Raw genomic sequence first — 1,153,433 nt, forward strand, 5'->3', positions numbered from 1 at the left:
TATCAGGTGACCATGCAGAAGGAAGTGAGTAATGGTATCCCAGTGTTCTCTAGAAAGGTATACGGACGACTGTTGTCACGTGTGGGTGTATTATTCACTCAGGCACATGCAATCTGAAATCTTTATGCATTGCAAGTTTCAAGGGCAGTCTGTTTGATCCAATGAAGATGGACTTTGTCATGTTGCTGCAGATGCCAAATGTCTCTCCTGTGTCATCCATAGGTTGTGGCCTCTTGGCAGGGAGACAAGTTGGACAAGGTCGCTAATGATTTACAATGCCATGTGAAGACAGAAAACTGCTCATTTCGGCATTGTGGCATTGTATGGCTGCTGCCAGAGCACTGCAAGACAATCTCAGAAAGGCCACTACAGCTGTTGTATGTGACCAGACTGTAAGGAGCAGAGGAGCAGATAAAGAGAAATGACTGTATGACCCAGACAATCTGCTCCACTTGGTATGAAAACATCTCACAACTCACCTTCAGTTCTTCTGTTCCCCTGTCAACTGGCAACTTCATCACAGGTGAAACGTGTTATTCACAGACGAGTCTAGATTTGCTCTGACACAAGGTGACGGCCATATTTATGTTTGGAGGTGCCAAATGTTGTCCAGGAAATCAACAGATTTGTCCAGGGTTCTGTGATGATGCGGGGAGGCACTATGTTACAGCCACATGTATCTTATCATTTTCCACCATCACCTTACTGCCATGCAGTACATCCTGTTGGACCAAGTGGTGAATGCTGCATACACTGGTAGCCCTGAATTCCTTATCATGCATAGTAATGCCAGGGCCCATGTGGCAGGTATCATTAGGGATTTCATGTGAAACCTGGACAAGGAAATAATGGAATGGCCAGCAGTGATTCCTGACCTAAAACCTATAGAGCATGTGTGGAACATGCTTGACAGACATGTTAGTGGTCATCCTATTCTACCACTGACTCTTCAAGAACTCTCAAGGGCTCTCATTGAAGAATTGGAATGGATAGAATAAGGTGACCTCCGGAGACTTACATGGAGCACGCCACATAGATGACAAGGTGGTGATGTATACTCATGGATGGCATACACATTATTGAATTTCTCCAAGTCCAGTGAAAGGCTCCCAAGATGATGGGATGAGTGATTGTTTCCAGTTTGATTTCAACATCTGTTGGTCACTTTATTTCTTGTTATGTACTTCTTGTGTACTTAATTTCTGAAAGGTAAAAGTATACTTCAGTAACATGCCCTATCCTCAATAATTGCTCAATGGAGTTTGGCAGATGCCCAAACTCGTGTTACCCTAATTTTTTGAGCAATGTAGGTGTACATATATTAAAAGTAGGGTACATATATTAAAAGTAATTTTCTTGTGAGAACAATAAGTCCAATCTTAAACTGTGACCTACACCAGGATAATAGAAGATAAAAATTTAGATACCATGGAAATAGGCACAGAATAGCATTATATGAAAAAAAATGCAGTTCATGCTGGGCTGAAGCTAGTCAGTGCCCCACCAAAAAATCTCTCAGCCCTTTCTACTAGCAAATTAAAAGACCAACTGAAAATAATTTTAATTGAAAATCCATTTTATTTCCTAAATGAGTTCTTTATCTTTATGAAAAATGGGAAGTAAGTATATCAGGCTTATAGTTTTAAGTAATTCACAAGTGATCTAATAATGATAATTTTTTGTAACACTGTTATTTGCATATTAACAAATGTAAAATGCATTAAAATTTAAAATTCATTGTTAAACAATTGAAACTCCTGGATGGAATATCAACAGCATAGGGAAAAGATAGACTGCTATTCACCAGAAAGATGGCATTTGAGTTGCAGACAGGTGCGACAAACAGTGTGCCTTTCTGCAGCTCAACATGTCATCTTCAAGGTGAGTAGCAATCTATCTTTTCCTTGTACTGTTAAAATTCATCATTAAACACAACTTGTGAGTTTATAATTTGTAATGTAACATGTTCAGAAGAGTATTCTTTAAAGTGTCCTGAATCTGCATTATTTCTAGAGGTTGTATATTATTATTATTATTATTATTATTATTATTTTATTGTTATGTTACTGAAAGGTCTATGCATACTGTGTTTATGCTGTACATTGCAAAGCATGTGCATTTTTCCTTTGTTATCTGATCACAAAAGATTATCCCACTATCCCATTCATTTCATGGCAGTCAGGAGGCACATACATATAAAGTTTGGTGCATTCTTTGGTATTCAGACTATGAATAACCTACAACACTCCTCTTGAATTAGGCATTACCCAGGAATATGGTGGGCTGTCATTTCACTGACAGTACAAAAGGTCAAAATGGGTTCCTCTCAAACAAAGGGATATTTGAGTGAAATGTTGATGAATTTTAACACTCTATAGAGTGAGCACATTCATATTTTTGTGCAAATTCAAATGAACTTAAGTGTGCATACATAGTTTTACTAGATATGTTTCTCATTATCAAGAGTTCACAGACATTGGACTTGTATTCAAGATGAGTAGGATTTAAATCCCCAGTGATGAACAAGATATTGAACTTTCATTCCTTTGTTCTTAATTTTTCATAAAATAATAGAAGAAATGGTTAGAACTCTAAAACAATTGGTAATACTGCTTGATAGTACCTTCCTGGACAAAACAGTGCAGTGCCTCTGGGCCACTATTTTGGAACTGGAAATGCAATATCTTACCAAGATTGGTTGGTTGTAACACCAAAAGCAACTACATTCAATTAATTTATCTGTAAGAGCACTGTACAGTTACACATCAAATGGGAAAGGGAAACTTAGAAAAAAAAGTGTTGATACAGAATTAGATAGGGTAGCATTATTTAAGTAAAGTAGCACATGTGTGCCAAGTCCTTCAAGATGCTTGTAGTATGAGAATCTGGGTAATGTACCTCCATATTTCAAGGAGCAGACAACATGAAAAATATGAAAAAGAAGTACTTACCCTTTCAAGTTTGTGTAAACTGCTTTGGTGTATGCAATATCTGGGGCAGAGACTCTTTCTTATTTGCTAATAATGAGACAATTCAAACAGCATCCCATATGAGCGAACCAGTTTTGTCTTTACGTGGGATTTACTTGGGCTACACATGGCTCTGTTTAAAAATAATGTCTTAATGTAGTCACAGGGTTGAGCGGCACATTTCTGCTTTCACACCACACAGCTAATTCACTGCAAATAATAACCTGTGGCTGTGATCCTGGAGTCAACTAGTTTAGGCATTGGCCAGAATTGCAAATTAATAAAATATACACAAATACAAAATAAAAGGTAAATGAATAATTTAATAGCAAAGGTTCTATTCAAACATCTGTAATTGATGTAGGTAACAGAGAATTATGCTGAATAATGTTTATTCAAGAAAGGATGTCTTAAATAAACAGTAAGTGGTGCTACAACATTCAGTTAAAATACAGGTAGAAAATATCCTTATCAAATGCAGTGAAGTTACATGGAGAGCATTACAAGAATGGCATCAAAACCCTCAAACTAAATCATTATCAGAGACACACAAAAACTAAGTCAGTTTCTTGATCACAATACATGAAATATTCATTAGCTCAAAACAGTTCAGATTTCAAAATGGTGATCTACAAATTAACACATGCCATACAAAGAATAGTAACTCATACTCTGTCTATTCTCAGTTCTGTAAATCAAGTGGAAATAATTAGAGTCCTACTCTGGAGCACATTCAAACCTCTTGTGAGTTATAGTCCTGCCAAAAGTTAGAGTATTGCAGCAGGCGTTCACTGCCTAGAGTCTGACACCTATATGACTGAATCATGCATTTTACCATAGGCGCATCTGCTTTCTTCCAGCACTCAATACAAAGTGGCCAGAATCACTCCCTTGAGCTCTTCGTTTCTAAAGTCCCAGTCTCTAATTTACTTCTGTAGTGTTCTGCTGCTGTCTGGTTTTCCATTGGCTTAAGGCCATCCCTACCAAAAACACATCGTTTTTCATTCTGTACATGTCATTTGATTCTACTTAAGCATCTCTTGGACTTAACTATTACAACAATATTTAAATAAAGAAATATCATAAACATTTGGCTACATGCAGATCATTTACAATAAATATAAGTAATAGTTGGTTCATAAATAAATAAGCCAGCATTCTTGCACAACTGTGCTCATGATACATGACGGCTTATTGTCATCAAATTTTGTTGAAGCAATATGTGTGTGCCTTCTTGACAGAAGCATCTTGGTTCTCTTTTCAATAGTGGTGTCCCCTAACACGTGTGATTGACTACTTTTAAATTAGCACAGCTTTTTAATAGCGCTTCCGATCAACATTTAAATAAAGTTATTAGCAAAACAGTAATTTGTTAACTAAATAAAAACCCAAGTATGACAGTGATACAATGTTATTTGCAGTGTAATTGTGGAGCATGTGGTGGTTTGACAAACATTTGCTTAATAAAAAGAGATAAAAGATATCACAAGTCAGTGTATAATATCAATATAGATGTGGCTTTCTGGGATGATAGCTATTGTGCAATGCTATCATTTGAGATATCTTTTGTTGAAATCATGTAAAGTGTTTAAAAGTTGTTAATTCAGAGGTTCGTCGTGAGCTTGTTTATTTGCTGTGAAATATTAACTTCAGTAGTTTTAAAATTATTGAAATATTATTGTGTCATTGGTTGTGCCTCACTTACCTGAGATCGCTGATGTATTCAGATTTGCATTAATATATAATTGTAAGTTGTTATAGACACTCAAAGAACTGTAAGACACCATCTAGCAGCTTGTCTCAAAGCCCGCCATTGCTGGGAGCATAGCTGGTCCTCTTAAGCAATCAGTGCATTGTCCAAATTCTCCATACTGGTATTTTCCTCACATCTGGCCCTTTTCTCCTTTCTGCACTTGTCTCCTCGGGAGCAGCCATGGTTTTTGTTGCGGTTCAAGACAGCAGTGGTGGAGCCTTCGTCTGCAGGTAATATCATAAGGTTGAAGCCTTCCTAAAAACCCAGAATCCTAAACCCCTCACCTGGTTCAGATTCATTGATGACATCTTTGCTATCTGGATCGAAGGTGAGGAGACCCTATTCACATTCCTCCAGAACTTCAGCAACTTCTCCCCCATTTGCTTCACCTGGTCCTACTCAACCCAACAAGCTACCTTCATAGATGTTGACCTCCACCTCGAAGATGGCTACACCACAAGGACTCCCTTCTGTACAGCCTAGCCACCCATGGTCATCACATCTGCAGTGACAAGCAGTCCCTCTTGAAATATACTGAGGGTCTCACTGAAGCCTTCACTGACGGTAATTATCCTCCCAACTTTGTGTTGTTGTTGTTGTTGTTGTTCTTGTGGTATTCAGTCCTGAGACAGGTTTGATGCAGCTCTCCATGCTACCCTATCCTGTGCAAGCTTCATCATCTCCCAGTACTTACTGCAACCTACATCCTTCTGAATCTGCGTAGTGTATTCATCTCTTGGTCTCTCTCTACGATTTTTATCCTCCACACTGCCCTCCAATGCTAAATTTGTGATCCCTTGATGCCTCAGAACATGTCCTATCAACCGGTCCCTTCTTCTTGTCAAGTTGTGCCACAAACTCCTCTTCTCCCCAATTCTATTCAATACCTCCTCATTAGTTATGTAATCTACCCATCTAATCTTCAGCATTCTTCTGTAGCACCACATTTTGAAAGCTTCTATTCTCTTCTTGTCCAAACTATTTATCGTCCATGTTTCACTTCCATACATGGCTACACTCCATACAAATACTTTCAGAATCGACTTCGTGACACTTAAATCTATAATCGACGTTAACAAATTTTTCTTCTTCAGAAATGCTTTCCTTGCCATTGCCAGTCTACATTTTATATCTTCTCTACTTCGACCATCATCAGTTATTTTGCTCCCCAAATAGCAAAACTCCTTTACTACTTAAAGTGTCTCATTTCCTAATCTAATTCCCTCAGCATCACCCGACTTATTTCGACTACATTACATTATCCTCGTTTGGCTTTTGTTGATGTTCATCTTAAATCCTCCTTTCAAGGCACTGTCAATTCCGTTCAACTGCTCTTCCAAGTCCTTTGCTCTCTCTGACAGAATTACAATGTCATCAGCAAACCTCAAAGTCTTTATTTCTTCTCCATGGATTTTAATTCCTATTCCGAATTTTTCTTTTGTTTCCTTTACTTTTTGCTCAATATACAGAGTGAATAACATCGGGGATAGGCTGCAACCCTGCCTCACTCCCTTCCCAACCACTGCTTCCCTCTCATACCCCTTGACTCTAATAACTGCCATCTGATTTCTGTACAAATTGTAAGTAGCCTTTCACACCCTGTATTTTACCCCTGCCACTTTTAGAATTTGAAAGAGAGTATTCCTGTCAACATTGCCAAAAGCTTTCTCCAAGTCTACAAATGCTAGAAACGTAGGTCTGCCTTTCCTTAATCTTTCTTCTAAGATAAGTCGTAAGATCAGTATTGCCTCACGTGTTCCAATATTTCTACGGAATCCAAACTGATCTTCCCCTGAGGTTGGCTTCTACCATTTTTTCCATTCATCTGTAAAGAATTCGTGTTAGTACAGGGTGATTCAAAAAGAATACCACAACTTTAGGAATTTAAAACTCTGCAACGACAAAAGACAGAGCTAAGCACTATCTGTCGGCGAATTAAGGGAGCTATAAAGTTTCATTTAGTTGTACATTTGTTCGCTTGAGGCGCTGTTGACTGGGCGCCAGCGTCAGTTGATGCTAAGATGGCGACCGCTCAACAGAAAGCTTTTTGTGTTATTGAGTACGGCAGAAGTGAATCGACGACAGTTATTCAGCGTGCATTTCGAGCGAAGTATGGTGTTAAACCTCCTGATAGGTGGTGTATTAAACATTGGTATAAACAGTTTACAGAGAATGGGTGTTTGTGCAAAGGGAAAAGTTCTGGACGGCCGAGAATGAGTGATGAAAATGTAGCACGCATCCAGCAAGCATTTGTTCGCAGCCCAGGAAAATCGACTCGCAGAGCTAGCAGAGAGCTACAAATTCCACAATCAACTGTATGGAGAGTCCTACCTGAACGTCAACTACCCGAGGCGATGGATCGGCCGCCAGGCAGCCCGTGACAGAGCACTTCATCACTGGCCTCCAAGAAGCCCTGATCTTACCCCCTGCGATTTTTTCTTATGGGGGTATGTTAAGGATATGGTGTTTCGGCCACCTCTCCCAGCCACCATTGATGATTTGAAACGAGAAATAACAGCAGCTATCCAAACTGTTACGCCTGATATGCTACAGAGAGTGTGGAACGAGTTGTAGTATCGGGTTGATATTGCTCGTGTGTCTGGAGGGGGCCATATTGAACATCTCTGAACTTGTTTTTGAGTGAAAAAAAACCTTTTTAAATACTCTTTGTAATGATGTATAACAGAAGGTTATATTATGTTTCTTTCATTAAGTACACATTTTTAAAGTTGTGGTATTCTTTTTGAATCACCCTGTATTTTGCAGCTGTGACTTATTAAACTAATAGTTCAGTAATTTTCACACCTGTCAACACCTGCTTTCTTTGGGATTGGAATTATTATATTCTTCTTGAAGTCTGAGGGTATTTCGCCTGTCTCGTATATCTTGCTCACCAGATGGTAGAGTTTTGTCAGGACTGGCTCTCCCAAGGCCGTCAGGAGTTCTAATGGAATGTTGTCTACTCCCGGGGCCTTGTTTCGACTTAGGTTTTTCAGTGCTCTGTCAAACTCTTCACGCAGTATCGTATCTCCCATTTCATCTTCATCTACATCCTCTTCCATTTCCACAATATTGTCCTCAAGTACATCGCCCTTGTATAGACCCTCTTTACACTTCTTCAACCTTTCTGCTTTCCCTTCTTTGCTTAGATCTGGGTTTCCATCTGAGCTCTTAAAATTCATACAGGTGGTTCTCTTTTCTCCAAAGGGCTCTTTAATTTTCCTGTAAGCAGTATCTATCTTACCCCTAGTGAGATATGCCTCTACATCCTTACATTTGTCCTCTAGCCATCCCTCCTTAGCCATTTTGCACTTCCTGTCGATCTCATTTTTTAGACGTTTGTATTCCTTTTTGTCTGCTTCATTTACTGCATTTTTATATTTTCTCCTTTCATCAATTAAATTCAATATTTCTTCTGTTATCCAAGGATTTCTACTAGCCCTCGTCTTTTTACCTACTTGATCCTCTGCTGCCTTCACTACTTCATCTCTCAGAGCTACCCATTCTTCTTCTGCTGTACTTCTTTCCCCCATTCCTGTCAGTTGTTCCCTTATGCTCTCCCTGAAACTCTGTACAACCTCTGGTTTAGTCAGTTTATCCAGGTCCCATCTCCTTAAATTCCCACATTTTTGCAGTTTCTTCAGTTTTAATCTACAGTTCATAACCAATAGATTGTGGTCAGAGTCCACATCTGCCCCTGGAAATGTCTTACAATTTTAAACCTGGTTCCTAAATCTCTGTCTTACCATTATATAATCTATCTGATACCTTCTAGTATCTCCAGGATTCTTCCATGTATACAACCTTCTTTAATGATTCTTGAACCAAGTGTTAGCTATGATTAAGTTATGCTCTGTGCAAAATTCTACCAGACGGCTTCCCCTTTCATTTCTTACCCCCAATCCATATTCACCTACTATGTTTCCTTCTCTCCCTTTCCCTACTCTCGAATTCCAGTCACCCATTCTCTACCTGAATGATTTCTTTATCTCATCATACATTTCATCAATTTCTCCATCATCTGCAGAGCTAGTTGGCATATAAACTTGTACAACTGTAGTAGGCATGGACTTTTTTGTCTATCTTGGCCACGATAATGCGTTCACTATGCTGTTTGTAGTAGCTTACCTGCACTCCTATTTTTTTACTCATTATTAAACCTACTCCTGCATTACCCCTGTTTGATTTTGTATTTATAACCCTGTATTCACCTGACCAAAAGTATTGTTCCTCCTGCCACCGAACTTCACTAACTCCCACTATATATAACTTTAACCTATCTGTCTCCCTTTTTAAATTTTCTAACCTACCTGCCTGATTATGGGATCTGACAGTCCACACTCCGATCCATAGAACACCAGCTTTCCTTCTCCTGATAACGACGTCCTCTTGAGTAGTCCCCCCCCCCCCACCCCCCCCGGAGATCTGAATGGGGGACTATTTTACCTCCAGAATATTTTACCCAAGAGGACGTCATCATCATTTAACCATACAGTAAAGCTGCATGCCCTCGGGAAAAATTATGGCTGTAGTTTCCCCTTGCTTTCAGCTGTTCGCAGTACCAGCACACCAAGGCTGTTTTGGTTTGTGTTACAAGGCCAGATCAGTCAATCATCCAGGCTGTTGCCCCAGCAACTACTGAAAAGGCTGTTGCCCCTCTTCAGGAACCACATGTTTGTCTGGCCTCTCAACAGATACCCCTCCGTTGTGGTTGCACCTACGGTACAGCCATCTGTATCGCTGAGGCATGCAAGCCTCCCCACCAACGGCAAGGTCCATGGTTCATGGGGGGAGCCCAACTTTGTACAAAAACAAATCTCCCGTGGCTTATCTTTCCAGTCTCCCACCACCTCCCAAAGTTCCACCTTCCGGCCACAGAGGAGCATTCCCCTCATAACTCAGCACCACCCAGGACTGGAGCAAATGAATTAAATTCTCTGCCAGGGTTTTGATTACCTCTCGTAGTGCCCTGAAATGAGAAATGTCCTGCCCACTATCCTTCCCACCCCTCCCACAATGGTATTCTGCCATCCACTGGACCTACGCAATGTACTCGTCCATCCCTACACAACCCCTGCTCCGAATCCTGTACTTCATGGCTCATACCTCCGTAATAGACCTAGATGCAAGACCTGTCCCATCCTCCCGCCACCACCTACTTGAGACCAGTCACCAACATCACCTATCCTATCAAAGGCAGGGCTACCTATGAAACCAGTCATGTGATCTACAATCTGAGCTGCAACCACTGTGCTGCATTCTCTGTAGGCATGACAACCAATAAGTTGTCTGTCCACAAGAAAGGCCACTGATAAACTGTGGCCAAGAAACAAGTGGACCACCCTGTTGCTGAACATGCTACCAAACATGATATCCTTCGTTTGAATGACTGCTTCACAGCCTGTGCCATATGGATCCTTCCAACCAACACCAGCTTTTCTGAACTGCGCAGATGGGAACTTTCCCTGCAGTACAGCCTACATTCCTGTAATCCTCCTGGCCTCAGCCTTCGTTAGTCACTGTCCTCACCCATCCAACCCGTTCCCTGTTCCCATTTCAGCACTACACAGCTGTCATTCCACCACCAAACCCAGTCTTTTTATCTCTCTCCTTTTCTACTACTTCCCCCCCCCCCCCCCCCCTCCTTTCCCACCTCTCCCCTGCCCTCTGTCTAACCTGCAGCACTTCACTGTCCACCACCCTCACCATACTAACTCTCCCCCTCCCCACTCCAGCCTCTTCCTTATCCCCACCCAGTCACCACTCCCGTCATGCACTGGTGCTGCTGCTCACAGTGTGGTTTCAGTTGCCCGAGACTGCAGTCATGTGTGTGAGTTGCGCTTGCGTGAGTGTGTGTGTGTGTGTGTGTGTGTGTGTGTGTGTGTGTGTGTGTGTGTGTGTGTGTGTGTGTGTTCGTATGTGTGTCCATTGTTGACGAAGTCCTTAATGGCCGAAAGCTTCAATTGTGAGAGTCTTTTTGTTGTGCCTATTTGCGACTCAGCATCTCTGCTATATGCTGTGTAGCAACTTTCCTTCTCATAATATTGTTGAAAATGTGGTAAAGAAGTACAGGATCTACAAAAATGTCTGCCTAGGTAGTGAATGCTTGATGGGAATATGCCTATTTTCTATGTAGTAGGGATGATACCTTCAGCTGTACTTGTAGGTAAGATAGACTATATTTTCTAGAGCAAATTCTGGACACTCGTTCTTTTTGGGAAGTAAGATTATTGATGAAGAAAAGCAACTTCTTCTCCTTTTTTCTTGTGTCTTTGTCCCACACTGGTGAAGGGTAAACACAGTTATTAAAGGATTTGGCATGGTTAATTTAAGGGTGACTAGTCGCCCTTCCTGTTGCCACCCTGTTATGGCCAGGGGTTGAATGTTTGTACCCCAACTGTCTGTCTGTGCTGTTAGTTACGTCAAAGTGAGTGAAAATTTTCTGAATGTTTGCAAGTTATGTAAGAGAGGCACGACTTGGGGTACCAGGCCAGTATTCACTTAGGGGGAAGTGTGAAATCACCTAACAACAGCATCCAGGCTGGCCTGCAGACCGATCCTCAAAATTAAGAAAAATAATGAAACGTAACTAATGCAATCTAGTGTGACACTATGTAGCAAACAAATACAGTCTGATATAATTTTGCATGCAAAGATGACATGTGGTGGTAGAAACCAGCTTTGTGCCTTATGCTGAACTCATTGATAAACGTAGAACCCCTTTGTCAAACATTTCACCAGCTTAACTAAAACTAATAACAAAATCTACAAATACAAATGTAATATATTTCTAATTCTGGATAAATCATTTAATAATTGCTAAATCTGAATCAAATAGGAGTCAAATATTATCTTGAAAAAAATTGAGGACCGAGCTACAAAAATTGTGATAGAAGTTTGCTTTTTGTAGTGTTTATAATACACTCCTGGAAATGGAAAAAAGAACACATTGACACCGGTGTGTCAGACCCACCATACTTGCTCCGGACACTGCGAGAGGGCTGTACAAGCAATGATCACACGCACGGCACAGCGGACACACCAGGAACCGCGGTGTTGGCCGTCGAATGGCGCTAGCTGCGCAGCATTTGTGCACCGCCGCCGTCAGTGTCAGCCAGTTTGCCGTGGCATACGGAGCTCCATCGCAGTCTTTAACACTGGTAGCATGCCGCGACAGCGTGGACGTGAACCGTATGTGCAGTTGACGGACTTTGAGCGAGGGCGTATAGTGGGCATGCGGGAGGCCGGGTGGACGTACCGACGAATTGCTCAACACGTGGGGCGTGAGGTCTCCACAGTACATCGATGTTGTCGCCAGTGGTCGGCGGAAGGTGCACGTGCCCGTCGACCTGGGACCGGACCGCAGCGACGCACGGATGCACGCCAAGACCGTAGGATCCTACGCAGTGCCGTAGGGGACCGCACCGCCACTTCCCAGCAAATTAGGGACACTGTTGCTCCTGGGGTATCGGCGAGGCCCATTCGCAACCGTCTCCATGAAGCTGGGCTACGGTCCCGCACACCGTTAGGCCGTCTTCCGCTCACGCCCCAACATCGTGCAGCCCGCCTTCAGTGGTGTCGCGACAGGCGTGAACGGAGGGACGAATGGAGACGTGTCGTCTTCAGCGATGAGAGTCGCTTCTGCCTTGGTGCCAATGATGGTCGTATGCGTGTTTGGCGCCGTGCAGGTGAGCGCCACAATCAGGACTGCATACGACCGAGGCACACAGGGCCAACACCCGGCATCATGGTGTGGGGAGCGATCTCCTACACTGGCCGTACACCACTGGTGATCGTCGAGGGGACACTGAATAGTGCACGGTACATCCAAACCGTCATCGAACCCATTGTTCTACCATTCCTAGACCGGCAAGGGAACTTGCTGTTCCAACAGGACAATGCACGTCCGCATGTATCCCGTGCCACCCAACATGCTCTAGAAGGTGTAAGTCAACTACCCTGGCCAGCAAGATCTCCGGATCTGTCCCCCACTGAGCATGTTTGGGACTGGATGAAGCGTCGTCTCACGCGGTCTGCATGTCCAGCACGAACGCTGGTCCAACTGAGGCGCCAGGTGGAAATGGCATGGCAAGCCGTTCCACAGGACTACATCCAGCATCTCTACGATCGTCTCCATGGGAGAATAACAGTCTGCATTGCTGCGAAAGGTGGATATACACTGTACTAGTGCCGACATTGTGCATGCTCTGTTGCCTGTGTCTATGTGCCTGTGGTTCTGTCAGTGTGATCATGTGATGTATCTGACCCCAGGAATGTGTCAATAAAGTTTCCCCTTCCTGGGACAATGAATTCACGGTGTTCTTATTTCAATTTCCAGGAGTGTAGATATCAGATAGAAGAGTTTAATATTCTGTGTGCCAGTGAAGAGTAGGACAACACAAGAAAGAAGGTATTTCATTTATTTCTTTTCTGTTGTAATTAGATTGGCATCCATTGTCTACATTTGCTTGTCTAACCACAATAACTTAACGCATTTTTATTTGCTAAATAGGTTCATTGATGGTGTAGAGGCTATTGTAAATGCTGTGTTTTTAACACAGTTTTTATGCAGTGCCACACTCTTCTGTCTCACGGGTTTCCAACTCACAGTGATTTTGGTGAGTCAGGTGTTATAATTTTTTAAATAAAGATTTAATTTACTTAAAAGTGGCATATTCCCTTGCACATGATCAAGTATGTTACTTCACACACACACACACACACACACACACACACACACACACACACACACAGAGAGAGAGAGAGAGAGAGAGAGAGAGAGAGAGAGAGAGAGAGAGAGAGAGAGAGAGAGTGAGAGTGAGAGTGAGAGTGGGGGAGGGGGCAATTGTTGGATAACTTTGCTACAGATTCACATTCTTTAGGCACCTGTCTTTCATTCAGTACCTTGACTACAAAGTTAGCAGTTACCTGTACCCCTTCCAATGTTTTATTCCTCCCAGGACATTTTATTACAAGACAAGCTACAAGTTGTATATACTCTCAGTTGGTCCAAGCACTTACTGGGAAATAAATTGTGGGTATTCTTGGATATCCTATATATTATGGCCTGACATTTATGCTGTCATTCCTTATGACATCCCGACCATTTTTATGCTTGTGTTTAATCCTGGGCTTCTCATCTCCAATTTTTTGTGGACCAATTTTGATATTAAGTTAATGCACTATAGGAGCAATGAGAAGCTTAACATTGATGGGAGTAGCTAACAGAAATTGCTCATTGCTCTGGAAGTTGTTGGATGAGAGCTAATATTTTGCACTTTTTTAAAAAAAAAAAATAGATGGGCAGTGTTTTACTGTGTGCTAGCCCTTTTTCTCTGGCAAGTACTTTCTACCTTCTTACAGGGGTGCACATGCCTCTCAGTATACAGCCCCCCCCCCCCTCCCCCATTCATACTCTACATTTACATTCATGTTATTTATTTTATAAGCTATATTTGCCATAAATACATGCAATACAATTTGTCAATGCACTTAACCTACAGTGTCAACATTTCTTAATGGGTAATTCTACATAAATATGTTCCTACAAACCCATACTTGTGTTGACAAAGCAGAAATTATTCTAATGAGTAAAATGGATTTGCTCTTCCTTGTACAGTCTGTACATTGGGTGTTCCTTGACAATTAGTTATATACTTTGATTGCTGTCTAAACATGATTATTGTTCACATTTTCTAATGTGTTTTAGACTGTGAGTAGAGATGTACAGGTTCTGGTATACTTGTCTCTTTTACACATTACAATTATATTTGATAGTTCAGCAAGTATGTGTTAATACCTTCAGAAATATATAAATTAATTACTCTTAAGACATATTTAAGTAACAAAAGTGTTCACTGTGTTATGTTGTCTACCCATTACTATTACTCTGATTGCCTTCTTCTGAATTACATTTATATTTTTTGTTTCTCTAAGTTTTTGGTAGGCTGAAAATATACAGCGCTATTACAAATGATTGAAGCGATTTCATAAATTCACTGTAGCTCCATTTATTGACATATGGTCACGACACACTACAGACACGTAGAAAAACTCATAAAGTTTTGTTCGGCTGAAGCCGCACTTCAGGTTTCTGCCGCCAGAGCGCTCGAGAGCGCAATGAGACAAAATGGCGACAGGAGACGAGAAAGCGTATGTCGTGCTTGAAATGCACTCGCATCAGTCAGTCATAACAGTGCAACGACACTTCAGGATGAAGTTCAACAAAGATCCACCAACTGCTAACTCCATTCGGCGATGGTATGCGCAGTTTAAAGCTTCTGGATGCCTCTGTAAGGGGAAATCAACGGGTCGGCCTGCAGTGAGCGAAGAAACGGTTGAACGCGTGCGGGCAAGTTTCATGCGTAGCCCGCGGAAGTCGACGAATAAAGCAAGCAGGGAGCTAAACGTACCACAGCCGACGGTTTGGAAAATCTTACGGAAAAGGCTAAAGCAGAAGCCTTACCGTTTCGAACTCATTGATGGGGACATGCTGCGCCGAATGTGGGAGGAACTTGATTATCGGCTTGATATCTGCCGAATCACTAAAGGGGCACATATCGAACATTTGTGAATGCCTAAAAAAACTTTTTGAGTTTTTGTATGTGTGTGCAAAGCATTGTGAAAATATCTCAAATAATAAAGTTATTGTAGAGCTGTGAAATCGCTTCAATCATTTGTAATAACCCTGTATATACTGGGCCTCTCTTTCATTTAATGGCAGCTCACTTACATTACACCAAGATGCTGAACTTAACTCATATTTTTTCTAAGTTCCCGTTCCTACAATACAGAGTTTACAGAAACAAAAATGGCATCATCTGTAAACATACATGTCTTTTTGCATCAATATTTTGTGGTAAGTCATTTACCTGAACAAAGAACAGAAGAGATTCTACTTTTTATCCCTGTGATCCAAAGAACAGAAAAGGTCCTAATGTTTATCCCTTTGACACTCCACATTAAACTTCAGGTTGGTTAGATGGGTAACCTCCAGAACTTGCAAACTTCTCAACCTGCTTGCTTTTCATTAAGATATGATTCCTCTAGCTTTAAACTTTTGCCATAAATTCCATAGTTTTTCAATTTAGAGAGAAAAACAAAATGGTCAATACAGTCAAAGGCCTTACTTAAATCACAGAAAGTGAGTTGGGTAAGCATGGTCTTCAAATTCTGATCAAATATATAGGAATATAGGGATTTTTTCTTACAAAGAGATATGGCACACAAGTTTATAAAATTAAATGTATTCGCTTGTCATCTGATTACTTACTGTGCCTGTAAACACCAATAAAATTTATGCTTTGCTCCAAAGTATATATAGTGTCAGGGTAAGCAACTGTCTTGACACACATAGCATTTGAAGCTATGTGGACATTACCAGCAGGACCTCAGCAGTTAAGTCCCATAGTGCTCAGAGCCATTTGAACCAGGTTTGAGTTTCAGACTGGTGCATAGTTTCAATCTGTGAGGAAGTTTTATCACAGTATATTCTTCAATGCTGGCCAAATGATTCATTCTGTACACATCCCCTAGACCTTGACTTTGATATTTCTCTGGCGTAACCTTTTTCCAGAAGTACCACTCCAGCGAGATATGCAGAAGAGCTTTTAAGCAGTTTGGAAAGTAGGACATAGGTAGGTGCAGATTGAAACTATGAAATGTGCCAGTTGATTTGCTCTTTACTCTATCTGGTCAGATCCTGTGGTGTATTGTATGTGACATTCCCCTATTAGATATTTTCATGGTGGCTGTCTCATCTATTTATTCAGTAAGCAATCGACCAGCCACATTGCTGTGACCTATTATTTTAGCTTTGGTTTTATTTTTTTGTATATACATTTTAACAACACATTTTAAAGCAAAGATTGTACCAACAATTGTAAGGTTTTTTATTGTTGAAATTGAATGTGTCTTGTGATTGTACGTAAATGAGGTTGGGAATGATAAATGATGTATTAATTAACATTTTATGTTATAAAAATTTGATTTTTAAATATTTATCCATCTTTGTATAAGAGAATTATTTAAAGTTTTGTAGACAAAGCCCAAGCATAGCTTGGGGCACAACTTTGTGTTAAAAAGACTGCACTCGAATAAATGTTGGGCTGCGGGTTCCTCGGCACATGAATGATCTGTCGCTCCAAAACTGGACTCATTTCATGTGCAAACATCTCACTATCTGTCTCTTGACTGGAGCTGCCTTCTGTTGTCAATTTCTATAATTATTTTGAAAGAAATATTAATGAACGTAAGAGCTGCTATCGTGAATGGCTGAGCCACTACAATCACATTTATGTTCCCGTGCATATACTCGTTATATTTCACAGTTTGCTGTAATTCTGCTACAAACATGTCAGATTTGTTGAGTGAGCAAGAAATCTGGGAAGTTCAGGAGAAAGAAATTGCTCAATAACTCATCTTGCATTTTTTTCGTGGGAGGATAATCATATTTTCTGTCATCATTATTTAAAATTTGTAACATATCAAAGAACAAAAGTAAGCATGAAAAATAAACCTTGGAATTTGTTCCTTTTTATTATGTATTACTCTTGATGATACATCAGTTACATAATGTGCCAGCAATGCTTTAAATAAGGCATAAATTGCCGGTTTCCTAGGCCCCATTTATTCTAAGCAGCTGGTCTCCAAAGTGTCACCAGTTATTGCCGAGGCTCCTATAGTCATAATTAACATCGTCATGAGTTCAATAATTCAAGAACAGTCTTAATTGCATTTATTATTGTTATAATACCGCCAACTGGTTTCAACCCGACGTAGGGGTCATCTTCGTGGCGTTTACACCACTAGTTTCCTGCCATTATGTAGACAGGAGTGACACCACCAGCAGTTGACCAATGGTATAAACGCCCAGAAGATGACGCCTACGTCGGGTTGAAACTGGCTGGCGGTATTATAACAATAATAAATGCGATTAAGACTGTTCTTGAATTATTGATTAATCATACTAATCGCTGCTTCTCTTTCCAACCATGTTGTCCAAAAATCATGAGTTCACTCCTAGAAAAACTGTATGTAACTGCAAAATGTGTTCTGCACTCATAATTGACTGTTGCCAACAAAGTAGATCAATAGTCAAATGTGTCAGCTTAATGCACTCCTTTGTTCCAGTTGTGTACTGTAAACTACAACTTCAGCATTTTTGCTGCCTGATTAATGTCAGGTTCACTGAGCTGCAATTTTTAGTGTCTTTAACTTAGATACTAGCCTTTTTCCTGCGGCTTTGCCCACATACGCATTTGAAATTTGCATTGCATGCATATGCTCCCCCCTCCTCTTCCCCGTCTTTCTGTCCATCTCCTCCTCCCCCTCCCACTTGTCTCTGCCCAACTACTCAAACCACTTATGCTCCCCCTTTCTTGCTGTCAATTTCCTCCTCCGCCCCTCTGCTCAACCATGCCCATCGACACGTCTAGCCCTTGCAGGGTTGCTCTGCAAAGGAGGTTGATAAAGCTGTCTGATGCCATCCCCACAGAACATGCCTGTTGTGCAGGGCTGTCTACATGATAGGGTTTTGGAGGGGGGAGGGGAGAACACATTTTTGCCCATATCTCTGCTCCTATGGAAGCTATGGGGTTCTAAGGCCCCCACAATGCTTATTTTTTTTAAGTAAGCTGTATGTGTACCAAATTTGGCTGAAATCCACCCAGGAGGTTGAGAGGAGATGCTGGGACATACGTACACACTGCTGCTATATTATTCATTCACCTTTCTTCATGATTTTAACATGACGTTTGCCCTGGAGAATCATATTACTTTTACCTCCATCTTAGTAAATCTGGTACAGAAAAAAGATGACTGGGAGGATTAAAGGAACCAACTAGGGAAGATACCAACAACCAGTTCAGACTTTCATGTCATGCAGTGGTTAGTCCACCATTGTGGATTTTTTTATGGCTACGAAATGTGGATGAACTCCACTGCAGACAGTGTGGTGAGCTATTGTCTACAATCATCTAGACTTGGAAGACTGACTGACTGCATGTGACTATCTTAACTTGATGTATCTCCTGGCACACCATCAGCATAAGGACTCATGGCATCACAACTTATCATATTAAAAAGTACTCACATCTGGATTAAGATGGCTGTGAGCCAAGATATGTCAAGGTTTAGCACCATTTGCTAGCAGTGGCTGCTCATTACAATCTCAGCCCAGATCTGGGTGTTTCTGTTCTTTTAATCCGCAGCTGGTGGTCTAGTGGCTAGCATTGCTACTTCTGGATCACGGGGTCCTGGGTTCGATTCTCGACCGGGTTGGGGATTTTCTCTGCCTGGGGTTTGGTTTTTTGTGTTGCCATCTTCATTCCATCACCATTCATGAGAGTGGTTAGAGTGGACTGTGTACAGATTGGGAATGTGTACAGGTGCTGATGACTGTGCAGTTGAGCACCCCACAAACCAATCATCATCATCATAATCTATTCTTTTATTATTCCAATATAAAAAAGTAGTAAAAAGAACTTGGTTTCTAAAGTCCATATTGATTTCTTCTTAGCTAAATTTTGTGTATGAAGGCAGGGCCACGAATTAGCTGAGCATATTCTTCATGGCCCAACTGCCTGAGTTTCATTAGTCAGTGCTCATTAGTCATTAGTCAGTGCCAAACCAGAATACCAATGTCTGAGGAACTTGCTTGTGGTAGCCTGCCAATGATACATGAGCCTGCTAGGGCCTGAAGAACTGGTTGAGGCACATAAAAAGTGCTAAACTTCAGCAGAGCTATGGTCACAGTATTTTCATTCCAGACCTGAATCTTTGAGCCTAAGATCATAATGAACAGTTCATGTTCCAATTGTGTGTTGACGCAGCCCTCGTACTTTCAGTCAATACTGTAATTTGGCAGTCAGTCAATTCATGTGTCACTCTAATGCATTTAGTTCAGAGTGTAGAAGACTTCGCCTCACCAAACATTCAGGTTGGTAAAAAGTCCATCCACATTTGTTCTCTATAAGATGATCCATAAAGATTGGTTATCTTTTGGATATTAACATTGTCTGAACATTTGTATTGGATCCTGTTGAGTCCCTTGATTGTAACTAAGATATGGTGTCATATTTTGCAACTTGAAATATAGATTATGAGATTTTATTTAAAAATTGATGTCTCTCCTAAGAGTCGGGCGCATTTTGTATGGTTTCAGTGGATATGTGGAATTTCATTTTTGCTACGTGTAGATGGTGTCAGCCCAAATGAATACTGCTCATCACATTTTTCATTTGACATCCAGTGTGGATGGAAAGCGTTGGTTTGTTTCCCATTGCAAACAAAATTTTTTTGAAGCAAAATTTTACGTTCCCATTCGGTAGATTGGTCCCCAGTTAGTCTAGTGCAACATTTGTTTTATCAGTATGTATTAAAAGGGATAGTAAAAGAAGAAGAATGACCAGTACTCCAGTAGTAATGCCACTGCCCTGGCCTGTGCTGTCTGCTATCGCTGCTCAGTTGCTGCCTGAGTGCTGGTTATTATTTGTGTCTTACTGTCCCTGTTAATACATATTTATAACAATGATACCACACTAGATTAATTTGGGACCGCTCTGTCAAATAACCACATAAAATTCCGCTGTAGCAAACAATCACAGAGGCAGAGAGTGAATGTGGACATTGTGCCTTCCCCCCCCCCCCTCCCCCTACACACACACACACACACACACACACACCAAAACTGAAATATTTCTAGTGTTGCTTTTCATTGTGGCTGTCTGTGACTATATGCCTCCTCTGTATGGTGAGTAAAATCTAGACCTCCCATGTCATTGATAATTTATACTAAAATTGATTTAACCTGTGTGAATGTACTTAAGAATGTTATAATCACTGTTATAGCTTCTATTACACTTTAGAAGTGTAGTGTGAAGTTCAGAGTTGAAAGAGAATTCAGACATGGAGTTACTATATGATCAAAAGTACTCCCTGCAGCCTTAGAGAAAGTATCCAGATCACTAAACTGTGGCAAAGAGGAGGAGGAAACTATTTGAATTTCCTTCATTTTGCTATTTGTCTTTAGTTCTGGAAAATCTTACAAATGTAAGATGCTTTGAAAGTTTGTTTGAAAGCCAACTACAATAATACTTACATAATAATGTACATTCAAAGCATCAAATAGAAAACAGTGCAAACTGACAATGAAGTCATGAAAGCAGTCAAGAAATTTCTGTACTTTGAGCAGTTCAAGGCAGTGAATGGAAAAGTGAATGAAACAACTAGCATACTGTGTTAAATGTCCAGTTTTACTTCTGTTTTGCACACGAACAACTGTAAAGACTAGTTAGAAGAGGGTTGTTCTGCTCCTGTATTCCTTGTGTGTCTTTCAGCTTTGTTTCTACACTCCCTCTTATGTTGTTACTATGAACAGTCCATATTTGCAATTAATGTGCTCATAATCTTTAGAACTCACTGGTATTGCACTACAAAATTTTGTTTTCCAGAAAGAACAACAACTTGCAAGATTTCTTAATATGATGGAATTGTTAGGTGCAGCCATATTTGAAATGGGAATGTTTTGTTACTTTGCAAATAGAGTGATGGATGAAGTAAGTAACCAAAAATATAAAATTACTAATTTTTAAATAAACAATTAGTCTGTGTCACAAAAATTATTGACTCTTTTATTCATTACTTCTGACAGAGGGTGAAAGCATGTGTAGAATGATCACAAACTCCACTGACAAAATTATAGAATTTGTTCAGGCGTATTTCTGAATATTTTGGTATATTGGACATCCCATCTCCAGTGGCTTATTGTACAGTAACGGAGTTTCGTTTGATTTATTACCAACATTTATCTTTGTACACATATTGTACTGAAACATATGCACAGTAGGGCAAATATTCATGGTATGTGCTGTGTGTCTTGTTTGCAAACAAAATTGCTCCATTTTCTCACAGCACTTGTTGTTGACAATAGTAGTGCCCACTTTACTCTTTGCTCTCAAGTTTGCATTCAGTATTATCTGGTTCTGTTTTGCATTTGTTTTTGTAGTAGCACTAGTTATATGTTTAACAGAGATACACAGCAATGTGGATTAAAAATAAATAAAGATAAGAGTGAAGTAATGGTATTTGGAAGAGACAAAGGGATCAACGGAGATATTACTTTGAATAGAGAACTCCTCAAAGTTGTAGACAGTTTCACTTATTTAGGGAGTGAAATATCTAGTGATGGAAGAATAACCAATGAAATTAATAGGAGGTTACAGAAGGGAGGCAATTTCTACCAAACAATAAAACACCTGATTTGGAATGTAGAAGTTTCAGAAAAAGCAAAACTCCTTATGTATAAGAGTTATTACTTCCCTATTGTCACCTGTGGAGGAGAAACATGGACAATGACAGAAAGGGACTGGAACAGCCTGCAAGCAGGGGAAATGAAATTTCTCAGAGGAATTAAGGGAAAAACAAGAATGGACAGAGTAAGGAATGTAGATATTAGAAAGGACCTTAAACAAGAAAGTATGAGTGAAGAAATTGAAAAAAAAAGAGATCAACATGGTACGGGCAGGTTAAGAGGAAGTGTGGGCAGAGACTTCCCAAAATTATGGAAGAACTAAAGATGGATGAAAAATGACCTAGAGGGCACCCAAGAACATGGTGGAAAACAGGAGTGAGAATATCTTTGGAAAGGAGAAGTGTGACCTGGCAGCAAGTGGAGGAAGAAATGTGGTGGGAGAACTGAGCCAAATGGTGAGGACTCGTCAGCACCCAGACCTGGCAGTAGCTGGAGCGGGATCCAGATACAACAACAACAACAACACTGCAATATGGATAGGTTTACTGATAAAGCTTTGGCCGATATGCACCTCGTATATGGGTTCATTGAATGTGATGGAAGATTGACATGATGGCACTTAAGCGAGCTGTTGCCACAGTGATGGCAACCACATTACAACACTTTTGCATCTGCAGCTTTTGCAGCTCTTTACCAATAAATCTACACCAAATCTGTGTACCATTGGGGAGTAGAAAGAGCACTGCTGGAGAAAGAAATCCGAGACAGAACCAAGCATTATTTAATGCAGGCTTGAGGATGAATAGTGAATTTTGCGTTGCTGTTGTCAACAATTATTATCTTGAGTGGCCTAAACAAGTTTGGAAACAAACAGGACTCACAGTGCATGCTGTCAACATTTGCACTGTTGATCTGATATTTTCAGTGCAATACAGATATCTATGAAAAATTGACCTTGCTGAGGTGGGGTGACTTGCAGGTCTCTACAATAAAGATAGCCACATCATAGGTGCAACCACATCAGATGGTTATCGGTGGAGAGATTAGACAAATGTATGTTTCATACCATTAGTCAATGCGACTTTGCTGTGCTGGTACTGTGAACAATGAAAACCAAGGGACACTACAACTGCTATTTTCCTTGAGGACAGGCAGCTACACTGTATGGTTTAATGATGATGGTGTTTCTCTGTGTAAAATATTCCAGTGGGAAAATAGTCCTCCATTTGGATCTTGGGACAGGCACTGCTGCTATGTAGGTGGAAGAAATCTGCAGGCAGCAGGAGGATTCAAATAGATTACATAATCATAAGACTGAGAGTTCAAAACCAGATTTTAGACCTCAAAGATCTACATTGGAAGATGTCAATGGTCATTAGAGTTCTGATTTATGTGCACTATACAGTATGAATATATGCATGTATCAAAGCACTAAAAAATCTCATACATATGCTTACCAATGTTAAAATATGCATAAAAAATAAAATATATTATTTCAACTTTCTCACATTTATTAATCTGAATGAAGTAATCAAACTGTAAATTTATTCTTAAACTCAGTCATTAACAAAATTAATTATTCTCTCTCTCAGTCTATTTTAGCATAGCTGTTTTTATTACAATAAACAAATATTTTTCACAGTTTTGTGGAAGAAATAATTTTTTTCTGCCACTTAAAATGTTTTTATATGAAGAGAAAGATCTCTCTACTTCACACAAAGTCACAGGGCAGAACCAAAAGAGCTTATGCCGCTTAGAGAATAAGCATGAAGTCGACATGTGGAATAATCGGGTCTACTGCCGGATGTTTGTGTCACTCTGGCACTATATTTTGGCCATGTAACTCGTTGCCTTCTTCAGGTGCTACCTGAGACTGCCGTATTGGAGGATATTGTCCAGTATTTATGCCCAGAGGGCTCTTTGCTGTCCGCGCCTGCCTGGCGCTGCTTGTAAGTTGTTTTTCAGATTCTCCTTGTAGCACTTTATTCACATCCCAAAGAAACGTTAAACCTGTATTCTGTGCTTCAGTTCTCTCAATTTTGTTACAAAGGCAATTTCCTAAGTCTCCTCATACATATCCAGTAACAGCTGTTTTGTATACCTGGAGGGCAGAAGATAGAGACATCCCATTTTCTTCCAAACGTGTGATTGCAGCTGGAAGTTTACTACAACAGGTCCTAATAAGCACTGACTGACTCTGGAGACTTTTCTCATTGTAAGCATTAACTGCAGCAGGGATACTTGCTGCTTCATTTTTGTTCATCGTGTTGAGCGCTTTTTCACTTCTTCTAAATGATCACTATAATACAGAGCTGCTTCAGTGCATGTTCTCCAGCTTGTGATGATTGGCTCTGGGGGTAAATGAGTATCTTGCACCATATCAGTAAATAATTTCACTCTTGCTGTCATCTTCACAAAAACTTTTTTCACAAAAAAATTAAGGCATTTTCTTCTAGAAAATATTCTCAAATTTCCTATGCCAGCCAATGAAGACATTGTGTGAAACAAGTACTATGAAGTACTTTAGGATAAAATACCTGCAAAGCTTTGACAGCTTTCTCATGTGTGGTGCTGTAAATACCACCAAGAATTTTTCCTCACTTTCTGTAGCAGGACACAAAATGCATCACAAACAACCCTAGCTAAAATTGAACTGTTTCTTCTTCCAGTTCTCTGGAGGCAATGGGATAGGTTAATTCTGGCTCATATTCCATCATTTTTCACAAGACGATGCTGGCAGTACATCGCCCACATGAGTTGGTTGTTTCATCTACAAATCACCAAAAGTTTGAGTCACTGTTGATTTCTTTTATTACCTGAAAAGAATTATTTTATTGAAAATTAGTAAAGATCAGGGGTGTAATTTAGGGGTCTCACTTTTGGGAAAATAAGTTTAAAAAATTTATAAAAATTATGGTTCTTGATCATAAACTAAACCAATCCAAACTCTATGGCACTACAGGCCACATATAATTTTATGTTTCCATTTCAGAATATTTTTGTATATTACATTTAAAAGTTTTAAATACTTTGCAAGTTTTTATCCTGCTCAAAATATTGGAGAGGTGGAACATAAACTAATTTCATTGAATAAACATTTGAACTTACCTCTTCATAAGCTTTGCCATGGTAGTTTTTCCTCATTGTTTAACATCATGAACTTTTTGCTTGGTGCAGATATCTTTCGAAAAATTATCATTGCTTTGATTTCCACCCCTGTTAAAATAAAATACTGCTGGTAAGGTAGTTTGAATTTTGGAGCCATTTTTATTAACAGCATTTCAGTGACTGTTGTTTGTAAATGTCGTGTAAGCTGGAATTTTTTGTCATAGGTCACCTATAACAATGGTAAAAAAAGATGTAAGTTTATTTTAGTGAAATAAAAACAATACTCACTGACTTATTCTGAAAATACAAAAACAAAATTTACATGTTTTTCAAACACTTGGCACAGTACTACATTTTCGTCTGTTGTTAGAGTAGAATAAATCCACTGTCGAAGAAAATAAGTTTTACTGCTCTTCTTCTTCTTTGACATTGAATCATTCTGTCTTCTCATGCTCACACTTCAGAAACAGCACATTAGTTACAAATTTAAAAGTTAACTGAAAATGACCCTTTTTAATTCTTGGAAATGTTGTTATTGCAGCAGGTTGTTTTCTGTGTAACATAAAACAAACCATAACAAGTTTTGTGATATGATGGCTGCATTGATCTTTAAAGATTTGTCTCACAATTACTGAATGCCATTTAGTTTATATGAGGCTATAGAGTGTCATATTTTTTTCATAATACAGGGTGCCCATAAATTCCCTTTACAACTTCAAAATTTTATTACAACGGCAATTGTTGAAATATTTTAACAATATTTCTTTTATTGTAATCAGTGTTTATAAAAGTTTTTTGTCAGTGTTTAATAGACCTCTGTATGGCACCTTTAGTTGCATGAAGCACATCAAGACGGTACTCGATTTCTTCCCATTTTCGTTGTAGCATAGTGTCAGCAATGGTGGCAATGGCATTACGAATCCTTTGCTTCAAGTCAGCAATGTCCCGTATCTGTGTTTGATACATGATATCCTTTACATACCCCCATAAAAAAGTCCGAGGGAGTGATATATGGTGAACATGGTGGCTAAGGAATTGACCCATACCTCCCAGTCCATCTGCCTGGAAACGTTTCATTGAGGAACTGACGAACGTGCAGCACCAAATGTGGTGGTGCACCATCTTGCCGGAAAATGATAGTTGGTTGTAAGTCAATCAATTGTGATGCTACATATTAGGTCAGAATGTCGAGGTAAACATCTGGAGTAATTGTTGACTCATACAAGAAAAATGGACCAATTATTCAGTTGCAAATGATTCCACACCACACGTTCAATTTTGGACTCTTCCGGTGAAGCTCCATAGTCACATGGGGGTGTTCAGATCCTCATATTCTCACATTGTGTCTGTTTAATGTCCCAGAAACATGAAAAGTTGATTTGTCACTGAAATAAACTTGCTTCATCCTTCAAAAGGCATTCCGGCATGTTGAGTGCAAACTCTGTCCATTTTGAATAAAAATCTTTCGGTGTACATGCCGCGTCAATTCAGGATAAAACTCCAAGCTTTTGACCACTACCTCCATGGTCGTCGTCAGGGCTAAAACTGACTGTCGTGAACTAGCGAGGTTCCCACTTTTATAAGCAAAGGACGGCTTCTGATTGGCTGGAATATGTCATAGCAACAGCGATATGGCGCGCAGTGAAGTGGTGCCCTCTACTTCCATAGATGTAGTTTCTAATCCGCGTTGCTTGCAGCGCCATCCCTTGAATCAGGAGGTAAAGTGTGGGAAGTTTTTCTCTGCGATTTTTCTTTCTCCAGTGCACTCTTCCAAGTGTTGCTAAGTGCATAGCCGTTGTCTCTGTTAAAGTTATTATCGCTAAGTCTAATTTCGACTGCTTCCCAGATCACAGAGTCCCAGTAATTCGATGCGTGGGCTGTTACTCTGGTTTCTTCAAATAAAATCTTATGCTTGTTAAGCAGGCTATGTTCAGCCACCGCTGATTTGTCCAAATACCTGTATTTCAGGTGGCGCTGGTGCTCGACGTAGCGGTCGGCAACGGTTCTTACAGACTGGCCCACGTAATTCTTGCCCCATTCGCAAGGAATAGTATAAATTCCCGGCACTCTTAAGCCGAGACTACCTTTGACTGATCTCAACATTTCCTTAATTTTCCTAGGTGGTCGGAAAACTGGTTTTATTCCTTGCCTCTTCAGAACTCTGGCTATCTTGCTCGTTGTAGCAACGCAAAAAGGAAGCCACGCTATGTGTTGGTCCTCTTCTTGTATACAACGAGCAAGATAGCCAGAGTCCTGAAGAGGCAAGGAATAAAACCAGTTTTCCGACCACCTAGGAAAATTAAGGAAATGTTGAGATCAGTCAAAGGTAGTCTCGGCTTAAGAGCGCCGGGAATTTATACTATTCCTTGCGAATGGGGCAAGAATTACGTCGGCCAGTCTGTAAGAATCGTTGCCGACCGCTACGTCGAGCACCAGCGCCACCTGAAATACAGGTATTTGGACAAATCAGCGGTGGCTGAACATAGCCTGCTTAACAAGCATAAGATTTTATTTGAAGAAACCAGAGTAACAGCCCACGCATCGAATTACTGGGACTCTGTGATCTGGGAAGCAGTCGAAATTAGACTTAGCGATAATAACTTTAACAGAGACAACGGCTACGCACTTAGCAACACTTGGAAGAGTGCACTGGAGAAAGAAAAATCGCAGAGAAAAACTTCCCGCACTTTACCTCCTGATTCAAGGGATGGCGCTGCAAGCAACGCGGATTAGAAACTACATCTAAGGAAGTAGAGGGCACCACTTCACTACGCGCCATATCGCTGTTGCTATGACGTATTGCAGCCAATCAGAAGCCGTCCTTTGCATATAAAAGTGGGAACCTCGCTAATTCACGACAGTCAGTTGTAGCCCTGACGACGACCATGGAGGTAGTGGTCGAAAGCTTGGAGTTTTATCCTGAATTGACGCGGCATGTACACCGACAGATTTTTATTCAAGACATACGTCGTGAAAGACTTCGTAGCCATATCTGTCCATTTTGGCTCGTCATTTGGCTCAAGTGTCTGTAACAGTTGCACTTTGTAAGTGTACAACCGTAAGTTCTTGTGGAGTACCTTATGCACAGTTGAACATGGTAGTTGCAACTGTTTGGCAGCAGTGTGGATGGACTTCGTAGTCGAACGAGTGAAGACATTTAAAAAACGATTGATGTTTTCCTGGGATGTTCTTGGTTGCCCGCTCCTCCCTTTATCCAACACTGTCCCTGTCTCCATAAATTTTTTGTGCCATGCCTGGAATGAAGCATGCGATGGAGGATCTCTTCCATACTTTGTTCTGAAGTTTCATTGAGTCTGAACATCCGATCTTGTCTCAGTAAACCAAGACACACATTGTGCCTTCTCTTGAGGAGCTGCCATTTTATAGAGGTTCAGTTCCTTCCATCAAGAGAGTATCTGAAGCATAGTAAACAGTGATCACAATAAAAGAAATTTTGTTAAAATATTTCAACAACTGCCGTTGTAATAAAATTTTGAACTTGTAAAGGGACTTTTTCGACACCCTGTATATCAGGAACCACTCATTGTTGATAGCTATGTTCTCATTTTTTGGCATCCTTCATGGATTTATAAACGTGATTGATAACAATCCTTTTGTACAAAGAGAGCAATAAAAGAGGAATTTGCTCAGGTCTCTCTCTTCAATCTTTGCTTAAAATGTAAAATACATGCATAAACATCCACAAATTAGTTAAATGTAATAATAATTGTACGTGCATTAATATTCACTAACATGCAAATATGCAAAAATCCACTCTCTACTGCAGATTAAAATGGAAGAAATTGCAGAAAGGTTGTAAATAAAGGATATGAATAAAATGAAAGAACCAGAGATTGTGGAGTGTTTCAAAAATAGTATTAGGCAACAAATGACTGTAACAGGTAGGGAATAGAAGACAACTGGATAACATTGAGAGGTGAAGTAGTTAAGACAGTAGAGTATCAAATAAGCAGAAAGACGAGATCCAGTAAAAATCTGTGGTTAATACAAGTGATACTGAATTTAATTGAAAAAAATAGAAAATATAAAATTTCAGCAAATGAAGCAGGCAATTGGGAATACAGACATCTAAAAAATTAGGAATGGCTGAACAATAAACACAAAGTTGTAGAAACATATGGGAAGTAGATGCCATCTGTAGGAAAATTAAAGAGGCAGTGAAGAGTGTGTATGAATATGAAGAGCTCAGATCACTTTAGATTAGTACCTTTTCCATAGATCATGAAGTGGCACTTGGTAATGATGTGGAACGTGTCAGGTTAATAAAAGGTGTCTATACAAGATATTACATTACACAAAATATTACATGACACTTAATATTTTTAATTTTTTTTGTGGGGGTTGGGGAAATTACCCACTTACTATATCCAAAAATTCATCTAATGAGTAGAAGGAGTTGCCATTAAGAAATTCTTTTAATTTCCTTTTAAATGCTATATGGCTATCTGTCAGACTTTTGATGCTATTAGGTAAGTGACCAAAGACTTTTGTGGCAGCATAATGTTCCCCCTTCTGAGCCAAAGTTAGATGTAACCTTGAGTAGTGAAGATCATCCTTTCTTCTAGTGTTGTAGCCATGTACATTGCTGTTACTTTTGAATTCGTTCAGATTGTTAATAACAAATTTGATAAGTGAATATATATATTGTGAGGCTACAGTGAAGATCTCTAGCTCTTTAAATAAGTGTCTTCAGGATGATCTTGGATGAGCTCCAGCAATTATTCTGATTACACGCTTTTGTGCAATGAACACTCTTTTACTCAATGATGAGTTACCCCAGAATATGAGGACAGAATATGATGCCATATGAAAGCCAATTTACTGAGATGTATATCGCCAAAATTTGCAATGACCCTAATAGCATAAGTAGCTAAACTCAAACGTTTCAGCAGATCCTCAGTGTGTTTTTTCCAGTTCAACCCCTCATCAATGCATACACCTAGAAATTTTGAATATTCTACCTTAGGTACCGATTTCTGATCGAAGTCTATATTTATTAAGGGTATCATTCCATTTACTGTGTGAAACTGTATATACTGTGTTTTGTCAAAGTTTAATGAGAGCCCATTTGCAAAGAACCCCTTAATGATTTTCTGAACAACATCGTTTACAATTTCACCAGTTAATTCTTGTCTGTTGGGTGTGATAGCTATACTTGTATCATCGGCAAAATGTACCAGCTTTGCATCTTCATGAATATAGAATGGCAAGTCATTAATATATATTAAGAACAGCAGAGGACCCAAGACCGAACCTTGCGGCACCCCATTCCTGATTGTTCCCCAGTTTGAGAAATCACCAGTTTTTTTTTTTTTTTTTCATATTATGTGAACTGCATATTTCAACTCAGGTGGTAAGACCATACCAAGCACAGTATGGAAGGCTAAAAGGTGGAAGTACAGTCTATACAAAGGAAACAGTGTTATAGTAAGAAAAAGAGGAAGCAAATAAAGATGAAACTGTAATGTTTTCTGATGGCACAAGTGTACTAATTAAGGATTGAAACTCAACTTTAGCAGAGAGAGCTTAAATGAAAGCTGAAGTCGCCTATAAATGGTTCACAGCTAACAGGTGAAGTCTTAATCTCACAAGGATTAAAACATACAGTATTATGCAATTTCAGACCAGTAGTAATGACCTATTAGCACCAGAAGTAGACATCAATGGCCATATGTTGAATGATCCATAATGTAAAAAATTCCTTGGTGCCAACTGGATAACAAGTTAAAATAGAGTCAACACATAGATTGACTACCAAGATGCTGAGTTTACTGTGTCATGCTGTTCGAAGAATCTCTCACTATGTTGGCATAAAGATAAAAGTGTTGGCTTATTTAGCATATTTTCAGTCTTCGTCCTTTTGAATTACATTCAATGGCAGTGCACCTAAACTAAATAGTGTTTATTCAGAAGAAGTGAGCAGTTAAAGTATTGTGTGAAGCAGGTAATTATATATCTTGCAGAAACTTTTTTAAGCATATTTAAGGATACTACACTCGCTTCCCAATAGATTTATTCCTTAATGCTTTTTGTTGCTGGTAATAAAAATCACTTTCAACTGGACTGTGATTTGCACATTAAAAGACACAAAAATAATATTCATGTAGGCTTTGCCTACTTATCTAGGATTCAGAATGAACTTATGTATACTGGTGGGAAGACATTCAACAAGCTCTCGTATAATAAAAAGTAATAAGTGAAGAATTCCTACCAGTTAAAAAGAAAATTCAAAACATATCTCTTAACCAATCTTTCTACAATTTTTCAGGACACCTAGACTCAGAGATTGAAATGTTCTGTTAATTACATGGCAGTAGTGTTTATTGTAAATCTGAATAACAAGTAGCAATGTGCTGTTAATAGGATTCATTTTATTTGACAAATACCACTGTAATCAAGTAATAGCTAACAGTATCAGGTAAATAGCAACTGTATAGTAGAACTGAGGAGGCGGCAGTTTTTTCAAAGTAGCAGTTTTCTCTAACTTACTTGATGAAATGTAGCTGTCATAATCATAAGTAGTGTTACTCAGTATAGCAATAGTTTTCTATTATGGCAATATATGTCATTATTTTGTCTTATGTCAATACAAAGTGTGAAGAGAAGGTGACATACTTGGCGATCCGCATATGATTCCTCATCCCAAATCAAGACAAAAATGTATCTGGAAAAACCAGGTTACAGGTATAAACGACCACTCTGTTATGCCCGTGACACAAATAGAGCCAACAGACAATAACACTGGATACAGTAACATCATCTGTATTCAATGAGGTTCAAAAACACATTAGGTACACAACTCTAGATTGCACATTATGCTGCACACAATAATTCCATTCTGTATATTTGATGTCCATGCTTATTTTCACAGAGCCAATACATACATGCACAAGCAGCATTCACTTTAGAGAAGATGTTCAAAATTTCCAGCCCACAGGTTTATGCCAAAGTATGCCTGGAAGGGTGACATGTGGGTTGTGTTTCGACTAATATTGGCTGTCATGGAGGTTGGAAACACATTCATGAATGAAGCTAAGTGTATCAGTCCATATCATGTTATTTATAAAGTTCGTTCTTTTCCATTTGGTCCAAAAGTATTCACAAAACTTTATTCATTGAATGAGGTCTTCTGGCCACTTGTGTTGGGTTAATGTGTAATGATATGGATGTAGTTCCTCGCCGTGAAATTCTTCAACAACCAGTCTTTGAGATATCTGGAACTGCCTTGCAATATCACAGGTACTTCACAGAGGTGACTGGTGAATACTTTCAGGAATCATGTCCTCTGTTTGTGGAGTACGTTTAGTTTGTGGATGACCCCTGTCCTTTACTTGTGCTGAAGATTACCAGGCAGTGAAATATATTCTCTTCAGGATGGCACCTTTTTGAGGACACTGTCCAGCATATACACAAGCAACAGCAGCAGCTTGGTTATTGTATGATCCCAGCACCAAAAGCTAACAACATATTCATCATTTTTGTACTCCATTGAGAAGCCACCCTCCAAGAACTTGACTTGACCAGTTATAATTGTTCACTGGGTGGTTAATGGACATGTTCATACAGTGTAATGAATCCTGCTGTTATGTGATGGGCTATTGTCATGTGACAAAATGATATCTTGCTTGCAATTGACAATAAGTAGGGAATATATGTCCAAAAAATAAAAAAGGAATCTGACAAGGATTTCAACCAAAGCTCCATGGTGGATGTAAGTTTGATGTTCCAGCAGTCTACTCAGTGAGCTACGATGGCTGGTATGGTAGTGTCATGTGATACACATTCTGATGTGCTGCATGATGTGACGGTGTTGCCGGGTCCTCATTTTCAAACGTGTTTTCAAAATGCATCCAATCTGATTTCACTAGATAAACTTTTGTGTTGAATCTCAATAAAAAATCGCGTGCTGACCTTCAAGTGTGGCATTTTTTCTTTGCCCTGAATACATTGATTAGTACCACCTCCCTGGAGATTCTCCTTCTTGATGTGATACACAGAACTTGATTAATTGATTGAGTGATTAATTAATGAAATGGGTGATATGATGCTGCAAGAAGAATTTGACAGAGCACTCAAAGACTGAAATTAAAACAAGGCCCCTGAAATAGATGACGTTCGTACAGAGTAACTGAGGTTCATGGGAGAGCCAGTCATTACAAAACTATTCCACCTGACATTCAAGATTTGTGAGACAGACAAAATACCCACAGACTTCAGGAAGATCTGATCTTGAGGAAGATTGATTGGGGTTTCAAAGAAATGTAGAATACATGAGGTCATACTGTCCCTGCTACCACTATTTAAGGTGGAAATTAAAATATAACTTCTCACAGTCAATCTGCTTATTGGACAGTAGTACATTCATTGGCACCCCTGATACACTCACCAATTAGTAAATGATAGCAATTTCATTTTTCTTACAGAAATTCACTTCAGTACTCAATGAGATAATTAATATTTTCAGATGTCTGGATGTAAATCCAATACGTCATGCTACTCCATCTGTGATGTGTCTTTGTAATGGCAATCCTTTAATTTATGCACTGTGTATTACTGAACAGATTCATTTAACTTTATCATATTTGCTCACTGCTGCCTGATGGATACATTACAGTAGCCTTGTACAGAGCCAAAATGTTGCTGTAAATGGTTCAGACTAGAAGAGCTTATAAGCTTTTGAAATGGTGGTGCTACAGAAAAATACACAAGGGTAAAAGGCTAGATCAGATAACTAATGAATGGATACTGAATTGAACTTGGGAAAACCGTAATTTGTGGTACAACTTGACTAACAGAAGGAATGGATTGACAGGACTCATCTCAAGCCATCAAGCAATTGTCAGTATGATGATAAAAGGAAGTGTGGGAGAGTAAAAATCATAAAGGGAGACCATGTCTTGAGGTACAGTAAGCTGGTTCAAATGTATACAGGTTGCAATAGCTATGCAGAGATGAGGAGCCTTTCCTAAAGTAGACTAGCTTGGAGAGCTGCATCAAACCAGCTGTGGGACTGTGAACCACCACCACCACCACCACCAACAACAACAACAACAACAGCAGCAGCAGCAGCGGCAGCAGCAGCAGCAGTAGCAGCAGTAGTAGTAGTAGTAGTAGCAGCAACACATACAAAGATAAATGTAGGTAATAAAATAAGAATAATGCAGTTATTGAGTGACCCATCAGAGACCAATGGTCCCTGGTACCAAAATACTCTGTTAACATCTCTGAACAACCTTTGAAATTTTGTTTTTGGAGATTGTGTTCCCCCTGTACATGCCTAGCTCTAAGCTGATTTATTATTAACTCTATATTCTAAATAGCCATTGCTGTTAAACTGTCTCTTTCATTTTCTTTTAATTAGCTTAGTTTTTTTTTTTTTTTTTTTTGTATCATAAATCTGATACTTGGTACCAAATTTCATTTCCAAAATTCACGTGTAAAAACTGACCAACAGGGTATCAATGTTGGAAAGGCAGCTTATGAGTCTCAGTGGTATTATGTTTCCAAAGATTATGGAATATCAGTAAGCATAATTATGGCTCGATGTACCCGCCCACCAAAAATAACATTTGGAAAATTTGCAGATCTTACTATGGAAAACTTCGCCTCAGTAAGTGTAATCAACTTTTTAACTCTATATATAAAGTCAGTTAATATCTGTACAGTATGGATAGTGAATTTCCATGTTACTAATCTCATTGTCAGATGTTATTTGTTGTGACGCTAAGCTAAATGTTTGGCGTTGTGTCTCTTGGATTTGTTAGTAATGATAGTAGAAGGGGAGTTATAAACCACATTACATGAATTAATGCTGAAAATGTATTTTGCCTGAAGCATAGAACTCTGATTTGTGTATAGCATAATTCTGATGTTTATGACAAATCACAGAAAATTCTATTCATCTGTTGACTGTTTTTGAGTTCACTAAAAATTTTTGAGAGGACATAATGTTAGAAAATAGTGTCGCAGATTGTGCACTATATAGAGTCTCTCCTAAGAGTCATCAGAGTTTTCCCTGGTGCTTTGGCAGATATTTGCAGTTTCATTTTTGTAACATGTAGCTGGAGTCATCCCCAAACAAATATTTTTCACTGCATCACCCATGTGACGCCTGTTGTCATAGGTTTCATCCCTTTGTTTCCGTTAAAAGAATTTTTTTAAAACAAATGTAATTTTATGTGCTCATTCATTATAGTGATTCAAAATTAGAATAGTTTGATATTTCTTTCATTGAAATGTGTTAACGGGGACAATAAAACACAAAGAATAACCAGGGCATGGTGACTGCTACTGCCTGGCAGCAGTGCTGCTGCTCAGTCGCTCCTGGAGTACTGGTTATTCTTCATGGTTTACTGCCCCTGTTAAATTAATTTAATTCAATGAAATAAATATCACACTGGATCAATCTGGGACCTCTGTATCAAATGAGATGTAAAATTTCTGCTTTCAAAATCATTATGTTTGTAATGGGAAACAGTCACTTTCTGTCGACACTGACCACTCTATAAAGGACATGATGAGCTGAATTCATTTGGGCTGACTCCAGCTACACGTTACGGAAACGAAATTGCAAATATCTCCAGAAATGACAGAGCAATTGCACCTGATGGCACTTAGGAGAGAGATGCTGCATATGTTCCATATAATTGTGTGTGCCACAGTATTTCAGCACAGAGTGTTCTAGCTATCTTCAGGTATATACTGACTACAGTACATTGAGCTCCCCTATTTAAAACCCTTCTGCCACATGCATGGTGTCCCCAGATGCTGCTGTGCATATGTTGCATGAGTACATGCGTTTCTGCTGGAAGTCTGTGCCCTGTGGAGGGTGCTCTTATGAGTGCACAGACTTGCAGCAGAAGTGCACGTGCTCAAGTAACGTATGCACAGTGGTGATTGGGTACACCATGCGTGTGTCGCCATGGTTTTTAAGGGGGCAGCTCAGTGTACTGTAGCCAGTATTCAGGGTGTTACAAAAAGGTACGGCCAAACTTTCAGGAAACATTCCTCACACACAAATAAAGAAAAGATGTTATGTGGACATGTGTCCGGAAACACTTAATTTCCATGTTAGAACTCATTTTAGTTTCGTCAGTATGTACTGTACTTCCTCGATTCACCGCCAGTTGGCCCAATTGAAGGTAGGTAATGTTGACTTCGGCGCTTGTGTTGACATGCAACTCATTGCTCTACAGTACTAGCATGAAGCACATCAGTACGTAGCTTCAACAGGTTAGTGTTTATCACGAACGTGGTTTTGCAGTCAGTGCAATGTTTACAAATGCCGAGTTGGCAGATGCCCATTTGATGTATGGACTAGCATGGGGCAATAGCTGTGGCGCGGTACGTTTGTATCGAGACAGATTTCCAGAACGAAGGTGTCCTGACAGAAAGACATTCGAAGCAATTGATCGGCGTCTTAGGGAGCACGGAACATTCCAGCCTATGACTCGCGACTGGGGAAGACCTAGAACGACGAGGACACCTGCAATGGACGAGGCAATTCTTCATGCAGTTGACGATAACCCTAATGTCAGTGTCAGAGAAGTTTCTGCTGTACAAGGTAACGTTGACCACGTCACTGTATGGAGAGTGCTACGGGAGAACCAGTTATTTCCGTACCATGTACAGCGTGTGCAGGCACTATCAGCAGCTGATTGGCCTCCACGGGTACACTTCTGCGAATGGTTCATCCAACCATGTGTCAATCCTCATTTCAGTGCAGATGTTCTCTTTACAGTTGAGGCTTCATTCCAATGTGATCAAATTGTAAATTTTCACAATCAACATGTGTGGGCTGCGAGAATCCGCACACAATTGTGCAATCACGTCATCAACACAGACTTTCTATGAATGTTTGGGCAGGCGTTGTTGGTGATGTCTTGATTGGGCCCCATGTTCTTCCACCTACGCTCAATGGAGCACATTATCATGATTTCATACTGGATATTCTACCTGTGCTGCTAGAACATGTACAAGTACGACACAACATGTGGTTCATGCACAATGGAGCTTCTGCACATTTCAATCGAAGTGTTCGTACGCTTCTCAGCAACAGATTCGGTGACCGATGGATTGGTAGAGGCGGACCAATTCCATGGCCTCCACACTGTCCTGACCTCAACCCTCTTGACTTTCATTTATGGGGGCATTTGAAAGTTCTTGTCTACGCAACCCCGGTACCAAATGTAGAGACTCTTCATGCTCGTATTGTGGACGGCTGTGATACAATACGTCATTCTCCAGGGCTGCATCAGCGATTCCATGCGACGGAGGGTGGATGCATGTATCCTCACTAACAGAGGACATTTTGAACATTTCCTGTAACAAAGTGTTTGAAGTCACACTGGTACGTTCTGTTGCTGTGTGTTTCCATTCCATGATTAATGTGATTTGAAGAGAAGTAATAAAATAAGCTCTAACATGGAAAGTAAGCGTTTCCGGACACATGTCCACATAACATATTTTCTTTCTTTGTTGTGAGGAATGTTTCCTGAAAGTTTGGCCGTATCTTTTTGTAACACCCTGTATAACTGTAGGTGGCCAGAAGACTGTGTTGAAACATTGTGTCACTAAGTTACTGACATCCTGTTGTTTGCCTGAAAATTTTAGGAACAGTCTGTACACCAGGAAAGTTTTAAATTTCATTTGTACTGGATGAGTTCAAAGAAGAACGTAATGCAGCTATTTTTGTTTTATTGTTATTGTTGTTTTATTTATTTATTCATGCAAAGTGAATTATTGAACACAAGTAAAAGCAAGTACATGTTACACTGCCGTCAGAAGTTGCTAACAGTTGAATATATACCGTATTTACAAGAATCTAAGCCGCACTTGAATCTAAGCCACACCTGAAATTTGAGACTCGAAATTCAAGGGGAGAGAAAAGTTTTAGAATGCACCTCCAAATCGAAACAAAGTTGGTACATTGTAACATGAGACACAATTTAGGTCGAATGGATGAAGATACAGCTACAGTAGTTTGGTTCGAGTCGTAAGCTTAGCAGTTAAGCTTTACCAGGTAGCCATTGCTATGCATCAGTCGCTCTGTCTGTATTTATACGGGTACCCTTCCTTTTTCACGTGCTTCGTCTGGTTTGAATCGATTGCTTATTTTGCTTTGATCTGATAAGTGCCGTTCTCTTTGTTATAGGTGTTTACGTCACTCTAAGACGTAAATACATTATTGTACTGTGTCATGCATTGTTTGTCGCATTCTGATAATTAGTGTTGACAACCTGTCGCCGTTCGCGGCATGGCTTGCTTTTGTGCGCGCTACCACCGCTTACAATTAAAAAAAAAAAAAAAAAAGAGAGAGAGAGAGAGAGAGAGAGAGAGAGAGAGAGAGAGAGAGAGGAATTGCCTCATTAGCGAAACAATGGCAAGAGGCTGCTATTTGTTGTTACTGACACTGCTGCTTTCGTTGATAATGATCAGCAAGAACCAAATAATAGACTGCGTATGATAGATGTTCTAAATGAGAGCTTAGCGCAAGTTTTTCACCGTTTGAAAATCTTTGCAGACGCTTCTTTAGTACATTACGTTCTGCACAGAAATTAGAGTCGTCTTAGATTTAAAAATCTAGTCAGTTGCCGTGCTTCATTTCTGACGGTATCACTAATCAGCATAAGAAGAATACGAATATAAACATGACGTGTATATTCCTCCGCTTTTGCTGTTGTCTCACTCTAGTTTCGTAGTTTATTAGGCGCCAGCCGGGGTGGCCGAGCGGTTCTAGGCGCTACATTCTGAAACCGCACGGTCGCAGGTTCGAATCCTGCCTGGGGCATGGGTGTGTGTGATGTCCTTAGGTTAGTTAGGTTTAAGTAGTTCAAGTTCTAGGGGACTGATGACGTCAGAAGTAAAGTCCCATAGTGCTCAGAGCCATTTGAACCATTTTTAATTTATTAGGCAGACAGGATTTAAATGAGATAGCAGCAAACACAAAAGAATACATGGCATAATGTTTATATTCGTATTATTCTTATGGTGAAGAGAATACTGCATGTGATTCACGACTCATAAAAGTTCATATTAGCAAAAATCTCTTGTCACAAGTAGGAAAAAATTCAGAACGTAGAGTTGGCCATATTGACATATATCCCAAACAGTCTTGCCAGTAGTGGATTTTTAGTGATGACTTCAAATGCAGTGTGTGTTGTTGTTGTCCTCAGTCCGTAGGCTGGTTTAATGCAGCTCTCCACGCTTCTCTAACCTGTGCAATGCAGAGTAGCAACACTTATAAAATAAGAATGAAAATAACTTAGAAATTAAACACTGAAATTTAAAACAAAATTTTATTAGGTTTGTAATACATCTTATAAGAAATGTTTAAAAGATCAGTCATGATTCTGAATCACTATCACTCGAGTCTTTGTTGCTCATTTCTTCATGCAGAGCATCGTCTAGTCTTTGTTACTCATTTCTTCATGCAGAGCATCGTCCTCCGCACCATCTAGTGCATTGGATATCGAATATTTTTTAAATGCTTGTTGCACAGCCTGATTTGGAACACACTTCCATGCATCATAAATCCATAGGCACACTTGTGACAAACATGCGCGTTTTACACGTCCTGTTGGTGTCCGTTGTCTGTCACTTTTCGAAAGCCAGTCTATGTACATTCGTTTAAGCTTGTTCTTAAATGGTTTATGCAAACAGACGTCAGGTTGTTGCAGAATTGACGTCATCCCGCCTGGAATTATGGCAAGTCCGGTTTGCTTTCCTCTAATTCTCGTTTTACTGCAGGTGTTGTATGACTGCGTACACATCAATCACCAACAGACTGCGCAAACGAGAGATCACTTGCATAAACCAAGCATTGCGCCAGGACGACAATTCCACACATGCCTAATCCATTCCAGCACCATGTCCTTCGAAAACCACCCAGTTTCGTTTGTTAGTACAATTACAGTTTTTGGAAACACTTCCGATTTCGGTAAAGTCTTTCGCTTGAAAACTATGAATGGGGGTAATTTATGTCCATCTGCTGCGCAAGCAAGCAAGCAAGCAAGACGGACATCCACTGCTTTTCACCCCCTGATGTAAGAACATTTATGTCTTTCTTTTCTTTGGCGTAAACCGTATAATTTGACGGCATGTCAAAATATACAGGAGTTTGAGCAGCATTTCCTATCTGACCTAGAAGGTATTGCTTTTCTGTGCGCCGCCTAATTATGAAGCGTTGAAATTCCACAAGTTTTTCTTAATAATTTTTCGACAGCTTCTGTGCAACTGAAGTTCGTGTCCGAAGTGAAAAACTTCAGCGCTTCATAAACAGATCAATCCAGCTGCGACTAGCCTTAAAATTTTTGATTTTTTGCTCTCTAGCAATTTAATGTGCCTTAATTTTTAAAATTTCTGCGTTCACAGGCAGGAATTGCTGACGCTGTTCCTTAACAAATTCATTTAAAATCACATCTAGTGCATGATATCGGCCACACTTTGCTGCTACTTGAACATCCAAATAATTTCTCCCTCTGCAGTCGCCATCGACACATTGCTCTCAATCCCGTATCGCAGACCTGCAGCATGATTAGAACTTTGTTCCGCAGAAGAAATAACTCCCCTCTTGAATTTGGCACTATAATGAAAGCGATTCATTATGGTTCACTAACACCAACAAGCACTTTACAAAATTCCACGAAGCTATAGGTGCCACTAAGTGAAATCTTAATGAGCTCCAGCGTATCAACTCGTGCAACAATCCTAAAGCCTTGTGCATTGTTGGTATTTTAGTGTAAAGAAATTTATTTTTGTTGCTACGAATATTTGAAAGGCTGCTATATTCGAAGATGAATACGGAATTTCTGTTTACTTTGTTGCATAATGTATGAAAATGAAAATGCAGTGGTCGAAACTCGTGGCGGAGAAAAAAGCTCGTCTTCTACCTTTTTTTTAAATTTATTTATTGACGCTGAGGTTTTGGTGCCAGTATTTATCTTTGTGCCTGCAAACCATGCCTGTGTAGCGCTGCATATATTCGACGGCAGAAGTCAGTTGTGGCGGCACCTACCAACAGTTTTCAGAACTTCCGCTTACTTTGCTATCGATTCTAAGCCGCAGGCGGTTTTTTGGATTACAAAAACTGGAAAAAAGTGCGGCTCAGATTTGAGTAAATACGGTATGTAAGGAAATTTGATAATGGAGTGGTTAGTTGTAAAACAAGGCCGGCCGGTGTGGCCGAGCAGTTCTAGGCGCTTCAGCCTGGAACCGCGCGATCGCTATGGTCGCAGGTTCGAATCCTGCCTCCGGCATGGATGTGTCTGATGTCCTTAGGTTAGTTAGGTTTAAGTAGTTCTAAGTTCTAGGGGACTGATGACCTCGGCTGTTAAGTCCCATAGTGCTCAGAACCATTTGAACCATTTTTTGTAAAACAAGTGGACCACCGTTAGCTATGTGAAACATTCGTCATTAATTGTGCCTTTTACCAAAAAGTGAACTCTTAATACACTTAACTTTTATTTAACAATAGCGTAAAGAATGTAAAGTTTCGTAGCGCATGTATGGATAACAAGCAAAATAAATCAGCACATTCAAAAGTCTTAACAAAAACATGAGTTTGAGGTTTATTTACTCAGAAATACCTCTCTCTTGCTGACCTGCAAACAATGACTATCTTGGATAATACAGCAGAAAAAAAAGTATTTCTTCTGTGAAAGTGAGCAATAAGCTTATTATGCATATATGTTTTGAAGACCTTGGTATTTATGCAATCAGTTCCTAGTGTATTTACATTTTAGTTGTATTTTTTGGCCAATAATGCAAATCAGTTCCCGATAAGAAGCAACTTACACAGCAATATTACAAGAGACAAAAATAATTTCGGTGGAGGTGGTTATCCATTGTCTGGAACTCAGAGGGAAGTCTTTATAATTATGGTCTCAGTACCCTTAAATGAAACTGAGAGGGTGGGGGGGGGGGGCGGGGGGGGCGCACTAATACTTGCTGTGTCCAGAAGATTCAATAAGTTACAACTGTCTCATGGGTCATGCCAAATCGTGACACCTTGAACAGCTCACTTAGAATTAGCCAGGTTTTGGTTTCTTGAACCCATGATTCCTGATCTCTTAGTCCAGACAGGGTGGGTGACTATTGAGGCAAAACAGTCATAGTAGACAACCTCTGGTGGACAGAACTCACCTTTTTTTATTAGGGTTGCTGAGATATTTGAGGTTCTGCCTCAGGTGACTTTCATTACTCCACCCCAATTTCTGTTACTGTAAATTCTGAGCAACCACTATTGGGTGCATCTGTGAAGCTATATGCGTCGCAGAGGACAAACATCTAGGATTCACTATCTGTATCATGGAATGATAGAATATTAAATCCCATAAAACCTAATGTGCAGTCTTCTTCAGTAGGGTGGATGACAGTTGAGGCAAAACTGTCAGCAGCATACCAGCTATGGTGCTGCTGCCACAAATCAGTTGAATTAGACTTACTTAGGCATTTGAAGCTCACTCTGAGCTGACTTGCATTTCCCTAGTTCTTGTGAGAATACAGTAGTCTTTACTTCACAGACTTCTGATACTCCAAACAGGTTGAGTGTACCTTTGAGGAAAAATAACATCCACTAATGTAGAGGGATTTAGGTAGCCCACAAAGAATCTCTTCTTTCTTTAAGCTAAATGGATTGAAAATGCTAAACTGCCTTGCAGTTTCCCCTCAATAACATAACTGCCCAACACTATCAATTCTGGAAAGGATATTGATTTAAACTTCCTGATATTACGACAGTGTGCTGGTCCTGGATTCAAATCTGGATCCTTGCCTTTTGCAGGCTTAACAGCCTGTATCATCAAGTGAGGTGTTGGCTTAGTGTAACAGTAGGTGTGCCTTCTTGAACTGAAAATCCAGCCAAACGATATTGTACAAAGATGGAAGAAATGTTGTAGAAACTGAAGCACTGATGTATGTTACATGGCTGATTTTGCCTAAAAGTGAATCTCACCTGGAGAATATTATCCTAACAGAGACTGTCACAGTAAATGAAAGAGAATCTTTATTAGCCATTCAGTATTTTCTTATACAATGGGCTTTGTCAATAAGTTCAATGGTGGCCTGGCCAATACTGATATAGAGGTTACTGAAAAGCGAGAGCTCATGCCATCTGCGGTTTGAAAAAAAGAGAATTCTTACAACTTTGTCAATACATTATGTCGCTGAGTTGCTGCTACAAAGATTTAGTTGTAAGTTCTATCCAGGAAAAATGCAAAAAAATACTTGCCTTGGTCATAATGCACCACTTAACATATGGAGGGTTCTCAGTATTTGCCACTTGACTATCAAGCATGTTGTATGCTGCTGACAGTTTTGCCTCAACTGTCATCCACCCTACTGAAGAAGACTGCACATTAGGTTTTATGCGGTTTCACATCCATTAGTAGTGAATTCAACAATTGCTGTGTTCTGTTCTCACCACTTCTGTAGGTAGAAGACAGGGGTGGTGACAGTGTAGTGGAGGAACAGGGCACAGGTGACTTCCTACAGTGACCAACTTACAGATGCTGGGGTGTGAGTGTGTGCTTATATAGCTTGCTTGGTCCTTTGTTGTATTTGTTGTGACATGGCAAGACAGCCAAGCCGCTAGGAGGTGAAGCCGAAAGGCATGCGTTTAAGCTCACGCAGGCTGGCGTGAGGTCTGGAACAGTTAAAGGATTTGAGTCTAGCAAATAAAGTACGTAGCTGTTGGAATACTTAACTTTAATCCATAATTGGTGAACATCGGTCTGACGGTACATGCATCACAAGATAAATAGCAATTGATAATGGCGCCTTGCTAGGTCGTAGCAAATGACGTAGCTGAAGGCTACGCTAACTATCGTCTCGGCAAATGAGAGCCTAATTTGTCAGTGAACCATTGCTAACTAAGTCGGCTGTACAACTGGGGCGAGTGCTAGGAAGTCTCTCTAGACCTGCCGTGTGGCAGCGCTTGGTCTGCAATCACTGACAGTGGCGACACGCGGGTCTGACGTATACTACCGGACCGCGGCCGATTTAAAGGCTACCACCTAGCAAGTGTGGTGTCTGGCGGTGACACCACAGTATTCATGTTACTTTCTATTCTGCATCTTTAATCATTTAATAATGTGTCCAAACATGATGCTCACCTATAGTAAAAAGAACTAAGTAGCAGTATTTTTCAACACAGGGTGGCCTCATTCCTACCAAGTGAGATCCTAGTTTAGGTTATACCATCTTTGGCCGGACATAGTGATGAAACTTAAATTCAAAAACAAGTAACAAAAATAATTTTTCTCAACCTGGTCTTGCATATCTTTCATCCATTTCAAATAAATATCTGCACTCTTTAATTCTTGAAGTATGCATTAAGCATGTAAACTAATGACATAAGAATTTAGATTCCTTTAGGTGGTGCCAGGCATCCAGGTTTACCTTGTTTCTTGCATTCATTATTTATTTGTGAACATTTCATTAAAACTATATTTTCTGTCTAGTCCTAAAGTTTCTTAAATTTGTAAGACTGATTCTATTAAAAATGGAAATCTCAAATTAAATTATTGTTTGCATGCGTAACCTGCTTTGAATGACTTTAGTGACCCCACAAATGCTACAGTTGCTTCCACCATGCTGTTCAGTGTTACATACAGCAGATCTCCATTTCCTATGTCTTCTACAGAGATCTGGTTCTGCATATTCTGCCTCCCCCCCCCCCTCCTTAAAATAAAAGATAAATACATTTTTACTTTTTCCTGCTGTGTTCAACCTACCACTGCCTTCACTTCACTGTTCGGCAGTCATATACATGACACCATAATTTAGATTGTACTAACACACACACATTACACGAACAGTACACGGGTATACTGCTGGTTCGTAGCGTCCAACGGGCACAACATTTCGGCGATCAGACATGTTGCCATCGTCAGGTGTGCTGACGATGGTGACATGTCTGATCGCCGAAATATTGTGCCCGTTGGACACTATGAACCGGCAGTATACCCGTGGACTGTTCGAGCAACAAATCCGCCAGGAGAAACTGAAGAATCACAACACACACATTTATTCCTTGCAATATTTGATTGTTAATAATGGTGACCAGTTTGTCAACTAAAAAAAATTAATTAGCTCACAGAACAAGATCAATACCTACAATAACTGTGTTGTAGTTAATTGTTCTATTGCAGTTCATTAAAAACAGTAAAATCCAACCTAGCCATTTTTCAAAACAGTATGTAGGAAACTACATAGCAGGTCACATCTGCTTGAAAAAGTCATTCACACCTGCAAAATCCTGTAAAAATTTATTACAGTGGATTACACTTCAGTAGTTCATTTAATTCAGTCCATAATGAAGATCACTACGTCCAACAATCACTCTTTTTGATGACAATGACATTCCACACTTCCTATCAGTCTTGAAAGAGCTCAGTTAAAATATTCCTTAATTTATTTTACAGTAATCATACAAAAGTTATTACAGTTCTTGAATTTTGGGGATGTTGGTGCTTACATTTTCACGTACAGAACATGTAGAGTATTGGCATTAGTCAACACTGTGGTACACCTGATACTTGTCTTACTAGTGAGCTTTCTGACAGGAAACTGGAAATTTTGGGATTGAGATAGTCTTATAAAGACTGATATTGGAAAAAACTAATTTTGAAAATTATGTAATGTTTTGAAAAATGGCTAGGTTGGATTTCACTATTTTTACTAATTTGATTATGGCAAATTTAGAAAAATTCATGGACATGATTATTCTTATGTGATGCAGATCACCTTGCATCGTAATGCAAATTAGGATACATTATGTGAAATTATTAATTGGTGCATTAATTAATTAATGTATGTCATTCTGCACAGAAAAAGTAACAACAGTAAGTAGCCAAAACTCAGACTCTTAACAGTAGTTAGGGTAAAGTTTGCAATGAATATTAGTAGTGACTCAGAACTTCAAGTTCAATTATATCATAAAATAATTAGTTTTAGGTCATTTAAAATACGTTACTGGAAAATCGGAATGCTTAGTTTTTGAATGGTGTAGATCATTACATCGGATTTTACCGATTAGCCCATAGGTTTCTGCATGTTGCAAATTGTAGGACTGACATCAATTAATTATATTTTCAAATTACGAATAACACAATGAAAACTAATTACATCACTGTAAACAGATCAATAATAAAATCGTGTGAAATTAAATAAGATCTTGAGATTTTTGGGTAAGTAAATCATGCCAATAGGTAAATGTGTTGAAAATAAAGTACAAAAACTGGTCATTTTCGGGAGTAGGAAAACAATAACAGATGGAAAGAATCCACTATGCTATGTCACACAGTGTCATGGGCTAAATTCCAAACCTCTCCACATTATTTTATGGGAGAAGTCACATAATGTTGTTGGTTCTAATCTCTCCATTGGATGAGGAGCTTAAAAACGATGACATGACTCTGTGCGTGTGTGTGTGTGTGTGTGTGTGTGTGTGTGGGGGCACCCTCCCTCGTTTCTGTAGTGCGATACCTTTTTTCCCATTGGACTTTGCTACGTACATAATCCTGTGTATTTTCATTTGCATATAATTTGAAACAAAAAGTAGCAAGCATAAAACTGTTTATTTATTGTATTTCTTGGTCAGAATGATTACTATGATTTGGTGTGCATGTGCGATCATCCTTATAAACTGAAAATGTTTTATGGGATCTTGATAAGACAATAACAGCCTTTGTTCTCTTTTCAGGTTTTGCAGATTTCATATTCATATTTTACTCTTCTCACCAGACTCAATGAATGAAGTAAATGTTGACTGTAGAAAAGTAATCACTATCCTGTGCCTGCACTAGCAGACTGAGTGGTTTCTCTAATGTTTAGAGATACACACTTCTTAACACAATATTCATTTCACTGTTTCATTTTACCAAGAGGACTCAGTACAGGTAGTTGTTTTCCTTATAGATGAAGAAAGGAAGAGAGAGAAAACAGTCACCTTAAAATTTTCTTTTCTTCTGATTCCTTTAACCTTATAATAACTTCACTGATATAACACTACAGCTGACGACAGACAATCTTTTTTTTTTTTAATTATTACTCACCCAATAATGAATGAACTCTGCTATACTCAAACTATCAGCTCAGATGTCAATGAGTAAGTAACATTTCCGTAGTGCAATACCTTTTTTCCCATTGGACTTTGCTACGTATATAACCCTGTGTATTTTCATTTGCATATAATTTGAAACAAAAAGTAGCAAGCATAAAACTGTTTATTTATTGTATTTCTTGGTCAGAATGATTACTGTGATTTGGTGTATATAATATGACAATGTCATAAATCTTCAGGCAGGTTACTGTTAACAGGTGTAAGATTGTAAGTAGTGGGTGACATCATTCCCTTGAGTGTCCAGAGCACATTTCCATTTTTTTTTTTTTTTTTTTTCTGTAGTTTCGGTACGTGGATTGGATTTCTCTTAACTGATTGAAAATAACGAAGGTATGCTATTATATACATGTCCTTGCCAGTAGTACTGCTTGATACTTGCATTGCAAATATAAGCTACACAATTTATTTACTAAATATTTAATATGTTTGTCCAGTCCAAACAACACAAAAAAAAAAATAAGCACGCCAAGCCCACAAAAGATGACACGAGGAAAAGCTGTACAGAAACTAAAGGCCAGGATATTAGCTGGTGGTGATGGAACATCGAGTTTCATAATATTAGTAAGTGAAGAAATAAACACACCTTTGCTGGCAATAGTAAACATCTCTATTAAAGATGGATTTTTTCCAGGAACTAGGAACTAGTTTCACAAATATCAGGTTTCAGAAAAATTCTTAAAATGCTAATGTATAATGGATTAGTTGTTGATCGCCAAGCCCACAAAAGATGACACGAGGTATTTTAATGTATTAAAGAATACCTATTAAATTTAATTTTTATACATTGGTCTTTGTAATCAGTGGTGTTAGCATAATCAAAATGGTTTCTCCTTAGGAAATGAGTGATGAATTTTTTCCATTTTTGATGCGCCCTATATTACATACACTCTTGCTATATACATTGTAACATTACAAGATCAAATTAAACTCAGTTCTATCTGAAGCATTATATAACCAAAAGCAGAAATACTGAGGTGTATGGGTAAATTATGTACTTACAGGAAATGAAAACTTATTACTGATTGTTATTTTATTGAGAGAGCTCAATGGCTGTTGAGAAACTGAATTGATTTTTCTGATTACATATAGCAATGTGTCAGACACAAGGAGACATTTTACAATTTGCTGTATTTTGAAATCCTGGCTGTGATGCTGTTCTGAACTGTTAAGGCAGAGTTCACAAATTGTCCCAAAGTCTCAAAAAGCCTTTGCAAAATACTTACTGTTAACACTGTTCAATCAGTTCAAATATTGGTTAGAGGAAGTAACAATAGGTATTACAAATAAAATACTTGCATTGTAAAATATTACTTATTTTGATAACTAATTGAAATTACATTTAACATGTTCTTTGAATATGTATTATGTTAGCCAGAGATTCTCATAAAGATATCACTGTATAAAAGTGAATCATGAATCATCTTAATAAATATAAAATCCTTGATAAAAATCGGTTTGGATTCCAGAAGGGTATTTCAACTGAACACACCATTTTCTCATTTGTCAACCATGTCCTCGAATCTGTAAACAATAAAATGTCACCAGTTGGAATGTTTTGTGATCTGTCTTAAGCATTCAACTGCGTATATGACAAAATTCTGCTTATGAAGGCTGAGTGCTATGACTTACATAGTAAAGTACGGATGTAGCTTGAATCATATCTAGAGGACAGAAGGCAGAAGTTAGTACTGAATAATTCTGCAGCGGTACCCTCCTGCCTCGATTGTGGCACAGGGAATTGTGGAGTACCACAGGGCACGATGCTTGGTCCCTTACTTTTCCTAATATTTATCAGTGATCTACCACAGTGTATGGCACATAAAGCGGACTACACCCTATTTGCAGATGGCACAACCATTATGATAGAGGAAGTACCAAACTGCAGTCTACAGAACTCTGCGACCACTATATTCAAAGAAAGTCTAGATTGGTTCACTTATACTGGTCTGTCTCCCAATGTTAGCAGTACCCAGTTCCTTCAGTTTCAAATAGGTAACAAAAAAACTGGAGAATATTGAACTAAAACATGGTAAATGAGAAATATTGAGAGCTGAGTCTTCCAAATTCATGGGATTACACAGTAACAACACTAATTTAGTCAGTTCACATCATCAACCCATCAACTGAATTCAGCAGCATTTTCAATTCACTAAGTTTCGTCTGTTTGTGGCTTGGCAACAATCAAAGCTACATAGTTTGGATATTTCCATTCACTTGTGATGTATGGCACCAATTTCTTGGGAAACCCGCCACAACCAAATAAAGCCTTTATTGGACAGAAGAGTGTCATCAAATTATGGGTAGAGTGCACGCTAGATGCTCTTGTAGACACTTATTCAAATGAATGGGGACCCTCACTGCGCAATTGCAATACAGTTTTCACTAATGTGCTTTGTGAACAATAATCAGACAATCTACAGGACAAATGGCGAATATCATGATCATGATACAAGAAGTAAACATAATCTTCACAAAGATATAAAAATCTCAGCATGGTACAGAAAGTAGTACATTATTCAAGCATGAAACTATACAATAAACTTCGAGTTTATGTTTAATCAATCATTGGGGATAAGACTAAATTCACAAAACAGCTAAAACTTGATCTTTTGAGTAGTTCTTTCTATTCTTTAAAGGAATTTTTTGACAGTGTGTAATAATTGGTGAAATGTGTTCAATATTAAGCATTCCTATAAGAAATGACTATGTAGCACTGTACATCAATTGTTGACAATGCATTTTACATGAGAGATAATGTAAGCCTCATAATTTGTTTGTGTACCCATCATTACTTCTATAATCTACGTTCTTATTTGAACACTTGTCATGTATCTGCTTACATATGACACAGATTGTGTTTCTTGACCATTTACATATGTTTATTATTGTAATAATCTGACACATTCCATATTGTAGCAATACACTTGCATCAAGGATCCATGGAACTTGGAAATAAATAAAATAAATGCTACTGTACCTTTATCTGTAGCACATAGAAAGCTAAACAATTGTATTTTTTTAAGCACACTAAAGTTCTCTTCCATGTTAAAAAGATCATCTCTCCGTATGTTCAGTATCAGGAAATGTAAATTTTTTTTGTAGACTGTGTGTTGAGGTATGGTGTTGCTCTAATGTGACACCTGTGCTTGCCCCATTTATTTATTCACCCACTTAATAAGTATTTACATTTAAGTGTCAATAACATACTCAAACAGAAACATGAGATGTGATCAATAAAAACCCTGAGAGAGGGGAAAATCTTTTCTTTGCTCTTCACAGGTTTTATTTGCAAAAACCACAATAAACCACAATGATATGTACAGTAATACCTAAAATTATTGTACAAATAAATGAAACTGGTTATAAGTCGTCCATGTATTTTTATTCTTCCACTTTCCTTTCTTTGCAGATATGAAATTAATTTGAAACCATTTAAACAGAAGTGATTTTCTTCCACTTGTTGCTTCAATTTTTAATAAAAGACCAAAATTAAAATCTCTGTTAACAGGTACTTTACTATTTCATGTTAATTGTGTATTTTTTTACTTTTATTTTTTTTTTTTTTTTTTTTTTGCCTTTCTCACGAAAGGCAAAAATATTGGTTTGTTGTAGAATTTCATTCAGTTAATTACCCATAAATGAGGAATGAAACTGTATTGCAGATAAGATAATCATTGGCTCATGTAAACTAATGAATAGTGAAATTACGAAATGAACAAATACCAGTAATGATAGTAGTCTCAGTGGTTCAGCTACCTAAGGTACCACTTTTGACCGAACAGTCTGTTATATCTTGTCTTTTTCCTGTTACATTTTTTGCTATTTAACATCCCATTTTCTCATTACTAAGAATATCTGAACCATTAACCCTTTCATTCCTGGCGGTCACAATTGTGTACATAAAGTTTGTTCACTAGTATTTCGCTGACAAGAAATGTCTGGTGCATCCAAACTCACAGTGCACATTCGTATGTGTTTCTTTTAGCCATGCTCCAGCAGCTGGTGCTCTCTTGTGTGCAGTCTGTGAACCACATAGTAAAATATACCCTCTGGTGTTGTCTCTCCGTGGGAAGCCATTACTCATTGACTTTATTGTTATAACAGTCACGTTCTGGGTTTTGTTTATGAATGTTTCGTGTGGTTTCCTTCTTTTGGAAACATTAGACATTCTTTCAGTGGAATTTTCACCAGGTTCATTCAGTTCATATTTGTGTTATGTATCAGGTAATTTTAATGTACACATTTGTGTACAACAGGTCCTTAATGGTGTAAAATAGGAACAATAGCCTAAAATGTGTCTCAGCTGTATTTGCATGGCTATGGTAGCTATGTGTAGTAATTTTTCTATTAATTTCAGTATCAGCAGCAAGGAAGAGAATAACTAACCTGTACATATAATTTTATTTTATATTGCTGGCTTTTGACTTACAAATATAGATAAGGCATATCTTTCTGTGGAGAAAGATTGGTACTAGATTATGGATATAATTGAAAATGGTGACATTTCTGACATTAGTTTGAATGGAGATGAGGATGACAGTGTACCAACTATTGAGAGGCAAGCTCCACAAATAGTGAAACGTGTTGGAGCAGATAAAGTGGGCGTGAATGATCTGTGGAGAGACAGACACCATATCTGAAGATGAGGATGATGGAGAGGTGGTGGATGCTGAAATGAACTTTTTATCCAATGAAAACAACCCATAATTGAATAACCTGTGTGACAACATAATGGTGGCACCTAAAGAATCCATAAAATGGAAACACAAGCCTCTAAGTACCATTGCAAAAACATACAAAGCTCCAAATTTTGAAAAATATGTCTCGTGTTTTCCAATACAATACTTTAAAATATACATACCAGATGATTTGTCCACTAGCATCGCAGCACATACTAATATTTATGCATTAGAAGAAGGCAAATCCTCATTCAAGCAGACAACTCCTCAAGAACTAGCGGTGCTATATGGTTTGCTTATGCTGACTGGAACCTTGAAATTTCCCAGATTACGGATGTATTGGGATACAAGTCTGAAGGTAAATGTGTTTTGGGAAAACATGTCACGAATCAGATTTTTAGAATTATGAACAAATTTACACTTGGTGAACAATCTGGAGAAGCCACCTGAAAATAAAGATAAATTTTACAAAGTTAGGCCAATTTACTCAGCCATTCGAAAACGCTGCAGTGAACTTCCTATTGAAGAAAATGTTTGTGTCAATGAAGGAAATATTCCTTTCACTGGAAAGTTTTCTGCAAAGCAGTATGTCAAGGGGAAACCAAGTCCATGGAGAATCAAAGTCTTAATGTTGTGTGGAAAGAGTGGAACGGTGCATGATTTCTTTTTATATCTAGGTGCTGCAACTGAACTAAATACTGCATACTGTAAAAAATCTGGATTAGGTACTGCTGTTGTTTTAGGATTTTCTGTTCCACTTTCAAAAGGTAAAGGTTATAAATTATACTTTGACAGCTTCTTTTCATCTTATCTTTTCAAGTTTTGAAATCTCAAGGCATCAATGCAGCAGGTACTGTCAATCAGAACAGATTTGGAAAGAACTTGCCTTTTTCAGATGATAAAAAAATAATGAAACAAACCAGAGGTTTTTGTGAATAAATCATTAGTGCTGAGTACATTACCATGTGTTAGTGGTTAGACAATAGGCCAGTTGTATTGTGTTCAAACTTCATTGGTGAAGGCTCTGTGGATGAAGTTGAATATTGGGACAAAAAACACCATAAATATGTGAAAGTAGAAAGTCCTGAAATAGTGAAAAGATATAATCTTGCAATGGGTGGTGTTGATCGATCAATTGATAAGCTACTACAGAGTTTTCATCAGATCTCAAAAATGGCCTTTGCGTATGATTTTACATGCTGTAGACTTTGCCATTGTGCAAAGTTGGTTGGAATACAGACGAGATGCAGACAACCTGTCTATCCCAAAGAAGAAGCAAATGGACCTTCTTTCCTTTCGTATCAGGGTAGCAGATGGATTGATACTGTGCCAGAAGAAAGTGACTGTAAAGAAGAGGGGGCATCCGTCTGATGAAGGACTAGCTTCAGACATGAGTCATACCAAGAAAAAGAGGAGAATTACGGCCAGCTACAGAGATACAGTTTGATTCCATTGACCATTTGCCTTTGCATGAGGTAGGAGCTCCAAGTCGCTGCAAATTTCCAAAATGTACAGGGCGTTCTAGAATTCAGTGCAGAAAATGTAAAGTACATTTGTGTCTTCAAAAGGACAGACATTGTTATTGCAGTTTCATACGAAACCTTAAAATCAGTGTGTTGACCATTGTTGTTTAAATAAGAACTGTAATTTGGAATTATTTTTATTGTTTCTTCTGTTTTAAAGTGAAATAAAGAGTGGCATGCTTGATCCATAGTGTTAACCTCCTTAATGTATGACATGAAGCTCAAGACCTGATGAACACAATTGTGTACATTAAGCACCTAGAAAACTAGAGATCATATGAAATTTTTTCTTACAAAAATGTTGTCAGGAGATTAACCTGAATGTACAAATGATGTCAGATATTTTTTTTTAATAAGTAAATAAAAAATCAGGTCTGAAAGGGTAAAGGTGTGTTCTTTGACTTACTAGTTGTTATCCTCTGAACAGAATGTCACAAACTTCCCACAAATTCTCTCACTACTCTTTGCTGATATGATTCCATATTCTGTTAAATTTTCTTCCTTTTTGCTCTGCATGAGAGTGACTTAACTGACTCTTTGCAGACCAAGCCCTCTGTTCCCCAGCTGTTTAAGAATAATCAAGCTGGGGATGGTATTTAAACCAGCCACTGACCCATACTACTTTCAATGTGATTTGGAAAAACTCTACAACATCCTTCACCAGGGAATTAAGACTGCCTCACACTGTGCCTCAAGATGAGAGATATCTTATCCAAAATTTTACAGTCTTTATTGAAATAACTGTATCACTGCCAAACCTATTCATTATCCTACTTTACTCTTCTCCTGGCTCTGCAGGCAATCCTGCTGCACACTGGTTATTCCCTTATGGAAGACACAGGTGCAACACTTGTTATATACATCCAACAATCACCTTATCTCAGAGCCCAGTCATTAACTTCCCATTATATAAATAGTGGAACCATAAGTGACAGCATCCACATATATACCAGCTGTCCTTCAATTACTGTGCAGAATTCTATGTGAAGATGACAAGTAAACACCCACCTACATCTATACAACTGCTCAAATTCACTCTTAAGTGCCTGGCAGAGGATTTATCGAACCAGTATTTTTCTACCATTTCGTTCTTGAACAGTGTGCAGGAAAGACAAACACTTTAATATTTGCAGGGCACTCAGATTTCTCTTATGGTGGTCATTTCTCCCAATGTACATGGGTGACTACAGGATATTTTTGCATTTGGAGGAGATAACTGGTGATTGAAATTTTGTGAAAAAACCTACTACCATGAATAGCCACCACTGAGCTGTTGCTGAAGATACTGCCCACCACAATAGACCAATTACTTCAATAGCTGCTTAAGTACTCATGCCCTTTGGATCCCTAGCCTGAACTTTGTACATAATTATCTTCTGTATCTCCTCTCGCAACTCTGCTTTTTGAATGCCACCTTCTTCAGTCCTCATTTTGCTACTGTCATTGAGAATTGTGGGTTTCCTCCTCTGTCACACATCCCAAAACATTTTCACCCCCATATGTGCTGTACATCTCATCCTTGTCCTGTTGCCATGTGCCTTTGCTGCCCCCTTTTTTCCTGACAGCCCCGGTGAGTACTCAAGTGCCTGTGCTGTTACATTTTATCCAGGAGTAGGCCTAATAATGAGGTAATTACTTAAATAAAACTCAAATTTTAATACAACATGTTTTCATATCAGACTAAAAAGTCTATTTCTCCTAGTCTCATATAGATTCTTAATCCATTACAGATAGTCCTGAAAAGTTGTGACTGAAGTATTTTCATAGCTGCTAAAAATTCACGAAGATTTATAATGAAAAATGTGATGTGCATGCAATAAATAACAGTAGGGAGATGAATTAGTCATGCATCAGGTTAGGAATCTGTATGGGGCTAGGAGAAATTAATTTATATTTTATACTCAAAATGAAAACATGTTATATTAGAAATTTATTTTTTGTAGTATTTGGTGTTTGAAATTTTTCACTTTATTTCAAAAAACATTTTAATGTGATTACAATAGAGACATCAGGTATAATTCAGTTTCTTGTCCTCCGAGTCAACCAATGAATTGCTTCTCCTATGTATGTCTTGTGAAAAGATGACAAAGGAGATATTTGAGCTTACATTAAAGTTAGTAATGTGCCTCAAAAGTTGCAGAATCAAAATACAAATTATTTTTGGACTTTATTTGATGCCTTTAATTGTGATTTTTTTTTTGGGGGGGGGGGGGGGGGGGGAGGCGGGGGGGCCGGGGGAGAGACTCTGCTTTGGTAGTCTGAAAAGGAAGAGAATGAAAAATAGCAGATGAACATGAGTTGTGGGTAGGGGGGCTTAATGAAACATGAAGCCACCTAATAGAATTTGACATGGAGCACAATTTTATCACTACAAGCACTTAGTGAAGGAGCAAAGGCTGAAAGATGGAAGGTATATCCAAAAGCACTATACAAAGAAAAGAAATGTGAAGACAGCATTATGAGTTGGGAGGCACAATACTTCAATAGTTCTGAAATATATAAGTTGAAACAAGGCATCTTGAGCAGGTGACAGTTTCTCAGATTTATTAAGATTTTTGGCAGAACCAACCATGACACCTAATGAAACAGGCTAAATGTTTTCAGGTTTCATGAATCATTTAACAATTCCAATTCAAAAGACAGTGGTGCAGACAAGTATGAATATTACCAGACCATCAGTTTAAAAATTATGGTTGCAAAATACTAGCATGAATTATCTACCAAGGATGGAATCACTAGTAGAAGCCCATGTGGGGGAATATCAGTTTGGGTTCTGGAAAAATATAGGAAACTGTTAAGACAATACTCACTGACTTGTCTTCTAAAGCAGACTGAGGAATGCAAACCTAATTTTAAAGCATTTTAGATCTAGAGAAAGCTTTTGGCTATATTGAGTGGATGGTTTTTATACTAATAAATACTAGTATGAAAATAGATACTAACACTAAAATGATATTCATGGGATGTGTAACATGTTGTACCCAGCTCAAATTTCCACTTGTCCTGCATGAATTCATCCACTGAGTAATAATATTTCAGTATCACATTGATTTCTTTTAACTGGATTTAAATTCATCTGTATTATATGACACTGTTCTTTATGATTTGCAGTGCACATATTATTTTTTTTCTGTATTTTTGGTATCCACACTATGTCGAGTTACCAAAAACACAATACCATATCTAACAGCGGATTCAAAGTAGCTTGTATACGCTACTTTTTGTGCGTCCGTGTTAAATGTAGTAGATAATATTTGCATTGCAAATGCAAAGCTGCTCAATTTTGTTTACTAGGTCTTCAATGTGTGCCTGATAGCTCAAATTTTTATCCAGAACTAACCATAAGAATTTGACTGAGATAACTTCTTCTATAGCTTGGTGATTGTGAATAGTCGTAATCTGCTCATATTTCACAGTTTGGTTTTGAACTGCATCTGGTGAATCAGGATTCAGTCCATTTAGCTGAAGCCAAGTTTGTAAGGTACTGATCAAAGATTTGGGAATTTTTTCTGTATCCTGATTTCCAGCTGACACAGAAGTATCATTTGTGAACAGAACTGATTTGGAGCTGATATTCAATGGTAAGTTATTAACAAAGAAGAGAAACAGGACTGGGCCTAATAGGGAACACCTTGTGGAACACCTTGACGGTTTTTATTTTTATTTTATTTTTTTGCTAGTCAGAATAATAATTTGCCTCATTTAAAGAAATGCTAACTCATTGCTTTCTATTTGATAAGAAAGTTTTAAGCCATTGCAGCACACTACTCCAATACCATACTTTTTAAGTTGTAAATAAACAATGCACGGTTTACAGAAGCAAACGCCATTCTGAGGTTGCAGAAAATTCCTGCGACCTTATTGCTCTTGTCTAATGACTTACTTATTTTCTCACTAAATTGTTCACTGCATCCATGATGTGTTTCCCTTACTGAAAACCAAGTTGGTTGTTTAGAATAACGGAATATTTTGCAACTAACGATTGGATTTGGGCAACAGCAACTTTCTCACATATTTTATACATGAATTAGAGAATTGAGATAGGATGATTCCCCATATGACCTCTCTCGATCCCTTTTTCAAAAGCGGTAGGCATATTTCAGTACCCCTGGAAAACAGCCCCTCAAAACATTGATTTATTATTTGAGCTAGTGGGTTTGCAATTCTGTTGTGTATGATTTAATAACTTTAGTGGCTATTCCATCCCAACATGCAGTGCTTTTGTTTTTTAATGCTAGGATTGCATTTGCTACATCTTTCACAGCAATTTAAAAAAAAAAAATCGTTAGTTTTTCAGTTTTCATTGAGACCAAAATGATTTACTTCGTTGTGATAATCTGCGACGTTTATTGAAAATAAAATACAGTGTGTGAAAGGTTATGTACAGCTCGTACAGAAACCAAACTGTAGTTGAAAAAAGGGAGGGGGGGGGATGATGTAACATATCTATGAAGTTATTCATTGTATGCATAGTGCAGAAAATAATGGAAACAATGGGGAAATTTGGAAATTATAATTCAGGGAGAAGCGATAATAGTTAAGGTCTGTTGATAACACTGTAATTCTGTGAGTGATGATAATGGACTTGGAAGATTGCTTGAAGCGAATGGCTGGTGTCCTGCAAATAGGTTAACAAGGTGAACACCAGTTAAAGAGAAATGAAAGTAATGTAATGTAGCTGAGTAAGTCAATTTATACTGGATGAAATAGCGAGTTTTTATATTAGCGGAGCATAATTACTGATGATGAACGAAGTGCACTGAGGTGAAAAAAGGTCATGGGATACTTCCTGATATCGTGTAGGACCTCCTTTTGTCCCACGTAGTGCAGCAACTTGATATGACATGGTCTCTACCAGTTGTTGAAAGTTCCCTGCAGAAATATGGAGCTACACTGCCCCTATAGCCATCCTTAATTGCAAAAATTTGGCCAGTGCAGGATTTTGTGCACAACTGACCTCTCGATTACATCCCATAAATGTTCAATGGAATTCATGTTGGGTGATCTAGCCGGCCATATCATTCCATTGAATTATCCAGAATGTTTTTCAAACCAATCGCAAACACTGTCATCCACAAAAATTCCATTGTTGTTTGGAAAATGAAGTCCATGAATGGCTGCAAATGGTCTCCAAATAGCTGAATAGTACCATTTCCAGCTACTGATTGGTGCAGTTGGACCAGAGGACCCAGCCTATCCCATGTGAACACAGCCCATACCATTGTGGAACCACCACCAGCTTGCACAGTGCCTTATTGGCAACTCGGGTCCATGGCTTCATGGGGTCTGCACCACATCTGAACCCTGCCATGAATGAAATCTTGACTCACCTGATCAGGCTGTGGTTTTCCACTCATCTAAGGTCCAAACAATAGAATCATGACCCCAGGAGAGGTGCTGCAGGCAGTGACATGCTGTTAGTAAAGGCATTTGCATCAGTTGTCTGATGCCATAGCCCATTAACACGAAAAATTCTCCACACTGTCCTAACGGATATGTTCATCCTATGTCACACATTGGCTTCTGCAGTTATTTCCAAAATAGAATGTCCCAGGCGTCTAGCTCCAACTGTCCTTTCATGTTCAAAATCTATCAATTCATGTGGTAGGCCATAATCTCACGGTAAACCTTTTCACATGAATCACCCAATTACAAATGACAGCTCCACCAATGCACTGCACTTTTATATTTTGTGTACACAGTACTACCACCATCTGTATATGCCCATATCGCTCTCAAACGACTTTTTTCGCCTCATTGTAAAGAGGACATAAAATGCCAACTTAAATTCAGGTATTAGGGAATCTTCTCTTTTTTGAAAATATTTATCTGGAAGTCAGATGTTGACAATTAACAGTACAGACAACAAGAGAAGATAAACTTTTGCCATGTTGTGCTATAGAGTAATGCTAAAGATTAGATTTATAAATAACTGATGAGCTATTAAATCTAGGTGAATAAATTTATTACATAACTTTGCTAAAAAAGGGCATAAAAAATAGAAGATGGCAGCGGTGAATGGGTGGTCAATAGTAGACTGTGTGGCAAATTAACATCTCAACCAAACTAAATCATGTTGCATGTGTTGGTTTTCCAAGTAAACCAGTGATCTGATTCCACTGAATACTTATCCTGCAATTTAAGATGTGATTCCTTTTGTTGGAGAATGCTGTTTCAGTAATAATTCCATTAATAGAGTTTGAAAGATAAGACCTTTTCGAACCATTTCACAAACATACATAGCACCTAGAAGCTAAGACAACACAACTAATGATTCTGATCCAGATGCAAACTTACAAGTACCAGCAATATTTCCTTATTAGTTGAATATGAACCAATAATTTTCTGCATTAGGTTAGATGGCAGTTCTGAGAGAGCTCTTAATAAATGAGATGACATGGTCTCTCTCTCTCTCTCTCTCTCTCTCTCTCTCTCTCTCTCTCTCAAATTTTTAATTGTATATACCAATTATTGTTTAGATGTGTGAAGTAATTTCAATACTCTTGTCAACTGCACATATACAGTTAACATCAGTCGACTGCACACAACAAGCCGAATGTAACACAAAAAGAAAAATATTCAATTATGATCTACAAGATATATGCATGTGTTCACACAAATGTGAAGTATGTCACTTGTAGGAAAGAATGCCTTCAGTGCCCCATCACCTAAGGGGGGACAATCATTTTCTGACCTGTGGTGGGGCTCATGGTTAGTGCACTCTTATCATTGCCCCATTTTGTTATGGATTTCATGCTTAAAGAGTTAAAACATGTACAATAGTCACCTCGAAATTTTTGAGAATTACTGGGTTCTGTTTCTTTTTTTATTCAAAGAGTTAAGTTTGACATCAGCAGTGATTCTAATTAATTTTTAAAAGTTCAGTGATAAGTTTTGTGGAATCTCCACTTATAAGCTACATCTGGTATTCAGTCACTGTAACCCATAAACATAAAAAAGGGAGCATTTTTGTATGATGATTTTCTTAAATTTCAAAGTAGTCATGAGAACAGGTCAACATTTTGGTAAATTGGATTTGACAATTTGAAATTTTTTTTCTTGTGCGATGAAATGGTCAATAATTTACAATTGTGGTGCTTTTTTTTTGTTACTGGCTTCAAGGAGTGTGCATGAATGAATGAATGAATGAATCACCAGACTTTTTCCATCAGTAAAGCAAATGTAGGGGCATAAATTCATCATTACCAGAATGTAAGCAGAAGTCTAAATTTTATACCAGGCCTTTTTGCAGTTTGTGAGAATGAGAGATTGTGGCACTATTGGTGGTGATCAGACTGTGGGACAGAACCATTAAAAGCTTATTGGTCTCATTAAAGCTATGTAAGAGAGTTCACCTTTGTGTTGGCACTGAGACTCAGTCTTCCTTATGCCCCAAAATCAATAATCCTACAACAACACTGCACTCTACATGTATTCTCAACATGAAACGGCTATGCTTGAGACACTACAGTCACCTGAATGAAAGCTAGATACTCATGGGTGCAAGGGAGACAAATCTTTGAACTAGGCAGGTGAACTTCCCCCCCGTCTGGCCAACATTGTTTGCTTGCTCCGAGTCATGTTAACTTTTTTGTTTATAGTATTATTATTAATAGTTCTAGCGTACCAAAAATAGTGTGTACGGTGTTCCAAGAAACAGATTTAATACTCCATCATAGCACAATATTTCAAACCTGAAACCGATTGTGCAAACACATTAGGAATATTAAGTGTAATGGTGCTTATGTTTTAATTAATACCATGATGAATTCGAACGTTCATTCTGGAGCAAAATACTGCAAAATTTCAGTTTTCATCTGGGACCCCCATCTATTCACTCACATTCTCAGCATAAAACTGATACAGTAGTTCAGACTGTTAAGTATCTAAGATAGTATATACTGTTCTGCTACATCTTAGTGTACTTAGAGAAAACAAAATACTACACGAAATGCATTGCCTCTGTCATGAGAAATATATTTTAAGAATAATTTTAAAAAGTTATTTAATAATACTGGTTAGTTGCACAATTTGGGGACAGCAACCAAACAGTGAGGTCATCACTTCCATTGGATTAGGGAAGGATGGGGAAGGAAGCTGGCCATGCCCTTTCAAAGGAAGCATCCCGGCATTTGCCAGAAGCAATGTAGGGAAATCACGGAATATGTAAGTGAAGATGAAGATGGTCGGATGCAGGACCTTTCAACATCGAATATTGTTATTTGATCATGCATTGTCTTACAGCTTGAGTAATTGTTCTGTGTACTACGTGCTTTCACTCAAGCTGTTATTTTGTAATTGTTCCTCACAGAAATGTTTCAAGAGGAATATCTCCACTTTCATATCTGATACTACACTATTTCAGTACAAATACTTGCCATTCTAGCCTAGGCTATATTTTGCTGTTTACGTGCAGCTTATTCTAAATCCGGAAATATTTAAATATTTTTTTAAAGGAAGAAATTACATGAAAAACTGAAATCATGATATCATCTACAGTATAAGGTACATAAAATCTGATTCAGCTTGACACAATAATAAACAAGGATGTTATTCCAGAATGAGATTTTCACTCTGCAGCAGAGTGTGTGTGCTGATATGAAACTTCCTGGCAGATTAAAATTGCATGCCGGACCGAGACTCAAACTCGGGACCTTTGCGAGCTACCCAAGCACGACTCATGACCCATCCTCACAGCTTCAATTCTGCCAGTACCTCGTCTCCTCCCTTGAAGCTTTGAGGACGGGTCATGAGTTGTGCTTGGGTAGCTCAGATGATAAGAGTGCTTGTCCACAAAAGGCAAAGGTCTCAAGTTCGAGTCTCTGTCTAGCACACACTTTTAATCTGCCAGGAAGTTTCAAGGCTGTTATTGTCTACATAACAATGCAGGGAAAAGATGGGGGTAGTGGCAAGGAGGGTGTTGTAAGACAGTAGCAAGAAATATTAGACTGGTGTGATTCAAGAGTACAATACAGTTTAAATTTTGATTAGGATTTAAAATTTGGCCAACTGTGAAGTCATTAAAGATGCAGTTAGAGGTAAGTGTGCATGAAGACTGAAGGCATTACCTGTAACTTTACAAAAGTAATGATACTATGATTCATCCAGAATAATTTAGATACACCGTGACCAAACAGTTTTAGTTTGTAAGAAAATGAAACGCCTACAGCCATCCTTATTATCCTACTTATTGTGTAGTTAAGTTTTGGCACTTCAATGCTGAAGGGGTTATCATCATCCATATAGATATGTTACCGGCCAAACCCGATTTTAGGATGAACTAGTTTCGCCTAGGTCAAACTCATTCATCCTGTTACTGATAGGATAAAACAGTTTAGCCGAGGTTGAATCGGTTTATCCTAGTTAGAATTTACATGCTTTAGGATAAACTGGTATGTCCTAGTCTGAACTAATTTTGCCTAGTTGGAACGCATGTCACTGCCCGTACGAATGGGGAATTACTGAATCATCTCTGGCTCGCTCCTCGTGCCTCTCATCACTCTTCACTTGCACAGTTCTTTCTTTTGAATGGTATTTTGCATTGATGAAGGTGTGGGTTAAGTTGCTGGTTGCATTTAAAAGATTTTATTATAATACTGGCATAATTATTGTGAGGCGTTTCATCATGGATGAGCCTTCGTGTAGTAGACAAGCCAGTCAAGAGCTGTGGAGAGAATAGTTTCTGGAGGAAATTTTACAGAGTGAAAACAAAAAGTCTTCTCATTATAATGTTTTATCAGTAGATGAATATGCGGATTTGGTTAAACAAGTAGAAGACGTGGGAAAGTTCGAAAAAGGATCATCATTATAAAAAAGAAGACAAACAATCTGCTGTTTTGAAAATTGGTCATCTGAAAAAAGTCATTGCAAGGTGTGAAAGGAATACAAAATACTTTGTTCCAGCTGATGAACTTTATGATGTGATTGGCGCAGCTCGTGTAGCTGTGGGTCACGTTGGTCGCGATAGGATGTTAGCCAAGACATCCAAAAAATATGCCATTATCACAAAGGAAATGATACGCCTCTATTTATCAATGTGCGATGTTTGTCAACAAAAGAAGACAAAAAAGAAAAGAGGGCTAGTTTCAAAGCCAATTCTCCATTTAGAAATGAATAGCAGATAAGTTGATTTGATTGATTTCCAAACACAGCTTGACGGGAATTTAAAATTCATTCTAGTTTACCAAGACTATCTCTCAAAATTTGTTCTCCTTCATGTGTTAGCATCAAAGAGGGCTGAAGAAGTGGCTTATCATTTTGAGTGACATATTCCCAACTGTAGGGGCGTCGTACATTCTTCAATCTGATAATGGCAGAGAATTTGTCAATAATGTTATAAGTGAACTTGCAAAGCTTTGGTCAGAACTGAAAATTGTGCTTGGAAAACCATGGCACATCCAAAGTCAGGGTCCTGTTGAAAGTGCCAACCAAGACATTGAAAATATGATAGGTTCTTGGTCTAAGGACAACAATTCGACAACGTGGTCGGAATGATTAAGGTATGTCCAATTCATGAAAAATCGAGCTTACCACTCTGGCATAAAACAATCACCTTACGAAGCATTATTCGGAATTGAACTTAGAGTAAGACTTTCCACTTCCTCGTTGCCTCAAGAAATCATAAATGATATTCAGGATGAAGATGACCTAAAGAAGGCAATCGAAGATGACAGCAATACTGAACAGTATGAAAACGGACACAAATGACGTTCAAAGTGCTAGGGGGGGGGGGGGGAAAAAAAAGCGAGAAGAATGAAAGCTTCCTCAGACAAACCCCATTCACCAGCTGACATTGAAGACAACATAACCATACCTATTCCAGATGTAGATAAAGGCAGGTGTCACCTTCTAAACATAATAGGAGTAATACTTCAAAAGACTGATTAGGGCCTCTACAAAGTTGGCACCAAACATGGCGTACTTCAAAAACATTATTGCAGGTATAAGGTTATTAAAATTTTCCATAATTTTTGTAGTAAAATATTAAAAAATATTTGTTTTAACTTCTTTTTTATTTTTTAGAACTGATTTTGACATTTGCATTCAGAAGTTTTTAGATGTTGAAGATATTATTAACCAGGATATTGAAATATCTTAAAGGACTGCAGCCACAAAACAATCTGTTGGATTAGGGCAAGGCTTCGTGAAATACAGTTGCATAAAAAAAAACTGCACAACAAACATATGCAATTCTAAGAAAAACGAAGTACTCTGCCACCAATTTTTGTAAACCTTGCAAAAATAAGCAAATTGCAAATGAGGTGATTTCTGTGGATGGATAGATGTAAGTTAATCTAGTAATAGATGTGAAATTACTGATTAGTTAATAAATAACTTTAGTGAATCATATTGACTATTTTGTTTCGATTCCTTTATTCAGTTTACTTTGAAAAGCTTATAGAAGATACAAATGAGGTGAAATTAGTTCAGACTAGGATGTACCAGATTATCCTAAAGCATGTAAATTCTAACTGGGATAAACCAATTCGACCTAGGCTAAACGGTTTTATCCTATCGGTAACAGGATGAACGAGTTTGACCTAAGCAAAACTAGTTCATCCTAAAATCGGGTTTGGCCGGTAACATATACACTGCATCAGTGGCCTGCCACAACTGGTTTACACAGACGGTAATTGTGATGTCAGTTCTCCAACCATCAACTGCAGTCTGCATACACCAGTTATGTTGGCCACTGACGCATTGTATGTATGGATTGTGATAACCCCTTCATTGTCAACTATGGCCTGAAGATGGTGCACTGAAGTGCCAAAACTGGTAGCTACACATTAAATACAATCATAAGGACAGCTGTAGGTGTTTCATTTTCTTACAATGGCGAATGGCTGTTGTCCCCAGGACCTCCAGTCAAAATGGACATACAAAAGCAATTTTAAATTTGCTGCAATCAATATCAAGCCAGCTGGGTAAGGTTTCGAACCCAGTTAGTTCCATATAAACATTCCATATTACCAACTTGTCCACTTCATTAGCCTACAGATTTAAAACTGTTGCAGGGGTTGACATCACATATTCTGAAAGTGTCTAGTTTTTGTACCACCAAGAAAATAAAGTTACAGTTTTCAAATTGCTTGACAATACTGAGTCGTATGTTCCCTGCAAACAATGTTACTTAAAGTTGCTTTCCATCTGTAATTGCCTGTTCTATTATCTCAATTCCATGATTCTTTCAACAGTTCTGTAGTGAAATTGTGTGGGCACCAATAAACTTAGCATCAACTAACAAGAAAGTATAGTACAAATAAGCAAGATGCTTAGAATTTATCACAGCACTTATCAGTACCTAGGTCAACAGATTTTTAAATTACTGATTAGGTTTATCTGTTAGTAGTTCCATTTTAAATTAATTTGCTTGCAATGCCATTGCCATCATTTATAATGCACATAGATGACTTCAGAAAAATTCTGTACGACACTGTTTATAGCTATTCACTCGTGAAGAATGATTAACATCTGTTATCGAGATGGTTTATGACGTGTTACTGACAATACGTATCTCATATTCAGCAGAATAAGGTGCAATTTTTGATCACATTCCTGTCAAAAACAAACAGGAACATTGTTTCATCACTGTGTAGCCTTTGCACTTTCCAGTTTTGGGTGAAATATTGAATTTAACACTTGTTGAACATATAGTGGCTGAGACTTACACTGACAACCAAGTTTCCTGAAGCTCCCACTGTTATATTTTTGTTTGTAAGGAGTCCTCACAGACTAACACACGAGAGAGGATGGTTGCTCATGTTATGTATACTGACACCATCATAAGGAAATAAATTTATTCAAAATAAGCTTTGCTCAACTGCATTGTATCACTTTTCTCTAAGGGTGCTGTTCATGTACTAATGCATCTCAACTCCATAATGACTGCAACACTATTTTCAATACTGAACTGCGAAAAAAAAGCCATCTCTCCTTTGCATCACTATCTTTGTATTGTGTTAGTATCTTCTATATGGAGTTAACCAATTTTTTTTTTTTTCAATGACCAGTTGCTTTCAGGAAGGAAACAATATTCAGAGTATAATGACCTGCCTACAATGAAGTCATTAGAGTCAGAACAGTCCTTAATGGTCAAGGGCAAGGTACAACTTTTTATTTTTTATCTTAATTCACCTGTGGAAAGTCAACAGTTATGGCCATCTAGAAACGTGAACCACCTGCAAAATCTGTAGATGGGTTTGAATAATGCAAGCGTCCTACTGGAGCTGGTGAGCCTGTACCTTCCTTGGGCCACCGAAGTGACTTATAATGCCATTTATTTGGGGACCTTTTGGATTTATAATATTCCAGACTCTCACTTAGCTACATCCTAAATATTTACCGAAATTAAAGATTCCTTTTTTTTTAGTTTCCATATTCAAAATAGAATCAAATGAGTAAAAAGTACTCAGACCTAACACCAGTGAGTGAGTATGCAACATGTATCAGTGGCTTCAGTTTTGAGATCACTATTTAGTGGTCTAGTCCTTCTGGTGGGTTCAGTTCTGTAACTCATGATCCCGTACCAGATTTTTTTTTAAAGATGTTCAGTTGTAATAATTATGTATTTTAGACTTCTGTACACGAACCTTTGGTAGTTACAGTGGCAACACTGATGCAGCTACATAAAATTAAAACTCCACTGTATACTCCCTCCCCCTGCTTAGCCGTAGTGCACAGGAATTAGTAATCTCTCACCTTATGGTGCACATGGAGCCTGACTGTGGTGGATTTTTGGGTGGATGAACACACATTCTGTATTTTTGCGAAACCAGTGTAAGTCTACTAACATTTTAAGTTAGAACTGATCGATAAAGGGAATGTTTCTTCATTGATATTTTGTTCAGTTCAAATGTTTGCGTACACACAGTGAATACTGCCTCCTGGGGTAACAGCTACAAGTGAGGCTCATTTACTTTAACGTGTAATGTCGTCACTTTTAAGTCTTCTGCACTAAACATTCAATGTTGTGATCCCATTAGCTGCAGGAAGGGCGGTTAGGCAGCGCCCTATCTAAGCGACAGAAACGACCGTCAGAGCGCGACACCTTGAGACGACGAGACACACAACGGCAAGTATAGTAATGGAAGTGTCCTATGTGAGCGACGTTCGTGGCGCTGCTTGTCCTCTGCTACAACTTACAACCCGAGAGAGTGGACGCGCTAGCTGCTATATCGTCCGATTTAAAAAAACTATTCGGTGAAAAATTTTTATTCTTCAGCATCTTACAACTTACTGTCTTCGCTCGATAAAGAACTAAATTTATTTTCGTCATTACTGTGCTGTACGAAACGACGTAAATGCACTTAATTTTTTAAGAGTTTGCAGAGGTAAAATCGCATTGTGTAGTCTTTGCGTATGGTTTATTTTAGGCCATACATTATTGCATATGAAATGTAGCCAATAAATCGAAATTGTATTTAAAGTTGAGAGCGTAAAGATGTCTCTTCACTCTTGAGATATTGGGGGGTTATATTCGCGGACGGGTAGTTTGCGGAGCGTTCGAATCCCTTCCTACGCATCGTGAATCTAGTGGTCGTAAAAGTAGTGACGCGTAAACGGTTCAAGATATCGACACAAAATTTTTTGGACATGACAGCTCGCAAAAAGGACGTGTTTTACAGTATCATTAACACTTTTGTTATCAAACGTTTGAGCGGAGCGAAAACAAGACCCCTTATAAATTACACAATGAATTTCCGTCCAAATTTCCATAGTCAAATAAAGAGAGAGAGAGAGAGAGAGAGAGAGAGAGAGAGAGAGAGAGAGAGAGAGAAGTGGGCAAATGTGGTATCAAAGTGGCCAGCACGAGGTCTAGTTTTTCATGACAATATTTGATTGCTTGAAAAAAGGATGATTATGGAAAAGTTAATTACGGATTCGAAGAAAAATTGAAATATTTCACGCACAGCTGCCACTAGCCAACAGTGTCAAAAAGTTCATCTGTTCAAGGCCTAGCTAGCTATCTCGCGCATAAAAAGATTTATTCGTGTGATATTTGTCAAAAAGATTTCCTTCGAATCAAGTACTAAATTTAGGAATTTCGAGAACAGAAGAGGTTAGACTGGCGAATGAGGTGTCAATCAGTTATGCGTTCTGAATAAAACTTGAAAACATGAAAATGAAAAATCTGTAAAATATTTTGTGAAATGATTAGTCTAAAAGAAATAAAATAGATCAGAGAAACGTTTGACGTGCCTTTGAATGAAGCTCGAAATCACGTACAGAAAATGAGTTGCATCAAATGTTTCTCTAATATGTTGTATTTCTTACTTTAAGACAAATCATTTCGCAAAACGTTTTATTTCCTTTTCAAAAAATTTTGTACGCTTTACTTATACAGACTGTTTGGATTAACTGACATGCTTGGCCTTAACACTGACTGCTGATGAACTACGCTCTCAACAATCAAATAAAAGTAGAATTTCGTGGTTGTTAATTCTGTTTTATTGGGAATTTGATGTGTGTGATACACTGGGATGCTGTGTATGCATTTAAAGACCAAGTGCTTAGGCAAGACCTTAAAAATGCACTTCGAAATACAATGTAAACAGCATAGATAAAACTTAAAAGAGTTCGTAAAAATATACGTAGTAGCGAGAACCGAACCCTGGACCAAACGATGTCTAGATACTTGCCTGCAACACTACCATTACATCACACATTCCAATTACAATGTGGACCTTATCCTATATTTACTGTAGCCAGTCATCCTTCCGCACTTATCGCTTACTGAAAGTTATTGATCATATAGGAAACATTCGTGTTTAATTTAATAATGAGATGGTCTAATGTCTTACTGCTCATCCGCGTGCAAATTTGTTGGGTGGTCTTCGTAGATGATGTAAATTATGAAATTCTCCATGAAAATCTTCCCTTGGTAATTTCGTGCACAGCGCTCCTTTACCGCCTTATTTTCCTAACAGAGCTAATTTTACTGCCTTACACTCTAACTACAGTGTTCTACCGTTTAGGGGCGCTGTTTTATAGAAACAGCTGGTCAGCTCTAGTTGTCGTCTTGTAGTGGGAGTTCGTCGCTCGCACGTAGGACACCCAAGAGTATCAATGGATGCTGCTGCTTATTGCGGGAATGTCGCGTACCCAGATGTCGCTCGCATTCTCTGTAGTACTCTAAGCAAATTAGTAAGAAAAAAATCAGCAAATGGGGGAAAAATTTATAAAGTTTTGAAACTTCGGGAAAATACTCATATGGGGCGTTGTAATAAGAAACAGAAAAGGTCCTGTGTGTGTGTGTGTGTGTGTGTGTGTGTGTGTGTGTGTGTGTGTGTGTGTGCGCACCATATTTTAAATTTATACGCAAAATGCTCATTTTTTTTCGAACATCGCTCTTATTAGTAAATATGTTCCTCGCCAAGTTGTACACGAAAAATATCTTGTGCATCTTTTCACTTATACGAATGGTATGTGTGAGGTATAAGAATTGGAATAAAATTCTGTTAACGTAATAGTTTGCAATTTTTGTTACTTATAAAAGCATTTAAATGAAAAGCGTGATTAAGTGTATGGAAATATTTCGTAGCCTACATATTCTACTTGATATTTCTTTTGCGATCAGTACTGTTGAAATCAGGAGTACGTGCCAACAATGAAAACGTCTAGTTCCCGTTCCGATTCACTCCATTCACTCAGCACTCTTCTACCACTACTGTCGCTGCCGTTTCTTCCTACCCAGTGTCCAGGACAGCTGAGTAGTTGTTCTTGTTGTGAACTATCAAAGTAGCGCCAGAGAGCAAGTCAGGCTCACTCTGCAGTCTTATGTGCTCTTTCCATCATAATGCTGGACGAACTGGCAGTCGTGGAGGAAGCAACATATTGAAGACTGTATTCTTGATTTGAGTGGAAACTGTGCATTTGGAAAAAAGACCAAGTGATTGAAAAGCTGAAAAATAAATTTGTCAACACAATGGATGACATTAAGCAAAGAGGGAAAACTTCCCAGTTATGGATACAATACATTCAGCTTGTCATCTCGGCATTGTATTTCATCCAGGCACAGCTTATGGAGAATTGGGAGCTCCATATAGAATGTGTGTGAGATACGCTCCCAATATTCCATGCAACTGGACACTTTTTATGCTAAGACGTGTCATTTGTACCTCCAGGACATGGAAGAATTGAACGAAACCATGAAACACGTGGAGTTCGATAAGTTCACCAAGGTCAGCTTCTTCACGGTTCGATGCTCTGGTAAGTACTGGTGTGGAGTATGGACTGATATGACGATAGAACAAACGCTTATGAGGAACCTGAAAAGTGTTGGAGGTGTTTCACACGGAAGAGTGTTGAACCGATGAATTTGCGGAATATCAATAGTCCATCACATATGTGAAGCTAAGGAACAGTTCTGCAATTTACACTGGATTTCAAGTGGAGTGGGAGGATAGAAATTTACGAGAAAATTCACAGAACATTTCAGCTATGGTTGCAACAACACACTCCATTTGTTTGTAAGGAGCAATTGTGTTCATTAGGATTTGGATTTGTATTTGTAACTTCTCAGGAAGTAAACAGCTACAAATCTGTGTCTGTTGGTCAAGAAGCTCTTTGAGCAATAGTTACTGTCTCGCCAAAATTTGGTTCTCTGAAGCTTAAGCGATCATGGTTAGGACAATGTGCATGTCAACTGTCAGGCTTGAAAAAAATATGACTCAAGTAGATATAACGCATTTCTTTCAGAGAATACCGCCACCTTTCTTTCACCGGATGATTTGAAGGATTGCTTCATGTACGAATTATCGCGTGTACCAATGTCTCTTACAGCAGTGTATTGATGAGGAAAACAAAAAAGTCGTCTCTGTACAATCTTTTCCATCATGTACCTGAAAGGAATAGACAATAATGAATCGACGTTCTTAGTTATAGATGGAGAGTTTCTTATGCACCATATCGTGTGCCCCGAGAATGGATCTTTTGGTGGCATTTATAATACCTTAATAGCGTGTATTCAAAGACATTATAAAGATGATGTTTCTGTTGTATTTAATGGACATTTAAAAAGTTCTCTGAAAATAGGAACTATTGAACGCCAAGGCGAACGATGAAGCGGACCTCACGAGAAATTTTCTTTAATGACAACATGTTGTGTGTTGAATTACAGTCTGCCTTTCTTAGTAAGCTCAGCAATAAGGACATGTTTATTACACAGCTTGTGCAAAAACTAGACAGTTTTGGTATTGAAACCAGGATTGCGGATGACGATGCAAATGTTTAAATTGTTGCAAAAGCAGTAAATGCCTCAAAATTTTACCAGCAAGTGATTATAGTGCGTTAGGATGTAGATCATCTTGTGCTACTTATCACTTTTCCTCCAGACGACACAGAACAAGGGTTACAGTTCTAAATATAGGCGACTTCCTCACTCACTCATGAATGCAAGATTTCAATACTGTTTCTTCATGCAGTAAGTGGTTGTGACAAGACTTCAGCCTTGTTTAGAAAAGGAAAGCTGCAAGCTTTCCAATTGTTCTACTGGTGTCCCCAAACTGCATAATATTCCACGGATATTCAACAAGCCTGCTTCCTCTCCTACTACCATTGCAAAAGCGATGATGACAACCTAAATGCCATTCGATTGAAATGTTTTAATGTACTTGTGGGTCAGGCAGACAATGCTGTCATACTCTCTCATTTGTCACTCACTACTGATGCAGGACGCCTCAACTTTTACCGCGTTTTCCTGCAAGTCCAGCTCTGGCTGATGAACAACTTGATTCCCAGAAACTGGGGGGTGGAGGGAATCAAGCTCAACCCTCTCCCCAATTCCCATGAAACGAACACTTGCTCCAGAGGAAATATTGTTACTGATTTCATGCGAGTGCATTCATGGCTGCGGAGAAAGTGAGAATGTGTGAAGGCTGACCTGCATTGCGCAAAAGCTGTTGCATACGAAGTTACACTAATGCCCCTCACAGTGATGTGAGAGAGGATTTGGATGGCCGTTTTATGAAAAAAAACATTTACGAGAATGTACTTGTTTGGTAGATATTGTGCATTTTCATTGTCTACATGCCGTTCATATGACTGTAAATACATTATAACAAAACTAATTGTTGATTAGTTTTACAGTAATTCTTATTTTCATGAAAAATGATTTTCATTTCAACTATTTAAGTTGCATACATCTAAAGTAAAAGACTACAAAGCAAAATTGTTCTGTATAAATAGAAGTCTGTTTTAAGAGAAATTTCACCTTTTTTTACCCTCAACTTTTAGCACTCGTAAACTAATTACCTTGCTTAAATATGCATTTAACCTTCTCTGAGCAGAATTTCACCAGAAATATTTTCTCTCATATAGACAACTTCGTTAAATGAACCATTTTTTGTAAAGTTTGAAAGAGGAAAATAAATTACATTACTTCATAAATTTTTCCCATATTTTTCCTAATTTGCCTGGACTATAGCTTCTGACCCTTATGGCTTACTGCCTAATTCAATCATACTCTTTTTGGAGTGCACAACACACAACAAATAACACGTGAATACTGTTTAGTTTATAACCGAATACATTGATTGGTGAGCATGTAGTCAGAAGCCCATGAATAAGAGAAGGATAAACATTTAAATGCCTTATCTCTCTCCGAGTTCGAACCATCTTTGTATTTCATTTGGTACATAATGCCTCAGTGTCAAGGCAGCAGTCTTCTCTTTATCACAGCTTTTCTACAGTTTTGTCCGATTTGTGTGTGACAAGTGGATTATAATGTCACTGTTTTATATGTGGTAGTGTTCAGCCATATTACTGTAACAATTACAGTGTAACTTTTTGTGTCACTTGGCCTATCGTTCATTTAGTAGCAGTTTTTATCAATTTACCACCGTGTTTTGAGAAAGTGCATGAAGTTGAAAGTATTAATTAACTTTGTTGGTCTGTGACAAATTTACGCAGTGCCTGCAAACAAAGCACTAGAATGCATAATGATGAAACGTTGATAGTATGAGCAGACTCTGTGGTGAGCATGAATAAAAGTTATGAAGGAATGATATTCAGTTATTTAACACAACAAATCTACTCCAGGAGGTTGTTCTACTTCAGTTATCATCATCTCAAAAACGATTTTAAAAATAATGATGGATGAAAACAAGTGCATCCTTATTCCTGAATTTTTATGGAAGACACACTCTCACTCTCTCTCTCTCTCTCTCTCTCTCTCTCTCTCTCTCTCTCTTGTGCGCACGCGTTTTCAATACCTGCATTCTTAACTGATCCTGGTGTCTGAGGTCATCCTCTTTTTTTGTACAACTGCAAACACATTTACTACCTGTTTCTTTACTGCCATCAAGAGGCTGCTTGTTATGAAAAAATCTATACTTTTATTGTGTCATTAATCTGTAAGTGGTGTTTTATATACAATATATTTTTTAATTTAAGCATAAAGAAAAATTAAATTACAAATGTTAGTGACAGTAATAATAATGAATAAATTACAGCTATCACTGTTTCTATATTATTGAACAGTAATAAGGAAAATAAATCAGTTAAAAATGGCGACTTAGAACTTAAATGTTGGACTCAAATTTTTAATTTTGTTACTTTATTTGGATGCCCAACCCTTCAACTTTCCAACATAGTTAATCACATCTCTTCTAAATACAGAGTTAAAATATATACTGCAGATTTTCTAAAGCTCTGATTAATAATATATAATGAGTTTATTAATATTATAATAATTTTATTTTAGAAATTCACAAACTCTGGTGACGGTCACATCCATCTCTGTACACTAAGGAACCTTTAGTCCCTGCAGCTAGGGTGCACAGTCCCACCGGCAGGACAAAATGTCTGCAACAGTCTTTTCTTATACCTTACCAACTGTGTTACCCCCAGACAGAAGCAGAAGGCTAACCTGAACTCCACTCTTCACAATTAAGCATCAGTTTCTTCCTCCTTTCAGAAGTCTGTATGTTATGCAAGTGTCTATGTCAGAAGCACAAGCAGAAATAATGCACCACACGAACTTTAACTGTACAATAGTCCATAACTCTTGTACAAAGTTTTTTTTTTTTTTTCATTATACACATTTATATTAGCACTATCGGTGATTGCAGGCAACTTGTCAGTTTTTCCACACTGGAGAATAATTTTTCATACGAATTGGCCTTTCTATTTTATTAACAAAATGCATTTTGCTGAATTGACAGGAGGGGCGCTGAAAGGTAAATGAGGAGAGATGAAACAGCAGATAATGGTCCTCAGTGTGGCAGTGAACATTTGCGTGTTATTTTTTTTTATTTTTTTTTTAAGTTTTCTCTATTCTGATAGTGTAGTGGGAAGTGCAGTTATGTTTCTACTGGTCAGTTTCTTATTATACAATTCATCGAGAACTGATGGTCAAACTTTATTTTAAAAAAAAATTTCTCTGCAGCAAATTGTGTTTGACAATGTGATGCACTTATTTGTAAAAACCCTTTAATGAAACTGAAGTGGGTAATAGCTCTTGTAATCTTGTGTCGTTTGGAGAAGAATTCAAAATGGAAATATTGTTAGTCGTACGCTTAAAAATTTGCTCTCTGACGGAACAGTCTGCAACGAAATTTTAAATTCTCGCATACGTAAGCTCTCCGAATTGCTACGTCCGTCAAATACTCGTTTCCGAAGCGCGGATGGTTTTGTCCGTTTAGCGAGATTCGTGAAAAGTTTAGTGGACCGGGGAGAAGTGACGAGAAAGCCATCGCAAATGTTCACTCCGTGCAGTGCGATTCGAGTGGATGGTGGAGGCGGTCGGCCGTCTACTGTATGACGCAGCACTTGCACTTGGGCTTCTTCTTGATGACGACGTGCTCCACCTGGGAGGCGTCGCTGGGTTGGACGACAGTGCCGCGCTGCACCTCGACCGCCGCCGGCTTGCTGTCGGGGGCGGCGTTGGCGGCGGCCCCGGGGGCATTGCCGTTGGCGCCGGCGCCCGCGGCGGGCTTGCTGTTGGCCACCTGCTGCTGCAGCGGCGACGCCTGCTTGGCGGCCAGCTGGGGGCTGGCGGCCTGCAGCTGCTGTTGCTGCTGCTGCAGCTGCGGCGACTGCGCGCCGTCGGCGTTCGCTGCTGCCGCCGCCTTGCCGTCGCCGGCGATGGCGCTGGCGGCAGCGGCGGGCTCCGGCAGCTGCGGCGCCGTGCTGCCCGGCGTCGGCGTGATGGGCTTGCCGCCCTTGATCAGCTCCACTATCTCATCTGCCTCGCGGCTCAGGTCGCCATCCGGGCGGAACGGGTTGTCCCAGCCGCTGTCCGTGCTGCAAAACAAACACACACCGGCACATAAGCAATCGCAGTAAAGCAGCACACCTATGCCGACGACATGAAATATACTGACGGTAAAAACCTTAACACCAAGGATGGCATGAGCGTCATAACCGAAAGGTGACAGGCACGTTTCCACATCTTAAAGATGTGGATTCAAATTTCGAACCAGTCGCTTAAGAGTGGCGCTAGTGTAATGGTACTTGAATTACGTAACCATTACGCCACCTCACCTCAACCTCTCGATACCAGCAACATTCTACTGTGTTTTTGTGAAGTAGTAAACATATTTTTGAGACAACATTCAGATTTGATTTCATTAATATAGAGGTACTTTGATACATCGATATGTTTATATTGCAATGATATTATTCTTATGTGAATTCTTTATTTTGTCACTATGATCTTGACGTACTTGTAACTCTGATTTTTGAGCGCGTAAGCGGTTATTAGAGAGTCAAGTCTCAGTCGTCATGTTAAAAAGACGCAAATTGTAGTCAGTTTATGAAATGCGAACTTTAACAGTGAGGATCATAGCTTCAAGTATGTTTTATATTGTGAAGTGTTGGTGCAACAAAAATAATAAAAAATAAATGTAACAAATTCGGAGTGCTGATTCTGATTACTTTTTTACATCACCACTGTGCTAACTTGCAAAAGTTTAATCTTCAAGAATGGTTTATGAAACACATCTATAAAACTTTTGAATATCGCAGAATAACACCTAGGCCTCTTTGTATCCGAGCTTGGAATCATCACTACCTAGATTTTCGACGATTGAGCCATGAGTTCACAACGAGACCAGCGTGGGAAACACGAAAAAGATGAGTGCCTAGTTTATCCATTATTTCATGAATTTTATTAACTGGGCTCTAATGACACCTGTCACATAATATAACGTCGTCGTTGCCCGAAAATGCAGTATTTAGCAGCGTGAGCAACACTACAAATCATAATTAATTTTTGACCTTTGTTGTGGTAGGGTTGTTAGACTAGTAGCGCTACTATGTGGATGCAAATGAGGTTTGCTTTAAATACACGCTGTAACGGTTGTAAGCGTTAGTTAACTTCAAGATTGGACGTGGTAAGTTGATGTTAGTCAAGAATGGCTTTAAGATGACAAAGACGCCATTATCGACAACTCTCTGAGTTTGAACGAGGTCAGACTACGAAAAGCTGGATGTTTTTTCCGTGACACTGCAGAAAGGCTTGGTAGGAATGTAGCCACTGTACATGACAGCCGGCAGCGGTGATCGCGGGAATGTACGGTCGCAATAAGATCGGGTTCTAGACGGCCAAGTGGCAATACGTAGGAGGAGCAGCATCACGTTCGGTGTATGGTTCTGGTGCACCATACTGCATCTGGCATCAGTTGGCACCACACTGACACAATGAAGCCAGTCGCCCTCTGTGGCGTGCTGTCCACTGACTCCATGACACCGCCATTTGCGACTTCAGTGGTGTCAAGTGAGCTCTCATGAAGGGGGGGGGGGGGGGAGGCGATGGAAGCTGTTTCTGCCTCGGTGTCATTGGTGGCCGTTTGTTGGTTGGAAGGAGACAAGTTGAGGGTCTGCGACCAACCTGTCTGCGTGCTAGACACACTGGGCCTACACCTGTAGTTAATATCTGAGGTGCGACTCCGTTTGCCAGGACGAGCACTCTCGTGGTTATCCCATGCACCTTCACTGAAAATTTGTACACCAATCTGGTGATTCAACCTGTTGTGTTGCCAATCATAAACAGCATTTAAGAGCATGTTTTCCCACAGGATAACACTTGCCTGCAAGCCGCTGTTTTAACCCAACATGATCTAGAGAACGACGACGTGTTGCCTTGGCCTGTACGATCACTAGATCTGTCTCTAATCGAGCGCACATGGGTCATCATCGGACGTCAATTCCAATGTCACCCACAAACAGCATTAACCGTCCCTGTATTGACGGACCAAGTGCAGCAGGCGTGAAACTTCACCCCACATACCGATATCCGGCACCTGTACTGCACAATACATCCATGTTTGCGTTCAACATTCTGGCGGCGACACCAATTATTAATGTACCATACGCGACTGGAACAGGAGAGGGAGGTAATGACAGTGGCACGTAAAGTGCCCTCCGCCACGCACTGTTGGGTGGCTTGCGGAGTATAAATGTAGATGAAGACATTTCACGCTTGGTTATCTCGCACTTACGCTAACCTGTTACCTAGCAACGTTAGTCACATAAATATTCCATGGAGAAAAGTAATCCCAGAATTTTATTACTCTGCATTAATCATTTTTTGGTGCTGCGATTTTTTTCCGTCAGTGTATTATCACTTGTACGGAAGGTGAATACTGATTACGGTTCAGTGAGAGGAAAGTAGTGGAAAACGATAGCGCCTCTGCACTTGGGGTAGCCATAGGAAGTACCGATATTTTCTTTGTTCGCGCAGGAATGTCTGCTGCAGTACTGCGGCGCAGGATATACAGACATGCCCTTGCAAACAGACAAAACCGTCCAGAATGACTTTTCACTCAGCAGCGAAGTCAAGTTTGGAAGGTAGGAGAAGGGGTACTGGCGGAAGTAAAGGCTGTGAGAGGGGTGGAGGGTCGTAAGTTTAGATTTAATCTACTGATATGCCGATAGCATTATCGGGGATCGCCCATCCCTACTTCAGCGAAGACCAATTTCTGGCTATTGCTAGACGTACTTGAGCTCAGTAGTTGTTTTGTTAATCAGTTCAGTTTGTTGCAGTTGAATTTAAGGGACGTGCTGTTTATTTTTTTGTGCTGTGTGCTGTTATGATAGTTTCTAATTAAGGGTACGTTTATAACAAGAAGAGGAAAACCGATTTTGATGCGCTCACTAGCGTTATGATAAGTTTAAAAAATATGTACGCACTACTACAAAAGTATAATTACCTAAATTGTGTCATTAGTAGCGCAAATCGCAAAATATCGCGCCATCGGTTCATCTAGGCAATAATCAATTATAAAAACTAGTTCCATTACGGAACGACTGGGGGCGGGGGGTGAAGAGCTCATATAGTATGTGATGATAATATGATAACACATTCTACAGTTCCTTCGTTTCTAAAAGACTTTTTCAGCGGACGGCTTTATTTCGTCCGAGGCGACTGCGTCTTGCGAGGTTCGCAGAAGAAACTATCAAACTAAAATAAATAACAAGGAACTACATTTGCAAGTTAAAGACGTTGTTTAAACACTCATGTTCTAAAAATTACTACTATCCATGCAAATGAGGCAACAATAATAATCTAAATGACTTACCTAACATCAGACGACTCAAAATCAAAGTTTCTACCAAAAAATAAGGGGACAAGCTTTGTCTGTCGATCTCCCTGACAACAATGGCCTTAACCGCTTTTCAGCAGGCAGCAGCGCTGGTCAAGGCAAGAAATATGCAATGGCCTCTTTTCCCGTCCTGGCTCTATTAGCACACCTTCCCCTACCGATCTTACGACTAGTTGGTAACTAGTATAACCTGTGTAATACTGATTAACAAGATAATTTTAAAACTGGAGCAACCGAAGTTAAAACAATCCTACATCATTGCTAGACACTTCATATAGTCAACAGTTTTTTAAAATACAAGAAACAGAATGGCATCTCCAACAGTTCGCTGTAGGTGTATTTGTTCACATCACTTACAAACTCACACACCGGTTTCGCAAATTTGAGTTTCATCTCCAGGTGCAAATATCTATACGAAGCAGTTTTTAAAATTAATGCAGTTACGTGGCTAGACAAAGATTTCAGCACTCCTCAAATGATAAAAAAAACGAAGTGAAATGATAAAAAGACCATCTTCAATTACAAAAGTTGCTTGACGTAGGTGGACAAGAGCATATTTTAATCGGAATGTGTACAGTCCGCGACTTAACACAGGTCAGTCTCGTTTTTGGCAATTGATCCACGTCACACGGGGATGATTTCCATCTATTTTTCATTTGAGTTACTGTTTCACTGTTTTCTAATTAAGGATCAGTTCTGATTCCTAATTCTACTCTTTCGTTTTAGATATGAGTCATCACTGACGATGGCCATTTTATCATTTGACGATGGTTTATCATCAAATTAGGAGTGCTGAAATCTTGCCCTAGCCACAGCAGCTGTTACATTGCGGCTTTCTGTAACTTATGAAGTAGCATTTATGGGTACTTTCTTTTGGTATGAACTTAAAAGTTGCATTTATTAAATATATATATATATATAAGCCCGTTCTTGTGGGGCATATTTGATTCACGCCAGCTTCCTAGCTTGATGGGTAATATTTTCTTCCATGTTATGTCTAGTCATTCAGTATTTTAGCATATCTCAGATAACTGCATTAATTTTAAAAACTATTTCGTATGGGTGTTTGCACCTGAACAAATACACCTACAGCATTTCATTCAGTTTCATTGTAATAGTTTTAACACCGCCTGGTTTCGATTACAGGCTGGGTCGGAGATTTTCTCTGCTCAGGGACTGGGTGTTGTTTTGTCGTAATCATCATTTCATCCCCATCGACACGCAAGTTGCCGAAATGGCGTCAAATCTAAAGACTTGCACCCGGCGAACGGTTGTATTACAACAGCTTCAATTTAATTCCATTTACTTGTTACAAACGTTTATCACATTTGGAGATGACCGTCCCTATAATGTGCTATTATGAATCTATGTTATTTCCGTTCAACATTTGTGCCACAGTTGCATATCGGTGCTAGTTGCGCACGCTAGTGAGTTGTCGCCATTGGAAGACAGAGAAATAAAATATTCCCCTAACCACGCGGTGGCCAGGCTGCGTACCACTCTGTCCTTGACGTATGCGGCCGATTTCACCAACGTCAATCAAAATTTAGCACACATTAAAATATTATCTCTGGAACTATTGTTTGTTGCTGAGCAAGAAAAACACACTCCTAAAAAGATCTAAACGTTAGCTGACGTTTCCGGATTTTTGCTGTTGGCTGTGTTGTATAATATGCTTCCAGCAGCTGAGGAACGCAGGCCGCACGAACATTTGATTCGGTCCGTGGGCTGCTGTTTGATGACCACTGCGTTAAAAGTCTCGGCCCAAAACACATTTTTAATCTGCCAGGGAGCTTCGAAAAGATTAAGTAATTTTATTTTTTCGAGGAGATGATTATAAGTTCAACTATCCCTCGAGAAGGAAACCGCGCCGATTCTTCAATACTGTGTTTTTGAAAGGTGGTTCGTCGTAGTATACACAAAATACCGACTTAGTAATTTTTGTGAAAATTTTATTAATGTTTCCAACAATCACATGCTTTACAACTTAAGCAGGCGACGTACCTGCTTTAGTGACTTGCACTACAAGCGTAATTCGATGCTACAGAAATTCGCGCTTTAAGTTTATTTTTGTAGTTTCACACAATGTGTTACGCAATATTATTACAAATATCAAAGCCAACATTTGACCAGGAACTCAGTCCTCGACTATATTCAAAGCTATTGCAGCCCGTTGGAACAAAGGATCTAATTCTCTAGTCTGACTGACGAAATGCTATGAAGTTGTACATGATTTTTAAAAATTCTATAGGACAACTGTGACAGTACCATAAGACCGTGGATCGCGTTAATAATAACGAGAACACCAAAGAAAAGGATGGAAGAAACAAAAAAAAAAAAAAAAAAAAAAAAAAATCTGGCTAAACGCACTGTCAAGAACAAGGTTGTTTCTAGGCTGAGCAAAAGGTCATACTGGACAAGGATGGGGAAAGAGTGTCCGTTTCGTCCTTTATGGGACTAACGACAAATAATTGAAAATTTAAATAAGGATGGAGATTTTAATCCCGTTCGTGTCGACTGCAGTCCAATGCCTAAAACACTGTGTCAGCTTCGCTTGTTACTATACCGAAATTTGGTAGTAATAGTAAGTTATTAATTTCAAATAATAAAGGGCAGCCGTGGGCTACGGTTAGGAATCAATCGGGCAACCACCTGGGATGACAGTGTAACCTAGCTAACCCAGACGAGAATGTCCGGCCCGTAAAACGAATCTGAGTTACTATTACATTACACAAACAATATTTCTTAATTTTTTGTAAGTTAGGACAGTGCAGTTCAATGAATCTTTGATATTCCGGAGAGAATAAAAGGAATTTGTGAAATTACAGGCTTCCAACTTGAGTCTAAAAACATTTCTGTCACTGGCCGCCGACTGCTTTTGCACATGTCCGTTGAAAACGTATGCTGCTGAATAACAAACATTTTGTCAATGACGGGAAAATGTGTGTCTCCACATGTACATAATTTCTCTGTATTTTATTTTCTAAAAGATTGTGTTTCTGTTTTTCATGCAACAAATATGGCGAAAGATACGATGAACTGCGACGGCACTGCAAGAATTCCATCTTTTCAAATGCATTCCACACGAGTCTAGTGAATATATTACCCAGATGATACGCTCTCCCATCAAAAATATTATTTCTGCTTCAAGATGACGTAAAATGGCTAGCTAAAACAAAATACTAACTTAACCTAAATGTGCTTCAGGGAACTCTACATTTGCATAAAATATTTACCTTTAGGCAATTATTTATCATATTTCTCTCTAGATCACTGAAGATGCCTAACACGATAGATGAAACATTTTTGGTAAAAATAATAACAAGAAATCGATTGTAAACGACGCATAACATTTATTCTTACCCGCATGACACACGTTAATTGAAGTACCACTGGGTAAGAACGGCTGCAAAATTACCAATGTTAAGTCTCTAGGGAACATCCGTCGCCCTCTGATACGAACTTGTGAAGGTTTTGTGTTTGTGCAAAAAGCCGTCTATTTCGCATGTTACCCATGACGCTTCGCTATTACCACTGAGCCGCGGGGCGTGGTTAACTGCCAGACTACGGATTTTCGTCTGTCACTTTTCACTTTTTCACCAGAGGCAATGATCTATTGAAGGTGAACAGTGGTCCCCCTACGTAACTGACTGGGTAAGTCGGCTCAAGCAACGGCATGCCACTTCTATAGAGCCACGTCTAGTAAATCACTGGTGTTCAAGGTACGCTCGTCACATCTTCGCCACAACTTGCGCTGTTAGAAACCTGAGCAACTTTGGCTTCATCACCCGTCGGTTCGCGACCTGCTGAACTCCAGCACCGAGCTGCGGCAGATGCTGAGGCGGTGCGCACCAGCTGGGCTGCTTGCGTAACGCCAGCGAGCACGCAGGAGGCTGCCCCGTTTATTAGTCGGGCTTCCCTGGATGCCTGGAGCCGGCGCCAGCTCCCCTCGTTAATGCCACCAGACCGCCGGCTTACGCAACACCTTCGCCTTCTGTGTAGGTCGTCATGGAAGAATTGAGCGATAAGCGAAAACAAAAATGTGAGAGACAGCTGGCCACTTTCAGATACATAAACAGCTCTTGTGCGCAATTCGCTCTTTCAGCTGATTAAGGTTTGTACATAGCAGCCTGAGGATCAGTTTTTTTCTGTCTATTATTGGATCACCATCATCGGAAAATTGTGGTAAGTTCCTATGGGACCAAACTGCTGAGGTCATCGGTTCCTAATCTTACAAACTACTTAAACTAACTTACGCTAAGGACAAAACACATACCCATGACCGTGGGAGCCGACCGGGTGGGGGGTGGGGGGGGGGGTGGGGGGGAGCCGCGCGAACCGTGGCAAGGCGCTTCAAACCGCGCGGCGTAAGCATCATCATCTTTAGTTCTCCATGCATTCCTGTCATTTGCTGCCCCTCATCTTTTTTGACAATTGCTTCTTATCCTCATATTATCCACCATTTGGTATCTTCTTCTTCTTCTTCTTCCATTCACCGTTCCCTCCATAGCATCCACCATTAAACTACCTCTTCTCATCCAATGTACATGTCAATTGTGGTTTCTCTTTCTGATTATCTTTAAAATTTCTCTCTCTCTTCCCCACTCTTCGCGGAACCACCTCATTTCTCACTTTCTTTACCCATTTTATCCCTTCCATCCTCCTCCAAATCCACATCTCAAACACTTTTACTTATATTCTTCTTTCTTCCTCTTTCCTCGGTATCCAAATCTCAGCTCCTTATAATTCCACACTCCTGATGAATCACTTAGCCAATCGCTTCTTCAGGACCCCGTCCATGCATCAACATAAAAGCTTCCTCTTCTTATTAAATGCCTTCTTGGCAATTGCTATACTTGTTTCCACCTCCTTATTACATCTCATGTCGTCCGTAATTACGCTTCCTAGATATCCGTTGTCCCAACTTTATAGTTGTTCGTAATTTTCTTGCACTTACCACCATACGTTTTGTCTTTTTTTATTAACTCTCATTCCGAATTCCTCCTAGGTATTATTTAACTCTTTTTTAACATTCAAGTCATAGTTTTTTCGCTCTCTGCCAATAAGACATCATCCGCAGATCGAATATATTCTGTCCTCCTACCACCAACCCGCACTCCTCTTTTTCGTTTCAAACATTCCTGAATAATATTCTCCAATATATGTTAAACGGCAATGGGGAGATACCGCGCTTTTTCTTACTACCCTTCCAATTTTTCTTCTATCGATCCAGTCGGCACCATTCTTCCTAAGAATGTCCATTATTTACTCCACTGTACGGTATCAAAGGCTTTCTCCAAGTTAATGAAAACAGTAGAAACTTCTCTACCTTTTTCAGTTTATCTCTCACCTATAATCGTCAGGAATCCATTTGCATCTCTTGTACATTTCCCGCTTGTAAATCCATGCCGTTCCTCTGCAACACATTGGAACATTTAGCTCTATAAACATTTTATGGACTGCCAAGTTCATGGACAGTATTTTGGATCAGGCGTCCCAAACAACGGACGTGCTAAGCTGATTCAGAGACTTTAGGAAGCCAGGGTCATGCACTGTCTTAACAATCAGCGAAGGAAAATTGAAAAAAAAAACACAAAAATAAACACAAAAGATAAGACGTTTAAACCATGCGCTTTGCTGCAATCATTACTGCACCCTGATTCGTTATGTGAAAGGGTAACCTAAGTAACAACAACAACATGGTTTTTGTTAAGAGCGGGATGGGATTTGCGTCCTGAAGACCCAACTTTGAAGGCTTTAATATACATGGGGCGATTAAAAAGTTGCAATTCGAAGGCCGTACAGTCCAGAATCGGTACGTCGATCAGGAAAAATCGCCGTGAGCATTGAAGGCAGTCATCCCACAGACGCTCCTGGTTGAAGATAGGCCTACCCATTTGGTTAAAACACCGAGTCCTGCAGCGTGAAGAAGTCCGTAACCACCTGCTGCACATCCTCGTCCAACAAGAATCTTCGACCACTCAAGGCCTTTTTTAAGGGGCCGAAAGTGTGATAGTCACCTGGGGAGAGATCAGGATTGTAGGACGGGTGCTCGAGTGTCCACCACTTGAGTTGGCGCAACTTCTGTCTTACGATGAAACTTCCTGGCAGATTAAAACTGTGTGCCCGACCGATACTCGAACTCGGGACCTTTGCCTTTCGCGGGCAAGTGCTCTACCAACTGAGCTACCGAAGCACGACTCACGCCCGGTCTCACAGCTTTACTTCTGCCAGTATCTCGTCTCCTACCTTCCAAACTTAACAGAAGCTCTCCTGCGAACCTTGCAGAACTACCACTCCTGAAAGAATGGATATTGCGGAGACATGGCTTAGCCACAGCCTGGGGGATGTTTCGCAGGAGAGCTTCTGTTAAGTTTGGAAGGTAGGAGACGAGATACTGGCAGAAGTAAAGCTGTGAGACCGGGCGTGAGTCGTGCTTCGGTAGCTCAGTTGGTAGAGCACTTGCCCGCGAAAGGCAAAGGTCCCGAGTTCGAGTCTCGGTCGGGCACACAGTTTTAATCTGCCAGGAAGTTTCATATCAGCGCACACTCCGCTGCAGAGTGAAAATCTCATTCTGTCTTACGATATTTGCAATATGGGGACGTGCGTTATCATGAAGCAGCAGTACCCAGCACGGAAACTGACGCGCCATTCCAAAACGGTGATTCTCGACAGACGTGCTGCCCCGTACCAAGCCTTCTTTCTTCGATGGATGTCTACCGATGTTTGTTTTTCGGTAGCCAAGAAAACAACGACAGAAGGTTGGTTCTGTTTGGACGCATTTGGCAATAACGCCGCCATAGTTCACGTTTCCGCATTTACAGCACGCACGTCGGAAAGACACGAATGCCACACTAATCCCTTGCCCATATGTCGGTGATTCTATACCAGCATCGGAGTCGCGCTACGTTGCATATATGCTGCAGCATCACCCTCAAACGGAAACTTTTTGATTGTCCCTTATATTGTTTCTTTTATTTATCCAAGACGTTTACTCTTGGTTCTATTAAATAGGGTGTAGTCCGATACCGAAACAAATGACTACAATTCTTTTGCTCATGTCTGTTTCGGCCTCAGACATATTTCCAGCAGTCACAAGAATTAAGTTAACTTTAAGAGTGGCGATTATCTACATCCATACTCAGCAAGCCACGTTATAGTGTGTGGTGGAGGATACTTTCTGTATTATTGCAACTCCCCCTTTATGTTCCAGTCGCGAATGGTTCGCAGCAAGAATGATTGTTCGTGAGGTTTCGCGTGAGCTCAAATCTCTGTAACTTTACGTTCATGGAATTTTCACTCGGCTTTCCGAACCTATTACGCAGATGAAGGGCAGATGACCAGTTCTACTTCAAGAAAGTCAAATTAACACTACAAGAGAACAGGATTAAGAGACACACTTCCACGAAGACAGTAAGTTCCTTACCCCGAACTCCGCCTGCTGTTATGAAGAAATCTCGAAAAACACTCCCCAATAATGCAGATATTATCCAGATTTGCCGCAAGGTGAATACGAACCATGTTCGTACCATCTGACTTGAAAGTATAGAAAGGGCAATTACATTAAGATTTGACAAAGAAAGCAAAAAATGGGGAGATTAAGTGTAAGTTAACGTAGACAGTTAATGAAGATAGCTCCCGATAGCCTGGCTGTCCTGTCCACTATACATGTCAGTGTAGTTCCCGGTGCAGTTCCCCACTTACACATTGAAATAATGTCAGTCTTCATATACTGTCCTGGTGACCGATCGTAGTCTAAATATCTTCCAGGGAAGGCAGTGTGTTGGCAAGCAAAAGAAGTTCTAGTTAACGATCAATCGCTCATGTTTTTAAACAAGGCGAACCTTCAAATCTGGCAAATACCTGGGGACATCTTGGCAACCTCCACTGAGGTAACATTTCCTAAATTTTGGGAATAATCTGCTGTTCCTATTACACGCCGTTCCCTGTAAAGGAGATTCCGCTGCTTCTTCAAGCCAAACCCAGTCTTGTCTTGTTCCACAATACCACCTCTACGTTTGTCGGTGGACTTACGGTTCACCCTATTTGTCCTATGGGAAATGACGTTTGAATCACCCTGAATACTTTTTAAATTAAGTCATTTCCGCCGTTTGAGTGGCAGTCTCTATCATTTATTTCACTTTCACTGTTTCGACCATTTTCAAGTGGAAACGTGAAACCCCACTGCTCGCTTCACTGCTTCTTCACACAAATTTGCTAATGCTATGATTCCTAAGCATATCTGCATAAAGATCGAGGCGACGTCAGAAGCAGCGATACGAGCAATGCGGTTTTCACCTTTGCACTTGAGAATGGCTCTACAGCTGAAATCGTGATAGTGGATTAAATAATAAAAATGGCGACTGGGTTTCCTCTCGAGTAACCTCGGTTGGCATGTATACTGGCGATAATGTTTCTATTCTGCACATCTGAGTCCTTACTCCACCGATAATACTACTCTATGATGAAAAACGAGATATTATGTGAGTTGAAATCGTATGTTTTCATAGATGGAAGATCCTGAAGCAAAAACCACTTGGTGGTGACGGTGTCGAGACGGAATTACAGAACCAAAGTAACCGCTTGAACCCTTGGTTACTAAGCCGTCGTAAAATTTACGACTGCAACAGGTTCCAAGTAGCCAGTCTAGTATTGTCAGTATTGGATGTAAAACAGTACTTTTGTACTTACTATGTATGCGACCACTGGAGACCTTGCAGTTGTAATTAACTAGTACACAAACCATAAATATGACTTCCTTTAAATGAAATATGGAATAGTAAAATTCACGATGGTTTAGTAACAATGAAACATTTCCTCCCTTTAGTGTTCTAGTGTTAAGAAAGACAGCTCACTACGAAATGCACACGCGATAAAATGGAAAAAAGTGGGCTAAAACTGTGCGATACGGGGACTTGAACCTGAGACCTTAACGTTTTACGGGAAAACGCTCCACTGATTGAGCCATCAAAGCGTAACTCACGTCCCGCCCCCGCCCCCCCCCCCCCCCCCCCCCCCAGCTTTAATTGCCCAGTACTGCTGCTCCACTTTCCACCCTGCTAGCAAGGGATGTTGCGGAGAAATCGCTTAGCCACACCCTATGGAATTGTCCCAGAATGAATTCTCACTCTGCAGCGGAGTGTGGGCTGATTTGGAACTCGCTGGAACACTCAGTCGGTAGAGCGAAAAGCGAAAGTCCCAATTTCGAGTCCTAGTCCTGTCAAGAAGTATCACTTCAATGCACACACTGCTGCAGAGCGCAATTTTATTCTGAAGGGAAAAAAAAGTAAATTCATGCCTCGCCGGAATGGGAGTTATACCGAATGCGACATATGAGTAACTCACGAGCGCTGCTGTAACAACAGCAGTGCGCACCCAACACAGAGCCATGGAACGAAGCCACTTTTTCGGGATCAATAACAACTCAAATATTTCCCGCTCCCCCTGGGGCAACGCGGAGTATTAATTGGCAGTAGAGCGCTAACAGTGCGACTGCCGCCAGCGAAGATAGTGGAGAGGGACAACGGCAACAAAAGAATGAACGAGCGGCGACGCGCTGCAACCACCCCCAGTGATACGTGGGGGACAGCCGTCTCCAGGCAACCGATACCACAGCCAGCCGGAACCCCGCGCCTGTCGCTGCCGCGCCACGGGCATAGCGTGACGTGACGTGACACAAGCGGTACGCGGCGACTGTCACAGCGGCACCCTTATCAGTAAACATGAGCAGAGTGTTAACTCCACTGCGAGTGCTTCACAGTAATTTCTGAAGACATTACAAGGGTAAGAAGTGGTTTTGGGCGCTGTGTGAATGGTCTCCGGGGCCCACTGTTGCACATCCGTAATCCGTGCCCCGCGGAAAATCTTTAACAAACAATAGACATCCTGCTGACTGTTTCGTTCTTCAATACGAATACTGGTTTCGTGCCTCTGTCCACGGTAGTGTATCCTGTGCGAGCCTCAATTTTTGCATGCCAGCTGCAAAGTACATCCATCTGAACCTGCTTACTGCAGTTAAGTATTGGTCTCTCTCTTCTCTCGGCCAGTACTGTACTACTAAAGTACCTTTCTGAGTGCCTAAACGATTTTATTGACAGGTACCGACGATCGCTAGATGAGAAAGTCTCTCCTTGTCCGACCATCCGAAACCAAACTCGTGATTTTCTCACATTACATCCTGAGAGCTATGGATCAAGGTAATCAGGTGGATATACACTTACGAAAAACAATCGCAATACCAGAAAATAAATAATGCAGAGTAATGAAATTTCGCGAATCATTATCTAGGTAACATTTAAGGGCTCACCGTTGCAAGATCAAAGGTTAAAATAAGCGCGAAATAAGCCTTGCAAATGTGAAATACTGGTACAGTAATAACTGGTGTAACCGCCTACTGTTGAATACGAGCATGCAAACGTCACTCACTGTGTTGTAAAGGTGACGGCTGTCAGTTTGTGGGATGGAGTTCGGTCAATACAGGGACGGTTAATGCCTCTAGTGCATGACGCTGGAGTTGTCTTCCGGTGATGTCCCATATGTGCTCCATTGGAGACAGATCTGGTGATCGAGCAGACCAACGTAATATGTCAACACGCTGTAGAGTATGTTTGGTTACAACAGCGGTGTGTGGGCGATCGTTACCGTGTTAGAAAACACCCCCCTGGAATGCTGTTCATGAATGGCAGCACAACAGGCCGAATCACCAGACCGGCGTACAGATTTGGAGTCGGGGTGCGTGGGATAACCACGACAGTGCTGCTGCTGTCATACGAAATCGCACCCCAGACCATACCTCCAAGTGTAGGATCTGTGTGGTCCCGGCGGAGGTTCGAGTCCTCTGTGTGTGTGTGTGTGTGTGTGTGTGTGTGTGTGTGTGTGTGTGTGTGTGTGTGTGTGTGTCCTTAGGATAATTTAGGTTAAGTAGTGTGTAAGCTTAGGGACTGATGACCTTAGCAGTTAAGTCCCATAAGATTTCATACATATCTTTTTAGGATCAGTGTGTTTAGGACGCTCGCTGGTTGGGCCTCCTAATCAACACACGTCTGTCACAGGCACCGAGGCAGAAGCATCTTTCAACAGGAAACACTACAGACCTTCACCCTGCCCTTCAATGAGCTCTCGCTTGACACCACTAAAGCCGCAAATGGCGGCGGTTCGACGTCAGTGGAATGACCTCTACAGGGCTTCTGGTCGGAGCTGTCCTTTAAGTAACCTGTTTTTAGCACTTCGTCAATGTAGTGACAACTGTTGCTCAAATTGCTGCTGCAGATGCAGCACGATGTGACAAAGCCGTACGTCGAACACTATGGTCTTCGCTCTCAGTTGTGCCATGTGACCGTCCGGAGTCCGGTTCTCTTGTGACCGCTGCTAGCAGTCCTATTCAATGGCTACATTCCTGTCTTTCTGCATTATCGCAGAAGAAACATCCAACTTCTCGTAGCCCTATTACAGACCTCGTTCTGACTCCATGAAGTGGGTATAATTGCGCCTTTAACGCCTTAAAGCCAGTCTTGATCAACATCAACTCACCACGTCCAATCTCAATGGCAACTAACGCTCACGACCATTGCAGCGTGGATTTAAAGCAAATTTGATTGGGATCCTTAGCGCCACTCTTATGCGACTGGCGCGAAATTTTAACAATCATGTTCTTTCAAACGTACAAACACCCTACCAACTTTCGTTTATGTCTCACAACCGTTCCTTGCTGTTCCGATTTTTTTTCGTCAGTATAGAGTTTTCTGACTTCCAGGAAAGTATCTACTCGGTAGCACACACAGTTTATTAACGAAAGTGCATGTTATCTTGGATGGAGAGCCATCGATGTTAGATAGAAGTAAATTGAAGCCTGCTCCAGGGAAGTTTATTGGGACTCTCGCGGTTCATGTTTTATACTGATAACGTGGCAGACAATATTAATGGAAACCACAGACTTTGTGCAGGTAATTCACTTATCTATAATGCAGTATCGTCTTTCATAAGAGCTGCACTAACATGCCGCATCTTGTGGTCTGAAAGTACTACAAAAAATTGCAAATTGCTCTAAATACTTACAATTATAAAATTATAAACTTCACAAAAAGAAGAAAGATCTTATTATGTAACTACAATATCAGCGAGTTCAACTGGAATACCTGAGTGTAAAGTTTTGTGGGGATATGAAATGCAATGATCACATATTCTCAGTCATAGGTTAAGAAGGGGTAGACTTCCGTTAACTAGCAGAAAACTGGATCAATCTACAAAGGAGACTGCTTATAAAACCCTCGTGCGATCCATCCTAAAATACTGCTCAAGTGTGTAGGACCCATAACGAAAACTACTACCGTACACAAAGCAGGGCAGCACGAATAGTCTCAAGTGTGTGTCACACTCGTAAGAGTATCACATAAATGGTGACAACCTTGAAATGGCAGACGTCGAAGATAGGGACTAACCGTCCCACGAAAGGCCGCTTACGAACTTTCAAGAACGATGTTTAAGTGATGAATGTAGGAACGTACTACACTATATTGCAGTTCCCGTAGCGATCGCAAAGACAAGATTAGACTGATTACAACGCACACCGCAGTTAGATGTGCACGCATGCCGCACTACCTCCTCCCGCCGAGCATACCAAGCTCAGCCAATCAGAATTTTAGTACAACTGCGCTAGCGACTATTTAGATCCTCGCCGCAGCTCACAGGGGCTGTCACATCCCAGACTAACCGTGAAATCACCACCGTTATCACACTAGAACATCGTTGCTTCGACCTGCAGCTCGCCGGACTGGACTTCGGCGCACAGGTCAACTCCCACCAAGGACATTGGTTTATTTCGTTACTGTGCCAATTTCCGTCAAAACTGTGTCTAACTTAGTGTCTGGTGGCGTGGTGGACTTTGATTGTTTCCGGTTGTTTACCTAGTTATACAGTAACATATCACTGCCGACTTCTGATATCTTCTTACGATGATTGTTTTGATTCCGCGTAGCAGAGTGTTACTGCGTAATGGAACTTTATTTCATTTAGTCAGGGTATTAATTCATTTCGGCCGATCAAGAAGTGACTGTTCCTTTTACCTTGTCATTACCAAGAACTTCATGTTTTGTTCTATAATTTTTCTTGATTTACTTAATTAACTACGAACTGTGAACAGTTCACTACGATATCAACTATTCAGTGTATACTATTTAGTGAACCTTGCTCATTATCGTGCTTTATTAATCAATGTATTCTGCTGCCTGTCTTAAGCTCTGGTTGCATCCGAGCCTGGATGTAACACGCACAGAAACATTTAAGCTGTCGTTCTACTTTCGCTACATACGTCAAAGGAAAGGGAAAACAACCTGATACGAGGTAGAAATGAGAAGAATCCTCTGCCATGGAATTCGCAGAGGCTTGCACAAGAGGATCTTTTAAGCGTCACAGGGCGCGTTTTCTCTAGCGTTTCGGCAGATATATGTAATTTCGTTAATGCTGGAGTCACCTTCAAACTAATGTTACTCATCACGTCTTTCGGCCGACGCACTGTATCGACGGAAAGTGTCGGTTTGTTTTCCGTTACAGGACAAAACTGTTTTTAAAGCGGAATTTTACTTGCCCATTCGATAAAAGAGTCCCAAGTTTGTCTAATGCTATATTCATTTTCTTGGTATGTATTAACGGGAGCAGCAACAGTACCTGACTGCAACCCCCGCTCAGCAGCGCTGCTGGAGTACAAGTTAAGGGGCTCCGGAAAGGCTCAAAATCATGAACAGTTCAATTTTTACTTTTTTGCGTTTTCTGAATCTGCAGACTTACCTTTTAATAGATATCTAATTTATTCAATTCCGAAGACTACAACTATTTTTAAATTTTTTTTGAAATGTGTTCTACATGGGCGTGACCCACTGTGGCGCTGTTAAACTGCTGTCAAATGGTGTTATTATTAACGTCCGTGTTCATCAGGTACATTTTAGTCTGCCTCATGCAATAATGGAGGTGATAAAACCTATTTTCAGAGAATTAGCAGCACCTGAACTGTTGAAAAAGTGTATTCGCGGAAAAACTCAAAACCCCAATGAAAGTGTAAATAGTGTTATATGGTCGAGAATCCCCAAGACTTTATTTGTTGGAATAGAAACACTTCACTCTGGTGTGTATGATGCTGTTGCGACTTTCAATGATGGCAACATTGTAAGGTGCAAGGTATTTAGAAATATGGGAATGAAGATAGGTTCTAACATGGTACGAGCGATGCTTGCTTTAGACAAGGAACGCCTTCGGGCTGCAGACAGGGCTGTAAAGAGTCTAGAAATACAAGCAAGAGTAAACAGGAGGAGGAACAAGAGGAAGCTGGAGGAGTAGTTTTCAGAGGATGAAGATAATCCATCCTATGGACCTGGAATGCACTAAAAAGTTAATCCAATCTTTGTCGCTCGATTCCCAAAACTTTTATTTTCTCATACTAATTACATGTTTTCTAAGGATCTTCCAAACATATTTGTTTCAAACTTCCAGTAAATGTTACACAGTACCTTCTGCATAATTTAACACAGCCTTTTTCCAAAAAACTGTATATTTTTGAATATATAAATAAAAAATTGCAAAAAAATGTTGTGAATTTTCATTACAATTGAAAAAAAATCATCTTTAATAACTGAACTAAAATTTTGTAAAATCCCTGTGTTAAGTTGTAGCCCATATTCCAATAAATAATCTGTAAAAAGTTCAACTTCCTACCTCAAATACTTTGTGAGGAAAGATGTAATTCACAAGCGTTATTTTAACATTGCAAGGATAGGGCGTTCCGGAGCCCCTTAAACTTTGTCTTTTGCTGCCCCCGTTAATACATACCGATAAAACAAATATCGCGTCAGACTACTTTGGGCTGGGCTGGCTCCAGCTACACATAGAAAAAACAAAATTTTATTTATCTGCCGAAACTCCAGAGAAAATGCGCCCGATGACTCTCAGGAGGGGTCCCGGTAGATGTAGACATCTCTCTCTCTCTCTCTCTCTCTCTCTCTCTCTCTCTCTCTCTCTCTCTCTCTCTCTCTCTCAAAAATCTGACCCGCTTAATTTCCAACGGGCTCGGTACTGGTGTCGTGTTGCAGAGGATTTTCCAGTGCTGCGACACACTCCCAGCTGCGGCCTCGTGCTGTGACCTTTATTCGCCGAGTAACTGGCTGGAACAGCCATTCGACCGAGAGAGGCGTGGGCGGCCACACTGACAGATTGCGGCAGGTCACTGCTGGCACTGCCCTGTCACGGACCACTTATTTTCACGTCCCTACGTTGTGCGCAGCAAACGGGGCCTAGTATGTTCTTGCGGTGACTCCAAACGATCTGATGGCAGGGAGAAAACCTATTTTTCACATTTTACTACTTGTGAAACCGCTGTAGGTTTTGTGCTTTATCGATATGAAAGTAATTGGCTTTTAATAAACCAGCCCATACCAATGAATTAAAGTGTGTGATGTTTTCGAATGAAAGTTTTTCTCAGTGTGCTGCGTCAGTATTAATACTGATTAGTATATACGGTCGACTCTAGATAATTTGACACACTCAATAATTCGAAATTTTTTTCCTGGCCCTTAAAAATACCTGAAAATTGAAAAAAAAGCTGTGTGTTTTGGTCCTCTCAGTAATTTGAAGTTTTAGAGCTGTGGACATGTCGCCAACACACTATAATTTGAAGTCAGCACACCTGCACACACTATAACTTTAAGTCCCCTATTCCTGTAGTTCCCAGTACGGGATCGGACCACCTTTCGTTTGTTTCTCCGGGCCGTATCCCGTTCAGTTTGCAGTCTCGTTTCATAGAGTATTGTACTCAATCCGGATTTCTTGTAATTGTCAAACGTCATGAGGGCTACAAACAGGAAGTGTCTTTCAGTTATTGAAACTGAAAATTTGAATTTCGAAATACTATAATATGTCACAAACCAGTTCGCTGTTTTATCATCCACATTTTCAAGGATTTAAAAAAAATAAAGATCGTGTCACCGGAAGTGTCTCAGGCGCAGGAAGAAAAAGGTCACGTGACGGCGAATTTCCCCCTTTTAAGGAGTGCTTGCTCAAGAGGATAAACTAGTGTGGAGGATAAAATTTTTCCGTGGGTCGTCCATGCTGAATGAAAGAGCCTTGTTTTGCTCAAGCTCTCGGGATCGAAGCATTTGCGGTAAGTAAAGGGTGGACAACTCCGTTATTACTGAATGGACTGATGGACTAAAAGAACTTCTGAATGGTTACGACCCACGCAAAATATTCAACACAGAAGAAACTTTTTGTTTATATATAAATCTGGTTGCATCCTAGCATTCAAAGAGGGAAACTGCCATGGAGGAAAACTGAGCGAGGATAGAATAACTGTCCTCCTAGCCCGCAACACGGACAGATCTCTGAAGCTGAGGCCGCTTATAATAGGGAAATCTGCGAAGCCACAATGTTTCAAGGGAATAAAATCGCTTCCCAAAACCTGTCGCTCAAACAAAATACCATAGATAACGATAGAATTGTTTAATGAGTGCCTGATTCGGGTAATTGTGATATGAAAAGGAGAAACAAAATTTCACTGTTTTTGGACAACTGCGCTGTACATAGCACCACCACCAATAGATCACGTAAAACTGATTTTACTCTCTCATTCAACACATTAAGACTGCAACCATTGATTCAGCGTACAATACGAAATTTTAAAACTGTCTATCGCAGATAATTTTTTTACTTGTGCTGGATACCGTCGAAAAAGATGAGGCGGCGAACATAACTGATTTCACAGCTATAACCGTGACTGATAAGGCGTAATATGTATAACGGCAATTTACTTCCAATTAGACTCTGGTTTATTTGTATTTTATCCTCTGGCCCTCTAGATATTTGGACTCTCGGTAATTTGAATTTTTTCCCCTTGTTCCTTGAGTTGCAAATTACCAAGAGTCGACTGTAAATAATTCGGTTACCCCCTAAAGTTAAAATGTTTCGCTAGATACAGAGTTCAGAATAGTTGAAAAATAAAGAGCAGAAGATTCAATGTGTTTTCAACGCCCAGTGAAAAATTTGATACTCTGCGCAAAAGTTACATCACAGTCTTCTGTCTTTATAGGGAAGGAAGATTGGGGTTTGACTTCTGGTCATCAGAGACAGAGCACAAGTTCGGACTGGGGAAGGATGTAGAAAGAAATCTGCCACACCTGTCTCTTCCTCTGCTGTTCTTCAAAGGAATCCTACCGGTATTTGCCTTAGACGATTTACGGGAAACCATGGAACCTGAAACCCCTTAGCGGGCTGGAATTTAAGCGTCGTTCGTCGTCTTACCAGTGCTTCATTTCGGTCGGTGGTTACAAGTAACAAGTTGATCAACGGCAGGGTATTTTCGTGAAATTATTAGAAACTAACATTTACGTTTTTACAGAAGTTTTCATGTTTCCATTGCAGGTATCGGTGAGGAATCGAAACCTCCGTTTCGGTAAAACGGTCGAACCAGTCACGGCTTTGTTGGAAGAGCCCGGACTAAAATTCATCAAGTACAAAACTAGGGCATTGGTTATGCCACTACAGAAATAGTGCGATAATCATTCGGAACGTGGTTTACTGACCAATCTTACGTCTATAATTATAAAAGTACTTCTGTTTAGAATCGTCTATATTATAATTTTCCTCTCAGATACGAGGACAATACAGGAAGTAACTACCGGTCAAAATTCACTCTGTATAGTTCGATATCAGGTTTCTGTGCAATGCAGATATTTTTCCTCTACACAGTCTCACTCTTCGCTTGAGTGTCAGTCTAAACAAGCTGCTCTTGTACATAACTTGATGGTTCAAAAGAAATTGTGAGACACGAAGTCCTGCCGACTGTGAGTTCAGAGGTTTCATCCCACTCCTTTTTTTCCTTTTTTTCTTTTTTTTAATGTTCGAAAGTGGAAACTTGTGAAATTTCCCCCAACTGAAGTGTGTGTTTATACAGTAACACACACAATAAATGTGAGGAGACAGTGTGAAATTTACCTCAGTCAATTTAAGAACTGAGCAAAGAGCGAAATTTTGCAGGACACCTGTTCTTGGCGGCAAATGTATGGAAACTGACGCCGCGATGATGAATTCAGGGAATCAAGAGTCAGTCGAATAGGACTAGGGAATTATAAAGTTCGTAGAGTGAGGTGAGAAATGCTCCAATAACGGTGATCATACTAAAAAAAAAAAAAAAAAAAAAAAAAAAAAAAAAAAAAAAAAAAAAAAAAAAAGCTTTAGTTTTCTTGCTGTGTTTCTTACTAGAATATATGTCCTTGATTATCCTCTTAGTTCCTACGATCACTGTGTAAGAGCGTACTCATATCGCTGGCACTGGATACCAATCGTCCTTAGAACATGGCAACAACTAAAGTTATATTACGATGAAACTATGGACCGTGCAGCCCAGATTTACTTTCTGATATCGGCAGAAGTATTTCTCCAGAACTTTGTGTTAGTCTCGCCTTTTCCCAATCAATATCCATTAGTAATTTAGAGGCACGCATGCTCTTGGTTGTTAGGGAGCACCTGGATGACCGATTTGCGTCAGAACTAGGTATCACGGACATTACACGGGCCACTCAACAGTATTGATCACTGCGTTTATACCTGTGCGCGTAGCAGAGTATTTACTACCGGACCGCTTAAATTCTGTTTATGCGAGATAGAAGCAGTACCCAACTCGATCATTTGCCAATGTAATTATCGAGCTAAATACACAACATCTAAACAGACTCCTGCCGAAGATCCATAGACGACAGCCAACAGGCAAGCAATGCGTCGTAAGTGGTCACTGAAGATAATTTTGCATCGTACAAACAAGCGTGCCCACCACGCCGTAATCGCCAAAGAGTCGGCGGCTACGGTCCCCTTACAGACAGCTTTCAGCCGAATGGTGGGTTCAGGGAGTGGCCGTCGCCTGCACAGCGTGCTAGCTGTCCAGCGCTCGAGCAATTAGCGGCGAGGCGAGGCGTGTGTTCGCGGCCGCGCTGCAACGCGCTCAACAGCCGTGGGAACACAACACTCCGCGCTGACGCCTGCCTGGCCCCCTCTCCACTACTGTCCACTTCACGCCCAGTTACAGAGTTACTCACCGGAGCCGCCAAAGCCAGCGCCTCTTTCCGCGTCGCTTCAGATACGAGGCTGCTTATGTTGCGACACTTCACAGGCAAATTACAGTGAGACAGATCAACGTCAAGATAACCGATACCAGTCTCCGTTCTTTCAGAATGAAGTACTGCGTCAGTTGCCGAACAGAGCCACTAAACGTATGTATGTACCCTCTAACGCCTCCTATCTCCCCCCCCCCCCCTCCCGTTCCTTTTTTATACAAGCTCACCATGTAAGTGACCGCAGTGAAGTGGTATCGCGCAAATAAAGAATCTAAGGATTCATAGGGCCATAACGGTATGCAAAACCTAGTAGACAGGCATATTGTTCGCTCGGCCGTGCGTGATCGAACAGCCACGTCACGTACCTAGAGTCAGAAAACGGACTTGTTTGCCCTAAGACGAGTGAGTGCCAGCAGGGACAGAGCGACGACTTTTTCTTTCAACATCCGTTCAAGTTGATCGTTGATTCCGTTACTCAGTTCTTTTTATTACAGAGGACGATCGGCCCTCTCACCGAACAAGCGGCGCTTCCGGAGTACCGTGGTCTGCCACCACGACGGCCGTTGTTGTGGCTATTCTTGATGCGGCAGTAAAGTAGTGATGGCAGTTATCACTGAGAAACTGGTTTTCGGTTAGATCGGTTTTTCAAATGCCAGTTTACTTGCACTTAAAACCGCTCAAATTAACCGGTTCCTGAAAGAACCGATTTTTAGCTTTTATTCCAGTTGCTTCCTGTAATAGATGAAAAACTCGAACAGGGATTAATAAATTACGGGTCCCTCAGTTTCAAGATATTTAGAACCAATAAAAATACGCAAGTAAAAGAAAATTCAGCCCATCCACTGTTCTCTGCTTTTCTCAAAAAGTGATAAGAAGTTGACTACCACAAAAAATCATCAGTATTCTTCTAATGATTCTAATGTTCTGAAACTGTTAAAAAGCCATGTTGTAACAGGGTATAATACCATTGTTTGGACATTGGGAACAGTCAGTGCTAAAGGGTGAAAGCTGAGGCTGAAGAACTCTATTTTTCGTGTTAATTTGTCAGTTTTCAAGAGCCACAAGCAGATGAAGGTATATTACGTAGACACAGCCAGTGGATCAGCTGTTTTCTATTTTTATTCTAAACGAATAAAGAAATGTTAAGTTTTCTCATTATATTATATCGCATATTTGTTGTGGCTCCTTCAGTTTTTCCTGTTTAAAGCAAATAGAGCACTGTACTTCACTGATACTGAACTTCGTTAATACTTCCAGATGGTGCAATTCTGTAATAGAACTGATTGTCTACATCTATATCTACATCTACATTGATACTCCGCAAGCCACCCAACGGTGTGTGGCGGAGGGCACTTTACGTGCCACTGTCATTACCTCCCTTTCCTGTTCCAGTCGCGTATGGTTCGCGGGAAGAACGACTGTCTGAAAGCCTCCGTGCGCGCTCTAATCTCTCTAATTTTACATTCGTGATCTCCTCGGGAGGTACAAGTAGAGGGAAGCAATATATTCGATACCTCATCCAGAAACGCACCCTCTCGAAACCTGGCGAGCAAGTTACACCGCGATGCAGAGAGCCTCTCTTGCAGAGTCTGCCACTTGAGTTTATTAAACATCTCCGTAACGCTATCACGGTTACCAAATAACCCGGTAACGAAACGCGCCGCTCTTCTTTGGATCTTCTCTATCTCTTCCGTCAACCCGACCTGGTACGGATCCCACACTGATGAGCAATACTCAAGTATAGGTCGAACGAGTGTTTTGTAAGCCACCTCCTTTGTTGATGGACTACATTTTCTAAGCACTCTCCCAATGAATCTCAACCTGGTACCCGCCTTACCAACAATTAATTTTATATGATCATTCCACTTCAAATCGTTCCGCACGCATACTCCCAGATATTTTACAGACGTAACTGCTACCAGTGTTTGTTCCGCTATCATATAATCATACAATAAATGATCCTTCTTTCTATGTATTCGCAATACATTACATTTGTCTATGTTAAGGGTCAGTTGCCACTCCCTGCACCAAGTGCCTATCCGCTGCAGATCTTCCTGCATTTCGCTACAATTTTCTAATGCTGCAACTTCTCTGTATACTACAGCATCATCCGCGAAAAGCCGCATGGAACTTCCGACACTATCTACTAAGTCATTTATATATATTGTGAAAAGCAATGGTCCCATAACACTCCCCTGTGGCACGCCAGAGGTTACTTTAACGTCTGTAGACGTCTCTCCATTGATAACAACATGCTGTGTTCTGTTTGCTAAAAACTCTTCAATCCAGCCACACAGCTGGTCTGATATTCCGTAGGCTCTTACTTTGTTTATCAGGCGACAGTGCGGAACTGTATCGAACGCCTTCCGGAAGTCAAGAAAAATAGCATCTACCTGGGAGCCTGTATCTAATATTTTCTGGGTCTCATGAACAAATAAGGCGAGTTGGGTCTCACACGATCGCTGTTTCCGGAATCCATGTTGATTCCTACATAGTAGATTCTGGGTTTCCAGAAATGACATAATACGCGAGCAAAAAACATGTTCTAAAATTCTACAAGAGATCGACGTAAGAGATATAGATCTATAGTTTTGCGCATCTGCTCGACGACCCTTCTTGAAGACTGGGACTATCTGTGCTCTTTTCCAATCATTTGGAACCCTCCGTTCCTCTAGAGACTTGCGGTACACGGCTGTTAGAAGGGGGCAAGTTCTTTCGCGTACTCTGTGTAGAATCGAATTGGTATCCCGTCAGGTCCAGTGGACTTTCCTCTATTGAGTGATTCCAGTTGCTTTTCTATTCCTTGGACACTTATTTCGATGTCAGCCATTTCTTCGTTTGTGCGAGGATTTAGAGAAGGAACTGCAGTGCGGTCTTCCTCTGTGAAACAGCTTTGGAAAAAGGTGTTTAGTATTTCAGCTTTACGCGTGTCATCCTCTGTTTCAATGCCATCATCATCCCGTAGTGTCTGCATATGCTGTTTCGAGCCACTTACTGATTTAACGTAAGACCAGAACTTCCTAGGATTTTCTGTCAAGTCGGTACATAGAATTTTACTTTCGAATTCAATGAACGCTTCACGCATAGCCCTCCTTACGCTAACTTTGACATCGTTTAGCTTCTGTTTGTCTGAGAGGTTTTGGCTGCGTTTAAACTTGGAGTGGAGCTCTCTTTGCTTTCGCAGTAGTTTCCTAACTTTGTTGTTGTACCACGGTGGGTTTTTCCCGTCCCTCACAGTTTTACTCGGCACGTACCTGTCTAAAACGCATTTTACGATTGCCTTGAACTTTTTCCATAAACACTCAACATTGTCAGTGTCGGAACAGAAATTTTCGTTTTGATCTGTTAGGTAGTCTGAAATCTGCCTTCTATTACCCTTGCTAAACAGATAAACCTTCCTCCCTTTTTTTATATTCCTATTAACTTCCATATTCAGGGATGCTGCAACGGCCTTATGATCACTGATTCCCTGTTCTGTACATACAGAGTCGAAAAGTTCGGGTCTGTTTGTTATCAGTAGGTCCAAGATGTTATCTCCACGAGTCGGTTCTCTGTTTAATTGCTCGACAACGACAGTGAGTAACTGCCATGCAAACCAGTCTGGGCAAGTCTTGCTCACTAGAGGTACATACCATGTAACAGGACACGTCATGTGGCAAGAGGTTCGCTAGTGTTTTAGCAATGCTGTACCAAAGCTTATGCTCGTTTCTGTTGGAATTGTTATAAAATAGCATTGATCGATCTTCCCATTCGCAATATTTCCCATACGCAATATTTCGAAGAAGTGTAAACTTTACGAATTAAAATTACTCATCCTTTAAAAATCTTTATTTAAAAACTTGTAATTTTAGCACTGGTGCTATGGTTAATTATTAGTGAAGAATAAAAAGACCTATTTTGATCAAGCGCCGAAAAATACCGGTTATTCAGAAGTGAGATCTCGGTATCGATATTACCAGGTCGGCTTTTCCCAGTGCTACAGCTCACGCTCAACACTGGATGGAGGATAGGGACTGCTTCGTCTTTCCAGATCAGTCGCGATTGTGCGTACTATGTGCGAACTGTAACTCGGCACACGGACTCCCTATTTCTGATCGGTAGCCGTCGGGAGACTTGGTGACATAGTCAGTCGCAGATGTCCACTGCCAGCTGTGCAGCCTACCATTAGCCCGTGTTCACTGATTTGTCTTCATGTTGCAGAGCTGCGCTGTCGCTGCCAGTGTTTTGTTGCGCTATTGTCACTGCGCTTCTTCGAAAACGAGTGGTGACGCGAGTGCTGGCCATCGCAGAGGTTATCTTCTACTATGTTCCGAAAAAGGAAACCGATTATCAGGACCTCGTGGAAGCTCAAAATACATGTTTCTGTTGCCTGCAGTGCGTACTTGCAGGCAACCCCCCGGTTGCCTTACGCCAAGTTATAGTTCGCGAGTGGTATACCGCTACGATGCACGTACCGGGCAGTGGAGTCTCTGAGAAGAACGATCGTTGCCACATTGCATGATGGTATGGGGTGCCATTGGATATACGATCACCTAACTTTGACAGCAGGCGTCACGTTTATGATGCTTTACGGTTGGTGGCTGTAGCCTAGCTTCGAGGTTTCTGCAAGGTTATCTTTCAACAAAATAAATGCAATACCGCGTGTTGCCATCTTTTCCTGGCCTACTTCGACAAAGAGGCTGCTCGACTGTTGCTCTGGCCAGCAGTTCCTCCAGATCTCTCGCACTCTGAAAACATCTGATCAGTGTTGTGTGTGTGTGTGTGTGTGTGTGTGTGTGTGTGTGTGTGTGTGTGAAGCAAGTCACCAATAGGCAGCCACTTTGCTTGATGAACTTTGGCATAGCGTCGAAGCGGAAATGAATGACGTATCCATGTATGTCATCAAAGTTCAATTCATTAAATTCTCATACTGTATACCCCTATACCCCTCGTAGATAGTGTCGGAAGTTCCATGCGGCTTTTCGCGGATGATGCTGTAGTATACAGAGAAAATGCAGCATTAGAAAATTGCAGCGAAATGCAGGAAGATCTGCAGCGGATAGGCACTTGGTGCAGGGAGTGGCAACTGACCCTTAACGTAGACAAATGCAATGTATTGCGAATACATGAGAAGAAGGATCCTTTATTGTATGATTATATGATAGAGGAACAAACACTGGTAGCAGTTACTTCTGTAAAATATCTGGGAGAATGCGTGCGGAACGATTTGAAGTGGAATGACCATATAAAATTGTTGGTAAGGCGGTTGCCAGGTTGAGATTCATTGGGAGAGTCCTCAGAAAATGTAGTCCATCAACAAAGGAAGTGGCTTACAAAACACTTGTTCGACCTATACTTGAGTATTGCTCATCAGTGTGGGAACCGTACCAGGTCGGGTTGACAGGGGAGATAGAGAAGATCCAAAGAAGAGCGGCACGTTTCGTCACGGCGCTGTTTGGTAAGCGTGATAGCATTACAGAGATGTTTAGCAAACTGAAGTGGCAGACTGTTCAAGAGAGGCGCTCTGCATCTCGGTGTAGCTTGCTGTCCAGGTTTCGAGCGGGTGCGTTTCTGGATGAGGTATCGAATATATTGCTTCCCCCTACTTATACCTCCCGAGGAGATCACGAATGTAAAATCAGAGAGATTCGAGCGCGCACGGAGGCTTTCCGGCAGTCGTTCTTCCCGCGAACCATACACGACTGGAACAGGAAAGGGAGGTAATGACAGTGACACGTAAAGTGTCCTCCGCCACACTCCGTTGGCGGAGTATAGATGCAAATAGTCTATATATCCAATCACGTGTGCTTCCTTTTATACTGTACACGCAGTAAGCAAACTTTCTTGTATTCATATTTTTTCGGTCTGTTGGCGCAGACTTTTTTATATTTAGTCCGTTCATTTTAGGAAATATTTAAATCTATTGTAGTTGCAGAGCAATCTGACTGTTATACGCTCTAGTCACACCATGTCAGCTTTCTTTCGTTAACTGTTTTCCTTCCTAGCGTCGCAATTTTTATAGTCGGCAGTGATTTGTGTCGGCGCTTTAATGAGAATGCTGCTGCATTCAAGCAGCAACTGCACTCAGAAAGCGTGCGGGCGGAGCGATCTCCCGCTGGCGCGACACTGCAGGCGGACGGGCGAGGTCACGCGCTGGGCCGCTCCCAATTGCGTGGTCGGGCCGGGCCAGCCGTGGGGTGGGGCGTGGCACGGCAACGCACCGTACCGTACCGCTCTGCACTAAAAACATACAAAATACGCAGACTGCCTGTGCCTCGTTATTCAGCGCTCCCAGCGGCGCCACGCCGTACTATTGCCCGCCGTGTTTTATGTAGGCATTCAGCGATTGTTTTAAAAACGAAAGAATTAATGCATGATTATTGTAACTGCACAACTGCTTAATTTCTTTTCGCAGTTGATCATGCGGCGTAAAAAAATTTTGATGATTGGTGTATATCTTTTTACATGTATTTTGCAATCATGCTATGTTTTTATGTATGACGATGTATTTCTTCTCCTTGGCATCTGATATTCCGAGAACTCGGTGACAGAGGTTTTTACAAGTCGCAATGTACTTTGTAATATTTACGAACCGTCAGTAGCGTAAGATCGAAAACTGAGCGTGACTGAAAACATCTTTGCTGGCTGGAAGGTATGCTGAATTGCGGCTCTTTTGTTCAGTATTATAAAATAATTGATTCAGTTTGAAACAATTGCAATAGCCATCACGCCAATAACTGTTTTTGTTGCTTTATGGAAATTTTAAATGAAGCATGTTTTCAGATTCGAAAATATGAATTGTAGAGAGAAAGACCATTAGTTTCCTGCGAGCAAATAGTTAGTTCTTGTAAATTATTACTTCAAATTATAATAGGAACCCTTTACACGCCAAGTAAAATGTGTCAGTTACTCTACGAAACAATCCTGGTATCCCTTTGCACATGGATAGTCACTTTGCAAAATTTGGATCTTTGTAGCGAGCAGATGATAAACTAATTCAGTGGAAAGCTAATTTAGCTAAGCAGTGTCTTAAGTATTAATTTTTGGGTGGGTTAGGTTCTAATGCACCTGATCCGTGAGTCGGAGTTTTCGTATTTGATCCTCGTAAAACAATTCATTTCACTTATTTCAAATTTAATTGTATGCTACATACAATTTAAATACAATCAAGATTTTTTTTTAGAACATGTGTCTTAACTCCATTCTCCGAATCTTGTGGGTTATACATATCTTCAACTACTGATTTTGGAATTTGTTCGTACTGGATGGATCTCATGCATCGTGAATGGCGCATTAAATCAAAGGAAGACTGATCCTAGGCTTACTTTTACAGACCATGTCGTCTTATTCTGAATGTCACAGGGACAGGACTACTTGTGTGCATGTTTTTCAGCCCTTCCTGAAAGACGATGTAGTCCATCAAATGTTCGTCCGTCATAAAAAGGAGTAATTTCGCTTCTGGCTGTAATTGCCGAAATTATCAGTTGGTTCTTATACCTCGTCCATTTGGTTTGATAGTATAAAAAGCATAAAACATGGAGGAGGGTCGTTCAGTTTGCTCCACTGTCGTCGCGGCGTTGCCCCTCTAAGGTATTCTGTCTCCTTGTTTCTCACAAAACTGCTGCCCCGCCAGCTTGCACTGTTGCTTCGGGTCATCCAGCATAGTATCAAGCGAAGTTCTCCGAACAGTTTATAGTAGGTGCATGGAACAACGCAGGTACCAAGTGACTGGAAAAAAAACCACATGTTATTCAAGTTTTCAAGAAAGCTCGTTGAATTGATGTGCGAGATTATAGGCCTTGATTTGATTAATACCTGCTCCACGGATCATGAATACGACACACTCGCTGAAGTCAATCTATAATAGAGCTATGGGACATTACCTACGCTCACGCATTACGACGTTCTTGGAAAGTCTATAAAAACGATCATGGGTCCGCTAAAGAAGGATCTTGCGAAACGAACTCGCTCTGTTGCACTTTATGTGGGATGTCGGTAGTGTGGTCTCGCGTTGGTGTTTATGAACAGTAACACGATAAACCACGACGGATAATCAGCGTTCTGCAATACCTGATGAGTACGGCTGCTACGAGGCGGTATACTGCGAGTGCAGTGCGTCGCACAATATTACGAGCTGTTTTTGGAAATGCCGATGGTTCTTCCTCTTTGGCTATTCTCTTTCCTAGCGTTTATTCCACCGGGCCGGGCCGCTGTTGTTATGATTTTGAAAACTTATTAGCCGCCACAGTCGTCAGTTAACGTGAAGGTGAGAAGATTTGTGCACCATTTGCCCATAAACAGTATAAACTCAATTAAAATATACGAATAATTCCGCACAAATCAGTTGGAGTTCTCAATATTTCGCACACATTCGCTTAGCGACCACCATGTGCTGCAATACGAGCAACTATTTATCAAGTGCTCGGAGTATTCCGGGACACAATAGGTCGTGCTCTAGACTGAAATCCGTGTCACGTGGCACACAAAATTTTGTGATTTTAAAGGTTACCAAATGCTGTCTAAACTACTTGCAGAACATAAAAGATTTTTAACAGCGTTTTAGTGCTTGTACATAATAATGTTATTTACAGAACCTGTGGAGCACAGCTCGAGACTTCTATTCCAGGCGTTTCTGTTTTGCTGAAGCCATTTAGTGTGTGCCTTTGGCCCGCGAGACCTTGCAAAATGTATTGCTTGATAGCAAGTATAAATAACATTTAGTGATACACGATATACTGGACCCGGAGCTGCGGTGTATCGGAAAGAAATTCACAGTGGCAACTCGCTGTGCAGGGGGAGCCAACAGCTGCGAGGCAGTGCAGCCGTGTATATTGATCAAACGGCCCATGGGCCCACTTCCTCGCCACAGTACGTTATTCACGTCATGCTGGGCGCCGCAGAGTACAAACCTCACTAGCTCACTGTGCTACATTCCCCGCGCACAGCTTCATCACACAAATGGGCTGCGGTGGCTAGCCACAAAGGCACTTCCTGCATGTGCCCAGTGACGAAACATAACGTTTTTCAGACCACAACATCAGTTGTTTACAGACGATACGACACTAAAATCTATAGATACGGTAAAATGCAATACCACAACGAGACCTATATTGTATGCATAACGATTATTAATTCGAAGCTCCGCTAACATATGTTGTAAAATACATCAAACGCAGACAACTACGGCGCTTCGAAAGAAAAAACACTTTTTTTAAATTAACAGCCATGCGCGAAAGGGCCAGTATGAAGAATACAGCGGGAATATAGGAGCCACCGACGTCAATCGACTTTTTTTTTAAATTCAACCCTTCTTGCAGTATAATTTGTGCCTGGTTGAGAAATCCTTACAAAAACTGTACGGGTGGGAAAGTCACAAGATAATGGAGTCCAGGAAAGTAATTTTACACGGCATATAGTATGTTACGTGCACCACGCTCATATATTGCCTTCATTTACATGACTTCTATACAAAAAATTGCCGTTTTCTATTGGATCTTTAAGTAATGCACGTAAAAATTTTAACATTTTCAACTAGTGTAGATTATATTTAAAAACTAAAATACTTCCCATGTGAGTTCGTAAGTTATGCATATATAATTTTATTCGGAAAATTGCACATTTTATTATGAGATAAAAGACCGAAAATGTAAAAAAAATTCCGTTCCAACTCCCCTTAATCTCCAGCTGCACAACTGACGGCCACTGCGGTCCTTTCGTGTGGGAGCGTATGGCAAGATTCGCTGTGACTACCTGAGAAAACCATATGAATTCTGAATCAGATAGAGAGTAGTGGTTTTCAGTCTCCTCCGTTGACATTAAAAAAACATGTTATAAACGAAAATAAAGGTTTAACGCACCGTCGGTGAGTTCACTCCAGATAAGCCCGGGATGTAGAATGAAACCCAAAGTGTCCATTTCGAAGACGCCATCGCGGCATTTGCCGTAAGCGACTTCGCAAAACCATTGTAAAAGTAAACCTGGATGGCCGTACGAAAAATAGTATCCTGGTGCTTTTCAGCATTAGTTCAGTGTGTTATCACTGTGTCGCTATGTTCCGTACTGCATCAGACGCATTTTACCTAGTGTTACGGCATATTTTTGCAATTCCCCATCACATCTTTCATGTGACGCCCAGTGTCGCCAGAAAGCGACGGTTTCTTTCCAGTTGCGAATGAAAAGTTTTTAAAGGCGGAATCTTACGTACCCATTCGACAGACTGGTCGCAAATTGTCTAGTGCGCTGCTGTCACTGCTAGAGTGCTGGTTATTTTGAGTGTTTAAATTTCCCTGTTAAAATGAATATCGCACTAGACTAATTTGGGACCGCTCTACCACATGTGGACGCAAAATTCCGCTTTTAAAAACTTTTTTGTTCGTGACGGGAAGCAACCGACGCTTTCAGTCAACTCTAGGCGTCGAATGAAAGACAGGATGAACGCTCAGTTTATGGTGTTTCCGCTCAAATAAGCAAAACGAAATACCAAATATTTGCCGAAACACCAGAGAAAATATGCCTGACAAATTGTGAGGTGCACACTGTATTTGATCAAAAATATCCGGACACTCATGTAATGTGGAATTGACCACTGGATGTCACGAGAGGCGGTCCAGCCACTATAAAAAGAGGCGGGGAGTATAGTGTTGTTAGTAGAGAAGCAGTAACAGGAGGATAAGTGTCACGAGAGCTCAGTGATTTCGAACTTTGATTAGTCACTGTATATAACATGAGTATCAAATCCATCACGGGCAGCTCACTCTTCTAAAGCTACCCGAGTCGGTTGCTGGAGACGTAACTTAAGTGGACACGAACTACAACCACAGCGAAAGCAAGATTATGCAGACCTCATCTACTGACGGTCAGTTACCGTCGAGTCTAGCGGAGGGCGGGGATTATAGAAGGAGTGCAAGAACTCGATGGAAGGAGTCATTCACGAGTTATGGAGTGGCACCAATAGTCCAGCTGCAATACCGATCAGCTGGCACATTGACTTTACGAATGGAGTTACCATAGTTGATAAGCTCCTCATAAGCTAGACATTTCTATAGTCTATGCTAAGCGACGCTAGAGGTGCCGTAAAGACTGACGCGACTGGACGAAGGGTGAGTGGAAACGAGTTACTTAGAGTTATGGACCACGCTATACCCTGTGGCAATCCAATAGAATGGTTTAGATTCGCGAATGCTTGGAGAATGTGACCTGCGATGGTGTATAGTGCCAACAGAAGTACGGAGGAGGTGGTGGTGTTAAGGTGTGGAGATGTTTTTGAGGTAAAGATGTGCTCTCCTTATTCCACATTTTACAGCGTCATGTGTTGTGGAGGAACAGTTTGAACGCCATGACTGATTGTGTCAGCATCATAGCATCATGTATTCATCCTGTCAGAAGGCAACATCTGTGAGCCAGTGGTTTATGGACAGTGATATTCCTGAAATGGACAGGTCTGCCTCGAGTGCCCACCTGAACCCAATGAAACATCCTTGGGATGAGGCAGAATATAGACTTCCATCCATATCCTAGCGTTACCCATTACTCCCTTCTCTGGCTTAGGCTCTTCAAGAATAATGGGCTGCCATTCCTTCACAGATATTCAAATACCTCACTAAAAGTGTTCCCAGCTGAGTTCAAGCCATCAAATGGTTCAAATGGCTCTAAGTACTATGGGACTTAACATCGGAGGTCATCAGTCCCCAAGAACTCAGAAATACTTAAACCTAAGTAACCTAAGGACATCACACTCATCCATGCCCGAGGCAGGATTCGAACCTGCGACCGTAGCGGTCGCGCTGTTCCAGACTGTAGCGCCTAGAAACGCTCGGCCACCCAGGCCGGCAGTTCAATCCATCATTGCGAAGAGTAGAGACGTAGCATATTAATATCCACTAATGGGTGTCCGGATACCTTTGATCAGACACTGTGCATGACCAGGAGACGATTATGTTGTGGATGAGGAGACCATATGCCGTTTTGATTGCGGGTTGGAGATGGGAAAGTGGATACGTCAAAGTGTAAAAGAACCGGGGCAATTCCAACCAAAGTTGCTACGCATACGATTGCGACAAATAAGCTACCGGGTAACACTGGTTGACCTGGTTGTTACCTCCTTTTTCCTTTTAGTGTTCAACCCTGAGGTTGGTTTGCAGCAGAGCGCCATTCCTCTCTTCTGCCTGCCTTCCTCTTCATTTCCACGTATGTGTACATCCAACGTCATTCATGATCTGTTGCATGTATGATATCCCTGGTCGCCCCCGCCGATTCCTTCCCTCAACAGCTCCTTATGCTATTGTTCCAATGATGTTATGTCGTAGGATGTACCCTACAAGTTTATCTCTTCTTGTTTGGATGTGCCTCCACAGGGATCTGGTTTCTTGTACTCTTCTAAGCACCTCTTCATTTGTTACTTCCTGGCCTCCAGCTGATCTTCTTCAATCTTCTGTAGCACCACATCTTCAGGGCCTCTAGCCGTCTTCTCTCTTCTCTTCCAATGGCCGTATAGGGCCACACTTCAAACGAAACCTTTCATGATACGTTTCCTTATTTTCAGACTGATGTTGTTGCTGGTGAGTAAGTTCCTTCTCCGATTAAATGCAATTTTGTCCTTTTGTATTCTGGTCGCAATTTCTTTCCGGCTTCTACCATCTCTTGTGATTTTGTTTCCCAGGTAAGTAAATTCCTCTATCACTTCCAGCTCCTCTCTTCCAATCCTCATTCCCAGAGGTTCATATTCTGCTCCTGTACTGCATACCATACTTTAGTCTTTTTCTTGTTTATTCTCATTCCATACTGACTGCATAGAATTTTTTCCATTGTTCTGAGGACTTCCTCTAGATCTTCTTTTGTCTCCGTGACTATAGCAATATTATCTGCTTAACGTAGCATGTCTGTCTTCTGCCCTTTAATTTTGATCCCCACCTCAGTAGTTTCTCGAACTTGTTACCTATAAATTCTTTATCCTCTTCTGTTGGGTAAAACCCACGGTCCGCGTACACGACCCCAATTTACCCAACTGCAGTTGGGTCAGAATCTGAAGAATTTTGTCACCTCATGTAATATAACCGGCAGAACGGTAATGAGGTGGAAACACGACACCGCGATGCTGCACTGCAGACGTGGAAAGGGCAGAGGTCTCGGCAAGTGGGCAGCGGGCGTCACGGCGTCAGAGAAATTACGTCAGCAGGAGCGGGCCGGCTGCTAACCGCGGCGGCCTCGGCGCTGATCCAAAGCGGCCGCTGTTTGTTTTCGCGTCCATTAGCGCCGGCTACGCCCCGCGGGCTCCCAGCACCGGTCTGGCCTGCCTCAGGTCAGTGGCAGCTTTGGTGACAATATTCGGGGCTTACTGTGCCTTCCACTGCGAAGGAAGTGCAAGTGGCTACCGTCCAAGTTGTTTTAATTATTTGAAGAAATTTATGGTACCGCCATAAGCTTTTTTTTCAGTGAATAACCAGTAACCTCCGATACTTAAAAAGTCAAACTCCCATGTACAAAACTTTTGATTACAAATAAGTTGGGGGGTTGGTTTGGGAAGGAGATCAGACAGCGAGGTCATCGGTCTCATCGGATTAGGGAAGGACGGGGAAGGAAGTCGGCCGTGCCCTTTCAAAGGAACCATCCCGGCATTTGCCTGGAGCGATTTAGGGAAATCACGGAAAACCTAAATCAGGATGGCCGGACGCGGGATTGAACCGTCGTCCTCCTGAATACGAGTCCAGTGTCTATACAAATAAGTGAATGTGTTAAATCAGGAGTAGTCAACCTTCTTTTAACTACTGCCCAATTTTTTTTATCTGTTAACACTACGATTTTCTAACCGCCCAAAGGTTCCACAGCGATGGTGCATGAAGTAAGGAAGTAACTTGATAAAAGTTAAAAGTTACAGCAAGTTAGAGCATATCATAATAATGGCTTACCATATACTGTGTGTCAAAATTTTATGAAAGCCCACTAGTGGATGATAGGGGCCAAGTTGACTACTAGTGTGCTAAATATGTGACATTAAGCATCTAAGCGATAAAAAGTTTAGGAAAGGTTGAAATTATGCTTCAAGTTTGCTGGAAGTAACTAAGTGCTGTCATTATGAAACACATTCCCAGTAATTTGGGCTCCGTTTTAAGCAAAAGCTGCTTTTTCACGCATCAGAATGTTTATGACGCCGTATCTCCCGAACGATGTATGGTTTTGCAGGTAGCTCTACATTCAGGGGTATATGTGGATACTGTCTGCAACCTGTGTTACGAATAGAGTCGGTTGTAATGAAGTAGTAAATTAAAACGTTACGTCTGATGCTGAGGTTTTCCTACATGAAAAGCGAAAATTTTGTAAGCGATAAACCTTTTCCCTTTTTGGGGGGGGGGGGGGGGGGGGAAGGGAGGGAGGGAGGGAGGTCAGGGAGAAAAAGTATAGTAAGGGTTTGAAATTATTTGTACTGCTTGTTGTAAGTCGCTAAATGCTCTCATCCTCAAGTAGTGGATGAATAAAATCCGGGTATTTGGTGCCGTCAGTTACATTGGCTCAAGACCACAAAGTTTCCAACTGTAATACTTGTGTTACTGTATTAAAGTTTTAGCCTAACATTAAACCTCTTAGTGAGTGACTGTCAGGATTTTAAATTTTTAAATGCAGTCAATAATTACGCAAAATATTGACAGTCACATTTTTTTTGTGCTCCAGAAACGGTCAGATGAGCGAACTGCAACTGTTACAGGGTTCTGGGATGGTCGATTAAGTAATAATGATGCTTTGTTAACGACTTTCTTCGGTAGGAAGTGTCATTTCAAGTCCACCTACTATGAATAGAAAGAATACTGCAAGAAAATATGGAAGTGTACGTTTATTTTTATATAAATGACAACCATAAATTAATGTGCAGAAAACTGTGTATTGATACCCAGGTAAAAGTACACTATAATAAAAATATCTTGATAGAGCAGGTTGACACCTAAACAGTCATGTCCAAGTTAACAATCTTCCTTGTCAAAAAAATTTATATCAAAATCTGGGAAATAAGACTTATCGTTCCAAGGTCGGCTTGTGAGTGCACTGCACCAAATATATAGCCTATGAGAGACGAACCCACATTGAATCATTCGGCTAGCGCCAATCCATAATAGCAATTAAATGGAACGTAAAAAAATTCTGATCTGTTCAGAACAGAGTACATGTATATAAAATAATGTAATACCTTCTAAAGGAGGTATTCTTCTGAAAAATAGATTATATAGTTATTGTTGTTGATGCTGAGTTTGATATGACGGTTCACTTGTTTATATATTACCAACATGTTTTTATTTCAATATAATTTTACTTGAGTGCCTCTACGTATTTTCTGCATTTTACTTTCATGAATATTATTTATATAAAGATAATTATACACTTCGATCTTCTTGTAGTATTCTTTCTGGTCATGAATAGAACTTCTGAATAGTACTCACTACTGAAATAAGTCATCACCACCATAAACAGCTTATGGTGGTGACATGAATTCTTTCAAATGTATGAGAACTGTGGGGCACGTTTAAAAAGCAAGTTTTGTTTTGGTTATAACTTCAATATTCACCTTGTTAAAGCAGCTATCCGTTACTGATCTACAGTTGGCTAATCGAAGGGTATTTGGATCTAATTATTACAAAAATCCAATCCCGCTGTAGGACGACTCCATCTGACAACTTACCCAAAATCAGCTTCCTAGTATAGTCGCCAAACTAACAAAGATATGGTGTAGCTATTGATGCCGTATGTTCAGATCTCAGAGTCTGATTATCTGCTGTTTTCGCCAATCATTTTAGGTGAACGCTGGGATTCTTCCGTACTATTGAGTTTCCCGTCACTAGTTACTGACGTTTTCAGTTCGCGAAGAGACTAATACTACACTCCACGTAAGCACTCTAAGTTGACCCTAACGTCGCATGAATAGGCGAAGGGATCCACTGCTTTTCGGTTACAGTATTGACGATAAACCAACAGAAACAGCAACTACTGACAACAAGTAGGAGTAATCGCCCAGAGTGCCCGTAAGAGGATAAGCGCATAAAACCTAATGTAAGGAAAACCAGGCTTAGATTCATTAGGAGAATCTGAAGGATTTGTAATTCATCCGCGAAAGAAGTGTCACACGAAACAGCCGTGCGGCGTATTCTTGAGCGCTGATCATTAGTTCATGAGACAGACAAGGTTGGGTTATAGATGTGGTAGAGAAGGTCAACGAAGAGCGGCGCGGTACGTCACGGAGGCCTTACTGAGATACTCAACGAACACCATTGGCGGACGCTGCAAGAGGGGCGTTGTACTTAATTTATATTCGGAGAGCGTGCGTTCGAAGAAGAGTCTAGCACCGTATTGTTATCTAGTACATGTGTTCGCGAAATAATCACGGCGAGAAAATGACAAATTAGACCTCATACGGAGACTGACCTACAATCATTCTTCCCGCGTGCATCATTCGCGAATGGAGCAAGAGGAAGCGATGTTAGTACCAGGAGTACTCTTCCCCGGCACACAACGGAGGAGAGATGTACAGAAGCTGCTTCCAAGCAGCACCACTAACACAGTCCGTGGCTGGACACTTTCCAAAGTTCTCTACAGGCATTTGAAAGTCACAGAATGAAGAATAAAATCTATTATATTGATGATCGCATTGTTTGTAACGAGCCCTTCGTAGAGAGACGACTAGTGGAGTACTTAATGATTAAGGAGGCGGTAGTTTCCACCTTATCTGAGGACACTCTCAGCATTAACTGAGAATGGTTTTGCGAGCGACATCATACAGAAGTTAGAATTCTGATCTGACCTTAGCAGTTAAGTCCCATAAGATTTCACACACATTTTTTTATAGTAGCCGCCATTGGCGAATAATATGACTTCTTATGGGACCTGCGCCTATGCCTACGCATAATGAGCGAACGACCGTCTAGACTGCATCAGATTTAGTATATCGTTCGCTTACATAGAACTGTTGGGATCTACACGTGTACTGATCATTTCGGTGGCACATATACAATCCAAATGCCATCTGGATGGCTGGGTGATGGTGTTTTAAGGGATCAAGATACTGTCATTGATCCTTCCATAGTTAGTATATCAGGAAACCTATTTTGAATCACGAACTAAAACTGTGATAAAAGGGAACTGGCACATGACAGCCGGAAGAGGTGTTAAGATTAAGCTATTGAAAGAGTCAGGGGATAGAAGGTAATGGGGTGGGGTAGGATTAGCCGGGAGCGGTTGGACGCCGATCACAACTGGCGACCTAGAGCATTATTCACTCGTTCATTCGCTGTATAATTAGTGTTGAGGATGTCCTGGCAGTAATTTCCTCTTACGTGCTAATTTAAAGGAAACAAAGCTAGCAATTTAGAATTAGAGATGTGAGGGCAATTGCAGAAGGGCGGCTGAATGAGCGCGCCGGCAATTCGCCGTCAATGGCTCATTGGGAGGTCAACCGGGCGGCGCACCTCGCCTCGGCCCTGGCATCATCGCGCCGTGACGCAACCCGTCGTGTCAACACGGTCTGCAGCACAGCGGCGTCCAAGGCCTCGCTTGAAGCGCTCTCTGTACGTGTGCAGCCCGCAACTGGCCTCACCCATCACTCATCTCCCTGACTGGAATGATGCATGATGCTGCAGCGCGGTATGACACTTAACGGAAGACGATGGCACGGGGGGGGGGGGGGGGGTACGATAATGGCGCTATGGTTGGCTCGCTAGCTGGCGCTGCCATAGGTCAAACCAATATCAACTGCGTTTTTTAAAATAGGAACCCCCATTTTTATTACATTTTCGTGTAGTACGTAAAGAAATATGAATGTTTTGGTTGGACCACTTTTTCCGCTTTGTGATAGATGGCGCTGTAATAGTCACAAACGTGGTATCACGTAACATTCCGCCAGTCTGGACGGTATTTGCTTTGTGATACATTACCCGTGCTAAAATGTACCGTTTACCAATTGCGGAAAAAGGCGATATCATGTTGATGTATGGCTATTGTGACCCAAACGCCCAACGGGCGTGTGCTATGTATGTTGCTCGGTAGCCTGGACGATGACATCCCAGTGTCCGGACCGTTCGCCGGATAGTTACGTTATTTAAGGAAACAGGAAGTGTTCAGCAACATGTGAAACGTCAACCACGACCTGCAACAAATGACGATGCCCAAGCAGGTGTATTAGCTGTTGTCGCGACTAATTCGCACATCAGTAGCAGACAAACTGCGCAAGAATCGGGAATCTCAAAAACGTCGGTGTTGAGAATGCTACACCAACATCGATTGCACCCGTACCGTATTTCTATGCACCAGGAATTGCATGGCGACGACTTTCAACGTCGTGTACAGTTCTGCCACTGGGCACAAGATAAATTACGGGACGATGACAGATTTTTTGCACGCGTTCTATTTAGCGACGAAGCGTCATTCACCAACAGAGGTAACGTAAACCGGCATAATATGCACTATTGGGCAACGGAAAAACCACTAAGGTTGCGACAAGTGGAACATCAGCGACCTTGGCGGGTTAATGTATGGTGCGGAATTATGGGAGGAAGGATAATTGGCCCCCATTTTATCGATGGCAATCTAAATGGTGCAATGTATGCTGGTTTCCTACGTAATGTTCTACCGATGGGATGTTACTACAAGGTGTTTCACTGCATGACAGAATGGCGATGTACTTCCAAGATGATGGATGTTCGGCACATAGCTCGCGTGCGGTTGAAGCGGTATTGAATAGTATATTTCATGACATGGCCCGCATGTTCACCGGTTCTGAAGTCTCCAGATTTCTTTCTGTGGGGAAAGTTGAAGGATATTTGCTACCGCGATCCACCGACAACGTCTGACAACATGCGTAAGCGCATTGTCAATGCATGTGCGAACATTACGAAACGCGAACTACTCGCTGTTGAGAGGAATGTCGTTACACGCATTGCCAAATACATTGAAGTTGACGGACATCATTTTGAACATTTATTGCATTAATGTGGTATTTACAGGTAATCACGCTGTAACAGCATGCGTTCTCAGAAATGGTAAGTTCACAAAGGTACATGTATCACATTGGAACAACCGAAATAAAATGTTCAAACGTACCTACGTTCTGTATTTTAATTTAAAAAACCTACCTGTTACCAACTTTCGTCTAAAATTGTGAGCCGTATGTTTGTGACTATTACAGCGGCGTCTATCACAAAGCGAAAAAAGTGGTCCAACTAAAACATTCATATTTCTTTACGTACTACACGAATATTTAATAAAAATGGGGGTTCCTATTTAAAAAAACGCAGTTGATATCCGTTTGACCTATGGCAGCGCCATCTAGCGGGCCAACCATAGCGCCATCTGGTTTCCCCCTTCAAGCTAGACAAGCTTCGTTCTTTGCAGTTTTTTCGTTAGGCGCTTATTTCGTGAGATATTTGGCCCGGTCACGATCAATGGATCACCCTGTATATAATTTCGGAGGTTGCTCAGAGATGTTTTCTATTTTAGCAGACGGTACCAGTGGAAACCAGCAGCTCGTTATAGGGTAATAGCATTTCGTTTGATACTTCTTATCTGTAAGGTATCTGTAGAACAGCGCAAGTGTCAAAAGTATGTGCTGTGTTTATTCCATGCCGAAAAAAAAAATCTCTCTCTATTCGCCCAATGTACTTGCTTTTGACAACAGTAATTCCCACTTCATCCTTCGTTCTCCAGCTTGCATTCAGTGCTGCTCGGTTCTGTCTACGGTCTGTGTTTCCGTCACTGTTAGTAGTGCGTTAACAATTACATCAATATGAATAGGTTCACTGATGAGTTGCAAAAGCTGTAGTTTCATAAGTCTTGTGATGTGGTTGCCGTCGATGTGCTGCTCATCCATTACTTTCAGTAAAACCATACGCGCGGTTAATATCGGTCAGCTTCTGAATAGTGAACCATACTGCTGTGTATCACGGTTCACGTACGACTAACATTACCTGGAATACAAACACAGTGCAGACCGTGGTTGCCGAGCGGTTCTAGGCACTACAGTCTGGAACCGCAAAACCGCTACGGTCGCAGGTTCGAATCCTGCCTCGGGCATGGATGTGTGTGATGTCCTTGGGTTAGTTAAGTTTAAGTAGTTCTAAGGTCTAGGGAACTGATGACCTCCGAAGTTAAGTCCCATAGTGCTGAGAGCCATTTGAACCATTTAGACCCTAGCAGTACTGAATGCAAACTGAGAACGCAGTGGGCGTTGCTGTTGTCAACAGCCAAATGCCATGTATAATTGGAACAAATTAGTTTCCATACAAGACACGCAGAGCATAGCGTCAACATGTGAAAAGACAAAGAACAGACCACGGGGTCCCCTACAATAATAAAAATAACAATAACCCATAAAATATGCCTGTACAACCTCCGCTTCAGTTCGGGTACGGCATCTCAAGGTTTTTGCTGCTGCTGACTTGTTTACTTTTGTATTAAGAGATTAAGTTATTCACTTTCACTGTTTTAACATTTACATGCCAGTTGTATGAAGAAATAAAAACACTGTTCTGCCGTGAGCACACGTGTTGGTGTGGGTAAGTGATGTAGCACAAACCACGAATACCTCCATAAAATATGGTGAACGTTACACCACCAGCACAAAGTATATGAGCGTTATGCGAGACAGATTAATAGAAAATGCAATGAAGATAGCACTTACGGTGCTGAAAAATCTATGAGTAAATGAAAAATAAACTGAGCCTTGCATTTTGCTGAAACACTCCAATTTTTCTTTGGAAGTGCGGAAAATAACAAAAGCTGTAAGATCCTAGAGATGATTGAGCTACAGTTTACTGAGCAGTTTAAGGTGTAATTGGCGCAAGTGATCTTAACGACAGCAAAAAGCAGATTCGTAATCGGTCGATACAACGTGAATTTGAGTGCCGAATAGCAGTAACTACGAATACATATTAGATTACGCCGCGACACAAGCAGTGTTCAGTAGTTCAGTCATATACTTTGCCCTTTATGTTTTCTTCCTCGTAACTGGAAATGTTAAGTCGATCGTTTCGTTGTCGGCGAGGTCATTAGACACTGAGGACGATTATGGCAAAGGATTTAGGACGTGGCCCTTTCAAAATAGACGACGCATGCTACAGTGGCTAAGCCAATGCAAGCCGCCCTGAGCAGACATTTTCCTGCAAAGCAAGTAGCGTAAGATGTAACGTGCACTAACAGCTAATAGATCAAGTAATCAGGATTGTGACACTTTCTGGCAGTTTAAATTTGCATACCGCAACGGGACTCGAACCTGTGATGTTTGCCTTGCGCAGACTAGTGCTTTACCGACAGAGTTTTCCGAGCGTGGATCACGACCCGTCGTGAACTGTGTTTAGGTAGCTCACAAGGGGCCGTCACGCCAGCCCAGCGTCTTGAGACAGGGAGCAGGCCAACTTCTGTGTAAAAAAACTGAACGAAGTTCTCATCGATGGAATCTGAAAGGTGTCATGCGACATCCGAACAGAACCACTCACGAAAGAGCTACGAAGAAAGAGATAAATAGGGTGGAGGGGTGTGGGCGTCGATAGAGCACTTCCCCACCAAGGGCAAAGGGCCCACTTCGATTCCAGGTCCGGTACACAGTTTTAATCTGCCAGGAAGTTTCAAACCAATCCACACTCCCCGCTGCGGAGTTAAAATTCACCCTGGCTAATTACGTTTGTGTGTGAATCATCGAATGGTGCTTCACATTCTACTCCCAACACTTTTTCGGCGGTCAGATGGAGGCAAAGACGTACTGCCTTTAAAAGGATCGCACGTAGTTAATCATAGTGCAATTTAAATATTTCTTGCTGTTACAGACTTACTCAGTAATTGAAATAAGTTACAGGCTTCGGTTTATTATCAAAATATTGTCGGAATCACTTAAACAAAACTCGTGATGGTGCGTAACGCGATGCTTTAAAAGCGGGGAAACTCCCATCCAATATGAGTTGGTTTCCTTCAATTCCTTGGTGATAAGAACAATGACTGTCCATGGCCACTTTCGTCTCACGTATATTGTTCATAGCCCAAGCCAGACACGTTACCGAGGCTATACAATTCATTGACACGTGTGTGTGTGTGTGTGTGTGTGTGTGTGTGTGTGTGTGTGTGTGTGTGTAAAACTCTCAAATTTTGCCAAAGAGCTGTCCGCTGACCGCTTCTCTGCCTCAGAGGATGAGCAACTTATCGAACTGGTTTCCGAAAAGCAAATTTTGTGGAGTATCGCCGACGCCGAGTGGAAAAATCAAACGCAAAAAGGACTTAATTTGATCAGAAATCAGAAGAAAAATGAATAAAACTATTCGCGAATGGAACAGGGCTGGAGGGATCAGATAGTGGTACAGAAAGTCCTCTCCGCCACACACCATTAGGTGGCTTGTGGAGTATGATGATGTCTTTTATTATGTCCAATGTAACACATTTTGCCACTCGGTCACAGGAATAACTTGTCAGTTTGTCTTCAATTTACGAAAGAAAATAATGAAACTGGTTGAATGTGAATCTGAAAAATGTCAAACTTCTCCGCATCGTTGAGCAAATGTTTTGTAACTAAAAATTTATATGCTCCATCTTCACGATGCAAGAACATTCGTCTCACTGCATTGCGCTCCCTGAGTACTCATTCCAATAACATACAGTCCTCCTCCTCCTCCTCCCTAATTTCCATGTACTTTCGGAGTGCGAAAATTAACAGTTCTCAGTTCGAGCACCGCGCTGCACGTTTGGCCTCCACTGTTTCCGCTGCTACTGGCGCGCTGCACTGCCCCGGGCCTAGCAGAAAGCTTCTCGGAGTGTGCAGGAAACAGCGTCGCGCCAACGAACCGCACGAAATTACTCACGTCTAGGAGAAACTATAGCACCCATCGACTTCCAACAAACTGTACAAATTATTTCAAACCTTTCCGAAACTTTTTCTCGCTTACGCACACGCGCACGCGCACGCACACACAAAATGTAACGGGGAAAAGTTAGTCGCTTACTACATTCTGGACGTTGGTTTGGTAAAAGTTCCGCATCAGGCGTTACATTTTAATTTATTACTTCAATATTACCGACTCTATTGGCGAGAACTTTTACAGACATTATCGACATATACTACTGAGGGCAACTATAAAGTTATGCTGTTGTACGACACTTAGTTCAGGCGATATGGCGTGATAAGTATCGAGTAGCGCGAAAAATCAACTTTTCTTAAAATATTAAATATTTATCAACTAACTGACCCGGCGAACTCTGTTCCGCTTTAAAGGCAATAAATAATCAGATTTTGGATGTTAAGTTCGACTTTTTATTAGGAAATACAAATAAATTAAGTATTTTAATGATTCTTTATATTTTTTGCCGTATAGCTTCCACTCTTCAATTAAGTACCTTGTGATACGCGACATTTTTTGTTTTATCATCAGGCGCAAGAACAAACAACGCAGATTATCTTCCGACCCGTGAACATGCCACATATAATTGACCATGTGAAAAACATGGATATTCCAGATTTAAACCACAAACTTTCAAGGATTGGCCTTGTGATTTGTTAATGGTCATGGCGAATGCAAAACGGTTCGGAAATTGAAGTGTTTTAAACTCAAACGGCTTATCGGCTGGGATCATCGGGATCCTCGGAATTAGAACTTCCTCACCTTCGAATTTTCCTTTCAGTATCGTCGCGTAAATAACACTTTTCATCAATTTACTTACCACCAAACGCGTACCGTTGCACAGTTTTGATTGGTTAATGTTTCGAAGCATGATTACTACGGAGCCAACTTTTAGGCATAAATTGTGCGGTGGTAAGTCAGGCACATCCAAGGAGTTTAAAAATTCAATTGGGTAGTTGGTGGCTTCATCTTCATTTGTTACACAGTCAATAGATTTGAATGAATGCATTTTACCAATGGTCTCATTCTGAATTATGTAGTTTAGGTCATCTACATCTTTATTCTTAGCTGCTAAAATTGCTCGCTCACTCAACCATTCATTACTTTTGTAGTTAGTAATGATGTTTGAGAATACTTTGTTGATAAGTTAGTCTTTCGATGAGACGAAGTTACAGAAATTATCAGGAACTGAAATCAATCCGCTCGATTCTTCGACGGGTACTCGAACATTACCGATAGTCAGCAATTGCTCAGAGAAATCTTCAGCAGATGTATCATTAAGCAACGCAACTCTCATGTTTGTTGTCAGCTGAATTAATGATGTATACTGATACTGAACCATAGACGTTCAGCTGTCATTTGCGTTTTGTTATTCCATGTGAGATGCGTTTTTGTTATACAACATTTTATAGTGACGTTTAGTTGATATTTGCGTTTTGTTATTCCATGCCAGAGGAGTTCTTGTTATACCACGTTTTATAGCGATCGAACGGGATAAAAAGTATCCTATGTCCGTCTCCTGGTTCTAAGCTACCTCTCCACCAATTTTCAGCCGTTCTTCAGTTATAAATAGTGTAACTAACACGACTTTATATATATAAAAAATGAAACTTTTCTAGAATTTGGCAACTGCAGCTGATAGTGATACGAGAATTACCTCCTGATACCTTTTTTTAACTCAATGAAAATTTTGTGATTACATATATATAGGTATCAGGAGGTAATTCTCGTATCACTATCAGCTGCAGTTGCCAAATTCTAGAAAAGTTTCATTTTTTAGGTTCTGACGAGCACCGCGCCGCTCCTAGGAAAACGTTTCACGCAGCACCCTGTGACCCGCATCGCACAGCGGAAGACGCAAGCGTATTCCGCAGCACGCTGCGACGATGTACCGCAGCTAGGAAAGCGTAGCTTTACCGAGAGTCTAGCGCTCACATATCTTGCGCCGACGGCCAGTACAGGGTCTGACGACACGCCGCACTGTTCCATTCCACGTGGCCACGGGCGCGCTCTCTCCAACAAAGCAACCATCTGTGATTCAGTTGTGCAGGAACGTAGTATCAACCACTACACGACTGACAGTACCCTGCATAGACGCAAGAAACAACTACTGAACGCCTGTGATGTGCTATACTTTAACACTCTTGTCTTTCATAAAGGCGCAGCTTGAATCCCAGGATGGATTTTTAGAAAGTCGGAACGGGAACGTCGCTGGCACACAGCCAGCAGCAACGGAGCTTTATTCTCTGAGTGCACAACGTGTGAGGATGAAGCCGGCTACACAGAAGTTCCGCCAGAATGGGAGTAGTTTCAGCAGAGCCATAACCTGAACGACAATACTGGAAATGGGGCCCGATGCCTTCGGAAACCAGCCATTTCTGTGCCCGCTCTGCCGAGAGACCGGACGCAGGCGCCACAAACGACGGCATGGCTAGAGCAGCGTCTTGGCACGCGCCGCGCACTCGGCTAAAATTATAACCAGCGCGCCGGCAACGCGGCTCCTTGTCCCTCCCTTACTCTCTGCCACAACTCATTGCAATTTCTCTGTATTTTCTCCCCGCGTGCAAGGCCCCTTAAATCGTTCACTTTTCCCTTTGTTCACTGCAGTTCTAACCAGGGTCTCGCTCTTCGTTGAGCATTTATAGTAAATGCTGCAGAACTAAGGAAGGACATCCGCATTCTGAGAAGAGAGTTGAACTGTGGATCTCATGTTTGCACTTACAATGTTGCTAGAAAAGCAGTGTGAGAAGGGCAGGGACTATATACCAGTGCTTTTAAATCTGAAAAAGGCGTTTGATGGTGTCCCTGGGAAGACAATTTGGGAGAAAAATGTACCCACAATGCCAATTCAGAAAGCAAAAATGCTTTATGAACACTGCTGCAGTTGCGTAAAGATAGTAAATAGAATTTCTGATGATGGGAAGTTCTTGTGTAAAATGTGGTGCCACACCATCGTGCTGAAACCACAGCTGTCGACGAGCACCAAGTTAAAAGTTTTCTACTGCGTCAGGCAAAGTATTGCAAAGAAACGATGAGAAAGGGGTGCATTCAACTTGTTCGGCAATTGGTAAGGCCCCAAAAGCATACCTCGCGCGATTCCAGCCCGCGGGTTTATGCCGAAGCGTGCCCGAAAGCCACGTTCACGGGTGACATATGGATTGTGTTCCGACCAATAATGGCTGTTGGTGGGCCGGGAATGAGGTGGGAGGGGTCGAAACTACCATCACGAGGGAAGCTAGATTGTCAGTCCTTATCACGTTATTTATAAAATGTTCGTTATCTTCCACTTGGTGCAACAAAACTCACAAAACTCAACTCGTCGAATGTGGTATTCTGGCTGCTCGTGTTAAGATGTAATAATAATGATGCAGTTCTTCATCTTGAAACACTTCAATAACTAGTCTTTGAGATGTCTTGAACTGCCTTGCAGAATCATAGGTACTTTCGAAGAGGTGACTGGTGAGCGGTTTGAAGAATCGCGTCCTCTGTTAGTGGAGTACGTCTAGTTCCTGGACGACCTCTGTCCATTACTTATAGACAAAGATTAACGGTTTCCCGAAGGCGTTGCTTCAGCCGACGAAAAACATTATTATCGGGATGGCGCCTTTGGGGGTAGCGTACAGCATACGCACGAGCATCAATAGCAGCTTGCTTATTGTATCCACCGGCATCAAAAGCGTATCGAAGTATACATCGTTTACGTACTTCACAAGACTAGTTATGGTTGTGCACTGTACGGTTAGTAGACACATGCATGCAGTTTAATGGATCCCATTGCCATGCGATAGGCTGCTGTCACGTGACAAAAAAATTGTTCAAATAGCTCTGAGCACTATGGGACTTAACAGCTGAGGTCATCAGTCCCCTAGAACTTAGAACTACTTAAACCTAACTAACCTAAGGACATCACACGCACCCATGCCCGAGGCAGGATTCGAACCTGCGACCGTAGCGGTAGCGCGGTTCCCGACTGAAGCGCCTAGAACCGCTCGGCTACTCCGGCCGGCTACACGTGACAAAATCATATCCTGCTTATGAACGACGATAACTAGGGAACGGGACGCAAAAAAAAAAAAAACAAAAAAAAAAAATAATAATAATAATAATAAAATACAATAAAAAATAAACAGGAACCTGACGAGGATTCGAACGATAATTGCATGGTTTGACATCCAACTATCTTCTCAGTGAGCTACGAACGGCCGACGGTAGTGCGGCTGATACACGTTCATCCGTACATTCCGATGCGCGGCAACATATGACAGTGTTGTCACATCCTCGTTTTCATGCCTATTTCAAAATACACCCGATCTGATTTTGCTAAGTAAACATTGATCTTGACTCTGGATGAGTAATCGCATGCCGACTTCCAAGTACGGATTTTCTTTTTCTTCAACGTATATGGCGTACTGCGAATACTGTAGGGCATTTGACGCTCTGTTGCTGACAAAGTAGTAAATACTGCATGGCTATGTCAGCATTCGGGCCAAAGTCAGCTAGTGATGGGTAAAAATTATTAAAGTAATTACAGATGTATCATTTTCTCAGAAAAGAGATTAAGTATGAAATAATGCTCCTGCGTGAAGTGGAACTAGGGAACATGTTCCGCGCATGTGCAGATCCTGCATGTTCTGTCTTCAGTGATTCGCTGTATCATTACGTCTGATTGAATAAGATGAACAGACGTGTTTAGTGGTAAGTTGAGTGCAACACAAAACGCTACTCACGACCAAACAGCGAGTGTCCGTTGTTGAGTGTTATGCAAAGAGTCGATGGGAGTGTTACAAAAAACCTTCGGCAAAGACTGACATACTGGACTTGGTGGCAAAACGGCGCGAAACGGACTCTGTAGCAAATAAAAACCGTAACTCTCTGAAGGGATTTCGAAACATTGCTTGAGTATTATTGTAAATATTTTCTAGTCCAACTTTATTTTGCCCATCATATATACGGTGTGAACATTAATAAAGCCGACAAACTGCACGGACGGATTCCTGGCTGGAAAAGGAGGAAAAAGGGTTCTATGGAACATGTTTCCGCAAATGCAGCGTTGCCACGATAGGGGGCGCTGATCACGTGCCCTGTGTTCCTTGTCTGTTGGAGGTTGTCTGATCGACGCTGCGTACTTTAAGCAGCAGGATAGTCCGCTATTCACGTCGGGAACGAGCCGGTGTGATGTTTGTTTACGGCCAAGCAATTGGAAACTGTCGAGAGGCAGCCTGGCTCTACCAAAACAATTACCGTCAAAGACACCAACCACATCATGCAAAATTTCAAGCCCTATTTTGGCCGTTTGTGTGATCATGGGTCCTTTCAGACAGACGAACGTGCAGGTAGGCGGCGGACTGTGCGTACGCCAGATTTGGAGGACCTGGTTCTACAGGATACATTGATACAAGCTCCATGCAAATGGTCCGACAACATAGCTGAAGCCTAAGCACGATTATGTGCATCCTGCACGACATGTATATGTGAACGCGTGCATTGCATTCCATGGAGGCCTCTTTGAACATATGTTGTGATGTGAATGCGATGCAGCTCAGTACTGTAATCCGAGACGATTTTTTTGTCGTTGCACGCACACCGTCCGTTTCCGGACAGACATTCATTGGACGGTTTTTCCTTAATTTTCCGTCAGGAATCTGTCCCTGCAGTTCGTCGGTTTTATTGATGTTCACCCTGTATATGAACTGCACCAACCGTAATGCTTATGCTGAACAGTGGGAAGTAAGAACCCGCTTGCGACGCAGAACCATTTAGGTAAAAGACACAGTAAGGCATGGACGTTAGTTTCTCACAGGAACGCCGGGGCACAGGTGTGACGTTGTGCAGCAAAGCTGGCGTTGCAAACCGGTGCCAGAGGCTCGACTACTCGCGTTACACATGCGCGAAAGAGCGTCGCAGATTCTGCACAATGGTCGCTGCTGCTCAGAGCAACGAAAAACAGTCTCATTCAAAGGCCACGAGAAAATGGTGTAAACTAATAAATCTAATTTTCCTGTAAGTGGACATGAGTGCTTTTCTCGTTGGCTAACTACAAAGATATTTCTTTGCAGCATAATTGCATTTTCTTCTCCAATTCGAGCTGTAATAGGGCTAAACAATAGCAGAAAACGAACTTAGGCTCCATTAAGCAGTTACTTTTGTCAATAACGTTGTACGGGTTTCACCAGCGTATTCAAACATTTTCAAATATACATCAATACACAAATCGTCTCCGACATTTAACATATCAAGTACTTTGCCATTTTTCAGTATCGCTTTGTAGTTGCTAAAGTGATGACAAATGCAATACAGATGACATTACTTTGTGACTCAGTCTGATGAAATTTCTCTGAACTCCATCTCCACACAAGTATGAATTTGCAACAATGTCAGTGCATGGCGAAGGATGGCGTGCACGAGTACACACCAACAAAAGGTTCCTGACGGGTTAATCTATTTCTCGACTTACTAGTGACTGGCGCCACCTCAAATCGGTATTTATACCATGCACAATAATCAGTGCTACTATTAACGCTAGTACACTCTTATTCAAGCGGGCTAGTTCCTAAGAATCTCTCCCTTGCCGTGGAGTTAGTTTGAAGACTAAAGTCCTCACGTTATTGATCAGATTCAGTAGTTGTTATCCCTGTAGTCGAGCTATATATCCTTTTCCTTAATGGTGCTGCAATGTGATGACCTATCTCTTCATTTGAACTCGTGCCTTAGTGTATGAAACTCCTTTGTCATGTCGTTTACGCAGCTTTTCTTACCGTGGTAAGTCGGTGCCAAGCTACTGTCCATACAGTGGGCTAAAATATGTCTATTACAGTGTCTAAGAGTCGCTATGTTGTAGCAAAAAACAGCCAATGTTTAAATGACAGTGTACAATGTATTTTTCCTGTGCATTTTTTGCTACTTCTGCCTTCAGTAACACTGGCACTATTCGATATACCTTATTTAGTGCCGAGGTAATTTCACAAACAGGCATATTTGGGAGAACGAAATTATTGCATCTGTTCAGCTTTGTGTAGAAGATAAAGTGCAGCACCCTCATTCATAAAAAGTCTAAATCTAAACATAAATCTTTAGCATTTGTCGAAGCAGATATATTCATCGCTTTGTGTGTCAGTTTGTTCGGTGGGCTTACACGTTGACACAAACAACGAGGTGAGTTGGAGGTAGTAAGTAGGGGCCAGTTCTTTAAGTGTGTTGTTTATGGTAACAGAATGATGAAAACTGTCAAAAATTCAAACTGTTAATACAATTATTTGCTGAGGAACATTCCATAATACTGCAACAGTGATTATCCCAGCACTAATAACAGTTTGCCTTAAGGTTTGCGACTCATGTATCACTGAAAATATAGGAAGACTCAGTTATTTTCGATTGCACATTGATTATGCGTTTTAGGTTTTCCCTTCTGTTTTATATTCTTTGCTAAACTATCTTAGCAGGAATTTAACATCAAAGATGACAAAGCATGTTAGAAGTACGGATAGTGCAGTGATATGTAAAGTTAATGGTTTTTCTTCGCTCGCGGCTTTCGAGAGACTAAGTATTCTCCGAGATGCAGAGATGAATTTATTGCGACTACATATCTTTACAATGTGATAGAAGGCTTTTATGGTTCGACACGCGCGATGTCGTTATCGTGACACAAATTGCGAACATGTCAAAGAATAAAACAGTGGAAAATTATACATGACTCAAAGGGAACTGTGCGTTGGACGAGAAGGCCGCACCTCGTACGAGTAAACGGTCGCTGCAAAAATTGCCGCCTGACTCAGTCGCAATCCAAACAACGAGGCGGAGTGGCCCTGAATAGCGTCCGGTCCGCGCGGAAGGCTATTTTAGCCCCGAGTGCAAACACTGAAAACACTGAAGGGCCTCCAGACTCTAGTCTAAAGGTTTGCGCTTCAGCGAACGTGGGTGAAAGGAGTGGAAGAGGCAGAGAGAGAGAGAGAGAGAGAGAGAGAGAGAGCGAGAGGGGGGGGGGGGAGGGGGGTACTGTCACTGTTTTACACATTACAGAAAAGCATGAAGAATTGATACGATACACGCTGACTCACGAAATAACGTGCTTGTCCACACGCAGACCTCAAATTACACAGAGTTATCATTCAAATGCAGAAGTACTGCCTGGCAGGAAACGATAAAGGAACTTTCTATTTGCATGCAAAAGCGTTGAAAACAAAATCACTGAACGTCCATCAGCAATAGATCACCCAGCCTTTCAGTTCCTTGTGACAATATCTATTTTTCGGAGTGTATTAAAAGGAGGGATGGGGGGGTCGCACGTTGTATAACCATAGGCTGTAACTCTGAATGGAGCACAATGCTACCTCAGATTCAAGGCCAGGTTGGCGTAATGTACATATAGCTTCCATCCATTCATAATCAGACTAAAATTAATCTGACAGCATAGACATAACTTCCCGTCTTAAAATTTATAAAGGATGAAGAGGAGACAGTTCTGATTATGCACTAGTTTTTGAAGGATGTTCCGTGAAGACCTCGTGTGTGTGTGTGTGTGTGTGTGTGTGTGTGTGTGTGTGTGTGTGTGTGTGTTTTATGAATAAAAAAAATTGAATTGACACTGTGTCGCAGCTGCTAAGAAGCTCAGAAGTACTTCCTAAAAGCACTTTTACCGCTATTGTGAACAGCCGTAAGGAGTTATTTTATGTTCTGGAAACCAATTACGGTTTAATGTTGAATACTGGTCGAACTGTTCTAAAATTGCAACATACTTTGCTACGGTACTAAATGGTTCTATTATTTCTTTTCCAAAACATATTTTTGTATTAACTGGGAGATTCTCATTCATGAAACTCATGGAGAGGAAAAAGGTTGGGAAATATTTAAAAAGTACAATCAATACGCAAGTAGAAGTAGTTACGGAACCTCTGTATATACCCTACGTATCACGTACGGAGAACAGGCACCTACTCGTGCTACCTCAAATTCGTCTCGTTCTTTGTGTCAATGAGTAGATTCATTGGTCAGAACATCCGATATAACTGACACGCAAACAAATGAATATTCTGCGCCGGTAACTGCTAGATATTTTGGCTTATGTTTAGCCTTGATAAAGAATATGACTGTTACGGTGTCTTTAACGGCTAATAGTTCAAGTTATTTTCTTTCACCCAGATATGCCTATTCCCGAAATTTATCTCCGCACTAAATCAGATACCGAAAGGCAGAAACAGCGAAAAAATGATTGAAGTGCGTATTAAACTATTTTTTCTACAATTTCACTACTGTGGCACTAACAACGTTAATCATATCAGAAGTTGTTGCAAAGAGTTTTATAGGTACAAGACCACCGCTGGTTGCGGCTTAAACAGAATGAAGAGCGGTTCTAGGCGCTACATTCTGCGACCGCTACGGTCGCAGGTTCGAATCCTGCCTCGGGCATGGATGTGTGTGATGTCCTTAGGTTAGTTAGGTTTAAGCAGTTCTAATTTCTAGGGGACTGATGACCTCAGAAGTTAAGTCCCACAGTGCTCAAAGCCATTTGAACCAAACAGAATGAAAAAGAGCGGTTTCACTACATTATAACTTCAGCCAAGTCAATGATTAATTTGGCTTTACAGTTCAAGGACGACTTGAAAAGCAGTCAAGTTGTCCGTGTAGGATCTGTGTTTGAAACAGGAAACACTGTTTCCGAATCGATGTAGCAGGGTACTTGACGGCACTGAATACATGAGTCCAAACTTACGATAGTAATTAAAGTGGAACTCTTGGCTCCCGACAGTGTAGAAGTACAACGCGATTTCAAACATACAGGCACGGTACTAGCTTTATTAGACGTCATAAAAGAACATGAGCGCCGAAAAATATACCGGCGACGCATGCACGGTCATTAAACACTAGCCGACTTGTAACACAATGGTATACAGGATAACCCACCAGAAAAATGTCTGCATAAAACGGATAAATGAATTCCGCAATCCCATTGCATAGCAGCTCCACTAATCTTTAACTGCCGACCTTTCGAAATGCAATGCAGGGGTGACCAGAAGGCGCTTTAGCGTGATAACGGTGCCCTAGCCTCGACCTGCGGCACTGCGAATTGTACTGCGCAGAAGGCAGCCCCGCAACAGGGGGGCCCTAGCCGCCTCCTGGCACATCGTCCTCAGTCGCCATCTGGCCCGAGACGTGTTTGTTCTCCGCCTCTGAAAAGATCACTCATTTGGAGTTGTGCTCTCGTATCGACGACGGGCCGGTCCCGTGACACTGATGCAGTGCATCATATAGGTCACTGCAACACTCAGAAAGGGAACTCGAGTAATCATGCGGAGATTCACATTGCCGCTTTCATTCTTAGCACATTTTTATTGTACCAACCGCTCGTTGCCATGTGCCGCTAATAGTTTCTGTATATGATAAATAAATACAAATAACGAATGGGGGGGGGGGGGGGGGGGGGGGAGAGTTGCAGGCAAATTCCCTGAGTGCTTTATAAATCGCAAGCATAGGCAGACAACTTTGATACTGTCCACTGCCCTTAACCACATCAGGTCCTCTACTTAGCTTCCCACGATGATTCACTCTGTTTTTGCACGTGCAAGTGCTGTTTACTCGCACGGAGACAATTATTAATCACTTGTTTTGGTAAGGATGAGAGGAAATAGCGGAAAGGAGGACTTCAACGACGTCGAGTTGTAAAATGGAAAATGCTGAATAAAGTGACACTTGTCACGTACACACCTCGATGCCCAGGAGTCCTACAGTTTCGAGCGTAACACAGTAGAAAAATCAAAGTAAAGCGGCAGAGTCCGTCTTGTTCATTCCTCTATACGATAATGGCAATTTGTACTGTACTTGGATAGGTCTTTGTCCTACAACATTACAAAGTTTAGGATTAAACACCGTATAAACAAAGCTAAAAAAAAAAATTAATGCTAAATTTGCTATCGCCTACCGATTCACAATAGCTCAAATTCGCAACTACAATGCCTTCCAGTTGTAGCTCACTGTCATTTCAGAACTTGCACTGATATGACATATAAATCTTCGCTGTAAAGGCAACGTAGAACAGAAGACATACAGTGCAGTCGAGTGGGAACACCCAACGGAACTTTGGACTGAGAGCTCTGCGCTTGCAATGGCTGTGAAGTCGGGGGCGTGATATTGGCAGCAGAGGCGGAGTACCGGTGGACACGACTGGAGGCGCACCTGATGTCCTCGCGCGGCACAGGCACGACGTAGTAGAGGATGCCGCCGTGGGAAGCCGCCATGGCTGGGAGAGGCGCTAGGAGGCTGGCCGCGACCCCATGCCGGAGCCGGCCACAGCTGACACTGCCCGGCGGCCGCTACTGGGACAGCCGCGCTATCGACCGCGCACCATGGCGGTCCGCGCCGGCGCCACTGTGCTCCCACAGCACACTGCGGAAACAGGTGCACCCCGTCCGCCGACTGCACACGCACTGGTGGCCGGAGGAGAGCTCACTGTCACAGCACACGGCGACGACCCGAATACGTGCGAACACCGGCGGCGGCGCACGAACGGCCTCACCTGCTGCCCCTTTCTCAACGGAAAAGCTACGCGGCTCTCGCGCACCGGCGGACTACGCGCGAATGTGGGCGAAGCTGCGCCCGTCGTGCGGGGGCGGCGTAACAGCCGAACTGTGCCGAGGCCGCTCGACGACCGCCGAGCGGCGACTCTCCTGTGACGACACAGATGCGCAAAAGTGCATCAGTCAGGGCAGGCGAGCGCGACACAGGTGTCCCGGCGGTACAGCTTCTCTAGTAGACGCACAGAGGCCTACGATACTACAACACCTTCCCACTAGCGACGAAAACTGATGAAGACGTTTGATGATCCCGAGCGCTGATACAGGATTCGATTCTGGGGGAGAAGGGGCCCCTTCTCCACTAACGTCTTGACTTCCATCCACACATGCCACAATACCATACATCATTCGAAAAACATTCGTCCGAAAATTTCAAAAACCCGCATGTCACTATTTCTTTAAGATCTACAGTTCAACTTTGACAACGGCGTACTGGACACGATGTAAAACCCAAGAGTGTACTCACCATTACCGGTATTTCACTTACAAGGGAACCTCCCCATCGCACCCTCCTCAGATTTAGTTATAAGTTGGCACAGTGGATAGGCCTTGAAAAACTGAACACAGATCAATCGAGAAAACAGGAAGAAGTTGTGTGGAACTGTGAAAAAATAAGCAAAATATGCAAACTGAGTAGTCCATGCGGAAGATAAGCAACATCAAGGGGAGTGTGAGCTCAGGAGCGCCGTGGTCCCGTGGTTAGCATGAGCAGCTGCGCAACAAGAGGTCCTAGGTTCAAGTCTGCCCTCGAGTGAAAAGTTTACTTTCTTTATTTTCGCAAAGTTATGATCTGTCCGTTCGTTCACTGACGTCTCTGTTCACCGTAATAAGTTTAGTGTCTGCGTTTTGCGACCGCACCGCAAAATCATGCGATTAATAGACGAAAGGACGTGCCTCTCCAATGGGAATCGAAAACATTTGATCGCAAGGTCGTAGGTCAACCGATTCCTCCACAGGAAAACACCTCTGATATATTCTGTACGACACTGATGACGGCATGTGCGTCACATGACAGGAATATGTTGTCGACCCACCTAACTTGTACACTTGGCGAATGGGTAAAAAGATTCTAACTGGCCCGATTTAGGTTTTCTTGTGGATGTGATAATTACTCCCAAAAAAGTAGCGAACAGTCAACTCCCAGCCAGGGAGCCTCGCTAACAGGAATACTCTCTCTTCCGTGCGCTTTAGTCGACTGACGTCGTGTGTTTCGATGTTTGTTTAAGTGTAGCGTCCCCATACTACGGCGCAGTTACCTCGCATCGGACGGACGGAGAGATAATAATTGTCTGAATATAAAAAATTACACTTTTCACTCGAGGGAAGACTTGAACCAAGGACTTCTCGTTCCGCAGCTGCTCACACTAACCACGGGACCACAGCGCTCCTGAACTCACACTGACCTCGATGTTCCCTATCTTGCACATGGACTACTCAGTTTGTATATTTTGTGTATTTTTTCATATTTCCACACAATTTCCTCCTGTTTTCTCGATTGATCTGTGTTCAGTTTTTCAAGGCCTATCCACTGTGCCAACTTATAACTAAATCTGAGGGGGGTGCGATGGGGAAGTTTCCTTGATAGTACTACGGCGTAAATCGTTGAGGGGGGTGGGAGGTGGAGGATGCTGTTTCCATCTGCATACTTCCGGGAAAGTCAGCAATTCTGATATTTCGTCGTTGTTTCTTAGTGAAAGTTCTCTCTCTCTCTCTCTCTCTCTCTCTCTCTCTCTCTCTCTCTCTCTCTCTCTCTCTCTCTCTGTGTGTGTGTGTGTGTGTGTGTGTGTGTGTGTGTGTGTTTGTTTTTGTCCCACTCAATTTCCTGTGGTTTTCTGCATCCGCATGTGTGATTACGAACCGTTTCAGGTATGAGGTATGTTTTCGGCAGCAGAAACAGTCCACATTATGAATGGTGGTCTCTCCCTGGGTGCCACGTTTTTCACAGTCAATCATACCGCAGTCCTATCCACGGAATCAAGTGAAAGTACCACTCGCTAAAACTTTCCGTCTTTTAATTTTCTAGAATTCGTCATTTTCGAGGCAGCTTTAATGCTGTTATTTGAGAAATCTGGCAATTCATGTACGTAAAAATGCAAACACTGTTCGTTAAGTGTCATTGGCGATGGAAGACAACATAACACCCCAACCTCTGGATGAGGCTTGCGCAGACAGCTGAAGATATGACAAGGCTGCGTGTAGAAAAAAAGGACAGCCCCCAGTATGGCATGGTTGCCGTCTCTGCTGAATGCCGAATTGTCTTTGTAACAATGTATCGGCAGAAGGAAAGGCAATTTAACTTGCGCGGCTGGTGTTCGCAAGTGAAGTTTTAGTCATATCTGTCAAATGAACTACACTTAAATTAGATACACGGTGACAATTATTGAACTAAATGAAATAAAATCGTCATAGCCTCGGAACGGTTTGCATTAGCACATTCAAACTGCACGGTTGGCCGCGGGGCATGGGGGGAATTAGTATGGTTTGGTTCACCGACGAAGCCCACTTTCATTTGGATGGGTTCTCTAATAAGCAAAACTGGGGCATTTGGGGGACTGAGAATCCGCATTTCGCGATCGAGAAGTCTCTTCACCCTCAACGGGTGACTGTGTGGTGTGCAATGTGCAGTCACGGAATAATCGATGCGATATTCTTTGGTGCCATGGTGACTACCGAACGGTACGTGAAGGTTTTGGAGGATTATTTCATCCTCATTATCCAAAATGAACTTCATGTCGACAAGACGTGCTTCATGCAAGAAGGAGCTCGACCTCATTAAAGCAGGAGTGTGTTTGCTGTCTTGGGGGAGCACTTTGGGGACCGTATTCTGGCTCTGGGTCCCCAGAGGCAACTTGCATAGGCCTCGATTGGCCGCTATATTCTCCGGATACGAAGACGCGGGACTCCTTTTTGTGGGGCTATACTGAAGACAAGGTGTACAGCTATAACCTCAAAACTGTGGCTAAGCTGCAAACAGCCATTCAGGAGCTCATCGACAGTATCGATATTCAGACACTTCAACGGGTCATGCAGAATTTCGGTATTCCTCTGCACCACATCATCGCCAATGATGGCAGGCATATCGAACATGTCATAACCTAAATCCGAATGTCTGTAGTGACGCTTACACGTTGAATAAAGTGTGTGCCGTGGTTTGTATCTAATTTACGCTTTTTTTTGCATATAGTTCAGTAATTGTCACCCTGTTGATTGCTTCCAAAATCACCTACATACGGAACCAATCCCCCATTTTCAGTGCTGTTATTTTTCTTTTTTACGATAAGTATCAATGAGAAACTAAGTACTACCCTACGATTCTTAGTTGCAAGAAGGCGTTATCGTACTCTCAAATACTCATAACAAGCCTCAAGAATCTTTTCTTATGCAACCAAATCCCTACTTTGGCTGCTGCTTCTGCGGCAGTCTTCATTCCCGCTTTTCGTACAGGTCATCGTTTGAAAATAATGGAAACACATGGAACTCCTACTTAAGAAAGAACCAAAATGTAGTTATGTCGGTAGGAAAAGAAAACAGCATTTCCAAATAATTCGTGAGCTAGCCAATAACGTTTCTCTCTGTCGCAACTAATACTCAAATTTCGTTGTTTTCATCGAACGCCTTAATCCACGCCGATACATCAATAATATCTAGTTACAGTTGGGAAGATGACACACATATAACCATATACTGGAGGGTATACACATTATCATTGATCGTTTACGTTGGAATCTCACTTGCCCAACCCAACGAAATCTTTCAATTAACCACGTGATTAATTTGCTCCTGACGTTGCATAAAAACATCTCAAAACACAAGATTTTCGATAGCAATCTTAGGCACAATATTTTCGTCGAAATCACTTTTTTTTAGGGGTTTACTGGGTAAGTTTCACAGGATAAAACCGTGAGTTTGCCAACATATACCATAAATTTTAACAGCGGATATGTACGTATTTATAGCACATGTTATAGGACAATCTGTTCATGTTCATTCTCTTCATCTATGTTAATCTGTGATAGTCAATCCGTTACGGAACTACCCATTTCCTAACTATACCTATTCATCTCGCAAGTTTTACACATTTTCTTTTTTACCCGTCTAGTACATGACATCAGTTAACTGTCTTACGAATGCAATCATGTGTTAACAGATAAATGAGCTCCGAAATAAAATTTATTCGCTTCCGCCCCCATAGAAGAAAGTCTTTAGCACAAAACGTCTGCATTTCAATGCAGAGAGAGCGCAAAGTTGAATGTTAGCATACAACTATTTTAACGAGATTGTAATTTATAATATGTAGATTAGCTTACCAGAATACTTTGTGATCAGGAAGTAAAAGAAAAATGGAAAATCAACAACTCTTCTACGGTAGCGCGATGCTATCTTCCAGTACTTGCGCAGAATATTATGAAATTTATTTTTAACAGCTGGAAAATATATTGGCAAAACGGTTAATTTTTTCAAACAGAAATGGCGCTGTAACAACGCTAATATCTGTAACTACTGAAACGAATTTGTGGTCTGATACAAATGTAAAATAATATTGGCTGGGGGTTAGGGATCCTGAGGACACACGAGGCCCACGGTTAATTTGAAATGAAGTGTAATTGCACACGACCGTGAACTGTACTGATAGAGGCAGTGGTGATTCAATTCAAGCACCAGCTATCGTCTGTAGCTATTTCGCCAGTACTTCATATTATGTTAAAAATATGAACACATCTCTGCGTATTCTTCTCAAAAACGCACTGGGCTATCGGCAACATTTTCGTATTATTGATTTTTTCCTTTGTTTGGATTGACTGGTAACTGTACCCGCTTGAAATGGTACTGAACTGAGACACTCTTTTCGACTTAAGACTCAACACCCAACCTTATAGCTTCAATTCTGTTGATATCTCTCTCTTCCTTTCCAAAATTCACACAATGCGTATCTTGCTGCACTGTAACTCGTGGAAAAATTGAATTAGACACAACGAGTAGGACGTGGAGAGGTAGTTCCCATAATAATGTTGCTAAACAGCTTAAACACCGTTGCAGAGTGAAACATTCATTTTGTTTTCACTTTGTTTGCTACTAAAACTCCTTAAGCCGTCGGCACACGGACCGTGCTGTCGAACGTTAACATTGAGAGTGCCAAGTTCAACGTGCTGCTCAACGCTCAGGAATGATGCGACTTGTGCACACGGTACGTGGGCCCCAACGTGATATACGCGATCGCAACGCACTCCAGCGGCAGTTTGAGGGATGTTTCTAGTTCGTGAATGACACTGTTTACTCAACGGTCGAGCGTAAAATTACCACGTTAGCTCTATTAAAACACACATTTCCTCCATCGTCCACGATAAGGAAAGTACCATGTCCAATCAATAAGGACACAGGCTTATAAAAGTTCCATTACAAACAGTGCGGTACAAATTTGGAACACTTCTCCACATAAGATAAACATTATTTCATCATTCCCACATTTCAGTAAAACCCCAAAGTCAGTCTTACTTGATCACTGTTCCTACCCAATAGCAGAATCTTCGCAAAATGTGAATTGCGAAGCATAAAAGAAAAAGGAGCAAAACATCTTTATACACGTAGCGCAAGCTGTCCTGTAGATTAAGCCAATCGCAAAGTCATCCCTCAAAAAAAAGGTGAACTTATATTTACATAACATCAAATATTATAGCATATACTTATATTAAACTAATAAAGTACCAGAACCTAATAAAAACACGAATGTTAGGAAAAAATAAAAACTCATTACGCTAGACCAACAACATGCTACTTATACTTAATCATATGATCTTACCCCTTACTGAAAACGTTAAACGTAGATAATTATGTTACTAATTCAAATTTAATTATAACAGATTGTACCAAGAACAATGCGTTTTGGGTGGATCTTCAGTGTGTCACTGCCTTCAAATAGCCTACTCTCATAATACGCAAGTTACAGTAATTCTTTAGCCACGAATATGATGTTTCTCATTTTATTGGAACGAATCACACAGTTAACAACGGGTTTTCCAGTTATTCTCAATTTGCTAGTGCTCAGAAACGGCATATATACACATAGGCTTGAAATGAATGCCACTATGACGCCTCACAACTCTGTACTGAAGGGGGACGGCGTGCGTGTGACGTAGGTGGCGTTGTGCCATCTCATTGGTCAACGCTGAGATGCACGCTCAGAACATCTGAGATGCCAGATATCGCTCTGCACGCTCGGAATGATTTCCACGCTATGACGTCAGAAACTCGCCACGCTCATCGCTCATCGTTCGGATGCACGGTCCGTGTGCCGACGGCTTTGGGGTGTTTCATGAACCATTTCACACTTCAGGTGAATTTCTACTGAAAACTTGGGGGAGAAACTGTTATCCCCGGCCATAAGAACCAAGTTCCTTCACGCAAGGAAGCGCAGACATTTGGTCCGCTTCGATGGTTTGCTGCGCGCAGACAGGAGAGCAACCCAGGAAAAACAGTGGCCGGTCGGGTCGAGTCCCTCCGGTGGGCGCCACTTCCGTGCCGGCACAAAAACAAGGGGCCAGGAAACTAGCGGCCAGCGGCCAGTCACGCGAGAAGCGACCGGGGGACACTGGCTCCCACAACGCCGACAGCGGGGGTGCGCTGCGACTCTACTGAGGTCCACCCCGCAAGCTGGTCACCACAATCCACCAACTACAGGCCCTAAAAATCGGTCATTTTTTATTATATCCAGTGCTTGCTGCACGTAATAATAATTTCTACGTGACGCTTGAAGACATGTTGAGCATCTCTACAACTGTTACTGGATTTCTGTCTTTCACCTCCACTGATGGGGCCCGGCAATAGCCAATTGCAGCAGCTTCTTGGACTTCACGTGCTCGCTGTGTTGCTTCTTCTGCACGAAGCACGAACAAGCACGCTCCAGGGTTTGGAGGCAAACAGACAAAGCAGACCGCACGAGATACTTGTCACCCCCCCCCCCCCCCCCACCTTGAGCGTGACACTGCTGGAGGAATGGGCTGGATACGCGCACAGTCAGCTACGGGATAGGCATGCTGAAGCGATCGGGCTTAAAAGTAAGGTCACAAGAGAAACCCACACGACTTATGGCACTGTTGAGCTCCAGAAATACCGTAGCTCCAATTACCAAAGTGAAAAGTCACTTCAGACTGAATAGATATTCGGTGAAACAACAAAAATTAACTACATAGTTTCTTCTCTCGCTTCCTTGTATTTTTCGTTAATAGATAAAGCACCTCTAGATAGCATGAAGAAGGGAACAGTGCCGGGTGGTGATGAACTCAGTGTTGACATCCTCAAACTGGCAGGAGAGTTAACAATAAATCATTTCAAAATATCCACGGGTGTACTGCCGGTCTACAGTGTCCAACGGGCACAATATTTCGGCGATCATACATGTCGCCATCATCAGACCGGCAGTACACCCGTGGATATTTTGATTATCAAATACGCCGGGAGAAACTCAAGAATCACAATAAATCACTTGGCAAAAGTATTTACTTCCTGCCCGCACTATGCTTCTATCCCACTATCATGGAACAAGGCTAAGATCATTTTGATACACAAGAAAGGAAGTATTCACAATATTAAAAACTACCGTCCTATCAGCTTGCTCTCAATTTTGTACAAAATTTTCACAAAGATCTTGTTAAACCGAATTAGTCCCACCCTTGACTCAGCCCAACCTATAGAACAAGCAGGATTCCGAAGCAATTTTAGCACTACTGACCACATTCTGACCGTTAGGGAGGGGTAAGCAGAGCGAATGAATACCAACTGCCTCTCTGCATTGCCTTTGTTGACTTTGAAAGGGCGTTTGACTCCGTTAGCCATGTAGCTGTCCTCCAAGCTTTGAATGAGCAAGGAGTGGGAGCAGCATACATTGAAGTGCTCAGGAAAATCTACGAGAATTCTTCAGCTTATGTTAACATCGGCGAATCAACTCAAGAATTCCGCATCACGAGGGGTGTCTCAAGCAAGGCGATCCCATCTCCCCAAAACTGTTCTCTGCTGTATTGGAAATGGCTATGTCAAAGCTGAGCTGGGAAGGTAAGGGAATTAGAATTAATGGAAGAAGGCTTATCAACTTGAGATTTGCTGATGATATTGCCTTACTGGTCAAAGACTTCTTAGAGCTCCAAACCTTAGTTACAGATCTTGCATCGGAATGTCAGGTGGTTGGCTTGAACATGAACCTTTCCAAAACAAAAGTAAAGTCCAACAAATGGGTCCCAGATGAAGACGTGTAAGTCAAGGACAGTGTATTAGAAGACGTCAGTGAATATGTCTACCTTGGCCAGATTATAAATATGAAGGGAAACACAAAGCCAGAAATCTATCGACGCATCAAGCTTGGCAGGCAAGCATTTGGGAAGAATTAAACAGTATTCAGATCAAAAATGCCAGTAAATCTGAAGAAAGCAGTATTTGATCAATGCATTCTTCCTGTGATGACGTATGGTTGCGAGACATGGACACTGAACTCATTTATAAAAGAGAAACTTGGGACAGCACAGGGGGCCATCTAGAGATCAATGCTGGGCTATACAAGAAAGGATAGGAAAATGGCAGATGACATCCGGTCTGTGACGAAGGTTAATGACATCTTAGAGACAGTAGGTTCCTTGAAATGGCAGTGGGCTGGCCACGTCGCAAGAAGAAAAGACAACAGATGGACGAACATCGAACATACGCGGATAAACGTCGCAGAGTTGGTGCTGACACTTCCCAACCAAGTAGCTGGTCGACCTGCCTATGGCGCGATTAGGAGTCGCTTAGTTCGCCAACCCTGCAGGCGTTCAAGTCGTATCGATACTATGGAGGTCACTGCTATGCAACACGGCGCGATACATTTCGCTTTAAGAATAGGAAGTGAATTAGTGGAATGGTAAGTTTTTATTCGGTTCGTGAAGCTGCATTGGATATCCAAGTCGATAGAGCAATAAATACAGAAGACAGGGAACAAAGATTCCAATACCAATCGGTACACCCTTCAGCGCTTCAGAAATACGGAACGGTCCTTTACAGATAACAGGAAGTGAATAGTTGGTAGAACTGAAAAAGTTGAGGCAGTTTTGACGACTGGGATTCAAACATGGATCCGTGCGTTTCGTGGGCAAAGCCCATAAGAGAGGACGTTTAGAATCAGTCCGTGAGGCGTGCTCAGGAGGACTTAACTGACTACCGGCTAAAGGCAGGTATCTCGGTTCGAATCCCGGTGTAGCACATAGTTTCAACTTGTCACATACAATCATTGCACTAGCTACCGTAAAAAATTCTGATTCTTGAGTTACCTAGGAGTGCACGTAGGCGCTGCGTTGATGGTAGGCAGTTCATTCACATACGGAAAGCTAGCGTCAGAGTAGCGCTCAACGTACGAAAGCGAAACAGGGCCCACGGGTGATCGATAGGCGCAAACGAGCGCAACCGCGGGCCTTTGAGGCGCGGCGCGCTCAGCTGGTCCGGGAAGCGAATTAGCCGCGCCGCGACATGAAAGAACACTGCCGCCCCACGTCGCCCATGCACCAGATGCAGAGCGCCTGGAGAACCGTCCTGCCAACACGCACACAGCTGTACTCCGTAAGCCACCTTATGGTGTGCGGTGGAAGGTACTACTGACAGCAATGTAGTTCCTTCGGGATGTACTCTTGAATCGAGTGCGAGAAGAACCCTCTTTCTTGTGATGATCGCTTCAAGACACATGACACCGATCAAACAGCATCGAGACTGGGTTAATATAAAATACAGAAACGTTAAGACAGTGGTTCAAGTGTTCTACACACTCCCTCCCTACTCCTCCACTGCCCCCGCCCCCTCCCTACTCCTCCCCCTCACTCCTCCTCCAGCGCAACGCACACAATGTTCATACATACAACCACGTGAAAATGGCACGTAAGTCTTTGTTTGGGATGATGATTAACTTACGCATCGCATTGGGTTGAATGTCTTATGTAACCAATGTGTTGACCCTTCAGGAGAATTTCTGTACTGTGCCGTTTTGTCATAGGTTTATATTGCTATGTAAATTGAAGGGGGGGTGGGGGAGGGAAGGATGTATCCATGGCAGCTGCATCGTGACTTTATGCGGAACCAGTGGCGACGAATGAAACTGTGCTAGACCGGGACTGGAATCGGGGGGTCTCCTGCTTACTAGGCAGTAGCGTTAACCACTGCGCCATCCGGACACAGTGTTCATCGCAAATGCACGGACTGTCTATTGTTAATGAGGATAGGTGACGCTAGGTGGGGCTGAGTCGGTTGGGGAGCGGTTGGTGCAAGGTTTACAGCAACTTCGTAGTAAGCAGGAAATGCCGGATTCGAATCCAGTTCCAGCACACATTTTCACTCGTCGCCGCTGACTCGGCATAATGTTCCGATGCCGCTGACAACAATAGTTCCTTCCCTTGCCACAGTATGCATCACAGCTGCTGATTCCGTACAGGTCCGAAAGACACAAACATTCATGTAAGATAGTACTGATAACAGAAGTCTTGTCAACCGTGATGATTTTCCAAGAAGAAAACTGCCGCATTTTGCATTGCCATCAAGTCGCGGCAGGCGGCCATATTTCCTCCTTTTTGTTCGTGATTGAAAATACGCTGCACAAACTCTGCACACACTTTTCTTCATGCATCCTAGAGAATGTCGTCAACACATTTAGAGATAGCGATTTGACACATAACAACGGTGGCACACTATGTCTACATGTTCACTATGTAACACTGCCTGTTCACAATTTACTGCTGGAATGCAAATATGTTGTTTACAATTGTCAGTTCAAGCTGCCATCGTAGTTACGGCGCTGACGTTGCTTATGCGCCAAGAACAAAATCTTGTCTGTCAGCTTTTTGGCCGGACGGTGTATGTGGCAAGAAGCAGCGTGTTGCTTTACGCTTCTTGGGACATACCTAACGTCTCATAATATTGACAGTAAACTTCTCCGTAATGCACAACGCCTCTCTTGTAACCTCCGCCACTGGAGTTTCATAAGAATCTCTGTAACCCTTCCGCGTTTTATTGTTTTCAGCTAACTGGAAGCAATACCTGAGATCGTACTGACCAGGGAAATTGCTACAAGTTTTGCGGAGCAAGTTGAGTTGCACGGGCAGTGTGTGGGCCCTCATTACACTGTTGGAACAACACATCACCTCCCTGTCGCAAGAACGGCAAAAGACCGGGTCTAACAACATTCTGCACTTACCAAGCATTGGTTTTCATCCCTTCCAGAAGCACCAAAGGTGAACGACAGTTGTTGTTTATCGCACCCCAGACCATAAGGCCTGGGGTGGAGCCTGTGTGCCTTGGACGAATGCAGTTTAGCCGACCGGTGTGGCCGAGCGGTTCTAGGCACTTTAGTCTGGAGCCGCGCGATCGCTAAGGTGGCTGGTTCTAATCCTGCCTCGGGCATGGATGGGTGTGATGTCCTTAGGTTGTTAGGTTTAAGTAGTTCTAAGTTCTAGGGGACTGATGACCTCAGATGTTAAGTCCCATAGTACTCAGAGTCATTTGAGAGACCTTGCTCACCAGGTCTACGTCGTACACGTGAACAACCGTCACTTGCGTGCACGTAGAATCTCCTTTCATCGCTGAAGATCACGGCGCACCATTCCATCTTCCAAGGGAACCTTTAACGGCGACAGTCGAGCCGTGCACATCGATGCTGTAGCGTGAGTGGAAGATGGGATAGAGGTGTCCGTGGCCATAGTCTCACTGCTAATAACCGGTTCGCACCATTTCGCGTCGACACGTCTGGGCTCACAAGCTCTCTTTATCTGTGCTGTGGTAGGTACACGATCCGCCACTGCTGCCCTTAAATATGAGGATCCCGGTGGGCGTACGTGCTGCGTGGACGTCCAGAACCTCGTCTACGGGTGTGAGAATATTCACGTGACCGGTGATACCAGCATCGTTGCATAACTGACGCAGCACGTCCGACTTGTGCAGTACTTCTCCGAAAGGACTGTCCCGCCACTGAGAAGGCCACAATTTGATCCCTTTCAAACTCGCTCAGTTGGCTGTACCAAGCACGAGTGCGTCTACGTGGCATGGTTGCACCACACTGAGCCTCGTGGCTGTAAGCGTTCCTTATTAGAAGGTAGACGCACATAGCTCTCTGGTAGCTATGCTAGTACACTATCTGTCGGCGGAAGATGCTGAAACCTTCATCGGTACATCCGTTATTCCCCACACGATATACGAGTATGCCGTCATCGGATCAAAGTTGATGTCTTCCCAGGTACACTTATTTTTTCCGGCAGTGTGTTTATTAAAAACAGTTGGAATAATTATGTTAAAATTCAAAACGTAATTCGTGAGTACTGAAGACAAACATTTAAATGGATGTCTTACATATCTTTGGCGAACACTTGTTTAGTACAGTAGTAGTCCTAATGGGGAGTTCATAACGAAGAGTTATATGTTGGATTTCTTAACGAGAAACTAGATAAAATGTATTGAGATGAACTAATAAAATTTACAGTTAATGAAAAGATCACCAGCGAAGCTGGCTTCAGTTTATTCTAAAATATCCGCCTTAGTTACAGAATTTGAATGTACTGCAAAATTTGTGGACCTGAAGTCACTCCATGACAATTGCGTACGACAATGGATATTGAACTTCATTGAGAAAAAAGTCGAAATTATTTGAATAGAATGCACACAGGAATTTTGGCTTTCCTGAACGAAAGGATAAGGTACATCCCATTCACGACCAAGTACTGTGTGAACGTTCTACTGGTTACACACGGAACGATGAAGATTGGACTAGCTGCTCCGTATCCAAATTTAGGTCTCGCATGGTTTCTGCCGAATTCTTCCCACGTAAAGCAGGAGGAATTCGATCAACTAGGCTTCGGTGCGTTCCCTCATTAGTCCGCATCGGAGCTACCGTTCGGATGAGCATATTCCTGACGAAGCATTAAACAAAAATTTCCCTTCCAACAGCAGAATTTCGTCCTAGATTGGACAGGAATACGGACTCTGGAGAACAGGCAGCCGACCAGTTCGTAGCTTTGACAGGGCAGGCCGGTGTCGACCCGGCTTGCGCGGTGAACTGCCCTGGCAGCGAACGCATCAATCACTGGCGGCGCGGTCCATTTGTCAGCGGGGGTGCCGGCCCTCACTAGCTCCCTTCTCACTCCCATTACTGACTGACACAGTGGGGATGCTTCCGGCCGCCCTCGCTGCGAAACAGCCTCGCCGAGAAGTCCTACCCGTGACCTCGAAGCGAGGGACTCTTACGTTTGCCAAAATTAAGAATAGAATGTTATCAAGATTTGACGACATAGCGCGTGCACGGAAAATGGGACACCCAAGTCTCTGAAGAAGCCAAAAATTCTTCTACAGCCACCCTTCTAAAGACGCAGCATCACGGGAGAGCCTCTGTGGAGTTTACAAGGTGTATATACTACCCCACAAGAAGTAGAGTTTTTAAATTTCAGAGACGTTACGGTGGAGCAATTAGTAACATAGTGCTCCAGGGCAGGAAGGGTATTTGAATCGTCGTCCTCCAGAATGCTAGGCTAGTATCCTACGACCACGCTCGCTTCATAAACGTGCAGTATTCTAGCTTGTGGCTATACATGATCTGCTACCTAGTACCGGTATGGTGGGTATTCGAAAATTTGTGCACACACGCGACATATAACTTGAACATTCCACAGTAGTATCAATATCTCGTTCCCGATTGCACGATGGTGCTCGATCCTGAAAGTAAACAATCAGAATGGTGATAGTGAAATTAAAATTAGGGAAATTTCATCAGCTGACATGGACCGGAAGTGATGACATATTTTTTCTTGTCACCAAAATCTGCGCCGGCCTCTTGGATTGAAGTGTAATGGAAGGATACCTCATGAGCATCCATACTTTTTCAGTTCTCTCTAACAAATGCGTCGTCGTTCTTCAAGACTGAAAGATTTCGAACTACTGCAGGAAGTTCAGTGTCGCAGACTGCGTAATTTTGGGCTGTGTGTGGTTTCACTGCATTGAAGCGACCGAGTGACCTTTGTTTATTTTATTTCTACTACATCATGCTAAGTATTCGGTTCGTGAGCTGGGATAGAAACGTAACACAGCACGTTCAGTTATTTCAGAATTTAACTATCTGTGGCTAATGTATCGCAGCTATGTTTGCTGCCTTAATATGTTGATACCTAGCGAACATGTTGATCATGTAAAGGAGCACTGTATTTAGTCTCTCATTAGCATTACATAGCTCACAAAGGTCACGATAGCCTCTCCACTAACTGGACTAGAAGGTAATGGAAGGATCCAGTCATGTCTTTGCTATGGGATCACACCTAGGTTTTGCTTTAATTTATTTAGGAAAAACGTGAATAACATAAATCACGACAATCAGAGTAGAATTTCGACCTTGTTTTTAATTAAAGTCTCACCGAACATGAAGCGGGTGAACCTATCAGTCTCTCGCACCTGATCATCCCAGTCCAATTCAAAGTATTCACGTTCGCGTGGCTCCAGGCTTAAGTGCGCGACTTTAGCCCTAGGGGCTCAGGGTTCCAGTCGTGCGTCTAGCAGGCAGTACTTTTTTTCCATTGCCTAGGACTGTGTGTTTACATTCACGTATTGATTTCGTAATTTATTCACTGATCTCGCGTTCTCCGCTGGTTTACTGCAAAATACAGTACGACAACAACGTACCGTTTGTGTCCCAAATAAATGAGTAAAAGCTCCCGAACTGCATCGTTACCAGTAAGTGACTTACGCTTCCTCAGTAACATTATGACTGTAGACAAAAAAGGGAGAAAAGGAAGGGAAAATGAACAGCTTGGCTTGCTTACAGGGAGGACAATAATTTTGCAATTTATACATTTACAACGGATCACATTTACAAACTGTGTTCGAAATTTGCACCGGTTGCTTGAATGCAAGTATTGCACTGCTCAATCATCTCTTCACACGCGAGCTCTAAAATACCGCCCATATTTTGGATGTGGTATCACATGTTCATTAGCTGTCATCCATTTTTGGTGTCTCCCGACATTGGTGACCCCGTGTGTCTTTCGTGCACATGCTTCAGCGTCATCTACATCGCTATGAGGGTTTTTAAACGTTGACAAGACTCTCTCTTTATGTAAATTTGGAATCAACTGTTAAATGGTTCAAATGGCTCTGAGCACTATGCGACTTAACTTCTGAGGTCATCAGTCGCCTAGAACTTAGAACTAATTAAGCCCAACTAACCTAAGGACATCACACACATCCATTCCCGAGGCAGGATTCGAACCTGCGACCGACTGAAGCGCCTAGAACCGCACGGCCACACCGGCCGGCGAATCTACTGTGGAACTTCAAAGAGCGCTTGCAGATATGTTAATTATGACAACTTGCTAGTTGTTACTGGGTACTGATTTATTTGTGACAGTTGGTGTGAAATGAAATAAGCACCGCTGGTCTTGCCTGCCCGAAGCGCCCCTCGCGTGCCAGCAGCCACCTGAGCAGCCCCGGCCAAGGGTCGCCCTCTCGTGTGATGTCGACGCCGCATTACGGCTGGCCAGAGCCATCTGGCCGAGATTTTACGGGGCGTTGGCAGCGAAGCCACAGCCGCAGACATCGACCGACAGCGAGCCGGCCTCTAACGGTCCGTGTCATTCGTTTACAACGGACTGGCGGAAAGAGCACGCCGTTTGCTTCCAACACGCTACTCCGCGATAAACAAGTACGAACAAAATTTGAAAAAGAAAGGAAGTTACGAGTTTAATGTTCCATGTACGATCACGTCATTAGAGACGGAGCACAAACTCGAACTGGAGAAGGAAATCGACCGCGCCATTTTTTTAGGAATCACCCCAGCATTCGCTTTACAAAATTTAAGGAAATCGCGGAAAACTTTAATCTGGATGGTCTTAGGGGGATTTGAATTGCCCTATTCCTGACTATTAATCCACAGTGCTTTAATCACTGCACCACCTCGCCCAGTCATTTGCACTCCGGACCAAACACGGACTTTCTGATGTGGGCCAGTGTCTTACGATTGCATTACCTTGCGCGGGCGACAGATTTTGACACGGTAGAAGAAATAAATTTATAATGATACTGTTATGATTTTCGTCCTTAGTATCCTAGTACGATACATTTTGCATTGGAGTGGTAATTTATTTCCACCAACATGTTGCTTCCATTACGCATGAAATAATGAAATATGATCTTTCACTTCGATTTTTTACCGAGCGGTGACACGGTCCTGTGAATCGTGTACGCTGAAGAAACAATCGTTCGTCACTGGTCTATTGCAAATGTGTCCATGGCACGTGATCCCAAGACGTGTAAGGGGTAACGAAGGCAGCTCGGGTAGCGTTCCCACAGCCCGCGCGATGAAACAGAACGCGGATATTCCATTTTCGGATACCTTAAATCACTCCTATACAGTAGCAAACAATGGAATGTTACCCGCATGAAAACAGTTCAGGCTACACGGAAATCAATGCTGCAAGCGGCGCTGTGTACTTTGCACTGATGTACCGCTAAATTAATTGGGGGCACATTTAAGGGCTATACTGTTGTGATATGAGAATTAATTTATATTATCCTTCAATGTTGCTGAATGTTACAGGCTGGGTCTGTTCACTCTATCTGCTGCCGGTGAACTCTAAATAATACAGCTCCTTCCTCCAAGAACTTACGATTTACTGCATGGAAGCACACCAGTACTGTTAATAAAAATTCAGTAATAATTCTAGGAATGTTGTCCATTGACCTGGCAATCTATATGGATTTATAGTTGTTAATAACTAAATACGGCCGGCCGAGGTGGCCGAGCGGTTCTAGGCGCTACAGTCTGGAACCGAGCGACCGCTACGGTCGCAGGTTCGAATCCTCCCTCGGGCATGGATGTGTGTGATGTTCTTAGGTTAGTTAGGTTGAAGTAGTTCTAAGTTCTAGGGGACTGATGACCTTAGAAGTTGAGTCCCATAGTGCTCAGAGCTATTTGAAGCATTTGAACTAAATACGAACAATGTTCAAATGGGAAAGAGAAACAGCGCAAAAGTGGGCTACAGTTATAACTTTTATGCAATAAGGAACGCTCAATTAAGAATAAGGAATTTAAAATTATACTTTTCAGACTCTCACAGACTGTGTAGTGTACGCAACAGACATGGAACAAGCACCGGTAATAAATGCTTAAAAATGTTACCTTCCTCGCAGTGTAGCAATTAACTTTTCCATTTACGGTGTACCTACTGAAAGCAAACGCCTATCTTAAGTATCTCATAAAACACTAATTAAGCAGCTTCTAACTTCATCTAAGATTTTTTACCACACACTGATCTTCATTTTTGTTGATTCGTTAACAGGTCTGTCGTTCTTTTTAGGCTGCATATACTGAAATTCTTCTGTAATATGGTCTCACAGCTCTTGTTGAAACATAGTGCTCATTAAATAAATACTACAGGTCTTTAACGTTACGAAATTTGACAGCAATTAGTCTGCTGTACATTATCAAAACTATCTTTTAATTTATCCAGCACACTGCAGTGAGAAATAGCTAGGAGTGTTTTGCGAATGTATAGTTAAATTAAATCAGGGGTTACAGAAATTCCGTCACTTAGGCAGTTTTTTCCCGTGTCTAGTACTGAATGTCCAAATGAAACAATGCGGCAGGAACTAGATGTGGAGGCATACAAAAGAAAATACTCGTAAAGAAAGTCCTGGAACAACTAGTACTAACAAACAATGGGCAGTAAAAAACACGTCTCCAACTAACTTTACACTATAAGCGATATGGGCGAAATTAGCGAGCACTACACAGACTTGAAAGCCTAATCCATTAAATGGAGAGGAAGGATAATAAAAATTATTGTATTTACATTGAACGCTTTACCGTCAAAGGCTCAGAGCACATCAGTTATTCTCCGCATTAAATGTGTGTTAAATTATGTGACGAAGCTGAGCAGATAGATTTTGATACTAATTGTGTGTTATTGGAAGACAGAGCAAATTTTGAATAGTATTTTATTCCAAAAAAGAGTAGCAGACAGTTACAACAAAAAGTAACGTACTTAAGAGTTCATATGTTCCAACTCATTTAGTACGGTATTCCAAGACATCAGCAATGATTTAATAGGTTGAGATAGCTACTCTTGTTCCGAAAACAACAACCACCACCACCACTACTGCACTTCAAGTGCCTTGACGGCTGTATGTGGGCGGATACGGAAGCGCGTAGTCAGTAACGTTCACGGAATCTCTAATCTCTCAAAATTTTTCAGTCCAGATAGCGAGCTACGACAGGAGCTATTTATCTCGCAACGGACGACGGCAAAATATTTTCGTCGTGGTTGCATACGAAGAATACAGTGAGATACCGGGTCGAAGCGCACAACTCGCCCGTAAGCAGCTATGCAAGAGTCCACACCAGCATAGCGTGAATGCCGCGATAAGGCTGCGACTGTTTCGAAACGGACAAGTATTTACTGGCCATAACTATGGTTATCTGAACCACATATATCCAGTAATACCACTTATCAACAAATTGCTTTCTAAACTTTAGCTTCCACGTGCCTCCAGCTCCTCCCTGACACACACACACACACACACACACACACACACACACACAAATTAAGGTAATTTGAAAATTTCAGGAGAGAGGAAAGCAACCAGTCTGTGTAATCTTTATGGGTGGTTTTGTGGTTTTAGGAAACTGTAAAAACGTTGCCAACTCCCTGACGTTCACTAGGTCCACGCAATTTTGCACGGAGTTACGTGTCAGGGCATAGCTCGGCCACATTCCAGCTAAAAATAAAGCGACTAATTTTAAAGCTGAACGTAGCCCGACGAGAGTCAGGAATTAAAATTAAAATTAGACGGCCAGCGGAACGTGCAGAGCATCACCAACCACCTTGTCGGCGAAACTGTTACGGGTGTTCTACCGATAACTTCTTGCGAATTCTCGATATGAGTGGTGCACGCTGACTGTCACTGTCATTTTCACGCTTTCTAACCGTTACAAGAAAGAAACCTACAGTCAGAGTGTGTGTAGAGGGGTACACAAATTATTAATGTTAATTTAAAAGCAGTAGTAGTTATTACAGGATGTGCTCAGATACTGTTTCCATCTGGAAATACTTAACTGGCAAATAGTTTCTCAGAAACTGATATAGATCGGAATCAGTAGTGGCCATTGAAATCTTTACTGGAAACGTCGTTAGGTGATTGGTTATAGTATACGTAAAGCAGGGTCATGTTTCTACTTTTGCATGAGAAAACCTAACACTTCGAGAGCGCACTTCTACGACTTATGTCCACAGTAAGGACTACACGGGACAAACATTACCGACGAGAGAGAGAGAGAGAGAGAGAGAGAGAGAGAGAGAGAGAGAGAGAGAGAGAGAGAGAGAGCGAGAGAGAGAGAGAGAGAGCGAGAGAGCAGGCGGGGCACGTTCAATCGATTTAAATGATTGACGATGCGGTAAGGAACCCGGAGTTTCACCGGAAGATATCGGCATATTTTCGGTATTAGTTACCAAAGACATTCATTCTTTTTATTTGCCGGCCGGATTGGCCGAGCGGTTCTAGGTGCTACAGTCTGGAACCGCGCGACCGCTACGGTCGTAGGTTCGAATCCTGCCTCGGGCATGAATGTGTGTGATGTCCTTAGGTTAGTTAAGTTTAAGTAGTTCTAAGTTCTAGGGGACTGATGACCTTAGACGTCAAGTCCCATAGTACTCAGAGCCATTTCTTTTTATGTCAGTAAACAATCATACGATGAACTTAAATGAAGGTTCCTACGGAAGCACAGCAATGTTCTCCTTTAACACTGATAAGCTAATACCAGCTCTTTAATGATGATAGGGTAATTCGGGAAAGGCCACCGTACGTTACAATCTATTCCGAACTATGTATTTCTCTTGAGTCCCCGTTCACACCACCGAAGTGAAATACCCTTGGGATTGACCACAACTAATATGGGACTTACGTATGAACTATAGGAGGTCCGAACGTACCGCGCCTTTGCGTATGCAACCAATCCTACAAGATAGCTACGCGGGTTGCTTGTGATCAGGGGCTACATATTACACGATACCAGTAGAACCGGGCCCCAGTGCGCTGAGTACCACAGATCTGGAGACACTTAAATGTTGACGTAGTACGACAGACTTCTGAACAGAAAAAAAACTTCAGCAATACGACACTGTGTTTATATGCACTGACATATTTTGATACAATACACAGCGTCTTCACATGCAGACGTTGCAGCCTACATACAAAATATGTCGCCAGTCTCTTGATACTAAGACCAAAACGGTCACAGCAAGCACAACACGTGGACCAGTACTAATCGGCCTCCACCATCACTTGCAACAGCTCCTCCGTGCTCATCTCACACACGCAATGTCCGGAGTGCGAGGCCATAGATCCGCGTTGCCAGTCCTGTTTTCCACGTGTTGCAGGAAACTCGCACGAGGTGGTTGTAACTCTGAACTATTTCAAAGCCACGGCCGTCAAGCTCTGAAATCGTCATTAAATACTATTTCAGAAGTTAGAAATGTTATGACTTTTCACAGACAGCAAGGTGCCTATCAATGTACAGTTTAGAGCAATTAAGTATCTATATTCACGAAATTATGATGAATTTGAGAAGCTTTACCACACACTTGCAAAAATTAGGGAACACTTAATCGATAACGGACTCAACTTTAACAGATTCCCGACGCTGTATTTAAAAGGAATATTTCTTTCTGCGTTTAGGAAGCTGTTGAATAATTCCAAGTATCGTTTGCTCCTGGTTTATTGCAAATGGCGAGTTTGCACTGAAGTGACAGTAATAAGGAACAGAAAACATCCTTTCACCCGTCACAAGCCAGATTTCGTTCGACAAAAAAGGAAAAAGCTTATTAGAGCTACTTACAGAAAATTGTTGTAAAATGGTCATCTGTCGGGGGACACTGTGTAAAAGACGAATGGTCTGTCACAGCAACGTCCTCTAACAAATTTCGGACATCCCTTAAGAAGCTCAAATGCAGCCTGCCGTTTCTTACAGCAAGAGCTGATCGTAATGTTGTGCGACAGTCCGACAGATCAATTAACTGACTTCTCAGTTTCCCTTTCTTTCATTCACGTAGTTTGGTGGAGAGTCCTTCACTATACCCATCGCCATTAAATGTACATACAAGTACTACACCGAAATGTACACTACTGGCCATTAAAATTTCTACACCACGAAGATGACGTGCTACAGACGCGAAATTTAACCGACAGGGAGAAGATGCTGTGATATGCAAATGATTAGCTTTTCAGAGCATTCACGCAAGGTTGGCGCCGGTGGCGACACCTACAACGGATGCCTCGTGTAAGAAGGAGAAATGCCTAACATCACGTTTCCGACTTTGGTAAAGGTCGGATTGGAGCCTATGGCGATTGCGGTTTATCGTATCGCGACATTGCTGCTCGCGTTGGTCGAGATCCAATGACTGTTAGCAAAATATGGAATCGGTGGGTTCAGGAGGGTAATACGGAACGCCGTGCTGGATCCCAACGGCCTCGTATCACTAGCAGTCGAGATGTCAGGTCTCTCATCCACATGGCTGTAACGGATCGTGCAGTCACGTCTCGATCCCTGAGTCAAGAGATGGGGACGTTTGCAAGACGACAACCATCTGCACGAACAGTTCGACGACGTTTGCAGCAGCATGGACTATCAGCTCGGAGACCATGGCTGCGGTTACCCTTGACGCTGCATCGCAGACAGGAGCGCCTGCGATGGTGTACTCAACGACGAACCTGGGTGCACGAATGGCACGTCATTTTTTCGGATGAATCCAGGTTCTGTTTAAAGCATCATGATGGTCGCATCCGTGTTTGGCGACATCGCGGTGAACGCACGTTGGAAGCGTGTATTCGTCATCACCATACTGACGTATCACCCGGCGTGATAGTATGGGGTGCCATTGGTTACACGTCTCTGTCACCTCTTGTTCGCATTGACGGCACTTTGAACAGTGGACGTTACATTATAGATGTGTTACGACCCGTGGCTCTACCCTTCATTCTATCCCTGCGAAACTCTACATTTCAGCAGGATAATGCACGACCGCATGTTGCAGGTCCTGTATGGGCCTTTCTGGATACAGAAAATGTTCGACTGCTGCCCTGGCCAGCACATTCTCCAGATCTCTCGCCAATTGAAAACGTCAATGGTGGCCGAGCAACTGGCTCGTCACAATACGCCAGTCACTACTCTTGATGAACTGTGGTATCGTGTTGAAGCTGCATGGGCAGCTGTACCTGTACTCGCCATCCTAGCTCTGACTCAATGGCCAGGCGTATCAAGGCCGTTATTACGGCCAGAGGTAGTTGTTCTGGGTACTGATTTCTCAGGATCTATCCACCCAAATTGCGTGAAAATGTAATCACATGTCAGTTCTAGTATAATATATCTGTCCAATGAATACCCGTTTATCATCTGCATTTCTTCTTGGTGTAGCAATTTTAATGACCTGTAGTGTACATTTAATGAAAAACTAATTCTGATCCAATTTGTATAATTACACAAGTCTTCTATGGAGTGGATTGAATTGTCAAGGCAATATATTGTCAACTGCGAACATGTATGTGCTATGCTAGTTTCTTTCATCATCAGCGCGAATTTTTCAGTCCATTGGCCGCCAGCGATCGCCGGAATTCACCTTTTTACAAGTGGTGAATTTTTTTCCCGGCCCAGATATCAACAAAAGTTGAGCACTACTTCCAGCCTCGTGTTTGCAAGCCACCACTCAGGGTAAGACAGGTGTACAGCTGTCAACGCGGAGACTGCTGCACTGCCGGCTGACGTTCTACAGAATGAGCGCACAGCCACAGGTGCTTGCTTCAGACGTCTTTGGATGGTTATTACAGTTTTCAGAACGAATTTTCATTCTGCAGCGGGGTCTGAGCTGATCTGAATGTTCGAGAGATTTAAACCATGTGATGCACTGGGACTCGAACCTATGAGCTTCCCCTATCGCGGGGAAGTGCTCTGCCATTGAGCTATCTAAGCGTCACTCTCGACCCGCCCTCACAGCTTCCCCCAATACTTCTATTACCTTCCAGACTTTATAGTGTTCGTGCTTACCTTGCCGGACTTGCACTCCTGGAAGGACGGATATTGACGAGAAATGGTTTAACAATAGCGTAGCGTATTATTTCCAAATTGAATTTTCACTCTGCAGTAGACTACACGCTGGTGGAACTAACGCTGTGAGTTAGACTGTTTGGTAAATATTAGCAGTTCTCACAGCTTTCACACAACGTTTCGTAGTTTAAGATTTGGCGTTGAAGACAATGTTTTTTTTTCTAACTTGCTATCAGAAATACCTGCACTGATTACAGGGCTGTGGTTCTCATCAGTGCCACTTGCCGGATTGCTTCAGAAGTTGGATGTGGGCTAATTGGATCCTGAACAATGATGCGTTCCTTCACCGAAAAACTGCGAGGGTAGAAGAACAATACAGTGGCTTCTGCCGCTATACTGTGTTGTAAAAGCATGAGCATTACCCCTTTGAATTTTACAGCGCGTATGAAACGTCCGTAGAAGCCATAAATGCGAGGCAGGTAAAGACTTTCGTTTGTATTTTTTCTAACGACTAAAGAGGATAGGCCAGCGCCCATGAAATGCTGCGGCCACGTAAAGTATCGTGGAATTCTGTTGCGAGAGGAGCTATCCCGTCAGCCGAAAGTACCAATGGACTGTAGAGGATCCACAAGCAACTCGTTCCAAAATGCGCAACAGTGAGCTCTGAGAATTGGCCAAACAAGTCACGCGCAGTCGTCTCCTTTACGGGGCAGTATCCATACAGATCGTGTCGGCACCGAGGGGGACCGAGGCAGTCTGGCGAGAATATGCCGCACACGTAATACTATCACGACACGTATTACTCGACAAAGCCAACCGCAGACCCTGCAGTAGTGAGAACTAAGGTGGTCACCGGACTAGTAGCTACACTCAAGTTGCTGCTGAAAGCAGGGCGCGTTGCTGCCTCGCAGTGCAGACACAAAAAGCGATCGCAGAAAATGCCTTTGAAGGCAGCTACGGAGGCATGCTGTTAACGTTACTGGATTAATTGATGATGAGAACGCAAGAGGAGTGGCAGTGCTGACCGAAAAGGTGACGGAACAGGAAAACAAAATGTTGAAGTTGAACAAGTCAAGGGTTTGCTAATTATGACAGGAGGGACATGATTCTGAGCGGCGTGCAGATCCAAATAAATATCGCAAAGAAGAAACGAAGTGCGCACAATAAATATCCCATTGACGATACGGATAATTGTAGCAGCAATTTCTGTGAAGTTATAAATCATTCAAAGAAATATCAACTTTGCACACACTTCGCAGCCTGGATTTCAGGACTTTTAAGGAAAGTGAGAAAATGTGTGATATCTACGGGGATTTATTTTAAACAAGGCAGATTAAACATGTCATGTGCCCGCGAAACAAGTTACAAAAAAAGGCAATTTGTATTAGATTTTTATGGAAAAACGAAGCATCGTAATTAATACGTCCATTGATCTATCAAACGAAACGCGGATTCGTACGCATTAAACTGTGAATAAGTATATTTACATAAATAGTATACGAACTGCCGCATCAAACAAAAATTTTTGGTCGATTGTGTTTTGGAGGTCATTGGTGAATAGATGTGTAGCGTGCGACAACGCTCCACTTTTAAGAGTACGGTGCTGGTACCTCTGTTAGGTGCTGCGACCCTGGCAGATCTTCTCTCAGTCCATTCGTCCTGCAGTTTCACACAGATACGCAACTGTTTTGCCAGGAATACGATTTTGTTCGTTAGGCCCAGAAGTTGTCTCCACGGGAAGTTCTGAGCTCTTAGGTATTGTGAGTGTTATTCCATCCATGCACCAAACATGCTGGAAATTTTCCCCTATGAGCAAAACAATTCTGTAACCGGAAAATTTAGCGTTAAAAAGCAACTTAAAATGCCAGAATATGTGAAATTTCTCTATTGTGTAACTTTGAAGGGAACTGCTTCCTGTATTGTGACCATGGCGCAAGCATGTGCGGGTTTGAAGACAACCAGGCGGATGCTGTTCGTGGTCTCCCTGCTGGTTGCAGTTCTGGGGTACTGTCATTTTTGCAATGAAGTATTTATTTTAATAGTGATTTTTTCCTTGCATATTTAGCTACGTAGACTTAAAAGAAGCATGAAGTAATGCGGTAACTGGCACGGAACATTTTGAACCCAGTGAACTGTGACAATTTTGCCTTTTGCGGGTACATTTCATTTCATATACAGCAAGTGCCAGTTAGTGTTATAGAGTGATGTGCTCTCTGAATTCCAATGCAGTTCTTTTATTCTAAAAGACAAAGATATTCCACAACTGGCTCTAACCTTTTTATTTTTGTTACTAAAGTTTCAACAATTTGGCCATTATCAAAGACTTGAAGTGAATCATGTTTCTTCAATACATGGGTCGAAACTAGCAAGTTCCCTCAACCCATCGATTTGTGTTAATTACAAAGTATCAAAACACAAAAAATAGCCCTTTTGAGAAACCATGACTACTCAGAAGAGAATTCAAATAAAGTTCTGCCTGAAATAGTAGTGGTAATGAAAAAAATACAATGTTCATGCATTGATCCTCCCTATTACACAGTTGCAATTGCACTGTGTTTCACTACCGTAGGTCATTCACTTCTTAACTGCTATACAGCAGTGCACATCAGTGTAATTTCATCTGTATGACAATAAGACCCGAAGCATGAACATTGTGTTACGTCGTTACCACTACAAGGTCTTGATAGTTATTTTGGTTATTTGGTTATTTCTCCGAGTTGTCATGGTTTCTCAAATAGTTTTTTTTCCGCTGTGTAATTTGCACAAACCGATGTGTTGACGGAACTTGCGACAGTACATGTGTTTGATCATGTCTTAACAGCCGAAATTACAGCAAGACAAAGATTATAACGTCAGTCTGTTGCTGTTGTCTTTTTTGATACAGCTTCCCCCTACTCTGTCCTGTGCGCAAGCTTCTTAATTTCTGAACTGCAACTGCAGCCTACATCCATTTCAAAAGGTTTACTGTATTCGAGTCTACGTCTCCCTCTACAGTTTTCACCCGCACACTTCACTTCATTACCGAACTGACTATTCCTTGACGCCACAAGATACGTCTTATAAGGCAGTCCCTTCTTTTAATCAAGTTTTATTATAAATTTCTTTTTTTCCCAGTTAGGTTCAGCAATACATCAGCAATAGACTTCCTACGCCAGATTTATACTGCATGTCCACAAATTCATCTTCAAAATACTTTTTGTACGATTGTCATACTGCATCTTGTGCCCCCTCTACTTCGGCCATCATCAGTTACTTTACTGCTCAAATAACAAAACTCATCTACTTGTTGCGTCATTCAAAAATTTCATAGTGGGCCAGGACACAGAAGCAACAAAATTAATTTTTGCTGTTGATTCTTCGCCAACAAGCAGAACACGGCAAGTCTCATGACTGTTTCCCAGGACCTTCGCCCAGTGGAAGAGGGGTTAAAATAAGCAAACACGTGTATCGGATTATCCATAGATACTCGACCTCCTCAGAGAAAATGGCGGTCAAAATTTGCGAAGCAATTTAGGTGCCTCGTATCTCCCGATAAGTTCATCTAAAGCATTGGCACAGCGGGTAGCGCCGAGGCGTCACATATTTGAGCCCCGTGTTTCAAACCCGATTACTCTTTATTTTCTTTTTTATTTATATACCCATGTCCGCAGAACGTTACTACGCGAATGTTTCTTGTCAAGTAAGGAGATAAAAGGGCATTACATTAATAGTAAAATTACAGCTGGTGCTTCACAGTGTCATTTTTATTATGTAATAAATACTTGTATGGTCCGTTTCTGTCTGCTCACTTTGAGGAATAATTCGAGGATGATGATTTTCCCTTATTGATTTCCTCAAAAGCCAAAACCAGCTGGACAGGTCAGAATTGACTGAATACAAGACACAAGTTGCAAGAATAAACGGGTATACTTGCTGGGCGACCGAAAACCAACTCCTCGAAAACAAGGACGCAACATGACCAATTTTTTTTTTTTTTTTACGACACACAACAGGAATTTCACTGAAAACAAAATCTGTCTCATTTATTTATTGTTTTGCACATTCGTGTAGTAATAGTCTACAGACTTGAGTAGATAAACGAAAAACTAAAATGGAAACAATAATCGAGTTCCAAATACGGGACGCAAAAGCCAGCCGCTGTGCAACCACTTCGGCTGAACTAGCTACGAACTAAAAGGCATATACAGTACCCCAAAATTTTGACTGTCGTTTTCTCAGAAACGGTTCGAGTATCTGCGCATAAGCCGAGCCAAATGTTCGCTAATTTTGACTCCCTCTTCCACTGAGTGGAGTTTCTCTGAAATCAGTTTGCGGCACTTGCTGTGTTCTTCTCGTAAGAAACAACAAATCTCGACTAATCACTCAGTTACCTTTTAGACAAGCTGATCACGCTTGTCTTTTTTGTGTTAAATGGCACATGAGACTGGCACAAAGGACAGCGAGCTGAGTTCTTTAGCGCGCATAGTCTATTTCCGACGAAGAGGAAATCGAAAATTTGTGGTAAGTTCCTATGGAACCAAAGGGCTGAGGTCATCGGTCCCTAGGCTTACACACTACTTAATCTAATACACACACCCACCCACACACCCACACACGCCCGAGGGAGGACTCGAACCTCCGACGGGGAGGGGGGGGGGAAGAGTGGGGGGGGAAGAGTGGGTGGGGGAGCAAGAGTGGGGGGGGGGGGGGGGGGAGCCTCGCGAACCGTGGCAAGGCGCCCTCAGACCACGCGGCTCGAATAAAACGCGCGCGAAATGCGACCTTCCGGTACGTTGTTTAAAGCGCCAAGCGCAGTGCGGAGTTAAATCGAGGCAGCAACGTATGGCGCAGTGTGAGAAGCTGTCTGTTTAACAAGAAGCAGGGGGTGGCAGCATGGAGGTCGGACGCGCCTCGGGCGGCGGGTAATGGCAGAACACGCAGATAAGCGAGGCCAGGGCAGGGCGGCTTACTTCAGAGGCGATGGCACCGGCCGCGCGATACATGTATATTTTAGAAGGCACGCACAGGGGGAGCGGGCCCCTGGCGCTCCTGTAGCCCAGGCGCAGGCACGAAGCAGCAGGTACCACTGTGAGCGTTCTCAACAGACAACATTGATGCAGTTCACGGGTTCGAGATGGTCTTACTTATCGCCTTTCTTGGTGCAGCTGTTACAGTCTAGTAAAGGAACCAAAGAAAAATATGGAGCAGAAATTAAAAGGACTTGGGAGAGCAGTTGAACGGAACAGACAGTGGCTTGAAAGGAGGACATAAGATGAATATCAACTAAAGCAAAACAAAGACAATAGAATGTACTAGAATTAAATCAGGTAATACGGTGCGAATTAGATTAGGAAACGAGACGAAGTACTACGCGAGTTTTGCAATTTGGGGAGCAAAATAACTGATGATGGCCACGTAGAGAAGATATAAAATTTAGACTGGCCATGGCAAGAAAAGCGTTTCTGAAAACAGCGTAGACCGGAAGATAGCAGAAGCTTTTTAAACATGGTGTTACAGAAGAAAGCTGAAGGTTAGATGGGTAGATCGCGTAACTAACAAGAAGGTACTGAACAGACTTGGGGAGAAAAATTTGTGGCACAACCTGACTAAAAGAAGGAATTCAAAAACATCAATAGATCACCAATGTAGTAATGTGCTTGTGAGGGGCTGACGGGTGAGGGAGGGTGGGGGGGGGGGGGGGGGGGGGGAGGACACACAGGGACTAACCAAAGAGACACACCAAGATATGATTCTAGTAAGCAGATTCAGAAGAATGTAGTCTAGGTTGTAGTAATTATTCGGAGATGAAGAGCTTTGAACAGGATAGAGTAGCATGGATAGCTGCACAATACCTTCCTTCTTAGAAAACAAGAACAACATGTAGCTAGTTGCCCAAGAATGAAAAGTTTACATCGGCTCAGCCCAACACCTTAAACAATTTTAGGGAGGCAACACGATATTTAATGGAAGCTTCTGCAGTTCATGATAAATAATAATTAAGTTTTAAATGTTTTTGGTATTGTGTGTGCTACACTGTTAGATTTAAATCCATCTCACTGGGAACGAACATTGAGAGGTTTGTTACCGAGGAACCTTATCTGATGTTCCCGACAGTTAATGTGTGTTAATGATTCAGACAAGGGGTAGGCAAGTATCTGCTGGACTACAAGAATGGCTTCAGTGTTTGGCATAAGAAAAAAATGACGAATTATCATTCCCTTGCACACAGCGTCACGGTTGCGCAGATGTGGTGTCTCGTCAATATACAGAGCTATTCTGCAAAAGCGGTTGCTCGAGTGTGCTGGTACTTTCTTGACCTCTGTATACTGCTAGACTGCTGGAACAGACTAAATGCGTCTTTCGAACTTTGTCCCAAGTTATTCTTGTCTGCCAGAGCTATCATCTTGTGGACGTGCATACGAGTATAAGCTCTTAGAGATACGTCCGTTAAGTCGATACAAATAGGAACAAAACGTTTTACAGGTTGTTGTTATAGGAGGTTTGCTGAGTGAATCCTTCTAACTCATTCATTAATTATGGAATTACTGAAGTACAATGTAACTGTGAATGACACTGACCTTTTATATATGCAAAACTAATTAGCTTCAAGAGAAAATTTAGCATCCCTCGAGTGTGCTTTTTGTTGTAGCACTGTTCTAGATGTATTGTGCTAGTGTAGTTCAAATCATCTCTGTAGCTTATAGTTATGCGTGTGAGAGATAAATGACTGAGATCACCACCTGAAATTTCAGTCTTCATAATTTTGAGTGTATTCCGTGAAATACATCTTTCACCTTTGTTGAGCATTCCTGCGATGCACTCACAGTGATTATGGCATGACGAATAGCGTAGCTCTTCTCTGTCCGCTCTCTCAATGGAACTTTGTGGGGATCCCAAATACTGAACATTAGTAAAGATTCGTTTGGAGGACGATTTTGTAATAACCTCCTTCGATGATGACTTGTACTGAACTATTCTATTGTTTCTATCACTTCCCATAACTCGATTTTTGCCGTCGTTTTATGTTAAATCATTTGTGTGGCCACGCCGAGGTATTTGACTTTTGTAACGAAAGCACTGCAGTCTTGTAAACGAGACTGTACAGATAAACCTCAAAATAGTAAATCGAACATCTGTGTGAACGGCACTGCTCTTAATACAGGTTCATCCTTACAGCACTGCAGGTGCGTGAACAATCCGAGTGGTCTTCAATTGACCGCGGTGCACGAGAAAGGGGGTGGGTGAACGTCGTACATCTTGCTCGAAGATGGCCTACAGTACGGCGACCAGTCTCCAGTCTCGTGAGTGGTATCTCGATGTATGGCCACACGTATCTTACTCGATTGTGCCAGCTTGCGCATAGAATGCAGACTTCCAGTACACGCAGCCTCGATGCTCCTTCACTCTCAGATTCATCTCCCTCTGCATTGCGACGTAGCGAACCGCCACATTTCTTTAGTCACGCGACAAGATCACGCGACTGTTGGATCGCAATCGGTGAACCATCATGTGAAGGCAGGTGATAAAACTACAAGCCGAGTGTAGTACAGCCATGTGGAAAGATGCTGAGGCGGAACGAGTTCCACTGACGCGGGTCCGCTACATATATGAAGGGCACTAATCACCGTGACAAACCATCCGCCGATCCACCGTGACAAACCATCCGTCGATCCAGAAATTGCACGACAAGATCTCCCGCTCGAGGCAAATAATGTCACGGAGATTTACCAGTGGCAAAACTTTCGAAAAGGTGTGGTAGGAGGTATTAAAGTATAAGTCTCTCACGGAATTGAATCATTGGGAAAGATGCCACCTGGGATCATGAGTTCATGTATCTGATCATTCAACTGTCTCAGAAGTTCCCACGGAAGGCTGCCTGTCCATTCTATATGTGTCGCAGTAGAAGTGGAGAGAGAACTGTCGCGCGGAGTTAGATACGGGCGTGCACCGAGGAGTGGATTACGGTGATGAGAGTGGCCGCGGGCTAACAGAGCTGGGCGTGAGCGTCGCTGGCGAGCGCAGCCTCTGCTCTGGCGCTGCTGGCGGCACAAAAGCCGGCCGCCGCAAACACTGGCGCCATTCTGCGGCCCGCGGCCGCAATTCCGGTCATTAATAGTAATGAGCCGGGCTGCGAGCAGCCGGGGCTCGAGGGGTGGCCTCCGTTTCTCCCCGCCACTGCCCGCCTTGGGCTCATTCACCGCTCCCTCACGGCGTTTTCCTGGTTCCCCGGTCCGAGAGGCTCACAGGCCAGCCTTCATCCGCGGGTCGCACAGCCTGCTTACGTTCGCAGTGTTGAGAGCCCCTCCACCCGCCACACCGGAGCCAATTTAACTGTATGTGTCTCTCCGTTACTCTTTGAGAGCTCACTGACCGCGGTCATTGCGGCGCATCTGCGCTTGCAACGCATTCAATTATGAGAATGTGTTCTAAGAAAGATGGAGTGTCGCGGTAATCGTGGTATATAGCGAGAAATTAGGAGTATCGGCTCAACACAACATACGGAAATACACCCCCCGTCACGTCGAAGTGCAACAACAACTCAGAGACAGCAGGTGGCAGCAATAGCAGTGGATATATAACGCGTGTCGGAGGGACGCGGATAACAGTGCACTCGTTGTCGTAATACGGAAACGGAGCTATTTATCTGACGTGCAAAAGGGCGTCATCATTGGCTTTCGGGCAAAGGATGGAAGCATTTCCGAAATAACAAAATGAGCAAACTGTTCATGTGCCGTATGGTTAAACCCCACAGTGGTTGAAGTATACCGTGCAAAAATGGCGCTGTGCAAAGCCGGTGCCAAGGCAACTGCGGTGCGACATGGGCCGTAGATGATTGGGGTGAACGACAGGTGCGGAGCTGTGTACGGGCGACTACGAGGGGCGTTTGAAAAGACCGTGCGAACAAAAAATGGTTCAAATGGCTCTGAGCACTATGGGACTTAACTGCTGTGGTCATCAGTCCCCTAGAACTTAGAACTACTTAAACCTAACTAACCTAAGGACATCACACACATCCATGCCCGAGGCAGGATTCGAACCTGCGACCGTAGCGGTCGCGCGGTTCCAGACTGAAGCGCCTAGAACCGCTCGACCATACCGGCCGGCTCTCATTTGTTGATTCCTTCCGAATAATAGGAATTCTCCAAGTCTGCAAAATAGCAATTAGTTGCTGCAATCACCTCCTCGTTTCAATAAAATCTTTGTCCAGCCAGCCATTTCTTTCAAATTGTGGAACAAACAGTAGTCCACGAGAGCCAAGTCTGGAGAATAGTGGGTATGTGAAACGTGTTAGAATTATATTTCAATTACTTTCCGACCACAACTGCTGAGGTGTGTGCTGCTGTATTGTCGTGATGGAAAAGGACTTTTTTGCGGTCCAATCGCCGGCGTTTTTCTTGCAGCTCGGTTTTCAAACGGTCCAATAACGATGAATAATATACACCTGTAATAGTTTTACCCTTTTCCGGATAGTCGATGATGATTATCCCTTGCGAATCCCAAGAGACAGTCGCCATAACCTTTCCGGCCGAAGGAATGGTCTTCGCATTTTTTTGGTGCAGATTCTCCCTTCGTAACCCATTGTTTAGATTGTTGCTTGGTCTCACGAGTATAGTATTGTATACATGTTTCATCCAAAGTGACGAAACGACGCTTAAAGTCCTGCGGATTATTCCTGACCAGCTGCGAACAATCCTTGCAACACTTCACACGATTTCGTTTTTGGTCAGCCGTGAGCAATCGCGCAACCCATCTCGCGGACAGCTTTCTCATGTCCAAATGTTTATGCAAAATATTCATTTGAGATGCCCACAGCACTAGCAATCTCACGCACCGTAACTCTGTCATCCATCACCATATCATGGAATCAATGATTATGGAGTCTTAACATCCACAGGGCGTCCAGCATGTTCAGCATCACTTGTGCCCATATGGCCACTCCGAAAATTTTGAAACCACTTATAAACTGTTCTAATTGAAGGTGCAGAGTCACCATAATGTTTATCAAGTTTCTCTTTAGTCTCCCAAGGCGTTTTGCCTTTCATAAAGTAATGTTTAATCACCACACTAAATTCTTTTTCGTCCATTTTTTGACAGTCACTCGATTTCCTTGATTCACACGAATGCCAAACACAAAGAACTAGACCAGTATGGCTGAAACTGTGTGCGCTCTTTCCAAAGATGCTACTAACTAAACATGAGCTCGATAAGCGCAGGTGGTGCCATCTCTCTGACTTTGCACGGACTTTTCAAACGTCCCTCGTAGATGTGTAACTGTTGAGCATCTGACCGCGCAGATGAACAAATGGGCTACCAACAGTGTCTCCTCAGCAACCGTCCATCGAACGTTGCTGCGAATGGGCCTCCGTCCTAGGGGCCTGCTGACAGCTGTTCATCGGCGACGAAGGTTGGAATTTGCACGCCAGTACCGCAACTGGGTGTCCGTGTGGCTACAGTTGGCCTTTCAGATTAATCACATTTTATGCCCCTTCGGACTAGTGGCCGTAGGCGCGAACGTTGTGAAACGTCTGAAAGCAAACAAGGAGAGCGTTATGGTATGGGGAATGTTTTCGTGGTATTCCCTGGGTGATCTCGTCATTCTGGAAGGCATAATGGATCAACGGAAGTATGCATCTGTCCTTCTGGACCATGTCCACCCTCACATGCAGTTTGTTTTCTTCGGCACAATGCATCTACCAAGAGGACAGCGCAACGTGTCACACAGCTCGCAGTGTACGTGCTAGGTTCGAAGAGCACCAGAATGAGTTTACCGGACTTCCCCAGCCCACCAATCCCCAATTCCTCTTGCCCAGATTTAAACACAAGCTAGAATCTGTGGGAGCACCTCGACCGGGCTGTTCGTGCCATCTACCGAGAAACCTAGCGCAGCTGGCTTATGCTCTATATTAGTAATACCTAGTAGATAGTGTCGGACGTTCCATGCGGCTTTTCGCGGATGATGCTCCAGTATACAGAGAAGTTGCAGCATTAGAAAATTGCAGCGAAATGCAGGAAGATCTGCAGCGGATAGGCACTTGGTGCAGGGGGGTGGCAACTGGCCCTTAACATAGACAAGTGTAATGTATTGCGAATACATAGAATGAAGGATCCTTTATTGGATGGATTATATGATAGCGGAACAAACACTGGTAGCAGTTACTTCTGTAAAATATCTGGGAGTATGCGTACGGAACGATCTGAAGTGGAATGATCATATAAAATTAATTGTTGGTAAGGCGGGTGCCAGGTTGAGATTCATTGGGAGAGTCCTTAGAAAATGTAGTCCATCAACAAAGAAGGTGGCTTAAAAAACACTTGTTCGACCTATACTTGAGTATTGCTCATCAGTGTGGGATCCGTACCAGGTCGGGTTGATAGAGGAGATAGAGAAGATCCAAAGAAGAGCGGCGCGTTTCGTCACAGGGTTATTTGGTAAGCGTGATAGCGTTACGGAGATGTTTAGCAAACTCAAGTGGCAGACTGTTCAAGAGAGGCGCTCTGCATCGCGGTGTAGCTTGCTGTCCAGGTTTCGAGAGGGTGCGTTTCTGGATGAGGTATCGAATATATTGCTTCTCCCTACTTATACCTCCCGAGGAGATCACGAATGTAAAATTAGAGAGTGATTCGAGCGCGCTCGGATGCTTTCGGGCAGTCGTTCTTTCCGCGAACCATACGCTACTGGAACAGGAAAGGGAGGTAATTACAGTGGCACGTAAAGTGCCCTCCGCCACACACCGTTGGGTGGCTTGCGGAGTTTAAATGTAGATGTAGATATTTACAGTATATCTTTCCAAAAGACGTTCGTTGTAAGTGGTAATATAACAATGTTTGCGATGTTTTGTTAAAAGGTTCTTAATTCGTGAACAAAATAAAATCATTTAAGCACATTTGCCGGAGACAGTGACCCGGACTTAAATTCTGCGAAATATTTTAATGTTGACTTCAGTTTAATACGAAACCAATGTTTGGAATTACTACTGTTTAAACGTGTTGATAGAAGCCATGACTTTTCTTCCAAGGAGCTGGAAGTGCTTATAGCCGATGTCTACCATTTTAACAACAGGTGGTTTGCGAAACACGCGCGTCTAAGTAACTTTTCCACTGCGTCTAATCCCAGTAATCGGTGGTTCCCAACGCGACTAATTGAGCGGGATAACGAGCAGGAGAGAGAAGTAGATGATGTGCGTGATATCGACTCTTAACCATGCGTCCCGTTTCCGGTCTTGGGGATATGGTATCAGAGCATACAATGGTGGAATGTACCGTCAAATCTAGAACCTATTCCGAAGGGGAAGGAAATGCTGAAGAACTGTTCCTATCTTAGTTATCATACACTAACACGTGTACGTATAAAATGTACTAGCTGTGTTTAATTTATAGTTTGCATTTTGAACTTTTAATTGTGCAGTATGCTACGTAGGCTGTGTCCGTTATCTATACCAAGGTGAAATATTCTTCTACGTAGGGAAAGGTGACGTACAACTTGTCAAAATTAATTTTACATCTGATAGCGTAATGTCCTACGGTAAATATTAGTTTACTAGTTACGATCTAGCACACACTATTTCTTTTCGAGGCTACTGCGTCAGAAATGTACTTAATTAGATAGCTCGTCTTATCTTGAAACATTAGGCTCTGAGATGGTTGGGGTGAATTAACCATGTAAGGAACATGTGGGTGTAGGGCCATGTATCACATATATGGAAAAGGGAGTCTGGAGGTCATATAGAAATGTGGCAAGATATCTTCACATCCTGCCCCCCTGAAACAGACGAAGGTAACAACTCAGTATCAGTGAGAACACCACCAGAACTAGTGAAGGACATTGACTAATAGCAAACAGAGCTATTTTTTGTGAAATTGTCTATTATTTAATCATTCGCCATGAAGCTAACTTGAGTTGCACCTTCCCTCCATCCCCCCCTCTCCCCTCCCCTTTCACAATACTTTCTTGGCTGAAGTCTTGGGTGCACTCTTGGCACCGTGAACTTTGACGTCTGATATCGGGCATTTTTGCATACTTATTTCGGTAGCAGTCACGGTAGCATATTACTCGAGGAATGACCCGCAACCTACTTGACGCACTGGTCACTTGTCAAGGTCGCGTTAATACGTTTTCGGACCTCGAACTAGGCTTGAGCGTATCGGTAGGCGGTCGCTTGGGATCGATAGCGGTCGCTGCTGCCACCTAGTGACGACCCGCCGAACATTCTGCTACAGAGAGCTCCCATCCAAAGGTCCAAGCACACTCGCCAAAGTAAACTTTCTCATTCCTTTCAAGTCACAACTTTTGATTTACCGGCAGTTTTGGAATGCTCACGAACGCTCAACATGATGCGATTGAAACCCTAAATAAACATTAACTGAGCAAACACGACATGTCATCTAGATTTTGCGAAGGTGGCGAAAAGATAGCAATCTTACGTTTCACTGTCGCATTCAGGGAGGTGAGATACGTGTGTCGGAACTTAATATCGTTGGCCGTGAGGTCACGTGACACTTGTTATTCGACTGCATCAATGTACTGAAGATATACCCTAGCTTCTGTATTCTCAGTAACACACACATACTCTTCTCAGCATTTGTACTGGCAACTTTTACACTACTTATTTTGACAGCAGGTAGTAACAGAGATGATACAATGAATCCTTGCGAATGCCCATTCGGATACCAGAACAAACGGTAGTCATACTTTTACATCACGTCATGTATTATTAAATCTGGAGACACGAAAATGTTAACTTAAATCTCTTATTCGATTGAGCCGTGCGTGGCTGGCACTCGTGCCATCTCTTACTCTACATCCTGTTTTTTTTCTTTTTTTTTCTTCGTGTTGCCACCTCGTTATGTCAGTTTCAATTTCTGTTGTCACTGAGTTGCTGCTTTGTCTGCCCGTCAGCGGCAGCAGCAGCAGCAGCGCCTATCGATATAGCCCTCACGTGTTATCTTTGCTGCACTGCTATTACTTCCCGGTTGTCGTCTGTCGTGGTGTCAGTTGGAACGTGCCAGGAGGGAGTTCGGACCTGCCAGTCGTGGAGTTGGAACGCGGCACTAGTTCAGTCGGGTCGGAGCAGCAGTGAGGCCTGGATGTCCATGGCTCGCCCGACCGATTTGTCTTCGTGATTGCACAGCCACTGCTGAGTGTCGTTCAAGTCTTCGTGCAAGTGTTTGTCAAACTGAGTGTGTAGTTGGCGTCATTTCCACTGACGACTTGTTTTAAATGTTGTCGGCGTACTAGCAGTGAATCGGTCGGTTGGAGCGGATCAGCAAGCAAGTCTCCGCGCCGCGCAGTAGTCCGGGCCCGTTGTCGATCTCTATGCAGTGTCGGAGCGTGTGGGGGCTGTTCCGACTGCTACGAGGTCCGTGGCTCACCGACCCAGGACATGAAAGTTGAGTGGTGATTTAATTACCGAAGCCATGTCTGTTCACGTTGTCCCCTTGGTTGGTGGTTCGCTGTTGGCGGTGTTCCTGGGAGCAACAGCGAGTTTTCGAGTTGGTGAAGATTTAGCCGCAGTGTGGTGGAATTAACTACATTTGTCGGTTTGAAATTAAAGTGCACCAGCCGAATTTTCTGCCTTGTGGCCGTTAGTGTTCCGGTTACCTGCCCTGGTCGCTAATGTAAATTCAGGCAGTGTCCTTCCCTCACCTGTTGTCGCTGTCCATCATGGTGTGTAGCTTTCGACAGCTTAATGTATTTTTGGTTGTGGGCGGCTGTGTCTAACGTTTCGGCTTGGAATTCTCGTATACTGGTCAGTGGTTAGCAAGTCGTCTTGTCGGTGGGTCCCTGACTGTCTCTTGGTTGTGCTGCCGGCGGATCGAGTATAGTTGGCCCGACTTCTGGTCTCACCTAAGCGAACGTTAAGATTTCAAGGGCAGACCGAGCCCCATGGAAACTTCTGAGCGTCGTTGCCTATACTGCCTTTCTTGTTGGCGTTTAATTGTGTATTTTTTATGGCTCATAGCCGATGGTTAGAATTTGTACGCTTGTAATTGTATTTTTAAAATCAAAGGCCTTCAACCGTTTTGAAAGGAAGATTTTCTAAATCGGGCAAGTCTTACATTGTCTGAAGATAAAGCTTGGGCCTTCTGCCTATTGAAAGGTTATTGTAGTTATGTTGTTTTAAATTTATCGGCCGGTCGGGGTGGCAGAGCGGTTCTAGGCGCTACAGTCTGGAACCGTGAGACTGCTATGGCCGCAGGTTCGAATCCTGCCTCGGGCATGGATGTGTGGTGTCCTTAGGTTAGTTAGGTTTAAGTAGTTCTACGTTCTAGGGGACTGATGACCTCAGAAGTTGAGTCCCATAGTGCTCAGAACCATTTGAACCTTCTGCCGCTTTAGAATTAAAGACTTTTTTGTCGATAGTCAAGCTCAGAAGTTGCGCTGTAATGTTTGGACAACTGAATAAAGTGTTACGTTTGGAGTGTGCGTTTTAATAGAGCTAACGTGGGAATTTTGCGCGCCCCCGTTTAGTGAACAGTGTTATTTACGAACTAGAAACATCCCGCAACTGCCGCTGGAGTGCGTTGCGATCGCGTATACAACGTTGGGTCTCACGTACAGTGTGCACAAATCGCATTGTTTCTGAGCGTTCAGCAGCACGTTGAACTCAGCTCGCTCAGCGTTGACGTTAGACAGCTCTGCCCGTGTGCCGACGGCATAAGGTGCAGCACGCTAGCTTGCTACAGTGGAAGATGGGCCATACCAGGACTGAATCCGCACTGTGGATTAATGACCGTGCCTGGAGCACCGATCAGACTGAACGTGGTTTTTAGGCAAATGGTGGTCTGATGCCCATTTTCCGCCTCAGAAAATAAGATACATGAAGAGCTTTAGTACCATCACACTCAAAAATTTTACACAATTCATGGACATGTGACGCCCACGACTTTCTTTCCTAGAATAGTGGACACCGTACTAGACGGGATTAATGCTAGGGGAAGAAGGGAGCTGATGTTTTACATCTAAAGCACTTTAACAGGGAGTTTTCTTGGCCCATAACAGTGCTGCTTTCCTGACTTCTTGCTTCTGTTGTGTTGAGTGGTATTTAACACAGGTTGCTTGCCCTCCGCGGAAATCTCTCTCTCCGCTACGGACATCGAATTATACGACAATTCATTTACTGTCCTTTCAAGAAATTAGAGGGACAGGAGCGAACATAATGAACTAGACTTGAAGTTTTCATTTCCCCAGAAGTATCTAACACACCTTCAAGAGTCATTTGCAATAATGGCGGAAACCTCGGTACGCCGTTTTACTTGTGATTGTCTACAACCTGTACGATTTTTTGCGTCGAACTTATGTCAGACTTGACTACCACGTTGTGTAAGAGACTAATGACAGCGGCGGATCAGGGAGGAGAACGGATGCAGGGTGGTGCAGCGACTGGTCGGGCAGGAAGGCCCCGCGGCCATTACGGCATTAACGACCGGCTTCCTGCGGGAAGGGCTGCCCCCTGCCGCACCTGCTGAAATATCGCCCCACCTGGCCCCGACATCAATACGCGTCCAGCACGCGCGCATCTCCTCACTGCGATCCCGCTACGCTCTCCCCAGAGCCGTAAAGCAGACCGCCGACTTTCTCTCCCCGTGCACACGTTCGACGTCCAACCCCACTGGCCTGCATTTGGCTCCACCCGCAACCGACAGTCCACGTTCTGCTGCGGGACGCACGCTGCTGAAGAACGCCCTCGCAGCTCTGCTCCACGCCGTGGATCGACCCGGCCCCGTGCCTCGCACTGACAGCATCTTACCGACTGAGCTATCCGGGCAAGACTCAATGGGCGCAGCGTAATGGTGAGATCTTTGAATCTCATGCGGAAGGATCGTGGTTCAGATTCCCAGTCAGGATCCAAGTTTTTCGTAGTTTCCGTATTACTAGGAGGGTAACTTTGAAAACGTCACAGCCGACTTCCTTTCGCATCCTACTACAGTCCGAGCTAAGCTCCGTCTCTAATGACAACGGAACGTTGGGCCGTCCTTGTGTATCCTTGCTTTCAAGTCACGGCTCACAGCCTTCTCGCTCAAAGCAAGAAATCGGCAACCAAATAAAGAGGCAGGCAATAAAGTGTCACTGAATGATGCACTCTAAATTTGATCTCTTGCCAGTACCAGTTACCATATTTCTACTGAATTTAACGCGTGCATTGAGTGTTTGATTGCGATCATTCTTATTATCTAGATCAGGGATTCCCAACAAAATTTTCTCGAGGACCTCCCCTCATCGAGCATGATTGGTACCTTGTCATATCACAGTATCAAGTACCTAAAAAAGCCAAATTAAGAGTCTTTTTATAAGTTTTCAATTTTTGGTACTTAGAAAAAACACTGACATTCATTATTGAAAAAAGATTGAGCTTAAAACTTTTTCAATTTAGCCATCATTGTTATTGTTAAATTTTTGATTAGTGCTCAAAATCTTTGTCTTCAAATCTGGGTGTTCAGTATGACAAACACCTTTAAAAAAAATAATGGCCGATTGTCGTCTGAAGTGCGAGTTTCTGTGTAAAGTGACTGTCAGTTGTCAACTGCAAAGAGGCAGCGCGCAGTCTAAGGCATACAGCAGAACTATTTGCCTCTACCTAATTCTAGTTTTGCGCTAGAGTGTGCTAGTGTCAGATGGCTCTAGGAAGACGCTAGACGCAGAAGATAGCGTTTGCTAAAGCTCTGCTCATGCAGGAAGCTGCCAAAACAAAAAATCTGTTATACGAAATATATTTAATATTTTTTTTATTCTAATAGCGTCTTGCGGACCCCTCTGGCATAGCTCGTGGACCCCTGGGGGTCCGCGGACCACCTGTTGGGAACCACTGATCTAGATAATGTGTGTGCCCCCGTAGGAGGCCCGTATTCGACGTCGATATTACGGACCTCGTCTCTATTCTCGTTTTTCCCAGGACTTATGCTTAACGAAAACAGAGGATTCAAAAGCCGACATTAAGAACTTGCTCCTTAAATACCGCCGTTCAATGCCGTCTTAGCTAGAGGATACAGGCGTGATCGGTCGGTATCGCGAAGTCTCTGTGCGCTGAAGTTGAACAAGTTATTTCGAAGTAAAAAACAAAAATACATTAGGTATCACGCGCAGTGTAGTGATTTTTCCCTTTTTTCAGCGTCATCTTTACCCACCAAATTCTCGCAGTTGTGTATGCCTCCCTCAGTTCTTGCAACTTGCTTTAGTCTTCGCGACAGAATTCCAAATAGCTTAAATATTTTCGCTTCCAACTGTGCAGTGCGTACTCGACCTACAAATTTGTGCACAAAATTTTCAGTTTTCAGCCACAGCATGTGTTTCCAACTTCCAGCATCTCTTCTCTACGACTTTCTTTTCGTAAAGGTAGCCGACACAGACACCTCCACTTAGCGCCTGCGTTCGAGTAAATCTGAGATCAGCCAGGACCAGATTCCTCATTCAGTGCACGTAATCGATACCTGAGTAATTTCACGCGCGTTTCAGCTGCTTTCGTACCTATGGGCAGATACCTTTACCCAAACATCACTGTGAAGGTTAGTTTAGTTTAGAGAGTGGAACATGAGGAACACGTCTGAATGAAGGAAGTGTTTCTGAAGGACGAATCTCTCTATCGGTGTAAGTTAATAATAAGAATGTCATATGCGTAAGCTGCACAGAAAAATATATTAATTTCCAAGTTTCCTAACCTGATACCAAATTTTATGCCACAAGAGAAAAAAATGTGCGTTAAAGGAAGGAACTTTTTGGATGTAAAATAATAAAAACAAGAAATATTTCATCTGATTTTCCTGTGAAATGTGCAAGAGGAGACGACAAGAACACAGGCGTTTAACGTTCCATCGACATGTAAACCGCTAGGAAACAAATAGTAACTAATATTTTGGAAGACGAGGGAATGAATATTCCGCGGTCTTGTTTCGAAACCATCACAGAATTGGTCTGCAGTGCCTTGGGGAAGCTACGGGAAACCTAATTCTGAATAACCTATAGGGGATTATACCGTCCTTCCCCCTTTTCCAGCGTCTAGACCAGTGCGCCAGCATTAAGTGCGGAAGCCATGCGCGTGTTAAGTGGCCTGTTTCGTAACACGGCTTGCTGGCACAGCCAACCCTACCTAAGTAAGCGACGCCTCGGCTCCCGTTTCCCGGTCATTTGGCGTCGTCTGCGTCTGCCGTAAGTTGCGGCGTATTACATATGAGAAAATTAGCTGGGGAATACAGTCTATTTCTTATCGACATGAAGACACATCTACCTGTTATTTAAAACTTTTAATAAATTTCACAAAATGCTGGATACCTTTGACTGATGCCTTTCAAAATTTCTTTCGACTGACGAGAACAAAAATTTGTCGATGGAGAAGGAAATACCGTGTGGCTACGACCTCACGTCGGGTAGACCTTTAGCCTGGTGCAAGTCTTTAGAGCTGACGAGGTACTGGCGGAATTAAAGCTGTGAGGACGGGTCGTGAGTCGTGCTTGGGTAACTCAGTTGGTAGAGCACTTGCCCACGAAAGGCAAAGGTCCCGATTTCGAGTCTCGGTCCGGCACACAGTTTTAATCTGCCAGGAAGTTTCATATAAGCGCACACTCCGCTGCAGAGTGAAAATCTCATTCTGGACACTACCAACTAGCTGTCACTATACACCTAGGACGATGCTGGCACACACACCGAGAACACGCTTACTTGAAAGAGACCCTGCTGTCAACGCCTACACTCATTAAGATATTACGATAGCGAGAAAATTTTTTCGCAATAGTATTTTCTTGTCGAAAGATATGATACAGAGTTGTTCCTAGGTAACGAAAAAAAAGACAACTTATGAACGCACGCAGACGAAACCCAGTTACTTGTGTTAAGAGTAAATTTATTTTAACACAGCTGATAACATACAGATTGTAGCACAAACCTTTCCTCTGGTACCCTACTTCAAACGGTGCAAATGGGTTAATAGAATGCAACAGCAGCAAGGGTTAGAATTTCGCGACGCAGCAGGCGTTAGAGCTCTTGAGGCGGCGTATTTTTGCGTGCAACAGTTTACTCTTCTGCCGTGTGTGTTATCGCAGCGGGGCTCGTGTTTATGTGAACTATTAATGGTGGCCTACCATGCATGCGGCTGACGTCAAGGGTGCGCTGCAAAATCGTCGTTCCCGCATCGTATCACCAGAGCAGGGCCATCTGCTTCACCAGACTAAGGTCACGGCGTTGTTTATAGAACCACAGTCACGGCTTGTTCTAAAGAGAACGTCGCTTCAATAGCGTTGTCTTATAAAACCTTGTTTCGTTGCATTAGAATATTCAGACATCTGTGGGATCAGAACTTCAAACTTCCTCTCTCCAACGCCCTCCCCCCCCCCCCCCCCCCCCAAGCTCCTCCCAAACTAAGTATATTGACAAAAATGGACGTTTCTTTAAGACCCTCAAAATAATTAATATCCTGTTACCAGCAGAGTACTGAACACACAACCTCTGCATTACTTACACCTCTTCGCTTACGTCATCAAAGAAGTCTATATAATTGAATCATATACTCGTATTTAATCTATTTTTCAGTCTCTAAAGAACCATACTTCATTATGTTAGCGTAGACTCTTAGGATCATTTAGAAATTTGTACCTTTGGCTATCCGTTTTCATAACATCACTCCACCTACAGTATCCGGGTATTTGATACTACAATGCAAATAATTTTTTGTTCTCGCAGTCTCACAGAAGCATAGAAATTATAAATAATTATCAAAAGACTTCTGCTACATGATTCGTTTTATATATAAATGTCAGGTATTGATTGTTGAGTTTCATAGTTTCCCGTGAATCAAATTATCGAACGGATTGGCAGTTTAATACTATGGCTCCAGAAATGATGTTACGTACTGAATACGTCCATACATTTCGTATTACTGTGCAGTACTGGGTTTGATTTGCAACATCTTGATACGAGGGCTGTCCAGAAAGTAAGTTACGATTGATCGCGAATTGAAAATCACAGTGAAAAATCAAAAATGTTTCATTTGTAACAGTTAGTTACACCTTTCAGCTTCTTCTCTACGTAGTCGCCGTTCTGACTCAGACATTCGTCGTAGCGTTATACCAACTTTCCAATACCCTCATCATAGAAGGCAGCCGCCAGTGCTTTCCGCCAATTCTCTACGCTGGCCTAAAGCTCGTTGTCTGTGCCAAAATGTTGTCTTCATAGCCAGCGGTTTGTTTGAGCAGAGATGAAACTCAGTGGGAGACAATTACGGGCTGTATTGTGGGTAACCAAACATTTCCAATTGAAACGATGCAGGAACATTTTCATTGCCCCTGCAGAATGAGGCTGAGAGTTGTCTTGAAGAAGAAACAGCACGACAGTTATGTAATGTTGGTTGCATAGCTTCAGGGGAAAATTCTCACCAGGCCCTCGTACTTGGCGGGAGACACTATTTTCTGTAACATCTTTACGCGCTCACGAAGAGCTCAGGAATGAAAAGAGCGACATAATTCTACCTAGAGTCATACTAGAGACACTGCCCAACACATCTTTGCAAAGCTTTATCGGATTTTCATAGTCGTTTCCATTTCGCGACCGATCGTAACTTACTTTCTGGACAGCCCTCACAGTTTATCGCTTCCCTAAGCTATTTCACAATTAGCTTCGCACGTTCAGGTGAAAGAGACATATCGCACCCAAACACGAAGGATACAAGTACAATTCACTATAATAATATTGCAGACCGCTATTGTCAGCAACTGACTAGTAACAGGCAACTACCGTATAACCTCTTTTTCAGGACACTATCCATTTCGCTGAGCTGAGCTTTTAAATCCTTTGCCGCCTTTCACAGAACTACAGTGTAAATGATATGTATCGAAGCTTTTCTTTCTTATTCCCGAGCTTGAAGTTCGTCGCCGAATTTGCCCTTTGTTACTTACATTGCGGACAGGCTAAAACCCTGCATCGCTACCTTCTGAACTACTGTTTTCCTTTCATTTCCGTCGGCTATTATAACTACAGTCCGGTTTTCGTAAAAGTCGTAGATAACCTTTTGCACTCGGTTTTATCCTTTCCACTTTCATAATTTTGAAGAGTGTATTCTAGGTAAGATTTGTAATATTGGTTGTGAAACTGAGGGAAGAGCAAAGGAATGTTCATGTTTTGCGCAGTTCGTATGAAAAAGGTACACAAGTACAATGTCAAATGACGTATGGGTATCATGAAGGCAAAAATTGGCTTAACTGTCTACTTTTTTCAGAGAAGTATGTCAAACTCTGTAGCTCCTCTAGACTTGCAATTTGTACCTGGACGTATCTGATAGCACTGAGAACAGGGATGAAGCTCTGTGACAACGGTATTAGGTAATTGTGTTGTAGTGCAGATGTAATGCAAAAACCCTACATCATTAAGAGATAAATGGCTACGCTGCACCTACAGATGCAGGATGTTACTGCCCCGTGACGCACTGATGTAGCGAGTGACGTCACACATGCGGCATGCCGAAATAGAACAACATTGACAGTATTTACTTTGCTTCTACATCACATTTTGAATGTGGGTTGTGGTGACTACTCTGAGGTGTTGTGTAGCCCAAAATCTACATAGGGTTGAAAAAGGACAAGTTTGGTCGTGGGTTGGTAATGCCTACGAGTGTGATGACATGAGACTGTCATTCACGTTATTGCGCGTATTTTGAGAGATGAGTGATTTATAACTGTCGTTCTGATGTCATGGGTCAAAGTAGAAAGGTGGTATAGGTGAGTTCAGTATTTACAGACATATTGCAATCTTTGGTTCAGGTCGCAAAAAGAAGAAAATTCATTCCACCTTGCAACTTTAAGAAAAATTCAGGAACGCGCTGCACGCAAAGCACCCTTTATTGCATATCGCAGGACGTACGGAAGACACTTATTTTCAGAGGCGATGCGATTTGCCTTGCAGCTTGTGTATGATGGTACACTTGTAGCTTTAAGTATCACATATCGTGCAGTAATAAATGACACTATGCCATTGGTAACTGATACGCAGGATGTTGGAATAAGAATGTACGTATTTCGAACGCATATGTTTATTAAACACACATCAATGAAACTTTGGACAGGTATTTACGAATCTCCTGTTTGGACATGTCCTCCTCCTTTAAAATATCACATCGATACTCTAATTCTTCCATATTCGGGTACGTATGTCTATCGCCATTGCAGTTATGGCAGTACAGATCCGGTTCTTCAACTTCAAATGGCTCTAAGCACCATGGTACTTAACATCTGAGGTCATTTGTCCCCTAGACTTAGACCTACTTAAACCTAATTATCCTAAGGACATTACACACATTGATGCCCGAGGCAGGATTGGAACGTGCGACTGTAGCAACAGCACGGTTCCGGACTGAAGCGCCTAGAACCGGTCGGCCAAAGCGGCCGGCGGTTCTTCAACTCTTCCACGTTCTGTGTATAAACGTTGTCATTAATGAAATCCCACAGGAATGGTCACAGGGCGTCAAATCCGGTGACCGTGGAAGGCAGCTGAGAAGTATTAAGTCGCCGGCTGTTTTAAGACCAACCCAATGGCACGGTAGAGTTTCATACAGACGTTCTCGCACTTTAGAGACTGCAGTGAGGGGGTTGTTGAAAGATAAAGGTGTCGTTCAGCCTCGCAAACAACCAGTGTTTTAACACAGCAGATAAGTGGGATATGGCGCAAAACACATCGACTTTGGATGAATCTCGTACATGTTCAGTGAGTGGACTTGGATTTTGTAAGCCTCAAATTCGAACAGTGTGTTTGTTTACTCTCCCACTAAGTTGGAAAGTCGCTTTATCATTGACCACGATGTGTTGTGCGAAAGTGTTGTCACTGTCAATAGCATTCTGAAGCCCGTCAGAAAATGCCATACGTTTGCGTCTGTCGTCATGACGTACAGTCTGTAACAGCCGTAACTTGTACGGCTTCGTAGTCATCCGCCGTTTCAAAACACGTGACAATATTGTTGTAGGCGGTGTTAACTTCCGACTGCCACGGCGAGTTGATGTTGTAGAACTACGTCTGAAAGCGACTTTTATTCGTGCTACATTTTTGTCGGAAACACGAGGGCGGCCAGGACTCTCTCCTTTACTTTCACATCCTGTGTCTTCATACTGTAGATTCTGTCTGTGAATGTTCTAGCCATTCGGAGGATCAGTTTGGTATCTCTGCCTGAAGCGCCTTTGCACTGTAATTATGGATTTCAGCTTCGCAAACTCGAGAACACGAAATAATTTCTGCAGTGGAGTAGCCATTTTGCAGTATGTGACGGTATGCAGGTAACCAAGCAAACATAGAAGACAACCGACGTCTAGCGGCGATAAATATGAGCTAAACAGTGTATTTGTTCTTCCAAGAACCGATCCGTGGCGTAGCAGTCTATGGTATTTGCAATACTTTTTTTTAAAAAAAAAAAAAAAAAAAAAACACGCTGTATTCACAGAAAGGTGTCTTTAACTTCAGAATGAGTCTCGATAAGGGACAGAGCACTGGGTAACATACGGGGCGAGCGGGGTTCAAATCTCTGTCCAGCAGTCCACACTTTTTTAGTGTGGTTTCTTTATATTCAGGAAGGCCAATGCCTGAATTGTTCATTTGAAAAGAACACGGTCGAATTCCTCCACCACTGTTGCTTAATTCCAGCTTCTTTAACGGCCACGTCGTCTACTGTGCCCCTAAATCCTATCGTCGACTGGATACCTAAACCCTAATATTACACCCCTCTAATTCAATGAGAACATTTTATTATAACACTGTCAGCAGCTTGAAAAACAAAACGGGTATATCAAACGAAGATACCTCCAAGGATACCACAAACAGGTGCTGGTGTTTAGTTTAAAAAAAAATGGCTCTGAGCACTATGGGACTTAACATCTGAGGTCATCAGCCCCCCTAGAACTTAGAACTACTTAAACCTAACTAATTTAAGGACATCACACACATCCATGCCCCAGGCAGGATTCGAACCTGCGACCGTAGCGGTCGCGCGTTTCCAGACTGAAGCACCTAGAACCGCTCAGCCACACCGGCCGGCGTTTAGTTTCACTTTGTAGCCATAGGCTGCTAACACCATTGTTAATAGTTGGTCCAATTCATTTCATTTCCTGTATGTCAGTCTAGGAACACGAAGCACGACTTCTGCTATTATCCTCAAAAAGCTCTTTGCAATTGGAGCTTCTCGAGTTACGACACTTAAGCGGCTCTTAACGAGTGGTACGTGTCGTGACTAAGTAGAGCTGCCTGCTCCTTACTGACCCGCAGTGCTCGTACCTAGCATACCTAGAAAGCTGTTTACGGCACTGGCTCAGTGTCAGGTTTGTCTGCTGGGCTCACTCGTACGAGCTTTCGCCACCCACTGTGAAACACTATCGACACTAACAGAAACGGCGTGTACATCCCTGCCTCTGTGTGGGCGCTGGATTTCTCAGCTCAGGTTGTTGTCTGTCACTACTTGTTTTTACTGTCAGCCACAAAACCTTCAGTATTGTCACCACCTTAAGATCAGCCACAGACATCATGTAGCGCCGGCGAAGTCTGAAAACTTTCAACGCACAACACTAGAACATACCTTCAGGAAGGTCTGTGTCTGTCTTATGTTATATAGTGATTTTCTGTGTCGTTTTGGCTGTATTCAAACCCCATCGGATAATAGCATTTCCAAATGACGTCGGTATCTTCACAACTAGGGGCAATGTCTCTACTTTGCTGCCACCTATAAATACTTTCATGCTCTCTTGGCTAACCATCTTGCAGGTAGCAGAAATAAGAAATCATCCTGCAGAACAACTTCCCCACCAATTTCTCTTCTGCAGTCAGTTGGGACAGTGGTATGGTAACATGGGATGAGAAGTTCCGCCTTATGCAAGACACCTTTTTTCTTTTGTTTCACCCATACATGTTTCAGCACTTTTGTGCTATCATCAGTGGGTTCTATTTTTATTTTTAACGCCACAATAACACGTAATGGCAGCGAAAACTCCGCCTATGTTTTGAGTAATCGAAAAACTGCATTACCACACGAACACGGGCAAAGAAGTAAGCCCATTTACTTCGCCAACAAAACAGGAAAACGTACCACAACTTCAAAACTGGAAATTACAGAAAGAAAACGTGATACAGTCTTATTTCCGTTCGTAAATACATAACAAATAGAAAATAAATTACGTTTTGCTGTTTGCAGATGACATGTTGTATATTGTGTAGCATAACAGCTACCAAAACAAGAGGACAATAATATAATGTAAGGTATGTTACTTTTCGCCAATTAAGCTATACATGCAACTTTTACATAATGTTGTAAACGACGAAAATGTCAATATGTTAACAACGAATTTACAGTTAAAAATAAAAATAGAACCGACTGATGATAGTACAAAAGTGCTGAAACATGTATGGGTGAAACAAAAGAAAAAAAGGTGTCTTGCATAAGGCGGAACTTCTCATCCCATTTTCTTAGCAAACACAGAGACAACAAGAAGAACTGCACCACAAGATGATGGTATGGTAACAGTTTCCCTACGAGATTACCTTGCTGTAGTGTAAGAGTGTGGACACTGAAGTAAAAATGAGAAATAGTATGGTGTTTCTTGTTCCGCGAGGCGGAAACCCCAAGGCGGAAACCCCAAGGCGGAAACCCCAAGGCGGAAACCACAAGGCGGAAACCACAAGGCGGAAACCACAAGGCGGAAACCACAAGGCGGAAACCACAAGGCGGAAACCACAAGGCGGAAACCACAAGGCGGAAACCACAAGGCGGAAACCACAAGGCGGAAACCACAAGGCGGAAACCACAAGGCGGAAACCACAAGGCGGAAACCACAAGGCGGAAACCACAAGGCGGAAACCACAAGACGGAAACCACAAGACGGAAACCACAAGACGGAAACCACAAGACGGAAACCACAAGACGGAAACCACAAGACGGAAACCACAAGACGGAAACCACAAGACGGAAACCACAAGACGGAAACCACAAGACGGAAACCACAAGACGGAAACCACAAGACGGAAACCACAAGACGGAAACCACAAGACGGAAACCACAAGACGGAAACCACAAGACGGAAACCACAAGACGGAAACCACAAGACGGAAACCACAAGACGGAAACCACAAGACGGAAACCACAAGACGGAAACCACAAGACGGAAACCACAAGACGGAAACCACAAGACGGAAACCACAAGACGGAAACCACAAGACGGAAACCACAAGACGGAAACCACAAGACGGAAACCACAAGACGGAAACCACAAGACGGAAACCACAAGACGGAAACCACAAGACGGAAACCACAAGACGGAAACCACAAGACGGAAACCACAAGACGGAAACCACAAGACGGAAACCACAAGACGGAAACCACAAGACGGAAACCACAAGACGGAAACCACAAGACGGAAACCACAAGACGGAAACCACAAGACGGAAACCACAAGACGGAAACCACAAGACGGAAACCACAAGACGGAAACCACAAGACGGAAACCACAAGACGGAAACCACAAGACGGAAACCACAAGACGGAAACCACAAGACGGAAACCACAAGACGGAAACCACAAGACGGAAACCACAAGACGGAAACAACTTGGGATCTGAATCCAGAGTGGAAGAAGAACTTAATCCACATTGTAGCAAAACAGGGCTCAGTAATGTCCAGTGCAGCACTTCCACAATTCGATTCGCGAACACGTATAGCACCATGAGAAATAACTTGCACGTTCTGTTCAAGTACGTGACAGTCAGTGACACCTAACTAACAACATAATCGTACACTTATTTGATCACTATGCTTTTGACAGACTATATCGACGCTGTCATAATGAACATTACATGCTGTACTTTCATTCGTCGCACAGATTAGGCCGATAGTAGTTACGCACCACCTGGAAGCCCTTTTTAACGTACACCACTTATTGCATGCCGTAACAACAGTTACACGCTATGTTCTCCACCATATACGATATGGAACAAAGTTTCTGATGCCATTTATAATAGTTATGAACAATGTCGCTTTCATTAATCTAACTCAGAATTCCTGTCACTACTTCACTGTCATTCCAAACTTCATTACGTTCGCAGTGGACCACTTCGCTTCGTGTACACAGCGGCAGATGTGTAGCGTGCTCGTTTACTCTGTGTTAACACGCTGATTGAGTTATAATAAACTACTTTATTATATCTTGTTGCTTCTTGAAGTCTGAATTATCTCGCACTGAAAGCATGAAGCAATGTTCTAAGTAGAGCCAGTGGTGGGGGCAACAGGGAAGTATCATGTAGTAAACGAAAGTCTGTAAACAGGGACTATTTCAAGTAAGTCTTCCGATTTCCGCTTCTGCACACAGAAATATACGTACTCACTATACGCCTGCATATTTTTTACCTGTTAATGTAGGACGAATGCTGGAATTGTAAGACATTTCCATTGCATTCTTGTCTCAATAACCAGATCACTGGAGAATAACAGAAAAACCGAAGTTTATCAAAGGCATTCCCTGCTGGCTTTGACAGGGAATAAAATGGAGCCCTTCAATAGGTAAATTATATTAGGACAAACGTAGCAGACAGTGCCCTATTATTTTTATGACACCATTGAGCACATCTACATCGATACATACAAATGAACACCGTCTTATTGATACAAATGGATATGTTGCACTTTCCGATATCTCCTGTGGAACACACCGAGCGTCCTAAACCCTATAGCGACAGGCAGCCATGACGTCACAGTTCCGTGCAGAGCAACAACAGAGCTAACGAGGCCCCAGAAGAAACAGAACCGCTTTTGAACGTTCCTGTAAGTGCACTGCTTAAGCCAGGAGATACCATTTACTTCAGATCATTAGGAATCTCATGTCTGTAACCGTGATTCGTCTTAAGTTTCACGACCAGTCTAAGGTATTATGACTATTCCAAACTTCAAGCCAGGTAAAAACTTTCAGTATTAAGTGCGATTTGTGAGCGGTTCCTCTCTCATGGTAAACAATTTCTCGTCTTCTGCAACCAAGATTCTATCTGTAACAAGTCTGACACAGCGTTGTTGAGGGTGGAGAAGGAAGGACGGAAGGCAGGATTTAACTTACCGTCAACGGCGATGTAACGAGTGATGCATGGCGACGGAATATTGGCAATTTGTAGCAGCTATGTTTTCAACTTACGACAATTATGAACTAAAGGTGAAGACGTTTACCTATGCACTTCTTACAATTTCCCTATGGGCACTTATTATTTACTCGGTTTTTTGCCTTTAGTGTGCGTTACCGACGGTAGTACATAATTTTGCATTCGGAAGTAGTAGTATTTATACCTGTTTATGGTATAAATGCCTACTACAAAGTTTCCTAAGTACAGGTAGGACTCCCACTTTGAGGGTTCCGTACACAATTATGTATATAGACATTTCACGCCGGAAATCTACAATGATATTTGCTTCTTATCGACATTAATACTGCAAAATATCGGTCCTGGAAATTCCAAGACTATCGAGAATGTTATAATTCGAATGACAAATGAGAAATTTTTTCATGTGGTGTAGTTACAATTTAACGATTTCCATTTTTTTCACTTTTCTCGTACTGTGAAAATTTGCTTCTCGCCAAATATCGTTTGTGTAGGTCAAAGGGAAGTTGGACGAGTGACATCGCAAGAATCAAAATTGTAACATGAATGGCCTTATCTTTTGACTGCACTGACTAACAAAAAATGGTTCAAATGGCTCTGAGCACTATGGGACTTAACATCTGAGGTCATCAGTCCCCTAGAACTACTTAAACCTGACTAACCTAAGGACAGTACACACATCCATTCCTGAGGCAGGATTCGAACCTGCGACCGTAGCAGTCGCGCGGTTCCGGACTGAAGCGCCTAGAACCGCTCGGCCACCACGTCTAGCACTGACTAACAAGCTTCACCTTTTTACACCATCACGTTCATGAGAAAAAGGGTTTTTAACAATCTGACAGACAGACAACAATATGATCTTATAAGGGTTCCGTTTTTATCGATTTAGGTACGGAACCTTAAAAACCAGCTGCTCTGGATATTGGAAGAGATTGTTTCGCTGTGTTCGAACTGCTAGTCAGACGTAGGCCGCCTCTGGACATAATGCTGCGCTGAATATTGGGTTTCCATACTCTGAGAAGAAAAGGCAATCACAGATTTAAGAGAACACTGGGTGCTTCTGATCTTAGAAATGAATAACGATGATTGGAATATAACTGTGGCTCATTTTAGGGTGTGAGTATTACACGATGGTTTAATTCGATAATATACCGCCCTCTCCGCTTAGCACTGCACCGCTTTCAGTCGGCCTTCTCGTATGCCTGCCCTACAGAAACAGTAGTCCAACCCCTGTAGCTGAGTGATCAGCGTGACAGAATGTCAATCCTAGGGCCCGGGTTCGATTCCAGGCTGGGTCGGAGATTTTCTCCGCTCAGGGACTGGGTGTTGTGTTGTCCTAATCATCATTTCATCCCCATCGACGCGCAAGTCGCCGAAGTGGCGTCAAATCGAAAGACTTGCACCAGGCAAAGGGTCTGCCCGACGGAAGGCCCTAGTCACACGACTGAAACAATAGATCCATAGGATCGGTCTGCACTCTTACATTTATGTGTATATTCAAGTACAGGGGAGACATTTTCAATTGGAAGTATCTTGCACGCTGTCGGCAGATAAATACGGTACTGCAGTATCTGTGTTATTCAGAAATACGATGCGATGTTCCTTCGGACGTTCATGCATCTCCATATTCACAACTGGCGAATATATTTAATGTATTCAAGAGAGAGACACGTAGCGCACGGTACGTACGAGGCGCGCAGTTGCGCCGGCGGCCGCTAGGAGAGCTGGCTGGTCGGCCGCCCCGCCCACCGCGGTTGCGTCACCGCTATTTGCTGGGACACGGCTGGCTTGCCAAGGGCGCCGCCAGCATTCGGCGCGGCCGGCCGGCGTCCCGATAACAACGGACGGCGCTCACCTCGCCCGGGCGCCAGAGCGCATGACCACGCCAAAGGTGACCTTCGGCGTCCAGAGGCGAAAAATACGCCGTTAATCTTCTTGCTGGCGTCAAAAACTTGGTGGCGGTACACCTCAGACCTCTGTCGGTTTAACGCTTAGCCGCAGAACAGCATTGTGTCCAGGCCTTTAAAAGTAGTAACTGCAAATTTACCTTTGCCTTCTAGTGTTCCTGCGTAAAGCTTAAGAGTTCATCCTATTGCGTTTGACGTCGTTCCTCGTAAAGACCCCGGAAGTGACATTTTGCACTGTGGTAGTGTTTTGTAGTGATTCTGAGTGTTAAAAAGACACTTCAGTTCGAAGGCATTTTTCACGAAGGAAGGAAGCAGGGAAGGAAGGAAGGAAGGAAGGAAATCAGTAGCTTAGAGCTTAAGTCTCAGCGAGCTTGGTGGAGACGATCATAGGCAAGGGGTAGACAAAGATCGGAGTAAAATATCCGGTTGGCCTTTTAAAGTAACTATTCCAGTATTTACCACAAGCAATTTCCTTAAATCACAAAAATGCCAAAATATGAAAAGTTGGATGAGTTTCCACTACGTCACGTCACTTTAGTATTTAAAGTGACCTGGTAAATCAGTTCAGATAGAGTATTTACTGGAAATCAGACAAATAAATATCTGCACTTTAGATATACTTTAGACTATATCTCGCGGAAATAATTGTGTCCAGGAAAAAAGAATTGCATAAAACGTGTTTTACTTCAGGACCGTAAACGATCAATAAAGAAATGAACTGACAGCAATGCAACCTCAATGTAGAGCAGTGCACAAATTGTTCTTCCTCCCTAGAAAAACTGAAAATTCGATATTAAAGTAGTTTTTCTCGATTTCCTGGCAGCTGTTTCCCAAGCACCCTACCTTTATTAGTTCAAGCAACTATGTACGTAAACAGCAGCGCTAGGGATCGATAAAATTTTCATCTACATCTACCGCTGACCTGTGATTAACAGGCTTTGTAAATGAAGAGGCAATTTCATCAGGACTGATATCATTACATACTGTGAAACACTAGTGACAATCTTCGAAATGTCGCTAGTTATGTTCGAGCCACGGTAGAAATCAGAGGAACTCAGTAGAGAAATTCCGATCTGAAAGTTCAGAGCTTTCCGGTAGGTAACATGACTAACTCTTGGCCATGCTGTGCGTACACCACAAACGACGGGTAGATCATGATTCGTGGTACACGGCAAATTGTATTTTGTGTGGCTCAGACAGTATATATGGTTGTTAAAATGCTCCATGGGGAAATCGATGCAAGACCACTACAGTAAGAGAACGTGAGTCAAGACTTACACCAGAACTATTTGAAGTTTAGTTCCAGAAAATAGTATTATTAAAATCAACAATGAGACTGGCAAGTGTTGCCGAGGTTTAAAGTTTAAGCGGATTGACAATGTGGTTTCTACTTGCAGCTTTTATGGGTACGTTTGTCCAACAATTTTGGGCGTACAGTTTTTGGCATTCAATTCTAGTTGTTTTTTCTTGCCCATTGTTACTAGTGAAGATACATATACGAAAAAAATGATTACAGTTCTGTAAAAGTCAGTATTTTTACAGAATTTAAGTCAGTAACTTAAGGTACAATAAATTTCATTTAACTTCTACGGCTGATTCGTTCTGCCGGAAAACTGCTAAAAGCTATGCAGCAGGCCAATGACGCTTGCTATGAGTTAAATCGGTTTTAGTTTCAATATCATAATGTTTCTATTTTTCAAACAAGGGAAGGGCCTGTGAACTGCAGAACCGCATTTCTTTTATTCAGTTTGTGTTTTTTTGGACATTTAAATATTATATGGACACAAAGTTTACCGTTTCAGATAAAAGCATCACAATGTGACAATTAAGCACAGTTTCATCAGTAAAAGACAATGAGTAACTGTATTCCAGAGGAATACTTCATTGTATTATCTCCTTAGAAAAACTCGAAAAATGCTATTTCGGATCTGATAAATGCTAATAGATGCAGATATCCTCTGAACTCCAAGTAAGGGACTTTTTATAAGAATGCCGCAGCAGACAATTAAAGGAGCAAAGCGTTTTTCAAATTGCAAAATGCAATCTGACAACCATTATTTTTACACACATGTAATGTATATTGCCGGATAGTCGCATCCGTGGTCTACCAGCTACTAATACGTAGGACTCCGAGTGCCCACCTTAGATTTGCTATGGCGGAAAGGATACAGCCCATTCAGCTTCTTGGGCAGCCACATGATAAACTAAGCAGCGAAAGTGACACGTAAAGGGCCGAAGAAGCGCCAGATAGAAGGGCTAGTCACCGCGGCGTAAGAACAGTCCTAACAAGTGTGAAACGTCGACAGCCTGCAGCAACAACGCCTCCTCCCGCCTCTTGGGCGCAGAGCCAGGCCGTGCTTTATGGCGGCTGCAGAGGGCGCCATAAACCGCCAGGTCACAGAATGTGTGTCAATTGCCGAGGCTGGCCAGTCCCGGCCTCTGACCCGGCTCTTAATCAGGTTGGAGGTCACACGCCTCTGCGACCCCCGACGGTCGTATACCGGAAGACTGGTCACTGCATCTCGACCCACGCTGCCTTCTCCGTAAGGACCGTGTGTCGTCATCAACGCCGATGCTGGCTTTAACTGTACAGTGATTGCCCCCCTCACCAGAAGCGGTCGTAACGGACGGCTACGCCCTTTGCTTTCTTCTGAACTGAAAATCACTTCAGCTAACTATTTATTCACGTACGATGTATCTGTCACGAACTGCAAACCACGTTGTGATTAACATACAATTAATATCAAGTTGAAAGAAGCATGAATATATGTTTAAAAATCCGTTTCAAGCAATGAATCTAGTTCATCATTTACTTTGCGCCGAAGCTTCTAGTAGACACACAAATGTAAATAGTATGTAAACATTTTTCGAAATGACCCAAAAGCTACTGTAGCGCACCATCGTTCAGTGTGATCTACTTGTGAGCATATGGTCGAAGAGAATACACCATACCAGAAATGCCTGTAATCGACACGAAAAGAATACATAAATCTAAGCTCTCGGAAAAGGTCTTTTTTGCTGTACACCATCATACTGCTGTTACGGAATGGAAGTTGCATTACCAATGGAATTTCGAAGCTCAGTGGTGGAGGCACTAGGGAAAATTTAAACGTCTTATCGACATCATGACTAGGCTATCTGGATGGAAATTCGATGTGGGCTTGGAGAAGAGAGCATTCTACTGCTCTGTTGTAATGGTTTAGCTGCTGGATGGGAATTCGGACCTGTTCCCAGAGACCGTCAATGACCCAACTGATGCAATGCTTGTCGCAATAGAGCCGTATTCAGGACTGGCGATTATGGCCCAATGGATCCTTTGGTAAGGTCACGGCCTTTTTCCTTCTTATCACTGTCGATCTGAGCTCCTGATCCGACTCAACAGATCTCGTCGTTAAGCTCTATTCTTCCTATCTCCGTCCCTTGCACTTATCAGCTGGACTACCTCTCCCTTTAGTATTATCTGAGAAAAGCTTTAAGAATCTAAGACTGTAGTATGCCGTCGTAACTCCCGTGTAAAATACTGGTACTGTCACGAGAATTTACTTGCGTATTATATGAGCCTCCAACACCAGCTCTGTACGGAAAATTAAACTCTACTCGTCACTGTTGGGAGCAAACAGTCGTACAAATGATGTGAACATGGAACCCGGAATATTCTGCAGTTTCGAGAGCTCACAAGGTCAAGTAAGACGCGGGCTGGGAGAACATGGGTGGCGACCCAGGGTAACTAACAGCCAACGACTGTCGCACTGCCAGCAGCATTCATACCACTTGGTATTGGAAGTGCTTCTCAAAAATCAGCGGCAGCTCCCGTGTTCTACAAGTCCCCGCCAACTGAAGTAAAACGCAGGAAGAACTGGAATACTCAGACTGTGGAAACCTCAGGGAAACTGCTGCAAACAGTGATCCCAAAACAGTGATCCCAAAACAGTGACTCCAAAACAGTGACTCCAAAACAGTGACTCCAAAACAGTGACTCCAAAACAGTGACTCCAAAACAGTGACTCCAAAACAGTGACTCCAAAACAGTGACTCCAAAACAGTGACTCCAAAACAGTGACTCCAAAACAGTGATCCCAAAACAGTGATCCCAAAACAGTGATCCCAAAACAGTGATCCCAAAACAGTGATCCCAAAACAGTGATCCCAAAACAGTGATCAGCTTGGCACAATCTGCTCTCCTGCTCCGAACAAGAACAACAAAAATTACTCTGTCGGATAAGTGGGCCCATGCGCAAGTTTGAAGGGAAGGGGAGGGGAGGAGGGGAGGCTAGATCCGGGTGTATGGAGTATTTTTTTATTTTGGAAAGTGAACGGTGAACTGTACGTAGCTGTAAAAAGTTCCAGTTACGACAACGTTAAAAATCAGGCGTAATATCGACTTTTAAATCATTTTCTTGAAAGAAAACACCTGAATATACAATACTTTTTTCTCCCCTCATAAGGGGGGGGGGGGGGCGGAGCCCCTAGTCCCCGGGTATGGGTGCACTTGCTGTCGGACTCGCAGCGCGGAACGTTTGGTGGCTCTCCGCAACGCCACCTAAGATAGTGTTACTCTCCAAATGGCTCTAAGCACTATGGGAGTTAACATTTGAGGTCATCAGTCCCTAGAACTACTTAAACCTAACTAACCTAAGGACATCACACACATCCATGCCCGAGGCAGGATTCGAACCTGCGACCGTAGCAGCAGCGCGGTTCCGGACTGAAGCGCCTAGAGCCGCTCGCGCACAGCGGCCGGCTGTTGCCCTCAGGGGCTGCGCGAAAGGCAACGAGTTCTGCCAGTCGCCGCTACGCACCGCCCCTAGTTCATAGCGCCCACCTCCGCGAAACTTCGCCCAAATTCTTGTTAGGTTACTTGTGTGTCATGTTGTATAGGTACATCAGTCTTATCAAATTCACGACGTACAAGTACATAATTTTATTAAATCCACTACATGAACTCATAAGAGAATTTACATTTGTGTGGTGTCTGGTCTTTCGCACATGTCTTCATCTCACAGCCGTACAAACACGTAGTGGAATGAAAAATTCTGACATGGGCCGCAAGAGTGCACTGAAATGAATTCAGGAGGCGCTACGTAATTCGTGTGCGAGAAGATCGGAATTTTGGTCGGACAGAAAGCGTGCTCAGGTAGCCGGAGCGTTCAAGGTGAGTGCTGCCGTGAAGAGGGAAATTCGCATTCGAGTTCCGGTCCGACACACGTTTTCACTTGACGTTGGTGAATTAATTGCAGTGGCCGATGTCAGAATTTATTTCATTTCATCAAAAGACATTGTTAAATTTACTGTTTAATTTGCTTTCGGAAACTGTTCCATACATGGGTTTTATGTACGAAAAATTACATCGAGTGAATCACGCCAAACCTAAACGGGTCAGCTAAACGAACGCGTTGTACCATTACATCGCGAATTTTTTTCCCTCGCTTTATCAGCGAACGTCGGAATCTACTACTACACATGTGAATATAGGAAATATTTCCATGTATCTGAACGTCGTCTTTAGGACAGAAAATGATTAAGTGCAAATCTCGTACCTACTCTCTTGGATAAGTAGATTGTCGGGAGCTGGTACCTATAATAAAGCTGTTGTAACATCAATAGTGACTCCTGAACACACATTTTCATTATATTTAAATTTCTTTTGTTGCAAATAGTGCTTTCTTTCCTCTTCCCTTTTCTAGTAGCCATGAAACTAATGAGATGCCGCCGCCGCCGCTACTAGTGCCATATCCGAACATCACGGGTTTATTTTTTCTACTCATTCGGATTACATTTTTCTACATTTAGAACTAGGTGCCATTCATCACATGAACTAGAAATTTGGTCTGACGTCTTGCATCCTCCTACAGTCACTCTGCTTCGACATTTTCCGTACTCTACAGCATCGTCAGCAAACAACTGCAGATTGCTGCCTATCCTGTCTGCCAGATCATTTACGTGTATAAAAAAATAAAAGTGGTCCCATCACACTTTCCTGGGCCACCCCTGATGACACCCTTATCTCTGATGAACACTCGCCTCTTCGAAACAGGGCCGAGGTCGAGGTCACGCAGCGGTTTGGGGTTTCGGAGTCAGAGGAAAGGAGCGATGCCATTACTCAGAGAGTGTTTGTCCGTTTGGATAGCTGGCAGTTTTCGAGCGAAAGTGGAGCGCGCCGAGGTTTGCTCAGCCGCCGATGCAAACAGATGTCGCCTAAAAATAGACACCGAGGACGGCGCGGCGAGTGGAGCGTCGCGACGCCTTTGTCTGGGGGCGTCTGCCCGCAACCAGGCCTACCGCCCCACTGACCTCAACCGCCGGCTGACGGATGGGAAACAAACCCAACCACTACACTATCGAGGCCCAAGGTCGATATATTTCCGTGGAGGTTCCAAAGGCTCAGACCACGAAGACATGGCTAGAGATGGACGGAAGCATTTAATGTATATTGTCAGTATTTGGAGAATCGGCAGAGTACTTAATTCTAGTCTCAGTGGACCCGGTCAGGTGAGACTGCAGCGCACAGATTATGAAGAATGCTACTTTCGACCGTTCTCGGAGATCCCGCGGAGTCGCTCAAAATCCCACTAGACTCAGCTGCCAGAATCCACGCTCTCATAGAAATTCGACGTGCGAGTCAAATTACGAGACGTTTCGGTCCGAATATCTACTGGGAATATTTCATTGGCAGACTGCACTGCTGCAACATTAAAACCAATCTAAATAACCTAGAATGAACTTCCACACTGCACCAGAGTGTACGTTGATTTCAAACTTCCTGGTCGATGAAAACTATACACCAGACCTGGACTCGAACCAGGGGCCTTTGCCCTTATGCCGCAAGTGCTCTATCGACTGAAATACCAGCGCATGATCCGCGCTTACAACAGGTAGTGGCGGAAGTTGAGCTATGATGAGCCTGGATTTGTCAGTCGGTAGAGCACTTGCACTACAAAGGCAAAGATCCCGGAAGGGAGTCCCGGTCCGACACCAAGTTTTTAATCTGCCAGGAAGTTTCTCTCTAAATAACAGCCGCCATTTTCGCTTTCATCCGCAACACGCGTCTAATTGCATGACTACTCCAAAACAATACTAAATGATTGATGACCTGTAGTTCTACTACATTTAGAAAGGGTCCCAGATCGGAGCACTGAACTGCAACATATACATCGCTAACAGTTCACACATCGCCCTCAACTATTTCTCTAGCAACTTTAATATCCACCAATACAACAAGGGAAGTGAGTAGACCGAAAAGTCACAAAGGAAACCAACGCTTCCTGTTCCCACGAAAACTAATGTCCGTATTACCTTCAGTTGTACCTAAATAAGTCCATTTCTTTGTTAGTCACTACCTTCAGCTGGTAATCGCTTCATTACTGGGTAAAAATAACTGGCCTAACTTATCACGTACGCTGGTACAAAGCCGAAATACTCTCCTATGAAATGAAAGTTACTAATAGCAATTCCACTCACGCGAAGGCGAATTCGCTCCTTGAAATTATTTTGACTTTAAGGCCGTCATCCAATCAGCCTCAGGATTGGCCTGCTAATAGAGTTCCTCTGCATAAGCGCTGTTTACTTCCCATACGTTTCAGAAGTGTATTTGTATAGGTGCTGGCAAACACTTGCTTTCGTGGGAAAGTCACTACGGTTACCCCAGAAGACAGCGTAGTAGGCTTCGATCATAAACAACTTTCGAGAGTGAATTTAATCCTTCCGTATAAGTTACGTCAACGCAGTAAATAAGGTTCCAGCATGAACTAACAACTGTAAACAACAGCTGTGGATTCAACCAGCTGTGAACAGACAAGTGTTGAAGAGCAGTGGGCTCGCCGCCATAAAGCGGCAACACTATTATGTCACAAATGGCAATGGAGCAAGTCTCTTTATAAAGTGTTGACGACATTCTCCAAAACGTTTTAAAGAAGAGAAAAGTGTGTGCAAAGTTTGTCCCGTTCACTTTCACTGCCGAAGAAAAACGACGACACGTTGACGTCTGCTGCAACCTGATGGAAATCCAAATGCGGTCAGTTATATCCGCGAATTAATCATTGCAGATGACAACACTTGGTGTTATCGATGCACACCTAACGCAAAACGACGAAGTGCAGAAATTCAGATGAAGGGAGAACGCCTTAAACACACTAAACTTTTTTGGATTGACGAGGCATGTTACAAGTGCACAGACTACAACAGGTGGATCTAACCACATGTAGATTAAAAGACGGTAAGTATAACTAGAGAAAAAGAAGCACAAACTAATTCCAAGTGCCATATTTTAGAGAAGTTCTCCGCATGTATACAGTATTTCTAAATTGATACGGTGTACAAGTAGTAGCATTGCTATTGTACCCTCTTACGAGTGTGGAAGACTCCGTTTGGACAGTGTTGCTAACGAAGAGTGTGTGTCCACAGTTGAAATCGCATTGCAACTTAGGGAACACAAGTTTTAGAATACTCCCGCACTTTAGGGTTACAGTCAACAGAAACTCGATCAACACTGAGTACCAGTGCCTTTTGCATGAAACCACTGATGCTACTGCAAGACGGAGACGTGTACCTGTACACTGAGGTACTTCTACGAACATATTGCATTATAGCAGTCACAATGTTCGAAGGAACACTGTGTGGATATTGTGCCACCTGATTGCAGGCGACTGTGACACGTAGATTTTCTATAGTGATCAAATTGAGGAGATCAGTGACAGTATCGTAAATTTGTACTTTTAAGGGATCCAAGGTCTCCTACTCAAACACAAGCATATTTTACTCGACCTTTCGCAAACTTTTCGTGGCTCTTATCAATGCAAAACCTCTGTCCTTGGAAACAGTATAACCGAGCAGCCAAATCCGATTGAAACAACTCCCATAGCAGTCAGTCCGATCATCACTGATACTCTGCAGTACGGTCATTAAAATAAAAATTAGGCTGCTATATTATTAGACAGCTATCAAATCCGTAATTTAATAGGGGGTTTTCCATAGTACTGCTGTTACGAGTAGTTTCGAAATGAAACAATGGGGTAGTTTGTAGTTTTACTACAAAATTTTTGCATGTTATTTAATACTAAAATTTGTTTAAGCATTATGAGTTCATGGACGTTTCGAGATGTGGGCTTGTGTGTGAGAAAAATGCGAAATTCCTTTCAAATGTTTTTCATGAAATGAAGGTTGGTTGAGAACTGTGTGTCTCAGTGGTTCCAACGTGAAACCACAACTTTAAAACAATGGATTGTTTACTTTTTGTCAATTTCTTCTTGTACTCATTCGTTACTATGATAAGGATCAATTTTGGGATAAATTTTGGCACAAATTTTGAAATTAAAATTTTTATATCTTTGAGACTCAAAGAGTTATGAAGATCATACAACTAACTCATCTGTATGAATGTAGAGAAGGAAATTTCCAAGAAATCAGTGAAGAAATGAGCCTGGCGTTTTGCATGCGTCGGAGAAACTCCCGCATACACATCTTGCGTCTAGCCTCGCAATGTTTCTTTGACTACTAGTTTGACTAAAAATCCAATACGTCTTACAGGATAGACCAGTGTTCGGTAACAGAATCCGCACACACTGACTGAAGTTTTCATTTCGAATCATTGCTAGACACAATCTGAAGTTTCAAGACAATTATTTTGCTGCTATTAGCACACCTAGATGGGGATAGGAACCGGGCTTCATACGTTTTCTGAATGCCATACGGAGCAGTGAATTTATAGAATGACTATCTTCACAAACAACACGTAGGTGAATCAGTATCTACCTTAGTACCTGGACAGGATGAGAGAGAAACGCATTACCGGCAATGGGACGTGAAAATGTGAGAGAGTGGGCAGAAAGAAAGGAGGTTACGGTCGATTGTCCTCTGTCGTTGCACGTACATGTGATCCCTCTTCAGCTGCATTATTATGTCCATTGACTTCCGTTCTACAACATCGGAAACCACAGTGGAACACGCAATTTCCTATGCTGTTGGTGCGGAAGACAGCTATACTACGTCGGTTTTTTTAAGTCAGTGAGAGTAATGACTTCTCAATAAAATTGCCTATGTAAGTAAAACACACACACACACACACACACACACACACACACACACGCGCGCGCGCGCGCGCGCGTGCGCGTACATTTACACCGCATTTTGATTCCTCAATAAACGTCCCGAAGTTTAGATGAGAAAATTATTTTCGGAACTTGCAGCGCATGGAACAGGGAAAGTGCCCGAAAGTCCACTCCCCTTCTAAGAGTACCACTCCCTTAGTTCTTGCACTGTGAACAGAGGCGCCGAGGAGAGGCTTTCAACGAGCGCGCTGCCCGTGCATAGCGCGGGTGGCGCCCGGGTGGAGCGGTTATCGTGTCGGTAGGCGCGGAAACCGCGATAATCACTTCCCCAGCAGCGGCAGTGCCGGCAGCCGGCGAGCTAGCCCCGGCTTGCATTCGCCTCCTAATGACGGCGCAATTAAAGGCCACCTCTCTCTCTCTCTCTCTCTCTCTCTGGGTATCGCGGCCGAGCCCACAGCTACTCCAGGCTGCATTGTAATATCGGATCTGTTTCTCCTAAGGTAAAAGCTTTGCTGCGTTAATACAGACGCCACGAATCTTAACCACTCGAATCACAGTCTACGTGCGGTTACATTACAGCAGTTAACCTATGCTTCATCCACAGTAACACCTGGCAAAACTAACATTTCTGAACCTTCCACTTATGATTACTTTGTCATCCGAAGCATCTTACTTGCTGAAGCAGGCAGGTGACGTCACAAAGTATTGATTGCTATCTGATTGTGAAACAAAGGAAATCTTCCACCTGTCGGTTTGCACGTGGCCCTGAAAGTTGATCAGGAGCTGCTTTTTAGCTACGTGGCATCAACGCGGCATGCCATGCCCCAATTGCCTAAAGGGGTACGGTTTGCTTCTCAAAACCTATAATTTTTAATGCAGTCTGTTAACTGCACAAGACGTCAAATAAGAATTTGCCACAGCAGCCCAAAACTTGTGTGTGTTGTCGGCTTGGTATGTACAATGCCTCAGAAAGTGATCCGCGTTGGCATTAAGTCGTGGGGTGCGTCCCTTGCCGACAACACCGTGTTGGCAGGTGTCTGTCTAAACCTAAATATCCGACTCACGTACACTTACAGTCCATTTCAGGAAACAATACCTCATCAAGAACCGCCACTTCCCCTATCATTGCGCTGCGACAAACTGTTCGGAGTGACGACGACAGGTCAGTACAATTTACGTTTTTCGACGCGTTAAGATGTGACCCCCCCACACGGACTGCACTCTCGGAGCAAATGAGGTCCGTACTGTGGCGGCGCTGCTAACCTTTATATGCTAAGAATTTCCAAAAAATGAATTAAAGCGTCGTACGATCAGTCACCTTTCCAATGTTTAAAAGAGTGAGTGTGATTGTCTTAATGGTTTCTCTTTTTCATATGAGGTCCCGAGAAGGGGCTCTTGTGGGTAACAACTCCACGAACGCTTATTCTTCAAACTCTTCCGGTAGAGTTACCATTACACGGGCCCATCTATTCAGAAATATTGTAAGAGCATAAACAGAATACAACGCTGTCATGTTACAACTGATAGTGAAATCAATTTAATCACTGTATGCACCACTCTTCGTGAAAAGCAACTCATAACGGCAACCACCACGTCAATGCTACTGCTTGTTATTCGCAGAGGACACATTCGGTGGACAAGGCTGAAGAATGAAGCCACTACAGTTTGGGCTATGTTGCACACAGCTGTCGCACATGATAAAATTAGCAGAGGGGACTTCAGGAAGTCAGCAGCGGAGTAGTGTCACTCGGAATAGAAGTCTACAAACCCTACGTACAATGTCATTCGTTTTGAACCTGTTTCTTTTTCTTGTCTAACTGGTTTTCTCCTCCTTGGAAACACTGAGCTACAAGCTATTTGTGGCAACCTTTCTTCGATTACCTCATCGTGATGTCTTCCGAGTCAATTGCATGTGGGAGTTCTGGACTGACAGCAAAGTTTATCACGTGGACAAAATGGCTCTGAGCACTATGGGACTTAACATCTGAGGTCATCAGTCCCCTAGACTTAGAACTACTTAAACCTAAGGACATCACACACATCCATGCCCGAGCCAGGATTCGAACCTGCGACCGTAGCGGTCGCGCGGCTCCAGACTGAAGCGCCTAGAACCGCTCGGCCACACCGGCCGGCGACTGTTGGAATGCATTACATTCGTAGAAGTACCTCTGTGTAGAAGTAGATGACTTTCTTGCAATAGCATCGGTGTTTTTATGCTAAAGGCACTGGCACTTCAAATAATAAATTAATAATATGGTATTTTGTGGCAGATAAGGGTAGAATCGACCTCAGTGCAAGGTACTGAATTGCAGGGTCTACAGTCTCACAAAAAAATGACTTAGTGATCACAGAATAATGACTGACTTTGTAAGCTTGCTAGTTAAGCCATACCGTGAAGTGTATCATCTTTTATCAATCAGCGACAGGGAGGGTCAAGCTGAAAATTTGACGTAAATGTATACGGAATGTCAGTGCAGCGGCACTACCCAGCTGATGGACACGTCGTCTGCGGCACAGTCCCATGTACTGCTCTCAGGCTGGTATTTGCAGGTACTTGATGGTGAGGAAGCATCGAAGGTTCAGACAGGATGTATGAAGCTATTTCTAGAAGTCACAGCTGGAAGTACTCTTAGTACTCTAAGAGATTTTCTTTTGGAGGAATTTGAGAACAAGTATGTGTATGCAGTGACCCACCGGGAAGCCTAGTGGTAGTGTACTGACCTCTCCTGGCGCGTGTAGACGGTCGTGTGCTCGGCGACGGCGGTGGCCATGGTTACGGCGAGGGGCGTGGCCGCATGCAGCGGCGCCGGCTCCACCAGGTCTGCGTTCGGCTCCGGCGACGGCGAGCTCACCACCAGCGGCCGCAGCGACTCGAAGAACGTCACCCGCACTCGCTTGCTCGGCTCCGATCTGCAACCGGCACAAAGCTCAGCCTCACTCTCCGCTCTTTACGTTCCAAGGAAACGACACAGGCAGTAAGCAAAAAACGTTAAACGTTACAGGGCTGCATTTAGAAAAAGTCCCGCTGGCATATCACCAGACACGTTTCCCTTGCTGCAAATTTCATTTCATGTAATCAATAAAACTTCCATGCACTGTTGTGCTTTTTCTGAAACGATCTCTCTTAAATATGTGCAAGGTGTGACAAAAAGGTACTGACTGTAAAGATCCACACGCTCTTGTGCTATATCAAAAACAATTTCTCTTACATATGTGCAAGGTATGATAAAAAGGTTCTTATGGTAGAGATCAGAAACGGAGCGAGTACGTATGGAACGTTAAAGGTTGCATACGCTGCAAATCAAGGGGGCCACTGTTGCGTCAGCGCTATGTCGGCTTCCTTCCTTCCCGCTGTAGTCGCTTCCTATTCGTTGACACTTCCTCTTTTACCGAGGCGTGCAGGAGGTCAGCCTTGACTTACTTCAGAAAATGAGTGCAATATCTTGTTACTCTAGCGTCGCACTGACAATGATAAGATGACAATTGCTGGGATCAGATGGTTCCTAACGAAGCTAGAATCTGAGAGACTGTGGAGGGCGTAAGATGAAAATTAAGCGATGCAACGTATAGAATTCAGAATTGTGCTCCATGCTCTGTGCTATAGGGCATACTTCAGAGTGGGGGAAAAAAAAGAGCCTAGCGGAAAAAGTGGTTGTATTTTTATTATTTATTCGATCTCCACCAATAGAAAACGTATGCGCCACGTTAAACGAAAACTGATCTCAGAGCAACGTCACGGTCATCCTGCGATGAACAACCGAGCTATTTGTGTATACTTTTGATCATACCAACCTGTGTTTATGGGCTAATAGCGAGTTGTGTGACTTTTTCGAAGACTGCTGTAAATTCATGTTAGTAATTTGTCATTTGAAGCATACACTTCATCTCCTGCTCCTTTTTCTTGTAGTGCCGAAAGTGTGAGCATATTCACATAATTGTTAGACATTCTCTTAAGGCAGAATAAATTTTAAAATAAATTTATAGCAGTCTTCGAAAAAGTTACAGAAATTTACATATACAGAAACACATTAATACACATACAAACACATTCATTCATATTCAAGCATGTATACATCTACACTGGTGTGCAAAATGTAAGGACGGAAGTAACTTTGGGATGACGCGTCACTGCCAAGTAACAGAGCTCGATGCTATTCGGACCATACATACAACGAACTGCTACAGCATAATACGGAAGGTAACAGAGAAATATGCAAAGAGATGGACAGAAATGATACTTTTATTCAAAGGCACTAATTACACGGAAGTCGCCGCGGTTCATGAACATCCCCTAGATATTAGAAGAGGCGATTGGTGACTTAATAGGGTGAGTGATCACCACCGACGGCACTGCATGCTCTGCGCTAAGAGTTCCCACGCTGGCCACAAGGGTAGTGAGGAGTTAACAGCAGTGCGGTCGACAACTCCTAGTTGGTCATCGGCGCGTGTGGAGCTGCTGCAGTACGACTCCCCAACGCATCAGAATCGTGCGCGATGGAGTTTAAGTCGGGGGGAATTGGCAGGCCATTCCAGGAGCTCTTCTCTCTGTGCTGTTCCATGCATTGCATCCATAAAAACAAAATCAGTTCCGAATGCACCCCTGAAAATACGCACGTGGGGAAGAAGTACAATGACACAATGGCTTTTATCTGCTAGTGTACAGTGTTCAACGATTTGCAGGTCAGTACGCCCATGCAACATTATGCCTCCCCACACGATAACACTTTAACCACCGAAACGATCACGTTCGACAATGCTGGCAACCCCCATATGGCGAGAGAAGGGAAACACGTAGAGCACTCAGAACCATTTTGGTGACAGTGTAGTTGTAGTCTGTTATTCAAAGTATCATTTCTGCTCACATCATTGCGTACTTCAGTCACCCTTTGTACTGTACTGTACTGTAGCAGTTTTTCTATGTATGGTCCACGATTCTTCGAGCTGTGTTTCTTGGCAGTGACTCATCATGGGAAAGTTAGTTTCGTCCTTAAATTGTGTACAGCAGTGTATGTATAACAACAATATTCAATGCTAAACGATCAATATTGATCTAGTTACTTTACTGATTGTGGACTTTACTGGGAACAACTGAAAAGTCCAGTTATGTTCAGTTTTTATTCCGCACTAAAATATTAATCAAATGTAAGGAGGAAAATGAATTTTGAACTGTTGCTGAGTGATGAGAGAAGGGCGACAAATGGGACAAAATACAATTTTGAGAAAAAAGAACATTGTTGGATAAACACTGCAAAGAATGTCCGATACTGACCCAGCTTCGCGTTCCGGGAAATACAGTAACCGCGAAGGCACGGCATACCACAATCAGCCTTTTTTTTTAAAAAAAAGAGCGACACAAATACATTGTAATTGTCAGTCTTTGTATTGCATTCAGTCTAGACTGGCCGAGTTGTTATTGCGACAGAGCAATAATTGTTTTCACTGATATTTTTCTAAGGGCTATTAGTAATTTATTTATACGAGACGCACTGCCCCTAGAGTTGCTAAAGAAAAGATTAAACACACAATCACTGCTCGACAGTTTTCAAGTTAAAGGATGTAGATGACATAGAAGCGGATAGTTATTTTCAGTAGCTTTGCACAGCGTGTAATTTTTAAATCGCTGCTTCAAGCTATGACAAACATTTATTCTTAGTGTTAAATTGGTTGTCAGCGGTGTCCGCGGCGGTGAATCTTTTTTTTTAAATGCAGTCTTATGCTAAAATCGAAAGCCGCTGTTATGGTTTTTGTACTGGTACCTTAGTTTTTCGTGGAGATTTTTATTTAGGCCCCTTACTGCTGTGATTCACCCGGAAAAACTGTAACAATTACAATGCTGCTGAACTTAAGCTCTCGGAACTACAGGCGATGTTAAATAAATTCAGGCGTCATTATATGAAAGCGTGTCGCCACGCTATGTTAACCACTTACAAGATGGAAGAGTAGGACGGAAAACAGGAAGAACGGGAGGCAATATTATTAATGTCTATCTTCAACGACAGCAAAGGACCTGGAAGAGCAGCTGAACGGAATGGGCGGTGTCTTGAAAGGGGGTATAAGGTGAACATTAACAAAAGCAAAACTAGGATAATGAAATGTAATTGAATTAAATCGAGTGATGCTGAAGGAATTAGATTACGAAATGAGACGCTTGAAGTAGTAAACGAGTTTTGCTATTTGGGGAGCAAAATAACTGATGATGGTCGAAGTAGAGAGGATATAAAATGTAGACTGGCAATGGCAAGGAAAGCGTTTATGAAGAGAAATTTGTTAACATCGAGTATAGTTTTGTGTGTCAGAAAGTCGTTTCTGAAAGTATTTGTACGGAGTGTAACCATCTATGGAAGTGAAACGTGGACGATAAATAGTTTAGACAAGAACAGAATAAAAGATTTCGAAATGTGGTGCTACAGAAGAATGCTGAAGATTAAATGGGTGGGTCATGTAACTAATGAGGAGATATTGAATAGAATTGGGGAGAAATTTGTGGCACAACCTGACTAGAAGAAGGGATCACTTGGTAGGACATATTCTGAGGCATCAGGGGATCACCAATTTAGTATTGGAGGGCAGCGTGGAGGGTAAAAATCGTAGAGGGAGACACTAAACAGATTCAGAAGGATGTAGGTTGCAGTAGGTACTGGGAGATGATGTAGCTTGCACAGGAGAGAATAGCATGGAGAGTTGCATCAAACCAGTCTCTGGACTGAAGACCACAACATCATCTTCAACGATAACTTTGTTTACGAAATAATTATTCTGGCAATATCCTCTTTGGTAAGTTTATTAATACTATATAATCATGGCTTGACGGCTAATTATGTGTGGACCAAGGAATAATTTATCGAACGAAGAAATGGGGAAAACCTGAAGCACTGGTAGACACTGTCATGAAGATTAAAGTCAATTGGAGGCATTCTTGACACAGTGAATCTTTTGACTTGCAGTGGGTTACGCGCTACCGGACCGTGACCAAATCTCGGAAACTTGCCTTTCGCGGGCGATGTTCTGACTGGCTGAGCTAACCACGCACGACGAACGACCCACCTCCACAGCTTCATATCTCAGAAACTTTCCCGCATAACTTGCTGAACTGGCGAGACGTTCAGTTTTAATCTGGCAGGATGTATGAGAGAGTTTTCGCTGCCGCGGGTGTATCTGCGGAAGTGGCGCAGAGCGCAGATTGGAGTGGGAGCCGAGCGCCCAGTGGCGAGGTCAGTGGCCGCGGCAGGCGGGTTCTGCTCGCTCGCCAGTGGCGCCCCGTCGCTAACCGAGCAGCGCCCCACTTGCTTGGGAACCGCAGCGGGCAGCCGCCCGCCAAGGGCCACGGCGAGGCACCAACCTCCCTACACCGTGGCGTTTCCGCCGAGCGAAAAATCCCTCTGTAGAAATCAACGTGGCTTTCCAAAGACAACGCTCTGTTTGTCTACGAGAGCAGAAAGCAGTATATACATGCTGTCTCGTTGATACCGTGTCCCTTGTCTTCCAGAAGGCGCTCGATACACTTTGAGAGTTGGCAATACTCTCTTAGGATTTAAAGGTTGGTTACAGCGCGCATACACAAGCTCTGGAATCTAAGTTATTGTTGTCACGCTTCGCAGCGCACGGATTAATGGGGCAGTTTGGAAGCCAGTGTAGGAGCCCGCCTGCTGTGGTGCGCACGTGTGTCGGGAGAGGGGTCGTCGCCGAGCTGCCGTACTGCTGTGTCCACCAGCAGCGACACAGGATTTGGTATTCAGATGATTTTTTTTATAATTTGCAGCGCGCTTATTAATTTAACGAAAAGGGTTTGTGTATATGCGTAGCAGCAGACGGTAATTTTGATAATGATAGGAATTGAATTCTTAAGGGAAACCATTGTTAGATTAAGTATTGATTTTTGTCATTTATTTCTTTTGCAATTGTCAGGGAACTGTGTCACTATGTATTTAATTGAGAAGTATTTCAGTCTGTCTCAAGAGTTTGATTAATTTGTAATATTGCTTTAATGCCACTAGAGGCAGATTTACATACGAAGCGATTGTTCAAAGAGCTTCTAGCGTTTTGGTAATTGAATGAGAAAGAATCGTTTTCAGAATATAGTTTTTGAAAAAAGGACTTGCTTGTTTGGGTAATCATTTATCGAGTTTATATTTGACCAAATACTTTCTCCTGAATTATATGTAGTTGTAGTAAGCAGCCGAAGCAACAGCAGGAGCAGACATACAGAACATGCATTGCACTCAGCATGAATAATAGGTTTTTTTATGTTTTTGTTAAATAATGGAATGCACCAGATCAAGCAGTGCCAGCAGAAAGACCAAGCAAGTTATTTGTTGCCTAGAGGACCAATTTAAAAAAAGTTTAGGCGGTCTCTGTAATAGTAAATATAACAAGAGTACAAGCACGAGATTTTCATTAGAAAACACGAGATAAGAAGAAAGAGCTCGCGACTTTCAACTTACTTACTGCTACCTAACAAACAAATTACGAGCGTATGGGGTAACATACCAGCTGTGTGTTTGGACTGAAGTGTTTATAGCAAATAGAATACAACCCATTTTTCCCAATGGAGAGAAATGAAAAGACGTAAAAGCAATTTCGTGTGTGCCTCAAGCAAATGCCATAGGATCATTAACGTTCACTAATACACATGGCAGTAGTATCGCGTAGACAAGGTACAAAACGGCAGTGCATTGCCGAAGCTGTCTTTTATATTCAAGTGATTCATGCGAAAAGGTGTTACACATGATTTTGACCGCGTGACAGGAATTAAACTTTTGATTGTTAGAGCTGGACACACGGGGTCATTCGATTTTGAAAATCGTTAGGAAATTCAATATTCAGAAATCCACAGTGTCAAACGTGTACCGAGAACACCATAATCAGGCATTACCGCGCACCACCGAGAACGAATAGACAGACGGCCTCCACGTAACGACCGAGAGCAGCGACATTTGCGTAGCGTTGTCAGTGCTAACAGAAAGGCAACACTGCGTAAAATAACCGCGGAAGTCGATGTAGTACGTACGACGGACGTATCCGCTGGGACAGTGCGGCGAAAGTTGACATTAATGGGCTACAGCAGTAAACGACCGACGCGAGTGCCTTTGCTAACAGCAAGACATTGTTGCAGCGCGTCTCCTCGGCTCGTGATCATACCAGTTGGACACTAGACGACTGGAAAACCGTGGGCTGGTCAGCTGAGTTCCAATTTCAGCTGTTAAGAGCTGATCGTAGGGTTCGAGTGTGGCGCAGACGGCACGAGTTGTCAGTACTGTGCGAGCTTGTGATGGCTCCATAATAGTGTGGACTGTTTACTCGGAATGGAGCTGGGTCCTCTGGTGCAACTGAAACGATCATTGTCTGGAAATGGTTAAATTCGGCTACTGTGAGACCATTTGCGGCCATCCATGGAGTTAATGTTCCCAAAATTTTTATGGATGACAACACAATATGTCATCGAGCCACAATTGTTCGCGACTGGTTTGAAGAACGTTCTGGATAATTCAAGGAAGTGATTTTGCCACCCAGGTCGCCAGATATGAGTCCCATCGAACATCTATGGGACATAACCGAGAGGTCAGTTCGTGCACAAAATCCTGCATCGGCTACACTTTCGCAATTATGAACGGCTGTGCTGGCAGCATAGCTCAATATTTCTGCAGGAGACTTCTGACGACTTGTTGAGTCCCTGTCACGCCGAGTTGCTGCACTACGCCAGGTAAAGGTGGTCTGACACGATGTTAGGAAGTATCCCATGACTGTCACCTCGGTTTATGTGAACTAGTCAATAACGTCGGAAGTTCGGTGAAACTTTTCATGGAGGATTCTGTTGTTTACACTTTAGTCACAACGCTAGAAAACTGTAGCGAAATTCAGGAAGGTCTGCAGAGAATCGACGCTTGGTACAGCGACTGACAACTGACCCCCAACGCAAGTTAAACATACTGTGCATAAATAGAGAAACCATCACTGGAAGCAGTCACATCCATAAAGTATCTATGATTATGCGTATGGAGTGATTTGAAGCGGGACGAGAACATAAAACTAATCGCAGTAAGGCAGATGCAACACAGATTCGTTGGAAGAATCCTCATGAAGGGTGATCCACACAAATAGGAGGCAAATTACAAAACATCTGTTCGACGAATACATATAGATCAGTCGTCATTTTTGGCTCCGTATCAGATACGATTGATAGAAGTAATAGAGGGGTAATCCAAAGAAGAACAGCGCGTTTCGTGAAGTTTCATTCAGTAAGCGCTATATCGTCACGCAGACGGTCAGCTACCTCCATTGCCAGACGCTGGAAGACAGGCGTTTTGCATCACGATGTGGTTAGAATTCAGACAGCTTACGTTCCTATAAGAGAGAACCGATGCACTGATTCCTCCTACGCATATCTCGCAGAAAGAATTTGAAGATAAAAGTAGAGAGAGATCTGAGCCCACGCAGAAGCTTATCAGCAATGTTTCTTCCCGTGACCCATTCGCAACTAAAAAAAAAAAAAAAAAAAAACACAAATGGATTTGATTTTCTATTTTCCTAGAGAGAAGCTGGAACCCCCGAATGCTCCTTTTCCGGAGCGCTTATGTTTCAGAGGCTTACGAGGAAGTTCAACAGCTATTTGCATTCTGTAACACCAGCATTCCTTTGAAGAGTAGGTTATTCGTTATGGTCAGACGCTTACTACATCGACGCCTTCCTTCCATCTCTGTGTAAAGCAGAATGGAATTTGTTTTGTTCAACTCTTACTGGTCTTCTGCTTGTATAATCAACAACAGCGACAATATCTAAGAACACTGCGCAAGGCAACTTACGGTAACTTCATTTTCAGGTTATTGTTATTGGTACGAACGATGATTTAGGAAATGCAAACTTTGTGAATGTACACAGATTATTGTAGGTATTAATAATAAATAAAAGCTGTATTTCTGTAGTAAAACTTCGTTATTACGTAAGATATGTCTTAAGGTATGTCGAATAAATTGAGTGCAATGGTTAGTGACACTTTTATCGCCGACTCTTACAGCATGTGCAGAGGGGTATTAATCAGCGAAGAGAATGTAACTGTAACCAAGTGCTGACTTTGGCGCACATCTCTACTAATTAGCGATGCTGTTACCTGCAGCAAGACTGGCAGCACTACCCGACGGCTGCCGCTACACGGCTGGGGCCGCAACCAGGTCGTACGTCGTACGGCAATGGGTTTCACTTCGCTGCCAAACGAAGACGTGTGTTGCAACGAAGTTCGTTTGCACGGCTCCGTCTTACTACGGTTTTTATACCTTCTGATCCAAACAGCATTATTTCTCTTTTTCAGTTCGACAGTTATGGTACTCCCAATACTGCCTCTTTAAAATTTCGTTATTCTTCTGATAAAACTAAGTGACGTTCTCACTGTTACTGTTGACGCAAACCGGCCAAGTATTTTCCGATCGTCAAATTGGATTTCCTCACAGTGATATATTTGGTAATCAGTTTGCACTTAATTTCACTATACGTGAAAAAGAGAAGTAACGTTCTTCTTATTATGAAATAGTATATGATAATGCTTAACATCTCTCGATACAATTACAACAAGGTTGCGTTTCCTGGCAGCGATTCCGCAAAAACGTAGTAGATAGTGTCGGAAGTTCCATGCGGCTTTTCGCGGATGATGCTGTAGTATACAGAGAAGTTGCAGCATTAGAAAATTGTAGCGAAATGCAGGAAGATCTGCAGCGGATAGGCGCTCGGAGCAGGGAGTGGCAACTGACCCTTAACATAGACAAATGTAATGTATTGCGAATACATAGAAAGAAGGATCCTTTATTGTATGATTATATGATAGCGGAACAAACACTGGTAGCAGTTACTTCTGTAAAATATCTGGGAGTATGCGTACGGAACGATCTGGAGTGGAATGATCATATAAAATTTATTGTTGGTAAGGCTGGTGCTAGGTTGAGATTCATTGGGAGAGTCCTTAGAAAATGTAGTTCATCAACAAAGGAGGTGGCTTACAAAACACTCGTTCGACCTATATTTGAGTATTGCTCATCAGTGTGGGATCTGTACCAGGTCGTGTTGACAGAGGAGATAGAGAAGATCCAAAGAGCAGCGGCGCGTTTCGTCACAGGGTTATTTGGTAAGCGTGATAGCGTTATGGAGATGTTTAGCAAACTCAAGTGGCAGACTCTGCAAGAGAAGCGGTCTGCATCGCGGTGTAGCTTGCTGTCCAGGTTTCGAGAGGGTGCGTTTCTGGATGAGGTATCGAATATATTGCTTCCCCCTACTTATATCTCCCGAGGAGATCACGAATGTAAAATTAGAGAGATTCGAGCGCGCACGGAGGCTATCCGGCAGTCTTTCTTCCCGCGAACAGTACGCGATTGGAATGGGAAAGGGAGGTGATGACAGTGGCACGGAAAGTGCCCTCCGCCACACGCCGTTGGGTGGCTTGCGGAGTATAAATGTAGATGTACACACTACTATAAATCGTGAAGTTTTAGTCCTCTTCTGTTGATGCAGAAGGCGGGTTAGCAAATCTCACTTCAAAATATATAGGTATCAATGAATTTATATTCAAATTTGGTGATAGGGTGGATATCTCGTTAGGCATAGCGGTTATCGTTGACACAACTGGTTTTCGGATATATCGTTTTTTTCTTTTTACACGCTAGTTTATCCTCGCTGTTAAAACCGCTCAAAATAACCGATTTTCTGTTTTTACTTCTATTATTTCTGGTAATAAACGTAGAAACCGAACGAAGATTGAAAAATTTTGTCTTCGTGTCAAGGTACATAGAATCAAACTATTAAGCAGGTTAAAGAGGCAAACGGAACAAAACTTAGTCCGTCCACTGTTCGCTGCTTTTTTCGAAAAGTGGTAAGTGGCTGAGCACTAGAAAGAAAAAAAAAGAGGACCACTAGTGTTTTCCTACCGATTCCAACTTTTTTAAACTGTGGTTCAAGCTCATGTTGTAAATAGGGTTGATGCTACTATTTGGGCGTTACGAATACTCAATGCTAAAGCGTGAGAACTGAAGTTGACGAACCCTGTTCTTCGTGTTAATTTTGTCAGTTTTTAAGATCTACCAGCAGTAAATGCGTTATGTGGACACAGGCAGCACATCAGCTACTTTCTATTTTTGTGTTCTATGAATTGTGGTTGTTAAATTTTTAATTTATTAACTTAATTTCTTTACTCTTTCATTATTTCATAGAAATGACAGACAAAAATTTAATCTTTTAAAGCAAATGACGCATTATACTTCACTGCTACGTCACTTCGTAAAAACATTTCCAGACTGGAATTGGTGCCTTTCGGCAATACAACGGACGTCCGGCAACGACAGCGAGAAGCTACCATACAGCCGAGGTGGGGGACAAGTACTGCACACTGCACGTACTCGCGCATCGTAAGCCACGACACACGGCGTGAAAGGGACATTATTGTCTCACCAACGTTGTACCATTTCTTACGCCATGTGTCGGTTGCTCGTTTTTGTCGGCATTGTTATTAAAATAGCACTGATCGCTTTTCCCATTTTCTATAACACAATATATTAAAACAATGTAAATTTTACCGTAAAAGTTACTCGTTTTTAAAAAATATTATTAAAATAAACAAATTTTAGCACTACTGCTATGGATAATTGATGTTTTTTCTCTGTTATTAGTAAAAAAATAAACACCTATTATAACAGAGACCATACAAATACCGAAAAATACCGGCTATTCGAAACTAAAATGCCGGTATCAGTTTGAAATGGCCGGTTTTTTCCACCCCTGTTACCTCCTTCTGAAAGCCATTGTACTTGAAAAGTAACAAGAACAATGGGTGTATTCGTATAGGAGATTTCCCCGCAACGGCATCCGGAAGCCTTGGCGAACACGTGCTGTTTCTTGTAGAGTGGACGACCGCATGCGGGGAACACGACCTTAATAGACGGCAGCACTTTCGCGAGTCTGAGTTCGGCGGAACGCACGCACAGCAGCTACGGTCAAAGACAGCAGCTTTCTGCTCCCCCCTGCTCGGACAACTTAATTAGTAAATAGTGCCTGCAAGGAGGCGGTGAAGGGACGCGGATTCAGAGGGGGAAAGGGAGCTGAGGTGAGGCGAGTGCTCTCTGGTGCGTGGGCAGCGGCGGCGGCAGCCGCCACTAGATGCTCCCCTGAACGTCTTTCTGTGCGCAGCCTGTCTTAACAACATACAGGGGTTCTTGCGCGCACGACGCGAGCACTTTCTCCAGCGCTGCGTTGAAACCAATGCCGAAAAGGCATGCTGCGATCGCCACATTTGCTACAGCTTCCCCCCCCCCCCCCCCCCCCCCCCCCCCCCTCCGGTCTTGGGTGGTGGCGTATCGGTTTAGCCGGAAGGCTGAGCGGTCGTGGAAAGAAACCAGAGAAAATCGTCGCGCTATTTAGTACTTCAAATTGGTTATCAGTAGCATCTGGTCTCACAGCTGCGCATAATGTTATACTTCAAAAGATACGCACGCACGCACGCACGCACGCACGCACGCACGCACGATGGCGTTAACTTCCAGGACTGAAACGTCGACAGCGGTGTTTTATAGAGAGATGGCTTTTTGGCGGGGCTGTTCCCGTTTGCTCAACCGGATACAAGTGTCTGATGGGTCAATAACAACAGACTTCATTAGTGTTACAAAACCATCGTAAGCTGCTTGTGCCTATTACTTTATTTGTATAACGGTTTTCCTGTTAGACGTCATTTGCATAGAAGTAGGTCGATATGAGATTTTTAAATACGCTACGGGACAAGAGAGTATCCGTCTACGGTCTACGTAAAATCTTAGTTGGAGTTTAAAAGTTGTAATAACTGCAGACTGTTTGTCATACTTAGGCAGAAAATGGTGGAGGCATCCACGAAGCGTTTACTGGGCTTCGGCTTGTGACGACGACGCATTACCTCATTTTACGAATAAAGCTCTTCTGTTAATAAAAACGACGTGTTGGATCTCTAGGGTGACCGTGAATGAAGCGGTTTGTGTTCGTCACTTGCACTGCCTCCAACCTGGATCATGCATTTTGAAAAAACCTACCATTAGTTTTGACAGTCATATAAGATTCCATATTTTCTTCAGTACTGATGAATCAGCTGTGCTGAAATTGGCATGTGATCTCAAGAGAAAGTTATCAACAGGCGCTGCTTAGAAATGTGAAGGGCATACTTACTCAGATATCTTAATAGCAGCTTACTAATACGACATACTAAGAAAGCCATCAGTCTGTTACACACACACACACACACACACACACACACACACACACACACACAAATGGCCTCTGAACAGCGCCACTGACATCGTAAGCTAATTAAAATTCCGAGATGTCATTTAGTGAGGCGGCCTGAGTCTTCTGCCAACCCTCTTTCACACCATAGTTGGAAATCAGAGCTCGTCCTTCCAAAAAGTTTCGGCGTTTCTCAAGAGCGCGAGGGCCTGGTAAAGTGCGTTCGCAATGCGCACGAACTTTGTTGCATCAGACGTGCGGTGAAAGTTCAGCGCCGAAATCTTTGTTGGAGTTATGGAAACTACCCTTCCGTACGGAGAAGAGGGGCTGCACGGGAGGCGGAAAGCGGTCGAGAGGGGGGAGGGGAAATGATGGAAGGAAGGAGGGAGGGGGGGAGGGGTAAGAGGGAGTAGATAGCGAAATTGGTGGTAATCTCTTATGGGACCAAACTGCTAAGGTCACTGGTCCCTAGGCTTAGATACTACTTAGTCCCTAAGCTTACACACTACTTAATCTAACTAAAGTTGCGCTAAGGACGACGACGACGCGCGCACACACACACACACACACACACACACACACACACACACACACACACACACACACACACACACACACACACACACCCGAGTGAGGATCCGAACCTCCGACGGGGGTAGCCGCGCGGACCGTGAAAAGGGACAAGGCAGTATATATATAATGAATGAACACACTTGTTATGGCTTGCTAGGTTATAGCCAACATTCCACAGCTACTAATGAAGTGGGAAAAGGAAACCTGGAAAATGAGTTGCTACTATCTGCGGCACAAAAGCATTTTTACCGGTGTATCATCCGCATTAAAAAATCTTGTCTTCCTACATGAACTCGCAGCTGCATGAGCTAAAACCAGTAAAACACGCTCCAGTAGTGGTCATACCTTGGGTAAAGGTGTCCTTTCGCCCCTTTCATCACTTAACTAACAGCATACTATTTTTAAATATCAGTAGGATTCTACAAAACCATTGCTCCACGAGTTATTTATAACCGAACCACCAACAACACTGACGTGTCACACTAAAACAGTTAAGGATGTCGTTACTCCCACCATCTGTAGCTCTTGCGTCAGTATAACGTAATGTTGTATCTACTTTCGTCGTTCGAACGTGGAAGACTTGTACTCCAGCAAGTACTACATGACAGCAATGGGAATTCCATCACCTCAAATCCTGCAACAGGTTTAGCTCAGAGCAGATGAGAAGTTGACTGGAATGATAAACAGCAAGCCAGTTAGAATATTTAGAAAGTAAATGACTAAAATGTATCTGGCAAAAATATAAAGAAAATCTTACTGAGCATAGATGGACGTCGTACAAGATTTTATACAGAAAATTAACAGTTTAATTGATCCTTACATTTCAAGACATACTCACTCACTGGCGAAACAAACCGCATACGAAAGCGTCACAAAGCTATAACTAAACTTTAAAATGCCGGTTTACTGATTCATACAAAAGTATTTCTTTTTATCATTAAAAACGGTAAAAGAAGAGTTAACGATTACAAGATACAGACCATGGTGTTAAATCGAACGATGAAGTTTTAAAACTTTTATGTTATATGTGACTTTGTATACTTTGACTGTTACTTAAGCGGTCGTTTACTAACTACACCCACTAAAATGTCACTCACTCGCCACTCTGTCACACTATGAGATGCAATATTTTAAGCTTGGGTTTATTTCCACTCTGACAAGGCATGTGAATACGTTTTAATCTTCTGCCCTTAACATGAAATAAGCAAAAATTCCTTAGTTGTTGAGCTAACCATCTTGGTCGTAGCTGATTAAAATATTTAATGAAAAACTGGAAAATGTTTCTACCGATTTTCGTCACAGTTGCAGATTTAGTGGCCAGTACGAAATGACGTCGATTCTGCCCTTCCTCGTTTCTGAGCAGTGGCGTCAGAATCTTCAGTTTGACTAATTGTAAGTCGTTCAATGTATGGACCCAAAAGGTAGTTCACGTAGACAGTTTTCCTTATGCCATGGGTCTAAAGACCGTGAAAGCCCCCCCCCCCCCCCCACACACACACACACAAAATAAGCCAAAACATCATGACGTTGCCCGCTGTCCACCTCGACGTTGGATACCTCCTTGTGTCGTTAGGGCACGTGACATGGTAACCGAAGTATGTAAGCGGAGCAGACACGTAAGGGCGATCACACGAGCGAAGATAAGGGCTGCAAATAGGGAAACACACAGACAAGCGACTTAGAGGGTAGATTATTATTATTATTATTATTATTATTATTATTCAGAGCCTCTGAACGAGTTTCTCGAAAACTGCGAAGCTGTTCGAATGTTTACAAGCTATGTCGTGAGTATCTACGGAAAGAGGTACGATACTGAAACTACCACTAGGTGCTAAATGGTTGGACGTCCAGGACTCTTCACAGAACGTGGGGTTCGGAGGCTTGTCTGCTCTGTAAAGTAGGATAGATGGTGATCTGCGGCATCTTTTCAGAAAGGGCACAATGTTGGTGGGCGCAGAAGTGTATCGGAGCACACTGTTCATCGTACACGTAGGACATGGAGCTCTGCAGCAGACCACCCCTATGTGTTCACATATTGACTCGACGACATCGTCAGTTACGACCGCAGTGGGCACGGAACCATTGAAATTCGACCTCTGTCATTGTTTTGTCGGGTCTTTGGATGAATCACATTTTTGCTGAATGGTCATCTCCACAAACCCCGTCATCGAGGTGAAAAGTGCAGCGCGATTCGGACACAGGCTGGTGAGAGCTTCATTATGCTACGGGAGGTATTCTCCTGCACTTGCATGGCACCTGGGTAGTGGTCTAAGATACACTGACAGCTGCGAACCACCTGCATCCCTTGATTGATTGACGCTTTCCCTGATGGCGATGTCATCATTCAGTGATATAACTGTCCTTGTCTCGGAACCAGAAACGTGCTACAGTGTCTTGAGGAGCGTTAAAGTGAACTCACGTCGATGCCTCGGCGACCAAATTCGTCTGAAGTAAATCCTATGGACCCACCTGAGTCGCTGTCAGGCTCCATCACGATATCTGTACTCCGCCACCCACAATGGATATCATGTAATTACCGGCATTGCTTTGTTGTGGGTCGAGGCATCTCGGGAGACAGCAACGTCAGTCGACAGACGCTGAGTCTACAGCTGTTGTTACTGATGCTATTTGACGTTTTGATGCTTGAACCGCCACAGTTGCTAAAATCTCGCTTTCAGAATTAGCGGGGACTGGTGTACAGTTTGAATGGGAAGTTCCGACCGCTCGGAGTAGAAAGCGAAGCTATGTTACATTCCTGGTAAACATAAGCCTCGAACGGTAAGGAGAATAAACTATATAGAGTAGTGTTACGGAATTCATCAGTTTGACTGCTACACGTACTAACAGGAAGTTGAGTGCTGTGGAGTCGCCTGCCCGTCTCCAGTGGCGGAGTTCCCCGCAGTGCCCAGCAGGGTCGCGGTCCGTGGCGCGAACTGCCAGATGCGTCCGGCCGTCTCCAGTATTCTTAGCACAGCACCAGCTGGGCCGCCGCGATGCTGTACCTCGCATCCGCGAAGCGCGGTTACGTCAGCGAGCGTGCTGCCAACTGACAACCAACTCTACGGCGGAAAAACAAGCTCACGGTTCCTGCGACGGAGGGAAATGGCGCGACCCGAGTAACAAGCTTCCTAGGGCACGGGAAGATGGTCGATTCCTGAAAGGCCACCAGGACTGGATTTAAAGCTGCGCGTAACAGCGACGCTGCATTCAATTGCTTTTCGTCGCTCTCCTCCGTATTTTTCTAAAGTACCGAAAGAGAAATGTAGAATTACTTTTTACGACTAATTGCAGATTCCATGTCTTAGTAGAAGGTAACCGCCCGTTAATCTGTACATGGTGAATTACGACGACCTGTAAGATAGGTTACAATTAACGCCATGGCTGGTAGGTGGTCATCTTAATGAGATTAGAGAGCCACTAACTGCGACCGAGCCTGGTATCACTCAAACCTTATTTTACCCTTTCACATAATTTGTCTCTTTCAATGAAGAGAGGCGATAGGGGCGAATACCCAGATTCTTTGCCCTTTAAGTCAGTGTGAAACGCATGCCAGATGACCACTTATGTAGTTTGTTGTTGTGTTACCCACACAGAAAAAGTATATGGGAAGTGATGAACCATTTTTGACTTGCAATGTAGTTTATTTTACGTCAGTTTGCTTGACATGTACACATGATATCAAAACTACCTGAGTCCTATTATTCTACATACCGGACGAAGTAGTAAGACAGAATTCAGGTAATGTTTTATATTTTAAGCAATCGTCCTGACTAACGGGCATGTATCTCAAAGCGTATGTATGTACCTAAAGTTTGTTCGACGATTTTTGTTTCATACTGTTTCTTACATTTTTAAAAAATTTCCAACTTCTGTGTATTTAGTACAATTAATCTAAATTCCACAGACGCTGCCTCTTATGCTATTTGTATTACAAAACGGCTAACTGGGACACGGTTTCAGCCGCAGGTTGCCTATCTAGCGGCTTCCAGGTGCAACCAGAATTTGTTACATTATTTCATTTAAAATGCTGTCGTAATGTGTTTATTAAGAGCTATAATTTGATCTTAAATCTTTGTCAGAACAAGTACTAAAAGTTTAAAACTGTGTGTATTTCATGAGGCAGTGTAACTCACTGCGCGCAAAGTACCAAGACTATTTTCATCCAGTGTTTGACAATGAGAGCATTCAGCTATTCTTCAGCAAATCTTACACCTAATTTCAAACCTTTTCTAAAATTTTCTTTCTGACTCCCTCTCAAAATAATTAAAGGAAAAAAGTTTCTACTTTTTTCCTGTTCATGCAGTAAAGCTTTATCATCGGGCATGATCTTTTAATTTATCTCTGTTTTACTACTAACTGTATTCCCAACACATTTTGCATACAGTATCCACATTTGCTCTAAAAGTAACTGCAAATTGTTTCATTTTACCACATACTTCGGGAAATATGACATTTTGTACATGGAAGTTCCAGCCTTATAAAATCAGGGAGGAGGGTGTTTACTGGTTGGTTAATAAAGAACGAAATTGAGCAAAAGACTTACTAAATTATAGAAATCGAATTTATTTACTATATGAACTGAGCACGGTTTATGATCGGAAGTACTGTATAGACATCGAGATCAAATACGAAAGTAATGTGTGGTAAATGGTCTGTAGTACTTTTTGTGTACTACGTAACAGTATTATACAGTTATTTCTGCTTAAATAGTAAATCTATTTATTGCTGCTCCCAATGAACAACGGTTGATTTCTGACGATTCACATAAGCGTTCACTGTCGTACCCTTTTATCACGTTCACCAAAATTTTTCAGGGTGTGACAGCGTCATTATGTACACTGAAACATACTTTGCAAGCTGTCTATAGCTGTGTCAACATGACGAAAGCTACTTCAGCAGTAGCACCCATGAAATTTGAGATTGTCTGAAAGCAAGGTTTCGGGTTTGGAGCAGAATTGGTGATACTATATTATAGCTGCCAATTTCGGCGATTTGCCTGTTTGCTCCAGATGCTGCGAGCAGTGACATCAACTTTTCTCGTTTTCTGAACTGCAGTTAGGAAATTGCATTCGCAAAAACGTAATAATCTCGGCCAGATACCCGAAATGATACATTTAATGACCGACACAGAAAACTTCAGGGTTTGCATCAGACAAAAGGGAGGATATGTTCTGCGACACAAGGAAGACGGCCTAAGTTCGAACAAAAGAAAGGTCGACTTGTTACTCTAACCTTCATAAGAGGATATACCTTCTCTAAGGAAAGTACCGATCAACAGGATTATGTGCCATCCAAGTCTCTGACGAACAGTAGGTGTTGTTTCAACAGCGCTGCTTCCTCTCCGGCTTTATTACAGCAAACGCGCAGGCTTTTACTGTGCACACGTGGTCACAGAGCCGTAGCATTTTGCATTTATATGTTTACAGGTAGAAAAATATCTAAAGAAATTATAAAGCTCGTCATTTCAGTAATGAAGAGGTCTATAATCAGCCATGAACCTTTTGATGGGGATGTCAGCTTATAAATCCCCATTAGGAGCGATAATGTTTGTAAATATACACAACATAATAAAACAAGAACCCACTTCAGTTATACGTACATCACGGCGGGCGGCAGAGTTGTCGCAGACGCGTCCGCCATGTTTACTGAGTATCCTGTACGCGAGCCAGCTCGGTCCGATTCGTCTTGGCAACGCCCTCCCGCTTCTGGGTGACGACAGGCACCGAATCCACTCTTCACACACTTAAACACAAATTCCCGCCACAACACAGAGCGAAGAGTCGTCTAGAGGTGACTGTACAACGCAAGGTTGTTGCTGTAACTGTCGAACCAGTCCGTATCTCTACAGACGTACACCGTTCCTTTCCAGTTGGCGCCTGAAGCTTCGCAGGAAGAATGCTGAGCGATGTCGTGGCGGCGCAAAAAGTAGAGCGTTGGGCGACAGCGGGCCAACCGGCGTGCAACTGGACGGCCTGCTGGAACGTGACGTGTCGACTCGCGCCGGCCGCCGAGGTCACTCGTCCGCAGGGCAAGTAGGCGTCGCCGTCGCTCATGCGCCACCAGTAGCGCAAAGCGGGGCCTCTTCGTAACAGCCTGCAGTGCCGATATCGTGTGACACGTCCGCACTTTGTCTCCAGCTGTACATTCCGACAGCGCCAACACAACAAATCGAACGTCACAGAACTTGCGTCCACGCGCTGACGAAGTCGGGTGGTTTATCCTCCTCTGTCACTTTGTAAGGGAAGTGATGCTCTTACACGTAAACCGCAGTCTCTCTTAGCTAATCACAAAATGTACACAGAGGTGAAACACGCTTTTCTGCGGTAGACACTGTGTTTTCGATTGTTTCGCTCGAGTTACACACTGGAGGAAGACAGACATTCCAGGAAGACCAGAAGGCGACATATGACAAGTGGTCTACGATGGGTGCTTACAGTGGGGGCAGCGAAGACTTGTTACGCCAGCTCTGGTATCCGAAAGAATGCGTTTAAGAGTGCGGCGAGAGAAACTGGGTCGCGAGGGACAGGAACGGTAGGTTGCGAGACGGCGCGGCAATTATCGCCACTTGTCGAGCAGCAAGCGGTGAGAAGCGGCTACGCGTGCACTCTCACTTGGCAGGAAGAGCAGAACGGAGCGGAGCTACTGCAACTCGCACGCGCCGCCAGCCGGCAGCAGACTGCGCCGCCTGGGCCGGCTATTGTTCTGCCCGTCCGCGGAGAAAGTAGCCGACCGGCCGCGCCGCGCACAACTTTCTGCCAGAGTCCGACTCGTCTACCGCAACCGCCTATCTGCCTGCAGGGTAATGTCGGCTGAAATTCGTCTGATGTCCATTTCGTATCAACCGCCTTGGATCCTACTCAGGGAAATAGGCTTCAACTGAAAGAACGTGGAAATGAGATACGAAGTTCTGTTGTAAGAGCAGAACTGTTCTTTCAAGGAAATAGGAATTCTAGCTCTCGAGTAAGCACAATACGCGGTGAAAAATTGCTGAAAAACTATCTAAGCTTGTATTCACTTCAATACTCTTAAGTACACCCATCAGTAAAATGAAACTGGCATACTACGGTATATTGATAAGTTTCAGTTATGGACCGTCTGACAGCAACTGAATAAAACACAATTTTAGTGCCATACGCGTTTCGCCTTTATTTTCTGCAAGGCATCATCAGTGGCAGGTTGCGTAGACAGTTTCTTACATATTACGCTCCTGTTGCATTTTTGGTGTTGTTCTTCTTCCTATGAGCGCCAGTTTGCTGTTTTTTCCACATTCCACAGTACTATGCACTGAACGCTTGTTTTAATGCATTAGAACAAGCGTTCAGTGCATAGTGCTGTGGAATGTGGAAAAAACAGCAAACTGGCGCTCATAGGAAGAAGAACAACACCAAAAATGCAACAGGAGCGTAATATGTAAGAAACTGTCTACGCAACCTGCCACTGATGATGCCTTGCAGAAAATAAAGGCGAAACGCGTATGGCACTAAAATTGTGTTTTATTCAGTTGCTGTCAGACGGTCCATAAGTGAAACTTATCAATATACCGTAGTATTAAGCGCAACTGAGGAGGACAGGACCACAAAAGTTGAAGATGTTAAACTGGTGTAATATATATGGAATAGAACGGAGTGTGCGCTGATATGAAACTGATATAAAACAAGTTTCATATCAGCGCACACTCCGCTGCAGAGTGAAAATTTCATTATGGAAACATCTCCCCGGCTGTGGCTAAGCCATGTCTCCGCTATATTCTTTCTTCCAGGAGTGCTAGTTCTGCAAGATCTGCAGGGGAGCTTCTGTTAAGTTCGGAAGATAGGAAACACTTTACTGGCGGAATTGGGGCTGTGAGGACGGTTTGTGAGTGGTGCATGGGTAGCTCAGATGGTAGAGCACTTGTCCGCGAAAGGCAAAGGTCCCGAGTTCGAGTCTTTGTCTGGCACAGTGTTTTAATCTGCCACAAAGTTTCATGAATGTAATAGTTTGGCCATGATGTGACATGTCAAGCATCGTATTGGCAGAATGATTCTTACGCTCTTTTGTGGAGTGAGAACAAACTTCAGAACTATCTCTCTCTAAAACCCCCTATATCGGTATTTTAGGTATTCCTCCTCAGCACTTCCAGAAGTGCTAGTACAGCAAGGTATGCAAGACGACTTTGTGGAGAAGATGGACGTACGATAACAAATGGTTCAAATGGCTCTGAGCACTATGAGACTCAAGATCTGAGGTCATCAGTCTCCTAGACTTAAAACTACTTAAACCTAAGGACATTACACACATCCATGCCCGAGGTAGGATTCTAACCTACGACCGTAGCAGCAGCCCGGTTCCGGACTGAAGCGCCTAGAACCACTCGGCTTGCCGGCCGGCTCGTATGGTAATAACTCCCAGTTAGGCACCATAATGTCAGTAAAGTGAAATATGGTACACTATTGCAGTCAGATATGGATGCCGGGCGGACTTCGTACGACGGAATTCGTACAGACACTATCAACTCTGTTCAGGAAAAGCTTCTGCTGCTAAAGTCAACCCATCTAATTTCATCTCACTCTTCCTGGTCTAACTATTGAGTAGTGTTTTATGTTTAAATATGAGAAATTCAAACCTCTAATGAAAGGAATGCGTTGTGGCAAATGACAATTTGTCCCATCCTCGACTTTAACAAGGAATTTCTACTTTCTGCGACTACTCGCTTTCACTATTATCTAACCACGGCGCAAGGCCTCTTGTGTTTATTTTCCAATAATTTCATGTTACTGCATCTTTATTTATTTCATCCATATTAACCCCCATTCACAGCGTATCAGAAATAAATTCAGTTGATGTGATATGCAGTTTGCGACAAAAACGTATAACAACAAAAATCGAGTGGCTGTAGATGATGTTTGAGGAACAAATTGATGTGAATCTATATTTGGAAACGTCATCCATTGATGCTGCAGAGCGTAGAAGCTTCGAGGAAATTCCTGGCGCTGAGCGACCACTTCGGCAGCAAATATGAACTGCAACGCTAATGGTCCGCAGGCCAAATGGACGCCAAGATGTTCAGAGAGAGATAAGGTTTGTCAGCGCCTGCGCCGACAAGCGAAGGACTGACAGTGCAGGGGCGTCAGTCAACGTTAACATCTCACTTTTTCTGCTGAAGGGGTAGCCTAGCGGCAGGCGTTGCCCCTGTCACTTGAACTTTTCATAGCGTCGTTTGATGATAATATCTAACAAGGGAACCTAATGCCGATTTTTTTAATTGACATTTCAGCGAACCGAAGTACCCGACCTCGTAAATGTTTATAAAGTAATTTAACACAGCCAAGATCACTTGAAAATTACAGTGTTTACATTCCCAGTTTCAGCACTTTATTGCATCTTCGGTTGTGATTAATCGGGAAGCAGCTTCGTCCGTATATAACAATTCCGGCAAAAAATTCTGTACATCATAAATTTAATAAATGTCAATGAATACTTCATATCGTCACATATTTTAAAAGACAAAACTGTTAGCGAATTAATCACATCTAAAGGTGGCAATTAAGTTCTGGAACTGTTAATGAGAACATTGCAATTTTTGAAGCGATTCTGGACGGAATAAATTATTATGTAAACCTCTATTTATTCCTGAGGTACCAGATAAACGCTAGAGAAATTTGTGTTTTTTTTTAAATACACTGTGCATCCCTTATGGAATGACCCTTCACCGTCATAACCATTCACCTGATGGATCACGATTCTGGTAAAGAACCGTCTGTGTCTGTGCGGAAGTAGTAGGAGTAAAACCAGTGACGACGTTCGAAATGCTTCAGTGTGCTGAGATGCCTAATGGCTAAGGCGATCGCTCGCGGATAGCAGCAAACCTGGTTTCCGTCTCACTGTGGCTTCAATTTTCATTAGTGGACACGTACTTGTACCTCTCTTGGTCATAAATCGTGATTTTGGCCATCTAGTCTGCTCTCTCAAACATTTTTTTTGTAGAGAGGACAACGTTCCGAAATAAGTGCTTCAAGCGATGGAGGACTCTTTTCTTACAGTGTTGTCAAACTAATACTATTTGCTCGCCCTGCTACAGATTTTCTTCGTCTCAAACTTTGTTTTATTTCATTTTTCAATGTTTGTATTGTGGTGTCACTTGAAATAATATCCATCGTCTGTCATTCGTGCAAATAATAAACATTATACAGTCAATAACAAAAAGTAGCGACGCAGTTAATCTTTATATCGATCGATTTCTTCTGGGTGAGTTCCATAGCTTCAATAAATTTGAAAAAGGAAAATTTTCCAACAGGCTGTACTTTAAAACATTTTCTTTTCACTACTAGTTTCGGACACTGTCCATTCTGAAATATATCTACAGTAACATTGTGGATAAAGCATTATCAATTCGTTAAAATGCGCGCGTCATGCATATTTGGTCCTTAACAGTTACCTTTCTGCAATGTTTATACAAATCACGCTATGTACACTTCTTCATGTAACTGTCACGGTGCATGAGTGCGTGGAAAAAGATAATTATCTTTGTATACTGTCGTCAGTCAGGTTTCACCTACTCGTGTGGAGCCATTTTACACACTCCGCGTCTTTAGCAATGAGGCAGCAACTGTAAGAAACAATGGAAATGATGCTAATCGGAGTACATGTTTGAGCGCTGTAATGTCAACGACCGGTGACACTAGCGGAAGTTCTGCCGGCGACCGCTTCTTGCCCACGACCAGACACCCGCCCCCTTGCCTCCCTTTTTTGGTCTCTTGTCTGCCGGCTACGGTTCGCCGGTCGTCAATCGCGACCAGACCGCGGGGAGCATAACCCGACACTGGCCAAAGCACCTGTCCCAGCAGCCGCATCTGTAAGCTCACATCTGCAACGTTTGTTACTGGCGGTAGTAGCAGTAGCTATTTTCTTTTCTTTAGCTGGAATTACCAGTACGCATTTGTACTGCGACGTGTATAATTAAGAGAATAAGTAAAGCACTGCATTTTTCCTGATAAATTTACAAGCATAGGAAGTATAATAAATTAATGACAAAGCATTGCATCTGGGTGTCACGTTCGACAGTCATCGCCGAAGTCCCATGTGTGTAACTACGAACTCTGGGATGACAGGAGAAATGAAACTGAACCAAGACAATGTGTTACCCGGCTACATACGTTCTACTAACTGTATGTCACAAACTGTGTCAGCTTTGGTTGTTCTGTTCCCGAACAATAACTTACTGGCTCTTCTTGGTCCCATTTTGTACACGGCAGCCCGTGCTGTTCTCTGCTGCTACAAGATATGATCAAAGAAAGTCAACAAATGCAACAGAGAATAGCACTGTGTTGTCAAACGCTTCATCAAGTTTGCTGAAGTACCTTACTAACCTCGGGAGTGGCTTTTCGGGATACAAATGCAGACGGAGGGCACATTTAGGTCTCTCAGAGCGAAAACTGTGTTTTGACAAAGGCGCAGAACTGCTTTTGAACAACCCCAGAACTCAACGAAAGAAAAGACCCGTCAACGTCGTTAGTGACTGAGCATGAGCTGGGATTAGGGAAGGGATAGTTACGGAACTGCATAGGGTCCTTTCCACAGGAACGAGTTCGTCTTCTGCCTCATTCGGTTTATGAATATCACTAGGAACGTAAATTTGGACTATAAGCGGATCTCTTGAATGCGAGTCCAGTGTCTCACCTCCGAGCCACCTCGCCCGGTAGGATGCGCTGGGTTGGGCGTGCAAAGTTGGTGGTGGACGGAGACACCAGGCGTATTATGCAGTATATACTGTGGAACACATAGCAAAGGTTACGGAGACGTTGGTCGCAGTCATGAAAATATTTCATGAAGACCCTTTAACGGGTTACAGTTTCGCTTGTATCAACAAGTACCGACTGCTGCCTCCGTTTATCGTACGTGGGGTTGTCTCCTACACCGTAATGTATATAAAAACTGATAGCGGGCCATGTTTACACGTGACAAGCACTAACTGCACTCCGTCGTTCCCAGTTGTTGCGAGTCTTGTGCCGCTGTAAATGTCGGCGTGACATTAGATTCATCCGAAAGGGTACGCTCCCTAAGATTTAGGCGGTGTTTCTTACTCCTCAGTGCTATAGCACTGAATTATGGTCACAATGTGTTACAGGATCAAAAATTAAAGCATTTGATACTCTGACTTTATATTTGTGTGCTTTATACGAATCATGATGAAGAGGTGAAGAGATTCACTGGGGGAGTGGATGCGTTGTTCAGCTGATGTACCCTCGCCTACGTTTGTCCTGCCTGTTTCCTGTGTAGCGGCGAGAACGAGGGTGTGACGTAATCTAGACGCCGTAAGCGTATTTAAGAGCCACAACTCTGCATTAACTGATTCAGTCTCTTCGGAGCGTAGGGACGAGACTGGGATTGATGACGTCACAGCATGATTTTGCTTTGCGAGCTGCCTACGTACTCGGCGCTCTCACCATTGCTTTATAACATAACTCAGACGTGTTTAATGAAACATAAATGGTGGTGTCTACTTTAGAACGTCACACTCAGTTTTTTAAATATTTCGTCCGGTTTTCTTTATTTTAAAGCAAGGAAGAGTGTCTTTACGACTAGTTTAATGCTGACCATCGTACTCCGCGCTAATATTTTTAGGAAGAAGCGCGCCCCAGTGAATCTCCTCACCTCTGTCGTCATTCGTGTAAAGCACATTAATATACCCATCTTTTCCTGATGCAAAGTCTGACTATTAAATGCTTTAGTTTTTGATTCAGTAACACATTGTGGCCATAATTCAGTGCTATAGCACTGAGGCGTAAAAAACACTATCTGAATCTTAGGGAGCGTACGCTCTCTAAAGAATCTAATATCACACCGACATTTACAGCGAGCCAAGTTTGGTAGCAACTACGAACGACGGAGCGCAGTTAGTGCTTGTCACGTGTAAACAAGGCACGCTATCAGTTTCTATCCACATTACAGTGTAGGAGACAATTCCACGGTCGTTACTTGTTAGTACAAAAGAAACTGCAACCCGTTAAAAAGTCAGTATGAGATAATATTTTATCACTTTGCTTTCAATATCCATTGTTTCGCAGCATGTGAAAATTGTTTGCATAGTGAATAATCAAATTTCTACATACGTATGGCAGGCGCACGTGAAAGGAAAGGGGGGAGGGGGGGGCGGAGACAAAGAAGCGGATGTAGGTGTGGGAGAGGAAGAGGAATGGCTGGAGAACGTACGAGGAAAGTAGATTATACGAAAAGAGCTCTGCACAGTTTAATTACTAATCAGCTGCTGCACTTCTGTTTCCAACAGCTGTTCCTGCGATTTAGTTGTCAGTAATCGTATTCGCCGTTGTACACACTGTACAATTAATGACATTTAAATTGGAGACCAATACAAGACGGGCTGATTTCGATTCACAACATTTCAACCGGACAAAGAGGAAAGACGTCCGAACAATGTGACAAAGTTTTGCAGATCATTTTGTAAATGATACTGAAAAATAGCTAAGAAAACCTTGTAACATTAGACTTGAACGACTAGAATGTCAGCATTTCTTCAATAGTAAATGATGAATTTCAGTACCACATTTTTCTTCTTTCCTCTGAAACTCTACATTGAGAAAACTTTAAAGAAAACCTTCTGTATCTGTGGGTATATTTTTTCCTTAACTGTCAGTAGCTACTCACAGACGATACACTGTTGCAGGTGAAGCACACGAACAGGACAGTCGACAAGAGACGACTTCCGACAGCGATGACGTTGCGTCCCCTCAGGTACTGTCGTCTGCCGCTCTGAGTGTTGGCGCTCGCATGAAGGGATCTTCTCACAATGCGCACCACTCTACGTCCTCCTGAGGAATGTGTTCCGTACTCCACTGAGTCATAGGGAACCAACAAGCTGTCGTTTGTTTCGAAATAAGTACACACGTGGCGGCAGTGAGTCATACAACTGTTTGGTACTGCAGTCACTAGAAACTTTCCCACTTAGTCGAAGACTGTGCGACGAAGGTGTTATGAATATGTGAGCACAGGTTTTGCTACTGCGTATCGTCTTCTAAATACTACAGTTCGGCAAGTCGATGAAACCGTACCGAGACAAGCCGAGGGCTGTAACCGTTATTCGATAACAGCAGCTGGACTCCGAGCACTGTGTGTTTGAATATGCAAGCTGCGGAACGTAGGGCTTTCGGTTTTAATGACTTAAGCTGGTTAACGTATTTTGTACTTCCACATTGGGTGGCAAGAGCAAATATACTGAAACTTCAATTTATCAGCCATACTCCCTCATAATTAGTGTCGTAGAAAGGAAGAATTCTTCCTATCGTCAGCATCCAGTTCACTTTTGCATTATTCTCGAAACTACCACCAGACTATTTTCCTCTTTCTTTTTCCTTTATTGATCTTGTTTACACGAATTTAGTTTTGCCCAAATCTTAATTACATTTAGCACAATCTGGTTTCAGGAACTGATTATATAGTAAATTTTTATACGAAAAACGAAATTATTCACGTTTGCAGATAAGCGTTGTGTAATCGGTGGTGGGATTCCAGAAGTTTGAAAGTCAGTCCTCTTCTGGCAAATATTTGTAAATACGGAAAAATTTTAACTTTGTTGAGTCCACCTTGAACTGTAGGGCCCCTAGATGGCCGGGTACATTAGTCCAAAGGTCGGAGTAAGTGAAGGCCATACAGACCAACTCCAATCTATCACGTCTAATAAACAAACGTTCAGGTTGAACACAGTTTCACCTAAAACTACTACAGATTTATTTAATGTTACTACTCGTAATAATTGTGATACAGCACATGGCTTGCAATAGGCGACACAAACAGCCGATAATACCGAAACTGGAAAGTTTGATAACCTTCCCGGGACGCATTTACTAAGATGCCGTTGCTCCAGCTCACATTTATCTAGAACAGGGAAATAAAGGTGCAACCCTCGCTATGAGAATGCGACTCTCGGCGAAGAACGCCTCATCACCTAACAATCTAATGTCATAAATATCCCGATGAGGAAAGCTGTTTCGAGCCTGATATATATTTTTGGAACAGACGTATGTCAACTACAAAAGGTATGGTGGCAAAATTTTATGCTGGTCAACAGAAATACACAAGTGATATCGTAGGGGCAGCTCCGACCGGCACTATTGCAGCCGGTGCTACGCAGCGATACAGTGTTTTTACGCTTTGGTAGTATTAAGAGTTAAGTTTCGTAACACATTTTAAATTTTATCAGTTTATAAGGTTCAATAATGCAGTTAGGATGTTTAAACTCTTACCCCGCGGTAGGGCGGAAAATGCGCCTCCTGCGGGACGATATGGCGACAGACGTCGACATCGATACTATAATTCCTTCGGGTACCACCGTGATTTCCTTCCTTCCTTCCTTTTTCATTCCACCTCCCTCCTCCTCCCCCCCCCCCCCCCCCCCCGCCTCCCTCGAGGTGCCTTTTGCTGTGACGAATGATGCTCAGGAAGAAAGCCCACGAGAGCTCAAATTTATGTAATGTGACTTTAGAGGACACCTTCCGCGAGGTATGAGCAGGAGCAAGCAATACACTGGCTGACTCATCTATGAACACACTCCGAATTTGAATCATGAACTACATCGTGATGTATGATTCCTCTTCTGTAACGTCGGCCGCTGTAGATGCGTTAACCTCTCCGTGACACTTTTGCGCTTACTGAACGCACTTGTGGTGAAACACTTCGCTCCTCCTTGGATCACCTTTGTTTCACCCATCAGTCCTGTCCCAAACTGACGAACAACATTCTAGTAACGTCTAACAAAGATTTTGTAAACCACCGCCCTTCTGCGTTATTACACTCCCTAAGAATTCTTCCAATGAATCCGTCTTTCCTGTGATTAGTTTCACGTTGTCGTCCGTAAGCCTAGAACTCATGTATTTAATGGATGTGGCTGCTTCCAGTCGACGTCCTGCTACCTTCTAATCATGTAATAATGCGTCCTCTTGCTTATTTACGCGCGATGCGTTTCTTGCATCACCTACGCCTAAATGAAATCTGGACTCATCTAACCAGGCCACGGTTTTCCAGTCGTCTGGGATCCAGCCGATATGGTCACGAGCCCAATAGAAGTGTTGCAGACGATATGGTGCTGTTAGCAAAGGCACTCGCGTCGGTCGTCGTCTGCCGTAGCCCATTAACGCCAACTTTGGCCGCACTGTCCTGACGGGTACGTTTGTCGAATTTCCCATTTTGGTTCCCGAGATTATTTCGCGCGGTATTGCTTTTCTGTTAGCACTGACAACTCTACGCAAACGTCCTTGCTATCGGTCGTTAAGTAAAGGCGTTGTCGGTTGTGAGAGGTAACGTCTGAAATTTGGTATTCTCGGCACACTCTTGACTGTGGATCTCCGAATATTGAATTCCCTAAGGATTTCAGAACTGGAATATCCCGTGCGTCAGCTCCAGTTATCATTCCGTGTTCAAAGTCTTAATTCACGTCGTGTGACCACAACCACGTTGGAAGCCTTTTCACATGAATCGCTTGAGTACAAACGAGAGCTCCGCCAATGCACAGCCCTTTTATACGTGATAATACCGCCATCTTTTGTACGTATCGCTGTCCCATGACTTGTAACGCGAGCATCTAGCGCTAGGAGTGGGATAAGCTATATAACATTTACGTCACTTGTGTATGTGCATAAGCCTGGCCTTTTATGCAGCATAAAAATGCATTTGTTGTACGTTACGTGTTCCACATGCTGATCCATGGGCATATACCATATTTTACTTTACATTATTTTACACTTCGCCAAGCAGAAGAGATACGATTCTTAAATTTTTGTCTGTAATTTGGTTTTTGTATTTTCCATTTTTTCTGAAGATAGACAAAAAATATATTATATTTACTTCCGATTGTAAAAAATTTGCTATTAAAGTTCTCCATCGCACATCTCCAGCCTTTGTTATAAGCACACCACGTAAGAGCCCTCGGCTCTCCCGCATGCCGGGAGTTCGGACGGGGTGACTAGTGGACCTTTCCTTGACATTGTATGGGCGAAAATTTCACTGTGCGCAGTTTAGAGGACACCTCCTTTACGGCTGAGTTTGCTACTCTCTTCGTCGGGTAATACACGACTCGCTTATAGGAAACAACATACTGGTAGGCTCAGTGGTATCGTAGGTGTTAGGTTCCTCGTAAGGGCGTGTCTATTGTTGCCTTTAGATATGTATTTGCATGTCGTTACGGTGTCCTCTCGGGAGTCACGCCATAGGCTTGTTTTAGAGCACAGTGGCTGATTACCGCAAACAGGCGACCTCCGATGTCAGTTCGCGCTAGTTGCGTGACTAAGTTCTCTATTGACAGAACTATGTTCTCGGAACAGTCAAGTGTTTTTCTGTCTAGTTAACATGACCTCGGACGCCTAGCGCACTGCTCGGGAATTGCGTTGCACGGTGCGCCGTGTCGTGTCGTGTCCTACTGGCCGGTGAGCGAGGCGTGCTGCGGAAGCAAATTGCTGTGAGCAGCAGCAGAACGGCTCTCTTTTCGCCTCTCTATGGCGCTGCGTGCTGGTGAGCGGAAGCGGCGACTGTTCGCAGCCGGCCGGGGCGGCCCGACACGTGAAACGCGCCACCACGGCCTGCAGCGGCGGCGCCAGGGGTGACCCAGTTCCTGCCTCCAGGCGGTGCCCGACGCCGGGGCAGGCTAATGTCTTCGGGTCGCAAAGATCATATAGCGCCGTCTAAATGAACAGAGTGGATGCGGCGCGCAAAGGTCAGGGGCCAGCGGGGGTAATCAGATGCCGCCCTCAGCAGTTTCGCAAGCACCACCACAGCAAGGACTGCAGCACAGAGCAGCTGCTGCGACTACGTCTACAAATATTCCTCAGCTTGTCACTGCAAAGCAGAACTCGTACAACCTTCTCCGAATGTCTACAGAGTTGGACCGTTGTAGAGAACGTGCTACAGAATGAAAATATCCATGCTTTCGAAGGTACCGCATACCACGGTATGAGATTGTAACTTGTCAGTTCTTAGCCACGCCCGACGCACCGTCATGGTCGCTTCTGCAGCCCGTTTTCGGTATCCGCGAGACGGGGCCTTTTGTTGAGCCTGTAGATTATGGGCCGTCTTCCCCCAGTAACTCTCCTTCCAGCCTGCCTGCCCCTACTCCGCTGCAACCCTTAGTTCCTTGCAACCATAAAAGCAGCTCCACGTGCCGTAACAGACACACTGAAGCACAGTGGTTAAAGCAGGCCAGCTTAGATTTCCGAAAGCCTGGCAAGCTTCACGGGACCCTCCAACCTGCTGCACCTGACAACAGTAACGTGACGACAGAATAACCAGGTATATATCTGTGCAGGTAGTTTCGCTACAGCTCATTTATCGTAACGGTGGGAACAGCAGTATGAACAAACCAAACTTATAGCAGACTGAGGAGAAGTTAAGATTTGTGGAATATATACAAGCCACGAACTGAGCCCAAGATCAGCAAGGGAAAAGTTTTCATGTGTTTGTGAGACACCTTAGAATAAATCGGCAAGTGTCGCGCAATGAAAACTGTATAATTACCCAACGCTCATTCTGGAACCCCTAATATGTTAAGACATGCTAGTAAATTTGACCAGCAGTTTCAACACTCCTTAAGTATTTCGAAAGAGGACAATGAATTAGCTGCTGACGTGTGTGTGTGTGTGTGTGTGTGTGTGTGTGTGTGTGTGTGTGTGTGTGTGTGTGTGTGCGCGCGCGCGCGCTAAAGACTTAGGCCATTTAGCAGTATATAGGCTTTATAAATTTAGGACAAACATTGATTGAAATAGGAAAAACATATGGTTCAATGGATACTAGAAACCACATTCTGTGGTATGTAACGTAGTTCGAAGAAAGAATAAGATTTTCTTTCATACTAAGCTTACAGACGTTTGCTTTTTAAATTAACATACTGTGAAAAACGAACTTTGTTACATTGCGTTTGGGGAATTTAGAACGAATTATGTTGGCTAACAGAATGAATTCAGCGCACCCGCAATGCACAGACGGGAAGTTGGTATAACTAGGGCCATATTTAGCTAAAGCACACTAAGATTACAGAAATTATAGTTCCAAAACCGTACTATAGCTGCCGTTACGGCATAATATAAATGTTCAGACTCTTAGATGCAAAGAAGCTAGACTTTCAGAGACGGTTCTCCTTACTATACAAAACATGTGACAGAGGTGACATCATGATGGTTCGAACTGAGAATAGCCAGTACTAGTCGTAAGGGGGTTGCAGAGAAAACCGTTGTACCATTTAAATAAGACCGAAATACGCCGAAGGGGAAAAGAGGGTAAATAAAATCCATTTTCTGGCCTACAGTGACCCAAAATGATACTCGGGTAAAAAGAAGACTTTTCATCCACTTCCAAACCCTACGCTAACACTACACTGAAAGCGCACAGAATCAACTGCCAAGTAATGTAGCTCCGCGAGAACACAGGCAGGCAAGCAAGCAAGGCTCTAGTCTCCTTGGTTTGGGCATGGCTTGGTTTCAACAGCAGTAAATCAGCCTGTCCGTTAAGCTGCTAACCTGATGCAGCTTGCTTGTCTGGCAGGTTAAAAGCGGAAAGTGTACACCTCTGCCCCAGTCGCCCTAAACGGGTTGTGATGTGGGCGAGGAATTTTCCCACGACGGTCGTTGCTTCCAGCACCTACTGCGGTTAAACTTCCGAGGCGAGGAAGCAGCGGCTTCTAGAGATATTCCATTAGTGGCAGCAGGAATCTGCTAATTAAAATACATGATTTCCGCTCCTGATTCTGATTGGCTGGAGGGCCAGCAGTTTACGACTTTCGTGCAGCACTTTGGAAAAGGCGAAATATGTGGTCAGCCAGGATCTATCATGGGAGTAGTGGAAGTCTTGCGTAATCCGAGCGGCGGTTATTATTTAAAAGTTTTTTTACATTTGTGAAATTGGAAGCTGAGTGACCCTTTGTGGCTCACAAAGTATTTTTTTTCCATATACGCGTAGAAAGAGTTCGTGTATTCTGACCACGGCAGTCGGTGGTAACTGGTGCCCACGGGCTCGCGTGTATGCGGCACTCTTCTGGTTGTACTGTGTAGTCAGTCTTACGAGGATTTCAAAGCGCAGTTTGGCCCAGCAGATGAGCAGAATAAAGCTGTAGTAACAGTGGTTCGGACGTGGTGTGTACAAGGATTCCTGGGGAGAATGCAGAAGATATTTTGAGCGGCATCTTTGTCAGGCCAGATACGTGAAGCGCATTCAAGTACCAATTAGTTAATTACCAAGCATAGCCAGGAAGAAGCTTGTGGTGTCAGAAAAAAATTATTGGAATTTTTAGGTTAGTGAGGCTACCTTAATATGTCCTGTGAGTTATTCCAGCCAAAGTAGCTTTATCAACGGAAGTAGGAGGTCACCTACACACAACGAAAAACGGGCTCAGGTGAGTACATAGTTCTAATTTTCATCCACCAGAGTACAGTAACGGACAGAGACATTCCAGAAGCAGGTCAAGAGAAGGTTTTTGTGAATTGTTCTGTTTATTTCTTGAAGGCTTTTTTGTTTGATTATGTTTGTACAGTTTTGTATATGTTTTTAGGAGTGAGAATGATTAGTGAATGTGGTCTAAAGCAAATACGTAATCATCGTTATACTGACAAACGCTATTCGAACTAACATGAGAAATTTTTAAGACGGTGTGAATTTAGACGACGGGGAGTTTTGTATTTGTACAAACATGTTAAAGTAAGTTTACGGTAAAAGGAAAGCTAATTCGAGTGCAAACGGTTCAAATGGCTCTGTGCACTATGGGACTTAGCTTCTGAGGTCATCAGTTCCCTAGAACTTAGAACAACTTAAACCTAACTAGCCTAAGAACATCACACACACACACACCATAGCGGTCGCGCGGTTCCAGACTGTAGCGCTTAGAACCGCACGGCCACTCCGGCCGGCCACACTGATAAACTTAATAGTATAGCGAGTTTTTTATTTAAGAATAATCTGTGTTTAGTAGCTGTTCAGATTTCGAGAAATACGTTACCATAAACTTATTAACGTGAATGAAAGGGTTTGTACATAACTTTGTTAGAATTAGCACGAGCTTGGCAGTGAACTTTTAATTATAAACTTCAGAATATACCAAAGTTTTGCCAGTATTTCCACCCTTCATTCAAAATTAAGACCTTTTCCAGATGTTGTATGCAGCCTGGTGCGAATCGCAGTACGGTAGATTTCTGTCCGGCTTTCCTATCGGCAATCTGCTTCGTCGAGTTCACAGGTAGGTTAGGTGCTGGTTTAAACCCAGTAAGGAACCGCGCCGCCGCGCCGAGACCAATCTTAATGACTCGAGATGACTAAAAAAAAATACACGTCCAGAAATGGAAATTGTAGACGGCTTCGTGAGATCCTCAGTAATCGTGTTAGTATCGTTTACTGCACGTGAACGCAGAAATATACTTTAGTGATTCAAAATTAAGATCAAAGAACGTGTTTATATACAGCACCATAAAGCTGTTTAACAATTATGCTGGAGCATCGAACGCAATTACAGAATACAGTTTGCGTAATAATAATAATAACAATAATAATAATAATAATAATAATAGCTGACGCTATTCTTCTACAAAACTATAATCTACGATACAATTCACTCTTGACGTCATTGCAGCACGTATTTGCGGAAGTCTAACCCTTGGTGGCCATGCTGCTGTTATAAAATATGACGATGGTGATAATGGTAAGCAAATGCAAAATGACTGACACAATGTCCATTTGAAATACTGCATAATTACACACTACATGATGCCTATAAAAAGAGAGACATAAGACGACACTAACCGTCTTCAAGTTGAGTGGCGCAGCTCTATTCCATGCCACCTCGTTTGATCATCAGGCGGTTAATGCGTACTTCTAAGCGATATGAAAAGGGATCAACAAGCCAAACCAGTTACTGGGAGGGAAGGAGAATGTAATCTTTGTTTGAAGAGTTGTGAGAAAGAGTGGTGCATCTATGAAGGAAATGGCTTAAGGATGTTAGTCGTATGAATCCTAGAGTACTGTTCCAGCGTTTGGAATCCTTTTGAAGCAAGCATGGCAGCAGAGTGTGAAAGGGGTATCGCGAAGTGCTGTTACAATCTTAACACCTCATTACAACTCACAGAAAAAAATCTTAAGCGAAGGTAAACGGGAATCTGTAAGGAAGAGATGTTACGTATAGCGAAAGTGTTTCCTTCGTCGTGCATCTAGGGCAGGGCCGAATATGAGGTTAGGCGTTAGGGTGTCATGTACCGAATCATGTAGACATTTTTCCCTCGCTCCGCTCTAAAATGGATTAGAACAAAAAGCAGCTAACATAAGTAGGAAATGCACTCCGCGACATGCGTTGTACAGTAGGTTTCGAGTCGTACGTGTAGATGGAATCTGTCACGCGCTTACTCTAAATGAGCTATTCGAAGTGCCGTATCATAGGCTTTACACACGAGGACCTCTAGCGACCTAGGCTCGCCTGCACGCGACTAACCAGCACGCGAAGCACTGGCTCACTGTGCACCACTGTCTGCAGGCTGTACATGCTCGCCATATTCAGTTTCGGCTGTGCAAGAGGGAAAAAGACTACGGAACCACAATCTCCATATACAAAATGTTGGACAAAACTTCCTGGCAGATGTGCCTCGCTAGGAAGTGAGAGCTTCCGGCAGTTTCAAATGTCACTGGCTAGTTTCACGATCAACGACAGATATTTTTTGTCGTCGTCGTGAGACCGAAGACTTGTTTGATACAACTCTCCATGCTGTGCAAGCCTCTTTATCTCTGCATAACTATTGGAACCTACTTCCATTTGAACCAGATTACTATATTCATACTTTGGTCTCCCTCTACAACTTTTACCTCTCTCACTTCCATTGAAGACTCCTTGATGGCTCAAGATGTGCCCCGTCAACCTATACCTTCTTTTAGTGAAGTTGCACCATAATTTTTTTTCTCAATTCGTCTCGGTACCTCTATTAGTTATTTAACTTACCCATGCGATCTTCAGTATTCTTCTGTAGAACCATATACAAAAGATTCTACTCTCTTCTTGTCTGACCGGCTTATTGTTCATGTTTCATTTTCGTACGAGTCTGCATTCGATACAAGTATCTCCAAAGGAGCTTCCTGAGGCTTAGATTTATATTAGATGTGAATAAATTCCTGTTTTTCGGAAATGCTATTCATGCTATAACCATCCTGCATTTTATATCCTCTACTTTTCCACATTGCAAGACTTTTCATTTTATCTCTCTTAAATACACTAGCCAATCAGCTCAAGTCCTCTTCCTAGTCATTTGCTGTCTGGCAGAACTACATTGTCATCAGCTGACCTCAAAGGTCTTCTTTCTTAACATTAATACCATTTCCAAATTTCCTTTACTGCATGTTCAGTCTACAGATTGTGTAACATCTGAGTAGGATACAATCTTCTCTCACTCCCTTTTCAACTACTGCTTCCCTTTATACCCTCAGACTCTTAAAACTGCCATGTGGTTTCTGTACAAGCTGTAAATAATCTTTCGCTCCCTGTATCTTACTCTTGTCACATTCAGTCCCATCTCCATCTTTATTTACTTCCCTTTCTATAACATGAAGTCAATTTTTGTTTCTATAAGCCTCCACACATTCTTTCAACCTTTCAGCTTTCCCTTCTTTGCTTAGCACTGGCAAGTCATCTGAGCTCTTTATATTCATTCATGTGCTTCTCTGAAGGTCTCTCTAACTTTCCTGTATTTGACATATCTATTTCCTGTGGTTTAGGGGTATCGTCTTTGATTCATAATCAAAACGTCTTCGGTCCCGGGTCCGAATCCCGCCGCTGCTTAACTTCTAATTAATAATCAGCATTGGCCGCCGAAGACTTCCGGCATAAGATGTCACCCCTCGCTCTGCCAACGGCCTTGTCAAACAGGGTGGAGGGGCGGATAGAGGTTCAGGGCACTCTCTTGTCCTAGGGGTGGGAAACTGCCCCTAAAGGCGGAAGAATCAGCAATGATCAACGGCATGAGGATGCAGAAGGCAATGGAAACCACTGCATTAAAGACACGTAACGTGTATCCACAGGAAATGTGCCCTGTAATTGAAGAAGTGTCATGATGATCTCTCCATTGGCAAAAGATTCCGGAATAGTCCCCATTCGGATCTCCGGGAGGGGCTGCCAAGGGGGAGGTTACCATGAGAAAAACACACTTCGTTTCTGTCCACGTCTCTTCCATAAGTGCAAACTTCTTACATGATTCTTGAACCATGTGTTAGCGATGATTAAATTATGACACGTGCAAAATTCTACCAGGCAGCTTTCTCCGTTATTCCTTTCTCGCACGTTATGCTCTCCTGCTATTTTACCTTTTCCTACTATAGAACTGTAGACCACCATCACAAATTTTCGTCTCCCGTAAGTATTTGAATATTTTTTTTATTTCATCTTACTTCCTTTCCGTACCTTAATTTGTGAAGCTAGTTCTTTTATGAACTTTAGCTATTTCAGCGTGTACTATCTTTGCTACGATAATGCGTTCACTATGCTGTTCACAGTAGCTTACCCACATTTTCTTATTATGAGATTTATATTTTCTGGTATTATTTTTAAATACAGCATTCACATCTCATTCGAACAGAATTTACGTTTTGTAATAATTAGCATTGATCTATGTTACTCAGTTTAATGACGCTTTCGTTTTATTTGTTAAGGAAACTGCGAATAGCTACGTTGCCAGCACAGTCACCCGTCCAACATTTGTTTTTCCTATTTTTCGTGCCACTCATTTGTTCGTGAAGAGACGACAATTGGCCTCTTGTGTCAGCCATCACTGTCACTCAGGTTTGTAATAAGTAGTGAATTCACTATTAATTTGGAAAGAAAAATATGTACGTAATATGTCTTATAAACATATATAATTGTGGGTCTTTCCAAGCGAGAAAGTTTTATGGGACCATCTGCAGCGAGTCTTTAGAAATTTTTGGGGCGCACTGAATTTACAACATATGGCTTGCAATAAAGAATACTCCCGAGTACGCACAATAGCGCGTCCCAGCAATCGAATCTTACGAATACACATGTGCTCACAGCAGAAGCTGGTGCGAAGCAATGCTGGTTCCGACTTTGAATACAGTGAAGAGAACTACTAAGATGCAGAAAACTTTGCAGTGAACGATGCAACATTCAGTGTCAGAAGGCGAAATATTATACAGTGTTGGTACAGACATTGCCAAGAAGTACCTCTATGTAATTATATTCGAATGAAACTTTTTATTGTTTACTTTAGAATGACATTTTTTTCAGTTTGAGCAGTATGTTTGAGCGATCTTCACTATAGGTTATTTTATATTCCTTTGTTAAAAGAGGCAGGCGATTAACCTAATTACGTAATACTCCATTGTAGTTAGCTTTCCACTACTAGCCGAGAAGCTGGAACCGTTTCTCTGCGAAGCAGAACACGGCACAGTTCAGCTGCCGTCACAACACACATGCTGCTCTTGCTGGAACTGTACACTATCGTAAATGCCAGCGCATACTGGCAGGCGCTTGCTATTTCTGTATGTTGCGTTACGTCAAGCAGCTGGCATGCCGTCCTTGAAGAATGCTTAGCATCTAGGGAACAGCGCCTCCTGACAGGGAGAGCCAGCCGGCGGCTGACTGGGAACCCCAGTGCTTTCGGTGAGACCGCCAGGTGAGCGTGGGCAGAGCACAACTCTGGAGGCTCGGGCTGGCCGCTGAGAGGCGACTTTGCGGCGACCTTGGCGTCCGGTTTGCAGACGTGCAAGCTCGTTTCATGCCCGCCCCACTCCGGTCACGATCGCCGCATTCTATCTGCACGAGCGCGGCTCGCGCTTGCCACCATCAGCGATGCAGCGCGCGATTCGCACCGATGTGCCGTGAACCAGCGCTCGTCGCGTGGACAGTTTACTGATAAGGGCAACCAATTCAGCACGGTTATTTTGTTAAAAGGATGCTCCGTAGCAGATACCTGCTGACGTCAGAACACTGCTCATCGTTCTGCTTAAATACCTATTCAGACTTTGTTTACTGTGAACCAATACTTAGGAAAGCTTCTGACACACAACATCTTTAGTAAGAGCAATAACCTGTATTCTGGGAGGGATTAACATTGGAAGTCTAGTGCGACGACTTTGATCGACTTTCTCAGTTAAGGGATCATGTTCACATCTTCTAGTTAATCCCTCAGACTACTCATGCAACAACAGCTCAAAATCTGCAAATAAAAGCGGGTAATATCTTTGCTCCAGTAATTTTTGCAGCGTAGGTGATTTACACATAATATGTGTCATCACAGTGTTTAGCCCTTTTGTGATAATCAACGAGTCAACAGAAGACTTTTGCACATAAAATGAGCAGTCGAGTCGAGACTTGGGACGCTGTCACAAGAGCAGACATACAGAGAACAATGGACCGATAGAATCGATTAAATGTGATACAGAGAAAGCGCTGGTGACGATAAAACGGCGGGAGGAAATGTGCAGCCAAAGGTTCTCCTAGAATAAGAGTATGTGTCGATGGATGATGGTTCAAATTCATATCCAGCCATCCTGATTTAGGTTTTCCGTGGTTTCCCTAAATCGTTTCAGACAAATGCCGGGATGGTTCTTTTCAAAGGGCACAGCCAATTTCCTTCCTCATCCTTCCCTAATCCGAGCTTGTGCTCCGCCTCTAATGATCTCGCTGGCGACGGGACGTTAAACACTAATCCAATCCTCTTCCTCCTCGAGACAAGGAGAGGTCGTCATAAAAAGCAAACGTCATTCAGTGTGTATGGGTGAAAAGGACAGAAAACCTATTTGAAATATAGCTAGGTAAAATGTGGAGTTTACATCTGGGCAGGTTCCCGCCCTGGGGTAAAACAAGCAAAAAAGTGTCCTCTCCCCAACTCACCACATCGAGTCGGTCTGCTGAAAAGAGTCAAGGTTAAAAAGCGAGTCGCCTTCATTGTAAGGTCACAGTACGCTCTGTCATACTGATCGTCAAGACATAACCTACACTATAACTCAAGTAAGCCGGGCAATGCTTCAAGGATGTACCACACTTTTTTCCTTTCTTCCTTAGTTCGTGTTTTGTCTCTAATGGACACCTCACTGGAGCCTTATTTCTCTGCTTGTTCCATACTTCTCTCATTTCTTTAGAGTGATGGGACATATATCCTGGTATTCAGCTTTCCTAGAGAAGGAAAATCTCTTTAAAAGACAACATGGATTCCGCAAACCGAGATCCTGTGAAATTCACCTCGCTCTGTTCCTCCATGAAATGCACAGTGCCGTGGACACGGCGCTCCGGTTGATGCCCTGTTCCTTGACTTCAGGGAGGCGCTTGACACCGACCCGCACTGCCGTTTAAGTATGATAGGTCCATTACTGTTTACAGTACATATAATATCTAGTAGAAAGCGTCGGATGCTCTCTAAGGCTGTTTGCGAATGATGCGGTTGTCTATAACAAAGTAGCAATGCCATAATATAGTAACGATTTGCAGAATTACCTCCAGAGAATTCATGGATGGTGCAAGCTCTGGCAGTTAGCCTGAATGTAAATAAATGTAACATATTACGCATACATAGGAAAAGAAATACAGTACTGTATAGCTACACTATTGATGACAAACGGCTGGAAACAGTACCTACCGTAAAATATCTAGGAGTAACTATACGGAGCGATCTTAGGCGTAATGACCATATAAAATGAATAATGGGAAACGTAGATGGCAGACTGAGATCCACAGGAAGAATCATAAGGAAATGTAACTCATCTACGCAGAATTGATTAATAAGGCTCTTGTTCAACCCATTGTTGAGTGGTGTTCATCTATCTGGGATCCCTACCAGGTAGGACTGATAGATAGAGAGAAGATCCAACGAAGAGTGGCGCGTTTCGTCACGGGATCGTTTAGTCGTCACGAGAGCGTTACGGAGATGTTTAACGAACTCCACCGGCAGATGTTACAAGAGAGGCGTTGTGCATCACGGAGAGATTTAGTACTCAAATTTCGAGAGAGAACTTTCCGGGAAGAATCGGATAACATATTAGTTCCCCCTACATACGTTTTGCTTAATGACTGAGGAGAAAATTCGAGAAATGAGAGCCAATAATCATTCTTACCAAGCGCTGTTCACGAGTGGAACAGGGTTGTAGGGCTCTTTGCAGCAAAAAGTACCTTCCGCCACAAACCATTAGGTAGGTGTAGATGTAGACAGATAGATAGACAGATAGATACGGGTAGGGGAAACGACCACAAATCTCAACCAGAACCTGAGCATTTCCGTTTCGTAGGCTCTGTTGTATTTATAGTCTTTGTTACTTTATGGAGTCTTACTGATTAATTTTTGCATCCTTTTTCGTAATTAACTCATTAAGGCCTAAGAACAGTTGAAACGTTGCTCGTAGCCGTTTTGTTCTTGGCCTAGGACTGCACACGTAATATTGTTTAGATTAAGATGTCATTTTATAGCTATCTAAATATCATATATATCGTAAGTATATAAATATCATCTAAATATCAATTTGATTAACCAAATCAAAAGATAAGGATGACTGACTAGCAGGTAAGGATAGACTTTACTAGTGACTGGTAGATTTCTAGGATCGCCTGTCGATCGTATGTCCGTTTGTGCTGTGGTGTTAATCCAAGCTATTGAGCCATGAGCCATACTCCACAACAAGTCTGACAAACCAACTGCAGGTGTGACTGTCGTCTGGGGTGATGCACCGTGGAACTTGGGTTTATTAGGTTGACTAAGTTCTACTACGCGCTATGAAAGTCATTGTGGTGTGAGGACAGGTAGATTGGGGGGGGGGGGGGGAGGAGGGAGGGAAAGAGAGAGAGAGAGAGAGAGAGAGAGAGAGAGAGAGAGAGAGAGAGAGAGAGAAAACAGTTTATTGATTTCATGTCCCTGTACATAACTTTGTCTCAAGTATTACATTCAACTTGGAAGGAAAAAGTCGTTTCATCTTATTTTGTTGCTATTACTGTATCTCGTAGCAGTGAATTAGTATCTATTGATTCGACGTAGCAATAGAGTCATGTCTTCTATTTGGTGAGTGACTGCTTAGTTTAGATGCATAAACGCAGAGTCCAATGAATTTATCGTCGTATGGACTACGTGTGTGTATTTATGGTACAGAATATTACTCTAAGCCAACAACGTGCTATCAGTGCGAGTCTTACATGCACCTTAGATACAGCACTGTAATCGTAAAGTTATGATCCTCTAATGCTTTTCAGTTACAATTTTGCACCACACCAGAAAGTCAGAGCAATTTCTACAGCATGGAAGTTCTGCCGTTAGCGTCAGTGTAAACGGCCTGGCTTGTTCAGAGGCGATTAATGCCGCTATGTTGGGAGACCATCGGACGAGTCTGTTGCCATGCCTCGGAAGCTGGCGCAAGATGTGGCAGTCTGTTGCACGAGCGAGAGGGATGGAGAGGAGAGAGAGAGAGAGAGAGAGAGAGAGAGAGAATATGTTGGGTGTGAGCCGAACGTGCCTACCAAGCTGTAATGCCTACCAAGCTGTAATCAGAAGCGAATCCTGAATACGAGCAACCTAGCAGATGCACTGATAGGCTGGCCGTTGTGCAAGCGCTCACTAACCAGCAAAGAGCTACCTGCCAATTAACTGATTGGCCCTAACGAACTCAGTCCCTCAAATTCTGTTGTGAATACGAATTCGCATTTGAGCTCTGCGATTATGTGAATGCCACCAAATACGATCTAAAGAACTTATCCGAGCTGCTCTCTTCTGACGTCAAGCGCATGCGAAGAACCAAGCCACGCCGCCTGCTCCGCTTGACTGAAATAAGTGCGTAATAGATAAAGACTAATTTAGAATTGATACTGGGAGTGCATGAAATTTGAACGGTGTGAACCTCAAAACTGCTTCACAGCGAGTCAGCCACTAACTCTTACTGACCTCACAGCTTAGGGCGAGAGTCTCGGGAACGTTAGATATAAACTCAATGTATTTAAATTTGGTGTCCCTTTTCTATCACCCTAGTAAAATGGCTCTCAGCACTAAGTGACTTAACATTGGAGGTCATCAGTCTTGCCCTAGTAACTTTTTGTCCAGAAACGAAATAAAAAATGTATCAAGCAAATGGTGTTTGGCTGCCAGGCGGACATCAGCCGAAATTATTACCTTGCTTGCATTTTCGTTCGTTACGAAGTTATGAACTTCTACACGTCTTTTTTAAATAGCACTCTACTAACAACCCTCATCCCTATTCTTTCAAGAACCGTTTTAATACTTTTTATAACGTAATATCTCCTGAATTTTGTTTCTTAATACAATTTTGATTAATCGATACTTGTGTAGATACTGTGTGAAAATATGTTGCAAACAGAGTTAACAGGAACGATAAAATGAATTAAAACTTCATTCCTGATGCTGAAGTTGTACCGTATGAATAGCGAAAATGATGTAGGTAAGAAATCTTTTTCCTTTCACTATTTTGTGGAAGTGTTACCGAGAAAGAGTTACGAAAAGGTCTGAAATTAAGCGTGAAGTTTGCTGAAAGTAGTGGTTAAGTATAGACTACATAATCAGCTCACCATGAGTCAACTTTGCCCTGAGACATATACAGAGTTTCTAACTTTAACGCAACTTCGAACGCAGGGCTATAACTCATAATAAGCAGATAGAAGCATTCTAAATATGGTCAATAATCGTATGAAATAATTAAAATCTTGTTTGCTGCCCTTGGGAGCCGCCAGAGTGGCAGCAGGCAGCAATTGTGACCGGTTACAGTGGCCGCTTGTCGTCCTGGACACTACTCGTGAATGCAGCAGGAAACAAGGAGAAGCAGGGAAGAGCGACAAGGAGAAGCGGGGGAGAAAGCGGGGGAGAGCGACAAGGAGAAGCGGGGGAGAAAGCGGGGGAGAGCGACAAGGAGAAGCGGGGGAGAGCGACAAGGAGAAGCGGGGGAGAGCGACAAGGAGAAGCGGGGGAGAGCGACAAGGAGAAGCGGGGGAGAGCGACAAGGAGAAGCGGGGGAGAGCGACAAGGAGAAGCGGGGGAGAGCGACAAGGAGAAGCGGGGGAGAGCGACAAGGAGAAGCGGGGGAGAGCGACAAGGAGAAGGGCAATGTGATGATAGTGCTAGCAAAAGTGCTCTCCACCACACACTGAAAGGAGGCTTATACAGGGTGATTCAAAAAGAATACCACAACTTTAGGAATTTAAAACTCTGCAACGACAAAAGGCAGAGCTAAGCACTATCTGTCGGCGAATTAAGGGAGCTATAAAGTTTCATTTAGTTGTACATTTGTTCGCTTGAGGCGCTGCTGACTAGGAGTCAGCGTCAGTTGATGCTAAGATGGCGACCGCTCAACAGAAAGCTTTTTGTGTTATTGAGTACGGCAGAAGTGAATCGACGACAGTTGTTCAGCGTGCATTTCGAACGAAGTATGGTGTTAAACCTCCTGATAGGTGGTGTATTAAACGTTGGTATAAACAGTTTACAGAGAATGGGTGTTTGTGCCATTTCAGCCAATAAAGTTTTTGGTCCCTTTTTCTTCGAAGGTGCTACTGTAACTGGACTACAGTATCTGGAGATGTTAGAGAATTGCCTGTACCCTCAGCTCGAACAAGAAGCACAACAATTCATATTTCAGCAGGATGGAGCGTCACCACATTGGCACTTATCTGTCCGTAACTACCTGAACATCAACTACCCGAGGCGATGGATCGGCCGCCAGGCAGCCCATGACAGAGCACTTCATCACTGGCCTCCAAGAAGCCCTGATCTTACCCCCTGCGATTTTTTCTTATGGGGGTATATTAAGGATATGGTGTTTCGGCCACCTCTCCCAGCCACCATTGATGATTTGAAACGAGAAATAACAGCAGCTATCCAAACTGTTACGCCTGATATGCTACAGAGAGTGTGGAACGAGTTGGAGTATCGGGTTGATATTGCTCGTGTGTCTGGAGGGGGCCATATTGAACATCTCTGAACTTGTTTTTGAGTGAAAAAAAAAAACCTTTTTAAATACTCTTTGTAATGATGTATAACAGAAGGTTATATTATGTTTCTTTCATTAAATACACATTTTTAAAGTTGTGGTATTCTTTTTGAATCACCCTGTAGAATGCAAGTAGATTAGCTCTGCTGTTTCTGGCTGAGATAACGATTTTATCTCAAGGTCACTGATAAAGACTTCTGGTGTCAGGCTGCACACTTGGCAGACTTGTTACTCCACACTCCCTCTCCCCTGGAGAACCACCAGGAATTGATCAAGGTCACCCACAGGGAGAGTGTGGGGTGCATAAAGTCGGCCAAGTGTGTAACCTGGCACCAGACATCTTTATCAGTGACCTTGAGATAAGATCGTTATTTCAGTCAGAAACTGCGGAGATACCATGCTGATACTGATGTAGTTTAGCTAACTGAGTAACACGTGAGACTGTTCCGAGTGGCAGAAAAATTCAAATTATCGGTGGAAATATTCGGGGCAGAGCATTTGTTTTTCAACATAAATGATCCTTTCTGTGCATCATTGGAGAAGCTGCAACGGTCCCGCTTTTCCCCTAGGAGAAAGCTGGGGCGCAGACAGGTCTGAAGCTGGTCAGAGGGGGGAGAAGCAGCGAGACAAATCAGAGGGCGGGCGGCCCTCGTCCTGGGCCGGCTCTGTCCTGGCAGCGGCCGCTGCTATCGACCGCCGGTGGGCGGAATCGAGCGGCGGCCGCCGTCCTTGGGGACCCGTCCGCGCCGGCAAACAGCCCCCAGCACCTGCCGGCCACAACAGGAATCCCACCCGCGGCTGGCTCAAAGGGATTGGCCACAGCAACGACTTCCCTACCAGGTGAAACGCGAAGAGCCAGCAATTAACCACAACGAGTTGTTGACTCGCTGGTAAACCTTACACAGTTACAATATTCGTGAATGAAAGCAAACGGAGGGGGAGGGGTTGGGATCTCTCTCTCTATCTCACACACACACACACACACACACACAGACAGACAGACAGACAGACAGACAGAGAGAGAGAGAGAGAGAGAGAGAGAGAGAGAGAGAGAGAGAGGGGGGGGGGGGAGGGGGGGGAAGAGGAATCTTTTGAAGGAACCCTTTTTAAAAGTCCAGAATTACTTACACTGCCTGAAAAAAGTAATACACCTGAAAAGACATCAGATTTGATCCTATGGCAACATAGGCCACCTGGTTGGTTGGTTTGTTTGTTTGTTTTGGGGTTTAATGGGGGCTAAACATCGAGGTCATCAGTCTCCCGTTCCCAACAGACATACTTGTAAAAGGCCTATACAGTAAAAGCGTAACCTCTGCACCCAGAGGGAGGGAACACCAACGGGTACAGAGCTAAAATGAACACCGCAATAACACAAAATAGAAGCCACTTAAAAGGAGCAGAGCAAATAGTTGACTAGAGTAAAACAGACTACAGTTGTTGATAGATCAGGCAAAAGGTCAACCTCTCAACTACAAATGACGAACCTCCAGCTGGAAAGCGTTGATAGAGTTATCAACACAACTGGTTACCATAAAAGACACTATTGTGGTATCCACGTCACAATTAAAAGTCGCTGGAGTGGGTGTAGCCTGAGAAATCATGCGAGAGCACCCACACTAGAGCGAGTGATAAAACCCAGCTGCACGGATAAAACGTAAAACTGAGTCCTTAGAATTAAAGGAAGTGCAGCTGGTAAATTAAAGGACTGCCGCAAGGCGGCTAAAATATGGCAGTCCATCAGAAGATGGACCACTTTCAGCTCTGCATCACAGCGACACTTGGGCAGGTTCTCACGACAAAGGAGATAGCTGTGGGTCAACCGCGTATGTCCAATTCGGAGACGGCAGAGAACAACTGAGTCCCTACGCGTGCCCCTCAAGGATGAGTTCCATAGGGCCGTGGACGACTTGCCCACGTGTAGCTTATTTGGCTTGTTCAAGACAGACCATTCAGAGCTCCAGACATCGCGGACCTTGCGATGTAGGGCTGACCGGAGGTCTCTTTCCACGAGACCGAGCTCCAGGGGTGGCGAAGTGGCGGCCTGCTTGGCCAACCGATCGACACGTTCGTTTCCTGGAATGCCGACGTGGCCCGGGGTCCACACAAACGTCGCTGAACGACCACACTCGGCAAGAGCAAAAACAGCATCTTGAATACCGCCCACCAAAGGGTCCCGAGAAAAACACTGGTCGAGTGCTTGCAATCCACTCAGTGACTCCCCGGGGCAGGAGGAAAGGTGAGCGAGTGCACGATAAAGAACAACCAGCTCCGCAGTGAAAACACTGCTCCCACAAGGCAGGGAATGCTGCTCAACGTAGTCACCATGTATGAAAGGAAACCCAGTTCGTCCATCGACCACAGAACCATCGGTGTAGACTACATCCGCATCGCAAAACAAGGCAAGAAGAGCCAGGAATTGTTGACTAAGACTGGCAGGTGGAACGGAGGACTTGGAGTCGCAGGACAAATCCAAGCAAAGCCGCAAGTGAGGGAGGGACCAAGGAGGGGTAGAAGAAGAGGACCGGAAGGATGGAGGAAGGGGAAAGGACTCGAGTGAAGAGAGAAGGGAACGAACGCGGACCGCGATCGGGAGACCCGACCTAGGCCGCCGTCGTGGGGAGGGGAGTGCAGAAGATGGAAAAAGGAGCCTGCGGTTTGGGTGGTCGTAGCTAGTCTTCGACTCAGGCCACAGAATCGGTGTGCGCGGCTCGATTGGTACCGTCAGAGGATCACTTTGAATATGGGATGGCACGCCGTGGTCTTCAACGACGAAAGCAGAATCAGCCAGCAGGCGAGTGACGGTCGTTCGCGTGTACGATGTACACCTGGTGAGCACTTTCTCGTAGACTGCATTCTTCCAAGATACAGTGGCCCCACCTGTGGTCTTATGATCTGCGGTGCGATAAGCTACAACTTTCTTCCACCTTTGGTGTTTCTGGAAGGTACGTGCAGAATGTTGTTAGACCCGGTCTTTTGCCATTCATGCAATAGGAAAGTGATGTGTTGTTCCGACAGGGTAATGCTTGCCCACACACTGCCCGTGACACTCAACCTGCTCTGCAAAACGTGTAGCAACTTCCGTGGGCAGCACGATCTCCGGACTTTTCTCCAATCGAGCGCGTGTGGGATGTGATGGGGGCGAGAAGTGACTCGTGTGACTCGTCAACCAACAACACTTTCAGGACTACGTGATCAGTTCGAGCGGGCGTGGAGTAACGTATCCCAGAGCAGTATTTGCCATGTGTACGATGCCAGGGTCAGTGCCTGCATTGCTGCCCGTGGAGGCTACACCACACACTAACATGTTTATTTGAGCATGGGTCGATACATGGTACCTCTGAACCGCTTGTGCTATTGACCACTGTAATCATTTCATGTATTCCATATGCGCTGTCGCAACTGTAAATTTTGAGTGGAACGGAAACCTCCTAAAGGGTGTACATTTTTTTCTGGCAGTGTATTTTGAAACCAACTCTACGAACGTCCGTAAAACACGGCCGTTCTCGTGAATAAATCCCTCACCCTCACTCTCGCCCGTTCATTTCATCACCAGAACGACTTTCCCATCAAAAGTTCCTGCGATTATATCAGAGAGGAGCTGAAGGTACGATTCACCAACTGTGCGAAGACGTATCTGCAATGCATTCATCCGAAAATTTTCGAAAACTCGTATGGACAGTGTAACGATCACGTACAAGCTGAACGGAAAAGCTGCACCGCGCAGTACCTTGCTCCTAAAGTATGCGCTGCTATACGGCAGGTATTCGCTGCAGTGGAGAAGTGCTTGCGTTTCCCAGAAGCGAGGGGCCCTGAGCTCCGCCAGGTGGCGCCACTCGTTACGCGGCAGGCGCTAATGCTCCTCTTGGAAAGCTGGCAGGTTATACGCTCTACCGGCTGCCTCCAACTTCTCTACACTTTTCAAGGGTACACGTGCAGCACATACTCTTACGTTGCCTGGAACTGCAGTTTCCACCAAAACGAAAATATTCTGATACTAAGCAATTTTTTTTTCATTTGCATGCTATGTTGCAGGCGTTTGTAGACTGCACTTAAATGTATCCAAAAAAAAGTTTCACTTGTTTATTAAGCATCAGTTCCGGTACTTATTTGAAATACTAACATTTCCTTTAACACAACAGTCATAATTACTATGGGAACAAAATTTATACGCATAAATCTACAAAAACCAACACGTGTTCCGCAAACAGAGAGCTTGAGAAATTCATCTCGCTCTATATATGAATATAGTAACTGTTCTCGAAAGGTCAGGTTGCCTGAACTCTTACGGCAATCGTCACATCAGTGGGTGCGAGTAATGAGTGGATGGGCAAATTATCTATTAGGAACGTTACGTATGTAGATTGTGGACAGTTGGGAATGTGGGTCTCACGGGAAGCGTGCAAGGGTGAGTCCCTGCAGTCGCGCTATTCATCTGTGTCCTCGGTCGCTTTGATGGATAGAGCGTCTGCCATGTAAGCAGGAGATCCCGAATTCGAGTCCCGGTCGGGGCGCACATTTTCCGCTGTCCCCATCAAGGTATGTCAACAATACCTGTCGACAGCTGAGGGTTTCAATTAATTATCATTCATCTCTCTCTGTTCGTCCACGACATTCAGAGCGCCATAGACAAAGCAGAAGTCGGTGCTGTATTTCTTTCCCGCGGGAAGACACTTAACGCAGTATCGCATTGTAGTTTAGTGAATAAAATATGACCTTGTCGAGCATCGTGCCAGATCTACGACGGGGTTAAGGATTTCCTTGAGGACAGAACTCTTCACGTCATCATTAACGGAACAAAATCTACAGATGTTAAGTTAATTTGGAGACTACGCCAAGGGAGTGTTACGTGGGGGATAACATCTGAACCTCCATGAGAGTATTCGTAAATGATGCGGTTGTCTATAAGTTGGTAGCAACGTCGGAGGGCTGCAGCGCATCACAGGAAGACGAATAAAGGATTGATGATGGGCAGTTTACCCAGAGGGTAAATAAACGTAACTTAGTGTGCATGAATAGGCGGACATATCCACCATTGTACGATTACATTACTAGCAACAGATCACTGGAAGCAGTAACTACCGTAAAGTAAGTAGGATTAACAAACTAGAGCGCCATGAAAGTGGAATGACCACATAAAATTAATCATAGGAAAAGCAGATGGCAGACAAATTCATTGGGAGAGTCTTTAACGAAATGTAGTTCATCCGCGAGAAAAGTGGCTTCCGAAACAAATGTGACACCGATTCTTGAGTATTTATAATCCGTCTGAGACATTTAAATGGTTGAATTAAGTGATGGAGAAGATCCAGAAAAGAGCGCCACTTTTCTTTAAGGGATCGTTTAGTCGGCGCGAGAGCATTACGGAGATGCTCTTCAAAGTTCAATGGCAGACGCTACAACAGAGGCGTTTTGCATCACGGAGATGTTTAATATTGAAATGCACGGACAGTTCGTTCCGGGAAGAGATGGGCAATACTTTACTTCCTCCTCATACGTCTCACTAAATGGCTATAACGAGAAAACCTGAAAAATTAGGGTTAATACGGAGGTTTACCGACAGACAGTCTTTCCGTGTGTCAGCTAAGAATGGAGCTGTGAAGAGGGATGAGGGGGTTGGGGGGGGGGGGTTGGCGGGAAATAGACTGGTACCAGAAGTTCTCTCCGCCACACACTATGATGTGGCTTGCGGATTACAGAAGTAAAAGTAAATGAAATGTGGATCCTTTCTACAGTAACGCGAGGACAGTTTTAGTGAAAATACCCTTAGCGGAGTGGTATGTCACTAACTTGCGACATTACCGAAACAACACTACACTTTAGTCACCGCAGAAACATTAAACTACATCTATATCTATACCACGCAAACCACTCTGAGGTGCACGGCAGAGGGCACTTTCCAGTGTACCAGTTATTAGGGTTTCCTGCTGTTCCATTCACGTATGGGGCGCGGGAAGGATGATTGTTATCCTCACGATCCCTGTGTGAGCGATATTGGGGGGCCGTAGTACGTCCTACTACAGTCATCATTTGAAACTTTGTTAACAGACTTTCTCGGGATGTTGTCTGTCTTCAAGAGTCCGCCAGTTCAGTTCCTTCAGCATCTCTGTGACACTCCCACGGATTAAACAAACCTGTGACCACTCATACTGCCATTCTCTGTATACGTTCAATATCCCCTGTTAGTCCTATCTGATACGGGTCCCACACACTTTAGCAGTATTCTAGGACGGGTTGCATGAGTGATTCGTAAGCAATCTCTTTTGTGGACTGATTGCACTTCCCCAGTACTCTACCAATAAACCGAAGTCTAGAACCTATGTGATCATTTTATTTCACATCCCTACAAAGTGTCACGCCCAGGAATTTGTATGAGTTGGCCGATTCCAACAGTGGCTCATTGATATTATAGTCATAGGGTAATAAGTTTTCTTTATTTTGTGAAGTGCAAAATTTTACATTTCTGAACAATAAAAGCAGGCTGCCAATTTCTGCACAATGTTGAAATCTTATTAAGATCTGACTGAATATTTATGCAACCTCTCTCAGATAGTACTTCATTATAAATAACTGCGTCATCTGAAAAAAAACCTGATTTTACTATTGTCTGCAAGGTCTTTAATATACAACATGAACAGCAAGGGTCCCAACACACTTCCCTTGGACACACCCGAAGTTACTTCTACATCTGACGAGGACTCTCCATCCAAGATAACATGCTGAGTCTTCCCTACCAACATGTTTTCAATCGCGACATAAATTTCACTTGGTACCCCCATATGACCGTATTTTTGACAGTAAGCGTACGTGGGGTACTGAGTCAAATGCTTTTCGGAAATGAAGAAACACTGCACCTACCTGTTTGCCTTGGTCCAAACCTTTCAGGATGTCATGTGAGGAAAGCGCGAGTTGGGTTTCACATGATCGATGTTCTATAATACCGTGCTGGTTAGTGTCGAGATGGTTATTCTGTTAAAGATACCTCATTATGTTTGAGTTCACAATATATTCTACGATCCTACAACGTATCCATGTGAAGGATATTAGACGGTAGTTTTGTGGATCACTTCTACTACCCTTCTTGCAAACGTGTGTGACCTGTGCCTTTTTCCAAGAAATAGGCACAGGTTTCTGTTCGAGGGGTCTACGAAAGATCATAGTGCAGAATTCGACAGGGATTTAATCGGGGCCTGGAGCTTTGTTCAATTTTAACGATTTCAGCGGTTTCTCAACACCTATGACACTAATAGTTAGCGACAGAACTGACGTTACCACATCGAGTTTCCGAGACCCAGGATGCATACGGCTTGTTATTAACATAACTGTAGCTGTAAATTAAATAGCTAGTATACTGTCTCTGAAAATGAGCAACAATGGACGTACGTAACATTGACCTATAAGACGTTTCGTAACACGCAATCTAAAGAGGAATCTTTATGTAGTGATACTCATCGTTACAAGAGATATGCAAAAAGGGTTTTCACGACTGAAGTGGTAAATTATAGACTGTTGAGAAATTAGGAAACAACTGGTTTGCATTGTGCACTAAGTATTCCCTGTTTCTATTTCATGTGAGTGTGACAAGCAAGACACAGTTACTTTCGAATGCAGTTTAAATGTGATATAATGGTCGACTATATAAAGCATTTAACCTTTGGCTAAGACAGAAAATGACATTAGATCAATCTAAATCTGGAAATCTGCGTTGTATAAAAGTTAATCCTAGATCATATCGCCATGAAATCCGACCATTTTTGATTGGCGAAAATTCACGGTTCAAAGTCAGGTTCAGCTCTAATAGTTTATAGTGTAGCGGCATTACCAAGTGAAACAAAGTTATTAACAACACAATAAATGGTAAGCAAATATGTGACTGCGCCACTGTCACGCCGCTGATGCTAAAAATTCTTTTTGCGATCTGTAACGTTAGGTTAAGAAACATACGGGCTACCGTGTGTACTTAATGATCAATCTCGTAACAGCTCTTGGAAGACGACTCGTAATTTATGTAATTAGTTCAGAGCCATTTTATAGGTAATTAGCAGCAGAGCCCGAAACGAAAATTCGAAATATTTGCAGTCAACAGTTAAGTATGGGAATTTTGACAGCAGCCAATAACGACACAACATCGCTAATATAAGCATGTTCTCTTTCGGCTCGAGTAGCAGTGACCATGCAATTCGTGTTAAATTTTTAGCTACAGAACACGTCCTGAAACTGCTGTAACAATTCCACTTGCGCTGACAAATAGAACATAGTCAAGTATTTTGAAATAAACTAACCACATAACCGTGCTTCATTAATTTCGGTGGCACAGAGGTTGTGTTGTGGATTGCGGTGCAGAAGATCAGCTGTAGGAACCAGTCAGTTTTTTTCCCCTATTTGTTACTACTTTCTCTAGTTTATTGGTCGTAATGATAATTATAGAAACATTACCATGTTATTCCATATCATTGAAACCATACCATACTCTCAGTCTTCCGAGCGTTCTGGACCACTGTTGGGCAAAATTCTGTGTGCAATAACCCTACATGATGTGAATTATATTGTTTCCTTTCGTTTACTTTACAAATGCCTGGGCATTCAGATGCTTCCACAGAGGACGATGATGACGACACCCGACGAGCTCCCCGCACGTTACGTGAAAGGGTGAACCCACCCCCCGGGTTAAACAACGAGTTATTTAAGCTGAGGTTTCGTCTGGAGAAAGTTACTGTAGAGACTACCTGATGAAACCAACCACTGACCACAATGTGCATGCTGCTGTTAACCTTAAGACTTTACGCCACAGAAACCTTCCAAATAGTGCTTGGTAATCTGTTTAAAGCAGACATTGCAACAGCTTGCCGAGGTGTACATGAGGTACCGGCCTTAAGAAATAATTAAAGTCGACAGCAACTTTTCTCTCCATGCCCTTTACCTTGTCGGGCACAGCGACTATCTGTTTTTTTTTTTCCACTCAATTATGTCTTTATGTTGGCTCATAAAAATTTCCAGCAGAAAATCTTTTTCGTATTGAGGGAAGTCTGACGATCGCTTCTTTTGCTGTTTACATTTTTCCACGGTTATAGCACGACACCTTCGACAGTAAGTCCTAAGTATCTACGATGTACGATAAATACCTGCGGTCGAAGCGTGATAATCATATCAATAGCCGATTTTAGGTGTGTTGTCAAGCATTTTACGTGCTACCTAAGACCAAATCTGAACCTGAAACGGTGCATCAAGAGTTAAGAGTTATACAATAGAGCTGAGTCCTGAACATAGTTAAATTTCTGATCTAATGCCATATTTGATTTCCAGGCAGCGGATTGATACAACCAGCGTAACAGTATTTGTCACTTTCTACGCCTGCAACGTTGGACGGAAGTTCGGAGGGTTAGACTCATTCCCCGACGTCGTGCTCAGTGAACACCGGCTTCACGGCAGGTCTCATTTTATATCAAACTTTTATGCTCTCTATGTGAATGTGACCGAAATATTGGCGAATTCAAGGAAGGTACTTGACGGATATCCGATGGAACGTATCCTAAACAAAGATTGGAAAGTTAGTGTTAATGATGCGGCGTCTGCAGCAGCACCAGCATGGCCAATGCTGACAGTCTTCCTCTATACTGGATATCCACGAGAGAGTCAAGTCTGCTAATAGCATGCAAGCGCTGAGTGCAGGTGAACCGGAACTCCATAGACGAAATTTCGAAGATTGCTACGGGATATTTCCGGAGTATTATCTGCGTATCCAGTAATGCTCGCAACTGATGGGTTATGCATGGGGAACGTATCAACCTGCACCGCATCAAAAACAGCCTGAAGATGAGGCAATGAAGCGTTGAAACTCGTAGCGACAAAATAAAATAGAATCATAAGGACGGCTGTAGGTGATTTTATTTTTTGTCACGATAGTAAACGGCCGTTGTCCCAGAGACCTCCTGCTAGATGGATTGACATACAGCAGTCTCACGAGGGAGGATTTGTGTATGGTACAGGATTTTAATACTGACTACCTCCACCGTTTGCACGGCTAAGATTGACGACAGCAGTATCACTACCTGAATGAAAGGTCTTTCCAGAAACTAGGAAATCTAGAAATCGAGGCATCCGGTATTCGTCTGCTTTGCTTATCACTTCTCGGAGCGTGCTGAACCTAAAGCTGTCTGCACACGGACCGTGCATCCGAACGTTGAGCGTGCCGAGTTTCTGACGTCATAGCGTGGAATAGCACGTTCGGAAGTGTTTCCGAACGTGCAGAGCGATATCTGGCATGTCAGATATTCTGAGCGTGCGTCTGAGCGTTGACCAATGAGATGGCACAACGTCACCTACGTCACACGCACGCCGTCTCCCTTCAGTACAAGTTGTGAGGCGTCATATTGGCATTCATTTCAAGTCTATATGTATATATGCCGTTTCTGAGCACAAGCAAATTGGGAATAACTGGAAAACCCGTTGCTAACTGTGTGATTCGTTCCAATAAAAAACATCATATTCGTGGCAAAAGAATTACTGTAACTTGCGTATTATGAGAGTAGGCTATTTGAAGGCGGTGACACACTGAAGATCCACCCAAAACGCATTGTTCTTGGTACAATCTGTTAAAATTAAATTTCAATTAGTAACAATTATCTACGATTAACGTTTTTAGCAAAGGGTAAGATAATATCATTTAGCACCTTCTGTGTATTGTTGGTTTAGTGTAATGAGTAGCGTCAATGAGTTTTTGTTTGGGCGGTGGTTCGCGTCTTAACACTTCCAAATTTTTTTTCCTGACATTCGCGTTTTTATTAGGTTCTGATACTTTATTATTAGTTTAATATAATTATATGCTATAATATTTGATGTTATGTAAATATAAGTTCGCCTTTTTTTGAGGGGTGACTGTTCGATTGACTTAATCCACAGGACAGGTTGCGCTACTTCTATAAAGATATTTTGCTCCTTTTTCTTTTATGCTTCATAATTCACATTTTGCAAAGATTCTGCTACTGGGTAGGAACAGTGATCAGGTAAGACTGACCTTGGGATTTTACTAAAATGTGGAAATGATGAAATAATGTTTATCTTATGTGAAGAAGTATTCCAAATTTGTACCGTACTGTTTGTGGTGGTGGTGGTGGTGGTGGTGGTGGTGGTGGTGGTTAGTGTTTAACGTCCCGTCGACAACGAGGTCGTTAGAGACGGAGCGCAAGCTCGGGTTAGGGAAGGAGTGGGGAGGAAATCGGCCGTGCCCTTTCAACGGAATCATCCCGGCATTTGCCTGAAACGATTTAGGGAAATCACGGAAAACCTAAATCAGGATGGCCAGTGTGTACTGTTTGTAATGGAACTTTTATAAGCCTGTGTCCTTATTGATTGGACATGGTACTTTCCTTTTCGTGGACGATGGAGGAAATGTGCGTTTTAATAGAGTTAACGTGGGAATTTTACGCGCGCCCGTTGAGTAAACAGTGTAGTTTACGAACTAGAAACATCCCTCAACTGCCGCTGGAGTGCGTTGCGGTCGCGTTACCACGTTGGGGCCCATGTACCGTATGCACAAGTCGCATCGTTCCTGATCGTTCAGCAGCACGTTGGACTTGGTACGCTCAACTTTAACGTTCGACAGCACGATCCGTGTGCCGACGGCTTAGGAATCCAGCATGCGCGAAGGGTTGAGATGCGTCAAGCGCTATGACGTGATAATTCTGAAGTTATTTCCCGGACGGTAAAATTTACCTACGTCTTGCCCAAGTTAAAATTATGAACAGCATTTTGTCATGATTAGAAACACCATACAGATTTACAGTAAATGTAAATTTCAAATTTTTTGCATGACTTGTAGAAGAGAGCGATTCTCCATCACCTCAAGGAGTTATGGTAGCTGCCTGCGACAAGGTCTTAATTTTTGAATCTTAGACATCAGATGCCTTAATACGACTGCAGTTTACGGACGATAACAGGAACCTACCTCGCGACAGCTGGGCGAGGATGTCGCCCCTCCCCTTCCGTCCCTCCCGCCGCACAGTGTCGCTCGGTGAGTTACGGGAAGCAGCCTGTAAATACAACGGCGCTCCAGACGCCGCCTCACAGCACGGCGCCGCCTGCCGGCCCTCCAGAGCGTCGCTGGGGCACGGCACCGCCCCCCTCTGCTCTCCTGATGGGATCTCTCGGACGCCGATAGCTGGCGCGCGGCTAATCACATGCGACGACGGACGGAGCGCCGATAGCACTCGATGGGACCGGGGCGGTGGGTACCAGAGGGGCGGCCAAAGCGAGTTATCGATGCCCCGCCGCCCCGTATCGGCTCATTTCACGGTTGTTGACACGCCCCGAAACACTAAACTCCTCTCTGGGGCCTCCTTAACGACGCCCAATTTCAGATGCCTATCTATCGTCTTGAAGGACAGCACAGCACGTTACACTGAAAAATGCTGATGTCTGTTTCACGCCGAAGAAGCTGTACACAATGACGCCGACTACGTCGTTCAGGCGAGCAGGTGAAAAGTTCACTTCTTTGTTCCAGTTTAGTGCCACAGTCTTATACAGAAGCACTTTGGTACCGTCGGGGCAGTCAGATATCATTGACATGATCCGTAACATTATTAAAGAGACAAAAGGCCTCCTCGATCACTGTGAATTTCGATGACACTATGTCGCAATTACGGCCTTGCCGCAGTCGATACACCGGTTTCTGTCAGATCACCGAAGTTAAGCGCTGTTGGGCGTGGTCGGCATTTGGGTGGGTGACCATCCGGGCCGCCATGTGGTGTTGCCATTTTTCGGGGTGCACTCAGCTTCGTGGTGCCAACTGAGGAGCTACTCGACCGAATAGCAGCGCCTCCGGTCAAAGAAAACCATCATAACGACCGGCAGAGCGGTGTGCTGACCACACGCCCCTCCTATTCGCATCCTCAGCTGAGGATGACACGGCGGTCAGATGGTCCCGATGGGCCACTTGTGGCCTGAAGACGGAGTGCTTTCTTTACGTCGCAACTGATAGACAGACAGACAGACAGACAGACAGAGGGGAGGCCTTTGTGGTACAATTGAGGTTCTGATGCCCATCCATCCACCTTCAGTATGTTTTTCTGTGGTTTTCTTAAATTATTTCAGGTAAATGACTGTATAGTTCCTACCTTTCCAAACTACACTTTGAAGTATGTAAAATGCCTGTACATATACTTTATAATTTTTGATCAACTTAAGCGTTATTGCATGTCCACTATCCTTGTCAAAGTGGTTCACGGATGAATAAAAGCCAACAGAAAACCACAGCATAGTGTCTTGGCCGCTGCTATGATAATATATCTATTTGTATCTTTTTTTAATTTGAACTCAAATTATCTTTTTGAGGTGGTATTTCAAATTTCTACACTTATGTATCCACCGTACGAAAAACAAAAATACAGATTCTGGCATTTCGTGTAGTATTATATTCAAGACTACGATGACAGTATATCATGGAAGATTAGGAACGCGTAATCAGAGTAAAAATGTAGTAATTGCTAAATGACTAATTTTTTGCAGAGTGATATATCTGTGTTTTACTTGGGAAAAACGCTTTCAATAGGCAAGATCGTATAAATAAGTCTTAATTGTAGACAACTGGTTTCGATAGTTGTAATTCTTCTTCCGGTAAAAAAAAGTTTTAAAACGTGATCCAATGTGAGATATTAATACGTCACGCCGAGCGGTCTAAGGCGCTGCAGTCATGGACTGTGCGGCTGGTCCCGGCGGAGGTTCGAGTCCTCCCTCGGGCGTGTGTGTGTGTGTGTGTGTGTGTGTGTGTGTGTGTGTGTGTGTGTGTGTGTGTGTGTTTGTCCTTAGGATAATTTAGGGTAAGTAGTGTGTAAGCTTAGGGACTGATGACCTTAGCAGTTAAGTCCCATAAGATTTCCCACACATTTGAACACTTTTTTGAACATGTCACGCAAAGAGACAGGTGTACAAGTGTGCATTTTACTGTGTGTCGTGCGCTTTAGGAACTATGAAGCCTCTGTGAGCGCAACTCGGACCAACCTGCCCATGTGAACAAGGTAGTTTTTAACTGTAAATAGTTTTATTGTCAACAAATCTGTGCATAATGTGCTGCATTTTATCCCTGTAAGGACAACATTGCATGAGGAACTGACAATGGAACACGTTTTGTAACAAAAACTTTTTGGAGACCAGAAGATAACAGATACAACTGTCGAAACAGTTTGTTAATAACAGACTAATATGTGTGATATTGGCTATTGAAAATTTTTTTTGGACGTAATTGCTTAAAGACGAGGAATTCATAGGAACACAAATGCACACTGCTTGATTGTATCTCATTTATCGCTGTTGCCGTGGTACGGAGAAGAGAGGGTGAAATATTAGTGCGAAGACACGGAGATCTCTTTAGGGATCGAGCACAATCTACGGTATACGGAAAGCAATCGGCAGTATCCTTTTCAAAGGAGTTTATTGGCAATAGCTTTAAGCGGTTTGGAAAAATGGCGGAAAACATGAATATCGATGGTCGTTCGTGTGTCTGAATCGCTGTCCTGAATTATCTAGGGTCTTGCTGCTGCGCCGTCCCGTACGCTCACCGAGTCGTCAAGTCTGAATGAAAGACGTGTACGGAAATGTTTTGCTCCCGTCACGAGAACACCGACAGGCGGTGTCCCATCAAGCGATTCTACTTATTTCTGCCAGAACATCCACGCTGTGAGCTCATGCGGCTGAAACACGAAACTGTTGAGTGTTTCGTCTCTTTCTACGGCGTACGTCTCCAGAGAGAAAACACTGGCAACTGCGTACAAAGCACAGTTAGTAACGAATTTATAGGGTCATTACGAGCTCTAATCGAGAATGTCGTCACCCACCAGAGATAATAGCATGCATTTGGAACCACGTAACGATTTGTGATGCCTTCTATACAAGGCATAATGCTGTTATAAATTCCAAGGTCCTTGAGCTTTCCACACCGTTGCCAGTATTTCATCTCTGAATACGTCCCCTGGAACGAAACGTTACTGAATAGATATGCGCATCGAATGTAACCTCTGAGCCCGGAAGTCCTGACAAGAGTTAAAATACCGGTCGTGAATGCCTTTATTGTTTTGACACGACGAAATTTATACACCATAAAGCACTTGCTATGACATTACGTTGATACTGATCTGTGAAATACATTTGCGATGCACTTCAATGAATTCTGTTTCGTACGCTCTGGGAATAGATCGCGAATAATGTTACTTGGAGGACCAGCTGGCAGTTGGCTATTTAGAGACAGATGAGCTAATGTCGCTCCGTCACGCGCACAGCATCGGTTTCGTCATTTATAGACACAAACACCTTGCGTAAATCGCCTTAAATATAGCCATGAATAAGTCCCATTTCAGTGCCGATATACCTTGGTCTCTTTGTGCACCCGTTCTATTTTTCACTATGAGTTGTTTTTTCCCCAACGTGCACAAAATATAGACACACTAAACTTCATTCTCTGATTTTACTGGAAGAGACTTCGTCTGAGCTCAAAAATAGTTTAATCTGTCATCACACCGCTGCAGAATCAGTACTACTGTTTGAATAAGCAGCAATGTGTGTTTATGTTGTAAGTTCACAGAGCGGCAGGGTCAGTTTATTACAGTTGGTAATACCGAATTCCTTGGTATGAATCTGATAAAATCTCAAGGTCTAATAAAGCTTCCTACTGAAATTATTGTTAACTCCTACGCAACATGTAAATTACAACACTATGTTAACAGGAATACTTGCCGCATATTCTCGGCTCAAACTAACTTAGGTGACATTTCTTGTGTTTAAAAAGCTGTAGCAGCATGTGTGAGAGGACAATCAAGAGGGCTATCGCCCGCAAACCACCATTCCAGTTTTTTCACTTTCCCGAATCTTAGAACGTGCTTTAATTCAGTCAATAATATTGAAGGTTTACAAAGGAGAAAGATTTTTATGAAATTTCTCACTCTCTTCTCTCTTCTACTGTTTAATATAAGAATTCATAATCTGGTGTGCTTTCAACTCAATACATAGCTCAATTTAAGGGTTTTCAGTTTGAATGACATGGTGATCTTATTACAAACAGAGAATATGGAATGAATATCATTACTTGACTCTTACACAAATGCTAGTGAAAGAATTTACTGTAAAACTACTATAGTACAACACTTCTTACAGTCACAATTACAAATCGCTTGTATATGGTGGCTACCGGATCGACAGATTCTATAAATCTTCAGGTATCTTTAATTCTAGCATCTGCTCTCTTGTTCCATCAGCTTTGTCAGTCATCAGTTACAGATTTCTTCATTCTAGATCTAATGTCTAGAAATGGTTCAAATGTCTCTGAGCACTGTGGGACTTAACTTCTGAGGTCATCAGTCCCCTAGAACTTAGAACTACTTAAACCTAACTAGCCTAAGGACATCACACACATCCATGCCCGAGGCAGGATTCGAACCTGCGACAGTAGCGGTCGCGCGGCTCCAGACTGTAGCGCCTAGAAGCGCTCGGCCACTCCGGCCGGCAATGTCTAGAAATTCATGACAGTTGGCACATGACAGGTGAAGCTTATCCAAAAAGAAGCCATGAGGATTAGGGATATCCGAGGATCAACAAATAAGTGAAAACCGGTAAAAGCCGTACGTAATTAACTGCGCCCTCAAATGTAATATTTATTTTACAAATATTGATTTCACCGGGCTCTACGACCACGATGGCAAATATGAATTTCACGCCAGGCTCTAGTGCCAGTTTATCCAATTTAGTGCTATTTTTGACATGACAATCGCCTTCAGATATAGAAAATATCTTTTTCGCTCGTCGTTTTTGACATTGCAATTGCAGCGGCTTTTGAAGACACCAGATGTCACTGGCGTAAGTTAATGATCACAATTTCTCGTAAGCACGGAACGTGAGGATCAAAAGGCCACAACTATAGTTTTTATTTTCTCATTTTTGTGCTTCACTGTTGCTTTCGTCTTAAGACGGCACTTACCAAACGAAACCAAATACGTCAGCGGAATGGGCCAGATACTTACCTGCAACAAAAGAAAAATTGTGAATTAGTCGTCGACTTCACTTTTATTTACTTGCTTATTACTATTAAATAATCAGATATTTTCTTCTAATGTGTATAATAGTTCGTTTACTATGCCCAAAGTTAATACATTAGTCAATTCCTTAATTTTAAACAGTAATTGTAAACTGAAAATAGAGGTAATAGCTGTACCATCTATGTCATCATCACTCGTGAAACGACATTGCACTGATGTATACTGTCATTTAGGCTGTTACGTCGGCTGTAACTATTCAAAATTTCTTCACAGAAAGGGAACTATTAAAAAAAAGTAAATATCGTTCTGCTGACGCCTTCTAGATTGAATGTGATACAATTAGTTACTCCGTATCTCTTATGGGATATGATGCTCTGATTGTGAGCGTTTGGCAACAGACGGCTGTGGAAATATTTTGCCCCTTAACATTCGTTGGTATGTGATCGTTAGGAAGCAAAGTCCAAGGTAAGCGTTAGACAAAATCAATTACAATGGATACAGAGTTAACCTTGACTCTTGTTTTAAGATTGCAGTAAACGATTTTTAAGTGTGTCTAAAAGGTGCACGGATATCTCAGTTACTTAGGCCACTGCCAGTTAAAGGCAGACATGGAATACCGAGTCTCTGACGGAAACGGTTTTAAGTTCACACCAGCGAATTTTCTGTGTTGATTAGTGAAATTTCCGATGAGAAAATAATGAAATGATAGTGAACAGGTCGTAAGAGTATTACGATACATAAGCCTTCTAATGGCATCGGGTATGATATGTGTGTCCTATGGCTACGGGTGCCCTCAGTAGTAAAGAACGTATCTTCAGAAGATCTGGTGCTAAGTGAACCGAGTTGCAGCATGAGAGAGAGAGAGAGAGAGAGAGAGAGAGAGAGAGAGAGAGAGAGAGAGAGAGAGGAGGGGGGGGGGGGTGGTAAAATCAGTTTGCAAATTACCAAGTTAAGCGGCGTATGGGTAGTTGCACATGTATCCCATGTTTCCAATGGAGCAAAATTGGAGGAGACTGAAAAAGGAAAGCTATACATTATTACGGCACACGAAATAAGTTTTATTGAATGCTGCGTTATACTTGTAAGTGACGCAGATACATGACACTATTTTTCAGCTTTTCAGAAAGTTTCTGTAAACGACGGTCGAAATTTCTACCAATCGCATAATTCCTGGACGACAGGAATTCGCTCCTTGGTCACGCAGTTACTCGAGAACCTATCTGTGAACGTTACCATCGTTGGAAAATCTCTTTCTCCCCATGATGTTCTTCCTCAACTGCCTGGCCACTAATCTGTAGTCCATGTCTGTGATTAGCACCACCCAAAAATTGTTGACACCATCACACATTGGCTGGATGCGACATTGCATTTGATTCATACACCGAAACAATTTCACGTTGAATCTGTGTGCAACAGACAAGATTTGCCCACACGAATGGTGCTATGCTGCTTTCTTCAACTTTGGAATATGTTTCCAGTTGCCGCGCTATTTCACTCAGACACTGTTGCACCTGTTATCCGTACGTCAGTAGAGCTGTGTGTGTGTTGCAACAACCCTACCACAACAAAGGTCAAAATTTTAATAACAATTGTGGTGTTGCTCACGCTACTAAATACTGCATTTTCGGGCAACATCAGTCATATTATGTGGCAGGTGTCATTAGAGCACAGTTAATAGTCATTTCATGTGATAATCAAAAAACTAGGCACTCATCTTTTTGTGTTTCCCACGCTGGTCTCGTATTATCATGGCTCAATCGTTGAAAATCTAGGTGATTATGATTCCAAGCTCGGATGCAAAGAGGCCTAGATTTTATTCTGCTATATTCAAAAGTTATGTAGATGCGCTTCACAAACCATCCTTTAAGATTACACTTTTGCTGGACAATGGTGATGTAAAAAAATAATCAGCACTCCGAAATAAGTTACACTTCCTTTTAATTGCTTTTATTGCAATATCACGTGACACACAAAACATCACTTCACAATACAAAACATACTTGAAAACATTTCTCTCACAGTCACTGTTAAAGTTCACATTTTACATGCCGACGACAATATTCGTATTTCCAACATGACGTCCAACACTTTACTTTCTCAAGGTCCGACTCTCTAACAAGTTAACAACCAACTAACTATCGCTTACGCGCCCAAAAATCAGAGTGACAAGTACGTCAAAGATCATAGTTACAAAAGAAAAAATACGCATAAGAATAATATCATTGCAATATAAACATATCGATGTATCACAAATGAAATCAAATCTGAATGTTGTCTCAGAAATATGTTAAGTAGTTAACAGAAACAGTAGAATATAGCTGGTATCGAGAGGTTCAGGTGAGGTGCCGTAATGGTTGCGTAATTTAAGTACCATTACAGTGTGTGCGTGTAGGAGACCTGGGACATGTAATTTCTTGTTACAATGCGCCATCCTTGTTGTGCAATGGTCTTAGTGTCTAACTTACTTTTTGACTTCCAAAGCATCTCACTTCCCTATTTCCTTCAGTCTAATAATCATAAAATTTGTTTCTCTTCAATTAAATACAGGAAGAGTAACATCCTAATCAGTCGAATACTCCTTCCCTATCACTCTGGAAAAGAAAAAAAAGGTCGTTTACATAGGAGTGGATAGTGATTTTGGAAAAGGAAGTCCGACAGCTAGAACCGATAGTTAAGTATTTACATGACCAACGAGAAGCGGTACTGGGAAATCTGTCAATGAAAACTGGATATTAGAGTCCGATATAAACGTATGCGTATCACTTGGTGCGACGTTCAACAGACGCGTACAAATGCACCCTTACGTTGCTGAGGGAAACTGTGTTTCAGGTAAGTGGGTGGCGCTCAGCGAGGAATGTCTACTGTTGCATCTACAGCGGAGAGCCCTCAAACTGCCACATTAAAGTGCTGACAATAAAGTTAAACTTATTTGTTATTTGCCATGATTGGCTGTTCCTACACGCTTCATACCGATGTGCTTAATGAGATGGTTGGAGAAAATAACAGGTTTGCCCGTTTCCTGTAACTGTATGTAGGCACGAGGATGAGGATGAGGAAATTACGGTAAATTTGGGATTATGAGGGGGCCCAGGATAGCTCGAAAAACGGCTGGATGTGGGACAAGGTACGACGCGTCCGTGGCGAAACCTCGTGCCCGCGCGTGGGCGTCTGTTGCAAGCTGGGCGGAATATTTCTGGCAGCGGCAGCTGGCCTCCCCACACTTCACGACGCCAGCACCACACGGCCCCTGGTTGCCCCAACGACACGACCTGCGTCCTAGCAACCGCAATCAAAGACCTCTTGTTCGCTTCAGGCAGCATAACGTGGCCATATTTGCAATCTGACTTCTCGGCGGCCTGTATGGCCGTTGCTTTACACGAGTACCGTATTCAAGTGGTATTTATCCGATCCAGATTCTATATGGCCACACAGCACGAAAGAAACGTATCTATTGGAGTATTCGCTGAATGAGAAAAATTCTAAAGGGACACTCCTGTTACAATGAGGTACAAATCAAACTTTTACACTTTTCTATATTGAGATACGTTGATACACCTCGTCTAAAGTTCAGAATTGTCAACTATTTGCGCACTGCATCTAACTGATTAACAAAGATGTGGTACACCAGCGGGAAATTAAAAAACCGTGGCAGAATGTTTTTAAAGTCAATTGAGTATCTGTAGAGTCTTAACAGATCAGGAGATTTAGAAGCAGCAAGTCGAAACGGATTCACAAGCCATAAATAAATATATTTCTCCTAGCCACATTTTCAAAAATGTTCAGATGTGTGTGAAATCTTATGGGACTTAACTGTTAAGGTCATCAGTCCCTAAGCTTACACACTACTTAACCTAACTTATCCTAAGGAGACACACACACAAACACAAACACACACAAACACACACACCCCTATGCCCGAGGGAGGGCTCGAACCTCCGCCGGGACCAGCCGCACAGTCCACGACTGCAGCGCCTTAGACCGCTCGGCTAATCACTATTATGTAAGGCAGCGCTTCCCGACCTTTTCAGCTGGCGGACCCCTTCTACAGTCGAAAATACATGGCGGACCCCTAGTCAGTCAAGAGCATAGTAACTTTAAATTTCAGAGCTAAACCCATGGGAACTGAACTGAAAGCATCTTAATGCAAGTGCCATGTTTCCAATGCCCCCCCCCCCCCCCCCGCCCCCCAAGTATCAATAGTCTTTGGAGCTTCTTGTGATTGTTCTTCCTTTGGTCGTCCTCCCTCCTCATTCATTTCAACTGGGAACTTCTCTTATTGTGAAGGCGATAGAGAAACCGCACCCTTCTTCAATAATCCCGACTTCAGCCACGGATCCATGTATCCATGTTAGAAGTAATAAACTGGTCAAAAAATCTACTTATGAAATAGGTAGTGCACCGACAAAGCAAAGCAAGTTTAACATTTAACGATGCCTGGGGCCGCATACGTGCTAGCGAGCGCTGTGATTGGTCGACAAAGCTCGCTCTGCGCATGCGTAAAAGGTTTCAGCGCATCTAGCGTTGTGAGCCGGCGCACAAACGACCCCCGTATTGTTGCGAAACAGTCGATCAGATAGGCCGCATTCTCCGGTACTAAACTGTGTATGCGTTCTCACTTAGGAACCGCAAAGGTTGTTTGGGAATACGACCTGAAGTAAAATTACACGTTTTTCACACGAAAAAAGTGATGAATTTGATTTTCACATCATTATTCAATAATTTTACTCATTATTTTACACAATTTGTTGAAAGGTGGCCGCGGACCACCTAGAAACAGCCGGCGGACCTCTAAGGGGTCCGCGGACCACACGTTGGGAAGCCCTGATATAAGGTATAGTTCACTGATGAGTGGAATTCCGTATGTTCGTAGCTTGCTGCCGAACTAATGACAGTAGTTTTGTGCATTTTTGGGATTTGCTCCTCAAACATTCATTCAGATCACAAGTTGAAGCAGTTGAACTTTGAATTTGTGTTAATTCCCTTGTATGGAAATGCTATTGTCAACCAACGAAACCCAACGTTTTTCGTTCTACACTCGAGTGAAATTTTTTTTTTTTTTTTTTTTTTTTTTTGGCGAATAGATGCGTCTTAAATGACGAACATTCTTCAAGCATAGAATTAATTTAGGCGCGCCGTAAATCGGAGGTTACAGGCACCTAATGTCCTAATGTCACTTGCCATGGTTAGATAGACTAACGCATTTCATCCATGCTATGTGTTTACGTACACACACACACACACACACACACACACACACACACACACACACACACAGAGAGAGAGAGAGAGAGAGAGAGAGAGACTTATTTCTAACTACTATAAACAACGACAGTAGTCAACACAGCTGTCACATTAATTCAGTTTAAAAGGAAGAAAGACGTCAGGCGCGAATATATTTAAGTGGAATTTCTACATACTGCGCATGTCATGAAAACAGATTTTCATTTAGCTAATTTTACTGGTATGATTCCTGAAGTCAGTTAGCTAATTGCTTTCCAGTCGCTGTTTTAATGTAATTACCAGGGAACTGTGGTACACACAAAGACCATGTGCATGGCAAGTGCCGCGTACGTCCTACAGGAACACAGAAGAACTCTAGCTCCTGAGCCGGGGTTGTTATCGACAAAGCAGTAGCTTTCATACGGACCCTTTTAATCGGATTAGCTTCATTCGGCCTTTTAATAGAAATGGAACGTTACGAGGGTCGTGAATGCAAAAGTGATCTAATTAAGCGGCGAAAGAGAGAGAATAAAGAGAAATCAAGAGGGACACCACTGCTCCCCACATCTCGTCAGCGAATGCGCTTTTAAAGCACTTCCCTTCGGGGAACTTCCTGCTAGCACACAATTTTAACTTCCCTTATCTTTTCGTCGAAAGACTAGCTTTATTTTTCTGGTGAATTGTGCTGTGTGTTAACAACACAACAAGCAAGATGACATGCGAAGTCAGCGGCACACAGAGTCACCTGCAGAAGTGCGACAAGAAACCAGTGTGCTGGCGCTATATTTCGAGGAAGGCTTTTGGTCCTGTGCCTGCTTGCTAGGCAACAACTACGCTAGTCTTAACATACATGAGTGCTATTTGAGAGGAGAATGTTAAACTGAATATTAGGAACGAATTATCAGTATTAAGTCTCGACACAGTCAATACGTCCAACGCAGGTCTTTATTTACATAAGCGTGTAAGAAATATGGTGCCCTAACTTGTACGATATGTAATTTTCTTTCCTCTACTGTAAAAATTTGCTGCCATTCATTGAGGGAGAGGTCGCAGCGTATTTCGATAAGTTTCCCCGAGGCAACTGCAATCGTATAAACGTGTGCATAGTGATAGCCAATATTTTTCCCACGTGGAGAATTTCTTTTCACAATCAAGATGTGAAAGCTGCAAGGCTTCCGCAAAGTATAGACACGTTTTTGTCAATCTCTTTCGTAAAGGAAGTATATATCTCGTTAAGCTAATCTTGAAAAGCAGGATACTGTTTCTAGTTGCTAAAACGCTTTAGGCGTTATCAATTACACGTTCCAATTTGGGAACCCTGTAATGGTGAACTGTCCTCGCATTGAAGAAATGATTTAAGTTCAGATAGCAGTAAAAAAACCACTTCAAAAATCGTCCAATGCATCTCAACCTTTTGAAACGCTGCTGAGGAATGGTCCCATGTTTCCCTGGCAGCACAGAAGGAAAGTGAGCCTCCCGCCCACAAAAAAGCTGTGAAGAGATGCAAACTGCTGCACCGCCAACCTGTTGACATGGTGGTGGTGCGTTCATATGTATGAAGGGAAGGGAGAGGGTGACAGCCAGTATCAGCACATAGCCTACACCTCTGGAACAGGCCTTACGCGACTGCCGAGCGCAACATCCCAGTCTGTCGGACGAATCACCGTGAACAACGTCACACTCCCTCACTCCATAACACACTGCGCACAGGTTCGGAATTTAACGTTTAACAGTCTGGTGATAAGTATCTGAAGTCAACACTTGCCTTTCGGCCTTAATAATTGCAGTATTAATTTCTTTTATCACCGGGATTCGAACCGACTACCGACATGTCTAACTTCACTGCTCAGAGCGAGTTAGCGGTCTTGGCTACGGATCCCGTTTTAAGTCAACCGCGAGCAAATGCTGCCACCTGTGTACCATGCAGCTGTTGTACATTCAGTTCGTGTCTGACACTAAACAGCGTTTCGCTTGAGGTCGTTATTTTTTGCCGTCTATCAGATATGCACTACCTTAAACAATATCTGACAGTTTGTGTGTTTTTAACATCTTCTGGGCTTTAATGCTCTGGCCAAAAGAATTTTTTGTCCGTGTACAGCCGCGCAGGAGCGTGACGTCACATGTTTTCGAAACTCGAGCCCGATTGTCCGTCGACTGCGGCCGTCCGCTACTGCACGGTGGAAGTCTGATAATAAGATACCATTCATTTACATAATTTATTACGACCGATTAAAATTACTATCACCTTTAAGTAGTAGTCCCTATTGCATCTCTGTCCAGCCGATTGTAATATCCGCTAGTGGCAGGCAAGACAGATCTCACAGAATCTATTCAGATTGTTTCCTGCCTGTAAAGCGTGTTCATTAGCTGGTGATCTGTCTGTTTCTTCCCTTCTACCGTTGCCCCAATATTCTTCCAGTTTTTTTCGCACCTGGAGAACGGTGAAATAAAAACAAAGAGTGAGAACTGGAAGAACATAAGGTCAATTACAGCAGAGCAGAAATAATCATATTCGCGTTCTCTTGTGGCTTTTATGCCCCATGTCGACACACATTTTATCAGATTTCATGCTGCTAAAGATCAGCTAGCAGTTGGGATAGGCAGCAAACCCCGTGCCATCAAACGACAGCTGGTCACGTAGAGTAAGAACGGAGACGAGCAGGAGCCGTGTCATATCGGAGAACACAGAATAGGGTGATCGGCACTGCAAGGCCTGGCGGCAAACGCATAATTTTATTTTATTTACTTTTTAAATGTTTATGTACGATTCCATCTAGACTCTCGACATCGTAGACAGCTTTCTAATCATAATTTCACTAACTTAAAAATCAAGCTCATCTTTTAATTAGAATTTTATTTGAGATTATCAGTCACTGGCCGACTAAATCGACCAGCCAGAAAGGCGCCCTGTGCAGGCAAACGCGAAACACCGAGGGTAGCTCAGACAGACTAGTTTTCATGCTGACAACAAATCACTGTGAGTGGATATTTTACATTGTTCAGATTAAGTATTAGACAGCCTCGGGAAATGTTTGTTGGGCAGTCATGGACTAGTTATTTGAGAGGGGTCACATATCTGCTGTGGACTGTGTATATTTTCGCGTGTATGTTACTTAATGAGTTAAAAGTACTCGCAAGTGTGCGACTTTCGACTGTTGTTAAATTCGTGTGGAGATAATTTTATGAACTTCAAATGGTACTCGATATGCGGTGAACTGCGCTCAAGTATTACGTTAGCCTGGCTCTAACGACCGGCGGAGAACACGACGAACTGGGACACAGAGAGAACTTTACAAGAAAAGAGGTAAGCAAGCGAGGTAACGGTGAAACAGGGAACTTGCAGGTTCGCTGGATCTTCTCGTTACGAGTTGGTGAACGTAGCCCTCCACATACAATTACTGAGGAACAACTTGGCACTGTTAGCATGTTCTAAGCAGTGATGTGTCACTGTAGCAACACTCCTCATCTCACACTAATTAAGTAATTAATTAGGAAGGGGTAGGAGCTCCAATATCCTGTCTATCTTTGCACAGGTGTTCAAAACGAGTAAAAAAGGTGAAGCTGAGAAGCTGTAGAAGTATTCATGACGGAGAGAGTACTGCGAGAAGCAAAGTGGGGTGGAGGGATTTTTATAATTCAGCCGCGAGATTGGCGCCAGGTGCCGGACTGACCTTTCATTGTTTTACGACACGTCGGTAGATGCACACAGCCTCCGGCGCAGCTGCCATCTGTGTTAGTGGTAGGCAGCGCGCCGCGGCGAGTGGCGAGGCCTTATCGCGACAAACAACGTAACACCACGCCGAGCTGAGCCGCTCGCGGAATGCGTGCACCGGCAGATAAGCCCTCTGCTGGCAGCCAACGAACCGAGTTCTCAGCCGCACCAGCCTGCTCTGTCCGGCCAACGCCTCAACGTGGCCAACCGTGTGTTTGCTGCGCTTATGGAGATAAAAAGACCACAATCAAAATACTGCCAAAACGAAGTCAGTGGTCCCATCAGGCTCTACCGACGAATTTACCGGGGAAAGTCGCTACATCGCCTCTAAACAACAAGACAATCGACGTGTAATAGGCGACACCGCATCTGGTTAACGATTATCGTAATTTTCTGTAGTTCTCTTGCTACGAGGTGCGACCTAACATTCTAAATATGTTCGGGCTCACATGCGGTTCCTCTTCGTCGAAATGTCTTGGCTCAAACTAGTCTAGAGGTTGAACAGCACGTGTCGCATTACATGACCTAAATTAGACATTTGTAACCCTTTGGTTAAATTGTCTGGCTGACGGCAAGTTCGCAAAATTGTATGAAACAAAGTTAATCTAAGATATAATAACAGTAATAACAATATCGGGAACTAAATTAATGACCCATAAATGATGCGGGCCACATAGTTGCGATTTGGTTAGAATAATGTTTATTCAGAAAGAAAACTAATAGCGAAAGTGGTCGTATTCAGAGTTACTGTTACACTCGACCGCTTACGCATCTGACACAGTTTGATCATTTACAATCTCATCGTGAGATCCAAGTCCAATACTCCGCCTCATTATCTACGCGAGAAGTTAAGAGTTCACTCGCACTAGGCGCGCGGCTGCTCACCACACTATGTGCGCGGCTGGTCACCGCTCAGAGACTAAGTCCACTACACAACGCGAAATTTTCTAAGTCGTTTCACTTCCTAGCTGCCTAATGACCGACTGTCCGCTTTTGCGTCTCAATCCGAACTGTACCCTTTCGCCTCTGTACTAGCACTGCCCGTCCCTGGCCGCGCTCCCCGTGCGCCGAACATACTCGCTCAACTGACTAGTGCAGTTCCCTTTCCTGAAGCCGACCATCTTATTGATTACAGCTTATTATAAATTATTTTACATTGCAACATATTTAAATAATCAAAGCTTGACCACTTTCACGTTATAAATAAAGTAACAATAAAATGCATTGTTAAATTCTTTTACATAAAACCAATACAATTTCCTTCATAAATTTGAATGTCACGGGCAGTAGCCTTGCATCAATGTGCTTTCTGATAAATAAAGAACAAAAGTAAGTATTGTGCACTAAACTTTACAACAAATATTCTATTACCTAATGATTCAAAAAGGTGTCATGCTGTCATCGTTCAATGCGTTTTGTGTGGAGGAAATATTGATGTGCCGGCCGGAGTGGCCGTGCGGTTCTAGGCGCTGCAGTCTGGAACCGAGCGACTGCTACGGTCGCAGGTTCGAATCCTGCCTCGAGCATGGATGTGTGTGATGTCCTTAGGTTAGTTAGGTTTAATTATATCTAAGTTCTAGGCGACTGATGACCTCAGAAGTTAAGTCGCATAGTGCTCAGAACTATTTGAACCAAATGATAATGTGATGCTTAACTGAAAATACTGGTAGTTTAAATTTACTACATCTTTTAAACAAATGAAGTTACAGAGTTGATATTTACAAAATTTGTCATTTTAATGATGCGCTTCTATATGAAATGTCGATCGTTAAGATAGAGTAATGCGTTCGGATTTTAGCATTCAGGTCTTTCTTACAAAACTTGTGAATTTCACTTTAACAGTATTCCTCGACTATTATAGATGTGATGAATATTCAAGTTTTATTGGGATCATCATGAACATTTATGAAGGATGGTAGATTAAAATCACTGTGGTTTCATTCCCTGCATTACTACAGAATTAAATAGTTCCATAAATGTTTCCCTTTATGGCCGATCTCAGGTCCGCCATATTTAACACTGCTACATCTCCTTGGCCACAAACGGCTTGCCCGCATCTCGTGGTCGTGCGGTAGCGTTCTCGCTTCCCACGCCCGGGTTCCCGGGTTCGATTCCCGGCGGGGTCAGGGATTTTCTCTGCCTCGTGATGGCTGGGTGTTGTGTGATGTCCTTAGGTTAGTTAGGTTTAAGTAGTTCTAAGTTCTCGGGGACTGATGACCTAAGATGTTAAGTCCCATAGTGCTCAGAGCCATTTGAACCATTTTTGAACAAACGGCTTCTACTGGGTTTCGCCATGATCTAGATTCTCATGTCTCAATCACACACTACAGCGCTTAGGCCTAAATAGTCAACAGACGCCTGTGAGTTTCCCCAACTCGTGATGAATTTGCGCTCTTTGTGGTACGCGGTTCTGGACGACAGGGTTCGTTTCACAATTCCTGGAGGCTGACTCTTTCGGCCATATACTCAAATTAGGGCGAAATGCTCGTTAACTAACAGAGAGCACTTCAAAAAGTAGGATACACATTGTTATGGCAGGCCAAGTAACTTCTACTAATAGCCGTCAGAAAATAGCTTTCTGAACGTTCTCGTAGCTGGGAATACTATTTCCTCCGAAATGCTTGACGAAAAGATTGAAATCGCGTGGTGCGCAAGACCTAGACTTCGCAATCAGCATCACCCGCGTCGTTGCGGCCTTAGTCAGTTGGCAACACTTCAAAACGGCTGAACGCGACAGTGTGTTTGGTCGCCAGAATTTCAAAGTGATGATGATTGGTTTGTGGGGCGTTCAACTGCGTGGTCATCAGCGCCCGTACAAAGTCCCAATTTTTACACAGCCCAACTGAGCCACTGTCACGTATGATGATGATGAACATGAAATGATGAGGACAACACAAACACCCAGTCGCCGGGCAGGGAATATTCCCAACTCGGCCGGGAATCGAACCCGAGACCCCGTGATCCAGAGGCAGCAACGCTGGCCACTTGACTACAAGCTGCGGACGAATTTCACGGTGAATCTGTGTGCAATTTATACGTATTGCCTACAACAATCGTACCGTTCCGCGTCCTTCAACTTTGGAAAACGTTAGCAGTCGGCGTACTATTTCACTACCGCACTGTGATGCAACTGTTATCTCTACCACAACGGAACTGTATGTGTCTGTAGGAGACCCAGAACATGGACTCTTATTCCGGCAATGTACCAGTCTTGATTAGCAATAGCCTTGGCGGCAGACAACATGGATAAGTTACTTCCCGAAGTCCGTACAATATAATTTATTTAGTCTCACGTATTCTACTAGGATAAGAAACTTCATTCCGTTGTTCGATAGTTTCTACCTCGCTATTTACCACTTCTAGATGTATATTCCAATGTCATGTTCCCTTATTTCCTATAACGTTCCTCAGTGGTAGTGAATGACGACATTTTATGTATTCTTTTGATTTCGTTGGCAGCTACTGCTTTGTGTGTATTTATGATTCACCATTATTCCTTCTTTCTGCCCTCGTGCCTTTTACGGATCACTTTCTAAATCAGTGAGTAGATTTTTCATCTTTTACTTGCACGAAATTTTATGCGTATACACGAACACACAAATATGTAGAACCTTAAAGTTTTTGTCGCTATATATTGTTTGTCCGGCACTATTCTCTTCCATGTCTGTAAATAACGCCTTTTGTATGGTACGTCAAGCATTTTCTACATCTCACTGTGACTAGGTTTTCTATGCTGCAACACTGGGAATGTTACTTATAATATTTTCCCTCTATGACGTTTTTGAAACTTTTTAATGTTGCTTGGATTTGCTTTCTATGTTATAGACCTGAAGATATAGATTGTAACAAAACTCTTAACTATAGAAGAAAACTCAGTGATTGTCGTCCGTTTAAATAAAACAAGGAAGAACGCTGTTCATCTTATAAGTAAGATTACTCGTATTTTGTCCGTAAATTCTTATTGCTTTAGTCGAATATTTTTCAATTACTTGCACTGGACATATTAACTGGCCTACAAAGAAATGAAGTAACAGTTTTCATCTGTAAGTGTCTTTGTGAGATACGTATGTTTTGTGGCAGCACATTTAGGTTATCGTAATATTTACATTATTTACAAGTACAGTATCCCGTGTCGGCTCGTATCGATTGCGGTCTGTAGACCGTAACTGTGATTTGTTTTCCCTCTGGTCACCAGATGACGCTCTTGTCCCCCGTCTTCCGGTTATGTTTGCGAGGCGGCGGAGGGTGCAGCGGACAGCCACCGGGGAACGAGGAGGAAGGAATTCGATTGGAGCAAACGTCTGCTGTCACGCGCCGGTCATCGGTGCCTTGACCGACTCGCTCTGAGAGAATCGTTGCAACGGAAACGACTTTTGAAGATGATGATTGGTTTGTGGGGCGCTCAAACCGCGCGGTTATCAGCGCCCGTACAAATCTCCAACCTTCGCTCAGTACAATCTCGCCACGCGCATGAATGATGATGAAATGATGATGACAGCACAAACACCCAATCATCTCGAGGCAGGTGAAAATCCCTGATCCCAGTGGGAATCGAACCCGTGACGCGTGCTCGGGAAGCGAGAACACGACAACGACACCACGAGCTGTGGACTACAAATACACTGCCATGAAACACTACCTCTCAAAGAAACATTATCTCTAATTTCTTTGTGGGCCACGGAAGATCCCTTAATGCAATATAAAGAATTATAAAAATTCAGTTGCAGAAGACGAGTAAATCTTATTTTCCCCTACAAGATAAACACTGAACCAGCAAGGGAGGAAGAATAGCGCCAAGTGTTAACAATATGAGAAAAAAAGAATCATTTTATACATCACTTCATTTTCAAGAAAGAGAGGTATATCTTATTTCGCTGTTTCCGTCTTCGCGCGAGCCCGAATTTCTTCTTTAGCACCGTACACTATACAAGTGCGTTACGACTATCTGATGACAGCCGTCACTAACAGCACACACAGCTAGGCGAATTGACAGTAAGTTTCTCGTATTTCGAAACGGAGGTCAGGATTTCAATAGTGCGTCGACAAAGTGGCCGTTAAAGGCAGAGCACAAGTATGGGATTGGACAAGCATAGAGACGTAACTCGTCATTGTACTCTTCAAATGAATTATCCTGGCATTCACCGTCAGTAATCTTCGCTAATATCTGTGGATTATGCTAAAGAGGGAAGTTCTTCGAAGTCCTAATCTTCTGCCTCCAGCTTATTTATTGCTAACATGTGTAAGGGGTTAACAAGGCGTATTATCCTACCAAAGGAAGAAAACAATAGGTGTATGTTACTTAGAAGTATGGATTAGTAACCAAACCGGCCAAGAGTGTCCTGCATATGCGTCGATCCACATCGGAAGGAAGATCAATGTTTAACGTCCCGTCGACTGTGAGGCCATTAGACACGGAGCAGCAGCTCGAGTTGTGTCTGAAGTGTTGTAATCATTAACCTGGCTCTCCATGGTTGATCTGGTCGTTCAGCTGTTTCACTGTGGCATGATGTTTGATCTTTCAACGAACCGCCGACGTCTACATTCACGTCTGAGGTCATTAACGCGTGAGACTTGGCGCTACTGTTGTTCAAAATTTGTGCCCTTGGACTGCTCACGATATACCTTCCTTACTGCGACATGCGCGCAGCAACCAGCACAATACACACAGTCACAGCACGCACGCACGCGCCAAGTGCACATTCACAACGCCCACACAAATTTTAAGTTCTATCTAGGACACTAGAGAACACTATCCAGAAATAAAATAGTTCCAATTACCAGTTCTGACCAAGATATTTGGGAGGTTTTCCTCGGTGGTCAGCACTAGTAAATCTTCCATTTATTCCAAACACTCTGCCCCGCTGAAAAGAACCGGTACTTTATGAAGGGCCGGACCTAAAAGTCTGTTCTGCTACTTTGAACAGAGTGGTCGGATGGAGGGGGGGGGGGGGGGGCGCAGGGTAGTTTTGAACACTGCTCCCCTCGACCCGAAAGTGCTCATTATGCATTTTAACATTCATAGATCTATCCTCTACCAGTGACAATGCCTTAAAAAATTTGCTCACGTGGTAAGTATCTGCGGGTTGGAAACATTTTACCTTGTAATCTAGACTAATATCACTGGATTAATAATAAAATATATCCTTTCTGAACTGCAGACTGCTTTAAATGTACAACTGCAAGAAGACGACTGCAAAAAACAGAACTTATAGCGTGAATGTGTACAAAATCCAGGCCCAGGAGGTACTGCCTACTAGACAATAGCGACGGGGGCGGGGGGTGAAACAAGTGAAAGAGTTGGTGTGGCCTCAAGTACTGTAGAAAATAAATTAATTTACGGAAATGTCAATTCTGAGCGAAGGAAATATGGCTAATTTGTTTCAAGCAAGTTGTTAAGTGAGTGAAAGAAAGAAATGTTATGTACGTATCGCGGCAGAAACGGGCGGTGAGGGGGGGGGGGGGGGGCGCGGCAGAAACAGGGAGGGGGCGCGGCAGAAACAGGGAGGGGGCGCGGCAGAAACAGGGAGGGGGCGGGGCAGAAACAGGGAGGGGGCGGGGCAGAAACAGCGAGGGGGGGGCAGAAACAGCGAGGGGGGGGGGCAGAAACAGCGAGGGGGGGCAGAAACAGCGAGGGGGGGGGGCAGAAACAGCGAGGGGGGGGCAGAAACAGCGAGGGGGGGGGCAGAAACAGCGAGGGGGGGGGGCAGAAACAGCGAGGGGGGGGGGCAGAAACAGCGAGGGGGGGGGCAGAAACAGCGAGGGGGGGGGGCAGAAACAGCGAGGGGGGGGCAGAAACAGCGAGGGGGGGCAGAAACAGCGAGGGGGGGGCAGAAGCAGGGAGAGGGGGGGGCAGAAGCAGGGAGAGGGGGGGGCAGAAGCAGGGAGAGGGGGGGGCAGAAGCAGGGAGAGGGGGGGGCAGAAGCAGGGAGAGGGGGGGGCAGAAGCAGGGAGAGGGGGGGGCAGAAGCAGGGAGAGGGGGGGGCAGAAGCAGGGAGAGGGGGGGGCAGAAGCAGGGAGAGGGGGGGGGGCAGAAGCAGGGAGAGGGGGGGGCAGAAGCAGGGAGAGGGGGGGGCAGAAGCAGGGAGAGGGGGGGGCAGAAGCAGGGAGAGGGGGGGGCAGAAGCAGGGAGAGGGGGGGGCAGAAGCAGGGAGAGGGGGGGGCAGAAGCAGGGAGAGGGGGGGCAGAAGCAGGGAGAGGGGGGGCAGAAGCAGGGAGAGGGGGGGCAGAAACAGGTGGGGCAGAAACAGGGGGGGGGGCAGAAACAGGGGGGGGGGCAGAAACAGGGGGGGGGCAGAAACAGGGGGGGGGGCAGAAACAGGGGGGGGGCAGAAACAGGGGGGGGGGCAGAAACAGGGGGGGGGCAGAAACAGGGGGGGGGCAGAAACAGGGGGGGGGCAGAAACAGGGGGGGGGCAGAAACAGGGGGGGGGCAGAAACAGGGGGGGGGGGCAGAAACAGGGGGGGGGCAGAAACAGGGGGGGGGGCAGAAACAGGGGGGGGGCAGAAACAGGGGGGGGCAGAAACAGGGGGGGGCAGAAACAGGGGGGGGCAGAAACAGGGGGGGCAGAAACAGGGGGGGGGGCAGAAACAGGGGGGGGCAGAAACAGGGGGGGGGGCAGAAACAGGGGGGGGGGCAGAAACAGGGGGGGGCAGAAACAGGGGGGGGCAGAAACAGGGGGGGGCAGAAACAGGGGGGGGCAGAAACAGGGGGGGGCAGAAACAGGGGGGGCAGAAACAGGGGGGGGCAGAAACAGGGGGGGGCAGAAACAGGGGGGGGGCAGAAACAGGGGGGGGGCAGAAACAGGGGGGGGCAGAAACAGGGGGGGGCAGTAACAGGGGGGGGCAGTAATAGGGGGGGGGGGCAGAAAACCGTGGAATTATCTCATCCGTCTTACTATTCCAAGAAGAGAAGCTGTACCCAGTGATCCCTGTACCATCTGGAGGTTGGTCTCTGATCTCAGGGCATGGAAGTTTAACGTACATAGATCTTGTCATCTGCATAATCTGCTATGATGTAATGAGGAAAAAAATCCAATAGTCTTAATGTAATTAATAATTCTTTGCTTATTAATGGTTTTGAACTTCAAATCAATGTGTGATAAAGAGCCTGATGTGGGAGCAGAATCTAAAAGCATTTTCACTTTGCGTTCTCTCGACATTTCATGGCAGCCATGTTGTAATTACGCTAAAAACCAAATACAGCACGTTCACACAGTATAAAGAGCACTGGCTGTACCAGAAAGAATTTGCTACCATCAAGTCGCCTACGTCATGGACAGCGGTAAGATGAGAAATATCTTTTGTGTTAATCAAAGAATAGAAAAATTTATGTAATGAACATTAATGCTCGTAGAACAGTATTGTTGTCCCCAACATACATGGTCTCTAAAACGACCTCAGATTGTGGTACTGAACTACGAAAAGTAATTGTTCCTCCTTGCACATATTTGCTGCCGCAGCTGTTACTTCTAAATAAATGTATAAAACCAAGACAAATACTAAAATTCCGTTCTTTGAGCAGAGTGTAACAGCGTTATACCAAAAGCCACGTGATATTTGCTGCTAGACATGGCTACCTGCACAGAACGCTATGGCTCAAATCCTTAGATATTCTTACACTCTGATACTGGCAACTGACTTAACATTTTCACTGTAGTAACTCGAGAACAAAGCAAGACCTAGAGTGCCGGCTGATGTGGCCGTGCGATTCTAGGCGCTTCAGTCTGGAACCGCGTGACCGCTAGGGTCGCAGGTTCGAATCCTGCCTCGGGCATGGATGTGTGTGATGTCCTTAGGTTAGTTAGGTTTAAGTAGTTTTAAGTTCTAGGGGACTGATGATCACAGATGTTAAGTCCCATAGTGCTCAGAGCCATTTGAACCATTTTGAAGCATTAAGCTTACTGTCACATGCGTGTATAGTGGTTGGTAGAGCACTTGCCCGCGAGAGGCAAAGGTCCCGATTTCGAGTCTCGGTCCGGCACACAGTTTTCATCTGCCAGGAAGTTTCAAACTGCTAAACAGTTGCAAGTCTTTTCGTCCGTACTCATTACCGCAGCCGTGGTTCCACTCTGTCGTCCACAGCCCATGTTGTACCACAGTTGCCTCGGCGACGGTTTTGGATGAGGCTATTTTGCCACGCACGGTATACTTTAACCACGGTGGCACGCAAACTGTTTACAAACTTAGCCGTTTCGGAAATGCTCGCACCTTTGCTATAAAAGCTAATTGTCATGCCTTTCGAACGTCAGACAAATCGCTCCGTTTCTGCATCACGACAACGACTGCGCTGTTTTCTACAACTTCCAGACATGCTGTGTATACCATCCACTGCTACTGCTACCACCTGCCGTCTCTGAGTGGTTATTGCACGTGAGGTGAAACATAGGCTGCTGTCACGTTAATTCACCTCGACTGTGTAGTTGGTTGGTTTGTTTGTTTGGGGGAGGGAACCAAGCAGCGAGATCATCGGTCCCATCGATGGCAGGGTGGGGAAGGAAGACGGCCGTCCCTTTCAAAGGAACCATCCCAGCATTTGCGATTTAGAGAAATCACGGAAAACGTAAATCAGGATGGCCGGACGCGGGTTTGAACTGTCGTCGTCCTGAGAGCGAGTCCAGTATGCTATCCACTGCGCCAGCCCGCTCGGTGGGCCGCGTAGTTTAATGTTAAGGTCATACAGTTGCGGTTCTCTCGCTCACATTTGCTATGCACTGAGACAGCAGCGCGCCAAGCGAATCGTAAGCTACGCTGTTGAATACGTCTCTATTGGATGCGAATGGTATTGTTTCTGTTGATTTGTAACATGGTGTCCAAGAAAGGGAGCGCACATAGGGCAACAAATCATAACTGTGACAAAAAATGGCACCACATTTGTCATTCTTTTATAATGACAAGAAGAAATATAACAACGACACGTTGTAAAACTGTTTATTAAATTTCTCTTCTAAAACAGACATTAATTGAATATCGTTCTCTTTTTAAGAACAAGAAATAGATAGTAAACGGCAGAAGACATGCTTTTTTTATTAATAGATAGTATATCTACGGAGCAACCTGAAGTTTTATTCGCTACACCTCGAATCGAACCGAATTTATGAAACCATAAGCTGAAAAGTGGTATAGGATCAATTGCTCATACAATTTAACGTACCAAATGAGCCGCAACAAATGTACCTGGAACAAAATATCTACCAGGTACGCTTAACAGAACACCAGAAGCAATAAAACTTTTTTCTCGATTCAAAGGAAACCAATTTTGCAATTGTTGCTACATCAGACCACAAATGTCAGAATTTGTCAGTACAGTAGTGTTTTTAAAGAAGAAGTCATACTAAAAAGTTTTAATGCATTGGAAAGTCCAGTGAAATGCAATAATATGCAAATCATTACACGCTGTGGAAAGAAAGTGGCTATCATAATTAGAAAGTAATAGAAATACATGTTTCTTAACCAAGAAATACTCTGTTTATGTTCTCTTCTTTTTCCGGGTAAATTGCTAATATATGCTTAGGACCATGTGGCTTATGTCGTTTCTTTCACGAGCGACATTTACCATCACTCAGGTCTCTTGCAATTCAGCTAATGATTGGGGCTCTGGTAAGTAACTATTTCGTAATTAAAGTAAGAAGAATTAAAAACGATCTTATGGCAAATAAGCCTAAGTAGCCGGTGGCCTTTACGCTGCTAAGGCACTGTTACCTCCAAATGTCAGACATTAACAATTTTCAGAGAAGTGTCGTGGCTATGCGTAATAGACGGCGACAACAGTGATCAAATTATGCAGGTATAAAGATTAAGAAAATGAAACTAAATGGTTCCAGAGACCTTTCAAGTATCAGGCATCTACCATATGTACATGCAGTTAGATTTTAACGGGATTGTCAAGTGGGTTGAAGCATGAATTGGAATCTGCATGGAGGAGGGAGGCGTGCTAGAGTAGTCAGTGCAGTTTTGCAAAGCCACTGTGCCAGGGTGGCGTGGTGGTTGGCACATCTGCCTAGTGAGCGAGAGACCTGGGTTCGATACCTGGCCTTGGTACAATTTTTCATTCGGCGCTTCAGTCTGCGTGTACGTTATAGGAAAGATTAATATTACACTAATTTTGATTTTATAATAAACATTGCTTGTAATAATAGCATTGGACGTTCTCATGTTATATATAAATGTTCAGATTACGTTTATCATGTACAAAAGAAAAATTGCGTCTTTTGCAACTGTATACTTCGTGTATTTCTGACTAAGCACGTTTCGCCTATTTTCTGTCGTAGCGACAGAAAATCTGCTAACAGTGCCACGGAGCTGCCCACGGCATCTGTCGTGTCACTCTTACACATGCTGAGTTTGCAACGTGTACGGAAAGTCAAACGATGTACAGTGAGGTACCACTTTTCACGCAAACCGCTATTTACGCAGTTTTCGCTCCTATTCTGTCGATCACAAATGAGAAAGGATAACCTAAAACTAATTCGTACGTATCATATTATAAATGCTTCATGGACCCGCTTCGTCTAAACTAAGCACATCGATGAAAAATGTGCTTAGGATTTCCGTAGTGAACCAGGCGGAGGAGCTTTGTAATTTTGGACACGTCTTACGTCCTCAGGGCATGGTCGACAGCGCTGCTTGGCGAGTGTCGTCCTGTGAATTTGACAATTTTCCTATCGTTTACCTACACAGTATGGTTAACATTAAGAACGAAGCCTCCCGTTCGCTGTCTGTCCTAACCACAAAAACTTTCCTGAAGTCTTGTATGACGAAAAACTTATTTTAATTGCTGATTAAACCGTTGGCGAATAAAAACTTGAATTTTTGCCTGAGAGTTACCTATACTACCTGCAACTGACTTTTCCGCATTCTTGAGAAAGTCCCCTTGTATATGTGTAACAGTAACGCTCCAGTAGCATCCCTTGCGGTACGCCCAGCAGTTGCTTTTAGGTCACATGTTATCAGTTACCGCGGACAGACAACGCTAGCAAATGTAGTGGCGCCAGTAAACACAAGAAGAAAACGAAACGCCACTATCCCTATTACACGATGCCAACCTACCAATGGTACCAACGTGAGCCGTAACACAGCTCAAGCTGATTCCCCTTATTGTGCCTCATTTACACTATGTCGGCGACACCTGCGCAAACGCTGTCTCCAAGTACGCGTGCACCATAATTACTCTACCACGCAAACACTAGTTGATGGAACAACCCGTTTAAAGGTAGGACCGCACTGTTTACAGGATCGTTCTTGTGTCACGAAATAATCGATTGCGAGAGGGGGGACCGGATGTGCCTGGCTATTTTTCTCCCGCGTAGTGGAAAGTAGTTTTACAAAGTGAGGGGTCACTTCGTATGGCACTCTAATGTCCCTTTATGCTCTTGACCAACAACTTGGGAGCAGAATTTACCTGTATGTTAAAGTGACTGTGAAATGAAAGGGTTGGTTGGTAATTGTTATAAATTTGATATTTTTGTATCAACGTGATTTAGCTTTTGTCCAGAAAGAAGCCTTTTCGAATTCCCCCACAGCAACTTACGCCTGTCCAGATAAAATGTTGCGTATACTGTGGATATTAGTTTACTTCTGGCACTGATCTCTCCCAAAATTCAATTTGGAATAGCAAGTATCATTTCGGGCGTCTAGCACCATTGGCGATTCCATGTTCATACATTCCGTTTCAATACATTTATGAAGACGGATATTGGCAATACTAAGTAATTGAGAGTGTTAGAAATGACCACATCAGAAAAGCGTGTAGAACTTGTCGACATTACCGCGAAAGAAGGAGCAGCATAAGAGGATGAAGAAGAATGGCGAGAGCGAGGCGTTTGGTGAGAGATGTGAGATGTGGCGACAGCTGCAGTACACTCGCGACAAGAAGATAAATGAAGGGCTCGGGAGCCGTCTCATCAATCGAAGCCGAGTCGTCGAGAGGATAAAGTTTGTTGATAGGTGAGTCCGGTTGTAGCCCTGTCACTAAGCACCTAACGAAGACTAGGCCAGTCGTTCAGTCATTTAAATATTGCGGCTGAAAATGGAATCGTCATTTTCACTCGACAGTGGAAAACATAACGTCAATGAATTACATCGAGACTCAAAAACTAGTTGGAAGTCCCTTACAGAGATATTGAATCATGCTGCCTCTATAGCCGTCCCTACTTGCAAGAGTGTTGCCGGTGCAGGGCTTTGTGCACGAACTGAACGCTCGAGTAAGTACCATAATTGTTTGACGGGTTTCATGTCGGGCGATCTGGGTGGCCAAATCATTCATTCGAATTGTCCAGAATGTTCAATCGAATCGCGAATCACTGTGACCCAGTGAGATAGCTCATTGTGATCCATAAAAATGCCAACGTTGTTTGGGAACATGAAGTCCGCCAACGGCTGCAGATGGTCTCAATTGGACAAGAGTCCAGCGCATTCCATGCGAACACAACCCACACCATTATGGACCCACCACCAGCTTGCACAATGCCTTGTTGGTAACTTGGCTCCATGCTTCGTGGGGTCTGCGCCACACTTCCAAAATGAAATCGGGACTCGGCTGACAAGGCTACTGTTTTCCAGTCGTCTATGGTCACTCGCGCGCTCGTCAGCTGCCGTAGCCCATTACCACCAAATTTCAACGGGCTGTCCTAGCAGATGCTTTCGTCTTACATTGATTTATGCGGTTACTTCACGCAGTACTGCTCGTCTGTTAACACTGACAATTCTAGGGAAACACCGCTGCTCTGGGTCGTTAAGTGAAGGCCGTCGGCCACTGCTTTATCCATGGTGAGAGGTAATACCTGAAATTTGGTATTCTCGGTACTCTCTTGACACTGTAGATCTCAGAATATTGAAGCCCCATCTATTTCCGAAATGGAAGGTCCCCTTGCGTGCAGCTCCAGCCACCATTCCGCGTTCAAAGTCTGTTAATTCCCGTTGTGCGAGAAACCTTTTCTCATCACTCGAGTACAAATGACAGATCCACCAAGGCAATACCTTTTATACCTTGTCTACGCGATACTACCGCTATCCCATGCTTGTCACATCAGTGTACGTAGGTGAATCCAGTGGCAAAGCTGGTTGGGTATTCCGTAAGCTATGATACACCATCATAAGCTGCTTCTAGTCGAGTGCACGGTTTTGGCGACAGAGTGCGCTGGGCGGCAGCCGCGGTCAGCTGAGCGCGAGCGCGGGCGAGGTACAACGGGCGGCGGCGCGACCCAGGTTCTGGGCGGGGCGGGGCTGAGCCGGGCCAGGCGCGCTCCGGCCTTAAATCGACCCGACCCGGCCTGGCCCGGCCCCCTGCTCTCGCCCTGCCGGCACCGGCACTGGCCGGGCAGCGCAGCGCAGTGCCCCGACCCTCAGCTGTTGCCACGCACGCCACCCCGCACCACTCTCGATCAGCGTTCATTCACAGTCACGAAGGTCGCTTCCCAGACAATTGCAAATTATTGTTGTTGTGGTCTTCAGCCCTGAGACTGGTTTGATGCAGCTCTCCATGCTACTCTATCCTGTGCAAGCTTCTTCATCTCCCAGTACCTACTGCAGCTACATCTTTCTGAATCTGCTTGGTGTATTCATCTCTTGGTCTCCCTCTACGATTTTTACCCTCCACGCTGCCCTCCAGTACTAAATTGGTGATCCCTCGATGTCTCAGAACATGTTCTACCAACCGATCCCTTCTTCTAGCCAAGTTGTGTCATAAGCTCCTCTTCTCCCCAATTCTATTCAATACCTCCTCATCAGTTATGTGATCTACCGATCTAATCTTCAGCATTCTTCTGTAGCACCACATTTTGAAAGCTTCTATTCTCTTCTTGTCTAAACTATTTATCGTCCACGTTTCACTTCCATACATGGCTACACTCCATACAAGTACTTTCAGAAACGACTCCCTGACATTTAAATCTATACTCGATGTTAAATTTTTCTTCTTCAGAAACGCTTTCCTTCCCATTGCCAGTCTACATTTTATATCCTCTCTATTTCAACCATCATCAGTTATTTTGGCAAAACTCCTTTACTACTTGAAGTGTCTCATTTCCTAATCTAATTCCCTCAGCATCAACCGACTTAATTCCACTACATTCCATCATCCTCGTTTTGCTTTTCTTGATGTTCATCTTATACCCTCGTTTCGAGACACCGTTCATTCCGTTCAACTGCTCTTCCAAGTCCTTTGCTGTCTCTGACAGAATTACAATGTCATCGGCGAACCTCAAAATTTTTACTTCTTCTCCACGGATTTTAATACTTACTCCGAACTTTTCTTTTGTTTCCTTTATTGCTTGCTCAATATACAGATTGAATAACATCGGGGATAGGCTACAACCATGCGTCACTACCTTCCCAACCACTGCTTCCCTTTCATACCCCTCCATCGTATGACTGCCATCTGCTTTCTGTACAAATTGTAAATAGCCTTTCGCTCCCTGTATTTTACCCCTGCCACCTTCAGAATTTGAAAGAGTATTCCAATCAACATTGTCAAAAGCTTTCTCCAAGTCTACAATTGCAAATTACACCGACAATAATTAGCTAACCTGTTGTTTTTTTCTTTTTCGTTAGTCATAAGTCTTCTGACACGGTGGCGACGGACCACCACCTGTCTCTCTCCTTCGTTAACCTCTACACCTCAGGGTAGCACTTACACCTTATGCCGGCCGAAGTGGCCGCGCGGTTCTGGCGCTGCAGTCTGGAACCGCGAGACCGCTACGGTCGCAGGTTCGAATCCTGCCTCGGGCATGGATGTGTGTGATGTCCTTAGGTTAGTTAGGTTTAACTAGTTCTAAGTTCTAGGGGACTAATGACCTCAGCAGTTGAGTCCCATAGTGCTCAGAGCCATTTGAACTTACACCTTATGCCCTCTATCAAGTGTTGGATGTTTTCCAATCTGTTTTTACCCTCTCCAGCTCCCTCTAGTTCCATGGAGGTTCCCTGATGTCTCAACACACATCCTATCCTCCTGTCTCTTCTTGTCAATGTCTTCCGTATATTCCTTTCTTCGCCGATTCCGTGGAGGAACTCTTCATTCCGTATCATTCCACCTAACGTTCGACATTGTTCTGTATAAACACATCTCAAACTCTCTGCTTCTCCTCTGTTCCGGTTTTTTAGGTGTCCACGATTCACAACCATACAATCTTCCTCACATTAAGGCCTATGTTTCATACCATTCAATTTCTCTCTCTGCCAGGAATGCGTCTATGCCGTTTTTAGTCTGCTCTTTATGCCCTCCTTGCGTAGTCCATCGTAGATTATTTTGCTGCCAAGGTAGAATAATCCCTTAACTTTGTCTGCTTCGTGATCATCAGTTTCACTAAGTTTCTAGCTGTTCTCATTACTTTTAACTTTTTACGGTTTATTCTCAATCCATATCTTTAAAACTGACCGGGCGAGGTGGCGCAGTGGTTAGACACTGGACTCGCATTCGGGAGGACGACGGTTCAATCCCGCGTCCGGCCAGCCTGATTCAGGTTTTCCGTGATTTCCCTAAATCGCTCAAGGCAAATGCCGGGATGGTTCCTTTGAAAGGGCACGGCCGACTTCCTTCCCCATTCTTCCTAATCCGATGAGACCGATGACCTCGCTGTCTGGTCTCCTTCCCCAAGCAACCCAACACAACCAAATCCAGAGTGTCTCTTTAAAACTGGAATTACGCGCGTTTTTCTGGCAGAGAAATCGCTGATGTAACACAATTTCCTGTGGCTTCTTCCCTATTCATAAGTAGAATGTGTTTATTACCAATGACACATACTCCTCATTAGACTATTCATTCCATTCAACAGATCCAGTAATTCTTCATTTTCACTGAGGATAGCAATGTTATCAGCGTGGTCTATCGTCGAACTCAAAACCAGGCAACTATGGGGGGAGGAAAGCTAGGAATACTGCCAAGTCTTCCAACAGAAAATTATCAATTTTTCTGATGATTCGCCACGAGTGGCTAGCACGGTTCAACATTCGATCTCCGATGATCCCAAGACGAGCACCGGTAAGCAACATATGGAGAAGTGGCCGCGATAACCTCTTCAATTTTTGCCTTCCAACACATTTACTCTTTTACGATATTTTGTGTTAATAACCCCACAACGCGCGGTTTGAGGCGCTATGTCACGGATTGCGTGGCCCCTCCGGCCAGAGGTTCAAGGCCTCCCTCGGGCGTGTGTGTGTGTGTGTGTGTGTGTGTGTGTGTGTTTTGGTTCTCAGCGTACTTTAGATTAAGGTAGTTTACGTAGTGTATAAGTCTAGGGACCGATGACCTCAGCAGTTTAGTCCCTTAGGTATTCACACACATTTGGACACTTTTTTTGAAATTTTAATAGCTTCACAATTTGGAAGCTGTATAACTAACGAATTTACCACTAAACAACACTGGACTGATTCTCAACCTTAGTCTACTATTGTACAGAAGGGGCAAAGAGTGTGTAGCTATAAAGTATTTAATCGCCTACCTTGCAATAGACAATAAAAAGAGTTAGAAAAACACATCTAAATTATTTTAACTAATAACCCTTTTATTGCATATACTAATATCTCAACAGACACAGATACTAAATTAGAAAGCAGAGAGTTCAACCTAAACTCCCTGATAATATCTAACGTCTTTACGATGGCTCACAGTCTGGCATCCATGAAAGCAACGACTACACTTCGTGGTACCACACACAACATTTTTATATCATAAAATAGCAACGCGACATAACTTGAGTAACGTAAGATAAATGGTCTTAAGAGATATCAGACCACCTTTTGTTCAGCACTCAATGATAAACAGGAAAAAAGTGTCGATCGTAATCTAATTAACCTTTTAGACTCTTTGCAACTATTTCATAGTTTTGGAGGAAACTTAATTCTCAAGTGGATTAACACACTGACAGGCGATTTCCGAGAAACATCCGTGTTTACACCATTACTCGGAGCCTTTCCAATGTGAGAAATGTGGTAACTGGTAAAACTTAAAGGAAAACGCTTCAAGAGTATTTGACTTTATCAGGAGTCACCACAGACATCCAATAGAGGGGTATGTAAATACTGTTTGCAAGTGGCCGGCCCGCCAGTATTCCAACGTGTTTGCAAATTTCAGTAATTTTCGTCCTGCGTGGGGTGGCGTGGCAGTAGCGGAGAGATTCGCAAAACGCTATTTTGTACTAAGCCGGTGTCATGACGTCAGCAGCTATACGAGTCAGAGGTGGCGATAAGTTTATCTCTGACAGCGCAAGGCCGGCGGACGTGGAGACCGTCGTCCGCTGTGGCCGCATTAACTGTGCGCGTGACGTGACAACGTGGCTCTATCGTCCCAAGCACTGCCGCCTTCCCTAAAAATAGGGTACTGCATGCAGCGTATCACTAAAGCTGAAATTACGCTCGTTTTTCCGGCAGAGAATCTGCTGATCTAACAATTTCCAGTGGCTTCTTCGCCATTCGCACGTAGAGTATCTTTATTTTAACGGATACGTACTTCAGCTTTAATGTGTGTCCGAAACTGCCTACAAAAAAAATCACCAGAGTAGAACGACAGTGTTCCGTCAAGTTGGTACTAGAGGACGAAGTTTTCCCAAGCTAAGAATGTATGTAGTCACAATTCCAAAACGTAATAGCCAAACGTACCTTCGCTGCTACGTAGCTTTCCTCTGAAAGTGACTGCAGGATTCGCCTTCCAGACTCACTCACCGTCTATTTTATTCGATCTAAGGGATTTGAAGACATGATAATCAACCGATAGAACAATTTACTCTGTATTCGTAAGTGTACCCCCAGATCAGTCACCGAATTTAAATTGTGATACGGGACACGTCGGTATTCCCTTCGGTGCTGTTACCTCGCATTCGAGAATAAACGTAATATGGAAAAATAAGAATGATGGCTGGAAGCACAAAATCAAAGAAGACAGATTTATTCATTTTTTCTTCCAATGCGGTCATCCCCCCAGTCTTATAGATGGAAATATGTGGCTGAACACGGTTTACAATAGGGCAACCTCCGCGGGCTGTATGACCCGTTAGTGTGCAATGCTAACGGCATTTCAGTTTCGATGCCAAACATTTTGAAATGAGTGTTTTGCGACAAAAAAAAAGGACAATTTAACTAGCTAATGGCCTACCCTGTATTACTGTTTACAGTGACATGAGCCAGGAAAATATTCTTAGGATTATACTTGTTTCGTTGACTGCTGCCCACATTATTACGTAAGAGATCTTCATGTCTCAGAGGCTAGCTTATTCTTTCATTTCATGTATGTTCCATGTTTCTTCTCTAGTGGTGATGGGTCACCCAAGTACACCCTTAGCCAAGTCCTGTTGTGGACAACATTTGTCACAAACTTAGATTCATTTATAGTTTTCTAGCATATGTATATGAGTTAACCCATATTTATATTTCATACCCGATAGCCATACTAGTCAGGAAGTAAAAACTATATGGGTGCGAATGACACAGCCGTAGCTCCCTCGGTACTTAAACTAGTATTGTATGAAATCGATAAAGGCCTTGCGGTCACTGCTAGACGGCGTCGCTTTTGATTGTGACCTCCTTTGCCCGGAAATTCATGTAAAAATGTAAAATAAATACTTTTGTTTCCGCAGTTTTTAACTGGTGGAGCAACATATTGACAAATAGTTATTGCCACCAAGAAGTCTTATTGAGATGTTACTGGCATGTTTTCAGTAGCAACGAGAGGTACTACTCTTATGTCAGAAGTTTGCTGAGCAACTTCTGGGGTGCCCCAGGGAAGAGTGTTGCAACGCTTGCTGTTGATGTCATGTATTAATGACCTTTCAGGTAATAGTAACCTGAGATATTTTGCAGGTCTCCATAACAAAGTACTACGGTGTGTGAAAAAAGTTTTACGAATATCAAGTCAGTAATACATAAGTTTCTGAACCGGTGAAAAATTGTCGACTTGCTTTAAACGTTTAGAAATGTGAAACTGTGTACTTTACATACTGCATGAAAGTAGTAGTATTGACAGCATCAACGAATCAGCATTGAAATCTGTGAACTCATACAAACACCTGGTTGTGACAGACTTCCGGTCACTGGGAGGATATTGGGAACACAAGTGTCACCGTTTACTTCTGCTTCCGATCTCAGGATATTGCTCAAGTGTGTGGACGCCATAGGAAATATTTCTAACAGGGGTATCGACCGTACACTGGCAGCACGAACTGTCACAAATTTGACCCCCTAGCAGAGCGTCACGGAAACGCTGAAAAATCTAAACTGTCAAAGGCCTGAAGATAGTCGCCAACCATTCCAACTATTCCAACTATGCCTACGTACAAAATTTTGGGAATCCGCATTAAGCGAGCAAAGACGGATATAGAGGGTGGCCAAAATAAACGAGGGCCCACGTCTTACACAGACAATTCTCTCCTTTATTTTACATACAGAATAGTAAATTATTATTATTTCTTTCTTTTCTCAGACGTTATGTCTGGTCAAAAATGGAAAGTGACGCGGACCTTTATCAAGCGTGACTTCCTTTTAACTGTACGGTATATGGTCTATTGCATTTAGGAACCTTCGGGCAATTTAACATGTATCAATAATTACGGATTTCTGTAGTTGTATATATAAGTTTGGATGTAGCTGTATTGCGTTGATGTACTGGTGGATATTGTGTGGTATGACTCCTGTAGTTGATAGTATAATTGGTATAATGTCAACTTTATCCTGATGCCACATGTCCTTGACTTCCTCAGCCAGTTGGATGTATTTTTCAATTTTTTCTCCCGTTTTCTTTTGTATATTTGTTGTATTGGGTATGGATATTTCGATTAGTTGTGTTAATTTCTTCTTTTTATTGGTGAGTATGATGTCAGGTTTGTTATGTGGTGTTGTTTTATCTGTTATAATGGTTCTGTTCCAGTATAATTTGTATTCATCATTCTCCAGTACATTTTGTTGTGCATACTTGTATGTGGGAACGTGTTGTTTTATAAGTTTATGTTGTAAGGCAAGCTGTTGATGTATTATTTTTGCTACATTGTCATGTCTTCTGGGGTATTCTGTAATTGCTAGTATTGTACATCCGCTTGTGATGTGATCTACTGTTTCTGTTTGTTGTTTGCAAAGTCTGCATTTATCTGTTGTGGTATTGGGATCTTTAATAATATGCTTGCTGTAATACCTGGTGTTTATTGTTTGATCCTGTATTGCTATCATGAATCCTTCTGCCTTTTCTTAGCCACGTGTTGGATGCGTCTTGATCGATGTGTGGCTGTGTTAGATGATACGGGTGCTTGCCATGTAGTGTCTTCTTTTTCCAATTTACTTTCTTCGTATCTGTTGATGTTATGTGATCTAAAGGGTTGTAGAAGTGGTTATGAAATTGCAGTGGTGTAGCCGATGTATTTATATGAGTGATTGCTTTGTGTATTTTGCTAGTTTCTGCTCGTTCTAGAAAGAATTTTCTTAAATTGTCTACCTGTCCATAATGTAGGTTTTTTATGTCGATAAATCCCCTTCCTCTTTCCTTTCTGCTTAATGTGAATCTTTCAGTTGCTGAATGTATGTGATGTATTCTATATTTGTGGCATTGTGATCGTGTAAGTGTATTGAGTGCTTCTAGGTCTGTGTTACTCCATTTCACTACTCCAAATGAGTAGGTCAATATTGGTATAGCATAGGTATTTATAGCTTTTGTCTTGTTTCTTGCTGTCAATTCTGTTTTCAGTATTTTTGTTAGCCTTTGTCTATATTTTTCTTTTAGTTCTTCTTTAATATTTGTATTATCTATTCCTATTTTTTGTCTGTATCCTAGATATTTATAGGCATCCGTTTTTTCCATCGCTTCTACGCAGTCGCTGTGGTTATCCAATACGTAATCTTTTTGTTTAGTGTGTTTTCCCTTGACTATGCTATTTTTCTTACATTTGTCTGTTCCAAAAGCCATATTTATATCATTGCTGAATACTTCTGTTATCTTTATTAATTGGTTGAGTTGTTGATTTGTTGCTGCCAGTAGTTTTAGATCATCCATGTACAGCAAATGTGTGGGTATGTTCCAGTAATATTGTATCCATAATTTGTATTATTTAGCATCTTGGATAGTGAGTTGAGAGCAAGGCAGAACCAGAAAGGACTTACTGAGTCTCCTTGGTATATTCCACGCTGAATCCGTATTGGCTGTGATGTGATATTTGAATTGGTTTGGATATTAAGTGTGGTTTCCCAATTTTTCATTACTATGTTTAGGAACTGTGTCAATTTAGGATCTACTTTGTATATTTCCAATATTTGTAGTAACCATGAGTGGGGTACACAATCAAAAGCTTTTTGGTAATCAATGTATGCGTAGTGTAGCGACCTTTGTTTAGTTTTAGCTTGATATATCGCCTCTGCATATTATTATTATTATTATTATTATTATTTTATTATTATTATTATTATTAAAAACAACGTACTGAAAATTCAACAGGTCGGTAGTTCCCAGATGGTGCTGACAGTGTTCACCATCAACTTCGATACACAGCTCAGCACGTCTCAGCATGTTCCTCGAAACTTTTGACAGTTCATTTCCGCAATCGCGTTGCAAATGTTTGTTTCCAGCTCTTCAGTTTTATACTGGTTTTTACTGCAAACTTAACCCTTTAAATTACTCCACAATTAAAAATCTCAGGTAGGCGTATCAGGCGATCTGGACGGACATAAACCTGCGGAATCTGTACGGTACGTTATTCTCCGAAAGCTTCACGGACTTACGACACTGAAAAAACGCGAAGTATGCGCCGCTGGAAAAACGCATACTTCTCTTCTTCCTCCGTTAGCTGCGCTATGAATGACTGCAACAATTTCGTTACATACACTTGAGAATTCACGGTGGTGTTAAAGAAAATGGGGCCTGCAATCCGTTGGCCTGAAACTGCACACCAAACGCCTCCTTTCGAATGATGCAAAAGCACCCCAAAGCGTTCCCTGCGATTGATTGTCGATCAATAGCGTGTGTTTTGAGAGGTCACGTACCCGCTAAGGTGAAACCATGCTTTGTCTGAGTTGAAGTAAATATCTGGATAACCATCAGCGATAAGCGTGAATAGCCATTAGCAATGGTGTTGTCATCGTGCGTAATCCGTAGGTTTTAATACTTACATCACTTATACATACTTCGTATGCTTGCATACATAACAGCTTGAACATGTCCTTGCATGACGTACGATTGATGCGTAGTTGGCAGGATAGACGTCTCGTTGGTTCCATGGACTCCTTAAGATAGTCTCGTGAACACGTTCAATATTTTCCGGCGAACAAACGTTACACGGTTACGTTCGGCATTAGCGACTGAACTTGTTACTCTAAATTTAGTGATTAACTTCGTCACGAAACTTTTTGCAGGAGCAGCTGTCTCTGGATATTTTATCGCGCTTTCATTTAACGTTTTCAACGATTTACACCCAAAAACGTTTCAACAAAAAACATTCTGAAACTTCCTGGTACATTAAAACTGTGTGCCGGACCGAGACTCGAACTCGGGATCTTTGCCTTTCGCGGGCAAGTGCTCTACAAACTGAGCTACCCAAGCACGACTCACGCCCCGTCCTCACAGTTTTACTTCTGCCAGTACCTCGTCTACTACCTTCAAAACTTTACAGAATCTCTCCTGCGAACCTTACAGAACTAGCACTTCTGAAAGAAAGTATATTGCGAAGACATGGCTTAGCCACAGCCTGCGGGATGTTTCCAGAATGAGACTTTCACTCTGCAGCGGAGTGTGCACTGATATAAAACTTCCTGGCAGATTAAAACTGTGTGCCGGATCGAGACTCGAACACGGGACCTTTCCCTTTCATATCAGCGCACACTCCGCTGCGGAGTGAAAATCTCATTCTAAAAAGCATTCTACAGTACTGTATTCAGAAACTACAAACTGGCTGCTGACAACGCAGCTCTGATCACTAAATCACCACTCTACATCACGTGACGCCGCTCGACTGCCGCCCTAGAGTTAACAAATCACACTCACATATGAGTTACAATGTACCATGTGGCCTCTTTTCTTGGCCACCCCGTACTACACCCCCTCCCCCTCACTACATACCGCTGAAGTGGAGACCGCCGAGACACTATTACACTAATTGCAATGCGCACAGAGGCATCTGAGTATTCTTCCCGCTCTCCACGACTGTTTTTTAATGGGAAGGAGCCCCATAATGCGGTACAATACTAAGTACCCCCTGCCATGCGCTTCATAGTGGTTTTCAGGGTACGCATCTGTGAGCAGATCTTACGGGCCTGTTATTTGCTCGTGCCAGCACTGCTGTTGATGTAGCAGGGCAGTTATGCAGCGTGGCAACGCCTCCCGGCGCCGCCGCCTGCGGCCAGTTGCCAGTGAGTCAGCCTCAGATCCAGCCTCGGCTGCAGCTGCAGCCGCAGCCCGAGCTGTAGCCGTGCAGGCAGCACGCCGGCACCGAGCCGCCTGACCTCCCAGGGGTCACGGCCGGCCTCACCTGCACGGCCCGCGAGCTGCCCACCCCGCTTGCTGTATATGTTCACTTGCCCGCACAGATGATACCTGGTCCCATTCGTAAAAATACCAAGTTGAGAAAGAGCCGTGCAATAATATGGCACCGCAAAAACATCTTCAGCAATGCAAACGATCTCATTTCTTTAAGAGCACGAAAAACAGTCTTGGTTGCACAATACAGGTTGATTTAAGCTTCACACGTGGCGCGTTTCGGCTGTTCTAGGTATCATCAGACATTCTGGGGAAATTATAAATCGGTATAAGTATAAATTGCTATTGAGGGAAATAATAAACGAATAAATTAGAAATAACGAGAGAGGGAGAGAGACACGGATTGGACTATGGAGCACAGGGCCAAGTTCCAGGGGGTGGTGAGGGGTATAAATTTCAGTTCAAAAACTATTGCACCATAACTGAGTTTACCGATGAAAGTTCTTGTTAATCTTAACCAAAGCGGAGTAATTAATGAGTCCCATAGAAATGGTAGGTACTAGGCAGATAGCCAAGGCCAGGAATCTAATCCAGGGCTCCTGCTTACTAGGCAAGCGGATTAGCCATAAAGCCACCTTGGCACAGTGGTTCACGGTACCGCACGGATTACAAATTTTCACTCGCCGCTTCAGTCAATACACAGAAAATCATATCTATATGTGACCAGTAAGCCGGCCGCTGTGGCCGAGCGGTTCTAGGCGCTTCAGTCCGAAACCGCGCTGCTGCTACGGTCGCAGGTTCGAATCCTGCCTCGGGCATGGATGTGTGTGTGATGTTCTTAGGTTAGTTAGGTTTAGGTAGTTCCAAGTCTAGGGGACTGATGGCCTCAGATGTTAAGTCCCATAGTGCTTAGAGCCATTTGAGACCGGTAAAGTCTCTGACATAGTGTCATTTCATTTGTTAAGAACTTACACCTGAGTTTGAGATTGGATCTCTATTTACGTTCGATGCTGAGGTGATATTCCAGAACATGGAGAGCCTCCGCAGTTCTGCCCATAAGTAAGGGTGAATTCAAAGTAGATTGGGGCAGCAGTGAGCAGGGAGGCGTGCTAGGGCAATCCGTGCTGTTGTGTGAATTACTGTGCCGAGGGGGCTAACGCATTTGCATCGTAAATAGGTTTGATTCCTGGTCTTGGCACAAATTTTCACTCCTCACTTCAGTCTATATACACAAATTCATGCTACTCGTAACAGAGGCGTCAAGCGTAATTAAGAGTCCTAAATAACTGGGAAGTAACAGCCAGATAGCCACTGTCAATGCTTCATTACATCACCCAGAAGCAATGCGAAGAAAGCAGGAAAAATAAAGCTACTAAACTGTGGACGGAGTATCTGACTTGGGCAAATAAACACATTCAGTGAACACAAGAAACTCATGAGTGCAAAGTACACAAATATGATGACTAGGCTAATACACCTTTGAAATCTGACTGACACTGATAAAAATAAAGAAAGAACTAATTTTTTTAGTAAAAATATGGAGCAACGAAGACAGGAGCAACGCTAAACTGGAAAACTAGGTGTAACGATGATAACTTGCCCATGAAGAAACCGCCCCATTAACACAAATATGGTCTGTTTACAACACAGTATTGCGAGTGAAAATTTGTACCGAGGTCGGGTATCGAAGCCGGGTCTCCTGCATACGAGGCATATGCGTTAGCCACCTTGGTACAGCAGTTCACACAACTGCACAGATTACAAATTTTTACTCTTTGCTTCAGTCGATGTGGAAAAAAACCGTATCTGTATGAGACCAGTAAAGTCGCTGAGATTGTGTCATTTCATTTGAGTAGCAAGAATTTTATCGGTGATGTAATGAAGCATTGACTGTAGCTACCCTTCTGTTACCTCCCATTTCTATGGGATTTTAATTACGTTCGGCGTTTCAGTTACAATTATCAAGAATTTTTATCGGTATGCTCAGTTGAGGTGCAATATTTTTTTAGTTGAAATTTATATCCCTCATGGCCCCAGAAAAACAAATGTGGCCCTATGCTCCATAGTCCAATCGGTGTATGTCTTCCTCTTGTTACTTTTGATTTATTCATTTATTATTGCCTTTAATGGCAATTCATACACCGGTTTGTGATTTCCTCAGATTGTCTCATGATGCCTAAAACAGGCGAAACGAGTCGCATGTGAAAATTAACCTATCTTGTGCAACCAAGACTTTTTCCTGTTGTAAAAGATGTATTACAGTTGCTGCACCAGTGCCAATGCGGTAGTCATGGAGAGGAGTGTTTTTAATTGGTTTTTCAATTCCTTCTAGTCAATACAAGTAGTTGAATATCTGCTCCAACGATTTACAGAAGTTTGCTCACCTTCTGAACACCTCATTGCTTATGAGCACTATGGTTAAAGCCAAGAAACCAAGACTAAGCGTGTTTTTTTATTGTAAACGTGACAAATTCGAACGTTTCAGTCCGAGAAACACAGTACAACTGCCCACCGCAAGAGTGAAAACCACCTGGTGGCAGAGACGAATGGAGAATCATTCTAGCGGCGATTCTGACAAAAGGCAGATTTTTATGGCCTGGAGGCTGGGGAGGCCTATCTCGGAAACGGCGAAGCTGGTCAACTGTTCGCGTGCTACTGTTGTGAGCATTGTACCAGAAGGTAATGTGTAGCTACGACTGGGTATTAGAAAGGTGGAGTGACCAAATTTTTATTAAAACTAGACCTTCAGCAGTGATTACAAATTATTAAATCATTAATCAAGATTTTAAACATGGCTGCAGCAGCAACTGTTAAAATTCTTCACAATAAAGGATGGCAGCCAAAAACAGTTGCAGGATAGAATTTTTTTATTAAAATTCTTGACCAAGGTTTCGGTACATATAAATATACCTTCATCAGAAGTAAAACTTCTAAAATTACATCATGCACTGGAGAATAATAAAACAATTATGCCACAGGCGTCGTCAGTAATTAAAATATCATCTCCATTTGTACAACATGTGTAATGGGCACAGGATCAAAGCGAACAGTTTAACAATGTTACTTCGCCTATGAACTGTTGAGACACGAGTGTGAAGGCACTAAGTGTCTCAACAGTTCATAGGCGAAGTAACATTGTTAAACTGTTCGCTTTGATCCTGTGCCCATTACACATGTTGTACAAATGGAGATGATATTTTAATTACTGACGACGCCTTTTGGCATAATTGTTTTATTATTCTCCAGTGCATGATGTAATTTTAGAAGTTTTACTTCTGATGAAGGTATATTTATATGTACCGAAACCTTGGTCAAGAATTTTAATAAAAAAAATTCTATCCTGCAACTGTTTTTGGCTGCCATCCTTTATTGTGATAAATCATTAATCACAATCTTGATTTCTGAGAACACCATCTGTGGATTATGTGTCTCAGTGGATATCTAGCAAACAACTTTCAGTTACGTAACTCGCAGAAACACGCAACTAAATAGAACTTCATGCAATTTTGTCATATGATGACATGATGGAGACCGTGGCTGTTGTTTGAAGACAAATGTTGATGGTGTTAGCAACGAGGATGCAGTGGAAATGCATTTAAATCTGTTGGACGAATGTTATGAAAACAAAGACTCGAAACCGATGTTTCACGTAAGTCACATGCAACGAAAATCTGTAACGCAACCATCTGTGTGTGGCGTGTTTATAATTATGTATTATTTATATTTTAGGACAATTAATCTGTAAAAACACACCACATGTCATGAAGAAAGCGTGTAAACCGTCTGAGGATGAATCACAACGATTCGAAACCGGTAACGGTATCCTTTGAATAAAGGAACTGAAATTTGTGGTTGGTTGCTGTCCTAATTAGAACTTCTTTTTAAAATTTTAATTTACATGAAACTACTGAACCAAAATACCTCTAAAGCGTAATTACCATTTATGCAACTATAATTTACTTGAAACTGGTTGACCAGAGAAACCATAAAACCATAGTAATTATTTACACAACTCAGAGTAACAAGTACAATTTTGTGCAAACCAGGAAATAGTAATTAATTTTTTTACAATTTATGTTCACAACAGGCAATGAAAGGATCTTACGTACTATCACAACGAGGTAGCGTTAACAACCCTACATTAAATTACCACACTTGATAAGGACTGGTAAGTTTCTTTTGACCCTCAGCTTATTTGATAACCCAGACGCCCCAATAGCTTCAAATCAGCTACGTAGACAATCGCCACGCAGCGTACAGCGGCTAAATGGCGCCGACCTGGTACTACTGACAATATTCACTGGAGATCCACGAACGTTACATTGTATCAGACATTTCATCAGGTAATGTGAAAACCATAATTAGCTCCTGGAAACCAGCATCAGTAAGGGCAAATACCCACAGGATTTTACCAAACTGGGAGAAAACTACAGTGAAAGCTCTAAAGGACAATTCTCCCCCAGATAATTTTTTTAAATAATAACACAGTGATCTTTAGTCAATCACACATGTCTAGAGCTTCACAAAAGTCCCATACACCCATGGACACATAATTTGCTGGAGCATCGAGTGCTAACAGCATGATTAAAACAACCGACGACCCCTTTTTTCGTAAATGGAAGGACACCCCTTCATCGTGCATGTTAACCAGTTTCTACATACATCTGTGTTTGAAAGTGTCACAGTAACGCAAACTTTTAAAATCACTCTGCTTATATGACACAGCAATACCTCATTCCACATCCGTATTACCCGGCGTGGCATATGACATACATATAATCAGAAAGGTTATGGCAAAGTGAGAAACGGCTTGATCTAATATACGAATTACAACTGCTCCTAGGGTAGTAAATTGTGCGACATAATCACAACCGTTAGCAGCAAAATGTTAACAGAATACCCATCATGACCAGTAGTATCCACAACAGAAATATAGGCATGCGTTCTACAGCAGAAATATAGACGTAGAACTCACGATTAGGCGTACCACCTCAATCCTTTGCTGTCTGTAGGTCACCCAGCATAGTATCGGGTGATCAAAAAGTCAGTATAAATTTGAAAACTTAATAAACCACGGAAAAATGTAGATAGAGGGGTAAAAATTGACACACATGCTTGGAATGACATGGGGTTTTATTAGAACCGAAAAAAACAAAGTTCACAAAATGTCCGACAGATAGCGCTGGACAGCAAAACTGCTACCGTGACGGGTGAGAGGTCCGCCGATAAGTTACAGAATTGCATCATCCCCAGCCTGGCTGATAAACACCTGGCTGCAACGTACGATGTTTATGCAGGATGGTGCTCCACCCCATATTGCTAGACGCGTGAAAGATCTCTTGCGTGCGTCGTTTTGTGATGATCGTGTGCTCAGCCGCCACTTTCGTCATGCTTGGCCTCCCAGGTCCCCAGACCTCAGTCCGTGCGATTATTGGCTTTGGGGTTACCTGAAGTCGCAAGTGTATCGTGATCGACCGACATCTCTAGGGATGGTGAAAGAAACATCCGACGCCAATGCCTCACCATAACTCCCGACGTGCTTTACAGTGCTGTTCACAACATTATTCGACTACAGCTATTGTTGAGGAATGATGGTGGACATATTGAGCATTTCCTGTAAAGAACATCATCTTTGCTTTGTCTTACTTTGTTATGCTAATTATTACTATTCTGATCAGATGAAGCGCTATCTGCCGGACATTTTTTGAACGTTTGTATTTTTTTGGTTCTAATAAAACCCCATGTCATTCCAAGCATGTATGTCAATTTGTACCTCTCTATCTACATTACTCCGTGATTTATTCAGTTTTCAAATTTATACTGACTTATTGATCACCCGGTACATTGGGACAAAAACCAACCGCCTAAGGCCATATGCACACCCCACTGTGAAATCTGGACAAACACTGATCTCTCCCAAGGTCCACTGAGTGTCTTTAGTCTGACAAAATCGCACGCAATCCATACAGGGGTGTCCACGAGGAACCAGCCGCCTCCTAGTGCCAGCTCACATTGAATGCCTCTCCGTGCCTCTAGCTCCGATTTCCGGCCCAGGGTGGCGCCAAAGACGCTGGCCATCACAGATGTACCTCTCCACGGCACAGCATACAAGTAAGGAGGTCGAAGGACGATAAAACCAGGAGCAGGAGACACGGTGTTGGACGTCCTCGCTTTATCATAGAACATGGAGGCCGTGGGATTGCGCCGATCTGTGGCATATCTGACGAAGTACAATGCTGGTGGAGGTGTAAACGTATCGGACAAACTCCGTTGAGCTCAGGTTGCTGAACACTGCGCTCTGCATCTGACGACCACTACGTGTTTCCATGTTGACGAAGTGACATCGTTGATTATGACTGCAGCGGAACATGGATCAATGGAGACGTGTCGCGTCGTCGGATGAATCATGTTTCTTGTTACACCAGGTCGGTTGTTGTCAGCACAGGATACGGCGTCATCCAGGCAAACGGCTGTTCGAAACATGCAGCGCGCCACGAACGCAGGTCGGCGGGGACAATAAATGGTGTGGGGCGACATCCACCTCGTCTTCCGTGGGAGCTATGGTGATATTTGCAGGTGCCGTGGTAGCTGAAGACTGGCTTCATTTCTCCACCGTTGAGGTCTTACCCCGACGGCGATTCCACCTTCCTGCACGGTACATCTACATGGATACTCTGCAAATCACATTTCAGTGCCTGGCAGAGGGTTCATCGAACCACCTTCACAATTCTCTATTATTCCAATCTTGTATAGTGCGCGGTAAGAACGAACACCTGTATCTTTCCGTACGAGCTCTGATTTCCCTTATTTTATCGTGGTGATCGTTTCTCCCTATGTAGCTCGGTGTCAAAAAAATATTTTCGCATTCGGAGGACAAAGTCGGTGATTTGAATTTCGTGAGAAGATTCCGTCGCAACGAAAAACGCCTTTCTTTTAATGATGTCCTGCCCAAATCCTGTGTCAGTTCAGTGACACTCTCCTATATTTCACGATAATACAAAACGTGCTGCCCTTCTTTGAATTTTTTCGATGTACTCTGTCAGTCCTATCTGTTAAGAATCCCACACCGCACAGCAGTGTTCTAAAAGAGGACGGACAAGCGTGGTGTAGGCAATTTCCTTAGTAGATCTGTTACATTTTCTAAGTGTACTGCCAATAAAACGCAGTCTTTGGTTAGCCTTTCCCACAACATTTTGTGTGTGTTCCTTCCAATTGTAATACCTAGGTATTTACTTGAATTTACGGCTTTCAGATTAGATTGATTTATCGTATAACCGAAGTTTAGCGAGTTCCTTTTAGCACTCATGTGGATGACCTCACACTTTTCGTTACTTATGGTCAACTGTCAATTTTCGTACCATTCAGATATCTTTTCTAAATCGTTTTGCAGTTTGTTTTGATCATCTGGTGACTTTATTAGTCGATAAACGACAGCGTCATCTGCAAACAACCTAAGACGGCTGCTCAGATTGTCTCCCAAATCGTTTATATAGATAAGGAACAGCGAAGAGCCTGTAACACTACTTTAGGGAACGCCAGAAATCACTTCTGTCTTACTCGATGACTTTCCGTCACTTACTACGAATGTGACCTCTGACAGGAAACTGGGTAACTGTCACAAGGCCAGAAACGTGCTACGGTGCTTTGAGGAGAATGACAGTCAACTCACATTGATGTCTTGGCCACCAAATCAGCCGATCTGAACCGAAAGCGCGCATTTGGCACGGTATCAAGCGCCAGTTCCGCGCCCAAAAACCACTGCCCCGTAATTTACGGGAACTTGGAGACATGTGCGACATACCTCCGGAAACCTAGCATCAACTTGTTGGATCCATGTCACACAGAATCGCTGCTATTTTACGTTACAGAGATGAACCAACAGGCTGTTAACCGAATGGTCGTAATGTTTTGCCTCACCAGCCTAAAAATAGCTGTTGCAAAAGCTGCAGACTTATTTGCAGCTCGTGGACAAAAAACTGGAAGTCTCGCGGATTCGGGAAAGCCACACTACGCTTTGTTCTTTTTGAGTACTAGTACGCTTGGTGCAGGAGAAGATGGTACTCCGTATCTCATGCGGCAGAGTGGCGCTCTAATAACATGAACGAGATGTAACTAGCGGTGTCTACAGCACAATTTTAATCCAATGGAACCTGCGTTCTTAGAGACTATTTTCAACCTGATCTTAAAATAGCATATTTCTAAACCTGAATCTGAAAATCCTAGCACATAAAGGATAGAATAATAGCTCTTTTCCTCTGAAGAAACAACTTAGTGAAGCCACCACTTAAATAGTAGTTGGTTGTTTTATCACGCCAGTGCTCCCACCCATTTGTCAAAAACGAATATAGACTTACTCGGAAATTTTTTAATTCGTAAAACGAAGGTAATTTTTTTCACGGTACCTAAAGACTACTTGTGACTGAGTCGGACTAGCATAATAGATGCTGCTGTTCTGGTACGCGATTCGGATGATGCGCTGAAAATAGCAAAATAGCAAAGGAAAATAAATAAGACTATCATTAAACGTTCCTTACATGCTTTGTGAAAGCCACCGAAGTCGACCATAACAAAAAAATGGCTCTGAGCACTATGGGACTCAACATCTGAGTTCATCAGTCCCCTAGAACTTAGAACTACTTAAACCTAACCAACTTAAAGACATCACCCACATCCATGCCCGAGGCAGGATTCGAACTTGCGACCGTAGCGGTCGCGCGGTTCCAGACTGAAGCGCCTAGAACCGCTCGGCCACATCGGCCGGCCGACCATAACAGATTTGAGGTCCAATACAAAAGATGTAGAAAATGCAAGAGTCATTCGGCTACATAGAATCAGGTGAGAAAGCCACTCCACGAAAGTCAATGTGAATGGTTAACTAAAATGTCCATAAAAAAGAGTAAAAAAAACTCGGTTAGAACAGGCTTCGGATGGCTCAACGGTAACGACCGACCTCCGTGTCATCTTCAACCGATAGGCGTCACTGGATGCGAATGGTGAGGGGCATGTGGTCAGCACACCGCTTTCCCGGACGTCAGTTTTCGTGACAGGAGCCGCTACTTCTCAATCAAGTAGCTCCTCAATTGGCCTCACAAGGGCTGAGTGCACCCTGTTTGCCAACAGCGCTCGGCAGACCCGGACGGTGACGCATCCAGGCCGACAGCGCTTCCGAGGGGAACCAGTGTTACCACTGCGGCGAGGCAGTTGGCACAAGAAGGATAAAAGCAACACTTACATGTGCAAACATCCGCAAGAATCTTGTGGAATGCTTAGTCGCTGAAGCGCAAAAGCATGGACTGCGGAACTGGAGGAAACTTACAGGCTAGGAAAGGTAGCGAAATCTTAAACTCTGGTGGACACAGGTTTCCGGCGCTGTTGCACCAATGAACCGCATTACTTACAGATCTTACGCGCCGGTGGCAATAACGGGAAATGAATGTTGGGCTTATGGAGCAAAAACAGAAACAAGAAACGGAGCGTATAATCCAGTGTAAACAATGGCGGGATAACAAAAGAGCAGGCAGTTGAGTCAGCTTTTCTCCAACTCCTCTCTTTAAAGGCAATCGAACATTTCCCTGTCTAAGCGTTTATTAAAGCAGTCTTTTTAGAAAAGCCAACTTTTGGCTCCCTGCAACTCTCAGTTACTTGATCAGCAAGCCACCTCTCGTATCCAGCAGCTCTTCAAGAGTCCAAGTTTTGCGACTTTATTAACCATTTATCACCAACTATTTGATAAACCCGGCATTGTCTGGGGTATTCATTTTGCCAATTTTCCATTAGGAACGAAAACAAAAAATGAACTTCTGTAGTGAAAGTATAGAGAAAAAATTATTCGTGGAAACACCTTTGAAATTATGAAACAGTATTACGAAGAAATATGCATACTGTACAAATGTATACGTGCAGTTTCCAAATAAAGAAACACGATACCGACAGTTCCTGTACGCTGGACGCAACTCCTTCGTGTGTCGACAACTCTATTTTGTAAACGTCTCTATGGCAACGACTCTCATAGCTCTACAGAATGTTACAGTTTGCGCTACGCAGTTGAAAGCTGTCAAAAGCGCTGCCGCTCGACTGTATGTGAGTCTTAGTATTAAGAAATAAACTTATTTTGAACTTCGGCATGATGCGGCAATTTTTCACGCATCTCAGTACTTATGACGTCATATCTCCTACGTTCGGTATATAGTTCTTACCCACCTCCCCCCACTGACAACAAAGAATCTAAGAATGTATGTGCCAAGTTTCATTGAAATTGCTGTAGTTACTTGGGAGATGATGTGGAACCCCCTCCCCAAACACACACAGACAGAGACAGACATTTTTATACGCGTCATGTATTAAAAGTCAGCATCGATGTAAACTCTGAGATTATCTGAATTTTCGTCGCAAATTACTTATCTAGGCAACAGTACACTTGTGCTCTGCTTTATTCGCTTGCAGTTCGCCGTTCAGTCTTTTAAAACTAGCAGCCAAGAAAATGTTTTACGGCACGAAATTTTAAGGTCAGTGTTCCCTTACGCTGCAAGAAATTTAAGTTTTCTCATTATCATCCAAATTCTAGGGGAGTTTGGCGTGCAGTGATCGGTTCAGATACAGACAGTCTTGAAAATCAAAATAGTCCGTAGCAAATTATTTATGAAAGCAAAGGAAAACCTAAATTCCTGCGCTGATATTCAAAACACTGTCTTACTGGGCAAATGGGGATCGCCTGAATCCTGCACCATATCTTAAAGTTTCTGTAGGATGTGCATGTGAATGTATCCCGTAAGGCTGTTGAAGACACACTGATGTTCTAAATGACGATTTACAATACTAGAGGTTGTCTCCGGATAGCCACTGTTGTTGGGTCCAAGAAAATTGATGGTGCAACATTCTGCAGAATCTCCTTATGAGGAAATATGGAACGCTATTCACTGTTTCTTGATGCTACGAATGCATAGTTACATAATTTGTCCTGGAACAATGCGGGTAGTTATTGCCGAGTTTTCTACCTAATTAATTTCTCACCTAACTGTCGCTCTAGTTCCCAGCATTCGATGTAATTGATTGACGTTATGTTTTCCAGTGTCGAGTGAAAACGACGATTTCATTTTGAGCCACAATATTTAAATAACTGAATGACTGTCCTAGTCTTCGTAAGCTGCTCAGTGGCAGGGCTACAAGCGGTCTCACCTATCAAGAAACTTTACCCTCTCGACGACTTCGGCTTCGATGGATGACACGGCTGCCGAGCCCTTAATTTATCTCCTTGTCGCGAGTGTACTGCAGCTGTCGCCACATCTCACGTCTCTCACCAAACGCCTCGCTCTCGCCATTCTTCCTCATCCTCTTACACTGCTCTTCTCCCCATCGCTTCTTTGATACCCCTCAGTCGCCCTCTTCTTGGTTCTTTCCTCCTTCCAGTAAGTTGCCATGAAAGTGCTCTCCTTGGCCACCACCTATCGTCTTCCATTCTTTTGACATTCTAGCTATCTTTCTTCTTTTCTATCCGCAGAACTAGAATGCGTCTGTGTCCATTCTCTTGTTTCACCATTTCTGTCGCGGTCATGTCGAGATATTCTACAAGCTCTTCTGATGTGGTCAATTCCTAACATTCTCAATTAATTAGTATTGCCAATGTCTAATAAGTATATGTATGAAAATGGAGTTGTCAAATATGCCAGACGCCCGAAATTATGCTTGCTATTCCAAAGATTTGCGACTGAAATGAGTTTAATATGAATTTTGGAGATCAGTGACATATGTAAACTAATATCCACAGTATAGGTAACATTTTATCTGGACAGGCGTAAGTTACTGTAAACAGCTGTGGGGTATCCGAAAAGGCTTCCTTTCAGACAAAACCTAAATCACGTTGATACAAAAATATCAAATTTGCAACCATTACCAAGCAACCCTTTCATTTGACAGTCATCATAACACACAGGTAAATTCTGCTCCCAAGTTAATGGTAAAGAGCATAAAGGGACATTCGAGTGCCATACGAAGTTACAAAAATGGTTCCAATGGCTCTGAGCACTATGAGACTTAACATCTGTGGTCATTAGTCCCCTAGAACTTGGAACTACTTAAACCTAACCAACCTAAGGACATCACACACATCCATGCCTGAGGCAGGATTCGAACCTGCGACCGTAGCAGTCGCGCGGTTCCGGACTGAGCGCCTAGAACCGCTCGGCCACCGCGGCCGCCATACGAAGTGACCCCTCACTCTGTAAAACTGCTTTCCACTACGCTTGAGAAAAATAGCCATGCACATTGCGTCTCCCCTCTTGCTACCGATTACTTCAGGACAGAAGAACGATCGTGGAAACAGTGTGGTCCTACATTTAAACGGATTTTTCCATCACTGACCACTGCACGCTAGCTGCAACGTAAGTCCTCTGCAATAGCTAACAAGGATACAAGTCTATTGTGTGTATTAAACTGGGGACCTAAAAGAAACGGCGAAGAGGCTTCGTCCCGCCGTAGCCCTCAGTGGTTCACAGGCCCACAACAGGTACAGCAGTCCACCCACCTCACCGCCGCCCAACACTGGCCTCAACCCCCCCCCCCCCCCCCCCCCACAACCACCCACCCCCTTCCCCGAGAACGTCTAATACCAGACGAGTGCAACCCCAAACGTTTGTGTGATAGAATAATTACGGTGTACGCGTACGTGGAGACAGTGTTTGCGCAGCTATCGCCGACATAGTGAAAATGAGGCGGAATAAGGGGAACCTGCTCGCATTCGCCGAGGTAGATGGTAAATCGCCTTAAAGCCATCCACTGGCTGACCAGCACACCGGACACTAATCCGTCGGCTGGATTCGTGCCGGGGACCGGCACGCCTTACCACTCGGGAAGGAGCGCATTAGACCGCGCGGCTAACCGGTCGGGCACGTAAGTCTTAGTTCGCTCCATTTCACAGTACCTTTACTTGGCGAATGCAACTTCAGCGACACCTCTGGCGGAATGCACGACCTTGTGTGTGACCCGAACGATATTGCGTTTGAGCCCATCTCTCTAAGCAAGCCTGCAGTTATGCGCACGTAAATGATTTACTTGTGATACAAAGCCCGTTGGTGGAGTACCCGGAGACTTTGGCTGAGTGGTGTACTTTGCTGAGACTGGACGCACGACCAGGAAGCATACGCTGACAGATTACAGGAAAAGGGTCAGGGCCAGCAGGATGCGCAGCAACCACACGGGAAGTCACGGCTGCGGATGCTCGGCGCGGACGCGTAGCGACGCAACGGCCGCGGCACGCACCACGTGCCACTTCCTACACGCTGCCTCCTTCCGGCCGCCCTCTTCGCACCTCTGCGCTGAGCAGCTCTCCAGCACACTCAATTATGCTGCCCTGCATCTCAGCAGGCGGGGGACAACCAACCCTGCACTACAAGGCGCATTTAACAGGACTAAGGATATCTTGTACACCGTGCGTCTCGTGCAAGCTGTTACAGCAAGTGGAAAACAGTCGTCGGACACGCAATGCGGGCGGCCTGAAGGAGTACTATGTGTCTGTCGCGCTAGTACACGTCTGTCATGAAATTATTGGAAAAGAAGAATCAGGCTGACTAAGGAAATCGGCACTGTGCTCTTTGAACGCCAAGCAGGGCATTTGCCTTATTCTATTTAGGGACGCCACAGAAAAACCTGAATTTAGATGGACGAAAAAGTATTTGAATCGGCGTCCTCCCAAACCCTAGTAATGTATCTTAACCACTGCGCCGCCTTAAAATGTGGTACATGGTAGAGAGGCTCACCAAATCGAACACAGGACAGTGTTTCTACCATGCTGTGTTGTTTTGTAGATTTGAGTCAACCTACAAATCTATCAGTGTAGGTTTCAGTCTCCGGTTAGCGGTGTCACTATCTGTAAAGCAGCTGTTGATAGGCAAGTGAGCTAGGGGCATTGATAATTTTTGGCCTGAATGTGATTTCTTGCAGTCTTTCTTCAAGTACTGTTACAGTACATATCAATACAGCCCTTCAGTAGTCGAGGTCGCCAACCAAAGCTGCTGCGCGAATGCCCTATCGTACTGGTTCGAGAAGTTGTGGTGAAAATATTTTCATAGTCATTACTGGGTCACCAAGGGGAAGAGAGGTGGGGGCGTGCAATCTCTACGCCAAAGCCTCTCTGCAGCGACTCAGAGTGAGAGTATGTTTGACCTAATGGTGGCCGTATGTCAGATGGGGACATTACGTTGAACGAGGTATTGGTGCCATTCGAGTAGGTTGAGGCACCAACAACATATACGCAACTGCGCTCCACAGATGATGTTCATGTACAGCACACTTTGGGAAGCAGCAGTATCTTGATGTGAGAAGGTAACATTTACGAATTACGCGACTGAACCTCCTCATTGGTGTCTCCCAGCCAGTAATACCTCACGACTATTTAATATCTCATCACGGCGAATCTCATCAGGAGAAATACACAAGCCTTTCCGTAAATCATTTCGTACTTTGTGCGTAAAGGTAGGCAATTATGAGCAGCTGGATTAGTAATAGACGGCTTGTTGCAAACAGCTCTCTCCTGGCACCATGGTAAGTATGTTAGGTCTGTGTCACGTGACTGCATGTCGCTCGGGCATTTATACTAGCCGTCGGCGTGCCAGTCAAGCACATAAACAAAGCATACGGTACCAGTGGCCACCCGGCGCATAAGACATTCAAATCTTGTTCAAGCACTGAACTGTCACCATGTCAAGGGTGTACCGTGATTATCTCCAGTTCGGTAAACCATCACCGCCAGTCAGCTGCCGTGGGGAACAATGTGCTAACGGTAGTCATGGTAAACATTTGTTCATGTTGACCGGAGAGAGTACGAAAGCCGAAAACCACGTGTAACGATGCAACCGCCTAACCAACAGGGCATGAGACATCCTTACATGGGATGAAATGGTGCCAACATTTCTTCTTTCGTTGTGTATCGCCGGATAACAATACCGTACAATTAGTTTGTTAACCTTCAGCGGCAAGTAGGTTACCTGCACCTTAAACAAGGCGCTACATCTTCCACTCCACACAACTTGCTGCAGAACACTCCATGGCCATGCGAGTACATCGGTAGTCCCTGAGGCCACGTGACAATGCTATTGCTGTAATTATTCATTCTGAGAATTTCCACATTATCTGTGAGCAATGGCAAGTGGTTTACAATGATCTACAGATGGTGGAAACACGTGTATTGTTCTGACAACTATTGTTACTGATTGAAGCCTCACTAGCACAGCAGCAAAAGCCTTTCGTCATCCCACTGAGATGATGTAGTTGTTTTACTCTTTTGTTTTATTTATTCCTTAACAGAAAATAAATTCGGAACTCAGCTCCGATGTCTATTTTTATCTAATCCCTCAGACTAACTTTTTGTGAATCTCAAATTTCCTTTCTGTGGCCTTTATACCAATTCCCCTTGCTTCCGTATTGTTCATAACTCTAAACCGTATGTTAAGACAGGCGTAGTCATCACTAAGATTTTTTTTTCTTCTTTCTGCACTTTATTGCCTTGTGTTCTTTGTACTGTACCATACATCTCATGTCTAATTTATTCTGTACGTCATTTTCACATAGCGGACTGCGAAGTTGAAATGGAAAACATAAAAAAATTGTTTTTGCTACACTGATGGCAGAAACCATCTTTAGCACCAAGGAGGAGTTGTGCGACATAAACTCAAGTTTGTACCTGTGATTCTACATATGTAAGATGTCTATTCAAATTTCGCGCCAGTCGTATGGCGCTAGTAGCGCCACTATCAGGATGGAGATCAGGTTTGCTTTACATATACGGTGAACAGTTGTGAGCGTTGGTTAACTTTGAGATTGGACGTAGTGAGTTGATGTTAGTCAAGAACCTTAAGGTGACAAAGGCGCCATTATCAACACCTCACTGAGTTTGAACGAGGTCCTATAGCAGGGCTACGAGAAGCTGGATGTTACTTTTGCGATACTGCAGAATGACCGCAGGAAGGTAGCCACTGTACATGGCTTCTGGCAGCGGTGGTCACGAGAATGTACGGTCGCAAGAAGATCAAGCTCCGGATTGACAGGAAGGCCATCGTGTTCGGCGTATGGCTCTGGCGCATCGTTGCATCTGCAATGGCAACCTGAGCAGCATTTGGCACCACCACAACGAACTGTTACAAATCGGTTACTTCAAAGACAGCTCAGAGCCAACGTCCTATAGCGTGTGCTCCACTGACCCCAAATCACCGCCCTTTGCGACTTCGGTTGTGTCAAGCGAGAGCTCATTGGAGAGTACAGAGGTCTTTCGTATTTTCCAATGAAAGCTGGTTCAGCGTCGGTGCCAGTGACGGCAGTGTTTTCGTTAGGAGGCGGCCAGTTGAAGGTCTGCAACCACCCTGTTCGTGTGCTAGACACGCTGGGCCTACACCTGGAGTTATCGTATGGGGGTGCGATTTAGTATGACAGCAGGAGCACTCATGATTATTCCACGCACCCTGACTGCACATCTGTACGTCAGTCTGGCGATTCGACCTATTGGACTGCCGTTCATGAACAGCACTCCAGGGCTGTTTTCCAACAGGATAGCGCTCGCCGGCATACCACTGTTGTGACCCGACAGAGTGTCGACAGAGTGTCGACAGAGTGTCGACAGAGTGTCGACAGAGTGTCGACAGAGTGTCGACAGAGTGTCGACAGAGTGTCGACAGAGTGTCGACAGAGTGTCGACAGAGTGTCGACAGAGTGTCGACAGAGTGTCGACAGAGTGTCGACAGAGTGTCGACAGAGTGTCGACAGAGTGTCGACAGAGTGTCGACAGAGTGTCGACAGAGTGTCGACAGAGTGTCGACAGAGTGTCGACAGAGTGTCAACAGGTTGCCTTGGCCTCCACAATCACCAGATCTGTCTGCAATCGAGCACATATGGGTCATCGTCGGATGTCAACTACAGCGTCATTCACAAACGGCGTTAAACGTCCCTGTATTGACCGACCAAGTGCAACAGGCATTGAAATCCATCCCACAAACTAATATCCGAAACGTGTACAACGCAATGTACGCACGTTTGCATGCTTGCATTCAACATTCTGGCGTTGATACCGGTTACTAATGTACCGGCATATCACATTTGCAATGGCTTATCTCGTGCTTACGTTAACCTATGATCTTGTAATGTTAATCATTTTAATATGTTACCTAGATGACGGGTATTCCAGAAATTTCATTACTCTACACTATTTCCTGGTGTTGCGATTTTTTCTGTCAGTGTACTATTGGAACGTAAACGTTCCGTTCGTTGAAAGCCATTGTCCTTGTTTTTTGTGAAAAATATTAAGCGTTTACTCCGTGCAAAAAAAATGGTTCAAATGGCTCTGAGCACTATGGGACTTAACAACTGAGGTCATCAGTCCCCTAGAACTTAGAACTACTTAAACCTAACTAACCTAAGGACATCACACACATCCATGCCCGAGGCAGGATTCGAACCTGCGCCATAGCAGTCGCGCGGTTCCAGAATGTAGCGCCTAGAACCGCTCGGCCATCCCGGCCGGCAACTCCGTGCATATGTAGTTAAGCCAATGTACTGCCTCTGCAGATCGTCTTCATACTTTTGTAAAATATTTTTATTTTCAGCGCACGTTACGACGTTCGTCTAGTTAGCGTCGCTGTCTTGCTTTCGCGTGGTTTAACAACGTGGTGAATACATATATTAAAGTGTGGGCGGAAGTTACACCCTTGTCTCAAACTTCTATTAAACGGTTCCAATCTTCTCTCTGCTCATGTTGATGACGACTTAGTGACTTTTGTTAAGTAATTTGGGTACGCTCGTTTACCTGAAATAATTCACAAAATATGTGGAATGACATTCGAAAGCTTCCTCACTATCTTCAGCGTGACCTAAGAAGGATCGGTCGGTTATCATCTTCGCTTCCGTGAACCACATCTCTTCAACTGAAGACGTGCTCATATCTCTCATAATATATACGTTTTTTGATGCCCATGTGTAACGGGCTTTTCTGCTTCGAATGATCGTTACTCTCATATCCATGAAAACTGACCACTCACCCAGGAACACCGTGTATGAAGCCATCATGTTTCCATATTAAACTCCCACTTTTATAGAAATCAGTAATCTTACGAGCAACTGTGGATTGATAGATTAACGTTACAGACGTTACGAACAGTTACGCGTTGTGACGCACGTCATAGAGGACGCGCATCTCGTCCCGTGGCGACCTTATTTAGCCTCGGGCAAATCACGTTCTGCCCCCGGGGACGCACGGAAGCGCCAGCTTTCCTTTCCCTCTCGTCGGCAGCGGCGCGCTCCGGCAGCGGGCGAGGTGCCGCCTCGGAAACCGAGTTAGCGCGTGCGCGGGTGGCCTGGCTCGCGAGATTCGGTCACAGATTGGAATCGACTCGCAGCTCGCAGTGGGCGGCCCCTGGAGATTGAATCAACAGCCGGCGGCGCTGCGAGGCGACCTCCCGGCGACCTCCGGCCGGGTCGCGGCCCACTTGTTTATCTCCCAGGACGAGCCCGGCCGATGATCCCCAGCCCTTTGTCCTCGCCGACCCGTTAATCTGTCTGAAAGCGCGCCGACATTTGCAGGTGCTCGCTTGCAAAGTTTACGCCCACCGACTCTGCGAAAGCGCTGCGCAAATGCGCTCATCTCACAAAAACGTTAATTCTGGCCCCCTGCTTCAATTATCAAACCAATAAGAAGCGCACACCTCTCTCAACATTTGTTTTACTCGAGGGAGAGAGCGAGATATGTTCTGTACTCTGTATATCAAACTATGATTCGATTTGTGAAAGGGAGTACTACGAAATGTTGATGTTATGATATAGCTCGTAGAAAACAATGACAATGTCGAGATCGTGGGCTGCCGTGGCCAAAGTAACACCGAAAAAAAAAAAAAAAAAAAAAATTGTCCTGGAGAGGCACAATATACAGGTTGGTCAATTGATAGTGATCGGGCCAAATATATCACGAAATAAGCATCAAACGAAAAACTACAAATAGCGAAACTCGTCTAGCTTGAAGGGGGAAACCAGATGACACTATGGCGCTGCCATAGGTCAAACGGATATCAACTGCGTTTTTTTTAAATATGAACCCCCATTTTTATTACATATTCGTGTAGCGCGTAAACAAATATGAATGTTTTAGTTGGACCATGCTTTTCGCTTTGTGACAGATGGCGCTGTAATAGTCACAAACGTGTGAGTACGTGGTATCACGTAACATTCCGCTAGTGCGGACGGTATTTGCTTCGTGATACGTTACCCGTGTTGAAATGAACCGTTTACCAATTGCGGAAAAGGTCGATATCGTGTTGATGTATGACTATTGTGATCAAACTGCCCAACGGGCGTGCCGGCCGGAGTGGCCGTGCGGTTCTGGGCGCTACAGTCTGGAACCGAGCCACCGCTACGGTAGCAGGTTCGAATCCTGCCTCGGGCATGGATGTGTGTGATGTCCTTAGGTTAGTTAGGTTTAATTAGTTCTAAGTTCTAGGCGACTGATAACCTCAGAAGTTAAGTCGCATAGTGCTCAGTGCCATTTGAACCACCCCAACGGGCGTGTGCTATGTATGCCGCTCGGTATCCTGGACGACATCATCCAAGTGTCCGGACCGTTCGCCGGATAGTTACGTTATTTAAGGAAACAGGAAGTGTTCAGCCACATATGAAACGTCAGCCACGACCTGCAACAAATGATGATGCCCAAGTAGGTGTTTTAGCTGCTGTCACGGCTAATCCGCACAGCAGCAGCAGACAAATTGCGCGAGAATCGGAAATCTCAAAAACTTCGGTGTTGAGAATGCTACATCACAATCGATTGCACCCGTACCGTATTTCTATGCACCAGGAATTGCATGGCGACGACTTTGAACGTCTTGTACACTTCTGCCACTGGGCACAAGATAAATTACGGGACGAAGACAGATTTTTTGCACGCGTTCTATTTAGCGACGAAGCGTCATTCACCAACAGCGGTAACGTAAACCGGCGTAATATGCACTATTGGGGAACGGAAAATCCACGATTGCTGCGACAACTGGAACATAAGCGACCTTCGGCCAATAAGGTCTTTGTCAGCAATACACACACACACACACACACACACACACACACACACACACACACACACACCTTGCACACACACACACACGTCTGCAATCTCATACTATTAAAACCACACTCGAGAGAGACTGCAGGTGCGTGTGTTCAAATGGCTCTGAGCACTATGGGACTCAACATCTTAGGTCATAAGTCCCCTAGAACTTAGAACTCCTTAAATCTAACTAACTTAAGGACATCACACACACCCATGCCCGAGGCAGGATTCGAACCTGCGACCGTAGCAGTCCCGCGGTTCCGGACTGCAGCGCCAGAACCGCACGGCCACCGTGGCCGGCAGGTGTGTGTGTGTGTGTGTGTGTGTGTGTGTGTGTGTGTGTGTGTGTGTGTGTGTGTGCGCGCGCGCGTGTTGCGTGAGAGTGTGCGTGTGTGTCTATTGTTGACGAAGGCCTTAATGACCGAAAGCTATAATTGTGTGAATCTTTTTGTTGTGCCTATCGCGACTCAGGATCTCCACTATATGGTGAGTAGCAACTTTCTCTCTAATACTGTTACATTCCATCTGGCTTTTCCATTGTTTCATTTAGTGTTCCGGATCATATTTAAATTGCGAATATAAATTTATAGGGCATTTTAATAGAACCATTCTGGACGCTTATTCTTTCAAAATTCAGTTTGTAATCTTACGCAGAATTTCTACTGTCTTAGTTGTGTGTGATGGAAATGCTAACTGTAATGTCATACACTAGAAATCTTCGCTGCACTGTACGATACAGAATTTCACAACAACTTATTTAGTATACAGTTTCAGGTTTTACAATTAATTAGGATAATTGTAATACAGTTATATAATGTCAGATGGATTTGGCAATTATCGTTTACGTAAAAACTTCATTTGCGATACTCATATTCACATTGCAACACAGATACACACTGAATTTAAGAACAGGAAACCATCAGTTTACACACAAAATAATAAAAACAGTTACTGAGTTTTCTGGGGAAGCTGGATCTTAAAATATAACTTTTTCTGTTCAGTGACAGTCACACACAACACGATAAACAAAAGGGAATACCCTAGATATGTCCAATAATGTGAAAATCTTTCTGCGGGTAACGAGGAGAAAATTCAGTAACTAAGGAAACCTCGTGGGTTGAGAAAATATTTGACAGTAGAAATCAGGATAGAGGAAAAGCGACGAAACTCGCCCAAAAAAAGTGTCGCCTTCTCACTGCTTTCGTTATCGACACAGAGTCGACAGACAACTGCCGCAGTTATTTCTGGAAAGCAGGCATAAGCACATTCCAAACTTATCACTGATCTCTAGGGAACACTGGGACGGCAGAGTTAGCTGAATTTTCTACGAAACGTAATCTTTTGTGGCCAACAGCGGTCGCCGACAAAGTGACCAAGCCGCGTGCGTGCGTGCGTGTGTGTGTGTGTGTGTGTGTGTGTGTGTGTGTGTGTGTGTGTTGCAACGTGCTGTGTCGGTCAGTCAGGCGTTGCCAGGAACCGAGAGCAAGGGGCGCAGTTTCTGCGGCGACTTCCGTCACGGGACTGAATTCTTTGGGAGACAGCCACGGCAGCAAAACTGTGTGACTGAACTGTACTCTGCTCTTCCTGTAGAACAAAGAAATTCGACAGAAAACCGCATTCCTTTGTGGTATTAGCATGCTTGAATGTGGTTCTCCGAAAGGAAGAACTGTGTTCTAAACACGTCGACCTCGACGTACATTCCTATGGGACTCGTTCTCGCCACTTTGCAGCAATAATATTCCGGCATGCGATGTGTAGGAAGTGTTGCTTGATTCTTGTGGAAGACGTTTACGGAACGCACGCACTCTCGTAAGATGCGATGTGATCAGACTTCTTGACGTCAGCACATTGAAGGTTGATTTTAGAATCGGAAATCACATTTTAGTTCAGCCTACCAAAGTTTATGATCTGTATTATCTACAACGTGTGTTACAATAATTTTATCTGTAAAAAGCAAAAAATACTTCTCCCTAGAGATTTGGATGAGTAACGTTCGGATTTCTGCTAATGCACGCTGCAAAGAAAAGCAAAAGCGACTGAAGTTTAAGCTGTCTCCAACTAGGAGGCCACTCGTTTTCGTCTTAATCTATTTTAGAAAACTATGCGAAACTTACATTTTAATGGATCTTCCCAAGTAGAAATCCAGTGTCTTACCCACAGCGCCATGATTATCAGTTTGAGAAATAGTTGAAAGTTAGAACAAACGCAGGAGGAAGTTTATTCTAATGGTCGTCTGTCCTTACAACTTTTCACATATATACCTCACCCAGTTTCAAACGCTTTACGCCGCCTTTCTAATTTTGACCATTTTCTTTGCTCCTTAAAATCATTTCCTTAATTCCACGCCCTTGCTTTCACTTTCTTGCGCCACAAAATATCAAACGATTCTACCGGTTGTGCTTTGGATTTGGAAGTTTGTCCTTTAGAATTCGAGGAGTGTGTCTTAACCACCGTGTAGCCTTTCTCTGAAGTGAAACAAACTTTGAGTATATCACTCTGCGATTCGATTTTGTGATGTGAAGAGACAGAAAGATGGTTAGAACGAAAAAAGAACAAGAATTGCAGGGAACACAATTCGCAATGCTCATACCATGAGAATCGCCGGCCGCAGTGGCCGAGCCGTTCTAGGTGCTACAGTCTGGAACCGCGCGACCACTACGGTCGCAGGTTCGAATCCTGCCTCGGGCACCGATGTGTGTGATGTCCTTAGGTTAGTTAGGATTAATTATTTCTACGTTCTAGGGGACTGATGATCTCAGAAGTTAAGTCCCATGGTGCTCAGAGCCATTTGAACAATGAGAATCGAAGCGTTCTTTAGTAACTAAAATCTAGTAATTTACGCGTCGGTATTGGTTTACTTTCAAATAACCGGCTTATCAAAATACAGGAAGAAAGGAAACGTTACATCTGAGCACTAACGCCTGAAAAAACTGGTGGCAAGAAGGATATGGAGACACCACGAACAATGTAATGAAAGGAGTGGGTGTATTTATTTTCCTGACAAACATTGGACTTACGATAAGAGATCCAGAACAATTTTATCTGCTGCTGACTTCAACAATATTGATTAAAGCTTTACTATTAACAAAGACGCAGTGCCAAGACAATTCTGATAAAAAAGAAACTTTATTCCCACCTGTGGGAGCGGCGCATAAACCAGTTTTCGAGCTTTTAGTGGCACACGGAATGTGAGATATAGTGCGGCTCCTAGGGTTCGGCCCACAGTTCGCATGTGTTATTCCGAAATCTGACATTTCTCGTGCATCTGTGTTACAAATGTTCAGAATATGTAGGAAAGGGAAGAGACGGTTAGAAGCCGGAAATTCCCTGGGATCACCTGTTACAAGTCTGTCGTAGCTTGAAACCCACTTGCGTCGCGATACGCTTACAGAGCACATTAAAGCAGAACACGCCACACAGCTGTCGCAGTTGACTGTTTAAATACTGACTCAGATTACACGTGCCGAGAAGCAAAGAGAGCTGCATGCCACTTGTGTACTTAAGAGTCCCCCTTTCAAAGGGAATGTCCTTACTCTCGATTTTGCGCTCGTCAGCTGTTGAGTTTATCTTGTCGCTTGCCGATATGAAGTGGGTTACCAGCAGCCGACAGGGTGATGCGATTATAAGAACGGAGGCCATGTTTGTTGCTGCGATCGGATTAAGCGTAATCTCCATTCAAAGCTATCTTATCGCAGATAAAAGCTTGCGGCCGACCTGACTCGCCACCTTGGATAAAATAACGAAGCGCAAGCTAACCTCTACAAGCTAATGACTCACAAAAAAAACCTCTTTCGCAAGCACGGCTCTTAATATTATTCCCTGCTATTTCGATGCTTGGTTAATCTAATAGTTGATGGTTCTGTAGCTATGCAATGCACTGGACTTTCTTACCAGCTGCGCCACGAGTCTGAGGACTGGATACTTACCTGCAACAAAAACACTGCAGTTAGTTCACACGTATTGGCAAACAGCAGAAATAAAGTAATAATGCTACGTGGTTATTTTAAAGTAAGGTAGATCTTTACACACTTACTTGCACATTGCACAAGTCATGAACCAAACTTGTTTCAATGGAAAACTCACTGTGGCGATACCACACACGAATCACAGAATGTTCCAGCGCTTGCAAGCTTTCTGTTAATATTTATGAATGAAATACTGAATATTCTTTTTCAGTAAAGTGTCCATAAGATACGGTACTCAACTGTTGAGCAGTACTAACTGTTAGTTGGCAATGTATTGCGCTTCTGGACAGTGCCGTGACACAAAATTTTGATCTTAGTAAAACGCAGAAGTTGAAATAATGAAAATGACTAATTAAATCCCAGAGAAACTAGTTACCTATTTAACTGAAAGTCAATAGTGAAGTACGTTATTTTGTGTTGGTGGACAGGCAGTCTCGAAAGCAAATTGAAATCAGAAAAAGCAGCAGTTAAAGAAAAATAATCTTCTCACTACTAAATTTTTCTTCGCTTGCCACAAATAATCCGTGGCTCTATGCGGCGAAAGGTGCAATGTAGACACAACAAAATATTTAAAACTTTACCAAGAATGAGGGAGGAAGGTTTTACTTTATGAAAGGCGTTTTTCAAAATTAAACTATTACCTGAAAGAGACTGCACAACGTAAGATATTTGTGACATAATGACTGCGAAGATATCAAATTAACACTAGTCATTAATATTATTGGTTATCTAAAGGACAAAGATTTCCTTCGGTTAATAGTTCCGACAAACAAACATTAACTTTCCTGTGCGTGTATTGGTTACCTTGAGATATTCCTCCAGATGTTTTCTCCATCCATACAGTCAACTTTACAAACAAATTTTGGTCTCCATAAAAAAATATTCCAGATAATGCCTCCCAGCTTCACAAACATCAGATTTCCGCTAAAACTGAACTGTTCGCTACTAAGCCTCTAATAAAACTGCCCTAAGCTGCACGACTGGCAGGTAGCGCACAACAGATTACGCTAAACACAGAGTCAAGGATCTTTCTTACTACTCGTGCAGCACGCTCACGCAAAATTTGCTCCAATGCAGCAAAGGTGATATATTTACAGTGGCAGGAAACCAAGTGACAATCATACACGCTTATCTCTCCTTACTTATGCTTCGCCTGAAAGCTAGACGGACGACTGTCTTATAATTAGATCTTGTTTAAAACTTTTAACTCGAAAAGATGTATGTGCCTTATGTGTCATCTTTAGATTAGTTTCCATTTATGAAATTTACGTCAAAATTTAGATGACGTGGACAATTATCTCAGAGTAACGCAAGTCAAATATGCAATTGATTAGAGGACAAATAAATAGAAGGTATGCATAATCAATACCGAGATGTGTTAAAATATTTGATGAAGTCATTACTTGGCGAATGGAGATAAGGAATTAGTAGGAAGAAGGAGGGAGAGTTCTACAGCTTGTTTCTTAGACAGTAACAGATAATTACAGTAATTTAGCAGCTGTCATAAAGCAACGAAGACGCCAGGCGTTAGTGCACTGACATGGGATTTTTTTATAATATGCCTGTTGCAGGAAAATTTAGTGATTGTATATTAACGCTGTTTTTTTTCGATTTTTAAATGCGCCCTTAGTCGCAACAAACTGATGCTCAGTGGTAGTGGACGAGCAGCGTTCTTGACACATTCTTCCGTTTAAGCCGAAGGCAGAACACCACCCGAGATCCCGCTCAATTTTACTCAAAATTATATTCAGAAATGTACTGAGCAATTAAAGGAACGAATACAGACATAAGTGGACTCAAATGGGCAACCACCAGTAACTAAACATCCTAATAAATACACTAATTTTCAGCATGTCTCATTTTTGTCAAGTACCTTTATCAGCGGAGCTCAAGAACATGGCTGTAGTAATCTTCTCGGACATTGTCTCCTAAGCGACATTTCGATGAAACTTCTCGCAGCGCTGGAACACAGTTACAGCTTGAAAAACGGGTGTTTCGTTTGTGACAAGGTAGTAGCGTAGGCAATTTTCGCTTGGTACAATGACGGAATATTTAAAATTAAATAAGTACATTCTTACCTATTTTTCCTCATTTGCACTTACGGGAGGGATATGAATCGAGGGTAAGAATCTAGAGCTAGTCAGTCCTGCTCGCTACTGCCGTGACTGCAGTCTCGTTACCGACGGCTCGGGCGCGTTCAGCGAGTACAGGTGACGTCGCATAGCGTGAGCGGGTTGGTGTGGAGGACGGTCGAATCGGCACAAGACTACGACTTCCCGATATAGTCGGGACTCCCGCATTCCTTACATTCATGTCGCGTAGCAGCTGTCTCCAGTTGTTGCGCTAGCCTTCAGCTGTTCACAGCACTCATTTTAGCGTGAGCGGAAGTGAAGCAACGTCTAACAAACGGATATTCTACAATGTTGGCAATCACAAATGAAACTAATTTCAACAAACTAACTGATGGAAAGTACGTTCTACTGAGTAGTCCGGGAGTTAGGAAAACTAATTGCAGATGGGAAAAATTTAAGGTGAGCATTTCTATGATTACTAAATTACCTTACTAATTACAGACATGAAATACTTCATTAGTTGATTCACTTCTTTACCATTTTTTAGCTTTATGTCTAAGTTTGACAGCCCAATAAACGAAAATTGTTTTCATTAAATAAACGAATACATTAATCTTGCTTATTATGACACTTTCAAGTAGTTGTGGAAACAGGAACTCATCTTCCGGTTGGCAATATCCAATGCCAAAATGATTGTGGAGCACTACCTATTTTTCCGGGAAGCACAAGCAGCATAGTAACACATTAGGGCACAAAAGGCTGAGACTTATCAGATATATTAGTTTCGCGTGATAAAGTGAAGATTAGAGAGAAATGTGTTTTCAATGCAAGTGATCTCCGAGCTTTAAACATGGTAAGTGGCGAGGTTCTTTTTTTGATTTAGCTAAAGAATTCTTAAATGTAGGAGCGAAATATGGACTAGTCACAGCCCAAAAAGTCCTGCCTTCCCCAACGACTGCAGCTAGATATTACAGAAATGTAATAAAACACTGTCCCAGAATTGGAAAAAATTACGTAACATTAAGAAACCACTAGAAGCACATACACGTCTCCCATGTGTGGTATGCTGGATCCATACGGCACTGTTTCAACGAAATATTTTTAAGGGACAAAATTTCTGCCGCATAAGAATCCATCCTAGTCCTTCGTAAATTGGTAGTGTTTATGAATAGGTGTGGCTTAGCCGTTAGAGTAAACATTGCACCAGGACGTTGAAAGTAGGTGGAGCAGTGTGTATGTGATGCTAGAGTCATTTCGTAGGCAAGAAGACCAAATAGAGATCATTCTGCGTGAATGCAACAAATACGATGCGGTAAAGACTCATCACAGTACGACTATGGACACGTTTTGGAATTTCTGCATTTTGCACGGAGGATACAGACGATTTGGAAGGCGAAGAGGAACCAACGCCATCATTTGCACTTTCATGGATTCTCAAATAGATCACTGCCGAATTGGCATCGCCGATGTGAATATAAGAAAGCTAAAGGAAAGGACAGCACTGTTTTTGAAAAAGTTGTAACTGAGCTTCATGATCACCACGTGGCGACGTTCCTGCACCCGTCTCTCATGGAATTGCTAGTATTGCCTGAAGAAGGAGAAAAAATTTATCGAGATGATCGGCAAATGTTAAACGACGTAGTCGTGACAAAAGTGAAAAATATTTAATGCTTTCTCCCACAAGAAAATTTCAAAACTTGCGATGCTTTCTCCCACAAGAAAATTTCAAAACTTGCGATCAACTACCTCAAAATCAAGAGATGAACTAGAGAAATATATAATCACGGAGAGTGCGCACGATGAGCTGACCAACTTTCTTTCATGGTGGAAAAGAAAATGCTGGCACACTGCCTGAACTCTGTCAATTCAGCAAAGAAGTTTACTGTATATCTGCAGGTAGTGCTTCAAGTGAAATGAATTATATCAAGAAAGGGATGGTGGCATCCTAGGAAAGGTGGTGTTTCGATTCTCATAGGTTAAATGTTATTTAGACTGTTCACAAAACAATGAATCCAAGTGAAGCTAAATTTAAGGAGAAGCAGCGAAAGCAGCTGCAAGAACTGTTCAGAAGATATTCCATTTTGTAGTGCATATCAAATAAAATAGTATTTAAACTAATATTTGTTATAAACGTCTCAAAGTTTGTACGTTTTTACTATAGAATGTGTAATTTTCTATTTCAATCAAAATGATTTAATATTGTTCACTAAAATCTTTTACTTTGATAAAACAAATTACTTCTTCCAACCCCATTAAGCGATGGGCTGCTTTCACTGAGGTTCCAATAAAATAGATGCAATACTTCAATGCACATTCCACTTTTACTACACCAGTTGGGTTGCACTGCTCTCTAGGTATTATGTGTGGATTCTTGGTTCAAATGGCTCTGAGCACTATGGGACTTGACATCTATGGTCATCAGTCCCCTAGAACTTAGAACTACTTAAACCTAACTAACCTAAGGACAGCACACAACACCCAGTCATCACGAGGCAGAGAAAATCCCTGACCCCGCCGGGAATCGAACCCAGGAACCCGGGCGTGGGAAGCGAGAACGCTACCGCACGACCACGAGCTGCGGACTATGGATTCTTCACAGGCATTCTGTGGAGATGTAGGTCGTTATGAGGTCTACAATTTGGTACGACATCAAATGGTATACCTCTTACGTGATAGGCAAGGTACTGCAAGACAGTGTGTTGGCGCACACACGCACACAAAATCAGTGGAGCCTGCGGGTAGGCAGGAAGGTAGTAAGATAGTTTTTCTGGATAGGCCATAGGGCTACTGTGTAACTGCGACACGAACTCAGCCGTCTCTTAACACAAGCAACTGTCTGCAGTTGTAATTTTGTCCTATAACAGCTTTGCCCGTTACTGATTTCAAACCAGCATGCTTTTGGAAAAATCCTGAAGCTTGTTATCGGTTAGAGAAACTGATATACAAAAAAGTGAAGTTGCCAAAAGGCGCAACGGTAAAGAACTGAAACGTTTGTAAACACAGATACAGAAATTTGAACTATGAAACACCAATAGACCTGGATACTGGAGCAGGCTAGTGTTGTATTTGAAGAATCAACGATAGTAGTTACACCAACTGAAGAATGAATTCAAGTATGAAAGAAGTTAAACGAACGAAGTCACGAATACGGAATCACAACTATGGTGTTAAGTATCTGTAAGCCCATGTTTATAAGGGTGATTGCGGGACCCCGGCTGTGCACTATAGAATGTCGAATCAAAACCCTTTCAGTGGTCTAAAGTTCCAGTTATTGTATTTACGCAACCAGTTTCGTCGCTACATTATGCCATCTTCAGGCCCCTAACCGAGTGTAATATTCAAGATTCTCTACCTTCGCCATTGTATGACTTCACTTACATAGATAAGACACGATGAAAACCTCTGAAGAAATGTACGAAAGTAGTTTTTAGCGTCAACTCGACAAACTTCTCAACGATAATAGTTGCTCCGATTCAAGAATGAATTTAATATTATTTTGGTGATGTTGATAATAAAATGTAAAATACTACTTTTTACGCTTCTATCACTGCTATTCTGCGCTTACTTAGTTCAGTTTTATAAAACTTCTGCTGCTGGCTTCTATTTCCGTTATAAATACCCCTCGTATTAGATTTTCTTAATTAACTCCTATGTACAGACATCGGCCAGTTACAATATAATGATATGAGCCTTATACGAAACTGAGTTATCCACATACAAATGAGTGCCAATATTACTCATTTTTATGGACAACTCAGGATTGATCAAAAACTTGATTATGGAAAAATTGTTTCCACAAAACAGCACCTAAAGATTCCTAAGACAGTTTCCCTGTATGTCTTATGGATTCCCATTTCTCGGCACTTCCCAACTGAATTGAGCACACTAAGTATAGATAACTGTTTCTAGACGGCGTCTCAAAATAAAACATGGACCAGAATTAAAGTTAGACCAACAACACAGCTGTGAAAACCGCATCCAATCTCGTGGAGTTGTTTCTGCGTGATGAATACAGAGACACAGATAAACAACAGTTCTAAAAATAGTTTTGACTTCTATTGCTGTTATAAATACACCCCATATTAAGTTTTCTGAAATATCCTCTATGTACAGACATTGGTTCGTTACAATATACAGGTCAAGCATGAGAACAGGAAGGTTTACGGAACTGAGGGGAAAAAAAGAAACAAGATGGAAACAGTGAACTGTCCAAGGTTAAAATGTACAACCTTGAGAGAATTTGAATAGCAGCGGCGTGTGGTTATGTGGTCGCGGCGTTGGACTGCTAAGTGGGAGTTCGGCGTTCAAATTTCCCTCGTGACCCATTATAAAATTATAAACTTATAAACTGTCCGCTCGGTCATTGACGTGTCTGTTCGCTGGATTCAGATTTGTGCCTGTGTCGTGATGTAACGACCATTTGCAACAGTGAGGTGTAAGGAAGGTAAATACGTACCTCCTATTTGTTTTGCGCAAGTACCGCATGTTATGACTCTTGCGTTCTGTTTTGGAAGTTTTGAGTCTAATTCCTTAGTTGTAGCATAGTTCACACCCGTTTATTTGTTGTTTTCGTTTCTGTTTAAGGTTTATGCGGCACTTAACTGCTCACACTATTGTTCGCACTTACTTGCGACGATAATATAGTCTTACCACGTGAGTCATGTTCCGTAACCAATGTGTTGTATGACGGCTACAGAAGTAGAACAGACACGTCAATGGCCGGGCGTAAAGTACATAATTTTGTGAAAAGCATGATGGTGCATGAGGGAAGTTTGAACACGGAGCTCCTAGTCTGCAGCCCAACACCGCGACCCCACAATTACGACGTCGTGGCTATTCAAAGTCGCTCAACGTTGCACGTTTTGAGCCTGGGCCGCTCACAGTTTCCATTTCGCTTTTTGACAGTTCAGTAAACAGTCTTTCAGTTTTCAAGCTTGATCCGAGTTCAGTTTTTAAAGGGCTCTCCACTGGGCCATCTTACCATTCAATCTGACGACGGTGGGATGGGGATTCTTCCTTGTGAGTAGCTTCGAAACCAATATGGCGCTCTCGGTACGGGGGACTCTAGGAAGCGGTTGACGGCCTCTGGTAGGAATCCAGGCTTGTACGAACATTCGACGATGAGGACATCGGAAACAAAAACTTGATTCAGTGGGGCAAGGATGGGAATGGGTACGGTTGTCCCCATTCCGCCATCTGTCTGAAGCCATCTATGCAACCACGAAAAATCTAGATGGCCGGATGAGCATTTGAACCCTGCTCCTCCCGGATACGAGTCCCGTGTGGAACACTTTTCGCCAGGAACGTACCTAAATACAAATGCAACATTTGTGCAGAAAAATGTTGACATCATTTGGCAATCACGAGATTAGTAACGCCGTTGTATATCCTGAGTTCTCGCTTTGATGGCCATGACGAGCAGCTTAAAAGCTCCAGTTATTACGGTGGCTACATGTTACCCGGGTATGCAGAGACTGAGGTCCAAGTATTGAGTACCCTGTTGAAAAGGACTCAATACAGTAAGTCATAGTACAGCAACGTCAAACGTATTACTTTCCTCTCTCTACCGGCAGCAAAGCTAAAGCGTGGCCTCAGTCAATTTGCAAACAATAGCTCATTTTCACATCAGGTTGCAGCGAACACGGAGCAGCATGACTGGCGATTTGGACAGATTTACAATTAGACTACGTCCTCGCCTACAGGTAAAAGCTAAGCAGCTCATTAAGCATTTCTGCCAGTTCAAAGGGGAAACCCAATACTCTCAAAAGGGCATACGAGGAGCGTTCAATAAGTAACGCAGCGCTTTTTCTCTGTGAATTTAGGTTAAAAATGCGCAATTTGCTGTGGTACATCATGGAATATTTCCGCTTCAGCCCTTGTAGTTTGATGAAGTTCCGACAGTGGGGGCCGCTGTAAGTAGGCTTTCAAAATGGCGTCGATATGGGAGATGCGTTCCAAGCAGACAACTTCCGTTGAGTTTCGTTTGGTGGAAATCCAGAGTTTCACAGACTTTAATAGGCGGTCGCGGAAAGTCTACGGAGACCTTGCAGTGAACGTAAGCACGGTGAGTCGTTGGGCGAGGCACTGTGACTCCTGCCGTGTTGGAACTGCGGATACTCTCATTCGACGTGATCGACGTACGGCAAACACCTCACTGCTCAACTGTTGTTACTGCTGACACATTCGTCCACCAGGTGGGGTACTCAAAACTGTGTCCCCGCTGGGTTCCATCTGTGTGGAATTTCGTGCCCATTACGAAACCGATAGCGACAACTTTATGTCGAACATTGTCACAGGCGATTAATTCACTTCCAACCGGAAACAAAAGGCAATCCATGTAATGGCACCACACCACCTCTCCTCCGAAGAAAACGTTTAAAGCCTCCCCTAAGCCGGTGAAATCATGGGGACGGTCTTTTGGGGGTGTTAATCTGTTTGATGTCCTCCCTTATGGTGCAACGATCAACGCTGAAGTGTATTGTGCTACCCTGACGAAACGGAGGAAGTGATTCCACAGTGTATGCGCACCAGAGAGGAACTCGCAAAACATCATTGGACTGTTCTTCCTTATCCACACTACAGCTCGCATCTCGCACCTTCCGACTTCCATCTGTTTAGCACAATGAAGGATGCGCTCCACAGGAAGCAGTATGTGGATGATGGGGAGGTTATTGGTGCTGGAAGACGATGGCTCCGATTTCGACCAATAGAGTGGTACCATACTGGCGCACATGTATTCCAGTAAGGTGGCGTAAGGCCACCATATTGAACGGAGATTATGGCGGAAAAAATTTTGTAGCCTAAAGAGTGGGAAATACTATGGTGCATTGGAATCCTGAATAAAGCCAATTTGCTTTCAGAAAATAACGACTCTCGGAAATAGTAACATTGTTTAAGCTGTCAACACAAATGCATGAAATTTTAAGTAGGGAAAACGAAGAGGTAGTGGCATTTGGCAGGTATGGGTCGTCCCTTCCAAATAAATGCACAGTTTAATCCATTGTAAGAAATACCTTTAACGAGGCTTTTCTCTTATCTGTATAGCGGATATGATGGCACCCGTATGATCAACTTTCTTCCTGTTCATGATCACAGTGCCAGATTATGTTTCATCCAGCTTTTCTAATGTTATTACACTCTTACTTCGTCCTCGCACTTTCGATATTCATAGTTCGTGGCTACAAGAAGCGATCGGTGATGTCAGTCAATATGAGCTGTATTGTACAGTTTTTTTCTGCACTCGTCCATTGTAATACAATGCAGATGAAATTACATAATACACTATTTAGTTCATATTGGCTGAAAGTAGCATTAAACAAACGATGTGGTTTAATCCTCTGCAGAACGAGTGCTATACAAAGCGGCAGCTACAAAAATTTCTACTAGATAGTGATACCATTCAAGAAGGCCAACCTACGGGACTGCGAGTCCAAGTGAAAAGTGTGAACATGGGTCAGAACTGGTACCACATCACAGGGAAGCCGCCTCTATGCGCCGGACTGGCAAGGTCGCTTTCAGATCGCACCGTACATAACTGCGAGGTGATGGCATCAAACGAGTCGGTTGTGGGACGGCCTTTTCGGGACAAGGCCTTGCAGGGTCTTAAAAGGCGAAGAGAACCGGCCCGGCTCTGGACTTTCTCCCGTCCGGCCGGCTGGCAATGAAAGGGAATGTAACGTGCCGCGCTGCCAGCTTTCCACGGGGCTTAATGGCATTCCGGCTGACGTGAGGCGGTACACGAGACGACAGCTAACCACCTGCGTGTACAGACAGCTGCCATATGGTGTTATCCCTGCGCACTTTACGTAATTAGTATATCTCCATATATTGCTTTACTTTTAACTTTCTCGTATCGAGTGGGTTCCCAACCATGACGAAGTCAATAGCTGTATTGTTTCCTAGCCACACGATGTACGTATGTCGCGTTCTTGTTTTATCCCCCCACTTTGATAGGTTTGTTTTAAACGGTCTAACTGCTGTTTAGAATCTGTTGACGGCCATCCAAGTTCACCGCTTCGATATGAGACCTGTTGGCCCAATTTCTTGTCGTCGTCATGGTGGGGGTGGTGGTGTACCACTCGAGAAGTTTTTTGTACGCAGTTTCATGAAGCTGCTTCCGAATTCTAATCTCAGTGGAAACCTGCTCTCTGCACGGTATGTTACATGCTGTTCATCGAAGGTCTGAACTTTTCCGTGTATTCTACGCCGATACAAGGAGCGAAGAAATCAGCTAATCTACAGTTAATCCAAGACCTTCATACACTTTGCTGTTAAACAGCAAATTTCATTCAGTATGACATCCACCTTTTGCACACGACTAGATCTAGTCCAGACTGGATAGGCACACCCCGCAGTGGTAAAGCCCAGGGTCTCATCTGTTCTGCGAACTGTTGGATTTTTTCTCCACTTACTACTAGTAAGTTTCTTCGCAATGTTGTTCCTCGTTGCTACTTTCTAAGCAATTTGGATGAAGTAATTTTTATAGGACAAGAAATACTCAGATTTTAAGGTGTGTGTTCCATCTGCTGGCACTCCCAGTATCGGAAAAATCATCCGGTTTAAAGAATCATAACTATTATGTTAGCTGAGATACGTGCGTGAACAACGTACTGTTGGAAAGAGCAAACGCTCGAGTTTTACAGAGTTCGCGCTAGAGTAGCAGCAGTGTGCATCCGCTTCAGTTCTAGTAAAAATGGTGTTGCGACTACAGAAAGCGTTTTTTGTTCTACGTTTTGCGCGGGGGGGGTGTCAGTAGTAACTGTTCTGCGTGACTTCCGTACCAGGTATGGTGTGGATCATCCTACAGCACAGAGCATTAGACGATGCCATGCATAATTCGGAGCAACAGGTTGTTTGTGTAAAAGCAAATCGTCGAGCCGTCCCCGAGATCTGACACAGACGTCGAAAGCATCCGCCATAGTTTCACAAGGAATCCACAGAAATCCGTTAGCCGTGCAGCTAGACTGCTGAACATGCCCCTCGATGTGTGTCTGGCGTGTGTTTTATCGACGTTCACACATGAAACAATACAAAATTCAGTTACTTCAAGCTCTTCGTGAAGGTGACCAACTTGTGCAGTTCTGTAAATTAGTTCTTGGTAAGATGGAGGATGGCAGTTTTCTTCAACATTTAATGTTTAGGCAACATTCCATTTAAATGGAAAGGTGAACCGTCATAATGTGAGAATATGGGGCACGGAACAACCACATGAGGTTTTACAACATGAGAGGCACTCTCCAAAATTTAATGTGTTTTGTGCAGTTTCACGTGAAAAGTGGTGCGGTCCATTTCTTTGCAGAGAACACTGTTACAGGAAGCACATGTCTCAGTATGCATCAGAACTTTCTTTTCCCACAATTGGAGACTGATTTACCAACAGGATGGGGCAGCACCACTCTGGCATCTGGAAGTGTGGGAACTTTTAAATCAAAGAATTACTGAACGATGAATCAGTCGCACCGGACCAAATGATTGAGCCTTATGTTACTGGCCTCCAAGGTCATCGGACCTGATTGTACGTGATTATTTCTTGTGGGGGGTTTATTAAAGCCTGTTTGTGTGCCTCCGTCACCAAAAACAAAGAATAAGGTGAGACATCGCATAACAGCAGCTGTGAAAGCTGAAACTCAAGACATGTTAACTGCAGTGGGGGAACAATTTGAATACCGCATTGATATGCCGTGCATTTCAAGGGGGAGGGGGGGGGGGGTATTGAACACCTAAGAAAAGGTATGAACAAACTGAGTTTCCCGTTCCCACCTCAAAAAACAAAATTCGTTGTATATGTTTATTAGTTTCAGAAATATAGAAGTATAGAAGTGCCAAATCGGATGATTCTTTTTTTGACACACACTGTCTTGAGTTTCTGACTTGCCAGTCTACATCATAAGTGAAATGCACATACCTGGATTTTGAAGGATTTGGTCTCAGCGCATTTTGTTTGAAACACGTTCACATGGTAGACAGAGGCCAGTTAGTTGCTCTTTGAAGTTCAAAAATTTTCGTGTCAAACGACAGACAGAGCCACCAGTCAACTCCTAAGATTAATTGATTTTAAAATTATTCCTCAGTGCGTTGCGTATGGCTTTGAACTTCGCTTTTGCCGATCTTTTGATTTTGTGAGTATCTGCAGTCTTTCAACTGTAAGTTTGCCATATCACTTGAATATATGGCACAACAGAGATTTCCACTTGTAGCTATTAACTGCATCAATTGTTTTTTTTTCTGGTTTCAAGAGCGCAGTAACTTTAGATTTCCTTCACAATTTTTGCTGCAGGACCAAAGTGCTGATTCTGTTCGATACAAGTCATCTATTCCCTCAGCTTCCCCATTTATCATGTTTCTCAGAACATTGTCAATCTCTTAGATAAACGTGGGGCACGGAATACATCAGTTTCTATTTGAGGTGTTATTCCAAGTATGGAAGCGCAGTATGTGTGAAATCTGTGACTAATGTTATCTCACGTGATGCTACATCGAAGCAATATACTAAAATACTAACCTTATAGTTTGACAACGGTTCTATTACATCCATACATAAACCAGAAGTGCGAGATTTCTTATTAAACCTTCAAAAAACTTCGCCAACGAAATTAAATTTGTAAACGGAGATTTTCATAGTCACAGTACAGCCTGGGACTATGGGACCAAAGGGCGATTCATGATGCTGAACTGGCATACTCCTTTAACAGTATTATATGGCGGGAAGGGTGAACTCTAGATCTACGTCTCATCAGTCCTGACACGTAACACTGCTGCACAAAGTTTATAGACAATGTCATCCCAAAAAGGCAACAGCGACCGATCGGTCTCCAGGTGTTTCGCTGCATTAAAAACACTAGTCTCTTACTGAACTACTGCTTTAAAAGGACTACTTGAGAAGATAAGAAAAAAAGTGCAGTCGGGGAGGGAGGGAGGGGGGGGAGGGGGGGGGGGAGGGGCGGAGAGATTGAAAGGAGAGACCAAAACGGTTAAGTATGTTCAAGTTGACGAAGTATGCAGTAATTGCGCAGAGATGAATACAGTTGTGTAGGATAGCGTGGAGAACTGTAGGAAACCAGCCCTCAGACTGGTGACAGCGACAACACCTTCGTTAATTTTTCGACCGCCACGTCCGCAATTTTTTCGTCTTTTCTCGTTCTCCTGTGTATGAAAAGCGCGGAAACTGGCGTCGCATCATACTAAATCTAGAAAAGTTGCTGCAAAAGAGGCCCGATTGGTAGTTCTCTGCTCCTTGTTCAACATAGACTGCTAACTGTAGTATCGACAGGATCTTTAAAAATGTAGTTTTCTGGGCCTTGTTAAGTATAAATTTTTTTAAGTAAAAGTCCAGATACAGCTCACGTTGTCAAAGCCGTTTGTACGCGAAAAACGGGAGTGAATTTTGCGCCACTCTGCATGAATCTAATTCCGGTTGTGAAAGAAGGGGAAAGGGGACGAGAAAGTCCACTTCGTGATTCCCTGTTCTAACACCCTACGCGGGAGTTATCTAGGACAGCTTTTGGTTTTCTGCTTCACGATGGATAAATCTGGGGCCCTAGACCCCCAGATAGTGTCGGAAGTTCCATGCGGCTTTTCGCGGATGATGCTGTAGTTTACAGAGAAGATGCAGCATTAGAAAATTGCAGCGAAATGCAGGAAGATCTGCAGCGGATAGGCACTTGGTGCAGGGAATGGCAACTGACCCTTAACATAGACAAATGTAATGTATTGCGAATACATAGAAAGAAGGATCCTTTATTGTATGATTATATGATAGCGGAACAAACACTGGTAGCAGTTACTTCTGTAAAATATCTGGGAGTATGGATGCGGAACGATTTGAAGTGGAATGATCATATAAAATTTATTGTTGGTAAGTCGGGTGCAAGGCTGAGATTCATTGGGAGAGTCCTTAGAAAATGTAGTCCGTCAACAAAGGAGGTGGCTCACGAAACACAAGGTCGACCTATAATTGAATATTGCTCATCAGTGTGGGATCCGTACCAGGTCGGATTGACAGAGGAGATAGAGAAGATCCAAAGAAGAGCGGCGCGTTTCGTCACAGGGTTATTTGGTAAGCGGGACAGCGTTACGGAGGTGTTTAGCAAACTCAAGTGGCAGACTGCAAGAGAGGCGCTCTGCATCGCGGTGTAGCTTGCTGTCCAGGTTTCGAGAGGGTGCGTTTCTGGATGAGGTATCGAATATACTGCTTCCCCCTACTTATACCTCCCGAGGAGGTTACGAATGTAAAATTAGACAGATTCGAGCGCGTACCGAAGCATTCCGGCAGTCGTTATTCCCGCGAACCATACGCGACTGGAACAGGATAGGGAGGTAATGAGAGTGGCACGTAAAGTGCCCTCCGCCACACACCGATGGGTGGCTTGCGGAATACAAATGTATATGTAGATGTACGTGACGTCTAGTGGAAGTAATTATTCTTGATGCTGAAACACATACTGGGGACTTGATTTCCTGAAGATCAAAATCGTCTCAGACACGCTAACTGCAGCGGCGGCACCGTAAGTGAGGTATCTTGAGAAGCACTGACCAGCAAGGGATGTGTGGCTGCTCAGTACGAAAGGCGAACACTGCAACAGAGTTGTCACGGCGAGGTTCTGGGCGAGGGCATCGCAAAGAAATCGCGGCCCGCTGCGAACGATTTCCTTTGTCTTTGCGGAAGGAACGTTGGCAGTGACGGACAGAACGGAGTGCGTCTGCAGAAACCAGTGCAGAGGAAGCGCAGCGTACGCCGTGGTGCCCGCGGCCTGCGGCGTGTGCGCTCGTTACGCCGTGTCGGGACAATGGGGCGGGCGGCACGCGGACACGCCTGCGCGCCGCCAGCAGCGCCTCGTCACACGCCGGGGCTGGACGTCTGTGCCTAACTCTGATGGCAACGTGGCTCCGACAAAACGTACGATATACCTCTGCATTGTCACTACGATGAAATATCCAGCATTACGCTTCACTTGCGATACCACACTACGAAAAAGTACTGGGTGGTTATAAAGTGCGGCTAGTCAAAAAATGGCTCTAAGCACTATGGGACTTTACATCCGAGTTCATCAGTCCCCCAGAACTTAGAAGTAATTAGACCTAACTTAAGGACATCACACACATCCATGCCCGAGGCAGGATTCGAACCTGCGATCGTAGTAGCCGCGCGGTTCCGGACTGAAGCGCCTAGAACCGCTCGGCCACCGCGGGCGGCTGCGGCTAGTCCAGGAGGTCCAATGTAGGCTGACAGTTATCATCTGGTAGCGAAACCGTGTAGTATGGTAGCGCGTTAATGCGGAACCGACTTACGCTGAAAAAAAAAAAAAATAATACCAATTGTGGCCACCACCTGCAAATTTGGTACTGTACACGGTTTGTAAGACTATACGACATCCGCGACTGTCATTAGTGAACTGTATGACAATCGAGAAGAGAGTGCGCTGTTTGTGAAACTGTTGTATTTGAATGTCAGCAATTGAAATGCTGCATTGGGAGGGGAGAGTATCTCCGAAGAAAGGTCCTAGGAGAAAGCCGACGTCGTTAAATGGTTTAAAGAAAACGATAATGGAGTTCCAGACACGGGTGAGCTTTATGTGGCACCTGGAAGAGGAAGGCGTCCTATCCCGGTGGAAGTCATTGACGAGGTTGCCATTGCTGTAACTGACCATTCGGCACATGTCCCGGGTGGTGCCACAGGTCGTGCAGTGTCAGGAGAATTATCCATCCCATCGCCAACAGTATCTAAAGTTTTGCGGTCCATATTACACTGTTACCAGTACAAGATGGAGACTTTGCAGCAGCCGACATGTCATGAACCGCGACAACATTCTGAATGCGCTCTTCGGTTAGTGGCACGGATCGAAGTGACGGGCCACATTTCACACTACAGGGTGCAGTGAATACCTACACTATGAGGCAAAAGTATCCGGACACCCCCAAAAAACGTAAGTTTTTCATATTAGGTGTATTGCGCTGCCACTTACTGCCAGATACTCCATATTACTGACCTCAGTAGTCATTAGACATCGTGAGAAAGCAGAATGGGGCGCTCCGCGAAACTCACGGACTTCAAACGCGGTCAGGTGATTGGGTGTCACTTGTGTCATACCTCTGTACGCGAGATTGTCACACTCCTAAACATCCCTAGGTCCACTGTTTCCGATGTGGTAGTGAAGTGGAATCGTCAAGGATCGCGTACAGCACAAAACCGTACAGACCGACATCATCTGCTGACTGACAGAAAACGCCGACATTTCAAAAGGGCCGTAATGTATAATAGGCAGACATCTATACAGACCATCACACAGCAATTGTATCAGGATCCATACCAAGTACTATGATAGTTAGGCGGGAGGTGTCAAACATTGGATTTCATGGTCCAGCGGCTGCTCATGAACCACACATCACGCCGTTAAATGCCAAACGCCGCCTCGCTTGGTGTAAAGAGCGTGAACACTGGACGATTGAACAGTGGAAAATCGTTGTGTGGAGTGACGAATTACGGTACACAATGTGGCGATCCGATGGCAGGGTGTGGATATGGCGAATGCCCGTTGAGCGTCATCTGCCAGCGTGTGTAGTGCCACCAGTAAAATTCGGAGGCGGTGGTGTTACGGTGTGTGCACCCCTTGTTTGTGTGTGGCACTACCACAGCACATGCCTACATTGATGTTTTAAGCACCTTCTTGCTTTCCACTGCTGAAGAGCAATTTGGGGATGGCGATTGAATCTTTCAACACGATAGAGAACCTCTTTATAATGCACAGCCTGTGGCGGAGTGGTTACACGACATTAACATCCCTGTAATGGACTGGCCTGCACAGAATCCTGACCTGAATCCTTTAGAACACCTTTGCTATGTTTTGGAACGCCGATTTCGTGCTGGGCCTCACCGACCGCCATCGATACCTCTCCTCAGTGCAGCACTCCGTGAAGAATGGGCTGCCATTCCCCAAGAAACCTTCCAACAGCTGATTGAACTTATGCCTGCGAGAGTGGAAGCTGTCATCAAGGTTAAGGGTAGGCCAACACCATATTCAATTCCAGCACTACCGAAGGAGGGCGTCACAAACTTAAGTCATTTTCAGTCAGGTGTCCGGATACTTTTGATGACTCAGTGCAGAACTGCCTAATTTGGGGTACCGTCAAACCTCGTGTTGTGCAAGAAGAGCCATTGCACTCGCCGTATGTGACTCTGTGATAAGGATTCGCAACCACGTTTACTCTCGGTCTGTTCAGGAGGAGGAGGAGATTAGTGTTTAACGTCCCGTCGACAACGAGGTCATTAGAGACGGAGCGCAAGCTCGGGTGACGGAAGGATGTGTAAGGAAATCGGCCGTGCCCTTTCAAAGGAACCATCCCGGCATTTGCCTGAAGCGATTTAGGGAAATCACGGAAAACCTAAATCAGGATGGCCGGAGACGGGATTGAACCGTCGTCCTCCCGAATGCGTCGGTCTGTTCATCTTTGAAGAGTATACACCCATAGCACCTGTAATGCGCACCGTGACTTTCTCGAGACCTCCTCCTACACTATGTGATTCCTCCTCTGGAACAGCGCTTCTGTGTGGAAACCACTGTTTTCATTCAAGACGACGCAATACCTCACGTCGCTCACCACCTGGAAGATCTGCTTAATGCAACCTTCCACATGGTGGCGAAAATTACAACTACTTTTCCAGTGTAAATCGGTTCCGCATCTCCAAGTTTCGTTGCCACACAAAAATTACAGCCCAGACCGAACCTCTCAAAGTAACTGCACTTTAATTATAACCACCAGGTTGTTTTAGAGCTGACGAATTGGAGTTTTGCGTGTCAGGCAGACAAGCTTATAAATGATTCTGTAGTTCTGTTCGTGTTCATGGAACTCAACTGTTCAGGCAACTTCTGGAATTAAGTCTACAAACTTGCTGTCCTACGATTCCACTGCCAGCTACATGCACTTCGCGTGTAAGTATTTTGTGAGAATTTTCGAGTGTATGTGACTGCAAGTAAGTTTAATATTGTTTTAACCCGATATATCATATAGGAGTTCCGTAATTTTTTGCGCACCTGACTGGTTCCCCGGTGTGAAGTGTGTTGGAACTATATATCATACGGTTGTTCTTAGAGAGTGAGACATTCACAATGCTGAAGAAATGTCTGCGGCCGCCACAGACTAACTGGTGTACTGATTGAAGCGATTGAAGTGGAATGACAGGAAAATGGTAAGATAGCATTGCATTAATAAGAAACTCTATAAAGATATATTTTTATTGGCCTCCTTTCCGGCTTCAATGTAGCCTGTCCGCAAATACAGCGAAAATTGTAAGCGCTCTTCACACATTTTCGAGGCGTATTGAATCACACGAATTACAGTGACCACATACATTAACTGAAGTTAAGTAACACGTTCTTCAGGCACCCGAAGAGAACACAGCTTATGTTACACAAAAGACATTTCAATGACACATGCTCTGCCACGCCCCCCCTCTTCCCTATCCCCTTATTGCTACGAGCCCAGGCTAAGAACAGAGACCAGATACAGACAGCTATTGTTGCCTGGAACTTTATCACACTGTCTACCATCAGCGGTATTTCGAAGCCTATATAGGAAGGGATTGAGAGTAAATGCTAATAAAATATAATTAAATGTATCCCCCCACCCCCTTTAACTTGGAAACGAGAGCTAATTCAAGTCTTTCATTGCTTTCGTTATCAGCGAGTTAGATATAGTTAACAAATATTTATTTCACCTCACATTTTTGCTGTTGTCTAGTGTTATTATTTGGTAATTAATGAGGAGGTATTGAATCGAATGGAGGAAAAATAAATTTATGGCGCAACTTGAGTAGAAGAAAGGATCCGTTGGTAGAGCACATATTGATTCATCAAGGAATCGTCGGTTTGGTAACGTAGGAAAGTGTTGAAGGTTAAAACTGTAGAGTAAGAGCGGGTTAAAATGGATGTTGGTAAGTGTAGGAATGAAGAAAGAAGCTTACACAAAACAGACTAGTGCGGATAGTTGCCTCTTATCAGTCTTCAGAGTGCTAGTGTGGTAGGCTATTTTGCTTGCGGCAAAGCACTGCGAGAGAAACTTATTTCGCGCTTTGCTATCGGTTAGACTTCGCGCCACCCACGGATTTGTAGTCTGACACACAGACGCATTACACAATTTCAAAAAAGCTGCCATTGATCTCAGTTCTGAACCATCAATCGCCTTTAGTTGCTGTGAGACTTCTTCAGTCTGCTAATGTTTCAGCAACGTGGATACACGACATGAGAACCCGCCACGCGCAGTAGCGAGGGCATCAGTCGCCGTCACCTTCGCTACGAGCACGTCTGGACAGCGAAGGAGAAAGTGGTTGGTCTACGTGACGCAGGGGGCGTTGTCCGGCCCCAGACGCCGGCGCGCCGGAGGACGTGCTTCCGCCCTTAATGGGAAAATAACGAGCCGGTAGGCGGCACTCGCCCGCACTGACTACACTGCGCCACGAGACGTTAAGCCTGGTGGACGGTTCCCAGACAGTGACACGTCTCGTGACCCACGTACGATACACATCTCACACAAACCATCATACGTGGATCTGCTGTCCTCCGGAATTAATTCGCCCTTTTCACCTCTTATTCCGCAAAGCAAATAGACTGCACTTCTTTCCAGTGGGAGTATCTAATAAGGGAGCGCTTACCAGACATAAGAACATGAGCTATCAGGGATAGGCTAAAAACATGCAAGACAAAATGGAACAAGAGCAGATGTTAAGATCGAACTGTGTCTGAATTTTCTGTGTATCTAAACGTTTCGGCATTCTCTAGTAGTCCGATTCCATGGAATAATAATAATAATAACAACAATAATAATAATAGCAGCAACATTTCTGTGAGTTCGTATGTTAATATAAAAATTGTCTTACAGCAAGAGCCTGTCACATCCTTTAAATACATAACACCACAAAGCACAATGAAACAGGTTGAGCAGTGCAGTGAAGGCGAATGTACAATACGATGATGGGCACAACAAACGATTAAAAGAGATCACGGAGGAAAACTAAATATCTATTACGGTTTCCTCCATGTTTTAAGGTTCATCTTATTTATTTACGTATAATTCACACGTTATCTATTTTAAATTCAAATGGCTGCACCTTCAGGCGCTTCACAGGGACGTAGGAACCAATCCCAATCCGAGGCCTGTACCATCTGATAAGAGAACCTTGCTGTATGTTTCAACGCAGCCCAGATGACAGTTACAATAGTCTTTTCCAGAGAGAGAGAGAGAGAGAGAGAGAGAGAGAGAGAGAGAGAGAGAGAGAGAGAGAGATAGGGTTGGTTGGTTGGTTGGTTGTTTGGGGTTTAAGGGACCAAACAGCAAGGTCATCAGTCCCTTCTTTCAAATTTGGTCCATTCCGCGAGTGTGACATCTCAGGAAAGTCAGAACAATAAAAGGGAAAAGGCTAAAAATGTAGAAGGGCAGTCATGTTGTCAATGATAAAAACAAAATGAGTGAAGTCAGCAAGAGAACGAACCCAACGCTATGCTGAAGCACCAGAGGCAAGACCACCTGCGACTTAAAAGGTGCAACCGCTAGACTGTAGAAGTACATATGGGAAAAGGAGACCAACCAATCCTTAAAAAAAAGAATAAAGAGGTAAAAACAGGGTAAAAGGGGAAGAAAAGAGGATCGCGGTCAGGGAGGTGAGTCGGGATTCTCCAAACACGGCTTACAGTGGGAGATACCCCAACACTCACCGCCCTGCCCCAACACCAGAGAGAGATTAAAAACCTTAAAACTGAGAATAAAAACCACTTTCCCGGAGGAAACGGAGAACCAGAGAGACCGTCCGGGAATCGTCAGCCAACATCAAAGGTAAAGTGCGGGGGAGTCTGTACTTAGCACGCAGGGCCAAAAGAAGGGGGCATTAGAGAGAGACAGAGAGAGTTATTCCATCAATTCTTCAAGGTTGCTAAATAACGTCTACTAATGCAGTAAGGAAACGCTGAGGGGCATCACAGCACGGACAGTGTATACTGTTACACGTTTATGACAACACGCAGCCTTTATCGCACTACGTAGGCGGCATTCGCCTGGCGTTAATTGTGATTTATGAGCTGTATACTGTGTGCAACTGTTTCGACCTGTGGCGTTAATGATATACACCACTTCTTACCGCCCATACAGATACCCAAAACGTTGCATCTTTCATTAGAGGGCGAGATGAAGTTGGTTGCCAAGGCCAATACCTACGTGATATGAACCTACAAAGAATGACCTAAAAGTCAGTGAACCTCGTATATAATACCCGATAGGCGCCCGCCAAGTCGTTAGCACAGATTCCGCTATTTCTTTACGCTGAATAATAATGTTAATACCAATAAAAAATTTCATTTCACAGTTTCGTAGTGTACTATCAAACAAAGCTTCGTTATAACGTTACAGAACAACACTGCCATAAATACAGAGCGTCTATACAGCAAAAATTTCCACTGCCTGTTTCAAATAATGGGCAATGCGTAATTATTCATAGAGCCTCATTCGGTTTCAACACGAACATCATGTATCCTAGATATCCTGCTCACGCTAGAACGTAATAAATGGTTACTGATCTGCTCTGACCCTGTGGTATCTCTGTATACGAACAGCAACTTCTTCCCACCCCTTCATTTACTAAATCAATACCTAAGGAGCGTATCTCAAGTAATCCACAACGCAGAAGACGAATGTCAGCTTTTCTTTGAGTGTACTTAGTATGTATTAGTATTATTTAGCTAGGCTACTTTGGTTTGTCACTTATTACAGCCACATATCGCTTCCTGCTGGTCCGATGTGTACCACCCGGTCACTGAACTAGTACCGCATCATTAAAGGAAGCGCTAGTTATCGATTCTCAAGCGAGGACTTGGCCGACACTTCAGCGAGCCGGGTCATTACCACAGCAAACAGCCCGCCCCCTCTAAGTACATGACCCGCAGCGGGCATGTTCATTAGCGCCTAATGAGTTGCTTTCGCCTGCGGTCGACCTGCCAGAGACAATACCACGCACAATGGCCTTTTCAAATAACCGGGTGACGTCACGCAGTCGCCGCCATAACTGCTACGCCCCTATCGAGGCCTAGCGCGGTAACCACGTGACGTGCCATCTGACGTCATGGTGACGTCACCGTTGAGCCTCGAACGTTTCGCTGTTTCTGTCCGGCAGCGAAACAGATCATGTTGTGCTGGTTGTTTCATCGGTACGAAAGGAGTGCAATACGCCGTATAATGCTGCATCGAAAGATCACTGAATGCAACATACGTAATAGTAACGAACAGTAAGCAGCCCACGCTGGAATTTAACGTGAAATAACTGTGGGTAACATATCTATTACAACAAATATAAAAGTTTGGTGAATTGTCATGATCACGATAGTCCTAAATTGCATGAAATTTTTGTGACTGCTTTGAGTAACTACTGAACATAACCCGCACAAATGATAACTATGATTATTTCAATTAAAATGAATTCATTCATTGACATAGATATGGACATGAAATCAATGGAAACGCTGTGGCACTCGCATCCGCGAAAGCCGGGCAGAAATGCCGAACCTGCTGCGTAATTAATGTTATATTAAATAGGAATCGACGAAACTATGTTCCAGATCGGGACTCGAACCGGATTTCCTGCTTTTTGCGAGCAGTCACCTAAACCACTGTGGAATACCACCATTGCTCAAAGTCTGTTTACACCTACGGTTTCCGGTGGAGAGCCTCTGGTAGAACCGTTCGGAGATCTTACGTGTAAACATTAACGAAAATGATGTTTGAGACAGACCTGGAGGAGGGCTGAGGCAGCTAGCGAAAACCAGAAATCAGTGGTCTATCCTGATACTGGTGTGCACACACTTTCATAAGTCATATGATGTCTAGGTAATCAGAAACAAGGGTGAAAGTGATAAAACTGACTACTACCGCACTGTCAGTTCTTAAGCCAGGAACTTCACCTTGCGTCCAAGTCAGTTTTCAGCGATCCATCAAGAGAGCGTACTCCCCAGCCACGAGCATAGTCTGCAGGCAGGTGACGTTCTAGCCTGGTTGCGAAACTTCGGTGATTCATCGGTGGCGGATCAAGGACAACAGAAGAACGACAGTTCAGGCGAGCGCTGAGTTTTCTGCTGTTGGCGCGTGCAACAGACACAGCACTGCGCAGAACGGACCGATACAGCACCAGCGGTTACATTGACGTCGTAGACAGACTGTCTGTGTCTGTCTGCAAGCCTGTGACTGCCTTGGGGGCCATGTTTACATGAAGAAAGCATCAACGAAAGAACTATTGGTCTCCACGTGATGCCCCTTTTGAAGAGGTATCGCCAACACTGCGGCATTATTTCCTGAACGGCAAAAGCGTCATTCAACATCACAACACATTTAGCCAGTACAAGTAATTTCAACGTAATCGTTCAGTCCACACAAGCCCCCAAACCAGTCAGATGTTGAAATGTTGTACACTGGGACGTCGAGGGATGCCACACGGCTGACGTCAGCGTTTCTGCAGCGAAGGCAGCAATCTAAACAGCGTGAGTGGCCATGTGCCAAGTCTTAAACGCCGCCACGTCTGACCCACACTGTACGGAAGGTCGAAGTAGCATCTACACCTTAAGAACATGTGACCAAAATAAGTGATTTAACGCTACCGTTCGCAGTAGGTTTGCCATTTAATGTCTTTTCCACAGGTGGTTTGCAACACTCCTCCTTGAATCCCAATAACGTTAAACGCCAGATATTTCATGAATTGTTGGTTGGTTGGTTGGTTGGTTCGTGGGGGTTGAAGGGACCAGACTACAAAGGCCATCGGTTCCTCTTTCAACGACCATGAAACACACACAGGGAATAAAAACAAGCAACGGGGATGACAAGGGAAGACGCGGAACAAGAAAGACACAGAACAAGGAAAACAAGATCAGAAAGAAAAGGAATTAAAAGCAGACAGAGTTTGGCAGTAGTTGTCCGATCATGGAAACAAAAAGGGAAAAGCCAATCACCAAGAGACAAACTAACAACTCCAATCTAAAACCGTAGGCCGAAGGCCATATGCAACACACACAAATCATTCTATATCTGAAACCGTGCCTATTAGATGTCGCAGTACGTAGGTAATATTGACTATGTAGGCATTACAGCAGTCTTTTTTTAAAAGTATAAGGTATTTTGACGGCATATGCAAAGATGCAGGGGACATATCATACTGCATGTGGGGTCCAGACGCCAAATGGTGTATCAGTTTCGTTTATATGTTAACTGGTCATTTGTCATTTGAGGGAGGGGTGCGGGGGATCTTCTTGCCAACAATTTCTCGGTTCTTTTTGTAAAATGCTTCACTGTGAATATTTATAGGAGTTTTAGCACTCTGCTTTTTTGCTCTCTGTTGCTGTTAAAGTGCATAGTTCTATTTAAGAATCTTATTTTTCCCAGCATCTCAATCAGGTACCAAGAGTGCCTACAAAAAATACTTTTTATCAAAAACCTCATTTTTGTGTTGTGAATCGTTTATGAACTATTAGCGGTGTGCACATTACGACATTCTGCTTATACGTGTATTGAAATTACAGGTATTAACAGCTTCCATTAAAAACAAATTTTCCACTCCCTTTGCATTTTCAAATTCCTCTTTCAAATTTGTGCTTCGTTTGTTTCATGGAATTAATTAGCGGACGGTCCTGTGAGCAACAGAATCTTGAAAAGTGCCTTACTGCCGCTCTCTCTTTCCACATGCAATTTTTCTCATTCATCCATTTACGAGCGGTCTTTGTCCTTACAGCAAAAATTTTTAAATGCTGGACACAGTTTTTCTCGAAAACTGACGGCTATTTCTAGACGCCATAAGCCCATTGTTTATTACTCAGTAACTACCATTATGACAGCATTTCGTAATCACGGACAAGTGTTCACGTATTTTTCAAGACGTCTACTCCTTCCTCTATATTGTCAGCTCAGTGAACCTTTTGCTTATTTAACAATCAACTGCTCAGTCTTTCGATTACAGGAACAATACTGTTCCTTGTAAGCTGCTGGAGAGGTCTGGGTTTTCCTCCTGATGATGTCTCTATTGGTAGAATCTGCAACCCACCTCACGACGCTCGGATGATGGTACTTCGTGGACCACTATCATGTGTCTATTTCGTCATCCCATCCGCGAATGGTGCACTCGTAGAAAGACTGTAGGAGGAAATATTTGATGACCCTTGTAGGAATTTAAGCTCTCTGAATTTTAATAATAAACCACACCGTTATGCAGACTGCCTCTCCTGGAACGTCTGTCATTGTTGTTGGCTGATCATTTCGAGACGCTTTCGCGCTTTCTAAAAGAACCAGCAAGAAAACGCGTTAGTGCGCTTTGGATCTTCTCTATATCCTCTATCAATCCTTGCTCGTAATGGTACAGAATGAAGAGCAATAACTCCGTATGTGAACCACAATTCCTGAGGAGTCTTTCAGTCAGTCTCAGTCTACGATTAATTATGTGGTTGTCTGCTTTAAGTCGCTCTGTTCGCAACTCTCAGATATTTAATGAATGTGACTTTGTAGTGGTTGTCCGATAATCGTGAAATGAAGCAAGAACCGGTCATTCCGTTTTTTGATGACAATACCATCGCATACATACTCGCTACAGCAACAAGTTAAATTTGTTTACGTTAAATGTCGGGTGCAGATCCCTGCTTGGACTGTCGACCCTCTGCAGGTCTTCCTGCATTTCGTTACCCATTTTCTAGCTTTGTGACTTCTATGTATACAACATTATCATCTGCGAAAAGCCTCGTGGAGCTTCTGAAGTCATCCACTAGGATATACCTAAGAAGCCGATTTCACCCCTGGGGTACGCTAGGAGCTACTTTCACTGATGATTTCTCTCCGTTATGAAAGGCTCGCTGTATTCTAATAGCTAGTAAGTCTTCAACCTAATCCATTGGGCTAGATTAGCTCACTTGCAACTCACTGGTAGATAAAAGCCAGATTTATTTATTTTATCGTATGGCTAGGGCCCCCCGTCGGGCAGACCGTTCGCTGGGTGCCGGTCTTTCAATTTGACGCCACTTCGGCGACCTGCAGTCCATGAGGGTGATGATATGATGATGATGATGATGATGATGATGATGATGGACAGCACAACACCCAGTCCTTGGGCGGAGAAAATTCCCTGACTCAGCCGGGAATCGAACCCGGGTCCAGAGGATTCACAATCCGTCACGCTGACCATTCAGCTACCGGCGGTGGACAAATAGCCAGATGAAAGCAAGAGACATGTAGCAATGCAGCGCACACAGCCCCTCCCAGGTGAGACAGCGCCCCGAGGAACAGCACTGGCCGCTGTTTACACGGCCGGTGGGCGCCATCGATCGCGACGGTCAGTACGGCGCTGTACAACTACCAGTCCTAAATACCGCGGCCTCGCCCGAATAAGACATCTAGGCCACGGCACCGCCTGCGCCCGCCGAAGTTGGGAATCTAGGGCTCTGACCACTGCTCCGGCATTTAGTATTGCCACCCGTAGTTTGTGTCTTGGGAGTTGAGTATTTGATGTAACACGGCTTCCTCTCAGTGACATTCGCGTGTTTCCTGTGGCGGGATCGGGACTACCTGAGAACTGTATTTGCTCGTCTGGTGATTTTACTTAAACACACTCACGCACACGCAAAATGATGTAATGCCAGATCTGTAAGCCCCTTATGATCGTTCCATCGTTGAGGCTGCTCTTTGTTAAGGGACGCCCTAACATCCAGGTGCCAGTGTGATGGTGCTCCGTCGTGTTCAAAAATCAAACATACTGGGTGTTATCGCAACCCTGGAAAATGCCAGATCTCGTACAAATCCATGTACATGATTCCGGCAAGCGTGCGATGTAGAGCTATAACTGCAATCAGAGAGACGCCTACTGGTAACCACATGAACCCGCGAGCTACGTGGCGTGTCCAGAAATTAAAGGTACTCAGTTGTTTCAAATTCTAAAAAGCAGTTTATATAATTTAGAAATTCAGAGAGGCAGGCAGGGCTATAACAACTAAGCTGATTAAACACGAAAGCGGCTCGAGATTACGTAAGTCAGACTCCACCTTTGCCATCTGTTGAAGGAAGGACGGACACCAGCTCCACGCAGAAGTACTAAATGAGGACAACAAAGGAAGGAAACTAAGCTTCTTAGAAGCACTTGAGATAAACAAACATTTAGCTCAAATTTCACAACTGGTTCTAAATAATCAATTACAGCTGAGCACATCCCCACTTTCAAGCTTCACATGATGCAATCACCCAGCAATATACCCACAAATCGCCACAATTACACATACTTCTATACAAAATTAAAACACACTAGGCTTCCCTTGCTTACCCCACAGATTTCTATAATATCACATGTAATGCTGAAATATTGTGTTTTTTACCCACGTACTGTGTTTAATACTGCACAATACATATAATGTAATTAACACTGTAAAACAAGTTTGTTGTACAACATTAATGAAGAGGGTTCTGTTTAATAGTTTCGCAGCCAATGTCAAGACCTCACAAACTTTCGAATTATAACCATTTAACCTGTAATATTGTGTAGTTTGATTATTTATTGTTCTTAATATTGTCCGTTGTGTAACGTGTAATTTCACCCTTAAGAAACAAGTTTAATGCAGAACACACTATGCAGGTGGATTGTATCTTTGCTTAGAACGTTTGATTACTCGTGTCTCTTTCAGACGCTTGTCAGTTGTTTCCTAAACATGTCCCAATAAACGGAACGCTAGTTTGAAATAAACAAAAATCAGTAGAACAAAAACAGTACCTATTATTCAACTTTAAATATGGAATTGTTCTACGAAGAAGTAACGGAAGAATTCACAAATATAACAAACACTATTTTCCGACGTAGTCGCCTCTGTTCTCAATGCACTTTGTGAGCCGAGGTACGAGACTTCCGACATCTCCGTCAAAAAAGTCGACCGCTACTCCTCTGCGCCATCTTTTGGCGTAATTCTGGACCTCATCGTCGGCAGAAAACAATTTTTGCGACCGTAAACAATTTTTGAGAGGTGAACAGATGAAAACTTGAAGGTGGGAGATGAGTCCTGTCAGGGGGTGGTTGATGTTCCAACCGGATGAATCCAAGGGTTGCTTTGTAGCGTTTGCTGTGTGGGACATGCATTGTCATGCAGCACGCACACTCCCTTCACTAATCTTCCCCTGCGTTTCTCCTGGATCGTACTCTGCAGTTTTTTGGGGGACGAAACAAAGGTTCCGGATCATTTTGTTGACGTTGAGGGGCAATACTACCACTGCAGTTATTGTCTTTTCGTCTTCCCCTACTCACGTTTCGTCGCCTGTCTCACTGGAGTCAACGAAACGTCCACCTTCCAGTTCGAAGCGCTGGAGGAATTCGCCTGAAGACATGATTCCGTTGATGTTGATCTGTGACATTTATTTATTGCAAATTTAAAGACCTGTTACCCGATATATTAAAACAGGTCTCACATATTACAGTTTTCGTTTATCTTTTTTGCTGTTTTTTGACATGCAATAAATACCTTTTAAAAACGTAATTTGAGGCTGAAATACAGAATTCGGCTGTTTTAAGAACAGCGTATAAAGATGATACAATAGAGGTGAGATTTGTAAGTGCCATCACCGCTTGTCACTGGCGGTGAATACATCAGATTGGTTTCTTCTGGCTGTTGACGCTAGTCGGAAGAAAATAGTTCGTAGTTAGTAGAGAAATAGTATTGCTAATCCTGTACATTAACATTAGTTACTCATCCATGTACAAACTGAGTGCTTCCTTGGCTAGATTGCCAACACCTTACACTACATTCACTCTAATATTCGCTGTCCTTAACTACTATTTGAGTGATTGTACAACTTGCCAGTGCATTTTGGCACGTTATGTCTGATACGTAACTTAACGTGTCTTATTTACCGTTACATCGTCTTTCGTCTTCTCCTCATCCTCTTCAGTGCAAATGTTGCGACTGTCAGTATGGGTGTCGTTATTCATCCTCTGGAGATTGTTGTTACGTTGCATACAGGCATGTCTAATGTTGTTTCCGCCGGCATTCATCTTGTGCTTTAATACTGTGTGTTAATACATTTAATTGTGTCCATCGATCTTGGCCTGTTAGTGCTGTGTATGTTACTACTGCTTTTGTGAAGTCGAAGTGTAGTGTATGTCTACTGTTCGCATATTGCCCGCAGAAGAAGACTGTGTGTTCTGAGGAATCTTCTTGCCAGCATGTGCATGTAGGTGTCTGTCTCAGACTCACGCGGTTTAACTGGATGGGGTAAGTTAAAAAACGAACCAGACCGGAACTGCGATCGATACGTTTCGTTTTCATCCGCTCCTTTAAGACAGGGAGGAAGTAGCACAGTGTACGTCCTTTAGCACTTAGACCCCACTCACCTTGCCAAGTACCCACACGCGAACTTTAAGCTGAAGTATCGTCTTTATCGGTGCACCAGTTATTATTTGTACCTTATTTAATCTCTTCATGATTAACTAATACCTTGCTGCTTTGTATTCGATCGCGATATCTACGTAACTTCGAAAGGAGGAAAGGAGGACACAACAGTAAGGCTTGGTTGCGGATACAAGTTCGACTGTCTCATTAAGGGGGGGGGGGGGGAGGGAAGGGGAGGGGGAGCAAAGGAAGAACGACATTCCTGCCATGTGGTAAGGGGACATGAAAGGGACAATTTTTACTTATTTCCATCCAGTGCAACTCACTAGTATGCACACCTCGTGTCGATGAGCAGCTATGGTATGAATTAAAAGCAACGAGGTCAGAGACGTTGACGTTCAAACATACTTGCTTGCTAGCTTATTTATTTCTGAATCGACACACCCAAGACCAGACTTCGACACGCTACTTAAGAGCCACTAGGGTTAGACACGTTGGCAGCAGTCGTGAACAGTACACAGTCGAATCGAAGCGTTCCGACTTAGTCGCCTTTACACAATGAGTACTTGGGGGCAGTCGCGCCTCTTTCCATAATGGAACTGTGGACAGCAAATCGACAATGAACAGCCTTAAAAAAGTCGCGTAAATGGCCGTAACTTCAGACCCGATTGACTTATAAGATAAACTTTTTTTTACACCTCCAAGAGGCAATAGGCCTTCCCAGATGGTGACAGTTATCGAACTATATGAAAAAAACTTAAATTAGTTAGAAACTACTGCGTGCGCACATTTTATTGAACATGCGAACGTCGCTACAGATATTCGGATTTAGGTTATGACATGTTCGATATGCCTGCCATCATTGGCTATGATATAGCGCAGACGATTAGCAAAATTCTGCATGACCCACTGAAGTGTCTGAACATCGATGCTGCTGTTGACCTCCTGAATGGCTGTTTTCAGCTCAGTAATGGTTTTGGGGTTATTGCTGTACACCTTGTCTTTAATATAGCCCACAAAAAGCAGTCGCGTGTTCATATCCGGAGAATATGGCGGCCAATCGTGGCCCAAGCCAGTGGCCTGTGGGACCCCAGAGCAAGAATGCGGTCCCTGAAGTGCTACTCCAGGATATCAACCATCTCCTGCTTCGATGGGGTCGAGCTCCGTCTTGCATGAACCACATCTTGTCGCTATCAGGGTAACTTAGGATAATGGTAATGAAATCACCTTCCAAAACCTTCACGTATAAGGTGTCAGGCAAATCCAACACCTTCCACGAAAACTCTGACATGATAAGCAAATCCAGTAGTATGTCACACAGCTCCGAATAAATCGTGACATTAAATTAACCAAAGTAATACGAGTAACGAGTGAGCAAATGGAACACCACAGACTAACACAAGAATGCCTAAATGCATGTCATACCTTCCCACCGTGAGACAGATGCAATTCCGAGGGGAGAAACGAGAACAGAAGCCGAGAGCAGAACCGTGTTAAACTATAAGGCCCTACGATAAGGGACGGACACCCACGACGCCAGCTAACCACCAGGACCACTCCCCAACCCATGTTAAAAGCTAGAGCCCTCCAGAAGAACAGTATAGATCTTATAATAACGCTAAAAGGGCCACACCAGCCGCAAGTTTTAGCGTGAGACTTTTTCGCGTCTCTGTTACGTTGCAAACTTTAAAAACACTGCCCCACCACGAAAAGTATAACATTTCTCATTGGATAGACAGAATTTTTGTAGGTGGAGCTTAAGGTTAACATTGAGGCCCTAATTGGTCACATGAAAACACAGCCAGATAGTTTTTTTTTAAACCAACTTCGGTAAACTGTAGTAAGGAGAAGTTAGAAGAGTTGCTTCCGAGACGGCGAGCTGTATGGAGCTGCGCCGGCCGCCGCCCCCTGACGAACACCGACAAGGTAATCAACGCACGCTATGCCGCATTTTTGAGTACATGAGGCTTCACTCAGAACTACAGAAGTCTCATCTGTTACATCCCCTTTTTACGTAATACTAGTGTCGATCGTCAATTAAATCTCATGGTATTCACATTCGCTACGTAAGTTAAAATCTGAAACGCGACGATTTCTCTGTTATATAATTTTTGAGAAGCCACATCAACCACTGTAATTTACGACAAGTTAGATAAGTAATTAAAGATAATTGAGGGTCACTGTAGAACATTGATAGTTTTCTCTTTTGTGAAACTTAATTTAAATCTAGATTATAGATGTGATATGGCATAGGTCATCCTTCGATCCATTGTAGAACTTGGGAACCCACTCAGGGAATATTCGTTCACATTTTTGTTGAACGCAGTTGGTTTTCATCATCCTGTATTAAAATATTTCCTTTTATCAATAGTGCAATTTATAAACAATGTTTTGTGAGTAGAACAAAATTTCCAATAGTAAACTAACTGCTTTTTCGACGTTATTTTACCGGCTAACTAAAAATAGGAAAGTCTTGAACCTCTTCCACTAAATTTAGTTAGTATTAAGATTCTTTTACAGGGAGTGCAGTGGAACTGACGCTGAAATCATTAAGTATTTGGTTATATCATCGCTAGTCTCACTGAACTCTTCTGAATTCTACATGTCATGTGTGGTCTGGTGCCTCCTTACCAGCAACAGGTCCCAAGTTCAAATTAGTCAATTCCCTAAAAAACACGCTCAGAGCGTCGTTGCGCTTAAGTGGTAGGGAGACACGACAGAGAACAACAGACACCACGCAGAATGTTAGACACGTACCGTTCGGTAGTCACCGTGCCATCAAGGAATATCGCACCAATTATTCTGTGACTTGAAAATTGTTCACCACACAGTCGTCCGTTGTGGGATAAGAGATTTCTCGATAGCGAAATGCGGATTCTCAGTCACCCAAATGCGCCCGTTTTGCTTATTGACGAACCCATCCAAATGAAAGTGGGCTTCATCGGTAAACCAAACCATACTAATTCCCCACATGCCGCACAGCCAACCGTGTAGTTTGAACGTCCCAACGCAGACCGTTCAGAAGTTATGAAGATTTCATTTCATATAGTTTAGTAATTGTCACCCTGTACGAGGGGCGTTCGATAAGTAGTGAAACATTTTTTTCTCGAGCAGTTTCGATTGAAAAAAAAAATTCGGAGTCTGTTCTGGGACATCGTGGAATATTCCTGCTTCAGCCGCTATAATTTTATGAAGTTCCGATAGGTGACGGCGCTAGTAATCTTCAAAATAGTGTCCGTAATAGAGGTGCGTTCAAAACATATAGCTTTTGTTGGTTTTCTTTTGGTACGAAACCAGAGCGTCGAAGATGTTTACAGGCGCTTGCAGATTATTTACGGAGACCTCGGGGTGAACAGAAGCACGGTGAGTCGTTGCGGGAGGCGTCTGTCACCATCGCAAAAAAGGTCGGGCAAACCTGTCCCATCTCCGACGTACCGGTGAGCAGCACACGGCTGTGACTCTTGTAACGTTGGAACTTGCGCGCGCGCGCGCGCACACACACACACACACACACACACACACACACACACACACACACACACACACACACACACATTTGAGGTGATCGACGGATCACAAACACCTCGTTGCACAACTGGGCGTATCTGTTTGTGGAGCTGACACACTCGTCTACCTGGTGTACTAAAAGGTGTGTGCATGCTGGGTTCCTCGTCGTCTATAAAGAGCAGCGAAGGACCATGAATGTGGCGTTGCTTGCGGGTTACGTCACAAGCAATGAAACATGGGTTCGTCACTTCGAATCGGAAACTAAACAGCACGCACACCACCTCTCCACCGAAGGAAACATTCAATACAGTTCCCTGCGGCGGTAAAGTCACGGCGAGGGTCTTCTGCGATTTTGAAGAAGTTATTCTGTTTGATGCCCTCCCTCAAGGTGCAACGATCAATCTTGAAGCGTATTTTGCTACCCTCAGGGAACTGAAGAAACGACTTCAGCGTGTTCGTCGCCACAAAAATGCAAACAAACTTCCCTATGACGACGCAAGGCCTTCACGCAAGTCTGCGCACCGAGAGCAGCCCACAAAACTTCATTCGACTGTTCGTCCTCATCCACACTACAGCCTGGCTCTCTCACCTTCCGACTTCCAACTGTTTGGCCCAACGAATGACGCACTCGTGCAGCAAGCAGCACATGGATAAAGAGTTTATTGATACATCAAGGCTTCTGCTCCGACGTCGACCACTAGAGTGGTACCATGCTGGCGTACAGGCCATCCGAGTAAGGTGGCCTAAGGCCGTCCCATCCAACGGAGATTATGTGGAAAAATAGGCTTTTGTAGCCAGAAGAGTGGGGAATGTATTGGTGCACTGGAATTCTGAATAAAACCAACCTGCTTTCAGAAAAAAAAGTATTGTATTACTCATTGAACGCTCTTCGTATCTGACAAATTTCACATCGATACGTCTACCGCTTTTGAGAAAAAAGGGGTCTTAAAAGACGAGCAGACTGACCGACAACAAAGTGATCCAACAAGAGCTCTGTTTTTACCGACTGTGGTACAGAACCCTTAGAAAGCTAAAACTGAAATGATTTATCTTAAAGATAAGGGATCATATAACATTAAGTGACGTGGAGCAAATACAGGAATAATTTATCGCTAATCCCTATTGCTGCTAATAGGCAACAGCGGTGCCGCGCGTGCCGCAGACTGCGCTGTGTGTTGTGCGGTGCGCCCGGCAGCCCAGGCGGCGCCGCGGCTGTGCTCGGCTTGGCCGCGTAGCGGCGGCCGCTGCATCGACCGGCGCCGGCGCCCCCCGTGACACACTTCCGCGCAGCGCAGCGCGCCTGCCACCCCCGACAAGTGGGACAGTTGGCCCGCCCAATAACGCACAGCTTGCGCTCGCCCCGTGCGGCTCACCTCACAAATCCTGCTGCTCGGCGAACGCTGCTTTCTGGCCTAGAGGCCGAGAAACACACACACACACACACACACACACACACACACACACACACACAGTACGTGAGAGTACAGATATCGATCCTCCACTTTTAAGAATCGAATCTTCCCTTATGCTTCTTTGCCACAGCGCACCAGCATCGCAGACGGGGATGTCCCATCGTTCTAGAAGGGAGAGAGGGGCGCCTCGAAATCGTTTTGTGCGAAGGTATCAGTCGAGCTTCAGCAAGCGTGCGGAGCGGATCCCGGAGTATCATACACCGCGCTTCGAGCGTAAAAAAAGTGAATTAGTTTTCTGATATTGCGGAATATTGTCACTCGAGGCAGAGCATGCTCACCAGCGCAGATCCCGAGCGGCTGCGCTTCTCACGATCGCTCATAAAAGTTAGCAATTTGTGAAAAGATTATATTGTAAGTCGTATCAGAGTTGAAACGCAATTTGAATGCGTATGACCGGGAGGAATGAGATTCTGAGGCTCAGAGGTAAATTTCGTATCGAGGAAAAGTTTTACGTATTGTAGTTTTTAAAATATGACCCGGCAATGGTAAACTCATCCACGCTCCTGATAAATGAGCGACTGCATTTGTAGTGAGAGTGCAATCGGAACCAGTAGGGATGTGTTATATTAATTTAAAGTGGAGGGACAGAATCTTAGGGCTGTGTGGCAGAATAGCTACTCCATGCGTCTTAGGCTTAGGATCAGATCAGAGCTTCAGTTACTGACCCACATACCTTCAGAGTAAATTCGTTCTCTATATCTGGCTACTTATTAATGTCGGCTGCCTAATTTTTCTGACCAGCCAGTTTGTAGACAGTATTACCTAACTACATTCACTGAGAAAAAGCAATAAAATAGAGGGGCGGCTTACAAGAACTCGTAGTAGTGTTTCAATGTGCCCATCATATCCGCCCATGGTGCATATTGACATCATTACTCAGTTCTTACCATCCCGAGTCATTTTAGTCACACAACGAGCAAGAAACAAAGAAAAATTAGCGTATCACGTCACGCAGACACAGACGGCATTAACAGACGGCGGAGAACAAGCTCTGATTGGTGGAGGAACGAGGAAACAAATCGGTCACATCCTTTACAAAGCAACCGCTCCGCCATTCGTCTCGACACATTTATAGAGACCACGGATAAAGTGAATTTAGATGATCGGACAGAGATTTAAACCATCAATCGCCCAAAGAGTGGTAGCGTTTTCTTTTTTATTTCCATTTCTTACTCTTGAGAGTTGAGTGGGCTGTTGAAGCTTTATAAACAGCCCTTGTGTTGCAATTGTCAGGAATATTGAAAGCTCGTCTGGTGGGCCTTTCCTTTATTACTTTAGGCCTCTCCGCAGTTTTTTCCGCAGCGCATCTCTTAGAGTTTATGTAATGACCAGACGAAACTACAATAATTGTTGTCCGGCCACAAAATTTGATTGCTCTAGGACACGGCTCATTGGAACTCTAACATATAAAATTTGAGTTCACTTTGTTAAATGAATGAATAAAAATATTTATATAATTTGATACAATCCTTTGCTATAGGAAAGATTCGTAATTTACAACTGACATTGGCTATTACAGTATCACTTGATGTACTAATTAAGAAATTATTCTCTTGAAGTACAGTGTTCACCATTTACAGACACGTATTTTCATCTGAGCCTTTAACACTTTAGTCCTGCTGCTGCTGGGTGCACGATATGCGGCAGAGCACTTACGAGCTCTGCTCTATATTGACCACTATGTGAGGGATCAGCTGTGCTGACGAGAGGAACTGCCCGTCGTGAACGACGACAACGAGTGTCTTTCTCCGATCGTGTTGACTAGTCATTTGTGTGAGGCAAAGTGATAGCCGCGCTGTGGGACTTTTTGTAGTTATCAGGACAAGAATTGACGTTTGGTTGTGTTTTCGACGCACCCTTTGAGCTAGGGCTGTTTGCTTTGGTCTGAATCCGGGAGTGTGTGTTTTAAGACGCAAAAACAACTAGGTTTATACGCGCCCAAGTCAGAATCGGAGAACACCAAGGAGAGGAAAAAAAAAAAGAGTTAAAGACTACACGTTAAGCCCAATCTATGGAAGGAAAGACAGCTAAAAACAGGGACTTTGGGGAAGGTCCATCGATTAAGTCAGAGAGAAACGGAGGGTCTGAACTAAAGATTAAATGTCCTTCGCCATATAGCTACGACGGATAAAAAGCAAAATGCGGTATATAGCCGCGCGTCGCTCGCTAAAATAAATGAGACCGTAAGTGGTTAAAGAATGGCATTCCGTCAGGAAATGACGAAGGTCAGAGGTTGAGAGCACTGAGCATAAAGTGGCGGAGCACCACTGAACAAATGGCGATGGCTAAAATGACAGTGTCCAATACGCAACATAGCTAAAATGATCTGTTTGCGGCGAGAGACCCCAGAGGATGTCGTCCAAGCTGCTGGGAGATGCTTAATTCCCCGGAGCTTGTTCCCATGAAGGGAGGACCAGTGGCGATGCCAAAGTGACACCACCTGCTGACAGACGGCAACGCAGGGACCATCGGAGGGAATGTAAGAAGTAGCGGGCTGAGGTACGGGCACTACAGCCCTGGCGGCAGCGTCAGAGGCCTCGTTTCCTGTCGGACAGACGTGACCAGGAACCCGCATAAGCATCACAGTGGCTGCATCAAGAGCGAGCAAGTGACAGCTTTCCTGGACCCATTGCACAAAGAGATGGACAGTGTACAGCACACAGAGTCTTTGAATGGCACAGAGTCAGAAGAGATGACGCAATTGAGAAGCCTGAGTCGCCGGGTGTACTGCGTGGCCTGATACAGGGTGAATAGCTTTGCTGTAAATACTGAGCAGTGTTCCAGAAGCGGATATCGAAAATCGTCGGTGCCAATGTCGAAGGCCCACCCGACATCACGGTCGAGAGTCATCAGTGTACACAAACGTACTATCGCTAAGTTTCGTGCGATGGTCGTGAAACTTACGGCGATAGAGTGTGGGTGGAGTAGTGTCCTTAGAAAGCGAATGAAGGCCAAGGTGAACATGGGCCGCCAGACGAAACCAAGGTAGTGAAGGGTTCACACCCATCGGGAAAGCGGCAGGTAGCTTGTGTTTAAGCAGCCAGAGCAAGAAATCGAAAGCTAACTCCGGGAGGTAACAGAAGAGGGAGGCGCCCCACACTGGCGTTCATAGGCGTCATCGAAGGAGACGGCACAGGATGGGTGAGGAAGCATGGCAGACAAATGGCATGCATATCTACTGAGGTCACGCCGGTATGACAGCGTTAGTTCGACTGCTTCTTCATAGACACACAACCGGCTAGTGTAAAAGGCGCCAGTGGCCAAAAGAATACCACGACGGTGGATAGTATTTAGACGGCGTAGGAGGGACGGAAGTGCAGATGCATGAAGCACCCATAGTCCAGTTTCGGCCAAGGGACCGGTACAGTAGAGGTGGATGATCCTATCCACTCCCCAGGAAGTACCGCTGAGGACATTGAGGGACCAAGGACCGCGGGCAGACACGTGAGACACATGGGAGGACCAAGAAAGTTTCCTATCGAGCATGAGCCCCAGGTGTTTCGTAGTTTCAACGAACGGAAGAGCAACAGGTCCAAGATATAAAGACGGTGGAAGAAACCAACTGCACCGCCAGAAATATAAAAAACCGTTTTGTCAGTGGAAAAGCGAAAGCCATTGTCGATTATCCATGAGCTAAGAGGACAGAGACATAGCTGAAGACGTCGCTCAAGGAGACAAGTCCGTGGAGAATTGCAATAGATAGCAAAATCGTCAACGAAAAGGGAGCTGGAGATACTCGGCGGGAGACTGGCCGTTATAGGGTTAATGGAGATAGCGAAGAAGACTATGTTCAGGACGGAAGCTTGAGGCACGCCATTTTCCTGGATAGAGGTGTCCGACAAGCCAGAACCCTCATGTTCTTGGTCTTTTAAAAATTCCTGAAGGAAAGGGGGCATGAGGCCATGGAAGCCCCACGTGTAGAAAGAATGGAGGATAATATTCCCACAACAGGTGTCATAGGCTTTCTCCAAATCGAAAAACATACCCAGTCTGGCATTTCCGCAGAACACCATTCATGACATGGGTGGACAAAGTGACGAGCTAGTCAACTGCAGTAAGGCGGGCTCTACAACCACACTGTGCAGTGGTTAGTATATTGTGAGACTCGAGCCACCATACTTTCCCTCACCATTCAAACATAGCTGGTGAGAGAAACGGGGTGATAACTAGAAGAAAGGTGTTTGTCCTTACAGAGTTTAGGTGTGGCTATGACAATGGCTTCACGCCAGCGTCTGGTAAGTATGTCCTCTGATCGTATTGTACGTATGAAAGAGAAAGTGCTTGTTCGGAAGAGAAAGGTTCTACAACATCTAAATATGAACATTGTCCGGCCGGGTGGAGGATCTGGATGAAGTGAAAGCATGATCTAACTCCCTCATGGTACAGGCGGCACTGTAGCACTCACCATTCTGAGAGAAGAGGGGTATCGCCCGAGCCTCCTCCACTTCCAATAGGGTCCAGTATGACACCATCTGCTACTGTCAGGCCGGAAATTGGGGAATGGTTTTTGGTTTCACAGAGCTGTCGGAGGTTGACCCACAACACGGAAGAGGGAGTGGAACTGTTAAAAACTAGTGAATGAAATCCAGCTAGCTTTTTTACTATTTTGAAGGACGCGAAGGCACTGGCACGCATCTGTTTATAATAAATGAGTTTGCCATCGTAGGATAGCGGTTTTAAAAACGCTGACAGCACATCTCCGAACGAATTGTGTCGCGGCACACCTCAGTCCCCCTAAGGGATCGGGACACGGGGCGGTAAAAAGGAAGCGCGACGAATGGAACTTTCAGTGGCGGTAAGGACAACGTTTGGAAGATATTCTACCTGGTCATCACAAATGAGGAAATGTTGTCCATCGAAGGTCGCCAGGGAGGAGTAAAGCCTCCAGTCAGCCTCAGAGAACTGCCGTTTGGATGTGCAAGTAGGTGGGGTAGGATTGATTGGTTGATTGGTTTAAAAGAGGGGGGAGGGGAGGGACCCATTAAAGTAATTCCACAAGGGTGGGAGTAAAATAAGCGAGACATACAAAACGCAGCTGGAAGAAAGGAGAAAGCCAAAGGAATGACAGAAGGGCAACAAACATTAAAACGGACAAAATCGGTCAAGAAACAGAAGAGATCAAACCAAGAGAGCGGATTACCATTGCTGGCTGACCATGAGAATAAAAAGGAGAAGCCAGCCACTCTGCAACACATTAAAACCTCCACCCTAGAAGTACTATGGTGGACACAGAGGGGCAAATAACATGCCCTAAAACTCAGATCAAAGGATAAAATCCACCCTCACGAATAAAACGTAAAACTAAAGCTGCTATTGATGCATTGTCGCCCAACACCGAAGGTAGGGTGCTGGGGAAGTTAAAAGTCCGCCACAGAGCGGCTAAAAGTGGGCAGTCCAGCAAGAGGTGGACGACCGTCATTTGTGAGCCACAGCGACACCAAGGTGGGTCCTCGCGACGGAGGAGGTAACCATGCGTTAGCCACGTGTGGCCAATGTGCAGCCAGCAGAGGACAGCTGATTTCCTGTGAGAGGACCTCGTGGAAGACTTCCACACGTTCGTTGTTGCGCGTACTGTTACCATTTCGTCTCCCAAAGCCGATAAACCCTGCGGCCTAAGGCAGAACGCAGGTCAGTTTCGGAGATGCCCATCTCCAGAAACGGTTTCCGCGCAGCCTGTTTGGCCAGCCTGTTGGCAAGTTCGTTGTCTGGGATTCCGACGTGTCCTGGAGTCCAGACAAACACCACTAAACGACTGGACCGTTTCAGGGCATAGATGGACTCCTGAATGGACGCTACCAAAGGATGGCGAGGGTAGCACTGGTCGATAGCTTGTAGGCTGCTCAAGGAGTCAGTACACAGGAGAAATGACTCGCCAGGGCGTGAGTGGGTGTGCTCAAGAGCATGAGATATGGCCACCAGCTCTGCAGTGAGAACACTGCAGCCATCTGTCAAAGGAGTGCTGTTCATTATGTCCACCATGAATGTACACATAGCCAACGTGACCATCGGCCATCGAGCCGTAGGTGTAAACCACGTCGTGGCGATAGTGCAGGGTTAACGGAGTCCTCAGGGCCATGCGATAGGTCCAGAAGAATCTGCAGCCTAAAGCCGTCGGCACACGGACCGTGCATCCGAACATAGAGCGTTGAGCATGCCAAGTTTCTGACGTCATAGCGTGCAGAGCAATATCTGGCATGTCAGATATTCTGAGCGTGCGTCTGAGCGTTGACCAGTGAGGTTGCACAACGCCACCTACGTCACACGCACGCCATCTCCCTTCAGTATAGAGTTGTGAGGCGCCATACTGGTGTTCATTTCAAGCCTATATGTATATATGCCGTTTCTGAGCACCAAAAAATTGAGAATCACTGGAAAACCCGTTTTTTGTTTTTTTTGTTTTGGTTTTAGGGCGCAAAACTGCTATGGTCATTAGCGCCCGGTCCGTGACTTAGGAAACAGTAAAAACCGAAAATGGAAACCAGCAGCAATGGGAACGAAACTCAAAAAACTGGAGAAACTAAAAGCAGAAGGAAGGCTTAGAAATCCACTACAGAAAGGGGTTGGTTGTCCCCAAAAAAAACTTCAAATGACTGACGTTATTTCACTGGCACTAATGAACTCGAGAACGCGATCGGCCGAGCGCGTGTCATCTGCTAAAATTGACGATATATCAGGCGACAGCTGTAGACGGGCGCGTAACGGAGTAAAATAGGGGCACTCAATTAAAAGGCGTCTTACCGTCCACAGCTGAGAGCAGTGGGGACATAGTGGGGGAGGATCGCCGCTTAAAAGATGTCGATGACTAAAAAGACAGTGCCCTATCCGGAGTCTAGTTAAAATTACCTCCTCCCGACGACACGTTCGGGAGGAGGTGGTCCAAGCTTTCACGTCCCGCAATTTATTATGGGGAAGTGTCGACCAATGTGCGTGCCATAAAAGAACAACACGACGACATAAAACGCTCCGTAGATCGGCGAAGGGAATCGATTGAATAGCTGGCCGAAGAAGAGAGACTGCAGCCTTGGCTGCAATATCGGCCGCCTCATTTCCACCGATACCAACGTGTCCCGGGAGCCAGAGGAACACCACCCAGACGCCCCCCAGGTGGAGCAAGCGCAGACAGTCCTGAATCCGGTGGACCAGAGGGTGGACAGGGTAAAGAGCTTGGAGACTGAAGAGAGAGCTGAGAGAATCTGAACAGATAACATACTGTATCCGCTGATGGCGGCGGATGTAGTGGACAGCCTGGAGAACAGCGTAAAGCTCCGCAGTATAAACTGAACACTGGTCGGGAAGCCGAAATTGATTTGGGGTGTCGCCGACAATATAGGCACTCCCTACACCTAACGATGTTTTCGAGCCATCAGTGTAAATAAATGTGGCTTCCTTCATTTGTGGACATAGAGCAGCAAATGCCCGACGATAAACAAGTGAAGGGGTACCATCCTTGGGAAATTGACAAAGGTCACGGAGCAGGCAGATCCGGGGACGGAGCCAAGGCGGTGCTGTACCCCAAGTTGTCAAGAAGATTTTAGGAAAGCAGAAGGAAAGAGAATGGAGCAGGTGACGGAAGCGGACTCCCGGTAGTAGTAGGGAGGAGGGGCGGCCTGCATACCCTACATCAAAGGAGGCGTCGAAAAAAATGTCATGGGCTGGATTAGCAGGCATGGAAGACAGATGGCTAGCATAACGACTCAGAAGGACTGCTCGCCGATTGGACAGCGGAGGTTCAGCAGTCTCAGCATAAAGGCTTTCCACAGGGCTGGTGTAAAAAGCTCCAAACACTAAACGTAATCCACGATGGTGGATAGAGTCGAGACGACGAAGAATAGACGGCCTAGCAGAGGAGTAAACTATGCTTCCATAGTCCAATTTCGAGCGCACTAAGGCGCGATAGAGGCGGAGAAGGACCACTCGGTCCGCTCCCCAGGAGGTACCATTCAGGACACGGAGGGTGTTGAGCGATCGCAGACAGCGAGCCGAAAGATAGGAAACGTGGAAAGACCAGCACAGTTTTCTGTCAAACATAAGACCCAAGAATTTAGCGACGTCCGAAAACGGAAGGTTGACAGGTCCTAGATGTAAGGAGGGTGGAAGAAACTCCTTACGTCGCCAAACATTAACACAAACTGTCTTACTGGGAGAAAAGCGGAAGCCGGTTTCGGTGCTCCAAGAGTAGAGGCGATCGAGACATCCTTGAAGACGTCGTTCAAGAAGGCTGGTCCGTTGAGAGCTGTAGAAGATCGCAAAATCGTCCACAACGAGGGAGCCCGAGACATCAGGAAGGAGACAATCCATAATTGGATTTATGGCAATGGCAAACAGTACAACACTCAGCAAGGAGCCCTGGGGTACCCCGTTTTCTTGGGAGAAAGTACGGGAGAGAATAGTGTTCACCCGCACTCAAAATGTGCGCTCTGCCATAAATTCGCGAAGAAAAAGGGGCAGCCGACCTCGAAAGCCCCAACAGGTATCGTATGCTCTCTCCAGATTAAAAAATATTGCTACTGTTTGGCGTTTCCGGAGAAAATTGTTCATGATGTAAGCGCAGAGAGAAACAAGATGGTCAACTGCAGAACGACTCTTTCGGAAATCGCATTGGGCAGGTGTTAAAAGACTCCGGGACTCCAGCCACCAAGCTAAACGCCAATTCACCATACGCTCCAAAACCTTACATACACTACTCGTGAGAGAAATGGGGCGATAGCTAGAGGGGAGATGTTTGTCCTTTCCGGGTTTCGGAACAGGAACGACGATAGCTTCCCGCCATCGTATGGGAAAAGTACTGTCGGTCTAAATTCGATTATAAATGCGAAGGAGGTAACGCAGACAATGGGTTGATAAATGCAGCAACATTTGGATGTGGATACCATCCGGCCCTGGGGCGGAGGAGCGAGAAGAAGAGAGTGCATGATGGAGTTCCCGCATGGAGAAAACAGTATTATAGCTTTCGCGATTTTGAGAGAAGAAAGCAATAGGTTGCACTTCCGCTTCACGTTTCTTCGGGAGAAACGCTGGCGGGTAATTTGAAGAACTCGAAATCTCAGCAAAGTGTTCACCCAAGGAGTTAGAAATTGCGACGGGGTCCACTAACGTATCACGCGCGACAGTGAGCCCAGAGACCGGGGAGAAACTAGGCGCGCCTGATGACCGTCGATTCAGACTCCAAACTTCCGAGGAGGGAGTGAAGGTGTTAAATGAGCTAATAAAGAATTTCCAGCTTGCCTTCTTGCTATCGCGGATGACGCGACGGCATCGCGCACGGAACTGCTTATAGCGGATACAGTTGGCCAAAGTAGGATGGTGGCGGAAAACGCGAAGAGCACGTCGCCGCTCACGTATTGCGTCACGGCATGCCTCCTTCCACCAAGGAACTGGGGGGCGAAGGGGCAATTCGGAGGTGCGTGGTATTGAAGGTTCCGGAGCTGTAAGAATAACGTCGGTAATATGAGTGACCTCATCGTCGACGCTAGGAAAGTGACGGTCATCGAATGTCGCTAGAGACGAAAAAAGTGTCCAATCGGCTTGGGCAAACTTCCAGCGTCGCGGGCACATATAGGGCAGTTGAGGCTGCAGTCTAAGGACACATGGAAAGTGATCACTCGAGTGTGTATTATCAAGGGCGAACCATTCGAAGCGCCGAGCTAGCGGAACAGTACCGACCGAAAGGTCCAAATGAGAGAAATTTGTCGTGGAGGCAGACAAAAATGTAGGGACCCCAGTGTTGAGGCAAACTAGATCCGCTTGGTGGAAGACGTCTAGCAATAGTGAGCCACGTGGACAAGGATGTGGAGATTCCCAAAGCGGATGGTGGGCAATGAAGTCCCCAACCAGCAAATAGGGGGGTGGAAGCTGACCAAGAAGACGTAGGAGATCAGCTCGTGCCATTGGTGTGGACGATGGAATGTATACAGTACAAAGAGAAAAGGTATATCCAGAAAGGGAAAGACGGACAGCGACAGCTTGGAGGGAAGTGTTTAAGTGGATTTGGTGATAATGGAGAGTATCATGGAGAAGAATCATGAGTCCTCCATGGGCTGGAGTGCCTTTAACAGAGGGGAGATCAAATCGGATGGACTGAAAATGGGGGAGAACAAAGTGGTCATGGGGACACAGCTTTGTTTCCTGAAGACAGAAGATGACTGGCGAGTAGGATCGTAAGAGGATCGACAATTCATCCCGATTGGCTCGAATGCCGCGGATATTCCAGTGGATAATGGATATAGGGTGAATAGAAAATGGTGGAATGTGACCAAGGTTGCCGTCAACTCAACGACTGCTCAGAGCTTGCGACCGACAGCATGGAATGGCATTCAGCCGAAGGCAGAAGATCCTGATCCATAGGTTGTTCAGGAGCAGCTCCTGCCACCATCGATCGGCCGGTTGATCGGCCGCCAGCAGTGCACCTCGGCGACACAGAAGACGGCCGAGGGCGATTTCCGCCAGGTGGTGCTGTAGATGAGACACGCCTTGGCGGAGAAGGAGATGAACTGGGTTTCTTATTAGCCTTCTTGGAAATATGATGTTTACACGAAGGAGGAACCGATGGTTGTGAAGTTGGGGTACGTAAAAAATCTTCACGAGTATGCTCTTTTTTCGAAGTCTTGGTGTCTGACTTTTGGGCTCGAGATTTAGCAGAACCCAATGAAGGGTGAACCGTAGAGTGGGCAGGCGAAAGTGGTGAGGTTGAACGGGCGATCTTTGCGCTGGCCGATCTGACGACCGTGGCACTAAAGGTGAGGTCGCGAGTCTGCGTGGCCACCTCCTTTGTTGGCCGAGGAGAAGCAAGGACAGTGCTGTATTTTCCTGTCTGAGGCACGGTGGGCTGTCGACTGGCGAATAATTTTCGAGCAGCAAAGGTCGACACCTTTTCCTTCACTCTGATTTCCTGGAATGGCTTTGCGTCTTTAAAAATGTGGCAATCTCGAGAGGAAGCAGCGTGGTCACCCATACAGTTGATGCAGCGAGGGGATGGAGGTGGACAAGCACCCTCATGGGCATCCTTGCCACACGTAGCACATTTGGCCGGATTGGAACAGAACTGGCTGGTGTGATTGAACCTTTGACACCGATAGCAACGTGTAGGGTTTGGGACATAAGGGCGAACGGAAATTATCTCACAGCCTTCTTTGATTTTCGATGGGAGTTGAACTTTGTCAAATGTCAAGAAGACAGTGCGGGTTGGAATGATGTTCGTGTCAACCCTTTTCATAACTCTATGAACAGCCGTTACGCCCTGGTCAAACAGGTAGTGCTGAATTTCGTCGTCAGACAATCCATCGAGGGAGCGTGTATAAACGACTCCACGCGAGGAATTTAAAGTACGGTGCGGTTCCACCCGGACAGGGAAGGTGTGGAGAAGTGAAGTACGCAGCAATTTTTGTGCCTGGAGGGCACTGACTGTTTCTAACAACAAGGTGCCAGTCTGTAATCTGGAACAAGACTTTACAGGACCTGCAATTGCGTCGACACCTTTCTGAATAATGGAAGGGTTGACTGTGGAGAAGTCGTGACCTTCATCAGACCGAGAAACAACAAGGAACTGTGGCAATGATGAAAGAACTTTCTGTGGCTGAGACTCAGTGAACTTAGGCTTGTGAGCGGACATAGTGGAAGGTGAGGAAACCATTGCGGAAGAATCCCCATGATTACAGACGTCTCCGATGGCGCGCTCCTCCCTTGTGGGGGCCCTCTCTGAGGGCACTCCCGCCTTAGGTAATTGTTCACACCTCCCGACAAATGGACGGAGGGACCAATCGGCACTTTCGGAAGGTATCAGCTCGGGTAATCACCGCTCCCTGGGCCTGGCCGTTACCAGGGGGTACGTACGTGTCCTACCTGTCTACCTGGGGCGGGGAATTACGCGTTACCCCGTCACCGGCTACGCACGAAAATGCGTGGGTCGGCCTTCAGACACGGACAGGGAGGAAGAAAGAGAAAGGGAAAAACAAAGAAAGGGAAAGGAAAGAAGAGAGGTCTCAATCGCCGCAGCGGAGGAAAGGGTAAAGAGAAGAGGTAAGGAAAAGTGAAGGACAAAGGAAGGATGAAGACATACAAGCACAGAAGGCGAAGAACGCGTTAAATTTACGAGCGTCCGTCTCCGGACGTAGGCACAAACCATACTCCCAGAGGGGGAGAAAGGGAAGGAAAGAGCCAGAGGTGATGGGAGGAGGGGCGAAGACGGGGGATAGGGAAGGATGCGGAAAGGGAAGGTATGCAGCCCGGAAAGGAAGGAAGGCCACATTAGCTCGGGGTCCCGTGCTCGCTACGCACGTATCCACAAAAGAGTTGTGGACCCCCTGAGGGGGGGGGGGGGGGGGGGGAACCCGTTGTTAGTTGTGTGATTCGTTACAATAAAATAATGAGAAACATCATATTCGTGGCAAAAGAATTATTGTAAATTGCGTATTATGAGAGTAGGTTATTTGAAGGCAGCGACACACTGAAGATCCACCCAAAACGCATTGCTCTTGGAACAATGTTATAATTAAATTTCAATTAGTAACATAATTATCTACGATTAACGTTTTTAGCAAAGGGTAACAATATATATACGTCCGAGGATCCTAATGTTGGTTTAGCGTAATGAGTAGCGTCCCTGTCTAGTACAGCGTCTTCATTTTGGCGGTGGTTCGCGTCCTATCACTTCCAATGATTTTTTCCCCTAACATTAGCGTATTTATTAGGTTCTGATACTTTATTATTAGTTTAATAGAAGTATATGCTATAATATTTGATGTTACGGAAATTTAAGCTCACCTTTCCTTGACTTTGTTCGATTGGCTTAATCTACAGGACAGCTTGCGCTACTGGTATAAAGATATTTTGCTCCTTTTTCTTTTACGCTTCCTAATTCACATGTTACAATGATTCTGCTACTGGGTAGGAACAGTGATCAAGTAAGACTAACCTTGGGGTTTTACTAAAATGTGGGAGTGATGAAATAATGTGTTTCTTATGTGGAGAAGTAGTCCAAATTTGTACCGCACTGTTTGTAATGGAACTTTTATAAGCCTGTGTCTTTATTGATTGGACATGGTAATTTCCTTTTCGTGGACGATGGAGGAAATGTTCGTTTTAATAGAGCTAACGTGGGAATTTTACGTGCGCCCGTTGAGTAAACAGTGTGATTTACGAACTAGAAACATCCCTCAACTGTCGCTGGAGTGCGTTGCGATCGCGTATACCACGTTGGGGCCCACGTACCGTGTGCACAAGTCGCATCGTTCCTGAGCGTTCAGCAGCACGTTGAACTTGGCACGCTCAACGTTAACGTTCGACAGCACGGTCCGTGTGCCGACGGCTTAAGTGTACACCATGGAGATGTACGTGAATGATCCTCGAGGAGAGGTGGTAAAGACAAGGACTCCAGTTCAGAGAGAAGGGACCAGACGCGAGCCGCAATCGTAAGCCCTGACCTGGGCCGCCGATGCAGGAGATTAACTGCCGTGGTTGGGAAAAGGAGATGGTAATTGGGATGTGCAGGAGAACTACGAAAGTGTGAAGAACGTATCTGGCGAGCAGTTGTGCACACCTAACCTTGAATGGAGGGACTCCGGACTCCACCAGGACACTTGTTACGGGACTCATACTAAAAGCTCCTGTCGCTAGGCGAACGCCACAGTGGTGTATACCGATTAGGCTCCTTTCAGATTACGCTGATACAATAGCTCCCTACTTAGCAATCATTTACAACCGCTCGTTCACCGATAGATCTGTACCTACAGATTGGAAAATTGCGCAGGTCGCACCAGTGTTTAAGAAGGGTAGTAGGAGTAATCCATCTAACTACAGACATATATCATTGACGTCGGTTTGCAGTAGGGTTTTGGAGCATATACTGTATTCAAACATTATGAATCACATCGAAGGGAACGATCTATTGATACATAATCAGCATGGTTTCAGAAAACATCGTTCTTGTGCAAAGCAGTTAGCTCTTTATTCGCACGAAGTAATGGCCGCTATCGACAGGGGATCTCAAGTTGATTCCGTTTTTCTAGATTTCTGGAAAGCTATTGACACCATTCCTCACAAGCGACTTCTAATCAAGCTGCGGACTTATGGGGTATCGTCTCAGTTGTGCGACTGGATTCGTGATTTCCTGTCAGGAAGGTCGCAGTTCGTAGTAATAGACGGCAAATCATCGAGTAAAACTGAAGTGATATCAGGTGTTCCCCAGGGAAGCGTCCTGGGACCTCTGCTGTTCCTGATCTACATAAATGACCTGGGTGACAATCTGATCAGTTCTCTTAGGTTGTTCGCAGATGATGCTGTAATTTACCGTCTAGTAAGGTCATCCGAAGACCAGTATCAGTTGCAAAGCGATTTAGAAAAGATTGATGTATGGTGTGGCAGGTGGCAATTGACGCTAAATAACGAAAAGTGTGAGGTGATCCACATGAGTTCCAAAAAAAATCCGTTGGAATTCGATTACTCGATAAATAGTACAATTCTCAAGGCTGTCAATTCAACTAAGTACCTGGGTGTTAAAATGACGAAGAACTTCAGTTGGAAAGACCACATATATAATATTGTGGGGAAGGCGAGCCAAAGGTTGTGTTTCATTGGCAGGACACTTAGAAGATGCAACAAGTCTACTAAAGAGACAGCTTACACTACACTCGTTCGTCCTCTGTTAGAATATTGCTGCGCGGTGTGGGATCCTTACCAGGTGGGATTGACGGAGGACATCGAAAGGGTGCAAAAAAGGGCAGCTCGTTTTGTATTATCACGTAATAGGGGAGAGAGTGTGGCAGATATGACACGCGAGTTGGGATGGAAGTCATTAAAGCAAAGACGTTTTTCGTCGCGGCGAGATCTATTTACGAAGTTTCAGTCACCAACTTTCTCTTCCGAATGCGAAAATATTTTGTTGAGCCCAACCTACATAGGTAGGAATGATCATCAAAATAAAATAGGAGAAATCAGTGCTCGAACAGAAAGGTTTAAGTGTTCGTTTTTCCCGCGCGCTGTTCGGGAGAGGAATGGTAGAGAGTATGATTGATGTTCGATGAACCCTCTGCCAAGCACTTAAATGTGAATTGCAGAATAATCATGTAGATGCAGATGGTGCACTGGGTCGAGTGCAGGCTATGAGGTACGCCAGTAGTGAGCACCGCGAATGACGGGCCGCTGTGAAGCAGCAGCAGCAGCAGCAGCAGCAGCAGCAGCAGCGGCGGTGTGCCAGAGCGCGCACGGCCGCCAGGAAGAGCGTGTGACGTCACGCGGTGTGGGCGCCACGCGGCGGGCAGCGGCGGTAATTGTGGCGGCTGGCAGCGCTGGCTCCCATTCAGCGGACGCAACTGCCTCAATGAGCCGACGACCCACATCCCGCGAGCCCGAGTACCAACACCTACTGGCACACTCGGCGCCTCTGATAAAGTGTCACATCCAGCCCGCGTCGCGCGCGCGGCTCTCTAGAGATGGGCCAAAAATATCGATATCAATATATCGGTATTCTTTCTTACCTTTACCGACATATCGCAAAATATTAATAATCGATATGTTATTCAATCGATACTATACGTTGAGTATAGAAAGTGATATATATTACCTCTCTTAACTCACTGTTGTTGTTGTTGTGGTCTTCAGTCCTGAGACTGGTTTGATGCAGCTCTCCATGCTACTCTATCCTGTGCAAGCTTCTTCATCTCCCAGTACCTACTGCAGCCTACATCCTTCTGAATCTGTTTAGTGTATTCATCTCTCGGTCTCCCTCTACGATTTTTACCCTCCACGCTGCCCTCCAATACTAAATTGATGATCCCTCGATGTCTCAGAACATGTTCTACCAACCGATCCCTTCTTATAGTGAAGTTGTGCCACAAGCTCTTCTCCCCAATTCTATGCAATACCTCATCAGTTATGTGATCTACCCATCTAATCTTCAGCATTCTTCTGTAGCACCACATTTCGAAAGCTTCTATTCTCTTCTTGTCTAAACTATTTATCGTCCATGTTTCACTTCCATACATGGCTACACTCCATACGAATACTTTCAGAAACGACTTTTTGACATTTAAAGCTGTACTCGATGTTAACAATTTTTTCTTCAGAAACGCTTTCCTTGCCATTGCCAATCTACATTTTATATACTCTCTACTTCGACCGTCATCAGTTATTTTGCTCCCCAAATAGCAAAACTCCTTTACTACTTTAAGTGTCTCATTTCCTAATCTAATTCCCTCAGCATCACCCGACTTCATTCGACTACATTCCATTATCCTCGTTTTGCTTTTGTTGTTGTTCACCTTATATCCTCCTTTCATGACACTGTCCATTCCGTTCAACAGCTATTCCAAGTCCTTTGCTGTCTCTGACAGAATTACTATGTCATCGGCGAACCTCAAAACTTTTACTTCTTCTCCACGGATTTTAATACTTACTCCGAACTTTTCTTTTGTTTCCTTTATTGCTTGCTCAATATACAGATTGAATAACATCGGGGATAGGCTACAACCCTGTCTCACTCCCTTACCAACCACTGCTTACCTTTCATATCCCTCGACTCTAATAACTGCCATCTGCTTTCTGTACAAATTGTAAATAGCCTTTCGCTCCCTGTATTTTACCCCTGCCACCTTCAGAATTTGAAAAAGAGTATTCCAGTCAACATTGTCAAAAGCTTTCTCTAAGTCTAAAATTGCTAGAAACGTAGGTTTGCTTTTCCTTGAACTTTCTTCTAAGATAAGTCGTAGGGTCAGTATTGCCTCACGTGTTCCAACATTTATACGGAATCCAAACTGATCTTCCCCGAGGTCGGCTTCTATCAGTTTTTCCATACATCTGTAAAGAATTTGCTTTAGTATTTTGCAGCTGTAACTTATTAAACTGATAGTTCGATAATTTTCACATCTGTCAACACCTGCTTTCTTTGGGACGCACTATATTTTTCACCGGCAGATTTCGTGTCAGTTCCAGCTATTATCAACTTTTGCAGTGTAACATTACCACAAATAAGCACCAGATTTGATGTTGAGGCGTAGCGCCGTATAAGGATCCTGCCTTGGAGGCGGTTAAGTGGGAGATGTGTCTCACAAGGGAACCTCCTCATCGCATCCCCCTCAGATTTAGTTTTAAGTTGGCACAGTGGATAGGCCTTGAAAAACTGAACACAGATCAATCGAGAAAACAGGAAGAAGTTGTGTGGAACTATGAAAAAAGTAAGCAAAGTATACAAAGTGAGTAGGCCATGCGCAAGATAGGCAACATCTAGGTTAGTGTGATCTCAGGAGCGTCGTGGTCCCGTGGTTAGCGTGAGCAGCTGCGGAAGTCTTCCCTCAAGTGAAAATTTTACTTTCTTTATTTTCGCAAATTTATGATCTGTCTGTCCGTCCGTCTCTGTTCACCGTAATAAGTTTAGTGCCTGTTTTTTGCGACCGCACCGCAAAACCGTACGATTAGTAGACGAAAGGACGTGCCTCTCCAATGGGAACCGAAAACATTTGATCGCAGGGTCATAGGTCAACCGATTCCTCCACAGGAAAACACGTCTGATATATTCTGTACGACACTGATGACGGCATGTGTGTCACACGACAGGAATATGTTGTCGACCCACCTAACTTGTACACTTGGCAAATGGGTAAAAAGATTCTAACTGGCCCGATTTAGGTTTTCTTGTGGATGTGATAATCACTCCCAAGAAAGTGATGAAAACATGAGAGGTTGTCGCATAAACTGCAAAAAATGAATGCAACAGTTTCACAGTTGCAGTTTCCCTGTGCTCTGTCAAAACATATGTTTTTAACGCTTTCAAATTTTTCCGTGTGTAGACCGTCAAATCCTGCATATGTCAAAGCAAACCTGAACATGTCCTGGAGTTTTGGAAAGCGAAGTTGATTATGTGTGAGTGCCTGAACTTTGATAATTGTCTGAAAATAAAAAATTACACTTTTCACTTGAGGGAAGACTTGAATCAAGGACCTCTCGTTCCGCAGCTGCTCACGCTAACCACGGGACCACGGCGCTCCTGTGCTCATACTATCCTTTATGTTGCCTATCTTGCGCATGGACTACTCAGTTTGTATATTTTGTTTATTTTTTCATAGTTCCACACAACTTCTTCCTGTTTTCTCGATTGATCTGTGTTCAGTTTTTCAAGGCCTATCCACTGTGCCAACTTATAACTAAATCTGAGGGGGGTGCGATGGGGAGGTTCCCTTGTCAGAGCTGGATAATGACAGATGGTGATGCGAGACTGGTGGCGCACGTAGTTTATGTATCATCCGATAGAGGACAGTATTGGATAGGGGACTGCTTTAGTTTCGATTGTGCCCACTAGAGTGCACTAAGGTAATAGAATGTTTTTCATAATCTGTTCTAGAATTTTCATAAAGTGTAATTATGTCTTTTTGTCTAGGTAAATTGTTATAAATGTGTTTTAGCAGTACGAATGATGCGCGAGTGTGGTTTAAGGTTAATATGAAGATAATTGTTTAACGAATTATTTAGTGTGGGAACATTTCGAAGAAGTATGGATATGGACAAAGGGTACTTTCATAGAAAAGATTTGTCAAGTAAGTTTATGGTAAAGGAAAAGTTAATTCAGGTATAAATAACAATAGTAAATAACTTTATGCATAAGCAAAACTTCAGCATATTAGATAATTACGCCGTAAGAAGTGCAATCGTTAGGTTTATTATTTTGCGATTGGTTATAGATGAAAAGCGCGGACTGACGCGGGAGAATGTTGTTTTGCTATTGGTTGTTGAGTAAACTGACCAATGGTAAAGCAATGTTCTTCGCGCGCCTTTCTCTACTGGTAGAGAAGACTTAGAGTATTCTAGAGAGGAGTCGGATCTTCGCCATGAAACAGTTCGGACGTTTGTACTAGTAGTTCCGATGGAAACGGTAAGTTGCCCGATCTAGCAGTGTTCCATACATCAAAAGTGTTGTGAAGTGACGGCATAATTATTCCGATGGGTGTGTAAAAATTTCGGAATTTTTAAGTGAATTTTGTAACAAGAAAAGACAAATTCCGCGTGGCGTATTGAGCAGGTCGGTGGCTAAAAACTGTGACTGCATTTGATACAGACTTAATATTTGGCGAGCATTATCAATCAAACACAATCAGTATTTTTGTAGCTATTACGTTTTCGGGAAATGCAACACCATAAACTTGCTAACGTGTGTGAAAGGGATTGTGAGTGACTGTGTTAAGACTAGCACGGGCTTAGCAGTGATACTTGTTCACCTAAGTTTCAGAATATATTAATTGAGGACTAAATTTCCAACCTTTCATTTCGTGTGACAATTTTCTCCCGAAACGTAGATTAGTTACTTCAATTCCAGCCTGGTTCAGGTCGAAGTGTAGTAGGTTTCACTCGGCTTTCCTACTGATGATTTGCTGAGACAATGTTCACAGGTAGGTGCAGGTCCGTCGTGAAGGGACGGAAAGATCCGCGCCGCCGCAATGTATCTGAATTGCATATTCATGAGACTATGTTACTTCCGTGTGTCATCTCTATCGTTGCAAATAAAAGGTACGACGTGCAAAACGTACACGTTTGGTGAGAGCGCTCTATGAAAATGCTCCTAACTATGAAGCAGGGTGTGCGCTCTCCTTACCCCCTGAGCGCCTGGATCAAGAAAAGAAAGTCGCACTGTAAAAGTAACACACATTGCTGCTCTCGTAGTTAATGGACAATGGATTCTCGTTGTCTAAAATGTTTATGGTAAGTACAATATTTCATGCTCAGAACACTTATCGGAAATATTTCACTCCCAAGGCTTCTCTCGTGTAGGTGCGGGACAAAAATATCAATACACTATCTGATCAAAAGTATCCGGACATCTGGCTGAAAATGAGTGGCGCCCTCCATCGGTAATGCTCGAATTCAATATGGTGTTGTCCCACCCTTAGCCTTGATGATGGCTTCCACTCTCGCAGGCATACGTTCAATCAGGTGCCGGAAGGTTTCTCGGGGAATGGCAGCCCATTCTTCACGGAGTGCTGCACTGAAGAGAGATATCGATGTCGGTCGGTGAGGCCTGGCACGAAGTTGGCGTTCCAAAACATCCCAAATGTGTTCTATAGGATTCAGGTCATGACTCTGTGCAGACCAGTACACTACAGGGATGTTATTGACGTGTAACCACTCCGCCATAGGCCGTGCATTATGAACAGGTTCTCGATCGTGTAGAAAGATGCAATCACCATCCCCGAATTGCTCTTCAACAGTGGGAAGCAAGAAGGTGCTTAAAACATCAATGTAGGCATGTGCTGTGAAAGTGCCACGCAAAACAAGGGGTGCAAGCCCTCTCCATGAAAAACGCGACCACACCGTAACACCATCGCCTCCGAACTTTACTGTTGGCACTCCACAAGCTGGCAGATGACGTTCACCGGGCATTGACCATACCCCCCACCCTGCCATCGATCCCCCACATTGTGTACCGTGATTCGTCACTCCACACAACGTTTTCCCACCGTTCAGTTGTACAGTGTTTACGCTCCTTTCACCAAGCGAGATGTCGTTTGGCATTTACGGGCGTGATGTGCGGCTTGTGAGCAGCCGCTCGACCATGAAATCCAAGTTCTCAGCTCCCGCCTATCACAGTACTTGCAGCTTTTGTGCCGAACGTGTCCCTTCACGTTTACACTTCACTGTCACATTGGAAACAGTGGACCTAGGGATGTTTAGGAGTGTGGAAATCCTGCGTTCAGAGGTACGACGCAAATGAAACCCAATCAACTGACCACGTCCGAAGTCCGTGAGTTCTGCGGAGCGCCTCACTCTGCTCTCTCACGATGTCTAATGACTACTCAGGTCGCTGATATGGAGTACTTGGCAGTAGGTGGTAGCACAATGCACCCAATATAAAAAACTTACGTTTCTGGGGGTGTCCGGATACTTTAGATCACATAATGTGTATCAATTCGTCGATACCGTTTAGTAAGTATCGATACAATCTGTGTTGATATTTTTAAAAATTACCCATTCTACGGCTTCCTCACCAGCTGTCGCTTTATACGCTGTTACGAAAAGGCAGCGCAGAGGTTAAAACCCTGGAGTCATGTTTCAGTAGCAATTTAAACAGTCCACTCCCGCACAGAAATTTGATTTCCAAGAATCAGTGACAGGGCCAACGTTCCCCGCACGTACATTAACTTACAGGATCTCAGTACCAAACGAGGAAGATAGCTGTGAACTATCAACGTACTTTCGTTAGACTTCTACTATTGATTCAACAACGTACAACAACGGAAACCGACAAAACAAACAATCTGATGCATTTGAAAGGATCATCAGGTAACATTTGCGGTCACTGTTTCAGGAAAGTTTTTCTCGTGCACAACACGTATGTTCGTAACGTACTCTCTGCTTCTCACGTATTGTGCAGTCTTGCTCCTAGCAGAATTCTTTCACGTCTTCCACTGTAGCTTTAACTATTGGATGGAGAAAATCAACCTGATAACAGCAGGGTGGATCACGTCGAATCTAGCAAAATTTGCAAATTATCCATAGTTCGAAATGGATCGTTATGGAACTACGGACATAAAACTACAGTCACAGAAGAGAACGCAGAAGTTTGTCCGACTAGCGAACGTGTTTAGGTAGGTCTAACATTGCAGTTTTGTCCGACTAACCCAAGCTGTTGCTGTGTTTCTTTGACAATCTCAACTTTGAAACAATGCTGGAGGCAGAAATTTCGACAATTTGCTGTAAAAATTGATCTGACAAAGGGAGTTATTTGTTTTTTCACCACCGTCGCCGAATTCATTACGGGTCTAGCGTACTTGCTAACGTAAAAATTGTGTTAAATCCCTTTCCTGGAAAATTTCCTTCCTTCGTACCTCCTTTCCTCGTCTGAGTACCATAGATGACGTGTCACTGATCTCATTTGTACTTTAACTGCAGCTCACGCGAGAAGCCTAGTTGCTTCCACTGCACGGAGTGGAATGCGTTAAGTTCTGAATAATGTTCACCAACCTGCAGTCTTCTCTAGTCGTCGTCGTTTCCTCCGCACGAAAAAGCAAGTAGGTTGTGAATCAGTTATCATGAGGCTTCAGTGAACTGTTAGCGAGGAACAGACATAATACAAATAATTGAATTTTGGATTGGTTTGTTTAAACGGGATGCCACTCGCTTTTTATTTGTAGATTACAGGTAACTAACTGCACTATTTTAGTCCACTTTATGAATCACTATTTACATTCTTCACTCTTTTACAGAAAATAATGAATTCCGAGTTTGCCTAAGTACTATTAAACTAGCTCAACTGCATGTCCAAAAACAAGAGATTGATAATGAAATTTTTAACCAACACCGACCATGGCAGACAATATGTCTGTCCGAGATTCCGATCGATCTCTGTTCTGACTTCAAACCACCTCGCCCGCCATCCAAGTTAGGCGCGACCCGAAAATATCAGGAGTGCTTCGTATGACCCTTCGTTTAGCGATTTTCTATGATTTTGCCGGTAATTAACACTTTTGAAATAATGGAATGACAGCCTGCTATTGAGAGATGCTGTTTTAAGATACGCAAGCAAATTAACCCTTTAGGTTTTTCTAATGTTAATAACAAAATTTTATCATATTGACACGCTACTCCCGAACACAGCAGCCAACAGCGGAAAATGACCAAAATTTAGGAGGTATTCCTCATGATACACGAACAGAATAAACCGTCCATCACCGGTACCTCACACCACATTACGTCATCTTCCTCCTGCTGCTGTCTCAACTGCTCTAAGAAGCCCTTCTTGTAGCTGAGTACGATGGCTGTAAAGCCAGAAGTATTACAATATTAATAATATTGCTCGTCACAATGGCACCTATCAACTATGCTACAGGAGTGCGGTTTTTGCAGAAGAGCTTATCTTAAATTAGCGCAGACAATTGAATAGTTAAACTTTACCCAGTAAATATCACAGAAAATTCGCATCTAACGGTAACTAGTCACACGTAGGAATTTAAAGTTTGGCTAGCTTTGACTGTGCGGCTGATATTACCTTCAGCATGGGAGTTATTAGCTGGGGGCAATGCACACGCATCCAAACGCTCGTTAGTGGCTGTAGTTTTATGGCCATAACACAACAGCTGCGCGTTTCCGACCGATGGTTATTGGGAAATTTTTGCTAGCTTTGGCGACCCATACCCTGCTCCGGCGTAGTTGCAGCTTATCTCCAGTTTGTATTTCCCTCTTGTTCTCGTTCACATGAGGCTAGTCCGTTTAGTTTATTTTACTCCTGTTTATTTCGTTCATAAGCTGTCAAACAAAGAGTGCTACCGCTTATAAGCTTTGATGTATTTTAACTTGCGCTGCTTTCTGGTTCAAATGGCTCTGAGCACTATGGAACTTACCATCTGAGGTAATCAGTCCCCTAGAACTTAGAACTATTTAAAACTAACTAACCTAAGGACATCACACACATCCATGCCCGAGGCAGGATTCGAACCTGCGACCGTAGCGGTCATGCGGTTCCAGACTGAAGCGCCTAGAACCGCTCGGCCACTCCGGCCGGCCGCTGCTTTTTGTTTTCCGCTTTTATTATTCCAGTTTCTTTCTTGTGTAAATACTGAAAATTATTTGCCTGCTTGATACTTGATTCCGTTTGTCGACAGTAAAGCTACTTTTACACACTGTGAGAGTATCTATGGCTTCACAGACAATAGTATTTCGAGGTACAACAGCGTACATGGAAATTGTTGTCAGTTCCTACTAGAATAGTATGTTCGTGAAAATTCTCCTACGCTTCAAAGAGTTTAAAATCAGCTCTGTGTGTGGTGGCAAGCGAAGACGCCCATTTTAGTTTTAATTGAAGGGGGAAGACTGGCGAGTTTTAGTGCCACCAACGAGCCGCAAGGAGAAACCGCTGTGGCTGGACTGCAGTGGCAGCGGTTGGGAGGGAGGTCCTTTGTGCCTGCCACGCCGCTCCACACGACGAGACCACTGCCGCCCAGATAACTGGCGCTCCTCAGGCGGGTAGCCACAATGGAGGACGCGGCGGTGGAAACTTGCATCCAGAGCAGGTGCAATAAGCGGGAGTTCTAGCAACAGACAACGTAACAGACCGACAGCAGAAGACAACTATCTGGGCGTTCGTGTGGCCCGGTAGCGCTTGTGGAGTCAGAGGGTGCCATAGCAGTTTGCTGCTTTCCAGCAAACTGCGCCACACGCTGGTCGACAACAAATGCCTCGAATGAAAAACAGCCCACAGTTGCACTAAATTATGTTTATTTTAAGCCTTGAGCATGGTTTCTGCTATAATAATATAGCCTTCTTCAGAAGTCCTAAAAATGATCAAAATAACATCTAGACTAGTGATATAATCTACACATAAACTTCAAAATTAGTTAAGTGATAACATTACTTACATACACACTAATAAAAGAAAAATGTCTTCGCTCAGTGGCTGCGTCAAGACCAATAAAATAGCTTCAACAGACATAAGACTGTTTCGAACGTATGTCCTCCGCCACTCCCTCTGTTATACTGGGCGGTGCACCCCGCGCACCATAGGTGGTGCTCACCACAGTGAGCTACGTCGCACCGTTTATCAGGCAACTAGTCAATATGTAAGACAATAAATTAATAACAAGCCTACATGTGCGCCGGCAGTGGTGGCCGAGCGGTTCTAGGCGCTACAGTCTGGAACCGCGCGACCGCTACGGTCGCAGTTTCGAATCCTGCCTCGGGCATGGATGTGTGTGATATCCTTAGGTTAGTTAGGTTTAAGTAGTTCTAAGTTCTAGGGGACTGATGACCTCAGAAGTTGAGTCCCATAGTGCTCAGAGCCATTTGAACCAAGCCTACATGTGCAAATGAAGGATCATATACTATTAATACGAATGTCCAACAGAAGAAATACTGTTGCATACGCTCATTAAAGTGGTAGAACATTAAGAATTTCATTTAACAAAGTTTGTAGTATCCCTATTTGATGCACGATTCAGAAACGGGACTATCATATGCAAATATAACTTCAGCTTACATTACACGCTCTAATAGCTTATAGGGCTAATTCTATCAGCCGACCGTAGTCGTACGTAGCCACACTACCAATGATTGACATTATATCTACGACTAGCACCCTAGTACACGAGTGCGGTAACATGGTACAAGATGACAAAGGGCACATTAAGATACGTCTCAAACAACTGTTAACATAATAGCAGATCATGAGTCTTTATGACAATTTCCTACTGGAGCATTGTCGTAAAGCATTAGTTTATATCAAAAGGTAATCGTACAATCATATGGCACAATCGAGTAACTGCTAGTGCCTAAATGCTATGCCCAATACGGGCTGCAAACCTTCAAGGAAGCTGGAACTTTTCAAAGAACACTGATCATTCAGTAAATTCCTACTGACAATAGGAAAGTTGAGTATAATTTGTTTCATGATCGTTTAAATGTATAAAATACACTCCTGGAAATGGAAAAAAGAACACATTGACACCGGTGTGTCAGCCCCACCATACTTGCTCCGGACACTGCGAGAGGGCTGTACAAGCAATGATCACACGCACGGCACAGCGGACACACCAGGAACCGCGGTGATGGCCGTCGAATGGCGCTAGCTGCGCAGCATTTGTGCACCGCCGCCGTCAGTGTCAGCCAGTTTGCCGTGGCATACGGAGCTCCATCGCAGTCTTTAACACTGGTAGCATGCCGCGACAGCGTGGACGTGAACCGTATGTGCAGTTGACGGACTTCGAGCGAGGGCGTATAGTGGGCATGCGGGAGGCCGGGTGGACGTACCGCCGAATTGCTCAACACGTGGGGCGTGAGGTCTCCACAGTACATCGATGTTGTCGCCAGTGGTCGGCGGAAGGTGCATGTGCCCGTCGACCTGGGACCGGACCGCAGCGACGCACGGATGCACGCCAAGACCGTAGGATCCTACGCAGTGCCGTAGGGGACCGCACCGCCACTTCCCAGCAAATTAGGGACACTGTTGCTCCTGGGGTATCGGCGAGGACCATTCGCAACCGTCTCCATGAAGCTGGGCTACGGTCCCGCACACCGTTAGGCCGTCTTCCGCTCACGCCCCAACATCGTGCAGCCCGCCTCCAGTGGTGTCGCGACAGGCGTGAATGGAGGGACGAATGGAGACGTGTCGTCTTCAGCGATGAGAGTCGCTTCTGCCTTGGTGCCAATGATGGTCGTATGCGTGTTTGGCGCCGTGCAGGTGAGCGCCACAATCAGGACTGCATACGACCGAGGCACACAGGGCCAACACCCGGCATCATGGTGTGGGGAGCGATCTCCTACACTGGCCGTACACCACTGGTGATCGTCGAGGGGACACTGAATAGTGCACGGTACATCCAAACCGTCATCGAACCCATCGTTCTACCATTCCTAGACCGGCAAGGGAACTTGCTGTTCCAACAGGACAATGCACGTCCGCATGTATCCCGTGCCACCCAACGCGCTCTAGAAGGTGTAAGTCAACTACCCTGGCCAGCAAGATCTCCAGATCTGTCCCCCATTGAGCATGTTTGGGACTGGATGAAGCGTCGTCTCACGCGGTCTGCACGTCCAGCACGAACGCTGGTCCAACTGAGGCGCCAGGTGGAAATGGCATGGCAAGCCGTTCCACAGGACTACATCCAGCATCTCTACGATCGTCTCCATGGGAGAATAGCAGCCTGCATTGCTGCGAAAGGTGGATATACACTGTACTAGTGCCGACATTGTGCATGCTCTGTTGCCTGTGTCTATGTGCCTGTGGTTCTGTCAGTGTGATCATGTGATGTATCTGACCCCAGGAATGTGTCAATAAAGTTTCCCCTTGCTGGGACAATGAATTCACGGTGTTCTTATTTCAATTTCCAGGAGTGTATTAAAATTACACTGTATTGGCAAATAACTGCAATTGGCAGATGTGCTTAATTTACAATAAAGCTTTGTTACTAAAATGTAGACTTTCACGGCCGGAAATGTCCATTATAGTTATCCGGGCTGTTATGCCGTGGTCGGTTGACTGGCTCAGTACCGAGCCAGTGGGTGTGTTGGACCTTCTACCGAGCTACGGACCCCCTTGAAGATGTCTCCCGCAGTCGGAGACGAGACGTTGGGAATCGACACAGAATTCATCAACCGACCACGGCATAACAGCCCGGATAACTATAATGGACATAATAAAGCTTTGTACAGGTATATACCAACACAGTTATGCGCTTTGAAAATCAGGCACTTTGAAAATCATGAAGTTACATATTAAATCGAACTGGGGAGGAAACAGCGCTATGGTACAATTTTACAAAAAGAAACGGTGCATCGATAGGGTACAGACTGAGCCATGAAGGAGTGGTTTATTGCGAAGTGTAGGGAAGTGGGGCGGAAGAAAATCGTCGAAATTAACCAAGACACTTACAGTAACCAGGTTTCAATGGGTATAAGTCGCAGCGGCTACGCAGGGATGAAGAAATTAGCACTGGATACACTAGCATGAAACCAGTCTTTGGACTGAGGACATCACCACAGAGCACCAGTCAACGCGCACGACATTCACGTAACAGCATCAGTACCGTCACAGGCAAAGTACATTCTACATTATTCTTTTAAGAGTGATATATGTAATCTCTGGTGTAATATCGTGAGTCATTTTTCAAAAAAAATGATTAACACACCATTTTATCTTCATACTTCGTCGCTAGGTTTCATTATATAAAGACAAAGCTATTACTCTTAAGCTAGAGGCTAATACTTTTGGCAGATATTAAGTTTATAGTTACTGCATTTACCTGTCCCACAACCTTTATCATTTGTATCGCAGTGGTCTGTTTCAGATTTAATTTTTCTGCTGCGGAGAGTAAGTTCGGTGATATGCAGATTACGTGCCATCTGCGTACTATTATATGAATCATTAATTTCCTCGTTTCACAACCTGCAGTCTTATTTGCTTATTGGTATACGCTGCGATACATTTCGTCTTGCTGTGCTGCAATTTCACACGGTCGCGCGTCACCCGACTTACTGCTGTCCAGCAGCGTACAGTGCGCCAGCACATAAATCCTCAGACACGAAAGGTAACGAGAACCAGCACAGAACGACTTGTGCAGGGAGTCTCGCACAAACAAATATCTTCCTTAATAACAAAAATCTTTCATTAGCCACTTTCACTCCCGAAGCAGCCCTTCTAATTCGTTTCTTATTGCACAAACTAATAATCTTGACATTTTAACTTGTACGGACTGCGGGACAAATTACACACAGTATTTCCGAATTACAAAGTGATCAAACCGAAGAGTGGTTCGAACACCATATCAGTTTACTTGCCTTTATCCGACCTTTTGACTGATTTATCGACCCAATTATATAGGGTAAGTTATGATTAAACGTCCACTCAGAACCTCGGCATTTTTCCGCATTAATAGACGTTGCCTGACGTGAAACAAGCGACAAATATCGTACAGCTGAACGGGCTTCGAACAGTCACACGGGATCCGTAATATGGCGCTCAACGACTGAGCTACTGCACCACGGATTCTAGTTGCATGAAGCGAGGATGCGCAGGTAAACCGAAAATTGTTTCTTTCAATTTTTGTTGGGCTGGTCTCCGGCTGCGCCACTGCCTGCGAGTTTTTCCCCGTATCGAGCGGGCGCCGGAAGGCTGCGGCGCCGCACGCAATCACGCACAAGTTCGGGCAGGCGGTGCGTGCGGCCGTAACGAGATGAGTTTGAGGAGAGCGGCCAAGTAGTTAGCGCCTGACGCCTGGCGCCCAGCTATCGACTACCTGTGCGGCCGCGCTAGGCTGGGGCAGGCAAGGCGGCACGTGCACGTGGGGTGGGGCTGGGCGCCTGTTTGTTTTACACCACCCCACAGCCCAGGGCGACACGCCCTGCCCGGATGGATCCCCCCCACCGCAGCACGCCACGGGGCTCACCAGACAGCTTCCCCTGCCACCACTGAAATAGACTAGTCATCCGGTACTCGACACATGTGCCTATGGAGAAAGGGGAAGAACAATACACATACCGCTCTCAGACAAAACGGTGCCTCGTTCCTTTCGTTATTACTTTCGTTTCACCAGCATCTTTGCGCAGTCACCCCGACAACAGTGCTATGGCATCGCACAGGATGAATACGCCTGAGCAAAACGCTCTCCCCACGCAATCGTCTCAGTTGTCATTTGGTGGGAATGTCATGGAGTGACACGGAAGAGCTTACACTTCATACCGAGTCTGTGATGAACATTTTGACGATGGGAAAAATACCTGAGGATGGTCCTGTGGAAAGAATGAAAAGGAAAATCCTGCTACCAACAATCAAAAATTGCAATGAAGGTCAATCAGAAGCTGTCTAAATGTTGTCTATTGTGATGAAAATTACCGTGCGGCATTACAAATGAATGTACGTATGTATACAGGGTGTTACAGAAAGGTACGGCCAAACTTTCAGGAAACATTCCTCACACACAAAGAAAGGAAATATGTTACGTGGACATGTGTCCGGAAACGCTTACTTTCCATGTTAGAGCTCATTTTATTATTTCTCTTCAAATCACATCAATCATGGAATGGAAACACACAGCAACAGAACGTACCAGCGTGACTTCAAACACTGTTACAGGAAATGTTCAAAATGTCCTCCGTTAGCGAGGATACATGCATACACCCTCCGTCGCATGGAATCCCTGATGCACTGATGCAGCCCTGGAGAATGGCGTATTGTATCACAGTCGTCCACAATACGAGCACGAAGAGTCTCTACATTTGGTACCGGGGTTGCGTAGACGAGAGCTTTCAAATGCCCCCATTAATGAAAGTCAAGAGGGTTGAGGTCAGGAGAGCGTGGAGGCCATGGGATTGGTCCGCCTCAACCAATCCATTGGTCACCGAATCTGTTGTTGAGAAGCGTACGAACACCTCGACTGAAATGTGCAGGAGCTCCATCGTGCATGAACCACATGTTGTGTCGTACTTGTAAAGGCACATGTTCTAGCAGCACAGGTAGAGTATCCCGTATGAAATCATGATAACGTGCTCCATTAAGCGTAGGTGGAAGAACATGGGGCCCAATCAAGACATCACCAACAATGCCTGCCCAAACGTTCACAGAAAATCTGTGTTGATGACGTGATTGCACAATTGCGTGCGGATTCTCGTCAGCCCACACATGTTGATTTTATTTGAAATTTACAATTCGATCACGTTGGAATGAAGCCTCATCCGTAAAGAGAACATTTGCACTGAAATGAGGACTGACACATTGTTGGATGAACCATTCGCAGAAGTGTACCCGTCGAGGCCAATCAGCTGCTGATAGTGCCTGCACACGCTGTACATGGTAAGGAAACAACTGGTTCTCCTGTAGCACTCTCCATACAGTGACGTGGTCAACGTTACCTTGTACAGCAGCAATTTCTCTGACGCTGACATTAGGGTTATCGTCAACTGCACGAAGAATTGCCTCGTCTATTGCAGGTGTCCTCGTCGTTCTAGGTCTTCCCCAGTCGCGAGTTATAGGCTGGAATGTTCCGTGCTCCCTAAGACGCCGATCGATTGCTTCGAACGTCTTCCTGTCGGGACACCTTCGTTCTGGAAATCTGTCTCGATACAAACGTACCGCACCACGACTATTGCCCCATGCTGATCCATACATCAAATGGGCATCTGCCAACTTCGCATTTGTAAACATTGCACTGACTGCAAAACCACGTTCGTGATTAACACTAACCTGTTGATGCTACGTACTGATGTGCTTGATGCTAGTACTGTAGAGCAATGAGTCGCATGTCAACACAGGCACCGAAGTCAACATTACCTTCCTTCATTTGGGCCAACTGGCCGTGAATCCAGGAAGTACAGTACATACTGACTAAACTAAAATGAGCTCTAACATAGAAATTAAGCGTTTCCGGACACATGTCCACATAACATCTTTTCTTTATTTGTGTGTGAGGAATGTTTCCTGAAAGTTTGGCCGTACCTTTTTGTAACACCCTGTATATTCCATCTGATTCTTCGAGGATCCGCCTAGACCCTCACCGGATTTGACTAACAGAAAAGAGAGCTCCGAGGGAGAGTTGCGCATTTCGTCGCAGCATCACTTAGTACGAGATAGAGTATTACTTCTTCTCAAATACGTCTCGCGGAATGACCACGACGAGAAAACACGATAAACTGGAGCTCATACGGACGTTTACTGGCAATCATTCCTCCCACGCTCCATTCGTGAATGGAAAAGCGAGGAAGTCGGGAGGGGGATGAGAAGTAGACGCATTACGCAGTACAGATGTAGATGTGTGCGTTGTGGACCGACCTTCTTGACGGCTCTTACGCTATCTACACATCTTTTTGTGAGCTTTCTTGCATCTCGTGCTTACAAAAACGATATGAGGACGTCACAGGAAGAATACTATGACAGATGTTAATCAAGTGCTGCGATTTTAGTGTGTTGCGCTACACCGCAATTTGTTGTTATGGAAATCTTTTACACGTTGTCAGAATGGTAACGATGATCTATTTTTCTCGTAATATTCTTTTAATCTACATAACGTGTCTTTTGTTAACACCAGGTGCTTAAACCACATAAAAGAATACACGAGTATGTCGACGCGGTAAGATCAAACCACCTAACGATGGATACATATTGTTCGAAATGTCACGGTCCATTATTTAAGAAAAGTTATTTGAGCGTGAAGGTGAAATTTATATATTCATATACAGATTGCAAATAAATCAACTTTAAGCGTGATATCGACATCTGAGCAGCGCGGATCGTTACCATGCATGGTTACAGTAAAAAAGTTCCCATCGTTGTATATGGCGTATAAACAATCTTACTTCCGGTCTTTTTCGCATAGGCTACTTAATGTACTGGCGTAGACGGTAACCATGTGTGGTGCTGAAGAAAAAGAAGTCAGAGACTATGACCGGGTAACCAAACTTGCGACGTCTCTCTTAAATGAAAACTGATTAAAATCCATGGAACTGTTAGCCAGACAACGTTTCCACGAGTTAAACTTTGTCTTCGTATTTGAAATGTACGTGCAATGGAATTAACAGCAGATTAAAAGCTTTGCTGTGCGCTGTGTCCACTCCGTCACACATTCTTAAACAGCTGATTTTTTTAAATATCTGACTTTAAAGATATCTGTCACGGAATAAAAGCAAAATTGACCGTAAAGCAGATGAACGACGAATTCCAAGCACTTACACTTTTCGAGAGTTTATAGAACGTTTTCGGAGCGACGATATGTCTTCTGTGCTGAAGTTGCATCATTTCATTCGGTAATAGAATAATAACTCCTACTGAAGCAAGACAATGGTGCTCCTTTAGAAATGCGCTGGGTTGTGTTTGGTTGATCTGGGAGGTGGGGAGCAAACAGAGGGATCATCGAACTAGGGAGGGATGGGAAAGGAAGTCAGCCGCGCCATTTCAAAGGAACCTTCCCGGAATTTACCAGAGAGAGAGAGAGAGAGAGAGAGAGAGAGAGAGAGAGAATGAATGGTTGCGACATAGGAAGGCTCTGAAATCAGCTAAACGGCGCTTGTTTACGAAGTAGTTTCACCGAATGGTGAAGTGAGATTACACCTCGTGATGGCGCACAACATTGCGAATGTAATTACTTCCGCTGATTCATTACTAATCCAATTTCCACAAAACGGGTCATTTCTTATGAAATCTTGTATCCTCAAACAGCTGGAAGAATTGTCAGAGGGTGTCTACACCGTTGCGGCTTCGGCACCAAATATCTGCCTGTTAGACTGACTGCACGATCGATGTCCTAACTTGTAACTCAGCAGTGGAGACGACATGCCACCGAGAAATTCTTATTTAGGCACCCTAACACATCACACAACGCACTAAAGCCAGCAGCATTATTAGCAGTTACAGGCAAGAGCTCTACCGTTGCCTTACAAAATTGTATGGAACAACTAAATTTCATCAGCCTTTTGCTGTTTGGAATTGGAAGTATTTAGGAGCATCATGCCTCTCTTGTGAACACAAATCAGTAAGACGGTGGAGATGCCACGGTCTTGTACAAAACTCAGAACAGATATTGTTTGAATTTAGAACACCGCATCAATAAGTACTATAAAGCCAATAAGTACTAGAAGGCCATTTGGGGCAGAAACACCGAAGTAAATATAGACCAGCATCGGTGAGCTGAATGGTGGTGATACTCCAGAAATGATGAATACGGTGAATTTATTTTATAAGAACGGAAGAGACGAAAATTATAGTATGAAGACTCGTCTCTGTCGTGATAAATTGGGAGAAAAATTAGCCGTGTCATTTATATATAATGCAATGAAAACATAAAACATTTTCACTTGCGGCTATGATCAATAGATAACTGCCAAGACATTTTAACTTCGTGAATACCGACAGAGTCTGGTTCTCACACTACGATGTTATGCCATGACAGACTGACAGGCCCAAGAAGTAAATGCATTGGATAGCGCTCATCAACACGACTGGCTGCGGCGTATGCACACAACTTGGCACAACGAGAAGCATAACTCCATACAGGCAACGTGGGAGTCAGTCAGTATAAAAGCAGACATTGACTTAGCCTACAAGCGGAAAAGCTGGTGAACGGTGACTTCACGCTGCATAAGTTTCGCGGAAAAAGCTGTTTTGCAAAAGCTGTTGCTACTTGCGCCTGTGGGCGGTGCCTCTCTCTAATCTATGGAGTACAGTAACTGCTACGGACGTCGTTTGTTGTTCGCACAACCTGATGTACTACTTCCTTCACGAACTGCGTAATCGCCGAAGCTCAAAAAGGCAAAAAGAACAGCGTCGGAATTGCGAACCTCTCTCAGGCGTATCGGAAATAATGACATTTCGCCACAGTGGGGACAAAAACAGCGATAGAATTTTTTTAAAAAATTTTATTTACTGCCGCAGTCACAAGACACTTCAGATGCTTTCAAACTAAATCGGCCATCAATAGCGGTTCTACATCTACGTGACTACGTTCCAGTTCACAGTTTAAGTGCTAGGCAGAGGATTCATCGAAGCACCTTCAAGCTATTTCTCTGACGTTCCACTCTCGATGATCGTTTCTCCCAGTCGTAGGTTGGCATCAGAAAATTATTTTCACATTCGGAGGAGAAAGCCGGTGGTTGAAATTTCGTGAAAATATCTCGCCGCAATGAAAAACTTATTAGTTTTAATGGCTGCCTCCCAAATCGTCTATAATATTCGTGTCACACACTCCCCTGTTTCACGATAGTACAAGAAGAGCTGCCCTTAGAACTTTTTCTATGTCCTCTGTCAGTCCTATCTGATGCGAATGCCGCACCGCGCAGCAATACTCCTGAAGAGAACGGACAAGCATAGTGTGAAGTCTTTTTACCAATAAATCGCCGTCTTCGTTTGGCTTGTCCCACAACATGATCTAAGTGATCGTTCCAGTTTAATTTATTCCTAACTGTAATCCCTAAGTATTTAGTTGGTACTTTTAAGCAACCACTTTCTATCAAGATTATGTCAGCCCCTGGTAGGTGAGTGGTCAGCGCGGGCTCGATTTCCGGCTGGGTCGGATATTTTCTCCGCTCAGGGTCTGGGTGTTGTCCTTAACATCATCATCATCATCATCATCATCATCATCATCATCATCCTTTCATCCCCATCGACACTCAAGTCGTCGAAGTGGCGTCAACTCGAAAGACTTGCACCAGGCGAACGGTCTACCCGACGGGAGGCCCTAGCCACAAGGCATTACTATTATCAAGATTATTTTCTGCTAGTTTTCAGTATAAGGTGCGCTGCAGCATATGCTTCATAGGCCACAGTACTGGATCCAAACGGAATTACAAGTGCAGTAAAATGGAACAAAAGTGTTATAAAAAATTTTAAAAATAAAATATCCACTAGAAAAATTTACAAAACCTGTAATGCTTTCCAATAATTATATGCTACAACCGTGGCTGGAGGGCATAAGCCCGTCGCAAAAGCGTCTGCCTGATCACCAAAATTTCAGGATTGAGAATGTAATTACAACAAAAACTAACGGGTATCGATACATCGCATGCAATTGCCAATACTTAAGACGACGAATGGCCTATAAATTACGGACCACCCTTTCATCAGTGTATAGGGTGCAGTACTGCAAAATGTGGCGCAATGCACACTGGAAGGTACGAGAGAGAGAGAGAGAGAGAGAGAGAGAGAGAGAGAGAGAGAGAGAGAGAGAGAGGGGGGGGGGGGGGGTTTGGTTAACTTTTGGTGGCACTGTCTTTCTTCACTGGCTGTAAAGAGCTACGTAAATAGCTTAACTGAGGGCGGTTTAATATCCATTACCGCCAGCCATTCCGCCCATTGACGCATTAGCCTGTAACTCACGAGAGATAGGACGGATGGTACGCTCAGGGGATTATATAATGTGACACAGAGTCTCCGTTACAGATCTCTATCAACTAATTCATTTCCCTGCATTCACGTGTGACTGGTGTGACTGGTGTGCCTGTATGCTCTTCACAATGATGTTCTCTCACTTTCTGTAAAAAAAGTGAATCTTGTACATTATGGGTGTGTTTATCTGCTATGTAATCTGACTGAAGAGCTAGGACTTCCAGGAAATGTGAGCGCAGGAGGCATTCCATGTCACAGTAAAGTCTCACTGCTTACAGCGCCTTCAAGATCACCTACAGCACATTTTTCGGTTTTCAGTCCGCAAACTGGTGTGATGCAGCTCCACAAAGCTCTATCCGGTGTAAACCGCTTGAACTCCTGCACGGTTACGGCAACTTACATCCATCTGAACCTGTTTACTGCAGCCAAACCTCGGCCTCCTCCTGTAATGTGTACCTCGTCTCCCTCACTTCCCTTCATTGGCTTGGTGCCACAGGATGTGACCTAGCAACTGATCCTTGTTTTCAGTTACGTTGTGCCACAAATTTCTGCCTAGTTTAGTCCTGTACCTCTTCATTAGTTACCGAAACTACCTACGCAATCTTCAGCGTTCTTCTGTAGCACCATATTCCACAAGATTCTAATTTCTCATTGTCTGAACTGTTCATCGTCCACGATTCACTTCCATACAAGGCTAAACTCCAGACGACAAATACCCGCGCGGGGCAGTCGCGCGGTCGTGGGCGCCTTGTCACGGTCCGCTCGGCTCCCACCCGTCGCAGGTTCGAGTCCTCACTCGGGCATAGGTGTGTGCGTGTGTTTGTTTGTTTTGTCCTTAGCGTAAGTTAAAGTTAGATTAAGTAGTGTGTAAGATTAAGGACCGATGACCTCGGCAGTTTGGTCTCACAGGATCTTACCACAAATTTCCAAAAATTTCCAGACAAATACCAGCACGAAAATCTTCTTAACATTCAAATTTGTATTGCACGTTAATATCCTTTTTCAGAAATGCTCTTCTTCGGCCATCGGTTGCTTTGCTGCACAAATAGCGAAACTCATCTAGCTTTAGTGCCTAATTTCGTAATCTAATTCCTCAGCACTGTGTGTTTTAATTCGAATGCCTTCCATTACTCTTTTTTACTTCTGTTGATAACCACCCTTATCTCTTTTCAAGACGTCTTCCAGATCCTTTTCCGTCTGTGAGTGAATTACTATGCACCGACAAACTGCAAAATTTTCATTCATTTTGCAGGAACTTTAATTCGCTAAGTACATAGTTACAGATTGTAAAGTCTTGTTAAGCCGAGGTTGATGACAGATTCACAGACAAAGAGGTATAAAGGCGTGAGAAGGTACGACGATAAACAGTGCCCGGGGACGGCAGAGCAGCGGTATCTCGGGTAGATAGAGATAACAGCGTCCATGAAACCGCGCCGTCCTCCAGCGCTCTTTGCAGGGCGCCTAATCCGCTTACCTCGGCATCGCAAGCCTATTACCGGCCGGCACGGCAAGACCAGCGACTGTCCACAGCGAGACAAGAAGCAGCGACAGCTGCACTGGCTGGGCCCCTCCTCACACTTAAACGCTTTCACTCGCGAACGGCCGGCAGCCACAGGCTATTTGCCTTCCCCTGCGGTTTGGCCGCATGCCGGCTTGCGTGTCGTCAGCTTTTGTTCGCCGCGGCTTCACAACAAAGTTCTGATGTGGAGGCTTCTTTATTTCGTTGCGGATGTTTCTCTCTTTGGACGTTATTAATAGGCAGATTAACCCTGTAGCTACTGTGGGCAAGCTAACTCGTCATAAGCTCCCCACCCCGTCAGGTACTATGGACGTCTTTAAATGAGGCCCTTGACTGTCACCACTCGAGTGTTTACGCGTACCGTTCCGCCGATCCTCTCACTGCTGTGGAAATTTGGAAATAGGTGATAAGGTCTTATGGGAACAAACTGCTGAGCTCTTCGGTCCCTAAGCCTACGCATTACTTAATCGAACTCCAACTAACCCATGGCCGAGAGAGGACTCTAACCTCCGACGGGGGGAGCCCCGCTGACCAGGACAAGGCGCCCCAGACCTAGCGGCTACCCCGCGCGGCCTCACTGCTGCGGACGAGTTACTTGCATACCTCGGCGAACAAAAAAGTTTCGAGTACTTAGCATACGACATTACCCCTTTGCGCGCTATCATCTGCACAAACTCTCCTTTCGAGATCTTGAACCGTTAACGAAATTCGACGGTTTTTATGACATGAGTCCCGAAGCGCAGGAACGGGAGTGAGTTCATAGCGTGCGATCGTCCGCCGGATATGAGTATCAATAACTCGAGAAAGAAATGAAATATCGTTCTGCTCGCAATTTTAAACAAAACTTCGGTATCTTATCTACGTATCATATGCAGTACTGTGAGCTAAAGTCAACGATACGAAAAGTTTAGGCAATGTGTTTTTACGTCTGCAAACTAGAATTTCCCTCACTTCTTGCTAACATACTTTTCTTAAGAAGGCACGACGGTTTCACGTCAGTGGAGATGCACATTCTGGAGATAAGTTTATTTTAAACAGTTATGGCGAGCTATCGGTTTAATCTTGACAATGAACGATGGGACTTGGCTCGTAGCGTTTACTTTGCCACATCGTGACTGTTTAAAAAAAAATGAGATTATCACCTGAAGATGCATCTCCACTGATGTCCAACCTGTCGTGACTTTTTAATAGAACTATTTTAACAGCCAGCGCTGAAAATTTTATTCACCATGTACGACTTTGTCTGCCGTTACCCGACCTCTAAATAAAACCTTTAAAATTTAGTGCTAAGCTTTACTTAATTTGAGTCAGCACAATAAGTATGACGAATAACGAAAAGAAATTCAGTCCTTCATTGAGCGACGGTATCACAAGAATTAAATTTTTTTCACGGAATAGTTTTCTTGAAGTCGAATGGAAACTACTTCATAGCGGCCGGAACGCTTAACACAGTTAGCAGCATTAGACGAGCAGCACAGTAACAAAGACAGCCCAACACGGAATGCAGAGACCAGGTCTGTTGCAGCTAAGTGGTTAATTGTGAACTGCACTCAGTACCCATGTGTCTGACACGTAAAACGGCTCTTGCCCGCTACGAAACGTTCTGGTTTTAAATATCAACGAAGTATCTCAAAGCGAACCAATGTACCACACTGGAAGCTGTGTGCCGGAATAAGTTACAGCTGCAGAGCGAAACGTGGAGCCTGATTTAAACTATGATCTTAACATAGGATTTTTGTGGGTATCAATATGGAAAATTGAGAAAGCTGTAAACGAAACCAAGGAGAAATTTGCAAAGGTAATTAAAGTTCAGGGAGAAGAGAGAAAAACTTTACAGGTTTGTCGACGAGATTGTAATTGTCAGATGGCCAAGGACATTGAAGAGCATTTGAATAGAATGGATAGTGTCTTGAAACGAGAATACAAGATGAACATCAGACTAGGAAACAAGACACTAAAAGTAGTAGATGAGTTTTGTTATATGGGCAGCAGAACAGCAGATGATTTGCACAAGCGTGCCTTTTAGAGTTGCAACAAACCAGTCTTCGGACTGAAGAAGATCAAAACACCACCACACACAGTGCCGCAAATAGTCAGGAATCAGGATATTAGCAACGCCAATCGAGAGCCGCTGAACAGCTGGTTTACGATACGCCGAAGCCACACTCAACTCGCGAGCTAGTATACGCAATTATTTTTATACAAAATAGTAGAGCCTGAGGATGAACTGTGGACGCTTGAAACAGCGCCGCTAATTGAAATATGACTTATCGATGTATCAGATATCAATCATTGCAGAGCACTGTCCACGGAAGGAAGACATTCTAATGTAAATCGTCTTCCGGCTCGCAATTTTCTCCGTAAATTGAAGGTATGGACGTTTACTCATTTTCGAACGGAGATTGTCTAACTGAACACATGCCGACTGTTTATGGGAGCGAGGTATGGATTAAGTACCATGAACTAGAACTGAAACAAAGCAGTGGAAAGAATCTGGTAGAAGTAACAGTCTATTCACTTGATTGAAAGCCGTTAGCTCTGGTTCTCATTTCGACGATTCTCGCACGACGTTATCGCATTTCAGTCTACGAACCTACGTTTGCTGACTGTGTGTAAAGCCTCTGCAAATATTACCAGTCATGTGCCTTCTGCTCGCAGCGTCAAAAACCAACTGTTATAAACCATCGCAACATTACAAACGATAATAGTGGTCTTGTATCCACTTCTAAGCTAGAATCGACAGCATTTGCATGCTTAAAGAAGAACTGGCCAACAGTAGCGATCTTTTTTTATATTTATTAAATTTAACAGTTCAGTGACATGACTGAGGGTACTCCATATAGCAGCTCGTGTGTTCCATACACTCCAACTGACTATTTTTCAACATCCGTTCGCAAAGCTGAACACTTTTCGATCTGCTTCTCGCAAGCTGACGTGATCGTCGGTTTTGCGTGTCATCGTATTATCCCTGCCAGGAAATTTAGTGGCAACGTGTTCAGCCACGTCATTCTCATCGGATTCAGTTCTAAAAAATGCCCCCTGAGAACTATATCAGTCTGCAGACAACACGGCTGATCAACTTTATCACTGCCACACTGCTCTAGATAACGCCATCGTCTCAGTACAGTATCAAACTTTATCTGATGCTATCTGGTAAGTAATTAACACAGTAAAGCGCTGTTGCACTGTCCTGACAGGTAGATAACTAAGATCATGTTCTTGGTGATTCATCGTCCAGGTTAACGCGCTCCGTAAATACTGAAGCTACTTTATTGCGAGCGTCTAGCTAGGTTAGTCGAAGGCCTGAACTTAGTTTCTAACTACGTAGCATTGTGATATATTGAAAAGCCAGTCTTAGACAAGGCTCATCTTTGATAATGTACGCTTTGCGTGCGACCAACGTAGCGAAATAGGTATGTCGCGAAATTCGGGCGTGTCAGTTGTAACTTCAAAGGAACCAATAGCAAGCCATCCTCCTTAGCGCTCTGCCGTTATAGGAGCAGGACAATGTAACATATGACTGGATATCGCATTGCTGTTACTGTCTCATTACTGGAAGTGAATGCAGAAACGGGAGGACGGCGCGCACGCAACTTGGGATAGAAACGGTAATACTAATGAATACGGCACCGAACAGGACAGGTTGAAAGCAGCGACAGACAGCGCTCGTCCCGGCATCAAAGTGACGCGACCAACGGCAAGGCCAACAGCTTTTCACGGCGTTAAGGAAATCAATGTCAGCTCTTGCTACGCAGCCCAGTACCACGTATTTTCATTAACGGTGCTTCAAACATTCGTCTCAAGTGGCATTGCCAGAAGAAAGAAAAAGTTGTGATATTTAACAACTTGTCTCTGTGGAGCCGGACTTTCAGATTGCTCTGAAAACGTTGTCTTCGTGAATTTGGTAAAAAATCCGGGCATTCACAATAACTATAGAATCTTTTATTGGCACAATACTTCGTATTACAAATGATACCAATGTCTGGACAATTCAGCTTCTCTGCGAGTCTGCAGAATGTGAGGATACACATCCTCGCCTTGCGAAAGACCTTTTCAACCGTGAACAAACCTTTGGTTTTGTTTCATAAGCACAACGCGAACTTACAGGAGTATGAAATCAGTTTTGGGGCCACACAGTAAACATAAATATAACTTTAAAACAGTGCACAGCTAACAGCCTTCGTACAGAATTTTGACCCATTTCTGGAAAGAAGAAAATGGTCATGTGACTGATTAAGAAACATGGTGATAATGTATATGAGAGAGAGAGAGAGAGAGAGAGAGAGAGAGAGAGAGAGAGAGAGCAACCCACTAACACGGAGTTCGTCCTGTAAGAGGTCAAAATCCGTGACGGAAAGACGTCTCTTTCCTGGCTAATTGTCTTAATTTCACATTATTCTAATCTAGGACGAATGATGGAAATTAGTCGTGTACCAGCATTTTATCGCCATGAAGACGGGGCTGGAACTAGTCTACTTCGACAACTGTTTCTGAGTCGTCAGTCTTCTGAGTGGTTTGATGCGGCCCTCCACGATTTTTCTCTCCTGCACTAACCTCTTCATCTCAAGAGTAGCACTCGCTACCTACGCTTTCCGTTATTTGCTGGATGTATTCCAATCTGTCTTCCTCCACAGATTTTAGTATCTGCATTTCCCTCCAGTACCATGGAAGTTATCCCCTGACGTCTTAACAGATGTCGTCGTGTCCCTTCTTGTCAGTGTGTTCCATATATTACTTTCCTGAGTGTACGTTTCACTGCCGATACAGTGCTGTGCTGCAAACTTGCATTCTCAGAAATTTCTTCCTTTAAAAATATGGCCTATGTTTGACACTATTAGACTTCTTTTGGCCAGGAATGCTCGTTTTCCTTATGGCAGTCTGCTTCTTATGCCGTCCTTGTTTCACGCCGGCCGCTGGCGGCCGAGTGGTTCTAGGCGCTTCAGCCTGGAGCCGCGCGGCCGCTACGGTCGCAGGTTCGAATCCTGCCTCGGGCATGGATGTGTGTGATGTCCTTAGGTTAGTTAGGTTTAAGTAGTTCTAAGTTCTAGTGGACTGATGACCTGAGATGTTAAGTCCCATAGTGCTCAGAGCCATTTGAACCCTATTCCACCTATCACGGTTTATTTTGGTCCCTAGGTACCAGAATTCCTTAAATTTGTGATCCCCAATAATTCTGGTAACTTTCTCGCTGTTATTTTTCCTGTTTCTCATTATTCTCACCTTTCTTCGATTTACTCTGTACTCTTTAGACTATTCATTCCATTCACCAGAACCTGTAACTTCACTTTCGTTGTGGATTAGCAATGTCATCAGCGAATCTTATTTATATCCTTTCACCTTGAATTTTAATTCCACTGTGGAACCTTTCTTTTATTTCTGTCATTGCTTTTTTAATCTATAGATTGAACAATAGAGGCGAAAGACCATTTCTGTCTTACAGCCTTTTTAACCCAGGCACTTCGTTCTTAACATCTGAAAAACATCAGTTAAACATTTGCCTTCAGCCTAAACCTGTGTTTGGCGCTTAGTGCAGTTTAATTTGTACTTCACACGTGCCTACTGGTGAGACGTTGCTATATTTAACGTAAGCAATAAAACGGGTACTGAGATATACCTATTACTGAAGTATTACATATTCAATACCGCAGGATTCGCCAGGCCGAAGTTTCTGGCTTGTTACGAGGAAACTGTTAGATTTTGTTACAACGCTTCTCTCTCGTCATTCTAATGGCAGTAATTTAAAACAAAACAATATCGCTCGTACCACTGTCACAGTAAGGGACAGCATCAGAGCTCCCAATCTCAAGCTGGTACGCACAGACAAATCGAGCGACGTGACATCCGTGACAGGTGCGTGTCCGAATCCTTCTGAGGCAGTTACACGGGCACTGAGTACGCGAACACGAGTTGCGCGAAAGTGCATAACACAGAAAAGTATTGCTATTTCTGTAATTTTCAGGGTACTTCGTACCTTACATGGAACCTATTAAAGTAGTAACATGTTTCTAAAACTGTTAGGTGATTGGAACGGGTACATCGTAACCTACTGGTTAAAATTAACAGTCCACACCACAGTACTAAAGGATGCTTTTTAAAGTGTTCTATTGGCCAACGCTCGTCCCTGAAACTGTAATTCGTGACGCTCTGCGCCTCGAGCAGTGATGTCAAGCAGGTGTTTCCCACCTAAGGAAGCTGTAATATGGTGTGGGGAACATACAGAAACGCCTTAGCACATTACCACTGATCACAGATCAAATTAGTTTTCTCAGATTACCGATACCATAACTTTCGCAGATTTCCTCATAGCAGTTTCCATTTCGCTGACGTCCTTTTTATGTAGTGTTTAGAGAGACCTATGGAGTCAGTACGTAAAAGGTCTGTCTCCTTGCCCACTTTTCATTCTCCACGATGTTTATTACTCAATAATGCTGGTATTTATGTCGGTCTCCGAGGTCCGATACGACAATCGGAAGATCCTACAGAACCCGGAAAAACGCTGGAGACGTTCTACGCAACTCTGCACATAACATTAGGAACAAAAAAAGTTCCATAAGTCATACACTCGCACATAAATTCGATCATTGATATTTTATTTAGCACAACGCAGCATATATGATGCAGTTTGCACAGTTTAAATGCAGGAGGCAATACATGAAATGACCGGCATGGGCTTAGCGAATGCGTGGCCCAATGAAAAATCATTGGGATACGGTATCAACGGCTACGTATCTGACGTGGGTAAATGAAAAATTCTCTTGATAGACGCGGACCATGGGCTTTCGTGGACAGTTCCGCGCTTCACCTGGTCTTAACTAATCACGCCCTCATCTCTTATCTGGGGTCCTGTAGTCAACTCTGCGTTGGCAGTGCTGTTGCCAGATTTCAGCTACGAAGTTCAAACGGCTGCAGGTGGAAACAGTAGCTGTCTATAAAGCTCTGGCAACAGAGGCGTTGCCATAGAGACGTTTACAAAATCGTGTAACGTGACTGGTTGCAGCAGGCGCTCAATGCTGGAGCGCCCAGCACACTGTCACGGGTCTTTAACAGCGACTCAACTATAGTCTTACGGCCTGTTAGAGTGTAGGGCCTGGAAGGAAAGAGAAGCACATATAACAAGCTGAGCTTTTTTCATTCGGCCAGTGATGCGAATTTTCTTTCTTTTGACAAGATGTGGCGTTTTCTTGCACTTACCGTTTAAATGTTAGCACTTGGCATGCACTGGACGACTGGGATACTTAAAAATCAATTATGTTAGTGTAAGGAGTAACAACAAAAATCAACAACTATGTGATTAGGGCTGTTTCTGCCCCTGAAATTGCAATAAGGGAAAGGTAATTTGAGTGCAACGGCTCATCGACATCGTGGTCATTAGAAACGCAACAGTTCCGGAGAAGGAAAATGGAGGGAACTGGTATAAGCTTTGAAAGACGCCATTCGGATCTACCTGGTTCAGAGAAGTCTCATGAATGCCGTAAAACTAGTAATGTGACAACCGGGATAACAGTACGGCATCGTCTTCAAAAGGTATTCTTCCCCGTGTTTGTAGTGCACCATCAGCTTCAATCAGTGATGTTCAGATTAGTATTTGTCACTACTCGAATGTGACGATTACGGAATGATTGAAACTATCTACATTGATGATCTATGTAACTCAAGATGGTGAAAAACTTTAAAATATGCTGTTGCAGTATCCCTCGCGACGAGATGCATTTTTCCTTCAGTTCTGCTTAACTGATTAAGTTTGGTATCAACTATTTAGTTGTGCAAAGGTGGACGGAATGAAAAGTTAATGAATTCACTGGCGCAGAACTCTCTACTTCGACCCCCTAGCCCCGTAACTTTTTATAAAAAGCTAATGATGCACGGAATTATTTCATGTTAAAGGAACAACAGTAATATGATATATAGTAATTTACTTGCTTACTTCTAATTAACAAAAACTGAAATGCAAACATCTGAAGGATCAAAATCTGATATCTGCAGAAAGTTGACAGAACACTTCGATAGTTGTCAAGTACAGAAACAAACACACGGTAGAAGTACAATTATTGCTCTTTAGCGTATTTACGTTTTGAATACATACGTATGAACAAGTTGGGATGTGGTGGAGTGGATAGTGAGGGAAACATTGCCGCACACAAAATAATACCAAGTGAATTAAATCTCAAATGTGGACAACACCTGTAATAACATTAAGTTCTTTCTCGAAAATCATCTTTATTCAATGTAATAGTATGGTCTTGCAATTAGTCCCATTATAAGGATCAGCTCACGTGCAAGGACTGTATTCCAGATTCAAACCACCACAATTTCGGATAAATTATTTTCGACAAAGGGAACCTACTGTCAGGTAAGTTAGTTTGCGTCGCCATCATCGATAGCAAGCACAGAAATATTCATTTTGTAAGTTGTAGGAAGTTGAATATGAATGTAATAGCTGCCAGGGTGGTTGAAATTTTTTGTGTTCAGCTGATGTGTCTTGGTTATATGTTTTGTTGGAAGGGTTCGTGGAAGATCAAGGAGACACACACACACACACACACACACACACACACACACACACACACAGAGAGAGAGAGAGAGAGACACACACACACACACACACACACACACACACACACACACACACACACACAGAGAGAGAGAGAGAGAGAGAGAGAGAGAGAGAGAGAGAGAGAGAGAGAGAGAGAGAGATTAACAGAAATTAACACGTTAAATCCTATTATATATTTCGTTAGGTTGGTAACAGGAACATGAACCAAACAGAAAGAGCATAAAGTGAACACACAATAGCTACGACTATATGCCACAGTCTTCGATATATTATTTAGAGCTGGTGACGGAAGAATAATAGCCTTGTGTGTGACCAGATGAGTGGACACGCAATTGCCAGCCAAAAACTCTAACAACTGGAAGTAATCACTTATTTAAGTAAAAAATTAGACGAACTGGTTTATAACTTACAAATATCGTATATCAAAACGAAACTATCATTCTAGATTTTACTGAAGATGTCAAAGTAAAAGGCAAAACGCGTCTCGAATAAATAAAATACATTTCAGTATGAAAAAAGCGTTTTTATTTAAAAATTTTACTGTCGAATATTACTGCCCGATAGTTGTCATGAGTTATTTCATGTTGCGGCTGGTTATTTCATAAATAATTCTATCTGTAAGAATGTCAGCTGACTGGAATGAGAACCTAGAGACCTCCAATGAGTAAATTCTACAATGGTCACAAGTTACGAAGGATAACTGACGTTTCAGTTCTATGATAATTGGTTTGTGGGGAGCTCAACTGCGCGACCATCAGCGCCCGTGCAAGGTCCCAATTTTTCTCACACTCCAATTTTTTTACACAGTCCACTCTAGCTACTGTCACAGACGATGGTGGCGATGAAAACACCCAGTGCCCGGGCAGAGGAAAATCCCTAACCCGGCCGGGAATCGAACCTGGAACCCCGTGATCCAACGTTTCAGTTCTAGAGCGGGTGGAACATGGCTCACATGCACGCTGATGCCACAAGAATGCGACGACTGCGACCACGGACAGGCGCGCCTTGTTGCCGCGCGGGTGCTGACATGCAGAGGAACGTGCTGGTGTCAGTGGGCGGCTAGGCCCTAGCCGAGGCGATAGTAGCCTGTCCCCGGCGCAATGAATGGCCGACCTCGGGCCCTCAAAGGGCGCGCCCGCTCCCTGCGAGCTCCCACGGCCAGCAGCAGCTGTGGGAACCTGCAGGCGAAGGGCGCGCCTACTCCCAAAACACGCCGCCGCGCCGGGCGAATCCCACGTTTCTCGTGGTCATCGCGACTGTCGATAAGCTAAAACCACCTCCCGACCTGCCACACCAAAAAAAGTATGCGTCAGTGAAATTCAGAAATAACACGCAAGAAGAATTCATTTGGGGTTTTCCTTCATGTGACCTGTTGTTTTCTGTTTCAGAAACAGTTACAGGTCCATGTGAACTATGTGGTTATAAAGGATAAAACTACATTCGTTGCGCTGAAGTTGTACGATACGAAACATGATTTTCAAACAGCTGCACTCGAGATAGACCTTGAAAATGTATTATCAGTTGGGAATTCTATCTGCAGTCTCCTGATAAAGGCGGCTAGAACTGCTTCGTTCTCAGGCTTTATTTCATTCGCTCGGTCGTTGGGAAGTGTCTGAGCGTTTGAATCCTTGTCTACTGCAGTAGCCAGCAGTGAATGGTCGCTTTTTCGGCGTTTTCAGTCAGTCCTGAGGTTGCAAATGCATTCACACGACCTCAGACTCATTGCATTGGGCACTCCCTACTAGTGCATGCATTTGCGGTATCACGATTGAAAGCGCCAAAGAACCGACCATTCACAGCTGGCCACTGCAATGGAATGGTGCACCACAGGGTTACGACACGGCTAGAATGATAGTGCCCTCTTCGCCCTTGAGATTCTAGTGAGGTAGCAATTCTGGTGTCGCCCAAGGTCTAAATTACATTTGACGCTCACAATTTGAGAGTTGAAGCCAACGAAAATCAATGCAATATAACGCTCATGGTAAGAGTCTGATCTCAAGCATAAATTGATCTCTACGTTAGTGACGCTTTTTTTTATAAATTAAATTCAGAACACTAATTAGACGCGTTCGTCGAGGATATTTTGCTGTACTTTATGCACATATATCAAACATAAAGTATGGAAAAATGCAAGAGGTTGGAGGGGCACTACGGACCTTGAGACTCCGGGCTTATCTAGAGGAGTGGCATCCAAATCCCCGTCTGACCAACATGATTTAGTTAACCGTTGTTCCTAAAAGTAATTTTTAGATCAACATTGGGATGGACACGACAAAGTTAAGGCAGATTTCCTGCACCTTACCGCTTGCTCTTAAAATATTTCAAAGGGTCACAACGAGTGTCTTACAAAGTACTCGAACCAACAGCACCGTCAGCGCTGCGCCTAGTGTAAGTCACATTTTATGGCTCTCTTCTCGTAAACATGGACATTGCGATTGGTCTTATTCCGTTATTCGTGAACCACAACTAAAGAAAAGATAATCAACCTTTCGTCTCTAGAGAAAACAATATTGAATATGAAAAACAATTTTCGCAGTCTCAGTCACATATTTAACTGGTTTCGACCATGAAATGCTCGACAAATTCGTTTACTCAAAAGTCGTGATCTGCAGATCGCTAAAGTATATGAACTTAGCCATTTGTAAAAGACTCTAAAGAGACTGGAAGAAAGATTTTAAAGCCTGTAGTATTGTCTTATTCTGGTAGCCTTCCAACCGTAAAGCTTCTGATTCTGCGTCATTACGTTATCGGCTAGCGAGCAGAATAAAACACGTAAGTCTATAAAACAGCACACGGTCCTATAAGCTCATTTGTAAGAGAACGGTGAGTCCACAGTAACTTTGCAAAACCGCTACCGTATTCCACCTCCCCTAAACATTCAACAGAACTTACGAGCAAATCTGTTAGCCTAATCACAAGTCATATCCACAGAGAAAAAAGGTGTATGCTAATCTCTTCCGGTTACAACCTGCTGTTTCTCCACTGCTCAATTCCATGAAAACTGTAGGACTGAAACGCACCACTAGGCAGAGACTACCAACAAACATTGCACTCCAACAGGTAAAGTCACTCACTTGTGAATATCTTATAAAATTTCTCTTGTACGTGGCCTATGTAGTCCGTATCATCACTTTGTTTACACTTGCCACTTTCCTGGCGAAATAAAAACTTCCAAGAACATTTTATCGAGCACTACCGGTACCTTGAGATTTTACTTCTTCACCAAGCAAGCAAGATAGCGCCAATTACATATGAGCGCGGCAGTTTAAAAGCAGTCATGGCGAAAGGAAAACACCGTTACGTATGGAATAGAGATTCTGATAAACTCAAACTGACTGTAACTGAAGTAACTGTAACGGCTGCATTCACGACTTTCATTGATGAGTGTAACATAACACACCTTCTGCCAGTCGGGGAAACTAATTGTGTAACAGAGAAAATGTTAATAATTAAGCTCACTTTCATTACATCATAGATTAAACGCATCAGCACCTACAGCGTCCTAAGAGAGAAAACACGACTGCAACCGTTGCTCATTCTGTGAGTTAGTCGTTTCAGTGAAAGTTCTCATATTTATAAACTCTGCTACTTACCTCTGACAGGGGCACCTGGTGCCAAAAGCGAGTCTTCAGCGGTAACGGTACAAAAGCCGCAAGAACAGTAGTCTGTAGCTCACTCCTGACGTTGGCGAGCAGGCGATCGGCAGCAGCACACGCACTGTTTCACACACAGACACACTGTATGGTGGCCGAGTAGCGACTGAAGCGAAGCGGCAAGCGGGTGGCCGATTTGCCCGCCAACCAGAGAGGCACACCGACCCACCGCGCGCGGCGCAGGATCTAGGTCGTGCCGGACTCGAACTCCTCGTGGCGGCGTTGCCAAGTCGTGTGCGAGGACAGCAGACCGACACGTAACACTGACACGCACTTGCTTCAAAGTCACGTAACTGAACTTATCTAAACGTCATATCTTTACGAGGGCCTCTGCAGGTAGTGTTATCGTCCTACAAACATGGCATTCTGACAGCTATTGTGCATGCCAATAAGAGAGTATGGTACTTCGATTTCTACCCACGAACTGTTTCTCTCGCTACTCTTTAAACGTCTAGAAATTCATTTTAATGGGGTTGTATTGAGCCGGTATCAGCCACACAATTTGATCCAGATTTTCATGAAGACGAAATATGGATGTAGAAAATGTATATTGAATATTTAAAAAATCCGATATTTTTTCATTTGAGAGTACAAACAGAGCCGTCCGTATAATTTTGCATCTAAAGAATTTTGTAAGTTATGATTAAGAGTGATATTCCACCTTGTAAATTAAATGACAGTAAAACTTTAACGAAATTTCGATTCCGGTACTGAAATACTGCCAGTTACCCTGCATCACTGCAATTGCGTCAGTAAATTTAACCCCTCCTAATACAGAGTTCCAAGAAAATTTACGTTCGGTTTTTTGTTCCATGAACTGAGTCCCTGATCGTTTCAGATTGATGTAGCATTGAGAGTAAAACTTGTTTCCAACCTTTCGAATGTGGTGAAAGCATATGGAGTTTTTTCACTTTTAACGAGGAAAATATTTATAACTAAAAATCACCTGCTTTACTTTTTGTGATTTCTGTCACATACAGCTGAATTATTTTGCCATAGTAATTGCGTGGACAATGCGGTTCTCTAAGAAGCATAGCCGTAGCTGACGTCTAATTCGTACCAAGTAGTGCAGTTAATTTCAACCTTTAACTAGCCAATTCTTTTTGCAGGATTTGGGAGGAGAGGTGTAAAGATGACGATTGCCTGAATGTTTATCTGTATAATGTGAAAAAGCTCCGCAATATCCTTTGGAGTGTGAGCCTGTGACATTTCAAATGACGAATAGTCCGCCGGAAGAATGACGTCAAGCTCTGTCGCACTATGTGAGTTGAACAAGTGTATGGGAGGTAATTGGCTGCATCCAGATTGAATATTCCGCCCTGACATTCGCCTTAAGTGTATTAGGGAAGTGCCAGTGCCGAGATGAACATTTGAATCCTCTGATCTCGAAAAATAGGGCAGTGTCCTCAACAGTACGGCAACTCCCTCCAGTTTTATGCTATAAAGAGCAGGTTCTGCCGGCACCGGGTTTCGAAGAGCCAGTCAAGTGTATCAACAAAAACACTAGGCTGCAGTGCATGAGCGCCCAGTACAGTTATGCACGTGTTACAGCTATTCGCTTGGAACATTACAGACAGGTGGGAAAATCCAAGGGAAAGTCACTCCATATTTTTGTGAATGTAGACTTAGATGAAGCATCCTGTAATGAGGGTAGTGTGGAGTACCTATAAAAGGACAAGGACTCACGCTATTCTGTGATAAGCATCTGCACTGCTTAGTAATACACTTAACACGTTCTGTTGTTTGTATACTTCCGCAGCATAACCTAACATAACACAATAAATTTGCATTTGCACTTGAGAAGCGCGAGTTATTTGCTCCTATGACAATACGAGATGTTCACTCCGTTAGCATTGTAGACGGGATTTGATTTTACTAGTAGGAGGTTGTGTAACAGACTGAAATACAAAGTATGCTCTCTGTATAATAACGGGAACAGAGCTTTAGTTGGCATAAGTACGTAAGAGGGGATAGAGGGGCTTAAAATGCCCTAGTGACAAACGCACGAAGAGGTAAGTGAATGCCAAAGAACATAACTTACTCACAAGATTATACTGGCGAACCATTACTACTACAAATAACTCACGGTACCCTCATCAAATATCAAATATTGTACAACGATCTTAGCTGCGATGAAGTTCAAGAAGAGAGACTGCAGAACGTGTTCATTTAATATCTCCTATATTTACACAAAAACTCATTATGGACGTAAGGTTCAAAAATGGCTCTGAGTACTATGGGACTTAACATCTGAGGTCATCAGTCCCCTAGAACGTAGAACAACTTAACTAACCTAAGGACATCACACACATCCATGCCCGAGGCAGGATTCGAACCTGCGACCGTAGCGGTCGCGCGGTTCCGGACTGAAGCGCCTAGAACCGCTTGGCCACCGCGGCCGGCATGGACGTAAGGGATGGAATCTTGATCCATCGATTCGAACCGTAAACTAAAAGCAAGAATTGGAATGCAAACACTATGTATCACCAGTTAAAAAGAATTGTAGAATATTTCACCAGGGTCGTGTAGTTTTTTGTTCGTAATGAGAAAGAAATTAAAGTGAGAACTAGCCTCAGAGTCTACCTGCAAGATGAGTTGGTCCATCAACCAAATAAGATGCTGTGACCTTTTGGCAACTATGAGAAGCCAGCAGATTGCATCAAACACAGAGTTGTGTTGCCATAGAAAGACCACGCACGTACACACACGATCAACGAAACTGCCAGATAATAATAATATACAAGTATGCACCACAAAATGTACTGGAGAACGATGAATAAAAATTATACTGGAACAGAACAATTATAACAGATAAACCAACATCACATAACAAACCTGACATCATACTCACCAATAAAAAGAAGAAATCAACACAACTAATCGAAATATCCATACCAAATACAAAAAAAAAAAAAAAAAAAAAAAAAATACAGAAGAAAACAGGAGAAAAATTGAAAAATACATCCAACTGGCTGAGGAAGTCAAGGACATGTGGCATCAGGATAAAGTTGACATTGTACCAATTATACTATCACCTACAGGAGTCATACCACACAATATCCACCAGTACATCAACGCAATACAGCTACATCGAAATGTACGAGTATATATACAACTACAGAAATCTGTAATTATTGATACATGTTCACTTACCCGAAAGTTCCTAAATGCAATGTAACATATACCGTACAGTTAAAAGGAAGTCACGCTTGATCAAGGTCCGCGTCACTTTCCATTTTTAACCAGACGTAACGTCTGAGAAAGGAAAGAGATAATAATAATTTCATTACAGAGATACTAATGTTGCCCATATTTAGGCGAGCTCTGTTCCTTCCTATTGCCTTCCTGTCAGTATGCAACTAGTGCAGCTGTTATTGACATTTTCACCTCAGGATGTCGCAGTACACAGGCGAAATCCATAATCACAACGCAGACTTGTAGAATTCCACATTTTATCGTCTTCGTCTATAAAACATTATCGACTCGTTACAAGAAGGACGCAACACAATTTATCATGTTGAAATACCAGTAGGATAAAAGCGATTAGCCCCGAGCGGAAGCATGGAGACAACGTTTTCCTCGACCCATTCGCGATAGGAACATGACAGGGTGAGTTTAAAACTGCTGCTAAGTAACCTCGGCCATGCAATGGACAGTGAATGGAGGAATATATAAGTGCTAGTCTGCTGCAGTTGCAGAACACCCAACTACAGGATTTAATACAAAGGGATGACAAAAGCCATGGGATAGCAATATGCACATATATTGGTGGTGGCAGTATCGGCTACACAACGTATAAAAGGGCAGTGCATTGACGAAGCTATAATTTGTGGTCAGGTGATCCATGCGAAACGTTTGCGACCTGATCATAGCTGCACGACGAAAATTAACAGACTTTGAGCGCGGATTCGTAGTTGGAGTTAGACACATTTTGGAAATCGTTAGGGAATTCAATATTCCGAGATCCACAGTGTCAAGAGATTGCCGAGAATAGCACATTTCAGGCATTACCTCTCACCACATACAACGCTTTGGCAGAAGGCATTCACTTAACGACCGAGATCAGCGGTGTTTGAGTAGAGTTGTCAGTGCTAACAGACACGCAACACTGTGTAAAATAACCGTAGTAATTAGTGTGGGAGATACGACGAGCTACGGGTCTCCGTTAGGACAATGCGACGAAATTTGGCGTTAATCTGCAATGCCAGCAGACGACGGGCGCGAGTGTCTTTGCTAACAGAACATCTGCAGCGCCTCGCTTTTGCCATGACCATATCGGTTGGACCCTAGACTAGTGGAAAATTATTGTCTGGTCAGATGAGTCCCGATTTCAGTTGGTAAGAGCTGATAGTAGGATTCGACTGTGGCGCAGACCCTGAGACGCCATGGACCAAAGTTGTTATCAAGGCACTGTATAAGCTGATGATGGTTCTATAACAGCGTGGGCAGTGTTTACATGGAAAGAACTGGGTCGTCTGGTCCAACAGAACAAACCATTGACTTAAAATTGTTACGTTCGGCTACTTGAAGAGCAGTTGCAGCCATTCATGGAACTCATATTTCCAAACAACGAAGGACTTTTTATGGATGACAACGTGCGATGTCACCAGGCCACAATTATTCGCGATTGATTTGAAGAACATTCTGGACAATACAAGCAAATGATTTGGACACCCAGATCACCCGAAATGAATCCCATAGAACATTTATGGGACATAATCGAGAGGTCAGTTCGTGCACAAAGTCCTTTACCGGCTGCACTTTCTCAATTATGGGCTGCTGCAACATGGCTCAATATTTCTGCAGGGGACTTTCAACGACTTGTTGAGCCCATTCCACGTCCTGTTGCTGCACGTCACCGGGCAAAAGAAGTTCCGACACTATATTACACTACTGGCCATTAAAATTGCCTCGCCACGGAGATCACGTGCTACAGACGCGAAATTTAACCGACAGGAAGAAGATGCTGTGATATGCAAATGATTAGCTTCGGTGGCGATATCTACACCGTGCTGACATGAGGAAAGTTTCCAACCGATTTCTCATACACAAACAGCAGTTGACCTGCGTTGCCTGGTGAAACTTTGTTGTGATGCCTCGTGTAAGGAGGAGAAATGCGTACCATCACGTTTCCGAGTTTGATAAAGGTCGGATTGTAGCCTATCGCGATTGCGGTTTATCTTATCGCGACATTGCTGCTCGCGTTGGTCGAGATCCAATGACTGCTAGCAGAATATGGAATCGGTGGGTTCAGGAGGGTAATACGGAACGCCGTGCTGGATCCCAACGGCCTCGTATCACTAGCAGGCATCTTATCCGCATGGCTGTAACGGATCGTGCAGCCACGTCTCAACCCCTGAGTCGACAGATGGGGACGTTTGCAAGACAACTATCTGCACGAACAGTTCGACGACGTTTGCAGCAGCATGGACTATCAGCTCGGAGACCATGACTGCGGTTACCATTGACGCTGCATCACAGACAGGAGCACCTGCGATGGTGTACTCAACGACGAACCTGGATGGACGAATGGCAAAACGTCATTTTTTCGGATGAATCCAGGTTCTGTTTACAGCATCATGATGGTCGCATCCGTGTCTGGCGACATCGCGGTGAACGCACATTGGAAGCGTGTATTCGTCATCGCCATACTTGCGTATCACCCGGCGTGATGGTATGGGGCGCCATTGGTTACACGTCTCGGTCACCTCTTGTTCACATTGACGGCACTTTGAACAGTGGACGTTACATTTCAGATGTGTTACGATCCGTGGCTCTACCCTTCATTCGATCCCTGCGTAACGCCACATTTCAGCAGGATAATGCACGACCGCATGTTGCAGGTCCTGTACGGGCCTTTCTGGATACAGAAAATGTTCAACTGCTGCCCTGGCCAGCACATTCTCTAGATCTCTCACCAACTGAAAACTTCTGGTCAATGGTGGCCGAGCAACTGGCTCGTCACAATATGCCAGTCACTACTCTTGATGAACTGTGGTATCGTGTTGAAGCTGCATGGGCAGCTGTACCTGTACACGCCATCCAAGCTCTGTTTGACTCAATGCCCAGGCGTATCAAGGCCGTTATTACGGCGAGAGGTGGTTGTTCTGGGAACTGATTTCTCAGGATCTACGCACCCAAATTGCTTGAAAACGTAATCACATGTTAGTTCTAGTATAATATATTTTTCCAATGAATACCCGTTTATCATCTGCATTTCTTCTCGGTGTAGCAGTTTTAATGGCCAGTAGTGTAGTTGGTGTCCTGTGACATTTGTCAAGTCACTGTACAGTATCGCTAAGACTTATGCGCTAGTGCAATTATTCACCCGTTATACGTGTCTTGTTATGTCCCCATCCCGACCTTACTGGTATTTCATAAACATCGCTCTTCAACTGTGCTCAAAGAAACGATATTTGTTTTTTGGAGGACATTGGGCAGTAGCGTATAGGTAGGTGTTGATCTTCATACTTCTTATGCACCGTAGCGTCATCTGTCTTCCTGTCCCTGATATCTCTCTGCAAGGATTCCCCACAACCCGTCGAAGTTTTTCTACATCATTTTGAAACACTTTGTATGGCGGTTCAACCAATTGAATATATTTCTATCTTTCTGAAGGTAGTTTGCGAGCTTGTGGACCACTGGATCAAGTGCACTGCGAATGAAGGATCATTTATTGAAAAATATGTTCTTTTTCAACACGCAAAAAAATTTCAAAAACCTGTCTACGGCCCCCAGTTTTTACTTGTCATTGTCATTTTTCATCCATACGTCTATAATATCGGCTAAGAGTTTATACGTAGTTGCCTTAACAGCCTTTCTTTCAAGACACATGCTGTTCTGCGCTTGTGGAATATCTTTCACATTTTAGGTGACTGCTGTAGATAACGAAGCTGCAATTTCAGACAAATTTTAAGAAAGTTTCACTTAGGTTTTAATATGTCTTTGGTTGTGGGGCAATTTGACACTGGCAGGAGAGTTTTATGTACTGCCATCTTGTTGAAAGATGCATTACAGTATTTGTGCCAAGTGGTTTAAGAGAGCAAACAGAGATTCGCCATTAGCGCCGGCCGGAGTGGCCGAGCGGTTCTAGGCGCTACAGTCTGGAACCGCGCGACCGCTACGGTCGCAGGTTCGAATCCTGCCTCGGGCATGGATGTGTGTGATGTCCTTAGGTTAGTTAGGTTTAAGTAGTTCTAAGTTCTAGGGGACTGATGACCTTAGAAGTTAAGTCCCATAGTGCTCAGACCCATTCGCCATTAACGTAGTTACTCAAGGATTTAAACCTCACACACTCTGAATACAAGACGGGTTTTAACACAATGGCACATTGCAAGATATCGTTTGACACAGTGGACGCATGTACGAGGGCAGTTCAATAAGTAATGCAACACATTTTTTTTCTGAAACAGGGATTGTTTTATTCAGCATTGAAATACACCAGGTTATTCCCCAATCTTTTAGCTACACAACACTATTTTTCAACGTAATCTCCATTCAATGCTACGGCCTTACGCCACCTTGAAATGAGGGCATGTATGCCTGCACGGTACCATTCCACTGGTCGATGTCGGAGCCAACGTCGTACTGCATCAATAACTTCTTCATCATCCGCGTAGTGCCTCCCACGGATTGCGTCCTTCATTGGGCCAAACATATGGAAATCCGACGGTGCGAGATCGGGGCTGTAGGGTGCATGAGGAAGAACAGTCCACTGAAGTTTTGTGAGCTCCTCTTGGGTGCGAAGACTTGTGTGAGGTCTTGCGTTGTCATGAAGAAGGAGAAGTTCGTTCAGATTTTTGTGCCTACGAACACGCTGAAGTCGTTTCTTCAATTTCTGAAGAGTAGCACAATACACTTCAGAGTTGATCGTTTGACCATGGGGAAGGACATCGAACAGAATAACCCCTTCAGCGTCCCAGAAGACTGTAACCATGACTTTACCGGCTGAGGGTATGGCTTTAAACTTTTTCTTGGTAGGGGAGTGGGTGTGGCGCAACTCCATTGATTGCCGTTTTGTTTCAGGTTCGAAGTGATGAACCCATGTTTCATCGCCTGTAACAATCTTTGACAAGAAATTGTCACCCTCAGCCACATGACGAGAAAGCAATTCCGCACAGATGGTTCTCCTTTGCTCTTTATGGTGTTCGGTTAGACAACGAGGGACCCAGCGGGAACAAACCTTTGAATACCCCAACTGGTGAACAATTGTGACAGCACTACCAACAGAGATGTCAAGTTGAGCACTGAGTTGTTTGATGGTGATCCGTCGATCATCTCGAACGAGTGTGTTCGCACGCTCCGCCATTGCAGGAATCACAGCTGTGCACGGCCGGCCCGCACGCGGGAGATCAGACAGTCTTGCTTGACCTTGCGGCGATGATGACACACGCTTTGCCCAACGACTCACCGTGCTTTTGTCCACTGCCAGATTACCGTAGACATTCTGCAAGCGCCTATGAATATCTGAGATGCCCTGGTTTTCCGCCAAAAGAAACTCGATCACTGCCCGTTGTTTGCAACGCACATCCGTTACAGACGCCATTTTAACAGCTCCGTACAGCGCTGCCACCTGTCGGAAGTCAATGAAACTATACGAGACGAAGCGGGAATGTTTGAAAATATTCCACAAGAAATTTCCGGTTTTTTCAACCAAAATTGGCCGAGAAAAAAAATGTGTTGCATTACTTATTGAACTGCCCTCGTAAGTGTTGTTAATAGGAACTTTATCAAGTCCTTTCAAACTATTTTCTATTTCTACTTATAGGATACAATCGTTCAAGCGAAATTTGAAACTGGAACAATAAGATTTTGTTTTGAAAGTGGACAAAGTGTGAAGTGCTCATGACGCCTTTCATACCAGTTTTTTGTGTTCGTTTTCCGGACACGAGAAAAACAAGCATTGTAAAAGATTATTACTCTGATCCTACACTTTTTAATTTTCACGAATCGCTCAATATGTTTCTTTCCGAAAAAGATCAGCCCACAATTCTGTCTTCAAGGTCTTGTGTATATTTCATGTAGTCGAGCTGTATGATCCTTTCGTCACGTTTCTTTTGTTCTTGGATCAATGCGGGTATTCCATTTGGTTACAAAATGGGAGCACATTAGCTAGCATTGCCTTAAAACACGAAGAAAGCAAGCTGCAATATAATACGGTATGCAAGACATCTTTTGACTATAGAGATGTTCAGCAACCATCTGTCGTTGCAGCGTCGCAGGTTGCATAACGTGAGGCTCAAGCCATCCCGTCCGGACGCTTTATTTGGCGCAAATGGCAAGTGGGTGCCTTAGGCTCATTGCATTAAACAGAGAGCTTTGGGGTAACAGGTGGGGGTGCCCGGAAGGGAAGGGTAGGGAGTGGAGTATGGAAGGGTGTGGCCCCGGCCAGCGTGTGATCGATGGTGGACAGTGAGGGGCTGTGACGGCCCACTAACTTGTGGGAAGCACACAGTTGCATTAGCTTACACACGAGAAGATAAAGTGCTACAGTTTTATTCGAATATCTATTGGATCATTTACGGTATTGACAACGAATTATAGTTGTGCAGTGTTGCCTGTACTGTAAGGACGGTGGTTGCATCACCCATTTGTGTTTGCTTTAACCTTCCCTACAGCGATCAGTAAAAGAAGTTGAACAACATGGTTACATATGTGCTCTCTGTTTTTCGGACATGTCTGAAAGAACAAACACCACGTATGTAATTCATGCCAGGGCGGCCAATGATCCCTTCAGTGCGGATGCACGCCAAGCACGAACTCTTGCTGGAATCGGTGAAGTGCTACGAGTAAAGATGATGATGGACAAGGGGCACTACGTCACTACTTTGTGGTTAAGCTGAGAATTTGGGTCTGACGGTTCTAGGGTAGTCCGTACAGACTGTGTCTGGATGGTGCAGTGGTCAGCGCATCTGCCTAGCAAGCAGAAGACGCGGGTTCGAATCCCGATCTGGAACAAGTTTCCAACTTTCCCTAATGATTTAAATTAGTGTCCACTGGCAGATAATGTCTTCAGTTCCCTATGTCTTGAACATGGTTACAGTTTCTTAAGCTCAATACGACGTAACAGGCATGTCGAAGGATGGTTGGTTTCTGTAACCGCTGTCGCATTCCACAATAATGGGTTTAGGTCCATACACAGAACACCATCAACCTGCATTTTGCAGACTAAGAGATTATTTGTATTACAATCACAACCTGAAATTTTTATTTAATAAAAATCATACAGTTTATACAAAATATTTTTATTATCTTTAGAATAAGAATAAGCGTTGCACTTGTGCTCGTTCTGAATTCGAAACAGAAAGAAAAACTGTCGTATTATCTGTGAAGAAGAAATTAATTTTCTCATTTTATGACGTGGATGATGGAGTGTGGGTTATGGAGTATTTGCAAAATATCGGAGGAATCATCTGCTGGTATTCCCCAAAAATGGATCAAATTATTATTGGTGTACTTAACAAGGACTCCCTTGTGAATGAAATAAATTTTATAATTAAGTGAAGTGTGTTGTGATACAAATATAACTGTGTTTTTCAGAATTGTGTGTTGTGTTTTTGTTAGCAGATGTCAAACACATGGCTGTCATTGGGGCACAGATCGCAATCCTTGGGGGGTCGTCTTAAGTCATGCAACGCAGGAGGAATGATTACGTCCAGACTCGTTGTTGATTGTCACGTTTCCTACACTGTGAAAAAGATTCAGTTCAATGTTAAGAGCTCATTCTGAAAGTTCAGTTAATTCCTCACAGGAGTTCGATGTATGAATCAGTTTCTATACGGCTACGGCCGGCCGCGGTGGCCGTGCGGTTCTAGGCGCTTCAGTCCGGAACCGCGGGACTGCTACGGTCGCAGGTTCGAATCCTGGGGCATGGATGTGTGTGATGTCCTTAGGTTAGTTAGGTTTAAGTAGTTCTAAGTTCTAGGGGACTGATGACCTAAGATGTTAAGTCCCATAGTGCTCAGAGCCATTTGAACCTATACGGCTACGTCTATACATGCTGTGTTGTAAATGAATAATCTTCAACTGACTCTCAATAAAAGAAAAGTTCTACTTCTGAAAGGCGTTGATTGTAGTTTCTTGCATTACATTAGACGAGTACTGGTCGTTTCACTTCTTCGAGGAACGATTCATCGTAAAAGCAGGCAACGCTTTCATTTCATTTTTCGGACGGTGCAACATGTAAACATAGAAAATACTGTCTTCTTTGCGGGGAGGGGGAAGGGCCCTAATAGTTTTACAAAAGGACATTTCCAGACAAAATTTCTCAGAGTTTCAATTGCTGCAACGACCTTTCTACAAAGAACACAAGTGCGATTGCGCTGAAGTGCGTTGTAGCTTAATAATTATCTATTTCAGTTTATTAACATTTGTGTGGTTGTGACAAATTTGTTATAACTTTTTACGTGAAAATAGGTTTCAAATTTCACTTACAGTCTGCGAAATGAACATTAGTGTCTGTGTTGTATTGTAAATACGTGTTATGTATTTCTATTTTTATGTCATATTCCAACTGACACATATCTGCACTGACGGAGTTGAGGATCCGTGGTCCGGGACCGTCGATTTCACTTGTGGACCTCTACCTGCCTGCTGTGACCGCCGGCCCATCGCCCACACAAAGGCGAATGGGGTGGCAGACACGCTCAGCGGATGGGTCGGCTGACTTGTCTGCCCGTGTATGAGGGCTTTACGCCTGGCGGAGATGGTGAAAGCAACGGTGTCCGGAAATATAAGAACACAGAGATTTGCAGGCACAATTCCCCCCCCCCCCCCTCCCCCCCTGCCCATCAAACGCTGTATGGGTATCCATCTTATTTTACATCTGAAGATCCTAGTGTTACTATAAGTATGGAAGTTGTTATGAAAACCAAGGGCAGCCCTTCTGCTCATTATAGTAATTACGCTTTTAGTAAATTTAGGGACCTAAAAAGGATGTTGTAACGTGGGTCTGCTTGCGAAGAATGGAGCAGCGGTTTACGTGTCCAAACATCTCTGTGGACTATCTGACAATGGAGCTCTAGAAGTGAAGAAGCAAATGGAGAGGGTGAAGAAGAGGGCTCGAAAAAGAAAACACCCGGGTTTCCCAGATATTTCTGGATGAAATGGGGACTCTTCATGACAAAAGCTGTCATTTTGTTACGGTGAGGCGTTAATTAGAAAATATGGACAGGGCATTGTGTTATCAGCGGAGTCAAGCAGGAGCTGTTCTGAAATTGATCTTAATGAAGATCACGTAAAAATGGGTGATGGCAGTAGTTTCCTTCTAGAAGCCGATAGATTAGAGCAAAGGATAATCATTTTTAGTGGAAGCAATGGAAAAGAAAGCTTAAAGTGCCTTCCCATTTTTTATGGATGTAGCACGTAAGAGGTGCAGAAAGCAGATTGCACAAATCTACGTTACGCATACAGACTTAGGAGCCCAGGGTGACGAAATAAACATAATTCCTGTTGAATTTGCCGTGCTGTCTAATAAGAAGAAAGACACCTACGTTCGCCTGTTTCGTCTGATTAAACAAGCAGCTGCTCAATGGTGTCCAACAAGCGTCAATGTTAATTTTGAAGCAGCTGCAATATCGGCCTTTCGTCAAGTTTTCCCCTCAACTGAAATAAGTAGACGTTATTTCCTCGTAAAGGAAAGTTTATGGAGGAAAGTTCAAGATCTCGGCCTAAGTGAGGAGTACCGGTCTAACTGAGAAGTACCATCAGAACGAAGATTTCAGACTTCAGGCAGCATATGTGCAACACTGGCATTTTAAAACCAGAGGACGCAAGTAACGGATGGGTTGAGATTCATACACAAATACACAAGTCCCTGATAACAAAGACTCTCAGTTTTTTTACTACTATGTGAGTACTTGGCTACAGATTGAGGAAATCCCCATCGCAATTTGGAACTATTATGGAAAAGGGCATGCTGTTGAAGGGTGGTACAAGAAAGTAAATAAGAGTAAGGAATAAAGACAAAACTAATCATCCTAGGATCAAATGTTTGGTGGAATATTTTAAGCAGGGTGCAGAGCTCACAAACTGCATCTCGTGTTTGAAGTTGGAGATGAATTTTGAGTGAAAGAAGAGAAAGAAGAACTATTCGAGGTCGGGTAACAGGATAGAGAGTACTGGAAAAAAAGGACACTAACAACAATGAGTCCTATCTGAAAGCTAATGCCCACATTCAGAAACTGGACTAAGATCTATTTATAATATATTGTAACGCTTTGAAAGTCACCGAGTCCCTGCAGATTATTTGATTAAAATTAATAATTTCAATGACATATCTTTATCATAATTAATTTTAAATTATATTAATAAATAAAGTGGACTTCAGTTCTAGCTTAAAAGTGATTGTAAGCATGTTTAGGCTGATTTTAAACACACCAAAATGGTAATTAATTACTCGTAACTATAATTTTGACAATGGGATAGGAATGATGATGGAAATAGGATCACATTTGAGGAAGTGGAGAAAATGGTCAATATATTGCAGTGCAATAAAGCGGCTGGGGTGGATGAAATTAAGTCGGAACTCATCAAATACAGTGGAATGTCAGGTCTTCAATGGCTACACAGGATAATTGAAATGGCGTGGGAGTCGGGACAGGTTCCATCAGATTGGACGAAAGCAGTAATCACACCAATCTTTAAGCATGGAAACAGAAAAGATTGTAACAACTACAAAGGTATCTCCTTAATCAGCTTTGTGGGTAAAATCTTTTCAGGTATTGTTGAAAGGGAAGTGCGAGTATTAGTTGAGGACAAACTGGATGAAAATCAGTGTGGGTTTAGGCCTCTTAGAGGTTGTCAGGACCAGATCTTTAGCTTACGGCAAATAATGGAGAAGTGTTACGAGTGGAACAGGGAATTGTATCTATGCTTTATAGATCTAGAAAAGGCATATGACCGGGTTCCTAGAAGGAAGTTATTGTCTGTCCTATGAGATTATGGAATAGGAGGCAAACTTTTGCAAGCAATTAAAGGTCTTTACACAGATAGTCAGCCAGCAGTTAGAGTTGACGGTAAATTGAGTTCATGGTTCAGAGTAGTTTCAGGGGTAAGACAAGGCTGCAACCTGTCGCCACTGTTGTTCATATTATTTATGGATCATATGCTGAAAACAATAAACTGTCTGGGTGAGATTAAGACATGTGAACACAAAATAAGCAGTCTCGCATATGCAGATGACTTAGTTGTGATGGCAGATTCGATTGAAAGTTGGCAAAGTAATATTTCAGAGCTAGATCAGAAATGTAAGGACTATGGTATGAAGATTAACATCTCCAAAACGAAAGTAATGGCAGTGGGAAAGAGATTGAGTGCCAAATAGGAGGAACAAAGTTAGAACAGGTGGACGGTTTCAAGTACTTAGGATGCATATTCTCACAGGATGGCAACATAGTGAAAGAACTGGAAGCGAGGTGTAGCAAAGCTAATGCAGTGAGCGCTCAGCTACGATCTACTCTCTTCTGCAAGAAGGAAGTCAGTACCAAGACTAAGTTATCTGTGAACCGTTCAATCTTTCGACCAACTTTGTTGTATGGAAGCGAAAGCTGGGTGGATTCAGGTTACCTTATCAATAAGGTTGAGGTTACGGATATGAAAGTAGCTAGGATGATTGCGGGTACTAGTAGATGGGAACAATGGCAGGAGGGTGTCCACAATGAGGAAATCAAAGAAAAACTGGGAATGAACCCTATAGATGTAGCAGTCAGGGCGAACAGGCTTAGATGGTGGGGTCATGTTACACGCATGGGAGAAGCAAGGTTACCCAAGAGACTCATGGGTTCAGCAGTAGAGGGTAGGAGGAGTCGGGGTAGACCAAGGAGAAGATACCTGGATTCGATTAAGAATGATTTTGAAGTGATAGGCTTAACATCAGAAGAGGCATCAATGTTAGCACTGAATAGGGGATCGTGGAGGAATTTTATAAGGGGTACTATGCTCCAGACTGAACGCTGAAAGGCATAATCAGTCTTAAATGATGATGATGATAATTTTGACAGTCGAAATCCTGTGCAAAATGTGATGACAATCAGCTTGTAGTAGTTGTAAAATTTAAAGATTGTTTCAGGTCTCAGACCAGTATCCCGCAACAGCTTAATAACGAAACCATCTGGTCGCAGCTTGGTTCGCGTGCGCTTAATCAGTAAGCCGTAGGATTTGGCCTAGCAAAATCTCTGGTGAGGAAATACTTTTAAATTTCGCAGGCGCTCTAAGGATCAGCAGTTATTGTCTGTGAGCCACTGCAAACAGTCTACGTCCGTAAATATCTGTGCTTCCGGTATTTGTTTCTAGCGGGGAACGACCTTCTGTCTGTGCAACAATCTAATTGGAAGGACTGTGCCGATGTCTTCCTCCCTTCCTAGCTGGTTACGCAAGAGCGGATATTAGCGACGGGTTACTGATGTTTCCGACGGATTCAGGAACTTCTGCAGGCACCACGTCTGCGGTGGTGGAGACACGACCTTCGGGCCATTAGCTGCAGTTCTCGGAATCGGCGAACCCGCCTTGGGAGGTATCCGGTGTTTCCGCAGATCTCCGGCAAGCGCTACTGTCCGCATAGATCCGTGTCCGCATTTTCCCGACATTCAAAGCGACTACCTGCTCGCCTTCCCTTCGCGACAACTAACAAACGTCACAGACGCCATCCGACTAAGTAGAATAATAAATCATTCATCCAGTCGTAATTCAACAAGTCGCTCGAATTAGTGAAAGACCCATTGCAGCAACTGAAGTAGATTTTTTTTCTGAAGTTTCTAGTGTGAGTGATGAACTTATAATGTTTTACGACTATACATCTGAATCCAGTTGGTTGACGTTGGTCATAGATCTAAGCCATTGTAACGCCTTTAACAATGTCGGTTTTTTTCAGGTAATTTATGTAAGTGAGGACTGAATAAATGGTTTTAAGCCGAGTCAGTTGCTTCTGGAAGCTGCAGTAGACGCTCTTGAAAGTTATTGCTGAACCAGAGAGTTATGTTAACATGATGGCGACTCTGTGTGCTAAGTTATTTGCTGCAGTGTGGTGCGAACGGCTGCTGTTTCTTTGTTCCTGAAGGCCGATCACGCTATCCACGCATACCTGATGATCTCTCTCTCCTCTTACAACAATACAAACCTCAAGTGGACTGACGATCATTGCATTTCATGCTCTGTTCGAATAATAATAACATCTGCTGTGTTGCATGCTGTTGTGAAATGTTGGTGGGATATGCATACATCAAAAAAAGTTTTGCATCACCTCGGTTCCGAGAGTTCCGGAACTTGTAAAGAAAATGGAACAGAGATCAACACAAACATAAAGAAATGGTCAAATGTTTGTGAAATCTTACGGGACTTAACTGCTAAGGTCATCAGTCCCTAAGCTTACACACTACTTAACCTAAATTATCCTAAGGACAAACACACACACACACCCATGCCCAAGGGAGGTCTCGGACCTCAGCACTGATGCATGCCTGTATTCGTCGTGGCATAGTATCTAAACAAGCACTGTTAGTCCAGATTGTCCCGCTTCTCAACGGCGATTCGGCGTAAATCCCTCAGAATGGTTGGTGGGTCACGTCGTCCATAAATAGCCCTTTTCAATCTACGCCAGGCATGTTTGATAGGTTTCATATCTGGAGAACATGTTGGCCACCCTGCAGCCGATATAGTTGCACCATCGGTCGGAGGATGGCACTCACGTAACATACAGCCGTTACAGCGCCTTCCGTGACCACCATTGGCGTACGTCGGCCCCATATAATGCCACCCCAAAACAGCAGAGATTCCTTTCATGTTAATTTTCTAAGTCTGTTGTCATTTACGGCATACATTCCACTTCTAAATTTACTCTGGTGTTTCTGACTCTATCTGGGAGGAGACTGAGCAGTGGAACGTGCTACTTTTACACATAAACAAGAACGATCTGTCACACTACTACACCTTAAAACACAGTTTATATATAATTCATGTCACACAGTCTCATATGGAACCTACATGCGCTTTCTTTTATATAGCGTATATGATAAGATGCTGTCATCCCCCTTCCCTTCTGTGTGAAAGGACGAATGAGCAAATGTATTTGTAGTTGCATGCTTGATGGTAGCAGACACGCCTGTCTGCTAGAGAACAGTAGGACCAACGTCGGAATAGGTAGCTACACTTTCTAAAAGCAAAGAGGTTTCTATTATTAGTATGGTCCTGTCCGTCCCTTGTCATGTTGGTATAGGAAGCTGCCTCTCTGGTCACTTCCGTTTGTATCTGTGAAGCACCCTCGGTAGTAGCCCACGCCAGTCTGTCCGCGGCGAGCGTCTGAAGTGGTAAGATCTCCTGCTTAACGCATCTCTGCTAAGTCCGTAGGACAATGGATTTCTTAAGTTCAGCCTAACTGAAAATTTAATCACTTTTGTTTCAGGTTTAGCTCTAAAATATCTAATGTTATCTTAAATTGCAATGCAGTGTAGTTCGAGTGTGACGTTCAGAATATCTTCCAGTAGTTGCTTTGTCACTACTTTGTGAGTAAAGTGCAGTCACGTGTTGATGGTCCGTAACGCTAACTAAGATCATCGATCGTAAATGCGAATTGTCTCGTCTCGACAATATTTTTCAATATAGCAACTTTTCTTTATGTTCAACCCACGTGGGGGGTACTTTGTGTGACCAGTACCACGTGCTTATACAATTGTTTGACCCATCAGGCTAATAGTAAGACGATAGTAACAAGTTTGAGGTTTTTCTTTTGTAAATTGCGTTTCGATGTAATTTATTTTAGTTATCAAAATTATTGTGGTGTTATACTCTTTGTGTAAACCAAGTTGACCACGTGAAGCATGTGGTGTAATCATCAAAGTAGCCCTCAGCTATTTTTTTTTGGGAAGATTTCACAGAGAGTTAGTATGAATTTAGTATACCAGTGTGTGGTAATTTCATGACGAACAGGATTGCGCTACGAACGTAACTTCTTTGGGTGAAAATTGAATCGGTTGGTTGTGGTTAACATCCTCTTGCACATGTTTCAACGTTCTTCGTGTACTATTTTATGAATGCAGTGTTGTATGCAGTCTCCCAATCTTGGCTCCATATTTGATGTGTTCCGTAAGATTACAAACTCACATTTTCACAATCCTAAATAAGGCACCAGTTTAGTTATGAATCAAGTTTAATATACTGAAATTTCAATGATCAATGTTAAAATAAATTTCCAAATATAAACTGATTTATTTCTTTTTATTTAAATTATATATATATATATATATATATATATATATATATATATATATATATATATATATATATATATATATATATATATATATATATATATAAAAATCACCGGTTGTCGTAAGATGACTATTAAAAGATTATAATTAATGTTAGTCTGGTGAGATTTGGTAAACTAGACTGGATACCTGTTGAAACAGTTGGTCAGTAATGTAAGGATAACTTCCCCAGATATCTCACAGCTTTTAACCCGCTTTTATTATCTTGAATATCAGCACCGCTTTCAGAACCAATTACTGCAGCAACATTACACCTTCACCTTGCTGCACTCTGTGTCTAAGACGTTCAGCCTGACCGCGTGGTCTCCAAACAGTCTCTAACGATTGTCTGGTTGAAGGCATATGCGACACTCATCGGTGAAGAAATGCCACTCCCGAGCGGTCCATTCGGCATGTTGTTGGGCCCATCTGTACCGCGCTGCATGGTGTCGTGGTTGCAAAGATTGACCTCGCCATGGACGTCGGGAGTGAAGTTGTGCAGCATGCAGCCTATTGCGCACAGTTTGAGTCGTAACACGACCCCCTGTGGCTGCACAAAAGGAATATTCAACGTGATATCGTTGCTGTCAGGGCTCCTCCGAGCCATAATCCGTAGGTAGCAGTCATCCGCTGCAGTAGTAGCCCTTGGGCGGTATGAGCGAAGCATGTCATCGACAGTTCCTGTCTCTCTATATCTCCTCCATGTACGAACAACATCGCTTTGGGTCACTCCGAGACGCCTGGACACTTCACGTGTTGAGAGCCCTTCCTGGCACAAAGTAACAATGCGGAAACCATGAACCGCGGTATTGACGCTCTAGGCATGGTTGAACTACAGACAACACGAACCGTGTACCTCCTCCCTGGTGGAATGACTGGAACTGATCGGCTGTCGGACCCTCTCAGTCTAATAGGTGCTGCTCATGCATGGTTGTTTACATTTTTGGGCGAGTTTAGTGACATCTCTGAACAGTCAAAGGGACTGCGTCTGTTATACAATATCCCAGTCAGCTGGCCGAGCGGTTCTAGGAGCTTCAGTCCTTAACCGCGATACTGCTGCGGTCGCAGGTTCGAATCCTGCCTCGGGCATGGATGTGTGTGGCGTCGTTAGGTTAGTTAGGTTTAAGTAGTTCCAAGTTCTTGGGAACTGATGACCTCAGATGTTAAGTCCCAAAGTGTCCGTTCAACCATATCCCAGTCAACGTCTATCTCCAGGAGTTCTGGGAACCGGGGTGATTCAAAACTTTTTTTGATTTGTGTATTACGATTAAAATTAGTTTGTGACTGACGTTTCAATGAGTCGAATGGTAGGGGCCTGCCGTCAGCCAATCGTAGTTCTTTCTCGAATGCTACATGCTCGCTGTGTTGCTTATTTTATAAGTATGCTACGCGCAGCTCCCTGCTGTACGCCATCAGAACTACCACCTCCCCCCCACCCCCACGCCCCCCTCCTGCCACCTGACGCTGCAAGCTGTCTGTCACAATGTAATTTTAGTTAGAGTATAGTCTAATTAAAAATATATTAGCAGTGTTTTTCGTACAATAATTATAGCGCGACGCGATCGCCATGGAAGATATGTAGCGCCAAGGGTTGACTGTGTATGACTCACTATCGAATTTGACTGACAGACTGAAAAACACGATGAGTTGACTGGTGACAGTGACTCACCGGTCATGTGCTCCTGTGAAATCAGCGGACAAACCAACAGGTGACGAGAGTCTGTTGGATGCTACAGTAGGAGAAATTTCCAAAGAGTGGTACTGAGCACTGGGTCGGCTTGGAGCCATCTAACTAGATTTTGTTTTCCGCTGGTCAGAATGGGTGTAAGTTGGGGTCATACTCGACGTCCTTTGTGTACGGCAACAACAAGCTGACTGAGAAGCAGTAAGTAGGAATTGCAGCCTTTCACCACTCGTTCCCAGGAGCGTGCCTGGAAGAAAGAGGGAAAAGGACTGTTGGATTAACGTCTAATTGAAATCGAAGTCATTAGCGATGGAGCGCTACCACAAGAGAAAGGAAGGTAATCAGCCTTGGTCTTATTAAGCTAACGTTCCTGGTAGGTCCCTGAGGTTATTCCGAAGAAACCACTGGAAACATATATATCAGTGTAATTAGACGGGAAGATGAACTTCGCTCGTCTTAAGGGGCTTCGGAAAAGCTCAAAATCATGAAAAGTTCAATTTTTACTTTTTTGCGTTTTCTGAATCTGCAGACTATTACCTTTTAATAGATATATAATTTATTCAATTCCGAAGACTACAACTATTTTTAAATTTTTTGTGAAATGTGTTCTACATGGGCGTGACCCACTGTGGCGCTGTTAAACTGCTGTCAAATGGTGTTATTATGAACGTTCGTGTTCATCAGGTACATTTTAGTGATGTGAGATAAAGTATGTGTTGTGGCTAACCTGTGATGGTTCAATATATATCACTGGTGTGATTGTCGATTGTTTCATGTTTATTTACTCTGTCGTTATCTCGAAAATATTCGTAATTAATTCTGTTTCTTGAGTCTCTGTTTTGTTGAAGTATAATAATGAGTAAAAGTAAAGTTATTACAAATCCTCTGAAGGCTTTTAAGAAAAGGAGAAATGTTGGAAAGCCAAAGGTATGTGTTATTACTGTAAACAATAAAGACGATAACCAAGTGAGTGAACCTAACCTCTCAAGTACACCTGCCCATAGCAGTCAAAGTGGGAAAGAAAATACTTCACAGAAGAAGCTTGGTTCAATGAGTGAAAACTATGAATGTTTTATGGGCGAATCGGATGTGAATGAAGTATTTGATATGTCGGTTCTCAAAGGAATTTTTTCAAACTGTGTAAGATGTATTCATTGTAGTGAAGTTGGTCTGGAACTCTCCATAATAAAGCACGTAGGACTTGCTAGTGAAATACAACTGACCACCTTTTGGAACAGTGTTGCAGTAACTGCAACTGAAGAAAATGGTAGCAAAATCTACGAACACAACAACGAGCGATGCTTGCTTTAGACAAGGAACGCCTTCGGGCTGCAGACAGGGCTGTTAAGAGTCTAGAAATACAAGCAAGAGTAAACAGGAGGAGGAACAAGAGGAAGCTGGAGGAGGAGTTTGCAGAGGATGAAGATAATCCGTCCTATGGACCTGGAATGCACTAAAAAGTTAATCCAATCTTTGTCGCTCGATTCCCAAAACTTTTATTTTCTCATACTAATTACATGTTTTCTAAGGATCTTCCAAACATATTTGTTTCAAACTTTCAGTAAATGTTACACAGTACCTTCTGCATAATTTAACACAGTCTTTTTCCAAAAAACTGTATATTTTTGAATGTATAAATAAAAAATTGTAAAAAAATGTTGTGAATTGTCATTATAATTGAAAAAAAATCATCTTTACTAACTGAACTAAAATTTTGTAAAATCCCTGTGTTAAGTTGTAGCCCATATTCCAATAAATAATCTGTAAAAAGTTCAACTTCCTACCTCAAATACTTTGTGAGGAAAGATGTAATTTATAAGCGTTATTTTAACATTGCAAGTATAAGGCGTTCCGGAGCCCCTTAAATATGAGTCCAGTTTGGCAACCAGTGCGCTCCTTCTATTAATATGGAAGTACACTGCCGCTTTCTTTGGACTAGGCTCTGTTGCATTCAACGCGGGGGCAGCGGCACTCTCAAACTTCCGTAGAGACTGTCGCAAGCACGCTGCCTGTGAATTCTCAGGAAGTGAGGTCCTCCAAACAGACGAAAGCTGCAATGATGGTAGGAGGCAGTGGGAACAATATCTCCTCTGTGCACCCAGAGTTTGCTGATCTGATTCGCAGGGGACGGTGAATGAGCGACATGCTATACTAGCCTCTTCAAGTTTCCGTGGCAGTGAGTGGAGCTGCGTGGTAAACACGATATCTGGAAATGTGATTCAGCTTTTGAACTAAGGGCAGTGAAATACAGACAGCATTAACAAGAGCTTAAGAAACCAAACGCAGACCAGTAACGTGCCGTGTACGGTATGTTGATCTACGTTGCTAACAGCCGAACTAGGTTGGCGAGGCTTCCTTGTACCGGTGTAGCGGAACATCTCTGCTTCAAATTGGTTTATATGGGAGAACGAGTGAGCTTTGGAGGAAGAAGGAAGTTGGCGGCAGAATATGCAACAGTTTTGCCAACGGACACTGGACGCTGGTTATTGTAAATGGGGCTCAGGTTTGGAACGTCGCTGCTTAGTTACTGGACAGAACTGTTAGCGGATAACACGGTGTATATACTCGTAGAAGACACAATGACTTGTAGCAGGCGGCTTGCACATATCGTGTCTCTGGAGGACAGATGCGTGAAGTGAAATGCAGCTGTTGTCGTAGTGGATGTTTGCTGCAGGTATTGTCGCTCGGCAGTAATACTGCCGTCATTTTTTAGCGCTGCAGTATTAGGTGGTGCACTCATTTCTGGCTACTGATCTTGGTGATTAAAATTGGTGTTCTATAATTGTGTGGCAACGGCCTTGCCGCAGTGGATACACCAGTTCCCGTGAGATAACCGAAGTTAAGCGCTGTCGGGCGTGGTCAGCACTTGGGTGGGTGACCATCCAGGCCGCCATGCGCTGTTGCCTTTTTTCAGGGTGCACTCAGCCTCGTGGTGCCAATTGGGGAGCTATTAGGCCGAATAGTAGTGGCTTCGGTCAAGAATACCATCATAACGACCGGGAGAGCGGTGTGCTGACTCCACACCCCTCCTATCCGCATCCTCCTGTGAGGATGACACGGCAGTCGGATGGTCCCGATGGGCTACTTGTGGCCTGTAGACGGAGTGGTTTTTTATAATTGTGTAGCTTTATTTTAGAGACCAAATAGCAGATCAGAGTGTATCTGATAAAAGCTATTATGTATTGAGGATGGCACTATATAACGAACTAGTTCAAGTTCACTTGTTGAAAAAGTTATTAATATGCTGGTATTAGGCCACGGCAGTGGCTAGAATGATTAAAATTGAAACAGTAACTGTGCTAGTGGGTTCAAGGAGACTTGGCTGTTACAGGTGTAAGAGCTGATAATGTATTGTACGAGGGCAGTTCAATAAGTAATGCAACACATTTTTTTCTGAAACAGGGGTTGTTTTATTCAGCATTGAAATACACCAGGTTATTCCCCAATCTTTTAGCTACACAACACTATTTTTCAACGTAATCTCCATTCAATGCTGCGGCCTTACGCCACCTTGAAATGAGGGCCTGTATGCTTGCACGGTACCATTCCACTGGTCGATGTCGGAGCCAACGTCGTACTGCATCAATAACTTCTTCATCATCCGCGTAGTGCCTCCCACGGATTGCGTCCTTCATTGAGCCAAACATATGGAAATCCGACGGTGCGAGATCGGGGCTGTAGGGTGCATGAGGAAGAACAGTCCACTGAAGTTTTGTGAGCTCCTCTCGGGTGCGAAGACTTGTGTGAGGTCTTGCGTTGTCATGAAGAAGGAGAAGTTCGTTCAGATTTTTGTGCCTACGAACACGCTGAAGTCGTTTCTTCAATTTCTGAAGAGTAGCACAATACACTTCAGAGTTGATCGTTTGACCATGGGGAAGGACATCGAACAGAATAACCCCTTCAGCGTCCCAGAAGACTGTAACCATGACTTTACCGGCTGAGGGTATGGCTTTAAACATTTTCTTGGTAGGGGAGTGGGTGTGGCGCCACTCCATTGATTGCCGTTTTGTTTCAGGTTCGAAGTGATGAACCCATGTTTCATCGCCTGTAACAATCTTTGTCAAGAAATTGTCACCCTCAGCCACATGACGAGCAAGCAATTCCGCACAGATGGTTCTCCTTTGCTCTTTATGGTCTTCGGTTAGACAACGAGGACCCAGCGGGAACAAACCTTTGAATATCCCAACTGGTGAACAATTGTGACAGCACTACCAACAGAGATGTCAAGTTGAGCACTGAGTTGTTTGATGGTGATCCGTCGATCATCTCGAACGAGTGTGTTCGCACGCTCCGCCATTGCAGGAGTCACAGCTGTGCGCGGCCGGCCGGCACGCGGGAAATCAGACAGTCTTGCTTGACCTTGCGGCGATGATGACACACGCTTTGCCCAACGACTCACCGTGCTTTTGTCCACTGCCAGAACACCGTAGACATTCTGCAAGCGTCTATGAATATCTGAGATGCCCTGGTTTTCCGCCAAAAGAAACTCGATCACTGCCCGTTGTTTGTAACGCACATCCGTTACAGACGCCATTTTAACAGCTCCGTACAGCGCTGCCACCTGTCGGAAGTCAATGAAACTATACGAGACGAAGCGGGAATGTTTGAAAATATTCCACAAGAAATTTCCGGTTTTTTCAACCAAAATTGGCCGAGATAAAAAATGTGCTGCATTACTTATTGAACTGCCCTCGTATTATTGTGGTCTGACATAGACTAATGCTGGATTCTAACGGACCTGTTAATGATGAATCAGTGCAGTGGCAGGGACACGACAAGATGTTTATAAAAAAGGGAAGCAATGTTCCATCTCACTTTAGTACCACTCAGTCAGCATTAAGATCTACTGCTACAGATTCTTTTCTAAAGTGTGAAACTATTAACTGGTGACTGATTTGTATTGTTATCAATTGCTATGTTTATATGGGTCTTGTAAGTCACTTTGAGGCAGGCAATTCTTTACTATTTGTGTAAAGTAAACACCGTGAAAATTTACTGTAGGACAAAGTTTTGGTTGGTTTATTAAATTGTGAAGTTTATTGGTTCAGTTGAGATGTTGATGGTTCTTTCTATGGTTTGTTTCAGAACTAAAGTATTGTTTTGAAATATTTGCTTTTGGAAGTAATTGTTGTTTGAACGTTCCAATGTGTAATACTGTTACAGTAATTGTGGGCCAATCTACAGAGAAATTTTTCTGTGGTCATCAGCGACAGAAGTTTTACGCAGATTTGGTATTTAATAAATGTTTTAAAAATCTCAAACAATCGCTCCACCATTTCCCAATGCGGCCTCGCTACCGGTAACAGTAATATAAAAATTCGTTTTAAACAAGCCCACCGGAGAAAATCATTTTCACCCTTAAGAGAGCACAGTGGTCGCTTCAGAGCGCTGTAGATTGTGTAGAACTGCTACCGCGTGGTATGTGACCTTGTACCGCTGACGTCATCATGGCAGTGAAGTGGCTTGTATGTGCCAGCCGACCGTATGAATCAGTGCAGCTAGATGGGTCGAACTGTAGGCGTGACAGTGTGTCAGAAATGAGCCATCGTATTTCGTTGTGCCCGTGACCACACCGTAACCTTGGAAACGAGGCGTAAGAACAGTGGCCGTAAAAAAATCGCAACCAACAGGGACCAGAGACGAGTGTGGAGTCCTGTCAGAGACAATTGGTTTCACATTTGACAGAATTCGCTGTCCCTAGTGAATGCAGGTCCATATGAATCAATCACCGCGCGACCACTGCGAAGCGAGCTGCATACAACGAACATTTGGATTCTGGTACCTCGCAGAAGGCTATTGCTCACTGCGGAACATAAGACTGCATGTCTTACAGGAGACACACACACACACACACACACACACACACACACACACACACAGACAGAGAGAGAGAGAGAGAGAGAGAGAGAGAGAGAGGGAGAGAAACGGGACTTTAGCTGACGTGACGCCTGTAGTGTGCACCCACGAGTGGTGATTTCGCCTTTTTTTTTATCAAATGACGTAAGGCTTCGAGTGTACCAAAGAGGCGATTAAGCTGCAGCGTGTGGAGGATGCAGTTCAGGCCGAAGCAGCTGCTTATGTGATGTTCAGAGAATGTTCCTCGTATCATGACTTTGTCCCCTGTCAGTCATGTTACCCTCAGAATGAACCAGGATTTTTACTCCAAAATTGGTGGTAACCGGTGTTGCCCTTTCTTCTACATTTCCATGATGAGCATGCTGCGATCACTACAGCGTACCACGGTGACGACAGCCGTGTTCACGCCAGTGCACGCATACGCTCCTGCCTTGACGAACCTTTGGCGCCCTATTGCACCTTGAACGGCCCGCTGAACCCATAAAAATGTCTCGTACGTTTCCCTTTGTTCATTACAAAGCATGGCAATAAGCGTGAGCAGTCGTGGTTCTACATTCTGAAGCGCGAGGCGACTGAAAGGATGATATATCACCAGCCAACAAGTATTTGTCGGTAACCCAGAAAGGTTTGCAAAAGAGACGTGATAATGTTGCAAGTGCTCTTCTCTCCGCGTGCTCGAAGAAGACATGTCTGCGGTCATTTTTCCAAGTGGGTCAGACGACGCGCATGCACGTGCCAGGTAGGTGCGTGATCTTAAATACGCCACTGCGGCGAAGGAAACATTAATCAGTGGACTCGTATCAACTTCCTGCACTTCTATACTTGCAAAGCAGTTTTGATAAGGGTCGCTCGAACCGGCGAGACAAAAAAGTTACTCACATTCTTACACCACTGATAACAGCCATGCAGTCATCTCACTCTATTCAAATACCCCTGACCCTATCACTATAGCCCAAGCTAGACACTGTGTTCGCCACTTAAGGGTTCATTGTTCTGAGTCAGCCTATCAAATAAGCAATTTTACGATTGGTTTTGAAAAAAAAAAAAAAAACAAATGAAGCATTCACCGTAAATCTTCTTGCAAATTGATTCGTGAACAAAAGTTTCTAATTTTTGAAAAAAGAAATTGTGTCATCATTAAGCTCCCCATCCGAGGAGTTAAAACTGTTCTGTCCAGAATGAGGCGTGCGCATGATGAAAGTCTTGCGGTCTGCAAATCTCACTTGAAATTAAAAAAAAAATCTTAACCTATAGGATATTTCGCACGGAGTAATAGCACAGCTTTTTTCAAATTTGAAAAAAGTAATAAAACAGCGGACGTTTGAAACAAAGTCGCAGTTTTGACGTGTGTCTTTCATCACTTTTGTGCAATAGCTAACGAATAAATTAAAATAAAAAATAGACTACTATTACTCGGATGGCGTCTTAATGATGACTGAATTTATTTTAAAATAAAAAAAAAATGTTGTCAAAGAATCAATAAGTAATTGTAACGTTGTTGCTTTAATTTGGTATGAAAGCGGTGCTGATAGACAATAAAAGCGGGTTAAAAGCTGTGAGCTGTCTGGGGAAGTTAACCTTGCATTACTGAGCAACTGTTTCACCAGGTATCCAGTCTAGCTTACCAAATTCCCAACCATACTAACATTAATTATAATCTTATAATAGTCATACGACAACCGGTGATATATATATATATATATATATATATTATATATATATATATAAAAGAGAATTTAAATAAAAAGAAATAAATCAGTTTAAATTTGGAAATTTATTTTAACATTGATCATTGAAATTTCAGTATATTAAACTTGATTAAAAACTAAACTGGTGCCTTATTTAGGATTGTGAAAATGTGAGTTTGTTATCTTACAGAACACATCAAATATGGAGCCAAGATTGGGAGACTGCATACAACACTGCATTCATAAAATAACGCACGAAGAACGTTGAAACATATGCAAGAGGAAATTAACCACTACCAACCGATTCCATTTTCACCCAAAGAAGTTACGTTCGTAGCGCAATCCTGTCCGTCATGTAATTACCACACACTGGTATACTAAATTCATACTAACTCTCTGTGAAATCTTCCCGAAAAGAATAGCTGAGGGCTACTTTGATGATTACACCACATGCTTCACGTGGTCAACTTGGTTTACACAAAGATTGTAACTCCACAATAATTTTGATAATTAAAATAAATTAAATCGAAAAGCAACTTACAAAAGAAAAACCTCGAACTGGTTACTAACGTCTTACTATTAACCTGGTGGGTCAAACAATTGTATAAGCACGTGGTACTTGTCTCACAAAGTACCCCCCACGTGGGTTGAACATAAAGAAAAGTTGCTATATTGAAAAATATTGTCAAGACGAGACGTTATAATCTCACGCACATTCGCATTTAAGATTGATGATCTTAGTTAGAGTTACTGATCAACACGTGGTTCCACTTTACTCACAAAGTAGTGACAAAGAAACTACTGGAAGATATTCTGAACTGTACACTCGAATCACACTGCGTTGCAATTTAAGATAACATTAGATATTTTAGAGCTAAACCTGAAATAAAGGTGATTAAATTTTCAGTTAGGCTGAACTTAAGAAATCCATTGTCCTACGGACTTAGCAGACACGCGCTTAGCCGGAGATCTTACCACTTCAGACGCTCGCCGCGGACAGACTGCCCTGGTCCCTTCCTGAGGGTGGCTCACAAATACAAACGGAAGTGGCCAGAGAGGCCGCTTCCTATACCAACATGACAAGGGACAGACAGGACCATACTAAGAATAGAAACCTCTCTGCTTTCAGAATGCGTAGTTACCTGTTCCGACGTTGGTCCTACTGTTCTCTAGCAGACAGGCTTGTCTGCTACCCTCAAGCATGCAACTAGAAATATATTTGCTTATTCATCCTCTCACACAGAAGGGAAGGGGGATGACAGTATCTTATCACATACAGTATATAAAAGAAAGCGGGTGTAGGTTCCGTATGAGACTGTGTGACATGAATTACATATAAACTGTGTTTTAAAGTGTAATAGTGTGACAGATCGTTCTTGTTTATGTGTAAAAGTAACACGTTCCACTACTCAGTCTCCTCCCAGATAGTTAGAAACGCCACAGTAAATTTAGAAGAGGAATTTATGCCGGAAATAACAACAGATTTAAGAAATTAACATGAAAGGAATCCAACAGAGACCTTTCTTAATGTTCAAAAAGATTTACGTTGATTGCTTCATTAGTTTTTCCAAACAACAAAACTTAAAAATCGTTTGTTTTGTTGGCTGATTAAAGAGAATGGACCCTTAACCTAGAAACTAGTGAACTACACCGTCCTCGGAGTGTTATGAAGGTAAAATCTCTGAATAAAAGATAAAAAGCATAACTCACATACTTCAGTTGCCACGGAAATATAATGTTTTATTTTCACTATTTAACAACCATTGCCAAGTAAATTTCTTCGATTACCATCTTCTCTGAGTAGCTCTTCTGTTCTCCTTCTCCTTCGTATATTCATTTCAGTCACACCGAGTAATGTCTCTCATTAAGTCTGCTTTTTTCCCGGAAAAATTAACTAAAGTATAATTTATAATGTGTCTCATTTTTTCTTCATCTCTTTAGGGCTTTCGCTAAGTTAAAAACAAGACATGAAATATTTTATAAATAAATTATGTAATACATGAATTTGTACTTCCACTTGAGGCCTTATTATTTTTTATTAGTTGAATTAGTTTCACTGAAATGAAATGAGTGGATCAATGGAAATGAAATCAATGAGTGGTACAACGACATGAAATTATGTCAGTGAAAATAGGTCAGAGATGCTGAACCTACAATGTAATTAGTATGTCGTCAAAAATGAAAATTTCTACCAGATTGGTACTCAGAGCCAAAATTCCATCTTCTTGCAAGAAGGCTTTCGACACCGTTCCCCACAAGCGTCTTCTAACCAAACTGCTTGCCTATGGAATATCGCCTCAGTTGTGCGACTGGATTCGTGATTTCCTGTTAGAAAGGTCACAGTTCATAGTAATAGACGGAAAGTAATCAAGTAAAACAAAAGTAATAGTCGGCGTTCCCGAAGGAAGTGATCTATATCAACGACATAGGAGACAATCTCAGTAGCCCTCTTAGATTGTTTGCAGATGATGCTGTCATGTACCGTCTTGTAAGGTCGTCCGATGACCAAAACGAATTGCAAAATGATTTAGATAAGATATCTCTATGGCGCAAAAAGTGGCAATTGGCCCCGAATAAAGAAAAGTGTGAAGTTATTCATATGAGTACGAAAAGAAATCCGCTAAATTTCGATTACGCGATGTCAGACAAACCTGATGGCTTTAAAATTCAACTAAATAATTAGGGATTACAATTACAAATAACCTAAATTGGAAAGGTCACATAGATAATGTTGTGGGTAGAGTAAACCAAAGACTGCGATTCATTGGGAGAACACTTAGATGCAATGGGTCTACTAAAGAGACTGCTTACACCTCGATTGTCCGCCCTGTTCTGGAGTATTGCTATGCGGTGTGAGTTCCGCATCAGGTGAGACTGACGGATGACATCGAAAAAGTTCAAAGAAGGGCAGCTCGTTTTGTATTATCGCGAAATAGGGGAGATATTGCCACAGACGTGATACTTGAATTGGGGTGGCAATCATTACAACAAAGGCGTTTTTAGTTGTGATGGGGTCTTCTCAAGAAATTTAAATCACAAGTTTTCTCCTCCGATTCCGAAAACATTCTGTTGGCATCCACCTACATAAGGAGAAATTATCATCACGATAAAATAAGAGAAATCAGGCCTCGCACAGAAAAATTTAAGTACTCGTTTTTCCCGCGCGCGGTTCGAGAGTGGAACGGTAGAGAGACGGCTTGAAGGTGGTTCATTGAACCCTACTTTATTGTGAATAGCTGAGTAATCGCGTAGATGTGGACGCAGATCACCTTACCCACAAGGATGTCTGAGCACGCCTCCAGGTCTGATGCAATCTTTCACTGTCGGTGATGTTTCCTCCTATGATTTCCAGTCACTTCTACCAGAGGTTCTCTTACCTGGTGTGTTGAAATAGCACCACTGAGGTGTGGCTCCAATTTCCATTAATCACGGCATGTGGATTTAATTTCTGTGTTTTTTAGGTGACATTTTTAAAGCCAACAGTTTTCGATTTTCCTGAGTATAGGAACAATTTTATTTTTAGATTATTGTGAGTGACACCTAGGCTTCAACTATTTCCAGACAACTACCCTTCTTCGCATGTAAGGGTACGAGAAAGTATCTAACATCTGGATCCAACATCGGCAAGTTGAAGCAGTCTGAGCTCCAACAGCACTAACGACTCCCACCTCCCGTATTCAGTGAAACGAGGGCACGAGCCTGCCTTGAGAGATTTCCCAGGAGTCACTCGATTTATGGAGCTCGAAGTTACGGGCCGGTGGCGTGCCTGTCTCAGAAAGTTTATGGGCCACGAAGATGACGCGTCCAGTTAAGAAACTCCTCGCCTTGTTAGGAACTGATTGTAGAATACCGGAGACTCGAGACCGAAAATGTAATGCCAGGAATATTGACTACTGAAGATGGCATCAGGTGCAGACACCCAGAACGTGAACAACGTGCCGCGAATCACTGTAGAGCGGGAGCAAGAGTTGTTCATGACAGTTCGGTCGATCCTGTATCTTATGAACGGGAGCAAGGGAATAGGTTAGCGGCACCAGAGTGCTCTGTGACAAAACACAACCAATTTGCCATGCTGCATCACCTCTTACGCTGTCCATTAACGCATGCTTTCATTCTCCAGTCTGTGATGCATATGGCGTACGACTCCAGTATGCAACTTTTTAATAGGATGCATTTTGTATCGGACCAGAGGGCAGCGGCTATCGCTTGCGGAGACCTCTCTCGTGTTCTAACTAACAATGAGAAAGATTATTTTCTTCTGGGTGCAACCCATAGCCTCAATAAATTTGAAAAATGACGTGAGTCCACCAGTCTATTTTTCAATTTACTTTATTTTCAATACCAGTTTCAGACACTGTCCTTTTTGTGGTGCATCTAAAAAGCATGCAACACACCATAAAAAATACAAGAAATAAAAAAGAGAGCTACGATGTCCACACTCCGATTACTTTAGGTAACTATTATGTTTCTTTAACGTTACATCCAATGTCATTATGTGACTTTCATGTTTTTGCTCCCTTTTTTAGTTTTTATGGCGTGTTTTTCAATTTTTTTAGATGCACTTGAAAATGGTCAGTATCTGAATCTACTAGCGCAAATAAAGTAATTTAAAACACAGCTAGATGGAATCATGTCATTTTTCAAATGAGAACATTGTTGCAACGCTTGTAACACTTGGTGTATTATCCGGTCTCCAGCCTGAAGTATTAAATTGGAAAATTTATTATCTCTCAGAATATCCGGCGCGCCATAAGCATTTCGCTTCTTTTTACTTTCAAAGAATCTTTGATCTATATGATAGGTAGAAATTTCAAAGCTAGATACAAGAACTCGTAAGTTTGAAAATAATCGTGCGACCTCTGCTTAACACTTCTACATCTACATCTACATGGATACTCTGCAAATCAAACTTAAGTGCCGGGCAGAGGGTTCATCGAACCACCTCCACAATTCTCTGTTATTCCAAACTCGTATAGCGCATGAAGAATGAACACCTATATTTTTCCGTACGAGCTCTGATTTCCCTTATTTTATCGTGGTGATCGTTTCTCCCTATGAAGGTTTGCGTCGACAAAATATTTTCGCATTCGAAGGAGAAAGTCGGTGATTGGAATTTCGTGAGAAGATTCCGTCTCAACGAAAAACGCCTTTCATTTAATGATGTCCTGCCCAGATCCTGTATCATTTCAGTGACACTCTCTCCCATATTTCGCGATAATACAAAACGTGCTGCTCTTCTTTGAACTTTTTCGATGTACTCCGTCAGTCCTATCTGGTATTCTAAGAGGACGGACAAACGTAGTGTAGACAAGCATGGGCATGAACCATCTGAAATGGAATAGAATATGAAAATTATTAGGATCAACAGAAAACCCTAACACAAGAAAATTTTCACATACAAAGAGCCCTTGCAATGAATAAGAAAGTAATAAATGACATAATTAGTACAAGTAACAACTCACTGATCACGTAGGCACTAAAATATTGACAAACCTAGATGTAGTAAGTAATCAGATTAAATAACAACCTATTCAATCTCCCCACTACTGACACTGACAAAAAAAAGCTACTCCTCCATTTATTTTCTACAATTTGCCGAGAGCATTCCCGAACACACAAATAACACACTCACCTATGTAATAAAGAAACCACTACCAAGAAGCATACAAACAACAAAAGACGAACGAAAAACACATAGAGACAGTTAGCAACAATGTAAACAGTACACAACAACCAACACTCGTTTTACGCATATGAAAGTGAAGAGAGTAGTTAAAATGTGCCTGCAAATCGGACATCCAGGATTCCTGTCGTGCGGTGGACATACAGGCACAATTCCAGGGCGCCACATGTGCTGTGACGAGATCGCAAAAAATCGTAACGAAAATCAAACAGTAATTTACCAAAAAACTTTTTCTTGTGTAACAGTTTTAGAAAATAGACATAATAATAAATCTGGAAACATATTTATGATATGCTAGCAACAAACTGAGGTTGCTTTGCAAATGAAAGGAAGCGAGATATGTATGGCATGTAAATGAACAGCCTTTAATTTAGTTGCATAGACTGTCGTATCTCCAAGATAATAATAATAATAATAATAATAATAATAATAATAATAATAATACAGAAGCAGCTAAGGAACGTCAGAAATCATAAAAGATGACGAAACAGATATATATTGATTCTGCAACTAAAATAAGCACGAAAACTTTTGATCATAGTTATTATTACTTCCATGTCGTACGGCTTAGAGAGAACGCAAAATTTTTTATTGTGTTATTATATTTATATAGAATGAAAGATAATTAGGTAAACATCAATCTGCGGTTATGAGGATAAATAACGTCCTAGGAACACATGGATTACTCACAGTGTAACACTAATAATTTTGACGATTAAGGTTTAACCATTTGTCGCTTCAAGATCTATGACACATCAACACTTTTAGATAGAAAATATGGAATATATTGCTTCAACAAAAGATTTAACAATAGATTTTCATGTAGTGTTATGTTGGCGAATAAGTGAGAGGACTTAATAATTTATGCACCATGTGGATACAATTGTCCCTTGAGGCACAGTAATTAAATCTTAGTGATAAAAATATGTAAAAAATAGATGAACACACACCACACATTGTACTTATTCAAGTTATAACTCAAAGCAGTGTGCGTGTTGTCTGATGATGAAACTGTCGAGGCTGACATTATTATGGATCGACTTGGAAATATCCCAAATGTGTACTAACGGCGATCTATCACTTATTATTGTGTAGGACGTTTATAACATAGTACCTCTGTGTATTCGTCTTGTTTACTTGTTTCAGTATACTGTGGATGTAAAACTTGTTTTATGTCCGAATTTGTTAAGGCTGTGTAACTTCGTACAACGTTACGACTTAAACTAATGTGCACTCTGAACTGTCAAAACAAACTGTAGCTTATCATTTCCAACGTTGAGATGGCTGTGTGGCCATATTCCGAAAGCCATTAATTTTTTTAAAAAGTTGTCGAGGCTCGAAAGTCGGTATCTCCATTCTGCCACTATAATCCGACCGTTGTTTTGAAGACCGCTGCACTTTGCAAGGCATAGTCCGGTTGGAGCTGGTATGCCTTTAGGTCGGGACACACATGTCAGGACCGTGTCCGTGCCGAGACACGTCCGAGTATCGGCCGTCACCCGGACTACGAAATACAACATTAAAACAAATGCAGTGGGCCCCACTTGACCGGGCCGTGCACGGGGAACGTCAACGGGCCGGGGCCGGGCCGGGCGGGATTCGCCGTGTTTAAATTTTCACGTGACGGACACGGCCTGACGGTGGGGTTGTCTTGTGAGCTGTGCAACTGCGCCAAACTGTTCTATGTACAAAACATAGATGTGGAACGACTAATAGAGGAAGTTCGTAAGTTTCCTGTTCTTTACGATCAGGGAAGTGAAAATTACAGGAATATCGAGCGAGTACAAAGACAGAGTTTGGAAGACAATTGCAACAGATCTACAAGCCAAAGGTAAGATAAAAACTATACAAGTTTTAATACCCGAAAGATATTTATTTACTTTTTATTTTACAAACAGATGTTTGGTTTATGTCATCGTTATATCGCCAAGGCGACATGTTCTTGCCATTCCACAGTCCCTTGTGGAGAGTTCAGGAATTTTTTGAGTTGTTCTCGTACAGCAAATGCAGCATCTGTTGATCTCCCACGAATTCGAGGTAGGTTTCGAAGATTTGATGAACTTCCGGATCCCTCAGCAGTTTCCGTTTGATCCATCCTCTGTTCGGGCACCCTATAACCTTCCATTTTTCGAATAAAGTTGTACAGTACACACGCAGCCGTCACAATCATTGTAAGGTTATTAGGATCTCCCTGAAGGATTCTTCTAAATATTCGAAATTTCTGTTGCAATATACCGAATGCATTTTCGGATATTCTTCTTGCCCGACTCAAACGATAATTAAATATAGCCTTGTCGTTTGTTAAGTTCCTGCCAGGATATGGTCGCATCAAGTATGTTTTGAAAGGGAAAGCTTCATCGCCTACAATTACCATTGGAAGTTCAACATCAGTTCCGGGTAAAGTTTTACTCTTTGGGACGCTAAGCGTATTGTTTTCCAATGACTTTCCAAGATTTGAATTTACTAGAATGCCTCCATCAGAGTTTTTTCCGTACGCTCCCACGTCTATTGCAATAAAATTATAACATGGGTCAACCAGAGCAAGAAGCACAATGGAATATGATTTTGTAATTCCAATAGAGACTTCCTGAGTTGTTTGGAGCCTGTATTGTTACGTGCTTTCCATCTAAAGATCCAATGCAGTTTGGAAACTGCCATTTTGTCCAAAACTCCTCAGCTATAGCATTCCATTTTTCTTCATTCGGCACAGGCATCACCTCTTCTAACAATAAATCGATAACTGTTCTAGAGGTGTCACGGACGATAGCTGCAACTGTGGATTTTCCCAACCTGTAGCTGAAGGAAATAGTTTTAAAGGAATCTCCTGTAGCAAGGAACCTGAAAAAAATTGAATGTATAAGATGAGAAATACTGTATAATCTATAAAATATTTGCAGCATTTTAAACATTGTAATATAAATACGCGATTTAAAATATTTTTGCTACAGGTGGAATAGAGGAATGCAAAAAAAAAAATAGGCATCTGTTCGTGACCAACTAAGGAAGACCTTGCAGAAAAGGAAAACTGTTTCAGGACAAGCTGCTGTTCATCAACATAAATACAAGTATGAAGATCTCTTAACGTTCCTGCTACCTTACATGGTAGAACGAGAAACAGTTTCCAATGTTCCTTACACGCAAGACAATAATGAGCATAAACAAGAATCAAATACAGATTCCCAAGAGGAGCAGTCGATTGTTGAAAACGAAAAAGTGTCTACACAAGAAGACATTGCAGATGAAGAATGGATCATTAAAACCCAGGATAGTCAAACAGAGAATTTGATAGAGCGCACTCGGCATTCCCAGACGCCCTCAGCTCATTTGTCCATCACTTCAAAGAAGAACACGTTTATGAAACCACCACTGAAACGAAAATTTCAGCGTGAGGTTAAGCCACAAGAATCTGCATCAAGCCAGCTCATGGCTTACATTTTGGCAGAAAAAAAGCTGAAAACAGAGATATACAAAACCCAGTTGATGCTTTTTTTGGCTGGTATAGCACCAGCCCTAAAATCATTGCATCCACTACTGTTTCATCAAGCTAAAAGTAGGATTTTTTCAATTGTACAAGACTTTGAACTGAAGCAACTCATGAATGACGTATCAGTCCATCAATTCACTCCATCATCCTCCAATTCCTCAGCAAAATCTGTTTCCACACCATATCCTTCACCTGTGGGAAACGAGTCAACAGAACCTACACAGCAGCTTTTGGACCTGCAAAGGGATTCGCACAATTCGTATATAAATAACCAAAGCCATCATCCCCCAAGTTCCCCTGCATCCTCATCAGCTTCAGAAACTAATTCACTGAATAGTCCTCATTTGTTTTTCTTAGTGTAGTAGAAATTTAACTGTATTATTTACTAACTTATGTATTTATCTTTCAATTACTAAAGTAATAAAATAAAAATGCTGTCCTTAAAACTTCTTATTTATTTGTGTTCTGTGTACTTTTCTTTAACCTACCGTAAAAAAACAGCCAGTCGTTCTTTGGGTGAAACTGATACTCTCCAGAACGTGTCATTTTTTCTCAGCCTTGGTTCTAGTTTCTTTAAAAGTTCACAGAAGGTGTACTGCGTCATCCTAAAATATTCATAAAACTTAGTCTCATCATCTACGAGGTGAGAAAATAGTGTTCGAAACTCTCCCTGTACTGGTCTTGTTTTCCAGGCACTGTGGATCCATAATTTTCTTCTTCTTGTTTGCCTTCGTTCGTTTTCCTCTTCGTCTAAAGCAAGTGCTATAAGTCCTAATTCACTATTACGAAAATTAGTGAACATGTTTTACAGCTTTCACAAACAGAAACACAGCTCACCGCGTCCGAGTCACTACAAGGAACAACAGAGACACGGACGTGCCCCGGTCATGTGTGGCCCCTGCAGGAACGGACCGGAGTACGGCCGTCACTCGTCCGACGCTCGACCCTGACACGGCCCGGACGTGTGTGTCCCGACCTTTTGACATCCTCAGACCTCAAAACTGTACTGTTGTGCCAGTTAGTTGTGTGGGTACCTACAGTATAACATGCATTCCGAACCACTGTGTAGCCTGCCATTTACCACATTAACAAATCATTGCAGGGTTGAAATAAGTGATAAATGATAGATCAAGTCCTAGAGCCTATGGATTTGTGGATTTTTACTCGGACTTTCTTTACTCACTCCCCACTGAGTAAGTAAGCCAGAACTGAACATAGTAGTGTTGTAGCTTCCACATCTGTCTTCAGTTTTCATCGCAGCAGCATCATTTAACAACATACACAATGGATGAGAAAAATTATAAAAACAGCGATGTTGTCTAACAGACCTATAGTTTTAATTGTTTCTTTGTACCAACGCATTGGACTCGCATTTTGGAGGATAACGGTTCAAACTCTGTAAGAGGTCCATGACGAAGGAATTTATTGCTAGCACACTCGAGCAGATGTAATTTCGATGGATTGCTCACGCGCTGCCTGTGATATGTAAGCTATAAGAGAATCTCAGACCAAAGAGCAGTGTTGGCTGAAGTAAGAACTGTGTGGCAGTAGGAGTAAGTAGTTGCTAGTAGCAGTCGTGTGTATGGAGTTGGCTGGGCCGGTCGTGGGGAGCGATGTCGGTGCTTGAGCGGTGTAATATAAGGTAATAGCAGCCTCGCGCATATGTACTATTGTTATATCAAGTCCCATGTAAATGTTATAAAGAAAATCTCTTAATAATAATTTTTCTTATAAAAATTTACTTTTGACAATCATTCATCTCAATTTAAAGAATTTACTAATTTCTCAAATCCAGGGTCATCCCAATTATTGTAAAGAAAAATCAGTTGTTTCTTTTTATACATGACAAATCTATCAGCTGCGCCAGAAAAATTTCTTATAGGAGCAGACATATACGAGTTATCCGGCTGCCTTATTGTAAGAATTTTCAGTTTATTCAGTATGATCTTTCAGAGCCATGACGCAGCACAGCTGACATCCAAATTTATCAGTTTAGATTCACAGTCAGATAATTACTGAAAGGTTATAAGTGAGCCGCAATTTTATTGAGAGGTTAGTCACAATATATTATTGGTAGGTTACGGAATAATAAACTGTTGGGTAGTTACACTAAATGTGAATGTTATATACATAATTATTATTATTTTTTATCTGTTGGGAGGTTACAACCCGCGTCCGGGCATCCAGAGTTAGGATTCCCGTGATTTCCCTAAATCGCTCCTAGCAAATGCCGGGATGGTTCCTTTCAATGGGCACGACCTCTTTCCTTCCCCATCCTTGACACAATCCGAGCGTGTACTCCGTCTTTAATGACCTCGATGTCGATTGGATGTTAAATCCAGTCTTCCTTCGTTGTTCTTTGTAGCAGTTTAATTTCTTTTTTTGTTCCTTCGCGTTAGTGCATTTTTCACAAGTTTCAATGTATTTCTGTATGTGCTTGCGGTACTTAAAGAGTATCTTAGGGGTAACTTTCACACCAGAAACTGACCGGACGGTGTTTTAACGCTTCTCGGTTTGCACGTGTACGTCGGCGAAACTGATACAGAAAAACGAAAGAGGCAGTCGGTTACTTGGTGACGGAGACAGCGGCCGCCGGATAGAGACACCGCAATAAAACAAGAGCCGAGTGCGGCTGCTAGAACCGCGTTTCACGGCCGGTCGCGTTTGCGAGAGGTCGGATGTCGACGGGAGGCGCCGGATCGCATTGCCTCTGCAGTCGGCGGCGCACGTCTAGCCTAGACTAGCACAGCGTTTTCCCAGTAGACACAGGACGAAAGTTCCTCCATACGTCGCTGATAAGAGGAATTTGTCACACGCAAAGGGTCGAGAACGTACGAGCACAGTGAATCAGTGTAATCGCTTACTCATAGACTAGCGGATGAAAACGGTTCATCATACAGCGCGATTAGCCAGCGTCAACGGCTGAAGCACTATCGAGTCATCATCCTATGGTGATTCAACGAGGTGGCGGAAAAAATAAATGAAGAACATTTTGACTGCGATATGGAGCACAGTCCTACGGTACACGTGTGTTGTCTGCGAAGATGAATTTTACGGAGACATCTAGGAATGATTGTGACACGAAGAACCTACGGTTTCAAACCTAAGTACAGAAATTGATCGCTAAAAGTGGAAAACTCAGTTAAATACGTATTGCATTAGCACTTGTCACGACGACTGACACAGAGAGAGACTGCGGCTTCTGAAGTTATCGTCAGCACCCACACATTTTAAGTCTCTAGGTCGCTTCTCACTAGCCAGAACGGATAGTCAAAATATTACACAATTACAAATAGCAGTATTCAAGCAGGTCATCAACCGAACGGAACGTGACGTCATGTCAACGTGAAGGTCTCTCGGGAAGGGAATTTCGACGCTGACGTTGGTGGAGGGCGGTGGGGTCGTCTGCCTGGTAACAGCGCAAGTTAAGCTACTCTCGGCTCGCTCACTGACATTACGGTGGCGGATTTCGTGCTTTTGTGTCTTGTTGGTCTTTATTTTATTTTTGCTTTATTTTCGGGACGCACGGGAAAAGTTCCATGAAGATTTGGATGTTTTCTTAATGAGTGGTCTTACACAAAAGTCAAATAACTATATGAAAGCTAAAACTGAATTAGGCTTTACAATACCTGGACAAAGAAAAACCTACCCTGGCCTAAATATATCTACATGGATACTCAGCAAATCACATTTAAGTGCCTGGCAGAGGGTTCATCGAACTACCTTCACAATTCTCTAATATTCCAATCTCGTTTAGCACGCGGAAAGAATGAACACTTATATCTTTCCGTACGAGCTCTGATTTCCCTTATTTTATCGTGGTGATCGTCCCGCCCTATGTAGGTCGGTGTCAACAAAAATTTTCGCATTCGGAGGAGAAAGTTGGTGATTGGAATTTCGTGACAAAATTTCGTCGCAACGAAAAACGCCTTTATTTAATGATGTCCATCCCAAATCCTGTATCATTTCTGTGACACTCTCTCCCATATTTCGCGATAATACAAAAGGTGCTACCTTTCTTTGAACTTTTTCGATGTACTCCGTCAGTCCTACCTGGTAAGGATCCCACACTGCGCAGCAGCATTCTAAAAGAGGACGGGCAAGCGTATTGTAGGCAGTGTCCTTAGTAGGTCTGTTACATTTTCTAAGTGTCGTGCCAATAAAACGCAGCCTTTGGTTAGCCTTCCCCACAACATTCTCTATGTGTTCTTTCCAATTAAAGTTGTTCGTAATTGTAATACCTAGGTATTTAGTTGAATTTACGGCTTTTAGATTAGACTGATTTATCGTGTAACCGAAGTTTAACGAGTTCCTTTTAGCACTCGTGTGGACGACATCACACTTTTCGTTATAAATATAAATTGATGAAATGATTTTAATTAACTAACTTTCTTAATAGTAAAAAGGATAGCGCTGTTGAAGGAGAAAGATACGGTTATCTTTGATGTTATTAGGCAATAAAAACGCAGTGCACAAGGTAAAAAGGTTTTCTGTATTGCCTTTCAAACACTCTAGCAAATAAATGTCAATCTTGTGAAATGTTTGGAGGACGATTTTGTTATTGCTTCACTTCTCATTAGTCCAAAGTAGGAAATACGTCAAAAATATCTGTTACCAATTTTGCTATGGCCATTAATATATGTACCATAGGTAGTCCCTTAATTCTGATACTACCTTCCGACTTTTTTGAACGGCGCATAATGTCTCATAACCGCACTTTTACCGTTCGGTACTGCGCTAAGTGAAGTGACGTTACCTTGACGTTCAGTCTAGTTTGAACACACCACCATTTCACAGTGACATCGCCTTCCGTTTTGTTTCATTCTCTTCTATGCCGTTAAAGGCAAACGAGAATCGGCGTTACCTTGTCCATTGTTGACAGTGTTACATTTAAAATCATGTTGAGTATGGCTGGTTACTTCATTTAAAATGCACAACCGATTTGTAACATTAGTTACATCATCAGTTGAAGTTCTGAACAGGAAGACACTGTGAAACAGTAGCACGAAGTGAGACCCTTGGGTAAAAACAACGTCAGATCATTGCCAAAAGTTGCTGAATGCAATAATAAGAAATATGGCAATGACCAATACTTACAACATGATATTGGAGTGCAATTGGTATTAAACTTTCCCCAGATTCCTAGAATTTTACTCCATTCTAAAAATCACGTCTTAGCCCACGATAGACTAATGTAGAAATGGGGCCAATAACCGGAACCTAGAAATGAATGTAATTAAATCGTTAAAATACGGTGAAGTGGGGGGAGGGAACGGAAGAAAACAGAAAAAATGAAGTAACCACCCAGTTGCAACGGTGCTTTTTCCTCAGCATGCTGTTTTTTCGCTATGGATATCCGTTGAATAAACATTTGTGTTTAAAACCAGTAGAAATGCGTTACTTCTCGCTCTTTTCTCTTCCCTTCTCTTCTCATCTTTTCTTCTTTTTTCAGACACGGAAGCTACAGTACCCGCGTAACAATAAAAAAGCTACGAACGCCTGGACAATTATTAATAAAACCAATAACCTTACAAATCATTTCGAAATATCGAAAAAATCTAAAATCTGTAACAAAGCGCTTATATCTACATGTACGTTACAGACGTTTTGTTCTTTATTTACGATGTGACCATCACGAGTTGTGATGTTATTCGGCTGCAGAAGTCACAAGAGGCTTGATGGTGTGTGTGCTTGTCTGCTCTGACAAACTGAAAAGATGTGCTCTCTTTTGACGCCGCATATTGGGAAGAGCGAAAGTGACCTACGGCTGACGGTAAGTCCGCAGAAGACGTGGAATTCCATTAGTTCTTTCCGTATGTTATGAGGAGGCTGAAAAATACAGTGGGTCACTGAAACGGGAGACGGATTTCCGCAGATGCGCGGGAGACCGGTCAGTAATGGCTGTGTGTGCCGGAAGCGAGAGCAGCCTTAGGCAAGGCCATGGAGTTGCGAAAGTATTTACTGACAAGGTGACGCTGCACCTTCGATAGTCATCTCTGCGCGTCTAATGGAAATTTCCGTTGGATAAGTAAATCCGAATATTCGGGTAAGCTATTACTCTACATCTGTATTACCATGACGTGTCGCATTATGTGAGCAACAGTGTTTTCCCCACCTCCCACTACACTGTCTCTGACCGCTGTCGTCATGGCGGGCCAGGCAACTTGAAAGCATCATCCACCTGTTGACACTAAAGTGCTTCTCTCGCAGGGACAAGGGTCTTCCGGGGCAGACTTAAGCTCGCTAGATTACTGGCGCAGTGCTTATTAATTCAGGGAGTGTGGCTGTCAGATCCTTCGGTAGGAGAGGCTACGTTGTCTAAAAACCTTAGCAATGGTATCTGTCAGTCTTACACGATTGTTGCTAAGCTGCAACCCTCTTACACTGTCTTCGGTGTATCTACGACGTACCAATTATTAACAATAACCTATAGCCTCGTGGTCTAGTGGTTAACGTTTCTGCCTCTGAATCGCGGGGTCCCGGGTTCGACTCCCAGCCGGGTTGGGGATTTTCTCTGCCCGGAGACTGGGTGTTGTGTTGTCCTCATCATTTCTTCTTCATCATCATCATCATCACCACCATCATCATGATCATTCGTGACAGTGGCTCGACTGGACTGTAAAAAAAAAAATTGGACTGCGAAAAAAATTGGGACTTTGTATGGGCGCTGGTGACCGCGCAGTTGAGCGCCCGACAAATCAATCATCATCATCATCTACAACCTACCGATGCAATCTTCTTAACGCAAAGCTTATTTCTTCATTTTCTACCTTCACTGCACCTTCTTGGTTTTGTGGGACGAAAGTGATAGCTCCACCACTATTTGAAACTTGATTAATAGATGCATGCCATCCGAAACTGATCGTTAATAAAGTGCACGGTACAAATGAGATTCTATAGTATGTACTTTATTTTGTCACTTTGCTGTCGTTCCGTGCAACCGTGGCATATTTTAAGCGAAAATTTATACAGGTCGTAGCTTTTCTAAAAATAAGGTACCAGATAAGATAACAATATACTTTCTAGGACAGGGAATTCCGCCTTATGCAAGACACTTTTTTTCTGTTTTGTTTCACACAGACATGTTTCAGTACTTTTTGTGCTATCTTCAGTGGGTTAGTTTTATTTTCTAACTTTAAAATTGTTGTTACATATTAACAGTTAGCGAAACTATTGGTAAATGTTAATATGTAACAACAATTTTACAGTCAGAAAATAAAAATAACTCACTGAACATAGCACAGAAAGTGCTGAAACATGTCTGGGTGAAACAAAACAGAAAAAAGTGTCTTGCATAAGGCGGAATTCCTCGTCCTATTTACGTAACAAGCACGGACATAACCATGCAACAGCACAAGATGATTGAATATACTTTCTATACTTGGCACCTATTGATTCTACCATTTAACGATGCCTTAGCCAGACTTAACTGCATTATTATGAAGCTACGATAATACTTTGAGGATGTCGATGTTAAATAATTAAAATTTCTTCTCCCTCAGACACGTTTTGGTACCGTTGTCCCAACTTCAGAGGCTACTTTTGTTTGATATTTCCACATATTGTTTCATATGTGGCTGCTCGATTCATTTGATATGGGACAACTGTTTCTATGAAACTTCACAGAGGGTAAAACTGTGTGCCGAACCGGGAATAGAACCCGGCTTCCGTGGGTAGTTTTCTTAATGACTGACCTATCTGCGCGTGGTTCAAAACTTGTCCTTGCAGCTTTATTTCTAGCAGGATCTCTTTCCTACTTTCCAGACTTCACAGTTTTCATGTAACTTTTAGTGGTTGTGACCTACTAAAAATCTGTTACGCTGCACTCAAAGTACTACTGTTAGACCGTTATTTGCAGTTGAAACATTTTTTCCTACCTGTTACTAAGGCTAGGTGTTTTAGGGGTTACATTAGGCGTTTTGCAGCCAAAATGTTCTTTACGTTTGCAATGGTATTTTCTCTTTATTTGCATGGTGATAGTGCATTGATTCTTTGGTTTGCAACATAATTTGGTTGAGTTTTAAAGTGTGCGTAAGTTGATAAGGTAAGTCATATAATGTTAGTAAAGTTTTATTTCAGGAAAAAAGAATAACTTGGAAATTTTATGATAGGGATGGATCAAGGTTAAAAGCCAAGGGGAAGGAAAACGGTTATCAGAATGGTTACGGGATGAAGAAAAGCGTTTTTGCTAAGACTGTACAAAATTTTTATTATTAGCATAGTTAGGATAAATTAACTAACAATAAAATTAAGTAAAACAATTGTTCGTATCGTGTGGAGATGAGTGGATGTCACTGTAAAATAATGTTAGACCCACGACAACTTCGAACTTGCAACAACATCTTGCAGAAACTTGTCAGCACTGCATGGGATCTTCAGGCGCCACGGGACGGACTGCAGTGTTAGTTCTATCCGGCTGCGGAATATTGTGCATGGTTTGGTTCAATACTCACGCTTGTCGCATCGATGTCCAACTAACTCAAGCTATGCGCCTTATAACAGGCACAATGAAGGTGACCCCAAGCTATTAGTTACCCACACTCAGCAATATAGCTCCACCCCATCTGCCAGCAGAGAAATCGCTCATTAGACAACTCGGAAAGCTCGAGAACAATCCTCTTTTGCAAATGCACAAAGTCATCCTCTGCAATATGCGCTCTAGATATCCGCCCGTAAAGAGTGCAACGGTTTTGGACGCAAATGTATTCAGTCTACTTGATCGCTGGAACGAAAATTGACTAAACGGGCACCTCCTCCTCTCATAATATGCTTTGCCTCACCACCGCACCACCCAGGTTCGACAAAACTCGCAAAATCTGATCTACCCTTAATAGGCTTCGAGGACACTTTGACAGATGTGTGACTCTTGTACATACAGAAGAAAATTGTTTCTCCCAATTGCGATTCTGCCGCTAGTAGGCAAACCATTAAATATATAGTTGAAAATATCTTACAGATAGCCTGCCGAACTTCTGACTGCCACTGAAAAGGCAGCTGAATATATCAGAAAAAGGACATTCGGCTGTTGTTGCGTTTGCGTATACTTCGTACTTTTATACATTACTGGCCATTAAAATTGCTACACCAAGAAGAAATGCAGATGATAAACGGGTATTCATTGGACAAATATATTATACTAGAACTGACATGTGATTACATTTTCACGCAATTTGGGTGCATAGATCCTGAGAAATCAGTACCCAGAACAACCACCTCTGGCCGTAATAACGGCCTTGATACGCCTGGGCATTGAGTCAAACAGAGCTTGGATGGCGTGTACAGGTACAGCTGCCCATGCAGCTTCAACACGATACCACAGTTCATCAAGAGTAGTGACTGGCATATTGTGACGAGCCAGTTGCTCGGCCACCATTGACCAGACGTTTTCAATTGGTGAGAGATCTGGAGAATGTGCTGGCCAGGGCAGCAGTCGAACATTTTCTGTATCCAGAAAGGCCCATACAGCACCTGCAAAATGCGGTCGTGCATTACCCTGCTGAAATGTAGGGTTTCGCAGGGGTCGAATCAGGGGGAGGGCCATGGGTCGTAACACATCTGAAATGTAACGTCCACTGTTCAAAGTGCCGTCAATGCGAACAAGAGGTGACCAAGACGTGTAACCAATGGCACCCCGTACCATCACGCCGGGTGATACGTCAGTATGGCGATGACGAATACACGCTTCCAATGTGCGTTCACCGCGGTATCGCCGAACACGGATGCGACCATCATGATGCTGTAACAGAACCTGGATTCATCCGAAAAAATGACGTTTTGCCATTCGTGCACCCAGGTTCGTCGTTGAGTACACCATCGCAGGCGCTCCTGTCTGTGATGCAACGTCAAGGGTAACCGCAGCCGTGGTCTCTGAGCTGGTAGTCCATGCTGCTGCAAACGTCGTTGAATTGTTCGTGCAGATGGTTGTTGTCTTGCAAACGTCCCCATGTGTTGACTCAGCGATGGAGACGTGGCTGCACGATCCGTCACAGCCATGCGGATAAGATGCCTGTCATCTCGACTGAAAGTGATACGAGGCCGTTGGGATCCAGCACGGCGTTCCGTATTACCCTCCTGAACCCACCGATTCCATATTCTGCTAACGGTCGTTGGATCTCGATCAACGCGAGCAGCAATGTCGCGATAAGATAAATCGCAATCGCTATAGGCTACAATCCGACCTTTATCAAAGTTGCCGGCCGAAGTGGCCGTGCGGTTAAAGGCGCTGCAGTCTGGAACCGCAAGACCGCTACGGTCGCAGGTTCGAATCCTGCCTCGGGCATGGATGTTTGTGATGTCCTTAGGTTAGTTAGGTTTAACTAGTTCTAAGTTCTAGGGGACTAATGACCTCAGCAGTTGAGTCGCATAGTGCTCAGAGCCATTTGAACCATTTTATCAAAGTTGGAAACGTGATGGTACGCATTTCTCCTCCTCACACGAGGCATCACAAGAACGTTTCACCAGGCATGCCAGTCAACTGCTGTTTGTGTATGAGAGCCGGCCGAGGTGGCCGTGCGGTTAAAGGCGCTGCAGTCTGGAACCGCAGGACCGCTACGGTCGCAGGTTCGAATCCTGCCTCGGGCATGGATGTTTGTGATGTCCTTAGGTTAGTTAGGTTTAACTAGTTCTAAGTTCTAGGGGACTAATGACCTCAGCAGTTGAGTCCCATAGTGCTCAGAGCCATTTTTTTGTGTATGAGAAATCGATTGGAAACTTTCCTCATGTCAGCACGTTGTAGGTGTCGCCACCGGCGCCAACCTTGTGTGAATGCTCTGGAAAGCTAATCATTTGCATATCACAGCATCTTCTTCCTGTCGGTTAAATTTCGCGTCTGTAGCACGTCATCTTTGTGGTGTAGCAATTTTAATTGCCAGTAGTATATATTTTATGTATTTTTATACCTGTTGTTTTTCCTTTTCTATGACCTGTGTGTTTTACATGCATAAATAATGTTTGTATTGTGAAACTATTTGTATTTAATTAAGTAGTGTGATGTTCTACACCAAACGCTAAATAAAATACGTAGATAATGACCGACCTTGCACGTTGTTAAATCGTGGACCAGCTACTACCGTTCAACTGCGCCACAGTGATACGCCCCCCCACCCCCCGCTTTCTGGTGGTGACCTCAGAGTTGCATTTCGCAGAGCGCGTCCAGGCGGGACGGCCTGGCGAATTCCAGAGGCGGCGTGGTTTGGCGTAGCGTGGCGTGGCGTGGCTGGCGGTCAGCGGCCAAGGTGACTCAGCGGGCAGTCCGCTCTCTCCGCCCCCCCCCCCCCCCCCCCAGCCCTTCACCGCTTGACGACCCAACCAGGCACAGCCCGCGGCGTCCTTTGTCCCTCTGGCCGTGCACCAGCAGCCGGACTGTTCCGCCCCCGGTGGCGGATGCTCCTGTAATTACGCTCGTGGCCCCAGTTCCGCTTGCTGAGGCAAATCTCCCCCATCAAAGTCTAACCTCTCCAACTTACTGTGCCTCTGGAGGACAATACGATGCTTGTTGCATAATTCTTAGTCTTCAAGTAAGTTTCGTAGGGGATTGGTACTCGATACGGCAGCTAGAAAAGTAAGGAGAAATTTGGAAAACGAATTAAAGCTCAGGGAGAACACGTAAGAAATTAAACGTTTGCCAAAGACACTATAATTCTTTCAGAGACAGCAGAGGATTTGGAAGACCATTTGAACGGTATGTGCAGAGATTTGAAAAAGAGCTTGTAAGATCAATAAAAGTAAAACCATGTTAATAGAGCACAGTCCAATAGACCAAAAGCTAATGCTGAAGCAGCCAAGTCAGATGTAGTTTGTGTTCCGGTGACCGGATTCGGTTAAACCATCTTCAGACCAACCAAACGTCTGTAATAATATGTCAGACGGAGCACTGAGGAAGTAGTTGAGTGAGCAGTTAGCTGTGCAAAATAAACCGCTACACAAGTTTAACGGAGACCGGTCTCCAAAACTAAAAATAAGCAAGCGTGGAACACTATTCGCTTTTGTATCACCACTAAGAACACGATTCGAGTAAATGTGGTGCCTTTGGTAAAGGCAAGTTGTTCGATTACGAAAGAAGTAAACAGGTCTTTTACATATTTTACCATAATTTTCCCACATAAAAGACTTCTTAAACAACGAATAAAAAGATATAATCAAATTTATGAAGTTTTTATGTGTTTTTGCGTAGACTTGTGTAATGCCTCCTGTTTTCACGTGGTTCCTTCGGTAAAGGCAAGTAGTCAGATTAAAAAATAAATAAATAAATAGCTATTTCACATATTTTACCGCAATTTTTCCACATAAAAGACTTCTTAAACAACGAATAAAAGCGAGTTAATCAAATTTGTACAGTTTGTCTGTGTTTCTACGTAGACGTTTGTAATGCACCCTATTCACTATCTGAGCCGGCCGGAGTGGCCCTTGCGGTTCTGGGCGCTACAGTCGGGAACCGAGCGACCACTACGGTCGCAGGTTCGAATCCTACCTCGGGCATGGATGTGTGTGATGCTCTTAGGTTAGTTAGGTTTAATTAGTTCTAAGTTCTAGGCGACTGATGACCTCAGAAGTTAAGTCGCATAGTGCTCAGAGCCATTTGAACCAGCCATTCACTATCTGAGTGCAGCTTGAGGTAGCACTTCTTTCAGGTTAGCAGTAATGAACTGATGTCCGAAATGTAGACTTATTTGGCTATACAGCGAGCATAGGTGGTCATAAAGTTCGTGTCTACTTCTAAAGGCCAAATAAAAATATGTAAGGGCATTCTTGCATGAACTGTGCCCCAACTAGAGATGGGACGTTCATATTAACAGAACATGTACATAAGTATGTTCCCCAGAAATTATTAGCATTTGAACCACGTCGGTCCTTAGGTTCAAGGTCAACATTGATATCGCGGAGCAACACCACCTAGAGGTAAAATATGTTGTGACTCTAGATGTCGCTATAAACCGAAGTTAATGAATCAGTGTGACTTGAGCAGATGTGCAGGATGCCTCGCAGACATGTGCGCGCAGAGTACCGTCAGGCCAGTGAATTTGAAAGAGGGCGCATGAGAGAATGTAAATTGCTGCTCACGTGGGACGAAGTGTTTTGGCAGTCCAGTGGGTGTATGCAGAATGATTCACTGAAGGCCGTAGTACACACGAGGTGGGTCAGGTCGCACTACCCAGACCACCCCTTGAGAAGATCGACAGCTCATCCGAAGGGCATGTCAGGACAGATCTGCGTACTCCTTGGCTCTAGTGTAACACATCGTACACTATCAGAGATGACAGTCCGTCTCCGCTCATTACGGCATGGGTTATGTGCGCGTCGTCCACTTCTCCGCCTACCTTTAACGAATGTGCTAGATGGCAATGGTGCATGAAACGACGTCACTGGGGACAGGAATGGGCATTAGATAGTGTTTTCGGTCGAATCCAGGTTCAGTTTGTTTGAAACTGATGACTGTATTTTACTTCGCCACGGAGAGGGCGAGCAGCATCACAGTGACTGCATTGACACAAGACATACAGCGCCAAGTCAAGGCCATATGGTGTGGGGTGCTATTAGGTACAACCACTGATTACAGTTGGTGCGTGTCCAGGGCACTGTAACCATTGTGACCCACGTGAATGACGTCCTGCGACCCTTAACAAAAAAATGTACGACTCCATGTTGCTACACAGACACGTGCCTTCTTGGTGTCACAATATGTCAGTCTTTTGCTCTAGACCGCCAGCTCACCAGACTTGTCGCCAACCGAAAGTGAGAGTGCAGTGCTGTCTCCCAATGCCAACCACCGCAGATGAGCTAAGGAACCAGGCGAATGCAGCATGAATGGCTATACCACAGGACGCCATTCGCGGCTTATACGCGTCGATACCATCACGCAAGGAACAAGTTATCAGGGCCCACGGCAGACCATATGGCTACTATCAACATGACACATGCTGAATCGAGGTGCCTGAAATGCTAATCATTTCTGCTGAACATATTAATGTACGTGTCCTGTGAATATGAAAGTCTTATCTCTAGTCATTCAGGTTGATCTGTTTTTTTCTGAAAATGAGTTTTTTTGAAAAGAAATGTTGATGAAGGATTTCCGTCATTTCAAGTACAACTTTTATACAATAAAATATGTTTGTACAACGAAAGTCCATAATTTACAGACTGGAACTAATTTTATTATTCCATTAGTGTGTCCTTTACAACGCATAAAATACAGCGGCGAGTCAAAAATTATGACCGCCTGCTTAACAATGAGTAGGTCTTCCTTTGCAACGCAGTACAGCAGTGATGCTGTATGACGTCTATTCGACAAGTCCTTAGTACAGTTCCGGATGTATGTGCCAGTTAGATGTTTAGGGACAGGTCACGCAATTTCCGTAAATTATAGACTGGTGGTTTGTGGCCGCGGAGCCTGGGTCCGATAGCGTCCCAAATATGTTCCATCGGATTCAGATTAGGCGAATGTGAAAGGTCGTCTGCTACTGAGCTTCACGTTCAACAACGTGTGCTGAATGGTATGCACCAGCATCGTCCTCTATCGTCAGATCTATCACAGATCGCCGCGTATACTGTTTCCAGAGTGGATCCTCCAACATCCATGTTCTGACATGAGGCGTGGGCATACATCATCTCGTCGTCTAATCGTGCTTGCACCATTCTTCAACCACCTTCCAGAGATGCTCACAACAGCGGCACGCGAAAAGCTGAACTGCTTCGCTGTTTCCGAGATGCGAGTTCTCAGACGCCGTTATCATAACAGTGTGCTCTTTTTCAAAGTCGCTTATATCCGTGAATATCTCGTCTTTTTGCCCGTATTGTCGCTAGATTCGCGTGTTCCCCGTTTTGTACTTACCTTACTACATCATTTCTCTGCAACCTCACGCCCGCATCTCGTGGTCGTGCGGTAGCGTTCTCGCTTCCCACGCCCGGGTTCCCGGGTTCGATTCCCGGCGGGGTCAGGGATTTTCTCTGCCTCGTGATGGCTGGGTGTTGTGTGCTGTCCTTAGGTTAGTTAGGTTTAAGTAGTTCTAAGTTCTAGGGGACTGATGACCGTAGCAGTTAAATCCCATAGTGCTCAGAGCCATTTGAACCATTTTGCAACCTCACGGTGGGAACTGGTCATAACGTTTTGACTCGTCAGTTTATCAGGATAGTTACGAAGAGGAAACGTCGGCAGTTGTGACGCATTATTTTACGAAAGTACATCAGGGCTTAGGCAGTAGGTTTTTAAGAAAGCGAGAACGGGCGCTATTCTGCAGGTCTCCCGTTCAACACGGTGAGGCGTCATAGCGACAGCGCTGCCAACATTGTAATCAATACGGCTGTTGTGCCTGAAACAAGTGCTGCTATAGCCGATGTCCGCTTTCACAGGCGGCTGCGGTTCCGGACTCCACCTGCTGACAATGCCGCGCGTTTGATGCGGTTTCTATACGTGCGAGTGAAAAGCATGTAGTGGCTGATGTGTTCGCATGAGGCAAACAACGGTGTGTTGTGGTAATGTCAACGAGCTGCAGACTGTGTAACTTCATACCCGCTGCTGTCAAACTGCCTGTGTTAGCAAGACAGTGAACGGCTCAGCGGTTGTGAAATTGCGAGGGAGGCTGGTCGTGGTTGGAAAGCCGGCAAGACTAGATTCTGCTCACTGGTTTTATTGCGTCTACCTAAAAGTGCTAGTCTTCCGATTCTTTTTCGACAGAAGAGATACATACCGACTTTGAAACTAAGTACAAAAAGTATAAATGATCGGGACCGGGAACTGGTGATGGTTGTATGCACTTTTCGTCGTACGACATCTTATGAAGTAGAAGTGCTTACAATCCTTCTAAAGGAAGAGTGTGCCTTATCAAACTAAACATTCCACATGACCACTAATCCGTTTTTCTGAACAAAGTAGAAACTTATAACTTCCTGACAGACTAAAACCATGCGTTCTCATAAACTCTCTCGCATACTTGTGGATTGAAAGATTGATTCTGAAGAAAACCTCAGACTGTGGGTAATCCATTATCCTTGATTGTAAAGGTTCTGCAACATGGCTACCCAAAATAATTAGAACACGCACGTGAATATTTTGCAACTCATTTTGCATCAAACACTTATGAATCTGCCCAGGCTGAGAACTAAGTAACATAAACGGCCAGTCATTTTCAGAAGTAAACAACCGCCCAGATACAAAGTCATTTACAACGTCGCTGTCCAGGCTGTGGTGGTCCTTATCCCCATGGGCAGTTTACTTGTGGGCGACAGATTCTCTGTCGGTGGCAGCTTTCTTCCGATTGTTGCTAACATGAGCTCCGGCCTGCATAGCTGACGCCCTCTGACCCAGAACTGGTGAAGACATCCCACTAGCTGAAATCCTATTCACTCTCTGCATTGCGTGTTATAAAGCAGCACGAATTACTACACTGAATCCGTGCAACTGGATGAAGACAATGTACAACATGATGTGATAATGTGCTCTCCTCTCGTTATCACTGTGTGTGATTAGCGCACGTGATGAGGTGGTGAAATAGTGTGGTCACCACTGGCGGCATCTATGGACAATCCCCAAGGCGTCACCACTTTTTGCCTTGCCTCGATGTAGGCACGACGACACACTATTACGTCAGAAGGGTGGTCTATGGGCCAGGGGTAGCGATGTGTGGTACAACACTCCCCAGTGTCCTTACTACCAGGAATGCTAGTCCATCAAGATATAAGGGACAGCTTCAAAGGAGTTGGAAAGCAGGAAAATGATATTGCAGAAGGGAACAGTGAGGAGCTTTGATCCGCTTCTTCCATTCATGTAACTTGAGGTGCGGGTAGAATGATTGCTTGAACAGTTATATGCCTTCTGTAATTAGTCTAATCTTATCTTTGCGGTCCGTACGGGAGCAATATGTAGCGGATATGAAGTAAGCCTTGACAGCTCATCAGGAAGAGCGTTGCCTACGATATACAGGATCTCGGTTTGTATCCTGGTCTCTCAGGAACGGTTGAGGTCCCAGGATGTAAAACCATGTCAGTGCGTCGCAAACAGAATCTACTGGCATTTACTCTTTCAAGTGTTCATTTTGTTTAATCTCTACGTAAAACTACTGCTGTTTCACTGATTAGGATCTGTGTTGAATTATTATGTCTTATTTACATATTTTCATTATTTTTGGTAAATTAGCCATATAACAAGCGCCTCTGTCATGACCTTCTCTTCATTTTCAAACGAGAATTTTGTTTGCGAGTCTGTAGCTGATGAGTTTTTACAAGAAGCAGCAGTTCCGTAACTAAACCTAATTACTTTATTTTATTTATTTACATATAATTTTTGCTACTAGTTTTTGGGTAACAGACTCATTCTGAAGCATTCCTGTATAAAAATAACACTTCCTAATTTCACAAATTTTGCTATGTTAATATTATAATGCAATTACGATAAGTAATACACAACAAGAGATTGACCTCTACAACGCGTAAATTGTTGTTTAGATTATAAATAACTACATAATATGCAAGCAAATAACTGTACTGTGTCAGAGGAACAAAACCTCGAGATACTATTTGTGTGCACTCCAATATGAAGTGTTCTCGTCCTTACTCCTTAGTTTTGAATGGCCCAGGGACCCAAATGGTTTTGGCAAATCTTCGCAGTGTTGTTCCACATAAAAATCGCACTCTTATTGTATTGCGTCGCGTCTAATGATGTGTTAACCACACCGCCTTCCGTACTATCCCGTCTTATACTTGATACTTGGCTCTGATATAACGTACATTCTACTATACTTACGCGTACATTAAATAGATGTTCATAAGATTAATTATTCTCTGAAAAACAGATGTTGATTTTATATTTATTTGGGTTATATGGTTTATAATTATTGTTATTTCTTGCCAGCTTCATTACTTTTTAGTGTATTATACCTATTTTATTCCTACGATGAAGTATAAGTATTTGATTTCGGATTATGTAGCAATTTATAACCCAAAATACATTTTATACATTATACAGGTCAACCAAATATTGTCTGTTACATAAAATAATGGAAGTATTAAGCTACTGTGATGTAATTTAGCACCATTAGTGTCTTTCTATTGAGACTAAGAATTTGTATATTATTTTCATACAGGAGTTCTTGAGAATGAGGCTGTGACCCCAAAACTAGTCACACACAATTAAATATAAACAAATGAAATAAAAGCGGTAAATGTGTAACTGCGGAGCTACCACTTCTAGAATAAAATGAACCTCTAGAGTACCTCGTCGTTCTTTACGCAGTTCTGCAATCCATCCGTATGAGTAGTTACTTTCAACAGCTGGTGTTACCACACCCCAAAACGCCGTCTTTTGGATGTTTGCTGCATATGGGAGAATCTATCGCTCCGGTATTATAGAGGTGCGCAGAAAAACAAGCGAGTCCCACACTTATTCGGATAATTCATGTCAGGTGTGTCCACGGTATGTTCTTAGGGCAGTACCACTAATTTGTTGGAATAATTCACTGAACTGAAGCAAACGGAAACCCCTTTTCTTGCTGCGATGTATGTCACTCCTGCGCCCATTACTTGAATGCCTCGTTTCTTGTAACGTACAGACAATTGGAGAATGGAAGCTGTATAAATAAACGGTTCTCTTCATTCGTGCTGTCCTTCATTGTGCCAAATAACTGAGTGCTACTTTAATCACCTCGTTTACATTGCAGCTTAGACGGACTGTCAGCTGTTTTACTACCTTTGCTCATATTCAGTCGTAACTGTAGCATCGCTAACTGGTGGCAGCATTTGATCTCCTTTTTTCTGGGGACAGCTGTCGCCGAATCTCTGTTGCCAAATGCCTCGAGCTCGCCATTCTTCCTCATCCTTTTTTATTCCTCTTCTCTCCATCGCACCTCGGGTACCACTTAGCCACATTTTTAGTTGTCTTCCTCTTCTTCTCCTTCCAGAAGGTTGCCATGAAAGTACTCTCTTGGGCCATTTGTCTACATCCATTCTTTTGACCAAACCACCCTACATGTCTTTCTTCTATTCTATTGGTAGTACTGTAATGAGTCTATGTTTCTTCTCTTATTTTCTCATTTCTTACCTGATCAAGTCGGGATATTCTGCACGCTCTTCTCAAGGGGACTATTTCCAAAGCGGTAAGTCTCTTTTTATTTCTTTCTGTGAGTTCCTAGCATTCACTCACATAGCTTGTTATTGGCTTTAAACTCAACACTTGACAAACCTGTTAAACTTCCTTACTAGAAGTCAGCTACGCACTTGTTACGAAATTCAACAACTAATCTTCTACCTTCTCCTCGGATGTTACTCCAATATGTAGTATTCATGAAATAAACTGATAAATTGTAGTAATGAATGCAAGAAGCTGAAGGTCGCAATGCTGAAATGACTTAGTTAAGAGCGTGTGCTGAATGTTACGCTTGAAGAAACTCCGTTCTTTAGTCGATGTGTAAGTGCTTCTGAATTATCGCAGACATCCCAGAGATTCCAAAAGTCGCTCTTGGCGCTTTTCCTGGTTTCGGCACCAGAAAATGTGTGGGAGCAATTACAAAGTGATTTAACGCCAGGCTACACACGACTTTTATCACTTTTTCTACTAGTAAAATGTGAAATAGTTCCAAAGCTAGAGACCAATCACTGTGCAGCTACGACCGTGAGAATTTTAAGAAGTTGAGTTTCAAATTCTTCCACAAGTCGTCTTATTTCTGTGGCATTTTTAGGTGACCGATGATAAAGGGTGTTCCGGATATCTATGTATCCAGAACTTACAGATCACGGAAGTTACTTAACGTTTTCAGTTATAGTACACTAGTCCTGCGCTGGAGGTCTCGGGTTCAATCCCAGCTAGGGGTGAATGACATTTCTTCGTTTCAGTCCCTCCAGGATGGGCCAGGACCACTCAGCCTGCTGTAAAATGAATACCGTCGATGCTTCCTCGGAGTAAAAGACTAGCCACCCGCCCGTCCCTAGAGCCGCCGCGAAGAAAAGTTTGTTGTTGTTGTGGTCTTCAGTCCTGAGACTGGTTTGATGCAGCTCTCCGTGCTACTCTATCCTGTGCAAGCTTCTTCATCTCCCAGTACCTACTGCAGCCAACATCCTTCTGAATCTGCTTAGTGTATTCATCTCTTGGTCTCCGTCTTCGATTTTTACCCTCCACACTGCCCTCCAATGTTAAATTGGTGATCCTTTGATGCCTCAGAACATGTCCTACCAACCGATCCCTTCTTCTAGTCAAGTTGTGCCACAAACTTCTCCCCAATCCTATTCAATACTTCCTCATTAGTTATGTGATCTACCCATCTAATCTTCAGCATTCTTCTGTAGCACCACATTTCGAAAGCTTCTATTCTCTTCTTGTCTAAACTATTTATCGTCCATGTTTCACTTCCATACATGGCTACACTCCATACAAATACTTTCAGAAACGACTTCCTGACACTTAAATCTATACTCGATGTTAACAAATTTCTCTTCTTCAGAAACGCTTTCCTTGCCATTGCCAGTCTACATTTTATATCCTCTCTACTTCGACCATCGTGAGTTATTTTGCTCCCCAAATAGCAAAACTCCTTTACTACTTTAAGTGTCTCATTTCCTAATCTAATTCCCTCAGCATCATCCGACTTAATTCGACTACAATCCATTATCCTCGTTTTGCTTTTGTTGATGTTCGTCTTATACCCTCCTTTCAAGACACTGTCCATTCCGTTCAACTGCTCTTCCAAGTCCTTTGCTGTCTCTGACAGAATTACAATGTCATCGGCGAACCTCAAAGATTTTATTTCTTCTCCATGGATTTTAATACCTACTCCGAACTTTTCTTTTGTTTCCTTTACAGCTTGCTCAATATACAGATGAAAGGTTGTACTCTACAAAAGTCAGGGCAATGGTTCGGTCACGGCCTTGCGCCACAGACATTTAGTTCTAAATTTTCAGATACAGATACAAATGCAGAGATGCTATTGAGGGATCCCCCACACGCCTTTTGGGATCCTTGAGATTTAGGAAAAGAGGAAAGGGAAAGCAAAAGATATCTGGGGCCCCCCACCCACGAATTACGCGGAGAAATCTCGGTGGCAGCTCCTCTGCCTACGGGGTATGGCAAGTTGGACTGGGGTGGCCGGGAATCAATGCAGCGGAGTCTTCGTGCCGTGAGGCACACTCGTCACGTGACCGCGGACAACCCTAATGGCCCTGGAACGGGGAATCAGCGTCCCAGTCACGCCCACTTCCTGCGCTACGCCGTGTAATGACCGCCACGTGGGGGCTGCCTGCTCGAGCGCTGCAATCGACCATTCTGGTGCCTGATGGGCTGCGTAGCAAACAGCGGGAAAAAAGAGCAACAAGCCCGTTTTACGCGCTACGCGGCTTTCTGTTGGAAGGAGGAGGAAGGGGTGACTCGGTGCCGAGTCGTCAGCGAAGTCGTTAGGGGCAAGCCAGTGATTTGTAGGGACAACAGAAAAGCTTAGTGAAGAACGACAGACTAGGTGCTTGATCGCCGATCTTCTCGAACACTTGTTCAGAGTCTTAGAGACTTTGCAGTCCGGCGTGTGACGTTATCTCTGGGTGTTGAAACATGATAATACTCCCCAGGTCTCTATTTTAAGTGACGTTCAAACGAAAGTGATGATCATTTTAAGGCTTTGTGATATGTCCAAAATGTCGCCTAAAGTTTTGGACAGATGTTCTTAATGTTTTAAGGGGGGTAGGTCGTCAAACGGGCCGGCTTGGGGCAGGAGAGGCACTACACGACATTTTAATTTCCAGTGTCCATAATTTTACAGATAAATTCATAAAACTTTGTCAACATGACCAGGAAGGATTCAGGATTCACACTCATAGCAATGGAAGTTCAAAAACATAACAAAATTTCATCATTTTTTCACTTACTATTGGCTGCATTTGTTGCTATAGGTACACTTTTCTTCACAAGTAAGAGAGATTCTTCGATGAATTTTGCACAGCATACAAACAATACTTACAGGTGTATGAAATGGTTCAAATGGCTCTGAGCACCATGGGACTTAACTTCTGAGGTCATCAGTCCCCTAGAACTTAGAACTACTTAAACCTAACTAACCTAAGGACATCACACACATCCATGCCCGAGGCAGGATTCGAACCTGCGACCGTAGCGGTCGCGTGGTTCCAGACTGTAGCGCCGAGAAGCGCTTGGCCACTCCGGCCGGCAGGTGTATGAAACTGTAGAATTTATTTAATTAATGAAAAAATGAATGAGCTGTTACATTTTAAACTTCATGTTAAGAAAAAAACTCAAATTTTATGGTTAATTATCTCAATTTTTAGCACAGTTTTTAATAGATTTGGAAAATTCTAGAGTTTCATACACCTGTAAGTATGGTTTGTATGCTGTGCAAAATTCATCGAAGAATCTCGCTTGCTCAAGAAGAAAAGTGTACCTATAGCAACGAATGCAGCCAATAGTAAGTGAAAAAATGATGACATTTCACATGTAAAAAAAATATATATTGTTATATTTTTAGAACTTCCACTGCTATGAGCGTCAATCCTGAACCCTTCCTGGTCATGCTGACAAAGTTTTATGAATTAATTTGTAAAAGTATAGACAGTGGAAATTAAAATGTCCTGTGGTGCCTCTCCTGCTCCAAGTCGGCCAGTTTGACGTCCTACCCCCTTTAACAGGTTGTCTGACTCACCACGTGGTTCTCCAGTCACATTTCCCTGTGTCATTATTTTACCTTCTCTGAAATTTTACTTATGTTTCAAACCCAGGTATAGCACTTCTCACCCTCTCTCAACTGTCTCGAGGCATGTGAGATTGAGTGATTGTGAGGGCCAACACGAGTGAGGTGGGAATATCATTTTGTAGGCTTACTTCTCACTGTGTGACAACATTTTTAGCCATTTTATCCAGATTCGTTTCTTTTAATGTTTACAAGGGCGCTGTAGCCTCACCTTTGAGCGCTGGAATTTCCAAACACACACACACACACACACACACACACACACACACACACACTCGAACAAACACTGCCTAATGCTGTCCTCACACGGGACGAGATTGTCATCGTGAAAGACGACAGGTGTGTTTTCCATCGTGGCTGGGGCACGCTTAGAAAAGAGCTCGAATATTGTAAGGTGGCTATAATTTCGTACCTTAAAAGCACTCATCTACATGCTTTGCCGTGATTTACGACCGGAATTAGGTATCATTTGATAGGTTGCACATCTCATATATGAATATTTAAAGAAGACTGACAGCGTCACGTACGTCTTGTAAGTAGTTGTTAACGCTTATTGAATGAAAGGTGATGGAGTGTCTTTATTATCAAAATGGCATAATGATTGATTACCTGTACTAGTAGAGGTTGGAACGACAGTGGAAATGAAACGGCAGGCGTAACTCAAGCTCGGAGTGGAAAAGCCTGCACCACAGGTGTGTTGGTCCTTCTAAAACACAGGAAGTAGCTGAGCGCTGAATTACAATACAGCGGCGGCCGGCCGGTTTTGTAGCACGGCCGGAAGGATAACCGGATAAGACTTTGGAAACTCTGAAAATTTTGGACGCAGCAGAGAAGAACGAGGAAGCGTTACCTCGGAAATCACGCAGGCTGGGTTATTTCCGATGATTTTTACTCTGAGAAGCGTACCATTGTATGTATTCCTAATTAATGAGGATAGGTATTTCCTCGCAAACTTTCAGCGCTGAATGACAAAAGACTAAACTATGGTTGGTCGGCGTTCGGAAGAATCTGTAGAGAGGAACGTTCCATGGTTTCGAGAATTTGATTCGCCTTCTGCAGTTACGAGGGAGGGGAGCCGAGGTTTGCTGGGAAGCCAGCGGTGGAGAGAATGAGGTCATCTGTTTTGAGAGCCCATGTTTGTCGGTCACTCAGTATCAGATTTGTTGCTACAGACGGACTTGCTGTCTTTGCTCTCAGGAGAGTTTATAGTTAGAACGATTAGGCACTGTACTGTTGCGAACTTATGCGATTCTGGACTTCGCATCCGGGTAGGGAGTCGTCATTGAGAACACAGCATTCAGTGATTGAGAGCACTTCTTCTGCCTATACTCACGTTGAGACGTCATCTGAATCAGTCCTTGTGGGTGGAAGTTTCTCGTCTGTAGAACACAGAGAGGAGAAGACAGTATTAGATTATACTAGTCAGGGGACCGTCTTCTGCCATCCTAGTGTTTGAATGAGGTTTTTTTTATATTTTGTGACTGGATTTCTTCCGTCCTCACAGACGTGTAGGAGAACCATCACTCCGATGCATCGGACGCAGTACATACGGTGACATTGCTAATTGCTTCGGCTTATTAAGGCTATAAAACTAAACAGCTGTGATCACGTAAATTTTATTTCCACTGAGGTTGTACACCTTTGTAGATCATCTTTGAAAGTAGTGTCTTCTAGTATTCGGTACATAGATGATGTCAGTCATCTCGTGTTATTTGTATTAGATCGTGTAGCCATGTAAAGGGGCAGATTTGGGTAATTGATCAATCATATTAGTTAGGAATTTTATTTATATCTCTTTATGTACATTGGGCCATTGGCCTTGCCACAGTGGTAACACCGGTTCCCGTCAGATCACGGAAGTTAAGCGCTGTCGGGCTGGGCTAGCACTTGGATGGGTGACCATGCAGTCTGCCGAGAACGTTTGACAAGCGGGGTGCACTCAGCCCTTGTGAGGCAAACTGAGGAGTTACTTGATTGAGAAGTAGCGGCTCCGGTCTCGGAAACTGACCTACGGCCGGGAGAGCGGTGTGCTGACCACATGCCCCTCCGTATCCACATCCAGTGACGCCTGTGGGCTGGGAATGACACGATGGCCAGTCGGTACCTTTGGTTGGGATTGTTGGGTTGTTTTGGGGGAGGAGACCAGACAGCGAAGTCATCGGTCTCATCTGTTTATGGAAGGACGGGGAAGGAAGTCGGCCGTGCCCTTTCAAAGGAACCATCCCGGTATTTGCCTGGAGCGATTTAGGGAAATCACGGAAAACCTAAATCAGGATGGCCAGACGCGGGATTGAACCGTCATCCTCCCGAATGGTACCTTTGGTCCTCCATGGCCTGTGCGGGAGGAGTTTAGTTTAGTTCTTATGTCCATTGGACATTGATATATAAACTTTTGTAATATATAAAGAGGTTTTAATCTACAATAAATGTATAAGCAGAAACAGCATTTATCATTTTATAGTTACTAGTTCCCTTAATTATTCATTTATGTTTATGTTGTAATTTATATGTTAAAGAGGAAGAAGGAGGAGATAATATCACCATTGAGATATCCCAAAATCTGCTTCATGGGGGTAGACAGACAGGGCCAAATCTTCACTTTCGCGTTCAGTATTTTCCGTTGCGCACATTTATTTTACACCCGCCTGGAGTAACATCTTGGACAATTATACGAGACGTGATGCTCATCGTAATCTGCGACTGCACCACTCTCCCAGTGCAGTTGTCGGCTGTATCTGGTTCACAGTCACACAGGTTATTTACGAAAACTGACGTGAGTAAAACTGCTAAGTCAGCTGTATTAAAGAGCAAATTTTCTCCCTTGTCCCAATGGCAATCGTGTTGTTCTCTCTGTAGCGTAAATAACAACTTCCATATCCCTTCCATTTCCTTTTAGAAAGTTCCATGTTCAGTCAGTGAGGGCATCAGCTTTTAACACTTCCGTTGCAAATAGTGCGTTACAAATTTACAACAATGTACCACATAAGACTAACTTTTTAGTAGAACCCTAAAATCATGCTTACTAGATCACTAGTTCTATTCAGTATCAGAAATTTTAGAACACTAGATTTACAAGCTTTGATACAAGAAAGTGCAAAATCTCCTACTAAAAGCAGTGCTTCTTCTCTTGTAATGGAAGCCTTCTTGCAGTGTTACTGATACATTTTCTGTGCTTCATGTAACTGTGTGTGTGTGTGTGTGTGTGTGTGTGTGTGTGTGTGTGTGTGTGTGTGTGGTGCGTATGTACTTGCATGGGTGTACGTGCATGTTTGTGTGGTATCATCAATGCCTGCACCATTGTAGCGGTCGCCAAGCGATCACAAGTTCCATGTCGGACGGCCCTTGGCTGGCCTTTCTCGGCGCAGGCGTGTATTGGCGAGTTGAATAGGGCAGGCGCGGCCCTTGCACGTAGCTGCCTCCGCAGTAACATAGCAACGCCCGGAGGGTGTACCCACGTCAAATAGCTACACGACGCCAATGCACCAATCACGCGGTGCCACGTCGCAGAAGACTCACTGACGGCGGGCATGTTCCTACGCTGCCAGGGGCTTTATAAGCGTGTGCAGCCCCTCACTCCAGCTGTCTCGACTTGTTCTTCGCTACCGCTGATACCACACAGATACACCATTGGGTCGACATTCTCAGGATTTTGACCCCGGTCCGGAACAGGACTACCCCTGGGATTCTGTATCACGGCGCTCCAACTTCGGTGTCATCTACGGACTCTGCTGATACCTGTCTCAGTGTCTCCTCTAGATAATTCATTGTTGTACAGTATAATTTTGTTTACGGTTTTTCCCTTGTTTTGGAATAAACTTGTTGTCTACTCACGCCTATTCTTATTTGTTGTTCCCCATTCCCGGACACAACAGTTTGTACATACAATCATACACAATATTTATAAAGGAATTATGTATCGCACAAACTGGAAAGTGCTTTGGATGAATAAATACATAAATATTGAATTGTGAATAAATCAGTCGTTTTCACGTCCAAAAAATCCAATAAACTCACACCTGCTAGAAAACGCTCTTATACATACGTAGCATCGAATATTGCGGAACATACTTCTATTAATAAGAAAGTTGGAGAATATTTCACAGACTGTGAAGGCGCGTAAAAATATTTGCAGATAGCAGGACATGAATCAATTACATTATAATTCACATTTCTATGCCTCTATCCGCCACAGTGCGTTGGGGTTAAGTAAGTCTATCTCCGATGTTACAATATTCTGAAGGCCTTAACAATCGATGTACATATGCATTAATTATAACAAATTGTACCAAAAACTATGCGTTTTTGACAAATCTTTTATGCGCCATTGCCGTTTCAACGGCCTACTTTCATAGCAAGCAACATGTAATATGAAAACAACCAGATATGGTAATTATTAACCACCAGTAAGACGGTTCCTGCCATTTTATTACAACAACAGCAACAAACCATACCAAAAACATCTTCGAGAGTTCCTCAATGCGCTGCTGCTTTGACAAAGTATGTATTCAAAGGACGTAAAGGATAATTTAAAGCCTACCAAACAAGGACTTCAACGGCGAACGACGGAATCCATAATAACGTCTCATAAATTATGCAGAAAGCGATGTTGTATCTCATTGGCCACGATACTCTCCACGAAGCACAAATCTGACTTTTCTTATTCAGTCTCTCACGCTTCGCACTGCTCTAGAGCGCGGAATTATGGGATGTGACGTCAAGAAATCCGACTAGCTACTCGTTCACGAGCGCTTCCGCAGGCTGAGGACGGCTTAAATGTGAGAATAGTTTCAAATAGCGTAGGAAGTGATTCTAAATGTACGTATTGTCCTATATCAGTTCACAGACCCTTAAAGAAAGTAGACGCCGCGCATCAAAATACAGGCAACTGTGACGAACACGAGCTTGAAAGATGCACTGCAGTGAGCTCAAACGACATCGGTCCTGACAATTAGATCAGTAAACGACTAATACTGATGACAAAGCCAAAATTCAGCGAGAGAGCGAGAGTAATGATTTTATAAACGTCTTCAACTCTACAGGCAACATTTACGTTTCATGCACTACACACTTTTGCTTAGAGAAACGGAGAAGTAGACTGTATTAGCATTACTCATCCCTAAAGAAATGTTGAAATTTGGTCATCTTGCCCTTTGTATGTTGTTACAGATGTTTCTTCACTAATTTTACACAATGGTGAGGTTCATGTACATTAGCAGTCTCCATATATTGCACCGAGCGAGGTGGCGCAGTGGTTAGTACATTGGACTCGCAATCAGGGAGACTACGGTTCAAACACGCGTCCGACCATCCTGATTCAGGTTTTCCGTGGTGTCCCTGAATCGCTTCAGGCACATGCCGGGATGGTTCCTTTGAAGGAGCACGGCTGCTTTCCTTCTCAATCCTTCGGTAATCCGAGCTTGTGCTTCAACTCTAATGACCTCGTTGTCGACGGGATGTTAAACTCTGATCTCCTCCTTCTCCTCCTCCACGTATTGCATAGTTGTGCGTAGTTATAGGACAGTTTGTGCGCTATAATATAAAACTACACTGATGTGCAGAACTTACGGGGGAGAATAACTTTCTCATGATGTATCACTATCAAGTAACATAGTTCGATGAAACTTGGACTTAACGTAGAACGAACTGCTACAGAATAGTAGACAAGTTAACTGAAAGAAATACGCAGCGAGACGAACAGAAATTACACTTTTATTCGAAGACAGTAATTAACTGAGGTCGCCGAGATTTATGATGGTCCTCTGGGCATTACAAAAGGCGAGTCACGGTCCTTTATAGGGTGCGTGATCACAAAGTATGTTCTGCGACGTGCTCCCTTGCCGGCCACAAGACTGGCAGGGAATTCTTGTGTTAGGGAGTTCCAATCCATCACCAGCGCGATTGACAATTGATGGATAGTCGGTGGTGAATGTGAACATGCAACAATACGTCTTTCCACCGCATCTCACAAGTTCTCGATGGGATTTAAGTCAAGGGAGCGGGTAGGCCAGTCAATTCGGCGAATATCCTCTCGTTTCAAGAGTTCTTTCACCACGGCACTTCGATGGCATTCTCCCGTAATACACTATAATCTTGCATTAAAGGTATAACACAGTAAGACAAGTATTACAAACTCTTTATATGTCTTGCCAACAAACTTTACATATAATTTCAGACCTTCACGAAACTTTTTCTCTCTGATGCTCTGCGCCCCCGCCACCACCCACCACCAAAACCAGCATCAGGTGTCAAGTTTTAATTGATTACTTCTTTTCCTGATAACTCTATTTCCAACACGTTTTCATAGTATTCACATATACCAGCGAATGTACCTGCCTTATATCACTTTACTGCACATAGTTCGGGAGATATGAGGTTTTATACGCTGGAGTTAGATTATTTAAGGATTCGGGGGTGATGTTTACTGGTTTTAATGTATTCAATTTTGAAATTTCCACCATAATTATTTGTCAATAAATGTTAGTCGACACTGACACTTGCGGGTCAAGGCAGGGTTGGCGATCTTTGTTTAGAGTGGTTTAATATGTATAGCTGCGTCCATGGTTTATAGTGTCCGCTGAGAAACGTTTCATAGCTAGTCGAACAAGTCATACGTTGCGTCGCCAACGCATTACCAAGGGCAATAAAGAATATTTCAAAGTTTCTGGGGCACTTTCCTGCCGTGACGCACTGATGATTTGTAGCAAATACGCCACGGAGAACTTGCTCTTTCGTACTGAGGACACACTTACAAGGGAAGCGTACACCCAAGGGGTCACTGCTTTTGCTCATTTTTCGCACAGTTGTAGTACATACTTATATATAACAAATTCTGCTTTAGTACCATGCGCTTCTCATGCGTTTTCGAGAAACTGAGATCCAGAATCTTACGAGCATTTTTGAACACAGCCGTCGAGGAGCGGCTGTAACGCAACCGGCCCTCACGTTCGGATCTCGCCGTGCTCTGTTTTTCTAATCTTCTAACAAATACTTATGTCGGTTCAACGAATCACGTTTATTTGGAAAGGAAGAACAGCAGCATCAATAATAATGATAATAATGATGATAACAGTGGTACGTTTGTGGCAAGATGTAATCGAGGTATAATAAAGAAACATAACACTGTGTCTCCTTTGTGATGTATACCGTTATAGCCGAAACAAAAATTTCATGAAGTGAGTGCAGAAAGCCTATGCATTGTTAAAGGATCAGAGAGCAATATCATCTAGTGGAGATTTCTTAGTCTCATTCCACGGTGCTGCATCAATTGACAGCTCCGATTTTTATACCTATGCTTGTTTTTCATCAGAAATTATATCCGAATGATCATTGTTTTTAAATATTAACGAAGTCTGTTTCCCGCTGTCATTATTAAAAATCAAATGTGGGTATCGGAGAATGCAACTCATAAAATGTGGTCTGGTGCAAGTTTTTTTCGTGCTTTTATGTTAGATATCACCCGCAATGCTGTCAGCCTACAATTGACGACGAAGGACAGTGTGTGTGAAATGACAGTGCTGCGTTAACTTCTTAATACACGCATGATTATATTGACAAATACACGTTCTATTTTTATTAGGATACGTTATTTTACCTCGATTATACCTGCCCACAAACGGGCATTATTATTATTATTATTATTATTATTACTATCTTGACCTAAAACCGAACAGGCAAAGACAAAATACTGCGAGACAGACGAATCAGGCTACAAGCGAAGATCAATAAAAGAACTAGAGGCACGGTGATCTCAACCGAAGAAGGAAAAAATATCTGAAGGAATGAAGAGCAAAAAACGCTTTGTATAGCAACAAATTATAGTATTTACTTCTATAACCACTATACTACTAAATTATATTATTGAATTATTACTGAACTGAACTGTATTATTGAATAATAACAGCTCTTTGTATAAATCTTAATACAGTTGGTTAAAGTCGTCGAATGAGGGCCATTAAATATAAATAATACGTAGTAATAACAATACTCATGGTCATCATGTTTGTTCCTTTTGGGGGAAACACGATTGACTGTAGCTATACAAATACGAGGGTGGTTTGAAAAGTTCTCGGAACGGAACAGAAAAAAAGTACTTGTATCACTGAAACTTTTTTTATTTTTCAATGTAGTCTCCTTGTAGGTTAATGCACTTGGTCCAACGATGCTACAGTGCCTCGATCCCATCTCGAAAATGAGTTTCCTCCAGGCCTGCAAGATAGTTGTCAACTCCGGCTATCAAATCTTCGTTTGAGGTGAATCTTCATCCACCAAGAAAAATTTTCAGTTTTGGGAAGAGATGGAAGTCTGACGGAGCCATATCAGGTGAATAAGGCGGGTGCGGCAACAATTCATACCTTAGTTCGTGTAATTTTGCCATGGCGACGGCACATGTGTACGGGCGCGCCAAGGGTCGCGGCAACCATCGTGCAGATAATTTTTTCGTTTCTAATTCTTCAGTTAAAATGCGATACACCGTTTCAAATGACATCTGACAAGCGTGAACAATTTCTCGTACTTTCTATCGGCGATCCTCCATGACCATTTTGTGCACTTTTGCAATGACTTCTGGAGTAGTGACACATCTTCGCGGACCACTGCGCGGACCGTCAACTAAGCTCTCCCGACCAAATTTAAATTCATTTGTCCACTTGTCAGCAGATGAATATGAAGGAGCAGAGTCCCCCAGTCTATTCTGGAAATCGGCATGAATGTCCTTTCCTTTCATACCTTTCTTTACGAAGTACTTAATCACTGCTCGAATTTCGATTTTTTTCTATCTTCGCAAATCATTACGCGGGAACAACAACAGAGCCACGCAAGCGCCACGGCTCCCTTCCAAGAGCACTGACGTGGCACGTGTTTACAGGCAACAGTCCAATGAATATCACGTGAAAACTCGTAGCGCTAGCGCTGACCTCTCGTGGTGATTCCGAGAACTTTTCAAACCGCCCTCGTATTTGCTGGAAGATAGTTGAAAATTGAGTAGACCCGAAAGCACACTTCTAGCCGGTTATCCTTAAGCCCCTGTTCGCCGGTTAGCGCTCTCATGTGACATTCAAGAGGCTCGTAAAAAAGTTGTGGCTCGATTTCTGGAAAACAGCGGGATGCACATCCAACTAGGGCAGTATTTGTTACATCTTAATATGTTGTAAGATCGTACGAAAGACTGGGGAAACTGACGACCCATTGGGTGTCTCCTTGGCTTGTGAGTACTCACAGCGTGTCGTCAAGTAAAGCAGAGGGCCGCAGCTGCGGGCCGTGGACACGGGTCATTCTCCCCATCTCCCACACCAACACCCGCCAGACTTCTTGCCGCCTTGCTCCTGGTTTTTGCACTCTCGCGAGGCGGGCGCATGGAACCCCTCGTACGCAGCGCGCTGGGTCCGCGCGTAATGAACGAGTGTCTGCTATTCATATGCATGAGACGGCGTTTCTTGTCGCAGCAGCGCCCCCACCTCCCACCCCCGGTCTTATGTCGGCGATCAGTTAACAAGCAACGCCGGACAAAAATAGACAAACTCCGGAGGACTGCTGGAAGTCCGCCGCCGTATCGTCTTGCGCCCCCACACGCGTGGGAGACAGAGAACGCTAAGAAATGGCAGGTCGGTTCGATTCTCATTTCCCATTCCCTACGTTCAATCAACCTCTGATGCATCTCTTCTTCTTTCACTGCTGCCACATAAATTACACTACTGGCCATTAAAATTGCTACGCCACGAAGATGAGGTGCTACATACGCGAAATTTAACCGAATGAAGAAGATGGTGTGATATGCAAATGATCAGCTTTTCAGAGCATTGACACAAGATTGGCTCCGGTGCCGACACCTACAACGTGCTGACATGAGGAAAGTTTCCAACCGATTTCTCATACACAAACAGCGGTTGACCGGCGTTGCCTGGTAAAACGTTGTTGAGATGTCTCGTGTAAGGAGGAGAAATGCGTACCATCACGTTTCCGACTTTGATAAAGGTCAGATTGTAGCCTATACGGTTCATCGTATCGCGACATTGCTGCTCCCGTTGGTCGAGATCCAATGACTGTTAGCAGAATACGGAATCGGTGGGTTCAGGAGGGTAATACGGAACGACGTGCTGGATCCCAACGGCCTCGTATCAATAGAGTCGAGATGACAAGCATCTTATTCGGATGGCTGTAACGGATCGTGCAGCCACGTCTCGATCCCTGAGTCAACAGATGGGGACGTTCGCAAGACAACAACAATCTGCACGAACAGTTCGACGACGTTTGCAGCAGCATGGACTATCAGCTCGGAGACCATGGCTGCGGTTACCCTTGACACTGCATCATAGACAGAAGCGTACTCAATGACGAAACTGGGTGCAAGAATGGCAAAACGTCATTTTTTCGGATGAATCCAAGTTCTGTTTACAGCATCATGATGGTCGCATCCGTGTTTGGCGAAATCGCGGTGAACGCACATTGGAAGCACGTATTCGTCATCGCCATACTGACGTATCACCCGGCGTGATGGTATGGGGTGCCATTGGTTACACGTCTCGGTCAACTCTTGTTCGCATTGACTGCATCTTGAACAGTGGACGTTACATTTTAGATGTGTTACCACCCGTGGCTCTACCCTTCATTCGATCCCTGCGAAACCCTACATTTCAGTAGGATAATGCACGACTGCATGTTGCAGGTCCTGTACGGGCCTTTCTGGATACAGAAAATGTTCGACTGCTGCCCTGGCCAGCACATTCTCCAAATCTCTCACCAATTGAAAATGTCTGGTCAATGGTGGCCGAGCAACTGGCTCGTCAGAATACGCTAGTCATTACTCTAGATGAACTGTGGTATCGTGTTGAAGCTGCATGGGCAGCTGTACCTGTACACGCCATTCAAGCTCTGTTTGACTCAATGCCCAAGCGTATCAAGGCCGTTATCACGGCCAGACGTGGTTGTTCTGGGTACTGATTTCTCAGGATGTATGCACCCAAATTGCGTGAAAATGTAATCACATGTCAGTTCTAGTATAATATATTTGTCCAATGAATACCCGTTGATCATCTGCATTTCTTCTTGGTGTAGCAATTTTAATGGCCTGGTGTATGTTAACATTGTCTACACCTATAATCCGCAAGCCACCTCGAAATGTGTGATGGAGGACACTTTGTGTACTACAGTCACTTTCCCTCAAGCCTATACCAATCGCAAATGATGAATGAGAAGAACGATTGTTGGTAAGCCTCCATGTGATCTCTTACATGTTTAATTTTACCTTAAATGGTCTTCTCGTGTGATTCTTGAGTATTGCTCATCAGTATGGGACCCTTACCAGGTTGGATTAATAGAAGAGATAGACATGATCCAGCGAAAAGCAGCGCGATTCGTCATGGGGACATTTAGTCAGCGCGAGAGCGTTACGGAGATGCTGAACAAGCTCCAGTGGCGGACACTTCAAGAAAGGCGTTACGCAATACGGAGAGGTTTATTATCGAAATTACGAGAGAGCACATTCCGGGAAGAGATGGGCAACATATTACTACCGCCCACATATATCTCGCGTAATGATCACAACGAAAAGATCCGAGAAATTAGAGCAAATACGGAGACTTACAAGCAGTCGTTCTTCCCACGCACAATTCGTGAATGGAACAGGGAAGGGGGGATCAGATAGTGGTACAATAAGTACCCTCCGCCACACACCGTAAGGTGGCTCGCGGAGTATAGATGTAGATGTAGATGTAGATGTACGTAGACGATAGCGATATATTAATTAATTATTCTAGGAAAGGGCGTTTACAGAAATTTTAACAGATGAACACCTGTGATGCACAACGCTATATCCTATCGCGTTCCACAAGAGTTGCGCGGTCCTCTTTTAACACATCTCGACGCTTTTCGATCTTGTTTAGCTCAGCTTCAGATGTTACGCGTAAACATACTAAACGTATTACAAAAACTGCGTTAGCTGTACCAAAGACGAATCGCTTCACATTTCCATACAAAAGTTATTGGCTTCAATTAGACTTCGTCAAGTCATAATCTGTCATTAAACACCACTTACAGATAGTTAATGGCTCCGCGAGTAGATATCTCTGAGAGTACAATAATATTTCCGCTACGTCCTTCGCAAAGTCTCTTCGATTATATCGTAATCGATCCATCTGCTGAATCAAATTTCGATCAGATCTCAAGTTTTCAGAGTTTGCTTCATACATTTACATCAGTAAAGGCAACTGACTACCAGAAATATGTTTTGTGTAAGCGCTGCTAAACAAGTTTGATGAAAGTTAAAAGTTGCATTGTATAATGCACATCTGAACTACTGTACCTTTATTAAACGCTATGGATATCAGTCATGAATCCGGCCATCTTCAGACCCCGAAATGGTATCCATCTATGCACTGCATATTTGCAGTGCTCACTTAAACACTTAAATTAATGATCCATTAGTGTTAAAAATGGTACATTTTTGAGAGTTTCACTGCCCTCTGCATATATGAATTGCATAGCTGTGAATCCCTTTCTTGAGACCCGAAGATAGTGCCAATAAAGAATAAATAAATATTTTATATCGTTAATAGTCTTTCTACTAATTCACTTTGTATAGGTTCTATTGGTTTCCATGAAAAAGTGCAACTCATAAAAGACACATTATAAACAAGAAGGAAATGAGAACGATTTAATGATGGTTAAAACAAAACTGCACGAAAGTATGGATGTAATCGATAGGCATAAACAACACATTCGTCAGGTTTCTATCTTTTCAAAGATGTTCATTTAAGGAGGTTATGATAAGAACAGAAGTCAAATTAACTGCATAACTTACACAAATTTGCGGGGCTTTTATTGTATTAATCAAATGAATGTCGCATTTTTTGACTCTGCCTATAATTTATTAACAATTTTCCTTGAGTTCACAACAGGTTTCGACTTTTTAAGGCGTTATCCAATGATTAGCTGTATAGGGAAGCACATTATATTACCGGTAGGAAATTGGAACACAATTATGTGAAAGTAAATTAACAAAACCATAGTTACCTAGGAAAGGTGCCAAAAGTATAATAATGGCAGCATATTCACATTTTGTGTTAGTATTCGGTTGGGTTAAAAACTTATCAGTTCTTGATGTTTGAGCAGTTAGTTGGTGCTCATATGGCGGGAAATGTGCTAAGACATGACCCTAACCAAAGAATAAGAGTGAGGTCGTTTTACCAGTTTCATAGTTCTATTTTTGCATATACTGGCCTTTACGCTGTGGCTCTGCCCGCGTGCTAATTTCGACACATATATTGCACATCTTTCTCCCCCCCCCTCTCTCTGCATTCCCTTATTCCCTTCTTCTTCCACTGTCTCTCTGTGCACCCCATCTTCCCTCATCTATCTGTCCATCTCCTCCTCCTCACTCTGCCGCTCCATCTCCACTGCCCTCTCTTTCTCAATCTCCACTGACCCTCTCTTCCACCATACTGTCCTCCTCCTCCCTCAGTCCATATTCTCATCCCCCACTCTCTTTCCATCTTGTCCTCTCCCCCCTTCCTTGTCCTACTGCAACTATCCTTCTACACCTTCCACCTGCTCCTGCATCTTTCTCTTCCCCCCTCTCTCTGTCCATCTCCTGTTCCACCTCTCTGACCATCTCCTCCTACCCCATCTCTGTACATCTCCCCCTCTGTCATCTCCTCCTCGCCCATTTCGCTGTTTATTTTGTCTGCCCCGTCTCTCTGTCCATCTTGTCCTCCTCCACTCTCCCTCTTCCTCTCCTCCTTCCCTCTCTCTCTGTCCATTTCCTCCAGTTGCTTCTCTCTCTCTCTCTCTCTCTCTCTCTCTCTCTCTCTCTCCATCACCTTCTCGTTAAGTCTCAAACTTCCCACAGCCCTGCCCATCCACAGTTGTAGCCCCTATAAAAGAGATCGATAAAGCAGGTTACTACTACTGCAACACAACACACCTGTCGTGCAGGTCAGCGTACAAGTGGGGGGCTGGAATGTCATTTCATGCACATGATGTGCAGGCTGCCCTGCAAAGTAGGTCATGAGGCAGCCAATACTATCCCCACACAACATGCCTCTTAGCCAGGGCAGCCTATAAATATCTGGAAAGGAAAAGAGAGGTAATAAAAATTAATTTTTCTAAAAAGGTTGAAACGGGGAGCTGGAAAATTTAAAATTTCACTTAGTACATAAACAATACTAATAATCTTATCTGCCTGAATGGAAACTACAAATGAATAATCATTTCTGTTAATATGGGAGTAATGAATGGGACTTCTCGAGTGGAAAAATGACACCTCGAATTATATGTTCGAGAGTGTGCTTAAAACTAATGCCTCCGAATTTTTCATTCTGTCCGACAGATCTGTTGATGTATTACATGTCATGCAAATTACTCGGTCGATTCCCCACTTTGCTGATACCAGTAGCAACCATCTGCCTATGGCGGGCTCTGCAAAGTAATGTGTAACACGCTGTTTAACATAACTATGTTGGAGCGTGAGAGACCCTCAGAAAGCTGAAAGGACGAATTCGAAAAGTTCGTCCACACAGGGAGCACCCTCTGCTTCAGTATGACAATGCCAGAGCACACACGTGCGCTGCGACATCTGCAACAATCCGACGCCTTGGGATCATTGCCATCGATCATCCTCCATACTGTCCCGATTTGGCGCCTCCCGATTTTCATCTGTACCCAAAATTTGAAGAACATCTTCGAGGACTTCACCTTGATAGAGTTGGAGCGGTGCATGCAGAGGTGAGGTTGTGGATCCGTCAACAAAGTCAACGATTCTTCAGTGGAGGTAACAACAACCTGGTCTGTCAATGGAAGAAATGTGTTCTCCGACAGCGTGACTATGATGAGAAATACACTTGTAGACACGAAGAATAAAGATTTAAAATGTTAATAAAGTATGTTTTATTTAAAAAGCCTTACGAGCTTTCACATAAAAAGTTTGGAGGCATTACTTTCCAGCACCCTTCGTATACGACTCTGGCACTCTCAACGAAGATTTTTTTATAGTCTTTTAGCAATATTTTTCTTTATGATCACTTTGCTGTAATAATTAGTTGATTTTCATCACTTTGATGTGCCCAGTGACTATACCGTTGAAAGAACTGATGAAGAAATTAAATAAATCTGGTAACGTTAAGCACACGTTGAGGTATATTAGAAGTAACAGAAGGTGTGAGTTCAACGTCGCGCCGACATCTAAATCACTAGAGACGGAGCAGAAGCTCGGGTTGGACAATGTGGAGAAAAGAAATTGATACTGATCTATTCAATAAAACAATCCCAACATTCACATTAAATCCTTAACGGAAACCATGAGAAATCTAGACCAGGTTGGCTGGAAGAGGAACTGAGCACCACTCTCCCTGAAAGCAGTCCTAACTCCGCAAAAGATCGAACATCGTCCTGTGCAGACGAACTGCATCTGAAACCCAGTAACCTGCTGAGGCTTCCCAGATGTGAATACTGTTGCATGAGACACATCATAAACAATTTGCACAAGAAACGCTATGAAGACAATTGTTTTCCTTGTCAATTAAAAAGTGAAATTAAATAAATATTTAAAGATTTACATATTTAGATACGTTACAAATAAACGTTCCCTCGTGGGATTATTATATAACAAGAATCATAAAAGCGCGTAACAGTGAAATGGCAGAGGTGGATTTCGCCGGCCAAGGTGGTATCTGACACAAGGCATGAGTAATTCAACGTAGACTTCAAGAAGTGTCCCGTATCAAGATTTGGCAGAGAAACTAAAGAAGAGGACTGGGTTTGTACAATACATCTCGGAACAGTTACATTAACCAGGTTTTATTCCAAGTGGAAACGTTAACATTAAGAGAAATCAGTGCTTGTTACACAGAACTTCTGCACTCTTTTTTTTGTTCCTCGCGCCAACAGTCAAATTACAGAAAAATGGTGGAGAAAAGATTAGAAAAGAAAACAGCAGGTGGGTGAACTCAACGCTGTGGGCAATCATCTTGTCAGCAATTTCTATGTCCTTGCTTCCACTCCTCCCACCATTGATCTCTACTAGTGACTATATTTCATTCGAAACGTTGTCCCGCACGGCGTTTGCATAGAAATGGATAGTAACGAGATAACGCTTTGTAGTCTACTTTTCTGTGGGGGTGTATACGAAAATACAGTCGCTGTGAGAGAGACAAGCACCAGAGGTCATGGGTGCAGCGTGTGCGAGAGACGGTTGGTATCGTTGTCAATCTTACCATTACTAATATCAATTTTTTTAGATCTCGCATGTGCAGTCGTATGTTTCTTTCCTTCATTCAGTTATGTATCTAACGAAAGTCGCAAAATTGTTATCCAGTTTTAGTACGGAAGATGGAGAGAATAACGTTTTATTGGAACATTGTACCAAGAGGAAATAACCGATAATACACCTTACAGATAAGTGCCAGTATTATGTACAGCCTAAGAAAAAAATGATTACCATTTCAGAAAAATTAGATGATTTATTCAAGAGAAAGAGCCTCACAAACTGAGCAAGTCAATAACGCGTTGGTCCACTTCTGGCCTTTATGAGAGATATTATTCGGCTTGGTATTGGTATTGATTGATAGTGTTGTTGGATGTCCTCAGCTAGCTGGAGGTCTGGAATCTCAGTGATGGGATGATGATGATGTTTGGTTTGTGGGGCGCTCAGCTGCGCAGTTATCAGTTCCCGTACGAATTCCCAACCTTTGCTCACTCCAATCTCGCCACTGTCATGGATGATGATAAAATGATGAGAGCAACACACACTGTCATCTCGAGGCAGGTGGAAATCCCTGACCCTATCGGGAATGGAACCCGGGACCTCGTGCTCGGCAAGCGAGAACGCGACCGCGAGGCCACTAGCTGCGGACTCAGTGACTGGAGGAGAACCGTCGTCATCACTTGTCAAGGAGACGCCCTGGACAGCGGTGGGATACCCACCTGACCATCTCCCGCCATACTGCCCGACAACCAGAGGTGATGGTCTCTGACGCCATTTCTTTTCATAGCAGAACCTCTTCGGGTGTTATCCGCGACATCATCACAGCACAGCGCTACGTCTGCAATATCCTACGCCCCGTTTTGTTGCCTTTCTTGCCAGACCATCCTGTGCTTACATTTCAGCGTGATAACGCCCACCCGCACACGGCGAGACTTTCTACGGCTTATCTTTGTGCTTCCCAAGCCCTACCTTGGCCAGCAAGGTTACCGGATCTCTCTACAGTTGAGAACCATTTCAGTATTAATAGGCAGAGCCTTCCAAGCAGCTCGGGATTTTGAGGATCTAACATGCCAATTGGACAGATTCTGGCACGATATCCCTCAGGAGGACATCCAACAATTCTGTCAATCAATGACAAGCTGAATAACTGCTTACATGAGGGCCACAGGCGGACCAACGCGTTATTGGCTTCCACAATTTGTGAAGCTTTTTCTCTTGAATAAATCATTAATTTTTTTTTGAAATTGTAATCATTTGTTTGCTTGTGCATGTCAATTACATCTACCTATTTCCGTCCAATTCGGATAATTCCTTGATTGCGAGTCTTTCTTTTTGTCTTAGAATGTAAAAAAGAAAGATCAGAAACCACGAGTAGTACGCATGTACCTATTGAGATACATCCAGGTGTTTACAGAGTTTTGTGCGGCTAACAAGGCAATTGACAAAAAGTGTGGCGATTATTCTGATCGACCTCTGGTGTAATCTGACATTAGCTCCAAGTGCAGCAGCTGTCAGGGATTGCGTCACAGCCCTCATTAATCAGGACACTTCGCTTACGTCCATTCATGTCAAGGTTCCTGACTGGTAACTCTTGCGAGCACGTATCTGAGAAGCCAAAGGCCTACACAGCCACTGCACACTAGAACTGAGATTCGGTGGTTCCATTCCGGCGACCCACAACTGCCGCAAAACACAAAGCAGTGTTTCTGTTTTGGTGAAAGTTATACTGCGTATTCTTCTTGATTAACTACCGTCACGTAAGTGTTTGGATTCAATAGGGCAGGTTACGTTGTGGCAATACGGCACACAGCCTTCTTATTAATCTAATCAGTAACTAATACGCTCCCAACTTAGTCTTAGGTTCTTTAAATCGTGGTAGACTACGGAACTCGTTTTCTGTGACGTCATACAGTGAATACTGGAAGAACTCGGCAGAGTAAGGGCCTAGCATATTCTTCTTTTGACAGCCATACGTATAACATGTATTATACACAATTGTGTGCCCCAGTAAATGAACCGAGACTTCGTGATATTTTGTTTTACCTATCAACATTTTTATTTAACTGTGTGATATCATAATTTGGAGGCCCATATGGAATTTGTCTGACTGAAACACAGGAATTTCCAAAGTCATAATTTAGGCTATGAAGGAAATCAGAATAGCATGTTGTAGTGATGTGAAACGTATTACATAATGGGTAGCTGGAGACATTGAGTTTCCCAAGTGACGATTTATGAGATGTGGGAGACTACTATTTGTGTTGGACATGTTGATATTAATTTTGTTTGCCATCTTGGACAACAGACAATATTTAGTATATGTGAGGTTACAATTAATATCACTTACATAGCTCTGACTATATTAATGAGAGTGATATGTTTATTTGCAATTACATGTGTTAAATTGCAAAACAGGTTTTGCGTGTGGTGAGAGTAAGGAAAATTTGGATAATTACGACAAGCATAACTTCTGAGCTAAAGAATTAAAATGGGCATTCATTTTTATGGATTGCAAATTTCTGTACTGTCTGTACCAATTTCAATATTATTTCTCTGAACAGTAGTTACTCAGAATTGTAGCTGCTTGCTTTCAATTGCATTGTTGGAGTGAATATGGAGGGTGGATGTGATGAGCGAGCTGCAGACAGGAAATAGCGTTTAATCATCAGTATGTGCAGAAAGTTAGATCAAGTGTAAGTGGTAACTGAGCAGGTTTGGTATTATTCCGTGAAGCAAGGTAACAGACTACAGTATACAATGACCTCACACTGAAGAACCTAAGAAAGTGTGAAGTTATTTGACTAGAATTTCTTTATCCGTGTCATTTAATTTCAAAACGTTCCTCCGAAGACTCTTCTGGCTTTGAACTGTACCCTTGATCAAGCAAATTTTTTCTCTTGGGCTGGAATCCCTGTATGACATGTACTACTCTCACTTACAGATGTGTAAATGCAAAGTGAAAAACATTAGTTGTGTGGTTTGTTGTAGAATATGTACTGAGGAGCCAATACATTACGGCATTATGACCACCTGCTTAATAGCTTGTTTGTCCGAAATACATCACTGATTCTGCGTATCAGGGATCTGACAGTTGTCTGGTAGGTTTGTGGAGGTATGTAGGATTAGATTCGAGTACATAACGGACCGCTGGTTTGCGTATGCGTTTATGGCGCCAGATACTGACCCAGATGGGTTCGATAGTATTAAAATCAGGCGAAATTGATCGCCGATAAATCAGCGTGAGTTCACTATAATGCTTCTAAAACAACTGCAGCACGGTTATGGTTCCGAGACACTGACAATTATACTGCTGAAAAATTACATCGCCGTCGGGGAAGACATCAAGCACGAAGGGATGCAAATGGTTTGCAGCTGTCATCTTGTTTTCGATTACTACCACAGGTCCCACGCAAGCGTAGGAGAATGTCTCCCGTAGCATAATACTGCCTCCACCGGCCTGCGTTTCGAACCGCCGTTCACTTCGAAGACGGCGTATGCGCAGACGACTAGCGACCTAGCGTGGCAAAAATGTAGTTCACCTGAAGAGCCGACACGTTTCCACTGATCGATGGTCGAATCTCGATGGTCCCGTGCCCCCTGCAATCATAACTGACTATGTCGTTGGGTCAACGTGTGAACACATAGGGGTGTCTGCTGCGGAGGTCCACGTACGATGAGCGGCGTGCTCCGGAACACTTGCGCGTGCACAAGCATTTTGTTCTTTCGGCATAGATGCCAGAGATCACCATCAATACTACTTTAAAGGACAGGCAAGCCTCCGAACCCCACGTGAAGAATCTTGGACGTCCAACCATTTTGCGCCTAGTGGTAGTTCCACTGTCCTACCTCTTTCGTAGCTGCCAACGACAGTAGCATGTGAACATTCGACCAGCTTCCCCGTTTCCGAGATACCCGTTAACAGGCTCTGCGTAATAATAATCTGCCTTTTGTCAAAGTCCCTTATCTCAATAGATTTTCCCATTTGCAGCTCACATCTGCGCTATGGTGATCCCCCGCCCCTGTCAGCTTCGCTTACATAATTTTGTTACCGCGTCACATGGCCGCAACGCTACCAGACTTTATCCAACATCGCGGTGGGTAGTGGTCATAACGTCTTGGCTTAAAATGACAATTCCATTTACAATTATTAATAAATATTAACTTTATTGAAATATATAAGCCGCACCTGTTGGAATGCTATTAGCCCCAACCATGTGCACTGACACAGTGCACAAAAGAATTGTAAAGGGTATAAAATGCAGCTTTACTCCTAACTAATATTTTTAATTTGACGTTTAGGTAGGCGAGTACATTCAGGAGATCACTTCTTGTTCTTTTTGAACACAGAAGTCGCCTATTCAACAATTGCCCCTCTCATCTCATTCATGTTTATTCTTGTAAATATAACAAGTAGTCAACACGTTACCAACCTAGTTGCAGACATACTTTAAATTGTGATAGGTTGAGGGGTCCAGTCTTTATCGTAGGGGCATGTGACAGCACACAATATGTGGAGGAAGATCTCGGCAGAGAACGGAGCTAGCCTATTGTAGTTTTGGCGGAAATGAAGCTAACATGTGTTGTGTTCTTGTTCAGCGTGTTACAATAAATGAGTTTAGACTCAATGAGACTTTACTTGACTATCATCATGTATTTAAAACAGCTATTGGTTCATAATTTTAGAACTGTGTGGTATAACATCATGACCTTACAGTCTCACTCATTTATGTACTCGTTTTCAAAGGCAAACAGTAAATGCAAAGAAGCGTTATTCATCCACGAAGCAGATGTGTTACAATGCTCCAATGTGATCGAAGTTCAAATATTTTTCTTCAGTTTGTGACCCTTACCGAGTAGGAACTGCATGATTAGTGAATGGTTTAAACAAACCAGTGTTAGAATATCACTAAAGTGCTTGACAAATTTTCATGGGAGATGCTATATGTAATGCACTGTACACCACGTGAAGTTTTACTGTTAAAACTCTGAGGGCATGCGTTCCATGACGGGCAAGAAACATATTAAAATTCTTCCAAAGAAAACTCACGAAATCAACATGTCTGAAAAATTAGAGAAATTCGGGCTTACACGTGTTTGTACCAGCAGTCGTTATAACGCACAAGTTTCGGAAATGCGATAAAATGTGACAAAATGGAACTGCTTAACTACGGGCCACAAAGTACACATTGTACGGTGGCTTTGGAGTATTCATGAAAATGTAGAAATAATGCCAGTAGAACGGAGTAACAATTATCTTTTACAGAAGACGCTTAAGTCTTGCAACCTAAGAACTGTAGATTACTGTGACTGTTTCTGTTTTGTGTCATTATTCTGTGCAATAAGGAATCTCGACATTGTTGTACTGGAAGAGGGCACAGGCAGATTTATGCATTGAGTTGCTTTGCAAGTTGTTAAGACGGTGGAAAAGACGGAAAAAGAGCCAGGTTCTGTTCTCCGTTGAGGACATGGTTTCGATCTTTCAAGGAGATTCACAAAGTCTGCTTCTGTACAATCACAGTTGGATGCTGTGAGTATCGTGTGTCATAGACCACACAGTCCAATGGCAAGTAGTAATTGCTGCAGCTCCATCGTAAATTCGATTTCAGATTTTTTCTATGGGACTTCATTAAGAATGTTTGTTGTCGCTTTAATAATAGTGCAATTTTTATTAATAACACAGTCCGCCTCAGCTGTAGTGAGAAAGTCAGAACTGTAAACCACCAAAGAATTTCAACGTCTGTCAAGAGTCTCGAAGTGCGAAACAAGTATATAATAGTAGACGAATACAAAAAGTAAATAATAAATAAGACACTTCTTGGAGAACATCAGGTGCCGCTCGAAAAAAGTTTTCTTGATATGGTACTCAGAATGTCAACTAACAGGGCAATACAACTTCACATAATTTTTCAAACTTTTTTTCTCAGTTCTTCTCAAATTCGATTGAATGTTGTTTTATATCGAAAAACATAGAATGTGATCAACATAACTGCTTTTTACCACCATTTGTTTTGACTCACGCGTGGATAAATTATCAGTCATTCGACCCACACAAGATTTACGTGAGAACACTGCCCTCAGTTTTTCACAATTAAATATCATGAGTCGCTTTCGACATTTGTAGCTCATTCATTCAGAGAACTAACTTGCTTTTAAATAAATATTTGTATTATATATTGAAACTATGGAATGAATATATTTCCCTCGACGTCTTCCAAAATTTGAGATTACCACATATTCTCAGAAAAAAAATTGTCAATAGGAAACATGCTCTAAATGACGCAGCGTATTGCTAGGCACTTTTCCCTTCCTTTCACCAGCAGTCTGATTCGGATATGGAGGGATCTGAAGTTTATATTTCAGTTCTGATTGTGGCGTGAAGGAGTCTTTTCCGAAACCAGATCAGCATCTTTGCTGTCAGAAATTGAGAGAAATTTAACATAGGCTTACTCTTCTAACGTCTCACAAATCTGCATGACATAGATTGTAAAAAAATGCATTCTAAGACAGAAAAAAAGCAACGCACCACGAAGAAGGGTTTATTCGAATGGGGAAAGAAATCGGTAGGAAATGGTCCAAATGGCTCTGAGCACTATCGGATTTAACTTCTGAGGTCATCAGTCCCCTAGAACTCAGAACTACTTAAACTACTTAAACCTAACTAACCTAAGGACATCACACACATCCATGCCCGAGGCAGGATTCGAACATGCGACCGTAGCGGTCGCGGGATTGCTGACTGAAGCACCTAGAACTGCTCGGTGCGTAAAGGAAGCTATGTTTTGCATAGTATGGACTCGTGTCAGAAGCATGAATTAATGCGTAGTGTTTTGTTGTCCGAACGCACAGCATGTGGACGGGACGAACTCTCGAATCTTGGGATGCATTCCGGGTTGCAAGCGGCAGCCGGCAGCCGAGCGCAATCACGCAGCTACACTAGCCGGCACGGCGGTCTGCTCGTGAGTGGCCGCTGCATTTGCATTGCAAAGTGTTCCACTGGACGCTGCCCACAGGGGGGATACCCACAGGCAGACACTGGCAGGCACCGAGCACAGTCTAATAGCACTGACAGTTTTTAGCTCCCTGCCACGTTACCCCCCCCACACAACGTTGCAATGCCATCTTTCCTTCAGCTGCAATTTCAATATGCATAAACTACTGATTGTGGAAACTGTAACAGCCAGAGGGAGACAAGTGAGTACAGTGAAATTCATTGCACAAGTTAGGGACGCGACAGCACACAATTGACTACAATTAGAAAACTGTACATCCACTCTGTCCATGAGAATTAAGAACGCTGCATTCAGAGCGACTAGAGGTCGTGGAATGGAATCGAAGAGGACTTGGACATCCTATAGAGGAATACAATGCCCCGCAATTTGTGGGCGTGTCCGCAAGGCACGACAACTGTCTCAGGACAACCTCAACCAACAAGTTGCTGACCGACCATACATAGATGTATTCCATCGTTGATATGTCAGGTGAACGCACAAGACACGGAAGCAGTGGTTACCGGGGTTCTTCGATGAAGTTTTGGTCATTCCTTGCCACATGTGGCCAGGCAATGTACTGCTGAAATATGTCATGTGGAGTTGCCTGCAGGAGGGACAATGGCTCGTGCTCTGCTTCCTGATGTGGTTGTTGCTGTTTGGACTGACATTAGTATTAATCTACGTCTACATCTACATGGATACTCTGCAAATTAAATTTAAGTGCTCGGCGGAGGGTTCATCGAACCACCTTCACAGTTCTCTATTATTCCAATCTCGTATAGCGCGCGAACAGAATAGACACATATATCTTTCCGTACGAGCTCTTATTTCCCTTATTTTATCGTGGTGATCGTTTCTCCATATGTATGTCGGTGTCAACAAAATATTTTCGCATTCGGAGGAGAAAGTGGGTGATTGGAATTTCGTGAGAAGATTCCGTCGCAACGAAAAACGCCTTTCTTATAACGATTTCCAGCCCAAGTCCCGCATCATTTCTGTGACACTCTCTCCCATATTTCGCGATAATACAAAACGTGCTGCCTTTCTTTGAACTTTTTCGAAATACTCCGTCAGTCCTATCTGGTAAGGATTCCACACCGTGCAGCAGTATTCTAAAAGAGGACGGACAAGCATAGTGTAGGCAGTCTCCTTAGTAGGTCTGTTACATTTTCTAAGTGTCCTACCAATAAAACGCAGTCTTTGGTTAGCCTTCCCGACAGCATTTTCTGCGTGTTCCTTCCAATTTAAGTTGTTCGTAATTGTAATACCTAGTATAGATTTAAGTGTCAGGAATTCATTTCTGAAAGTATTCGTATGGAGTGTAGCCATGTATGGAAGTGAAACATGGACGATAAATAGTTTGGACAAGAAGAGAATAGAAGCTTTCGAAATGTGGTGCTACAGAAGAATGCTGAAGATTAGATGGGTAGATCACATAACTAATGAGGAAGTATTGAATAGGATTGGGGAGAAGAGAAGTTTGTGGCACAACTTGACCAGAAGAAGGGATCGGTTGGTAGGACATGTTCTGAGGCATCAAGGGATCACCAATTTAGTATTGGAGGGCAGCGTGGAGGGTAAAAATCGTAGAGGGAGACCAAGAGATGGATACACTAAGCAGATTCAGAAGGATGTAGGTTGCAGTAGGTACTGGGAGATGAAAAAGCTTGCACAGGATAGAGTAGCATGGAGAGCTGCATCAAACCAGTCTCAGGACTGAAGACCACAACAACAACAACAGGTATTTAGTTGAATTTACGGCTTTTAGATTTGACTGATTTATCGTGTAACCGAAGTTTAATGAGTTCCTTTTAACACTCATGTGGATGACCCCACACTTTTCGTTATTCAGGGCCAACTGCCACTTTTCGCACCATTCAGATATTTTTTTCTTCATCGTTTTGCAGTTTGTTTTGATCTTCGAATGACTTTATTAGTCGATAAATGACAGCATCATCTGCAGATAACCGAAGACGGCTGCTCAGACTGTCTCCCAAATAAGGAACAGCAAAGGGCCTGTAACACTACCTTTGGGAACGCCAGAAATCACTTCTGTTTTACACTATGACGTTCCGTCAATTACTACGAACTGTGACCTCTCTGACAGGAAACTGAAATGAGGAGAGATCGCATATTATGGCCAAGTAATTGTGATCCAAAACAATTACACTTGGCTTTTGTCAGCAACGTCGCTCAACAGTGCAGTCTGTCCAATTGCATTCACTACAGCAACGTCTGATACTTAACTGGTCGTTACTGTAGGACAAGCTGAAGTGGGACTCGTACAAAAACACTAAAAGTTGTTGCTCAGCTAACCAGTGAAGGTGTTCACGAGCCCACAGCAATCTGAGGCATTGGTGGTTTCTGGTCAGTGGCCCTCGCATTTTGTGTCCAACTGACGACACAGGCATGTCCACACCCATTGCTGTTCTCCAATTCCGCGACAACACTGTGGGAGTAGCTGTTCTGTCGTCTGCGGCCATGTGGACAAGATGGTTGTCATCCTGAGCTTTAGTCACATTGTGTGGTCCGGTAGCTGCTCGTCGCTGTGTATGACTCTCTTCTGCCAACTCATTCCACATGCGCTCACTGTCATAGCAGTGTACCCATGTACGAGCCGCACTGTCACAGTATGATAAGCCTGTTTCCTGAAGAACAATCATTGTGTCTCGTTCGAACTCACTCACATGCTGATACTGCACTCTTTGACGTCGACGAGACATGCCGACACTTGTTTGCATGTTTCCACTTTGTCGGAAGGATATGCACTGATTGAGTGTGGCGTAACTCTGATATGTTCATGCAAAAAAAAAACATCTTTAAGCAGTCCTAATCACTTATTGTGGTTCACTGTTCGATGCGTGTTGCAATTTTCACAAAGAGTGGCGTGCATACACTGCTTAAAAATGCTCTCCATCACGCTCAGGAGTTGGTTAATTTTTTAAAAATTGCGATCTTCTTGCTCAGTACTCTTTTTATCACTGAAAATCCTGGGTTCCGACACCTTTGTAATTGGGGTAACAAAAAGCCTGCATTCTCAGTATAGTTTAGTAAACAATGTTGTATTTCCTCACAATGAAAAGGCTAGTGTGGCTTGAGTACACTGTTCAGACTGTCAGCATGTCTCAGAGAGACTGAGATATTTAGCGAGTCATGGAACATACAGCGGAAAGATAGATTAGGTGCCATGGGAGGGGGGCTGTTCATTGCAGTTGACAAAAATATTGTCTCTATTGAGGTAGAAGTTGAATGTGAAGTTATCTGATCGCATGTAACAGGTCTAGCTAAAACCTAGATAATTGTTGGATTGCCGGCCGCTGTGGCCAAGCGGTTCTAGGCGTTTCAGTCCGGAACCGAGAGCCTGCTACGGTCGCAGGTTCGAATCCTGCCTCGGGTATGGATGTGTATGATGTCCTTAAATTAGTTAGGTTTAAGTAGTTCTAACTCTAGGGGACTGATGACCTCAGATGTTAAGTCCCATGGTGCTTAGAGCGATTTGAACAATTTTTTTGAATTTTTGGATTCCGCTTTGACGGTTTTAGAGTCATTCGAAGAAAGTTTACAGTCAGTAGCGCGTAAAAAACCAGGGAATGCAGTACTATCTTACCGAGTGTAGACTGAAACCTCTATGGATTCATTGTAGGAGGTACAGACAGGCAATCTTGCGAAGTAGTTTTGAACACGTTCTCTGAAAACTGTCTTCAGCAGCTAGTTCGGCAGCCCACACGCAATGGATATATCTAGACCCTGAAGCTACAAACAGACCGGACCGTATCGAAGGCGTCAGCATATGGTTGGGTATTAGTGACCATAATGTCATCAAAGCGATTATAAGACAAGAAGGCTAGGAGAGCGTTTCTGCCAGAAACAGCAGGTAACTAGTTGTCAGCATCTCACTCAGATAACGAACTGACATCATTTAGGTCCAGTAAGACACACGCAGAGGAATTATGGTCAAAGTTTCAACAGACTATAAATCGCGGTCTGGACAACTAGGTGCTTAGTATGTGTTACAGTCGGAGAATACTGAGGAAGCAAAATCTGTTGCACTCTCGGTTCAAAAGACAATGCGCAAAGGACAACAAGCTAAAGTTAGTAGAGATTCGTGCGTCTGTGAGAATATCTATGCGCGAAACGTACAACAGCCACCATCGGTCTGTCTTAGTAAATGAACTGGCCGAGAACCTGAGACAATTCTGGTCCTACGTGAAGTCGCTAAGCGGATCTAAGGCTTCCATCCAGCCACTCGTAGACCAGTCTGGTATGGCAGTTGAAGAAAGCAGAATGAAAGTAGAAGTTTTTAATTTCGCATTTAAGAAATCATTCACGCTCAAGAATCGTATGAACTTACCGTCATTTGACCATCGAACAGACTCCCGTATGGACCACATAGTAATAAGTAGGGAGACAACTGAAGGAGTTAAGAACAAATAAGTTACCAGGTCTGGTTGGAATACCAATTCGGTTTTTCAGAGAGTGCCCTTTACTTATATTACATTTATCATACGGCTCTTGCCCAGTGCTAAGTCTCCTGTATATAAGAAAGATAAAAAAAACGGACCCACAAAATTACAGACCAGTATCCTTAACATCGGTTTGGTGCAGAGTTCTTGAACATATTATGAGTCCGAATACAATAAAATTTCCTTGAGACCGAGACGCTCGTGTCCACGAATCAGCACGGTTTTAAGGGGGGGGGGGGGGGGGGTAGGACGTCAAACGGGCCGACTTGGAGCAGGAGAGGCACCACAGGACATTTTAATTCAAACTGTCTATATTTTTACAAATAAATTCATAAAACTTTGTCAGCATGACCAGGAAGGATTCAGAATTCACACTCATAGCAATGGAAGTTCGAAAACATAACGAAGTAATTTTTTTTACATGTGAAATTTCATCATTTTTTTCACTTGCTAATGGCAGCATTTCTTGCTATAGGTACACTTTTCTTCGTAAGTAACAGAGATTCTTCGATGAATTTTGCACAGCATACAAACCAAACATAAAGGTGTATGAAACTCTAGAGTTTTCCAAATCTATTAAAAACTGTGGTGAAAATTGAGGTAATTAACTAGAAAATTTGTGTTTTTCCTAGACATGAAGTTTAAAATATAACATTTCATTCGTTTTTTCATAAATTAAATAAATTCTGGAGTTTCATACACCTGTGAGTAAGGTATGTATGGTGTGCAAAATTCATCGAAGAATCTCTCTAATTCACGAAGAAAAGTGTACCTAAAGCAACAAATGCAGCCATTAGAAGTGAAAAAATGATGAAATTTCACACGTAAAAAAATATTTTGTTATGTTTTCGAACTTCCACTGCAATGAGTGTGAATCCAGAATCCTTCCTGGTGATGCTGACAAAGTTCTATGGATTTTGTTTGTAAAAGTATAGACACTGGAAATTAAAATGTCCTGAGATGCCTCTCCTGCTCCAAGTCGGCCCGTTTGACGTCCTACCCCCCTAAAAAGCATCGCTCGTGTGAAACCCAGCTTGTCCTTTTCTCACACGATATACTGCAAACAGACAGGCAGTAGAAGGGCGACAGGCAGACTGCATATTTCTAAATTTCCAAAAGCATTTGACATGGGACCCCACCATATACTGGTTACAGATGTACGAGCATATGGAATAGGTTTCCAAATATGTTACTGGCTCACACTCCGTCTTCAGGCCACAAGTGGCCCATCGGGACCATCCGACCGCCGTGTCATCCTCAGCTGAGGATGCGGTTAGGAGGGGCGTGTGGTCAGCACACCTCTCCCCCAGTCATTTACGATGGTTTTCTTTGACCGGAGCCGCTACTATTCGGTCGAGTAGCTCCTCAATTGGCATCACAAGGCTGAGTGCACCCCGAAAAATGGCAACAGCACACTGCGGCCCGGATGGTCACCCATCCACGCCCACGCCCGACTGCGCTTAACTTTGGTGATCTGACGGGAGCCGATGTATCCTCTGCGGCAAGGCCGTTAGTGGGTCGAAGACTTCTTAAATAAATAATAATAGAATGCAGTATGTTGTATTCGACGGTGAGTGTTCAGCAGAGATAAGGGTATCGTCAAGAGTGGCCCAGGGAAGTATGACAGGACTGCTATTATTTTCTGTATACATAAATGATCTGGCGGAGAGGGTGGACAGCAATCTGTGTTTGTTTGCTGATGGTGCCGTGGTGTACGGAAAGGCCTCGTATCTGAGTGACTGTCGGAGGATACAAGATGACCTAGACAAAATTTCTAGTTGCTGTAAAGAATGACAGCTAGCTCTAAATGTAGAAAAATGTAAGTTATTGGAGATGAGACAAGTGCTACCCATTCTTGAGTAGTGCTCGAGTGTTTGGATTCCTACTAGGTCAGATTAAATGAAGACATCGAAGCAATTCAGAGACGGGCTGCCAGATTTGTTACCGGAAGGTTCCAACGACATCAAGTGTTACCGATATTCTCCGAGAACTCAAATGGGAATCCCTGGAAGAAAGGCGACGTTCTTTTCGAGGAATAACACTGAGGAAATTTACAGAATCAGTGTTTGAAGCTGAGTAAAGAATGATTCTACTGTTGCCAATATACATTTCGCGTAAGGACCACGAAAGTAAGCGAATTTAGGGTTCTTATGGAGGCGTACAGACAGTCGTTTTTCCTTCGCTCTATCTGTGAGTGGAACAGGAAAGGAAACGATTAGCTGTGGTACTGGGTACCCTCCGCCAAGCATCGTACGGTGGCTTGCAGAGTATTTATGTAGATGTAGAGATACGCCAGGAAGTCGCTTGCTGTATTGGCACACGCCATAGCAGACTCATTCGCACATTCAGCTGCCATGAGAGAGAAAGCATTGAAAATGGGTCTCGTAATGATCATCTGCGGTTATGAACACCGGCTGATGCTCGATCCTTAGAGCTTACGGTTTGTAAATACTCCAAGAAGAATGCAACAGACCTATGTATAGCCGTTTGGAGGCACCAGGGACGGCTGTGTCCACCCAGAGAGTATGAAACCGCTTCCACACGATCAATTTGTCCTCAAGGCGCTCTATATGATCAAGTGTGTACACACACACACACACACACACACACACACACACACACACAGACACACCCCTCGCTGAAACATATCTTGCGGGTTGGATCGGTCGCCGTGGAGTCATGTCTTGGCCACTGATGTCATCCGACCTTACTCCATTAGATTACTGGTTGTGGGGCTGGCTTAAGAGCGAAGTCTGCAAGTGGAGAGTGAACACAAAGGAGGAAATTCTCGCTCGTATTTTACATGCGCGTGCTCAAGTAAAGGACCGTACAAATGAGCAACTCGCATCAGCAACACAGCAGCTGTCTACAAGAGCTACAAAATTCATTGCAGTTGACGGTGGACTTTTTGAACGGCTTTCGTTAGGACATGTACACAATTAAACAAAACATTAGTTCACAGTGTTTCATTTAATATCACCTGTATTCGTCCTGTTCTACAGTGTTTTCATTAGTTTCATCGGAAACTGATATGTCCATGGATACGTCCATGTGACGTTTTTTTCTTCAGGATCAGTGTCACCCTTCAAAGCATGTACCTCTCCGCCTGACTCCCACCCTGTAAAAGAGGAGGCGGTGAAACGTAGCAATCAGCATACAAGCGATGTGTTAGCGTCACGGTATCTGATTGTCAATGAGTGGCTCAAGATGGGTGTGCCACACCTGACGAATCTTGTGGCATCTTTTCCTCGACGAAATGAACCCACTGTTGAGGATTAAAGCGGTGATTGACGCCTCCTTGGGGTGACTAATTATTTGTCCGGCACGCTTATTTTCTGATGGATTACACTGCCTGCTTCGAAAACGAACGATTAACTCTCAACCCTTTTGGAACACCAGATCTGGGCGTTACTCCTGCAGGCGCACGTGATCTGATGTTGTCCGTACTATAAAGATCTGCCATGGGATGATACCGATTCGTCACGTCCAGTGACTCAGTGGTTACACGCAGTCCACAAGATAAATAAAAGCATCCTGCAAGACCTGTTCTGGAAACTAGTCCACATCAAGGTAGTAATCGACCACAGGGGCCTCAGGTGTTGTGTCCTTGTTAGCTAGAAAATTCGTCCGGCTGCATCGAAGAGATGCAAACCATGGTCCACCATAGTGCTACAGACGACTTTACTATCCTCACAGCTTGTGCAGAAGGTGTCCGGCTCAGTGATGGCTGAACGACTGATCACCAGCAATTGCCCTCTGCCTCAAAAAGAACATAATAATAAGGAACACAATATCGTCGACGTAGCGCTGTGCTGTAACGGTGCCTAACAACACAACAAAGGGGGCATTCACGAAAAGAAATGGTACCCACCCCAGTGCTGGTTATCTGGCCGTGTTGTGGGTAACGGTCTGGCTGGTATCCCACGGATGTCCATGGAGTATCCAGACGCGTCTTCGGCCTCGAATCTCGTTGACGGGAGTAGGATTGTCTTCGGTAATGAGTCCCGCTTCGAACTGAGCCCTGATGACGTGTCTGTAGACGTCCCGGACAGCCGTAGGATACCAATCTGAATTTAGTCCGCCATACAGCCCGACTACCAGGATTGATGGTCTGAGGTGCCATTTCTTTTCATAGCAGGACTCTTTCGTTGTCAACGGCCACATCCTTACAGCACAGCGGTACGTCGACGTTATTATACGCCCCGTTTTGTTGCCCTCATGGCAAGCCATCCTGGGCTTACATTTCAGGCGGATAAAGCCCGCGTGAGTGTTTACTGCTGATCCTCGTTCTTGCCAACAATGTCGCGGATATTACCCCCAATTGAAAACACCTGCAGCGTCATTGGCAGGGCCTTACAACCAGCTCGGGATTTTCACATCTATCACCCCAACTGGGCATAACTTGGCACGATATCCCTTAGCAGGACATCCAACAACTCTACCAACCAAAAGGTGGTCATGTGCTTTATTGACATGTCCTTGTGAAATTCTTTCTCTTGGATATGTCATCGATTTATTTATGAAATTGTAATCATTTGTCTGTCTGTACATGTACATCACATCTACCGATTAACGTCCTACTCGATTAGTTCCTTTCGTCGCGGTGCTTCTATTTTTTTTCTTAAAGTGACGTATTGAAATTGCATAATTTTTAAATTTGGCTATTCTTGCTTCTTTGTGCAGAATGGTTCCTCCAACGCGATGTGCACCCTTAAACCAATATAGTATCCACGTTGACAAGCAATGATCAGCTTTAAGGTGTGTATTTATTTTTCGCCTTCGACGCGGTGGTACTGCTAGAACAGCTCGAGGTGGGACCATTAGTGCTCGTTAGTCTGCTCTTTATTTTCTTTTGTAGGAGCTCTTCCCTACTCGTGTTTCGCCGACTGCCGTTCTCACAGCTTTTTCGTCGCTGCCTGCCCGCTGACGTCATGCTGTCTGCACGTTTCAAGGGACGCACCCGCAGCCACATGTCAGAAGGCAGCGTAGACGGAGGGACTGCAAAGCCTACAGAAAAAAGCCTGCACCATACCACGCCTTACGATTCCTTCCTTTTTATTTACTAGTCTTTTATCTATGATGGAATACTCTAAGCATTATTTTTGTAAAGCAGTGTCTCAGAAGTGCAAGTACCTACCAAAGAGAAATAACGTCTTACGTTAAGTACCCAGTATGTACAAACCCAAGACAGTAAATCCGTATGTAATGTGGACCATTGTCCATATCGTCCCGCTCCAGTCAAATTATACAAGAACCGTTTCGTAACAGTTGACAGCTGCAGCAAAGAAATTACGATACCAGAAACAGCCAAGACTATTCCTAAAGCGTGGCAAACTTAGGGACTACGTTTTAGTTCCTGGAATTAGGACGATTCTTCTACTCATGGGAAACCATCACATTAAAAATAGAGTTTATTTTGTCGGATCATAATTATCTGGACACTCATATCTGATGCGGAATTTTCTATTAGATGCCACGACAGGCGAAGCCGCCAGTATAAAAGAGGCGGGGACTCTGCGTTGCCAGTAAAGGAGCAGTACCAACAGAGTGGGTCGTTTCAGGAGCACTCAATGACTTCGGATGTAGGCTAGTCACTGGACATTCCCCAAGTAACAAATCCATCATGGACATTTCAACCGTTCTGAAACTGCCAATGTCGACTGTTGGGGAAGAGGAAACGCGAAGCATCAACCACACTACAGTAACACCAGCAAGTCCTCAAGTACTGACGGACAGGGACCGTCTTGGCACTGCGGACTGTGGTTGTAAAAAATCGCATGAAATCAGCGGAAGGAATCATCCATGAGTTCCAAAGTGCTACCAGCTATCCAGTTGGCACAACGACTGTGTGTAGGAAGTTAAAAAGAATGGGGTACAATGGACCAGCAACTACTCAAGAACCAAACATTTCTGTGCTGAGCGGCTCTTGAGGCGGTGTAACGAGAGATGTAAGTAGACAGCGGATCACTAGAAACGAGTGACTTGAAGAATGACTCACGCTGTGCCCTGTGACAATCCGATGGAAGGTTTTTGGTTTGGCGAATGACTAGAGAACGTTACCCGCTATCATACGTAGTGCCAACAGGCAAGTACGGAGGAGATAGTGTTGCGACAAGGGCGTATTTAGCGTGATTTGAATGCGCTCCCTTCACTGCGCTTAAGAAAAGTCTAATTGCGGCAGAACATGAATACATATCACAGTATTCTGTGCTGCGTATAATAAAGGAATTATTCGGAGGCGATTATTGTTTGTGTCAGTGTGACAATGCACCCTTTCAAAAAGCAGCATCTATGAGGCAATCATTTATGGACAAAAACATTCCCAAAACTGACTGGTCTGTCTAGAGTACCTAACTGAACCCAATAGAACACTTTTGGGACTAGATAAAATGTCGACTTCTCCTCAGACCCTAACGTCCTACGTCGCCACCTTCTCCAGTTTCGGCTCTTGAGAAAGACTGGGCTTCTATTCCCCCACTGATATATTCCGACACCTCGTTGGAAGTGTCCCCACCAGAGTTCAAGCACCGAGCGAGGTTGCGCAGTGGTTAACACACTGGACTCGCATTCGGGAGGACGACGGTTCAATCCCGCGTCCGGTCATCCTGATTTACGTTTTCTGTGATTACCCTAAATCGCTTCAGGCAAATGCCGGGATGGTTGCTTTGACAGGGCACGGCCGACTTCCTTTCCTATCCTTCCGTAATCCGATGAGACCGATGACTTCGGTGTTTGGTCTCTTCCTCCCCCCCCCCCCCCCCCCCAAATCAGTCCAATCCAATCCAGAGTTCAAGTCATCATAAAGGCGAAGGGTGGACCAAATATTAATACCCCTTACAGGTGTCGAGATAATGATCACATAGTGTATCTTTTCCAGTGTTGTAACAGGTCCTAAAAAGTCTTCTTTACGTGCGATCAGAAGGATCATGTGGTCTGTATGCCTTCCTATGCGTATCCGCCCTCCTTCCTATTCAAGAACTTTCTTTCACTTCAGTGTTTCTTCATATGCAATTTGAAGAGCAGAAATGACGAGCCACAAGCGTGCCTTATCGCGAACCAAAGGTATACCCGACCAGTGTTGTTCGGCCAGCAATCGCTGACGGTGAACAGACAGACTGCTGAATACGCAAATCATGTCGGGCGCTAATTGCATTCCGTAGTTGAGCCCTGGATACAGCACAAACACTGCGCGACTCGCAAATGAGTGGTTCGTCGGGATGCGTACATGCCAGCTCATTAGAGAATTGAGCTCTCTGTCACTCGTGACCTCCTTCCCGCGAATGGCAAATCTAGTAGTCCGTGTAATGGAAACTGTTTACATCCAGTGTCTTATACACGCGGGAACAATAAGTCCAATGCTATTTTGCGTACACGTGAGAGGAGAGGGAGGGAGAGGGGGGGAGAGAGAGAGAGAGAGAGAGAGAGAGAGAGAGAGAGAGAGAGAGAGGAGGGAGATCAATACATACCTTGAAGAAAGAACGTAAGTGATCTTTCTCCCGACAGGTATTTCGCAGAAATCATGAACCTAAACAACAATTTTGACGCGATGTCCGAAATCCGTTTACTTCTAAGCGTCTTCTGTTTCGTATCGACAAGTTCGCCACCGCCGTCGTCATTTCACGCTCAGTTTGGCTGCTGCTTGTGGCATATACTGTAGTTTTGGCACTGATACTGGTGCGAGGCTTGACGATTCCAACGTCCAGTCCACTGGCTGTGCGTGGCATATAATTTCTGTTATATAGTTACGAAGATGTGTGCACATTAGAATAAGCACACGCTCAAAATAAGCTAGTAATGCTTGATAAAATTCGCTTCTAAGCTAACAACAGTGTGGAAGCGATGCCGTTCTTTTAAATTAATTTATAATTATGGTGCATCCCGAGCGCTCTTTGAAATTCCTCCCAAAGCAAATACTGTATACTATCTGATCAAAACTACCCACCCTTCGCCTTTTTGACGGCTTGAACTCTGCAGAGATGCTTTTAATGAAGTGTCTGGATTGCTGTGGGGAAATGGCAGCCCACTGTTCCTCAAGACCCGAAACCGGAGAAGGCGGCGATGTTGGCCGCTGGATCTCGAGCGATGTCGACAATCTGACATCGCAAAGGTGTTCCATTAGCTTTGGGTTAGGATTTTGGGCATCCCAGACAATTTCAGCAATGTTATTGTCCACAAAGCATTGTCTCACGTTCACTGCTTTGTGACATGGTCCACTGTCCTGTTAGTACAAACAATAATATTCTCCGAGCTACTGTCCTACTGTACGCAGAGCTGTAAAACGTATTCGTACCTTTCCGAATTTAGCGTTTTCTTAAGCGTAATAATGGGACCACATTTTAACAACGAAAAACACTCCTAAGCCCTAAAACCACTTCCTCCATACTTCACTGTTAGCCGTACACGTAACAAGGCAAGGCTTACCAGGTATTATCGTGATTCATCGCTTCAAATCATTTGTTTCCAGCGATTCACAGTCCAGAGGCACCGCTCTCAACACCAGTTCAAGCGTCGCTTAGCACTGCCTACAGAAATGTATGGCCTCTAAGGAACTGCTCGACCATGGTGCACTATTCATTTTATTTTCCTAAGCACAGTAACTGTGCTAGGTGGGATGTTGGAATCACTATCAAACTTAAGAGTGATTCCTTCCACAGATTTAATGCCATTTTTTGTGTCTATTCTCCTCAATGCTCGATGGTAACTGCCCGTCAGTACACGAGGTCAGCCAGGCCTTGGTTTAGCTCGACTTGGGCAGCTTTTGGTGGGTTGGAATGTACCTGATGGATTTGTTACTCTGGTGACATCCGGCGACTAGTCCACGACCGCAATCACTGAGCTCTCCTGACCCACCCATTCTGCTGTCACTGTTTCTCTCCTGGCAACACAACACTCTGTCATGCTGCATTGTCATGACACTACAAACAACCACCGTCTCCGAAATGATCTGAAGCGCATGGGAGTGCTTCCCAGGTGAGCAGCTCTGGTCGGATGTGGTACCGCCACCTAATCCTTTTCTCAGACGGAATCGTTTCCCGAGCTACTCCTGATACTAGAAAACCAATTTCAGTTTTAAATCCAGTCTCACAGACTAATTATATACTGGACCTAACAAATTTCCCGCCGAGTACAGGAGCACAATAAAGGTTCCTGCGCGAGTCTTACTTGCCCGCAGTATTTTGGAAATCTTGTAATATAAAAGTTTTTACGTTTGAACTTGTGTTAAAATCGATTCATCTCTGCGATACACACAAACACTTTCACAGTACAACGACATATTTTCAAAATCTGCGTTTATACTTACACTGAAGAGCCAAAGAAACTAGTACACCTGCCTAATATCGTGTATGGTCCACGCGAGCACGCAGAAGCGCTTCAAGTATGGACTCGACTAATGTCTGAAGTAGTGCTGGAGGGAATTGTGACCATGAATCCTGAAGGACTGTCCATAAATCTGTAAGACTACGAGGGGTGGAGATCTCTTCTGAACAGCACGTTGCAAGACATCCCAGATATGCTTAATAATGTTCATGTCTGTGGGGTTTGGTGGCCAGGGGAAGTGTTTAAACTCAGAAGAGTGTTCCTAGAGCCACTCTGTAGCAATTCTGGACGTCTGTAATGTCGCAATGTCATGCTGGAATTGCCCAAGTCCCTCGGAATGCACATGATCAGACAGAATGCTTACATACTTGTCACCTGTCAGAGTTGTTTCTAGACGTATCAGGGGCCCCATATCACTCTAACTGCACAGGCCACACACCATTACAGAGCCTCCACCAGCTTGAACAGTCCCCTGCTGACATGCAGGATCCATGGATTCATGAGGTTGTCTCCATACTCGTATATGGCGATCAGCTCGATACAATTTGAAACGAGACTTGTCCGACTAAGTAACATATTTCCAGTCATCATCATCAACAGTCCAATGTCGGTGTTGACCTGCCCAGGCGAGGTGTAAAGCTTTGTCTCGTACAGTCATTAAGGGTACACGAGTAGGCCTTCGGCTCTGAAAGCGCATATCGATGATAATACATTGAATGGTTCGCAGGCTGACACATGTTGATGGCCCAACATTGAAATCTGCAGCAATTGGCGGAAGGGTTGCCCTTCTGTCACATTGAACTAGTCTCTTCAGTCGTCGTTGGTCTCGTTCTTGCAGTACCTTTTTCCGGCCGCTGCGATGTTGGAGAGTTGATGTTTTACCAGATTCCTGATATTCACTGTAGACTCGTGAAATGGTCGTACGGGAAAATCCCCACTTCTCGCTACCTGGAGATGCTGTGTCTCGTCGCTCGTGCGCCGACTATAACACCACGTTCAAACTCACATCAATCTTGATAACCTGCCATTGTAGCAGCAGTAACTGATCTAACAACTGCGCCAGACACTTGTTGTCTTATATAGGCGTTGCCGACCACAGCGCCGTCCGTATTCTGATGTTTACATAAATTGAATTTGAATACGCATGCCTATACCAGTTTCCTTGGCGGTTCAGTGTAGTAACAAAGGAAATGAATTTTCTGTATGAATCCGCTATCATTGTGAATAGTTTGTGAATAAAACCGTCTAGGAGTAAATCGCTCAATAACATTTATTTGTAGCTTTGTTTCGGCTACTGCCATCATGCGTTCAAAACTTGCAACGTTTAAAACAAGATTCAGTATCACTAAAATGTACGACTAATGTGGCCGTCGCCACTTACTTTAGAAAATGCCAGTAATGCCATCGCGAATTTTCGCAGTTCATTCTGGTGAATATCTGAGGAAGCTGATGATCTGAAATCTATGTAGTGCCGAGAAGAGGTAGCGAGACTATTTGTTAACAGAATTTCATTCTGCCTTATTGTTACCGTAGCGTCAGTAGAAAATCTAATATTTCACATGTCGAAAACTGATCCTGTTTCGTATCTTCCTAAGTCCTTAAAATGCATTACACAGGACTCATGGTTATAATTTCATTATCAGTCCAGTTCGGATGTCGCTATGTTCATCCCTCGCGTGAAGATGAAAGGAAACGAAAATCGTTATGAAAAACCAATTACTCGTCCAGTATCCGACTGTCTGTTACGAATCAGAAATCAAAATTCAGAACTGACAGGCGAAACGGCGGATATTGTCTCTCTTTGTGCTGCCCCGTTGTGGCGCCGACGGAAATGGGGATCCCGAACTGCACGGTGCACGCTATCCCATCAGCTGCTTCCACGCCAGCACCGGAAAATAACGGACACGCCTCTTGCAGTTCCTGATGAGAAGTGACGGCTACGCGTCGCCGGTGTTTTTTTCAGGCGGATGGAACATTTTTTCTTCCTTTTTTTGCGTGATGCCGTTTACTGCTTGTCACGAATATGCGTGATGAAAACTTCCCTCTGGCGCAGGAAAGGTTCCGAATTGACACAGTCGAATTCTGCGCTAATGTGAGAAGCCGATTCATTTAAGGTAATCGATAGCAAACCACCAGGGCCGGTTTGGTACGAAGCTTCAGGAACTGTAGGTAGTGTTAATTAGAACCAAGTGTGTTGCAAGATGTCGAATTCACAGAAACGCATGATGAATCCGTGCTAGCTGGCCTATCCGGGTAACACTAGGATTGCATTTGGGAGGAGCTGGACACAGTTTGTTCCTCCGTACGTAAGTCCAACATATCTGCCTACCTGCGCTGCTATTTTTTAGCCAATGATCTCCAAGATTAACATGTAAAGCAAGGCACATAAAGCAGTCAGCTCTAATATATGACCATAATCAGAAATCAAAGCCAAGTATTCGGCAATGACAGTTGGCAACTGAGTAAATGTTACCTGTATTGGTAATATTCACAAATATTTTTCATCCACACACACCGAAACCTAACTTCAGTGAAAAATTTCAGAATTTCTTTAAACGTTCAAATGTGTGTGAGTTCTTAAAGGGGACAAACTTCAGAGGTCATCGGTCCCTAGGCTTACTCACTACTTAAACTAATCTAAGCTAAGAACACACACACACACACACACACACACACACACACACACACACATACCCGAGGGAGGACTCGAACCTCCGGCGGGAGGGCCACGCACAGAAATTGTTCATGGATATTTTTCTGAGTTTTCCGCTATAGGTCTAAGGTGCAAGTGGTCCCCTGTAACTCGCTACAGAGTGATTGCATTTCGTTTGATTTCTCGCCCTCATTTATCTTTGCATGTCTATTGCACTGGAAATATATGTACAGAAGTGAAAATGTCGATTGTATGCGCTTTATGTCTTTGTTTCGACAAAACTTGTTCCAGTCACATACAGTACTTGCTAATAAGAACAGTAATGCCGTTTTATCCTTCGTCCTTAAATTTGTACTCAGTAAGCTCGAGTTTCCTTTTCTGGTAGTGTTATTTTGATGTTAAAACTCATACACAAAATTTATGGATAAAATATGTGCATAAAAATTCTAGGTCAAGATAGCTAAAATTCGTTTATAGATTGCTAGTTTCAGCTCACTGACGAGCCATCTTCAGATCTAAAACACAGAAAATTGCATAAAAGACGTGAACAATAGCCAAATACTTTCGATATTTAAACTTCCATTCTATGATACATACCAATAAAAATTATTACTTAATTCACTATGTATCAGCCACCAAGTGTTTTATATCATCACGATGTGTTGAGCTGAATCGCTGCCATTGTCCCGTACGCACTGAAACTCTATTTAGCTCGTGACAAAAATAAAGACATACAAAAGCACATTTGGTAAGTGGTATAAAGCTATATTATTACCTAAAGTAGGTCGTCATGGTTACATAATATACAACGTTAGCCATATGAAGGGTGATTCAGCTGCTCTTACCACTGGTTGCAACGTACAACAGTTTCTAATACCACACTCAAGATTTTCATAATCTCTCTCTTGTTTTGCGCAAACTCACAAAAAAATGAATAGGATCTTTTTGTTGGCAATTTAATGTAGCTAAATTTTGTACTCAGATGAGGTTTCGCTAGGGCCTAGCTTTCGAATTATTCAAGAAAAGCGTACAGAAGTGACCTTCAAAAGCGTTTTTCTTGAATATCTCGAAAACTGTGGCCTCCATCGAAAACATATCCCAGCACAAAGTTTAACTACGTAAAATTTCCTGCAAAAAGGTCCTGTTCATTTTTTTTGTAGGACTAACAGTTTGTGCATAGTGACCGAGTGGTATTTGAAGGTGTTGCGGGCTGCATAAAACCCAGTGATAGGGGCAGCTGAATCACACTGTGTATCTCCATTACTCATATTGCCACACTTGTGTTTAAACGTAATCGCACAGTCCACGAGGTGATGTAAATATGGCATGACACCCGCAGTGTTACCAAGAGGAACAAGGAAGCTCCACGCGACCCTGAAGGCGCTGGAGCGGATGAATCGTGTTCGGGGCAATCGATTTCTTCTCTGCTCCGATTCTCTTAGTGCCTTACAATCACTGCAGAATCTGTACCCAACTGAGGAGATGGTCCAGCGGATATATGACCAACTGTACTTGCTCCAACGGCAGGGTAAGGAGGTATCCTTCTGCTGGGTGACTGGTCATGTAGAAATATGGGGCAATGAACAGGCCGATCGGGCTGCCAAGGAGGCCTGCAGAGAGCAGGATGTGGTCCAGTGTCCTATTCCCTTGCAGTCTGTCATTTCTGCACTCCACAAGAAGTGCATGGAGTTGTGGGAGGAAGAATGGCTGGCGGTGACGTCCAATAAACTGCGGTTGGTGAAGTCAACAACTCTGCCGTGGCGTTACTCCTGCCGGTTGCTCAGGCGGCAAGAAGTGACCCTCACGCGTCTTCGGATTGGGCACTGTCCAATCACGCATAGCTTTCTATTACGGCGGGAGGATCCTCCGTTTTGTGATGCGTGTGGTGTGCACATCTCTGTCTGGCGCATTTTAACGGACTGCATTTTATACCGTGATGCAAGGGCAGAAGCACAAGTTGATGGGGATCTGCCCTATGTTTCAGCTAATGATGAGACGTGTGTGTCTAGGGTTTTAAAGTTTTGTGAGATGTCTGGACTCTGGCCTTAACTTTTAGGATGGAGGTTTTAGTGTATTGCAAAGTGGCTGGTTTCTCCCTTTTTTAGCTTGCGGTCAGCCAGTCACTTCCATGTCCTATATTGTTTTATTTTCCTCTAATACTTTCTTCCTGTGTTGTCCATGTTTTACTGCTGACGACATGCTTCGTCCCACGGTTTGGTGTGGGTAGGCACATATTTTTCCAAGCTTGTTACCTGTGTTTTACGTTCTGTTTTATCTTACTGTTCAGAGTCTTTTCTTGACACCCGTCTCAATCTGTTACTCAGCGGGCGCTAAAGAGCTTGCCGTCGTGCGCCCATACAACCCTCTCCATCCATCCATCCGTCCATCCACAGCTGTCAGAGAACTGGTCGCATATATACCGTCGTTGATACACGAAAAAGCTAACTACCAGATGGCACTACTAACCAACGAAGTTTAAAAACTCTTACCTCTACAGAGTGTTACAAAAAGGTACGGCCAAACTTTCAGGAAACATTCCTCACACACAAATAAAGAAAAGATGTTATGTGGACATGTGTCCGGAAATGCTTAATTTCCATGTTAGAGCTCATTTTAGTTTGTTCTTCCACCTACGCTCAATGGAGCACGTTATCATGATTTCATACGGGATACTCTATCTGTGCTGCTAGAACATGTGCCTTTAGAAGTACGACACAACATGTGGTTCATGCACGGTGGAGCTCCTGCACATTTCAGTCGAAGTGTTCGTACGCTTCTCAACAACAGATTCGGTGACCGATGGATTGGTAGAGGCGGACCAATTCCATGGCCTCCACGCTCTCCTGACCTCAACCCTCTTGACTTTCATTTATGGGGGCATTTGAAAGCTCTTGTCTACGCAACCCCGGTACCAAATGTAGAGACTCTTCGTGCTCGTATTGTGGTCGGCTGTGATACAATACGTCATTCTCCAGGGCTGCATCAGCGCATCAGGGATTCCATGCGACGGAGGGTGGATGCATGTATCCTCGCTAACGGAGGACATTTTGAACATTTCCTGTAACAAAGTGTTTGAAGTCACGCTGGTACGTTCTGTTGGTGTGTGTTTCCATTCCATGATTAATGTGATTTGAAGAGAAGTAATAAAATGAGCTCTAACATGGAAAGTAAGCGTTTCCGGACACATGTCCACATAACATATTTTCTTTCTTTGTGTGTGAGGAATGTTTCCTGAAAGTTTGGCCGTACCTTTTTGTAACACCCTGCATAATGATAAAAATACTTCTAACGTAACGAACTTCCTACTAAATTTGCGTAAGAAACCCATGCGTATTGCTTTTTTAGTTGGCATTTACAGCAAAATTTTAGTTGATGAAACTCTCAGACTTCATATGTATCAGCAGTCGCAGACTGCCCCGCATATTCAGTCACCTGGAAGTCGGATAGTCGCCGTCAGCTCACCCGGAAGCCCGATAGCACGGGCAACGAGTCCGTGGGAAGACGAGCAGCGGCAGCAACAGAGAGCCACGGAAGGCCCTGCGTTTCACACGCCGCTGGTTCCGCCCCGTCAGCCGGGCTAATGGCATCTGCCGACTCCGGACCCGGCTCTGCGGCGCGGTCGATGACGGCCGTTTCTCTCATCGTGCTCAGATGGCTATACGTAACGTGTCCTACGCAGTCCGCGCTGCATTATTTCAAATTAGTTCGGATGTTGCTTTCCCAATCTAATTTGTGGACGAATTACCATTATTGTTCCATTAAGGTACAATGGTCCGCAGCTCGTGGTCTTGCGGTAGCGATCTCGCTTCCCGCGTTCGGGGTCCTGGGTTCGATTCCCGGCTGGATCAGGGATTTTCCCTTCCTCGAGATGACGTGTTGTTATGTTGTCTTCATCATCAAATGGTTCAAATGGCTCTGAGCACTATGGGACTTAACATCTATGGTCATCAGTCCCCCAAAACTTAGAACTACTTAAACCTAACTAACCTAAGGACAACACACAACACCCAGTCATCACGAGGCAGAGAAAGTCCCTGACCTCGCCGGGAATCGAACCCGGGAACCCGGGCGTGGGAAGCGAGAACGCTACCGCATGACCACGAGCTGCGGACTCTTCATCATCATCATCATCATTCATCCCCATTACAGTCGGAGGAAGGCAATGGCAGACATTGCCTCGTCGGCGGTGCGGGTCTCCCGCATCGTTCCCTACGCTCCTCGTAATATGGGAGCTCACCATCAAGGTACAAGGGTGGACAAAAATATGGGATCACCAAAAACACAATACATCATCACACCCAATACGGTGTGGGAAAACCGCTGGCACTCAAAACAACTTCCAGTTCCTATTTGGTTTGCAAGGCAATCTTATGCCAGTCTTCCTGCACAATAGTGGGAAGCTCAGGTAACGATGTTAGCTCAATAATATTGAGATCTGATGACTGTGGCGCCCAGGGGTAAAACGACAATTCATTCTGGTGCTCACAAAGCCGACAAGTTGAAACACAGCATCACCGCTGAGGAACAAACGCTGTACCATCAGCCAAAATGGTCATACAATCCTTGGCAGTAATGTGACCCATACAATACGACGATATGGCTGTCCAAATCATCACCGAACACTCTCCATGCTGACTATTCGGACGAAGGTGGAACCAGTAGGCAACAAGGCTCATCCGACGAAATAACTTTCCTTCCATTGCTTCACAGTCCACGTTTTAAGGCTTCGGCACCACACTTCCTGTTACTGGCATTTGCGTCACTAATATGGGTTTTGGAACTCCAGATCGCCCTGGACTTCCATGTTTATGGAGCTCCCTTCGTGTTGTTTTGGGTCCGACAGAAACCACAAGTGTGACATTCAGTTCCAGAGTGACTTTTGCAGCGGTCGTTCTCTTATTTTTCGTCACAATTCTCTTCAATGACCGTCTGCCACGATCACCCAACACACGATTTCGTCCGCGTTGTGACTTAGCGGATGATGTTTTTCCGCTTTCCCTGTATGCAATTTAAAATCTTTGATACAGTGCCTCTCGAAAAACCAAACAGTTCGGCTACCTTGGTTACTGAAGCATTCACCATACGAGCATCAAGACTTTGCCCACGTTCGAATACACTTAGTTCCGACATAATACACTCACAACTTCACAGGACACTGTACTGACCACGGCCAACACTTGCAAAGTTTCTAGGACATTGTATAAGTGCCGTTCTTCGTCAGATACAGCAGCACAACCTGCAGGCTTGGCTACCATCTATTTTAATGTTCAAAAATGCATTTTTCGAAGTGTTGACTTATTTTTGCTCAACCCCTGTAAAGCTCCCATCAGTCTGAGGGCCGGTTTGAGCACCTCACAGCTTTACTAGGAATGGTCATGTTAGAGTTGGTATGTCATTGCCTTCCCTCGACCTTTCAACTGACTTAAGCTGTCAGTTATAGGAGGGAACGACAGTTTAACGAGGAACTACAGAACACTATGCAGCTAAACATTTGCCACATTAACAAGCACTGACAGGGGTGAACGAAGTGACAAGTGATCGATAAAAATCCTAGTACTAGTTGTGGGTCAATCACCAGACCTTTGAATGCATAGCCTGATTTTTGACCACTCAGCAGCCGACCGAAACAGTTGACAAACCTGTGAGGAGAGCCTGCATACGAGCAAAACGTGCACACTTTATATACAAGATTGGTATAAAATGAACCGACGAACTTGTTGTGGGTTGTCTGTTGAGGAGTTACACGTAAGAAACCCATGGTCTCCAGAGGCCCGAAAGACTGAAAGTAAGCTAGCGATTGTCTGTATCTAGTCGTCAGCGTTTATTGACTTTTCAGTTTAATTTTAATTTATTTATTTATTTAGTTTCGACTTACTATGCCGCTCTGATTTATGAATGTGCGCAATATTTCACCATAAAGTTTTCTCAGCACCATCAGAGGTTCAAAAATGGCTCTGAGCACTATGGGACTTAACATCTCAGGTCATCAGTCCCCTAGAACTTAGAACTAATTAAACCTAACTAACCTAAGGACATCACACATATCCATGCTCGAGGCAGGATTCGAACCTGCGACCGTAGCAGTCTCGCGGTTCCAGGCTGGAGCGCCTAGAACCGCTCGGCCACCAGCGGCCGGCACCATCAGAGGCTTTCGACAACAACGTTAGATGATAATATGTAGCTTGCTCTTAATTAAACGGGTTTTGCGAATGGAATCCTGACCTTGTAACAGGCAACTTACATTGGGGCGACAAGAGTCATGGGATGCCTCCTAACATCGGACCTCCTATTGTGCGGCATAGTGGAACATCTCAACAGTGGACTCAACAAGTCGCTAGAAGTCTCCTTCTGAAATACTGAGCCATGCTGCCTCTTTTGCAGTTAATAATTGCCAAAGTGTTGCCGGTAAAGGATTTTTTGAGCGAACTGACCTCTCGATTATCTCCCATAAATATTCGATGGGATCTGGGTGGCCAAATCATTCGCTGGAACAGTCCAGAATGTTCTTCAAATCAATCGCCAAAAATTGTGGCCCGGTTACATGTCGCATTGTCAGCCACAAAAATTATGTCGTTGTCTGGGTACATGAAGTCCACAAATGGCTGCAAATTGTCTCCAAGCAGCCGAACATAACCGATTTCAGTCAATGATCGGTTCAATTAGACCAGACGATCCAGTCAATTCCATGTAAACACAGCTCACACCATTATGGATGCACCATCAGCTTGCACAGTGCCTTGTTGACAACTTGGGTCCATGGTTTCGTGAGGTCTGCGCCACACTCGAACCCTATCAACATCTCCTACCACTTGAAATCGGGACTCATCTGACCTGGCCACGATTTTCCAATCGCCTAGAGTCTAACCGATATGTCACAAGCCCAGGAGAGGCGCTGGAGGCGATCTCGTGCTGTTAGTAAAGGCAACCGCGTCGGTTGTCTGCAGCCGTAGCCCATTAACGTCAAATTTCACTGCACTGTCCTAATGGATACGCTCGTCATACGTCCCACATTAATTTCTGCGGTTATGCTTGTCAGTTAGCACTGTCAACTCTACGCAAACGTTGCTGCTCTTCGTCGTTAAGTGAAGACCGTCGACTACTGCGTTTTCCGTGGTTAGAGGTAATGCCTCAAATGTGGTACTCTCGGCACATTCTTGACACTGTGGATCTGGGAACATTGAGTTTCCTAACAACACCCGAAACGGAATGTCCCATGCATCTAGCTCCGACTACCATTCCGGGTTCAAAGACTTAATTCCCGCCGTGCGACAATAATCACATCGGAAACCTTTTAACTTGAATCACATGAGTACAAATGACAGCTCCAAGAATGCACTGCCCATTTATACTTTATGCGAGAGGTACTACCGCCATCCGTGTACGTGCATATCGCAGAATCGTGACTTGTGTTGCCTCAGTGTAATTACACAGACTGGGATCGTAATCAACAGGAACTGCCAATGGAATGGTGCATCCTATTCTCACAGCATCATCTGCAGTCCAGGAGAGGCTTGCGACAGAAACGAAAGCGCAGACATTAAAAGGACGCGCAGCACGGACTGCCGTTGTGCAGCCAAGCAGAACGCAAAGAGAAAGGAAGACTGCCAGCATAGCTCCAGATGGCAGTAGCTTTCAGATGACGGCAGCTGCGATGGCGGGACAGCTCTGTGCAGCGGCCTCAACAGTGAACATCGGCAGTGCGGACGCCAACCTTTGGGAAATGTCAGTCAAAGGCCGAACCGGCACACCAGTGATACCAGCAACACTGCCGACATATTACCTCCCCGTGCGCGACCCTCGCGAAATATTAGAGTTCATCGCAATTTTTTCTGCAACGAAGCCGTGCCAATCTGCTAGGTGGCTGTCGTGGAGGTTGGAAGATGGCGTTCAGATTCTCGCCTCCCACGCTAGGGGATTTGTGTCGTGTGCACTGTGATAGGGATCAATGCCGCCGTACCTGAGCTTCTGGTTCAATTTTTTATCCGTTGTTTTTTCAGATCTCCCCACTCAAACCCCAGGACTGTTCCTCTAATATGTGTATGGCAGATCTTTAATACTTGGCCAATTGATAGCCGTATTATTAACAAGCAACTGAACGTTAAGAAAGTATCTTAAAGAAGACGATTACTTGCTTACACTGGCCGCACAAACCGCAGCCGGTCCTTCCCCTCACTCATTCCAGCCTTCCGCACCTACCTGTCAGCAGCATCTTCATCTCCCAGACCCAGTTTCTGCATGTCTCCCATGATATTATCCTTCCATCTCATTCTCGGACGTCCTAGTGGTCTCCTTCCTTCGGCTTCTCCATCCATCACTGCCTTTATTACCGTGTCCTCCCCTCTCCACCTCCTCACATGTCCGTACAGTCTGAGTGTTTTAGTTTTCACTCCTGTTACGATAACAGGTAGTGTGTACAATTTTCTGATCTCTCTATTTCTCCTTATTCTCCACTGTTCACATGCTTTCATTAGTCCATAAATTTTTCTCAGTATTTTACTTTCAAAAGTGATGAGTTTTCTCTCTCTTTTTTTGCCAAGGTCCATGTCTCGTTTGCATAGCACACTACTGATGTCATGATGTTCTGATACATTCTGATTTTTGTCTGCGTGGACAGTGACTTAGATCTTAGACATCTTCTTCCGGCTTGAATTCTTGTTACGGTCTCTTGTTCTATAAGGTTTTGTTGTTTGATGTTGACACCGAGGTAAGCGAATCTGTCTGTCTTCCGTACTGTTAGGTTCCTTATTGTTAGATGGCTTGGTCCTAACTGAGCTCTTCTTCCTATTACCATGAACTTCGTTTTATTTCCATTTATACGATTACTTTTACGAAATACTCCAAAGAAGACACTGTCACATTAGGAGTATGCTTACAGACGTAATTCTTATGGCAGCACAGTGTTCCATTAGGAAAACAGATATTTTCCTTGAAGGTAAAATCTTCTGGGTTATCAGGCAGCGTCACGTTTCTTCTACACGGTCGCCATTTCGTCTCGTCTGCAGGCATGTTCTTAGGGATGTTGTGGCGTTCGCGGTTAGCTGAACATTCGACGCAAAATCCTGAAGAAGATCCCAGTAGAGTGGTCGAAAGGTCGATCGTGTAGAAAAAACTTGAAGCGGCCTACAAACCTACAAATTTTACCTTCAATTACAGCGGCGGAAGCAGCCTGAGACTTAATTTTCTTGTTTCTTTGGACGCTTGGCGACACCGCCCGCAATTTGTACCAATACTGTCGGTTCGGTTCGTGACTACTTTTCTTGTCTTAGTTGCAAGCATGGAAGAGAACTAAACATATTTTCAAAAATCCAATAGAGAATTGGATTTATTTTGGCAGTATAGCAATAATTTCCACGCACACTTGAGCTTTCTATGTGTGTGAATGTCAAATGTTAGTACGGGAGGAAAGGGGTTTTCATAGAGCAGTTCAAAGCACTCAGCTCACATTTATCAAGAACGTAGTGCTACTATATGCCTATTATTTTAATTTCTTGTTCTACACCAAAAAAGAGTATCAAATTTTCTCTCCGGAACTCAGAAGGAAACTTGTAAGATGAAATTATGATTTCTCTAGACCTTCATTTATAATACAGGACGACGAGGGTGGATTGTTAAGGCTGGGGAGTTATTAATAAACAGCAGGAAATTCTGTTATCGGTTTGGTTCTTGGTAATTTTATTTCTTGTAACAGTTTTTGCCAAACTTTCGTACAGAGCGCACAGCTTTTTATTGGTAACTAAAGTAGATGATCAGTGCCAAAAATTTGTAGAAACAGATAAGACATGTAACGGTCAGCTGTTATTTTAGAAATGTGGATTTCGGAGCAAATGCAAACGGTGTGAAGGCGAACTCTGCACATGCTATCGAATCCTCTCATTATTGGGTTAGTGACCGTACTACTAATGCATATTTAGCTTTTTTTCTGCAGAAACGGTGAAGAAAATTCACATTTATTAATACAATACCGTCGCATTACAATTTGTTACTGTTAATCTGTGTGACATTTCATTTGAATAGGTACATTTTCTTCATACGAAAAGTCTGATCGGTGCCTCGTTTCTTGACTTCAACGCATAAACGTACGAGCAAGGTTATTTGAAAGTCGAGTGTGAAAAGGAGAAGGATAATCAGGATTTCTGGCATATTTGTACAACCGAAGACTAAATAATGAGCCATCATTACCCCAATACAAACAACAGCCTAGTAGCACAAAATACTGGAAAATGCAAAATCAGTTTTGGCGCCAGGAAAAATATTTCGGTGACAAGTTCTTTAGGATTCGCAGGGTATCATAACCCACAACTTTTAAAAGTGAAAGGTAGTAGCTGGCACTTATAAAAGCATTATGGTAACGTTCATGGTGAATTTCAGTAGAAGTGGTTAAAATTAGCAGACAGAAAGTGCTGTTGAACCAGGACAGTACGACTGAAACACATCGGCCTCTCCGATGGCAAAAAATGTATGAACTGAATTCTGAAATAGTTGTCCACACAAAATACCCTTCTAGGTTTCGTCGCATTTGTAATTTCCTGTTCAGTAAGAACAAAAGATAGCGGAGACAAGAAATTAAATTAAAGTGGTGCTATGAACAAGTGCTGTGCAGTGCTGGGGGTTTCTTGTTTTATTGGGGATGTGGGAGGGAGGGGGGGAGGGAGGGGGGCACAGGAATCTCGCTGTTTCAAGCGCACTAGCTTTTTAAAGATTGTGTAGAGAATAATTTTTTTTTGTGTGAAAAAATTTTATATGCAATGTTTTCCCGCCGACGTACCAATACAGCTTTTGAAACGTCTACAGCTTTGTTGTAAAGTTTGTATATGGCATAAAAATAATAAACTGCCTCAAAAACCCCGAATGTAAAGAAAATGATCTTGAGATCTGAGAGTAGCTCGTACAATACCGGCACCAACGTGATTCGTCATGCTATCGTGACACTGGCCACTCCTGCAATGCAGTTTTCTGCATCTAAGATAGAAAAAAGATATGTACCCCGTCAGTCCAAAAAGTTTTGAGACTGGATTAATAAAATACAGAGAAAAGTTGAGGTGCTTCATGTGTTTTACATGGTCAACCACCCTCCCCCTCCAATCTTCTGTACAACGCAAAGAACGCTCATACAACCGTGTGAGACTGTCATAAAAGTTCCTCGTTGGGTTGTTGTATAACTCGTGCGTGACGTTAGTTTGAGTGCTTTGCATTTTAATAAAATCGAGCCAGATGTCCACGTGTCGCGTCTTTGTGCGGTAAAATCTTTGTACACACTTTTCTCTTCTTCAAAACGTTCCGGAGAACGTCTAGAACTCTTGATTTTGAGGTGTTGCTCCGTTGCCATTCGTGACAACGGCATTTTTTTTACTTAATACTGCCTGATCACAACTGACTGGTGAAAAATACACTACTGGCCATTAAAATTGCCACACCAAGAAGAAATGCAGATGAAAAACGGGCATTCAGTGGGCAAATATACTATACTAGAACTGACATGTGATTACATTTTCACGCAATTTGGGTGCATAGATCCTGAGAAATCAGTACCCAGAACAACCACCTGTGGCCGGAATAACGGCCTTGATACGCCTGGGCATTGAATCAAACAGAGCTTGGATGGCGTGTACAGGTACAGCTGCCCATTCAGATTCAACACGATACCACAGTTCATCAAGAGTAGTGACTGGCGTATTGTGAGGAGGCAGTTGCTCGGCCACCATTAACCAGACGTTTTCAATTGGTGAGAGATCTGGAGAATGTGCTCGCCTGGTCACCAGTCGAACATTTTCTGTATCCAGAAAGGCCCGTACAGGACCTGCAACATGTGGTCGTGCATTATCTTGCTGAAATGTAGGGTTTCGCAGGGATCGAATGAAGGGTAGAGCCACGGGTCGTAACACATCTGAAATGTAACGTCCACTGTTCCCACTGTTCCAAGAGCGTCAGTGCGAACAAGAGTTGACCGAGACGTGTAACCAATGGCACCCCATACCACCACGCCGGGTGATACGCCAGTATGGCGATGACGAATACAAGCTTCCAATGTGCGTTCACCGCGATGTCGCCAAACACGGATGCGACCATCATGATGCTGTAAACAGGACCCGGATTCATCCGAAAAAATGACGTTTTGCCATTCGTGCACAAAGATTCGTCGTTGAGTACACCATCGCAGGCGCTCCTGTCTGTGATGCAGCGTCAAGGGTAACTGTAGCCATGGTCTCCGAGGTGATAGTCCATGCTGCTGCAAACGTCGTCGAACTGATCGTGCAGATGGTTGTTGTCTTGCAAACGTCCCCATCTGTTGACTCAGAGATCGAGACGTGGCTGCACGATCCGTTACAGCCATGCGGATAAGATGCCTGTCATGTCGACTGCTAGTGATACGAGGCCGTTGGGATCCAGCACGGCGTTCCGTATTACCCTCCTGAACCCACCGATTCCATGTTCTGCTAACAGTCATTGGATAGCGACTAACGCGAGCAGCAATGTCGCGATACGATAAACCGCAATCGCAATAGGCTACAATCCGACCTTTATCAAAGTCGGAAACGTGATGGTACGCATTTCTCCTCCTTACACGAGGCATAACAACAACGTTTCACCAGGCAACGCCGGTCAACTGGTGTTTGTGTATGAGAAATCGGTTGGAAACTTTTCTCATGTCAGCACGGTGTAGGTATCGCCACAGGCGACAACCTTGTGTGAATGCTCTGAAAAGCTAATCATTTGCATATCACAGCATCTTCTTCCTGTCGGTTAAATTTCGCGTCTGTAGCACGCCATCTTCGTGGTGTAGCAATTTTAATGGCCAGTAGTGTATATCCGTTGCTTACACCTGTTAGTTGCAACTGCCACCGTAGTTACTGCAGTGACTTCGATTACACACCAGGAATGAAATCAGTCTGGGAACTTTTGGGACAGGCCGTGGATATTTGGTTTTCTCGCGTGCTGGGCTGTAGTTTGGTTCAGGTTTCCATTCGTAAATTCCCGGCTTCCAGCTGATAGATCGATACCTTGTGCAAAATGGAGCAGGACAAGATGGAGTGTGGTAACAGCTACAGCGTCGGGCCGTCACCCACGCTGTCCCTGCAGAAATGAGCGTAACTCGTCCTGCAGCGCCGCGACACGCCGCACCGCCGCAGGCAAACAGACCGCCCCGATCGGAAGCAATTAAAAGGCAATTCCCGCCCGTGTCCCCTCGCACCCGGGCGACAACTCCCTCTCGGATTACGCGTGCAATTTCACACTTGGCGTAACCGCCGGTTAGTGCGAGCTGAGACCGTTCGCACAGGGCGAACACACCCATTAGCTACAAAGTTGCAGACTCCCTGCGAAGTGCGGCATTATTAGACAGTACACACACTGAATCTGAGTTTTGAGCGTTCTCTCGCAAAATGTACATTTTGTCATACCAGATACGGAAGGGCTTACGAACATTGGTACAGTTACTAATTACTTTCCGTTGTCTTATTGGAGGCTTCGATGAAACTTTCTTCTGTGCGGAAAACAGTGCAGTACGTTTAAACATATTTGAGATTACTTCTTGTTATCATAAATATTCACCATCATTCCATAATCATAATTCCGAGATCGGGTCCAGAAGACTGCGAACTGCTAGCAGCGTACCTCTTACTGTAATTGTTATCTGCCTCTTCTTTCCCCCCTCAATCAGTTACTATATTAATTTGTCAGTTCTCCTGGATTACATCCCCCCATCTTTTCCATGGAGTCCGGTACCTTTAAAGGGCAACCCATGGTATTCGATCGGTCGAAGTGACCCACCCATCGCCGGCCGCGGTGGTCTCGCGGTTAAGGCACTCAGTCCGGAACCGCGCGACTGCTACGGTCGCAGGTTCGAATCCTGCCTCGGGCATGGATGTGTGTGATGTCCTTAGGTTAGTTAGGTTTAAGTAGTTCTAAGTTCTAGGGGACTGATGACCACAGAAGTTAAGTCCCATAGTGCTCAGAGCCATTTGAGCCATTTGACCCACCCATCAAATGCGTTTATTTCTCATTAGGTCGTTCTGTGTTTGATTTCTTACTAAGTTTTTCAAGTTCGTAATTTCACCAGATCCGCCAGTTTCACGATATCTACGTCCGGTACTTAAAAATCTTCCTTTCAGATGTGACATGTTTCACATGTCTTAAGCCAATGGTTTCGATTAGGGTCGCATACATGTACAAAAATTAACAGCGAAAACTGATGCAGGTGGTATACAATAACAGAAGCAAAAACCTTACGGCGAACATTGGTCGGCCAGTGTGAAAGTGTGGCTACAAGACATCACCGACTTCAATATGAAATATTATCCTAGTGTAAAAACGTATTTGAAATGTAGACTTGCTAATTAAGCTCATGGTCCGTGGTTCGTGAGAGGGTTACATGCATGATGGGACGTGGGATCAGTTTGCTGCCAATGTAAGACATCTAACGTGACAATATTCTCCAAGTTGAATACACCGAGTACGTCCTATGAGAGATCAGAAATGAGCTCCGTATACTCGCTTTAAACTCGTCGAACATCTCGGAACTCATCGTCCCCGTACCCTCGGAGAATCGACTCGCGAATCCCCGCTGCTGCCCGTTTAACTGAAAACTCGTCACTTGCGTCTGTAGACTATACCAGCGTAGGAAGAAGAGAGAGAGTTCACGAGTTCTAAACTGTAACCGCGGATTCGTGGCATTGCCGCTATATATTTAACCGTTGGGCAAAATAATTATTATATACGCCACCAACACACACACACACACACACACACACACACATTATATATACGTGTGTGTGTGTGTGTGTGTGTGTGTGTGTGTGTGTGTGTGTGTGTGTGTGTGTGTGCGTGCGTGTGTGTAGGTCTATATGTAAGCACACATATGAGTACATATCTGTATGTATGTATACATGTTTGCATGTAACTACGCATATATTTGTATGTGTATATGAATGTATATGTGTAATACTTTTTCGAAGAGTGCCGTGAATTTATTTCCTAATAGTTAATCTCTATTCAGAGATTGTCTCATCACTTGACTAACACGCAACTGTGATAAGTTACCGTAGCTGTGACAACAGTACAGGAAAACAAGACACCTGCCTGAATGTATTGTCTAAATGGTGATTAATTATTAAATTAATTTAAAGCGGTTTTGAAGAAAGTTACGGAAATGCTACAGAACTTGCTATTAGCCCATAAACGCAGGTTGCCATGACCAAAAGAATGCCGGCCGCTGTGGCCGAGCGGTTCTAGGCGCTTAAGTCCGGAACCGCGCTGCTGCTACGGTCGCAGGTTCGAATCCTGCCTCGGGCATGGATGTGTGTGATGTCCTTAGGTTAGTTAGGTTTAAGTAGTTCTGAGTCTAGGGGACTGATGACCTCAGATGTTAAGTCCCATAGTGCTTAGAGCCATTTGAACCATTTGAACCAAAAGAATACACAAATTTTGGTCGCAGTGACGTCATAGTGACGTTGCTTTGTGCCCAATCCTCGTTTCGTAGAGCACGTGTGTTTTCTCAAGGTGGATATGGAATAAACAAGAATACAACCAATTTGTTTGCTTTGGACTATGTATGTTTTTCATATGAAACGTGGACTACAGCATCGAACTTTTTCCAGACACCAGCTCTTATGGAGCACATTTGGAATTGTACACACTGCATCAGTTTTCGTCCAACGTTCTCTACAGTCTCACAAACCACGGCTCCGCTAGAGGCCATCTGGTTACGACAGTCGGTCATTTCCACCCGTCAGTGATATTTTATCACAGCATGATCGTGCTTTCAACTTCCGAATTACACCCCTGCACGGTCCAGTAAGGGAGAACAAGTCAAAGAGCAGGAATCGACCACAGCGCGACTGTTCTCCGATTCGCAATACTCACGGAAGTACGGTGGAAAAGAAGTAGGCTGGTACAGCAATGCCGTAACAGTGGCACCTTGATTTCTAGAGTATGCAACCCTCAACAATGGACTCGTGCTCGCTTCGTTTCTGATCCCTAGATCCTATCCCTTGGCCTCCTGGATCACTTGACTTCAGTCCTCTGGGTTATGCGCTCTGGTGTCATCTCAAAAGTGAAGTGTACAGTACTGCTGTTGTCACAGTTTATGAACAGCAAGAAGTGAATTCTACAGTCTTGTCAAGATTAACGAGATGCTCCAAGGGGGGTTTGAAAAAATTCTTACCTAACTGCAGAAGCGATTGCAATATTGCATCCAAATGCAAGAACGACATATGGAATAACTCCATTTACAGGTAAAGTTGTGCAGTATATTGTAATACCGTGTTTTACGGAGTAGAAGATGCACTTTTTTCTTCGAAAAATGGCCTCCAAAATTCAGGTGCATTTTATAATGGAAATTAATATAAAAAGTCCAGTGGTTGATTTAAAATTTCCGCTAATCTTAAAAGTGGCCGTATATTGTATGGCGCGGAAAACCTACCTCTATCTAAGAAAAGTGGATTCAACTGGTAGCAGCAGTGCACCGATGCAACGAACATGAGTTGCAGGGATTCTCAAGCTTGGTAACGCTGTCTCCCTCCCGCCGCGCCATCACAAATCCAGAACACTGTCTAGCCTATGATGCGTCATTGCAGTCTACGGTGCCAGTCAACTTTAATTGAAAGTGATCTGAGTTATCGGTAACAGGATAATATTTTGTTAGTAGCTGGTTTCGTAATGGAAAAAATAAAAGCTATTCATATTATGCGAGCTATAAATTGAAAGTAATAGCATATGCAGAAGAACATGGGAACAGAGCAGCTGAGTGACATTTCAGCCTGTCACCAACAGAAGAAAACCATTTTCTATTGACGGGATAGTATTGAAGAACTGAATAAAATAACGAAGACTAAATGTGCAACTAAAGGACTGAATGCAAAATGGCCAAAAATGGAATATAACCAAGGGACTTAGCGTGCGAACCGAAACCAAAATGTCTCAGAAAATTCCACAAGAGTATGAAGAGAAAACATTATTTTTCCTTCGCTTTACTATCCAGCAGTGTGGAACTATGCCAAATAACGAATATGGGTGAAACTCCTCTGACATCCGATGTGCCGAGTAACAGAACTGTTGCCATAGGACGTGTTAGCTGAAACCGTAACTATAAAAACAAGTGGAAATGAAAAAGTACACTATACTGTTGACCTTTCATGTTGTGCTGACGGTGCTAAACTTAATCATATGATTACTTTCAGGAGCAAAACAATGCCAAACCTTCTGAAACACCGCCAGGTGTTGTTGTTCACGTACATGACAAGTGTTGAATGGACGAAGCTGGTATGAAATTACGGATTAGCAGAGTGTCGGAGAGGAGGAAAGGTGCTTTATTGAAGAAGAGTTCTCTTCTTGATCGGTTTAGTAGTCTTTCCCTTTACAGGTGGAAAAATTCCGCTTTGTGAGGAGATATTGGCCTACCACGAAACCACGAACTGATAGACAGTCCCTCAGGAAGGAATCTCACTCGGATTTCTAGAATGCTTTATGTATTCTGGGCTTTAAATATAAAGCCCATAACCTCATTAGGTTTGGAATAGAAGTGTTTTATTTAACTTGAAAAATTCTGTGAGAAAGCAACTGAGACAGGGAAATACAGAGCTTCCTGTTTTTCATAGAGGACTTACTTCACAATTGCAACCTGTTGATGTGTCGATAAATAAACCCGAAATTTAAGTTCATGAACTTCTTGTATTGACAGAATACGGATTCGCCCTACATTGTTGTTTTATCTACGTCGGGTTTCTTTGATAAGTGGCAGTTCAGTCCTCCTTTCTGCACTCTTCATGGGAAACAGTATTCTGATTAACAGTGATACATTGGAGCTTATCCACACGTTTTATGCGTTTTTAGTTACAGTCCTGTCATATCTGCTTTAATTCGTTCCAAAGCAGGATACAAATGATTTTTTGTGATAGTATATTACAAAATTCAACAACAGGCTGCAGTCTAGAGACTCTAGTCACAACAAAAGTGCATATTCTACTGTGCAGTTACAGATCTAAAAACTAGTTTACAATATATTCCGAAACACGTGCATAACCGGAGCGGAGTCTAGTCTTTCCCTTTACAGGTGGAAAAATTGCGCTTTGTGGGGAGATATTGCCCTACCATGAAACCACGAACTGACTGACAGTTCCTCAGGAAGGAACCTCACTCGGCTTTCTAGAATGTTTCGTGTATGATGGGCTCGCAAGAACACGTTTATATTTACTCATTCGGTAACAGACTGTTTGGAATAGAAGTGTTTTATTACTGTATGATACCCAAGTTTATTCATTTCTACGGAACATTCGACACCGATCTCTTAAGATGAACGCCAGAAGACAAATACGGGTTGCATCTGTATAAATGTTAAGCACTAACGTAGAAATTTATCAGATTGTGCAATCAAACCGTGTATGTTCAAAAGAAAGCGCTGTCTCATCACGACGTGTGTACAGAAAACTAGACGCGCTATGTGAACATCAATCTGGGAATGCCAAGGGCGTCCACGTGCCAACAGGAATCTATCGTCTTAATTAAAAATCAGACTCTGAGGCACACGGGGAACCCTCTTCAGGCGACAGCTTCGAAATTGGGTCTCAAGGTACGTTGAAGGGCCTAGCTGAGAGCGGGGAGGAGGAAATAAATAACCGTTATTAAAAAGTTTACGAGTCACCAAGCCACGGTTCCCAAGAGAATTAATAATTCCCGTTATGAGAGTCGCTCAAGAAACTTTGCTTGCAGGTGAGAAAGCTGGAAATTGTGGGAAGCAAATTTTTAAAGAAAGTTCTTTGACAATGAATAACGGTCATATGAAAGAAAAAGTTGAGCAAATTAGTTCTCTTGTTCTCTCTCTCCTTCACACACAGGTTTCTGTGAGTGAGTGGGTGACTGCTCTCTCTCTCTCTCTCTCTCTCTCTCTCTCTCTCTCTCTCTCTCTCCCTCTCTCCCCCTGTCTCTCTCACTCACTCACACACACACACACACACACACACACACACACACACACACACACAGAGAGAGAGAGAGAGAGAGAGAGAGAGAGAGAGAGAGAGAAAGAAGAGAGAAGAGAGAGAGAGATACGCAAGTGCTCATATGACGTAGAAACTGGTGACGCTGGTGGAACACAGACTGCTTTTCCTTTCTAGGATTTAATTTGTTAATTATAATTTAACAACGCATGAAATATCATGAAAAACTGAATAAAAGTTTCTATAGCTTTCAGCTGCGTTAAGTGGTCAAAATTCCACTTGAGGCGACTGAAAGACCGAGAACTTTTTATTGAATATTACCGCCGCATTCCCACATACCATGAAATATTAGTTGTACTGTTACTTGCGGTCTGCTTGTGTTTCACCTATAAGCTGTCCTACCGGTTGTTTTCATCCTTACTTTTTGTCTTAGCCGCCGTGCCACTGGAAAGTCGAGATGTGCTTGCCTGAAATACAGAGGTTCCAAAAAGGTATGGAAGCACAATGAGATGCATGCTTGAACATGAATGCTTAATGCTAGCCAAGCCTGCACGTTGCACTGTTGTATCTGGCCGCGAACGGCATCTGTGCAATGTCCTCTATACGCTGCAAGCGTCAGTCACTGTCAGAAAAGTGTTCTGTGTAGTTGTGAGTGCGTTATGTACGAGCGAAGATATTTCGAACATGGGAAAATTGTTGTTGCTCGTATCGTGAATCCTTCCGGAACTACGGTCGCCGAAGTGTTTGATGTTTCAAGCGGCCCCACATCGATGATTCATACTGCACAGTGCGATGTGTGTGTGTGTGTGTGTGTGTGTGTGTGTGTGTGTGTGTGTGTGTGTTTTTGCGAGGTTTAGGGATGCTCAACAGCGAGGCCCGCTAAATCACAACGCGGACGAAAGTGTGCGTTGAGTGATCGTAACGGACAGTCATTGAAGATTTTTGTGACGAAAAATAAGAGGACGACATTTGAAAACGTCAATGCAGAACTAAATGTCACACTCGTGAACCCTGTCACTCACAATACAACATGAAGGCAGCTCCGCAAGCAGGGAATTGAGGGGTGACTTGGAATTCCAGAACCACTCATCAGCAATGCAAATCCCCACAAAAGAAAAACATGGTGCCGAAGCTTTAAAGGATGGCGTATGTAACAATGGAAGAAAGTCGTTTGGTCGGATGAGTCTTGTTTCACACTGTTTCCAACTTCTGGCCGATTTTATTTGACGTGACGGGTCCTCGGTGATGGTTTGTGTAGCCACATCGTGGTCTTCAACGGGCCCCATGGTTACTCTGCAAGATCGCGTTACCACCAAGGACCATTTTGGTTGATTGGGTCTATCACATGGTACTATGATAGTTCCTCATCGATGATGCTGTGATCCAAGACGATAGAGCTCCTGCTCACATAGATCGCATCGTCCAGGACTACATCTATCATTGTTATTCAACTTGCTACTATTTTGCAGGTAGAACGGTATAAGATTCTCTTGAAAACCGTACAGGACCTGTATTTAATCATTCCAAGATGATTGGAAGCTGTTTTGAATGCCAAAGATTTTCCTACACCGTATTAGCCATGGTAATGTGTTTATTTATTTATCGTATGGTGATACAGAGCTTGGATCAGATACATTATTTTAAGAGTGTACAGTGTAAGAAATGACAGGCAAAATACAGGTAAAGAATCAAATGTCCGAAGTATTATACTAAATTACGTGTACATTACACAAGCGCTTAGATTTCTAAGTACAATATGCTGATCCAGTTGAACCCTTCAGGTGATGCATGGTGGATGTCATTTATTGATCCCCTGAAGGCTCGTTTCGGTGATTCACCAACAATGTGATTTATTGTTTGCAGGGCAGCTCCACAGTCACAATATTTAGATGTTGCCCAGCCCCATTTGTGCTTTAGATATCCGCAGTTCCCTCGTCCTGTTCGGATGCGGTTGATGGTTCTCCACTGGCGTCTGGGGAGTGTGAAACCTGGAACTCGCATGGAAGGCTTTTCAACCAGATGGCCGTTGAACACTGGCGATTCTTCCCATTGACTTTTCCATACTTCGTCGATGTTAAAGTCGGAGGCTTCAAGGTGTTGTGCAGTTCGCCAAGGTGGTTTTCTTGACTCCAGACGCTGATGTTCTGCTATTAATATATCGCTGTGTACGGGTAGGGGGCCAAGGTTACTCGCGTCCGTGACATACCCAAGTCACACGTGCCTCCTGGGTGGTGCTAAATGAGTAACAACAACAGGATGAGACCGAACTGCCCGAAAAGGCCTCCCGGTCATAGAATGCAGAGCAAACAACCAAAAAGTCCATCCCAGGACGCACAAGTTCGTAGAATTGGTAATGTGTGTTTGCTATTTCCGTATTTTTGTCCACTCCTGTACATCGCGGTTGAGGAAGGTTTCAAGTTAAATTAGACCCCGGGGGTGTGCTCTTATGGTTCAGTCATGTTTAACTGGTCAACTCTTCTTATATTTGGAAGTCAAATTAAACACCTTTAAGCGGCCAATATTCAACCTTATTTTATTTGGCAACCAATTTCAGTGTTTTACTATGCCATCTTCAAGCCCGTGACCGACGTGTAGGAATCATCTACCTCGCTTGTGGTCAGTAATACTGGTATTAGTAGATATTTCCTACAGCCACCACTTCAGCCATCACCAGCCGACAAGATGGACATACGAGACTTTCTTATATTTAGTCGGTTGGCCTAGTGTTCTGCATTTGGGGAACCAGTCTTGCCTTTCCACAAATCCAACATCGTGTCGACCTTTTACTGCATTGTTGAAATCGATTATCTCTTGCCATTTTATTTTTAATTAGCAGAATTGACGTTAGATTCTGGATGCCTCCTATCATCTCTCGTTTATACCCCAATTAGGAAATATTGTTTCCTCATCTTGTGTCCAATAACCTTATTTTATTATTTTTCTTTTTCAGCTTTTGTAGTTAGTTAGTCACAGACTTATTGATTTATATTGAATGGTATACACACAGGGTAAATATTTCAAGTTTTATAACAAAATATTATATTGAACCAGAGATGGTCGAATGTAGTATCGATTGTGTAGTAGCTTCGCTGCTCAACAGCGATCGCTGATTCAAGGTGTTATGGGTAATGTGTCAGAGTAACTTTAGATCGAGAGATGTATGAAGGAGTTTCAAATGTAAAGACGTGTTGTATCTGATGTGAGCTGGATATATACTTACTCGTTACGGGAAGTAATGATTTATTTGTAAGATACTATGATGTTTGTTAACTGTAAAGGGAATCTGAACAGAAGTTGGAAATAGTTAAGGTAATGAAAGTTGTTTTGTTACTAATGAAATGCGCGTATTCATAACGGATGATTGGGACAAGGTATAGCACTCATATCCAACGATTTTTAAAGCTAATTGTTTATGTATAATCAGTTTATTGAGTGTGTTAATTGTGAGTTTTATTAATTTTAAAATCAAAATACAAGTGTTACAGTTAGTGCCATATTGTTACTTAGCCCAAGTCAATACCCGTTCGCAGATCCATGTCATTTTTGATTCACTATTTTTCTCAAGCAGTTATTGTCTCAGTCATAGTCGATTTAATTAAAATGTATGCTAAGCAGTAACCTAGCACAATAGCTGTTTGCTAACTATACAGTTTAAAGTACTAACAGACAGCAGCGCGAAAAGCGTTGCCATGGCGAAGATAAAGGCAACAATTTTTATTATTTCAGGGATAGCATCCACTAAGCACAGGGACCATTATTTTCAAATTGATTAAGTTCTGTGTTATTATCTGGGCCAATTTCAAATCAATAGTGTTGCATCAGATTCAGCTTTTGTGTTACCTAAGTTCGTGCAGGTTTGGTTTGGTTTCAAGTTATTGACGTTTACATTCTCGAAGCTAAATTAAATTTACATTCTTGCAACTAAATTAAATTCACTTTCTCGCAGTCATAAAAGTTCAGTGCAGGTAAAGTGCATAAACGACAAGGTTAACTACACGATCATATACTATTCCCAATTCTAACACTTTGTTTCAGTTACGTAATTTCATTCATATTTCTAACGTACATGTTTCAATAGCATGCTCTCGCTTTACTGTTAAAGCAACACTGAAGTATCAAGACTTTTGTCAAGTTGACGTTTAATGCTGACGTTCCTAGTTCGTTTGTTGGATTGGAGTGCTAGTTTTTACGTTATTTTATTACTTAAGCTGATGCGCTTTGATTAGCTGTGTTTTATTGTGAATAAATTATATTAAATCCGGGAAGTGATTTCACTCCCACGACCCTCAGATGAATACCACGCCCAACGTCCCCTGCGCTACAAGCGCTTCGCTACAGGTTAGTGATAAATGGCTGGTAGGTTCAAGCCGCCTGTCACGTTTTACAACAGACAGGGAGAAAAATGTAGTGCACAGAGCTGACACCTCTGACAGCGACGAAGCTCTAATCTGGCTGGGTATCGCGTGGAACCGAGCTTGGTTGACGGATAAAGGCACGTCATTTCATAATGCAGCAGTTCTATGCCGGAGTTCATCAACCCTAGCACCTGGCATTATAGGAGCAGATTTTTTTCAGTGAGTGAGAGTTTTAGATAACGTGCTGGCTACGGTAACAGTCGAACGCCATCTGCTTCAAGGTAATGAGGACATTTCCGTTATCCCTCTGAAAAATCACGGAGAATCGGGGAGACAACGGCATTTAAATGTCAAAAATGGAACGCTTGCAGTCCAAATTACCGGCTATGCGAATCAGAGGTGCTCGTGTTGTGTACCGATTGGCATCTACATCTACATCGATACTCTACAAATCACATTTAAGTGCCTGGCAGAGGGTTCACCGAACCACCTTCACAATTCTCTATTATTCCAATCTCGTACAGTGCGCGGAAAGAACAAACACTTATATCTTTCCGTACAAGCTTTGATTTCCTTTATTTTATCGTGGTGATCGTTTCTCGCTATGTAGGTCGGTGTCAACAAATATTTTCACATTCGGAAGAGAAAGTTGGTGATTGGAATTTCGTGAGAAGATTCCGTCGCAACGAAAAACGCCTTTCTTTAAATGATGTCCAGCCCAAATCCTGTATCATTTCAGTGACACTCTCCCATATTTGGCGATAATGCAAAACGTGCTGCCCTTCTTTGAACTTTTTCGGTGTACTCCGTCAGTCCTATCTGGTAAGGATCCCACACCGCGCAGCAGTATTCTAAAAGAGGACGAATAAGCGTTGTGTAGGCAGTCTCCTAAGTAGATCTGTTACATTTTCTAAGTGTTCTGCCAATAAAACTCAGTCTTTGGTTAGGCTTGCCCACAACATTTTATATGTGTTCTTTCCAATTTAAGTTGTTCGTAATTGTAATTCCTAGGTATTTAGTTGAATTTACGGCCTTTAGACTTGACTGATTTATCGTGTAACAGATGTTTAGCGAAATCCTTTTAGCACTCATGTGGATGACCTCACACTTTTCGTTATTTAGGGTCAACTGCCACTTTTCGCACCATTCAGACATCTTTTCTAAATCGTTTTGCAATTTGTTTTGATGATCTAATGATCGATAAACGACAGGGTCATATGCAAAAAACCTATGACGGCTGCTCAGATTGTCTCCCAAATCGTTTATACGGATAAGGAATAGCAAAGGGCGTATAATACTACCTTGGGGAACGCCAGAAATCACTTCTGTTTTACTCGATGACATTCCGTCAATTACTACGAACTGTGACCTCTCTGACAGGAAATCACAAATCCAGTCACATAACTGAGACGATATTCCGTAAGCACGCAATTTCACTACAAGCCGCTTGTGTGGTACAGTGTCAAAAGCCTTCCGGAAATCCAATAATACGGAATCGATCTGGGCCTGTAATTTAGTGGATTACTCCTACTACCTTTCTTGAATATTGGTGTAACCTGTGCAACTTTCTAGTCTTTGGGTATGGATCCTTGTCAAAAGCAGCCAACACTTCATAAGGAGTTAGTTATGTTTCACAAGAACGATGTTTTATAAACTCATGCTGACTGTTTGTCAATAGACCATTTTCTTCGAGGTAATTCATAATGTTCGAACACAATATATGTTCCTAAATCCTGCTGCATATCGACGTTATCGATATGGGCCTGTAATTTAGTGCATTACTCCTACTACCTTTCTTGAATATTGGTATAACCTGTGCAACTTTCTAGTCTTTGGGTATGGATCTTTTGTCGTGCGAACGGTTGTTTATGATTGTTAACTATGGAACTAATTAATCAGCATACTCTGAAAGGAACCTAATTGGTTTACAATCTGGACCAGAAGAGTTGCTTTTATTAAGTGATTTAAGTTACTTTACAACTTCAAGGATATTTACTTCTACGTTACGCATGTTGGCAGCTGTTCTTGATTCGAATTCTGGAATATTTACTTCGCCGTCTTTTGTGAAGGCATTTCGGAAGGCTGTGTTTAGTAACTCTGCTTTGGCAGCACTGTCTTCGATCGTATCTCCATTGCTATCGCGCAGAGAAGGCACTGATTGCTCCTTGCCGCTAACATACTTCACATACGACCAGAATCTCTCTGGATTTTCTGCCAGGTTTCGAGACAAAGTTTCGTTGTGGAAACTGTCATAAGCATCTCGCATTGGCGTCAGCGCTAAATTTCGAGCTTCTATCGCCAATCTTCGGGATTTTGCGTCTGTTTGCTTCGTAGTTTCTGCAACAGAATTGTGACCCGTTTTGTGTACCAAGGAAGATCAGCTCTGTCATTTATTAATTTATTTGGTATGGAAATGAAAATGAAGACCCATGCTTCTTGACAGAGCGTAGGGGAACGATACGGGAGACCCGCACCGCCGTACTAGGCAAGGTCCTAATGGAGGTAGTTTGCCGCCGCCTTCCTCCGACCGTGATGATGATGTAGGCCACACAACAATACCCAGTCAAACGTGGTTAGCCTATCCTTTCGGAACGCCGTTAGGTTCTTCGTAAAAATTTCGGCTGAGCTTATCTCCGGCTTTATCCAGCTGTCAGTGCCCATAACGATTTGAGCATCAGTGCTTGCTATCAGCGCTTGGAGCTCTGGTATTTTCCCAACACGGCTATGACAGTTTACAACTGTTATACCAATGATTCCTGTGTCTACGTTCTTCCTGTGTTCGGCCTGCGCACTTTGTGACTGAAGCCCTTTTTGTGTTTTCTCGAGACCATCTAACCTAAAAAAACCGCCCAGTCCACGCCACACAGCCCCAGCTACCCGTGTAGCCGCCTCCTGCGTGTAGTGCACACCTGACCTACTCAGCGGAACCCGAAGCCCAACCACCCTTTGGCGCAAGTGGAGGCATCTGCAGCCTACACGGTCGAAGAACCGTATGAGCCTCTGATTCAGACCCTCCACTCGGCTCTGTACCAGAGGTCCGCAATCGGTCCTGTCGACTATGCTATAAATGGTCAGCTCTGCTTTCATCTTGCCACTTCTGTTAGCCGCTCGAAACCAGAGAGAATATGTGCCCCAAGTTTCATAGTTGTAGGTCTTACAGTTTAACGAATATATGCGTTCGATATACGTATATTCTTTTCGAAACACTGTACAAAACGTCTCGGTTATCAGCCAATATTTTACTGCGTATAGCGGCATTCGCACTGACGAAGCGGCTCGGGAAGCTAGAAGGCCCGGCGGTGAGACCAGCTAGCGGCGCCGAGGCCGGCTGTTAACAGATTTATGCCGGGACATAAACAGGCGGCCGCTGCGCGTGCCGGCGATCGATGCCCGACTAAACTAAACTACCTGCTGCCACCCCTCCCACCCCTATCCTATCCTCCCCCCCCCCCTCCCCGTTCCCCGCTACGCCTAGCGCCGTATCATTCTGCAGAGTGCGACGCGTCATCACTGTTAATGGGCGGCACGCACGACTCTCAGAAATTGGCCATTTCTATTTTGACGAACATGCGCCCGTGTAATTCAAAAGTGGCGAACATCGGTGAGAGTGGCGGGACAAGTGGCTTCTATTTGTTGCTTGACCAGCTGAATTTGCGGCTAATGGCCCGTGACATTACAGGCTCGTTAGGCTCTCTGTGGCCCTCCCTGTCATTTGTACCTGCCACTTTCGTCGTCGATACGTGCGCGAGTTGCAGCGTTCACTTTCCAGGAACTAATGCTGGAATCGATTTTGCTCTGAAAAATTGTCTATGCGGGGAGACCGTAATTACTCTCTAAGAAACAAAAAAATTGGCGCACCATGAAGGAATCATCCGAATGGGACAGAAATCGATAGATGTAATGTACGTGTACAGACAAACAAATGATTACAATTTCAGGAAAATTGGATGATTGATTCAAGAGGAAGAGCTTCACAAATCGTGCAAGTCAATAACGTGTCGGTCCACCTCTCGTCGTTATGCAAGTAGTTACTTTGCTTGGCACTCATGTTGGGTGTCCTGATGGATATCGTGCCAAATTCTTTCCAATTGGTGCGTTAGATTCTCAGTGTCCCAATACCGTTGGAGGGCCCCACCCAAAATGCTCCAAACTTTCTCTGTTGGGGACAAATGCAGCGACCTTGCCGGCCAAGATATGGTTTGACAAGCTCGAGCACAAACAGTATAAACTCGCGCCGTGTACGGACAGGCATTATCTTCCTGGAATATAATCTCAGAATGGCTTGCCATGAAGGCCAACGAAACGTGGTGTAGAATATAGTGCTGTAAGGCTGCATGGATGACAACCGAAGAGATCCTGCTATGAAAAGAAATTGCACCACAGACCATCACTCCTGGTTGTTGGGCCATGTGACGGGCGGTAATCAGAATGGTATCTCTCCAATGCTCGGGGCCTGTGTACGTATGACGTCATACTGCACATCGTCATTACAACACGGGTTAAAGACAACGTTTAGTATCTGTAGGTTCAACAATCCTTTTTCCCCCCCTCCATCGCCCCTTCCTCTTACCGCCGTTAAGACAATTTAATGCCCCCAGGACAATGCTCTGCTACGTATGGCAGGCCGAAGACCTACGAGTACAACTGTTTTTATGTGTCCCTCACTTTCGACGATAGAACACATGTGACTACGTTTGCTTGGAAACTTATTCCTCACCGTCCTCCACGAAACTTTCTCACCTGCACAGCAACCAAGTGGAAGGTGATTACGCGGGAACGTATCTACATCCTCTACGAATCCATGTCACGACATTTAAAGGTTTTGATGGCAGAACATGGGAGAGGGTGGGCTCAAACTGCACTGAATTTTCAAAGAAAGACAACTATGCTAGTCATTTTCGCATTCTCATGTACATAACCGGTCGTATGGAGTCCGTTACGGTCACCTATTTCTTCTTGGGGTTGCAGTTTTCACAGTGAAGTGTAGACAAAACTTGGCGTGCGCTGGACTCTGACTGGGGTCGGGAACGTCGCCTTTCGCGGGCTATGTTCTTTCGAGGGAAGTGCGTCATTTCGAACGCTCAGAACCGCACAAAAATGTGCCTCGAATATGAATTACTCATTCCAAAAAGAATTATCTTAGCAGTTCGTATACAAAACTGTACGTCTTACCACGAGAGACATTTGAGTGATCATCTATTAAAGGTCTAAGAGACGTACTTCGGAACACGGAAAACAAATTAGCGACATAATAAGGGCAAACAAACATGTTTCAGTATCTTATCCTATTGCTATCTTTGACTCTATTAAAATAATTATTCTATCTGAAGAACAAAGTTTTTCTATTCACATGATTTTCTGCACAGCTATGCAGTCTTCATAGTGTAAGTGTGGATTTTAAAGAAGTGGTCAAAACAAAGTGGAGTAGGGCAATATACGATCTGCTTTCTGCACTGCAGTACGTTTAAAAATGCTTGGTAAGAGGCAGATTATGATGCTGACGTACCAGTATAAGTGTTTGAAAATGGAGTTAGTATGTTTCATACTGGACTCCTTGAAGGCGGAGTGACGTTGAGTGAGAGAAAGTGGCTTTAGTGAGGTGTGCGTATTGTTATGTTCTATTCTGCTTTGACTACATCACGGAAATCCTCCCATGCTTGCACTTTGAAGACTGAACAGCTGTGCAGGACTGTGCAGATCAGTACAAAAAAATTATTGTCCAGTTAGTGTAATTATTTTAATCAAAGGCAACTATAACAATAAGTAATGACACTGAAACACTTGTAAGCTTTCTATAAACCTTAATCCTGTAAATGAAATTACTGAATATTCTTCTTTCAAAAACTTTCTTCTCGAGTAACGTGTGTTTTAGGTATCGTATTCAACTGTTGAGCAATACTGGCTGCTGGTTGACCCTGTGTTGCGCATGTGAATTGTATCGTGAAACAAAACTTTAAACTTGGTGAAATACTGAATCTGAAATAATGGAAAGTAATCTAATGAAATGCCAAAAATAAGTCATTGTTGCAAGGCATGAAATGGAATTTGTGACTTGAAATAGCCACATAAATAAAATACAGCTCTACTCAGAAGAAAAATAACTGTTCGAGAATACGTTCATTGTTCACTATAACTTAATCTGGTTGTTTAGCACAACACGCAATTCTGACTACGAACTGTTTCTTCATAAGAATGCAAAGTGAGATCTGCCCTGAAATAAGAGTAACTTACCTCATGCTCAGTGTGTTGTTTTGTGTCTGGTGTACTGACGCTCTCGAAAGCAACTAGAAATCAGCAGATGCAGAAGCTAAAGAAAAAAATGATAATAAAATACTCACTACAAAATTTGTTTTTGCTTGTCAGAGACGTTCTGTGGCTTCGGCTGGCGTAATGTGCAATGCATGACAATATATTCAAAACTTTACTAAGAATGATTGAGGACAGTTTTTCTTTAAAGAAAGTCAATAAATTCTGACTCTTGTAACAAATAAAATAAATTGTGCAATATAGGAAGATGCGAACAGTCACGAATTTCCTTCAAAAGAAAAAAAATTACAGACCTTTCAACCAGGTACGTAATTTGTGACGTAATGAAAAGAAAGAGATCAAATGAACACTAATCATGAATATTATTAGTTATCTGAGGGACAAAGATTAACTTCAAATAATAGTTCTGACAAAGAAACATTTCATCCTTGAGCATGTATTTGTTACCTTGAAAAATTCCTCCAAAAGATCTTCTCCACCGGTAGGATCAATAACATATGTCTACAAACAAGTTTTCATATCCTCAATAAAGTACTCCAGATAATTAGTCTCACATTCACAAACATTAAAACTCCTTCTCTAAGAACTCAACTGGTCGCTGAAGTGTCTCAAATAAGACTGCCCCAGTGCTGCACAACTGACAGGCGAACAGCAGATAAACACAGAGTCAAGGATCTTATTCACTACTCGTGCAGCACTCTCATTCATCTTTGTCCCACTATATTAAATGTGAATTGTTTACAATGGCAGAAAGAATGAAAACCTTACACATATATTTTTTGTCCTATTACCTCGATTATTATTTTTTCTCGTAAAGTAAGTTCTTGTCTTGGACCTAGGATAGATGGTCATTCAAATTTTTGTCGTTGTAAGATGCACAGTTTTTGATTGGAATGACACGTCACACTTCTCTAGAAGAGCAATTTATAGAGGGTGAGTAAGCACATGCTCTGACAATTCTCTCTCGTATATCGTGCAAATAGTAAATATTCGCCACATACGGCATATCCATCTAACGTGCCACTAACATGTGAACACCATTCGATGTTTTCACAATACAACACTAACGGGAATGGTAAGACTAGTATCGTCGAATCAAGCGAATGTGAATGACATATTCCTTCGAAGAACAAGACGACATGCTTCTCATTTACGGAGAATGCCAACGAAATCCAGTGAGAGCTAGAGACTTATACGCTGAAAGATATCCTCAATGTGCTCACCCTACACGTCATACATTTAAATATGTGTATGATAAATGGAGAACAAATGAATCTTTAACGCATCGGAAACATATCCAGCAAAGGGAAGTTACTAAAGAGTAAACAGAAATTGGTACTCTTGCCATTGTGGTTCGAGATCCTTGTGTTAGATCGCGTCAAATCGCAAGGGAATCTGGCATGAGCTAGAGTAGTGTTGTTCGTGTTCTGCATCTCCATAAATATAATCCTTAGTATATCAATCTCCACCAAGAATGAAGTGGTACGGATTGTATGCGTCGCATTGAATTCTGCTGATGGGCTCAAATTCAGATTCACAGGGATGACACATTTATTAATTTGATTTTGTTTACTGACAAGGCTACATTCACTAGCCATGGAAATGTTAATTTGCATAACATGAATTATTGGGCAGCTGAAAATCCATGTTGGCTGCGGCAAGTTTCACATCTAAAACCGTGGTCGGTGAGTGTATGGTGTGGGATTCTGGAGGACAAAATTATAGGCCCCTATTTCATCGAAGGAAATCTTAATGGTAGGAAGTACACCATATTCCTGCAAGGAACATTAGATCTGTTACTGGAAGAAATGCCTTTAGGAACAAGGAACAGAATGAGGTATCAACACGATGGGTGTCCGGCACATTTTTCGCTGATGGCTAGAAATGAGTTGCAGAGACGATTCTCAAATCATTGGATTTGACACGGAGGAGATGTGTCGTGGCCGGCTCGTTCGCCAGACTTGACGCCTCTGGATTTTTGCTTGTGGGGATTCGTAAAAAGACATTGTTTATAAAGACGTTCCAACTACACCTGAAGACATGCGAGAGAGAATTGTCAGAGCATGTGCTTCGATAAGTGCTGATGTGATAAGGAATACCACTCAATCCATGATGAGAAGATCGCAGCACTGCATTGATACCAATGGTCATCACTTCGAACACTTCCTGTAAATGGACGTTAATGCCATCTTTGTGACTTTCGTTGACCTTCAAAGACCTTACTGTTACACATCATTGGATTCGTCCCTATAGCCCAGATAATACCAAACTATAGCATCCCATTTAAAAAAAAACAAAGTTGACATTCATGTCTCTGACGCGAACCCACCTAGCAACAAAAAATCAACGTCGTATAATGGCCCTCGTTGTCCCATGCAACTTTTGTCCCACAAACTTTTCAGCTCCTATCATAGTTTGAGTTATTCTTGGTGGCAATAGTTAGCGACTCACCCTGTATAGCCGGCCAGTGTGGCCGAGCGGTTCTAGGCTCTGCAGTCTGGAACCGCGGGACCGCTACGGTCGCAGGTTCGAATCCTGCTTCGGGCATGGATGTGTGTGATGTCTTTAGGTTAGTTAGGTTTAAGTAATTCTAAGTTCTAGGGGACTGATGACCTCATAAGTTGAGTCCCATAGTGCTCAGAGCCATTTGAACCATTTTGAATCACCCTTTATTCTACACACATTTTCGTGCGGTTGTGTGAGCTGAAAGGTCACGTGCTTCCATTGTGAGAGATTTAGATATCCAGGGACGATTCACGACATGCCCTCGCAGCTTCAGTGCTGTCAGTTTTAATCCGTCAGAAAGGTTCAAACATCGCACAGTGTGCTACAGAGCGAAAGTTTGAGTTTGGTTAGTATAGCTGCGCGTACACACACACACACACACACACACACACACACACACACACACGGACAAGAGCCGTCCCAGGGCCGCGTGGGCGTGCCCCCGCCTACTGGGCGCCCGGCGTCGCGGCGCTGTTTGCCCGCTGGCGTCGCCCGGCCCTGACCCGGAAACCAGCAGATATATCATTGTGTGCGTGGGCTGGCCCACACACAGGCCTGCCCAGTCAGCGGCTCTGCGGGCTCGCTGCGGCACATTTCTTCAGACCTATATGGAACCGTGGCTTTAAGAGAGGAGTGGGTATGGCGAAAATACACTCCTGGAAATTGAAATAAGAACACCGTGAATTCATTGTCCCAGGAAGGGGAAACTTTATTGACACATTCCTGGGGTCAGATACATCACATGATCACACTGACAGAACCACAGGCACATAGACACAGGCAACAGAGCATGCACAATCTCGGCACTAGTACAGTGTATATCCACCTTTCGCAGCAATGCAGGCTGCTATTCTCCCATGGAGACGATCGTAGAGATGCTGGATGTAGTCCTGTGGAACGGCTTGCCATGCCATTTCCACCTGGCGCCTCAGTTGGACCAGCGTTCGTGCTGGACGTGCAGACCGCGTGAGACGACGCTTCATCCAGTCCCAAACATGCTCAATGGGGGACAGATCCGGAGATCTTGCTGGCCATGGTAGTTGACTTACACCTTCTAGAGCACGTTGGGTGGCACGGGATACATGCGGACGTGCATTGTCCTGTTGGAACAGCAAGTTCCCTTGCCGGTCTAGGAATGGTAGAACGATGGGTTCGATGACGGTTTGGATGTACCATGCACTATTCAGTGTCCCCTCGACGGTCAACAGTGGTGTACGGCCAGTGTAGGAGATCGCTCCCCACACCATGAGGCCGGGTGTTGGCCCTGTGTGCCTCGGTCGTATGCAGTCCTGATTGTGGCGCTCACCTGCACGGCGCCAAACACGCATACGACCATCATTGGCACCAAGGCAGAAGCGACTCTCATCGCTGAAGACGACACGTCTCCATTCGTCCCTCCATTCACGCCTGTCGCGACACCACTGGAGGCGGGCTGCACGATGTTGGGGCGTGAGCGGAAGACGGCCTAACGGTGTGCGGGACCGTAGCCCAGCTTCATGGAGACGGTTGCGAATGGTCCTCGCCGATACCCCAGGAGCATCAGTGTCCCTAATTTGCTGGGAAGTGGCGGTGCGGTCCCCTACGGCACTGCGTAGGATCCTACGGTCTTGGCGTGCATCCGTGCGTCGCTGCGGTCCGGTCCCAGGTCGACGGGCACGTGCACCTTCCGCCGACCACTGGCGACAACATCGATGTACTGTGGAGACCTCACGCCCCACGTGTTGAGCAATTCGGCGGTACGTCCACCCGGCCTCCCGCATGCCCACTATACGCCCTCGCTCAAAGTCCGTCAATTGCACATACGGTTCACGTCCACGCTGTCGCGGCATGCTACCAGTGTTAAAGACTGCGATGGAGCTCCGTATGCCACGGCAAACTGGCTGACACTGACGGCGGCGGTGCACAAATGCTGCGCAGCTAGCGCCATTCGACGGCCAACACCGCGGTTCCTGGTGTGTCCGCTGTGCCGTGCGTGTGATCATTGCTTGTACAGCCCTCTCGCAGTGTCCGGAGCAAGTATGGTGGGTCTGACACACCGGTGTCAATGTGTTCTTTTTTCCATTTCCAGGAGTGTAGTATAGGCGTGTTATTTTTCAATTATTATCTCTTAATAATACTTGATGTTTCATGAGCGATTTGATGTATTATTTGTCAATTTTTTATCGTTTTACAGTTAATAGTACAAATGTAATAAAGTCCAATCGATCTGCGTTGACTACCTCAAACATCTCTGTCTCTGGAAGTATTCAGGCTAGAAGGCTGTGGTTTTCAGCTGTTTATTCCTTGCTTTCATGTTCATGTTAAGATGTTGGAAGCACTGTATAAACGGAAGTGGCGGTATTTGTTATTCGACATGTGACAAGCATGTAATACTTTGTAAATATTGAATTGAAAAGATGGTTCAAATGGCTCTGAGCACTATGGGACTTAACTTCTGAGGTCATCAGTCGCCTAGAACTTAGAACTAATTAAAGCTAACTAACCTAAGGACATCACACACATCCATGCCCGAGGAAGGATTCGAACCTCCGAAATTGAAAAGATAATAAACTCTAAACGATAAAGGAAGTCTTACAGTGAAAAGTTTGACGAACTCCAAAATTATTATGAAATGACAATAAAATACAACCCATACGACCTACAATATTCGTCCACTCGGTAGCTGACGCACGGTGGAAGTACTACAAAGCTTGGGCAACAGGTACAGAAATAGCACAACATCTTCAGCAATGGAAGCTATTAAATCAGTGTAGAGAGTTAACACATCCTGATCATCTCTCCAAATGTCACTATGGTCGAACGCAAAACACGAATGGGTCTTTCAGTAATGTCATTTGGACCCACTTACCAAACAATGTGACTGAAGCAATGAAAACTACGGGTGTTTATGACGCTGTGGCTCAAATGGCTCTGAGCACTATGCTACTTAACTTCTGAGGTCATCAGTCGCCTAGAACGTAGAACTAATTAAACCTAACTAACCTAAGGACATCACACACATCCATGCCCGAGGCAGGATTCAAACCTGCGACCGTAGCGGTCGCTCGGCTCCAGACTGTAGCGCCTAGAACCGAACGGCCACTTCGGCCGGCCATGACGCTGTGATAACGTCTAACGATTGTAACAAAGGAAGAATTGGGGTACTATGGCAGGTTGATAGTACTCCAGGAGCCAACACGCTTCAAGCATTCTAGCCAATGGATCGATTTAGAATAATGAAAGCACAGCGCGCAGCAGAAGAAATAACTAACAAAGCAAGAGCCACGAGCAGAAGGAAGCGTCTAGACTTGCAGGAATGGTCAAGAACATGACACAGAAAATGCTGAGCACGGGCCTGGCTGTTTCTAAGAGATGCCACAACTTCATATGCGAGTTGATGTCGCCTGTAACTGTGAACTTGATATCCTGAAAGTGACTTTTTTTCTTCAAAATTTCACCCATTATGTCAGGAACTATTATAGATACTTATACCTAATTTTGCACCTTGTTACCTCTTAGTACATTGTCGTCACTGAATCATAAAATATTTCTACCCCTATTTCTTTTATTTACGACGTTATAGAGTGGAGTTTTTAGAGAAAATTGCACAAAATTTAAAAAATTATATGTCGGTATAGTCTGAATCGCCCCTCATGGACCATGGACCTTACCGTTGCTGGGGAGGCTTGCGTGCCTCAACGATACAGATAGCCGTACCGTAGGTGCAACTACAACGGAGGGGTATCTGTTGAGAGGCCAGACAAACGTGTGGTTCCCGAAAAGGGGCAGCAGCCTTTTCAGTAGTTGCAGGGGCAACAGTCTGGATGATTGACTGATCTGATCTTGTAACGCTAACCAAAACGGCCTTACTGTGCTGGAGCTTTACTGTACGGTTAAATGATGATGATGCCCTTTTGGATAAAATATTCCGGAGGTAAAATAGTCCCCCATTCGGATCTCCGGGCGGGGACTACTTAGGAGGACGTCGTTATCAGGGAAAAACAAAACTGGCGTTCTACGAATCGGAACGTGAAATGTCCGATCCCTTAATTGGGTAGGTAGGTTAGAAAATTTAAAAAGGGAAATGGATAGGTTAAAGTTAGATATAGTGGGAATTAGTGAAGTTCGGTGGTAGAACGAACAAGATTTCTGGTCAAGTGAATACAACATCAAACAGGGGTAATGCAAGAGTAGTTTTAAAAATGAATAAAAAAAGTAGCAGCGCGGGTAAGCTACTACGAACAGTATAGTGAACGCGTTATTGTAGCCAAGATAGACAAGAAGTCCACGCCTACCACAGTAGTAAAAGTTTATATGCTAACTAGCTTCGCAAATGACGAAGAGACTGATGAAATGTATGATGAGATAAAAGAAATTATTCAGATGGTGAAGGGAGAGGAAAACTTAATAGTCATGGGGGACTGGAATTCGGCAATAGGAAAAGGCAGAGATGGAAACGTAGTAGGTGAATATGGAATGGGGGTAAGGAATGAAAGAGGAAGCCGCCTGGTAGAATTTTGCACAGAGAATAACTTAATCATAGCTAATACTTGGCTTAAGAATCGTGAAAGAGGGTTGTATACATGGAAGAATCCTGGAGATACTAACAGGTATCAGATAGATTATATAATGGTAAGACAGGGATTTAGGAACCAGGTTTTAAACTGTAAGACATTCAGGGACAGATGTGGACTCTGACCACAATCTGTTGGTTATGAGCTGTAGATTAAAACTGAAGAAACTGCAAAAAAGTGCCGGCCACATGGCCGTGCGGTTCTAGGCACTTCAGTCCGGAACCGCGTGACTGCTACGGTCGCAGGTTCGAATCCTGCCTCGGGCATGGATGTGTGTGATGTCTTTAGGTTAGTTAGGTTCAAGTAGTTCTAAGTTCTAGGGGACTGATGACCTCAGATGCTAAGTCCTATAGTGCTCAGAGCCATTTGAACCATTTTTGCAAAAAGGTGGGAATTTAAGGAATGGGACCTGGATAAACTGAAAGAACCAGAGGTTGTAGAAAGTTTCAGAGAGAGCTCTAGGGAACAATTGACAAGAACGGGGCAAAGAAATACAGTAGAAGAAGAATGGATAGCTTTGAGAGATGAAATACTGAAGGCAGCAAAGGATCATGTAGGTAAATAGAAGGGTGCTAGCAGAAATCCTTGGGTAACAGAAGAGATACTGAATTTAATTGATGAAAGGAGAAAATATAAAAATTCAGTAAATGAAGCAGGCAAAAAGGAATACAAACGTCTTAAAAATGAGATCGACAGGAAGTGCAAAATAGCTAACTACTGATAGCTAGAGGACAAATGTAGGGATGTAGAGGCTTATCTCACAAGGGGTAAGATAGATACTGCCTACAGGAAAATTAAAGAGACCTTTGGAGAAAAGAGAACCATTTGCATGAATATCAAGAGCTCAGATGGTAAACCAGTTCTAAGCAAAGAAGGGAAAGCAGAAAGGTGAAAGGTGTATATAGAAGGTCTATACAAAGGGGATGTACTTGAGGGCCATATTATGGAAATGGAAGAGGACGTAGATACAGATGAAATGGGAGATATGATACTGCGTGAAGAATTTGACAGAGCACTGAAAGACCTGAGTCGAAACAAGGCCCCGGGAGTAGACAACATTCCATTGGAACTACTGATAGCGTTGGGAGAGCCAGCCCTGACTAAACTCTACCATCTGGTGAAAAAGATGTGTGAGAAAGGTGAAAAACCCTCAGACTTCAAGAAGAATATAATAATTCCAATCCCAAAGAAATCAGGGCGTAAAAATTACCGAAGTATCAGTTTAATAAGTCACGGCTACAAAATACGAACACGAATACTTTACAGGCGAATGGAAAAACTGGTAGACGCCGACCTCGGGGAAGATCAGTTTGGATTGCGTAGAAACGTTGGATCACGTGAGGCAGTACTGACCCTACGAACTATCGTAGAAGATATATTAAGGAATGGCAAACCTACGTTTCTAGCATTTGTAGACTTAGAGAAAGATTTTGACAATGTTGACTGGAATACTCTTTCAAATTCTGAAGGTGGCAGGGGTAAAATACAGGGAGCGAAAGGACATTTACAATTTATACAGAAAGCAGATGGCAGTTATAAGAGTAGAGGGTCACGAGAGGAAATGAGACGCTTAAAGTAGTAAATGAATTTTGCTGTTTGGGGAGCAAAATAACTCACGATGGTCGGAGTGGAAGGGATATAAAATGTAGACTGGCAATGGCAAGGTAAGCGATTCTGAAGAAGAGAAATTTGTTAACACCGAGTGTAGCTTTAAGTGTCAGGAAGTCTTTTCTGAAAGTACTTGTATGGAGTGTAGGCATGTATGGAAGTAAAACATGGACGATAAATAGTTCGGACAAGAAGAGAATAGAAGCTTTCGAAATGTGGTGCTACAGAAGAATGCTGAAGATTAGATGAGAGGATCACATAACTAATGAGGAGGTATTGGATAGAATTGGGGAGAAGAGAAGTTTGTGGCTCAACTTGACTAGAAGAAGGGATCGGTTGGCAGGACATGTTCTGAGACATCAAGGGATCACCAATTTAATGTTGGAGGGCAGCGCGGAGGGTAAAAAACGTAGAGGGAGACCAAGAGATGAATGCACTAAGCAGATTCAGAAGGATGTAGGTTGCAGTAGTTACTTGGAGATGAAAAAGCTTGCACAGGATAGAGTAGCATGGAGAGCTGCATCAAACCAGTCTGTGGACTGAAGACCACAACGACAAACAAGAATACGTTCTGAATCTGTTTCAGTAATCAGGAAATGAGTTATACAATATTTCGTAAAAATTTCAGGTCTCTATCTATAAAAGGTTCTGGCGTAATGCATTATGAATACTGAAAGTTAGACACTGTAAGCATAGGGGGTGCGTACTCTCCTTAAGCGACAATCTGTTATACTGGAAGTCGGAAAATATTTAACAATCACACGGCCTCAGTCTCGACGGCAACGCACTGTTGTTCCGCCACGGGAGAAGCCACTATGCAGCATTACAAGTGGGTACGCCACATGTCAGAGGTCTCGCTTCCCGGGCCCCATATAAACAGAGCTGACCTGCCAGAGGCCGGTACAGTCTGTAAACTGAAGAGTGAGCAGCATTTGTGGTGGGGGAGGCCGACTTTGCCTGGAGGACGCCGCAGCTGCCGTACAGGATGACGGTGATTAATCAGTTTCCCGTCTAGCAGTGCACAACAATGTGCAGCGAGTTACGTAGATTCTGTCCCTGAGCCTTTCTTCCGTTAGTTTTATTAGTAACTAATCTTTGTATTGCAGTTAGCCTAAACGTATTTTGTGGAAAATGAACATTCCACTAGCGTGTCTGCGGACTGTGTCGCCTGTGACTGAAAGGGCGCATTACGAAAGAGTCGGCATAACTTCGTGAAATAGCTTGTAGTGTGCTTCTTGTGGGGTAGTACGGTACGGAGAGGAGGGACTCGCCTGGTTCAAATGGGTCAAATGGCTCTGAGCACTATGGGACATAACTTCTGAGGTCATCAGTCCCCTAGAACTTAGAACTACTTAAACCTAACTAACCTAAGGACATCACACACATCCATGCCCGAGGCAGGATTCGAATCTTCGACCGTAGCGGTCTCGCGGTTCCAGACTGTAGCGCCTAGTACCGCTCGCCCACCCTGGCCGGCAAAACACAACAGACCTCCACCTTCCCCGCCTATGACCTCTCGCTTGACACCACTGAAGTCGCAAATGGCGCTGGTTTGAGGAGCAGTGAAATAAACTCTGCAGGACGTCTGGCTCGGAGCTGTCCTTGAAGTAACTGACTTGCAACAGTTCGTTGCATCAGTGTGGTACCAACTGCTGCTCATATTGCTGCTACCGATGCAGTACGATGCGCCAGAGCCATATGCCGAACACGATGGTCTTCCCTCTCGGTAGGGCCACGTGGCTGTCCAGAGCCCCGTCTTCTTGTGACCGTACATTCTCGTGACCACCGCAGCCAGCAGTCATATACAGTGGCTACGTTCCTGCCAAATCTTTTTTCAGTATCGCAGATAGAACATCCAGCTTCCAGTAGCCCTATAACACGACCTCATTCTAACTCAGTGGAGTGTTGATAATGGCGTCTTCGTCGCCATACAGGCGTTTTTGACTAACTTCAACTCACCACGTCCAATCTCAAAGGTACTTAACGTCACGATCATTACCTGATTTGCATTCTTGCAGTAACGCTAATAGTGCCACTATTATGCGACTGGTGCGAAATTTGAATAAACGTCATCTTTCAGATGTAGAAACACGCCTACCAACTTCCGTTAATTTTTTTTTTTTTTTTTTTTTGCCTTCTACGTAGCTTAGCTCGCTTCACAGATTCTGGAACGGCCACGTTTACGAAAGAATTACCGTACGACTCGTCTCTCTTCTAGAATTTGGACAAAGTTGTTGTTGATCTGGCTGTGGACTGGACGTGAATCGTTGCAACTCCACTACTCTATTTCTAAAGTGACTGTCACAGACAGACTGGTGTATGTTAGAATTCCTCCAAAAAAGTTCTAAATCCAAAATTACAAAATAATCTGCATTTACATAGGCAACACTGCTCTGCAGCTCACACCTAAGTCTTCGGCATAGTGTTCATAAAATCACTTTCAGTTGGGGGCTGAGGGACTAAACAGTGGGAAAAATAAGCACCTAAATCTTTCCACGTGATCTCTGATTTCTTTTAATTAATTAAGACGGTATGTTCTCCCTATGTAGGTGGAAGCCAACAAAATACTTTCACAGTCAGGGGAAAAAGGTAGCGATTGAAATTTCGTGAAAAGATCTCGCTACAACGACAAGCGCTTTGTTTTAATGATTTCCACCCCAACTGTCTCCTTCATTTTCCGACAGTGCAAAACGAGCTGCCCTAGTTTGAACTTCTTCGCCGCGCTGAGTGGCCGCACGGTTTGAGGCGCCGTGTCACGGATTGCGCGGCCCCTCCCGCCGGAGGTTCGAGTTCTCCCTCGGGCATGGGTGCGTGTCTGTTTTGTTCTTAGCATAAGTTAGTTTAAGTTAGTTTTAGTAGTGCGTAAGTCTGGGGACCGATGAACTCAGCAGTTTGGTCCCTTAGGAATTCACACACATTTGAATATTTTTTGAACTTCTCTGGTGTCCTCTGTTAATCCTATTTGGTAAGGATTCCATACCGCGCAACATGACTCCAGAAGAGGACGGAAGACCGTCCTCTGGGCAGTCTCTTTTGTACTTTTATCGCATGATTTGAGTGTTCTTCCAATGAAATGCAGTCTCTGGTTCGCCTTCCCCACGACGTGTCCTATGAGATAATACACTCATTGAGCAGTCATGTATCCTGAAGATGTGTATGCTTTTAATTACATTAAATGAACGACCAGCTGCACGTCGCGCGCCAGAACCGACGTCACCTCAGTGAAATATACCTCTCCGCTTGAGAAATTGCACCCCAGTTCCGTACCGCATCGGAAGATTTATGTTTCTCGCAGTATCCGGCACGGAGTGCGTATATTCCTGGAACGTTTCTCTGAACTGGCTGTCACGTCGTTGCAAATTACTTCTTCCCTGGTTGTCCTTTTTCCTCTTTTTTTAATTTCATTTCACACTGTTCCGAATTTCTGTCTCTCTCTACCCCTTATTCCTTAACTACTGTGTATCTACCTTCTCACCCCTCTCTCTTTTTCTCGGCTAATGCTACTAAGGATGACTAAATAGACTCTTCCAACATGAATGCAATGTTAGAATGTATAATGGCGCAACTTTCTGGGAGTGCGTTGGTTTAATGCGTGCTGGTATGTCTTTCCTTTTTTTTTTTTTTTTTAAGGATTTTAATGTCAGCTCTCTCGTTTAAGATGGATTACAATTACTGCAGTGTGGCAAACTTATGCCTCCTCGCTTGTCATCTATACTTATTTATGGGTGATAAAACTTGTACGCGATATATCTATGAATCTTGTGTCTTCTCTTTTGTTTATACGCATCGATTGGCGGTTGGAGGTAGAAATAGGGAAAAAATCCAATGTTTGCACGATTATAATATAGCTCCTAGCGAAAAATTACACTGAAGCAGTTCAATTTTCGAAAAAGATTTTAATTTGGTCGTAGTTACCTGTCTGCCTTGAGCAAACCGTTATGATATGCGTTACGTTATCGGAGGAAATCAGATACAATGACGATACATTTTTTTCGCAAAAAGATGAGTGACAATGGATCTAAAATAATAATAGTGACGAAGGTTCGAAACAGGGAAACACTTCCTATCCTGGGAATACTCGTACATGTCAAAGTGAATGTTCACCAAAAAATCTGATTTAACCGTCTGAGTCTCTACTTGGCAAGCTTAATAAAGCTAGATTATGTTTCTGGATACTACATCGGATCCTCAGCTTTCATTACTTTTGATTTTTCACCTTTACATTCCCAACAAATTTATAACACACTATGTAAGGGAAAAATACAGAAGTAGCACGCTGTTTGTACCGGTGATGAAACACTTTCCGTTAAATTTCTTTGGCAAGTTAGCTCAACTACTATATTTCCTTGTTCACAATAAAATTTAATGATATAGATTTCACTTATGGTTTCATCCGTTTACCAAAGAGTAAAAAAATATTGAAAAAGTTACTGTTCAAGCCATGCTAAAGATTGCCCTCTTCTGTGGTGTGATCCGGTATTCCTTAAACCATACGGTAACCATTCTCTCTACCCAAAAGATTTTCGTCTTCAAGTATATATATAACCGATCGACCTTATTAATAATTCGATTTCCTGGAAAATATTGGATTGTGGGCTTGATATGCACAAACATAATTCCATAAATTTCAAATGTTTTAACGATTTAACTTGATCCGAAACAGATTCTACATCAACAGCTTTTTTCCGAAGAGATAAATGTAGTGACGTAAATCCTTTCGCAGGAGCTACTTGCAGGTGGCCCACTACCATAGAGGTGTATTATTTAGAGGGAAGATGTGTGAGGTGTATGGCAGAGGATGTTTCCCTTGTTTCAGTGTTAGGAAATCTTCCTGATGCATTCATGTGCGGAGCGCGGGGAGAATGATTACTTAAATGTGAGAGTGCTCTGTAATTAGCCTAACCTTATCTTCAGATCCCTATGAGAACGATACGAAAGGGGTCTTAGTGTATTCCTATGCTCATCACTTATATTTCGTTCTTGAAACTCTGGAAGTACGCTTTCACAAGATAATTTTCGTCCTTTTACAAGCGCTTATCAGTTCAGTTTTCTCATCCATGACGCTCTCTCATTGGTCAAATAGACCTGTGACCATTCGTGCTGTCCTTCTTTGCATACGTTCAGTATCCCCTGTCAGCCCTAACTGGTATTGGTTCCACATAGCAAAATTGTAGTGTGGTTCGGAAGCAGTCTCCGTTGTAGACTGATTGCATTCTCCTACTCGTAGTATTATATCAATGAACCAAAGTTTGGCACGTGCCTTACCTACGACTGAGCCTACGTGATGGTTCCATTTCATACCCTTATGAAGTGTTATACTAAGGTATTCTAACTGTTACTCATTGATATTACAGTCATGGAATGCTTTGTAAAGTGCGCAGTTTTATATTTCTTAACATTCAAAGCAAACTGCCTATCTTGGCACAACTTTAAAGTCTTAGCAAGATCTGACTTTATACTTGTTCAACTTTTTTCAGACAGTACATAATTATAAATACCCCCACAACATCAGTGAAAAGTCAAAGGCTACTATTAATATTGTCTGCATGCAGCAAGGGGCAGCTTCACATTTCCGTGGGACACACTTGAAGGTACTTCATCTGTCAGTGACTGTCCATCCAGGATAATATGTTGCGTCCTCTTTACAAGAAATACTCAATCTAGTTACAAATTCTCTTGATACCCCATACTATCGTACTGTGAATAATAAGCGTAGGTGTGACAGTGAGTCAAATACTTCAAGTGCGAATATTTTAAGTTAGGCTTTACCGTGACTATTACTGATATCGAATGAAACAACAAGTTTACTGTTATCGCTCACTGTTTGACATCTCGTTTCACAGGTGTAAACCTCCATCATCAAGTGGATTTATATGTATTAATACGACATGTGTGTGTTGTGTTACTACTTTGGGGTCACCTGTGGCACTGTCTCATGGAGAAAAAAACACTGTATCAGAACATGGTGTGGGGAAGTTTTTTGACTAGAAACTAAACGTAAGTGTAAATGTGAAAATAAAACAAAATAGAAATACCTCCAATAGCCACAGGCTCCTTTCTCTATCTTATTATATGCGATGTGTTACAACAGAGACAGGAACCTGCGACTACTGGAGATATTTCTATTTTAACTGTTTTATTTTCATATTTACTTTTACGTTTAGTTTTTAGTAAAAAAAAAAGCCTCCACAAAACGAAGTTCTGCTTTTTTTTTCTCCGCTAGTCAATGCCACAGGTAATGCCAAAGTCGTAACATGACACACACGCATGTGACCAGCTTTTAATAAGCGTACGGTATTAAGTTGGCGGCGCATTTCGATGTTTATAGATGGCACTGATGAAGAATTGTTATACCTTGACCATTTGAATCGTGACCGAAAGCGTATTCGAGTGACTGTGAAAGAGGGAAAAACGTATTGAAGGTTTTGGTACTGTGTGGCTATTTTCGGCGGAGGTTCGAGTCCTCCCTCGGGCATGGATGTGTGTGTTTGTCCTTAGGATAATTTAGGTTAAGTAGTGTGTAAGCTTAGGGACTGATGACCCTAGCAGTTAAGTCCCATAAGATTAAATAAATAAATAAATAAATGATTTTGGTGATAGGAAGTTTGAAGAGAGATTTTGTCTGTTGAGAGAAACAGTTAAACCAAATTAATAACGGGTTAGAACTTCCCACTGATCATAATAACAGTATTTTGCCGATGAACACACTTATGATGACCTTAAATTAACTGCCCTTCTTGTCCACAAGAAGACCTTGCGAGATCTTGCCCACTTGTCTAACATCGGCTGCCTAGGAAGCTGTTTTTCGGATAGCTAGACAACATTCAAGCAAATCTGATTAATGGAGTTTATTACAGTAAGTTAAATTGACAATACTTAACTTTGCCTTCTTACAATGATGAGTCGCAAGCAAACGATGAGATGCAGACAATCAATGTCCTTTGATATATACAATTTCCAAGGAAGCAACACATAAATCCAACTAAAGAATTAGGATAACGTCTCGTCTTTTAGTGCTGCTCTTCCAGTTCGTCGTGGTGTCGTCGTAACCAGCGTTCTACTGGCTGACGTCGTCTCAGCCTTCCCTGCTGTTACGCTCTTGCTCTTCGTGCCGACGCTTGTTCGTTACGCCGGAACAGAATTACCACTGCTAGGTCTATGATAAGGCGAGTTGTCACATACACGAAACTCCAAAAACTACTTGCTGTCTGAACTGTAAATAATGTAATATACCGCCGTCGACACTTAACTCCCATATCCAGAAGTATCACACATTTTACAAAAAGACAAATACAGGGTGTTACAAAAAGGTACGGCGAAACTTTCAGGAAACATTCCTCACACACAAAGAAAGAAAATATGTTATGTGGACATGTGTCCGGAAACGCTTACTTTCCATATTAGAGCTCATTTTATTACTTCTCTTCAAATCACATTAATCATGGAATGGAAACACACAGCAACAGAACGTACCAGCGTGACTTCAAACACTTTGTTACAGGAAATGTTCAAAATGTCCTCCGTTAGCGAGGATACATGCATCCACCCTCCGTCGCATGGAATCCCTGATGCGCTGATGCAGCCCTGGAGAATGACGTATTGTATCACAGCCGACCACAGTACGAGCACGAAGAGTCTACATTTGGTACCGGGGTTGCGTAGACAAGAGCTTTCAAATGCCCCCATAAATGAAAGTCAAGAGGGTTGAGGTCAGGAGAGCGTGGAGGCCATGGAACTGGTCCGCCTCTACCAATCCATCGGTCACCGAATCTGTTGTTGAGAAGCGTACGAACACTTCGACTGAAATGTGCAGGAGCTCCATCGTGCATGAACCACATGTTGTGTCGTACTTGTAAAGGCACATGTTCTATCAGCACAGGTAGAGTATCCCGTATGAAATCATGATAACGTGCTCAATTGAGCGTAGGTGGAAGAACATGGGGCCCAATCAAGACATCACCAACAATGCCTGCCCAAACGTTCACAGAAAATCTGTGTTGATGACGTGATTGCACAATTGCGTGCGGATTCTCGTCAGCCCAAACATGTTGATTGTGAAAATTTACAATTTGATCACGTTGGAATGAAGCCTCATCCGTAAAGTGAACATTTGCACTGAAATGAGGATTGACACATTGTTGGATGAACCATTCGCAGAAGTGTACCCGTGGAGGCCAATCAGCTGCTGATAGTGCCTGCACACGCTGTGCATGGTACGGAAACAACTGGTTCTCCCGTAGCACTCTCCATTCAGTGACGTGGTCAACGTTACCTTATACAGCAGAAACTTCTCTGACGTTGACATTAGGGTTATCGTCAACTGCACGAAGAATTGCCTCGCCCATTGCAGGTGTCCTCGTCGTTCTAGGTCTTCCCCAGTCGCGAGTCATAGGCTGGAATGTTGCGTGATCCCTAAGACGCCGATCAATTGCTTCGAACGTCTTCCTGTCGGGACACCTTCGTTATGGAAATCTGTCTCGATACAAACGTACCGTGCCACGGCTATTGCCCCGTGCTAATCCATACATCAAATGGGCATCTGCCAACTCCGCATTTGTAAACATTGCATTGACTGCAAAACCACGTTCGTGATGAACACTAACCTGTTGATGCTACGTACTGTTGTGCTTGATGCTAGTACTGTAGAGCAATGAGTCGCATGTCAACACAAGCACCGAAGTCAACATTACCTTCCTTCAATTGGGCCAACTGGCGGTGAATCGAGGAAGTACAGTAAATACTGACGAAACTAAAATGAGCTCTAACATGGAAATTAAGCGTTTCCGGACACATGTCTACATAACATATTTTCTTTATTTGTGTGTGAGGAATGTTTCCTGAAAGTTTGGCCGTACCTTTCTGTAACACTCTGTATACCACTGACTAAGAAACATAAAAAAAATCTTTTCACTCACGTAGATATATAATAAAAAGAGAATTTAAAGCAGTTGTATAAAATGAGGTATTTTCGGATTATGTCTTGCTCATCTGCTACATAAAACAAAATTTTATAACATTGAGGTTAAGTAATAAAACTGCTAAAGTTTCTGCATTTAAAAATATCGTATTGAAAACGTGTGTGGAATAAAGTCGCGATATTGTCACGGATTTTCGTAAAGGATTTACATATTTTTGTCAATAATGCATTCATAAAGAGCGCAGGCAGACGTTTAAAAAGACTGTCATTTATGTGAGACAGACAAACCAAAACAAGGCACTAGGGACACTAATGCACTTCTTCATGAAGTCCTATATATGAAATCAGATGAGGAGCTTGTACTAAAGCTCTAAACTATAAATGAACCAAACTTAATGCAGCTATCGATACATCTACTGTTTATCCTGGTCCCGACGGAGGTTCGAATCCTCCCTCGGGCATGGGTGTGTGTGTTTGTCCTTAGGGTAGTTTAGGTTAAGTAGTGTGTAAGCTTAGGGACTGATGACCTTAGCAGTTAAGTCCCATAAGATTGCACACACATTTGAACTTTTTATCGAGCCATAATTTCGAAGCGGTTAGATACTTTTATTTTCCACATCGCCAAACATAAGCGAGACCTAAACACACTTGTGCTTGTTGACGAAAGTGAGAGCATGTGACAATGACATCACTCACCAGCGATTGTGGCAACGAAAGGAGGGTGTGACACGTACGTCACAGGACGTGACACTGCAAGTCTTACTAGTATCATCAGCCACCTCCAGAGAGGGGCGATTAACTATTTCAGACGAGTTTAATAATTTTTAACTGCGTGTTTAAATGAATGACAGTTCTCGATATCCCACGGCAAAATTAAGACCTTTAGTGGGTGTCTGTTAAATTGAGTATCGATTTCCCCTGGGCCCTGCACGGACCGGAGGGTTCGCAAAGTGTGGCAGACAAGCCGAGTAGTATGACGTCACAAGTTCGTTGAAGAGGTCGTACATCTCGTTGGCCCCGCCAGCGATCCTCTAGAAAACTTATGTAGGTAGGAGGCAGCGTGCAACTTCATATCTCTTTTAAAATCTTTGCGTCTCCAGGGCGCCTTCCTCTGCAATATACGGAGTTACCCGCGACTAAAACGGACGGTTGGCTGGAGACGGTTTGCTGACCGGCAATTAAAGTTGGTGCATCGTATATAAATTTTAAACGTTCTTTACTTTTTACCGTGATCACGGCACCATGGTTATCCTACTTCTTGACGCAGGTTGGTGCACTCAGCCACTAGTGTTGGCTGCGCACTCGTTTAAACGCCGCTCGAGGTATCTCAAAGGCGCCACCACATGAAGTGCCATACAGACAGTAGCTAAGCAATGAAACCAAATAGGTTCCGCAAGCACAGGTACCGTTATGAGCACGCGTACGGCTCAAATATGCCCCAAGCTTTTTTTTTTTTTTAAAAAAAGACAGAATATTGCGGAGAAGGCTTACCCACAGCCTGGGGGATGTTCCAAGAATGAGATATTCACTCTGCAGCGGAGTGTGCGCTGATATGAAACTTCCTGGCAGGTTAAAATTGTGTGCCGGACCGAGACTCGAACTCGGGACCTTTGCCTTTCTGCAAGGTTCGCAGGAGAGCTTCTGCAAAGTCTGGAAGGTAGGAGACGAGATACTGACAGAAGTAAAGCTGTGAGGCCGGGGCGTGAGTCGTGCTTGGGTAGCTCAGATGGTAGAGCACTTGCCCGCGAAAGGCTAAGGTCCCGAGTTCGAGTCTCGATCCGGTACACAGTTTTAACCTGCCAGGAAGTTTCATGATTATTATAGTCCAATATCAAAACTTGTAAGGTACAGATATTTTTAGTGTCGCATCCTGATTGCACCAGAACCTCTCTTGGACGAGGACGTCTCGGAGGATTGACTTAAGGGAGAGTTAAGCTGCCACCTGAGGCCTGAGAGGCGGTAACGGGAGCTGGTGAGAGGGTGCTCTCGCCACGCAGGAGGGCCCTGTGGCCGCGGAACAAAGGCCGATCGTGCCCGTGCGTGCGGGAGCAGGGGGGAGGGGGAGGAGCCGCTTAATAAAAGACGACGCCCTCCTTTGTGGCCGCAGCCGCGCCAAGTGTAAACCGGCGACGTCGCTGTCGCCGTCGCCGCCTCCACGGTGGGCGTCCCACAATGGATCCCCGTGCCTCCGCCGGCTTCCACGGGCTTTGTGCTCGCCATCCAAGTTCGTTAACTTTGTCTCATTGAGTCCCTCGGCACAAAACTCCCTACCGCTAATTCATTGTAGGCTGCTGCTGGAAATATATCAGATAGGTAAACTTCGCTGCTAGGACGTCAAGGATTCATGACGCTTATTTTCCTTACGAAACATGCTGAGGGAAGGTACGTACTACATAAACCAGTGCTTCTCCGCAGTTAATTAATCCCTTCCTAACCGCAAATATTCCGACGTTCTGTTTCCATTGGACCATATTTTACTCGTCTGTGTTTTATTTACTGACAAGAGAGGAGCCTCTGGCTAAACTGGGAACTGTCCTCCATTTTAGGTGACAATGATGCGCGTGCGGTTCATATTTTAATTCTCTATAGCGGAAGTGTTAATACGTAACTATCAAGGTGGCCGGCAGAGCCAGCAGTTTGCTAGCAGATCAACGTCTTCTGACACGTCGATTTAGTAATGTATTCCACGAGTCCGCTGTTCCGTTCAGAAGCGTTGTACGTGACGTGAAAAAATAAATTACACATATTTAAGCCATCTTTCAGCTGCGGATTAAAATGCGACTTTCGGCGTTGTTTATTTCGACGGTGCGAAAGTTCAACATAAATTCCTCAGAGAAATATAAGCTGAATGCAAGCAACTTGCGGCTGTAAATCGCGTTTTTGGGGCAAGGTGCCAGCTTGATGACATTGCACTGTAAATCACAGTACATGTTGTGGTACACATCAAACTTTGCGGCCTAGAAGTCGTGTGTCAGATTCACCACCTGACACCGCGCGGTTCGCAGTCATAGATGACAGCGCTGCGTTCGTACCACAAATAAGTTTTCGTCATTCAGCATTTTTCTAATGAATTCTGCGTTGTCGTATTAACGTTATATATCATTAACGTTTCGTTTAAAATCAGCTGTCCAAATGATTAAGAAAACAATGAACGATGGATCATATTTATTTTATAGGGAATATTACGGCCGTAAAGTTCCCGTAAGTTACTTTGGCACTTCATGTATCAGGATAAAATACTCATCTCATTTCGTTATCTGTGTCTGTGTGTGTGTGTGTGTGTGTGTGTGTGTGTGTGTGTGTGTGTATAGCGCCCTCATCCACATCTACATTTACACTCCGCGAGGCACCTTACTGTGCATTGTGGAGGGTACTTTGCTCAACATCGTCATTTGTCCTCTTTCCAGTCGGGAATAGTTCACAAGAGCAGCGAAAGGTGGTAAGCCACAGCGTGAGTTCGAATCTTTCTACTTTTATGTTCGTGGTCTTTTCTTGAGAAATGACTAGGAGGACGCAATATACTGGTTGACTCTTCTAGCAACGTACACTCCCGGAAATTTAACAGTAAAACACACCGATGTGCGGAATACCTTCCTGCGGTATCATAAGCAGGAATTTACGCGAAATCTTCTCCAAGTTTCCTCTCAAATGCTCCGCCACTGCTGTGCCTGAGACAGAGCGTCTATAAAAAACATCGTTGACCCTGTTTGATCCCCTTTAACACTTATTTTCACCCAAGTTGCCTATCATTCGAAATCTGTACTAACATTGAATCTGTTTTACGGTACACGGCTATAAACACACCTACACTAGCGGCGTTCAACTTATCTTTGCTATAAACATTCGAATCTGAATTTAGAATTTCACTGATGTTACAATCTGGTTTCAGCCAGCTTCTGTCCCTAGTGCTATAAACGCCATTGTTAATAGTTTAAAAGCGAGGCTAATTCTGGGATCTTACGGACAGACACTTCTACAATTAACTAACGCCATTTTAACATTTTCTTTCTCCGATCTCCCATGACGACTGCTACTCTCTTTAATTAATGGAGATCGTATTGAACCCTGTCAGAAATCAGAACGTATCTTATCGAGCTCTGGCAGGATTTTAGTATTCTTAAAAAAACCTCATATGCATGCCGCATCTATTCCGCTACTCTAGCAACGCTTCGCGCAAGTATACGCCCGTTAGCGGAGTTCGACAAATCCACAACCAAGATCGTCACACAGCCGTGTGAGCCTCTGCTTTAAGCTTTCCATGAGGCTTCAAACTAGAGGACCGCAATCGGTCCTATGAAAGCTGCTGCAAAACGATAACTGCAGTTCCCCCGCGCCGAAGAGGCTAGCTGTCTTCATCAAGCCTAATCCGATTTATTCAGTTTCAATCTTAGTGAGTTTTTGTGGTGTCCGAATTATTTTGGCAGTACTACTTTTGGAAGAGATGAAAGAAAATGACTACTGCTCTCCATTTCAAGAATAGTATGTACGGGAATTGCTACCTATTTAAAACTACACCGATGGGCACTCCAATTAGACACACCTATCTGGCATGTTGCGTAGTATCAGTATTCCCAACAGGTCGACAGAAGCGTCCGATCCAACGCGTCGGCTTTGACCCGTGACGTAAGGGTGTTGTCGTGTGTGACGTCATGACGTCGCGGAGTTTGGTTTGAGTGTGGCTGTCTCTAGTTCTGTTTTATCTTGTTTTATTTACTTTTCTGATCTGTTCGTTCTATCTCGTTAGATTTTTTTTAAAATTTAAAAACACTTATTACTTATTTTAATTATCTGTTTCCTCGAATTTCCGTTTTAGTTTATTATATTTATCTTTCTGATCTGTTCGTTCTATCCCGTGAGATTTTTTTTTTAAAAAGACAAAAAACACTAATCAGCTACTGAAGCATCTTTATCTTCTATGGGTTGCAGGTGTTACGACCTCTGGGGAGGTGGGTGGGTATTCATGCATGGCTGTCTTCACTTACTCGTTGTAGCTACGCAAGGCGTCTAAATTTGTTTATATTTAGTTTGCCCCCCATCCAAAACACCCCATTTCCCGCGCTTGTCCCGTTAGTGTCATTAGGCTTCTTGTTGAAAGTGTGTGTGTTTGTTTTTGTTTCCGCCATGTTTGTGACGTCATGGGTCAAAGCAGACGGGTGGGATCGGACGCTTCCGTATTTCCTTCGCAACGGGAATAGAAGAGGCAGCGTAGCTCCATGATTGCTCAACGAATGGGTGAGACTTACGGAAAGTGGGCGCAGCAGCGTCCAAGAAGTATACCGAAGTGGCTGGAACAATATCCCAGTTGTGCTCGGGAGAACTGGCGACAGGTCAGCTGGAGAGCCACGTAAGGACTTTGATACCAGTAGATTGTCCATTACGGCACATGAAGAAACATCAGCGAGCGACCTGAACAAAATCATAGTGGCAAGAACACCCCATTATCTCTTTACGCACTGATAGAAACATGGACTGTGAATCAAGCAGTGCATCTTTCATGTTTCGGTTGTCCGATGGCGGAGCCTCGGACAGTGACGACAGCAAGGAGAAGGTTCTGGGTGTATGGTTGCTAATTGTCACTGTTTCGGTTAGAATGTCAAGTAATACAATCCAATGTGGCTCTTTCACGCGTTGTTTCAACCTAGGATAGTCGACAGTAATCTCAGAATAAGAGACATTACCGATCCGGTAGTTAACAAGAGAGGAAGTGATTCTGCAGGAACCGAGGTACCGCTGGCACTTTTTTGGTACGCTGTAACGTTGAAAACCTTGTGGCTGCTCGACTATATGCGTCCGTTGCAATCAATTGGGCTACAGTTTGGTGAGTTATTTGTTACTCAGACGATTAGTACGTCTTCTACGTCTGCCACGACGAATAACCCCAGTTCCTAGAGCCAGGGCTTGTCTAGTTACTGTGTCCCGATGCGTCTCAACTACCAGCAGGACGCAACAAGAACCGAAGCAATTCGGATCTTGCTTGGGATCGCCTTGCACAACAGCAGTGGAGCGAGACCGCCTCCAGACACGTCCATTTGTATCCCGAGTCGTTCTGGATGTCGGCTCCCTGCCGGAAATTGAGGCGACGGTACCGAAAGGGCTGCGCCGGTTAGCTGCACAGCGCTGCTACTATGCACCCTGCCTCCGTTAAGCCCCTTTTATGCTATCGACTTTTAGGTGTCATCTGGCTACTCGAGACAAGTGAGTTTTCTACAGCGCCCCTGGCGTTTTAGTCCCATACTGAGCAGTGCTTCCGCTTACGATTTTGGTTTTGCCTTAGTTTCTTCCGGAATTAAGCCTAAAATAATCGAAAACCTTAAAAATTCCTAGATTTACGACAAAATATTATAGTACAGAAGAAAATATTTCAAACACAAAAATTGTAATTTTTGTAACTCTAGTCAATATTATTATTGCACTTAAAGTTTGTAACATTTCACCGGATTGTAGAAACGAGTACGAAGTTCAAGTTATTTTAACTTGTCAAAATCGGATTTACATACCACCTGAAGTGTTTATGCCAACGCATGTATTCGACACCCCCAAACCAACACTTCCAAGTCCTTTAAAATTTATTCTGTAAAAATGTTGTTACGATGTATATTCTTTGTACTTTGCGATAATGTCTTCTCTTCTGCTATACGAACCTTGCACTCAGCAGTTTCCAGACGCCATATTTGTTTACAAATATGCCCGTATACGTGATGTGTTACGACAGTGAAAAGAACCTGTGACCACTAGAGGTACTCCATTTTACTTATTTTATGCCTACCGTTAGATATACGTTTAGTTGTTTGTCAAAAGAAACTCAAAACAATGTTCTGAAATAGTGTTTTGTTTCTCCACTAGACAGTGCCATAAGTTCCTCCAAAAAATTGTAACATAATACTCACAAATGTCTTACTAACAAATACAAATCCACCTGATGGAGGTTTAAATCTTCGAAACGCGTCGTGGAGATAAATAAACAGTGACTGTTGTTTCATTTCAGGAGTGATCGCCAGAATAAGTTAACTTCCGATGTTAACAGACGCCCCCATAGTACCTTGTTTCTGTGCATGCGCAAATTGCAGCATACTCGGGAAATTTAGAACTCCATATTCAGCACAATCTACAGGGTGGTCATAAACAGTAGGAAAAGCTTGTAAAGGTGTTACAGGATAGGTTGTACTGAGAAATATTGTGAAGGGACAAAGTCGATACTTTGCGCCTTTTGCTGGGTTAATTAGTATTGAAGTTAGCTAACCAGGCAGTTGCGCGTGCAAATTCAAACGGCCCACCACAGAAGGTGTCCCCAAACGCATTCTTTGTTTCCTAAAATCGAAAAAGAGAGCGAAACAAAAATTGGACATGGGGCGGTAGTAAGTATGGAACCCGAGCCAAAGACTGAGTAGTCTCGTGCGCTATTATCTGGGCTGTGAGAAAAAGTGATACTAATTGTGCCTGGCGGTCCGCCTGAATCATCGCGCAACGTCCTGATTGGCTAACTTCAGTGTTAATTATCTCGGAAACAGGGCAACATATCGAACTTTTTCTTAACACTTATTTCTCTGCGCAATCTACCTTGGAACACCTTACAACTTATCAGATTCTTTCTGACCGCTCTGTACTGGCGATTGGATTCACAGACTCTCGCGTAGTGGATCGTTGCTGGTCTACACGCAGACACAAAAGCCGATTTTGACCAGGAAGTCGTTCGTGTGAAACGGGATTTACGGGCTGCTATATTCACCTTCGAGGGGCGGCTCTGTTTTCCGGACACAGCCAACGGATGTGTCAATCATCTAGACTGTCCAAATGACGCCTCACTGGCCATTTAAGAATGGCAATCGCAAAGTAGGCCCAAATCGAGTTCGATGCTGCAACAACAGCCACTTCCTGTCCGCCATCCACGAAGTTCAAGCTAGTAATTGTGTGATTAGTACGTCGCTCATGTTTTGAATAGTTACCCGATCGTGTGTGTCCCATGTCAGGTCAAGTTTCATCCGTCGGTCTCGCAATCCTACTCCAGTTATATTAACCACGATTTACGATTGACAGTGCAGAAAACACATTGACCTGTCACTTAAAAGTGAGCACCACCTAAGTTCGACGTGGAAGTTCAATAACCACACACAGACGGCACGTGCAATTGGAGGGTATATAAAGCCTGTCAGCGGAGGGGGGTGGGGAAGGGGAAAACAGTGCAGTCGTTGTAATGGGGAAACGGTGCGATTTAGCTGACGTCCAAAAGGGTATGATCATTGGCTTTCGGGTCCAGCGTGGAAGCATTTCCGAAATGGCTAGGTTTGTAACGGTTCAGCGAACGTCGCTTCGTATGGGTCTGCGTAGCAGACGCCTGGTTCATGCACCACGTTGACTGCTGTTCATCGGTAACGAAGGCTGTAATTTGCACGCCATTATCGGAAATAGGCGTCTACTGAGTACAGACAGGTGGCCTTCTGAGGTGAATCATGTTTTATGCTCCACTGGAATGATGGCCGCTGGTATGTACGCCGTGAAAAGTCTGAAAGCAAACGGTCTAGGCCGGAGGAGGGAGGGTTATGGTCTAGAGAACGTTTTCGTGTCATTTCATCATTCTGTAAGGTACAATAGATCAACACGACTATGGATCTATCTTTGGGGACCATGTCTACCACTACATGCAGTTTGTTTTTCCTTGGCAGGACGGCATCTATCACCACGACAATGTAACGTGTCACACAGCTCGCCATGTACGTGTGTGGTTCGAAGAATTCCAGAATGAGTTTACCGTACTCCACTGGCCACCAGACTTACCGCATTTAAACTGAATCGAGAATTTGTGGAACCACTTCGATCAGGCTGTTCCCGGTTTGGTTCCTCAATAGAGAAATCTAGCGGAGCTGGTCACGGCACTGGAGTCGACATGGGTTCACATCCCTGGCGGTGCTTCTCAGAAGCTCGTTGCCTCATTTCCTGTACGTCTGGCAGCGGTTCGCGCTGCAAAAGGTGACTATTCAGGCTTATACGAGGCGGTCACATTCATGCGACTAGACAGCGTAGGTTCTGCATTTTGCATATGGGTTAGCAGAAGGTGTTCTGAGATTCGGTTTGTGGTTAGTTTTTTGGACAAAACGTTACAGCAGGAGACATTAAATGTCAAAACTGTGGTATTTACAGGAAAAAAAAGGGTGATTCGACAGGTCCTAGCAATATGTGAATGAGTATTTGATGATTTTCACGATGAAGTGCGAAGCGCGGAGTCGTTGAACATTCTTGATACCACGATTATAGAAGGAGTGAAGGAAGCTAAATGTTTTGCCTCCCATCGACGAAGAGACCGACCCAAAGCTTGGCTTGGGAAAGGACGGGAAAGGAAATCGGCCGTGTCCTTTTCAGGGGTATCTTCTCGGCTTTTGGCTCATCAGTGTAGGGAAACAACGGAAACACGAATCTTCATGGCTGGACGAGGATTCGAACCGCGGCCCATCCGAATGCGAGTCGGGTGTCTTACCATTACGCCACCTCGTTCAATATGAATGTAAAACTACGGTAGAACAAGTACAGTAAGAACGGAAATGTGAGAAGATTAGGCACGCGGTTAGACAAGGTGCAGAACGAGAAGGGTCAATGGCAACACACTGGACTCGCATTCGGAAGGTTCAAATCCCCTCCCGGAAATAAAGATTTAGGACTTACGCGATTCCTCAAATTATTTAAATCAAATGCTGAGATGGTTCCTTTAAAAAGGACACGTCCGGACTTCTGCTTCTTCTCTAAAGACTTCATCACCCACGTGGCGTTAAACCCGACCTTTCTGCACTCTTTTGAGAGATAGATAGATAGATAGAGAGAGAGAGAGAGAGAGAGAGAGAAGTAGTAGTTTCATAATGATGACATTTATATCGCCAGTTTGTTGTCACCATATGAGGTAAACTTTTGCTACGGAGATAAACAAAATCTGGTTATGGTCTACGGTAACTGCGTCAGAAATGTATAAAAATGTGTAAGGTTCAGTAAAGCACACTGTTATTGTTAATTTTTTGGACCCTCGGAACTTACTTCTCCTCGTGTAATTTTTTCATTTCTGTGTCCTGTTCATATTTTGTACTGTCACTGCAGGTATGCGAAAGCCTCTGACTTGGCAAACCTACAACTGTCTTGCTCTCAGATAAACGTGGTATGTTGGGTCAAATATTTTTAAGTGCTCAATAATGATAACTGTGTGTATCAGTAGTGTGGAGTCGGACAATTATCGATTTCAGAAACCTGAGATAGTGGCAGGTCCTTCATTTGTAAATTTTTGACAGAGGACGTTACATAGCAGCTGATAGAACGTACTTTCATTCCATACAGTTAGCTTATTATTCATCCACAGTAGGGAAAGAGATGATTAATGCATATGCGTGCCGTGATCGATATAACGTTCGGATATATTTAGTTGACATGTCACATAATGGATTGCATGTCCAGTGGCTTCGTTGTATTCAGAGAGCGTCCCAATCTTATAACAAAGACGCTTCTTCCAGTTGCAGATTAAGCTCATTTTGGAGGAAATCTACCTTAAGGCATAGCTAGAATACAGTATGCTCAATATTTGCACGCGCGTGAATGAATTGAGCTTGCGGCGTAACGCTCAGAAACTGCTACCATCTACGACCGTTCGGGATATTAACATCGCCATGAAAGTGAATGCAACAACCTAACCCCAAACGTTCTGAACAGCCTCAGATAGAAACGATCTTTTATTGCTGTCCGCCTATCATACTCTTTACAAATTTCGTGCCATAAAACTGATAAAAATATGTCATGAAAAGAACGCTGCTTCAAATGTCGAATCTTCGATGTGTTTTTTACACATCAGCTGGGATAGTTTGTTGATGTTGTCGTCGTCGACGCTGTTGTTATTGTGGTCATCAGTCCGAAGATTGGTTTGATACAACTCTTTATTCTAGTCTATCCTGAGTAAGTCGTTTCAACTCTACATCACTGCTACAACCCACATCCTTTGGAAGCTGCTTATTTTATTCGCCTTGGTCTCCCTCTACAATTTTTATCCCACACAATTGATTCCACTACAAAACTGGCAATTCCTTGATGTCTCAGAATGTGTTCCAACAGCCGACGCCTTCTTTTAGTCAATTTTTACCATAAAACTCTTTACTCCCCCATTTGATTCAATACCTCTTCAACTAATCGAGCTACCATTTAAATTTCAGCATTCTTCTGTAGCAAGACATTTTAAAAGTTTTCATTTTCTTGTTGTCTGAACTGCTTATTGTCCACGTTTCACTTCGGTATATGGTTACACTCCAGACAAATACCTTCAGAAAACACTTCCTAATGCTTAAACTGGAATTCGTTGTTAAGAATTCCTCTTTTTTAGAAATGCTTTTTTACCATTGGCAATCTCATTGTACAGGGTGTCCCAGGAGGAATGGTCAATATTCAGGAATATGAAACGAATGATCATTCGAAGCAAAAAGGTCTAGTAAAACAGAGGCTCTAAGATACATACCTCAAGTGCTAAGAGCTCCTCTCATCTTCGATAGTGTGAAACAAATGTCTGCTACTGCAAGCTCTTTGCTTTCCAAGTTTTGAGAGGTGGTAGTATGAACCAACAACAAGAAAATCGTCCAATAACATGGTCTCTAAAATGCATACATTAGGAGCTATGAGCACGTGTTCATCTTTCCTACTGTGAAACATATATCTTCTACTGAACAAGTGCTCATAGGTCTTAAGCTACGGATTTTAGAGCCCATGTTTACTTTACAGTTTTTTTCTATTTTGGTCCTTTCCAATTTCTCCAAAAATATGGAAAGCAAAGAACTTGCAGTAAATGAGATTTTTTTCACAATATGGAAGATGAAGTACTCATAGCTCCTAAGGTACACATTTCAGAGCTCATGTTTACTAAACTTTTTGTGCTTCGAATGAGTATTTCTATAATCTCCCTGAATAATGAGCATTCCTCCTGGAACTCCCTGTACCCCTCTCTACTTCGTCATCATTAGTTATTCTGCTGTACAAATGACAAACATCATTTACTACTTTTAGTGTCTCATTTCCTGTTCTATTTCACACAGCATCGCCTGATTTATACCGTTTAAGAGATTGCAGTATGAGTAACCGCGTTTTGGTTTTAACGGATTGATAATTACAGTGCGGAGTAACTTTGACAGACGTTCCAAGCCGCGAAAACGGTCACAGGGGATTTGCTGACTGTGGGATTCATTGCGTTAAGAGAGTTCCGGCGAGGGACGGTGAACAGATAGCACTTAAGAGGGCGAATTTTAGGCCATGAGCTCGCAGCCCGTCGCAACTTCGGAAGAAGTGTATTCAGAACTGCGAATATGATTCGACTGTAGCTGTACAATTTATAGATGCTGAATGAAAATCTGTGCCGGATCGAGACTCGAATCTGCATTTCTCTCTTTATGCGAGCGGTCACCTTAACCACTTTGGCTATCCGAGCATGCCTCCAGGACCGACCCAAATCTCTATATGCCACTGAGTGTCCACGTCCTGCGGTCGTACAATTGCTTGTTTCTTAGCTTGTACCGGCAAGTAATACTCTTTGCAGTGTCCTTCAGATATACGTCCGTGTCTGAAGGAACAGACACTACTACGATCGACAGTCATCAAAAATGGAGGAAATGTCTTCGGAATTGCGAATACGGTGAGACCGCAGCCGCACAGTTTACATCCATAAACAAAAACACTGCAAAGAGTATTACTTGTCTGTACAGGCTGTGACAATAATAATAAAGTCTTTCCATCAGTGGCTTACTCCTGGAGGCGTGCTCGGGTAGTTAAAGTTGTTACGGTGGCTGCTCGCGTAAAGCCGGAAATTTGGGTTCGAGTACCTGTCGGGCACAAATTTTAATTGTCAGTAATAAATTGTGCAGCTGCAGTCAAATCGTACTGACAATTCCGAATATGTTTCTTCCAGTTAATATTGGCTGTCGATCGTAGCAGTGTCTGTTGCTTCAGCCATGTATGCATATCTAAAACACATTGCATAGTACTTCGATAAACACCTACACTGTAAATAGTTATAGAAAATATTGTGGGTCAGGATGTGTCTTTTTGGATATGGGTCGAAGTAGTTCCAGTTCGTACAGCTGAAAGAGATTGCATTATACGGAACATGCTCTTGTATGCCACTGGAGCGTCAAGATATTGAATGGCTGGAGCAGGTACCCGAAGGGATATGTTAGGCTGGCTAAAGGGGCTTAGGCAGCAGACTCCAATAGGTCTACACAGCTGTACAGATGAAGCTCTGGCCACGAGCGACTGAGGTGGAAGTTCCAACACATAGTGAAACATGTAACGCACCCAATACAGCATGTAAAGCTAGGTCACATTACTGTCTAAACTTTCACAATTTTAATTTGTATAAAAATTTGCAGATTATTCATGTCTTCGGCTAGCTATCCACGTAAACGTAACGTTTTATGAAAGGCTATTCATTTTAAATATATATTATTTGATATCATTTAGATACGCATTTAAGCACAATTTATTATGAAAATGTTTTTTACAAACAATACCCGTAGGTAGCGCACCGCGCCTTGTGCACGTCAACCGCGGCGCTCGGGCATCACAGCACCACATTACGACACCTGAAGATGGGCTTACAAGAGGCCGAAACCGGTCGTGTGATAATAAAAGAGCTTTACAGCTGAAGCGGTATTTTCAACCTCTGGTAAAATGCTCTTTATTTGTGTAGGTCGATGGTCCAAAACATTGTACTGAATTGTAATGTAATGCACGCAACTAGGAAGGTGTAGCATGGTTGGAAAGAGACGATAGCTGTAGCCAATAGGAAGCAAAATAAAAGAAATGGAAGGGGTAATGCCTAGTAAGCGGGTCTTTGGTGTGGAGATGGAAGGGGAATCTGTTTTCCTGTTGAAAGGGTGAGGCGCTCTGCCTGCGGGACACGAGTCTGTAGAGTGTGTGTGTTTTAACTTCTAGGCTGCATGTGGCCGCTTCATGCAGCTTGTTATTTAGCTAGTCCAGTTCATATCGCGGTTTACGGTAGAATTTGTCCACAAGTTTTATAGGGAAGAGTGTTGATATACATTGTGGAATTAACAGGTTAATCAGTTATTTGTGAATTGTGAGTGACAGTTTGATTATTCTTTTTTTGTGAGTTTGGTTGCCAGGTAGGTTTTGCTGAGATAGCTGGTGCCACAACAGCAATGTTTTATGAATAAACTTTTGAATTTCAACGCTGTTCCTTGTACCGCCTAACTCACTTGAAACTCCAGCCATTTTATTTATACTGTACTTAATAGGTTTACAAAGAATTGAAAAACTTGCAACTTTTTTTAAAAAAAACAGGAACTGTTTGGAGCGGTGTGTAATCGGTCTGTAGAGTACAGCTGATGGGACAAAATCAGTTCAGGTAAATCCCATCGTGCATTTGTGTTCCCTTCGCATGATGTATTATCAAAACAGGTGGGTAGCTAGCACACTACGTTCCATTAGCCTAGTTTTCCTTTCGCTGATTTTCATCTTATAACCTCCGTTCAAGACTGTTCATTCTGTTCGACTGACCTTGTTTATCGAGAAGTAATTATTCAATCCGGATCTGACTCGTGGGAGTAATTTTATCTTCTTAATTTGCGGTGTGGCAGACGGACGAAGTCGTTGTGAAGGGCGCGAGGGGGATGCAACAGCGGAAATTTTCACAGGGCGTTCCGAACCGCACGGGAGTCGGGAAATTCCTTTTGTCATCAGCCTAAGGAGACTCAGGGCGGGGGTGAGATATGCCCTGTATGCGAGCGTTCAGTGATGATTGGGAATGCTTTCACTACATCTGGCATTCAGAGTGTTTACCGTGACGTCTTGGGAGATTTACTGGTTCTGAAGTTGCCAAATTTGGTCACAAATATGGTGTCGTTAGATGTTGAAGTAACAGAACCATTGAGAATACCTATGTGCGAGTAACAAGTCAGACAGACAGGCGTTGATTGGCTAACTATTTGTTCTGTACTAGCGAAATTGAACGAGTCAGTCACGAAAACGCAGATAGGAAGAGGGTGGGTTCAGTGGGACATCGAGGGCTTTGTTGTTCACTCTTCCGAAAGTCATGGTCGTACTTCGTAACTGTAGCCCGTGTGAGCGTGACTTATTGCTTACAGATATGCTGGAGAAGAGCGAATCTACAGCTGTAGCTGTCTATGTCGAGTGCACGGTTATGCTCGCGTTACTATTCAGCGCTGGTTTTGTGTTACGTCAGTGAGCTGATACTCAGCGTTTTAAATGTTCAAATGTGTGTGAATCCTATGGGACCAAACTGCCGAGGTCATCGGTCCCTGGCGTCCGGGGTGGCCGAGCGGTTCTAGGCGCTACAGTCTGGAACCGCGCGACCGCTACGGTCGCAGGTTCGAATCCTGCCTCGAGCATGGATGTGTGTGATGCCCGTAGGTTAGTTAGGTTTAAGCAGTTCTAAGTTCTAGGGGACTGATGACCACAGAAGTTGAGTCCCAGAGTGCTCAGAGCCATTTGAACCATTTTTTCATCGGTCCCTAGACTTACACACTACTTAAACTAACTTATTCTATGAACAACACACACACACACACACACACACACACACACACACACACACACACACACACAAGCGCGATGGAGGACTCGAACCTCCGGCGGGAGGGGCCGCGCAATTAGTGACACGGCGCCTCTAACCGCGCGGCCACTCCGCGCGGCTCAGCATTTTAAAAACATTTTAGTGCGACTGGTCGAAATTTCTATACGATCATCCGCTATTTCACTAATATAGCAGTGCAGAGAATTGTTACAGACTTGTCAATTAACAGCCCCTTCGTCGACAGTGGGGCAGTTACGTGGGCTGGTGGGATCGGGTGGTTGTTACACTCCTTGCGTTTGTCGCCCTGCGCACCTTCGTGGTCCTGACGGGATATGTAAATACGGTAGGTATTTTCAGTATATATTCACAGGACCATTGATTCCTTCTGTCCGGTTAAACAAGGGCTTAAACACAATATGCGAATGTTTCTTAGCTATCGCAAAGCAGTCTCTTTCGCTGCTAGTTGCAATTCTCCGCTGATATCTTGAAGCTTACTGTCACATGTAGGAGTGGCTCATATGACTGAGTCATGCTTGTAATAAGCAGAAGTGTATCTTGACATTTACGACTAAATCGCCTCTCACGACAGTTACACATTTTTACTGTCCCTCAACAGTTATTACGTAAGTTATGGAAAATAAACGCTTCAGCTTTAGCGTATAGTTATGAAAATTAGCGGTGATATGAAATTACTTGTAAAGAAGCGCTTGGACGTGAGAACACGAGCACACCAACGTACCACACAAGACGTTTCAGTCTCCGATCACGTAATTGGTGCCTTTAAAGGTTTCTACGTATTACGACGTCGTCGTCACATCCGCTTTATAAAAGAGAAGTGGAGAGTAAAACATTCGGAAAATAAATTTCAAATCAAATTAATTTCTATACACAACTATACGTACTTGAATACACAGTAACTAGCCAGCTGAACAGATCTGGGGCGATGCCTTTAGTGTCAACGTACCTGTTCTCTGATTGTTGGAACTGATTGTTATCATTATATTATCCGGAAACGAGTAACTCTTTAGTATGTAAAGAGTACAAAACTGGTAACTCGTGAATTGCAAAAAAATGTTCATATGTGTGTGAAATCTTATGGGACATAACTGCTAAGGTCAGCAGTCCCTAAGCTTACACACTACTTAATCTAAATTATCCTAAGGACAAACACAAACACCCATGCCCGAGGGAGGACTCGAACCTCCGCCGGGATCAGCCGCGCGGCCGTGAATTGCAAACTTAAGACCAAAACATATTCAAAATATGAAATTGGCTGTAAGAGGAAGCTTTCTCAGTGTGAATATTAGAGAAAAAAATTGCTGGTGTAGATAAAACAGACCATCAGCTCCAGCAATCAGAGTGACGATATGCCTGCATTGTGAGCACCTTCACGGATCTATTTTAAGTTGAGGAGTTACTATGTAACGCATTCACGTACATGTAGTTGTGTACACAAGTTAGTCTGATTTGTACTTTAGTTTCCTTATATTTTGCTATCTTTCTTTTATACAGACAATCTCATGATGACTTGGTATAAAGTCAGAACCGGTAATTATACCATTTGTGTGACTTGACGCTGAAATATACAGTGCTTTGAAATATACAGTGCTTCAAAGTCTTTTACGAGAAACGTCTAGGGACGGTAGATCACGTCGTGGGTAACAACTTACGTTAGAGACAGAATGTTCGCTGACGTTCCCCAGTGCCGCTAGTATTCAAATGGTTCGGATGGCTCTAAGCACTATGGGACTTAACATTTGAAGTCATCATTCCGCTAGAATTAGAACTACTTAAACCTAACTAACCTAAGGACATCACACACATCGATGCCCGAGGCAGGAATCGGACCTGCGACCGTAGCAGCAGCGCGGTTCCGGGCTGAAGCGCCTAGCGCTCGGCCACAGCTGCCGGCTACGCTAGTATTCTCCGGCCCAGGGACCACGAGATGTCACCGAACTAGCAAGGGTCTCCTAATCAAATGTGCAGCATATTTAACTACCCCAACTGATAGAGTGATTGTTAACAAGAAAGCCATAAGAGTGAGAGTCTCTCAGCAGAGAAACATATTTCAGAAGCGAATCAGTGACTTTAATTTCGCTGGGCCTACCTCCTTCCACGGGGAGCAGACGACTGTGTGATAGGCACAACACTCCGCATGTGAATGCAGTATAGTACCCATGTCCTGCCACCTCTCAGGAGCATAACCAGTCTTAAACGATGCCTAGCGACACCAGGAGGTGTCGGCAAACATTTTGTCTCTAACAAAAGACATTTGTCGAAATGACCTTGAAACACCATGTATAGGGTGTTTAAAACAAAGTGTCGTATTTCCACAGGAGGCAGTATCTCTCAAAGCTAGCAGTTCCTGTTATTATATTATCCGGAAACCAGTAACTGTTGGGATACAGGTTAGTTTTGTCCTCTCATTCCCACCTGTCTGTTATGAGGAAGTAGGCACTATAGGCAGTGCTGCATGCGCTTACCACAATTCCTGACACATCCTTCAGCCATTCTCCGCAGTGAATCACCTGACTCCATTCGAATTGCGTCACATGCACACTCCTGTAACGTCTTCACATTGTTGAGGGGTTGGGCATACACCAGTGCCATTAAATGTCCTCACAGCAAAAAATCAAACGGATTTAGGTTCGCAAAACGGGAAGGCCATGCTACCGGACCTCCTCGACCAGTCTGTCAAAAAAGTTGTGTGAAATCTTATGGGACATAACTGCCAAGGTCATCAGTCCCTAAGCCTACACACTGCTTAAACTAAATTATCCTAAGGACAAACACACACACCCAAGCCCGAGGGAGGACTCGAAACTCCGCCGGGACCAGCCGCACAGTCCATGACTGCAGCGCCTCAGACCGCTCGCCGAATCCCGCGCTGTGACGACCACTCTGTCGCCAGTGAAACGTTTCTGTGAGGTACAGTCGTAGAAATTGGTGACACGCAGCACCTGTTAGAGTGTTTGGGAAACGTTTATGGCCCTGTGATTCTGTCACCGACAATTCCCGTCTATCCATAGATACTGAAGCGATCCTGATGCCTCGCCTCCATAATTGCTGTAGGACACGCATCTTTCCACACGTGCCTATTGTGTTAACTTACTACACCATGTCTTATCAACCCTGGCTCATCTGCAAATAAAATGCACGCTGTGAGCTGTGGCTGTGCAGTGATGGCCGGCCAGTGTGGCCGAGTGGTTCTAGGCGCTACAGTCTGGAACCGAGCGACCGCTACGGTCGAAGGTTCGAATCCTGCCTCGGGAATGGATGTGTGTGAAGACCTTAGGTTAGTTAGGTTTAAGTAGTTCTAAGCTCTAGGGGACTGATGACCTCAGAAATTCAGTCCCATAGTGGTCTGAGTCATTTGAACCATTCTACAGTAATCCATGTCTGGCTCTCAGCACTATGAGACTTAACTTCTGAGGTCATCAGTCCCCTAGAACGTTGAACTACTTAAACCTAACCAACCTAAGGACATCACACACATCGATGCCCAAGGCAGGATTCGAACCTGCGACCGTAGCGGTCGCTCGGTTCCAGACTGTAGCGCCTAGAACCGGTCGGCCACCACGACCGGCGATCCGTACCCCAACTGGTAAAGGTTCCCGGATATATCATTAAAGGAACTATTCTTTTAGTTTTGACCAATATTGCCTCCTGTAGAAATATGCGTCACTTTTTAAACACCCTGTTGTAACGTAAATGGTTAGTCACAAGTCGCTAAGTGACAATAAATTAATTCTTTGCTGTTTAAATTTCTTGGGTGGAGGGACAGGGCTTATGAAGTCTGGTGCTTGAGCTTTTAAAATTCACCACTCCTGGAGCGTGGTGAGAGAGGCGAGCTACAGGATTCAGACATTGGGTGGTCGAGTAGCGGATATTCGGGAGGTTTCCCCTAATTCCTCCCAAGGAGCATGTATTCGCGTGAAATGGCCGTTATACGTAGCGGTGATCCCAGGCCGGGTACCGGATAGCGCGTTTCCAGAGCTGTGAGGACTACGAGAGGTTCCTGGGGATGTAGTCAGAAATGTCCACGGACTTCCCTACGAGCAACGCCATTTTACCGTAGACAGCGTGGGAAACGAGCTGCATTTCGGGCCCAGACGGATATCCAGGCAAGCTGAGAACCAGTCAAGTGCTAACTTCTAGTCAGTTTTTGGAAATATAACAAGTGCTTGTGTTTTGGAGGTGCGAGGAAATTCTCGGTTGTCACGGTGGCAAAACTTGCGGATTCTCGCCACCAACGGTGGTATTTAGGACCGGGGTGAAACGTAGACAGAACACTGCATTTGGTGCTCGGGACTGCGGGGCGATGGTTCGTCGTAGAGGTCTAGAGATGTGTCCGGCCCTAACCTGGTGCTTCTTGCGCTGTTTTTCTGTAAGTGTCGCATTTAGCGATTGCGCTGCTATTCATCTGTGCAGCTCACGATTTGCGAGTTTATTTCGCAACATAGGTTTGCTTTTTGTAGTAAATTTCTTGTACTGAGGTAGTGAGTCAATCTCCAGTATTCTTGCATTTTCGAGCTCCTCAGACTTTGATATATACAGTGTTTTCAGAATTGATTGGAATGTTGCCTCACTGGATTAATGTAAATCTTTTGTATATCTACGCTCATTAATTTTTATCGTTGATCAAGAGTATTGTAACTGTAGTTTACCTTGATCTGAGAAGTATTTTTGGAGATCAGTAAATCAATGTTTAATTTTAAAGGCTTAAATATCATCATTTTTGTCCTACAACTGGTTGATGAGTGACCGTTTAATCTTCATAAACAACATCAGTCAGTTCTATATGACTGAACTGTGGTCTCGCTGTGACGGTGTTCCAGTGTAAAACAGGTGCCATTACTAGGAACATTAAAGCAACCTAGTAAGTTAATTATTTCACATACTTTTTTATGATTTTTTTATTTTAGGTTCAGTAATTAAACTTCACCTGCATTTGCAATGAGCAGCGGGAATGATTATTGTTGCATATGTCATTCTGTTGATTTTTAGACCTATAAGGCACAGAATTGCTTCTTGAGTTAATCGTGTTTTGAGTTCGCAAGTGAGGCAGCCAGCTTGGACTAACTGCTGCCGAACTGCAGTCGACTCATAAGCACCATAACAAACAGCCGTAAATATCATCAAGTTACTTTCCATTAGGAATGGGAATGCACTGAACGATTCTGATACGACTTTCAAAATGATGGAGCGCAGCAATCAGTCGTCCTTTCCTTTCAGGTTTTATTAAAGCAAATCTAGATTTCGGCTAGTGCCTAGCCATTATCAATGCACTATTTCATAGTTTCTGTACATGTCCTAGAAGGTCAGTCCCCTGTTGTTCAGGCTGTGTCACAGTTCATTCAGTACCTTGTTGAATGAACTGTGACAGAACCCTGAACAACGGGGAACTGACGTACTAAAATATGTATTGAAACTAGAAATAGTGCTCTGATAATGGCTAGGCACTTGCCGAAATCTAGATTTGCTTTAATAGAACCTGAAAGGAAAGGACGACTGATTGCTGTGCTCCATCATTTTGAAACCGTAAATATTACACTGTATTATTTTTACAAGACAACAGAAGAATTTCGAAGCCATATTCACACAAATATAGCGACAGTAGTGTGAAAGAAAGCAGTGAAATGTCGCAGATGTGACAGCTGCGTTTCCTCATGATGGTCCCGCACAGTGCGGGTGAGTATTAGTGTGAGTACGAGGGTGGTCAGGATGTACTCACTCGGAGTCGGCGTCCGCCGGGAAAGGGGTCGCGTCCTCCAGGATGGGGCTCGCCTCCGGCTCCTCCTGAACAGGGCTCTCGTAGATCAGCGTCTCCACCATAGAGCCCTTGGAGCTGCCGAAGGACACCCTGAAACACGCCAAACAGCGGCACGTCACACCACCGGTCGAGCAGCAGCATCGGAGCACAGCGACGCTGTGTTCTGTAAACATTTGGAACGTCAGTGTCGTCACCCGAAACGTTTCACAGCGGTATCAACTGGACTGGATTATTGTTACACTACTGTGTGCTAATGAAGGTGGACGGGTGTACTCAGGGACGGGAAAATTTCGCGGAAACGATAACGCGAAAGATAACACGATATTACCGGTATTTAGCGAAATGATGCGAAATAGGGGAATTTTTTTGCGAGGAATCGGGAAATTTGTAATTTCGCCATACAAAAATGTTATAATTCTCCAGATGGTAGTTTACTAATATTTGTAACTGACAGCTAATGAATGTTGAAACTGCATTTTGTTCTAATCTCCTCAAGGCTTAGGTTCATGTATATCTTAAAAACGCACTGTGATTTGACGACGAAAGTAGTACCGAAACTGGCAAAAAATAACACGGAATTTCGGCACAAAAAACACGTTGGATTTCGTATAAACAACACCAAAAAGGTTTCAAATGCCTCTAAGCCCTATGGGACTTAATATCTGAGGTCATTAGTGCCCTAGAACTTAGAACTACTTAAACCTAACTAACCTAAGGACATCACACACATCCATTCCCGAGTCAGGATTCGAACCTGCGACCGTAGCAGCAGCGCGGTTCCGGACTGAAGCGCCTAGAACCGCTCGGCCACAGCGGGCGACTAAGCAACACCAAATTTAGCAAAAAACTGATTTTGGCAAGAAACAAAATTTGGCGAAAAACATCTAATTTGACAAAAAATACCAAATTTGGCAAAAGAATAACACCGAATTTGCCAAAATCAACATTAAATTTGGCAAAATCATCGATTTTCTTAAAGTCTGACGTTATTCTAATGAGAGGTGGCTTTTAAGTTCATTAATCTATATTTATACTCCGAAAGCTACATCACGGTGTGTGGAAGAGTGTTTTTTATGTACCATGAGCACTTCCTGTTTTCCTGTTGCATTCGCGAACAGGGTGCGGGAAGAACGATTGTTTGTAGGCACCGAGTGAGGTCAAATCTCTCTAGTTTTAGTTTCATGGTCTTTTCGTGAGATTCACATAGGATGTAGGAATAGATTGGCTAGCTCTTACAGGAACCAACACTCCTGCAATTTTAACAGTGAACGACACCATGATGAATAACGCCTCCATTGTAGAGTCTGCCACTAGAGATGAACGAGAAATTCCGTGACGGTTTCGCATTTACTAATCGAATCCGTGACTAAACCCACTGCTCTTCTTTGCACCTTCTGTATTTCCTCTATCAATAGTATTTGGTGCGAGTCCCAGACCGACCAACAATGAAGTCAAGTCCCGGTGGAGCGAATGTTTTATAAGTTACCATCTTTGAGGGTGGAAATTGAAACCTTTTTTACAAAATTACGTTTCAAACACACTGTTTTTCGTGTCAGTTGCTTTGACTTCGCTTTGGGAAATAACAGTCTATTTTTTTCTGTTTTTAATTCACTTTTTTCCCTAACGCCGGTGTTATTTTCCGGTAAGTCGAAACATCGATATAGTCAAACAAATATTGACCTCTTTATTCCACTAACGGATTAACGCACTTCAGTGCCTGAGCGTCGCTCTCTTTCTCTGCCGAACACACTTTGCACGACACATCTGCGTCACGTAGATGCTCAGATCGCGGCTCATAGGCGTCGTTATTTACCCACTCATGACTGCTTTTCATATCTACGTCTCCACAACCAGAAATTTGTTTTGAAATCGAAAATATTCGTTCTAATTCTAATAAAACGCTTCAGGCTTTGTTTTTTATTTTTTCAGAAATCACCGCGCTGTGCTCGGATAATTCACAAAATGGATAATTCGCACCCGGGTGTATTGGAACTTACTGCACTGTCGACAGTTATGGTCCTATAGCGTTTTCTTAATTCTAAGTCTGAAGATTTCTGTCAATTAAGATTGTCTCGGAAAACAGTTTGTAGGCTGTATTTAAACCCTTGTTTGTTTCACCACTCCGACAAAGGCTCTACCCAGACGGTTCTAGATTATCTGATCAAGAGTATCTGGACGCGTATAGTGGAGATTAATATGGGCTGTGGACACCGTTTGCGTTTATGCTTGGGACACTTTCAGTCATGTGTCTGAATGTCTCTGAAGGAGTGGCAGCCCATTCATCCTTAAGAGCCGAAATAAGAGGCCGTAGTGATGTTCGACGCTGGGGTCTGGAACGAAAACTCAACACAGGGGTGTTCTATTGTCTTCGGTCGGGAATCTGGGCAGGCGAGTAATTTCAGGAATATTACTCCACAAACTATTCCCTCGCAGATGCTTTTTTTATGACAGGGCACGCTGTCGTGCTGATACAGTTGGAGTCTCGTAACTGTTCCTCTACTCTATGCGGTACACGATGCTGTAAAATGTGTTCATATCGTTCCGCATTTAGCATTTCCTTAAGCGCAATATGGGGACCAGATCCTAACCACAGAAAACACCCTCATACCATAATAGTACACCCTCCACACTTCACTACACATTACGGCAGCTAAAGCTCTAGAGGCATTCGTCCGACCGAATCCTTCCATCGGACTGCCACAGGGTACAGCGTGATTCATCACACCAAATCGCTCTTTTCCACTCATTCACTGCCTTGTGGCGTCGCTCTTTACACCACCTCAAGCGTCGCTTTGGCGTTGACTACAGTAATACACTGAAGCGCCAAAGAAATCGATACAGGCATGCGTATTCAAATACAGGGATATGTGTACCATGTACCTTGTACCGTGAATATCAGGAATCCGGTAAAACATAAAATCTTCGACGTCGCTGAAGCCGGAAAGAAATCTTGCAAGGATGGGACCAACGACGACTGAAGAGAATCGTTCAACATGTGAAGTGCAACCCTTCCGATATCAATGCTGAGCCGTCAACAAGTGTCAGCGTGCGAACCATTCAACGAAACATCATAGATATGGGCTTTCGGAACCGAAGATCCACTCATGTACGTTTGATGACTCTACGACCCATAGCTTACGCCTCGCCTGGGCCCGTCAACACCTACATTGGACTGGAGACATGTTGCCTGGTCCGACGAGTCTCGTTTCAAATTGTATCGAGCGGATGGTGCTCCCTGCCGTCGTTGGATAAGCAGCTGCAGCAGCAAGTCGTATACTCCTAGCTCACTCATTTGTTACATAGTTTAATTCTTAATTTCTTTGCGTGTTTTTGGTACTTGCATTGTTTAATTCATAAATTTCGGGCGTATTATAGTATTTCAGAGTTGTAGCATCGCGTTTTAGTACCTGAATAGTGTAAAATCGCGTAGTCTCCTTCCGCCGCCGAGCAGTGTGTCAGCAGTGCGCAAGTAGCAGCATTATTGCATTTACTAGGCAATCTTGTATTTTAATAACCGTTTAAATTTTGTGTCGATTTGTTTGCGCTCTCTGTAGATTAGTTCAGACGTTCTTTGCACAACAGTTTTTAGCATGCATAGGGACTGCAACTGCTGTGTTCGGATGCAAGCTGAGTTGGCATCCCTTCGCTCCCAGCTTCAGGCAGTGTTGGCTTCGGTCATACAGCTTGAGGCTGTTGCCAATGGGCATCACTGTGGTTTTCCGGATGGGGGTTTGTCGGGGACGGCCAGCTCGTCCCACGCGTCCCCCTATCGGACTACGACTGTGGTTGCCCGGGATACTGCCCGCATTGAGGCTGATCCCTCACCTGTGGTAGAGTGGGAGGTCGTCTCAAGGTGTGGCAGGGGGCGAAAGACATTCCGGAGGGCTGAACGGAAGGCCTCTCCAGTTTGTCTGACGAACCGGTTTCAGGCTCTGTCTCAGGCTGATACTGATCTTCGGCCTGACGTGGCTGCTTGTCCTGTTCCAGAGGTTGCCCCTCAGTCTGCAAGATCCGGGCGGTCGCAGAGGGTGGGCTTACTGGTAGTTGGGAGCTCCAACGTCAGGCGCGTAATGGGGCCCCTTAGGGATATGGCAGCAAGAGAGGGGAAGAAAACCAATGTGCACTCCGTGTGCATACCGGGGGGAGTCATTCCAGATGTGGAAAGGGTCCTTCCGGATGCCATGAAGGGTACAGGGTGCACCCATCTGCAGGTGGTCGCTCATGTCGGCACCAATGATGTGTGTCGCTATGGATCGGAGGAAATCCTCTCTGGCTTCCGGCGGCTATCTGATTTGGTGAAAACTGCCAGTCTCGCTAGCGGGATGAAAGCAGAGCTCACCATCTGCAGCATCGTCGACAGGACTGACTGCGGACCTTTGGTACAGAGCCGAGTGGAGGGTCTGAATCAGAGGCAGAGACGGTTCTGCGACCGTGTGGGCTGCAGATTCCTCGACTTGCGCCATAGGGTGGTGGGGTTTCGGGTTCCGCTGGATAGGTCAGGAGTCCACTACACGCAACAAGCGGCTACACGGGTAGCGGGGGTTGTGTGGCGTGGGCTGGGCGGTTTTTTAGGTTAGATGGCCTTGGGCAAGTACAGAAAGAGCAACAGCCTCAACGGGTGCAGGGCAAAGTCAGGAAATGCGGGGACCAAGCAGCAATCGGTATTGTAATTGTAAACTGTCGAAGCTGCGTTGGTAAAGTACCGGAACTTCAAGCGCTGATAGAAAGGACCGAAGCCGAAATCGTTATAGGTACAGAAAGCTGGTTGAAGCCAGAGATAAATTCTGCCGAAATTTTTACAAAGGTACAGACGGTGTTTAGAAAGGATACATTGCATGCAACCGGTGGTGGAGTGTTCGTCGCTGTTAGTAGTAGTTTATCCTGTAGTGAAATAGAAGTGGATAGTTCCTGCGAATTATTATGGGTGGAGGTTACACTCAACAACCGAGCTAGGTTAATAATTGGCTCCTTTTACCGACCTCCCGACTCAGCAGCATTAGTGGCAGAACAACTGAGAGAAAATTTGGAATACATTTCACATAAATTTTCTCAGCATATTATAGTCTTAGGTGGAGATTTCAATTTACCAGATATAGACTGGGACACTCAGATGTTTAGGACGGGTGGTAGGGACAGAGCATCGAGTGACATTATACTGAGTGCACTATCCGAAAATTACCTCGAGCAATTAAACAGAGAACCGACTCGTGGAGATAACATCTTGGACCTACTGATAACAAACAGACCCGAACTTTTCGACTCTGTATGTACAGAACAGGGAATCAGTGATCATAAGGCCATTGCAGCATCCGTGAATATGGAAGTTAGTAGGAATATAAAAAAAGGGAGGAAGGTTTATCTGTTTAGCAAGAGTAATAGAAGCAGATTTCAGACTACCTAACAGATCAAAACGAAAATTTCTGTTCCGACACTGACAATGTTGAGTGTTTATGGAAAAAGTTCAAGGCAATCGTAAAATGCGTTTTAGACAGGTGCGTGCCGAGTAAAACTGTGAGCGACGGGAAAAACCCACCGTGGTACAACAACAAAGTTAGGAAACTACTGCGAAAGCAAAGAGAGCTTCACTCTAAGTTTAAACGCAGCCAAAACCTCTCAGACAAACAGAAGCTAAACGATGTCAAAGTTAGCGTAAGGAGGGCTATGCGTGAAGCGTTCAGTGAATTCGAAAGTAAAATTCTATGTACCGACTTGACAGAAAATCCTAGGAAGTTCTGGTCTTACGTTAAATCAGTAAGTGGCTCGAAACAGCATATCCAGACACTCCGGGATGATGATGGCATTGAAACAGAGGATGACACGCGTAAAGCTGAAATACTAAACACCTTTTTCCAAAGCTGTTTCACAGAGGAAGACCGCACTGTAGTTCCTTCTCTAAATCCTAGCACAAACTAAAAAATGGCTGACATCGAAATAAGTGTCCAAGAAATAGAAAAGCAACTGGAATCACTCAACAGAGGAAAGTCCACTGGACCTGACGGGATACCAATTCTATTCTACACAGGGTACGCGAAAGAACTTGCCCCCCTTCTAACAGCCGTGTACCGCAAGTCTCTAGAGGAACGGAAGGTTCCAAATGATCGGAAAAGAGCACAGGTAGTCCCAGTCTTCAAGAAGGGTCGTCGAGCAGATGCGCAAAACTATAGACCTATATCTCTGACGTCGATCTGTTGTAGAATTTTAGAACATGTTTTTTGCTCGAGTATCATGTCGTTTTTGGAAACCCAGAATCTACTATGTAGGAATCAACATGGATTCCGGAAACAGCGATCGTGTGAGACCCAACTCGCTTTATTTGTTCATGAGACCCAGAAAATACTAGATACAGGCTCCCAGGTAGATGCTATTTTTCTTGACTTCCGGAAGGCGTTCGATACAGTTCCGCACTGTCGCCTGATAAACAAAGTAAGAGCCTACGGAATATCAGACCAGCTGTGTGGCTGGATTGAAGAGTTTTTAGCAAACAGAACACAGCATGTTGTTATCAATGGAGAGACGTCTACAGACGTTAAAGTAACCTCTGGCGTGCCACAGGGGAGTGTTATGGGACCATTGCTTTTCACAATATATATAAATGACCTGGTAGATAGTGTCGGAAGTTCCATGCGGCTTTTCGCGGATGATGCTGTAGTATACAGAGAAGTTGCAGCATTAGAAAATTGTAGCGAAATGCAGGAAGATCTGCAGTGGATAAGCATTTGGTGCAGGGAGTGGCAACTGACCCTTAACATAGACAAATGTAATGTATTGCGAATACATAGAAAGAAGGATCCTTTATTGTATGATTATATGATAGCGGAACATACACTGGTAGCAGTTACTTCTGTAAAATATCTGGGAGTATGCGTGCGGAACGATTTGAAGTGGGATGATCATATAAAAGTAATTGTTGGTAAGGCGGGTACCAGGTTCAGATTCAATGGAAGAGTCCTTAGAAAATGTAGTCCATCAACAAAGGAGGTGGCTTACAAAACACTCGTTCGACCTATACTTGAGTATTGCTCATCAGTGTGGGATCCGTACCAGATCGGTCTGACGGAGGAGATAGAGAAGATCCAAAGAAGAGCGGCGCGTTTCGTCACAGGGTTATTTGGTAACCGTGATAGCGTTACGGAGATGTTTAATAAACTCAAGTGGCAGACTCTGCAAGAGAGGCGCTCTGCATCGCGGTGTAGCTTGCTCGCCAGGTTTCGAGAGGGTGCGTTTCTGGATGAGGTATCGAATATATTGCTTCCCCCTACTTATACCTCCCGAGGAGATCACGAATGTAAAATTAGAGAGATTAGAGCGCGCACGGAGGCTTTCAGACAGTCGTTCTTCCCGCGAACCATACGCGACTGGAACAGGAAAGGGAGGTAATGACAGTGGCACGTAAAGTGCCCTCCGCCACACACCGTTGGGTGGCTTGCGGAGTATAAATGTAGATGTAGATGGACGTGTACGGCTATGGAGACAACCTCATGAATCCATAGACCCTACATGTCAGGCCGGCCGCGGTGGCCGTGCGGTTCTGGCGCTGCAGTCCGGAACCGCGGGACTGCTACGGTCGCAGGTTCGAATCCTGCCTCGGGCATGGGTGTGTGTGATGTCCTTAGGTTAGTTAGGTTTAATTAGTTCTAAGTTCTAGGGGACTTATGACCTAAGATGTTGAGTCCCATAGTGCTCAGAGCCATTTGAACCTACATGTCAGCAGGGGACTCTTCAAACTGACGGAAGCTCTGTAATGGTGTGGGTCGTGTGCAGTTGGAGTGATACGGGACCCCTGATACATCTAGATACGACTCTGACAGGTGACACGTTCGTAAGCGTTCTACTTGATCCCCTGCATCCATTCAGGTCCACCGTGCATTTCGATGGACTTTGGCAATTGCAGCAGGGCAGTGCGACACCCCACACGTCCAGAATTGCTTCAAAGGGGCTCCAGGAACACTGTTCTGAGTTTAAACGCTTCCGCTGGGCACCAAAATCCCCAGACTTGAACATTATTGAGCGTATCTGAGATGCCTTGCAACATGCTGTTCAGAAGAGATCTCCACCCCTCGTATTCATACGATTTATGGACAGCCCTGTAGGATTCATGGTATCAGTTTCCTGCAGCCCTACTTCGGACATTTGTAGAGTCCATTCCACGTCATGTCGTGGCACTTCTGCGTGCTCGCGGGGGCCCTGCACGATATTAGGCAGGTGTACCAGTTTCTTTGGCTCTTCTGTGCGTATGGGTTATGAGGAATCGCTCGACCATTGTACCCCACTCTTTCTAATTGCCTAAGCACAGTCACTGTGCTAGCTGGACTACTGGTAGCAGTTTGGCAGTCACGAGTGAGTCCTTCTGTTGATTTCATGCGATTATTTACAATCACCTTCCGCAATCCTCTACGATCCCTGTTAGTCAGTACATGAGGCCCACCTGTTCTTCGTTTAGCTGTTGTTATTTCGCCGGCCGCGGTGGTCTCGCGGTTCTAGGCGCTCAGTCCGGAACCGCGTGACTGCTACGGTCGCAGGTTCGAATCCTGCCTCGGGCATGGATGTGTGTGATGTTCTTAGGTTAGTTAGGTTTAAGTAGTTCTAAGTTTTAGGGGACTGATGACCATAGATGTTAAGTCCCATGGTGCTCAGAGCCATTTGAACCATTTGTTGTTATTTCGTAGTACTTCCACTTCACAACCACAGCAAGAAGAGAAAGAGATTTTCACTCTGCAGCGGAGTGTGCGCTGATGTGAAACTTCCTGGCAGATTAAAACTGTGTGCCGGACCGAGACTCGAACTCGGGACCTTTGCCATTCGCGGGCAAGTGCTCTACCAGAAGGTTCATACCAGCGAACACTCCGCTGCAGTGTGAAAATCTCATTCTGGTAACATCGCCCAGGCTGTGGCAAAGCCATGTCTCCGCAATATCATTTCTTTCAGGAGTGCTAGTTCTGCAAGGTTCGCAGAAGAGCTTCTGTAAAGTTTGGAAGGTAGGAGACGAGGTACTGGCAGAAGTAAAGCTGTGTGGACGGGGTGTGAGTCATGCTTGGATAGCTCAGTTGGTACAGCACTTGCCCGCGAAAGGGAATGGTCCCGAGTTCGAGTCTCGGTCCGGCGCACAGTTTTAATCTGCCAGGAAGTTTCACAGCAAGAACAGTCGACTTCTGCAGTTTTAGAAATTCTGGAATGTCTGTGATGGATCTGTTTCTTTGGTGTCATCCACTGACTAGTCCACATTCTCTCCTGTCGGACGCGTTCTCCTGTTACTGCTGGTCTACTGACAACACAATACTCCGCACTTTCTTTTATACCGTCTACATCTACTGGTCAGTTCCGCATTAAGCAGGAGTGTCCGGACACGTTTGATCAGACACTGTACAAGAAAACCGACTGGTTCCATGACGCATGATGTAGTGTCGCTATTGATTGGCAGTTTCACAAGAGATGCCGAGCAGCTAAGTTTGAATCCGAGCCACGCCCACGTGCCACGGCTGTTGATCTTATCGGTCAGCGGAGGCGGGACTGGTTGTGGGGGTTGGGGCGGAGGTTAGACGAGTGAGTGGGGGTGGAGGGGCAGTGACGCACGGCAGGGCCGGTCTGCCAGATAGCCGGACAGTACGGGGATGGGGTGCGCTGCCGCCAAACTCGGAAGGCCTTCCGATAAGCCGCTTTCAATTTCTGCGCTCGGCTTTGGGCTTGCAGCCGCCGTTCGCATGGAAACAGTAGTCGTCGGAGTCCTGAAGCTCACTTCGTTACCAAAACACCATAACTTGCTGTTGCTCGGTTTCAAACAAGAAAAATTCTTGTGATGGATCTGTTTCTTTGGTGTCATCCACTGGCTAGTCCACATTCAAAGTTACTGAACTCTCCTGTCGGACGCGTTCTCCTGTTACTGCTGGGCTACTGACAACAGCGGTACACAGCGGTACACAGACCTACGAAAAAGCAATCTTGAGAACCAGACTGATCAAATTCTTCTGTGCGAAGAAAGAAGTCCAAAGCGGGCCCCTCTCATGTCACTTGATCATTTGGAGAACCATAGAGAAAGAATTCAGCCACGGTTTTGTTGAAGCAACCATCTGGGTAACACGAAAGATAATGATTTAATGTTCCGTGAAAGACGATATCTTTAATGAGTGAGCAAAAGTTCGGAATATGCGACGATCGGAAACGAAATTGACTGTATCGTTTTTAGACGAATCATTCAGCTGTTTGCTTATTTTTACACTGCCTAGTCGTATGAGATGTCTGCATTCATCTTCAACAACAAAATGTCGTTTCAACGGCAGATACGGACGACACAGACGTACCGAGGAGGTCCAGCAACCCACAGTCTGTTACGTTTATGACTCCCAGGATGTTGAGAGTGTGGCGTGTTACGCGACGTCTCTGCCCATCCGACTTGGTCGACAGATTCTTGAGCGCTCTACGAGCGCCTCACTTACCATTGACATCTCGCTCAGCTGCTCGACGAACATTTGTAACAGGATAACGCAACTGCGAACAGGAGCCTGCGTGAAATAATTACTGCACAATGAAACTTCCACTCAGGTCAGCGACTTTCATATGTACTGAGCAATTGCTTAAATTTTGCGTTTCATTCAAAATACAAGTTAATAATTGAATTGTTTGTTTTAATGTATGTGGCTACTTATTAGCCACTTTTCTTTCATGTAATCTGTGTCCAGTTATTAATTTGAGAGTTGTTAGTTTACCTTCAAGAAATTTGAAAATTGTGGTAAGGTCTTAGGGGACCAAACTGCTAAGGTCATCGGTCCCTAAGCTTACGCACTCTTTAATCTAACTTAGACTGATTTATGCTAAGGACAACACACACCCATGCCCGAGGGACGACTCAATTCGAGGGGGAGAGCTGCCTGGACCGTGAAAAGACGCTCTAAACCGCGCGGCTACCTTCAAGAACCTGACACACGTCGATAACAAAAACGACTGACAGGACAAGTGGATCAGTACAGAATTTGTTTCCTAGATGTTGTTATTTAAGGTAGCAATATGTCTCACTTCATGGAGACATTTGATTTTAGTAAGTAAGACGGAAAGGAATGCATACTTTGCGCATTTTTCTTTAAATTTTAATTAAGGTGCTATATGAAAGGAGAAATGTGGACACAGTCCGTCGACAAGACGCAACGACGGGCGAGTACCTTTACTTGCGCTGGAGGTGTCATTCACACATCGCCGCCCCGGGTTGGGGATGCTGCGGACTCCAGAGAAGAACAGCTCCCGAAAACAATGGTCTGGCGCCGGAACAAACGAAAATCTGTTATTCACTTATCTCTCTCTCTCTCTCTCTCTCTCTCTCTCTCTCTCTCTCTCTCTCTCTCCCCCTCTCTGATTCTACCCCTGTACCTGCAACTTGCAGGGTCGTCATAAGTTAAGTTGAGACAGTACATAAGACCTCTGTTTAATTGATATTATAAAAGTATACGAGAAACAAAATACACAAAAATTATTGAAAACGTGGTTACGATATTTCATATCTAGTCGAAAGGGTAAATGAATTCCCTTACAGCCCTCGACTGGCTTCAAATGGTTCAAATGGCTCGAAGCACTCTATGGGACTTAACATCTCAGGTCATCAGTCCCCTAGACTTAGAACTACTTAAACATAATGAACCTACGGACAACACACACATCCATGCCCGAGGCAGGATTCGAACCTGCGACCGTAGCAGCCGCGCGGTTCCGGACTGCGCGCCTAGAACCGCGAGACCACTGCGGCCGGCAGGCGGCATTCGAACCTGCGACCGTAGCAGCAGCGCGGTTCCCGACTGAAGCGCCTAGAACCGCTCGGCCACTCGACTGGATTCAGCTGGAAGGAAAGCCGATAGAACAATTGTTGGTACTGCTTAGCAGAACCACTGCATCAAGAATCATCGAAAAAGGGAACTGTAACAAGATATTGAAGGTAACTGACATCTCTACTAAAGTCAAGCTGACGGACTGAATCATTAATGCTAAATATAGGCTTAACAAGGCGGTGCCATTCCACTACTGTGCACCCTGGAGAAGTAACCACCAAATTTCACATTCAGCAGGTTGTCAGCAATAGTTAACCACAAAAGCATAAACTATGTCGATTGAAAGTTTCCAGGGACATATACAGGCCCTGTCTGAGTCCATGCCATAAAATTTAGAGGCTCTGATTGAAGCAAGTGGGGGCTTCAGATAATTCTGAAGTCGCAAAGGTTGCGATTGTGCGTTTTGCCATGTACTTAATGTGTGGTGTAAATTTCATTATGTTACAGACAGTTTTGTATCAAGCAAAAGCAGCACAAAAAATACCGTGAGAGGCCGCCACAACACGGGCACAACTATTCGCCAGGCGTCTTTCAGTTCGAGGCAGCAGCCTCCAGGTGGCACCCACAAAGCCGAACCTTTTCCTGCTTTAGCGCAACTTCCTCTGGCGCCTCGTTCACCTCCCGCCGATTGTGTGGACTGTCGCCATACGGAGCGCTGTCAGACTGCACTGATTCTGCCTTGTATGGCAGATAGGGGAAGCGTTCCGTCGACAGACATCAAAACACAATGCACCGTGGGCGCTCAGACAGTTGTGAACCAGCAGTTAGACAGTTCAGCTCAGCCCCTGCAGTCAGTACAGTACTCTGAAGACAACCTTCCGACTTAATAGTTACTATTTAGAGAGAACTAGGACCCTTAACAGTGTGTCTGCTCAGTTACATTCAGTCATAGTGAAGACTTACAGACTACCAAGAGACAGATAAGTTATTTAGATGGCATTGTATTAAGTTAATGACATCAAGTGCCACACTTCAAACTGTGTCGAAACACAGTTTGTAAGACGCTCTTAATTAAAGTTGTTTATGTTATGTGTTGCCACATTTCTTTTATAGTGCTGCCCTATCAAACAAGTGTTAATTAGCAAGTGTGCTAAGGGCTACCTTTCATAAACTAATGTAGGGAAGCACTTTTCTGCTACCGTGGATATTTGGGCAGAATTAATAGTAGTATTCAATTACTACATTTACAACACACACAGGTGCGAACATATGAAGTACACAGTGGTATTTGGGGAAAGCGATTATCTCGGCTGCTTTTACACGATTTCAGAATGCACTTTTACATTTCTTGAACACGGAAGAGTAAGCCATAATGGTATACAGTACTATCGTAACATGTCTGGTGGGTACTTCAAAGTCTTTGAGTATCGAGGCAAGTGTACTGATAATAGCGAGACTGAAAATTACCGACATGGTAGTCATATAAACAGAGCTATATACAATCAAGCAGAACTTGATGAAGGTCAACAGTTTCTTATGCGGTTGTGAAACTCCGTCTTGAGCCGGTGACTCAGGCCCCTTCACTCATTCTGTTTCTGGTACAAATGGTTAAAATGGTTCTGAGCACTATGGAACTTAACTTCTGAGGTCATCAGTTCCCTACAACTTAGAACTACTTAAACCTAACTAACCTAAGGACATCACTCACATCCATGCCCGAGGCAGGATTCGAACCTGCGACCGTAGCGATCGTGCGGTTCCAGACTGTAGCGCCTAGAACCGCTCGGCCACTCCGGCCGGATTTTTGGTCCAGGAAGAAAGGTTATAGCTTAATCCATAGTCGATATAAGAGATGGATAGGTAGTTCACACTGGAGAATGGCAGTCGAAGGAACTTACTGTGATCCGTCACAGAACCATCCGTACAACTGCTTGAAACATTTTAAAGAAATAGCAGAAACCTTAACTCCAGGGGGATTTGAAACCAGATCTATCGGACCACAAGTGTAGTATCTTAAACAACGACAAGAGTACAGCATTAGTGTCAACAATTTCTGTTATAACAAACAAATGACATAATATGTAATATGTTGAGAAAGATGTCTGCGGGAGAAGAGTAACATATCAAAATGTTCAAATGTGTGTGAAATCTTATGGGACTTAACTACTAAGGTCATCAGTCCCTAAGCTTACTCACTACTTAACCTAAATTATCCTAAGAACAAACAAACACATCCATGCCCGAGGGAGGACTCGAACCTCCGCCGGGATGAGCCGCACAGTCCATGCGGCTCGGCTAATCCCGCGCGGCAAGAGCAACATAATCAAATGAATAAAACGTAGAACATAAAATGAAAATTTGAGATGGAAAGTGTTGGTGAATTGAATGGAGAACATATTTTATTTATTTAGTTATTGTTTATTTAGCCTGATCAGATTAGTGACTTCAGGCCCACACTTACAGCTGACCAGGAGCAACACACAGAAAAAAGATAACATAACAATCACAATAACAATAATTTGCATTATTAACAATAACAATAATTGCGAATAATAGTAACAGTAACAATAATAATGAGGAGAAAATAATGGAGGGATTAAGAATGACACTGATTAGTTATCATATAACAAATTCAGTAATAATAACTTGCATTATTAATAAAAATAATAACTGGCAATAATAATAACAATAGTAGCAACACCAAAAGTAATAATAAAAATAATTATAAAATACTGGAGATATTAAGAATCATACTGATTATTGTAGCACGTTCGAATCATTGTTTGGCATGAGAAGAGGTGGAAGGGATAATGAAACTGGAGAGGATTGAAATGAAAATGACGGTGGCTGCTAGGAAAGAAGAGAATTTCAACAGAGGACTCTGTAGATCAGGGGAGGGAAGACTAACCAGAGTGAGCTGCAGAAGAGACAGCTACTGCGATAAAAGGTGTGCCATTAGCTGTTTTTTAAAGTTTGAAGGGATTTTAATGTCTCCAACTTTTAATTACTAGGTATAACGCGTGTACAGGAAGTATCATTCTAAAGGATCCAAAACATTTCGAAAAGCGTGACTCATATTAAAGAGATAAGGCCTCCGTATTCTGGTTCGGTTATTTTGATTTAGGTTGCTTTCGGTTTCCGCGAATCCGTGGAGACGAACGCCGGTATGTCTCTGTCCAGAAAGTCGCTACGGATTCTGTATCTGTCCTTGTCGATCTGAGTAAGTGCTGAGTAGCTAAATTCTAACAAACAGAAGAGTCAGAAGCTGAAGGGCGTCAAATCAGTTTACAGGTGGTGTCGAATGTTTAATCCACACCGGAAAAATGGAGGCTGAACTGTAATGATTAGACGATTGCTCTGTGAAACTCCACCATGACCTCACCTTTCAACGCCAAATTCACAAAAGCCTATTACCTGGGAAAACATGAAACTCTAAAAAATGCTATGACGTCACATCCGCTTTGGCAGCAGCTAAATGAAGGCTAAAATGTGAAAATTTGACCGATGGTGTTTAGTGCAGACTAATCGCATTTCTAGTCCATCGCGCGGAGCGTTCAGGGTAATGCGCTTAACACAGGACACACAATAACGGGATTCATTCACATGAAATGTTGCCGAATGACACTAGTTCCGGGCCAACGTGCAACGTAATTAGTTTTGGAGGGATTTTGCAGAACGTTAACACGTGGACAAGCGAGTATCGTCAAACGGCAAAACCATTCAAACGTTGTGTGACATGGCTCATACGTAGGCGAACTATTCCCGTCCCATCATTTTCTCTACTTTGTGCGCGTTTCGCTAAATATTTGCGACTCCCTCTTCCTCTCCCTCCACAAAACAATACTGTTTCGTCTTCCTCACTGTGTTCACAGCCGCAAATGATACTGCATTAACGTACCCGAGAGAACTATTGTGTGATCCGCCCATTTATGAACTGTGGAAGCCGTTTTTCATGTATTTTCTTGATGATTTGTTTCCAGATTTCTATACATTTGCCGAATAACAGGTGAATCCATATGTTCATTACTGTGCTTTGCAATGCGTAACATAGTTGCTATTGTATTGACTACTGTTTTTCTCATTTCTATGACTAATGTATTAGACATTTAAACGTACAATGTGGGTGACTGTGATCAATGCTTGTGCAGTGTAGTGTTTTGACTGCACGAAAATGGAAGCGGTGCTCCTTTTGGCCAGTACCAAAGAGACCGCTGAACTTAATGTTCCAATCTGACGTATGACTCGACAGTATTCACACGTTATTCTGTGAGACTACCAAATGTTGTGGGTTCAGTCCAGAATATTCAAGTACCTCCGTGTGATAAGGAGCTATGTCCCACTGCGTCTCCTGCCCATGTGCCTCAAATAACAGCGAAGAAAATCTCTTACACAACCAAGACTCGACCACATTGACCGACTGCGTTGTTATTGTACATCAGAGACTTCTGCTATTGAAGTGGGATATATATTTAGGCCTATTTGTATGTGTTTCCTGAGAAGTATTTCAGGACTTGTACAGTTTATATCGTGTAACGACACGATGACGCTCCTCTATGGCAACGAAAGAGAGGGATGACTCGCTGGTTAACTACTGGGCTCGTATTACATTTGGGCGTGGGGTGGGGGACGGCTTGTCCCCGTCCAGACACCCTGATTTAGGTTTTCCGTGGTTTCCTATATCACTTTTGAACAGGTAAATGCCAAAATGGTTCCTACACACATGGACCGCAAAAAACACACTTCCCCATCATTGTCCGACGAAGTGAGCGTCCCGGCTGTACCAATCAAGCCAAGAGAGAAGTAGTGCAAGACCATATCACGTATCGTATCTGCTGCGAAAGGCAAGCTGCTGGGTTCGAGCCCAGGCCTACAGCATCCCTTTACGCTCTCGCGAAGTTTCCATGCAACGAACACTCCACTGAAGAGCGAAGAATGATTCTAGATAGGAAACAATGTAGGTGTTTAACACCTCTAAACAATGTGAACATCAATAGCTAATGCTTTCACTCTGTGCAAAGTACTGTACGTGGCGAGTGACACTAGTGTACAAGACTGGTATTCGAATCTGAATCCCTCTCCTTTGTGGGCAGTGAACTGACATTCACTCCATCCGAGAGCGCCTCGACTTTACCGTTATCCGGCTCAGCGCAATATTTTAACTTATCACGTACAATGAATATGGATATTAACATGGTGCCACAAAGCTTAACAGAGAAAATCTTTTGAAGACGGAAAACAAAATTTATATGATAGAGGGTAACGTCCATAGCAGAGAGACAGAAAAAAAACATAGTTTAAACAGCAGTTACATCAGTGGAAACTTTTGCAACGTATGTAAATGCGGCAAACCACTGAAAAATATTACGCAGCACTACAGATTGGAAATACTTCAATGAATACCATACAGATACTTGCTGGATGTAGGTGGGCAGTAAGTGCAGTAGGTTTAAACACTAGAAGTGAACCTCGATTCCTTCAGACAGTTTCCATTGTCGCGAAATCCGCACCACCTCAAAAAAAATGGTTCAAATGACTCTGAGCACTCTGGGACTTAACATTTGAGGTCATCAGTCCCCTAGAACTTAGAACTACTTAAACCTAACTAACCTAAGGACATCACACACATCCATGCCCGAGGCAGGATTCGAACCTCCGACCGTAGCGGTCGCGCGGTTCCAGATTGAAGCGCCTAGAACCGCTCGGCCACCCCGTCCGGCCGCGCCACCTCACTCGATGCCAGTCTGGTGAGATGTGAATATACTCTTAGCGGAAGTGCGAGTAGCTGCTGCAAAGTGAGGTACGTAAATGTTAAAAGATCAAGCGGGAAAAGTAATGCACGAGTACATAAAAGTAAAAGAAACTGTAGGAGAACAGTAAATCTCCAGGTTTGGCTACATCCGTCGAAGTATTCAACAAAGAAATTTAAGTTCAATTGCAGAGATAGTAGCGGGGGTAGGTGTGGGAAGGAAGTGACATACAAAAATGATCGAATTCGAAGTTTCCGGCGTTCTTAGATTCATGTGTGACACTTACTAGAACATTTAATTTCTGGAGGCTTCATGGGAACTGGGGTGGCGGTGGAAAAATAATCGTAAATGGAGAATAGTAATGTCGGAGCTTTTGTATTCAGGATTTCTGGGCTGAACAATGCCTGTCCTGTTGATTAATGAGCTGTAGGGTCTGGTGTGAGGGTCGGGATGCGGAATACATGTAAAGCATGTTTGTGGAATGTGCGGAGCAAATTCAAACCGACTTGCTTCACTTATCACTTACTATCTGGAAAATATCATAGGCGAGAGGATGGGAAGCTGGCGACACGGTTAATAATCGCAAAAGACTTAATTAGCGTCACATTAAACGGCCCTGGGGTTGTTATCTGATTAGGGGTGAGAACATGTTAACGTAAAAATAAATAACCGATGAATGCCACGTAATCAGCTAGTCCTCCATAATATCCACACAATACCAACCAACCAACAAGTTAATTGCCGCTCCAAGAACTGCGCTTAATTAACTATATTGTTTCTTTCTTCCAGGCTCAACACACCGATGCTTATATTCGACTGAAGCTAGTGAGTGTGAAGTTGATACCGAAAGCCATATATAACAGTATCGAAATAAAATTGTTCATTTTTATTCTCGCGCCGAGCGTCAAGCATAAAGTAACTGCACTACTATTCTGTATTTAGTCATTCGTATACAACTCTTTTCTTTACTGTTTATAGCAATGTAATTGACATTTAACACTTTGTTCCGCAATAGTTTTATTTTGTTACAGTCTTACTCACCACTTCTTTTTCTTGTGCGTTTGTCCCGCATCGGCGCAGGGTCGGCATGATTGTTAAACGGATTTGGCACAGTTAGTTTAAGGGGGGGGGGGGGGCAATGCTCTAATGCTCATCTTGCCAGATCCTCATTACCACCTGGACGGGGTATGTGTCTTGCGGTATTCACGTGAAAGTGAGCAAAAGTATTCGAAATGTTTGCTAATCGTCTGAGGCAGGACTTTGGTACTAGCCCGCTATTTGAGGGGTATGGGAAACCGCGTAAACAACACAGCCAGGCTTGCCGCCATGCCGACCCTTCTCGTTAATCCACCGGGCGGACTCTATCCGGGCCCGGCGCAACTCCCCGTCCCGGAAGCAACGCTTCAATACGCACGGCTGTCCAGGTGGGTTACAGTCTGACTGGATAATATTCTTCAAATTATCTGGGCCACTCAATATTTATTCCTGTAGCTACCCGGGTAGACGATGAATCGAGACATGCCTCGCTCTTTTCTTCTTCATATCCGACGGCAGCTGCAACACCAGTGCACGGGTGATAAAACGTACGTGACCTTTGCTAATGACCATGTGGCTAGGCCTATGGCAATGAATACCACGTATTATTCGAACAACAGAGAGTCTCAACGAAACTATTACTTCTTTTAACTGCAATGTAGTGGTATTTACAAAAGTTAGTACTTCTTTTTCTTTTGCATTTTTCTGTTTCTTCTGCGGGATCGCCGTTGTTATAAGAGACAGCGTTTGTCGCAGCTGGCGACTAGATGACTCTGACGCCACCACTGTCCCCGGCTCACAAGCCCTCTTCGTTAACAGCGAGGCGGATTCGATCCGGGACAGCGTCGCCTCTTCGAATCCCGGAAGCGGAGTTTTAACACACTCGGCTAGCCGGGTCTTAATATTAATTATTAAGCAGCATGACAACATTAACAGAGAAGATAGTTACAAACTCCCGGCGTCCTGGCTGCCGACCATCCCAGTCCAGTGGGCCGCGAGCGGTCGCGGGGCAGAAGCTACACGGGACACGGACGTATCTGCACGAACAGCTGTAGAGCAACTGTCAGTCCACTTTCGCGCACACCGGGAGGAAAACTTGCCGACCAGAAGCCGAACGCTGATTGGCGGACAGCTGCCAATCGTTGACGACATGGACATCCACGAATAGCTTCTTTCCTTCCATCTTCCCTTACGTCATGACTAACCAATCATATTAAAGGGCCAATTAAAAGATTTATAACAGTGACGTCAGACAATGATAGTCTGTAATAAATAGAAGCACCTATCACCATGCAAAACCAGTCGTGCCCTGAGGAAGGCCGTTGCAATTCGGCCGAAACGTCGGTTTTAGTTTATTATTGTTAGTTTTTAGCAATGGCGCGGCATAATACCCAGAAGAATTTGAATCACTGTGACACCGACCGCGGAAGCCTACGTTCTTATATTATAAATACTTCATGAACCTTTGCCCAAAGAGCAGTATTAGCATGACCGTGCGGTGTGACAGACATAGAATACATAGAAATGACCGAAGCCGTGGCAGGTTTGTGAGGCGTATTTTCCCTACTATCCCAATCTTGTATCAAAGTTTCCTTTTTTTTTTTATCAAAACGGGGCAGCTCCTTCATCTCTATTGACGCTTTGTGACAATGAAATTTAGCAAATCTTTGACATACAACGGTTGTTATTATTGTCCTTCCAGGAGTGTGTAACAACGATAGCTCCCCTGCGCCACGTTGTGCAGGCGGCTATACCCTCCGTGAGAAGCCGCGGGTCCCACCAGAGCGTGGCGGGGTACGGCCTGCCAGTAGCAGCGCGGCCCAGGCAGCGTGTCGATACACGGCGGCTGATGGATGCGGCGCCCGGCACGCCACGCCCGGGCCGGGCCACGCCCACGCTGCTCCTGATGCCGCCGTCCATCAACACGCGCCACGCGCCGTGCACACGAGCCGCCGTGTCTAACTGGTACGCGGCACTCGAGCCCGCCTCGCGGACGACTCGAGAATTCAGCCTGTAGGCCTCTCCAACGGTTCCAAACACACACGTAAGAAGGAGTCAGTCAAAATTTTGCCTTAGTCAGCAGGTTTCTTCACCTCAGTAGTGCTCCGCTAGAACGGTTAGAAAAAGAGTGTCCGAAACGAATTCTTGTACCCTTTCGCGAACTTATCACACGCCGCAGTTAACGAAGCATTTCTGAATTCCATATCTGCCATCCAGCTGCATATACTCAATCTTGGGATTTGTGGTTAACAACATGGACTCATTCCGATTAACTACAGCTTTAATTTAGTCAACGCAAAAAGACATCCACTAAAACTGAAAGACGTCAGCTATTAATCCCTGATTTTCACATTTCCTTATGGCACACTCCTTATATTCTGTACACTGCTCCCTGTGTTATCTATTCTATGTACTATAGTAAAACTCATGTGTTCGGAATTTTTAGCTCCCTAATGTTTTTAAAATATCTTTTATAATTGTTCTGTATTCTGTTGCGACTTTGTCTGTGACCGAGTAGCTCTTGTAAGTAGGCTGTTTAGGTTTCTATGTTGGTAACGCCACGTATCGCTCTCTATTAAAATCACCGACTGTGCTGTGTGCAGTCTGTGGCTGGTTGGCATTGCTGAAATATTCGCTATTGTAGTGTTGGGCAGCTGGATGTGAACAGCGTGTAGCGTTGCGCAGTTGGAGGTGAGCCGCCAGCAGTGGTGTATGTGGGGAGAAAGATGGCACAGTTTTGAGAGCGGATGATCTGGACGTGTGTCCATCAGAGACAGTAAATTTGTAAGACTGGATGTCATGAACTACTATATATATTATGACTTTTGAACACTACTAAGGTGAATACATAGTTTGTTCTCTGTCAAAATCTTTCATTAGCTAACTATGCCTATCAGTAGTTAGTGCCTTCAGTAGTTAGAATCTTTTATTCAGCTGGCCCTCACTGTATTGCAGTAGTTCGAATAACGAAGATTTTTGTGAGGTAAGTGATTCATGAAAGGTATAGGTTATTGTTTGCCATGGCCATTCTTTTGTAGAGATTATTGAAAGTCAGATCGCGTTGCGCCAAAAATTTAGTGTTGATCAGAATAAGTAAAGAGAGAAATGTCGTAGTACGTTCAATTTTGCTCAGCTGTTTGAAAATCAAATAACGTAAGGGGTTTACCAGCACAGTAATTAATAAATTTTTCTAAGGGGACGTTTCACTCTGTCTCACAATCTAAGAGGGAACAACATTAAAAAACTATTGCCTCACAAAATTGTCGTCTGTCACAATGGAGAATTTCAGCTAACACCAATAAAATCAGTTGATGGTATTGTTATAGTTATCAACCCGAAACAGCCGGCCGCGGTGGCCGTGCGGTTCTAGGCGCTGCAGTCCGGAACCGCAGGACTGCTACAGTCGCAGGTTCGAATCCTGCCTCGGGCATGGATGTGTGTGATGTCCTTAGGTTAGTTAGGTTTAAGTAGTTCTAAGTTCTAGGGGACTGATGACCTAAGATGTTAAGTCCCACAGTGCTCAGAGCCATTTGAACCATTTTTGAACCCGAAAAGAGGCTCATTGCAACTCTCGAATTTGATCTTCCCAGTGCAAGTCTGCGTAACTGCCGCACCACACATCCATTCGCGCTGTTTACGGTATACAAGCCCTAGTTTCCCTCTAAATTTTTAGGTCCTCAGCTCCCCCCAGTTCCAGATGAACTATTCTTTGATTCCTCCTGGTGCGTTCTGCCAACGTACCCCTTCTTTCAGTCAAGATGTGACATAAAGAACTTTTCTCCCACATTCAGTTCAGAACCTCTTCTTTAGTTACTCGACCCACCCATCTAATCTTCAGATTTCTTCCCTAACATACATTTCAAAAGCTACAATTTTTACCTATACTGTTTCTCATTTACGTTTCACTTCCAAATAAAATTACATTCATAACAAATACTTCCAATAAAGATTGTGCTAGTATTCCGAAATTTCCGACAGTCATCAGTCACTGTCCTATTCGTGATAAGAAAGGTAATCCCGAAAGACTGACGAGCGTCGTGGCGCACCTCACTTTCTCTCAGCTCAAAGTGGATCGGCTTACTAGTCACTGCATTTCTTGACTGTTGATACTCGACTGCTTACTATGGCGCTAACGTTTCGCTACTGCACCTCGTCTACTATACAAAACGTTCCAACTCAATGAAAGTGTGTTTTCAGAAATCGTCTTCAAGGACCTGTTACGTCAGCTCCATGGCGCCTTTAGTGATGTGGAGTATGTGCTTTGCTGGAGACGGTAGAAATCCTTTGTATGACAACACTCTATCGAGACATTTGCAGCGAAATCATATCTTTATTCTTTAATGACTGCTGCGCCAGTCGCTTCTAGCAGCTAGGTAGTGCTGATCCAACGATGTATCTGCAGGCAGACGTTATAAGGAATCGCAAGTAAATTATTTACCAAGACCAAGATCCATTTGAAGACTATTAGGAACGGTTATTTCTGAGATAAGACGATCTAGCTTGCATCCAAAATGAGAATTAAGTCATCACGGCCGATACCAGTATATACGGTTTAATAGGGAATATAAATAACGACCACATTTACGACTTCACATTCAGGCAGTTTTACAAGATGAAATCCACGTTAAGTGCTACAAAAAACCTTTAAGACGAACCCAGAAGCGAACCTTGGCCCTTTAAATGGATCACTTCACAATTAATTTTAAATATTAATGACCGGATAGCAGAGTATGTTAAAGATCCGCTTCCGGGATTCGGGGAGGCGACGCTGTCACGGATCGAAACCGCCTCGCAGTTAACGGAGAGGGCTCGTCAGCTGAGGAGAGTGGCGGCGTCACGGGCATTTGGTCGCCAACTACCAGAAACATTGCATCAACCACTACAACAACGACGATCCCGATGAAGAAATAGAAAAAAGCAAAAGAAGAAGAAGAAGACGGTGTATCATTTTAAATATAAATGTATTGGATAGGTAGGAGGCAAAGTGATTGGCCTTACTAAGGTTGTCAGGGAAGGAGTGGTCATCATGAAGGATAGGGTAGTGGGGGCCGGGGGGGGTGGGGGCTTAGATCAGGTAAGGCTGCGGAAGGCTGACCAGTACTTTGACGAGTTAATAGGTAGGGTAGCATTAAGACAGGTGCAGACTACCAGAAACATTGCATCAAGCACTATAACAACGACGATCCCGCAGAAGAAATAGAAAAATGAAGAAGAAGAAGACGGAGTATCATTTTAAATATCACCGAGTAGCAGTTAAAGGAAGTAATAGTTTCGTTGAGACGTTCTTTATTCCAATAATATATTTTATTCATCGCTACTGGCCTAGCTGTATTATCATTAGCAATATTTGACCATACATGTGCAGATAATGTAGATGCAGTCGGAAATATAAAAGAAAAGGGGAGGCATGTCTAGATTCATTGTCGACCAAGGTAACTATAGACAGCACGTAAATCTGCTCACATTGGTTGCCAAATGGAATATAAAATACGAGTACCTTATGCTATACAGGGTGAGTCACCTAAAACTTGCACCGCAAACATCGCGGAAATAATGCTATTGATGTACTGTTTTCACAGAATGGATTGGTGGTCAGAGGCTTTTATTGTTAGCCAATCAACAGATTGTAATAATAATTGGAAAGTGTATTTTCTGTACAAAAATACACTTTTTAAATGGAACAATGGCTGTTGACATTAACAAATTACAATTACGGTAAATTGAAATGTCAATAGTGGTCGTTGCAGAAGTCTAGTGCTAGTCGTTTGAGAGATATCTTATTTTCAAAAGTTCTCACATCGTCACTTTTACAATACCTGCGGTAGCACACACTAAAGAGCAACACAACTGCATACCCTAGTTACGTGGATTTTGACCAGTAACGAGACAACCAACCATCACTGGATGTGTTCAAAATGACTACCGGCAGCGGCAATTCACGCTTCCAGTCTGATATGACTACTGCACACGTGCTAGTATTTCTGCGGAGCAGACTGCAGTAATACGTCGTTGCATATTATCGGGTGTATTTGGTATCTCCTTTTAGACAGCGTCTTTCAGCTTTCCCCACAGAAAAAAAAGTCTACAGGCGTCAAATCCGGGGAATGGGCCGACCAAGGTACAGGTTCTCGGCGTACAGTCCAACGATTTGAAACCAGTTCTTGAGGACATGCTGTAGCAGTTCGTGCACCATGGGCTGGACAGCCATCATATCGATGCCACAGGTTCCTCCTAGTTTGCAGAGGAACGTTTTCTAGTATCCGTGGAAGATGGTCTGTTAGGAGGCTGCAATATTTGTGCGAGTTCAGTGTTCCGCCTATGAGACATGGACCTATGAGCTGATGGTTCACTATCCCACACGACACATTTGCACTCCATGGGCGCTGACGTTCCACATGACGAAGCGAATGCGGATTGTCAACAGGCCGATAGTGTTTGTTTCGGCGGTTTACCTGACCATGAATGGTCAATGTGGCCTCATCATTGCCGGCCGAAGTGGCCGTGCGGTTCTAGGCGCTGCAGTCTGGAACCGCAAGACCGCTACGGTCGCAGGTTCGAATCCTGCCTCGGGCATGGATGTTTGTGATGTCCTTAGGTTAGTTAGGTTTAACTAGTTCTAAGTTCTAGGGGACTAATGACCTCAGCAGTTGAGTCCCATAGTGCTCAGAGCCAGCCTCATCATTAAACAAGATACATGATACACCTGGAGTGTCCAGTCTTAATGCCCACGCACGGAAGTTAACACTATTCCCTAATCGTTTCCATGCAGCTCTTGATGGAGACAATGCCACAGAGGTGGAACCTAAGTGGATGGAGAATGCATAGGACACTTGCCTGAGTCATGCCACTTCCTCGTGCAATTACGAGGGAGCTTACGTGCGGATCGACTGAAACAGCAGCAAGAAAATTAATTTCGCCCTCTCCTGTTATCACTCGCTTCCTTCTGTTAGTTGTCTATGTGTTACATTACCATTTACAAGTAAATGGTTGAAGAGGTTGATAAATAATTGCCGAGATGGTTGGCGCCTATTCGGACACCTTGCCGCATACAACGTACAAGAAAGAACTGCATTCTTCCTACACTCTCGATACACCACGCACAGAAGTTAACACTATTCCCTAATTGTTTCCATGCAGCTCTTGATGGAGACAATGCCACAGAGCTGGAACCTAAGTGGATGGAGAATGCATCCGCACTGGTAAGTCCCATAGTCCACACGCGACCTACTAACTGTACTGTCACACACTGAGTAGCAAGTCGCAGTGCACTCAAGGAACAGAAAAGCATACTGTAAGCAAATAAAACAACATCGTACCTAGCAGCTACGCAGGTTGAATGGCAAAAACAAGTGCCGTTGTGGAAACTTTTCAAAGAGCGATGTATCGTACACGACTCGCTCTAGAATCCTGGAAGAAATATCAGTAACATTCTAATTTCCCTACTTTTAGTCTGTTAATGTCCATAGACACTGTCCTATTTAAAAATGTATGTTTGCATAAAAAATACACATTATAAGTATTATTGCTATCCTCTTATTGACTAACAGTACGAGTTCCTGACTGCCAAACCATTCTGTGAAAACCCCACATCTATAGCACGTTGCATTCTGCAATATTTGCGGAGCAAGTTTTAGGTGACTCACGCCGTGTAGTACTCGGTGGGGTTATCGCGCTCTGCCTCAGAAACCAACGGCAGAGCCCCAACCTGCAGCTTCCAAACGCTAATAATCGCGGGAGCTCTGTTTTGTGCTGTCCAGTGACCTTGGCCGGCCACCTTCAACGTTAAGAAAGGTTACGCTGACATATGAACCTTGTCGCAGAACTCGCCCTTTATACAAACAGTGGTTTTGCTCGTCAGCTCACAAAGCGGGCATCGCCGTTTAGAGGTCAGTAGTGGAAAAATGCATAGCTGTAAGGTCATTGCAGTGATAACGGCATAATGGTGACCGGTTGGAATGCGGGATTCACTGAAAACAAATTAAACTTGCATGGCTTTTCAGGATTGCGTAAACAACGCTGTGTATTCGACATAAAACGCGAAAAACAGAGCATACTTCCCAAACAAACGTTAATATCACAAGAGAAGGATGCACATTACATGAATGTACGAATACATATGCAGCCTCGCGAGTAATGGACACTAGGTTTGATATTCACAAAAGAATCAGAAGAATGTGAACTTGGAAAGTTCAAAATGGTTCAAATGGCTCTAAGCACTAAACATCTGAGGTCATCAGTCCCCTAGACTTAGAACTACTTAAACCTAACTAACCTAGGGACATCACACACATCCATGCCTGAGACAGGATTCGAACCTGCGACCGTAGCATCAGCGCGGTTCCGGACTGATGCGCCTAGAACCACTCGGCCACAGCGGCCGACCACGCGGAAAGTCACAGAAAATGTTGTGACTACTACGCTACCGCGAGAGAATAAATGTATCACTTCTGAGGAAAAAAGTAGCTTTCAACAAATTATGGACAGGATTCACATCTAGGGACGTTGTTGACCGCTATATTGGTATGGTGTAATGCTTCACTAGTGATCGAAACATATGTGGAGAGACATTGAGGTCTTGGAGAACTCCATTTCCTGGCAAGTCTCCTAACGTAAAAGTCCAAGTTATCGTTGACTAATGGTTACGCAAGTGGAAGTCCTGTACATCGGCCTATGACCATAAGGAATAGTACGGTATAAGCAAGACAACAGTTTAATGCCCAGCAGACGACCCGATCAGCAGGGGGGTGGATCATTAGGTCGTGGTTGACAGGAACAGGAAACGAAATCGGCCGTCTCTTTTTCAAATCATCCTGCATTTGCCTTGATTTAGTGAAACCACCGAAAACGTATATCTGAATAAACTAAGATTTGAGCCCAGCCTATCCCAATACAATAGCAGTGGCTCACTCGGTACCGTTCAGACGCTGCAGCCCAAACAAACAGCCCTTCTCAGCTTTCGTATTGGGCTATTGGCTGGTATTGGATGGATGATCGAGTGCCAGCAGCTCTCCATAGATCATTACACGCCATGAATTACGATGTAGTGGCTACTGAAACTGCACTGTAAGAGGACTGTGCTCAATTTATTAAACTGTGAGAAGCGTGAAGCAACATTTTCAATGTACTGCTGTAGATCTTTCGGTGTGTGAGGATTATTTCAGTGCGCCTGGTCCTTAAATACGCCCCACAGGTGAAAACCTCAAGCGGGTGCATCACCCAGCGATCGAGGTGGCCAGGAGACTGCGATGTCTCCGCTGACTCTCCTCTTCCCACCGAATACGTCGTGCACTCGTGTCAAGGTTGTCAAGGCCGTGCGTGCTATTGCTCCGGCTTTCTGTAAACGCCCTACAGTCGTTCATCCTCTGTGAGTTAATAGGCATATAGATAGTACAGCTTCTGGACACACCGGTTAACGTTAACAGTTCGATGAAACAATCGTGTTACGATACTGACACTAGACATTGCGCACTAATCGCCAATCACGAGATTACGCAACGGTTATTTACAGTACTGATGGAGATTTCCTGACACATAACGACGCTTATTCTGGGCTTTCAAATAATCTGACAGGTTCAAAGAAAAGAAGTTAAAAACTGAAGATCCAAAGGTCTTTATTTCACTTCACTCTGAAACAACCGGCAGAATTCAACACATGAAAGTTCATCTGGGCGCTTTAACTAATGTGTAACAGTAAATTTGTAAACGTACAGATACACGTCATTTTCGATAATGTTCCGACACGACTCACTCTAACTCCCACATGCACGGATGAACGGCGGTGAGGGTTTGTTGGACTTTGTTCCAGGCTTTCCTCGACCCGAGGATTATTTTCTAGTGTTCGATCTCTCTTCGGATAGTCAAGGTTTTTGTTCGCTACAGAGGCCGTTTTGCAACCTTTTGCCACTAAGTTTTGCATTACAGACCTCGCTAGAGGTTTTGCCAAAATACACTTATGACCTAAACTTAAGAACGCAACTAACTTTCGCGTGATGCGTCACTGGTTAGCTCAAATGGTTCAAATGGCTCTGAGCACTATGGGACTTAACATCTGAGGCCATCAGTCCCCTAGACTTAGAAACTACTTAAACCTAACTAACCTAAGGCATCACACACATCCATGTCCGAGGTAGGATTCGAACCTGCGACTGTAGCGGTCGCGCGGTTCCAGACTGAAGCGCCTATAACCGCTCGGCCACAGCGGCCGGCCACTAACATAGCTCGTCGAAAGACTGCGTTTTATAGGCTTATAGGCATTAGGCAGCATACTTAGAAAATGTAACAGATCGGCTAAAGAGACTGCCTAAACTACGCTTGTCCGTCCTCTTTTAGAATACTGCTGCGCGGTGTTGGGTCCTTACCCGATAGGACTGACGGAATACATCGATAAAGTTCAAAGGAGGACAGCACGTTTCGTGTTATCGCTAAATAGGGGAGAGACTGTCACTGAGATGATACAGGATTTGGAGTGGACATCAATAAAAGCGTTTTTAGTTGCGGCGGAATCTTCTCATGAAATTTCAGTTACCAACTTTCTCCCCCGAATGCGAAAATTTTTGTTGACGTCGACCTACACAGGGAGAAACGATCATCATAATAAAATAAGGGGAATCAGAGCTCGCACGGAAAGAGAGAGGTGTTTTTTTTCTGCGCGCTGTAGGAGATTGGAATAATACGAAATTATTGTGAAGGTGGTTAGATGAACCCTCTGCCAGACACTTAAATCTGATTTGCAGATATCAATAAAGATGTAGATGGACCATACATAGAATGAACTGCTACAGTATATTACAGAAAGTAACAGAAAGAAACGCGCAATGTGATGAACAGAAATTACTCCTTTACTCAAAGACAATAATTACGCTGAAATCACTGCAATTCATGATGGTCCCCTGGACATTACAAAAGGTGGGACATGGTCATTACTGGAATGTGTGATCACCACGGACAGCAATGCAAGCACTGCAATGTGCTTCCAAGCTGGCCCCAAGGTTGGTAAGGAGTTCCTGTGGCAGGCCGTTCCGTGCCTCCAGCAGCGCGGCTCACAACTGGTGGGTGGTCGCTGGTGCATGTGGACGTGCTGCAGTACCTCTTCTCAAAGCATCCCACACGTGCTCGATGGGGTTAAAGCTGGGGGACGCGTACGCCAGTCTAATCATGAAATATCCTCCAGTTCCAAGAACTACTCTACCTGCGCTGTGTGATGCAGTCGCGCTTTGTCATCTACATTCATGCTCATAAATTAAAGATAATGCTGATACATGGTGAAACAACGCTCTGGTGGGCGGTTTCAGGTTTAAATCACCTCGGAGTATGACCATGTGGTGCATTTGACCTGCGGTCGTCGCACGGTGGCGCCGGCAGCAGTCCACATACTCAGAGGTGAGTTGGTGGATGTCAGAGTACGGTGCAGCGAGTAAGTGTGCAGACGTTTTCAGACTTGCTAATGGTGACTGTGTGTTGAAAATGTCTCAAAGAACACATATTGATGACGTTATAAGGGGTAGAATACTAGGGCGACTGGAGGCTGGTCAAACACAGCAGGTCGTAGCACGGGCCCTCCGTGTGCCACAAAGTGTTATCTCAAGATTATGGCAACGATTCCAGCAGACAGGAAACGTGTCCAGGCGCTACAGTACGAGAAGTCCACAGTGTAAAACACCATCAGAAGACCGGTATCTCACCATCAGTACCCGCAGACGGCCACGGTGTACTGAGGTAGCCTTGCTCGAAACCTTACCACAGCCACTGGAACAGTTGTCTCCAGACACACAGTCTACAGACGACTGAACAAACATGGTTTATTCTCCCGGAGACCTGCAAGGTACATTACACTGACCCCTGGTCACAGGAGAGCCCGTAAAGCCTGACGTCTAGAACACAGTACGTGGTCATTGGAACAGTGGTCCCAGGTTATGTTCACAGGCGAGTCCAGGTATAGCCTGAACAGTGATTCTCGCCGGGTTTCATCTGTCGTGAGCCAGGAACCAGATACCGACCCCCTAATGTCCTTGAAAAGGACCTGTGTGGAGGACGTGTTTTGATGGTGTGGGGTGGGATTATGTTTGGTGCACGTACACCCCTGCATGTCTTTGACAGAGGAATGTAAAAGGTCAGGTGCACCAGGCCGTCATTTTGTAGCAGTGTGTCCGCCTTTCAGGGGTGCAGTGAGTCCCACCGTCCTGATGGATGATAACGCACGGCCCCACCGAGCTGCCACCGTGGAGGAGTACCTTGAAACAGAAGATATCAGGCGAATGGAGTGGCCTGCCTGTTCTCCAGACCTGAACCCTATCGAGCACGTCTAGGATGCTCTCGGTTGACGTATCACTGCACGTCTTCAAACCCCTAGGACACTTCAGGAGCTCCGATAAGCACTGGTGCAAGAATTGTAGGCTATACCCCAGCAGCCGCTCGACCACCTGATCCAGAGTATGCCAACCCGTTGTGCGGCCTGTGTACGTGTGCATGGTGATCATATCGCATACTGATGTCGGGGGACATGAGCGGGAAACATTGGCGGTTTGTAGCACATGTGTTTCGGGATGGTTTTCTCAACTTATCACCGATACCGTGGACTTACAGATCTGTGTCATGTGTGTTCTCTATGCGTTTATGATATTAGCGCCAGTTTTGTGTAGTACCACGTTGTGTGGCACCACATTCTGCAATTATCCTTAATTTATGAGCATGAGTGTATAAAAATGAAATCAGAGCGGAATGCACCCCTGAAAAGACGAACATCGGGCAGGACTACAGTGTCACAATAACGCTAATCGTTGAGAGCACCATGTTCAAAAATTTGGAGGTTAGTATGCCTATGCTACTTTATGCCTACCCATAACACATGGGCCACCAAAACGATGTTTGACAATTTTCTTGGGTGCATTACGCGTTCCCACCACTCGGCGTATGAGGGTACATCCAGAATCACTACTGGTGTGGCTGAATCTGCTCTCTTTCTAGACGAGTAGGCGACCCTACTCCTTGTTGGTCCAGCCCCTCTGTTCTTGGCACAATTGGAAACGGTGCTGCCGATATACAGATGTCAACGGAACACTACGTGTTTGTCATTGGGCGCAGAGACCACCACCGCACCGCAGTCGCCGTGCCACTATGGGGCATGAGATTGCATGCCTTGTAGAACTGTTAAACCTGGTTGCAATTTAATGTGTGTGAATTCGTAAGGAACCAAATTGCTAAGGTCAACGGTCCCTAGCCGGCCGTTGTACCCGAGCGGTTCTAGTCGCTTCCATACGGAACCGCGCTGCTGCTACGGTCGCAGGTTCGAATCCTGCCTTGGGCATGGATGTGTGTGTTGTCCTTAGTTTAGGTTTAAGTAGTTCTAAGTCTTGGGGACTGATGACCTCAGTTGTTAAGCCCTGTAGTGCTCAGAGCCATTTTCTTCATCCGTACCTAGTCTTACTCACTACTTAAACTAACTTATGCTAAGAACAACACACACACACATATGCCCGAGGGACTAGAACCTCCGGCAGGAGGGGCCGCGCAGTCCGTAACAGGACTCCTAAAACCGCGCGTTCACTCCGCGTGGCTGATTGCAATTGCGTCCGCTGCTTGACGTGGGTTGCTTCTTGCCTGTTGACAATGCAGCGGTTACCTACTGCTCTAGTTGTCTGTGGTCGACCACCTCCTTTTCTACCGACACTATACTGACGCTAACCTCACGCAGTGTGACGTCCAGCATTCTGTGTACGGTTAGGAGACCTGTGACAACATGCCTCCGCACTTCCACTAACTTCCTCAGCGTTGTTAATATGTTACGTTACTTTGTCTCCTCACTAAGTTTTGCAGAGCTGTGTTCTTCCAGCTAAACTCCTGCGGAAACAGTTCCGCACGCATTTTCGACGAATTGGGCTTCCCATAACACCCGACAATGAACACACACTGCTTTATCGTGAGCACAATTTTGTGTCGCATTCAGCTGGTCAATAAACACGTCTGTTCCGCTCACTCACTCAATCGTAGTGACACAGTGAAGCACTCGGGAGGAGCATGCGAGATATGTCCACGCGCAAACATGGATTGGTGCATCAGTATCACGGTTTCCAGTATTTTATGTGATCACCAGTTCTCCTGTTCATTAACAAGGGTCAGTTCCGCGTGGCCTTATAATTATTTTCCGGGCTAGTTTTATTCTGATCACCTCGTACATGTAAGGCGCCATTTTAACTCAATTTGTGAATGCAAGGGGAAGATCAGCAAGGCTCGGGGTAGTGGGAAATACCTCACATCATGCAATATAATGGAATTTGCTGGGTAGAGTTGTAGAGTGCTTGCTAGACGTTTTGCACGTGCTGTTGCCTTGGCCAGCTGCAGAGTGGGCTGCCACGTGGCAGAAGACGTCCGCCCTCCCCCGCCTGCCGTGACCCAGTTCTTCCCCAGCGGCGCTGCCCGTTCTGAGGCTGTGTCGTACCGGCTGCACTACGGGGTGGGCTGGGCTGATTACAAGAGAACAACCAGCAACAGAAGCAGCAGCAGCAGCAGCTGCCGCCGCTCCTGCGCCTCGTAAAAACCCGCCAGGCGTAAACCGAGACGGCAGCCGGAGATGGGCCGGCAGCGAGACAATACCGCCAGTCGTAAACATTCCTCTCCCACCAGCGCCTCTCGCATTGCAGCTATATTCCGCTCTCTGTGATCGTTTCCATACTTCCTGCAGGCACCTGGTAACTCGTAAACTGTCAAGCCTTTTACGTTGGTTGTACATATAACTGGCTATTAAAACTGCAACGCCAGGAAGAATGACAGGTAACAACATTTTACATTTTGTGTGTATACACTATACAGGAAGAACAGGAAGAATATGTGATTAAATTTGTAGGTGATTTTGGGATACACAATGTGCGAAATTTCGTACGCAGTACTGGCATTTCTGACTATCCAGCATGGTTAGCTGCCATGCCGAGGGACTTGGATTTCAGTCCCGGTATTGACAGGCGAGGTCAGTTGAGGAGCTACTCGACCGATTAGTAGCGGTTCCAAAGTCAAGAAACCCGACAACGATTGGGAGAGCGGTATGATGACCGCATGCACCTCCATACCGCATCCGATGACGTCACTAGCAGAAGGTGAAACGGCGATTGGTAGAGCGAGGGCCAGAACGCGGAACTTGACTGCCTTCACCTTTACTGCCTCTAACCCGGCTGGCCATCGAGTCGAACTCAGATCGCATGACGGGTTGTTATTGTTGTGGTCTTAAGTCCATAGACTGGTTTGATGCTATCCATGCTCGCAAGACGGGTACCGGTATATAATTGACACATGTTGTTGGGGCCATCTAATGGTTCAAATGCCTCTGAGCACTATGGGACTCAACATCTGAGGTCATCAGTCCCCTAGAACTTAGAACTACTTAAACCTAACTAACCTAAGGACACCACACATATCCATGCCCGAGGCAGGATTCGAACCTGCGACCGTAGCGGTCGCGCGGTTCCAGACTGAAGCGCCTAGAACCGCTCGGCCACCCGGGCCGGCGGTAAAGGTTCCTGGCGGGATAAAGGGCGTCATTCATTGTTAGGATTATCTTCAAGAAAGCTGGCCCAATTCTATTTTCGTGCTTTGTCTCCTAAAATAACATTCTACAGACTCAACCAGCTGGCAATGACTACAATTAGGGGTGTCTTGGATGTTAATTTTATCGGCTCTTTCCGCAGTTGGGATGCTCCCATTGATGATGTCATACCAAGTGGTGTTTACTCCTATATGTAGGAATGGGGTTTAAGACCTTGTTACAAATATTTTTCCAATTATTTTCTCGGATACTTCATCTCGACGCAGTTTTGCGAACGCTGTACTGTTAGTGATTCGCAGATTTTCGTGAATTTCTTCGGGTCAAGATGTACATAACTAAGTTCTATGACCTATCTGCGTGCGTAGTCTTGCTCTGCATCTATACGGCCGACACTGCAAGGCGCTGCACTGTCCGCAGGTCTGAAAGTTTTGAAATAGGTGTCGCGTTATCCTCGGCTTGTTTGTTTGCATTATTTTTTAGACCCGGTTTAGCAAGATGGCTTTACTGACAATGAGACTGGACTTGTTTGATGCCCAGACTCTTCCTCTTGATGCCCAGGCTTTCCTCTTCAGCGTTGCCGTGTTTAACGACACCACCACCACCACCAGCAAGCGACCGCCATTATTTTGTGCCCTACGCCCGGTGGTATCGGTATTATAGCAGCTATATGATTGATTTTGCTTAACAGATAAGCTTTCATAAATAGTACTTTTTTTAGATGGTCTAAACCCTGAATGTCGGCCTCCCGTAGCATGCCACGAATGCGGTATAGCTTCTTTAATCACTTGAGTGTAACCACTTTCACGTGAATTTGGCATTAAATACATTCGTAGCTGAAATGGTGCTGCCGTTGCCTTGAGCTAGGACGTGTCTCCTGCCGTATAGGCTCAGATGCATTTCTTTAGATTTTTGAAGATTAAGCTTTGCACCAGAGTAATTGGTACGTACTGAAACCGACTGAGCCACAATAACGTTAACAACTGTTAACACCAATATACTATTTACAAGCCTTATTTTTAGGTTCTCTTCGTAAAAATGGCAGGTTATCATTTTCTACAAAAGAAAAGACATCAATACCTTCCAAAATCGCAATGAATGTACTAACTGAAGATACAATGAGCTGCTCCTCTAATTCGTCTGCTAGAATGGCTAGCGTCGATTAGCGTCTCGAACGATCGTAAAAGCCAGTACACGACTTTTGTCTTCTTTGGGAACGCCCATTAATTACGTGAGCTCAAGGTGGGAGGGAGGGGCGGGGGGGAGGGGGGATTGACGGGTGGAAGGGATCCGGTAAAATCTCACTAAATCTCAATCTCATTAAATCCCGAACATAGACACCATTCTTTACGGCCCCTCTGAACTGAACGGAATGCTTTACACGTGTGCATGCCCACGATTTCCCGATCTGAAAGAAGTGTCAGATTTCATTCAGGTAGCTCCCTGCAGCACAGGTCGAAATCACTGCATGTCAGTCAGTCAGTAAGTCAGTCGTGAAATTCTGCAATGCATATAAAGCCGATGTTATTGTGTTCAGCCTGAATTAGTATCAAAACTTCTACAATGCGTATGTTAGGCGGCATACGGACAAGTCGAAACACACGTGCGAGCAATAAGTGAATCGTTTGTTGAAGTTTGCCGACAAGAATTCTCTTAATGATCAGATACACCAAGAGACTTAAAAGCTAAGTAATCATACGGTTCATAGAAGGTAAAAACAATGTCTTTTATCTACATAGTAACTGAAGGTTCAATGACATTTAATGTACGAGAGTTGGAACTTAAATAGTGGCAACTATTTATTCAAAACCGATACAAAAGAGTTACATGTTTGTGCCTGTTACTGTCCTTGAAAGTAGTCACCCACGTTGTATAGGACCCGTTGCCAGCGATGTGGAAGGCGTAGTATACCGTTAGCAGAGCCCGTTCCGTTGATGGTGCGAATGGAGCAGTCTACTACCTGTCGAATCTCTGGAACAATTCTGACGTGAATGCCAGGAAGTGGTTCCTTCATCTTCGGAATCAAATCAAAGTCACAAAGACTTAAGTCCGGGGAGTATGGTGGATGGTACAGTACTTCCCAGTCCTATCGACCGAACAGAGCAGACACAGCTTGCGCTGTATGCGCTCGCGCATTGTCGGGCAAAATGACGGGTGGGTTGCGCAGAAGGTGTCGCCGCTTCTTTCGCAAAGTTCGTGGCAGGCGATGCTCCAAAAACGAAAAGTAATACTACTTCAGTCCTTGTGACTTTGATTTGATTCCGAAGATGAAGGAACCACTTCGAGGCATTCGCTTCAGAACTGTTCCAGAGATTCGACAGGCAGTAGACCGCTCCATTCGCACAATCAACAGAACAGGCTCTGTTACCGGCCTACTACGCCTTCACATCGCTGGCAACGGGTTCTACACAACGCGGGTGACTACTTTGAAGGACAGTAACAGGTGCAAACATGTAACTCTTTTGTCTAGGTGAATAAATAGTTGCCACTATTTAAGTTCTAACCCTCGTACATAATGTATCAATAGCAGGTCAATTGTTTAGGGATCCGTGAAAACGGTTAATACTATTTTTGTTTATCGTATCTGTCTCTGTCTGTCTGTTTGAATACTACTGATGGTTGGCATGTTTAAAATAGTGTTTTTAATTGCGTGATAAAAATATTTTTAATACTTTCTAAGTAAATTTTGTTTTTATGAAAGTCTCTTGATCAATGTTAAAAACAAATAAAAAATTACTTTTTTAAGCGTTTTTACCCGACTACGGGGAGTAAACTTCACGTGAGGCGGAGAGGCGTCCAACCACATCTCATCGACGGGGAGGGGGTTCCAAATTTAAAAAAAAACCCTCGCTTAATTAATGGACGTCCCCTTCGATGAGCATGTACACCTTAACAATGACGTCATTTTCTTCTGAAGCGGTGTGAACTGAATGTTACCCGTTCCTTCGCGAGGTGGGTAGGCAGCGGGTGCCGGTGCGGTGCGTGAGCCCAGCTCGCACACACACACACACACACACACACACACACACACACACAATCGCGCGCGCCCGTCACGCAGTGGCACGCGCAGGGTATGTGTACGCCCACCCCTCCCCCACCTCACACCCTCGGCCATGCGTGACAGCTGGCGGCCCTTCCGCTTCCTCGTTCACGCGTGCGCCGTCCGCGGCTGGCATGCTAAAGCAGACCTACCGGCTCCGCAGGAGCAACAAATGGCTGTCACGAGAGTGCCGCCACTCTAAACTACGAGCGGTGTACCGTATTCCGGCTGAGAATCGATCAAAGACTCATACGTTACTCATGAGAACATCGGCCATTCACGTTTACGATTTTTCCAATAATGTGTATTTCGTACTACAGCTAGTTTGCATGTGCCCCGAGCAACACTAGACTCGCTTTCGGGGTTAACGGGTATAAAGCGCTGGTATGTCCGTTCCCATGTTGGTCTCCCTTTCAGTTCTCTAAAGGCCAGCAGGCAACAGCAGTAATGATTCCTACAGCGAAAGTACGTCTGATTGCTTCCTCCTTATAATCCATTGCGTGCGAAACTGAGGAAAGCATAAACCAGAATTGTTCGACTAGAACTGGACCTTGATTCCCCTCATAGACGAAAAAGCTGCACAAATATTCAATCAGATCTTGGTAAGTGGCGCAAAGATTGGTCACTCACTTTAAATAACTAAAAAATGTGAACTTCAAAAAACGAAAACGCTTAGTATTCTATGACTACAATATTAAATAGTAAAAGCTGGAATGCCTGGTTGTAACAATTTGTAGGAATATGAAACGGAGTGATCCCTTGGTCCCAGTTGTAAGTAAAGCAGGTGGCAGACTGAGGTTCATTGCTAGAATACTAGGGAAACGCAGTCAGTCTGCAAAGGAGACTGTATGCAGAACACTCGTGCGATCCATCCTAGAATGCTGCTCAAGTCTGTGGGACCATACCAAATAACAAACAGCCGATATTAAACGGATACAAAGAAGGGCAGCAGAAATGGTCAAAGCTTGTTTGACCCATGGGAGAGTGCCACGGAGATACTGAAAGAAGTGAACATTCAAAGGAATAGAAAGTTTCTAGAACTATCTTCGTGTGATGAATGTAGAAATATACTGCAAACCCTTACGTATCGCTCCCGCATGGATCGTGGAGACAAGTTTAAACCAACTACAGCGCGCAGAGGCGTTTAAGCAATCATTCTTCCGCCAGTCCATAAATAAATGGAACAGGAAACAGCCATAATAACTGGTAAAATGGAACGTATCGTCTGCCATACACTTAACAGTGGTTTCAAGAGTACAGATGTAGATGTAGTTGGAGACGATACTGTATCTTAAACCGGGGACCTCTGCTGTTACATGGTGGGAACAACTCTGTGGGCGCTATTCACCTGCTGAGAGTAGTCGCATAAGGAAGGCCTTGTGTGTCAATGATAAAGATTTCATATTTTTTGCAGTAACAAGACCTGTCGTCCCCTCCCACTGTACTGGGACCTAACGCGTTTTCTGCATAGTCATCGTCATGGCAATGATCGTAGTCACCATATACACCGCTGTAATTCAGATGAAGTCGTTGGAATTAGTGTCACATACCATATAGCACAACGATTGCTGAATGATTGCATGGTTCCTCTTGTTTATTCACTATGATGACGCAAATGTCGTATAATCAAAATACAGTTAGAAAATTCCGATATAAATGTATGGAACACGTCAGTGAGAGCAAGCAGACAAAAATCATCTCTAGTTTAGAGACACTTTAGTTGTTCCCAGCACCATCAGTAACAGCAATATCTGTCTAGGTAGCAAAGTGAAATAAGGGCTTAGTAATTTAGCAACTCCCGAATAAGGGTTTAGTAGCTCAGCAACTTCAATTAACGACTGAAATACGAGCAAAATCTTTGTGATCTAAATAATTAGAGTCATATTTATTTGTCTTAGGGCAATTTGTCAACTTAGTTTATTCTCACCTAGTTCTGCTTTACTTTTTTTGTTTGTTTAGGTTGTAAGATTAATCTAACATGGTTCGTGATTTCGTTTTCGCTACATTAACTATTTACAATTTGTACAGAAACCAGATGGCAGTTATAAGAGTCGAGGGACATGAAAGGGAAGCAGTGGTTGGGAAGGGAGTAAGACAGGGTTGTAGCCTCTCCCCGATGTTGTTCAACCTGTATACTGAGCAAGCAGTAAAGGAAACAAAAGAAAAATTCGGAGTAGGTATTAAAATTCATGGAGAAGAAATAAAAACTTTGAGGTTCGCCGATGACATTGTAATTCTGTCAGAGACAGCAAAGGACTTGGAAGAGCAGTTGAGTGGAATGGGCAGTGTCTTGAAAGGAGAATATAAGATGAACATCAACAAAAGCAAAACAAGGATAATGGAATGTAGTCGAATTAAGTCGGGTGATGCTGAGGGAATTAGATTAGGAAATGAGACACTTAAAGTAGTGAAGGAGTTTTGCTATTTGGGGAGCAAAATAAGTGATGATGGTCGAAGTAGAGAGAATATAAAATGTAGATTGGCAATGGCAAGGAAAGCGTTTCTGAAGAAGAGAAATTTGTTAACATCCAGTATTGATTTAAGTGTCAGGAAGTCATTTCTGAAAGTATTCGTATGGAGTGTAGCCATGTATGGAAGTGAAACATGGACGATAGCTAGTTTGGACAAGAAGAGAATAGAAGCTTTCGAAATGTGGTGCTACAGAAGAATGCTGAAGATTAGATGGGTAGATCACATAACTAATGAGGAAGTATTGAATAGGATTGGGGAGAAGAGAAGTTTGTGGCACAACTTGACCAGAAGAAGAGATCGGTTGGTAGGACATGTTCTGAGGCATCAAGGGATCACCAATTTAGTATTGGAGGGCAGCGTGGAGGGTAAAAATCGTAGAGGGAGAACAAGAGATGAATACACTAAGCAGATTCAGAAGGATGTAGGTTGCAGTAGGTACTGGGAGATGAAAAAGCTTGCACAGGATAGAGTAGCATCGAGAGCTGCATCAAACCAGTCTCAGGACTGAAGACCACAACAACAACATACATTAACTTTTATTTTTCTTGTTGTGCAGTTCAAAAAAAAAATGGTTCAAGTGGCTCTGAGCACTATGGGAATTAACATCTGAAGTCATCAGTCCCCTAGAACTTAGAACTACTTAAACCTAACTAACCTAAAGACAGCACACACATCCATGCCCGAGGCAGGATTCGAACCTGCGACCGTAGCGGTCACGCGGTTCCGGACTGAAGTGCCTAGAAGCACTCGGCCACACCGGCCGGCTGTTGTGCGGTTCGGGTAGTAAGGGTAATTAACACAAATTCGTGCTTAGCCGCAATAAATAGTTCGTTCTTTAACTGCTGTAGCTGCGATGATTAAATATGACGTATCTGCATCACATGTTCCTGGATCTTCAAAATATTGCAGCAATAAAACCGGAAAGACTGGCATATTATCAAGCGAGAAGCGCAACACCAACACAACGTTTTAACAGATTGATTGCCAGACTCATTCGCTTTTATCTGTTCACAGCTGAGCAGTTTCGAGCATCACTGATCATCTTTCCTTTGTGACAAGTCATGATCTGTCGATACAGATGGTACTACATTTTTGGATTTGAAGCTGATCAGTGTTGTTCGCAACAGTTCAGCTGCGAACAGATAGAAGTGAATACTCCTGAAAATAATAGTGTCAAAGGTTACGAATCCTTTCATTGAAGACCGGTGATTTGCCACTTGAATAATTAACATAGTGTTGTAAGTGATGTCCACAACCATTTAGAAAATGCTGCCTAGTCTTTCCGTTTCCGCTCTATTATGCCGTACACAGAAACCCGAATATGAGAATCAGACTGGCACTGTTCACACAATATGCCTACAGACATGGCAAATAACTTTTACTTGTACTCGTATGCGTGCATTAAGGGAGCATTAGATCTTAGTGTGTTACGGAGAGGATAATGCGAGAGGTATGGCGACAGTCAGCAAACATGAAACTACAGACAAATGCAGTACTAATAATGGAAAATGCAGGTGTTATGGCCGACACCGCACTCTCAAACGACCGTCACGGACGTCAAAGCAAGATATAATGAAATGACAACGTCATGGAATAGCGATATGCACATATACAGGTGGCAGTAGTGTCGCCTACCAAGGTATAAAAGGACAGGACATTGGCGGAGCTGTCATTTGTACTTCAGGTGATTCACGTGAAAAGGTTTCCGACGTCATTATGGCTGCAGCATGAGAATTAGCATATTTTCAACGCGGAATGGTGGTTGTTGCTAGAGTCATTGGACATTCCATTTCGGAAATCGTTAGGAAATTCAATATTCCGAGATTCCAAGAGTCAAGAGTGTGTCGAGAATACCAAATTTCTAGTATTACCTCTCATCATGAACAACGCGGTGGCCGACAGCCTTCACTCAACGACTGAGGGCAGCGGCGTTTGCGTAGAGTTGTCAATGTTAACAGACAAGCAACACTGCATGAAATAATCGCAGAAATCAATACAGGACGTACGACGAGCGTAGCCGTTAGGACAGTGCGGCGAAATCTGGCGTTAATGGGCTGTGGTAACAGATGACCGACGCGAGTGCCTATGCTAACATGATATCGCCTGCAGCACCTCTCCTGAGCTCATGGCCATATCGGTTGGACCCTAACGACTGGAAAACCGTGGCCTGGTCAGATGAGACGCAATTTCAGTTGGTAAGAGCTCATGGCAGCTTTCGAGAGTGTTGCAGACCCCATGAAGCCATGGACCTAAGTTGTCAACAAGGCACTGTGCAAACTAGTGGTGGCTCCGTAATGGTGTGAGATGTGTTTACACGGAATGGACTGGGTCCTCTGGTCAAATGGAAGCGATCATTGACTGGAAATGGTTATGTTCGGCTACTTGGAGACCATCTGCAGCCATTCATGGACTTCCCAGACAACGATGGAATTTTTATGGATGACAATGCGCCATGCCATCGGACCACAGCTGTCCGCTATTGGTATGAAGAGCATTCTAGTCAGATGCAGCGAATGATTTGGCCATTCAAATCATCCGACATGAATCCAATAGAAAATTTATGGGATATCGAGAGATCACTTCGTTAACAAAATCGTACAATGGAAACACTTTCGCAATTATGGACTGCTACGGGGGTAGCATGGCTCAGTATCTCTGCGGGGGAGCTACAACGACTTATCCAGTTCATGCCATGTCGGACTGCTGCACTACACCGGGCAAAAGGTAGACCGACACGATATTAAGAGGTATCCCATGACTTTCATCATCTGAGTGCACACTCTTATGAGCAACCTGGCCCCATTCGTGTTTGCAAATACAACTTTCATTATAGCGTCGAATTGTGAGAGGAGGTCTTAATTGCCACCGGTTTCCTACAAACTGTTCCTGAAGGTCTTACATGACATTCTGGATGTGACACTGGCTTCACTGACTTGCGTTCACTGTGTTATCGACTATGGCTGGTGTCAGATGCAGTATTCCGTGTGTGAAAGTGGACGACTATCGCGAACTCGTTACACCGAGACAGCTCCTTTTTTATTTAGCTGTTATTTAAATTCCAGCCTAGGGAAGGGTGGGAGGGATGGCAGTAACCATGCTGCCTGTCTTCAGCCTTTGATTAAAATAACTGAAGCACTGAGAACCATAAGGGCCCGAAGCACAGAAACAAAGTTTTGAGAGAAACAGTTGTTTGTGAACATCAAATCTATAGGCAAACCACCAGTCTCAAAGGTGTGAACTGTTTTTCAACCAATTAACATCCCGTACTTGCTATGAAAAAATAATGTACCCACTTTATTTTATGAAATATTAATTAATGTTAAGTTACAAAATTTCCACATACAGGCTAGTGACTACAGTGTCTTTTAGTAGCTGTAAAGATTGCAATTAATGTGAAACTAAAATCAGAACATAAATACCAGATACTAAATGCAGCGCACACACAGTTACGGCTTATTACAATCCTTCATGGTCCTCGTTATCACAATTTTCATTAAGCAGGTTCTGTGGCTTCAGATGAAACCACTGATAGACTTACGATTATGAAATATTACTACCATGTACATGATGTAGACACTAAATTATATTGTTAACCCTAGAAAACAATTGAGCAGCGCAGAGCAACAAAATTATGCTTTGTTCTTTGGGTCCATATGGAAATGCATAGCTGAGAAATCCGTGAGACAGCTTTTCGTGAATTTTCGTGTATACAGTGTGGGGCTACTAAAGCTGGTTCACCCTAAGATCAGCAGTTGTCAGAAGCATGCGAACATCTTACAGTCTCAAGATCGATGACGGTGTGCTTTAGGTCCTTGTGGTTATCAGCGCGTTATATGATTTAGCATACATTTATAAGACTAAAAACAATGTTCTTAGTCTTTATGATACGGTGATAGGCGTGATCCTGAGGCCTGAAAGGATGCTGGTGTTCCTGGCTCCTGGTAACGTTTCATAAGTGAGACATTTGTGTGCAGAGGGGATTGGAGAAGATGTGAGTAGTGATGTTGGATGAATACTCGGAAAGGTCAAGAAACTGTAATGATACGTCGTACAATTACATGTTACTCGGTAATCTAGCCAGATTTATGTTACATGCTAAGATGCGTTAATAATTTGCTTATGTTTGCTAATGATTGTGATAGTAGTAGAAGCAATTTAATTCTGAAAGTACTGTAAAGCATTTTGTGTATGTTCCTTGTTGTATGAACGGTGCAGAAATCGAGTGGGAGCCGACACCGGTTCAACGCACCGCTCTACCATTTTCCGTCGGCGGATGAAATCTTCAGTGGGTCGACGGCCGTGTATCGCGAAAATAAGTCAGATGCTGCGCTCCATTACTACGTCTGTTATTTTAACACTAATAAAAACAAATGAGGAATGTAAATGTTATGAATAAAGTTCAGCTTTTTTGTCTACGGTCGGATATAGATGTATGTTAATGGATTTAAAATTTTTTTCATTGCATATATTATGCGCTGTGATATATTTTGTACATAAATAAACCAGCGTGAAGACATTATGTCAAGAAAAGTATTTACAGTGTTGGAATTTCTGAAAGCAGCAAGCGTTCGGGAACTTTATATTTTTGTAGGCTATCCTAAATATTTAAATGAAAACTATTTTGAAAAGAAAAGTGATCGAAATAGTGAATTTTGTGGGAAAGACAAATCTAAAAAGATCTGCGGTTTCGTTTTACTTTGACTAAATAAATATTAGAGTGTTTATTTAATATCTTAGGGAAGGATGGCTGCATTAAATGATCTGAGTCTGAAAAGCAGACCAACACTCTCTGTTATTATTGAAAGTGCTCAGAGTTAAAAATCAAATCTTTAGTTAGTTGAGAAAGGCAGTCATCAATCCAAAGATTGCTTTGAACGCCACGGTGCTTTACCAAGCATTGTCCTGTTGGAGGTGGTACGTTGTTGCCTTCCTCCTTCCTTTGAACTGACTGACCCAACCAGTTGTATGGTTAACGTGGATTCCGAACTACGGTGTAATTCACCATTTTTCACATCAACAAACACTGCCAAAGGTGTAAGAAGTGATAAGTGACAGTAAAAAATCCTAGGATTGACCGGGAATCGAACCCGAGACCTTTTGATTTGTGGCCTGACTCTTTACCTTTTTTTTGTTCTCATTTTGTCCATTACTGTTCGTTGTATTTGTTCGGGGCGGACGTCCCATGACTCTTGTTCAAGTTTATCGTTGATCCATTAACTCAGTTTTTTTATTACAGAGGGCAGTAATCCCTCCGGCCGAACACGTTGAGCTACCGTGCCGCCACCTTTGACCCACTAACCCATATGTGTATATTACAATAAAAAAAAATTGAGGAGTATTTATGCACATAAAGAGAGTATTGCTAGTCGCAGTGCGACAGTTTTTTGTAATCTCTGATCCCCATGGTTACGGAAAATCAGCTGCGTTGATATTACACAGAATTTTAATTTGAATTTTGGTTGAATGCACATGAAACTTTCTGGCCACATTTAACTGAATTATCGATCAGAAAGAACCTACAAATTTTCGTCAACTTTGGATAAAAGAAAGTGATCTACGATCGGAAAAAAGGCGTAGCTGTTTTAATTGTGGAGTGACTAAATCGCAACAAGTCCGACTGAGGCACGGAGCAGGCCACTATCCTCAAGGATTTTATTCTATTTTGAGGAAGACTTAGGATTTGCAAGGAAATGTATGAGCTGGTACAGGAGAATAAAAGGATATCGAAAGTAAGACTGATTACCACAAGCGATTCGACAGTCATTTAGAATAACACCCAAGCTTCTCACAACGTCACAGTACAACCCAGCAGAAGTGCAATTAATTGAGTTAATTGTGCTTGTGGACGTGGTCGTGATTTCTCTGTGGTTTTTAGAAATGCAATAATAAATTCAAAACAACAGACAGTTCTTTCAACTAGCAGAGGGAAAAGAAAAGCAGTTAATCGCTCAGTGTTTTCGTGGTATTTACGTGCTTCCCATTCCGTTCACTGCACAGCGTTCCGAATCATGACCTTTACTGCCCTCCTTTTTCGTGCTCCATGCAAATAGGGTGTTTCACCTTTTGAGGCATGATTTTTCTGTTTTTCCGCTGGCGCAGTTACCTTTAGAGCACTCCTCTTTGAGAGGAAGAATTCATTTGACGGACTTTTGCAACTAGAATACACAGTACATAGATGCATTAGTGTGTATGCTACAGATGCGGCCAGATAAATTCCTCGATGTGTGTGTGTATGTGTGCGAGCATATGCGGTAGGTGTTTCGTTTTTGCTTCCACTGCTGTTTCTATCAGGTATCATTGCACTGTCGAACGGGAATTGCAAATTCCACTGTGCGAATAACAGCGTGCCAGCTGCATTCGGCTGATAGCGGTACATGCACCGCGCGACTGACGCAACGCTGCTCTTTTTCTCTGCGTTGCTCACTCATTCGCTGTGAAATTCGTTTTATAAAACTGCCGCGAGTGTCGTCGGCGTGCAGTACAAAACTGTACAACCATTCAAACAGCTATAATTGCAGTTGAAATGTTGGTAAACGCATTTCGAGCATCAGTATCAAAAGCTTCTGAAATTGGGCTTGTGAAACTATAGCGTCTTCCTTTACGAGTGTAACAGTGAAGGCAATCAGGGATGGGTTCAGCTGGACGCTAATGTCGAATGAGTTTATTAGTGGCCTTGTTACAAGAATTGATCCAGTTGACGCCTGGAATGCTTAGAGAAAGTACAGCGAATTTAAATTAGGATAACCAATGCAGGTTCTGTAGCGCTATTTTAATTGGCCATTTGTCAGCGAATGGGTTTGACAGTTCCCGCTATGGCAGTTGTCGGCTCGCACTCATTTGCCGCTTCCGTTAAGCAAGGAATTTAGTTCACCTGCTGGAAGCTTTTCCGGGTGCAATAGTTTCGTCTGTTTTAAGCAGTAAACATAACTCTGTTCCTGAGTAAAATTCAGATCAGGAATCGGACATGCTTTCAGGTACTGTAAAGATATACAATATGCGAATTTCAAAATTTTTACACGATTTTTGTAGGACGTATAGACTTTAAACTTCATACTTGTTACGAGTTAAGTAAAATAAAATTGGAAAAAAGACTAATAAAAAAAAATGTATGCATACTTCATGCCTGGGCACTAGAGTTTTCGTGAAAACGTAGAGATAAAACCATAACAGGTGTTTCAATACATAATTTAATAATTAATGTTTTTAATACAATGATTACACAGATTAGAGTAATGGCTACAGAATAGATAAATCATAACTCTGGACTGTCGATGGTCGCTATATGTCCGTTGGAGCACCTACGTAATAGCTTTGCGCCGTTTTTCATTTTCTTTTCGATGCTGCCATACCTCTCGTATTCCCTCCGCACTGATCGTCGTAGGCTCTTTGAATTCCTTTCGACGCGAGCTTTCCTCCGACTTGTGTTTACTACGGGGTAATCAGAAACAGTCTGAAAACCTTGTAAAGGTGTTGCGGAGGGTGCTGTGCTGAAAAATAAATGTTAAGAAAAAAAATCGATCCGTTGGGCCGTTTCCGATATAAATTAACTTTGAAGTTAGCCAGTTAGGCTGTTTCGCGCGTAAATTCAAGCGGCCCGACGGATGTCAGCTGTTGTCACAGTATAGCTGACAGCGCATACGACTGCTCAACTTTTAACTCGGGTTCGATCCTTACTACCACCCCATGTCCAGTTCTTGTATCGCTCCCTTGTTCGGTTTGAGGAAATCAAACGAAAATAGACCTTCGGCGACACCGTCTCTGGAGGGCCACTTGAATTTGCACTCCCAGGGGGGACTTGGATGCTAATTAACTCGGAAATGGCGCAAGGTATGGAACCTCTCTTAACAATTATTTCTTAGTATAATTTACGCTGCAACACCATTACATGCTTTTAAGACTGTTTCTGACCACCCTGTATAGTTCCGAGAACAATTACAACTTATAAGAGACCACATCTTTCATTACTTCGTAATTTTTTTCAGTTTAATACCAGTTTTCACTTATGTTTCGGCGAATATCTTTTTGTCCCACTTCTGAGTCCTAGGTGTTCTCTGCAGCCCGTTCACAATGACACCTAAATCAATGTCCTCGTTAAACGCGTTTCCAAGCTACACCGACTTTTACCTCTACGCAAGGATAGTTCGTAATGGTCGCGTGAATGCGCCTACACTGATAGAATGACCTCACAGGCAAAACAAATAATACATGACAAGCTCGTAGAGACATCTATCCGTTGTGGACTCAACCATTACTTACGCATTATTAGTCTTATAGTTATTGGTGAATCAAATCGGACGGTATTTTATCGCAAAAAAATTGCTCTGAGCACTATGGGACTTAACATCTGTGGTCATCAGTCCCCTAGAACTTAGAACTACTTAAACCTAACTAACCTAAGGACATCACACACATCCATGCACGAGGCAGGATTCGAACCTGCGACCGGAGCGGTCACGCGGTTCCAGACTGAAGCGCCTTTAACCGCACGGCCACACCGGCCGGCTATTTTATCGCACAAGAAAATGCGACCTATGAGTGAATAGGCGTTTTCTTGCCAAAATACAGCTTTTTATACGTGACGCACGTAATGCGATACGAAACATTGGAAGGATCCACTGCCATGCGAGATATTATGATACTCAACGGAAAAACAAGAGAAGACAGCATGATTAGCTTGAATTTTTTTCAGACAGCAAAAATTAATAAATAAAAGAAAAACTTTCAACTCTAGTGAAAATTAGTAACAGATTTTTATCATGCTGGATCATACTATAGAGGTCGGCTTCGTACAAATTTTTGATTTTGTATATGATGTTTAAAGATGACTTTAATCCCTGTTTCCTGTCAACGCAGAAGGCCAAGCGCTTTGGTGGCTGTCTGAGGACAGTATTCGTCGTGACAACCTCGCAGCTTCGGACGTTGTACGTCAGATGCCAACTAAAGATCAGAAATGGAGCGAATACAAATCTACTGTAATGTTGTTGGTTGCATACTTCACAAATCAAGGCGCCGCTGTTACGTCAGCGGTAACGGGCTTCCTTCGTTTCCGTTCTAGTCCCACAGGTATGACGAATCTGAGAACTGTGTCGCTTCATACTGTACCGTTGACTCATTCTCTCTTCCTGAAGCATGCAGGAGTCTAAGGCTAGTCGTGATTTACTTTTAGTACGGAAGATGAGCACACGTTATTGCTGCTGTGAAGCAGCACTGACAAGACGAAATGACCGATTGTCGGGATCGGATGGCCTTTAACGAATCCGTGTTTTGTGAGACTTTGGAAGAGTAATACGAAAATCAGTTGATGTACAGTACAAAACTGCAGATGTGTTCCATTAGAACAGGAGTGATATATGGAATAATTTTTGTTCTGGTGTAACCACAAGCGCCGGAACGAAGATGAGAAACGAAAGACCAGAGAAGGCAGTGAAGAGACGGCGGCCAATGGTGCGCGGAACCGGACAGCGCCGCGCCGGGCGCGCCCCGTGCAACAGCTGCATATAAACGCAGCTCCTGCTGTGACTGTCATTCATCCTCAGGTTATGTTTTGCGATATCGTCGTGACAGTCTCGGTGATGCATCGAAAGTGTGCTTATCTCAACGTAATTGTTAGACATTCTTCGAATAGATACTAAATATTAAAATAAGTTTACAGAAGTCATAGAAAAATATTTATCTATATTGTTATATGTACAAACAGAACAATATTCGCTGTTAAACAATCAGTAAGTATACTGGAATATAGTAATCGTCACGCCCAGATGTTGCTCCTGTCATTTAGGCAGGTCAGGCATTTTCTGATACTTCATTTTGCGCTTGAGAATGGCAATAACGCCGAAATCGTGATTATGTGACATAAACAAACAGTAATTTACAGTTTAATGGCGGAAATCTCTTTCAAAACTGTTGCTTACGTACCAGGAATGCCGTGAGTCTGGGATTATGCTTGCGAAGTTGTGTACTCGCTCTCCTTTCTGAGCCATTCGAGTCTACTTGTATCCGACAAGAGACGGAGGTGACGAATGGGCTGCGGCGGAGACTCACGAGCCGAGCATACGGGCACACGGAGATGACGAGTTCGGATATGACGTCACTGGATTCGTTAACTAGTTTAAATCGAGTATTCGGAGTTCATTTCTATTTTCTAAATGCCATCTAATGTTTTTTACGAGATATACCCCGGCTGGTCCCGGCGGAGGTTCGAGTCCTCCCTCTGACATGGGTGTGTGTGTTTGTCCTTAGGATAATTTAGGTTAAGTAGTGTGTAAGCTTAGGAACTGATGACCTTAGCAGTTAAGTCCCATAGATTTCACACACATTTGAACATTTTTTGTTGTTGAGATATACCCTTTTCATGCTGAAGATGGTCCCTTTGTTTTGGTAACTGATCGACACCCACAAGAGCAGCTTCTTAATAAATATATGTGAAAGGCGCTAAACCACTAAAATTATCTTCAACTCCAGAAAAACGAGCTTCTCTCGATGTGCATTTTAAACGTTCGTGTTGCACTGCTACTTTAACGTACAGCTTGCTTCCACAGCAAAATCCACGGACTGCAGTTGTTATTCCTGTCGACAGAAGAGACTGGCCAGTGTGAAGTAGAGCGCCCATATAGGCGCCCTCTAGTGGGAGCTGCTTTCAGCGCGCCGGCGGGCAGAATCGTAATTAGCGCGATGCGAACGGCTACTGGCGCGGTTGTTGGTGGTGGCGGCGGGGGTGGGGGGGGGGGGGATGGGTGCCCGGAAGCTGACGGGGAACGGCCGTGCTCCCGGTGGCGAGCAGTGAGCACTCTGCCTCAAAAGGCGGCGGCGTTCTGCCGGCAGGCAATGGCCCCGCCCCCCTGCCGCCACTTCATTACCCACCTCTCCTCTGCTCTCCTGATCTTTAATCACGGCGCGTTCAACACTGCCACCTGCATTGCTCGAGTACCGTGCAGTAGTGAAAGGAAGGCTACATGTTTTGGGGTCCAAGCCGCACTCAGGGGGCTATTTGTATGCTGAGGTTAAACTGTACAGGAATACAGGGTGGGCCGTAAGTTAGTTGTGAAAAACCCGTTTTGTGCAATAATACATGTAAAACGTGTAGAGTTCACTGAACCTACAAAAGATGCTCAGAGTGCTTTCCGTGCATTTTTTCAATGATGATTTACAAATTCTGTCGCAAATTTTCAGGGACTGTAGGATTCGTTCCCCAAATGGTCAGCATCACGAATCTAGACGAAATAAACAGTATTTTTTTCAGTTTACCCAGACTGAAGCCGGCGGTAGTGGCCGAGCGGTTCTAGGCGCTACAGTCTGGAACCGCGCGATCGCTACGGTCGCAGGTTCGAATCCTGCCTCGGGCATGGATGTGTGTGATGTCCTTAGGTTAGTTAGGTTTAAGTAGTTCTAATTGCTAGGGGACTGATGACCTCAGAAGTTAAGTCCCATAGTGCTCAGAGCCATTTGAACCACACTTAAATATCCGTGGATGCGATATCCCAGTTCATGGAGGTCATTCAATAGTCCCCCTGCCTGCCAATCCATTCATCAAAGTTTCTTACAATAACTCAATAATGCGGGGCGAGGGTTTCCATCTTGTTGCCATGGAAACTTTTACTCAACCGGCTGTGGATGTCGAAAACGTGGACTGTTTACTAGTTCTACCAGCACTTATTGAAATATACCTCGGTAATTTACGGAGCTGACGGTTCCGTTAAGAAATAAGTCTTTACCAGCTCACCGCTGAAAATCCCTTCCCATTCACCGGTGCCAGGAGAGAGTGTCTCCATAGCTACATGCGGAATCATAGGCTCCCCAGTGGGTAAAGTTGTGTCTGTTCACTCTTCTATTCACCTTAAAAGCCGCTTTGTCACTCCAAAGAATGCTTTTGTCAAATTTCGGATCAGCTTCTTGTCGGAATGTGTACAACTCGCAGAACTACATACTCCGGTCCACATCATATCCAGATTAGGCCTAGAAGTAAAATAGGATTATATGGTCTCACTTTGAGGTTTTTATAAATATTTCGTAGGCTTATTCTTGCTATTCCGTACTCCTTGGACGCTTTTCTTTGCGTTTTAGTCAGTGACTGGTCAAAACATTGCGCCATAACATTAAGATTCTCTTCCCTAGAAGGAGACTTTGGCCTATTTGAACGAGGAAGCTCCGCTACCGACCCTTAATCTTCAAATGTAAATTTATTTTGCCAATACCTCGTTTAGATGGAGGCTGGATGATCTGAAAACGACTCACAAAGAAATTAAAAACATCACTGCAATTACTGTCATTTGCAAAACAAATACACGCCTTTCTGTAGTTAATTTTCTATGCATTGTTTTTCAAATCGGAACAAACAACGTAACTTCAAACTGCTAATGTCAACTGGCATTACGCCCTAGTCAAGTCCACAACTGACTGCTACTATTGTAGGCAATACAAAGGCTAAGTACTGCTAGTGACAACTGGTTTATAGCCCACCCAGTATTTCCAAAGTGCTGTATTTACATATAAACAGATATAAGTTTAAAACATATTGTACCTCCATTTACTTTTACTCTTTGTCACAGTTGCTATTCACACATTTTGTAGCCCTGGCAATATGATTTTTTTTCTTCAAACGTCGTTGAAGTTTCAACTGAATCCTTCTTGGTGTACGACTTAGTAACGCTATAATGTGGACCAACTTTTCGGCTGTTATTCAAGAGCCCTTCCGCAGGATAATCTACCGTAGTGTCTGGTACAGTGGACATACCATAGGCCCATTTATTTACTTATTCGAATAACCCTTTAGGGGTGTATTATAAATCAACTTTGGGTTTGTTTCTTTGTGTTTAGTTTCCTTTGCTTCTTTCTTCCTTCGAGAGTGTCATCCTTTTTCTCACTGAGCCCAGTGCCCTCCATTTGACGACTTCTTTCTTTCCTGAAATCCTGCCTTTAGTGTTGTTTCTCTTAAAAGCTTTCTGTTAAATTTTATGTTCATTCCAATTCCAGTGTTTTCACACATTTATCAATTTCAGTGAACCATATGGGCTTGGGTCTATAGCTGTAAGTTGAAAATCTTTCTGGTTAGTCTGTTGTTATCTATTTGGTACATCTGCCAAGTCTTCTTTTCGTCATTGCACCAGTTAGCTTTCCCACTACGAAGCTGAGCTTTACCTTTGGTTTTAACATGTATACAACATTACTACTACTTTTACACCCCAGTATTTTCCTTGGAATTCTTCTTTCATCTATTTCCACTTTTTTAAAATCCCTACTTTGAATGTTTCAGCTGCATACAGTGTTTCAGGCCTTATATCCTCCTAGTTCTACGTTCCACGTCGAAGATTTTTTGTTATATATGTTTTTTGACGTAAGGAATACCATTCTATTTTGTATACTGTACTTTCTATTGCTATCTCTTCTATTTTACTGTCGCTTACCTATGCTTCTTGGCATTTAAAACAATTTCTTTTGGATATTGTGTTATGAATTTAGAGATTTTAGGGGCAAACTGATATTCGCGATGAACTGTGTTTTTTACGATACTTTTGTGGCACAACTATCTGAAACGATTACCGCAAAGCGTGTGTTAGCAATCACGGCTACAGAGACGGGCGACGCAATAATATCCTAATGGGGTATCTTTTCAGGGTATCTTCCTGACAAAACTAAAAGTATGTGCCGGGCTGGGACTCGAACCCGGAACAGTAACGACCGTGCTAACCAGACACGACTCACGACCCCTTCTCCCAGCTCAATTTCTTTCAGCACCTCTCTCCTACTTCCTAAACTTCGCAGAAGGTCTTGAGCATACCTTGCACGACTAGCACTCTTGGAAGAAAGCACACTGCGGAGAATTCGCTTACAGACAGCCTAGGAGCGCGTTTCTCAAGTTTTTCTTCTTCGGGGCACACGAAAGTACGTTTCAAACTTTCGCAACACCCCTGCGTGTGATTTTCTTTTCCTAGATGCAAAAAAGCAAATACATAAGATACATAAATACATTTTTTATTATTGAGCGATAATCACGTATAGAGATGGGAGATTTTTTGCAAATTGGGCTACTCCAACAAACGATATGGCTACAAATTTTTTATGTTCCACCTATTTTATGTGCAGAAGGTTAGAAGGCTTTAAAAATCTCGCGACACGCCTGACATATATTCGCGACATGCCAACCTTTCGCGACTAGGCGGCTGAGAAACGTTGGGCAAGGTGACTGTTTTCAAAATGAATACTTCAGTATGCAGCGGAAGGTCGTGGCTCGTGCCTGGCTAGCTCAGTCGGTAAGAGCATAGCCTACGAAAGGAGAGGTTCCGAATACGATTCTTGGTCCGGCACGTATCCTATCTGATTAAAAGAATCCGGACATCTATTAGTGGACATTATGACGCTTTTACGACGTCTTGAACGCGGCTGAGGGCACTTCCGACGAGGTGTCTGAATGTTTATGGGTGAATGACGGAGCATTGTTCTTCAAAAGCCGAAACCAGAGCCTGGCCCCTTGGGCCTGGAGCTAAGTCGACGTTCTAAATCATCCCAATTTGTGCTCCATTAGGTTCAGGGTGGGATCCTGGGCAGGGCACTCCATCTCAGGTACGTTATTTTCGACGAACCATTGCCTAACAGATGTTGCTTTATGACAGGGTGTACTATTATTCTGATACGAATAATCATTATCTCTGAATTATCTGTCTACTATATACAGTAGATAACACTCCGAATTTTTTCATGTCCTTCGGCATTTATCGTTTTCTTGTTCCCAACAAGGGGACCACACTTAGGCCATGAAAAATGCCCCCATACCGCAGAACCACATCCTCTGCCCTTAACTGTTGGCGTTACACAAGATAGCAGATAGCGTTCTGCAGGCATAGCGTGACTCATCTCTCCAAATCACTCGTTTCTAGTGATCCACTGTCCAGTTGAGTAGGTCTTCACACTACCTGAAGCGTCGATCCTCGTAAGCCATACATTTCTGAAGCGACACTACAGAAATGTGTGGCTTACGGGGAGCTGCTCGATCGTTGTACTGTATTTCTTTTAACTCACTACGCACACTCATTGTGCTAGCTGGACTGCTGGCAGCACTTTGTAACTCAAGAGTGATTCCTTCCGCTGCTTTTATGCAATTATTTACAACCATCCTCCGCAATGTTCTACGGTCCATGTCCGTCAGTACGTGCGGTATGACTGGTCTGGTTTAGCTGTGGTTTTTCCTCCGCTTTTCCACTTCACAATCAGATCATCAACAGTGGACTTGGGCAGCTTTAGAAAGGTTGAAATGTCTCCAATGGATTTGTTACTGAGGTTACTTCCAATGACTAGTCCATATTCCAGCCAATGGCCTTGCCGCTGTGGCAATACCGGTTGCCGTCAAATCGCCGATATTCAGCGCTGACGGGCTTGGCTAGCAGTTGGATGGGCGACCGTCCGGTCTGCGACCGCTGTTGTCATGCGCGGTACACTCGGCCATCGTGAGCCAAATTGAGGACCTACTTGACTGAGAAGTAGCGGGTCCGTTCACGAAAACTGACAACGGCCGGCAGAGATGTGTGTTGACATCACGCCCCTCCATTTCCAGTGACGCCTATAGGCTGAGGATGACACGGGGGCCGGTCAGTACCGTTGTTCCTTCCGAGACCTGTCGGGCGGAGTTTAGAAAAAATGGTTCAAATGGCTCTGAGCACTATGGGACTTAACATCTGAGGTCATCAGTCCCCTACAACTTAGAACTACTTAAACCTAACTAACCTAAGGACATCACACACATCCATGCCCGAGGCAGGATTCGAACCTGCGACCGTAACTGTCGCGCGGTTCCCGAATGAAGCGCCTAGAACCGCACGGCCACACCGGCCGGCGCGGAGTTTAGATTCCACATTCGAAGTCACTGTGCTCACCTGACAGACTGATTTGATTGTTATTGCTTCTCTATTGAAAATACTGCCCACATCCTTTTATAGTAGCGGGTTAGCGGGTCCGCTTCTCGTGAAATGTAGTAGTCGTTTTCGCATTAGATATGGGTTATAGTGTTATATAACCTAGCTATGAAATACGTTAATGCGTGCCCCTATGAAACCACAAAAACGTTAAAGAACAGCAGAAAGGTATATCAATGAAAATATATTATAATTTTTATACTATATGGATTTCTGTTCTGTTTTTCTTTTTGAAATACTTCCTGTAGTTAAAGTCGATATAACGAGGTTTGACTAGAGACTTTTGTTAAAGTGGCCAAACTGAAAGGAATGCTGCGTATCTTTTTGTGTAAAACAAATGAATTATTGTACTTTTTTTTCTCTCGTCTTACCTTGGTGTCTTTTCTCGTGTGGAACTTGCAACATACACAGCTATGTTTCTATGTACCGTGATTTTGACTTAAATAGTGTTTCTTTTTATAGACATGAATGTGGAATTCATTTAAAATACGTGACGTGATTATTCCCATGTGAAAAAGCATGACTTTGTACGAATCTTTGAATTTTTTCAGAGGCTGTGCAGAAAGGATTTGTGACGAATTGTTCGAGGGTATAACGGCGGTACAGATTACGTGCTCGTTCGTTATTTATACGGTGTCGCTAAGCAGAACCTCGCTGAGATTAATTTGCCGATAAGTTCTTGTAGTTCCTTTTTACGTAAGAAACTTGTTAGCTGATCGGTCAATTAGCTTCGAACAATGACGTCATCAGTCGCTTCACTGGCTGCATGTATCACCAAACTCAACGGGCGGCGACCTCAAATATTAAGTAAATATCACAGTTTTGGATCAGGTTTGTCGTCTTTGGGTGTTTCTCTCAGTCGTCACGCTGTTACATTATAATCTGTATTTTAATAATGTACTGTATCTCGCAGTGCCTTACTCAGAAAATTTTCATTAAAAACATCACAGGCTTTTTCTTGTAGTAAATTCGAGAGGGAAAGGTTCAGGGAGTCCAGATGATTTTGGTGAGATACTGTAGATATCAGGAATTTACAAAGCAGTTCACACTCTGCTGCGTATAGCGGAAGCATCCTGCAACATTTATTTCTTTTAGGAGTGCTAGCAGAAGAGTCTCTGTGAATTTTAGGCGGTAGGGAGATGGGTCCAACCATGTACATTTAATTTCCAGGAAGTTTCAAAACAGTGCACATCCGATGCAGGGTGGAAAAAGCGTTCTGAATCTGAATTTGTATATATAAACGATATACCGAGAAATCTCAACATCCACGATGGCGACGAAGCGTAGAAATAAGTTTTTACAGAGAACAGGCCAGGAAAGTGGTTCGCAGAGCGCTGTATTTTCGGCCAGGGCGCGTAAGCGGACGCCATGACACAGCACGCCGTTGCTCCGGCTGGCTTCCCGCTAAGTAACTGTGGCGGCGGCTCGGCCGCGATTTCGGGTATTTCTGGAGAACGGCCGCCGGCCTGGCCAGCTCAGCGGGCCCGGAGCTGCGCAACTCGAAACACCGTTGCGACACTGGCTAATAACATCCCGCTCTGCTGTGATACGCCTCAGTTATTCGACAAACAGGTGTGACGGAAGGGAAATTGTCTGTATTCTCCCAAATTGTAAGCATGCCGTACATATTCCAACTACACGTCACCAGAGGATGATGATGGCAATGTGTTTAGAGAGACGAAACATCTGTGGTCATGAGTCTCTTATTCTCCACCAGGATGGAATCTATGTAGTGATGATGATGTTTGATTTGTGGGACGTTCAACGTCATGGTTATCAGGGCCCGTACAAATTAACGAACTTCCTGGTAGATTAAAGCTGTGTACCGGACCGAGACTCGAACTCGGGACCTTTGCCTTTCGAGGGAAAGTGCTCCAATTGAAGCTGTTAAGACGGGTCGTGAGTCGTGCTTGGGTAGCTCAGTTGGTAGAGCACTTGTCCGCGAAAGGCAAAGGTCCCGAGTTCGAGGCTCGGTCCGGCACACAATTTTAATCTACCAGGAAGTTTCATATCAGCGCACACTCCGCTGCAGAGTGAAAATTTCATTCTGGAAATTAACGATCTCTTCACAGTCCAGTGTCGCCAATTTCTGAATGATGACGAGACACAAATACCCAGTCCCCGGGTGGAGAAAATCCCGGCCAGGCTCTGAATCGAACCCGGGACCCCGTGATCCAGAGGCAGCTACGCTAACCACTAGCCACGGAATCCATGTATCCCATCTGTCTGCGTCTAGAGTAAATCCCATGAGCAAACCATTCGGAATAGGGACTATGTCCATATCAAGTTGTCCGCTTTGAGTGGTTGGTTCAGATGGTTCAAATGGCTCTGAGCATTATGGGACTTAACATCTGAGGTCATCAGTCGCCTAGAACTTAGAAATACTTAAACCTAACTAACCCAAGGACATCACACACATCATTTCCCGAGGCAGGATTTGAACCTGCGACCGTAGCGCCTAGAACAGCTCGGTCACACCAGCCAGCTCCAGTGATTATTCATGTGATATACATCTACATACACACTCCCCAAGCCACCGTACGGTACGTGGTGGAGGGAACCCTGTACCTCTACTAGCCGTTTTCTTTCCATTCGCGAATAGAGCGAGGAAAAAACGACTATCTATATGCGTCCGTACGAGCCCTAATCTTTGTAACCTTATCTTAGTGGGCCTTACCCGAAATGTACTTTGGCGGCAGAAGATTCGTTCTGCAGTCATCCGATACTCTAAATTTTCTTACAGTAGAGCTCCTCGGAAAGAACGTTGTCTTCGCTCCAGCGATTTCAATTTGAGTTCCCGAAGCAGATTCATAATACTTGCGTGTTGTTCGAACCCACTTGTAAAAAATCTTGCAGCCTGCCTCTGAACTGCGTCGGTGTCTTTCTTTAATCCGACCTGGTGCGGATGTCAAACACTCTCACATTTCTGAACAATGGGTCGCACTAGTGCCCTATATTCGGTCTAATTTACAGATGAACCATACTTTTCTAAAATCATCCCAGTAAATCGAAGTGTATCACTCACCTTCTTTACTACAATTCTGACATGCTCATTCCGTTTCATATCGCATTGCAACGTTACGCCCAGATATTTAATCGACATGACTGAGTCAAACAGCACAATATTAATTCTGTATTCGAAAATTATGGGTTTGTTTCTCCTACTCACCTGTATTTTCTACGTTGAGACCTACCTACCATTTATCATACCAACTAGAAAGTTTGACTAAGTCATCTTGTATCCTCCTACAGCAACTCAAGGACACCTTCCCATACACCACAGCATCATCAGCGAACAGCAGCAAACTGCTGCTCACCCTGTCGGTCATATCATTTATGTCTGTAGAAAATAACGCCGTTGCTATCACACTTCCCTGGGACATTCCTGCCGATATCCTGATCATATCCCCAAATATTTAACTTTTCTTCAGAGATATCGTGTGTAGAAAAATCTAAACGGTAGAACATTGCAGCAAATTACAGAAACATCTGCGGAAGCTCGACACTTGTCATAGGGTTCGGCAGTTGATCCTTGACAGAAACGAATGTATTGTGCTTAAATAGGTGGAAAGACTTCTCATTCCTCGATTACTAGATTGCCGAACAGTAACTGGGAAAGTCATTAAATATTTTTGACAACGCGTGCAGTGTGTCCAAAGAGCAACCAACACGTAAGACTAATCGTAGGAAGTGGAGATGCCCGACTGAGATTCACTTCCGTTACGAAAACCTCGTACAACAAGTATTTGAGTACTGTTTGTCAGTCTGGGACCCGTACCAGATACGATTCACAGAGGAAATAGAAAAGATCTATAGAAGAGTATAGAGTTTGTTTAGAGATTCGTTTACTAACAACGTATACATCACGCAGATGTTCATCGAACTCCAGTGGCAGACGCTACAGGAGAGGCGCTGTGCACCACTGTACGTTTCAACCCTACATTACTTAACCTTCGTAAAGTTTACTATTGTAGTTGGTACCAATTCACGATTCCCTCCAATCTGGTATTGCTAGTATTTGGTGAGACACAGAACTTTTTCTGCTTGTTTTGTTTTTGACGTACCACTGGAGATCTCAGAATTGTAATTAACTAGTAGTGCATAACATTTAAAGTATGGATTACTTTGGATAAAATCTACGATTGTTTAGTAACAATGTGGCATGTTACGTCCTTTAATGCCTAGGGTTAATGCTAAAATTCCGAGAGCGTACGTTCCTAGAGGAGTTGGTTGGTTGTTTTGGGGAAGGAGACCAGACAGCGTGGTCATCGGTCTCATCGGATTAGGGAAGGATGGGGAAGGAAGTCGGCCGTGCCCTTTCAGAGGAACCATCCCGGCATTTGCCTGGAGTGATTTAGGGAAATCACGGAAAACCTAAATCAGGATGGTCGGACCCGGGATTGAACCGTCGTCCTCCCGAATGCGAGTCCAGTGTCTAACCACTGCGCCACCTCACTCGGTCCTCCTAGAGGAGTCAATCAATATATTGCTCCCTCCTACACATGCGACAATAAAGTAATGAGACTGATGTGAAAAAAAATGTTGCTTACCGTTTTAGTCAAGTTTAGTGTTGTCTCATTCAAAGTAGTTCCTTTCTGGTTGCACACACTTTTCCAGGGCTTCTGCGATTGATGGTAACATTTCTGGAACTCATCTTCTGTAGTATCCTCCAAGACCCTCGTCACAGCTTTTTGGACATCTTGTATTGTTTGAAAATGGTGTCCCTTGACCGCCGCTTTATCTCTTGGAAACAGAAAAAAGTCGCACAGAGCGATATCTGGTGAATAAGGTGGCGGTGGTACTACTGATATTTGTTTTGAGGTTAAAAATTGCTGTACTGACAGAGCAGTATGGGATGGCGCATTATCGTGATGCAGAATCCAATTATCAGCAATGTTGGCACGGTCACGAAGAACTCTTTTACGAAGCCTTTCTAAAATTTCTTTGTAGTAATATTGGTTAGCTATTGTCCGAGGGGCACCCACTCTTTATGAACAACTCCCTTGGAATCAAAGAAGCACACAAGCATGCATTTCACTTTTGACTTTGGCATTTTTTTTGGTCTGGGTGATCCATTTGAGCACCATTGCGAACTTTGGCGTTTTGCCTATGGATCTTACTGAAAAAACCAAATTTCATCACCAGTGATGACACGGCTCAAAAATTCTGGATTGATTTCCATTTGCTCTAACAGATCAGCTGCCACATTTTTCCGTGTTTCTCGCTGTTGTGGTGTGAGATTTTTAGGGACCATTTTTGCACAAATCTTTCTCATACCAAGATCTTCAGTTATTATTAGACGAACCGTTTCTCGATTGATGTTCAGTTCTTCTGCAATCATTTTCACGGTTAATCTTCGATCATATCGTACGAGTTCACGCACCCTGGCCAAGTTGACATCCGTCCATGAGGTTGATGGTCGCCCACTGCGGTCTTCATCTTCAACATTCGTTCTGCCATCGCTAAACATTTTATGCCAACGAAAAACTTGAGCTCTTGTCATAACCTCCTCTCCAAAAGCCTTCTGAAGCTTACCGTAAGTTGTCGTCGCGTTTTCACCCAATTAAACGGAAAAAGAAATGCCATACCGTTGCGCAATATTATGCGGTTCCATTTCCGTGACGAGAGACACAAACACGTGTTAACTTATTACAGCACAACTCACAAGTGAGCAGTTGCATCGATGTGCCGCTTGGACTAGAAGCAGCCTACGCAAGCCTGCAGGGTTGCCACATCTTGCAAATAAAATCAGTCTCATTACTTTATTGTTGACCTCGTATACCGCGAAAAGACCATGAAGGTAACATTAGAGAGATTCGCAACACACAACGGCTTCCGTGCACCATTCGCGCCTAGAATGGAAATGTGAGAGGTGACTGTGTACTCGTAGTACCCTCCGCCAGGCACCATAAGGTGCCTTATGGGACGTTATGCAGAGAACTTAATTTAACCAAAACAGCACAGAAATAAACAGAAAGCGCTGTATGTCCTGCTGGCGACACTGTAGTCTTCTTTGTTTTGAGCAAATCACTGACATTATTGGTTCCATAGGTCGGCGACCTGGCCAACGAAGCGTGAACCGTTCAAAGTCAGCACCTGTGACACCGTGATCCGTGGGTCAACGCCCGGGATCAAACGCGCGTTCGGCTCGCCGCGTCCGTGGCTCAGCCAGAGCGACAACAACCGGCGCCTTGATGAACTCGCCTTGCTGGCTAAACACTACGAGCGGCGGGCTCTCTGGAAATACCCTGAAAATCTCATTGAAACGGCAGCGTCAGGTAGAACACGGCACAAGCACTTGTTTTCGGGAAGAATATCGTTCATGCCACAATGGTTTAGATATCTACCTGTTTTCCCTCAATTACTGGACGATACGGACGTGGGAATTGTTCTTAAAAAAAGGGCACTTCCCATGCAGTGTTTTGTATGTATTGATTAGGGCTTCGCTGCGACTTTAAACTCGGAAAAATAAAACTACAAAGGAAGCATGAGTACATTACCGATTTAGCAGTATGTGCTAGACTGTCAATATGTTGAAGATGGAGTGAACAATCGAGAGTGACTGAATGAACTGTGGTGCACTGCACTCAGCCAGCTCTCCAGGCAGTTGTTCAGGCAGAAAGGTACCAACTGCGAATAAATTTATGGAGATAGTTGGAACAATACTCACGATAGCGGTGCAGTATATGACAGGAACAGGTTTCAAATCCCTGTCAAGTCATCCTCCGTAATGTTCGCCAGGTTTTATTTCAATCATTGTAGGTGAATGCGGGATGGTTGTTGAAACGAGCCAAGAGCGATTATTTTTCAAACAGAACTTTTATTTTTCTCTAATGACCTCGACTGTGATGAGATACAAAATCTCAAACATATCTACCTTCGATTTGCGCTAAGATATTTGTCACAACCCCATTTGAGAACTGTTATCGATAGATATATTACCTCTGTTCTCCTGACGTATATGGACCAGAACTCCCGCCACTTTCAGTCATGCCATTCTATCAAACCTTGACATGGTGAGACGAGGAGCGTGTACAAATACGGGTTACTTCTTACAGAAAGAAAAAAGACTAGCCACTGTCAATAACGCCCTTAAAATTAAATAGCGCCGTTTCTGGTTTCGAACCGACAATAGGAAAAATGGAAATGTCGTGTGACTAGGGCCTGCCGTCTGATAGACCGTTCGTCGGGTGCAAGTCTTTCGATTTGACGCCACTTCGGCGACATGCGCTTCGATGAGGACGAAATGATGATGATTAGGACAACACAACACCCAGTCCCTGAGCGGAGAAGTCTGCGACCCAGCCGGGAATCGAACTCGGGCCTTGTCGCACTGACCACTCAGCTAGCAGGGGCAGACGAACCGACAGTTTCATCACAAGACAACTCTTCGCATTAGTTTTTGCTTTTAAATTACGCTGCACAAAGATCGTGAGTTGTTTTTGATTGTGGCGAATTTCTTTTGCGTGGTGCTGCCGTACAGACCTAGCACATCACTGTAACGTATGAAAGAACCGAAAGTAACTCCATTTTCAATAAGTCACTTTGCATCCGAGTCAACAGAGCTGAGTTCAAAATGTGTTGGCAATGATGCTAGTTAAGCTCAAATGTTTCAAATGGCTCTGAGCACTATGGGACTTAATATCTGAGGACATCAGCCCCTAGAACTTAGAGCTACTTAAACCTAACTAACCTAAGGACATCACACACACTAATGCCAAAGGCAGGATTCGAACCTGCGAGCGTAGCGGTCGCGCGGTTCCAGACTGAAGCGCCTAGAACCGCTCGGTCCTGGTAATTGACGCCACGTGTGGGTTAAGTCTACGATACCGGGCGTCATTTTGATCAGTGACGTAATGATGTTGAGACGTGTGACCAAGCAGAGGTAGAACGGAACACCAAAAATAGTTTATTTTTTTGCTTCTGTATTATTTATTTATTTATTTTTTGATGGTAGGTTGCGGTGGCAGACCGATCTGAGGAGTTGAACAATTTGAACAACTTAACACGTATGGATGTAACAATTCATAAGACAGTTATATGGAACGATCAGCGAGATACAGTTATAGGTAAGGAAGGTGGCAGACTTAGTTTAATTGATAGAATATCGAAAAAATGCTATAAGTTTACAAGGTATACAAGGTATGCTGCTTACGAAAGATTCATGCGACCCGTCCCAGAATTCCGTTCAAGTGCTGCGCAAGTGTGTGGGGCCAATATCTGACATAGCTAACAAGGATATTGAACGTAAGCAAAGATGATCACCTCGAATGGTCAGACGTTTGTTTGATCCACTGGAGAGGCCCATGCATATTCTGAAAACACCTGAACTGGCAGACGCTTCAGTGTAGTCTGGAAGTATCCTACCAGAGCTTACTTAGAAAATTTCAAGAATCTAGAGCGATCCTTCATGCTTCTAAGTATTGCACCATAGGGACCGCGAAGACAAAAATGAGACTAATTACAGGTCGCACAAAGGAGTTTAAACAGTCACTCTTTCCGCGCTTCACACGCGAATGGAACGAGGAGAAGACCTAATGCGTGGGGCAACGGAAGTATCCTCTGCCATGCATTCCGCCCTATGTTGTAGAGCACGGACGTAGATGTAGGACGTGGTCTAAGTTAGTCTGATAGGCGACAGTTTAGTTCTGAACTACTAAAGCCAACGAATGTGATCTCATGAGAAGTATAATTCTATTAATATTTTTTTTTAATTTATTGGTTTTCGGTACGTGTCCATATATCCATGTCAGTACTGGAAATATTATACTACATCGAGTTTTTAACAATTCAGTGGCTACATTAGTTTACGTCACATCCTAGTACGAAATTACATTGGCTTAACAGCGGACAGATACCTACATGAAACAAATTTTACATTGACAAGATACTAGAAACAGCAAACAAGACGAAAATGTAGCTCAGAGGTGTTATAAAAAATCCCAGAGAACACAATAAGGAAAACTATGAAACGCCGTTGATCCACATTTGGGATACTACCAATTCATTGGTTCAAATGGCTCTGAGCACTATGGGACTTAACTTCTAAGGTCATCAGTCCCCTAGAACTGAGAACTACTTAAACCTAAATAACCTAAGGACATCACACACATCCATGCCCGAGGCAGGATTCGAACCTGCGACCGTAGCGGTCGCGCGGTTCCAGACTGTAGCGCCTAGAACCGCTCGGCCACTCCGGCCGGCGCCAATTCATTCCATATTAATGACAATATATCTACATTAGCATTAAAATGTTCTTTTGTATGTCCTCCAAGAATTGTTTCAAAAGCTGCGGGCAGAGAACTGGATGTTCGTGCAGTTGTATAACTACCATCTACACAGAACGTGAGAACAGTGCACAAGAACCAGATTTGGATAACACAGCCATACGTGTACGTCAGTATTCAGACACATACATAGAGGCGGTACACAGTACATTCATGTATGGGATGAGTTTTCAATATCGTGCTCAGCACCACTTGGGAACATAGTCAGTTAATTGTGCTATGGTGTTCCCCTGACATTGTAATTGGCAAGAGTATTAGATTAACAGCGCAAGGAGGTATATCGGGATGTTAGGGAATTCTTGTATTTTATAGGTTGTTATATCGGTGGATGCTTACTAGGTTTGGAGGCTGTTTCGGAACTAATGACCAAGAACTTTACTGAAATTCCAGTGATCAAATTTCAGCCTTGCTGTAACTGTTGTGAAGCTCCTAGATGTTTGTGTCTTATTTTACCATCTTACTCTTGCAATCGTTGGATGAATTAGTGCGTAGTGACCGATTTTAGATATCCTTTACCAATCCTCTTGCCAGTCCGATGACAGCCGGTTTCTGAGCATGGCTATCATATGTGTAAGAGGGAGTTTATCATATTTAAGGGCTCCATGTAGAGATGCCTGCTTTCGTAGGCCATCTATTTCTTCGTTTCCAGGTACCCCAGAGTGACGTTTCATCCATGCTATGAAGATGTTGGGGTAGTTTATCCGCACCCGAAACTCAAAGCCGATAATCGCTCCAACTGTGGGGTTGGTACAACTATCACGATGGTTTCTAATCACTTGTATGGCTGACATACTAACGGAGATGGTAACTATTGTGTCAGCTGTGGTCCTCTGTGCGAATAGCAGAGCCTCCAAAATGGATATCAACTCGGCTGTCATAATAGTGAATCGAGCTTGCTTAGGCCTTGTCAGGTAATTCTAGTCGTATAGCGTGTTTTATGCGTACTGGCATTTAATGAGTGGCTTACACGCAATGTTGATGTCATCGAGGGCCAAAGCAAATGGGTGAGACCGGCGGGTCCCATATTTTGGACAGTACTTGGGCGGTTACAAAATACGGTGCATAGAGAGCACCAAGCGATTCACCGGAGTGTCGTTGAAGAAACCTCGCCAGAACTCACCTAATGTGATTTGTGAAAACTATAAAGTGAAGATCAGTGCCACGGAATTTCAGGCGCCGAAACCAGGAAAAGTCGACTGTCTGATGTACTTCACCGCCTTGCTTTGTATCGCGAAGAGGAGGGAGAAGAAGAGAAGGAAGAAAAAGAGGAGGAGGAGGAGGAGCAGGAGAGTAACGGCGGCAGACTGACCCCGCGCACGGCCGTAATCCCCTGGAGTGAGTCCTGGGGGAGCCGGGAGGACTGCTGCTGAAACTTTCATAGCGCCCACCCAGACAGCTCGCAGCGCCGCCGCTGCCGCCACAGCACGTGGCTGCGGCTCCTGCCTGCTGCTCACACAGCACGTACCGCGACACGGCCATTAGCTGCCGGGAACACAGCTAACCGGCTGCCCGAATACAGTGCAGCATCCCCAAACACATACAAGGACAATGTACCCTCTCATTCCGTCTTGTTAAAGCCAAAAGTCGAAAGGGAATTAAAGAAAGAATCACACATTCCATTTGGTTATACAATAATAAAACTGACGGTGTTCCGAGGGCTGAGGTGAGGGCTATACAGGGTGGTCCATTGATAGTGACCGGGCCAAATATCTAACGAAATAAGCATCAAACGAAAAAACTACAGAGAACGAAACTCGTCTAGCTTGAAGAGGGAAACCAGATGGCGCTATGGTTGGCCCGCTAGACGGCGCTGCCATAGGTCAAACGGATATCAACTGCGGTTTTTTTAAATAGAAACCCCCATATTTTATTACATATTCGTGTAGTACGTAAATAAACGTGCATGTTTTAGTTGGACCACTTTTTTCGCTTTGTGATAAATGGCGCTGTAATAGTCACAAACGTATAAGTACGTCGTATCACGTAATATTTCGCCAGTGCGGACGGAATTTGCTTCGTAATACATTACCCGTTTTAAAATGGACCGTTTACGAATTGCGGAAAAGGTCGATATCGTGTTGATGTATGGCTATTGTGATCAAAATGCCCAACGGGCGTGCGCTATGTATGCTGCTCGGTATCCTGGACGACATCATCCAAGTGACCGGACCGTTCGCCGGATGGTTCCGTTATTTAAGGATACGGGAAGTGTTCAGCCACATGTGAAACGTCAACCATGACCTGCAACAAATGATGATGCCCAAGTAGATGTTTTAGCTACTGTCGCGGCTAATCCGCACATCAGTAGCAGACAAATTGCGCGAGGAACGGGAATCTCGAAAACGTCGGTATTGAGAATGTTCCATCAACATCGATTGCACCCGTACCGTATTTCTATGCACCAGGAATTGCATGACGACGACTTTGAACGTCGTGTACAGTTCTGCCACTAGGCACAAGAGAAATTACGGGACGAGGACAGATTTTTTGCACACGTTCTATTTAGCGACGAAGCGTCATTCAGCAACAGCGGTAACGTAAACTGGCATAATATGGACTATTGGGCAACGGAAAATCCACGATGGCTGCGACAAGTGGAACATCAGCTACAGTGGCGGGTTAATGTATGGTGCGGCATTATGGGAGGAAGGATAATTGGCCCCCATTTTATCGATGGCAATCTAAATGGTGCTATGTATGCTGATTTCCTACGTAACGTTGTACCGATGTTACTACAAGATGTTTCACTGCATGAGAGAATGGTGATGTACTTCCAACATGATGGATGTCCGGCACATAGCTCGAGTGTGGTTGAAGCGGTATTGAACGGCATATTTCATGACAGGTGGATTGGTCGTCGAAATACCATACCATCGCCCGCACGTTCACCGGATCTGACGTCCACGGATTTCTTTCTGTGGGGAAAGTTGAAGGATATTTGCTATCATGATACACCGACAACGCCTGACAACATGCGTCAGCGCATTGTCAATGCATGTGTGAACATTACGGAAGGCGAACTACTCGCTGTTGAGAGGAATGTCGGTACACATATTGCCAAATGCATTGACGTTGACGGACATCATTTTGAGCATTTATTGCATTAATGTGGTATTTACAGGTAATCACGCTGTAACGGCATGCGTTCCCAGAAATGATAAGTTCACATGTATCAGATTGGAACAACAGAAATAAAATGTTCAAACATACCTACGTTCTGTATTTTAATTTAAAGAAACCTACTTGTTACCAGCTGTTCGTCTAGAATTGTGAGCCATATGTTTGTGACTATTACAGCTCCATTTATCACAAAGTGAAAAATGCGGTTCAACTAAAACATTCATATTTCTTTACGTTCTACACGAATATGTAATATAAATGGGGTTCCTATTAAAAAAACGCAGTTGATATACGTTTAACCTATGGCAGCGCCATCTAGCGGGCCAACCATAGTGCCGTCTGGTTTCCCCCTTTAAGCTAGACGAGTTTCGTTCTTTGTAGTTTTTTCGTTCGACGCTTATTTCGTGAGATATTTGGCCCCGTCACGATTAATGGACCACCATATACATATCGCAGGACGCTGAAACATGGTAGGCATGTTCATTAACCGGCGCGCTCGCGGATTATACTGAAAAAATATAGTTCAACTTTCTGCCACCAGGTGAAAACATGGCGCTGGAAGCAGTCATAATGTAAAATGTTTCCTGTACTGCCGTATGTACGCTGTCGCTTGGTGACGCATATTGATTTCTTCTGTGAAGTGACTTTTGGTGTAAACGGGTAAGAAGTTTGAAGTTTTCCGTACAAAACGCAATAGCAATTGAGAGGGAAGACCGTGATTGGTGGTCAAAGTGTTTGATCAGAACGGCAGCAACAAAAGCACTGCGTTGCAGGAATATCGTCAACAGTAACAGCTGCGAAGAGGCCCATATCAATAAATGCGCTAAAGAATATGGTCAATAAATTTGAAGAAACAAGTGAATTAGGTGGTGCAGCTGTGAGCAGGGAGCGGGAAGCGGTCCATTTCCATGGCAGTTGTTGATAAAGTTGTTGTAGCTGTTCAAGTGGCTCTGAGCACTATGGGACTTAACTTCTGAGGTCATCAGTCCCCTAGAACTTAGAACTACTTGAACCTAACTAACCTAAGGACATCACACACATCCATGCCCGAGGCAGGATTCGAACCTGCGACCGTAGCGGTCGCGCGGTTCCAGACTGTAGCGCCTAGAACCGCTCGGCCACTACGTCCGGCTGTTGTAGCTGTAGCCGGCCTCGCAGTACATGCCTCAAATTCTGCCGCCAGTGCTCGAGCTGTGTCACGGGGATTGTCTCTTCCCCGGTCAACAGCGCAAAATATTTTGAAGCGCATTTTACTCTGATATCCATACGACATTCAGAATGCGCAACAAATGAAGCCTCAAGATAGGCTAAAACGCCATTATTTCGGCATTCGTTTGTGGCAAGTATGGAAACGAACGTCATGTTGCCGACGAATAATCTTTGGATGGACGAGGCACATTTTTTTTCTGCACGGCGCCGCGAATGTACAGAACTGTCAAATAAGGAGTTCTACTCCGCCAGATGATGTGCAGGAACATCCATTGCACTCATCTTACGCTACTGTATGTTGTAATTTCACAAGTTCTTTCATTGTCGGTCAGTTTTTCTTTGAAGACATAACACTTCACGGGCCTGTTAGTTGTACAGTGACATCGGCACGTTACAAGGACATTCTTGTTTCATACACGATTCCAGCTTTGCAGGAACGCAAATATGTCCACACAAGATGGGCCGACAACACATGTCGCTTTGCAGGTGAAAGATTTATCGCATCATCTCTAGACAATTTCAAGATGTGTGGCCTTCCAGATCTCCCGACGTAAATCCGTGTGATCTCTCGTTGTGGGTGTATCTGAAAGATCGAGTCTATCAGGGACGTATCCGGACTCTTCCTGATCTAAATGATAGCATACGACGACGTATCGCTTTGATTGCACCATATATACTGCGAGCAACTGTCAACCACACTTTGTTAAGGATGCAGCATGTTGCTGAGTCGGAACACCATATCAGACACATATTGTAACATGTGACCATATCCTGAAAAACGCTTCAGAACGATGGTCCCTCCCCTGATCCTAGACCCTCACCACATTCTGACTGCTTACAGCCATGTTTTCACCTGAACTATTATTTTTTCCAGCATACTCTATCAACCCATCGATTGATGAAGATACCTGCCATGTTACACTGTTCCGCGATATACACAGCCCGCATTGGAGCACTCGGAACATCATCAACTTAATTACAACCACCTGGTACCAAGATTATATTTACCCAGTAATTGAGAATGAGAGCACTTTACTACTTCCAACAAACTTTATATATAATTTCAAACTTATAAGAAACTTTTTATTGGTATCAAATTTTGCAGACAGTGTCCACATATACCACTGAACGTACCTGCAAAATTGTTTCACTGTACATTGTTAGGGAGATATGACGTCATAAACGTCGAGATGAGTCAAAAACTAACTTATGCTTAAAATGGACGGATGTGCGAAAAACTAACTTGAGCTTAAAATGGACCTCAAATTACCCAAACTGTACTCATCCAGTGTTTGATAGTGAGCGCTGAGAGGCTACCAACGAAGCTTGAACAAATTTCTTTTTTTAAAAACTTTTCTCGCCTACTCTAATAATCGGGGGTTTACTGGTTAGAGCCTATCCTGTCCGTTCTCTGGACTATTGATGCGCGGTACGGAATCTTTACCGGATGGAACTGACAGACGGCATAAAAAATTTCAAACAGTGCAGTTCTGTTTTTATATCACGAAAGATAGGCGAGAAAGTCGTGAATATGATACGCTAGTTGCAGTGGCTACCATTAGAAAAAATCGTTTTTCGTTCCAGCGAGATCATGTTATGTTATTTCAATCACCAACTTTCTCCTCCGAATACCAACATATTTTTTTTATTGACTCCCTCCTGCACATGGAGAAATGCCCATTGCAATATGCCATCAGTTCAAAAAGTTTTGAGACCGGATTAACAAAAAAATAGTGATGCGTTAAGACGGTGGTTTTACTGCTTCAGGTGTGCTGCACAGTCTTCGTCCACTTGAGTACAACGCACAGAACTCTAATACAACCACGCGGAACTGTCAAAAAAATCTTCCTTTGGAGTGCTGGTCAATTCGCAAATCAAACCGGTTTGAATGTCTGTTATGTTGTCAAAGCGTTGACCCTTCACTTGAATTTCTGCACTTTGTCGTTTTGTGGTAGTTTCGTATAGATAACACAAGTTTCCCAGAAAAGAACTGTCTGTTTTTTGCATTTCAGTTAACTGACGGCAGGTTCCAGCTTCGTTGTTGTTGATCGGAAATCAAGGTGTGCGGGACAAACTTTGCATATACTTTTCTTTTCTTCGAAACACTGTTGAGAATTCCTTGAACACTTGATTCAGAGATGTTGCTCCATTGTGATCTGCGACAAAGGCGTTGACACAACATAGTCCCACGTCAACTACTCAACACTGACTGACTACTTGAGTGCACATCTGTTGCTTACAGTTCTTAGTTCAAGCTGCCACATTCGTTACTGCGGCGATGTTGTTTATTGGCCAAGACTAAAATTCATGGAAAAGGAGTTGAGACTTCGAGACTTGCCGATGAGAGTGTCATACTGGCAGAAGCGGCAGAGGACGTGGAACAGCAATTGAACGGGATAGATTGTGTTCTGAAATGAGGTTATAAGACAAACATCACCAAAAGTAAAATTAAAGTAATGGATTGTAACAGAATTAAATCTGACGATGCAGAAGCAATTGGACTGGAAAATGGGACACTAAAAGTCGTACATGACTTCGGCTATTTGGGCAGTATAATAGTTGACGATTTCCGAAGCAGGAAGATATAAAATACAGAGTCGCACAGCTAGAAAATCGTTTCCCAAAACGAGAAGTTTGTTAACATAGAATGTAAATTTATGTGGTTGGAAAGTCTTTTATGAACGTATTTGTCCGGAACGTAGCCATGTACGGAAGTGGAACATATATGATAAACAGTGCAGAAGAGAACTCAAGCTGTTGAAACGTGGTGCTACAGAAGAATGCTGGAGACTAGAGGGGCACATCGAATAACTAATGAGGCGACACTGAATAGAACTGGGGAGGAAAGAAATTTATGTAACTGCTTGACTAAAAGAAGGAAGCGGTTGGTAAGACACTCTCTGAGGTATCGTCAGTTTTGTAATGGGAGGAAGTTATCAGGGGGGGGGGGGGGATAAAGACTGTAGAGCTGCATCTAGGCTTGAAGGGCAACCAGGTCCCAACGGCTGTAGCTTGTAGTAGTTTCCGGGAGATGAAAAGGCTAGCACCGGGTAAACTGCTCTGGAGAGCTCCATTAAATCAGTGTTGGCTGAAGAGAATAGCAACAACAATGACTACTACTACTACTACTACTACTAGTACTACTACTGATTCAAAAAAAAGAGAACGCAAATGTTTTCGATGTTCCTTTCACGTGTTGCGATGAATTGATATTTTCAAGTAAGTGCATAATGTCTCATTTCAGCAATGTATTTATTTCGATACAACAGACTTTCTCTCCTCTATAAAGTAACATCCTTTTCATTAAGAAGATGGTCTGCATTCCCTGTTGAGAAAGCATTGTTGACTCAGGTGGAAATGTTCGATTTCTATTATTACTACTTAATGTTTAGTCGACGTTGAGAAAGAGGCCGGTATGGGAAGCATAGGAAGCCTTTTATTTTTTTCCTCTGTGTGTGTGTGTTTCATATTGGGTGCATTCCAGAACTAGGTGTAAAAAATTGAATACATTTGGCGATTAGAAAACGTCGAGGCATGGACCAACCCCCTCGACTATTTTATTTTAGCATGTTGTCACTGTTCGAACATATTCGGAGCCGGACGCTGTGGCCAAGCGGTTCTAGGCGCTTCAGTCTGGAACCGCGCTGCTGCTACGGTCGCTGGTTCGAATCCTGCCTCGGGCATGGATGTGTGTGATGTCCTTAGGTTAGTTAGGTTTAAGTACTTCTAATTCTAGGGGACTGATGACCTCAGATGTTAAGTCCCATAGTGCTTAGAGCCACTTGAACCTTTTTCGTACCCGTGTGTTTATGGTTGCATTTTCTCCCAAGTCAGGGGCCAAGACAAAGAAGAAATAGTGCTTAGAGCAATTTTTGAAAATATTCGGTTATTTATTGATTAAAAACTTGAATACACAAATTTAATGTTTCACATTAACACTTATTTAATAGTTCATTATCAACCGGTTTTCGGCATCTAAGGCCATCATCAGATACTTAACACATAACTTCGGCCAGAGTACAAAGATTTTTGAACAAAAATATGTGATATTTTATGACTATATCGCCAACAAACACAAGCATAATGTAATACGCAAAGAGACTCTGATCAAGTAAATCTTACATTACGGTATATTCAGATGTTAAAGGCCGGCCGAAGTGGCCGTGCGGTTAAAGGCGCTGCAGTCTGGAACCGCAAGACCGCTACGGTCGCAGGTTCGAATCCTGCCTCGGGCATGGATGTTTGTGATGTCCTTAGGTTAGTTAGGTTTAACTAGTTCTAAGTTCTAGGGGACTAATGACCTCAGCAGTTGAGTCCCATAGTGCTCAGAGCCACTCAGATGTTAAAACTATATGAATGTATAAGCCACGCAGTCCAGTAGTTACAGCTCTACCTGACTGACCCACACGAAACCCTGTAAAATGATATATTACTAAGCGACCGTTCAAGAGGCATGTTGTATTGAACAGTCAGGAATAATTAAATTTAGTGTTGTGATCCAAACGCGGCGCCCCACACGCCACGACCGTGCTGCGCCACAAGTACACCGTTGACTCTCGCGAACAGAAACAGCCGACTGCCAACGTCAAATAAAGTGGCATCACTAGCCGCTCGGAATTCATTGTTCGGCGGCGCTCGAGAGCTATTTACAGGATCCGGAGATGAGAGTAATTCCAGCGCCCTGTAATTATTCCCGCCATTGTTTCGTGCAATTACATTTCGTGAGATAAACGCAGCGCTGCCGGAGACTATCGCGCAATATTATTCACGCCTTCTGGCGCGGAAAGAACTGGAGGCGGATTGATTTTCCGTTGTTAATTGTGCAGTCAGAATAAAAAAATACAATGGGAAACGGCCCAGTGGCACAAATCTGTGATTGCGATAAAGATTAAGAATCTAGGAAACAACTTTATGCGCCGGCCTTGATGGCAGAGCGGTTCTAGGCGCTACAGTCTGGAACCGCGCGACCGCTACGGTCGCAGGTTCGAATCCTGCCTCGGGTATGGATGTTTGTGATGTCCTTAGGTTAGTTAGGTTTAAGTAGTTCTAAGTTCCAGGGGAATGATGACCTCAGAAGTTAAGTCCCATAGTGCTCAGAGCCATTTGAACCATTTGAACCAACTTTATGCGAAGGTGGATGAAGCGCAAGCTAGAGCTTTCATAGTGGTGGTTACCAAAACGTTAAGTTGCTGAAACAACATTATGATTTAGGCGTGGTTTCCATTCTTCTCGACAGTTGTTCTCCAGAGTTTAACAAATATTGTGTAAATTGCAAGACAATCACAGGTTGTAATTTTTATTGCAGATTTATTTGTAAGCAATGCCGCTTGTCCAAGAGTTGTCTGTCCAAATTCAAGCACATTATTTCGATGTTGTATATACGATCATATAAGGGACAGTCAAACGAAGATGAGACAGAAGAAAAAAAGTAAGGAAACTGTTTATTATTCGAAAGTAATCGCCATAACTGTTAAAATGAGACAAGACGGTCACTGACATTATGGAGAAATGTCTGCGGTTGCCTACGGAACAATGATCGTACCCAGGCGTCCATATCTTTGTCCAAAGCGAATCGACGGCCACGAATGTCTTTCTTCAGGGCTCCAAACGTGCGGAAATCGCATGGGGGAGAATGGGACTTCATGGAGGAAGTGTAAGGGCTTTCCAGTGAAACCTCTTTACCGTAGTCGTAACTACCTTGGATCATGTCAGCGGGCATTATCCTCAAGAGAATGATACCACCCGTCAACATTCCTGGGCGTTGGGATCTGATTGTGCGCTTCAGTTTTTGCAAAGTACCAACGTATCGCTGTGCGTTAGTTGTGGCTCCTGTAACCAAAAAGTCAACGAGCAGCAGACCTTTTCTTTCAAAGAAGCAGCTCGTCATGGCCTGCCTGTTGTTTAGACTACGCTGAAGAAGTTTTGCTGGGAAATTCTTACATATACCCCTACATTCGCGATCTCACGCCATCCCGTTCCCACATTTTTGGAGCCCCAAAGAAAGAAATTCGTTTCCGTCGATTTACTTCGGACTACGAGGTGCACGCCTGAGTAATATCATGGTTCCGTAGGCGATTGCAAACATTTTTCCGTAAATGCATTAACCGTCTTTCTCACAGTAGGCTAAATACTCCTACACCGAAACGCCAAAGAAACTGGTATAGGCATGCATATTCATATACAGAGATATGTAAACAGGCAGAATACGATGCTGAGGTCGGCAAAGGCTATGTAAGACAACAAGTGTCTGGCGCAATTGTTAGATCGGTTACTGCTGCTACAATGGCAAGTTATCAAGATTTAAATGAATTTGAACCTGGTGTTATAGTCGGCGCACTAGCGACGGGACACGTAGCGATAAAGTGGGGATTTTCACATACGAACATTTCACGAGTGTATTGTGAATATCAGGAACCCGGTAAAACATCAAGTCTCCGACATCGCTGCGGCCGGAAAAAAGGTCCTGCAAGAACGGGACCAACGACGACTGAAGAGAATCGTTCAACGTGACTCAAGTGCAACCCTTCCGCAAATTTCTGCAGATTTCAATTCTGGGCCATAACAAGTGTTAGTGTGCGAACCATTCAGCGAAACGTCACCGATATGGGCTTTCGGAAGTGAAGGACCACTCGTGTACCCATGGTGACTGCACGACACAAAGCTTCACACCTCACCTGGGCCCGTCAACACCGACGTTGGACTGTTGATGACTGGAAACATGTTACCTGGTCGGACGAGCCTCCTTTCAAATTGTATCGAGCGAATGGACGTGAACGGGTATATATGAATCCATCGACCCTGCATGTCGGCAGGGAACAGTTCAAGCTTGTGGAGGCTCTGTAATAGTGTGGGGCGTGTGCAGTTGGAGTGATTTGGGACCGTTGATACGCTTAAACACGACTCTGACCGGTGACACGTACGTAAGCATCCTGTCTGATCACCTGCATCCATTCATGTCCATTGTGCATACCGACGGACTATGGGCAATTCCAGCAGGGCAATGCGGCACCCCACACGTCCAGAATTGCTACAGAGAGGATCCAAGAACACTCTACTTCCGCTGGCCAGCAAACTTCCCAGACATGAAGATTACTGAACCTATTTGAGATCCTTGCAACGTACAGTTCAGAAAAGATCTCCACCCCCTCGTACTCTTACGGATTTATGGACAGCCCTGCAGGACTCATGGTGTCACTTCCCTCCAGCTCTACTTCAGACATTAGTCGAGTCCATGCCACGTCGTGTTGCTGCGCTTCTGTGTACTCGCGGGGGCCATACACGATACTGGGCTGGTGTACCAGTTGCTTTGGCTCTTCATTGTATATTAACGGTTATGTCGATTACTTTTGAAATAATAAACAATTCATTTACATTTTCTGACTTTCTCCATTTGACTGCCCCTTACGCATTAGTTTCACACAAACGTTTAAATTTATATTATGCTAATAAATGCAGTTCTGCAGGCATATCAGTGTATGTGCATTCAATGTGCACACAGGGCGGCGTCGAATAGCAATAGACTGTAAGACTTCTGATGCGTCTGGAGCACATCTTGCGCATACGACAACAACGACGTGTAGATCTGACAGGCAACGTCTTACTACCCAGGCAAATACGTTACATATTGGTCATTTTTCCTTGGTTGGGGACCTCAGCCATAATGTACTTTTAATGAAATCACTGTTGCCATTTGACTGTCAATTTCTATCATTTATTTATTTCACTATCGCGATTTCGGCTGTAGAGCCATTTTGAAGTGGACAGATGAAAAAATTCAGTACATATCAGCCTTTTCTGAATGAGCGTAGTCTTCGAAATACATTGCTGTGCAAGACTTAAAAAATGGTTCAAATGGCTGTGAGCACTATGGGACTTAACATCTGAGGTGATCAGTTTCCTAGAGCTTAGAGCTACTTAAACCTAACTAACCCAAGGACATCACACACATCCATGCCCGAGGGAGGATTCGAATCTGCGACCGTAGCGGTAGCGCGGTTGCAGACTGAAGCCCCTAGAACCGCTCGGCCACAACGGCCGGCTGCAAACTTAAGGACAAGATATATAAAGTAACACAACATATTTCCTATTCGGTGGTGATGAATGAAAGTGCGAGAGCACGTTGTCAGAGGTCTCCCAGCAATGCACAGTAGTCTGGACGTCACACGATTTGAGGTCAGCCTGACTATGGCGCCAAATGGAGCTGGCCCTGCAGCGCGAGGCAGTTGAAAGGAACGGGGAAAGACAGTGTATGTCAATCGTCGAGCAGTCACGGTGCACTGTGGTGGTGGTCTTAACTACAACGCGGTCCGGAGACATTTGGATGACTTGACTCAGGGACGAATCATCGGGAAACTGGGAGAATGAAGCAATGTGACGAGTATAGCCCAGGATTTTGGTACTGCTCACAGCACTGTTTCACATGCATGGAGAGCGTCCCGAACCCCAGGCACTGTCGCCCCAAGTAGAGGACGTGGTCGACCACGGCCAGCTACAACAGCAGATGACCGCTAAATTGTGCAAAAGGCAAGAAGGGTGCAGTTGGAACAACATCTAACTGGACAACGCATGCTGTCACACACTCCACAGTGGCACGGCCACTGGATGGATGTAGTCTCTTTGCCTGACGACCAGTAGGTTGTGTTCCATTGAGAACCACACATCGGAGGCACCGTCTGTGTAGGTCGCGTGCACTTCTCGGATGAGAGCAGGTTCAGTCTGTGTAGTGACCACGTGATGCGCCCAGGAACATTGTCGAACATGATCGTTTTGTTGGTCCAGGTGTTATGGTGTGGGGAGGCACAGGCGTAGTGACCTCCACAGTTCACTCACCGGTGAACGTTATTGTGACACTGTACCTATGCATGCGTGTATTTATGTTTGTTTCGCATCTCCTTTGAAACCACGGGACGAATTTCCACCAAACTTGGTACACATATTGCTTAAGGTCTGGAAAGAATTACAATGGGATTTAGAACCACCTAACCGTGAAAGGGATGATAATGTGAGTGAGGCCACCGCGCGTGAATACCCAGAATTTATCATCCAGTATTTGAGGACGAGAGCGTTTAGAGACTTGCAGCGAACTTGACACATAATTTCAAACCTTTACGAAACTTTTTCTCATTGGCAGCGCCCACAAAACGATGAAAGGAAAAAAGTTTATGGCTAACTACGTTTTCCATGTTCCTGCAATAAAACTGCCCCATCAGGCATCTCCTTCGAAACGACGGGACGAATTTCCACCAAACTTGGTACACATATCACTTAAGGTCTGACATTAAAATTTATTACTTTTTTGCCTACTAACTATATCTGCAACACATTCAGCAGACAGTATCCACATGTACTGTTGAGTGGATTTACAAAATTATATCATTGTACGACATATAGTTCAGAAGATATTAGAGAAGGAGATGAACAGAGACAGAGAGAGGAGTAGATGGAAAGGGAAAGAGAAGAGGAGGAGATGGACACAGAGAGGAGATGGACATAGAAAGGAAAGAGGAAGAGGTGGACAGAGAGAGAGGGAAGGACAAGGTGGCCAGAGAGAAGGGGATGGACAGAGAAGGGGGAGAGCAAATGGACAGAAGGGGCGGCAGGGGAGGTGGGCAGTGATTGGGGGGGGGGGGGGAGAGGATAGAGAGGGGAGCAGAGGAGACGGAGAGAGAAAGAGGCTAAATGGTTCAAATGGCTCTGAGCACTATGGTCCCCTAGAACTTAGAACTACTTAAACCTAACTAACCTAAGAAGGACATCCCACACATCCATGCCCGAGGTAAGATTCGAACCTGCGACCGTAGCGGTTACGCGGTTCCAGACTGAAGCGCCTAGAACCGCACGGCCACATCGGCCGGCAGAGAAAGAGGCAGAGGAGGTGGACAGAAGGGGCGGCGCAGAGGATGGACAGAGAGAGGGGGGAAGGAAGAGTTAGAATAGTAGAACAGAAGTAAATACATACCAAGGCAACGTCGGATACTCAGCTAATTTCAAATATTTGTGCTTCCAGGATATGTAATGATTAAATGCGGAAGTTTTTACGAATAAAAATATGCATGCGTCACTGAACAGATAGGCCCGAAATACTAGTCATAACCTGCAGGTATTAAATGGCAGTTACTGAAAGAGTAGCAGTGTAAAGTGTCAAAATCGATAACGTGTGATTCGACTCTGCGGCCTATGAGAGAGGGATATGCCGTCTAGGTTTGGCCGGATTCAAAATGCAAATCGTTACATATGCAATGGTCTGATTTATTTACACTATGTCACTATGTCATTCATATTGTCTTAATATTAAAGTAATAAAGGAAATGAACTGGGGAACTGAGTGGCATAAACTTCAGGTTTAGGAGGCATTCACATTTTCTGAAACGAGCAGAATTAATATGGAAATTTTAATGTATAATGAAACTTGTACGAGAAATGAGTATGATTTCAAACAGAAAATAATCATTTTTGATCATTACACGTACAGCCATATCTGTAACTTTTCCTTTAGGAGTGGTCGGTTTCCTGACCGATTAAAGTACTCGGTAGTAAAGCCACTTTATAAAAAGGGAGACAGGGATAATGTGGACAATTATAGACCTATTTCTATGCCATCGGTGTTTGCTAAAGTCATCGAGAAGGTTGTATACAGGGTGTTACAAACAGGTACGGCGAAACTTTCAGGAAACATTCCTCACACACAAAGAAAGAAAATATGTTATGTGGACATGTGTCCGGAAACGCTTACTTTCCATGTCAGAGCTCATTTTATTACTTCTCTCCAAATCACATTAATCATGGAATGGAAACACACAGCAACAGAACGTACCAGCGTCACTTCAAACACTTTGTTACAGAAAATGTTCAAAATGTCCTCCGTTAGCGAGGATACATTCATCCACCCTCCATCGCATGGAATCCCTGATGCGCTGATGCAGCCCCGGAGAATGGCGTATTATACACTCCTGGAAATGGAAAAAAGAACACATTGACACCGGTGTGTCAGACCCACCATACTTGCTCCGGACACTGCGAGAGGGCTGTACAAACAATGATCACACGCACGGCACAGCGGACACACCAGGAACCGCGGTGTTGGCCGTCGAATGGCGCTAGCTGCGCAGCATTTGTGCACCGCCGCCGTCAGTGTCAGCCAGTTTGCCGTGGCATACGGAGCTCCATCGCAGTCTTTAACACTGGTAGCATGCCGCGACAGCGTGGACGTGAACCGTATGTGCAGTTAACGGACTTTGAGCGAGGGCGTATAGTGGGCATGCGGGAGGCCGGGTGGACGTACCGCCGAATTGCTCAACACGTGGGGCGTGAGGTCTCCACAGTACATCGATGTTGTCGCCAGTGGTCGGCGGAAGGTGCACGTGCCCGTCGACCTGGGACCGGACCGCAGCGACGCACGGATGCACGCCAAGACCGTAGGATCCTACGCAGTGCCGTCGGGGACTGCACCGCCACTTCTCAGCAAATTAGGGACACTGTTGCTCCTGGGGTATCGGCGAGGACCATTCGCAACCGTCTCCATGAAGCTGGGCTACGGTCCCGCACACCGTTAGGCCGTCTTCCGCTCACGCCCCAACATCGTGCAGCCCGCCTCCAGTGGTGTCGCGACAGGCGTGAATGGAGGGACGAATGGAGACGTGTCGTCTTCAGCGATGAGAGTCGCTTCTGCCTTGTTGCCAATGATGGTCGTATGCGTGTTTGGCGCCGTGCAGGTGAGCGCCACAATCAGGACTGCATACGACCGAGGCACACAGGGCCAACACCCGGCATCATGGTGTGGGGAGCGATCTCCTACACTGGCTGTACACCACTGGTGATCGTCGAGGGGACACTGAATAGTGCACGGTACATCCAAACCGTCATCGAACCCATCGTTCTACCATTCCTAGACCGGCAAGGGAACTTGCTGTTCCAACAGGACAATGCACGTCCGCATGTATCCCGTGCCACCCAACGTGCTCTAGAAGGTGTAAGTCAACTACCCTGGCCAGCAAGATCTCCGGATCTGTCCCCCATTGAGCACGTTTGGGACTGGATGAAGCGTCGTCTCACGCGGTCTGCACGTCCAGCACGAACGCTGGTCCAACTGAGGCGCCAGGTGGAAATGGCATGGCAAGCCGTTCCACAGGACTACATCCAGCATCTCTACGATCGTCACTATGGGAGAATAGCAGCCTGCATTGCTGCGAAAGGTGGATATACACTGTACTAGTGCCGACATTGTGCATGCTCTGTTGCCTGTGTCTATGTGCCTGTGGTTCTGTCAGTGTGATCATGTGATGTATCTGACCCCAGGGATGTGTCAATAAAGTTTCCCCTTCCTGGGACAATGAATTCACGGTGTTCTTATTTCAATTTCCAGGAGTATATATATATCTATATATATATATATATATATATGATATGCCTTCTAGCATTACAGGTGATTCAAAAATATTTCTGTTTGCAGATGACACCGGCTTGGTAGTGAAGGATCTTGTGTGTAATAATGAAACATTATCAAATAATGTAGTTCATGAAATAAGTTAGTGGCTTGCGGAAAATAATTTGATGCTAAATCACAGTTTTTACCGTTTCTAACTCACTATTCAACAAGAACTGATATTTTGATCAGAGAGAATGGGCATATTATAAGCGAGACGGAACAGTTCAAGTTCCTAGGCGTTCGGACAGATAGTAAGCTGTTGTGGAAAGCCCATGTTCAGGATCTTGTTCAGAAACTAAATGCTGCTTTATTTACCATTAGAACAGTATCTGAAATAAGTGACACTTCAACACGAAAAGTAGTCTACTTAGCATATTTTCATACGCTTATGTCGCATGGTATTATTTTTTGGGGTAATTCTTTTGATTCAAAAAGGGTATTTTTGGCTCAAAAACGGGCTGTTCGAGCTATATGTGGTGTAAGATCGAGAACCTCTTGTCGACTCCTATTCAAAAATCTGAGAATTCTGACATTGCCCTCACAGTATATATTTTCTTTAATGTCGTTTGTTGTTAGCAATATTAGCCTATTCCCAAGAGTTTCACTCAGTTAATACTAGGCAGAAATCAGATCTGCATGTATCTGCATGTAGAATGCACTTCCTTGACTCTTGTACAGAAAGGAGTGCAGTATTCTGCTGCATCCATTTTCAATAAGCTACCACAAGAACTCAAAAATCTTAGCAGTAGGCCAAACTCTTGTAAGTCTAAACTGAAGAGTTTCCTCATGGCTCAATCCTTCTATTCTGTCGAGGAGCTCCTGGAAGAGCTGAAAAATTAAGCAAATTCCAGTGTTACATTGTTGATTTTCTTTATTTAAACTTACGAATTGTCGCCTGAATACGTTTCTTGTATTTCATTTTATCTGTTTCTACTATCGTGTTATAATTTCATGTATTGACTCGTTCCATGACCATGGAGACTTCTCCTTAATTTGGTCCCACGGAACAATAAATAAATAAATAAATAGTTGGAGAGACATCCAGCATCCGTACAAGCGTCATGAACCTGGCGGATATCGGCATGGAGTAGTGCAGCTAGGTGTCCCGGTTTCTGAGGGATTTTCCGCTCCTGAGGGATGTCGTGACCTGTCTCTCGTAGACCTTACGTGGGACAACAACTGCCTCAACTTTTTGGCACTGAAAGCTGTTCGAAATATTACGCGTATTCCATTTTCAATAAGCTACCACAAGAACTCAAAAATGTCGTGACCTGTCTCTCGTAGACCTTACGCGGGACGCCAACTGTCTCGACTTTTTGGCACTGAAAGCTGTTCGAAATATTACGCGTATTCCATTTTCAACAAGCTACCACAAGAACTCAAAAATTTTAGCAGTAGCAGAGTTCATGGAAGTTCTGGATCGAGTTTGTAAACGTGTCAGTGGCGGTAATCACGAAAGTTATGATACCGTATGCCATAGCCAGGGGTTCGCGATCAAACGATGAACTGAAGGTACGCTCCAGACCGTGCCCGAACTGTACCTCTCAGCCGCTTGGCTTCCATAGCAGTATTTTTCTGGACAGTGTCTCAACTTCCCTCTCTCTCTCATTCCGTGTCCAGATCATCATGTCCCTGTCTCGCCGTTTTTTCAAGCCACCAGTTTGTAAGTCCCGATTTTCTCCTTATTGTACCTGGTAGTACTAGCACAGAGGTAACGTTTACCCCTCTCCCAACCCCTCCTTCTCCACCTCAACCAGTAACATTGCTCATTTAAGTCGCAAAACTTAAATCAATGTAAATGTGGTATTTGTAATGTTAAATAACATGTATCATAATTACAATAACGAGTCTGAAAATGAGCATGGATTGAAGCGAAGTTGTAATTAGTACTGGTCCTGTTTTTGCAATTCCCACCGCAATGAGTAGATAAAAAAATAACTGAAGATGTTTTCACCTTTTTTTAAAGTAATGAAATACATAATGTTTCATTAACGAAACGTCTTAGGAAAATCTACCTAACATCCATCAAGACACCGAGACAGAGCCGGCCGCTGTCGCCGAGAGGTTCTAGGCGCTTCAGTCTGCAACTGCGCGACCGCTACGGTCGCAGGTTCGAATCCTGCCTCGGGCATGGATGTGTGTGATGTCCTTAGGTTAGTTAGGTTTAAGTAGTTCTAAGTTCTAGGGGACTGATGACCTCACATGTGAAGTCCCATAGTGCTCAGAGCCATTTGAGCCTTTTTGGAATTATAGAAAACAGTCATATCGCCTTAACTGTTAATTTTTGCAGTGTTTATTTCTTGCTATTGGTTAAACTTTTTCCTCTTTTAAGGCGTTTATGTAACCGATCATACAGGAACAGTTGTATCGTTCCTTTTCTCTCTGAAGAACATCTGCCCGCCACTTTCTTGCAATTTGGAAAAACCAATCACTTAGTAATTCATCACTCACGAAATATGAATGTTTTCTGTTAAACCGTTTGTTACCTTATTGTATTTGTCCTACATGACACGAATGCTTCCTTTCAGTCAGTTCCATAGCTGAGGCTGGACTCAAATTTCAAATGCTAATTACTTAAGAGTATTGCTGCATCTATAGATGTAGACCAGTCTCACACGTACTGAAAAATTTTCCTTTCTGTGAGATCCACCGTTGCAGATTGCGCCTTCTGATACAGTTCTTTACCCGATTACCTTGATAATCTAAACAACACCACTTAAAACTTTGCAAAGGTGTGCGCTTTGCTCATCAGCTTAAATTTCTTTGCTCCTGTTGCTATGTAAACTACATCCTTTGTTCCTACAAAGCTCAAAACGAAATCTTCGGAGTCTCTGCAATAAGTTATTCTTTCGATATTTGAATTCTTATGTGAAGATGTAATGGAATTCTAAAGTTGTTTGACCAATATGTTGTGTTGGAAGTTCGTTTCATCTCTCTCTCTCTCTCTCTCTCTCTCTCTGTCACCCTTCCTCCCTCTACCTTGTCCCTGTTCGGTGGATCCGAAAGGTAATCAGATGTCTGCCGTCTGCTCTATACAGAATGACGTTTTAAAAATTTGGAAGCTTGTAGATGGTGAACTTTTGAACGTTTTGATATAAGGGACCTATAGACGTACATGTGAAATAAATTGTCCGCAGCTCGTGGTCGTGCGGTCGCGTTCTCGCTTCCCGCGCCCGGGTTCCCGGGTTCGATTCCCGGCGGGGTCAGGGATTTTCTCTGCCTCGTGATGACTGGGTGTTGTGTGATGTCCTTAGGTTAGTTAGGTTTAAGTAGTTCTAAGTTCTAGGGGACTGATGACCATAGATGTTAAGTCCCATAGTGCTCAGAGCCATTTGAACCATTTTTTTTAAAAATAAAGTTTCTACAACACTGTGCGCTTTCCACGGGAAACACCAGAATACAGCAATGGGAAATCGTTTGTTGACAACAGAAAACAATCAAATACTGTGAACCTAATCCATTGCTTCTAGAGCAAACGTTCAGTGTGATGACCATCAGATCCGTGACATAATGTGCTAGGACAAACCATCTTTTGTCTGAGTCCCTGTACGACTCCGCGCTCTTGCCTTATGGTATCAAACGACGTTAAGACGCGTTCAGTAAGATCAAGTACCGTCCCTACTGGTGCTGAGTACACAAGAGACTTTACATAACCCCAGAGGAAAAAGTTAAGAGGAGTGAGTCCAGAGTAGCGCACAGGCCAGTGGACTGGGCGTCCCCTCCCAATTAATCTCTGCCTGAAGCTGCCTGTGAGATACATCCTGGCCCGACGATCAAAGTGCCCTGAAACATCATCGTCGTGAAACCACAAACTACAGTTACAAGGGAACGTCCTCCAGAGTTTGTTAGTTAGTTACATGCTCTGTAGATCATTTGAACGATTCTTTTATCGAAATGATGCGGAACGAGTCAGTTTACAGGTTATGTATACATGATTAGTGTTAACTTTAATGAATACAGTATAATTTTTGGTCTTACTCATGCAACTACACTTTTTTTACTGGCTACCAGTTTTTAAGTAGAAATTCGTCGATGGAATAGTAGGAGTTGTCCAGGAGAAATGATTTTAAATTAGATTCAAAACTTGCTTGTCTAGCTGTCAGACGTTTTACGTTAGTGGGCCAATGATCAAAAATTTTTCTTGCTGTGCACTGAATTTCTTTTTGAGCCACTGATAGCTTTAAGAATGGGTAGTAAGCGTCATTTTTCCCTCTAGTCTTACAGGTATGGACATCACTCATTGCTCTCTTTCGTGCAATGCATACTTTCATCCTAAGTGATGAGTTACCCTAGAAAATTATTCCTTAAGACATTACTGACTGGAAACATTTAAAATATGTCAGAAGGCTGATACGTTTTTGCCAAGATTAGCAATTATACGATGAGCAGCAGTAGCTGAAGCTCAATAGAAGAAACTCAGTAATATGCTTCCTCCAGCCTGAAGTTTTCATCAGTTTCTACACCCAAAAATTTTGAGCGTTCTACCCTATTTATTGACGCCTGATCACGTACTACATCAGTTATTGGTATTTGTTATACAGAACTGAATTTAGTGTGCTTTTCCGAAATTTAGGAAGTCCATTTCAAGAGAAACACTTAATAATACTTTCGAAAATATCATTTACCAATTCTTATGTTGCTTTCTCTCTAATGAAACTTACTATAACACTAGAATCGTCTGCAAGATGTACCAATTTTGCTTGTTGAAAGTTAAATAGAAGGTCATTCACATACATAAGAAATAGGAGTGGAGCCAAAATGGAGCCCTGTGGGATTCCCTTACAATATTATTTTTTTTTATTTTTTTTTTTTTTTGTTGTCAGTCACTAACATTTTCTTTGTTTCCGACATTGTCTGAATTTTTCAACACAACCTTTTGCATTTTGTTTGTTAAATATGACTCAAACTAACTGTGTGTAAACTCATCAGTTCCATAAAAACTAAGTTTTTCTACGAGAATAACATTATCTTCACAATAAAACGCCTTGAAAAGATCACAAAAAGTACCAACTGGCGATACATTATTATTTAAGGCTTGTACTATTTGAAGAATGAGTGTAAAGGGTGGCTGGAAATTCCCGTTACAAACTTCTAGGACTTATAGAGGGGAGTGAGTACGTAATATTTTGAATAGGAACACGTGTCCGGAAACGTACCGTTTAAATTCTACAGCCGTTTGAAAACATCTTTGCCAGGTAGTTTTGCAACAGGATAGTCATAGTGATGGGTGCTTACATCAAATCGGCTGATGTCATTTGACATCCTGTCCTACCTCAATGACCTGGTTGAGCCTCATCCACGCGTCTGTCAGTGTTGGAGCAACATGGTTGAGTTCAAGCTTGCAGAAAACATCGACACGATCTTCCTGAATGGTGAAGCTCACGGCGATGGAAGAGCTTCTCGTCGCCTTTATCAAGATAGTTCTCCACAACTTCAGACTACTCTTTTCGCCACAATCACGCAGCGGTTTAGAGAAAGGGTATCTTCACCAGCAGCAGGCGTGACTGCCGCGCTCCAGGGAGGTCCAACACGCCCCAACTGGAAGAGGCGTTAGTGCATCACGTTGATGAGAACCCGTCAACAAGTATGCGAGCAGTCTCATTGTCTATTAATGAGTGGGACTGTAAAACAAGAGATTTACTGGATCATGCCCAGTCAACTACTTGTAAAAATGGTCGCATTAGCAACACGTTTTCAAATGGTTGTAGCACGGAGATGGTACGTTTCTGAAGATGCGTTCCTATTCAAAATATTATGTACTTACTCCCCGCTATAAGTCCTAGAAGTTTCCGACCACCCTGTATAAATAGCGTTCTCAGTCGAGAAACCCTTTTGGAATCGAAACTGTGATATGCTAAGAAAATTGTTTCCACTTATGAGTGTGACCGCTTTTGTGTACATTACTTTTCAAATATTTTGGATAAAGTTGTCAGTAAGAAGACTGGACGGTAACTGTTTGAATCTGTCTTGTTACCTTTCTTATGAAGTGGTTTAACAACTGGATACTTTAACCTGTCTAGAAAAATTCCCTATGCCAGTGGTGCATTGCATGTATCCATAAGGAAATTACTTATTAAGCTGGAATAACTTTTCAGAATTCTGTTTGAAATTGCAGCAACCCCACATGAGCTTTTGTTTTTCAAAATTTTTACAATTGTATTAATTTCAGTGAAGGATATGGGTGCTACTTCTAGTTACATAAAGTTTTCTAGAATGCCATTTTTTATATATTCTCTTGTTCTTCAACCGAACCATTTGATATTATATTTGGTGCTACATTTAGAAAATGATTCCTAAAAGTATTTGCAGCTTGTGACATATCAGTCAAAATTGTCTCATTTAGTGTATTCGTTATGAAATTTTGTGCACTAAGCGGCTGTCCTGTCTCCCGTTTCACAATTTCCAATACAGTCTTAATCTTACTGTCGGCATTATTTATTTTTTTGTAGTATGCAAGTGATATCCAATCTTTACTTGCTCTGGCCTTTACGTAGTTCAGAAATACAGGGAAGGTACTGTTCGGAAAGTTCAAATATCATGCGCCATTCTAACGATCCGGTAAGACGCGTGGTTCAAGTAAAGTGATCTCCAAGAATTCCAGCTCAGTTCTCGAACAGGTAGTGCGTGGGTTTACAACAGCTCAGTGGTGGCTTTAAAAATTTTATTTCATATTTCCGGCTATGACTTTCTTGTATCAAAACATTGAAAATTTCATCCTCTGCAAAGTCCAGAATATTTAAAACGTCATTTTGTTACACCATGTTTCGTTGAAGGCACAAAATTGAGACGGCGGTGAAGTTTCTCTCGCTGTAAGCTCTCAAAGCGTCTTTAAATTTATCACCTTTCATATAAATCAGACAACTGCACTCTGTTACACCGATACAATATACAGTAACGTTTGTGAAATAACAGAGCAAGGGCGATTCATAAGCCTGAATAAACTTTCACCATAAATTGGGTTCGAGAGTCAAAACAATTATGGCTATGCTTAATGTCTGTCTACATCTGTAACTCTACCACACAACCCACCTTACGATGTGTTGTGGAGGGTACTTCTGGCACGACTGTCATTTCCACTTGTCCCTGATACATTCTCGAATGGTCAGTGGAAAGAGTTGCTGTCGCTAAGACTACGTATTTCTCTTATTTTATTGTCGTGAACATCTCGTGAGGCGCATCTGGGAGGAAGTAAACTGCTGCCCGACTCTTCTTAGAACGCACGTCCTCGGAATTGTAACAATAAACGTCTCAGTGAAGCACGAATCGTCTCTTCTAGCGTCTGACACTGGAGTTTGTTGATCATCTCTGTACGCTCTCGCGCATACTAAGCAAACCCGAACATACGCTATCTCATAAAAAGTATCTGGATACTCATAGTTAATGTGTAACTGACCACTAGATGTTGCGAGAGACGAACCCGCCAGTATAAAAGGAGGCGGGGAATGTTGCGTTGTCAGCAGAGAAGCAGCAACAGCCCAGTGCGTGGGTCAGGAGAGCTCAGTGATTTCGAATGTGAGTTAGACATTGGATGTCACGACAGTAACAAATGCATCGGGGACATTTAAGCGCTTCTTACGGCTGCCCAAATCGACTGTTGGTAATGTGATTGTGAAGCGGATAAGCGAAGGAAAATCCATAGCTCAACAGAGACCAGACAGACCTCATGCACTGACGGACAGGGACCGTAGAGCATGGCGGAGATTGGTTGTAAAAAGTCGCAGGAAATTAGCGGAAAGAGTCATTCGTGAGTTCCAAAGTGCAGTCAGTAGTCCAGCAATGACGGTCTGTAGGGAGCTAAAACAGGACAGGGTACAACGGTCGAGCAGATCCTCATAAGCCACACATTTCTGTAGTCAGTACTAAGCGGCGAAAAGAGCAACACCACAGGACAGCGAGTTACTGAAAACGATTAATTTGGAGTGACGAATCGCGCTGTACCCTATGGCAATCCGACGGAAGGGTCTGCGTTTCGCGAATGCCTGGAGAACTTTGCCTCCTATCCTGTATGGTGCCTATAGTGATTTACAGAGGAGGTGACGTTACGGTATGGGGGTGTTTTTCGTGCTTAGGATGTGGTCCCCTTATCGTGCTTCTACATCTACATCTACATGGTTACTCTGCAATTCACACTTAAGTACCTGGCAGAGGGTTGATCGAACAATTTTCATACTACTTCTCTACCATTCCACTCTCGAATGGCGCGTGGGAAAAAGGAACACCTAAATCTTTTCGTTCGAGCTCTGATTTATCTTATTTTATTATGATGATCATTTCTCCCTACGTAGGTGGGTGTCAACAAAATATTTACGCATTCGGTAGAGAATATTATCTATGTGGTCTTTCCAATTTAAGTTGCTCGTAATTCCTAGGTATTTAGTCGAATTGACAGCCCTTAGATTTGTGCCTTTTATCGTATACCCAAAATTTATCGGATTTCTTTTAGTACCCACGTGGATGACCTCGCACTTTCCCTTGTTTAGTGTCAATTGCCACATTTCGCACCATACAGAAATTCTCTCTAGATCATTTTGTAATTGGAATTGATCGTCTGATGATTTTACTAGACGGTAAGTTACAGCGTCATCTGCAAACAATCTAAGAGGGCTGCTCAGATTATCACCTAGATCTTTTATATAAATCAGGAACAGCAGAGGGCCTAAGACACTACCTTGCGGAACGCCAGATATCACTTCTGTTCTGCTCGATGATTTACCGTCCATCACTACGAACTGCGACCTCTCTGAGAGGAAATTACGAATCCAATCACACAACTAAGACGATACTCCATATGGACGCAATTTGATTAATAGTCGCTTGTAAGGAATGGTATCAAAAGCCTTCTGGAAGTCTAGGAATATGGAATCGATCTGAGATCTCTTGTCGACAGCACTCATTACTTCATGGGAATAAAGAGCTAGCTGTGTTGCACACGAACGATATTTTCTGCAGCCGTGTTGTTTATGTATCAATAAGTCATTTTCTTCTAGGTGGTTCATAATGTTCGAGTACAGTATATGCTCCAAAATCCTACTGCAAATTGAGGTCAGTGATATGGGTCTGTAATTCAATGGGTTACTCCTATTTCCTTTCTTGAATGTTCGTGTGACCTGTGCTACTTTCCAGTAGTTTAAGGAAACGCTAAATGCGGAGGGATATGAACACATTTTACAGCATCGTGCACTGTGCAGAGTAGAGGAACAGTTCGGAGACGGTGATTGTATCAGCGTAACTCTGGACCGTGTCTTAAGATAGCACCTGTGGCACAATGGTTGATGAACTATAATATTGCCGAAACGGAGTCCCGACCTGAACGCAATGTAACACCTTCGAGGTGAGCTAGAATGTCAACTTCGCTCCACAACCCAGCGTCCAACATTACTACCTTTTGGCTCTTGAGGAAGAAAAGCGTTCCCGTACACACACTGAGACACTTCTTTGAAAGTGTCCCTAACAGAGTTCAAGCCGCCATAAAGGCGAAGGGCGAACACATCCCATATTAATGTGCACTAATAGGCGTCCAGATACTTTGATCAGATAATGTATGTTTCTCGAACACATCACTGTGGAAAAATTTGAGAGATTCGAGCTCACACGAAGACTTACCAACAGTTGTTCCTGATCGCACTCACCGTTCGCGAGTGGAACAGGATGCTGGGGAGCAGTGACACTGTGACACGAAGTACGCTCCTTTACACACCGTAAGATGTAGGTGTATGTATGGAATGGCCTTAGGCGAAAGATGAGGTGGTTCCTTCAACAAGGCACATCGTTTTTCCTACATCACTTTTGTCCAACAAACTAACTAAACCATGTAGACGTCAAAAAGCACTTTAATGATTTACCTTTCTTTGACTGAGCACAAATAAAACCTCCATCCATCATTTATAAGAACTCTGCCACTTGTTCGATTGTTTTTAAATAACATATGCGGAGTAGCTGCAACTCTTTAAGCGTGCCGCAGCTTCAGAGGGTCGCACATCATTTTTGTCACTTATTTTCTCCAGCAGTTTCACATTTCCGCTGCGCAACAGACTTGGTGCCAGATTCTCATAAGGTAGTCACTGGGTATCGAACCCTGAAACTCCGTATGAGTAGCCAGCTAGCTAACCACTATGCTTCTAAAACATTTTTCTAGTAATCCCGTGACATGTTGTACATAACATTGCGCAATTTTTGCAAATTACTCTCTCGAACATTAACAGAAGAAAACCAGGCGTTACATCGAGGCTAAAATAATGATGCATCACGCTACTCGCGCAGTAAAATCTTTCGTTTCCTGATGATCTGCAACGTTTCTGTTGATACAATTCCATTCTCACAGATAAAGTTGTTAGAACTATAAATCAGCTTAAGTATTTTCCGACACAGTTATTTAAAACACATTCAACTTCTAAACCGGTAAAAAAAAATACAACTAAACTGCTGACATGTGCAAAATTCTAAAACTATGGGACGTGAGATGACGAACGTACAGCAGCTGAAAAGAATGACGCTGCCGCGCGATGTGAACCATCAGTTCAGTGGCGCCACACGTAAAAGAGTTGCAGCTACACAGCTTATGTTATTTAAAAACAATCGAACGAGTGCCAGAGTTCTTGTGAATGATGGATGGAGGCTTTATTTGTGATCAGTGAAACAGTCACAATTACAATTCCCAGTCGGACATGGTGAAAAATTAATAGCGGCCCTGCTGCCTTACCTTGATTTTAATAGTCTTTGTGCCCACACAGACGTGCAGTTACATGGCACAGGCCTGGTTGACAAGCCTAGAAAGAGGCAAACGTGACACACGCATAGGTCTCTTGGATAAACAGGTGAACAAACTGCCAGACAGGTTCCCGCAGCCGCGTCATTTCGGAATTCTGGCACGTGGGTGGGAGCCACACGATGTTTCTCTGCTTCTCTCTCCTTCATCAGGATTACTGTTTGCTTATTTTACTTAGCGACCATCAGCACGCACACGAAACGAAATAAGCCATTAAAGGACTGCTTCACGCAATTTGAAACCAAGGTGGACTAAAATTTTCCAGTCTGTCATGTTGTCACGCATGAATCTAACAGTTCTTTATTCACCAAAATATGAGTGCCGTACAGCGATTGCTCGCATTTCGTATTTTGCAACGCAGTTGAGGATGTTGACTCGTTTCAGCACTGGAGCGAGACGACAGATGTAAAAATTGAAACTACTGTTAATATACAGGATGAAGCATTTATTTTTACCATCAAAAATAACTATCTGTTCAGAGGTAAAACAAAAAAGTCAAGCAAATGCTGTATGGTTGCCAGAGGCATTAGCAGGCATGATTACTTTTCTTGTGACTTCGTTCTTTTCGAAGATATGAACAGACTTGTTCAAAAAGTATCACAGTGCATGGTTCATGTAAACATGCCGTTATCAAAAACGTAACACAAAACTGACTTTGACTCTCCTGTAGTAGCAAACAGTCCAAGTACCCCGCGTAACGTGAAAAACGAAAATGTAAATCGCTCATTACTGTGTCCACAACTTATATTTTTCGTGCATGAGTAGCAATTGTACCTTTATTAGTTTGTCCACATTGTACTCGCACAAACCTTCAACTAAAATTGGTTGACTGATTGAATAACATGTGCGTCTTTTCCTTGTGTTCAACTTCAACAAGCCAGTTCCTTTGGCACTGACGGCCACACTCAAACTGTCATATGTCATCAACCACGTGTCTACAACCTTTATTTGTACATCCATTACTTATATTCCTGTACAGGGGAAACAAAGGAATACTGCATCGCTGGCCGTTGTGGCCGAGTGGTTCTAGGCGCTTCAGTCCGGAACCGCGCGACTGCTACGGTCGCAGGTTCGAATCCTGCCTCGGGCATGGATGTGTGTGATGTCTTTAGGTTAGTTAGGTTTAACTAGTTCTAAGTTCTAGGGGACTGATGACCTCAGATGTTAAGTCCCATCGTGCTCAGAGCCACTTGAACCATTTTTGAATACTGCATCGTACTTCGGAAGAACACAGCCACTGCTCTATCATATTTATTCGCAGACACCGGTCAAGTGACTTTCAACTAAAATGTCTCGCCTGTACGGGAATATGTATAATGGATTAATGGAGGTACGAGTACAGTTTGTAGATACATGGTTGACGACGTATGGTTGTATGGTTGTCTGGGTATGGCTGCGAGTCGCGCTCGGGTAGCCTAATGGTGAGACGACCGCTCGCGATAAAAGGGAAATGGGTTCGAGTCCCGGTGCGGAACAAATGTTCACTGTCGTCATTCAGTTATACAGGTGATGGTTACCCATATTCGTAGTTGCGAATACTCTTCATGCAATTCATTTCTGGCTTATGTCGATACGAATGCAATACGGTTACATTTGAAATTTCTCCACCGTTCTTAGGACAGGCACGTTAAGTTTGGTGGCGCCTTTGTTGCTCTTACAAGAGAAGTGTTCCAGCAATAATACGGAGCTATATCTGTTCCGTCACGCACCAAGATAATTTATCTATAGAACACTGCGTTTACGTACAGTCAATGTTTGAAGGTTACTGAAGCTGAAGACAGCATATTCACAACACCCATGAATGAAGTATTATTTGGTAAAAATTTAAACATTGGCTTCAGACTGTGTATGTTAACACATGCACTACTTACAAAGCTTTATTTCCCACAATAGAACTCATTGCGTTATCGTGCGTTCTTGCTTTATTCGACACCGAAGTACAAAATGAAGAATTTCAGTGATGTGATTAAAACGCAGCGGAACGGAACAGCTTGTGGTAAAGCTCTAGGTCGGGGTTGGGTCGGTAACGGCTTTATTATTTCCATATAAAACTTTAATTGTAACTAAATTACTTTTATTAGTAACGATTTAACAAAATTGTCGTTACTTTTTTACCGCACGCAACATACTTTGTCGTGAGACTCTCAATATTGCGTAATACCGGCCTTTATTTTAAAAAAAAGTTTCGAAATTAAATCTTTTCGATAACGTACCTAGTAAATGTCTGAACTATAATTTTAGTGCCGTTATTGCATTTAATTCCTGCTCACTCATTCATACCATTTGTATTTGAAAGTTTTGTACGCAACGAGGAGTATATGAAGGTCACGTGACGCGTCATACGTGAATAGCATGCAATCAGCGATGTTACATTTACTTCCACGCTTTTCCAACACAGATAAGAAAGCGGAAGCACGTATGGATTGTCCAGCTTACGATAAAGTGTTTGAATTTTTAACGTCGGATGGAAGAAAATGATTCCTTTGTTTGCAGTCTGTGCGCCAGTGGGAGAAAAATACAAAGCAGTTGAAGCTCCATGCCGATCTTAAAGTAACACGTACTGGTAAGTTTTCTGCTTGCTGTTAGCGATAGATATTTAAATAAAAGTCTGATTAATTCTATTGATTTACTTAAATAGGAAATATTCTCAATATTTTAAACCATGCACATGAAAAAACTAATATACTCAATTCTCACTTTCGTCTAGAGCAAACATTCACATTTCCTAAAACAAATTGAGGAAAACCAAACGTAAGGCACAAAAATAAATTACAGCGATAGCATTACAGGTCCCCCCCCCCCCAAAACAAACAACACACACCTCTTGGAGCAACCCTTTTGAAACCTGAAGTATGGTTGACAGAGCAGTAATGAACTTCATCATAGATTCTGCTCAGCTTTTCCGCATAGTAGAGGAAACATCACTTAAAAATCTTATATGTCTGGGTTTGCCAAAGTCTGTGTCAATTGTGGCAAGAACATCTATAAGTGGTAGATTTAATAGGGAATCTGAGAGAATGAAAAATCAAATCCACGGTGAACTTGAGAAGGTGGATATGGTGGCAGCTACCATCAATGTGGGAAGTAAAGGCAGAAGGTACTCCATAAATCTCTCATATTTTAGATTTTAGTATTTTTTATTTTATTTGCTTGTTTAGTTAATTTTATAATTCATTGTGGAGTCAACACAGTTCTCAGTAGCTATCCTTGTGTTTTACGGTCTCTTCATTCACTTTTCAAATACATAACGTTATTGTTTTAGGAGCTTCATTGGAATAACCGGGCAATGGCTTGATCCAGTCACACTGAAAAGAAAAGTGGCAAGTGCTGGCATATAGACGTATGAAAGGAAGGCATACATACTATACTCTGGCCAATTAAATAAGCAAAAATTTGTTAGAATATCTGATAGAGAATAATGCAATAATGCACACAGCACCACAACAGACAATGGCACAAAGTTTTGGAAGGCCTTTAGAATGTTCAAGAGGCCAAATATTACTGCTGAACAAGAAGACAATAATGAAACTGATGCTGGTTTAGAATTTATAAATGCCTTAAATATATAAGAATCAGTAAGTGGAAATGAAAGTGCTGAAGAAGAGATACTATTGCCCCCCCCCCCCCCCCCCCCCCAATCACCGTTATTCAAGTCGTACGTTGCATTTGATTGCCGTGAAAGATTCTGAACATACATTTGAAAATATAAAATTTTAAAAAGAAAACGTTTCAAGGAACTCCATGACAAAGTCCTCCAAGCTTCTTTGAAACGAACAGAATCAGTCAACAAAAATTGAAGATCATATCAAAGGTACTTGGGGTGGCTATTTGTTAATACCTGTAATTATGAGATGGACCTCTATGTACGTGACTGCCCAACGGATCTGCATATTGATGGATAATGGCAATTAAAAAATTGACAGTAGCAAGTATTTTTGTTCATTGCCAAGACTAAAGCCTAAAGAAGTTACTTTTCTGAGAGACAATTGTGAAATGGTAAGTCCATTGGCATAGGCTTCAAACTTTTTCCAAAATGAACACACTTGTTTACGGGAATTCATCTCCCATCTTTGACTGCTTTGAAACAAACTGACACTGTCCAGACATCTGCTTGACGCTGTTCTACTGGGATTGCACAAGAAGTTTTAACATGCATTTGCAAATAAAGATCTCATCCCGTCTGCATGCTTTCACTCAGAATTCAAAACAAAGTGGACCGATCATTCACATGTCTGCATAGCCAAGGATCATGTGCTGGAAGCCATGCTGCTAAATCTTGAACGATTTTTACTAAATTTTGTAACAGATATACAGATGCTCAATATGTTTTCCACAATCAAAACCCTCTTTACTAAATACAACACAGGCATAGCAGCTAGTGTACCTGTAGAGAGAGTTTTAACTTCTGCTGAAAATGAACAAGCAGTTCCAACTGAGAGGCACTGACGTAAAAGAGACTGTAGACAATGTATTTAATATTGAAAGACATTAAATGTCGTTTCCATTCGACATGTTTAGCGCCAATTATTTATTATGCGGATGAGTTACAATTATAAATTTTGAAAGTAACTATAATAATAGCTATAACTGATACAGTTAGTTTTGATGTATAAACTATAGCTATTTTACTTTTCCTAGGAAGTAACTTTAATTGTAACTCAATTACTTTCAAAAACAAACTTTCCCGAGACCGTTGCTAGATGTTTTTCCGGCCTAGGCGAGAACTGAAAAATGACGCCCTCTCTTTTTACTAACAGCGGTCTCCACGCTATCCACAATAAATGCAACCGTCAGCGAAGTGCAGTATGCAAAAAAGATATTTCAGTATGCATTAATGTGTAAATTACACTGAGACAACAGCTTGCAAGCACAAAACACAGAATTTCTACAATTATGTCCCGTCGATAAACAAGATATGACATTCTCTTCCTGGTTATTATTTGCGTATACGTCAAACTTTTGATAACTGATTTGTTTGAGAAAAGACAATCTAATACTTTTCTCGTGCTGCGAGTTTCATACACTCAGAGACAAACGCAAAATTATTTTGATGTATGGGTACGATGAACTGCGTTTACCTTTTACTTCTTTTAGGTATGTTGAAAGAGAAGCGCAGAACCTAGTTTGTGAGTACATGATCGATTACACACAGAAAATAATAGTAGAACTAAAAACATCGACAGAACCACACGATAAAACTAACGCTTGCCAAATGATCTGCAGAGTCAAAAATAAAGAGAGGGGACTGAGGGAGTATCCTATGAAGTCACAACTTGATCGCAAGCCAGAACCCGTGTCCCCTTCCAGCGCTCGACAGACATCAATCTGGTCATGTTTGTTTTCGTGTCATACTCGATAGCGACTGCTTAGTTTCACGTAGAGTCAGAGTATATAAAGACTTATAAAGTAATTGCTCCGCACGACTTTCAAAACAATTCAATGTTTTCATTTTTCCTCTTTTTTATTTTTTGTCCTCAATTGTTCAGTTTTTTTTTCTCTGTTCAATTTGAAATTAATTTTTTCCGCTCCCCTAAAATTTCCCCGGCCTATGCGGCAGCCTAGTCTTGCCTAATGGTAGAAACGACCCTGAACTTTCCACACAGCGTTAGCAACACTGAAAATTGTCTACAAGCCCCGGAATCAAGGAAATTTATGAACGTTTTTAATTACTTTGACACGATTGTTGCACTATCATACCCCATTCCAGCATTGTTAACAGTAACATCACTTCAAAAATTTTGAAGTCAGTCAGAACAGTGATTAACGTGATGCTGTTTCCCAATATCAGCAGCTTTAACATCTCTTAAATAATATAATAATCCATTTCACTTGCTCAAGGTTCTTAAACGGGCTGTTAGACAACTGTAACGTTCAACTTGAACTCAGTTGTACGATATCATGACTTCAGATTATTTTGCAGTCCCATACAATACCTTGAGTGATATCTGAATGACTAGTTTGATTTTTACTGCAAACAACCGTAGTATCAGCTGTTCTTGATTTTTCGTTAAATACGGTGTTTCTCTTTCACCTACAGGCAGGAACACGATTGCAAGCCATCTAGCGAGCGAACTTTGCACTGCAGCGTGGTCGCCAGCGCCACGAGACATCTAGCGGCAGACCAATACACTACTGCGCCTTGGTCCATCAGCTACCGTGGAGGGATGTACAACAGTGTTATTTTGCCTCACTGCTTGTATACAAAAAAAAATTACGGATAGATATTGTGATGTAAGAGAATGTAGAACTCTGCCCAACTATAATTTCTAATATGTACCATGGCTTGACCGTGCGGTTGTCACACAAATTGCTAGCCTTCTTCAGAAATGGAAAACATTGCCAACACACAGGATAATCAGATTTACACTACATATGATGCTGCCACCACACTTTTTGAGAGTCGCTTCTAGCATTTTTTCCCCGTCTACTACTATCGTTTTCCAGAGTAATGCACTAATAACAATCTCGATTTACAGTCGTTGACTTAAAACAATAACGTTAAACAGAAAACTACGTACTTTACAAGAATAGCATTGCAATATTAATTTGTTCAGATCAACTTGAAAAGAACTAAAACTCTGAGTGCAAAAATTTTTCTGTTGAGGAAAGCCCGAGGGATGACGATAATAAATGTATAAGCAAGACATCTGAAAATGCAGGCTTGCGTATGTGCTTCCTGAGATCATCTCCGCATACGATCGTATATAGCACAGCAATTGAAATTATTTCTTAAAATCAAAATTAAAAACAACTGTATCAAGTGTCAAATGTATAATAGCAATGTTGACAACACAAGGAATACTACCTCGGTCGGAAAACATACTGCCTAAATTCATGTGTGCTGTACAACTTGCAGTTATTTTACATCGGAATACACTTCCATGATCAAAATACATGCAAAAGCCCCAATAGCTACGGAACTGCATTCCCTGCTTTCGACATTAAAAATGACAATTTGATATTTGTAGTTTTCTTTTACGGGTTAATGTACCTACCACATTAATTTGTGAAATGCATACAAATAATGTTGCTCCATCGTATTCCGTAGACTTAATATTATGAATGGGATTTACACACCTCTCGCGTTTTGTTTTTGTGGGTGTGAGTAATAGCACAATGAGGTAGGCTAACAATATGAATTTAATTCCATTTGGTTGCTGGTTCAATTTTTATAAAATTATCCAAAGATGTCTTAAAAATGTTGAGGAGAGCTATTTTGAAGAAAATCCTTATTTTGTTTTAGCGTTGTCAGATGATCTAACACATGTATTTTGTTACATATTGGTCGCCTTAACGAAACATCAAAGCGAACGTGTTCTGACAAAATTTTCTCAGTGTGTTTCTCTATTCACATTATTAACTGCCCTGTGAAAATCAATAAATCTGTTTCTATTTCTACATCAGATTTTCTTTATAACTGATGGCATGTTAGGAAAGCAGAAATGCTACTTTAATAGTGTTTATTCTTCTCCTTCGCTGAAGTAACATGTTACCCATGTATTGTTTGATCGTCTTCCTTTTTCAGCATTCAGTGGCAAGTTTCCATTATCAGTCTTTCCATATGATCATTCAACGTCAAACGATTCTGGTTTTAATTCTAACGACTTCTATTCTCTGATTGCTTTTCACTTGTATAAGAAATTTCATTTCTTGTGGCTGTATTCTACTTCTTTTGTTTCTTAGTATCGACCGATCAATCACTCCCACATTAAAGCGTGGTGCAACGAGAGCATCACAGACTGTCGTTAATCTTCCCTTTTGTACTTGGCGTCCCATGCATTTCACAACTAGTCTAAAAACATAAGTGTATTGTTTAGTTGTCGTTCAAATTCTTAACTGTAGTTGTAAGTTACTTCACGTTCTAATGATCTGAAAGTTTTTACTTGTTCTTTTGTTTCATGTAGTCTTTTCGGCTCTCGCCTGCAAAGACAATTACTTTTGTACTGTTGTAACTCTTTTAAAAACAAAATATATTGCGATTATTATGCAACAGAGAAATATTTCTAGAAATAGCCGATTCCCCTTAAAAATTTAGGCGAAAAGTATTGACTATTGTTACGACACCAGAAAAAAATTAGGAATCAACATAGAGTTAAATAAAAATTTTAGCACCGGTAATTACTTTTAATGATAGGCCATGTGGAATATTTTCCTTAATATAGTCTCTGATGCTGAAAATATACATTTCAACAGACGTATGGAACAAGTCCTAGCTTCGTGAAATCTGAAACCAGAAAATAACTTACACTCAAGCTTTACAATGCAATGTCCGTTCCAGAGACACTGAACGGTAGCAAGACAGCTTTACTGTCAAGGATTTCGCAACCGTACAGTCAAATGGTTCAAATGGCTCTGAGCACTATGGGACTCAACTGCTGAGGTCATTAGTCCCCTAGAACTTAGAACTAGTTAAACCTAACTAACCTAAGGACATCACAAACATCCATGCCCGAGGCAGGATTCGAACCTGCGACCGTAGCGGTCTTGCGGTTCCAGACTGCAGCGCCTTTAACCGCACGGCCACTTCGGCCGGCCCGTACAGTCACTAGAACCGAGCTAAGCTAATATTAGGTAACAGTAAGCTGAAGTTAAATTATGAGGACAATAAAATACAAATTACTGAAAATTCAAAAGAAAATGGAAGTGAACACGAATCCAAAGAATCCTACCCTGGCAAGGCTAACCCGTTAAAAACAGTATGAAGTGAAAACTGTGTGTTGATACCCTTGCTTGGTGTCTGACAGTTTTGAGAATAGTTAACAAAAAACATAGTCCTTACTTGCAAACATCACAAGCAGGAGATGACAAAACAGAAAATGTGTGACGGAACTGAACGGTTAATTTAGTTCGAAAGGGAAAACTAATAGTAAAGGGGGATTGAGCCAATATAGTAGGGGAAGGAATGATACGCAGAGTTGTGGGAGAATATGGGCTCTGCAATAGGAATGAGAGTGAGAAAGCCTGCTATAGTTCCACGTTTTGGGGAAATGACAGGAGACACAGGAAGGTAACAGATGGATTACATCACGACCAGATACTGGACTGAAAGACTCGGATCGTAATTTATTAATGATGCAGTGTAGGATGAAGTTGCGAAAATCAACATACAAACATTTGGGAAACTCAAATACTGAGGAATTACTAAATGCGTTCGAAGACCTCAGACGCTACACATACTGAGACGAAGAATACTACACTATATTTCTCAGTTGAGGAGGAGACCTCTAGAAAGCTAATCACAAACACTGGGCACACAAACATAGACATAAGAAAGGCAACTGAGTGGAAATATTTCAACTGAGAAGGAGATGTCTAAAAAGGCTAATGAAAAACGCTGGGCACACAAATTTAGTTATAACAAAGGTAACGGCAAGGAAATATTTCAATTGACTGACGAAAGAAGGGAAAGCAAAAATGTCCAGGAGAAGAAAGGAATACTGCAGTGTGTCTCAGAAATTAAATTCATAAGAAGTTTCAAGGGAGCGAATGCTAAATGGATGCAAGAAAAAAATGAAGAAATCAAAAAAGAAATGCTCGTCAGAAAGACGGATCCAGCATACAGAGAAGTTCAAAATACCGTTCAAGTTATTCAAATGCAAAGCATCAACGTAATTGTTGAAAAGGAATTCCACTGTTCAACGCAGTTGAGAGGGAGCGGATAGGTGGAAACAGTACACTAAGTGCTTCCAATACGGGAAGGAACTGTCTACTAACGCGATATAGGAAGACATTAATGCCGATTTGCAGCACGTAGGGGATGTAGTGTTACTCAAACGGAGCAATGAAAAGACTCATCAAACTAGACAGAAAAGATACTTACATTCTTTCGAATTGCTAAAATCATTGGGGAAATAGCAATCAAATGATTATTTTAGTGTGTGGAATCTATGAAACTGGAACAACACATCGCACTTTCGGAAGAATATAATCCACAATACAGTATTTCTAAGACAGCACTGGAGGATAAATGCGAGAACTACCATACAATCAGCTTGACAGTTACTGCGTCCAAGTTGATGACAAGACTAATACACAAAGGAAAACAGTATGGAGTAATTGTTAGATGACGAACAATTTAGCTTTAGGAAAGACAAAGGTGCCAGACGGACAGATCTAACGTTTTGCTTAATGGATGCAAGACTTGAGAAAGATCAGGGAACTTTAATAGGATTTATCGATCTAGAGGAAGCGTTCGACAATGTAAAGTGGTGCACGATGTTTGAAATTCCTAGAAAAATAGATATACGCTTTTGGGAAGTGTGTAATATTTAAAAGAACAGAGGCCACAATAAGAATCGAAGACCAAGACGAGAGTGCTGGGATTAAAAACAGCACGAGGCAGTGATGCAGTCTCTCTCTTCCACTGTTCAACGATAAATCGAAGAAGCAGTAAAATAAAGGTTCAGAAGCGGGATTAAAATTCAGGTGAAAGAATGTCAGTGATAAATTCGCTGATGACACTGCTATCCTCTGTGAAAGTAAAAAAAAGTATTGCGGGACTTGCATATATAACAATTAATTGAAGTCGTCGAGTGTAAGTGCTGTTGTTAGATGAAGAGAGTGGCGAGGAGAGGAAATTGTGGCGCGCCACACCAAAACAGTCAAAAGACTGGCGGTAAAAAGTGGGTACGTTTTTAGGCAAATTACGGACTCCCGTTCTGGCAAAGAAGAAAGCCTTGCGTTAAGTGCCGTGTCTGAACCGGAATCGAGTTATTAAGAGCAGTTGGTTCACTCTCAGTAGGTGGAAGGATCCAAGCCACAGCTTCTTGTTATAATAGCTAAGTACAGCTTCTTGTCCTCGCAGTGATGAATTAATCTGTCTCAGAAGCAAAGTCACTTCTTCAGAGAGGTCTTCATACTGAGCCACAGTAGTTAATAATCAGTACTCACAGGCTGCGCCAGTTACGTGTTCCGAATCCTCACATGTGAAAACTCTTAAGGGGACCACACCGTTGTTCAGGCCGGAAAAAAATCGATTTTCGGTTTTCATCATATTTCTATAGATTAAGGTTTTATTTAAGTACTCTGAAAACGATTTTGCTGAAAAACTTTGTTTTCTAGCATTTAAAGAGTATTTTACTTCCACGTGTGTTTATATGCCACGCCCACTTTTCTGTCACCCACTTTTCTGCATATATTTTAGATCTTTATATCCCCTACATTGCACGTTAGGGATTTTTTTTTACTCCCGAGTGTATTGGCTATCCTTGGAATGCAACTGTCGGTATGCTTTTGTTTCAGCTGTTTGTAAACATCACGCTTTCAAACACGCGGTTAGTTTTGTTCAAGTGTGATTGCGGGTGGTTGATATAGAAAACTTGTAGGTATACTATGGGCAGGCAATTAGGAGAAATAAAGAAAATCTGGAGGCAATGAAGAAAGATGTTTGGGCCATATTCTTTCATAAGTCCTCTACTCATGATAAGCCACGTCATGGATTGGTCCATCAGGAGTAAATTCGTGGTGCAAACACAATAGGGCTCATGCAACTGGAGACTCTTATTCTCATCAGCATTCTCTTCCTGCTGCTGTTGTTACAGCAACTAGACCTATTTTCAGAGACTTGGCTCATCCTGACCTTCTAAGGAAACGTCTGCATGGGCAGACACAGAACCCAAATGAATGTTTCAACAGCATAATTTGGAACTGCCTACAAAAAACTGTATTTGTAGGCATGCATACAATGAAACTAGGAATTCATGATGCTGTTATTACATTCAATTGTGGTAATATTGGAAATTATTGGGTACTGAAAAAGCTGGAAATTAATACTGGTGGAAACATGTTCACTCGGCTGCAATATTGCGATAAAATGAGGATAGCCGATCCAGACAGGTCTCCATCTAATATGGACAATGAAGCAAGACAAACATCCAAGAAGGTGAAAAAGGAGCTGGAAGACCTGCTAGGGGCCAAAGAAGGGCTATCATATTCCGCAGAATAGTTTTAATTAACTGTAAGTAACAAATTTCAAAAGTTTTTTTCTGTAAAGTCATTTTACCGCAAACTAAAATTTTCAGTACATATACCCCATTATATCAGAAACTATCACAGATAAATGAATGAAATTTTCAGAGACTCTGCATAACGTTAAAAGCCACCTCTGGTACTACATTCATTAATATTCCCCCATTAGGAAGTTAACAAAAAAAATATTATATGCAGAAAAACCTTAATATTTTTTGTTACTAAATTTAAAAAAGTATCTCGTAAAAACTATAAAATGGATAAAGTAGATTTTAGTACAATTGACTTTATTAGCATCATGTAACATACAGTAAAAATATTAAGGTCCTGCATCTAATAGTCTTTTTCAGAAATGGGTCAAATACTTGCCGAAATTAACATGGGTTAGATGGGCAGGGTATGTCCCATTAAAGCTTTTTAAACGAAACAAACGTTATTAACAATCTACATCTTTACTCTTCATGTATATATATTTATTTCTCAACAGAATCACCGTGGCGATGAACAGATTTCTCCCAACGAGAGACAAGTCTGTTGATACCGTGACTGTAGAATGGCCGACTTTCTTGACGGAACCACAACTCTGCTTGCACCGCTTCATCATTATCAAAGTGAAGTCCTGGAAAATGTTCTTTATGTTTTGGAATACCGGATGGGACCAGGTCGGGACTGATGACAGTGAACCCAAAGCATCGGATTGTTGCAGATGTCGCAGCGCTCTTGTGTGGTACGGCACTGTCATGTTGAAGGACGTAAAGTGGCACGTAAAGTGCCCTCCGCCACACACCGTTGGGTGGCTTGCGGAGTATAAATGTAGATGTAGAAGGAGAGGGTGCTCCATGTGTGGGGTGCTCTTCGAATTCGAAACTCGATTACAGCACGCTGTTTCTCACGCACCGACATAGTTACGTTACACATCAGCAAGTTACATGCCACAATTCGGAGCCCTATGTCGGAAGAGCGATGCAGATATGTAGACTGTTAATAATGTTGTTTTATTTAAAACGCTTTAAGAGTTATCATACAAGAAATTCGGAGGCATTCCTTTTCAAGGCACCCTCGCATTTGTAAATCAACGCGTCAACTGTCTTTTATGTATTGCTTTAATTTTCACTGCCGCTAGCCTTCACAGAACATCAACAGGTGATCTGTAGTACAACATAACAGAGACGCATGTTAAGATATGTGTCTAACACTATAAGACAAAATATTTAAGAATTTTCTTTTTATTTAAGTACTTAAAAAAAAGGTTCAAATGGCTCTAAGCACTATGGGACTTAACATCTGAGGTCATCAGTCCCCTAGACTTAGAACAACTTAAACCTAACTAACCTAAGGACATCACACACATCCATGCCCGAGGCAGGATTCGAACCTGTGACCGTAGCAGCAGCGCGGTTCCGGGCTGAAGCGCCTAGAACCACTTGGTCACAGCGGCCGGATAAGTACTTGCAAGAGCCTGAAACCACTTGAAATGGTTTGTCATACGTCACAACAGTTTCAGCAGCACAGAATTCTGAACCTGGCTTCATGCTATAATCGATGTTATTAAACACATATGCCAACGCTGTGTTGTGGTCGTCGGCCCGAAGACTGATTTAATGCAACTCACCATGCCAGTCTCTCGAAGCAAGTCTTCCCATCCCTGCATAATTTCTGCAGCCTACGTCCACTTGAAGCAGCTTACTGCCGTAAGGCTTTGGTTCCCTCTACAGTCGTTCTCTTCTACATAATTTCCTCCATTACCACATCAACTGTTACTTGATGCCCAGAATGTGTCCTATCGATTCTTCCCTTCATCTACTCATCAAATGTTCAGCATACTTCTGTCGCATCATATTTCAAAATCTTCTATTTTCTTCAGGCAACACTTGAAATACAGATAAAAAATAGTTGGTCTTAAAAATACACCTTTTTCAGAAACGCTTTTCTTGTTAAGCAAGTTTGTTCATATCGGGTGCACACCCATAAATTTGTTTGTATTTTTCCTGGTATTGCCAGTCTACTGTTTGTATCCTCTTTACTTCGAACTTCGTCAGCTAATACTCTGGTTTTGCGAACCAAACCGTGAACTTGAAAGGTAAATGAATTCAAGTTTTGTAAGAAAATATTATATTGAACCAAAGATGATCAAATGTAGTATCGATTGTGTAGTAGCGCCGCTGCTCAAAAGCGATCACTGATTCAAGGCGTTATGGATAATGTGTTAGAGTAACTTTCGATCGAGAGATGTTTGGAGGTCTTTCATGCGTAAAGACGTGTTGTATCTGATATGTGCTGGATATATACTTACTCGTTACGGGCAGTAATGATTTTTTTATTTGAAGATACTATGATGTTTGCTAACTGTAAAAGGAACCTCAACAGAAGTTGGAAATAATTAAGGTAAAGAAAGTTATTGTGACTAATGCAATGCATGTATTCATAAGTGATGACTGAGACAATGTATAGCACTCACATCCAATGATTTTGTAAAACTAATTGTTAATGTATAATCAGTCTATCGAGTACTTACCTCAAGTCAAAGCTAGTTCCCAGATCTAAGTCATTTTTGATTAAATATTTTTTAACTATTTTGTCTCGTTCATATTCGATTTAACTAAAATGTATGCTAAGAAAGAACCTTGCACGATAGCTGCTTGCTGACTATATAATTTGACGTACTAACAGAGAGCAGTGCGAAGAGCGATACCATTGCGCAGATAAAGGTAAGAAATTTTATTGATTCAGGAAAAGTATTCATTAAGCACAGGGATCATTATTTTCAAATTGATCAAGTTTTGTTTTATTACCAGAGCCAATTTCAAATCAATAGTGTTGCATCAGATTCAGTTTTTGTGTTACATAAATTTATGCAGCTTTGGTTTGGTTTAAAGTTATTGACAGTTTACATTCTCGCAGATCAATTAAATAAACACTCTCTGAGTCAGAAAAGTTCAGAACAGGGCAAAGCGCATAAGCGACGAGATAAAATACACGTTCAAATGCCATTTCCATTCCAATAATAGTGTTTCAGACTACTGTCAGTCAGGTAGTTTCAGTCATATTATAAAGATATATGTTTCACATGTTTCAAACGTACACGTTTCAAACTGACTCCGACAGGAGTATTTCAAATACTAGGGATGACAGTAAAGATGATCTGTTCTGAAACGTCACCGAGGATGTCGGGGAATGAGGAAATGAATCTGTTTCTGATGTAGACTCCTCCGAGGATAAGAGTAATGATAACATTATTGAATAATGTTGAGTAACGCCTGTAATTTTCGGTATGTTTGTTTGTTTGTCATGTAGGTAATCAAGTCATGCTGTCTTTTTTCACAATGACTGTCATTTAACAATGGAAATATCCTCTATTAATATATGCTAATGCGGGGCTAGTCCTATGTTCGTTTGTTGACTGAAGATGTGTTGAGCCAAACGTATATTGCAGAAGAAACTAGTGCTGCTTATGCTGGTTACAGCTATTTGTATCCTTAGTTACATGGGATCTAATGCGAAGTTCATATGTTGTCTCCGGATCTATTGCCTTATGAGTGACATTCCAGGTATGATATGCACAACGAACAACCCTTTTCTCTGCTGTTAGATATCCCATCCTGGCGCTGAATTGAGTCTGTTATCGAGGTAGTTAAACTGCGAATGTTCATCAGTGGATGTTGCTTTGCAGTTGGTTAGAAGGAGATTAATGGCTTACATCGCTTCCGGTAAGTATATACTATATTGTAACAAGAAAAAGGCGTTTGAATTTATAAAACGAATACAGGTAGTCAAAATTTCCCCCTCAGGATTTCGCGGTAAATTTCGTACAAGGATTCGCGTTCCAATTCCCAGAGCGTTTCTGTTACACTTTTGTATGGGCTACACCGACCTCTTACGATCGTAGCAGCGCGTCTCAGAATTCGCTCAATGCCTGTTGTCGTGGCTACCTGATAACGGCTCCAAACACTGGAACAGTACTGTAGAAAACTTGACTACAGCCACACTAACGTCTTATGTGCATTTTCTTTCATAGATTAACTGTTCTTTCCCAGAAAATTCTAACAAGTTTCAGTTTCAAGTTCGTAGACGTACTGGCAGTGTCATATATTTTCGATTCTGGAACTGAGCGTACTAGGAGCGTCCCTGCAAACGACCCACTGTTACAAGACACGCCGACCGGAGAAGGCAGCGGACGGTGGAATTTTCGTGGCGGCACTGGACAGTCGGTGTCGGCGTGTAGCGGCGCAGTCGAGCGTTTCGTTCCCACGTGTCTCCAGTAAGCTGCGCCGGCAGACCGCGACAGCCTGTCCAAGCGGCAGCCCACGTGGGAATCACCAGTCTCGGGCACTGTGTCTCGTCCCCTGTCCAGCTCAACAGCAAACAAAAACCGGGGCTGCACAAGCTGAGTGCGTTGAAAACCTGCCTGTATCAAACCCTGATGCCTTCTGCTCCATATCCAATTCGGTGTTTGCGTTTACTCTCTAGGATGCTCCTATCCAGTTGAATTGGTGGTGAGCGGAAAGAGAAAGGAAAGTAATAACATGAACCTGAACAGGCTTGGGACGGCAGTGAATGGTGAAGCACGTAAGTGTAAACCGAAAGTGTGGTGTTTAAAAACGAAAATGGAGCTCACCAACGATGTTACAGGAAAAAAAAAAAAAAAAACGGACAAACGGGAATGTATGTCGCGCTCTGAGAATTCCGTACAAACTTAATTACGTATTCACATATATACAAATAATAACAACAACAACAATTTCGTATGGCTTAGTGGTCTGGTGCAAGTCTTTCTATTGGACGCCACTTCGGCGACTTACGTATTCCTAAGCTATCCCTGTTATTCAACTGACAAAAGGAGGCACACAGTTTAAGGAGGAATCCGAATCACTTGTTGTTCTGGCGACTCCTCACGTCCTTGAGACGTGAACGTTAGATTAAAACGGAACAGTGAAAAATCCGAGGTCCGGTCGAGATTCGATCGCGCCACTTCTCGGTTTACGGACACGCCCTTCACCACTTTATTTTTTATTTTTCATCCCCCTTCCGCTAAACCACCAGGCCTGACATGTATACAGATAGTTCATCTATAGGTTTTGATGAGTGTGTCTGAGATTATCAAAATATGTGATATATATGTATCTGGCCGTATCTTTTGATCTCAGTGACTTAGAAGCTTATTCACACCGCCAAGGAATCATAGACCGAAGTATTTGCCATAAATTCCAAGACAATGATATCTTTTAAAAGATTTTATGACTGACGGCCCCAACTATGAGAAGTTAATGTAAACAATATTGATTTTCCTATAGCAAACTGTTTACCTGACGTTGTTGTCGGTAGGATCTTCAACTGCTCTAATATTACCGTATGTTCGTTCGCAGAAACTCTTTTCCTTTAACAAGTTACAGTAGATGCGTGTATTCTTCTTCATTCTTCGTTTTAACGTTTCGAGCTGGCCGCTGTGGCCGAGCGATTCTAGGCGCTTCAATCCGGAACCGCGCTGCTCCTACGGCCGCAGGTTCGAATCCTGCCTCGGGCATGGATGTGTGTGCTGTTCTCAGTTAGTCAGGTTTAAGTAGTTCTACGTATAGGGGGCTGATGGCCTCAGATGTTAAGTCCCATAGTGCTTAGAGCCATTTGAACCATTTTAACGTTTCGAACAGTGGAATACTGTAGTAGTCGTTGGGTTGGGGGCAAGCAAGTATGTGTATGTGTATGTATGTGTGTGTGTGTGTGTGTGTGTGTGTGTGTGTGTGTGTGTATGTGTTTGTGTGAGGCGAGTGGTGATGGTGATGCCACGGTTCCGTAACTTTCGGAGATGCTCAATGAGGAAGAGATCTTAGTTCTGAGCAGTCCATTTGATTTCGTATCTCAGACCAGTGGCGTAACTATGGTAACTAGTACCAGGGGCAAACGTCAACTCTGCGAAATGTTATGTTCTAGAAAAGATTGTATAAATATTATGGTTCAAAAATAGTCAGGGACTGCTGCAATGTGGGAATTAGATATTGTGCTAATTTTTCAAATGATGGTTACCGATTTAGATCTGGTGTGCAGTTGCAGGTAATGCATATTCAGAAAAAATATGAATCAAACCAAAAAACAACAATGAGAATAATTAAGTGAACTAACAAAGCGGAATTATGCAGGAAGATTTTTAGAGCATTTAAATTGTTACTGTTCAAAAATTTGCAATATAGAACACAAAAATGTGCTGGAATCTCAAAGAGAAATCTTCAGCATTACAGAAACACTACGGTGCTAAGAACGGGAATGTGAATAAGAAACCCTATATCGGCACAATTTTCTGTATCTACCTAAAATGATCTAAAATATGATACATAGGAACACATGTCAGACTGACCCTATCGCTTTGCAAAGCCGTTTTTTTTTCTTTTTTTGCTAAGGAAAGGTTTCTCTCACTGTTTCGGCTTCTGCACTATCGGATCCACACTCTGCTGCTCAAGTGAGTCTAGAGGAGGATGACTAGTGAAGTGATCTGAATGATCATGATCAGAATGGAGCTGAGTAATAACGTCATAGAAAAGTTTATTCGTGCTATGACTATTATAGATATAACACACGTTTGTTTTTATATGCAGACACATCTGCACTGTGTACCAACGTATTTAGTCTCATTGCATTATATGATAGTGTTTTGTAATGGAACGCCAAATAAATATAATATGGAGCAGTTGTCTGTTGGTTGCCTGTAAGAAATATCTACAGGCATCGGTAAGTACAAAACAAAGACTTTTTTCCGACCTACAACGGCCGCATTGATCACCTCAACGCTCTAGAAGTCCATGAATAGTGTGTGACTATGGAAAAGTATATAGGCGAACCTGTTACTACAGTAAAAGAACGCATTAAACTGCACCAACTCGACACACGTTTAAAAAGAAGTCTGAAAGTTTTCGTAGCGGAACATAAATTATAGTAATGTAAGTGCCAGTCCAGGAATACAGTTTTTGTAAAAGTAAAGTCTGGCAAGCAGTTGATGTCTCGAAGAATGAGAGTGACCTATACTAATAATGAAATTGTAAATCCTTCGTGTCTGTCTGAACTTGCTAATCTACAAAACTACCAGACAAATTTTCATGGGGCTTTGACAGGTAACTTGAGCGCAACTTGGGGCAGCATATAGGCTTATTTCAACACAACAAAATCAGATCAGTGAGAAAACACACTGATTTAAACTTTTGTCTGAAACAGTTGTCTGTCTCTTTCTATGTTTGAATACGCTAATTTCCAAAACTCCCAGACGAATTTACATGGAGTTTCCACAGGTAACATGTGCGTAGGCTGGGGCAATGAAGAGGCTTTATTTCATCAAAATCACGAAAAAAAAGAAAAAGAAAATGTTGTGATTCGAAGGCGACAATTTCTGGTCATAGATGTTCTCAGTCAAGCTTTTTTGTTTTCGAACGCAACTTTTCAGTGCCTGATAGCACTACTACTTTCCATTTACTATATGGAATATTCTGCAGTGTCAGCAAACTATTTATTAGCGTCATTTACTGCCTATCTCCTTTCCAACAGAAGCATAGTGTATCAGCAAAGAGTTTATCAGCTTACCATCAAGGCTGCTCATCGTTTAACGTCCCCATTACGTACCTGCAACAACAGAAAAAAGGGCAGAGATCAGTGATGGAGCAGTAACATTAAACTGTGATTGTGACAGTCGCTGTTATTTTCCTTCGCTGAGAACAATACGTATGCGCGAGGAACCAGTACCTCTCGGATATACCGAAGACAATCTGTTTCGAAGAGTGACAAGGAAACCGCGGAGTTTTACAGAAAGTAAAATCAGTAACTATTCACTTACAGTTATTCCGGAATTCTCGTTATTAACAAACATCGCCGTCACTGAATAATGATGAGTAACGCCTGTAATTTGCGGTATGTTTGTTTGCTTGTCATGTAGGTAATCAAGACATGCTTTCTTTTTTCACAATGACTGTCATTTAACAATGGAAATACCCTCACGCGCGCGCGCGCGCGCGCGCGCACACACACACACACACACACACACACACACACACACACACACACGCAGAGAACTTCGTAAAAGTTTGACACGATGTCATTGTAAGCTCCTCGGAGCTATCATAGAAAATCTACTTGTTCTAACAATAGGGCAAGTTCACTACTTGAGATAGCAACTAACATTTAACAACTGACAGGTATTCCCAAATATTAAAAGAATTTTCAGGCTTTGATAATAACTATAAGTCTTATGTCTCAGCCTCACACAAACTAGGCAGCTCACTGCTGCCAACCGTGTAATGCGCGGAACCCAATACTGACGCTAAGTCGACGGTCGGAAATTCAGTAGAGATCGAACGTTATGACTAGAATTAACGTGAGCTGATAACGGTATCGCAAAACAAGAATAATCTTAAACATCAACACATTATCAAACAGAGTTCCAAGTCAAAGTACAGTCTCAGAAAACGAGGTAAAAGTTGTATTCGATAGTTGGCGTAGTGAGGATTCACTAATGATAAATGAACTGCCGATCCACGTGCCGCTTTCGGGTAGAGAGCCGAAACCACGTGCCGTGTTAGGATCGACGTCTGGTATCGCGGCAGCCGAAAGCCGAAAATGTGCCACAAAAATAATGTCGCCACCACTGTTCAAGTTTGTCTTTGTATCGCTGCAGTGGCAGGATATAAGAATAATCAAATGGTTCAAATGGCTCTGAGCACTATGGGACTTAACATCTGTGGTCATCAGTCCCCTAGAACTTAGAACTACTTAAACCTAACTAACCTAAGGACATCATAAACATCCATGCCCGAGGCAGGATTCGAACCTGCGACCGTAGCAGTCACGCGGTTCCGGACTGAGCGCCTAGAACCGCTAGACCACCGCGGCCGGCTAAAGAATAATCACATGGGTGAAATGCAAACAGTTTACGGGCTGGAAGTATAAGACTTTCGTGGGCAATATCACACACTTAACACCACCCGATTGGGCCTCCTAATATCCCAATGTCCGCCAAATTCCAAAAGGCTCTGGCGAATGCTGTGAAAGCAGCACTTTCGGGAGAAGGCGTATGGTGGGTATTTTGACTTCTTCACAGCGTAAAGGGTTTTTGCTGCTATGGAAATGGCGTTAATTGGATTTGAATTCCGCTAGGATACGCAATTTGTTACATATAATCCATAGAATGTACTCCACAAAACGAGTAGTTGAGTCCTATCATAGATATACCCGTATATTTTATGCGGTATAGTGCGGTACATTTTACTATGGAAGACGTTCGACTTTTTACTTTTTCTTTGTCGTTATTTCATTCTCCCCGCGCCCTATATAGGTGGAGAGGGGAGGGGGACTATCAGTGGTACAGGTAATCCACTCTTCAGTCAATGGACAATAAAACAGTAAAGTCGATAAAAAATATGAAGAACCAGATAGTGGAGATATATACGCTGAATTTAAAACTTTTTAAAGCCGGAAAGTGAAATGGAAGTTCTGAGATACACGATGCATGACTTATTGCACTGGTAGTTAAAAACAGTAACAAGAAAGGGTAAACTGAAATACGATAAGGCATGTTTAAAACATTTAAAACGTTGCCGAAACACCAACATGTAAAAGAAGCATATTTCTGTCACTAGAGATTGGAAGGATATGCCACAGGATAGGGAGTCAGTCGTTGAAGGGGAAAAGGTTGGCCAGTGAAGAGGATAGGAATGTGAGGATATAAGGATGGAGGACTTGCGCATTGCAACGACGGGGTAGGAGTGACTGTTGGGACACAAGGGGAGGGGGGGGGGGGGTAGGGGGAGGAAATTGGTGACACTAATAGTTGTTGGGAAAAGGGGGGTATAAGGTGGAAAGAAAGGTAGAAGGGAAAAAAGGGGGTAAGAATACATGGGGAGGAGAGGGAGAGGGAGCCCTGATAATGTGGACTGGGTAGGCTGGACCTGTAGGTGGTAGGACGGGAAAATGTCAGGGCGGAGTTCATGATCTGGGAGGGGGGATGGCTGAAGTTTCTTTGGGAGAGCATATGGAGGGTGTGTAAGTAGGGGTTGGTGGAATATGTTGGTAAAGGCGCCGCAGGTGTGAGGATTGAGAAGTAGAGGGGAAACGATAGGATTATTATGAAGAACCAGATAGTGGAGATATATACGCTGTAAGAAGCGTATTTCTGTCACTAGAAATTGGAAGGATATGCTACAGGATAGGCAGTCAGTTGTTGAAGGGGAAAAGGTTGGCCAGTGAAGAGGATAGGAATGTGAGGATATAAGGATGGAGGACTTGCGCATTGCAGCGACGGGGTAGGTGTGACTGTTGGGACACAAGGGGAGGGGGGGGGGGAGGGGGAGGGAATTGGTGACACTAATAGTTGTTGTTCATTGTGAGTGAGGAGAGGCGGGAATGTGATGAGTTGCTAAAGGATCCTTGTGGGGGAAGGTAAACGGATGCGGAAAGCGAGGCGGAATGCATGGAGTTCACGGAAGTTCGATTCATAATCTATATCTATACTAACAATAAAACTGTAAAACTGTGGTGTCTGCCAGTTCGTTGAACACACTAATCTCCAAAATTATTACACGAATTTTCATGGCATTTTCTCAGGTAACTTCGGGCAACGTACAAACCAACAGCGAATTTACTTAAATATGTCATACGGATTTACTGATTTTTCTTTGTGTACTAAAATTTTAACCACATTGCTTTCCTTCTTTCGATACGTTTTATATATATTCTTTGCTAGGAAAAACGAGTTTATTAAGTTTGCTTTGTGATTTGGGTGCCTACACACTGCTGGTTTGATGCGGCCCGCCACGAATTCCTCTCCTGTGCCACCCTCTTCATCTCAGAGTAGCACTTGACCTTGAGTCGTTTTGTTTATGAATAAAAAATTTCTAAAAACGGTCGAGTCTTTTTTAATACACTTCAGAATTTTGCGGTCTCAGGAATCCAATGAAAATCGGGTTTCAGAGCTTGCTGTACCTTGAGAAAATCGGGATTTAAGTCGCTCTCTGGAAACAATGAGGAGCGCGTCGTAACTCTGATCGAAAGCGTTGTGCATTATCTCGCTCCTGAGAGTCGTTCACTCACAGAGGCTTGAAGTTACCTTCTCCAAGTAACACCATACGAGTGGAAATTATGATGGCAAGTGAGCAAACAAACAATATTTTACACCCCGTATTCCGCTTATTCCTAACAATTTATCATTTTACATTAAATGTGTACAATTCTTGGTGAGTTAATGCTATGCCATGACCAGAAACAAAGCACAAGGCCAGACGTTGCGTATTGCGAGCGTGGAGCTTGGGTCAGTTGCTTTTCGCACGGGCAGATTTACGTGGCGGGGTCAGGGATTTTCTCTGCCTCGTGATGGTTGGGTGTTGTGTGATGTCCTTAGGTTAGTTAGGTTTAAGTAGTTCTAAGTTCTAGGGGACTCATGACCATAGATGTTAAGTCCCATAGTGCTCAGAGCCATTTGAACCATAGATTTACGTAGCTCTCTCTTGTGTGAGTGCAGCAGACAAACTTTTGACTCATGTCCCCAAACATAGTGGTTCAAATGTTGTAAACAAAGAAGTTTTATAAGTGACAAATAATTCCCACGCTGCGAAGTCTCTGGCGCAGCATAAATAAATACCCAGACAACACCGGCTGTTCTTAGCCAGTTTCAATAGAAATAATGGCTATATAGGCTCCCTGCTTCGTGGCTTCCCAGGGAACTAAGAACTCAGCCACTGTGCGCAAGGAATACAAACAAATGGCAGGAAAACACGTCGTCTGCGCCACAACAATATTTCGGTAGTGTATCCGTCCACCTCTCTGACGACTTGCTGACGGTGAGTAACCAACGGGAGCTTGAGGCCTTTTAGTCAATAGCTCCTGTGCTTCGGAAAAGTGCGGGGAAACATCATTTCAAAACTGAACGCGACACTTTTCGACAGAGGGGAAGGAGATTAGTGTTTCACACCCTTTCGACAATGACTTCATAAGAGACGGAACACAAGCTCGGATTAGGGAAGGACGGAGAAGCAAATCGGTCTCTCCTTATCAAAGGAACCGTCGCTGAATTTGCGTGGGCGATTTAGGGAAATCATGGAAAACCTAATTCAGGATGGCTGGACGCGGGTTTGTACCGTCGTGCTCCCGAATGCGAGTGTAATGTGCTAACCACTGCACCACCTCACTCGGTTCTTCGTCAGTGTTGAGGAACTCAAGAAGTCAGAAGCTGCTGAAAAAGATAGCAACAAAGAGCTCAGAACGTTGAATTTTAAGAAAAAGTTGAAAGGAACATAACGAGACATAATAATTCAGAAGACTTCACATTGAATCATTTTCTACATTACTTATTTCTTTACACATACACACGTTTGGTAGTCTGTTGCCGTGACTATTAAAATGTAAATAAATACACGCAACAGCCAATCATCTACTCTGGAGCTGTCTTTAATGTAGGCTGCTTTCTCGAAGCTTTTCTCAGTCATCGGCTTGTAGTTCCAGCGTTTATCTTGCAGCTAAATTGCTGCTCGGCAAACAACGATGTAGAAATATCTTTAATGTTTCAAATTAATCACTTTGATTGTAGAATGCTTTCTGTGGCTCAGTAAGAAGGGATATTTAGGAGCTAATGTGACGTACCTGCAGTCTCGCACGTCTTCGTTGTGTATCTTGCCCAAGAACACAGTATTTGAGCTTCACTCTGTCACTGTCCTCAGAATGGATTTCCACTCTGCAGGAGGGTGTGGACTGATCTGAGACTTACTGGCATATTATAGGCGTGTGACGGCCGAGAAATTGAACCCACAGTCTTTGCTTTTCGTCTACATATGGTCTACCGACTGAGCTGCTCAGACACGACGGATAAGGAATATTTTCACTAGTAGTTCCCTCCAGATTTCCAAATTCGAAAAATCTCCTCTACACCCGACGAGGGTAAGTAGCATCCTAAAGGAAGAACGTCGCGGAAGTTCCGTGTTCCAGCATCGGTCTGCCTGGAAGTTTCACGCTCATTATTTATAAACTTTCCAGAGACATTACAAGTACTTACGGTGTCCTGGCTCACAAAGATGCAAAGATGTCATAAGTTTTCTTTGTCTTTGATATGCAAAGATCGTTAGAAAATTAAAATTAGATGACTGGTTGCATTGTCTTGTTATTTATCTGTACTAATAATGTAAATGTAAAGGCGAAGCGTTATTAGCAAAAATTTGGAAAGGTTCTTGACCGACTTCGTTCAAATTTTTGCATTATAATCTAATAAACATTCAGACGGACTTAAGTCATAAATTTTTCAAACTAAAGTATAAAGCACGGGTTTTCTGTTAAAGCTGACTGCGAGAAAGAAAATAATGTGCTGTGAAAGCACGCTGTTTCGTTTGGTTTGCCACAGTCGACGTACGATATTCGACACGGCTTGTTCAAATGCTCATTACCAGTTAAAATGTGCTTCTTTCGAAAGTGATAAATTTGTGTTAGGAAACCAAACGAAGAACACATTTTTCGACACTGCTTCTGGCAGGCTGCTTGAATTTGCGAGCGACCACCTGATAAACAAACTTCAACGCTAATTAAATCGGAAATTTTTTTTCGTAACAAATACTTCTCTGCGCAACCTACCTTGCAACACCCTTACATGCTCTTCAGTCTGTTTTTGAACACCCTGTATAATTTTAAGCAAAAGTTGTATACACAACATTGTGCAGTTTTTTTATTTGTTCAGAGTATATTGGAAAAGCTGTAATTATGGATTACCGGCTTTTGATTAGAATACTGTCACGCAATCTGAACAGTCCGAAACTTTGTAACACTACCCGTTCGCAAATTAAATCTGTGTGAAATAATGTCACTGAAGCCATTGTACTCACAACAACTAGAGACAGCTCACTCACACCCCGTACAGCAGCGATCCTAATCGGTTTACCGATTCAATTAAAGCGAATCAAGGGTTCGTTTGTAGTAACAATGAAGGCTCAAGTTGGGACATTTAAGTACAATGGAATTGATTTAAAATCAGAATGTTTTTCGCATGGTCAACTTATGTTGTCCTTTCACAAACTGGCAGTTCAGAACATCAGGTCATGCTCTTACCACACTGTATCTAAAAAATGAAAAATTATGTACGTCCTGAAGTGTTATTATTGCATTGTGCAGTGGCAGCTCTTGCAAAATTTGTCAGTGTGCTAGAATGGTTTTGACTTAAAAGGGTAGTAATCGTAACTAAATTATTAATTTAACTATTAATTTTGTATGTATAAATTGAACTGTTTAAATATAATTAAATTTTATAATTAATAGTTTACATTGCGAAGAATAAAATAAAATGAAAAAAAGTATTAGTAACAGTATGAATCGCACCCACGTCAAAAACTGTCAGCCAGTGCTTTAGACCACACAGACACAGTGCTATTATGATAACAACTTCTCAAAAATTCCTCATACTCCATGCGTACGCTAGATGCTACATGCACTTTCAAATAAAAATACTGATCTGGCGCTGTGAGCAACATAGCACTCGTATACCGGAAGGGATGATGACACATCAGAGCACGTACAGTCGAAAACGGACAGCTACGCCCTTTCTCTGAAATGATCACAGCGCGGCTGACCAGCATTTCAGCACTCGACACTGGTGTCTAGTTATCGCGGAGAGACCGCTGCAAAACATGTTTTCATCCATTTTATTTGAATACCAGCACGCATTCGAAGAGAGAAATGGCGTAATATTGTACGACTTCTGGCTCACATTCGAACAGAAAGGGCGTAATTTTAGTGCGATTTCTGGCTCGCATTCGAAGCGAAGTGGCATAATTTCAGTGCGATATTTACAGTGTGTTGTAGCGTATGTTGGCTGGCCGCCACTGACACTGTGTACAAAAAATTAAAAAACAATGACAATCAGAAACGAATACAAAGCAGTCTTTTTCACTCATATTCTATATGATTTATTATGTGATATTTCATATGTCTGAATTGGGCGAAGTCGCAACGAGGATTCAAAATTTGCGTCCTGACAAAATTCTCAAGTATATCTGAGATGAGGATATATATCATTAGTATACATATTTAGCACCTGTGAAGCATTGTCGGGTCCGCTAACGCTTCATATTACTGATTTCACCATGTGATATGCCATCTAATCATTCCATCTGCGCTCTTTGGCATTGTAGGAAGAGATGTGTTTGAAGAGACTGCGTACTTTTCCTTACAGGCTATAGCAGCTTGAACTATGGCACTACAGTAAGCGGAACGGCAAGTCTTTTGACTCTCCTTTCAGACTTGTGGCACTTTGTTCGTACGCTTCACGGAAAGTAGGCTACAACAAACAGTGCGAGCGCGCGCGCCCGTGTGTGTGTTTTAGTGCGTGTGCGCGCACGCCTGGAACTCAAAGGACTGGCCGGGAAGGCGCCGCCGCCGCCGCCGCCGTCCTATTATAAGACGGCGGCCGGCCGCGCCGCGGCTGTGCCGCCGTCCCGCCCCTCCGCGGCCGTAGCGCCGGGCCGTGGCGTTGTGTGGCGTGGCGTCTCTTTCAGAACCGACAGCAGGATGTTTGGGCTTTTAAAACTGAGGTGCGACGCACGAAAGCTGACACTCTGGAAGGGGCCGGCTGTTTTGTGGGAGGCGGTGCTACGCGTATACCGAACACCGCGCTGGCCTTAAATATTTACGTCATTAAACGGTGCACCGCTGGGCGTCTAGCTGGAAGTGTTTTTGCCGTCGAAAGGTTTAAGACGTAAATGTAGCACGTAAATAATCCCTGCCGTATCAGGGGAATAATTCGAATGGCGCTTTTTAGTTCGGGTCCGTTTTTTTCTTTTTTACGAGTCATTTCTACGCGGAACTGTTTATGGATTCCAGCTTTCTGAGTATATGCCGTGGAGTCACATTATTGTGATCAGCAAGTAGCTGTGACGCGCGGAACGCGGTGCTGCCGACATACGCCACGTGGTGTGCACCGCCTATTTACACTACTGGACATTAAAATTGCTACACCACCAAGATGACGTGCTACAGACGCGAAATTTAACCGACAGGGAGAAGATGCTGTGATATGCAAATGATTAGCTTTCCAGAGCATTCACAATAGATTGGCGCCGGTGACGACACCTACAAAGTGCTGACATGAGGAAAGTTTCCAACCGATTTCTCATACACAAACAGCAGTTGACCGGCGTTGGCTGGTGAAACGTTGTTGTGGAGGAGAAATGCGTACCATCACCATGCCCTCCGCCACACATCGTTGGGTGGCTTGCGGAGTATAAATGTAGATGTAGATCACGTTTCAGACTTTGATAAAGGTCGGATTGTTGCCCATCGCGATTGCGGTTTATCGTATCTCAACATTGCTGCTCGCGTTGGTCGAGATCCAATGACTGTTAGTAGAATATGGAATCGGTGGGTTCAGGAGGGTAAAACGGAACGCCGTGCTGGATTCCAACGGCCTCGTATCACTAGCAGTCGAGATGACAGGCATCTTATCCGCATGGCTGTAACGGATCGTGCAACCACGTGTCGATCCCTGAGTCAACAGATGGGGACGTTTACAAGACAACAACCATCTTCACGAACAGTTCGATGACGTTCGCAATAGCATGGACTATCAACTCGGAGACCATGGCTGCGGTTTCCCTTGACGCTGCATCACAGACAGGAGCGCCTGCGATGGTGTAGTCAACGACGAACCTGGGTGCACGAATGGCAAAACATTGTTTTGGATGAATCCAGATACTGTTTACAGGATCATGATGGTCGCATCCGTGTTTGACGACAACGCGGTGAGCGCACATTGGAAGCGTGTATTCGTCATCACCACACTGGCGTACCACCCGGCGTGATGGTATGGGGTGCCATTGGTTACACGTCTCGGTCACCTTTTGTTCGCATTGACGGCACTTTGAACATTGGACGTTACATTTCAGATGTGTCACGACCCGTGGCTCTACCCATCATTCGATCCCTGCGAAATCCTACATTTCAGCAGTATAATGCACGACCGCATGTTGCATGTCCTGTACGGGCTTTTCTGGATACAGGAAATGTTCGACTGCTGCCCTGGCCAGCACATTCTCCAGATCTCTCACCAATTGAAAACGTCTGGTCAATGGTGGTCGAGCAACTGGCTCATCACAATATGCCAGTCACTACTCTTGATGAACTGTGATATCGTGTTGAAGCTGCATGGACAGCTGTACCTTGTCACGCCATCCAAACTCTGTTTGATTCAATGCCCAGCCGTTATTACGGCCAGAGGTGGTTGTTCTGGTTATTGATTTCCCAGGATGTATGCACCCAAATTGCGTGAAAATGTAATCACATATCAGTTCTACTATAATATATTTTTCCAATGAATACCCGTTTATCAACTGCATTTCTTCTTGGTGTAGCAATTTTAATGGCCAGTACTCTAAGTGCACGAGTGTAGTGATACGTTGCCTGTCCGCATTTCCTCGTCGCTGTCATGGGCAAAGGAACTGATTCGTTCCAGCTGCCAAAAGGGATCTCATCCGTCTTCGCGCCAAGATGGACAGAAAGGGAGGGGATGGAGTGAGTGGTGCGGAGAGGAGAGATGGAATTATAAAGAACCGTGAAATCTGTAATCAGCTCCGTGGTGAACGACGGTGGAGGACATAAAACGTGGAAAATATTGAAGTACAGTAAACCAGGGGAACCATGATTGTGTCTGCCACAACAGTTCCCCGTGGCCTTTTTTGTATAGGAATCAGGTGCTTAAACGGGGCAAACCTGTACCCAACCGTCAGAATTTCGGAGGTTGCTCACATATATTTTTTATTTAGTTATGAGTGACCCGTGGTCTCCGGTGACTTGTTACAGAACAATTATCATAATGGATTTAAAGTTCTACTGCCGTGCTTGAAGAAAGTAGCAGTGAATTAAAGTGGATCCGCTTTTTTGCAGGAACACATCAATACGTTTCGTCGGCAAATCAAAACGAAGCACAGCTCAGGACACATAAACTACATCAATGTCGAAACAGGGATCCATGCCACTCTTTTACCGGAGTATATACGAGACATATTGGGAAAGTAAGGTCCGATTAGGCCCAAAATGGAAACCAGTTTGAAAATCCGATGGAACTTTGCATAGACGTGTTGGGCAGGGTTTTTAGTAAGCCTGTCGATCGCTTCACGTCGCTTTTTTAGGTTCAGAGCGCAAAGTGATCACGTAGAAATGCCCAAAACAACAGTGTCTCCCGCCGAGTGTCTGGATCTGGTGAGAATTTCGCCTGAAGACATACAGCTCACATAACATAAATTTCCTGCGTGTCTTTCTTCAAGACAACTTTCAGCCGCATTCTGCGGGGGCAATGAAGACGCCCCTGCAGCGTTTTCGATGGGAAGTGTTTGATCACCCACAATACAGCCATTAATTGGCTCTTTCCGTTGTTCATATCTACTCACATGAACCGCTGGCTACGGAGACAACGTTTTGGCACAAACAACGAAAGGCAGACCAGCGTAGAGAATTAGCGGAAAGCACAGGCAGCTACTTTCTGTGACGAGGGTACTGGAAAGTTTGTACAACGCCACGACAAATGTGTAAGTCGGAGCGACGACCATTTAGAGAGGTAGCTGGAAGGTATGGCTAACTGTTGAGTACAAAAAATTTCTGATTTTTCACTGTGGTTTACATTTCGTGGCCGATCGGACTTTACTTTCCGAGTAGCTCTCGTAGTTTATAGCCTATATTTTAAACACAAATTTCAATTCAGACGTTGCCCTAATACCCCTGTAAAGCGGATGACATGCAGTATCATATTAATTTAAACTTATGGCTGACTTCTGTTGGCAGCCTCAGGGAGCATGCGGTGTAGAAACAAATAAAGTACATACGTAATCAAACAACAACAAAATCTGATGTCAAAATATTCCTAACCTGAATAAAATCTAATGAACCAATCTGGGTAAGCAATGGCCAACTCACTCCATAAAGCTATGATATAAGAGAAGAATGGAGAAACCAGTAGACGTCCTTGCTAGGCCATCAGAATACAGGTAAAACAGAGCCGTCTATCTAAGCCCCGGGAGATAACCTATCTAGAAAAATATGGTGCTCCCTGAACCGTGTTAGAGCACTACATAAATGGAGAATGATCGATGATGACGAATGCGACTGTGGAACATCGGAAAAAACGCTGGACCACATTTTGCGGGACTGCCCAAAAAGAAATTTCGTGGTACCTGAAAAGACTTTGCAGACGCAACACCTGCAGCAATCAACCGGCTGGAGTCTTTTGTGGATGTCGAACTACGATGAGTTCAGATTAGGGGAAACAGCTATGTCAACCTCCTTCAGCTACTGCCAGTTGTCCAGCTATATATTTTCTGTTCCACATTATCTTATCTCGTATCATTTTAATTTATGTACTTGTAAACTATGATTCTGTAAACTATATGCTGAATAAATAAATAAGAAACGATGAAAGAAGAAATTCATTGAGGATCCACAATTGTGGTAAAACATGTTTGGGGATTAATCAAAACAGAAACTGTGTTCTTGCAAGAAGGTGGATGCTTTGCGTCTGTACTGAACTCAAAATATCTACGCAACGGAGGAAATGTGGTCGGTAAGCGCCGTGTGTTTGCTTTGGAAACAAACTTGTTCCACCCACTCACGGTACTTGCTGTTGATAACCGTAACGCCCACTTTACTCTTCACCCTCAAGGTTTTATTCAGTATTACTGCGTTCTGCCTTGGATCTGCTTTTCCGCCAGTGTTAGCTCTAGATTAACGGCGATACACAGCAGTACGGATAGGTTTACTGATGAAGAGTTGGCCTATGTGCACCTCATGCCCTGACTGCAATGGAACTCTAAACTGACTCGTCCCACATCATTTCGATAAAAGAATCGTTCGAATGATCTGTGGAACAACTAACCAACTAACTATGGTGAGCTCTTCCCACAGCGTCGGCAACCACATCACAGTACTGGAGCATATAAAACAGTCGACCGGTGGTTTGTCGCAGTACACTCCACAGAGATTACAATGGCCGACATTTTGAACAATACCTGCGAGGAATTGGTCTACTATTCATTGACAGAACAGACTGAACACACTGTGTACCTGCGTCATCTGAGGTTGCTGCATTACTTTGTGTTCTGTGTTGTACTTTTTGAAGATGCGTATTACAGGCATTTTCACGGTTTTCAGAGTATTTTCCCCTCCCAGTACCGAAAGTGGACTGCTGATGGCTGACGATGTTCAGCCTCCATCGTTCAGTCATGTATTTTGCTCCATAGGACGCACTGTCAACGGTATGTGCAGCGACGAACACTGGCGATTAAACACCTTGAGACCATTTCGTCATTTGTATATTCACTACGTTCACCTCTGCTTGTAAAATGCAATCTTGACTAATTTCCTTACGAATCTATCTTCGGAGGTTACGTTCCCTGTTGAATCACTGTCTGTTCTGGGAAGGAGTGGCCCCCTCACCAAGGTAATGTGACTGTCCACAGCACAAGAAAATTACCAAGGCATTAAAGTTCAAAGGCGAATTCGGAACGCAAGATCCGTTTGTATTTAAATTTTGTCAGTTCAGAGCAATGCCGCATGTATGCAACATTATGTGTCGATAGTCTAACAAGGGAACCTCCCCATCGCACCCCCCTCAGATTTAGTTATAAGTTGGCACAGTGGATAGGCCTTGAAAAACTGAACACAGATCAATCGAGAAAACAGGAAGAAGTTATGTGGAACTATGAAAAAATAAGCAAAATATACAAACTGAGTAGTCCAAGCGCAACGTAGGCAACATCAAGGACAAAGTCAGCTGAGGAGCACCGTGGTCCCGTGGTTACAGTGAGCAGCTGCGGAACAAGAGGTCCTCGGTTCGAGTCTTCCCTCGAGTGAAAACTTTACTTTCTTGATTTTAGCAAAGTTACGATCTGTCCGTTCATTCATTGACGTCTCTGTTCACTGTAATAAGTTCAGTGTCTGTGTTTTGCGACCGCACCGCAAAACCGTGCGATTAGTAGACGAAAGGACGTGCCTCTCCAATAGGAACAGAAAACCTTTGATCGCAAGGTCATAGGTCAACCTATTCCTCCACAGGAAAACACGTCTGATATATTCTATACGACACTGGTGACGGCATGTGCGTCACATGACAGGAATATGTTGTCGACCCACCTAACTTGCACACTTGGCGAGTGGGTTGAAAGATTCTTCTACCTTGCCCGATTTAGGTTTTCTTGTGGATGTGATAATCACTCCCAAAAAAGTGATGAAAACATAAGAGTTTGTCATATAAACTGCAACAAATGAATGCAACAGTTTCACTGTCACCCAGTTTTCCCTGTGCTCTGTCAAAACATTTGTTTTTTACGTTTTCAAATGTTTCCGTGTGTAGACCATCAAATCCTGCATACGTCCAAGCAAATCTGGACATGTCCTGGAATTTTGGAGAGCGAAGTTGATTATGTGTGCGTGCCTGGACTTTGATAATTATCTGAAAATAAAAAAATAAACTTTTCACTCGAGAGAAGACTTGAACCAAGGGCCTCTCGCTCCGTAGTTGCTCACGCTAACCACTGGACCACGGTGCTCGTACGCTCATACTCTCCTTGATGTTGCCTACATTGCACATGGACTACTCAGTTTGTATATTTTCCTTATTTTTTTCATAGTTCCACACAACTTCTTCCTGTTTTCTCGATTGATCTGTGTTCAGTTTTTCAAGGTCTATCCCTGTGCCAACTTATAACTAAATCTGAGGGGGGTGCGATGGGGAGGTTCCCTTGTAAGAAGAAATACAAGTCATAGTTAGCAATCGCCAATATTTTGATGTGAGCCGATTTCGCCACTGAATGCGGGTTGACACTTCTGCCGTGATGGGATTCTGCAACACTGCTGCACAAATTAGTAGAATGTTCTTTGAATACTTGTTTGAGAGTTCCAAGCAGATTAAAACTGTGTAACGGACCGAGACTCAAACTTTGACCTTTTGTTTTCGCGGGCAAGTGCTCTGCCGACTGAGCTACCCAAGCATGAGTCACGACCCGTCGTCACAGCTTTATTTCCACCAATGCTTCATCTCATAACTTCCAAAATTCACGGAATCTTTCCTGCGAAACTTGCAGGATTAACACTCGTGGAAAAAATGATACTGTGGAGACATGGCTTAGCCACAACCTTGGGGATATTTTCAGAACGAATTTTCAGTCTGAAGCGGTGTGTGCTCGGTCCAACACACAGTTTTAATCTGCCACGAAATCTCATATCAGAGCAAACACCGCTGCAGAGTGAAAATTTCATTCCCTGAACACTCGTTTATTGCAACACACATATAAACCATAACATCCAGCATGGGCTAGACGTATGAATCTCTCCAGGCTGAGAACTAAGTTCCATAACAAAACAGTCACTTCCAGAAGTAAGCACCCATCCAGAGACTAAGCCCTTTAACTGCAGTAAGGGCTACCGCGATTCGTATCCTCGTGGGCAGGTTTACCGTACGCAGCAGATTCCAGACTGGCAGCTTTTCTCTTCCGACTCCTGCTAAGCGCGAAATCCGGACTGCGTAGCTGATGTACTGTGAATGAACTCCACTGTTGCCGGTGAAGAAGTCCGCTGACTCACTGGACCGCGATTTATAAAGCCGGACGAATTGATACATGTAATCCGCGTGACTGGCTGCGCTGCTAACGGTAACCCGTGTTCCGCTCCTTGGCTGTCAGTGTTTCGCCCGATTGGTGGACGTTACGAGGCGCGGCGAAGTAGTTCAGCCACCACTGGCGATCTTTATCGACAAACACTGTAGTGCTCGCCACTCTTGACCTTGCATACATCTAGGCTACGCTGACACGCCACTGTGACGGAAGGGTAGACTATGTCGCAGGGGTAGTGGTGTCTGACACAGCGGAAAGCGAATAACGATGGCTTCAAAAGTCGTTGCTTCTGCGAGTTCGATTCTTGTGTGTAAAACTACCTATAGCTGGTCATCTCCATTAGGAGTTGTGCTTAGTTTATGGATGTACAATAATTCTGAAAGCCTTTGTAGCCAAAGGCTACAAATCCAGTAATACTGGAAGCTCATTTCCATGTCTGGATGACAGGGTCCAGAACAGACCCAAACAACTGTACGACTATCATTCCATTTCACACATATACAGAAAAGCGTTCTTGAAAATGTGCCTTCCTCAAAGGCATGTCGGTTTCCGTCGGACCACAGGTGTGACTTAAGAGTGTAAATGATACTACCGCTAGTGAAAGTGGCTTCACAAGTAAAATGTATTAATGGGCTTACTCGTGATCTGCAATGTCAACGATAATATTACAATCGTCTTCCCGAAGGTATTGAATCCGTTGTAAATGTTCTTGCATGTGGAAAACCGGTAAGTCTGCAAAATCTACGCGTGCTTCTTGAATGACTTCGTTCTACCAATTGAACAACATCCGCTGTTCCAGCCACAGTCTGTTCATTTGTGCTTTCCGATGAAATATAAATACTGAGCAGTATACCAGTCTCACGCACAGATTTGAATATGATAGTCAGCAATCACGAAATTGTCTACGTATTCTCTACAAACAGCAGCAACAGCTTTACCATTACAAAACGCGTGCACAAATACCATACCGGAATACTCATCATTTGTAAATATGTGTGGCATGATTAAACGCTACAGTAGAATTAGCTAACAAATCACACACTCAGCTACAACTGGGATACTCAGTTCTAAACAAAAGCATAACTTCACAACATGAATTTCAAAATAAATACGAAAATAGATAGATAAACCCACTGCAGCTGCAGTACCAAATGGCGAAATGGGAACTTACATCTGCAAACAGGTGTTGCTTTGTAACCAACAGAAATTGGATACATGTTTATGGAACGTTTTATTTGAGTTAGGCTGTGTAACTACCTCCTAATCTATTTACACTCTGACTCACTATGTGTGTGTTTTCATGAGCGAACGGTCCTATCTTTTCGAAGAAGCATCTTAGTTCCCCGGTCACTAAAAGCGCGAGATCACATTCGAATTGAACGACTATCTTCAGTGTGTAAATCCTCCGTGGCGACTCCTCCAACACATGTCGGAAGATTGCAGATGTCGCGTCTCCAGCTGTCCGTGCAGACCTACACAGTGCCGGCCGGAGTGGCCGTGCGGTTCTAGGCGCTACAGTGTGGAACCGCGTGACCGCTACGGTCGCAGGTTCGAATCCTGCCTCGGGCATGGATGTGCGTGATGTCCTTAGATTAGTTAGGTTTAAGTAGTTCTAAGTTCTAGGCGACTGATGACCACAGCAGTTAAGTCCCATAGTGCTCAGAACCATTTGAACCATTTTTTTAACCTACACAGTACTACTCCCTGCTGGTCTCACTAAAAGCTTGTACAACTGTTATGTGTGCTGCACACGCAGCTATTCTGGCAATTAGAAGGCAGTATGTGACAACAGCGAACCGTCACTAGTTTCTACGTCATGTAGTACATTCGCATTGTGCTTTTGTTTTCAGCTGTTTCAAACTGCTTTCCGTGCCCGTCTCTTGGTTGCATTTTCTCCCAAGTCAGGCGTCAAGCCAAAGAAGACAGGTAAAACGACCACTACTTCGTTTGGATGGTAATAGCAAAGAACAGCGACTTACAGAGTGTCTAAGGGACGGATAACTTGAATCTGCATGATTGAATTGGTTACAGCGGTGATGCATTAGCAACAAATTATCGATAGCCCAGCAGAAAACCACATACATATCACTTAAAGGTCAAATTTCGCTTCGTAGAAATCCTACAGTTAAATTATTAAGCATCTCTATCACCAGAAAAACAGCCACGCTGAAGCTTCGAGACCAACTGGACGAAAAGCTTAACTTCACAAACACATTCAAACAATTGTAAACAAAGAAAGCAACAGTATGCACAAAACTGCGCGTGCCTCAACAGTCAGGTATAAGACACCGCTGCATGCGGTGAAAACCTATCATGATGCCGTTTACACGCCAATCACAGGCTACGCAGCAAGTTTCTCGGAGCGCAGACTTCGGTGAACCCGTAACAGGCATATCCTGCAACTTGAAAAGACGAGTGTGTTCCTCGGACTCATAAAGGCCTTGGCACCACGAAAACCGACGGTTTGCTAGTGACTCTCGGTATCTACCTAGTAGACATTACGGCAGGATATCGTCCAGCCTCCTAATGGCTGCCGGCCACTGTGGCCGAGCTGTTCTAGGCGCTTCAGTCCGGAACCACGCTGCTGTTACGGTCGCAGGTTCGAATCCTGCCTTGGACATGGATGTGTGTGATATTCTTAGGTCAGTTGAGTTTAAGGAATTCCAAGTCTAGGGGACTTATGACCTCAGATGTTAAGTCCCATAGTGCTTGGAGCCATTTGAACCATCCTAATGGCTACGCAAAGCGGATTTGACGAAAGTCCAACAAATATAAGACCAGAGGGTAACAATCAACGCCCAGCAACTGAACTGGAAAGGAAGTAGATGACAGAACGTCTGGGGTAACAGCGAAATGGGTCAGAGTGTCTACGTACTATTTCCATGCATTCGAGAACTCCTGGCGCCTGATCATGTTAACTCTATGGTACATTAGCAAACGGGACACGGCCCATATCCAGCTCACCTGCATAGGTTCAACAGGAAAGATGACTGTCATTTTGTTCATATGGGAATAGCCGACCACATTGTCTTAAACTGTTACGCCTGTAACGAAATTATGGAACCAATAGAGATTAACTAACCACTATAAGAATGGCGACATTACGAATGGCGAACAATAAGAGACAATGTTCCTAACATAATTTCCCGACATGAAAAGGACAAATCTGCCAGGGTACGGCATTTAAAAAATCCCTCCCACCCTGGACAGCATCACCATGGCAGAGTCAATGTGAATCATCGAGTGATAGAGAGTGCATCTAACGTTGTAGGAGATGTGAATATGAGTGTCGCGTTAAAGAACGTGCTTATGCAACAAAGATAACAGCGCTACAGGAGGCAGAACCCGCAGTACCACACCACCCTCAAGTTGGCACAGCATCGAGTTGCACCTCGGTGGCGGTGACGGGGAGATAGGAGTCGGAAGGTAGTGCGTTGCACATGAAGTGTAACGCAGTGCCATAAATAGTCCCGGTGCTTTCCCGAGACGGTTTTTTCATTTTTGCTATTTTTTAAAGTGATTGTTACGACAGAGAAAGAAAGATAGTGTGCTCTGACATATACACGTTTATATATAAATGCAGTATAGTCTTTATTCTGTTTCACTCTGCCCATAGCCTCTTATTTAAAACACAGTTTGAAAATGTTCTTACTGTTAAATGTCGTCGGTCCAATACTCATCCCCCATATTAAATTTTCATTTCTCTAGGGTGTCTATTTATAGAAACCGGACCAAATATCTCACGAAATAAGCATCAAACGAAAAAACTACAAAGGACGAAACTTGTCTAGCTTGAAGGGGGAAACCAGATGGCGCTCTGGTTGGCCCGCTAGATGGCGCTGCCATAGGTCAATCGGATATCAACTGCGTTTTTTTAAAATAGGAACCCCCATTTTTTTATTGCATATGAATGTTTTAGTTGGACCACTTTTTCCGCTTTGTGATAGATGGCGCTGTAATAGTCATAAACGTATAAGTACGTGGTATCATGTAACCCCTTCGGCCAGTGCGGATGGTATTTGCTTCGTGATACATTACCCGTGTTAAATGGACCGTTTACCAATTGTGAAAAAGGGTCGATATCGTGTTGATGTATGGCTATTGTGATCAAAATGCCCAACGGGCGTATGCTATGTATGCTGCTCGGTATCCTGGACGACATCATCAAAGTGTCCGAACCGCTCGCCGGATAGTTACGTTATTTAAGGAAACAGGAAGTGTTCATCCACATGTGAACGTCAACCACGACCTGCAACAAATGATGATGCCCAAGTAGGTGTTTTAGCTGCTGTCGCGGCTAATCCGCACATCAGTAGCAGACAAATTGCGCGAGAATCCGGAATCTCAAAAACGTCGGTGTTGGGAATGCTACATCAACATCGATAGCACCCGTACCATATTTCTACCCACCAGGAATTGCATAGCGTCGACTTTGAACGTTGTGTACAGTTCTGCCACTGGGCACAAGAGAAATTACGGAACGATGACAGATTTTTTGCACGCGTTCTATTTAGCGACGAAGCGTCATTCACCACCAGCGGTAAAGTAAACCGCCATAATATGCACTATTGAGCAACAGAAAATCCACGATGGCTTCGACAAGTGGAACATCAGCGACCTTGGCGGGTTAATATATGGTGCGCCATTATGGGAGGAAGGATAATTTGCCCCCATTTTATCGATGGCAATCTAAATGGTGCAATGTATGCTGATTTCCTACGTAATGTTCTATCAATGTTACTACAAGATGTTTCATTGCATGACAGAATGGCGATGTACTTCCAACATGACGGATGTCCGGCACATAGCTCGCGTGCGGTTGAAGCGGTATTGAATAGCATATTTCATGACAGGTGGATTGGTCGTCGAAGCAAAGCCCGCACGTTCACCGGACCTGACGCCTCCAGATTTCTTTCTGTGGGGAAAGTAGAAGGATATTTGCTATCGTGATCCACCGACAACGCCTGACAACATTCGTCAGGGCTTTGTCAATGCATGTGCGAACATTACGGACGGCGAACTACTCGCTGTTGAGAGGAATGTCGTTACACGAATTGCCAAATTCATTAAGGTTGACGGACATCATTTAGAGTATTTATTTAATTAATGTGGTATTTACATGTAATCACGCTGTAACAGCATGCGTTCTCAGAATTGATAAGTTCACAAAGGTACATGTATCACATTGGAACAACCGAAATAAAATGTTCAAACCTACCTACGTTCTGTATTTTAATTTAAAAAACCTACCTGTACCAACTGTTCGTCTAAAATTGTGAGCTATATGTTTGTGACTATTATAGCGCCATCTGTCACAAAGCGAAAAAAGTGGTCCAACTAAAACATTCATATTTCTTTACGTACTACACGAATATGTAATAAAAATGGGGGTTCCTATTTAAAAAACGCAGTTGATATCCGTTTGACCTATGGCAGCGCCATATAGCAGGCCAACCATAGCGCCATCTGGTTTCCCCCTTCAAGCTAGACAAGTTTCGTTCTTTGTAGTTTTTTTCGTTTGACGCTTATTTCGTGAGATATTTGGTCCGCTAACGATCAATGGACCACCCTGTATACATCGTTTTTTTACGATTACTAACTTATTATTATTATTTCTATTTCCATACTGAAACATAAATTTGTAATCAATCGAAACATGCAGCAACTTTGAAAGATGCCATAAACATGACCTGTTATATTAACAAAAAGAGTAGTTATAAAGGAAGCATTAAAATAAACAACTAAGGATTGGTTTTACTTTTAAATCCCGAATAAGAATCTCTCTTCTTAAGCACTGCGCCACATTGCGTAGTAGCTGCATCAAATCCAGTACTGTTCATTTCATCCTCACCCGCAGCTAATAGTGTACGCCATATTTGCATATTTGGCGGTGATCGCGATTGGTAAACGAAAGACAGATATTTATGCAAATTTGTAATGGCCTAGTTTGAGATAAAATGGTAATGAAAAATGCTCACCAATTTGCGCACCATATACGCTGGGTGAAATGAAATATAGATAGGAAATCCAGTGCTGTAAAATATAAAAGTTGCTGTTCTGAAATATAGGGATAAACTGATTTCATTAGTTCCCATTAATGACTCAATGGAACTTTTCCAACAACTCATCAGCAGACTCGAAAAGCAAGCTGAACCACTGATTACAATATGGCTTCTATAGAGGCATCGAATTGTAACTTAACTGAATTTAAGTATGTAATACTGCAACTCGCTTCCATTTAAGAAATTCTGTGTATGTACTGTTGTTGTGATTCAGATGATGCAAATCGCCATACAAGCCCCGCCTGCTGGTAATAGTTACGTAGCTTTGTGCGAACTTTGGAACAGTTCTTTACAGTTATGGTACCGCAAGACCGGAAAGCAGCGAAAAAGGGTGGATGGTGGGTTTTGAAGGGTAAGGAGGAAGAAATCGTAGTCACTGCCCATCTTTCTCTGTTATTGCAGTGGTGTGTAAAACGTGATTTCTTCTGGAGAAAATTCTCTCGTATCTGATTAAGGTGTCACGTATCATCCTATGTATACTTGTACAGCGCCAATAAATTTTAGTAAAGAAATATGCTTCGAACCACATAACAAATTGTGAATTGACATGTTGTTATATAAAACTGACGGAAATAATAATTGTTGTTATTAATTTTATTTCACATATGTTGTTTCCGAACGCCGTATGAAAATGAAACAACAAAAAATGAAGGGGAACAGTTATAAGAAATAAATAATGGAAAATGAAATAAAAGATTTGGGGAAGAAAAATTTGGGTTTAACGTGTTGTTGACGAGACCACCTTTAGAGATGGAGCACTAGCTCGGAATGGAAGAAGACCGATCGTGGAACCAACGCGGCAATCGATTTAATCGGCTTAGCAAAACCACGAAAAATCTTAATCCGGAAAGCTGCTGGGGATCTGAAACTCGTTTTCACCGGCTGTAGCCACTGTGTCACCTCGCTCGATCACCTTAGCGGGAAAGCTACAATTTTGCAATAGTCCAACGGCTGCATGTGTACACAGAAGTAAGTCTTTCGTCACTTCACTTACGGTTCCCGCCGAGTTATCAGATATTGTGAACAGAAATGACCCTGCATTCGCCTAACTGTTGAGTTACGGCTATAAAAATGTTATTGAGGTAATTCCTATTTTTGCAAAGTGGGATACCATTGTGTATACGAGATTAGTTTGTTACAGATCATATGTAAATAATAATATAGCTTAAAATCAGAGCGGGTAAGCGCATAGTTTTATCTTCAAGAACTTAAACAAACACGTTTATCACAGTACAGCAAAATTTCTGTAATGCGTCAGTGGGGGTTGGGTGGGGGTGGGGGGGGGGGGGGGGGGGGAAGAAGGGAGGAGGGAATGGAGAGGAGCAGCGAAAAAGGGTGGAAGGTAGGTTTTGAAGGGCAAGTAGGAAGAAATCGTAGTCATTGCCCATCTTTCTCTGTTATTGCAGTGGTGTGTAAAACGTGATTTCTTCTGGAGAAAATTCTCTCGTATTTATCTGCTATGTCCCCTTGTTATAAATGGATGCCTGGAACGCCGCTCCCAAGTTTTGCCAAGAAAAAGTGAACAATTGGTAACACGGGAAGAGTTTATGGTTCGGAAGTGTCCCCCTGAGAGTAATGTCGAGCGCTTTCGGGGAGCTGTCTTTACGACTCACAAAATGATGAGATTTTATGGGATGTGGTTAGCAGTGGAGTGCGTGTTGTACGAGGGAATGATGGCCAGTTCAGTTGCCGTTTCGTGAGGACGCGAAGCTCCAGCAGAGGGGGAGTGACGGAGAGACACTGCCGGCCGTAAAGCTCGTGTGCGGGGAAACCAACCCTCCCGACCCACCTCATCCTCCGACTATCGGAATAATATTACGAGCGCGTATACTCGGCTGTCACTCGCTTCCTAGCAGTCAGAACTCAGTAGATGCAGATAAGGAAGTATCGTTTGTCTCTCGGACAGCTATCACTGTCGTTCACTGAATGGTTTCTCTGAGCATCGCAGCCGAGTTCTCACCGACGACAATGATAACTGCAGGTATCTACGATATGAATCGAAGCTGAGGGTGCAGAACACATTCCATAAATATTTATTTACAGCCGAATGTGGTTTCTGAACAGGTCAGTCTGTTATTGGCATCTTGCTTTCAGTCCTTCCACAGAACTTGCTATGTGAACGGCTGTTATGCTCGTGTTGATACTACGGTAAAAACAATAGGAGAAAAAGGAAACACTCTTCTTTGCCGTTCATTTCACCAATAATTTTTTGTATTGCAACCTAAATGTTAGGTTATTATCTCACACATCAGAGATCATTTGATTTTCATTAGTATCATCAAGTTTTTGTAAGTTTTATTGACGAAAGATGAAGGAACGGCATTAGATTAGTGTGAGAAGTGTCTTTAGTTTCGCATACGTGCCGTAATCAGACGTCTGCCAATGGTGTCCGATTGAGGCATAAAAGATTCCAACTAGCGGAAATGGCCGACACATAGTGACAACCTGTTCACTTTAAGTGATATGTGAAGTCAGCGAGAAAGTCTTAGGCAAGCACTGGCTGTTTGGTTTTGGACAAAGGAGCGTGGGAGAACGCTTTCAAGCCACGTAGAAACTGAGTCGTGTTGGCGCACTTGTTCGTGAGGCTGTGGGTGGTCAAGGTGGTAGTGGTGAACTCAAGAGTCATCGCTCGTTTGGTGAGATCGCTCTCACGTAGCATGGTTTGTTTATAAGAATCTCCTCTCCTATGGTTTCTCCTCCTCCCCCTTCTCCTCCTCCTTCTTCTTCTTTTCCTATTCTGTGTGAACCACTATGGACTCCGTTTACGAGTATTTCAACTCTCTCTCCTTTCTTTTCCTTCACACTGCTGTCATAATTTCTCCATGTTTCTCTCTTATTTCTTCTGTCCAAGTTGCTCGTCTTAGTCTTGAGTTTTTCGTAGGAATCTTTGAAATTATGCGATTTATTCCCGCATAGCAGTTGTTGCTCAGCATCTTGCAGAGTAATTCGGAGTTCGTCTATGCCGCTTCCAATTTCTTTGCACCATGTATTATCCATTTTTAATTTAGCGAAATGAGCAAATGATAATTTTTTCAGTCTCTCGGGTTTTACCCTTTGGATGTGGCCATAGAAAGCTAATCTTATTTTCCTAATCATGTTTGTAATTTTTTTCAATACGTCTATAAAGTTCACTGTTTTGACTTCTTCTGTATTGTATTTGCTGCTCATAAAATTTTCTTAGTATTTTTCTTCCTGTGATTTCTAGCGCTTCCATCATCGCCTTTCTGTCTGGAGCTAAACATTCTGCTGCATAAAATGCCTCTAGGCGAAATGCTGTAGAGTATTATCTAAATTTAGCATTGGGGGATATTTCTCTTTTATTATATACGAACTTACTGAGGTAGTGCTCTACGTCCACTTCATTAAATCTTGGTTTAATGGCATCTTTCTCCTAAATGTTTTGTTCCGTTACTTCTTCTACACACTTTAAATGGTTAGTTCTCTCAATTCTTCTGTGTTTAGTACCATTGTTTGGGGACTACCTTAACGTTTATTATAAATTTAGTTTTCTCACAGGAAATTTGTATGTCTGCTTTCTCAGCTTATTCTTTCACCAATTTTATCTGTCTAGTACCTGTTTTCACTGAGTCTACAAAAATAGCTAAGTTATCTACAAACACTAGGCGGTCCATTTGTAGATTGTCCTGAAAGACCACTGCTCTTTGGATGATCATACATTTTCTACGTGTTTTACGAAGTTTGTTTTATTAGTTGTGCTCAATATTATTCTTGTAAATGCTATTTGTTATTTAAGAAAGAGAATACGCATGGAATGCTAACATTTTGTAAGTAGATACGCTGGCCTAGTCAGGGAAAAGCTATTGTCAAAGAGTATAATAAATTGTAAATGCATTATCGCTGGGCGTGCGAGCGCACCAAAAACGTAGGCTGCTCGGAGTCGCGAGGAGACGGTTGGTGTCATTTGTTGTGTGTATTCGCCGTTGTGGCTATGCAAAAGTGTGGAGAAAAAAGAAGTCTGTTTCCGAAGTGCGGAGCAGTGAAAACTGAAATGGTTGCTTTGGCGGATGTTTAATGTGGACAAGCTATGTGTATGGCATTTATTGGCCGCAGTACAAATGCAGCAAGAGTAATTCACATAACATCAAGAGTGCTGTGGGCTCTTGTTATTGGCTATGGTATGGCAAGAAGATCAACCTGTGCTCTATTTTACCACTAAATGGAGCTACTCGACAAACCAACGGCGTCATGAAGTGAAGTAAGATGTAGACTTTTTATAACTAGAAGTGTAATAGGGTGATCAGCGTAGTTGGAATTTTACTGCTTAAATAACATTGTTTCGTGCATGTTGTCACGTGAATAATTCTCCTAAGTTGTTGTCCAAGCAGTATCCATCCTATCCCTTTTTACGAACCGATATAGTCAAAAAAATGAACTGAAAATGAAGTGAACATTAATTTATTAGATTATCAAAACACAATTTTTCCAACTTTTGGACAATTAGGTAATAATGAAATCTTTGGCTGTAGTATGAATAATTTCAGAAATAGAATGAAGCAAAAGCCAGTATTAATTTATTTACTAAGAATAGAGTAACTTTCATAATAAAAAATTGGTAGTAAAACTTTACGTAACTTGGACACTGGATTTCACTGTCAAAGCAAAGTTTTAATTCATAGCTTGAGTCATAATTTATAACTTTCATTACGAAGAAATTTGAGAGTAACTGCTAGGTAAATGACAGTCATTACCAGCTAGTAAATTCAAACAATCCTTCTGCTTGCTACAGTTAGACAGTCAGTATTACAGTGAGTAAACAATCATACTTTAACTGATCTATGAAAATTAATAGAATATGTTGTATGTGTTTGCTATTTGGTTATTATTTGACTACTGTGACGTGTGTGGTGTAAAGTACTTGAAAGTGTGAGTTAGGTACTGTTCCTACGTGACGATTCGGTTATAACTTAATCTACTCCTCTAGGTTTTGCATCTCCCTACCTGATCTGGCTTTCTCCTAATGACATTCTCCAATCCCCTGCGACTTGATAGAACTCAGTTAAAGGGCATCTCGCAGTCTGACTCTAATTTTAATTTTAGAGTTTCTAGAAATTTGACCTCTAAATATCCCTTAAGTTTTTAATTTATATTTTCAAAGTAAATTATTATGCAAAATATAAACATGGTTTTCCCTCCGAGAATCACGTGGCCCTTAGCCGAATGAATAGTTACATATGGTATTATCTCAATTCTTGATCAATGCTAAGCACTGTAAAGTCAGTGCTTGTATTGTCTAATGTTATTTACTGCTGTGTAAAGTTAAACCACGTGCTTAATATTAGAGTTCTTATCGAGTTCGAGTTGCTTTGGTCGGATTCACGTAATCTTCGTTTTGAACCCATGGGCATTCCATATTCGTACTAGGGGTGTACCTGCATAACTTTTCTAGTACTCGACATATTTTAGAGAAGAAGAGAGCTTGTGAAAACGGATTTTGTGCGTCCCGTGACTTGTTGGCAGCGTTTCAGACACTTTTTGTTCAGATCACTTGTGGAAATGAATTCTCACATAGAATGGACGGTCTTCCTATGCAAACTTAGGTTTGTTTCGGAATAGCCAATTGATCGTTAAGCAGTTTCGGTGGGTCTGTCAAACTGTGTGCGAATGAGACCTCATGTTCCCCTCCCTTCCCCACATATCGTGATGGAGGGTGGTGGTGGTAAGTTCCTATGAGAAACTCCGACGGGGGGGGGGGGGGGGGGAGCCTCGGAGGAGGAGGAGGAGGATATTAGTGGTTAACGTCCCGTCGACAACGAGGTCATTAGAGACGGAGCGCAAGCTCGGGTTAGGGAAGGATGGGGAAGGAAATCGGCCGTGCCCTTTCAAAGGAACCATCCCGGCATTTGCCTGAAGCGATTTAGGGAAATCACGGAAAATCTAAATCAGGATGGCCGGAGACGGGATTGAACCGTCGTCCTCCCGAATGCGAGTCCAGTGTGCTAACCACTGCGCCACCTCGCTCGGTTGGGAGCCTCGCGAACCGTGGCAAGGCGCCCCTTACACCGCGCGGCTCGTGGTGGAGTTAACATTTTGTAATTAACGTATTTCTGCACTGCTCGCATTTGATCAAGTTAATCATTTTGTGAAATCTTTCTGTTTAGATGTTGTGGCCGGACTATTAATGTTACATAAAATGTCAGTGTTAGCTACATCAGTTTTCTTGTCAACCCCGTTTAACATTGAACCAAAGCGTTTATCACTTCTAAAGCATCTTTAATGGACGTATGCCTTGCTTATCGCTGAAACAAAGTTTACTCCTGTTGAAGCATATTAAATGGCAGTTTGCTTAACCATGCTTATTTAATAAAAAAAAGTCAGAATTTGACTTCATTTCGGGACACTGCGGCGTGTGTTACTGGAGGACAGAAATGTTCACTACACGTTCCACTAGAAACAGGCATGCTCGCCACTACTGCTTAAAAGGTGGCGGTCGCTGCTACAAGTGCTGCAGTTGTGATGATCATTGCAGGTGAGAAGAGTTCAGAGGGCACATTAAAATAAGAACGAATGCTTTTGAGTAGTCAGGATTAGCCTTTGTTTCTTGGTCGTATGCAGGTGAGTTCTTTCACCTTTACAGGGTTAAATATTGCCAAGTGCGGTATTTTTTTCATTCCTACGGATTGACCAGCAGCAATAAGCAAGATTACTTTTCGACTGAACGATTTCACGTGTGTCTTAATGTTAGAAAGCAAACCTTTATTGTTAGATTTCTAATATTCACCTTGAGACAATTGTAACTTCCATTTCTCGTCAAATTGATAGCCGGGTACAAAAAGCACTCACAGGGAAATTTCCATATTGTCTAGCGTTACAGGTAAGGACGTTACTGGTCATAACGGCACAAACATGAATAAATCAAAGAATTTACAATCATCAAAGAAATTAATTACTAATAGTACATATACAAAATAATATAATTGCAATCATATTAAACTGAATGACTGGCAGATCCATTTACAATGGGGCACAATTTTCAAAAAATAGATTGCGAAATCGGCCAACTTTAACAGTATCAAGAAGTAGAGAGTAAAAGAAGTCTGTCTGGTAATTCAGAATCTGTTCCGGACGGTTCTTGTAGTGTCTGTTGATGTTCAGTACTTCAAGCAGAGACGTCCTTCCCCTCCGTGCCCTTAGTGCAGCATTTTATTTTTTGTAAGCACGCAGACTCAACTGTTTTTACTGTGTAGTGTAAGCCACACCCTCTAAAACAAAACATTCAAAGAGCCGTTAGATGTAAAATAAAGTAAAATTGAGATATAAATGTTGAGGTCAAGAATAAAAGATGAAGTATGTTACCCAGAATCCAACGTAGAAATCTACAGAGAAACCCCTAAAATAGTGGAAATGTGTAAGCGAAAACGTGAGATCAAGCATTACATAGAGACAAAAGCTTATGAAATACTTCAAAAACAAGATTACCAAACTCATCTAGCAAAACAAGTAGAAAAACGTCTTAAGAATTATGAACGTCAAATTTCCAGGGTGAAGATGCAGTCAGGAAAGTCAGACAAACACAGGAGTTCGAGGGAGAAGAGGACTAAAATCAGACATTGACAGAGCAATGGAAATACGATCACGAAAAGCTGTGATGAAACGAAGCCCAAACATGTGTTGACTTCTCGTGTTGTTTAGCGATCCATTCGTGGATGAAGAAAAAGAAGAAAAAAGACCGCAATTCATTGTTACGAGCGAATGTAAATCGTGAGACAATTCTAGCCTCAGTATATGTGTAAGTAGGCTGTTAGGTTTTTTGAGTTTGTAACGCCACGTAGCGCTCTGTATGAAAATCACTGACTGTGCTGTGTGCGGTCTGTGGCTTGTTGGTATTGTTTGAATATTCGCTTGTGTAGTGTTGGGCAGTTGCATGTGAACAACGCGTAGCTTTGCGGAGTTGGAGGTGAGCAGCCAGCAGTGGTGGATGTGGAGAGAGAGAGAGAGAGAGAGAGAGAGAGAGAGAGAGAGAGAGAGAGAGAGAGATGCCAGAGTTTTGAGAGTTTACTATAAGCGGTCGATCTGGACGTGTGTCCACCAGAAAAAGGAAATTCGTAAGGTTGGAGGTCATGAATTGGTAATATATATGATGACTTTTGAACATTATTAAAGTAAATACATTGTTTGTTCTCTATCAAAATCTTTCATTTGCTAACTATGCCTATCAGTAGTTAGTGCCTTCAGTAGTTAGAATCTGTTATTTAGCTGGCAGTATTGGCGCTCGCAATATTGCAGTAGTTCGAGTAACGAAGATTTTTGTGAGGTGATTCATAAAAGGTATAGATTATTGTTAGTCAGGGCCATTCTTTTGTAGGGATTACTGAAAGTCAGATTGCGCTGCGCTAAAAATATTGTGTGTCAGTTTAGTGATGATCAAAATAAGTAAAGAGAGAAATGTCTGAGTACGTTCTGTTTTGCTCAGCTATTTGAAATCAAATAACGTAAGAGGTTTACCAGCACAGTAATTCATAAATTTTTCTAAGGGGATGTTTCAGGTTCTCTCATTCACTTAAAATACAACAACATCGATACATGCAGCCGACATTGTCCGTGGACCAACCGGAGAACTTCGATATTTTTTTATTTCCTTGTACTCCCGCTTGTATATTATGCGTAGAATATTTATTTTCTTCGCAACCTTTTCATGTGTAATATGTGACTGGGAAAGATGTAACACCGCTACTATTTGAGTAACTGCCATCGATATTTTGTTTTTATCCATGATCATAGTTTCCATAGTTGCAGGAATTCACGATACAGTGAGATAAATTGTAATAAAACTATTTTTCATAAACATATGCAACAAACCATAGACGTAAACGTGCGCTCTCTTTCCAAACTTTCTGTCAGTCAAAATTTTTCTCAAACACGTAAAGCATGAGCTATGCTTGACAAAGACGTTAAATATCAACGTACATTGTCAAATGTTTTGCAAACATAGTAAAGTTTGACAGACTGTTTGATCGTGTACTACTGGCCATTAAAATTGCTACACCACGAAGATGACATGCTACGGAAGCGAAATTTAACCGACAGGAAGAAGATGCTGCGATATGCAAATGATTAGCTTTTCAGAGCGTTCACACGAGGTTGGCGCCGGTGGTGACACCTACAACGTCTTGATATGAGGAAAGTTTCCAACAGATTTCTCATACACGAACAGCAGATTACTGGCGTTGCCTGGTAAGGAGGAGAAATTCGTGCCATCACATTTCCCACTTTGATAAAGGTCGGATTGTAGCCTATGGCGATTGCGGTTTATCGTATCGCGACATTGCTAATCGCGTTGGTCGAGATCCAAAGAATGTTAGCAGAATATGGAATCGGTGGGTTCCGGAGGGTAATACGGAACGCCGTGCTGGATCCCAACAGCCTCATATCACTAGCAGTCGAGATGACAGGCATATTATCCGCATGGCTGTAACGGATCGTGCAGCCACGTCTCGATCCCTGAGTCAACAGATGGGGACGTTTACAAGACAACAACCATCTGCACGAACAATTCGACGACGTTTGCAGCAGCATGGACTAGCAGGTCGGAGACCATGGCTGCGGTTACCCCTGACGCTGCATCACAGACAGGAGCGCCTGCGATGGTGTACTCAACGACGAACCTGGATGCACGAAAGGCAAAACGTCATTTTTGTTCTGTTTACAGCATCATGATGGTCGCCTCCGTGTTTGGTGACATCGCGGTGAACGCACATTGGAAGCGAATGTACGCTGCGCGCCGTGGGAATCGTCTCGTTCCACCAAGTATTCTACGCCCTAGCCGAAGGAGGCTACTGTCGCTGGCTCTCGACTGTTGCCGCACGGAAAGGCATCCGTAAACGAGCAATTTTTTTTTGTTGCCAAAATTGCCCTAGTCTAGCCACGGATTTGTCAAACAAGCCCTTTCATGTACAAACAGTTTCTCAGTTTAGCAGTGCTTTCAAGCAGGTGCTGTTCGTGTTCGTGTGTATTTTGACAGTAGTGAGAATACCCACAAATGCATACAATGGAGTTCTGCCATTGACACTGGCAATGCATTTAAAAAACAACAAGAACACAAGACGCTGGCCCAGGGAATGGTTTAAAATGAGAGAGAAATTTACCCATGAAACTCTGTGAAAGGAAATATTACACTCCGAACCCGATGATTACACCAGCTTCCTTCAAATGGACAATAAAACATTCAATAAGTTGTTAAGCCCCTCATAAAAGAGCAAACTTGTTTGTCAATTCGCTCGTATCTTGCCATGGTTGTGTCAAACGAGCCCTTACACGCACCAACAAAATTTGTTAATTTATTCTCACTTTTCAAGCAGACGCTTTTCATGTGTGGCGTATTTTGGCACTGGTGGGGATTGGTACAAATGCAGATAAAGCATTTCTAAATTGCCTCTGGCACTGTCTTTGAAGAAGAGGTAGTAAGCAAGACTCTGGTCTAGCGAATGGTTTAAAATGAGGGAGAAATGTACACATGAAAACTTGTTAAAGGAAATGATCCACTCAGAAGCTGATGATCACACCAACTTTTAAAAACTTATTTAGAGTTATTCGTGCTCATACTGAAAGATACAAATATGCGAAAATTTACTCTCTTCTATTTAGTTTGTAAGTAGGCTGTTTAGGTTTTTATGTTGTAACGCCACGTAGCACTCTGTACCATATGAAAAATCACTGACTGTGCTGTGTGCAGTCTGTGGCTGATTTGCCTTGTTAGAATATTTGCTATTGTAATGTTGGGCTCCTGGATGTGAACAGCGCGCAGCGTTGCGCAGTTGGAGGCGAGCCGCCAGCAGTGGTGGATGTGGGGAGAGAGATGGCAGAATTTTGAGAGCGGACGATCTAGGCGTCTGTCCATCAGAAAGAGTAAATTTGTAATACTGTATATCATGAACAGATATATATATATATATGATCACTTTTGAACATTATTAAGGTAAATATATTGTTTGTTCTCTATCAAAATCTTTCATTTGATAACTATGCCTATCAGTAGTTAGTGCCTTCAGTAGTTAGAATCTTTTATTTAGCTGGCAGTATTGGCGCTCGCAGTACTGCTGTAGTTCGAGTAGCGAAGATTTTTGTGAGGTAAGCGATTCATGAAAGGTATAGGTTATTGTTAATCAGGGCCATTCTTTTGTAGGGATTTTTGAAAGTCAGATTGCGTTGCTCTAAAAATATTGTGTTTCAGTTTGGTGTTGATCAGAATAAGTAAAGAGAGAAATGTCTGAGTATATTCAGTTCTGCTCAGCTGTTTGAAAATCAAATAACGTAAGAGATTTATCAGCTGGGCATCAACACACCACACTAACCAGAACTAATCGCTTTGTCTGACTTCTTAAAAATGAATCCGTGGTATGGTCTAAAAACTACGCTACTATCAAGCATCTATACTATTCCATAAAGAAAAATATGGTTCCAAAGAACAAGGTGCTGAGAAGCATATATTGGAACCCCACGTCATAGCAGCGAATACTTTACCCTTCTGCAGGTGAGGGCGGGACAGTGACAATCTCTTATTAAAAGCACGCGCCCGGAAGTATGCAAATACGCGGTCTCGCATTCGGCTGATTCGGAACGCAGGTACTTCCTTATGAGCCTCTGAAACCCCGGTGGATTCCAGTGTGCAGATGGACCCGTTTGCTGGTCTGCCAAACCAATTTGACTCTGTGACACGACTATGTGTGACGGAATATGTCAAATACTCGTATTTAGACAGCCGACTTGAAACAAATAAGTAACCCCACACATCACTCCTTGTGTTCGTGATGTAAGAAGCAGTACCTCTGACGAATCAGGTGGAGACTGGCACTGGCTCTAAGTGGCTCATTAGCAAAGGACACAAGTCTCACCATTTAGGTAAAGACCTGCCGTTCTTTACTAACGAAGCGCCAGTACAAGAGTGTGTTCTTCTCTTTCTCTCAGCTTTCCTCTCCACATCGACAGAATAGCACATTTCCATGCTTAGACTACTCCCACATTAGCGCAAGCCGATCATGAGCTGGAGCACAGCATTTGAGGCTGGAGACCGCCCTGTGCTCTGCATACACAGATTTGACCAACCACCGACTTTAAAAATTAATTGGGAGAAAAGGAAAAACGATTCAGCTTTGCGCGCCCTTTCCCATATGTTTACCCCATGCATTTGCTAAAAGTATGACCTGGATGGAACCACAGCCCTCAATAAAAATATCGTTATCTCCCCTATTGCGCCCATTTCGAACTTTCCAAAAAATGGCCATAAACTCGCTAAAACTCTTGTGCCTTCACAAACATGTTTTGTAGTAGAGTTTGGACGCCTGGACGCCACTGTCCTGTCCCACGGAAATTCGCAGAAACTCACAGCCATCTCATTGGCTTCCTACCTAACAAGGGCCCATCCTGTGCTTTATTGCCAGTCATCAATGTTCTGCTAAAAACTGCACCAACTCCTTGGCGCTAGTCAGCCTACCTGGATGCGGCTGCTGACCAACCAACGCCAACCAATGTGTCTGCACAAAGAGACAAAGGGACTTGGGAGTCCACAAACGTCTTCACCCAGGATCCAAGGAAAAAACGCTCTCCTCGGCCCTCAGCCACTGTACACTTTTACTGCAGTCAGTTAACTCGGCACCCTCTTCCTTTGACCGCAGCTAAAGCTTACCGCTATTCCTTCACTAGAGCACACAAGCAAGAGCATTAACTACTGCGAACCATTTCATCATATGAATTACGTCAGATTTATCCAGTATAGCAACCAAGTAAAAAATCATCTTCCCTAATCTTTCCTAAGAACATTAGGCAGCATGACACTGTATCAGAAGTGAGAGTGCCCTGCAATCTCTTAGGCTCTCCATAAGTCTGTAAGAGTACGAAGGGGTGAACAGCTCTTCTGAACAGCACACTGCCTGGAATCCCAGGTATGCTCAGAAGAATGTTTCAGGAGCCGCGCTGTAGCAATTCTGGACGTGTGGGGTGTCACATTGTCCTGCTGGAACTGCCCAAGTCTGTCGGAATGCACAGTGGACATGATTGGATGCAGGTGACCAGACAGAATGCTTACGAACGTGTGAACTGCCAGATTCGTATCTAGACGTATCAGGGGTTCCATATCGATCCAACAGGACACGCCCCACACCATTACACAGCCTCCACCACCTTGAACAGTCCCCTGCTGACGTGAGGGGTCCATGGATTCATGAGGTTGTCTCCATACCTGTACACGTCCGTCCGCTCGATGCAATTTGAAATGACTTGTCCGACCAGGTAACATGTTTCCAGTCATTAACAGTCCAATCAACAGTGTTGACAGGCCCAGGCCAAGCATAAAGCTTTGCGTCGTACAGTCAGCAAGGATTCACGAGTGGGCCTTCAGCTCCAAAAGCCCATATCGATGATGTTTTGTTGAATGGTTTGCACACTGGCACTTGTTGATGACTCAGCATTAAAATCTGCAGCAGTTTGCGGAAGGGTTGCACTTCTGTCACGTTGAATGATTCTCTTCAGTCGTCGTTGGTCCCCTTCTTGATAAAACGCGCGTATTCTGCCTGTTTACATATCTCTGTATTCGATTACACATGATTATACCAGTTGCTCTGGCGCTTCACTGTATTTACCAGCTTTGCGTTCCGACCAGTCTATTGCTGACAGATAGTCATGTTATTCCCTGCAGTATGTTATCATCACTTGTGTGCGATCTGGAGGATCATGGGGCCAACATTCTGCTCCCCTTGCCGTTGTCAGTTTCCCAGACGTTGGAGTCACTAATTCTCTATCAAGTAGTTCCTCAGTCTGCCTCATGAGGATACATGCAGGTACATTGGGCTGTCACCAGGGAGAGATCTCTTGCAAAACCGAGAATGGATCAAGCCGCTACAATTTTCTTAGAAATAAAATACTATTTTATTCCATCATGTGGGTAATGTATTTAACCAAATGTGTACAAATCAATTTAAATTAAATTTCTATAATTTTTAGTTAGAGAGCTAGAAACGTTCCAGGTTTTAGGAGCGGATGTAAGATGCTCTACATAACTGGCTATGTTGAGATGGATGTTCTGGCGGCGGAACGTTCATTTAAGTAAGTTATTCAGAAGAATGCCCATTTTTCTGAACACGCAACTGATTGCGTCCTTTAAACAACATGCGGACGAGCTGTAGAATTGCTGGTGTCACGGAGCGACGAGTTTACTCAGTGCGCTGTTTCATGTCACGTTCAGTTGGATTGTCCACTCTTTCCTTACACTGCTGTGTACAAAGCAGGGCGGAATGCACAAACATATGAGCTTCGGTCTGCCACGAATATTGATGAGGGGTAAACATGGTATACACACGCAACGATTACGTTGACATGCTGTCTTATATAGATGTTGCAGACAGCATCGCCGTACTCTTCCTGTTGAAACATCCCTTTGGAAAAATTAATAAATTGCTGTGCTGATAAACCCCTTACGTTATTTGATTTTCAAACAGCTGAGCAGAACTGAACGTACTCAGACATTTCGCTCTTTACTTATTCTGATCAACACTAAACTGACACACAATATTTTAAGGGCAACGCAATCTGACTTTCAATAATGCCTACAAAAGAATGGTCCTGACTAACAATAACCTATACCTTTCATGAATCACTTACCTCACAAAAATCTTTGTTACTCGAACTACTGCAATATAGCGAGCGCCAATACTGCCAGCTAAACAAAAGATTCTAACTACTGAAGGCACTAACTACTGATAGGCGTAGTTAGCAAATGAAAGATTTTGATAGAGAACAAACAATGTATTTACCTTAATAATGTTCAAAAGTGATCATATACAGGGTGTTACAAAAAGGTACGGCCAAACTTTCAGGAAACATTCCTCACACACAAATAAAGAAATGATGTTATGTGGACATGCGTCCGGAAACGCTTAGTTTCCACGTTAGAGCTCATTTTAGTATCGTCAGTACGTACTCCAACGTGATCAAATTGTAAATTTTCACAATCGACATGTGTGGGCTGACGAGAATCCGCACGCAATTGTGCAATCACGTCATCAACACAGATTTTCTGTGAATGTTTGGGCAGGCATTGTTGGTGATGTCTTGATTGGGCCCCATGTTCTTCCACCTACCACGTTATCATGATTTCATACGGGATACTCTACCTGTGCCTTTACAAGTACGACACAACATGTGGTTCATGCACGATGGAGCTCCTGCACATTTCAGTCGAAGTGTTCGTACACTTCTCAACAACAGATTCGGTGACCGATGGATTGGTAGAGGCGGACCAATTCCATGGCCTCCACGCTCTCCTGACCTCAAACCTCTTGACTTTCATTTAAGGGGGCATTTGAAAGCTCTTGTCTACGCAACCCCGGTACCAAATGTAGAGACTCTTCGTGCTCGTATTGTGGACAGCTGTGATACAATACGCCATTCTCCAGGGCTGCATCAGCGCACCAGGGATTCCATGCGACGGAGTGTGGATGCATGTATCCTCGCTAACGGAGGACATTTTGAACATTTCCTATAAAGTGTTTGAAGTCACGCTGGTACGTTCTGTTGCTGTGTGTTTCCATTCCATGATTAATGTGATTTGAAGAGATGTAATAAAATGAGCTCTAACATGGAAAGTAAGCGTTTCCGGACATTTGTCCACATAACATATTTTCTTTATTTGTGTGTGAGGAATGTTTCCTGAAAGTTTGGCCGTACCTTTTTGTAACACCCTGTATATATATCTGTTCATGATATACAGTATTACAAATTTACTCTTTCTGATGGACACACGTCCAGATCGTCCGCTCTCAAAATTCTGCCATCTCTCTCCCCACATCCACCACTGCTGGCGACTCACCTCCAACTGCGCAACGCTGCGCGCTGTTCACATGCAACTGCCCAACACTACAATAGCGAATATTCCAACAATGCAAACCAGCTACACACTGCACACAGCACAGTCAGTGATTTTCATACAGAGCGCTACGTGGCGTTACCAATATAAAAACCTAAACATCCTACTTACACTGTTTACGTATGTTTGTATTTGTATACGCATGCCTATAGCAGTTTCTTTGACGCTTCAGAGTATTTCCAATGTGACGGAGCCGCTCCACACTTTACCAGACGTGAGAGAGAACGCCTCACCCGCAATTATCCTAACTGCTGGATTGGTCGTGGAAGTACAATTAACCCCTGTCTACAATTAGTGTAGAAGAACATATGAACAGAATTACAGACCAATACCCGTAACGTTCGTCTGTTGCAAGGTTCTAGAGTTTATCGTAGGCTTCATGGAGGAAAAGATTTTTTTTTTCTTTTCAGAGAATCAGCACATTTGAGGGAAATCGCGAGTGTTAAGTGCAGTTCGCTTTTTAACACACGGCATGTGAAACAGGTAGATTCTGTCTCCGCAGATTTCCGAAAGGCTTTCGAAACCGTATCATATTTGAAACACCACATATATCCTCTAGCACAGTGTTTTAGGTGGCAATGCTGTTGTGCTACAGTTCGGAGGTATTGGCTGAACGGACCGTGCACGTCATTGCCGGTTAGGGGAGGGGGGAGGGAGGGGGGTCAGGAAGAGAGTGCAGTGCCGCAGAGAGACACAGCAGCGCCAGCGGGTCGATAGAGCGGCGCGGCGCGGCGCTGGCTGCCCTGACCTGGGACACGCCGGCACCTCTCCACCCCGCCACCCAGCTCTCACCAGCTACGTCAGCGGGGCACCGCGGCGTCTGACACGAACAAGTGGGAGGCACACCTGTCGCCTTACTTCGTCCCGAGTCCGGCTCAGCAAGACGGAAAGAAGTGGGGAACGTTAGCGTCCCACGTCTCGTCGTTGCAGAAGACGGGAAAGGATATGTAACACCTGCATCTACACTTATCTTTATGGTTCTGCGGCGGCTGGTTCATTGTGTTACTTGCTCGCCCCCCCCCCCCCCCCTCTCTTCCCGCTTTCCTTTCCTTTTTATTTTTGTTATTTATTTTATAGATCCGAGGGCCCTTACAACCAAGTACGTAACATTCCGTATATCTAGCAGAATATGACAATAAATGGGCAAAACCTTCGCCACAGTGACAGTAAAAACCCTAACATGTCCACCTACTATTGTGTACAGACGGCGGATTCAATTTTTGCGTTACAAGGACTAGGGCATTAGTAACTATAAATAATGGAAGATTTACAAATAACCTTATACATAACTACTGCACAATACACACTGAGAAATAAAAGAGCAAAGCATAATTTAAAATATACATTATTACAATTTCAACACTGCAACTTACAATATTATAAAACATTATTTACAATGATGAGTGTCCGAACTTCAATCATCATGTGAGAACAATGGCTAGTACAGTGCATGCCGGATGTCAGGCTCAGCTTGGATTACCGACGCGGCAATAGCATCAGTTTAGGACGTTTATGCTTGTGCTGGCTACTGAGATCATACGTGAATAAATGACGAATTAGTGTGATGGTGGAGGAAAGAAGTTTGGCATAAAAGCTTTCAGATATGGACCCGATTTCCTATGGAATAGTCTTAATTTGTAAGTCATTGTTAATCGTGGTACTCCTGACGAACCAATGGAGCATTTAACATGATGCGCGGTGCCTTCTTTTCAACAACTTGAAATTTATGGAGATGCATAGTCACAGCATGTGCCCATATGGGGCAAGCATACAACATAACTGGTCGTATCACCAATTTATAAAGTACGGGTCTGCTTTTCCAGGTTAGAGAAGACCTTCTGTTTGTTAAGGGATACAAGGCAGCTAATACAGTGTGTGCGTTTTTCGTGACGTCTGTTATACACTGAAGTTCCAAACAAACTGGCATAGCCATGCGTATTCGAATACAGAGATATGTAAATAGGCAGAATGCGGCGCTGCCGTCGCCAACGCCTATATAAGACAACTGTCGGGCGCAGTTGTTAGATCGGTTACTGCTGCTACAGAGACAGGTTATCAAGATTTAACTGACTTCGAACGTGGTGTTATAGTTGGCGCACGTGCGGTGGGACACAGCATCTCCGAGGTAGCGGTGAAGTGGGGATATTTCCGTACGACTATTTCACGAGTGTACCTTGAATATCAGGAATCCGGTAAAATATCAAATCTCCGAAATCGCTGCGGCCGGAAAAAGATACTGCAGTAACGGGGCCAATGATGACTGAAGAGAATCGTTCAACATGACAGAACTGTAACTCTTCCGCAAATTTCTGCAGATTTCAATGCTGGGCCATCAACCGGTGTCAGCGTGCGAACCATTCAACGATACATCATTGATATGAGCTTTCGAAGCCGAAAGCTCACTGGTGTAGCCTTGATAACTGCACGACACAAAGCTTTACGCCTCGCCTGGCCCCGTCAACACCGACATTGGACTGTTGATGATTGAAGACATGCTGTGTTGTCGGACGAGTCTCGTTTCAAATTGTATCGTGCGGATGGACGTGTACGGGTATGGAGAGAACCTCATGAATATATGGAGACTGCATATCAGCAGGGGACTGTTCAAGCTAGTGGAGGCTCTGTAATGGTGTGGGGCGTATGCAGTTGGAGTGACGTGGGACTGTAACAGGTGACACGTACGTAAGCATCCTGTCTGATCACCAGCATCCATTCATGTCCATTGTGCATTCCGACGGGCTTGGGAAATTGCAGCAGGACAATGCGACACCTCACACACCCAGATTTGCTACAGAGTGGCTCTGGGAACGCTCATCTGAGTTTAAACACTTCTGCTGGCCACAAACTCCCCAGGCATGAAAATTACTGAGCGTATCTGGGATGCCTTCAAGTGCTGTTCAGAAGAGATCTCCACCCCACGTACTCTTACAGCTTTATGGACAGCCCTCCAGGATTCATGGTGTCAGTTCCGTCTAGTACCACTTCAAACGTTAGTCGAGTCCATGACACGTCGTGTTTTGTGGCACTTCTGCGTGCGCGCGGGGCCCTACACGATATTAGGCAGGTGTACCAATTTCTTTGGCTCTTCGGTCTTTGTTTCTTAAAGGTGAGACGTTATTTGGAGGAATCAGTTAGAGGAACACCGTCATTGAATAGCAGGGCTAGGGTATGTAATTCCTGTTTTTTTCTTGTTTAAAACGTGGCTTGACTTTTGCCTACTCCCGCTTTCCTGTTCCAGCAGCGAAGGGTGAACGGGTAGATCGCAGAGCCTCATTGTGAGCCAGACTCAACTTTTATCAATTTATCTTGACCACGTTTAATGTCCTTTATACCTGTTCAAAAACAAACCACAGTGTACCATTCGCCTAAACGTGACGTTATTAAAAACATAGAACAAGACTGACTTTGACTCTCCTGTACTAGAAGTGCAGATATATGGTACCCGGGGTAATGTAGTTCGTCCACTTGCCGGAGCCGACAGTAAACAGAGGAAAATACATACCAGTCACTCAGTCGCCGTTACCCCAGGTAGTTGCTCTGTATTCTAGCATACCAGAGTCAAAGTCAGTTTCATGTTGCGTGTTTAATAACGTTATGTATACGTGAATGGTACATTGCGATACGTTTCTGATCATTTCTTGAGGAGAAAAAGTGGATTACCCAATAAAAAAATATAGGGTGCTATTTAAAACAGACTTACTGTTTTTCATATCTTCGTCACGTACGAAGTTATAAGAAACGCAATCACACTAGCAAATGTCTCCCACGTAGCTAAACAACATTTGCTTGATATATTTTTTTAATTTTGCTCGTGAGCAAAAAATTATAAAGAGTGGTCAAGATAAATGGGTCATCAAATATTGGAGGAAGCAATATGTCGGTTGAACCCCCAGAAACCAATAACGTAGTTACTCTTTTAGAACCGAATGTTCCAAGAACTTCGTTAGTAAACCACTCTGTGATGCACAATGCCTCCCTTGTAGCGTATGCCACTGGAGTGTAATGCGTATCTTTTTGACTTTCTCGAGCTCACTAAACGAATCCGTGATGAAACGCGCCCCTGTTCTTGGGATATTTCCTTTCCCACTATCAGTCCTACATGGTAAGGTCCCAGACTGGGGAGTAATACTGAAGTAAAGGTCGAACATCGATGTTGTAATCTGCCTCTTTTGTTAATGAAATGCAGGTCTCAGAATTCTTCCAATGAATCTGAGTTTTATACGATTAGTTTTATGTGGTGGTTCTGCTTCAAATCGCTCCGTACATGCAACTGCATATAATTAGTGGTTGTGACTGTTCCCAGCAGTTGTTCGGAATATTATAATCGATATATAGCTTGTCTTTCCGCCTATTTAGTTTTGTTTACGGGAGCAAGCAGCAAGTTCATTTATTTTTGCTACATTTTGTACCTGACCTGTTATGAAACGTATTTATTCACGATCGCACTTTCGGCTGTTGTGCCATTCCGAAGTAACAGCTGTAACAACGTAAAATGCTAAAAGACCAACTCAACTTTAGGAACGTATTCTGTCTACAAAAATTTGTTGAAGCCAAATTAATAATTAGAAAGTAATCGAACTTCTTACTTTACCATGCAGAATGTCAACGCATGCTGATTTTTCGTAAGAGGACATTATTCTAGTGCCTATCGTGTTTACACGTTTCACCTGCATAAACAGGATTCTTTGTCATCTACATGAAAGGTCCTTAATAAGATCTTTCCATGACAATATGCATGGCTCTGTAATCTTCGACGGTAGTATATCTAATCCATTCAATATGAACTGTGGCGTAAGATAAAGCTGTATGATGGCACCTAAACTTTTCGAAATTTTCTTCTCGGCTCTGTTCCAAGTGAGTTTTGAGAACTGTGATGTTGGGGTACACCTGCATAGTAGGAAATGTGGAAGCCTTTTCAGTGTCAGTGTTCTGAAAAGTAAGACAAAGCGCTACGAGATAATCGCTCGTGAACTCCTGCATGCTTATGACGCTGCAATTGTTGCAAACTCTGCAGAAGAACTGCAAGAGCTAGTATCAAGATTTAGTCATGCACGCCATCTATTCCCTATGAGTGTAAACAGCAATAAGAACGTAATTATGGTTCAGGGTGCTAACACATAACCGAATATCACATTAGATGGAACTCCTCTGCAAGTTGTGGATAACTTCTGCTATCTTGGATCCACTACAGAATCAAACATGTCTGTTCACAAGGAGATTGATGCCCGCACTGGAAGAGCTGCGAACTTTTGGCAAGCTCTCTACACGTGGAGAAACAACAAACTCTCTTTGACTACGGAAATTCTTGTATATCAAATATGCGTCCTCAGCATCCTTTTGTATACATCGGAAACATGGAACGTCGCTTTAATGATTTCCACATGCGGTGCCTGAGATCCATCCTCGGAGTAACGTGGAAGGACCGAGTGACCAACGAAGCAGTACTGTCTAAAACTAACTGCAGCAGCATCTCAGATATCTCGAAGCAGAGACGCCTCCGTTGACTTGGACACGTCTACCGTATGAATACTGAGCGGTTACCACGTGAGTTGATGCCTGGAGAGATAACTGCAGCCAAAAGACCCGTAGGACGCCCAACCTGAATATGGTTCTGAACGCAAATACACTTCAAAAATTGTTGCTAATTCTGTAAGCAAATAAAAATGTTAAGTCTTGTTCCTTACCATTGTTTAACTAAATTTATGTGACAGTGTGATGGTAGAAATGTAATGGGTCATCCTTAACATTGTTTACGTGCTGTGGTAATGCGACAATACAATTAATTTTTTATTGAGCTGAACCATAGGTTAATTTTTGAGGTTGTAATACTCCATTACTTCAAAAATTAGTAATACACATCTTAGTATCACAAGCTGAAACAATTTGGACCCTTTAAATTTCTATTTCCGAGAGGTATCATAGTAATGTTTCCTCAACTCGCCGAGAAAGTAAACAGTGGCAAGTCAATGGTAAAGCATATTAAGAGCAAGTCTACGATGTTACGTACCCATTGCATATTTCAAGATTACTCGTAAGATTTGGGATAGAATCTAAGATTTTAAAAATATGTCGTTACTCTAGAAATATTTGAAAACAATGACTTATACGAATAAAAATATCAGAAAGGATTTACTTGGAATATCTTACTTAAGAGATTTTATTGAAACTATACTGTACAATTTCTCAGAACAGCGAGCTTGTTCCTTACCATTGTTTACCATTGTCTTCAAACATACTGTGTCAGTCTGTCAGTGAAGAGCAATGTTCTAGAAATCGAGCAACTACATGTGGAAGAAAACTAGGAATGAAGTAGGAAACAAAAATTTGTGAGTAATAATTGCTATTTAATACTGTTTAATACTAGTAATGTGAAGTAAGTTAACTGCTTACCATCTTGACTGACAGATTTGTAAGAGAACAAAATTGTTACAGTGACGACTCAATACATTTTAACATAAAACGAAACGCGAGGCATGTAAATAAAACTTTTATTACAGTTGACAGTATATAACCAACATGACTTATTATAAGACATTTCTTATTGCAAGAACGTTCACAAAGTTTGAGTCGTCAAATGTCATACCCGATGTGTGCTCTCTGATAAATAAGATAAGCGAATTCGAAACGAATACTGGACTTGCAAAAAGAAAGAGTATGTAAGATTTTCCATTTTGTGACACGGAAAAGAATATTCAAATGTTACGACCTATGGAAAATGCTCAGATTTTTCATTACCCTATCGCACATTCAAAGTCACTGAGAATGCCTCCGCAAACGTTTATAACGTTAAAAAAAATCCAGTATTCAGTTTATATCGTAATGAGAGGTGTTACAGATAACGTTTAATTTTTCACACATACCTAAGTAAAGAGAGCGATCTACTTACATGGGTTACATAATTATCTTTACATATGCCCATATTCCCATATTGACGTATGATATTCTTGTAAAAGATGTTGACATAAATGATAAACGTTGTACTTATCAGAAATGAATTTCTTTGACCAAAAAAAAAAGAAGATAGAAATTCTAGGAGATGATACTGGTAAAATATACTCTAACTTAGCAAGATGAAAGTCAAAGGATTGAAAAAAGTAAACTGAAGGTTGTGATCGAATACTGTTTGATCTTGCCCTACGATGTTGCAAGATGATTAAAGAGAGAGCCTGTCGGTGGCCAGACAGGGTCGCCGAAAGCGGCCCCGAGGTCAGCGATCAATACGGCAGATGGGCCGGCCACGCCCCGACCTCGGCCAAGAAGTCACTTCCTCAGCTGGCCCTCAGCAAACAACGGCCAACGAGCTTAACTCACGCTGTCTCTGCAAAGGCATCTTCGCAGAGCAGGCTTAAAAGCCGGCGCTATCACTTCACCTATAAAGTAGTCCGATCGCAAGAAATGGAACAAATTTCGATCTTATTTCGAATAGTAACTTTCCTATTGTTCCACGAGTTAAAAAAATTAGCTGTACCAATTTTTGTCAATTCTTTTACGTCACCAGAGCCTTTCACAAGCAGGTTCAAAAATCGCTCTGAGCACTATGGGTTGGTTCAAATGGTTCTGAGCACTATGCGACTTAACTTCTGAGGTCATCAGTCGCCTAGAACTTAGAACTAATTAAACCTAACTAACCTAAGGACATCACACACATCCATGCCCGAGGCAGGATTCGAACCTGCGACCGTAGCGGTCGCTCGGCTCCAGACTGTAGCGCCTAGCACTATGGGACTTAACTTCTGAGGTCATCAGTCCCCTAGAACTTAGAACTACTTAAAACTAACTAACCTAAGGACATCACACACATCCATGCCCCAGGCAGGATTCGAACCTGCGACCGTAGCGGTCACGCGGTTCCAGACTGAAACGCCTAGAACCGCACGGCCACTACTGGCCGGCTCACAAGCAGGGAGCTAACATATATTTAGGGAGCGTTGTCATTAAGGTTTTGGTAGTACGTTAAACTGTGTGTGAGGAAACAGTGTTGGGACAAGTGTGATGAACTCGCTATCGCCCGACATATCTGATGATGATTTTAGGATACTAATGGAACGTAATTTATAAAATGTTCTGGTGTGGCAGTCACGTCCCAGGTGCTCATGTGACAAACGGGATTTCTGGAACACACTGTTGACGATGTACTGCAACTGAGCCGGCCGCGGTGGTCTCGCGGTTAAGGCGCTCAGTCCGGAACCGCGCGACTGCTACGGTCGCAGGTTCGAATCCTGCCTCGGGCATGGATGTGTGTGATGTCATTAGGTTAGTTAGGTTTAAGTAGTTCTAAGTTCTAGGGGACTGATGACCACAGATGTTAAGTCCCATAGTGCTCAGAGCCATTTGAACCATTTTTGAACTGCAACTGAAACAGAAAACACTTGACTAGCCGCGCGGGATTAGCCGAGCGCTCTTAGGCGCTGCAGTCATGGACTGTGCGGCTGATCCCAGCGGAGGTTCGAGTCCTTCCTCGGGCATGGGTGTGTGTGTTTGTCCTTAGGATAATTCAGGTTAAGTAGTGCGTCGGCTTAGGGACTGATGACCTTAGTAGTTAAATCCCATAATATTTCACACACATTTGAACATTTTTAACACTTAACTTAAAATCTTCTGGGTTTTTAGGCCGCGCCTTATTTCGTTCTAAAATGATCGACATTTCGACCACTCAGCTGGGATCTTCTTCAGGATGTTTCGGTGGCCACTAGTGCTTGAACACTGTCAGAGACCAGTGTCGCATTCTCTTATAAAGGGGAGTTTTCCCGCGTTTGTGCTGGAGAAGTGGGAGTATTGGTTGAAATTCTTGTGGCTACCATCGATGGGCCATTGTCATAGGGTAATATTCCCGCGCTGATGCAGAAGGAGGGGCATTGTTGTGTGTGTGTGTGTGTGTGTGTGTGTGTGTGTGCGTGTGAAATCTTATGGGACTTAACTGCTAAGGTCATCAGTCCCTAAGCTTACACACTACTTAACCTATATTATCCTAAGGACAAACACACACACCCATGCCCGAGGGAGGACTCGAACCTCCGCCGGGACCAGCCGCACAGTCCCCTGCGCGGCGGGCGTTATTGGCTAAAGATTCGTGGATACTATTGGTGACACATCGTCATTGAACAGAAAGGCACTATTCCACACTTACGCCGGAGAAGGGTTATTGGTTGAAATTCCTCCTACTGCTATTGGTTGGCCATCATCATTGGCTAGATGCGAAACGGACAGAGCAAGAGAGGGGGATGTTTACCCAAAATATCATTGTCCGCCGAGGTGACTTGCAGCGCCTTGTTTGTATTGCTCGCACACTTCGCCCGCATATTCACTTCCTCGATGGCGGGGAGCCACGATGCCGGAAGCCTATAGCTGTCCTCTCCACTGAAATTACATGTGTTCTTGGAAATTCCGCGTCTCAGCACACGTACGTTATTAAAATCGATGTCAGAACCACAGTTCTCATGATTTTCCGCTGCTGATCATTTTATACTTTGTTTTAGCCGCGTATACCGTTCGTGTTCCTTAATGCGTTCTTTAACAGTTCTTCCCGTTTCGCCTACATACACTTTGCCGCAGCCACACGTCACTTGATAGACGCCTGCATTGTGGAGGCAAACGGGTGCATCCGTTTCTCGTCGGAAAAAATCTTGTTTTGACTAAAGAAAGATGCCTGGACACCATTTTTCTTTAGAATTCTGTTTATGCTGTCAGTTACCCCAGAAAAGAACGGTAACCTAACGGAGAGAGAAGGCGGTTCCTCGTCATTCTCATTAGCGTGATTCATATTCCACCTAAAAGCCCTGTCGATTGAACAACTATCATTGCCATTTGCCTTCATTGTCCTCTTTGAAAAATCCAACTCCGATTCCAAGTTGTCATCATCGCTGATACGGAAGGCACGTGAAGACAGTGTGTTGAGCACTACTTGACTCTGGGCTGGGTAGTGGTGCGAAGTGGCATCTAAATACCTGTTTGTGTAGGTCGGCTTTCTATACACTCTGTGACCTAGAGTGTTATCAGATCTTCTGTATACCGGCACACCTAGGAACGGGAGACCGACCTCACTCTCAGCCTCCAAAATAAATTTAGGGGTGGATTCCGTTTAAGAAATTGTGGACCGCATGAAGTTCTTCTTCGTTGTGTGGCCATATAATAAACGTATCGTCCACATAGCGGAGCCAATAAGAAGGCTTCGAAGGAGCACAACTTAATGCCTCTTCAGTGTATGTTACAGGCAAGGAACAGAGCCGTATGCAGCCCTCGCCTGCCACCATCAAAGAAGTAATAAAGTCGGTATACAGTGGTCTCTCACACTCCAAATTGTTTAGTAGGTTGTTGGCACGGTTTTTCGCAAATCCTAACAGCTGCGTGTAGCAGTGAGTACCCAAAGCGGTGTTTTCTTGTGTGTACATAGTACTCAAAGTAGGTGTCAAGGACGGCGTGTTTGGCAGGTCGTAAGTGATGAACAATGTAGTCTTTCACCCAGAAGAGACGTGTTAGTAGCCTAGAGTACCATAAATTGTGGCGGGAGTAGGAAGAGCTGCAGAAGCTGCTACCGTAGGGTGAGAAAGCTAATCATGAATGACAGGATAGAGAACAGCAAAGAAGCTGATCAAAAAGAATACGCTGCTGAAATTTATTGAGAAATGAGCGTGGAAAGATAAAGATACTGTGAACATTACGTCACCTTCCATTGGGAATGTGAACATTCTTTTCTCATTTTTCGGAAACTATATTTTCAATGCTTGAAATACTTTCTAAATAAGTGAAAAGACAGTGTCTCTGTAATTCCTAGTAATCTGCTAATACAGTCGTACTAAATACAGTTACTTTTTAAACGAAATAATAAGTCGGTAATACAAAGGTTTGTTGTTTTCTCATATATAATCTAAACTTTAAAATGAGAAGCATTACTACGGATGATGACAGAAACCTGTTTTAGGCACAAATGGTACCGTAAAATCAAATGTGTATTGTAAATTCATCTGTTAGAATAGTGTAATAATTAAACTGCAATAATTCGTTAATTCGTTTAACTAATACTACTGCAGCAAAAGTAATTTAATGTTGGAAAAAAACTGCAACTTCTTCCACTTGGTAACGGTGTAACTGTATGAGCGCTCCGACAACCATGTGTCTCTAATTCAGACGTCAGATCCGCTTATTCAGAAGAACAAATGTATGGTCCCTACTCACTTCGTTGACAGCAAAGATAACTAATGACACATTATTATTAAGTTATTTGTCGACTTAATTGCAATTTCACTCTTGTATGTTGTACAAAGAATATGAAAACTTTTACAGCTTTTGATAAGGGTGCTCATGACAGATCAGATAATGATGGCATTCTTGACGGTTCGAAAACCACGCAACGTGTGCCGTTTATAAAACTTGCTGCCTCCTGTTAGCAAAATTGCGCCGAAATTAACATACTTAAGACTAATAATATTTTAATGTTGTTGAACTGCCTGTTCTTAGTCGCTAATAATATTATACTCGTATTTTTTGGTTATGCCTGAGTACGGTTCATGTTTTGCCCTGTGCGTTTCACCTCAGTTTATTAAAGAATCTTCAGCAGCCTAGAATGTACAAGGTGAATAAGTGATGATGTTACAGACTTTCAGTGATGATGGAGAACGGTAAGGGACGCGGGTCCGGAAACGATCGAGTCGAAAGTTATAAGCGAAAATCGTTAAGATATCTCTGACAGTGGACCTCTTCTACTCCAAGCTCTTTGCTATCCTTATTTTCGGAGGAGGTAATAGGGACCAAACATGGACTCTAAACTGCATACCTTAGGGCTTGTGAGTAATTTTTCCTCTTTGCTGCTGTGAAACACATCTCCTCTACTGAACATCCTCATAGTTCGAAGGTATGCATCTTAGAACTCATGTTTACTGGACATTTCGTTCATTGTTTTGATCCATACTACCTACTTCCAAAATCGGATAGCAAAGAACTTGCATTAGACGAGTTCCACTGTCAGAGATATCAGAATGATTTTCGCTTATAACTTTAGACTCGGTCGTTCCGGACTAGTCACCTTCCCCTAAAACTGATGCGATTATCCTTCATCGTGGACCCTGCAAGTCTGTAACATCATCGCAAAGATTTTGGAAATTTGTGGTAAGGTCGTATGGGATCAAACTGCTGAGATCATCGGTTCCTAAGCCTACACACTACTTAATCTTACTTAAACTAACTTACGCTATGGACAACACACACACCCATGACCGAGGGAGGACTCGAACCTCCGACGGGGCGAGCCGCACGGACTACCCCGAGCGGCACACCATCACAGAATCACCCAGTGTGTATACATACGCGAAAATGTGTGAAGCATTTTCAACTGGCATATTATACCATTTTGCATTTCAGGTCACCGAATATGCAACAATAAAAGGAGGCGAAACGCGTAAGGAAAAATTTTAATTGTATTTACTCAGTTCCACACTGACATGACGTCAAAATAATTAATACAATAATAACAGCTGTTTAGAATAATCATGTGCTACTGTATCTTTTTTAAGGAACTTGTACAACTGCAATAAAAAGATTTTGAATAGTTACAGATGTTATAAACGACTTCCTGGATCTGATGACTTCACACTGCTTCTGTGTCTGCTGACAATTTGGGCGACGAGAACTGAACTTTCAACCTGACGCTTATCCGCATAAAAATATCCGCCTAATGCCCATAAACAACATCGATGTTTGGCAGTCAAATCTTGCAGGGCGTAATCAGATTGTGCCGCTGGTACCTCAGAACGACTATCTGATGGACCGACTGTCCTATTACGAGACATGTGAAGCACAGAGATGAGCCTCTTTAGTCGGTGGGTAATGTAAGCCAGGGGCAGAGCTGAGCTATTTAGTAGATGGTGATGACCTTTTCTGCAGAGGTGGTCCAACTGACAGTTGTTAAGCAATAGCTGCTTATATTATATTATTAAGTTTGTACAGTAGAAATGTCGATGGAGCTGTTCTACTAACAAAAATGCATTTTTCTGTGTACAAAATGAGGGATCGTAAATGCTAGTTCACTACACTTTTCTTTCCCTTTAACTAAACGTTTGCAAGCATCAGTATTTCTCATATCAGTTGCCACAGTGATACTGCCACAGTCTAATCAAAAGTTGCTGCATCCAACTGATCCGTTATCCAACCCTTTACTAGGATCCGCAAATAAGCTTGGCATGCTGGCTGAAAAATGTCGAACCATTTTATTTGAAAGTAACCGCATGAGATAAGGCTGTGTAAGTTAGCATGGTTGTATACTTTTTGTTGACCTTCCTGTGTACATACGTGACTCGCTTTGACCAGTAGCTATATTCGCTAGTGACTGTGCGGCTTGCTATGAGTGGGCTGGCTGACATTCAGCTAAAACGGTGGCCCGGTTACGATCATCAACAGTAGCTTGCAAACGGCCGAGAGTGCCCGATGTGTGCTGACATTCCTGGGAGCCTCCCCTCTTGAGCTGCCACTGAGGCACAGTGAGTCAGGCCGCCTGTTTAACCCACAGCCGAGATTTACGGGAGCCGGTCGCGTGCTTTAAATGCCTCCCGTCTCCCCAGTGTAAACGAACGTTTCCACTACGCCTCAACTGTCGAGAAATGCTTTCCCTGCTCTGTTTCAAGTACACGGATTGTCCTAAGCACAAAAAACATATGAAAAGGAAGGCGCACTGCTGAATTCCAGAATCTTTAGCTTCTTTTGAACAGTAGTGCTACTGACAACAGGACTGGTTCATATGATGTTATTTATATATATTTGACGATGCTGGTGCTGATTTTGCATTTAACATTTGACGATGCCACTATGGCTGCAGTATATTAGGACTTTGTTTTTATAAAACAGGTATGCCTCTTCATACTTAAAGCGCAAAAAAAAGGTTCAAATGGCACTGAACACTATGGGACTTAACGTCTGAGTTTATCAGTCCCCTAGGACTTAGAACTACTTATACCTAACTAACCTAAGGACATCACACACATCCATGCCCGAGTCAGGATTCGAACCTGCGACCGTAGCGGTCGCGGGGTTCCAGACTGAAGGGTGCCGGCCGCTTGGCCTAGCGGTTCTAGGCGCTTCGGTCCGGAGCCGATCTGCTGCTACGGTCGCAGATTCGAATCCTGCTTTGAGCATGGATGTGTGTGAAGTCCTTAGGTTAGTTAGGTTTAAGTAGTTCTAAGTTTAGGGGACTGATGACCTCAGATGTTAAGTCCCATAGTGCTTAAGAGCCATTTGAACCATTTGAACCAGACTGAAGCGTCTAGAACAGCTCGGCCACAGCGGCCGGTATTTAAAGCGCACAAATGCATATATATGTGTCAGTGGTACTTTTCATTATGGTCTATTTATTGTTTTTAAGCTGTAGACAATCTGCGAGTGTATTTATGTTTTTTTCCATTTTTGCTGCAGATCTGATGATGGTAATTATAAACCGAAATCGCTAATCTGTTAACAAAAAGTTTGTGACCATATACGTAAATTAAAGGAAACTTAAGTAAGTGGACAATAATTCGCATACCGCGGCCTGTGGCAATGAGACAATTACCAAGTCATTCATTACCACATAGTCGAGATGTACTGTGGATTCCATTTAATGTACAGATCCTCCAATTTCTTATAAACTGATCGCCGCTTAGAAACGAAAACTATCCACGGATGATTTCAGAGAGAGGGCTGAGTATATTTCAGATTAGTTGATAAAAGTGATGGAAAGTATGTATAAATGTAAGGAGCAATTCAATTTCTTGTTAGATATATTTATTAGGGACAATGTATCCCACTTTTTTATGGCATTAGAGAAAACCGTGACGTGCAAGGTTGGTAGAACTACACACTTCCGCTGGTACTCAGTATCGGATCAATGCTTTGTGTTTCATATTTATAATTTCTTTTCCCGAAAATTTCGTCGCAGACGTTCACTAGTGTTATCTGACTGATCTATTCTTTTCAGCACATTTCGAAAGCCGCTCAAATGCACATGATCCTTTACCTCGCAAGATAAACATGCTTACAACACTACAAATGCAGTACAATATTCATCCATTTATATTTTATCACTTGTAGGTATTCAGATGCTCACTTTTCGTGTTTGAAAACATCTCTCTTAAGACGTAACTATTCCTCTGCTACTTCTCTGGGGATTCGTACTGTTAAATGAGACATTTCACTTCGTCGTCGTTCCGTAACATACTCTTACCAGTATGATGAACAATTTTTACCTCACCTACCATCGCTACTCTCACATGTTCTGAGAATTCGTATCACTGCTCTGTTATCTTCGTGCTTATAACCACGACAAGCTTCAAAGCTATCTGAAATTAATCCATTTGGTTGTACCGTAAGAGGTGTCGTCTTCCTGAGAGAAGTACGTATCTCTTACACTTGTTACTACGTCCAAAAAGCAGTCGAATAACAGTTAGACTGTACTGATCCGATAATTTCTAACTGCTAGTTATATATCCATTCGAAGAATGTTTATCATTAAACCCCACACCATTACAGAGCCTCCACCAGCTTGATCAGTCCCCTGCCGACATGCAGGGTCCATGGATTCATGAGGTTGTTTCCATACCCGTACACGTCCATCCGCTCGACACAATTTGAAACGAGACTCGTGCGACCAGCCAACATGTTTCCAGTCATCAACGGGCCCAGGCAAAGCGTTGGTTGGTTGATTGGTTGGTTTTGGGGTTTGATGGGGGCTAAAAATCGAGGTCATCATTCCCCAGTTCCAAACAGACATACTTGTAAAAGGCCTATACAGTAAAAGCGTAACGTCTGCACCCAGAGGGAGGGAAAACCAAGGGGTACAGAGCTAAAATGAACACCGCAGTAACACAAAATAGAGGACACTTAAAGGGAGCAGCGCAAATAGTTGACTAGAGTAAAACAGACTACAGTGGTTGATGGATCAGGTAAAAGGCCAACCTCCAGCTGGAAAGCGTTGATAGAGGTACCAACACAACTTGTTACCATAAAAGACACTATTTTGGTATCCACGTCACAATTAAAAGTCGCTGGAGTGGGTGTAGCCTGAGAAATCATGCGAGAGCACCCACACTAGAGCGAGTGATAAAACCTAGCTGCACGGATAAAACGTAAAACTGAGTCAGCTATAGAGGCATCATCACCTAGAATTAAAGGAAGTGCAGCTGGTAAATAAAAGGACTGCCGCAAGGGGACTAAAAGAGTGCAGTCCATCAGAAGATGGACCACTTTTAGCTCTGCATCACAGCGACACTTGGGCGGGTTCTCACGACAAAGGAGATAGCTGTGGGTCAACCGCATATGTCCAATTCGGAGACGGCAGAGAACAACTGAGTCCCTACGCGTGCCTCTCAAGGATGAGTTCCATAGGGCCATGGACGACTTGATCACAGGCAAAGCGTAAAAAAGAAAAAAAAATGGTTCAAATGGCTCTGAGCACTATGGGACTTAACATCTGAGGTCATCAGTCCCCTAGAACTTAGAACTACTTAAACATAACTAACCTAAGGACATCACACACATCCATGCCCTAGGCAGGATTCGAACCTGCTTTGTATCGTGCAGTCGTCAACGGTACACGAGCGGGACTTCGGCTCCGAAAGCCCATAGCGATGACGTTTCATTGATTGCTTCGCACGCTGATACTTGATGGCCCAGCACTGAAATCTGCAACAGTTTCCGGAAGGTTTCCAATTCTGTCACGTTGAAGGTCCAGTTCTTGAAAGATCTTTTTCTGGCCGCAACGATGTCGGAGATCTGATGTTCTACCGGATTCCAGATATTCACGGTTCACTTGTGAAATGGTCGTACGGGAGATGTTGTGTCCCATCGCTCGTTCGCGGACTATAACACCTCGTTCAGACTCAGTTAAATCTTGATAACCGGCCATTGTAGCAGCAGTAAGGGGTCTAAAAACTGCGCCAGACGCTTTTGTCTTATGTAAGTGTTGCCGAGCGCGGCGCCGTATTCTGCCTGTTTACATCTCTGTATTTGAATACGCACGCCTGCACCAGTTTCCTTGGCGCTTCAGTGTATAAAATACTTTCTTTGATATTCAGTTTCCCCGAAGGTAGCAACCGAAGGCAAAAACGTCTCTGGGAAGTGCGCTTTGTGAGTGGGAATGCGGCGGGTTGATGCAACACCGACTCAAAGGAAGGCCTCGGCGCTTGCTGCTGACGTCACGTCAGCTATGCACGGAGAACGCCAGGTCTTTTGCAGGCAGAAACGCCTGGGCGTGCTTATCGCTATAAATCTCTTACTTTTGGACAAACTGTTTGGTATTGTTTTGAATTCTGCAGTTTTATTTAGATGAAAGATTTTCTTACTATGGTAAAGCTACAAATGAAGATCATAGTTTTGTATTACGGAATCCTGTCGAAACAAACGTAGATCAATATGAGAAGATGCTTTGCCCCACTGCAAGCTTCGGAAATTTTACATTCAAGAAACTATATTTACTTGATCCATTTTGTTATCGAAACTTAACCCAACCCCCTTACAATGAACTAATTTCTTTTATTTATTTATTTATTTTCGTTTGACATCGTCACTGGAAATGTGAACTAATTTACATATGTAAATGTCCAACTGTTGCCAGTCATTAGATTACAGTCGTTTTCAACGAAAGGAATTCTAAACAGGAAACAGAATAGCTTCATACATCGAAGATACTGCTGAGCTTAAACTTTTTTAAACATGAACATTAGAAAAGATAAATATTCCCCTCTTGCAACTGAAAGGAGAAACTTTATAAGATAAAACATTTTATTTGATAAAAGAAGTATCTCTCTTTTGCCTCTTCTTCTGTCCCCCACCCCCTCCCCCAACGTGTACAATCGCAGGATATTTCATTAACATTCAGTGCTCCTCACCCCATAGTCAACCAAGATACCTAAAGAAGAGCGCCAATATGTTCACAGTTTCTTGTAAAAGCAACCCAGTACAAACGTAACTTCCTCAGATTTACAAATAAGGTAAAGAAGCACGAATTCTGTTGCTGCTGCACCATGAAGTTGTTTTTGTATGTCATTCCTTAAAACAGGCGAAAATTTAAGTTCAGGAGTGCCCTATTTGTTAAGAAGTGTAATGAATTGCACAATTAAATGATTGCAGTAATCTCTCAGAACAATGTGTGTTGGTCAACTACCGCCAATAGTTTCACATTTTCCTGTGTCAGAGAGGGAGTATGCCTGCAACAGACCCGGCGTTCGCCGTGCCTAGCTGACGTGACGTCACGAACAAGCGCCGAGGCCTTCCTTTGAGTCGGTGCTGGTTGGTGTCGGCTGTCCATACCGCGCCAGTACGGCACTCTGCCATTTGACGAGGCTCGCGTGCCCCTGGCCAGGGTTGCGTGCGGCGCGACTCGGCGGGTCAGCTGCGCAGCGGGGCTGTGGGTCAGTGCCAGCGGCCGCCGCACTGCACCCAGCGGGGCACTCGCGCCCGGGGTCCGCGATCGATGCCAGCGCTGCGCCTTGGCCGCCTGCCGGCCGCCGACTTAAAGGGAAACGTGCCAGGTGATGTGGCGCCACACAGTGTAACTTGCAACGCAGCAATCTCTCCACCGGCGGAAAATGACACTATATGTAACCCTATTTGCCGGCCGAGGTGGCCAAGCGGTTCTAGGCGCTACCGTCTGGAACCGTGCGACCGCTACGGTCGCAGGTTGGAATCCTGCCTCGGGCATGGATGTGTGTGATGTCCTTAGGTTTGTTAGGTTTAAGTAGTTCTAAGTCCTAGGGGACTGATGACCTCAGAAGTTAAGTCCCATAGTGCTCAGAGCCATTTGAACCATGTTTTGTAACCCTATTTGGACTGAATCTTCCGAACGCAGTGGAAAAATTAAGCAGACTTTGGATAATGAAGAGGCGTTCTCCATAATACTGACGGAAACGTGATGTTTGAAATGACACTTTATTAATGGTATTATCTTTCCAAAAGCACCTCGTAGATGGCTGTTTAAGGAGTTGGCACTTTGATCACTGCTTCACGGTATACATGTCCGCCTTCATAGTATACATGTCCGCTTATGAAATTTGTTGCAAGTAACTCACTAGAGTTTAACACTACATGTGCACAATTACAATACCAGAAGAAAAAACAGCATTCATTACTTCGTATCAAGATAGACTTTAGCACAGAAAGCGGTCCATAATACTACCACAAAAATTTGTGATTATCTGCCCACGAGTATAAACTGTGTGACGAACGGTCAAGTTATACTGAAAACAAACTGAAAAGCTATATGACTCTTTCTGCTCCGTAGAACAATTTCTATTTATGTAAAAATTGGTGGTTAGAAATGACTAGTTCACATTTGGGGAAAAATGTAATTAATCAGCATCTACCATATTTACATATGAATGTACAATTAAGCACCAAAGAAATTGGTATAGATATGCGTACTCAAATGCAGCGATACGTAAATAGGCAGAATACGGCGATGAGGTCGGCAACGCCTATACAAGACAACAAGTGTCTGGCGAATTTGTTAGATCAGTAACTGCTGGACAATGGAAGCTTTTCAAGATTTAAGTGAGTTGGAACGTGGTGCTAAAGTCGGCGCACTAGCGATGGGACACAGAATCTTCGAGGTTGAGTTGAAGTGAGGATTTTCCCGTACGACCATTTCACGAGTGTACCGTGAATATCAGCAGTCCGGTAAAACATTAAATCTCCGACATCGATGACGTCGGAAAAAGATCGGGCAAGAACAGGACCAACGACGACTGAAGAGAATCGTTCCAAGTGACAGAAGTGCAGCCCTTCCACAGATTGCTGCAGATTTCTATACTGGACCATCAACAAGTGTTAGCGTGCGAACCATTCAACAAAACATCATCGATACAGTCTTTCGGAGCCGAAGGCCCACTTGTTAACCCTTGATGACTGCACGACACAAAGCTTTACGCCTCGCCTGGGCCCAACACCGACATTGGACTGTTGATGACTGGAAACACGTTGCCTGATCGGACGAGTCTCGTTTCAAATTGTGTCGAGCGGATGGACGTGTACGGGTATGGAGAGAACCTCATGAATCTATGGAGCCTGCATGTTAGCAGCGGACTGTTCAAGCTGGTGGAGGCTCTGTAATGGTGCGGGGCGTGTGCTGTGGGAGTGATATGGGACCCCTGATACGTCTATATACGACTCTGACAGGTGAAACGTACGATAGCGTCCTGTCTGATCGCCTGCATTCATTCATGCACATTGTGCATTCTGGCGGACTTGGGCAACTGCAGCAGGACAACGCGACATCCCACACGTCCAGAATTGCTATAGAGTGGCTCCAGGAACACCCTTCTGAGTTTAAACACTTCCATTGGCCACCAAACTCCCCAGACATGAACATTATTGAGCATATCTGGGATGCCCTGCAACGTGCTGTTCAGAAGAGATCTGCACCCTTCGTACTCTTACGGACAGCCCTGCAGGATTCATGGTATCAGTTCCCTTCAGACATTAGTCGTGTCCATGCCACGTCGTGTTGCGGCACTTCTGCGTGCTTTCGGGGGCCCTACACCATATTAGGCAGAAGTACCAGTTTCTTTGGCTCTTCAGTGTGTAATATGAAGATTCGTCGACCGTAAACCAATAACATGGTTTACCAACTAGTTAGTTAACAACTAACTATGAAACTTTCAAAACGTCACGTAAAACAATTTTTTAGTTAGTTGCAATGTTTAGAGGTGCAGAGATAATGTAGTGTGGGGCACCTGAGAGAAATATAGGATGAATGTGAACTCCATCGAGAACACCTTGGATACTGTTTAACGGTATCTTGTGAATATTTTTGGTATAAGGGACGCGTGGTCTTCAGAGGCCCGTTGTATAGTAACCGCATTTCGTTTGATTCCTTACCCCTATTGTTCTTTGAATCTGTATTGCACTGAAAATAACCGCACAACAGCGCAAACATGGGTGGAAAGCAAAACGTGTTCCATTCACTCACGGTACACACTGTTGACAACGGTAAATCATTCTTTGTCATCAAGTTTAGATTCGAAGCTACTCGTTCGAGTCTCTGGTTTGCCGGTCCAGCAGTGTTAGTTGTACATTAACAGAGATACACAGCATTACGGATAGGTTAACTGATGAAGAGTTGGACGATATCCACCTCGTATAGGGGTTCATTGAATGACGCAATGACAGAATGGTACGACGAAGCTATGCTGAGTTGTTTACGCAGCGACTGCGATTGCAACACGGAACTTTTACTTATGGATCTAGTCACTTACAAGAAAGCGGATCCTTTCTTGTGAGAATTACTGCATACATGCTCCCTTCGAGTAAATGACGAAAGAAACTACTTTACAAAAGAAGAGACAGTTCATCATTTTAAACATGATTGATAGAGAGTGACGGTGATTATGCTGACAAGGAGATGAATCAGAATGATGATGAAGAAGGAAAAAAGATATATAGTGATATGAGTATATAGATCCCTTATCACGCAGCCGGACATGTATTAATGAGGGAATATTATGTACTTATAGAGCCGCTGAAAGTTCATAAAGGCCAGTAATGGAACCATATTCACCAAGGAATCCCACATCGCTGAGATGTGGAAATAATATTTCAGGGAACTCCTAAACTGTGATGAACCAAAAGGTCTGTTCGAATTCTAACTTCCTGAGAATGTACATTTAAGTTATTCACCACCTGCACCGGACAAAACAAAGCATCAATACAAGCAGTAGAAGAAGAAAAAAGTCCAAGAGAAGCCATTCACGCTACAGGGGAGAGACTTCACAGAACTCACCAACTAATAAAGAGGATCTGGTTTATGGAGGAGACCTTATAAGATTGGAAGAAAGCGGTCATCTGCTCTACACACGAAAAAGATGGGTTGCACCAGCTACAGAGGAATCACCTTCCTCCTGAACGTATACTTCAAGATCTTGCCCAACTTTATACTGGATAGAATAGAGCTGCTTGCAGGAGAAGAGTCTATTGAACATCGAGGTCGTTTCAGAAAGGACTTTCTGACTATGGACAAGATCTGTATATTGTGACAGCTCACCGAGAAGATGTTGGAATATGGCGAAGAACTTCGTATGCTCTTCTCAGATATTAAGAAGGCATACGCCTGCATTCACCAGGAGAGCCAGAGTTGCCTAGCCGAGTTTGTAATACCCAAAATCTCATCAGCCCAGTCAGAGCTTGTCTTAGTAAATCAAATCACAATTTGATGCTCGGAAACCAAGTCACGGAAAGCTTTAACATAATGACAGAACTGAGAAAAGGATATGGTTTGTCACGAATAAAAAGAAAACGAGGGAAGCTTTCCACATGAATTTCGAAGGGATCGAGGTAGAGGGTGAGAAAATCACACATCTCACATTTGCCACGATGTGGCTTCGTTGTCCGGATCTATGGAAGAATTGATGTGGATGAGCGGCAGCATGAAGGAGGCAGGAAGCATTATCGTTGAATGAATCGAGGACCGAGTATCTGCTGACGAGCAGGACTCATGCCTATTCAAGACACCCATTCCAGCCAGTGGTAGTGGAATTTTAAATACCTGGGGTGATTTTTACAGAGGACGCATCCTGTGAAATCAAAGTACGTATCCAAGTCACAAACCGATCGTACTTCTGATTCAATCAGCTTTATACATCGTACAGTCCCTTAAGAAATTTCGAACTCCAGCTGTATAAAACACCAATTCAACCAGTATGGCTTTATGGTTGCGAAACTTGGAGCGTCCGGAAAAATGCTGAAATAATTGAAACGTCCCCTTAGAAAAATTATGCATGACTGTGCTTAAACTGACACACAGTACTTTTAGCGTAACGCAATCTGACTTACAATAATCCCTACAAAAGAATGGCCCTGACTAACAATAACCTATACCTTTCATGAATCACTTACTCATAAAAATCTTCGTTACTCAAACTACTGCAATACAGCGAGCGCCACTACTGCCTGCTAAATAAAAGATTCAAACTACTGAAGGCACTAACTACTGATAGGCATAGTTATCAAATGAAAGGTTTTGATAGAGAACAAACAATGTATTTACCTTAATAGTGTTCAAAAGTCATAATATATATATCAGTCCATGATATCCAATATTATAAATTTACTCTTTCTGATGGACACACATCCAGACCATCCGCTCTCAAAACTCCGCCATCTCTCTCCCCACATCCACCACTGCTGGCGGCTCACCTACAACTGCACAACGCAACGCGCTGTTAACAGCCAACTGCCCAACACTACAATAGCATGTACTCCAACAATGCAAACCAACCACAGCCTTCACACAGCACAGTGATTTTCATATGGAGCGCTACGTGGCGTTACCAACATAAAAACTTAAACAGCCTACTTACATAGCCCCCATGCTCCCCACAAAAAATTTTACAAATTTTTTGGCAGTGGCCAATACAGATTTGAAAAAAATTTTCATAATTACAATAACAAAGAAATCAAATGCACACACTTATCGATACAATGTTGATCAAAAGCTAAAATTTTCTCACAGTCCATAAAGACAGTTCTGATCATTCATCACAGTAAAATTGCAGTGTTTTTCTCAAAGGTTGAGCAGTAAAAGAAAATGCACACGGAAGTAGTGGTTTTCCGTGCTGTCTTGAAGAAGTAGTGTTGTCCTTCCAACGGAAAGACTGTGCTGACTCTTGACATGCAGACAGGTAATGGCCCACAACAGAGCAAACCCACAGCAGGGTCAGTCGAAGTTTTGAAGAATATTGGTAAGTAGGTCATCACAGAGCAGACCCACTGTAGTCCTGGTAGAGATTATGGTATTGGTGGGCCACCAGAGGTGCAGACCCACTGCAGCCCTTGTAGAAATAATGGTATTCGTGGGCCATCAAAGATGCAGACCAACTGTAGTCTTTGGAGAGATGGCCAGCAACCATCTGTTGCGACTGTGCAGGTGCACAATCACCATCGAGGGGTCTTGCGGACAATATAGCAAGTCCATGAACCACCACTTGTGCACTAACAAAGTTTTTGGAATTTTCCTTAGTTTTCCTGAGTTTTTGCAAGTTGCGTAGCCGAATTGGTAGATGCAACTGAGTCAATTTTAGCTTGCAAGGTGTCGTGATTTTCATGAACAATAGTTTGCAGTTTCTTTATGGCTGCTTTGTGATTCTGTAATGCATTTTCGTGACGCGAAAAAATAGGTTGAAAATGCTCACAAATTAGTGTTTTACGTCATTACAGACTTTTTGACATTTCGTTTCGATTTTAAGTAACTCAGCAGTTGAACCTTCACGTGTTTGTTCAAGCGTTTGTTCCATTGAGTCTAACTTTTGAAGCTGTTGCTGTGTTTGTCTCTGATTTTGTTCCATCGTGTGTAACTTTTGCTGTGTTTGTCTCTGACTTTGTTCCATTGTGTCTAACTTTTGAAGATTTTGTCCCATTTGTTTCTGATTTTGTTCAAGCGTTGTGTCTAGCTTTCTTAGCCTTTGTCCCATTTGTTGCATTAACTGTAATAACAATGCACTGGTGTCTGAAACATGTTCCTCAGTGATATTCGGCAGTGCATTTGAACCGGCAATATTCATATTTTGAAAAGCAGAAAATGTGTCTTGACTTATTTGAGAAAATGGTGAGGACGCAAAACCTGAATCTACAGTATTTGCAAGATTGTGTCCTGTCAGTTCGGATTCCTGAGGCGGGCTGTTGCCGACCGATCGATCGATAATGCTTCCCTGTTCACTAATTGTTTCACTGTCTACACCATTATTTGCCTCCCCTCCATTTCCCTATGCACAATTACCAAATTACTATGTTGAACATTAGTTAATTCATTGCACGGTGGTGCTGATACACTGCTATCGTCTTCACTGTCATTTCTCAGTTTACTTTGGAGCCTAGTATTACGTTTTCCACACGCCTTAATTGTCACAACGTTTCACACGACAACACAGAAAAGCACAATTTAAGAACAAAATAAGAAAACACATTAGTACAGCACTGAAAATAATATCTCGTTTATTGCAAGCGCAGCTGCGAAATACTTGGTGCTAATATACATGTATGCCACAACTGTTTTACTGTACAACAATGAAAAACTACAACTACAAAGAAGATCTCTCTACAATTACGCGCTAGCAATAAACAATAGCTACACTAATTACACAAACTACAAGAAAAAATTAGAAGATTCCAGTGAGGTATCCTCGGCTAAGTGTCGACATATGAAACGTCCCCTTAGAAAAATTTATGAATGGCTGTGCTTAAACTGACACACAATATTTTTTAGCGCAACGCAATCTGACTTTCAATAAGCCCTACAAAAGAATGGCCCTGACTAACAATAACCTATACCTTTCACGAATCACTTACTCACAAAAATCTTCGTTACTCGAACTATTGCAATACAGCGAGCGCCACTACTGCCAGCTAAATAAAAGATTCAAACTACTGATAGGCACAGTTAGCAAATGAAAGATTTTGATAGAGAACAAACATTGTATTTACCTTAATAGAGTCCAAAAGTCATAATATATATATCAGTCCATGATATCCAATATTACAAATGTACTCTTTCTGATGGACACACGTCCAGATCGTCCGCTCTCAAAATTCCGCCATCTCTCTCCCCACATCCACCACTGCTGGCGGCTCACCTCCAACTGCGCAACGCTACGCGCTGTTAACAGCCAACTGCCCAACACTACAATAGCATATACTCCAACAATGCAAACCAACCACAGCCTTCACACAGCACACTCAGTGATTTTCATATAGAGCGCTATGTGGCGTTACCAATATAAAAACCTAAACAGCCTACTTACATAATATTCAAGTTATCGATCGGAAAGCCTTAAGGTAGATCTATGCTCCGGTACGAGATCAGCGGGGAATAGAGGATCCGGCATAATTATGAGCTAGATGAGATCTACAAGAACGAAATATTGTAGGTCTGATGAGAACCAAACGGGTTATATGGGCAGTTCATTTCGCTCAGATGCATAAACATCAACGGGCCCTGAAACCCATAGATTTTACTCCCCACGGTGGAAGATCACTAGGTAGACCGAAGAAAGGTGGAGACATGGACTTCACGAAGACTTGCCGCAGATAGCGTTGAGGAGTGACTGGCAGCGGTAAGCGGGGAACAGGATCCAGTGGAAGAGGACCCTTGTAGCTGTACCCCGTCCTCCGAGCATGTTCGCGTTAAGTGAAGTAAGGAAGCAGACATGGGTTTAAACTAGGCAAGGAGGTGAGCGAGTGCGGTAAAAGAGGAAATAAACATGGCGCAAATTTGGCATCACATTCCTCTTGCTCGCATGTCCGATGATTTTTGTACAGTGCCCCCTTCTCTGGAGAGCATGGGAGTCCTTAAGCTGAAACTTGGCGAAGAATTGGAAACTGTTATCAGGCCCATACTCTTGCAGTTATCGATCTTACCAAAGAACTTAACAGAGACGAATTCTACTGTCGTTCATGAGCGAGAAACCTGTCTACAACACCAAATAGGCAGCACGATGAGAACCGAGTGCGACAATTCACTGACTGCAACCGCCGAAGAAAGCCCAATAGTTTTCGTGACTGGAGAAGGGGCCACTTCTAAACTGGCAGTGATAGGGAGCAGACAGGCCGTGCTACCGTCTACCAAACAGATGAGTCCCTGTTTCCACACCGGTTCCACGTATCATCAAGGTCACATGCGCCGCACCCACCCACGTGCCGCTAAACGGTATACTCTCCGCACGTAGCAAGACACTGGCACAGTTAGTCTTCTGATGTCTCACACGTTCAAAGCAATTTTGTGCATTTTTATAATCCTATTTTGTGCAATGAAATTCATTAAGAATACACAAGATGTTCCAGGAGAAATCGTCAATATTCAGGTACAAGATAGGAACGATCATTTGAAGCAAAAAAAAGTTTAGAAAAAGGGGCTCTACAATGCATACCAGAAGAGCTACGGATATTTCTTCATTTTAGATACTGCGAAACAAACCTCTTCTACTGCAAACTCTTTGCTTCAATATTTTGGGAGGTGGTAGTATAGACAAAAACAAGAGAAAGTTCCAGTAAACGTGGGCTCTAAGGTGCATATCTTAAGAACCACGAGCACTTGCTCAGTAGGAGAAACGTGTTTTATTGTAGTGAAGACGAACAAGTGCTCATACCTCTTACGGTATGCATTTTAGAGCTCGTGTTTACTGGAACTTTTTCTTGTTTTTGTCCATACTACCACCTCTCAAAATATGGAAAGCAAAGAGCCTGCAATAGAAGAAATCTGTTTCACAGTTTCAAAGATGAAGAAGTGTTTACAGCATTTTAGTGCCCAAACGTTTCTGCTTCATATGATCATTGCTGCCATACCCCTAAATATTAACAATTCCTCCTGGGCTACACTGTATGCGGTGTCGGAAGTCCCATGCGGCTTTTCGCGGATGATGCTGTAGTATACAGAGAAGTTGCAGCATTAGAAAATTGTAGTGAAATGCAGGAAGATCTGCAGCGGATAGGCACTTGGTGCAGGGAGTGGCAACTGACACTTAACATAGACAAATGTAATGTATTGCGAATACATAGAAAGAAGGATCCTTTATTGTATGATTATATGATAGCGGAACAAACACTGGTAGCAGTTACTTCTGTAAAATATCTGGGAGTATGCGTGCGGAACGATTTGAAGGGGAATGATCATATAAAATTGTTGGTAAGGCGGGGCGGGTACCAGGTTGAGATTCATTGGGAGAGTCCTTAGAAAATGTAGTCCATCAACAAGGGAGGTGGCTTACAAAACACTCGTTCGACCTATACTTGAGTATTGCTCATCAGTGTGGGATCCGTACCAGATCGGTCTGACGGAGGAGATAGAGAAGATCCAAAGAAGAGCGGCGCGTTTCGTCACAGGGTTATTTGGTAACCGTGATTGCGTTACGGAGATGTGTAACAAACTCAAGTGGTAGACTCTGCAAGAGAGGCGCTCTGCATCGCGGTGTAGCTTGCTGTCCAGGTTTAGAGAGGGTGCGTTTCTGGATGAGGTATCGAATATATTGCTTCCCCCTACTTATACCTCCCGAGGAGATCACGAATGTAAAATTAGAGAGATTAGAGCGCGCACGGAGGCTTTCCGGCAGTCGTTCTTCCCGCGAACCAGACGCGAGTGGAACAGGAAAGGAAGGTAATGACAGTGGCACGTAAAGTGCCCTCCACCACACACCGTTGGGTGGCTTGCGGAGTATAAATGTAGATGTAGATGTAGATGTAGATACCACGTTTCCTGTTTTAATAATATTTCTCCATGAGCATCTCAGGTAACGGAGTGCGTTGGTATCGCCACCCACCTTGCAGCTCTGGAACCGGTCCACGATGCAGGCTACAACTAGGATCAGAGCAATGCCCTTTTCCTGAACATTTCTGTGAATATTATTTCGATTGATGTGAGTGGTTACACACATGGATGAACCGTTGGGTAATATCAAACTGGCAACAGTCTGTTGCTCTTTTAGTTCAATTAGTCGTTCATGTACAGTCGGTTGAAGTGATCAGCGAAACATGGGATAGCAATTAATCTCAGGCGGAGACCGGCGAGTGGTGTAGGGTGGGTTAGAATGCTGTCAGAAGAGGTGAAAGGCAAGTTCATGCAGGGCAAGTACAGGATAGGGAATCGGTAATGCCTTTGTCTAACGAAGTATTCCGATATTCATTTTAAGTACTTCGAGGAAAATGCATAAGAATTCAGACTGGCGTGTTAGTAGGTCGAACTCCTCTCGTTCCCAGAACGAGTCCATTGTGCCGTAAAGGTACGTTTAAACGAGCCATAAAAATTGCACATTGCGGGCGATATATCACGACAACATTGTCCGACAACATAGCGTCACACTAATAGCAGCCACCTGCAGTATAACGTTACCGGCCACTACTGCTCCGCAATGTTTTCGGCAAAAAGTTTCCGGATCAGGGGTGTTTGCACGGAGCCACACCATTGTTGTAAAATGGATGAACGAGAACTAGAGGGAGTGAGAGCGGTTCTACTGCTTTTGCTTCACAACGGGAATAAAATTAGAAATGTAAATAAGTTATACACAACTGCAACCAGTCACTTTTTTTTTTTTGAATAATAATGCTTTATTGCATGAACCGGTTTTCGAACCTTTTCAGGTTCATCTTCAGATGGTTTCGGGAGGATCCGGGAAGTTACATCATTACTGGTAGTAGCATAATGCTGGGTGCTGGTTCTACGGCAGAAAGATGGGTCACACTTTAACGTATCGCCACGACACTAGCTTATCTGTCGATATGGATGTAAATTTAGTTTTTACTTACTGCGACAGTATAGGCGGCTTTTTCGGATCTGTCTGCCTCTATTTTGATGTCCAGAACACTTTCACACAAACTATATTAGTTTACACTTTGACAGTGACACTTTACCAGTTTGTGTGAAAGTGTTCTGGGCATCAAAATGGAGGCAGACAGATCCGAAAAAAGCCGCCTATACTGTCGCAGTAAGTAAAAACTTAAGAAAATTGTCCAAGAATTGCTAAAAGCGATGATATGAAATGAAATGTCGTGTGGCTGGGGCCTCCCGTCGGGTAGACCGGTCGCCTGACCACTTTTTTTTCTTGATCTCATTTTGTTCGATATCGTTCGTTCTGTTTGTTCGGGACGGACGACTCATGACGCCTGTTCAAGTTTATCACTGATCCATTAACTCAGTCTCTCCATTACAAAGGGCAGCTAACCCTCTGATCGAACACGCTGAGCTACCGTGCCGGCACCACTTAGCTATCGAGGCGGACGCTAAAAGCGATACAAATGTAAGAAAGTGTATAGTAGTTACCACCCTTCGGCATTTAGATATTCGTGATTCGTACTGGAGTTTAATGTACCTCTTCAAATTGCATTATTCATCAACAAGCCTCTTGGCACCAGAAGTATGCAAAGCTTTGGTAGAAAGAATGAAGGATTTAATTAGGGTAAGTCTGAAGTAGGAATGAAATTGCGATCTATATTTTCTTTTCGTTCTCCAGTACACGAAAGCACACATGAGAAACTCGACAGCAAAATGAAGTGTGATTTCGACCTAATCCGCAACAGCTTGCCAACTGTCCTTTTTCATAATTCAATCTTTGCATCTTTGTGGACATTAGTTTCGACGTTCCATAACTTTGACAGAAGTTGAGACGCATTTACGAAATTCTTGGTTCTCTCCTTTGTCCACTTCTCCATAGCTGTACATAACAAACAACCACCAAAAAGAAGTCGCTGTACTATGAACGTCTGCAAACTTTAAAATAAAAGCAAAACGAGATTTCAAATTGAAACACAGCCTGCGTTGCAACTTTATTTAATTTGAATAGAGCGTTTTGACCTTTTATGGCATCATCAGACAGCGCAAAAGTACCTGGATATAAAACCCACCCGTTACCTTCGCACAAACCGATGACACCGCAAAAGAGCGAAATGCGTTATTGAAATTAAATAAATTTGGAACTCAGGCTGTTGTTAGAGTTGAAATAATTCAAAATGGTCGCTGTACCAGCCGGCCAGAAATGAATGAAAAGAAATCTTCAAAACGATATTGCTTTCGGTTCAGACACGTGACTGGAGCGCTGTTGGTGAGGGGAGAAGCTGGAAACAAAGGCGAGAGCGAGAGGGAAGCATTTACAGACAAGTACAGAGACAGAGTTGGCCTTGCAATACGAAATACACTCTAAGGCAAAAGAAAAAAAAAGTCGCACCACGAAGGAATTATCCGATAGGGATGGAAATCAGTATGTGTGACGTACATACACGGACAAAGAAATGATTACAGTTTCAGAAAAATTGGATGATTTACTAAGAACAAAGAGCTTCACAAATCGAGCAAGTCAGTAATGCGTTGACTCATCTCTGATCCTTACGCAAGCAGTTATTTAGCTTGGCGCTGATAGAGTTGGTGGCTGCCCTCCTGAGGGATGTCGTGCCAGATTGTGTCCAATTGGCGTGTTATATCCTGAGCTGGTTGGAGGGCCCTGCTCATAATGATGCAAGCGTTCTCAACTGGGGAGAGATCCGGTGAGCTTTTGGGCGAATCTAGGTTTTGGAAAGCACAAAGACAAGCAGTATAAACTCTCGCCGTGTTTCGGCGCGATGTACCACTGTGTTGTAAGATTACCACGAATGACAATCAAATAGGTACGGCTGGGACAAGGACGGTACAAGCGTACTCTGCATTGTTGCCAGATGTATCCAAGATGGCGGCGGCGACGTCATTCAAGATGGTGTCATCGCCGCCATCTTGGATACATCTGGCAACAATGCAGAGTGCGCTCATACTGCCCTTGTCCCAATACTGACCATCATTCCTGGTTGTCAGGCAGTATGGCAGGCGACAGTCGTGTTGGAATCCCACGACTGTCTGGGCGTCTCCAGACACGTCTTCAGCTTTCAGTCTCACTGAATAGAGTAGAACTGGATTCAGTGATGAGTTCCACTTCAAACAGACTTTCCATGATCATCGAAGACAGGTCTGGAAACGTCCAAGACAGCGGTGGGGTACCAACCTGATTGTCACCCGCCATATGACCCGACAATGAGAAGAATCGCAGTGATGGTCTTGGATGCCATATCATTTCGTAGCCGGACGGTTGTGATCCTTGGCACACTTACATCATAGCGGTATGTCAACGACATTCTACGCCCCATTTTGTTGCCCTTCATGGCAATCCATACTGGGCTTAGATTTGAGCAAGATAGTGCCGGCTCGCAGACAGCGAGAGTTTCACTGCTTGTCTTCGTGCTTGTGGAACCCTACCATGGCCAGCAAAGTCGCCGGATATCTCCCCAATTGAGGGCATTTGGGGCGTTATGGGCCGTGTCCTTCATCCAGCTCGGGATTTTGATGATCTAATGTGACAGTTGGAGAGAATTTGGCATGGTATTCCTCAGGGGGACGTCCAACAACTCTGTCAGTGAGTGCCAAGCCGAATAACTGCATAAGGGTCAGAGGTGAACCAATGCGTTATTGAGTTGTTAATCTGCGAAGATATTCCTCTTGAATAAATCATCCGATTTTTATGAAATTACAACCAATTGTTTTTCTGTACATGGAAATTCCTGCGCCTTTTTTTTTTTTTTTTTTTTTTTTTTTTATGTAGCCTGAAGAGTGTTTCATCGAGCCCTGCTGGAGAACACCGGCAACCTCTTGGCAGTGCTGCAGCAACTACCTACTGCATTAGCGATATTGCTAAACCACTAGGCAAAATTGCCGAGTATTGCTGCCACATTGCAGTTTTTCTGGCGGCTTCGCTATTGCTGCCAAATATTGCCGTAAAATATAGCCTGTGTAAACATACATTGGGAACGGCGAGGAGAAGGACTGTGTTCTGAATCAGAGCGAGGGCTGGGAGGCAGTGACCCACTTATTGTCGTCTCCTCCTGGCCTTCTGGATACAGCGTATTAACCCTTGCATAGTCGCGTCGGGTTAAAATGAACCAAGATATTTTTCTTCTTCTTAATTTCTTTGACATGTGACATTCTGAAACTTGCCAGCGGTATGTATTTTCCTTTTATGCTGATGTGATCCAGATAGTGTGTTCAGAGTCGTTGCTGGTTTCGTCGTTTCGCATTAAACTGCAATTATTGAGTGTTTGACCAGAAGCGACTACTGGCGTTCTGGCGTTATCGCCCGTCTGACCGGACGCGAGCATTTGCTTTCCAGAATAATTGTACCTCATATTTTCTGCGCAAGTAAATCGAAGTACTTACCAATTCGTTGGCCGCTGTGGCCGAGCGGTTGTAGGCGCTTCAGCTCGGTACCGCGTTGCTGCTGCGGTCGTAGGTTCGAATCCTGCTTCGGGCATGGATGTGTGTGATGTCCTTATGTTAGTTAGGTTGAAGAAGTTCTAAGTCTAGGGGACTGATGACCTCAGATGTTAAATCCCACAGTGCTTAAAGCCATTTGAACCATTTACCAATTCAATTATTATGTAATATCAAATCTTCATTTATTTCGACAAGAATATAATTGACATGCTGATTACATACACGAACATGTACAGTCTGAAAATCGACGCGACTTTTGAGAAGAATCTTGACGTTCAGGCTATAGTCTGAGTTGAATTTAAGGCATTTCTTGGCTTTTTACTGTTTGCTGGAACCCATAGAGCTCCCCAACTCCAATTCGGAGATATTTGGAGGCAGGGCAGACAGAAAATTCTTTTCCTGGTCATGTCTTGTCAGAAATTTTTGTCCTTGCTTCTCTCTATTCGATTTGGTTACACAAGTGACCGAGATGACAGGAACGGGTCTAACAAGTTGGTTACTATTCGTGAATTTCTGGTACTAATAATGAAATATTACTACTATTCGTGAATTTCTGGTACTAATAATGAAATATTTTGACGGTTTCAAAAATGGTTCAAATGGCTCTAAGCACTATGGGACTTAACATCTGAGGCCACCAGTCCCTTAGACTTAGAACTACTTAAACCTAACTAACCTAAGGACACCACACACATCCATGCGCCAGGCAGGATTCGAACCTGCGACCGTAGCAGCAGCGCGGTTCCGGACTGAAGCGCCTAGCACTGCTCGGCCACAGCGGCCGGCTTTGATGGTTTAAAAAGCTTTTTATTATTAGTGCACAGCATTTTTGTTTTGTTCCTCACATTACGATAGTGTTAGCCGGCCGGAGTGACCGTGCGGTTCTGGCCGCTACAGTCTGGAACCGAGCGTCCGCTACAGTCGCAGGTTCGAATCCTGCCTCGGGCATGGATGTGTGTGATGTCGTTAGGTTTGATTAGTTCCAAGTTCTAGGCGACTGATGACCTCAGAAGTTAAGTCGCATAGTGCTCAGAGCCATTTGAACCATTTTTTAGGTTGGTTGGTTGGGTGGTTGGTTGGTTTTGGGGAAGGAGACCAGACAGCGTGGTCATCGGTCTCATCGGATTAGGGAAGGATGGGGAAGGAAGTCGGCCGTGCCCTTTCAGAGGAACCATCCCGGCATTTGCCTGGAGTGATTTAGGGAAATCACGGAAAACCTAAATCAGGATGGCCGGACGCGGGATTGAACCGTCGTCCTCCCGAATGCGAGTCCAGTGTCTTACCAAACCATTTTTTACAAGTGTGTTAAGTGATGTTGAACACATGCTGCTTTATATATATATATATATATATATATATATATAGGGTGATTTAGCTGCCCATACCGCTGGGTTTTTATGAAGACTGCAACGCCTTCAAATACCATTTACAAGATTTTCATATTCTTTTTTCCTAAGACTAGACAGAAACCGGGTTATTCAGCTGCTCCTACTGCTGGGTTTTATGCAACCTGCAACGCCTTCAAATGTCATTTTCAAGATTTTCAGAGACTCTGACTATGCACAAGCTATTAGTCATACAGGAAAAGACAGGATCTCTTACCGGGAAATTTCATGTAGTTAAATTTTTTGCTGGGATATGTTTTCGATGGAGGTTACTGTTTTTGAGTTATTCAAGAAAAACGCGTTTAAAGGTCACCTTTGTACGTTTTTCTTAAATAATTCGAAAATTACGGCCTTTAGCGACAACGTATCCCAGTACGAAATATAATTACATTCATTTTGCTACAAAGAGGTCCTGTTTATTTCTTCTGTACGTGTTATAGTTTGCATGTAGTCATCGACAACATACGAAAATCTTGCGCGTGGTATTTGATGGTGTAGTGGGTTGCATAAAATCCATAGGTAGAGGCAACTGAATCACTGTGTATATTCAGCTTAATTTCTGCCCGGGTCAAATTGCGCCGACGCGAGTTCTTAGGTTACGTCTTGTCACGAGAGGCGTCGGAATCAGGTGCTCGGCTTGGTGCCGCGCCGCGGCTGTGCGGATCGATAGCGGCCGGCCGGCCCGGCAGCGCGTCTCCGCGACCTAGCCCACGCGGCCCTGACCCCCTCTCTGCGCCGCGCCGCCTGGCCACGCCCCAAAATAACGACGCGCCGGCAGAGGTGCCCGGCAACAACCACTGCCGGGACAAGCCTCGCCGGTCTGAATGAGGCCCCGTCATGGGGTGCGTGGTAGGCCGCAGGTGGGGATGGCCTCTTTCCGAGCACTGGCTCTCAACGGTTACCGTCTGCTTCACCATAGTGATGGAACACCGAAACAAATATCGATATTAGATACGAGGCGTGTTTTTTAAGTAAATACCGTTTTGAAATTAAAAAAAGACGTGCTAAGATATCTCAGCAATTTTATTTTTACGTGAAAGCCTGCACCTTAATCTACACACAGACGCCATTACAGTCTGATTCTTCCTTGTTTACGTTGTGTACTGAGTGTTTAAGATGCCTCCGATAATCGTTGAGTCCCGCCGACTGTGAAGTACGGGCTGTTATAAGATTTCTCAGTGCTAAAGGCCTAAAAGCTATCGATATTCATCGTGAGATCTGTGTAGTTTACGGAGAAAACATCATGAGTGATGGAATGGTAAAAAAAAGTGGGTGAGAGCATTTAAAGATGGCCGCACTAATGTGCATGATGAACAACGGAGTTGGCGTCCTTCGGTGGTTAATGAAAGTTTGGTGCAGGAAGTGCACAGTAAGGTGAGAGAAAACAGACGCTTTGCGATTTCCTCCTTGCGGGATGACTTTCCTAATGTTTCTCGTACTGTTTTGTATGGCATTGTGACCGAGCACTTGAATTACCGAAAATTGTGCGCACGTTGCGTACCGAAAATGTTGACGGATGTGCACAAGACCAAACGTTTAGACAGTGTATTGACTTTCCTTGAGCGGTACCACAACGACGGTGACGATTTAAGCCAAATTGTTACGGGCGATGGAACATGGGTGGCCTACGTCACACCAGAATCGAAGCAACAGTCCATGCAAGTTGAGCAAGGGCATCGTTTTGCTGCAAGACAATGCCCGTCCGCATGTGGCGAATCAGACCGAAGATCTCATCTTTCCGACGGGAAACTCTAGATCATCCTCCGTACAGCCCCGATCTTGCGCCAAGTGACTACCGTCTGTTCCTGCACTTGAAGAAACACCTGGGCGGTCAACGTCTTCAGGACGATGACGAAGTCAAAACAGTGGTGATGCAGTGGTTAACAAGTCAGGCGGCAGACTTCTATGAGGAGGGTATTCAAAAACTGGTACAGCGTTATGACAAGTGCCTCAATATTGACGGGAATTATGTAGAAAAGTAGATTAACGTACAGGCTTTCATTTAAAAATAAAATTATTGAGATATCTTAGTACGTCTTTTTTTTAAAATTCAAAACGGTACTTACTTAAAAAACACGCCTCGTATAATGAATATCTCTACAATTTATATCGTTACAAACTATTAAATGAATGAAAAATATCGATATCTTGATACATCATTACCAAAAACCTTGTACGTACCACTGCTGCCTTGACCATATTTCTTCCACTGTCAGTAATAGGTTATTTGACTCATTTCTGGAAATTGTCTTAAATGATTCATTATATCAATTTATACTCCTAACATCCTTTTTTGCTCTTTAATTTCAGCATTCTTTTATAAAACCGGAAATGAAATTCAAATAATTTGAACGCCCGCAAATCACTCCATTCAAATCATGTGAAGCCAGTGACGTAACTGGATAGATCGCTCCTCCTACTGTCGTAATGCTACTTCGCAGTGGCGTCTAGCCGGCCAGAGTGGCCGAGCGGTTCTAGGCTCTTCAATCTGGAACTGCGCGAACGCTACGGTCACAGGTTCGATTCCTGCCTCGGGCATGGATGTGTGTCATGTCCTTAGGTTAGTTAGGTTTAAGTAGTTTTAAGTTCTAGGGGACTGATGACCACAGAAATTAAGTCCAGTAGTGCTCACAGCCATTTTTGAACAGTGACGTCTTGTTTTGGAATTTATGTTTCAGGAAATGGGTTTGTACTATACTGTACAAAAACATCTACAAAAGCTCACGTAAAGTTGCTTTTGAGTGTTTCAGAGAATGAGAGGATATGTAAAATGTGGTTGCACTGAATCGGCAAGATGCCACCACATCGACGCACAAGTTCACTAAGTTAACTAAAAAGAGTTGCACTGTGAAGTTAACATTAACTTATGTCCGAGGTATGGCCTCCCACTGTTGGATAGGGTCCTTCAACGAAATTAAATCCCTAGTAAGAATTGTCATTTTACCTAACTACATCTCAGTTATTCCGTAGTTCAGTTGTTAGAGCGCTTTGCTGTCGAATTTTTATATGTCCACAGATTGTTGTTTCTAATCGAATCCGAAAGAGCATTTTAACTTATCTGTAAAAAGAATCCACAGTCCTCTCATATGAAAATCATATCACAGTTACAAAAATTCACCATATCGATCAGAAACAGAATGTTATTGTGTTTTCGTTGGTGCTTACATGCTCTTAGATTTGCAATCGCTGTTCGCAACATCACGTTCAAAAAGATATTTTCTAGCTAAATTGACCACACACTTTTTATATTATTAGGAATAACGTTTTATCTTCGTACTGTCTAGCTAGGATCCTTATTGTTTAAACTTTTGCAGTTACATCATCTTACATAAAGATGAAGTAAGCATGCTTCAGATGATAATGTTAGATTACACTGAAAGACATCAGAGCCCTTATGTTTATCTCACTCGTATGTTATACACACTTTACGTTTCTCCGTATAACCTCATCGTCCTCCACCTCGTTGTAATTTGGGTGTATGGCGATATCTTCACTACTAGCAATGCTTTCCAAAACAGTGAATTGTTTGTTTGCAAAGTAAATGCATTTATCCTCTGTTGTTCATTTCTCAGACTAAGACTGTTGTGAAGCTATGTATACTACATCCCACAATCTAAACAACTGTTACAATCAGTTGTAGCTACCGCTATTTTCATATATCGTGTAAAAGTTTTGAAAGTGTGCGACCCTTCCAGAATTAGAACATGTGACCTCTTTCTCTGTGCGTCAATTCTATGGTGAAAGATTTCGGTGGCCGCGACCTTGTTCCGCGGCAAAAGGCGTCTGAAGATTATCTTGATAACCTGCCTCACGACGCGCTGGTATTATTTGGTGTTATTTGATGCCAGTATTTGTGAACAAATAAAAGAAGCCCTATTGAAATGCTGACGGTCGTTTCGTTCAGAACATGGAAATGTTTGATAGGCATTTTCGCGAGCAAGGATCACCGGTCCTTAACTTATTCTCGCCGATCAACATGGCTAAGAACTTTCTTGCCCAGTCTCAAACAAAATGATGTCTGGGACTTGTGGAACAGACAGCGTGGTATGTTGGTCATGTTTTGCGGGGAAGTTCGCCCTGGCGAACTGATCACGGTGAATGGCGCCCTTCCGTGGGCGATATGTGTAATCTTTACGATGAATCGTGGCAAATACTGATAGGTTCCGCTGAGTGACGCCAGGCAAGTAGGAATATGTCTTATAATTTTGTGTTATAGATTTTATATGAAATATTGTACCTCGATTATCAATCTTTAGCACTGACTAACCGTAATGTCGAAATAGTGGTATGATCCTCGATTACAATATCATTTTGAGAAGAGTTGAAAAAAACTGGAAGCAACAAGAGACTATTGATGTTTGTTGGTAGTACTGAACCTCTCATTGCTGTTCGAGAAAGGCAGTGATCGGTAAACGGACGAAATTTTCTAATTATTTACCTGTTTTATTTGGTATTTTGATTCTATATGTTATCTTGAAACGTATAATGCTAAAGTCTGAGGAAGTCTTAGAATTTTTCAGTTTTTATTCGGTGGCTACGTTTATTGCTTGAAATAAAAGCAAGAAAAAACCGGAAATCGGTCATTTCAGAAACGGTTATGTTGAGCGGTTTTAAAAGTCAGCTTAACCTGGAGATGCAAACAATCGGTATAACCGAAAACCGATTATTTCAACGATGACCGCCATCCCTCCCAACCAGCCCTACTGTGATTCAGAAACAGTTCTTCTCTTCGCCATTCTTAAGGTGCCTTTTACATGGGCCATATTTTATGGTAGTAATTGCCTGCAACAGCGTTGCCGACATCATTATTGCAATGTGGCCGCAGTACACAGTAATTTTGTCCTTTCAAGCAGTTTTTCGGCTTGTCATTCATTGACAGAGTTTCTGGATTTCCTCCTGAGAAATATCGTGCCACATCCCCTCCGATTGGCACGTTACATCGTTAAAATCCCGATCTGCCTGGAGGGTCCTGCCCATAATGCTAAAAATATCAGTTGGGTAGATATCCGGCGTCCATGCTGTCCAAAGTATGGTTTGGCAAGCACGAGGACAAATGGTAGCCACTCTCGCCTTGTGCGGACGGGCATTATTTTGCTGAAATGTAAACCCAGGATAGCTTGCCATGAAGGTCAACAAAACGGGCGTAAAATATCGTTGAGGTACCGCTGTTATGTAAGAAGGCCGCAGATGACAACCGAATGAGTCATGCTATGAAAAGAAATGGCACCCTAGACCATAACTCCTGGTTGTCGGATCATACGGCTGGGGACAGTCAGGTTGGTTCAAATGCCTCTGAACAGTATGGGACTTAACATCTCAGGTCATCAGTTCCTTAGACGTAGAACTACTTAAACCTAACTAACCTAAGGACATCACACACTTCCATGCCCGAGGCAGGATTCTAACCTGTTACCGTATCAGCAGCGCGGTTCCAGACTGAAGCGCCTAGAACCGCTCTGCCACAGCGGCCGGTAGGACCTCTTTGGTTGTCATTACAGCACAGTGGTTCGTAGACCATATTCGACGCCACGTTTTGTTGCCCTTCGTGGCAAGCTGTCCCGGGCTTACATTTGAGCAAGGTAATGTCCGCACGCACACGGTGCGAGTTTCTCCTGCCTGCCTTCGTGTTTGACGCCATATATGTTGCTCCTGCCGATTTTCGTTCGTTTCGGATAATCGGATAATTCCTTCGTGGTGTGTCGCCTTTTTTTTCTTTTCTTTTTTTTTTTTACCTTACAGAGCATTTCGTATTGCAGAGGCATATCTTTTTCTGCTCTTGTCTGTAATGGTTCCCTCTCGCTCTCGTCTTTGTTTCCGGTTTCTCTTCTCACCAACAGCTCTGCAGTCACGCGTGTCAGCGAAAACAACAAGATGGGATAAGGGTTTAAATTTACAGGAGGAATATGTTGAAAAGTAGAATAATTTTTACTTGGGACGCTGATGTCACTACGCCGTTTTCACGTCGTATTTATTGACCCATCATCGTAATGGTGGCAATACTGAGACTAAATACACAATGGAAATGGATAATTAGTCTTAGGTTTTGTAAACAAAGGATGCCCCTGGGTACAAAGAGGTCACAGCGCAGAATACCGTCCCCCAGCCGGCCATGGTGGCCGAGCGGTTCTAGGCGCTTCAGTGTGGAACCGCGCGACCGCTACTGTCGCAGGTTCGAATCCTGCCTCGGGCATGGATGTGTGTGATGTGCTTAGGTTGATTAGGTTTAAGTAGTTCTAAGTTCTAGGGGACTGATGACCTCAGGTGTTAAGTCCCATAGTGCTCAGAGCCATTTTTGAACCGTCCCATAGACATGGCTAAGTTGGGAAGTCAGCGCTGCGAGTGGTCGGCTGAGTGGCAGCAGATGAGGGACCAAGCAGGGAATGCATTCGGCAGTGACCTACGCCATCTGCCGCAGTCACGATGGCGAAATAGTGTCGCGCCAAACTCCTCGCCGTCTGCGTATTCCGAAATGGGATTTGCAATGTGGCATTTCCCTGCCTGCCCGTTTACTAGGGTCTCAAATCTTGCTGGCTCCTTGTACTCTTTTCCTCCGGTCATAGGTCAGGCCCAACCGCAGAAGCAACAGCTGTCTCGTCTATATCCACGGTCTTCAACGTCCGTCGCACGTAAGTAACAATCGTGTCTACGATAGTAGCCACATAAAACGTTATAAATTAAATCCGAATAGTAAGTCTCTGCCCGAAAAACTGAGACTCATTTTAACGTGTGCTCAGGGGATGTACTGAGGTAGGCTGCCCTCTCCTTTCTCCAGCGTAGAGCTTTAAACGCGTGCCTGCGGCGTGTGGCTGACTATGACGAAGTGGTGTCCAACGTAGTGTTGCGTCAGCAATGTTAAGCGTAGGTATACAAATGAGATGGAGTGCATAGTGAAACCTTCTGCTCCTTTTCGAGAGGCTCTAAGGGAGCCGCCTGGTTGAAGCTCTCCACCCTACGAGCGGATCAACTTTAACTGTGTCATATGCTCTCACACGGCGGACAGATCTCAGCCATGTCAATAGTGCGCAGAATAGAGACCAGTAATTGTAACTAAATTTCCGTTCCTTTGTCGGTAAAATTCTTAATTTATTGCACCAACTGTATTCGAACCCGCTAACTGGAGGCTGAACACTACCACAGTAACGTATTTAAGCGGATCAGCTACTATAGACAGCTACCGTAGAAATTTCTCCCACCGGCGTGAGAAACGTAAGCTGCCGTTTGACCACGGTTGGGCAACGTTAATCAAAAGGTTTGCTTCGTACAATCATGAATCCATTGCTAAAAAAGTTCTCTTTGTTCAATCACGGTTGCCACAAGTTCTGGAAATCAGGAAATAACAGGGAATTTAAATCGTCTCAGGGAAATCAGGGAAATATCAGAGAAATTTGAAAAAAAAACCACTGGAAAAATCTCGTTTTTGTCTCAGTAGATCAAATGGTCTGTATACTGAGATGTCATACATCGTGACTGGCTAGGCGCGGCCGAGTACGTGCATCGCCTCTCTGTTCCCTCATTCTTATGCTTCTCCCCTTTCTAACATTCCCCTCAGCTTGCAGTCAGTACTGTCACCACTTCTTGCAGCTAGCCTAGCAGCTGCCGAGAAGGTGCAGGGAGGAGTGATTTGTTTGGATTTGATTCTCAGAGACTGTAGACGCAGCGGCCGGAGACAGCCGTCATCTGTGCATAAGTTGTGTCTGAGTGATTGTGTGAATGTGTGTGTGCTCTCGTTTTCTGACAAAGGCTATGACCAAAAATTTAGTTATGAGAATGTCATTGTCTTTTCTATATGTCTGTCAGCATCTCAGCAATGATCTTTATGGTGAGCTGTGCCTATCCTGGTGGTGGTTAGTGTTTAACGTCCCGTCGACAACGAGGTCATTAGAGACGGAGCGCAAGCTCGGGTTAGGGTTGGGAAGGAAATCGGCCGTGCCCTTTCAAAGGAACCATCCCGGCATTTGCCTGAAACGATTTAGGGAAATCACGGAAAACCTAAATCAGGATGGCCGGAGACGGGATTGAACCGTCGTCCTCCCGAATGCGAGTCCAGTGTGCTAACCACTGCGCCACCTCGCTCGGTAGGGCTGTGCCTATCCTCATTAGTATTGATTCTCAGAGTATTCGTGTAAGTTATCTGTTGCATGGATTGATCACCGCAGTCTCGTTTCATCAACATGGTATCTGTGACACGTGAATAGCTGGCACACCATTGGACTTCCATGACGGGCCAAAACCACAGGCCATTTCTCTAATGAATCGGGCCTGCCGATCGGAAGCCACTGTTTCCCGCTAATGTGCAGGGCCTGCCCGTCATATCCAGCTCACCAATCTGCCCACAGGCTAGGTATGTTTGTGTGTGGCGCAATGCAGTGCATTTTCATGGTTTATCCGTGGGGCCAGGACTGTGGTACTCCTCGGCAGACCAGAGGCCACGGGCAACGGATTTCAGGAACTGCGACTGTCACACCACAAGTACATTATACAGTGCGGCGTTTTATAGACATTTTATTTATTCTAATAGATTTTGGGACTTTGAAAGTGGATTGTATATTAGAGAGTGTGGACGATAAGAAGAAGAAAATTGTGGCAGTCGTCGGCAGTTTGTACACAATGTATTCACATATTTCTTGGAAGAAAAACCACACAATACTCGTAAAATAATAGACATAACTCAGTGAGTAATAACCGTCAATAACGAACATAGCAGAACCAACATTTTTTTGGTGGTAACCTATAGTGACGGTTTACACAACTCTTCCCTGCCTTATTCCCTTCTATCACGGGGCCTAATCCTTACATTTGTTTGTCAACTTATGTCTTTACGTACCCTTGAGATTTCAAAATTTGTCAGGAACAATGTTAAAACTTGCCTGGAAATCAGGGAAATATCAGTGAATTTCACTTGGGGGAACTCGTGGTAACCCTGAAAACGTGCTATATATAATAGTTAATTCGTAATAGTAAACTTCATGTTGTTGGTGTAATAAAACGAGCAAGTTCATTAAACCCATTACCGTTGCTTAAATAAAACTGTTTTTGTTGGGAAGTTTAGGTAGGACACTGGGATAAATAAAAAAAGTTTAATCGTTTAGTTTTACAGTTATTTAGTTATCAATGTTAAATCACGGCAGAATCAAAATACAGGTGAATGAGATAGTATCTGATATAAGGGGCATATTTCCCTTCATGCGCATCAACATGTTAAAGTTTTCGTATGAGAGTGAGGCTAGTTTAGGAGACTAAATGTTTTTGCCCACAGGAATTCCATTTCTGCGATTTGGTTTCCACAGCCAATCTACTAACAGAAAGGAGAACTTCACGCGAACTCAGTCAACAAACAACAATAAACAGCCAACCCCCAGTTGTTCTACTCGCATTCGATTGTTTAGATGAATTGCGCGCACCTCAGCGTAGCCATAACACTTTCACGACCCGTGCGTCTCAGAACATGATTATCGCGGGCGGTGAGACGTAATTTTAGTCATGTATGTACCTAATTAACGATTAACGGACTCAAAGTTCACTGAAGTATTAGGGTCCGTTAAATTAAAAAATATCTTAAACGTTAATCCGTTACTCGAAAAATTAACTTTTTTGATTAACAGTTAACGGATAAAGGTCCTCGGTCCAGCTGTGGTTGTGAGACTGCATCGGGGTGATATCTGTAAAGGTAAAAGGACTGTAACAGGTGTAGATTTAAAGGTGATGTAGTATTTAACGTATATTTGTACCGGCTATAGTAGTTTTTAGAAAAGACGTTAGGGGCCATGTAACATTTAATTCTACTGTTGAATCATTTCAGTCTAGACAGCAAGCATAATCTCCCTTATTTTCTCTTCATCCGAAATGAGTGTTGGAGGCAGTAGATTCATTCTACAAGTCTGTTGCAAATGATCTGTCTTTAAACATTCTCAGTCGGTTCCGTAAAAATACCGTCTTCTTCCTTCCAAGGATTCTCACCCAAACTTGCGAAACATTTGCATAATACTGATGGAATGGACCGATAACAAATGTAGAATCTAGATTCTGTATTAATTCGATATTTTCCTTTAATCAGGCCTGATAGTGTCCCAAACATTCGAGGTCTACTCAATAATGGGTCTCCTACGGAAATGGAAATGAGCGTTTGGCGTCATTGGCCGGGAGGCCTCTTACGGGGCAGGGCCGGCCGCCTTGGTGCAGGTCTTATTACATTCGACGCCATATTTGGCGACCTGCGCGCCGGATGGGGATGAAATGATGATGAAGACAACACAACACCCAGTCCCTGAGCGGAGACAATCCCCGACCCAGCCGGGAATCGAACCCGGGTCCCTTAGGACAGCAGTCCGTCACGCTGACCTTTCAGCTATCGGGGCGGACATGGGTCTCCTATAATCCGGCCTCTATGCTCCAAAACACACACGTACTGAGAAGTAGGGTTCCTTGCAACTGCCCTGATGGGGTCCCAGGCACTCAGGTACTCAAATATAAGTCCTGTCTCCATCTGGTTTCCGGGTTCCAAACACTGGAACACTACTCGAAACTGGGTATCCTTTTATCACTCCAGAAGTACTCAAACTGGTCTCCTTCAATCCAGCCTGTCGGCTCCTAGACACTCAACCACTCAAAAATTAGTCTCCTTTCATCCGGCCTGTGTGCTCTCAACAGTGAAGCAGTACTCCTTTAATAACCGAAGCAGCACTCAAAAATAGGTCGCACAAGCGTTCTGTACAGAGTCTTCTTTACACGTAGGCTTCAATTTCCCCCAACTCTCGCAACAGGCCCTAATCAGCAGTTAGCCTTCTGTACAATACATGTCGTTTCACAACGTTACGACTGGATATTTAATCGATGTGAATGAGTCGAGTACCACATCATTAATACGGTGTTCGGTCATGAAGGGTATGTTTCACCTAGCCTACCAGACAGGTCTACAACGAAATTGCAGAGGAGCACAGAATAAATAGGAGATGGAATTAACAAGGGAAGGAGGAGCAGCTCTTCTTCAAAGCTGGCAAGAGGCCTGCAAGTTTTATGGAGTACTCCAGCAGCCATTTATCCCCCTGACGGCAGGATTAGGGGCTGCCGCTATCGGAAAGGGGTGTGCCTTGCGGCCAGGGTATCAGACGCAGGTATCAGCGGGTCTGACGAGGGGGAGGGGCTGGTCGGCTATCGGGGCACTCTGCTGGGGCCGGACGTGCTCCTGCGCTCTAATTAATTGGCGCGGCCTGACAAATAGGCCAGCCGAGCTATTTCTGCCGGCGGCGGAGCCTCCAACTGGTACAGGGCCCCAGCAAGAGCAGCCGGAGCAAACAGACCGCGACCCTGCGTGTATACAGGCGGTCCCAAACGGCCCTGGTGCACAACTCCATTCTATCCCCGTCAATAGCGCGTCCTGCTCATGACGAGAACATGGTAAGTGCGATCACCAGATTTCCCAGAAATCTCGTCACTTATTGCATACTGTACAGTTTTTATAATTGATGAACACATGTAGCCTTATATTAGTGACATCTAACGAGCTTGCGGCACAAACATACACCGAAATGCCAAGGAAACCGGTATAGGCATGCGTATTCAAATACAGAGAGATAGGTAAACAGGCAGAATACGGTACTGCGGTCGGCAGCGCCTATATAAGACAACAAGTGTCTGGCACAGTTGTTACTTCGGTTGCTGCTGGTACAATGGCAGATAGTCAAGATTTAATTGAGTTTGATCGTGGTGTTATTGTCAGCGCACGAACGATGGGACACAGCATCTCCGAAGTAGCGATCAAGTGGGGATTCTTCGGTACCGCCATTTGACGAGTGATTCCGGTAAAACATCAACTCTCCGACATCGCTGAGGCCGGAAAAAGATCTTGCAAGAACGGCACCAACGACGACTGAAGAGAATCGTTCAACGGGACAGAAATGCAAGCCTTCCGCAAACTGCTGCAGATTTCAACAAGAGTCTGCGTGCGCACCATTTAACGAAACTTCATCGACTCGGGCTTTCGGAGCCGAAGGTCCACTCGTGTACCCTTGATGGCTGCATGACACATAGCTTGACGCCTCGACTGTGCCCTTCAACACTGACCTTGGACTGTTGATGACTGGAAACATGTTGTCTGGTCTGACGAGTCTCGTTTAAAATTGTACTGAGTGGATGGACGCGTACGGGTATGGAGAGAACCTCATGAATCCATGGATCCTGCATGTCAGCAGGGGAATGTTGAAGCTTGTGGAGGATCTGTAATGGTGTGGGGCGTGTGCATTTGGAGTGACATGAGACCCCTCATACTTCTAGATAAGACTCTGACAGGTGACACGTGCGTACGCATGCTGTCTTATGACCTGCATCCATTCATGCTTGCTCGCGAGGGCCCTACACGATATTAGGCAGGTGTCGCAGTTTCTTGGGCTCTTCAGTGTATGTTATGGCTACTGCATTGTAGTTTTATATGACCAGTAGCGACAGAGGCTGTAGGACTCTGTCAGAACTGTGGCCTAGTTTACATCAAATTTTAAATATGTGCGACGATGCCATGCTGAGTTTCTGTACCTTTCGTGACGATGGCACTACGTCTTTTTTATTTTAGACAAGTTATAAAACAGGTATGCCTCGTTATATTTTAAGCGCATACTTCATATCCGCTGAAGTAACAATTTTTCGTTGTGATGTATTTTATTGTTCTAAGACGTTATCTGTTCACTAGTTGAATTCCATTTCCCATGATTTGTGCAGATCTGAAGATGGCCATTGACGACTGAAAATGGCAGTACAAGGACAAAAGGTTTTGTGATCATTGGCGGAAATAAAAGAAGTTCATTCCCATAAACTTCGCTCAGTAGATGAAGAGTCGAAATAAACAAACACATGTCTTGGATTGTCCATAGATACTCGACCGTTTGTGAGAAAACTGCGGTCAAAGTTTTCGTCGTAATTCAGAGGTCTTTTAGCGGACGATAACCCCACATAAAGTGGTGGTTCAGTGGCTGGCGTTACGGTCCCTCAGTTTTGCGTCCCGTGTTCGAAAAACGCTTCTTGTTTTTTATTTTTTTTATTTAATCATACTGTTTTCATTTATCTACCTGAATCCGTGAAATAACTACACGAATGTTTCTTACCAAGATAGGGGATACATGGGAGTTATACTAACCAAATTACAACTGGGATTCACAATACGTGTCATACACTTATTACACACTGATGTGGCCAAAGCCATGGGCTGACGATAGGCACACGTACTGACAGCGGTAGTACCGCGAACACAAGGTGTAAAATGGCAGTGCATTGGCGGAGTGGTCATTTATACTCAAGTGATTCACGTAAAAAGATTTCCGACGTAATAGCGACCGCACGATGACAATTAACAGACTCTGAACGTGGCAAGAGTGTGCTGAGAATACCAAATTTCAGGCATTACCTCTCAACACGACAGCGCAGTGTCCGACCGTCTTCATTTAACGACCGAGGGCAGCGACGTTTGCGTAGAGTTGCCAGTGCTAACGGACAAGCGACACTGCCTGAAATGACCGCAGAAATCAATGTGGAACGTACGTCGAACGTATCCGTTCGGACAGTGCGCCATAATTTTGCATTAATGGGCAATGGCAGCAGATGGTCGACACGAGTCCCTTTGCTAACAGTACGACATCGCCTGCAACGTGTCTCCTGGGCTCGTCACAATATCGCTTGGACCCTAGACGACTGGAAAATCGTGGCCTGGTTAGTTGACTCCCGATTTCACTTTGTAAGGGAAGAGGGTAGGGTCTGAGTGTGGCGGAGACCCCACGAAGCCATGTATCTAGGTTGTCAACAAGGCACTGTGCGAGCTGGTGGCGGCTCCATAATAGGATGGACTGTGTTTACATGGAATAGACTCGGTTCTCTGATCCAACTGAACCGATCATTGACGAAGTGGCTATGTTCGAGTACTTGGAGACCATTTTAAGCCAAGAACGAAGGAGCTTTTATGGGTGACAATGTGCCATGGCACTGGGCCACAATTTTTCACGGTTGGTTTGAAGGACATTCTGGACAATTTGGCGAATGATTTGGCCAACCAGATCGCCCGATATGAACCCCATCGTACATTTATGGGATATAATCGCGAGGTCATTTCGTACACAAAATCCACACATTCTTATTATTTTGGTTATTTCTTCAATCAGCCCTTTCCAACTTTGGCTTACTCTCACTTTCCTTGGGCTAAATGTCCGAAGTAACTTTACACTTTATGCAGACGATGGAGTTATCTATTATGAAGTACTGTCTGAAAAAAGCCGCACAAACACTCAGATCTTGACGAGATTTCAAAGTGATGCAGAAATTGGAAACTTGCTTTATTGTTCAGAAATGTAAAGTTTTGAACCACAGAGAATGGAAAAGAAATGTAATATCCTGTAACTATGATGTCAATGAGTTTACAGTTGGAATCAGTCGACACTGGCAAAGTCCTGAGTGTAATAATTTGTGGGGATATGAAATGAAACGATCACTTACGCTCAGTCGTAGGTAAAGCAGGTGGTAGATTTCGTTTCGGTATTAGGACATGGGAAATCGCAGTCAGTTTACAAACGAAATTGCTTACAAACTACTGGTGCGAATCGTCCTAGAATGCTACTCAAGTGCGTGATACTCGTACCAGATAGGACTGACAAGAAATATTCACCGTATAAAGAAGGGCAGCACGAATGGTTACCGGTTTCACTGACCTATCGGAGAGCGTCACCGAGACGTAGAAAAACACGAACTGACAGTCGCCTGAAGATAGGGGCCAACTATTCCGCAAAAACTACTTGCAAAACGTAAAAAAACACAATTAAATGAGGAATCTAGGAATATACAACAACCCGCATCGTATCGCTTCAGTAGATTAGAAAAAAATTACAACACGCACACAGGCACTTCTTCCACGTTTCATAAAAGAGCGAAACGGGAAGAAACCTTACTAGGTAATAAAATTGGAAATACGCTGCACCATGGACTTCTCAGTTATTTCCAGAGTCCATATACATGTGGACGTAGATGTACATGTAGATGTAGAAGTAAGCGGCTCTTTTAACGCCGACAACATTTTACTGTTGTAGGGTGAAACAGACTGTTGAACCCTCATAAAACTTCTGCAAAGCGATAATTCTCGACCTGGCTGAGATGCTTCAGATGTGTATTCCGTACATATTTTGTCTTTTTCTTTAGTTGAGTCCGCTATCTCTTAAAAAATCAAAAGAAAACATTATTCTCGCTGTTTGTATCACTACAAGCGAGAGCGATGTAGTGTGTAAATGCTGTTTACTGAGAAGAGAGATTTCACGTACAGAAATTATGAGGGAGCGTTCAGTAGGAAATATTACCCAGCTTGTCCGATATCCTGGAAAGACTTAATTCCCGGAGGTTGAAAAAGACCAAAAGAAACGATGTCGGATAGGATGGACGGAAAAAACAGAAAAGTCGGGCACGACGCCAGATCGCGTCACAGTTGCGGGAAGCCGAAAGAAGTGCGTCTCTCAGGGCGACCCTTCTAAGTGGTCAACAGGACGCTGTGTCCGGTGTGTTTGTCAGTGTCAGTGGCGGGGCTAAAGCAGGCGGAGGCCGTTCCTCACCCGAACAAGGACCACTAATGTCAGAAACGCTTTCAGAACACCAAGTAACAATAATATTTCAATGGCCACAACTGTCATAAATCGTCCATAATGTGTAGCTGGTATGTTACTGGGCACAGAGTGGAGGCTGTCCATTTCTGTCCGCATGTTAGTGTCATTAACACGAAACACACACACACACACACATACACACACACAAACGAACTCTATGATGCGTCCCAGCGCAGCTATGAAAGAAATGCTGCGAAATCTGTGACACTTCTAGAGTTGAAAGAAGTTGTACATGATTGCGACATTACGTTATAAACGCATTCGCCATTGTAAGTAGTTATGGGAAACGTACGAAGCCGTATAAATAAAGAGAGAAACTGTTTTGTCCTCAAATTGCTTCTTTTTGAAGTATTAACTTTCGAAATGTAAGCACTTAGGCCAACATTTCTGCCAACACTGCAAGTCGTGGAGGAGCTAGATTTTTGAAACTGCATTCAGAAACTCCTCCACCTTAAACGTTTGTCAGAGCAAAATTGTCTACGAACAGAGAGTAATCATATGTGGGGTCTGAAAACATGTATTTTCGACGAATGAAACTGTTACCATTGTCGTTTGTATACCCTTAAGGTAGACGATGTTCTGAAACTTCCTGGCAGATTCATTCTAGACGATGTTCTATGAAACGGCCGCGAGCGTAACACTCAAGGCATCTGGCTGGGGAGCAGAGAACCTGTATTCGATTTTCTGGAGTTTTTCTTCATTTCAATGTTTTCCGTAGGTTGTGTCCCAAAAGTGAACAGCATAGGGACAGAAGTGATGACACTTTCTGCAGGACCTGGCCATCATTTTGCAGGACAATGCTCAAGCACATACAGTGCAAGCTGTTACTGATTTGCTTCACTGATGGAGCTGCTAAGTGCTATACCACCTACTGCACTCCCCTGACTTAAGCCCTCGTAAGTTCAACTTGATTTCTAAATTGAAGGAAACACTTCAAGACATTCGCTTCAGAACTGCTACAAATTCGTCGGGCAATAGACCGCGCCGCTCCGACTGTCAACACACCTGGCACTGCTAAGAGTATCCTACGACTTCCACATCGCTGACAACGGGTTATACAGCATGCCGGTGACTACTTTGAAGATCAGTAAAACTTTGAAACATGTATCTATTTTGTACGAGCTGTAGATAAATAGTTTTCACTATTAAAGTTCGCCGGCCGCGGTGGCCTAGCGGTTCTAGGCGCTTCAGTCCAGAACCGAGCGACTGCTACGGTCGCAGGTTCGAATCCTGCCTCGGGCATGGATGTGTGTAATGTTCTTAGGTAAGTTAGGTTTAAGTAGTTCTAAGTTCTAGGGGACTGATGACCTCAGATGTTAAGTCCTATAGTGCTCAGAGCCATTTGAACCATTTATTAAAGTTCCAACCCTCGTAGAAGTCGTAAAGAGCATCTAAGCGACAGGCACGCGAGACGGGAGTACGCCTAGTCACTGACAATCGATTTGAAACCCGACAGGGGTTAATGCACTCAGTAAACCTAGGGCCATGTAAATCAGTTTCCGAGCGCACACGGCGAAGAAGTCTGCATGGAATAGAGATTTGCTGTTGCGTACTTCGCAAAATGTCATTATTCACATTGTCACGAAAAGCTGCACGTATTCATTGGGTCAAACAACAAACGAAATTTGCAGTACCCTGCATGTGTGAACTTAGAAATCGTTACTCTAGTCAGAGACATCTAGACTCCCATGCCCCTTAAGAGCCAGTGTTGATACACTTAACACAATGGAAATACACTGTCTGAAATTTGGCCCTAACACGAGATACTAAGGCGGGGAATTGCTATAAAATCAACTAATAACTATATTTTAAAAACAACCTATAATGAAAATGAGATTATCATTAACTACTTTACAATAGCATCATAGCAAAATAACCTGTCGGCTATTACGAAAGTTCGATTTCGCACACAAGAAAACCAGCAGATCGACATTACAAATCTGACGTGACAGACTGTTAATGAGCACAAGTATGACGTCCACGGAAGGGTAACGGATTCAAACTGCACGTTCCCTCACTGATGTGATTAAACACCACGAATCTGAATTTTGCTATGAAGTGGATGGTTTTCCGAGCTAAAATGAAAAGATCCTATCTTTGTAACAGGAGTATAAAGGCACTAGGGTGTCGGTGTACTCTTACAAAATGGTAAACTCCCATTTATCAAGCCGGTACTGCACAATATGCTCACTACTCTCTTGTCTTCTCTAAGGAAGCGAAGGTGTGGGACAGCACGAGTTCTGCACCAGCCCAGAATCTGCAGATCGCACAGAACACCAGAATGACCGCCCCCTCAGAGATCGAGCACGTGAACTCTAAGACGACCGATCCCAGAGTGTGCACGATCATGCGACCCTGCATCCGACCCTTCCGTTTGCGCCAGATCGGCAACAAATACCAATCAGGGGAAATGTTATCTACTTCTGCCTGATGGGGTGAAACTGCAAATAATTTCCCACCAGGAGTATATCAAGTAGAGGGCCATTTAGGGCATACTCTCCTCTCAGAGTTTGTTGCGGAAATTCCCCTCTAACATCAAGAGGCGACAGGCAACTCAGAGCGTTGTCTGTACAACTCAGAATTCCCAACACTCGACGGGAACTCCACCAGGTCCCGTTCCCACAGCTCCATGCCTGGACTCTTCAAGAATAGTGAGTTCTCTCCAGATGTGCTCGTGAGAGAGAGAGAGAGAGAGAGAGAGAGAGAGAGAGAGAGAGAGAGAGAGAGAGAGAGAGAGAGAGCCCTCTTTTATTTGCGTAATATCGAATCTTATGCAACATACTTGTGTTAGCTTAAAAAGATATTCTCAAAACCTTTTAAAAATGAGAGGGTGAAAAAAGTAAAAAAAGAAAGAAAAAAGAATTGAGAGACATGAGGACGCGAATCTACGCTCCTTAACTAACGCACATGAACTGGCGGAAGCTTGCCTTCTATACTGTAACGTTGATCTCATGAAGGGTTTAACCGCCAATATGTAATTGTATGAAGTTTAACTATAACAAATTGTACCAGGAACGACGTGATTTATGAATCGTCAGTGTACCACTGCCTTAACATGGCATAGTATCATTACACGCAAGTTACGATCCGGGTCCAATGTGGTTTTGCCCAACTACCCAGCATCGAATGTTAACGAAAGTCGATACCAGTTCCAGCGGTCTTGGATAACAGCGTTTGACGTCAAAATGATGTCACATTTGCACGAAGTCTTGTGAACTGAGGAAGAGCGGCAGCAGGGGAGGGAGGAAGGCCGCCTCTGGCCGCACAGTGCCAAGGGCGGCTCGGCGCGCCGCGCAGGCGGACAACACAATGGCCGCCACCGCCACGGCCGGCTGCTCGCGCTGCTCAGCTCCGCGACGCTGTGCGAGACCGCGCATTCCGGCAGTGGGACGGCGCGGAGCGGTGGACACCACTGGCGGAAGGACACCACAGGTGAGTGACGGCCGCCGGGCACCTCGTAAAATGCTGATGACATTTCATCGCGGATTAGTCTCTTGTTGTGCTGCACGGACGCAGGGTCGGGTTCTGACGGGGGAAGCGGAGGAAACATAGTTCCGTACTCCCCCCTACCGCCCCTCCTGCAATACACAGGGTGAAAAATATTTAAACCGACAAACTCTGGGAGGTTGTAGGGGACAACAAAACAAATATTTTTCCCTAATGTCATTTTTACCTATGAGGTGTATTTAAACCGGTAGAGAAAGATTTCTCTGGCGGCAAATTAATTAAACCAACAAACACTTTTCCATTTTTTTATGACCAATAGGCAACACATTAACACTACCCAATTTCAATTACAGTAGATTTTCAAAAACGCCTCCATTGACACGTAAGCAAAGGTTACACCGTCGGATCATGTTCTGTCTGACACGGGCAAAAACCTCAGGAGTATCCTGAATTGTTCCTGCTGCTGCTACTATCCGGGCAACCAGATCCTCTTCTGACGCAACGGGAGTTGCGTAAACAAGGTTGCGCATCTCTCCGCACACAAAAAAGTCCAGAGGGGACATATCTGGGGATCGAGCAGGCCATGGTACAGGAGCACCTCTGCCAGTCCACGTTTCTGGGAACCGTGCGTCCAGGAATCGACGCACACGACGACTGAAATATCCCGGCGCCCCGTCAATTGGAACCACATGCGTTGTCTTGTAGGGAGCGGGACGTCTTCCACCAATTCTGGCAATGCTCTGGCGAGAAAATTGTAATAGTGCCTGCCATTTAATGGCCTAGGTAGCAGATACGGCCCAATTAAACAGTCCCCAACAACACCGACCCACACATTAAAGAAGAACAGCACTTGTTGAGCGCTAGTAACTGTGGAATGTGGGTTATCCTCACTCGAAACATGCGAATTGTGCATGTTGAAGACTCCAACACGCCAGAACGTTGCTTCATCGGTAAACAACACAGATGATGGAAATTTAGTATGCATTTCACACTGTTCCAGGTACCACTGTGAAAACTGTGCTCTGGGTGGATAATCAACTGGTTCCAGATTGTGGACACGCTGTAAGTGAAATGGACGTAACAATTGCTCTCCAAGGACAGTTCTTACATTCGTCTGATTCGTCCTCGTGTTACGTACAATTGCACGAGTACTGATTGAAGGATCCCGCTCCACATGCTGCAATACAGCTTCCTCAAATTGCAGCATTCTTACCGTGCGACGGCGTCCCTGTCCAGGTAATCTGCTAAATGGCTCAAATGGTTCAAATGGCTCTGAGCACTATGGGACTCAACTGCTGAGGTCATTAGTCCCCTAGAACTTAGAACTAGTTAAACCTAACTAACCTAAGGACATCACAAACATCCATGCCCGAGACAGGATTCGAACCTGCGACCGTAGCGGTCTTGCGGTTCCAGACTGCAGCGCCTTTAACCGCACGGCCACTTCGGCCGGCAATCTGCTAAATGACCCGGTCTCACGCAGACATTGGTACACGGCAGCAAAGGTCGTATCATGCGGGATACGGCGATTAGGATATTGTTGTTGATAAACCCGCTGTGCAGCTTGTCCGTTGTGGTGCGCTACGTAGTACGCACCAACCGTATCAGTGTATTCACTCCAGGTGTATCGTTCCATTAGTAAACACAGACAATGCACTACTACACTGGTGGACAGCAGTTGCCTACAACTGAAGATCGTAATACGGCATCCACCGGTTTAAATAATCCTCATCGGAAAAAATGACATTAGGGAAAAATATTTGCTTTGATGTTCCCTACAACCTCCCAGAGTTTATCGGTTTAAATACTTTTCACCCTGTATACGAGGGGGCGTTCAATAAACAATGCAACATTTCTTTCTGAGAGCAGGTTGGTTTTATTCGGGATTTCAATACATTTTATTATTCCCTGCTCTTTTGGCTAGAAAAATATATCTTTTAACATAATCTCCGTTCAATACGACGGTCTTACGCTACGTTGCTGGGAGGACCTGTACGACAGTCTGGTACCAGTCCTCTACTGGTCGACGTTTTGCTCCATCAGTAACCTCCACACCACCCACACCTTGCTTTCCACGGAGTGCATCCTTCATTGGGCCAAACAAAAGTCGGAAGGTGCGACACCCTGGCTGTAGGGTGGTCGAAGAAGAGCACTCTAATGAAGGTTTGTGAGCTTCTCTTGGGAGCGCCGACTTGTGTGAGACCATACACTATCACGGAGAAGAGGTTCGTTTGCATTTTTGTGGCGACGAACTCGCTGAAGTCGTTTCTTCAGTTTTTTTAGGGTATCACAATGCTCTTCCAAGTTGATCGTTGCGCTACAAGGAAGGATATCAAATGTCATCACCCCTTCGGAGTCTCAGAAGACCGCCGCCATGACTTTACCGGCTGACGGTGCGGTACTGATTTTTTTTTTTTTTTTTTTTTTTTTTTTTTTTTTTTTTTTTTTTTTCGGAGGAGAGGTAGCGTAGCACCTCTCCATGGATTGTCGTTTTGTTTCCGGGCCGAACTGATGAACCACTGCTTCATCGCCAGTGATGATGTTCGACAAAAATTGTCACGATCAGCCTCGTAACGCGCAATCAATTCCGCACAGATTGTCCTCGTTGCTCTTTATGGTCTTTTATTACGCAGAGGCGCAGAGGAACCCAGCAACACCTATGAGTACCACCCCTGATGGACGAGTGTGTCAGCACTAGCAGCAGAGACGTCCAGTTGTGCAGAGAGGTGTATGATTGTCATTCGCCGATCATCTCGAATGAGAGTGTTCGCACGTACCAACACGAGTCACAGCTGTGTGCAGGCGGTCGGCAAGTGTGAGGTCGGACAGGTTTGAGCGACCTTCTTGCGATGATCGACAGACGCCTCGCGCAACGACTCTCCGTGCTTTTGCTCACTGACAGGTCTTCGTAGACTTTCTGCAAGCGCCTATGAATATCTGCGATGCTCTGGTTTTCCGCCAAAAGAAACTCAATGACAACTATCTGCTTGGAATCCACCTCCGTTACAGAAACCATTTTGAAAACGACGTATGGCGTCGCCTCTAATGGGAACCTCATGAAACTACAGGGGCCTGAAGCGGGAATATTCCACGGAGTCACAAAAAAATTCCGCGTTTTTTCAACCGAAATTGGCCGAGAAAAAAGTGCATCGGATTACTTATTAAAAGCGTCTCGTATCAGGGTAATTAAAAAAGAAACGAACCAGAGGATGTACAGTGAAAACCGCCGAAGGGATCTTAAGCCGGATGACTACAGAAGAAGGTGTAGTTCCTCTAAGAGCGCTGAGGTGTCAGACTCGCCGCTAGAAGGGACATGGGCGCACACCCACTTGACGACAAAGCGAGCACGTGTGCTCCTCGACCGTCCACTGCTCTCAGTAGTGCTCAAAACAGAGAAGACGAGGCTACGAAAGAAGGGCAAAGATGCGGTTCCTGACAGCCGAAAGTATGCGGGGACCGGAAATTCATCGAAGAGTGGTACAAGCGTACGGAGAGCACTGCAGGTCCGTTGCAAGGGTGAGGGCGTTGCGCGAGTGACTCGAGGAACAAGGGATGACACTGGTCGATGACGCACGATCTGGAACGCCTCAGCCCACTGTAGAAGGCATAGTCCAACAGGTGGATGCCATCGTTTCTGAAGACCGGCGAGTTACGGTGGCAGCCGTTTCCTCAGAGTTCAGACTGAGCACCGGAGTCGGAACGGGCATGCACTGCTTTTCGCGCACTTGTGCCATTCTCCGAGCAATTCCCCGCCTCCGTGCACTAGTGAGTGCAGCTGGCGGTCGACCCGTGCACCTGCCCGCTCTGTCGTCACTTCGGTGTGCGTCCGCGTCCTTCTAGCGGCGAGTGAGCGGCCACAGCGCCCTTATGGGGACCGCACCGTCTTCCGGATGCAATGGCATTACGAGTTCTACAGCGGTTTTCATTTCACAGCTACCGGCTCGTTTGTTTTTCAGTGACCCTAGTAATATACTGCCACTACCGCTTAGTACTAGTATACCACAGTTGGCTAGGATTTAACAGTAATAACAATAAAAGATCTAAAAATGTGTTAATGTAAAAATAGTTTATTTGTGCACTCACCATTATCTACCTGAATTTCACTTAGCACAACGATTGTGAATACAGGTTTTCAGACTGTGTCTACGCAAGCGTTCCCACCTACGGTCAGGAAGTCACTGTCTCAGTTACTTTATTTTTTTTTGGGGAACGGGCAACGGGCTTTCCCTTCCCGCGTAGCCTTACTCAACTTCCCGTGGTTTGCCGCTTCTGCCTGCGGAATCTAGAACCGTGTCGGATTTGTTCTTGGCAGCAAGTATGGCGAGCCAGTGAGTGGGCGCCTGGTGAATGTTCTCTGCAGCCAGTAAGTCCAGAAGCGCTTCCACGTGGGCCAGCCCTCAAACGAGAAACTGATAGTGACCTCTGTTACGCACAACTTGTAATTTTCTACAGTGCCTTGTTATTTGTAAACTGTTCTCATGCTAATTTATAATCTGAAAGCTATATAGTCACTTTGAAGCTGATATACGTAAAAAATATAAACGCTTTTAGTTTCGGGTTGGGGGCCGTGTGTTATGACCCTTAACAACCCTGCCGCCCCCCCCCCCCCCCCCCGTTACCCTACGGATCCGCTCCTGACAGGAGGATCTGCCGTTACAATTGCCATTTTGAAGACTACGTATGGCGCAGCCACTAATCAGAACCTCACGAAACTATAGCGACCTGAAGCGGGAATATTCCACGATATCCCACAAAAAGTTGCACGTATTTTCAACTGAAACTGGTCACACCCCGACAACCCCACCCCCACCCCAAAACCCGACAGAGTTTTTGTTTTACAGTCTTAAATTCTTACAGTTATAGTGTAAGTAGGCTGTTTAGGTTTTTGTGTTGGTAACGCCACGAAGCGCCCTGTATGAAAATCACTGACTGTGCTGTGTGCAGTCTGTGGCTGGTTTGCATTGTTGGAATATTTGCTATTGTAGTGCTGGGAAGTTGAATGTGAACAGCGCGTAGCGTTGCGCAGTTGGAGATGAGCCGCCAGCAGTGGTAGATATATATTATGACTTTTGAACATTATTAAGGTAAATGCATTGTTTGTTCTGTATCAAAATCTTTCATTTGCTGACTATGCCTATCAGTAGTGAGTGCCTTCAGTAGTTAGAATCCTTTATTTAGCTGGCAGTATTGGCGCTCGCTGTATTGCAGTGGTTCGAGTAACGAAGATTTTTGTGAGGTAAGTGATTCATGAAAGGTATAGGTTAATGTTAGTCAGGGCCATTCTTTTGTTGCGATTATTGAAAGTCAGATTGCGTTGCGCTAAAAATATTGTGTGTCAGTTTAGTGTTGATCAGAACAAGTAAAGAGAGAAATGTCTGAGTACGTTCAGTTCAGCTCAGCTGTTTGAAAATCAAATAACGTAAGAGGTTTTCCAGCACTGTCATTTTTAAATTTTTCTAAGAGGACGTTTCAACAGTAAGGATCACATGTCCGAAGATTTATGAGAAACTGCAACCCTCTATACGTGTAGAGCTACAGATAAGAGAGGCATCGACCCTGTCAATGCGTAGAATGGCATGAAGTCGTACAAGAACTGCTGGGACACCAAAGGACGTTGTTGTACAAAGGATGATCTTGAACAATAGAAACAAACTGCAGGAGAGTAATCTCAACGAGGTGAGGTGTAAATAAAGAGTCATACGACGCTGCTGGCTGGGAGACCATAATTGTTTGTTCAGTCACCTAATTTCTCTTTCTCCGCGTATACTGGCCTCTTTTCCACGCAGTTAAGCATGGCTGACTATGAGTGAGTATATGTTCTGGAGTTCACATGGTTCAAATGGCTCTAAGCACCATGGGACTTAACATCTGAGGTCATCAGTCCCCTAGAGTTACAACTACGAGGGCAGTTCAATAAGTAATGCAACACATTTTTTTTCTCGGCCAATTTTGGTTGAAAAAACCGGAAATTTCTTGTAGAATATTTTCAAACATTCCCGCTTCGTCTCGTATAGTTTCATTGACTGTCACAATTGTTCACCAGTTGGGATATTCAAAGGTTTGTTCCCGCTGGGTCCCTCGTTGTCTAACCGAACACCATAAAGAGCAAAGGAGAACCATCTGTGCGGAATTGCTTGCTCGTCATGTGGCTGAGGGTGACAATTTCTTGTCAAATATTGTTACAGACGATGAAACATGGGTTCATCACTTCGAACCTGAAACAAAACGGCAATCAATGGAGTGGCGCCACACCCACTCCCCTACCAAGAAAAAGTTTGAAGCCATACCCTCAGCTGGTTACAGTCTTCTGGGACGCTGAAGGGGTTATTCTGTTCGATGTCCTTCCCCATGGTCAAACGATCAACTCTGAAGTGTATTGTGCTACTCTTCAGAAATTGAAGAAACAACTTCAGCGTGTTCGTAGGCACAAAAATCTGAACGAACTTCTCCTTCTTCATGACAACGCAAGACCTCACACAAGTCTTCGCACCCGAGAGGAGCTCACAAAACTTCAGTGGACTGTTCTTCCTCATGCACCCTACAGCCCCGATCTCGCACCGTCGGATTTACATATGTTTGGCCCAATGAAGGGCGCAATCCGTGGGAGGCACTACGCGGATGATGAAGAAGTTATTGATGCAGTATGACTTTGGCTCCGACATCGACCAGTGGAATGGTACCGTGCAGGCATACAGGCCCTCATTTGAAGGTGGCGTGAGGCCGTAGCATTGAATGGAGATTACGTTGAAAAATAGTGTTGTGTAGCTAAAAGATTGGGGAATAGCCTGGTGTATTTCAATGCTGAATAAAACAACCCCTGTTTCAGAAAAAAAATGTGTTGCATTACTTATTGCACTGCCCTCGTACTTAAACCTCACTAGCCTAAGGACATCATAAACATCCATGCCTGAGACAGGATACGAACCTGCGACCGTAGCAGCAGCGCGGTTCCGGACTGAAGCGCCTAGAACCGCTCGACCACAGCGGCCAGCATGTTCTGGTGTCGTGCTTGTGTTGTACAGTAACGAGAGAAGGTGAATGGTGAACATTAGTGCTGGCACTAGGTCTACTCCTTAAGTATAAAAATGAGGGGACCGCAGGGCTTAATATTCCTATCCGAATAATGGACTGCTATCGACAGCGTCACATGGACACAGTCCATGAGCCACTGCGGAGAGAATTTAAATTTAATCCAGAACCTTGGTGAAAAGACTGATGCTGAGTAACTTCATATCATCTCCTCTTCTTCGCTTGCCGGCGAAGCCCTAGTGCTGAATATTTCTTTCATCGCCAGGCTTCGAACAAGCCACCTTCGAGGCGGTAGGTGGGAGGTGAATGAAGGTGTTATAAATATACCCCCGCAAATGCACAGTTTGCAAGGTAGAGGCCATTCTACTCACAGCGTGCACCAACGTATTCAGTGCTTTCCAACGGACGACGCTCATCTGTTTAATTCATAAGAAGCAATAGTGGTTTACTGCCCACAAAGGATCTTGTGGAGCTACGCACACACCACACCCTGGGATGCATCAACCATGGGATGCATCAGCCTTCATCAGAATGACATGAGAGGTAGTCAGAATGCGGTACCATAAGGTTTGCTCATACACGCAGTTCACGGGTAGTTCTAGGAGCAAAGGTCCAGAGAACGGTCGCAAATGCAACTAGATCGTCTAGTTCGGTACACCCACAGCTGATGACGTCGAGGAAACTCTGCACCGTATCGTGGGAGTGGGCCGAAGCGTCGTCAAGTGTCACCCACACGACCTATTCTACGGGGCGATGGCACTTCTTCAAGAATGGAAGGAAATATACTGAAACGCCAAAGAAACTGGTATAGGCACATGTATTCAAATACACAGGTATGTAAACAGGCAGAGTACGGCGCTACGCTCGGCAACGCCTATGTAAGACAATATGTGTCTGGCGCAATTTTTAGATGAGTTACTGCTGCTACAATGTCAGGTTATCAAGATTTGAATGAGTTTGAAAGTGGTGCTATAGTCGGTGCTCGAGAGATGGGACACAGCACCTCCGAGGTAGCGATGAAGTGGGGATTTTGCGGTACGACCACTTCACGTTGAATATCAGGAATCCGGTAAAACATCCAATTTCCGACATCGCTGCGCCCGGAAAAAGTTCCTGCAAGAACGGGACCAACGACGACTGAAGAGAATCGTTCAAAATGACTAAAGTCCAACCCTTCCGCAAATTGCTACAGATTTAAATGCTGGGTCATCAACAAGTGTCACCGTGCGAACCAATCAACAAAACGTCATCGATATGGGCTTTCGGAGCCGAAGGCCCACTCGCGTACCCTTGATGGCAGCACGACACAAAGCTTTACGCCTCGCCTACGCCCGTCAACACCGACATTGGACTGACACCTCATGAATCCATGGATCCTGACTGTCAGCAGGGCACTGTTCAAGCTGGTAGAGGCTCTGTAATGGTGTCGGGCGTGTGATGTTGAAATGATATGGGACCCCCTATACGTTTAGATACGACTTTGACAGGCTACACGTACGTAAACATCCTGTCTGGTCACCTGCATCCATTCATATCCATTGTGCATTCCAACGGACTTAAACAACTCCAGAAGGACAATGCGACCTCCCCCCTCCCCCCCCCCCCCCCCCCCCATACACACATACACGTCCAAAATTTCTACAGAATGTCTCCAGGAACGCTCTTCTGAGTTTAAACACTTCCGCTGACCACCAAACTCCCCAGATATGAACATTATTGAGCATATCTGGGATGCCTTGCAACGTGCTGTTCAGAAGAGATCTCCACTCCATCGTACTCCTGCAGTAAGTGCAGATACGCTTCACCTGTGGTCGGTCTCATTGGGCAACTGCCAGTAATCACTGCCCATACATTGACGACGGACTGGTACCAATAGGTCATTATTCCGCAGGTATTCTACTTAGTTGAAAGATGACTTTGTTTTTGAGGTACTCGAGGCATATATTCGCGCAAGTAGCCTCTTCTGTGAACAGGAGGCATGACAGGATTCCTAAAACTATCGTGGCATCTTAAAACAAACCAACCACAAAACTGCTCCCACAGAGGACAGTCCGTCGATTATGAACAGTGTACACGTTGTAGGCGATGCTGGTAGTTTACAGTTTCCATAGACGATGTTACACACTGTCGTTTTGGAGGGTCACTATTTGGTGCTGATTGCGTATTATCCTCCGCACTGTAAATCTTACACTCCTCCACAGCTGCTGTACGTATATAGCGCACCTGTTGGCCAAGGTCGTCCATTGCTTCAAACGTGCCTGTTTCATTGGAACGCCCGCACAGTTCATGGTGAGGCTGCCGTCGGTGGGATTAATGATGTGGTAGATCCGTGAAGCCTCTCGCCCACTGCGTTTTTCCCGTTCGCTTGAAAAGACCATTTCTGCCTACCCCTGTTCGAATATTGGGTCATCATCTGCTACATGCGTCTACTTTAGGGTAGTCGGCAAACCCACAGGAAGTGACGGCCAATAATATTGTTAAGACAGTGGGACGAGGGCTCTGACGCAATGTGGACCACTCAACAAATTAAGGAAAATCACACATCGATACTCAGACAGTTTAAGGAAGTAATTTTTCGGCAATCCCCGCAACGTTTTTGGGCTTGTCAGTATGCTTATGAAAGATCAGACCATTATTCCGGTGAGGAAACAGGCATATCTGGGTATAATAATTGTGAAATCAGTTAAGTTTCGCGGCTGTTAAAAAGAAACTGTCTATGAGTTTCAGTAAGATTATTTAGTTTCCAGAGTAATTATAACATCATTCCCTCTCCAAGTTCTAAACGTCTTTATCATTTTGTGATCCGAAACATAATATACTTTTTTTTCGTACAGCCATCCTCAAACTTGTAGTGGGGTAGCAGCTACTAAATATATGTGAGACAATGAATAACAACATCAGCTGTGTGTTTGCATTTGATATTTATTTAATTGCGACCAGTGTCGGTGGTGCTGATGACTATGGAGTGGACCACCGAAACCGGTCGCAAGTAAATAAATATCAAAGCTGATACTCAGATGGTGTTGTTATTCATTGGTTCACATAACATGGTTTTGTATTTCTTCTCCTACTGCATCACCATCGACCACCATCATCTTTAACCGAACAAAACACGAAGGATATTCGGAAGGCCATTTCCTCTAAGCTGTAATACAATACTGGAAAAGTCAAAGCAAATTTACTAGTAGTAACTTAAAACTACACCTTTGTATTAGTTTTGTACTTAATCACCATTCAGACTTAAGCACTTAGCGTGTACCTTAATAAGATACAAATCCATTGTGCATGAAATTCTGCCGACTGTGACACCAGCGAACTCTTGAGAGACCCTTGGAATTTCTTCGTCGGAGTAAAAAAAAAAAACGATGGGAGGCAAGCCAATTTTTCATGGTCATAATGATTCAGGTATCACGGAGATGGTGGTTTTCACGAATTTTTTCATAAATTTTCTCTGCCATTTCATTGAAGATTACGGACGGACATGCACTTAAATTCATCACGAACTTTTTATACTGTCATTGTCAAGAAAACGACATCTTTGATACATAACACCTGTACTCACCACATCCGGCACATCGGCACAAATTTTGCAGTGAATATAAACAGATGGTAAATTTTTTGCCACTAGAAGCCCTATTGCAGAACGTATTTCAAATTTTGTTGAACTTTTAACTGCAACTCTTATTTTCGCCATACTCTGTCTGCAAACGAGAAGCAATGTAGCTTATTAGTCATCACAGTACACTGCTCTGATCACTGACCACACTGATGCAATGCATCAGCTGATTTAGCGGTATTTCCATTATTTCCTACGCTACGTGAAAACTGAGGTTGCTTTCCGCATAGCCCTCATATATCCCGTTAACCTTCTAGAAGGCAAAAAGAAAGCTGTACAAGCTATTGTTGGTCACCTTGATGAACAACCACTGTCGTGAAAAGTGTTGAAGGAAGGAAGAAGGAAGACTGCGGTTAACGTACCGTCAACATCGAAGTCATTAGTGACGGAACACACGGTCGGATTGTGTGAGGGATAGGATGGAAATCGGCTGTGACATTTCAAAGGAACCTGACCGGCCGTTGCCTGGAGTGATTTAGGGAAATAATGGAAAACCAAAATTTGGATGGCCGGACGCGGGTATAAACCGTCGTCTTCGCGAATGTGAGACCTGTGTGCTAACTACTGCGCCATCTCACTCGGTGAAAAGCGTTGAAGCATGGAAACGCCAGTATTACCACTGGACGTGGAACTGAACTGTGAAAGCGAAGTGACAGGACTGCTCCTCCGGGCGGTTTTTCCCCTGCGCCTTGAAGATCTCGCGCGAGACGACATGCGGTGTGGCCACAGAGAGGCTGTCAGCGCCATCTTTTTGCGGCTTTTTTTTGCGACTCCGGCTCTTCAAAGAGAGCGCCAGGTGCTTCGGCGTGACGCTGAGCAGGAGAACCTCTTGTAGCGGGGGCGAGGTGGCGCACTGCGGGCTGTAAAAGCAAATTGCGTCCGCCTTTGCGTCTAGCCGCCAACCACAACAAACAGGTTGCGCAATGCACGGCCGCAGGCAGAGAGGACGGCGGCGCTGCGCCCGCGCTCAAGGACTCCTGGCCCGCATTGGGCCTACCAGTTCTAAACTTTTTGGGCGAGGCAGATCCCGTCAGCGAGTATTCAGATACCGAGCGACTTGGCACAGTCGTAACTTGTATAAGGGGAGAGCGCATAGCAGCAACTGCTGATACTACAACCATTTGATTTAATTTGTCCAATAGAGTGATAAATAAACATCGTCAAGTTGGAACACAAATGGCTCTGAGCACTATGGGACTCAACTGCTGAGGTCATTAGTCCCCTAGAACTTAGAACTAGTTAAACCTAACTAACCTAAGGACATCACAAACATCCATGCCCGAGGCAGGATTCGAACCTGCGACCGTAGAGGTCTCGCGGTTCCAGACTGCAGCGCCAGAACCGCGCGGCCACTTCGGCCGGCCAAGTTGGAACACATTCTGACTTGTCAGTCAGCGTTCACAGAGGGTGCTTTTACCGTGTCTGTCACACATCATGGGTTTAGGACAAAGTTCGAAGACTAGGTTCCGTTTCATGTCGCAAAAACTATTCACTATCGGTATGGCCGATTTAAAAGCGATAATGAGTCTGTAGAAAACGAGCAACAATTAACCTCAAAAACAGAAGAAAATGTGCAAAAAGTGGCAAAAATTGTTCATTCAAATAGGCGAATAACTATTCGAGAACTTGCCGAAGAACTTAGCATCTCGTTCGGGTCTCGTTGGTACTAGACGGTCATGTGACCCTCTACTAGTAACTTAAGTAATGGTAATGAAGTCCTCTGTTGTGTGTCAGTCAGTCGTATGGAATTAGGGCAATAAGGTGAGTCGACGTGGTGACCTGACAGGATGGCAGAAGCGACATGAATGAATTTTCCCGATTTGTTGGCGTATCAGTGCGGACTGTCCAATGTACCAACAACGAATGATTTTCTATTCGCAGTATATGGCATAAGAGGCCTGCAGATGATTGGCTGTGCTTTCCATCCGAGACTTACAGAAATTAAGATAACCCTTCCTTGGATTGTCTTAGCGAGTCGTCGTGTGGGATCTCCTCCTACCTGTTTGCTGCACAGGTCTCGTAGTTGATGTTCCTCGCAGAAACAGTATCAGTGCCATGGGATTTTCTAGGAAGTACGACTGTATATCCTCTAATTTCTAAGTGATGAAGCTGGAAGCTATATTACTTGAAATACTGTTCGTGGAGGCCATTAAGATGCGTTTATTTACGAATCTGATAGCAAATGAAACAATAATTCAAAACCTAGCAATGTCTTGGGAGCATGGGCTTACAAAAGAACTAGATCGAAAGGCATCCTATAGGCGACTAACGACAATGGCGCGCAATTTAGATCTTGTACTTACAATCGCAAAACACCGTAGATGATCGTACAAATTCGGTATCTTAAACATTATTAATTTGTTTATTGAAGTGACTGTTTCATTGCGTCGTAATGTTGTACTAAGAACGCCAATACAACCAGTAGGTTTCTCCCAAAATTTGTAGTGGAAAAGTGACTTTTATTAGTAAATATTTGTTATACAAAGTTAGTGGCTTTTCACCATGACGATTGTGTGGTTTCCCTATGTGTTGTGCGCTAGCTTTAAGTGTCATTCGGCTTCTTCAGGGAACGTGGGAACTGAAATGGCATGCGTTCTGCAGTGCTGCCTGAGTTTACTGAATGCTACTGATATCTGCAGAAGCGATATAAAATGTAAATCTGGAAAATAAGGAAATAAAATGTAATCTACATAATCAATACGCTGTGGACAGTTCCGTCTTCCATGGCCACAACAGCCGTGATCAAAGGGCTGCAGACATACCTTTCTGGTTTGGTAAACACTCACTTACCCTACCGTACCTCGGCTGGACATATAAATCAGCAGATCTTAACTCCACAGAAAATGTTTGGAGCTATTTGGAACAGCAATCAGTATCTCAACAATTTGGTAGCTCTATAGAAAGTAATCTTCAATGAGAACATTCAATGGATCTGGCACACCTGAAGAACCTTTTGGACTATTCCTCGCCAAACATTATCAAGGCTATATGTGGTGTTAATACGGCATTCGTCTGATGCCTTCTGAGGATCACTAATTTTTTGTCCAGTGTGCGTAACTTCAAATGAATGCTAGAATGGTTCCTTCCATAAGATATCGTCATGCAGGGTTTTCAAAAAGGCGAGTAGCCTTATGGATAATGTTCCTTTTTGTCGCAGGAATGGTCCTTGCATAAATGAAAAAGTAAGAGGTTACACATTGCCGCAGGGAGTATTGAGCGTCAGCAATTACCTTTGATTTGCAGGTATGCCGAGATTCAGAATGTTTTTACAGAAAAGTATGGCAAAGATACAACAAACAAGTCTACAACCAAGAGGCTGTACGACAAGTTCCATAATACTGCAAATTTGCAGGTGCAGACAAAAGTAGTTGACTGGAAGTGCTGGCACCAGAAAAGTAGATCGATGCGCTACCTACATATTACGTTTGTTCTCAAAAACAGGCAGCACTTAGGAACATGCCCCACAGACTAAACACAGTACCATTAGATACAGACAATTACAAAAGAGAAATGAATACCATAACACAAATAGCCATAAACAATGGGTACAAAGAGAACTTAGTAACAAAGCTGAACAAGCAAATGGAGAAACAGAAAAGAACAAACAGCCAGCTGTCATCAACACAAGGACAAAATCACACACAAACAAATACACAAAATACAAGAATAGGGACAACACAAGGTGTGAAGCAAACAGAAAGTAAAAGATCGTGCACAAAGAGAATATCGAATGTTTAAAAAAAAAAAAACCATAAAAATACCCACCGAAGCAACAACTCAATTCAGAAATACTTCCTAAAACAACAGGAAAAACTGATCTATATCAGAAACCAGGAATCAGTAATATACCATCTGAAATGTAATACTTGTGATGGAAGATACATAGGTAAAACCAGGAGAACAGTTGACACCAGATACAAAGAACTTGTAAGAGCATATAAGTATAGGACAAATCGTTCAACTTTTGCTGAACACTTACACCAACACCAACATAAAATTGCAGCCAGAGACACAGACATGGAAATAACAAGGCTGAACAACAACAAAAACCACCTCCTCGACACACGAGGAAACTACCACATCCAAAAAACCATAACAGAAAAACTCATAAATGATCAAACTAACTTGGCAAACCACGTACTCTTTAAACTAATTGATCACTTAATATAACATTAAAATACACTTATAACAACAGGCTGCATTTACTACTACCATCTCCTCCCAGAATCTGTCCTATAATCACCGTCCGGGCTCATCCCCACAAAAAAAATTGTAAACCTATCCCCATTCCTCTCACGTCTCTGCCTAACGTACAAAACAATTTCATAAATTTTCTCTAACTCAGACAGACACACACACACACACACACACACACACACACACACACACACACACACAAAGAAGAAAGAAGTAGTTTCACAGGTTGGTAACACTCACAACGTGAACGAAAACAAACGAACAGACATAAACACTGATACTGTGCGGAATGAGAAACAGTTTAAAAAGTGAAGTGTAAATATTGCAGCGCAAGAAATACTGCACAAGCGCAAACACTGCCAAGTGCGATTGTGAATCGAAGTCTTTCGACGTCAACCGCTGCTAACAAGGAGGGAAGGAGCAGAATATGTAAAGAAACACCGTAAGTAACTTGCACACCAACTTTATAAACAAAACGCTGTTTTTAACCTAAAAGAACCAAAAATGTACAGACGTATGTAATCGATTTGCAGAATAACCACGGAAGATGATTTATAAATAAAAGCGAAACGCGTCTGGTGTAATTTCTTTTAATTACATTGCAGTCAGCTCAAGACGGATAACCAGTAGTAATAGAAGGTACATATTCTTTGAGTCCCACAAAGTCTGTCTGAAGCCAATGTAGCCAGTGTGGCATCGCTGCTGCTAGCTCCCACATGACGTCGCGTAAGTGTTTAAAGAAGCATCCGTGCACAGTTAGTTGTGTTCGACGGTTGTTACCTGAAGAAGGCGGAAAACGCGTAGCTTTCTGTCGGTGGTTCCTGTCATTTGTTACGCCAGATGAGGAAGAACACTAAGACTGGTTTTAGTCTGACGATCGGGATTCCACGTCGATCAACATGTAAATGAGCCGCTGAAAATCTAAACGTGGATAATAGGAGTGAATTTGAACTGCTGTCCTCCAAACTGCGAGTACATTTTCTTAATCACAGCGCTACGTATTCCATTCGTTTGTGGCAAATTTACTGTTCATTATTACTTAGCTTTAGGACGGTTTATTAAAATGTTATGCAGGGAGTGCCCAACAGCTTTTAAATATCTAACGAACGTCATACTCACCAATATTACCTGCTCACTGAACAAAAACTTCATGTAATACCAGTTTCGAACACACAGACTATTTCCACTTATCACAAAATCTCAGGCCTCCATGCTTAACATGGATAATTCCATATAGTCAATAACAAAACTACAACATTTGGTTTTCTCTTACAGTCTCCACAGCTGATCAGAGATCATAACCACACCTAGCATAGTTACGTGGCGCCGCTGAGAAGTAGCGAAAAGTGCAGCTACACTACTGGCCATTACAATTGCTACACCACGAAGATGACGCGCTACAGTCGCGAAATTTAACCGACAAATTAACCGACAGGAAGAAGATGCTGTGATATACAAATGATAAGCTTTTCAGAGCATTCACACAAGGTTGGTGCCGGTGGCGACACCTACAACGTGCTGACATGAGGAAAGTTTCCAACCGATTTCACATACACAAACAGCAGTTGGCCGGCGTTGCCTGGTGAAACTTTGTTGTGACGCCTCGTGTGGGGAGGAGAAATGTGTACCATCACGTTTCCGACTTTGATAAAGGTCGGATTACAGCCTATCGCGATTGCGGGTTATCGTATCGCGACATTGCTCCTCGCGTTGGTCAAGATCCAGTGACTGTTAGCAGAATATGGAATCGGTGGGTTCAGGAGGGTAATACGCAACGCCATGCTGGATCCCAACGGCCTCGTATCATAGCAGTGGAGATGACAGGCATCTTATCCGCATGGCTGTAACGGATCGTGCAGCCACGTCTCGATCCCTAAGTCAATAGATGGGGACGTTTGCAAGACAACAACCATCTGCGCGAACAGTTCGACGACGTTTGCAGCAGCATGGACTATCAGCTCGGAGACCAAGGCTGCGGTTACCCTTGACGCTGCATCACAGACATAAGACATTATGTCTGTTTTTGCAAAAAACGGACAGGAGCGCCTGTGATGTTATACTCATTGACGAACCTGGGTGGAAGAATGGCAGAACGTAATTTTTTCGGATGAATCCAGGTTCTGTTTACAGCATCACGATGGTCGCATCCGTGTTTGGCGACATCGCGGTGAACGCACGTTTGAAGCGTGTATTCGGCATCGCCATACTGGCGTATCACCCGGCTTGATGGTATGGGGTGCCACTGGTTACACGTCTCGGTCACCTCTTGCTCGCATTGACGGCACTTTGAACAGTGGACGTTACATTTCAGATGTGTCACGACCCGTGGCTCTACCCTTCATTCGATCCCTGCGAAAGCCTACATTTCAGCAGGATAATGCACGACCGCATATTGCAGGTCCTGTACGGGCATTTCTGGATACAGAAAATGTTCGACTGGTGCCCTGTCCAGCACATTCTCCAGATCTCTCACCAATTGAAAACGTCTGGTCAATGGTGGCAGAGCAACTGGCTCGTCACAATACGCCAGTCTCTAAGCTTGATGAACTGTGGTATCGTGTTGAAGCTGCATGGGCAGCTGTACCTGTACACGGCATCCAAGCTCTGCTTGACTCAATGCCCAGGCGTATCAAGGACGTTGTTACGGCCAGAGGTGGTTGTTCTAGGTACTGATTTCTCAGGATCTATGCACCCATGTAATCACATGTCAGTTCTAGTATAATATACTTGTCCACTGAATACCCGTTTATCATCTGCATTTCTTATTGGTGTAGCAATTTTAATGGCCAGTAGTGTATTAACTACAACACGACTACAACTTACATTTTATGTTTCCATGCCGTAATGTTTTTCTGTTATGTTAGTGTTAGATGTTATAGACCATGGAAGTTGTAATAGCAAAAAAGATAATTTTATGTGATATAATTACAGGTTGATAATTTTTTGATTTTTTTCCTTTGCCCATACTGTGAAACCTTGCTTCTTGACAAATTTCATGTTTCTAGGTTAAACCCTATAGGTTTTGGTCAGTGTGTTTGCGACTATCAAAACATGTGACATGAATGGCCGTTGCCTTTAATTCCATTGACTTATAAGCTTAAATGTTTTACAGCGCCAAGGGACCATAGATCTAAGGGTGTAACTTAAAACTGAACGTGATACGTCTGCCCTTTCCTGTGGTAAAGGGGTCTTAACGGTCGGACAGACACGCAGACACACAGATACACCGACGGACGGACAAAAAAATGGCTCTGAGCACTATGGGACTTAAGATCTGAGGTCATCAGTCCTCTAGAACTGAGAACTACTTAAACCTAACTAAACTAAGGACATCACACACATCCATGCCCGAGGCAGGATTCGAACCTGCGACCGTAGTGGTCGCCCGGTTCCAGACTGAAGCGCCTAGAACCCCTCGGCCACTTCGGCCGGCCGACGGACGGACAAACAAACGACTCTATGAGGGTTCCGCTTTTACCGGTTGAGGTACGGAATCCTAAAACGATAAAAACGTATGTGATCCGTAATAGTGTGTAAGACAGAACATGGTGTTAAGCTGGATGAGAAGGAGATAGTGGAGGCTGAAACTTTGTGCTACTCTGTGCAACACGCAGGTACTGTGTAGTTGTGACAATGTGCAATGTACCAGACAGCTTCAATTCTTCTCACACGGAAGAACGCTGCCGAAAATCTCCCATCACATCAGACAGCAAAACAATGACTATCCCAATTTTCAATATTAAATTGTTCACTTTTGTGGACTGGCTCCTCACACCGCCCGAGTCATTTGCCAACTAACGCTGGAGCGTAGTATGAAGTTAATTTATTATGTCAGTTTCCCACTTGCGAGACTAACACATTTCCGTACTCCACTCGCGCAAAACAGTGGCTGAGGAAGAGCAGTCGGCTGGCGCCGTGCGTCAGGAGGGCAACAAAGCAGAACCCGGCTGTCTGGGCGCACGTGGCGCCGCCGCAGCCGCCGCGGGCAGCAGTGGGACATCAGAGACACGGACGGCCACCGGCAACAGAAGGGGGCGGCGGTCACGCCTGCGCCGGCGCGCTATTTATACGGCGCTCCTGAAATACACGCCGCGGACACGGCCGGACCCCAGCCACTGTCACTGCCGGCGGCGGGCTGGCTGGCTGGCTGGCAAGCTGAGGGCCGACCCACGTCCCTCCCCACTGGTCACCGACACAGCGTCATAACCCACGTCCACATACGATACCCGACCAGCAGTATCCGGACACCTATTGTTGGATATATAAACTGAAGAACCAAATAAACTGGTACATCTGCCGTATATCTAGTGCTGCGCCCGCGAGCACGCAGAAGTGCCGCAACACGCATGGACTCGACTGAAGTAGTGCTGGAGAAAATTGACACCATGAATCCTGCAGGGCAGCCCATGAATTCGTAGCGTACGAGGGGGTGGAGATCTATTCTGAACAGCACGTTGCAAGGCATCACAGAGAGGCTCAACAATGCTCATGTCTGACGAGTTTGGTGGCCAGCGGAAGTATTTAAACTCAGAAGAGTGTTCGTGGAACCACACGGTAGCAATTCTCGACATGTGCGACGTCGCATTGTCCTGCTGGAATTGCCCAAATTCGTCGCAATGTATAATGAACATGGTTGGATGCCGGTGATCAGACAGGGTGCTTATGTACGTGCCACCTGTCAGGGTCGTGTCTAGACGTGTCAGGGGTCAATACCAATCCAACTGCATACGCCCCACACGATTACCGAGCCTCCACCAGCTTGAACAGACTCTGTTGACATGTAGGCTGCTTGGAGGTTGTCTACATACCCGTACACGTCCATCCGCTCGATACAATTTGAAACGATACTCATCCGACCGGGCAACATGTTTCCTGTCTCAATAGCACGCTAAAGTGTATATACACTGAAGGCCATTAAAATTGCTACACCACGAAGATGACGTGCTACAGACGCGAAATTTAACAGATTTCTCATACACAAACAGCAGTTGACCGGCGTTGCCTGGTGAAACGTTGGTGTGATCCTCGTGTAAGGAGGAGAAATGCGTACCGTCACGTTTCCGACTTTGATAATGGTCGGAAAGTAGCCTATCGCGATTGCGGTTTATCGTATCGCGACATTGCTGCTCGCGTTGGTCGAGATCCAATGACTGTTAGCAGAATATGGAATCGGTGGGTTCAGGAGGATAATAAGGAACACCGTGCTAGATCCCAACGGCCTCGTATCACTAGCAGTCGAGATGACAGGCATCTTATCCGCGTGGCTGTAACGGATCATGCAGCCACGTCTCGATCCCTGAGTCAGCAGATGTGGACGTTTGCAAGACAACAACCATCTGCACGAACAGTTCGACGAAGTTTGCAGCAGCATGGACTATCAGCTCGGAGACCATGGCTGCGGTTACCCTTGACGCTGCATCACAGACAGGAGGGCCTGCGATAGTGTACTCAACGACGAACTTGGGTGCACGAATGGCAAAACGTCATTTTTTCGGATGAATCCAGGTTCTGTTTACAGCATCATAATGGTCGCATCCGTGTTCGGCGACATCGCGGTGAACGCACATTGGAAGCGTGTATTCGTCATCGCCATACTGGCGTATCACCCGGCGTGATGGTATGGGGTGCCATTGGTTACACATCTCGGTCACCTCTTGTTCACATTGACGGCACTTTGAACAGTGGACGTTACATTTCAGATGTGTTACGAACCGTGGCTCTACCCTTCATTCGATCCCTGCGAAACCCTACATTTCAGCAGGATAATGCACGCTGGCATGTTGCAGGTCCTATACGGGCCTTTCCGGATACAGAAAATGTTCGACTGCTGCCCTGGCCAGCACATTCTCCAGATCTCTCAGCAATTGAAAACGTCTGATGAATGGTGGCAGAGCAACTGGCTCGTCACAATACGCCAGTCACTACTCTTGATGAACTGTGGTTATTACGGCCAGAGGTGGTTCTTCTGGGTACTGATTTCTCAGGATCTATGCACCCAAATTGCGTGAAAATGTAATCACATGTAAGTTCTAGTATAATATATTTGTCCCATGAATACCCGTTTATCATCTGCACTTCTTCTTGTTACAGCAATTTTAATGGCCAATAGTGTACTTGAGTTTCAATAACGTTACGTCAACTAGGCTGTTGGCGACCCGGCCTTCCGATATCAGACATAGTCACGTCTCCACAATGTGCTGTTAGAGGGCATTGGTTGATTTTTCATCACTGCCCCATATCTTCGGCCTCCTGGTACACACGTACAGTGCCTGCGCCTCCTACCCACCGTAATTTTGATATTTCATCTCATAAACATTCAATTTAGGCAGTACTGTGCAAGAACGCCACCTGAACGTTGGCAGACGGTGTATTTTTATCGAACCAATGTTAAATTAGTTACATGTACACACCTGAGGATGCGATTAAATCATCGAAAAACCGGTTGTATTGATCCTGTAATAAAGGAACTGCTAGCAGCTAACGCGGCTACCAAAAGTATTTCAGAAGATTTTAATAGTTCAAAAAATTGTAAAATATTTCTATCATGTGAACACGAATCCCACAGATAAGCTGTAGAGGTTCTGCGATAACTACATAGAGAACTGTTTTAGCTGTATTTGTAATACTATGTTACTGAAATATTTTAACTGTAGTCGTAATATTATGTTAGGTTTAGTAAAACTGTAAGTCTAGTCTTAGTTAGTTCCATAGGTGGCAGTTGTGTCTTCAGTTTACCTATACTAGTGGATAACAGACCACCCCCTTCCCGCCCCAGCCCCATAGGTAGTACAGAATAGTCTTGCCGTGCTTTCATTAAATATGTGGTCATATTTATGAAAATAGATTTATAAACTGGCAGTAAGTCAGATACTGTTGAACGAAAGGTAAAATGAAATAACAATTAATTTTTCACGTGTTATTTCCATTAAATACCTACAAAAGTCGACAGAATCCAAACGCTACTGCTGCAGAGTGTTACCAGATTTTGAATTCAAATTGAGTCGAGTTCTGTTAGTGGGAAATTGGGTGACATAAGCTACTCTGTATCGTATTACAAAGTGTAGTTGCTTCTAACGATTTTATTTCTTCGTGACTTTCGTGCGACTACACAAAATACACGTGATGAGAAGGTTCGTGAGCGAGAGGTCATAGAAGGAGAAGAAATGGAAGTAAAGTTTCATAGATTCAGAACCAAGTTTTTGTTTGGACAACGTGTGGATGACAGTCAGGGGAGATGACTTACAGGAGGGGAGCACTTTTGACCATAATTTGTTTGGTCGATCGGACTGGATTTCTACCGCAATGAAATGGACAGAGTTACCCAAGACCAGAGTCGGCCATGGTGTCCCCACCCGCACACGAGCACGATGTGCAGGCAGCGTGTGGGCCGAGGCTTTGCTGGCTCCTCCTCGGAAGTATTCGGTACAGCGCGAAATTTCATTTAGTACTGCGGTGCGGCGGGTTTCGGTAGGTATGTCATTCTTCAGTTCAGAGAGTTGTAGTGTCAGCGCTGCTGCCCTTCGATGTTTGCCCGTGGTACAAAGGTAGTTCAGAAGTCCAGTGGCTGTCGGCACTAAAAAACAGGAAATCTAGTAATCTATCGTCACAAGCCTCCATAAACGAATGAGAACAGCGAAGAGAATGATGCCGATTCTCAGTATCTATTGTACACTCGCATAATCGACGGGTACCGCAAATTTCCTACGGATCGGCTTTATAAGAACGTGCGGAAGGAATTTAAAGATAAAGGAGACGAAAGAGCAAAAAATTACAATGATCGACAGACGGGGTTCATTATGCTGTACATCAAAAATCACTTTGTGCTAAATTTGCAGACATGGAGAACGTGATGAAAATGTTGGTAGGAACAGTTAATTTTCTGATGAGGCGCGCATTATTAAACTTTCAGCTGCAACAGTTTTCTATGATACTGAACGAACAGTAACAAGACTGTATAAGTGACTGCGAAGTACGAAGTCAAGGGGAATGCCTGTAACGGTTTTTACATTTAAAATCCACTGTTGTCGAATTTACGAAGGAATAAGTTGAGCAAAAACGAAAATTATATCATCTGGAGTGGATTGTAGACCTCCCATTTTAAATCGACTTGACTTCGCACTGCCCACAGTAAGACATGCAAGGTGAGAAACCACTTACTTCTTATTTCAAAGGGATGCAGTTAAAAGGGAAATCATATTGTGGAAGGGACAATTTCTGACAACAAATTCCACCCACTTCCAAAGGCTCGCTTGCGTCAAAGAACATGCGAGTTTTTCGGAAGTCATTGTGACCTTGAAAGATGGATAGGTTTCTAAACGTTTTGAGAACGCTACCAACCTATTTTCGAACTGTTTTCAAGACCGTTTATCATTCCAGTGGAATGCACCTCTGTGCATACGCAGATGGAATGGATTGATCTGCAGTGTAATTTAATTTTAGGAGACAAATTCTTCTGTGTTAATACTGTCCAGGAGATCTATGTTGTTTTTCGTGGAAAAGTTTCCAAGTCTCCATATTTTTGAGGTTGCAAATGTGATACAATGCTTCGCTCAACATAAGTGTGTGAAAGGCGTTTTTAGATTGTAACTAAGTAAGTCACAATTACGTGGAAACCTATGTGCGAAAAGGTATGAAACTGTGTCTGGCTGTATGCCAACGGTTTTTACTAGTCAAAAAGTGTTTCTTTTGTGGCCCAAAAATAAATAATACTGAAAATTTGTTTTGTTTGTGATCTATGTTGCTGAGAAATATGAAATATAAAAGCAAGTCGTATACAGTGCGACTGCATTTCCATTTATATGTGATGCGTTCACACATTCCCCATCCTCCCCCCTCCTTAAGCCGTCGGCTCACGGACCGTGCAACCGAACGTTGAGCGTGTCGAGTTTCTGCCGTCATAGCGTGGAATAGCACGTTCGGGAGTCTTTCGGAACGTGCACAGCAATATCTAGCATGTCAAATATTCTGAGAGTGCGTCGACCAATCAGATGGCAAAACGCCACGTACGTCATATGCACGCCATCTTCCTACAGCATTGAGCCGTGAGGCGCCATATTGGCGTTCAGTTCAAGCCTATACTATATATGTCGTTTCTGAGCACCAGAAAATTGAGAATCACTCGAAAACCCGTTGTTAACTGCGTGATTCATTGTAATAAAATAATGAGAAACATCATATTCATGGCGAAAGAATTATTGTAACTTGCGTATTATGAGAGTATGTCATTTGTAGGTAGCGACACTGAGGATCCACCTAAAATACATTGTTCTTGGTACAATTTGTTATAATTAAATTTCAGGTAGTAACATAGCTACGATTAAAGCATTTAGCAAGTGACAAGATCTTACAATTGGCCATAAATAAGTTGTTATCACCTTAGAGTATTGAGTATCGTTGATCTCGTACATGATCAGAACGTAATGGTTCGCGTCTCACAAAGTCTAAATATTTTTTCCCTAACATTCGCGTATATAATACGGTCTGATGCTTAATTAGTTTAATGTAAGTATATACTACAATATTTGATGTTATGTAAATATAAGTTCACCTTTTTTTTCAGGAGTGAGTTTGTTCGATTGGCTTAATCTACAGGACAGCTTGCGCTACTTGTATAAAGATATTTTGTTCCTTTTTCTTTTGAGTTTCGTAATTTACATCTTGTCAAGATTCTGCTACTGAGTAGGAACAGTGATCAAGTAAGAATGACCTTAGGGTTTTACTAAAATGTGGGAAAGATAAAATACCTAGTGGTTGTCTTACGTGTAGAACTATTTAAAGTTTGTGTCGCACTATTTGTAATGGAACTTTTATAAGCCTGTGTCCTTATTGATTGAACATGGTACTTTCCCTTTTGTCTTAAAACATGTACATCTATATTGAAGTTTTTATTTATGTATATTACATATAGAACAACGTGACTAGGATATGAACAACGGAGGAAATGTGCGTTTTAATAGGGCTAACGTGGTAATTTTACGCTCGCCTGTTGAGTAAACAGTGTGATTTACGAACTAGAAACATCCCACAACTGCCGCTGGAGTGCGTTGCGATCGCGTATACCACGTTGGGGCCTACGTACAAGTCGCATCGTTCCTGATCGTTCAGCAGGACGCTGAACTTGGCACGCTCAACGTTAACGGTCTACAGCACGGTCCGTGTGCCGACGGCTTTACACTCAGCCAATGTGCCGTGCCGGAGGGCGGAGAGTGTGAGTGCCTAAAAATTACACATTTTCGAGAAATCTTTAATGTGATGTATCAGTGGAACTACATACTGTCGTAATAAGCAGGCATAAATACAAAAACCACCAAATATGGCATGTTAACTTTCGAAACACTGAAATCAACTTGGCCGATACTCCATTTACTTCAGTCAGCCAATCATAGCACACTACCTACGACCACAACGAAACATCACTTTTCTGCGTGCGAACACAGAAGTGCTGGGAAAACATTAAACATGCAGCACGAATGTAATAGGAGTTGTTAATGTCCCAACTTAATATAGGAACACTATAGTGTGAAACAAGGTCGTGCCTTCACATACCTTCAGTTGTGAGGAAAGTAAAGGCACACGTATCCCCGACATTTTTGCAACAAAAATGGAACAAAAATTGCAGGCATGGGACTGTAACTGCCAGTCATGCCTGCAGCGCTCTACGAAGGAACTATTCCATCGCAGTTTTACAAGTTGGGTGAAGTTTACTCCCCTCACATTTATTCTCCTCAACGGAAAAGTGGTGCAGTAATTAATTCGTACGATACACTGAGGAACATGTGTTCAGCTAGGGAACATACAAAATGTACCATTTTTTTGCCAAATCGTGGGATGGCACCTCTTACGTCTCGACCATTCTCTCCGCGTTCTGTGTATGTACGGAATGATCTGACGGATCCACAAAGTTCGCACTGTGGTTCACTCTTTTCTGCTAAGAACCTTTATTACCTGGAATGTCGTACAACTATCAGCAGTCGCTTATGATCGTTGTTCCACAGATAATATTTTCCTTGATTTTTCTTATCAAGACTCCTTTGTGCGTTCTTCCACAGGCCCAAAGAAGATTTTTCTTGATAATCGCTGAATTCCACCGAACACTCAGTGTCCGATAATTTTAGGGCCTTCGATGTGTTTCCTTTTCTCATATTTCGCCTCGTCTATTTTAGCGACGTTTTGTGGTGCCCCTAACTGCTATGATGCGGTACACACCGCACGACAGAAAGAAGACGAGCCAGTATCTCGTGGTGATTCACATGGCGCAGAAGTTAGATATTTTGTGACCGTCATTTGTGTGAGTTAACGAACCAAGTACCCTTCTATGCGCTCCGCTTGAATGTGTATTTCACATTCTCCATGACAGTATCCTTCTGCACTTTCCGTCAACACCAACAACGGAATGTCTCTTCATTTGGCATAAATATTGGCAGAGAGTGACAATTTTGGCAGTCCATACTGAGTGGTAAGTCATTATGCGCCAGCGTCAACGCCTGTAACCTCTCTTTTTAACTCTACATAATGCCATTTCTTCCAGCAGTCATCCACTCCATTCCATAGTGGGTTGTAAACAGTAGCACAGTCTTTGTTTTTCAATTGTTTCAAGACGTAACGTATGTGCTAATTCATAATGGTATATTGTTATAAGAAGGAGCTATCTATAGTTACTTTCCGTATAATACGCAGTGGTTTGACTCTCAGCAATTTAAACACTACTATTAGGTCCCAATCTAACTAGACCTTCGGAGATCGCGATGTATCCGGAAAAAAACAGCCAAAAGCTTGTGACAACCAAGATTATAAATATCTCTGCTACTTATTTCACGCGTATGGATTTAACCGATAAACGACCGCGGCCAGCTGACCTGTGCTGCGAGTTGCTCACGGAAGCAAATCGAGTATCCGGCTTTCGTATTTATACTTACGTATTAAACCCCTCCGCCCATATGAACCATGGACCTTGCCGTTGGTGGGGAGGCCCGCTTGCTTCAGCGATACAGACAGCCGTACCGTAGGTGAAACCACAACGGAGGGGTATTTGTTGAGAGGCCAGATAAACGTGTGGTTCCTGAAGAGGGGAAGCAGCCTTTTCAGTAGTTGTAGGGGCAACAGTCTGGATGACTGACTGATGTGGCCTTGTAACATTGACCAAAACGGCCTTGCTGTGCTGGTACTGCGAACGGCTGAAAGCAAGGCGAAACTACAGCCGTAGTTGCTTGGGTAAAATATTCCGGAGGTAAAATAGTCCTCCATTCGTGCGCACAGCCAAAGCGTGGCCCAATAAACAGTAACGAGAAAAAAAGGTGCTCCCAGTTCACGCAAACTAACGAAGCAGCAGTTCAGATACATTAATCTGCGGAAGCCACACACAGAATTGAAAGAGAAATTAGTGTGAAGTCCTCTTGAAACACCACGCTAAATTGTGCTACAAAAACAAGCACCATCCGAACAGGCTTTGAAGAACTAGTGGTACCAACCAACCGCCGTGTCATCCTCAGCTCTTAGGCGTCACCGGATGCGGAAACGGAGGGGCATGTGGTCAGCACACCGTTCTTCCGGCCGTTGTCACCTTTCGTGATCGGTGCCGCTACTACTCGGTCAAGTAGCTCCTCACCTGGTCTCACAAGGACTGAGTGCACCCCGCTTGCCAACAGCACTCAGCAGATCCGCACGGTGACCCATCTAAATGCTAGCCAAGCGCGACAGCGCTTAACTTCTGTGATCTGACATGAACCAATATTACTGCTGCAGCAAGGCCGTTGGCTCTAATTTCTGCTACATATGTTAAAAATACACCATCATCACCATTCCTGGCGCAACAAATTATAAAGAGTGACGTAATAGGCCTCTTCTGACAGTGTGTCCTATTACCAATTGGCAATAATCCGCCAAACTATATGGAGTGAACCACTCAAGTCTCTTCATTGTGACAATTCCAACGAGATTCCTACACCGTAGAAAGGAGCCGTATTACTTTATTTATTTAAAGAGCATGTGTCTAATTAATATTTATAGAAACTTATAGAAAGATGAGAAATCGGTAAACCCATCAGCGTAATGACCGTGGGTGACTAATAAAACATACACCCCCACGTTTATTGACGTCTCAAGTTGTTGAGTGGAACGTTAAGACACTCTTCCTTATAAATACCGATCTTCACTTGGCGGCCGGCCGATATGGCCGAGCGGTTCTAGGCGCTTCAGTCTGGAACCACGCGACCGCTACGGTCGCAGGTTCGAATCCTGCATCGGGCACGGATGTGTGTGATGTCCTTAGGTTAGTTATGTTTAAGTAGTTCTAAGTTCTAGGGGGACCGATGAGCTCAGATGTTAAGTCCCTTAGTGCGCAGAACCATTTGAACCATCCACTTGGCGCCTGACACCTTTATGAAAACGTAAACGCCCTTAAACGTTACCTGTCTCTAGCGACGTAGGAACATTCTTCAGCAGAAAGTGCCAGTTCCACATATACATCTGTAGTCTGCAAGCTACAGTACAGTGAATATCGGTTGGTATATAATTTATCAGTATCGTTTGCCCACTCCTCAACCTCTTACTTTTCCATTCGCGGATGATACGAGAGAAGAAACATTATAGATACTTTTCTCTGTGGGCCCAAACCTCTCTAACCTTACCGCCGTGGTCATTAAATGAGGTAAATGTTGGAGAAAGTGAAATGTTTCTTGGATTAAAAAGTCTGACAAGATAGTTGAGGCAGCTAGAAGGGGAAGAGGAATAGAAAGATGGGTTTACGGCTTGGGAGGGTATGTGATTGCAATATCGAGTCAAGCGTAAAAATAATCCTGCAGTATGAACCCGTGTAGTATGACGTTGCACTCCCTCTGGCCTGGATGCATGTACTCATTCGGTTGGAATGGTGTCATAAAAGCGTCATATCCTCTCCTAAAGCAAGCTGGCCTGCAACTGTTGTAACTGGTGTAACTGGTCCTGGATACCGCGTATACAGGAACCATGACGGAGTTGAGGTCTTGTGGCCGAGCGGTTCTTGGCGCTTCAGTCCGGAACCGCGCTGCTGCTACGGTCGCAGGTTGGAATCCTGCCTCGGGCATGGATGTGTGTGATGTCCTTAGTTTAGTTAGGTTTAAGTAGTTCTGGGGGACTGATGACCTCAGATGTTGAGTCCCACAGTGCTCAGAGCCATATGAACCATTTGGAGTTGACGTCCGGGCTGTTTCCGCATACGTTCTACATAAGACAGATCTGAGGATACTGCTGACTACGGGGAGTACCTTATCATCAAGCAGACAATTCATAGGGTTACGTGCCATTTGTGGACTAACATTGATCTGTTGAAAAATGGCAGACGTTATAGTCGCATGAGAGGTGACACATGAGGACGCAGGATGTCCGTAAGGTACTGTTGCGTCATCAATGTTTCTTCAGACACTCGCTAGCAGCTGTGGCCTGAAGTCATACTCGATGGCACCACACACGACGGCGCCAGGCGTGACACCGCTGAACTGTCCAGAACACTGAAAGATGGGACTGGTCCCGAGGTCGCCGCCATACTCATCGACCATGGTCGCTCGGGGTAATTCAGAACCGCGATTCATCCTTGAACGTTATGCAACGCCAATCATCAACAGTCCTTGCTTTCCAGTTATGGCACCACTTCAGACGCAACCGCTTCTGTTGTGGTGTTCAGGGCAGCCTACGCATGGGACGGTAAGCAAAATACTACTTTGGCTGCTGCCAGTCTCCGCCCAATGGTGCGGGTTCGCGGACTCCCGTTACTTGTTCTCGGATGGCAGATACACATGTGAAGGGGCTACGGTGTATTGGTGCACAATACGGCGATCCTCCCTTGTGGTGGTCACACGTGGTCACGACGAGTATGCCTGCCTTCACGTTCCCACATAGTCAAACGTAGTGCTACTGTCACGTCTAAACGCCCGACGGGTCTCGGTGTTGCACGGTTCGATCAGTCGACCTACAAGGTGGTCTCTTTCGAATTCTGTTAGGTGCTGCTAACGCTTTCGCCCGGAAGTTCGCATCATCTTCGTGTCATTCACAATGCTCAGTAAAAATCTCACGCTATTCACGCTCCTTATGTACTAAAGCATCCCCAACTCTCTTGTGGTTCCCTTTTTAGGTACTCCACGTCAACGTCTGCTTGTGGATACGTATCGTCGGTAGGTTTTCCGGCTTTACTTCCCGACGTGACGACGACGACTCTCCGATGAGGTGCGGGCCTTGTGTTTTGCTATTACTGCGAGTCTTGTAAATATCGCTTTTATTTAGTAATTTTCCCGGCTAAAACTCTCCCCTTCTATGATTAAGACAGACTGCGCCACCTTTCGGAGGGGGTGGGGACGTCAAAGAGCCACAAAAGTTCATATTGAGCAGTCCGTAAAACACGTAAACGTTCACTTCAGTTAGCGTGTTAGTTAATGCCTACGCTTTCCGCTAGATGGTGCGGACTTACTGCTGAATAGCTTTGGTTCCGTAAAACTTTTCACTGATTAGTACTAGGTAAATGAAATAAGTACAACACTCTTGTATTTCACTTTCACTCTATATTCAAGGATTAAGATGGTGATGGATGATGGTCTATTTAAAAGGTTCCTAGCCTGGAGGAACCTAAATAGTCCGCAAATGCCGATATTAACGCGCTCTACGTCCAGATTCGCAACTAACGGCACACGACACTTTCAAAAGTCCACACGTTAATATCTGAATACCGGTACCTCTGAATTCACTCGTATCAGCAGATAATTTTAGTTTCTGTCGTCTATATGTCCGTAAAGTTCCAATCTAGCACTAAAGTCCTAAAATCCCCTTAATACTCGTTGCCACCAACAGTCAGACATCGTACACTACATCACTTTTAACCTCCGTAATATTCTAACAGTTTATCATGAATCTTAACACGATGAAGTCCAATCTAATTATTGTTTCACTGACTGACAGGAGTTCCCCTCCCTTTAACGAAACAATCAAGGGAAAAAGGGCGGCAATAATGACGATCAGGTCTTTTTATAGGTTTTTCATCACAAGAGTTTAACGTCACTGCCTTCACCATGACGGAGCTTCCGTGGCTTTGCTGTACTTAGACGTTAAACTACTTTCTGATATACTATAATTTTGATCAGCAATTACCGAACTCTGATTCTATACTATTTTCCCGTCTAAAAATTCTATTCTTAGTTTTAAATTATTCTTTCTACAGCTTTTGTCACTGTAAACTGAACCGACGTGTTACAGTACCTCACCAGCCTTGGTAACTACACAAAAGAAGAACTTCTCTAATGGACTCTGGTGTCTGTCTATCTTGCACAGAGAATGGCAACTCTAATAATTTTCTACCTGTTGATGCTGTGTATCTCTACGAATTTACTTATCTCTGATGAATACAATGTAGGGCAACGTACTAGGTTGTATTACTCAAACAGTCTTCGAGTCTTTGAGGACCCATACCGTATTCTCGGGCGTTTCCCCAAGGTCTTTCTGGTAACACAATTCAGTTCCTTGGCATCTCTGTAAGTTCCTAGAGCTCTGTGGAAAAACCTGTGGCGAATCGTGCAGGTCTTCGCTGCACAGCTAACAAGGCATCATTACCAGTTTCTTTCATCATATCGAACGTCTTTCTCTCTCTGCCGTCTCTCAGGTGCGCAAATCTGGTCACTGCTTCACATTCACCAGGCTACATTATCACCTTTAATCTGTAGCAGCAAATGTGTAAGAATAACCGTTTGATGAATAAAACAGCAAATTACTACACGTCTTGCAGAGAGAGTTTTTGTTCGAGACATTGAGTTTCAGTCGCATATACAGGGCTACTACAAATGATTGAAGCGATTTCATAAATTCACTGTAGCTCCATTCATTGACATATGGTCACGACACACTACAGATACGTAGAAAAACTCATAAAGTTTTGTTCGGCTGAAGCCGCACTTCAAGTTTCTGCCGCCAGAGCGCTCGAGAGCGCAGTGAGACAAAATGGCGACAGGAGCCGAGAAAGCGTATGTCGTGCTTGAAATGCACTCACATCAGTCAGTCATAACAGTGCAACGACACTTCAGGACGAAGTTCAACAAAGATCCACCAACTGCTAACTCCATTCGGCGATGGTATGCGCAGTTTAAAGCTTCTGGATGCCTCTGTAAGGGGAAAACCGATGGATCAGTCGTGGTGGAGATCATGATCAATAATTCATGTCATGGCCTCCACGCTCTCCCGACTTAACCCCATGCGATTTCTTTCTGTGGGGTTATGTGAAAGATTCAGTGTTTAAACCTCCTCTACCAAGAAACATTCCAGAACTGCGAGCTCGCTTCAACGATGCTTTCGAATTCATTGATGGGGACATGCTGCGCCGAGTGTGGGAGGAACTTGATTATCGGCTTGATGTCTGCCGAATCACTAAAGGGGCACATATCGAACATTTGTGAATGCCTAAAAAAACTTTTTGAGTTTTTGTATGTGTGTGCAAAGCATTGTGAAAATATCTCAAATAATAAAGTTATTGTAGAGCTGTGAAATCGCTTCAATCATCTGTAATAACCCTGTACACTAGTGGCCATTAAAATTGCTACACCAAGAAGAAATACAGATGATAAACGGGTATTCATTGGACAAATATATTATACTAGAACTAACATGTGATTACATTTTCATGCAATTTGGGTGCATAGGTCCTGAGAAACCAGTACCCAGAACAACCACCTCTGGCCGTAATAACGGCCTTGATACGTCTGAGCATTGAGTCAAACACAGCTTGGATGGCTTGTACAGGTACAGCTGCCCATGCGGCTTCAACACGATACCACAGTTCATCAAGAGTAGTGACTGGCGTATTGTGACGAGCCAGTTGCCCGGCCACCATTGACCAGACCTTTTCAGTTGGTGAGAGATCTGGAGAATGTGCTAGCCAGGGCAGCACTCGAACGTTTTCTGTATCCAGAAAGGCCTGTACAGGACCTGCAACATACGATCGTGCATTATCCTACTGAAACGTAAGGTATCGCAGGGATCGAATGAAGGGTACAGTCACGGGTCGTAAAACATCTGAAATGTAACGTCCACTGTTCAAAGTGCCGTCAATGTGAACAAGAGGTGACCAAGACGTGTAACCAATGGCACCCCATACCATCACGCCGGGTGATACGCCAGTATGGCGATGACGAATACACGCTTCCAATGTGCAATCACCGCGATGTCGCCAAACACGGATGCGACCATCAGTATGCTGTAAACAGAACCTGGATTCATCCGAAAAAATTACGTTTTGCCATTCGTGCACCCAGGTTCGTCGTTGAGTACACCATCGCAGGCGCTCTTCTCTGTGATGCAGCGTTGAGGCTAACCGCAGCCATGGTCTCCGAGCTGATAGTCCATGCTGCTGCAAACGTCGAACTGTTTGTGCAGATGGTTGTTGTCTTGCAAACGCCCCCATCTGTTCACTCAGGGATCGAGATGTGGCTGCACGATCCGTTACAGCCATGCGAATAAGATGCCTGTCATCTCGACTGCTAGTGATACAAGGCCGTTGGGATCCAGCACGGTATTACGTTTTACCCTCCTGAACCCTCCAACTCCATATTCTGCTAACAGTCGTGGGATCTCTACCAATGTGAGGAGCAATGCCGCGATACGATAAACCGAAATCGCGATAGGCTACAATCCGACCTTTATCAAAGTCGGAAATGTGATGGTACGCATTTTTCCTCCTTACACGAGGCATCACAACAATGTTTCACCAGGCAACGCCGGTATACTGCTGTTTGTGTATGAGAAATCGGTTGTAAACTTTCCTCATGTCAGCACGTTGTACGTGTCGCCACCGGCGCCAACATTGTGTGAATGCTCTGAAAAGCTAATCATTCGCATATCACAGCATCTTCTTCTTGTCGGTTAAATTTCGCATCTGTAGCACATCATCTTCGTGGTGTAGCAATTTTAATGGCCAGTAGTGTACATGAAGTGCACAAGACAGTCTTTTTTTTCCGCCGTCGTGTATCTGCGAATGTGTCTCGACTTAGATAAAGGGGAGCACTGAAAGGATAGGCGTTGTGAAACTGTGTAAACTCCGTGCTGCAGCTTTTTGGTGACTCTTGATACAAACAGTTTCCCTTACGGCGATCGAACATAGGTATGTATGTGACGTTTTAGCCTTTCCTGACGGATCTTTTGCAAATACTCTCCCTCTGTGATGCAGCGTCAAGTGTAACCGCGGCCATGGTCTCCGAGCTGATAGTCCATGCTGCTGTAAACGTCGTCGAATTGTTCGTGCAAATGGTTGTTGTCTTGCAAACGTCCCCATCTGTTGACTCATTGATCGAGACGTGGCTGCACGATTTATTACAGCCATGCGGATAAGATGCCTATCATCTCGACTGCTAGTGATACGAGGATGTTGGGATCCAGCACGGCGTTCCGTATTATCCTCCTGAGCCCACAGATTCCATATTCTACTGACAGTCATTGGATGTCGACCAACGCGAACAGCAATGTTGCGATTAGATAAACCGCAATCGCAATCGAAGCCGGAAACGTGATGGTACGCATTTCTCCTCCTTACACGAGGATCACAACAACGTTTCACCAGGCAACGCCGGTCAACTATTGTTTGTATATGAGAAATCGGTTGGATCTTTCCTCATGTCAGGACGTTGTAGGTATCGCCACCAGCGCCAACCTTGTGTGAATGCTCTGAAAAGCTAATCATTTGCATATCACAGCATCTTCTTCCTGTCGGTTAAATTTCGCGTCTGTAGCACGTCATCTTCGTGGTGTAGCAATTTTAATGGCCAGTAGTGTAGCTTGACTATGACTACTGTCGGGTAGGTCTCGACAGCACAGGGAGATTCGGAATGGCGGCCGCGACGCGCCTGCTCTCTGGTCGACAGGTCTCCTTTACGCTGGCGGGGCGTGACCTTTGCGGCTCCCAGAATAGCGTGCTGATGGTCCCTGGCATTAGCAGAGAGCGGCCATCGTTTGGCGGCCGGCAGAGTGCTTAGGGCCGAAACTGCCGGCCACTGCGCAGTCACGTGGCGCCCCTGATTGAAGGCTGCTCTGTCTGAGGCTTCCCAGGCCAACAGTTGGAGGGGTAGCAGGCGGTAAGGCCCCCTCCCTCCCCTTCTGCCCCTCCGTTCTACTTGTTACACGATGTAGTCGTCAGTAACTTTGTAGAGCAACGGTAATTAATCCACTTCCCTTTCTGTGAAACTGAAACTGTTATTCAGCTACGGTAATAGTTCAACAAAAACATCGAAACTATTACTGAACTCTTTGACTACAGATACAGTTAGACAATGCAGGGACTTAGTCTAACTTAGCGCAATTTTATTCCTGATAAATTTCAACCAACTTTGAAGCTATTACCTAAGCATAGATTATTGAACCATCATGTATACTTTGAGAAGCTTTCCTTGTACAGCTCTAATAAGGTATCTAGAACTTAGAAGTCGGACGTCCGCTTTGACCCGTGATGCAATGCTGTGGCATGTGACGTCATTGATATTGTTTGTTTCACTTGTATATTATAGTTTGAAGCGTAGATTGTAGTGAAAGACTGATCTATAACACAGCCCGAAGTCGTTTTAAGATGAAAGTTGAGTTTGGCTGTGAACAGCCCAACCCAACGAATGTGGGCATGAGGATAACCATAATTAAGGGCTTAGAACAGGGAGACGCTCGATTTTAGAAATGGTATTCAGGGTTTTTTCAGTGAAATAACAAACAAATTACAAAACTGACTTTAGACTTTTATTGTGCACCCTTTAAATTGTATTATGTATTTGTTTAAGTGGAAAGCTTGCAGCCAGAGGATATTACGCGACATCGACGAAAGGCCTTTGCTGAGTACGAGGGTGGTTGGTGGGAGCTATGAACCATACAATTTTCAACCCAGAATAATATGTAATAACTGCTTCGAAACTGTTGATACTGTTTAATGTAGCTCGTAGGGATATTTTTTTAAAAAAAGAAAAGATTTTAACAAAATGGCGGGCACTGTAAAATAAAAGTCAATTTTTCGACAAAAATTCGTTATAAAAACGTTCACCAGAAATCTAAATTAATATATTTATCGCAAATATCGTACGTACTACAGGAGGAAAAGGATGGATGCAGAGATTACAAAAAGGTATAACAAATGATATGTATATTTCGTGAGTTATAGGTCTTACCAACTTGGAAAATTTTGTTTTGAAAAAAACTTGTGTTTTTGATACTGAAACTAAACAAACCTTTAATTGGGAACATCACCATCGTACATCTGGCCTTTTTCCGTCGATGTCGAAACACTCTTATTTTTCAGAAATTATATCGATTAACTGGATTCCTCTTACCAATCGAAGCGTTTTTTGCACTAATGGGACTATTTTTCGACCCTTTTTTAATCACGTAATACGTTTGTGATCTTCAAACACTCCCGTTCTACTTCGTGCAAAAAAATAAGCGAAATACCAAGTTAAGCACATACAAGACGAGCAAGTGCTTTTAGAGTGTTTATCATCTTATGAAGAGAATTTTTGTTGAGAGTAGTGTTTTAGTTGATACTAATGTCTCTGTGATACTATTCGAAACTAAGAGAATCCCAGTTCCGTCGGCAACTATCATAATATTACATCGGTTGCATTCGAGCGCTCGGATGCGCCAGACCCCCAAGCAGTAAATCGCGGTTTTAACATATTTTAATATTTATGGCAGTCTTTATATGAATGAATCTTGAAAATTGCCTCTTTAAGGAACATTTTAAGTTAGTAAAAAATGAGCTCAGATAAAATTTCTCTCCTGGTCTATCCCCCTTACTACTAGGGCATAGGTTTCACAGATATTGTATTTGGATGAGTGGTTTGTGTACGCAGTTTTGATGAAGTTGTGGGTCGAAGGAGACAAGTGATATTAGCAGATTCAACGCTTACTTCTAAAAGGCTTCATGCAGCTATGTCAACCTACTTACGTCAATAGTATTTTACAACTTAAATGTATTTAAATTACATCATTGTATTCCGCCAAATTTATTTGTCGAACCTGGTTTCTATCAAATGATCACCTTCAATCGATCTACACTCGTACATACACAAAATATGAAACATAAAGAGGTATTATCAAGCAGGTTGTCATTATCATAAATACTCAATAAATTTAAATTTTGAAGTGGATCTTAGAAGGCAAAATCCTTTGAAGGCAATACAAAATCTTACTATTGTACTGGTTAAACCTTGTCATGTTATTTGGACAAACTGTCTGTTTTTCAACATCACGACTTGCTTTCTACTTGTATCAATGAGTTCGGGACATCTGAAATGATTAATTCAGCACGGCTCGCCATAGCAAGAATGAATTTATTTCTCAGCACAGTAACTGCTTATCAAGACATCGGTATTCCCAGTGAAATAAAAATTGATCCCTAATGAACGTTAAGCAAGGAGTATTAAACGAACAGAGTGTAAAAATGTAAATGAAAACGCCTGTAACTGTGCCAGCACTGTGTATCATCGTGAATTCATAACTAAAACAGTCAAATTTGTGTTGAGAGTCTCATTAGCCTCGTCTGTTATCCACTGACGTCATCTCCATTCAGCTAACTAGATTTATACCAGCTAATACAGAGGTATGAGCGATGCCTCACGCACCAGAGCTTTTTGCATGCTTTCAATGTCGCTAATTAAGCCACGTCCCCTTGTTGCTACGCCATTAATCAAAACCTCGTTGTTGTCTGGATGAACGAGGATATGAATATTTGTTAGCCTCACGATTCTAAACAGTACAACAAGAGACACAACGTATTCAGCATGCAACGAAATTTTACTAATTACGTTCTGTAATTACACCTATTTTTGGTCACCGCTTGTCAAAAGTGATAAATGAAATGTTTAGAGGATTTTGTATCTTCTTTCTTGCTCAGTTCCCGCTAATTTCTATTTGAATGTTTTCTGCTGTAGAAATATGTTCGATCTTCCATGGTATAGTAACAGTCTGTAGAAATTTTCATTTTATCGTTTCATCATAATTCTCGCTGCGGTGTTTTGAAGGAGGGATTTTGTAGAGGTTTATTGATACATGCGAATATTACTGTAATCAAAGCACTTCGTTAGACACAGCGAGCTACCTTATTTGAATGATATTCGTGTTACGTATAGCCACAAAGACGAGATGTATTGCCACAAAAACTCACCAGTGTTGAATGTGTACACACCACCAAGACACAATTCTCTGCAGACTCACCTGAAACAAACAAACACGGGGCTATTAATTAAAAGCCAGTCAGAACTTAATCAGACAATAACGAAAAAGAGCCTGCAATACAAACACAAAACACGAAGGAAGAAATAAAAACTCTATAACCATATTAAAGTTCGCAGTAATAATAAGTCTGTTTCAATCGGCAGCTCATTTACTTAAATCAGCGAAAGGAACACAGTCGAACACATCAAGAGAATCGTCAGATTTTCTTGCGTAATTTCCCATCGCTACCACTCCTTCTCATTTAGACCGTTGCCCACAATGGCTTTTGTCCGGATGTTTCACTACAAACGTGGTTTTCTCTCTCAAAGATGTGCTTATTCAGTGAAACTTAACTTTGTTTTGTAATCTTGATTCCTCTTATGGGCGGTCTAGTGTCAACGTCGTTCATTGTTTTGAGCCACAGAAGTACGTGGGTACGTACTAACACCTCTTTAGAATTAAAATGGTTGACATATTTCTTTATTTTCTTTACTAGATGACAAACTCGGCTTTCCCCCCCGTATTCATTTTGCCAATTTTATATTACAAACGAAAATAAAAATTATCAGTATTTGTAATGAAATGCGGAAAAAATTTCGTTTCCATGTATTCGTGAAAACACCTTTAAAATTATACAGCAAACTCGATGTGAAATTATCCCGGATAGCTTCTGCAGGCTTACCGCAGCTGCTACGTGTGTCTACGACGCGATTTTACAACCGTCTCTGTGCAACCCCTCTTCATAGATCCATAAAAGGTTACTGTTTACGCCTGCAGACGTTTGTGCTTTGCAGTAAGAAGCTGTCAAAAGCTCTGCTAGGTGTCAGGGAGTTCCTTAAGTTGCCTCTACTGAAGTAGTGTCTTAGTAGTAAAGGATAAACATATTAAAACTTCGTGGATGATGAGACATTTTTTTAAGTATCTCATTGTTTATGACGTCATATCTTGGTAACTGTGATAGGTACGTTGTTCTTACCCAAACAGAAATTGTTACCTTACAATAAGCGAGATATTTAGCAAGTTTGGTTGAAATCGGTCCAGTGGTTTAGGAGGAGATGTGGAACATTCATACATACATACATCCATTTTTATAGTATGTATGGATATCGGACAGTGTTAATACCTGCACTCGTCCACTCGGCGTAAAACGCCGTAGCATTTGTTTTGTTGGCGCCTCACCTAATGTTTAAAGTCTGATATTCACATAGTATTTACCCGTTGTCTGAGAAATTAGTGCATCTGATAAACAAGATTCGTCAGAAATGCTTTGGCTGACTTTGGAACGGACGTCTCAGACCAAAAAATGAAAATGTAAATCTATAATACGCCTGAAGAACATTCACTTTTGTTACTGATGAGAGAAAATTTTGTCAAGTTCTGTAGTCAGGAACTCATAAATGCTCACGCTGTCCTCAGCTTACTTTCACACACGCAACAAAGAAGTCGGACAATATGAGTGTAGAGACCCTTCAAACATTCCATGTCAGCATCGACTGTTTTCACGGGCTTCAGTGAGAAGTTGATGGACGGTTCTGCATTTGGAGTGTCTGCTGCATACGTATACCAATAGGTTTTGGTGGCTCCACAGGAAATCCAACGGATTGAGTGAGGGGGAAAGTGCAAGTCATGGATTGGTCCTCCCCTAATATTCGATCTGTCAGTAGACATTGTCTGGTGAAACTCGAACAATGTGACTAAAATGTGCTTGAGTACCATTATCCTTCCTCTTCTTTGCTGGGGCTCGTTCTTAAACAAGTCGGGTAGAATGTGCTGAATAAAGTCTTTGTATACAGCACTTGTAGGACGACACGGGAGAACATGCACTTTTAGATCTACCAGACAGTCAGCCATAATTACTTCTTACAATCCTTCTTCTTTTTTACATTTTCCCTTTTCTCTATGGGGTACGCATTGTAAAGTGGGAGTTGGCAGTATTAGTGACAGTTGGTGGCCGGATGACCTTCCTGTCACCACCACTCTCCCCGAGGCGGAATCTGTGTATCCCATCTATCTGTGTCTAGCGTTATTCCATGTTCAAGTGTGAGGGTGTCTTCTAAATGTTTGCGTAGCTATAACTGAGGCGGTTTCCCACACACAACTACGTACATACCCTCCTAAGAGCCACATCAAGGCTGGCTGGCTCATCAGCCCGTGTCGTCAGTTCACCAAGTGGATTCGGTCCAGGATGGCTCCTCTCCCTGAATCCCGGAAGTAGCGTGCTAACGTGATCTGCTATCCGAGACGGTCATTGACCGACAAACTGGTGCTTGCGTCTAGCCTGACTGGTACCATGATGATTTTCATACTTCCGTAAACGATGTTAATGGAAATTTGATATCCCAACTGTTCTAAATATTCTCTCCTCCTTCAACAAGATCGCAGATAAAAAGGGTTTAATGTCCCACTGACGATGTGGTCATTCGAAAAGAGAGCACAAGTTCAGATCTAACAATGAAATTGACGTCCTTTCCAAGGAACTACCCCGACATTTGTCGTAAGCGATGTGGGCAAAAAATGAGAAATCTAAATGTGGACAGCTGGGTGGGGATTCATATCACCGTCTACAGTAAGGGAAGTCCAGTGTGCCACCTTGCTAAGAAAGACTGAAGGCAGGAACACTCAACTGGTAGTTTGTGCAATAACTTATCATCAGCGGCGGGCGCAAGACCATGCACACGTTCAAGAAGGTTATGAGAAGTATCAGAGCGACATGTGTGCTAGTATTTAGATATTCTTGGACAGTAACATGACCATATCTTGGGGAGCATGGATGCACTTTATTAGCAAAGAAAATGAATTTTTTATCAGCCAGAAGACTGGTTTGGATGCTACAGTGATTTACTAGGAATCGTTCTTTTAAAAGAAGGATACAGTCACTTTCTATTAATGCATCAACTGGTTACAGCTCAGGAAATTATTAGGATTCTACAGTTTCAATATCTACATGTATATTCTGCAAATCACCATAAGCGTGTAGCATAGTCTACTTACTTTTATACCATATGATCAGGATGATCCTCAGGTCTAAGGCGCTGCAGTCATGGACTACGCGGCTGGTCCCGGCAGATGCTCGAGTCCTCCCTCGGGCATGGGTGTTTGTGTTTGTCCTTACGATATTTTAGGTTAAGTAGTGTGTAAGCTTAGGGGCAGTTAAGTCCCATAGGATTTGAAACACATTTGAACATTTTTGATGATCCTCATTACAGATGGAGCATGCGAAGAGTTATTGTTCGAAAACGTCTGCATGCGCTGCATTAGTGTACCAATTTTACCTGCAAGATATACGAGGTGTGGCTAGAAAAAATCCGGACTAGTACTGGTGAAACAATAAAACGAATGCAATAAGGCTGAAAGTCGCGTGTTCTGTCACGTGACTCTCGCTCCGCCTACTGCTCGAGTTTCATCTGCCTCCTGCACTCAGTCTGCCCGTGGCGTCTGTTTTAAGTAGTTGACGTTTTGTCTGTGCGTCGAAAAATGTTGAGTGTACAGAAAGAACAGCGTGTTAACATCAAATTTTGTTTCAAACTAGGAAAATCTGCAAGTGAAACGTTTGTAATGTTACAACAAGTGTACGGCGATGATTGTTTATCGCGAACACAAGTGTTTGAGTGGTTTAAACGATTTAAAGATGGCCGCGAAGACACCAGTGATGACACTCGCACTGGCAGACCATTGTCAGCAAAAACTGACGCAAACATTGAAAAAATCGGTAAACTTGTTCGACAAGATCGCCGTTTAACAATCAGAGCAGTGTCTGAGTTAACAGGAGTTGACAAGGAAAGTGTTAGGCAGATTCTTCATGAAAGTTTCAACATGAACAAAGTGTGTTCAAAAATGGTTCCAAAGTGTCTCACAATTGAACAGAAGGAACGCCGAAGAATGATTTGTTCTGACATCCTGGAAAACATTGAAAGTGATCCCACCTTCTTACAAAATGTTATTACTTGCGATGAATCGTGGTTTTTTGCTTACGATCCCGAAACTAAAAGTGATCCCACCTTCTTACAAAATGTTATTACTTGCGATGAATCGTGGTTTTTTGCTTACGATCCCGAAACTAAACGCCAATCGATGCATTGGAAAACTCCTGGTTCTCCACGACAAAAAGAGCACGAATGTCAAAATCGAAATTCAAGGCAATGATGATTGTTTTTTTTGACATAAAAGGGATTGTGCACATTGATTGGGTACCAGAGGGACAAACAGTGAATCAGCATTACTACATTAGCGTCCTGGCTACCCTACGTGAGCGAGTACGGAGAAAACGGAACGATTTGTGGAGAAAAAAGTCATGGATCCTTCACCAAGACAATGCCCCAGCTCACAGTGCGTTGTCAGTGAAGACGTTTTTGGCAAAACACAACATTCCCATCTTAGATCATCCACCCTACTCAACTGATTTGGCCCCCTGTGACTTTTTTCTTTTCCCTAAAGTCAAGTCAGCTTTGAAAGGAACTAGATGTGAGACTGTTGAAGCAGTAAAAGAAAAAGCGACGGAAGTAATGTATGGACTTACCGAAAATGATCTGCAGCATTGCTATGAACAGTGGAAAATTGGTATGGAGCGGTGTAGAGACCGAGGAGGAGAGTACATTGAAGGAGATAACATGAAATTGCAAATAATTGTAAATAAATGTTTTTTCCAGCATCAGTCCGGTTTTTTTCTAGCCGCACCTCGTATACAGCATCTGTATGTGGGAGCATGGAATATTTTGAGTTTTCAGCCTCAAGTAAGAATATTTCAAAGAAGTTTTCACCGGTACCTGCTATTTAATATTTTGCAACTGTTTTCTTACATTATCTCACCTGTTATACAAGTCTGGCCATCTGCGTGTCCCTCCTTTGTGTGTTTTAATTCCGACCTGATATGGGTAATGTACCATGGTTACAGGCAACCTAGTGCAGTTTGATCTTGAACACTCTTGCCGATTCACGAGCGGCTCAGCAAAATATGCATGAAACACAAGCATGTGTTGCCTACATACGGGGGTGAGATGCTGTACCAGCCGTAACCTGTTATACAGTTTTGTTAACAAAAATCATGCCTCGACAATAAATGAATCTCTCTCTCTCTCTCTCTCTCTCTCTCTCTCTCTCTCTCTCTCTCTCTCTTTCTCCATCTTGTCCACATTTATATCTTCCAATAAAAGGCCGGTATTTTATCAACCATTACAATGTAAAAGCCAGCTTCATTGCAGTATTTTACCAGGCATTAAAACGAAACAGCTAATCAATAAGTAGCCACCATCTTGGCCCTGCTGTCAGACAAAGGCGCATATACGGTGCAGCTTCTAGTGTTAGAATACTAGTTGAGTCTGGAATGCCTATTTGTTTGTTTGAAGCTGATAACCTTCACTGTCTTGACTGTTTAGCATATTACTTTAATCAAATGTATTTTGTACAGTTATAGAACAATACTACAGACTTCCTATGAATTTGTTTGGAATTGTCAACTACCGCTTCCTTGCTGCTTAGAATATTACACTACTGGCCATTAAAATTGCTACACCACGAAACGACATGCTACAGATGTGAAATTTAACCGACAGGAAGAAGATGCTGTGATGTGCAAACGAATAGCTTTTCAGAGCATTCACACAAGGTTGGCGCCGGTGGCGACACCTACAACGTGCTGATATGAGGAAAGTTTCCAACCAATTTCTCATACGCAAACAGCAGTTAATCGGCGTTGCCTGGTGAAACGTTGTTGAGATGCCTCGTGTAAGGAGAAGAAATGCGTACCATCACGTCTCCGACTTTGATAAAGGTCAGATTGTAGCCCATCGCGATTGCGGTTTATCGTATCGCGACATTACTGCTCGCATTGGTCGATATCAAATGACTGTTAGCAGAATATGGAGTCGGTGGGTTCAGGAGGGTAATACGGAACGCCGTGCTGGATAAGAACGGTCTCGTATTACTAGCAGTCGTGATGACAGGCATCTTATCCACATGGCTGTAACGGATCGTGCAGCCACGTCTGATTCAGCAGATGGGGACGTTTGCAAGACAACAACCATTTGCACCAACAGTTCGACGACGTTTGCAGCAGCATGGGCTATCAGCTCGGAGACCATGGCTGCGGTTACCCTTGACGCTGCATCACAGACAGGAGCGCCCGCGATGGTGTACTCAACGACGAATCTGGGTGCACGAATGGCAAAACGTCATTTTTTTTCGGATGAATCCAGGTTATGTTTACAGCATCATGATGATCGCATCCGTGTTTGGCGACATCGTGGTGAATGCACATTGGAAGCGTGTATTCCTCATTGCCATTCTGGCGTATTACCCGGAGTGTTGGTATGGGGTGCCACTGGTTACACGTCTCGGTCACCTCTTGTTCGCACTGACGGCACTTTGAACAGTGGACGTTACATTTCAGATGTGGCTCTACCCTTCATTCGATCCTGGGAAACCCTACATTTCAGCAGGATAATGCACGACCGCATGTTGCAGGTCCTGTACGGGCCTTTCTGGGTACAGAAAATGTTCGAATGCTGCCCTGGCCAGCACATTCTCCAGATCTCTCACCAATTGAAAACGTCTGGTCAATGGTGGCCGAGCAACTGGCTCGTCACAATACGCCAGTCACTACTCTTGATGAACTGTGGTATTGAGTTGAAGCTGCATGGGCAGCTGTACCTGTACACGCCATCCACGCTGTGTCTGACTGAATGCCCAGGCGTATCAATGCTGTTATTACGGCCAGAGGTGGTTGTTCTGGGTACTGATTTCCCAGGATCTGTGCACCCAAATTGCGTGTAAAGGTAATCACATGTCAGTTCTAGTATAATATAATTGTCCAATGAACACCTGTTTATCATCAGCATTTCTTCTTGGTGTAGCACTTTTAATGGCCAGTAGTGTATTTCAGCTAACATGTCATTTGTACAGTTATATAACAATATCTAGCTGAGTACCCGTGTTGCCTAAGTATGTATTTATTCCAATTTTGCTGTTAGTCCATCAGCTCCTTCCTCATCTCTCTGTACATCACCACCACTCCCTTTCTCTGTCCACGTGTTTCACTGTCCCCTCCTCCCCCTCCGCTCTCTGTCCATCTTCCTCTGCCCCTCCCCCTGTCGATCTCCCGATCTTCTCCTCCCACCTCTCTGTCACTCTCCTCCTCCCCTCTCCCTGTCAATCTGCGCTCCCCCCCCCTGTCCATCTCCTTCTTCCCCCTCAAATTCCATCTTCTCCACCCCGCTCTCCTTGTTGGTCTCCTCCGCTTTTTTCTGTGTCCACCTCCTCCTCTCTTCATACTCTGTCCATTTTCCCCTCCCCTATCTCTGTCCATCTCCTCTTCCTCCTGCCTGTGCCTAGCTCCTTCTTCCTTCTTTCTGTCTGTCCATCTCCTCGTCCTCCCTTCTCTTTCCATGTCATCACACGCATCCCAATAGAAAGCTGGTGGTTCTTACCCCTACAGCGCTTCTTTCCAAATGTAACTAGAATGTGTACCAAATTTGACCGAAATCGTTCCAGGGATTTAGGATGAGCCTTTTACCTGTGGCTCTCTCTGCATACGCACATGTGATAGTTATTTCACAAATACCAGTATTTAACAAGTTTCACGCTTATTTGCACACATATTTCACAGGTATGTCCTTAGAATTTTGGCCAGCAGTTTTGTTTCCGCGCAATTCTGTGGTTATGACATTGTATCTCGTGAACTATGTGCTGTACAGTTATATGATTGTACTTGCACATTTAGTGATATACGGGCCTCCTGTCTACGAATGGTGTTGCGAATATAGAGTTAGTAGCAAAGGAGCAATAAACTGAAACGTCATGCGTGATGCAGCAGTCTTTCACGCAACTCAGTATTTGAAATCATATCTTGTTAACTACTCGTTTTACAATGACATATTTTTGTATGCACATTCAGTGGCAGATGTGGATAATGTCTGCAAAAAGTGTTGCAAATAGAGTTGGTAGCAGCGAAGTAATAAACATAAACGTCTTGCATGACGCGGCAGTTTTTCACGCATCTTAGCGTTTATGACGTTACATCTCCTGAACTAAGTGCCGTAAAATGAGGTAACTATTCTGGAACAATCAGTGGCACAAGTGAGTACTGTATGCAAAATTTTTCACATATATAATACTGGTGAAGGAGTAATAAATTAAAGCGCCACGCTTCGTGTGACAGTTTCACAGCATGAACAAAAAGAGTTTTGTGAGGGTCATCAGCGAGAAAAAGTTTCGTAAAGGTTCGAAATTAGGTGTAAAGCTTTTGGCAAGTGTCGAAGTGCCTCATTAGCTAATACCAGATGATTTTTCTCGTGTTGAGGGCTGTAATGCTTTTTCACCCTCATACCCATCCCTTTGACAGTTAGGTGATTCTTACCCCCACCGTTAGTTCTTTCAGACAGTAACTGATATGTGTACCAGGTTTGGCTGAAACTGGTCCAATGGCTTAAGAGGAGATGTGGAACGTACATACCTATTTACAATTTAAATGGTTACAAACAATTTATTTGCTGAAAGATTTAATTTGGGGCTGCATTGTTATTTGAAAAAGTGCTTACCAAAATCGAAATTTCCCCATTGTGAAGTGCAGAGTAACATGTAAGTTAGATGAGTAGTGCCATGTGTATTTTGATAAATAATACAGGGAATTGAGATGCAGAAATATTTAATTTTTGCAACCCTTGCTCTTGAACCAAGTGAGATACAAAATATCGAATCTGCCAAGAGGGAGGTACAAGTGGGATACATCATGATCGGCTATTTCGTTTTAAAGGTAATTAAAATGCTAGGTTGTGACTGGGATATCTAAATGTGTGTGTGTGTGTGTGTGTGTGTGTGTGTGTGTGTGTGTGTGTGTGTGTGTCTGTGCGAGCATGCGTTGGACCATTGTTAATTAAAAGTCTATGATGGATACTGTAGTCTGTATAAAATGGGATGGTGTCCTGATATGCAGAAACCACATCCTTTACCTTTCTGCAAGAGTAAGATTCTTCAACAGCATAGATAATTTGTCGTGCAGAAATTGGTGATAAATAATGCCTGTTAATTTATCCCGTAAAGTGTATGGCCATCCGAATCTGCCATCCACAATTCCTCCCCACATCCTGATACTAAAGCAAACTTACCACTTTACTTTCAAGATCTCTCGAGCGTTTACATGTGACCACGTGGATTTGCATTTGGCCACGCGTGATTTCTGATTTATTACATCACCCTGTGTGTATCCAGCTTGATTCTTAAACAAAACACAAGCTGTGAACTGTGAACCCTCAGCACTCCGTCTTAGAATCAACTGGCAGAACTGTAGTGTGGCAAATAGGTGTTGCGGGCTGGGAGCTTTCACACGCTGTAAGCGATGCGGATAAAGTAACAGCTCGTGCGGAATTGAGTACGTAAGAGCGTGATTTATGCCTTAACCAACTTCAATTTTTCGCACACTTATTTCAGAATCGTCAACAACTTGGCGCAACACTCGCTCCTATATATCTGGCACTTAAACCGCCCGCTGTCTACCGAGATACATTGTCTTTGTTGCCGGTGAATTTGTGTCTCTATTTTCTGGAATAACCTTCTGTACATTTTTTCAGACGGAACGAGACGTTGAGGCTGTCGTTTGACGTTTACGACACTTGTCTGTTGATTAACGCTGTTGGCTGAAACGTAGCAGAATGCTGTGTCCGTCATTTCCCGCATGAAATATGACATCATTTAACGAGTTACGTTGTTGGCACTACACACAACCTGAAAACGATAGGTGTGGAAAGTTATAATAGTTATACCTGACGGCAGTATCACAGTCAGAAGACGAAGTACAGAGACAAAAACACATGGAGTAAGAAAAGAGCAGTGGGCTTCAACAGGAATGTAGCCTTTCACACTGATTACTGACCGTTCTCAACACAAGTAAACTGCACTGAAAAGCTTAAGGACGAAATACATAAAGTAACAGAACATATTAACGCATCGGTAGATATGTATGAAATGTGTGGGAAAAATTTTGCCAAAGGTCTGCTAGTGATGCGCAGAAAGTGCGAAGTCACCTGGTGTGAGTTTATCGTGACTATAGTGCCAAATGCAGCTGGTTCGCCGGCCGCTGTGGCCGAGCGGCTGTAGGCGCTTCAGTCCGAAAGGGCGCTGCTGCTACGGCCGCAGGTTCGAATCCTGCCACGGGCATGGATGTGTGTGACGTCCTTAGGTTAGTTAGGTTTAAGTAGTTCTAAGTCTTGGGGACTGGTGACCTCAGATGTTAAGTCTCATAGTGCTCAGAGCCATTTGAACCATTTGAGCGGCTGGTGCCGCAATACGGGGACGGGAAGAGACAGAGTGTGTCAATCAGCGAGCACTTTGGTGGTGTTGTTGATTACAACATGGCTCGGAGACAACATTTGGATGGCATGACATGGGCAAGAATCGCCGGGAAACAGGAAAAAGGACGAAGTGTGAAGATTGTAGCCCAGGAATTTCGGATTGCTCACAGCACTGTTTGATGTGTGTGGGGAGCGTTCCAGCCGACAGGCACTGCTGACTGAAGGAGAGAAGCTGGTCGACCGCGGTCAACTACAGCAGCAGACGACACTCTGCATGAAGAGACTCTCAAATAATGGATACAGTTGCAACCACATTTAACAGGAGTGCAAGGCACGCAGTCTCATTCTCCACAGTGACGCAGCGACTGTATGGGTGTGGTCTCTTTCACCGACGATCAGTACTTCGTGCTCCCGTTGACACTCGCACATCGGCGGCAACGTTTATGATGACACCAAGAGCTCAGGGACTGGATGAACGAGGAGTAGGATCACATACTCTTCTCGGATGAGAGTGGTTTCTAAATGAGTTGTCCTGGACCTACCCTCCTATAGCGAGAGGTGGGAACACTTAATGCGCCCAAGAATATTATCGAACACGATCGCCTCAGTGGTCCATGTGTTATGATGTGCGGGCATAATAACCTCCAAATCTTCGAACGCGCTGCTCTCACCGCTCAACGTTATTGTGACACTGCTCTCCTTCCCCGTTTCCGTCCTTTCAGGGATGTATTCGGCCATGACTTCATTTTTATGGATGACAATGCGAGACCGCATCGAACAGCTCATGTGGAGGCGCTGTTGGAACGAGAGGATAATCGACGAATGCACGGGACTGGCCTGCCTGTTTCCCCGACTTAAACCACATGCAGCACGTCTGGGATGCATATGGAGACCTACTGCAGCACGTCCACATGAACCAACCATCAGCCAGCAGTTGTCAGCTCCGCAGGCAGGGGAACGGAACGCCCTGCTATTATAAGAAATCCTTACCAAGCTCGTGGCCAGCACGGGAGCACGTTGCAAAGCGCGCAGTATCATCCACGGTGAACACACGCGCTATTAACACTTTGACGTCCGCACGTCTCGTACAAATTTATTCGCTTGGCGCCGGCAGCGCTAATTCAGATTATTGGCTTGTCGCCTTTCCGTTGATGACAAGCTTCAAACACATTGACTTTGGCGCTCTTTAATTTTTCCGGAAATCCTCTATTTTTCCGTATCCTTCCACAAACTTGAATTTTATTTTCAAGTAACTTCTCTGAAAGTTCTACGCTGTTGTAATAATTATCCATGTAGAGGTGATGCCACTTTCCATAAGAACGTGTCAATAGTTCCATCACTGCTTTTGCTAAAGGTCGTCCAGCGCCGGAATATATCTTGAATGAGGATATGTATCCCGTACTCGAATCACACAGCATACGAATAAGAATGCCATATTTCTCAATTTTCGACGGGTTGTAAACTTTAAAATTTAACTGTCCACGCCACGGTAGCATTTCTTCATCAGTTGAGATGTTTTGACTTACATTAAACGTTTCTTTAAACTTTTTGGAAAAATAATCAATTACGAATTGCACTTTGAAAAGCCGGTCTGCATTATCCCGTTATTTTTTGCTGTCGGAAAAATGGTAATACTTGTGTGGATCGGTTCCGGGACATCGTGAAATATCGGTGTGTCTATCAACTGATTCGTTGACCTGTAATCATCGATCCTTGCTTTTTTTACAATTTCCTTAAGGATAGAAAGCACAAAGCATTTAATAAGTTCGGGTCCCGTAACGTCGACAAATTTGGCATTTTTAAAATCCAGTTTCCTTCTATTGCAATTTTGACTGTAATACTTGTTGGTTTCGTTGGTAATATATTCAATTTGATCGTTCCCAATATATAATTATACGATATCCACGACGCTCTGCATATCTTTGGGAAATATGTGTGGACCCGGAGATCCTTCAAATTTATTATTGGTCCTCAGTAAATTAAGGTCTGTCTTCTTCTGATTCATCCGTAGCGTTCGCCGAATTCTTTTTGGACGTATTTCACTATCTTCCGGCGATTCTGCTTCACTTTCATTGTTTTGATATCCAGTGTTTTCTTCCCAATCGGTCAAGTCGTCCGGAACGTCAGACAAGACGTCCGCGCAGTCATCGTAAATAATCGTATCGTCTTTTTCGTCTGCCATGATGAAAGTGCACAAGTACTTATAAAAACAAAAAAACTTGTTTACGTGTGTAACTCATTGTTACCTAAACGAAACACCAACAGAATGAAAAAGATACTAAAGTGCTGTCACCGGCCACTGCGCGATACTATGCTCATGACACCACTGTTGTGTCGCCCGCCACTGACCGATACTATGTGCACGACATCACTGTGGTGTCGCCGGCCGTTGACCGCTATTTCGCGCACGACGCCACTGTGATGTCGCCGGATGTCAGAGTCTTAAGAACGATGCCCCGCATTTTGTAATGTCCAAAGAACCATGATAAATCGCGGTAACTTCAGTGTAAGTTCTGTTCGTCTCATTTCGTATTTCTTTCGGTTACCGTCTGTACTATACTGCAGCAGTTACGTCTACGTATGGTCCAAGTTTCATCGAGTTATGCTACTTGTCAGTGACACATCATGCGAAAGTTAGTTTCGTCTTCAAGATTTGCACACCAGTGTAATAACCCATGACTTGACAACTATTTGTTCCCATGTGTATGTTTACAGGACTCTTCTTCTAGTTGTGACTTGGACTGTGTCACGTGAGAATATGTAACTTTTTTTAACGCCTTGTATAATAATATTTAAAGTTTACAAATGTTCAAGTGAGATGCGGTCAGAGACTACATAAATAGGGCATTTTTGTTGCATTGGCCTTCCTTCTTCGCTTAAACAACTGCACAGTTCGTCCAGGCCCGTGCACTGTGCTGGTAAAGTAACTCGATGGGATTCAATACTTACTAAGCGAGTCTAGGATATGAACAACAGTTCGCAGAATGAGGTAGTTCTATTCTAGTCCTGGAATACCACCACGTAGGTACGGGCAGATGCGGCGGCAAGCGACTCACAGATGCTACAGGAAGCGAGGAGGCGACTCCACGACCTGTCGAATCGTCGCACATCTAGCGGCGACTGGTACTCGCAAAGGCACGCGGTTTCTTCTGCAGAGCACTCGTCCTGCGTCCCATATGTCCTCCGGAGCGGAACTGACCGCATGCTGTGACCTAGCAGTCCCTGAAGTATGGCTGCGTGTGTACGTTGTATCCATTACTTCGTTGCTTTCTCTCTCTCTCTCTTTTTATCATCATCATCATTTAAGACTGATTATACCTTTCAGCGGTCAGTCTGTAGCATAGTCCCCCTTATAAAATTCTTCCATGATCCCCTATTCAGTGCTAACAATGGTGCCTCTTCTGATGTTAAGCCTATTACTTCAAAATCATTCTTAACCGAATCCAGATACCTTCTCCTTGGTCTACCCCGACACCTCCTACCCTCTACTGCTGAACACATGAGTCTCTTGGGTAACCTTGCTTCTCCCATGCGTGTAACATGACCCCACCATCTAAGCCTGTTCGACCTGACTGCTACATCTATAGAGTTCATTCCAAGTTTTTCTTTGATTCCCTCATTGTGGACACCCTCCTGCCATTGTTCCCGTTTACTAGTACCTCCAATCATCCTAGCTACTTTCATATCCGTAACCTCAACCTTATTGATAAGGTAACCTGAATCCACCCAGCTTTCGCTCCCATACAACAATGTTGGTCGAAAGACTGAACGGTGCACAGATAACTTAGTCTTGGTACTGACTTCCTTCCCTTAAATATGATGCTGGCAACAATCAGAGCTCTCTATCTGCCTGTTTGTGTGAAAGTGAGAGAAAGTTTTTTAAATGTTAGAGAGATGTATAATGGAGGCGAAGAGGCGGGACTGGTGTACGAACCCGGTATTGACCCAGCTGGATGTGGGAAACCACCTAAAAACCACAATCGGGATTGGCACCACACCGCCCCTCGTCGTTAATCAGCCGGAGGATTCGATCCGGGATCCAATGTATTTCCCTGCACCGGAAGTGGTGCTTTAACACGCACAGCTGACCGGGCGGGTTTAATTACGAACACAATAAACAAAGTAAATGATACTAACTGTTATCCTTCCAAAGACACCACTTCACTTTAATTGAAGAACTGGTGACTTTAAAATTCGTAAAGAAAAGAGACAGTTTTAGTTTTAGACAACAAGGCAAGGTTTCATATTAAGTATGTTCTCTCTGTTAACCAATCCATACCCACGCAAATACTCTTCTCGGTTTTGCCATCGGATCATATTGTGCAGAAGCCACAATATTTCGTCGATGCAACTGTCCGACATATTCAGGTGGTAGTAGCTGCTGTTGTCACTGCTTCAAAGCGCAACTGATGATTGGCCCGCGGCGGTGGTATCGAAATTTATCAGGCCAGGAGCAGGCAATACGCGTGCGCGGGAAGACGCTCGCAGGTGGAGGAAAGTGTCGTTCATATTGCCCCCTGCCGGGAGCCTTCGCGCGTGCGCTGTGGGCAATGACTGTGCTGCCAGAAGTTCCTGTGGTTAAAAGTTGATTTAAATCTCAGCATTACGCTGCGTCGAGTCATGTATTGCAAGTTCTTATTTCTTCTGTTTTGACGTAATGGCCCCCAGTGCTGGATTCCAGGCGGCGCTTATGTATGGCCTTCCCACAAAGACGACGCTGAGGATATAACTTCGGTCTTCTCGTAAAACATGCGGTGCCCCGTGTCCAGGTAATGCTGCTCTATCGTTGATTTATCACGTTGGCCCAGGCGTGTATGACGATGGTGTTCAACACACCGTCCTTGCACCATTCGGCATGTCTGCCCAACATCCGATTTTCCACATTGGCGTGGGATCTTATATGGGGTGTTTCAGTAGGAGCGTGCAAAAATGTTACAGGATGTAGCAAATGCTCCACTGAACAATTTGAGAACGGGAACCTGGGGTCGGAGAAGACAGCTTGAGGCCATATGGAAGTAAACTTGTCTATCGCTTTGTCTAACATTATTGTTTTCCAGCTTATTTACAACTAACGTGCGTACAAGTTTACACGTGCTGTGCAGTTTGTTTACATGTCCATTCTTTATTTCCTGCAACGAAACAAGGAGGACGAGACTGATTACCAGGAAGTCTTGATGCAGGTTTTGTTCACTTTACTTGTCTATAAGGTGGCTCTGTTGTAACGTATGTGCATTGCCCCATGACAGAACGTGCTATGAATCAACGACAGACCCATTAATTACCCAGTGCTATTCAGCGACGTGCAGTACAATACAGCAGTACCGGTACAGCATTTCCTCGTCGCTGGATTGGAAGTCCTGTTCCATGGCTTGGGAGGTCACCTGACCTGAATCCTCATTATTATTTATTAAGACGATATCTGAAGTCATTTGCGTATCAGACCGCAGTGAATTAGTGGAAGTTGTTGGCAGCAATGTAGCTGCCTGTGATGTGATTCGAAACACACCAGTGACATTTGTCAGGGTGCGTCAGAATCTTGTTCGCCGATATTATGCTTGCATTGAGGTTGATGGCCATCAGTTTCAGCACATTTTGTACGATACAGTACAAATGGTACGTTCATTGTGTCAGTGATGGTATTTACAGTTGACTCATGTGAATAAAAAAGTACGCAGTAATGTGATTTTATTCCTACTATCTCCTTAAACCGGCATCCCCGACCACAGGATCTGTACCTCAAATGGTTCAGTGGAGCATCCTTTATGTCCTGTTAAATTTTTATAAGCTCTTACGGAAAAACCTGTATACGCACGTCTCCTGAGGCCAGGGTTGTGTTTGACAATTTGCACAATATTATGCAACGGCAAATCGCGGGAGAGTATTTGCAAAAGATCCGTCAGGAAAGGCTAAAACGTCACATACATACCTATGTTCGATCGCCGTAAGGGAAACTGTTTGTATCAAGAGTCACCAAAAAGCTGCAGCACGGAGTTTACACAGTTTCACAACGCTTATCCTTTCAGTGCTCCCCTTTATCTAAGTCGAGACACATTCGCAGATACACGACGGCGGAAAAAAAAGACTGTCTTGTGCACTTCATGTACACTACTGGCCATTAAAATTGCTACACCACGAAGATGATGTGCTACAGATGCGAAATTTAACCGACAGGAAGAAGATGCTGTGATATGCGAATGATTAGCTTTTCAGAGCATTCACACAATGTTGGCGCCGGTGGCGACACGTACAACGTGCTGACATGAGGAAAGTTTCCAACCGATTTCTCATACACAAACAGCAGTTAACCGGCGTTGACTGGTGAAACGTTGTTGTGATGCCTCGTGTAAGGAGGAAAAATGCGTACCATCACATTTCCGACTTTGATAAAGGTCGGATTGTAGCCTATCGCGATTTCGGTTTATCGTATCGCGGCATTGCTGCTCACATTGGTAGAGATCCAATGACTGTTAGCAGAATATGGAATTGGAGGGTTCGGGAGGGTAAAACGGAATACCGTGCTGGATCCCAACGGCCTTGTATCACTAGCAGTCGAGATGACAGGCATCTTATTCGCATGGCTGTAACGGATCTTGCAGCCACATCTCGATCCCTGAGTGAACAGATGGGGGCGTTTGCAAGACAACAACCATCTGCACAAAACAGTTCGACGTTTGCAGCAGCATGGACTATCAGCTCGGAGACCATGGCTGCGGTTAGCCTCAACGTTGCATCACAGAGAAGAGCGCCTGCGATGGTGTAGTCAACGACGAACCTGGGTGCACGAATGGCAAAACGTCATTTTTTCGGATGAATCCAGGTTCTGTTTACAGCATCATGATAGTCGCATCCGTGTTTGGCGGCATCGCGGTGAACACATATTGCAAGCATGTATTCGTCATCGCCATACTGGCGTATCAGCCAGCATGAGGATATGGGGTGCCATTGGTTACACGTCTTGGTCACCTCTTGTTCACATTGACGGCACTTTGAACAGTGGACGTTACATTTCAGATGTGTTACAACCCATGCCTCTACCTTTCATTCAATCCCTGTGAAACCCTACGTTTCAGCAGGATAATGCACGACCGCATGTTGCAGGTCCTGTACAGGCCTTTCTGGATACAGAAAATGTTCGACTGCTGCCCTGGCCAGCACATTCTCCAGATCTCTCACCAATTGAAAACATCTGGTCAATGGTGGCCGAGCAACTGGCTCGTCACAATACTCCAGTCACTACTCTTGATGAACTGTGGTATCGTGTTGAAGCTGCATGGTCAGCTGTACCTGTACACGTCATCCAAGCTCTGTTTGACTCAATGCCCAGGCGTATCAAGGCCGTTATTACGGCCAGAGGTGGTTGTTCTGGGTACTGATTTCTCAGGATCTATGCACACAAATTGCGTGAAAATGTAATCACATGTCAGTTCTAGTACAAAATATTTTTCCAATGAATACCCTTTTATCATCTGCATTTCTTCTTGGTGTAGCAATTTTGATGGCCAGTAGTGTAGATGTAACTTCAGGTGGCTGATAGTAACAACACGATAGTGAAGGGTGTAATAATGCTCGCATCATAATTTTCCTAATGCTCCTTAGCTACGACTGTAGCCAACAATGTTGTTTCCACTGCAATTTGAGCGCTGACGAGGAAGAGAATTACACGGTAATTCATTCGGAGGGCTGGTTATCGGTTTGCGGCGCGACACCTCGGCTTGTTCACCTGCCGCGCGGGCGCCAGCGCCATCTGCCTGCTACAAAGCGGTGGCGTCGGCCAGGCCGGTGGTGCAGAAAGCGGCGGCCGCATCTGGTGCGCGCCCAACCGTGTCGGCCTGCGGACAGCGCCCCCTGTCCAGATACGCCCACGCAGCCACAGCCGCAGGCCGACAGGTACCTGCCTGCTCCTAACGGCTCCACGGCCACCAACCACCACACACCACGCCTCTTGCCGATCTGCCCACACCTATATCTCCGTCTCCTGCAGTCTTTTCTACTCATACCAGACACGTAACATTTATGTTGCGCTCACAGCGGCAACTGTCAGTGGAATGATGGCGAATTGAAGCATAAATGCTACTGCGTGAAACTTAATGATGAAAGTAAGGCCGGCCGCTGTGGCCGAGCGGTTCTAGGCGCTTCAGTCCGGAACCGCGCGCCTGCTAAGGTCGCAGGTTCCAGTGCTGCCTCGGGCATGGATGTGTGTGGTGTCTTTAGGTTAGTTAGGTTTAAGTAGTTCTAAGTCTAGGGGACTGATGACCTCAGAAAAAAATTTAAACAAAATCAAATTAATAACCAACACAAAAGAGAAATCCGGGAAGTACCAGGTCAGTTGGCACAAGTAATACAAAAATTACATATTTCAGAGGACACTCGCGCTCCAACACAGGAAGAGGCACTTAGAAATACGGAAAATCCACAAAAATTTCGTTACTCGAACGACTGCAATACAGCGAGCGCCAATACTGCCAGCTAAATAAAAGATTCTAACTACTGAAGTCACTAACTACTGATAGGCATAGCTAGCAAATGAAAGATTTTGATAGAGAACAAACAATGTATTTACCTTAATAGTATTCAAAAGTCATAATATATATGCCAGTTCATTACATCCAGCCTTACAAATTTACTGTCTCTGATGGACACACGTCCAGGTCATCCGCTCTCAAAATTCTGCCATCTCTCTCCCCACATCCACCACTGCTGGCGGATCACCTCCAACTGCGCAACGCTACGCGCTGTTCACATCCAACTGCGCAACGCTACAACAGTGAATATTGCAACAATGCCAACCAGCCACAGACTGCACACAGCACAGCCAGTGATTTTCATACAGAGCGCTACGTGGCGTTACCAATATAAAAACCTAAACAGCCTACTTACAAGCTACCCGATCAACGTACATTGTACTCCTTCACCATATGCGTCTTTTCAGGGGAGCATTCGGCCCTGACTTCATTTTTATGCACGATAGTGCGCGACCGAATCGAACAGGGCAGGTGGGGAACCCTTGGAACGATAGGACATTCGGCGAATGAACGAGTCTGCTCATTCTCCCGACTTAATGACATCGAGCCCAAGTGAGATGCGTCGAGGAGCATTCAGGAACGACCATCTAGCAGTTGTTAACCGCGCTGGTGGAGGTATGGAACGCCCTACCACAAGAACTCCTTAGCTTACCAACCTTGTGGCCATGGGATCACTCTGCAGAGCGTGCGTTGCCATCGGGTGGTGCTCACACAGCCGATTAAGAACCATATCCTGCCTTTTGTAACGTCCAGCGAAGCGTCATGATTGCCGTGATTTAAGTCTAATTATTGCCGTAAGTATGATTTCTGTTCGTCTCATTGCGGATTTCTTTTAGTTACCTTCTGCACAACACTGTAGAAATTCTTTCTTTGTGTTCTCCACGTTTCATCGAGCTGTGTTGCTTGGCAGTGACACATCATGCGAATGTTACTTTCGTCATGAGGTTTTGCACACCAATCTATTTGGAGATAGCAACTTCTCGGAAATTTAAAAGTCCGTTAGCCTCAGGTACTGGAATACGCACTCCAGAAAAAAAAAAAAAAAAAAAAAAAAAACTAGACGCTCGTAGCAGACATTACGCTTACAGCTTATAACACCACCTCTAACCCCTTTGTTCTCCTTACTTCTATGAGGAAAAGATTCTACCAGTTTCTTCAGGCATGTTATATCCAGCCGAAACCACTCGCTGGTGAGCAGATCCATTACAGCCACGAAATTCCGACGATATTAATTGCTACGTTTCATCTGCCGTTTCAGAAATCTCCGAACATTTTCTGTGGTATTAAGATCAGCATATTTAGCGTGCCAGTCGAGGTACGACAGAGTGTTAGAATGTTCACCAAACCAGAAACGTATCCATTCAGCCCTGTGAACACGACCACTGTCATCTTGGGAAACGGGAGTGTCCACAGCGTACTCATCACCAGCATGCAGAAAAAACGGCAGCACTTCGTGATCGAGACTGTTGAAATAAACATCCCGCTTCACGTTCATGTTAGCCTGAGCGAGTTGGCCCAACTCATGGTACGAAAGTCGCAGAGAAAACATAAATGAACCACAGCCGGCCGGAACTACAACCTCCACACAATGCAGCTTAAGCGCCTAATTCTGGCGCCAGTGAAAACGACATCTTTCCCCATTTGAAAAGAGGCGAAGTGGCGATTCGTTCGGTCACACTGCAAGCCTCCCGTCGGCTGCTGTCCAGTTTCTGATCTTTTTGGCCCACTGAAGTGGTGCAGCTTCATGTACTGCTTTGAGCAATGGCCTTTTTAACGCACGCACATCCAAATGCCCGTTCCATGCAGTTTGATTCGTAATGTGCTCTCGGAATCTGGTAGAGATGAGCCTGCATTCACTGGTACAGCGATTCCTGTCGGGTTTGACACGGATTGTCGTTGACAAGGTGCGACAGTCATCTCTGGTCACTGTCAGTTAGGATCTTTTCACAAGAATTTTTCTTACGATGTGCCACGTGGCTCCGACTGGTACATCATTCCTTGTAGACGCGTCGGTGAGTCCGCTCTGATATAGCAACAAATCAGGCAACTTCCGTGTGGACATGGGAATCTCCAAATACGATAGCTCTTTAATGCCATTCTCTCAAGTCACTATGTGGACCCATCTTCCTTGTCTGATACCGTACAACTGACTGAAACATATTCCCCACTTCACTCACTTAATCTGTGCCAGCGGCAGGGAGCCACATCACTACCTGGTACTAGTTCCGCTCCGTCTACAGCTCTCCAAACTATCCAGTGAGATTTTTTAGGGAGGAGACTAATGTTTCACAAGGTGAGCTTAGTTCAGCATGGTCTGTAATCATTATGTCATCAGAAGCCATATCGACTGCGAGAATGATGGTCGCATACCTATGAACAAGACTCTGGTTTCCTGCGCATTTGATAAAAACCAAAATAAGAGCTGTAGGCTGTACGTTTTTCATTGCCACTATGTTAGTAAGAGTTCATATTCTGTCGCTGTAACAGGATAACTCTCCATCACCTGAGTCAGCCGCACATGTGAAAAACGTGGGTACTACACGGTTCTCCACTGCTTAGATGACATTAACAGCTGGTAGAGAGGCTACATGCGCCTATGCACGGTAGTGCAGTGGCTTTCTACCTGCACGTAGTTTCTTCGACTACTCATTATGGAAGAAATTTGCCTTTCCAATATGTGTCGAGATCACTAAACTTGGCACCAGTACCCTGACTTATATACCAGAACTCTCCCTAATGTCTCACAGCGCTGATAACCTCACCGTTTGGTGCCCATACGTTGCCAAACTAGTGTCTCACGGATTGACGGAAAATGAAAAACCTCTTGGCAATCAAACTGTTTCAAGGGGACATTAAGCAGGACTGTCCATGCTGTTAGCCGACAAAAGTACATTGTTTACCACCAACGGGTGGGTTTCCTCCCACCCTTTCCTCTCATTCCATACGCAGCCATAGAAATAAAGAACACTACTGTGCGTTTTACAATCTCTTATTACTGTCACTCTTATCGTATAAAACAACCCGGAAGAGAGTAGAGGCAAACCACGTACTGTAGCAGTTTGCCCAGCACAACAGTGTGAGTTATCCGGTTTATTTTGAATGCGACTGACTCATGAGTGGCCGTTAATCCAACAAATCATTTGCCACTTCATCGTTGGGCAACAATAAATGTGAAAATGTGATCAACGATACCACCTAAACCCTTCGTTACAGTATGAGGCACCTACAACACGTCCCTTATAATTACTAGGCAACGGCCTTGCCGCAGTGGATACACCGGTTCCCGACAGATCAACAAAATTCAGCGCTGTCGGGCGTGGCCGGCACTTGGATGGGTGACCATCCGGGCCGCAATGCGCTGTTGCCATTTTTCGGAGTGCACACAGCCTCGTGATGCCAATGGAGGAGCTACTCGACCGAATAGTAGCGGCTCCGGTCAAAGAAAACCATCATAACGACCGAGAGAGCGGAGTACTGACCACACGCCCCTCCTATCCGCATCCTCAGCTGAGGATGACACGGCGGTCGGATGGCACCGGTGGGCCACATGTGGCCTGATAACGGAGTGCTTATTATCACTACTGATAGTATGCGTGTAAAGATTAAAGGAGGTCTACCTACTTTACCATTGATATTCGAGGCACAGAAAAGACCCTGCAGTTATTAGTAGCAAAAATTGTCGATAAATACAGAACCGGAGAAAAAACGAAATGTTAGTGTTTCACGTCACGTTGACGGCGATGTTATTAGGAACTGAGATAAACTTGTATTTTACACGGAATGGAGGGGAAAAAACCACCGGTGTCCTTTTCAGAGGAAACTTACTTTATAGAAACTCCATTTTTTGTTCTGTGCAGTGTATCGCGAGTTGTAACTTATCTTAATATGCCGTTACGGTAGAAGCGTTTTTCAAATAGTTAGCGAGCACGGAACGTCGTTCTCCTTCGAGCTGTCAGCAGTTGTATTTGAATATGATAGACGTACATCATATAGAACCATAGAGGGAGAACACGTAATGCAAGTATCATGGCATTTACATGTAAATAATATGGACAGGCACTCAAATTTATGAGCACAACACATTGTAGAGCGTGGACAAAATGAAACTGTCCCGACAAACATACTGCTTGACAGAAAAGTTAAAACATCCGGAAGTGGAGGAGGGAACGAAGTGGAATTTCATCGACTGAAAGGGCATGTCATGTTATTACAGTGATTACAAACTCGAGTGAAATTTACAAAGGACTTGGCAGTGTGGGCCCACTTATCACTATGACGTTGAATCCCCTCTGTCCTGGATGAACGCTCTGATTCGGTTGGGAAGGACGCCGTAAAAGCGTCCTATCCTCTCCTGAGGCAAGCTGGCCAACTACTGTTACAGTTGGTTCTTGATGTCCTGGATGTCGGGACCATGACGGAGTTGACGAGCGAGCTGTCCTGCCTGGGACAGATATGGGGATGTGGCTGGCCAGGGCAGTACCTCAGAATCACGCAGAGTCATAGAGACAAGAGCCATGTGTGGCTGAGCGTTGTCCTGTTGAAACCTCGCACAACGATACTGTCGCACGAGAGATAACATATCAGGTTGGTTGGTTGGTTGGTTTGGGGAAGGAGACCAGACAGCGTGGTCATCGGTCTCATCGGACTAGGGAAGGATGGGGAAGGAAGTCGGCCGTGCCCTTTCAAAGGAATCATCCCGGCATTGGCCTGGAGTGATTTAGGGAAATCACGGAAAACCTAAATCAGGATGGCCGGACGCGGGATTGAACCGTCGTCCTCCCGAATGCGAGTCCAGTGTCTAACCACTGCGCCACCTCGCTCGGAAACATATGAGGACGCAGGATCTCTGCGGCGTACCGTTGTTATTGTGCCATCAGAAATGGCTCAACCACTACCAGCCGTGACCTGAATTGCACACGTTGGCTCCCCACAGCATTAGGCCAGTAGTAACAGCGCAATTTATCGCTGAGCCATTCATCAGCACCCCATGCTTCTTGCTCACGATACCACACCAAACGCAGTCGTTTGTGTTGTGGCTTCAATGGCAGCCTGTGCACTGGACGGTAATTCCTTGGTCCAGATGCTGCTAGTGTTGCGGGATCTACATCTACATATATACTCCGCTAGCCACCAAGCGGTGTGTGGCGGAGGGCACAATTTGCGCCAAAGTCTTATTTCCCCCCCCTCTGTTCCACTCGCGGATCGCACGAGGCAAAAACTACTGTCTGAACGCCTCAGTACGAGCTCTACTTTCCCTTATCTTTGAATGGTGATCATTGCACGATTTGAAAGTTGGTGGTAATAATATATGCTCTACATCCTCGGTGAGGATCAGGTTTCGGAATTTAGCGAGCAGTCCCTTCCGTTTAGCGCGCCGTCTATCTCTAATTATGTCCCGCTTCAAACTTTCTATGACTTTTGTAACGCTCTCACGATGGCTAAATGTACCAGTCACGAATCTTGCCGCTCTTCTTTGGACCGTCTCAATCTCTTGAATCAGTCCCAACTAGTAAGGGTCCCTTACAGACGAACAATACTCCAAGACTGGAAGAACTAACGTATTGTAAGCTATTTCCTTTGTTGAAGGACTGCATCGCTTCAGGATTCTACCAATAAACCGCAATCTAGAGTTTGCCTTACCCGTTACTTGTGTAATCTGATCTTTCCATTTGAGATCATTTCGAATAGTCACACCCAGATACTTGACGGATGTAACCGCTTCCAAAGACTGGGCATTTATTTTGTACTCGTGCATTAATGGGGATTTTCGCCTTTTTATACACATTAGGTTACACTTACTAATATTGAGAGATAACAGCCAGTCATTACACCACGCATTTATTTTCTGCAAATCCTCATTGATTTGTTCATAACTTTCGTGTGATACCACTTTCCTGTTGACTAAAGCATCATCGGCAAACAGTCTAATGCCGCTGTCAGTACCATCAACCAGATCGTTTATGTAAATCGTAAAAAGTAGCGGACCTATTACGCTGCCCTGGGGTACACCTGAAGTTACGCTTGTTTCTGTTGAAGTCACCCCATTCAGGACGACATACTGCTCCCTGCTTGTTAGAAAACTTTCTATCCAACCGCGTATGTCATCGGATAGACTGTAAGCGCTCACTTTTTGGAGCAAGAAAGAGCGGGGAACTGAGTCGAACGCCTTTCGAAAGTCGAGAAATATGGCATCAACCTGGGAGGTGGTATCTAGAGCCTGTTGTATATCATGCACAAGGAGGGCCAGCTGTGTCTCGCATGGCCGCTGTTTCCTAAAACCGTGCTGGTTTCTGCAGATGAGCTTCTCAGAGTCTAGATAGGTCATTATGTCTGAACACAAAATATGTTCCATGATTCTACAACAAGTCGATGTCAGTGAAATTGGCCCGATAGATGATGGATAAGAATGGTGCTATATTTTTACCATAGTCAACATTTAATCTTACAGGGACACGGTCTGGGCCAGATGCCTTCCTGGCGTCTAAGGATCTTAACTGTTTTACAATCCCAGACACAGACACAGAATGCTGCAGGGCATCCATTACTTGTTCTCGAAAGACAGGCGAATATGCGAAGGACTTTTGGTTGTTGCACAATACAGCATTTCTCCCTTGTGGTGGTCAGAACTGGTCGACCGGAGCTTTGTCGACCACTTTGCCTTTCCTCGCGTTCCCATGCAGTCCAACATTGGGCACTCTTATATCCGAGTGCCTCTCAGCAGCTGGATGAAGACCTACAATGAGGCTCCTTTTAAACTCTGTCACCTAATCATTATGCTGTCTCATACGAGTACGTGATAGTTCCGTGTCCTTCAGAGTCATTACACAATATCTGACACTGTTCATGCTTCTTATATACCCTACCAGTCCTGGTAAAAACACTAAACACGAGCACCTTAAATGCGCATTGGTGGCCGTTCCACCTGTCACGGAGACTTGCAACTCTACTCGTGTAGATCCCTGCCGATGGTGTGTACGTGGACGAAGTTACGTTGAGATCCGGTCACATCTTCTGGGTGCTTCACTTCCTTTGTCAGGCGGTGAATTCCATACTACCTAAGATAAGCATTCTAACTGGCACAGGTGCGGAAGATGAAAGTTTGGTTGCCTATCTTAAGGTGCATGAAATATTTTGCGGGCCATCTTTATTTTGCTCACATTAGTTGACGTATGTCTGCACTCAGAACGTAAAACCTGCAACGTAGTTATTATTTGATGTATGTAGCGGGCACTTCGTGAATGAACAGGCCTGCAGATACCGAGTTTGATTTTTATCCCCTGTTATGGCAGTACTGAAAATTATTCACAAGTCTTATTTTTCCCGATAGAGGGACTAAATGACAGCGTAGTGTCATCGAAACCGGTCGCATTTGAGTAAAGAGATTTAAACACTTGGTTGAATGTGTTACTAATAATTCTCTTCACATTTGTAACAAGCTTTATACGTAGGTTTCAGAGTAACCAGTTGAAAATGGCGTATCGCCGAAATCAGCTGAGAGTGTGAAAATGAATGACTGTGGTCAGAATAATGTCAAGGTCAAAAATGAAGCTGCCTTTCAGATTTACTTTCCGTTATGTGTGACAAAGTTTACCCCAAATACAAGCTCAGACCTAGGTTTCTCGGCTCTCTAGGCCCAAGCATATCTGGTCTACAGGTATATACCACCATTGCTACTAACAGTGAGAGACCTTGCTTTTGCTTACGCCTTTGCCCGCAGGTTTCGCGGGGTCGGCGTGATTACAATCGGATTCGGCAAGGTTAAGTTGAAAGGGTGGCTGGAAGCCCTTCCTGCCACCACCCTGTAACCCCTGGGGCGGAATCAGTGTACCCTAGGCGTCTGAGTCTAGTGTAAAACATAAAATAGTGAGAACGTGTTTCAAATGTCTGCGAGTCGAATGGCCGGCCGTTGTGGCTGAGTGGTTCTAGGCGCTTCAGTCTGGAACCTCGCGACCACTACGGTCGCAGGTTCGAATCCTGTCTCGGGCATGGATGTGTGTGATGTCCTTAGGTTAGTTAGGTTTAAGTAGTTCTAAGTTCTAGGGGACTGATGACCTCAGATGTTAAGTTCCATAGTGCTCACAGCCATTTGAACCATTTTTGCGAGTCGAGTAACTAAGACGGGAAATGGGGAGCAGCCCTGTATTCAGCTAGTGAGATGTGGAAAACCGCCTAAAAACACATCCAGGCTGGCTGGCACACTGGCGCTCACCGTAAATCCTTCGGGCGCATTCGATCCGAGGCCGGTGCGCCTACCTGAGTGCAGAAAACAGCGCATTAGCGCTAACAGAGAGAGACCATTTTGTAATATTATTTTGTATTCCTGCAATACTGACAAAAATCGTCGCTTAGACTGTCTGAGTGAGGTGAGAAAACTGCTGAATGAAACGAAAATTGCGATTCCTTTTTAAGTGTTTCCCGGAGAGACACTCTTGAGACAAGAGTTCAGTCGGAGAAGGGAAAAGCTGCGAGACTTGATCCAGATCTGAAGGTGGTAGTTTGCTTACAATCTCTCGGCGCGCGGCTGCAGACACATTGCTAGGGAGCTTCCTGGTGCTCTAAATATCGCCTGGCGAGGTCACGCGGGCGCACTCGAGCGGAAAGCGGCGCTTGCCGTGCCGTCCGCAGCGGATGAGCGGCTGACTGTGATAGGGGGGAGGGTGGGGGAGAAAGGGAAGGCCGTGCGTGCAAGTTCTGCGCGGCACAGGGCTCTGCGGCCGCAGGCCCAGCCAGTATTTGGGTCGACCTCCAGACTCCATCAGCGTTTCGCGTGGGTCAGGCGGAGAGCGCAACACATTTCCCATCTCCTCTGCTCCAGTGACCAACTAGCTCTTCAGCTTACCAGAGAGAAGTGCACTCTTCGCGTCCTCGGCAAGGAAGCAACTGTCGTTCTGTGTTACACACTGATGTGACAAAAGTCATGGGATACGATATACATTTGCGTGTATGGCCGTAGTATCGCGTACACAAGGTATAAAAGGACAGCGCATTAGCGGAGCTGTCATCTGGAATGGTATCTGACGTGATTATGACCGGACGACAGAAATTAACAGAATATGAACGCGGAATGGTAGTTGTAGCTACGCGCATGGGACGTTCCATTTCGGAAATCGTTAGGGAATTCAGTGTTCCAAGATCCCTTGTGTTAAGAAAGTGCCGAGAATACCAAATTTCAGGCATTATCCCTCACACGGACAACGCAGTGGCCGATGGCCGTCACTTAACGACCGTGAGCAGTGGCGTTTGCATGTAGAGTTACCAGTGCTAACAGACAAGCAACACTGCCTGAAATAATCGCAGAAATCAATGTAGGACGAAGGACGAACGTATCCCTTAGGCCAGTGCGGTGAATTGCGTTAATGGGCAATGGCAGCAGACAGCCGACTCGACTGGCTTTGCTAGCAGCACGACATTGCTTACAACGCCTCTCCAGGGCTCGTAACCATTTCGGTTGGAACCTAGAAGGCTGTAAAACCGTGACGTAGTAAGATGAGTCCCAATTTCAGCTGGTAAGAGCTGATGGTAGGGTTCGAGTGTGGCACAAGCCCTTCGAAGCCATGTACCCACGTTGTCAACAAGGCACTGTGCGAGCTGGTGGTGGCTCCATAATGATGTTGGCTGTGTGTACATGGAACGTACTGGATCCTCTTGTCCAACTGAACTGATCGATGATGGTTCAAATGGCTCTGAGCACTATGGGACTTAACATCTATGGTCATCAGTCCCCTAGAACTTAGAACTACTTAAACCTAACTAAACCTAAGGACATCACACACATCCATGCCCGAGGCAGGATTCGAACCTGCGACCGTAGCAGTCGCGCGGCTCCGGACTGAGCGCCTAGAACCGCTAGACCACCGCGGCCGGCTGATCGTTGACTGGAAATGGTTATGTCCGGCTACTTGGAGACAATTTTCAGCCATTCACGGACTTCGCGTTCCCAAATGCATTTTCATGGATGGCAATGCGTCATGTTACTGGGTAACGATTGTTCGCGACTGGTTTGAAGAACATTCTGGACAATTCGGGTGCATAATCTGGCCAGCCGTATCGCCTAACACGAATTTCATGGAAGATGTATGGGACGTAATCGAAAGGTCAGTGCGTGCACAAAATCTTGCACCGGCAACACTTTCGCAATTATGGAAGACTGTAGAAGCAGACTCAGTAATTCTTCAGGGGACTTCTAACGACCTTTTGAGTCCATACCACATCAACTTGCTGCACTACGTCGGCGAAAAGGAGGTCCGACACGATGTTAGGAAGTATCCCATGGCTTCTTTCACCTTCGTCTATTTGGTCTTCAGGACGGACTGTCCTGCTGGCGTACCCGAGAAGCGAACAGTCATTCGCGACTACACTATTATTAAATGTATTTCGGTTACTGAAATTGTATTCAGTGATGAACAGTTATTCTGATCACCGATTTCTGTTCAGCGTACCTAAGTACCCCTGGAGCCGAGGTTTCATCCTCTTGTGAGCAACAGTTTGCGAGTTATCAGCATTTTATCGATGTTTGATGTAAACTGAGCACTGTCGGAGATTAAAGCTGTGAACACCAAACTTGGTGTTAGGGTTTAATTATTCATACGTGAAGCTCAGATTATTTAAAGCCTCGAACTCCCATGTAAAAAAAAGCTTCAACTTTCTGGTTGCTTTACAAATTAGTTAATGCGCTAAATATTTCACGCCAACCATGTAAACGAGGAAAGCTTAAAAAAAGTTAGACATTATGTTTGAATACTTGTTTTGTAAATAAAAACCACCTTTTCTTTGCTGCACTGTATTTTATTTCTCCCAAAAGCGTTTCGCCTTTCTCACTGTAAAGCATCGTCAGTGGGACCTAGAATGGTACAATTTCGTTTTGACATGTGTTATTTGTAGATTATAAAACAGTTCACATCTCGTTTTTTATGTAAGTAAGTGATTACTTATAGTTCTTCGAGTTTTTGTTTGGCTTCTGAGTTTCCTGTCATCAAGTCACACGCTGGAGGTCGCACTACAGCTCTGTTTACGAAACATAACCATGTTTCCTTGTTCCGAACATTTTTCTTCTGCTTTTTCGTCTTCTTTGCCCTTATTGTTGTGATGCACTATCAGTCTTCTGAAAATCTGTGATTTCAAGATGTAACTACAGTGAGTTCACTACGTGTCTCATCGTGTTTGGTTTGTTTACGTACATGTTGGCACCCTAACGAAGTATATGTTGGAAACTAATGTCTATTCATTTCTGTTATGTGTATGTGTGTGTGTGTGTGTGTGTGTGTGTGTGTGTGTGTGTGTGTGTGTGTGACATCCACCCCCTTTCCACTCGCTTGTCCGTGAATCTTTCCACAAAAAATTTAAACCAAGACTCAAATCAGCTGAGCACCCATATCTCTCTCTCTCTCTCTCTCTCTCTCTCTCTCTCTCTCTCGCACACCCACACATACACACACAGGTATAAACATAACAGAAATGAATAACTGCCCATAGCTCTTAAAGTGTGCGTTTTTAGAGCTCATATTTATTGGACATTTTTATTTTTTTTAAATTTTTGATGCATACTAACTCCTGTCAAAATAGGGAAACAAAGAGAGTGCAGTAGAAAATATTTCTTTGAGGGTATCGGGGATACAAAAGTGTCATAGCTCTTATGGAATGTATTCTACAGCTCACGTTTTGCTTCGAATGATCGTTCCTGTCACATCCCTGGATATTGGAAATTCCCCTTGGGATTGTATGAGGGTCGATTTGGGATGAGGAAGGGGTCAGTCGGCAGTAAAGATTCGCCAAATCCACGTGCTAAGTGACTAAACTATGGACGACATGTAATTACTAGGAAAAGTACCGTACTATATAACTTTACGACGCCTTTCAAATTTTGTTTTTGGAGAGTGGCACTGCGCAGACATTTAGAAATTTATCTGTAGGAACTACGCAGATAAATTTAAACTTTCACGAGTGTGTTGGAATTTGAATTTTCTGCGATTTAATGGAGTCGGGATTTTAAATAATTTTGATTGAAGTATCGCTGTGTGTCACTCAGAACTTTCTCGCATTCGCTCCGTTCCGTGACATAAAAAGTGCGTCGCAGCACTAACGTATTTCTGGTAGTTACAGTCGTTATTGTTTTAGGGTAAGCAAACATTTCATGAACTTTACTGATTTTCCTTATTCAACTGACGGGATGTTAGAATTTTAATAGCTGTTTTTGAGTTGTTACGAGTAACAATTGGTATTTTAGTATATTAATTCATCATTTATTGATTATTATCTGTGTTTCAAATTACAACGCTACTTCATTACCTGAATTCTAATCAAGAAAATTCAGTGAAAGCGTGGATGTTCTGGCAAAGCACAGTGTTTCTCAAACTATGCAATAAATTGCAGAGAGCCGTTCAAATTGTAATATTAATTTTCTTTACTACTTGATGACTAGTTTAGAGGCTAAGCTCATTATCAAATCATCCACTAAGCTATGCAGTAACATCCATTACGACACCCACATGACTATTCAGTTCAGTTAAACACATCTTGCAAATTAATGTATTAATCCAATCGCACCTATTACGACAGCCCCACGATTGTTCATTCCAGTTAAACACATCTTGCAAATTAGCGCACTAATTTACAAGATGTGTTTAACTGGAATGAACAGTCATGTGGCAGTCGTAATGGATGTTACTGCATAGCTTAGTGGATGATTTGATACTGAGCTTAGCCTCTAGAATAGTCAACGAGTAATAAAGAAAATTAATATTACAACTTGACGGTTCTCTGCAGTTTATTGCATAATTTAGTAAACCATACAGTTGCTGGCATCATGCCTTCCATTATACTGAAAATTGATAAAGCATAGTGGTCTGGCATTTCTTCCTACGCCCTTTTCATAAATTACAATACATCGCATGCTTATAAGGTAGCAGACAACTGACTGAGTAGTAAATAATACTAAACCATTTTCAAAGTAATAAAAATATTTAACTGAAATGTAAACTTTTCACTAAAGCCCCACGTAACTGGACTCGAAGATCGCCTTGGTTGGGGGTCATAGTACATTCATAATGGGGTACCGGCACATGTTGCTGCGGCTCTAAGACTAAATCTAACCCGCCGATATGGTCCATATGGATAGGTCGGTCAGTACTTTGTCCTCCTATGCCAGCTGACCTCAATCCTCTGGATTTATTTCTTTTTATATCTAGGGTCATCTCAAAAGGGAAGTTTACAGCACTCCCATTGATATAGCTAAAGACCTGGGGCAGCTAAACTGTACGTTCTTGTCAAGATTTACAAGAGCAGCTGAGGGTGTTTGAATGCATTTCGTGATTACACATTCGCAACTGTCTCACAAACGGAAGCCTTTGGACCTATGTTTACTGAAGCGTTTTTGGTTCTATTGTCGTAAGCTTTTATCCTTGTCAGTATGCTCCTTCAATTATCATAAGCTTTATATACTTCATGACTGTTTGGCTCCTCCGAACTGCGGATCCTTCCGGTATACTTTACGAAGTATTTGGATGGTAGAACCAAGTCTCCCGCTTTAGTTCGTGTGATATTTATTTGCTATATCATGACGTCATGTTTTGACTCTTAGTAATTTCTGTATTTTTTTCTTTTTTTGCCGGCACCAGTGCACATTGATGGCAGCCGTTGGTGTAAAATGAGCTTGTCCTCTGACGTAAAAGGGAAGAAACGTTGTGTAGTCCTATTAATAACTTAATACCTCTCTCAGAACGGCATTTAAACGGGAGCGAGCTGGGGAATGAATTTCACGTCTACAACACAAGGCCTCGCCACTGCCGAGTCGGCCGTTTTGTACAGTGTTGCGCGCGCTACAAGCATGCATGGCTCGTCCTTTGCTGTTAAAAAGCAGTCCTGCGGTTAGCCGCAAATTAGGTGCACGCTCAGACAACGCCTCGGCTCCAGTCAGCCCCTGTGCACGGATTCATTTCCTCATTGCTCGCGTTAAGGGAACCACTCATTGCTGATGGGAAATAACTGCACGAGCTGCTGCGTGATGCTTCTCTCAGACACGACATCCAAGAAGAATTTAGTTTAATAAAGAGATCTCCACCTTTCTACACAGAATTGAAATTGGATACTGTGCAGTTCACAAGAACCAAAAAAAAGTGCGAATGTATTTATCTTTATATAAAAGACTGTGATTGGAAAGTGGGGTACCAGCTGCCTCATTCTACATTCCTCAACACTTTTAAAAATTTTATCAAAATTTTTGCACGCAAATATATTCGCGCTTTTTTATGCTGAGAGACAAGAAGACAGTGGCAGTGGGAAAGAGAGGGAAAAGTAATAAATAGTAGCAGATAGAAGACAGTGGTTGTATTATGGAAAGAGTGAAGGAGACAATAGCGGTCTGAGAGAAAGAGAGGGACACAATGGCAGTGGAACATAGTTGGCAGCGACAGAATATATTACAGATAAAACCCTAGGTAAGAGCACTGGAAAATACAATTTTTACGCGCGGCGTTTAGGAATGTATTACTTACAAAGACTGTCACACGAATACCAATATTTGTGGAAGTGTAAGGGCAGACTAACATGAAGAGAACACATCATATAAAATGTGTCCAATTTTTTGTTGATTACAGAGTTAAAGAAAAGTTGAATGATAGAAATGAAAGGAGCATGTTAAAATGGTTGGACATGTAAAGAGAGCGGAAGATCAAAGAATGCCAACATGAATGTTGGATGCCACGTTTGAGGGCAGGAGCCGGCCGTTGTGGCCGTGAGGTTTTAAGCGCTTCAGTTTGGAACCGCGTGACCGCTACGGTCGCAGGTTCGAATCCTGCCTCGGGCATGGATGTGAGTGATGTCCTTAGGTTAGTTAGGTTCAAGTAGTTCTAAGTTCTAGGGGACTGATGAACTCAGAAGTTAAGTCCCATAGTGCTCAGAGCCATTTGAACCATTTGAGGGCAGGAGGCCAAAAAGGGAACCGAGAGCAAGTTGGAGTGAGTCGATAAAGACCAGTTTAAGAAGCACGAATATCGACTGAAACAGAATACTTACAGCAGAGAGATGTTGGAAAGACGGGCTAAAGAATAGAAGTACAGTAAATGTCCCAACCTGGCTTGATGCTGGATAAAGGGGAAGCGAAGACAACGACGCACCTACAGCTATCAGGATGAAACCCAAACAAATACTCACTGAAGACATTAAGGAAAGGCAAATCATTAAGTTCAAAGTTGATTTTCGTACATTCAACCCCCGAATTCAATGCACTTTCGAATTTTCGTGACAGTTCCACGTGTGCCTCTTACGAGGTCGCCTTGGCATTCTCTTGAGGGCAACGGTATTCGAAATCGTCCGCCTCTGTAGCAGAAAGCACAGCGCGGTTTATTGCCATGTGGAGGACCCGTCTGCGATTCCCTTGTACTGCCAGGGATCTTTCCTTGGTGGAGGGACTGGAATGCGACCTCCTCAGCTTCGTGATCTCAACTGAGGAGCTACTTGAATCATATCTGGCGACTGCAAGGTCTGCAAAGCCGACGACGGCTATGGGACTGGTGTGCTACTCCACACCGTTCTATACCCCTTTCGTATAATGCCATTGGCTGAGGATGAGACGGTAGTCGGTCGGCCCTTAATGGACCGTTTATGGCGATAAAGGCGGAACTATTCCTTTTTTACTACTCATAATCCGAATAGACAATTTGTCTTTATAGTACTTCGCCTTTCAACCATTTCCGCAGAAAAAATCCAATTGGGTTATGCTCGAGGATCTTGGTGGCCAAGAAACGTGACCATTGCTGCCGATCCATTTTCTGGAGAATGTTACGTTTAGATGATTTCAATGCAGCAAGGGCACAGAGAGTTTTTCCGGACAGTTAAAAATGTGCAATTATGAAACCACTTCATACGAAAGGTGGCAAAACAGACTTACATAATTTGTTACTGACATCTTTTTCCAAATATTCGAAAAAGTAAAATACCAAGAGCAGTTGTACACTTGTCTGAAAGCAACTTACTTAGCATATCACGGTTTAGATTCCAGAAAGGCTGCTCGACTGAGAGTGCTAGTTATACATTCACTCATCAAATAGAACAGCTCTGAAATAATAACATGTCGCCAGTTACTATTGTCTGCGATCTCTCCAAGGCCTTCGACTGTGTAGATCACGGTACTCTCTTAGAAAAACTCAAGCTTTTTGGGAATTATGGCTCTAAACACAGACGGTTTGAATCACATTCATCAAATAGAACGCAAAAGGTTGTGCTGAATTATTCAGGCAATGTCGGAAAGATACTAAATTTTCGTGACTGGGGTAAAAATCACAAAGGGAGCCCCATAGGGTTCAATTTTGGGTCCACTCCCTTTCCTTATATATGTGAATGACCTTCCACTTTTTATTTAAAAAACAAAATTGGTACTTTTCGCAGACGATTCTAGTGTTGTAGAAAATCCCGTTAGAGAGAAAGTAACGGAAGAGATTGTAAATGATTTTCCAAAGAATTATTAAGTGGTTCTCTGAAAATTGATTCTCCCCACCTTTTGTTGTAACACACTACATTCAGTTCTGTACGACAAATAGAGTCATACCCACACTTGATGTAGCAGTTGAGCATGAGTCAGTAAACGGGGTATAATGCACCAAAATTTTGGTTGTACATATTGATGAAAACTTAACCTGGAACAAGTATATTACCGAGCTTTTCAAACAATTTGCTCTTCGTATAATTGCTAACCTTGGAAACAAACGTAACAATCTCCTTACATATTTTGCATATGTTCCACTCAATAATGTCGTACAGAATAATTTTTGGGGTAATTTGTCACTTAGAAAACAAGTATTGATTGCGTACAATCGAACATTAAGAATAATACCCACGGATGTCATGTAGGTACCTCTTCAAGGAGCTAGGCATTTTAAATGCGCCGTCACAATATATATTTTCGTTAGTGAAATTCGTCATAAATAATCCATCACAATTTGAGAAGAAGATACGTACAACACTCAGTGGCTCAGACAGGAGTTCAATATGCAGCAATATAATTTTTTGATCATTTGCTTAATATGATAAAATGTCCGACAGGTAGCGAAGCAAGTTTAAATCTAATTTAAAATCATTTCTCCTCTTCCATTGACGAAATGTAGCTGAGTGAGTAGGAATAAAATGATAATGCGTGCGTCAGTGTTAGCTCTAATCATTTTTACATATCCTGTAAACTGACTCATTTCACGTCATTTCGATAAATGAATCGTTCAAATGATCTATGGGACATGTAACTAACTAACTAACTAAGTAACCTGAAAACTTGAATGTGTGAAGGCCCCGTCATACTGAAAAAACATGGCCCATTCTTGTAGTCTGTTGCCAAAGGAACCTCTTCCAATAATTCTGGAAACTCACTTTCAAGAATAAATAATGGAGTACTGGAAGACAATGCGATGATATAACAAGTCACCATATTACACATTTACAGAGAAGTGTTCTTGAAAATGTGTCTCCACATGGGCACGTGGCATTTCGCCTGACCACTGATATGAGATACGACAGACACGCCGGGCGGAGTGGCCGAGCGGTTCTAGGCGCTACAGTCTAGAACCGCGAGACCGCTACGGTCGCAGGTTTGAATCCTGCCTCGGGCATGGATGTCTGTGATGTCCTTAGGTCAGTTAGGTTTAAGTAGTTCTAAGCTCTAGGGGACTGATGACCTCAGATGTTAAGTCTCATAGTGCTCAGAGCCATTTTTGGGATACGACAGTTACTGGTAACGTCATGAATGTGACTGGCTCCACCATAAACAATTTTAATGGCATTACGCGACGATTTGCAATTAGCCGACAAAAAAATTCCAATAATATACGTTCATCTCCTTCTCGAAGGTGTTGAACCCGCTGTAAATGATAAGGGCAGAGGCCGTGTATACCTAATTTCTCTCCGTATTCTTGTATGAAGAACACCGACGCGTGCAGAAACTCTGCACTGAATGGCCTCTTCTACTTCATCCATATTCTGTTCATTTGCAAGTTCAGATGAAATTTGGTTTGCTGTGTACTATAACAGTCTCACGAAATTTAGTGGAAGCACAAGGAAACATTTCTGAAACTAATAATCTGCAGTTAGGAAATTGTCTACCATATTCTCTGCAGGCAGCGATAGCAACGTTTCCATTACAGAGAGAATACTGCCACTGGGGTATATCATAAACCATGACATAAACGATAAAATGTATGGTGGTGTTCTTGAACCACCTGGCTCGTGAGTTGTTGGGGATGTTCTAGTATGGACACGCGCCTCTCAGTAATTATCCGCGCTAGCAGACAGTAATCCCTATCAACACGGTGTTTACATCTGCTATTGTCCTGCCACCGATTTTAATCGCATCGAGGTACCCGCGTTAAATGAATGTGCTGTAGTTTGTCAAGAGCTCAGTGTTTGCACGAATTTGCTTCAAACGCTCATCAACAAATTGCAGTCAACTTGTATAGGATTATGTTCCTTGTCCATTCTAATACGTTTACACTTCGACGGCCAGAACAATGCCCGCAGATTACACAGTCCTGCGTCATAGCCTTGCAGTACATTTATAGAAGCGAAAAGAGTGCTACCTCTCCAAGAGGCACCACTTTTTTCCCCGCGTTTTCAGTCTGTAATTAACAATAAGAAGAATGAAAGTAAGCAATGACTTGTCCTGTGCAACGTCTGTATGTCGAATGGAAACAATTTAAAAGCGTTTTGCTCCTTTTAGCCATTATAGGAGCGTGGAATGTCAGATCCCTTAATCGGGCAGGTAGGTTAGAAAATTTAAAAAGGGAAATGGATAGGTTGAAGTTAGATATAGTGGGAATTAGTGAAGTTCGGTGGCAGGAGGAACAAGACTTCTGGTCAGGTGACTACAGGGTTATAAACACAAAATCAAATAGGGGGAATGCAGGAGTAGGTTTAATAATGAATAGGACAATAGGAATGCGGGTAAGCTACTACAAACAGCATAGTGAACGCATTATTGTGGCCAAGATAGATACGAAGCCCACACCTACTACAGTAGTACAAGTTTATATGCCAACTAGCTCTGCAGATGACGAAGAAATTGAAGAAATATATGATGAAATAAAAGAAATTATTCAGATTGTGAAGGGAGACGAAAATTTAATAGTCATGGGTGACTGGAATTCAAGTGTAGGAAAAGGGAGAGAAGGAAACATAGTAGGTGAATATGGATTGGGGGACAGAAATGAAAGAGGAAGCCGCCTGGTAGAATTTTGCACAGAGCACAACATAATCATAACTAACACTTGGTTTAAGAATCATGAAAGAAGGTTGTATACATGGAAGAACCCTGGAGATACTAAAAGGTATCAGATAGATTATATAATGGTAAGACAGAGATTTAGGAACCAGGTTTTAAATTGTAAGACATTTCCAGGGGCAGATGTGGACTCTGACCACAATCTATTGGTTATGACCTGTAGATTAAAACTGAAGAAACTGCAAAAAGGTGGGAATTTAAGGAGATGGGACCTGGATAAACTAAAAGAACCAGAGGTTGTACAGAGATTCAGGGAGAGCATAAGGGAGCAATTGACAGGAATGGGGGAAATAAATACAGTAGAAGAAGAATGGGTAGCTTTGAGGGATGAAGTAGTGAAGGCAGCAGAGGATCAAGTAGGTAAAAAGACGAGGGCTAGTAGAAATCCTTGGGTAACAGAAGAAATAGTGAATTTAATTGATGAAAGGAGAAAATATAAAAATGCAGTAAGTGAAACAGGCAAAAAGGAATACAAACGTCTCAAAAATGAGATCGACAGGAAGTGCAAAATGGCTAAGCAGGGATGGCTAGAGGACAAATGTAAGGATGTAGAGGCCTATCTCACTAGGGGTAAGATAGATACCGCCTACAGGAAAATTAAAGAGACCTTTGGAGATAAGAGAACGACATGTATGAATATCAAGAGCTCAGATGGAAACCCAGTGCTAAGCAAAGAAGGGAAAGCAGAAAGGTGGAAGGAGTATATAGAGGGTCTATACAAGGGCGATGTACTTGAGGACAATATTATGGAAATGGAAGAGGATGTAGATGAAGATGAAATGGGAGATACGATACTGCGTGAAGAGTTTGACAGAGCACTGAAAGACCTGAGTCGAAACAAGGCCCCCGGAGTAGACAACATTCCATTGGAACTACTGACGGCCGTGGGAGAGCCAGTCCTGACAAAACTCTACCATCTGGTGAGCAAGATGTATGAAACAGGCGAAATACCCTCAGACTTCAAGAAGAATATAATAATTCCCATCCCAAAGAAAGCAGGTGTTGACAGATGTGAAAATTACCGAACTATCAGCTTAATAAGTCACAGCTGCAAAATACTAACACGAATTCTTTACAGACGAATGGAAAAACTAGTAGAAGCCAACCTCGGGGAAGATCAGTTTGGATTCCGTAGAAACACTGGAACACGTGAGGCAATACTGACCTTACGACTTATCTTAGAAGAAAGATTAAGGAAAGGCAAACCTACGTTTCTAGCATTTGTAGACTTAGAGAAAGCTTTTGACAATGTTGACTGGAATACCCTCTTTCAAATTCTAAAGGTGGCAGGGGAAAAATACAGGGAGCGAAAGGCTATTTACAATTTGTACAGGGAGCGAAAGGCTATTTACAATTTGTACAGAAACCAGATGGCAGTTATAAGAGTCGAGGGACATGAAAGGGAAGCAGTGGTTGGGAAGGGAGTAAGACAGGGTTGTAGCCTCTCCCCGATGTTGTTCAATCTGTATATTGAGCAAGCAGTAAAGGAAACAAAAGAAAAATTCGGAGTAGGTATTAAAATTCATGGAGAAGAAATAAAAACTTTGAGGTTCGCCGATGACATTGTAATTCTGTCAGAGACAGCAAAGGACTTGGAAGAGCAGTTGAATGGAATGGACAGTGTCTTGAAAGGAGGATATAAGATGAACATCAACAAAAGCAAAACAAGGATAATGGAATGTAGTCTAATTAAGTCGGGTGATGCTGAGGGAATTAGATTAGGAAATGAGGCACTTAAAGTAGTAAAGGAGTTTTGCTATTTGGGGAGCAAAATAACTGATGATGGTCGAAGTAGAGAGGATATAAAATGTAGACTGGCAATGGCAAGGAAAGCGTTTCTGAAGAAGAGAAATTTGTTAACATCCAGTATTGATTTAAGTGTCAGGAAGTCATTTCTGAAAGTATTCGTATGGAGTGTAGCCATGTATGGAAGTGAAACGTGGACGATAAATAGTTTAGACAAGAAGAGAATAGAAGCTTTCGAAATGTGGTGCTACAGAAGAATGCTGAAGATTAGATGGGTAGATCATGTAACTATTGAGGAAGTATTGAATAGGATTGGGGAGAAGAGAAGTTTGTGGCACAACTTGACCAGAAGAAGGGATCGGTTGGTAGGGCATGTTCTGAGGCATCAAGGGATCACCAATTTAGTATTGGAGGGCAGCGTGGAGGGTAAAAATCGTAGAGGGAGACCACAAGATGAATACACTAAGCAGATTCAGAAGGATGTAGGTTGCAGTAGGTACTGGGAGATGAAAAAGCTTGCACAGGATAGAGTAGCATGGAGAGCTGCATCAAACCAGTCTCAGGACTGAAGACCACAACAACAACAACAGGAGAGTGCCTTCAACCATTGGAGGTTGGCACGTACGTCATCTGCTGTAAAGCGTCTAACGTGTGTGCTGTTTAGGATTTTCCTGTAGTTACGGTGAAAATGAGGAACTAGGCAAGCATTCACCTAATAAAATCACTAGGAATGCTTCTGATGGGCGACACCTGGTTGTTAAATGAATTTGTGACTATGATACGACTCACCTTTTGCTCGGATACTTGGTTCCCACTACACACGTCGAGATCTTGTGTTAGAGACCGAGTATGTATAACTTCTGCTACAGAACACATCGTCCTGTGTTACGGGAAGTAGCGGAAAGGGATGTGAACCATCACCAGGCGAAAAGACAGCGAGTGTACAAAGCGGTGCGTGCGAATGCTGCGTGTGGTTTTACCGCTGGGCACGGTACCATATTAGGTAGTTCGTTATAAATAAGAAAGAAAACTTGATACATCGATGAGTTGCAGAGAACTACACGATGCGGACATGCTGGCGTGCGTTCTCTGCCATTGCAGTGTGGACAGACATGTCTTTAGGACACCGCTCTTCCGGTCGTTGACGCCTTTCCAAACCTGGGAGCCGTGGAGTAATTTAAAAACCTTCGTTCTGTTACCATAGGGTTTTCAAGCACCTGAGGCAGCAGAAATAAAACAATTATAACCCACGTTTTTTCCCTGACAGCGGAGACAGAATTGACAGGGTTGTAGCCACTATGCTACTCAGTCTGCACATTGAGCAAACATTAAAGGGAATTGAAGTTCAGTAAGAAGAAATAGAAAATTAAGGTTTTCAGTTGACACTATGATTCTGTCAGAAGGAGAAAAGGACTTGGAAGAGCAGAGCAGAGCTATAAGATGAATATCAATAAAACTAACACAAGGGTAAAATGGAATGTAGTCGAATTAAAGCATAAGATGGTGAGGGAACTAGATTAGGAAGTAAGAAACTAAAAACAGTAGATGAGTTTTGTTATTTGGGTTGCTAAAAAACTGATGATGGCCTAAGTAGGGAGGATGTAAAATGTTGACTGGCAACAGCAAGAAAAGTGTTTCTCAAAAAGAGAAATTTGTTGCTATCGAATATAAATTTAAATGTTGGTAGGTCTCTCTGAAGGCATTTACATGGAGTGTATAGAAATGAGGAATGGATGAAAAATAGTTCAAAAAAGAAGACAATAGAAGCTTTTGAAATGTGGTCCTATAGAACAATGCTGAAGAGTAGATGGATAGACAGAATAACTGATGAGAAGGTGCTAAATCGAACTGGGAAGGGAGAGCGGGAAAATGTAATACATGGCATAACTTCAAGCTCAAGGATGACAGGACACATTCTGACCCGTCAGAGAACAGAAAATTGTCAGTTTGGTAATGGAAGGAAGTTTAGGAGAGTAAAAATTTTGTAGGGAGACAGGAAGTAGGTTCAATAATATTACATGTAAGCTGCAGCAGCTATGCAGAAATGAAGAGGCATGCACGGGTAGACTAGCAAGGGGAGCTGCATCACGCCAGTCCGCAGACTAAAGAACACAGCCTCGCGGAGTGGCCGCGTGGTTAGAGGCGCCATGTGGCGAATCGGGCAGCCCCTCCCGTCGGAGGTTCGAGTCTTCCCTCGGGCATGCGTATGTGTGTGTGTGTGTGTGTGTGTGTGTGTGTGTGTGTGTATGTGTGTGTGTGTGTGTGTATGTGTGTGTGTGTGTGCTGTACTTAGCCTAAGTTAGTTTAAGTAGTGTGTAAGTCTAGGGACCGATGACCTCAGCCATTTGGTCCCTTACGAGTTCACACACATTTGAACATTTGAAGGACCACAACAACAACAATATGGCAGTTATAAATTTCTAATAGTCTTAATTATTTTTTCGAAAAGAGAACTAGATGTACCGCATTCGCAACTTCAGTGAATGTGACACTTCTTTGCCGTATCTGACAAAAGCTGAAATACGATTTTACGTTAAAAAAGTAGCCCCAAGTTAACAAGGCAGGAGACGGATATGATCACCGCTCGCGGCTGTATTCCGGAGAACTGGACACTCGAGCTCTCTCGGCGGCGACAGAACAGCCGTTAGGGCGCCCTGAGGACAAAACGGGCGCTGGGAATTGACGGGACGGCGGCACCAGTTTAATTAGCGCCGGTGACAGCTGGTGACGCGGCCGCAGCAGCCCGCCTGCAGCTGACAGCCGGACGCGACTCCCATATCTGCTGCATTTCTGCCTCTGCGTTCGCTGTCCGTCGTTTTTTTTATCGCGCCACCTGGTTGACAGGAGACAGCCAGCGCTTTTATAATCCCCCATGAATTCAAATTGCTCATATTTTCTCATTAATGCCCAGATGAGGTAACTTCGTCCGCATTGTTTCGGTATCATTGTCAGCCCTTTTTCTTCTGTTCAACATATTTTTACATATTTCACTATATTCTGAAAAATAATCTTTTGGTGGATCCATACTAGCTCAAGCCCTATGCTTATACCCTGAAGATCCAAAGAAACTGGTACACCTGCCTAATATCGTATAGGGCCGCAGCGAGCACGCAGAAGTACCGCAACACGACGTGGCATGACTCGACTAATGTCTGAAGTAGAGCTGGAGGGTGTGAGACACCATGAATTCTGCAGGGCTCTCCATGAATCCGTAAGAGTACGACGGAGTGGAGATCTCTTCTGAACAGCACGTTGCAAGGCATACCAGATATTCTCAGTAATTTTCATGTCTAGGGAGCTTGGTGGCCAGCAGAAGTGTTTAAACTCAGAAGAGTGTTCCTGGAGCCGCTCTGCAGAAATTCTGGACGTGAGGTGTGTTGCATTGTCCTGCTGGAATTGCCCAAATTCGTCGGAAAGCACAATGGACATGAATGGGTGCAGGTAATCAGAGAGGATGCTTGCGTACGTGTCACCTGTCCGAGTGTTATCCAGGCGTATAAACAGTCCCGTCTCACTCCAACTCTACACACCTCTCACCATACAGAGCTTCTACCAGCTTGAACAGTTCCTGCTGACATGCAGGGTCCATGGATTCATGAGGTTGTCTCCATACCCGTACATGTCTATCCGCCCGATACAATTTAAAACGATGCTCGTCCGACCAGGCAACATGTTTCCAGTGATCAACAGTCCAGTGCCGGTGTTGACGGTTCCAGGCGAGGCGTAAGGCTTTGTGTCGTGCAGTCATCAAGGATACATGAGTGGGCCTTCGGCTCCGAAAGCCCATATCGACGACGTTTTTTTTGAATGGTTCACACACTGACATTTGTTGATGACCCAGCATTGAAATCTGCAGCCATTTGTGGTAGGGTTGTACTTCCGTCACGTTGAACGATTCTCTTCTGTCGTCGTTGGTCCCTTTCTTGCAGATCTTTTCCCGGCCGAAGCAATCTCGGTGATTTGATGTTTTAGCGGTAAGATCGTGAAATGGCCGTACGGGAGAATCCCCACTGCATCGCTACCTTGGAGATGTTGCGCCCCATCGCTCGTGAGCTGATTGTAACACTTGATAACCTGCCATTGTAGCAGCAGTAACCGACCTAACAACTGCGCCAGACACATGTCTTATAAAGGCGTTACCGACCGCACCGCCGTATTCTGCCTGTTTACATATGTCTATATTTGAATACGCATGCCTATACCAGTTTCTTTGCGCTTCAGTGCATTTGGTGCATAAAGATGGAAAGAAGAGTCATTAATGTTAAAGTCTGGTATATATGGGACGATTAACACTCCTTTCTATAAGAAATACGCAGTTTATTTGATCGCAACTCTTCCAAATCCCTAAAACTCTGTCTTAATACTCGATTCCCTATGTCTTCCATGTCAACTCCATTTCTTCCTTCTTCCGCCGATGAGATAAACTATTTCTTCTGTTTCTCAAGGCTTCTTCACAATTACATTCCTTGTATCTATGTTTGTCATCCCAATTTCTCAGACAGCCATTTTTAGAGATGTCCTTTTTCCTCTTCATCTGAACTACCCACTGTGCTATTCATTATCGCAGTATCTATTGCCTCAGACGTATTTCATCACTCCATGGTAGTCAGTGTCCCCCCCTTTCAGCACATCGATTCTTCTGGACGAGTCTATGAAACTTCAGCCTACTTTTCTTCATTGTTAAAAAGTGATCCGAGTTGATATCTGCTCCTGGATACAACTTACAAGCCAATATCTGATTTCCAGATTTGCCTGACCGTGACGTATCCCATCTGGTATCAGCCGTATTTCTAGGCTCCTCCAAGTATGCCTACTCCTCTTGTGATTTTTGAACAGTGTACTCGCATGTGCATTCTCAACTTCTCGCGGCGTGATGAAACGTCCATTAAATTTCGGGCATGCAGCCGCGCAAATAAAATTTCCTCCACATATTTCGGCCGCATATCGTCCGGCCATCCTCAGAGTGAGTCACAAGACTGACGACAAGATGCCAAGCGCGGCCTTATATGGTCGACTGCCGTGGTACCGTGGAGGAAATTTTATTTGCGCGGCTGCATGCCCGAAATTTAATGGACTAGTGTACTCGCAGTTCCCCCTTTTTCATTCCTATTAACTAACCTATGTTCTCCTGTAACTCTTTGTTCTATTCCTTCCCCTACTACCGCGTTCCCGTCCACCTCCTCCTACATACTGAGTTCAATATCCTCGTGTATTTTCTCCATCTTTTCAGCTTCTGCTTGTGACATCGGCATGTATACTTGAACTACTGTTGTTGGCGTTGGCTTACTGTCGATTCGAATGAGAACACCCTATCAGTGAACTGTTCGCAGCAATTCACTGACTGCCCTGCTTTCCTGTTAATAAGTAATCCTACTCCTATTAAACCTTTTTCTGCTGCTATTGGCATTGCCCTATGTTCATCTGACCAGAAATCCTTACCTAATTTTCCATTTCACTTCAGTGACCCCTACTGTATCTAGATCGAGAACTACATTTCTCTTCTGAGATTTTCTAACTTTCCTACTACGCTGAAACTTTTGCCATTCCACCGTCCGACTCCTACTACGTTTCCCTTTCGTCCATTATTCACTCTTTTTCGTATGTTTACCTCTCCCATAGCTGTCTCCTCCCATTTACTGACTGGGTGATAGGAGTATAAGTACAGATATTGTGATCATTGATGCAGAAACCACCAGGTAACACAATGATGTAGGCTTCTTGTTATGTACCCACTTCAATGTGTTAGTTGTTTTTTCGCTGCATCCAACAGTCTTCCCTCAAACACACCAGAGAATTTACTGTCTGGTGTTTTTTGCACGGTCGTAGCAGTACCATTAGGCGGATTACACCTGTCAGTATAGATCAACTGTTTTGCGTCCAGCGTCCACACTTCAACACCAGACCTGCTGCCCAGGGGAAAATAAGCATTAATGGCTTGCTCTGGCCACATGTAGTTGGAGGTATTAACTAACCTAAAAACGTACTACAACCAGTAGCTATAACTCTTAGTCAGCAAATCTAGTAAATAGTGATGTAATGTTGTTTAGAACACTGTTCTCAGTCACCAATAAAAGTATCTGCACTTACCCCTCGTAACAACCTGTATATAATGTCTTATGTGGCCCAAAGGTGTTTCGCTTTGCGTAAAATCATGATCAGCGGCCAGTTTTTTGGCTCCTTACATTATTTCTAAGTGTTCTGTAAACATGAGTCCCATTTTTACACATTACGCTGCACTAGCCACAATACCACCGCCAGCTACGTGGTTTAGTAGTTGGTGTTGTAGGCCGGCGTGACGCGGGGCGCCAATTAAAACCCGCTCAACAATAATTAACTGTTATTTATCATTTATGGAAGAGTCTTGAAATATCTTATATTTGTAATGTTTGCGTATTCTGTAATATTAGATGTATTAACAGCTGCTTTCTGTGCCCAGGAGTTCAGTTCTGTTTTGGCTTTTCGTCGGTGTCAGTAATGAATGTGCTTTCAGTTCTTGGTGTTGAACTTCACTGATGACCTTGCCTTCAGATTTGGGCTTGTATATTGTTTCGACGTGACAGTCTTTTCTGCTTTCATGTTTTGGGTTATAAATTCACATTCATCTCATGCTTACGCGTGTGAGAGGCGCCCGACATCCGTTCGTGATGCTGGCCCACAACATGACACATCCACCTCCCTGTCAAACTGTGGAACTGCTTGCCGCAGACAAACGTTGATACCTGACTGTCTCCACACTATTCTGGGACGATCGTCAGGTGTCACACAGATACTGATCTCGTCGGCGAAGGGAATCCGATGCTTTCTCTCCTTCGTGCCCCAGGGGGATGGGGGCTTTGTACTGTTGTTCGTAATGGAGTCCTAGATGCCACATCTATGCTGTCTGCGACGACACAGCCCTCCCAGCTGCCTCCAGAAAGGCAGTGTGCACAGTTGTGGGGGCTGTCTTTGGGTTACCTGTGACCAATACTCGGTAGGTAGCTGCCGCCGGCTGGTGGTGTTGATCGAGGGCGGCCGCTGCGAGGCATATCGTTATCATTTTGTGTAAATTCTTTGTCAGTGTAGTGATTGATACGTTGGACGATGACGTTAATCTTAGCAGCCGCTTGACTACATTGAAGAAGAGAAAGGTATGTGCCGACATAGTATTTCCCCTTGCGTACTCCTTTCACTTCATTAATCACACCTAAAAGCAAAAACACAGCATTGTTCTGAAAAAAACAATCATCGTAGTTAACCATCTAGCACGATCATTGTATGCCAAGGAAAGAAATATTCTACCTCAGTATTTCAGTTTGTCCCATGAACGCCCACGAGAAAGGTTCAAAGAATTATGTCAAACTATAACTGGCCACGCAATCTAAGTGCCCGCTTTGTGCAGCTTAAGGTGCACGCCGAGAATTGTAGAGCAGTATCGGTCATCTGCACTCTTACTGGGAAGATCTCTGAAGCGCTTGGCAAACAGTGCTTGTCGCTGCAAAGGCAAGCTTCTGCTGCTTCATGCCAGGTGTACGTGCGACACTCTACTGGACAGGTCTGTTCTTGGGAACTACGGGTAACACCGCACTGTCGCTATCGTGGCTCCGTGTTGTGGTTGTGTATTATGAAGCCTCGAGATTAATGCTATGAAGCTCAAAGTTCTCAAAATTAAAGCTGTCTCTTTAATTAGTTATTGTCGTAAGGACTTATTTACTCAAGAATCAGAAACAACTGTTCGTCACACTCATTTTCTAAATTGTCTACGCGCAAGAAGTTTTGCTGCCTTTGGCTTCATAATAATAATAATGTCGTGTGACGAGGGCTTCCCGTCGGGTAGACCGCTCGCCTGGTGGAAGTCTTTTTGATTTGACGCCACTTCGGCGACTTGCGCGTCGATGGGGATGAAATGGTGACGATTAGGACAACACAACACCCAGACCCTGAGCCTAGAAAATCTCCGACCCACCCGGGAAGCGAACCCGGGCTCTTAGGATTGACAGTATGTCGCGCTGACCACTCAGCTACCGGGGGCGGACTTTGGCTTCATGATTAGGTGTTTATTTCTTCGTGTCAGTAACAAATAATATGCGTAATGTACGCCAGTGATAATGGTTCAAATAACTTCAAGTGTATAGTATCAAATATACAAACTCAGGTCTGATTATCGACGTAAACTTGGAACCAAAAGACGAAACCGTACGTTGAGATACAAAGCACCAAAATATAGACGAAATTAAGAAAATATATGAACTCAGTGGTTCAGGAATATATGAATTAAAATGTAATAGTTGCAACTCTGAATATATTTAGATGACTCCATGAAATTTTAGTATCAGGTACAAAGAACACATTAGGACACTGAAGAGTGGATGCGTCCACTCCACACTCTAATAGTAGAAGATAACTTCCATATTGGGATAGGCCGGACGGTGTGGCCGAGCGGTTCTAGGCGCTGCAGTCTGGAACCGCGCGACCGCTACGGTCGCAGGTTCGAATCCTGCCTCGGGCATGGATATGTGTGATGTCCTTAGGTTAGTTAGGTTTAAGTAGTTCTAAGTTCTAGGGGACTAATGACCTCAGATGTTAAGTCCCATAGTGCTCAGAGCCATTTGAACCATTTGAACCATACTGGGATAAAAACAGGCGTGGAAACTTTATGTCAATTAAAACAATAAAGGACATTCTGATTCTCTAGAAAGAGCTTTTTATACAGAGGGCCGCAAGAAAAATGAAAGTATCCACAATGATCAAAAAAGCAACAACAAAAGGAGAATATCCGGTCAGTACGCAGCTTACCACAAAAAATAAAAAGGATTTATTAAAAATACGAAATGAATTTAGGAAATATAACACAGAAACACTCAGAGTACCGCATATCACCCCTATCTCGATTCCCCTCCAGGCAGCCCCCCGCCATCGTACAGGTCAATTGGACTGACGCCGCCGAGAATTCTTGATGTTGACTGTTGAACCCGTTTCATGGATCTTTGTAGAAAGTTTCTGTACTGTTGATCCATTAGGTGCATTATTGCCCCCTAACCGCGTGCAGGCGTATCACGGTTGCTGCATAACATTCTCAGTTTTGATGAAATGCTGTAACTATTAGCACATGTAGCGCGAATTGTAAACTGCTACCTGGTTATACATACATTGAGCAAATGGGAGGAATTCAGATTAAAATGTTGTGAGCCTAATTGAAAGGAGTTCCACAACATTAAGACTAATGTTTGCTGCCTAAGGGTGGCATAGCGAAATGTGTTAACTCTGTAACGACGACGCCCTGTAGCGTTGCTGGATGACATTTCCGGGCATGAGTTGCTTACCTCATGACAGCCTGTACAAGAAACCTATAGAAAAATTGGCCAGGAGCCTGTAGGACTCGTGCTCTGAGGTTGCTGTGCAAACCTGATTATGTATACAGACAGTTCATCCAGAGTGAGGTTTGAGAATCTCGACAATTTTTGCCTGTTGTCGACACTTTGTGAGGGGTCCACTTCTACGTGGAGCCCCATTTTGAAATATATTTCGTGAAAAATGACATGCAATGGTTATCACTTGTAGAAGAGATTGTAACTTTGACACCATTGAACCAAAGATGTTGCCTGAGTGGTAGAATCGATTGTAAGTAGGGGGGGGGGGGGGGGGGGGGCGGAACGCAGTAGCAGTTGCCGTTGCACTCTGTTAAAGGTAGGGTGCAAGACTTTAAGCTAGTGGCTGGATGTGAGAATTTAGTTGTTGGCCTATGGACGCAGCATAATACAGTTTTGTAAGGTAATGAAATTTCGTATATTTAGTTTTAAGTACGCAGCAACGCAATGTGGATTTTGCTAATTCAAACAGTACTGTCACTTGAATGTGGGAACCAAGTATCTTCCATCGCATTTAATGTATAGGTTGGTTAGGTATACTCGATTTGTAGTATTTACCGTATTTTGTAAACCTGATACAAGGAAGTTAAATTTTGGAATTTATTTTGTCAAACGATGTCAGACCTTCTGTCATGTAACAATCCAAGTATTGTTAACTACATCAGTAAGTGAGAATTGTAGAACAGTTGAGAACGTCACTGATTTCGAAGTTAACGTAAAATGTTTCATATCAGATTTTGTGCAGGAGATAATTTTGAAAACAAGTTTCTAACTAAACCAGTCTGTATTAGCATATCCTGTTATCAGTACCCCATCCTCTACCATGTCGAGTGACATTATTTGTATGAAGCTATTTACGCCCGGAATTGCACTTTCCTGAGCCAAGATTGAATATTTTGAACGCCTACTGTGGAGAGAACAGAATACCAAGATTAGATCCGTTGCGACTCAACAGTTACGGAAAATGTATTTCATTGTTTATTTGCATAGGTAATTTTATCAGTTTATTGCACAGTAAATTTCAGAGGGACTGATTTCATTATAGGCATTGCATACTGGTTTTACATATTAAGTTTTAATTTTTCTTTGGGTTACAGTAAAACTGATTAAGCACACCATTTGCTCAACAACACATCACACAGTAAATCTGGATAACACAAAGATATTTTTGAAGAACATTACACTTGGCGACAGCTCTGGCAGTCGTTCGCCTTATGAATTCTTTGCTATTAAAGTAATCAGATACTTATGTTCTTGATCTCTCAACACTCTGTAGCGATGGTAGTAGTTAGATTTTTTGGTGCAACACAGTTTACTAACTTGTATAAATTTTTTCCACAGTTCTTCGGCATTCCTATGCTCCACTTTGTTTTCCATTGATTTCATTGTTCAGTATTTTTTTGTCTTTGATTTTGTACCCTGTATTTCATTTACGATGCCGCCAAAAGTGTTAAGGTTCTGGCGCGTAGTCTGACTATTAGAGATACCGAAATAGATGATTTTCCTATTATTGACAACAATGTTGAGAATGATAGTGGCCACTCCGAGGCGCAACAATTGCAAAGCACCACAGAAAATATGAATTCAGTTTCCAAAAATAATAAACAAATTCCTAATACTATAATTTCACCCACTAGTTTGACCAGTAATCAGTTGATAGATTCCGATATCGAAGACGCCGCTGATCTGCACGTGGCTGATGTGCACAATTCAAAACTTGATTGTTTACCGAGTGAGGTCGGTGGTTTGCATACTTTTCACACTACTGGTCGGACTGACGATAGTATCTCAGAGGAAGCAATAGTGCAAAGTACTCAGTCTGTTTTTAAAAATCCGTCAGATTCCGCAAACGGTAGTTATACAGATAGTGCAACGAACGAAACGTTCATGGTTGTAGATGATGTCTCCACATCACAAAGCACAACACAGGTGACAACCGACACACCAATTCCAAGTAATATGGAAGCAATGTTTCAAAATCTCATCTACATATTCAATGAACGATTTAATAAGACTGATGAAATGATGGTTAAACAAAATACTCAGTTCAATGAACGGTTTAATGAAAATGATGAACAATTTTCCACCATACGTGATGAGATTAAATCGTACACAGAAACGACTGATAACCGTTCAAACACGTAGATACAGACATTAAGACCAGTGAAAAACGTCTTTCCGAAAAGACTGAAGCCATAGCCAGGGCCGGTTGGAGTGGCCGAACGGTTCTAGGCGCTAGTCTCGAACCGCGCGACTGCTACGGTCGCAGGTTCGAATCCTGCCTCGGGCATGGATGTGTGTGATGTCCTTAGGTTAGTTAGGTTTAAGTAGTTCTACGTTCTAGGGGACTGATGACCTCAGAAGTTAAGTCCCATAGTGCTCAGAGCCATTTGAACCATTTGAACCATAGCCAGGCAACATCTTTGGTTCAGTGGTGTCAAAGATACCATCTCTTCTACATGTGATAACCATTTCTTGTCATTTTTCTTGAAATATATCACAAAATCGGGCTCCAGGTACAAGTGGACCCCTCACAACTTACTGGCAAGATATCGGTCCCGGAAATTCCATGTCTTTTGGGGTAAGTTTTAAATTTGAAGTCGGATAACTAGTGTCAAAATGAATACATTTTTCGTGTGATATAATTAAAAATTAACAGTTTTCTGATTTTTTCTTTTACTTATATTGTGAAATCTTGCATCTTGCCACATTTCATGATTGGAGACCAACGAGATGAGAATCGATGTTATGTAGAACATCAACATCGCTATAGCTTGAACTAATCAGTTCAAAACTTCGAACTGTCGTGTTGGTGCGATTGGTGTTCACTTTGGTTGCTAGAGCGTATTGGTAAGCGAGTGTACAACAGGTTCTGTAATTCGAGTAACGCTGCGATCAACTAAAGATATTAATTTTGAGAACTGTTAAGATGGCGGGAAAGACGAAGTAAAATTTTAAATAGTAAGAAGCAATTTCTGTAATCTACACTAGTCTAACAAACAAACACCTAACCCGAAATTTCCGTATCTAACGTTACTTTTAAATGATTTTACGTATATTTTATTCCGATTTTTCGTAGTAATGTGCAAAAAACTGTCCTATATTGTAATTCTCAAAGCCACGTGAGTCTAAACAAAGTCGAATATATCTTTAATGAGGTCGTGTGGCTTCAAAATGACAATGAAAAGGCATTCCGTATGAGACGTGAATTGCTGAGAGCTATGCGGTAATTTATCGTTGGCTTGACACAGTGTTAACAGCGGCAAAGGCTATTTATTAACGGCGGAGTGGTCTAACCAGTTTCTGCTGCTAACTCTCTTTTTCGCTCGATGACGTACGCGCGGAATGCAAGTAAGTCGTTACAGTACACGTACTTACGATGAGCGAAGCAGTGTTTAGTGGCAATTTGTGCTGGCAAACTAGTGTTTCAAACTAAAATACAAGCTCTGCGTAACAGTCGTTAATGTTGTCGTAACGCTTGGCTGGTGGAAAGTGTACAGCACATAACTCACGCGTCTGTCACAGAGTCACAGAGCTTCGCGCTTGTTTGAATTGTAACGGTCTTTTATTGTCAATGCGTATATACTGTCTAATCAAAAGTGTCCGGACACACCTATGTAATGCGAAATTGACCACCAGGTGTCACGCGAGGCGGAAACGACACTATAGAAGGAGGCGGCGTGTATTGTGTTGTCAGTAGAGAAGCAGTAACGGCAGAATTTGAACGTCGGCTAGTCGTTGGAGCAAAAGATCTATCAGTGACATTTGAGCCCTTCTAAAGCTGCCCCAGTCGACTGTTAGTGATGTGACTGTGAAGTGGAAACGCGAAGGATCGTCAACCACAGCCAAGCGAAAACCAGGCAGACCTCCGGTACAAATTGAAAGAGGCTTCGTACCTTGCGGAGGGCGGTTATAAGGAATCACATGAAATCACCAGAAGGAATCACTTGTGAGTTCCAAAGTGCTACCAGCAATCCAGTTAGCCGAATGACTGTACGTAGGGAGTTAAAAAGAATGAGGTACAGAGATGGAGCAGCTCCGCATAACCGACACTTTCCTGTAGTCAGTGCTAAGTGACGCTTGAGGTGGCGTGGACGGTGGATGAGTGGAAATGAGTGGTTTAGAGTGATGAAACACACTATATCCTGTGTTAATCCGATGGAATGGTCTAGTTTGGCGAATGCCTGCAGAACGTAACCTGTCATTATGTATAGTGAAGTACGAAGGAGATGGTGTTATGGTCATCATCAGCTTTCTGCTATATTAGCAGGTCCTTTGCCTCTCGATTTTCTGCGATCCATTGCTTCCTTCTTAAGGCTGCTGTATGTTGTACCGTCCATCACGTCATCCAGTAGCTGAAATCTCTTCCTTCCTCGCTTCCTTTTCCCTTCTACATAACCTTCTAAAACAGTTTTTATCAGTCCGTCATTCTTTCTTACTATATGCCCAATCCACTCTCTTTTTCTTCTCTTTATTACATCTAGTAAGTGTCTATTCTCTCCCACTCATCTCAGTACCTCTTCATTTTTTTTACACTGTACATCCAATTTATGCTTTCCATCCTCCGCCATGTCCACATCTCAAAAGCCTCTAGCCTTCCTCAGAGTCCATGTTTCAGCGCCGTACGTAAGAACACTCCATACAAGACATTTTATGAACCTTTTCCTGAGTTCTCTGTCCAGACTGCTGCAGAAAATTCTCCTTTTCTTATAAAATGAGTCTTTTTGCCATTGCTATTCTTCTTTTAATTTCTGTGCTGCACTTCCGGTCGGTGTCTATCCTGCTTCCAAAATACCTAAAATTTTGCACCTGTTCTAATATTTCTCCATTCAGCATCATTTTTATTTCTCTATTTCCTCCTAGTGCCAATACTTTTGTTTTCTTTGTGTTAATTTTAATTCCATATTTTTCCGTTAGCTTCAATGGTGTCCACTAAATCCTGTAATTCTTTTTCCCCTGGGGCGAGAAGGACCATGTCATCAGCAAACCTCAAACACCCTATTCTTCTTAATCCAATTTCTACTCCTTTGCCATCTAATAAGCACTGGTCAATCATATTTTCCAAGTAGAGGTTGAAAAGGGTAGGTGATAGCATCCCCGTCTTACTCCTTTTCCTAGTCCGATCCAGGTGTTATGGTATGTGGGGTTTTTCTTGGTTACTCCTGCGGTCTCCTTATTGCGCTTAAGAAACCCTGTATACGGAAGGATATGAACACTTTATACAGCAGTGTGTGTTGTGTATCTTAGAGGAACAATGGGGAAACGATGATTGCATCAGTATGACAGTGCACCCTGTCATGAAGCAACAGTTGTGAGGGAATGGTTTGTGGACGATATGAAAATGGATTGTCTTGCCCAGAGTCCCGACCTCAGCCCAATGGAATGAGTCATAATGTCGATTTAGCTCCAGACCCCAGCGTCCAAGATCATTAACCTTTCTGGTTTCGGCTCTTGAAGAATGGGCTGTCCAGCAGAGCCCAAGCGGTCATAAAGACCAGGAGTCGACACACTCCACAGTAAGTTCTATTAATAAACAGTGGATTGGGCTGGTGACAATTTTCAAATCAGTGAACCAATCAGTTGACACGCGGAGTCTAGACAATGCACCCACCAGGGCAGAATTAGCAGAGGAATTAAAAACCTCCAAAACAACAAGGCATCAGGCAATGATGGTATCTGTGCTGAAGAGATCAAGTGGGGTGGGCCTGAAATAGAAAGAAGTATGTACAATATAATAGTGGATATCTGGAGAAATAAAAAAGTACTCATAGATTGGAAAGAAACCATTTAATACCACTGAACAAGAAAGGGGACAAGAAAGTACTGGATAACTATAGGGACATCTCTCTTAAACATTGGGTACGAGGTTTTGTCGAGAATGTTGCCGAACAGAGTTGAAGAACTGGGGCCGACAACGGGAGAGTACCAGTGTTGCTTTAAAAAAGGGAGGAACTGTACAGAACAGATATTTGGAATAAAAAGGATAATAGAACACAGACGCAGGAAAGGAAAAAAGATATCAGTTACATTTGTGGACTTCCAAAAGGCGTACGATTCAGTTGACAGAAGTACCGGTACTCTGCTCGATGTGTTAGAGGACTGGATGGTACAACACATGCATTAATAAAGGAAACGTTAAGCGACACTACTGCCAAGATCAGGCATCGCAGTACGCTGTCAGACAGCTTCGAAATAAAAATGGGAGTCCGGCAAGGGGATGGGGCTGTCACCAATTTTGTTTAACCTGGTTTTGGACGAAGTAGTGAGACAGTGGGGACAAGTAAACAGTAACATTAAGATCAAAGATGTACAAATAGGGTAAAAGGTCAAACCTAATGCAACAGTGGATTGCCTGTCGTTCGCAGATGACATGGCGCTCTTAAATGAGACAGAAGAGGAGGCAAAGACAGCACTAAAAAATCTATCCGAAACTTCCGAAAGGTCGGACTGAAGATTGCATATAAGAAGACCAAGACAGCGAACACTGAGTCTGACTGGAAGATAGATGGCCAAGTGGTTGAGAAAGTCAACAATTTTTGTTATTTGGGGCTGAAGATAACTGGTGGCATACAGAGCAACAGTAGCGCAGTAGACAGGGCACAGCTTTTGCAGAGGCTTCGGTATGCGGTGAAAACAACATATGGCTAGAAAAATCTGTCACGGAATGCCAAATTGCGACATTACACAGCAACTGTAAGAAATGCTGCTCTGTGTATCAGAAACGATCACACTTGGCAAGAGAGCTTGTATACAGGTGGAGGAGGAGGAGCGGAAAATTTTGATAGACATATGAGCACCAAAAAACACGGTTATATCTGGATACACAGAACACGACAGGAACTGTATGAAAATATTGAACCCACATCGAGCGAGGTACGGAAGAGGAAGTTACATATGTTGGGCACATCATGATAGTGGACGAGGAGAGGTTGACTAAGAAGATATGGAATGCAACACGTCATGCGGGAAACAACTGGGTGAAGAAAGTCAGAGATGACTGGAAGGCAGTAGGAATAAAAGAAAGGAATCTGCAGGCAGTAGTACTGGACAGGGGGAAGTGTAAAGGGTTTGTGGATGGTCACAGGTGGCCGGACACCAAAATAAAAGTTGTCTTTACAGAAGAAGAAAGAAACAGAAGAAGCGAGAGAATAAAGAGATATTGGAAAGAAAGAAGAGGTGCAAAACAAGCCACACGTGATCCTGATGGGTCCTAACGAAGCAGAAGAAGAAGAAGAAGAAGAAGTTGACACGTGGAAGATCAGAAGCCCTGATGAATACGGTGAGACTCATTCTCGAAAAATTACTCCACCCCCATATTTGAATCTGTCAAGAGGAACTGCTTCCTTTGCAAAGCTACGAAATAAATGTCAGCTGCAAAAGAAGAATGAGGTATCAGCAATGATGAGGAAGACTATGAAGTGTGAACTGACCATCTGTGCGAACAGCCACGCAGCATGGTAGCGTTAACTGTTCATTTATCTGCACAAGATCAAATCTCGGCGATTTTTTACTCTCGATTAATAAGTTTTGCTGAAGGCAGAGTGAAGGATGTGTCTTTCTCAAACAGAAAAAGTGAAATCAATCTCTGTGGACACGCATATTCGCCTAAACCGCCAATTATGTCAACAGCAAGTCGTTGGAAACATTTGTCCTTTGTTTCGTCGTCAATGAGGGAGCCGCGTCTACATGCTGCAAGTCTGCAACGAAATTAGGCGGAATGCAAATTAAATACGAAAAGTTCTTTTCCTTGTGGAATAAATGAACACACAAATAAAGGCAAATAATATATTTTAGTTATTAATACGCCAACGACAAAAGATTTTTTAATGGTAAGGTACTCATTTTTGGCGCCCATACCTGCCTGTATAGGGCATGAGAGACTTCTTGTGTTCTCCAACGAAGGTTCTCTGCTAAAAACGGGCAGTCCTACAATTTAACTCATCTGTATTTTTATGCTTCTGGACTTAGAACACTGTGAAACAAACTAAGCTTCTCGAAACTATCTAACAATAGAACAATAATCCTGTTGACATAGAAATTAAATTTTTGTAAATAATCAGTTGAACCTTATGAAAGTGAAACTATGTCCAGAAATTTTCACTGCAAGGTGATCCCGAAATTCACCGAAAAAAATTCGGAAGTTTTTTAGGGATTTTTCTGAGTATTTTGGTACAAGTAAGTCATCTCCTGTGATTCTTACAGAGTAATAAGCTAACTAGAAATTCTGCGGTTTATTACAAGAATTATCTTTGCTTCTGTGTACTGCAACAACCCTTCGACGAGACACGCACACTTTAATCACAGTGTCGTTGTGCTGCTCTCCTATTGCTTTCAGTGAACCCACACTCGAGGTGCATATTGTTCAACTTTTCATTTGCAAATCTATCCTTTCCGTTTCTTGCCATTGTTACCGCACAACTAACACGGCCAGAAAAACAAACCCGAAACGGAAGCGAACAGTACGGATGCAGGCCTGAGGGCGAAGAGTTAAGTGGACACTGCTGTTGTCAGTGTCAGTTACCCTGATTGATTGTAACAAGATGGCTTCAAACAAGACACACAGTGCATACTTGTCAACATTTGCACAGTTGTGCAGATATTTAACCACGCAACGAGCTACCGATACCACTGGGCCCTTACACCAAAATATCTAGAAAATATCGCTTAACAGATTCCGAAATTTTGTCAGTGGAGTTCGCTTTCACCCCGTATATGACGGTAGACGAAATTTGTCATTTAACCATCCGTTACGTAGTAACACCACCAAGTCAGAAACATACGTTCTGAAGACTTTGTTGATGTATTTTGTCCTTGAGTACTTTGAAAACATGATTAGCTTACAAAAATCTAAAAGCACGGTCCAGAAGAGCCAGAAATAGGAAATATGAGGAAAAGCGGAAACGGCAGTATTTATTTTTTTCTTGCTCTGGTATTTTGAAAAAATCAGTATTCCACGGTAATTTGTAAGAAGCAAATAGACAGTACGTGGAAAATCATGTAACAGGTATAGACGTGGCAGGTGTGAACAACCAGGGGAGGTACAAACTACTGCATGAGTATGGTTCAACTAAGTGAGGGATGCCTCATTAGACCTCGGACATCAGTCCTTCTGATAGTATCGAGGGAGATTCTGCCGTAATTGAGGCAATGGATTCGGACCTGGAAATGTGACGGCTTAAAGACGAAGCGAGCGCTTCGTAAATTAGTTATTCAGTAGTTTCACTATAGTTTCGTCGAATACGGAATAGTTCTGTTTTTAATTACTTCAGCGTCCATGGGACGTGCAGATCATTACATAAAACTCCGTCCTTTTTTTAAAATACGCTTCAGTGTTTATCGCTGCAACTCAACGTTTGAAGGCGTTTGCTTATGTCACGAACGTGAGGTATTAGATGTTTGTTGTGCCATCATTGGTCATGTAAAATAAGAGTTAAATTTGAAATTAGACTACCCGTGTTCATGGGTATGAAATAAAGTATACAAATCTTTTGCTATACAAGATATGTAACGTACGAAGCCACACTTCCGCAAATTATCGCATCGGTAATATAACTCACAACTGTACGGTTGCCTCTGAGGATCTCTCTCACAGTAAGAGGCGAATCTTCAGACACAAAAGTAGCTCGTAGACGACGTTCTTGACAATTTAGAACAAATGATGTAATTTTTTCTCCTGTGGAAATGGTGTAAACCGGACAGAAGTGCTGTGAGAACCAACTTATTCTGGAAGAAGCAGTACGGCCTGGCCCGCACCTGTTGCTGTGCCGTGTCCCGCGAGTATTCATTACCAGAGGCCGCCTGCCCCTAGCTACGCCTTGCCGCCATTATAGCCGCTACCATCGCGTGTTGCCCTCTGTTCCAAAATGTGCTGACACGAGTATATTTGTTGAACGGCACTGTTTCATCGCTGGCTGGCTTTCGCACAATTCATAGATCGCACCTGTCTTTCCTTGCCTTCTCCTTGCCTTGGATATAGTGTCTTGTGCGGAAAATGTAGTAGCACTTTGTGTGGCCGTGCTTTCGTGTCATTTCTTTAATTGCAGCTTTTTACATTGTCTAGCTTAAAGCTCTTGGTGCTTCCGTTCCGAGACAGATCAGGTGTGCAGTAACTTGTATTGTGCGCTGGGAAGTTTCACAAGTTTCGATATGGTCGCGAATTGAACAGTGACACGAAATTTCCTTTACTTTACGTCTATAGTCACAAATTTTTATGTTATCAGACTACCTGTTCAGGTCTATAACAACCATTGTCATATCTGAAAAAAGGGAAAAAACACTAATATAACTAGCAGATTGTCTATAGCTTAAAACAATAAAATATACCATGATGAAAAGTATTACTGACATACAGGTTAACAACACCCTAAAACTGCGACTGAAACATAAACGAAAAAGGACGTATGACAAATGTGATGGCTCCGCAGTATACAGCTTTGATTGTAGTATTATATCGGTCAAACGGGCCGCTATCTTAACGTAAGGTTTAAAGAACATTCACAGCCACGGAACAAAACTGCTTTGGAACAGTATTTATGTAAAACTGGTCATTCTATAGGGAACATTGAGAATACTGTGCATTTTCTCCACCAAGTGGAAAGAGGCTGTGGTCTTAATTTATCTCTCTCTCTCTCTATCTCTATCTCTCTACCTGTCTCCGTCGTCAATGTAGATTCTACAGCATTCACATGCCTCGAAAACCTTCATAAACACTTGAACCAGGATGTTTATTTCGACACTTCTGTGAGCAAGTGTTGTACTTTCTTCTACATACTGGCGATGAGTATGCTGTGGGCACTCCCGTCTTTCATGATGACAGTGACGGTGTTCCGGTTTGACGAATACTGAGGCACAGAATCGCATCTCGACTCGCGTGCTAAACGACCTGATGTAAATGCCACACTAAATGTCTGGGATTATTTGGAACAATCAGTGAAATGGCGCAGTCAACAAACCTGAAATCTTAAATCTCTATGGGAACTAATCATCAGGTACTGCCTTCAGATGAACACGACATACACTTCCGGGAAAAAATGCAACCCCGTCAAGAACATGGTCATTTTATTGACAAGAGAGGCTACAGGTAATTGATCATTGTGAGAATATGTCATAACAAGTTCAGACTAAGGTGAAACACACATGTCGCAATAAAGGCAATGAAGGCGTTTATTCTTACATGCAAACGATCGTAACGGTGCCGAATGGAATCTTGCGACAGATTGTCCCAAGGATCTTGCTCCCTTTGTTGCAATTTTCCAATGGTTCTTGCTGGCCCTGGAAAACGAGTAAGTTCCCACTTCTTGATATTGCTGGCCAGGGCCATTGCTGCACAACACGAAGAGCACGTTGTGTCGCAGCAGGGCAAATGTGGACGCGCATTGTCCCCCTGAAAAGGCACATCACCTTCATGTCGAAGTAATGGCAGTAGCGCGGTGTAACAGCCTGTGCAGCATAGCGTGCACCGGTTACTTTACCCCACAGAAGTACCAAATGTGCCCGCATTGCGATGGGCCTCCACACGATGGAGACTGGGGTGGTACCATTGTGTCGTGGACGAATGAACTCTAGAACAGGTAGTTCAACAAGTAAATGGCCATACACGGTTGTTACATCCATCATTCACATGCAGACAGTACCTACTCTCAGCACTGAAGACAACGTAGCGCCATTACACTCTCCAGTCAACTCTTTCATGACTCCCGAATAGCCATGCTTGGTGAATCGTGTTGCCAGTGGTAGCTTGGCCTGAGCCACACGTAAATTAAATCCTGCAGCAATGGTCCCTGATGACACAGCAAGGGCAACACGTGCACGGGTTTGATCCTGGGTGATGTATGGTCGGCCACCGCTGCTCGCAAAGTCCTTCGATCTTGACGTATGTCTGTACTATGCAGACATTCAGAAGATGGTCTACAGGTGTGGTACTGTTCCACAGACCACTGTTCAAAGCAGCGACATCTTACAGATACACTGTGCCCAATATGTGCTGCAATGTGTCTATGCGTCCATCCAGCGTACCGCAGCCCACAACGCAACCGCGTTCAAATGACTGAAACTGTCCAACAGGGATGCGAACTCGTCAGCAGGGCATGATTGTACGCTAGAATACTGGAGACACTTTTCACCACTAAACCCAGCACAGTTACTGCCTACAGAGACAGAACAGAGGGTGCACAAATAGATCTCCTGGGGGCCATGCAATTGCTGATAACCGTGTCAAACTTCTCACTAACATTAACCCCCCTCGCTATTCACATGTTATACTCCGGTGCCGAATTGGAGTCTTTGTTAAGGTTAAAGGCGGCGCTACACGGTATTATCGTGATATCTGCTGACAGTGACTCAATTTTTGGTCGGTGTGCTCATGGCTCTCTCGCATTGACGAACATGTAGTTAGCGCTAGAGGGTTGAGAAGGAGAGAGGTCTAGTCACGACATGGCAGGATGGTCGAATAAAAGAAAGGGTGTGTTCTCCAATTTGGATGCTGCATGTTTCTCCCACTGTTTTTGACGAGAAACACTGATTATCTGTCCTGTACGTAGACGATTTAGTGACGTCATATTGACATGAGATCACTGCAATTTGTTGGGAAGTGTCGCAAGTGGCTGGCAGGGAACCGAGACAGGAAATTAAAGGCGCTGCCGCCCGCTTCCGGTGTCCGCTGCTAATTGCGCCCTCCATCAGGGCCAACAACGAATGCACTGCGGCCGCAGCCGAGAACCGTTTCCGGCCGCCGTGGCGGTGGTCACGGACTGCCCCCTCACTGTGCACGCCACACAGGTACAGGGCGTGGACATTCACGGAGGGAGCGCGAACAGAACGTTTGATTAATGACAACGCGTGTAGAGGCTTTTAGGCAGTTATTTTTCTCGCGCCCCATGTATAGATGGAGCAGGAAGAAACCCTAGTACTTGATACAATGGGAATTGTCCTCAGTCATCCACGTCACAATACTTTCCAGAGTATGGATGTAAATGTAGATGTTATGCAGATCGTCAGCGTAGAGAGCTTAACGAAGAAACACATTTACCATTGCGGACCATTACGAAGATGAGAGTTTAGCCTACTCATCTACTAGACTAAGTGTTTTAAGAACTCTACACGAAAATACGTCTTTTTGAGTATAAAGTTCAACGTGAGACAGACTGTCACAGCAAACAAAGTTTGTAGGCAAAACGGATATTTCACTCCACAGTGGAATATTAGCTGTAACAAAACATCCTGATATATTAAGCACTGTGCATTGGACCGGGACTCGCCCATGGAGCTTGCTTTGCGAAGTCCACATTATTACATCTGCATCTGCATCTCCATCTACATTTACGCTCCGCAAGCCACCCAGCGGTGTGTGGCGGAGGGCACTTTATGTGCCACTGTCATTACCTCCCTTTCCTGTTCCACTCGCGTATGGTTCGCGGGAAGAACGACTGCCGGAAAGCCTCTGTGCGCGCCCGAATCTCTCTGATTTTACATTCGTGATCTCCTCGGGAGGTATAAGTAGGGGGAAGCAATATAGTCGATACCTCATCCAGAAACGCACCCTTTCGAAACCTGGACAGCAACATACACCGCGATGCAGAGCGTCTCTCTAGGAGAGTCTGCCACTTCAGTTTGCTAAACATCTCCGTAACGCTATCACGCTTACCAAATAACCCTGTGACGAAACGCGCCGCTCTTCTTTGGCTCTTTTCTATCTCCTCTGTCAACCCGACCTTGTACGGATCCCACACTGATGAGCAATACTCAAGCATAGGTCGAACGAGTGTTTTGTAAGCCAGCTCCTTTGTTGATGGACTACATTTTCTAAGGACTCTCCCAATGAATCTCAACCTGGCCCCCACCTTACCAACAATCAATTTTATATCATCATTCCACTTCAAATCGTTCCGCACGCATACTCCCAGTTATTTTACAGAAGTAACTGCTACCAGTGTTTGCTCCTCTATCATATAGTGATACAATAAAGGATCCTTCTTTCTATGTATTCGCAATATATTACATTTGTCTATGTTGAGGGTCAGTTGCCAGTCCCTGCACCAAGTGCCTATCCGCTGCAGATCTTCCTGCATTTCGCTACAATTTTCTAATGCTGCAACTTCTCTGTATACTAGAGCATCATCCGCGAAAAGCCGGATGGAACTTCCGACATTATCTGCTAGTCATCCGAACTCGCCCCACAATCAAAAATTTGAATCTGCCAGTACCTCTGTCTGCCTTCCCCTAGCTGCCTGACGGACCTTGGTGACAGCTTTTCCCAGAAACGTCCAGCATCCATCACGTCTTCCTTTCTGTGTGATCAGTTCTGTTGGCGTCACGCTCTGGCTACTTCTAACAGGGAATGGTCGTCATAAGCTTGGACACCCACCTCGGTCTTCAGGAAAAACTCGCCTGCTGTCTACGTTCTTACGGCGCCTGTTCTGCGGTGCGCTTCATTGAGTGGCGGCAGCAATAGAGCGGAACATAGCGACGAATTGCTGGTCGATGGAAGAAGCTGTGGATGAGGCGATCTGGGGTGTCACAAATTCGCACTTCTTGCACGGAACACCACCCGAGCGCTAAACCACACTTCCTGGTACACGTGACTGACAACTGGAAGGCTCTCTACTCCTCTTACTCTCAATCTCTCACTGAAGATGCAACAAAGCTGCACATTTTTATATTATTTTTATTTTTGTTGCCCCCCACTTGACATGTGACCAGCGTTTTGCATACTTCAGCGTGTACATTATACGGAGTGTAACACAGTTAACATCGAAAACTGGCGTGGGTGAAAGATGTATTAATAGAAACAAAAACATGCAAAAGACACCGGTCCGCAAATGAACTGTTTGCGAGAGAATTTCGTATGTGTGGTTAGGATACGCCACTGAATTCTATTGCAAACGTTTTCCCAGTTAGTACTAATATGTTTGAAATATAAACTTGTCCTTACGGACTGAAGGGAGTGCAAGGGGCACAGCACCACGTTCGTGGTAATGGATCACCAGCGGGTGTTCATAGTGTATGTACTGACAATGTGGAGAGATGCGATGAAACAGTGCAAAACTGTTTTCGTATTACAGTTTCTTACGTGCAGATAGTATGTTAACAAAAAAACATTGTAAATCAAGGACCAATGGAATGAGGCAGTGTAGTTGTTTTAGGCGCTGCTCTCATGTTCTGGAGGATCGGGCTTTTTCTCTGTCCTTGTATCCTCATTTGAGTTTACAAGACTTGTCAGGCAAATGATGGGGTGGTTCCTTCGTCAAGGCCAAGGCCAACCACCTGTTCTTCCCTCATTATATTTATATACCTTATCTGAGTGTATATTTTGAGCTAATTTTTATTGTTTTGATTATAGATCCTGCGTCTCTGTTAGATGGTCCCTGGATGAAAAAATATGAGATGAAATGAAATCATTACGTCCCTTTCTAACTGAGCTCAAATTTCGCCTATGGCCCATATTAAAAGTAACTACAATACTACTTCTGCACGTTATATGTTACAATTTATTGTACACTCGTGTCTGTTAACATGTTTCACGTGGCATCCTTATGTTTGTATGCAATACCGTAATTGAGTCGTGTGTGAACTGAGATAAGAATTTTAAAGCACTTCCAGATCATTTCGTAAATCCTCACAACACTGAACAATTCGCTGTTTGAGTCCTTCAGTTGTATGAATGCGAGTGCTGTACTCTTGACTTCGGAGGTACCCTCAGACAGAAAATTCCATAGCATTGAGGTCAGGTTATCTTTGAGGCCGAGGCACAGACAGTGATCGTTCTTGGACCATATTGGCGCGTTAGATGTCGTCTTACGTCTACAACAAAATGTGCCGGTTCGCCAACATGCATATGTCACATTAGATAGCCATAGACCACGGGGAAAATTCAAGCCCAGTCACATTGTGACTTGATGACAAATTTACATTTCCAATAGCTTTGTACTAGCTAAGTCTATACCTTACAGTGAAATCAGTGGCAGCTTGTAGCCACACATTTGGAGTTACTTTGCAAACAGCTCGTTTAGCCGTCCGTGTTTATAGAACGTTTTTGTTATTATTTACTGTACACTTTGCCCATGCTAGTTTCTCTATTAATTGTTATACACACTATATAAGTTAAAGATCGGAAAACACTTGGAATTTGTAAATCCTGAGTTGTTACATGTTCAGGATGTTAAAGAACCTCTGCTGAAGGAGTCTGTACCCAACTGGAAAAAAACTGCTTCATTTTCCGTTAGGTGCACAGTACACCGGTATTTCTACTGATAGCGCCGTAACATTTTAGGTGCTATATTCTGTTTGCATATCGGCACTGTTATTAGTCTCACAGATGCTCATTTGGGTTGGGATGTGTGCTGTGGAACGGTCAGTTTATTTTATTCATCGCGCTTGACTACTCAAAGATTCTTAGGTTCGATAACATACATCAAGAAACATCAGACGTGCGCTAAGCAACTATCACCAAATGGAAGCTCAAGAAACAGTCAGTTACGAGAGAAAGCTCCACAGCTCGCGTTTACGTATAACTAATATTCTAATCGACCGTTGAAAAAGATTTCCGAGAAATTTAACCGCCTGATTAGTGTTAGCACGTGGGTACCCCACGATAGGTTATGACATAACCGGAGCGAAATTGCTGCATAGTATTTGTCATGTGTCAGTGTTCCACTGGTAAAGGAACGTCTGCTTATGGTTTGCAAAATTATTATATTGACAGATTGTACCTGCAGGTTGTTTTATCGCTAACCCTCTGCTCCGTACTGTTGCGTAGAATTAGTTAGCGCCTGCAGATCGGCAACCCACTGAACAGATTTGCAAAGCGGTCTGCTGTCGCGGAGTCTCAGGGACAATTCGTACCAATGAACTGCACTCACGTAGTGACGTTTTCTGCGCCACAGACGGTGCCCACATTGAGCATCAGTAATGTGAGCTAAAAACTTGGAAAGATGCTCCAACCACTGACGTGTGTCTATTTCTGTATGTTTAGTAGTTTTCGTGTAGTCATCTTCTGACACTCCAGAGGTACTTATTCGTGGCTCTGTCTCCTATCCCACCTCATGTTGCAAAACGAAACGGTGGGAAGCACTTTTTTGATAATGTCTTTCACTCTGAAAAAAAAAAAAAAAAACGATAGTCGAAGGGTTAAGTTCGAGAACAACACTATGAGCTGCAGAGCACATGCAGAGAAGTAATTTCAGGGCGAGTTACTGAATAAAAACTAGTCACACATAGAAATCTCTTTTAATAATTTACTGATTAACAAAAATTAGGAATTCATAAATGTTTAAAATGGATGCTGTATTGCTGTCAGATCTCCTCAATTCTTACGGAATTATAAGCAAACTTCGAATGATATAGAAACATAATGTGAATCCCTCTGAACACCAGTTTGTATCACAAAAGCAGAGCAACAGACTTCTGTCGCAATATACGAAAATGCCTCATTACACATGAGACAATTATTGCTACCACGGCCAGCGTGAAACTCAGTTAGGAGAGAAAAAGATATAAAGCGACGCTGGATAAGGTGGGCGGCTCTCATTATTACATGGAGCATTCATCAGATTGCTTTTTTTTTTTTTTTTTTTTTTTTTTTTTTGTCTAATGTACTGAATGTGGATTGGGACCTGGGGGAGGATGAACTTCCGTTTCGTACAAAAAAAGAAACACGCAAGGCAATATTCAGGCCACGACTTCTCTTAGGAGACAGATTCAATAAAGACAACTGCACATTCATAGCATTTGTAGATTTAGGAAGAGCCTTTAACACTGGCCACTGTAACACGCTATTTTAGGATTCTTAAACTGTCAGGAATACAATTCAGGGACTGAAAGGTAATCTGTAATTTCTGTAAAACCAGACTGTAGGCATAAGAATTGAAGGGCGTGGAAGGGTGATAGTAGTGGACAAGTGAATGAGGTGTAGAATAGTACAGTAGATACTTAAAACTATCTGTATATTGAAAAAGAAGGAAAGAAAAACAAGGAAAATTTGGAAAAGGGATTAAAGTTCAACAAGGAAAATTAAAAACTTTAATGTTTGCCAATGACATTGTAATTCAGGCAGAAATAGCAAAAGACTTGGAAGATTAGTGGAATGGAGTAGATATTGCCTTGAAACGAGGTTATGAGATGAGTATGAAAATAGTGATGGAGTGTTGACGAAATAAGTGGGATGATAGTGCAGCGAATTAGGTTAGAAATTCGGGTAGAAATTGTAGTAAATGAGTTTTACTATCTGGGCAGAAAAATAATTGAGGAGCAAGTAAAATGGCAATAGCAAGGAAAACTTTCCTGAATAAGAGAGATAAGTTAACATCGAATATGAATTCCTTTATGAAAATTTTCGTCGGACTTGTAGGCTTACACGGAAGCGGAACCCGGGGGGGAGAGGAAATAATAACAGTATAGAAGCTTTTGAGATGTGGTGTTAGAGAACAATGCTCAAATAAGATGGATAGAATGAAGACTAACTGAATCGAGAGGGGAAGGAAATTTATAGTAGAACTTGACTAAAAGAACAAAATTGATTTCTTGTACCTCAATGGCCTGGTGCAAGTCTTTCAATTGGACGCAACTTCGGTGACCTTTGTATCCTTAGTCCTCCCCAGCAATCCTACCGGGGATGGGAACTACAGTTTATAATGCAATGCAAGTCACATGTCGTTCCTGGAGAGGAGAGGTGAAGGCCGGGTTAACGGGAAATTGAAAAAAGTCTGTCGTCCGACCGGGATTTAATCCAGCGACCTTTCGGTTTCCAGGCACCACTTTACCGGGCAGGCAACCAGGCTAGAACGCAAAAGAAGGGATAGGATGAGAGGAAAAGTCCTGCGGCATCACGGAATAGTCAATTTTGTAATGTAGGGAACAATGGGGAGGGGGAGGGGTGAGAGGAGGAATAAAATTGTAGAGCGAGGCAAATGCAATGTCTTACTGGAAGCAAGTTCAAATGGATGTAGGTTGCAGCAACTATACAGACATGAAGAGACTTGCGTAGAGCAGACTAGCATGAAGAGATAAAAGTGTATTTTTTTAAATGTTGAGCGTTAAATGTGAAAAACGGCGAGTGATATACATCTTTTGTTTTCAAGCTGTGATTGAGAACCCCATAAGCCACAAGACTAGAGTACCTACAATATAAAAAATCATTGTTTCTGTACAAACGAACTAGTTAGTGTCGACTCCTTGGTTTTTGGCGGTTGCTGGGCTGATAAGTGAGAATTCCACTGACGTCTTATCCCTAAAGATGGTGGCATGGAAGAGAAAAGGATGACATGTAACCATCATTTTCGAAAGTTTGGTGAAATTGCAACCAGTATTAGCACTCACACGACTTGCTATCTAGGAAAAAATACTTAGCCGCTAAGATGTCAGTAGCATCCTTGATTCTGGGGATACAGGTGGGAAAGTGAATACCTGGAAGAATGTCACCCAGACTTTGAACGTATACGGCACAGTAAATGTAAATGTAAACAAAAGACTGTCCAGAGAAGATATCCTCAGCACTGATCGCATTGGAGAGCGGGTGACAAGGCGTGACACGCAAAAAATAAGCTACGTTTGTTTTTACACTGTAGGCAAATACAGTAAGTAGAAGAACTTCTTACCTAATGTAACACTGGGGTAGATAAGTGACCGGATAATGCCATCTAATAAGTTAATAAGAAAGATATTATGTGCTCGAACACTGTGAATTACCTAGAAGAAAACGATTTTTTGAGAAATAGTGCGAACGGATTCGGAGAATACCGTGAGACACTTCATTCGCACGAAGTAATGAGTGCTATTGACAGGGGATCTCAAATTGATTGCATTTTGCTAGATTTCCAGGATGGTTTTGACAACTTTGCTCAGAAGAGACTTCTAATCAAATTAGGTGCCTATGGAGTATCGTCTCAGTTGTGCGACTGGATTCGTGATTTCCTGTTGAATAGATCACAGTTCTTAGTAATCGACGGAAAAGTGATATCCGGCGTTCCCCGATTGTTTGCAGATGATGCTGTCATTTATCCTCTATTAAAGTCGTCAGAAGTCCAAAACCAATTGCAATGTGATTTAGACAAAATGTCTTTATGGTATAAGAAGCGGTAATTGTCTCCAAATAACGAAAAGTCTGAGGTCGTCCACATGAATACGAAAAGAAATTCGTTGAATTTTGGTTACGCGATAAGTCACACATGTTTAAAGGTTGTCATTTCAACTAAATATCTAGGAATTACAATTACGAACATCTTAAACTGCAACGATGACATAGACAGTGTTGGGGGGAACGCAAACCAAAGACTGAGTTTTATTGGCAGAGCAGTTAGAAGATGCAAGAGGTCTACTAAAGAGACTGCCTACACTACGCCAGTCTTCCTTCTGCTAGAGTATTACTGTGGGCTATGGGATCCTTACCAGATAGGACTGACTGAGGACTTCGAAAAGTCCACAAAAGGGTAGGTCGTTTTGTACGTTCGTGAAATAGGGGAGAGCGTGCCACGGATATGATAAGGAATTGGAAGGGCAATTATAAGAACAATGGCTATTTTTTGTTTCGGTAAGATCTTTTCAGGAAATTTCATACACAAGTTTTGTCCTCTGAATGTGTCGCCAACCGACATAGGCAGAAACGATTATCGTAATAAAAATAAGAGAAATTAGAGGTCGTGCAGAAAGATTTGAGTGTTTTCTTCCCACTTGCTGCTAGAGAGTGGACTGGTAGAGGATTGGTCCGAAGGTTGTTCGAAGAACCTTGTGGCACGAACTTACGTGTGAATTGCAGAATAATCATGAAGGTGTAAATGTACACTCATGCTCATAAGGATAATTGCAGAATGTGGTGCCACACAACGTGGCACTACACAAAACTGGCACTAATAGCATAGGTACATAGGGAACACACACGACACAGATATGTAAGTCCACGGTATTGGTGATAAATTGAGAAAACCGTCCCGAAACATATGTGCTACAAAACGCCACTGTTTCCTGCGCATATACCTCGACATCAGTGTGGGATGTTATCACCATGCACACGTACACAGGCCGCACAACTGGTTGGCATACTCTGGATCAGGTGGTCGAGCAGCTGCAGGGGTATAGCCTCCCATTCTTGCACCAGTGCCTGTCGGAGCTTCTGAAGTGTCCTAGGCGTTTGAAGACGTGCAGCGATACGTCGACCGAGAGCATTTCAGACGTGCTCGATGCTGTTTAGGTCTGGAGGACAGGCAGGCCACTCCATTCGCCTGATATTTTCTGTTTGAAGGTACTCCTTCACGATGGCTGCTCGGTGGAGCAATGCGTTATCATCCATCAGGAGGAAGGTGGGACACACTGGACCCCTGAAAAGGCCGACATACTGCTGCAAAATGACGTCCCGATACTACTGACCTGTTACAGTTCCTCTGTCAAAGACATGCAGGGGTGTACGTGCACCAATCATAATCCCACCCCACACCATCAAACCACGACCTCCATACAAGTCCCTTTCAAGGTCATTAAGGGGTTGGTATCTGGTTCCTGGTTCACGCCAGATGAAAACCCGGCGAGAATCACAGTTCAGACTATTCCTGGACTCGTCCGTGGTCATAAACTGGGACCACTGTTCCAATGACCATGTGCTGTGTTCTTGACACCAGACTTTACGGGCTCTCCTGTGACCAGGGTCAGTGGAATGCATCTTGCAGGTCTCCGGGCGAATATACGATGTCTGTTCAGTCGTCTATAGACTGTGTGTCTGGAGACAACTGTTCCACCTGCTGCGGTAAGGTCCCGAGCAAGGCTACCTGCGGTACGTCGTGGCCGTCTGCGGGCACTGATGGTGAGATATCGGTCTTCTTGTGGTGCTGTACACTGTGGACGTCCCGTGCAGTAGCGCCTGGACACGTTTCCTGTCTGCTGGAATCATTGCTTTGTGGCACACGGAGGGCCGTGATACGACCTGCTGTGTTTGACCAGCGTCTAGTCGTCCTGGTATTCTACCCCTCATAACGTCATCAATATGTGTTCTTTCAGCCATTTTCAACAGTCAGTCACCGTTAGCACGTCTGAAAACGTCTGCACACTTACTCGCTGCAGTGTACTCTGACATGCACCAACACACCTCTGCGTATGTGAACTGCTGCCAGTGCCACCGTGGGACGACCGCAGGTCAAATGCACCGCATGGCCATACCCCTAGGTGATTTAAACCCGCAAACAGTCTAACAGAGCGTTGTTTCACCATGTGTCAACATTGTCCTTAATTTATGAGCGTGAGTGTAGATGCAGAAATTCGTTCTCGTTGAACCACTGGTTGGAGGTGATTCATTGCGTCACTTTCCACATGATGTCATGTAAGGGCATTGTAGCTTACGGCACATTTGAGAAGCCTGCCAAAAGGCGCGCTGCTGCCATAGGACGTTTGTCCGCAGTAGGAGACGCAGCACCTGGCACGGAGTGTGGCGTCGGGTGCCAAGCACCCACCCTGGGGCTGCTGCTAGTGTTTGGCGAGAGGCTGCGGCGATGCAGCGCGCTGCAGCGCAGTGCAGACCATCGATACGCGTGAGGGGACGGAGAATGGGAGTGGGGGGGGGGGGGGGGGCGTGGGAGGGGCGGCCTCTCCAGCGGCTTCCGCGATTCCTATCTCCAGCTGCGGGGCCCTCCAGCGAGCAGCACAGGCTCCGCTCCTCGTCGGTGCCGCATAGCAGGCGCGCCTTCACCGGTGCCATGCAGCCGTCACGTTTGTTTACGTTGCAACATAAGCATTGCCCGCCAAAACTAGTGACGCTCCCGGTGAAGAGGGAAGGAAATGAAATGAAACCTCACGGGTTGACAGGGCATGTGATGTTGTTTCAGTGATTACAAATTCGAGTAAAATTTACAAAGAACTTGGTAGTATGAGCCCACTTATTTGCATGATGCAGAACCCTCTCTGGCCTGAAAGCATGCACTGATTCGATTGGAAATGGTCTGGTAAATGCGTCGTAGCCTCTACTGAGGCAAGCTGGTCCACAGCTGTTGTAGCTGGTGTTTCGTATCCTTGATACTGGTACGCTGATGGACCTCTTTCCACAAGTGTTCTGTCGGGGACAGATTTGGGAATCTTGCTGGGAAAGGGAGTACCTCAACATCAGATGTACAGTTCATAAAAACATGTGAACTGTGAACAGGCCTTCATGTGAAGAGGCATTGTCCAGCTGGAAAATGGCATAACGATAATGTCACACGAAAGGTGATACATGAGGACAATCTGGGACAGATCTGGGGATCTTGCTGGACAATGGAGTACTTCAACATCACACATACAGTTCATAAAAACTCGTGAGGTGTGAACAGGCATTCAGGTGAACAGGCATTGTCCAGCTGAAAAGTGACATAACGATAATGTAATAGGAAAGGTAACATATGAGGACGCGGGATGTCTCTGACAAACTGTTGTACCATCGGAGTTCGTTCAGTCACTGCCAACCGTGATCTGACGTCATATCCGACGACTCCCCGCTCTTTGATGCCGAGAGCAACACTGCCTTGTCTCTCCAACACACTGGAAGTATGGCACTTCTTTCCAGATCGCCGGCATACTCGCCGAACATAGTCAAGCGTGATAGTGCAAAGCTACGATTCATCGCTGAATATACAGTGTGATTGTTTAACGTTCAAAAACCCCCGAAGAGACGTAGATGACCGCGAGGCAAGTAATTTAAGACACATGGCGTCGCAAATGTCCGAAAATATCTCAAAAGTGGATGACAAAGGTTAAACATGCGACATCACCAATTGAAGTACCTCGTCGACGGACAGGATGTTCAGCCTATCGGTCTGTCACACCTCATCATCCGAACTCAAGTCAAGGCATCCACGTCGGTGTGGCTCCAGGTCTACGTGCGCAACTTCAGTACGTGGGGCTCATGGTTCGAGTCTTGCGTCTGGCAGTCAATAGCTTATTCACTACGGTAGACAATCATGTGTTTACATTGAGTTAAGGTTTATTATTTTAATTAGCTGTCGTGGTCTTCGCTGGTGTACTGCAAAGTGCAATACAACGAAGACCTAGAGTATTGCATCACAAGTAAATGAATATAATATTCCGAACTGCTTCGTTACCAGTAAATGACCTACCGCCTCTTTACTGAATAATGTGTGAAAAAAGAAAAGAAGGGACAAAAGGGAAGAAACACAAAATAAGAACAGATTTTACTTGGTTACAGGGAGGACAATAATTTTGTAGCTTCTTCAGCTGCAACAGATCACATTGACAAAAGATGTTAGAAATTTGCACCGTTTGCTCGAATGCACGCATTACATCGCTCAGTCATCCCTTCCCGCCCAAGTCCAACCGTAGCACTGCAGCGCGGTACGTCACCTCGTGACATCCCATTTTCAGTATTTCTCATCCATTTTTGGGATATTTCCCGATATTCGCAACTCCATGTGTCTTATATTAAATAACTTGCCTCAGCGTCACTTACGTCGCTTCGGAGGTTTTTAAAAGTTAATAAGAATCACTCTTTTTACCGACGTGACACTTCTCGGTCACATCGCCACTGCAAACGCAGCCGTTCGGCAGACTTCGCATGGGACGGTAATTCCCTCATCGGGTTTAAAAATGGTTCAAATGGCTCTGAGCTTTATGGGACTTAACATCTGAGGTCATCAGTCCCCTAGAACTTAGAACTACTTAAACCTAACTAACCTAAGGACATCACACACATCCATGCCCGGGGCAAGTTTCGAACCTGCGACCGTAGCGGTCCAGACTGAAGCGCCTAGAACCGCTCGGTCACTCTGGCCGGCCCCTCGTCGGGTTGCTGGTAGCCTCTGACAAATGGTGTGGGATGACAGAATACTGCAGGGAGTCCATTACATAACGATAATGTCGTAGGACAGGTAACACATGAGGATGCGGGATGTCTCTGACAAACTGTTGTACCATCTGAGCTCGCTCAGTCACTGTCAGCCGTGACCTGACGTCATATCAGACGACTCCGCATACTTTGACGGCGAGAGCAACACATGAGAAAGGGCTACGATGTGCTTGGTGTAGGACATAGCAGCCTCTCTTGAGGTGGTCAGATGTGGTCGATCGGAACCTAGGTGACCAGTATGCCTCCCCCTTCTTCCCATGCCGTCTATTATTGGGCCACAGTCACATCCGAATTCTGCAAAATTCTGAATTGTGGGCGATCCGACCAGCCATCCAAATGGAGACCCACTACGAGGCACCTGTCAGGTGCTGATAACGCTGTCTCACACGAATGCACGGCACCTCCATGTCCCTCACGGTGATTAATCGTCACCTGACCCTGTTTAAGCTTCTTATATACCTTACCAGACTCGGTAACATTGTTAAACAAGAACAGCACAAAATGCACTCTTGTGGCCGTTCAATCTGTCAAACAAAATTGCAACTCATCATCATTTACCTACTCGACGATGACGTGTGCGTGTACGAAGTAACACTGACATTCGACCGTGTCTTCTGCTGCTTCACACTCTGTTGTCAGCAGTGTACATAGTATTCGATACGACCAAATAATCAGTTCAGTATAACAAAGTTTCATTACCTAATAGTTCAATAAAATGATGGTGTGGAGAGTTTTCCGATCAAAGTTTTTGAACACATACGGAAGAAACACTGGGTGTGCTTGCCCACTCACTTATATAATCTATGTAAATCGTTCTCATCCCGTTTGTCAAAGACATTATTTTCTGTGCAAATTGCACTTATTTTTCGGCATATTGCCTTTTAAGGCAATGAATTTTATCCAAGGATTTGTAGTGAGTATATTCCACAGCTGACGTGTGATTCTCGAAGATTCACAAAATACTCGTGTTGCGCTGGAAGAACTTCTCCATTGAACTCGAAACATCTTTCGTTCACAGATTCCTTAAAAATATGTCATAAATTACTAAAAATCTGGAGAACATGTTGGAAGGTCCAATGATTCATACGTCTAGTTGCTCAGGCTTCCCTTAGCCAAAGCAATTTTTTTGAACAATCTATAAATGTACTGACGTATTTCTTTATTAATATGACCCACAGAACTTGCTTGGTTCTCTGTAAGTGTTGCATTATTCTTTGTAGAACAGTCAATAAGAACAATCGCTTTACCGATTTTCGTATTAACTCGTTGAACCTCAGCAGGCTTTCATGTGTACTTCACTTACATCTTGTGGCTCATTTTCACATGAGTTCACGTGGTGCTCATGGAGGGATCAGCGCCCAACTGATGTAAAGGAATATTGTCTTATAACATTGTTTGTTAGCAGTCCCCGAAGCATAGGTTGAGCCGACTAATCGGAAAAGTGTTTGTTTACTCCGCGCAAAATGGCCACTTCCTACGCGGTGTACGACACGTACGTCGTTGGTGTATCTTGGTTGAGAGTACGTGGCTGTAAAGGGTATGTGTGCAGTGTGGTGTCATGTTTGTGGTGAGTGCTGACGACAAGGGAGAAATTTAAAACTGGCGCCGGCACAAAAAAGCCTACTATCAGAAAGATTCCGAGATCCGATATCTGGAATGAAATATCTGCACGGTTAATACAGTAGTTCATCTACCACCTCCAAATGGTCAATAGGACCTCAAGCGCTTTACTCTCCACAACAACAAAACAGGTATCACTCAGGAACACAACACTCTCAAACCGAGCCGGCCAGGTGTGGCCGAGCGGTTCTAGGCGCTTCAGTCTGGAACCGCGCGACCGCTGCGCTTGCAGATTCGAATCCTGCCTCGGACATGGATGTGAGTGTTGTCCTTAGGGTAGTTAGGTTTAAGTAGTTCTAAGTCTAGGGGACTGATGACCGCAGATGTTAAGTCCCATAGTGCTCAGAACCATTTGAACTCAAACCGAGCGGGGTGTGCAGTGGTTAGCACACTGGACTCGCATTCGTGAGGACGCCGGTTCAAACCTGCGTCCGCCCATCCTGATAAGGTTTTCCATCATTTCCCTAAATCGCTTCAGTTAAATGCCGGTATGGTTCCTTTGAGAGGGCATGGCCGACTTTTTTCCCCATCCTTCCCTAATCCGATGGAAGCGATGACCTCGCTCTTTGCTCCCGTCCCCCAACCAACCACAACACTCGGATTTGGAAGTAAACGAATACAATTTATCTACTTCAACAAAAACCTCGCCAAGTTCTTCAGGCTCACTAAACACTTCCGTACAGTTTGCTGCTTGATTCCTAATCTGAGGTCTCCGCCTATTGAGCGTCATTACACTCACAAAACGATGACTCGCATCTAGGAAATCGTAAAGGCTCAACCTGAAATCAAGCACGCGCATGGTGCACACTTTCGGATTCTCTCAGTATTCATTACTGCAAGAAATAACTCGACTGATCACGAAGGATGACTGTCTTCCGAGTATTGTAATGTACTACGAAAACACCACCGCCTTCTCACAGGGTTCTCGACTTCTACGACCTACAACGGCACCCAATCGACTTCTAGATTTTGCGAACTCCCAAATTATTCGAAATTTAGGACTTCCAACCACCCAGGATCAGAAGCAGAATATAGGCATTTATAATGGTCATTTCCTGTTCCCACTTTTACTGCTCCTGTAAGGTACTGATTCCCGCTCGGACTTCCAGAAGCCTCTGTGCATCGAGTGCTGGAAAACATCGGCCGTCACGGAAGTTTCACCCCCCCCCCCTCCTCCCCCTCTCCCTCCTTGAGATCAGCCTGGTCGGTTCCGATCACGGCCCTCTTAGGAGGATTGTGGAAAGATGCCAATTATTCTCAGCCAGCACAAAAACCCCGTCCACTATGCAAAAGGAAGGTGACCGTGGCGACCACAATATTGCAGAGCACCAACATAAGTGCGTGTCCAAGAAATGCCATGCAACAAGGGGGCCGCCAGATTAAGCGTTCACATCCGATGGACGGATCGCCATCAACAGTGATACGTGCACACTCACCCACGAGATACCGCAGGCAGCCTTGCTATTTAATCCGGGACATTGGTGCAAAATAGGAGATGAAATACTGTATGCCATAACCTCGGCGGCCAAATACTTGCTTCAAAAATTTCTAACAACATCCGCTCTCGAAACAGCCGCCTTCGAGTCGTGCGCCTCCACACAAGTGTACTTAACTATCGGCCTTGGCTTCGGATGCAAGTCCTGTGGTGTCGTTACGGCCGTATCAGGGACAGCGAAATTTGCGAGTCCTGCGCCGTACATTAGAGCACGCGACACTGAAGATATTACGAGTTGCAGCAACCGCCTCCGTAGGAGAACGAATTACTATTTGAGACCAAGTTAATATTTTGCAGCTGCGCTTTAAGTAGACTCACGCTCCCTACAAAATAGGGCAAAGTAAGAATTTTATTGGGTGACTTTTTATTGACATACTGTTTTCCTGCCTTGTCCCGGACAGAACTGAGGGTTCGCGATAAATGCGGGGCCCATATTTCACGTGGGCTGTGGGCGATACTGCCTCAGAACGAACAGGGGGTGACCGACAGGTGAAAGATGAACTGGCATAAAACCTTCATCAGTTCATAGCCTGCCCCTGGATTGTGGTCAGGGAAGATGCCACAGACGTACGTACAGGCCTACCCACGCCTCGCTGGAGCCGCGTCCCCTCGAAGGCTGAGGCCGAGGACTGTGATTAGATCTGTGTAATGGCTGGCTTTCCGCACCTCCTGCTTCCACTCCCCCGCCCCACCGTCCAGATGTTTAGTCATGCGTCCGGTGCAGCAGCGCCACTGGTCGTTTTTCCGCTCACGAGGGTGAACGTCCGCTCACCAGAGAGAGAATGCACGTCCGCCTCCGCTGCGCAAGTGGGCGCTCGCAGCCACCGCTGCCGTCGCAGACTGGGGTTATGTAGGTGCGTTCCTACTGCCATCAGTCCGCCACCGAATTTCGGGATTAAATAGAACACACCTAGACCTTGAAGGTGATGATAATAATGCTAACGGTAACAATTTATGAACAAGATTTATCAGTAATTTGAGCTAAAAACTGGTTTATGACAGGGCTATGAGTTATAGTGGGCACTGTTTAACTGAACTGTACGAAAAAAAGAGGTACGAAACTACAATTTGGAGTTTCAGACGAGAGACTTTCTGACCAAAATCGACTGCTGAAGTGCATGCGGCGGCTTTCGTGCCTGCGTGTAAATCAGCAACCAACCACGTCGCGAGTATGTCTCTGACGTCAATGATGTATAGTGTGTGCCGAGAGTGGAGCTCTAGATTTTCGAATACGATGCGGACTGCGCATGCGCGGAAACAGGGTACTGTGGCTGCGACTGCTAACGACGGACGTTAACCTATTGTGGCCAAGCTCAATCCTTTTATAGAAATGTATTTTGTGCCTTAATGTCTTCTTAATTTTCAATTGTGTTGTTTACTTTATTTTCGTGACACACTGAAAAGATTGCACGAAGTCCTGGTATTTTTCCTCCTAGTATTCTCTTACAACAGAGACGAAATATTTGAAAGCAAAAAGATATTTACTTTTTACAGAGAAAAACAATACACTGTACATAAACAAAAACGTAAACAGATAAAAGTGTTTTATTGATAATTATTTGAACAGTGAAAAAATCAGAATTATTTGACAAGAAAAATAATTTTGGACGTTATTTGGCTGTTGGCAAAAAAAGACACAAAGGATAAAGTAAGAAGACACTATTTTAAGCGTTCCAGATATTATCTGATGTGTGTGCAACTATATATTTTCTCGATAAAAAAAGGATGTGTTTTGAACTGTCTAGGTGACGTTTTCCCTACTCTTTCAGCTCTCAGAAATATATCACTCGACCTTTGACAAGAACATGCACTACGAATTTTGCTTTGGTCATTAATAAACTCCTTTACCACTGTCTCTTCTTACATTTTGAAACTATATTTAGATTTTTTTCATAAGAAAGTGTAATTCCTCTTAATCTCATTTTCACCGTTCGGACGCCAAACTGACCTGCAGACAGACAAATAAAGACGCGAATCTTGGAGCTGACGCTTAAGCGAAAACGACCACTCGTGACAGTGTACTCAGTACAGCATTAAACGCCAGGGGCGCTGCAGCAGACTCACTTGTCTCGGGCAGTGAACTGATACAAGAAACTCGATTGTGGGAGTAAAGGGCAAAGTTATGAGCTCTGGAACTAGACGAGCAAATCGGGCCAATGGCGTCATCGGATGCCTTATGGAGGCCCAGGTGGTCAGCATACCGCTCTCCAGGCCGGAAGTTGTCGGGTTTCTTGATCTTGGGAACCGCTACTATCCGGGCAAGTAAATCCTCAGTTTACCTCCAAAGACTGAGTGCACCCCGTTCCACTGAGGAAAAATCCTTGACAGCACCGGAAATCAAACCCAGGTCCCCCCTGCGTGAAGTTAATCTTGTAAAAGGACTTAGTATTTGCAGATGACTTTGCATATGGATTAACTGAAAACATCTCTAAAAATATACGAAACTAAAACAATATTCCATAGTGGCGAAACCGTAATACACTAGTGGTCATTAAAATTGCTACACCATGAAGATGACGTGCAACAGACGCGAAATTTAACCGACAGGAAGGAGATGCTGTGTTATGCAAATGATTAGCTTTTCAGAGCATTCACCCAAGGTTGGGCCGGTGGCGACACCTACAACGCGCTGATATGAGGAAAGTTTCCAACCGATTTCTCATACACAAACAGCAGTTGACCGGCGTTGCCTGGTGAAACGCTGTTGTGATGCCTCGTGTAAGGAGAAGAAATGCGTACCATCACGTTTCCGACTTCGATAAAGGTCGGATTGTAGCCTATCGCGATTGCGATTTATCGTATCGTGACGTTCCTGCTCGCCTTAGTCGAGATCCAATGACTGTTAGCAGAATATGGAATCGGTGGGTTCAGGAGGGTAATACGGAACGCCGTCCTGGATTCCAACGGCCTCGTATCACTAGCAGTCGAGATTACAGGCATCTTATCCGCATGGCTATAACGGATCGTGCAGCCACGTCTCGATCAATCAGTCAACAGATGGGGACGTTTGCAAGACAACAACCATTTGCACGAACAATTCGAGTACGTTTACAGCAGCATGGACTATCAGCTCGGAGACCATGGCTTCCGTTACTCTTGACGCTGCATCACAGACAGGAGCGCCTGCGATGGTGTACTCAACGACGAACCTGGGTGCACGAATGGCAAAACGTCATTTTTTCGGATGAATCCAGGTTATGTTTACAGCATCATGATGGTCGCATCCGTGTTTGGCGACATCGTGGTGATTGCACATTGGAAGCGTGTATTCGTCATCGCCATACTGGAGTATCACCCTGCGTGATGGTATGGGGTGCCATTGGTTACACGTCTCGGTCACCTCTTGTTCGCACTGACGGCACTTTGAACAGTGGACGTTACATTTCAGATGTGTTACGACCCGTGGCTCTATCCTTCATTCGATCCCTGCGAAACCCTACATTTCAGCAGAATAATGCTCGACCGCATGTTGCAGGTCCTGTACGGGCCTTTCTGGATTCAGAAAATGTTCGACTGCTGCCCTGGCCAGCACATTCTACAGATCTCTCACCTATTGAAAACATCTGGTCAATGGTGGCCGAGCAACTGGCTCGTCACAATACGCCAGTCACTACTCTTGAACAGTGGTATCGTGTTGAAGCTGCGTGGGCAGCTGTACCTGTACACGCCATCCAAGCTCTGTTTGACTCAATGCCCAGGCGTATCAAGGCCGTTATTACGGCCAGAGGTGGTTGTTCTGGGTACTGATTTCTCAGGATCTATGCACCCAAATTGCGTGAAAATGCAATCACATGTCAGTTCTAGTATAATATATTTGTGTAATGAATACCCGTTTATCATCTGCATTTCTTCTTGGTGTAGCAATTTTAATGGCCAATAGTGTATTTAAATATATCCTAGTGATTCACACTGAACTACTAACTGGATAGAGTGGAGGTACTTCCACGATTTATCGATAGAAAAATGATGGTTGGGGAAAAAAAAGGAGGATAGGAAAATGATATGCAGTGGAAATCTACCAAAATGTTTACAGAATTTCGGAGGTACTGCAAAAGAAATCCAACTAGCGAAAGTGGGCAGCCTAACGAGATAGATATTGTTATGTTTCTGGAAAAAGAAATTATCAAGAGGCCGCTTCATAGAAATAAATTAACTTGGAGGAAACAACATGAACGAATGGAAACAACAGATATAAACTCCTTCAATTCTAGGGGAAGTCCATGGATCGACCCTCCCAATCAACCAGAGTTAAGCAAGGAATAAGAATAAGACAAGTCGTTGAATTATGGCCTCTCATATCCCAATGCGTCTTACAGAAGAGAGTTAAATTTTTGAACTCGTAGCTTCACTGTCAGTTAATAAACTCAATTTTCTTAGGAAGAAAGTAAGGAGGAGAGAATTAAAATCTAGTACACCATACCTTTTGCACACCTCTAACATTCCGCGTTGACAGACTGATAAATTGGGCAATTTCGTACACATTGTGGTTATGAGCAAGTGCAGACAGTATAGCTTCTTTAAGCCATTCTGGTAGGTCTCTACATGGTACTGCGATGATTCCATACAACCGGCGCATACACAGTACTTCACTGATATGGCTTACGTCAGTGGGGGCATGGTCACACGGCCGCCTGGTACCACTTCCACACCGTCTGCAGCGCTCCAAAGCGAACTGTGTGCGGTATCGTGCAAAGACTGCGGCGCCACGCCAACGTCGGCAATGCACATACATACGACAGACGTTACTGAGATCCGCTGCAGTCTGCAATGACGAATGGGAGAGGCTGAAATAGACACGCCCTGTCTCTCTCGGCACAGTATCGCCCTCGCATGGAGGTCAGTATAGAGCCGAGCTTGGAAGCGCTCTACCCCAGTTCTTGACTTCAGCTGAAGCAGTTAACATTATCGGATTGGACTAAGGAGTTGTTCCAGTTTCAGAGGGAAATGCACCTTTGTAAATGACGAACACTGTTCTTCAAGAGAACAGTTTCTTAATTAGTGCGTAAAGTGACGCTTTAATAGTCAGCGACAGTTGTAGATTACCAAGTACTCCTGTGGCAAAGGAGTGTATCAAGTGGTTCTAATGAGTCGTCTCTCAGAGCAGTCAAAGAGCCCACAGCTCTGGCCGGAAGACTGTAGTATCGCCTGGTCATAGGAGAGCTCTCCTAAGGGGCTGACTAACATTTCGTCCGGTGATCACTTAATCGTGACATCATAAGAAATTGTGTCTGCTGTCAAAGCGATAGTCATTCAACTGATGAACCAGGCACTGATTTCCTCGCACTTAATTGAATTAACATCCGTAGTTTTCCAGACTCTGTCTAAGATTTTCGTTAGTCATGTTAGAGAACTCCTCTTCATTTCTTAGAAACGTGTAAAATTCTGCCACCAGGGTCAATAGCCAGTATTTGGCCGGCACGGGGAAGAGAGGTTTTGGTGTAAAGTTCCTGATCACCAGTCTTTGCATCACGGACCTGGGTTAAATTCCAAAGCTCTCCGCAGTGCCTCATGAAGTGAGCACATGTAACACTTGATACTGATCATCCGTCGGATGTGGATGTTAAGCTCGGCGGACTTCTTGGTATTATCCGGGAGGAGCAGGCTGTGTACCGGCATCGGGTATCATCCTCAGCCTTCTCTTACTATTATTATTGTTATTGCTATTAAATCACAACAGTGCACTTTACACGCATTCATTACACTCTACAAAGACACGTACGACGTCTTTCTCCCATATCCGCAAGGAAAGGAGCCAATGCGCGCGGCGACAGTCGGCTCAGCACAGCCCGAGCGGTTTTCCAGCCAATGATGCCAATGACATTTAAATTTTTTATTGAGATTTCGACACGCACCGAACTATGTTGAAAAGCGATCAGAGGACTTGTTGTAATAGGTCAGCGTTCCTGTTATACAATAAGAGCCTAGGCCCTTCTAACAGGGGTGCCCTTACACACGCTGTAATTTTATGATGTGAAACGCAAGAGCTACTCTACCACCCCTAAGCCTCGAGTCGTCGTTAGTGCAGTCTGTGTTTCATGGCGTTTCTCCATCTTCACAGTCATCCTTTATCACCACCCATAAATTTTATTACTTTAAACATTAATAGCAACAACCATTTCTGCAACTCGGTACGCTAACTGCTGAATCGTTAACGCTAGACCTTGTTCGCAGCTGAAAGGCACTAATTCTTCAGTTGTGGGAGCTGACTAAAGCCGATATTCCTCCTCTACGACAGAGCGTAGCAGCGAATAGAAATGTTACTCAAATTGGACTAATGACACGAAATCTTTCCTCGTCCTATTCTTCCAAATTTTTTCTACTTCTTCAGTGTACAGTTTAGATCTCACAATTTACTTATTCCTCACCTTTCACGAATGATTGCACAATTACACCTCACCATGTGTGAAACGAGAATTTTTTTTTTTGGGGGGGGGGAGGGGGGGTGGGGAGGGAGGAGGTGAATTGAGTGGGTGAACTGAATGAATGTTTTCTACAGCGCAAAGCAATTAGAGGGTAGTGGAAAATTGCAGTCGACATTGCTCCAATGCCTCTAAAAAAATGTCCTTAGTCATAATGATGGCCTTGCGTGCTGCCTGTCGATAGAAAACGCTCTGTATCTCGTCACGCCCCTGCTCTCCGTTCCTAACATGACCACGGGTGCACCAGCAACTTGAGAGTAGCTCCTTTACGTGTCCGACACGTCATCCAAGCTCTACAATGACTTTGGGTAAACTGAATCTCTCTCTATGAACAGAAGTCGAAGAACGATGTTCCTTAGAGCCTTGCATTCAACCCGTTCAGCGATCAGGTCATATACTATACATTCTAATGGTTTTGATCGCAACATATAGCAATTGTTGTTAGACGATAACCGGTCTGCTTGGCTAGCAACCATCCGCAGATCATACTTCCATTATAAATAGTTCGTCAGTACCAAGCGTAACTTGACAGACCACGAGTGTCACACTGAAACGCTGACAGTTATTAAGAGTAACGTATCAATATTAAAAGAGTGGTCAGAGTATGGCTGATACGCTTAGTAACGATGTTATTAAGGTCAATGCTGTACATAGGTACCATGTATAATGTAAACATGGCCTAAGGATAGTTATCATTTAGTTGTAATTACATTACATGCGATCAAAATTATTAAAATTTATAATAAATAACAGAGATCGTTGAGTCTACCCCACCTGGCGATGCCATCTCTTGCAAATCAGTGTCACTGTTTGCGGGATCACTGGGTGCCTTCCATGAGTCCACCTGGTACGCCGTGGTGGATGTCCCTCCGGTAGGTGCAGTACAGAGAAGTTGCCACAAACATACATAGCACCTTTCGTGCTATGTTGCCCTTTTGAGTACCGTCTGTTTCGCATAATATGGGCTACAGAAAACGTATTCAAATATTTCCTCAACTTTTAACTTCAAATTTAACGCTACATATCGAAATTTAAAATGCGTAGAACTTGCTTAACAAAATACACTCCTGGAAATGGAAAAAAGAACACATTGACACCGGTGTGTCACACCCACCATACTTGCTCCGGACACTGCGAGAGGGCTGTACAAGCAATGATCACACGCACGGCACAGCGGACACACCAGGAACCGCGGTGTTGGCCGTCGAATGGCGCTAGCTGCGCAGCATTTGTGCACCGCCGCCGTCAGTGTCAGCCAGTTTGCCGTGGCATACGGAGCTCCATCGCAGTCTTTAACACTGGTAGCATGCCGCGACAGCGTGGACGTGAACCGTATGTGCAGTTGACGGACTTTGAGCGAGGGCGTATAGTGGGCATGCGGGAGGCCGGGTGGACGTACCGCCGAATTGCTCAACACGTGGGGCGTGAGGTCTCCACAGTACATCGATGTTGTCGCCAGTGGTCGGCGGAAGGTGCACGTGCCCGTCGACCTGGGACCGGACCGCAGCGACGCACGGATGCACGCCAAGACCGTAGGATCCTACGCAGTGCCGTAGGGGACCGCACCGCCACTTCCCAGCAAATTAGGGACACTGTTGCTCCTGGGGTATCGGCGAGGACCATTCGCAACCGTCTCCATGAAGCTGGGCTACGGTCCCGCACACCGTTAGGCCGTCTTCCGCTCACGCCCCAACATCGTGCAGCCCGCCTCCAGTGGTGTCGCGACAGGCGTGAATGGAGGGACGAATGGAGACGTGTCGTCTTCAGCGATGAGACTCGCTTCTGCCTTGGTGCCAATGATGGTCGTATGCGTGTTTGGCGCCGTGCAGGTGAGCGCCACAATCAGGACTGCATACGACCGAGGCACACAGGGCCAACACCCGGCATCATGGTGTGGGGAGCGATCTCCTACACTGGCCGTACACCACTGGTGATCGTCGAGGGGACACTGAATAGTGCACGGTACATCCAAACCGTCATCGAACCCATCGTTCTACCATTCCTAGACCGGCAAGGGAACTTGCTGTTCCAACAGGACAATGCACGTCCGCATGTATCCCGTGCCACCCAACGTGCTCTAGAAGGTGTAAGTCAACTACCCTGGCCAGCAAGATCTCCGGATCTGTCCCCCATTGAGCATGTTTGGGACTGGATGGAGCGTCGTCTCACGCGGTCTGCACGTCCAGCACGAACGCTGGTCCAACTGAGGCGCCAGGTGGAAATGGCATGTCAAGCCGTTCCACAGGACTACATCCAGCATCTCTACGATCGTCTCCATGGGAGAATAGCAGCCTGCATTGCTGCGAAAGGTGGATATACACTGTACTAGTGCCGACATTGTGCATGCTCTGTTGCCTGTGTCTATGTGCCTGTGGTTCTGTCAGTGTGATGATGTGATGTATCTGACCCCAGGAATGTGTCAATAAAGTTTCCCCTTCCTGGGACAATGAATTCACGGTGTTCTTATTTCAATTTCCAGGAGTGTAGTTACCAGGCAAGGATTTGTGGTATCTCATTCACACAGACTCGAACTCCCTGCTCCAAGAGGGTATGTAGAATTGTTTTCGGTGAATGCAGCTTGCGCTGATGAGTATGGAGGTTAATTTTCTCAACGAAACATTATTTTGCCTCTTTATTTCGCTTTTGGAAGTATCCCAAACTGCAGAATTTTCACAAGACTAGTCTTTGTTCATCATTGATCAGATACTTATCAGCTTTACCTCAGATTTTTTATTTTTTAACTCTTTGTGTGCAGTGTTTCCGAAACGAGGTAAGGAACGTGTCAGATATTCACTTAAACGGGCATGGTAAACCTCCATAAGCTATCCGACTGGTGTTCCGTGTGCGAGACCAACGTTCACTATTTCGGCACGTGGAATCGATACAAGTCTGGCTGACCTTCCTGCGTAGTACTTGCAAGCGCTCTAAGCGGAATGCTTTACGATCAGATCGCTATCACAGAGTTACAAATTTCAGTCATCTTAAGAATACGCTACAGGTACGTCCACAACTAGTTGTATTGTTAGAGCTGTTATTTTATGCTGAAAGGACACTGACTGTTTGGAAAGTAATCAGTGGGGACGTGTGGATTATGATTCGGCTTACAGCTAATTATTATTTCGACTAGCATTTTCCGGATAAAAACTCAAAAGTATATATATGTAGTTGTAAATAGAAAATTTTACTCCCCATATATATATATTTTTCTATTCACAGACTTTAATGAGAACTTTAAACAGTTACGAGCACGGCAAAGTCACTTCCGATGTTTGCCAATCGTTGTTTTCGAAAAGAATCAAAGATATTCTTGATGAGAAATACTTCTACCAATCGGTTATAAACCAATTACCTCAGGATGGATCGTCACCTCACTATCGTGAGCTACATACCACGGAACCAAATTATTCCTTGAAAAGCAACACTTTACACGCAGCAGCATTCCAGAATAATCTACAATGAATTTATTTCGTATGTAATTATATGAGGCAAGTCGAGTACGTACTGCTTTTGGTACGACATCATTTGCGGCGGAGAACCAGCCATCAGTTCCGTGAACGGATGCCTAATCTCGCTGTTGGAGTTGCTAGCACACACGTGAAAAACTGTGGCGTTTCCCGCATCTCCCGTACTCCCATAAGCGTCAACTGGTTGGTCTCTTCTGTACTTCTGCCCAAGCTTGTCCTGTTCCTAAATGTGCCTGTCTTTAACTTGTGTGACTGTGAGATTTCGTTTGTCAGAGATCTTTCCTAATTTGCTTCACCCATATTGTAGTTGTCTTTTTACAGATATACATGAAAATACGTTTAAATGGTCCATTTTTCGATCTGTTCTTTGTTGAACTGTCACCTCCCTTCTATTCATTGTTTCCTAAATTCAAAGTTTGCATCCGTCCCCGCATTGGACTGCATCTAGTTTTTTCTTAGAATTTTGCTTCACAAAATTTCTCGCTTTAACACGCTTTAGTTCACCGGTTGGCATTTATTGGATTAAGGTATTCTCTCTCTCTCTCTCGTTAGTGTTGTTTTCTTTCTTTCTGGCATTCTAAAAGATTCACTTCTTATTTCGATTTTTTTTTTTTCAGTCAATGCTCTCTAATCTTTCAGATTCGATCTGCAACATGGACAATTTCTAATCCATTCTCCTGCATAATATTCTCCTACCAAAATTTTTAGTTTGACATGAATTTGATCTTTCTACTGAGATACTAAGCCTTGTTCATCTATCAAACTTTTTCAGGTGGTTTCGTTGTCTGGTGGCTACTCTGATAGTACCACTATCAGCATCAACCATGTAACGCGGTATAAGAACCGTGGCCGTAAAAAGATCCTAACTAAGAGCAACCGGAGACGAATGACACGCATTGTCGATGACCACAGATTTCAAAAAGGGAATAAAATCGCTGCTTTCGCTGACTGCAGGTCCATACGGACTAGTTTTCGAGCGAAGAGTGTGGAAGGAGGTGCATGCTGTGGACATTTGGAGTCGGCTATCTCACAATGGGCGACTGCTCACAGCGGCACAAGGAGCCGCATGCATTTAGTGGACGAAAGAACACAAAAAGTGGACAGTATATGACGTGAGACGAGTACTGTGATCCGACGAGTAGCGATGTTTCATTTTTAAAGTTGTGCAAGGCGCTGAGCATACCGCCAGCACAAAAAATGGTTCAAATGGCTCTGAGCGCTATGGGACTTAACATCCTAGGTCATCAGTCCCCTACAACTTAGAACTACTTAAATCTAACTAACCTAAGGACATTTCACACGTCCATGCCCGAGGCAGGATTCGAACCTGCGACCGTAGTGGTCGCGCTGTTCCAGACTGAAGCGCCTAGAACCGCTCGGCCACACCGGCTGGCCCGCCAACAGTGAGACATTCAGCCTGCCGTGTGTAGTGAGTGGAGTTCAGGCCAGAGGTGATCCTGTAATTTTTTTCGGTTTGTTTTTCTTACCGCCACTTGAGGCTATTATTGACTGCCATGAGAAGTAACCAGGAGGTTTGCGTCAACGAAGTTTTGGCCTTTCACCCACATATTCACGATGCTATTGACACTTCCGTCTTCCGCAGTATTCACCTGTTTGCACACAGTTACGTTCCTGGTTTGACCAGCACGGATCTCGACTGTCCCACTAAACCACGTGACTTTAATCCCATAATAAATGTACGAGTATAGGACTATTTGGAACAGAGGGTGAAATGCGGCAATTAACATCGCCGCAATTTGGTAGCTTATCGTCAGTGATTGGCTTCATTTGGAAATGGGTTACCCGAAGAAACTCGTGGACTCTCTTCCCCGCCGAACTGAGGCCATTGTCAACGGCAGAGGTGGTGTAACACATATTAATCTCTCCTTTCTATGACCAACTTTTCGTCCACTGTGGTTATTTTGAGTTGTATTCATTATGACACATATTTTATTTATTTGAAAGTAGCTGCTGGATATGACAAGAAATGTGAAATGAACGCAGATAACGCCAAGCAGTATGTTCCTTGAAATTTTTCCGCCAGATCGAATATTCCGTCATTTTTTGGAAGTATCCGGGATATTATTAACTCTTGTACCGATATTTCTGCTGACAACCTTTCAGCCATTCTGAAAGTGAGTCGCTTTCATGCGCGTTTGCTCCACAGAGTGAAGAGCTTTAAAAGTCTTGCATGCGCCTCTTACTGTGAGTGGCTGAAAAGTTATCACCAGAGTTAACAATATCTCAGATGCAGTCCCGAAACATGACGGAATATCCAACAGTATGTTAGAATCACATGCACCGAATTATTCATTGACCTGGGGGGGGGGGGGGGGGTGGTTCAAGGTTCAAATCTGTATTTAGTACGGTCGAGACCAAAAAATTTCTCATATTACTGCTCTCATGAATTTTTGTGATTTTATCATAAGACATTGGTTATTCCAACTTTACGTAATAGATCATAATGTTTTAAATGAGATGTCTGACAATTAAGTGGTAGTTGGTTCGTTTCTTTCGGTTCCGTCTACCAGCTGTTTTAAGGTAAACAGAATGAAACTACTGTTAATTAACTTTTTATACCTGGGATTCACAGTCATGTAGATCTTTATAAAAGAGACTGTAACACTTTCTTTATTTCACGATTGCAATTTCGGCCTTAGGCCATTATCAATTGCAGGTGAAAAATACAGAATGTTTGTAAATTGTTTAACAAAATCGTGGCGTACCTTGATATTCGACCGATTACACAGAATGAAAAATGTAATTGCGTAAGCATGTTACTTACGTTTTTGTGGCTTTACGTCATTTCAGCCGCACTTGATAATGGCCTAAGGCCGAAACTGCAGTCGTGAAATAAAGAAAGTGTTCCAGTCTCTGGCGTAAATATGATGTCTTTTATGATTACTACTGCGTAAGTACCCACGGCAGTGTGATGTTATGTGGGAGCATTAACGCACGACTGAAGTTGGCGCAGGCGACAAACGAGACACGAGTTGTTCGCTAACTGTAGAAAAATTGCAGTGTTTATTTTGCGCGTTTCACATGAATGGAGACCACACGGCAACACAACCAGCAAGCGCGACAAGTGTGTTGCATAGCTCTAAGGGTCAACTAAAGCAACAGTGTGGGTCACCAGTTAGCAAATGCAAACCGCGAAGAGTACGTATGCACAAATCGAATATAAAGTTGTTTTCGAATCGACAGCAACAACAGGAAAAGAAAGTATTATTGTCTGAAGTCAAATTACAAGGAACAGACGGCTTGATTTGGTGTTCGAGAGTCGTTTTAGTGCCACCACTACATTTCGATGCCAGAAACCTATTGGAAGTGATGGTAGAACAAAATCACATCGTACGTTTTGCCGGAAAACTGTTAGGTGTTAAAAGAATTTTCTCACTGCGTATACAATCTATAAACATAAATAAATAAATAAAAGATAAGAAAGACGACACACCATGAATGAGATACGTAAACTGGTCACAAATTGATATTCATACAGGTATCGACAGAAGATGCAAAACTGTAAGCTTTGGCGTCCGATGCATGAATGTGTGACGCTGCAGCGCAATTTCACTGCGCATCTTGCAAGGATAGTAAACAGGGGAAATGTCGATACCACGGCATAAAGCCTTTGCGAATTTCATTCCGTCTACTCAGTTGGACAGTAACAATGCCTCGCAGACGGACGCTAAACAATACACGCAGATGCCAGCATTTGAGAGAGGGCGTGTAGCTGGGCTGAAAGAAGTCGGTTGGAGTAACATCCGAACCGTTCGACATTTGAATAGGAACGATGCCACTATTCCACGATGTTGGCAGGATTGGGTGAACTATGGCCGAACACAGCGCCAAGAAGGAAGCGGCCGGCCTAGAGAGACGACAGACCGTGAGTACCGAACAGTCGCGATGGTGTCACTCAGGGTCCCGGATTCATCATTATCATAGATACGACGTGCAACTGACCGAGCGAGGTGGAACAGTGGTTAGCACACTGGACTCGCATTCGGGAGGACGACGGTTCAATCCTGCGTCCGGGCATCTTGATTTAGGTTTTCCGTGATTTCCCTAATCGCTCCAGGCAAAAGCTGGGATGGTTCCTTTGAAAGGGCAAGGCCGACTTCCTTCCTCGTCCTTCCCTAATCCGATGAAACCGATGACCTCGCAGTTTGGTCTCTTCCCCCCAAAACAACCTCACAGAAAGGGGTCCGAATTCACAGCGCCCCTTCTCATTGACTGGAGTAGAATTAAAAAAAAATGGCTCTGAGCACTATGGGACTCAACTGCTGAGGTCATTAGTCCCCTAGAACTTAGAACTAGTTAAACCTAACTAACCTAAGGACATCACAAACATACATGCCCGAGGCAGGATTCGAACCTGCGACCGTAGCGGTCTTGCGGTTCCAGACTGCAGCGCCTTTAACCGCACGGCCACTTCGGCCGGCCCGGAGTAGAATTAGCTTCAGTGATGAGTCCCACTACGAAGTGAGCCGCGATGACCACGAAGAGACGTCCCAGACCGTGGTGGGATACCAACCTAACTGTTGCCCGCCACACGGTCCAACAAGGATCCCTTTGGTTGTATTCCGCGTCCTTCTTACTGCAGAGCGGTACGTTGGTGATATTTTACGCCCCGTTTTGTTGCCCTTTATGGCAAGCCATCCTGGGCTTACATTTCAGAAAGATAAAGTTCACCCTTACAAGGCGAGAGTTTCTACTACGCGTCTTCGTGCTTGCTAAACCCAACCAAGTAGGTAGAAGTTGACACGATATCCCTCATGAGGCCATCCAACAGTCCTGTCAACCAATGACAAGCCGCATAAGTACTTGCATAAGGGCCAGAGGTGGACCAAAGCCTTATTAACTTGCTCAATCTGCGAAGGTTTTTCTCTTGAATAAGTCATGCAATTTTTCTGAATTTGTAATCATTTGATTTTCTGCACATGCACATCACATCCATCGATTTCCGTAATTTCTTCTCATTACCATTCCCTAGTTAATTGTGAGTTTTGTCTCAAAAGTTGCTATTTAATGTACAGCCATACAAGTGTTATTAGTGACGTAGAGAGGCAGGTAGGTAGACTGATTAGATTTCGACGTCCTATGAGAGGGAGAGAAGTGAGTCAATGACAGGTTTCCCAGCACCATGGGAATCTCGAAGTTTAAAGTTCCAAAAATGGTTCAAATGGCTCTGAGCACTATGGGACTTAACATCGGAGGTCACCAGTCCCCTAGAACTTAGAACTACTTAAACCTAACTAACTAAGGACATCACACACAGCCATGCCCGAGGCAGGATTCGAACCTGCGACAGCAGCGGTCGCGCTGTTCCAGACTGTAGCGCCTAGAACCGCTCGGCCACTCCGGCCGGCTTTAAAGTTCCCACCTAACGAAGGATCACGAGTAAGGATGACTTCTGATCTCACTTCATAACGTACCGCTGGAAGGTTTGGAATTCAGTTTCCTCCACTATCAGAATTTCGCATAACTTCGAGTCGAGTGCCAATACTTCGTCAGTTTCTTATTGACCAACGGCACATCACGTAGAAGAACCTATATATACTCTGATAAAAATCGCTTTGTGTTCGACGTTTCAGCGGATTGTGTTTAGTGAAAAAAATACGAGCTTACGGAATATCGGACCAGGTTTGTGATTGGATTCAGGATTTCCTAGAAGAAAGAATACAACATGTCATTCTTAACGGTTCAAAATCTGCAGATGTAGAGGTAATTTCGGGAGTACCGCAGGGAAGCGTGATAGGACCTTTATTGTTTACAATATACATAAATGACTTAGTTGACAACATCGGTAGCTCCGTGAGGCTATTTGCAGATGATACGGTTGTCTACAAGAAAGTAGCAACATCAGAAGACTCGTACGTACTCCAGGAGGACCTGCAGAGGATTAATGCATGGTGCGACAGCTGGCAGCTTTCCCTAAACGTAGATAAATGTAATATAATGCGCATACATAGGGGCAGAAATCCATTCCAGTACGATTATGCCATAGGTGGTAAATCATTGGAAGCGGTAACGACCGTAAAATACTTAGGAGTTACTATCCGGAGCGATCTGAAGTGGAATGATCACATAAAACAAATAGTGGGAAAAGCAGGCGCCAGGTTGAGATTCATAGGAAGAATTCTAAGAAAATGTGACTCATCGACGAAAGAAGTAGCTTACAAAACGCTTGTTCGTCCGATTCTTGAGTATTGCTCATCAGTATGGGACCCTTACCAGGTTGGATTAATAGAAGAGATAGACATGATCCAGCGAAAAGCAGCGCGATTCGTCATGGGGACATTTAGTCAGCGCGAGAGCGTTACGGAGATGCTGAACAAGCTCCAGTGGCGGACACTTCAAGAAAGGCGTTACGCAATACGGAGAGGTTTATTATCGAAATTACGAGAGAGCACATTCCGGGAAGAGATGGGCAACATATTACTACCGCCCACATATATCTCGCGTAATGATCACAACGAAAAGATCCGAGAAATTAGAGCAAATACGGAGACTTACAAGCAGTCGTTCTTCCCACGCACAATTCATGAATGGAACAGGGAAGGGGGGATCAGATAGTGGTACAATAAGTACCCTCCGCCACACACCGTAAGGTGGCTCGCGGAGTATAGATGTAGATGTAGATGTAGAGGCAGCCGCTAGCCAATCGCAGCTATTTCTCGAGCACCTGCTCTCTAGGTATGTGCAGCACCTGTGAAGCATGACTGGTTGCACACCGGCAACACTGTCACCCTACGACTCCTGCCCCCCCCCCGCCCCCCCCCCCCCCGACCCCGCCACTGCAATGTGTCAACCACAAAGTAATTTTAATCACAATATCAGTGAAATTCTGTTAGCAGAAAACTGAACGGGCATTAAAAATAAAGAACTTCACGCTTAGATTATATCTGATCCTGTACACTAAACCACCAATGGCCGTTACAGTTAGTCGTAGTCTTCTCAAATCTACAGTTAGCTTCATATCTGTTAGAGCTGTCAAAAAGAAGGCTGGCTTAGGCGGTCTTTCTAGAACAGCGATATAGGTGTGGTTGCGTTCATTTATTCCGATCAGCCAGAATATTACGACCACCGATATGAGGTCGCCCAGGCGATAGCAGCGTCACATGGTAAGGAATGAATGTTAGTCAGAAACACGCACGGTGCATGTGATACCCGAGTGTGCTGTCTGTGTGTAGATGGGGCAGGCGCGCGATCTGTCTGAGTCTGAAGGAGGCCAGAGCAGTTCGGAAACCGCACGAATTGCCGGGTGTTCGAGGAATTCTGCGGTAAGTGTCTTCAGCTGGAGGTGAAACCAAGGTGAAACCACGCCGTGGGATTGGGTGGCCATCCTTCAATGCAGATGTCAGACGTCGTAGGCTGGGCAAACAGGTAAAACAGGACAGGCTGCGAACTATCATCAGACTTTAATGCTGGCAGAGTACAAGTACGTCTGGTCACACAGTGCACCGAACACTCCTAACGAAGGGACTTTGCTGCCGACGACTCACGCAAGTACCAATGTTAATACCACGACATCGGCAACTACAACTGAAATAGGGACGTGACCATCGGCACTGCACATCGGTGAAATGGTAGAGCGTTGCATGGTCTGATGGATCCAGACACCTTCTTCATCATGCCGATGGGAGGGCGCGAATCACTCGTCTTCTAGGGAACAGCTCCTTGACTCCTGTACTGCGGGATGAAGGCAAGATGGCGGCTGGCTCCATTGTGCTCTGGGGAAAATTCACGTTGGCATTCAGGGTCCCAGGCACCAAGCAAGGCACCATGACGGCCAAGGAGTATCATACACTGGTTGCAGATCACGTACACCCCTCCATGACGATCTTGTTTCCAAATGGCAGTGGGTATTTCAGCAACATAATGCGTCATGTCACTAGGCCAGGAGTGTGACGGTATGGTTCGAGGAACACAAAAATGGTTCAAATGGCTCTAAGCTCTAAGGGACTTAACATCTGAGGTCATCAGTCCCCTAGACTTAAAACTACTTAAACCTAAGTAACCTAAGGACATCACACACATCCATGCCCGAGGCAGGATTCGAACCTGCGACCGTAGAAGCAGCGCGGTTCCGGACTGAAGCACCTAGAGCACCTCGGCCACAGCGGCCGGCTCTAGGAACACAGTGGCTAGTTCCAATTGATGTGCTGGCCCCCCACTGGCCAGATCTGAACCCTATCGAACACATCTGGTATGTGATTGAAAGTGGCGTCATAGCTCATCGCCCCATTCCTGGAATTTACGGGAATTAGGTGAGTTGTGTGTGCAGGTGTGGAGCCAACTCTCTCCAGCGACCTATCAAGGCCTCGTTGCTTCCACGACACAACGCTTCGCCGCTGTTATTCGTACCAAAGGTAGACGTACCGGCTATTAGGTGGTGGTGGTGGTGGTGGTGGTTACTGTTTAACGTCCCGTCGACAACGAGGTCATTAGAGACGGAGAGCAAGCTCGGGTTAGGGAAGGATGGGAAAGGAAATCGGCCGTGCCCTTTCAAAGGAACCATCCCGGCATTTGCCTGAAACGATTTAGGGAAATCACGGAAAACCTATATTAGGATGGCTGGAGACGGGATTGAACCGTCGTCCTCCCGAATGCGAGTCCAGTGTGCTAACCACTGCGCCACCTCGCTCGGTCTATTAGGTGGTCATAATGTTCTGGCTGATCAGCGCATTTTATCTTTACTTTTAGTTAGGAACGCATCGGATATATATACTGGTAACGAACCCGATTCCTGGTTGAACACAAGGCGAAGCCATTTATCAACGGTCGAAGCTCCTAGGCCACAGCAACGCTGGAAACACAGCCGTTAGTGTTGCGGTCTTAACAGCAGCAGTTCGTTAGTCCGGCTGCTGCCAGTCGGACCTAGGATACGGGAAGACACAGAATGTTCTCGGACGGTAGGCGAAGATGTGAAGTGTTTACGATAAGTCAGGTGCTCAGTACGGCGATCCTCCCTCGTGCTGATCAAGCGTGGTCGACCCGAGTATTGACGACGAGTACGTGTGTCCTTACTTTCCCATGCAGTTCAATATCTGGCCACTGACACACCGAATGCGCCACAAAGCTGTGTATTTCACAATTCCACCAGCCGGCCAAACGGTGAACCACTCTGGGACCCCTTTAAAACTCCGTCAGGTGCTCATAATGACGTTTTCCACACGTGGGTGTCCTTCACACTGATTACTCGACATCTGACGCTGCTCACGCCTCTTGTATAGCACAGCAGAGTTGGCAACAACGGTAAACACGAACAACATCTATGCCCCCTGGTGGCCGTAGTATCCATCAGAGAGCATTGCAAGTCTTATCATTTACATATTCGCTGATAGTGTCTGGGCTTCACACACATGCATCTTGCAAACATCTTTGGAAGCAGTTGTGAATATTAACTACAGTCTTACAGTATAGTTATTCGTTTATGAATTTGTTAACAACAATCCGTCGAACTTTGAGAGGAACAGAGATATTTGCAAGTATAACATTAGAAGGCAAAGTGGTCTCCATTACGGTTTAATGAATTTAACTTTGGCACGGAAAGAGGTGAAATATGCTTTTATAAAACTGTTTGATAGTCTACCCATGAAAATAAATGTCTGAGAGATAGCGTAACTGTTTCCAAATGTAGATGAAAAATATTTCTTGTTAACGAAACTTTACATATGACAGAGGAATTCCTGAAAAGAAATAATTAGTTGTTTTACAGAAAAAAACTATAAATAATATAGAGGGTGTTAAGAAAGTACTCCGTATTTTGAGAGGTCGTAGTATGAACGAAAAAAGTCAAGGATGACCAGTAAACACGGCCGTGAAATGCATACCATAAAAGATGTGAGCACTTGTTCACCTTTGCTATTGTGACTGTGACACAAGTATCTTACACTGCAAGCTCTTTACTTTCCATATTTTGAGAGGTGGTAATGCGGACCTAAACAAAACAAAAATGTTCAGTAAACATTACTCTAAAATGCAAACCTTAAGAGTTATGAGCACTTGTTCAATAGAAGAGTTGTGTCTCACCGTAGTCAAGAGGAACAAGGGCTCATAATTATTATGGTACGTATTTTCTTCTTGTTTTTGTCTATACTACCACTTTTCACAATATGAGATACTTGCTTTTTATAACACCATATGTACAGAGTCTAACAAAATTCGCTTTGCAGTCTTCGAGAACAGGTTCCTTGCCGTGTGGGATTAGCCGAACGGTCTAGGGCGCTGCAGTCATGGACTGCGTGGCTGGTCCCGGCGGAGGTTCGAGTCCTCCCTCGGGCATGGGTATGTATGTTTGCCCTTAGGATAATTTAGGCTATGTAGTGTGTAAGCTTAGGGACTGATGACCTTAGCAGTTAAGTCCCGTAAGATTTCACACACATTTGAACATTTTTGAACAGGTTTCTTACACCAAAACAAGAAAAAAGTGTAGTTAACATGGGCTCTAAAATGGACCTACGAGCGCTTCTTTATCTTCGAGACTGTAAAACACTTCTCTTCTACTGCAAGCTATGCTTTCCATATTTTGGGACGAGGTAGCACTGACCAAAACAATAACAAATGTCCCCTAAGCATGGGCTCCTACATGCACACTTTAAGGGCAATGAGCACTTGTTCAATAAGAGAGATGTGTTCCACAGTAACGAAAATGAGTAAATTCTTGTAGCTCTTACAGTGTACGTTTAGGAGCCCATGTTTACTGGATATTTTTTTCTTGTTTTGGTGTGAGGGACCTTCCCTCAAAGTATGTGAAGGGAATTTAGTTACGCCCTTTGTGTGTGTGTGTGTGTGTGTGTGTGTGTGTGTGTGTGTGTGTATGTGTCCATACTTTTTCTGTTGGCACGTTCCACATTATAACGATCATGGTAAATATTAGCAATGTAAGTCAGTAGGTTCAAATGGTTGTAGGTTGTAACAGTGCAAATGAAGAGGCTTGTACATGATGTGCTAGCGTAGAGAGTTGCACCTATCAGTCTTCAGACTGAAGACTATAACAACAACAACAATAAGAAACATAAAGTATCTTTACAGAGAGCAGTGAAGCTCCATAACGAGATTCTGTCACAAGAATCATACCTAATTACGGTATTATGAGTGGTAGCCGAGTCAAGAGTGAAAGACTCCCCTCCCCCCACTTTGTGAGGCTAACTGTAAAGTTCATTTTGCTGGTTTTTGCTAGGACGTAAACGACGGGACTCTCTGCAGATAGAACGCGATAGCGCAGCGTGACGCCTCGTTTCCGTTCCCGTTCCCTCAATGCGCGGAGCTGGCACCTATTCACTACGGCGTCCCGTTAGTGCGCTGCTGCACTCTGAGAAACCGCATAAACGGGCAGCGGTCGGGAGACCTGCGTAGGCGGCGGGGTGGCAGCCGGCGCTGCCCGGCGACACCGGCCACCGGGCACCGGCTGGCGTCGCGTGACGCGGTATGCGGAACTTGCGGGCGGTCCTCCGTGCCGCGTCCTTCATAGCCGTGCAGAACGGACGGAACGGGTCCTGGTGGGCTCCGGGGTCAGGTGTCGCGTGTCGCCGGCACCGTAGCCGCCGGGGTCGACGGCCATCGCCGAAAACTTGTTTACCTGGCTGGCTGCCCGCTGACGTCAGCTGCCACTCAAGATGACGGCTCATTTCCTGTAGTTACAGCGCTCTGCGGCACTACTAATATATCGAAGTGATGGTCAGAATACGGACTTCGTCTTCTGGTATGAAGTAATGACAACTATTAATCGTCGATACACGTCCCGATTGGTGGAATAACATTTTAAGCGCGAACTTTCTCGACAGGCCAGACCGATTGAGGTGACGCTGTCTTTAGGACGGTGGGATTTGAACTGCGGACTAGTGGGGCTCAAATCGCTGTAACATAAAATGGTTCTGAGCACTATAGGACTTAACTTCTGCGGTCATCAGTCCCCTAGAACTTAGAACTACTTAAACCTAACTAACCTAAGGACATCACACATATCCATGCCCGAGGCAGGATTCGAACCTGCGACCGTCACGGTCGCGCGCTTCCAGGCTGTAGCTCCTAGAACCGCTCGGCCACTTCGGCCGACGCGCTGTAACATATTCCACCATCTTGATCACTTATATGCTGGTAAATTCGACCACTGATGCTTGTGTCCTTTGGACTTCAGGATGGAGAATAGTTTACAACCACGCCCAATTAATTGCGAGGAGCGTTCGACAAATCTACATCTACATCTACATGGTTACTCGGCAATTCATACTTAAATGCCTGGCAGAGGGTTCCTCGAACCATTTTCATACTACTTCTCTACCATTCCACTCTCGAATGGTGCGTGGGTAAAAGGAACACCTAAATCTTTCCGTTCGAGCTCTGATTTCTCTTATTTCATTATGATGATCATTTCTCTCTACGTAGGTGGGTGTCAAGAAAATATTTTAGCAATCGGAAGAGAAAGTTGGTGATTGAAATTTCGTAAACAGAGCTCGCCGCACAGAAAACCACCTTTGTTTCTGTGACTGCCACCCCAACGCAACACATTCTTTTTTCTGAAAGCAGTTTGGTTCTATTCAAGATTATAATACACCGTATTATTCTTCACTCTTTTGGCTAAAAGAAAACCTGTTTTACAATATAATGTCCGTTCAATGCGACGGCCTTACGCCACCTTACTGAAAGGGGCTGTATGCTCGCATGGTACCACTCTACTGTCGATATCCAGCCAGAGTCTTGCTGCATCAGTAACCTCCCCATCATCCACATGCTGATCCCACGGTGTGCATCCTTCATTGGGCCGAACAGATGGAAGCCGGAAGGTGAGAGATCCGGGTTGTAGGGTGGATGAGGAAGAACAGTCCAGTGAAGTCTTCGAGCTTCTCTCCAGTGTGTCAGCACTACCAACAGAGACGTCCAGTTGTGCAGTGAAATGTTTGATGGTGATCCGAAGATCACCTCGAATGAGAGTGTCCGCACGTTCAAAATTGCAGAAGTCACAGCTGTGTGCGGCCGGCCGGCACGCGGGATATCAGACAGGCTTGGACGACCTTGTTGTGGTGATGAAAGACGCCTCGACCAACGCCTCTCCGTGCTTTTGTTCACTGTCGGGTCGCCGTAGACATTCTGCAAGCGCCTATGAACATTTGCGATGCTCTTGCTTTTCGCTAAAAGAAACTCAGTGACAACTCTCTGCTTGGAACACACCTCTGTTACAGGCTCCACTTTGAAGGCAACGTATAGAGCCGCCGCCTACGAGAACTTCAAGAAACTGTAGGGGCTCAAGCGGGAATATTCCACGATGTTCCACAACAATTTCCACATTTTTTGAACAAAAAATGGCCGAGAAAAAAATGTTCATGCATGTCCATATGAAAAGAGCATCGTAATTCGGAATACCACAGGCACTGCAATACAAGCGACTTTCAATTGGAATGTCTCCCCTGTACCGGAATATACAAAATGGATGCGTGAGAACAGATTGTAGACACGGAAGTCTGGGTCTGCCCGTAAAGGAATTGCCAATGATAAGGCGACCGCTGGGTTCGAGTCGCGGTCCGGCAGTAATTTTCATTGCGGTCATTCCATTATATAGCTGGTGATGATTCCATTCTACTCAGGTTCAAAGGACCAGGATCAGTTCTGCGACCAATACTGCAAATTGTGAGCTTCGTTGAAATTCCATGCGGAAGGCTGGTTTTCTCAACCATTCAACCTTTTCTGCCAGTCGCTGGAATGACCCAAGTATGACCTCAGAGCTTAGATAACAGGCATCATTCGTTCCAACGTGCGCCACAATCTGCAGCTAGTTGCACCCTATGACTGGGTGTTGTGTGATGTCCTTAGGTTAGTTAGGTTTAAGCAGTTCTAAGTTCTAGGGGACTGATGACCATAGATGTTAAGTCCCATAGTGCTCAGAGCCATTTGAACCATTTTTAAGTTGCACCCTGTTCCCTCAATGGCTGTTGGAACAGCCTCTTCAATATGTTGAATGAGGCCCCCAGGCATACAAACAGAGTGCACGTTGCGTCCTTTCCTGCCCCTTGTTGCCATTACCCTAAGGGGTACCACCATTTGCCGACGATTAATAGACCACTACCCTTTTGCGTTTGCCTTCTCTTGACACCGGACAAGACCGTTTCTCCCAAGACAGGTGAAATGAATCCCAGAGGCTCAGTTTCAGATTCAACGAATAACAGCACCTCACTTGTTGGTTATAGAGATTGGTACAATCCCTGAGTCCTCCCTGGTCTCCGTCAACCCTGTGCAGGACTCTCACAACTACCGCACTCGCAGCCAAATTCACGAGTAATAACAGATCCTGTTCTTTCTCCAGAAGAGACAGGATCCCAGGAGAGGATAGTATTTGAAGTACTGTCCTTTCCAGCAGCGGGGTGAAATTACGCTACAGCGTCACACATTCATCTGTCGGCCGCCAAAGTTAACAATTTTTCATTTTCCGTCGACACCTTCATGAGCATCAATTTATGACCAATTTACGTAACTCCTTCTTAGGGCGTCGTCGTTTTTTTTTTTTTTTTTTTTTTTTTGCTCGAATCTGAAATAACATGACGTACCCTCTCAACAAGTAAATTTAAATTTTGCTGCCTGCTTTCCTTCTAGTTGCTTAACCTCTCTTGTTCAAACGGGTACGAATTGTGAAGAATAGAGGTCTTATGAAACTCCCTTGGGTAAGGACAACGTTACTTTAGGATCTGAAGACCTGTGTTTATTAAGAGTGGCGTGATGTGTTCGACTTACAAGGAACTCTTCACTCTAAACACAAAACTCGTTTGATATTCCGTATGTTAGTGTTTTACTTATTATGCCACAGTTCAGAGCTGCTATCAGTCATCACGTATTTACCGAAAATAGAAAGAATATGCTGATATCATCTTACTCTAAGCAAAGGATGGAAACAGTTGTGGCTCCTACTGATTACACGGAAGGGCATCAACGCCGTTATACATAATGTTTTGCAGAACTGCTTTTGTGTTTTTGGAAAATACTACACTGCCGGAAAAAAATTAGTACAGCCTTTTAGACGTTTTCAGTTCACTCAAGATTTATCGTTACAACAGTGCATATCGGGTACATGAAATGATTACATTCACACATAAATAGCACAAGCGGTTCAGGGATATCAGGTATCGCCCCCGGCTGAAAGACCAAGATTTACGTGGTGTAGCCTCCAAGGGCGGCAATTCGGGCGCTGACTCTGCCATCCAGTCGATCATAAAGGTGGTGAATACTGTCCTGGGATACGTTATTCCACGACTGCTCGACCAGTCCACGTAGTTCTGTAAGAGCCGTTGACTGACGAGTAGCACGAGTTACTTCTCGTCCCGCCATATCTCACACGTGTCGATTGAAGTTGAGTCCGGAGATCATGATCGTCAGCGAAGTTGCTGCACGTCTTGCAGTGTGTGGGCGAGCGTTATCCTGTTGGAATGACACATCACCTTCCTGTTGCAAGAGCAGCAAGATAACGGTTCTAACAACATTGTGCACATACCGAGCGCTGGTTAGCGTCCCCTCCAGACACACCAAAGGTGAACGAGAGTTGTAGCTTATCACATCCCAGACCATAAAACCTAAGGTGGGACCAGTGTGTCTTGAACGAATTCACTCTAGGAGGCAGCTCTCACCAGGCCTACTTCGTGCGCGCAAACGACCATTACTTACGTGCAGGCACAATCTGACTTTACTCGTTGAAGACTACGGCGCGCCTTTCCAGCGTCCAAGTGATTGTCTGACTACACCACTCGAGCGTGCACGTCAATGCTGTGAGTGGAAGACGGGCTAGAAGTGTGCGTGCGCGTACTACCATAACCCGTTCGCAACAGCTCATGTTGACATATCTGTGCTCACAAGCCTTCTTATCTGTGCAATGGTACCTATACGATTCGCCACTGCTGTCTTTACAATACGACGATCCTAGCGGGCGTCCGTGCTGTGTGGTCGTCAAGAGCCTCGTCTACGGGTGTGAGAATGTTCAAATGACCACCGATACCAATGTACAAATGACGCACCCCGTTCAAGTTGTGTGGCAGGTGTCCAAAAGAAGCATCGTGACCTCTTTCAAACTTGCTCAGTTGGCTGTAGGAAGCAGGAATGCGCCTGCATGGCATGCACGTTGCTTAGCACGTTTGCATCATACTGAGCCTTCTGGCTGTGAACATTCCCTGTTAAAGGGTAGACACAGATGGCGCTCTGGTAGCTATGCCACTACGCTCTCCGTTGGCGGACTACGTTGACGCCATTATCAGCGCACTAGGTGGTATATGTCGTCATTGGATAAATATCGACGTCGTCTTTCCAGGTGTATTAATTTGTTTCCTACAGTGTATTTTGTTACTAGTATACATTATTTGTAATGTAAATTCCTGACTTAAGCACATCTGCAGTCACAATGTCTACCACATCGTTGTTGTGGCCTTTGGTGAAATATTTCGTGCCGAGCTGTTTCGACACCTGCCCGCATCCTCAAGCACGTCCTCGTGCCGTCGAGATTAGGAGCCCGGCAGGCGTGAGCCTGCGGCCGCCGCTGAGAGCTCATCGCGAGTGCGGTGTGGAGGGTGCTGGCTATCTGCTGTCTGGTGGCGGCTCTTGAACACCGGCCTCCAGCTGGCCTCTCGAGAGCGCCGCCCCGAGTCAACAGGCGCCGTGCCCTGCTCTACCACGACCACCCACACAGCCTCCGGCTCTCAGGGCCAGTCCCCATAAGGGGAGGCGAGGCGCCAGGGCACACCGGTGCTGCCTGCTTTACTGCAAAGTGGTGGACACCAGGCGATGGAGCGCAGCAGCAACAGAGTGGGCGCCACTTGGAACAGACGCAGGCTTGAGTTTCGCGAACGTATTACGAACTCACTCTCTTCTGGCGGACGTCTCTAAAGTCAGAGACTGTCTTATGGCAGGCCGGGAGTACGACCCGACAATTCTTAAATGCAACTGCATCGTGCGATAGTTTTGCATATAGTTGTGAAACTCAGAGGTCACCCCACGCTCGGTTGTAGACACTTTCTCTTCTGCGAGATGTGCCTACTGACTGGTTCCAGCTCACTGGACGGAATACATCGTCTACCGCTCTTCGCCATTCGCCAATAAAAAAATAAACAGTTTTTATCCATCCATAATGTCGTGCCCAGTGGTGTAGCGGTAAGACAGGTCGATGCATCGAATTCCGACCAGGCCACGGATATTTTCAGTCTGCCTCTAACGCTGCCTTCACTTCTCAACAACATGAAGAGTCGTCGGGAGCGATACGCACTTCGGATTCCACGTTAAACTATAGGTCCCGTTTCCCCGCTCGCGTAACTGGGGTAGGTTAGGGACACACAGTCACCGAAGTGGCGTACAATTGAAAGCTTCGCACCCGATCACTGAGCCACACACGCAATTATTATTATTATTATTATTATTATTATTATTGTCATCCATACGTATCAGTTTATTAATTCCGGTAAATAAAATCTGGCTCTGCCACTCGCTCCTTCGTAGCAGATTACCAGTTTCGGGTATTTTATTATACATTTCCAAGCGTCTGACGTTACAGACACGTGGCCTGTTTAGATTTCAACTGTCCTAATAATATGACGCTGGTACACCAATTCTGCCATTTGGATATAACCGTCCGACGTGAAATACCTGAAGATAAATAGACAAACAATCCTATTGGGAGAACATCCGCAACCGAGCATTATAGCAGAGGTTGAAAATACCGTTTCAGTTGTAAATTTCTTTATTTTCACACGACCGCTTTCGGACTGTTATAAGCCCATCTTCAGGTTTAGTAACTGTGCTGCGGTCCCCGAGCGCTCCGTGTACCAGGCCTATGAGCGCAGAACAGGGAACCTGGTACACGCGGTGCTCGGGGACCACAGCACAGTTACGAAACCTGAAGATGGGCTTATAACAGTCCGAAAACGATCGTGTGAAAATAAAGAAATTTACAACTGAAGCGGTATTTTCAACCTCTGCTATAATGCTCGGTTGCGGATGTTGTCCCCAGGATTGTTTGTCTATTTATCTTCAGCTATTTCACCTCGGACGATTATATCCAAATGGCGAAATTGGGGTACCAGCTTCAAATTATTAGGACAGTTATAATCTAACCAGGCCACGTGTCTGTAACGTCAGACGCTTGAAAATGTATGATAAAACACCCGAAACTGGTAGTCTGCTACAAAGGAGCGAGTGGCAGAGCCAGATTTTATTTACCGGAATTAATAAACTGATACGTATGGATGATAATAATAATAATAATAATAATAATAATTGCGTGTGTGGCTCAGTGATCGGGTGCGAAGCTTTCAATTGTACGCCACTTCGGTGACTGCGTGTCCCTAACCTACCCCAGTTACGCGAGCGGGGAAACGGGACCTATAGTTTAACGTGGAATCCAAAGTGCGTGTCGCTCCCGTCGACTCTTCACGTTGTTGAGAAGTGAAGGCAGCGTTTTGTTAACACACTGCTTCTATTACTGTCACGTAAACAGTGTACCCCAAGTGGATATCCTGCTAGAAGACTGGGTCGCTGGTGTATGTTCCCTGTAGGACCCAAGGCTGCCGAGCGCTGGCCTCAGCCCCACATTACTCAGCGAAAAACGGGCCGCCCTTGATAGCGGCCTGGAGCACAGGGTCTATTTCTGTTCGCCCGAGAGCAGTGCCGTTAATCGGTAAAGCAATGCAGTAGTAGCGCTTTTATGATACTCGTGCACACATTCTTTGCGGTGCTAGTGTGAAGGTTTCGTTTTGACGTAATTTGTGAGCACGAGCGTTTCCGAAAGTTTTTTTCTTAAACCGGAAGTCTGACGACAATGGGATTATTTCAGTTTGAAAGAGCGTTGTTTTTCGATATTGGAGCGCGTGCTCGGTTGTTCCCCCCACCACTAGATTTGGAAGTATACTGTGAACGGTAAGTGAAGATGTAGGCAGTGTTGAGTCACACAAAGTGGCAGACGGATCTGTCGCACCGCGATTTGCGTACAATGAAATATTATGACTACAAAAAGAAGATAAATGCATAAAATGCCAGTTCTCTCTGGTTCTTATTTTTGGTGAGTGTGGCCCTTCGAGATCCACCGTTGGAAATTGGTTTCGTGAGTTTTCAAAGTGTTGGTAGTCTCTTCAACCTAGTTCCAGCAACGGCAGTGGCCCAAGAAGACATTGGTGCTGCGAGAAAAGTGATCGAAGATGATCCTCATCTCACATTTTGTAACACTGAAGGGACCTTAACTATTGGATAGTTTGCGGCGCAGGCCATCGTTCACTCTCATTTAGCCTTACCAAGAAATATTCCCGTTTGGTACCATATACTCTCACAGAAGGACAGAAAACACGCAAGAATGCGTTGGAGTCGGTTTATGCTTGAAAAATTCGACAAATGGCGATCCAGAGACACTTGCCACATTGTCACAGGTAAAGAGACATGGATCTACCGTCGTAACCCCGAAACGAAGAGGCAGATCGCAGCGTGGTGCTTTCCGAGTGACGAACAACCCACGAAAGTTCGTAGAAGTAGGAGCTCTAGAAAGAAGCTTGTAGCTGCTTTCTTCACCAAGACAAATTGTCTCACCTCTGCGGCCTTCGACATACGACGCACAGTCAATGCTGAGTTAATATCTGGCACACAACACCCAAATTCGAAGAGTAGGGACGTTCTTCTGCATCACAACAACGCCTCAGCACTCACTGCTGTCATAACAATGGACTACTTGGAGAAAGAAAAAGTTAGAATATTACCGCAACCAAGCTATTCACATGAACAGGCCCCGTGTGACTTCTTGCTTTCAAAGACGACGAAAAATATTCATGGACAGTGTTTTCGATTCGATGAAGTGGCTATCGCAGCATACGACAGTGCACTAAGTGATTCCCTAAAGAAGCTTGGACTGAGACATTTTCGAAATGGTTTCAAAGGATGGAAAAATGCGAAAGGCTCATGGAGAGTATTTTGAAAAGTTGTAACAGACATATTTTGAACATGGGCGTCTGCAGACAATTTTTCCAAGAGGGTGCAATATTCTGAAGTTTTCCTGTTTTTATATAACTGATTCGATGAATCTCAGAACGTTTAGCTACCCAAAAACTAAATTTGACAAGAATCTCAAAGAATTTACAACATCTGAAACGAGTGAGAGGTACCCTATCAAAATTTCTACATAGATAACTTTTACTCCTAAATGGTAAACATCTACATCTACATCTACATTGATACTCCGCAAGCCACCCAACGGTGTGTGGCGGAGGGCACTTTACGTGCCACTGTCATTACCTCCCTTTCCTGTTCCAGTCGCGTATGGTTCGCGGGAAGAACGACTGTCTGAAAGCCTCCGTGCGCGCTCTAATCTCTCTAATTTTACATTCGTGATCTCCTCGGGAGGTATAAGTAGGGGGAAGCAATATATTCGATACCTCATCCAGAAACGCACCCACTCGAAACCTGGCGAGCAAGCTACACCGCGATGCAGAGCGCCTCTCTTGCAGAGTCTGCCACTTGAGTTTATTAAACATCTCCGTAACGCTATCACGGTTACCAAATAACCCTGTGACGAAACGCGCCGCTCTTCTTTGGATCTTCTCTATCTCCTCCGTCAGACCGATCTGGTACGGATCCCACACTGATGAGCAATACTCAAGTATAGGTCGAACGAGTGTTTTGTAAGCCACCTCCTTTGTTGATGGACTACATTTTCTAAGCACTCTCCCAATGAATCTCAACCTGGTACCCGCCTTACCAACAATTAATTTTATATGATCATTCCACTTCAAATCGTTCCGCACGCATACTCCCAGATATTTTACAGAAGTAACTGCTACCAGTGTTTGTTCCGCTATCATATAATCATACAATAAAGGATCCTTCTTTCTATGTATTCGCAATACATTACATTTGTCTATGTTAAGGGTCAGTTGCCACTCCCTGCACCAAGTGCCTATCCGCTGCAGATCTTCCTGCATTTCGCTACAATTTTCTAATGCTGCAACTTCTCTGTATACTACAGGACCATCAGCGAAAAGCCGCATGGAACTTCCGACACTATCTACTAAGTCATTTATATATATTGTGAAAAGCAATGGTCCCATAACACTCCCCTGTGGCACGCCAGAGGTTACTTTAACGTCTGTAGACGTCTCTCCATTGATAACAACATGCTGTGTTCTGTTTGCTAAAAACTCTTCAATCCAGCCACACAGCTGGTCTGATATTCCGTAGGCTCTTACTTTGTTTATCAGGCGACAGTGCGGAACTGTATCGAACGCCTTCCGGAAGTCAAGAAAAATAGCATCTACCTGGGAGCCTGTATCTAATATTTTCTGGGTCTCATGAACAAATAAGGCGAGTTGGGTCTCACACGATCGCTGTTTCCGGAATCCATGTTGATTCCTACATAGTAGATTCTGGGTTTCCAGAAATGACATGATACGCGAGCAAAAAACATGTTCTAAAATTGTACAAGAGATCGACGTAAGAGATATAGGTCTATAGTTTTGCGCATCTGCTCGACGACCCTTCTTGAAGACTGGGACTATCTGTGCTCTTTTCCAATCATTTGGAACTCTCCGTTCCTCTAGAGACTTGCGGTACACGGCTGTTAGAAAGGGGGCAAGTTCTTTCGCGTACTCTGTGTAGAATCGAATTGGTATCCCGTCACGTCCAGTGGACTTTCCTCTATTGAGTGATTCCAGTTGCTTTTCTATTCCTTGGACACTTATTTCGATGTCAGCCATTTTTTCGTTTGTGCGAGGATTTAGAGAAGGAACTGCAGTGCGGTCTTCCTCTGTGAAACAGCTTTGGAAAAAGGTGTTTAGTATTTCAGCTTTACGCGTGTCATCCTCTGTTTCAATGCCATCATCATCCCGTAGTGTCTGGATATGCTGTTTCGAGCCACTTACTGATTTAACGTAAGACCAGAACTTCCTAGGATTTTCTGTCAAGTCGGTACATAGAATTTTACTTTCGAATTCAATGAACGCTTCACGCATAGCCCTCCTTACGCTAACTTTGACATCGTTTAGCTTCTGTTTGTCTGAGAGGTTTTGGCTGCGTTTAAACTTGGAGTGGAGCTCTCTTTGCTTTCGCAGTAGTTTCCTAACATTGTTGTTGTACCACGGTGGGTTTTTCCCGTCCCTCACAGTTTTACTCGGCACGTACCTGTCTAAAACGCATTTTACGATTGCCTTGAACTTTTTCCACAAACACTCAACATTGTCAGTGTCGGAACAGAAATTTTCGTTTTGATCTGTTAGGTAGTCTGAAATCTGCCTTCTATTACTCTTGCTAAACAGATAAACCTTCCTCCCTTTTTTTATATTCCTATTAACTTCCATATTCAGGGATGCTGCAACGGCCTTATGATCACTGATTCCCTGTTCTGTACACACAGAGTCGAAAAGTTCGGGTCTGTTTGTTATCAGTAGGTCCAAGATGTTATCTCCACGAGTCGGTTCTCTGTTTAATTGCTCGAGGTAATTTTCGGATAGTGCACTCAGTATAATGTCACTCGATGCTCTGTCCCTACCACCCGTCCTAAACATCTGAGTGTCCCAGTCTATATCTGGTAAATTGAAATCTCCACCTAAGACTATAACATGCTGGGAAAATTTATGTGAAATGTATTCCAAATTTTCTCTCAGTTGTTCTGCCACTAATGCTGCTGAGTCGGGAAGTCGGTAAAAGGAGCCAATTATTAACCTAGTTCGGTTGTTTAGTGTAACCTCCACCCATAATAATTCACAGGAACTATCCACTTCTACTTCACTACAGGATAAACTACTACTAACAGCGACGAACACTCCACCACCGGTTGCATGCAATCTATCCTTTCTAAACACCGTCTGTACCTTTGTAAAAATTTCGGCAGAATTTATCTCTGGCTTAAGCCAGCTTTCTGTACCTATAACGATTTCAGCTTCGGTGCTTTCTATCAGCGCTTGAAGTTCCGGTACTTTACCAACGCAGCTTCGACAGTTGACAATTACAATACCGATTGCTGCTTGGTCCCCGCATGTCCTGACTTTACCCCGCACCCGTTGAGGCTGTTGCCCTTTCTGTGCTTGCCCAAGGCCATCTAACCTAAAAAACCGCCCAGCCCACGCCACACAACCCCTGCTACCCGTGTAGCCGCTTGTTGCGTGTAGTGGACTCCTGATCTATCCAGCGGAACCCGAAACCCCACCACCCTATGGCGCAAGTCGAGGAATCTGCAGCCCACACGGTCGCAGAACCGTCTCAGCCTCTGATTCAGACCCTCAACTCGGCTCTGTACCAAAGGTCCGCAGTCAGTCCTGTCGACGATGCTGCAGATGGTGAGCTCTGCTTTCATCCCGCTAGCGAGACTGGCAGTCTTCACCAAATCAGATAGCCGCCGGAAGCCAGAGAGGATTTCCTCCGATCCATAGCGACACACATCGTTGGTGCCGACATGAGCGACCACCTGCAGATGGGTGCACCCTGTACCCTTCATGGCATCCGGAAGCACCCTTTCCACATCTGGAATGACTCCCCCCGGTATGCACACGGAGTGCACATTGGTTTTCTTCCCCTCTCTTGCTGCCATTTCCCTAAGGGGCCCCATTACGCGCCTGACGTTGGAGCTCCCAACTACCAGTAAGCCCACCCTCTGCAACTGCCCGGATCTTGCAGACTGAGGGGCAACCTCTGGAACAGGACAAGCAGCCGTGTCAGGCCGAAGATCAGTATCAGCCTGAGACAGAGCCTGAAACCGGTTCGTCAGACAAACCGGAGAGGCTTTCCGTTCAGCCCTCCGGAATGTCTTTCGCCCCCTGCCACACCTTGAAACGACCTCCCACTCTACCACAGGTGAGGGATCAGCCTCAATGCGGGCAGTATCCCGGGCAACCACAGTCTTAGTCCGATCAGGGGATGCGTGGGACGAGCTGGCCGTCCCCAACAAACCCCCATCCGGACCCCCACAGTGAGGCCCATTGGCAACAGCCTCAAGCTGTGTGACCGAAGCCAACACTGCCTGAAGCTGTGAGCGAAGGGATGCCAACTCAGCCTGCATCCGAACACAGCAGTTGCAGTCCCTATCCATGCTAAAAACTGTTTTGCAAAGAACGTCTGAACTAATCTACAGAGAGCGCAAACAAATCGACAAAATTTAAACGGTTATTAAAATACAAGATTGCCTAGTAAATGCAGTAATGCTGCTACTTGCGCACTGCTGACACTGCTCGGCGGCGGAAGGAGACTAAGCGAAATTACACTATTCAGGTACTAAAACGCGATGCTACACTCTCAGATACTATAATACGCCCGAAATTTATGAATTAAACAATGCAAGTACCAAAAACACGCAAAGAAATTAAGAATTAAACTATGTGACAAATGAGTGAGCTAGGAGTATACGACTTGCTGCTCAGCTGCTTATCCAACGGGGGCAGGGAGCACACTGACTGTGACCAACCGACACTGGCCGTTCAAAACAAAAACAGTAGACAAACGACTACGCGAATTTACACTATTCAGGTACTAAAACGCGATGCTACAACTCTCAAATACTATAATACGCCCGAAATTTATGAATTAAACAATGCAAGTACCAAAAGCACGCAAAGAAATTAAGAATTAAACTATGTAACAAATGAGTGAGCTAGGAGTATACGACTTGCTGCTCAGCTGCTTATCCAACGGCGGCAGGGAGCACACTCATGTTTCATTAGTGCCCATAAGATAAGCACATGCAGTTACATTATTAATGCGGATATTTATTTCCCCATTACATCTTTCTGATGGTTAAATTCAGAGTATTCAATCAGATACTCACAATACATAAGTCGTGAACGAATAAAGTTAGATTTTTACCAAAAATCAGAGTGACTGAGAAAATAATGTAGGATAGCAACCAAATTAATCAGGAAAATATGAGACAATTAACACTCCTCAATTTTGGGAAACAGAAATGAACTTTAGAAAAGACAGTATTTCCCTCACCTTTTTCGGTTCGCTAAATATGTGATTTATAAGAAATGCATTCAGTCATCGCTATAAACGTGAGAGAATTTTACAATAAATATGAAGTTTACACCCATGTATTCCAGCAGGGCAAGTGTCGCCCCATCCCCATTTGTAAATAAATTTTTGGAATAACACTCATAACGCATTGAACTTTCCCTTCACAACGAGAATAACTTTTCTGGAGTCATTATTAATCTTCATCCCTCAATCTGAACCAAGAACTAGTAGGTACGTCTTCAAAAAGACTAGAAATGAAGTGAAAGCTGTGAGCATCATTCTGAAGCTTACCTTGATACACGTCCTGTGTCATTTCAAGGAGCTAATAAAGGATGAGTGCGAATTAAACTAATATTGACAACAACATATTAGTCGTTTAAACAGAAACAGATTTTCACAAAAGAAAATCATTTTGTCCCCGACAACGGTATAATCGTCCTGTAGTATTAAAAAAGCACTGAGATTCACCATCTTCCTTCCTTTCATTTTCATAATCGCTCATAACAAAAGACCTCTACACAATGCTGGTTAAGCACTCGTCACAGCCATCCACACGTCACGCATACATGCCTAAAACACACAGGAAATAAGAATGACCCTTCCTCATTATACTAGTACTTCCCAAGAAATCACGCAGAAATGCATCATAAAGTTTAGCGTTCGAACTGGTGAATACGTACACACGAAGTAATTACATTTAAGAAACGTGTAACTGGTACTGTACTCGTTTTGACGGTTTCTTTATTGCATTATACCGTAATAATCCGTCCTTGAAATATTGTGCCACAGAGCAAAACTAATTTCGAGTGATCTCGGGTACTTAATTTTTATAACATCTGATATCAGCAGCAATATACGTCGTTTAAATATTGCAACAGTTTGTGTTTATTGTCAGCGATTACAGTTTATTGAACTGGTTCGTAAATGCATAGTCTGAACAGTATCTCTCAGAGAATCTATAGTCAGAAAACGGAACTTTTCGTTCCCAGGGATGCAGTCCTGCCCTGTAAATTTCGGATATCACAATTTCATGCTCGGGATCGACCTTTAAACTTCGCTCAGGAAAGCGTAGAACGTTCTTTAAATATCAACAGGTGCTCGTAAATTCTGCCTCACGACCGATGCTACTCCGTGACATTTTACGAGCGGTGTGATTTATGACTGCAGGGTGATTGTGCCCTAGGCAGAAAGCGATTCAACTTATTTGACTTGCACACTGTTCAGACGGGCGGGACATTAGTTCCGACTTTATTATGCACTTCATAACTAATTCAACTATGGGCATCTGCATCTTACGACTGTTGACTTTTCTAAGCAGGCACAACGAGAGATTTTTCTGACCTTTCTATTTGACTAGTAACTACGCTCTTCTTCCAAACTCCTCTTCCCTCCCCCAACCACCACCCCCCAACCTCCAAACCTTCCCACCAGCCACAACATCATAGGTGATGAGAAAGTAGTTTTGTTTCCTTCTCTAGGTACCACCACGTTTCAACAAGTAGTGGAGCCCCTCGTTTCTGTACCCATTTATTCTGTTCGCTCTGGTAACAAGTAGTGACATGTAATTATCTTTAGTGAAATGTGTCTAAATGGGTGGCTGCTTCTGTGTGAACATCTTAGCTTCATTTACAGAAGATCACTCCATGAAACACTTAAAGGAAGTACGTCCTAGTTTCTCACCATTTTTGAAATTGTTACGAATTTTTGTTCCTTCTAGAAACAAGCAAAAATAATTATTGTACATAATGGCTACCATTGCAGCTAAAGGAAAGGTTTGAGGAATGAAAGTAAATACAAAGAAAACAAAAATAATGGCTCTGGGAAGAAATAAAAAGGAAAAGCTACAATGATGGCCGTTAAAATTACGACACCAGGAAATAACGAGATTTTACCCATTTTGCGCATGAAGTATCACTGGAAGGACAGATGATCAGTTACGTAGGCGACTTGGGCGTATGCAGTGTGCGAAATCTAGTACACACACCTACCACCTCTAGCAACAAACCAAGGCTCTGACACAGCGGTCGTCAAACTTTTTGCTCGAGAGCCAACACTGACATAGCGAGGCCGCACCTCGGGCCGCATCTGCAGCGATCTTATTAATTGGTAATCCACATAGATTAGTATATTCTGCACCCCCAACAGACTAGCCATAGTAAGGGCGCGATAAGCTGCCGCCGGAACCCAAGTTCAAATAAGTGGCTCTAAGCACTATGGGACTTAACATCTGAGGTCATCAGTGCCCTAGAAATTAGAACTACTTAAACATAACTAACCTAAGGACATCACACACATCCATGTCCGAGGAAGTTTTCGAACCTGCGACCGTAGCAGCAGCGCGGTTCCCGATCGAAGCGCCTAGAACCGCTCGGTCACAGCGGCCGGCGGAACCTAAGTACCGGACGATAAAAGTTGGCACCTTTCGGAACCGTTCGTGTCGATTGTTTCAGATCTCTGCTACCCTCAGCGATCCTAAAGTAGTGACACTGTAATTAGCTGAAGTAGTTTTGTTGTGTTGTGTATATGTGCAGATGATTAATTGATGAATAACAGTAATTGTACTTTTGATTATGCGATATGAGACATGATTTCAAATTTTGACCAGATGTTTTGGATGCAATTTTTCCTCTGCTACTTGCGTTCCATTACAACAACCTAACTAATTTTCACATTACTTGCTGCAGATTCGTACCGCATTTGAAGACGATCAACTCTGCAATTCACGTTCACGAGTCCATGGTACTTCTGCGTCAAAGTCTGTACTATAACAGCTGACCGGTACAAGTAGCGCACGCCCGTGAACTGCCAGTACTGTAAGACCAGTTATAAAACACACCACCATCTCACATCCCCTAATCCCGCAGTTGCCACGCTTCTTACCTCTCTGCCCCTGAGTTAGCTTTACTTAGTTCACGTTAGAATGCACTAGCGTCAATTAAAATTAAGCACATCTTAAAATATTTCTGTCTCTGTAAGTATTTTTATTTATTACTGACCAGGAAAACTACACTCTTAAGAAGCTCTATACATTGTCTGACGTTCTCGGATTAGACGCAGTTTGACAACCTCTGTTCTAGCCCAATTGACCAGTGAGCCAACCTGAGTATTGGTGGCAGAAACGGGTACGTCACTCCATGCTGCCTCAGCTCATCAATCCTAACGACTGGCTAGAACAGTCTCTCAACAACCCATGACAGTTTTTATTTTATTAAAAAAAGAATTCCCCCCATTCTACTGTTAATTCTTCATTTATTTTACACAGTCTTGATTTCCGCCTTTGGAGCCATTCTCAAATGCATTTTGAAGTGTCAAAATATGTCTGACCTGTCTGTGACGTGTCATCATCGGAAAAACATATTTCTGGTCTTCATTTCAACATGCACTTGAGAATGGCTCCAAAGTCCGAAATTATGACTGTGTGAAATAAATGAACCATTAACAGTCAAATGGCGGAAATTCCTTTCAAAAATGTCCATGACAGGTGTTTTCAGTGGGTGAGAGATCTGGAGAACATGCTGGCTCGTTGTAACAGCGTAATACGTACATTCCTTATCGAAGCATGACAGAAGGGGCAAAACTGCGGTCTTGCGTTATTTCGCTGAAAAATAAGGTCGCGGTGACCTCGAAAATGTGGCACAGTCACCTGTGTTAAAACGTCAGAAATGTAACGCAGCTGTCCGATACCATCATACCCGTTGGTTGACCCGTATAATACTGACGTAAGCAATCTGACAACCTCTCCCTTCAAAATCCACTGTTGCCGTTGGGCGCTTCAATGCTGCATCATGGAAAGCAGCAAGAATGGTCGGTGCTCCTGACGTCGTCGCACCGGCCGTATGGATACTCGCCCTGCTATAAACAAGCCCACATCCTGGCTCATGGTGCGTGTCGTACCTGTTCGTTCCTGCATAGTCAAGCGAACAATATGTATGCCCTCTTAGGCGCTAGTTAGGTCCGTTGAGATCTTGCAGGGCGTTACATGTAGCCCTCCTGAACCTACCTATTCCATATTCACACGATAGTAGTAGTAGACTCCCGACCAGTAAGAGGAACACTGCCACCTAACGAAACAACGCAGTGTCCATAGGCAACCAAGGCAAGCATCCCGCCGGTGGCGAATTCCGAGATATACTGGTAGGCATTTCTCCTCCTTATACGATCTTCCCATTTACAACCAAGATTTAAACGTGATTTCTGAGTAATTTGGTCTTGTGTATAGCATGCAGAATACGTTAGTCGTACATACTTTGTGTAGCTGAGCAGTTTATATACTTTATGCCGGTTTGGCATTTGTTGCAATTTTAATAGCTAGCAGAGTAGAAACGATAGAGAAGGTGTAGTCTAGGGACCTCTTCTGTCCCGAAATTTCTTTCCAAACTCTGCAGCTGATATTGTGTGTTTCTTGGGAACGTTGATACATGGAACATTTTCTGTCATCTTCAGGTCTACTACAACTCAGCAGTTGTAACCAAATTATACTAAAATGCAAACTCTGTGTCATAATCGCCGTACATGACATTGCCCTACCTGCTTCATCCCCTACCTAAGGCAACACTGGATGTCAGTTTACAATAGGCATATGATAATCACACCACTCTCCTGCCCACTACATTGGCACTCGAATCTGAAGTCGCTATTACTTTTCTAGCAGCCGTTCCGCCTGTATTTCGAAACTGTTTCTGGGATCGACCCCGATACTTCCTGCGGCAGATTTGCTGACATTCAGCCCACGAGGCAGACAGCTGTAACCATAATACAGATTTATGACACAAAGGAAATATAGGCAGTAGTTGCGATCAGCCACTGACTGAAATCATCAGGGAAAGTTGAAAATTTGTGCCGGAACGGGAGTCGAACAAGAGTCTCCTGCTTACTAAGCTGATGCTCTTACTACCAAGGAATCGCTGAATTCCGCAGGTAATGAGGATTAAGGGAAAGAAGCATCACTATTAGTGTATGGATAAGTTAAGAATTTCTATCTGACAGGAGGCGTGCTAGGGTAGTCCGTGGAGTTGTAATGTCCACTCTGTACGTATGGCTTAATGGTTAGAGTATCTGCCTAGTAAGCAGCAGACGCGGCTTCGAATCCCGGTCGGGTTCATATTTTCACTGTTCCCAGTGACTTCAATCCATGCCCGCTCGCAGCCAATGTCTGTAATTGGCTCTGAGCACTATGGGACTTAACTTCTGAGGTCATCAGTCCCCTAGAACTTAGAACTACTTAAACCTAACTAACCTAAGGACATCACACGCATCCATGCCCGAGGCAGGCTTCGAACCTGCGACCGTAGCGGTCGCTCGGCTCCTGACTGCAGCGCCTAGAGCCGCACGGCATGTCTGTAATTCCTTTGTGTCTAAATTCATGATGGCTACTGGATCAAAATTGTGTCTGTTCTTTCGGACATGTCCAACAGAACAGACATCACATATATATTACACTGATTTATTTATATTTTTTTATAAAAAAGGAAGGGATGGAAGTATTCGTCAATATTGTTTTTTGCTTGTCATACTTTCTCAGCAGGCTCGAAAATACAACAAAATGTTGCGAAGAAAGTAATTCAACAGAGAAACTTACGGTAAACCAGTCTTCACGTCCACCGCACGTAGGGTACAGGCATTTTGTAAGCTAGATGTAAATGTGTTCCTTACGTTATTTTATGATTTTCCAGTGTGAATGAGAGGAAGTAAAAACTTTTCCGTTTGTATCGCCGTCATTTAAGTTTCTTGAAAGACTAGTTACTGGTACTAATACTGAAAACGTGAGAGCATACTAGAGCACAACAAGTGAGAGTCACCATTCACCAGAAGACGCGCGTGAAGGCTACGTAGTGAGACGTTAACCACAGTCTCCAACCCCGGTTCCAGTAATTTTTTTTTTTTTTTTTTTTTTTTTACCATGAATAGTGCAGTAAACAACTAGGTAGGGAACCCTCGGCAAACTGCTGTAAAAATTGCCACCATATTATATCGTCTATGTCGACTTTGTACATAAAAGATTCACATCTATCTGGATCGGTTTCGGTGACGTTGATATTATGGATTACTGAAGCCCCACACTCTGTTAATGTTCCTGTGTGCCATCAGAGATACCAATAAAAGAGTTTAACCTCTGGCACAAGGTCAAGCAGGCCACCTGCGTCTGTTATAGGATTAGCTCGAGCGCATTCTTAAAATTTACTCATGTCTCTAGATAACGAGTTGATTCTTGTTGCCGGCCGAAGTGGCCGTGCGGTTAAAGGCGCTGCAGTCTGGAACCGCAAGACCGCTACGGTCGCAGGTTCGAATCCTGCCTCGGGCATGGATGTTTGTGATGTCCTTAGGTTAGTTAGGTTTAACTAGTTCTAAGTTCTAGGGGACTAATGACCTCAGCAGTTGAGTCCCATAGTGCTCAGAGCCATTTGAACCATTTTGATTCTTGTTATTTAACGACCTGAAGCACTGTTACCGACGTGATCAGCTAACCAACAACAAACTGTTATTCATTAAAGATGTACTGTCAGTCCTGGAATCTGAATACCGTACATATGCTTCGGTTGTTTTACAGCTGGACTTTGGCGTCTGCGCCGTAATGAATGTTGACAAAGGAACAATGTATTTCGTAAGTTCAGGAGTAACATTTCTTCTACAGAAAGGGGCAAGTCTTTGTATTTGATGTTAGAAGCTTTTGTCTCAGTCCACTAAAAGTTATGACACCATTGCATGATTATAGTTGACCGGGTATTTACCCAGTGTTATAAAAAGAAACTTATCTAGATCCACAACCTGGCACGACCAGATGCAAAGATTTGAGGTGTTTCTGTGGTCGTCCTCTATGGCCTACGGAGCTTTCACAATGGAGCACGAGGTGAGCAATAGCCCGAGAACGGCCAAAGAGACTAATGTCCGCCTTAACTGGCACCGTGAAGCAATGTGTATGGTGCTGTCGGGACTACACAAGCTGTGCACCTGTGGGTTGGCAAGGCAGGAGGGCTCGCTCCGCACCAGTAAATGACTCGAGATTGCCAGGCGGAAAAGGCCGTATCTAGCCGGATGTCAGATCTACATGAAAGCAAACAGCATCCTGCTGCCTGAAGCTAAAACACGGCCGTAGCTTGCGAAATTACAAAGGGAGCTACTTTTTACGATACCATAAACAACAAAGACACTAGTTACCGTAGACAGAAGAGATGCTGCTCTTTTGCTACCAGACGGCCTTGAAATCGCAGACTATTAGGAAGAGTGAGAAGAAAACTTTTGTTTTTCACGAAATGATTACAGTTCTCACGTGACTGTAAACGACTTCATATCACCGTATGATAGATACTGGAAGAGGGAAGAAATCGGTGTAGACTATCGCTGCACAATGTATTTCGGATTTAGAAGTAACATTCAGGGCGAGAAACTAGTGCTTCTCATCGACGGACAATAAATGAATGCGTAAACACAGAGTCCAGCCACAGTAATGTGACCACCGCCTATGTTCGTCGTCAGCGTGTGCGAACCACTCACAGGCGGCAGAGGGCAGCACTAGCAGTGGAAAGTATATAAAGCGTGTTAGGGGGACGCGGAAAACAGTGCAGTCGTTGTCGCAATGCTACAACACAGCGAGTTATCTGACGTTCACAAGGGCGCGATCATCGGCTTTCGGGTCTAGAGTGGAAATGTTTTCGAAACGGCAAAGTTCGTAAACCGTCGCGTGCCGTCGTGGTTAACGTATACAGCGCATGCCAAAATGACATTATCCAAAACCGGCTACGAAGCAACTGTAGTGTACTAGGGCTATAGATGGCGGTGGTGAATGACGGCTGGAGAGATGTGTACGGGCGAACAGACGTTCAAAGTTGAATAGTGACGGCCCAGATGAACCAAGGAGCTACCAACAGGCCGCCCGCTGTGGCCGAGCTGTTCTAGGCGCTTCAGCCTGGAACAGCGCTGCTGCTACGGTCGCAGGTTCGAATCCTGCCTCGGGCATGGATGTGTGTGATGTCCATAGGTTTGTTAGGTTTAAGTAGTTCTAACTTCTAGGGGACTGATGGCCTCAGCAGTTGAGACCCATAGTGCTCAGAGCCATTTGAACCATTTTTTTCTAATCCAGAAGCGTAAAAATACAGATGAGTTAAATTGTAGGACTGCCCGTTTTTAGCGCAGAACCTTCGTTGGAGAACACCAAAACGTCTCTTATGCCCTTTACAGGCAGGTATAGGCGCCAAACATGAGTACCCTACCATTAAAAAATCTTTTGTCGTTGGCGTATTAATAACTGAAATATATTATTTGCTCTTATTTGTGTGTTCATTTATTCCACAGGGAAAAGAACTCATTTAATTTGCATTCTGCCTAATTTCGTTGCAAACTTGCAGCATATAGACGCGGCTCCCTCATTGACGACGAAACAAAGGACAAATGTTTCCAACGACTTGCTGTTAACATAATTGGCGGTTTAGGCGAATATACGTGTCCACAGAGATTGATTTCACTTTTTCTGTTTGAGAAAGATGTACACATTGTAATGGTACTTGAATTACGTAACCATTACGGCACCTCACCTGAACCTCTCGATACCAGTAATATTCTACTGTGTTTCTGTTAACTACTTAACATATTTCTGAGACAACATTCAGATTTGATTTCATTTGTGATACATCGATATGTTTATGTTGCGTTGATATTATTCTTAAGTGTATTCTTTCTTTTGTCACTATGATCTTTGACGTACTTGTAACTCTGATTTTTGGGCGCATAAGCGACTATTATTAGTTAGTTAGAGTCGGACCTTAAAAAAGTCAAGTCTTGGACGTCATGTTGGAAAGACGCATATTGTAGCCAGTTTATAAAATGTGAACTTTAACAGTGAGGAAGATGTTTTCAAGTATGTTTTGTATTGTGAAGTGATGTTTTATGTGTAACCTAATTTTGCAATAAAAGTAATTATAAGGAAGTGTAACTTAAATTCGGAGTGCTGATTATTTTTTTACATAACTATTGTGCTAACTTTGAAAGGTTTAATCTTCAAGAATGGTTTGTGAAGCGCATCTACAAAACTTTTGAATATAGCAGAATAAAACCTAGGCCTCTTTGCATCCGAGCTTGGAATCATCACCACCTAGATTTTCGACGATTGAGCCATGATTTTACAACGAGACCAGCGTTGGAAACACGAAAAGATGAGTGCCTAGTTTATTCATTATTACATGAAATGACTTTATTAACTGTGCTCTAATGACACCTGCCACATAATAACTTTGTTGCTGCCCGAAAATGCAGTATTTAGCAGCGTGAGCAACACCACAATCATTATTAAATTTTGACCTTTGTTGTGGTAGGGTTGTTAGAACATACACAACACGACAAAACTACGTCAGCCAATTACAGTGTCACTACTTTGGCAACGCTGAGGGTATCAGAAATCTGAAACAATCGACACGAACGGTTCCGGAAGGTGCCGACTTTTATCGACCGGTACTTGGGTTCCGCCGGCCGTTGTGGCCGAGCGGTTCTAGGCGCTGCAGTCCGGAACCGCACTGCTGCTACGGTCGCAGGTTCGAATCCTGCCTCGGGCTTGGATGTATGTGATGTCCTTAGGTTTAAGTAGTTCTAGGGGAGTGATGACCTAAGATGTTAAGTCCCATAGTGCTTAGAGCCACCTGAACCATTTGAGTTACCAATAGCGCCCCCCCAACAGCCGTTTAGTGAACGTTGCTGTGTATGGGGCTCCACAGAAGGCGCCTGGTTCGTGCAGCCACGTCGACTGCTGTTCATCGGCGATGAAGGCTGGAATTTGCACGCCAGTACAGCAACTGAACGTCTACTAAGTGGCGAGATGTGGCCTTTTCAGATGGATCACATGTTACACTCCATCGAACATATGGCCGTTGGCGTGTCCGGCGTGAAACGTCTGGAAGGAGACACCATGCAAACCAGGAGAGAGCGTTATGGTCTGGGGAATGTTTTCGTGCCATTCCCTGGATGATCTCGTCATTCTTGGAGACACAATGGATCAACACAAGTATGCATTTATCCTTGCGGACCATGTCCACTCCTACATGCTGTTTATTTTTCCTCGGCGCGCTGGCATCTACCAGCAGGACAACGCAACGTGCAAACAGCTCACAGTGTATGTGCGCGATTCGAAGAGCACCAGGATGAGTTTACCGTACTCCGCAGGCCTCCAAACTCCCCGGATTTAAACCCAATCGAGAATCTGTGCGATTACCTCCATAAAGCTGTTCGCGCCATGGATCCTCGACGAGATACCCAGCGCAGCTGTCCACGACACTGGAGTCGGTGTGGTTCCACATCCCTGTCGATACCTTCCAGAACCTCACCGACTCACTTCCTACACATCTCGCGCTGCATGAGATGGTTATTCACATTTTTGACAGGTGATCACTATAATGTGACTGGACAGTGTAATATGTATCATGAATCAGGTTCAACGATTGCCGTATATCATGAGCTGTCGAAAACAAAACCTGAACTTCCTATCTAGGTTCTTGCGGACGTTATCTCATTTATGGTATGACATACACTAAGAGCATGAACAGCTATACATGTAGAGAGATCACTATAGAGCTACATATCAATATTTCAACACAGCTCTCCAGCAGAATATTACACAAGTGACAATAGCTATAGGCGAATATCGAGATCTTTTATGTAATGCTCTACTGCCCCATCAGTCATGCTTCCGCCGTCGTGTGTTTACATGACGAAAAATAAATACTAACATCAGCCGCATTAGGGTAATCAAATAATTCAGTGGCGACAACTGAGTATTTGTGCCGAACCGGGACTCAAACCCGAATTTCCCGCTTTACGCGACCAGTAGCCTTAAGCGCTTCGGCTATCAGAGCATGCTTCAGGTCCAACCCAACTTCCCAAATTGTCGCACACTACTTCCGTAGCTGCCCCTGTCCATTTTCCTCATTGCTCGCAGCATCTAACATGATTCCCGCAAGAGGTCGGACCTAGGGTGCATCCATACTGAAGATACCATGAGCGCCGTCAAGGCTTAGATATTACAACTATAAGTGCGGTCTATTCTTTCGAGCATGTCCGGAAGAACATACACTACACACTCACGATTCTGCGGCCAGCAATTTGGGATGGACGTGAAGCGTGCTCGGATAGCAAAAACGATTAAGGCGACCACACGCTAAAGCAGGAATTCCAGGTTCCAGTCACGGTCCAGTACAAATTTTCACTATCGCCATTGAATTATTTCAATGCAATGCCCTATTGTGGTTGATGTCGATGTTTCTCTTTCATCACGTCTTTTATGTGGGGTATCACACCACTCGCCACTGACAGGGAATGTTCGATAGGACCCTTGTCAGCAAGTGCGAGACTTGCTGGTCAAACACAAGCAGCTGCCTGTCGTTCGGCACCACAATCACAAGACGGTGATAAAGATTTTCCCCCTTCTGAAGAGAGTCTGCACATCTTCGGACGCGGTTCAAGGTAGTCCACATTGGATGTACGTCGTTCAGTATTGCAAGTTCGGGTTATAAACAATCTTACGGGTTCTGACAGTAAGGCAGTTTTCCATATAGTATCGGGAGACGGAATACGATACATGATAGGCAGCCAGTATACGGGAGTAGATCGTATTCACCCAATAACAATGAGCTTGACTTCGTTAAGTTGCACGGTTATCTTTCTCACATATGGGCTATCAAACTAGACAGACGCTGAACGTTCTTGCTGTTGAATATGCCAGTCTGAGTGCTGATACCTCAATGGTGTCTGCTGACGATCCACAAGTAGCGCCACAGAGTCTGTGAAGAATGTTACTTTTGCTTTTGAGCTTATCAGATGATCGTGTGAAGACTTTCTTAAAAGACAGTGTCCTGTCTAACGTGATCCCAAGGTGATTTGGATGCACTGTTTCGACGAAGTTTGTCATCCTCAAAAAAGAAACCAAGACTTCTGTGTGTTAATCTACTGGACAGAAGAAAACATGCAACTTCTGTTTTATTTGAGTCAGATTGCAATCGCCCTTTTCGGAAATATTGGCTTCAGATGTCTAGAGGAAAAGTTAGGATTTCTTCAGTTGTTTCGAGGGTTTTGTGTTTGATAGCTGTTGTCCAGTCATCCGCATACTCAAACTTTCTGAACTGTATGGGGAAATATGATTTATACAAATGAAACAAGAGAGGAGCAAAGACGGATACCTGTCCAAGGCCATTTTCCAATACAGGGGTATTCAGAAAGAAGGAGCAGATCTCAAACATTTATTGCTTCCAAACTACAAAAGATATAAACACAGTTCCAACGTTCCTAGAAAGGGAAAAGTTCAAAGTTTCATACATTTAATGTGAGCACCATGTGTTCAAGTCAAAATCAAAACGGTGGCTCATTTCCTGTCAGATACGAAGCAGCTGGTCTCTCGTTGCCGAATTCAGAGTTTCAACAATGCTATGTCACATACTTCCAAGAGTGTCAGGAATAGGGAGGATAAAAACGCGGTCTCTTAAGTAAGCCCACAGATAAAAATCACAAGATGTGAGGTCTGGGACATTGGACTGGAAGAGAAGGAGGAGAAGATGAACTTCATCGCCGGTGGCCTGCCGTTTTGATATTTGTCCTGCAACACGTGGTGCTCACATTGAATACATAAAAATTTGAAATTTTCTCTCTCTAGGAAAGATGGAATTGTCTTTCTATCTTTTGTAGTTTGTGAGCGATAAATGTTTGAAATCTTTTCCTTCTTTTTGAATAACCCTGTACTTTTGGACAGCTAATGTCGTTTCCTGTAGCTGCAGTAAAAATGTCTTTCCAGTGAACATGTAAAACTGTTTTGTTGTCCGCCTGCACGGAATTAATTGTAAGCAGCTGATGCCTCCTAGCCAGATCATATGCTCTGCTTCATTTGGTACCTTGCTTCAATAAATGTTGTTAACGAGAAGACTTGAGCAGAGCAGCTCCGTCCTAACCGGATATCAGCCTGCTAACAGGGAGGTTCTGAAAGATTTCTGGACTAAAATTCTGTAAAGGGACTTATAAATAGTTCTCAGTAGAGCGATTGGACAATAGTTTTTCGATTTTTCTGATGACTAGGCAGGTTTTCGTATTGCTATGATTTTTGATAGCTTCATTTTAACCACAGGTCACAATGTCAGGAAAGAAATCCGCCAGCCACCTTTTCTGCACAGTCCCCACAACGCAGAAGATGGATCCCATCACTTCTCGGTTCCTTTACAGGTTTTATAGTTTTGGGAGCGGCAGAAATTTCAGACACAGATAAAGTTTCTGAGAACTCATATTATTCCTTAGTGTTATTTTTGAGCAAAGTAAGTTTTCGTCTGATGTATTTGGCATGAGTTTTATCCTTTGATTCTCTGCATGTAGGCAGTAAATGCGACGGAGTCCTAAAAACTGATATATGAGTGCTGTTCTTTACTTTTATTTTGTTTCCTCCAAACTTCCTTAGTAATGACCACGCTTCCCTACTTGATGTTTGAAACATGAGTGAGTCAGCAGTCTCTAACCATCTAGTACGTCTGGCTGTACCGAGTTTTTGAAGTAGGTTATCCGCTATTTCCGGCCGGTAATCACTTTTTAGAAATTCATCGTACTGTTTCTCGGTAGTTTCATTCCAACCTGGAATATACTGCTTGCGGTAGCCCGTGGGGATTGCCTTGTGGTAGTGGCGTTAAGTTCCTATGGGACCAAACTGCTGAAGTCATCGGTCCCTAGGCTTACACACTACTTAATGTAACTTAAACCAACTTACGCTGAGGACAACACACACACCCATGCCCGAAGGAGGACTCGAACCTCCGATTTGGGCAGCTGCCCGAAGGTGCCTCAGATTGCCTTGTTCGTTGTGCTTATCACAGTACCAACAAGTCTCTCATCGTCATTTGCTTGTGTGGGAATCTAACCAAGGCATTTCTCTAGATGTCACATATAAAAACTGTGTGCTGTACGCGGGCTCCATCATGAAATTGTGCGTATTGCCTGCAATGAACTTGGATAATCTGCCGAAAGGGCAGCTGCAAGAATAGTTTGGTGGGTACATCGTCCAACATCGTTTCTGATTTTGGCTCTTGAAGAGGAATGGGCTGTCATTCCATCACCGGAATTGAGACGCCTTATTGATATTGTTCCCAGCAGAGCTCAAGCGGTTATAAAACGAAGGGTGGACACACATCTTATTAATTTGGGCTAACAGGTGTTCCGATACTTTTGATCAAACAGTGTACAACTTGTACAGAATACAGACTGCAGTTATAAGAGTCGAAGGAAATGAAAGGATGCCGCAGTTGAGAAGGGAGTGGGACAGGATTGTAGTCTACTCAGCTTGTTATTCATTGGCCCGCCGGTGTGGCCGTGCGGTTAAAGGCGCTTCAGTCTGGAACTGCGTGACCGCTACGGTCGCAGGTTCGAATCCTGCCTCGGGCATGGATGTGTGTGATGTCCTTAGGTTAGTTAGGTTTAATTAGTTCTAAGTTCTAGGCGACTGATGACCTCAGAAGTTAAGTCGCATAGTGCTCAGAGCCATTTTTTTGTTATTCATTCTGTACATTGAGCAAGCAGTAAAGGAAATCGTGGAGAAATTAGGATAAAGGATTAATGTTCGTGGAGAAGGAATAAGAACTTTGAGACCTGCGTACGACTTCCTAATTCTGTCAGAGACAGAACAAGATTTAGAAGAACAGTTAAAGTGAACAGATAGCGTCTTGAAAAGAGATTAGAAGATGAACATCAATTAAAGTAAAACAAGGGGCCTGATTGTAATTTAATTCAATCAGCCGATCCTGAAGGAACTACGTAAGGAAACGAGGCACTAAAACTAGGAGAAGAGATTCGCTATTTGGGCGGCAAATAGGTAATGCTGGTTGAAGCAGAGAGGATATAAAATACAGGTTGCAGTAGGAAGAAAAGCGTTCTAAAAAAGAGAAATTATTTACTTCGAATACAAAAGAGTTAGCGACTCTTTTACGGAGGAATTCGTCTGGAATTCAGCCTTGTAGGAAAGCATCTTATGGATACACAAAATTCTTAATGAGGAGATACTGATCGATTGCAGGAAAAAAGAAATTTATGGCAAAACTCGAGTGAAAGAACGAATTGGTTGATAGGACACGTCCTTAGACATTAAGGAACTGTCGGTTTGGTAATGGAAGGAGCGTGGAGATTAAAATTTCTAGGGCCAGGCCAAGGATTGACTACAGTAAGCAGGTTCAAATGGATGGAGGCTGTAGTGAAGAGTCTTGCACAGGATAGACTAGGGTGGAGACCTGCATTAAACCAGTCTTTGGACTGAAGACCACAACATGGTACAGTCCACAGCGGATGATCAACAGAAGCGAAAGTAACGCTGAGTGTGTTCCGGTAGAGAAAATAGTACCAATGATGTTCTCTATAAACATAACCGGCTTGTTAGAGTTTTCAGCACGCATGGATTAATTCGCTAAGGATACTATGACTTACAGCTTACAGCATCGTGTTATTGGAACGGTTCAGTTATTGTACAGAATAGTAGCTGTATTTAAATACAGGTAAATGCAAGATAATGGCGAGAACAAAGCGGAAGGCCCTGACAGCACCTGATTAAAAGATTATTAGTAAATGTCTTCAGCCTGTCAGATCGTTTGGATCTTAGGGGTTGTACTGTGAACCGATATGAAGTGGAAGTGAAGTGTCAAATCAGTAATAGGTAAGGTGAATGAAAGGCTCAAGTCTCATAGAAACATTTTGGGAAACTGGGTTGGAACTACAAAGGAAACGGAAAACAAAGGCTAGTGCTACAAATTGTAGTCTGCTGCACTAGCAGTTATTTTCAAACAGTTAAGGCAGCAGACAATGATTGAACTGAGAGGCACTTCACTAGAGTCATAGTAAGTCAGTATAGCTGAAGAAAGCGCGACAGAGGTGTTCAGGGAAGTCAAACGGACGAGCTCGGGGATCTTTGGAAGGAGGGCGGCGTTGGTTTCGCAGAATCTTGCCCTGTACTGTTTGCAGAATCGCCGCTGGAAGAAGACTGTACTTTACAGGGCTACCTCCGTTTTATTTATCAGTAGACAAGTTCGTCAGCGAAATGTGTACAAACCAAAGCGTTATTACGCCTCAAAAAGCAACGTTCCGCGAGTCGAACATCGAATTGGAATTTCATAGCTGTGAGTATCTCCTTATGAGCAGTCTATGTCATGACGTGAATCGTGGTGAATCAGATGCAAAGAGAAACTACGAGGTTCTTTGTATGCATTACACTAGCTGCTGTAATGTATACAAGCTACAAACAGCCGTGTATCATATATGAAAAAAAGTATGATCGATACCTTCCTTGGACAAAATGTGATAATTTTTCCGAACCGCTGACGTTCGTAAACTGTTCGAAAGTGGACTAGTGCTGCGACTGTGAACAAGTGCAGTGAAAATCACGAAGTACAATGTGACATTGATGTCTGAGATGAGTGCCGATTACTGAGTTGCATGTAGGCTGACAGATATGCTTCAGTGGGCAGCTTGTTTCCAGATAAGCTCTTGAGCAATTGCACTTTTAATAGCTGCTGTGTTGGAGAGAAAACGCTCCTGTGAAGCCGTGAATGGAATGGCACGCATTCCACGTTCACGAAGATGCCGCTAAGGTCCCTTTGGTCACCTGATCCTAATTTTTTAGAGCGAGACTGTACCTTAGACCCAGCTCCGACCATTCTCTTGATATATGTGCTGCAGAAGAGGGATCACAGCTCGGGACGATTCCGCAATGCTCTCGTAAAGTAAATACGTAATACCCGGTTCCCACTGTTAAGGAAGTTTTCAGGCAGTTTGAGTTGTGCAGTAGAGATAACGTACAACTGTGCTGTGCGACGTCTCATCAAAAACAACGAAAAAAATCTCACCAATACCGGTAATAAATATACAGTTTAGCAAGTTCTGACATCACAAGGACACACGGAGCCACGTGGGAAGATGGCTAAGAACTCGGTGGAACTTGGGAGCAACTGGGCAGAAATGTAATGGGTCTGAAGGATCTTCGAGTCGACAGTCGATAAATCTGTCCAGTTACCTTCCGCAGACCTCTACGGGCTACAGTTTGACGCGGTGCTCACGGTACAGATAGCGACGCTAGCTTACATCTTTGTTCGATACAGTGTGACTTCGCCGAAGTGGCACCATCTCCTCGGTAAATACTGAACTTGACGATACCAAGCATGTGATTTGGCACATGACGTCATCAAAATGGTGGACGTAAGCCATTCACCGAAATATACGTAAAATGTGCTACACAACAGGAATTATAACTGTTTTTGATATGACAACAGCAAACAATTCCATACGCGTAATTGATGTATCGAACCTACCGATACCGGACATGATTTAAATAGCGACGTAACGATTATTGCGTGTGACGTCATATACGCGGGTAAAGTGAGAGCACCAGTCTTGACAACATTCGTGTTCCTTCTTCTTCTGTGGAGTGATGGAGATGTATGGCTACGAAGTCTTTCGCGACGTATTTATTGAATAAAAATCTCTCGGTGTACATGCCTGATTGAAGGGATGGCGCTGTAACAACGCAGGATAGAAACTACATCTATGGAAGTAGAGGGCACCACTTCACGCGCCATATCGCTGTTACCGTGACGTATTCCAGCCAATCAGAAGCTGTCCTTTGCATATAAAAGTGGGAGCCTCGCTAGTTTACGACAGTTAGTTTTAGCCCTGACGACGACCATGGAGGTAGTGGTCGAAAGCTTGGAGTTTTACCCTGAATTGACACGGCATGTACATCGAGAGATTTTTATTCAAGAAAGGGGATGTAGGTGGGAGGGATGTAGGTTTTGTTGGCAGACATTTAGCTGAGCTGAGCGAGTACGGCTGTGCGCGGCGCAGCGGACTGACCTTTTGAGCGGGGGGTGCTTGGTGCCGTTGACGACGAGCTTGTTGCGGTGCGTCTTGGCGGGCGGCGGCGCCGGCGCGGGGTCGGCGGTGGGCGTGGGCGTGCCCGCCGTGGCCGTGGCGCTGGTGCTGGTGCTGGTGTTGGTGTCGGCGGAGCTGCTGGTGGTGCTGACGCTACTGTCGGTGGCGCTGGCGCGCACGCCGCGCAGCTCCAGCTGCAGCTGCATGTTCTTGGGCAGCGGCGGCTTCTCCTCCACCGGCAGCATGTAGGACAGCATGGCGCATCACCGCTCTCCGCTGGCTGGTGGCTGGGCGCTCACTGGGGCCTCGCAGCCGCCATCTGCAACGAGAGGAGGCCCTCACTGCAGGAGGAGGAGGGGCGGCGCCGGCGGTGGGGCCCCCGGGGGCTCTGCGCGCTGCGCCTCTGCTGTGTGCCGTACCTGCTGCACTCGCCCGGCCTGCCGCCGCAGCGGTGGACGCTGAAGCACCCTAGCGAGGTCACACTCGGCTCGGGAGTACACTGGTGGGCAACACTTGAGAAGGAAACTAAATCTCGCGTCATTTATCACTGCCAAGTACACTACTGGCCATTAAAATTGCTACACCAAGAAGAAATGCAGATGATAAACGGGAATTCATTGGACAAACATATTATAATACAACTGACATGTGATTACATTTTCACGCAATTTGGGTGCATACATCCTGAGATATCAGTACCCAGAACAACCACCTCTGGCCGTAACAGCGGCCTTCATACGCCTGGGCATTGAGTCAAACACAGCTCAGCTTGGATGGCGTGTACAGTTACAGCTCCCCATGCAGCTTCAACACGATACCACAGTTCATCAAGAGTAGTGACTGGAGTATTGTGACGAGCCAGTTGCTCGGCCACCATTGACCAGCCGTTTTCAATGGGTGAGAGATCTGGAGAATGTGCTGGCCAGGGCAGCAGTCGAACATTTTCTGTATCCAGAAAGGCCCGTACAGGACCTGCAATATGCGGTCGTTCATTATCCTGCTAAAATGTAGGGTTTGGCAGGGATCGAATGAAGGGTAGAGCCGCGGGTCGTAACACATCTGAAATGTAACGTCCACTGTTCAAAGTGCGGTCAATGCGAACAAGAGGTGAGCGAGACGTATAACCAATGGCACCCCATACCATCACGCCGGGTGATACGCCAGTATGGCGATGACGAATACACGTTTCCGATGTGCGTTCACCGCGATGTCATCAAACACGGATGCGACCATCATGATGCTGTAAACAGAACCTGGATTCATCCGAAAAAACGATGTTTTGCTATTCGTGCACCCAGGTTCGTCGTTGAGTACACCATCGCAGGCGCTCCTGTCTGTGATGCAGCGTCAAGGGTGACCGCAGCCATGATCTCCGAGCTGATAGTCCACGCTGCTGCAAACGTCGTCGAACTGTTCGTGCAGATGGTTGTTGTCTTGCAAACCCTCCTGAACCCACTGATTCCATATTCTGCAAACAGTCATTGGATCTCGATCTACGCGAGCAGCAATGTCGCGATACGATAAACCGCAATCGCGATAGGCCGATCTTTATCAAAGTCGGAAATGTGATGGTACGCATTTCTGCTCCTTACACGAGGCATCGCAACAATGTTTCACTAGGCAACGCCGGTCAACTGTTGTTTGTGTATCAGAAATCGGCTGTAAACTTTCCTCATGTCAGCACATTGTAGGTATCGCCACCGGCGTCAACCTTGCGTGAATGCTCTGAAAAGCTAATCATTTGCATATCACTGCATCTTCTTCCTGTCGGTTAAATTTTTGCGTCTGTAGCATGTCATTTTCGCGGTGTAGCAGTTTTAATGGCCAGTAGTGTAGCAACATACGAGTTCATAGAGAGAACTGCTGCAGAGCGGTACAGAAGGTAACAGGAAGAAATACGCAACGAGTCAAACAGAAATTACAGCTTCATTCAAGGACAATAATTACACTGAAGCTACAGCGATTTTTATTGTCACCTGGACACAGCAAAAGGCCGTTCAAAAATGGCTCTGAGCATTTTGGGACTGAACTTCTGAGGTCATCAGTCCCCTAGAACTTTGAACTACTTAAACCTAACTAACCTAAGGTAGTAGCGGTCGCGCGGTTCCAGACTGAAGCGCCTAGAACCGCTCGGCCACCAGCGGCCGGCAGCGAAAGGCGGAACACGGTTCTTAATAGAGTGCGTGACCACCACAGACGACAGTGCACGCTGTGTTATGATCTCCCATGCGTCCCAATCGTGCTCTTTGGGGTTTAAGTCTGAGGAACAGGCTGAAAAGTCCATTTGCCGAATATTCTCTCTTTCGAAGAGATCCCCCACCTGCGTTGTTCGGCGTCGCGCACTATCACCCACAAAAACTGGCTGGGTGCAGGGCTCGCGCTCTGCGTTTTCATTTTTGTTTGTTATCGACATTGATACTGGCAAGATATCAGCCCCGGAAACTCCGAGACTTTCCAGAAAATTTTAAGTTTGAAGTCGGATAACAAATGACAAAAGAAATATTTTCTTCGTGTGATATAATTACATATAAATAACTTTCCGATTTCCTCCCTCACTTTTACTGTGAAACCATGCTTCCTGGCAAATTTCATGATTCTAGGTCAATGGGAACTACACTATAGCTTTTGATGAATGAGTTTGGGAGTATTAAGAAATCTAACGTAAATGGCCGTATCTTTTTATTGCACTGACTTACGAGCTTAACGTTTTTGGTATGTGGCGTACGTTTCATCTCGATACGTTTCATCTCGATACGTGTATCAGTTTCTGATAAAAAAGGCGTCTTTACAGATGAAAAGACACAGGGACAGTCGGGTAACAACTGACGAAAAAAAATTTTTTTTTCGTGGGATGTAACCGCAAATTAACATTTTTCCGGTTTGTTCTCATACTTGTATTGTGAAATATTGCTTCTTGGCAAATTTCATGATTCTAGGTCAAATTTAAGTAACCTATAGGTTTTCATAAGTGAGTCTGACAGTATGAAAATATGTGACGTTAATGGCCATAGTTTTTGATTGCACAGACGTAGAAACTTCAATTTTTCACATTGCCAATAGACAATAGCTTGTTTTATCTGATCAATTTGAACATGATTCGTCTATCCGTTCCTGAGAAAAATGGTTTTCAAGAGTGGCACAGAGAGACAAACAGTCGCACAACAAAGTGATCCCCTTTTTGCCGACTGAGGGATGGAACAGTAAAAGTGAAGTCAGGGCCGAATGCATCCCAGAAAACAAGCACACAGGGAAGGAGCACAGTGCCATAGCAACACTGACCGGTGAGTTTTGCGTGCTCAAAGATGTGGAGATCGGTACGCCTCAGGAACGTTATACACCCGTTGAACATTACTGTTCTCCACACATTAAAACCTGGAGCACCAAAACGATCAATTAGACAGTGTTGCTGGCTGCACTACGTACCTTCATTTGGCGGAAGGTGGCAACACGTAGTGCACCGAGAAACATTATCGAACATGATCGGTGTGAAACTTCCTGGCAGATAAAACTGTGTGCCGCACCGAGACTCGAACTCGGGACCTTTGCCTTTAGCGGGCAAGTGCTCTACCATCTGAGCTACCCAAGCACGCCCCACGCCCCGTCCTCACAGCTTTAATGCTGCCAGTACCTCGCCTCCTCGTCTCCTCTTCATATCAGCGCACACTCCGCTGAAGAGTGAATATCTCATTCTATGATCGGTGTGGTGCTCCAGGTCTTACGGTGTGGGGAGGCATAGTTTTGCATGGGGGTATTGACCTCCAAATCTTTGAGCACGCTTCACTCACCGCTCAGTGTTATTATGACACTGAGTTCCCTCCGAATGTGCGTCTTTTCAGTGTTGGATAAAATCCTGACTTCACTTTTATCGATGACAATGGGCGACCGCATCAACAGCACAGGTCGAGGAGCTCGTGGAACGAGACGGTATTCGGCGAATGGATTGTCCTACGCGTCCACCTGACTTTAATCCCATCTAACACGTTTGAGACGCGTTAGCCAGATGTGTTGCAGCACGTCCAGTAGTTGTCAAACTAGCTGGTGGAGGAAATGAATCCCCTACAACAAGAACCAATTATTATCCTCGTAGCTAGCAGAGCATGCATCGCCATTCGTGGTGACCACACACCCTGTCAAGAACCGTTACCCGCCTTCTGTAATTTTCAGGCGATCATCACGAATCGCGGTGACTTCAGTGTAATTGTTGTCTTTGAATAAAAGTGACACTTACGTTCGTCGCAGTGCATATTTCTTCCAGTTACGTTCTGTACTACACTGCAGCAGTTCTTTCCATGTGTGGTCCAACTGTCATCGAGGTATGATACTTGGCCGTGACGTGCGAAAGGTTGTTTACTACTCGTTTTTCGCGTCCGTATCATTGCTTCGAATACTAACTGTGGAAGAACATCTATACCATTTACCACTGAAAGTGCAAGCAGGAAGGACAGCTAATAACGTGATTTTATTTATTGTACTTATACAGTACAGCAGGAAGAAAACAGGATTAAATTTTTTGAGGTAACACAGAGCTGCCCTCTCTGACAGCTACATCGTCTCTAACTCAGTTGGGAATCGAGTCGAACTGAACTTGGGCGACATTCACGGTAACGAGATTGCATGCTGCTTCAAATCTGTGCCAGGGTTCATCAGTCATAGTGGCTGGTGAGTAGTGGTGGTCTACGGGTCTCTCAGCAACCCACGTCCAAATTCAAGGGTTGTCGAATCGCTTAAGTACCTAGGAATTACAGTTACGAACAACTTAACTTGCAACAGTCATACAGAAAATTTTGTGGACAAGGCGAGCCAAGGACTGCGTTTGATGGCCAAAACACTTAGATGGTCCAACAGACCTACGATAGTCTTACTGCACCACCTTGTCCGTCCTCTTCCGGATCCCGTATGGGATCCTTATCACAAGAGACTGACAGTGGACATCGGAAATACTCACAGAAAGGCACCTCGCTTTGAACTTTCAAGGAACAGGGGTGAGACTGTCAGGGACACAATACGCGTGTTTCGGTATCAACTATTACAACAATGACGCTTTTCTACGTAGCGGTATCTTCACGCGACATTAGTATCATCAACTTTCTCCTCGGAACGTCAAGATATTTCATTCACTCCTATCCACACAGGGGGACCATAAAATAAGAAAAATAAGAGCTGAACGGAAAGATTTAGGCGTTCATTTTCTCGATTCGAGAATTTTCTCAATTCCCAGTTCGAGAATGGAACACTAGATAAAAGTCTGAAAGTGTCTCTGTATATGCTCTGCAAAATACTTAAGTGTGAACTGCAGAGTAATCAAGTAGATGTAGGCACATGTTTTCAATGAGCAAGAGATCTGGAGAACGTTCTTGTTAGGGAAACAGTCGGACACTCTAAGTAACAATGCAGGTGAGGATAGCACAGGAAACATTCGGTCTTGCGTTACCTTGTTGTTATATAATGTCACTGACATCTTGAAGATAGAGCACAGCCACAAACCTTAACGCGTACGAAATGTAACACCTGATGTGCAAATTACCGACTACGCAAATAAGAGTTGACAGTATTGTTTACGTAATAGCATTACGTCAGGAGCTGGACCGGTATGACGATGACGAATGCAATCTCGTAACGTTTGTTCTCCTTGGAGCATACACGTGCAGATACGTCCATCTTGATGCCGTTCACAGAACCGGGAGTCACTTCAAAAACTCCTGTGTCCAGTGTTGTCGCTGAACGCATCACAGTCTGTGTCTGCTGCCGTGTTGAGAGCCGTAGCCGGCCGGAGTGGCCGAGCGGTTCTAGGCGCTTCAGTCTGGAACCACGCGGCCGCTATGGTCGCAGGTTCGAATCCTGTCTCGGGCATGGATGTGTGTGATGTCCTTAGGTTAGTTAGGTTTAAGTAGTTCTAATTCTAGGGGACTGATGACCTAAGATGTTAAGTCCCATAGTGCTCAGAGCCATTTGAACCATTTAAGAGCCGCAACAATGGACGCCGTTCCGGCTGTCCTTTGTGCTCCAGATGTCGACGCACTGTGCATGTGGGTAACTTTTCTTGCTCCAAACAAGCTCATTTCCTGAATGAGGGCACACGACTGGGTAGTACTATCTCGCACGGTTGATCGAACAATATGTTTGTCCTCTTGGGCGCTAGTCGGATGGGATCGCCGGGATGCTGCATGGCTCCTGAACCCATCTATTCGATTTTCAAATGGCTGAAGTAGAATCCCGACCAATGTGAGTGGCAACATTGGCGAACGACAAACCGCAGTCTAGGTAGTCCACATAGACTGTTACATTCCGACCCATGCTGGCACATGTCTCCGTACACGATGAATAACGCGATCTTCTTAAAAACGATCAACATTCAAAATACGACTTCTTAATGAGAAACCCATTGCCTAGTGTTTCCATATATAAAGAATGCAGATTGCGTTTCTCCTACCTACTTTGTACAGTTGTATTGAAATGACTATTATTTTTGTATTCAAGCAATTATTACACTTCATGCCAATTTGACGGTGGTAACAGTGTAATAGCTTCAGATCCTGTCATTTTAACTACATCTACAATACCTAAGCCACCTACTGATATGTGAGAGAGCGTACTATGCGTACAGTTTTCATACCCTACTTTCCTGTTCCAGTGGCGAATGGTGCAGCTGAAAAATGACTGTTGGTAAATTTCCATATGAACTCTGTCTCTCTAATTCCACATTCATGGTCTTCCCACGGGAAATGTAGAAGGTAACAACACGTTGCTCGACTCTTCTACGAACTTCATCTCTAGGAATTTTAACAGTAAATCAAGCTGTGGTGAGACAGCGCCTCTCTTGTAGCGTCTGCCAGTGTACTTGGATGAGCACTCCTATGATGTCTTCACGGGGTAAGGGCGAAAAGAACGTTGGTAAGGCCAGACATCTTAGCTGCTCTAAAGGACCAGCGTGTTGTGTAGATACTATTGAAATCTGTTACAGGCGTATGCGAGCAGACACGTGCGGCTGATAAGAGAGAGGAGAAAGAGGAGATGGGCAGATACAAGGAGAGCAGGAGATGTGTCAAATGTATGTGACATAGCTTGTTTATTTACCTCCATAACTAATTATACAAATAAAAAGTATAATTATACCAATTTTTTAAATTCACTGAGCAACTTCGTACACATAACACCAAAAAGCAGAAAATAATTATTTAAATAAAAACAAATTTTTAATATAACACATTTTTAAAACAGAGTAAAAAATATAAGATAATTCCTCCTAGTCCCGTACAGATTCCTGACACCATACAGATGGTCCTAAAAATTTGTGCTTGTGAATTTTTAATGAGTATGACAACACTTTGCAGATTTATAAAGAAAAACACAATAAATAATAGTTAGGAGCTGAAATATTTATACGTCAGTGGTGTATTGTACGGAACCCCACGTTTCTTGTTATAAATCATAAATTAACCCATCAATTATGTATTGCAAGTGCCCCATGTATTTCGTTATACCCCTTACAGGTATGAGCATAGCCATTAAAAATTCACGAGCAAAAGTTTTCAAGCATATCTGTATGGGGTTTGGAATCTGTGTGGAGCTAGAAGAAATGATTTTATACTTTTTAGTCCGCTGTTAATGCTTGTCATACTAAACAAATATTTTTATTTAGATCATTGCTCTCTATCAATCATGTGTGGTAAAGGTCTCCAACTGAGGACAAGTACAGAAGTTTCGGTCGACAGAGGGTTTCATGAGCTACCTCCTTTGTGGGTGTACCACTATTGCTGAGGATTCTTCCAAGGAACTCAGTCTGGTAGCTACCTTTCCTACTATTAGTTTTATTTTGTCTTTTTAATTTAAGTCGCTCCATGTACACACTCCAAGATATTTAAGGATATGACTGGTTCCAGTGAATTTTCGTCAATATACGTATAATCAAACTGTAACGGATCATTCCGCCTATTTAAGCGTGATTCGTTACATTTCTTTGTGCTGAAGGCCACCTGCCAACCCCTGCACCAAGTGTCGATCTCCTACAGGCCTTCTTGCATTTCGCTATAGTTTTCTAGCGTTGCGACTTTTCTGTAGACAACAGCGTCATCCGCGAACAGCCTCGTGGTGATACCAACATTATCCACTAGGCTATTTGTACGTACTGTCCACGGTAACGGTCGCAGACCAATTCCTCGGAGCAAGCCAGAAGCTCCTTTTTCCTCATCACCAGAATCTATACGGGAAGAGGAACAGAAATGGTGGCGTACGTTTCTGATCGTCATCCTGCGTAATTGCCGTCGTCCGCCGGTTGAGGACGTAGATCTCGAATTCTCCCTTCGTGCTTCTCCAGAGATGCAGCACGTATGCCAACGCTCGGTTCATTCTTTATACTCTCTCTCCTTCATCAGCTTCGAGTTAACATTCTACATGGACTTCTTTGAGATATGAGACCTGACGTCTAAGCAAACGTACTTAGGACGTCATTTCCGATGTAGGTAGATGACCCCTATGAGTTTTTCCTGCGAATAGAAACCTTCTTTGCAATTTAATGCTGTGCAAATGGGTATAACAGAAGCTCGATCTTTACCTTGCACTGTGTACCCTCTACCATCCCATTTCCAGTTAATACTCGACAGCACGATTCAGAACTTCAGTGCACCAGCACCTCAATAACACCACTCGAAAGCGCTGCAGAACGCTTCCAATATACACTTACGATGAGGGATATGCTAGGAAATGCCTCACTCTTAGCGTCTGTAGCTTTTTCTTCCATTCAGGAAAAGACAAGTATCTTAAAAAGTCGAATTTTAATTTCTCGACACTGACCACAGATCGTCATATTGCAGCTGATGTTCACCTACTGCCCATGTTATAATGCGAACGATAGAGCCACCTAACCTCACATGAAACACCCCAAGGTTAGAGAGAGAGTCACATTAGATAATTTTTCCTGCAATTTGTCATTTGCGGTTGGGAAACAAATGAAGGGAAAACTCAACAGCGGAACGTATTTTGAAACGAAATGCGAATTGACAGCTGGATCTTAACAGAAAATACGAGATGAAACATACTATAATTTATATTAGCCAAATATAACACACTACAGCAATTTCAAATAATGACTGCTCGTAAATACACTGACGGAAAAAAATTGGAACACCACAAAATAGTGAATCTAAAGTAACGTAACTGTAGGGATACGTTTGTCTAGGTAACACATTTAAGTGATTAACATTGCAGGCTCACAAGTTAATGTAAGCGCCATACAAGGCGCTGCAAAGCTAAAATTCTTGTACATTGATAGCCGGTATAACCGCCAATAATGTTGAATTCAAGCATGCAAACGTATATGCACTGTGTTGCACAGGTGCCGGATGTATTTCTGGGGTGCAGTTCCATGCCTGCTGCACTTGGTCGGTCAATACAGGGACGGTTAATGCTGGATGTGGATGACGGTGGAGTTGCCGTGCGATGATCTCTCATATGTGCTCGACTGGAGACAGATCTGGTGATCGAGCAGGCCAACGCAACATGTCGACACTCTGCAGATCATGTTGGATTACAACAGCGGCATGTGGGCGAGCGTTATCCTGTTTGATAACACCCCCTGGAATGCTGTTCATCAATGGGAGCATAATTGATCGAATCACCAGACTGATGTACCAGTTTCCTGCCAGGGTGCGTGCGTAACCGCGAGAGTGCTCCTGTTGTCATTCGGATTCGCACCCCCTTACCATAAATTCAAATGTAGGTCCGGTGTGTCTAGCACGCAGGCAGGTGGGTTTCAGGCCTCAACTTTCCTCTTTCTAACCAACACGCAGCGTCACTTGCACTGAGGCAGAACCAGCTTTCATTAGGAAACAAAACATACCTCCACCCTGCCCTCCAATAAGCTCTCGTTTAACACCAGTGAAGTCGCGAACTGCGTTGGTTTGGAGTCAGTGAAATGCACGCTACTCGTTGTTTGATCTCTGAGCTGTCCTTGAAGTAATCGATCTGTAACAATTTGTTGTGTCACTGTGGCGACATCAGCTGCTCTGATTGCTGCTGCAGATGCAGTGCTACGCGCCAGAGCCATACGCCGAACACGATGGTCTTCCCTCTCGGCAATGTCACGTGACCGTCCGGAACCCTGTCTTCTTACGACGGCACATTCTCGTGACCACAGCTTTTTTTTTTTATCTTATGGGACTTAACTGCTAAGGTCATCAGTCCCTAAGCTTACACACTACTTAACCTAAATCATCCTAAGGACAAACACACACACCCATGCCCGAGGGAGGACTCGAACCGCCGCCGGGATCAGCCGCACAGTCCATGGCTGCAGCGCCCTAGACCGCTCGGTGACCACAGCTGCCAGCAACCATGTACCGTGGCTGAATTCCTGCCAAGCGTTTCTGCAGTATCGCGGAAGGAACATCCAACTTCTCGTAGCCCTATTGCATGATTTCGTTTGAGCTCAGTGAGGTGCTGATATTGGCGTATTTGTCACCTTAAAGGCATTCTTGACTAACATCATTTCACCACGTCCAATCGCAATGATAACTAATGCTCACTACCGGTACAGCGTGTATTTAAAGCAAACCTGATTTGCCTCCTCATAGTGGCACTACTAACGCCACCCTTATACGATCGGCGCGAAATCTGAATAAACATCATCTGTCAGATGTAGGAACACGCCTACCAACTTTCGTTTATGTCGCACAACTCCTTTTTGGTGTTACGATTTTTTCCGTCAGTGCACGTATTTAACGTCTGAATAATACTACAGAATTGACCATGTATAGGCCATAAATGCAGCGAGAATCAGTTAATTTAGTTAAGAGCGTTATGTTAGCATAAATGGTTTTTACCACAAAGTGATTCCGATATATGACCTTGAGCAGCTCGAAATAGTAAAGCAATATGCGATTATGTAGATATAAGCATTTGATTATGTTTTGGTGTAAATACGTGTTAGTGCATTAACGATCTATAAAATGACAACTGAAGAACGTATTCATGAGATTGTCATGAATCGAAAGGACTTCAAAAAGTAAGTTACTCGTTATAATGGCAGTCCGGGCAACTTTTATTGAACGTTGCGCTACGCTTCAGAGTGCCACAGATAAATGACACTACTTTTCAGCAAAGTCGCCAAGTAAAATGATGGGAACGTTCTGCCAATAGTTCTGTTCCTCGGCGATACAAATCCGCTCCTTTGTCACGGAACCATTCGAGAAACATTGCGTGAACGTCCTTATCTGCGGAAAATCTCTTTCTCCGAGATGTTCTTTCAGCTTACCGGAAATCGCATCTCCCTTCCTGCCCAATCAGAATCACGTCAGTGCAGCCTTGGTCAAATTTTTAGCATCATTTCTCTACGCCTGGGCGCTAAATTGCATTTGGTCTATATACGCTAGAACGTCACGGCTAATGTGAGTGCAGTGTAAACATTTTGCCGACAAGAATCGTACTATCCTGTGTAATTCAGTTTTGGAGTACGTTTCCAGTTTCCCTTACTCCCACAATGCGATGCATCTGTTATCCGCATCACAGCAGAACTGTCTACAGGAAACCTGGAACATGTACTCCCTTCTGACAATGCGTCACCCTCGTTGCGCGTACGGGGCGACGTGGGTAGCTTACTTCCTGAAATCCCTACTTATTAGAGCGTGTGTCGCAGTTTAGTGTATCGTACGAGTAAGAGAGAGTTCTTGGAGGCGGGGAAGGAGGGGGGGGGGGAGATGTCGGGCCTAACTTTGCTACTATTCATCATTTACGCAAATCACAAAAAAAAGTAATACGGAATGAACAGAGTGGGAAATGAAGTTCGTTGCTCTTCAGTAGGAGTCCTGGGCCCCGAAACTATTGTCATCCCCTTCTATACGGTATTCAGTGTTAGCTTACACATCATGGTTCTTTACTAGGAGATGGGGCGAACCTACATCTAAATCTATATGATTACTCTGCAATTTACAATTAAGTGTCTGGCAGAGGTTTCGTCAAAACACCTACAAGCTATTTCTCTACCGTTCCACTCTCTAACGGCGCGCAGGGAAAACGTGCACTTAAATATTTCTGTGCGAGCTCTGATTTCTCTTATTTTATTATGATGGTCGTTTCTTCCTACGGAGTTGGGCGCCAAAAAGATATTTTTGCAGTCGGAGGAGAGAGATTGTGATCGAAATCTCACGGGAAGGTCCTGTCTAAACGAAAAACCCCTTTGTTTTAGTGATTGCCACTACAATTCACGTATCGTGTCCGTGATACTCTGTCACCTGTTTCGCGAGAACACAAAACAAGCTGCCTTTCTTTGAACTTCTTCGATGTCCGACGTCAGTCCCATCTCACGACAGCAGTTCCCGAGAAGAGGCTGGGTAAGCTATTGGAAGGAGTCCTGTAGACCTGTTGCATTTTGTCAGTGTTCTGCCAATAAATCGCAGTCTTTGCTTTGCCTTCCCGACAACATTATCTATGGGATAGTGCCAATTTAAGTTATCCGTAATTGTAATCGCTCAGTATTTACTTGAATTTACAGCCTTTAGATTTGTGTGATTCATCGTGTAACCGATATTTAGTGGATTTCTTTTAGTACCCTTGTGGATGACTTCACACTTATCATTATTTAGAGCCAATTGCCACTTTTCGCGCTGTACAGGTATCTTGTCCAAATAATTTTGCAACTGGTTTTGATTATCTGACGACTTTACAAGACGGCAAATGACAGCATCACCTGCAAACAATTTAGGAGAGCTACTCAGATTGTTTCCTACGCCTTTGATGTACTGATATTACTTCTGTTTTACTCGATGAGTTTCCATCAGTTGCTACGAACTGTGACCTTTCTGACTGGAACTCACTAATCCAGTCGCACAATTGAGGCAATACCCCATAGGTACGGAATTTGAATAGAAGTCGCTTGTGAGGAACTGTGTCAAAAGCCTCCTGTAAGTGAAAAAGTATGGAATCGGCTTCATATCCCCTGTTGATAGCACTCACTACTTTGTGACAATAAAGAGCTGTGTTTCACAAGAACGATATTTTCTAAATCGTTTCCTTCGAAGTAATTCATTAATGTTCGAACACAGTACATGTTACAAAATCCTAGTGGAAACGAACGTTAGTGATATGGGTCTGCGATTCTGCGGATTGCTTCTCTTTCGCTTCTTGAGTATTGGTTTGTGCTGTGCAACTTTCCTCTCTTTACGTAAGGATCTTTCGACGAGCGAGCGGTTGTAAATGGTTGCTAAATATGGAGCTATTGTATCAGCACACTCACGAAGGAACCTGACTGGTACACAAACTGCACCGGAGAACTTGCCTTTATTAAGTGACTTAAGGTGCTTCGTTACACCGAAGATATCTACTTTTGAGTAACTCATGTTGAAAATTGCTCTAGAGTCGAGTTCTCGAATGTTTACTTCGTCTTTTTCGGTGAAGGTGTTTCGGAAAATCGTGTTTAGTAACTCTGCTTTAGTGGCACTGTCATCAGTAATTTCACCACTGCTACAACGCAGTCAAGCTATTGACTGTATCTTGCCAATGGTGAACTCTTTGAGTTTTCTGCCAGATTTCGATACAGAGTTTCGTGGTGGAAACTGCTAAAAGCATCGTTCATTGAAGTTCGCGCTAAATTTCGAGCTTCTGTAAAACTTCGCCGATTTTGGAGATTTTGTACCCTTTTAGATTTGGGATGCTTTCTTCGGTGTTTCTGCAACAGTGTTCTAACTCCGGTTGTGAACCATGCGGAATCAATACTATCTTTTACTAATGTATTTGGTGTACAGGGTGAACATTAATAAAATCGACAAACTGCAGGGACAAATTCGTGACTGGTAACGGAAGAAAAAAGATCCTATGAACATGTGTCTGGAAATGCATGTTGCCACAGTAGATGGCGCTGACGAATGGAAGTTCCTCTGACCACGTGACATCTGTTCCGTGTGTGTTGCAGGCTGTGTGATTCACGCAGTTGTGTGCTGTAGGCAGTAGAATGTTCCAGTACTTATGTCGAGAACAAGCCGAGATTGTGTTCGTGTACGGCCAAGCAGACGGAAACGGTCGAGAGGCAGCACGGCCATACCAAAGCAGGTACCCTCACAGACACCAACCACATTGCACAACATTTTCCTGCGTTTGTTTGATCATGGGTCCTTTCAGACAGACGAACATGGAGTGAGGAGGCGGATTGTGCGTACACCACATTTGGATGGCCGCATTCTACAGGTTATTGAGACGAACCCTAGTACAAGTTCCAGGCAAGTGGTTCGCCAACACAGTGTAAGCCAAAGTACGATTACGTGTAACCTGCATCGCAGGTATATGTGAACGCATGCATTGCATCCCGTGGAGGACACTTTGAAGATCTGTTGTGAATTGGATAGGATGCGCTCTGTACTGTGTTCTGAGACGATTTGTTGTCGCTGCAGGCACATCGTTCATTTCCAGATTCATGTTCATAGTGAAAGGTACGTGCTAAGGTCTGATCAGGGTAGCTCCAGAAAATAAAGTCGGTTGTTGCCAACCGCAAGGTGGAACGAGTATAATATCTTCGAGTAGGAGGATCTTTGATGGTTAAGAGAGCTGGGCGCGCGAAGTAAAAAAACCGGTGAGTCGCAGGTAGGTGCCCGGAAGAAGCAGACATGTGCAGACAGCTTTAAGGGGGAAGTCGCAGCTAGGTGGCCGGAGGAAGCAGACGTGTCGTGACAGCGTTAATGTAGGTCGCTGCCCCTGATCAAACTTTAGCACGTAAATGAGAGAAGATATATAATCATTTCAACTTGGTTTTTGTTAGATAATGTTCAGAGTTAGGATTTGTATGTCCAAGATTTGACGCAGTAAGCGTTTTGTAAATTTTTTTGTAAGAGTGTTTCGTGCTACAAAAATGTTTGAAATGGTAGGTTTTGTGTATGACTTAAAATTTTAACAATATATATATTGAGATCAACGTTGTGTTTAAATCTAACAGCCTGAATCATAATCCATATCCTTTGCTTATATTGAATATGAAAATGAGTAGTAAAGTAAAGTTACCCACCAATGAAAGAATGTAGAGAAAATGAGGCCTCTATGCAATAAATATGTGCAGTTCATGGTCTGAAATCGATTTTCGTTGAACTAACATTATCACAGCAAAGTTAATTCAAATAACTAATTTTATGCCATTTCAGAACTGGCGTTATTCAAGTCAAGATATAATTTCATTAAGTAAACATTTGGGTCAAAAGTTAAATTTTCAGTACCATAGTAATGCCATTGCACAAACGGCATTATTCTCTTAAACTTGATTGCTGAGCCAAATCCATGTTGCATTTCTGGCAAAATGGAGGAATGCAAGAAATAAGTTCATAGACGCAGTCAGATGCAGGTTTGTTGAAAAATTAATTTAGAACAGTTTTATCAATGATACTTTCACAAATAAGAAAGGAAACAATTTTGATTAGATACTTTCAATAGGACCTATTTTTCCAACATTTCCAGTCACGAATCCGTCCCTGCAGTTTTTTGGTTTTAGTAATGTTCACCCTGTATGTCTCTCAATTGACACTCATCCGATTTCTTTGAATTCAAACCAGATCTGGTCTGCACTTCAATAATCAGATCGGAAGGAGTGGAAATTGTCTCTTAGAAAGGCAACAAGTGAATTTTTGTCTGCTTTTAAAAACAGATGTACTTTGCATTTATCTTTGGTGGGTTTGGATTTTACGGTATTCAGTCTCGCTACAAAAACTTCGGGTGGTCACTAATTCCTGTACTTGTCATGATGCTCCCTATTCGCTCAGGATTATTTGTTGCTTTTTAAAATATTTGTACTTTGGGTGTGTTAATGGTTGGGTTTGGATTTTACAGTATTTTGCCTCGCTACAATAACTATGTGGTCACTAGTCCCTGTATCCGTCACGATGCTCACTATTTGCTGAGGATTATTTGTTACTAAGAGGTCAAGTATATTTCCACAACCATTTATACCTCGAGGTGCCCCTGGTCTAATTGTTGAAAATAATTTTCTGAGAAAGCATTCAGTACAATTTTGGTCTATGTTTTATGCCTACCGCCGGCTTTAAATGTGTACAGGCAGGATTACCCCGTTATTTCCAATGCTAGGATACTATTCCAATATCGGAGATCCTTGTGACGATCTAAGAAGGAAAAAATACGCTGAAGATGTGAATTGAAGTTTGTGTTAGGGAGAGCTTTGGACTAGAGTAGTCTTGTGCTTCTGTGTTAGATATACTGCTGGGGTGGTGTAATGGCTAGCACACCTTCCTAGTAAGCAAGGAGGCCTGGGTTCAAGTTCTGGTTGTGACACAAACTTTAATTCATTTCTTCAGCTTCTGTAATTATCTTAGATAAAGCTGAGACTCAAACTTATCAAGGAAAATGTAATTAAATCAGATCTATATTTGAACGAAGACTCAAGTTTTCTTTGAACTGTTCAGCAATTGTATCATCTGAATCAGGGGTTTGGTTAACAGCGCCAGTTATTACTTTATTCCGGTTGTCAAGTATAACCTCTACCTATATTAACTCACAGGAACTGTCTGCTACAATTTCACTACAAGATAAACTACTTCTGACAGCGAGAAACACTCCACCACCACCTCTATGAACACAGTTAGGTCCTTCGAAAAAATTTTGGCTGAACTTATATCTGGCTTGAGCCAACTTTCTGTACCTCTAACGATTTCAGCTTCAGTGCTTTCTCTTAGCGCTTCGAGCCCTGATTCTTTCCCAATAAAGATACAAAAATTTCAACAGCAATACCAGTTGCTGCCAGGTCTACCTTTCTGTGTTTGCCCTGCACCCTTTCAGACTGACACCCTTTCTTTCTCGAGACGCTCTAACCTGAAAAACGGCCCAATACCCTCCACACAGTCCCCACTTACCTGTGTAGCCATTTCCTGTTTGTAGTGGACCATTGACCTATTAAGCAGAATCCGGAAACCCACCACCCTTTGGCGCAAGTCGAGGATTCTGCAATCTACACAGTTGAAGAACCATCTGAGTCTCAGAATCAGACCGACCACTCAGATTTGTATGAAAGGACCACAGTCGGTTGTGTCGAGAATGCTATAGATGGCGAGCTCAGCCCTCATCTCGCAAGCCAGGCTGGCAGTCAGACTACTTCAGCTAGCCTCCTGAAACCAAATAGAATTTTTTCGGATCCTAAGTGACACACTTTGTTCGTAATAACATGAACTAACACCTGTAATTGGCCGCATCCTATGTTTTTCAGGGCATTCAGAGGCACCTGTTCCATGTCTGGAATAACTCCTCTCGGTATGCACACAGAATGCACACTGGATTTCTTCCTCTCCTTGGCAGACACACCCCTAAGATACCCCATTGCGACGTAACTTTGGAATTTCCAACTACCGGTAATCACATCTTCTGTGAATGTCCAGACCTAGCAGGTATCGAGAGAGACAGGGCGAGCGACTGTATCTGGCTCTGCCTGCCACAGCTTAGAACAACCCCCCACTCGATCACAGGCGAGGAGTCAACCCAACTGTTGGCAGTACGCGGGGCGACCGCAGTAGTGGACCGATCGGGGAACACATGGGATGTGCTGGTTCTCCCTCGGATGTCCAGTCCACATTCGCCCCCCCCCCCCCCCTCCCTTCCAAAGTGATGCCTATCGGCAGCACGAGCTTCAAGCTGTGTGATCGAAGCCGAGACCGCCTGGAGCGCATCTGAACACAGTCATCACAGTTCCTATCCATACAAAGACGGCGAAAATAAACTCTAGACAATTAAGAAACTCGGAACTGTGGCTGATAAATAAACAAACACCCTCGAAATTAGCGAGTTTAACGTAAAGAGCACAAAGGAAATTTAAAATAAGTTGTTTGTTATGAGAAGGTGTGTCAAACTCACAGATGAAAGCGGTGTCCTTTGATGTGCTGCTGCAGTAACGAAAGCTAGCACTCGACTGCGGGCTTGTCGTTTGTAGAGCTGAGAACCAGCTTAGTCATCCAGATAGTTATTGGGGAGTGAGACATGCCAGAAATATTCATGGCAGTTGATATCAGAGACGCTTGCCGCGAGTGCGATGTGGCTTATGTAATCTGTGGCCAGGGAGGAAGTGCAGCAGCGTCAGCTAGTGAGGGGTTTCTGTCATCCGTTTGCCTGGGAATGAGGAAGTGAACACACGACCGGCTGGAGTGCCTGTGCACTGGGCTACGAGGGCAGGGCAGAGCTTCGAGCATCGAGTGCAGGTTGTTTGCCTGCCACTTCTCGCTGCTGTGCACGGAGTACGACGCCTGCATGAATGTTGTGCAATTACAGGCAACTAGTGCAGGCCGTGTTCTCGTCATTCTCTCAGTGCCGTGTACAGAATGCAACGCCTGGACTGATGCTACGAAGTTACAGGCACCGGGTGCAGTCTGTCTGCCTCCTATCTTCTCGCTGCCTAGTATGGAGTACAGCACCCACATAGATGCTGTACCTGTCAAGCTCCAATGAGTGTGAATGCAGAAGTGATAGGACTACATTAGCATAGTAATCAGTTGTGGCTACAAGAGAAAATGTAAGCCACCACGCCAGCAGGCGCCGGAGTGAAATCATTGTCTACTTTTTCGCAGTGCTTGTATAATGGTAGAGACTATTCAGCAAATTATGTGAATGTAGGCTTTCCTGGCGTATACTGCTGAAGAAGTCTTCTCGCTCTTCCACTCGCGTGGATGCTTTTAAATTCTGTGACTTTTCCATGAGCGTCATCGTCATCATCTTCTGCCTGGAAACTTCGCCAGAAGATGATAAGAATGGTACTCATAGAAACGTCGTGGAATTTGAAGGCAGCCACACGTATGGATGTCCGAGAAGACTTCATCAGCTATTCTGTTTGTTTTCCTCCTCACTGCTGGTGTTGGTGTGCAGTGTGACGGGTACGTAAAGTGTGCTTCCTTAGTATTTGAGCGCCGCTGTTTGGCAGACAATATCGTTGATCAGTATTTGGCTGACGTCACTGGGCAGACATCGCGGTTGATGATGTATATGAGCGGCGCTGTGTTGCCAGTCTTTGGGGATCGTAACAGCATTGTCTTTTTAAGTTGGCTGTCATGTGTCATGTTTGTGTCATTTCTTGGGATGAATTAATATTGCCTCTTGATGTGAGTTTGTGTCTTTATTTAACTGTACATGTGAGCGCTTTGGTACCTAGTATAAGCGAGAACTTGTTTCGAAATGTCTAGCTCCCTTCTCGTTCACTCTCTGTGTTGGAATTAGTAATAAATTTGGCTTCTCTTTTGCTTGCATATGGCTGTAACGGTGTATCGTTTAAGTCAAGTTTTACTGAGAACTTAAATTATGAAGCTTGCCACTATTCGCTTGCTTTTAAATATTTACTGCACTGGTAGCGTCAAGATTGCCCGACACATGGTTAGAAATATGTGAAGTTATTGATATCAAGTTCCCAGGTTAACTGTGTAAGATTTAACGTGCCAGCTGCGCGAAGTGTATGTCAAGTGTTCAGTGTGTGGCAAGCTAATTGTTATAAATTTGTTATGTATCTCTGTAGAGGGTTTTGTTTCGAAGATTTATTTTTGAAGAAATTGCTAACTACTTGTAAATGTCTTTCGTTTTCTTGAGGAGAAAGTACCTGTGGCTGCGAAATTGCTGTTCAAATGGTTCAAATGGCTCTGAGCACGATGGGACTTAACAGCTGAGGTCATCATTCCCCTAGAACTTAGAACTACTTAAACCTAACTAACCTAAGGACATCACACACATCCATGCTAGAGGCAGGATTCCAACCTGCGACCGTATCGGTCGCGCGGTTCCAGACTGTAGCGCCTAGAACCGCTCGGTCACTCCGGCAGGCGAAGTTCCTGTCACTATAACTTTAAATATTTGTTGCATCATTATTTGTTTTGAAACTGGTCATCAGCATTGCTTCATTATCACTTCAGGTGTACGATTGTTTCTTGATAATATACACTGAGGTGACAAAAGTCGTGGGATAACGATATGCACATATACAGGTGGCGATAGTACCGCATACACAAAATACACTCCTGGAAATGGAAAAAATAACACATTGACATCGGTGTGTCAGACCCACCATACTTGCTCCGGACACTGCGAGAGGGCTGTACAAGCAATGATCACACGCACGGCACAGCGGACACACCAGGAACCGCGGTGTTGGCCGTCGAATCGCGCTAGCTGCGCAGCATTTGTGCACCGCCACCGTCAGTGTCAGCCAGTTTGCCGTGGCATACGGAGCTCCATCGCAATCTTTAACACTGGTAGCATGCCGCGACAGCGTGGACGTGAACCGTATGTGCAGTTGACGGACTTTGAGCGAGGGCGTATAGTGGGCATGCGGCAGGCCGGGTGGACGTACCGCCGAATTGCTCAACACGTGGGGCGTGAGGTCTCCACAGTACATCGATGTTGTCGCCAGTGGTCGGCGGAAGGTGCACGTGCCCGTCGACCTGGGACCGGACCGCAGCGACGCACGGATGCACGCCAAGACCGTAGGATCCTACGCAGTGCCGTAGGGGACCGCACCGCCACTTCCCAGCAAATTAGGGACACTGTTGCTCCTGGGGTATCGGCGAGGACCATTCGCAACCGTCTCCATGAAGCTGGGCTACGGTCCCGCACACCGTTAGGCCGTCTTCCGCTCACGCCCCAACATCGTGCAGCCCGCCTCCAGTGGTGTCGCGACAGGCGTGAATGGAGGGACGAATGGAGACGTGTCGTCTTCAGCGATGAGAGTCGCTTCTGCCTTGGTGCCAATGATGGTCGTATGCGTGTTTGGCGCCGTGCAGGTGAGCGCCACAATCAGGACTGCATACGACCGAGGCACACAGGGCCAACAGCCGGCATCATGGTGTGGGGAGCGATCTCCTACACTGGCCGTACACCACTGGTGATCGTCGAGGGGACACTGAATAGTGCACGGTACATCCAAACCGTCATCGAACCCATCGTTCTACCATTCCTAGACCGGCAAGGGAACTTGCTGTTCCAACAGGACAATGCACGTCCGCATGTATCCCGTGCCACCCAACGTGCTCTAGAAGGTGTAAGTCAACTACCCTGGCCAGCAAGATCTCCGGATCTGTCCCCCATTGAGCATGTTTGGGACTGGATGAAGCGTCGTCTCACGCGGTCTGCACGTCCAGCACGAACGCTGGTCCAACTGAGGCGCCAGGTGGAAATGGCATGGCAAGCCGTTCCACAGGACTACATCCAGCATCTCTACGATCGTCTCCATGGGAGAATAGCAGCCTGCATTGCTGCGAAAGGTGGATATACACTGTACTAGTGCCGACATTGTGCATGCTCTGTTGCCTGTGTCTATGTGCCTGTGGTTCTGTCAGTGTGATCATGTGATGTATCTGACCCCAGGAATGTGTCAATAAAGATTCCCCTTCCTGGGACAATGAATTCACGGTGTTCTTATTTCAATTTCCAGGAGTGTATAAAAGTGCAGCGCGCTAGCGGAGCTGTCATCTGTTCTCAGGTGAATCACATGAAAAGGTTTCCGACGTGATTTTGGCCGCACGATGGGATATAAGAGACTTTGCACGCGAAATAATAGGTGTAGCTAGACGCATGGAACATTCAATTTCGGAAATCTTTAAGGAATTCAATTTTCCGCGATCCACAGTGTCAAGAGTGTGCCGAGACTACCACGCTTCAGGCATTACCTCCCACCAAGGACAGCGCGGTGGCCGGCGACCTTCGCTGAACGACCGAGAGCAGCGGCATTTGAGAAGAGTTGTCAGTGCTAACAGACAAGCAACGCTGTATGAAATAACCGCAGAAATCAATGGGGACCGTACGACAGACGTATTCGTTAGGACAGTGCGGCGAAATTTGGCGTTAACGGCTATGGTGGCAGACGACCGACGCTATTGCCTTTGCTAACAGCATGACATCGCCTGCAGCGCCCTTCCGTGGCTCGTGACCACATCGGTTGGACCTCTACGACTGTAAAACCTTGGCCTGATCGGGTAAGTCCCGATATCAGCTGGTAAGAGTTGATGGTAGGGTTCTGGTCTGGCGCAGACTCCACGAAGCCATGGATCCAAGCTGTCAACAAGGTAGAGTGAAAGTTAGTGGTGGCTCCACAATGGTGTGGGTGTGTTTACACAGAATGGACTGAGTCCGCTGGATTTTCAGCTATTTGGAGACCATCTGCAACCATTCATAGACTTCTTGTTCCCAAACAATGATGGACTTATTACGTATGATAATGCGCCATGTTACCGGGCCACAAATATTCGCGACTGGTTTGAAGAACCTTCTGGGCAGTTCGAGCTAATGGTTTGGCCACACAGATCGCCCGGCATGAATCCCATCGAACATTTGTGGGACATAATTGAGAGATCAGTTTGTGCCCAGAATCCTGTACTGGCAACACTTTTGCAATATCGACGGATATAGAGGCAACGTGGCTCAATATTTGTGTAGGAGACTTCCAACGATTCGTTGAGTCCATGCCACATCGAGATGCTGCACCACGCCGGGCAAAAGGAGGTCCGACAGGATGTTAAGAGGTATCCAGTGACATTTGTCACCTCAATGTAATATGACTGTGTTGTTGTTGGTTTTTTTTATAGTTGCCTGAAGGAATACAGCTGTTTTGTCTACCAGTTATAAGGCGAATGATTTGTTCTGCTACTGCGAAATGTAATGTAATATATCTGGAGACTTACCTGTATTACGATCACCTATGGTGAAGTCGCTCTTGCAATGAGGAGTAAAGTTCAGATTCTGTTTTCACCACGAAATGATGAATTAATATTATGTAATGAAAAAACATCCCCCGAAAATAACTTACCATTTTTGTGCATAAACGAAGGCTTTCGCTTGGAGAAAATCACCTTAAGTACCAGGCAGCGTTCTTAATTGTGAGGGTGGCTGGTAATACGAAATATTATTGTGCGACAGTACAAAGTGGAAGGGTGTACTGAACGCAGAGAGGTACACGAGTGGTTCGGCGGGGACCAAGAGGAGGCGGGCGGCGGCTGTTGCCAGAGGAACCCGCAGGACGTCCTGCGCCTGATGCTCGACTACCGGTAAGTACGCGCCCAGACCATACAGCAGCGCGGGCAAAAGTGCAACTCGTTAACCTGAAACGGAGCCAGCTTGCGAGGAAACAGACGGACACGCGCCCTCAATCGAGCGTGCGCCTGTACTAATAACAAGGTTTCAGTCTTTTGTCCCTTATTGTTCTTAATATATATTAACGACTTGCCACTCTGTATTCATGAGGATGCAAAGCTAGTTCTTTTTGCTGATGATACTAGTAATCACACCCAACAAGCAAGAATCAGCTGAGGAAATTGCAAATAATGTCTTTCAGAAAATTATTAAGTGTTTCTCTGCAAATGGACTATCATTAAATTTTGAGAAAACACAATTTATACAGTTCTATACAGTAAATGATATAACACCATTGATAAATGTAGTCTATGAACAGAAGTCTGTTGCTAAGGCAAAATACTCAAAATTTCTGGGTGTATGCACTGATGAGAAATTGAATTGGAAGAAACACATCGATGATCTGCTAAAACGGTAAGGTTCAGCTACTTATGCTATTACGGTTATTGCAAATTTTGGCGATAAACAAACCAGTAAATTATCCTACTATGCCTGTTTTCATTCACTGCTTCCATATGGCATCATATTTTGGGGCAATTCGTCATTAAGAGAGAAAGTATTCATGGCACAAAAGCGTGTATTCAGAATAATAGCTGGGGCCCACCGACGATCACCTTGCAGACATTTATTTAACCAACTAGGGATATTCACAGTACCTTCGGAACACATATATTCACTTATGAAATTTGTCATTAATAACCCGTCCCAATTAAAAATAACAGCGAAGTCCATAGCTTCAACACCAGAAGAAAGGATTATCTTCACTATTCGGGATTAGATCCCACTTAGGTACAGAAAAGGGTGAATTACGCTGCCACAAAAATATTTGGTCATTTGCCAAATAGCCTTAAAAGTCTGATAGATAGCCAACCAACATTTAAAAGCAAATTAAAAGAATTTCAGAATAACTTCTTCTATACAATAGACGGATTCTTAGATATGAAGTAGTAATTGAATAATAATAATAATAATAATAATAATAATAATAATATAAAATAAAGTAAAATAAAAAAAATAAAAAATTATTTTGTGTAAGGCAAACTTCTGTTAAAGAGACGCGTTCCACATCATTACGAAATGTCGTATTAATGAACTATGGAACAAGGATTAATGTATGTATGTATGTGTTCAACAGACCCTACTGGCGGACGCTACAAGAGAGGCGTAGTACAGGGTGTCCATAATTATTAAAGTTCCAGTGTCAAAACTCCGTAGAAAGAGGACCACCGCTCAGAATGACGTCAAATTCGAACAGCATATACTACTGGCCATTAAAATTGCTACACCACGAAGATGACGTGCTACAGATGCGAAATTTAACCGACAGGAACACGATGCTGTGATATGCAAATGATAGCTTTTCAGAGCATTCACACAAGGTTTTCCAACCGATTCCTTATACATAAACAGCAGTTGACCGGCGTTGCCTGGTGAAACGTTGTTGTGATGCCTCGTGTAAGGAGGAGAAATGCGTACCATCACGTTTCCGACTTTGATAAAGGTCGGATTGTAGCCTATCGTGATTTCGGTTTATCGTATCGGCTCGGAGACCATGGCTGCGGTTACCCTTGACGCTGCATCACAGACAAGAGCGCCTGCGATGGTGTACTCAACGACGAACGCACGAATGGCAAAACGTCATTTTTTTCGGATGAATCCAGGTTCTATTTACAGCATCATGATGGTCGCATCCGTGTTTGGCGACATCGCGGTGAACGCACATTGGAAGCGTGTATTCGTCATCGCCATACTGGCATATCACCCGGCGTGATGGTATAGGGTGCAATTGGTTACACGTCTCGGTCGCCTCTTGTTCGCATTGACGGCACTTTGAACAGTGGACGTTACATTTCAGATGTCTTACGACCCGTGGCTCTACCCTTCATTCGATCCCCGCGAAACCCTACATTTCAGCAGGATAATGCACGACCTCATGTTGCAGGTCCTTTACGGGTCTTTCTGGATACACAAAATGTTCGACTGCTGCCCTGGCCAGCACATTCTCCAGATTTCTCTCCAATTGAAAACGTCTGGTCAATAGTGGCCGACCAACTGGCTCCTCAGAATACGCCAGTCACTACTCTTGATGAACTGTGGTATCGTGTTGAAGCTGCATGGGCAGCTGTAGCTGTACACGCCATCCAAGCTCTGTTTGACTCAATGCTCAGGCGTATCAAGGCCGTTATTACGGCCAGAGGTGGTTGTTCTGGGTACTGATTTCTCGGGATCTATGCACCCAAATTGCGTGAAAATGTAATCAGATGTCAGTTCTAGTATAATATATTTGTCGAATGAATACCCGTTTATCATCTGCATTTCTTCCTGGTGTAGCAATTTAAATGGCCAGTAGTGTATTTGTCCAATGAATACCCGTTTATCATCTGCATTTCTTCTTGGTGTAGCAATTTTAATGGCGAATAGTGTATTATTGAATCAGGGGTAACATTATGCAATTTAAAAAAAATTAACAAAATTTGTCCAGTGGAGGGCGCCGTAAGCGTCGAAAATGCACGCGAACAGACGCGCGCCACACAGCTGTTCCTCAGTTTGCGTCAGAGACGGCCAACATGACATTCTCCATGAAGCGTCGAGCCCTGCTGGTAAGAACGGTGACTGGGCGCTAGTAGCCCTACAGAAGTTCCGGACATTCAAGGGTGTGAAAGTAGACATTGGTTTGATTTCTGCAAAGAGTCTGGAGAAAATGATTGCAAAATTCGAAAAGACAGATTATTTTGAAGTACAATGTGGCACAGGGAGGAAAGCAGTCGATCCGTCGTCTTTTGTAGATGTGGCCGCAGCAGTGCACGGGGCTCGATCGAGCGGTGGCATGTGAACATGCCTGAATACCCCTTTGGAGTGCAGTGCATCCGCTGGAACCACTTGAGACCGTTCAAAACCGTTCCACGAAATATGAACGTGAAGCGAAGGAAAGTGTGCTTAAGGATTTGCAGTCCTGTTTCGGTCCCCTGTTTGGCGTTATCACGAAGTAATGAGACATTGACACATGTGTGAATGAAACGACAAAGGGTTCCTGTAAGGCCTTCCAGTTCGTCAACTAGAATTTTAAAAATGTATCTGTACTTAGACAACCTTGTGAAGTAGTCCTAGGCGCCTACAGGCAGGAAACTGAGATAGGCGGCGTGTCAAAGAGTTGCCCACCTGGTGGCACCTCAGTCTACTTTAGAGGCTCTCTCTGTGCAAGATAATTTTTAAAATTCTCAATAACCATGGACGGGTACCACAGAGGGTTATACCAAAGTGAACAGTCTTAGAGGGAAAATTTTATTCAAGCATATGTCAATGTCGCACTCCCCCATGATCACGCCATAGGAGGGAGCGAAAGAGGAAGGATGAAGAAGCGTACACGCTCTTTGTTGCTTCACACCACATACAAATTTCGTCGAATGGTTCCTAGTGGTTCCACCCTGTACGCGAGACCAAAAACTGCGGTCTCGCTGCAATCCAAAGGGGTACGATCACGATCGGTGGGGACAGAGACCGCAGTGTCCTTGGGGAGGGACTAGATCGTCCGGGCACCGAGCGAGGTGGCGCAGTGGTTAGCACACTGGACTCGCATTCGGGAGGACGACGGTTCAATCCCGTCTCCGGCCATCCTGATTTAGGTTTTCCGTGATTTCCCTAAATCGCTTCAGGCAAATGCCGGGATGGTTCCTTTGAAAGGGCACGGCCGATTTCCTTCCCCATCCTTCCCTCACCCGAGCTTGCGCTCCGTCTCTAATGACCTCGTTGTCGACGGGACGTTAAACACTAATATCCTCCTCCTAGATCGTCCGGGAGTATGAGCATAATAAAAAGTTGCTTAGAACGTCTTACTATTCGCTCTGGGAACTGTCGTTGCCGACCGTAAAGCGTGTGGGAATCAGCGATCAGCGACCAAAGGAAAGGGATGGATTCATCGGCATCCTTTATCCACTCCCTGAGGCCGTTTCGTGTTGATTCCGAGCGGTGGTGTGAGTGAAAAGTTTTCCTCGATCACCAGTAAGAAAACTGCAACCCTTGGCGTTACAGTTTTGACCTCCATCGGAGAGGCCCCAAAAGAAGGGTTGGGACTTGAATAAGAGGGGATATGACGATCTTCTCATCGTGTGACACGTTCAAAATGGTTCAAATGGCTCTTAGCAGAATGGGACTTAACTTCTGAGGTCATCAGTCCCCTAGAACTTAGAACTACTTAAAGCTAACTAACCTAAGGACATCACACACATCCATGCCCGAGGCATGATTCGAACCTGTGACCGTAGTGGTCGCGCGGTTCCAGACTGTAGCGCCTAGAACCGCTCGGCCACCACGGTCGCCCGTGTGACACATCCAGGTGGCATCGGGTAGAATTGTGGTGAAATTTGTTGCCAATGTGACATCATCAACCGGCCTTATACCCCATATGACCTTCTGAGCTTTGGCCTATTTTCGCATGTATCGACAACGCACTGTCCGAAATATCGTCGAGCCCGAGGGTGACGTCGCAGGACACCAAGCTTTTGCGCTGTTACAGGGGAAGCTTTTAGGCACTTTTGAGCCAAATTTCAAAAATCTGAGTCGCACTGTGGGAATATGACTGGGTTTCAAGAACGTGATCCTTTTTTTGTGTTGCGCAGTGTACTTTTCGTTTCGCCACGCTGTAAGATATACACTGGAGGAAACAGACCGCCAGGGAGAAAGTATGATACCTCCCAGCAATCTGCCACGAGGGCGTGGTACAAAAGACTCCTCTGACAGAAGCACTAACATCAGGAATAGCCTGCGAAGTGGCTCAGCAGGACATGTGCCATTCACAACCCTGTGGGGAGGCTCCACATTGCAAACAGTTTGAGACGCAGACTTGCTCTTAAGTGCATAATGTGCTATGAACCTTATTTTGGATGTCCGATATAGAGTTGGTTCTCATTTACTTTGTACCATGTAAAAATAAAAGCGTACAGATTGTTGTTAGATATTAAGCAGAATTCCTACCATAAAACTTTGTCGGTTTACGCAATTCATAATCTTCGTTAGTGGCCATTATAGCTGAATTGGGGTGTTAGTTACTGGAATTTGACCTGCAAGAAGATGAGAGTTGATAGTTTGTTGTTGTTGTTGTTCTTGTTGTTGCTGTCTTCAGTCTGAAGATTACTTTGATGCTGGTGTACAACCTGGTCTATCCTACGCAAGTCCCTGTATCTCTGCATAACTACCCCAATTTACGCCTACTTGAACCTTCTTAATACAGTAAAGCGACCCGCTTCTACAATTTTTATCTCCTAGACTTTCACATTACCAAACTGACGATTCCCTGATGCCTCGGACGAGTCCTATCAACCGATTACTTCTTTTAGTCAAGGTGTTCCATTAATTTAACGTCTGATAGCTTACACACCTTAATCAACACATTGCACGCCATTGTTGTTCATGAACGTGCAAGATTCTCTGCTATGATCCGTAGAGTGCAAGCCGCCTATTCATCTTCCTTACAGTTACGCACATCTATCGTACCTTATCAGACAGTCGTTTATTTTTTCATACCCTTTGTTAACGTAGTCACTTTTATGTGACCTACACCCAACTTCTCCTATAATCTTCTATACCCATACTGATGTAAAAAGCTCTCACGCAACTCCCTCAGTGCTTCCCGTATCCGAGACAGCTGAGTCCCCTCCACTGAAGGCCTCTTCATCATTTGTCGCCGCGAGGGGTAGCCGTGCGGTCTGAGGTGCCTTTTCACAGTCCGCGCGGTTCCCCCCGTTGGAGGTTCGAGTCCTCCCTCGGGCATGGATGTGTGTGTTGTCCTTAGCGTAAGCTAGTTTAAGGTAGATTAAGAAGTGTGTAAGCTTAGGGACCGATGACCTTAGCAGTTTGGTCCCATAAGACCTTATCACAAATTTCCAAATTTTCCATCATTTGTCTTCGGTCATCTCCTTCTCCTAAACGCCCTTTCGGACATGGCGAAAATGTGATACTGACTGCTCAGAGAGTCTGCTTTCTATTGATATCCCTCGTCTGACGTGACGTAATAGTTCCTTGTCGCTGACATTTGCCGCCCAAGGTGCTCCCAGCAAGCGCTTCCGACCCAAGGTGTCAAACGCGTCAGTCCACTTTTGCAGGCCTGCTTTCACTGCTGAGCACTCACACAAGACTACTGAACTTGGGAGAGTAGGCAGAGTAATCAGTGTGGATTTGGTATGAAGATTGTTGTTTCCATTGAGTCAGATACGGCCCACTGTACAGATGATTTGCTCTCCGTCCCTTGCTACCGTCCCACGCCTGGGCTGCCGTTAACGTCACAACACAAAAGCCTGCGTTTGGAACGATTCCATGACTGGGAAGAGGACTCCTGATGAATCGTGTCTATCATGTTCAGCGTTAATTCACGTTTCTGCACTATCCCAGATAACCATCGTCGTTGAGTATGGCGGCGACATAGGAAGAGGTCCCATCCTTCCTATGCGGTGTTGTTCCTGGTTTGATGTTGTGGGGAGCCTTCGGGTATGACATCGGATCACAGAAGGCAGTGACTGAGATAAATCTGGCGACACAACAGTGCGTCATGGAAATCCCCTGTCCTCACGTGCTGCCTCTCACACGACAGTGTTGTGGTGCCATTTTCCAACAGTAAAATGCTCTACGAACTTCTGTGATATTGAAGTATTCCCTGAGCCAGCAAGACCCCCGGGTCTGTGCACGATAGACTATGTGTGGGAAGAACTCGGACGTCAATTCTGACCCAGTTCCAGTACTCTGGATACAACAGTTGTAGGCCAGCTTGCCTCAGGAGAGGATACAAAGGCTTTGACACCTTTCCCAACCAAATCAGTGCATTCATCCAGACTTGACGGGCTACAACGTAATGTTAATATGGTCTCATACGGTCAAGCTGTTTCTAAATTAGACTCGATTTCGTAATCAGTGAAATAACATCACGTACACAGTCAGCCATTGAAACTTCATTTAGTTTCCTTCTTCTCCACCGGGTGCTTTTGTCAGGCAGTGTATTCAGATGATGAGTAACACCCTCTATTCCTATGCTAACAGCAACACACATTTTCCAAAAATTAGTCTTTCTGAAAGCACTCCATGATAAGCACGCAACAGATGCTTCGCAGTCACTAAGACAGTATGGCACCACGCTCGACCTTGAGTAGTAGGGGTGGTAGCCCGGCACCATCACTATGGCAACGTTTACGAATTCCAGAGCTCTGACTAGCGCTAGAGTGTCGCTTCCATAAAATACGATCCACGTGCGTGAAATTTCAGAGACTTTCTTTTAGCGGCCTGACTATAGCGATTTCCAAATAGAGCAGCGATGTAGCAGGTCACGAAGTCAAGCAGCGAGGCAGCCTGATGGATTGCAGTAGAAGATGGCGGTGGTTTGTGGCCAACACGGGGCACTGTTACGGTCTGGAGCAGTCTACAGTGCTCTGTTTCGTTGATCCAGGGAAAGCAACATGGCCACGAGCCTAGCGTTAGCTGTGGAGTGTTTTCGTCTACTACTGTTAAAGAATATTTTGTCCGTTGGGATCAGTGCAGTCTCATAGTGCAGACGAGTGTGGGTTGGCCAAGAGATCATAGTTTTTAACAATGATGGGGCTGCTACAAGGCCTAGTATATTGAAGCTAAAGGTTATTGTATTGTTGTTGTGGTCAGTGAAATTTTAATCTGTCCTTGTTGCTGGCATTCTATGTTTTGTTGTTCTCATTTATTGTGCCCAGCAAAGGGTAATTTGACCAGCTGCGACATAGTCGCGTATATTAACAGTGATCCAATACTGTCAAATGCCTTGAGTTACAAAAGTGACTGTGGACGATGTGCCCTTTTTACACCTTATTTTATATCTATGTGACGATGCTGTGCTGAGTATATTTATACGTTTTGACGATGCCATTACGGCCTTATCACTTTAGGATATGGTGTAGAAAAGATCTGAGGATGGTCATTGCTGACTGAAACAGGTCATCGTCAAAAGAATTGATGATGTGATCAAAGACTGGAATAGAAAACATTTAAAGTGTAACTTGGGCTGGTGTATTGTTAATTGCTCGTTCAGTACTCTCAGCTTTTGGTTGGGAATATCGTAGGTTTTGTATTCTGGGCTAAGATTGATTATTATGTGTTTTCTTGTGAGTTGTTGTTTTTTCCTATATTTATTGCCCCCTTTATTGTAAAGCTGCTGAATTTGAAAGGTACAGATTATTTTATCGTGCGTTCTGTTATGTTAGGTATTCAGTTTAAAAAAAAAAGGCTTTGAGCACTATGGGACTCAACTTCTGAGGTCATCAATCCCCTAGAACTTATTTTTTTTTTTTTTAGCCCAGAATACAAAACCTACGATATTCCCAACCAAAAGCTGAGAGTACTAAACGAGCAATTAACAGTACACCAGCCCAAGTTACACTTTAAATGTTTTCTATTCCAGTCTTTGATCACATCATCAATTCTTTTGACGATGACCTGTTTCAGTCAGCAATGACCATCCTCAGATCTTTTCTACACCACATCCTAAAGTGATAAGGCCGTAATGGCATCGTCAAAACGTATAAAAAAAAATTCTTTATTTCCAGAAAGCTTATTAATTATACAATCTAGCCCACTGCCTTATGTGATTAGTGGGCCGAAAATACTGATACATTTTTATACAAATTGCAGCTATTCTAAGTATTATTTAGTAACTAGTTAGAAGGCAAACTATATGGAAAATGCAATGGGCAAATCTGTGTTAATTAAGTACTAAGTGGTAACCTAACTAACTATAGACTAGTCACTAAAGCCTGCAGCGTTACAAATGTGTCAGCTGAAAAATATAAACCTACTATAGAGCCTTGCTCATTGAGCTAACCCCAATGAGCGTGCCCCTGACACTGGGCAGGCCAAGATGTTGGTCGCTGCAGGTTCCTAAGAATAGTATCTAAAAACCAAGTCCTACAACTAAACTTATCCTAAGGTCAAATCAGGTGTGTCCAGATCAGTAAGATTGCATCCCACTCCCCCTGATCTCGAGGCGCGGCGGATTCTAGACTGAAGGAGTCGGCCTTTCCGCGCCCAGGCGGTTTGGGAATAGGGTACCAGACTTTATCGGTATTTGAGTAGGTCTCTCATAGGTACTAATTTAGTTCTCTCAAGTAGTCCTTTAAGACTTTAAGTGACACCGCGTTAGCCAGTTTATTAATAGTCTGAAAGGTGTCGTGTTGTCTATGAAGTCTAATCGTGTCATTGTGCGGTAGTTGGTCACGTAACACTGAGGCCACATCATTGAAAAGGGGGCACTCGTAGACTATATGGTCAGGAGTACCCTCCGGAACACCACAGTCACACGCGGGTGTCGCCTAGAACTTAGAACTACTTAAACCTAACTAACCGAAAGACATCACATACATCCATGCCCGAGGCAGGATCCGAACCTGCGACCTTAGCGGACTCAAGGTTCCAGACTGTAGCGCCTAGAACCGCACGGCCACTCTGGCCGGCTCAATTTTACAGTTTGGTAAATGGAGCGATAAGTACGTTACTTATGTTACCCTAGATATGCACTTATTGTTGCTGAAATTGATTAATAAATGTACTGAATATTTTTAAGGATTTATGCCCACACGACCCCCAGGCACTTTCTACTTCCACCGTCTCCTGCGCGACAGCATCAAACATTGGTAGGTTTTGTTTCACGGTAGCTTTAATTGCAATGACACTGGATCATACCATACAATACGAATGCAGAGAACTATTCGACAGGTAATCAGTGACTGTGATTGGAGTCTCGGGTACTCGAGACAGCACAGAGCTGGGTAAGAACAGGAAGGCTACACATCCATTAGCCCCGTCGGAAGTTTGAAGCTACACGTCTGACATATTTAGTAGAAGGGAATGACAATCAACGCGCTCCCAAACGGGAAATGACGCTCAGCCTCCGAGCACAGAACTCACTCGAACGCGCGCCCGAGACGATTCGCCGCTGGAGAACGGAAGCAATCTCGGGCCGCTTAAGAGGAGCAGGTTCGCTAAAAGAAGCGGGTCAACAGCCGCGCGGCTTCGGATGGGTGGTCGTGACGGGAACGGGAGCAGGAAGCTGCGCGGTCGTGACTGGCGCTGCCGAGGGAGCGGTGCCGGCCCCGCGGTCGTGACGCCGCGTCCTCCCAGCCACCTGGCAGGCAGCGCCCGCGGTAGCCGGAAAGCGGGCCGCCGCGCCGATTTACGAGCGCCGCCCGCTGCCGTCGTCGGCCTCTGAACAGGGGGCGTCAGGCTACCGGAGTCGGACCGCACGCGGAGGGCGGCTGCGGGAAGCGGCTCAAGCCGTAACTCAGACGCGGGGGGTGCCTTCTTTCCGGCTGCCTTCAGCCGCGTGCAGGACCCAAGCTTCCCGAGGTCACAGAAATAGGACCCGTGCCTCCTGGACCCTGAAGGACCGCCGCACTAGAGATGGGTAAACTCGTTCATCCTTGGGAACTAGGTCACTGCTGATCGTTCTTTTTTGGGAACCGTTCATATTTACTCGTTCACCGTTCATTTGTGCTTGATATATGGTTCTTATCAAAAACTGAAAACTAGTAGTGTAGGTGACTGAAGGATGGAGGGCACCAAAAGGGGCACTTGCCACCCCCCTGGAGTATAGAGTTTTTATTCATTACAGAATTCTTACACACCTTCAGACGTAATTTCTGTGATTCTCCAGAACCTCTCGTTCAGCCAACTGTAGCGTTGTCTGGCTGATCGAAAATAAAATGTGGTTTCCTGATCATACTTGCGTCACACGCATAGTAAAAATTAGGTTTTTATGTTGCATTATTAAAGTCAATGCAGCAATAATAATAATAATAATTAAGTTCGCAGTAATAAAGTGTTTGGTTTGAAAGCTCCTTCTGAACAAATGTTTTTGAGATAATAAGTAAATACGATCTTATGGCAACCAATGTCTTTTCAAATGGTGAGGCACCGCTTTTCCTCCTGAGCCAAAATGACCCACAACCCACCTTTTTTTTTAAGAAACTAGCAGTTAATGCAAATTGGAAACAACCAAACTTGAAAATAATCAGAGCCTTCCTAATTGTAACGTTTTGTATATGAAAGATACACGAAAATCGTTTTATATGAATTTTCTTGCACTAAAAATTAAGCAAAATATTGAAAGTTATTTGCTAAAGCAAGTCAATGAAACCAAAAAAATATATGAATAACAAAAAAACTTGTTATAAGCATGTCTTCTGCTGTTCATCGATATAATGAAGTGAGCTGATATGCCCCTTTGTTACCTGAAAAGACGTACCTATTAGATACAACGTAATTTTATGTAATTTTCGTAACTATAAAATACTTTTTGATTACCGGTCGTGGACGCTGAATAGCCAGAACCAAGTGCAAGAACAATTTGGAACACGTGTAAAATAGGCGAGCGCAGTGAACGAAACGAACAACTGGATACTGAACTAACTAGGAGCAGTCGGCAGTGGAACTGAGACAGGTGGTCATGCGAAGAACGACGAGTGCGGCCGAGGGAGACCGAGACTGAGACGAGCACGGGACCGAGTCTGGAACGAGAACTGCCGAAGTGACCACCGCGACCGAAGTGAACTAGTGAACTATGAACCGATCGTTCCTCGTTCCCGGTAACTATAAGTAGGCCTCCGCGACCGAAGTGAACTATGAACCGATTGTTCCTATGAATTCGTTCCTCGATCATTTCGTTCGTCTTGGTGAACCGTTCCTTTGCACTCGTTCGTTCGCGAACTACCCATCTCTATCGCACAATACACGTAGCAGAGGCAAGGCACAGACGGCGCGGCGTTCGCCAAGCACGCTTTCCAATGAGGAACCGCACACTGCACGTAGCCGAGGTGCAGGGCAGGACATTGGCTGGGGCAGCCCTGTGTCCCGTTGTCCGAGCCACGCAGTTTTCCCTCTACTTGCGCCCTCCTGCGTCGCTGCTCGGGAGCATTTGATTTGGCGCGGTAGCCAACAGGCTCGTTTCGCTACGTGAACAGCAAGGCCCGTAAGCCGGCCTATCTGCATCTTTCTCAAACGATTGTGAAGAAACTAATCGACACAAAAAACAATAATAACAAAAATGATTCTCATGCATCTTTCTTTCTTTCTTTTGCTTGTGCCGTTTTTCCCGCGGATACGCAGGGTCGGCATGGTTAACCGGATGTGGCAATGTTAGTGTAATGGGTGGCCGGACGCCTTTCCTGCCACCACCCCGTACCCCGTGGGAAGAAAGTGGTGTACCCCAACTGCCTGCGACTAGTATAATCCATGGAATAGCGTGAAAATGTTCAGATGTCTGTGAGCCGTGTCACTGAGTCGGGACGGGGGGACCAGCCTGGAATTCACTTAGGGGGATGTGGAAAACCGCCTAAAAACCACATCCAGGCTGGCCGGCACGCTGGCCCTCGTCGTTAATCCACCGGGCGGATTCGACCCGGGGCCGGCGCGTCTACCCGAGCCCACGAAGCAGCGCGTTAGCGCGCTCGGCTACCCTGGCGGGTAAAAATGATTCTCAAGCATCTCATAGCTTAATTCGCCAGCTTCATGATGAACTGCCTGTCGTTTACGATACAACGGTATTGCAGGGCCTGTGTTATTCTGATTACGATGCAGAGCTCCCTTGGCAATTACAGCGTAATCGGAATAACACAGGCACTGTAATATCGTATTTATCTCCCGATACTGGGCAAGCGACTTTCAAGTACAACGTCTGACCTGTACGGGAATTTTCATTATGGATGTACGAGTTCAGGTCGAACACGCATGGTTTAGGACATACGGAAGATTGGGTCTGGCCGTGAGTCGTGCACGGATATCCAAATGGTAATGTGACCGTTCGCGATAAGAGGGAAAACCAGGTTCGAATCCCGGTCCGGCACAAATTTTTTTTTTTCGTTGACGTCATTCGAATTGCGAGTTCATTTGATCTACGTCTACATCTAAATTTATACTCCGCAAGCCACCCAACGGTGTGTGGCGAAGGGCACTTTACGTGCCACTGTCATGACCTCCCTTTCCTGTTCCAGTCGCGTATGGTTCGCGGGAAGAGCGACTGCCGGAAAGCCTCCGTGCGCGCTCGAATCTCTCTAATTTTACATTCTTGATCTCCTCGGGAGGTACAAGTATGGGGAAGCAATACATTCGATACCTCATCCAGAAACGCACCCTCTCGAAACATGGACAGCAAACTACACCGAAATGCAGAGCGCGTGTCTTGCAGAGTCTGCCACTTGAGTTTGCTAAACATCTCCGTAACGCTATCACGCTTACCAAATAAGCCTGTGACTAAACACGCCGTTCTTCTTCGTATCTTCTCTATCTCCTCTGTCAACCCGAGCTGGTACGGATCCCACACTGATGAGCAATACTCAAGTATAGGTCGAACGAGTGTTTTGTAACCCACCTCCTATGTTGATGGACTACATTTTCTAAGGACTGTCCCAGTGAATCTAAACCTTACCACCAATTATTTTTATATGATCATTCCACTTCAAATCGTTCCGTACGCATACTCCCAGATGTTTTACAGAAGTAACTGCTACCAGTGTTTGGTCCGCTATCATATAATCACACAATAAAGGATCCTTCTTTCTATGTATTCGCAATACATTCCATTTGTCTATGTTAAGGTCAGTTGCCACTCCCTGCACCAAGTGCCTATCCGCTGCAGATCTTCCTGCATAATCGCTGCAATTTTCTAATGCTGCAACTTCTCTGTATACTACAGCGTCATCCGCGAAAAGCCGCATGGAACTTCCGACAATATCTACTAGGTCATTTACATATATTGTGAAAAGCAATGGTCCCATAACACTCTCACTGTGGCACGCCAGAGGTTACTTTAACGTCTGTAGACGTGTCAATGTGATGTGGCTGTCATTTCGTTAATGGTCATAGTTACTATGATATTTCGAGATTAGGTTAACTACTACAAGAAGTTCTTAGTCTGCATTGAAAAATGGGGGACGCTATGAATTTGCTTTTGGTCCATTTTAGATCATATATTGCTGCGATGTAATGTGGCTTAAACGTGGATGGATATCGCTGTCTCCAATCTCGAGAAACGTTTGTGCCAGCGAGAAAGCCAGAATGAAACATTCATAAATGCCTCGTATCTCATAAACGCTCTGAAATACCGAAACAAAATTTTTGCAAATGACAGCACACAAAGACGAGAGTGTTTTGCCATGTAATTAACATGCGAAACTTGCATATCTATGGCGATATTCAAGGTGAGGTAATAAAGGATGAAACTGTAAGAAGGTTGCAGAGGAATTACATTACATTTCTTTTAAGAATTACTTATTTATTTATTTTTGTATATGCATCTTTAGAACAAACATTTAATATTAACAACGTTAAGTTCTTCACTTTAATATTGGCCTCTTTTTATAGTACATGCTACCGTCGAAGGGAACCTTCCAGTGAACTGAAACACTCATTAAATCTTTCTCTCAAGAAAAACCTCACTCTTGTCTCTGCACCTACTCGGAGAACGCGACAGAAACTGCTTGGTACTCAGTGGTTCCATTTCCTCCTCCTCGGCGAGATCACATCACGTTATAATTTCAGTCCTCAAGTAAATACACAGTACACATGTTGCTGTCACAATTCTATCTTCAGTCTCCAGTTTACACTCAATACGCCATATGCGCACTCCGCAATGGGACGAGCACTAGAAAGTCTGTAGTGAAAAACTTATTTTCGTCATTAAATGTAACTCTGCATTTAGGATAAGGTCGTATTAAGTCTTTCACAAAGCAAATCACTCATCACTCATCACTTTCGTAAACGTAAAGGGCTCATGAGTTCCGAATCAAAGTCGCAGTCTAACTGCACAGACAGACTTGCAGAGGACACTGTAGAACGCTCTGTGCTTCGGGAGGGCTGAGCCACTACTGCGATCTGCCATGCCTTTGCTGTGGCCTTAAACGCCCGCCTGCGGCACAGGACCCAAGCTTCCTCCATCAGAGAAGGAACCTGGTCCTCCCGTTCAAAGCAGGTAGTAACGTGCGTACTTCAAGTCCATGTTGTAAGACGGTTTTATGACAAAAGTAACAAGGTAAAATTACTCTGATTATCGTGCTCTTGATTAAATACGAATCAATGGTTTTAGTACCAAGTCGTTTAGCGTTACCCACGGTACGCCACGAGGAGGCGAACTGTCTCAGGCTTTGCTTTATAGGAAACTAATTTCACATATTTTATTCTTGTAATTTTTCCGTCTTTGAAGTTTGCCACTTGTTGCTTCATGAATTTTACATCCAGATGTAAGGTGGCAGAATAAATGGTCAGATTCGCACCTCGCAGTTTCTCAAGTTATTGCAACGGATTCTCAGCCATTAACCAACTGTTCAAGACTTGTTATGGATGTATTATTGCGACTACACATATGTAATTTTACTTATGTTCAAAACAGGCTTATGTCTGTTGAATTTATTTTATTGGTCTTGACGCAGCCGTTGGGCTGAGACATTTTTCATTTATTACTGTGTATATGACTTCTGAAGAAGGGTATATTATTATAGTTTAAAATAAACATAATTTAGTGCAACTGTGGGCTGTTTTTCATTGGAGACTACACGGGAAGTTGGGGTCTGAGCCTTCGATACTGAATCCGACGCAATAAAAGACTTTCTCAGCTTCGAAAGATAATGAAATTACTGTGTGTGCATTGTAAGCTCTCTACTAGTAAATTTCTGCCGTAATTTAACGTTCGGCCTTCTGACTGTTCTATTAGAAACAGAGCTCACATCCGTTGGTCGTATTTGCTTTTAGCAGTGACTGCGCATCATAACCAATGCGGTTGCGGTTGAAACATTACTATGAGTACGCACTATTTATGACATGGGAAGAACTGAATAATAACAGCTCATGTTTCACGTCACTTTCGGAATTCATTATCAAATATAATAGCCAAAATATCTAGCACATTGTTTAAATCACAATTCTGCCTCTCAGGTCGCAGGTTCGAATCCTGCCTCGTGCATGGATGTGTTTGATGTCCTTAGGTTACTTAGGTTTAAGTAGTTCTAAGTTCTAGGGGACTGATGACCTCAGCTGTTAATTCCCATAGTGCTCAGAGTCATTTTTTTTCCTCTCAGGTACGTAAGCGTATCAGCAGCGATAATTTTTCTAGATTTTTTTATAGTCTACGTAAGATACATTCTGCGTAAAGCACTTGCTATATCGTTCCATCTCTTCCCTGTTAACTAACCGTTATATCTACTTTCATACCTTTAATGCGCCCACGCGTCTTGCGCCCATACACTGCTGGGATCGGACTCGACAGCCTCCTCACCGTCAACTCAAAAAGTGCCTCAAATACAAACAATGTCGGAAGAAAGTGTACACTGCTTCCGGTTTTGCTGAATTGTACTCTTACACATACACACAGACAGAGAGAGAGAGAGAGAGAGAGAGAGAGAGAGAGACTAGATTTTCTTCGTTTTTATATTTTTGTAAATTTCCATCTATAACATTGTGCTCGGATCCGATTTTTTTTATTCAAGGTACATCAACCGTTTTCTCGTCTTACAAGTTCGTAATTTAGTACAGTATTCAATAACAGTAAACACTCAGGTTTGACTGTCTGCAGAAATTTATTTAAGGGGGCAAGGAGAGCAAGTCCCTAAACTTGCCAATTTTTGATATACGTGAAATCGTCAGTTTCAAGACGTGACACACCACTTATGCAGATGACACAAAAAATTATTACATTTCAGAGAATAGCTGGTTATCTCTTTCCGTCTGTAAGTGTAAGCAAAAAATTAAAACAAACAGTCTACACTCCAGGTTCCAGAGACGAGGGTGTTGCACAAGTGCCCCCTCTCGTCTTCCTTGTGGCTTTTGTGCGCACATAATAAATAAAACAGGGTCAAGCAAACTGAAGCTGTCCTAAAAACAAGAGGAGAAAATCGTATGAAATGTGAAGTACTAACGTGCAAAGACATTTCAGTTACTTTCGAAGCACTTCTCAGGAAGAAGAAAGGATAAAATCAAATATACTTAAAAAGACCTGTAAAAACAGTGGACAATTAAAACAGTGTTCAGACTGCTGCCTGACGTTATATCGTTGAGATTAGAATCCACTGTGTTACCATTGGTGAAAGATCTGGTATACATTGACACCCCGAAACCAGCTACATGTGAAGTGAACAAAAAATTCCGTACTTCATTGCAGGTCGACTGTACCAAGTAATTTTTGTTATTTCAGTATGAAAATAACAATAAGATTCGATACATTCGTGTAAACAAGGCGAGAGTAGGCCAATATGCGTAAATATTGCCTTTGTAGACGAAGGTAAGTTTTTGTATACAAAATCAGTTTACTAGGCGGAAGCTCATAATTATGTTCAGTGGTTGTTACTGTGGGTAGTAAATTTTGAAATTTTTCTCTGTATGCTCGTACGTACGACAGTACATTATCTACTGAACACGCGAAACGGTCCGCATTGGGTAACGTGATCTGCTTGCATATTTTCGAGTGAAATATGTACGGCGACCTAGAAGTCCGGTAACAATTCAAAATTCAATAGTCCACGGAACAATGAAGACAGAGAGGTAAAAATTGATACATGTACTTGAAATGATAAGGAGTTTTGTTGTAAAAAGAAAAATGGTCCGATCACGATTGATATGGTAATTCCACACCACATCGTAACTTTCTTTTCATGCAGTGGGTTTTCCACGACAGTGCTAGGATTTTCGGTAGTCCAGATTCTGCACCCTGGAGTGTGAAACGGGCTTCGTCGGTCCACAACACGTTAGACTACCAATCGTTATCTTCCCCACTTTTTGAAGTGCCCAAACCGCAAATGCTCCCCGCGTCGCAAAATTGGTGGCTGACAGTTCATGATGAAGCCGGATTTTGTACGGATAGCGTTGGACGGTATGCCTTATTGTTCTTCAAACAGTAGTGAGTGGAATTCCGGTGGTGGCCGAGCGGTTCTGGCGCTACAGTCTGGAACCGCGCGACCGCTACGGTCGCAGGTTCGAATCCTGCCTCGGGCATGGATGTGTGTGTTGTCCTTAGGTTAGTTAGGTTTAAGTAGTTCTAAGTTCTAGGGGACTTATGACCTCAGCAGTCCCATAGTGCTCAGAGCCATTTGAACCATTTTTTTGGAATTCCGGTGAGACATGTAACTTCACGATGCTGACTTCATCACGCAGAGCTGAACACATTAAAGTCTCCATTTCTTTCTGAACTGCCCGAGCAGCAGTAGAACTTGTATCTGGTCGCCCACTACGGGGCCGATCGTCTAAACAGCCCGTGGCTTCGAACTTTGCGTTCATTTTCTTCGCAGCGATCCTTGTCTCAGCGTCATCTAGGCCGCTTGGGTAGTTTTTAAACGTCAATGAGAATCACTTATATAAATATAAAACTTCAGAGTGTACAAAGACCTCTAGCACAACACCCCACCTTATGCGACTTTTTTGTTTGTGGCCTACATACTAGGTGAAGGATGATCATGAATAATGACTACCCACAAGTGAAACCCTTTTGTATAGCCAGACTGCTAGTTTTAATTATTAGTGCTCCCGGTTTGTTAGTATGACTCCTGAGTGTTAGTGGATTAACTGAAGCAATACGATGAATAAACACAGCCAAAATACATGGAGTTTCAGGGCTTAACTCGAGAACTTTGCATACGATAAAGTAGGGAAAATCATTTACTTCTATTAAGGAGCATAATTTTCAATTTGTCGTTTTTGAGCTGTATGCATAAGGTTTCCGTAAGATTCTGAGAGTGAATAATAAGTGTATACAAATTACATTTCATTAAATGCGCGTTCGAACACATTTAGATCAGGCGATCCAGCATTCTGCCGCTGAGCCTTGCTAATGCTTCACAGCTTTTCAGCTATGACCGTTCAACTCTTAAGCATGGTGAGATACGTTCAAATGGTTCAAATGGCTCTGAGCACTATGGGACTCAACTGCTGTGGTCATCAGTCCCCTAGAACTTAGAACTAATTAAACCTAACTAACCTAAGGACATCACACTCATCCATGCCCGAGGCAGGATTCGAACCTGCGACCGTAGCAGCAGCGCGGCTCCGGACTGGAGCGCCTAGAACCGCACGACCACCGCGGCCGGCGGTGAGATACGTTTTCATGTTAACAAACGCTTAATAGATTTGGGCCATTGATCAGATTTTGTGGCCTGGAATACTGCACGCTACATTGTTGACGTGTCATCCAAGTAAATAAATTCAGTGTGTGTTAAGTTAGGCGAACGCGCTGGCCAAGCAGTGAGTCTGACGAATTTACAATGGCTTCCATCACCGACACACTCGTGACGGAAACTTCCTCCTTCTCGAAGGAGTCGTTACACTGTGGAAAAGATACTGTAGTGTGATGTTCCTGTTTGGAAACCGATGCTCACAGATATCATAAGCGTCTCTTGCATTGCCTTTCGAGTCACTAGAGCACAAACTTGTGTCAAGGAGCTCAAACAATTCCCGGCCCACTCAAGATCTATAAAATCATACCCAACCCCCTTTCTTCCCCAACCCCTTTCCATTGCAAACACCTCGAACTACCACTAGTGTGAGCGTTATAAGACACACTGAAAGCTTAGAGGCAGAACAACAAACTGACTATGAGTTGGCAACAATGTGTTGCGCAGCACGAACAATGCATCTTTCTCATGAATAAAACACACACACACACACACAGACACACACACACACACACACACACACACACACACACACACACACACACAAAATTCGTTGCCGTTATAACTGCAGATGAAAAGTGTTTAAGCTGGAAATACGTAGAGAGAGCACGCCATTAAATTTGGAGAATAACAAGTTTGTTTCTTTGCTAGACTAATTGGACGTCATAGATTAAAGACCGTCCAAGGTCTTCATAAAAAAAATAAACATGGTAGTGTTGGCTGTTTATGAGATATTTTAACGCACGACTGTGTGATTTGAATCAGATGTTAATGCGCCCTGGGAGGGGGACATTATAACTGGTAATAACAGGCTACGAACGACCGCCAGTTGCGTAATCGAACACGCCTTTCCCCCTGCGGCACACAAGCCGTCGTACGTTGAGCTACGTGCCTTGCAGTGTAGCATAACTTTCGGACGCCAGTTTCTTTCTGTATATGGTACCGAAATATATAGAAAATAAATTATATGGTTGAGAGTAGTGCTTATAACATGACGGAATGCGTCGTTTTGCAGATCGGTCCACTTCGATAACCATGGTTAACACAGTTATGCGCTCGTATCACCTCAAGAAACTTCTGAAGGCGTAATTTTTTACGGAATAAGATAAAAACACTTTGTTCTTGAAGAAGAAGACGAGAAAAATGCGTAGAAGAACCATACGAAACCACTGTTCGCAAGTGTTTGATATAAATTATTGCCTCGCTTTTCGAAAGCGCGGCATCCGCAAAGCACAAGATCAAAGCTATATATAGTATTCTGTTCCAACGGCATTTGGATGATACACGAATTACCAAGCCGCGCAAAATAGGCTTCTATGTCAGTGCTGCCAATGGAAGTTGCGGAAGTAATCGGAAGTACAGCATGGATCATTAGTTGAGCAATTATAACGTGTTTTGTCCTGCAGGAAGTTTTTCGGGTGAGATGACGGTCTACCAACAACAAAAGTAGAAAATAACGTATCTAATCTATTACGAGGAGGAAGCGGATTTCTATCATCAGACAACTGGCAACTGAACAACGTTTACTTTTTTGTGGCTATGTTAAAATGTGTTGCGCCTGCCGCTGTGGCCGAGCGGATCTAGGCGCCTCAGTCCGGAACCACGCGGCTGCTACAGTCGCAGGTTCGAATCCTGCCTAGGGAATGAATGTCTGTAATGTCCTTAGGTTAATTAGGTTTCAGTAGTTCTAAGTCTAAGGGACTGATGACCTCAGATGTTGAGTCCCATAGTGCTTAGAGCCATTTGAACCATTTGAAAACGTGCTGCGTATTGCGCGTTATATTTGTATTGTACTGAACGGTAAACAGTAACGAATCTTTTGTAATTGCTCCAAACGTTTTTTTCGTTAAGAGTTCTTGCGAAATGTAACGCACATTGTTTATAATGGAGAGAGATACAAAGTCAAGGAGATTCGACAACACTGAGTAATTATTTACTTCTATTTAACATACGTGAAGTATCAACTTATCATACCAGATGCGGAAAACGTTACACTTCAAATGAGTGAACTGACACACACTCTCAAAGGGAAGCCAACATGATTATTCATGTGCGTGATTTGTTAATCCTGCGGTAGTTGCGCCATGTTTCGTACAAGTAGTAGTCGCTGCCGACTGTCAGTCTGCATGGAGGTAAATACAGATTTATAAGTGAAAATCAACAAAGTAAGTGTGAAGACACAGTTTACTACGTTTAAATTTCAGTTGGAGCTCAGACTCACACGCGTTCCGAAACAGTGTGATAAGACAACAGATGCAGAAAACTCTTCGTCGAGCTCAGCAATCTGATGCCTCCAACATTCAGTAGCGAATAAATTACGACTAGCGACAATAAGCACGTTTGCCTTGGGCAATTGGAAACAGCGCACAACCTCTTACATCTGTCTACACCTCCATACACCTTGTTGTATATAACTATCATTTCTGCTATCTTAGCCGGCCGAAGTGGCCGTGCGGTTAAAGGCGCTGCAGTCTGGAACCGCAAGACCGCTACGGTCGCAGGTTCGGATCCTGCCTCGGGCATGGATGTTTGTGATGTCCTTAGGTTAGTTAGGTTTAACTAGTTCTAAGTTCTAGGGGACTAATGACCTCAGCAGTTGAGTCCCATAGTGCTCAGAGCCATATTTTTTCTGCTATCTTCATCAACACTGTCATCATGGTGGTGACTGAATACAAGTACACCATTTTTGCTTTTTTTTAGAATAATATGATACAAGAGTACAAGGTTTTCCGAAGGGAAACGTATTTGAATCCAACACTTGCTTGGCTCCGTAAATTCGACTGGCAATTCCATTCCACAAAAATCTGTAAATAGAACAATGAACTAACCTGTACCTAACAAAACAAGGTCATCAGCAAAAATGGTTCAAATGCCTCTGAGCACTATGGGACTTAACTTCTAAGGTCATCAGTCCCCTAGAACTTAGAACTACTTAAACCTAACTAATCTAAGGACATCACACACATCCATGCCCGAGGCAGGATTCGAACTTGGGCCCGTAGCGGTCGCGCGGTTCCAGACTGAAGCGCCTAGAACCGCTCGTCCACCACTGCTGGCGGTCATCAGCAGAAAGTAACACTTCAATAATAAGAAAAGCTTGTGAATAAACTATAATATGGCTATAATGGCTTCTCTTTTACTGCTGCCGGTTCTAGATATTTCAGTCTGGAACCGCGCGACAACTACGGTCGCAGGTTCGAATCCTGCCTCGGGCATGGATGTGTGTGATGTCCTTAGGTTAGTTAGGTTTAAGTGGTTCTAAGTTCTAGGGAACTGATGACTTCAGATGTTAAGTCCCATAGTGCTCAGTGCCATTTTTTACTGCTTCTCCTAAAAGCAACAGTGTAAATTATATCGGACGCCGTTGCTGCCGCAGCATTGTCAGTCCGCAATTGTTGACTATTCCACCACCACTATTCTAGTTCAAACTACAAAAAAAAAGAGTAACGCAGTACCTCTAATTGCGCGACGCACTCAGATGATGTGATACCTAGGTCCGAAGAGATAAAAAAGAAAGGCAAAAACTCATTTGTTCGAACTTTCCGTCGACGTGCGACTACTGCAGTGGTGAAACACAAACAGGACAGCTCTTTATGAATGTTGGTTAAGGACCTTCACACAGTAGGTCATTTGACTATTCAGTTCCTTTTTAACAAAGCGACGTCGAAAGGAATTCACACAGTCTGTGTAACTCTCAGATATGTGTGGAGGACTCTGATGGTAATGTTAACATTATACCGTACCTAAGAAAAAAATCTATACTGAGTTTAGTGTCGAGTGAAACTCGATACACCCACGCACGCTTCGAAACTATCGCCGTTCAAAGCCGTCGCATATGAGGCCGGGCACATGTCCACGGGCACGAGCCACCAGTGCTGCGTAGAAAGAGTGAGTTGGGCGTAGCCTGCGCAGGAACGCGTCACACGGCTGGAAGTGTAAGCCGCTAGCTGGCACTGTGCGTTGGCAGCGCCAGCACAAAAAGAGGACACCTGAGCTGAATCACACGCGGTACCACCGCCACGGCAAGACAGGCCGCCGCCCCCCGACACTGCAAAATGCTTATGGGCGAGGCGCTAGAGTATTCACAGAAGGTCTTTCACAACGTTTCTGGTTGTTCACTCATGCTCATAAATTAAGGATAATGCTGATACATGGTGAAACAAAGCTCTGGTGGGCGGTTTGCGGGTTTAAATCACCTCGGGGTATGACCATGCGGTGTATTTGACCTGCGGTCGTCGTACGGTGCCGCTAGCAACAGTCCACATAGGCACGGGTTTGTTGGAGCATGTCAGAGTACGGTGCAGCGAGTAAGTGTGCAGGCGTTTTCAGACGTGCTAATGGTGACTGTGTATTGAAAATGGCTCAAAGAACACATATTGATGACGTTGTGAGGAGTAGAATTCTAGGGTGACTGGAGGCTGGTCAAATACAGCTGGTCGTAGCACGGGCCCTCCGTGTCCCACAAAGTGTGATCTCAAGATTATGGCAACGATTCCAGCAGACAGGAAACGTGTCCAGGCGCTACAGTGCGGGACGTTCACAGTGTATAACGCCACAAGAAGACCGATACGTCACCATCAGTGCACGCAGACGGCCACGGAGCACTGCAGGTAGCCTTGCTCGGGACCTTACAGCAGCCACTGGAACTGTTGTCTCCAGACGCACAGTCTACAGACGACTGAAAAGACATGGTTTATTCGTCCACAGACCTGCAAGCTGCATTCCACTGACCTCTGGTCACAGGAGAGCCCGTAAGGCCTGGTGTCAAGAAAGCAGTACATGGTTATTGGAACAGTGGTCCCAGGTTATGTTCACGGACGAGTCCAGGTATAGTCTGAACAGTGATTCTCGTCAGTTTTTCATCTGGCGTGAACCAGGAACCAGATACCAACCCCTTAATGTCCTTGAAAGAGACCTGTATGGAGGTAGTGGCTTGATGGTGTGGGATGGGATTATGATTGGTGCACGTACACCCCTGCATGTCTTTGACAGAGGAACTGTAAGAGGTCAGGTGTATCGGGACGTCATTTTGCACCAGTATATCCGCCTTTTCAGGGGTGCAGTGGGTCTCGCTTTCCTGCTGATGGATGATAACCCACGGCCCCACAGAGCTGCCATCATGGAGGAGTACCTTGAAACAGAAGATATCAGGCGAATGGAGTGGCCTGCCTGTTCTCCAGACCTAAACCGCTTCGAGCACGTCTGGGATGCTCTCGGATGACGTATCGCTGCATGTCTTCAAACCTCTAGGACACTTCAGGAGTTCCGACAGGCGCTGGTGTAAGAATGGGAGGCTATACCCCAGCAGCTGCTCGACCACCTGATCTACTATGTAGGAATCAACATGGATTCCGGAAACAGCGATCGTGTGAGACCCAACTCGCTTTATTTGTTCATGACACCCAGAAAATATTAGATACTGGCTCCCAGGTAGATGCTATTTTTCTTGACTTCCGGAAGGCGTTCGATACAGTTCCGCACTGTCACCTGATAAACAAAGTAAGAACCTACGGAATATCAGACCAGCTGTGTGGCTAGATTAAAGAGTTTTTAGCAAACAGAACACAGCATGTTGTTATCAATGGAGAGACGTCTACAGACGTTAAAGTAGCCTCTGGCGTGCCACAGGGGAGTGTTATGGGACCATTGCTTTTCACAATATATATAAATGACCTAGTAGATAGTGTCGGAAGTTCCATGCGGCTTTTCGCGGATGATGCTGTAGTATACAGAGAAGTTGCAGCATTAGAAAATTGTACCGAAATGCAGGAAGATCTGCAGCGGATAGGCACTTGGTGCAGGGAGTGGCAACTGACCCTTAACATAGACAAATGTAATGTATTGCGAATACATAGAAAGATGGATCCTTTATTGTATGATTATATGATAGCGGAACAAACACTGGTAGCAGTTACTTCTGTAAAATATCTGGGAGTATGCGTGCGGAACGATTTGAAGTGGAATGATCATATAAAATTAACTGGTGGTAAGGCGGGTACCTGGTTGAGATTCATTGGGAGAGTCCTTAGAAAATGTAGTCCATCAACAAAGGAGGTGGCTTACAAAACACTCGTTCGACCTATACTTGAGTATTGCTCATCAGTGTGGGATCCGTACCAGACCGTGTTGACGGAGGAGATAGAGAAGATCCAAAGAAGAGCGGCGCGTTTCGTCACAGGCTTATTTGGTAACCGTGATAGCTTTACGGAGATGTGTAACAAACTCAAGTGGCAGACTCTGCAAGAGAGGCGCTCTGCATCGCGGTGTAGCTTGCTCGCCAGGTTTCGAGAGGGTACGTTTCTGGATGAGGTATCGAATATATTGCTTCCCCCTACTTAGACCTCCAGAGGAGATCACGGATGTAAAATTAGAGAGATTAGAGAGCGCACGGAGGCTTTCAGACAGTCGTTCTTCCCGCAAACCATACGCGACTGGAACAGGAAAGGGAGGTAATGACAGTGGCACGTAAAGTGCCCTCCGCCACACACCGTTGGGTGGCTTGCGGAGTATAAATGTAGATGTAGATGTAGATGTAGATCCATGCCCGTGGCAGGATTCGAACCTGCGACCGGAGCGGTCGCGCGATTCCGGACTGTAGCGCCTAGAATCGCTCGGCCACTCCGGCCGGCCTGTAATTATCCTTAATCTATGAGTATGAATGTAGTTATAGGCTCTCACCAATGGTGCAGTCACAGAGGAGTTGCAATAACTGAAAGGGGAAGATTGAGAAAAAAAAATGGTTCAAGTGGCTATAAGCACTATGGGACTTAACATCTGAGGTCATCAGTCCCCTAGGCTTAGAACTACTTAAACCTAACTAATCTAAGGACATCACACACATCCATGCCCGAGGCAGGATTCGAACCTGCGACCGTAGCAGCAGCGCGGATCCAGACTGAAGCGCCTAGAACCGCTCGACCACAGCGGCCGTGATTGAGAAACAAAGACGGCTTAAGAATTATAAGTGAGAGGCACAAGAGTTCTCCTACTCTCGTATTCTTAGCTTCTGCCTATGAAAAGCAGCTGTCCCCCAGCCCTCTATAGTAAACTCGCACTTTTGTTGCAGTGTCATTTCGTCCGTGTAATATCAGTAATTTACTCGCCCATCCAGCCAGTACTTTTCCTGCTGTGAAGTTTCAGTTGGTACGATCTACTGTCTAAATAAACAAGAATTCAAGAATAAGCTTTTGTGGTTGATTAATAATACTACGGCGATTGCTAGTCGTCGTTTCGCACGTATAAGTTGTTCCCTCGTGTGAACAAACGTATCCTCTACCACTGGTCATCATCTGCGTTGTTTAAGCATACTATGTCGGAAGCCTGCAATCAGGCCATACTTATGTACGATGTTCGTTGAATAAGTAACGCAACACTTTTCTCTAAAAGCAGGTTGGTTTTATTCAGAATGCCAGTACACCATATTATTCGCTACTATTTTGGCTAAAACCTTATTTCTCAACATAACCTCCTCTCAATGTGACCCCCTGACGCTGCCTTGCTTGGAGCGCTTGTATGTCCGCATGGTACCACTCTACTGGTCGAAGTCGGAGCCAACATCTTGCTGCATCAATGACCTCCCCGTCACCCACGTATTGCTTCCCGCAGAGTGCATCCTTCATTGGGTCCAACAGCTGTAAGTCGGAATGTGCGAGATCCGGTCTGTTGAGTGGTCGAGGAAGTGGAGTCCAGTGAAGTTTTGCAAGCTCCACTCGAGTGCGCAGACTTGTGTGTGATCCTGCGTTGTCATGGAGAAGGAGAAGTTTGTTTACATTATTGAACAGACACTGCAGGGATCACAGCTGTCTGCGGGCGGCCGACGGTTTGCGCGACATTGTTGCGATGGTGACAGACGCCTCGCCCAACGACTCACCATGCTTTTGTTCGCTTACAGGTCTTCGTAGACATTCTGCAAGCGCCTATCAATATCTCTGATGCTGTAGTTTTCCGCCAAAAGAAACTCAACGACAGCTCTCTGCTTGGAACGCATATCCGTTACAGGTGCCATTTTGAAAGCTGCGTAAAGCACCGCCACCTATGGGAACTTCATAAAGCTATTTTGGCTGAAGGGGGAATATTCCATTAAGTTCCACAAAAGATTCTGCATTTTTTCCACAGAAAAATTGGCCAAGAAAATAAGACGTGTTGTTTTACATATTGACGCCCCCTTGTATTAGATATTTTGTTGTTCTTACTGCACGGTGGAAACTTAAGATTCTTTGCTAATTACTGCGTTTAATCCATGTAATTCTTGTATCAAATGTCACTGGACAGTCGATTTCACTGTGATTCATTTTTATTAAACCTAATTATAAAATTTGATGAATCTACCCATGTAGAACAGCAGAAAAGTGGGGGTGAGGGTGAGAGAGGTTTGACAGTTCTGTCAGAGTGGAGGCTTACCTGGTGCTGCTCTGGTTGCTTGTAGAGTAAAATTCCAATGTTAATAGACACAGACTGACGTTCGCTTCTCTTATATGGAGACATTGTCTGCTACTACAGTTAATCGTGCAAATTCTATGTTGCAAATTATCAGATGTGGGTTGCGTTACCACCTACTTTGAGGCGTTTCTGCTGCGAAGCGTTTCCACACATGCTATGAAAATGAATGTATGCATGTGAGGGCGTGCGCGTGTCTGCGTGTACATACAGTATATTCCTTGCTGTAAGAAGCACGTATCTATCACAGTTCAGATTTAGTGTATTTAGATTCCCGTTGGCTTCAGAGTGATACGAGCATTATCTCACTCAAAGATGGGTTAACGGATCGGTTGGAATTGTAACATACAGCATACGAAAATTTCGTATAGCAACTGCATTGAGTATTGATCTCCTTGTCCTGGTTGGTTGGTTGGTTTGGGGAAGGAGACCAGACAGCGTGGTCATCGGTCTCATCTCAATAAGGAAGGATGGGGAAGGAAATCGGCCGTGCCCTTTCAGAGGAACCATCCCGGCATTTGCCTGGAGGGATTTAGGGAAATCACGGAAAACCTAAATCAGGATGGCCGGACGCGGGATCCTTGTCCTGGAAAAATACTTGAACTATTTATGTGTTATAATGATATATCAGAATGGGAGCGGAGTTGGCCTTTCGCGAAGCATTTCCTGAAACGAAAAACGAATGAGGCACCTCAGAATTAATAAACACTCGGTATTTTTGCGCTACCGAAAAACAGTCATGTATCACTTGTGACTACGCACACCAGCTGACTCGAGCTCCGCAACTTTTAGGTACTCAGCATCCAGACTCCGCAGCTTGCCCAGCACCATCCTTACCATCGGTTCTTATACACTGGTGCCCCAAAATAAAGCAACAAACGGAAATTTTGCAAGGTTACTTTTATTTTGTCATAAAACAGAACATAAACAACTGCAATATGTATAACGGTAGACAAAAGTGTTCTAGTTTTTTCTTTCTTAAGGGGATTTGCACACACATTCCGACAACTGTTTAACGAAGGCTGTATGGGCTGTGACCACCTCTGGCAGCAATACAGGCACGACAACAATGAGGTATTTTGTGAATTACGTCGTCAATCTCATGTTGAGGCAATAACGCCCATTCTTCCTGCAGAAATGTTCCGAAGTCTTGGAGAGTGGTTGGTGAAAACTAACGTGGTACAACCCGTCTCCCTAGTGCATCCAAGACATTCTCTATGGGATGTAAATAGGGAGAGCGAGCAGGCCACGCCATGTGAACACTATCTTTCGTTTCCGAGAAAACATCAGCCACCCGTGCTCTATGAGGCCAAGCGTTATCGTCCATCAGTACGAAATCTGGGTCCACAACTACTCGCAACAACCGCACACAAGGTCCCGAGATCTCGTCACGATACCTAACAGCAGTTAAACCTTGTCGATTCACCCATACAATTTTATGCGGAGGTGTTTGAGTGATCAACATAATCTCTGCTCACACGATTAGGGATCCTCCTCGATATCGGTCTCTTTCCACAATTTTTGGGTCCCGAAATGGTGTTCCACGCTCCCTCCAGATGCGAATCGTCGAGAATCACTCTCCAGACCAAATCAGGACTCATCTGTGAAAATAACATTGGCCCGCTGCTCGACTGTCCACGTGGTATGTTGACAACTCCACTCCAGTCGTTCCCTTCTGTGCAGACACGTCAGAGACACACATACAGTAGGTCTCTGACAATAGAGGCCACTCTGCCGAAGCCTTCTCTACGCCGTTTGCCTCGATACAAAGTACCCAGTGGATGCTGCGAGGTCAGATGCCAGTTGCCGTGCAGTACTAAGGCGGTACCGTCATGCCCTTACAGCCAAATGACGGTCCTCTGTCTCTGAAGTCACACGAGGTCGGTCCTGCCCTGCTCTTTGGGATACAATTTCGGTCTCTATAAACTGCCGCCAAATCCGAGAAACAACAGAACGATTCACATTTAGCCGTCGGGCAACATCAGGTTGCGACTTTCCTGCTTACATTCTTCCTATGGCCCTCCATCGCAGAGTGTCTAGCAGGCGTCTTCTCTGTGCCATACTGCACGGTGTGACTGTGTACACAGCGATTATGGATGTGGGACTACCCGGAAAACGCTACCCCATTTGATAGATGCCCTGACGTCATCTTTGGCGTGGCTGTTCGTTGACCGGAATGCCATCTTCCCTGCAGAACACTATCATACTGACATCTGTTGGCAGTTTTTATGATTATATCGTGAATTGGAGGCAGGACGGAGAAACGGCGGTTTGTTGCTTTAATTTTCGGACGCCATTGCTATGAATGGTGTCTGTTCTTTCGGACATGTCTGACTCTTCTGAATAGCTGCGAGAAAATAGGAGATAATGCACGGAGGATACTACATCTCTAGTAAGTGGCATGTGGGAATTCAGGCTAGACGGAGGCGTTCTCCGATGGCAGAGGTGGTTAAGGCATGTGGATTCGAGTCCCGGTCTGGGCACAAATTTCCACATGTCGCCGTTACATTTGACGCAATGCCGTATGCAGCTGGAATCTGAAAATTTCTCTTTCTTTCTTACCAGTACCGTCCGCACTTCGTAACCAGAAGTAGACATGTGATCTTCTCTCGGACACTTCCCGTAACATGTCGATAGCCACATTGTAGTAATATAGGAATGTTAAAGTAAAGGTTGGTAATTTATTTTTATTACAAAATTTAAAAAAAATTATTAAATGGTGTAAAACTTTGCTTCCGCCGTTTGCCGATAGGTGGCGACAATGGTAAGCAGCGGCCGAAAGAAACAGATCGCAGACGTCAGGCAGTTAGTTTGAACCTTGGTCAACATAACCTCATTCAGACATTAGTCGATTTGTGTCTGCACCATAAAGTTGTTCTTGATTGAAAATGTCAGTTTACGAGCCTAATTCTCGTCATTTGCGAGAGGTGTTACTGTTTTGTTTCAATATGAAGAAAACAGCGGCTGAGTCTCACCAATGCTCTCAAGTACGTATGGTAAGGACGCTATTAGTGGAAGAACGTGTCGTGAGTCGTTTCAGCGCTTCAAGAATAGTGATTTTAACGCCGTAGAGCGGCATAGTGGTGGAAGAGAGAATGTTTACGAAGATGCAGAATTGGAGACATTGCTGAGTGAAGACTCGCGTCAAACTCAAGAAGACCTGGTACGATTAGTGAGAGTGATGCAGCAAGCCATTTCAAAACGTCGCAAGGCTATGGGCATGATTCAGAAAGAAGGAACTTGAGTCCCGTGTGAGCTGGAACCAAGAGACGTTGAACGGGGCTTGTGTGTATGTGAACAGTTGCTTCAGAAGCAAAAACGGAAGGGATTTCTGCATCTGCATTGTGACTGGGGACGAAAAATGGGTTCATTACGATAACCCTAAACACAAAAAATCATGGAGTTATCCCGGCCACGCGTCCAAGTCGACGGCCAAACCGAATATTCACGGTTCCAAGATCATCCTCTGCATTTGGTGGGACCAGCTCGGCGTCGTGTACTATGAGGTGTTAAAACCAAGTGAAACAACCACAGATGCTCGTTATCGAACGCAATTAATGTGTTTGAGCAGAGCATTGAAAGACAAACAGCCGCAGTACAGTGAGAGGCACGATAAAGTGATTTTGCAGCACGACAACGCTCGACCCCACGTTCCCAAAGAAGTCAAAACGTACTTGGAAACGTTAAAATGGGAAGTCCTACCACACCCACTGTATTGTCCAGACATTGCTCCCTCTGACTATCACCTGTTTAGATCAATGGTGCATGGCCTGGCTGACCAGCACTTCCGATGACGAAGTCACAAATTGGATCGATTCGTGGATCGCTTTAGAAGACGAACTTTTTTTTCGACGCTGGATTCGTGCATTGCCCGAAAGATGGGAGAAAGTAGTGGCCAGCGATGGAAAATACTTTGAATGATACATGTGTAATCAATTTGTTTCATTAAGGCCGCAAATGTTGGGGTAAAACGGTGGAACAATGTTGTACGCCTTGTAAGTTACTACCAAAACCGACAGAAGGAAGACGAAAAATGTTTAATGAATATGTTCAAGGAATAGAAAGTATATAATTTAAAATTTCAATTTCCATTAGGTTTATTGAAGATATTTTCAAGCTAACGTTATCATTTAGCTCTGTGCGAAACAGACCTCAGTAAGACACCATTTTTCCGCAGAGGGTTCATTCTGCATCAGTACTTGTCAGTGTCTGATGAGTAAAACGTACTCTGCACCACTAATGGTCATTTCCTGTCCTATTCCACTAGTAAACAGAGCGAGGGAGAAACGACATTTCGTATACCTCCGTACGAGCCCTAAGCTGTTTAATTTTATTTTCACGGCGGCAGCAGAAAGTTGTGCAGTCAGCGGGTCTCTAAATTTTCTCAACAGTGCTCTCCTCTAAAAGAACGTCGCCTACCCGTCTGGTGATTCCCATTTGAGTTCCCGAAGCGTGTGGGAACGCCTGCGTGTTGTTCGAACTTACAGCTAACAAATCAAGCAGCCTTTCTATGAACTGCTTCAATGTCTTCCTTTAATCCGATCTTTTGCAGTTCACAAACACTCGAACAGATTTATCAACTGAAGACATAAAGTCAATGAGTCCGTGATCATATTGTGGACGTTTACAAATAAAATGACTCAACAGTCAGTGGCACTAGTCTCCTATACGCGGTCTCCTTTACAGATGAACCACGCTTTCCTAAAATCCTGCCAGCCGCTGTGGCCGAGTAGTTCAAGGCGCTTCAGTCCGGGACCGCACTGCTGCTGCGGTCGCAGGTTCGTGTGTGTGTCAAATCTTATGGGACTTAACTGCTAAGGTCATCAGTCCCTAAGCTTACACACTACTTAACCTAAATTATCCTAAGAACAAACACACACACCCATGCCCGAGGGAGGACTCGAACCTCCGCCGGTATCAGTGCAGGTTCGAATCCTGCCTCGGGCATGGATGCGTTAGTTGGGTTTAAGTAGTTCTAAGTTCTAGGGGACTGATGACCTCAGATGTTAAGTCCCATAGTGCTCAGAGCCATTTGAACCATCTGAACATCCAATTCTGCATCCAGTGCTCGAGCTTTGCCACGGAAATTTCCTCTCCCCCTGATCAAAACATCAAAAGATTTTGTGGCTAATTTTACGCCGGTATACTTACAGGATTCTGAATGTGCAACAAATAAAGCCCCAAGATAGGCTGCAACGCCCTAACTTTGCCTTTCCTCTTTTGGCTCACGTGGAAATGGATATGTGGCTGGGGAATATTCTTTGAACGTCCCTTCATACCGTACCAGACCTGGTACAACGCCAATCACTAACAACATTAACAGACTTCTTACATAGAACCGGATCTCTTATTATTGACATACCCGCCGATGGTGTGTACGAAATTACATTGACACCAGACCATGTCTCCTACCTGTTTCATATTTTTTGTCCAGACAGTTCATGTACGCTCCCTTCTAACAGAAGGGAAAGTTGCGGAATTCGGGTAAGCGCATTGGATGACCCTTCCCCTATTATTTCTTAATTGCGAAGTTCTTAGCTGTCCATGTAAATTACGGCCACCTTTTCCATGTTTACCATTCCAACGTCGATATATGAGTCACAATGTGGCCCATTTAGTAGTCTCGAAAAATGCGAAACAAGAAATAGTACGGGGGCATTAGTGACTGATGGCAAGCGAACTTGACAGGTTCAGGTTTGGGCACACTTCTGGACTTTGGTGCTGGGGCCTCTGGCCCTGGAGCGCTCGTCGTCAGCGGCGGTCGGACAGTGACGTCTTCGAGTGCGGTTGTCGCGGATTTCCTTAACGTGCACCAGGTTGCACGAGTGGCATCCGCCACGCTGCACTGCAAAAAGCCGCCGTAATGACAGCCAGCAGGGCCCCTTAAAACGCTACCGGGCTGCCGTTAGCCTCCGTCGCAACGGAACGGACCGCGACGGAACGGTCGCCCACGCGAAGTCAGTTACAGCCCGTAGCGAGACAGCGCTGAGGAAGCTGAATATTCATCTCAGTTACAACGAAGAAGAAACTGGTACTTGGCAGCAGCCCGGAAAAAAAATGGCGGGGAAGTTGGAGAAAACAGCGACAGGGGAAAACAAAGTAAAATAAGAATAAATAACAAGGAAACCTGTCAAATATTAGCATAGTTTTTTGACAAATTCCTAAACTGTCCAGCTGCAACCAGCTGTACGTCTTACTGCAACCAGCAGTAAGACGTACAAGCCTCAGAGTGACGAACATTTAATGCCATATATTATTACTGAAGTTGTGAATTGTAAGAAGGTTTGTCGAGTTTGCTTTAAATCAGGTCCAGCCCGACGCGCCAAATTTCACGCCAGCCAGACGTGCAGACCAAGAGCCGGCAGAGGCCCGGCCTGTCGCGGCTTTGCTCGGTGCTTCAGCGGAAGTACCTGGTCCAACACGACATTTCATATGGTATTGCGGTCTGGCATTTTACGGTCGGCACAACTCTCTTCCATTCGGCGGAATCGTGGTCACAACGTTCTTTACCCTTCTCTGTTTGTCTGTGATATGAAGGACGTTCACAGCCCCAGTGGCTGTTTGCGAGGCAGTCTAGCGATCTGTCGCCACAGTCCTTTAGAAATAGATGGAAATGACAGAAGAGAGCGATGAGAAATCTCAACAGCTGTTATGCAGTCGCATAATCGACAGGTACTGCAAATTTGCCACGAAAAATGTTACAGTACCATATAAAAAAATGAAAAAACAAACAATTATTGTTTGACAGACAGGATTATTTTGCCTCGAATGGCTCTGAGCACTATGGGACTCAACTTCTGAGGTCAATAGTCCCCTAGAACTTAGAACTAGTTAAACCTAACTAACCTAAGGACATCACACACATCCATGCCCGAGGCAGGATTCGAACCTGCGACCGTAGCGGTCTCGTGATTCCAGACTGCAGCGCCTAGAACCGCACGGCCACTTCGGCCGGCAGGATTATTTTGTTCTGTACACCAAGCAGCAAATGGTGCTACATTAGCAGCATATGGAGCTAAATTTGCAGACGTGGAAGACGTGATGACATTAATGGTAAGAATACTAAAATTTCTGAAGTCGTACAGTACTCGACTGCCACTTACAACAATTTTCTATGGAACTGAAGAGGGAGTTTTGAGACTATATACACTACTGGGCACAAAAATTGCTACACTACGAAGATGACATGCTACAGACGCGAAATTTAACCGACAGGAAGAAGATGCTGTGATATGCAAATGATTTGCTTTTCAGAGCATTCACACAAGGTTGGCGCCAGTGGCGACACCTACAATGTGCAGACATGACGAAAGTTTCCAACCGATTTCTCATACACAAACAGCAGTTGACCGGCGTTGCCTGGTGAAACGTTGTTGTGATGCCTCGTGTAAGGAGGAGAAATGCGTACCATCATGTTTCCGACTTTGATAAAGGCGGATTGTAGCCTATCGCGATTGCGGTTTATCGTATCGCGACGTTGCTGTTCGCGTTGGTCGAGATCCAATGACCGTTAGAAGAATATGGAATCGGTGGGTTCAGGAGCGTAATAAGAAACGCCGTGCTGAATCCCAATGGCCTCGTATCTCTAGCAGTCGAGATGACAGGCATCTTATCCGCATGGCTGTAACGGATCGTGAGTCCATAGATGGGGACGTATGCAAGACAACAACCATCTGCACGAACAGTTCGACGTTTGCAGCAACATGGACTATCAGCTCGGAGACCATGGCTGCGGTTACCCTTGACGCTGCATCACAGACAGGAGCGCCTACGATGGTGTACTCAGCGACGAACCTGGGTGCACGAATGGCAAAACGTCATTTTTTCGGATGAATCCAGGTTCTGTTTACAGCATCATGATGGTCGCATCCGTGTTTGGCGACATCGTGGTGAACGCACAATGGAAGCGTGTATTCGTCATCGCCATACTGGCGTATCACCCGGCGTGATGGTATGGGGTGCCATTGGTTACACGTCTCGGTCACCTCTTGTTCGCACTGACGCCACTTTGAACGGCGCACGTTACATTTCAGATGTGTTGCGACCCGTGGCTCTACCCTTCATTCGATCCCTGCGAAACCTTACAATTCACAAGGTTATGCACGGCCGCATGTGGCAGGTCCTGTACGGGCCTTTCTGGATACAGAAAATGTTCGACTGCGGCCCTGGCCAGCACATTCTCCAGATCTCTCACCAATTGAAAACATCTGGTCAATGGTGGCCGAGCAACTGGCCCGTCACAACACGCCAGTCCCTACTCTTGATGAACTGTGGTATCATGTTGAAGCTGCATGGGCAGCTGTACCTGCACACGCCATCCAAGCTCTGTCTGACTCAATGCCCAGGAGTATAAAGGCCTTTATTAAGGCCAGAGGTGGTTTTTCTGGGTACTGATTTCTCAGGATCTACGCACCCAAATTGCGTGAAAATGCAATCACATGTCAGTTCCAGTATAATATATTTGTCCAATGAATACCCGTTTATCATCTGCATTTCTTCTTGGTGTAGCAATTTTAATGGCCAGTGGTGTATTATTGTAAAGTACGTTGGTTAAGGCAAGGGGCCTGCCTGATTCGATTTTTTGATTTGTAACTCGCTATTGTTGAATTTATGAAGGAAAAAGGATCGCTGGAACGAAAATTAGAATTCAGGAAGATGAGGGTTCAAACACGCGTCCGTCCATCCTGATTTATGTTTTCCGTGATTTACCTAAATCGCTTCAGGCAAATGAGGGGATGGTTCCTTTGAAAGGGCACGACTGATTCTCTTCCCCATCCTTACCTAATCCGAGCTTGTCCTCAGTCTTTAATAACTCGTTGTAAACGGGATGTTAAACACTAATCTCTTCCTCCACAGTTTTTACCCCCACAGCTCTTCTAGTACCATGGAAGTTATCCCCTGATGTCTTAACAGATGTCCTATCATCTTGTTCCTTCTCCTTGTCAGTGTTTTCCGCATATTCCTTTTCTCTCCGATTCTGCGTAGAACCTTACCAGTCCGCCTAATTTTCAACTTCCTTCCGTAGCACCTCATCTCAAATGCTTCGATCCTCTTCTTTTCTGGTTTTCCCACATGCCATGTTTCACTGCCACACAATGCTGTATTACAAACGTACATTCTCAGAAGTTTCTTCCCGAAATTAAGGCCTATGTCTGATACTAGTATTCTTTTCTTGGCCAGTAAATCCCTTTTTGCTAGAGCTAGTCTGCTTTTGATATCCTTCTTGCTCCGTCCGTTGTGGGTTGTTTTGCTCCCTAGGTAGCAGAATTCCTAAACTTCATCTTCTTCTTGACCTTCAGTCTTGATGTTAACTGGAACCGCGAGACCACTACGGTCGCAGGTTCGAATCCGTATGTGTGTGATGTCCTTAGGTTAGTTAGGTTTAAGTAGTTCTAAGTTCTAGGGGGTGATGGCCTCAGATGTTAAGTCCCATAGTGCTCAGAGCCATTTGATGTTAACATTCTCGCTGTTCTCATTTTTTCTAGCTTCGCATTAATTTCGTCTTTCTTCGATTCTGTACTCGTTAGACTGTTCATTCTATTCAGTAGATGATGTAACTCTTCCTCACTTTCACTCAGGATAGCAATGTCATCAGCCAATCGTATCACTGATATAACAGTAGAGGTGAAAGTTACATCCCTGTCTTACACCCTTTTTAACCCATGCACTTCGTTCCTGGTTTTCCACTCTTATTATTTCCTCTTCGCTCTTGTACATGTTGCATATTACCCGTCTGTCCCTCAGTTTTTCGAACATCTTGGACAATTTGACGTTGTCGAACGCTTTTTCCACGTCGACAAATCGCATAAACGTCTCTTGGTTTTTCTTTACTCTTGCTTTCATTATCAACCGCCTCGTCAGAACTGGTTCTCTGGTGCCTTTACCTTACCTAAAGCCAAGCTCTTAAGCTGATTGTGCGATAGTTCTTGCATTTATCAGCTCTCGTTATCTTCGGAATTGTGTGCATGATATTTCCCCAAAAGTCAGATGCTATATTGTCAGACTCATATAGTCTGCAAATTGACGGGAATAGTCGTCTTATTGCCACGTGCCCCAATGATTTTAGAAATTCTTATGGAATGTTATCTATCCTTTCGGCCTCATTTGATTTTAACTTTCCATAGCTCTTCTAATATCTTATTCCAATATTGGATTTCTCTTCTATCTCTCTATCTCTTCTATATCCACTCCTGTTTTTTCTTCTACCATGTCATCAGAGGGCTTAGAGGCCTTCAGCGTACTGTTTCCATCTTCCACTCTCTCCTCTGCATTTAACAATGGAATTTCCTTTGCACTCTTTATGTTACCACCCTTGCTTTTCATACCACTGAAGGTTGTTTTGACTTATGGATATGTTGAGTCAGTTCTTCCGATAATCATATCCTTTCGATCTCTTCACATTTTTCCTGTAGCCATTTCGTCTTAGCTTCCCTGCACTTCCTATTTATTTCATTCCTCAGCGACTTGTATTTCTGCATTCCTGAATTTCCCTGAAGGTTTTTGTGCTTCCTTTTTTTCACCGATCAGCCGAAGTATTTTTTTTCTGTCACCCATGGTTTCTTCGCAGTTACCTTCTTTGTACCTAAGCTTTTCTTTCCAACTTATGTGATAGCTCTTTTTACACATGTCTATTCCTCTGCAACTGAACTGCCTACTGAGCTATTCCTTACTGCAGTAGCTATAGTCTTCGTGAACTTGAAGGGTATATTTTCATACCTTAGTATTTCCGTATTCTACTTCTTCGTGTACTGATTATACCTGACAAATCTCTAAAACTTCAACCTACTCTTTATTTCTACTAAATTGTGATCTGAGTCTACATCTGCTCCTAGGTATGGCTTGCAATCCAGTACTTGATTTTGGAATACGGTCTGACCATGATGTTATCTAAGAGAAATCTTCGCGTTATCCACGTATACCTTCGCCTCTTATGATTCTTGAACAGAGTATTGGCTATTACTAGCTGAAATTTCGATTGTGTAACTAAATAAGTTATCAGTATATGGCAACATGAGTGCAAAAACCTGTGAAACCGTCTTTATCTGTCCGTTTGCCGACAGTTTGTACCGGATAAAAATTGTATTACGTCTTCATCGCTCCATAATTTTATTAAATAATAAAAAACTTGTTTCCCTTGTGATCCATGTTATTGAGAAATGTGAAATATGAAAACAGGTTATATACAGTGTGACTGTACTGCCATCTAAACACGGCACGTTCGCAGTTTCCCCCTCTCCCCTCTGCTCCCTCCTCATCCCACAGAACCACAGTGGCGTGATGCGGCCGAGCTGAGCGCTACGGAATGCGTGCCTGGGCATGGCACGTGAGCCGAATCTTGGCCGCCCTTGCTCTAGATGAACCTTGGAAGACGTATGAATATTAGTCTTTGGACAGAGAGGATTATGGGGATCTCGTATGCAGTATCTTGCTGAACTTAATAAAAGTTCTTTTCATTCATAACTGAGGCACATTCCCTTGAAGTTCCAACAGAGAGTGATATTACGGGGTGGTTTATGCACTGTAGACATCGCGTGACTCCAGAGACGGGCTATTAGTGACACGATCGCACTGCGGAAAGGCAAGGGGCCGCATGGAGGGGGACACAGTGCCTAGCGCGCCGTTCCTCGGCTGCACTTGAGGAGAGCCACGTGCCACCAGCCACTCCGCTCACTTGTCAGCCAGTACCTGTTCCCGCCGTCACTGCCTTTCTTGCGCTGCCAACAGTGACAGCTCCAGACAGAAGCTGCCGAGTTTACGATTCTGCTGCATCGCGCGCTTTCACTTCTAGCGAGCCGTGCTGAGCACACTTGTCGTGGCTCCTCTCAGCACAAACCCAAACAAAGCTGCAGGGAACGAGCGGAAACTTTACCGCTCCGCGAAAGCTGGGTGCCTGACGTGGCCAGGTTAGGCGCGGCAAGTCGCAGCTACGCTGTTGACAGCCTGTGAGGCTTTACGAGTGGCCCTCCGACGGCTTTGGGGGCTTTAACGTAGCGGGTTTACTCGCATCACTTAGCCGCCGCCTTTTTCTACAGACCGACTAGGGTCTCTGTTGGAGCTACGCCTTACAACATGAAACTTATTCTACTACCCACCTGTAGATTTGTTCACTCTGTATTGGCCTTTTGGAAATAGAGTTCCGTTTAAAATTGAAACTACCTGTTCAGGGGTTACGACGGGGCAGTGGTTTGTTGGAGAGGGGGGTTTGTTGGAGAGGGAGCAGGGGACTGTGATGGGGGGGGGGGGGGAGATGGAATAAGAACTCCGATTCCAGGTTGCTAATTTTCTTCACAAACTTAAGGTCATTCAAAAAATGTACGTTGCATACGAAATGCCGTAGAAAAGCCTGTGACGCAGCAAGTATCGAAACCCTGAAGTTTAGTTCAGGATGTAACAAAGAGTGGAGTTCAACGTTCATTGAGGAACAGGTAATTAAAGACGGAGTATAATCTCAGACTGGAAAAGACATCAGCTGAGCCATCTTCAATTCAGGCAGACTACAGAAGTTCTACATATGAATGGCCCCGTGAGTTTAACCGCCATCACCTAAGAAAACTAAAGGAGACAAATGGGGAAGTGAAGGAGGAGGAGATTAGTGTTTAATGTCCCGTCGACAGGCAGGTCATCAGAGACGGACCCAAGCTCGGATTAGGAAAGGATGGGGAAGGAAATCGGCTGTGCCCTTTCGAAAGAACCATCCTGGCATTTGCCTTAAGCTATGTAGAGAAATAAAGGAAAACCTAAATCAGGATAATCGGACGCGGATTTGAACCGTCGTCCTCCCGAATGGGAGTCCAGTGTGCTAACCACTGCGCTACCTCGCTCGGTAAATGAGAAAGGTATTAATGCATCGTCAATCTTAGAAACCTTAAAGAGGGAAATATTGGAAAAGAAAACAGAAACCACTCAGAAGGAATCATTCAACAATTCACCTGAAATGGTTTCACGAAGCACAGAAAGCCTACATCACAACCGTTGAAGAGATATTTGCATCCTAGTCCTCTTGAAAAATAAACTAGTGCCTTGTGAACCGGAAATGAGAAGTGTGTAACGAGACTTTCACGACGAATTCCCTATCTTTTTTTCTAGCCTCAGCCAATGCAGATTCTTCAACATTACTGTGGTACAGACCTGAGACCGAAGCAGACGTGTGTGCATCCTTCCCGCCTTCTCTTTATACATCGCATATTTCCTGGTAGTCTTATCCAATATGTATCGTACGAAAAAAAAAAAGATAATTGTCCACTGGTCACTGTAGGAGTGATGCGAAATAAGTCTCTACTGTGGATGACATGCAATTTTCTACTATACCAACAATGAAACTAAGTTGTCACATGTTCACAACGACTGAGTTCATGCGATCATTTATTCCATGTCAAAACACATAGATGTATTTATCAGTCGTATGCCGTTGTTGGCTGGGGCACCCCGAGGGCAGGTGCAGCCGCCTAACTGGAAATGTTTCTCTGTTCGTCGCGCACAGTGCCACTTTTCCTTCGCCAAGGGTGAGAGTCGTGTGTTTAAATGTATCTGATAAGAGTATGTGGCTGTAATGGGTGCGTGTACACTACTGGTCAAACGTTCTCGATCACCTATCACAACTACGGATTTGTGATTTAAACAGGGATTTCGTTTTCAATATTCTAACGATACCCAGTCTGATAATAGGACAAGTATAAACATGTAGAGACTAAGCGTCTCTGTTGTGTATTTCACTGAATGTTCGCCTAGAAGGTCGCTCGTGAGTATCGACAACAACACTGACATGCCTTTAACTAAGACGGTTGCATTCGAAAAGGCCTCATTTCTTCTGCTGTCTGTGTAGCAATCAGTTCTCATTCGTTTACAGTGCACTGTGTGTTCAAATGGTTCAAATGGCTCTGAGCACTATGGGACTCAACTGCTGAGGTCATTAGTCCCCTAGAACTTAGAACTAGTTAAACCTAACTAACCTAAGGACATCACAAACATCCATGCCCGAGGCAGGATTCGAACCTGCGACCGTAGCGGTCTTGCGGTTCCAGACTGCAGCGCCTTTAACCGCACGGCCACTTCGGCCGGCGCACTGTGTGTATTCGACACTGTGTTTGTAAATCGGATCTGGTTCATACCACATTACCTCCTAATGGGAAGGAAGTAGGAAACTGGAATTGAAAAAAAAAGTGCTGTAACTGTAGCTCTGCATCAGGAAGATTATTCAACTAAGACAATAGTAACAAAATCGACGTAGCCCAATCTGAAGTTGCAGCGGTTCAAGCAAACTGGTGCCAATGCAAGTGTTTCGCGACATGGAAGACCCAGAAAACCTTCACACGGGGAAGATCAGTGCATATATGTGCAGAGTAATAGTCAAAGGACTCGTACTGTCACTGAAATTCGCAAGGAAGCAAACAGGGTCCGAGCAGCTGTATTCTCTGTCTCAACAGTGCAACGCCGTTTCCGTGAATAAGGTTTAAAGGGGTGCATAGCGGCCGAAAAACCGAAAAACCTTTTACTATGCAAAGAAAATAAGGTGAAACGAGTGCATAGAAATTGGACCGTGCAACGATGGCCGAAGGTGTTATTCGGGGGGAAACTCAGTTTGAAAAATTTGGAAGTCATCGTCGAATGTTTGTTCGTCGACTTCGTTAAGAACATATGCAGACTCAGTATATAATAGCAACAGTTAAGCATGGAGGAGCGTCGGTCAAAGGTTTTGCGGGTGGTAAAGTCGGTGATCTAGTAAGAATTAATGGAACATTAAAGAAGGAACTAAATCACAGGGTACTGCCCATCTGGCAACAGACTTATTAGTCGTGGGTTTGTTCTGCAGTGGGACAATGATGCAAAGCATGCTTCAAAACTGTGCAGAGGATATGTCGTTAGAACAGAGAAATGTGGGGAGGAGCTGAAGAATACGATTTGGCCAAGTCAGAAACCTGACTTGAATCCCATTGAGCTGTTTTGGGATGAGCATGACGGTGGTCAGGAAACTGAGATCGTCTAATGTTGAAGATCTATGGAATAATTTACAGACGTTTTGCACTGCAACATATGGAAAAAAAAGAAAAAAACTACAAAATATTATCTCCAGAACGCCAAGAGTTTGTGTAGCTGTTCTGAGGGAATTTGTTTGCACACTGAAATGAAGTATGTATGTAGCTTCTTTCATGGATGACCCAAAACATTTGACGGATTGCGTATTGTGGTGTCATATTGGTGCTGGATGATGAGAGGAGGGAGAGGGTCGAACCCAGGGCTGGAGCATAGCCTACAGCTCTCGAATAGCACTAAGGGGACTTATCACCTCAATGAAACGGACGTATCACCGTCAACACCGACGCATGGCCTCGCTTCCTGACACACTTTGGAGAAGTTTGGAATTTAATCCAGGACATTGGCGGAAATTCTTATGATCATGAACTTGAGGCCACCATACCTCTCTCCCTTTGTCATAAAGACAAAGGAAAAAAGGCAATAGCACGTGGCTTTCGAGTATAGAAACAGATTTGTCACTGCATTCAGGACTTTCTGTGACGCAGAACTCAAGACATTGTTCTTAATGAGCCGAAACTGTCGCAATATTTATAAATGATGACGTTATATATAGGAAGATTGTAATCCCCAACAGAATGTAACGAAATACAGCAAATCCTGCAGCCGACTGATGTCTTATGCAGTGACTGCCAATTAAAGCTAACGAAAAAGCGATGCTTCGCTTGAATAAATCTCTTAGTTTTAATTCTAATACTTCATTTTTTGATAAAAGACGAATGGAGTGTGTTTTTAATCTTTTTTTAAAATTCTTACATTACACCTTCTACTGGGATCTTTTGAAATAAAAGCTGACAATCAGAACAAAGTCTCTCAGAGTTTCCTCGCTGGTCGTTAAGTCCGGTTCTGTGCAATAAACTTGGTAATTCTTTTTGTGTTGGTAACAGTATCATAGTAATTGATGCTTGACAACATTCATCCGCGCCGTCGATGGGATATTTATTGTCTTCTCTTTGTTCCCTCTTCTTTGAGGAAGACACTTGACTTCTATGGCGCTCGACATCGTGTCGCTGCTGATGTAATCTGGCATGAGCTTCTCACTCAACTTTACCATTTTGTTTGCTCGTTCCGCCACTTTTCCGCCAGCAACATCACTCATTTCTCCTTCTCCTCGTCTGTACATTTAATGGCGTTAACATTAAGCTCTCATAGCTGCCTGCGGAGTACGTTTCCATGATCAGTTTATATACTTAAACGTCGAGCTAGATGTGCACACTTTAACTCTGAATTGGAACGTGAATGTGCCTAGTCACATGATAAACGTAGTTCCCGCTACGGTCCAGTATAACGGTGCACTTTCTCGAGCAATACCCTCGTTATGGACTCAGCGATTTCATACTCGCTACGAAGTTTCTGTTTCGGGCTCAACACAGAGCTATGAATCATTACCTTTGTTATTTTCTATCGTAGGTCCGTGCATATATGGTGTTCTAAGCTGTGTAAATAGTGGTGCTCATTGTGAAATTTCCATTTCTGTACAAAAATAGAGTACGACTCCGAAATTGAGTGATCATCACGGTTTACTGCCATGCGGAGGAGCCGGGTTCGTTTCCCGGTACTGCCAGGGATTTTTCCTTGGTGGAGGGTCGAAACGGGGTGCAGTCAGCCTCTTGAGGCCAACTGAGAAGCTGTTTGACCGATTAATAGCGATTGAAACGTCAAGAAACCCGACAACTCAGGAAGAGCCGGAAGCTGACCGCGTGCCCCTGAATAGCTCTTCCGATGACGCCATTGTCAGAGGATGACATGACGGTCGGTCTGTCCCTATTGGCGCATCTAGAGCCAGAACGCGGAACTTTACTTTCTTTCCTTTACCTTATAAACACAATAACGACACAATAATCTGCTGGTGGTTTTCATGCGTAGTGACTTGTTACACATGTCGTCTCCCGCTAAGACCATTGTGTGATAAGAGTGGCGAGGTACATGTTCTGGGCTTCCCTCAGGCGCAGTTCTGCTGCGACGCGGATAACGAGTTCGTAAGAGTGTGCGAGGGAAATGGCACGACAACTGTAAAAGTTCAAAAATGTTCAAATGTGTGTGAAATCTTATGGGACTTAACTGCTAAAGTCATCAGTCCCTAAGGTTACACACTACTTAACCTAAATTATCCTAAGTACAAACACACACACACCCATGCCCGAGGGAGGACTCGAACTTCCGCCGGGACGAGCCGAATGGAAAAGTACTCCATTGTTGAAGTACGTGGGACAGTACTATTCTTATGGACAAAACGTCTTGTGGGCGTACGGAGTGACCGTGGAATTTTGGCGGTATATGGATCAAATACATTGTCGGGTCCAGCCGTTGTGAAATTGTACGAACAATTCGATAGAGGTCGCACAGACGTGGGTGATGCTGATCGGGAAGAAAGGCCGTCGCCGGCGTCCACAGACGACAACGTCCAAACAATAAAGAAACTGATTCGCAGCAGACGCAGAGTGACTATTGGCGACGTTGCTCAGCAGATACGAATCCGAGATCGTCTGCAGTACGGAAAACTGTACTCACGCTGAGTTCCGCGATAACTGTCAATTGCATACAAAGGCACAAGTTTTATAATGTATCTGGACTTTCTTGAGCGTTAGTCTGTGTAAGGCAATGATTTCCAAAGCCACACCATTACGGGCGACAAGATAGTGGTCCACCCTTTTACACTTGCAACAAAGAGAGCATCTACAGAATGATGGTACATCTCGTCGCCTCCGCGGAAGAAATGCAGACTTGCACCATCAGCGGGGAAGGTCACGAATGTGAAGGAGTTTTGTATACAGAGTTTATGGCGAAGGGCGCAGCCATTAAAACTGTGTGACACTGACATCCCTGCACGGCGCCGTAAAGAATAAGAAGCGCAGTAAAGTAAGCAAAGGCGTTGTTTTCTTACACGACGGCGAAACACTTCACAAGGCGCGCACAATACAGGCTCTGCTCCAACATTACCGACGAGGCGTTAGGAAGCATCCGCCTTGCAGTACAGATCTTGCACCGTGCGTATTCCGTCTCTCCGGGTAGCAGAGAGAACATCTGAGAGGAAAGGAGATTTTCCAGTGATGTGGACGCTCACACGACGGCTCGCGTGTGGCACCGTTACCAAGGAGCGGACTTCTGACGTCGAGGAACTGAATGATTGGTAGAAACTTCTGATTACTGTTTATGGAGATCTGATGACTATGACGAAAAACAGTGTCGTAAAATCTACGTAACTTTCATCAGAAGTTACGTGGTCTGCAACGATTATATGTAAACTACTTTTGGAGTCCTCTCATACACACAGTTGTGTGTATATTAATTGGAACAATACGATTAAACTTTAATTGTTCACATTTATTACTATACGTACGCTGAGGTTCCAAAGAAACTGGTAAAGGTATACGTATTCAGATATAGAGATATGTAAATCCTGCAAGAACGGGACCAACAACGACTGAAGAGAATCGTTCAACGTGACAGAAGTGCAACCCTTCCGCAAACTGCTGCAGAATTCAGTGCTGGGCCATCAACAAGTGTCAGCGTGCGAACCATCCAACGAAACATCGTCGATATGTGCTTTCGGAGACTAATGCCCACTGATGTACCCTTCCCTTCATGACTGCACGACACAAAGCTTTACATCTCGCCTGGGCCCTTGAACACCGAAATTGGATTGCCGAAGCCTGGAAACATGCTGCTTCGTCTGACGAGTCTCATTTCAAGTAATATCGAGCGGATGGACGTGTACGGATATGGAGACAACCTCATGAATCCATCTACCCTGCATATCACTAGGGGCTGTTCAAACTGGTGGAGGCTCTGTAATAGTGTGGGGCGTGTGCAGTTGGAGTGGTATGGGACCCTTGATACGTCTAGATATGACTCTGACAGATGACACGTACGTAAGCATCCTGTCTGATCACCTGCATCCGTCCATGTCCATTGTGCATTCCGCATTCCGACGGACTTGGGCAGTTCGCCGCACCGTGTAGCCGCGCGGTCTTGGGCGTTTTGTCACGCGGCTCCCTCCGTCGGAGATTAGAGTCCTCCCTCGGGCATGGGTGTGTGTGTGTTGTCCTTAGTTTCAGTTACTGTAAGTTAGATTGAGTAGTGTGTAAGCTTAGGGATCAATGACCTCAGCAGTTTGTTCCCGTAAGACCTTACCACACATTTTCAAATTTTTTGGGCAGTTCCAGCAGGACGATGCGACACCCCACACGTCCAGAATTGCTGCAGAGTGGCTCAAAAAATACTATTCTGAGTTAAACACTTCTGCTGGCCATCAAACTCCCCAGACATGAACATTATAGAGCATATCTGGGATGCCTTGCAACATCCTTTTCAGAAGAGATACGCACCCTCTCTTACTCTTACAGATTTATAGACAGCCCTGCAAGATTCATGGTGTCTGTTCCCTTCAGCACTACTTCAGACATTGGTCGCGTCCATACCTCTTCGTGTTGCGGCACTTCTGCGTGCTTATGGAGGCCCTACACGATATTAGGTAGGTGTACCAGTTTCTTTGGCTCTTCAGTGTACAATACAGTTAGCAGCTTACTGAATATTAGCAACTCATGTGTCATTTTGCTTTAATGAGCTTCGGAACGCGTTGTGGCATTGATTCGAACAGGTTAGAGCAAATGTTTCGTAGTTCGTCGTCATGAAACCACACTTTCACGGCATTTACTAACATGCATTCTTTTGTTGAACAACCCATTTTACCAAGACGCCTTTTCCCAACACTTCACAATTTCTCGATGAGATTTAAGTCTGGTGAATTACCCGTGTGACACGGGGCAAGGTCATAATTAAATGTTCTTACACCATAGGAAAGGGATGTAGGAGTGGGTCAACACTGCGGCTACGGCTTTCTGTATTCATCTTGCCGCCAACTGGAACTAGCGTCCAAGGGCCACTTGCAGTGAAGAAACCCCAAAACATTTTTGGTAGGGTATTTTACAGTCCGTTCAAGATGCACAGCTCTCACCGCGTAAAGGGTGCTTCACATGACATCCCTTGCTCTGTGACGATGAACAACAAAATGTCACTCGTCACTGAAAACTACACGTTTTCAGTCACTGGTGACCCTGGATTTATATATTTTGGAAATTGCCAACCGTTTTTTCTTCATGACAGGTGTTAAAAATTCCTTCTTCATTGGCTTTCGTGCCTTCCGCCCACAATTTCGAAGCCTACACTGTACTGTTTGAGAGACCGTTTCAACCATAGTAGCCAATAAATCTCTCTGTAGCTCCTTACTGGTCACCGGAGGATGAACTCTGCTTCTCATAGGTACACGTTTGTCAATACTAGAGGTGTTTTTTCGTTTTCGTCTGCATTTGGCTTTTCTCTTTGAAGACAACATGACCCAATAAATTTTGAAAACCTAGATTTTCCCACACCAACAACAGAGGCAATGTCTGTTATAGTCATAGATGTGTGCTCATGAATTTTTTCCCGCTTCTTGGCTGAAATATCCATTTTAACACAATGTTTTCCTATCGATAACACAGACGTAACACGCTTTTAATACACATACGCTACGTGATCAAAAGTATCCGGACACCTGCATGAAAATTACTTACAAGCTCATGGCGCCCTCCATCTGTAATGCTGGAATTCAGTATGGTGTTGGCCCACCCTTACCCTTGATGACAGCTTCCACTCTCGCAGGCATACGTTCAATCAGGTGCCGGAAGGTTTCTTCGGGGATGGCAGCCCAGCTTCCACTCTCGCAAGGATACGTTCAATCAGGTGCCGGAAGGTTTCTTCGGGAATGGCAAACCATTATTCACGGAGTGCTGCACTGAGGAGAGGTATCGATGTCGGTCGGTGAGGTCTGGCACGAAGTCGGCCTTCCAAAACATCCCAAAGGTGTATAGGATTCGGGTCAGGACTCTGCAGGCCAGACCATTACAGGGACGTTATTGTCTTGTAACCACTCGGCCACAGGCCGTGCATAATGAACAGGTTCTCGATCGTGTTGAAAGATGCAATCGCCATCCCCGAATTGCTCAACAACAGTGGGAAGCAAGAAGGTACTTAAAACATCGATGTAGGCCTGTGCTGTGATAGTGCCACGCAAAACAGCAAGGGGTGCAAGCTGCCTCCACGATAAACACGATCACACCATAACACCACCGCCTCCGAATTTTACTGTTGGCACTACACACGCTGGCAAACGGCGTTCACCGGGCATTCTCCATACCCACACCCTGCCATCGGATGACCACATTGTGTACCGTGGTTCGTCACTCCACACAACGTTTCTTCACTGTTCAATCGTCCAATGTTTACCCTCCTTAGACGAAGCGAGGCGTCGTTTGGCATTTACCGGCGTGATGTGTGGCTTATGAGCAGCAGCTCGACCACGATATCCAAGTTTTCTCACCTCCCGCTTAGCTGTGATAGTACTTGGAGTGGATCCTGACGCAGTTTGGAATTCCTGAGTTATGTTCTGGAGAGATGTCTGCCTATTACACATCATGACCCTCTTCAACTGTTGGCGGTCTCTGCCGGCCACGGTGGCCGTGCGGTTCTAGGCGCTGCAATCCGGAACCGCGGGACTGCTACGGTCGCAGGTTCGAATCCTGCCTCGGGCATTGATGTGTGTGATGTCCTTAAGTTAGTTAGGTTTAAGTAGTTCTAAGTTCTAGGGGACTGATGACCTAAGATGTTAAGTGTCATAGTGCTCAGAGCCATTATTTTTGGCGGTCTCTGTCAGTCAATAGACGAGGTCGACCTGTACACTTTTGTGCCGTACGTGTTCCTTGACGTTTTTTTAGGAGAGCGTAAATGTCGCTCACAGACGTATGACACAAGTGACACCCAATCACTTGACCACGTCCGTGAGTTCCGCGGAGCGCCCCATTCTGCTCTCACACGATTTCGAATGACTACTGAGGTCGCTGATATGGTGTACCTGGCAGCAAAATGCACCTAGTACGAAAAACTATATTTTTGGGGGTGTGCGGATACTTTTGATCACTTATCACATAGTGTACGAGCAGTCAACTAAGCTACAGATCATACACTCCTGGAAATGGAAAAAAGAACACATTGACACCGGTGTGTCAGACCCACCATACTTGCTCCGGACACTGCGAGAGGGCTGTACAAGCAATGATCACACGCACGGCACAGCAGACACACCAGGATCCGCGGTGTTGGCCGTCGAATGGCGCTAGCTGCGCAGCATTTGTGCACCGCCGCCGTCAGTGTCAGCCAGTTTGCCGTGGCATACGGAGCTCCATTGCAGTATTTAACACTGGTAGCATGCCGCGACAGCGTGGACGTGAACCGTATGTGCAGTTGACGGACTTTGAGCGAGGGCGTATAGTGGGCATGCGGGAGGCCGGGTGGACGTACCGCCGAATTGCTAAACACGTGGGGCGTGAGGTCTCCACAGTACATCGATGTTGTCGCCAGTGGTCGGCGGAAGGTGCACGTGCCCGTCGACCTGGGACCGGACCGCAGCGACGCACGGATGCACGCCAAGACCGTAGGATCCTACGCAGTGCCGTAGGGGACCGCACCGCCACTTCCCAGGAAATTAGGGACACTGTTGCTCCTGGGGTATCGGCGAGGACCATTCGCAACCGTCTCCATGAAGCTGGGCTACGGTCCCGCACACCGTTAGGCCGTCTTCCACTCACGCCCCAACATCGTGCAGCCCGCCTCCAGTGGTGTCGCGACAGGCGTGAATGGAGGGACGAATGGAGACGTGTCGTCTTCAGCGATGAGAGTCGCTTCTGCCTTGGTGCCAATGATGGTCGTATGCGTGTTTGGCGCCGTGCAGGTGAGCGTCACAATCAGGACTGCATACGACCGAGGCACACAGGGCCAACACCCGGCATCATGGTGTGGGGAGCGATCTCCTACACTGGCCGTACACCACTGGTGATCGTCGAGGGGACACTGAATAGTGCACGGTACATCCAAACCGTCATCGAACCCATCGTTCTACCATTCCTAGACCGGCAAGGGAACTTGCTGTTCCAACAGGACAATGCACGTCCGCATGTATTCCGTGCCACCCAACGTGCTCTAGAAGGTGCAAGTCAACTACCCTGGCCAGTAAGATCTCCGGATCTGTCCCCCATTGAGCATGTTTGGGACTGGATGAAGCGTCGTCTCACGCGGTCTGCACGTCCAGCACGAACGCTGGTCCAACTGAGGCGCCAGGTGGAAATGGCATGGCAAGCCGTTCCACAGGACTACATCCAGCATCTCTACGATCGTCTCCATGGGAGAATAGCAGCCTGCATTGCTGCGAAAGGTGGATATACACTGTACTAGTGCCGACATTGTGCATGCTCTGTTGCCTGTGTCTATGTGCCTGTGGTTCTGTCAGTGTGATCATGTGATGTATCTGACCCCAGGAATGTGTCAATAAAGTTTCCCCTTCCTGGGACAATGAATTCACGGTGTTCTTATTTCAATTTCCAGGAGTGTACATTTAGACAATATTGTCTATGCACTGCAGCCATCCGGTGCCACATTTACGTTACAATCAACAGTCAAGATCGTAATAATATTTGTTTATTTATCGGTTTCGGCTTATGTTAAAGCCATTCGGAATATATTAAAAAACTAAAAACCCGCCTCGATTGCGAAAAAAGCACCTAGTGTTAACCCAGGTTTCGGCGTAGATAACTACACATTCTTCAGAACAATAATACCCACAAGTGCCTAAGAAGACCTTTGTTAATGATTAAAAGAACACCAAATCTGTACATTTATAAACGAAAAAGAAAAGGAAAACACAAACAGTACATATGTACAAAGTCAAAGCCACTACTTAACTTAATAGTGTACGCTCCACCTCACACCGGCCTATGTTCGATGGGCCACGACCCGCCATAAACTGCGATCGCAATCGAGGGGGGTTTTTAGTTTTTTGATATATTAACCAACGGCCGGCCGGAGTGGCCGTGCAGTTCTAGGCGCTACAGTCTGGAACCGAGCGACCGCTACGGTCGCAGGTTCGAATCCTGCCTCGGGCATGGATGTGTGTGATGTCCTTAGGTTAGTTAGGTTTAATTAGTTCTAAGTTCTAGGCGACTGATGACCTCAGAAGTTAAGTCGCATAGTGCTCAGAGCCATATTAACCAACGATTGCTGACGCGCTGCGATGTTGACGGTTCTTTCTTAGATTCGGAATATATTCATTTATTTTTATTTTTTTGTCCCCCATGGCTGATGTGCGATCGTGGTATCACGAGAAAACCGACGAGCCGCCAGCATCAGCCATAAGGGACCAAAAAGAAACAAAAAAAATCTGAAGATGCTTTAATATAACTCGAAACCGTTAAATAAACAAATATTACTGCGATCTCGACTGTTGATTGTAATAGATCTGCAATTGTTGTTCATGATCAAGACAACAATCGTAGGGCAAGAGACTAAAATTGCACGGATAAAGTTGTTTACAGCTAACCATTCTCAGTTCCTTGTAAATATGAGATTGTCCCAATTGATTTGCGCACTATCGTGGGGATGGTCAGCACGGACGCCACGCCACTAAAGTAGAGGTGAGACGTTAGTATGCTTACACAGCGCGGCCGAGCGTGTGAGGCTTCCCAACACGGTGCCGGGCGTGCTCTCTCGCGGCAGGGTCCTGTTTTGGGCACGCCGGGCCTTCGGGCGAGTGCCGAATATGAAACAGGGTCGCTGGCCGCAGCGCGCCCACGCACACACACACACACACACACACACACACACACACACACACGTACCCTTAGTGCTCGCTATGAGCCAGCCTCCTTCCAGTCTCATGCAACATACATCTCCGCCATTTACGAGATACTCCGTAATTCATAGCGCGCTAAATCCGGCCGACAGCGGGACCATTACCACAGACTAACAGCCATACATTACACTGGCAAACGGCTTCCCTCGCTGGCAAATCGGAGTTACCGCTCTGGAATAGTATCTCGCCTTCCACACAAGGAGACCAGGACACACAGCGTTCCGAATGTGATAACATAGCACTGATGAGAGCTTCTATTTTCTTATATTCAAACAAACAGTGTGCGCAACCGCCTTGTACGAGGGCGTGCTGAAAGGTAATGACTCCGAACTTCTTATGTGAAAACTTGTAAAACTTATTAAGTAAAACAAACTTTACTAACAGTCCAACTCTTTATTCTTTGTGTCTTCATATTTATTTGTCAACAGAGTAACCCTGGCGACGAACACAAATCTACGAGACACTAGGGATGCGAAAACCGACCGGATGAAACCAATGCCGACCGTTTAAAGTTACCGGTGTTATTAGGTATTTGTGCGGTCTCAGTTTTATGAGGTTTTTTCCATTTTTTACTAATAACTGGATCAAAAAATTGGCGTACTAATTTGCCGTTGCAGAAGTGCTAAAATTTTTTATTTTTTGAAAACACTTCTTTCAAAAAACGAGTAATGTTTTTGCAAAATTTCTGTTGCTTTGAAATACAGAACTAGCTGAGACAATAGCGTAACTATTTCCGTGTGGTTTCGCCCATTAGACGGTACGAGTGAACGAGCAGTGTGCAGGACTTGCCTCCACCTGGCCTATGCGGTAGTTCTTCGTTGTCATCCTTGGACATCGGTTACTTTCGCGAAGTGCGCTAGCAATGAAGTACAATGCTCCTTTGCTTTACAACGTTGAAAACGGGACGAGACACAACAAACTTGCGACAGCCTATACGGAGGAAATATTCACAACATCCCTTGGCAGAGAAGAAAATTTGACAGATATACCTACAATTTTATTGACGTACTACAAACTTGTAACACAACTAAAGCCTTACTTTTGTGGTTAGTTGAGGGTGAAAAACCGATACCATCCAAAAGTGTGAAATCAGGGATGTCGACAACTCGTAACCGTTCGTCCACATCGTCACCGTGCCCGTTCCTTTCAACTCCGCAATCTTTGCTGGAAAATGGGAGGGACTTCTGCCACAACCTCATCCCCGTATTCCATCTTCTTTAGAGATTTTGTGTTGATAGAGATTTTGTATTCCGTCTTCGTTAGAATTTTTCAGTCTTTGTTCGAAGTCTACGTTTATTACTGGAAACAATAGCACTAAAAAACCGAAAATCAGATATTTCAGAAACGGTTATTTTGAGCAGTTTTTGAAGTCAGCTTAAGCTGAAGGCGTAAAAAACTACTATAATGGAAAACCGATTGTTACAGTGATAACTGCTATCCCTACGATATATCAGCTTAGTGATATCGTCACTGGAGAACCTCACCTCTGCTTGCAACGCTTCATCACTATCGAAGTGAAGTCCTAGAAGGAGTTCTTTAATTTTTGGAAACACTCCAAGATCTATCACACACGTTGAGGTTAGCACCACCGTTTCCGTCATTGCGGGCACGAACAACCCAACGACGCACATTACTGATGTCGATACTCTCATCACCTTGCACAGATTTCATTCTTCTGTGGATTTCAATCTGAGGCATGTTTTCTCGACCAGAAACACAGTTAAAGCACGCTGTTTCTCGCTCGCCGACGTAGTTCCACCGCTGAACACAATTCGGAACCTTCCAGCGACAGAGGGTTGCGACTTGTGTCAGCGAAGCGGCAAAGTCGACCGAGTAATATGCATAACGAATAGTATCTCAACCGATATTGAGAACGGTACAAAAAATTCGGAGACACTACTTTTAAACACGTCCTCGCACTGAAGAACCATAGGTTTTCTTCCACACGGATTTGTTTGATGATACTCTGTTCAGCCAAGTACGGAAACCGTGAAAAGCCGTTCTGTTGATCCAAATACTCTGGATGGCTCCATTACGAACACTGAAACCACTTGAGACTTTACAATGGCTACAAAAGTTTTCACTCTCTTATTATCTTGTTACGTCGTGAACGGAATTGTTTGCATTAAATACGTCTGATGTTCGCGGTTTTTCTACTTGTGCACTATATTATAATTTCGCGATAAATATCTCTTAACCGCTATTAAGATAGTACTAGAATTTTCCATCTACAAAAATTATACATTACATGCTTTGGTTTACTTCCACAGCACTACGTCAACCAAGAAGGTCATACGACGAGTAGTTAAAGCCAATCTGAGTGCTTCCAAGTTGTTGTGTGTACTGGAATCATTCGATATTTCGATAGAATATCGCAAACTTCCACCAGGAAGAAAACATAAAAGTCACCGAATGTATATTACGCCAGTAAAGCTTTAGACCATATGAGTATAATCACATCTACGCGACAAACATGGAAGTCTGAAACAATTCAAAACTTTACATAGATGTATTTCGTACTAGAAGGCACTGTACTCCACATGCAACAAGGTCATAAATGGTTGTTACGCGCAACAGGTCTGGATCCTTGTTGCGAAAGAAATTTTCGCAGATGGAATCTGGCCGGGAAAGAGAGAGACGGGATTGTGTACAGTTCCATATCACCGGACTATTAGGCGCCCATGTTCTTTGTGTTACGCAAGAAACTCTGTATTGTTGAATGGTGTGAGGGTTCGTGACACTATTGTTGAGGATTCGTCAGAGGGGGAATTTCCCCATGTATTTACAGATCTATACTCTGCGATCACTACAGAGTATGTACCAGAGTACACGTGGTATAGTACCATCTACTAAAGTTTCCTGTCAACCATCCATGCGCGTTGGCACGTCGCTTAGGGGATTTGGGGAGGTCTGGCGGATTAATGACAAGGGCCGGTGTTCGGGTAGCCTGGATGTAGTTTTTAGGCGGTTTCCCACATCCGACTAGATGAATACCTGACTGGTATCCATATTCCGCTTCTGCTGCACGATTCAAAAAATGGCTCTGAGCACTATGGGAGGTCATCAGTCCCCTAGAACTTAGAACTACTTAAACCTAACTAACCTAAGGACGTCACACACATCCATGCCCGAGGCAGGATTCGAACCTGCGACCGTAGCGGTCGCGCGGTTCCGAACTGTAGCGCCTAGAACCGCTCGGCCACTGCACGATTCACAAACATTTCGAAAACCATTCTCACATTTTCACTAGTCGCACAAAGATGGTGTAAACAACTTCAGTCCCGGTTGTGGGAATGGTTGGGGTAATGGATGGTAACAGGAAGGGAAACCGACCACACCCTGCCACTAACACTGACAAATCCAGATTAACATGCCGACCCCGTGAAGATATGGGATAAGATGAGGAAAAAGATTAAAGTTTCTTGCCGTTACATTCACCGTCGACCACTTGTACACTTCTCTGTGAGTCTGCGTCAATATTTTTTTCATCTCTATGAATCGATGCTTTGACGAATATTTGTAGCAGTCGATATTGAAACCCAGTTCTTGAGCTTATCTAAGGAGGTTTCCGCAAATTACAAAGCATCTTTCTGGATGTTACTTCTAGTTCAGATTTTTAACTAATTCTTTTACATTCTCTCATCAATGACACAAGTTTGTGAGCGATTCCGCTGCTGTTCTTTGCATTCGTCGGTGTATTCTGGTAGTCCGGCTTTTGTATAGGTCCCATTCTACAAAGGGCCATACAAGTGTCTAAACAACTAACTCAGTGACAAGCTGCAGTTTCTCAGTATCCTGCTGAGAAATTGAAGCCCGTCATGTACTTCATCTGCTAACGTGCTTATGGAATCGTTACACTTCATCTCTAATTCTGCTCAGTTACTCCCAGGTATTTCTATGACATGATTGACTCTGATTATTATTCACTATTGGCGCAGTCAACTTCTACTACGTATCTACAATACATGAAGTGCACAACTTCACATTCTTTTGTGATGAATGTAAGTTAGAGCCTTTTCGGTTGAAAAATACAGAAAATCAGTCAGGAGGTAAATTTTTTATTGTGTTTTTCAAAAATGGTTCAAATGGCTCTGAGCACTATGGGACTTAACATCTGTGGTCATCAGTCCCCTAGAACTTAGAAATGCTTAAACCTAACTAACCTAAGGACATCACACACATCCATGCCCAAGGCAAGATTCGAACCTGCGACCGTAGCGGTCACGCGGTTCCAGACTGAAGCGCCTAGAACCGCACGGCCACACCGGCCGGCTGTTGTGTTTCGTTGAGTGTTTAAAATAACTTAGCGTCGCTGCTTCACTCGCGTGGACTGTACGGTCTGCAAAGTTTTTTTTGTTCTCTTTAATCGAATTTGTATATTTTTACGACCATGTATAAATCTACACACTATAAAAGAGTTAGTGACCCGTCACATGGGTGCCAGTCTTTGCGTAACTGAAGTTCCAATGGGCTTAATTTAATTTTTAGGTGGTTCTATAGTTATTAACGCCTGTGCCATGCCTTGTAGTGAATTCTCTCGTCACTAACGAACGTTCTTGCACATGGAACAGCATTTTAACGTGATATCTGTTTTGTCATCAGTAATGGTTAGTTGCCGTAGTAATTACAAAGAAAATAATTTTATAAACATATACTAGGGCTACCGATAAATTAATGTATTAAAAATCCGTTTCTTTTTCTACCCAATTCTGACAACGCCGATTTGTTGTGGTGAATTTCTTTCATTTAGTTCACAAATTGTAACACCTTCCAAGCTTTTCGCTCTGATTAAGGCCATAGAAACATGGTCTTTTCCGAAGGTACTGCTGATAAAAAAGCGATGCTGCTTTCATAATGAAATGTTTTCGTAAAACCTTTGATCCCCTACTGAATTTCCAAAAACACTGAAACGCGTATATATTTTTTTTAGTTCCAGCCGAGAAGCCAAATACAAATTTTCATGTATTTAGATTCAAAAATGATTTCATACTGAAACATTTCTATAAAAATTATCATCACCTATTTCACACCCTTAGGGTTGAATTCTCACAAACAATGATCAACGTATTTTTTTATTTATTTTTATTTCTAACCAAGAAGGCAAAACTTATTTTCAGGGATTTATATTCAAAAATGCTTCATAATGAAATATTACCACAGAAATTTTCATCCTCTATTTCTCCCTTAGGGCCTGAATTTCCAAAAACACTGAAAGATCTTTTCTTTAAACTTATTTAAATTTTCATAGATATGTCTTTAATAAATTCTTTAGTAGTTCTTTAATAACGATTTTTTTTCAAACAAACTTCCATACGCTATTTCATCCCCTTAGGGGTGGATTTCGAAAAATACCTGCGAGTCTACAGTATAAGATCAACACCCTTTCCAAATTTCAAGTTTCTGTCCTTATCGGTTGGGCTGGGCGATGATAAGTCAGTGAATCAGGCAGGACATTTCCTTTTCTGTACAGAGGTAGTTAATGACTAACTATGAGCCATATAAATAAAAGCTAATAAGGTCAAACTTGTTTCTTTTTTCTCTTGTGGAAGGTTACATAAGGAAACGATAGCATCATTATCACGTTGGTTTTGGACAGCTCTATGGAAGTATAGGAGTAATCACAGATCGACAAAGACTATAATGAGAAAGTGAGAACAGTGAAGAACCTACTGTCGTAACTGTTTTATCTGCATTTATTCACGTTGATATCTGCTTAATTACAACGAAATGTTCTGTTCAGACAAGGAAAGCAGACACGAAGAGAGTATTAAACGTGAAACAGCCGCTGTCTGATAAGCATGAAATGGCGAGACGACCGGGTTGAAAGAAAGGCTGCCGGAAGAGACGAGAGGCGAGAAAACAGCTCGTGACTGTGTTTACTATCGCGGCCGCTGAGGGAAGTAACAACCTCATAAAGTTTCTCGCCAGTTCTACGAAAGAATCTTCTGTTCAACTAGAAATATCGCCTAAATCGTATACACCTCATCTGGTGCTTTACAAGTGAAGCTTTACAACAACCGCGACAGGCCCATCTTCAGTTAGCTGCCAACATAGCGGACGTGCGTGTGTCCCCTTCATTAGTTCAAATCAGCACGTCGTGTGATATTTCAGTAGGTGTACTTAGGACGTACACTGATTGTGTGATGCCCAGCCTTTCCGAGCGGTTCTACGCGCTTCAGTCCGGAACCGCGCTGCTGCTGCGGTCGCTGGTTCGAATCCTGCCTCGGGCATGGATGTGTGTAATGTCCTTAGGTTAGTTAGGTGTGTGTTGTGTGTAATGTGGACTGTACATTGTGTAAATAAAAGGAATGCAGAGGATGAAACTACACAGAGGTGACAAAAGTCATGGGTTATCGATATGCACAAATAAAAATGGCGATAGTATCGGGTACGCAAGGTATAAAAGGACAGTGCATTGACGGGGCTGAAATTGTACTCAGGTGATCGATGTGAAAAGGTTTACGATATGGTTATGGCAGCACGACGGGAAGTAACAGACTTTGAAAGCGGAATGGTAGTTGGAGCTAGACGCACGGGACATTTCATTACGGAAACCGTTAGAGAATTCAATATTCCGAGATCCACAGTGTCAAGTATGTGCCGAGAAAATCAAATTTCAGGCGTTACATCTCACCACGGACAGCGCAGCGGCCGATGGTCTCCACTTAACGACCGAAATCAGCTTCGTCTGCCCAGAGCTGTCAGTATTAACAGGTAAGCAACACTGCTTGAAATAATTGCAGAAACAAATGTGAGACGTTCGGCGAACGTATCCTTTAGGATAGTGCGGCGAAATTTGGCCTTAATGGGTTATGGCAGCAGACGACCGACTCTCGTGCCTTTGCTAACAGCATAATATCGTTTGCAGTACCTCTCCTGGGCTCGTGACCATATCAGTTGGACTCTTGACGACTGGAAAACGGCTACATGGTCTGATGACTGCCGAATTCAGTTGGTAAGAGCTGATGGCAGGGCTCGAGTGTGGCACAGACACAACGCAGCCATGGACCAAGTTGTCAACAAAGCACTGTACGAGCTGGCGGTGACTCCATAATGGTGTGAGCTGTGTTTACGTGGAATGGATTGGGTCCTGTGGTCCAACTGAACCGATGACTGACTGAAGTCGTTATGTTCGGCTACTTGGAGACCATTCGCAGCTAATCAACGACGGAATTTTTATGGATGGCAGTGCGCTATGTTATCGGGGCACAATTCGTCGCGATTGGTTTGAAGAACATTCTGGACAATTCGAGCAAATGATTTGTGTACCCAGGTCGTCCGACATGAAAGCCACTAAAGATTTGTGGAACATAATTAAGTAGTCCGTTTACTCAATATTTCTGTGTTGGATTTCCAACGACTTGTTGAGTCCATGCCAAGTCCAGTTGCTGCAGTATGCCAGGCAAAAGGAGACCCGACATGATACTAGAAGGCATCCAGTGCCTTTTATCACCTCCGTGTAGATACCGACAAATGCCTGTTTCCTACCTGATACCTCCAAGGCTGCCGAGCTGTAGTTCCCCAGTATGATGAGTTAATCAACGTTGTTACATGCTTTCTTGCATTAGACACGGCTAAGTAACTAGGTGTTAAGCTCAGAAAATAGCCACACATTTGAGTGAACATGATCTGTACGCCATCACCTTTCCTCGCCTTGAAGTCCGAATACTGCTGATAAAAAATTTTGTTCAACCAACATGATTCGACGAGGAATGCATTGTTGACTTAGTTATAAAAGTAGATTAGCTACGTCTATCAGCGATATTAAAATACACACATCAAAAAAATTTTGCATCACCTCCGTTCCGAGCGTTCTGGAATCTATACAGAAAATTGGAACAGAGATCAACATAAACATAATTTCGCCCTTTTCATTGCTAAAAAACCATACATTGGGTATTGTACCACCCTACAGCGAGACTTTCGGAGGTGGTGGTCCAGATTGTTGAATACACCGTTACCTCTAATACCCAGTAGCACGTCCTCTTGCATTGACGCAGGCCTGTATCAGTCGTGGCATAGTATCCTCAAGTTCATCAAGGCACTGTTGGTCCAGATTGTCCCACTCCTTAACGGCGATTCGGCGTAGATCCCTCAGAGTGGTTGGTGGGTCACGTCGTCCATAAACAGCCCTTTTCAGTCTATCCCAGGCATGTTAGATAGGGTTTGTATCTGGAGGACATGCTGGCCACTCTAGTCGGGAGTGTCGTTATCTTGAAGGAAGTCATTCACAAGATGTGCACGATAGGGGCGCAAATGGTCATCCACGAAGACGAATGCCTCGCCAATATGTTGCCGATATGGTTGCATTATCGGTCGGAGGATGGCATTCATGTATCGTACAGCCGTTACGGCACCTTGCATGACCACCAGCGCCGTATGTCGCCATCCCAAAACAGCAGGGAACCTTCACCTTGCTGCACTCGCTGGACAGTGTGTCTAAAGTTACGTTGTGCAAGACGCGACAGTTGGCTGCGACTGCGACGCTGCCCCCTCCTCTTTCCCCACCCTGGCAGACGGCGACACGGCCGCAACACGACTGGAGTCGTCGCCGTTTACCAAGCTCCGGTCGGCGGCAGCGGATTCAAATACATAAGAAAAATAAGAATTCCGATTTTCTTGCTGTAAAAAATACTGTATGTTAATGCAACAAAGTTACATCGGCTCCCAGAGTTAGTTTTTCGATACAGATTCTCCTTTTAGTTTAAAAAATTGAAAAGTATCTCTTCCGGTTTTGCGTGTTTTTTTCGCTGTATATTACTTCTCAATCAATTGTGAGGAAAGTAAAAGGCACAAAAAATTGATGTTTGCGTATCTTACAGTTTCACATCACAGCTTGATAATGAGGTGTCTATTTTGCCGATATTCGTCACAGTTATCCCGATACTTAATTTACAAGTAACCTACTGCATAAAATTTGAATTGTGTACAGTGAAAAATGTGGTCGCTGGCTACTTTACGTATGGTTCACGTTAGGTCATACATCGTTGCCGATGAAAAGAAGCTAACATATCGAAATTATTTTTTAAGTTGAGATCAGATTGATATCGATCTCCGTTTCCGAGATTTGGGCTCATATATCTCCGGGAGCGTCGCGACTAGCCGCCAGTTCTGTCGACGCGCAACGAGAATCGTGTGGTCATCACACGATAGAGAATGCATTTGTTTTGTTTCGCTGACACATTTGGACCTAATGAAACCATTTTATGTCATATTCCTCCGGTATGAGTTACTCATATTTCTCCATATGCTCTTGACAATTTCATTTAAAATGCCACGAAACGTAGGTTTCTTAAAGCCAAGTGATCAAGCAGAACCCATTTTCTTGGTTTTGCTGAGGCATCTGAACCTGTTCCAAGCTTTCTTTCTCATTTATTTCTCTGATACGAGTCCCGAATATTCCTCCATCTGTTTTTGCACATTTCACCTAAAATTCCAATGAAAGATAAGTTTATTAACAATAAGCGCACGCTAGCTTCATTGCATTGTTTCAAGTTCTTGACAACAAGATAGGGTTACACCTTAAACATCTCTAGAATTTTGATTCTGAACGTCTACAGTATACACTGGCAGAAATGTGGAAGAAATAATGTCCATGCTTGTTCACAAAATTTCCCCAAATTATACTTGTCAGTTTCTCCCATGCAGAAACTTTTGGAACAAGCTAAGGCAACTTTCATAGCCGACTGAATCTTTATTCCCATCGAAATGAATTTCCATATTCTTGTATTCTGACAGCATACATCGTTATGGATGACATCAACATTTAATCTTGCCAAGCTGCACTCAAAAGATGACTCCAGGATTTACAAAAGACGAATTTCAATTGTGAACTGTGTCAGACCAGAAGGGCCTTGTAAAACAGTAGTGCACTTTTGGCACAAGTTTTTTGAGCACCATCTTCTACCAATGAATTGAAGTGAATGTGACAAATTACTAATTGCAGCATACTGTTTGCGCAATCTGTTGAGAAACGCCTTCCTCAAAAACGAACATCTATTGATTACAGAAAGCTGTACAACAATCTGGTGGTGGTTTTTCACAACTAGAAGGTATCATCAAGACACCAATCTACCGTTTACTTTCAAAGTGAAGGTATTGTAAAATGTAACTTTCTCGTTGTACTTTAGATTGTTCATTTAATAATGTATTTGCCGTTTTCAATTTTTATCGTCACAAAAAAGAGTAATGCGAAAATTGACCTTCAAGTTCATTTTCATCATTCTAATTCTACATCTGCATGGATTACACTGATTTTCATAACTGGCCTGAAAAATTTGCATTAATGGGAAAATATTATATATTTCACTCACCTGCCAGTTTCAACTGTGCACCAATTTCTTCCCAAATTCTGTCTCTGAACATAGTGTCTCTATATTTAGGGTTCTTCAAATCGTAAAGGCAAGGCTGTTGCGAGACCAGCTCACAGAGCATCACATCCTGTGAGTGGCTCATTTCAGTTTTCCTTGACTGGCTCGACATCTTTCTCGCAGCCGTACGTCTTTGTGTCGTGCGACTTCCGTCGCAACACTGCTCACTGGTGCAGTGCTGCGACAGCTGCCGCAACAGTCGCGCGTCGCATCCCAAACTCGAACTGCGCATGCGCCAGCGGACAATCTCTGACGTCACGTAGCGACCCGTCGCAGTCGCTAGTGTGCGTCGCGTCTTGGACAACGTACCTTAAGGCGTTCAGCCTGACCGGGTTGCCTCCAAACACATCACCGACGATTGTTTGGTTGAAGGCATATGCGACACTCATCGATGAAGAGAACGTGATGCCAAACCTGATCGGTCCATTCGGCATGTTGTTGGTTGGACCCACCTGTGCCACGCTGCATAGTGTCGTGGTTGCAAAGATGGACATCGCCATGGACGTCGGGAGTGAAGTTGCGCATCATGCAGCCTATTGCACACAGTTTGAGTCGTAACACGACGTCCTGTGGTTGCACTAAAAGCATTATTCAACATGGTGGCGTTGCTGTCAGGGTTCCGCCAAGCCATAATCCGTAGTAGGTCGTCCACTGCAGTAGTACCTCTTGAGCGACCTGAGCGAGGCATGTCATCGACAGTTCCTGTCTCTCTGTTTATCTCCTCCATGTCCGAACAACATCACTTTGGTTCACTCCGAGACGCCTGGACACTTCCCTTGTTGAGAGCCCTTCCTGGCACAAAGTAACAATGAGGATGCAATCGAACCGCGGTATTGACCGTCTAGGTGTGGTTGAACTACAGACAACACGAGTCGTGTACCTCCATCCTGGAGGAATGACTGGAACTGATCGGCTGCCGGAGCCCCTCCATCTAATAGGCGCTGCTCATGCAAGGTTGTTTACATCTTTGGGCGGGTTTAGTGACATCTCTGAACAGTCAAAAGGACTGTGTCTGAGACAGGATATCCACAGTCAACGTCTGTCTTCAGGCGTTCTGGGAACCGGGGTGATGTAAAACTTTTTTGAGATGTGTACTTGGGAAAAAGAGGACTAGAGAGGCGTCGCACAAGGACAAGAGAGAAACAGAAAATCTTCGACTGTAGTAGTTGTGTATTAGCCATGGTCGATTGACATCGTTATTTTATGTCATAGGTGAAGTCGTGTAGAGTTGCAGAAGAGCACTCAAAACACCCGTTTTATATACTACAGTCAACTATTACAACGAGATCTCCGACAAGAACACGTCGCTTTGGACATACGCAGCAGCAATGTAAGACACTGTGCCATCACAGTGAGAAGTCAGACAAACATTTTCCTTACCTGACACAAGAACTACATACGCTGAGCAGCCAAAACATTATGGTCACCTACTTAATAACATGTTGGCGTACCTTTCGAACGCAATACAGCAACCATTCTGCTAGCACGGATCCGACAAGTACTTGGTACGTTTCCGGAAGTGTGTGACACCAAATGTCTACGAACAGATCACGAAATTACCGTAAGTTATTGGCCGCTGGTTTGTGAGCACGAAGCTGGCTCCCTATAGTGTTCATATGTGCTCCGTCAGGTTTTGATCAGCCGAATTTGTGGCCAAGACATCGATGTGGGTTCACTATTATGCCCCTGAAATCGCTGTAGCACGATTCTGGTGATGTGACACGAACAATAGTCTTGTTGGAAGATGCGATTGTCTTCGGGGAAGATTTCAGGTATGAAGGGATGCAGGTGCTTCACACCAATGTTAATGTAGTCGATAGTTATAAAGGCGATTTCGATTACTACTACACATCCTACGGAAACCACGGTGAGCCTCCCCCAAACATAATACTGCCACCACTGTCCTCCGTTTGCGGTGCAGTGCATATTTAGAGGGATTGTTCGCCTGGATAACGGTGCATCCGGACACGACCGTCGACCTGGTGTTCATCCGATGTAGCGACACGTTTCCATTGATCCACGTTCCTATCTAGACGACCCCATGCTGCAGTCGTACATGACGATGTCGGTGGGTCAGCATGGAAGCATATCGGTGTCGCCTGCTACGAGTCCCAGTGGTCAACAATGTGATCTGAAACTCTTGTGACTGCACCTGCACCTGCACTGTAATTTGACGAAATCTGCTACAGATCGCCGCCTGTCCTGCTCTTCAGACAGGGCAAGCGTCCGATCTATTCGTCACGTGATGAGGCGTTGACACCAGAGGTCCTTGTCGCCTGCGTCAACCACTTTCCATAAATGTTCAAGACAGTAATTTGTGAACGACCGACCAGTTTCGCCATTTCCAAAGTGCTTGTTCCCTCGTGCGGGAACACAACAATCTGCCCTCTGACAAAATCGCTTATGTCAGTGGATTTCCCAATTTGCGGTGCATACCGTCGCTAGAGAGATTCCCCTTTCATCTCCGCTCACCTTACATGTTTTCATTGCCGCGTCACGTGCTTGCAACGCCACCACGTGGCATTATAATGTTTTGGCTCACAAGTGTAGTGTTAACATAAAACCAGTCAGCTAGGTGGTGTTGTGCCCAGATACTCTATTAATATTCCGGAGGACGGAGACTCAAATCAGCATCAGGCTATCCACATTTATGCCTACCTTGATTTTCCTAAATCGCCGACGGAAAATGCAGGAAAAATTGTTATGAAAAGAGCACAGCCGGTTTTCTCCCCCATTCTTCCTCATTCGAACTTGCGATCCGTCTCAGTGTAATACGGCGATCCAGAAGCTTTTATGGTAGGAGAAATGACGATCGTAGTTTAACGACCAATCTCCTACCATGAAAGCTTATGGATCGCCGTTTACTCTGTTTCCTCTTTTGTAGCCTTCTCCTGACCACTACATCCACGACATTGGGGTGTTATTTTGCTCTATTGGTCAGTGCAACCACATAGGCCTTGGAAGATGGCTAGCATCGGGATGGAAACATCAGCAAGAGACAAAACTAGAATTAATGTCCCTGCAGTGAGGGATGCTGCATCGTTTAATACTTTGGACTCGAATAGGAAAGAAGCATGTTCAAATCCTGTCCAGCCGTCCTGATTTCGGTTTTCTTGAACTGCTTTAGCCGAGTGATGAAATGGTTTCTTCAACAAGCCCGCGGCCGATGTCCTACCCAGTCTTTGTTCAGTCCAAATTTGTCCTAAGTCTCTAATGACATCTACCTTGACATAATAAATAACTTTAATCTTTCTGTTTCGACAAATAGGGCTGATGAGTACCTATAAACTTCTACAGTTTCTGAGTCTGTGAAATATTTCACTGTTAGATATGAGGGGTGTTCAAAAGGAAAGGTACGAAACAACAGAGTGGGTGAAAAGTAAACATCAGAGCCCTGAGGACAACTATTCTACTGTTTCAAGAGCCGTAGTATTAATTGTTCTCAAAATTCCTGCGGTTGTGACAGGAGCCAGTCTCCCATAGTGTCCTCCAGTCCGTCGTCCGACATGAAGCGCTTCCCTTTGGGATATTTTTTTTAGCTGATCAAACAAATAGAAGTCGCAGGGCGGCGACATGTCCAGACTGTAGGGTGCATGCTCAAGTTGCTTCCACGTGAACTTGGGCATTATACTTTGCGAGAATTTGGAGTCGTGTGGACGCACGCTATCGTGGAGCAGAATCGCTCCCTCAATGAACAGCCCAGGCCGTTTGCTATTGATGGACTAGGCTACTGAGTGTCTCACAGTACACGTCACTGTTGATAGTTTTTCCGTGTTCGGAGAATTCGATGGGCATCGCACCTCCGACGTCGAAAAAGACGATGAGCATCACCTTGCCTGCTGAGAGCACAGATTTGAATTTCTTAGGAGGAGGTGACGATGCATGCTTCGCATCCGTAGATGTATGACTACGTTATCCCAAAGCAGCATATCCAATTTCTTCATACATCAGATAACGAAACAGCGAAAGTACTTGGGGAGCAATAAAGGTGACAATGTTACATGCTGGCAGTAGCTATAAAATGCCCTCAGCGACAGACGAAGCGACCCGTCGGTTGAATAATCTTTTGTCGCATCTATGGCTACGTCTCTTCTAGGTTTGGCGTCGCGCCGATCACCGACAAAGTGAGGGTAGCCCGTCTCCGCTGGCACGGCCACGTCATGAGAAAGCAAGACAACTCAGTCGCAAAAACAGCGCTCCACATCAACCCAAGAGGAACAAGACCACGAGGAAGACCGGCAAAGAGATGGACTGACAACGTCAGGGAAGACATGCACGTTGTTGGCTTAAGACCAGAAGATGTCAACGACAGGGAGAAATGGAGGAGATGTAGCAAATCAGCAGACCGCGCAAGTCGGGATAAATGCTTGGAAAGAGAGAGAATAAAGGTGACAATGGCAAACGTATTAAGTGTAAGCAAGCTTGCGACAACAAAAATAAAAAGCTTTTTTTGAAATGAGAAATACCTTACAATCGAATATGTATTTAATTGTTAGAATGTCTTTGTAGAATTTATTTGTCTGCATTACTGCAATCTACGAAACTGATAGGTAGACAATAAACGGAACGAGGCAAAGGAAACAGAAGGTTTCGTAATGCGGTGCTACGAAGAATGCTGAAAGTTGAATGGGTTTATTGGATAACTAAGGAGTAGATACCGAATCGAATTGAGAAGAAGAGGAATTTGTGGCACAACTCCACCAACAGGAAACGGCGATTGACAGGACACATCCTGAGGCGTCAAGGAATCCTCAATTTCGTAATGGCGGGAAGTGTGTAAGGGGGAGGGGGAGGGGGAGGAGGCAGACATTGTTGATGGAGATCTAGGCTTGAATAAAGCACGAAGGTTCATGTGCATGTGGATGTAGGTTGCTGTGGTTATGCAGAGACGGAGGAACTTTAATGGGATAGAATAGCTTGGAGAGCTGATATCCTACCAGTCTTCTCATTCTGAAGACTGAAACACCAACATGAGCAGCAACGAACGCAAATATCTGTAATATTGTTACAAATCTAGCAATTTCGTGTTAATTTTGAAGATGCTGTCCTCGAATTAAAACGATGTTCTTCTCGTACCTCTCGAGAAGAGAAGAAGCGCTAAAATGTGAGTGTAAATGTCGTGTCACTAGGGCTTCCCGTCGGATAGACCGTTCGCCGGGTGCAAGTCTTTCGACTTGACGCCACTTCGGCAACTTGCGCGTCGACGGTGATGAAATAATGATGATTAGGACAACACAACACGCAGTCGGCGAGCGGAGAAAATCTCCGACCCAGCCGGAAATCGAACCCGGGCCCTTAGGATTGACATTCTGTCGCGCTGACCGCTCAGCTACCGGGGGCGGACAAGATGAGCTAAAAGTTTAGTATTTGAAGGATACTGGAGTTAGTGATGGAGGAATGGATCAGCTTCATAATCTTAAGGAGAACCAGTAGACATAGAACCCCCGTCGCAGGAGCCATCTGATAATTCGCCAGATGTTTATTACGGAGATGACGGATAACCTGAATCGGGATGATTAGCCTAATGGTCTGATTTCAGACCCTTCCAAATACGAGACTAGTATTTTATGCAGCGCTACGCCACACTCGATCGTGTCCCAAATATTAAGTCGGTGCTCGCCGCTTTCCTAACAAGCTCGTGCGCCACACCCTGGCATCCGGCCGTGCCTGCTTTTGGTGGAGGAGCTCACACCACACCCTGGCAGGAAGTGCGGTGCGGTCGTGACAGCAGCAGGCCGTGGGCGCGATGCGTACGGCAGATGTGACAGGAGCCTGTCACTCGCAGTCGAAGCGGTTCTCCTTTGCCAACCAGTCATACGTCCAGGAGTCGGGTCGGAAAGAGGGGGGGGAGGCGAGGGTCACAGGCTCTTACTGTCTCCCCTCTCAGCACCAAAGACAAGGATGGGTGACAATCTTTCGAAGGGACTAGAAGTAATAGTAATAGTGGTTGATGCTTATTAATTGTGTACTTTTACAAGCCACCTCTAGTTGGCTTATTTGAAAGGGTTTGCCAAACACCTGTCCGAAACGTTTCTTTTCTAGTGTTCGACCATTTGGTACTTTAGGTATTGTGCTGATATAACGAGCAGACCACCCAGCAATCGCATTTTTGTAATTTTTTTATAGTACCTCAAGTTCAGAAGCCAAATATTAGTATCCCACTTCACGATCTTCAATTCACTAAAGTGAAGTCGATTTTCACGACAGGCACAAGCGCTGTACATTTGTGAAAATTACAAACAGTCATTTAGTAACATGGCAGCATCACTATTAAAGGAATTAGCGAAGGACGTTCTTGACCTCCCAGTAGATTTTCAACACATCCCGAACGAACTATACTATGTGAAACACTTCCACATAGAATATAGTTAAACTAAAATGAGAACTTCTGAGAATTATATGATCAAAGTCAAAGACGTGTGCAAGAATTTAATGAAAAATAAAAGCTGAAATGTCATAGAACAAAAGTATAAGGATTCTAAATGGCACAAAATCTGAAAGAATATACACAACCCGCTATTACCCACCAGTCTAGAGGCTATGTGGTACTGTCAACCCCAATTATGCACTGACTCATAATAAGTGGACGAACTCTTCCCCAATCCCAGGTGCATTAATACTGTGGTCGACTAATAATTGTGTGTGTGTGTGTGTGTGTGTGTGTGTGTGTGTGTGTGTGTGTGTGTTCGTTCCACATCGATTCTTAAACAACTGGACCAATTTTTTCAACAACTTGGTACACATATACATTACGGCAAGCAACAATCGCTACCTACAAACAGGGTGGGGGTGAAGAAGAAGCGTAGCCCGCGATGCGTGAATATCCAGACTACACATCCAGTATTTGACAATGAGGGCACTTAGCGACTTGCAACATACTTTATACATAATTTCTACATAATTTCAAACCTTTACGAATTTTTTTCTCGCTGTCAACTTCTACAAAATGATCAAAGGAAAGATGTTTATCGCTTACGACTTCTCCGCGGGTCATGCAGTAGAGGCCTGAGGCATGATGTTATAATTTATTACTTCTTTACTGCTAATTGTATTCGTGCCATGTTCTACAGACACTATGCACATATACCACTGAATGTACCTACAAACTTATATTCCTATACGACACATACTTTAGGAGATACGATGTCATGAACAATGAGATGCGTGAAAAACTGCCGCATCAGGCATGACGTTTAAATTCATTACTTGCTTGCTACTAACTGTATTGGTAAAAAAAATTGACAGACGGTAGCCACGTATGCCGATGAACGTACATAGAATATTATATCATTGTACGACAAATAATTCAGTACACATGAGTTCATAAACTTTAAGCACAATGTCAGACGCTGAGGCGTATGGACCTGGACGCACTGCTATAAATGAATACCTGGGCAACGCCTGGTTTCTTCGCTAGTCTTTTATAAATTATCGATAACTGAGAAGTTATGTTTGTAATGAAAATTGGAATTCTGTGTATATTATATAACTAGATGTGTGTTAATTAGAATATATTTGATGAATTTTTATAAAATTATGTAGGTACTCGAAACGAACAAAAAATAAAATGATGAACACCACGATATAGAGATATGCACCAGAAACCGTCTGACTACCCTGTCACCATTCTCCAATGCTCCGAGTGAATCACGGTGCCTGTCGTAAAAATCGCCTCCACTTTAGTGAATTAAAATTCCTAAAGTGGGATACTGATACTTTACTTCTCAACTTCATGTACTATAAATACAAAAAATTATAAAAATCCTATTGCTGGGTGGTCTGCTTATACGACATGAAATGAATTCACATACGATGAATACATATTAGCGTTAGTACTTGTGACAAACGAAAATTTTTGCCGCAGCTGCATTCGAACCCTCATTTCCCTCCTGTTATGAACAGTTCCCTTAACAACTTCGGCTATCCGAGCACGCCGCCATTGCAGGTCCAAACATCTACATTTCACGCAGTCACAATCCAAATGCCCACAATTTCGTGAAACTAAACACAGGAGAACTATTATAATTTTGGCGTCGTCATTTTAGTCCCGCTAGACGTGGTTGTATTATTAATGGTAACAATGTCTATGTTTACGCAATAACTGAATTTTTCACAATACAATGTCCTTCAGACACCCATTTATATCTGAAGGACATCATATTGTGATACACAGAGGTGCCAAAGAAACTGGTATACGTACGCGTGTTCAAATACAGAGGTATGTAAAAAGGCGGAATACGGCGCAGCGGTCAGCAAAGCCTATATAAAGACAACAAATGTCTGGCACAGTTGTTAGATCGATTACTGCTGCTACAATGGCAGGTTATCAAGATTTAAATGAGTTTGAACGTGGTGTTATGGTCGGCACACGAGCGATGGCACACGAGCGATGGCACACATCATTTCAGAGTTAGCGATGAAATGGGGATGTTCCCATACGACAATTTCACGAGTGTACCGTGAATATGAGGAATCTGGTAAAACATCAAATCTCCGACATCGCTGCGGCCTAAAAAAGATCCTGTAAGAACGGGACCAACGATGACTGAAGAGAATCGTTCAGCGTGACAGACGTGCAACCCTTCCACAAATTGCTGCAGATTTCAATGCTGGGCCATTAACAAATGTCAGTGTGCAAACCATTCAACAAAACATCATCGATATGGGCTTTGAGAGCCGAAAGCCCATTCGTGTATCCTTGATGACTGCATGACACAAAGCTTTACGCCTCGCCTGGACCCGTCAACATCGACACTGGACTGCCGATGAGTGGAAACATGTTGCCTGGTAGGACGAGTCTCGTTTCAAATTGTATCGAGCGGATGGACGTATATGGATATGGAGACAACCTTATGAACCCACTGAGCCTGCATGTCAGCAGGTGACTGTTCAAGCTGGTGGAGGCTCTATTATGGTTTGGGGCGTGTGCAGTTGGAGTGATATGGGACCCCTGATACGTCTAGATTGACTCTGACAGGTGACACGTACGCAAGCATCCTGTCTGATCACGTGCTTCCGTTCATTACCATTGTGCATTCCGACAGACATAGGCAATTCTAGTAGGACAATGCGACACTCTACTCGTCCGGAGTTGCTACGGAGTGGCTCCGGCAACACTCTTCTGAATTTAAACACTTCCTCTAGCCACCAAACTCCCTTAACATGAACATTATTGAGCGTATACCGGATGCTTTGCGACGCGCTATTCAGAAGAGATCTCCACCCCCTCGAACTCTTACGGATTTATGGACATACCTGCAGGGTTCATGGTGTCAGTTCCCTTCAGAACTACTTCAGACATTAGTCAAAGCCATGCGACTTCGTGTTGCGGCGCTTCTGCGTGCTTGCCAGGGTCCCACACGATATGAGGCAGATGTATCAGTTTCTTTGGCTCTTCAGTGTAAATGCAGTTACTTCATAAATACAGTCACTGTCGCCATTAATAACTCCTTTTAAAAGCAGAGTAGTCCGGTGGGTGTCTGCGTGTGTGGTGAAATCGGCCACGGCCTTCTGCTGCGGCAGGTGCAGGTGGTCGTTGTCGTGGTCGTGCAGCCACACGGACGTCAACGTGCCGCCTCTGCTCTGCGCTGGACCGGAAAGGGCGCGCCGTGGAGGACCAGGGCAGACCGGCACGTAATGGAGCGCCGCACACCGCCTCGCTGCTCTCGTTACGGCGGCCACTCGACCGGCCAATCGCGCCATCTCTGCTCAGGGAACCTGGACCCCATTATACCTGCCTTTAGCGGACCCACTTCCTCCTTTTTTCTCGAATAATGAGCAGCTGCAAAACTGAGTGTACACGTCGCGCACTCTGCTGAACCCGGGGGAAGGATGTTGTTAGCTCTGGGGGCCCTTCAGCATACCGAGTAGAGGCAAAAGGAAGCTATCATATTTCTGACAGTGATAATTGCAGGGCTCAGAGTACTACTGGTACAAATGAATGCTGAAACAAACTCAGTAAATGACTGCCAAAGTTAAAAGGCAATTTATAAATTATGCGAGTTACAATTTAACTGTGAAGTCGTCCAAATATTGCAGTGTCACACCAACGTTCTCGACATGCATCGACACCATAGCCATTAGCGATTCTCGTTGTAATCTACGACGACGAATGGGACAGGCCGAAGAAGACACATCCTTTCTCCCAGCACAGTACCGACCTTACACACAGGTCAATATACAGCCGAGCATGGGAGCACTAGCCGGCCGAAGTGGCTGTGCGGTGAAAGGCGCTGCAGCCTGGAACCGAAAGACCGCTACGGTCGCAGGTTCGAATCCTGCCTCGGGCATGGATGTTTCTGATGTCCATAGGTTAGTTAGGTTTAACTAGTTCTAAGTTCTAGGGGACTAATGACCTCAGCAGTTGAGTCCCATAGTGCTCAGAGCCATTTGAACCATTTGAACCATGGGAGCGCTCTGCCCCAATCCATGACTTCAGCTGAAACAGTCAACATTATCGATTAGGATTAAAGCGCGATTCAAGTCTCAGATGGAAATGAACTATCGTACATGTCGAATAATACTTCGAGAGAAGAGTTTGTTAATTAGTGCATCAAGTTATGCTGTAATTGTCGGTTCTAGGCGCTACAGTCCGGAACCGGGCGACCGCTACGGTCGCAGGTTCGAATCCTGCCCCGGGCATGGATGTGTGTGATGTCCTTAGGTTAGTTAGGTTTAATTAGTTCTAAGTTCTAGGCGACTGATGACCTCAGAAGTTAAGTCACATAGTGCTCAGAGCCATTTGAACAATTTTTTTGTAATTGTCGGGGACAGTTGTTAATTGTCAAGCAATCCTCTGGCAAAGGACTCTGTTAAGTAAATCTTTTTATTTATTCATGTACTAAAGAGCACTAACATTTCATATGTTCTAGTTCAAACGAACCATTTCCCAGAGCAACCAAAGAACCCACAGCAATGGCCAAACAACTGTAGTTTCGTCTAAGAGTAATTTCTGACAATCGAAACACCAGAATTTTTTTCCTAACAGTCAGATAGTACATGTACAGTTGTAGGTATGGTTCGAAATTGTAGTCCTTTTATATTGCTTTTGTGTTGTTGTGGTCTTCAGTCCTGAGACTGGTTTGATGCAGCTCTCCATGCTACTCTATCCTGTGCAAGCTTCTTCATCTCCCAGTACCTACTGCAACCTACATCCTTCTGAATCTGCTTAGTGTATTGATCTCTTGGTCTCCCTCTACGATTTTTACCCTCCACGCTGCCCTCCAATGCTAAATTTGTGATCCCTTGATGCCTCAAAACATGTCCTACCAACCGATCCCTTCTTCTAGTCAAGTTGTGCCACAAACTTCTCTTCTCCCCAATCCTATTCAATACCTCCTCATTAGTTACGTGATCTACCCACCTTATCTTCAGCATTCTTCTGTAGCACCACATTTCGAAAGCTTCTATTCTCTTCTTGTCCAAACTGGTTATCGTCCATGTTTCACTTCCATACATGGCTACACTCCATACAAATACTTTCAGAAACGACTTCCTGACACTTAAATCTATACTCGATGTTAACAAATTTCTCTTCTTCAGAAACGCTTTCCTTGCCATTGCCAGTCTACATTTTATATCCTCTCTACTTCGACCATCATCAGTTATTTTACTCCCTAAATAGCAAAACTCCTTTACTACTTTAAGTGTCTCATTTCCTAATCTAATCCCCTCAGCATCACCCGATTTAATTTGACTACATTCCATTATCCTCGTTTTGCTTTTGTTGATGTTCATCTTATATCCTCCTTTCAAGACACTGTCCATTCCGTTCAACTGCTCTTCCAAGTCCTTTGCTGTCTCTGACAGAATTACAATGTCATCGGCGAACCTCAAAGTTTTTACTTCTTCTCCATGAATTTTAATACCTACTCCGAATTTTTCTTTTCTTTCCTTTACTGCTTGCTCAATATACAGATTGAATAACATCGGGGAGAGGCTACAACCCTGTCTCACTCCCTTCCCAACCACTGCTTCCCTTTCATGCCCCTCGACTCTTATAACTGCCATCTGGTTTCTGTACAAATTGTAAATAGCTTTTCGCTCCCTGTATTTTACCCCTGCCACCTTCAGAATTTGAAAGAGAGTATTCCAGTTAACGTTGTCAAAAGCTTTCTCTAAGTCTACAAATGCTAGAAACGTAGGTTTGCCTTTTCTTAATCTTTCTTCTAAGATAAGTCGTAAGGTTAGTATTGCCTCACGTGTTCCAACATTTCTACGGAATCCAAACTGATCTTCCCCGAGGTCCGCTTCTACCAGTTTTTCCATTCGTCTATAAAGAATTCGCGTTAGTATTTTGCAGCTGTGACTTATTAAACTGATAGTTCGGTAATTTTCACATCTGTCAACACCTGCTTTCTTTGGTATTGGAATTATTATATTCTTCTTGAAGTCTGTGGGTATTTCGCCTGTCTCATACATCTTGCTCACCAGATGGTAGCGTTTTGTCATGACTGGCTCTCCCAAGGCCATCAGTAGTTCTAATGGAATGTTGTCTACTCCCAGGGCCTTGTTTCGACTCAGGTCTTTCAGTGCTCTGTCAAACTCTTCACGCAGTATCTTATCTCCCATTTCATCTTCATCTACATCCTCTTCCATTTCCATAATATTGTCCTCAAGTACATCGCCCTTATATAAACCCTCTATATACTCCTTCCACCTTTCTGCCTTCCCTTCTTTGCTTAGAACTGGGTTGCCATCTGAGCTCTTGATATTCATACAAGTGGTTCTCTTCTCTCCAAAGGTCTCTTTAATTTTCCTGTAGGCAGTATCTATCTTACCCCTAGTGAGACAAGCCTCTACATCCTTACATTTGTCCTCTAGCCATCCCTGCTTAGCCATTTTGCACTTTCTGTCGATCTCATTTTTGAGACGTTTGTATTCCCTTTTGCCTGCTTCATTTACTGCATTTTTATATTTTCTCCTTTCATCAATTAAATTCAATATTTCTTCTGTTACCCAAGGATTTCTATTAGCCCTCGTCTTTTTACCTACTTGATCCTCTGCTGCCTTCACTACTTCATCCCTCAGAGCTACCCATTCTTCTTCTACTGTATTTCTTTCCCCCATTCCTGTCAATTGTTCCCTTATGCTCTCCCTGAAACTCTGTACAACCTCTGGTTCTTTCAGTTTATCCATCTCCTTAAATTCCCACCTTTTTGCAGTTTCTTCAGTTTCAATCTGCAGTTCATAACCAATAGGTTGTGGTCAGAATCCACATCTGCCCCTGGAAATGTCTTACAATTTAAAACCTGGTTCCTAAATCTCTGTCTTACCATTATATAATCTATCTGATACCTATTAGTATCTCCAGGATTCTTCCAGGTAAACAACCTTCTTTTATGATTCTTGAACCAAGTGTTAGCTATGATTAAGTTATGCTCTGTGCAAAATTCTACAAGGCGGCTTCCTCTTTCATTTCTTCCCCCCAATCCATATTCACCTACTATGTTTCCTTCTCTCCCTTTTCCTACTGACGAATTCCAGTCACCCATGACTATTAAATTTTCGTCTCCCTTCACTACCTGAATAATTTCTTTTATCTCGTCATACATTTCATCAATTTCTTCATCATCTGCAGAAGTAGTTGGCATATAAACTTGTACTACTGTAGTAGGCATGGGCTTTGTGTCTATCTTGGCCACAATAATGCGTTCACTATGCTGTTTGTAGTAGCTAACCCGCACTCCTATTTTTTTATTCATTATTAAACCTACTCCTGCATTTCCCCTATTTGATTTTGTATTTATACCCTGTAATCACCTGACCAAAAGTCTTGTTCCTCCTGCCACCGAACTTCACTAATTCCCACTATATCTAACTTTAACCTATCCATTTCCCTTTTTAAATTTTCTAACCGACCTGCCCGATTAAGGGATCTGACATTCCACGCTCCGATCCGTAGAATGCCAGTTTTCTTTCTCCTGATAACGACGTCCTCTTGAGTAGTCCCCGCCCGGAGATCCGAATGGGGGACTATTTTACCTCCGGAATATTTTACCCAAGAGGACGCCATCATCATTTAATCATACAGTAAAGCTGCATGTCCTCGGGAAAAATTACGGCTGTAGTTTCCCCTTGCTTTCAGCCGTTCGCAGTACCAGCACAGCAAGGCCGTTTTGGTTAATGTTACAAGGCCAGATCAGTCAATCATCCAGACTGTTGCCCCTGCAACTACTGAAAAGGCTGCTGCCCCTCTTCAGGAACCACATGTTTGTCTGGCCTCTCAACAGATACCCCTCCGTTGTGGTTGCACCTACGGTACGGCCATCTGTATCGCTGAGGCACGCAAGCCTCCCCACCAACGGCAAGGTCCATGGTTCATATATTAAAATACTTATACTCCTTGCACCTTAAGAACCCTTTCAATAAAACAGGTGCAAGTACTAAAGCATTTTCTTTACTGTACTTTATTCTGGAGATTTGTTTTGCTACAAGGCACACAAAACGAAACTATGTGCGTAATTAATGCAAAATTAATATAACGAGCTGGAAAACAAAAGATAAATAGCAAATACAATAAAATTACCAAACCGAAAATATATTGGTGTGGTTCCAAAATGCACGAGAAATTATTCATTGTCATTTTCTGTAATCTTCTCCTAGTCAGTGCCTTAATATGGAATCACAACAATTTTCTTCAAATGGCTCTGAGCACTATGAGACTTAACATCTAAGGTCATCAGTCCCGGAGAACTTAGAACTACTTAAACCTAACTAACCTAAGGACAGCACACAACACCCAGTCATCACAAGGCAGAGAAAATCCCTGACCCCGCCGGGAATCGAACCCGGGAACCTGGCAAATTTCTTCCTTGGTATGTGTTGAAGGATGTCCTTCCTGTGCAACACTCGTCATGTTATGCATTTTTCAGCCCCCGATTGTCCCCTTCTCTGACCATGTCCTCTTCTTTCTCCACGCCCTCTTCTTACAGCCACGGTAACTGCTGTCTGGCAATAGGATATATTGTTATAGAACTCATGATGAATTAGAGGGATTTAGTTTCTTATTTCCTGAAGATTTTTCCACTTCCCAAATTTTATTTCAAACTCATCTTGTTGCAATGGCTGCAGAAGAGGTATTGATGGGGACCAATATTGTGCCTTCTAAAATCTGCTTCAATAAACACAATATCACGTTTTATATAACACTTGAACTGCATTGTCGAATGATTTTCTTTACTTATTCTTATCCTACTATTATTCACAACAACTTTATCCTTTGCTAAGGCATCCATGGTTTTAATTCAAATAAATTTTTCCGTTTTCATTTGAACTACGGAAAACTTTAGCCTCAGCTTCTTCACTGCTTCCATCCTGTCTCTGGGAACATATACATATTTCCAAGGTTTCTTTGCTTTGTTACATTCCATTTATTACAGCTGGGGACTTGGAACTTGTGATTTATAGTGTCAATATGCTCGTATTGCCTCAAAATGGACACCCACAATCTCGAAACAGGGGCCATTTAAACATGCAATAAACATTACTATAAGTAATATTAAAAGCCTACACAGTACGCTATTCCATTACTTTTGAAGTAACTGCATACCGCCGGCAGCTTTGGTAGAGTGGTTCTAGGCGCTTCAGTCCGGAACCACGTGGCTGCTACGGTCGCAGGTTCGAATCCTGCCTCGAACATGGATGTGTGTGATGTCCTTAGGTTAGTTAGGTTGAAGTAGTTCTAAGTCTAGGGGACTGATGACCTCAGATGTTAAGTCCCATAGTGTTTAGAGCCATTTGAACCGCAACTGCATACCTGAAGTTTAACTGAAGATTAGCCACAATTATCCTTTCGTCCTTCATTCCACTTGTACTAGTTGTGTTCTAAATACACTTCAGTCATTGGCTTACAGCCTACACTTCATAAACACAGAGACTATGCAGGAAATCGCTTGTAATTCTTTTACCCTGCAGAGATCAACACTTCTCAAGTAACTGCTGTCCGGACAAGATTAACTCATTCTGTAAAGACCTTATATGGGATTAACATGAGTACCACCGACAAAGTTTTAGAGGTTCTTCAGCGATACTTTCTGAGTATTTTGGTGTATGGCATTCGTCGTGGTCTCTCACAGCTCGTTACCGAGTAATGGTATTTTGTTCGATTTATTGTCCCATTTGTCGTTGCTTCTGAACTGCACTGAAAGTAATTGTACAATAGTGCAAATGTCGGCGGTGTACGTTGTGCATATTCTTTGGAACCAAACTTGTTCCTCACAACACTAATCGCCGCTTTATTCTTCGCCGCCAAGCTCGCATTCAGTATTGCTCAGTCCTGTATCAGGTTTGTTTTTCAGGCAGTGTTAATTGCACACTAACAGTGGTACACACCAGTTTCGATACGTTTGCTGATGTAAGGTCAGCTGAAATCACCTCATATGTCGGTTCACTGAAAGCAATGAAAGAACGGTACGACGATGCTATGCTTAATTGTTCCCGCTATGGTGGCAGTCGCATCACAGTTTTTTGCATCTGTACATATGAACAGCTTTTGTTTTACGTTTTGGTGGCTGCATATTACAGGATTTATCAGCGTTGTGCAACTGTTTTTACAGGAAACAATGTAGTTGGGCTAGCAAATCGAATAAATAATTATGAGTGGCTTTCAGTAATTAATGAAACACTCTTTTTCCCCGGCCAATTTCGGTTGAAAAAATGCGGAATTTGTTGTGGGACATCATGGAATATTCCCTCTTCAGCTCCTACAGTTTCCTGAAGTTTCTACATCTACATCGATACTCTGCAAATCACATTTGAGTGCCTGGCAGAGGGTTCATCGAACCACCTTCACACTTCTCTATTATTCTAATCTCGTATGGAGCGCGGAAACAACGAACACCTATATCTTTCCGTACGAGCTCCGATTTCCCTTATTTTATCGTGGTGATCGTTTCTCCCTATGTAGGTCGGTGTCAACAAAATATTTTCGCATTCGGAGGAGAAATTAGATGATTGGAATTTCGTGAGACGATTCCGTCACAACGAAAAACGCCTTTCTTTTAATGATGTCCAGCCCAAATCCTGTATCATTTCTGAGACACTCTCTCCCACATTTCGCTATAATACAAAACGTGCTGCCCTTCTTTGAACTTTTTCGATGTACTCCGTCAGTCGTATCTGGTAAGGATCCCACAACGCGCAGCAGTATTCTAAAAGAGGACGGACAAGCGTGGTGTAGGCAGTCTCCTTAGTAGATCTGTTACATTTTCCAACTGTTCTACCAACAAAATGCACTCTTTGGTTAGCCTTTCCCACAACATTTGCTATGTGTTTTTTCCATTTTGAGTTGTTCGTAATTGTAATACCTAGGTATTTAGTTGAATTTAGGACTTTTAGATCAGACTTATTTATCAAAATGGTTCAAATGGCTCTGAGCACTATGCGACATAAGTTCTGAGGTCATCAGTCGCTTAGAACTTAGAACTAATTAAACCTAACTAACCTAAGGACATCACACACATCCATGCCCGGGGCAGGATTCGAACCTGCAACCGCAGCGGTCGCTCGCCTCCAGACTGCAGCGCCTAGAACCGCACGGCCACTCCGGCCGGCCAGACTGATTTATCGTGTAACCGAAGTTTAACGAATTCCTTTTACCACTCATGTGGATGACCTCACACTTTTCGTTATTTAGGATCAACTGCCAATTTTCGCGCAATTGAGATATCTTTTCTAAATTGTTCTGCAATTTGTTTTGATTTTCTGATGACTTTATTAGTCGATAAACGACAGCGTCATCTGCAAACAACCTAAGACGGCTGCTCAGATTGTCTCCCAACTCGTTTATATAAATAAGGAACAGCAAAGGGCGTATAACACTACCTTGGGGAACGCCAGAAATCACTTCTGTTTTACTCGATGACTTTCCGTCAATTACTACAAACTGTAACCTCTCTGACAGGAAATCACAAATCCAGTCACATAACTGAGACGATATTCCATAAGCAAAAAATTTAGCTACAAGCAGCTTGTGTGGTACAGCGTCAAAAGCCTTCCGGAAATCCAGAAATGCGGAATCGATCTGAAATCATGTGAATAAAGAGCTACTTGTGTTTCACAGGAACGATTTGTTCTACACCCATGTTGACTGTGTGTCAATAGACAGTTTTCTTCGAGGTAATTCATAATGTTTGAACAAAATCCTGCTGCATATCGACGCTATCGACATGGCCTGTAATTTAGTGGATTACTCCTACTACCTCTCTTGAATATTCGACAGGTGATGGCGCTGTACGCAGCCTTCAGAATGGCGTCTGCCTTCCGAGCAGACAACTGTCATTGAGTTTCTTCTGGTGGAAAACCAGAGCATTTCAAATATTCATAGGCATTCGCGGAATATCTCCGGAGAGCTGGTAGTGAACAAAAACACGGTGAGTCGTTGGGCGAGGCGTCTGTCATCTTCGCCCAAAGGTCGCGCAACAATATTGGAACTTTCGGACACTCTCATTCGAAGTGATCGAGGGATCACAATCAAACACCTCGCTGCACAAACTGGATGTCTATGTTGGTAGTGCTGATACGCTTGTCAACGAGTTGGAGCTAACAGAAGATTATAAAGAGCAACGACAGTTTTATGTCAAACATCTTCACAGACGATGAAACATGGATTCATCACTTCGAACTGGCAGGAAAGCAGCAATCCATGGAATGGTGCCTCCAAAGAAAAAGTTCCAATCCGGATCCCCAGGTGGTAAAGTCATGGCGACGGTCTTCTGTCGCTCTGAAGGAGTTATTCTGTTTGATGTCCTCCCTCATGAAATCTGAAGCGTACTGTGCTACCCTCAGGAAACTGAAGAAACGACTTCAGCTTGTTTGTCGCCAAAAAATGCAAACGAACTTCTCAATGACAACGCAAGGCCTCGAGCAAGTGTGCGCACCCGAGAGGAGTTTACAAAACTTCACTGGACTGTTCTTCCTCAATTGTGGGACCAAACTGCGGAGGTCATCGGTCCCTAACCTTACACATTACTTAATGTAACTTAAACTAAAATACGCCAAGGACGACGTGCCCTAGGGAGGACTCGAACCTCCGACGGGGGAAGCCGCGAGGACCGTGACAACGCGCCTAGACCGCGCGGCCACCCCGCGCGGTTTTCTTCCTCATTCAGCATGCACACGGATCTCGAGCTTACTGACTTCCATCTATTTGGCCCACTGATAGATGTGCTTCGCAGGTAGCAGTACGTGGATAATAGGGAGGTTACTGATGCAGCAGAACGATGGCTCCGATGTCGACCAGTAGAGTGGTACCATGCGGGCACACAGGCCCTACCAATACAGTTGTGTAATTCTCTCGCATTGAACGGAGATCATGTTAAAAAATAAGGTTTTTTAGCCAAAAGAGTGGGGAATGATATGGTATATTGAAATCCTGAATAAAACCATCCTGCTTTTAGGGAACAAAAAACTGTTGCATTACTTACTAAACGCCCCTCGTACATTGCAACGAGCCGCAGAAGATCATGGGCCCGTATAATACGAAAATATACAGGAACTTCCTTCCAAATTTTGTTTCTGAAGTTGAGCTTACACTTTACTACTGTAACAAATCATTCTTTCTTGGAATGATTCCGAAAAGCAAAAACGCTGAAACTAATGTCTTGTCAAAGAATATTTTTAAGTTCTCTCACTCCTAGGGCAACTAATGTCCAGACATTTTATGGACTTGTCTTCCAGCTCTCCTACGTCAAAGGCTCCAAATATTCCGAATATTTTCACAGCCACCTCATCGACACCTCTTGAACTGCGATTTTATCTCCAAGTTTATCCATAATTAACAAATATGCTCAAGTCTTACCAACCCCACTACCGAAGATTTGTTTAGAGTGCACATTATGGGAAGATAAAATATTAGCTTAATTTATTTTTTAAGTACTCAACTTATTTTGCTTAACGCATCACAGTGGATTTCAGTTCTGGTAGCGTCTCCTCCACAAACATTCACGAACTGTGTGCCTCTCTTATTAAAAAAAAAGTTGCCTTATTCTTGCGATGACACCCAATTCCGTTGCCTATGTCGCTAACGCGAGCAAGGGAAGGAGAAGTGGCGGCTTTAAATTCCTTGACACCAGACTTCACGCCAAGGTCCTAGACTAAATTCCAAACCTGTCCGCAGTGTCTCACAAAGTGAGGGCATGTGACTCTGTTGAAGGTGATCCCCATACAGCTACTCACAACATAAACACTTATTACACGGTTCTGAAACATCATTTACGAATGGATCTTTCCCTCGGAATCTACCAACCAGAAACGTCGTACGATCCTTTGTTACTTTCTGAAGCATCAAGATTACTCTTCTGTTCTATCAAATGGGGTAAAGGCGTCATGGAACACCATGTTGCAACCCTTGGTATGGCTCTGTTAGAGACATATAAACTGGATCAACCAGGCGATTAAACTCGGAAGTCGAACCACAGTGTAGCCTCTTATTACTTCATAAGACTGGAAACCACACTGCGAATTAGAAGACATCACAAAGACCAGCAATGAATCAAACCTTCAAAACAAAAATCAAATGTGTGTGAAATCTTATGAGACTTAACTGCTAAGGTTACACACTACTTAACCTAAATTATCCTAAGGACAAACACACACACCCATGCCCGAGGGAGGACTCGAACCTCCGCCGGGACCAGCCGCACAGTCCATGACTGCAGCGCCTTAGACCGCTCGATCAAACCTTCCACCATTGGAATTAATTTCTATTCTATAGCCCCAGAGCCAACATAGTTTGTGATTTTTTCAGTCGTGAACTGGTTAGTGAATCCTGGTGAAACAGTTTATAAGATAAATGTAATTATTCCTATCGCCAGGTTGTAGCACGCCAGATAGTGGACTGGGGATACTGGACGTACCTTACGTCTTTACTGTTCACGGGTAAACGATCCATCTCTGCGTGGTCTGCAAAAAAGTCGTTAAGACAACGAGAAAACTACGAACTTGCGGCCGCATCTCGATGAACCCATTAAGAGGTGAACATGGAGGGGGCGGGGGGAGGAGGAGGAAGGAGAAAACCAGTCTTAATTACACGTTTCCTTCATAACTTCCAGACGGTTGCATCAAACCGCTTACCTCTTCCTGAAATATTCAGAAGTAATGCAAGGAGACCATCTTACTGCTTCTTCAGCGATTATCAGTCTTACCAAGTGTTGAGAACTTGAAACTTCCCGGCAGATTAAAACTGTGTGCCGGACCGAGACTCGAACTCGGGACCTTGCCTTTCGCGGGCAAGTGCTCTACCGTAGAGCACTTGCCCGCGAAAGGCAATGTCCCGAGTTCGAGTCTCGGTCCGGCACACAGTTTTAATCTGCCAGGAAGTTTCATATCAGCGCACACTCCGCTGCAGAGTGAAAATCTCATTCTGTTGAGAACTTTTTTGTGTGTGTCGAGTTGAAATTCGCCGAGAAAGCCTGCATTCCCATATAAAATCAAGCGATAACATAGGTAAGTAACTATGAATTTAATCAGACTCTGCTTCGGTTGTAGTAGGAATTCATAGATATCCTAGCACAGAATTAAATTGTACAAGGATGAAAAATCACATGAACTGGAGTCTGTTCCATGGGTATTTATTTACTAGACGCCAGTTTATAGCTTATAGGATGATCGTTAGGGAACAATTGAATAGGAGCCGCCCACAGAAACACTGGTGTGGATAAAAAAAAGCTTTTTTAAGCTTAACAGTACCTTTAGCTGTGACAGTTGGACTTTTCTCGCACACAGTCTTGTTTGTGAACACTAGACAATACTCTGACGAAGATCGTGTAAGACGAGATATAGTCTGTAGCTGGTAAATAACACTCAAATATAACGCAAGTTGTGTTTCCTCCACCCCAAGTTTCTATCCCGTCCCCCCATACTAATTTGTTCTTGTCCCACAACACAGAGACATAAAAATGCGTTAATATCGAGTAAGACATTCGATATATTTATAGGGTACTTTCTACCACATCCTCCCTCCATTACCTAAAGCAGTAGTTCGCAACCATTCTGAGACCAATACCAGTGAGTTCAAACACATATTAGCTAGTAACCTCCCCCTCCCCTCCTCCACCCACCATCATCAACACTAGCTGCTAAATGTTAGAATGAAAAAAGAATTTTTCTGAACACTTTTATTTTTAAAACGTTGAAAGATATATTTAGTTTTTTATGCGTTTTATTAAACCACGAACTAATGAGTTAATGAGACAATTGGTACTGCTTATTTCTAACAACTATTTTGTTGTACATTGACGAAGCTATTCTTAGTGCATCGCAAGTGCTACCTATAATTACTTCTTAGAAAAGAAAGTTGCTTATCCACACTGAGGGTTGACATTTATTGTAGAAAATGCTTCCTCCTCTTCCTAACGATACTTACTTCACCCATGCCCTAAATCCTCATTAAAAATTAACTAAGTTAAGATGTGTACATACTGTTTGTAAATCACTTTAAATGACGGAAACTGGAAGACTTTGGGCTGCGTTGCTTTGTGTCTAACTACTGCAATTATTAATAATAATAATAATAATAATAATAATAAAGAATAGTTGCAACAAGAAATGCAATCTAGAAATACAAAGATAAAATACTGTATCACAGTGGCTCGACCAGAATGTTTAGATTGTTGCGAAAGCCTAGCGAGAACCAAAAGCTGGACAGAACAGAGGCACCTGAAATACAGAGTGTTAGGAAAATGATGGCTGAAATACACACTACAGATGTCTGGAAAGTGAGAAGTAATGAAGAGATATAGAAAAATATAGAGAAAATATCAGAAGTAATGGCTAAAAGAAGATTAATTTTTTGGACACCTCTACCGAACGAATGAGAACAGGCTCACGAGACAAATAATCCTCCTGTATTTCTGGAGGAAGAAATCAACAATAGCATGGGTTACAGAAATAAGGAAAGAACTAGATAGAAATAACATTAAACATTCGGAAACAACAGATAGAAAGCTTTTTAAGACTAAAATACTAAATTCAGAAGGCTTTCAATGCAAGAGAAATAAGAAATCGGGAACAACATTGATAAAACAAGGGAAAAGACAATAAGGGAAGAAGGTGAAGGAGTACTGGAAAAATAGAAAGCAACACGGAAGGAAGAGGAACTGAAGCTTTGACATGAAATAATAACAATAATAATAATAATATGCGTAGGCCCCACAGCAGCGTAGTAGTATTACATAGTTACCATTGTGTTGGGCTATCAGTTAGTTCGTTTATTGTTGCGAAGTGAATAATGAAGCAATATCTCGTCTATTGTAAGTACCACCTACTAATCTGAGAGCACATTTACATGGGATATTTAAGCATATGTGACATAGACGTCTCAATTTTACTGCCATAGATTGATGGTACACAATACAAAATATGTGTCTAATCGGTGGACTATGCGAGGAAGATGACCGCAAGTTCATATCAAAAGATGTAACCTCCAACACATTGCGGCACAGGTCGATGAAAAAATGCATCGAAAGAGAAGTAACTGTTAGTAACTTATGTAATCTGTAATAGTAATGATCTTTTGAAAATAATTTATTTCTGTGAATGAAACACAACTGAACCTTTCTGTTTTTATCGTTCAGAAAATCTTATTTTACTCCTAGGTTAATAAGCACTGTCCTAAATGGTGATCATATCTGTACACGCTTGTGCACGGAGGCTCCAGCTATTTTTGTTGTAGGAGTTGCAATATCTTTACAGTTTCTTGTGTTGTTGGTGGAAGTTTAGTTCGTGCATCTCTAACTATCGTATTATCGGGAAATGGACCAGAAATCTGATACAGTACAGATTCAAATGATGTTGTCGTATATGATCGTCGACTTTCGGAGCCAAAGTGTGTTTCAACAAGGCTCTTCTTAGTGTGCGACCGTGTCGTGACATGATAAAAGTACCGAAGTTTCGACTTCTATTTCAGACATCCATCGTTGGGGTGACTGGTGAAGCTTCCCCGCAGTAGTAGCCCAAACGTCGTTATTTTTATTACATCCTGATGCTGTCTCGCGCTCAAAAGAAGCCTATTGAAATGTGACTGTATTAAATAAAATTAAATAAGAGTTTACAAATTTTGGACCATTCACCAGAAGATGATGAGAGTGACATCCGACGAAACATTGCTGTATCTCGACACTGTCACCAACCGTAAACCTGAGATTTTTTCACCAATTGCGAGGGGGTACCCAAAAACAAACCGAAATAACTTTTAGGTGGGTTGAGCTTTTGTAGTACTGCGTTTTGCCGCTAGGAGCGCATAAAGAGAAAATTCCAGAGTCACTAACTCGCGTGCCGTAGCTGAAGGAGGTCAGACTAGTTTCGGCAAGGTTTATAGTAACAACTGATTTGGATGATTGTTGTTTTTGCAAGGACTAATTTTAGTGAACAGCGTGCAGCGGTGATATTCTGCTTTTTGCTCGGAAAAAGGGGAACTGAAACTCTTGAAGTGTTAAAAAGGGCGATGCTGTAACGAAAGCTCATGTATTCGAGTTGTTTTTCCTTTTAGAAGATGGTGATATGCCAATTGATGACAAACATCGTTCTGGCCGTCCCTCGACAGCCCGAACACATGTAATTGATGAAAACAATAGTGCGATCATCATCGAAGATTGACGACGGACCATCGAAGAAATTGTGGAGCTTCGGGAGGGACTTGGAGTTCAGTGTAGCGAATGGTGACAGAAGATTTGGGAATGAAAAGGGTGGCTGCCAAATTTGTGCCACGACTGCTGACGCGTGGAAGCATGCTGTGCTTTGAAAGAAGAGTCCCTAAATAATCCAAACGTTTTTCAGAAATTACCACAGGTGACGAAACTTGGTGCCATGCTTACGATCCTGAGTCAAAGCAACAATCAAGCCAGTGGAAGACTTCAAGAAGTTCCCCTCGCCTCAAGAAAGCTCTTCAGGTGAAATCAAAGATTAATTTTTTTTTCGATGTGAGGGGAGCCGTCCACCCAAGAGTTCGTTCCGTGAGGACAGACAGTTAACCAGGCTTTCTATCTGGAAGTTTTAAAAAGATTGCGCCACGGTGTGCCGCGGAAGCGGCCTGATTTGTGGCAGCCGGTTGACTTTTTCCGTCATGACAATGCCCTTGCTCACACAGCACAGTCTTAACGATAATTCTTGACCAAAAATGGTATGAGAACTGTTCCTCACAGTCCTCCCGCCCCCCTCCATACTCACCCCTGCGCCGGCCGTGGTGGCCGAGCGGTTCTAGGCGCTTCAGTCTGGAACCGCGCTACCGCTACGGTCCCAGGTTCGGATCCTGCCTCGGGCATGGATGTGTGTGATGTCATTAGGTTAGTTAGGTTTAAGTAGTTCTAAGTTCTAGGGGACTGATGACCTCAGATGTTGAGTCCTATAGTGCTCAGAGCCATTTGAACCATTTGAACTCACCCCTGCCATTCTTTTTGTTTTTATACCTGAAAGGACAGCATTTTGCTGATGTTGCTGAGGTGAAGAAAAAACGACAGAGGTGCTGTCGCGCATTACAAAAGATGAATTTAAACAATGTTTTGAAAAATGGAATAAAAGGTTAGGCATGTATTAGTGCAAGTGGAGAGTACCTTAAAGGAGACTGACGGTTTGTGCTTAAAATGTGAATAAATAAGTTAAAAAGAAGTTCAGTTTCTATTGTGTACCGTCTTGCACAATTTGTTGGTCGTATAAAATATTTTTGAAATTTCTTTTAATGTCAGTTGCGAAAAAAAACGCAATACTACACTTCGATTGATGGAAGGAAAAACAATTGCGAATTCGCAGTAGGATACGTCTGCGCACAGTGTTTGTGTTGGCTGGCGTGTGGCACGCTCGGTGCACAGACAGCGCGTGTGTAGCACAGAGGTAGGTGCAGGCGCCGGGACCGCCCATGAGTCACCGCCGCCAAGGCCTGCGGGTCGCCCTGCGTTAAAAGGCGGCAGCAGGTATTTCGCAAGGTGTGCGCGGTATAAACAGAAACAGAAACAGAGCGGGGGACCCTTGACCCAGCGCCAGGTGGGAGCGGCCGCCGGCTGGCCGTGACTCAGACGAGTGGCGTGCGCAGGCACAGGTAGTCCGCAGCAGGCGCCCACGCCTGGCTAAAGGCCGCAATACACGACGAGGGAAACTGCGTATGTCTATCGTCCCGTTACCGCAACTCGTATAGTATCCATTTGCAGTCTGGTCGATCTCTGACACATTAGTGTGTGGTGTCATTCGTGAATAGTACATAAGCAGATCGCACGGCCAATGATACAAACGCTTATAATACTGTCGTGACGCACTTGTTAAACAACGAACGACTGAACTATCATTGGAACGAACCACACTCCTGTACCATACCTGGCATGGAAATGGTCTGACAGGAACGCGGCTTTTGAAGGCGTGCAGATGTATTGGGTGGCTGCCGAGATACACAGCTGTTATCTAGACAATCATTTCTCTCACTGGAGACCATTAACATTTATTATTACTGTTGTTGTGCCCTACGACTTATCTTAGAAGCTAGATTAAGGAAAGGCAAACCTACGTTTCTAGCATTTTTAGCCTTAGAGAAAGCTTTTGACAGTGTTCACTGGAATACTCTCTTTCAAATTCTGAAGGTGGCAGCGGTCAGATGTAGGGAGAGAAAGGCTATTTAAAAGTTGTACAGGAACCAGATGGCAGTTGTAAGAGTCGAGGGTCATGAAAGGGAAGCAGTGGTTGGGAAGGGGGTGAGACAAGGTTGTAGCCTCTCCCCGATGTTATTCAATCTGTATATTGAGCAAGCAGTGAAGGAAAGAAAAGAAAAATTCGGAGTAGGTATTAAAATCCTTGGAGAAGAAATAAAAACTTTATGGTTCGCCGATGACATTGTAATTCTGTCAGAGACAACAAAAGACTTAGAAGAGCAGCTGAACGGAATGGACAGTGTCTTGAAAGGAGGGTATAAGATGAACATCAACAAAAGCAAAACGAGGATAATGGAATGTAGTCGAATTAAGTCGGGTGATGCCGAAAGAATTAGATTAGGAAATGAGACACTTAAAGTAGTAAAGGAGTTTTGCTATTTGGGGAGCAAAATAACTGATGATGGTCGAAGTAGAGAGGATATAAAATGTAGACTGGCAATGGCAAGGAAAGCGTTTCTGAAGAAGAGAAATTTGTTAACATCGAGTATAGATATAAGTATCCGGAAGTCGTTTCTGAAAGTATTTGTAGGGAGTGTAGCCATGTATGGAAGTGAAACATGGACGATAACTAGTTTGGACAAGAAGAGAATAGAAGCTTTCGAAATGTGGTGCTACAGAAGAATGCTGAAGATTAGATGGGTAGATCATATAACTAATGAGGCATTGAATAGGACTGGGGAGAAGAGAAGTTTGTGGCACAACTTGACTAGAAGAAGGGATCGGTTGGTAGGACATGTTCTGAGGCATCGAGGGATCACCAATTTAGTATTGGAGGGCAGTGTGGAGGGTAAAAATCGTAGAGGGGGACTAAGAGATGAATACACTAAACAGATTCAAAAGGATGTAGGTTGCAGTAGGTACTGGGAGATGAAGGAGCTTGCACAGGATAGAGTAGCATGGAGAGCTGCATCAAAACAGTCTCAGGACTGAAGACCACAACAACAACATTATTGTTGTTGTTGAATGCGACTAAGCCCATTAGTACGATATTGCAGTGCTTGTGTTGTTCAGCACTACGATGCAATGTCCCGTCAGACATGCATTTATGTCCGAAGGAACAGGCACTACGACGACCACAGCGGTTATGAAATACATGAAACGCATTGGCAGTTGCGAATGAGGACAATCATCAGCTGTGTAATCGAATGACGATAATGAAAACATGTGCCAATTCAGGATTCGATCCCTTATTTCCCGGTTATCGAGAGCGGTCGCACCACCATTGGGCTATCCGAGCACGCTCCATGACCACACGCATGGTTGCCGACATATGGAAGATTGGATGTGGCCGTGGAGGGTGTTGGGACAACCTAACTGCGTTAGAATCCAGGTCCGGCACAAATTTTCATTTTCCTCACCCCATTATGAAGCTGATGAATGACCACATTCGCAACTGCGAATACATTTCATGTAAACGCATTAGCGCTACGTGAAGTACTTACAGGTGCGCATTTGCATTCCTTTCTGTCCACTTCTTTCCATTTTCTTCCTGTGGTCTTCCTTTCTCTATTCAGATAATGTTGTTCCAGTCCGCTTATTTGTTTTTTCTCTTGTTCAATTAGCTATTTGTGAATTATGGTTCCGCAGATTTCGCGATTTTGGACGTCTTCTATTGTATTTTCTGCCAGTTTCAGAACGTCTTACGTCTCGCCAATGGATTTGATCGTGTCTGTTTCGGGTTTACTCCAGTTATCAAAGAATTTGTTTTGCGTGTCCGTATGAGTTCATTCTTCTGATGTGTCAATCGAATCTTGAGTTTTCTAATGACACTACGGACGATAAAAACTAAACTCCACCCGAACGGGCCGTGAAGGCCCAACCGTACCTACCGGCAGCTTAAGTAACTCTGCACAGATGTTACTTCATTACTCTTTATTGCCTTCTGTTTCGCGGCGAGGAATCCAGTGGGCACTTACCTTTGAGTACCCCAACGGGTGGACAAGTGTGTCAGCAGTACCAACAGATACGTGCGGTTGAGCAGCGAGGGGCCTGATTGTGATCCATAGATCACCTCAAATGAGTGTGTCCGCACGTTCCAACAGTGTAGGAGTCACAGCTCTGTGAGGCCGGCCGGTAGGCGTTCGACAAAAAACTGTCAGGATTAACCTCGTAACGCGGTATTGGTTCATACTTCGAGCCAGGAATAAAACGGAAATCCACAGAGTGGCACCACACCACTTTTCCCCCAAAGAGAAAGTTCAAAGCCACACCCTCAACCGGTAAAGCCATGGCGGTCGTGTTTTGGGACTCTGAAGGGGCTTCTCTGTTTGGTGTCTTCCCTCATGGTACAGCGTATTCTGCTACGCTCAAGAAACTGAAGAAACGATTTTAGCATGTTCGTCGCTACAAAAATGCAATCCTAGCTTCTCCTTCTCTATGACAACGCAAGGCCTCACAGAAGTCTGCGCACCCAAAAGAAGCTCACAAAACTTCATTGCGCTTTTCTTCCTCATCCGCCCTACAGCCCGGATCTGGCGCCTTCCGATTTCCATCTGTGTGACCTAATGAAGGATGCACCCCACGGGAAGCAGCACGTGGATGATGGGGAGATTACTGACTCTGCAAGACGTTGGCTCCGACGTCGACCAGTAGAATGGTACCACGCGGGCGTAGAGGTCCTCCCAAGTGGCTCTGAGCACTATGGGACTTAACTTCTAAGGTCATCAGTCCCCTAGAACTTAGAACTACTTAAACCTAAGGACATCACACACACCCAAGCCCGAGGCAGGATTCGAACCTGCGACCGTAGCGGTCACGCGGGTCCAGACTGTAGCGCCTAGAACCGCTCGGCCACCTCGGACGGCAGGTACTCCCAGCAAGGCGGAGTATGGAGGTCGCATTGAACAGAGATTGTGTTGAAAAATAGGATTTTGTAACGAGAAGAGGAATCCTAAATAAAATCAAACTGCTTTAAAAAAAAAGTATTGCATTACTTGTTGAATGTCCTTCGTACAAAAGCTGCGATTTTACGCTTGAAGCATCTACTTGTACCGCAATATGGTAGCTTCCTGCAGTTGTAACGGGATATGTAGAGCCTACAGTTTTCTCTATAAAGCTAAAGTATCCCGGGAAGTATACAATGAACTATCGAGTTCTCTTACTTCCACTCCCAGATGGAGATTATTAAACAATGTGGCTGATATAAAATTAACAAGAAAAGTTATTCCCCGCTTCCTTGTCTCACATTTAGCATCGACATGTTAGGTGCAGATAACTTAAACAAAGGAATAAACAAGTTGCGTTTGAAAAGAAAAGTGAAAACTGTTGAAGTATGGAATCCACTGGTCGAAGGAAAGGGAAATAGTAAGGACGAAGATAATTGCAATTTTTGTGTTCAGAGTAATTCATTGTTTTATACTGATTTTCTCGCCGATGTCATAGGGATGTTTATATAAGCAACATGTGTACGCTGTAGGAAATGGGCGTTCCACAGGGTAGACAACAAGCGCGGACGCGTAACTACCTGCTGGCTCTGCTTTAAGATGGGGCTGCCACATCCGTCTCGGTCCGCGAAGACAATGGCCCCGTTCTCTGCTGGTGGGCGACAGTGTGGCAAGGGCGTACATCGGCTGAGGCACACCGCGCCAAGATCTCGCTGGCTGAGGCAGCTCACGGGTTTAGCATTCTGCCGACGCGAAACTTACGAGGACCACGCTCTTCTGCTTCTTTGCGAGAATACCCCACTTGATCCGCTGGAGTTTTGTTCTACGACAACAACATTTATGAACACTATCTGTGGAAGAATTGCCTCTCTCGGGTCTTTACGTTTTCTAAAGCCAAACTGATCGTTATCTAGAAAATTCTCAATTTTCTTTTCCATTCTTCTGTACATTATTCTTGTCAGCAACATGGAAGCATGAGCTGTTAAGCTGAGTGTGCGATAGTTCTCACACCTGTCAGCTCTCGCAGTCTTCGGAATTGTGTGAATGATGGTATGTCTCCAACCTCATACAATTTACACACCAACGTGAGCAGTCGTTTTGTTGCCAATGATTTTAGAAATTTTGAGGGACTGTTATCCAGCCCTTCTGGCTTATTTGATCTTAAGTCCTCTAAAGCTCTTTTAAATTCTGATTCTAATACTGGATCCCCTATCTCTTCTAAATCGACCCCTGTCTCCTCTTCTGTCACATCATACAAATCTTCCCTCTCATAGAAGCTTTCAATTTATTCTTTCCACCTATCCGCTCTCTCCTCTGAATTTAGTAGTGGAATTCCCATTGCACTGTTCATGTTACCACCCTTGCCTTTAATGTCACCGAAGGTTGTTTTGATGTTCCTGTATCCTGCGTAAGTCCTTCCGACTATCACTTCCTTTTCAATTTTTTCACATTTTTTCTGCAGCCATTTCGTCTTATCTTCCCTGCACTTGCTGTATATTTCATTCCTCAGAGACTTATATTTCTATATTTCTGAGTTTCCCTGAACATTTTTGTACTTCCTCCTTTCATCGATCAACTGAAGTATTTCTTCTTTTACCCATTGTTTCTTCGCAGTTACCTTCTTTGTACCTATGCGTTTCTTTCCAACTTCTGTGATGGCCCTTTTTAGATATGTCCATTCCTCTTCAACGGTAGCGCCCACTGAGCTATTCCTTATTGCTGTGTCTACAGCCTTAGAGAACTTCAAGCGTTTCTCGTCATTCCTTAGTACTTCTATATCCCAGTTCTTTGGGTATTGATTGGTTCAAATGGCTCTGAGCACTATGGGACTTAACATCTGTGGTCATCAGTCCCCTAGAACTTAGAACTACTTAAACCTAACTAACCTAAGGACAGCACACACATCCATGCCCGAGGCAGGATTCGAACCTGCGACCGTAGCAGTCACGCGGTTCCGGACTGAGCGCCTAGAACCGCTAGACCACCGCAGCCGGCGGGGTATTGATTCTTCCTGATTAATGCCTTAAACTTCAGCCTACTCTTCATCACTACTATATTGTGATCTGAGTCTGTATCTGCTCCTGGGTACGCCTTGCAATCTGATTTCGGAATCTCTGTCTGACCATGATGTAATCTAACTGAAACCTACCGTATCACCCGGTCTTTTCCAAGTATACCTCCTCCTCTTGTGGTTCTTGAATAGAATATTCGCTATTGTACTGTGTGGAACTGGGGACCTATAAGCGACGGAGAGGCTTCGTCCCTGCCGTAGCCCTCAGTGGTACACAACTCCACAACAGGCTACAGCAGTCCACTCGCGCCACCCCCCCACGCCGAACCCAGGGTTATTGTACGGTTCGGCTCCAAGTGGACCCCCGCCTCCCTCCCCCCCCCCCCTCCCCCCCGGGAACATCTCACACGAGACGAGTGTAACCCCAATGTTTGCGGGGTAGAGTAACTAAGGCGGAATAAAGGGAACCCGCCCGCATTCGCCGAGGCAGATGGAAAACCGCCTTAAAAACCATCCACAGACTGGCCGCCACACCGGACCTCGACACTAATCCGCCGGGTTTATTCGTGCGTTAGACCGCACGGCTAACCGGGCGGGCTGTATTCGCTATTACTAGCTGAAACTTTACAGAACTCAATTAGTCTTCCTCCTCTCTCATTCCTTGTCCCAAGCCCATATTCTCCTGTAACCTTCTCTTCTACTCATTCCCCTACAAATGCATTCCAGTCTCCCATGACTATTAGATTTTCGTCTGCCTTACCTTACACTTTCAATATCGTGATATATTTTCTCTGTCTCTTCATCTTCAGCTTGCGACGTCGGCATATATACCGGAACTGTCGTTGTCGGTGTTGGTTTGCTGTCGATTCTGATGAGAACAAGCCCGTAACTGAACTGTTCACAGTAACTCACTCTCTGCCCTACCTTCCTGTTCATAACGAATCCTACCCCTGTTATACCATTTTCAGCTGCTGTTGATATTAACCGATACTAATCTGACCAGAAATCATTGTCTTCTTTTCATTTCACTTCACTGACTCCTACTACATCTAGATTGAGCCTTTGCTTTTCCCTTTTCATATCTTCTAGTTTCTCTGCCACGTTCGAGCTTCTGACATTCCACGCCTCGGTTCATGGAACGATATCCTTTCGTTGATTATTCAATCTTTTTCTCGTGGTCACTTCCCACTTGGCAGTCCCCTCCCGGAGATCCTAATGGGGGACTATTCCGCAATCTTTTGCCAATGGGGAGATCATCATGACACTTTGCAGTTACAGGCCATACGTCCTGTGGATACACGTTGTGTGTCTTTAAAGCAGTGGCTTCCATTGCCTTCTGCATCCTCATGCAGTTGATCATTGCTGTTTCTTCCGCCTTTAGGGATGGTTTCCTACCCCTAGGACAAGAGAGCGCCCTGAACCTCTGTCCGCTCCTCTGCACTCTTTGGCAAGGCCGTTTGCAGAACGAGCGTGACTTCTTATGCCGGAAGTCTTCGGCCACCATTGCTGATTGTTAATCAAAATTGAAGCGATGGCGGGTTTCGAACCCGGGATCAAGGACGTTTTGATTACTTACCAACGACGCTACCACTAGACTCATCTGAGTATATCGAGCGATAAAAGGCACATACTTACCTTGAAAACTTTCACCGTCGTTTTTTTTTAGAAACTGTCGAGTATCAACAGATAAGCCGAGACACGACCTCGCTTATTTTGACTCCTCTTACACTCAGCGAAGTTCCTGGGAAATCGTGTTTTGGCACTTCCCGCGTTCTCCTCGTGAGTCAGGACTCGTCTGAAAAGACGTTTTGCTTATCCTGTGTGCAGTGTTCTCGTTGGAAGCATCACCGACGGCGAGCTCTCTCTTTTGCTGCCTCAAGGACATCCGTAAAAATGGCCGCAGAGCTGACAGTCGGTAGCGCGCCGTCGCACAATCCGTGTGCGCACGTGTCACGCTGTAATCTCCATTTCGTGACTCAGCGTGCTGACGTGGCCGTACGATACTGGGCGATCGAACGAACTTGCACTGAGGTGACAAAAGCTACGGGATAGGGACATGCAAATATACAGGGGCCGAAGTGTCGCGTATACAAGGTATAGAAGGACTTCGCCTTGGTGAAGCTTTCGTTAGCACTTAGGTGGTCCATGTGAGAAGGTTTCGCCGGCCGAAGTGGCCGTGCGGTTAAAGGCGCTGCAGTCTGGAACCGCAAGACCGCTACGGTCGCAGGTTCGAATCCTGCCTCGGGCATGGATGTTTGTGATGTCCTTAGGTTAGTTAGGTTTAACTAGTTCTAAGTTCTAGGGGACTAATGACCTCAGCAGTTGAGTTCCATAGTGCTCAGAGCCATTTTTTTGAGAAGGTTTCCAATGTGATTACGCGGCACGACGGGAATTAACAGACTTTGAACGCGAATGGTAGCTGGTGATAGACGCGTTGGACGTTTCATTTCGGAAATCGATGGGGAATTTAATATTCCGAGATCCACAGTGTCAAGGGTATGCTGACGATATCAAATTTCAGTCATTACCTCTCACCACAGACAAACCAGTGATCGACGGGCGTCACTTAAAGACCGATATTAGGGGCGTTTGCGTGGAGATGTCGGTGCTAACAGACAAGGAGCAATGCGTGAAATCGATGTGGCACGCACGACGAACGTATGCGTTAGGACAGTGCAACGAAATTTGACGTTATTGGACTATGGTAACAGAAGACTGGCGGGAATGCTAATAGCACGACATCGCCTGTACCGCCTCTCATGGGCTCTTGACTGTACCCCATACGAATGGAAAATCGTGGCCTTATCAGATGAGTCCCGAAAAGTAGGTAAAAGATGGTGGTAGGATTCGTGTGTGGCGCAGACCCTACTCAGACATGGATCCTAATTGTCAAAACGCACTGTGCAAGCTGGTGGTGACCCCTAACTGGGTCCTCTGGCCCAACTGAACCGATCATTGACTGGAAATTGTTATGTTCGCCAACAGCCATTCATGGACTTCATGTCCCCAGAAACGTCACCAGACCACAATTGTTGACAGCTGGTTTGAAAAACATTCTGGACAGTTTGAGCGAATGATTAGGCCATCCATATCGTCCGACATTAATTCCATCGAACATTTACGGGACATAATTGAGAAGTCAGTTCGTTCACAAAATCCTGCACCGGCAACACTTTCACAGTTGTGGATGGTTACAGAGGCAGCATGGGACAATATTTCTGCAGGGGATTTCCAACACATTGTTGAGCCCATACCACGTCGAGTTTCTGCACTAAATCAGAAAAAAGAAGATCCGACATCATATTAAGAGGTATCGCATGATTTTTGTCACCTCAGTGTATGTCTGTCCCCTCTGGCGCTAGTCGCGTGGAACCCCTGAGATGACACATGGCGTTCAGTATGGCCCTCCTGAACCCATGGATTCTCTCCCCTCTGGCGCTAGTCGCATGGAACCCCTGAGATGCTACATGGCGTTCAGTATGGCCCTCCTGAACCCAGGGATTCCATTTTCGCACGACAATCGTGGGATCTCAACCAGTATCAGCAGCAACAGAGTGCTATCATAAACCGCAGTCTCGACAGGCTACGATCGCGCCCATATCGGACTCCGACACTTCCTGCTTGCCTTCTTACACGAGGCATAACACGATCTCCTCACAAACAATCAACACTCAGATGCGATTTACGAACGAGAAACGTGCTGCGTAATCTTTCCTTACGTACAGAATGTAGATGACATTACTCGTAACTACTCTGTGCAGTTCCGTTCGTTTGCTAAACATTTGCATATTCTGGTTGAAATGGCTCTGAACACTATGGGACTTAACATCTGTGGTCATCAGTCCCCTAGAACTTAGAACTACTTAAACCTAACTAACCTAATGACATCACACACATCCATGCCCGAGGCAGGATTCGAACCTGCGACCGTAGCATGAATATTCTGGCATGTAGTATACGTCATGCTAATTTGACGTTTGTTACACACCGTCCTCAGTGCGCTGCAGTTTTAATGGCCAGCAGTGTCATAGGTTTGGTTGGTTGGTTGGTTGGTTGGTTGTTTTGGGGGAGGAGACCAGACAGCGAGGACATCGGTCTCATCGGATTAGGGGAGGACAGGGGGGGAAGTCTGCCGCGCCCTTTCGAAGGAACCATCCTGGCATTTGCTTAGAGCGATTTAGGGAAATCACGGAAAACCTAAATCAGGATGGCCGGACGCGGGATTGAAACGTCATCCTCCCGAATGCAAGTCCAGTGTCTAACCACTGCGCCACCTCGCTCGGTCACAGGTTTGGCAGTGGACACTTGTTCCCTAAAAAAAAGGTCAGGCAGGCATTTAACATAGTGTTATACGAAACGCCACGGTATCGAACACCACAAAAATGAAATTAAATGTTCCTACTGCCAGTTTAGAACAATCACCCGGCTATCACCTTCTGCTTCATTTTCTGCATGAGGCGTTATTGGACGGCAGTGTTGGAAAGTCACGTCGACAATGCACATTTCTCCTGGTCATAGAAGTTGGTTTTAGAAACTGGAGCTTCTAGTTTTACTTCAGGTCGCTTTTCACAGTACTGTCCGGCCTTAGTTCCGATTCTTCCTGAAAAGTAAATTTCCTGGAGTTACTGCGATTCAAACGTGGATCCTCCTTGTAATAGTTAGACAAGCTGGCACCACTGATGCACCCCCATCTGGTATCACGTTCCTTTTATTTTTTGTTGGTACAGTTTAGCTCATGTGGTTTCTTAAAAATGGATACTAATAGCTCTAAATTATAATCTACAATTATTACCTATTTGAATCTACTTACTAGCTCTCTAACATACAATGCTATTAACTAAATATATACCGAGCGAGGTGGCGCAATGGCTAGCACACTGGACTCGCATTCGGGAGGACGACGGTTCAATCCCGCGTCCGGCCATCCTGATTTAGGCTTTCCGTGATTTCCCTAAATCGCTCTAAGCAAATGCCAGGATGGTTCCTTCGAAAGGGCGCGGCAGACTTCCCCCCCTGTCCTCCCCTAATCCGATGAGACCGATGTCCTCGCTGTCTGGTCTCCTCCCCCAAAACAACCCAACTCAACTAAATATATACTGCCGTAAAACAATGTGCTGGCCTATCAATTTTTCAGAAACACAGACACGTTAATTCTTGCAAACCGTACACGGCTATACGTCATTTCTTTCACAAACAAAATGTGTTCAACGATTAGAGGAAGAAGTATCTACAAAGTCAGCTACAAAGGAAATTAGAAATAAAGAAAATGCTGGTCAGAACAGCGCAGCTCGATGACCCTACTGCGAGATCTGGCTTCCTGACGGGCCCCATGAAGTATTGACACCAGTGACTGCTACAATAATTGTCTTCGAAGTGTATTTCATAATTGTCAATAAACAGTGACCGGCTGTTGTTGCCTAAGGGTCAGTTAGAACGTGGAACTGATTTTAAAAAATGGTTCAAATGGCTCTGAGCACTATGGGACTTAATACCTGTGGTCATCAGTCCCCTAGAACTTAGAACTACTTAAACCTAACTAACCTAAGGACATCACACACATCCATGCCCCAGGCAGGATTCGAACCTGCGACCGTAGCAGTCGCGCGGTTCCGGACTGCGCGCCTAGAACCGCTAGACCACCGCGGCCGGCGGAACTGATTGAAAAAACTAACCATTAACATATAGCCGAATTTAATACTAATATGTAATGTCAACTCTAAAGGAAAATGCTCGATGTAATTCTGAGCCTTTCCCTTCGACCAGTGACGGTGGAGTATAACAGCTTACCTATGCTTTCCTGTCTATCTTTTATTCTCTTCTACAGTACTAACAGTTTTATTTAAAGTAATTTGCGGTTCCTATTTTGTGTAATTTTCTTTGTGACTCAATATATTACCTTGTTATGCCTTCACTGAAAGCATTATTTGTTTGTAACAGGGAAAAACTATGATTATTACACGATTTAAACAGTAAAATATACTACATAACAGGTCTTTAAATATGCAGTAATTGAAATGAAATGAAAATCAAGTATGTTTGCGTAGCCATTATCCGCAGCAAGCACAGAAATATTCATATGCCGGCCGGAGTGGCCGTGCGGTTCTAGGCGCTACAGTCTGGAGCCGAGCGACCGCTACGGTCGCAGGTTCGAATCCTGCCTCGGGCGTGGATGTGTGTGATGTCCTTCGGTTAGTTTGGTTTAATTAGTTCTATGCTCTTGGCGACTGATGACCTCAGAAGTTAAGTCGCATAGTGCTCAGAGCCATTTGAACCATCTGAATATTCATATTGTAAATAAAAATCGCCTTTTTCTTGCTGCAGTAATTTTTTTCGCCTTTTTAGTTAAGGCATTTTTAGTGGAATCCAGAATGATACAGTTTTGTTTTGATGTGCGATATTTGTAGATCGTAAAACTTCAAGTCTTACGTAAATGTGAGAGTACTTACAGTTATTCGCGTTTTTGGCTGGCGTATGCGCTTCCTCTCGTCTGTTCACATTCTGGAGGTCGCACTGTAATTTCTGTCACTAGCGATATTTTACCTAAAACTGTGATTTAAATTCGTAACTACTGTCTGTTCCCATTACGCCTCTTCCTCTTTGGTTTATGTATGGTTTTTTTTTGCTAACCTAATGAAGTACATGTAACGCCTGTTCATTTCTGTTCTCTCTCTCTCTCTCTCTCTCTCTCTCTCTCTCTCTGTGTGTGTGTGTGTGTGTGTGTGTGTGTGTGTGTGTGTGTGTGTGTGTGTGGTTAGTCAGGGCGGGTTGCAGAAAGTTGAATGTGAATGTAATAGTATCTAGCTGAGAGTGGCTGAAAGTTTTGGTATTCGGCTGATTTGAGTTTTAGTTCAAATGCCTAGTGGTGGGGTTCATGGAAGAGTGAGGAGAAAGGGGCTGGGTGGTATTTATTATAGTGACTGATAATTATCTGTTGGAGTGTTTATTGTACTATTTTATCTGTTAACGTAAACAGTGAGTTGTTTGTCATGTATACTTGATAATTCAACAGGGTTTTCTTTTCTCCTTGGTTTTTTGTATGTGGTAATTTTCTTGTAGGGTTAGAAGGTGTTTTTTATTGTTCATTCTAATTATTTTCATATCTTCTTCACTAGAGGTTAGCATGTGATTGTGTTCTCTCAGGTGTCAAGCTCTCATGTGTTCTTTGAATCTTTGTATGATTATTACCATAATAGTACCAGCGAACCCCTTTCCCCCTCTTTCTTCCATGAACCCCACTATAAAACATTTCAACCGAAACTCAGATCATTTGAACACGAAAACTTCCAGTGACTCTCAACGCTGACTAATCACCCACCCGCTCCCCCCCCCCCCCCCCCCCCCCCATACACACACATACTCAAAGATATGATCAGAACAGGAATGAGCAGACGTTAGCTTTGAGCATATATTTCATAAGGCTGGCAACAAGTACATAAACTACACAAATACAAAGAGTCATAAAGTGAACAATCACTAGTTACGAGTTTAAATAACCGTTTTAGGTAAAATATTTACAGCTAGTGACAGCAGAATAATAGCGCAAAGAATATGAAAATTGTGAAGAAAAACGTGCGTAACGTGAAAATGTGCCTATGTTTCGTAATTGAAGATACAGTGCGACCTCCAGCATGTGGCCAGAAGACAGGAATCGCAGATGCCAGACAAAAACTGGAATAACTACAAATCATCACTTATTTACTAAAAAAATAAAACGTGGGAATTTTTGTAATGTACAAATATCGTGTATCAAAATAAAGCAGCATCATTCTAGATTCTACTGAAGATGCCTTAAACTAAAAGGCGAAACGCGTCTGGAACAAATAAAATACATTTCCGCAAGAGAAATGGGTTTCTTATTTACAAAACGAATACCTGAAATGAAAATGTAGCCAGTGTTCACGATAAAAAGCTTTGTTACCATTGTAAGTATCTTAAATCTGATAGTGAACTGGAATACCGATTTTAAACAGGAGCCGTTGATGATATAATTGATGAGGTGAAATTTATTTTTCGTTAGAGCGTGCGTCAGTGGCTTATAAGGAGTGTTTGATGGGTAAGTTGCATCGGAGTCAGTACGCTGCACGGGAAAAGCATTCCGGTAACGCGATGGGGAGAAAGCAGCTTTGCAAGTTAAAGAGCTTAAACAAGCTGAAACCTGGCGACCTCGCTGCCCCTCTGTGCGTAAAAGCATTAGCATCTGCCGTAGCAGGAGGCCGGCCGCTCGCGCGAATACAGCAGGGCAACCGGCAAGCGCACGCAATTTCATTTTGCATATGCGACCCATGCGACTGACCCTTAAAACCCGCTCTGGTAATTCGGTGGCGCCGTCCACGGTTTATTCTCTTATGTTCTACTGCACAGTAACGGTCTCGTCATTAGAAAGGGTATTTCAGGATAAAACGCATATGCGTTTAAAGGTGACAGCGTGCATTATCTCAAAAGTTAACTTAGCATAAACGTATGCTCTACCCTCAACATATTTCGACATGAAATAAACCTATTTGAAACTAATTCATTTACAATAGTAATTGTGAAACATAAGGTAATGGAACCCGTAACACAGCTGAGGCGTAGATTCGCAGTTAACGTGTAGTGCGCAATCACTGAAACTGACTGTGGGCACGGAATTACATACCAATCTCTACGACGTCCTATTTTCCAAGATCGTAGAGGATTTTCTGAAGTCAAACGTTACGACGTCAGTGACGTCACTAGGGGAAAACAAAGCTTTCTTCAAAGAATCAGTACTGATTGAGGAAAAAACCAAACGTGAGGAACACACAGCTTGGTCGATTCGTGCACGACATCTTGCAAAAAATACTGACTGTAGAAAGCAGCCTTAATGGAGCACGATATCAGAAAATCTTGGAGAATCTATTGGCCGAGTTTTTGGAGAACGTGGCTCTGGCAACAAAAGCTGTAGTGTACTAGCAACATTGTGGAAACTCTGCAGTTTCCTCATGAGCTGTTATACACCATACATCTGTGACAGGTTTAACTGTGAAACTTTCTGGCAGATTAAAATTGTGTGACGGAACGAGACTCAAACTCGTGACCTTCCAAACTTCACAGAAGCTCTTCTGCGAAGGTAGGAAACGAAGCTGTGAACGGGTCGTGAGTCGTGCGTAGGAAGCTCAGATGCTAGAACACTTGCCCGCGAAAGGCAAAGGTCCCGAGTTCGAGTCTCGGTCCAGCACACAGTTTCAATCTGCCAGGAAGTTTCATATCAGTGCACACTCCGCTGCGGAGCGAAAATCTCATTCTGGAAGTTTAACTGTATTTTGGGCTGGTTATGTGTCAGTACATATTTCGTACCGCAGCTTTCATTTCCCTTTGTAACAAGTACACCGCATTTTATGAGCAATACGTATTTTCTACCCCCGCTTTCATTTCGATGTGTAACAAATGCACTGCATTTCATGAGCAATCTGTATAATCTCCAGAATGAATCACCGACCCTATAGCGCAGTGTGCACTATTTTTAAATTTCCAGGCAGATTACATTTGGGTGAAGCTCGGAACTTACAGTGAAGTTGTCAGGACAGATCTAGCTAGGTCGGTAAGAGCATTGCCCACGGAGGACAAGGTTACAGGTTTGAGTTAGCGGTCGTGCAGACGTTAATGAGAGATCACACGCATAATTCGGAGCACTTCACCATCAACGCAGCTCAGACGTACCTATCTTCCTCAGACAGAATCACATGGTTGACGAAATTTGATTTGATAGGCGATTTGGAAAGAGGAAACTATGAGCCACGCTAACAGACACACTACATGACACTCCAAAATTTACGAGAAGTTTGACGGAGAAGAAAGGAGTCCAGTACTGATGCAGTAACTCCAGTTCCAACGTATGGGTAGGAACTTCATGGGATGAGATGGTCGTGTCGAATAAACATCATGAAACAGGAAGTGAGGTTGTAAGCTACACCATTAAGGCTGTGTGACAATTACAAGGCATACGTGTAGCTTGTAGTAGAAATTAGAACGACTCCAGTGTCCTCTGGGGAGTCTTGTGTTAATTTTGTTGATCATGATGAATGATACGGGACGTTGAAGTCCCACCACCACGACTTTCTCATCAGCAGATATACCTGCCGTTTGTCTGTCATGCGTGCCCACCCATCCTATGCCTCCTTCTCCGATGACTCCTTTGATCGCCAGTGTGGGGTGCGTACCTCTTCTCTGTTATCTCCTGAAGTTCGCTTTCGGCTCTTGCTATGGCAGATTAACTTCACACTCCCTGCAGCTTTTCGGTGGGTATAAACCCTTCACCACCTTAGCTTCGTGCAGCGGCACGCGTTCACCTTGACCCTCATCGGTTCCCTAAGGAAACAACTCCGACTTCGTTCTATCGCCTTCAGATTGACAACCTTCGCACGGAACTTCGCGATAGTACCTTTGTGTACACTGATGGCTCTCGGACAGACCGTGGTGTCGGGTGTGCCTTCGTCATTGGCGCCGACGTTTTTCGGTATCGGCTTCCGGCACACTGCTCAGTATTTACAGCAGTGCTCTTCGCCCTGGACCAGGCCACGGACACAGGCTTTTCTATTGCGTCATCTGCTCAGACTCTTCTCAGCGCCCTTCAAAGCCTCTGTGCGCTTTACACCGTCCACCCCTTAGTGCAACGGGTCCAGGAAAACTGTCACTTGCTCACCCTTGATGTAGCCACTGTGATGCTTATGTGGGTTCCTGTTCATGTCTGAGAGGAAACGAGGCTGCTGCCACGGCTGCAGTCCTCGTGCCTCAGCCCACTAGTTCTTATATTCCCTCCGATGATCTCTGTGTTGCTGCCCGTCAGGAGGTGGTGTCACTTTGGCATCGCCAATGATTTTCCCTTCACGGGACTAAGCTCCGGGTTATTAAGCCTCTCCCAGCGACTTGGACGACCTCCTCTCAGCCCTCACGCCGTGAGAAGGTCATTTTAATTAGGCTGCGTATTGGGCACTGCTTTTTTAGCCATCGCCATTTGTTAAGTGCTGCTCCCCCACCACTTAGTGCACATTGCTCGCAACTTTTAACTGTCCGCCATTTCCTGGCGGAATCCCCTTTTTTTTGGCCATTTACGTTCCCATTTGGGTTTGCCGTCTGAGTTATTGGCCGTTTTAGCGAACGACTCGCGGACTGTCAACCGCATTTGGGCCTCCCTTTCTTTCTTAACAGGCGCCTAAATAGTGGGGTGCTACTACTGACAAAAACAAAAGTTACAAAAAATGGTTCAAATGGCTGTGAGCACTATGGGACTTAACTTCTGAGGTCATCAGTCCCCTAGAACTTAGAACTACTTAAACCTAACTAACTTAAGGACATCACACACGTCCACGCCCGAGGGAGGATTCTAACCTGCGAGCGTAGCGGTCGCGCGCTTCCAGACTGTAGCGCCTAGAACCGCTCGGCCACCCTGGCCGGCCAAAAGTTACAAGTTCACCACAGTCTGACGTTCTACATGAGGGTCTTTGGAGCAATTTACTAACGATATCTACTAGTAAGATGAAGATCAGTCGCACCAGTGCAGACTTGCCTGGAGGTGTGAGATTCGGCTAATAATATGGCAGCAAATCCTACCAGGGCTGTAGATTCTTATGCAGTAGGCTGTCGTAATTTACCAGTACAGATGGGAACGGAGTTTCTGGAGGACGATCTTGCGCACGTGAAATGCCTTTTGAAATACTCGTAGATGAAACTAAATTGAGAATCATTTGTTTTTTCACTTTGTTTGTTATTTCAGGTATTAGTATTGTGCTCATTCCAAAATTCATTGTCGATACTTACGTTTCATTTTGAGCACAGTAATCGTCACTAGTGATTTGATCATTATCTCTCCCGCTGTTATATCCAAGAAAGACTGATACTTGTAACATGGGTAAGTGACCAGGTGAATAATGGCAGTAAACATAACGATGAAGTCCGCAGACCCCAGACGGGGTATTCCGACCAATAATGTTATACGATCGTTCCATTTCATGATGAGGAAAAACGCTGCAACAAGTCAGAATTTCACCGACTGAATGATCTATTTCAAGCTTCAGCTTGTCTCCACATGACGGCGCACATACCTTGCACAAATTTCAAAATTTCCATGATGCAGAGACGGAGCTTGTGAACGTAGCAGTTTGGAAGAAACAGTGTGTAGTTGCATTGATCACACAAAAAGCACCAAACAATGACTATTCTCCTACCTTAGTGGTCTGCATTATCCACAAAAAGCAGAAACAACAGGTGTACTCTCTCTTACACACTGTCTTTGACCCTCCACGTTAAAAACGCAATGAATGGTGCATAATCTCATCATTATGGGAAGTCTCACAGCCACAAAGTTTAATTCCAGGAAAATAAAAACATCATTTTATGTGCACAACACTGTTGAACACATTTTGCCCAATGGTAAAGAGCGGAATATAAGAAATTACTTGTAATTGTGGCAAATTCTATATAGGTAAGTCTGCTAGGGCAATATGTAACCGCTTGAAGGAACACCACACAAGTTGGAGGCCAGGTGCTTAAAGAAGGCCAAAGTTACAAGGTGAAACAAGAAGTATTACATCACAACCATAAATGGAGATGAACAATCTTGAAATAATGGAAATTAATAACATGTCCATCAATTCAAGATTAGTACTGAATGAACAGACACAGTTTCCTTACTGCCTACTTCCACGTGCAGATACTGCTCATAATTCTATCCAGGCCACGTTGCAAATTACTCCTCTTTCTCGCATGCCTCATTTTCCTTTATTTCAGTTACTGTAATTTATCTTCTCCCGTTGTGATAATCTCCTTTTTTTTTTTTTTTTTTTTTTTTATTTTGCTCTGTATAATCACAGCCGCTTTACTAACCTGCTTATCATCACTATTATTCGTTATCTGTTTGTACTTTAGGACCTATTAAAGACAAGACTATTTTGTTCAGCCATACTGCAATAATCCCTTTTGTTTTATTCTTACTTCCAATATTAAGATTTTCAACTCTGGAAATGGAGCTGCTCTTTGGCCAAAAAATAAAAATAAATAATAAATAAATAAATAAAATAAAATAAAAAAATTCATTGCACCGTTTACTTATCTTTGTACCGGTTCGTGTGGCAAATAATAAACATGGTACAATCTTAAACCAGTGTTACATGTGTTTCACTCACAATGTGAAGTCCGCACAAAAATTATGATTGTTGTTAAAAGTTTCGTTGGCAATGTGATATCAATGCAGTTATATACAGCATCCTCTTTTCAGGTGGTAGCACTGAACTGTGTGAAAAACGTTAACGGTTCAGTGATAAAGCCTCGTGTGAGGAATTGTACACCCAGAGCGATTATTTGTTGGAACTAGAGGGCCCCGCGAAAGGAGGAATGAAACTCCAGTACGAGTGCGCTCAACACGAGTGGCGGGAGTGATTCACTGGGGCGACGAAGCAATGCCACTAACAGCGGCGCTTTCGCCGTTTCTCCGGTGAGCTGCTTTGAAATTCAATTTGGAGGCACAATAAAAGTGCAGCGGGCTGTCCCTCGATTAGCATAAGAGGCCAGCCAGCCAGATATGTGGCGGCGGTGCGTGACGGCCGGGCTCTGCGTGCCGCGCCACGCCCGCCTGCGTCAGCGCGAGCTGTACATTCTCTACGCAGCGGGCTCACCGTCGCGTCCACTTTCGCTGCACGCCGACGATACGGCGCAATTCTCGCACAGCATTTGCGTCCATCCTATGCAGCGCAAAGGGCAGTCCGCCTATGACAACTCGCTGTCGTGTGAGGGTAAATGTTGGCTTTCAATGCAGCGAAATCAGGCACTTATCGTAGAGAGGCGCCCAGTCCCCGTGGACTTAAGTAGATATCTCTAGGCAAAGCTGCGCAATCGGGGAACAAGGCCAGGTACTTCTGGGTTTTTAAACTACGCCTTATGCAGAACACAAAGAATTCCGTTTTCCATTTATCTATGCATGTTTCCCACACCTTCTGTAGCCAAGTGTCCACTTCCGTGGGTCTCGATTTTTAGAAACTGGCAGCACACATTCCACTTTTATAGATTATCTCATAGTACAAAACCACAACCACAACCATAAACAACACTGCAACTGCTCTCGAGACCCTCTGAGAAAGCGATAGCCTCTATCAAAAACTTAGAATAGAGCAGAATTACCGCGTACAAAAAGCAGTGATACAAGGAGAAAAGGTTTTGAAGGAATTTCCAACAGTCTTCAGCATAACACATTTTGCAACACTTAATGAACTACGTAAAAACACTTCCCTGTGTCTGGTTGTCAGTCTCCTCTCCTCCCTTTTTTTCTATCTCAGTACAAACAGACAAACAATATTACGCATCACGGAAGTTCCCCCCCCCCCCCCCCCCCCGCCCCTTCCCGCCTCCTTTCCCACCAGACGTCTCCCAGCAGACACACGACAAGAAGTTTTCACTAAGCATTTAAAAGTAGCGCCACACTAAACAAAACGAAAACGATGAACAAGTGAGTGGCAGAAATACCATAGTGCGTTTTTTTGGAAATTTGTGGTAAGTTCCTATGGGACCAAACTGCTCAGGTCACCGGTCCCTAGGCTTACACGCTGCTTAAACTAACTTACGCTAAGGACAACACACACACCCATGGCTGAGGGAGGCCTAGAACCTCCGACGGGGAGAGCCGCGCGAACCGTGGCAAAACGCTCCAGACCGCGCGTCTACCCCGTGCGGCTCACCATAGCGAGTCTCTATAAGTGTGTGGACATACATTATTTTTCTCAAATCCCGTTTTTGTGAAAAAGTCGTGCTCTATCAGGTGCGAATGAACCATAAAAAGGTGTGAAAAATAATTATATAATCGCAATAGATAAAGAAAAGACGCCACAGATACACAAGAGGACGAAAAAACTAAGTACAGTGACATACGCAAACACTACTAAAAAAGATTTTTTGAAAGTAAGCACATTTATTTACGACTATTCTGCGGATGACACACTGTCAGAACGATAAAAGGCATAAAGAGAGGTCGATCTGCAGCAATCCCTTTTCAGAAGTATATACTTTCAGGTGAGTAACTGAAACAAATTTCAGAAAACGCACGTGCTTTTTTTTTTGCTTGAAATAGAAACACAATAACGAACATTGTATGATATTTTGCAGAAATAAATCAAGAATCACGGAAGATGACATACAGCTATCAAAAAATTCGGGCAAATATATAAAAAAAATACACTGTATTTTGTACAAGGCAGAATTTAGAATTCCAAATTTAATTAGCAAACACGTCATCGGAGCTTCCAACCCCAGCAGGATGATTAGCGTCACTCTCGAAAAGCGTCCAACGTGGCGTCACCAAGTCGAAGAAATGAATGGCGGTGAAGAAAGGGAGGGGGGGGGGGGGGGGGGGTAGAAGAAGTGGGAAGGCTGAGTTAGCTGTACTCGCTGCTAAATCCGATGCCCACATCTCAGGGGACACTGGAGTTGTTAAATACAAGACGAAAATGTGCCCAGATTTTGGGTATGCAGCTGTCGTCTCCGGAAGCGCGGCCCTTACCCAAAACGATCGCCTAAAGACAGTGCAAAATTAAGGTCAAACTCGCTTTGTAACCGTCTCGGAATTTCTCGATGGTAGAAGTCCATCAAGTAGCTAGAAAAGCTAGACGATCACCCATTGACTTTTATGAAAGAAAGGAAGTCACAGAAACGCCACATCTTGAACCTGGGTAACCAGGTGTAGTGTCACAACACCACCAGGTGGCCAAAACGCCTGGCAAAATAACATGTTCTTCTAACACACTACTGTAACTTTTTTCGTATTTTTCAGATCGACACCAGTAAGGGCAGCCAAGAAGCAAAGAAAGCAGCAACGGACACCGATCATTTGTCGTAAGAGCCCGCAGGTCTAAGCCTCTGCCAGGATTGGGAGGAAAGCAATTCCCGTCAGGGAGGTCGAGGAGGTACCATGTGGCCCGGTGGACTGGTGATACTCTCTGCATGCTCTACCCGCCAGGCGCACGCGCCGTTTCAGCAGCCATCACACTGGCATATTAACACAAGCACCTGGCTCAGGAATACCTTGTAGTGAGCAATGCGGCGAACGAAGTATCGTATTTAATCTCCATCTACATTCCGCAAGCCACCCTGTGGTGTGTAGCGGAGGATACATTTAGAACCAACATCATTCCCTCCGTCTCATGTCCCATTCACGAATGATGGGTCAGAAGGGGATTCTAAAAACGCGTATGAGATGAGCGGGAGGAACCACCCGTGAGATCCAAAGTGTTACCAGCATTCCAGCTAACACAATCAATCTGCGTTTTGACTTGAAACTAATGGGGTATGATGGTCGAGCAGCCACACATTTGCATCGTCAGTGCTAAGCGACGATTGAGATGGCGTATTGCGCGACGCCACTGGACGGCGAATGACTGATTTTGGAATGATGAATCACGCTATATCTTCTGGCAATTCGATGGAAGCGTTTGGTTTGGCGAATGTCTGGAGAACTTTAACTGCCATCAAGTGTAGTGCCAACAGTGATGTACGGAAGAGGTGGTGCCACAGTATGCGGGTGTTCCTCGTGGTTAGGTCTTCGTTCCCTTATTTCGCTTAAGGAAACGCTAGATGTGGAAGAATATTTTACAGCATTGTGTACTGCTTACACCATATGAAGAGTTCGAAGAGGATGATTGTATCAGCATGACAATGCACCCTGTCACAGAGCATCATACGTGGGACAACGGCTTGTGGACAACAACATTCCTGAAATGGACTGGCCTGCCCGAAGCCCCTGTCACTTCAGTGGAAAACCTTTCGGATGAATTGAACAGTCGACTTCACTCCGGTCCTCAGCATCAATTGAGGAAATCCGGGCTGCCATTCCTACGCAGATATTCAGACACCTCATTGGAAGTGTCTCCAGCAACGTTCAAGCCCTTATAAAGGGGAAGGGTGAACGTACGCCATATTAATGGCCACTAACAGATGTCCGCATACTTTTGATCAGATAGTGTACGTCGTTGATTTACTGCTAGATGATAAACTGAAGCAGACTTAACAATCAATAAACGTCAATGTAGACCTTCAGAATGGAGCTGTAGGTGAAACGCGTCAGACTGACATGTTGCTCTTGTTGTTGTGGTCTTCAGTCCAGAGACTGGTTTGATGCAGCTCTCCATGCTACTCTGTCCTGTGCAAGCTTCTTCATTCCCGAATAAATACTCCAACCTGCAGCCTTCTGAATCTGCTTAGTGTATTGGTCTCCGATTTTTACCCTCCACGCTGCCCTCCAATACTAAATTGGTGATCCCTTGATACCTCAGAATGTGTCCTACCAACCGATCCCTTCTTCTAGTCAAGTTGTGCCACAAATTCTTCTTCTCCCTAATTCTATTCAGTACCTCCTGATTAGTTACGTGCTCTACCCATCTAATCTTCACCATTCTTGTGTATCACCACATTACAAAAGGTTCTATTCTCTTCTTGCCTAAGCTGTTTATCGTACATGTTTCACTTCCATACATGGGTACTCTCCATACAAATACTTTCAGAAAGTACTTCCTGACACTTAAATCTATATTCGACGTTAGCAAATTTCTTTTCTTCAGAAATTCATTTCTTGCCATTGCCAGTCTACATTTTACATCCTCCCTACTTCGTCCATCATCGGTTATTTTGCTTTCCAGATAGCAAAACGCATCTACTGTTTTAAATGTCTCATTTCCTAATCTAATTCCCTCAGCATCAACTGATTTAATTCGACCACATTCCATTATCCTCGTTTTGCTTTTGTTGATGTTCATCTTATATCCTCCTTTCAAGACACTGTCCATTCCGCTCAACAGCTCTCCCAGGTCCTTTGCTGTCTCTGACAGAAATACAATGTCGCCGGCAAATTTCAAAGTCTTTACTTCTTCTCCATGGATGTTGATTTCTACTCCAAATTGTTCTTTTGTTTCCATTACTGCTTGCTCAATAGAAAGAATAACATCGGGGATAGGTTACAATCCTGTATCACTCCCTTCTCAATCATTGCTTCCCCTTCGTCTCTCTCGACTCTTATAACTACCATTTGGTTTCTGTACAAATTGTAAATATTGTTTCGCTCCCTGTATTTTACCCTTGAGACCTTCAGAATTTGAAAGAGAGTATTCCAGTCAACATTGTCAAAAGCTTTCTCTAAGTTTACAAATGCTAGACACGTAGGTTCACTTTCCCTTAATCTATCTTCTAAGATAAGTCGTAGGGTCAGTATTGCCTCGCGTGTTCCAATTCTACGGAATCCAAAGTGTTCTTCCCCGAGGTCGGCTTCTACCAGTTTTTCAATTCGTCTGTAAGGAATTCGTGTTTGTATTTTGCAAGTGTGAATTATGAAACTTATAGTTAGGTAATTTACACACCTGTCAACACTTTCTTTAGGATTGAAATTATTATATTGTTCTTGAAGTCTAAAAGTATTTCGCCTGTGTCATTGCTCACGAAATGGGAGAGTTTTGTCATGCGGACTCACTTAATAAAGTAAAATACAATGTCGTTACTGCAGAAGACGTTTCACTAATAATACTGCCAATCTACAAGGGAATCTTTGGTACAAGAAAAGCTGTCTTAAGCAGGGGCAACGTGCTGTAGTTTAGCGTGTCGGTACTTAAAGGTAGCAAATGATAATATACGTGGACATGCCAAGGGCAGGATGTTCCGCCATAGGGAGCTCCTACTCACCCCTGCGCAAGCAAGGCATCAGATGGCTCTCTACTACACGCCATTAACGGCAACGCGCACCCGGCCCGCTGCCTCTAGGCAACAGATGGGCGCGTGAGGTCATCTGATGCGCGAGTTACGCGTCCTGTCCGCAGGCGGGAAAGCCGCGTAGACCTGTCTGCACCTGGCGCTGCCTTGGGTTGGGGATTCAGAAACTGGTCTTCGGGAGGAAAGCGGGTGAGGGCACTTAAAAATACGATTCGCTTCCAAAAGCGAGCTTTCAGCGTACCGGAATTTAAATACCAGCAGTCTCGTAAACACCCTGCTTTATTTTGCGTATTCTGCAGAAATGTACTGCTAAACATGTTTTTTGAAACAAATTACCTCTGCTGTCCGAAGTTCTCCAGAAAGTTCCCTGTATAAGAGAAAATCCCCCCTAATGGGAGATTGTGCTTTAACTTCGACACAGCTGTATTTCGTAGTTTATTTTAATGCTCATTAAATATTTGGACAAATGATCAGGAACATAAAACTGCTTACACGAAATCAGCAACTCGTACCTGCTCAGCATTCGAACTTCACATCATGCCCAAAACTGCCCTTGCTGACTGTACCCGAAACCCGAAACTTGCAACAGATTCGTGATTTTCTCTTGGTTACTTCCCGCAGCAAATCCTTTCCCTGTTTCCATATTGTAGGAGAATAGAAATATTAAGCGGATGAGTAGTACTACATTTTATTACAAAGTTTACAGGCACTAGTATCTTAATCATAGTAATGTATACGTCCGAACCATCTCACAAGCTGTACACGAAGTGACCCTCAGTTATTCCCTGGAGAAATCGCCTTAAAATAGAATATTTTATTATGAAATTGAACTCTCATATATTAAATACATTTTGTTTCACCTCTGTCAAATATGTTTTCAATCAATAATTGCATGAATGTGCATAAAATTCGAGATAAAAGCAAAATCTATCGTGGAACTTTTTCAATAATGGAACTTGAAAGTGATCTGCATCTAAAAATTTTACTTGCAGTTGAATTTGACGAAGATGCTATTTATTTAATAAGAACACACCGATGTTCTCAGTTATTCATTAATCCATTCATTAATAATTTCCACACTCTTGGAATACGGACAACAATATTATCGAAAATTGGATGGCCTCTTTTATTTAGGGACAGCGGCGTTTCAACAATGACCGTTCTTACCGTGAACGACTGTATTTTCTTCAACGCGGTCTGTAGATTCGGCAGACTAATCGGTTTCGGCATTCTCCACAAATGCTGAAGGTTCAAATGGTTCAAATGGCTCTGAGCACTATGCGACTTAACTTCTGAGGTCATCAGTCGCCTAGAACTTAGAACTAATTAAATCTAACTAACCTAAGGACATCACACACACCCATGCCCGAGGCAGGATTCGAACCTGCGACCGTAGCGGTCACGCGGTTCCAGACTGAAGCGCCTTTAACCGCACGGCCACACCGGCCGGCTAATGCTGAAGGGCAACGCCCTTCAGAATAAGTTTCTTCATGATAATCACTTAGCTCACTTACAAGACTGAGTTCTTTTATTTAGAAGATTTCTAATAACATTTAAACTTTATACAAAACATAATTCAAAAGTTGCAATCTGCCCGTTTCACAATATTGGCACAACACAATTTTATTCACTATTTGTCTTCTTTCGTTTTTTAATAGTTCTTGGTATGGAGCCGAAACCGACACTACTTTGCGGGGTGTAGGAGTCTGTTTGTACAAGGTTGCAAACCCTTACATGCATGTGTTGTCCTCCAAAATGCAGATGACTGCTGTGGGCAAATGTATGTACGCGATATTATACCTGAAGAAAATGTTCCGGAATTCGGGTAGGAGGATTATTGGGCCCTTCCTTGACCTTTCTTGAATTGCAAAGTTCGTGTCCACACCCATACAAAACAGGTTCCCGACCTTGATCTCACGTACAGTTATCTGTTTCCTGTTCGGACGACAGTTATGGGAAATACAGAAGTTTCTGTTAGCTGATTAACAGCATAATAGCAATTATCACTACTTCCACCACCACCACCACCACCACCACCACCACCACCACCAACATCGCTGTTCCGACATTGTCTTTCTTTCATCTCTAATTACCTTAATACCGAGAGGATTCCAAACTCCAATGTTCCTTCTTACCACCTGGCCTGCTTTGGAGCCCACATTACGAATGCTCCCAGTTTCTTAGTTGACGCCTTTTATCTGTACCTAGCGCTAATCAAAACCGTCTTCAATTTTACATAAGAGTATACTTCCAGTTTATTCATTTTTCGAACTTTCATCGACTGATACACTGCAAACTTCGATTACATGACAAATTAGTCAAATCTAGAGGCCGTAAATTCAACTAAATACCTAGGAATTACAATTAAGAACAACTTAAATTGGAAGGAACACGTAGAAAATGTTGCGGGGAAGGCTAATCAAAGACTGGGTTTCGTTGAAAGGACACTTAGAAAACGTAATAGATCTACTAATGAGACTGCCTACACTACGGTTGTCCGTCCTCTATTAGAATGCTGCTGCGTGGCGTGGGATCTTTACCAGACAGGACTGACGTAGTACATCGAAAAAGTTCAAAGAAGGGCAGCACGTTTTGTATTACCGCGAGCTGGCCAGTGTTGCCGAGCGGTTCTAGGCACTTCAGTCTGGAACAACGCGACCGCTACTGTCGCAGGTTCGAATCCTGCCTCGGGCATGGATGTGTGTGATGTCCTTAGGTTTGTTATGTGAGAGAGTGCCATTGAAATGACACAGGATTTGAGGTGGACATAATTAAAACACAGGCGTATTTCGTTACGGCAGAATCTTTTCACGAAGTTTCAATCACCAACTTTATCCTCCGAATGCGAAAATGTATTGTTGACATAGGGAGAAACGATTGCCAAGATAAAATAAGGGAAATCTGATCTCGCACGGAAAGATATGGGTGTTCGTTTTTTCCGCGCGCTATATGAGATTGGAATAATAGAGAATTATGAAGATGGTTCGATGAACCCTCTGCCAGGCACTTAAATGTTATTTGCAGAGTAGATGTACAAACTGAGCAGCTGCAATATCGAAACAGAGTTTAAATATCATCCATAATTTATTGTCCTCTTTGTTGAAGTATATGATATTACTTATTGGGCTAATATCCATGTTTTTGAGCCATTATTATGTCTTCATATTTGAGTCACGGTTCCAGCACGACAGATGTGCTCTTACGATGCAGCAGTTCCTAATAGTTACGTCTGTGCCCAGAAGGTGCCAGCATCTTGTGGACTACGAAATTATAAAGTTAGACAGTACATTGTAGAAACAAAGCTTTATATTCTGTAAATAATAGGTCTTCTATTAATTATTACTAATTTAATCCGTTTAGTTATTATAGTGAATGAGATTATGAATACAAAATAATATAATAGATGAATATCGTTATGTCCATTAACAGTGTACACGTTAGCATTAGAACTGTGGTTGTACGGAGAGAGTGAATCATGCTTCTAGGCCAAATTTGTCAAGTGCAACTAACCATTTCATGGATATAGGGAAACAAGAAACATATTACGATAATTCAGTTATTTAAGGAGAGAGTTAATTTTCAAATTTGGCTCAAATGGCTCTGAGGAACATGGGACTTAACATCTGAGGTCATCAGTCCCCTAGAACTTTGAACTACTTAAACCTAACTAACCTAAGGACATCACACACATCCATGCCCGAGGTAGGATTCGAAACTGCGACCGAAGCAGTCGAGCGGTTCTGGACTGAAGCGCCTAGGACCGCTCGGCCACCGCGGCCGGCTTTCAGATTTGTGGATTTCTATATGTTGGGTTTGGGTTGGGTTGTTTAGGGGAGGAGACCAGACAGCGAGGTCATCGGTTTCATCGGATTAGGGAAGGACGGGGAAGGAAGTCAACCGTGCCCTTTCAGAGGAACCATCCTGGCATTTGCCTGGAGCGATTTAGGGTAATCACGGAAAACCTAAATCAGGATGACCGGACGCAGGATTGAACCGTCGTCCTCCCGAATGCGAGTCCAGTGTGCTAGTCACTGCGCTTCTATATGTTTTCATTTATAAATCACAGGATTGGACGGTTTAATACTAATATCGCATTGGCTATGTTGTGTATCAGCCAGTCAGAGGACAATAGGGTCGCGCGTGTTTGGTGGGCTAAAGAACCCTTTGATAATTCTAGGCAGTTCGCAACCTACCTATCATCATGCTCGAATGCGTACATTAGGAGCTCTGAATATATGTAGTAACTTTATGGAATAATGAGAATAACTTGAGAGTGGGGTGCCGCAAGGTGAACGCGAACATGTGAGGAAGACGAACGCGCGAAATTCCAGATTATGTGTATAAACTGTGACTTTTGAACCAACCAAAATCCGTGTGGCGTATTTTGCAGTTCGGTACCGAGAACTGTACGTTCAAAGGGATCGAGATATGTTGTAATTGAGCGTGAACTCTGTCACAGATAATCCGTTTTGTAAGCCTTTTGGTAACTGACTTGGTTAAATACCGCAAGCTGGCTGTTATAGGTTACTGTGATTACATGCGTGTGCCGTAATTATAATTTAAGATTACCACAGACTTGATGTTTTTGTATCAAACAAGCCTTAATATATTGTAGTTTTCACTTGTAAACTATATGTCCTTTAATACCTCAGCTAGCCTCATACTAAAAAAAAAAATTGTTGCTCTCGCTGGACTCGTGTAATGCTATTGTTTCTACAACAGCTTTTCCAGTAGAGAAAAATTATTCGTTTTTCACAGGACAGCAGTGAGTTTAAGAAGCAGAAGAAGATCACCGGAAGGTGAGAGGACTTTTTTTTTAAGAGGAACTTAATAACCGCCATGTTGCTTTCCCTGTAAGAAGATTCTTCCTATTGCATCTGTTTCGGCCTCTGTGATTCTAACTCCTCCAGGGACACGTTTGCCCCCACCCAGGGCATCTTGGGAGGGGAGGCGGGTAGCTTCGCTCAGGGGAGTGCGTCCGCAGAAGCTAATTCTGGGGGAACTCGTAAAGAAGATTACATGCTGAATAAATAATGTGCTTGTAAGAACAGTCAGGAAGAACAATTAGAGATTACTTATTTAGAACTGGCCATGACTGTATCTGAACTTTATTCCCTATTTCAGTCTAGGGAAAGAAGACACTTTTGGGTTAACATTTCATTCGAGATGCTCTCCCTAAAACTCACAGTACCATATAGGCAACGAAGAATCTTCACGACAACAGGCATGAGGCTCGTGATGTATCTGGTCTCAAATACATGGCGATATTCTGTTTTTCTGTGGTCATTTACAGATATTAATGCAAGTATTAATGCAAGCGACGACGGAAACACCAATGAGAATAACTTTACCGTGTGATGCTGGTAATGGGTGTTCCCCAGAGCGCTGCTAGTGATTCAAAGGGATTCGTACTTCATTTCAGAGGTGCTCTGATTAGTCAGATCCAGGTTCGTTAGGGATAATAAAAGATGACGCACTTCATCAGCATAAATGACCAATTTAGGATCAATTTAGGAACGCGCTTTGTGTCAAAAATCGGAGATGATATCAAGATGCTGCAATTGGATTACTTGCTTCTTATGTGTTAAGTTTTTGCCTCATACAGCTGTGTAATTTCTTTGAGGTAGCATCTTGGACGGAAAAAAAAAATGTTCCCGTGGACACCAGATTCCACAGAAATACATTGTTCTTAATTTTTAAATTTGTATTTCTTGACGAAGCAGCATTACGTAGTAGTCGTGTATCGGTGTGTACCGTCTACGTTTACGTCCGCCTTAATGAAACGCAGATTTAGGCAACGCAATGTCCTTGTTAGTTTTCAGACAGTGACTTTGAGATTGCTATTTTTTCCGCTTCTTGATTATTATCGCGTCAAAGATACAAAATTACTTAACTGTAAGACGTTTATAACAACCGGAAAATGAAAAAAAAACTATGAAAATAATCTTAGTTGGTCTCTGTAATACTAGAACGCCCATTGTTTCCATTCGGATTCTAGACACCGGTAATGGGAACGAACTTAGTACAAACATTCTGTTGTGTATGATCGGAAATGTAACAATTTGAATGCAATATGTACGAAACTTTAACATGTATGTACAGTAAGAAGATGCAAGATGCTACTGACTTTTATCGAAACACAAGAGCGCGATACTTAAACTCTTAAAATAACGTGGATTGTGTAAGGGAAATACTATTGATGAAAGAGAAAACTAAAGGAGTACCTTATTCATTACATAAAACGTAGAATAGCGAGGAGAGATAAAAAACAGGGAGATAATGTTTATTTACAACTTTTTTAGAAATGAGAGAACATTTATGACCGTCGAAGGACATGAAAGAGAAGTAGTAGTTGAGAAAGGAGGGAGACAGGGTGGCAGCCCATCCCCAGAGTTCTCGTTTGTGGGGAGACGCTGGAGGACGCTACCCCGAAACTTTACCGTCCGCAAAGTAACTTCTTTACGACGTTGGGGAACTTAAAACTTTGCTAACGGTTTATTTCACAGACGTAAATCACGGATATAAATCGGATTCATTTCTTTTTTTCATGTTCGTATTCGCAATATGAACGATGGAAATGCAGTCTGTTGTAGGGAAAGCTATATATTTAGCTGTTTCCAACGTTTAGAAACAGTAGGATACCGTTATCGACAACTGATTCTCTGGTAGCCAGTCAGTGAGTTTACTTTCTTGTTCGGTGAGCCAGCCGACACACGGGACACAGCATACTTGACTACCCACTAACTGTTCCTGTCTTGTTGGTCGTATGTGTGATTTTACGATGATGATGATGATGTTTGGTTTGTGGGGCGCAGCAAAATAAACCATTCTACTTGTTCTCCTGCGTCTAAAAAGCCAAACTTTGCTAATAATTCTTGTGCGAGTGAAAAGTCAGGAATTTTGACGTTGTCGGTGGTTGATAAAAGCGAAAATGGAAACCTGAATACTGAACCAACGAGTGAAAATACAGTGAACGAACGTGTCAGGGACTGCAAGTCAAATGAGTTGGTCTTTGAATCAAGAAATCACATTTTGTGACTGGTTAATCGCTTGAAGCAAAAAGTATGTCTGCAAATTTTGCAAAGAAATAGGAAATTTGGGTGTAGAAAATAATAAACGAGGCATGAACATTGCACAACCCTGAGCTGTCGTATCTGTATCATCTTCCGGTAACGGTTTCTTTGCGGAAAAACATATATAAACATTAAGAGAGTTTCGTTCAACAAGCTACTGCCCAAATCCTACTTTGCGCTAACGAGAATCTTTGGAAACTGCTTGCACTAGAGCGTTTCAAAATTAACAAGAAGTGGCGGCGAATACATTTCACAATGCGTTTAAAGTCATGAAATGGAATCAACCTACTAATGATTTTAAGACCGAAATTGACTTGCAAGAACTTAACCAAGTTGACATGGGCTTCATTTTACATTCTGAAAATGCGCGTACTAACATTATTAATCACACTGCAGAAAAAATGAAAGACACAGTCATTAAAACAATCATTGATACATGATACAAGGTCAAAAATATCTTTAATTATTGATGAGCACAACAATTAGCCAATTATCATCTCTAATAATTTATTTACGAACCAAACTCCCCTGTCATGAGAGAGCCCACAAATATTTTCACTTGTATACCTAGGCTAGGTAATGCTACTGCTGAATGTATTTGTAACACATAGTTAAACGGAGTTTCTGAAAGAAAATCTTATTCCAGTACAATAGATGGTGCAGCAATGATGAAGGGAAGAAAACAAAAGAGTTATTACATTAATGAAACAGCATTTCCCATAGAATTTGGTTTGGCAATGTGGAAACTATAGACCGGATTTGTCAGTCGGTGATGTAATAAAAAGAGACATCCCATCTCATGTGAATCACTTCAAGTCTTTCTTAGACAATCTAAGTTCAGTGTACCACCAGTCACCGAAAGACGCTCGAGAGTTAAAGCAGCATGTAGTGCTACTTGACATTGAAACTTTGAAAATACATACAATATTGGACACCAGATGGGTAGCATTGAGCTTCGGCAGTGAGTCAGCAGTGTGGAAAAACTTTAAAGCTTTGGTTACTCACTTCACAGCTGCAGACGATGATAAATGACTTAGCTCTAATGTGAGATACCCTTCAAGAATTATAAGAACTAACAAGAAGTCTTCAACTACAGTCACGAGACATCACACCGTAATGGAAGAATAGAAATCATCTGCTGGTGTTCGAAGAAAGAAAACTGAGCGGTCATTCTCATTACCGTGCAGCTCTCAAAGCACAAGGGCTGAACCTCAGAGGAACTACACTGGAAAGGCGAACGAAAAGCAGACGTCTTGAGGCCAGTAGATTTTATGAATGTCTAAACATCAGATGGAAAATCGTCTTCTGCAGACAGAGGGTATTGCTATCTCTGGATGTGCAGGAGTGTTGGATTCATCGACTTGTCATGAAAATCCTGAAATAAAATATGGTGAGACAAGTGTTACTAACCTTATGCCGCCGTTTTGGTATTCCAGAGAGAGTGATACTTAGAGGAGTTTGGTACTGTTTGTTGGAGAAGAAAATTCCAGCAGCCCTCCTTCCCCTTCTCAGTGCAATGAAATACGGTCCCGTATCTACTAGTTAATGTGAACATGGGTTTTCGCAAATGAATCTCATTACCACCTCTAGAAGAGCTTCATCCCATCTCTCTACTGTCAGCAATCTGATGTTCGTTAAATTGGTTGGTGCTCCACTATAGTTGCTTCAGCTTATGGGTTATATATGAAGAGCTTATTTCAATAGTGGTACAAGTCCATTACCTCCACTTTTCTGTCTATAATGCTTCTGAAATTAATGAGCCGAACAAACAGAAAGAAATATACACCTCTAGCACGAAGCCATATGATTGAATATTTCTAATATCAACTGTAGTTTTTTCAGCGCTCATTTAACTTTAACACTCTGTATCTCAATACGAACAAAAATTGACTTGTACCACTACTGAAATAAGCCCTTCATATGCTCTTGGTTTATGAAAGGCAGATACTTTGCTACTGATACCAGGAAGAAAGTAGGAAGGCGTGGAGATTAGAGCAGCCATGAACTGATTTCAATTTAGGAATTGTTATAATGCTAGGTAATGTGAATTACAATGTAGTTTTGTAGTTAAATAATTAATCAGCTACACTGAAAGTTTAAGTAATTGTCGCTGTATTACAAAAAAAAATGGCTCTGAGCACTATGGGACTTAACATCTTAGGTCATCAGTCCCCTAGAACTTAGAACTACTTAAACCTAACTAACCTAAGGACAGCACACAACACCCAGCCATCACGAGGCAGAGAAAATCCCTGACCCCGCCGGGAATCGAACCCGGGAACCCGGGCGTGGGAAGCGAGAACGCTACCGCACGACCACGAGATGCGGGCGCTGTATTACATCTATGGTGGAAGTACCTCAAACTTATCTTAGCGTAAATAGTACTGCATATCCCTAATGTTACACAATCCGCACATTGAGCAAGCATTAAAGGAAACCAAGGAGAAATTTGGAAAGGAAATTAAAATTTAGGAGGAAGAAACAAAACTTTGAGTTCGTCGATGAAGTGTAATTTTGTTAGACTCGTTAACAACTCTAAAGAGCAGTTGAAGGGAATGAATGGTATCGTAAAAAGCGGCAATAGGATGAGTATCAACAGAACTAAAACGAAGACAATGGAATGTAGTCGAATAAAATCAGGGATACCTAGGGGTTAGTTTAGGAAATTAGACACTGAAAATAGTAAATGAGTTTTAGTATTTGGGCAGCAAAATCATGTATATTGTTTCTCAACTCAACATCCCTTTTTGTCAACACATACTAATTGTACAGGGATGAATGTGGTATAGTTAGAAAGGTTAGGGGCGGATGGAGTATCGGTAGAGAACTTTTTAACTGGCTTCTGACACTATATAACGATTCTGCACTAAAATTGCTATTTGTGGGAAATTTTAACATAAAAGAGACTATTAACCATCATAGACAAAAGGTCATCATGGATGCCCAGCTTCACACCTGTATTTTCCGAAGTTAACTTATTAATCACGAATGGGACACCCCTTTTCATATTGTTTTATTACAAAGACCGTTTTATTTGTTTTAAATTACTTATTAGCTCGATAATTTGTATACAGCCTTGCCACAGATAATAATCGTGATCACTACGCTAGTCCGTTATCTCCGCCCTTGGTACAAGTTGACTTTTCTAAACGAATATACTTCCCGAAACGACAAACATATTTGTCATTGTCTTCTTGAATTGTGATTTACCTATGGCTGCTAAGCCCTAACGTGCTTACTGTAAATGAAAATGTCTGTCGAGATAAAGTACTACGTTATGTGAGTCTACCGACAGTCCCTGATCTCTGCCCGTCGTACAACAGGGACAAACATTCCGAATACAAAACACGTTTTGGACATATGCAAATATACATAGTATATGATTATTATTTCACGTCTTTCATTTTTAAAGATGTTGTCTTCCAACAACCACACTTATTCCAAATACTGTCATTCTTTAAAAATATAGAAGTGGGAAAGTTTCCAACGTTTCCCTTGGTATGTGATGACAGACAAAGTAAAGACCTAGAAAATGTAGAATGGCAATAGTGAGACAAGATATTCTGAAAAAGAGAAATTTGTTAATGCAGAATAAAAATGTAAATGTTAGGAAGTATTTTCTGAAGGTATTTAAATTGTAGAGAAGTGAAGTGTGGACGATTAACAGTTCAGACAAGAAGAGAACAGAAGCTTTTGAAATGTGTTGAGATAGAAGAATGCTGAAGACTAGATGGGTATATCGACAACTGATGAGGAGTTACTAGATAAACTTTGCCTAAAAGAAAGTATTCCTTGATAGGTTGCATTCCTAGGCATCAAGAAATAATCAATTTCGTAATGGGGGGGGGGGGGGAGAGTTTTGGGGAGGGAGTCCAAATTGTAGAGAGAAATGTAAGTATGAATACAGTAAGCACATTCAAATAGATGTACGACGCGTTAGTAATGAATGGGCTGCCACAGGATAGACTACAGTAGAGAGCTGCATTAAACCAGTCTTCTTACTGATGACCACAAAAACAACATCAAATGAAATGATAATCTCCTACAATGTGTCTAGTTACAGTGAATGAAAAACGTGAGACAATTTAGTTAGACTATCATTTTAGCAAAACAACGACTATGGCCACAGTTAATCACAAAATTTTTATTCTCTAGATCGAGAGTGTTTGCCGGGTGCTGCACTAAGCTACTGGGGTGGCACACTGTACCGCTTCTCTTGAGAAACGCCTCTGCACTGAAATTCTAACGGGCGGTCGTCTGCTTGCGGTCGAGTCTCGGTCTGCAGCAGGCAATTTTAACAGCGGGTTTCCGGCCGAGGACCGAAACGCAGTCCGCTCTGCAGCTTACGGTTCCGCGTTCCCACGCCTGCTGAAGAGGGCTTCCGTTTTAATTTCTTTGGGCCACTTTTTTGCTTAGAACCTAATTTCTCTCAACAATTACACTGACAGAAGTGAGCTCGACCAGTCATAAGAAGCCAACTTTGACTTACTTGTTCTCTGCAAATAGAACAAGTTGGCCCTGGGCCGGCCGCTATGACCGAGCGGTTCTAGGCGTTTCAGTCCGGAACCACGCTGCTGCAACGGTCGCAGGTTCGAATCCCGCCTCGGGCATGGATGTGTGTGATGTCCTTAGGTTAGTTAGGTTTAAGTAGTTCTAAGTCTAGGGGACTGATGATCTCAGATGTTGAGTCCCATAGTGCTCACAAGGGAACCTCCCCATCGCACCCCCCTCAGATTTAGTTACAAGTTGGCACAGTGGATAGGCCTTGAAAAACCGAACACAGATCAATCGAGAAAACAGAAAGAAATTGTGTGGAACGATGAAAAAAATAAGCAAAATATACAAACCGAGTAGTTCATGCGCAAAATAGGCAACATCTAGGGTACAGCAAGCTCAGGAGCGCCGTGGTCCCGTGGTTAGCGTGAGCAGCTGCAGAATGAGAGGTCCTTGGTTCAAGTCTTCCCTCGAGTGAAAAGTTTAATTTATTATTTTCAGACAATTATCAAAGTTCAGGCACTCACACATAAACAACTTCGCTCTCCAAAACTCCAGGACATGTTCAGATTTGCTTGGATATATGCAGGATTTGACGGTCTACACACGGAAAAATTTGAAAATGTTAAAAACATATGTTTTGTCAGAGCATAGCGAAAACTGTGCAACTGTGAAACTGTTGCATACATTTGTTGCAGTTTATGTGACAAACTCTTATGTTTTCATCACTTTTTTGGGAGTGATTATCACATCCATTTTTTCGACCCTGGATGTCGGGGAACAGCTCGTGGTCAACCAGATGAAGGCGGAGACTGTGCAACTTCTATACAGAGCACACTCGTTATACAGCGTACTACAGCTCCATGTCGAAGGGAGTCAAGCGTAACCATATAATATTTGCAAGAAATGCGGGGTAATCTCACTAAACTTTCGGCACTCTATCAAATAAACTGAACTTAAATAAAACCGCAAACAGCTAATGGATGATCTATTCACGACCGGTTTCGTTGCGTCAAAGCAACATCTTCAGGTGGTTAGTAGTGTCACACACAGAGACGATCGCAACGTTCGTAGTCACAGAATCCAGCCCCATGAAGAGCGGAAGTGATCAACAAATAATAACCGGCAGAGCATTTGGGCGAACAGCGCATTGGATGAGACACAATAACAAACTAGTTAGAACCGAGAGTGAACATCAGTTAATACGGGACTCTATTTATAATGGTAAACCCTGTAGTTGATTGTCGTGACGGTAGAGTGCTAGAGGCGGTCATATGTATACTTGGGTGGGGTCTCCGTGTGCTAATTTGTGTGACACTACTAACCACCTGATGATGCTGCTTGAACGCAGCGAAACTGGTCGCGAACAAGTCATCAGTCAACAGCTGTTTACAAAGCAGCAGTTCCGGGTTTCTCGTCCTTAGCCAGGTAGACAGGACGAAGCCCGTGTGTGTGTATTGGATATATTAACAAAACAATAAATACCTTTCAACTGAACTATTCAAATCTAGAATGAGATGTTGACTCTGCAGCGGAGTGTGCGCTGATATGACACATCCTGGCGGATTAAAACTGTGTGCCGGACCGAGACTCGAACTCGGGACCTTGCCTTTCGCGGGCAAGTGCTCTACCAACTGAGCTACCCATGCACGACTCACGACCCGTCCTCACAGCTTTAATTCTGCCAGTACCTCGTCTCCTATCTTCCAAACTTCACAGAAACTCTCCTGGTAGAGCACTTGCCCGCGAAAGGCAAAGATCCCGGGTTCGAGTCTCGGTCCGGCACACAGTTTTAATCCGCCAGGAAGATTCACATTCAAATCTATTATATATTACGGTAAGAAGAAAATGTGATATCCAGCACAATTTTTTTACATAAATTTACATAGGCACTATCAGACTACTTCAATCACAGCACTGTAAGGATTGATGATTCGGCTGATAGCAAAGACAGGCTCAAAATTACAGTATACCAAGGGAACGGTCGTCGAATGTACTCGATGCAGATGGATAACAAAGCTGTATGATGTATGGCTCTCTACGATCTCACACAAGTGTGTCCGTTACCAAGAGATGAGCAACGTTTGCTGTGGTATCAGCAAATCCGGCATCGAAGGCATTGGAAGGAGAAAGAGAAAATAACGGATATCATTTTCAGGTATCTCAGGTTTCGCGTGGTATCTGCCGTGAGAGGTAGACTGCAGCAGTGCAACGAGAGTGACTGAAAGAAATCTGTGTAGTCCAGGTGTTTGATAAAAGTGGGAAATGGTCAACAGTGGCATGAGGGATTCTTCTTTCTTGGTGTTCAGAGAACAACGTGTGCTGTGTTGCGACTAATTAATAACTGTACTGTGATATTTCACGTTATCTTTGCTGATTCCGTAATCAGATAGGCATTTGTTGAATGAAAAATTATGTTTTTCTGATGCAGCTGTCTCGTCCATATTTTTAAAACGAATGTAGACGCTTCTTCTGTTGAAGAAAAAGCTATCAATATTTTAGATCATTAGATCTTCTTCGAGGTCTGACTAAAGCTATATATATATATATATATATATATATATATATATATATATATATATATATATATATATATATGAATCAGCATATGAATGCACACTGTCTTGAATTTATCCATCACAGCCACGTCTCATTGCGTCCAGTCGTATGGACTCCCATCCTTGCGAAGGTAAACAGGTTTAAATTATTCCTGCCAAAGATACACGTGGTGATACCTGACCGACCGGCAAAATACTCTTTATGAACAACAGATCTTCCTTCTGTTCTATTGCTATGAGTGAGACGCAGGTGGGAGTCGTGGGTAAGCAATCATATTGTGTGGCCGCGACAAATGCACTGATAGTTCTGCAACTGATGGTTTTAGTGGCTGAACATGTTTTCTTTGATTTCCAAATTATCGTACTCTTTACTTCCTTATCTTTAGCTGCCCTTGTCCTATTAATTTTCTAATATTTTATTACATTTTCTTCTCTTTATCGTGCGAATACTACATATTCAGTACCTTAGGTCATGTGTTCTTGGAGCTTTTGTGGAATTCATATTTATATTATTTCTAAAGAAACTTTAAAAAAAAATTGAGCGTGGTTTTGGACTGGGTTACGCTGCACGCGTTACAATAGTTACATAATAAAGAAAGCTGGGAAGTTAAGGTGTGTTGCTTTTTGTAACAGATAATCAGATGCCCTTCCAGAATTGATTACTATAGTATGTGGAAGGCTCGGTCGCTTTGCAACACCAGTGACTAAGCATCCCTGTCTCATCTTCCCTTTCTTCGTCATGTCAATTCCCCCTTATGGTGGAGGGAAGAGGGCAGGAGCGTCGGGCTCGCAGCAATCATATTGCTTTCTTCAACCAGACTGTATTAAAACTACACACAATCTTTCACATTTAAACCGATTAAAACGATACCATTAAAATACAATAGAAATAATTTATTTTGTGATTTACTATAAAAACACAAACAACAATAGAGTGACTGATGCCTTGGAGTGGATTACGAAGCTTCTGGGAAGTCCTTGTAGGTCAGCGCCCTGCAAGTACTGTGAGCGATGGAGGATGGAGGAGGTGACGAGCATCACGGATGGATGGGCGCTATGTCTGGGAGAGAGAAGGTGATGGGTAGTTTGATGGCTAACTGGGGGCTGGATTAGGAAGGGGAGAAGGTGGCTATTATGGTGGTCATGAGGCTAGGAAGGCTATTTAGAGCCTTGATCTGAGGAAAGGATGTGGTGGGTAAGGCTATAGATAGTAAAATAAGTAGGTGTCAGGAAGTATTTCTGGGGCGTAGGGGAAGATGTTGGTAAAGTGTCAACAACGTTCCAGAATTGTTTTTTAAGAATGTAGAATTATGAGAGATGTTCGAGGAATTTGGTAATATTGGAGAACTTCATCACCACGTAGAAAATGTGTCTGGGGAAAGAGGTCGTATACTGAAGGCGAAGCGAGGTGGAGTGTATAGCGTTCCAAAACTTACAGCGAGTAGATGCTGGGGTCCAAGCAACATTGTTGAGAGTAAGACTCGATCGGATGAGGCTTTTCAGGTATGAAGGATGAGGGAAAGATTGAACACGCATATACAGCCTGTTAAAGGTTCAGTCCTTTTCCTTTTCACAGCGAAGTTCCTCCTAATACTCTGAAGCACCAAAGAAATTGGTATAGGCATGCGTATTCAAATACAGAGATATGCAAACAGACAGAATACGGCCCTGCTGTCGACAAAGGCTACATAGGACAACGAGTATCTGGCGTAGTCGTTAGATCGGTTACTGCTGCTACAATGGCAGGTTATCAAGATTTAAGTGAATTTGAAAGTGCTGTTATGGTTGGCGCACGAGCGATGGGACACAGCGTCTACGAGGTAGCGATGCAGTGGGGATTTTCCCGTACATCCTTTTCACGAGTGTACCGTGAATATCAGAAAACCGGTAAAACATCACATCTCCGACATTGCTGCGGCCGGAGAAAGATTTTGCAAGAACGAGACCAACGACGACTGAAGAGAATCGTTCAGCATGACAGAACTGCAGCCCTTCCGCAAATTGCTGCAGATTTCAATGCTGGGCCACGACTTTTACAACCTAACAAGTCGGCAGTGGCAGAGCACTGTATTGATAATGGTCACAGTATGTTGTATGACAACGTCGAAATTTTGGCAACTACATCATCCTTTTGCGACTCGATAGTAAAGGAGGCAATTGAAATTCGCCTGGCGACGAATTGAATTAACAGAGATAGTGGTTTCAATATTGATAAATCCTGGAATCCGGCACTTGCTGTAATAAACTCGCAAAGACATCGTCACAGTGCAGCTCACAATGATATATCGATATGCCAACACAGATCAACTGCGGAGTCATAGATACATCTCGCACATTATGCACGTCTCTGCCGCCCAACGTCTCTGGCGCATTTGCATCTGTGGCCGCATGCGCAGTCGCGCGGTAAAACAGTACAAAGGGACGAAGCGAGCACTGGAGAGGCAGTCTTGCGGCTCACTCTGAAGATGGCTGAACGTTACACAGCCGAAATATTAGAAGAAGAAGGAGATTTCTTGCGGCTGCACACTCGAAACTTAATGGAACAGTCCAGGTGTTTTCTACGTAGTTAAGATCGGGTGATTTAGCGGGCCGTTCGAGCTGCAGTAGGGTGTCAGAGTGTTCGTCAAACCAAAAACGCATGCATGCAGCTGTATGGCGCCGCAGATGACATCTTGGAAGACAGGAGTGTCCACAGCACACCTGTCACGAAGATGAAGAAGATAGGACGCTCTTGATCACCGACGACGGTGAAATTAGCAAGCCGGTTCATGTTCACTATGACGTGAATGAGCGTCAACTAATGGCACGAGGAACACCATCAAAACATTGTAGAGCCACCACCAGCTGGAACTACATGCTGCACTGCAGACTAGTCGCCTCAATAGGCCGTCGATGCACTCGACGCCATGCTCTATTGAAAAGAGGCAGAATCGCGACCTATCGGGCCAATGTAGACGCCTCCGGTCAGCTACTGTCCTATTTCTAAGTTATTAAGCCCACTGAAGTCGTTGAGCTTCATGTTCCGCTATGATTGATGGCCTTTTCTGAAGTATCCGACTCCACGTGTCCATTGCAAGAGGTTAGTTACATTCGCAATGTTCGCTTGGGAACTTGTTGAGGTACACCTGGGGGACATACAGTACGTGGCAGCAGCAGTGATTGTCATTAACAAGGTGTGACACTTATTTCCGGTCACTGCCAAATGCTTTTACGAGATACACGCTGTGCTACGTGGCTGCGAATGGTACACCATTCTTGTAGATACACAGGACAGTTCCGATAGTCCACTTCGGCACACCAACAAATCCGACAACTTCACTCACGATGTGGTGATGGGTACGACCAAATACGACAGCTTCTTAGTCCTTATGTCACGTCTACACATCGCTCCGCGTGATCGACCCTGTACAAGCGATTGGTACTTACACACCACATCACTGCAATGAGTTACGTCAACGGTGGAATGTCACGATCGCTCGGTAGTGGTTCCACGCCATACACAGCCGTCCAAAGCGTGCTCTCTTGCCGGCCGGAGTGGCCGTGCGGTTCTAGGAGTTACAGTCTGGAGCCGAGCGACCGCTGCGGTCGCAGGTTCGAATCCTGCCTCGGGCATGGATGTGTGTGATGTCCTTAGGTTAGTTAGGTTTAATTAGTTCTAAGCTCTAGGCGACTGATGACCTCAGAAGTTAAGTCGCATAGTGCTCAGAGCCATTTTTTTCGTGCTCTCTCAGAGGGTTGTTTGCGTCGTGCCAAATGGTTCACTTGTGAGTGCTGCAGCCTAGGCGTTTTCCGTGAAACCCGACCAGTGCCGCGCGGCAGCTGAGCGGCGGCCACACGGAAGCGGGGCATCGGAAGGAAGCAGCGGGCCCCTGCTGCCCTTGGCACGGTGCCAGCAGGGCGCAGCGGGGCTTCGCGGCCGCAACCTGCCGCAACGCAACGCAGCGCCTCTTGTGACGTAACGGCGCAAAACAACAGCCGGGGCAGTTCCGGCTGCCAGGACGCGTGTGAAGCAGTTGAGACTCGCTGGAAAGCCTTAAGCTTCCCTCGCAGATTGCTCTTCGTCAACTCTGGAACACAATGTTTACAACGTGCTTTTCTTAAAAGACATCATAGTCGCCGTTGACTGTATAAAATATTTATTGTTACTATTGCAATTTCGGCCTTATGGCCCATTTCAAGTAACACTGCAAAATTACATTCTGTCAGAATATAAAACTGACATGAGTACATGTCGTCGTCAAAATGCAGCCTTTTGACTGTGAGAGTCCCACAAGATCCGATGAGTACGACACTTATTACACCGTAATATGTTGTTAAATATGTACTGAATTGTCGATGTTACCACCGTTCTAATAATAATAAAAAAAATGGTTCTGAGCACTATGGGACTTAACATCTATTAGTCCCCTAGAACTACTTAAACCTAACTAACCTAAGGACATCACACAACACACAGTCATCACGAGGTAGAGAAAATCCCTGACCCCGCCGTGAATCGAACCTGGGAACCCGGGCGTGGGAAGCGAGAACGCTACCGCACGACCACGAGCTGCGCCCTTCTAATAACCTATCACACACACAAGTTCAGGTGCACTGACAACATGTGGAGCTAAGTCAGTTGGCGTGAAAATACATTTACTAAAGATACTGCCTGAAATGTAAATGTATTTTCACGCCAACTGACTTAGCTCCATATGTTGTCAGTGCACCTGAACTTGTATGTGTGATAGATTATTAGAACGATGGTAACATCGACAGTTCAGTATATATTTAAAAACATATTACGATTGACGACGACATGTACTCATGTGAGATAGTTTTATGTTCTGACAGAATGTAACTTTGCTGTGTTACTTGAAAATGGGAATAAGGCCGAAATTGCAATAGTAACAATAAATATTTTATACAGTCAACGATGACTACGAAGTCTCTTATAAAGAAATATTATATGACTGTGAATCCCAACCATGAGTAGTTAGCCACAGTTTTGCTTTGACTTATTTTTTTTTTTTTATTTCTCTTTAAAGTAAAGCAAAACCATTCGGACAGCCGTGCGTATTAGATACTGAATACAACCGGCAGATTAGCGACGGGGGTTTGGTGTGCCGTTGGGATGGGAGAAACCGTCCTGTTAAAGCCGATACCGGTATTTTAGTTCTGAACACCCAGTATTTATCGCTGTTTGTTTGGTGTCAGTTACAACAGGTGCTTTTTATTTTTAACTAATAACCGAGTAAAGAAACCGAAATATCAATTAGCCACAGTAGCGGCGCTAGAATTTTTGGTTTTTAAATAAACTTTTACGAGTGATTTTTATTCCTAAAATCTGCATTGGTTTCAAATATTGCATTATTATAGAAAATAGGAAAAGCGATCAGTGCTATTTTAATAATAATGCCGACAGAAACGAGCATCAAATACATGGCATAAGAACTGGTACATCACTGAAACTTCCTGGCGGATTAAAACTGTGTGCCGGACCGAGACTCAAACTCGGGATCTTTGCCTTTGGCGGGCAAGTGGTCTACCGACTGAGCTATCCAAGCACGACTGAAACCCCGTCCACACAGCTTTACTTCTCCCAGTACCTCGTCTCCTACCTTCCAAACTTTACAGAAGCTCTCCTGCGAACCTTGCAGAAAGAAAGAAAGAAAGGATATTGCGGAGACATGGCTTAGCCACAGACTGGGAGATGTTTCCAGAATGAGATTTTCACTCTGCAGTTTTAATCTGCCAGGAAGTTTCATAACAGCGCACACTCCGCTGCAGAGTGAAAATCTCATTGTGGTACATCACTGTAGACACAGCAAAATCCCGTTGCCATACGTCACGGTTTAAGGTACTCGTGTACATGCAGCGTTCAATACTTGCCACCACCTCGTCTACACGGTAGTTCCTCGCTGTTGTCACCGGACATCCGTTGTACTGCAGAAAGGCACCAACCCCTGTCTGGAAATATTTCACGAAATGACATAGCGATGAAGTACAATACCTCATTTGCCTTCATTCAAAATTATATATATATATATATATATATATATATATATATATATATATATATATATATATATATATATATATATAAAGTAACTGATCTGCTGCCAGTGTCTACATAATATGTATTTATCTGCTTCTAGCCCTTGAAAACGAACAGATAAAAACGAGAATTCTGCAACTTCGTGCGGTAGCGTTCTCGCTTCCCACGCCCGGGTTCCCGGGTTCGATTCCCGGCGGGGTCAGGGATTTTCTCTGCCTCGTGATGGCTGGATGTTGTGTGATGTCCTTAGGTTAGTTAGGTTTAAGTAGTTCTAAGTTCTAGGGGACTGATGACCATAGATGTTAAGTCCCATAGTTCACAGAGCCATTTGAACCATTTTCTTCTGCAACTTCAGAAACCGAGCGAGGTGGCGCAGTGGTTAGCACACTGGACTCGCATTCGGGAGGACGACGGTTCAATCCCGTCTCCGTCCATCCTGATTTAGGTTTTCCGTGATTTCCCTAAATCGTTTCAGGCAAATGCCGGGATGGTTCCTTTGAAAGGGCACGGCCGATTTCCTTCCCAATCCTTCCCTAACCCGAGCTTGCGCTCCGTCTCTAATGACCTCGTTGTCGACGGGACGTTAAACACTAACCACTTCTGCAACTTCAGTTTTCACCCTTTAGCCCTGACTATTCTTAATGGCTAAATGTTGCCGTGAGCATGTGAATGCAGCGGGTAGTCGTTACTTCACCCTGCACAAACAGCAAATGTGACCGCGAGTTGTAACTGTGGCCCCACACAATGAAGGCTGGGGTGGAACCTGTGTGTCGAAGGGGAATGCACTGTGAAATAGACAACTCACCAAGTATACGCCATACACGAGTACGCCTATCACTTGCTTACGGACAGAACCTGCCCTCATCACGGAAGGCAACAGACCATTCCACTCTCCAGTCGCACCGGTCGTTGTGCCGAGCGGTTCTAGGCGCTTAAGTCCGGAACCGCGTTGCTAAGCAGGTTCGAATCCTGCCTCGGCCATGGATGTGTGTGATGTCCTTCGGTTAGTTAGGTTTAAGTAGTTCTAAGTCTAGGGGACTGATGACCTCAGATGTTAAGTCCCACAGTGCTCAGAGCCATTTGAACCACTCTCCAGTCGACTCTTTCACGACACCAGAGAGGCCATGCTTAGTGACGTCGTGGTGTCAGTGGTAGCCTGGCCTCACGAATACGTGATCTTAATCCAGCTGCAAGAAGGCGGTTCCTAATTTCCCTTGATCTTGCTGATCTCAGTTAGAAAAATAGCTTCCGTGTGCAAAAACAGGAACTAGGTTCGCTTACATTCCGGACTGAATTCACTGAAAGCAGGTACAATATGTGCCCGGGTTTCTTCCGATGATGATGTTCGGTCGGTCAGCAGTGCACACACAATGTGTCTGAACGCAGAAACAGTAACACGAAGGTTTTTATGTATGCGGCGACTTTCGGCCAATTTCCCCCCAATTAATTTCATTTATTTACACTGAGGGTCGTCTACCAGTCCTCGCACTAACAGTCTATGCTCTGCAGGTCTTCCTAAATTTTTCCAAAATTTTACGTCGTTGCAACTTCGAATTCTACAACAGCATCATCCATGAACAATGCCGTTTAAATAAGGTAATTGAACAACAAGTTCAGTTGCAAACTGATTTGGAACGATTCCAGTTCGTGGTTAGTCATCACTAGATTGTACGGAAAGAATGCCCATAGAATCACTAAACCTCTACGGTAATGGTTAACTAAATTCAGAATATGAGCATGCTAGTGGGTGATATTGAATTTGTGACGCTGAGAGTCGCGATCACTTGTGCCGCTACTGCTACCAAGGTTGTCCTTAATATGTACAAAAAAAAAAAAAGTCTGCCTCGTAGTAAGAGACAGCATAAGTCGGCAATATCTGATCTTTGTGAAGTCCCTCAAATCTGATAAAGCTGAGGAAGAAAGCAATTTTTATCGACTTTGTGCCCCGAATTACCACAAAAAAGAAGAAAAATCTCCTCCAACAAAATGTTACAGTAAAATTTACATTTACATTTGGCGTGTCGCGTGAGAAACAATGGAAGTTTATTTGCGTCTGCGGCGGAGATCCACGAAGTTCATGAAAATACCTTCTAAGAATTCATTGAGGAGACGAGGGAGCCATAAATCTCGGCAGCAGAGATAGCCATCTTTCCCGCGCAGGGAGAGGAACGAGCTGCGCGCCGCAGTGCATGTTAGTGCCACGCATTCCTGCGATAGCGGCCCGAGTTAATTCACTGCCGCCGGCTATCTGCACTCCCCAGCTACTCTAGCTGCATTCCGCGAGCGTAATGCGTTTTGCGTGCTTCCCAGACTGCATCTCTCTGATAAGGCTCTCGGTTTTGCGTGTTTCCGTCAACATCTGCTCTGCACAGCTGTCGTTCTCCGCGCGTGCCTTTGGTGACAACGTCGTCCGCTGCCACAATTACCACAGGAGCCAACGAAGAACCGGTTCGGTAGCCGTTTTATGCGTTGTCTTCGCCAGTGGTTCCCAACATGTAGGCGATTACCTCCTGAGTAGTTGGGTTGGGTTGTTTTGGGGAGGAGACCAAACACCAAGGTCATCGGTCCCATCGGATTAGGGAAGGATGGGAAAGGAAGTCGGCCGTGCCCTTTCGAAGGAACCATCCTGACATTTGCCTGGAGCGATTTAGGGAAATAACGGAAAACCTAAATCAGGATGACCGGACGCGGGATTGAACAATCGTCCTCCCGAATGCGAGTCCAGTGTGCTAACCGCTGCACCACCCCGTTTTTATTTTTTTTATTTATTTTTTATTTTTTTTATTTATTGTTCCCTGGGACCAAATTAAGGAGAAGTCACTATGGTCATGGAACGAGTCAATACATGAAATTACAACACGATATTAGAAACAGATAAAATGAAATATAAAAAAAAACATATTCAGGTGATAAGTCGTAAGTTTAAAAATAATCAACAATGTAACACTGGAATTTACTTAATTTTTTAGCTCTTCCAGGAGCTCCTCGACAGAATAGAAGGAGTGAGCCATGAGGAAACTCTTCAGTTTAGACTTAAAAGAGTTTGGGCTACTGCTAAGATTTTTGAGTTCTTGTGGTAGCTTATTGAAAATGGATGCAGCAGAATACTGCACTCCTTTCTGCACAAGAGTCAAGGAAGTGCATTCCACATGCAGATTGGATTTCTGCCTAGTATTAACTGAGTGAAAGCTGCTAACTCTTGGGAATAGGCTAATATTGCTAACAACAAACAACATTAAAGAAAATATATATTGTGAGGGCAAAGTCAGAATTCCCAGACTATTGAATAGGGGTCGACAAGAGGTTCTCGAACTTTCACCACATATAGCTCGAACAGCCCGTTTTTGAGCCAAAAATACCCTTTTTGAATCTGAAGAATTACCCCAAAAAATAATACCACACGACATAAGCGTATGAAAATATGCGAAGTAGACTACTTTTCGTGTTGAAGTGTCACTTATTTCAGATACTGTTCTAATGGTAAATAAAGCAGCATTTAGTTTCTGGACAAGATCCTGGACATGGGCTTTCCACAGCAGCTTACTATCTATCCGAACGCCTAGGAACTTGAACTGTTCCGTCTCGCTTGTAATATGCCCATTCTGTCTGATCAAAATATCGGTTCTTGTTGAATTGTGAATTAGAAACTGTAAAAACTGAGTCTTGCTGTGATTTTGCATAAAATTATTTTCCACAAGCCACGAACTTATTTCATGAACTACATTATTTGATACTGTTTCAATATTACGCACAAGATCCTTCACTATCAAGTTGGTGTCATCAGCAAACAGAAATATTTTTGAATCACCTGTAATACTAGAAGGCATATCATTTATATAAATAAGAAACAGCGGTGGCCCCAGCACCGACCCTTGGGGAACGCCCCACTTAACAGTGCCCCATTGGGACTCAACATCACTACTACTCTCAATATTGCGGAGAATTACCTTCTGCTTTCTGTTCTTAAAGTAAGAGGCGAACCAATTGTAAGCTACTCCCCTTACTCCATAATGGTCCAACTTCTGCAGTAATATTTTGTGGTCAACACAGTCAAAAGCCTTCGTTAAATCAAAGAAAACACCTAGCGTTCGCAACCTTTTATTTAATCCGTCCAAAACCTCACAGAGAAGAGAGAATACAGTATTTTCAGTTGTTAAACCATTTCTAAAACCAAACTGTACATTTGACAACAAATTAAGTGAATTTAAATGCTCCAGTAACCTTGTATACAGGGTGTTACAAAAAGGTACGGCCAAACTTTCAGGAAACATTCCTCACACACAAAGAAAGAAAATATGTTATGTGGACATGTGTCCGGAAACGCTTACTTTCCATGTTAGAGCTCATTTTATTACTTCTCTTCAAATCACATTAATCATGGAATGGAAACACACAGCAACAGAACGTACCAGCGTGACTTCAAACACTTTGTTACAGTAAATGTTCAAAATGTCCTCCGTTAGCGAGGATACATGCATCCACCCTCCGTCGCATGGAATCCCTGATGCGCTGATGCAGCCCTGGAGAATGCCGTATTGTATCACAGCCGTCCACAATATGAGCACGAAGAGTCTCTACATTTGGTACCGGGGTTGCGTAGACAAGAGCTTTCAAACGCCCCCATAAATGAAAGTCAAGAGGGTTGAGGTCAGGAGAGCGTGAAGGCCGTGGAATTGGTCCGCCTCTACCAATCCATCGGTCACCGAACACCGAATCTGTTGTTGAGAAGCGTACGAACACTTCGACTGAAACGTGGAGGAGCTCCATCGTGCATGAACCACATGTTGTGCCGTACTTGTAAAGGCACATGTTCTAGCAGCACAGGTAGAGTATCCCGTATGAAATCATGATAACGTGCTCCATTGACCGTAGGTGGAAGAACTAAAATGAGCTCTAACATGGAAATTAAGCGTTTCCGGACACATGTCCACATAACCTCTTTTCTTTATTTGTGTGTGAGGAATGTTTCCTGAAAGTTTGGCCGTACCTTTTTGTAACACCCTGTATACAACCTTCTCGATGACTTTAGCAAACACCGATGGCATAGAAATAGGTCTAAAATTGTCAACATTATCAATGTCTCCCTTTTTATAAAGTGGATTAACTACCGAGTACTTTAATCGGTCAGGAAACCGACCACTCCTAAATGAAACGTTACAGATATGGCTAAGTATTGGGCTAACATACATAGAACAATACTTCAGTATTCTTCTAGATACCCCGTCATATCCATGAGAGTTCTTGGTATTTAGTGATTTAATTATTAACTCAATCTCCCTCTTGTCAGTATCGTGGAGGAGCATTTCAGGTAACAGTCTCGGAACACTTTTTTCTAAGAGCGCTATATGATTCCCTGTTGGGACTAGGTTTCTATTTAGTTCACCTGCTATATTCAGAAAGTGATTATTAAATACTGTACATATATGCGACTTATCAGTAACACGGACATTCCCACTACGCACTGATTCTATATCCTCCACCTGTCTCTGCAGACCAGCCACTTCCTTTACGACTGACCATATGGTTTTAATTTTATCCTGAGACTTAGCTATTCTATCTGCATATCGCATACATTTTGCCTTCCTGATAACATTTTTAAGCACCTTACAATACTGTTTGTAATGGGCTGCTGCATTTAGATTTTGACTGTTTCAAACGTTTTGATTAATTGCCACTTTGTTCTACAAGATATTCTTATCCCTCAGGTCAGCCACCCAGGCTGCCTGTTTGTGCTAGTACCCTGTTTTGAACGTTCTAACGGAAAGCAGCTTTCAAAGAGCACGAGAAAAGTATTGAGAAAAGCATTGTATTTATCGTCTACTGTATCAGCGCTATAAACATCTTGCCACTCTTGTTCCTCGATAAGGTTTACAAAGGTCTCTACAGCAACTAGATCAGGTTTCCTAAACAGCTGATGACTATATTTAACACGTGTTGCAGCACCAAAATCTTTTAGAGTTAAAATTTGTGCATCATGATCTGAAAGGCCATTCACCTTTTTGCTAACAGAATGCCCTTCTAGTAGTGAGGAATGAACAAAAATGTTGTCTATGGTTGTTCTACTGTTCCCTTGCACTCTCGTTGGAAAGAATACGGTTTGCATAGGATTACATGAATTAAGGAGGTCTACAAGCATCCTCTTCCTTGCACAATCACTTATACAATTAATATTGAAGTCACCACATATAACTAACTTTTTGTATTTCCTATAAAGTGAACCAAGAACCTCCTCTAGCTTTAGCAAAAATGTTGTGAAATCGGAGTCTGGGGATCTATAAATAACAACAGTTAGAAGTTTAGCTCCGTTAAATTTAACCACACCTGCACAACATTCAAACATCTTTTCAGTGCAGTACTTTGAAACAACAATTGAATCAAATGGGATGCCGTTTTTCACATACATGGCTACTCCCCCACACCGCAAAGAGCTCCTCGAAAAGCTGCCAGCCAGCCTGTATCCTGGTAAAGGAAGCCTCTGAATTATCTCTTTATTTAAGAAGTGTTCAGATATACCAATAATTTCAGAGTCAACATCTATAAGCAGTTCACTAACTTTATCTCTAATACCTTGTATATTTTGATGAAATATACTAATTCCCTCATTACTCGGATACCTAAGCTTTGTCAAAAGTGGCTCCTTTGTTAGAGAGACTTCCCTTAAGCAGGAATACCTGTCAGCTGACTTCAATCTAAAAAAGGTGCAGCTCTAACACCCACTACTGCAGGAATTATCCCATGAGTGATCCCACCAACCCCACCTATATTGTCACTTATAAGCTTTGCCAACCTCCCCTTCCCATACCTGTTGAGGTGCAGGCCATATCTAGTAAAACCCGTGCTGCTGATAGACTCCACCGACACCACTGAAATGTGACCCATGCTTTCTGTCGTCAGCGCACCCCAAAGTCTCATGTTATTACGCCTGACGGCTGTATTAAGATGAGGCCGATCGTGACGCTGAAACAGTTCCACGAAATGCACATTCGTGTTGCCAGTCTGAGTGGCTATCTTTTCCAGGTCACCATCTATGTCATACTCCCTATCCCTATCAATACTATTACCAGCCCCACGCACAATCACTGCCTGATCCTCTTTAGTAAAATCCCTACGTAACCCCCCTATGTTAACAGTCACCTGAGCCAATCCTGCATTAGGCTTCACAATGCTGGTGACCTGGTACTCACTCCCCAGCACTTCCTGCAACTGCTGGCCTACACTTCTGCCATGAGAACTACCTAACAGCAGAACCTTCTTCTTCCTCTTCGACTTTGCAACTGTTCTAGCCACCGTAACTACTGAGGTCTGCTGCATACTTCGTACAGCTACAGCTACTAGAGATTCCTCTCCACTAGACTCTGGCAGTTGGTCATATCTATTGTAAACACCAACATTAAAACCATCTGAAAATCTTCTTCTCCTAGCAGATCTCTTGCCAACAGCCAGCTCCCATTCCCCAACCCCCTTCTCCCTCCTCATCCTATCTAGCTCCTCCTGTGCGTTTTTCAACTGCACCTGAAGGGCACATATCTTATGCTCCTGCTCCTCTATTAACTTACTCTTGCTACGTAACCTGCAGTTCCAGGAGAGGATCTCACCAGAATGCCCACTGGCTTCCCCACTGCATTCCCCCCAGTGAAAATACTTGAAACAAGTCTCACACCGCAATCCACTGCTCACGAACCTACGGCAAAGCCCACACTTCTCATTCATGGTAAAATTTTACTTTTTCTAGGTTCCGCTACTACAATAAGAAGATGTCAAAAACCTGACTACAATAATCACAAACTTACTCTACAAGGGAAGTAACTACTATTATTAACAGTATTAACAAATGTGAATATAACAAAATACTAATACAGAAAGAGTATCAAACGTCTAATGACACAGTAACGAAGCTGAAAACAGTTCCCAAAAGGTTCTTCTGAAATTATTTCACCAGAAAACACAAAAAACTCCGGTTGAAAACTACTAAAGTTCCTAAATAAAGCACTATACACAAACAATTAATTAGTACTTAGCTTTCGATGCGCCACTACAGCTGCAACTGGTCAGCGCGGAATGTAAACATAGGTAAGAGGTTACGTTGTTCGATACGAAACACTCACAAATATCAGGCCACAACACAAGGAAGGCAGAGGTGAACGAAGAAACCACTAATAAGTCACTTATATAGTAAATATTATCACAAAAACCGTTAAAATATGTATCTGAAACCTAAAAATATATAAAAACTTGGAGAGCGATCTCACATGCAGTCACTCGCTTATGACGTCGCACCAAAAATTGTGTCCCTGAGTGGTAAAATGAAATTTTCTGAAGGGTGAAAACAAAGAGCTTCGATTGCGTTTCTGTCACGAAACTAAATTATTGTTAAAAAAAAGTTACTACTTATATATGTGGCAGTCAAATGAAAACCAAACACATTCACAGCGGGACCATAAAACGGTTCCATTCAAAAGTAATCAGCACAAGCCTTAAGATATTCACACCACTGAAACACGAGACGATCAATTCCTGTTTCGTAGAAAGTGGTCGCCCGGTGGCGCATCTGCAACCGCACCGTTTCTTGCACTTCCTCGTCCGACAGAAACCGACGACCACCCACGCACGTCAAGTCGCCAAAGATGTCAAAATCACACGGTGAAAAATCCGGCCGGTACGGCAGATGTTACAGTGTTTCCGAACCAAATCGCTGGACCGTGGCCTTCCTCCGACTGGAAATATGGGGCTGGACTTTATCGTACAGGAGGATGATCCCGTCCGACTGCGTTTCTGGGCGTGTTCACTTTACGGCGAGTCGCAGTTTCTGCTAAGTGTCTTCGCAGCGCTGCATATTCATTCTGGTTCCAAGGTCGAGGAACACGACGAGCTTCCGTCCGGAATCACGCGGCTGCTACGGTCGCAGGTTCGAATCCTGCCTCGGGCATGGATGTGTGTGATGTCCTTAGGTGAGTTAGGTTTAAGTAGTTCTAAGTCTAGGGGACTGATGACCTCAGATGTTAAGTCCCATAGTGCCTAGAGCCATTTGAACCATTTGAACACGACGAGCAGAAGGCCCCTGCCATCGAAGGAGGTTTTTATGAACTCCGTCTGCCGTCGTGTTGTCTGAATGGTGTTCGTCGGAACCATTCCGTTGTGCTACAAAGCCTGCTTCGCACACTGCCAATGGGACGAAGGCTACTCTTCAGCGATTTGGTTGGGAAACACTGCTACACCCTCTACAGTCCGGATATTTCACCGTGTGATTTTCACATACACGGCGACGTGAAGAAAAACATATGTGGACGTCGATTTCAGTCGAAGGAGGAGGTGCAAGAGTGGGTGCGGTTGTGGATCCGTTAGCGGCCGACCGCGTTCTGCGAAACAGCAATTGATCGTCTCGTCTTACAGGGGAATAAATGTCTTAAAGGGGGTGGTGATTATTTTTGAATGGAACCATTCCGTGGTTCACTTGTAGTGGGTGCTCAGTTTTCATTTGACTGCCCCTTATATTATCAGTATGTTGTAAGGCTGCTTACTAAGTTACCAATATTTTTTTTTTTCAAATACATGCATTAACGAGTGCGAAATGAATATATGAATATCTTCCTCACATAGTCTACCCCCAACACGCATACTTTGCACGTTGAATTATGCATTTATGGCAATAAAACTGAGTCATACATGTCACATATGTTTAAACATCTCATGAAAATACCTTCTCCGAGATGTACGTAGTTCCCGCAATAGACCAAAAGTTGGCTACTTGCTATACTGCTGTACAGTCAGACACAAAGTATTAGCAGCTTGAAGTCTTCCAATTTCTGTAATTTCGGTAGTAAGGAGTCCAGCAAAAATAAATTAAAAAAACAGTACCTATTGACTCATTAGTTCATGGTTTAATGAAACATCTACGAAAACTAAATATCATTTAATTTCCATCATTTTAAAAACAAAAATGTTCAAAGATTTTCTTTTCATTCTTAAGTGTTGTTAGGTGTTAATGTTGATGTGGTCCGGCGGAGGGCATCAGCTAATACATGATTGCAGTGAGGGGTAATAATCTCACAAAGGATGGGAGCCACTGCTCGACGCGAAAATTGTTATCGTATCATCTGCCTTAGATATGAGTTGTGCACGAGTGGGAAAAGGGAGGAGATTGTAAATATGGGCAGAGTCTAAACTGCAACACCGTGAGAGATTCTGGCACTGAATAATTTGTGGTATGCGTGAAATACACAACACGAACATACTTTCATAGGCTGACAGATGCAAAGAGTGGCGAGGAATTAGCGAGAACAGACCAAAACACTTGTGTTTCCAAGACTGAACTGAAACAAACTGTTGCCAACCGTGTAACGTCATAGGCGGTAAGTTTTTACAATGGCGATGTTCAATAACTTGTCACAAGCTACAATAAGTGGCTCAACAATAAGTGTCTCTATGCTGCTGCAATCACGCTGTATCACTGTGATTGCGAAGTTCGGTATGTTCAAGGGTGTTGTCAATTTTTAAGTAAAATCTTTCGACGAGCGACACAGTAATCATCTTCAGGCGCTGCGAGCTGTGTCGTTATATACTGCAGAGCCAAAGAAACTGGTACACCTGCCTAACATCGTGTAGGGCTCCCGCGAGCCGGCAGAAGTGCCACAACACGACGTGGCATGCACTCGCCTAATGTCTGATGTTGTGCTGGAGCGAATGGAAGCCATGAATCTTGCAGAGCTGTCCATAAATCCGCAAGAGTACGATGAGGTGGAGATCTCTTCTGAACAGCATGTTGCAAGGCAGCCCAAATATGCTCAATAATGTTAATATCTGGGGAGTTTGGTGGCCAGCGGAAGTGTTTAAATTCGGAACAGTGTTCCCGGAGCCACTCTGTAGCAATTCTGGACGTGTTGTGTATAGCATTGTCATGCTGGAATTGCCCACGTCAGTTGGAATGCACAATGGACATGAATGAATGCAGGTGATCATACAGGATGCTTACGTACGTGTCACCTGTCAGAGTCGTATCTAGACGTATCAGGGTCCCATATCACTCCAACTGCACACGCCCCACACCGTTACAGAGCCTCCACAAACTTGAAGACTCCCCTGTTGATATGGAGGGTCCATGGATTCATAAGGTTGTTTCCATATCCGTACACGTCCATCCGCTTGATACAATTTGAAACGAGACTCGTCCGACCAGGCAACATGTTTCCAGTCATCAACAGGCCAATATCGGTGTTGACGGGCCCAGGCGAGGCGTAAAGCTTTGGGTCGTGCAGTCATCAAGGATACACGAGTGGGCCTTCGGCTCCGAAAGTCTATGACGATGATGTTTCGTTGAATGATTCGCACGCTGACACTGGCTGATGGCCCAGCATTGAAACCTTTGCGGAGGGGTTGCACTTCTGGCACGCTGAACGATTTTCTTCAGTCGTCGTTGGTCCCGTTCTTGCAGGATCTTTTTCCGGCCGCAGCGATGTCGGAGATTGATGTTTTACTGGATCCCAGATACTCACGGTACAGTCGTGAAATAGTCGTACCGGAAAATCCCACATCGTCGTTACCTCGGAGGTACTGTGTCCCATCGCTCGTGCGCCGACTATAATACCACCTTCAAACTCACTTAAACCCTGATAACCTGCCATTGTAGCAGCAGTACCCGATCTAACAAATGCGCCGTATTTTGCCTGTTTACATCTCTCTGTATCTGAATATGCATGCCCATATTACTTTCTTTGGCACTTCAGTGTATATACTCGTCGACTGGACTGCATCCAGACTCCTTAGTATAATCATTAGTGCCACACCGCTATTACTAATAGCAAAGTTCGACAAGCGGCGCCCACTAAGCCTTCTGATGTCCAAATGTTTTTCAAACCACCGCACTGTTCTTCCGTGAAACATAAATTCTCTCAGCTTTATCCAGTTCTGATGAATGAGAGAGCAAGTTTCTAATTAAGTGAGTGCTGGACTACAGACGTTGTTAAAATTGTAGCCTCCGTCGCGGTTTATAGGTTATTCCGACTTCTTCATTTCAATAACTCTTTGATTTCTCTGCGTCAGAAACTTCGTGTTTGCATCACGGTACTGTCTTCGTAGTCTTCCTTTCGCTATTATGTATATTACTAAACAGGTAACCAGGTTGATGGGGCACGGTTGCCGTTGCAGTTTGCCTATCTAAAGGCTTCCAGGGACAGAAAAAATCTGATTCTCAGTATTTCTCTATAATGACTGACTGAATTTAAAATTTTGAATTGCCGTCGTAATCTGTTCATTAAGTGGTATAACCTTATACGTACGTTATTAAGGTTTAAGGTAATAAGACAAGTGTTATAGTTAGAACCTATGTGCGTGTCTTTGGGCAGCGTAATTCACGGCCGGCAAACCACCTAGAATATATTCATCCAATATTTGAGAATGAGAGAACAAACTTTACACGTTGTATTGTATTGAACCGGGGACCTAGAAACGACGCAGATGTTTTGTCTCCGCCGTAGCCCGCAGTGGTATACTGCCCCACAACAGGCCACAGCAGTCTACTCACACCACCACCGCCCCATACCGAACCCTGGGTTATTGTGAAGTTCGGCCCCCAATGGACCCCCTACTCCCCACCCCATGGGAACGTCTCACATCAGACGAGTGTAACCCCAATGTTTGCGTTGCGTGGTAGAGTAATTATGGTTTACGCGTTCGTGGAGAAAGTGTTTGCGCAGCAATCGCCGACATAGTGTAACTGAGGCGAGGCAGATGGAAAACCGTCTTAAAAACCATCCACAGACCGGCCGGCAAAGCAGACCACGGCTCGACACTAATCCGCCGGGCGGATTCGTGCCGGGGACCGGTACGCTTTCCCGTACGGAAAGCAGTGCGTTAGAGCGCACGGCTAACCGGCGGGCTTAACTTTACACATAATAACACATTTTCACGAAACATTTTCTCGCTAAAACCTCCTACAAAATCATGAAAGGAAGAAGTTTCTCTCTAACTACGTCTCCATCTACAACTAACCCCCGAAAGCCACCTTGCAATGTGTGACGGAGGGTACTTTGTGTACCACTGCGACTCCTCCCTTTTCCTGTTCCAGTCGTGAGTGGTTCGACGGAAGAGTAATTGCTAGTAAGTCTCCGTCTGAGCACGAATCTCTCTAATTTTATCTTCACAGCGTTTTCGCGAGATACACGTAGGTTGAAGCAATACTTTTGCTTATTATTCTAGGAATGTATGCTCTTGTATCTTTAACAGTAAACCACACCGTGGTGCAGAACACCTCTCATGCAACGTCTGCCGGGATTTCCTCCAGCAACGGATACCGGAGTGACGAGCAATAGTCAAGTATTTGTCAAACATTTTCGCTGTTTATGCTGTGAAACTTCTACATTAGCCATGACGTTTTATGTTGTTACTTCTGCTATCTCAATTTGCAGTACATTTTGCAGACAGTATCCGTATGTACGACTGAATGCATCTGCAAAATTATATCATTGTACGACAAAGAGCTTAGGAGGTATGTCTTCATAAATATTGAGCTCCGTGAAAAAGTAGCTTTTGCTTAAAACGGAGCGCAAATTACACATACTGTACTCATCCAGTATTTGGTAATGAAATCACTTAGCAACTTCCAACAAACATTAAAAACAATTTCAAACCTTTCCTAAACTTTCCCACTTACGTGCCTAATGTCAAATATTTAAGGCATTAACTCGTTTGTAATATACACAGACGTTTGAACTTGGGACTTCGATTCTTTAAACAAAATGGGGTGGAAGGAGGGTTACTGGTATTTGAGAAAAGCTGAGAGATCTCGCTGTAATGGTTCGCTAGAGGTGCTGTGCTCTAGCTGTGTGTCACCCTCTCAATAAAGTCCCCCGGGTCTGCGCTTTGATCCACCAGTAAGTAAACAATGGCCGGTGAGCCGATAATGCGGCCCGTAAGAGGGAGGTCACGTGTTTTGATCTCGGCAACAGCAGCAGCGGCACGCGTCTGCCGTGTGAAACGCGCCCATCGATCGGCAGCGGGCGCCCGCAAGATGGCGGCTGGCGGCCTCTGGCTGTGTCGGTGCCACGTGTCCGCCTGGAGCGCCGCTGCCGCACGTGGCGTGCCAGACTGCGCGGCGCCACCGCCTCTGGGGACCACCAGGCGCCGCTCTGGCTGGCGGGCAGCACCGAGGGGGACCCGGGAACCTCCCCGCACTCGGCAGCGCGCCTCGAGGTCTCACCTACGATCTTAGACAGCCGAACCGTACGTGCATCTGTGAGGAAGCCAGACGAATATATTTTAACTCAAGCAGGGCAACAGCCTATACAGTAGTTGCACGTGCACCGGCCTGAACGACTGCCAGCGTGCACTTGTTGTGTTGGTACTGCAGCACGACTGAAAGCAAGAGGAAACTAGGTGACTACAACTCCTATCCACTGTCCAATCACGTTGAGAGGTGGCATGAGCCCCCTCTCAAATTTCTATCTTACTCTGAGTAATTCGATTTTCCTCTCTAATTGAATGCGGTGAAAAGTTGCTATTCCTTCACACGCGGACTTCCCACGCAGCGTCTCTCGTCACCCGGCTGGTCCGGTGACAGGCGGGTACTGCTGATCTTGAAAGGGTTAAGCCGATGGGTGTGATGGAGTCGAGTTGATGCTTTCCAGACGCCGACATTGTCATAAGAGCGGGGGCGACACGCCCACAGGGGCCTGACTGAGCGACTGGGCTAGAGATTCCGTTACTTCACAGAAACTTAGTGAAAACACTTTCTGGCGGGCTACCAGCGAGCAGTGGGAATGACTTGTGTTCCCAGGCAGTCTTGGCGGGCAAATCCCCGCGTTTTATGCAAAATCATAACTGTGATTGGGTGGCTCAGGCGATAGCTCCGTGACGTAGCTAAATTGGCGCAGAAATTGACGCCAAGTATCTCCATTGGTGGAATAGTAATGTGTCGGCAATAGAGTGTAATTTTCCGCCGGTTTTCGAGTTGCTTATTGGAACGTTTAACCACAGCTACTGTCGTGGGAACTGGAATGTTCTGTGTTCGGCTTGCACGGGTGCTCTTGAGAGAGTCGGCTCTCGCCTTTCGGTCAGAGTAGGTTACAAGACTGAGCTCTCGCTGCTCTGTCCAGCCTGCCTTCCGTTGGCTGTCTAATATACTTTCATTTAATTGTAACTGTTTGACGAAGTTGCTGAAGTTTCGACTTCAACGTAACTTTCCGAGTACAGTTGGCAATTGAGCGTTCTGCGTACAAGCGTCCTATGTTGTCCGTCTCGAACAGTATTGGCTAAAGTTGACTGTATTGGAGTTACTGTGTGACTTCGCTTGTTAAAATCAATCACTGTACTGTCAGTGATTGCGTAGCGAGCCTTCTTCGTCTCCCTCAGAGGCGCATTTGTATTGCTAGGAAGTCTTTAGTGTGGAACAACCAGATCAGGATAATTTGTTTCCTGCTATACTCGCGACACTATCATCACCACGACGGGACGTCGAAGCAACCAGCCATCGCCTCCGGTACGCCAGATCGTGTCCTTGCAGTTAAGAAGACAGCTTAGTAATGTATGTCTGCAGCATCGGCAGATTAGGGAATTTTGCTAGGTGATAATCAGAGCTCAGCAGAGCGCGCCTGTTCGTCTTTTCTAACTTTGTTCTGTCTTCGGTGTTCATTGTCTGAGTTCCCACAACTGTAGCAGCAATTAATGTTGGGTTGGCTGGGTGTTTCTCTTAAGATTTGAGTTGCAAGGAATTGACTCCACAAACCACTTGGTGATAAATGTCACAATCTAGTTTATGGACAACTTCACCTTCACAGCATTTATTTGAGTATCCAATTTGACGTATTGTAAATGTTTCATGTGTTTTGTTTATTATTTTGAGTTTAGTCGTAATAAATCAAATTGTTATTTTTGGACAGAACATTCATTTTTTGATCGGTAGAGCAACCCTTTCATTTCTCACTATGTAAATGAAACATTCCTTTATCAAATTAATTTCTATCAAATTAAATTATTGCAGGTGCCAAACTCCACTTGCGTTTCTTCTTAATCCATGCGCAACCGCAAAAGTCTGAGTTAGAAAAGGGGGGGGGGGCTTAGAGTATCATTTCCATATGAAGATTCTAGAAGAATTTAGTGTTAAATACACTGCTAGCCCCGGCACCTCGCAACATTAATGTGGTCACCTGTTCAAATGGTTCAAATGGCTCTGAGCACTATGGGACTCAACTGCTGTGGTTATCAGTCCCCTAGAACTTAGAACTACTTAAACCTAACTAACCTAAGGACATCACACACATCCATGCCCGAGGCAGGATTCGAACCTGCGACCGTAGCAGTCGCACGGTTCCAGACTGCGTGCCTAGAACCGCGAGACCACCGCGGCCGGCTAATGTGATCACCTGTCACAAGCCCGGATAACCGTCTTTTGCAGTGCGGACCGCTGCAAAAAGTGCAGGAAGTGAGTCAATGAGGTTCTGCAACGTACCGACTGGGATATGGAGTCGTGCAAAATCCAATGCCGTGGCCATCTCCGCTGGGTTTCTCTGTTGAGGATCTATGCTACGTACAACCCCACCGGTGTTGTCCCACAGATTCTGGTTTGGGTTGAAATCCGGAGCGTTTTGTGGCCAGGGGAGACGGTAAGTTCATCCTGGTTCTCTCTGAAACACTCACGTACACAGCGAGCTGTGTGACACGTTGCATTGTCCTTCTAGTAGATGCCATCCTGCCGAACTGCATGTAGGTTTGGATGTGGTACCCAAGATTAGATGCATACTTGTATTGATCCATTGTGCCTTACAGAATGAAGAAATCACCAGTGAACGCACGAAAACATTCCCCAGACCATAATGCTCCCTCTGAGGCGTAGCGCCGTATACCGATCCAGCGTTGCAGGCGGTTAAGTGGGAGATGTGTCTCAGAGCTGGATAGTGACAGATGGTGACGCGAGACTGGACGCGCACGTAGTTTATGTTTCAGCCGATAGATGACAACATTGGATAGGCGACTGATTTAGTTTCGATTATGCGCACTAGAGTGCACTAAAGTAATAGAATGCTATTCGTAAACTGTTCTGGTATATTCATAAAGTGATATTACGTATTTCTGTAGGTAAAATGTTATAAATATGTTTTAACAGTATGAATGATGCGTGAGTGTGGTTTAAGGTTAATATGAAGATAACTGTTTAACGAATTATGTAGTGGGATTTAGTGTGGGAACATTTCGAAGAAGTATGGATATGGACAAAGGGGATTTTTGTAGAATAGATTTGTAAAGTAAGTTTATGGTAAAGGGAAAGTTATGTCAGGTATAAATAACAACAGTAAATAACTTTATGCATAAGCAAAACTTCAGCATATTAGATAATTACGTCCGTAAAAAGTGCAGTCGTTAGGTTTACTATTTTGCGATTGGTTATTGATGAAAAGCGTGGACTGGCGCGGGAAAATGTTGATATGCTATTGACTGTTGAGTAAACTGACCAATGGCTGGTAGAGAAGACTTAGAGTATTCTAGGGAGGAGTCGGAGCCTAGCCATGAAACAGTTCGGACGTGTGTAGTAGTAGTTCCGATGGAAATGATAAGTTGCCGGATCTAGCAGTGCCCGCATCTCGTGGTCGTGCGGTAGCGTTCTCGCTTCCCACGCCCGGGATCCCGGGTTCGATTCTCGGCGGGGTCAGGGATTTTCTCTGCCTAGTGATGGCTGGGTGTTGTGTGCTGTCCTTAGGTTAGTTCGGTTTAAGTAGTTCTAAGTTCTAGGGGACTGATGACCATGGATGTTAAGTCCCATAGTGCTCAGAGCCATTTGAACCATTTGGATCTAGCAGTGTTTCATACATCAAAAGTGTGGTAAAGTGACGGCATAATTATTCCGATGGGTGTGTAGAAATTTCGAAATTTTTAAGTGAATTTTGTGACGAGAAAAGACATATTCCGCGTGGCGTATTGAGCACGTCGGTGGCTAAAAACTGTGGCTGCATTAGGTACCGACAGACTTAATATTTGGCGAGCATTCTCAACCAAAAACAATACGTATTTTTGTAGCTATTACTTTTTCGGGAAATGCAACACCATAAACTTGCTAACGTGAGTGAAAGGGATTATGAGTGACTGTGTTAAGACTAGCACGGGCTTGGCAGTGGTACTTGTTCACCCAAGTTTCAGAATATATTAATTAAGGACAAAATTTCCAACCTTTCATTTCGTGTGAAACCTTCTCCCGAAACGTAGATTAGTGACTTTAATTGCAGCCTGGTTCACGTCGAAGTACAGTAGGTTTCGCTCGGCTTCCATACTGATGATATGCTGAGACAATGTTCACAGGTAGGTGCAGGTTCGTCGTAAAGGGACGGAAGGAACCGCGCCGCCGCACCTCCTCCGGCCTGGACCCTTCCAACGATTGTTGCAGGGTGTTCGCTCCCTCTGTCCAATGGAGCAAAGACGTGATTCACGTAAAAAGGCCCCCTGTCACCACTCACTCAGGAGGTGTCCAGATGCGGTATTGGCGTGCAAATTCCATACTTTGTTGTCGATGAACAGCAGTAAGCATGGGTGCATTATCCAGGGGCCTGCTTCGGAGGCCCATGTGTAGCGTCGTTCGCTGGATGGTCATTGATGAAGCAATGTTGGTAGCCCATTGACTCATCTGGACACTCATATGCACAACACTTGAATGTCTGTTCGCCCGTACACATCTCCGTAGCCGTCATTCCCCTTGCCATCTACGACCCGCGGTGCACCACTGTCGCTTCGAGCCATTATGCTATGCATGGTATGCTTTAACCACGGCGGCTAGTGAATGGTTCACAGATTTAGCTGTTTCGGAAATGATTTTGTTCTTGGCCCGAAAGCCATGATCATGCCCTATCGGACGTCAGATAAATCGTTCCAGTTCCGCATTACAACAACGACTGCACTGAAACTTCCTGGCAGATTAAAACTGTGTGCCGGACCGAGACTCGAACTCGGGACCATTGCCTTTCGCGGGCAAGTGCTCTACCGACTGAGCTACCCAAGCACGACTCACGCCCCGTCCTCACAGCTTTACTTCTGCCAGTACCTCGTCTCCTACCCTCCAAACTTTACAGAAGCTCTCCTGCGAACCTTGCAGAACTAGCACTCCTGAAAGAAAGGATATTGCGGAGACATGGCTTAGCCACAGCCTGTGGGATGTTTCGCAGGAGAGCTTCTGTACAGTTTGGAAGGTAGGAGACGAGGTACTGGCAGAAGTAAAGCTGTGAGGACGGGGCGTGAGTCGTGCTTGGGTAGCTCAGTCGGTAGAGCACTTGCCCGCGAAAGGCAAAGGTCCGGAGTTCGAGTCTCGGTCCGGCACACAGTTTTAGTCTGCCAGGAAGTTTCATACAGCGAACACTCCGCTGCAGAGTGAAAATCTCTTTCTGGCCAACGACTACACTGTTTTCTGCATTCCCACGACACGCTTTATATACCTTCCTCTGCTAGCGCTGCAACTTGCCGTCTGTTGAGTGGTTATTGCACGCGAACGTCGAACATGTGCAGTGGTCTCATTGACTGGATTTCAAAGTAGTGCAAAGATTGCTGACTAACTTTAAATGTACAGAAATGTAAAATTGCGCCCTTACGAAACGCAGTGGACGTTGGTCGTTCGCGAAGGAACGGGTCCAATAGAACAGTTCACTAAACTGAAGCCCCGAGGAATGATTTCTCAGGAATGGTCGTTCACAGTTTTTCCTTCAGATCCGTCTCGTTCTCATCTCTGTCTCCTTCCGGTGGTTCTCGTTCTATTTCAGATGTTCACTTGTTCACTGTTCAATTTCGTCTTTACTAGTTTCCGCCTCGGTCTCTTACGGTAGCTCTCGTATTTTTCGGGTGATCACTCATTACTCGTTTCAGTTCCGCTGTTTTTCGCTTAGTGCCAAGTTGTATTTCCTTCCGTACATTGTGTTCGCCCATTGTTGTTCCATTTCAAAACGTTCTGAAATCTAAAGTTCTAGTTATCTGCGTACGTCATTCAGCATCCACCAATGGTAATTTATAATATTGTTATAATTCAAGTGGTTCAAATGGCTCTAAGCACTATGGGACATAATATCTGAGGTCATCAGTACAGTCTGCTTGTTTTTAACTGGAATGTAGTGTGAATCTTGTGAGACAGAATTTGTGTAAGAACCGTTTAATGAACTTTCAGCTGAAATGATTTCTATAATTCTAACTAACACTCTGAAACGAAGGAGCAAATGTACCCCGAACCATTTATCGCAAAACCTTAAAATCTATTTCTCCGTCCACTGCGAAATTAAGAGTCGTCTCTCGCTCAGGTCGGATCCTGTGTATGCTCTTCTTATTCGGTACTGTACTTCTAGTTATCGATTTTGACTTCTTTAAAACTCATACGGTATCATATAATTAGGTAAAAAAGGAACGGTAAACGAGTAAAAACGGACGGGCTCCAAAAGGACCGGTCACCAGTGAACTACTTCCCCAGATGCATGACTCTGCCCACCTTTAGAACGCAGAAAAGATTCCGGGATCGAGCTCCGCTCCAGCACACAATTTTAATCTGCCAGGAAGTTTCAGGAAACTACCGACTATGGGAAACATTGTATAGTTCGAGAATGTTCTGTTCCGTGGCCAGTTATTTCGCCTGATTCTACGCCACTTGATTTTACTGCTTGATGGTATGTCAAGAATGTGGCTTAAACTATACTGCAACTGCCACTAGTCTCGAGTTGACAGTTATCATAAATGAAGCGTTTCAAGATATGAAAGACCATCCTGCCTTGACTTACAGATTTGATGAGTCAAATATACTTTAATCGTAATACACGGTCACATGAATTGCTCTCCGCTGCTAACTAGAACGCAAGCTGAGAGTGCAACCTCTCATCTTTGGGTTTTTCTCAACGAATTACAACGTTTTTATTGTTACAGTTTCTTGCACGAAACCGAAAGATGAGAACCTGCGTTCTGGAAACAAGTTTTAGTTAGGACTGAAGACGAGAACTTCTACTAGCGAAGCAAGTTGTAGTCAGAAATATTTTAATGCTCAACAACCACAACTTCAACCCGCTAAAATGAGTACTCTTCGACAGCCACTGTTGCGAAGATATCAAGTACGTACTGAGTCAGTGGTGAAAGTGTTCGAACATCTTTGCAAATTTATTCAATACACCTTTAAAATGTGTAACTTATATGCGATTTTTATTATTCAGTCTGACAGTCTTATGGCCATGTCGTAGGCACAGCTCATGATCCTTTAAGACAATTATATTTTTATGTGATACATAATTTCTCAAAGTTTGTAGTTGATGTCCAGAAAGAACTTGTACACACATCAAAAAATTTTGCATCACCTCGGTTCCGAGAGTTCCGGAACCTGTACGAAAAACTGGAATAGAGAACAACATAAACATCATTTCCGCCCTTTTTATTGCTCATGAAAACCACACATTGCATGTTGTACCTCCATACAGCGAGAACTTCACAGGTGGTGGTCCAGATTGCTGTACACACCGGTACCTCTAATACCCATTAACACGTGCTCTTGGATTGATGCATGCCTGTATTAGTTGTGGCATACTATCCACAAGTTCATCAAGGCACCGTTGGTCCAGATTGTCCCACTCCTCAACGGCGATTCGCCGTAGATCCCTCACAGTGGGCGGTGGGTCACGTCGTCCATAAACAGCCATTTTCAATCTATCCCAGGCATCTTCGATAGGATTTATGTCTGGAGAACATGCTGGCCACTCTAGTCGAGCGATGTCGTTATTCTGAAGGAAGTCATTCACAAGATCAGCACGATGGGGACACGAATTGTCGTCCATGAAGACGAATACCTCGCCAATATGCAGCCGATATGGTTGCACTATTGGTCGGAGGATGGCATTCACGAATCGTAAAACCGTTACGGCGCCTCCATGACAACTAGCGGCGTACGTCCGCCCCACATAATGCCACCTCAATACAGCAGGCACCTCCACCTTGCTGCACTCCCTGGATATCGTGTCTAAGGAATTCAGCCCGACCAGGTTGCCCCGAATCACGTCTCCAACGATTGTCTGTTCGAAGGCATATGCAACACTCGTTGGTGAACAAAAAGTGATGCCAATCCTGGTGGTCCATTCGGCATGTTGTTGGGCCCATCTGTACTGCACTGCATGGTGTCGTGGTTGCAAAGATGGACCTCGCCATGGACGTCGGGAGTGGAGTTGCGCATCATGCAGCCTATTGCGCACAGTTTGAGTCGTAACACGACGTCCTGTGGCTGCACGAAAAGCATCATTCAACATGGTGGTGTTGCTGTCAGGGTTCTTCCGAGCCATAATCCTTGGGTAGCGGTCATCCACTTCAGTAGTAGCCCTTGGACGGCCTGAGCGAGGCATATCATCGACAGTTCCTGTCTCTCTGTATCTCCTTCATTTCCGAACATCATCGCTTTGGTTGAGTCTGAGACGCCTGTACACTTCTCTAGCTGTGAGCCCTTCCTGGCACAAAGTAACAATGCGGACGCGATAGAACCGCGGTATTGAACGTCTAGGCATGGTTGAACTACAGACAATACGAGCCGTGTAACTCCTTCCTGGTAGAATGACTGGAACTGATCGGCTGTCGTACCCCCCCCCCCCCCCCCCCCCGGTCTAATAGGCGCTGCTCATGTATTCATGTATCCACAGTCAACATCTATCGTAAATGAATGAGTGGATAGACTCACTAGCGAAAGTATTGTTGAGTGTTCCATATGGGTGACAGGATTGTTACTGTTTACAATATATAAAGGTATTCCGCAAGTAGCTTTATAATTTCAAATTACTGTGGTTTATTGATAGCCAAGTGACTGCACTGAAGACATTCCACACGCGTATTATATGAGGTGGTTCTCGTTTGATGTGTCTTTTCTCTATAGATGGTAAATTACGATATGCAAATTATCGGAGAAGGAAGAACCTAGACTGTGGCATGTTTATGAAATTAGATCCAAAAACTATCACCGGAAACTACTAACGACGGACAGTGTCAGTGCTGCGATGAGAACAAGACCGTCAACGCAACAGTTGCTATCATAATGAGAAAGTTACCAGGGATCCACAGAAGTCACTTCGTCAAGGGACGCACGAAAGTGTTCTAACAGTTTATCCAATTCATTCTGGAGAAGCATATTTCCTTACAGAAATTATAGCCAAATTATGCACAAAAATTGTTCCTTGTATATCACGACCGCAGGATGGTATTCGCTGAATCACTGAAATCGTGTTGTACCGCTACAGAAGGAAGTGTTCTACAATGTATAGTCAGATGAGGTCGTGTTTCACACTGGCGACTTTGTCAACATATATCACCGTCACTAATTCTTTTCTGTCGGAAAGAAAGCAGATTTATTCCAGGATAACAAAATAATGCGTGAATACATTGTCTTCTTCTGTTGGTCCTTTTCTTTTTGCCAGAATAATGGACTGATGAAGGCTGTCTAGTAATGTTGGAGAATCGCATATTGCCAATAACTGCTCAGTGAGACAACACCGCACACATTCCCTTTTGTGCAGGGTAGGAAGACCCACACCCACATTTGGAAATGACCTTCAAGAGTTTACATAAGGGCTTCTCAGGTAGGCAAATTGGCAGAGGTGGCCAACATATGTGGAAGGTTCGATGTCTAGATCCAAGGAAAACTACAGAGCTTTCGATGTTCGGATCAAACGCTGTGTGTGGCGCGTTTACAGCGCTAATTATAAGGTTACAGCAGTCTGTAGGTAAGTTATGACGAATGTATCAGCCACGCGGGATTAGCCGAGCGGTCTACGGCGCTGCAGTCTTGGACTGTGCTGCTGGTCACGGCGGAAGTTCGAGTCCTCCCTCGGGCATGGGTGTGTGTGTGTTAGTCCTTAGGATAATTTAGGTTAAGTACTGTGTAACCTTAGAGACTGATGACCTTAGCAGTTAACTCCCATAAGATTTTACACACAGCTGATGTTTTGAACTAATGTATCAATCGGGGGGGGGGGGGGGGGGGAAATTATTTACTTGTGATGGCATGGGACCTCTCATAAGTTAGCCATGCCGCCTCGCGGCCGAATTGTACAGGAACGTAGCGTCCAGTCGTGAGCGTCGGCTTGTACGCCAACGGCACACCGCAGGCGGCCTGAAGTGCCAGCAAAACAGTGCACCACTCTATCGCTCCCTAATGACGCCAGAATCGTTTGAGGAACACTCCACGGACAATCCCCGCAATTTGTGACTAGTTTTTGCTAGTCTAAGGGCAACCATTCTAGGGATGTGCAAACAACTTCTCGTAACCCTTTCACAAAGTTAATAAGCTGTTTTTTGACGATCCGGTGCAGGCTAAAAAGAGCGGCCAAGAAACGTATTTCACGTTTTTGTACGATACGATATCAACGCCTTTAGAGGTTTAGGCTTGTTTAGCCTTATGACAGTGATGAAGGAAAAAAAAAAACAGCTGTGTAAGATGATTTAGCTGTTAAGACAATGAACTCGTATAAGGAAAATGCCATGTTAAAATTCCTGCCGATAGATTCCTCAAATATATTGAGGCGGATGTCTATTTCCCTAGACACCAGCTTTGAAGAGTCCTAAATTGGCTTTTACGTCTAATTAACTATACAGTTGCTTGGAATTGACAATATTTAGCATCTTTATCATCTCTTAGTGTAATGAAAATCGAGAAACGAAAGCATCTGAGGATAGTCACTGCGCAAATTTTTCTTTCTAACAATTATCTTGAATCTGTCGTTTTCAGTTTCATTACGTCAAATTATATTCAGTCGTTAACTATACAGATCATTATCAGACATTCTTATGTCGCATAACGTTTTTCCATCCGACAAAGAAATAAAAAAAATATAACAAAACCGCGGATATAAAGAATTTAGAATTATAGATATATCAGCATGCCATGTATGATTTTAGAAAGAATACGGTTGCCGAAAGGCTAAATTAAGGCGTTTTGCAACATACAGTTGGAAGATTGAACTAATATTAAACACAACTGCAGCTTTGTACTACTACTTCGGGAATGTTTCTGAACATAAAAATGTATTACATTCATAATTCTCTTTCATGCTGTTTTATAGAATAAAGATACAACTCTCTTGCCTCGATATACATTTTCTGTAAATAAAGCGCTAATCAACCCGGGGGTTAGCTTGCACGTCCCAGTGGCCTGATGCTGTGTAGGTGCCACATTGGCCCGTTGACCCTGAGTGGAACCGGAAAAGTGATTGATTCAGATCTCGTACACACACACACACACACACACACACACACACACACAGAAAGAGAGAGAGAGGGAGAGGGGGAGAGAGAAAGTACTCACGACGGTGATAGGTTAAACGACATGAAAATCAAACCTAACGGTATCAGAACACCGTACATTTAGATTAACAAATAAACATTCAGCTTTCAGTAAATGAAATGCCTAATCACTTGCTGTCTGGATGCGCAGCGGACTCTACCTCTAAGTTCTTCGACACCCCAAGTTAATTTTGATATGCTATCAATACCGCTTCGTAAGCATTCCTTAGTAAAGATATACGCAGAGATACGCGACGCGTGAGCAGAATGCGTTGGTAGACGGGTGTGGTTCTAGGCCGACAACGGCGCCGCAACCCGTTCCACGCCCGATGTCTGATTGATCAGCTACTTTTCTTCGCATTTATGGAGGCAACAAATCTGTTGGTGTCCGAACAGAGATTACTGCCATTAACGACGCTGTACCCGCATTAGCTGCGTTACCTAATGGGCGCAGCCCAGCACGAGATGAAAGGGCACACGCCGAGGCGCTGGACCGCCCGCCTCCCCCTACACCCACAGCCGTGTAATTACGACAAACGCGTCACGTGGAAAGCTGTGGTCGACATAACACAACAAGCCGTTACCTGCTACCATCCTGTGGTAGGTGACCAGCCTACTCAAAATTGCCCCTCGTTTACCATAATGAAACAACAGATTCAGAGCAGCCGAATGATGTAATCGGTACGTACCGCCAGTTGAAACTATTACGTCGCAGTATGTGGACCAACTACGACTTTTTCGCAGCCTATTAGGCAACAATGTGGTCGCGGGAAGTACGTTTCAGAAAACTTTCGCCTGCGGAAAACAGTACGGCACAGTTGGTACTACTGGAGTATCTCTACATTGGTTTTCCGATAGTGGTTCATGCAACAGTCATGCAGAACGTCCCTTTGCCGTAGAAATCAGTGTCTTCGCCGCATGGACCGCAGATCACGCTGCACCTGACATGTACAACAGGTACCAATGGTACAGAGAAACCGTTCACTCGACTCTACGCAAATTACGTCATAAATAAATGGCTAAAATTATTACAAAGACATATTAAAATAAATAATGCTCCTCTAACCGTGTTCCATGCAGACTGTTGCGTGATTTTAGCTGTAGCAGTAGATTAACTACAATGTGGGCTTTAACTGGTTCTGAAAGTAGCAAATGACTGCAATTTAAACATCTCCGAGTATATATATATATATATGACGATTGGGATTCGAGCCAGTTAGGGATGCAATACTTATTTGTGAAGAAGCAATAGAGAAAGTTAGCAAATGCTGTTACCTTGGGTGTGATATTATTTACACATGAAATGATGAATTGAGTGGACAGCTACAGAAATTCCAGTATCAAGCGATGTTTTAAAAGTAGCAGAAGAGAAACATTACTTCAACATATAAAGTAAGGGCAGTACCAACCTTGCTGCATAGATGCGACTGTTGCGCCGTTACTTACCGACAGACTGAAAGGGCGGAAAGTGCAGAGACGATATTTCTGAGAGTAATAACTAGTTCCATTTTATTTGATAGAAGGAGAAATGAAGATATCAGGAAATAATTAAACATCTCAATGAAGAATTGTTAAGCTCAGGAATAAATGGAAGAAGCATGGAACAAAAATAAGAAGCCTAAAACTATAGTCACTGCTGAAACATAAACCAAAAGAAGGAAGATCGGTCGCCGAGGAAAACATGGACTGGGCAAAACACTTGAGAGTGGAACAAACCAGAGATAAATGGGTTAATCGTTGTTGATGATGACGATGACTCCATGCACAGACAGTGCGGAAATATACTGATTCAAGACATTATGCAATGAGCTATAGGTCAGGGGTGAATACCATGGAAAAAAAAAACCAGAGCCACAGATGTCGTCGCCGCGCGGGTTAGCCGAGCGGTCCGAGGCGCCTTGTCACGGTCCGCGCGGCCTCCCCCGTCGGAGGTTCGAGTCCTCCCTCGGGCATGGGTGTGTGTGTCATCCTTAGCGTAAGTTAGATTAAGTAGTGTGTACGCTTAGGGACCGATGACAGCAGTTTGGTCCCACAAGACCTTATCACGAATTTCCAAAATTTTCCAACTGACGTCATGTATGTAAAAATGGCGGTGAAATCGCTTGTAGACAACAAAGCGTGGGCGTTGATGCCCCATTTAAGATCTCGTAGTCTTGCCCCCTTTATAAAGCACAGCACGGAGCATTCGCCGGCGCAATTGACAGCCGACTACAATGGCGGGAAGGCGCAAGTGTTTCGGGACGCACCGTTCATCGCACGCTGTTGAAAATGCCGCTCCGGAGACGGCGATACGTATGTGTGCCATTGTTGTCCAAACGATATCGTCAGTTACGCATGCAGTGGGCATGAAAATAGCGCGATTGGACCATGAGACAATGGCAACTATTTGCATATTCAGATGGATTGCACTTCCTGTTTCGCCGTGTCGACAGCCGTGTCAAGACACTGAGTGCTCCAGATAGCGCGTGGCCAGTAGGCCCCTACGTTATCTAAAGGACGCACAGTGGTCAGTAAAAGCAGCGTAGTACCATCGGTATCTTTAATCTACGAAGTACCATGGTGCAAATTTCAATTTAGTGGTTCTTATTTATGTTTGCCGTTTGTCCCACGAGTAACTCGAGTAGAAATCTGGAATGGTTTAGTAAGTAAAGCCATGACCGATTACCTTCTATGTTCTTCCGAGATACGATCACGCGACCTCGACGGTGACGGGACGTCAAATTCTGCACTGCCTTGCTACATTCCTTCTTCACTAGTCCATTCCTCTCCACTGCCATCATTCAAGCTGTTGACTACGTTCACATTGTTGCTCGCTCCCGGGTTATTATTTGACAGAGGAACAACTGCATGTTTTACGTAGCTTGAACTACGTGAAAGTGGAATGGGGCACAGAAAGTTCACATTCACTTGACAGCCTGACGACAAAATTCGCTGGTTATCACTACTAGCAAACACTGATGGGACGTTACCGTGCAACAGTTCGCAATCCGTCTGCTCTTTATTTACATGAGTTACATGGGCTGGGCATGGACATCTAATGTCATGTACGTATTAAATGAATGGTGAAAATGCTGTGTTTGTGTTCTATTCAACAGAGGCTTATCCGCCTGATTTTAAAGACTCATATTGTGACAGAACGCATAAGTCTATGCCAGCTAATACGAATCCAATATTTGTACATTTCTGTATACTCTTGACAGAAGTAAGGTTCCATTGGCATATTCGGAAGAGAATGATTAATAGAGCACGGCTGGAGTTTTGTAACACTTGGATTATTGGGGTGATAGGTGTAAATTCGAGACTGGTGCACCTTATAATTTCACTTGAGGTCAAATAAATAACATTGCAAATCAACCAATGTACTTGGGCATCAAATATATCTACGTAACTATATCCATTTAAATAATGAAAACATGGTCCAAAAGTTATTCGCAGCATACCTCGTTTATGTCTTTAAACCAAAACGCAAATTTTGAGTTATCGACACCACCGGTCTACACTGACACATGACGTTATCAAAATAACGAACATAAACCACTCATCGTAATACAAAACGTGTAAAAGATGTGCCGTAACAAGAACTGTAGATATTCACATGGCATCACATTCGCTGACTTCGAAAACTCACAATCAGACTGTGACCTTCCGATCTAACGTAGACTTTTGTGTACGCTAAAAACCGAACTGTCACAACAAACTACGTTCCAAAAAATAATGTAGAAGCAAACCAGACATTGTTAGTGTTCTAGTCTATCTCTGTACACGTATGACATCACATGACACAACGTCATAAAGTCACAAGCGAGGCCTCGGTCACAAGTCAAAGCACACGAACGACATCGGCTGGTTCAACCAGCCGACAGAAACAGTTGTGGAGCTCACGGCACCCAGAGGCGATCAAAATTTATCGACAGTTTTCCACTAGGCGAATTAAAGATATGTTCTATTTCAAATGTACGAGGGGGAGTTGGAAAATAAGTTTCCCCTGTCGACTGTGAGTAGAGTTGTGTGATATGGGCGAAAGACGACACGGCAGATGAACGCGCTCGTGGAAGACACCGATATACCATTGAACAGAGGTCGACCGCGATCTAGCACATGGGACTGTCGCAGTGTCTACACAAAGCGGAGGCCAGCCGCTCAGTCAGCTGTGGAGAGAAGGTGCGTTTTGGAGTCGTGGTCAAAGGCGGAAGTGAGAGCTGTTATCCGCTATGAATGGGCACGTGGAGTATCAGGCACAGAAATTCAGGTGTGATGTCGAGGCAAATGGTGCGGAGATGGTGCCAGCAATTCAGTGATGGACGTCAGCAAGTGCAGGACACACCGAGGCCTGGGCGGACGCGCACAGCCACTACAGATGCAAATGTCAGGAACGTGGATGACATGATCAATGCGAACCGGCGTATCACCATCGATGGAGTAGCGGCAGAACTTGAAATCGGACATGAACGACCTCACAAGATCATCCACGACATTCTTCGATACAGGAAGGTGTCAGCACGATGGGTGCCCCGCCAATTGACCCCGACACACATGGAACAACGCATGGCGTTCAGCCTGGAACAGCTCGTGCGTTACCATGAATCTGGCAATGACCTTCTGTTTCGGATTGTGACGGAGGATGAAACGTGGGTCCACCATTACATGCCCGAATCGAAGGTCGCATCCATGACATCCGTCATCACCTGTCCGAAAGAAGTTAAAAAGCTCTCCGTCTGCAGGTAAAGTGCTGCTCACCGATTTCTGGGACGCCAAAGGAGTTTTGCTGCTGGACTTCCCGGAGGATGCAACCATCAATGCTGCGCGGTACTGTGCCACCCTGTCGAAATTGAAAGAGGTGATTCGGAAAAAGCGGCCTGGCCTTCTCAGATCTGGCGTTCTGCTGTTGGATGACAATGCGAGACCACACACGGCGACGGCAACGCAAAACCATATTGCAACTCTTGGTTGGGAGCGCCTACACCATCCGCCTTACAGTCCGGATCTCGCACCAAGTGACTTACATCTGTTTCCTGCTTTGAAGAAGACTCTCAGTGGAAGGCGCTTTGGCAGCAATGCTGACTTCAAACAAACCGTTCAACCCTTCGTCCGTATGCAACGCCCTGATTTTTTCCTGGAGGGCTTTTTGAAGCTTATAAAGCGGTATGACAAATGTTTCAATGTACTTGGAAATTATGTAGAAAAATAAAGAGATGTCGTATCTTAAATGTCTCATTTTCTTTTTTTTTTTTTCCTTTCACACACAACTGTGACCACAGTTGACAGGGAAAACTTATTTTCCAACTCCCTCGTACTTTACTATATAAAGATAATACAGTGAAAAGGATGATTAAAGCATACCAAGAGAACGCGACATCTTATAAGGAACCCCTGGAGTGCGAGGTCACAAGTTCAATCTTTAGTAAGGCTCATTTGAAAGAGTTGTGTTAACAATTATGAGAGGGAGAATATTAGCTGCTAATGACTCTCCATGTGTATCAGGAGGGTGACAGAAAATGAATGTCTTGGTGGTGCAGAGATCAACTTTCTGTGGGTTGTAAGTATTACACTTCATAAATTTGGACATCGTCGACATTCAAGAAATGTTCAAAATAAACCATTAGCTTGCACCATGAACACCGAATAGAAAATGGCGTGCCAGACTGATCACAAAGGCTCATGCCATTAAGATCGAACGCGTACTCCTTGGGAGTTACAAACCGTGCACGACGTTCAGCTAGGTTTCCGCTCTTAAAGAGTACATGTAGAATCATATTGACGCTGGGGGTTGATGAGAACTGAGGCAATGTGATGACACGTAAGCGAGTGTGAAACAGTGCGTCGCCGACTTATCTTGAAACTGCTATCATTTAAGGCGTAGCTGCAAATACTGCGATAATAGGTTTTACAGGCACGCAAAAAACACTCAGAGGCAGAATTTATCCAGTGGTTCAGGAGGGACAGTTTGCTCTAAAGGAGTATGATTTCTGTACTCTGACCAGGAATCGAGGAGAAGCAAGTTATTTTGACCAGTTATTAGCCAAAAGCAGGATCGTACCATACTTAAAATTCTCTTAAGCCCATTTTCCCACTCTTACTTGCTGTGACGTTAATATTCCCTACTGCCCTTGCAAGATCACGCATACGAGAAAGAATAGTAGGGGGCACAGCACCTTCAACTTCTCGCAGCACAATAAATAACTTTCCAGCCATTCGGTATAGCTGTATACGAATGCGGTAAAGCATTGATGTTACTTGGTATTGATGCAACTCTCTTGGTACGTGTAATTTCCAGTGTTCCTTTCATATGCAGTTTCTCTTAAAATCCCGACTGGTCGGAGCTGAAAACAAATTCTTTTTGAATGACGGGACAAGTTTGTTTATCAAATTTTCGGGCCGATTCCACTGTTTGCTGTGCACCGTCAAGTTGATGCTTTGTTTGAAATTTCATTATCTTACGCCTTCCAATTCTGTATCACTGTTTGAAGTTATGCAACCATGCACTGCTTCCCTTGAAATCACTGTACTCTATGTCACGCGCAATTTTATGTGCGTAACATAGTAGGTCACTGTCATGCACTTCCCGTAAATTGTATCGAGCATCCGCGAAACGTGCAAATATCAGTTTTTCTGACATACGCGCCTTGCCCTCCCTTGAACATCCACAGATCTCCTTATGCACTACCAGAAATGTTATTGCAGACTTAATCGATATATGTTCCTTAACTGCTTTTTACTATGCTGCGGATGCTCTTCCACGTATGTAATCATGTTTAGTAGTCGCTCCTTGGACAACGATTGTTCTTTACTACGTTTCACTGTAGACGGGATTTGTGGCTCTCTGTCCGACAAGGACTATGAAGTACATGGCTCGACACCTATTCCAGTATCATTTACACTTTTTAAGCACATATCGTCATCATTGTACTCCTTGTGTACATTGTCCACACAGTAGAGCGCATACGACCCCACACATTCCATCGACTCATGTTGCGCAAACTCTAATATTCCCTCTGCCACTTCTTTCTCAGTCTGAGAAATTCTTTGGGTTCCTTTCTGACGAAATATGAACCTCGGTTGCTGTTGCTGTGGATATAATGCTATGTTTGCTTTGTTTTTTGGTTGCCATTGCTCTGCTTTGTATCAACACCACTAACGCTGTAGCACTGTTTGAGTTACTCCTCGATTAAGTCGTTCAGCTAGGCTCCGTAGCCTCTTGCTGTGCTCACCATTTGATACCTCCAGTCTCACCCCTGTAGCCACCAGCAGCCAATATTGTGATTCCGTGGTAATCAATATGTGGGGCGCCGTATGAACGCCGTAAACGTTATTGGACTCTTGCGATCGCGCACTCAAGGGGTTCCTTGTTAGTCCACACTCACACTCTGGTTGCTATAGTGTGTTAGCATGTGAAGTAGATCAAGAATGAGAACAAATTGAAGAAACCTTGAGTTCTAATAAAACTAATAATAAAAACATCATAGGATTCATATACATAATACAAAATGCAATGAAGATGTGCTTGTTCAACGGTCTCACCTTAGTCACATCCTCGTCACACTTTAAGAGTGATATGCGAAGTTCTCGGGTCATCAGTGGAGAAGGAGGCGTTGTTGGAGATCTTATCCTTCTTCAGTGTCTGAAGGAGCCACGTTGAGGCAGGTCACCCGCGGCAACTTCCATCCCTCGGCCTTTCACCCAGTGGTGAGTGACTCCGTGGCTCAATAGCGAGGTCACTCTACGGGGTGACCCATTATACTGTCGTCGATACTACGAGTGTTTCCTTGACTGCTGCATCCGGCGTTTCATTGCCACGGCTTCCGATACCCCCTTGCAGCTAGTAGAGTATCACACCATTTTCAAGGATCTGCATGTGGAGAAGGGATTCCTGGACGACGTTGGTTTCTTTGCAGGCTACATTCCGTGAATGGGTTGAAGTGTTCCAGAGAGCTGCAGTGGGTGAGGGAATTCATGGTTAGAATTCAACTGAATTTCACAGCTGCTTTCGCACATATCTTCGAGTTGAACTGGTTTGGTAAAGCTGAACCTGAGGATACGATCAAGGCACCTAACAGAGCAAGGAAGATTGTTCCATTGTCATCTACTACTTACTGGATGATTCCACAGAAAAACACTTTCAGTTTAAATGTTTTGCTTGAAATATTAGCTATTATTTTCGAGGCTATGCACAAATAACTTCTATTCATCTCGCTTTTACACTTAACCTATAAAAATAGTTTAGTCATTACATACCATCTGTAGTCTTTATTTAGTATAGATTGAAATTTACAAAATAGTGCATTTTTAGTTTAAGGAGAAGGATTCTGTTTTAACGTACTGATGGCATAAAGACAGTAAAAAAGTAGTAGCAAAAGATTAAAGAATCGTCACTGTACGAGAGGACTTCAAGAAGTCTGTTACACGTTATTATGGAAGACCATGTAACTTTTATTGAATACTCCACTACAGTTCAAAGAGACATAGATAAATGGAGCTACTAGTTTTCAACATAGTCAGTAAGTCTCTGCAATCAGTGGTCGGAACGCTCTTCCAATCGTTCAGACGATAGAAATCCGCTCCTTAGTCTCGGTGCCGTTCGAGAACCACATTGGGATCGTCCCCATTGTCGGAAAATCTTCGATTGCTACGAATCAGCTCCTCAACTGTCCGACATCGATGGCGTTTTTTCCCGATCAGAATCACCCACGTTTGTGCGGCCTTGGTGAAATTTTTGGCGCCATTTCCACTGCGGCTGGATTAGACGTCGCATTTGGTCCACAAAACGTCAGAATTTCACGATGAATCGGTTAGCAATTTGGACGTTTTGCCCACCAGAATCGCGCTGTCCGGCGTTCTTCAACACTTGAGTACGTTTGCAGTTGCCGCACCGTTTCACTCGGCCACTGTGATGCATCTATGTAACATACTTGTTGAACTCCCCTCGTGCTTTCTTGAATGGCCGCGCGGGATTAGCCGAGCGGTCTCAGGCGCTGCAGTCATGGACTGTGCGGCTGGTCCCGGCGGAGGTTCGAGTCCTCCCTCGGGCATGGGTGTGTGTGTTTGTCCTTATGATAATTTAGGTTAAGTAGTGTGTAAACTTAGGGACTGATGACCTTAGCAGTTAAGTCCCATAGGCCATAAGATTTCACACACATTTGAACTTTTTTTTTCTTGAATGATTCAGCAAAGAATGAAAACATTTACGAGGAAACCGCCAAGTGGAACTAGTGAAAATGCAAAAGTTACTTATTACTGAAACATTTTAGTGAGAGCTGCTTGCAGAGTGAAGCACGAAGTTACCTGCTCGTTTCCTCGCGCAAACCGCATCGCCAGTTACGGAACAGAGTGGACCCCGAGGGCTCTGCAGCGGGCCGTGAAACTGCGCATACGAGTGGGCGCGCTCATCATGCAAATCAGTCCTAACAACAGCTGCATGCTCGTTGTGCAGCTATTAGCAGAGGAGGTTAGCGGACCGGTGCGTGGTTTCGCATTGCTGCCTACACTGCTCAGTGCTCAGCACCGACACAGAACGAAGTCCCACTCGTGCACGGAACGCACAGTGCTCCCCTGCGTAGTGGCAAACTGGCCGGCGCCTGGGGTACAGGAAATCCCTCTGAAGATCCTTCATGTGTCCCAGATGACTGCCGATCGTTACTAAATGCATCCCTGCACAGACCTCTAGGTGGCTCTTCTTCGTTCCTTGGTGTTTAGATAACGGTTATGCACTCAGGGTGTGATGGATCGCCTATTTATTCTGGACTCTGACCTCGCGATCTAATTCCAAGGTTACGTTCGATAGCAAATCTGCTGAGAGATCAAGAGACTGCCGGCTTGAGGGACTTCCTGTGTACTGTGGAGAAAGTGTTAAAGAATATTTTAAGAGAGTGAGCTCCGCTGCCACCGATATCACTGGTGGACTGCAGCAACAGACCGCTTGCAGCGAGCAACCGATAGCACGGCGATAATGTGGTGGGTGTCAAAGAATACCCGACTGCGCCAGTTGCAGATTGAAAAAAAAAATTACATTGTAAATTAACATATTTGTATGATATGCTGTACTCTTAACCACTCTGCGCATACCCAGATTTAATTAGTATTGGCTTCTAATATACTTACGTGACATCATGACAACCGGGAACTAAAATGTGGCTATGTATGGAATTAGAAGAGTATACATCATTGTGTTACAGTCATGATTTGCGATTTGTAATCGTTGGATTCCCTTTTTTGAAGTGTCTGAGTGGGTATGTTGCGTGGAAGCTGAGGACTGAGCAGTCCTTGTTTATTTCGAATTTGAAATCCTTAAGAGGAAGTGACAGTTTATCTACTCTCAGGGAAGGCTAGATACTCCGTGGAAGTTGCGAATTTTTGCAGTCGTGATAGTTGCGATTTCTCTTCACTCTTGAGAACGTAGTTAGAAAACTGAAAGAATATTCAGGACTTGGTAACTGATATAGTTTGAGGTTGCTATGCCATATATTTTAGGCCAATTTTTTGTTGAACATTGTTGGATCGGTGACTACATCCAGGAGCTCCACGTCGGTATGGGCCATTGCTGATCTACAGGCCTAATCACCAGAATAACTTAGAATCCATAGATATAAGATATGATGCCAGAGTTACGGTATTCCTGTTATGCAACAGTTAAAGGAAGTAGGAAGTCCAGTGCGGAAAATACATAAATTGGTGCTTAGGTGTGGAAAAAATTCAAGTAAGCGAGTAAAGCGCGATATTTTCCAGTCTATGGACCCTGCTTGTGACGAATACACGAATGATGGACTTCGGTTCTTTCGTAAAATTTTGGGAAAATGCAGTAAATATACGAAAGAGACTGCTTACAAAACACTCCTGCGACCCGTTCTAAAATACTGCTCAAGTGTGTTTGGTCCACACTGAAGAGGACTAACTGGGGATACTGACAAAGTAGGTCAGCACGAATGGTCACAGGTTTGTTTGACTCACAGAATAGCGTAAATACTGAAAAGCTTGGACTTTGAGACGCCTGAAGATAGATGCCATTTATACCGCGCAAACCTACTTACAGAGTTTCAGCAACTAGTAGTATGTTAACCTCAGATTACTAGACCCTCGTAAAATTTACGATTCCAGTAAAAAAAAGAAAAAAAAAGGAAAAAGAAAGCCCAGGATATTTTGTAGTTGATTTGGTATGCAACTGGAGGTATAATAATTGTAATGAACCAATGCATAACCTGTAAATATGACATCCTTTGAATAAAATGTGGAGTATTAAACTTTACGATAGTTTTATAGCAATGTAACATTTTCTTCCTGTTAGTGTTCTATAGTTATGAACCTGAGAATATTTCAGTATTGGAGTATATGTATGGTTTCCGTAGGGGTCACCAAGACAAGATTAGACTAATTACAGAAGTCATTATTCTCATGATCCATAGACGAATGTAACGGGAAGAAATCCTAACGTGTAGTAAAATAGGAAATATCCTTTGCCATGTAATTCCACGGAGTATGGATGCAAATTAAAATTGTGTTTGAGCCGGGTGCGAGAGATGATGTCACACCTTAGAAACACATACTGCCGGTGCTACACACTGTACAAAACATTTCGTCACGTACAGATGTGAAAGTCAGGACAAAAACTGTAGTAGCATTAGGACAAGGTAAGACAACACATTACAGTGCTTTCAAGAAATACGTCAACAAAAAAACAGAAAAAAACAGAAAAAATTGAAGGACTCAGAGGGAGAGAAGGAAACGGAATAAACTTTGACGAGTTAAGGGGCCAAACGATGTTATTTCAGCGTCACAGCCAAATTGATGACAAAGGACTTGGCAGTATGATCCCACTTATCAGTATGACGTTGCAGCCTCTACGGTCTGGATGCACTACATGATACGGTTGGGAAAGGTGTCATAAAGCTGTTGCATCCTCTCCTGCAGCTAGCTGGCGCATAACTGTTGCAACTAGTCCTTGATATGCTCGATACTGGCACTGCGACACAGTTGTCGTGCGAGTTGATCCCACACATGTCCTATCGGGGAGAGATCTAAGGTCTCAACGTCACGCAGACAGTTCATACAGACACGTGCGTGTGTGGATGAGTATCGAACCTGTCGAAAATTGGGTTTACTTTTGTGCCGTCAATCACTATCAGCTTCCCCACAAAATAACGTCAGGAGGACGACCGCTGTGCCTGTCCAAAGCAATGGAAGAAGAGAACCTCTCTCCAGGTCGCTGCCATACTCGCCGACGATGATCCTCCAGGTTAGTGCAGAACCGCGACTCGTCGCTGAACACAGTGTGCCGGCACCCGTCAGCAGATCATGCTTCCCGAACGCGGCAACACTGCAGACGCAGCCGTATGCGCTGCGGTGTTAACGGCAGCATACGCACGTGACGATAATTCCCCACTACGACTGCTTATAGTCTCCGACCAATGGTGCGGGGTGACACAATGTGTTTCGAAGGGGTTACGATATGCTTGGTGCACAATATGATGACCTTCGCTCGTGGTGGTCAGGCGTGGTCGACCGCAACCTCGACGACGAGTATGCCTGCCCTCATGTTGCAATGCAGTCCAACATCGTGCCACTGTCACATCCGAATGCCCAATTGACGCTAAATAACGAAAAGTGTGAGGTGATACACATGAGTTCCAAAAGAAATCCGTTGGAATTCGAATTCGATTACTCGATAAATAGTGCAATTCTCAACGCTGCCAATTCAACTAAGTACCTGGGTGTTAAAATTACGAACAACTTCAGTTGGAAAGGCCACATAGATAATATTGTGGGGAAGGCGAGCCAAAGGTTGCTTTCATTGTCAGGACACTTAGAAGATGCATCAAGTCCACGAAAGAGACAGCTTACACTGCACTCTTTCGTCCTCTGTTATAATATTGCTGCGCGGTGTGGGATCCTTACCAGGTGGGATTGACGGAGGACATCGAAAGGGTGCAAAAAAGGGCAGCTCGTTTTGTATTATCACGTAATAGGGGAGAGAGTGTGGCAGATATGACACGCGAGTTGGGATGGAAGTCATTAAAGAAAAGACGTTTTTATTCGCGGCGAGATCTATTTACGAAATTTCAGTCACCAACTTTCTCTTCCGAATGCGAAAATATTTTTTTGAGCCCAGCCTACATAGGTAGGAATGATCATCAAAATAAAATAAGAGAAATCAGAGCTCGAACAGAAAGGTTTAGGTGTTCGTTTTACCAGCGCGCTGTTCGGGAGTGGAATGGTAGAGAGATAGTATGATTGTGGTTCGATGAACCCTCTGCCACGCACTTAAATGTGAATTGCAGAGTAGTCATGTAGATGTAGATGTATAAATGCGGATATTGAACATTTATACCAGTCGAGCACAACGAGGCGTCTTCCAAACTCTGTCAGTTGCTGATAACGCTGTCTCACACGAGTACGCGACATCTGTGAGTCCTTCACAATGATATCTGGACATCTGACGATTTCGTGTCTCTGATACACCCTACCAGGCCTGGTAAAAATTCGAATGCACTCTGATGGCTGTTCTACAAGGGTTGCCCAGAAAGTAATGCACCGATTTGTTTTCCTCAGCTGAAAACAATGCTACGAATGCGAATCGTTACGTGTGCATTATCTGAAGTACCCTAAGTGATCGCGCTAAGTTTCCGTCACTTCCGAAAGATAGCGTAGCTGCAGGACAGTTTCAAAATGGCGTCTGTAGGTGTTGTACGTTACAAGCAACGTGCCGTCACTGAATTTTCCACTGCAGAGAAATGAACTCTGGGGAATATTCACAAGCGCTTGTGCAAAGTCTATGGAGCATCTGCTGTCAACAGAAGAACAGTTAGAGGGTGAGGTCATCAGAAGGTGGTTCGGCGGATCTCCACGATTTGCGGCTGTCGGGGAGACCATCAACGGCTGTCACATCTGACATGCTGCAGTGAGGTGACGTTGTCATTTGCCATTAGAGGATGTCATTCGCGGAAGAAATTTTGAGGACGATGAGATGATTCACATAGTGAAGCACTGGCTCCGCCACCAGGACAAGATTGGTACCGACAGGGCATACGCGCCCTTGTTTCGCGCTGGAGGAAAGCCATAGATCGGGAGGGAGATTCCATAGAAAAATAGGGTGTGTAGATAAAACACCATTCTTTCGTGTGTGTAATTCTCACTTTGTTCAATAAAGAATTGTTGAAGAAAAAAATGCGGTGCATTACTTTCTGGGCAAGCCCCATACTAGTCAGAGAGAACTGCAGATCTAATCATTTACATACACGACAAAGGCGTGTAAGTGTACAAAGTTACATTGACATCCGATCATGTATTCTGGATTCCTAACGTTTTTTGTCAGGTACTGTGAAAGAGAATTAGCTGAAAGACATGGTCTGTGCGGCTGATCCCGGCGGAGGTTCGAGTCCTCCCTCGGGCATGGGTGAGTTTGTTTGTGCTTAGGATAATTTAGGTTAATTAGTGTGTAAGCTTAGGGACTGATGACCTTAGCAGTTAAGTCCCATAAGATTTCACACACATTATTATTAGCTGAAAAATGTGCTTAAGTTTTTTCCCTGATTCTATCGGAATCATTCGAGTCAAGAGAACTGATAACCTTTATGGAGGCATAATATTTTCTTTTTCCGCTTCCTACAACAGTGTGTAGGACACTACGTCGGCACTGCGCAGGGCCAGAGTTCCGCTGTGGGAACGCCGCACTAGATGCCGAGGGCAACTGCAGAGGTAGAAATGAGGCGCGGCCCTGAGGTACAGACTCGGTGTTGGCCGATTCGCTGTAAGCTGGGAGCCCTCGGCACGCAGAGGCCGCAAGGGACTTAGCGCTGTAGCGACAAGCAATTTGTCCCCCGCAGGACAATGCATAAGCGCTAAACAAAGGCGCGGCCGGCAACTACACGTTGCATCACTTGCAGCTCGCCGCCGGCGTGTGAGCCTGCCCGCGTTTACGACTTCCCTGCACGACACGCTACCTCTGCACGCAATATGTGCTGTGGTCAATCACGAGATTCAACAAACTGAGTGTTAGCGAAGATGATCGCGTTTCCCGATTTATATGTCTGGTCGTAAACGTCACGTAACAAATTCTGGCATGATTCATAGGTGTACAAACCGAGGTTTCATCTACATCTGTTTACGTTACGTTAAACGCTGCGTTTCTCTTTTTCTGTCCTCGGGAAACTGAACTAACATTAACTAGTGGCAGAAGCACGTTCCCTTCGGAACATTTTTTTGCTTCCAAGTTTCTTACACAGTTACGAAGTTCAAAACGTTAGCTCTTGTTTTTAAATTCGACAATGACGACATAGTTAGCAGTGCTCACCAAAACGAAGTGATGATAGTGGAAGGAGCATTGTTTAGTGTCCCCTTATAGAGACTGTAGGAAAACAGTGTAATATTAGGTTGGTACATACGTTCGTAGAATTTTTGTTTTGCGTGTAGGTATTCCTGTTGCTATCGGTTTATTTATCAATTGTCATTTTTCATTTGTCATTGACAGTTGCTATTTCAACGCACGTATTTATATTTTGTCATTTGCAGATAGTGAGTGGAGCTGTGGATACCAAGTGGAGAAATTAAAACATTTTCGAAACTTTCTTCTGTTTCAGTTGAGTATAGTGGTGATATCAGCGGAGGTAGCCAGGAACATTTGCGCCGTGTACGAGGATACTGCCATTGGACATAGCACGACAAGGAAATGATTTTTTCGTTTTCAGGATGATCATTCTGCTCTTAGTGATCGTCTCGTTCAGGAAGGCCTTCGGGGTTTGATGAATATCGTTTAAACACATTAACACTCAATGATTCATATAAGTGAACTCGAGAACTGGCAAATATGATGAACTGTTATCATTCCACCACATGCGACATTTTGCATGCAATGGTGAAGGTTAAAAAAACAGGTGTATGGATAACGTATGCTCGAAGCCAAAGCAGGCCATCTTTGCTTGCTCGTCATAAATTGTCTCGTAAACAATACTGATCGTTCTTCTCTCCTGTATCATTACTGGTGACGACAAATATTATATTTATGCTAACATAAACGAAAGAAGGGAATGGTTGAGCGCAAACAAAGCAGTAACTCCCCATGCAAAGACCTGCGCGCATGTTGTGCATCTGGTGGAACAGCGAGGTCCAACCGTCACTGCTAATACGTATTGTCAACGAGACGACTTGCAGATGCATTCCAAGAACAGTAACCAGCAAGACTGACGAAAACCACTGTACAGGAGCTGGGTTGGGAAGTCATTCCGCACATACCTCATTCACATGATCTCGCACCTTCAGATTTCCACCTTCTCCGCCCTCTATCGAACAATCTTCATTGAACTTCCTTTCCGCATGAAAATGGGCTCCGAACATGATCAGACGAGTTCTTCGCCTCGAAACCATGTGGTTTCTACAGTCGCGGAATCTAAAAGTTACCCTAGCGTTGGCGGACTGTTGTAAATAGCGAAGGAGAATATATTATTGTTGACTAAAGTCTTTGTTACGTTATGTATTGTGTTCATTAAACTTATAAAAACTCCACGAACTCATGCACAATCCAAATATAATTTGAAGTCAAAGACATATTCATCCTGCAGAGAGTTCAGCACTGGCGCATGTAATACTATCTGTGTGAATAATCTGTTTTTAAAAAATAATGCAGGACTCTGTTTCAACTCTCGTCTTTGACCCTTGATCGCCGGCCGGCATGGCCGAGCGGTTCTAGGCGCTTCAGTCTAGAAACGCACGACCGCTACGGTTGCGGGTTCGAATCCCGTGTGCGTGGATGTTTGTGGTGTTCTTAGATTAGTTAGGTTTAAGTAGTTCTAAGTTCTAGGGGACTGATGACCTCAGATGTTAAGTCCCATAGTGCTCAGGGACATTTGAATCATTTTTTTAACCCTTGATCGCTTTATCTCGATTTGACTTCCAGGGGGGAAGGTCTTGCATTAATTTTTTGACATATGTGATGATGAAATAATCTTAAGATAATTAAAAATTGCTTTCTGTTTTTAATAACATTTCCTGCTCTACTAAGTGTGAAGTTTTTGTATGATTTCAACCAATTAAGCCAGTTGGAAGAGTTTGGATTGATGACGCTTAACGATGGCGCGCCGTCAGCAGGCTATCGTTTATGCATTTTCACCTTCGCAAGTCGAGCCTGCAATCTAGAGATCTTCACGAAGTCCATTTATCACTGTTATTATGATGCAAATCATTTCTTGCATTGTAACTTAACATTATCACGGCCTTGTTTCACCAACCTTTTCCTGTCGCCAACAGCGACTTCTGTGCCTGACCATTACCACTGTTAAAGGTATCAGATATTTGAAGAACAGACGACGCAGGAGGATGTTCATTTTAAATATTAATGGACGATGTAACGTTACCTGATATAGTATTTTCCTTTAACTTCTTGTTAATTTTCGCCAATGTCTTGTATTTAAGGACCACTGTCGGTTGGTTAGTTGGTTAGTTGATTTGGGGGAGGGGACCAAAAAGCGAGGTCATCGGTCCCATCGGATTAGAGAAAAGTGGGGGAGAAAGGTGGCCGTGTCCTTTCAAAGGAACCATCCCGGCATTTGTCTGAAGCGATTTAGGGAAATCACGGAAAACCTACATCAGGATGGCCTGACGCGGGGTGAACAGTCGTTCTGCCGAATGCGTGTCCAGTGTGATGATCACTGCGCCATCTCGCTCTGTCCACTGTCAGGACTGGTTTGTCGCTTACATCATATTACAGGTTCATAGCGGATTCGGGTTTCAGATATCTTAGGAAAGCAAAGAAGCGCAAACATAAAGCGTGCAAATTAAATTCTGTTCGGGGGGTGGGGGGTGAAACAAATTTATACTACTACAGACTGTACAGACATGGAAAGGTAATAAACTCAGAAGTAAGTTACCAAATTTTGATTGATTCTAAGGCGAAGTGCTTGAAATATTTCAGAGACATTGCATTTGCTTGTTTGACGCAAAAAGGAATGGTAAGAGGAGACTGAAATTTAATGGAAATTTTTAGTAAAGGAACTTATGAATCAGAGATACCGTATATCCACTCTATACGAATTCCGGACAGTGCCACTTCTACCCTGTCTAGTACAGTTTACTATTTTCTCTTCTTTCGTGGTTACAACTTACGATTACGTTGAGTCTACAGTGTGTTTGACTTTGTAGGTACAAACGAAAGGGGCGAGAAGAGGACAATGGAACAAGCAAATAATGCATTGAACATAGGTCCGGAAAACAATGGTTTCCCAGATGGGACTGAATACATGAACACCTTCTAACAGAGTCCTCGAGGATCCACGCTGCAAATATGCACTTGAGGACAGACACATTACAGTAAGTGCTCCTGACCACCGTTCATGTGATGCCAGGATTCGGAATGTCCCCTCATTGATGCCCTTACATGTCTAAAAACACCAGGCATGTTCCTAATGCATTGACAATCATGCTCAATGTGTTCACTGACACTATCGACTGGGCTGGATTACCAAAAGTTTTCAGATATCGTCAAAAAAAAAAAAAAAAAAAAAAAAAACAAACAAAAACACAATCGATTGAAGTCGGGGGACCTGAGACGCCATGGTATTGGCAAGGGACAATCGATACACTTGTTGTAGAACATACGTGCTGCGTATTCCCGAACCGCGACATGGAACTGTGCCGTTGCATCATCATGCATGTACCAACAGAAACTGCAACGTTTAACTTCATCACGCAATTTTGGCACTATAGCTGCTAGTTCGCTGGCGCCTGCAGAAATGAAAATGGTTCAAATGGCTCTGAGCATTATGGGACTCAACAGCAGAAATGAAAAAACAGGGCAGTCGATATGTAGTGTCCCGGACAAATCCGATATGTGACGATACCGAAAGATGGACCCATCGGACACTTCTTACTATGCCACTTACATGCAGTTACCAATGTTAGCATCTTTCAGATCTTGCTCTAAGGGGGATAGGCATGCTGCTAGGTTGTTGATGTACGTAATATATAATAATAAATCGATTCTTAAATATACAGCTCAAAAACCGGCAGTATATTTACAATGTCCAGCCGATATATTTCTAGGCCGATACGTCGATATTTTATCTATCGATATATCGGTACTTTCCTCGATGTATAGAGGGCTTCTAATGATTTTTTTAAATATCGATTAATCGGATTACTGATATTTTTAAAAATATCAACCGCCCTAGTACATACGTCGTATCGCGGAAACGATTGATTACAGGACCCACGTTTGTTAGGATTATTTACTTGTTTCACAGCCTATAATAGCCCGTTTCGTTTCTATGTGTTGCAAAGTGGTTCAAATGGCTCTGAGTACTATGGGCCTTAACTGCTGAGGTCATCAGTCGCGTGGTTCCGGACTGAAGCGTCTAGAACCGCTCGGCCGGCTTCCGGGAAAGGTTTGACAAGGTGCCCCACTGCAGACTGTTAATGAAGGTATGAGTTTATGGAATACTTTCGCAGATAGGTGAGTGACTCGAAGACTTTTCAAGTAATAGAACGCAGCGCGTTGCCTTCGACAGCGAGTGTTCATTAGAGACAAGGGTATTGTCAGGCGGGCCCAACGGAAGTGTGCCGGCCGGTGTGGCCGTGCGGTTCTAGGCGCTTTAGTCTGCAACCGCGTGACTGCTACGGTCGCAGGTTCGAATCCTGCCTCGGGCATGGATGTGTGTGATGTCCTTAGGGTAGTTAGGTTTAAGTAGTTCTAAGTTGTAGGGGACTGATGACCTCAGATTTTAAGTCCCATAGTGCTCAGAGCCATTTGAACCAACGGAAGTGTAATAGGACAGGTCTTATTCTCTGCATACATAAATCATCTGGCAGGCAGGGTGAGCAGCAATTTACGGTGTTTTGCTGATGATGCTGTGGTGTACGGTAAGCTGTCGAGCTGAGTGACTGTAGGAGGATAGAAGGTGGCTTAGACAAAATATCTAGATGGTGTGATGAATGGCAGCTAGCTCTAAATGTAAAAAAGTCTACGTTAATGCCAATGAGTAGGGGAAAAATCCCGTAATGTTCGCATAAAACATTAGTAGTGATCTGCTTGACACAGTCATGTCATTTAAATATCAGGGCGTGCCTTTGCAAAGCGATGTGAAATGTAACATACGTGTGAAAACTGTGGTAGGGAAGGTGAATTGTCGACCACGGTTTAGTGGGAGAATTTTAGGATTGTGTGGTTCATCTCTAAAGGAAACCGCTTATAGAACACTAGTGCGATCCATTCTTGAGTACTGCTTGAGTTTTTGGGATCCGCACTAGGTCGGATTAAAGAATACTTGAAGCAATTCAGAGGCGGGCTGCTAGATTCGTTGTCGGTAGGTTCGATCAACACACATTGCAGAAATGTTTTGTGAACTCAAATGTAAATTCCTAGAGGGAAGATGTAGGTCCTTTCGCGAAACACTAACGAGAAAATTTAGAGAAACGGTTTTCGAAGCTTGTTGTAGAACTAATCTGTTACTGCTATTACTATTTCGGGTAAGGACCACGAAGATACGAGAAATCGGTGCTCGTACAGAGGCATATAGACAGTTGATTTTCTCTTCGCTCTGTTTGTGAGTGGAGCAGGAAATGAAATGACTGGTCCTGGTACAAGGTGCCCTCCGCCATGTGCCTTACGGTGGCTTGCGGGGTATTTATGCAGGTGCAGCGGTAGATGTGGAATGACTCTCAAAATAACTTTGATTCTCGGCGCGTCATCATTGTAAGTATGTTTTCCTGTGAGAATGTATCGACAGTATGTCTCGCCAGGACACGTTTGGATCCACTTTGCTAGTAGTTTGTTTTGAACAGTAGAATGTTATTGTCGACGAAGAAGTGTCGTAAAGGGGTATCAAGAAGACGCTCCTAATTATTCTCATGGAAATTACTTTCATTGTATGAGAGATTGATGAATTAAATTTCAGAAAATTGTGTATTCCGATGGCAATCGTCTTCAAATTTAAATTTCCTGGCAGATTAAAACAGCGTGCCGCAGTTACCACCACTTTAGTGGCCAATCATCTTATCTACCATCCGTTAGGTAGTTTTAATCCGCCAGGAAGAGTCATAACATCGGACACTCCGCTACAGAGTCAACGAGTCTGTATAGGATCTTTAAATTCTTCCTCATATGAATGTCTCATCACTCGATACACGTACAAAATTTCGATACATAAGCTCACCTATTTTATAATGTATTTAATGAGATGCATGCAAAGTTTTTTTTAAAAAAGTATTCCATATTTTTAGAGGAACGAGTGTATAGGAAACCAATACAAAAACGTCCAGTAAACATCAGCTCTAAAATGCATATATTAACAACTAAGAGTCCTTGTTCACCTTCGCTGCTGTGAAACATCTATTACATTAGAAGCTTTCTGATATTACGAAAGACCTACAGAATGCAGTAAACACAGCAAGACACATTCCACTGTTACTGTACATGGATACAGCATGCGGTAAACAGTATTCGCAGTTCTGGATAAGTACCACGTATAGAATAGTTATAACCAGTTTGTATTTTGATAAGTTTGTGAAATGTGTTTACATTTTAGTTTTATCTTTGCACTCACCAGTATAATGAAAGCCAATTACCACACAAGGAAATGGCAGACATAATCTACTGTTATGGTCTGTAAGTCGGCCGGTGTGGCCGTGCGGTTAAAGGCGCTTCAGTCTGGAACCGCGTGACCGCTCCGGTCGCAGGTTCGAATCCTGCCTCGGGCATGGATGTGTGTGATGTCCTTAGGTTAGTTAGGTTTAAGTAGTTCTAAGTTCTAGGGGACTGATGACCACAGATGTTAAGTCCCGTAGTGCTCAGAGCCATTTTTTTGTCTGTCAAATGGAAGCAGCCGTCGATCCCGTGAGCCATAGGCTGAAAAATATCCAGAACGCAGGTGCCCTCTGCTAAAATATTCAGCCGGTTTTTCCTCGAAATCTGGTTCCATCAGAACTAATGTATGTGATGCTCTTACCGAATACTACGAATGTGGGTTACAATTATAACATTAACAGATGTTTACTGCATGGACAAGAACATACTAGTCCGGATATAATCGGGAAGGAAATATTTCATGGACTTATTTCGGGAGCCGGACGTTGTGGCCGAGCGGTTCTAGGCGCTTGAGTCCGGAACCGCGCTGCTGCTACGGTCGCAGGTTCGAATCCTGCCTCGGGCATGGATGTGTGTGGTGTCCTTATGTTGGTTAGGTTTAAGTAGTTCTAAGTCTAGGGGACTGATGACCTCAGATGTTAAATCCCATAGTGCCTAGAGCCACTTGAACCATTTATTTCACGAGACATCCTTCTTTTCGCCTCAAATTATCCAGGAAGAAAACGAAACATCTACATTAAGATGGTCTGACACGGATTTCAGTGCGTTGAGGTAATTAGTGGTAGAACTAAAGACAAGCTGGAGAAAGTTGGAGGAGAATAGAGAAAGCTTGGAATCGCATCCCGTTTTAGAAACTATTCTGTTAGTGCCACAGTAACCTTAAATTAGGACATGAGGAAGTGGAATGAACTCAAGAAAACCAGTCAGTAGCCTAAGCTAAAACAAATAAACTGCTTCTGTATTGATAGCACCGAAGGCGTTTGAGATCAAATAAGCGAAATGAATGTTTACGTAACACGATTCAAAAATGGTTCAAATGGCTCTGAGCACTATGGGACTCAACTTCTGAGGTCATCAATCCCCTAGAACTTAGAACTACTTAAACTAACTAACCTAGGGACATCACACACATCCATGCCCGGGGCAGGATTCGAACCTGCGACCGTAGCGGTCTCACGGCTCCAGTCTGTAGCGCCCAGAAACACTCCGGCCGGCATATTACGATTCCATATTTCTTCACACACGTATACAACAAGGGAAATTATAGTGAGAACTAATATGAAATTCCTGTAAATTCAGAAAAATATACTCCATAGAGTGTAAGTAACTGATTATTTTTCACTATAAGCGCTGCTGTAGAGACGTCATTGCCAATATTTTGAACCTGTAGTCCGCAACGCCTTACTACGACAGTTCAGATTTTTCAATTAAAAACCCATTTCAAGCGATTTCTTGTAAACTAAACGTTTTCATAAAATCGTCACTTTATATTTCATCTACATTTTCATTTACTGTTAATGAAACAGCGGATGTGCACCCTAATGAAACAAGCACGCCGGCCTTTACTGACCTGTGGCGCCGACTCAGTTAACTGCGCCTGAGGTGTGTCGCTGTCACAGGCAGCAGCCGCCCGGCCTGCAGCTGCTAGGAAACGTACGCCAGTGCAGTCTAGTGACGAACGCGCAACTCACCTGGAACACAAGGAAATGGAAGTCAGTCACAGGTGTGTGACAACAATACAGTAAAGGAAGAGAGCCGCTCGTGTTGCATCCCCTGCAACGAAATGCTCCAATCAGCTACAGCTGGCCAGAGCCGCAAGCAATTACGTAACAGTGGTAGACGTCAAAACATACGCAGCAGCTTATGCAACAGCAGTCGCACTGCCTGTCGACCATCTGCGATGACCGGCGCGCAAACAGATACAGTAGCGCTGGGTGCGTATCACTTTTTTTGAAACGCGTTAGACCGATTTCTACTACGAAGAAAGCCTGGCGAACCAGCAGCAGAATAGCTTCTTCTCGACTCAGACAATCTTCGTGCGTTACTGGAGGGCTCTTGCAGGACCCGTAATAGAGGCTTGTCCGAGTTCAAGTTCCTGAGTAGATCTTGGTTTCTTTGAACAGTACGTCTTTTTGAATCAACGAGGAGGTAGCAAGCAAAGTCTAGACGTCAACCACAGACACAACCGATAAAAATCAGATGAAAATACCAGTTACGTGTTACAATGTTCACTAGAGAGAGGAATATTTGCTAGATATTTACAGAAAACGTACAATAATACCGAGAGTGTCGAAACCATTCATACAGTTGCAAAAGGGAATATCTTCTACACGGATCAAGACAGAAACTTGGCGTGTATTTCAACTATGCATATGATTATGCAAAAGTATATCTTTCACGTGCCTCCAGATGCATACCTATTTTACAATTATATTAGGCAGCAAAAATTTGCATTTATCTTCCATAAATCTTCAATGTATCCTGCACCGGACGCAGCCTATAGTCAAACTCGGTCCATATTTGCGGACCATTCTTGGGCTTACTGAATACACTGTTGCTGCTATGCAGCCTTAGTTATTCAATTAGTCAGTCAGTTATAAGCTTCATAGATCATTTACAGGCTTAAATCGCCAAAATGTCATTACTTTGCAGTTAATTATAGGAAATCCAAACAAAAACGAAACGTTTTACATGGCTCTTCAATGTGCCACTGCCTTAAAACGGCTTACTCTCATAACACGCGAGATAGAACTCGATAATAACCAAATACAAAAATTCTGGAACCACCAATATATCGTTCCCCGTCGTTTTAGTACAGGAAATAGTAACAATAACAATTCGTTCTCGAGACATTCAATGTGCTTGTGCTTAGAAAACGTATATATTCATGGGTTGTAAGGCATAACATAAAACTCAAGGTATATACGACAAATACAGTATTCTTTCTGCGGGCTTCAAGCCTTTTGCTTGTGACGTAGGAAGCGTTCTTACTTCCTATTCGTTCTACTTTACATGACCGTCGACGAAATATCGCAGAACTTATTTTATGTTTCATGTGACGAATGGCTCCTCAACCTGAAATAGCAGGAAATGACGGCGCAAAGGTCGTAGAGCACCAAATCAACGTTAGGTAACTCGTGTCGTGTGCCGACGGCTTAAGGGACACTTGAGACGATGTAAAGAGCGTCGCCACTAGATAGTGAATGACTGTAATGGAGTGATTTGTAGTGATGAATCACGGTATAAGCTGTGGCAATCCGATGGAACTGTTGGGATTTGACGAATGCCTGGAGAAAGTTACCTACCATCGTGTATAGTGCCAACAGTGAAGTACAGAGAAGGGCTACAGTATGCGGTTGTTTCTCGTTGTTAGGTTGTAGTCCCATTATCATGCATAAGGAAACGCTAAACGCGGAAAGTTATCAATAGGATTTGTAGCTGTGTGTACTGCGCCCAGTTGGGCAGCAGTTTGAAGACGAAGATTGTATCAGCATGACAACGCACCATATCTTAAGGCAGCATCTCTTGAGGCAATGATTTGTACACAATAACATTCCTGAAATGGACTGGCCTGTGGAATTTCGACCTCTGGGATGAGGTAGAAACTCGACTTCGCTCCCTCTAACCCAGCGTCCAAATCTCAACCTCCTCTGGTTTCGGCCATTGAGTAAGAACTGGCTGCCATGCCACCACAGACATTCAGAAACCTCGTTGAAAGTGGTCAAGCCATCATAAAGGCGAAGTGTGGACGCACTCCACTAACAAGTGCTCGGATATATCTAATCAGACAGTATATTGTTCTCCAACAGTCGGTTACGTTCGCTATGATCCACTTCGTTTCCACCTGTGGATTTCCCCGCTTTACAGCTGGCACCTTTAATATATATATATATATATATATATATTTTTTTTTTTGCATTTGTTTTCCGTTTCAATTAACTGGATACTTAATTAGCATGAACTTGTCTTAAGGGTAATTTACAAAATACAGTGAGGTGACAAAAGTCGTGGGATAACGGTTTGCACATATACAGATGGCGGTAGTATCGCGTACACAAGGTATAAAAGGGTAGTGCATTTGTGCTCAGGTGATTCATTTGAAAAGGTGTCCGACGTGATTGTGGCCGTTCGGCAGGAGTGAACAGACTTTGAACACGGAGTGGTAGGTGGAGCTAGACGCGTGGGACAGTCCATTTCGGAAATCGTTAGGGGATTCAATATTCCTAAATCCACAATGGTAAGAGAATGTTGAGAATACAAAATTTCAGGCATTACCTCTCACCACGATCAACGCAGTGACCGAAGGCTTACATTTAACGACCGAGAGCTGCGGCGTTTCCGTAGAGTTGTCAGTGCTAACAGACAAATAAGACTGCGTGACATAACCGCAGAAATCAATGTTGGGGGGTGGGGGGGGGGGGGGGGTACGATGAACGTATGCGTTGGGACAGTGCGGCTAAATTTGTCGTTGATAGGCTATGGCAGCAGACGACCGACACTAGTGCCTTTGCCAACAGCACGACATCGCCTGGGCTCGTGACCATATCGGTTGGAACCTAGACGACTGTAAAACCGTGGCCTGGTCAGATAAGTTCCGATTTCAGTAGGTACGAGCTGATGGTAGGGTTTGTGTGTGGCGTAAAACCCACGAAGCCATGGAACCAAGTTGTCAGCAAGGCACTGTGTAAGCTGATGGTGTCTCCATAATGGTGTGGGCTGTGCCCACAAGGGATGAACAGGGTTCTCTGGTCCAACAGAACCGATCATTGACAGTAATGGTTATGTTAGACTACTTAGAGACTATTTGCAGCCATTTATAGATTTCATGTTCCCAAACAAGGATAGAAATTTTATGGATGGCAAACGCGCCATGTCAGCAGGCCAAAATTTTTCGCGTATGGTTTGAAGAACTTTCTGGACAGTTGGAGTGAATGGTTTGGCCATCCAGTTTTTCCGACATAAATCCATCGAACATTTATCGGACGTAGTCGAGATGTCAGTTCGAGCGCAAAATCCTGCACCGGCAACACTTTCGCGATTATGGACGGCTATAGAGGCAGAATGGCTCAGTACTTCTGCAGGTGAATTCTAACGACTTGTCGAGTTCATGCCACGTAGAGTTCCTGCACTACACTGGATAAAAGGAGGTCCGACGCGATATCAGGAGGTATCCCATGACTTTTGCCTCCTCAGTCTGTAATGTGTTAGGTGTGTAAACAACCTTTTTTTCGTGATTCTTGAGTTTCTCCCGGCGTATTTGATAATCAAAATATCCACGGGTATGCTGCCGGTCTATAGTGTCCAACGAGCACAATATTTCGGCGACCAAACATGTCGCCATCATCAGGTGAACTGACGGACTGAGCTCCTGTGAACGTGCCGGCACGGAGATCCGTACGCTATGGCTGCTCAGAGGGAACTGGGTTCGGTCGCGGCGGCGGCCGATTTAAATACCCTCCGCCCGCCCACCCCCAAGTTCACTCCGGTCGCAGAAATTGTTAGTGCTGTTGAACAGGTTGCAGCTCGACTTCCGCCAGAATCAGCCGAGGAAATACGTCGTGAAACTTGTCGTGAGTTGACGAAATCCAAGCCGATGAAGTCAAATATCAGCAGTAAAGAGAGGGCGGCCATTTGTGATCTGAGGGAGCGCTCTGAAATTGTTGTCTTACCGGCTGACAAAGGCAATGCTACAGTTGTTGTCTCCCATAAGGACTACACTGATAAGATGCAGAGCCTGCTAAATGACGATTCCTACCGGAAGATCAGCGTTGACCCTACAAAGAAGGTGGAGAACAAGACGAGGGCGCTTCTCAAGGACGCAGATTTACCGGAGGGTGACGCTAAGAAATTGTTACCCCAAGGTCCGGTACCGCCTAGACTATATGGACTCCCGAAGGTTCACAAAGAGGGGGTACCATTACGCCCCATTGTCAGCAACATCAGGGCACCTACATATTTGTTGGCCAAATACCTGACGGGAATATTAAGTCCTTATGTGGGTAAATGCTCTCATCACATCCGTAATTCCGTGGATTTTGTTAAACGCCTTGATAGCTTCAGGTTGGATGAGTCAGATATCATGGTGAGTTTTGACGTCGTTCCCTTGTTTACGAGGGTACCCCTGCGAGAGTCACTAGAATTGATTAGTCAGAAGTTTGACGAGAAGACCACTGAACTTTTTAGGCATGTCTTGACTTCCACGTATTTTCTTTTTAATGGAGAATACTACGAACAAACGGAGGGAGTCGTCATGGGTAGCCCACTCTCACCGGTGGTAGCGAATTTGTACATGGAGAACTTCGAGGAGGAAGCCCTGTCGTCATCCGTATGGAAACCTACTTGCTTTTTCCGTTACGTTGACGACACGTTCGTCATCTGGCCACATGGTATGGATAAACTCCTTGACTTCCTTACACATCTGAACTCCATACACCCCAACATCAAATTCACTATGGAGACTGAAACGGAGGGTAAATTACCTTTCCTTGACGTCTTGATCAAGAGAAGGGCTGACGGCACCCTAGGTCATGGGGTGTATCGGAAGGCTACGCACACTGATCTGTATTTGCATGCAGACAGCTGCCACCACCCTTCACAGAGGAATGGGGTACTTAAAACTCTAGTACATAGGGCGCGCACTATCTCTGACGCAGAGTGTCTACCCCAGGAATTGGAACATCTGAGAACTGTATTTCGAAAAAATGGGTACTCAGAGTGGCAGATTCAACGTGCTCTCCGCCCAACCACTGCAGCACAACCTGTTGAGATGGATGAAGTCACGAGGGAGGAGGTAGGCACTGCATTTATTCCATACACAGGCGCACTCTCGGGGAAAATCGCCCGCATTCTGAAGAAACGCCGGGTCGGAACTGTGTTTTGTCCTCCAAATAAAACTCGTGCACTGGTGGGGAGCGCCAAAGATGACCTCGGTTTGAGGAAGGCCGGCGTGTACCAGACTCCGTGTCAATGTGGCAAGTCGTATATTGGTCAGACGATGCGTACCGTCGAGGATCGATGCCGTGAACACCAGAGGCACACTCGACTGATGTATCCGAGCAAGTCGGCGGTCGCTGAACATTGTTTGTCGGAAAATCACGCCATGGAGTATGACCGCACGAGGATTCTGGTACAGACGTCGGGATACTGGGACAGCGTTGTTAGAGAGGCCATCGAAATTCGCACCAATGACGACCTCATAAACCGTGACTGTGGCTATAATCTTAGCAAGGCTTGGGAACCAGCGATCGGGTTAATCAAGAGTAAATCGAGCAGACGTATAGTTGTGACGACCACGGCGGACAGAGCCATCACACCGACGTCATCTCAGACGCCGTCGCATTCTGTTCCACCGCGCGACCGTGGCGCTGAGCGCGGACGGCGGAGGGAGCGCGCCGCGGGCGGAGGGTATTTAAATCGGCCGCTGCCGCGACCGAACCCAGTTCCCTCTGAGCAGCCATAGCGTACGGATCTCCGTGCCGGCACGTTCACAGGAGCTCAGTCCGTCAGTTCACCTGATGATGGCGACATGTTTGATCGCCGAAATATTGTGCCCGTTGGACACTATAGACCGGCAGCATACCCGTGGATATTTTGATAACCTTTTTTTCAGTTAGTGTCTTCGTGTTGTACGAATGTGGAGTTTCTTGAAGTACTAGAAACTTATCACGATTTTTTCTTTCCTCTGCATGGATGTGGCGAGCAATAATGAGGTTCATAGTAAGGTTTGTATAATTAAGAAAAGTGGTGTAATAACTTACACTTCCTGCTCTAGGCGCACCCCGTTCTGCTTTAAGCAGTCCGTCACAGTGGCATTGGCGATGCGCCGCTCTCGTCCACGCGAGCTCTCACATACGCATTGTGGCTACTGAGCGAGACACAAACGCGCTGCTGTAGAGTGCGGCACGGAGCGGACGTTTATAACGGCTGGTTGTCGTGGCGCTGGGCTCAACACACACACAGCCGGCTTCCCCGAAGTTAACGGCCCATTACCAAGCCAGCGGCTGTCGCTGCTGCGCCACATTATGACTGCACAAGCGCCAGCATGTCAATGTAGCAGCAATACGCGCGTACTGGGCACTATGCCTAAAGCTCTGAATTAATGAAAATAATGTTAATGGATCTCCCGGATACTTGGGCATAACTTCCGTACAAAACCTGTACAGATTGTTTCAAAGCACTTTTTTCCAAGTTCGTATGTGTTAGGTGTACAAAAATTAACGTTTGTAAGAAAAGAGAACAGAAGAAGCCTCGGGAAGGTAGCCCACAATGGAGGTAACTTGCAAAAGCTTCGACTGATATGTATTGCTATTTCCTTTATGGTCCTGGGTAATGGTGATAGAGAAGATACGAAGAACACCAGCACATTCCTTCACATCTTTGTTTAGCAAGCACTGTGGCATACGGAGGAATTTATCCAATTCCAGTGTAGAAGCTACAAGAGTATTTTTGTCCATCACGATCGTTCCTAGAAGGGTCATCCAGCATCTTGCTGCCACCTACATATATTTCAAGAAAACATCACGAAGGTAAAATTAGAGAGATTCGCGTTCACACGGAGTTTAACCAATATCTGATCTTACTTCGAACCATTTGCAAATGGAACAATAACGCGAGAAATGGCATAAGTAGACGAAGATTCTTCCAGCACACACTACGAGATGGCTTGCGGTGTGTAGAGACGGTAGATGTAGGTCGAGGAGGATAAATGTGATATAAATGAGCTTATGTAAGTGACATAACAAAAGTAATCGGATTACAAAATTGCGCATGATCCCGGACTTAGAGAATTCGGTATGAAGTCACCAGGTGTAACAATCAAAGCCTCTAATGGTTCCGACGTGGAGTCAGAAGGATCTCTGGGCACATTTCTGAGGAATCTCCCTCCACAAAATTTGTAAGCAAATAAAAAAATGAACAGTGATCGACAGAGAACCGTCATGAACAAGTTGCAGACAAACCATAACACGAACACAACAAAACATAACACGAGCATTTATATGTTCGATTGATGAAGGTGCAGATCAGGCAGTGGTAATCCCTCATAATTTCAAAAATTCAAACTTTCCTCTTCACATGTGGCCGATCGTTGTTGTGATGAATATATCTCGTACGGAGTGCCCTGAAGAACTGAATATTTCACACATAACAACCGCTGTTTACATTACTCTTCAGACACAGTGGCCCAGGTCCCGTGGTGTATCCAATGGCGTAATTGGCTATGTCCGCTATATGCCGGTCAGTAATGCGGCTGACATGTTTGTGGTCATCACTATACAGCAGCTCCAAGTGGGACCGTTACGGAAACGATATACTGATTGATCCGATTTCCCAATGCTGTATCTTCCACGTGCATGAAGTAAGGAACTTGGGGAAATTTTAACTTACGCATAAGACTACCAAGTTTTTGTTCAAAAGAACCATCCGATTTTACAAGGTTGTGTCTTTTACATGCATCCACCTAAAACGTTGAGCTACTCCTTGTAATTAGGCTAGCCGGCCGCGGTGGCCGAGCGGTTGTGTGTGATGTCCTTAGGTTAGTTAGGTTTAAGTAGTTCTAAGTAGTTCTAAGTTCTAGGGGACTGATGACCTTAGAAGTTAAGTCCCATAGTGCTCAGAGCCATTTGAACCGTTAAAAAAAAATCTGTGTGGTAAATTGGCTGTAAAGTTATTAATTGTGCTACGAGAAGTTGAAGGTGCTCTGCCCCTTACAGTTCTTTTTCGTGTTCGTGATCTTGCAAGGACAGTATGGAATATTTACGTCACAGCAACCAAGAGTGGGGAAACAGACGTTAGAGAACTACAAGTACGGTATGAGGACTTCTTTTGGCTGGTCAAAATAACTTGCTTTGCTTGATTTCTGGTCTGCGTAGAAAAGTCGTTCTCTTTTAGAGGAAACTATCCCCCCCCCCCTGAGAAGTGTAAGACATTGCAATTCATACTATCTTGAACCATTGGGCAAATTCAACCTCTGGATGTTTGTTTTTGCCATGCCTATAAAATACATTATTGCACTATCTGCAGCTACGCCTTAAAGGATAGCCAGTTTCACGGTAAGCTCCATAACAGACTATTTCGAATTCGGTTATATGTCATCAAATTCCACCAGTTCTCATCAGTCGTTACACCTATATGATTCTATTGCATCCTTTAAGAGTGGATACCCAGCTGACGTCCTTCACGGTTTGTAACTCCCAAGGAGTTCACTTCGATCTCGATGGTGCGAACCTTTGTGATCAATCTAGGACGTCACTTTTATTTCGTGTTCATGGTGCAAGTTAATGTTTTTTTTAGCATATCTCGAATGTCGACGACGCCCATTATGTGAAATGTAATACATACATCGCATAGAAGGTTGATCTCTGCACCTCCCGGACATTCATTTTCTGTAGCCCTCCTGAAGTAAATGGAGAGTCACTAGCAGTTAATATTTTTCTGTTCATGACTGTTAAACACAACACTTTCAAATGAGTTTTATTAAAGATTGAACTTGCGACTTCGTACTCAAGGGATTCCTTGCCGGTCCCACGAAGAAAACTGTTGCGGTTAGTCAATATATGTTTCATCTGTCTCTAGACAGAACCAGGTTGCGTCAGGAAACCATACTTGTCTCCTCAGTGAGCTACGCTTCAAGTGTATGGGTGCGCTGGGTAAGATTAGTATTGCTACACAAGAGAGTAGAGGACAACGCTGTTGATGTTCACTGTAAGTGTAGGACCATATCTGCGTAAAGTTTTCGTAATGTTAGGACTGTCCCCCTTTGACCTTCTCACTGAAAATGAGGTTACCCGATACTACGCAGAAAGTAGATACGTAGAAGACGTGTGATAAATAATACGATTAGGAGCAGATTCCAAGGGAGAAACTATTATGTAGATGGATGGGTTTGTAATGTCGGGTGAGGCGGGGCTGACCTCGGGCTCGCAATCGGCAGGACGGCGGTTCAATCCCCGCCCTGCTTCAGTTTTAGTTTTTCCGTGGTTTCCCTGAACTGCTTAAGGCAAGTGCTGGAATGGTTCCTTTGGAAAGAACAGAGCTGATTTCCTTCCTCATTCTTTCCCTATGCGAGTTTACGCTCCACTTCTAACGAGCTCGTTGTCTGTCGGACATTAAACCCTGACCTTCCTTCCGTCCTTTATCTGTGTCTGTGATATCTTCTCGAACTAAGAGACATGCTTCAAACGAAAGTACATTTTCTCCTCATGAGATATATTTCATTTTATTACGCATCTGGAACAGAATAGGACGAACACATAGCAGAAATTGTGGCTGCGGAGACTTTGGAATGCCAGGAGACTTTTTTCGGCACTTATTCGTTTGCGGGAATACGGACAAGATAAACAATGTAGCTGAGGAGATACTCAAGAGC

At 43.7% G+C, this 1,153,433-nt stretch overlaps 2 protein-coding genes, 1 non-coding gene and 1 pseudogene across 3 annotated transcripts; 3 read left to right on the plus strand and 1 right to left on the minus strand.

Annotated features, from left to right (window-relative positions):
• The first annotated feature begins 13,166 nt into the window (after window positions 1-13,166).
• LOC126481049 (odorant receptor Or2-like) lies at window positions 13,167-47,486 on the plus strand. The gene is made up of 4 exons (XM_050104533.1): window positions 13,167-13,340; window positions 21,174-21,278; window positions 34,557-34,712; window positions 46,806-47,486. The coding sequence occupies exons 2-4, from the start codon at window positions 21,204-21,206 to the stop codon at window positions 46,857-46,859; spliced, it is 285 nt and encodes a 94-aa protein (XP_049960490.1). The 5' UTR covers window positions 13,167-13,340; window positions 21,174-21,203; the 3' UTR covers window positions 46,860-47,486.
• A 26,612-nt stretch (window positions 47,487-74,098) lies between these two features.
• LOC126481058 (mucin-19) lies at window positions 74,099-939,439 on the minus strand. Its single transcript, XM_050104545.1, has 4 exons — window positions 939,103-939,439; window positions 569,359-569,487; window positions 199,256-199,444; window positions 74,099-75,669 (listed from the first exon to the last, which is right to left on the minus strand). Exons 1-4 carry the CDS (start codon window positions 939,375-939,377, stop codon window positions 75,177-75,179), a joined length of 1,086 nt encoding a protein of 361 aa, XP_049960502.1. The 5' UTR covers window positions 939,378-939,439; the 3' UTR covers window positions 74,099-75,176.
• Trnaa-agc (transfer RNA alanine (anticodon AGC)) lies at window positions 411,900-411,972 on the plus strand. Its single transcript has one exon. It is a non-coding gene; the product is annotated as a tRNA-Ala (tRNA).
• LOC126429637 (5S ribosomal RNA) lies at window positions 424,727-424,844 on the plus strand (annotated as a pseudogene).
• Window positions 939,440-1,153,433: the final 213,994 nt, after the last annotated feature.

The sequence above is a fragment of the Schistocerca serialis genome, chromosome 1 (assembly GCF_023864345.2).
Source record: "Schistocerca serialis cubense isolate TAMUIC-IGC-003099 chromosome 1, iqSchSeri2.2, whole genome shotgun sequence".
NCBI lineage: Eukaryota > Metazoa > Arthropoda > Insecta > Orthoptera > Acrididae > Schistocerca > Schistocerca serialis.

What these genes read in the sequence shown, in the direction of transcription:
- LOC126481049 (XM_050104533.1), top strand. Translation starts at nt 21,204, where the DNA reads ATGATGGAATTGTTAGGTGCAGCCATATTTGAAATGGGAATGTTTTGT. An exon ending in CAAATAGAGTGATGGATGAA is followed by an intron (nt 21,279 to 34,556) that starts GTAAGTAACCAA and finishes ACTGACCAACAG; the next exon opens with GGTATCAATGTTGGAAAGGC. An exon ending in CTATGGAAAACTTCGCCTCA is followed by an intron (nt 34,713 to 46,805) that starts GTAAGTGTAATC and finishes TTCTCTTTTCAG; the next exon opens with GTTTTGCAGATTTCATATTC.
- LOC126481058 (XM_050104545.1), bottom strand. Translation starts at nt 939,377, where the DNA reads ATGCTGTCCTACATGCTGCCGGTGGAGGAGAAGCCGCCGCTGCCCAAG. An exon ending in AAGCACCCCCCGCTCAAAAG is followed by an intron (nt 569,488 to 939,102) that starts GTCAGTCCGCTG and finishes GGCGTGTTTCAG; the next exon opens with GGTGTCCTTCGGCAGCTCCA. An exon ending in CCGGCGGACGCCGACTCCGA is followed by an intron (nt 199,445 to 569,358) that starts GTGAGTACATCC and finishes TGCCGGTTGCAG; the next exon opens with ATCGGAGCCGAGCAAGCGAG.